This window comes from Neofelis nebulosa, chromosome 3 (genome assembly GCF_028018385.1).
Source record: "Neofelis nebulosa isolate mNeoNeb1 chromosome 3, mNeoNeb1.pri, whole genome shotgun sequence".
NCBI classification, from domain to species: domain Eukaryota; kingdom Metazoa; phylum Chordata; class Mammalia; order Carnivora; family Felidae; genus Neofelis; species Neofelis nebulosa.
This window is the reverse complement of record NC_080784.1, coordinates 67,236,954-68,390,386: the sequence shown is the minus strand read 5'-3', so window position 1 is coordinate 68,390,386 and position 1,153,433 is coordinate 67,236,954. Positions and strand designations below refer to the sequence as shown.

The window sequence follows — 1,153,433 nt, the reverse complement described above, 5'->3', positions numbered from 1 at the left end:
TAAGAAAACATATTAGTAGTTCTATTCCTAAGACTGTTGATAAGACACACAGCTAAAAGGTTTTAAGCAAGCTAGTTACTATTGAGCTTCTGAAATATAAAGCATAAAACGAATAGAACACTCTGGCTTCACTTTAGATGCTCAATGCGCAACAGTATCACTGATATTTAACACGAATATGGAAAGTCATCATCCCAGATGAACTACTTATGAAAAGTTTATGGAAATGGCTGGCATAGATTGTGGGTGGGTGGAAAAATTACATGAAGAAAGTAGCAGTCATGTTTTCTTAAGGAATTTCTGTGATATAACCGAAAGTTTCATGCTATTTGGAATTTTCCGGAGAAGTTTATAATTAGGGAATTTCTAATAATATACTTTTGGAATCTTCCATTCTCCAAATGGAGAAGAAAAGTGAATACCTACGCTTCCTTAATATTACTACTTTAGGGGCGCCTGGGTGGCGCAGTCGGTTAAACGTCCGACTTCAGCCAGGTCACGATCTCGCGGTCCGTGAGTTCGAGCCCCGCGTCAGGCTCTGGGCTGATGGCTCGGAGCCTGGAGCCTGTTTCCGATTCTGTGTCTCCCTCTCTCTCTGCCCCTCCCCCGTTCATGCTCTGTCTCTCTCTGTCCCAAAAATAAATTTAAAAAAACGTTGAAAAAAAAATTTTTTAAAAAAATAAAAAAATATTACTACTTTATATGAGAATAGATTAATTCAAAAGATGCTGATCATAAAATGGCTGACAAATAACACCTGCCCCAATAGATTATTACAGTGTTTCCTCATTATGTCAGGTGTAGAATAAAATACGGGACATAGAAGCAAGGGACTTTCTTCTGGATTTATAAGAATGAAGGAAATTGGACATAGCTTCATGGAAAATAAACTGCCTAAACAAGCTGACTAAAGTATACAAATATTGACGGCTAACTTGATGGCTCAGTTGGGAGTAAAAACCACAATTTTTATGTGATGATGCAAATCTACATAGCTGTGTGTTTTTTCCATCAGTAATCAGCAATTCTTATTCACGTTATGATATCCAGAATTTTACATGTTAAATAGTTCTTCAAAAGTTGTTATAAATTGACAAATAAAACAGATGGATCATGATGGCAATTGAATTTACAATTCTGCTGCTCAGAAAAAGAAATGTCAGATTTCTCTCTCCATTTTAGGTTCTTTATCCAACACTTATTTGGGTAAAACGTTTAGTCTCTGAGAATGCCATAGTGGACTAAAGATTGAATGTAAAGAATCTCTTCGGAATTGTATATCAAGTACCATACTTCTGGAGCTGAAATTTGGGGTAAGCCCAATAATCAGAAGAGAAGGAATGTACCACCTGATTATCAAGCAATGACTGGAAAACAGTGCTTTCAAAAACCATGTTCAATATGGAAGAAGCAGTATGGTTACAGAGGACACAGAGACCATAGCCTGTCTGTTTGAGCAGTAATCCCAATTCCTCATCTACTTGGTCAAGTCACTTAAGTACCTTCTATTGCTGCAGTATTCTCATCTCTGAAATGGGGACTATGAAATAACCACCCCAAATGCTTTTCTGAAAATTAAGTGAGTGAGTCTTATGAAGCATTTAGAATAGTGACAGGAACGTAATAAGTACACATAGGTATTTGTTAAATAAGTAAGTGCTCTTCAATAAAATTTATTAAATATTTTGTCTCCTATGAGACTCCAAAATATATAAAGATCAACAACATCATCAATAGCAGCACTGCTAGTATGGTTATTGAAAAAGTCGCTGGACTTCATTAAAATGAAGAACTTCTGCTCTGCAAAGGACAATTATCAAGTGCATTAGAAGACAAGCCACAGACAGAAAATATGGGCAAAAAACACATCTGATAAATGATTATTCTTCAAAATATACAAAGAACTCTTAAAACTCAACAATAAAATAGCTAACAACCTAATTAAAACATGGTCCAAAGACCTTAATAGACACCTCGCCAAAGAAAATATACAGATGGCAAATAAACATATGAAAAGATGTTCCACATCATATGTCATCAGAGAAATGCAAATCAAGACAACAGTGAGTTACCACTAGACACCTCTTAGAATGACAAAAATCTGGAACACATTCAAGCACAAATGGTAGCAAGGATGTGGAGTGGCAGGAATTCATATTCCTTGCTAATGGGAATACAAAATGGAACAGCCACTTTGGAAGATGGAAAGAGAAAGAAGAGGAAGAAAGTGGCTGATACTCTACAACATAGATAAGAGCCTGAGGAACTGGCAACAGTTTAGTTTGATTTTAGTAAATCTTCATTCACTTTCCCAGGAATCAGCATTCTGGATCAGTGAATATTAGTCACCTGTTGTGAAATGAAAGGGATAATTTCGCTTTCATCTTTGAATGATTTCAAATTTCATCTAAAGGGCATAAAAACCCAAAGCCACTTTTAAAGTAAGGCCATTCATAAATTTCTTTTGAAGGTTAGTTGTAAACACGGAGTAAAACTTCATTAATTTAAATAACTGAAGGAGAAGCTTTTTTTTTTTTTTAATTTTTTTTTCAACGTTTTTTATTTATTTTTGGGACAGAGAGAGACAGAGCATGAACGGGGGAGGGGCAGAGAGAGAGGGAGACACAGAATCGGAAACAGGCTCCAGGCTCCGAGCCATCAGCCCAGAGCCTGACGCGGGGCTCGAACTCACGGACCGCGAGATCGTGACCTGGCTGAAGTCGGACGCTTAACCGACTGCGCCACCCAGGCGCCCCAGGAGAAGCTTTTTTAATCAGACTGAAAATTAGGTTGGCAAAATGTTGCCTATTATAATTCCTCCTGGAATTACTCTGAAAAAAAGATTTGAATCATAAAATTATCACTGTTTGTATACAAATGAATCCCGCTAAAATGTTTGAAAATTATTAAACAACTTCAATATTCTGTTTCCCTCCACACCCCGGTGCTGTTCAAAAATATGTTAAAATCTGAACAATTTACATAAACTTTCTGGAGCTGAGTCTACTCATTTCTAAAATGGGATGAAATTTAATGGTTTCTAAATTCCATCCCATGCTTACCCATTTTTTCTGATCTATAATATTATTTAAAATTTAAAATTATCTTGAAATAAAATTTCAAATCACTTGAGAAGAAATACCTGGGTTTCTGGTTTCTTCCCATACCCTCTTTCCCCAACACACACACACACACACACACACATGCACACACACACACACACACACGCACACACACACAACACTTTAAGAAAAACAAATAAATACTTTTGTTATCCAGCTATGTATCATATCATAATTTTCTGTTCATGAAGTACATTCTCAGCAGCTGGACTCTACTTACTTGAGCCATCTAGTCAGAAAAAGGAGAGGAAATGCTTGAAGGTAAAATATAAGTTAATCTTGAACTGTGCTCTCAACTCTATATTGGGTGACTACGGGAAGGTTACTGTGAGCACCAATGCCATCATCTGTGAGGCAGAATTGGGGACAGTAAATAATAAAACCCACATTACTGTTTTATTTGGATTTCTCTGTTGTCTAGAGGTGATAGAAAAGTACTTGGCATTTGTTAACATTCAATGACAATTAGATTTTTATCTGTACCCACAAGAGTAATTTAGGCACCTGTTAGGCCTTTAGCATCAGAATTCATAAGAAAATTGAGACACTGAAAATGTTTCAATATTTCTTTTCCTCTTCACTGAGAAGTAGAATAAATTAAAAACAGAGCTAAACCTACAGAACCTTCATCTGTAAGCTTAGAAGAAAAAACCTGTGGAACATAAAAAACTTTACTATGATAGCAAAACCTGGTATGAAGACAAAATAGATATAGTCCATTAATGATCTGAGTGTGTATGTATGTGTGAGTGTGTGTGTTTTACTGCACATTTTAAAAAATGTGACTAGTTCCAGTTCCATGGTCAATCATTATAACTATTTCCTTGCATCTACCCTTGAATTTCAGGCACCTGGCTCACTTGTTCATACTGTTGGCAAAATAGCAATTATGGTTTACTTCAATCTCTAATTTCTTTTAGCTTGCAAACCTGTGCTGCTTTTTGTGCATAAAGGAAATGCTCATACTTATTTAAATGTATGAACAAAAAGCTAAATTGGGTTTTTAATGCTGCCAGAAAATTGTACTATAATTGTCTGATCCATTTATTTTCCTACTGTCCTACAGTATTATCTCAAACCTTATTTTCTCTCCTAAAACCTTCAACATTTCCTATCCCATCTATATTCTTAGATAATAACTCTGCTTCTGGAATTACTGCAAAAATTCACACAAGAAAATATTGACAGTCTCCCCACTCCATCTACTCATATATGACCACCTGTACACAAATGAGCAAATTTCTGCCTTTCATGAGAAATGAACTCCTTATTTACCTATTTGATGTCCATTGTCCAATCTGCATCCTTGATTGCTTCTTCTCTTCCCTTCCCAGACATTTGCCCCAAGATTATTCTCCTTTCTGCATTATTAAAACTTCTCCTTGATTAAATATTTCAGTCAGCACTGAAACGTATATTTTTAAAAATGATTTCTATCTTAAATAAAAACCTTTTGACCCTGCATCTAATGTCCTCAGTCTTCTTTGCAGCAAAATCTTGTGTGAAATTGTTGTCTGTAGCCACTATCTTCAGATAACTGTTTCACATTGTTTTGAGGTAAGCATTTACCCCAGCCGTTTCACCAAAACTACTCTTCTTGCTAAGTTCACCAAGATACTTTATGTATTATGCTAAAGCGCAATGCCTGTGACACCATTTGACACAGTCAATACTTACTCCCTCTTGATACTCTTTCTTCACTGGTCTCTAGCTTAGCCTACACACTTGGATTTCCTCCTCCCTCACTGATTATTCTCCAGCAGTCCTGTTGCATGTCCTCTCTTCTTTCAGATGGCCACTGTTGGAGTGACTTAAGGGATCCCAGTTCTTGACTCTCTTCGGAAAAGCCACTCCTGTGATAATCTGAACTTATGTAATGACATTAACAATAAGTACACAGGATTGCATTGTTAATTCAGACTCTGGTAAATCAGAAATATTACCTGGTACCAAAGATTACTAATGAATTTTGAGGCACAATTGAAGTACAGAGAGGGTCTAGGACTATCAACAGGGATCTACATGTTCTTTCTTCTGCCCTGGACCTGTTCTGAGTGCAGATTAACACAAGTGGACTCTAAGTGATGTATGTGCTTAATATCACTTACAAAGAAGGGATCATTTTGGTCAAGAAATTAGATCATTTTGTGCTCAGATCATTAAATAATGTATGTAACATAGTCCATAGCCCACTTCCATAAATTCATAGATTATAGGCGTACAGTAAGCAATTTTAGATCAGATGCATTTTTTTAAACCATTCCAAGGATAAAGAGTCTTCTGCTGGAAGGTAACTTTTTTCAGAATTTTTTTTTTCAGGAAGACTCTCATTAATATATTTATAAGGATATTTGACCAAGTCATTTACCTTCTTTCTTTCTTTCTTTCTTTCTTTCTTTCTTTTTTTTTTTTTTTTTTTTTGTAAAGGAAACTGAATGGAAAGCAAATTAGCTGTTTATACACTTTCCTGCATTGTATCACATTTTTATACTAATAGCTCCTAATGTATATATCCAGCCAGACTGCTCCTTAACTGCATGATATTTTGCCCAAGAGCATTCTTGATATCTCTACTAAGATGTTTAACTGACATCTCTTACTTAACGTGTCAAAAACTTAAGTCCTAATAAACTGTTCCTTCTACAATCTCCCCCATGGTGATTGATAGCTATTCTTTTCTTCAAGTTCAGGAGTCGCCAGTTTAGGGCACCTTGATCTAATTCAGTCCACTACAACCACCTATTTTTGTAAATTAACTTTACTGAAACACAGACATACCCTTATGTTCATATATTGTCTGTGACTGCTTTTGTGATACAACAGCCAGTTTGAATCATTTTAATACGAGCCTGGAAAGCTTACAATCTTTGCTTTACGGTCCTTTACAGAAAAAAGTTTGCCGTAATAATTGTCATTTCACCTAATCTCATTGTTAAGTTTTTATAGAAAAGTGTTGCCATCTTCAAAAATGAGTTGTGGGGGAGCCTGGGTGGCTCAGTTGGTTGAGCATCTGACTACAGCTCAGGTCATGATCCCATAGATCCTGGGTTCAAGACCCATGTCAGGCTCTGCCCTGACAGCTATGAATTCTCTGTCTCCCTCTCTCTCTCACCTTCTCCCACATGTGCTTGCACTTTCTCTTTCTCCCTCTCTTTCAAAACTAAGTGAACATTAAAAAAAGAAAATCCAAAAATGAGATATGACTTTTGCCTTCTTTTTAATTGTTTTTAACGTTTATTTATTTTTGAGAGAGACAGAGACAGAGAGAGAGACAGAGACGGAGAGAAACAGAGCATGAGTGGGGCAGGGGCAGAGAGAGAGGGAGACCCAGAATCTGAAGCAGGCTCCAGGTTTGAGCTGTCTGCCAGAGACCCATGTGGGGCTAGAACTCACAAACCATGAGATCATTACCTGAGCTGAAGTCGGACTCAGCCAACTGAACCACCCAGAAGCCCCAAATTTTCCCTTATTTTAACTTCATAGGAATAATCTTGTAATTTGAAATATTTCCCTATTTCTGTTATATTTTTCTTTGATACATATAGTATTTCTCAGTATATTTCTTATTACTCAAGTATATGAATATTTTCACTTAGTTACAATGTGTATAGCAAAGATATTTGGTGTGTATTTAGTCCTGTGATATTTTTAATGCTTGCTTTAAAAACAAGTCTCTGGGTTTTTTTCCACTTATACTACAATTTAGATAGTGTTATGTGCCCTACCTTTCAGTTCATTACTTTTTCATTCATATCTGTCTAATTTGCTATGAAACCCATCAAGTGAGTTCTTAATCTTGATTATTATGTGTGTGTGTATGTATATATGTGTGTGTGTGTGTGTTTGTGTGTGTGTTACATATACATATATGTGTGTGTGTTAGTTTATTTTTCGAATATCTGACTCCTTTTTTAAATGTAATTATTTTTTTGGATGTTGTCAAAGTACTCAAAGTTAACTGTTATATCGATTATATATATACATATATATGTATATATATATCAGTATAATTTGAATTTGAAGCCTGTATTTGATATTTACTAACAGTCCTTATGAAACTATTTCAATTGTCTGTGGATTCTGCTCATTTTTAATCAATGTCTTGTTTCTTTGTGTGCGGAGGGGAAGGGAGAAAAAAAAAAAAGAGGTTAGAGTAGTGTTTATTTATTTTTGACAGAGAGAGAGAGAGAGACAGAGACAGAGCATGAAGGGAGAGGGGCAGAGAGAGAGAGGGAGACACAGAATCTGAAGCAGGCTCCAGGCTATGAGTGGTCAGCACAGAGCCTGACGCAGGGCTTGAACTCATGGACCATAGGACCATGACCTGAGTCGAAGTTGGACACTCAACTGACTGAGCCACCCAGGTGCCCCAGAAAGATATTTCTAATAATACTTGCTTAGTTAACTTTAGTGTGATTACATTTTCTTTAAAAGATAATGTATTTTGTTTGTTTTTGATGCAGTCTCAGATCATATTAATCTAATTTCAGAATTTATTTTTAGCTCAAGTCTTAGAAGACCATGTATAAACAGGCTATAGGAGCACCTGGGTGGCTCAGTTGGTTAAATGTCCAACTTGGGCTCAGGTCATGATCTCAAGGTTTGTGAATTCGAGCTCTGTGTCAGGCTGTCTGCTGTCAGTGCAGAGCCCAGTTCAGGTCCTCTGTCTCCTTCTCACTCTTCCCTGGTTTGCATGCTCTCTCTCTCTCTCAAAAATAAAATTAAAAAAGGATTTTAAAGGCTATAATTAAAAAAAAAAAACAGGCTACAATGCATGGTAGGCTGCTTTAGTACTTTTGAACCTTACTTTGATGGTAAAGACATTTGGGTCCTAGGTTAACACACCAGATGGTTAATCAGAATCCCTAAGTTTTTCAGACTGTGATCTTTTCCAGGTCTTTAGACTAACACACAGATCGATTTTGAAGCTCTTTATTCCTCGATTACAAATGCCTTCAGATTAATAGAGCCTTAGTTATTGAGATTACATTTGTTTTGTTCTCCTTCCTTCCTTCCTTCTCTCCTTTCTTCCTTCTTTCTTTCATTTTTTTTCCCTTTTTTTATTCTTCTTGAGTTTTGGCCCAGAAATTCCTCATTGAATTGTTAACTCTTTGATACTTTTAAGAAAACTAAAAAATATAATTGCAGGTGTTCTGTTCTCAGTGGAAGCTTTGATGCACATTAAATTGTATTATCCACAGTTATAGAAAACAAGGATTCCAAGTACCTTTCTGAGTACATGACTACTTCACAAAATGATTTTCACAAATGCCAGGAGTCAAATCCAAGCTGCAGCAGTAACTGCATGATCATAGGCAATTTTGTTGACCTCTCCAAACCTTGGTTTCTATCTTTTTAGTATTTGGCAAATAACAGGAGTTTTGCAGTTTATTGTGAGAAATACAAGCAATGTATATATAGTAACATACACAGTAGTCACATATGGGAGGTATCAAATAAATTAGTCATTGCTCCAGCTGGTATTACTGTTACTAATATTGCTAATTAAAATTATAAATCAAACAAAATAAGCTAGTTATCATTATCGTGTACTATTTGGATATTTGTAGAAATTATATACCAAGGATCAAGAAGAGAATCGGAGAGAGAGGGAGAGTATTGGTTATAGAAATATTTTATAAGAATCTTAAAGTGATCCTTTAGACATTTGAGGAGTAATTTTCTTCTCATTTGGGTTTCTGATATTAAAAATCTGAAATGGAGATGCAAAGTATATAAAGAAGTTAAAATATAATAATACTTATAAGAAAAAATATGAAAATTAAGATTTTAACCTGTTAATAAGAAATACCTGTCTCCCTGGTCATAAAGAGACCAGTTCAGAGATTTACTCTTCATGCTTTGTGAGAACAAAATAAGAGGAAAAGATTTAACATATAGTGGGAAATATGTGGATTGGCCACAAAGAAATGCTTTCTGAATATAAGTGATATTAAAAAATATAAAAGCAATTTCAACAACACTGTGTGTGCTTTCCCTGTAGTCTTGAAATATGATGGATAGTGACATATTGAGGTAGTTTTTAGAAGGTAAAACACACACACACACACATAAACACACACACACACATAAACACACACACACACACCACACACACACACACACACACACACACACACACACACACACAAACATTAGATTACTTCTGCAGAGTTCATTTAATGTTTAACTTTGTTTTTCTAGACCACAAAATTATAACTATATTCTAAGAACAAAATGGCCATTTACCAATACATTGTAGGAATCACCTCACTCCCTCCAAAAAGCTACCTACTACATACAATGATTTAAGTTTTATCTACAAATCTTGTAGTGGATAAGTTTTGCACTATGGTATACTAAAGAATTGGTTTTGATTAAGGAAAATTCTAAGTAATAAAAATGTAATAATTAACCTACCAGAGCCCTATTTCTCTCATTTGTAAAATGGGAGTGATAATTGATACAATCCAACAATTTAATAAATAAAATAATGCAAATCAAACTATCACTATGACTAATAAGCAGTGGTTTCTTAAGCATATTAAATTACCTCTATGGAATTTCTCAATGCAAAAACAAATAAAAGCAGGGAGTAAATTAGGTAACAAAGGACAATCACACAGTAACATGTAGCAAGAACCCCTATATGTTTTATTAAGTGATGGTTAAGGAGAAGTGATCAAAAGTAAAGTTGAGTAATTAAAAAGCACTTATCTTTTGTTATCATTTCACGTGACCTTGATTTTTAACTTCCAATACTTGGTATTATAAGCATTGTTATAAACTGCCTCAAATCTTCTTCCTCTTCCTTCTCCTCCTCCTCCTTCCCTCCTCTCTTCTCTGTCTTTTTCTCCTCCTCCTTCTCCATCCTTTTCTTCTCCTCTTTCTCTTCTTCCTACTTCTATCCCTTCTCTCTTTCTCTCTCTCTTTCTTTCTCTATATCTCTCTCTCTCTCTCTCTCTCTGCTTCTCTAGTTGTACTTGACTTTTTCCTTATCTCCAGTCGGTTTTGTAGCCTGGGGTACAAAATTAATCTATGTTTCAGTTTTTTTAATAGTGTTATAAAGATCAAACTATTTACATACATCTAGAGCACTTAAGATAATGTCTAACATATTGTAAAACCTAAGTAATTGTCAGTTATCATTTTCATGATCTGGATCTTGCTGTTTAAAGAAAACAATAGCTTTACTTACTGCTAGCTAGTGCTCAATAATCTATGGGTCTATAAAATTACTACGGAACATAATTTGAAAAGAGTGGTATTCAATGAATTAATATTTGTGAAGCATTCCTGGCATACAGAAAGCATTAAATGTGTTTATTTAACAAATTAATATGTCAGCACAGTAATCATAGTGTAGACTGTTAAATTGCAAGAAGCTTAGCCATCTAACAAAATATGTATTTATGTATATATATGGCAAGCCCTGGATGTTTTGGAAATATTAAAATTTCACAAGATGTGATAATTATTCTAATGAAGAGTCAGCTTATTAGAGAAGACAAGAGATGTGTATACAAATGAATAGAATTCAGGAAAAAATTTTTAAATGTTAATTACTAATGTCATTTACTCCTATAAGGTTAAAACTATTATCTGCATGATGAATCACCAAATTCATTACAACTATTGTGGAATTGAAAAATGGTTCTTTATTTCAATTTATATTTATATGTAACATATCTATGGTTGGCGGGGTACGGGTGACAGTGATCGTTAATATAACATTTCCGGAGAGAAATTCATCAATAATAATAATACTAAGTACAAATCTTTGTGTGAATAATCTGCCACATACTTCAGAGAAACCGTATGTATTTTATTTCATTTAATACTCATAACAGCTTTAGGAGACAGGTACTATTTAGTTTTCTTATTTTCATTCTATGTACGTTCTGGATCCTGCTCTTTATAGAAAACAATGGTTCTACCTAACTCCAGCTTAACAGGAGGAAACAAAGGTACAGAAAAACAAATAACATAACAGAGCTGGTAATGGCAGAGCTGGGATTTAACATAGTATTCTTTTCCTAGCATCCAAACTATCAGACCCTACACTAACATAACTGTAAAGTTACTAAAAAAACCACCTTGTTGCTGTTACTATGTTTTATATCTCTTGTGATGATAGCAATGTCTATGCTGCAGTTCCCAAACTGTGTGCTGAGGTGTTCAGGTGAACTTACCCAATTGTCACTGAGTATTTTAAGTTTTTAAGGGAAGCACAGTAATACTCAGCTCCACATCAGATATCACTTGATACTTCACAATTAAACATAATTCACACTGCACTCCTTTTAACGCCATGTCTTTGCAAATCTAGGTTTTCAGCAATTGCTGTTACAAAAACCAAGTACTGTGTAAAAATTACTATGGAACATAATTTGAAAAGAGTGGTATTCAATCCAATTCCAAGATTTGAGAAGGTATGCAGTGCACCAAAAGGTATTCATATCCAATTATAAGACTGTGGTTAAAAATGAACTAAAATATTATTTTTACGTATTAATTTATATATACTATGTTTCAGATGATTATATGAATTTAGGTGAACTATTTAAATCAAACAATCAGTTTCTGATTGATTTAAATGAAACTGATTGTTTCATTTAAACTCTCTTGACCTGAGGACACCATGAAAAAGGTCTTGATACACTAAGGGCTCTGTGAGCTGAGAAAGTTTGGGAACCTCTGGTCTATAGCAGAAGCACTGTGCCCAACAATATTGATCCTGTGTGTCAGGCTAGCTTTCTCTTCTGTTCGCATCCAGAGAAAACATCATTCTACCCATTTCTGATATTTTCCCACCCAAACCACAGGGTACAGTTTTAAATTTTTCTCATTAACTATTCTCTTAGACTTGGATTGAACTCCTTGAGGAGTATCTTAGTTAATGTCCCTAATGAAAAACAGTGACACAACCACAGTGAAAAAGTTCCTGGTCTTCCCTCTGTAATGTCAATATTCGGTCCTCACCATTTGAGGCTCTTTAAGGTTCCTGAAGTAAATTACAAAGGCAGCTTGGCACAACTACCCACCAAGTAGCAAAACAGATTCACAGGAGTTGGGCGACACAGCATTTCCAAATTATACATTTTGGACAAATACAAGTTTATTTGGTAAAAAAAAAAAAAATGCCTTCAGTTTGCACTGATATTGATTTCAGTCTTCACATTTCATGTAGGCTTCTTCCCAATGTGTTGTGAGATGAGGGATCAGAGTAAAAAATGCTTGTTGGTGATAGGCAGAAAATGTGCTTGTCACCATCCTTTTGACATGGAAGTTCCCTTCTGCTCTCCCTGTGTCCAATTGCCTATTCTGCTATTTCCAATTCTTGAGCTCTGAAGGATCTAACAATACAAAACACCTTGGTGGCACGGGCTATTCTGTGTCCAAATAAATACCTGGAACACATAGATCAAATATAGCAAGTGGAAAAAGGGGAAATAATTCTAAAACAGTGAGTTAGATACAAAACCTTCTTTTTTAGGTAAAGCTGCAATAATTTTAAAAGCATAATGCCAAATATCAGAAATATTTTCTAACCTTTGGGTAAATCAAAAAACCTGGAATCCAAACATTTGATGTTGTATTAGGGATTCCAGAATATTTTCTGGGTTTTGATTGCAGCCGTCAAAATGACAATGAAGTTCGAAAGTAGTCCAGAGGTCCAGATAGGTAACCAATGCTCACCTGACAGTCCTCTTTTTGTCCTTTCTGTCTTCACAAAATCCATTTCTATTAAAGGTAAATTTGTCTTCCCTTAAGTAGCAAAGACCTCAAAACAGTTTTGATTTGTTCAGCTTCTTAAAGCTATTCCAAAACTTCTTTGGACTAGAAAGGATCTTTGCTTTAAATAGGTAAAAACAAAAGATGCTCTTTCGTTTTTATTTTTCTCAGCAACAAAGTAACTGACTACCCCCAAATGATTAAGTCCCAAAAACAGGGGGAAAAATTGAAGAGTGTAACTTACAATTCTCTACTGTCCCTGAAATTGACACAATATATCTTCCTATTCAATATTTTAAATATATTTAAATTTATTTATTTTTTGCTCCATCCTTTAATTCAAGCTATTTGACTTCCCTTCTCTGTTTAGAGAAGTCTGCAAGGGAAACTTTCTCAAGTATATTACAGCATGTGTCTAGAGTTGGTCCTAAAGACAAGATTAGGTAAGAAGAATGCATGTGATAAGCACAGGAAGTTTGTATGTTTTGACTATCAGCCTCCAATTCGTCCACCCCACTACCAACTCCCACCTCCAGAACCACCAATTTCTCCTCTGTACCTATGAGTTTGATATTGTGTTTGTTTTAGATACTAGACTTATTGTGGTGGTCATTTGATAACACATGGAAGTATCAAATCATTGTGTTGTCCACATGAAGCTAATCTAATAAGTCAATTATATCTCGGTTAGAAAAAATACATAGAAAACTATTTGGCACTAGCTGTAAGGATTCTTTCTTGTGAGAAGTAGTAGTTGGCAGGGTTTGAGGAATCATAACAGCTTCACAAGGACAATGGCACAAACTATGGGAAGTCTCTGGGATCATGAACTTTTTTCTGAGATTGAGGAAACATTTTTCAGAAGTAGTTCATTTCAGTATATCTTACTCATGTCTCATTGGCCAGATATGGCTTACAGATATGGTGCCCCTAAACTGTTATCACAGAATAAAAACGGAATTGACTTAGAATAATAATTTTCTTCTGGAAACTCATGTCCATCAGGAGATAGAGAAATGAAATCATAATTCTCTTAAGAAAGAAAGATAGAGATAAGAAATCGAGATGAGAGAGAGATGAGAGAGAGAATATTCATGAAGTAGTCAACCTGTAGATTATCTGCTGCATAACATATTTAAAATTTCTTCATTTGTACCATTCTCTTGTTCTTAGCAAGCTAGGGCTAAATAAAATTGTGCACTATAGAGAGTCATAGCCTCCCCTTCTCTGTGCCCCATCTTTTTTCAGAACACTGTGCCCTATCTTATATCAGAAAACTTCCTAAAAAGAGTTTATAAATTCTTTCCAGTCTTGATTTCCTATTATCTCCAGATTTCTCTATCCATAGGGATCCCTAGATAATTTTTACCCATGTACAATGGAAGTTCATACTTTGTTGTTTTTTGGTTTTTTTAAACCTATGATCCTCTCTTAAAGAAATACATTTTTATCCTTGCATTCGCATCCGCCTTGGCTAATTTCCAACTGAGAGAATTCACATCTCTGGTTCCTGCGCCCAGGAGAATCGTTCTTTTGCCAAGAGCTCTTCTTAAGACCTAGTCTTACTTCACATTTGGAATTTACCAGACCTCACACAACTTGTAGTACTTCAATAACAGCAGGGCCATCCGTTCCTATCCTTCATTTTTATTCAACAGTAGGATATGCCACTGATGTTCCATCTCCCACTTATTTTATCCTATATCTATAAGAGAAGCTTTTTAAGTTCTTAAAATGTTAGCCCTTCTTAAGAACCACCTTTTTTGTAGGCCTAAATCTGCAGGCCTTTTTCCATTTCTCTCTCTCTCTCTGCTTTCAGTCACAGACATTTGTTTTTCTAAAACCTTCTCCATATATTTTTGGGGGCATTCTTCACAGTGAAGCCTATGAATTCTACAAAGTCTAGTTTTCATAAAAATATCCATTTTTCAACCAAATATGTCCTATCCTTTCCTTTTAAGTCCACCAAAGAGGTATCATTTATCCATTTAATATCTATCTCGTACAATCTTTTGTTATTCTGTTTTCCTTCCCCAAAGAAAGTTTCATCTTTGTTGAAGTATGCCTTATTCTTCTAAACCCATAAATTTCCCTTGCGTAGAGATATTATCTGTTTTTCCTTTTTTTTTTTTTTTTTTTTTTTTTTTGGACAGAGAGAGACAGAGCATGAATGGGGGAGGGGCAGAGAGAGAGGGAGACACAGAATCGGAAACAGGCTCCAGGCTCCGAGCCATCAGCCCAGAGCCTGACGCGGGGCTCGAACTCACAGACCGCGAGATCGTGACCTGGCTGAAGTCGGACGCTTAACCGACTGCGCCACCCAGGCGCCCCCTGTTTTTCCTTTTATACCAAGTGCTTAGATTTTCATCTCTTCTAATATCATATGAATATTTTATTTTCCCAATATAGCTGACCTGATTTGGGTGAATCTGTATGTTTTCTCCCAATCACGAAAGATAGGGACTAGTGGTTGTTGGGGAAAATATCAATAGACTTTTTATTGACTATCTATAAGATGAAAGTACATGTAGGAATTTCCTTATCTGAGAAGTCTCTCAGGGAATAATTAAAGTTTTATCTCTAAGAATTTTTCCCTTGCTAGCTTTTCAAACATGTTGGAACAGTTCTCTCCTCATATCCATATAAGTATTAAATCTCTTACCCTCCCTTCTTTCCAGTTCCATATTGGGAAGCAATTAATTATGAATATATTTCATTTACCCGTTCATCCATGTTTATTCTCTAAGAACTGGGCTCTTGTCTTAAGCATCCCTCACTTCCTACTTTTAACATAAGGTTAATATAATGTTAAAATATTTAAAGCATTCAAAAATTTCATGAAATAATATAGCAAGTATAGATACATCTCAAATGCCGACATGATATGATATTTACTTCATAAAATTATTTTAATGAATTATATTGCTAATAACAACTAAAGTCTCAACCTACTCAGGTTCTCATACTCCCAACATACAGTCACTTCCGTGAAAGCATTGAGTGGCATTGTCATATACATTCTTCTATATTTACTATGTATTTTCTGTCCATATACACTATACATTCATGTTTCAGTTTCAAGTGTCATTTAAAATAGTTTGAGTTTCAAGTGTCATTGTTTTTTTTTTTTATTTATTCATGTTGATATTTGTTAAACAGTTATTAGTCTCAATTTTAAAAGAATATGTATTTTTGGGCCACCTGGCTGGCTCTGTTGGTAGAGCATCCAACTCTTGAACTTGGGTTGTGAATTTGAGCCCCACGTTGGGTGTAAAGATTACATATAAAGGAAAAAAATAAAACATAAAATAAAATAATATATATTCCCTGAATAAATTTCTGTTTAAACATTAACCCCCTGAAGGAAATTTATGTTTTAGTTTTTCACTTTTTTTCTATGAGAAATAACTTTATAGTGAACATAATTACACATTTCTGCTTGTATACATACATGGCCAGAAATAAAACTGAGTTTTAAGTTATTCATGTATTGCTAAGTATTAAAGTTGGCATCAAAGAAGTATCAACTTATATGCCCACAATGTATAGCAATATAATTTTCTATATGGCCTACCTACAGTTTATCTCATTAAAATAAATGTTCAATTCATAAGCTGATGATGATGAAATTATATATATTGTATTTGGTTTATTGAAATGTAGTTTATAGACATGAAATCTTTCAATTTTGAGTATATGATTAGGTGAATTTTAACAATTGCATAAATGTAACAAATGTGTATATCACAAATTGTGCATTTAATAAAGGTAGAAAGGTAACCACAACTAAAAACAGCATATAAAATATTTCCAACACCCTAAACATTCATTTGTGTCTCTTTACAGTCAGTACCCTTTCCCCACCCTAAGCACTAGCAAACACTGAAGAACTGAGTTGGCCATGGTCAAGTTTTCTCTTTCAACATGCCTTTGTGAATAAAAGAATGGAAAGAGGTTCTTGTTATGGTACAATAATTGAGTTTACATGGTAGGAAATATCAGGATCATGGAAGGGCAATCCTTCTCTGTTTGACTTGCTCTCTAATCATTTTTACCATAGTGAGAATCTAGTTGCTTTTATGTAAATATTATAGACTATGTACGTGATTGAATTTATAAATTATAAAGGGCTTTTAAGATGTGAACCGCTTGATCTATTGATAAATATGCTTGCTACCAATGTTGAAAAACCAAAGCGTGTTGTTCTGTGCTTTACTTTTACTCATCTCTTTCTCTATTCACTTCCAAGTTCCCGAGATGTTTTTTTTTCCCTATTCTTACAGAAAATTCTCAAAGATAAATTGTTTCATTGTCAATAATATGACCACTGATTCTAACTGATTCTTATATGGAAATTTCTCTGTAACTGGAATTTCATCAATTTTGAATTTATCTCCTGATTGTTTAATATTTTTGGCTATCTGGCTCAATATTATTTACGTCTTGTATTTTGTACTTCCGTTTTCAGGTTTATTATTAAAGGAAAATTTTCACTTTCTCTCTTGACCATGTCTTGCAAGTTTGCCTTTTCTTCCCTGTCTGATATGGCTAATGTCAAAAAAAAGACATCTCTGCATTTGTTCTCTTGGTGTTATGCAGCTTACTGCATATCTAGTCAGTGGCCAGTTGGTAGGTTGTACTCATATTTTATCCCTGCCACCTACGTTTGCTTGTGTGTGCCATCACAAGTATGCATTTTTTATAGGGGAGGGGCTCTGGTTTATCAATAAAGAAATGCCATTGCATACAATAAACACTGGACCCCACTTCAGTCACCTGAAACAGATGGTTATATTTTAGTATCCTTCAGTATGTTAGAATCATAATGCTTCCTTTCTTGTTTTACTTCTGGATATGGAGATAATCAAGCCCATTGTTTCAGTTCCTCAGAACCACAGTATACTTTTGATCCACAGGCATATTTCTGCATTCTACAAAACTCTTTGGTCGCTTAGTAATTTCAGATTGATGTAAGCTTTGTGAATGGAGAAAAGAGGCAGAACTGAAATAAAACAAAAGAATTTATTTGTGGTCTCCAAACTGCAGTTTTGAGAGATGAGATTTGGGCAGGAACCCAAATTGTGTCCTCCTAGGGAATAGAAGTCTGGGGTCTTTAAAGACAGAAGAAATACTACTATGTGTTGTTTACAAGGAATTTTGGTTGGTTGTGGTGGTTGAAAATTAATCTTGCCTAAATGTAATTGGTTGGTAAGGCTATCACTAAGCAAAAATACATTACTGTAGCAAGAAAATTGAGGATGTTTGTGTAGAGTTTGAAATACTTGTGGTTTGGCCCAGTTCAAAGTTCATGGCTCTACTCAGTGCGAATGTGCATAAGACCCATGTCCTTAATGGCTTCCTGGCTCCATTTTAAAACTCCTTGACATAAAAGACTCTTTTTCTGTCTTCTTTCAGCCTATTTCATAAGATCCACAGGAACATACACCCCTTGCCTTTGTGTGGGCAGATATAGCTAGGAATTAAGTATATTCAAATGTCAATCATATGTCATGTTTTAAACAATCCCATAATATTCAATTTCATATCCATGTAAATTTAACAACACAACATCCTCTTCCAACCTGTAGTCATTTTATGAAAATTAAATTATATTAAGATTTATTTCTTGTTTTTTTAAGCAACTAATTGTATCAAAAGACTATTTCTTGTCTTCTGAGACAGTTTAAAATGTGATTTGTAATCTCTATGCATTAATATTTTTAAGGGTATCTCAGGGCACCTGGGTGGCTCAGCTAGTTGAGTGTCCAACTCTTGATTTTGGCTCAGGTCATGATCCCAGGGTTATGGGATCAAGCCCCATGTCAGTCTCCACACTGAGCATGGGAACTGCTTAAGAATTTCTCTCTCTCTCTCTCTCTCTCTCTCACGCACACTCACCCTCTGCCCCTCTCCCCCGCTTAAGCACTCTTCTCCCTCTCTCTAAAATAAATTTTAAATATTTTTTTAAAAACGGATATTTCATGGAGGTGTTGGCAAAATGTAAAATGTTTTTCATTTATAGGCCCTATTCAAAGAAAAGAAAATTTAATTTACAGACATTTTAAATAAACTCTTGTGAAATAGATACCTGAAGATTCCATGTTGCTACTAATGGAAAGAAATAAAATGTTCTTTATTATGTATGACATATTTATGTCTTATTTGGTGAATACACACACACACACACACACACACACACACACATGCATCACCTAAATCATGAGTGTTAAATTTTATAATTTTAAATCATGATTGCAAAATTTAACAATTCCCATGCCTCTGATTCACTTGTCCCCATTATATCTTCTCAACTGTAAACTTACCCAAGCTACTGTCTTCTAAAACCCATGAAGAATAGGACTAGAGAGTTTTAGTTGTCAATTAAGGAAATTTCCTTATTATTCAAATTATATTTAGGCCATTCTATGCAAGAATCCCAAATTAAGTGTTTTGGTATTGACTCAACTTGAAGATAACAAAGAGAAATTGTTTACATCCTTCCACAATTGTCTTGTCTAATCAACTTTTTCCTTATGATAGACATCACGCATGTGTCCTTTCCCCCAGTCTTTTATCAAAATACAAATATTTGCACATCCCTATGCTTTAATTCATTTTTATAATCTTTTTTAAATTTTATTTCAGAGAGAGCACAAGTGGGGGAGAGGGGCAGAGGGAGAGAGAGAGAGAGAGAGAGAGAGAGAGAGAGAATCACAAGCAGTCTCCATGTTCAGTGCAGAGTTCCACACATGAAATCATGACCATGAGATCATAACTATGAGATCATGACTTTAGTGGAAATCAAGAGTCCAACACTTAACTGCCTTAGTTTCCCCAGGCACCTCTCCCTTTCCTTTAGTTCTTAAGGCTGAACACACATAAAGGATATGAAAGATACAGATGCTTCTGAAAAGTCCATAAACATAAAAGACATTAATTTAATTTCCTGTTATTTCAAGCATGTCTCTTTGCCATGTATTGCATTTAATTGTGCCCTAAGAATCTTATGTCCTTTGCGAATATAGAAGAAGTATAGTGGTTATGAACCGGTTTTTATTAACAAGAGAAAGGAAGATTAAATATGCAGTGACTAACATGAATTTGACAGGTATCAACAGTTAAAGAAGCATGGAGCATACGTGTTAAATACCTTTCCAACTAAATTTTATACAAGTAAACAAAAATGAGAAGATTCGGATGCTATTGCATTGTATGATAAAACACCATGAATTATTTGCTGTGTTAGATCATAATCTCAATGCTAATACCTAATCCATGTTAAATTTAGTTAGAGAAAGGCCTTATTTTTTCTTCCTAGTCCTCATTAATTTGATTTTATTATTTGCTTTATTTCAAAGGCCTGCAATTTCATACAGTATTAAATATAATTGTGTAAGAAGGAATCATTATCTTGTTCTGGCCTTAGAGTACTATTTCATCACTATGTATGTTATTAACTGAGGTTTTATTTAGATGTTCTCTATCAACTTGAGGCAGAGTTTCTATCTCAAATTTTGTGCGGATGTTATATGATGAGAGGTTATTGAATATAGTCAAATATGTTTTTCTTCATTTATTGAGATTAAAAAATGAATGGCTTCCTTTGTTATATTAATGAAATCTTCCATTTCTGGGATATAATTCAATTTGTCAATTGTCAGAAATATATTGCAGGAATTCTGTGAGCTCATATTTTTCTCTTAGGATTTTTATATGTAAGCTCATGAACAATGTTACTCTGAAAATTTTTTTTCTTAAAATTTCTATCAAGCATTGGTGTGAGTTAAGTATGAGACTGAGGAAATTATTTGGGGAGTGTCCTTCTGCCCGATTCCTAAGTGTGTTTATATAAAATTGATAGCATCCATTTTTTAAATATTTGATAGACATCACCAGTGAAAACATCTTGGTCTTAAGGCATTTTTGTGGGAATGTTTTTACTACAAAAATCATTGTTTAAATCTATCTGGCTACTTAGAATTTCTATTTATATCTGTGTCAGTTTGGGGTTATTGTATTTTATTGAGCAATATACCTATTTCATCTAAATTGTTGAATTAATTATAATAAAGGTGTTCACAATATTTTCTCATTATCCTTTTTTTTAAATTTTTTAACATTTTTTAAATTTATTTTTGAGACAGAGAGAGACAGAGCATGAACGGGGGAGGGGCAGAGAGAGAGGGAGACACAGAATCGGAAGCAGGCTCCAGGCTCTGAGCCATCAGCCCAGAGCCGACGCGGGGCTCCAACTCGCCGACCGCGAGATCGTGACCTGAGCTGAAGTCGGACGCCCAACAGACTGAGCCACCCAGGCGCCCCTCTCATTATCCTTTAGTGTCTGTAGAATCTATGATGATTTTTCTTCTTCCTATTGGTGTATTTTTTATTCTGTCTTTTGTTCTTGATTAATATACTAGGGGAATCATCAAGATAACTAGCCTTTTAAAAGAAGTTAGGAGCACCTGGGTGGCTCAGCTGGTTAAGCATCTGACTTCAGCTCAGGTCATGATCTCCTAGTCTGTGAGTTTGAGCCCTGTGACGGGCTCTATGCTTGACAGCTCAGAGCCTGGAGCCTGCTTCAGATTCTGTGTCTCCCTCTCTCTTTACCCCTCCCCTACTCGGACTCTCTCTTTCTCTCAAAAATAAACACACTTTAAAAAAATAATAATAGGGGCGATTGGGTGGCTCAGTCGGTTAAGCTTCTGACTTCAGCTCAGGTCACGATCTCACGGTCTGTGAGTTCGAGCCCCGCGTCGGGCTCTGTGCTGGCAGCTCAGAGCCTGGAGCCTGCTTCTGATTCTGTGTCTCCCTCTCTCTCTGCCCCTCCCCTGTTCATGCTCTGTCTCTCTCTGTCTCAAAAATAAATAAACGTTAAAAAATATTTTTAAAAAAATGATAATAAAATAAAAGAATCTATATTATGACAGGGATTAGGAAAGCAAGTAATATGTAACTAAGATTTGTGCATTTTATTTAATGTAATTTCCACTTAAAAACCTGTAAACAAACAGTAAAGTCTATTTTAAAATTTCTGTGTCAAATTTGAGAAGAACTGGACTCCTATCAACAATTTACTTTGAGTTACAACACAAACCGTATGTATCGATAGAAGATTTAGTAGATGGACAGATAACATGAAATCCAAGTATGTAAATATGCAAAGGCAGATTCCAGATGGTAGATATGAAGTTTTTTACTTTAAAATCTTTTAAACTTTCCTTACACTTTTTTCCCCAAAAATAAATGTTAGGGGGAAAAAACAGAGTGGAAATATGACCTACTGAGAATAATTTAATAATATTCAATAATTCAATAATATTATTATGGATAATAATTTTTGAGTAAAACTAGTAGTAAAATTGACAACCATTACAATCAGCTTAGTGGTTAGTGCTTCCACTATTCCCTTTATTTATTTTCTTTCATCAGGAAGGTTTATACTGAAACTACATTAAGCAGTTCTCTGACACTGAGTATAAAATTTTGCCCTTGGCAAATAAAGATATGAATGACAGACTAATTTTGTTTCTGTGTCCCCAAACAGGGAATGTTTTATCACAAACACTATCTCACAGATACCTGGTAATCAAAAATACACATTGATAGTAGAAAGCAACAGGAAAAGGTGACAATTAGCCTAAAGTAATAAATAAACACATATGAGGCAAGTAGAGGAACAACTGATAGAAACACTCACCTATATCCTTTTGTTTTCAATTACAAAATATTACGTTCTTTATTTTCTCTTATATAATTTTCTCTTATATAACCTTGCTCAGTGTCCGAATTCTGCCAAGTGTTAATATTTATTGTCGATAATGCTCAATATATGTCCATTATTCACTAGCCAAGCAAGTGAATTTTAAACTGTAAACTAACCAGGAAAGGCTCCCTCTCTTTCCACATTGCTACATGTAACAAGGCCTTTGTCACACATAGACAACAAAATTATAAAATTGATTATTTGTTAACTTTATTTTCCAGATGTGTATCCAAAGATTTTTTTTTTTTGGTGACAGGAAATTATTTCTATACATGTTATTTCTGTATTAATTAAAATAGAATTGATAGAACAGAATTAGAATAGATACACATGTATCTCACATCTTTTTTATCCATATATCTATTGGCAGAAACTTAGGTTGTTTCCATATCTTGGCAATTATAAATAATGTTGCAATAAAAATGGTAGTGCAGATATCTTTTCCATATCCAGTTTTCATTTCTTTAGATATGTACCCAAAAGTGGGATTATGGAATCAAATGGTAGTCCTATTTTTAAGTTTTTGAAGAAACTCCACACTACTTCCATAGTGGCTGAACCAATTTACATTCCCAACAATGCGAAAGGGTTCCCTTTTCTTCACATCCTCACCAACATTTGTTACCTCTTCTTTTCTTGATGAAAGCCATTCTAAGGTGTGAGGTGATATTTGGTTGTGGTTTTGACTTGCATTTACCTGATGATTAGTGATGTTGCGCACCTTTACATGTACCTGTTGGCTATTTTGATGTATTCTTTGAAGAAAATGTCTATTTAGTCCCTCTGCCCAGATGGCAATCATATTTTTTGTTACTGAGTTGCATGAGGTTTTAATATATTTTTGATATTAATCCCTTATTCAATGTATAGTTTGCAAATATTTTATCTCATACTACAGGTTTTTCATTCTGTTCATTGTTTCTTTTGTTGTGCAAAAGCTTTTTAGTTTCATACATTCCCAGTTGTTGATTTTTGCTTTTGTTGTTTGTGCTTTTGATGTCACATCCAAAAAATGATTGTCAAGCCCAAGGTGAAGGAGTTTCTTTCTTATGTTTTTTTCTAGGTGTTTTTGTTTGTTTGTTTTATTTTGTTTTATTTTTTTTTTTACAATATCAGATCTTATGTTTAAGTCTGTAATCCATTTCAAATTAATTTTTGTGAGTGGTATAAGATAGAGGTCCATTATTGTCTTTCTGCATTATCCAGTTTTCCCAACACCATTTAGTGAAAAGACTATCCTTTCCCCATTGAATGTTATTGGCTCCCTTGTCAAATGTTAGTAGACTAAATATGTGACAGGTAAAATTATCATTATTTGCAAATGATATGAGCTTTTATATAGACGATCTTGAAGACCCCCCAAAAAAAGTTGTTGGACTGATCAATGAATTTAGTAGAGTTGCAAGACATAAATTCAACATACAGAAAACAGTTGTGTTTCTATACACTAACAAAAAAAAAATTCTGAGAAAGAAAAAAACTATTCCATTAACAACAGCATCAAAAACAATAAACTACTTAGAAATAAATTTAACGAAGGAAGTAAATGATGTGTACACTCTACACTATAGGACTTAGATAAAATAAAATGTAAAAGACAGAAACAAATGGAAAGACACTATGTGTTCATGGATCAGAAGAATTAATACTGTTAAAATGTCCATACCACCCAAAGCTATCTATGAATTCAATGCAACTCTTGTAAAAATTCCAATAGCATCTTACACAGAAATAGAAAAAAAACAATTCTAAAATGTATTTGGAACCACAAAAGACCATGAATAGCCAAAAGAATCATGAGAAAGAAGAGTAAAGCTGAAGACATCATATTTCCTCATTTCAAACCATACTACAAAGCTATAGTAGTTAAGAGAGTATAGTACTGGCATAAAAATAGATACATAGATCAATGGAACTGAATAAAAAGTCTAGAAATAAACTTATACTACTTGATTTTTATTTATTTTTTTTAAATTTTTTTTAACGTTTATTTATTTTTGAGACAGAGAGAGACCGAACATGAACGGGGGAGGGCCAGAGAGAGGGAGACACAGAATCTGAAACAGGCTCCAGGCTCTGAGCTGTCAGCACAGAGCCCGATGCGGGGCTCGAACTCACGGACTGTGAGATCATGACCTGAGCCGAAGTCGGCCGCTTAACCAACTGAGCCACCCAGGCGCCCCAATTTTTAAGACTTACTGTGAAATAACAGTAATTGAGAAAATAGGTTATTGGCTTATGACATACCAATTCTGGGATAAAATAAGGAGTTAAGAAATCAACTCATATAATAAGTGTCAGCTGATTTCCTTACACTTATAACATGTGATTTTCTTCTCCTCTTATATAAAATTACCTCAAATTGGGTTGCAGAAGTAAATGTAAGATATAGCAATAACAAATATTCTACAAAGAAATATAATAGAAAATTTGACAACTTTAGGTCAATAATTTTTGTATGTGACACAAAAAGTGCAAATCATAAACAAAAATTGATAAATTGGATTTTATCAAATTAAAACAACAATCTTCTCTTTGAAATTCATTGTTATGAAAAAATTTTAAAAACTGGTGTAAAAAACTATTTGCTAAATAGATACTTGACAAAGGACTTGGGTGCAGAATTGACAAAAAAATTTTTCATTACACAAAAATAAAAAGATAATTTAACACAAGATGGGAAAAATATTTGAATAGACACTTTACCAAAGAAGATACACAGATTGTATGTAAAAATATAAAAAAACAGTTTATCATCTTCATTCTTTAAGGAAATGCACATATAAACCCCATTGATATATGATCAAACACTTATTAGAATGATTAAAATTTAAAAGACTGATAAAAACCAAGTACAGGTAAGGATGCAGAACAACTGAACTCTCATGAATTGTTTGTGGGAATGCAAAATGGTACAACCACTTTGTATGAGAAATAATATGCAGTTTCATATAAACTTCAACCTGTGCTCATAATAATACCCGAGACCCTTATTGCTAAGATTTTCCTACAAGGAAGCAAAACAGTTATTCACATAAAGACCTAACTGCAAATGCTGATAGCAGTTTTAGCCCATAATTACTGCAATCTAAAAACATCACAAATGTCATTAAACTTTTGAATGGATTAAAAATTTGGTATCTTCATACAATGAAACTGCTCAATGATTTAAAAAAATTACTTAGATATGCAACAACATTAATCTCTATACAAGGTGAAAGAAACCAGTTGCTGAAACTACATACTATCTGATTCCATGTATATGATTTTATAGAATGGCACAGTTATGAGGACAGAAATCAAATAAGTGGTTGCTAGGGCGGGGGGAATTAGGAGTGAACTTGCTGCAGAGGAGCATAAGGAAACTTTTTAGGGTGATTAAATTGTTCTTTATCTTGATGATGGTGGTGGTGACAGAACTCTATACTTCTTCAAGACTCATCCACTGTGCCTTAAAAGGGTGACTAAAAACAGCAACAAAAAAATAAAGTTATATTTCTTGCAAATCCAAGATTTTGATTCATACCCACTATGAATAAAACCAAGCATGGGAGGCCTGAGTGGCTCAATCAGTTGAGTGCCTGACTCTTGATTTTGGCTCAGGTCATGATTTTGCAGTTTGTGGGATCGAGCCCCACGTTGAGATCCGTGCTGACAGCATGGAGACTGCTTGAGATTCTCTCTCTCCCTCCCTCCCTGCCCTTCCCCTGCTCTCTCTGTCAATAAATAAATACACATTAAAAAACACGCATTATATCCTTACAACTATCATTAAATGTTTGAAATCTTCAAATCTGATCTCAGAAATCTAAAAGGGACAAATTATGTCAAAAAGACTTGGCAAAATTTTAAATTACTTATAAAATACTTAGTTAAAAGTAAGCATTTTTTTTCTTTTGTCTTCATATGATATCATCAAACCAGCTGCAGCTCTTTGTTTTCTATTATAAAACGAATGATTTGTATACCAAAGTATATAGAGTTCAAGTTAGTGCATATAAAACACAAATTTAAGACCTCCTTCTTTTTAACTCATTCTAGACATATCAATCACACATTTGTACTGATAAATCCTTGTGACATTTGTGACACGCAATTTTAAGGTACCCAACTACGTATCTTTAAAACTCTTATTAAAACTTAAAACAAAATTACAAAACACTTTTCTATAACAAGTTATACGATACTTACAAGATGATTTGGGGATGAATTTAAGTTACAAATATTTTCTTAGTTAATTTATTTTTTCCTAAAAATAAGTACTATAATGTAATGGTTATACTTTCAAATGTGGATGTGATTTCAAAATATATTACTTCAAAAATCTATTATCACGCTTAATAACACCAAGAATCTAAATATAGATCAAATTTTAAAAATATGGAACATTTTTCTGACATATCCTTAAACACGGGTGTAGAACAGTGGTATCAATATTTCTAATTTAAAGGAGATTGTTTCTCTATAGAAAAATTTTGCCTACTTACACCACTCAGAGTTTTACATCTGAACATCTTGGACTCTCTAAAATGTTTGTAATATAGTTATATGGTTATCAGTCTGTAAGCACAGCTCAATTCTGCTGATATAAAGGACAATGTTCTTTTTAATATTTGATACTGACACTCTTTCATGTAATTTAAGGAAAAATAACTTTTTTTATCAACAAATTTTCTGTATCTAATGTATATTTACTCTTAGGTTCCAAATGTTTAATGTTTATACTGGAAAATAAGTCTTTGCACCAAATTTGTATTCTGTCTGTAACATGGCAGGTCTTGAGCTGGGTCCTGACTAAAATGATGTTGATTTGTTTTTAAGAGAGGAAGAGAGAGATAGCATAAGCAGGGTAGGGACAGAAAGAGAGGGAGAGAGAGTATCTCAAGCAGGCATGACCTAAGCCAAAATCAAGAGTAAGATGTTTAACTGACTGAGCCACCCAGGCACACCTAAAATTATGTTGATATTTAATTGATATATTTGTTTCCACCTTTATGCATTCTACATAGACTCTGAGTTGTCTTACAAAAACATTTAAACAAAAAACAATAAATTTAATTACGCACATCTATTGACAAAACATATAATGCATATTTCCTACAGTATTTAGTGCAATATACAACAGATCAAGAGAGGGACTAAGAGCGGCCATGTTTTTTATCTTTCTATGTCTCTTTTAAAATCTTGATACCCTTTGGAGTAGCATTTCAGCACCCCAGAAACACCCTGCTCATCACAGAATATTTTAAAAACATGTTCTATTTTAGTAAAAAGGTAGTCTTTGTAGTCAAGAAAGAGTAAATTAGCCTTGTGGATCTTTGGGGACTGCACTCTCATGGTTTAGATTTCCAAATAAAATAGGTCTCAAATTTTCATAAAATACCTGTAAAGACACCAGGGAGGAAAGTCAAACATCACTGACATTTGCAAAGTTTGCCTACCAACTCCCAAACTGTTGATATAAATAAATAATGGCAATTATTGAACCAATTAATCTATATTCACTTGAAAAAGTGACTAGTCCTTGACTTCCCTGACACCAGCCAATTTTCTACCTGGTTCATATATGGAAAGACAGTGGTGTGCATATAAGCTGGCTCTTCTGTTTTATGAAATTCAATTCTCAGGGAAAACAAAATTGTGACCTAAGAATATTTTGGCCAGTCTGTTTTTCTTTTGAATGAGTACAATAGAACAACACTCATATATTAGGATGCAGAAAAAAAATACTACCCATATATAATTCTTGAATAATTATCTGTAGACACAGTTCAGGCAATAAGGAGATGAAATAAAGAAGGCAGTGGTATTCTCTTATTTACAAGCACAAATAGCAAGGAAAGGAAATAAGTTATTGCTTTATTATTGAAAAGTCCTGCAGGAAAAAGTGCACATTATTATTGAGGTATTCTGCTATAGTAAGTTCCCCAGTCCTAAAACTTTACCATCCCTTTATGATCTATGCTAGATCAAGGAAATATCTTGTGTTCCAACTTAAAGAAAGAGGAAAGAAAGTCCAGTGGCTATGGAATTAGTCAGAGCTCTCCAGAGAAACAAACCAATACGATAGAGGTTTATGTACATATGAGGTCTGAAGGTAGTCTGTGGAAGAATTCTCTCTTGCTTGGAGGAGGCCAGATTTTTTGCTCTATTCAGGCCTTCCATTGGTTGGATGAGGCCCAAACACATTATGGAGGGAAATATGCTTACTCAAAGTTCACCAATTTGAATGTTAATCTCGTTCAATAACACCATCCAAGTTGACACATAGAATTAACCATAACAGGCAGTGGTTTTCTTTAACGAAGTAAAGTAGAATTTGCTTTTCGTTCATGTGTCATTGGGAAAAACTTAGATGCCCAAGCCTCCTGAAAGGTGGTCAGGGGAATAAAAATAAAACAAAATAAAAAATAAAATAAAAATAAAAATAAAAAATCCCCAGGTGGGAATTTATGTGCCTTAGAAAAGGAAATCATAGATTTGGGGAAACATCTATATGCAATCTGCTGGATACGCAGAAATTCATGGAATCATCTTTTTATACCTCAAACATAACTTTCTCCTTTCACAGGATCCATTAAATTACTTTATTCAGGAAAAGTCTGGGATTCCTGTGTGATGCATTATTCTTTGCAACAGGTCTGTATTTGACTGCTTATCATCTTGAGACTACAGACTGAAAGATGAGGTATTTGCTCCTACCCCATCAAATATAAAATCATGGAGTCAGAACAGAATAACAGAAACAAACCAATAAAAATTTGGCAAAAGAACTGAAATCACAGAAGTTTCTAGTCCACAGCAGTGATTAAATCCTGGGCAAGATTTGAAAGCCTCCTCTGACCCATCATCAGTGGAGTGAATTCCATAGTGTATCAGGTTCTTTTTGCTGCTGTGACAAATTTCCACGAACTTAGTTGTCCTAAAACAATACGAATTCATTATCTCACAGTTTGGGATATTGAAGTGACTTTGGGCTAAAATCGAGGTGTCAGCAGGACTGGTTCCTTCTGGAAGCTTTAGGGGAGAATTATTCCCTTGAATTTTCCGGCTTCTAGAGATTTCTAGACTCTTGGCTTCTGAACAGCACCACATAGCCCTTTTCTTTCTGCTCCCATCATCGCACACCCTCCAACTGAGTCTGATCCTTCTCCCTGTCTCTCATAAAGACATTGATCCTGCCCAAATAATCAAGGATGAGCACCCTCTTCTCAAAATCTATCTGTAAGTCCCTTTTACCATTAGTAACTAGTAATTAACTAACTCACAGATTCAGGAATTTTTAGGAGGGGAACATCTTTGCCATTTTCTACCTATCCCCTCCCACAAACTTAGTAAGACCCTGTGCTTGTTCTCTGGGAAGAAACCCTTTACCCACTGTTATCCATGACTTCTTAGAGGTTTTCCTTGACATGTTTTTCTTTGGCTATAGTAGGTGCCAGAGAACTCTCCTTTAGGTTGAAGTCTTCATAGTCTGGTACTTATGATACATATGTGAAGGCTCAAATCTTTTTATTCAAATCAAGCTTGTGGTCATTAACCATGAAATCCTCTTAAAAAAATAGTAGACTTCTAATAGCATGTACTAGTAAACATTCACCATGCTCCTTTTTGGATAGAATTCCTAAGCCTTTCTTATTAAGTGCCTTCAATCTACATTTTTCCATCATTTTATTAATAGTTACAATAAAACTATCTTGCATTAGAAGGTGATACCTTTATTTAACACAATCTGTTGCAGGATTAGGACTGATTGTAAATGAGAGCTTGTGATACGAGGCCTTTGAGAATGGCACAAGGAACAGTGTTATATATGGTTCCCAATATTATTATTAATATTTGATATATTATTCCAGAATTGCAAAAGAATAAGCTTTATTTTGTTAAGCTACCAAATGTTTGGAAAATTATTACAGCAGAAATAGGAAACAGATACACCAAGGACTTGTTCCCCTGCCTGGTCAAAAAGGCTTTCCAATACTGCCAGCTGATTTTATCACTGCTGTGCACCAGAAACTACTGTGTGGTTTCAATTATCCCTTTTGCCAATTTTGTTATTTGTTTTTGTTAACCTGTTCTGGGTCCGTGATTTAATATTTGATGCTGTGGGAACAAGTATCTTGTCCTTCAGTCTCTAGTCTTTGTGTCATTCATTCCCAGCAAATAATCCAAATTTTGGTTGAGATAAATTTTTTCTTATAATACTTTATTAAGGGGCCACCGGGTAGCTCAGTCGGTTAACCAACCAACTTTGGCTCAGGCCATGATCTCACGGTTCTTGAGTTTGACCCCTGTATTGGGCTCCTTGCTGGCAGTAGGGAGTCTGCTTGGGATTCTGTCTCTCTCCTCTCTGTCTGCTCCTCCCCTGCTTGCATGCACTCCCTCTCCATCAGGTAAATACATAAACTTTAAAAACCAATAATAATAATATTTTGTTAAAAGCAGCTAGGAATAATTAATACTTACTAATACTCTGGATCATTCCAACTGCTTCCAGAAAGCCAGAGGCCTTGTAGTTACACAGATGTTCTGTCAAGTTACCACAATGACAACTTACCAAACGTTCTGCTGCAGTATAACAAGGAACATGAGAACTTGGTTTTCCTCACCTCTCCTTGTTTGGTCACTAAGCCAGCCACATATTTCAGATTTTACATTTTCAACTTGCACAATGTTTTATGTCAATTACATCTCAATAAAACTGCAAATATTATGCCAGTGGAATGTTGTCCCCCTAGTTGCTATAAAGTTTAATTTTCATTATCAAGAAACTTAAGGGGCGCCTGGGTGGCTCAGTCAGTTAAGCGGCCAACTTCGGCTCAGGTCATGATTTCGCGGTCCGTGAGTTCAAGGCCCGCGTCGGGCTCTGTGCTGACAGCTCAGAGCCTGGAACCTGTTTCAGATTCTGTGTCTCCCTCTCTCTGACCCTCCCCCATTAATGCTCTGTCTCTTTCTGTCTCAAAAATAAATAAATGTTAAAAAAAATTAAAAAAAAAGAAACTTAAGTAAAAGGTGAATGTGTTCCCAAAGCTCATTTGGACTGTCTTGAGTCATCTAGGTTTTATAACTGGCAAAGTCCAGGAAATCACCCAGGAAAGGACGTGCACCTAGAAATGTCTTCATTTAGCAGTGCTTACTAGTCATGAGATTCTAAGTACAGTATAGTATTCCAAACTCAGGTTGTTATCAGATCCCACAATTTGTGTAAAGAATTTGGGGGCTAGAGGGGAGGCAGGAAAAGCAGAGATGACCAGAGCTGGGATTTTCTTTCTTTCTTTATGTTTGTGATTGTTTTATAAAAGAGCTAAGTTCACATGAATGTTCTTTAAAATCTGTCTAATATAACAGCTTTATTTTTACTGATGTAACAGATTATAATACAGGGAGGGAAAGGGTTTCTCTCCATAACAGTGAAGCAAATTCACAGCAGGCTGGTTGTTAGCTTAACGGCCCTTTAGTGGACATTGTCAGATCATCCCTAGCACTGTCCTGGCACCAGCCACAGCGGGCTCCACAGGAAGCTCTCAACATCTTTGGCCCAGTGAAGTATTGGCTGGGGAGTTTGGTGGCCTTTAGAGGCTGGAAAGGTGAATGTTATCAAACAGAAGCAGAGTCAAAACAGAAGACGGGGTAAAAGGTGATGGCTCTGTATGAGCTGAGTGCTGTGTTGTGATCATAGAACCACAACCCCTGTGGATCTGAAGGAATAAATAGGACAGAGGGTTTGAAAGGCTCCTCTGGATGGAGACACATAACTTCTCTTAGTTACAGAAATTGTAACACTGCGTTTATGTTCAGTTCCTAAAAACCCTTGGGCCATCATGCAGTATGTTTCAACTATGTCACAAGTTGTTGTAAAGAGATATACAAAGTCAGGCACTACATTGATTCATAGCAGAAAACATTCTGCCAAAGTACTTACACTTCTTTATTTATATGTTACATGGGGATTATAGAGCATTACCTTAGTTAATGTTATACATCAGTCCCAAAGGTACAAAGCAGGATACATTTGAGGAAAGTGTGTGTTCATTTATGGAACTTATTTTCTTTTATTATAAAGTAGATGTAGTGGAGGAGACATTAGAAAATCCCAGATTTTATGAGTCTCTGAGTTGCAAAAGTGTTTTAAAAAACCAAGCTGTCCTATGTTTGATGTATTTTCCTTTGGGGCTTGAGTAATAAACATAGATATATGGAGGGAAGAATTTTATATCAAGTTTTAATGAAAGGTTAATCACTTCAGCATCAATAAGTCATTTACCAGGAAAGACATTCTAATTCATAACTGTAAGGTTTGATATGTGTTTCCATTTATTAAGATGTAAGGAGAGAAAAAATGAAAATAACCAAACTTAAAATATAGCTATTAACTGCTTCGTGTGTCCTGATGCTAATAGATTCCTGTCAAAGTAGAAGTCGACTTAAGATGACCTTGGCTGAAGTTGACTAGTACTGAAATTCAATTAACTGCTGCATTAGGATAGTAATGAACATACTTTTTTGCAGGTTAGTAACATCCAGAGGAGACAAAGCCCAAGGGTACAAGTTGTTCAGTATGCCACAGAGATAGCAGGAGAAGAATAAAATTATATGCAAGCAACTGGAAACTTCATTAATAAATTATTTTTAATGTTATGATGATACAGACAAAAATCCCTTGATTCTTTAAGGAAAACCTAGGAGCAGCAAGTTGCTGAGAAGGTTGTTAATACTTTCTTTACAAATATGTAAGACTTTTTATGAGAGATTGGGAAAGCACACTTATTTGTGCTTCCTTAGGTCCATTTTCTTTGCAGAGTAATGTTGCAGATGTTTCTTTTAGAGGTGGAGGATCTTTCCTTACTCTTTGAATTTGAGCTGGTACAGTGACTTGTTTTAGCTAAGAGAGAGACACAGTGAGATTATATCTTACTCCCTAACTTCATACTGGAGAAGCCTTGCATGTCCCCAGTAGCTTGCTTGGACTTCTGTAGCTTCTATATGAATAAGACTTAAAACAGAGTCAGTCAGCTGATTCATCTCAGCCAAGACCCAAGGTACATGGAAGAGTCCAAGTGAACTCGGCAAAGCCAAACCCCATCAGTCTTTCCAGCTAACACCCCAGCTGACTGCAGCAGGTTACACAACCAAGGCCATCCTAGATCTGTCAAGCCTACAGCGAGTCAATGATTCATGAGCTAAATCACTGTTTATTGTTTTAAAAGACCAAATTTTGGGGATGCCTGGGTGGCTCAGTCAGTTAAACGCCTGACTCTTGATTTCTGCTCAGATCATGATCTCTTGGTTTGTGAGTTCAAGCCCCCATCAGGCTCTGCACTGACATTGCAGAGCCTCCTTGGGATTCTCTCTCTCTCTCTCTCTCTCTCTCTCTCTCTCTCTCTCTCTCTCTCCCTCTCCCTCTGTCCCCACCCCCACCTGTGCTCTCTCTCTCTCAAAATAAATAAAGAAACCTAACAAAAAAACAAAATACAACAAAAATGAAATAAAACACCAAGTTTCTCATCAGTGTGTTACATAGCAACAGATAACTGATATACTATTGATTGCATTGAGGTAGGCAAAATGTAACAAAAAATTCATTTTTTTAAATATAATTGTGTTTTGTTTTTGTACTACTACTCTGTAAACATCCTCTAGTTCTATCTATCTATCTATCTATCTACCTATCTACAAATATATAGGTATAAATGCGTGTATCATATGTATACCCATATAGTATTTATATCTATATACATATATCTGTAGATATACCTATGTACATATGCATGTATGTATGTATGTATATAAGTTCTATGAAGAAATATAATGCAGAATAAGAAGACAGAGTGCTAAGCGAGAAGGGGTTCTATTTTAGACGTAGAATGATACCAGGATGCTCTCAGGAATTGGAAAACATATAAATAGGTTCACTAGATTGTCAAATCAATTTTTCACATCACTTGTATGATGGACACAAGTGCTATTAATAGCTGGTAGTTAGCAGGAGTGAATAGAGTCAGGGAACCAAACCTCCACATTAAAACTAAGTGTGTGAAAGTTTGGAAAATTAGTCAGGTTGAGAAAGCTAATTTATTTCACTTTCCTGTTAGTTGAGATGGAAACAGCAACACCTTTTGCTTCTCACTTTTCCTCACGAACTAGATTAAAATCCAACTAGAACCTGTAGTTTGTAGCAGCTCCTGAGATTTCAAAAAACATCTCTTCTGTATCCTTTTGGCCACCGCTTGTCAGAGACTTATTATCACTAGCATGAAGCATGGCAAAAGCATGCTGTAGTGATTTTTCTAAACCAAACAAACCTCTTTCCTTTTAAGCCAAGTTTCACTCAGGAAGGATGTTCAGCCTGAACCAAATTGAAAAGTTTCATTTTTCATTTATGATCCTTCAAAGGTTACTTTATGACATCTTATCAACATTCATGACCCCAGAGCATTCCAGAATTGCTTCCTCTGTCTGCCACTCCCCATTACTGCCCATGGAACATACACTTTGTATGCAGTATACCATTCAAATATACTTACCTTTTAATTTTTTAAAAAAAACCTGAGGTATAATAAACTACATAAATGTTAATGTGTCCTTTTTTCCTAGAATGCTAAAGAATTGAAAGTCAAATATGTATTTAACTTTTAAATTTTCCCACTCCAATATTTTTCTTCTTGGTCAAAACAAGATTACTGACACATATCTGACAAACTATTAAAATAAGTAGAAGCAAGAAAAGTAATCAAATAAATAAAAGTTCATAATAAAAGGCACAAAGTGATAAAAAAATATGTTTTAGTTGGTCAGAAATAATCAGTTTTGGTTGATAAAAACAAGTTAGTTTAATGAAAGAGGCCCAAAGGGACTTCTATATCTGTGTCTGGTAGAGTATGAAGATATTGAACAGAATATAATGAGTATCACTATATTCAAGTATATGAAAGTAATGAGCTTAGTACTGGAGGCTCTAAGAATACCAAAGTCTGACAAAAGCAGTTAATGAGTGGTAAAGGAAAATGATGTATAGGATTTAAGCAGTCCACAGTTGTATGGGATAATATCAAAGATGATGGAATCAGAGTGCCGGGATTTTAATCCAAGTTCATACATTTACAAGATATGAGCGAGTTAAAATTTGCCTGTTTCCTCACTTGGGAATAGCAATAGTTTGACTTTTCAGGGTTATAAATATTAAGTGAGTTAATGTTTTATTTTTAAAAATATTTTGCTGTCCAAAAATTCTTCCTTGACTTAGGCTACATTCACTTCTCCGCTTAGGGCATTTGGATCCTCTGACATGGAACATTCGACAGATCCTCTGGTCTATTCTATCATTTCATCTATGTCTTCAAATGCCAACTCCTCAGAGCATCCCAGCATCATCCCTGAGCTAAAATAGATCCCCTTCTTACTCAGCACGCTCTGTCTTCTTACTCTGCTTTATATTTCTTCATAGTACTTATCAACATCTGAGATCATAGTCTATATTTAGACAGTTGTTCTCTCTCTTTCTACTAGAATATAATAAAAAAACATTACAGTAGAGATGTTTGCCTTTTATTATTGTTTTTCACTGAAAGTATGTCACTTATAGATCTTTCTAAATATTTTAATAAATTATTTTTATTTTTTATTCATATATAACTAACATACAGTGTTACATTAGTTTCAGGTGTACAATACAGTGATTCAACAATTGTATACATTACTCAGTGCTCATCAGGACAAGTATGCTCTCAATGTCCTTCACATTTTCACCCATCCTCCACCCATTTTCCCTCTGGCATCCACCAATTTGTTCTCTATATTTAAGAGGTTTTTTTTTTATTTTTTATGTTTTATTTATTTCTGAGAGAGAGACAGAGAGAGAGAGACAAAGTGTGAGTGGGGAAGAGGCAGAGAGAGAGGGAGACACAGAATGCGAAGTAGGCTCCAGGCTCTGAGCTGTCAGCACAGAGCCCAACGTGGGACTCAAACTCACTAACCGTGAGATCATGACCTGAGCCAAAGTTGGATGCTTAACCGACTGAGCCACCAGGCTCCCCAAGAGTCTTTTTTGTGTGTTTGTCTCTTTTTGTTTGTTAGCTTATATCTTGTATATCCCAATGAAATTTTGTCATTGGTCTTTTTAAAATCCTATCTTGAGAGAATGAGCAGAAATGTCTTTAAGACTATGCTTTACTCAAAAAAAAAAAAAAAAAAAGACTATGTTTTACTCAAAAAAAGCAGAGAATTCCTTTTCTACTACCCTACATCAAAAACTTCAAATAACAAGTAAGAGAAAAATATGCTGGGAGAAGATCAAGAAGAAGACAAGAATGTTGAAAAATGCCTTTTTTTAGGCACCACAAAAAGCTAAATTTGTCACAGTCAAAAATATAAGACAAAATGCAGCAGGAAGGAGGGAATGTATGCACATTCAGAATGGATGTACAACTCAGAAATGAGTTCAAAAGGACTCATGAAAAGTAATGGCATATGTAATAAGTAAAAGCTGAACATATATACACACACGCACACATAGAGATGATCTGTATTTACAGATACAAATAAAAAATTAGCAGAACAATTTTTTTTTTAATCTGGGAAAACATGTTTTGGGAATTGGGATATATTATATATTCAGAGAGTAACATTTTTTATGACCCTGATTCTTTCATCAGAACAGCTTTGATTACTGTAGCTTAGTGTGTGTATGAAGCATGTGAAAAATACACCCTTGTCTTTTCAAGGATTAAAGTTTGAAACAGCTATAATGAAGAGGAAGCATCAATATACATAGTATTTAATTTAGACCTAAGGTACAAGCAATTCCCATCGGTATGATTTAAATTAAGGGCAAGATTTGGTCAAGTTTGTCTCCCTGCTTGGCAAGTCTATCAAGTCTCTGATAGTCACGTAGAGAACAGTCCCTTCTTTTCATGTGTTCAGGCCTCCCTGGTTTCTCAGATTTGGACAATAGATATAAATAATAAAAAAAAAAAACTTTGTAATGGAAAATAAAATATATTATTCCCCAAAAGACTAAATTAAATTTAAAATATTTTTAAATGCATAAATGACACATTAAATTTATTATCATTGAATGTTGTTGGATCAGTTTTTCATTTTTAAATGTTTTGATCTTGTATAATCATAAATTTTCTAAAGTTCACAATAACCCATTTTATTAAATGACTTTATGAATTTTGAAATTAGAGTGCTTAATTTTGTGGATTTTTAAAAAATATTTTTCATAAAGAGATCTGGCTATAGTTTAATATTTATTTGGCACTGTACTATATAATTAGTCATGTGAATTATACACATTTAAATACAAAAATAATAACCAACTTTTTAATATGAAATAAAAATCTTTATTAAGAGAATAAAGACCTTTCTTTGCAGTTTTAAAACTGAATTTCAAGTTTACTTGTTACCGAAAATTTTTCATGATTTTAATCTCTTTTTGACATGCTTGCTAATGTAAAAATCTAAATAGCTAAAAACTTGACAAGAATATATATCTCTGAAATTTATGGGGCTCTTCTACCAATAGTTAAGCATATACAGTATAATGCAAGGAAAAACTTTCTTCCTGTCTCATTTTCCTTCCAACAGAAATAGAAATTGTTGAAAATACAAGAGATTCAGCTGAAATTCATTATTCATATTTTTATAGAAATGGTTTCCCTATCATAACTTAATAAACTAATTAATAAATTTTATATTACACTCAAATTGTCATAGACCATAGGTCTTACTCCTTAGGTAAGAGTAGAGATTTCAGATTATGGCAGGGGAGACAATATAATCCTGCAGCCAAACAACAGCACTTTTCAGACTGAAAGGTTGTGAGGCCAAGAGATGGGACACTGGAACCACAGTTGTAAACCAGAATTGTGTCTAGTAAACTGTAATCTAGGTCACGCTAGCTATGTATTTACTGTCTTATCTTAGATATTTGACTGAGAACTTTTCTGTGTGTTAGGCACGGACTTTGGGTCGCTCGTCTAGTAGTTGGGAAGCTGAGATAATGGATATAGCTATGGAGGCAGCAAGGCAAATGGTAGTGAGTTTTGAGTAAAAGTTATAAAGAACTGACAAAAAGTAGGAACAAGAGACTCTGAATAAGGCTTTCTTTATAGACTTTACTGCCCTGGCATCTGAGATGAAAAATCCAAGCAAGGGAATGAGGCACTAACAATTTACCTTACTGTACTGTAGATTTTGAAGATTGATAGCATTTTGTTCTCCTTGTACAGCACATTGGATACATGAAAAGGGTATATGGCTTGCCTTAGCACACTGAGTTTATATCTGATTTATACGCTGTAGAGGGCTCTCCATCAAAATAACAGAAAAGGTTTTAGTGTTTCTTAGAACGGCATTCTGACTTTTGTCTAAGAATGAAATGTGATTTAAAGTGTATCACCTTATTGATGGGGAAATCAAACCCCTCCCACTACCTATTTTACAACTTATTTCAAATAAGGCCCTCAATTTGGGTTGTGGCAAATATAATTTCTTCAGTCTTGGCAGATTTATTTTGATCCTGACTATAGCATCACCAAATAATAGCTCTGTCTAAGCGGGAAGCTACTTACTTTGCCTTTGAAGACTTAACAGCTTATCGGGGGGAGAATGTTACAACTACTAAAATGTCCACTGTTGCATAGAGTGGCTCCCACCTAAGATTTTAGTTTATGCCTAAATAACCTAGCAAATATAAAAATATGTAATAATGACAATCTACCTGATATTAGGTTTAAAAAAAGGAAACTGGCTTATAATTAAACAAAAATTGCTCCATATTTTCATGCATTTGATAGGAAGGTGTGTTTTATTATAGTGCCCTAAGTAAGTGCTTCTTGTAACTGCCAGTCTTGAATCTCTTGTCTAAATAAATACATAAATACATTTTGAAAGAAGGAAAGAGAGAGAGAGAAAGAGAGAAGAAGGAAGGAAGAAAGGAAAGAAGGAACATTAGAAACTTAAAAATCTTACAGGAATTTTATAAAATTTCATATCCTTAGTTTTTTAAAGTTATTTATTATTTATTTTATTTTGAGAGAGAGACAAAGAGAGCACACCAGTTAGGGAAGGGCAGTGAGAGAGGGAGACAGACTTTCAAGCAAGATCCATGCTGTCAGTGCAGAGAGACACAGGGCTCAATCCCAGGAAACCCTGAGATCATGATCTGAGCCAAAATCAAGAATCAGATGCTTAACCAGCTGAGCCACCCAGGCACATTCCTCTTAAGTTTTTAAAAAATATTTTTGTTGGGATATATTCATGGGAAATTCTAAATATATTCTGAGCAGTATTATATAGATCTGGACGTTCAAGATTTAGGGTGGTTAAAGGCTATTAGCTTTGTTTGATACATGGCCACAATATCCACCAGATTTTATAGCCCTAATAAAAAATTTATATCGTATATAATGATTTAAAATTTCCTTTAAATAAATATCAAAATCTATTTTATCTAAAATATAATCCATTATCTGGCAGGTAAGAGATTTAGTTGAGGGTACAAAAGTATGCATAAATGAAAGGTTTATCATTTGATTAACATATGCCTAACTATTCCAAATATCTAAACTAATAAAAATAAATAAATAAGTTAAATACCATAGTATCAAAAACAAACAAACAAAACTCAACCATAAAACCCCTAGGCATAAAAATAATCAAGTATGCACAATGTCTCTAACTGAAAATAACAAAACATTGATAGGATAATTTAAAGAAGACATAATAAATGGAAAGCTACACTTTGTTTAGTAACTTGGATAACTCAGTATGTTAAAGATGTCAGCTTCACAAATTGCTATATAAATTCAAAGCAATCTCATTAAATATTTGAGATCTTTTTTGCAAAAAGTGATGTCTGTTTTAAAAATAAAATGAAAACACAAAAACCTCAGGTACCCTAGACAAACTTGAATCACAACAAAGTTGGACTACTATACAACTACGAAGTTACAAAAATCACAACAGCATATTAGTGCAAGAATAAACATATAGAAAAGTTTAATAGAATATAGAGTGCAGAAATAGATTTCAGAAGGGAAAGAATGAAAAATTTAAAAATTTAAAAATTTAAAAAAGAAAGGAAAGAATTTGTATTAAGTTAGTCTATGGAGAAAATAAATAAATATTCACCTTCACCTCACATTAGTATAAAAATTAATTTGTTATGAACCCTAAAATATATGTGTAATAAAAGACATAAAGCTTTATAGAAAAAAAATTTTAAATTCATGACATTGGGGAAATAATTTTTGTCAAAGACACAAAAAACACTAACCATTCAAGGAAAAAACTCATAAATTACACTGAATTAATATTAACAATATCTTTACTTCAGTAGAGACAACTGAATGAATGAAAAAGAAAAAAATAGATGGAAGGAAGATTTTCATACAACATATATCAAAGATTGAATCATATCCAGATATTTTAAAGAATTCCTACATATCTATAAGTGAAAGACAAACAATTTAATTTAAATATTATGGTAAAGGCTTGAACTTACATTTCACAAAGAAGAATATCCATATAGCCAATCAGCATATGAGAAGATGCTCAACATCATTTTTTATCAGGAAAATACAAATTAAAATCACAAGGCAATGAATTATATAGTCATCAGAATGGCTAAAATTAAAAATTTGGTAACTTACAACAATCATTATCATGGATTGGAATGTAAATCGGTACAACAGCTGTGGAAAACTGTTCGGTGATATCCACTAAATGTAAACATATACTCAAACTATGACAAAGAAAAGTCTACTCGTACGTAACAAGTAACAAGAGAAATAAATGCCTATGTGCACCAAAAATGTACACATGGGAGCATTCATCACTTTACTCATAATAACAGAATGTCTGTCACTAGAAAAATTGACTATTGACTTAGTGACTTATGGTATGTTCATGTAATGGAATATTCCAAACTAACAAAATAAACACTAATACACACAACAAAATGGGTACATATTATAGCTATTATTTTGCAATAAAGTCAAAAAAGGGCATTCCATTCATTTAAAGTTTCAGCACAAGAAAATCTAAGGTTACAGAGAGAAATCAGATTATTTATTATAATTATAATTATAATAGGGTTCTATTGCTTAGAAAGTGACACAAAACAACTTTTGGTGCTTCTAAAACATTGTATATTTTTATCTGAGTTTTGTTTACATGGATATATAAATTATAGAAAAAAATCATCAATCTGTATGTTAAAGTTACCAAAATTTAAATACTTTATAAATGTTATACTTCAAAATAAGGTAACTATAACTGTGGAATACATATAAGGCAATGATTGAAAGAAGGTTAAGAGTCTTAATTACATATATTAAAAAGGGAAAAATCTAAAGTCATTGACCTAAGTATCATTCCAATAAGATTGAAAAAGAACATCAAATTAATGAATGGAGAAAAGAAAAAGAAAAATTGAAGTAATTTATAGAAATATAAAAAATATAAAAAGATTAAAATAACTGCTATAAATGAAACACAACAAAGAATTGAAGAGGCTGGTCAGGAATGAAAAAGAAGACATTAATATCTAATGTAAGTAATGACAATAGAGTCATCACAATATGCACTAAAAGCATCAAAGACAAAGATATAATGAAGAACACTATGTACTAAATGAGCTAATATGAATGGATGGGTTACAATTATAATGGTGAGTCAGAAAAATTAGACCTAAAGGATATACTTAAATAAGTATAATTGTATAATTAAATAATGCGAGATAATATTAATGAATGATTTGATTTATATAAACACAGGAAAACAGAAAACTCTATTTTAGTGTTAATGTTTAGTAAAGAATGAGATTATGATAAAGATTGGGCAAGTGAGAGTTTCCTAGGTGGCAGTACTATTTTATTTCTTGATCTGGGTGTTGGTTATCCAAGTATTTTCTTTGTGATAATTCACTGAGCTGCATATTTATGGGGGAGGGGGTGAGTTGGCACTTATCTGGTTGTGTTTTATATTTATTTTTTTAATGTTTTTATTTATTTTTGAGAGAGAGACAGAGCATGAGCAAGGGAGGGGCAGAGAGATAGAGAGGGAGACAGAATCTGAAGCAGGCCCCAGGATCTGAGCTGTCAGCACAGAGCCCGATGTGGGGCTCAAACTCACAAACCATGAGATCATGACCTGAGCCAAAGTCAGATATTCTACCAACTGAGCCACCCAGGCATGCTGTATATTTCAAAAAATTATAATATATCCAGTATCATACCAAAAACCTCCAATAAGACAATGATAAACTTTCAAAACCTATAAGGCTGATTCTGGATATTCATAAATGTAGTAGAACAGATTTGATGGTTTTAGTGACAACAACCGGGATAGAAAGTATTGTAACAATTAGAGCTTATAAATAAAATTGTGTGATATGGAAAATTTTTAGTAATCTTTTATTCATGATCACCCTCTATTCCTCCATATTAGCTAGTGTAGTACATCAAATTTTCTTAGGACTTTATTAAAATTAGTGTACCAAATTTGAAACATGGTAGGAAATTTCATGAAAATAATGAGAAGAAAATAATACACTGTAATACTGTTTATCTGCCTCCGGTTTCTAGCACAGAGGTCCTAAAACCCTTGGAATTTCTCAAGTGTTGTGAGTGATCAAGGTGTCTTCTGTTATGTCAATGAAGTGGCCTTTGGACCCCACCTAAAGATGTGGGCTGGTTGCTAGGAAAACCAGGCATGTGATTAGAGGGTTGGAACTTTGATTCCCACCCCAGACCACCAGGAAAGGGAGAGAGCCTGGAGGTTGAATCAATTGCCAATGACCAATAATTTAATTAATCATGTCTATACTTGTATAAAACACAAAAAGGACAGTGTCAGGCAGCTTTTGGGTTGGTGAGCATGTGGAGGTATTTGGACAGTATTATGTCTGGAGAGGGCATCGAAGCTCCTCACCCTTTCCCCATGCCTGGCCCTAAGCATCTCTTCTGGCTGGCTGTTCCTGAGTTACGTTTATACCCTTTTATGGTAAATTGGTAATCTAGTAAGTGAAATGTTTTTCTGGATTTGGTGACCCACTCTAGCAAATTAATCAAGCTCAGGGAAAAAGAGGGTTGTGGGAACTTCTGATTTATAGCCAATCAGAAAGAAGTACAGGTAACAACCTGAACTTGTGACTGGCATTTGAAGTCCAAGGAGGAGGTAATGGAAATCTCCAATCTGTAGCCTATCAGTCACAGGCACAGATAACAACCTTGGCTTACAACTGGCATCTGAAATGGGGGTTGGCTGGGAGCAAGGGCTGTCTTGTGAGACTGAGCCCTTAACCTATGGAGTCTGATGCCATCTCAAGGTACATAGTGTCAGAATTGAGTTGAATTACCAGACACCTAGTTAGTGCCCAAAGAATTACCTGTTGGTGTGGGAACACTTGTCACATTGGAAGTGATGCCAGAACCTATTTATACGTTCAGAATATAATTTGCAAAATAAACTTTGAATAAAATATTGTGAACATTATTTTATTTATCATTTAAATAAGAAAGTTGTGAAAGGGAAAGTTACGTATAGTTATTATTGAATGATAATAATCACTTCTCATAAGTTCAGTAGTAATAAGAAAGAAAATCTTGAAAAATAAAGTAAAATAAATTGAGTTTATATGATCTACTCTTTTACAATAGATCATAACATAATTTCATTTTGGGAGAACAATTTTTGAATCATTTGATTGTACAATAGAAAAACTCCAGAACATACTGATTCATTTCTTATTTCTTAAATTTGCAAGGATAAAATGAAACATAACTCTGTTAGTTATTTTTCAGCATATATAATTTTACTTTTTAAAAATTAATGTTTGTAATTTGGAAATGAGTGGCATAGAATCGTATAGATAGGTCTTTAGACAATCTGTCAATAATGCTTAAAGATGTCATTTTTTATTTTATGTTGAGATAATTGTACATAGTTCACTCATTTTCTTCTTTGAATTCTCTGTCAGCTTAAGTGATAATATAAATTGAAGTTTGACTATTTGCCTACTTAACTTGCCATGTTTAATATCGAAGTAAAGGATGATTACATGAACATTAATTTTAAACTGGCAAAGTACAGTTGCATCTATGTAAGAATAACATTTGGAAGGTTTCCGCTGTTAACCTGTCCATTCAAATGGCTGTTGTGTCTTTTTTTTTCCTATTTAACTTATTTTTTACTTGACTAAATGAAATAAATAAATTTTCTGTAATTTTAGCTCAAAAAGTGAACTCTTCTTAGGATTTTGGCTTTGTCTAATAGTTCACATACAGCAGCAATTTAAAGGCATACATTCTACATGGCATGATTAATAAATTTGTTCTTCATCTGGCAATATGAGTGCAGCTTAGCTATATAAATCTTTTTAGAGGTCTGTTGTGAGTTGTGGATTCTCAAATAAGATTTATTGTAAAAAGTTTCTTAAATTTTACAATGTAAAATGCAATGTTTGTTAATGGTTATGTTGAGATTAGAGGAATCCTATTTTTTAATGGCCTATTATGGATATATTGAGAAGGCATAAACGTCCAGACCACAAATGGTCAGCCCTGTTATATCTTAAAAACCCATTATCCAAATGTTAATACAGTTGTTGTTCATTAGGACAGTTGAACAAGACAGCTTCATGAACACAATCAAATCTGTTCTCTACATAGTCTTGGCTTTAATATCCATACAGGCAGCTGCTCCCAACAGGATGGCTGGGCTGAGACTATAGATACTATGGAGAAAGTAACTGCCTTGTCACATGATTTAGAGCATTGTTGTTGGAGTAGTTGTCATGTGCCACTTTCAGAGTAGTATAGAACATCGAAGATACTTGTGACCAGTGGTCAAGGTGGTATAGAAGGCTAAATGCTGGTGGGAGCCTTTAATTTATGATAATTTTTTTTAGAAAAGGAAAAACAATATTGCAAGACTTGGCAGCATACCTTCCTGTTAACAACCATGGGATCCAGAATTGTTAAGACTTGAGTTTGAAATTGATCTCTGCTTTTTATTAACTATGCACTAAACAAAATACCTGATCTCTGCTTCATTTTTCTCCACAGTGAGAAATATAATCCTTCTCCTATGATTAATTTTAAGATTTATCTATTCATTTGTTTGTTCAATGATTATAAAGTAAGCTTAAGGCAGTAAACTGCATAGATGTAGAATTCATTCTTTTCATTGAGAGGATTATGGAAATTTACTTTTTTGCTTGATAATAGTGAATACTGTTAATTTTAGTTTACCTTCAGAAAAACTTGTTTTTTTTTAAGTTTATTTATTTTGATTTTATGGAGAAGGGGAGAGGCAGAGACAGAGAATCTCAAGCAGGCTCCACACCACACCATCAGTGCAGAGCCTGACATGGGGCTTGATCTCACAAACCCATGAGATCATTATCTGAGCTGAAATCAAGAGTGGATACTCAACCCACTGAGCTAGCCAGGTGCCCCCAGAAAAACTTGATTTTTAAAATTTTATTATTGAAGTATAGTTGACATACAATCTTATTTTACTTTCAGGTGTACAACATCATGATTCTACAATTATATACATTACAAAATGATCATAATAATAAGTATAGTTACCATCTGTCACCAAAGTTATTCCAATATTCTTGATATATTCACTATACTGTACTTTTCATGCCCAAGCCTTATTTGTTTTGCATGTGGAAGTTTGTAACTCTTAGCCCCCATCACCTATTTATTTTTAGTTAACTACCAGTAGTACTTTTCTTACTGCTGATTGTTTTCCATGTACCCTATCATCCTTTCTCTCCCCGATCCCAGACTTGTGTTCTCTTTGTGTTTAACTTAAATCAGTAATTTACGAATTCCAGTCACCTATGCTAGAAACTCATAGACATTTTCAAGTACTTCAATACCTATATATAGAATGCATTTCTATACTCTTTTGAAATTTCCACCCACTGTAGTTTTTTTCCAAACAATAAAAATATAATTTGAAAAAATATACTACATACTCACTATTCTTATGAAAGCCACCATGTATTCTCTGCAATTGCTGCCTGGTTTATAATGCATCACTTTTCTCTTCCCTTCCAGTTTCATTCTGTTATTATGAAAAAACTGCCCAGATTTTTATAAAAGCCAATGCCTACACTTATACTTTAGATCCTTTTCTCATCTCCTCAACACGGTATGATTCTACCAGTTTTATGGATGTTTGTCCTGCTTGGTTTTATTTTCTCTCTCTATTAAATAATTCTGGCTAGCTATAAATATATTAGAATTTCTCCATCATAAATATATGAATTACTATCTCGTTTCTATATACATGCATAAGCATATAAATAGATTTATATCAAACTAAATACATAGCTATATATGTGTATATTAACATATCTAAATCTATTTTTTTATTTTTTTAACGTTTATTTATTATTGAGAGACAGAGCATGAGCAGGGGAGAGGCAGAGAGAGAGAGGGAGACATAGAATCCGAAGTAAGCTCCAGGCTCCGAGCTGTCAGCACAGAGCACGATGCGAGGGCTCGAACTCACAAACCGTGTGATCCTGACCTGAGCCAAAGTCAGACGCTTAACCGGCTGAGTCACCCAGGTGCCCCTCACATATCTAAATCTAAAGCTAAATCTATTTATCATCTTGCTTATATCAGTCAGCATAGGCTGGGTTATGATTTGGTAAAAAAGAATGCCAAAATTTCAATGAATGTCTTAAAACAACAAAGACTTTTTTTTCTTCACACAATGTATGTCTGGCACAAGTTGAAAGAAGTCTATGCTCTTTTGAATTTCTTAAGGAAGGTAAAGTAGACAGTATCTTGAATATTGTTGATTGCTATGCCAGTACAACAGAGATATCTGAATGATCTCAAACAAGCAATTAAATGTTCTGGCCCAGAAGTAACATTCATATCTTTACACACACACCATATCTTGGGTACCAACCAAAGTGAAGGAAGCTAAGAAGTGAATCCATATAACTAGGAAGCAGAGTTGAATATATATGATAAATGCACTAGTTTTAATGACAATCTACATTTTACCACTAAATAGTCACTTCTCCCAACACACAAAATACCCCATCTTCAAAGGAAAAAACCCCAATTCCCAGTCCAATAATAAGATCATGGCATCAAATTTAAAGTTCAGAAGCTCTGAAAAGTGTGCAATTATATATTCATCAGATCCATGTGGTTCCCCTTTGATCTAGAAACCTATGAAATAAAAGCATGAGTTTGCTTCCACCTCATATATTCAGTGGACGTAGGTGGAACAGAGATAATGTAATTAAAATAAACACCCTCATTCAGGTAATGAAGAAAAGGAAATGAAGCAATTCTGAGATGCGTTTGGACAGACAGGTGAATAAAGATGGAGGCCTCCACCCTGGGAGTAGCTGTCTTGTTCTCCAAACACCCTGGCTTTGTTCTTCTGCAGCTTCTTTCTTTCCCCTTTTGCTCCACCTGAAGAGACTTTGTGAAATATCTATTTTGTGGGTTCTGAGCAACTATTTTTTAGTCTACATCACAAACATGGACATCTGGAGGTACAGGTTTTGTTTCTATGACTGCTATGACTTTCTATCTTATGACTAAGATACAGGTCTTAGTCATATTTGCTCGCAGATATTTAGAAAATATAGCCCTCTCAAAAATATAATGAGTTTTTTATCTGTTTAATTCAGATTGTCTCCAGGTTCTAAAAGCCTAGTGAGGTGGGTAACTTCATTAGTGAGCAGAAGAGCCAGATTCAAACCTAAACTTTGGAGTTCAGTGCCTATGTTCCTGGTCACACTGCTACTACACTGAGTCTTGTTTTTCCCTCTTAAATTTCCCAACTATAATCACTTTAAAAGGCAATGATTCCAACTTCATCATATTTGTATGCCTTAAGACATTTAGTATATGCTAAAGGGCTATTATTTTTATATCAGAAATATCTCATTTATTTAATAAAGTTTATACAATAAGGTTTTCAGATCCTAGAACATTCAAACTCATTCCATTTTATCCGTTTCTCACTATGACATGGTGCCTAACAATCAATAATATACCTTACAAGTGATATGATCACCTTCAACCATGCCATCTTCTTTGATATAGACTCTCCACAATTTTTAGAATATATAGCCAATAACATTGTGTTGGCTCTGTGGTTTAGCAGCATATCAGATCATAGCGTTATTTTAAAATCATGATATGGTTGGTCAAATATAAGTTCTTTTTGTCCCACATCCAATTCTGACCATTAATTTTTCCCTATTATCATTCATTTGTACATATAATTTATTTTATAGGATATTCATATTGTTATGTTGCTCAAACTGTTATGTGGCATTTAATGTTCAAGGATTTTGCCTTTTAAAAAATGCATTGCATCTTGATTCTGTCACCAAATTGCTGACTATCTCTCAGGGGTAGGAATCATCCAGAGATCTGACAACAATTTGCCATATTATCACTTAGATAACTGCTAAAAACATTAAAGAGGTATAGAATTTGGTAGTACAGTGACCTAATAGTGAAGAATTATCAATTTTGGGGCTCTGATTATCTAAGCAGCAAGAGAATTGTCTCAACTAAGCTATGATCATGTGAATACCCAATGTGCAGCTTATCTTCAAAGATAATACTCACCCAGAGGTATATTATCAGGAACCGTGGTGGAGGAAAAGGGCACAAAGCAGAGATTAAGGAAGCCAGTATTCTTCTCTTCATTCTGATGCTTACAAGCTACGTAACAATCAGTCACCAAACTCTACAAATTTTAATTTTGTGTATTAATAATAAAATCACTATCTTAAATACATTATGAGCATTGTAAGCATTCTAGTGCAATGTCATCTATTTTGGTCATCGTTGGAAGCAAATACCATTTACTGAATGCTTTCTACATAAAAGCTTTCATGTTTTTATTCTAATCTGTTCAATAAACTTATGGGGTGGGTATTGTAAATATACTCCGGCTTGTTAAAATGAGAAAACAGAGGCCCAATGAAATTACACAAATTGCTAATATTGACAAAGTTTAGTTTGGGAATGAGATCTGGCTAGTAACATTATGCTATTCTGTAAAACATAATGGATTTGAAACCCCTTTGTGTAAGGTATAAAATTTGGCAAGTATAAAGCATTATGCTTCTGAATAGAATGTAATTAAATAAACTACAATAATTTGACACCAATTTTTATTAGATTACCTTTAGTTTTTTTGATAAGAGATTATGTTTAATTCTATTAATCAATGTGAAAATCTTATTTAAATGAAAGCTTGCTGAGAAAATTAAATCTACATTACTAAAATGAAAGCTCTGAAAAAACTTATAAAGAAGCAATAGAGCAATTTTCATTAAAGTAATAATAGAGTGAGAAACTGTTAAAGATTTAAAGATACAGTAAAGTAATATGACTAGAAATGGCTGATGAATATTAAAAAGAAGATCAGATTCATCAATACAAACGTTGGAAATTTAAGCACATAAACGCTAAAGTGTGCAAACACTCCATACAGATGACATATGGTGTTTTCCAGTGTACATTAGATAGAAATTCACATTAAATTTAGATATAAAATTGGAATAAGTCCAAACTTCCTTTATGGGGCACCTAGGTGGCTCAGTTGGTTAAGCATCCAACTTTTGACTGCTCTCTCTCCTCTCTCTGCCCCTCTCTCTGTTTCTGTCTCTTTCTCAAAATAAATAAACCTTAAAAAATTATATATGTATATATGTATGAATACATGTGTATGTATATATACATATATTCATATAAATGTACATACATATCTACATATAAATATATATTGTGTATGCATACATATATAAAAATATACAAGTGTGTATGTATAAGTATATATATTTATGATGTTCGAGTATTATCTCTGGTATTTCCACCTCCTGAAATTTAGTTAAATGAAATAATATAAATCGTGGTCAAAGATACATGTTTACAAATACTCATTAGATTGTCCCATATAATCCCACCAAATTTAAAACAACTAAATGTTTGGAAGTATGGCAATGAACTTAAGATAATACATCATAGGGGCACCTGGGTGGCTCAGTCGGTTAAGCGGCCGACTTCGGCTTGGGTCATCATCTCGCGGTTGGTGAGTTCAAGCCCCGAGTCGGGCTCTGTGTTGACCGCTCAGAGCCTGGAGCCTGTTTCAGATTCTGTGTCTCCCTCTCTCTCTGACCCTCCCCCGTTCATGCTCTGTCTCTCTCTGTCTCAAAAATAAACGTTAAAAAAATTAAAAAAAATAAAGTATTAAAAAAAAGATAATACATCATAGAATTCAAATACATCATTTGAATCCAATCATAGAATCCAATAACATCATTCTAAGAATATATAATAATCTTGGAATATGTTAAAGTGTTAAGAAAGCAGAAAGAAAAATATTACAGTGCCCATTCTTTTTTAATAAATTTTTATTTTTCAATAGTTTTAGATTTACAGAAAAGTTGAGGAGATAATGCAGAGTTCCCATATACCACACACAAAGATTTCCCTATATAAAACTCCCCTAAGACTCCCATTTATGGAAACTCCTTATATGAACTATATGAACTTACCCTAAAATATCTTATTATTTGTGACACTATAATGGATAGAAGATGGTTGGAACCAGAGTTTCAACATTGCAGTGGAGTTCAAAGAAAAGCAAAATAATTAGGTTTGGAATGATCTGTGTAATAACGGATTAAATTTGGAGAAATCACTGTGAATTCAAATGTAGCTTAATAAAAATAGACATGGTTTTATATAGACATGTTTATCTTGTGTATATATACAGGCTAGCATGCATATATTTCTCCTTACTTAGTCATCTGAGAGGGCCTAGAAGCAACAACACCCACGTAGCAATGAGCACATCTAGCACCTGGATCTTGTTTTCTAATATCATTCTCCAAAAAAAGGAACCAAGTTTCCTTGGGGAAAATGGTTGATTATAGGACTAGGCAGAAAATATACAACCTGGGCCTGGAGCAACTGGTAATTCCAGAAAGTGAGGAAGTGCTTTAGAAAAAAATTAAAATAAGTGGAATATATCAAAGACACATGGGAGTCAACTGAAAGAGCTCCAAATGTCCAACTATGGAACTATATGAGCAAACTAATAATAAAAATAAATAAAAATAATAATCTATTAGATTATAGCCCAAGGTATAAAATAAATCCACATACATTCATACTGATTGATATGAGTAATTTATTAAATAAATAAGTAAATAAATAAGAAGAAACAAATCTCCCTTACAGAAGAATTTCAAATAATTTATGTAAATACTCCAGCATGAATAGAACATGACTCTTCACTTTTTAAATATGCACAGTCACTTTCTTCAAAGGGTACAGTTGAAAAGAGGCAAGGAGGAAGTAACTATGTAGTGGAAAACCTGACAAACACAAACTCAGCTAGGTGATCAAGGTTAACATCAACTGCTAAGTCATGTTCCTAGTATGTACCCTTGATATAAAGTGATAAAAAGGCATTTTAACTGTGTATTTCCTCCTTAAAACCCATAATCTCAGTGCTATGAGAAAAATAATTCTACTTCAGGAGTATTCTGCAAAATACCTAACCAGTAATAACAATTTCGAAATTGCCAAGGTCGTCAAAAGGAGGAAAAGTCTGAGAAACTGTCACAGTTAAAAGCCTAAGGAGACATGACCACTAAGTATAATGCTCAAATCCTGGATGGGGTCCTGAACAGAAAAAAAGGATATGAAGTAAAAACTAAGAAAATATAATCAATATACAGGTTTGAGTTAATCTGTGCATCAACATTGTTTAATTAATTGTAAGAAATGTACCATACTAATGTAGGGTAATATTATGAGAGTTAATATAACGAGAAAAGGTGTGGAATATTTGGGAACTCCCAGTACTATCTTCACAATTTTTCTACAAGTCCAAAAAATTTTCTAAAATTAAAAGTTTGTTTTCAAAGATTCCTTGTACTTCTCTATTCAATTATTATTTCTTCTAATTCCTGGCAGCTGTAAATCTGTTTACCAGCTCTATAGGTTCTCTTTTTTCCAACTGTCATATAAATGGAATTATACAGAATGTGTCCTTTGCAGGTTGCCTGTTTACTTAGCAATATACATTTAAAATTCATCCAGGCCTTGTATGACTTGATAGAAATCCCTTTTGATAACTGAATACAGTATTCCCCTGTAGTATTTAATTATTCATTCATGTATTTAAGAACATCTTGTTTGCTTCCAGTTTTTGGTGGTTATGTATAGAACTTCTATAATGTTTCTGCAGGTTTTTATGTGGACATAAGATTTCAAAGGAATTAAAAAAGTAACTACGATATTATTTTCCATCATAAGAGTAAATTTGTAAGAAATCACCAAACTGTCTTCCAAAGTGGTCATGCCATTTTGAATTTTCACCAGCAATAGTTGAAAGTTCCGGTTTTTCACATTTTCTCCATCAATTACCATTTGTTTTGATTTTAGCGTTCTAATAAATGGTATCACATAATTGTTTTAGTTTGCATTTCCCAAATGACAAGGGATGTTGAGCATCTTTTTATATGCTTATTAGCCATCTGTATATATTCTTTGGTGAATGTTCAGATCATTTGTCTACTTTGAATTGAGTTGTTTTCTCACTGTTGTGTTTTCAGAATTTTTTGTAGTCCGTTACAAGTCTGTTATCAAATCTAGGTTTTGCCAATATTTTTTTTTCCCAGACTGTGGCTTGTCTTTTCATTCTCTTAGCAGAATCTTTACAGGACAGGCAATTTTACCTTTAATAAAGCCCAACTTATGAATTATTTATTTCATGGACTGTCCTATTAATGTTGTATCTGAAAACTCATCACCAAAACCAAGGTCACATACATTTTCTCCTGTGTTTTATGCTAGAAATTTTATACTTTCACATTTTGGATTTGGGAACATGATGTGTTTTCAGTGAATTTTTGTGCAAATGTTAAGTTTTTCTCTGTGTTACTGATGTTTTTATGATTATTATTATTATTTACCCATGTACAACCAATTTTCTAAGTGCCATTTGTTGGTAGATTATTCTTTCTCTATTGAATTGTCACTGCACATTAAAAAATCAGTTAAATATAATTGTGTGGTCTATTTCTGGGTTTTCTATTCTGTTCCATTGATCTATGTGTCTTTTATTTTGCTAGTGCAATGCTGTCTTGATTACTGTAGCTTTATGTTTAGTCTTGAAATCTGGTAGGGTTAGAACTTCAACTTTGTTCTTCAGTATTGTGTTGACAATTCTAGGTCTATGACTTTTCATATATATTTTTAATCACTTTTTAAAATATTTGCAAAATACCTTCCTAGGATAGTGGCTGGAATTGTTTTTAATTATAATTCAAACTGGGAACAATTGGCATCTTAACAATAGTAAGTATTCCAACTCATGACCATGGAATATCTCTCCATTTATTTGGCTCAGCAGATTTTTGTAGATTTTCACATAACAATCCTACATAGGTTTTGTTAGTTTTATACCTAAATACACTATTTTTTCATGCAAATGATATTGTTTTTGTAATAGCAAATTTCAGATGTTCATCAGTACTACACAGAAAACCAGTCAACTTTTGCATGTTGATCTTGTATCCTGCAACCTTGCTATTTTCACTTACTAGTTACAGGGTTTTTCTTCCAGATTCCTTGGGGGTTTCCACATAGACAATATGGCACTTGCAAAAAAACTGGTTGTTACTTTTCTTTCTGTACAAAATGTATAACTTTTATTTAACTATTTTGGTCTTATTACATTAGATAGAATTTTCAGTACTATGTTGAAAAAGAGTGATGCAAAAGGTCATCCTTATCTTCTTTCCAATCTTAGTGAGAAAGTGTTCAGTCTTTCCCCATCACATATGTTGTTAGCTGTAAGCTTTGTTTAAATATTCTTTATTAAGTCAAGGAAGTTCTCCACCCTAGTGTGCTGAGATCTTTTTCATGTATTCGTTCTGGATTTTGTCCAATGTGTTTTGTATGTCAATTGATATGATCATATCCTTTTTCTTCATTGCTCTGTTGACAAGATATAATGTAATTTTTAAATCTTGAACTAGCCTTGCATTCCTGGAATAAATTGTATTTGTTCATGGAGTATAATTCCTTTTGTACATTGTTTGTTTTAATTTTATATTATTTCATTAAGATTTTTCATATATAAGTTTATGAGAGACATTGGTTTGTCTTCTTTTTTTTTTTCTGCATGTCTTTATCCAGTCTCTTTTTAAATAATGTTGGTTTCATACATGAATTGGGAAGTGTTTCCACTGCATTTATATTTTGGGGGAGATTGTAGAGAAATAGTTTTACTCATTTCATAAATATTTGGTAGAATTCACCAGTTACATCATCCAGGCTTAATGGTTTCTGTTTTAAAGGTTATTAATTAGTGATTAAATTTATTTAGCAGAGATAGAGCTGTCAAGAACTCAGCGGAACTGGAGAGCAAGTTCAGCAGCCAGATGTCAGAGGCACAAATGAAAGCAGTAACATGCCAAAATGAAAATAACAGCAATGCCTTTAATCACTTACTGGAGAAGTGTAACTGCAAGGCTAACCCTCCCTTTCCCCCCAAAAAAATGCCTACTCCTCCACTTTCCATTTTCCCCCATGAGTCAGTGCATTGGTTCAGGGACAGATGTATCAGCATGGAAGAGAGGGTCAGTTCACGATCTACGGAGACTAGAACAAAATGTTCTTTTAGTTTTATGGGCCCTGAGGCTGGAGAGAGGGAAGCAGAGGGAGGATTAGGAGTAGAAAGTTATTGAGTATGGAGTTATGGTGAGGAAAAGTGTCTTTGTGTCTACCTCCCCCAATAAGGAGGTCTGAGTAGAAGCATGTGAGGAAGGCCTCAGCTGAAGGACTCAGACATAGAGGCCTCCAATGTAAGACATCTGGGCTAACAATGCAACTATATATTTGTTCATAGAGTATGGCTGGTGAGTTGAAGTCAACTTCAGAACCTGTAAGTATTTGACTGTACCAAGTCTGGTGTGGAGAGGCCAGCTTTCCCCTAAGGTCTACCAGGTACAGCCTCTGTAGTTGTCTATGGTTGAGCCTGAAAAGAAAAAATAGACACTTTTTTTTTTTTTTTTGGCCAGGAGCCCGAATTTTCAGGAACTATTCAGGTTGTATGTTTCACCTTATGCAAGCTTTGGTTGGTTGTACCTTTCAAGAAATAGTCCATTTGATGTAAGTTATAAAATTTGTAAGCTTAAGGGTTAGTTGTCCACAGTATGTCATTATTAGTCTTTAAATGTTCATGAGATGAGTATTAATGACCTCTTGTCATTTCTCATATTGCTAATATGTATCTTTTCTCGCTTATTCATTGTTAGTCTGACTAAAGCTGTATTAATTGTATTGATTTTTTTCTATAAATGTTAATTAGATAATGTTGATTGATGGTACTGCTCAGATAATTTATGTATATCTTTAGTGACTTTCTGCTTATCTCAACTAATCATTAATGATAATTTTGTAAGTATAATGTATCCACATATGACATGGATTTGTGTAAGTATCTACATATGACAATGGATTTGTCTATTTCTCCTATCAATTTTGTCTCCTATGTTTTCAGGTGATTATATGTTTTGGATCATGATGTCTTTTTGCAGAATTGCAGAAATGCATTGCATTGTAATGCATCATTACATAATGCTCTTCTGACATAGAAGTTGTCTGAAATCAATACCTACTCCAGCTTTATTTTATTGTTAGCATGGTATACATTTCTCCATCACTTTACTTTTAACCTAAGTATTTATACTTAAAGTTGGTTTCTTGTGTGTGTGTGTGTGTGTGTGTGTGTGTATACATATGTATATATAAATAAAACTGGATTTAGTTGTTGTTGAATCTAATTTCTTTTACTTGGTATATTTAGACCATTCATTTAAAAACAATCATTGATATAAATAGATAATATCTGCCATGTTTGTGTTTTCTATGGGTTGCCCTCCCTTCTCTTTTTATCTGTTTTCAATTGAACACTTTATATGATTTCATTTTATATCTTTGCTTAGTATATCAGTTATATTTACTTGACAATTTTTGGTGCTGTTCTAGAGTTTAACAATAAACATATTTAACTAATGAAATTCCATCTTCAAATAACACTATATCACAGGTAATGCAGGTACTTTTCACCAGACTATTTCCAAATCCTTCCTCCCCTATATCCTGTGACATTACTGTCACTTATTTCATATATATGTTACACGTATGCTATATGTATATATATATATATATATACACATATATATATCTATAGATATAGATAGATATAGATATAGATATAGATATAGATATAGATATAGATATATGTGTGTATATATATACACACACACACACACATATATATATCTATGTATATATATATATATACATAGATATATTATATATGTTATAACCACCCAATACAGTGGTATTATTTTTGCTTTAAGCGAAGAGTTATCTTTTAGATCAAATAATAAGAGAAATAAAATTTTTTATCTTGATTTCTTTTTCCGTTTTTTCTTTTCTTATTATTTAAAAAAGTATTTAACTTACATGATTTTTCTTCTGCCTAAATAATTTCCATTAACATTTCTTGTGGGGCAGTTTTGCTGGAGAATTCCCCCAATTTTTGGGTTTTTTGTTTGTTTGATTGTTTGTTTTGAGAAAGATGTTACTTCTATTCACTTTGTAGAATAGTTTTGCTGGATAAAAAAATTTTAGGTTGGTGTTTTGTTTTGTTTTGTTTTGTTTTCAACATGTTATGTTTCAGTCTATTCCCAGTTTCTTAGGAGTCTATTATAATTCTTGTCCTCAGTTCTCTATATTTAAGGTGTTTTACCTTTTGTCTGGCTTTTGTTCAATCACTGTGTTTGCCATTCTGCTGTTTGAATATACCTAGGTGTGTTTCTTTTTGGTGTTTTGTTTTCTGTTGTTTTTAATTTATTCTGCTTGAAGTTTTCTGTGCTTCCTGAATCTGTCGTTTGATGTGTGTCATTACTTCAAATATTTTTTTCTCTTTCCTTCTCCTTCTGGTATTCCAATTCCACATATGTTACCTTTTTTTTGATATTGTCCCACAGTTCTTAGGTGTTCTGTTCAATTTTATTCGATGGTTCATCTTTTAGAATTTTAGTTTGGAAAGGTAATTAACCATTTTCAAACTCACTGATTTTGTCTTCAGCCATGTGAAATCTACTTAGCTCATCAAAAGCATTCTTCATTCAACAATTGTATTAGAATTCTATTTTTTTTATTCTTAGAGTTTTTATCTATATGCCTATTTGTTCTTGCATCTGGTCTATGTTTTCCATTAGAGCATTTATCATATTAGTCCTACTTATTTTAAATTTCCAGTCTAGTCATTTCAAAATCTTTGCCATATCTGAATCTAGTTCTTATTCTTCATTGTTACTTTCAGACAATATATTTTCTTGTATTTTAGTATATCTCGTAATTTTTTTTTTTTAATTTTTAACATTTATTTTATTTTTGAGACAGAGAGAGACAGAGCATGAATGGGGGAGGGTCAGAGAGAGGGAGACACAGAATCAGAAACAGGCTCCAGGCTCTGGGCTGTCAGCACAGAGCCCGACGTGGGGCTTGAACTCACGGACCGCGAGATCATGACCTGAGCCGAAGTCAGCCGCTTAACCGACTGAGCCACCCAGGCGCCCCTATCTCGTAATTTTTTATTGGAAACGGGGCATGATGTATATCTAGTGATAATCTTTTCTTAACCAAAGTTTAACAAAGGATTATCTGATTTTTTTCCCCAACTAGGCCTAAACTTTTGGAGTTCCATTGCCCCATTATTACAAAAATCCTGCTAAGTTGGTTTAGCTAGAATCCCCCACTCTGATTAAATGACCAAACTGCTCATCCTCTCCTATATCCCAAGTGATATCTTATCACCTTGGTCTGCTTTCAACAAGAATACTGTTAGGTTTGGATAAAGACACCCCCACCCCCTACCCCTCCAATACTCTTGAGATTTTCTTTTAGTTGTTTTCCATCCACCAGACAGCTCCTTTGCTACAAATTTCCATTTTTATGTGTTGTATTCAAAATTGAGCCCAGTTCTATTTTGAAGTCTATTTTCCTCTATTGTGATAGACCACAATAGTATTGAATAAAATCTGTTATTATTACTTTATTATTTTTTTAAGTTTTTTTATTTAATTTTTTTTACATTTATTTATTTTTGAGGGACAGAGTGAGACAAAGTGAGAGTGGGGGAGGGGCAGAGAGAGGGAGACACAGAATCCGCAGCAGGCTCTGAGCTGTCAGCACAGAGCCTAACATGGGGCTCAAACTCACGAACCGCAACACCATGACCCGAGCCGAAGTCAGACGCTTAACCGACTGAGCCACCCGGGCGCCCCAGTTATTATTACTTTAATGACCAGCTCTACTGTTCTCTGATAATGGCAATAGGAAATGGGTTACATAGGCTTTAAATGGGAGGTTTTATGAACATCTGTCATGGATTTGGGCTGTGTTGATTTCACTGTACTGTAGGAGCCAGAACCTTCAGTTTCCTCCAGGGTCTTCGTTTTGGTCATTTATCTTGGCTTTAGTCTTCTATGAATATTCCCCATCAAAAAGAATCCCTTTTTTAGAGCTTTTTCAACTGTAACCCACTGTTATTGTGTTAGTGTGTTAGTGTGGTGAAAAGTGTGTGGAAGGAGATACTTCTATAATTTTCTAATTAAATCACAGTGTTTAAATGACCCTGTGAAACAAAGCTATGACTTTCATAAGTAGTTATCCATGGTATACTTCTGTTTCATGTTTTCCACTGATTTCTCTTTCCTGAGTACAGTGTTCTCAATTCATTTCCTAAGAGCCTGATGCCTCTTGATGACTTCTCCCCTTTAGTTGTAAAAGGAGGGCTATAAAGGGCTGGAGTGGCAGGAATGCCTTTATCCCAGCTTTCCAAAAGCTTTGGCAAAATCCTTTCACCTGAAATATAGGCCTTTGTTATGGAGATAACCCTTGATAAATTTCACAATGATTACCTTTCCCTTCTGAAACCTGCCAGAACCAAGATGATTTTTCTTGATCTTCACTATGGGAACCTGAGATTTGTGGGGATATATTTTATATCTTTTATATATTTTTACCTATCTATCTATTTTATACATTTTTATCTCCAAGATATATATATATATCTTGATATTTATCTCCAAGATATATATATATCTTGGAGATAAAAATATATGAAGATATGGATCCCCTCAATACCAAAGCCCCCAGAAATTTTTCACTCTTGCATTTGTCTGTATGCAACCTATAACAATCATCAAAATTACCACTTTAGTGTCCTTACCTGTTTAAGGCTCTAGGTTCATTTCCAAGTAAGCAGATCTAGAGTATTTCTCTCAGGGTGTTCCAGTACCTCCATATTTCCAGATAGCAATTTCCCCTGAAATTTCAATTCTCTGAGTCCAAAAACAGTCACTGATTTTTAGTTTATCCAGATTTTTCTTCTGCATGTGATAACTACTAAGCTCTTTAAATGAAGCATAATTTCATTTCTTCTTAATAGGGTTTTTTTTTTTTTTGCTTATTCCATTCTTGTTCATCCTCCCTTATTTATTAACTTACTTTTGATATATCTGTTTTTTTCTGTTTTCTGAAGTATAATTTTGATATCATCTAATGCCCTGTATATTTTCTAATCACCTATTGAGTTATAGAGTACAGAATTAATTTAATATTTGTGAAACTATAAGATCATATAATAGTGCACCATTATAATACTAACTCTGATTTATGCATTCCCAATGGAAGTCATATTGCTTTAAGTAAAGTAAATACCTTTCTATATGACATAATTTCATTGACCTCTGGGAAATACTCTTTTTTTAATGTTTATTTATTTTTGAGAGAGAGAGAGCATACATGAGAGCAGGGGGAGGGCAGACAGAGAGGGAAACCAAGGATCCAAAGTTGGCTGTGCACTGACAGCAGACAGCCCCACGCAGGGCTCAAACCCACAAACCATGAGATAATGACCTGAGCTGAAGTCAGATGCTTAACCAACTAATCCACCCAAACGCCCCCTGGGAAATATTCTTGATTTCAAAGTAACTTTTCTCCAACATATATTTGAAATACCTTTAACAAGAGAGAAATCTTTTATGCCACAATGAGAACTAAGACTTCAAATATCTCCTTGGAGAAGTAATATGTTGAGTTCAATTCTTCAAAGGCAAAATTAAGTAACAAGTCCTTTGAAGGTAGTAAAAGATTGAAAAGGAAAAGTAATGGATCAGATAAGCTGGAAAAAAATGGAAAAAAATATAAACCTCATGTGAAGAAACTCTGAATGTGTCCCAGCTCTATTTTAAACACCAAATCTATAGCTTTATCAAGGAAAATATCTTAGAGTTGAAGAAGAACAAAAAGCCAGGTAGAACTCATCCATAAAATGGTTGTCAATTATGGCCTGCTAGAAAATAACTGACATTACTGAACAAAAATGTCGTGACCATTTCATTCCCATAAGCAGAAACAGATCTAGAGAGATTAAGTGAGCCAACCCATATCACAGAGATAAATAGTAGCAAATGTGGAACTAAAATAAAAATATTCTAACTACTGTCCTTTGCTAACATTTGAGTTTGTAGTTACAGTAAAAAGTTATTCACCTTGCTAATTTTTTAAATCATGGCAATAATAAATCATAATAAAGTCACAAAAGTAGAATGTTATTAATTTTTTTTTTCATTCATGCCTTGAACTTTGAAAACTTAAAAGCCTAGATTTGAATTCTGGCCTTGAATTATTTATCTTACCTTAAAACTTATTTCAAGATGATGGGCTGAAAACATAATTCAGCTGCCCCTTGCCTATTTAAAAATGTGGTATTCATAGAAGAATATTTTTAAAGATCTATAGTTTTTTTGGAAAGCTAGATATAGAATGCTTAGTGGACAAGAAATATCAGAAATAAGGAAAACAGATGGCATATTACTGAAGAATAAAATCACAGTGATAAATGCTTGAATGAAAATTATATATGATCAATATAGAGTATCAAGGACCAAATTTACCTCCCCACTTGAAGGAACAGCAGCAGCAAAATAGACAAAATATATAAAACAAATATTGTTGAGATAATGGACATTGGATAACAAAGATAGTATTCATTGATAGAGGAAAACAAGGAAAGTAAGTCCTAGAATGGCCTTGGCTTAATACCAGGAGAAAATTTCCAGTCCATGGAGCAGGAAGAAAAAATCTAAACAGACTCCTATAGCCTTTCTAAAATCAGATTGGAACAAAAAATTCAAACAGGCAACGGGAACGAGAGTTTACAGTGAAGAGGTATGTAGGGGACTTCTACCCAAATTGGATTATAGATTCAAGCAAGCCCAGTAAAAATCTTAGCTGATCAATAGGATAGTATAGGTAATACAGAAAGAGATTCATACTTATATAGTCAACTAATCTTTGACAATGGAGTAAAGGAAATTCAATGGAGAAAGGATAGTCTTATCAATAAATAGTTCAGGGAATATTAGATTTTCAAATAGTGAAAAATTAACTTAGATCATACATCATAACTCATGAAAAATTTAAGTCAAAATGGATCCTAAATTTAAATGTAAAGCCCAAACTACAAAACTTCTAGAGGAAAACACAGGAGGAAATCTTTACGAGTTCCTTTCTCTGTTCTGGTTGTTTGTTTGTTTAATCAAGCATTTTTACTCTATTCTTTTTATACTTTTTCTGTATATCCTTCTTTTTTTCTCTCTCTCTCTTTGGATTAAGCCTTATAGTTTCTTTGATTCTCTACCTGGACTTTTTTTTTCCACCCCTGTCATATCTCTTTTTGTATAGGATAAGATTTCTTCCCCCCCATCACCACCTTTTTTTTCCCTTTTCTCCAGGGTTACTTCAATGAACAAATCAAAGCACACCTGGTGGAAGTTCCAACCTACCACTACGAGCAGTGAAATAAAGCAACCAAAGACGCTACAACAGAGTCCACACGACACACTCCAAAAACACTTCCTGTAGTGACAGGCCCTAGACAGTGTATGACCACTTTTTAATATAGTAGTACTTGCAGGTGCAGGACACACTGCAAGCTATTAAAATGTGTAAAGGACAGAAAACTAGCCAAAATAATGAACCAGAAGAATTTTCCTTGAACACAATTCCAGGAAGAAATTACAGCCAGAGAACTGCTCAAAAACAGATATAAACAATATATCTGAACAAGAATTTAGGATAATAGTCATAAGAGTAATAGCTGGGTTTGAAAAAGCATAGAAGACAGCAGAGAATCTATTGCTGCAGAGATTAAGGACCTAAGAAATAGTCATGATGAATTAAGAAATAAGTGAATTAAGAAATAAGTGAAATGCAAAATAAACTAAATGCTGTGATGGCACAGATGGAAGAAACAGAGGAGAGAATCGGTGAAACAGAAGACAAAATTATGGAAAATGATGAAGTTGAGAAAAAGAGGGAAGGAACATTTCTAGACTGTGAGGTGAGTATCGGGGACCTAAGTGATTCAATGAAATAAAATAATACCCATATAATAGGAGTTCCAGAAGAAGAAGAAGAAGAAGAAGAAGAAGAAGAAGAAGAAGAAGAAGAAAAGAGAGAAAGGAGCAGAAGGTTTTTTTGAACAAATTATAGCTAAAACTTCTCTAATCTGAGGAAGGGTGCAAGCATCCAATCCAGGAGGCACAGAGAACTCCCTTCAAAATCAACAAAAACAAGTAAACATCATGACATATCACAATGAAACTGGCAAAATACAAAGATAAAGAGAGAATTCTGAAAGCAGCCAGGGACAAACAGGTTTCAACATACAAGGGTAGACACATAAGGGTAGTCACAGATCTGTTCACTGAAACTTGGCAGGCCAGAAGGGTGTGACAGGAAAATTCAATGTACTGAATAGAAAAAACAAAAAACAAACAAACAAAAAAACCCATACAGTCAAGAATCCTTTATCCAGCAAGATGTCATCCAGAATATAAAGAGAGATAAAAGCTTTCCCAGACAAACAAAAACTGAAGGAGTTAATGACCACTACACCAGTCTTGCAGAAGATCCTAAGAGGAACTCTGTGAGTGGAAAACAGCCAAGACTACAAAGAACCAGATAACACAGTAACTCTAAATTCATATCTTTCAAAATTACTCTGAATGTAAATGGACTAAATGACCTAATCAAAAGACATAGGGTATCAGAATGGGTAAAACAAAAACAGGATCCATCTATATGCCGCCTACTAGAGACTTGTTTTAGATCAGAAGACACCTGCAAATTGAAACTGAGGGGATGGAGAACCACCTATCATGCTACTGGATATCATAAGAAAGCTGATGTAGCCATACTTATATCAGACAAAATAGATTAAACAAAAATTTTTTTATGTTCATTTTTGAGAGAGAGAGACAGAGCATGAGTGGGGGAGGGGCAGAGAGAGAAGGACACACAGAATCTGAAACAGATTCCAGGCTCTGATTGAGCTGTCAGCACAGACCCCAATGCGGGGCTGGAACCCACAAACCGTGAGAATATGACCTGAGCCAAAGTCAGATGCTTAACCAACTGAGCCACCCAGGCGCCCCCAAACAAAATAGATTTTAAAACAAAGACTAACAAGAGATGAAAGGGCATTATATCATAATTAATGGGTCTATCCATCAGGAAGAGCTAACAATTGTAAATGTTTGTGTCCTCAATGTGGAAGAACCCAAGTATATAAATCAATGACAAACATAAGTAAATGTATAGATAACAAGTCTGTGATTGTAGGGAACTTTAAACTCCACTTAACAGCAATTGACACATCATCTAGGCAGAAAATCAACAAGGAAACAATATGTCTCAGTGACACATTGGACTGGATGGACTTAATTGATATATTCAGAACTTTTAATCCAAAAGCAGAATACACATTCTTTTCAAGTGCACATGGAACATTCTTCAAAATAGATCATATCCTGGTTTATGAAAAAGTCCTCAACAAAAGTCCTCAACAAATATAAAAGGACTGAGATCATACTATGCATATTTTCAAATCATAACTCTAGAAAACTAGAAATCAACCACAAGAAAAAAAATTGGGAAGCCTCCAAATATATGGAGGTTAAAAAAAATCATACTACAGAATGAATGGGTCCACCAGGAAATTAAATAAATGAAAAAATATATGAAGTCAAATTAAAATGAAAATACGATACTCCAAACCCTTTGGGATGCAGCAAAGGCAGTCCTAAGAGGAAAATATGCAATCCAGGCCTATCTCAAGAAGCAAGAAAGGTCCCAAATACAGAAATTTATCTCACACCTAAAGGAACTAGAAGCAGAACAACAAAGAAACCCTAAAGACGGCACTAGAGGAGAAATAATAAAGATTAGAGCAGAAATAAACAATATAGAATCCAAAAAAAAATATAGTAGAACAGATCAATGAATCTAACAGCTGGGTTTATTTTTTAATTAATTTATTTTTTAATTTACATCCAAATTAGTTAGCATATAGTGCAACAATGATTTTAGGAGTAGATTCCTTAGTGCCCCTTACCCATTTAGCCCATCCTCCCTCCAACAACCCCTCCCGTAACCCTCAGTTTGTTCACCATATTATGAGTCTCTTCTGTTTTGTCCCCCTCTCTGATTTTATATTATTTTTGTTTCCCTTCCCTTATGTTCATCTGTTTTGTCTCTTAAGGTCCTCATATGAGTGCAGTCATATAATTTTTGTCTTTCTCTGACTAATTTCACTTAGCATAATACCCTCCAGTTCCATCCATGTAGTTGCAAATGGCAAGATTTCATTCATTTTGATTGAAACAGCTGTTTTTTTGAAAAAAAATAAACAAAATTGATAAACCTCTATCCGGACTTCTCAAAAATAAAAGAGGACCCAAATGAATAAAAATCATGAATGAAAGAGGACAGATCATAGCCAACATCACAGAAATACAATTATCGAGGAACACTATTAAAAATCATATGCCGACAAACTGTACAACCTGGAGGAAATGGACAAATTCCTAGACACTATCAAGACTCAAAAGGGAAGAAATAGGAAATTTGGACAGACCCATAACCAGTGAAGAAATTGAATCAGTTATCAAAAATTTCCCAACAAATAAGAGTCCTGGGCCAGATGGCTTCCCAGGGCACTTCTCCAGACATTTAAAGCAGAGCTAAAACCTATCCTTCTCAAGCTGTTCCAAAAAATAGTCATGGAAAGAAAGCTTCTAGACTCACTATGAAGCCAGCATTACCTTGATTCCCAAACCAGACAGAGACCCACTAAAAAGAAGAATTACAGGCCAATATCCCTGATGAACAAGGATGTAAAAATTCTCAACAAGATACTATCAAATCAAATTCAACAGTATATTAAAAGAATTATTCACCACGATCATGTGGGATTCATTCCTGGGCTGCAAGGCTGGCTCAATTACCACAAATCAACCAATGTGATACATCACATTAATAGAACAAAGGATAAGAACCATACAATCCTATCAATAGGTGCAGAAAAATCATTTGACAAATAATGAATTCTTTCTTAATAAAAACCATTAAGAAAGTTGGGATAGAAAGAAAATACCTTAACATCATAAAAGCCACATATGAAAATCCCACAGGTAATATAATCCTCAATGGGGAAAAACTGAGATCTTTTCCCCTGAGATAAGGAACACGACAAGGATGTCCACTCTCACCATTGTTGTTTAACAATGTTGGAAGTCCTAGTCCCAGCAATTAGACAATAAAATGAAATAAAAGGCATCCAAATTGGCAAAGAAGAAGTCAAACTTTCACTTTTTGAAGATTACATGATACTCTACATGGAAAAACTGCTAGAACTGATACATGAATTCAGCAAAGCCTCTGGATATAAAATCAATGTACAGAAATTGGTTGCATTTCTTTACACAGATAATGAAGCAACAGGAATAGATATCAAGGAATTTACCCCACTTACAATTGCACCAAGAATGATAAAATACCTAGGAATAAACCTAACCAAAGAGGTAAAAGTTCTGTAAGCTGAAAACTATAGAAAGCTTATGAAAGAAATTGAAGAAGATACAAAGAAATGGAAAAATTTTCCATGCTCATGAACTGGGAGTACAAATATTGTTAAAAAGTCAATAACATCCAAAGCAATCTACACGTTCAATGCAATCCCAATCAAAATAGCACCAGAATTCTTAACAGAGCTAGAACAAACAATGTAAAATTTGTATGGAACCACAAAAGAACCTGAATAGACAAAGTAATGTTGAAAAAGAAAACCGAGCCTGGAGGCATCATAAAATAGGACTTTAGCATATATTACAAAGATGTAATTATCAAGACAGTATGGTATTGGCACTAAAACAGACACATAGACCAATGGAATAGAATAGAGAACCCAGAAATGGACCCACAAATAATCTTCAACAAAGCAGGAAAGAGTATTCAATGGGGAAAAGAAAAAAATAATCTTCAACAAAGCAGGAAAGAGTATTCAATGGGGAAAAGAAAAAAAAACACAGTTTTTTTTAGCAAATGGTGCTGGGAGAACTGGACAGCAACATTCAGAAGAATGAAACTGCACCATACACCATACACAAAATATATTCTTACACCATACACAAAAATAAATTCAAAAATGAAGGAAAGACCTAAGTGTGAGACAGGAAACCATCAAAATCCTAGAGGAAACAATAGGCAGCAATCTCTTTGACTTAGGCTGCAGCAACTTCTTACTTGGCATGTCCCTGGAGGCAAGGGAAATAAAGGCAAAAATGAACTATAGGGATGTCATCAAGATAAAAAGCTTCTACAAAGTAACAGAAACAATCAACAAAACTAAAAGGCAACTAACGGAATGGGAGAAGATATTTACAAATGACATATTGGATAAAGGATTAGTATCAAAAATCTATAAAGAACTTTTCAAACTCAATACCTGAAAGACAAATAATCCAGTGAAGAAATGGGCACAATGCATGAACAGACATTTTTCCAAAGAAGACATCCAGATGGCCAACAGACAAATGAAAAGATGATCAACATCGTTCATCATCAGGGAAATACAAATCAAAACCACCCTGAGATACAACTTCAGACTAGTCAGAGTGGCTAAAATAAACAACTCATGAAACAACAGATGTTGGTGAGGATGTGGAGAAAGGGTCACCCTATTGCACTGTTTGTGGGAATGCACACTGGTGCAACCACTCTGGAAAACTGGAGGTTCCTAGAAATCTATCCAAAGGATACAGGAGTGCTGATTCATAGGGGCACATGTACCCCAATATTTATAGCAGCACTATCAATGATAGCCAAATTATGGAAAGAGCCCAAATGTCTATCAACTGATGAATGGACAAAGAAGATGAGGTATGTGTATACAATGGGATACTACTTGGAGGTGAAAAAGAATGAAATCTTGCCATTTGCAACAAAGTGGATGCAACTGGAGAGTAATATGCTAAGTGAAATAAGTCAGTCAGAGAAAGACATATATCATTTGTTTTCACTCATATGTGGAATTTGAGAAACTTGACAGAAGACTGTAGGGGAAGGGAATGAATAATAAGTTACCAACAGAGAGAGGCAAACCATAAGAGACTCTTAAATACAGACAACAAGCTGAGGGTTGATGGGAGTGAGACACTGGGGGGGGGGGCGTAGGGAAAATGGGTGATAGGCATTGAGGAGGCCACTTGTTGGGATGAGCGCTGGGAGTTGTATGTAAGTGATGAATCATAGGAATTTACTCCCAAAGCCAAAACTACACTGTATACACTGTGTGTTAGCTAACTTGACAATAAATTTTTTTTAAAAAAGGAAACTACAAATTAAATGTATTTCAAGTATAAATGTATTAATTCCAATTGAAATTAAATCCATTAACTCCATTAATGATATAATACTATATTCCAATTAGAATGTATAAATTTTAAAAGGCTCACTATGGCAAGTATTGGCTAGGATGTGAAGTAATTCAACCTTTGATACATTGCATATGAGAATGTGACATTGCACAATGCCTTCAGAAAGCAAAATTCTACACTAAAATATAATGACATAAAGATCAGTGGTCATCTTGTGATGGGGACCTTAAAGAGGTAAGTGGTAATACAAATGTAAACAAACTTTTAGGGGTGTTGGATATGCCTATTATCTCAACTGTAGTGATGGTTTAGTATGTACTAAAAATTAAATTGCACATTTTAACTATGTGAAGTTTAATTTGTGTATTAAACTTTTAATAAAACCATTTTTAAAAGAAAAATGTATAGAACTACACAGTTTGTAATTCAATTTGATTATGACTCAAAGAAAACTTGAAATAGTAATGGCTTAAACAAATGAGGATGTTTTTATATTTTTTCCTCCCAAGATAAGAATTTCAGGATTCCAGTTTTCATTAATGTTGTGGGCTTCTTAGTTTTTTTCTGTTCAATTGTTATTAGTGTTGAGTGTTTTCCTTATAGGCTCAGGAACGTACCTCTACTTCCAGTAATCAAAAGCATGTCATAAGCAATTTGAAAGAGAAAAGTGAAAAAGGAGAGAAGCCTGTACTACTCGACCTTATTTTAAACAGGCTTTCTCATTTCTGTATGGCTCTTTGGCCAAAATTTGTCTTTTGGCAATCTCTCTCAAAAGAAAGTCTGTGATATATAGTTTTCATTTTCTTTGTTTAGCTTTACACATTGCCTTTCCAAACTAAATTGAAGTTTTTATAGTTTCTATTATTAATGAAGAAGACTAGAATGGATATTGGATTGATATCTAGCAGTATGTGCCAGAGGCACCAATAGTCCTTTTCATAAGTAGGTATAGATGCAAGAAAGAGAAAAGTTCTCAAGATTAGCAATTGTAAAGTGTATGTAGTATGATTCCTGGGGAATCAAATCCTGCATATTCTACCTCCCCACCTGCCTCATCCCTGACAGTAGTACTAGATATACGTACCAGACAGAGGAGAAATGACAATGTGAGATGGGGTTGAAGAAAGAACAATGTCTCACATAGCCTGCTATTGTGGAGGATAAATGGAGCATCTACATCCAAATTAGTAGACAACAAAGGACCCCATGCAAAAAATGCAATCTCCCAATCTTATTTTCTATTAAAAAAAAGCCAGAAGACACACAGAAGAGGCATATATAGCTTTTCCATCTAGGGCCCAAAAACATTTCGGAGATCCGAAGGAAAATATCAAGTAAGATGATTTAAAAAAAAACCCAAAAATTCATCAAATGAGCAGGTACTACCATGGATTAGACAAGAAATTCGACAGATGTGAGAAATCATGAACATTGAAATCAAAATGATTTTCATTAGCTCTTTTTTATTTGTTGGTAAAGTGGAATGTTTTCTCACTGGGTGTTAAATATTGTCTAAAGTCCTAAGAAATATCTTAAAATATATAATGTATTCAATATTAAAAGGTATTTTTTGGAAATGTATAAAAAACGAATTTTCATTATCAAAGAGAATATAAACAAGCTAATCAATGAAAAGGTTAGAGCCAGTCTGAAATTATACTATTTTAATCTATGATTCTATTGAATTTATGCCAATGCATTTAAAAAAGCATTATAAACAAGAAATTTTCCAAGGGATCATAAATTATCCAAATCGGACCAAGAAGAAGTAGAAAGCCTGAGTAACTTTATACTTATGACAGTTTGAAAGATAATCAAGGATCTTATATCTGAGGTACAGATGATTTTATAGATGAAATTTGACAAGAATCATTAATGGATAGTTCCATATTATATAAAATATATTTAAAAAAAGATTATCAGTTCAACCAGACAAGATAGTCAATAAATTTAACTACTTTTGAAATGTAAATACAATCAGGGTGTGATAATTTAAGAAATTAGAGAATTGTCATACATAGTTATGTTTCTTACTTTCAGCAATAGCTTGAAGCAATGTTAGCTAGAAGCAAAAATATTCATTTCTACCTGAATGAACACGCATTTATTGCAGTTTGCTTAAATCTAAAAGGGCAAATGGACTTCGAGACAAGTCTGAGTCTAGTTCTGCAGGATAATAAGAGCTATAACCTTATTTTCTCTTGAGCTGAAAAAATAGGTGTAATAAGAAAATATACCTGTTTCCAGAATGAATTACCTATAAAATTATTTATTCTTTTCCTTACAGGTAATTAAAGATAGAAATTTCTGTAACTAGTGTCAATTTATAGTTGGAATTAAAAATAACTGAAGTTTACCAGTCTTATTGATAACAAGTAGAGCCTTATAACAGACTAAGTCAAAGAGAACTCATAGCAAATTTACTTAGTATAGCAAATATTATGAAACCTGTGTTATATCTTTTAGGCCTAGAGGGGAGAAATATTGTCAAATCTCAAAAATTTAAGAACAGAAAAATAATTAACAGATAACACATTGACTATTGGAAAGGATACCTTTTTAAAGTTCTTAATGCAAATGTAGGTTTCTTTTTTGAGTAGAACCTGATGACTGGTAAAAATTGGTTCATTTTCCAATTTTATAAGTGTTTGAAATCATTTTCCAAATTGCTTTCCCAGGTAACCTTACAATCAGCAATGCAAGAGAAATGCATGACCATGACAGACTAGGTGGCACAGTTGGAGGGACGTCACTCCACAAGAGGGGGCAAGAGTGGCCTCACTAACTCAACGTCGCCTGTGAAACGCGCCCATGATGACCTTTAGCCGGGTGATTTGGAAACTGCATTTCCACAATAAGGTAGGCGATGTTGCCAGTTACGATGTGGGTGAATGGACATCGCATCCTGAGCTTTTCCCAGGTTATAAGCAGATGGTTGCTCCCCTCGCCCGGTGGGCTGCCAGCCAGTCATAGCTCCTCTCTGCCTTGGCGGGAGTTGGGGCGGGGGGGGGGGGGGGGGGGAGGAAACAAAAGGCATTCTGGGAAGGACCGAGTGCTCAAGTTCAGGGGAGTGGAGGTGGCTTGACACCTTTTCCCTGGGTCAGGGACATGGGTCCTGCTGGCTCCGCAATTGATCCGCAGCTCCGAGGACTGGCTACCCCTGTTCAAACCTTCTGTCACTAAGAATGTCATCCAGGACATAGCCAGCCTCCAGGGGCATGCACACCTTTCCAGGCCTGGCCTTAGCCCGCCCTGCGGCTTAACCCCCAGTCAAGTACAACCTCAGCCTCCAGTGTGCCCCTTTCCACCAGGAACCCTGTTACTATTGCTGGACTGTAGACCTCATGTCTTGGGATGTTGCAGTGAGTGAGGTGTTCATGCCTTTCCTTTTCTTGGTAAAAGGAAAGATCAGCAGCTGCACCCAGGCTTCCGGTTAGGTGATAGGTAGCTGATGTTTCCATACACACTGCATATAATTTTAGCCAAAAGACGAACCTCTAGGTTTTCTAGCTGCCTTGTGTGGTTTTATTGAGAATAGAGGCATAATGCCTTCAGCTTTTGAGTGTTCATTAAAGCATGTGGACTTGCAATGGGAACACTGGCCTGTCCAGTCCTGCACCCTCTGGTCTTTGGGGCTTCTTGGGCTTTCATCTGCCCGCCCTTTCCAGGGTGCCCTGAGTCTCTTCCTGACCCCAGCAGGCTCTCTCATGTCCCCATGAGGGCTCCTGCTCCCGCTCCCTCAGGGCTCTACCCTTTTTTGTGCTGCTCCTTATTCACTCTGATCTGACAACACGGAATCCCTGTCTACCTTTTAGTATATTGCATGAATGGAAGGCTCACCACTGAGCAGTGGATATTTGAGACATAGATTTATCTATTCTCTTTTGGATTATTCACAGTACTTAACACAGTACTGCATTATTATAATTGTGCACATTTTGCTGTGGTGAGTTAAGTTTCCGTATTAAGCAGGTAAAAGCACAGAAGGCTTAATTAGAAGTGTGGAAAGAGTGCCAGTGTTGTAAAACCTGACAATGTAATAATCATAACCAAAGTAACACAAACCAAAAGTCTATGCAGATGTGAGAGGTAGAGACATTTAGTGTATTCTGTGTATTTTTTTGTGGTAACTTAAAAAGCATTTTATCTAAATAATTTTAAAATTAAGAAATAAAGGAAAAGATGTGCATGATTCAAAGCTGTGCAATTAATCATCAAATAACTAAAAACTGAAAACTTTAAAAATAGTTAATCCTGAAAAATAGGACCTGAATCAGGGGACGGAGGCTGATAACTTCTTTTTGTTTTAATATCCTATTTTTAAAATCGTTGTCACTCGTACATAAAACAGAATTAAAGGAGAGTTGTTAATATTAGGGAAACAAAGGTTTCCTTTTTATTTTTTACCCCGAGTTTGTTAATTTAACTTCAGGTTATTTCTTTTCATATATGTACAAATATTTTACTTATTCTTTTTACTTCACAACCCAAACTTTTCTTTTTTCCTAATTACTTAAGGAAAACACATAATTTTAATTATAATTTTGTTTTGCAAGTAACCCAGATAATATCTCAATCAAGTCTACAGCCTAAACAATGAAGTACATTTCAATTACATGAAAATTATTAAATGAAAATAGGCATGACATCAAATAAGAATCATTAAGTACTTTTATAATTTTCAGTTAACTTGTATCTAAATATTTATTCTGAACTGCTTTCTCTCTGGGAAATAATGCTCAAAATAAATTCAAAATTCAATCAGTGAAAACATTTCTTTTTTATTAAACCAGAATTTTGTAGAGATATTTTTCTTTGAGTTCAATGGTGAGATATAGTACATAGTTCCTATCATATTGTATATGGATTTTATGGGCTGACTTCTATGTAAAAACTAGCTCCAGAGAAAATCTTTCTGAATATGAATCAGCCAAGTTAAAAATAGTATTTGGATCAAATCCATATCTGAATCAGAGACAGATTTTTCTTTTTCTGCTTCTTTAAACATAGTTTCATTCAACCTAGAACCCATGTATTATAGTTTTACATTTTATTTCTAATGACAAAGTGTAATATTACTATTATACCAGAAAAGAGTGAATAGTTTCTTTCTAAAATGTGTATGTGTTGCTATAATTGATGTTATATCCTAGTGATTAAAATAAAATAGAAATACATGAATTAAGGCTCAAGCAACTAATTTATAGAATTTTCAGTAGAAACAGTGATTAATATAATATGCATTGCCTAAAAGAGCTGAGCTAGAGTACAAAGAGACTATGATAATGGAATATTTTTCCTGTGTGCAGACATAAATATTTGTATTCTGCCCACACATTATTTTGAACAACCATTGGGAAAAACAGACAGTTATGCGCTAATATAATTAGCATATCCATGTCTGAGGGATAATACTATAATTGATTATATAAATCACAGAAGTATATAACAGGATCATAACTACTGACAATTATTTAGGTTGAAGGTGAAACAAAAAATATAGTTTTAGAAATTACATAAAATGCCAAGTTATTTTAAAATATTTGCTATAAGGAATAAATTATATATGCTGGACTCTATGTCAGTGAAGGATATACTAAGTAGCAAATATGTTTACATGAGTGAATAAATAATATTGTTTTAACATTTTATTGTCAGAATGAGTTCTTTTCCTTTACTACCAACTGAATAATTCAACTTTTTTTGAAAATAATTTTTATCATTAAGTATCAGGATTTATCTAGTTTCTGATTTAAAGAAATGGTCCCAATATTTCAGCCATAAAGAATGGTATTTGCTGTGAGATACTGGTAACTGCTGTTTAGTAGATGAAACATATAGAGAAAAGCTTATGAATGGCAGTAGGCATTATGTGTTTGTTTTTCTTTTTTCTTTTTTTTTTAGTAATTGAGGTAATTAGTGTTTTTATCCTCTAATCTGTTACATCGGTAGAGTTTTCTTTTTCTTTTCTTTCTTTTTCTTTCTTCCTTTTTATTTATTTATTTATTTATTTATTTATGCATTTATTTATTTATTTGAGAGAGAGAGAAAGAGAGAGTTCGAGTGGGGGAGAGGCCGAGAGGGGTAGAGAGAGAGAATCCCAAGCAGGCTCCCTACTGTCAGTGCGGCGTCAACAGGAGGCTCGATCTCAGCAACTATGAGATCATGACCTGAGCTGAAATCAGTAGTTGGACTGACTGACCCACCCAGGCACCCTTGATAGAATTTTCTAATTTATATCTGTCTTTGGGGTTTTTTTGCATCTATGGTCCTAGGTAGGTTTGCCTTTAAACCCCACTGTTGTGTCTCTTGTCTCTTACTCATTTGATGAGTTTTTACATGTGAATTGATGATTGGCTGAGCTGGGAGTATCCTATGAGGCTGGGTTGAGGATTTTTTACTTCATAGAGATTGGATTTTGGTTCTGCCAAGTACTCCAAATAGTTCCCACTTAACAACAACAACAAAAATCCCATTAAAATTTTTTTAAATTAATGTTCCTAGTTTGGTTTCATTGGGCTTTACCAACAAATAATCTCAAACTCCATATCATTATAAGTATAGGCCGGTATTTACAAATTCTTATATTAAAACAAAGCAAAGCAAAACAAAACAAAAAACAAACCTCTATCTAGAACCCAAGCAAAGCAGACATGTTTTTATATGTATGTGTCTCCTTTTGCTAGAAATGCAGATTCCCCGTCCCCCCCCACACTGTCCTTTTACTGAGCCTGTGTTTTTGGTTTTACAAGGGAATAGAAATGAGTTTGTATTCTCTGTTCCTTTCCTTCTCACTTTGCATGAGCCCAAACCCTTGCCTTTTGTTGCCGATGTGATTCCTAAATCCCAAAGCTCTATATTAGGCAAATACTTTGAATGTAAATGTGGATCCATTGCTTGATTATTCATATGTTCCCGGGCTATGTATTTCATTTGCACAGTTGGGAATTTCCATTTATAACTTCTGTGGTTTACCTGGTATTCATGTTAGCACAGATGCCCTGTTTCCCTTTCTTGAAATTCTGTATATTTACCTGTCTCAATTGCATAGCGTCTGAAAAAATTGCCACAGGTTCCTTTATGGCAAAATCAGAGGAATATTTTCTATAAATATTTATAGTGGCATTAAAGTATCTTTCCTTAAGATGATTTGCCTCGTCTTCAGTCACTGGGTTCTGGTTTTGAAAACTACATTACTTGTATAAACAGGATAATGAGTTGTTATTTTTCATGGTGGTAGCTGACATATTTACCTTCTCATTGACTTTCAATTTTATTTTGATTATATTGATTAAACAACCTTCTACTTGGCTGCCTATCTATGCCTCCTGGAATATTATGAACTACTAAATGTCAATATATTGTCTTGAGAGTCCAGACACAGTGCTAGCCTCCTCAGCCATCCTGCATATGAAGAATTAAAACATTCTTACAACTTAAGGTAAAAAGTGTCATAATATGAACATTGCCATTCTGTAATGCTATTATCCATGTTGAAATTAGGAAGCTCGGTTCAGGGAAACATCTTCCATTGTTAACTGTGGCTAGAGGATGGCCATTACCAAACTTCTCAAAAGATGTTGGTATCTTCTCACTAGTGCAGTCCTTATTACCTAATAAAGGGAATGACCTCTGGGCCTTTCCAAGGAATATAATTAGTAGAAATTTGATATAATAAGAACATAATAAATAGAACTGCAGTTATTACATAGTAAATCCATTGTTACACTAAAGATATACTGACATCTCAATCTCATTTAGTATAGGGAATCATTATGTTCATGGTTCAAGGTGATATTACAGTGGTATATTTGCCTAGCTCTGACTTTCCTTGCCAGAACACTCAATTTTTAGCCAGTAGTAAGTCCATTTTTCAGTGTATTATTCTTTGTCTCGCCTCATGTTATTCCTACTCAGATCTAACTCCTTAAGACACATCTCTGTTCAGGTTACCCAGGTTCCTTCTAACACATATTTAATAAACTATTTTCCCCCATTTATGGTAAGGAAATTAAACTCTTTATTATTTTTATTATTTTTGAGAGAGAGAGAGAAAGCAAGCGGGGGAGGGGTAAGAGAGAGGGGGAGAGAAAGAATCCCAAGCAGGCTCCATGCTGTCAGCGCAGAGCTCAATGTGGAGCTCGATCTCATGAACCATGAGATCATGCCCTGAGCCAAAATCAAGTCAGATGCTTAACCAACTGAGCCACCCAGGCTCCTGAGATCCTTTTTTTTTTCTTTTCTTTTTTTCTGCCACAGAAGCCATATTCAAAATTAAAATGATGCTCTGTTCTCACCGTGGTCATCACCACCAAAAAATAAGTGTTGAATATCCTGACAAGAACAAGCTTTGTCACGTGAGGTATCTACTTCAGATGGAGTCACTATGCAGCCTGCAGACAAAGAAATCTGCTTTTCATTTTATTTATTTATTTATTTATTTATTTATTTATTTATTTATTTTCAGTAAAAGGAGAATGGATGTTACTGTTAGCCAGGGAATTTCAAAGGATTTGAATATTTAATTTCCCAGATTTGTGTACTCAGAGGCTATTTTCCTAGGAGTAGAATACCCTCTCCTACCTGATGAGGGAACAAACTTAGATATAATGTAAATCTCATAACTTTATTCTTTATCCTTTGTAATTAGATCCTGAAGCTGCTGTTCAGCAGGGTCTGACCATTATCTATAGAATATAAGAATTTCCAATGAAGCATCATAAAGATACTCTAACTTTCACAGCATGATTTAAATTGCTAATTAACACTTCTGGACCTAAGGGTTTCTTTTTGCAAAGCTCCAAGTGCCATCAAAAGCAGGTTTTCTACAGGACAATTATCATTGCCACTCTACTATTCAAGTACAATAGGCAGTCCCCCCGCCGCCGCCTGCAAAGTATTAACTTTCACATGAACTTCATTCCACTTGACCACAGATAAGTGTTGTGTGGTCACTGCAAAGCACAGGTTGACTTCCACCCTAATTACAGCCATAAACAAAGATTCTCATTTCTTATATAAAAGTGGGAAAGTTAACTCCAAAATAAGATTCTGGCCTCTTGTGGTATCAAGTGTGTTAGCTCTGATTTCCTAGGGAAGAGGGCTGAGGCAAAATATATGTACTACTATATGTATGCTTCATTTGAGGCATTTCTTGGATAAGGAAAACTGAAATGAAAACACAAAGTAGAGGGAGCAAATACAAGATGGTACTTTCACCAAGCTTTCACAAGGAAATACAGACTAGGTTAATGCATCCATCAGGGGAGAATAAGACTACTTTTCCACTTCCTTTGTTTCTTCTTTTCATGTTTCTATTTTGCCTCATGGTGTGTTAACTGTGTGTGTGTCTGTCATGTGTAACCAGGCCCAAGACACCGTGGATGTAGCCATATCTCATGCCTCATGGGGCAATGCCTCATCTGAATTGGGAATTGGTGGGAGGATCCATTTATTCTGTCAGTCTAGTCAACGAAAGCAGAGTGACAGAGCTACTTAAATGCCCACTGAAGCAGCCCTGATGGAAGCTGTACCAAAAGCTAAGCCCCAGTGTTGGGGAATTAGGGGCACTTGGTGATATTAGATGATGAGACAAAGTTGGTTATAAATAGGGCTCACCAGTGAGCAAGTGGGAGAAGATCAAAGGAACAAGTGGGCACACTGCACTGAAGGAGGGACACAAATAAATCTAGTACAATCCTGCTTTTTTCTCCATACCCAACTTAAATATACTTTTAATCTCCGCATATATATTTTCCAACTTCTATTTTCATGTTTTCTGTATACTTTTAAATGTATCTCTTGTAAACAACAAATCGGTGACTCATTATTTTTGTGGATTTTAAAATCTCCATCTTTTAATTACTGTGTTTGAACCAGTTATACTCAACATAATTACCGTTATTTTAGGACTTGTTTCTAAGATGCTAGTTCATATTTCCATTTACTGTACTTTATTTTCTCTATTTTCTTGACAGCTTTGAAGTGTATGTTATTATGCACATAGTTGTATATGTCAGCTTTTCTGCTGCTGACTAGAAAGTAATATATTTTGTAATTCTTTAGTTAAGGTTTATATTTGAGGTATTTTTACCCCTGTTGATTTATGAAATTAATCCAAATATGAATTTCTGAATGAAGACAAGAATATGGTCTCACATTATTTTGTCTTCTCTCTTTCTCTAACACCATAGTGATATTTTCTACAATTTTACGTGGACTTTTGTGAATGCATGTTTTTCTATTTGTTTGGTTCTTTGATTGTATTCAATTTACATATTTCCTCCAGCGTCATCTGTATTATTCTTCCAATTTTCAACCTTTCTTCAAAATTCCTTTCAGGTATGCTTTTTGGTAAACAAAATAAGAGAACTTAACTAATAATATCTTTATTGTACTTTTCATTAAATTACAATTTAAACTGAGAATAAAGGTTTCATAATTTGAAAATTCTGTTCCACGTTTATAGCCAGTATATTTGTCTTGAAGATTCTTTGCCCCTCAGTGTGGTTTTTGGTCCATAGTTATCTCAAATTTTTCAAATTTTTAGTACAGAATTTTCTTTTGTATCATGTTTGGCATACTGAATCCTCTCAATGTGCTTTCTTATATCATTCTTTGATTATGTGAATATGTCATCAGTGATATTTTCTCCATTCCATTTGTTTCTCTTTCCTTCTGGGACTCCTATTATCTGGGATATTGATACTTACAATTTTCATGTCTCAGCATAATTTTATTTAAATCATTTATTTCTTAAACTTCCTAAGGTATTTTTGGGAGTTCATCAGTCTAATTCTTCAGCTCACTAATGTGGTTTTTCATGCATATGTTCTCCTCTTTGGTTTATGATTTGTCTATTTAAACGTATTCTCCCGTGCAGCTCTTATTTTCCGTTGGTTCTGTTTTATGAAAATTCATTACTATGTCATATCACCAATATGTTTCCTTACTCTTTTACAGTTAGTTTTTATTTTCTTAAAGGTAATTTAAATACAGCTGTTTCAGTAATTCTACTTTATTTGGTCATCTCTTTCAGCTCTTATTTCTGTTTTATAGCAGTTCTCTTTTTTTAAGAGTGGGCTCATCTTTCCCTGGTGCTATCAGTCTCTCCCTGTGGTAATGAATGCTGGTGATGGCATCCAAACCACATGCTCTAGTGTATGATGCTCTTGCGAATTTAAGAAGAAAAAAGAGAATGTGGGGAGAATGGAAGTTCCAGGCATTTATAAAATCACATTGACTGCCTATGTTGCCACTCTACCATGTATTTATTTTAGTCCATGTATTTATTCTAGTCAGGAATATCTCTTTGATTCAAAGAAAGAACTGCAAAAGCAGCAGCAACAGCAGAATAATGAATGGTTGCAGAGCTTATGCTGTGGGACAAGCACCTGTGTGTGTGTGTATGTGTGTGGGTGTATTCACTTAATTCCACAGCAACCATATGGAATATACACTATCGTTAGCCCACTTTGCAGAGAAGAAAACTGATACAAAGAGAAGTAATGATTCCTGAGTCTGGCCCAGAGTTTTGGCACTTAACAAAATTTTTCCCAGTTTTCAAATTGTAACCATAATTTAAATATTAATGACTGCTATAGTTATACCATACAAGTTTTGTTATTTTCTATAAAAACCCCTAGATCAATATGTTAAAGTTAATTCAGTTTTGTGAATTCATTTTCTTAAAAGGTTGATTTCAATAATCTGGGAGTTTCATTTGTATCGTGTTGACAGACAATAAGCAGACAAGGTGTTTTACAAGAAAAGAAACATGGAAAAAGTCTTAACGTCACATATTTTATCTTACAAAAATAAAAGTTATCAAAAATTTTGTAAGAGCAAAGAATGCTAACATATTAAAAATGCAGTTTTTCAAAAGGGAAGAAAAGGGGAACGAAGACAAAAAGGAAGGAATTTTAGTGGTAAGGATTTTTTTAAATAAAAGAAAAAAGGAAGAATGTACACTTGAAAATAAAGTGGAAAATGAGTTTGATTTGAAGTAACATCATTGCATCATACTGAAGAGAAGTAAAACAATGCAAATTAGATATATGTCATTGCATTCAAAAGAACATTTCTTCACAGAGGTAGCTGAATGCAGAGTCTATTCTTACCTTTCTTCTAAACAGCAAGTCAACAAATGACAGATAGAAAGAAGTAGAAGATGAATAGGACTGAAAAAGAGAGAAATCACAATAAGAGATGCGTTATCAGGATTAATTATTATTCAACTCAATTACTTGATTTACTGTAAAAAAAAAAAAGCCCTTAAAAACCATCATTTTATGTGTTCTGTATAATCTTTTTGGAGTTTGTATTGGTCAATATTCTGATGCAAAGGGTGAGTTCCACTCTAGATAATTTGAATAAAAAGGATGTATTACAGCATGCCAGATTGCTTATACAACTATTAAGATGCTGAATAGAAAACTGTAGGATGAGATTCTAGAATCTCAAAGCTATACTTCAGAATCAAGCTGCTAAAGGAAGTGCTTCTCCTCATGATCAGGAAGCTGCTAGTAAAATCAGGAGGCATCTTTTTTAGTATGTATATAAATAAGGACTGCCTTAATCTGGTATGCTAAATTAGCTATAGGTACTGGTTCCAGAAAAGCATCACCTCAATTGCAAAATCAGAAAGTTTACACTATAGCTTCAGGGTTCGGTGGGGAGATGTGTGAAGTAGGTGGAGAGCATTGGGGTACAAACTTTTAGTTATAAAATAAGTAAGTCACAGAGATGAAAAGTAGAGCACAGACAGTATAGTCAGTAATAATGCAATAACATTGTATGGAAATGGATGGTAACTTACTGTGATGAGTGTTGAGTAATGTATAGAATTGTTGAATCACTCTGGTGTACAGCAGAAACTGATGTAACATTATATGTCAACTGTACTTCAGTAATTTTTTAAAAAAGACCATAAACAACAGTCAACGTAACTACATAGATAAAAATAAGGGTCAGTATTTTATTTAAACAAACAAAAAAAAGCCATTTCTGCTAAATCAGCAAGCCTCAGAGACTGATTTTAGCTCCAGACCTATGCCACATTTGCTCTCCTCCACATTGATGAATGGGATATTGTGCAAGTGTTTTATCTCAGTTCAAATTTTGAGTGTCATGTGATTGCATCTGATGTGGAACCTGAATTACACTTGGATCAACAACTGAAAGTGAAGAACTTTTGATTTAGCTTTCTCCTCTCCACAAGAAATGGGAGTCACAACAGAAGAAGATTGGAATAGATATTGTGATGCAAACTTCCATAACTTCATTAGACTTCATTCTTACTTTGCTTCTCCACATTAATCTTTAAAAATTTCAAACTTTTTTTGTTCTATAAAAAATTATATGTTTAATTCCATTTTTGAGCATAGTCCCAAAGTCTAGAATATTCCTACTGTAAATAAGTGCTTAATAAATATTTATTTAATAGATTGATGTCAGGTACTTATTGAGATTTGAAAATGTATTTTTATAAGAAATTGGAAAATATTGGATTTTCTGGTTACTTTCATATGGAACGAGCACATCAAATTCTTCTCTGTATTAAGGGTTACCAGCTAGAGCCTTACTTGGGATTCCTAGACACTTAGGAAATTTGCTAAAGTTTAGAGTAGATTGAAAAGATTTAACAGTATTTAATAACTCTGTTTACATAAGAAATTGGGGAGTACAAGAGTAGGAAATTTTCCTAAAGGATGGAATAGTCAGAACAATGCAATTAATCAAAAAATGATCCACAGTTTTCAAAATGGGATGGCAATTATGAATATAGCCTGGTGGCTATAATTCTAATCTTTCTTTATCCAACCATCAGGGGCACATAATTGGTTCCGAAAAGGAGAGAGGGCTGTAATTAACAGCTGCAACAGCTGTTTCTCTATAACAAAGCAAACAAAAATCTATAAAATTTTGTAGCCCGAGCAGAAATGATTTGGGTCTCAGGAGCATAATGTTACATAAAATGTAGAGTGATGATGCTATCTTTCACATTTTATCTCAGACTTCCAAGAAATGGGGTTCTTAACAAAAGGAAAATGTCCTATGTGAGGAAAAAAAATCCAAAATCAGAGTATCAATCATTGTCTTTTTGCTTTAAAATTGGTAGTAAACAACAGGTTGTTTGCTTAGTTTTATTTACTTATTTTTTCATGCTACTGGTAGCTACGAGTTAGTGGCTGTTGCTGGAAGATTGGGTACTTAGCAGGGTTTGTAACCAATTTAACTTTGGTGAATAGAACATGTTTTTGAACTCTTACATAACCAGCAACAATGCCATCATATTCACTTAATTGGTGAAGTCCTTTGTGGCTAACTGATATGCATGAAGGTAGTGGTTTCCCAGTATAAAGGTATAAAAGGTCTTCTCCAAACTGGATGCTATTAATGAGCCTCATAATAGACAAGTATACCTGCCATCTTTCAGGACAATACTTTGCTCCCTGCTGTTAACTGACATAGATCTATTCTTGTTATTTTTTCCTTTCAGACACAATAGGAAAGGTGATATAGTTGTTGAAGTTCTGCCAGTGTGAAATTTTCCTTCTCCATAGTCATTCTGGGTCCTCATTAAGCCAGGATCTAATACCATGAAATGCTGGGGATTCTTTTCTGTTAATGGTCACAGAACCTCACATGAGGCCTTAGATATAGGTTGAAGAAGAAACAGCAGAATGACAAGAAAAAAGAGACATGTTGGAAGTTGAGCAAACTATTTTTGAAATTCGCTCAGACTTTCAAAATCTGTTTAGGTCTTAGCTTATGTATAACTCTTCCACTTGACAATAGAATGCTTTTTGGGCATTTATATTTATATGGCCAGTCATATTAGATAATGTTAAACTCATTGTAGACAGGTAAATTTCCTACTTTTCTAAACAAACAAACAAACAAACAAACAAACAAAAAACTTGGCTGGTTTTTCAATATCCATCACAGGTTAATAGCAAGAGTTCTTTCTTAAAATGAGACTTTTTCATTATTTAGAAGAAAAATCTTTGCTCTTAAAACTCTGAGGTCTATACTATGATTATCCTAGTATGACTTGCTATGGTCTACAAAGCAAGTCCCAGAGACATTTTAATGCCCATTGGATGATCATAGATATTTAGCAATAGTACTCTTGGTTCACCTGGAACATCCTTTCTTGATCTGAGTCCTCTGTAAAGCTAACAGGTTTGGGAAGATATAGGAAATGAGTGAAAATTGGATAGCCAACTATGACAATTTTTGCCTTCATAATTGAAAGACCATATTGCAATCTCCTACTTAGTATTAGGGAGTATAAATTCAGCGATGTGTTCTTTGCTTTAGAGGAGTAATTCCATATTACTTAAGCCACAGAATCCCCCAAACTACACAATATAGCAGGCTCTTTTATTACATGGGATTTATGTCTATGTATGTTTGTAAATAATATAGACACATAATTTGCTACGCATGTGCCTTAACAAGTCACATAGTGTACTTGGTACAGTATTTCCAACTTTCCAAGAATGGCATTAATAGGTTAAAAGTCAATGTGTATTGTATTCTAACACCATGCAGAGGTGTTGATTTATCCATGAGATAAAATAGTAAGGTTAAAATATATCCCATGATGGGTAAAAGAAAACTACTTCAATTATTTTCTCTTTAACAAAATGGAGGGAAAAAATCAATTACAGGCAAGATCAATAACTGCATCAAGATGCAAGAAGAGGAATAAGATAAAAAACAAAACAAAACAAACATACAAAAATTCATTACCTGAGTTCCTCAATCAAATCCTCTCTCTTATTAGTGAGCCATAATGGCATTCTTGGTATCATGGAATTATTTTGCCCCAAGCCAGTGTCTTCATGTGCCCGGGAAAATTTTAATGTCCTATTTTATTCAGTGTGCGATGACTCATGCCAATGGCTAAAGGTCACTTAGAGAATATCCAAATAAAAGAACGACTCTATATCAACTTGTGTTGGAACCATAACAGCCTTCTTTACATCCACAAAGTGATATAGCAAATAAGAGACATACGTGTGAGCTGCAACAGCGTCTTGTTCTTCTGTCCAATATTACTGCTTCACTTCTGCATTCCAAAGCGTACACAAAATGCCTTTTTGTATTCCACTGTATCCAGACATGGCTGAGGAAAGGTAGTTCCCCCCCCCTTGTAGTGAAGCCTAGCCAAGTTGAAATACTACAAATCCACTAAAAGCAAGAGTTTGGGATGGATATGGGATGGTACTTGGGGCCTAGCCACATCCTAATTTGTAATAGATTTAAGAATGCTGAGAAGATAAATATTTCAGAAAAAATAGAAGAACTGATTGGATTTTGATTGTTGGTAAAGTCTATTTTACAACCATCAATCTCATTAGACACTTGATAAAATACCATTATGATACTGATTCCTCATGAAAGGGGACTTTCTATACTTGTCCAATGTCATTGGTAGGAGGTCACAGTATATGATTGACTTTCAACTACAAGAGAATTTTTTTCAGTTTGATGGCAAGGGAGTAAATTATATTCAAACGAGAAGGAAATTTTCTTATAAGATGGAAGAGCTGCTTCATTTGATAAGGGGGGAGCATCTGGAGCCTTCAGAGTTATTCAAGTTTAGGGATGCTCTGAATTCTTCAAACCCTGTCATGTAGCTCCAACCTAATGACAGAGTACTTCCTCTTCTATCAATACTCCCAAGTTTTATATTAGAGGATAGTAAGATATGAATTGAATTGATAATATAATTCAGCCAACTCGAAGATTATTTTTTGGCTATCATAGCCTTGTGTGTAAAAACATATATAAGAGATTCTTTCAACATAGGCATAGAAAATCCCTGAGTTTCAGATCATTCCTTGAAATGAGAATTCAGAAAGTGGCATTTCTCACTCTTCTTAAGTATCTTAATAAAAAGTCACACCATCCCATATTTCTTGACTGCTGCATACTGTTAATAATATAATATTCTGTGATTCCCCAGAGCCTGACCTTCCTGGCATACCCAAGAGACCACCAGCAATAACTTACTTAGTTGTTTTGTCATAGGGTAAAGCATGGCCAGGATATTTTTCTGAGTTTGAATAGAGCTTCACTGCCTTCAGCTGCATTCTTCCAAAATACTTCATATTGTCCTGGCCATATCAATTTCTTATAGGAACATCTGTCATTAATTTATTTTCCTCTTATTATTTGGTTGTTTGGGGCTATAAGTAACAGAAATTGATGTTGTCTAAGTAAAATGTATTAAGTTCTTACCAACTTGATAAACAGAACAGATTTGAAAATGATAAATGCCCTATTTAGCTGTAGAGGCTGAGAAGTGGGGACGCTACAGTATCGAGTGTCATAACAGAAACCATCATGTCCGAATGCCAACACCAGAAAGGTAAAGGTGCTAAACATCTTCAGTTTCTTTGCTGTTCTTTTCAGCTCAAGATGCAAATTAAAAAGGAGGCATATGACTATTCTAACTTCAGTCACATTTTATATATGCAGTAGACTAAATCCAAAGGGGAGCAAACCATTCCTTTAAGGACGTCAGTGTGCTTTTAAGAGGAAGTAGAAATGGATATTGAGTAGTTAAAAATAAGTTAACATTCTTTGAACTTAATTTGTTTAATATTCGTAGAGATGTAACCAAGAATGCTTCCATTTTATCTTTTTGAAAAACATCTACTATAAATGGTTCTGCTAGAGTTCTTAAGTCTATAGCATTTAAATGCTTTCCAATGATTAATATATACAAGAATGAACTGGCATGTTTGGTATAAATGCAAATTTTAGGGTTCCACCCTTAGAGAATCTGATTCTTTAAGTATGGCCTGAAGCACAGGAATCTACACTTTAACAAATATTCCAAATGAAGATCATAACAGGCCTACATACTTAAAGAAGTGCTGTTCTAGAAAATGTTGAACACTTCATTGAAAACAGATAATACAAACTTGATCAATTAACAGCTAACCCAATTTCACATTACATCACTAAATAATTTAAATTTATGTGTATACTTTGCCAATTCATTTAATTAGTGACATTAATATTTATCTAAGGTTTCCATTTATTTAAATTTCTTAATAATAGTTATTTGTTGCAAATTTCTATTTTGTGTTTATTTCTCTAAAATGTATACTACATGTATATTTAAATGTGCTTATAATATGATTAGTATCTCTACCTTTTTATCTTATCTACTATGTTAACCTAAATTCTGTGAAGAATTACCGTCTTCATTTTATAAATCATGACAGCAAGATTTTGAGAAGTTAAAGTGATCAATTTCTTATAATAAATTCAAGAATGATAATGCCAATCTATTTGATCAAGGTATCTGATCTAAATATATTTAGGTATTTTGTTACACCATCTGAAAGAATTTTGTGTTTTCATTCCCTTTCTAGAACAGCAGATACTATGATATAAGTTCTGCATTCTAGATTGGAGATAATTCCACACAATTCAAGAACTGGAAGCAGAACACATATGCTACGTTGTAATCATTGTCATGTCTTTCTTATCCCATAGTAGAAAATTCTCATGTGATCCTCCCACAGTACACTGTATGCTAGAAATTTATATAATGTATTTATAATGTTTTGTGACATGTACAAAACTGTGAAAATGATAATTATCTTTTACTTAAATCATTTTTTACTCAATATCTCACCAAATGATGTCTACATTTGAAGTCACTCTAATAGTTTTGAGCTCTTGTGTCTATGAAACAGTAGACCAAATGTGGAACAGAGACCAAAAATTAACAAAAAGCAACAACTTTATAAGCAAAGAGTTACCCTAAACAGAATCCTAAAATTCAAACATGACTCACCAATAAAAACAAGAGAGATTTCAGTACAAACATGGTTGATACAATAAGTCAATTCTTGTATGACCTATGATATCACAATGTCATCTGTATCTCTGACCTCTTAGCACTTATATCATGATAGTACATTGCTGTTTATTTTTATTTTTATTTATTTTTTTATAAGTTTATTTATTTTGAGAGAGAAAGAAAGAAAGAAAGAGCACCGGAGAGGGGCAGAGAGAGGGAGAGAGAGAGGTAGACCCAAGCAGGCTCTGCACTGTCAGCATGGACCCAGACACAGGGCTTGATCTCATGCACCATGAGATTATGACCTGAGCCAAAGTCAAGAGTCGGATGCGTAACCAACTGAGCCACCCAGGCGCCCCTGGTTTCTAATTTAATAAGTAGTTATTCAGTTATAAAAATAGCTGGCTGAAAAGCAACCAAGTATTATGAACTTTAGTTATGTTTTAAGGGATAAATAGATTTTGACTATAATGTACATTAAGTATATATAGTTGGTAATAAACAACAAATGTATTACACAAATTTAAGTAGCTTGTGCAGAATGAAATATCCCTCACAATGCAGATAGTCTTATGTTGCTTTGATCTTTTTCTTGTGTACTAACCCTCATTATTTACATACTTAATTTACATAATTACCAAAGTCTAATTATGGCACACTGTTTTTAGGAAATATAATACATTTGGGTGATAGTGAGATTTAAAGTAATCTATCTTCTCATAAAATAAATAAAATCATTGGTTGAAGAAAGAACCAGAATGACATAAACTAGACATATAACCTTTTGATGACATCAAGACAATAATACCTAAGAACTGAAAATATCTTATTTTAACATAAATTTCTTCTTTTAACAAATCATGCTTTTCTGTTTGTGTATGTGTGTGTGTGTGCGCGTGTGTGTGTGTACATGGTCCTTGTGGTGAGCTACAACATCACAACTGCTGCAAATAGCAAGATATTATCACTTTCTACCCATGGAAATATGTAAGCCTTGGGCTTGCCTTAGGAACAGTGAATTGGAAATATAATAATACATTTTTCCCATCAGGCTTCATTACAAATCCTGGATATGTTTAATTCTACCCATAGCCAGTATAAGACTCACAAAGAATCATTAAAATTTATTATCTGATTTCTCACTAAAATGTTAGTCATCAAATGCAGTCCAAAATAAAAACAACACTGAGCCTACACTACACAAATTGATATCTGTTAAACGCATAGCTGCTCCTATAATAAAGTTTTTTTTCCCTTTGTTTTAACACCTAGACAAAATTAGAGAAAAATAATTTAGGAAAAAAAGTCTGTTTTTAAGGGAGACGTACCTAGTGTCAATGAGCTTAACAAACATGTTTGTTTATAGTTGACCAAAAACTATTCCTACATTCCATTGAAGCAATACTAAGTGTATCACTGTGATGCCATCTGTTTACTGTGTCTGTTATAATCAGCAGTTTTTGAGGGTTCTACTAGTGACTAGTAATTTGAAACTGATCTTGAATTATGTAAAAGAAAAAAAAAAAAAAGAATAAACCTAACCAGTGGAAAGTAGGAAATCTTACCAAATTATCTTAAAAGGCAGGGTGAAATTACTTTAATGTCTGAAGAGCTTTCTAAATGGTATTCAATCTATGGTTAACATTCCCATTACCAAGAAGTAATTTGTAATGGTCTCTCTGATAGAACCATTTTTGTAGGAAAACATGAGATTGAGGGACTTACAACCTTGAAAAGTAATTATTCAAACATTGCTCTGAGAAACTTTTGAAAAGTGCAGAAAACAAACAAAACTAAAAGATGTTGCATATGACATTCCTTGAATCTCAGGTTCTTTTTACTTTCAAAATCAATGACAATTGATTGCCCCTTCTATTTCTATATCTCTGGTCCACTCATCTGCATATGTTAGACATTCCCTGTATTTAAAGTTATGTTATATCCAAGAGAAGATCAAATATTCTTAATTGCAATTTATTTTAGAAAAATAAAGTTATGCATGGAAAATACTGATTACAACAAGTAGCATATGCATTGGTCATAGGTATTGTGAAAGATAATTTTAAAAAGTGTCACCATTATGGACCATATTGGTAACCATATTGGTTACTTTTTGAATAAGGATTCATCTTCCAAGAAATGCTTTAAAATAGAAAAGAATAAACATAAGCAAAGACACACAGACAGAATTATTTCTGTAAGTGCAAGGAAATTAAATAAGCTAGCCTACAAATGGGGAGCATCCATTGCTATCTATGTCATGTAAATATAGATTCATTTTGATGGATTGATGTTGTTTAACCCTTTTTTTCATTTAAATGTGATATTAAATGTTCCATATAATACATGCATATGGTTCAAAACAAAACTGAATACAAACTGTATGTTGAGAATTCAAATTTGTACCCCTTTCTGCACCTAACTCTTCCTCCACATATCATCTTTTCCCTAGTCTACAGCATATCCTTGTCATATTTCTGTTAAATTATGATGATGCTCCTTTAAAGGCAATCAAAAATATCTATAACTCATCTTATTCTACCTAGTTTTTGTGGTAATTTTATGCCTCCTCGGTGTTTTATTTCATAATGTGCTACTGTTCATTTCCTATCTGAATTTACTTTTCCCACATAGGTCATGCCCTCTTTGGGGGCATAGTTGTTTTCTTTGACTTTCCTCTTCAGCGTCGTGAGTATACACTTTCTGATTTGGGGTCAGAGGTGTGACAGCTAGACAGACACCTTCTCCCTCCAGTTTGAAACAATTGAGAAATAATGTGGTCATTCCTTGATCAAAATATCAATTTGATTGCAGGTGGAAATGGTCTACACTGTGGCTTTGATCTGCAGTTATACTTAGACAACTTAATATATCCCCTGACCAAAGAAGTTACTTAATTAGGCACAGAAAAAGTAAGTAAAAATGTTCTCAAGACTCACCCCTGGGATACTCCCCAGATAAGCCTAACTTAATAAAGGCAGTAAAGGGCTCCTAATTTAAAAAAAAAAAATCATGAGTATGCATTTTTCTAAGAGTTACTCATCTGGACTCTTCTGAGGGACTGATTTTCCTTCTTAACCTCTGCTCCTATGATGTTTTATTCCACACTGAAGGACTCAGACCTCTGGTGGTGAGTCCACTCGTAGCAGATATGGTTTTCAAACAAATTATGACTATGCTAATTGGATATACTTTAGCAATAGCAAAGGGTGATTGCTGGTTCACATGAAGATGTTTAAATTGATAAGTCATGGAGAATGAGAAGCAATCTAAATTTTTTTTTCAACGTTTTTTATTTATTTTTGGGACAGAGGGAGACAGAGCATGAGCGGGGGAGGGGCAGAGAGAGGGAGACACAGAATCGGAAACAGGCTCCAGGCTCCGAGCCATCAGCCCAGAGCCTGACGCGGGGCTCGAACTCACGGACCGCGAGATCGTGACCTGGCTGAAGTCGGACGCTTAACCGACTGCGCCACCCAGGCGCCCCTGAATGAGAAGCAATCTGAAGGACAGGGAACTACATAATGAACTGGGCACCCCACCCGCATGAGACTCCTGTGTGATGTGTTGGACTATGTTCCTCAGTGATGCATTTCCTCATGTTATAATCCCCTTCGTTAATAAAAGTGATGTCCACACACGCACACACTATGTATTATACAGCTTGTGGTAAATAGGGAAAACTTAACAAGGCAACAATGGCAAAGGGTGTTTCTATTCCCTTCTCTATATTTTGTCCATATTGACACCTTTTAAAATCTGCAGTCTAGGATAAGAAATCCAAAATTTTAGGTGGTGACCATAACAAAGTAACTAAGCAACCTAAGTAGCTAAGTAAACATAGTAAAGCTAGGTACAAAGGAGGAAGAATAGTCTTAGGGAGGTAGAGCTTTTGAAAATTAGTTTTTTGTTTTATTGGTCTGTTCTCCTTATCCCAGGAAAAAGATGAAGAATCAAAATAAACTACTATTGTTCTAAATGTTTTTCTAATGTAAAATCTTTAAAATTCAGACTAGATGTTTGACATAAATTTTTAATTTATCTTCTGTTTATTACCTTGGGATTTTTTAAAAACAAGTTGAGGTGGGGCGCCTGGGTGGCGCAGTCGGTTAAGCGTCCGACTTCAGCCAGGTCACGATCTCGCGGTCCGTGAGTTCGAGCCCCGCGTCGGGCTCTGGGCTGATGGCTCAGAGCCTGGAGCCTGTTTCCGATTCTGTGTCTCCCTCTCTCTCTGCCCCTCCCCCGTTCATGCTCTGTCTCTCTCTGTCCCAAAAATAAATAAAAAATGTTGAAAAAAAAAAAAAAACAAGTTGAGGAAATGCAGCCCCTCTTCTTATTGCTCTGCATGAAAAATAAAAAAAAAAAGGGGGAAAAACGCACAAGGCCTAAAAACTCAGTGTTGCAAGCAGTTTAGGCACGTGGACAGGAAGCACTGGCCGATGAAAAGTGGTCCATCAAACCAAAAGCCTCTCTGGAGACTGTGCTTCCATCATATCACCGAAGGCATGTTTTTTTGTTACTCTTTCACAGTTAGGTAGACAAAAAATAGCTCTAAGAATATGTGAGCATTAAAAAAGAAAAAGACCAAGGCTATCAATTTCCTACTAAGTCAAAAGGAAAAGTAAGAAGTATCTTAGCAGCTACTCATTTGAATGATGTATATTATTGCTCATCACCCAGTAGAATGGAAAGCAAGGATAATTTGTATGACTTTTTATCTTAGGCCAAAGAGTAAAAGCAAAAGTAGATGACAACTTGTTTCATATTAATTTATACAATTTTTTAATTTTTTTACTTGAAGTATTAAGCGATGTTAATGAAAAAAATCAAAATTGAGCACTGTAATAATTTGTGGTCTCTGTATTTACAAATATCACTGATTAGGAATGCCATTGATTAAGTATGACATTTAGTGAGCTCATAACTTTCTAAGGAGTAGAAAAGGCTACTGGGGTTAAGCTTAATGGTTTGCAAGGACAGTGGGCTAAATAAAATATTAATCACTCGCACCTTCATTTAAGTAGTCTGTTGTGGGGAAGAAAGCAATATAAACATGCTCTTCTTTCTTAAAAAATACTGATGATCTGAAAAGTAATTTTATACTTACAAGTAGGGCAAAGACAGCCTGCAGCAAACACTGTTATGTCAGTGGCAATAGTTTACATAATGATTCAGACTGTTTTAATAGCTCACTGATTTTGTGAGTTCATACAGAATGTGCAGCACTTTGACTTGCCAACTGAACATTTCAGTATCTACATATTTCTGTTTATTCATTGCCTGAAATTAATTAACAATGATGAGAACTGTGAAATCACAGATGCTAAGTCATTTCACATTAGAAAAATGTTTGGGTTAGGTGACATTCAGTTTCTGTAATTCTTATTTTCTCTACCTTCATTTTTAAGAGTTTGATGCCTAAAAATAATATATGCCTAAAATATGCCTAATATGCCTAAAAATAATAGTGATCTTATAAAATCACTATTTTGACGATATATCTACCAAAATAATATCTACTAAATATGCTGTACCCCATTGGTTAAAAAATATAGAGCTCATATATCTTCTTCATTTTCTTCTTTCCTTGCATTCATTCCTTCATTCAACACATATTAATTGAGTGACTATTACCTCTTAGGCATTGTGTCTGATTTCAAGTCACTGAATACCCAAGTGTCTGGGTATTCATGAGCTCACATTGTACAGTAAACTTCAGTGACTGGCATCTAGTAAGGATTGTATGAAACAAAAATAATAATTTAGGTATTTGTGGATATTTTTACAGAAGTACAAGTTTTGATAAATTTTGAGCTATAAAATATAATCAACCAATAACAACAGATGAATAAAAACAAGCATAAAATCAAGAGACGATTTGGCTACTATGAAAATAAATTATCAGAAACAGTTTTTCAGATTTTATCTTTATTTGGAAATGTGCATGGCACTTGAAAAATGGTATTTTGAACTAAATTTAAATGGCCATTTATAGGCATTAATTAATTAGCTAGAAAAGTCATTGTCCAAAAAATTAGTAGCACTTTGATTAGCCTGAAAGAAATTCCAAAATGCTTTTAAATTGAGTGTACTGCTCTCATAAGAAAAAAAAAATGTGTAGGTTTCTCCTTCTCCTTTCCTTGCTTGTGCATCTCTTCCCTCCCTCTTCTCCCTTCTTCTCTCTCTCTCCTCCTCCTTCTCATGCTCTTGCTCCTCCTTTTGTGGTTTCTACTTCTGAATCATCTGTTTATGCCCCTCTTCCTCTTTCTTGATTTCTCCTTCACTTCTTTTTTTCTTTCTCCTTTTTCTTTCTTTCTCTTCCTCTTCATTATCTTTTACTATTATTTTCTTTGTTTCTCCCTTCTTCACTGCTATTTGAAAAACACTCATTTAAATTAACATGAGAAGAGAATCGATTTCCTTCATTAGTGTGTTTAACTATGATCTGAGGACAAGGATTGAAGACATCTTCTCGGTCCCCAAAGAGGCTTAATGGATATCCTAAGTTCAGATCTTTCATTTTATCAACACTAGCCTAAGGCAGTAATAAATCATGTTTCAAACAGTGCACTGAATAAAAGAACGCACAAATATCCTTGGATCAATAGCCTGAGGTTTTATCATTGTACTATAATTACTAACATAATTTAATTCTAATGCAGTCTAAAATTGAGTTTAATTACCTAAAGAGAACAAAATGATGGAATACAGCATATGAGTTAAAAATTACATGTTATTTTGGCAAATACAGTTCTACAGCAGAAATGACTTGCTAACTAGGCTAAACAATTAGATAGCCACTTGAACTGCACATTACAAATTTTAGATGACTGAAGCTTAAAGGGTACGCAATAGTTTTGTCAGGTAGTAAATATCACTGAGGTGATGTGCCATACAATTGGAAAAATATAGCTCCATTTTCTCCTCCATCATTTGGGTTCTGCATACTATTTTTATTTTTAAAATTTTACATTAATTTAATTTTATTTTAATAGACTACTTATTCTTTTATGTTGAATTAACCATAATTTGTTTTATTGTACCACTGAAACTTAACCTTTACCTGATACATAGGTCACTGACTAATATGAGAATGATTGAGAGTACTTATTATGAATGCCTGAAATTTCTGCAAATCGGTTAATAGATTTTTTATATATATTTTTATTCCTTGATTTTCAAATATTTTCAATAAAATGTATTTTAAACTAATGGTATCAATATAATTTCTATAAATAGCTTATATGTTATTATGCAAACTTCAATCACTAAGAAGAATGTATATATATATAATGTAATATAACATACATAATATATAAATAGTATATAATGTAATAAAATAAAATATATACAATAATGTATACACATATGTAATAAACATACATTGTTTATATATATATTCATTTTATTGTGAAATATTCCTGTAGAAAGGACCTTGCCAGTTATGTGTGCATTTTAACAAATAATTACAAATTAAGCACTCATAAAACCCCAATAGAAGAAACAGACTATTATTATCATTGTAGAAGTCTCCTGTGTATCCCTCCCTGATAATAGCCCATGTGATCCCCCAAGAGGAAACTACTCTTCTGCAATTTGCCACCTTACAATGAAAAATAGGACTTGTTTACTTCACTTAGAATCTGTAGGCTTTTCTCTAAGAGTTATGTATTACCCTTTTTGGAGATCTCCATGACACTAATGATAGCTATCATTTATTCAGCTTGCTGTGTGTGTCAACATATTCAAAGTAATTTACAAAAAGAAATTTATTTCATTTTATAGGAACTTTCTGAGGTGGCTCCTTATGTAATCATTTCACAAATGAGGAAGCTGAGGCTTATGTATGTTAAATGATTGCTTAAGTGCCTGTTACAGCCAGTGTGATAATGAACATGGCATTGATACTCACTGAGAAAGTGTAACTTTTCCTGAAGAATCATTTTGATGCCTAGAATCAGGAGGTTTTTAGGTAAAATACCAAAGTGAGATACTGCATTGAAAGAAAGTAGTGTTTTATCAGATCAGTAAATGAATCACTTAAAATTAATAAACTGAATGTGCCCTCTTATAATAAATTTAAAACTATTTTCTTTTGTCCACTTAAAATAGTCATTGAAAATATGTCATGAATTATTGGAAAGGATTTATTTTTATTTTTTATTTTTATTTTTTAAAAATTTTAATGTTTATTTATTTTTGACATTTATTTAAACATTTATTTAATGTTTGTTTATTTTTGTTTTGTTTATTTGTGAGAGAACGAGGCGGGGAGGGAGAGAGAGAGAGAGAGAGAGAGAGAGAGAGAGAGACATAGAATACGAAGGAGGCTCTAGGCTTTGATCTGTCAGCACAGAACCCAACATGGGGCTCCAAGCCATGAACCACTGGATCATGACCTGAGCCGTAGTCAGACACTTAACCAACTGAGCCATCCAGGTGCCCAGGAAAGGATTTATTTTTTAATTTATTTTTATTTTTTATATATTTTTTTAATGTTTGTTTATTTTTGACAGAAAGAGAGAGACAGAGCATGAGCGGGGGAGGGGCAGGGAGAGAGGGATACACAGAATCCGAAGCATCTCCAGGCTCTGAGCTGTCAGCACAGAGCCCCACGCCGGGCTGGAAGTCAATGACCTCGAGATCATGACCTGAGCCGAAGTCGGACGCTAGACCAACTGAGCCACCCAGGCGCCCCAGAAAGGATTTATTTTTAAAAACGATCTCTAGATAACCCTTTGTTTTCAAATAACTTTTAAGTAACCAAAGACAGATATAAATGCCAAGTAGATACATTTATTTTTATACACCAGAAAAGTGTATCAATATATGATATGAAATGTCATTAAATAAATAATGAGGCATATAAAATAATGGAACAGAGAAAAAGAGTAAAGATAAAAGCTGGAATAAAAGGGAGAAAATAATGCACCAGGAAAAATTTCTAATTTTAAAACAGATGAATGATGAGTATTTCTTTTCACCTAGAGGTACCCAGAATTAAGCTACTGACCTTTATTTTTTTTATTTTTTTTCCCAATATATGAAATTTATTGTCAAATTGGTTTCCATACAACACCCAGTGCTCATCCCAAAAGGTGCCCTCCTCAATACCCATCCCCCACCCTCCCCTCCCTCCCACCCCCCATCAACCCTCAGTTTGTTCTCAGTTTTTAACAGTCTCTTATGCTTTGGCTCTCTCCCACTCTAACCTCTTTTTTTTTTTGTTTTTTCCTTCCCCTCCCCCATGGGTTTCTGTCAAGTTTCTCAGGATCCACATAAGAGTGAAACCATATGGTATCTGTCTTTCTCTGTATGGCTTATTTCACTTAGCATCACACTTTCCAGTTCCATCCACGCTGCTACAAAAGGCCATATTTCATTCTTTCTCATTGCCACGTAGTATTCCATTGTGTATATAAACCACAAGTTCTTTATCCATTCATCAGTTGATGGACATTTCGGCTCTTTCCATAATTTGGCTATTGTTGAGAGTGCTGCTATAAACATTGGGGTACAAGTGCCCCTATGCATCAGTACTCCTGTATCCCTTGGATAAATTCCTAGCAGTGCTATTGCTGGGTCATAGGGTAGGTCTATTTTTAATTTTCTGAGGAACCTCCACACTGCTTTCCAGAGCGGCTGCACCAATTTGCATTCCCACCAACAGTGCAAGAGGGTTCCCGTTTCTCCACATCCTCTCCAGCACCTATAGTCTCCTGATTTCTTCATTTTGGCCACTCTGACTGGCGTGAGGTGATATCTGAGTGTGGTTTTGATTGTATTTGCATTCTTATACACTAACAATGAAGCAACAGAAAGACAAATAAAGAAACTGATCCCATTCACAATTGCACCAAGAAGCATAAAATACCTAGGAATAAATCTAACCAAAAATGTAAAAGGTCTGTATGCTGAAAACTATAGAAAGCTTATGAAGGTAATTGAAGAAGATATAAAGAAATGGAAAGACATTCCCTGCTCATGGATTGGAAGAATAAATATTGTCAAAATGTCAATACTACCCAAAGCTATCTACACATTCAATGCAATCCCAATCAAAATTCCACCAGCATTCTTCTCGAAACTAGAACAAGCAATCCTAAAATTCATATGGAACCACAAAAGTCCCCAAATAGCCAAAGTAATTTTGAAGTAGAAGACCAAAGCAGGAGGCATCACAATCCCAGACTTTAGCCTCTACTACAAAGCTGTCATCATCAAGACAGCATGGTATTGGCACAAAAACAGACACATAGACCAATGGAATAGAATAGAAACCCCAGAACTAGACCCACAAATGTATAGCCAACTAATCTTTGACAAAGCAGGAAAGAACATCCAATGGAAAAAAGACAGTCTCTTTAACAAATGGTGCTGGGAGAACTGGACAGCAACATGCAGAAGGTTGAAGCTAGACCACTTTCTCATACCATTCACAAAAATAAACTCAAAATGGATAAAGGACCTGAATGTGAGACAGGAAACCATCAAAACCCTAGAGGAGAAAGCAGGAAAAGACCTCTCTGACCTCAGCCGTAGCAATCTCTTACTCGACACATCCCCAAAGGCAAGGGAATTAAAAGCAAAAATGAATTACTGGGACCTTATGAAGACAAAAAGCTTCTGCACAGCAAAGGAAACAACCAACAAAACTAAAAGGCAACCAAGGGAATGGGAAAAGATATTTGCTACTGACCTTTAATGTTTGTAATGTGACAACTGTAGACAAGAGTCTGTGTACGACATTTTAAAATATTATCTTAAAACAAACAAACAATAATCCGAAAACAAATAATGAGACACAGTGTAAGACTGCATTGGAATAAAACTGTGTTTTACAGGAAGACTAATTGCTAGTTCTGGCTTCCAGTAGCACCTTCAGCAGCAGAAGTTGGCAGCGAGTATGAGGAAATGGCACAAAGAAGTTAAGAAGCTATAAGAAGTAGCGTTCGTGACCTTAAGTCTTTCACCTTGTACACAAGCAAAACTGTAATAAGGAAGGTGGATTCTCAAAATTTCATCTTACTGGGTACCTCTGCAGTCAAGGGCAATAAAGAAAGGTAGTTTAGGCAGAACACAAGTAGATTTTAAATAATAAATCAAATCATATCCAAAACTTATGCCCCCAACTCTGAACTCAGAAATGGCTGGGAAAGCACTTTAGAGTATGAGTTAAATTTTCACCAGTTTCAGGGACAAGGCTTAATGTAAGAGGATTATTATTTATTATTGGTAGAATTTTTTTTTCTCCAAGTTGGACTGTTTGAAGAATCTGCATTATACGTGGCTTGAAACAATCTTATTAGAAGGAATGAAACCAGGGAGTCAAAATTATGGTGTTGAAATGGAAAATTTGAGGCTCTGAATAAATCTATGAATATAAGATATAGAAAATTTATAGATTAATTGAATATATTATTAAAAACATAGCAAATGTAAATACTGTTGCAGGGATAAGTACTAAGGAGAAAATGGGAGCAAAATGACGACTAATGACGAAATATTTGACCAGAAAGGAGAACAGTTAAATAGCAGTTACATAAAATTCTAGCCAGGAAAAGCAACTGTACTTGGGCTTTAAAGGTCTGAATCTTTTTTATTAAAGAAGTTTATTGTGATGACTTGGAAGAATTGTAAAAGGATAAATACTTTTAGGTGGAAAGGTCATTTGGGAACTGGAAAGAAAGTCAGCTGTATGAAAAATAAAGGACATTGTACAACATTGTCAAATAAGTAAAGATCAATAGTAAGAGACTTAAGAAAATAAAGACAAACCAAATACTGGGAGAAAATATTGTGACAAAAGATTGCTATCTAGAATAAATAGTGAAAAAATCTAAATATATTAAAAAATAAACTTCATTTTTAACTTAAAATAACTTTTACATTTTTTGTTTGATTTAATAAATATACTTTAATATCTGAATTCATACTGAATCAAGCATATAGTGACCATATAGTTGGGAAAGGCAATCTTTTGTCCATGAAATTCTTTAACTTTTTTTTTTTTTACTGAGTTTATATAACATAAAAATGATTCTATATTTGTATATATTGTGAAATGATCACCACAATAAGTCTAGTTAACATCCATTACCACACATAATTAAAAAACATTTATTTTTCTTATGATGAGAACTTTTAAGATTTACTCTCTGAGTAACTTTCGGCTATACAATCCAATATCTTTACTATAATCTCCATGATTTTCGTTACATTCCCATGACTTACTTATTTCATAACTGGAAGTTTGTACCTTTTGACTCTTTCGCTCATTTCACCCCACCCCACTCCCTACCTTGGTACCTACCAATCTGTTCTCTCTCTCTCTCTTTTCTTTTCTTTTTTTTTTTTTAATATAATATTTATCAGTGATTAGTGTTAAAATTACTTCTCTACCTACAAAAATACAGATTTGAACACTGAAAACAACCTCTAATCTCTTCTCTGTTCTGTGAGTTTGGTTTTGTTTGTTTGTTTCTTTTAGATTCCACACATAAGTGAGATCAGATGATATTTGTCCTTCTCTGTTTAATTTGTTTCACTTAGCATAATGGCCTCAAGGTATTGCAAATTAAAATTTCATTCTTTTTTTATGGCTGAATAATATTCATGTGTGTACATGTGTACACACACCACATCTTCTTTATTCATTCATTCATTCATTCATTCATTCATTCATCGCTGGACACTTAGGTTGTTTCCATATCTTGACCATTATAAATAGTGCAGTGCACTAAATGCATATATCTTTTTGAATTAGTGTTTTTGTTTGGGCAACTATCCAGAAATCTAATTGCTCGATCATATAGTAGTTATATTTTTATATTTTTGAGGAACTTCCATACTGCTTCCCATAGTGGCTGCACCAATTTACACTCCCCAACAGTACATAAGCGTTTCCTTTACCCACATCTTTGCCAACCTTATTTCTTATCTTTTTTGATAATAACCATTTTAACAAGTGTGAGGTGATATCTCGTTGTAGTTTTGATTTGGATTTCCCTGATGACTAGTGACATTGAGAATCTTTTCATGTAGCTATTGGCTATCTGTATGTCTCCTTTGGGGGGGGAAAAAAAACGTCTATCAGATCTTTTGCCCATTTTTTAATCGGATTTTTTTTTTTGCTATTGATATGTGTGAGTTCTTTATATAGTTGGATATTAATTCCTTATCATATCTATGATTGGCATATATTTTCTCCCATTCAGTAGGTTGCCTTTTAATTCTATTGATTTCCTCTGCTGTGTAGAAGGTTTTGAGTTTGCTAAAGTCCCACATGTTTATTTTTGTTTTTGCCTTTGCTTTTGATGTCACATCCAAAAAATCATCTCCAAGATGTCAAAGAGTTTACCACTTTTTTTTTTCTAAGAGTTTTATGGTTTCAGGTATTACATTCAAATCTTTAATTCATTTTGAGTTAATTTTTGTGTATTGTATAAGATAGTGGTCCCGGCAATTTTTTAAAAACCCTTTTTAAAAAATATTTTATTGAGATATACTTGACATATAGCATGCAAATTTAAGGTATACAATGTGTTGTTTTGATATATTTGTATATTGCAATATGATTACCACCAGAACTTTAGCTAATATCTCTGCATGGAGACTTTTAATGCTCACTGGGCTACATGAGAATGTGGCTTGGGCCTGGAACAACACTTCCTTACCAAGAGACAGAATTCTCACAGCCTATGCTGGGATTATCACCTTGTGTAGGACAGTCTTCCCTTGTTTCAGATTCAGTGTATTCTTTTGTTCTGCTTACCTGTGCATGTCATACGGCACCTGGCCAACTGGATGGTTATATCTGTCTCCTAATGGGAAACAATGGGGGTTTTTATTCTGCATCACAACAGGGGTGTGTCCCTGTCAGTTGCCCCTGGAAGGGATCTGTAGCCACAGGGGACTGATACCCAGTACTGAAGCCCTGTCTGTTCTCCAGGAGAATAAAGCGTGACTGTGTTGTGTTTTTCTTGATGACTCTTATAATAGGATACAGTGGGCAGAAGTGTTCAGAATTTGGCTCCCTAATGATAGGCAAAAGATGTCACTTACATGACAGTTATGCTATGGCTAAAACAAAAATAAACACACCAAATTGCTATAGAGGAAGAATTAAAAAAGAGTAGAAGATCTAAAGAAAATATTGAAGATTTTTTGGCCCCTTCCATACACATTTTGGGGTAATGTATGAAAAAAATCTTTAGGTGGAAATCAGAGTTTGGGAGTAAAAATAGAAGATACAGTTAAGCAGATAAACTTAGAAAAGGAGTAATTTATCCTCTTTGTGTAGGATAAACATTTCTAGTAGACATAGGGGAGATATGTTTTTCCATGTGAACTTTGAAATAAAATCTAAAATAAGAATTTTCAGATAATTAAATATGCCATGTAATATTTTATAGCATTTAATAATTCAAATAATAGTGATAATCATATTTATCATTAATGTAACTATATCACCAATAAAATAGTAACACACAAGTCAAATAACGGAGGAACCAATGGATTTAGGGAATTTAAATTTGGATATGATCATAGACATAATTCATTGCAATATGCCATTTCTCCTGCTTAGACATGAACACAGTATTTCCAAGTACCAGTCAATCTTAATAAATGAATCTTAAATGTGTCTATACTTTTCTTTTATTTAAGTAAATCAACCCCATTTAGGTATAAATTACACACCAGAAAGCTCATTCAAAGTGTGTAAGACTTTTGACAGAAGTACACACTCATGTAACCACCTTAATACAGTCAAGTTATGGAACATGTTCATCAGTCCAGAAAATTCCTGTTTGCTCCTTTGATATCATTTATTAATTGAAACAGAGCAAACAGTGTTCCGCTTTCTGTCATCTTTACTGATAAATAACACCATTTAAAATTTGACAGCAAGCTTTCTTGGAACAGGTTTGCTTCTATGCTGCCATAGTGGAATGTGAAGATCAGATTGAGTCTCTAAGCGTAGGACTGAGTCTAGAAGCCTATCATCCTTTCTATGACTGTCTCCTACATTCATATATCTTAGTTTTGTGTGTGTGTGTGTGTGTGTGTGTGTGTGTGTGTGTGTGTGTTTGTGTTTTAACTTGTTAACAATTTAGGAACTGCTACTATTAATATTAAATGGAAAATAAAGGGTTGTTAACTTGGAAGACCAAGTATAGCCATTTTTCTGGTTTATGAAGGGATTTGGAAAAGCAATTATAGAATGAATGCCCTAGTCAGTGAGAAACCAGCATACACTAATGACACAATATGGACATTATGGAAATGACAGCAGATAATACATGGTTCTACTAGTAGAAGGTATTGAGTTCTTACTAGGGCTTTCCTGGTCTGGTGGTTAAAAATATACTTAACACTTTTGGAATGAATACATCCCTTTGGAATGTTTTTATATTTGGGGTACCTGGGTGACTCAGTCGGTTGAGCGTCTGACTTCAGGTCAGATTTGTGGGTTCAAGCCATGCATTGGGCTCTGTGCTGACAGCTCAGAGCCTGGAGCCTGCTTCCGATTCTGAGCCTCCCTGTCTCTCTGCCCCTCTCTTGCTCTGTCTCTCTCCCTCTCAAAAATAAATAAACATTAAAAATTTTTAAATGTTTTTACATTTGAAGAGGAATAACAGAAACAAAACTCAAAAGAAAGATATATTATCATGTTAATTTAATCATGGGATGAGCTGAGCCATTAATTTGAAAAAATAAAATAAAATAGATATGACTCTCTGCATACCTGGAATTATGGCAGTGGGTCATAGTGTTATTCATCTTTCTTCATCTGTTGTAAGGGGTGTAGAAACACATTTTATACTCGCTTAGAATCTAAATATCATTATGTCTATGAGGGCTTTGCAAATTTACTATAAAGATTGTTGTTGTTTTAATCACTGGTGGATGGCCTTCTTTATTGAAATCATTGGTTTTATGCACCTCACTATATTTTCCTGCATATGTTTCCTTCTGTTTTGTGATTTCTTGCTCATGCCATCCTGCTGTTTCTGCTGTGATGAAGTGATCTCCTTTAAACAGACAAATATTTCTTGTAGTCAGACACTCCATGCTAACTTACTTGCTCTTAGTGCTGCTACTATAAATCACTTTCTTAATCTAGGCACACAATTTTCCTACTCTTATCACTGTACTGCTCCTGGGAGCAACACCAAAAACTGTATCCTGGCTTGCTGGATTCTATTCTATTCTGTCCTGACTTTAGGCTTCTATTCTTAACAAATATCATTGATAAAAGAAACTATTTCTGCCAGAAGAGGACCAGTATAATAGAGGGAAGGAAAAAAGGGTAACATGTATCTGCTATTTCTGCAATTACTAGATGCTGCCTTTTTTCTCTCTGATTACTCCGGGATTAATCCATGGCTGATCCCCACTCATTGTTTTGATTCCTATTCAATTTCAGCCAGTGTAGGGATTACTTAAATTTATCTTATTCAATTATACTTATTTGTGGCACTGCTAAACATTCATTTATTTCTTATCTGCAATAGTCTCCCTCTGCGTCTCTTCAACCTCCCCCACCCACCTCCTACATTTTGCTTCATACTGCACTTCTGAACAATTTCTTTTCCATACTACTTCCAAATGATCTTCCAAGATTATCTTCCAAAGCTAGGTCCTTAGACTCCATTAATAAATCAAGAAGACATGATGCTTTCCCTAGGGTAGTATATTTTCTACTTAGGATTCGGAAATAAACTTAAAAGAACAAATATAGTAACTGCACATATAAGAATTTATAATAGAAAACAACCAAATAAATTGAATAATCAAATGACGGGGCATAACTTCTGATAGTATGATTAGAGACAGCTTTTTCAATCAGATAACAGTGAAGCAAAGACTTGGAAAAAATATTCAGGTCTAGGTATTTAAAGAAGAGCCCTGGAGGCAAAGACATAAGCATAAAAGAAGTCATAAATGCCTTTTTTAAGAAACAGAGAAATCATATGAAGATGCCTTGTTCTGAGATGTAAAACCAAAACCCATCACAAGCAGAGGCTTTAAAATATCAGTTGTTGAAACCATTTAAAAAGATTAACTAGAGCACTTTTGCACTTTGGGCTTTCTGTCTTTTCTGTGCAATGCTTATTTCTGTTAAGGGTGAAATTTGGCCTGTGTTTGCTTGAATATAACTGAGAAGAGCTGAAGCCGTGTGGGTTAAATAATTTGTTAAAGTAAGTTAAATGCTGTTACAGATAAATCCTGACATTTCCATGTCTTAAGTGAATTAGTTCATTAACACTGAGAAGTGTGGCTTAACACGGTCACACATAAAGTTTATTGTAGGGGAGTTCAGCTCAATTGAGTTATTCAGGAACCCAGAATGATAGAGTTATTCAAGGTGGCTCTACCTTCTTCAACACTTGATTGCACAGATCACCTTAGATTAAAAAAAAAAAATGAGAGAGTTGGTCTCGAAGTGATTTCATCAATTTTTCCTACATCCCATTAATTGAAGATTCAAATGCAAGAAAAACATGAAATGTAGTCAACTGTGGGCTTACAAGAAAATGCCAACTTTGGAAAATAGTTGGCTAGTCTCAGACCCAGTCAACAACACTGGTTATTAAATGCAACTGGAAGTTTTTCTGGGGCCAATAATCTTTTTCAGGGTAGACTGTGTACACAATAAATAGATAACATTTGTTTGGATTCTTTAGATTCAGTACGTGCCCTTGAGGACTATTCAAAATCAATTTAGCGCATCATATTGTAAAATATTTATTCTAAATTTTAAATACTGTCTGCTCACACCATTTAAAACTTTTCAATTATTTGATGTACTCCATCTCCCATTAGTAAAAACAAACTTCTAAACTTAGGAGTACATGAAGGTACATTTGTCAAGAGATGACAGGCTATGCTGACATCATCAGGTATTTAATTCTCAGTTGCTTAAAATAATAAAAATTACTTCTTGGATCATCTTATATATCCATTGAGCATCATTAGGAGGGGTCTACTCCACATAGTCACTCAGACACAGAGCTTGGACCAAATAGGCTTCCTTGGTCATTTTGGGGAAGGGGAAGCATACATATATAGAACACATATAGCTTCTACTTATAGTCAATTTTCCAGAGCAAATTATGTGTCCTTATGTGTCCCCTCCTAACTTCAAATTGGGCTGGACATATGTGGGACTATATTCACTTTAAGTGGAAAACATTGGTTCCCAAGTTATATATTTTCAAAATCCTATTGGGAGGAAATATTAGCAGAAATTTGAAGACCATATTTTTAAAGAAACCTTAAGGAAATGCTGGAGTTGAATTTGCATCTGGAAGAACAACAATCAGTCATACCTAGTAGAAATTTCATATGATTTCCTTACATCTGTTATCATTATGTTTTGAATGGTGTTATGAAAAGTATAAGATATATACATATCATTATGTCTTGAATGGTGTTATAAAAAGTGGCACCTGTAGTGATGTAGGAAATGAATGGAGGGTTCTGTGTATATTATGTATGAGGGAGAGAGCCATATTGCCCTCTCTAGTTGTTGTCCCCAACATCTATGAAAGTCCCAAGATCAACTCTCTGGAATTAGATGATCCAAGAGTCAGAGGAGTTGTTGTTAAGACTTGGTAGGAAAAAATATGAGCTTATTAGCTCATGAGTAACTGATACAATTGAAGAGTGGCACTAGGGGGGAGGGGAACCTATAGTTGAGAGTTTAATAATCTCAATTGAATCATTAATATAAATATGGCCTATTTTGTAATGGTGAAAAATTTTCTAAATTTGGTGAAAATTATAAAATCACATATTTAAGAATCTCTACAAACCTCAAACAGTGTAAAAGAAAATCAAGGAAAACACATCAAAGCATATCGTCACGAAATTACAACAAACCAGTGATACAAAAAAATATTGAAATAAACTTGCAAAAGGAAAATGCAATATGTGCAGAACTGTAGATTGTTCATAAGAAAGAAAATAAGACCTATCTAATGGGATAACATCTTCAGAGTGTTGAAATAAATTTTTGCCATCTTAGAAATCTCTACCCGTTGAAAATATCATGCCAGAGGAAAATGGATGTAAAGACTTTCGGACAAAATCTGAACAATCTCCTGGCTAAGAGGCCTGCACTAAAGCAGATATTAAAATAAAATCTCCGGGTAGAAAGAAAATGATAGCAGATAGACATTTAGATTCACACAAAGAACTATGAAAATGGAAAAATGGGACAAATATAAAATGATTTTTGAATTATAATTGGATAATTTGTTAACAAAAAATAATTTGTTAAGGGGTTTATAACTAATGTCAAAGGAAATGTGTAATAAAAAGTCCACAAGGTTTCAAGAAGGCCCCATATACCCAGTAGGTTTAGAATCTATAGCCTCTGAATCTATTGCCCCCAAATCGTAACAATCTCATTTATCAGTAATATTAGCTCTTAAAGATTTGATTACTCAGACTACATTTTCTGAAATAGGTACTTTTATACTTAAATTGTGCCTATTAGAAACAAAATTATTAAGTTAAAAGGAGAAAATGTATTCAATTATGTAGTAATTTGACATATAGGAGGACTATATATGAGGAAGATCAAAGTATAACTCTTTTCTCCAAAATTGGCTTGAAAGATGATTAAGAAAAATCATGGCTAAAAAGAAGTTCCAGAACTGTGGAATCCAGCTCCTTTTTGTAAGTAGATGTGAAAAGAAACTGTCATGGGTTCATCATAGAGGCATGCTGTGTCATAACATTGTGGGACAATGAAAATATGAAGTCTATGTAACTTTTTTTTACATGGCACTGGATTCACTTTATGTCCCAGTTGTGAGTATCTATGTTGATGTGCTCACAACACTGACTCATTTATGTTATATATGCGAAGAGGGCCACAGCAAAAGGGAGAGAAAGGTGAATACTGAGCAATTTTGCATATGTAGTTTTTCTCCTTTGTGTTTGTTTCACTTGAATGGACCTTATTGTTTATATTCATTTACAGATGAACACATTTATATTTGAGAAGAAATAGCACTAGGAAATATTTCAAAGGTTTTTATTTGGGGGCGGGGGAGAAATAACTGCTCTTATTCAGGTCATGTGCCCAGCAGATACACAGGTGAGCACTTCATTTCTCTTCACAGTGTCATCAATTGGCTTGACCTGGTTTCCAGTGATGTGTGAGACAATCATAAGAGTTATATTTAGTTATATATACTTATAGAAGCCAAATGTGTAATTAACATGTCCCAAGGAGGTGAAGGAAGTGTCAGTTTGAGCCCATTAAGTGTCATGTAATCAAATTTCATGAATTAATTTTCTCAGTGAACAGTGTTTCCTGGAGGTATGCTTGCTAAGGTAAGAAGTAGAGATGCAGATTAATTGAAAATCAATTTTTGGAACAGATAGTGGGCTTTTAAGGTAACATCCTCTTGGCAGGTGAGCTTAAATGCTTTGATAAATAAAAGGAAAGAAATGATTGGGGCGCCTGGGTGGCTCAGTCGGTTAAGCGTCCGACTTCAGCTCAGGTCATGATCTCGAGGTCTGTGAGTTCGAGCCCCGTGTCAGGCTCTGGAGCCTGCTTTGGATTCTGTCTCCTTCTCTCTCTGACTCTCCCCCATTCATGCTGTCTCTCCCTGTCTCAAAAATAAAATAAAAACGCTAAAAAAAAAAAAGGAAAGAAATGATAAATAACACTATTCTTGAACATCATTCTTGAACATTCATTATGTAACAGCCCATAATTTCACAATTATTTCTAGATCTGTAATTATTTGTGTTTATGTTGGCAAACATAGTATTTGGCTTAGAAAACTGTGCTACTAATTATTAGGTTTCTGAAGATTTATTTTGTAGCATCAGCCCAGTTGCTACTATTTATCATTTGTAGTTCTGACCCTATAAATTCAGAACTTCTATATGCTCCTGGGAGTATTCTCCCTTTAATGAGACATTTATAGTGAAGGGGTATTAAAATGAAGCATTTCATTGAAAAGGTCATTAAGCATCTAAATTCATAAGCAAGCCTATTTAATTGATACATTAATGGCACGTTCATAAGAAAAATCCCTAAAGATGTATTACTACTGAAAGGGAAACAGCAAATATGTAAGTTTAAAATTAATTGTTTTCAGTGACTTAGAATGTATAAGCTGCAAGAGAGACTAAGGGTCATTTAGTTTTATAGTTTTCATACCTGATTGCACATTAGAATATGTTGGTTTCCAGAAGTTCTTATTCAGTAAGACTCTTTTTAAGGCAAGAATATGCAAAGTGAAATAAGTCAGACAGAGAAAGACAAATATCATATGATTTCACTTATATACGGAAACTAAAAAACAAAACAAAATGGATAAGGGAGAGTGGGAGATACAGGCTTCCAGCTATGGAATGAATGAATCATGAGAATAAAAAGTACAACTTAAGGAATATAGTCAATGATACTGTAGTAGCATTATATGGTGACAGATGGTAGCTACACTTGTGAGCACAGCATAACATATATACTTGTTGAGTCACTATGTTATACACCTGAAACTGATGTAATGCATGTCACCTATACTTCAACAGAAAAAAAGGAAAAAGAAAAAGATTTCAAAAGTGGTAACTAAACCAATTCTTCAGATAATTCCCACATAGCCAGTCTGTACTAATGCATTTGAAAATCGCTGTTCAAGAATAAATATTTCATTTAACATACAAGAAAGTAATAGCCAAAAAGAATGAGGCTCATGTTAAAATTTTATTTTTAATTTTGTCCAGTATCTTAGGTTTTTAGGCCAGAGGAAAGGTCAGGTAACAGTTACTTCAACACAAATGGCAGCATACATTGTAATTTTTTAATAGTGTGCTATATCTTCTTGTAATATATTTGTTATGTATACCTCTTTTAAAAAAAATAAATGCTTGTTTTGGAGTTGAAAAATGCATTGTTAATTTATGAAATATTTTATTTATGTATTTATTTTTTTTTTTTTTTTGATGCTTATTTTTTGAGAGAGAGAGAGAGAGAGAGAGAGCAAGCAAGCTGGAGAGGGGCAAAGAGAGAGGGAGAGAGAAATCCCAAGCAGGCTCCATGATGTCAGTGCAAAGCCCAATATGGGGCTCGAACTCATGAACTATGAGATCATGACTTGAGCCGAAACCAAGATTTGGGCGCTTAATCAACTGAGCTACCCAGATGCCCCAATTTATGAAGATATTAAAAAAAAAAAAGACTTTTTTTAATGTTTATTTATTTTTGAGAGAGAGAGAGAGAGAGAGAGAGAGAGAGCGCAAGGGAGGGGCAGAGAGAGACACACACACAGAATTGGAAGCAGGTTCCAGGCTCCACACTGTCAGGGAAGAGCCCGACAAACCTATGAAATGTGAGATCATGACCTGAGCCAAAGTTGGACACTTAACCAACTGAGCCACCCAGGCATCCCTATGAAAAGGTGTTTAGAATAAATATTGTATTATTTAAACTTTACACTTCATACTTTACCCTTTATACTTCCTACTTCACACTTCACACTTGCCAGTTTTTAGTTCCAACCTCCCATTTCTGACTTCTACAATGAAATAATGTCCCAGGAGTATAATTCTCTATGTCCACCTCATATCTACATGGAAGAATAATTCCAAGTGTTGTTGTCGTATCTTGTATTGCAATGTACATTATAAACCACATTTTACATTTTATTAATTCTATTTTTGTCAGTTCTTTTGGAGGAATATTTTGAAAGAAAAAATAGACAGTCTTTTATTCTTACCTACATAGTTACTTTTCTGGCACTCTTTTTTCCTTCTGGTAGATCCATGTTTCTGTTCAGTGTGGTTATCCTTCTTCCTGAGAAATATCCTTTACCATTTCTTGTAGTGCAGGTCTTTGGGCAACCAAATATTTCAGTTTTTGTTATTCTGAAAAAGTTTTATTTTACCCTTGTTTTCAAGGATATTTTAACTGTATAGAAGAGTGGTGGACAGAACTTGGTTTTGTTTTCCATTCTTTCTTTCAGTTTTTTATTTCTTTTAATTTTTCAATTTTTATTTATTTATTTATTTATTATTAATATGAAATTTATTGTCAAATTGGTTTCCATATAACACCCAGTGCTCATCCCAACAGGTGCCCTCCTCAATGCCCATCACCCACTTTTCCCTCCCTCCCACCCCCCATCAACCCTCAGTTTATTCTCAGTTTTTAAGAGTCTTATGGCTTGTCTCCTTCCTTCTCTGTAACTTTTTTTTTCTTTTTTTAAATGCCATCACAGGGGCACCTGGGTGGCTAAATTGGCTGTGACTGACTCTTGATTTCAGCTCAGGTCATGATCCCAGAGTCATGGGATTGAGCCCCAGGTCAGGCTCCGTGCTGAGTGTGGAGCTTGCTTCAGCTTCTCTCTCTCTCTGGCCCTCTCCTCTGCTTGTAGTCTCTCTCTCTCTCTCTCTCTCTCTCTCTCTCTCTAGCTTTCAAATACATACATACATGCATACATACATACATACATACATACATAATAGAAAAATACTTCTCCATTTTCTTCAGGCCTCCATTATTTTTGATGAGAAATTTGTATTATTGTTTTCCTGTATGTAATATTTCTTTTTTCTCAGAATGCTTTCAGATTATCTTTGACTTTCTACTGAATCTATTTGGATCTGCAAGTTGATTCATTTCTATTACTTTTGGGAAATTATTCTACATTGTTTCTTCAAAATGTTTACCAAGTTCTCACATGCTTTTCTTCCTGGAATTCTTATTACATGTCTGTCAGACTTTTATTTTGTTTGACAACTTCTGGCTATTCTGTGCATGTTTCTCTGAATCATCTCTCTCTCTCTCTCTCTCTCTCTCTCTCTGTTAGATAGTATAATTTTTTTTGGTCAGTGGTTAAGTTCACGGAGTCTTTTCCCACCCTCAGCCTACTATGAAGCACAGAAAAAGTTTTCACCTCAGTATAATTTTCAGTTTTAGAATTTTTATTTTTAAAAGTAGGCCCCATTTTTCTGAGCTGCATTCATTATCAGCTTCTTTTGTTTAATTCTTTGAAAATCATTATAAAACTTTATTTCTTTGAACTAAATAATGCCTTTTCTAAACCTGTCTGCTAAATCTGTCATCAAGATATAACTGGTTTGCCTTCTATTGACTGCTTGTTTTATTGACTACTAGGCATATAGTTTTGTTTCTTTGCATATATGATTTTTAAAATTATTTTTAAGTCTTTTTTTTTTAATGTTTGTTTATTTTTGAGAGAGAGAAAGAGTGCTAGACAGAAGGGGAGGGGCAGAGAGAGAGGGATACAGAGGATCTGAAGCAGGCTCTATGCTGACAGCAGAGAACCCGATGTGGGGCTGGAACTCACGAACCATGAGATGATGAAGTGAGCCGAACTGAGCCTAAGATCATGAACTGAGCCACCCAGGCACCCCTAAAATTATTATTATTTTATTCTATTTACATTATTATTATTTAAATCATTATTAACTTATTTGAAATTCTTATTTTATACTGAAAATGTTTGATGATACATTATGGAGACTCTAGATTCTGTTAATTTCTTCTCAAGTATGTTTATTTTCTTTTGGTAGGAGTTCAATTACTGGTTGATTACCCTACCCTTAAGTAGGCTTTGTTAACACTTTCTTGGTAAGGAAGACTTCCTGTGGGAAGTCTAAGTTATTTCTCAAGCTCTTCTAAATTGGTAAGATTCAGTCTCAAACTGCCTCTGCTTTGGATCTTGTCAGGGCTTGATTTTAGCTATTAGGAAAAGTATAGTGTAGGCCTTACTTAAGTCATCATACTCATAAGCTGCGGTTTTTCTGTTGTCTCAGCTAGATGTACAAGATGTGAAGTAAGGGTAATGTGATTTCTCCGCTTTGGCTGGACTGAGTTACCAGTGTCTCCCACAACTGTGTGATCTGCCTATTTCATTTTCAACGCCTTAGCGAATGCTATATAGTAAATTGTGTAGAATTTTCCGTTATGTATGTGAAATCTGGTCCTCCACAAATGACTAGTTAGGAAACTTCATGCATATTTTCAGGAAACCACTTTGCATAATCCTCTTCTTCAGTAGTCCTTGCTACAGAATTCAGCTATTTGAGCACTTATGAATTCTGACCTCTCCCTCCTTATCTCAGTTCAACCATTGTGGTTCCTCTTGGAGATCAGCTTGCTGAGCCATCATTAGGAAGTTGTCTGTTGGTAGAGGGATGACTGTGGAGCTCATCTTATGAATTTCCATGTTTCCAAAATCTGTGGTTATATGCTGTTGGCCACCCAGTTCGTAATAACTAACCTTGCCTAATGTATTTTGTCTGATTGTTATTTGTTTAGAGGTCTAATCCAATATCATTTACTCTATAATATTTGGAAGTGAAAACTCTGTGTTGATATGTAATATTTTATATTAGCAAATAAAGTACATAAGACTGAATTGTATCTGCCAAAGAAATAAAATTTGCATCATTGTCAGAATAAAAGTAAAGTTATGTCATATATAAACTCCTAACAGAAAGAGCACAAGCTCTTGGATCCTCACCTTATAAGAAGATGAGTCAATGGATAATGTTAAAAGTTGTCTACAATTGACATTTTAATTAAAAATCAATTGAAGTTTTAAAAATAACATTACTCTTCTGTATTGGATGAAAGAAAAACAGGGGTGGACAGAGTGATTCTGATAAGATAAATTGCTATGTTTTATTGTAGTAAGTTAATAGATTGTCAATATCTCATATTGATAGATCAAGAATTAGAATTATGGAAATAACCATGAGAAACAGTACATACTAATTTCTAGAAAAGAATGTAATTGAAGGAAGATGGGAAAAAATAAAGAAGAAACTCCAGTTCTTCCTTCTAATTAATTGAAATTGTACGTGTTAAAAAAGTATAAAATGCTATATAGTAAATAAGCATATCCATTTTTTAGCATTCATTTATAATATAATAATTGGTTGAGTCTGCATTATATGATGAAAAGATCCTATTTTTATTCATTATTTGATGTTTTTAAATAATTTAAATTTCTTTACATGAATGTCTTATTTTTATGTTCTGAAAACACACAAAGTCATAAAAACAAGAGCACAGTGCTTGGTTTAGATTTTTATCTCCCTTTGTGTTTGTTAATTTGTATTTTAAAAGAGGGTACCCACAGTGTGTTAGTCTGCCATAATGTTCCTCAATAACCCAGGGACTCTGATAAATCACTGTCCTTAAAATACCCAAAGACATCAGACTAATCCCACCTCTCCCCTGTTCCCTCCAGATATTTTATAAAAATTGCCTGCTTTCACCAAGTATTAAAATCCTGTTTGCTGCATTGAAATGAAAATGTCTTCCTCAGAACAGCATCCAAACTATATCCAGAATTAGCTAATTTGAGTCCCTAAACCTACTTTGTGTTTCTTCCCTTGACTGTACATGGAACCCCTGTGGCTGGCCATTGCATCTAAAGAATAAGAGATTAGTGTGCTTGATTTCCATCTTTTTTGCTACTGTGAATTAGATTTGACACATATAAAAAATATGGTGTGGTAGGGGCACCTGGGTGGCTCAGTTGGTTAAGTGTCTGACTCTTGGTTTCGGGTCAGGTCATGATCTCTTGATTTCGTGAGGTCGAGACCTGCCTCTGACTCTGCTCTGGCAGCATGGAGCCTGCTTAGGATTCTCTCTCTTCTCTCTCTCTCTGGCCCTTCCCCACTTGCGCTGTCTCTCTCAAAATAAATAAATAAACTTAAAAAAAATATATGGTGTGGTATTTTAGTGTTGTACTGAGAATACCACAAGCCCTCGTTACCTTGGGGAGATTTTCTGTATCTGAAAAAGGAAGTGAAAAAAGCATTCTCTGAGAAGATGATTTTTTTTTAATGTTTATTTATTTATTTTTGAGGTCAAGAGCACAGAGAGCCTGATGTGGGACTCAAATTCACAAACCTGTGAGATCATAACCTGAGCCAAAATCAGGAGTCAGACGCTTACCCAACTAAGCCACCCACCCAAGCGCCTTTGAGAGGATAATTTCTAATGTCACCTGGAAGATGGCATGTGGAGTCATACTCCCAAGCATTGTGGGTTGGCAATGACTTGATTACAGTTGTTCTGCTGGAGTATGGTTATCCTTATACAGTCTGTTGCTGACTTCTATTGTAGGTTGTAAACATACCACAAAATAAATGAATAAGTATACTTAACATTCTGCTCTTTCCTGAATATTGCATTTTCCATGTATTTTTGAACTTCATTTCTCTGCAAACTTGCTGATATTGCATGTTATTTATAAAGTTGTAGCTCCCAAACTTAAGTGGAAAGGTTCATTTTCATATGATGACTATCTTGCTTAGTTTTATTTCAGACTACTCCACATTTTATGGCACAAAATAAAATATCTTAGGATAGCACAGTTATGAATCATTTAGTGTCCTGGAATGTATGAACATAATTGCCATCTAAGATAATAGAAAATACATAAAATAATCTCTCAGAACTCAATGGGCATATTTCAAATCCTACAAATATTTCTGTTTTGTGGAATACTATATCACAGAATAATGAGCAAAAGAATATAGATTGTGTAATTCAATAATCGTCTCCATAAAAAAAAAAAAAACAACAAAACTGAACCCAGATTTGTGTGGTTATTCAGTAAGGGAATAATTCTGATCATTAATATGGATAATGTTTAATATAGTATTCAAGCCATCCTGATGTATTCTTCTGTGATAGGACATTTCACTTAGATATTTTCCTGAGTTCATCTATAAGAGAAAGGTAATTAAAAATGAAGATGCAATGCTTACTCCCATCACAAATCATACTTTATTGTAATGCATACTTTTAGATTCACATTTAAAGGGTATCCATCATAAATTTTTATGTTGTACATGAAGAAAAGTGGGTAATATTCCAAATAGGTAATAACTTTACAAATTGTATGGGAATGAATGGCACAAATGTGCCGGTGCTGCTTTATTTTAGAAATACACAGCAGTAAAATTCATCACTTAGGAAGATTTTTATTCAAATGCTTATAAGTTCAGAAATCTTCCTCAATCAGAACCTTTTTTCCCCTTGTTCTTTTGTTGGTTTTGTTATTAATATAGAAAATAAGTGAATCACCAAACCAGCATTCAAGGGATAATAGTACTTCCCAGTGTATTTTCTTTAAGTCTATGGAAAATTATTTGGAGTATCTGACTTCTGTGGTCTGTGACACACTTGGAAACTTCTTGCTCCTCCTTTTTCCTTTTCAAGATCTCTTTGCATGGATGGGGTTAATTGGAGAGCAGAGAACTCATCCAGGACCAATTGAGTTGTTTTGAAATTATCTGAATTGATGAGCATTGCTGTGGGGAGATAAAAATGCCATAGTATAATCATTTGATTATTCTAAAGCTATCTATCCCTTTCTTCGAATGAATGTTCATTTGTAAGTTCACACATATTTCTGCTGCATTGGAGAAACAGATGGACTTTGTTTTACAATCCTCACCGTGCCTCTTGGACTTCATCAGTGTTCTCTGAGTATAACCTATATCTAGTAAGGCTCAGAAGGTGTTTCAAAATAACTGAAGAGAAAGTACGGACATTTTTAGTTAATGCTGTTTCACTCCCATCATTTGTAAGAAGGGGATAATAGTGGCTGTTTTCCTAAGGTTACAATGAAAATTAAAATAAAACATGAATTTTAAATGTTCCTAACAATCCCTTAAAAATAACAAGTTCTAAATAAATGTTAATTCTCTTTTTCATATATTTACTGACATAGAAGACAACCCATAATATGATCACATACGATTCCAAAATAAAATATCCTAGTTTACTAAGAAAACAATGATATAGACACCAGAAAGTAAGCATAAATTCTCACAGAGCTCTAACACTATATTTTGATCATTTTTAAATCTTACTTGAGCAGGGTAGACAACTGGAAGAACTAAGAGACACCTATTCATTCAATTATTTATTTATTCATTCATTCAGTATTTATGGAGAATCTATATATATGGCAGGCACTGTGAGAAGTTCTGGGGTTAAAGTAATGAGCAAGACAAACATGCTCCCATTCATAGATAACATGAAATTAATAGATTAGACATTGATCTAAAATGTTCACTTACCAAACAAAGTTTAGTTCACAATCTTATTCATGGTTTTAAATTTTAAACATAATTTCCAAATGGTCACACAAAATTAAAATAACTCAAGTTTTGTTTCTTTGCCTTTATAATCACTGTCCTATTATTGTTTACTTTAAATCCACTGTTTAAATGCAGGAAAATAGGGGCGCCTGGGTGGCGCAGTGGGTTAAGCGTCCGACTTCAGCCAGGTCACGATCTCGCGGTCGGTGAGTTCGAGCCCCGCGTCGGGCTCTGGGCTGATGGCTCGGAGCCTGGAGCCTGTTTCCGATTCTGTGTCTCCCTCTCTCTCTGCCCCTCCCCCGTTCATGCTCTGTCTCTCTCTGTCCCAAAAATAAATAAAAACGTTGAAAAAAAAAAATTTAAAAAAAAAAAAAAAAATAAATGCAGGAAAATGTAGCACCACAGAGGTTGGAGACAAAAAGTGAGTCTGAAGTGATCCTAAACAAATTCAAATCTTGATGAATTTATTCCTTAAAAATATATATATACTCTTAAAAAACTGGAATATATGTGATTCAAGGGATAATTGTGTAACTGGGAAATTTTCCAAATTATTAAGGCATATATAATAAATGTGTTATTTTAAAACACACACACACATATGCACATATATATATATATATATATATATATATATATATATATACACACATGTATATATGTGTGTGTGTGTTTTAAAATAACACATTTATTTTGTCACTGACTTTATTTAAAGTTTATTTATTAATTTTGAGGGGGTAAGGGCAGAAGGAGAGGAAGAGAAAGAATCCTAAGCAAGCTCCACTCTGTCAGCACAGAGTCTTACTTGGGGCTTTATCTCACAAACCACGAGACCATGACCTGAGCCGAAATCAAGAGTTGGATGCTTAACCAACTGAGGCACCCGGGCACCCCTATCACTGCCTTTATTTTAAAATGCCAGTGTAGGGGCACCCGGGTGGCTCAGTCGGTTGAGCATCCAACTTCAGCTCAGGTTGTGATCTCACAGTTCGTGAGTTTGAGCCCCGCGTTGAGCGCTGTGCTGACAACTCAGATCCTGGAGCCTGCTTCAGATTCTGTGTCTCCCTCTCTCTCTGCCCCATCCCCACTCATGCTCTGTCTCTCTCTGTCTTAAAAATAAATAAAACATTAAATTTTTTTTTTAAATGCCAGTGTATGTTGATAATATAAGGCCAACCAATGTTCAGTTGGTTTTATTTTTGTTCATAAATTCTATATAGAATATGTGATACCTTGTCGCCTGCACCCAAGAAAGATATCTCCTGCCAGTTCAATCTTGGCCTTCCACTGGAACACACTCACCTGAGAAACCCCTTCTTACTATTGGGAAGGATGTAGAATTGAGGATAAATGTCTTAGTATGTCAGTGCCAGTGAGCCCCACACAGCATTAAACTCCCCTACTGACTAATCCATTCTATCTCATAGGATAAGCTCATTAAGCTTATCTATCACAAAATTATAATTTGATTAGCTCAAGTTGTATTAATGATAAGGGAGCAATAAGCAGTCATGTTCCTTTTCTTCTGTTTATGTTAAAAGAAGAAATTCTCAATACTTGCAACACAGTCATTTCTAGTTTTCAAATAATTGAATGTGAAACCACAGGAAAAGTATTCTTTCTTACTCCATTAGTGGGATGTGGGCTGAGCAAGAAGGGAACCAACTGAAATATTCAGAGAACCCAGTTTGAAAATCTATGGCTTTACTTAGAGGCTGTGGCCACAATAGATATTAATTATATAGTCCTAAAGCATTGCAGATGGGAAAACATGTTTCCTTAGATGGGGATTAAGATTTGGTCAGAAGTATGCACAGGGTGGGACAGAACCTGGTTGAAGTTTGAAATGTTGCAAATTTTAAATGTGCAAACATTCCCCCTACATAAAAGATTTATAGGTAAAGATTTATATAAGATTTACAAAGATTTATATAAATACAAATTATAGATTTTTATTATGCTCTATGAATGGACTAAGAAAGATATGGATATTAAAAAAAAATTCCCTATGATTCTAGTGATCATGCAGGTGACTTTGGCCACTTTCAGAAAGAACACAGAGTAGAGGTTACAAGGGTGTGGTTCTTTTCATCCTATGTGGCTGCAAATGCTCAGACAAAATTTGGTTCAACTTGGGTTCAGAGGAAAATTTTTCACACTGGTATCACCTATTAAAAATATTTTCAGGGGCGCCTGGGTGGCTCAGTCGGTTAAGCGGCCGACTTCAGCTCGGGTCACTATCTCGCCGTCCGTGAGTTCGAGCCCCACATCAGGCTCTGGGCTGATGGCTCGGAGCCTGGAGCCTGCTTCCGATTCTGTGTCTCCCTCTCTCTCTGCCCCTCCCCCTCCCCTGTTCATGCTCTGTCTCTGTCTCAAAAATAAATAAAACGTTAAAAAAATTTAAAAAAAAAAATATTTTCAAACTAAAAAGCTACTAGAATTAGCATGCATCAGCACTATCCCCCCACTCTTTCATTAAAGAGGAATCAGAACTGTAGAGTACTGGTCTAGGATAGGAATCAAAACACTTTGATGATATTTTAGTGCGAAGAAAAATACATTCTCTATATATAGGTTCCTGGCTTGAACCTATTCCAATGAACAGAAGATTTTGAGCATCTCTATTTTCCAAAAGCTATAGTTAGCAAGAATCATCCACATTCTTAAGGTGAACCCCAACTAGAGAGACTTTACAGATTTATGATGGGGACTCTGTTTAAAAGAGTAAGGGAAATGGAGGGTAGTGTAGCTCCAACTCTGCCTACCTTAGAATTCAGACCCTAATAACCATGCTCAAATTGCCCAGCACTACTCCAAACTTAACTACCAAGAGTCTGGTCCTCCCAACTTCACCCTATTCATTCTATCAGTGGAATCGGTGGGAAGAGGTAGTAGAAACACCTGAAGTGACAGCCCAGTCGTGTAACTTCAGGATATTGAGGGGCAAGATGTGGCAAAATGTGTTGTGGAACATATGATGTGGAATGTGAGGTGAGTATATAAAAGAAGGGAGTGATATGGAGTATGTGATTCTTGGCATTCAGTGATAAGGAACAAGTAAGAGCTCCACCTATAAACCACCACTCACTTTCCTGACTTGAAGTGAGGTGACAATATTAGGAAGAGACCCCCACCACGCCACTACATGTGGCTGGAAGCTACCTGAAAAGGTACTCCTAGCCCTCTCCACTCATTAAACTGGGAGAGGAGAGTATCCTCACTTTGAATATATTCAAAGCATTTCTCCAGGGAGAGTCTTTTAAAGGCCAGAATTCCCCCCACCTCATTTCTGAGAACTTAGTCCATCTTCCTTATTTTCTCACCATTTCATTGTCCTAACCCATTCTGTCTTTGGTATAGAAGCAAAAAGAGATGAACACTCTGTTACTTCCATGATGCAAAGAGTTCAGATGAAAGAGATGTTCTAAAATAACAAGAGAAATGAAGATTTATCGTACGCATTTATGGGCCAGATGGGCCTGAAATTCTCGTAGCTTTTAAGTTTGAAAACATTTTAAATTTTGATCTAAAAAAACCCGAAAGACTTCCCTCATCCTACATCTGATTCACTGTGAGAGAACCATGGTGAGGTAGGTAAGGGCAAATAGTGGTATAAAGATACTAGAAGACCTATGATAGGAGAAAAAGATGGAGGGTTCCTTGATGCTTAGCTCATTTCATGGATTGAGAGCAAAGAATTTGCAACATTCTCTGATCTTTGTTAGGTATATACATCATCTGGTAATAAGATTTCCTTGTGGCTATGGAGGGTGACTTTTCTTCCAAACATTATGGGCATACCCAAGTTTATTCGTAAATACGTATGTTATCTTTCTAACATTCAAGGGACCATTATATTTCTAAAGAACTAGTGCAAAGTCAGAAAAATGGAGAATTTTCTGCATATTCGGAAATTAAAAAAGAAAAACAAAGAGCTCTAGAATGTTCAGGGTTGTCTCCAGTAAAGGTCTTCATTCAACTAATAATCAAATTTTAATAGAACAGTCTTGGGTATCCCTTTTTTTAAATGTTTTTATTTATTTATTTATTTATTTATTTATTTATTTATTTATTTATTTTTGAGACAGAGAGGATGAGTAGGGCAGGGGCAGAGGGAGAGGGAGACACAGAATCCGAAGCAGGCTCCAGGCTCTAAGCTGTCAGCACAGAGCCTGACGTGGGGCTCCAACTTGCGGACTGTGAGATCATGACCTGAGCTGAAGTCAGACGCTTAACCAACTAAGCCACCCAGGTGCCCCTAGTCTTGGATATCCCTTAAAAGTCTTGTCAGTTTTGGAGAAGGATTAATTTACATTAATCAAAATAATTTACAAACTTAAGTGATTCAAAGTAAAAGAGTATGTTAAATACGATGAAACAGTTTGAAAGGATTCAAAATAAGGGGCCAGAGTATCTTGTATGTTTGATCCTTATTCACGACATGAACAATTAACCTTCTGTAATTTCATTAAAAAGATGGATTATGATGAGATTAATAACAAGAAGTTTGATTTGAGGAAGGGGTAATTAATGGCAGACATCCGCATTTGTTTGTTTTGATCTGCAATCTCCCTGGGATTTATTTGAAATTTATCAATTGGATAAATGCACGTTTTAAGTGTCTTATTACCTCATGAAGGCTAGAATGAAATTTGAAACTAAATCATGAGAATTCTAAGGAGTACTCCAGAATTGGGCTGGTTCTCTTTTCTGCCATCATTATTATCACAATTGCCACAATCAAGAACTACATCAAGAATAAATTAATTTAGAAAAAAATTGTGCATATAAATATATAAAAATTTGTGCTAAGGGCAAAACTCACTAAATAAAAACACATATGAAATTTACTAAAATTTCTTTTGAGAGCTATGAAGGATAGGTTGGATTATATCTCTTGAAGCTACTTACTATTTATAGCTCTAAATCAAGAAGGAAGTAAATTTAAAAAAATGTTTATTTTTGAGAGAGAGACAGAGCATGAGCAGGGAAAGGGCAGACAGAGAGGGAGACACAGAATTCCAAACAGGTATTAGGCTCTGAGCTGTCAGCACAGAGCCCGATAAGGGTCTCAAATCCACCAACTCAGATCACGACCTGAGCTGAAGTCTGGTGCTTAACTGACTGAGCCACACAGGCGCCCCAAGAAAGGAGTAAATTTTAAAAAGAAAAAAAATGTCATTTTATATGAATAAATTCACATTACACTTTTCTAGTAATCAAGTCAATTGAATTCATATGGCAACAGGATATTTGAAAAGTGCCAAGGTGGGTTCATGACAAATATGGGTAGATGGGCCTTCGCGAGGGTCCTTAAAGTATTCCAAAAATGTGTAACTTATTTTTTTTAATTTAACCTCTATAATACTCTTAAAATATGGAAGTACTACTTCTAACCACTTAGAACCTATAAGTGAAAATATAATTAATTTAAATTTAAATTAAATGGCACTATGCAGCATATGATTTCAATAGTATAGTACTACTTACAGTGTTTCATGAAAAACAAGTAAAAAATGTTAGAGAAACACACTATGTTACAACATCAAGAAAATTTATGATGAACACAACAATATAAAATATCCCAGAAGTACTTCAGTTAAAAAAGAAAAAAAAATAATTTTATGTAATTTAAAATTTTCCCTTACCGATTTTTGCATCACAATTCTTAACTGGTGAAACACACTTTTGGGAAGTTTTAGTATGATAATTTTTTTTTTCATTTTAGAGCGTGCGTGCACACATGCATGTACACAAGCACACACACACACACACACACACACACACATCAGAGCAGGTGAGGGGCAGAGGGAGAGAGAGAGAATCTTAAGCAGGCTTCCTGCCCAGTGCAACAGACTTGGGGCTTGATCTCAGGACCCTGAGATCATCACCTGTATTGAAATCAAGAATCGGAGGCTTGGCTGACTGAGCCATCCAGGTGCCCAGGTAGTATGATAATTTAATTCAAAAGCTTAACTCTCAAATCATATAATGTTGGAGAGGAGACCTGAATAACTGATAAACTGAAAGACTTGGACATCACTTTTGATGCACTTGAGTCCCCATAACACAGTTGTGGGGTTAAAGGAGGATTGGATATCATTACCACCCTCTTTTACAGCATCTGTATTTTGTTAGGCCAGTTAACAAACTTGACCTCCCTGGGACGTGACTTTCCTTTCCTCTCACTTGAATTCTCCACTCTGTAAACAAGGAAATTTCTTGTGTAGGTATCCCCCTTATCTTTAGTCTTCAGTTGAGCTTTAACTCTTGTGGAAACAGTCACAATTCCTGAATGAAGAAAATACTCAAATAGGTTTGCAGTAAAGCCTGAAATGCCCCAATGCCACTATTAATCAAAAGAAGATTATGGTTAGGATAACTTCAAAGCTAAGTGTAATTATTTGAAAATCAGAAATATATGTAAGAATAAACACAAGAATCCTTTACTTTTCATTTAACCAATATTCAACTAATCTCTAGTTATTTTACTGCCCAGTCATCCTGCATAAACATGACTTTTTTATACTTGCTGATTCTATACTGAGACCCAACCCAGTTGGTTAAAATTACTGAAAAATCTAGATCACACAAAACTGTGTAGTTTGTTAGTAAATGGTTTTATAATTTGAAGTGTCACTTTGCTTTACAAAGCCTTGTGTGATATTTTCTTGTAAAAGAAAACATTGAGTTTTCTTGATTACTTAGAGTATATATATATATATATATATATATATATATATATATATATCTTGAATATTTTCTTCAAAGTTTCTCAGTAGAAATATAGAATACTATGATATTTATAATGTAAAGATGGAAAAGTATCTGAAAGAAACCACTAACACTCACATGCACTTTTAGTAATCACCTGTTATTATGCTCCCTATAGTCTCCTTAGTATGTGGGCCAAGGCATGTATGAGTGACAAAGGCCTTTTTGCCTGTCTAGCTTAAGCCTGTACACAAACCCCAACCAAATGGCCTTTTGAGTCCTTTTCCACTAAATTCTTTTTTTCCCCTTTTCACTAAATTCTTGACAAATCTTAGGCATATAGAAAAGTATAATCTAAAAAATAATGTGCAGAGGAAAAAGTATTTATTATGAAACCCTAAAGCAGAGTTGTGTTAATCAATGAGGAAAAACAAGGAAATGAAAATAGCAAACAAAGGACAAAAAACAAAACACAAAACTCTTCTAATTCCTTTTGCTATACTAGGAGATTGGAATAAAGTAGCCAACAAACATGATCTCAAAAAGAGAGTGAAAACCACAAACAGGATTAACTTTAACCTTTTTTCTGGATAGTAGCTCCATTTCTGAGTAAAATATCATGATCTAATTAGGTCAGGGATCCTGATTAGTCTTTTTTGACCAAGGTGGCCTTAATGTTCCCTTTAGTCTGACTAAACTTTAGGCAGCTTTGTTCCTGATTATAGGCCCTGGTCTCTGTTTTCTTAGGGCTTTTATTTTAGATATCTTGCAAATGTAAATTCTTTTAATGTTTCTTGGAGATGTAAATCTTCTCCTAGCCTGTCCTTGCCTCTTGCTAGTTTTACCACACAATCTTTGTCAAATTTATTTTGACACAAAAAATATTTTGTGTCAAATCACAAAAATAGGAATCCTATCTCCTTGTCTAATGGAGGGTGGGCGCCTAACTTTGATAAGTACCAATTAGTAAAAACGGGTGACCTAAACACATTGACCAGCCTCTCAGTGACCTCCTGTACTTTACCAGTAGCTCACCCTAGTACTTAAAAATGCTCTTGCCTTTGGTTTCAGCAGAGTTAAATTCAGTCTTTCTTTGCTATTGCAATAGTCTTAAATAAAGTCTTCCTTGCCTGTTTAAATCCATAATTTTTCTTTGACACTTCCTTTTTGGGAATTAAGAGAGATGTGGCTCAATTTGATCTCTTTGTAAAGGCCAAGAATTGCCAATATATTTCTGTAATACCAAAGCTTCTTGTGATAATTTTAAAAAGAAATAGTTAAAAAACTGCTTTTAGTGTGGGAATTAGTTTAATCTTATTTATTCAGCATTTTCCACACCCACTTACAATCAAAGTAGTAACATAGGTTAAGACAGGTTTTAACTTTCCTGGTGTCTTTTTTTTTTTTTTTTTTTACGTTTACTCAATTTTTGAGAGGGAGGGGCAGAGAGAGAGGGAGACACAGAATCCGAAGCAGGCTCCAGGCTTTGAGCTGTCAGCACAGAGCCCGATGCAGGGCTCGAACCCATGAACCATGAGATCATGATCTGAGCTGAAGTCTGACGCTTAACTGACTGAGCCACCCAGGAGCCCCCTTTCCTCGTGTCTTAATTGGCTCATAAGAACATGTTCACAAAATAACTTTATTCTTTAAATAATATATAAGGTATGTTATTAAAAATGAAGGAGACATTTGCAAATATGTATTTAATTTTGTCTGTTGGCCAGTAACTTAAGCAGCTAGACTTTGATTATCCCTGCCCACTCCTCTACCTCTATACAAAGAGTCTTAATTCGTTCTGGATGTTATAACAGAAATATCATAGACTGCGTGGCTTATAAACAACAGAAATTTATTTCTCAGTTCTGGAGACTGGGAAATCCAACATCAAATCACTGGGACATTCAAGATCTAGTGAGAGCTTATTTCCTGGTTCATAGATTGTCTCATTCTTTTTGTGTCTTCATATGGTAGAAGGATCAAGGGGAATCTCTGGGATCTCTTTTAAAAAGACACTAATCACATTTATGAGGGCACCACCCTCATGACTTAGTTACCTATCAAAAGGTCTACCTTCAAATACCATCACATTCGGGATTAGATTTCAACATATGAATGAGGGGAGGGGGAACACAAACATTCAGTCAATAGCAACAGGCAATCTAACTTTATTATATCTGTAACTATATTCACACAAAAACATTTAAATATGGCCACAATTATTGAATCAACACTGCTGTATTTGGCATACTATCATTATTTAATGTTTTGCAAAAAAGCTCCTTACCACTCCCCTACTGACCCTTTTTAGACTTCTTTTTTCCTAATTGTTCAGCTTCCATCATGAAATTTTAATACCACAGAGATACTGTATATTGTTTATGTATGTACTGAAGGCCACAAACCATTATAATATCTAAGATATGATAGCTCAAAAGAGCTAATTCTTATTCCTTTAAAGGTGATGGGGCTCCCTTTACAAATGCATGGTTTAAATAATTCCTTTGATAAGGTACAAATCACACTATTCTCTATAATACAGCCAATATAAAAAAAAATCTATCTCTGCCCGTTAATTTATATATGTATTATGTAAACCTCATTACTTTCACCAATTTAAAATGCCATCTTAGTTTACTAGGGTCGGGCAGGAGAAAGTGGGAGGGCAGTTTGTGGGGGAGGTGACAGTTTCAGATCACCCTTGGGTAGGATATAATTTTGTATGTTTATGTCTAGAAAATATTACCCAAATGAATCTATATATAATTGACAATGACCATAGTAAAAGTAGTTAAAAGGACTGAAGAAATATTGAGAAGAATAATTAATTTCCTAAAAAGCAGCTTTGTGCATTCATTATTATCCTCATTCACATCTGTTTTATTATATATGTCTTTTATACGCTGTTGAAGAAAAACAGATAATTTTCTATTCATCCTGGAAAGTCCCACAGCATGTCAATAATTTTCTTCTGAGTTCTTAATGAGAGGCTTTAAATTTCAATAAAGAATGTTCTTCCTTTTGGGAACTCATGAAGGGTTTGCAGCAATTCATTCCCAGACAATATTTTATGGCATCATTATACCAAAATTTTACCAAGTAATTTCACTCAAATAATTCAATAAGAAAATACCTCTATAAACAGTTTTCTTGATCTTTATAGCATCAATTAATTAATGGCAGTCTTTTTAAAAATCTTGCCACAATAATATGTTGCTAAACCCAGTTGCTTTTAATAATTTCATTATATCAATGCTTCAGTCAGAATGAATTAAACTAATGAGCTTATTAATGTCATTGTAAATTATATTCTGATATACATTTTATCTTTTTAACATATAATTTAAGCCTTTTTATTTGTGGTGCTCTCCCACAAAGTCTGGTCTACATATGCAGTGTGTAATAGAATATTTAACTATTTTCAACACTTTCACAAAAACAATTCCTGAAACATTAAGATAATTCAACTGAAAACAATTTTTGTTGTTTAAATTTCTAGATGGTTGTCTTGGTTATGTATTCTTTGGTGTGTATAAAATATGCTAAAGTAACATAAGAGAAAAAAACCATGATTTATTATTTAGGTACTTTAAAAATATATTCTACATATAAATTCTACATATTGTACTATAAATATAAATCATATTGCATAGTAATTAAAATCTTAAACCTTGACAATATATTTAGTTATTAAATGTAAGTGCATGGAAGCTGGAGCAAGTGAGAATTAAACATACAACTAAAGACACAGACTCTGGAATCAAACTGCTAAGTTTGAACCTGAGCTATGACAGGTACTGTCTGGATGACCTTTGACTAATTAGTCTGTGACTAATAATTAGTCACTAATAATTAGTGACTACTAATTAGTCACTAGTTATTTATTCTCCTTATTTCATTTTCCTTCTCTGTGAAAGAAGGATATTAATAGTATATGGATAGAAATAAACCAGACACAAAAGAGTTTATATTGTGGCAGGCCAAACGAACCTTTGAAATAAATAAAAATAGATAACTATAGCAATAGGGATTGACTGGAAAAAAAAAAAACATAAGTTTCTAGAGAGGGAATATTCTATATCATGATAGGTTTACAAATGATATGGATGGATGCCTTTGTCAGAAGTGATCAGAGTTTGTCTCTAATATCTCTTAATTTCATTATATGTAAATGATACTTCATTGTTGTTAAAAAGATGATGATGATGATGATAAAAATACTCAATATAATTTCTGCCAAGTATAGTGTGACTGTATCATAGTAATCAATCACTGATAGCCTTGGAAGTCAGGGCTTGGCTGTGATCTCACTTTGCCTATTAATGAGAGTAGCAAATACTAGCTTTGAGCTTATCCTTCCTTCCTTCACTTCACAGATATTTTTGAGTGAGTTCATGTGTTGATACATCAGTGTTGAACAGGACATAATCCTTGCCTTCAAGGAGCTGATAATGGAGCTAACGTTGGCATTTCTTAATTTGCCTCCTCATCTGTAGAAGGAAAGTGTGATGCTGGTAAGCACCCCCTTAACCATAAACTAAGCAGAAGAATTCATTGTTCATGAAACAAAAACATAGTGCTGTGCTTACTATAGATATACCTGGGTCTAGAGCCAAAAATACGGTATTTTTGGCTCATATTTTCCTCAGTCCATCTATCAACTCTGCTTTTCTTTTTGCACGTTTGTTCTCCTCCCCTTACTCCCCCCCACACACACACACACATTCTTTCTTTCTGACTCCTTCATCAGACCAGGGAAATTTGTGGCAATCCACTTACTGACACAAGTATTCATCTTCAAGAAAGAAAGACCTTTTATTTCCCAGGGTACATATGTCAAAACATCTGTCAAAAAAACTAGACAGATCTTGACTGTCCAGCTATATGGGATGGACGGTGGATAAGATTATCTTCACATAAATCATATGGAATAGATTTCCAACACCAGGAAAATCAATGATGGGGACACTAATTACACCAAAACAACTATCACACACACCATTTCACACTGAAGCAGCACAATGTGGAAAAGCAGAAACTAGGAAGGATGAATGGGTACAAAAGCACATTTTGCAATTTATTTACTGTGTGTTTTATACATTTACTTAAAATCTTGCTGCTTCTGTTTCATTATTATAAAAATATGGATTATAATACTATTCACCTATGTTAGAAAAATCAGGCAGTATAAAGAGTACTTAAAATGGTATCTGTCACTACATAAATGCTTGATTAATGTAAAATCTAAACTCTACAATGTTACAATTAATTAGAATTGGTGTTATTATATCCTCATCTTCACACTAGTAGCCAGAAACTATAGAAATATTTTGAAATCCATAAATGCCTCAGCAAACCATGAAATTGAAATCATGTTTCTGAAGAACAATCATACTAACTAGTCATTCAATTAGTCTCTTACTTCATTAGAGTTTAACTTTTAATAACATCAAGAATATGATGCAATATCCCCCTGAACATGCCAATTTTGGAAACATTGTGAAGCTATGTATAGACAATACTGTGGTGTGTTGTAAAAGTTATGAAACTACAGACGTAAAATAGATAATTGCTTGGGTTGTTACAGGATAAAGTTGATTTCAATAAAAATTACAGTGTTCAAATGCAGCCTGTCATTAATGTCAAGTTATATTTTAGCTAAAATTTGCTAAATGTGAGTTATTTTCAGGGTTTTAAAATATTGAGATGTCAAAGGAGCCTTTTTCATTCCTCTGTGGAATATGGTTATATTTCTTGAGCAATTTGGAAACCTAGAGACCTCAGGAAAGTCCACTCCCTTTGGTCTCTTTATATAGTTGCATATAAATACTTGGTCACTGTGATATTTTGTTTTATGTTTTAATAGCAATGGAGAAAGCATATGTATCCCCACTGACTTCTTGGATTACATCTTGATAAAAAGTAAAAGTGCTTTATCACCACACTTCATGCCACACGTAATTTTCTTTGGCTCCTTAGAGAGTCCAGCAATTTTACACTTTTCACTTGAGGGAGCCACTTCTGGTGTTAAAAGAAAACAAAAATAAAATACCAACCAAAAAAGTCAACGCCTTATTTTTCAAAGTTACATCCATCAGAAGCCTCTTGTTATCTGCATCTTGGGCAAATATGTTTAATCTGGTCAAACATGGAATAGATGTAAAATCTAAATGAAGGGTTACAGTCAAATATATCCTAATTGCCTGTTTTTCAATACTGTCTGTTCATTTCCTATATTTGGTTAAGTGCCACTAAATATGTAAATAGCTATATTACTCAAAAAGATGCCATGTGTTAGTAAAGATTATGGAAACTTGTTTATATTGCCTTCCAGAAATATTAAAGAAATAAAAACACAGTTATCTATAAATGAGTTTTAGTTTTTTTAAATGTTTATTTATTTTTGAGGGAGAGAGAGACAGAGCCCAAGTGTGGGAGGGGCAGAGAGAGAGGGAGACACAGAATCCAAAGCAGGCTCCAGGCGCTGAGCTGTCAGCACAGAGCCTGACACAGGGCTCAAACCCACAAACCTTAAGATCATGACCTGAGCCAAAGTCGGATGCTTAACTGACTGAGCCACCCAGGTGCCCCTCTATAAATGAAATTTAAACGCATTTACTCCTACTCATGTTCTGCTTTATTTTGGCTTTTTAATATGTAAAGTATTAAAAATAAGGGGGTTTACTTTGAAGTAAAATATATGACATTATTTATGATAGAAAAATAATCATTGCCACCAGAGTTGAACAAACTAGGTAGAAAGTAAAGCTAAACCAAGTATTTGTCTCCATGCAGAAGAAGTAGTTGATGCTTGAATTTATTCATTTAATTTATACACCTTTGTGTATGTATACAAAGCTAGTGATTAAAAGAATATTTGTTCAGCCACAGAAAAATAGCCTGTTGTTCTTTTCTCAACATGAGATGTCATTTTTTTTCCCCCAACAAACACACAAGACCCTCTTCCTTTTCTCTGACATGAAGTTAATTAGGGAAAAGTGAAAACTAATAAAAATAATTAAGTACTTACCAAATGTCAGGTGTTTATCAAATATCAAGTGTAGTGTGCCAGAAATGTTAGTGGAGGGCTTAAATCTACAGGCTTTGGAGTCAGACATATTTCAAACTTGAGCTAACTTGTATGGTAGACTTAGGCAAGTTTCTTCCTTCTCTTCCTTCTCTTCAAGCACCATTTCCTCAAGTGTAAAATAGAAATAATACTGTCACCTAACTTAAATGATTTCTGTAATTAACTAGTGTACAAAAACTTTAAGTGTCTATAGCGTACTCAATAAAGTGTTTACTATCATTACTTCATTATTATTTTGTCTACTCTTCCCAGCTAAACTCAGATATATATCATTATCTTTATTATACATTTTAAGAAAAATGAAGTCAAGGAAATTAAAATGACTTGGCCAAGGTCATGAAGTCAGTTAAGGTACTTTGAACCCAAAACTTTAGTCTATTGGTTTGTCATCAGACTACAAATTTTGCACACTTCTCATTTTCTGGTGTCTGTTAGGCAACGAGTGTTCTGCCCATGCCACTGTACAGATCATTGTGTAGAAAACTGACAGGCTGTTCACATAGAGAACATTAAGTTTATAATTTTAGTGCACATCACAGTAAAATTATCATTTAACAGTTACTGCCTCTCTCTTCTGGGCACAGTAAAAAGAATTATCCCATTTAATTTTCAGATTATCCTGAACAACAGGTATTATTTCTTTTATTTCTACGACAAGGAAACTGATCACAAAGAAGAATTGATGTTTATTATCAGACAACCAATGTGAAAAAGATTTGTTACTTGAACCATGTCTATCTTATTCTAAAGTTTATAATGTAATCATAAAGCAACAGTGTCCCCCCATGTGGGTCCAGCAAATAAGGTCAGATTTTTTATATTCAAGAATTGCCCCTGCCAACATGAATTGTCACATTCACCTCTACTCTGAGAAAAATTTTCCTGGATGATACAACGTACAGTTATGAATTCCAGCTTTCATATTTTAAATAGAAATATTAAATAGGGGGATAATTTAAAAGACAAACAATCTCCTCTGTAACGTTCTTAGAAGAAATCAAAGTACTTAAACTGTTTCACTTTTCTGACAGCTTTGAAGTAAACTCGTGCTGAAGACCGAAGAAACCAGCATGACGTGCTGAACCTTGCACACCTTCAGAGCTATTATTCATATAAAGCAAAATCTAGGCTTATACTCTGAGATATGATTTCATATAGAGTATAGGGAAAGGATTTCAGTCCAAAAACGGGCCTATCAGTTGTGGATGTGCTTAGCCAGAGCTCACAATTATATGCCAATTCCTTACAATAAGTTCATGTAAAATTGTATATCTCAGTCATAAATATCCTGAATCTGCAACCTGTTCGTTCTGCTTCTCTGGTTGAATCCTACCCAATACACCAACCTTTTTCTTACTCGGTTGACACCCCCTGGTTAGAGCAAGCGAACTATAAAAAAAGTTTGGTACCAACAGAGTCTAGATAGTTTTGAATTGTGTGGAGAATAGTGGGATTCTTTCCTGAAGATCATAGACAACACTTCAGCCAAACTACTTGCAGATGTTATCTTCCTTTGCAAATGAGTGGTTTTCATTGGGTTATCAGATAGTCTTATGGCAAAAACATAAAATTGATTCTTGTGTTCTAAATAACCATGAAAATGTCATGCTGAATAATATGTTGGCGTATTCAATGAGAAAGAACAAAATAGGGGTAAGATTTTTGCAATTGCCAGTGGTTGTGGTATCATTTTTATTTATACTCATTTATAACCATTAACAAATAATTAGACATTGCTGAAGATGAACCAAAATAAAAGTTAAATTAAAATTGTAAGGAATGATTTAACATGATTTAAATATTCTAAAAGTACATTGATCAATAATATAAAAATGTAAAAAAATGTTACTTCTATATTTCTCTTATCTTAAAATTAATCAAATTACAAAGATAAAAATTACATACACACAGTCATACATAACTGCTAATAAGGGATGAAGATCCAGTTACCTACATTTTTATTTTTTGGTTTTAAAGCAAGCATAACCCCTTTGATAATTAGAATATGCAGAAAGTAAACAGAACTTCATTTATTTTCATGTGTGATTCATTAAATATGCATTAAATAAAAATGTTTCCATTTTGCATTTTAAGTCTAGAAAAATCCAACCATTTAACTACTATTTGTTAATAATGTTATTGCAAAATGACAACCAGAAGCTCTTACATCATTTGCATCATACCAAATTTCTAGAGTAATCTATGATATAAGACAACCTCTGGTTGATTGCATTCTTGCTTAAAATTATTGAAAGATCACATGCATGACTTTATTCATAATAAGAAATCATTTTTAGCATTTGGATAAGTGTAAGCTATACATATTACCATTTTATTTTCACTGACTATTTTTATTTTAGTGCATGATAAGAAGAAAATTGTGTATCCTACAATAATCTGATTTTAAATAATGGTTTTGACATGCTTAATATTATTATTAAAGAGTTAATGTTTATCACAAAACAAGACCTCTAGAACGAGCTTGATCATTGTGATGTTCACATTCTATCAGTTGTTAAATATTTGAATATCATATTAATTTCTTTATCAGCACACTTTTCCATTAGCCAGTCTGCAAATGCAGAGATGTTTCATAAGTAAATGCATCACCCAAAGACTATTCTATTTACATTCTAACTCCTTCACACTTGTCTTCCTACTGGGACTTTGTATGATTTCTCTGTGGCACCTTTAATAACACTACCAGGAGGAATTTCACTGGCTAATTAGATTCTCTTAGATAAAACTAGAAGAATAGATAATGGGAATAGACTTGCTGAACAAGAAAACTGTAAAATATAGTGTGTGTGTGTATATATATATATATATATATATATATATATATATACACTTTTCTTCTAGAAATAGACAACTCAGACATAAAGAGGCAAATGGTTCATGTAGCAATGGCCATTGGATAAGCTTGTTTATTTCAACTAAAGCAAGAGCAAAACCATGTCTAGTCCCCAAAGAATTTATGATTACATGATACTTGTGTCAAAATAACCTAGTGTTTATGGGCCCAATAGCCAAAGCAGTTCCTCTGTGGCATCACATTCTGTTCATAGAAAATTAGTGGTTATATTCCCAAACTTCAACTCTTCCCTGGCTGTAGGGAATCAGATCAAGAATATGGAAAAAGTTTCCTTCCACCCACTAGTCTTTGCCTTTAGGAATCCAGTGGATGAAAGTGGGGATATCTAATTTATTTTAGTTATCCAAGTCTAGGAAAATACTTTAGGTTTCCAATTACATGAAAGCTGAGCTCCACAAAGCTGAGAGTATTGAGCACTGTATCTTTGGTAGTGTGCTCTCACTTGCTTGCCCTATTCCTCACAGGTATGTTCCCCAGGAACTTATCAAAGATTTTCTCTATGGGAGAAACACATGAAAGCCGGTGGGTCTGAAAGAATATATAAAGAAGCTAGATGGAACTGAGCAGAATTTCTGGAATGATCCTTAATGTGGTGTAATCTCCTTGGGAGCTTGCCAATAGCTAATTCTCTGGGACAGAGAGTACAGAAAAAAACAGAACTGAGGCTAAAACTGAAAGTAGAGGTAGAAGTTTTATATGGATGATCATATGGTTGGATATAGTAGCAGAAGAGTTAATTTTTAGAAGTATCTGGCTAGGTTATTGGAAGGGTAGGCTCCTGGAGAGGACTGCCTCTTAAAGATCAAAACTGTTAATGCTCATCCAAATATCTATCATACAAATTCCTTGGGGTGGAGACTGACTGCTGTTCTGTTGGCTCTGTGAATGTGTCAAAATGGCAGTTGGAATTGCTTGTTATGATCTTTTCTGATTGCTTCAAAAGAGTAATCATTGCAAATAAAAATTCTGGTAGAAAGTCCACCAAAGGAAGGCATCAATATTCAGGCCCTCTACCCTGACAAAATAAAAACCTAAGAGTTGGGGAGGGTAGAGAATCTTGAGGAATATTCTACTTACCCTCTCTGTTTTCATAACTTCCTTGAACAATGTAGGTTGATGGATGGTTTCCATTGTTCAGATGAAGGGCAGCTGGGTGGACATAACTTGGACACTCATTTCATTTTAGGTGGCTCCAAAGTTAAACTCTTGTATTTTCAGAAATCACATATGGTGACATAATGTTGTCTTCTGGGTATGAAAGAAGGGTAATAGTCAATGATGAATAAAATCCCAATGGATTAGTCAAACACTGCCAACCCCAGGAAGTGGATGGAGGGTATAATATATTTCTCACTCTGTTTTCCTATTCTTGATTCAATTAATTATATCTCCTGATAAACAGGGTTCATATTTGATTATTTCTTAAGATTAGGGGTTGACTTGGAAAAGACATAATTTTCGGTAAGATCAGACTATCACAGTTCTCTTGGTATTGTGCAAGGATGCTAGCTTATTCTATTACCAGGCACTTGGAGAATCTACAAAGAATCTTGTCAACCTTCTAGAGTTTTCCAGTGATATTAGTACAAGTATTGAACAGGTGGTACCCAAGTTCAGACTATTTTTAAGAACACTCAAATACTCTCTGTAGAACATATTTTTAGGAAAATTTCTTTCCTGGAACACAATGTTATTTCTAGTTGAGTCTGACCCAAATATTCCTCTCTAAAGGATGCTGAGAGAGCAGGGACCATCCCCCCCAACCCTCACCCATCTTGCTGGTAACTTTATTCTTTAATTCTATTTTCCAGATATGATCTCTGATAGTATTTGTTTGAACCCTTCCCTCAGTGTGTGGATAATAAATTCTTCATATAAGCTCCACCAAAATCCCAGTCATTTTTTTCAGCTTCTTAACACATTTTTAGACACTTAGGAGTAGGAATATGGAGAATGAGACAGTTTGGGGGATGTACTTTGATCTAAGCAAAGTGAAATATATTTCTTTGACCAGTAAGTAAAATGTGTTACATATGAAATACATCTTGTGACCTTGAATCTATAAACATCTACTATTGTGAACCGTATAAATTCTCACATAGTGAATTTTTATGTTATAAACTAGCTCTTATGTAAACAATTGCAAAACTATTTCCTAACCATAGTAATGTATATAATACCAATTTATGTGATTCATGAAACATCATGTAATAAAATTTACCCAAATTTCTAATAACAATTTGCCTTTGCCTCTACTACTGAATGATTTCTAGAGTTGCCTCCCAAATCATAGAATTTCTGGTCTTGACTGACAAAAGCAAGGCAGAAACACTAAAATTATCTTAAACACTGATTGTTTTCTTTATCCAAAAAGAAGTCCAAATTCTTAAGTAATTTTATGGTCATGAAGTTGTAAGGAAAAGTAACCAATTTGCTATTTTATGAGGGAGATAGTTTAGATTTCTGAATATTGAAAGGCATACGTTTAATCAGTTGGTTGGTATTATACCTAAATTCTGAAGTCTAAGTTGAATGCCCAGAGAAAAACCTGATAAATTTGAGGGGACAGATGCCTTAACCTTTACTCTGAATTACTTCTAAAGAATCATACAGAAAATAATTAAAATGGAATTACATACTTTACTTGTATCTATGAAAGATTACTAAGAGGTATCTAATTCAAAATCCATGTCAACATTTTCAGAATTTTTCTTTTTCTACCTTTTTGACACATATATTTTGAAGCTACTCATATGTTTAAATCTCAACAATCTCCATCTCGTTTCACAAGATTGTTTTTCTTCTTTCTGCCTCCCTCTTTCCTTGAACTTTTTAAGTTGAGCAATCTAGCCTCTTTTCCATTGAGTACAAATATTTCTTATTCAGAATACCAAGGAATGATGAAAAAAAAAAATCACTGGAGACTGATACAGTGGGTTTAGAGCTCAGAAATAAAAGGTACAACTCTCAACATTCTCATGCAGTTTTTTTCAATTCCCACATATATCTGCCACGTGATAACTGTCTGATCTGAATGAGATAATTCAGAAAATAAAAGCCTCAAGAAGTTAGGGATCATGTGGAAAACCAGCACAGAAATAACCTCTACATATCAGCATTTTCCTGTTTCTGCTAGGTATTACATGAATGTCCATGACTGTTTTGGGAGAGATATTTATTTTCCTTCCATAAATGGATCTCAGAAAGTACTATGTTTTTTTATTATCCACAATGCAGTTCTTCATAAAGCGTTACCTTGAAAACTGAGAAGCATCTTTTCTCTTCACGTGTATTGTATACAGTGCAAAATTCAAGATGTCATAGCTAAATGTTCACATTTTAAGACAATTTTTAATTAATTATAAATAACAAATAATTAAAATAAAACAAACAGTGGGCGTAAGATGTTTGGAGAAAAAGAAATTTCACACTGTTTGTTGAGGTTCTGGGCATGGCCACCTGGAAGTGTGTCTGTTATCTGCCCTTATCTTGGGTTTAATGGTATATGTGTAGTCAAGAAAGGTCATGTTCACAAACATGGTTTCAACTAATATCCATGAATGATGCTGGGGTTTGAAATTTGTATTTAGAAAACTATAATGCTTAATTGTATTGGTTGGAACCACTAAGATACACAGAGAAATTGGGGATTAATTTTTAACACCATATTGGGTCTGTTTGCATTTACCTTTTGGGTGACCATAAAGTTATCTAATCTGGAAGTTCCCCAGGAAATTTAGAAATCATAGTGTATGATATCACCCACTCAGTTCCTCAGAAGAAAGACTTGACTACACAAATGTATTTCATGTCTGCTTAAAATGATGTTCTAATGTGGTTACCAACACAAAAATTTCAATATGAACCTCAAAATATTCTCTTGACTTATTATAGGTCACTTATTATAAATTTGCTCCATGCTTACTTATACCATTCATATCATTTATATAAAACAATTTGTGGCAGGTAAATAAAGGTCTTGTTGATGGGGTGGCTGGGTGCCTCATTTGGTTAAGTGTCCGACTCTTGATCTCGTGGTTCATGACATCAAGCCCTGTGTCGGGCTGTGTGCTGACAACGCAGAGCCTGCTTGGGATTCTCTCTCTCCTGTTCTCTTTGCCCCTCCCCTGCTGTGATCTTTCTCTGTCTCCCTGTCTCTCTCTCTCAAAATAAATAAATAAACTTTAAAAAGTAAAGGTCTTATTGTATATTTTTCTTAACTTCTTCCCTGTGTTTCCCTTGTCAACAGTCACTGCAACCAGTATTGAAAAGTGTTTTTCATCATGGCAAGCTGTAATAGTCATTCATGTCACACTCTTCTAATCATGTTATATACATAGATTTACTGTCTAAGACAGTAAATAGGTACATATATTTACTAAGATCATATTATGTAAATGCAAGGTCACCACCAACATTATACCAGTCACTAAAAAGTTTTTATGGGGCACATGGGTGGCTCAGTCAGTTAAGCATCTGACTTCGGCTTCGGTCGTGATCTCCTGGCTTGTGAGTTTGAGTGCTGAGTCAGGCTTTGTGCTGACAGCTCAGAGCCTGGAGCCTGCTGTGGATTCTGTGTATTTATCTCTCTGTCTGCGCCTCCCCTGCTCACACTCTGTCTCTCTCTCTCTCTCAAAAATGAATGAACATTAAAATATTTTTAAGTATTTTATGCTTTATGTCCAAAAAGAACAGTAAATTTTAAATATTCCAAAATTATTTAAATTTTGAACTTAAGGTAATCAAAGATTATTGGTAAAATATAAAAAGTAAATTCTAAGATGCAAATGATAAAAAAGTTTCCTGCATTTATATATAAATAAAAGTCAAGAAAGTTTAACATTGACATTCAACGGAGGCCATGATTTTTTGCAAATGTCAAATTTATCCTTGTCTAAAGCTAGTCATTTTTTTAAAGAAAAATATTTTAACATAGAGGCACAAGGATGGAATTTCTGAATATACAATTAGAGTTTGTCTTTTGATTGAGTGTTTGGATGCAAATAGGATTCCATTTATAAAGAATAGAAAAGATCCAAATACTATTATTCTTAGAATTCTCATTATTTTTTAAATTTTTTTTTAACGTTTATTTACTTTTTTGAGACAAAGAGAGACAGAGCATGAACGGGGGAGGGTCAGAGAGAAGGAGACACAGAATCTGAAACAGGCTCCAGGCTCTGAGCTGTCAGCACAGAGCCCGACGCGGGGCTCGAACTCATGGACCGCGAGATCATGACCTGAGCTGAAGTCGGCCGCCCAACCGACTGAGCCACCCAGGCGCCCCAGAATTCTCATTATTTTAATTACACAAACGATGCTACTCTTTCCCAAAGGTTAATTTGCTTTAAAATTTTGCAGCTCAATCCTTGATTATAGATTATTCCAGTTTCCCTGGAGTGGAAATGATACTAATCAAAGAAGGGATGAAAAAAGAAATTTATAGTTATAATTAATTAAATATTTCAGTCTACATATTGGAGCTTTTATAGAAAAAAGATATAAAACTTTTAGTTATTTAACTAGTTTGAATGAAACACTGAATATATATGCACATGTTCTTAATAATTTTCCTGAAGTCAAATAGTTATTCAAATTTATCCTTTTTGCGGATCAGCCAGCCCTTCGCTTATCTCTAATTGAGTTCATTGTGGCTGACCCACAGATATTATCTCACAAGGATCCATTTTATTTAAGTTCCCAATTTCAGCTCATTCCCACCTGAACCCCCCCTGCTCAATAATATGTTACTAATAATATAGTTTATTAATCATAATAATATAGATTGCTTCATACAATAGAAAAACCTGAGTTTTTCACATGTACTGATCTCATCTCAGTATAGCAATTAATATACATGTCTCATTTGTAAATAACTTAAAATCATAAATGGTCTCAGGTTATCAACCTTTAACACATTTGAGACTTTAGTGGTATGAAAATGCACTTTTTTTCTAAGATGTTCAAGCTCTTGGAAAAGGTTCCTTTCTTTATATCTTTAAATATTCTCAAGTTGCTAATGTTTTATTTTATTTTTAAATTGTTTTTAATGTTTATTTATTTTGAGAGAGAGAGAGAGAGAGAGAGGCTGAGTGCAAGCAAGGGAGGGGCAGAGAGAGTGGAGACACAAAATCTGAAGCAGGCTCCAGGCTTCAAGTTGTCAGCGCAGAGCCTGATGTGGGGCTTGAACTCACGAACCCTAGATTGTGACTCGAGCTGAAGTCAGACACTTAACCAACTGAACCACCCAGGCATCCCTCAATTGCTAATATATATATTTTTTTAATGATTATTTAAAATGCCCTTTCAGGACTAATCTCTCATTCAATCTCCTTGAAATCAGGTTTAATTACAACCTACATGTACTCCTTATTTTCATCCTCTTCTATTTGACTTCCACTCTTGTACAACACTATATAAGGGTGACTTGAAATTTAAAAGAAAAAAAAATTATCTAATCGCCTACATGGTATTTCTTTTGCCTAATTCCTCTGAAGCATTTGGTTCCACTGGTCATTCATGGCTTGCAAATTTCTCTTGCTGCCTCTTCAGTGATATTATGCTCTTGATACTCATGTTATAGTTACAAACTTCTTTTCTATATCATTGTCTCTTTCTTTCCTTTCACTACTCTCTAGATCTTAGTGTTCTTAAAGCTTGAATGCTTTGTGTTAAAAGTAATCTTCAAAATTGCAATTAACCCCTTATAACTTTTATGTGCAAATCTTGATTAAATTTACTGTTAATTAACTTTCTTAAAACTTTATTTCTCCTTAACCTCTATGTGCCAAGAACTGAGAAATGTCCAAGTAATCGGATTGAAATGGCTCACTGAGTACTTAGTGATGATTCAAAATAATAAAATTTAAAAAATACATATTTTAAATAAAAAAAATCATAAAAATTAAAAAAAACCAAAATAATAAAATTAGATTTAAAAAACCCACACAAACACATAGAAAACAAATGTTCAGGAAAAATATACAAACTAGATTGGAAATGAGTTTCCTAACAGTAATATGGATGCTAGAAAGACATAGCAGCAGCACTTTTAACTTTATAAGCAAATGATTTTTCTATTAGAGATATATACTCAGCCAAACTATAATTCACTTGTGAGAAGTTTGTTTTAAATTTTTTTAATGCTTATTTATTATTTTGAGAGAGAAAGACAGAGTGTGAGTGGGGAGGGGGCAGAGAGTGAGGGAGACAGAGAATGTGAAGCAGGCTCCAGGCTCTGAGCTGTCAGCACAGAGCCCAATGTGGGTCTCAAACTCACAAACCATGAGATCATGACCTGAGACAAAGTCGGATGCTTAACTGAGCCACCCAGGAACCCCCATGTGTGAGGAATTTTTAAAAGCATGACAGATATATAAGAATTCAGAAAATTTAACTTGTCACAGCCTTTGTTAAATAGTTGAAGATGTGTTTTGGCAGAGTGGGATGTACATCAAAGAAGAAAAACTGTTAGAAACCAGGTAACAGTGGCTCTTGCTATCAGTAATTCTTAAGGTAACAGCCCAATTGCAGGTGGGGAGATCAAAGTTTCACCATGAGAATAGAGATTGAAGGTAGAGTCTCTCAAAAGGACAATAAAAGAACTAAGGAAATGAGAAAATTTGATTAAGCAAGGAGAAATACAATGAAGTCTTGATAAAAGCAAGTAAGCTAAAGAAAAGTTTTTACAATGTCAACAAAATATAGTAACAGCACTATTACCCCATAACTACTACTGTTCCTACCACTACTATTATTATTGCTGCTGCTGCTATCTTCAAGACAATCTATGAATTGGAGACAATTATGTCTACAGTAGTGTGATTTTTTCTGTTATTTATTAAAAAATATAGATCAACTTAGGAAGAAAATACTAGAGGAATAGTACCATGGGTGTAAAAGTAAAAGTGCAGCTGACTAAAGGTGAGGTGTGAATGTGGGAATGTAGAATGGGAAAATTTATATGTCAATAATAGCTTTGTCTTACAAAGTGGAGACAACTGGCATTGCTCAATAGTGATATTAACATAAATATTAAGTATATACTTCAAAATTAGAAATGCAACCAAAAGAATAATTAAGATAACATATCATATATAAAACACTTGTCAAAAGTTAAAGTAAGATAGGGGCGACTGAGTGGCTCAGTCAGTTAAACATCCGACTCTTGATTTCTGCTCAGGTCGTGATCCCAGGGTCCTGGGATTGAGCCCTGCATAGGTCTCTGCACTGAGGGTGGAGCTTGCTTAAGATTCTCTCTCTCCCTCCCTTTGCCCCTCTCCCCCATTCCCACTCTCTCTCTTTCTGTCTAAAATTTAAAAAAAAAGTTAAAGATATATATAATTTAAATTTTATAGACCATATTATTATTATGATAAATAATGTTAGCTTTTTATTAAAGTTTATTTATTTATTTTGAGAGAGAGAGAATGGGGGAGGGGCATAGAGAGGGATAGAGAGAAAACCACGCAGGCTTCATGCTGACAGCAGAGAGCCTGATGTGGGACTCAAACTCATGAACTGTGAGATTAGGACTTGAGCCGAAATCAAGAGTCGGATGCTTAAATGACTGAGCCACCCAGTGTCCCTACCCATATTTATTTTTAAATAATATTGATAATAATGTTTCTTTTGTCCTATTATACAGTAGAATACTTTTACTCTCTTTTTCCTTGTCTAGTAATACTTGTTTGAACTGCCTACAGCCATTGAGACATCTTTCTTTTCTTTTAAAACTCACTCTGACTTGCAACTCTCATCTTCTCAAGGCTGTGTCACATTGGTTCCACATTTAATGAGATGGCAGCAAACCAAATATCCTCACACCAGAAACATTTGAGCATAGAATATTTAGAATTTTACTTGCCAGAAAGTTTTTAGATGATAGGAATTAGTTTGCAGCTCTCCAAGTGTCTAGCCACTTACACTGCCAGCTAGATCTGGTAGACCAGTCATTTACCAATCAGATTTTCTGTACTCACAAATGTATTATACAGCCTATTCATGTTTAAAGTGCCCATCATTTTTAATCATTCTGAAGCACGTGGATGTCATCATGAATTATATATCCCTTTCTTAAAGAAAATGGTTTAAATGCACAGAGGTAATTTGATTTTTGGGAAACAAGTTAAATTTCAAATGAATTAAAAGACATAAGAAAGTTGTATTTAACTTGGCTTCCTTTTTCTGGTGAACCAACCTTCCTTCCTTCTTCCTTCCTTCCTTCCTTCCTTCCTTCCTTCCTTCCTCCCTCCCTCCCTCCCTCCCTCCCTCTCTCTCTCTCTCTCTCTTTCTTTCTTTCTTTCTTTCTTTCTTTCTTTCTTTCTTTCTTTCTTTTTATTTTTTTAGTTCCAAAGCCATCTTATTTCCTATAGTTTGTTACTTTCACTTTGGGAATTTCTTTCATACATACAATAACAGTGAATAACTCAAATTCAGTTATTTTATCCTTTTCTAGGCTCATATGTCCTTTTCAAAGATCATCAAACAGTTTAGGTGAAACAGCATAATTTTTCTTTTACTATAATGGTTTCCCTCTTTTTCATCTCCAATGTATCTCCAAATTAGAGTACATCCTATATGTACACACTGAAAATATAATTTGATGGCAGGCCAACATTTTAAGATGATCTCTATGGCCAGAAAAAAATGATAATTATCTTATAGGTGCAAGTCTAAGAAGGCTATCTCTGTCCTTTTATATAAAGTTGAAATCTTATCATGGGCTCATGCATGTTTTAAGAAAACTAAAAAGTGAGAAAGCGAAGAAAATCTTTACTATGAAAGCCTCAATATCACAAGTCAGCAAACCCCGCTCCGTTTGACATTGCTATTTACAAGATATGCGGGATGTTTAGCAAGTAGGATCTCTTCATTTATTTGGTAAGAAGTTTATAGACTAAATGGGATTTGCCAAAATCTACATTTGTGTTCTCTGCCAAACATGAGAGCAGAGTCTAATTTTTATTTGAACAAGGTAACAATCTGTAGTTTCATATTTTCTGCAGTTTCATCACACTTGATAGAAATCAAGATTATTTGAAACTCCACTTTTTAAGTCAAAATTCCTAAAAGCTAGAAGGGGAATTTTTCTTTTCTTTATTTCTTTCCTTCCTCCCTCCCTTCCTTCTTCCTCTCTCTCTCTCTTATCTTCTTTTGTCTTCTCTTCTCTTCATCTTTTCTCCTCTCCTCCCCTCCCCCTCTTCCCCCTCCTCTCCTCCCTTCCCCTCTCCTCTCCTCTCCTCTCCTCTCCTCTCCTCTCCTCTCCTCTCCTCTCCTCTCTTTCTCTTCTTTTTTCTTTCACCATGACTCAAAAACTTGATAAACTTTAGAGAGTATCATTATAGGCAGGATCCTCAGAATTAGCACTACACTGTAAAAAGCCAAAACATATGTTATTAAAATGTCCTTTTGTGTTTAAAGGAACAATATGATAATTACTTTTCATTCCTATAGTAATATACCCAAGCTAATTCAGCAGTCACTATTTTCAATAGACAATTTGTCTCTTTTGGGGAGATGACCAATCTTTTGATTCATTTAGAAGTGACTGTGTGTCTTCTCCTGGAAATGTGAGTTTCTGTGTCCATATGTGTTTTCTTATGCTCTGCTCCACCAGGTCCAATAACAAGTTCTGTTCTGCAGATTGTTCAATATGCTCCATTGTGGTTTTTTACCTCCCTAATCCAGTTGTATGTGTTCCCCCATCTGCCATCAATATAGCACAGTTGTTCAGTTCTTTTTTTTTTTTTTTTTTTTTTTTTTTTGATAATGTCTGAGTCATCCTGTGTTGGCATGGTAATCATTCATTTTCATTATCTTAGGTCAAAAAAATATATAGTCACAATATACACAATGTTAAAAATTAAGCTGGCATTACCATGATACAAAACATTACAGTTAATCCATAGAGGCAAAGTCAAAGGTAAAATAATAATGCTTACAACTACAGCACCCTCAGTTGCACATTTAGTTGCATAATCTGGAATGAGCAACAACTCTCATGATCCATAAACCACAAATCATGGTTTCCAAGATCAGAAATCAGGGAAAAAAAACAGTAACAGGACTACAGAAGGCAGATAATCTGTCCTATCCATTTTACATTAAAAACAATTCTACTTTTAGCCCTTGTTTTGGAAGCAGCTATATAGGTTGTGGGCTTTCCCCCAAACTTCCAAACTCATCACCAAAAAACAGAACTTTTCAAATCCTGAGGAGAGGTTTTTTTTCTAAGATATAGATCTTTTTGTACTAAAACAGGAGCTGACAAACCAGACTGTTTTACAGCAGCACATGGTAAAAGGACCTTGAAAAGAAAGGTAAGTGAGGCACTGAAAAGCAGAAAACATAGAAGCAGTATAAGCATATTTTCTTGGTAGGGGCTTTGGCATAGGAATATTTTTTTGGGAAATGGAAAAGCAGTTTGTTACAATAGCAAACAAAATATCAAAAAGATTAGTCCCTGAATACATGAGACAATTTCTCAGAGTCCTTATGAGTAAAGTTACAAGAGGGGATTGTAAATTACACATACATATGTATATAGAGTATATATATATATACACACACACACACACACACATATGCACACCCATATATATACACACACATACAATTTACTTACAGTAATTATTATAAGAAAATTATTATACATACATATACATATATATAATTTTCTTACTCTTACAATATACCTATTTAAGCCATAGGATCACATTTGCCAGAAAATATATATTCCATATTTATAATTTGTGCTTCTGGGAAGCTGCAGTTTTAAAATAAACACTGTTAAAGGAAAGAGAGTAAAGATAAGAGAATAAAAGAACACTGTTACAAAAATCAGTTTTGATTAAATGAGGAAAAAATGGAGTAGAAAACAATGAATATATAAGGATACTTGAGCAAGATAAAATAATAGAAAACCTTAATATCTACCAGAAAATTGGCTGGGATTATTCTGATAATATATTTGTTTTTACTACTGCTTTTTGTTAGTTTTAATGAATCTTGCATTTTACCAAATGTGACTTTGTTATAGCATTTCCCTCAGGTTTTCTTAGTAAGGGCTGACACTTTGCAAATTTAAAAGTATGTATTGTCACATAATTATATTAATTTATATTCAAATACTTCACACATATCTATCATATATCAAAACATCTTTCAGAATCTTAGAAGTGTAGTTGTGATCACCTTTTTCTTTACCATTAATATCATCTTTATTTGAAGGAATAAGTGCTACTATTTTCTATTTAGTACCTTAGAAAATTTTATTTTCACATTATTGTGTCTTTTCAGTATAAAAACCTTGTATTTTATTGTCTGTATTCATTTTATGTGAATTGAAAATATCATCCATTCTAATTTTCAAAAGACATAATAGTGACCATTTAAGAATTTCTAGCAGATTAATATATACTTTATGGTTTGAGGAGCTGTTACTGCCATGCAAGTATTCGCTACTACAGATTACATATTTGCATTATTTTGAAATTTTTCTATTCTGCACCTAAGTCAGTGCTTAAAAGTTAAATGATATCTATATAATATGTGAATGAATTACTTTATATTGCAGTCACATTTTTGAGTATGTTATATGAAGAAAGAAACTTAGTAGAGATTTATAGTGCTAAATTTATTTTTAATAGTATTTATTTAACATTGTTAGTATATTTTGTGAATATATCATGTTTTACATTTTTATGACATAAATTACATGGTACTGGGAAAAGTAGGGGTGTTGCAACTGTAAATAACATAAACAGAACTCAATATTTGATAGTTTATAGACAGATGCCATTGATTTATTGCTGAAAGAGCTAGTGAAATCTCATGTGTGCTAAATTAGGAGTCAAGTACTAAATGAAAGTGAAAACCTGGGCTTCATTTGAGATTGGTGAAAAAGATAGCAAAACAGGAGGAAACAGGAAGGAAAATGAGATTTCGGGTAATGATTACAGATAGGAAAGAAGTCTAAAGAGATCATGTACTGAATTGTGTATGCTAATCATGCTGATCTGAATATTCAACACACATCAATATAATTTGCTCTAAATTACTACCCAAACTATTTTTCCTCAAATAGATCATATTTTTTTCTACTAAGTGTTTAAAATAAAAATCAGATCAACTTCTTTATTCCTGTGCACTCTTCATTTGTTTCCTTATTTTATCCTTGATCTTGTGTACAAGAAAAATATTTATAGGCAATGATCGATTCAAATATAGTTTTATTTTTAATTTAATTTAATGGTTTTTAAGTTCTATTGGGGCGCCTGGGTGGCTCAGTTGGTTGAACATCTGAGTTTTAATTTCAGCTCAGGTCATGATCTCACAGTTTCTGAGATTGAGCCCCACCTTGAGCTCTGTGCTGTCAGCAGAATTCTTGAGATTCTTTCTCTCTTCCCCTCTCTCTGCCTCTTCTCTGCTAGCACTCTCTCTCTTAAAACAAATAAACATTAAAAAATTATATATATTTAAGGTGTGCAACCTGATTCTTTGGTATATAGTCATCATGCTGTACATTAGTGTAGCTGATGTAGATATACTTATATCAGAATTTAAAACAAAGACTGTAATAAATGACAAAGACAGATTGCACATAATGATTAAATTGCCTCAATTAAACAAGAGGCAATCCAACAAAAGGATATATTTCTAAACATTTATGCATCCAACATAGGAGCACCTAAATTTACAAAGCAGACCTAATGGATGAAATAGACAACAGTTCAATAATATTAGGGATTTTAATATCCTATTTACATCAATGGATAGATTATCAAGACAGAAAATCAATAAGGAAAACAATAAGGAAATAAAGGAAAAGCTTTACACACGTTAGACCAGATGTACTTAACAGATATTTACATAACATTCCATCCAAAAGCAACAGAGTATACACTCTTCTCTAGTGCACCTGGAACGTTTTCAAGTATACATCCTTTGTTAGGCTACAAAACAGTCTTAATAAATTTAAGAGGATTAAAGTCGTTTCAGGCATCTTTTACAACCACAATGTAATGAAACTAGAAATTACTTATGTGGAAAAAAAGGAAAATTCACAGGTAAGTGGATATTAAACAACATGCTACTGAACAACCAATGGATCAAAGAAGAGATTAAAAGATAAATCATAATATGTATTGAAACAAACAAAACTAAAAATGTAAAATACCAAGATATATGGGATGCAGTAAAAGCAGCTCTAATAGGAAAGTTCATAGTGGTAAATATCTACCTCAAGAAACAAGAAAAGCCTCAAATAAACAACCCAACTTTACATTTCAAGAAACAGAAAAAAAAGTCAACAGAGGAGAATCAATGAAACTAAGAGCTGGTTCTTTGAATAAACAAAATTGACAATCCTTTAGTGAGACTCATCAAGAAAAAAAGGAGAGAGAACTCAATTTGATGTTAAGGTGATTCAATTGAGAGGATTCAATTCAAAAAAGAGGTGTCTATGGGGCACCTGGGTGCCTCGGTTAAGCGTCAGACTTGGGTTCAGGTCATGATCTTACAGTTCATGAGTTCAAGCCCCGTGCCGGGCTCTGTGCTGATAATTCAGAGCCTGGAACCTGTTTCAGATTCTGTGTCTCCCTCTTTCTCTGCCTGTCCCCTGCTCATGCTCTATCTCTGTCTCCCTCAAAAATAAATAAACATTAAAAGAAAAGAGGTGTCTATTTAATAGCTGAAGCATAAAGAAATTGGGATATATATGTATTTTTAGATATAATGGAATATTATATATATTGAAAAAAATAAAATTTTGACATTTGTGACAACATGGATGGACCTTGAGGGCATTATACTAAGTGAAATAATTCAGACAAAGAAAGATGAATACCATACGATCTCTCTTATATGTGAACTCTTAAAAACAAAAAGGAAAAACAAAGCTCATAGATACAGAGGTTGCCAGAGTCAGGGGATAGTGTGTAGGAGAAATGAGTGAAGAGAGTCTAAAAGTACAACAAAAGAAAACAAAAAAAATAGGTCCATGTTAATGATATTGGGCCATATCTATAAAGTAGAATTCAGTGGGGCCGTTTATAAAAATTATATTTTTGATATAAACAGATGATCAAGTGAAAATAACATTATTACAATACAATTCAGTTTTTTTGTAATATGTATATAGGGTGTGCATAGAAAAGGTCTGAAAGGCTATATATCAAAATATTTGTTGTTATCTCCATTATGTTAGAATTATAATGACTTATTTTATGTAGGAAGAAATAGATCTCTTGGCTTACTCATCCTATGTAACTGCAATTTTGTTCTCTTTAACCAGCATTCCCCATTTCTCCTACCTCTTCTCCCCTGATAATCACAATTCTACTTTCTGTTTCTATGTATTGTTTAGATTCTACTTATAAGTGAGATCATACATTTTTTTCCCCTGTGTCCGGCTTATTTCACCTGGTGCAATGTCCTCCAGTTTTATCCATGTTGTTGAAAATGGAAGTATCTCTTACTTTTTTGATACTGAATAATATATATTCACCATAATTTCAGTTCTGTATCTGTTCATCTGTCAACAGACACTTAGGTTGTTTCTGTATCTTGGCTATTGTGAATAATGTCATGTGCAGTTATCTCTTTGAGGTACTGATTCCATTTCCTTTGGATATATACCCAGAAGGAGGACTGCTGGGTCATATGGTAGTTTTATTTTTAGTTTTTTGAGGAGCTTGCATTCTGTTTTCCATATAGCTGTATCAATTTATATTCCTATCAACAGTGTACAGGGTTCCTTTCTCTCCATATCCTTGTCAACACTTGTTAATTATTATTTTTTTGATGCTAGCCATCCTAAAAGGTGTGAGGTGATATTTTTTATTGTGATATTGATTTGTATTTCCCTGATGATTAACGATGTTGAGTACATTTTCATATATCTCTTGGCCATTTGAATGTCTTTTTTGGAAAAAAAAATGTTTATTTGGGTCCTTTGCCTGCTTTTTAATCATTTGTTTTGTTTTATTTTGTTTTGTCTTTCGTGATTGAGTTGTGCTATGTTGATTATAATTTAAAATCTTAAATTTATTCAGATGTACTCTTTAGATAATTATATATGTATTTTCATATTTAACCTGACATTTAAATTACAGAGAAAATTCTCACATAATTACTAGTTATACATATACCATGCAGCAATGACTTTTTACTGTATAAAGGATTTCATTCTATGCACTCATGTTTGCGATCACTTCTCTACTGATAAATTGTTAGAACTGAGAGGTAGGAGTCAAAGGATGTGCTTGATGACCTTCCCCAGGAATCATTGTCTAATTTAATCTCTCTTATTTTATTACCAGTGCTTTTGAGTTATTTTTTTTTCTTTTACCATGGTCTTATTTCTCTTACTAGATCTCAAAATGTAAAATTAAACTGGCAAAAAAAAAAAAAAGCTGAAAAAGTTAAATAGAAAAATGGGAATAATAAGCTTAGCTTAATTCCTTCAAGATCTCCATTTGAAAAATGAGATGTCTGTCTGATGGCTAGGTTGTGTTGGAGTCTCCTCCAACACTCCCACACTCCACTTGATACTCTAAAAGACTCCTTTAGTGTCCCAAAGTTTAGAACCAAACTGCTGACTTGGCACAGTTGTTAAAAGTCCGTAGAGTTGGGGCGCCTGGGTGGCGCAGTCGGTTAAGCGTCCGACTTCAGCCAGGTCACGATCTTGCGGTCCGTGAGTTCGAGCCCCGCGTCAGGCTCTGGGCCGATGGCTCGGAGCCTGGAGCCTGTTTCCGATTCTGTGTCTCCCTCTCTCTCTGCCCCTCCCCCGTTCATGCTCTGTCTCTCTCTGTCCCAAAAATAAATAAAAAACGTTGAAAAAAAAAATTAAAAAAAAAGTCCGTAGAGTTAATGTGACACATATTATCACACCACCAGTATTACAGACAGAAAACTATACATACACTCCCCAAAAGTATTCCCAAACTCTAGAAGTTTACTTGAGTCGAAGTATATTCCAAGAACTCATTGCTTAGATCTATGAAAGACCATAACAAAAATTAATTGTAGCCGATGTCAGTCATTCTTCTTCAGTTGTTCAGAACCCATAATATGTGAACTCAATTTGGCAGAAATTAAGAAAAAGACACAGATTAATATGAGCACTCACCATGCATATACCATTTGGGACAGAAAATTTAGTTACACATTACTTCTAAATTTTCAGTTCTTGTTTTGATGTATGTTTCTTTGTTTAGTATTATTGTCTCCTTGTTAGGAAATGGAGTAAGGACTAACAAACACTTAATAAGAAGAAGTATACTTTTGTATGATGTGAACTCACTTGACTTTTTATATTAAATATAATCACAATACATGAGAAGCAGGGATATAATCGATAGGTGACCCCTTTGCAACTGCAACACTTGGTTTCTTTTCCAAGAACATTGAAAATTTAAAAATAATAGGACAGCATCTTTTACTAGAGCCAAAGTATATAGCCATTTATCTTACACTGTGATGAACAAGGGAATATAATCAAGGTGTTTGGAGAAGATTTTACTAGGCTTCGTTATTTCTTCAAGTAGTATAGATGACTTCATGTTGCTTCCAGCTGTTCAGAGGCTTAAGACGTCTTCAGGGGGTGCCTGAGTGGCTCAGTCAGTTAAGCTCCCGACTCTTAGTTTTGGCTCAGGTCATGATCTGACAGTTTGTGAGCTTGATCTCCAAGTTGGGTTCTGTGCTGACAGCACGGAGCCTGCTTGGTATTTTCTCTCTCCGTCCCCTCTCTGTCCTTTCCCTGCTCATGCTCTCTCTCTCTCAAAATAAATAATTTTTTTTCTTTTTTTCTTTTTTTTTTTTTTTTTAAAGTCTTCAGGGCAAGGAAACTACTTAAGAAAGGCACTCTATCTTTTTCTGTATTTTTCCAGTCATGCTCCAGGTGGAGGTCATGGGTAGAGATCCTAGTCATGATACTAAGGAAAGGAAAGGAAACCTCTTAGATAATGTCACAATCTTTGCTGATACCTCAGAAAGTTAGAATTAGAGATTTAATACTAGCTATTAGCCAATAGACTCTCTCCACAACACAAGGAAATTGATAGGTCACTAAAATTTGAATGGAGTCTGTTTATCTGATCAAAAGGAGTATGTAATTAAGACTTCTCTTCAGTCATGAAAAGGGAGCCAGGGATGGGCTGAGTATGGTCCCTTCTATAGAAGTAAGAGATTTTGCAATTTTTTGGTATGGTTACTTTAACTTGGAGAGATTTAGAAGCAAATCAATAAGAACCCTGATAAATGTTTTAGGCAATTTACTGCAGAAGAAACCACAAGCTTGAATCTTGAAAGCCAGTGTAGCAGATCGTATACCTACCGCATCTCTGAGTTCACTTGAAGCTATGGAAGTTAATTTCTATTAGTCTTTCTGTGCAGCCTGGGAGCTGACTCTGCAACAATGACACTAAAGAATGTGAGCTGAAGATGGGGTTAAAAGTCTGAAGATCCTGAGTGCAATGCTGAACACCCAAGGGTCTGAAAGGATAAATGCCGCTGGTGGAACAGTTCTTGTTGAGGCAATTTAGTGGTAAACTCTACGTAGTTTCTTAGAGATTCACAGTGGAATTGAGCCCAAGTTGATCACAGTTCCGACTAGGCTCATTTTTGTACACTTTTTTTTTTTTTTTTTAACTTTTCTCACTTCACTGTCTCACTTTCCTCATTTGGACTCCTTGGGATTACTTTGTCCTAAACATTCTGGACCCAAGTCCTCATCCTGAGGTCTACTCTGGGTACTCCAAATCCTTCACTGGCAGAATATAAGCTATACAACAGAATGGCCTTTCAGTGAAAGACAGCCAGAGAATTATTCACAAAGGGCAGATGGACTTACCAAGGAATTTACTTCTTTCTCAGGCCTGGGGATGTCTGCATTTTCTGACGAGAAGGATTTTTAGATTGCTGTGGATAGCTGACTGATGTGTGTATCGCATTCAGGTAGAAAGTCCTGGCTGACTAATGAGATTCATACTCCCCTTCAGCTTTACAAACTGAGTATATGGATGACCAACTAAGGGCAGCTAAAATTTCCTAACCTATTTTTCAGTTGGGTGTTCCCCAGTGGTTAAGTTTTCTCTGATAAAATACGAGCAGAAATTTGGGTACAGTACCTAAGCCTGGCACAAGAAAATTTCCACAGTTTACTCCAAGCTCTTTTCAACTTCTGGCTTTCGGATGTAGCTAACATCAGGTTGATGTTATAGGACCACATATGACAAATGGCAGAGCACCCGAGTTTGTGAAAGCATCGACCCTCTGACCTGCAGCAGATGAAGCATGCTAGTGCTCAAGGCAAAATGTAAACTTCATCCTTGTACATTTGGGGAGATTTCACTGGAGCGGTTTAAGTCCTCATAGCTATACTGTGGCATTCTTCCTTTTTCCAAATGGAAATTTTAATGGGCTTATGATATTTTTGCTCTATCATTGTACATCAGCTGTGGAAGGACACATATGTTGACTTTTTAAGGTTACTGGGGAAAAAGTAGTCATAGCATGACCTGCTAGAGAGTACTTAATGCACATCACCAAGAGATCCTAAAAAAATAAGCTGAAAGCAGTGCAGATAGGGACATGAGGAGTTCACCCTTGGAATGAGTCATGAAATAGCCCTACTTGTGGGAAAAAATGGCATTCAGGAATGCTATGGTATTTTCTACCTATAACCTAGCATTTGTTCTTATTTTCTTCCTTCTATTTTTTTAAAAATCCGTGAACTGTAGTTGGCAATGTAGACGCTAAGCCAGAGACTGCATTTCCTGGCCATTAGTATGACACTGTGCTTAGCAGGAGAGCAATGAAATTGAGGGGGAAAGAAGATGTACTTCTTCTTTCCTACTTCCACAGCCTGAGACCCAGAGCTAGAAGCCAAACCACATATTTAGGATGTCAGAGCAAACTCACCTAATTGGATCTTTGGAGTAAAACTCAACCTAGATATTATTGTTCATCAACATTTGGAAAAATGGAGAGAGAATGTAATTTGTATCATACTTAATTAAACGGGAAAGTATACACAAAATGCTATTCAAATTACATTTCTTCAAATTAATCAACATGGGCACATCTAACTGCAAAAAAGAAAAAAAAAAAAAGACTGAAGAACAGATTGGTGGTTGCCAAGGACATGAATGGGTGGTGATGTGGGGTGGGGATTGTGGCTGAGGTAGCCAAAGGGTACAGCTTTCTAGTTACAAGATGAAGAGTCCTGGATATGTAATGTACAGTGAGCATACTGTATTGTATATTTGAAAGTTGCTAAGAGAATACATTTTAAAAGTACTCATCACACAAACACACTAAAAGTGTAACTATGTTAGGTGATGGATATGTTAATTTTATTGTTGCGATCATATATATTCATATATATATAGTATTTCATACATCACATATATATGATTGTTACATGTATACTGTAAACTTACACTACATTATGTGTCCATTATATCTCAATAAAGCTGGGGGAAAAAAGGTTGGGATATATAGGTGTATAGTAAAGTGTCTTCTGATGCTATTTGCCTACTTTACAGTTTATCTCCACTGACCACCCACCAAGCACTCATTCTAACATTTCATATAAAGTGAAAGTTAAGTTTCCTCTTTATATTGTTAACACGTTCCCCTTCCTCCTTTCCAGATTTAATCTGTCTCCCGAGGTTGTTTTATGTTCTCACCATGCATTAAAAATTTTAATCAGTCAAAACTGACCAAATAAAAAAGTAGTTCAAATAATTCTAACATCTGTTTTAAACAGGTTTAGACTTAGCTTGAAGTTGGTGTACAGAGATACTTTGCTTGCTATATTCCTTAAAATGTATTTTGTAGCTAATTCCTTACATAAGATTAATATTTTATGTAAAATTATTTCATATTTCTATATGCATTCAAATTATAAAAAATATATTTACTGAATTCCATAAAAATCTTCTAAAATATCTCATAAAATGATTTATCTGTTTTTTATCTGTTGATCAAAACAATGGTGATGGTGTATTTTAAAAATTAATGAAATTAGAGAATATTTATATGAACACATAACAATGCTAAATCTTTACTGAAATAAAAATTGAACATAAATGAATATATTTAAGCCAATAGCACCACCAAATAAATCAGCTAGAATATTATTTTAGAACATTTCTATGTGGATAAAAATATAATATTTCTATGTTTAAATAAGGAATAAGAATACTGTTCTAAAATAACTTCTATAGTCTCAAAAGTTTCTTAGAAGAGCCCATAGGAAGAGGGTTTGTAAGGCCAATTCTTTTTTATTTTTATTTTAAGTTTTTCTTTAAATTCCATTTAGGTAACATACAGTTTCAGGTGTACAGTATAATGATTCAGCTATTCCACACAACACCCAGTGCTTATCACAGCAAGTGCGACCAGTTCCTTTATTTTTTTTTATTTTTTTAATGTTTATTTATTTTTGAGAGAGACACAGATTATGAGTGGGGGAGGGGCAGTGAGAGAGGGAGACACAAAATCTGAAGCAGGTTTCAGGCTCTGAGCTGTCAGCACAGAACCCAACACAGGGCCCAAAGCCACAAACCATGAGAGCATGACCTGAACCAAAGTCAGACGCTCAACCAATTGAGACACCAATGTGCCTTTTTTTTTTTTTTTTTTTTTTTTTTTTTTTTATAGGGGCATCTGGATGGATCAGTCGGATAAGCATCCCACTCTTGATTTTGGCTCAGGTCATGATCTCACGGTTTGTGAGATCAAGCCCCACATAGGGCTCTGTGCTGACAGCTAAAAACCTGCTTGGGATTCTCTCTCTCAAAATAAATAAACAAACTTTAAAAAGTAAATAAAATGGGACCCTGGATGGCTCAGTCGGTTAGGCGTCCGACTCAGGTCATGATCTCGTGGTCCGTGAGTTCAAGCCCCGCGTCGGGCTCTGTGCTCACAGCTCAGAGCCTGGAGCCTGTTTCAGATTCTGTGTCTCCCTCTCTCACTGACCCTCCCCCGTTCATGCTCTGTCTCTCTCTGTCTCAAAAATAAATAAACGTTAAAAAATTTTTTTTAAGTAAATAAAAATAATATTTAATAAAGTACAGTTGACACAATATTACATTAGTTTCAGGTGTAAGATATAGTGTTGCAGAGCTTAATAAATAAAAAGGAAAAGTTATTTTTAACCCTTCAAATAAGTCAAATAAACTATTAGAATAAAGTAGTTAATAATCATTATTGATATAATGACTGCAAAGAAAGCTTTAACACTTGGTAATTATAACATTATACAAAAATAATTTATTTTCCCCATCATAATAATTCTGTATAAGCAGCAAATACCTGAAATATCAGTGTCAACCACATCATCATGTGTCAGAGTAAGTATAGAAATAATGCTCATTTTAATTGGGCATATTACTTTAATACTTTGTTTACGACAGTATACAGGTAAGGATTTTGTGGAATTGTCACAGAGAAAATTAAATTTAAATTAAGCTCTTTGATTCATTTGCACTGTGATCTTGGCCATATTATTGCTTCTATGAGATACAATTTTGTTGAATGTAAAAAGCAAGGAAAACAATCTGTAACCTGCAGCCTTTATTTTAAAATCTTTGTTGTCTGTCAGGCACTATGTTAGATGCCAAGGAGATATTGTTACAGAACACAGATCCTGGCTTAAAAGATATTATATTCTAGAGAGAAAAAGGAAACAAACATGTCAATAACTGCAAGATAGCATGATGTGCAGGGTGATAAAGATACATGCACTGTGTACTCTGTATTCAGGAATGGAGTAAGGAGATCTGCCATGGGGCTGGGTCAAGGTGAATCATTGTAGAAGTTGCCTTGAAAGACAGATTGGAAGCAGCTGGATGAAGGAGGGGAGAAGTGTGTTCCAGGTAGAGAAAAGAGCATATGTAATGTCAGAGAGACATTAAAATGACATGGGACAATTTTTTTTTGAATGAATAGTGAGAAAAGAAATAAGGATGGATGATGGGAAAGGACTCCCTGGGAGAAGGCCCTAGCCAAATTTTTATAAAAGGCTTTATGTGTTAAGCCAGGACCCTAAAAATTATGATAATGTACTGCTATCAAAATATTAAGGTAGGTGTGCGTTTAGAGAAATTATTTTGGTAGTGTGTGGATGATTAAATGTTTGCGAAAATACAAGCAAGAAGTGCAGTTGGGAATCAAATCTGGATATTTACATGGTAAAAGTGAGAAGAATAACAGAACTTGGGATAATGGAAAAGGAGAGAAGTTGAGGAGTGCAAAATTAACTAAAGAAGAACATTCACAGACTCTGGTACATGATAAGGCATGTGACAAATGAAGGGACTGAGGTTTCTGAGTTTCTAACTTGCCTGACTGTAGAAAAAGGGCAATTCACAAGTATGGCAAATACAGGGAGAATAGATATGTGGGGAGAAAAATGGTCTTCAGATTTAAACATATTTATTTTAGTTTTTAGTACGAACTCTCAGTGGAGATGCCGGATGAGCTTTGGCTCAAAAGACAGAATCAGACATAGATTAGGAGTTATTGGGAGTTTTGGTTTATATGTGCTAATCAAAAATTGTACATATGAGGTTATTCAGGGTGACATTTAGAGAAAGCAGAGCTCTGGGATGCAGTGAAAGATATAACACAAGTGGAAATACTACCTAGGTTTTTGATGATGAATTATATTTAAAAAACCTGGTTTATATCATGGTAAATGCTAAAATTGGTCATATGTATAATTGATATATAAAATCATATATATTTGGTATATGTATAATTGGTATATATAATTGGGCATATGTATAATTGGTATATATAATTATATATAATATATATTATCAACATATTATATATTTATAGCAACTTGATTATATAACAAGAGTATGTATACACACACACATACATGTGTGTATACATGTAGGTGTGTATACACATGTGTATACACACCTACATGTATTCCATATATATACATCTTTATACATATGTAATCACTAGATTGCTACAATGTAGAGTATAAGGTGACTCCAGAAAAAAATGTCTTGAATACTCATAACATTTTTAAAAAAACATAATAAACTTTTTAAACATTCACGTCATAAAGAAATGTTGGAAATATTCATTTAAAAGCAAGTCTAAAATGTGTTTGGGTAAATTATTTTACTTGCTATTTCTTTCCTTTAATCAGCTGCAGATATATCTTTACCACCCAGCTTCCCAGTTATTTTTGACCATTCTCCCTTTAAGTGGAATCCTTCCTTTCTCTTCATTCCATTTCACCTACTTCAGATGTCTTTCAAATATATATTGGATCAGAACAGATCAGAACAAATATTGGGTCAGATCTGATCTCATTTTATAGAAGATAAAGATCTTGCATAAATAGAACTTAATATATTATTGGTTTATATTTGATTTTTTTACAGGAAAATAATCAAAGTGTTTTCCAGGTATTATAACATACAGTGATGAATTTTCATTACATTTGCAGAATGAATAGAATAAGAGAAAATGGTATGATTACATAAGTGCCTTTTATATGTACTAAGTGAAGATTTACTGCATGATAAACAACAGATGATTATTTTGTGTATGTGGTATGATCTAATTGCTGTAGACATCTGAGTGCACAGCTTCAGTAACTGCATGAGGAAGGCAGGCTGCCTGAAGTCTTCAATTAAGGTAAAAAAAAAACAAAAACACAGATCCTTCACGTCATTTATGGGAGAGTAGAAACTGCACTGCAATTAGAGTTTCCAAGGGGAGAAATAGCTCAATCTAATCCCATTTATAAATAACAAAAGGAACAATGATGGCAATTTATCATCAGTCAGTGGCACGGAAGTAAACTAAAGAAAGTGGGGATTAAAGATAGCACTGGCTTCGGTGCGGACACTGTGGTCTGCTAATGCTTAGTTTCTTTCTCATAAAAAAAAAAAAAAAATTCTGAGGATACTTTTGTAATGACTTAATGTGACCATGGTACATTTACCTTAAGGGGCACCTGGGTGGCTCAGTTGGTTGAGCGTCCGACTTCAACTCAGGTCATGATCTCATGGTTCCTGGGTTTGGGCCCTGCATGGGGCTCTGTGCTGACTTGCTGACAGCTCAGGGCCTGGAGCTTGCTTCGGATTCTGTGTCTCCCTCTCTCTCTCTCTGCTACTCCTCTGCTCACACTCTGTCTGTCTCTCAAAAATAAATAAAGTTTAAAAAATTAAAAAAATATATTCCTCAATCCTTTTGATTTAGCAGAGATATGAATAAATATTACAAATACTGTGAGCATCACTATTCATCTCATGCGATAGTGATGTATTTGATTTTTGCTTTATTAAGTATTTTATGATCCGTTTCTTCTCCACTATTGGCTTATTATTTATACAATTTTTTAAAATTAAGATATTACCTTAGGATATACAATATATATCTTTAATTTGTCATAGTCTACCTTAAAATAATGTTATAGCTCTTCAAACATAGTATAAGAACCTTACAATAAGAAACTCATGATTTCTGCTTCCCATACTTTTTGGTATTATATTTATCACATTTTTACATATGCTGTAAACACCAATATGTTACCACTGTTTTGGGTTTAGCAGTCAATTAACTTTTAAATTTATTTTTATTTATTTTTGAGGGACAGAGAGAGCGAGTAGAGAGGGGCAGAGAGAGAGGGAGACAGAAAATCCCACACATGCTGTACACTGTCAATAAGGAGCCCAAAGCTAGACTCGAACCCACGAACCATGAGATCATGACCTGAGCCAAAACCAAGAGTTGGACGCTTAACCAACTGAGCCACCCAGGTGCCCCACAAGAAAGATTAAACATTAAAAAAATAAATTTATTTCTACTTTGATTTTTGCCATTTCCAATGCTCTCCATTGCTTGTATCGATGAACTTTCTATCATATTATCTTATATATGATATAAATTTACCATATTCTGTCCGCCGAAATAACTTCTGTTAATTTTCTTATAGTGTAGATCTGCTGGGAATGAATTCTTCCTTTTTTACTTCAACTGATAAAACTTGTTTTTCTCCTTCAATTTTGAAAATGGAAGATGCAAATTTGAATAAAGAATCTAGGTTGTTAGATTTTATTTTATTTTTTTTTCTTAACACTAGATGTTTCTATTCCTATAGTTCTGAACAAGAGGACTGTGTCATTCTTATCTCTGTTCCTCAATATATCATGTGTCTCTTTTCCCTGGCTACCTTCAAGATGTTTTCAATCTTTCTCTGTATCTCCCTGTCTCTGTCTCTGTCCCTCTCTTTTGGTGCTGAATATATGTGTCTAGGAAATTTTAATTTTTCCCTTGCCTTAAAAAAAAAAAAATAGACTGGCTGATGCTCTTTGAGCTTCTTGGTAGTATGGTTAGCTATCCCTCACCATTTTTGTAAGAATTTATATCATTATGTCTTCAAATATTCTCGTGCTTATTACTTTTCTATTCTGAAATTTTAGTTGTGTGCATGTTAAATCATTGATATTGAGTAGCAACAATATGTTCTATTATTTTCTTTTCTACTTTTTAAATATGTTTTGTTTTCTATTTTCTTTTTATTTTCCTTTTTGTTTCAAATTGGGTAATGTCGATTAGGATTTCTTCAATGTCACTTATTTTTAAACCTTATCAAACTTATTTAAGTTCACTGATTAAGATTAGTGTATGAAGCAGGGGGTGGGGGCACACCTGGATGATTCAGTGAGCATCCGACTTCAGCTCAGGTCATGATCTCACAGTTCATGAGTTCGAGCCCTGCACTGGGCTCTCTATTGTCCGTTCAGAGCCCGGTTCGGATCCCCTATCCTCTTGTCTCTCTCTGCCCCTCCCCTGCTGTCTTTCTCTCAAAATAAGTAAATATTAAAAAGAAAAAAAATATGCTGTGAGGAATGTTAAAGGACTTTCAGGAAAAGAAACTGAACAAGCTAAATAAACAAAAAGCGGTGGAGTATTGAATCTTTAAAGAGGCAATGATTGAAAATTCATGAAAGATATGAACCCAAAGGAAGCAGAACATATCCCAAACAGGATATAAAACTAAAGTACACCCACATATATTGCAAAAATGTGTAGAATGCCAAGACTAACAGAAGATCTTGAAAACACCAACAAAGAAAAGAGAGATAACATTCCAATAAAAATAAAATAAGAGAAATATTATAAAAATTATTTCAGCACCACCTTAACAATAACAATAGTTATCTTGCCTTTTATCACCTGTATATAATATAGACTCTAAATCTTGAAAAATAAAATGTTTTACTTGAGAGTATTAAAGATGCAGATAGATATTAGAAAGCTAAATATATTCAAAGAAACTCTTCTATTCTCCTAATCCAGTTAACTCTGCCACGGTTGTAGGGTATATTTTAAAAAATGCCATTGGTAAATGGGTCTTAATGTGCTATGATAAGACCAGAGAAATCGCATGTAATATATATTTTTGAGTATGCCTGTTGTTTCACATGATACATCTAGGGGATATAACTTCTTTTTTGGTTTTTATTTTCCTTACTTAAGTTTGGAAATGATGCCAATTTTTTATTGGTTTTAATCATTGTATTATCTTCAGTCAGATATATATATTGTGTAGATGATAGATAGATAGACACATTGATGTGTGTATCAATATATAATGATAAACATTGTACTTACAAATTCAAACACATAAATAAGAAGAGGTGAAAAGTATAGCCTTTGCATTCTCTATAGCCTGCAAGCAGAGAAACTTAGTGCTGTGATGTATAGAGATGAAGAAGAGTATTGAACCATATTTAAGAAATTTTAAAAATCCTAGATTTTTGGTCAGAAGGCATATGTTTGAATAGCTTTGTTGATAGAAAATAAATTGGTATATCCTGCCAAAACAAATCCTCTGGGCTTCTCTCAAAGAAAAAAAGTGGGATGATGGAGAATGTAGGAGACTGAGGTTGAATACCTATTCCAAGACATACTTCAGAATTGCCGTGTCAAAAATGAACATATTTCTTTTCCTTTCAAACTAGCTTCTCCTTCTTTGTGACATATTTTACACGTCAAGACTACTATTCATTTAGCTAATCAAGCTAGGAGCCTATGTAACTCACAGACTGTCCCTGACCTCTCGCCTGCCTTTGTGAAATCTGTTATCAGTGCTGTTGTGTCTATCTGTGTCATAGATCTCAAAACTGTTTTGTTTTGTTTTGTTTTGTCTCTCTCTTTCCATTCCTGTTTATACTACTTTAGTTAGAGGTTCTGGCCTCTTTCAATTACCTGTAAATATTTCTTCACAATTAATCTTCTTTCCACACACATTCAATATTTATTATGCTTTCAGAGTGAGTTTTCTGAATTAATAATTTGACCACACAAAATCTCTTATGGCTTTCTGCTATCTTCAAGACAGAATGAAAATCTGTAGTTTATCTTCTGTTTAGACTGCTTTATTTACCAATATTCAAAGGTTTAATTTCTCTCATTTTGGAGTTTGTTCATTGTTCTGGAGCTTTGGATTTCTTCATTATGATTTTTATTTGAGAATGCACATTTTGTTGTTAAATATTTATTTATGTATGTATGTATTTATTTATTTATTTATTTATTTATTTTAAGTAAGCTCCATGCCTAGTGTGAAGCCTAGCATGGAGTTTGAACTCACAACCTTGAGATCAAGACCTCAGCTGAGATCAAGGGTCCAATGCTTAACACACTGAGCCACCCAGGCACCCCAATTTGTTGTTAAATTAAAATGAAATTTCAAATATCATAGATAAAACTAATAGAGTAGAAAGGCACATAACTGATAACATATGAATGTAAATAAATATCTGCAAAAACACACCTGGCTATGTAGAACACATTTGTATGGCCATTAACTGAGGTGAGGTACTCTCTTTAGGGTTACCTTATCCATCTCAGCCTTAGGAAGTGGAACAGCAGATGGGAACTAAGACACCTAAAAGTAGAGGCAATATATATAACGTTTAGGAAATGTGCTTCTGGAATAACACTTCCAGTGTTTGCCCACACCATTTATTAGCCATGTGAACTTCACTGCATTACTGAAACTTTCTGTCTATACCTGTTATAATTAAGACGACAGTAGTACTAACTTCATAAGGTTGTTTCGAAGATTAAATAAGTTAATACATGTAAAGCAATTAGAATGGTGCCAGAAGATACTAAGTGTTCAATAAGTGTTGGATATTATAAATATTATTATATTTTAAAATGTTATACATAGCTAATTTATCAATTAATTGTATTGGTAAAATGAGGCATTTTAAGTCTTATAGGGCTCAAAACATTTCATCCTACAAACTTGTTGCAGGACAGTAGTAAAGATATGCCATAGCAAATGAAGGGATGAATCAAGAAACGAGAAGACTAGGATCCAGAAAAGTGGGGACCCAAACTAGAAAAGCAACACAGAATGGCAGCTTATTGGCTGAGAAAGTAAAGAGCATACTGGAGCAGAAGGGGAAGTGAAGGGAAGGTGTTTTCGGCCAACAGAGAAGATTCCATAGGACTTCATTAATAGGAAATTTGGGAAAATACTTGGCTAATATATATATATATATATATATTTATATAAATACTTGGCTAATATATATATATATATATATATATTTCATGAAAAAAGAAAGTCAATTATTAACTTCATATAAGTGTATAAGGAAGGACTTATTTCTAAAATACGTTACTTGATGGGGCGCCTGGGTGGCTCAGTCGGTTGAGCGTCTGACTTCGGCTCAGGTCATGATCTCACAGCTCGAGAGTTCCAGCAGCACGTCGGGCTCTGTGCTGATGTCTTGGAGCCTGGAGCCTGCTTCTGCTTCTGTGTCTCCCTCTCTCTCTCTGCCCCTAACCCACTCACATTCTGTCTCTGTTTCCCTCAAAAATAAATAAACATTAAAATAAATTTAAAATACGTTACTTGGATCCACAATGAAAGCATTTACACAAATATAATGTAGGCTGTATATATTTTCTTACTTTTACACCAAAACTAAAGATATTATTATGCCATGATTAAACGGCATGATATAAATCTCCAACCTGGAAAAATCTAACGATAAAATATAGACTGGAGGTAGTAAGAGTTGGGGATAGGAGCTTAAGAAAAGAGCAGTGTTCATAGTGCCCTCATCTTTCAAAATAAGGAGTCAAATGATAGCTGAAAGAAGTAAAAATATAAATGTAACAAGTTATTTAAAACTGTAAAGCAACCAATGAAGAAATTAAACTGGGAATTAAAATATGCCAGGAAGACGGTCGGAAGGAGGAAAGGTGCAAGATTATATTTATCTATTATAATAATAAATTAACAGCTAATTTCTATAGTTGATAATTCAACATTTGAGAAAACATATTAATCTGATATGTAGTGGTAACCAACAGAAGAATAACCTAAAAGAATCAAGGGAAGTTGCAATAATACAAGTTGGAAGATGATAGTAGCAGGAGATGGCTGCATTTTGTTAAAATCATTCTATTTTTCTTTTAAAAGTCATTAATATATATCTAATTATAATAAGGCAGATAATATACTGAAGAATAATTTTTTAATTAATTTATTTATTTTAGGGAGAGAGGGAGAACAAGCAGAGCGATCAGAGCTGAAATCAAGAATCAGACACTTATGGGGCACCTGGGTGGCTCAGTTAAGCATCCAACTCTTGATTTTGGCTCAAGTTATGATCTTATGGTTTCATGAGTTTGAACCCTGTGTCTGCCTCTGTGTTAGTAGCACTAAGCCTGCTTGGGATTCTCTCTCTCCCTCTGTCTCTGCTCCTCCCCTCATGCTGTCTCTGTCTATCTCAAAATAAATATATAAACTTAAAAAAAAAAAAAAGTCAGACACTTAACAGACTGAGTCACCAGCAATCAAATAATGATTAGATTTATATATATATATATATATATATATATATATATATATATTTTTTTTTTTTTTTTTAATTTATTTAAGTAGCCTTCACACCAAATGTAGGGCTTGAACTCATGACCTCAAGATCAAGAGTTGCAAGCTCTAGTGACCAAGCCAACCAGGCATTCCAATTATACTTTTTAAGTTATACTGGGATAGAATTATGATATGAACAAGAACCTGGAAGGGATAACCTAGTGAAATATAAGCCAAAGAATCACTTTTATAAAAACTAAGCATTAAATGTCAAATATTGTTAAATTATCTCTTTTAAAAATTTATTCCAAGAAAATAATCAGAAATATAGATGTTTAGATTTAATTAGAGAACAAATATTAACAATTGAATTTTCATTCTATATAGCTCCTGCAATTTTAAACTTTGTATGTTGATTTCAAAATTAGAAATACATAAGTGAAATCACATTCAAGGAATTCCGATTACACATTTAGAAATTGAAATATAATAATAAATTGTTTTTAAATAAGCAGAAAGCCAAATTAATTAATACTTTGTCAAATATCCATATCATTACCTCTTCTTTCTTCATAATTTTGTAAAAAAATAAATAAAATTGTATGATTCTCAATGTATATTTCCTGGTGTAAAGAAAGTCATTTTTGTAGGTGATTTATTTCCAGGATCTATTCAAGCCATAGGAAATAGTTATTAAGATACTCTTTTTAAGTATATGGCACACATAGGATCACCAGGAAAGAGAATTACTTACTCTGTTCTCTCTACTGAATTCGCAGGATCTTGTGAAGCATCTTCCTTAGCAGGTGTTCATTAAAACTTGTTAAATCAGGGGCGCCTGGGTGGCGCAGTCGGTTAAGCGTCCGACTTCAGCCAGGTCACGATCTCGCGGGCCGTGAGTTCGAGCCCCGCGTCAGGCTCTGGGCTGATGGCTCGGAGCCTGGAGCCTGTTTCCGATTCTGTGTCTCCCTCTCTCTCTGCCCCTCCCCCGTTCATGCTCTGTCTCTCTCTGTCCCAAAAATAAATAAAAAACGTTGAAAAAAAAAAAAAATTTAAAAAAAAAAAAAACTTGTTAAATCAATGGATTAATTAATGTACAACCATTTATTTTCCCTTTTGCATTGGGAAGAGTGTTTTACCAGCCAGAGAAACAAGAAGACAGTTGTTGAATGTACACTATACCACAGCTGCCAAATCATCAGGGAGGGACATCTATTGTACCTATATTTTCATGTGATGGCTTTCTTTAGTCATCAATATTTTAGAGGCTGAGGCAGCCATGAAAACATTAGCCTCTGAGAATTTACTGAACTCTGGGGTAGTAGGTGACACTTCCATAATCCATGGGCTAGGTGGGAATCTGAGCAAATTACAAGTATATCTATAATTTGCAAGTAACCACATGTAAATATCAAACTGGTTTTAAAGGTGACAGAAACTTTCCTAATTCTCAAGATTAATGGTCTAATAAATTAATGCTTTCATTTCATTTTTTTTTATCATTTCAATTGGAATCAACATAGCAAATGTATTTATTGGTTTCTTTGCACCTTCGATTAAGATATTAGTGACTTTATGAAACTATATTATGATGAGATCAGAAAATTAGATAAGTAGACTCAGTGGAAAATGGAATAAGGCGGGGCGCCTGGGTGGCACAGTCGGTTAAGCGTCCGACTTCAGCCAGGTCACGATCTCGCGGTCCGTGAGTTCGAGCCCCGCGTCAGGCTCTGGGCCGATGGCTCGGAGCCTGGAGCCTGTTTCTGATTCTGTGTCTCCCTCTCTCTCTGCCCCTCCCCCGTTCATGCTCTGTCTCTCTCTGTCCCAAAAATAAATAAAAAACGTTGAAAAAAAAAATTTAAAAAAAAAAGAAAAAAAAAAAAGAAAATGGAATAAGGAAAATACTGAAACCGTTTAACTTAGGTAGTCTTTGATTGTGAATTGATAAAAAAATGTTTTTATGAAAATCAGTTTTATTTATTTGTAGTCACATATTGCATATTCATAGAAATCTCCATCTAAAATAAGTTAGCATACAAAAATAAACATACTTGATGTATTTGATGTACATAGAATATCGAGGTTCATCAGGGTGCATATATATTTGTGAAGTTATGAGGTCAGAACTTTACATTTATCAGAAGACTCCATATCCTGTTGATTTTTTCTTTCTTTTCTTTTTCCAAGAGGTTAATAAAAAGCAAGAGAAAATTCAGAGCCAGATATATTACAGCAGCAGAGAAAAAGCAAACATCTGGTACATAAACATGATTGTAGATTCATTAGATCATGAATATATATTCACACTTACCTGCCATTCCAAGGTGAGAAAAGTTTTAGTTATTGTCAGTGCTATAGAGTTTCAATAGCTCATTGGACCCAAAGCTGCTTGAAATATTATAAACAAGACATCTAAGGCATCCTTAAGGGGAAAAGAGAAACAACTGTAGCTGAAGCAAAAAAAATAAAAAAAAATAAGTAAAGCTATCCTTATCGCTCTCTGAAACTACTGCCAAAAAAATAAAAAATAAATCCCAGAAAAATGTAATTGTCTTTATTATAGGGGTTCATTATTTTTCTAAATACTCTGAAAATAATTTTCCTTTGTGTGGAAATAGTTTAAGAAAATACTACTCTTCATCTGGCTGACCATTAAGCCCACACCAAAGGCCTCATGTGTTATATGTGCTAGCAATTGAAGAGAAGGAATAAACATGTTTAACTGAATTGAAGACAAGAATACATAATTTGCTTAAAATCCTACATTTTTTGGAAAAGTGGAAAAGTTCTTTTAGCATATTATGTGCATACATTCTTGTATGCTAAAAATAAAACATTCTGTTAAATTAGTAACTAAAGCAGGATACAAAATGCACATAGAAATTAGTAGAGGACATTATATTGAATGAAAACACAAATCCACAGTATTTGTAAATAATGGCTTGAATATTCCCTACAGAAATTTATGTTACAGACTAAATTTCTTGAAAATTATTTTTTTCTGACTTTCAACCGTTTAGGAATGAACTAATCACAAAAACGTATGCAAGAATATTATTTTCATTTATTTTTCAATATATGAGAGTTTCCATATTTGTTTCTAAACATCTACATAACTAACATGCATAATGATTTCCCAGTTACTAGAAAATAAGTAAAATATTGTAATATTGTTGGATGAAACTAGGCTCTGCCCATAAGTTTAACTGATTAAGTTGGTTTTAATTCAGCCAAATCTGACATTATTCCATTTTTTAACTATTTGTTTCAGCGCACTTCCACAGTTTCATTTTATTCTTTACTCCATGCAAAATACATAGATTTACCACAGTCCTTACTTATCTATATTCTAAAGTTGATCCCTAGAGGTCTTATATAAAAATCCTTAAGAGAAATGCAATTCTTTTTTTTTTTTTATTTCAACATGCTTAAATTAGATGTTGGGATTCTAGATACAAAACTTCAAATGAAACCAATAGTACTAAGAAATTCAAAGTGAATAGAGAAATTATTCTTTAGAGGAAAATTACTTCAGAAAACATAAGATTTAATGGGTTTTTTGTTGACCTATAGGCAGCTCTGAATCCCATATGTTTCAAAATCTTCCCTTTTCATCTTTAGTGGATATTATTGACTTTAATGTTTTGTTGTTCCAAATGTTTAATTGAAATATGGAAAAATATGAAACATGTTTTTCTTTCTAAATAATGCAAATCATTTGAATATTGGGAGTAAATTTATTTTTTGGAGCTACAGTCTGTCAAGTAAATTTAATTGTATTTTTTCTTAAAAATATAATTAAATACATCTTCTACATAATTTTACTTAAAAATTATTTTTTGAGATCACTTATTTGCATTTTAACTTTGAAATGAATATTCAATAAGACATTTTCATTCATGCCAATTTTGATGAATTACAGTTGTTACCATTATGAATATTATTTTTGGTTCATTAGTCCAAAGAAATTATTTATTTCTGGGTCATATTTCACAGATAACATATTCTGTCAAAAACTCTCATTCTTCTCAGTTTTAGGCAAATTTTAATTTTAGAGTATGTACTTTTGTACACTTTCAATTTTATTGTCTATTTATTTTTTTCTCCAATTATGGGTTTTTATTTTTATCAGTCAACTTTGGTGGTTTCCAGATTTAGAAATTGTGATACAGCAACCATTGTCTTCTCATTTAGAACAATTTTACCGAAAGCAGCTTAGGAAGGTGTCTCTTTCTTTAAATTTCTTTCTAACATTAGTTATCATTAGGAATTGAAAATAAGTGTTATGTAATAAATAATCCATAAAAAGTTAATTGACAGAGACAGCATGAACAGGGAGGACCAGAGAGAGAGGGAGAGAGAACATCCCAAGTAGGCTCCATGCTGTCAGCACAGAGCCTGATGTGGGGCTGGAACTCATGAAACCATGAGATCATGACCTGAGCTGAAACCAAGAATCAGGATGCTTAACTGACTGAGTCACCCAGGTGCCCCAGTAATACATTTCTTAAATACATTCTGACCAATTTATGATTGTGTGATTATTATGTATAATTTAAAAGTGATTAGAAGGATCATAACAATCTCAGCATTCTTGTTTCAAAGCAAATATGCTGGGTCACAAATTGAAAATACCATGATCAGAGTGATTTGATAGATTCTTAGAATTCCAAGTTATGTGGAATTCTGCTCTTGGGCATCTAGAAGTACAATTATTGGCAAAATGGGGCATCTTAGAGATACTGTAATGCAGAAAAAAAATTACAAGTGTTATCTTTATGTCACTGTACCCAAAGTTTGTTACAGTTTTCTGCTTTTAAGATGAACCAAAACCAGCTAATCAAGGAACCAAACAACTCCTCAGCTTTCCATAATAAAAAAAAAAAAAAAAAAAAGCTAATGGACTTCTATAAAATTTGTGTTTCAACTAGCTACTCCACACCTCATTATTTTGTTTTATTCTTGAGTTTAAATCTTGGCTTTTACTCCTATTATTATATCATTTTTATAGTAACATACTTCATTTTTATAGTAATATCTTTTTTGTTACTCATATAAAAATGCTTTACATGACCTTAAAAATATACCTCGGTAGCAATGAGCACATCTAGAAGCCAGATCTTGAATTACATTATCATTCTCCAATAAAAGTTACCAGAGCTCATTAGAGATATGACTGAGTCCAGGATTGGGACAGGAAATATACAAAATGAGTCTGGAACATCTTGTATTGCCAGAAAATAAGAAATTATTCAAAAACAAACAGACAACAACAAAACACTGAGGGGAGTGTTTGTGTCAAAGGCATAAGAGCCAAGTGAAAGATCTCTCAATAGTCAAAATGTAAAAATGTGATAAAAAATTAATCAAAATAGTATTGGATTATAACCTAAATTATAAAATAAATATCCAGGAGTCCATGCTGATGTAAATAACTGAAAAATAAATAAATGAGTAAGGAAAGACAAATGTCACAAGCAAAATTCAAAATAATTCATCAAGATACCTCTTTATGAGGAAGGGAATCATAACTCTCTATTACTTAAGTGACTATTGTGACTTTCTTCCAAAGTGAAAAATGTGGAAAAGATCAAGGGTGGAGGGAAGAGTAACTTTGTAGTGAAGAAACCTACAAATACTACTTCAGTTAGGTGATCAAAATCAACAGCAATAATTAGAAATTACATTGAATAAGTTTCCCTGATATTCTGTGATGAAAATGGCACTTTAGTGATCTTCCTTACAAAACCCTGCAATCTTAGTATAGTGATGAGAAGAAAACAGTAGAAAAACTCCCAACAGAGGTGACTTCTACGAAACACCTGATCAATACTCAAAACTGTCAAGGTCAGAAAATACAAGGAAATTCTGAGAAACGGTCACATATAGGATCATCCCATGAAGACATGACAACTAACTACAATGTATCCTGGATAAAACCCCTGAGCAGTAAAAGGATGGTAGATAAGGGGCGCCCGGGTGGCTCCGTTGGTTAAGCGTCCGACTTCGGCTCAGGTCATGATCTCACGGTCTGTGAGTTCAAGCCCCGCGTCGGGCTCTGTGCTGACAGCTCAGAGCCTGGAGCCTGCTTCGGATTTTGTGTCTCCCTCTCTTCTGACACTCCCCCATTCATGCTCTGTCTCTGTCTCAAAAATAAATAAAGATTTAAAAAAAAAAAAAGGATGGTAGATAAGAACCAAGTATGGGAATGCAAACTGGTGCAGCCGCTCTGGAAAACAGTGTGGAGGTCCTCAAAAAACTAAAAATAGACCTACCCTGTGACCCAGCAATAGCACTGCTAGGAATTAATCCAAGGGATACAGGAGTGCTGATGCATAGGGGCACTTGTACCCTAATGTTTATAGCAGCACTTTCAACAATAGCCAAATTATGGAAAAAGCCTAAATGTCCACTGACGAATGGATAAAGAAACTGTGGTTTATATACACAAAGGAATACTACATGGCAATGAGAAAAAATGAAATATGGCCTTTTGTAGCAACGTGGATGGAACTGGAGAGTGTTATGCTAAGTGAAACAAGTCATACAGAGAAAGACAGATACCTTAAGTGAAAACTCACTCTGATGTGGATCCTGAGAAACTTAACAGAAGACCATGGGGGAGGGGAAGGAAAAAAAAAAAAAAAGAGAGAGAGAGGGAGGGAGCCAAACCATAAGAGACTCTTAAAAACTGAGAACAAACTGAGGGTTGATGGGGGGTGGGAGGGAGAGGAGGGTGGGTGATGGGTATTGAAGAGGGCACCTGTTGGAATGAGCACGGGGTGTTGCATGGAAACCAATTTGACAATAAATTTCATATTAAAAAAAAAAAAAGAAGAACCAAGGAGTAAACTAGAGACTTTAGTTAATGGAAACACATCAATATTGGTTGAATGTTGATAACAAATGTCACATACTAATGTGTGAAGCTGATATTAGGGGAAACATTGTACAGGGTATATGAGGACTTTATACTCTTCTCAAATTTTCTAGAAGTCTAAAACTGTTATAAAAACTGAAGTATATTTAAAATACTGTAGATTACTACTGTTAACTATTGTTTCTATGCTACATATTCTGTAATCACAACTTCAGATTCAAATATTCAAGACAAAACTAGACTTACGGCCTAGTTCTCCATCCGCTGAATGAGACTAGTAGTTGTTTTTTAGGACTATTATGCAATAATATTTTAACAGTGAAACAGTCAGGTGCTCCAAATATCTGTTCTCATTTTGTGAAGAGTACTTACATAGTGCTTATCTGTAAGGCTTTTAATTTGCAGATAATAGATCCTGAATGTCTTCTATAGGTTAATTTCTTCAAGTATTACTTTAAAATTCTCCTTATTTGAGACTTACAATTAAGATGTAGGAGACTGTGATAGGTGAACATTCCTGATGAAAATAGGAAAAAGAAAATACTTGTTAAATTGAAGAGGTCAATTTTTTGCATTTATTATGTTTTTTTTTTTTAATTCACAGATTTTATTTCTTTAAGCAGTTTTAGGTTTACAGGGGAATTGGAAAAAAAATAATAGAGTACGTCCTGTATACCCTTCTACCTGCCCGCAGTTTCTCCATTATTACACCTTGAATTGGTGTGGTACATTTGCCTGAATTGATGAACAAATACTGATACATCATTATTAATTAAAATCTATAGTTTGCCTTGGGATTCACCCTTGATGTATAATTCTGTGGGTTTTGCCTCGTGCATACTGTCATGTATCCACCCTTGAAGTATTACTATATGGGATAGCTTCACTGCCCTAAAAATGTTCCTGTACTTCACCTATTCACTCTTTACCTCTCTTCTGAAGCCTCTGGAAAGCACTTATCTTTTTACTATTGCTATAGTTTAGCCTTTTCCAGTACATATCATGTAGTTGTAACCATATGGTATGTACCCTTTTCCTATTGGCTTCTTTGACTTAGCAATATTCTTAAGTTTTCTCCATTCCTTCTCATATCTTGATAGCTTGTTTCTTTTTATTGTTGAATAATACTCCATTATGTGGATATACATAGTTTGTTCACCTGTTCACCTATTGAAGGACATCTTGATGGCTTCCAAGTTTGGGCAATTATGAATAAAGCTGCTATAAACATTACGTGTAGGTTCTTGTGTAGTCAAAAGTTTTCATTTCATATGGGTTCAATACCAAGAAGTGTAATTGCTGGATCATAGGGTAAGAATATGTTTACCTTTGTAAGAGACTGCCAATTGCCTTCCAAAGTGGAAAGCCATTTTGCATTCCTACCAGCATAATGAATAAACATTTTTGCTACTCCACATACTCACTAACGTTTGATGCTATTAGTGTTTTGGATTTTAATAGGCATTCTAATAGGCATGTAGTGGCATCTCACTGTTACTTAATTTGCAATTTCTAATATATGATTTGAGCATAATTTTCTATGATCATTTGCCATCTGTATATGTTTTTTGCTGAGGTATCTGTTCATATCTTACCTGGGACGACCTTGACAGTTTGGAAATTAGTAAATCCACAATACAAGCCAGATTTACTGCAGTACATATTGTGAATATTAGGGTGGCACATGAGGAAACTGGATGTTGGGGCCAGAAAGACAAAGTGAAATCACCCATGGTTTCATAGTGCTTAAGATACAAAGGTCCCACTGATCCAGAGAGCAGGGGACTCAGGAAATTCTGGCCACACATGCACAATGAGTTGCTGTCTCAAGACATAAATCAGATTGTGAAGATGTGTAGGATAAGGATAAAGAGTTAAACTCAAGACCTCTGAGTGATGGAATGGAATCTTCTATAATCTGTTAGCTGTGAAGAATCAGAAACCTGCTAAACTCTTAATCAAAAGACTCCGAAGAACCCACACTTAAGACTTTGCCAAGAAGCTCTTATAGGAACAATCTTTTGCAGATAACAAATAAACCTTAGATTAAATACTAAAAACAGCTATCTGAAGATACTGGAGAGTGAACAAAAAGCAGGCAGGCTCTGTTGACACTTGAACAAAGGCAATGTCTCTGGGTGAGTTTCCAGCTTTCGTGACTCAGCCTGCCTGAGGCAGGCTGTGGGCAGAGCTACCTCAATGGCGACATTTTCTAAAAAAAAAAAAAAAAAAAAAAAAAAAAAAAAAGAGTTTGAGACAATTGCAGGGCTGAATGTTGAATGGTGAGAGAAATCCCAGGAAGAAGAGAGCCAGAGCCCTGAGTTCTGTGTATCCACACTGTCTAAATATCTGGTTACCCCTGAGCTACACTTGTATGGAGCAGACACCAAGCTAAGGATTAACGAATGTAACTTAGATTTGAGCTTCTTCACAAGACAGTTTTCTGTTGGAGTCAAATCAAGTTAACTGCCTGCTAAAAGATACAAACAAAATCAATAAATGTGTGATATTTTGATGCTTCTGGCAGCCTTTCTTTTAGCATTTTTGGCTTCCACTAAGATGATTCCTTTTAGTTAGATTTTTAGTTTTGTAGGATAAATTATTGTGAAAAGTATTTAAAATTATTCTGAAATCAAGGCGTACACAAGAATAGTTGAAAGCATTTTGTAATTTGCCGCTCTGTATTAAACCTCAAAAATGCACATTCAAAAAGTATATATGCAAGTTATTTTAATACTACCTGCATTTATGTATGTATGTATTTATATGTGTAGGACTTTTGTCACTATAGTATTTGTTTCTTCATGGCATTTTGCCACACCAGAGACAATTTTGCATGCAATTTCTTTTGGGACTGCCAAATTTTGGCAGGAAAACATATGAAGCATGCTAAAATGCAATATGATAGATTGAGATGCATAAAATATGTAACTTCACAGACAAGCACATTCGCTGTTTGAAATACGAATACTAATATAGATTGTGCCACACAAACCCATGAATTTTGGTGATTTCTGTTTCCCATGTTTCTTGACCACCCCTCAAATAATCTATCTACTTGTCTATCTATCTATCTGTCTATCTATCTATATCCCTATGATCTTCTCACTTACCTACTTATCTGTGCATCTCATATAATAGTAAAAAAATGAATTATACGTGTAAGCAGACAAGACAGATTATTCTAAAGATCAATGAAGTGAATAATACACTTACAACTTACACAGCTCATGACTATACCAATTTTCCACAAAATTATTTCCAGATCTATATATTTATTTATTTTTTTCTCCTACACTACTCACATCATTCCAGAGCCAAGTACTGTAGATTACATTTGCATGGTGAATTTATCTGGCCCTGTGTCACAGTGCTGGTTGAGTCAGCACAGTGAAGGGCAGCTCCTAAACTGAAGACGACCAACCAAACATTACAAGTCCCAGAAGTATATCCTACAACACTAAAAGCAAAAGATTCCCCAACTCCTTCAGTGATATCCTCAAAAGTGCCCATGCTTAGTCCAGTATTAACCAGTATGAGAGAAAAGATGACAGATAGTAAGATGAACCATTAAGAGATAGTAGACATTAACAATTGTATTTAAAATCATACTTTGGAAAATTTTACAAAAAATACATGATTATGTGAACAAATATCCAGAGCTCATCCTGGGGTTTTGGAAGAATCCCATGAAAGTAAAAGGCGCAAAGTTGGAGTTTTATTACCTTCACTGCAAATTCACCATCATATACTTTGTACAGCCTGGTCAGATTTTTGCTCATTACTAGTTAAAATCCCTAATGAAGTTACCAATAGAGTGAAAAACATAAGAATTTTCATACATATCTTCAAAAAGAGGAACAACATAGCAAAAATGTCAAAGCATTTAATTTTCTTATTGATCCATGGAAAACAGAACAAGTTAGAATTCTTAACATTGTGCCTGTGTGGGAATTCTTGTTCTATGGATAGTAAAACTGAACACATAAGGTATTTTCAGGTCTATTTTATTTCAAAAGTTTTGAAAAAGAAACAAATAATTTAGAATCTTAGAATTGTTCAAAGAAAAACTTATTCACCTCACTAGTTAAAACTATCTTTGTATTTTGTAGCATTTTTTAATATTGGCTAAGAAAAAGGATAAAATAACTGTGTGGAATTCAAGAGTTTCTACTAAACTATTCAAACTTCTATTCAACTAATGTCTTTTATATTTTATATTTGCTTCAACCAAATTTATTTACTTTCTTTTTATATGTGCACCATGTTTTCTCATCACCCATGCTCTTTCTTCTTTCTGGTGTATTTTTATTCTTCCTTGTTTTGAATAATTCCTACCCTCAAGAACCAACTCTTTAATAAAGCATTCTCTCCATCCTCAAGATTCATGTAACACAGCATATCCTTTTCTTTTTTTAATGACAAGGAATTTATGCCTTTCACAAAAATTAGCTTAGCTCTCCCACTAACTGAAAACTCATAAAAGACCATGTATTTTCTCTTGTGTATCCCCTATTCACTTCACCAGCGCCATGAAGAAATATCTATATAATAATTATTTGTTCAAAAAACAACCAAAATTATACCATGCATATTAATAAACATAACAGAGGTGTTAAACCTGACTTACACCCACTCTGCATGTCTCTGAGCCCTCTCTGTTCTGCAACCCAGAGAGTCTTCTCTTCCCTTCTCTAATTTTCTCTAGTTATTCCTAGTTTACATATTTGAAAATGATTTTGTTATAAGAAAAAAAAACCTACATAACAAACAATGTTTTCTGCACTGTGCACAGACATTTATTTTTCCTTTATTGTTAAGCATAGCCTCAATGTATAGACCTAGTTTTTTTGGACTCAGGACAAAATAACAATAGCCTCCTGCCCCCCCCCAAAAAAAAAAAAAAACCTATTTACAGTAGTTACATTGTAGAGTATAAACGGAATGCCCTTTTCCATGTCTCATAAATTGTCATATACCACAAGGAATGTAAGACAGTGATATACAAAATCCATCTTAAAAGAACAAGATGAAGGAGAGTTGCAAGCAGACTGAAGAGATGTCCTTCAGCTTCAGATTTCAGAGATAGCTGGCAGAACATTACCTGAATAAGGCAGCATACCTAGGAAGAAAAATAACCATCTCTTATTTAGAGAAATGGGACCACCTTTCAGTGGCTGATATGGGCCTTCCTAGATGGGTGTAAGGAGGAGCTAGAAAAGTGAAGGAGGAGCTGGAAAAGTCAAGGTGAATGAGAAATCCCTTAGACATGCCATATTCGTAGGAAGCTATCTGTTGGTGAGTATGGATGATGAAAGGATAAATTATAAGTAGCCCAATATCTGCAGATTGTTGAGGCAGGGAGTAATAAAGCTAACACAAATTCACAGATATATCGTGTCATAAATAAAATCACTGAGAATGAAAGAAAATTTCTCTTATTCTTGGAAGCTCTACTTAATAAACATTAGTTGGGGCGCCTGGGTGGCTTGGTCGGTTAAGCGTCTGACTTCGGCTCAGGTCATGATCTCATGGTCCGTGAGTTTGAGCCCTGCGTCGGGCTCTGTGCTGACTGCTCAGAACCTGCAGCCTGTTTCAGATTCTGTGTCTCCCTCTCTCTCTGCCCCTCCCCTGTTCATGCTCTGTCTCTCTCTGCCTCAAAAATAAATAAACGTTAAAAAAAATAAAATAAAATAAACATTAGTTGATTAAAAAAATAAGTGACCTAGGGGCTCCTGTGTGGCTCAGTCGGTTGAGCATCTGATTTTGGCTCAGATCATGATCTCACAGTTTGTTCGTTCAAGCCCCATGTTGGGCTTTTTGCTGACACCTGAGAGCCTGGAGTACTTTCAGATTCTGCTTCTCCGTCTCTGTATGCCCCTCCCCTGCTCGTGCTCTGTCCATGTCTCTCTCTCTCTCTCTCTCTCTCTCTCGCAAAAATAAATCAACATGAAAAAATAAATAACCTATTATAATTGCTCTATTTTAGGCAGTTTTTGTCTTCTATGTTGTGTGTTTGTTTTTCAGCAATTAGTTGCACAGCTACCCTGTATTTTGGCATATTATTAAGGTATCCTTTTGAACTTTTAACACCATTGCCCTTTTCTATTGAATATTTTAGTGAAAATTAAATGAAAGAATTATCAAAAATGCTTAGTACTCTTTTTTCCTAAATGTCTAAATAAATGTTTATTACTGCTATTATTATTATATCAGTATATGTCTAGTTAATATTACAAGCACTAAACAAGTTGAGTCAATAAATATGATTCTCTAAATTAGAAAGTCACATGCATTTAGAGGCTCTTGGGTGGCTCAGTCAGCTGGGCATCCGAATGCAGCTCAGGTCATGATCTCATAGCTCCTGAGTTTGAGACCCATGAGCCCCTCATCGGACTCTGTGCAGGATTCTGTGTCTCCCTGTCTCTCTGTGCCTCCTCCCCTCATGCTCTGTCTCTCAAAAATTAATAAACATTAAAAAAAAGAAAGAAAGCCACATGCATTTAAAGTAAACCGCACTTTTGTGTGTGACGGGGATTAGGAAAAATACGTGTTAGACCATGACTGAATTATAAGAAAACAAACATCAGGTGAATTGAAAACTTGTATAAGCAACTTACTTTATTCCTATGACCAAAATTAAAATGTTTATCTCATTATTCTTGGTATCAAGTTGTTTTAGGTGCAAAATGATTTTTGCATTTCCAAATAAGGCTTAAAATTGATAGGTTAATTATTTTTATATTTCCACTAGTAGAGGTAATGTAGAGCTAACTAGATTTAAGAAGTGAAGTTTTCAGTGATCAGTAAGAAATATTCAATCATTTAGTTCTAATCACATTCAGACATTTTATAGATGTATTCTCATTTGGAAAAATATCACTGAATGTATGATAACATCAGATCTATGTATTACCTACTATGTCAATAATGACACATTGGTGAACTGGTTAGTAGCACCTTCAGGACACAAAGCATATCCCACTAAAAATAAACTTGATTTTGATTGTTTGGAATAGTGGAAGTGAAAATATTGTCTTTACTTCCTGTTTGCCAGAGAAATAATTCCACTGCAGAGCCAACAGTAAATTTAAAGTGAAGAACATTATGAAGAAAAATAAAATTCAGCTGTGCTTGAAATGTTTGATGCAATTACTACAATGAGAACATATATTAATAGGTATGCAGTCAATGACTGACAGATTAATAGATTGTCACACATAAAGGAAGACAATGCACAGTAAAGGAACATTTGTCCAAATCAAAACATTAGGATGAAACATATGTGGTCTTTAGGTTTGTATAGTGTGTGTGTGTGTGCGTGTGTGTGTGTGTATTAAGGCTTTATTACCTAAAGGTGTGGAAATTATAATCAGTACAAAAAGGATAACATAAGGAAACCCATAAGTTACAACAAAAGTTGCCTTCTAATAATGTGATTTAGAAAAATAGAGTGAATGGGATCAGCCTTCTAGTAAAATGAGTAAAACTAAATAAAAATCTATGAATTGTTTACTAAAATGGATTTTTAATAGCCTGATTGTAATCAAGGTGTCTAAGCTATGGTGCCTTTTACGTGATCATTTTAGTAAGTATAACTTTGTCAAATAAATTTTATTTGTGTGGGCTGTGTACCTCTCTGCCTCACCAAATCCACTCTCCACCCCTCTCTCCTCTGCTCTGTGCCAAGAGAGACAGATGTTTATGGAATGCATCAAAGGAGTTCCTTGTTCTTGGCATCCACTTGAACTAACAAAAAGTACTAGCAAGGAATCAGCAAGTGGGTGTGGAGTCAGTCATGGAATATTTCTCCTGAATCCATCCCCCGTAAGATTGCTACAGATTGGTTAAATTATTTTAATGGAAGCTACTAATCTGTCCAGGTTCTGATAACTTCAGACATGGGGCAGATTTCTTTATTGTAAGCTAAGGCCCTCTTGCTATTCATTATTGGTTTTTCATATTCCCACCTGCACCATTTAAAAAGGTTTCTTTTTTAAACTATCCTCAACTTTCAAAGTTAGTGTCATTTATTTCCTGATAAATACACATTTTAAGGGAAAACGTTTATTAGTAAGATTGAGAAAGAATTCACAGGGCCTAGAAAATTGAATTTCTGTAAAAAAGGTAACCTGTCGATATATATCAGGTACTCTTTGGGAGATGAAGTGCTACAGTCAGTTGCTCCAGATGATCCAGTCACATTATGTCTCTCTCTCTCCCATTTTCAACATTTTTCTTAGTTTATTGAATCGGTATCATGAGTTATCCAGATTTTAAAGAAGCTAGTCCTATAGTAAGCACTAAATCAATGTAATTCCTTCCATAGTCTGTAATGACACCAGAAAACTTTGACTTAGAATCCCAGAAGAATTTCTTATGAGGAAAAGGGAAAATATTTGATAAATGGGAATTTCTTCCTAATGATATTTTGAGAAAAAATGTAAAGTGTTAAGACAAAAACAGGAACATAAAAGTATATGATCTCTTGAGAATTTATTGATACATAAAGGAAGCTATGGACTTTATGTCAAACTGCCTTTGTTTTTGTGGTTTTTTTTAATTTTAAAAATTTTATTTAAATCCAAGTTAGTTAACATATAGTGTAATAATAATTTCAGGAGTAGAATTTAGTGATGCATCACTAACAAGTATCAACCAGTATTCATCCTAACAAGTGCCCTCCCTAATGCCCATCACCCAATTAACCCACATCCCCAACCCAACACCCTTCCAGCAACCCTGTTTGTTTTCTATATTTAAGAATCTCTTACGGTTTTCCTCCCTCTCTGTTTTTATCTTATTTTTCCTTTCTTTCCCCTATGTTCATCTGTTTTGCATCTTAAGTTCCATATGAGTGAAATCATGATATTTATCTTTCTCTGACATTTTGCCTAGTTCCAACTGCAATGTTGCAACACTCTAATTTCATCAACATGGCTGCAAATGACATGATTTCATTCTTTTTTTTATTGGAGAGTAATATCCCATTATATATATATATATATATATATATATATATATATATATATACACACACACACCACATTTTCTTTATCTGTTCATCAATCAAATGACATTTGGGCTCTTTCCTTAATTTGGCTATTGTTGATAGCACTGCTATAAACATTGGGGTATATGTGCCCCTTTGAATCAGCATTTTTATACCCTTTGGATAAATATCTAGTAGGGCAATTTCTGGGTCATAGGGTAGTTCTATTTTTAATTTTTTGGCGAACCTCCATACTGTTTTCCACAGAGGCTGCACCAGTTTGGATTCCCACCAGCAGTACAAAAGGGTTCTGCTTTCTCCACATCCTTGCCAACATCTGTTGTTTCCTGAGTTGTTCATTTTAGCCATCCTGAACAGTTGTGAGGTGGTATTTCATTCATTATGGTTTTGGCTTGTATTTCCCTGGTGATGAGTGATGTTGAGTATGTTTTCATGTGTCTGTTAGCCATCTGGAGTTCTTCTTTGGCAAAGTGTCTATTCATGTCTTTTGCCCATTTCCGCCACTGGATTATTTGTTTTTTGGGTGTTGATTTTGATAAGTTCTTTATAGATTTTGGATAGCAACCCTTTATCAGATATATCATTTGCAAATATCTTCTCCCATTCTGCCCATTGCCCAAGTTTTGGTGATTGTTTCCTTCACTGTGCAGAAGTTTTTTTATTTGGATGAGGTCCTACTAGTTCATTTTTGCTTTTGTTTCCCTTGCCCCTGGAGACATGTCAAGTAAGAGGTTGCTGTGGCCAAGGTCAAAGAGGCTGTTGCCTGTTTTCTTCTCTAGGATTTTGATATTTTCCTGTTTTACATTTAGTTCTTTCATCCATTTTGAATTTACACTGAAAACTGTAGAAAGTTTATGAAAGAAATTGCCGAACACAGAAAGAAAGAAATGGAAAAATATTCCATGCTCATGGATTAGAAGAACAAATATTGTTAAAATGTCTATACTACCCAAAGCATCTACATATTTAATGCAATCCCTATCAAAATAACATGAGAATTCTTCCATACTAAAACTCCATTCTAAAATTTGTATGGAACCAGAAAAGTCATTGAATAGCCAAAGTAATATTAAAAAAGAAAACCAAAGCTGGAGGCATCACAATTCTGGACTTCAAGCTATATTACAAAGCTGTAATCATCAAGACAGTATGACACTGGCCAAAACCAGACACATAGATCAGTGGAACGGAATAGAGAAACCAGAAATGAACCCACAAATGTATGGTCAACTAATCTTAGACAAAACAAGAAAGAATATCCAGTAGAAAAAAGATAATCTCTTCAGCAAATGGTGTTGGAAAACTGGACAGTGACATGCAGAAGAATGAACCTGGACCACTTTCTTACACCAGTCACATTCTCTTGAAGGGATAGCCTTATCAAGCTATCATTGCTGGCATTGGTTAACATCACTTAATATTTTGCTTGTGTAGTGCTTATGAAGTACACTTCCTGATAGTATAAATTCCAGTGTAGGTTTTTTATTGAAGAGTGCTAATTAATGAAGTAAAATTTTGTGTAGTGTAACTTGATGCTCTTGAGTTAGTCTGGTCATTTCTCAGCCCTCAGTCTAGAGAGAATTACCAGACTTAAATTAATAATCAAACTTTAAAATGTAACTCAAGTTGTGTTACCCTGCAGAAGACCAACTGGACAGACAAATTTTCTTGGTGCTATTTCTCTTAAACTACATAATTTTAAAAACATTTCATATCTTCCAACTCTTTTTTGTTTTTTTAAATATAGCAGTCTAACTGTCAATAACAAAGGCATATCACTGGTTTATGCAAGTAAGTCAGCTCCTGTAATTGTGTTCATTTAAAATAATTGAATAATTATTTCCAATAAGGAGTCTAATTTCTGTACCATAACAAATATAAATTGCAGCAAGTACCCATTTATGACTCTACGGTATAAAGTTAAAAGAATACCAGTGTGAAGAGAGTTATGGCTCATTCCATGGTTCTTCTTTTTTATTTCAATATAATAAATCAGAATGTATGAGCAGTATGTGGTTATCCTTGCCCTGAATTATGGGCATCTCTGGGGACTAGATAAGGAGGATAGCTAACATAAGTCTAGTTATTAGTTTGATTAACACTGATATGGGGCGCCTGGGTGGCTCGGTAAGTTGAGCGACCGACTCCAGCTCAGGTCACGATCTCACAGTTTGTGGGTTCGAGCCCCACGTCGGGCTCTGTGCTGACAGCTCAGAGCCTGGAGCCTGCTTTGGATTCTGTGTCTCCCTCTCTCTCTGCCCCTCCCCCACTCATGCTCTGTCTCTCTCTCTCTGTCTCAGATATAAATAAAACATTAAAAATTTTTTTAAAAAACACTGATAAAATACTTTTATGTTCAATGTGTATACATTTTTTGAATTGTGTTGAAAGAACAACAACAAATAAGATATTTTTACTCAAAGTGAAAAGCGCCTAAAAACCAACCAAGTTTTATCACTATAAAAGAAGGCAGGGTCTCAGGAGTATCACTTTCTTCATTTCTAATGATTTTGCCAGATATCTTTTATAATGGGATATTCACGTATGGTGATATAATTATGTATCATTGACGTGACATTTCTTAACAATTCTCTACAGTAAGGGAATGTGATTGGCATTTAGAAGAAAGCAATAGCAAAGAATGCTCCATAACACCATGGAACTTACATTTCTGAGGTAGAAACAGACCTAACCAGGTAATTGTGCATTTAATTATTTAATTTAATGTTGATGAGTCCTACAAAATTAAAGGGTGATAAAAAGAATATAAACAAGATTTAGGGTAGTGTAGAAGTAAGGGAAAACAAATTTGGAAGAGAACATAAGATTGAGATTGGAAAGATTAAAAAATAGTAAATATGTGAAGATGAAGATAATAATGGAAAGCATTGCATACAATAAAAATAAGATATTTGACATTAGAAGAGATAAAGGATAATTGCTATGAAAGTTCAAAATTCTAGTAAGCACTAAAAATAATGACCTCATACAGTGAACTTCTTTTTATCTTAATTGTTTCTAATTTTATTTTTTTGTATCTATAGTTTTTATTGAGATGCAAGGGTTTTTTAAAGATATTATTTATCTTTAAGGAATTGTGACTTCCTAAAGAACTACCCCAAAATCATTTGTTCTCACACCTGGTAGGTGATACAAAAATTCAAATATCAAAAATTTTCCTATACTTTAAAGGTTCTCTCTTAGTCACTTGAGCATATTTGCAAATGAATCTTTTATAGCAGTCTCCAAGGACTCTTACTTACTGCAGCATTTTGTCTTTCACAGGTGAGAAACTTCAAGTGCCTACAGTAATTTTATTTGAGCCTTTACTATCCTTTCAAAGCAGGTGCAAAAACCTAAAGAGCCATGGTATTCATCACTCAGCAAGATTTTTATGTATGTAACATTGAAAGAAAGCTGCAAATTTGATTTGAGATTACTTTTAAAAATCCTAGGAGAACTGACTTACTACTCAGCAGCTTGCCTAACAGGCTATTTTAATCACAATTACATTGATTATATCTTGTCTGAATTCAAAGAATTTCACTTAAAGTCACACTCACATACATATCCTGAAAACTTTCCTTACTCTTATTGATAAATGAGAAAAATAATGGTTAATAAAAACAGTATTTTTATATACAGAAAATGGAGTAGTAACTTAAATGTGATGCCAGAACTCTGTACTAATGTAGAAAAATTCTGTTTGAATGAAAATTATATCTGTTCAATAGCAAATGTACTACAGAAATTTCTATCATGAATGTGACAACGCTCAAGCATTACTATTATGTGCGTGTGTATATAGTGTGTATGTATATAGCATTCATTCTCAAGAGAAATGATATGAAATGAAAACCGGGATCTACAGTAAGGAGTGGAGAGCATCTGATATAATAAAAACAGGTGTGGGTATGTGTGCATATATACTCGTATGTGAGTCTGTGTGTATGTATGTTTCTTCTCAATTTCTTGAAAGTATGACTATTTGTAAAAGCATTTATAATAACAACTGGAGATATCAATTTTAGTAACATAATTTATGAAAAAAATACTAAGATGAAGAGGGCTGTAAACAGAATTTTATTGCTATAAGGTTTGGGATTTTGTTTGTTTTTTGATTTTTAAGTGAAGTGCTACAATATTACATCCAGGTAGACTTTGATAAGTTAAAGACACATAAGATAGGTGGTGATCCCAAATGTCACTTTTAAAACTAAAAAGAAATATGATCATAAAACCAACAGATACTAAAATGGCAGAAAAACATGATTAAAGTAACAGAATGAAGATGTGACAAATAGCAAAATGGTCAACTTAAACAAAAACAAACTAGTAAAATGCAATTTACTAGTTTTAAATATATGTGAATTAAGCATGCATATTAAAAACAATCATTGTCAATATAGGTAAGTAGTAACACCCCAAACCTTGTCATCTACAAAGAACACACTTTAAATACAAATATCCAGATGGCTTGAAAAGTGCAAACCATAGTAAAGATATATCTTGAAAGAGATAGGACAGGAAAGCTGGATTGGCTATATCATGATCATAAAAATACGCTTTAGATATAATCATGGTATATTATCTGATATACAGAACTTTATTGCGTTATGACAAAATACTAATTCAGTAGGAATTAAACGTATCATGTCTGAGACATCTACCAACTGCACTTTAACATGTGGGGCAAAAACTGGCAACACTGAAGAATTAATTTAAGAAATAACAATTTAGAGATAGAGACTTTAACAAGGTTTATCAACAAATGATAAATCACCTAGATAAAAATTCAGTACCAATACAGAAGAATTAAACAATGAGTAACATAAGGTGGTTGAATTGTTTGTTTCAAGTTTTTTTTGTTTACATACTTTTGCTATCATGTTACATTAAAAAGATAAGAAACCAGGAGCCATTGAGACCAACTCTTCTGTGTTTCATCTATAGTCCTTTTAAAGGTATTTTCCTTTGCTTCCTGAGATATCAATGTTGTCAATACTCTTGTCCTGCCATAGGGAATATTCCTTAATACCTTCACCCGGTCATTCCACTTATTATAAAGTAGACAGTAGGACAGTTTCTTGGGAAGATTTTATAGTTATTAATGTTAAATGAGTAGCATGATCTTAAGTGATATTTATCGTACCTAATTTATAAGCTTTCTGACACAGTTTAGTAATCCGCTTGATATATCCAATTGTGTTCTTTTAAGAAAAGGATATATTCTTAAACCTAAGTAAATAATTACATGGTTAGAAAAAGTAAAGGAACATATCTTCTCCCATTCAGTAGGTTGCCTTTTTGTTTTATTGATGGTTTCCTTCACTATACAAAAGCTTTTTATTTTGATGTAATTCCAATAGTTTATTTTTGCTTTGTTTCTCTTGCTTCAGGAGACACATCTAGAAAAATATTGCTGCGGCTGATGTCAAAGTAATCACTGCCTATGTTCTCTTCTAGGATTTTTATGGTCTCACATATCATGTTTAGGTCTTTAATCCATTTGGGTCTATTTTTGTGTATGGTATAAGAAAGTGGTCTGAATTCATTTTTGTGCATGTAGCTGTTCCATTTTCCCAACACCATTTGTAGAAGAGAATGTTTCTTCCTCATTGTATATTGTTGCCTTCTTTGTAAAAAAACAACCTACTGAATGGGAGAAAATAATTGCAAATGATATATCCAATAAGGGATTAATATCTAAAATATAAAAAGAACTTATACAACTCCAAAAAACAAACAATCCAAAAAAAAAAGAAAAAAGAAGCAGAAGACCTGAATAGACAATTACTTTAAAGAAGATATACACATGGTCAACAGACACATGAAAAGATGCTTAACATCACTAATCATCAGGGAAATACAAATCAAAACCACAATGAAATATGACCTTATACCTTTCAGAATTGCTGAAATCAAAAATATAAGAAATAACAGTTGTTGACGAAAATGTGGAGAAAAAAGAAAATTCCTGAACTATTGGTGGGAATGTAAATTGGTACAGCCACTGTGGAAAATGGTCTGGAAGTATCTCAAAAAATTAACAATAGAAATATGATATGATCCAATAATTCCACTATTGGGTATTACCAAAGGAAATAAAAAACACTAATTCAAAAAGATATATACATCACTAGATTTATTGCAGCACTGTTTACCATAGCTACAATATGTAAGCAATCTAAGTGTTCATTGATAGATGAATGGTTAAAGAAGATGTGGTATGCGTGCGCACACACACACACACACACACACACATGCATACACACACACACACAGTGGAATATTGCCCATAAAAAGATGAGGGTGTTGTAGTTGTTGTTGTTGTTGTTGTTGTTGTTTGCTTGTTTTTTGTCTTTTTTGTTTTGTTTTGTTTTTGTTTTGTTTGCCATTTACAACAACCTGAATTGATTTAGAAGGTATTAGGCTAAGTGAAATAAGTCAGACTGAGAAAGACAAATACCATATGATTTCACTCATATGTGGAATCCAAAAATAAAACAAATTAAAGTAATATAGTTAAGGTACTTTGGGAAATATTTAATTATTGTTACTATTGTTTTGAGCTATTTTGTAAACAAAGTCAATTGATAGTCATCATTCTTATCTAAAGAATTAAGTGTTTTTTTTTCTTGAAAATTCATAAGCTTATTAACATCCATATTTTAGCAAAATAGTCTTGTTCAATTCTAAGTGTTAGCTGGAAAGAGATATTGTGTAAATAAATATTTAATGCCTGTTTGTATAATAATAATCTGATAAATTGTGGGTTACAGATAAAGGAAATATAAGTGGGTTTTCACATGCACTATTAATACAAATATTACAAGTATTTTTTTAGACCTTTTGGTCCTAGGTTATTAATTCTTGTTTTGTCAGTCTTGAATTATGCAGTCTGTTTTCACGTTATCTGTCTAGACTAAAAATTCTTGGGAACACTGTGTCTTTGTACTGCCTGAAAGAACTCGGTTTATGGTGATGCTATCACCTTAGACTGGAAAGCCTATATGAATGGTAGAGTGATTAAGGAGGAGAATACACTTAATATTAAGATACACATTTTGTGGAAATTGTGGTAAAGTGTTATGATGTTCCAACTTACTTCAAGTGATCCAGTAATAATAAAAAATATCTACTGTATTTACACAGTGAAATGAAATCAGTATATAAAAATGTGTATTGTAATCAAATATAGGTGAAACTAGGTAGAGGATATAGTAATGTTTATTCTACTATTTTTTCAACTTTTGTGTATTTATACAAGTTTTTGTAATAAAATATTAGGCAAATAGTTGAGTATAATATCAAACTAAATTTGAATATTTAATTTAATTTACCATTGGTATTGCCTTATATTACATAAATACTCTTCAGTTTTAAAAATTAATTTTTTTTTTTATTTTAGGGAGAGAAAGAGAGGATAACCATAGGAGAGGGGCAGAGGCAGAGACAGAGAGAGAGAGGATCCCAAGCAGGCACCATGCTCAGTGCAGAGCCCAACACAGGGTTCAATCTCATGACCCTGGGATCATGACCTGAGCTGAAATCAAGAATCAGATGCATAACTGACTGACCCACCCAGACGCCCCTACTCTTCACTTTTTAAATGTAACCTGGGTACACTGTGTCTTATGCACATAGAAGCTGGAGAATGTTGAGTTCTTAGATTAAGAGAAGACACAAAAAGATGATACAAATGTAGGCTCTAGATATTCAAATTCTCTGTTTAAAGAAGTGCCTGTCAAAATTCTACTAGGACTAGAGAATTCTAATGTGTTATATCTTGCTATCAGGGTTCTATATTTTTCTTTTTGATATTAGGAATTTATTCCATTAAAATAAGTTAAGATTTTCTTCTGCAATTGGGGACTTAAAGAAATAGAGGACTCCTTTTCAGTAGTTGTGGTTGTGGGGGAGATGAGGTTTAAACAACCACTTTTATAATATACAAGTACTATAACCCTATGCATATATATGCATTTATATTATTATATAATTAAATGTAATTTATCTTATTTAATATATATAAATACTATAAATGATTATTTAAGGATAAACCACAGAATAATTTTGCAATGAAAAAAACATTTAGGAATTAAATTTGCTGAGAAAAGAGGCACAAAATTATAGCTGTCTATACATAAGTTGTATTATACTAGGATATCCCATGCTTGCATGAGCATTATGAAAACAAAAAGTTGTGACTTAGGTTTTAAACTCTTTGTGGCAAAGAGATCTGGCTGGTAATAGAATGATCTAGTAGTTTATGAAGACAATACTAACTAGAGAGATGAGTTCACCTGCTAGATGTAAAAAGGTTGGGTCTTTCTATCATATAATATACAAAACGTTTTATTATGATGTTAGAAGTTGAAGTTTCATAATAAATCTATTTTCATGGGATGATTTTTTTAATTTTATTTTTTATTTCTTTAAATTTCCATCCAAATTAGCATATAGTGCAACAATGATTTCAGGAGTAGATTCCTTAGTGCCCCTTACCCATTTGGCCCATCCCCCCTCCCCCCCTCCCACAACCCCTCCAGTAACCCTCAGTTTGTTCTCCATATTTATGAGTCTCTTCTGTTTTGTCCCCCTCCCTGATTTTGTATTATTTTTGTTTCCCTTCCCTTATGTTCATCTGTTTTGTCTCTTAAAGTCCTCATATGAGTGAGGTCATATGATTTTTGTCTTTCTCTGACTAATTTCACTTAGCATAATACCCTCCAGTTCCATCCACGTAGTTGCAAATGGCAAGATTTCATTCTGATTGCTGAGTAATACACCATTATATATATATACCACATCTTTATCCATTCATCCATTGATGGACATTTGGGCTCTTTTATTTTCATGGGACGATTTAATCTTACCTGAAATTAATTAAATGTTCATATTTCTGAATTGAACACAATGTTTCTATAGTACCAGACTTGAAATCTAAAATAAAACTCAATTATTTTTTGTTTAAAATTTAACTTTTATTTATTTTTTTTTATTTTTTTTTTAAATTTTTTTTTTCCAACGTTTTTTATTTATTTTTGGGACAGAGAGAGACAGAGCATGAACGGGGGAGGGGCAGAGAGAGAGGGAGACACAGAATCGGAAACAGGCTCCAGGCTCCGAGCCATCGGCCCAGAGCCTGATGCGGGGCTCGAACTCAGGGACCGCGAGATCATGACCTGGCTGAAGTCGGACGCTTAACCGACTGCGCCACCCAGGCGCCCCTAAAATTTAACTTTTAAAGAAAATGAAAATGTTGCTTTTCATCATGTATTAAGGTTCATATATTTGGTACTTTTCATTTCATGGTTTGCTTAACACAAAATTTCATTATTACTGTCTACTCTCTAACCACACACTTGAGTGCTAATTTTATTTATCAATATATATTTAGGAAAATTATATCTAATTCCTGTCCTAAACTTTCTAATACTATAGAATTAAAACTTAATGCTTTCTCTATACACAGATATTTTTAGTATAAACAGGTAATAATCTTATCATATGAGTGTACAAAAACAATACATAAAAGTAATTTTTCATCTACTCTACTCACTCACATTCCCTAACAGTAAAATAATAAAAACAGCTGACAGTTTGGAGTTTATTCTTCCAGATAGTTTATATGTGTGTGCACATATATAATGTATATATATATTTAGTATATTATACTTTATTATGTAATATTAAATAGAACTTAATATTCTATATTAAATTTACACATAGCAGTATTTTTTGGGCCTCATTCCATGTCTGTGAATGAAAATTTAGCTCATTCTTTTAAGAAGTTTTATAGTATGACATAATATAGAGAAGGATATGACTTCTGTCTGAGATTTGTTATATTATTATGGATAAATTGGTTATTATAACTGAACATGCCAAAGACACATCAGTGTCTGTTAACTACCTCAGAGACAAGTAGTCCGACTTTAATTTGCAAAGGTGAATGAGAAATGATCAGTAAAATTATGACCTAAAATAAAGTTTTCATGTCAAATGAAGCTTTAATCATGTTATGTGTACAAATGAAGCTTCTGCAATATTTCAAATTTTATAAAAAGGCAGAAAAATCAAAGCATCACATCACTCATAATTCTAGACATGGCAAATTTGAAAAAAAAAACACCTTGTGCTGTAGATATCGATATACTAGTTCAGCTTCTTTGAAGAATGTGGTATGTTCATGGGCGTCTGGGTAGCTGGGTCATTTAAGTGACTGGCTCTTGATTTTGGCTCAGGTCATGATCTTGTGGTTCATGGGATAGAGCACTGAGTCAGGCTCTGTGCTGAATGTGGAGCCTGCTTGGGATTCTCTCTCTGTCTTTCTCTTTCTCTCTCTTTTTCTGCCCCTCCTCAACTCCTGTGTGTGTGTGTGTGTGTGTGTGTGTGTGTGTCTGTGTGTGTGTGTGCACTCTCTGCTTTTTTCAAAATAAATAAACATTAAAAAAAGAATGGTTTCAGCACATCATTCATAACATTAAATTAATGAACTAATTAAATGTAATTGATTCTATAGTTACATTAGTATTTAATTTGTATAGGTTTTGGTTTTATATCTGCAGAGAAACCATAGCGTAAGAGTTTACATGTAACTTATTAGTATATTTAATATTTCAATAACTCTCTTAGTGAGAGTGAGTGTTCACAATAATTTGATTATTCTTTGAAACAGTCCATACCTTATTCAACTTTAAGAGATATTGACATAGGAAACAGCCTCAACAAAGATTACATATTATTTGTTTGCTATATAGTGAACATTTAGTTTTTGAGAATATATAACTTTTACGTTTTAAACTTCTTTAATATCAAAAGTGAAAATGAAGGCATACCTGGATGTTTCTATGAAATGAAAAACAGAAATTAAGGAAAAGAAGAATTTTCCAGCATCATTGATGATCTACTTGACAGTATAGAATATAAAATTCACTGGGGCAATGACAGCTGGTTTGACCAGTGTCGAGAATATTTTGGTTGCTCAATAAATATTTGCTTAAAATACATATATGTGAGAATACATACATAAGCATGTAACAGATTATTTAATATTGCATATAAATGTGTTATTTTGCCTGCATAAAAAGTGTATGTTGATGAAGAACAATATGGGTCGGCACCTAGTGAATTATTCTTAAAACTAAAGCATTAAATTTTCTGGAAAAATCTGTCTACATTTTAAGATGGAGAGAAATTTTAAAGCATTTAATTGCATGGTTTTCAACAAACAGAAATTATTCAGGGTACATGCACTTATAAAAGATTCAGGAGAAAGGCAATACTTTCAGAATAGCAGAAGAAGGCCCTTCCAAAATCTACATCTCAAAAAAAAAATCTTCATCTCCATAAAAGCCATGAGAAAACTGACGAAACGTGTCAAAATCAACTCAAAACTCTAGATTTAACCAAAGGCTTGCAACCATCTAAGGAGTGACTATTCAGTAATAACAGCTAAATCTCTGTAAGAACAGCCAGTTTTTGACATATCCTATTTCCAACCTTGTGTCCCCAGGTTCATGGTAGCCTTTTAAATGACAGCCTCACAACCTGAAAGGTGTGAAAACTAACAACATTATAGTAATTGGAGAGGAGAAGCCCAGTGTGCAGCTCACCCAAAGTCCCCCATCGCCAAAGAATTGGCACTATTTGACATATATGTCACCACTCTGTAAAAGTCCCATTCCCAGATCTGATTGATTCTGAGCTTGCTCAATGGAAAAAGTCTCTTTCTTAGGGAGTTGGTAAAAAACTTAGTGACAATTATTTAACATCATAGTAGACTAAGGCAATGATACTGGTTGAGACAAACAAGAGGAAAGTAAAATATTAAAAGGAAGATTTGAGGAATTAAGATGTCCATAGTGGTTTTAAAAATCTCATTTTTTATAAATATAAAAGACCATATGCATGTGCAAAGATGTTTCATGGCGAGAAAACCCCAGATACATGAATGCTTCACTTGTGGCTAATTTTGAGGTTCTATGCAAGCAAGAAGTGAAAGGTAAAGCAGAGATGCAATCTGCATATAGAAACATTGAATGTGACCCAAGTCAGAACTAAAGAATCCTGACGAAGTGTAAGAGGCTTACTGATTCCAAGTATTTAAGGAAATCTATCCAATCTTTATCTAACCACTAAGCTAAATGAACAGAGACTTCAGTAGCCACAAATGTCAGGGAATGCAGACTTTATAGAATCAGTTCGGGAAGATCACTGAACTAACAAACAGCAAAAAACCCCAACATAGTAAACACCACCAACAATACATGGGAAAGAGAGGGAATCTACTACCCATACTTGTCAAATATATTGTCTGTGACATTCGTTTTTAAAAAAAATAATTTTCAAAAATGCTAACATCCATTACTTTTTTTCTTCATATCAAGTGAACAAAAGTAATCAATAGAAACTCTTTAAGAAAGGACAGATGTTGGACTTACTAGACAGATTTTAAGGAATTAAAAATGTTCAAAGAACTAAAAATAATCATGTCTAAATGATTAAAGGAAGGTGTGGATTGATATGTTACTAAATAGAGAATATCATAAAAAAGAGAGAAATCCTAGGGTTGCCTGTGTGGCTCAGTTGCTTGAGTGGCTGACTTCAGCTTAGGTCATTATCTCACAGTTCGTGAGTCCAAGCCCCATGTCAGGATCTGTACTGATAGCTGAGAACCTGGAGCCTGTGTCTCCCTCTCTCTCTCTGCTCCTGCCCGACTTGTGCTGTTTCTCTCAAAAATAAATAATAAAACATCAAAAAGAGAGAGAAAAATTCTTAAAAAATATCCTGTGGTGAAAGTACATTGTTATAGACTGAATATTTTTTTCCTACAAAATGTATGTATTGAAATGTATTCCCGCCATGTGATGGTATTTGGAAGTGAGAATCTTTGGAAAATAATTGTCTCATGATGGTGAAGCCCTCATGAACAGGATAAGTGCTCTTATAAAAGAGGCCCCAAGAGTTCCCTCATCCCCTCCACTATATGAAGACACAGCAAAAAGATGGCTATTTATCTATGAACCAGATAGGAGACCATATATGATAGCACCTTGATCTTGGACTTCCCATTCTCCAGAATTGTGAGACATAAATGTTTGCTGTTTTGAGCCATACTAGTGTTTGTCAAATTTGGCCCAAATGGATTAAGACATACATTAACTGAAATTTAAAATAATCACGAGAGTTCAACAGAAGATTTGAATTGGCTTAAGAAAGAATAAGCATACTTGAAAATAGGTCAAAAGAAATTACCCAGTCTTAAGAGCAGATAGAAAAAAGGGATGAAGAAGTGGTCAGAGCTTCATATGTCTAGGGGATATCACAATGTGTACCAACATGCAAATAAATGTGACAAAGGAAAGCAGAGAGAAAGAGGCAGAACGTGTATTTGAAGAAAAATGGTCCAAAACCTCTGAAATTAAATAAAAAGCACTATTTATACATCCAAGAAATTCAGACTACTAATAGTATGTACGGTAGCATGATATTAATATCATGACAAACTATATAGTTAGGTTGTCAAGAGTAAAAAAACAAATAGAGACTCTTTTTAAAGTTTTTATTTAAATTCCAGTTAGTTAACATACAGTGTAATACTAGTTTCAGGTGTACAATATAGTGATTGAACATTTCCATAGATCACCTTGTGCTCGTCACAACAAGCACACTACTTAATCCCCATCACCTATTTAACCCATCCCCTTACCTCCTCCCTTCTTGTAACCATTAGTTTCTTGGTTTGCCTCTCTCTCACGAAGAGAGTTAAGGGTCTCTTTCTTAGTTTGCCTCTTTCTCACAAAAAGAGACTCTTAAAAGCAGCATGAAGTAACTCATCACACACAAAGGATTCTCAATAAGAGTAATAGCAGATTTCTCATAGGGGCCATGGAAGTCAAAAAGCAGTGGGATGACATTCAAATTGCTGAAAGAAAAGGACCATCATCAAATAATTCTATATCCTTCAAAAATAAAAATAAAGATAAAGCTTTTAAAAAATAAATGAATTTATTGCCAGGATATGTGCATTATAAGCAATTCTAAAGGAAGTGGAATAATACATGAAAGTAATTTAAATCTATCCGAAAAATAAATATCACTGATAAAGATAGTTATATAAGTAAACAGGAAAGGCAATATGTATGTGTTTAGACTTTTTATTTTTCTTCAACGATCTGATTTAAAAACAACTGCATAAAGTAATAATTATAAAAGTTAAACTGTATAAATATGTAACTGTATGACAGAGATAACACGAAGAAGGAGGATAGAGGATGGATCTATTTTGGAGAAAACATTTTATATATTATTGAAATTATGTTAATATTAATGTGAATGATATAGATTTATGTAAAGATGTAATTATAAACCTCAAGGCAACCACTAAGAAAATATCTGAAAATGTATACTGGAATAAATAACAAAGGGATGAAATGGAAGACTAGAAAATGTTTATTTAACATGAAAGATGGCTATAATGTAGAAATAGAGGAATATAAAAGAACAGAAGACATATAAAAATAGCAAAATATCCTATAGGATTTAAGAGAACAGAAGACATAAAAATAGCAAAGTATCCTAAATTACTTTATCAGTAATTTCATTAAACTTAAATTGTTTAAACATCCAACGAAGAGTCAGATGTTGATAGCATGAAAAAAAAAATGTTATCCAACTATGTTTTGTGCATGGGGACACACTTTAAATTAAAACTCACAAGTAGACTGAATTAAAGAGTAGAAAAAGATATACCATGCAAATAATAACTAAAAGAGAGCTTGAATGGCTCTATTAATAAAAGACTAAAAAGAATTTAAGAAACAAAATTGTTATTAGCATCAAAGAATGGAATTTTTAATGATAAAAGGATCAAAAGATCAGGGAGATCTAGCAACTTTAAGCATGTGTGCAGCTACTAACAAGGTTCTAAAATGCATACAGGAATAACTGAGAGAATTGAAAGAAAATATGGAAAATTTAACAACTGTTGGAGATTTAAATATCCCACTTTCTTTTCTTTTTAAATAATTTTTAATGTTAATTTTGAGACAGAGAGAGAGAGACAGAGTGTGAGCGGGGGAGGGGAAGAAAGAGAGGGAGACACAGAATCCAAAGCAGGATCCAGGCTCTGAGCTGTCAGCAAAGAGCCCAAGGCAGGGCTCAAACTCAAGGACCATGAGATCATGATCTGAGCCAAAGTCAGACACTTAACCGACTGAGCCATGCAGGTGCCCCAAATATCCTACTTTCAATAAAAGGTAGAACAAATCAGTAGAAGAACACAAAGAACATAAAAGACTTCACCAGAACTATAAACCAAATATAACTAAGGAACATCTAGAGAGCAGTTCACCAACAGCAGAATATGCAGTCTCCTCAAGTGACTATAGGGCATTCTTTAGGATATAATATAGGTTAAACCACATAACAAGTCTCAGTAATTTTAAAAGAATTGATATCATGTAAAACATGTTCCCTGACCACAATGGAATTAAATTAGAAATCAATAACAAAACGAAATTTGGGAAATTCATAAATATATGGAAATTGTTTCAAAAACTAAATAACTAATGGGTCAGTGAATAAGTCCTAAGGAATATTCAGAAGTAATTTTACATGAAAGAAAATGAAATACCAAAATACAAATAACAGAATTGTGGAATATAGCCAAAGTGTTTCTTAAAGTGAAACTTATAGCTATAAACACCAACATGAAAATAAAATAAAGATTAAAAAACCTAACCTTTTGTCTGAACAAAATATAAAATAGAGAGTAAGCTAAACTCAAAGCAAACAGAAGAAAGAAAATAAAATTGATTAGGGCAGAAATAAATGAAATGGAAAATAGAAAAAATAATAGTGGAAACCAATAACATCAATAGTTAGAGCTTTGAAAAAATCAACATTGACAAAATTTTAGCTTGGCAGAACAATGAAAAAGACATAAATTACTCACATCAGGAATAAAAGAGTAAACTCTTTACTACTTGACAAAAATAAAAAAAAATAAGAGGAAATGCTATGAACAATTATCTGCCAAATACATATACAATATCTACATACATTACATATGTAATATACATATATATATATAATATACCTATATATATATAAAACCAAGATAAAGTGGAAAAATTCCTAGAAGGATACAAACTATCATAACTGAAGAAGAAATAGAAAATGTGGGTAGATCTATAAAATTAAAAAAAATTCAATTAATAATTTTGAAAATTTCCACAAAGAAGAAAACAGGCCTACACTGCTTCAATGGTATACTCTACTAAACATTCAAAGAATATTTAATACCAGGCCTTTACAGACTCTCCCCAAAATATTAAATCAGTAAACAGTTTTCCACAAATTTTATTGGACTAGAATTACCCTGATGCCAAAACAAGACAAAGGTATCAAAAGAAAAGGATAGTACAGAACAACATCTTTTAAGAATATAGCTAGAATAATCCTCAACAAAATACCAGCAATCAAATCTAGCAATATATCAAGTAGATTATACTTCTTGACCAAGTGGGATTTACTATAAAAATGCAAGGCTAACCTACTCGAAAATCAATCACTGTAATACACCATACTATACAATAAAGGACAAGATCCTCATGACTATCTCAAGAGATGTAGAAAAAAAGCCTTTGACAAAATACAACACCTTTTACTGATAAACACTTAACAAACTAAGAATAGGTGACTTCCTTTACCAAGTAAAGCCATCTATAGATTACCCACACATAACACATTTTAAAAAAAAAAGTTTATTTATTTATTTATTTATTTATTTATTTATTTATATTTTTATTTTTTTTTTGTTTATTTATTTTTGAGACCAAAGAGAGAGAGTGTGTGAGAAGCGGAGGGGCAGAGAGAGAGGGAGACAGAATCTGAAGCAGGATACAGGCTCTGAGCTGTCAGCACAGAGCCTGATAGGCACACATGAACCCAGGAACTATGATCTCATGACCTGAGCTGAAGTCAGACACCCAACAGACTGAGCCACGCTCCCCACAGCTAACATGTTTAATGTTTGAAGACTGAAAGTTTTCCCTCTAAGTAGAGGGCAAGACAAAGACTTCTACTCTCATCTCTTCTGTTTAACATTGTACTCGAAATTCTATACAGGGAAATTGGGCAGGAAAAAAGTTTTAAAAGACCTCCAGATTAGAAGGGAAGAAGTAAAACTATCTCTATTCACCTATAATGTGATGCGTATAGTCTTGCATATAGAAAATCCTAAGAAAGCCACAAAAAAACACTATTAGGACTAGTAAATTCATAAGTTTACCAAAAAGTAAGCTCAATATCCAAAAATTATTTGTATTTAGATTAACTGGCAATGAAAAATCCAAAAATGAAAAACATTCCACTTATAATAGCATCAAAAATACAATGCTTGGAAAGTTTAGCAAATAGTGAAAATCTTGTCCATTGAAAATTACCAAATATTTTCATTGAAATCTTTAAATTTTTAATATTTTTCAAAAATGATTTTTAAATATCAAACTAATGGAAAACCATTACATGTTTATGAATCAGAAGACTAAGTATTATTATTATTATTACTATGGCAAAATTCCCTAAATTGATCTACAATTTCAATATAATCTTTATTAAATAATAATACCAACATTAACAATAATAAATATTCAGGATGAAATCATCCTCTGGAAAATTTTGATGATTCTTTTTTACCCTAGTAGATGAATTTCAGGATATTCTATCTGTTAATGCCAAAATATTGCTATATCTTTACAGATGATATGTTACCAGCATTTCAATGCTCAAATTTGGAATCCAGGAGCAGAATAGAAGTTCAACGTATTATTTCCTCACTCTGATTTTACTAGTGTATCCTTGATTCTACAGCAAAGAAGGTAAGATTCAGAATCATAAAGTGATTCATCTATGCAGAGCAAATTTAGTTTGCCTCTGTGTGAAAACAATTTAAAATCACTGCTTGAAATTTTTTTTCTGTTTTAAAATGTTGCTCAAAATGTAATGATCCATGATAAAAGCTACAAATTCTTTCAAACCAGTTGGTGCTGAGGATAAATTTCCATAGCTAAAGCAAATTTATAAACCACATCTATTATTTTAAAAACCTTAACAAAAAAGAAATACAAATGATAAGGTGTTTGATTCCTCTTCAACAAAGAGGTTCTTGTAACTTTCTTCGAATTGGTACAATTTAGTCATGATTACATCATATGCTGATATCTAATGATGTTGCTTATGAGACTCATTTTTTTCTCTTTCTTTTCAATAAGAGGAAATATCAGTAGTAATAACCTCTGGAGCATCTACTGATGCAGATTTTGAAAGAAAAATTAAGTCTGTTTCTTAATTAGCCGTAATAGCTTCTAATAGAAGTAAGGTGTGTAAACAGACTTGCTAGGAGGGCAGCCTAGAAGCAATTTACATCAGTGTCAAACACAAATTATACCTAAAGGTTTTGCATTCAAATAACTCAAGCTAAGTTAGGAAGAGTTAGTATAATTAAACCCGCATATAAAACCAGATCTAGTTTAAAAACAACACTTTTTGACATCAAAGAACATGCAAGTCTCACATCTGAGAATGGTTGCTTTCAAAAATATGTTTAAGTGAATTTTATTTTAATAACCACAGTATCAAATACTTTATTTTATTAATACATAAAACAGAGTAAGCTTGTTAAAAATAATAGTATGTTTTGAATTATAGGTGCAAGAATTCCAGTTTAGCCTGGAGACATTGCTTGATGCACACATGGTATTTTTTTCTTGACCCTTTGATGCTCTTTGATTTTGAACTCTATTAAGATTTATAAAATGGAAATTTGGGGTCTAATTTTCAAATGTTGTCTTTTAATGGAAATTTACATTTGCTTCTCTTAGTAGTCAAATGTCATTCTTAGCCAGGACCACAATTGGCCCCTTACAGCCCCCCTGGATGAATCTGAGGGTTTCAGGTGCTGCTCCTCTGCTTTATCCACTGGCCAAATGCTTAGTCTTTTAACTGATAACAGCATTCTTTTCTTCTTGATGCCTTGTTTTAGCATTTGCTTACTCCTGTCTTTTCAGTGGCTATGACTTCTTTGAAGATTTCATTTTTCACTGCAAGTCAGCTTTTCTGTCTCTCTCTCCTTAGATAGTCTCTTAATTTCCTGTTAGCTCAAGAATACAATGAAAATTATGTTTTTAGCAGAATGTATTCTTTTGCATTGCAAATGACTATTACCAACACCTATTTTAAAAACATTATTTTGTCACTATTTTTAAAATTTTTTTTTAATGTTTATTTTTGAGACAGAGACAGATTGTGAGCTGGAGAGGGGCAGAGAGAGAGGGAGACACAGAATCTGAAACAGGCTCCAGGCTCCAAGCCGTCATCAAAGGGCCTGATATGGGGCTTGAAGTCACAAGCCATGAGATCATGACCTGAGCCAAAGTCGGACGCTCAACCGACTGAGCCACTCAGGCACCCCTGTCACTACTTCTAAGAGAGAAAGGATAGTAAACCTCATATACTTGCTTTAAATACATAGGGGACAGAAAAAAAAAAAAAAAAAAGCAAATGACATGGCAATTCTGCCGATTAACCCAGCATATAGCTTAAGAGGGATGGTGGATATTCTCAGCTGACAGCCAGTCATGTCATCATCACTTTCTTGCTTACTTACTCTGTAAAATTAATTGGTTCACATTCTTCTCTAAAACCTCAGTTTCAGAACTCTGAAGTGGGAAAAATAGTAATACACAATTGAGATTATTTCATGTATATTCTTACCTGTTTTATGCCTAATTCGATATGTGGCAGCTATTATCTATCAGTGTTATCATTACTTATTAGATAATGCAGAGACAAACAGGAGAGGATAAGGAAAACACAAAAATAATAAGAAAAGTAATCAGAGATAAAAATGCAGTTGTCTATTGAGGAAGAAACAAAGAGAATAGGAAGTTGAGAGAAATAGATAAAAAAGAAAGATACATAGGCATAGACTGGGAATAAGATAAATAGGTATTTAGGTTCATATAAATAAAATCAGATAAAAACAAGGAAAGTAGAATTTTGGAGAAACAGAGAAACATACAGAGGCAGTGAATGACTGTAGATACTGATTTGAATTACATTTGTAAAGATTTGTACTTTAGTCATTGAGCTTTAAAAAATCAATATCACTGGGGTGTCTGGGTGGGTCAGTCAGTTAAGTGTTTGGCTCTTGATTTTAGCTCAGGTCATGATCTCACAGTTCCATGAGTTCGAGCCCGGCATCGGAATCTGCACTGACAGTATGGAGCCTGCTTGGGATTCCCTCTCTCTCTCTCTCTCTCTCTCTCTCTCTGTCCTTCTTCCCTGCTCATGATCTCTCTCTCTCTCTCTCTCTCTCTCTAAAAATAAGTAAATAAACATTTAAAAAATCAAATATCACTGATTATAAAAATTCCTTAGTGCAGTTTATTTCTTAAGTATTTTCAGTTATTATGAATGTTATTACAGTCTCCCGTCTTTCCAAAATCCACTCCAAATTCATTCGCTTCTAAAATTCACAATTATATAAAATATTATTTGAGGGGCGCCAGTGTGGCTCAGTGGTTTAAGCATCCGACTCTTGATTTTGGCTCAGGTTCATGATCTCACAGTTCCATGAGTTCGAGCCCAGCATCAGAATCTGCACTGACAGTATGGAGCCTGCTTGGGATTTTCTTTCTCTGCCCCTCACCTACTCACACTCACATGTGCATGCACATTCTCTTTCTCTCTCAAAATAAATAAACATTTTTAAAAAATAGAAAGGATTATTTTTTAAGCTGAAATTTACCTGTTTGTATTCTTTTTATTCAAATTAGAATTGAATATAGTACACAGAAAATTATGCAGGCAGCCCAGAAAAAGTTTCTTGTCCCATTTATAGCATCAAATAGCAAGATAACATTGGGCAAGTCAATAAACTTCATTAAAGTTAACTCTTTTATCAAATGAGATTTGGATTAAATAAAGAAATATATTTATTTATTTTTGAGAGAGATTGAAAGCGTGAGTAGGGAAGGGGCAGAGCGAGAGAGAAACAGAATCCCAAGCAGGTCCCACACTGTCAGCATGGACCTTGATGTAGGGTTCAAACTCACAAACCATGAGATCATGACCTGAGCAAGAGTCAGAGGCTTAACTGACTAAGCCACTCAGGCACCCTTCAGCATTTTCACCTTTATATCCAAATGTAAATCATAGCATGTTGTAAGTTACCATCTGAGTATCAGATGTCTTCTTTTTCATTTACACTGTATTTAACCTGGTGTGTGTAATTCCAAAATTAATTGGTTTTATAGTTTTAACACACTTGGAGCAAGAACCTTTAAAAATCAAACTATTTCATTATAAAAGTTAAGAATCTTTGCTGTAGAAGCCTGCTTAAGATTCTCTCTCTCCCCCTCTGCCCTTCTTCCCTACCGGTGCTCTCTCTTTCTCTAAAAAATTACAAAAAAAACCCCCACAAAACCTTGAAATATATTTTTAAATCAGAAACACTTAAATATTCTTCATTCTTGGAATGTTTGAGAATGTTATGCTACAGCCATAGGCTGGATCACAGACATTCATGATTACTATAGTTAATAATTTTAAATAACTTCGAACATAGGTGCTTTTAAATGTTATGTAAAAATATCCAGCATGAAAGATAAACTATATGATATTTATTTGACTATAAAAAATACATATGCTTAGAATAAAGCCTAGGAAGAAAGACAAATAATAATATAATTTGTATCTAGATTATAAGATTAAATTATTTCTATTTTTCCTTTTTATAAGTTTATTTTACTAATTTTTAAAAAGATTTATTATTTTAAGAGATACAGAGAGAGCATGAGTGGAGGAGGGGCATAGAGAGAGCCAGATTGAGAATCCCAAGCAGGGTCTGTGATATCAGTGCAGAGCTTGATGTAGGGCTCAATTCTATGACCCTGGGCTCATGACCTGTGCTGAAATCAAGAGTAGGACGCTCAACTGACTGAGCTACCCAGGTGCCTCAATACTATAAGGTATTTTAAATACAGAGAACCAGATGAAGTAAAAACAAAGAAGTACCACAATCCTGTGCACACTGCTATTGTCACCTGAGAGCTGTCTTCATTCTTTCTTTAATTCCAAAGGAGAAAGAATAAATTATTAAATGTGACTGTGTGAATGAGGCCTAATCCTTTTATTGATGTAGAAAACTGTAACTTATTTTCTAACAGTACAAAGGGAAACAAAATGCTTTGAAAATTTGGGAGACTACAAATTCTAGAATTGGCAGGTTGGTGAGGTACAATTACACTGAGAAAGTGATAATGGCAAGGTAGAGTGAAGAGAAACATTCTGAGGAAACTTCTGGAAGCTTTCTATTTTTCTCATATGCTACTAGGTCATTTAGGAAAAGTCCTTGGTCTAAATTAAAGTAATATTTTTAAGGCAAAATATATGAGTATATTTAAAGATTACATTTTCTTTTAAAGTTTATTTTCTTTTATTCAGCTAATTTGAAGATAGTTTGGGATATTTCAATAATCGACACATGTTTATAATTTTACTTTTTAAGGTCAGGTGTCTATGTCATTAAAAATAAAATTACTTTAGTTTGTAGTATATAGCTAGAGTAGTCATGACTTCCCTCCCAATAGTTTTGCAGCTTGTGAAAAATAGTAGCTTCCCCAACATCCACTCATGATCATGCATCTTTGATCAATCTATTCTTTACTTGGTACAGAAGGAAAGGCATCCACTACAGTGACCTCGGAGGGAGATAAGTACCACCGCAGTACATATACACACTCCTTTTTGTGCCTACAGATAAATCTCTGCCAAGGTGAAGTAGGAAGGAAATAGGAAAGGAAGAAAAAGGCAGGAGAGACCCATTTTTCTTATCAATTCCATTAACAAAATAAAGATTCAGAATCTGAAGTCAGTAGACAGTAAATCACTTCCTAGCTAACTTCACACTCACACCCTATGAAAGATTAACATACAAGAATTACTTTTACTGCACATACACAGACTAGAGATAAGGACAAGGGTTTTTCTAACCCGTTGCTAAAAAAATTAATGAGCATTCAGATAATAAGCCCATTTTTACTTCCCCAGTCCGAATCAGGAAGTTATTTTCTTTCTGGCACAGACCTCCCAAAACCCTTGTAATTTCTTGCGTAAGAGCACTAGGAGCCTCTTGTTTATTAAGGTGACTCTGAGTGGGCTCCTAGATGGCTCCTGGAAGGGGGCTGATCACCAGAAAGACCCAGCCATGATCAGAAGCTTGGAACTTTCAGCACCCCGCCGCCTCTTCCTCCAGAGAAAAGAGGAATTGGAAATAGAGTTAATTTATCATGCATTTGTGAGGAAGTCTGTCTAAAATCCCAATAGTAGGGAATTGGATTCAAAGAATTTCCAGTTTGGTAAACACATACAGACCAGGAGGGTCAAACATCTCAACTGCATGGGAACAGAAGCTTCTGCACTCAGGAAACTCCTGGATCTCATCCTATGTATCTCTTCATCTGGGTGTTTATCTGTATTCTTTATCATCTCCTGTAATAAACTGTGAATATAAGTACTTGATTCCCCAAGTTCTGTGAGTCACTGTAGCAAATTTATCAAACCCAAGGAGGCGGTCATTGGAAACTCTAATTTGTAGCTGTCTGGTCATCGTGACTGGCATCTGAAGTAAGAGGGAAGGTGGCATAGTCTTGTGGGACTGGGCTTTTAACATGTGAGATCTGATGCTATCTTCCGGTACATGGTGTCAGAATTGAGTTGACACCCTACTGGTGTCCAAAAGCTGCTTGTTCTTGTGGGAACCACCATCCCCGCCCCCAACCCCATCTCCACACACACACACATTTGGTGGCCAGAAGTGTGTTTTGTGTAAGTAGTAAAGGGGACACAGGGATAAAGACCCATGGCAGGGAAGAACTGTGTTTTTCCCAATATAGAAAGTAGAAAACTGGGGAGCCTGGGTGGCTCAGTCGGTTGGGTTCGACTCAGGTCATGATCTCCCAGTTTGTGGGTTCAAGCCCCACGTCAGGCTCTGTGCTGAATGCTTGTTCAGAGCCTGGAGCCTGCTTTGGATTCTGTGTCTCCTTCTCTCTCTACCCCTCTCCCACCTGTGCTCTGTCTCACTTTGTCTCTCAAAAATAAATAAATGTAAAAAAAATTTTTTTAAAAGAAAGTAGAAAACTGAGGTGTTTTTTTTTTTTCAGTTTTAGTAAATGCCTTTTTTTTTCATCCATTCTGAGAGAGGAAAACAAACAAACAAAGAATCTAATTCATATAATGCTTTGAAAGAACTATTGAATAATAGACTTTAATTTATTTCTGTTCTTTATATTGAAATAGTTGGTTGTTACAGGAAGATCAGTAACACTAAACATTGGAGAGCTGACAGGCCTAGATTTCTTAGGAAACAAACAAAAAAGTAAGGTCAAGTGATATTTAAATAATTTCAAGGAAATCTGAAAATAATCGTAAATTTTTTCTCCATAGAAATTTTCCACGGGAGTAAAGAAATTCATTGCCTTAAAATGGTTCAGAAGTGAAAAAAGGTAGTATGCATTTCCACATATAAAGTGGTATGCATGTTCCACATCTGATCTGTGCTTTTCTCAGAAACCACTTAATCTAATTATACATTAAACTTGTATTATATTATAACCTTATTTACTCTTTTTATACTATCCATTCTTTATTGTGTAGCTCCTCTTTGCAACATTTGTGCTTTAGATATTGTAAATACTGCATTGCTTATGGTAAAAGCAAAAATGTTGTGTATTTTAACAACTCTTAAGAAAGTTCTTTTTTTTAAGTTTGTTTCTCAGAGAGAGAGAGAGAGAGAGAGAGAGGAAGTCAGGAAGGGGCAGAGAGAGAGGGAGAGAGAGAATCTGAAGCAGAGTCCACAGTACCAAGACGGAGCCCTATGTGGGACTCGAACTCACAAACCATGAGATTATGACCTGTGCCGAAACGAAGAGTCAGACGCTTAACTGACTGAGCCACTCAGGTGCCCCAAAAGCAAAATGTTTTAAAAGAGATTGTGTTCTAATTTGTTTAAGCACTGGTAATCAAAGTCTAGATTCTTTTCAAGAGATGTTGTGCAGTTGAATGGATTCTGTCCCTTGCCCCAGAGGTAAGTACATGATCCAGAATGGGCCTATCTATACCCTTGGTCACAGTAGTTGTTTCAGGGATAAGAATGAGAGTGGGTCAAGGCACAAAATAATTCTTTGTTCCTTGGCTACTTTTGGAAAGAGGTCCTCTCTTTATGATCAAAGATATGGACAGAAAGAGAAATAGAGACCTAATGCCAATATTTTGACCAAAGTTCATGTGTATTTGATCCAGAAGACGCCTGGGTTTTTCAGTTTTCCTAGGCCAATATATACTCTATTTGGGTAAACAAGATTGACTTTGGGTTCTGTCTGTTATAAATGAAAATTATTATCTAATATAACAGGAATTAAATTTAAGTGTATAATTTCAGGAACATCATCTGAGAAGTAAGAAAAGTTAGATTTCCTGATTTGTTTGATTTTTTTAAAAAATGGGTGCCCCTCACCCTAATCAGTCTTAGTTAAGTCATCTTTATGTCAATTAAGGATTTTAAAACTTAGGTTACTTTCTAAAAAATTGGTTATTCAATTATCACCCCTATTAGGTATCATCTATATTCCTAAATGGAGAATGCCATTGTAACATTTTGGTAAGAACAGCTTGTGACTTACAGAGAAAAGCGAGAAATATGGCTCAAAGAGATAACCACTGTGTTTGCACATCTTGGCCTTTGTGCGAATGTGCTCTTTTTAAAAGTAGCACATGGGGTGCCTGACAGCTCAGTCAGTTGAGCATCTGACTCTTGATCTCAGCTCAGGACATGATCTCACTGTTCCTGGGACGGAGACCCCCATCAGGCTCTGTGCTGAAAGCACAGAGCCGGCTTGGGATTCTTTCTCTCCCTCTCCCTCTTTCTCTGCCTCTCTCTTTCTCTCTCTCTCTCTCTCAAAATATAAATATATAAACTTTAAAAAAAATCACGTGTAAAAAACAAGTTGTATATCTGTCTCATTCCTCTGATCAAGAATCTTCCAAAGCATTCTTCTCAGTTGGTGATAAAGATAGTGAACACATATCTTCTTTAACCTCCTGTCAGTGGCTTTGCCAAGGCACATGAAATATGGCAGATTTACAGTGTATCAGTAAATGAGTGTAAACAACCATCAGACATTTTGTCTTTATGGTGGTTGGAGTAGTTTGATATCAAAATATAACACAGGCTCTTGATTGATTTCTTAATATTCATTTAGTACCAGTATTAGCTTGGCTATATACATTATTACTAAGCTTAGAGATCTCTATGTTATACTTGAGCAGGACATACCCTATTTATATTGCTTCTACTCTGTTAGAGAAAAAGAACATGGTATCTGGATCAAATGTAGTCTTAAAATATGTGTTGTTAATTTCAGCTAGCAAATGCAGCACATAACACTTTAATATTGTTAGAAAAAAAGGTTAAACATATGAATAATAGTCTCTTGCTATACTCTTAAGCTTATCTGGGTGGAAAAACTTGAGGCAGTAAAACAAAAAAGAGTTAAGTGTTTTTATTAACTAGAAATATTTAGGCTGTGTCAATAACAATAGGAATCAAGCTATGTATATTTAGATTTTTTTAAAGATACCATTGTGTTTTCTAGATGCTTTTGTATATAATTATTTCTTATTCCAATTCTTAGAAACAGTGAATTAAAAAGGGAGAGAGAGAAAATACATTTAAAAATAAATAAAGAGAAAGTGATCTGATTTTTCTAGAATGACTAGTCTTACTAGAAGTTTCCTTACCATATTTAATTGTAACATAAGAATAAATTGACTTTCTAAAAATATTGAGAGTAAAGATGAAATAAGTCACTGGACTTAAGCATCTGTATATTCAAGAAAGCCTCTGTCAATGGAGATCTGAAGTCATTAAAATGAGGCCTGTATAGTCAAGAATCTAAACTGGTAAAAATAGTTCATGTGTATGATTTGGGGAGAAAATAAAATATAGTAAGCATTAGCACTATTTATACAGCCTGGCTTTTCAGTCCGTATTCAGTGAGGCAAGCAGAAAGTCACTATGGGTGTAATGGGATAAGGGATTTACTATTCTAGTTTGACCTTTTACATTTGTGGATGAAGCTTGGACAGCCAAAGCCTGGAACGGGAAATTAGAGGAAAAAGAAGTCAGTCACTAACCAGTCAGTCTGAAAAGACAAGCACTTCTACTCCCAGATGTGGGCTTGAGAAGGAGAAACCTATGGGAGGCTCCATGCAAAGCTGCTGCCTCTGAGCGGCTTTATCTCTGACAGCTGAGCATACAGTGAACTTGGGGCCTCTGTTGGTCGGCAAGTTCAAAAATCTGAGAGAAGACCTAAAGAGATCAAAGAGAGGTTGGAACGCATGGGTGTGTGATAGCTTCAGTAATGACCCCATCCTTCACTTCTGTTTTCCAAATCTTTTGTCCAACTCTCACCTCAAACTGTACAAGAGAGGGGATTCTGGGAAAACATTGTTCCAGCTTAACCAAGTCAAGAGAACACAAAACATGACCAATGTTCTGGCCCCTTAGAATATCAAGTTGTCTAAAACCAGCCTTTAGAAGAAGGAGTTTTACATAAAGAATGTACAACCTTGAGAAATGTATTCAGAATGACCCCTATTCAGTAGATTCAATAGGCAACACCTTATCTTGACTAAATAAAACCAAATTTGACCAAAATCTTGGTATTTGTGTAGGTACAGCATTTTATTGTTACTGTAAAAGGATGACCCATATAAACTGACTCCAATATAGAACAGTATAACATGACAAGAGCAAATTACAAATAATTAAAGAAGAGCGATTTCCTAACTAGACAAAGGAAGTGTCTTGCATTTAGCAGGGAAACATAAAGAATGAATAAACAAATGTAAGAGGACTGAAACAGATGAAAGATACAACCAGCTGTAATAGCAGGAACTACAGAAAAGTAGCAGCCATTACACTTTAAAGACATTAGTGTGTAGGGAATCTGAGAGAACCTGGGACCAATAAACTTTTAAACACCACTGTCTCAGGAGAAAATTACTAGTTTTGGAGGACAATAGAGATTCCAAGGACATTGTGACAACACAGAAAACTGGGACAGAGTAGGACATTGCCTTTGGCTATTTTCTGCTAAAATACTTGAACAATACTTAATAAAGAGAAATGAGCAACTAAACAAGAAAAGGACTATTAATAGACCATAAAATAAATATACATATTAATGAATATGCATATTAACATATTAGTTAATTTATGATCATTTCCTTGTAGTGGTATTACAATTATTTTTGAATTTGAATTTAATTCCTAAAAACAATTTGAAGTAATCCATTTGTTGCTAAAATAGAAATCTTTCATCCAAGTGAAAGCAACTAACCATTTGGAAATAATCTTGACCTACCTATTGGTGATTGGTAAACGAGTGGCACATTTATAGTTTATTGAGCTGACTTGTAAATGTGAACTGGCCATAACAGGTGTATCTCCTAGAAAACAGTCTTGTATGTGGTGCTGCATAACCTGATTGGAATTTGTCAGACATTTTCAACACTTCCACCCCCACCCCTTTTTATCACAGTGATTGGGAAGCAGAAGCTACATTTGTTATTCTTCCTTGAAGCTAGAGTTCTGTATCCATTTAAATTATAGAAATAAATAACACTCTCATGGGATTTGAAAGAAATTTTAACTTAGACCATTTTATTGCACTTTTAAAGCAGGGAGAGCAAGACCTGACACATATGAATATTTGTAGCAGATTCCATATTTTTGTGTTTAACTATAAGTTTCATAGAGATGAGACAAGCATAGAGGATGTGTACCTGAAGATTCCTTACATTCTGTGTCTCTACCCCTTCAATCATTATTGTAACCACAAAATTCCCTGTATTAAATTTCTTGCTGGTTGGAATACTTTAAGTGGATTCTTACACTATTTCTTATATTATGGCCTGACAGATACACAGCTACCTCTAAGAATCCTTATCTGATCATGCACACACTGAAATCCCGATAAAACACCACAGTAGAAACTGAATTTCAACATTGTAATATAATATCTACCTGGTTTGGAAAACAAAACATGCCCAGTTGGATTGTGAGATGGTGAATGTATGGTTTCAAATATCAAAGTAACATGAGAGCATGGACAGTAGGACTTGTCTTAAACCTTAGGAATTTTGTGATCTTGCTCCATTGTCCCAAATCATCGGCACTTAGAAATAAGATGAGTCACATGCAAACATTGGAATATGCCTAAACAGCACTAATGAGTTACTTTCAATAATTATGTTTGATGTTATATCAAGGTAATGTGATAGTACTTCTTACTAATGCAGCCATTTTGACTCTACAATTTTTATTTTATTTATTTTGTTATTTGTGTATTTATTTATTATTTATTATTATTTTTTTGATGTTTAGTTTTGAGGGAGAATAACAGAGAGGCAGAGCATGAGCAGGGGAGGGGCAGAGAGAGAGGGAGACACAGAATCTGAAGCAGGCTCCAGGCCCTAAGTTGTCAGTACAGAGCCTATGCGGACCTCAAACTTGTGAACCAGGAGATCATGACCTGAGCTGAAGTCAGACACTCAACCGACTGAGCCACCCAAGCTCCCCTGACTCTACAATTAAAAAAAAAAAAAAAAAAAGGAAACAAATAGGGAAAATGTATTTAAAATAAATCATTTTATTTTTATTATTATTAAAAGAAAGAAATTTGTGGAAAACTAGTCTATTTTCTGGTATCCAAACATGGTTTATTCCCTGGATTTTCACAGTTTAAATTAATAATGTTTATTCACTGAATGCTCAATCTGTCCATATCCTGAGCAATGAGTCAATACATTGGCAGTCTCATATTGAGCAGCTGATAGGCTCTGCAATTAGTCTTGTTGAAGACCTGGTATTTAGTGTGCAGAAAAGCCTTAATTACATGTAAATCCACTGTCTTGTCTTTTTCTTTTTCATCACTACTCCTCCCACTGCCTTGTTGCTACCTCAGTATAACTAGACTTCATCTAGCCTTGATATCCTTGCTTAGTACTTGTATGTTCAAATCTGGTTCTGAACCAATCAAAAGCAAGCTGATCGGAGCCTTTACACACAATCTTCCTTTTGTCAATCTCCCCCAAATTGTGTTCCTTCAGCAGTGATATTGTTCTTAGGAGGCTGGTCCACTATCTCCTGACTGATTCCAAGCATTGCCTGTCACCTATTTTCTCACTGTATCATAACTCTACCACCTTAATGGGTCTTTTCAGTTCTCCAGGCCTACCAACCAAGCCAGAGTTAAGTACAACCTCTTGGAAATAGCACAGCTCGGAAGTGCCATGTTGCTTTGCCAAACATGGCTTCTTTAGAAAAGTTACCTTCCTCTGTCTTTTTGCTACTGGATCCAACTTGCTTCAATGCCTTTTTTTCCCCTTCTGCTAACATTGCAGTCTGAAAGCCAACTTTTTCTCTACTGGACATGATGAAAGCATTTCAGTTTTCCTTTTCTGTCACACTCCATAGATCTCATAAATCTTACACTCCTGGAGAGCAAGATAAACGGCTCTCAAGCATATAAAACTTACTTAGGCATGTTTTTCTGGATGTGTAGCTTTTTGTTCTGAACAATTGGAAGCTTATATGAAGCTAAATAATTATCAACAGATAGTATCAGACTATTTCATATGCTAGGAGTAAAAGAAATATTGATTAAAAGGACTTTCAAGCTGTTCTACACCACACAAACTCTTTATAGTTTTCGATTTCTCGACAAATCTTCCTGACCTACAATTTCAATGAAAACAGCTTCTCCAGAAGTTTACATAGATGAGAAACATGGGATAAAGAAATGTTATATGTCCTCTTGTCTATAACACGTACTTGCTTCACATATTTTTTCTTAAGAAAAGAAAATCTCCTTATGATGTATTAATTACTGTCAATTATAATGAGAACTAATTGTGTTTAAGAGACATTTTGTATACTTGGAGTTAACTTTGCTGACACATCAATAATAAGTAAAAAAAAATTAACATAGGAAAACAGGCAAAATAAAGGAATGCTTAATAGTTGGATATGCATGTCCATTACCACAGATATATTTGTATAATTTAAAAACAATACTATGTGAATTGTACTTTCTTGATCTTCTTTTAACATTTTTAATAATGCAATAAACTAAGAAAATAATTTATATGGTTGCATATAAGCCCTGAAATTCTGTAGTTCTAAGAGTCCAGATCTCATATACTTAACTGAGTAAGTATGTCTCAAAAGATAGTGCCTCATTAAATGATAAATGGCTCTCATCATTTTATTTAATTGTAAAACTGTTTCATCTTGAAGCTCAACATAAGGGTACCTGTGTGGCTCAGTCAGTTAAGCATCTGACTCTTGATTTCAGCTCAGGTCATGATCTCCTAGGTTTGCAAGTTTGAGCCCTGCATCAGGCTCTGTGCTGACAGTGCAAAGCCTACTTAGGATTCTCTCTCCTTCTCTCTCGCTGCCCCTCATTAGCTTGTGCTCACCCTCTCTCTTTCAAAATAAATAAATATTTTTTTTTAATGAAAAAATAAAATCAACATAATATAAAACTCTCATAAAATTCTTAGAAAGCCAAATAAAACATCACACTATCTTTAAAGAAAATAAAATTGTTTGAAAGTTAAGCATCCTTCCAAAAGGCTGAGCACACTCTGAATATATTTTTAATGGAAAATTTCCAAAAATAATTGATCTTTATACTGATATGTAATAAAAATTATATATTCTGAATTGGGACTCTAAAATCTAAATTCCACTTAGTTTAAACTTGAAGTTAAAATTCATAGAACATATTTATTCTTTAATTTATTATTTATTACCATTATAGCTAGGCTACCCATATATTTTATCCCTACTCAATCCATACTTTAATGTCAAATAAAGAACTGTACTGATAATATAATGTAATCATTTATAACTTGAATTCTTTAGCGATCTAAAAATAAGTTTAGTCAACAAAGTTGGGACTACATCAAATGAAAAACCTGCATGGCAAAGGAAACCATCAACAAAGTGAAAAAGCAACCTACTGAATAGTAATTTTTGCAAATTATTTGTCTGATAAGAGGTTAATACCTAAAAATATAAAGAATTCCTACAACTCAATGGTAAAAAGATCTGACTAAAAAACCAGCAGAGAATATGAATAGACATTTTCCCAAAGAAGACATACAGATGGCCGACAGGTACATGAAAAGATGTTCAACATTATTAGTCATCAGAGAAATGAAAATTAAAACCAAAATGAGATATCAGCTCACACTTGTTAGAATAGATAGTATTAAAAATAAAAGACAAAAATAACAAGTGTTTGGAAGGATGTGGAGAAAGAGAAACCTTGTGCACTGTTGGTGGAAATCTAAATTGGTGCAGCCACTATGGGAATAAGTATGAAGGCTCCTGAAAATATTAAAAAAAATAGAACTACCATAGCTAATATCATTCTCAATGGGGAAAAACTGAGAGCTTCCCAACTAAAATCAGGAACATGCCAGGGATGTCCACTCTTACCACTGTTGTTCAATGTAGTACTGGAAGTTTTAGCCTCAGCAATCAGACAACAAAAAGAAATACATAGCATAAAAATTGGCAAAGAAAAAGTCAAACTTTCACTCTTCACAGATGACATGATACTCTACATGGAAAACACAAAAGACTCCACCAAAGAAACTACTAGAACTGACACATGAATTTTGCAAAGTTGCAGGATATAAAAACAACATACAGAAATTGGTTGTATTTCTATACACCAATAATGAAGCAGCATAAAGAGAAATCAAGGAATGGATCCCATTTACAATTGCACCAATGACCATAAGATAGGGAGAAATAAACCTAACCAAAGAGTAAAAGATCTGCATGCTGAAAACTATAGAAACCTTATGAACGAAATGTAAAAAGACACAAAGAAATGGAAAAACATTCCATGCTTGTGGATTGGGAGAACAAATGTTAAAATGTCAATACCACCCAAAGCATCTACACATTCAATGCAATCCCTATCAAAATAACACCAACATTCTTCACAGAGCTAGAACAAACAATCTTAAATTTTTATGGAACCAAATAGCCAAAGTAATGTTGAAAAAGAAAACCAAAGCTGGAGGCATCACAATTCCAGACATTAAGCTATATTACAAAACTGTAACCATCAAGATAGTATGGTACTGGCACAAAAACAAACACATTGATCAATGGAACAGAATAGAGAACACATAAATGGAACCACAAATATAAGGCCAATGAATCCTCGACAAAGCAGGAAAGAGTATCCAATGGGAAAAAAAAAAAAAACAAATCCTACATTCCTACAATCCTAAAACAAGCAGCAATTTCTTTGTCTTTGGCTGCAGCAACTTCTTACTTGGCATGTCTTTGGAGGCATGGGAAATAAAAACAAAAATGAAATATTGGGACCTTATCAAAATAAAAACCTTCTGCACAGTGAAGAAAACAATGAAAGGCAACCGACAGAATGGCAGAAATTTGCAAATGACAAATCAAATAAAGGGTTATTAACCAAACTCTATATACATATAAAAAAAAAAAAACTTATCAAAGTCAACACACAAAAAACAAATAATCCAGTGGCAGAAATGGGCAAAAGACAAGAATAGACACTTTCCAAATAAGACATCCAGATGACTAACAGACAAATGAAAAGGTGCTCAACATCACTCATCGTCAGAGAAATACAAATCAAAACTACAGTGTGATATCAGAATGGCTACAATGAACAACTCAGGAAACAACAGATGTTGGTGAGGATGTGGAGGTAGGGGAACACTTTTGCACTGTTGGTGGGGAAGCAAACTGGTGCAGCCACTCTGGGAAAATGGAGGATTCTCAAAAAAAAAAAAAAAAATAGAACTACCCTAAGACCCAACAAATGCACTATTAGGTATTTATCCAAAGTATACAAAATTGCTGATTTTAAGGTGCACGTGAACCAGTGTTTATAGCAGCACTATCAATAATGGCCAAATTATGGAAAGAACCAAAATGTCCATCGACTGATGAATGGATAAAGAAGAAGTAGATAAAGAAGAAGTGTATATACACATATACATATATATATGTATATGTATATGTATATATATGTATATGTATATATATGTAAACAAGGAATATTAGTCATTGATGAAAAAAATAAATTCTGCCCTTTGCAACAATGTGGATGAAACTAGAGTGTAGTATACTATGTGAAATAAGTCAGTCAGAGAAAGACTTATGATTTCAGCCATATTTGGAATTTAAGGAACAAAACAGATGAACATAGAGGAAAGGAAGGAAATATAAGATAAAAAGAGAGAGGGAAGCAACCATAAGAGACTCTTAAATACACAGAAAAACTGAGGGTTACTGGAGGGGAGATGGGTGGGGGATGGGCTAAATGGATAATGGCCTCTAAGGAGGGCCCTTGTTGGGATGAGCACTGGGTGTTATATGTAAATGATGAATCACTGGGTTCTACTCCTGAAACCAGTACTACACTGTACGTTAACTAACTTGAATTTAAATAAGTAAATTTAAAAAAGAAAAAGAAAACATATCATCAATGAAATGTATTAGTGTTTACTTACGTCCATTAAAAAAAAAAAAAAAAGAACTATCATATGATCCAGCAATTCCACTTCTGGGTATTTATTTGAATAAAATTAAAACACTAACTTAAAAGATATGCACCCCCATGTTCATTGCAGCATTATGTACAATACCCAAGACTTAGAAACAATCTACATGTCCATCAGTGGATGAATAAAGAAACTGTGGAATATATATACACAGTGGAATAGTACTCAGCCACAAAAAAAAAAAAAAAAAAAAATTTTGCCATTTCAACAACATGGATGGACCTTGAGGGCATTATACTAAGTGAAAAAGTGAGATAGAAAAAGATAAATACCATATGATCTCATTTTCATGAGATCTAAAAACAAACAAACAAATACACAAAAACCAAACTTATAGATCTAGAGAACAGATTAGTGATTGCCTGAGGCAAGGAGTTGAGTTGGGCACAATGGGTAAAGAGGGTCAAAAGATACAAATTCCCAGATATAAAATGAAAAAGTTAAGGGAATATAATATACAACATAGTGACTATAATTAATAATACTTTATTGTATATTGGAAAGTAGGTAAGAGAATGGATCTTAAAAGTGTTCATCACAGGAAGAAAAAATTTTTTAACTATGTATATGAATGATGTTAGCTGTACTTTTTGTAGTGATCATTTTGCAAGATATATACACATTTTGAATCATTTCATTGTATACCTGAAACTAATATAATATTACATAAATCATACCTCGAGAAAAAAATAAGTAGTGAATGCAACATGCTATACTGTTCATACATCTTACAATAAGCATTAATTTATGATACAACATGTCGAATGCAACGTAATAAGCAGTTTTAGAAAAATGCAGAAAATAATATACAATTAAAAAAAATTAGCTGGTGTGGTGGAGGGGATATGAGAATTGGGATAAGTAGCCAAAAGTCTGGTTTTGATACCATCCCTAATTATCAGCACTACGTTGATTTTTTTTTTTTTTTAATCTTTATTTTGAGAGAGAGAGCATGTGCGAGCAGGGGATGAGCAGAGAGAGACGGAGAGAGAGAATCCCAAGCATGGTCCATGCTGTCAGTGCAGAGTCCAACTCTATCCCATGATCCTGGGATCAAGGCCTGAGCCATAATCAAGAGTCCATCACCTAACCTACTGAGCCACCCAGGTACCCCACCCTGACTATTTTTTAAAGAAGTCTGACATAAAATCTTTCATTAAGTGGGTGAGCCAGACTGAAAAACCTATTTGGACCCTTGCAATTCTAGGATCCTGAATTCTTATGAGTTTTAGTTCTATAGATGGATTGACATTTCTTTCTAGACCAAAAATCTGGGTATATAATTCTATGATTAAATTCTGTATTCCCTGCTTTGTGAGAGGGCAGTCTAGGCAATGTGGTCAAGATGCAAAATGATAATGCCAGAAAAGTGGTAGCACAATGCCTGGAGCTTAATTATCATAGAGTAACTATTAGCTGCTCTTATTTTTACTCTCTATACACACTACAGCTACATGATTTCTTAATAGTACATTTTGATGGGTAGGGCATGTGCTAGAGTGATTCTGGAGAAAAGAAGGCATTGTAAGAGGAAAATGTACAAACTTGTCTCTACCTTGTATGTGATGTTAGTCCTTGATCTTTTCAGCTAACATCTAAGTGTCTTGGTCTCTTTGTTGTGTATGCCTGTTTTTTTTTTTTTTGTTTTTTGTTTTTTGTTTTTTAATTTACAAATATATGTGCTGCTTAACCACAAAATTGCACTGAGGGCAGCAGAGGATTGCTTCCCAGACAGGCATCCTAAGTAACATTGACTTGATCTTGCTCAGAGGAAAGGCTCCTAAAAAAAAATAAGTCATCTGAGCAAAATAAAAACTCATGAAACTCATTGTGTTCTACCCAGAGAAGACATTCTCCACAAAATCGCTTCCTATCACGATACCTTGTGGAGCCTTTTTCAAACTACAAGTACATCCTCAACCTGTCTGGTGAGTACGTATGACACATTGCAAGTTCTTGTCCCTTCTGATAATTACTGCTGTCTTACTGCTGTTGTAGTGCAGTGAGACTATGATGTAACCTTCGAGTGAGGATAAATGATAGTACAAATGGTTGAAAATGTAGTGTACTGCTACCTTTATTGATTTTTCCAAGCGACCTGTTGGTCTTACGTAACCCTTCCCATTTTTATAGTTTATCACCTTTTCCAACGTATATCATTACAGTAGGTGCTGTATAGTTTCTTGCTTTGATGCATTTACTAATGAGATGGCACTAAAAGTTGAATGAAGTGGCCATTTTTTAAATCCCACTATTTTCTTTTTTTTTCAACTTTTTTTTTTTTTTAATTTTTTTTTATTTTTATTTTTGGGACAGAGAGAGACAGAGCATGAACGGGGGAGGGGCAGAGAGAGAGGGAGACACAGAATCGGAAACAGGCTCCAGGCTCCTAGCCATCAGCCCAGAGCCTGACGCGGGGCTCGAACTCACGGACCGCGAGATCGTGACCTGGCTGAAGTCGGACGCTTAACCGACTGCGCCACCCAGGCGCCCCTAAATCCCACTATTTTCTAACTGTGTGAACTTGCACGTGCAATAGTCAAGCGCCCGAGATAGACGTGTACAGGTGTACATCATTTTATTGCTGATATTGTGTGTTTTTTTTGTTTGTTTGTTCATTTTTTTACAAATTGAAAGTTTGCAGGAGCCTGCATCTAGCAAGTCTATTGGTGCTGTTTTTCCAACAGCACTTGCTCACTTTATATCTGTGTCACATTTTGGTAAATCTTGCAATATTTCAAATTTTTTCTTCATTATTGTATTTGTTACAGTGATCTTTGATTGGTGACTTGCTGCTGAAAGCTCAGATGATAACATTTTTTAGCAATAATGTATTTTTAAATTAAGTTTAAATAGCATTTACACATGATGCCATTATCACTTAATAGACTATAGTATAGTTTAAACATTTATAAACTTGTACATGAACTGGGAAACCCCCCAAAAAAAATCATTTGACTCCCTTTCCTACAACATTTGCTTTATTATGGTGATCTGGAACCAAACCCACAATATCCCCTAGGTATGCCTATGTATCAAATAACTGTTGCATATATCACAAGCTTAGAGCCATGTCAGGGATACTAATAGGGGCAAGCAGTTGTTTAAAACTACTTGTACTTGGCACTTGGGTGACTCAGTCAGTTAAGAATCCAGCTCTTGATTTTGGCTCAGGTCATGATCTCACTGTTTTTGCGTTTGAGCCCTGCATCAGGCTCTGCACTGACCCGTGGAGCCTGCTTGGTATTCTTTCTCTCCTTCTCTCTCTGCCCCTCCCCCACTTGCTCTCTATTTCTCTCTCAAAACAAATAAATAAACAAAAAAATAAAATAAAATTACTTGTACTAACTAAACTAATTTTTTTTTAGATTCTTTAGATTCAAATTTAATGTTCAAGGAAGGTTGGCTGAGAAATAAGAGATAAGATACTTTGAAGATATAGATGTACATTGAAGGGAAGGGATGACAGTTAAAGATATTTTCTAAGAGTGAGTAGAGATGGTAACGTATAGAAGAGAGATAAAACAGGTAGTAATCAGAAGAAATTTGTTAGAGAATTCAAGGGTCACAAAACCAAGGGCCACACAAACAAGCCAGTTTGTCTTCAAAATTAACCAGATAAATCACCTACTAAACACCATGAATTTTCACTTGTGGAATGTTTATGGAATGGATAAATAAATACATATATAAATTAAAAGTTATGACATACTTTGGCCTCTAAAGTACTTGAACCACAAATGGAATAAAATGCTTATGTTATCTTCAAGTAGGGATGGTTTTACTTTTATTTCAAATATGAATGCCTTTTATTTCTTTTCCATTTCGAATTGCCCTGGCTAAAAGTTTTATCAGTCAATCAAGATCATTTAGTTATCAAGGGACACAAAACCAGCAGAAAACAAAATGTGTGTGTGTGTGTGTGTGTGCGCACATATGTAAGATGTTTATTTCAAAGAATTGGCTTATGTGATTGTGATGTCTGGCAAGTTCAAAATTTGTATGGCAGGCCAGAAGACTAGAAACTCTCAAGTAGGAACTAATGTTGTAGTCTTGAAGCAAATTTCTTCTTCTTTGAGGAATTTTTTTTTTTTTTTTTTTTTTTTTTTTATTTATTTTTGGGACAGAGAGAGACAGAGCATGAACGGGGGAGGGGCAGAGAGAGAGGGAGACACAGAATCGGAAACAGGCTCCAGGCTCCGAGCCGTCAGCCCAGAGCCTGACGCGGGGCTCGAACTCACGGACCGCGAGATCGTGACCTGGCTGAAGTCGGACGCTTAACCGACTGCGCCACCCAGGCGCCCCGAGGAATTTTTTTTTACTCTTAATCCATTTCAGTTGATTGGATGAAGTCTACCCACATTACAGATAGTAATCACCTTTACTGAAAATCTGCTGATCATAAATGTTAACCACATCTACAAACCTTCATAGCAAAGCATAAATTAATGTGTGATCAAATCACTGGGTGCTACAGCCTAGCCAAGTTGGCAAATCAAAATAATCATTACCTTCCAACTCTTGTTAACCTGATACCCATGCACGTCTCCTTAAACCATAATTATCTATTAATGATGTCTATAGAAAAGTTACATTTCCACCTAACATGGTAAAATTATCCTATATACAACCAAAAATGTATTAACCCTTTTCTCTAAAGAGGATTCAAAATTCTTTTTTTTATTTATTTATTTATTTATTTATTTATTTATTTATTTATTTTTTAATATATGAAATTTACTGTCAAATTGGTTTCCATACAACACCCAGTGCTCATCCCAAAAGGTGCCCTGCATAATGTTCACTCCTCCCACAGATATAACCAATATTGTGATGTTAACTGTTATCAATACATCCTAAGTTATATGATAAAGGAATAAGAAGAAAATATATATATCTGAAGTATATAACATACACACATAAATGTATTCATAACAAAATAAGGAAAAAATACTCAATAATTATAGTCCTAGTTTATACAACTTGGCATGTGGTCATAGCTGGAATTTAAAACTGTATTTTTCAACTATCCATTTGATATTCCATTTTATCTCATCAACTACTTAAGTTAGTTGTGGTACTTTGCTTGGTGGGTGGCTTTAACTTTCACTCCTTAAGTAGCTGGGCCATAAGTAGTCCTGAGTGGTTTTGGGTTGTGTTTATTTCCCATTGATTTTAATCACAGAGCATAGTAGTACTAAGAGAGATCTCAAGGAAATCTCCTATATTCCAGACATACTCTTTCTTGCCTCCATTGTAGAGTAGCAGCCCTGTATCCCCTTGGTAATCAGAATCTGCAGTATAGGAAATCCTTTCTCTGCCTATTGGTGCAGAGACAGGTGAGTCAAAATAGCTGAATGGCAGTTTTAGCTTGCAGTTCAAAGAATCATTGTGTTTCCTAGTGCAAGCACTCTTCCTTTGGAACTAATGCCTCTCAACTCACAAAGCATAAGGTCGTAAGGATAGGAAATGAAAATTTTGTCAGTGGATCACCGAGAGTAATAATGAGTTGTACCACACTCATTTCTGCCACTTGATTCCTGGACCTATAAATCTTGGCTACATGAGAAACGACACCATATATTAGACACAAATTCAAAACTTCTAGAGAACCTTGTCACAGTTCTACAAGGTATTGCCACCTAGCTGGTATATTCTACATATTCAGAAGGTTATCCCACCATCGGATTGACTGGATCATATGGCCTAAGTTGAAGAGGAGCTTGCATAGAAGCCTGGATCTGTTACAATGCCTTCTTTTGGCCTGGGACCCACACGAAAGTAGCAGCTGTTTGAGTAACTTAAATAAGCCAGAGTAGCACATCCAGATGAGGAATATGTTGCCTTCAAAATCCAGAGAGGCCTAGTAGTTGTGGCTCTTTTTAGGTTATGGGAAATGCCAAATGCAATTATCCTTCACCTCAGAAGAGATATCTCAACATATCCCACACCACTGGCCCCCTAGAAATTTTACCGAGGTATAAGGCACTGAATTTTTGTCATATTTATTTCTTAACCTTTGGCATGTAAATGTCTTACCAATAAGTTTAGAGCAGTGGCTACTTCTCAGTCACTGGGTTCAAACAGCATGATGTCCTCTCAGTGTAGTAAGACAATGGGATATCTTGTGGGAGGAAAAAGTTATCAAGGTCTCTGTAGACTAGATTATGATATATGACTACTGATCTGATATACTCAAGAGGTAAGTAGCAGATATTCTTGTCTTATTTCTGATCTTAGGAGGAAACTATCTAGTCTTTCACCATTAATTTATTGTTAGCTGTGGGTTTTTTTGTAAATGCTATTCACCAGGTTGACGAACTTTCCTTCTATTATTAGTTTGTTAATTATTTCCTTATGAAAGGATTTGGATTTTGTCAAATGTTTTTCTACATCTATGGAGACAATCGTGAGATTTTTTGTTTTTTTGTCTGTTATTATTATTACATTAATCCATTTATTGTAATCAATTAGTATATGTGTCTATAGTAACCTCTGTGTATGGATATATCGCTACAAATGTCTATATGCAACCACTGTATTTATATTAAGCTAAATATGAGTTCATAATATCTCCAACTTTATTCCATTGCCAGATGGATCATTTCAGTCTCACTCCTTATTCACGCATAAACTCATGCTTTCGCAGTGAGAAATCCGGTTCCCAACATCAACTGTTTATTTACTTAATTGTACGTTTCCAATATTTATGTATAACAATATGCATGTAAAAGTATATCAGAATTCTTAACCTGTACTCCTGGAGGAGCCAACTTCAGCAAATAAAATACAGTGGCTCTATGCAGTTTGGCTTTCAGTCTTACAGATGCCACTGTTTCTAAAGTTACTTAGGTTAGCACCGCCCTCCTCCTTCACTGAGGGTGTTTCATGTATATGGTATTCCAAATTTGGTATTTCAATTAGATTCTCTTGACAGATTCTGAATTCCTTTCTATGATTCTCAATCTCCTAAATGATATTTTAGAATTTGCATATAAAAGGTCCTCTCTTTCTGATGTAAATGTCTATGGATTTTCACAAATGCAAAATGTCATGGACCCACAATTACACTCTCAGTAGAAGGGTTTCACCACTCTAAAAATCCCCAAGTTTACCCATGTAAAGTTTCCCTACTGCCCTTCCAAACTCTTGGAAACCACTGATCATTTCACTGACTATAATTTTGCTTTTTCAAGAATTCCATATAATTGGAATCACAAAGTGCTTAGCCTTTGTAGACTGCCTTCTTTCACTTAGCAATACGATTTTAAGGTTTATCTATGTATATAAATGGATTGATAGCACATTTCTTTTCATTGTTGACTAGTATTCCATTATATGGTTGTACCAAAGTTTGTTTATCTACTTATCTGTTGAAGGACATCTTGGTTGCATTCAAACTTTGGCAATTATGAATAAGGCTGTTATAAACACACTTTGAGGTTTTTGTGTAGGCAAATGTTTTCAAATCAGGTAAGTAGCTAGGAGTGCAAATGCTGGATTGTGTAGTAATACCATGTTTAGCTTTATAATGAACTTCCAGCCATCCTTGAAAGTTGTGTACAAGTTAGCATTCCCACCCACAATGCATGAGAGGTCCTGCTGTTTCAGCATTTGTAACTGTCAGTTTTTTTTAGATTTTAGTAATTCTAATAAATGTAAGTATCTTATTATTTAATTTTTTAACGTTTATTTATTATTGAGAGACAGAGAGACACAGAGCATGAGCAGGGGAGGTGTAGAGAGAGGGGGAGACACAGAATCTGAAGTAGGCTCCGGGCTCTGAGCTGTCAGCACAGAGCCTGACACGGGTCTCGAACTCACAAACCGCGAGATCATGACTTGAGCCAAAGTCGGTCGCCTAACCAACTAAGCCACCCAGGCACCCCAGTATCTTATTGTTTAATCTGCAATTACCTAATGACAAAATATTTTAGTAGCTTTTTATATATTCATACTCTGTATATCTGCTTGATGAGGTGTTTATTCAGATCTTTGCCCATTTTATTTGTGTTTGTTTTCTTATTATAGAGTATTAAGAATTTTTGTATATTTTGGATACAAGCCCTTAATGAGAATAATATTTATTTTAATAATATACTTTATATAAAACAATGTATATATTAAAATGTTTATACTAAGGAACTGGGTCATTTGATGGTAACCATCGGTAAGTCTGAAATCTTTGAGAAATGTTGGCAGGCTGGAAACTCAAACATGAGTAGATGTTACAGTCTTGAGGCAGAATTTATTCTTCTCTGGAACACCTGGTTCTGGCTCTTAAAGCCTTTAGATTTATTGGATAAAGCTCATCCACATTATAGAAGGTAATTTCCTTTACTTAGGAGTCAACAGATTGTAGATATTTACTACATCCACAAAATACTTTCACATCTATCCCTAGATTGTTGTTTGATTAAATAATGTTAAATAATCTTTAATGTCTAGAAACATTTTTTATAGACTGGGTAATCTAATATGAAAAAGTTGACACATAAAACTTAACCATCACAGAAGTCATCAAATTTACTATCGAAAAAATAAACTTAGCACCAGAGTTAGCATATATGTAATGATTTTCAATACCTGAATAGAATATCAGTTTTTAATTTAAGTTTAGATTAATTAAAATGAACAAAATTAACAATTCAGTTCTTCAGACTCACTACATTTGAAGGACTTCATGGCCACATTTGATTATTTGCTTTTATTGGACCACACAGCTCTAGACATCTTATGTGTTTTCTTGCCATCAAGCATCCATTTATTTGGGCAATTCTTAAACATAGTTTTCCATCTTAACATTTCTCAACATTGCTGTATATTTCCAAAGAAATTCTATGAGACAGGCTTATTTATTCTTAACAATTTATTTGAAAACTGAACCCAAGCACCACTTTTATAATTCTTAGTCTTCATTATTAGAACTACCTTATTTGTCTACATTCTATAATCATACTGTATTAGGGAGTAGAAAGTATCTGAACTTAGGAACAAGGCCCAGGTGTGAATACATGTGTTAGCACTTTCTAGCTAACCATTTCATATCTATGGACCTTAATTTTTTTTTATTTTGAAATTTGCATAATAATACCTTCCAAAATTACTTGATATGATAAGTAAGATTATTAACAAAATAGGTGTATAGTAGCTGCTCAATAAATATTGCTTACCTTATTTCCTATTTATGTTTTTCTGTACTTTGTTACTTTAGTTATTTTATCATTTACATGCCAAATAGATTTTCCCCAGGTCAGTTCTTAACTGTATTTCTACACTGATTTTATATCTCCAGGTCTGTATAGCCATACTTATATCTTTTGATCAGATAAATCATCACAAAAATCTAACTCTGCTTGCATGCCTATCTTATTTTTTTTAAGTCAAGTATCTATCCATTCCCAACCAAAACACGATACTTATTTAGTTGAGAATAAAATAGTCATAGCATTTATAATACAGACCCTTTCCAAACTCGTCACAGTCTTAACTCATACTTAAAAAGAATATATGCCATTTCCAGAGAGGACCTATATTAATTTCATTACTTGAGTCTCTTTTTAGATGCTGATTTTCCACAACTGAAATACTTTCCATTTCAATCCCACCATTTAATCTCATTTCAGAACAAGGTTTGTTACATTTAGATATGTACATTGTAATTCCTATTCATTATATCATGAGTAAAAACTACACTCTGGTAAATTCTGTCTACTCAGTTTGGATAAAGTATTCTCATTAGGATGATAATTTCTCTTGAAGTAAACATGACCTGTTTTCTTTCTGTCAGTTAAGTTAGATGATCTTTGATTTTTTTTTTTTTCCATAAAGAGGATATGACCCTTTACAGCTTATTTCTTTACCTTGTTTGACTATCTGTCTGTGTTCATTTGAACTGAGATTTTTTGGGTCAACTAAATATATGACTGTATGAAACTCTCAGATGTGTGAATTATAAATTGTGTATTACAAGACATTGGTAATATTAAAATAGCACATTAAAACAGAGGTGAGGTCAATGTGCATTGATATAACAAACATTGAAACTCTAGTTTGAATTGAATTTTGACTGAATTGAAGGTTACTATACCAGAACATGCATTTTCACTACATTTTGAATGTAAATGATGTTGAAGGGATGAATACAGAAGGAAATCTGAAGTGGAAACACCACAGTGAGGTTATATACTGCATTTTAGATTTGTGCATAGATTATAGTATTTCTAGCATCACAGTTTCACAAAAGCTAAAATATTTATGTCCATATCCACAGAGAGAATATGAAAAAAAAACTTATTCAAAGCAGATTCAAATGACTATCAGAGCTAGATTTTAATACTATAAAGCATGCATGTGATTCATGCATTTGTGAAAGGTTTTAATGCTAAAAATTTCAAGCAACACATCTTTAACTGAAAAACTCAAAAGATATTTAAAAAAATTATTCTTGGGGCACCTTGGTGGCTCAGTTGGTTAAGCATCTGACTTCAGCTCAGGTCATCATCCCATGGGTTCGTGAGTCTGAGCCCTGGATCAGGCACTGTGCTGACAGCTCAGAGCCTGGAGCTTGCTTCAGATTCTGTGTCTCCCTCTCTCTCTGTCCACCCCTCCCTGCTCTCTCGCTCTCTCTCTCTCAAAAGTAAGTAAACATTAAAAAATAATAAAATAAAAAAATAAAAAAATCATTCTTGAACTAGAAATTTAGAGATGATCTCTTCATGTTTTTAAATAATGTTGTTCCTTTCTAAGTTCCATAGGAACCACATACTTTGAATTTTCTGGAGTTAATCTATCTCAATTCTGCCAATATATACATATATACTATAAATATGTATTTATATGCAATAGCTTTTATTATACTTATTTTACATTAATGTATTTAAATTATGGATGAAAAATCTCTAGATCCATGAAACTTCCTCAGATCAATGCAGTGTGATTAAAATCTCAAGATGCAAGCAGTAAGCAAGTAAATACAATGGGTAGGTAAATACTGCCACAAATATATAAATGGCAATCTTATATTTTGGAACTCTGCACTAGGAAACAAAGGCCTTTTGATTCCTTCATTTCAAAGACATGCCCCTCATGGGCCTCATTGTTTTATTTCATTGTTAAGACCTTAAACTGGACACATATTGCCTGTAAATACAAATCCTTGTCTCCTTTCTGTATCACCTACTGACCAAGTGCTCACAAAATGCCCTAAATGGGTCCACTGACCTTTGGCTTGACCAAACTGTAGTCAGGCTTCTCTTCTCCCCACAGGCCCCAAAACGTTGGCTTGCCTCCAAGTTTGAGCAAGCACTAAAGCACTAGGTGCAGAACATCCCCTCTGACCAGCTCATTCATCTTTTCTTAAGTTTATTTTTAGAGAGAAGGTGCACACGTGAGCAGAAGAGGGGAAGAGAGAGAGGGAGAGGAGAGAATCCCAAGCAGACTCCGCACCATCAGCACAGAGCTCAGTGCAGGGCTCAAACCCACAAACAGTGAGATCATGACCTGAGCAGAAACCAAGAGTTGAACGTTCAACTGACTGAGCTACCCAAGTACTTCATGACCAGCTCATTCTGAGAATCAGCCAGCCACACAGAGAAACATTTCTTGCTGATGCATACTGATTTACCACCTGCACATTCACACTTATTGACCCACTGACTCTCTCAGAGTCCTGCTAGTCCTTCTTATAGAAGAAAAGCCTTTCCTGTTTGTTTTTGAGATGTTTGCAAATTACTAAGATCAGAGCCTCCTCTGCATCTCAATAATCTTTTAAAAATAAAGTTTCTACTTATCTAGGTCCTGATTGATTTTTATTTTCAATATGTTCAGGATATTTCTCTCACCAGGATAGCTAATCACCAGTCAATTATGTCCTTTATAGAAAACTCTGTACCCTACCTAGATGTAGTTAGACCAGTTATTAGTTCCTTTTCTAAAACACAGAGGATTTTTAAGGCAGTGAAAACATTCTGCATGATACTATAATGGTGGATATATGTCTTAATACATTTGTTCAAACAAATAGGATGTACAACTCCAACAGTAAACCCTCATGTAAACTGTAGACTCTGAGTAATTATGATGATAATATAGATTCATTACCTGTAACAACGTCCTCTCTGGTATAGGATATTGGTAATGGGAGATTAGTTTGTATATGTATAGGGGCAGGTGGTACATGGAAAAACCTCTGTACTTTCCTCTCAATCTTGATGTGAACCTAACATGGCTCTAAAAACCAAAGTCTGTTCTGTTCTTTTCAGAGTTTGTTTTCTTTGCTTTTCAGTTTTGAAGGTTTCTATTGCTATATCTCCCAGCTTAGAGATTCTTTCCTCAAGTGTATTCAGTTTACCATCAAAGGTACCCATTTCTGTTGCTTTATCTCTACCATTAATTCTCCCTCCCACCCCTTTAGGGTTTCCATCTCTGCTTACATTTCCTATTTTTCTTACAATCTGTCCACTTGATTGCTTAGAGCCCTCAGCATGTTGACCTTAGTAGTTTTGAATTCCCAATCAGGTCATTCCCTCATTTCTGCCATGTCTAGTTTTGATGCTCACTCTCTCTCTCTCTCTCTCTCTCTTTTTTAAAGCAGGCTTCACGCTCGTTGTGGAACCCAATGCAGGGCCTGAACTCATGACCCCAGGATCAAGACCCGAGCTGAGATCAAGAGTCTTTTTAAAAAATTTTTTTTAACATTTATTCATTTTTGAGAGACAGAGTGTGAGCAGGGGAGGGGCAGAGAGAGAGGGAGACACAGAATCTGGAGCAAGCTCCAAGCTCTGAGCTGTCAGCACAGAGCCTTACGCAGGGCTCCTGACTCATGAACCGTGAGATCATGACCTGAGCTGAAGTCTGAGGCTTAACCGACAGACCCACCCAGGTGTCCCTGAGATCAAGAGTAACCAACTGAACCACCCAGGCACCCCTGACTCTGTCTCTTCTAATTGTGATTTTTGTATTTTAGTATGCTTTGTGTTTTTTTTCTTGGTAGCTGAAAATGGTGTATTGGGTAAAAGAAACAACTGTAAGTAGGCCTTTAGTAACGTGATACTAAGGTAGAAGGGGAAGGAGAGCATTGTACTGTTCAATGATCAGGTCTAGGTCTTAGTGATCCTTTGCCTCTGGACATTGAGCTTCATAGTTCTCTTCAACCCTTACCTTAGGCAGGACGGAATTGCTGGAGTAGGTTGAAGTGAGGCTCTGATAATACTCCAGCAGGTTAGGCTCTAGTTAACTATTTTCTCCTGAGGGCAGAAGGTTTTAAGAATAACAATGCTATGGCTTATTTCAAAATGCTTCCTTTTCCCCTCCCTCTGCTGCAAGTATGAGGGGATTTTTCTCCAACATTTACTGTGAGACTGTAGTCAAAGTTTTGGAAGTAAAGCTTACAAGAGGAAGAGGGCCTCCATAACTGAGTTCCACTGGAGTTTTTAATGTTCACACTTGTCCTCTCTCAGCCTCCAGTAATTTGTCAATTGTAATTCAGATTTTCCTATCCCATCTGCTTGTGAATCTCTGCTCTGGTAAACTGTACTTTCCTGTTTGTCTCACCAATCTTGAGGCTGACATTTGCCCTGTTTCCTCACCTCCACTAGAAATTTAAGAAGCATTGTTAATTATTCAGTCTGTTCAACTTTTCACTCCTTAGAACAGAATGACAACTTTCAAGCTCCTTACATGCAGAAGTGTAAACCAGAAGTTTCTATCAACTCTTTTTTTTTAATTCTTGCTTTTAGTCATTAAGACAATCAAATTTATGTTCCAAAAAAATTAATATTTTCTTATTAATGTTCTATAACAAATGGTTCACATAGATTTGAGGAATGTTGCTTATAACCTTGCTGTAGATATGTCTGTTAGAGACCTCACTACAGAAGTTTCTGCTTGAACTTTGCTACATTGACCACTATTAGTATAGCTTTAAACTCTTCATATAGTTTAGAATTGGCCTCTAAATTTTTCAAGGAAAAAAGAAAGATAATCACTACACAGATATTTAAAGTTTTATCAAGGTCTTACATTGGGTTGTAAATGCTATTCAACACTGATGGTATTTATCTTTAGTTAACTCCCTACCATGCTTTCTTCACCCTCCTTTTTCTCTTAATATTAGCCACAAACCACTTCAGCAAATCTCCTTGCCCCTTATTTAATTGAGCTTCTATTCCTCTGTTCACATGGTCTATACACCTAGTAAATAGATTTTATGTTTTCTTATCACAATTATATAATCGTTTATCACTTTATATTTTCTTAAAAATTGCTTCCTTGTTTAATTTACCTTTTCTTTTTTGCTTTCCAATTTCACTGCCAATATCTTCTCTTCTGAATTTTAGAACATCCCTTTGATTGGTTTTAATTTAGTTGTATTCAAGTTAAACTTGCAGAAGTTTATTCAATTATCCTTCCTGGAGGACTATATTAATTATCATATGGTTTATTCAAAACTTTCAAAAACACCATGTTTTGTGCTGTTTCATGCTGTAAAAAGTTATATTTCCCCATCCCATATTAAAGATCACTACTATATGTTACTACTTATCCTTCTGGTGCATTTTTGAAGTCTCTTAAAATAACCATTAACTTAGTCCAAATAACCCACTCACTGTTTCTCAGTAGACCTTATTCATTCTTTTCCCATTGTGTGTGTGCGTGCGCGCGCGCACGCACACATATGCTTAAAGCCTTCTTGCTAATTCAATTCTATCTCACACATAATAAAAATATTCAGTAACTTCCAGGTGGATTAAAAACTTAAATAAGAAAAAAAATTTTTGAAATTTCCTGGAATGAGAATATCTTTAAATGACATTGGGCCTGGGAAGGAATTTCTTGGCGTTACCATACAAATCATGAAAATAAAGACTAATGCATTTGACTACATGTAGCCTTTTTGTTATGATAACAACACACAAGAGATGAAAAGACAGGACATAAACTGGGAGACAATATTAGCTTTATATCATTTCAAAAGTCTTAATATTCAGAATACATTGTTTCCTATCTGTTGATAAGAGAAACACAAGCACCACAACAGAATATTGGGCTAAAGTAATTTTCACATATTTCACAATAGAAAAAATATAACTCAATGATAAAGATAAGAAACAATTTTGAGTTTATAATTAATCTAAAAATACAAACAATGTTATTGAATTGAATACCATTTCCTTTTAACAGGTCAAAAAACAAAACAAACACTAAAAAATTGTTTTATAAATAACAGTAAAGAATAGAGCAATAGCTAGTTTAAGCAGAATATAAATTGATAGACATACTTTTGAAAAATAATTTGGTATTACCAGTTGCAGATATGTAATTTTATTCTTAGAAATATTCTTGCATATCTGTGCCAATGAATATGTACAAGAATGCACGTGCCAGTATTAGTTCTAAAAACAAAACACGACAAAGAAGCAAAGGTCTATTCATATTTAAAGTATAAATACAATTTTTATAGAGTTATACAACAAAATCCTACTCAAGTGTAAAATAATTTTTTTCAGTGTTTATTTTTGAGAGAGACAGAGACAGAGCATGAGCCGGGGAGGGGCAGAGAGAGAGGGAGACACAGAATCTGAAGCAGGCTCCAGGCCCTGAGCTGTCAGCACAGAGCTGAACATGGGGCTAGAACTCATGAAGTGAGATCATGACCTGAGCCGAGTCAGACAATCAAATGACTGAGCCACCCAGGAGCCCCTCAACTGTGTAAAATAATAAACTAACTTCATATTGATCAACATATATGAATCTTAAAAAATATTTAATGAAAAATATCAAGTCACAGAAGAGTACACATGCATATTACATTGAAGTAAAAACCAAGTGTGCAAAACTTAAAATTAATTAAAAATGAATACCTATGCCATAACATGATGAAACAATATAAAAGGATAAATAATAGCATTTTGGATGATTTTCTTGGGCAGGGAGAAGAAAGAGGATCCTTTCAGAACAGAACCATTGAGAAATTTGATTGCAATGGCAATATTATATTCATTGTTTGGTGGTGTCCATGGGTTTTCATCTTATTATTAAGCTTTGAAATATAGATTTTTTTTTTACATTTTTATGTATATTCACAAAAAGGGATGAGGGGAAAAAGGAAAGGGAAGGAAAACAAGGAGAATAAGAAACATTGGAGTTGGACGGGCTGTGTTCAAAATCTTCGTTTGCCACTTGCAATGGTACTCTGGGCAAGTTATTGAACTCTCCTGGGTATTTTTTCTTATGTGTAAAGTGAATAATGACAACAGCTATCTCTCAGTCATGAAGAATAAATAAATTAAAACATGTAAAACAATCTAGGACTGTGTCTAACAGCTAGTAATACTGAATAAATGCCAGTTTTCATTTTTAATTATGGAAGAGTAAAATCTCACTTACGTTTTGTATCATTTATGTAGATAAATAGTTACTTGAACGTAACAGAAACAATAAAATCAATAAATATTGTTGATTTTTAATAACATTGTGTATTATAAGAAAACAAACTCTTGCTACACACACACACACGCACACACGCACACACACGCGCGCGCGCACACACACACACACATACACACACACACACCATGAATGTTCTGGCTTCTGTCAACCTCTCCAGCCTTCAGAATAGTACATGACCTTCGGTTGGTTCTTCAGATACATCCTCTCTGCTTTTTTATGTACGTTTTATGTACTATTTCATCTATATAGCAGTCTCTTCACTTAGTTCTTTATATATTTGGCTCACCCTCATAGATTAATTCTAGACAAAATTTCTCTTCCTAAGGTAGGCCTGCATAACATCCCTAACCAAACATGTAAATATGTATGAGTTTGATTATATTATTTTCATAGGATTTCTCACAAAAATTCATACTATTACTTGTTGTTTTCTCCTTCCTCCCAACACAAAACTAAATTTTAGGGAGTCAGGAGCTCTTCAGTCTTTCTCCCCACTGTATCCCCAACACTAAGAGATGTGTCTAGTACAGAGTAGGTGTTTAATATGTATTCATTAAATAAATGAATGAATATATAACAGAATAAGTGAATAAATGAATACATTCTGCTCTTGAATATTGTTGGTTATTTAACTAAAACTTTATAATTTCATTACGTTAATTGTGTGATTATTTTCCTCCAGTTATCTAAATCATGTGCAAGTCATGACCTTTTATAGGGGAGCAAGGCAGGGTGAGCAAAAGATTGTTATTTGAAAAAAGATTTTCCCAAATAGCACAGTGATTGTGTTAGCAGAAGGTTTTAATAGAATAGATCCAAAAGTCCACATTGGTCTCCTGAAATATGTGAGCTTTTCTCTTTAGTTGAAGAAAAACCATTCAGAAAAGTAAAAATAATTGCCACAGTGTTGCTTGAAGAGTGGTGCCCTACCCCAGTTATAAAATTGTTTAGATAGAGAGGTGGCTTGATGTAAGCAATACTAAAACTTTTTTCAGTCATATTAAAGATATCTATGAAACAAAAACTAGCAGGAATAAGCCTTTTGAGAAGCAGTTATTAAACACAAAATTTACCCTTTGAAACTATTTTTATATGATAAACCAACTTTCTCATGGCCAATGATTTTGAAACAGTTATACACTTAATAGGAAGTTGTGGATCTTTGTTCTAACTGTAAAATTGGAGTTTAGAGCTACTTAAAGCAGGCGGATTTGCCTTGATGACATGAAATCAGGCTGGAAAGTGGGAAATTTTTACAAGTTGATGCAAACTGTTTATTACTTACAAATTTTGCTATGTTTTCACATCTTCCCCTCATTCTCAGGGAAGCTATAACTGCATTTCCCCCATCATTGTCATGAAACAATTTGGATTGCAAGAATATGAAGCATCTTTATTGTACATCTTCAATGTACAAATAACTTACCCCAAAGGGAAACATAATGTAATAAAGAGGTTGAATGTAAATAGGTGAGGTATATATATGAAAACTAAATTAAAATGCCACACACCAAAAGTATAAGCAAGTGAACAAATAAGACAACCACTTTGAAATTAAATGCTTCTTTATTTATTTTAGAGAGAGAGAGAGAGAGAGAGAGAGCACAAGTACAAGCAGCAGAGGGGTGAGAAAGAGATAGGAAGAGAATCCCAAGCAGGCTCCACACTATTAGCACAGAGCCTGTCACATGATCGGGAGATCATGACCTGAGCCTAAATCAAGAGTCGGTCACTTAACTGACTGAGCCACCCAGGAGCCTCTGAAATTAAAGAATCCAATAAAAATAAAGCTATTCACTGATCAGTTCAGGCTGTTAGCGATTTTATTATTTTAAAATTTTTTTTTTAACGTTTATTTATTTATGAGACAGAGAGAGACAGAACATGAACGGGGGAGGGTCTGAGAGAGGGAGACACAGAATCTGAAACAGGCTCCAGGCTCTGAGCTGTCAGCACAGAGCCTGATGGGGGGCTCGAACTCACAAACTGCAAGATCATGACCTGAGCCGAAGTCAGACGCTCAACCGACTGAGCCACCCAGGCACCCCGATTTTATTATTTTTAAAAACACACTTCATGGATTCTAAATAAAAATCTTCTATAGGAAACTTAGTGTTTAAAGAACAAAAGTGATGTAATGAATCAAATTCCTAAGAGTTTCAACAATCAATATTAGAAATCTTCCACACACAGTGACTCTGTAGTTTAGTCAGCTGTTTTAAATGGTCTTCAAGAGAGTCTGACAGCAGGACCCTCAGTAGGGAGCTACATCAATTGCGGGCAAATCATTCTAGCTCATCTAGTGATAAGAGGTAGTAAAAGGAATCACAGACTTTAAACTGATTTAAACTTGGTATAACAAACTTGAAAAACTATACTTTTTAAGGGTTATGTAACAATTGCAAATATTCTGAACTATCTAAAAAATAACTTGATGTGATTGGATTTCTTTTATTCAAAAAAAAATGTTTAACATTTATTTATTATTGAAAGACAGAGAGAAACAGAGCATGATCAGGGAAGGGGGAGAGAGAGAGGGAGACACAGAATCTGAAGCAGGCTCCAGGCTCTGAGCTGTCAGCATGGAGCCCAATGCGGGGCTCCAACTCACAAACCGCAAGATCATGACCTGAGCCGAAGTCAGATGCTCAACCGACTGAGCCACCCAGGCGCCCCGGGATTTCTAATATTCTATGATTTTGTACAAATCATTACGTTTAACAAAGTCTTTGCTTATGGATGGCAGCAATGTAGGGTGCTTATCTTTTGATTCATATTTCTTATTTATAAGAACGGCATATGAATTCTACACTTACAATTGGGGAATAGGCATGTCATAGCAAATTAATTTAAGGGTTACACTGTGATGGTAAACAAGTTGTGAATATTAAAACTCATGAAACGTTTCTATAAAAATTTGCTGATTTAAAAAAATTTACTGTCTTTGAGAATTTAAAGAGAAATTTAAAAAATAAATAGGGATGGCCTACAAAATACTTGTTTTATTTTATTTTATTTTATTTTATTTTATTTTATTTTATTTTATTTTTTTAGAGAGAGAGAGCAAGAGTGAGGGAGAGGAGCAGAGGGAGAGAATTTTAAGAGACTTTACATTCAGCATGGAGCCCAATGTGGGGCTTGATCTCATGACCATGACCTGAGCCAAAGTGAAGAGTTGGACACTTAACCCAGGACACTGAGGTGCCCCAAAATATTTTATTATTTATAAAACAAAGTTTGTAAACTTAATAACATTGATACTATTGATGAAATCAGATTACAAAACAGTATTTGACTGATTCATCCATCTTACTTATAAAGCCTATGACCAGGGAAGTAGAAATGATTTGTTTTCTTTCCTTAACACATGTTCTAAAGTGGAGAACAGTTACAAAGTCTTTGTTATGGAAACCATTAAATTTTTAGCACAACTTGGTCTCTGCTTTTCTTTCAACATTGTATGAGATACTGATAAAACATTGGACATAAATTAAAATTATTGGAAATGCTAGTTTTAGGTTCTCTTGTAATGAGAGGCAACATAGTACAGTGGATAATATTCAAAAAGTCCAAACAACTTTAAGATCAGGTGCAATACTGATAAACTTTGATCTTTTAACCAGAAAACCTTATTCAACCTCTCTCTGTGCCTTCATTTTCCCTGGTTAAAAACATAAAAGAATAACTTACAGGGCCTACTTCAAAGTGTTATTTATTTAATAGTATACAAAGCACTTTGAAGTGAGACTGGTACCACTGTAGAATACATGTGAACGTGTATGTACATATACATATGTTTCTAGATTATTTTGAACTTTTATAATTTTGATTTTATTTAGAAGAACTTTATTTTATTTAGAAACTTAGTATAAAATATTACATAGTATCACCATTGGCATATTTATTAGATTTTCCAGGATTTTCTCTATTTAAAATATCATTTTCCATTGCATCACCTATTGTTACCATTACATTCATACTTGTGAGATGTGTAAGTTTTGATTATTACAAATACGAATGTCATGAAGGAATGAAAATGAAAATTCAATCAGGAAATGACCATAAGTGATAACTATAATTGTATGTTTGAAAGTTGCTAAGAGTGTAGAACTTAAAAGTTCTTATCACGAGGAAGAAAATTGTATTACTATGCATAGTAATGGATGTTAAATAAACTTACTGTGGTGATCATTTCATAACATATACAAATATCAAATCATTTTTTTGTACACTGAAACTAATATAACGTTATATGCCCATTATATATCAATTAAAAATAATCTAAAGCTCTTTTCTAATAAAAAATTAATGAACTATATGGTGAAACAAACAAAAAATCCTAATAGAAAAAAATAATATGTAAATAAAGGCAATTTGACGACACTCTCACACTACATTTTTTTGTACTACAATTCATAAACGGTAATATTTTGTTTTCACAAAACATAGAAGCAGCCAATACAAGGTTTTTCTAAGGGCTTTCATATAAAACAAAAAGAGCTCTGCAAAAAGAGCAGTTCTAGTGTCTAAAAAAGGATTACTGGGATGAAATGAATCAAACACCTTGCTCCATTGAGTATTTAAGAATGTCTATCATAACACCAATAAGGTAAGTATGAATAGGGAAAGAAAATCTCTCAGGTAGTTTTTAGAATAAACAAGAAGTAGAGTTCTCAAACTGTCAGGCTGTTTTCCTAAGGGGATTTTATTTTTACTCAGGGCTTAACTGTCTGAAACACTTCTTTTCTGCACATCTGATAAGTCAAATTTAATATCACTCTTTCTATGAGAAAACCTAGAGAGTGAATTAAAATAAAACATGGAAAGTATTTGTGCTTAACTTGCAGTATAAGACTATACTGCAAAAAGAATATCCAAATGTTTTTCTGGGTCTTCTAAGTCTGTAAGCTGGGCAGGACATCATATACAAATATAAATAAATATTTAGAGGTGCCTGGGTGTCTTAGTAAGTTAAGTGTCCAACTTCTCTCAGGTCATGATGTCACTGTTTGTGAGTTCAAGCCCTGAGTCAGGCTCAGTGAGCCTGGAGCCTACTTCAGATTCTGTCTCCCTCTCTCTTTGCCCCTCTCCTGCTCGCACTCTGTCTCTCTTTCTCAAAAATAAATATAAAAATTAGAAAAAAAACCAAACAAATACAAATGAATATTTAAATCAAATCCTAGATTATGAACTTTTAATGTAGTTGCTGTCATACTTGTCTCTGAAAACACACGGGATGAAAGTATTCTCTATAATTCAATACAATTAATTATTATAAACTTTTTTCATGGAACATGTTCTTCTAATTATTTATCAGTAATCACCTTAAAGTAAATACTATAAAACATTAAACTTCCACTTGAATTTTTATTTCTCATTGAGAATGATATCTTTTTATCTCTGCTTCCTAATTATCTATAGTTTGAAAGACAGTCTCCTACTTCTATTTTGGTTCATAATTGAGCACTCTATGATACAACAGACATTCAAACAGCAGAAAATTATTCTTCATTGAGGATTACCAAAAAAAAAAAAAAGGCAAAATCCTATTGAATAAATACATAAATATTAAATAAGGCCAGGAAATTAAATAACAAATTTATTTAACATATTTTTATGATAAAATATATGAGAAATGCTACCCATCTAATTTAATTGCTTTTAAGTATTTAAAAATATTTTATGATAAAATTATATATACTTATGTAAAAATTAATGTGTTTGGAATATTAAAATAGAATCAGAAACAAAAAATTTTTTTACATTTTCTTTAACATACAACCTGGAAAAAAACTCTCTAAACATTCCATGCACATACTTTTTTCTTTAATTTTTCTATGAATATGGTGTATAAGAAAAATATGTTTCAAATGGTCAGGCTACAGTTAGGTTGTTAGTATCACTAAGGTTCTCTCCAAAAATAGATGTGTATTTGTTTTTCAAAATAACCCTAGGGGTCCCCGGATGACTTAGTTAAACTTCTGACTTCCACTCAGTCGTGATCTCACAGTCTGTGGGTTAGCCCTGCGTGGGGCTCTGTGCTGACAGCTTGGAGCCTGGAGGCTGCTTCCGATTCTGTGTCTCCTCTCTTTGCCTCTCCTCTGCTTGTGCTCTGTCTCTCTCTGTCTCTCAAAAAAAAAAAAAAAAAAACCTAAAATAAACATTAAAAAAAGTAAAAAAAAATAGCCCTATGATAAGAGTAAATTGTTTAAAAGAAGTATAAAATGATGAAAATATGAAAATCTCAGTAAATAAGAAAATTGAAGGCAAATAAATATATTTTTAACACCACTCAACTTTTTAAGAAGAAAAAGAAAAGAGACATGAGCATGAAGTCCACTTTCCTTCTGTCCCACTGAAACTATGTAATGAAAAGATTAATCACTCCTACTGTATTTCTTGGAGTATCTAAGTTGATAAAATACATTAGAGTCCTTTGAGACTTGCTGGGGGTATTGTTAAAGTATTTAGCTTAAAGCCTTTTCCTTTATGAGTAAAATGAAGTATTGTAAAGAACACTGAACTACAGAGAAAAATAGGAAGATAAAACACCAGAAGTGGAAATAGAGGGCTGATGTAACAGTTCATGTTAGATTTGTTAATTGTTCCCAAGCCTCCACTACCTCTCTGTAATTAATTACATAACCACCTAATTTTGCCATTTGCCTTTGTAATGGTTATCAGTACAAGTAGGCAGAGTATATATTACCACCCCATTGACTATGTAACTCGCTGGGACAATAAAATGTTAGTAGATGTGATGTAAACAGATGATTAAAATGGGCTTTTGCTGTTTGGCTCAGTCTTTTGGGCTTCTACTATGGCCACAAAAAGAGCACAACCTGGGTAACTGTTGGTCCCCAGAATGATGAAGATAAATGAGTTAAGAATTCCAGAGTCTCAGCTGAGCTCTGTGAGAACCAAATATGTCTAGTTAAGACCAACCAAACTGTATCCAACCTAAAGATCCATAAGCCAGAAAAATCAATATGTGTTGCTGCAATCCATTGAGCTTTGGGGATTATTTGTTATATATTTGCACAACAATAGCTGAATAATAGCCTTACTGTGTGTAAGGCTTTGGTGAGTAGGTCAGACTCTGCAGCCAGACTGTGTTTTAATTCTAACCACACTACTTTTTAATTGAATGATCTTGGTTAAGTTGCTGACATTGTGCTGTAAGCTTTGTGTGCTGACAGCTCAGAGCCTGGAACCTGCTTCAGATTCTGTCTCCCTCTCTTTCTGCTCCTCCCTCACTCATGGTCTGTCTCTCTCTCTCTCTCAAAAATAAATAAACATTAAAAAAAATTTTTTAAAAGATCCTCTTTTAAGAAAGAAGTGTAAATAAACTTAGAGGATTGCTGTGAGAATTACATAAGTTGAAGTATATATGTTTAGAACAGCAGCTAGAATGTAATAAGTGCTTGTTACATGTAAATAAGTTACAATTCTTAAGTCTAAAATTCATATTATTTCACCTAGAAGCGTGATGTTTATGTAAAAAAAGAAAATATATATTAACCCTGAGTGTCTAAACATAAATAGAAAGGCTAACTAAAAGTTTATAGATTGGAAACTTGAGTGCATGTGTGTGTTTCTAAATAATCTTGAGTGTGACTGGTAAGCAATTGAATTACCTGCAATAGTTCAACATTTTAATTTTTTCTGACATTATAATATTATGGAGAAAATTAAATTGGATGGATTTTTGGATAAATATTTGGATAAGGTAGGATTTTGAAAATTCTGAATAGAAAGCTATCCAAATCTGTATGTTTCTGAATGTAATGAATTACCACAAGTTTAGTGGCCTAAACAATACAAATTTATTATCTTATAATCAGGAGGTTAGACCCAAAATGGGTCTCACAAGACTGAAGTCAAGGTATCCTCAGGGTTGGACTGCATCTAGAGGTTCCAAGGCAGAACCCAACCCATTGCTTTTCCATCTTTTAGAGGTGGCCTGATTTCTTGGCTTGTGGCCCATTTTCCATCTTAAAAACCAGCACAGTTGCTGTATCTCTTGTTCTTTCTTCCAATTCCTTTCCACCCTAAGGACCCTGGTGATTACACAGAGCTCATCCAGATAATGCAGAATAAACTCTCTATTCTGAGGTCATTTGTTAGCAAATTTAATTCCATCTGCACCTGATTCTTCTTTGCAATGTAATCTAGTATTCACAGGTTCTGGAGATTGGATATGGATATCTTTGGAGGGGGACACTATTCTACCTATCACAAATACTCAATTTAATTTCTGTAGGTAAAATAAGAATATATCCAATTTTACCTATCATAGTGAAAGGCAGGAGCATATTGACACAATAAAGTGTTCATCTTGTCAGATTATGATATTTCTGTGTGTTGTTCTGTATTTAAATCTTCACTGGGTAATTTGAATGTTTTCATGTCTTATTTTCCATTTGCATGTATGTACATATATAATATTATATATTATATATAATGTGTATATATATTATATATATATTATACACATTATATATAATATATATATATATATATATATATATATAGGTATATATATATATATATATATATATATATATATATATATACCTATTCTAAAACTTCCTCTCAAGATATATATTTTTAAATTGACTGACTTGGGATAAAAAGTCAGTACTCATCTCTTTGTTATTGTGGCTGTTCTGTTATATGAGTTTTTATTTTCAATTCATTAGTTTTTTAACCCCTACTCAAATACTAGCCATGCTATAGTATTATAAGACCCATTTTTGATGAAACTAAGTAAAATTCCACTGGGTAACTTTTGTCTCATTATGTCATAGAATAACCCATATGAACTTCAAATGAAACATGAACTCTAAAAAGCCTGTATTTTATTCTTTTATGACTTAATATTAGCCAAGTTTGTATTTTCCTATTGCTTTTGTTTTTCCTCTTGAATTCTAGATGATGAACAAGAGGTGAAATATTTTATAATTTGTTTTTAGAACATGCTTAAACATGAAAATAAGATATAGGTATTTTTATATAGATGTGGTCTGCAGTCTATCAACATAGAATCAAGAAAAAAAAACCTTAATTCAGGACATAAATCTTATTTATTTCAATCCCTTAATTCTCTTTCTGGAAATATGGGGAGGAAAAAATTATTGAAATTTGAAGAGATCTAATACTTTTATAATCACTATTATACTGTTGAGTTCTGGGTATCCCTTGACAGTGAAATTTTATGGTTCAAAATAGTTCTCTTCCACCTCATGAAGACATTTTGCAGTATGTCATACAACTATTATATTTAATATGGCATTCACTGTGTCATTTAATTCTTAAATGCTGAGAGCATAGTTGACTAAAAATTGTTTATTGGTGTGACCATTCTAAACAATTTCAGGATAAATCCTGCTGACAGAAAGACTTTGCTAAAGAAAATTAACATCAGTCATGTAACCTTCTAATGTGAGAGACAAAGACATATTGCTGTGAACTCTGAAGAATGCCACAAAACGCCAGTTATACTGAGCTTCTAAAAGCCTGCAGGCCTGAAAACAGCAAAAACTACATGATTTAAAAAGAATGCTAAAATCACTAAGGGGTAGAGTAGAGCAATTTTGAGGTCAATAGGGTTTTAGTGACTAGCCTGGCAAAATTGGAAACATTATTCCATATTTCTAATCTTAAGGTCATTTCACTTTTTTTTTTATGACCAAGAATAAATTTTAGGGAAGTTGAAGACAAAATTCTACTCTAAAGTTGTTATCTTCAAATTTCAGAATCACATATCCATTTAAAAACCATCATTATTCCTCAAATTGTTCCCCCCAAATACTATAATTCTTTAGGGGACTTTGCACATATTATCTTTATCTTGTTTATGTGTTTATGCATTTGTTTTCGTTTGATTTTAAGATCCTCTAAGGGAGAGTTTCCCTCCTCTGTTTTCAGCTAGTTCTGATCTATCATGCTATTTTCAAGTGTTCTCAACTCTATAGGGCTTTCACTTATGCCTTTAATTTTCAGTGTCATGTTCTTCCCAAATGCCAATAAAAACTAAGTTTAAAAACACACAAGTAGGAAATGGTTGACTATGTTGATTTCATTGGCCTGTCCAAAATGGAAATAAACAACTTACCAATAATTGGTCATTTTTCTGACAATGAATATGAGAGAAACAGTTATAGAGGCAAGGTGTTCATTCTACCTCCTAATTAAATCCAAAATACACTTTAATTCCAAATGTATCTAAAGGAAATTTAAACTTTGAAAACAATGACTACACACTAATTATATTTATTCTAATGAGAAGTGCTTAGATGAAAAAGAATTTAAAATACAGCACATATGAAAAGGAATATTCACAACACAAACTAATTTTCTCTTACTCCCTTGGGCAACCTGAAGTTAATTATAGCCAGAATTATTCCCCTTTATACATTATTTTTGAGAATCTGAAAACACAATTGCTTGCCATTGAATTTTTTTAATTTAAAAAGCTTTATTAGATCATACAATTTGAAAATAATAATGAGTTATAATAATAGTAAGTGATAAGCCTCAGAGCATAAAAATATTTCTGTACATTTTAGATGTGCATAGTCATGACATTATCCAGATGAACAGTAGGATGAATGTTATTTTGAAAAAATAAATTTAATTAAATGTCTTTGCCTTAAAATATCCTTCAGAATAATACCTCCCATGCCATGCCACCTTGGCATTTTGGGGAAATATATAAAGAATAAAAGTTTATATTTTGCATAATTTACATTACAATATCCACACACTTTTTCCATCACTCATTTACTCCAGTTCAAGTCCAGAACCACTCATTCCATCTTTGATTCAACAAAACAGATACATGCATAGTGCAATGATGAATCTATGTTCCTTTTATCCAAAAATATGTTTATTTTTTCCCAGTTAATACTTTAATTTTTTTCTAAAATAAAAAATGCAGACCAATCAATATGTTTTAATGTAAAACCATATCTGGAAAGATTATTCTTTGTGCTTTTCCTAAACATTCACTTTCATTTTTCAAGAACTATATATTGATTCTCCTGGAAAACTTTTGTGGATAAGATTGTAATTTATATGCCCACCATCACTTCCTCAAATTTTCCTAGTTGCCAGTTTCCTCCTCAGAATACAGCTGTATGCAATGGCCTAAAAATATCTTTCCAAACTTACAAGCTTTGATTCCCAATATTATACAAATGATATGTTAGAAAAGCATAAATACCTCTCTAAAGGAAATGGAAACCATATTCATTTATCTAAGTATATGCTGATGTGAAAATGGATACAAAACTATTTATTCTTAAAATGTCTATACTACCCAAAGCAATCTACACATTTAATGCAATCTCAATCAAAATACCACCAGAATTTTTCACAGAATTAGAACAATTTTAAAGTTTGTATAGGACCACAAAAAAACCCAGATTAACCAAGGCAATCCTGAAAAAGAAAAGAAAAGCTGGAGGCATTATGAATCTAGAATTCAAGTTATATTACAAAGCTTTTGTCATCAAGACAGTATGGTACTGGCACAAAAACAGACATATGGATCAATGGAACAGAATAAAGAACCCAGAAATGAAACGACAACTATATGGTGAACTCTTATTCAACAAAGCAGAAAAGAATATCCAATGGAAGAAAGATAACCTCTTCAAAAAATGGTGTTGAAATTTACTGTCAAATTGGTTTCCATACAACACCCAGTGCTCATCCCAAAAGGTGCCCTCCTCAATACCCATCACCCACCCTGCCCTCCCTCCCACCCCCCCATCAACCCTCAGTTTGTTCTCAGTTTTTCATATATTAAAAAATAAATTAAAAAAAAATGGTGTTGAGAAACATGGACAGCAACATGCAGAGGAATGAAACCGGACCACTTTTTTATACCATACACAAAAATAAATTCAAAATGGATGAAAGACCTAAATGTGAGACAGGAAACCATCAAAATCCTATAGGAGAACACAGCAATAACTTCATTGACCTTGGCTGGAGCAAATTCTTACCAGACACATCTCTGAGAGGCAAGGGAAACAAAAGCAAAAATGAAATATTGGGATTTCATCAAGATAAAAATCTTCTATAGAGTGAAGGAAACAATCAACAAAACTAAAAGATAGCCTATGGAGAAGATATTTGTAAATTACATATCTGATAAAGAGTATCCAAATTCTATAAAGAACTTCTCAAACTCAACACCCAAAAAACAAATAACCCAGAGTGCCTGGGTGGCCCAATTGGTTAAGCATCCAACTGCAGCTCAGGTCATAATCTCATGATTCTTGAGTTCAAGCCCCACATCGGGCTCTCCTCTGTCAGCATGGAGCCTGCTTAGGATCCTCTGTCCCCTCCCCTTTCTGCCTCTTCCCCACTCACGCTCTTTCTGTCTCTCACAAATAAATAAACATTAAAAAAAAAAAACAGTTAAGAAATAGAAGACATGAATAGACAGTTTTTTTCCAAAGAAGACATGTAGATGGTTAACAGAAACATGAAAATATGCTCAACATCACTCATCATCAGGGAAATACAAATCAAAACCATGGTGAGATACAACCTCACACCTGTCAGAGTATTTAAAATCAACAACACAATAAACAAGTGTTGGTGAGGATGTGGAGAAAGGAGAAGCCCCTTGCACTGTTTTGGGAATGCAAACTGATGCAACCACTCTGGAAAACAGTATGGAGTTTCCTCAGAAAGTTAAAAATAGAACTACTCTACAATCCAGCAATTGCACTACTAAGTATTTACTCAAAAGATACAAGAACAAGAATGCAGATTCGAGGGGTACATGTACCCTGATGTTTATAGCCACATTACCAACAATAGCCAAGTTATGGAAAGAGACAAATGCCCGTTGACTGATGGATTGATAAAGATATAAATACACACACACACACACACACACACACACACAGCCATCAAAAGGAATGAAATCTTACCATTTGCAATGATGTGGCTGGAGCTAGAGTGTATTATGTTAAGTGAAATAAGTCAGACAGAGAAAGACAAATGCCATATGATTTCACTCATATGTGGATTTAGGAAACAAAACAGATGAGGGGTACCTGGGTGGGTCAGTCATTTAAGCAAACAACTTTTGGTTTCAGCTCAGGTCATGATCTCACAACTTATGAGATTGAACCCCAAGTTGGGGTCTGTACTGACAACATGGAGCCTTCTTAGGATTCTCTCTCTCTGCCCCTTTCCCATGTGTGTGTACAAGCACTCTCTCTCAAATAAATAAATAAACTAAAACAAACAAACAAAAAAAGAACATATGGGAAGGTGGAAAAGAAGAGAAAGAAACAAACCATAAGAGACTTTTTACAGTAGAAAACATACAGTGTTGATGGAGGGACATGTGTGGGGGATGGGTTAAATGGGTGATGGGTATTAAAGAGGGCATTTGTCCTGGTGAGTACTGGGTGTTATATGTAAGTGATAAATCAATAAATTCTACTCTTGAAAACAATATTACATTATATGTTAACTAACTAGAATTTAAATTAAAATTTGAAAGAGAAAAAAAGCCAAAACAAAACAAAAACAAAGATAAAAATAAATACAACTATTTATTTTTCTCACCACATAAATAGCTAGATTGCATTGATTTTCGACATGGTCATTCACTGTGATGCACTGTGAGCAACAGCATATGAGTTTAAGTGTTAAAAACTATTTCTAGGCTTGTAGGCTTGACTCATGTCACTTCCCATGTAGCATAACCCATACTTTTTTGTCCTTTCTTTGGGCATGATCCAATGTACATGAATGCCCAAGGGTTGTAAAACACACAGATTCAAGATAAAAGAAATCCAGGTTTGTAACTTACTATTAAGAAAGACACAGACCAGTTAGGGACACTAGTTTTAGAATTTACTAAAATGATAAATAGACTTCGCTCATGTGTGAGTCCTTATATTTATTTATTAGAGCATCTGTCATTATGTCAGTTTATACCAAAACTGGTAACCAGAAATGGAATGCTGCCTTTATAGTCACATGAAGTATGTGACATTGGCTTGGTGGTTGGATGACAAGTGGTAAATATATATATATATATATATATATATATATATATATATAGTATATATATACATATTACAAATTGTAAAGTTGTGTTAATTGAAGACCTGTACTATATAATTGAAAAGTATTCAATAAAATTATTTCCTATAAAATTGTTGAAAATTTTCAAAATAGACTATGTGCCCACTGAGCCTGACTTAAGGGAAATGGAGTTAGAAAAATATACTGTATATTCGCTATGATTGGCAGATTTTAGCAAGGTATTATAAGATATGACATCAAGCAAGAATTGCCTGGTTTCAAATACAGATATAAATAGAGAAGATATAGAAATGAAGTTATGGGGTTGGAAAAACCACCAACCCCTTCTCGATCCAAGTAAAAAGATATGAATAAAGAGCCAATAATACCCCCTAAAGGAACAAAGATCCAGTCCAGAGACAAAGATCATTGACACTAATACTCACACACTTGAATCTTCTCTTTCATTTTACTTCACATTAGCCAAAATTAAGAGGGGAAAGGAGCATAAGATAAACCAAATAAACAAAGAGTACCTGAGAACTATGCACTAAGACGACTTTCTGTGAATGTACTGCACATTTGAAATGGCTCCAAGAAAACAGATTCAAAACCTACTACATTTTGAGGGAATTGTTTTCTCAAAGAAACAACACATCTAGAACTAAAAAACAAACAAGCAAAACCTTTTGACTTTTTTTTTTTTTTTTTTTTTTTTTGCTTCAAATCTGTTCAGAGTTGCACATGTAGGAACACTGTGAAAACTGCACATGACCAAATAGGTCATTCTCTCCAGATTACACACACTTCATATGTAGCTTTGGAGAGTAACAAACAAGGAGAAATTTGTCAGAGAGAAGAAGAATTAAAAAAAAAACAAACAAACAGCAATTATGAGAACAATGTATAAGAGGAAAATTAGGGAGGGTCTTATTAAGGTGATTCTCCAAAGTCAAAGTGGTTCTTACAATACCTGAACTTTAGGATTTTATTATTTCTCTGGAAAAGTGATTTAATTGTGTCTTTCATTCTCCACTCTTCCGGATGATAATTTTTATTATGATTATTCAACCCCTGCTTCTCAGTTATATAAACTGAGATAAAACATCTTTTGGTTTATAGGTTATCAGACAATTAGAAACTCACCAAAACCAAATGATCTTGATTGAAAATAATTATGCACCAAAAATTAGCACACCAGAGACACAGAAAACGTAACATAAAAAGTTTGCAGTATGTTATCTTGTAATGTAGTATTCGTGACATCATCAAAGTCAACATTGTCAATGGGCACAACTAAGACGATTTGGTTTTATTTTTTATTTTTTTTTAATGTTTTATTTATTTATTTTGAGAGAGAGAGCATGAGTGAGGGAGGAGCAGAGAGAGGAGGAGGAGAGAGAATCCCAAGCAGACACCGCATTGTCAGTGCAAAGTCCGACATGGGGCTCTATCTCACACTGTGAGATCATTACCTGAGCCGAAACCAAGAGCCAGACGCTTAACTGAATGAACCAACCAGGTTCCCTGATTTACTTTTAAATTTAATACTTTATTCCTTATTCCTCTGACCTTAATTCCATGAAAACGCCAAAGTCAAACAGAAGATTTTTTTTTAAGTGAACAATAAAATTACGTATGTATATCTGTTTGCTACTGTGTACTACATGAGATGTTGAATACCCTCAGTAATCAGTTTACTACTATCAGGCCTGAAATTTGCTGGCCTTGGAGTTCACATTGCTCTCTCTTATTCTGGCATCTCATCTTCTTTATCTCTGGACCTCTAGTTCTAGATGATGCACCAAAAGTGTGATGTAGATTTGTCTATTTTTACATATAATAGCATCTGAGGGAAAATCAATGGAAGTACAGTTTTTCTATCTTGTGAGAGAATTGCTAAAATTAACAAGAACACTGATCAGATACACTTGGTAAATTTAATAGTGGCACAATGTGTATGTAGCATTCACAAAATGCTAATATTAAGTGACATTAAGGGAAATGAGAAAATCATAGTTTTGTTTGTAGCAAATGCTAACAAGTGCACTTTGACTTGAAATCCAGTATTGAAAAAATGGAGAAATAGTTCAATGTATATTTAAACTGTGTATCATGAAAGACTGTCTGTGCATACACAGCACAAGCGATAACTAAAAAAAGCTTAATGCGTTACCTTTGTCATATGCATAGGTCCATTTAATATTACTGTGAAACCATTACTAGTTTAAGTAGAATGAATCCTAGATAATGTAACATTTGTGGCTGTATCAATACTCTCAGATACAGAGTGCTGACTCTCCTATTGTTTTATTACTCCTTCCAAACACAGGGGAATGGTTTTACTGTTAAGATTTATTTATTTTATGTGGCTTGAATGTATTTCATCACTTATTTACTGTTTTGGTGCACATCATTATACATTATTATCATCAAAATATGCTTTTGTAAGTACTTTATTTTTATGTCCAGGGATATTCCATATGTAATATGTACTTAACTAATGAAATTTCTCAGTTCCATCATTTGTAGAAATATCTATAGCCTATCTTTCATGAATGTCAAGAAATCTCTATATGAAAAGTAGAGGACTAGTTTATTTATACCTTGCCTATAAGTTGCAATGTTGTGCTGACAAGTCCAATTTTTCAAAATAATAGAATGTAAACTCACACTGTATTTGTGAAATTGCAGGATTCTAGAAGACTCTTGAAAAAAGTATTATACTTTCGAAAACCAATGAGATATGAAAATTATAAATGTCTACAGCTTTTAAAATTGAGAATAATGGAGAGTTGTTTATCACACTCCATACTTTATTCATATCTGACTTCACTTTGAAGTATATTAATTGAAACTTACTACTTTGAAAGCTATGTCAATATAGTTTTGTGGGGTTTTTTCACTACCAAATCTGTTTCCAGTTCTGTCTTTAAATTATACAACCTGAACAATATTATGAACTTAAAAATGACTATTAAACTTAGAACAATAGTCCATTGATTTTTGTGTTGTGACTATAAATTTTGTACTTTTGAAATTTGGCATAATATTCTGTAATGATGCTGAACCCAGAAGTTATAACACTGTCCAAATAGCTCAATTATAAATTAATAAGTAACTACCGAATACTCATCTAGTAATGTTCCCCTTATCAATATTGTAAACATGCATTATTCTTTAAGTAGAAGTTATTACTCAGTCAGTTATGTGGCCGACTTCGGCTCAGGTCATGATCTTGCAGACCATGAGTTTGAGCCCCGCGTCCGGCTCTGTGCTGACAGCTCAGAGCCTGGAGCCTGTTTCGGATTCTGTGTCTCCCTCTCTCTGACCCTCCCCTGTTCATGCTCTGTCTTTCTCTGTCTCAAAAATAAATAAATGTTAAAAAAATAAATAAAATAAATTATAGAGTGATAATTCTTATACGTTGTCTTCTCTCAGTCTTGATTCTGTCTAATGGAATGAAAAATCAATGCGGTATCAAAGGCATAGATCCAAGTGCTAACTATGTTGAGTAATTCAGTTGTGAACTATCTTCTTTGCTGAGTCTTTCTTTGTCAGGAAACAAGAGAGATTCTGAGCTGAGTGAAACAATATCATCACAAAGATTCCCTGCAATTCTAAAGTCTCTTTATTTCAAATGTAACTCTCCATGCATTTGTTTTGTAATCTTCCAATTTATGGATAACACTCATTATTTTCATAATTATGGTTACTTTTTATTTTCATAGTTTGTTTCATTTTCATTAGATGGTATGTATCAGTATTACCATAGATTAGGATTCATATTATTCTGTACTGAATAAGGTATTAATTGTTTTATTTCTCTATAAATGTACCTTTATGAGAAACCGTGTGAGAGTTACACCTGTACAAGAAGCTTCCATGGTAACAGAAGATAGATGTGGAAACAGCACACTGGATAAAATATATTTATGGTGAGAGCATTGGTAGTCTACAGCATCCTCTATAATTTGTACTGATAACACAGAAAAATGAGATCAAATACAGCTGAAATCTAAACATTTTACAGAAGAGATAACGTTTGAGCTGTAACTTGTCAATAGATAAACTTCTGACCCACAGTAATCTTTAGGGGAACATTTTAATGAAAGGAAATGACTGTGCTCAACCTTTATTTCATCGTCCAGTGCCAAAAATATAGTGGCAGATCTCAAAAGTGAAGTCTTGAATGATTTTTACATGTTTGTGATAATCCCTAAATATTAATAAGCTATGAGAATATTTACTAAGATCTGACAAGCTCTTCCTAAGTGAATAAAGTTGTTAGACAATTTTCAGTGTTAGAAAATAAAACAAATTTACTGGGGAAAGGTAATTCTGAAAATGGAAGCATGAATTGTTGGAATCACAAGGAACCAGAGAAATCACCTAGTTTAAAACTCTGTTCTTTAGAAAAGTATTCTCTGCAATATTTCTTATAAGTCATCCTCATACTCTTTCAGTACTTCCAGTGATACAATTTTCATTTTCTTTAAAAATATGATGGGGCGCCTGGGTGGCGCAGTCGGTTAAGCGTCCGACTTCAGCCAGGTCACGATCTCGCGGTCCGTGAGTTCGAGCCCCGCATCAGGCTCTGGGCTGATGGCTCGGAGCCTGGAGCCTGTTTCCGATTCTGTGTCTCCCTCTCTCTGACCCTCCCCCGTTCATGCTCTGTCTCTGTCTGTCCCAAAAATAAAAAAAAATAAAAATAATTAAAAAAAAAACGTTGAAAAAAATAAAAATATGAGTAAGATATTGCTTTTGCCGTATGCAAACTGGGAGAGTTGAAATAAGCTAGTAAAAATACTATTCAATAGAGAAAGAACAATAAAAACCTTTTTTTCCTTTTTTTCTTTTTTGTGCATATCCCATTTTACGACTGTCTTGAAATTAGCATATGGCATTATGATTGCTATTTCCTTTCTCCTTTAGGACACGGTCTTTGTCATTTATATTTGTAACTTCAAAATGTATCATTTGCTTATCACATAGGAGATGACTCATAAATATAAGTTTCATGACCAAATCAACCTCCTCTTTATGAGGAAGTGATTAAATCTGAATCTTAAATATGAAGAATATATACTTTGAAGGGAAAGGAGCAAAATATAGGAAAAGGTCATTCAGTGCCAAAAGAAATTGTATATGAAAGAATAAGGAGTATTAGCAACTTAAAGCTGAGGAGACATGATCTGTCAAAAACCCAATAGTAATCATAAGATGGCTAGTATTCCAACATAATTGGAATAAATTTAACCACAGAAAACACAAACTTTCTGTTTATTCTCAGCTTGTTTAATACAATGTTTTCTTAAGAATTTTAATGTCCTTTTTTCCCTTAAACAACTTTATTGAAATATCTTTGACACATAAAAATGCTGTATATTCAAGGTGTACAATTTTATGTTTTGATATATGTATATCTTGTAGGAAGATCACCACAGTCAAGCTAATTAACATACCTATCACCTCTACATAGTTACCATTTTGCCTGTGTGTGTGAGAGAAAGAGAACACTATTTTCTTGAGGTATTATATAATATGTCAAATGACTGTTATGATTTTACTCCTGTTGTATTAAAATTGCATTCCAAAAATATAAGAATTCCTTTGCTAGTGACAGAAAGCTTTTTTTTAAGTTTATTTATTTATTTTGAGAGATAGAGAGACAGCACGAGTGGGAGTGGGGCAGAGAGAGAGAGACGGAGAGAGAAAATCCCAAGCAGGCTCCACACTGACAGCACAGAGCCCAGTGTGAGGCTTTAACTCAAAAAACCGTGAGATCATGACCTGAGCGGAAACCAACAGGCAGAGGTTTACCCGATTGAGCCACCCAGGTGCCCCTTAGATTTTTTTTTAAGTTTATTTATTTTGAGAGGAGAAAAAGTGCTCCTCAGGGGAGGAGCAGAGAGAGAGAATCCCAAGCAGGCTCCCCCACTGTCAGCACAGAGCCCTATGCAGGGCTGGAACCCACAAACTGTGAGATCATGTCCGGAGCTGAAGTTGGTCGCTTAACCTAATGAGCCACACAGGCACTCCCAGAAAGCTTTTTAATGGGAAGTCAAATTAGAACATCAAACTGTTTATTCTTTAGAAAATAGATTTTTCAGAGAATTGCAAGGTGACCTCAAACGAGTTACATTTACTGGAGAAAAAAGAAAAAAGCCTAAGGTGAGAAGAGTAACAATATAATCCTGAAGTGTCAAAGGCTTCGTTGATATGTTACAGATGGATGTGCTATGCCAAGGCATTTTTGTTTAATTTGACACCTCAGTATTGAGTAGGAGTTTTTCAGGTAAGAAGGAAAAGGCAAATGGTATAGAGAAATTACTAAGAAGGGGGCTAGAGGCAAGAGAAATCTAGATTTTCTTCTAGGAATTACATTGCATACTGTATAGCCAAATGGTAAAGTGTTCCAAGAAGTTAAGTGGAAATAATATGAAATAGTCTTCCATTAAATCTCCCGAGATTCTATTATGATTTCAGTTGGAAGAATGCTTGCATTAATTTTATTCTCAAGGTAGCACTAAAATTAGTATGTATATTTTGGAGACAAATAGTCTCCAAAATGTAAGCTCACATATCTTTCTCAATTGCTGATAACTGCAGATACACTAAAAACTAAAATTTAAAAAAACCTGTAGAATATTTTGTTACTATTAAATCTTTCTCTAGAAGAGTGTAAGTTCATTGAGGGCATAAACTCCATCTATAGTTGTTTGCCCTTGGCCTGGCATAATATGTAGTACATACTATGTACACATATATTAATATTTATCTCAGTGAATAAAAATAAGGTTATTCAATGGTGAATTAAAGAGAATATGACAAAGGTCAATAGTGTACATATTGGCTGTACTTCAAAACATATTTTTTTGTCATTTATATTCTTAGACCTAGCCACTTGTAACTAACCTTACCTCTGCATTTATAATTCCTTATTGGAATGATTGGTTTGTTCACTTTTCTTCTATTTTAGAATTCAGACTACTTGAGGAAGCCACTATGCATCGTTCGCTGTTGTATTTTCTAAAGAAGAAAACTGACCCTTAGTTTTGAGGTAAATTAATTATAGCAAAGCAAAAATAGCTTAAATTATAAATAAGTAATAGAATAATGACGGTGAAAAGAAAATGGTTTTGGGGGTGGGTGCCTGGGTGGCTAAGTTGGTTAAGTGTCCCACTCTTGATTTTGGCTCAGGTCATGATCTTGTGGTTTGTGAATTCGAGCCCCATGTCGAGCTCCCTGCTGACAGTGCAGAACCTGCCTGAGATTCTCTCTCTCCTCTCTCTCTACGCCTCTCCCTGCTCTCTCTGTCTCCCAAAATAAAGAAATAAACATTAAAAAAAGAAAATGTTTTTTAAAGTACTCTTAAGCTAAGCAACTTTTTTTTTTAATTTGGAAACACATGAATTAATCAGGAAATAGTTTTAGGGATCTAAAGGTCAGGATGTTAAATAGTTTGAGAGTTGACATGTGGTGATCATCTATACTCATATATCCGAGTCAATGAGGGTCCAAGAGTATTAGAGAAATTAGAGATTTTGTTTTGTGTTGTTACATTTCCTAGCAAAAAATCCAAACCAAAAAATCATTACAGGGAAGACATTACAGCAAAACAACATGTCATTAATTCATATAATATGTATAATCTTACTCCTGTGTATATAAGAACACATGCACATGTACACATGCACACACAATAAGATGTTTAATGAATCAGGGACGCTTAGGTGGCTCAGTTGGTTAAGCATCCGACTTCAGCTCAGGTCACGATTTCACATGAGTTTGAGCCCCACACTAGGCTCTGTGCTGACAGCTAAGTGCCTGGAGCCTGCTTCAAATTCTGTGTCTCCCTCTCTCTCTGCCCCTCCCCTGCTCATGCTCTCTCTGTGTCTCTCAAAAATAATAATAATAAAAACAATAATAATAAAAACATTAAAAAAAAGAAGTTTAATGAATCAGATTTCAACTGACCCAAAGGCAGTTGGTTTTAGAAGAAATATGAGACTTGGAGTCAGAACTTGATTTAAATTCTGGTTATACCATTTTCCACTTTTATTGAGGTAGACATAACATACAAAAAAATCCACATATTTATTGTATACATTTTGATGATGGTTCTACTGTGGTGTTATTAAGATATTTAATTATCTTGAGCCCCATTTTTTTCTGTAAAATGGAAATGATAATATCCTCTAGGTTATTTGTGAGGATAAACTATAGTAATATTAAAAAGTTCTAACACAGTGACTGAGTTAAAGAAGGAACTCACTAAGTATTAATTCTAGTGTCTATTATCAAGTAGATATTTCCTATTAGCTTTTGTAGATCAAATAACTTATTGGACAGAATTTGACAACAGCAAAACTGAAAATTTGGTGACAAATATGTATGGGAAAATGTATGCTGATGGATCTCTTGGAATAGAGTGTAGATATTTGTGCCATGTACAAATGACCACCAAAGCACATCCACTCTGGAGGAGAGTGTCAATAATCATAGACAAAATGACTGATCATATAACATAGCTTTGGTGCAGGATGAAGGCTTTCTCTGGGATTAATAACAAATTCTTCTCCTTACTGAGGCTGTTTTGTCTGCCAGAGCTGTTGAATGAATGCATAATCTTCCAAGAGCAAAGTCCAACACTGAACTCCTAATATGGTATCAGAGGGCAAGCTGGTATCTAGTTGATTATAGTGAACCTCTCTTATCACCAAGGAACATTACTGTGCTCTCAGAGAGATAGACAAATATTCCAGATAAGAAAGAATATGCCTCTCCGTTCCACAGAGCTTCTGTCAAAACTGTGATCCTTTATCCTTTCTTTATACTGTCTGACACAGTATTCTTTGGGTTCAGCAAGCATGTTGTGTAGCAAAAGAATATGACAATTACCCTGAACTCATGAATTTCATTGATTATAAATACATGCTTCATATCCAGAAGCAGTAGCTTTGTTCTCATCAGTCAAATCTCCAGTTTAATGTCATGCTATCTAATAGGTCATGATGAATATATGTAATTTTTGTTTCAAGAATCTCACAACCACTAGATGTCAAATTATAGAGGTGCCTGGGTGGCTCAGTAGATGGAATTTCCAATACTTGATTGCAGCTCAGGTCATGATTCCAGGGTCATGGGATTGGTCCTGTGCAATTGACTCCAAGCTGGGTGTGGAGTCTAAGATTGTCTCTCTCTCTCTTTCTCTCTGCCCCTCTCCCCTGCTCATTCATCTGTTATCTGTCTCTCTCCAAAATGTACCCTAATATTTATAGCAGCACTTTCAACAATAGTCAAATTATGGAAAGAGCCTAGATGTCCATGAACTGACAAATGGATAAAGAAGATGTGGTTTATATGTACAATGGAATACTACTTGGCAATGAGAAAGAATGAAATCTGGCCATTTGTAGCACCGTAGATGGAACTGGAGGGTATTATGCTAAGTGAAATAAGTCAGGCAGAGAAAGATACCATATGTTTTCACTCATATGTGGATCCTGAGAAACTTAACAGAAGACCATGGGGAAGGGAAAGGCGGGGGAGTTACACAGAGGGAGGGAGGGAAACCATAGAAGACTTTTAAATACTGAGAACAAACTGAGGGTTGATGGGGGGTGGGGAGAAGGGGAAAGCAGGTGATGGGTGTTGAGGAGGGCAATTATTGGGATGAGCACTGGGTGTTGTATGGAAACCAATTTGACAATAAATTATATTTAATATAAAAAAATAAAATATTAAAAATAAATAAAGTCCAGGTCAATAAACCCAATATTTTTATTAAAAATAAAATAAAATAAATAAAATTATAAGCCCAAATGAAGGATTCTAATTGTGTGTGTGTGTGTGTGTGTGTGTGTGCTTTTCTTTTTCTTTTTTCTTTTTTTCTTTTTCGTTTTTTTTTTTTTTTTTTAGACAGATACAGCATGCAAGCAGGGGGAGAGAGGCAGGGAAGGGGGGAAAGAGACAATCTTAAGCAGGCTCCTAGCTCAGTGCAGAGCCCCACACCAGGCTCAGTCCCACAATACGAGGATCATGACCTGAGCCAAAATCAAGAGTCAGACACTCAATGACTGAGCCTGCGAGGTGCCCTCTCTAATTGTATATCTTAAGTCCTACTGTTTCTTAAAACTGCAGGGTGACATTTACAATACCTAGTTGACACTTAAACAGTTATACTGGACTGTCTCACCCACAGCAGCCCACATTCACTGTTTTCAAATCTGATAGCCCAAGACATGGCAGAGCCATCAGGCCAGAGTCGTCAGCACAAACGTGGACCCTCTTACTCCTAGTCTTATATTTGAATGTCCTCTGCTATCTCTCCTTTCCCTCCACTGACAACCTCAATGGAGTAAACGAATAGAATATCAATTGAATAGACAAATTCCGGTCTTGTATTACAGGGTCTTTTGATTCAAAGAGTCTCTTCTACCTAAAATGCTTTCCAGTTTCTTCTAGCCAATTCAACTGCTATTTTGGGAAATAACACTCCATCCAAATGGTCTGCTTCTCTGAGCAAAAGGTACTAAAAATCTTCCCTGGAAACTAGAGATAGTATCTCTCTCCAGGTCAAAGGGCATTTGTTTCCTGACCAATATAATAAAGATAGAGAATTTTATTATATTTTTTCCAGGAAACATTCCAGGAAAGTAAAATCTCCTTTTCATCCCCAGAGAAGATTTGTTTACCTTCCAGAGTAAAGATAAGGGCTTTTGTTTTTCCTCATAAATGAGGAGACAGTGGGTAGGTCACCAGCAGCCCTAAATAAGATCAGCATTCCTTAATTCCTGAGTTCCTCCTCCTTATGTCCTCTGTATTCCCCCACTATGTGTCAGGTATCATCTCTCCCTCACTCTGTATGGAGATCTGAGTTAGGAAACTAATACAAAATATTGCTGGGGCTGCTGCTTTTATCATGAGTTATAACTGGTCTTTGTCTCTGATAGCGGATTCTCATATTTTCTTATAACACTAAGGCAGGCTCACTTGTTAACTTGCAAATAAGACAAAACCTCACCCCCTCCCCAGGTTCTGATTATACATACCTTCAGGAGGATTTGCAGATCCTTCTAGATGTAATCTTTAAACCCTTTAGGATTTCTCTTTCTTAAATTTCTTAACATCTTTTTGTTGTTGTTGTTGTTACTATTCTTACTACACTCATCCTGAACTTCTTTCCCAGTAGTATGCTACTGGAAGGCAGAATTATACTGCTGGTAAGAGATAACTCCTTTCTTTTGCCCCACATATGTTGTCTGGCCCTTAAGAAACATTCAGTAAATATGGAGTTTTATTAATAAAACCTGAACTAGGTTTCAAAACATTCTTTACAAGTCTGGCATTTTCTCCTGCTTTGATATTTGCATTAGTTTCACTCTTCTTTGAGTTTTGAACATTCCAATGTCATATTTCTTTATGTGCAGTACATTTCCTCCCTACGTTACAAATTGCAAGAACCGGGAGTTTTCTATTTAGTAACAGTTGTTCCAGGACCATCATGTCTGCCACAGCTGTTCTTGTTTTAAATCAGAGTGGGTGGTTTTTCATCCTAATCAATGTTTTGTGATATAACTGTAATATGAAGCTATTTTATCACGTTTTATTACCTAAATGGGTTTATATATATTTTTCTAATTTTTTGTGCACTGGTCATGTAGTTTTTAAAGGTAGGCTAAGAAAAAAAATTATCTTATAAACAAATATTTTTTTTTATGAATGGGATTGAATGAGGTGTCTGTCTGGAGGGATGAATACAGTATTTACTGACTTTAAAGTTTTAGTGGTAACAATTGACTCATACAGTTTTCCTTAAATAAAAGATTATATCATGATGTACATCAGTATGCCCCTGCTTAGATGCACATTATGCTGAAAAGCCTCTGAAAAAATTAATATGTGTACTTAAAGGTATTATAATTCTCTCTCAAGATACTTTTTCTTCTGTTTCATTTGTAAAGGAACCATTCTTTGGATGTTTGACCTCCTGCTGTTTTAAATAGGCTGCCTAATCAAAAATTTAAACCATAGTACATGTATTGAAAACAACTCTAATAAATCTTTGAACTTCATTCCATCTATGAAATTCTATTTGTGCTGTAGCTTTTTCATGCAAAAAAAAGAATGCCAATATTCTATAAATATACATGTTTTCAATAATAATCTAGTTTTCCATAAGTAACATTTCAGTCTTGCTTTTCAGCAAACGCACAACAGATATGCATACATAAACACAAATGCCTATCCGTTTTCATTGTGGCAAGATGAGATACTCAATGAGAAAGCACAGCATTTGTGTTTAGGCATGCACATTTGGCTGTGAGTTGTATGGCTGTGGGTATTTTAGAGTGTATATGTGGATGTGAGTGTGATGGGTGTGTGTGAATGCGTGTTTTACACTCTTGAACTAGCAAGAACTGAGTTTCATGTAGAGTTTGTTGTTCTTATTTTATATAGGAGAAATATATTTTACTTTAAGAACAAGTCAGAAAACATCCTCACATAATTTGAAAAGCAATTATCTTTACTCGTTCAACAAAAATGTCACATTTACTAATGAAATTTTAATAATAATGTTAACCCTTAATCTTGTTGGTTATGCCCCATGCCCTAATAAAAAACCCTTTTTTTCTCAGACATTTAGTCTGTTGCTCTCTCAAGCGTCCCCTGTGTCTACTCTAGTGCAAGTACTTTCTTTACTAAATTCACTCAAACTCAGATGTCTACTACTTCATTCCCAGAAAGAGAAATAACTTACTCTTTTTTAAAATGCTTTCTAATGTTTATTTATTTGAGAGAGACAGAGACAGAGACAGAGACAGAGGCAGAGAGAAATGAAGACACAGAATCCAAAGCGGGCTACAAGCTCTGAGCTGTCAACACAGAGCGGGATGCAGGGCTTGAGCTCAAGAACCAGTAGATCATGACCTGAACTGAAGTCAATCGCATAACCAACTGAGCCACCCAGGCGTCCCACTAATAACTTACACCTAAAGTTCAAGTTACAAGCATATCATTAACATCTCAGGTGTTTCAACTAATAGAAAATAATAATCAGATATGAATTATTAAATTGGGGTAACAACATAGTCATACACAATTTAATGTGATTTAAATTACCTAATTACAATAATAATTTACTTATTATTTTATTTTATTTTATTAAAATAAAATATTTTATTTAATTAGGTATTTTATTAAATTACCTAATTACAATAATTTACTTATTATATTTGAAGTGAAAAATTATTATCCCATCTGCTATCATTTCTACTATCACTCTGTGTTTTCATTTGATGATAGCATACATATTTGAATCTTTGCTAAATTCATTGTTCCAAGGGCTGCCGTGGTCTTGGACTGTTTTGTTCTGTTTCACTAGAGCATCACTCCACCCCAGCATGCATTCCTTTTGCTGGTCAATCATGTTGTACCCAACAGGCTCCCATATCCTTAACCCAAGCCCATTCTCTCCCTGTTGAACCTTCCTGTCTCTATCAATGACTGTTCTCTTAATATTCCAACATATTTTAGGTTTGAAACCTTAACTACATCCTTATATTCATTTTCCTTATTGAAACTTGTCTTTTACTAAGGGCAGTCTTTGCCTTCCTTGTGAGTGCACCTCTTTATTCAGTCACCAATTATAAGACCCAATGCTTATCACAGAAGCTGCTAGCATTGTGTTAAGCTCCTGATCCATGATCAGAGTGTAAAGGAAAGCTCTTCTGTTTCTCCCTAACCTTGATATGTCTCTTCTGAAACTGGATGTGAATTTTCCCATACATCAAACAATTCTCTCACACCAGCTGGGTGTCCTGCAATTCAACTCAATTCTGACACTGTCTAGCTGGAGTTATCCTCAGGTGCCACATTGGTTAAGGGCTCTGTCCCATAACTGCCCCACCTCAGATAGTGATCACAAGTCCAGGTTGTCACCTGTGCCTTTGACTGGCCAGCTCTAAATGGGACTTCTCTGTGACTCCCTATTCTGATTCATTAATTTGCTAGAGGAGCTCACAGAACTCAGGTAAACAGTTTACTTACTTACTTATCAGTTTATTATATAAGGATATAATTCAAGAACAGAGAGATGGACGAGATGCAAAGAACATGTATGTGGGAGAGGGCATGGAGTTTCCATGCTCTCTCTCTAGGTGTACTGCCATTCCAGCACCTCCAGATGTTTGCTCACCAATCCAGAAGTCCTCTAAGCCCATCCTTTTGGGGTTTTACAGCAGATTAATTATATAGGCAAGATTAATTAAATCATTGGCCATTAAGTGATTGTACTCAATCTCCAACCCCCTTAGCTCCCCAAAGGTTGGAAGTCAGGAGTAGGACTGAGAGTTCTAATCCTCTAATCGTATTATTGGTTCCCTTGGCAATGAGCTCCCATCCTAAGGGGCTTTACAAAAGTCACCTTATTAGTAGAATCTCAGGTGTTGTTGAAACGGGCTTGTTATGAATAACAAAATACATCTTTATCAAAACCCCAAGGGTTTTGGGGCGCCTGGGTGGCTCAGTCGGTTAAGCGTCCGACTTCAGCTCAGGTCACGATCTCACTGTCCTTGAGTTCGAGCCCCGTGTCAGGCTCTGGGCTGATGGCTCAGAGCCTGGAGCCTGCTTCTGATTCTGTGTCTCCCTCTCTCTCTGCCCCTCCCCCGTTCATGCTGTCTCTCTCTGTCTCAAAAATAAATAAAACGTTAAAAAAAAATTAAAAAAGAAAAAAACCCAAGCGTTTTATTTTAGGAGCTCTGTGCCAGTAACAAGAACAAAGATTGAATATATATTTCTTATTATAAATCACAATATCACAAATGGGGGCGCCTGGGTGGCTCAGTTGGTTGAGCCACCGTCTTCGGCTCAGGTCATGATCTCACGGTTTGTGAGTTCAAGCCCCACATCAGGCTCTGTGCTGACAGCTCTGTGCTCCAGCTCTGTGCTGGAGCCTGCTTCTGATTCTGTGTGTATGTCTCTCTCTCTCTGCCCCCCCCCCCCCCCGCCGCAATGCTCTGTCTCTCTCTGTCTCAGAAATAAACATTAATTTTTTTTAAATGGTTTGTTTGTTTGTTTGTTTTAATTTTTTTTCTCCCAGCAGTGTTGAGTAAGTTTCAGGATAGATGGTCCTCAAGTTATGATGGTTTGACTTAATTTTTCAGCTTTGCAATGATGCAAAAGTGATACACATTCAGTAGAAACCATACTTTAAATTTGGGATTTGATCTTTTCCCAGGCTGGCAATATTCAGTATGAACCTCTCTCATGATGTTGGGCAGTGGCAGCCACAGTTCTCTGTCAGCCACAAGATCCTAAGGGTAAACCACCCACACACTTACAACCATTCTGTACCCACACAACCATTCTGGTTTGTTTTGTTTTGTTTTGTTTTGTTTTGTTTTGTTTTACTTTCTTTACAGTATTCAATCAAATACACAAAATATTCAACACTTTGTTATCAAATAGGCTTCGTGTTAGATGATTTTGTAGAACTGTAAGCTAATGTAAATGTTCTGAGCACCTGTAAGGCAGGCTAAGCTAACCTATGATGTTTGGTAAGTCATCTGTTTTGAGTGCATTTTCAACCTATAATTGACTTATCAGGACACAATTCCATTGTAAATCAAGGAAGATCTTTACTGATCTTGTACATCTTTTGTCAAATGCATTCAGTATTTCATATTTTTTGAAGCTACTGTAAATGGTATTAGCTCTCAATTTAATTTCTGATTATTGTTAGTTTATAGAAATACAACTGAGGGTCTTGATTAGTCATGTATCCTGCAATCTTGCTAAATTCACTTTGTTAGATTAGCATGTTTTTTTTTGTAGATTCTGTACATTTTCTGCATAGATAATCATGTTGATTACAAATGAAAAAAAATTTTTCTTTCTCCTTTCCAATTGGATAACATTACTTTCTTTGTTATTCCTACTGCACTGACAAGAATCTCCAATATATTGGAAAATAGAAATGGTGAATGCAGACACCCTTTCTTTTTCCTGGTCTCAACACAAACTATTCAGTCTCTGATCATTTAGGAGCATAATAGCTGTAGATGTTTAGATGATGCCTTTTATCAGGTTGGGAAAATTCCATTACACTGTTAATTTATTTTCCTTCAGCTTTGACATAACCATAGAGTTTATCTTTACAAGTTTTTTTTTTTTTAATGGTAAAATGCATTGATTGATTTTCAAATGTTAAACCAACTTGGTATTCTTTGGATAAGCTCCATTTGTAAACTGATCTGTATTTTTATTTCTGGCATGCATTGACCTAATTTTAAAGTCAATGTAATAACCTCAAAGAATGAATTTAAAATTATTTATTCCTTTTCAGTTTTCTACAAGAGTTTATATGAATTTTTTTCTTCTTTAAATATTTGCCAGAATTTATCAGTGAAGCTGTCAGGGTGTAGAGTTTTCTGGTGGGTAGTTTTTAACTCTAATTTTACTTTATTTAATAGATGTAAACTATTATTTCTTCTGTGAACTTTGGTAGTTTATATTTTTCAAAGAATTTGTACATTAAATTTTTAATATATTTACATAATCTTGTTCATAATAATTTCTTATTGACCTTTCAATCTCTACACAATTTGTATTGAGGTCTTCTCTCTAACTGTAAATATTGGTCATTTATGTCATCCCTCCTCTTTCCCTGATTGGTCAGACTTAGGGTTAATCAATTTAATTTTTTTTGCCCAGTGGGCTAGTTTTTGGTTTCATTTTATTTCTCCCATTTTGTTTGTTGTCTAATTATTCTACTTATCTCTTATTTTTATTAATTCACTTCTTTTGTTTTATTGCTTGCTCTTTGTTTCTAGTTGTTTAATTTGGAAACTAAGGCCATTGACCTGAGACTTTTTTCTAATGTATTTATTTCTAGTGCATTATTCTAATAAATTTACTCTATAATTATTGCTCTAAGTTCCACTTTAGCTGAATACTATAAATTTGGATATGCTGTGTTTTTATTTTCATTCAGTTTAAAATACTTTCTAATTCAGCCATTGATTCCTTTATTGACCCATGGATTATTTAGAAGCATGCTATTTGGTTCCCATCTGCTTGAGGATTTATTAGAGACTTTTCTGTTATTGATTGCTAATTTAAACATGGTGTAGTCAGGGAGCATACTCTATGTAACTTTAACTTTTGTAAATATGTGGAGGGGTTTTTTTTTTTATGGCTTGTAAAATGGTCCATCTTTAAATGTTTCCTGTGCAGTTGAAAAGAATGTGTATGTTGTTTAGTGAAATACTGTATAAATGTCATGTAGGTCTACTTGATTGGTAGTGTTGTTCACGTCTTCTATATCTTTACTATGTACCAATAATTTCTTTCAGTTACTGAAATGGGGGTGTCTAAATCTCTGACTGTAACTGTTGAATTTTACTATATTTACTTTAAGTTTTATCAACTTTTTTTAGTTTATCTTAAAGTTGTCTACTAGGCACATAGACATTTAGGATTATTATATCCTTTCAGTGAATTTTCACTTTTATTATGAAATGACCTCTTCATACCTGGTAATATTCTTTGCTCTAAATTCTAAACTTTTAATTACTAAAATAGCCACCTTAGCTTGTTCTTTCTTTTTCTTTCTTTCTTTCTTTCTTTCTTTCTTTCTTTCTTTCTTTCTTTCTTTCTTTTCTTCTTTTCTTTCAAGAGAACTAATATGAGCAGAGGAAGGGCAGAGAGTGAGGGAGAGAGAATCTTAAGCAGGTTCTGTATATGCAGAACCCGACATGAAGCTCAATCTCACAATCATGAGATCATGACCTGAGCCAAAATCAAGAGTCGGATGCTTAACTGACTGAAACACACAAGCACCCCCCCAGCTCTCTTTTGATTAATATTATTGTAATATAACTTCTTCCAGCCTTTTACTTTTAAACTATTTTTTCCTATATAGAAAGACATAGTTCCATATTGCTTTATTATCAGCAGTATTCACTTAATTTGGTTTTAATATCACTTACAGTTTTATGATTATTGATATCACTAGGTATAAATTTATCATGCCTCTATTTATTTTCTTTTCATTATTTTAAAAAAAAATTTTTTTTTTTAACATTTATTTATTTTTGAGACACAGAGAGACAGAGCATGAACGGGGGAGGGTCAGAGAGAGAGGGAGACACAGAATCTGAAACGGGCTCCAGGCTCTGAGCAGTCAGCACAGAGCTCGATGCGGGGCTCGAACTCACATACCGCGAGATCGCGACCTGAGCCGAAGTCGGCGCTTAACCGACTGAGCCACCCAGGCGCCCCGCTTCTATTTATTTTCTATTTGTCCTATCTCTTTTTGGTTCATCCCCCCCCCTTTTTTTCTGCTTTGCTTTGAATTATTTTTACTGATTAATAATTTATCTCCTTTGTTGCCTTATTAGCTTAACTGTTGTGTGCATATTTACTGTTCATTTTAGAATTTATGAAATTTACTTTAACTTATTACCCACAACCTTCAAGTTTTGTTATGCCACAGTATAAGAGTCTCATAACTACATGTTTCCATTTTTCTCCCCTATGCCTTTTTTGTTATGTTTGTCAATATGTTACCTTCCATATATGATATAATTTCCACAAATATCTTTTTTTTACATTAAGTAGCCAATTTTCACTTAATAAGATTTAAGTTTTAACAGAAATATCTCTTATATTTATATACTTATATATATAATTTCATTCATTTATATTTGAAATCTAGTTTTGATCTGATGTATTTTTCTTTTGCCTTCATGATTTCCCGAAGTGCAGTCTGATGTTGATGAATTTCAATTTAGTATGTCTGAAAAATGTTATCTATATTAAAAGATATTTTTGCTGGATATAGAATACAAGATTAACAGTCTTGTTCATTTTGTACAAAAGAACAAGGCAAAAACCGAAATATGCTGCAGATGTTTCTCTGCAACTAATGTCTTTTTTTCTTGCCATGCCTGTAAGATTTTCTCTTTATGACTTGTCTTAAGCAATTAATGAGGATGTGCCTCAATGCAGTTTTATTCATGTTTCTTTTGTTTGGGATACTTTAATCTTCTTGCAATTATTTTAACAAATGTGAAACATTTATATTATATCTTTAAATGTTTTTGTGCCCTATGAATTTTCTGGGTTTTTACTATGGCTGATGAGACATATCTGCTTCTAGTCCTGTTTGAGTACAGGAGTTAGCACTGTCTAGTCCATGTGGATGATTCCTTCTCCAGCCTTGAGTTATCACCTTACACGTATGCACTGATCAGTACTCAGCTTAAGAAGAAGATCCTCAGGGCGCCTGGGTGGCTCAGTCGGTTGTGCATCCAACTTTGGCTCAGGTCATGATCTCACGGTTCGTGAGTTTGAGCACCGTGTCAGGCTCTGTGCTGATAGCTGGGAGTCTGGAGCCTGGAGCCTGCTTCAGATTCTGTGTTTCCCTCTCTCTGCCCCTCCCCTGCTTGTGCTCTGTCTCTCAAAAATGAATAAATGTAAAAACTTTTTTTTTTTAAGAATAAGATCCTCTGCAGATCTCTGAGTTTCTTTTTTTTTAATATGAAATTTATTGTCAAATTGGTTTCCATACAATACCCAGTGCTCATTCCAACAGGTGCCCTCCTCAGTGCCTATCACCCATTTTCTCCTCCCTCCCATCCCCTACCAACCCTCAGATTATTCTCAGTTTTTAAGAGTCTCTTATGGTTTGGCTCCCTCCCTAACTTTTTTTCTTCCTTCCCCTCCCCCACGGTCTTCTGTTAAGTTTCTCAGGATCCACATTAGAGTGAAAACATATGGTATCTGTCTTTCTCTGTATGACTTATTTCACTTAGCATCACACTCTCCAGTTCCATCCATATTGCTACAAAAGGATTTCTGGGTCTCTTGATGCAGGTTTCCCTTCTCTGATAATCTGTCCTGCGAAAACTATCCACTTTTGCTTCTCAGATCTCTCAGCTTTATCTCTCAATTCCCTGGGGTCCTGATCCCTGTGATGCGGAACTCTGCCATAAACTAAAGCGGTCAAGTCTTCCCTCAATTGTTTCCTATCTTTCATGGATCTGTTGCCTGATGTCCATGTCTTGAAAAGTGTTTTATATGTTTTATCTGTTTTGAGTTTTTCCGTGGGGTGGCAATCTGATCGCTACTAATAAACAATATTTTCAATGTTTTTTTTTCTTTATTTCGTTTTCATATATATATATATATATATATATATATATATATATTTTTTTTTTTTTTTTTTTTTTTCCCAGCAGAATACTGCGTTAGGGTTAGGGTTAGGGTTAGGGTTAGGGGTTAGGGTTAGGATTAGGGGTTAGGGTTAGGGTTAGGGTTAGAAAGCGCTCAATGACAGCTTTTCTCCTTAGTGTATGCCAAATGCTATTTATTCTTTAAGCCAAATTCTTCATCATACACCGAGTACATACTCAAATATTTTATTAACAACTGATATCTGAGATTTTCTGACAATACTGTATATATTTATCTACATTAATAATTAAAAAGTTTTGTTAAAAGTTTTCTTATCTTGTGGTGCCTGAGTAGGTCCATTGGTTGCACCATTCTTGGTTTCAGCTCAGGTCATGCTCTCACTGTTCATGAGTTCGAGTCCTACATTGGTCTCTGCACTGAGAATGTGGAGCCTGCCTGAGTTTCTCTCTCTCACTCTCTCTCTCTGCCCCTCCCCATACTCACAAGCACTCTTTCTCTCTGTCTCTCAAAATAAACAATACATAAACATTTAAGTTTTTTTTCTTACCTCTAATTATGTCATATGTTATAGTTTCCAAAAAAGAGGTGTGTCTTCCAGAAGTGTGAAGCTTATTTTTTTGTCTTTAACATATTTATTCATAGAAAATTAATAAGTAAACATTAATATTTATTGAATAATATGTAAAATATAGTAAAATATGAGCTAACAAACAACATGGTTAACTTGTAGGATTATCCAACTTTGTTTATAAATGTTTTTAATCACTTAAGAATAATAATCTTTGGAAAGTTTCTCAAATTCTTTTCTCATCTATGAAATGGAATTACACTAATTAAATGCAGTAATTTATATAAAGTGTAAGACTTAATAAATGTCAGTTCTCTCCCTGCTTGTTGGAGGGACTAAATAACCACTTTAAAATAAATACAGCTTAATGTGTTTAATAAAACCATTTGACTAATCTGCTCATAAATTGTGACTTATAACCCATGTGTTCATTCCAAATATATGCGATAGTACACAGATTGTCATGTTTTGTTTTGTTGTTCTCCAGGATCCTAGAACAATGATACATACAGAGAAGTTACTATTTTTCTAATAAGTAAACAATGTTGAGATTAAGTACAAAATTTTTATCCATGCTTTTTTTTTATTCATATAATGTCAGTTCCCACATTTAATAAATCCTTTAATAAACAGGATTTTCAGGAGCACTTATCAGTGAGCTCTCACTCGAATAGGCATGTTACATAAGCATTCTTCCTTGAGTCTAACAGAATCTTCAGCAATGAGTAATATCTTATATAGCTTATAAATGTCTGCTCAACAGATTTAAGACATTTGATTTGTCTTCTAGCTTTGCTTACTACTTACAGACAAGGAAGATGGCTGATTACCACGCTATAGACATTGTCAGTTCAAGGATATTTGTGAATTTGCTTAGAACTTTAATCCTAGTCTATTCATTCTCTACAGGTTAAATTTCGTTTTAAAGGTTTTCCTCTTTCTTGTTTCCCTCCCACAGGCTTTCATGTATTTTAGAGAACTCTATGAATAAATATTATTTTACTAGCTAGCATTTATTGAGCACTTACTACATACCATTTTTAAATTTATATTTAAATTTATTACATATATACTTACTATTTGTAACATCATTTTGAGGCAGGTGCTACTATATTCAGAAGTTCATAAATGAGAAAACAGATCACAAAGAGGTTAGGTATCTATTAGCACACTTTCCGGGTGATTAAGGTATTGTCTCATTGCATCCATTTTACCTTGCTGATCTCTACTTGATGGTGCTGAGTTTGAAAATCTGCAAACCACATTTATCATTGCAACTGCCTTCTTGTAACATTCTAACCATAGCGAGCAACACAATTAAGAAATTACAGGGTGCCTGGGTGGCTCAGTCAGTTAAGCATCAGATTTCAGCTCAGGTCATGATCTCAGTTTGTGGATTCCAGCCCCATGTCTGGCTCTGTGCTGACAGCTCAGAGCCTGGAGCCTATTCAGATTCTGTGTCTACCTCTCTCTCTCTCTTTCTCTGCCCCTCCCCTGCTCACGTTCTCTCTCTCTCTCTCTCTGTCTCTCTCTCTCTCTCTCTCAAAAGTGATAGGCATTGGGGCGCCTGGGTGGCGCAGTCGGTTAAGCGTCCGACTTCAGCCAGGTCACGATCTCGCGGTCCGTGAGTTCGAGCCCCGCGTCAGGCTCTGGGCTGATGGCTCGGAGCCTGGAGCCTGTTTCCGATTCTGTGTCTCCCTCTCTCTCTCTGCCCCTCCCCCGTTCATGCTCTGTCTCTCTCTGTCCCGAAAATAAATTAAAAAAAAAAAAAAAAAAAAAAAAAAAAAAAAGTGATAGGCATTAAAAAAATTATAAAAAAAAAGAAAGAAATTACAAAATTACAAACTAAACAAAGGGGAGACTGTCTCCCTTCTTCCAACTGCTTGCTATTTATGTCACCACCACCTCCATCTCTGGACTTCACTTCAGAAGCAGCAGGTGATTCCAGCCTCCCGATCCTTTTTGCTCTCCTAGCACCTGGGTTCTTTAAACCCCTCCTGGTACCTGCAGCAGCACTCTCACACCTCTTCTCCGAGTCCTGATTTCTGTTCTGCAGGACCGTTCTTTTTTTTTTTTTTTCAATATATGAAATTTATTGTCAAATTTGTTTCCATACAACACCCAGTGCTCATCCCAAAAGGTGCCCTCCTCAATACCCATCCCCCACCCTCCCCTCCCTCCCACCCCCCATCAACCCTCAGTTTGTTCTCAGATTTTAAGAGTCTCTTATGCTTTGGCTCTCTCCCACTCTAACCTCTTTTGTTTTTTTTTTTTCCTTCCCCTCCCCCATGGGTTTCTGTTAAGTTTCTCAGGATCCACATAAGAGTGCAAACATATGGTATCTGTCTTTCTCTGTATGACTTATTTCACTTAGCATAATACTATCCAGTTCTATCCACGTTGCTACAAAGGGCCATATTTCATTCTTTCTCATTGCCATGTAGTACTCCATTGTGTATATAAACCACAATTTCTTTATCCATTCATCAGTTGATGGACATTTAGGCTCTTTCCATAATTTGGCTATTGTTCAGAGTGCTGCTATAAACTTTGGGGTACCGTTCTTAATAGTCTATATTACGATAATCCCACCCTTTCTCCTTTATTCCCCCAAAGGTAAGAATGATAGATTTTTCTTGTAGTTATTTCTGATTTACCTCAGTGTTCCTGTTTTTGTTTCTTAATCATTCAGTCTATTCAACATCTACATAGCCAATTCTCTGTTAAACTCCTTCGTTTCAAATTCCTAGTTTGATTTCTGATTTCCCTGCCATATCCCTGATTGATCAATTTTCTTGGCTCATTTATTTGCATTGTGAGATCTCTTAACTTAGGTCCCTTGTGGGGTGAAAATAAAATTGTTCATTTTAAAACATTTTCAAATAATTATTGGTATAAATAAACAAATATAACTACTTCTTACATCCTGGATGAAAATAATGCTCAACTAAGGAAAGCTGTCATATGCTCATAACTGCTGTGAATGCTGAAAGTGTCTAAGCCATGCCAGCTAGAATTGTGAGGTAGCATGCCTATGCTCATGTCCGTGTGGTTCTCCGTCTCCCAGGTTCTGAGCCAACACAGTGTGGGCCCAGAACCTGACAATAATTTTCAGCTATCCATCAGTCAAAATCAAAATCATGCCAATATCTAAATTTCCCTCATCAACAGCCTTCTCTTTCACTCTACTCCATTTTAAAAATCTGAATTCATATCCAAGATTTAAAAGAAAATTAGGCATTACTAAACAAACTAACTTATACAAATAGCATGTGTATTTGCATGTGCGTGCGTGTGTGTGTGTGTGTGTGTGTGTGTGTGTGTGTTGGAGAGGAAATGGTGATTCCAGATGCCTACTAATCTTTCTGTTTTAACCAGTCCAGCTGAACCATCTGTCTTAACCACACTGAACAGAATTGACTTTGCCATTTACCAGTTCTGGAATTTACTCAAACTCCACACACCTCAGTTTCTTCACCTCTAAACTGAGGAATTCAAAAGCATCTGAATCAAGGATTATATGAAGTTAAGTGAGCTAATAAATATTAAATTCTTTGAATGGCATCGTCACATGGCAATTGTTGAATGAATGCTAACTACTTTTACTGGTATTATTCTTGTAACATCCTAGGATGGCATAGCCTGGAGAAACATGTACTGGCAAAAAAGTTAATGTATTCTAAAACATGTATAGGAAATTTCCATAAACTAGAAATAGTTTGCTCAAAACTATGGAAAGTATAAATTTATCAGACAATTTCTCTTGTGATATTGTGATATTCTCTTCAGATATTTCTTCAGAAATATCTGAAATGAAGTCAGGAATGTCAATGGAGTGGCAGGTCCTTGAGGAGGTTAGTCTTACACATGTCCACATTTGGATGGAATGTGAACGTTTTTTAGACTGTGCCAACCACAAACTACCACATCCTGTTGCACTTCTCAGAAAGAATTATTTCACTAAACTCCAACCTAGCAACTAGCATAGTCACCTATAGTATAATATAGACCAATGTTAATTATTTTTGCCTACACTAATCATGTGTCTTCCACAACAACTTACATAAGCCCACTCTTTTTGCCTTTATAAACTCTTTCTCCTCGCCTCTCAGAACACATTTCAGGTTTCTCCTGCATCTGTGCCTCCTGGATTTGAGTTCCTAAAGACCCCAAATAAACTTTTTGTTGGCTTTGCAGCCTCATTTCTTTCTTGTTCGACACTCCCTTATACTTGGTTTATTAATTGGGTGGAACTGTTTCACATTTCTGGAGAAGAGAGCCCCTCAGGTAAAAAGAAGTGTGAAAACACTTTCTTCACTTGCCTACCCCTCATTTCTCCCTTACCATATGTTCTTAGAAGAAATGTGAAGGCAGATGTGGCATGCAAAATTTTGATACTACTTGTAGAAAACAATTAAAGATTAAGTAAATTGAATATGAAGTAAGGTTGCTATATTGTTTGTTTCATTTAGACAAATTTTCTCAATCCTGTAAAGAACATTTTTCTAGTTCTTTGGTAGGAAATTAAGCACTGCCCTCTCTACCAGCTCCCACCCTGTATATATGTATGTATGTATGTATGTATGTATGTATGTATGTATCTATCTCATTATTAACCAGATATTTTCTTTCCTATCTTCAATTTCTCTGACTTCCAAGTTCCATATATAAAAAGCTGCTATTTGGTTTCAGAAGTATTTTTTATATTTTATTCAAATTGATCTTGGTTATCCTTCTCCCTTATGAACAATAAAGTTGAGTCCTAGAAGCTAAATGCCTGAATATAGTGTTTGAGTCAAGTCTAAATTAGATTTCCTGATCCTTGGCATCTTTTGTTAATGTCTGGATTAGAAGTACGTGTTTGTCCTTTTCTAGGGCAAGAGTCCACAGCTTTTATTAGATTCATGTATGGATATATACAGTGAAAATTTTGTAATAACCAGGATTTTAAATATTACAAGAAGCTGAGTTTTGGATAGTGAAATGTACTGAGTTCTTTACTAGTAGATCTGGTGAACACATTTTAGGTCGATTGCACTGTTCCCATTTACTTGTGAGTGAGAGGGATCCAAGTAATTCAGACTAAAGAGGATTTTCATTTCTCCTTATCTTCTGTGCTGATCCTGCCTAGCTGAGACTTCTCTGACAATAAAAGGACTAAATATTTAGTTCAGAATAAAATGTTTCTGTAAGTTTTCACTATAGTAGAAAGACAGAGATTGGAGAAAATATATCACAAAATCTTAACTTAGCTAGTTGAGTTCCATCATAAGATACAGCAAAAAAAAATTTTTATTTTAATTAAAACACATTTCTACTAAAAATATGGGAAATAGTAATCCGAATGTGCTACATTTTCCTTGGAGTATGTAACATTTTGCAGAGAAATATAAAACATGCAGGACTAGGTCCATTTATATCTACTCCTGGAGATTCTTGGACTCTATTTCTATTTCAGAAGAAAACTCCCTGGAGCAGGCAGCCAAGACAACATGGCAGGCAGGATATAAAGAGAGAGTGTCTGACTTCTCATCTATTCCACAAAAAATATAAGTGCAAAGATGTATTGAGTCTACATCCATAAAGTCTCCCAATGTGATACATTCATAACTGCAATACCTGCACTTTTTATCTAGTGAGAAATGTAATCATCTCGAGTTAATACGCCTTTCCTTTTTCATACTGAAACTCGGTTAGTGTGGGCCTAGAAATCTGTTTCTTTCCCCCTGTGTCTCTTTCTCTTTCTCTTTCTCTCCTTCATTTCCTCTCTTTCACTTATTCCCTCTCCCCATATCTGAAGTTTCTTCTGTAATTTAAAGCATCTTTGTTTCACAAAATTTAATATTTTAATTGACAAAACAGCATGCTCTCTCAAGTCATAAAATTTTATATGCTTACTTATTCCTTAACACCCTCAAAAGAAATACAAATAAACAAAAAAACCCAGTTGGAGGAGGAAGTTACAGGGACACTACATTTCCTAAATGATACTTATGTTCTTGTTTGTTCCTAATTCCTAAATTCACCTCAATCCATCCCTGTTGAATCCTCATTTCTAGAGACTTTGCCATGAAAACTTCTGCTCCTCTGAAACCTTGATTCCGTTAAAACCAAGCAAACTCTACGAGTTAGGTTTAAAAGAAACAGAAGAAATCGTCTTGCTTCATTGTGTTGCATTTTCTTGTATTTTTTAAACAAAACTCAATTTATCAATTCGGGAGAGGATAGAACATAAAAGTAAAGGATGTTGCCATAAAAGTTGGAAATCTATCCTCTGTAACAGCTTCTGGGGCCGATCTGCATAGCAAGCTCTTGGTTGTTTATTCAGTGCGAAAGCTAATAAATCTATTTGTGAGAACTCCTAAAAGGCAATCATTTTCAGCAAGAGTGAATTCTGGCAAAAGCTATTGTTTCAGCAAACCCAAATGACAAGTGCTTTAATATGACAACATTTGCAGTTCCGGGGGCACAGTACATTTTGGAATCATAAAAGTAGCAACACGTTCTGTGTGGCAAAACATACTGTGTTTAAATCTGTCCCACTGAAACGTGCTGCTAATGGTTATGTACAATACGTGAGGGAGAGGAAGGATGACAAATTATACACCTACACAGATCCAGTCATTACAAGAAAATCTTTATTTTATTTATTTTGTTCTTTTCATCCATCTGTTTTAGTTATACACACCCTCCAAGTTTAGCTAGAAATCTGTCTCTCAAGAGTTTTCTCACACCACATTTCTACTTTTCTTTAAAGGATATGCATTAGAATTTCCAGTAACAATAACTTTCTACTTTGTAGATAGCAGCAAATAAAACGTAATTATTTTAGATTAATGAATTAAATGAAACAACATTTTTTGCTATGTGTAAAATGTAATGATTCTCACGAATGCTTAGGAAGGTGAAATTCAGTTCTCATTTAACTTACTTCTTCAGTTGCTATTTTCTGTTTGTTACTGGGACACAGGACACCAAACATTGTGGAAAATGAAAAGTTGATAGTCTTTGCCCCGAGGCTTACGATCTGCGAATAAAAACCTGAGACAGGCAGAGTCAAAATAGGAAAGCTGTACCAAAGTGAAGTGAACACTGTTAGAGGTAAGGCAGTAAGGAAACAATAAACTCTGAACTTGGAAGCAGAGGAAAAAAATCGTGTTTATTTAAGAATTGTCAATTTCTCTAACTTCATGCTGGGAGATGACCCCTGTGATAGCGGGCTTAGATATTTCTCTTAAGGATTCATGGAGGTAGCTTCTTATTTGGATTTTCTGATTGGGGCTCAAAACCACACTGCACAGAATTGTCAGGAAAACATACCAAATTTTTGAAGATATTCCCACTCCTCCTCCCCCCCCCCTTTTTTTTCTGTTACATTTGATCTAAACCTGTTGCACAGACTTTCAAAGCTCTCTATTATATGACTCTGCCATTCCTAAAGAGTTCACCCTTCCTAGTCAATGATCAGGCCAGGTTTCATGTGATCCAGTTTCCCAACGTGCTCAGTTTTCTCTGTTCTGCCTGTTCAAATCTTGTCATTTAAGTCCAGATGAACACTCACCTCTTCCACCATCCTGACACTATTCTTTTTTACAGGTCTCAGTTTCTAGGTTATATATGAAGGTGTGACTTGTAGATTGTCAGCTCCTGTTTCTGGTGCTCCCTCGGTCAGAAAATGTGCTGCTTTAGGGGCGCCTGGGTGGCTTAGTCAGTTGAGCTTCCGACTTGGGCACAGGTCATGATCTCAAGGCTTGTGAGTTCGAGCCCCGCGTGGGGCTCTGTCGGGGCCTGGAGCCTGCTTTGGATTCTGTGTCTCCCTCTCTGCCTCTCTCTGCCCCTAACCCACTTGCATTCTGTCTCTGTCTTTCTCAAAAATAAACATCAAAAAAAATTCAGAAAATGTGCTGCTTGAGGAAATCTGTGGTGTATTGGTAAGTTTTTCATTAATAATTACGTTATTAATGCTTCTTATATTAAGTATAATAACTATGTGATGGGTTAATAAAAGTGTTATTTTAGCTACTTTCAGTTTTCAATTTTATTCTTAAAAATGTTTTTTTCTTTATTTTATTTTTAACATTTATTCATTTTTGAGAGTGAGAGAGACAGAGCATGAGCGGGGGAGGGGCAGAGAGAGAGAGGGAGACACAGAATCCGAAGCAGGCTCCAGGCTCCGAGCTGTCAGCACAGAGCCCCACGCGGGGCTCGAACTCAGAGTGTGACATCATGACCTGAGCCAAAGTCGGACACTCAACCGCCTGAGCCACCCAGGTGCCCCTAAAAATCTTTTTGAATACATTTGGCTCTAAGATAAATTTTCATTATAATATTTTTTCTCAATTTTCCTCCACTCAATTCCACCCTAATTAACGTGAAGAGAGCAATGGGTTTATTCTCCTAATTTTCAGTTGAAATTATGCAAGTGAGGATAGCATATATTGATTATCTTGAATACACACACACACTGAATTTGGCTAAAATATTTTAATTATTTATAAGTTCTTATTGCTTTATAAGTACAACACCACATCATCAAGCTCATCAAACCTTTTTTTTTCTTCATAAAGGACTCTCATATGGAAGCAAGTAAGCGTATTTATTTTGTATAAACTTACATTATTTCAAGTAATATTAACTTCATTTTGGTGTAAATTCAGTAATATTACAGGGTAAATAATACAATATAGGTTCATGAACAGTTTCCTGAAATTGTTCTAATAGCCAGCACTGTTTCAGATATCAACACTAGTTTGCAATATCAAAGGAAATCGTCACAATAGATTCTTTGTATCTACCTTTCAGTTTTTACTGGCTCAAAGTGGTGAAGTGATGGAAAGAATGAAGAGCTCTCTCTCCCCCACATATCTCTCTCTGTATATATATATATATATATATATATATATATATATATATATTCCTACCTGAATTATACTTCTATAGCAATTCTCACATTTTATTTAGGATAAAAGTCAAACTCATTAGCTGTCTTTCATCTATCTTTTCTACTGCCATCATCACACTGCTCTGGACCCAACTCAAATTTTTCAGTTTGAAATACGCGACCCCATCTTTCTCATCAGTCTCACCTGTACGGTTCTCTCCACCTGGTGTTCTTTCTATTTTCCTCTTAATTGCTAACTTCAAAGCTCTTGTCAAGAATCACCTTCTCCTTGATGATGCCATGATGCACTCCTTCATTCGATCTAGTTTCCATCTCCTCCTCTTGTCCTGAAGTCCCTAAGTACTCTCTGTCACCTCTTCACAAAAGCTGTTCTCCTTGAGATCACCAGTATTATCCACACTGACCGTCCACATTATTAGTTCTCAATGAAATACTTGACACAGAATATCAGCCGAGTTTGACGTATGTAATACCATTGATAGACATTCTTCACATGGTTTTGAGAACACTATATTACATTATTTTTACTAACTCACTTTTCTGATTCACTCTATTTCTGTCAACATTGCTTAGTGTTAATTCTTGGTCCTCCTTTGTTTTTCTTTTTATTTTATAAATAATCTCTTGATGATCTTATTGATCCCATGGTTTTAAATAGGGCAAAAACTGACAACTTACAAATTTCTTTTCATGAGAACTTCATTCTCTCAGTTGCTCAGTTAGAAAAATCCTAAAGTCACTTTTTCTCTCACTCCCACAGCCATCAGAAAATCTTCTTATAATTTAAATTTTAGCCATTTCTCTCAGTCTCTTCACCTCTTAATCTCTTAACTCTATCTAAGCTGTTGCTGTTGTCATGTTGAGTTTCAATTGTTGCTGTAACCAACAGATCTCAAATTCTTCTAGTGCTCTCTCTAATCTGTTCTTAAAATAGATGCCGCAGTGATCCTGTAAAATGTGCTGTAATTCTTACTTCTTCCCTGGCCGGAGCCAGGGAAGGAAAAGGATTCTCCATTTCAGTCAGAGTAAAAGCCAAAGACCTTCCCATGACCTAGAATACCTTGCAAGACCTGCCCCTGCTATGGACTGAATTGCATCTCCCCATAATTTATATGTTGAATCCCTACCCTACAATATTAAGATATTTGGAAATGGGGCTTTTGGGAGATAATTAGGTTTAGATGATATCATGAGGGTGGAGCTCTTGTGATGGGATTAGTGCCCTTATAAGAAGAGATATCAGAAAATGTGTTTTTATTCTTTCTGCTATGTGAGGACACAGACTTCTGTCATTTGAAAGCCAGGAAGGAAGCCCTCATTGGAACTTAACAGTGCTAGGATCTTCATGTTGGACTTTCACCCTGCAAAACTGTGAGAAAATAAATTTCTGGTGTTTAAACCACCTAGTCAATGGTATTTGGTTATGGCTGCCCAAACTGAGTACTTCAGACCTCTGTTAGCTTTCTGAATTTTTATTCTATTAGCTTCTTTACTTGAGTCAGAGCCTCCTTTCCCTTCTAGAACTACTAAGTATAATCCTGTGTTAGAAACAAGTTCTACCCATACCCTTTGCTTGAGATAGTCTTTTGGAAGACGTTCTTCAAAAGATTTCATCTCTTTCGAGTTATTGCTCGAAATCCCACTTTGGAAGCAAAGTCAATCCTGCCTGCCCAATTAGCCACCACTTGTACACCTGACCCAAGGATTTCTCACCCTCTTTACTCTGCCCTATTTTTTTAAGTTTTTTTTTTTTTTTAATTCCAATTAGTTAAAAGTATAATGTTAGTTTCAGGTGTACTATGTAGTGAGTGATTCAGCACTTCCGTACAGCGCCTGATTGTATCACAACAAGTGCACTCCTTAATACACATAACCTATTTAACCTATGCCCCCAACCACCTCCCTTCTGTCAACCCTCAGTTTGTTCTCTATAGTTAAGAGTCTGTTTCTTGGTTTGCTTCTCTCTCTTCCCCCACCTTTACTCATTTGTTTTGTTTCTTAAATCCACATATGAGTGAAAACATATGGCATTTGTCTTTATCTGACTGACTTATTTCACTTAGCATAATACTGCCTCGCTCTACTCATGCCATTGTAAATGGCAACATTTTATTCTTTATGGCTGAGTAATATTCCATTATATGTATATATATATATATATATATATATATATATATATATATATCACTTCTTAATCCATTCATTAGTTGATTGCCACTTGGGCTGTTTCCATAATTTGGCTATTGTAGATAATGTTGCTATAAACATCAAGGTGAATGTATCCATTTGAATTAGTATTTTTGTATTCTTGGGGTAAATACCTAGTAGTGCTATTGTTGGATCATAGGATTATTCTATTTTTAACTTTTTGAGGAATCTCCACACTGTTTTCAAGAGTGCTTACACTAGGATGCATTCCCACCAACAGTATAAAAGGGTTCCTCTTTCTCCACACCCTTGCCAACACGTGTTGTTTCTTTTGTTGTCTATTTGACCCATTCTGACAGGTGGGAGGTGACCTAATTGTAGTTTTGCTTTGCATTTCCCTGATGATCAGTGATGTTGAGCATCTTTTCATGTGTCTGTTGGCCATCTGTGTGCCTTTTTTGGAGAAATGTCTGTGTATGTTTTCTGCCCATTTATTTATTTTTATTTTTTATAGATTTTTTAATGTTTATTTATTTTTGAGAGAGAGACAGAGTGTGAGCAGGGGAGGGGCAGAAAAGAGAGACACACAGAATACGAAGCAGGCTCTAGGCTCTGAGCTGTCAGCACAGAGCCCAATGAGGGGCTCGAACTTACAAACCGTGAGGTTTGTGAGATCATGACCTGAGCCAAAGTTGGACATTTAACCTACTGAGCCATCCAAGTGCCCCTTTCTGCCCATTTTTTAATTGGATTATTCATTTTTTGGGTATTGAGTTTTCTGCATCTAGTTCTTATCCTCTGATTAATGTGATGTCTCACATTGATAGATTTGCAAATGTTAAACTACCTTGCAGCCCAGGAATAAATTCCACTTGATTGTGGTGAATTATTTTTTAAAATATATTAGTAAGTTCAGTTTGTTAGTATTTTATTGAAAAATTTTGCATTTATGTTTATCAGGGATATTGGCCTTTAGTTCTCTTTTTTAGTGGTGTCTTTATCTGCTCGGTTTTCTTTAATATAAAATATCATCTTGTAATCATAAGGTGTCATTTACTGATTATGTGTATTATTAAATGCTGTTCTCTGCCTGATAAACTGAGAGCCTCACAAAGACAGGGATATTTTTCTCTATGCTTTTTTCCTGATGAATACCAAATATCTATAGAGAATACATAGTATTTTAACTTAAAGTTTAATTTTAATGTATTTTATCCTATCAACAGTATTTTTTTCCTGAGAGCTCAGAACATTCATATAATAATTATTTTATTGTGCCGATTTCATATTTTTTCTCTTAAAATATTTGTAATAGTTTATCTATTTTTATTTTTGCTATTAACATTTAAATTTTTGTATATAACTAGCTTCTTTTTTATTGACATATAAATGATTTACAATATATTAATTTCAAGGGTAAAACAAAGTGATTTTAACTTTATATACATTGTGACATGATTATCTCAATAAGTCCACTACCCTATGTCATCATACAAAGTTAATAAAAAGTTGTTAATTATATTCCCCCTACTGTAAATTACATCCCCATGACTTACTCATTTTATGACTAGAAAGTTGTACTTTTTGATTCCCTTCATCCATTTTGCACTACAACCCCATCCCACTAGCAACTCTCAATCTCTTCTCTTCAGCTATGAGTCTGGGTTTTGTTTTGTTTTGTTTTGTTTTGTTTTGTTTTGTAAGATTCCACATATGACTAAAATCATCCAATATTTGCCTTTCTTTTCTGACTTATCTCATATAACATAATACCCTGAAGGTCCTTCCATATTGTTGCAAATTGCAGCATTCCTTTCTTTTTTTATGGCTGTGCAGTATTTCATTGTGTGTGTATGTATACCACATCTTATCGGTTTATCCATCATGGACATTTAGGCTCTTTCCATATTTTGGCTATTGTAAATGATGCTGCAATGAATTTAGAAGTACACATATCTTTTGAAATTAGTGTTTTCTATTTTCTTTGGATAGATATCCAAAAGTAGAATTGCTGGGTCATATGATAGTATTTATTTATTTATTTATTTATAGGAATTGTAATACAGTTTTCCATAGTGGCTGCACCTATTTACATTCCCAACAACAGTGTGCCAGGATTTCCTTTTCTCAATATCCTTGTCAAAGTTGTTATTTTTTGTCTTTTTCATAACAGTCATTCTGACAGGTGTAAGATGATATCTCCTTGTGGTTTTGATTTGCATTTCTCTGATGATGAGTGATGTTGAACATTTTTTCATGTGCCTTTTACCCATCTGTGTGTCTTCTTTGGGAAAATGCCTATTCAGATCCTCTGCTCATTTTTTAATCAGATTTTTTAATTTTTTTGTTGTTGTGATTGAGTTGTATAGATTCTTTATATATATTTAATATTAACCCCTTATCAAATATATCATTTGCAAATAACTTGTCCCATTCAGTAGGTTGTGTTTTGGTTTTGTTGATCTTTTTTTTTTTTTCCCTGTATAGAAGTTTTTGAGTAGGTCCCTTTTGCTTATTTTGCTTTTGTTACCCTGGCCTTTGGAGTCAGATCCAAAAAAACCGCTGAGACTAATGGGAAGGAGTTTATTGCCTTTGTTTTCTTCTAGAACTGTTATGATTTTAGTCTCACATTTAAGCCTTTAATCCACTCTGAGTTAATGTTTCTGTGTTTGGTATAAGACAGTGGTCCAGTTTCAGTCTTTCACATGTGTCTGTCCAGTTTTCCCAGCACCTTTTATCGAAGAGACTATACTTTCCTCTTGTCTATTGCCTTTTTTTGTCATAAATTAATTGACTATACATGTTTAGGTTTATTTCTGGGCTCTGTATTCTGTTCCATTGATCTATGTATGTTTTTATGCCAACAACATACTCTTTTGATTACTACAGCTTTGTATTATAGTTTGATGTTTGGGAATATCTCTGACTTTGTTCCTATTTCTCAAGATTGCTTTGGCTATTCAGGGTCTTTTGTGGTTCCATACAAACTTGAGGATTCTTTGTGCTAGTTCTGTGAAAAAATGCCATTACAATTTTGGATAAGGATTGCATTGAATCTGTAGATTGCTTTGGGAGATACAGGCATTTTAACAATATTAATTATTCCAATCCATGAGCATAGAATATCCTTCCATTTATTAGGGTCTTCAATTTCTTTCTTCAGTGTTTTATAGTTTTTAGTGTAAAAGACTTTTTCCTTATTGGTTAAATGTATTCCTAGGTATTTTATTCATTTTGATGTAATTGTAGGTGGGATTGTTTTCTCAGGTTCTCTCACTGATTGTTCATTATTAATGTATATAAACAAAACATATTTTTGTATATTAGCTTTGTATCCTGCAGCTTTAGGGTCTTTAGGGTTTTCTATATATTATTGTGTCATTGCAAATGGTGACAGTTTTGCCTTTTTCTTTCTAATTTGGATGCCTTTTATTTATTTTTCTCTTCTGATTACTGTAGCTAGGATTTTCAATACTATTTTCAATAAAAGTGGCAAGAATGGGCGTCCTTGTCTTGTTACTGATCCTAAAGAAAAATCTTTTAGCTCTTTACCATTGAATATGATATTAACTGTAGGTTTGTCATATATGACTATTATATTGGGGTAACTTCCTTATATACTCACTTTGTTGAGGGTTTCTATTATAAATTGATGTTGATTTTTGACAAATGCTTTTCCCATTTCTTTTGAAATGATAGCGTAATTTTTATCTTTCATTTTGTTAACATAGTGTATCATGATGATCGATTTGCATACATTGTGCCATTTTTACATCCATGGAATAAATCCCACTTGATCATAGTGTATGATCCTTTCAATCTATTGCTAAATTTGATTTGAGAATATTTTGTTGAGGGTTTTTGCATCTATGTTCATTAAGAATATTGACCTGTGAATTTTTTTTTTATTTGGTAGTCCTTGTCTTGTTTTGGTATTAGAATAGTGCTGGCCTCGTAAAATGAGTTTGGAAGTATTCTTTTTTTCTCCATTTTTTTGAAGAGTTTTAAAAAGATGGATATTAAATATTCTTTCAGTGTTTGCTAGAATTCACTAGTGAAGCCATTGGGTCTAAGATTTTTGTTTGTTGGAAAGTTTTGATTACTGACTCAACATCCTTACTAGTATTCAGTTTATTCAGATTTTATATTTCTTCCAGATTCAATCTTGGAAGATTGTATTTTTTTTTTAGGAATTTATCCATTTCTTCTAAGTTGTCCAATTTGCTAGTATATAATTGTTCATAATTGTATAACATAAAAATTCACATTTACAGCATCCAAAACACAACCTTAGAAAATTCTAAAGCATATGCAATTAGATTTTAGCAGTAAGATAGTCCTTTTGTTCATTATAGCACATCACTTAAAAAGTCAAGAGTATTATTGGTAAGGTACTGTTCTGTCAAGAACTAGAAATGAACTCTATGTGAATAATATCACTGAAAGCAAAGTAACTTCTTCTGTGGATGAATTTCAGTGGCAAATATTATTGACCTCCAAGAAGCAGATACTAAAGGAATTTCCAATCAAAATACAAGTGCAGTGGCTTTCATCCAGTATAAAACTATGATAATTCTATAGAGACTCTGAATCCTTAAGTACTTGTAATATGATTTTATGCTGTGACACTAGCACAAAACACTTCAACTCTAATGCAGATTCTGACAGACTATAACAACAGAATACTAGAGATAGCCCTTTTTCTATATCAGAAAATACCGAAAATATTTCTGTGGTATCAGTTGTAATATCCTTACTTTCATTTCTGATTTTACTTATTTGAAATTTTTTTTCTTGTTGAGGCTAGTTAAAGATTTGCTGATTTTGTTTATTCTTTCACAGAACTGGCTCTTCGTATCATGTATCTTTTCTACTGTTTTTTTTAATTTTCTATTTCATTTATTTCCTTTATAATCTTTATTATTTCCTTCCTTCTATTACCTTTGAGCTTCATTTGTTATATTTTGTTTTATTTTACTAATTCCTTGAGGTATAGATTTAGATTGTTTATTTGAGGTTTTTCTTATTTCTTTAGGTAGGCTTGTATCACTATAAACCTCCTTCTTAGAACCACTTTTGCCAGATCCCATAAATTGTTGTATGTTGTATTTCTGTTTCCATTTGTCTCTATGTTTTTTTTTACTTCTCCTTTGATTTCTTCAATGATGCAGTAGTTGTTCAGTAACATGCTTAATCTGTATTTTTTTCCTATCTTGTAATTCATTTCTAATTTCACACCTTATAGTTGGAAAGATGCTTGATATGATATCAATATTCTTGAATTTATTGAGACTTGTTTTATAAACTAACATGTTATCTATCCTAGATAATATTCCATGTGCACTTGAGAAGAATGTATACTTTGCTGCTTTTGGATGGAATATTCTGTATATATCTATTAAGTCTATCTGGTCTCATGTGTCATTTAAGGCCAATGTTTTCTTATTGATTTTTCTGTCTGAGTGATCTATCCATTGATGTAAGGTGGGAAGTTCAAGTCACTTACTATCATTGCATGGCTGCCAATTTTCTCATTAAGTCTCTTAATATTTGCTTTATATATTTTGGTGTTCATATGTTGGGTGCATATATATTTACAAATGTTATATCGTCTTGCTGAATTGACTCCTTTATCATTATGTCATTTTCCTCTTATTACATTTTTTGTTTTAAAGTCTATTTTGTCTTATATGAGTATATATATATATATATATATATATATATATACACCAGCTTTCTTTCCATTTCTACTTTCATAGAATACCTTCTTCTATCACTTCTCTTTCAGTCACTATGTGATGCTACTTTTGAAGTGGGTCTTTGATAGGCAGTATATAGAGGAGTCTTGGATTTTTATCCATTGAACCACTCTCTGCTTTTTGATTGGAGAATTTAGTCCATTTATATTTAAAGTAATTATTGATAGGTATGTACTTATTGCCATTTTGTTAATTGTTTTCTGGTTGTTTTTGTAGTTACTCTCTGTGTCCTTTTTTTTTCTCTCTCCCCTGTGGTATAATGTCTTTCTTTAGTGTTATGTTTAGATTCCTTTTTGCATTTGCTGTAAGTTTTTGCTTTGTGGTTACCATGAAGCTCATGTATGATATCCTGTATATATAACAGTTAATTTTAGGTTGATAAAAACTTACATTCAAACACATTCTATAACTTTACATTTTTACTTACCCTCCATTTTATGTTTTTTGATGTCACATTTTACTTCTTTTTATTTTATGTATTCTTTAATTATTGAGGTTTTGGTTAATTTTGCTACTTTTTTATTAAGGTATAATTAACATATAATGTTATATTAGTTTCAAGCGTAAAACATATTGTTTCAACAATTCTATACATTACTCAGTGCTTACCACGATAAGTGCAGTGACCATCTGTCACCGTACGTTATTACAATATTATTGACTATATTCCCTGTTTTACTACTTTTGTCTTTTAAACTTCATGTTAGCTTATATATACTACCTTTACTGTATGATTACTTTTCCAAGTGATGTTTTTACTTTCATATGTTTTCTGGTTTTTAAGTTGTGCCATTTCTTTTCAGCTTGAATAGGTCTCTTTAACATTTCTTGTAAAGTCAGTTTACTTATGATAAATCCTTGAGCTTTTGCTTATCTGGAAAACTCTTTATCTCTCCTTCAATTGTGACCAGGTAGAATATTTTTTGTTGGCAGTTTTATTTTTCCTTTCAGCACTTTAAATATCTCATGCCACTCCTTGCTGGCCTGTAAAGTTGTTGCTGAAAAGTCTGCTGAAAGGCTTATGGGATTTTTCTTGCACATGACAAGTTGCCTGTCTCTTGATGATTTTAAGATTGTCTCTTTGGGGTGCCTGGGTGGCTCAGTCACTTGAGCATCTTGCTCTTGATTTTGGCTTAGGTCATGATCTCACAGTTCATGAGCTTGAGCCCTTTGCCAGGCTCTGTTAGCACGGAGCCTACTTGTGTCAGCATGGAGTCTGCTTGGGATTCTCTTTCTCCCTCTCTCTCTCTGCCCTTCCCTCATTCACATGCTCTTTCTCTCTTTCTCTCTCTCTCTCTCTCTGTCTCTCAAAATAAATAAACATTAAAAAATTATTTCTTTATTTTTAACTTTTGCCATTTTAATTATGAGGTATCTTAGTGTGGATCTCTTTGGGTTCATTTTATTTGTGACTCTCCATAGATTTTGAAAACTTACATATCTCTTTCCTCTGTGGTTTAGGAAACTTTTAAGCTATTATTTCTTCAAATAAATTTTCTGTTCCTTTCTCTCTCTCCTCCTCTGGGACCCCTATAATACAAAAGTTATTCAGCTTGGTATTTTCTCAGGTATCTTAAATTATCTTCATATTATTATTATCATTTTCTTTTTGCTGCTCTGGATGAGTTCCAAAATCCTTTGTCTTCCAGCTCACTGATCCATTCTTCTGTTTCATCCAGTCTGCTGTTGAACCCCTCCAATGTATTTTTCAGTTCAATTTTTGTATTCTTCAGTTCTATGACTCTGGTATTTTCTTAAATTTTCTAACTCATTGTTGAAGTTCTTGCTGTAGTCATTTATTCTTCTCCTGAGTTTGGTGAGCATCCTTATGACCATTACTTTAAATTTTTTATGAGGTAAATTGCTTACCTCCATATCATTAAGGTCTTCTCCTGAGATTTTGTCTTATTCTCTCATTTGGAACCTATTTTTCTCTTTCCTCATTTTGTTTGACTTTATGTGTTTGTTTGTATGTATTATACAAAACAGCTACCTCCTTGAGTCTTGAAGGAGTAGCCTTGTGTTTGTGATGAAGCTTTCATTCACCTTTGCCCTACTTCACAGGTGTCTCTCAAACCTTTCTGTTTGTCTAAATACCCTGATTTATTCTTGATATATCTTCATTGTTGATGGTGTGCCAAGACCTGTCAGAGTTCCAAGGGGAACAATCTCATTTTGCATCAGGTTGCAGGCTGATTGGAGTCGTACCCTCAAACAGAACCTTTTGAACCACTCAAATATATACAGTCCTGTGAAGCCACAATTGTAACCTCTGCTGGCCTCCAGATCTCTCAGTCTGCAGGTATCCCCTGGGCAACAGTTGCAAAAATCAGGGCTTCAGATAAGCTCATTTCTGGTACATTTCATTGAGTTTTAGCAAGACAAAGGGGTACCCAAGAATGGTGTCTTCCTGCTTACATTCTCTGGGAACACTTCCATAACCTATAGAACCTGGAACCTCTTTCACAAGCTGAAGCTCCAAGATAAGTAAATAGGCCTTTTTCACAGGAAGATTGGAGGTATGTTTCAGTCTCTGTGTAGTGTCCTGGTTGTTTGATCTGCCAAGAACTGTCCTTCCGATTATTATAGTACCTTGAAGCTCCAGAATGCCAGCCCCTTTGGCTACCAGGGTCAGGCAAACAAGGGGTATCTCCTGTTGTTCATGTTCACTCACTGGCTTCAATAGGGCAACCAGGAAGTATAGCAGGTAGCACACACCAGCTTCAGAAAGACGACAAGGAAATGTCTTGAATGTGTGCACTAGTGGGCTTCAGTGATGTTATGTGTAATTAGCTTCTTTTTTCTTAACACTTCTTTTGTGACTTAATAAAACATAATCTCATTAGGTTGTTCCAATGAAACACTGAATTTGATGTTTCCTAATGTGTCTTGCTTACAACAAACTATTTCTTACAAAGATCTAGAGTTCTCATCACAAACCCCTTTGTAACATACCTGAGGCACTTGGCATATATCTGTGATCAAGTTAAAAACATCCTTATCCTCTATTCTATTCTATTCTATCCTCTATTCTACATACCATATATACCCTATGGGTTCAAATCCAGCTGTCTGAATTTCAAATACTATCATACACTTTGACCCCCTTTCACTTTAAAAGTTTCACTCTAAAAGACTTGCATTAAAACTTTTTCTCAAAGTCTCTGTTTAAACCATTCCCTTGGTACATATAATGTTTCTTCAAATTTATGAAGTTTAATCTTTAATATTTATCCTTTATGTTATGGTGTTTCTCTAAAAGTTCCATATGGTTTATTTAAAGCTTTTTCCTTCTTTTGATGGGTTATAAATTCCTTTCTCACAAATGGGTTGAATATATATAAAATAACTTTAAAAGTAAATGCAAGTTTTTAATATTCATTCCCTCTTTTTTACTTCAAACATCATTTACCTTTACTCTTTTTCATCACCACTTTTAAAAACTCTAGACTACAATACAAACTGTAAACTTTTGTTAATATAATTTACTCCTTTCATTTCCATCATTATTTTGTACATATTTCTTTTAGTTTCTTCTTTTTGTTGTTGTTGTTTTTACATATTGTCATTCCATTAGTGAGAATTAATCTAAAAGGTTTTAGCCATCTGAGTAAGTTTGTTCAGTGCACTTAAGTCCCTGCCTGAGAGTGAATTAGGCACTTAGAGAGGACCATTAGCACCTACAGTGCATGTATAATGTTCAAAACAGCACCCAAGTGGTCCAAAGAATTTATGTACCTGATGCCAAACATTCTTACAGAGCTTAACTTAGGTACTAGGGAGGAACAAATGAATAACAGGGTCCTAGAAGATTATCTGATCTGGCTCCTTGACTTCAAGCAGGCACTTGTTGACTTCAAGCAGGACAGATCTTTTCTAATTCTGGATATCTCATGTTCATATTTTTCTTCTCCTCAAATTACACAAAGCAGTTGTTACAATGCCATGTACTTGGTGCCTTCTGACATTGCCTGGTTTGAATGGCTGCCTTGGATCATTTTTTGTTGCTGTCATTTGTAGGTACCCATGTAGCAAGGGTTAATATATTTCACTACTCACTATTTTAAAAATTGAAATAATGTTAGTATTCTGGGGGTTTAAATTTAGATATGAAAGATAAACTTAAATAGGTAATATAAAAGTAAAAACAAATCCTTTATTATGAGTCAGAAGAGATTCCACCTGATTCTGCCATTGGAGAATTCTGGACACTTAACATTTTCTCCCCTTGTTAAGTGTTAAAAATAATATCTGCATTAACTACCTCATTGAATTATTGTAAGGATTAAAAAAACTAGTGCATGGGACAGTGCCAAGAAATCTACAGGGTACTATTCAATTATAAGGCCTTTAATCACTATCTGTTCTATGTCCCTGGCAGAATTTGTTTACATAGTTATTATAACATTTGGGATTTTGTTTCGTACTATTAAATGTGTCTCTTTCTGTTTCCCAACAGCAAGGTTGTCAACTAGGAGAAATCAGAAGCTGTAATTTATTGCTATGCTCCCAGAATGTAAAACAAGCACAGTGCTATGCGTGTTAAGAGCCAATAAATAAATGTGGAATATATGATTAAATAAAATGTGTAGATTTCATTGCTGATTATTTGCAAAATTAACATTTTACTGAGCTAAGCTGGAAACAGAAAACAAAGACATAATGAAAATATTTCAATCTGTGCATTGCTAGATTTCAGTGGTAAAAAAAAAATATGATATAAATCTGTATAAGAAATATTGCGGACACAAATTTAGAAGAGAACATCCATGTTTTAAAACTATTGGAAAGATTGGGGCACCTGGGTGGCTTAGTTGGTTAAGCATCTGACTCTTGGTTTCAGCTCAGGTCATGATCTCACAGTTGGGGAGTTCAGGCCCTACATCAGGCTCTGCAGAGACAGTACAAAGCAGGCTCTAGGATTCTCTCTCTCTCCCCCTCTCTTTCTGCCCCTCCATACCTCTCTCTCTCTCTCTCTCTCTCTCTCTCAAAATAAATAAACTAAACAATTTTTTAAAATTTAAAAACAAATTAAAAAAATAAAACTATTGGAAAGAGATAACTCACTTGGAAAAAAAAAGTCTGCATTACCGTGTGATTATGTCTACTTGTAATACCAGAACTTTACTCAAAAGAGAACACCAGAGGTCAATACTAGGTCAGCATATTCTAGCTATGTGGTCTTGGCAAGCTGGGAATTTTATGATTCATCTAGGAATGGGATGTCTATTATTTAATATTAAAGTATTAAGTGTTGTCCTGCTTTGTAACCATCTCAATCCATTATTTCAAAGTTTTATTCAAGCTTGATCTAAAAGTTATTCAAAGCATTAGTTATTTAGGAAATTTGGGGCAGAAAATTCAGCAAAAGCAGTGACATAGAATCTGGTATAGGTAAAAGAAATATAAGAACACCAAATATTATGTAAAATATTTGAATAAACTGATTTTCTCACCATTCCTAAGAGAAGTACTTGTCAATATAACTTAATATTAATGAAGAAAAAATCATGAGGTATGGGAATACTCAAATGGTGACAAATTATGATATAGATCAGAGGGGGGAAACCAAATATGAAGAAGGATAAAACAGCCTACTACAAAGAAGTGAGATTTCACCTGATTTAAAATGCTTAGAAGTTTGCTGACATTAATAAATGAGACTTTAAGGTATGCCTGGGTGGCTCAGTCGGTTAAGCCTCTGACTCTTGGTTTCAGCATAGGTCATGATCTCACAGTTCATGGGTTTGAGCCTGGCATCAAGTTCTGCGCTGACAGCGCGGAGCCTTCTTGGGGTTTTGTCTCCCTCTCTTGCTGCCCATCCCCTGCTTTCTCTCTCTCTATCTCGAAAGAATAAATAAATAAACATTTAAATTTTTTTTAAATAAATGGGATTTTAAAATATTTAATTCAGAACAATTTGCTTCTCAATGGTTAAGTCTACATTAAAATTCTGAAAGAGTATACTAAAATCAATAATATTACTGTTAAGAACACATAAGAAAAAGTCACTAAGCATATCTTTCCCTTATCCACCACTTAGAATTAAACATGTGTATTTTTTGACCCCTTACCAAAAGGCAATAATAATAATAATTAAATAATTAATGAAAACAAAATGCTGAGGAGTCTACTAATTCCTAATCACATGCTTATCTAACTTTCCTGAAATTGGAGGGGTGTTGGGGCACTGGGAATACCAGTGTAATAGAAGAGTCTTATATTAAAGAAAACATAAAGGAAAAGGTTGTTCATTTATGTAGGAGCTACCAGTTTACAATGTGATTGCTCTCAACATCCTTTACTCAATCTGGTGTTATATTAGTTGTCGTAAAATCAACCCAAGTTTGTACAGTTTTCTCTTTTCCTTTGATCTTTTAAAATGGCTCACTGTGTCACATTTTTTTAATGTTTATTTATTTTTTGAGAGAGACAGAGTGTGAGCAGGAGAAAAGCAGAGAGAATGGGAGATGCAGAATCTAAAGCAGGCTCATGTTCTGAGCTGTTAGCACAGGGCCTGATGCGGGCCTGTAATTCTCGGACTGCAAGACCATGACCTGAGCCGAAGTTGGACACTCAACCGACTAAGCCACCCAGGTGTCCCTATGGCATTTTGTATCAGAATATTTACATTTTCTTAGAAAATGGTTGCAAAGATCTATGAATATTGTTTTGTTGAAAAAAAATCAGAAAAATTTTGTACGTTCATCAGTGGTGGCTTTTGCTGTTGTGAAATTCTGACTCTTTGGTTTGAGAGACAGGGAGATCAAATACCATTAGAAAAACTGTTGCCAGCAAAGTAAGCAACGAGATAAACGCCAGTAACAAATAAAATACTCAAAAGATTGATATCTAAAAATGTATGAGAGTAGTATCAAGCAGAGCCTTATGTATAAGGAGAGAAATAAATGGGAAAAATTAATAAGTGAAAGAATATTCAAACCATAGAGGACAGTCCACTCTCACAAGTGAGAAGTCATTTCTTTACTGGCATGTACATTGTATCAATATAATTTCTTAGAATACTGGTGGTGACTATCATAATATGTCATGACAGATCATATTTCTTCATGCAACATTGATATCATTAAAGTAGAATTCACCTATTGAGAGGGTAAAACATTACGGGTGTATTGAATTTTTTGCCAAGTAAATGCAAACTCTTCCTGACTGTGTTTTATAATAGAGTGGGAAAAACTAGCATGAACAAGATCAATAACAGTGTGCCATTTCCCTTCATCTAGCTGAGCTTCCACTCCTCCAGTGATTAAAAGCATGGACTCTGGAGCCAGACATCCTGGATTCATGGTCTAGCTCCACCTCTTATTAGCTGCATGACTTTGCCAAGTTACTTAATCTTTCTGTGTTTCGTTTTCTTTAGTAAAGTACGTTTTAATAGTACCTACTTCATAGAGCTGTCATGAACATTAAAACAGTTACAATACTTAAAGCTTATAGTAGAGTGTAAATATAAAGAGCTATATAAGATTTTGCTATTATTCTTATACTCAAATGTTTTACATATACCATTTCTTCAATTAGAAATCCTATTTCTTAAAGTCTTCCTTAGAGCCAGTATGATTTCAAATTTCCCACTACTTTCAGCCTAGTAGATCAGAGGTTTCTACCAAGCATGTCCTCTTAAACGTGAGAGAAAAGCAGCACTCCATACATCAGAAAGGTTTTAGCATTTGGTTCTGATTCCCACACCACTGTGCTATACTGTGTCACTCAGAACAGAGATCATGCTAAACATATTTAACCTCCTTTTTCACTTTTCACATCTTCATCACTGCAGCCCAACACCTACCTAAGGTTATAGCCAGCCTCTGGTGTTGGTGTTTAGAGCTAATGGCATAATCCACAGAACCCAGGAGTTTCCTCCATGTTATTTGTGCAAATCCTGCCGTCTCAATCTTCTACAGAGCAGTTAACAATAACTAGGGAAATTCAATGATTGTTTTTCTTTTCAAAAATGCTAATGTAATCCAACGAGCTAGACCCCTAAGAGCTAAGTCTTCATACTCCACTGAGAATTCTACTTGCCATAATATATCATAATGTCTGAATCACAGGAGATACATTCAATCAATCAAGCATTATATGTTCTTCCCCAACTCCACTCCCTTTATCACCCTGGTATCTTTCCACTGAGATTTACCTTAATGGTCTATGGTTTCCATAACAAATCATCTAAACTATTCTTAATTCAGTACAGTCAGAATATGTCACAGAGAGAAGCACCATTTTTCATAAGAGATAGTGGTACAAAGTTCTTAAAACTTAGAAATCCTCATCTGTTCCAGGGAAAAAATAATATGAAAAAATAATATGAGGATGAGAGTCACATCCTATCTCCAGGATTCTCATGTGAGCCATGAAAACTCAGCCTTCTATGTACAAGCGTAGAGACCTACTACATACGGTACATAGCAAGATTGGAAGCACACTGCATATGTCATCAGTATTGGGAAGGTACTATATCCCATATGGCTACAGAGTGAGAGTGAGTGAGGGAAGGCACAGAACACAGGCATGAACACGCTCCTCATTTGTCATCTGTAACTTCCTAAGCTAATAAAACCCCATCCAAGTGTGTTCTTGAACTCAGAGCTGTAGAGTTAGGACAAGAGTTACACGACATACTCAAGTGTCTCTGAGCATCTGGCTAACAGTCCTTTAGGAAACCACATAGCCTATGTTGAGCACTCAACATGTTTAAATGAATTTGTTAAACATAAAACTTTTGAACCTATCATATCTGATCACATTATTTGTAGTGATGCATTTGTGCTGTGATTTGTTAAAATCGAGTGTAAGGTGGAAAATCATACCATTGTTTAGTGATTTTCTTGAACTAGGTAAGATATTTGCATTTAGAAGATGCCCACTGACCCTTAAGTTGCATTGAGAGCAGTGCAAAAAGGGCAATGGTAGCTATGGATTAAAGTTCCAGGGGCAGCTTTATGAAACTTCATGCCTCCCCCTTGTTTTAACTGAGTCAGTATGTTTGTGTATAGGTGTGTCTCCGATCCATATCCTTTCCCCAGGGACTCCTGTACACCAATTAAAAGCTACAGTGATAAAAATGGAGAGGGGGGCCTGGCTGGCTGAGTCGGTAGAGCATACAACTCTTGATCTTGGGTTTGTGAGTTCAAGCCCCACTTTGGGTGTAGAGATTACTTATAACTAAAATCTTAAAAAAATAAAAATAAAATGGATAAATGAAAGAATCATCTGTAAAGGGATAAATAACAAAACATAAAAAATAGAAATGGGAATCGACTGGAGCACAATTTTTGAAGCCACCATGAATAGCAGAAGGCACAGGCAAGGACTCAAACAGATAGAATTTTGTCCTCCTGGTTCCCTGCATCTCCCCTGACTAGACAAGCCCCCTTCAAGAAAAGTCTTTGTCTTTGTTTGTTGCTCTATAACCAGCACCTAGATCAAACCCTAGCAATAGTCAGTACTTGCCAAATATTTTGTAAATGGATGAAGGAAAGAACAAAAGTAGCACAGAAAAAACAGAATTTGAAGATCAGAAGATTGATGTAGTTAAGGACACAGTGAACTCTTTTCCTGAAAAAGTCAGGTTGCTAGTATAGATAATGTTCATTTGTTCCTAAGGTAAATATCTTCCAACTTGGGGGAAACTATGCTGTCATATAAAACATAATAACATCACACTCATATAGCACCTGGTGAGCAAGTGCCCAAACCAGCAGTGCTACAAAGCACAAATGCAAATGGTCAAACTGATAAAGTTAAAAGGCTGCCAAATAAAAATTTCAAAATATTTGTTCTATTTGGTTGTTTATTCCTCACTGGATTGAAAACTTCTATAGATGGTGATAGGATCTCATTCATCTTTGTTCCCTGGTAGTACACAGTATCTGATTCAGAGTCAGCATGCATTTATTAATTTAATTGAACTAAATCCCAAGAAACTTTCTCAGTAAGCAGACATCCTGCCAGATCAAATAAAGCCTGCCCTAATCTCTGCAAGCCAAGATTACCAGTGTTCATACTTTGTTAAATCTTCTGTAAAACAGGTAACTTTAGGCAATTCCTCCTCTAGCTTGAAAGAGCCGTAGTATAGACACTAATTTAATTTTTGTTTTGTTTTGTTTTCTTTTCTATAATCGTGTCACTTGAGGTATGCACTGCCAATCGGTCTTGTCAGACAGCTAGTTGCCACCCATTGCCTGTCAGCCTCTCAGAAGGTGGTGGTTCAGTGAGAGAGAGCACATTTACACCTCTATGATTCCATCAATTGGTTTAGAAAAGCACTACTTCTAACAGCGATCAGCTTCCACATGATGAGAGAGATTGTTCCCTTGTCCCTTAGGCTACAGTCTGATTTGTGTTGAAAAGTATGATTTATGTGAACCATCTGATACAGGCAGTATAGGCAGATGTCAGTATTTTAAATAAAATGGTAACAGTGCAAGTGAGATAGATATGGAAACATGGGACCTTAAAGTGGTCTAATTCTTTCATCTCAGGGAGAAGTAAACTATTCCAAAGAGATTATGGCCTAATAAGGATTATACAGATAAGTGGTAAGAAAAACACTGTAAATTAGAAATGATGTATACTATATGCTAATTAAAAGGATTCTTTCCAGACTAGAACTTTGAATGACTGTTTCTGTCAAATATGGTAGACACTAGCCATGTGTAGTTGTAACTGAAATTAAAAAAAATTAAAGATCTTGTTCCTCAGATTCTCTCTCCCCTGTCTCTGCCCTTTCACTGCTTACACATGTGCCTCTCTCTCTCTCAAAATTAAAAAAAAAAAAAAAGGTGGGAAGATGGCGGTGTAGGAGGACTCTGGGCTCACTGCATCCTGTGGGTCACTTAGATTCCACCCACACCTGCCTAAATACCCAGAAAACAACCAGAAGACTAGCAGAACGGATTCTCTGGAGCCAAGCCTAGACAAGAGGCCAACGGAAGAGGGTAGGAAGGGAGGAGAGGTGGTGCCTGCTACACGACTGGCGGGAGGGAGCTGGGGTGGAGGTGCAGCCTCCGCCGGCCAAGCAGAGCCCCAAGTCTGGCTTGCAAAAGTGGAGGGGCCGGAGGGAGTGTGTTCGGACAGTAAGCGGGACTTAACACCTGGAAGGTTATAAGCTAACAGCTCTGCTCGGAGAACGGGAGGGCTGGAGGACAATGGGAGGGAGAGTTGTTGAGCCCCAGATGACAGAGCTCAGCTTGGCGGGGAACAAAGGCGCTTGCCAGCACCATCTCCCTCACCCATCCCCCAGCTAAAATCCCAAAGGGAACCAGTTCCTGCCAGGGAACTTGTTTGCACCGTGCAAATAACCAACTCTGTGCTTCTGCAGATCCATCCCTCCTGCAGCAGGTCTGACTCCCTCCCAGTGCCACAGGGCCCCTCCCAAAGCGCATCAATGAAGGATAAGTGAGCTGAGCTTACCCCTCCTGCCCCTGTGCACCTTTCCGATCCACCTCAGCTACTAGCCAGATCCCCAGCACCACAAGCCTGGCAGTGTGCAAGTAGCCCAGACTGGCCATGCCACCCCACAGTGAATCCCGCCCCTAAGAGAGGGGAAGAGAAGTTACACACCAGTCTGACTGTGGTCCCAGCAGTGGGCTGGGGGCAGACAACAGGTCTGACTGAGGCCCCGCCCACCAAAGCAAGTTATTCAAGATAGCATAGGGGAAGTGCCCTGCAGTTCCGCACCACTCCAGGGACTATCCAAAATGACGAAACGGAAGAATTCCCCTCAAAAAAGCCTCCAGGAAATAACGACAGCTAATGAACTGATCACAAACGATTTGAACAATATAACAGAAAGTGAATTTAGAATAATAGTCATAAAATTAATCGTTGGGCTTGAAAATAGTATAAAGGACAGCAGAGAATCTATTGCTACAGAGATCAAGGGACTAAGGAATAGCCAGGAGGAGCTAAAAAATGCTGTTAATGAGATGCAAAATAAAATGGAGACGACCACAGCTCGGATTGAAGAGGCAGAGGAGAGAATAGGTGAACTAGAAGATAAAATTATGGAAAAAGAAGAAGCTGAGAAAAAGATAAAAAAATTCAGGAGTATGAGGGGAAAATTAGAGAACTAAGTGATGCACTAAAAAGAAATAATCTACACATAATTGGTATTCCAGAGGAAGAAGAGAGAGGGAAAGGTGCTGAAGGGGTACTTGAAGAAATAATAGCTGAGAACTTCCCTGATCTGGGGAAGGAAAAAGGCATTGAAATCCAAGAGGCACAGAGAACTCCCTTCAGACGTAACTTGTATCGATCTTCTGCACGACATACCATAGTGAAACTGGCAAAATACAAGGATAAAGAGAAAATTCTGAAAGCAGCTAGAGATAAACGTGCTCTAACATATAAAGGGAGACCTATAAGACTCATGACCCATCTCTCTACTGAAACTTGGCAGGCCAGAAAGGAATGGCAGGAGATCTTCAATGTGATGAACAGAAACAATATGCAGCCGAGAATCCTTTATCCAGCAAATCTGTCATTTAGAATAGAAGGAGAGATAAAGGTCTTCCCAAACAAACAAAAACTGAAGGAATTCGTCACAACTAAACCAGCCCTACAAGAGATCCTAAGGGGGATCCTGTGAGACAAAGTACCAGAGACATCGCTACAAGCATGAAACCTACGGACATCACAATGACTCTAAACCCATATCTTTCTATAATAACACTGAATGTAAATGGACTAAATGTGCCAACCAAAAGACATAGGGTATCAGAATGGATAAAAAAACAAGACCCATCTATTTGCTGTCTACAAGAGACTCATTTTAGACCTGAGGACACTTTCAGATTGAAAGTGAGGGGGTGGAGAACTACTTATCATGCTACTGGAAGTGAAAAGAAAGCTAAAGTAGCCATACTTATATCAGACGAACTAGACTTTAAATTAAAGGCTGTAACAAGAGATGAAGAAGGGCATTATATAATAATCACAGGGTCTATCCATCAGGAAGAGCTAACAATTATAAATGTCTATGCGCCAAATACCGGAGCCCCCAGATATATAAAACAGTTACTCATAAACATAAGCAACCTTATTGATAAGAATGTGATCATTGCAGGGGACTTTAACACCCCACTTACAGAAATGGATAGATCATCTAGACACACAGTCAATAAAGAAACAAGGGCCCTGAATGATACATTGGATCAGATGGACTTGACAGATATATTTAGAACTCTGCATCCCAAAGCAACAGAATATACTTTCTTCTCGAGTGCACATGGAACATTCTCCAAGATAGGTCACATACTGGGTCACAAAACAGCCCTTCATAAGTATACAAGAATTGAGATCACACCATGCATACTTTCGGAACACAATGCTATGAAGCTTGAAATCAACCACAGGAAAACGTGTGGAAAACCTCCAAAAGCGTGGAGGTTAAAGAACACCCTACTAACGAATGAGTGGGTCAACCAGGCAATTAGAGAAGAAATTAAAAAATATATGGAAACAAACGAAAATGAAAATACAACAATCCAAACGCTTTGGAATGCAGCGAAGGCAGTCCTGAGAGGAAAATACATTGCAATCCAGGCCTATCTCAAGAAACAAGAAAAATCCCAAATACAAAATCTAATAGCACACCTAAAGGAAATAGAAGCAGAGCAGCAAAGACACCCAAACCCAGCAGAGGAAGAGAAATAATAAAGATCAGAGCAGAAATAAACAATATAGAAACTAAAAAAAATTGTAGAGCAGATCAATGATACCAAGAGTTGGTTTTTTGAAAAAATAAACAAAATGATAAACCTGTAGCCAGGCTTCTCAAAAAGAAAAGGGAGAAGACCCAAAGATAAAATATGAACGAAAATGGAATTATTGCAACCAATCCCTCAGAAATACAAGCAATTATCAGGGAACACTATGAAAAATTATATGCCAACAAACTGGACAACCTGGAGGAAATGGACAAATTCCTAAACACCCACACACTTCCAAAACTCAAACAGCAGGAAATAGAAAGCTTGAACAGACCCATAACCAGCAAAGAAATTGAATCAGTTATCAAAAATCTCCCAACAAATAAGAGTTCAGAACCAGATGGCTTCCCTGGGGAATTCTACCAGACAATTTAAGCAGAGATAATACCTATCCTTCTCAAGCTATTCCCAAAAAATAGAAAGGGAAGGAAAACTTCCAGAGAACTACAGGCCAATATCCCTCATGAATATGGATGCAAAAATTCTCAATAAGATACTAGCAAATCGAATTCAACAGCATATAAAAAGAATTATTCACCATGATCAAGTGGGATTCATTCCTGGGATGCAGGGCTGGTTCAACATTCGCAGATCAATCAATGTGATATATCACATTAATAAAAGATAAGAACCATATGATCCTGTCAATCGATGCAGAAAAAGCATTTGCCAAAATTCAGCATCCTTTCTTAATAAAAACCCTTGAGAAAGTCGGGATAGAAGGAACATACTTAAACATCATAAAAGCCATTTATGAAAAGCCCACAGCTAATATCATCCTCAATGGGGAAAAACTGAGAGCTTTCCCCCTGAGATCAGGAACACAACAGGGATGTCCACTCTCACCGCTGTTGTTTAACATAGTGTTGGAAGTTCTAGAATCGTCAGACAACAAAAGGAAATCAAAGGCATCAAAATTGGCTAAGATGAGGTCAAGCTTTCACTTTTTGCAGATGACATGATATTATACATGGAAAATCTGATAGACTCCACCAAAAGTCTGCTAGAACTGATACATGAATTCAGCAAAGTCGCAGGATACAAAATCAATGTACAGAAATCAGTTGCATTCTTATACACTAATAATGAAGCAACAGAAAGACAAATAAAGAAACTGAAACCATTCACAATTGCACCAAGAAGCATAAAATACCTAGGGATAAATCTAACCAAAGATGTAACAGATCTGTATGCTGAAAACTATAGAAAGCTTATGAAGGAAATTGAAGAAGATATAAAGAAATGGAAAAACGTTCTGTGTTCATGGATTGGAAGAATAAATATTGTCAAAATGTCAATACTACCCAAAGCTATCTACACATTCAATGCAATCCCAATCAAAATTGCACTAGCATTCTTCTAGAAGCTAGAACAAGCAATCCTAAAATTCATATGGAACCACAAAAGGCTCCAAATAGCCAAGGCAATTTTGAAGAAGACCAAAGCAGGAGGCATCACAATCCCAAACTTCAGCCTCTACTACAAAGCTGTCATCATCAAGACAGCATGGTATTGGCACAAAAACAGACACATAGACCAATAGAATAGAATAGAAACCCCAGAACTAGACACACAAACGTATGGGCAACTAATTTTTGACAAAGCAGGAAAGAATATCCAATGGAAAAAAGTCTCTTTAACAAATGGTGCTGGGAGAACTGGACAGCAACATGCAGAAGAATGAAACTAGACCACTTTCTCACACCATTCACAAAAATAAAGTCAAAATGGATAAAGGACCTGAATGTGAGACAGGAAACCATCAAAACACTAGAGGAGAAACAGGAAAAGACCTCTCTGACCTCAGCTGCAGCAATTTCTTACTTGACACATCCCCAAATCAAGGGAATTAAAAGCAAAAATGAACTATTGGGACCTCATGAAGATTAAAAGCTTCTGCACAGCAAAGGAAACAATCAACAAAACTAAAAGGCAACCAACGGAATGGGAAAGATATTTGCAAATGACATATCGGACAAAGGGCTAGTATCCAAAATCTATAAAGAGCTCACCAAACTCCACACCCAAAAAACAAATAATCCAGTGAAGAAATGGGCAGAAAACACGAATAGACACTTCTCTAAAGAAGACATCCGGATGGCCAACAGGCACATGAAAAGATGCTCAACGTCGCTCCTCATCAGGGAAATACAAATCAAAACCACACTCAGATATCACCTCACGCCAGTCAGAGTGACCAAAATGAACAAATCAAGAGACTATAGATGCTGGAGAGGATGTGGGGAAACGGGAACCCTCTTGCACTGTTGGTGGGAATACAAACTGGTGCAGTCACTCTGGAAAACAGTGTGGAGGTTCCTCAAAAAATTAAAAATAGATCTACCCTATGACCCAGCAGTAGCACTGCTAGGAATTTACCCAAGGGATACAGGAGTATTGATGCATAGGGGTACTTGTACCCCAATGTTTATAGCAGCACTCTCAAAAATAGCCAAACTATGGAAAGAGCCTAAATGTCCATCAACTGATGAATGGATAAAAAAAAATTGTGGTTTATATACACAATGGAGTACTAGGTGGCAATGAGAAAGAATAAAATATGGCCCTTTGTAGCAACGTGGATGGAACTGGAGAGTGTGATGCTAAGTGAAATAAGCCATACAGAGAAAGACAGATACCATATGCTTTCACTCTTATGTGGATCCTGAGAAACTTAACAGAAACCCATGGGGGAGGGGAAGAAAAAAAAAACCCAAAGAGGTTAGAGTGGGAGAGAGCCAAAGCATAAGAGACTCTTAAAAACTGAGAACAAACTGAGGGTCGATAGGGCGTGGGAGCAAGAGGAGGGTAGGTGATGGGTATTGAAGAGGGCATCTTTTGGGATGAGCACTGGGTGTTTTATGGAAACCAATTTGACAATAAATTTCATATATTAAAACAATGTGGTAAATATATACAATGCAAACTGACCAATCAAAAAGAATGAAATCTTGCCATTTGCAACGACATGGATGGAACTGGAGGGGATTATGCTAAGCGAAATTAGTCAGTCAGAGAAAGACAAATATCATAGGACTTCACTCATAGGAGGACTTAAAGCACAGAACAGATAAACACAATGGAAGGGAAGCAAAAATAATATAAAAAACAGGGAGGGGGACAAAACCTAAGAGACTCTTAAATATGGAGAACAAACAGAGTGTTCCTGGAGGGGTTGTGGGAGGGGGGATGGGCTAAATGGGTAAGGGGCACCAAGGAATCTACTCCTGAAATCACTGTTCCACTATATACTAGCTAACTTGGATGTAAATTAAAAAAATAAATTAAATAAAAATAAATTAATTAAAAAAATAAAAAAAAATTAATGTTTATTTAGGGGAGGGGGAGGGGCAGAGAGAGAGGGTGACACAGAATCCAAAGCAGGCTCCAGGCTCTGAGCCGTCAGCACAGACCCAATGCAAGGCTTGAACCCATGAACTGTGAGATCATGACCTGAGCCAAAGTTGGTCGCCTAACCAAATGAGCCACCCACGTGCCCCCCCAAAATAAACATTTTAAAACAAATTCCATTCCTCAGTAATACTAGCTATCATAGATGTTTAGTGGCTATATATTGGACAGAGAAGATACGGAACTTTTCCATTAGAAAGAATGTTCTTTCTTTAGGGCATCATAGTTCTTTTTTTTTTTTTTTAATTTTTTAAATGTTTATTTATTTTTGAGACAATGCAAGAGACAGAGTGTAAGCGGCTGAGGGACAGACAGAGGGAGACACAGAATCTGAAGCAGGCTCCAGGCTCTGAGCTGTCAGCACACAGCCCGATGTGGGGCTTAAACTCACGAACCATGAGATCATGACCTGAGCCAAAGTTGGGCGCTCAACGAACTGAGCCACCCAGGCGCCCCTATATTTTCATGATTTTTTTTTTTATTTATTTAAGAAAATTTTTTTAATATTTATTTATTTTTGATGAGAGAGAGAGAGAGACAGACCATGAGTGGGGGAGGGGCAGAGAGAGAGGGAGACACAGAATCTGAAACAGGCTCTGGGCTCTGAGCCGTCAGCACAGAGCCTGATGCGGGGTTTGAACTCACAGACCGCGAGATCATGACCTGAGCTGAAGTCAGATGCTTAACTGACTGAGCCACCCAGGCACCCCTAGGACATCATACTTTTTATTTTTTTTGAGAGCGCGAGAGAGACAAGGTGTGAGCAGAGTCAGGGGAGGGGCAGAGAAAAAGGGAAAGACACAGAAATCGAATTGTGCTGATAGCACAGAACCTGACACAAGGCTTGAACTCACAAACTGTGAGATCATAACCTGAACTGAAGTCAGACACTTAACCAACTGAGCCACCTAGGCGCCCTGAGGACATCATAGTTCTAAAGAGTATTTTTGCTGATGGCTGCACCTCATATCAAATTAAATATTTCTTTAAGTTCCTTCTACCTAACATATTTGGCTTCCTACACAGAATTTCATATAAAAATATGGTTTAAAACTAATATAAATATCACAGCAACTTCCTGCCTTTGTTTCTGTTTCTTCAGGAACATAGTGATACTTCATAGTGACATTTACTACCCAGGATACATCACATAATAAGAACTTGTGGATTATAAACCAAAGTTTCCATAACCAGCAAATATATAGCATCACATCCATAAAATTGACATTAATATAAATTTAGTACTCAATTCAATAAAAAGTCAACTTTTAAAAATACTTAACTTTGAAATAATTACAGATTCACAGAAAGTTTCAAAAATATATACAGTAAGGTCCTGTGTACTCTTCACCTGCCTCTATCAATTTTGACATCTTGTACACTACAGGAAAATGTCAGAACTAAGAAATTGACCTGATTCAAGCCGTAGTTTATTCATATTTCAGCAGTTATATATGCAGCAGTGTATATATGTATGTACATATGCATGTTCCTCTATGCAATTTTATACATGTGTGGCTTAGTGTAACCACCATCAATGAGGATAGTTAAGTGAGCCACCGCATGACTTCCTTATGTTATGGCCAAGTCCATTTTACCCCACTCTCCACCATGGCAATGGATATTCCTCCCTATCTCTATAATTGCTATTTAACAGATGTCTACATACAAATGAAATTTTGTAATATGTGTTCTTTTGTGATTGGCTTTTTCCACTCAGCATAATTTTCTTGAAGGTCAACCCAAGTTCTTGTGTATATCCTTTTTATTGCTGAGGAGTATTCCATGACATGGAAGTTCCACAGTTTGTTAAACTATTGACCCACTGAAGAACATTTAAAAAACAGTTTTTTTGTTTGTTTGTTTGTTTGTTTGTTTGGGGTGATTATAAATGAAGCTGCTGTGAACATTTATGGACAAGTTTCTTCATGAATCTCTGGAATAAATGCCTAAGAATGTAATTCTTTGGTAATTTTTAAAGACCATTTTCAGTTTTAAAAGAATCTGCCAAATGCCACATTACTCTTCCATTTTACATTCAAACCAGGGAGGGCACCTGGGTGGTTCAGTCAGTTGAGTGTCTGACTTTGGCTCAGGTCATGATCTCATGGCTTGGCTGGTGAGTTCACAGCCTGTGTAGGGCTCTATGCTAACAGTTCAGCTCAGAGCCTGGAGCCTGCTTTAGATTCTATGTCTCTTTCTCTCTCTGCCCCTCACCCTCTCACGCTCTGTCTCTCTCTCCTTCAAAAATAAATAAACACTAAAAAAAATTTACATTTGAACCAGCAATGTATGAGTTATCCTGTTTTGACACATCCTCACCAGCATTTGGGGTTATCATCATTTTTTAATTTAGCCATTTTGATAGTTATGTAGTGATATCTTATTGTGATTTTAATTTGTATTTTTGTAAAAGCTAATGATGTGAAAGATCTTTCCATATGCTTATTTATCATCTGCCTGTTATCCTCTTCTGTGAAATGTCTGTTCACATCTTTTCTCATTATCTAATTGTATTGTTTATTTTATTAACATTGCGTTTAAGAATTCTTTACATATTGTGTATATGAATTCTTTGTCAGACTTAGGATTTGGAAATATTTTTCCTGAGTCAGTAATTTGCTTTTTCATCTTAGAGTTTTTAACAGAGCAACATTTTTAATTTTGATGGTTTCAATCTATCATTTTTTCCTTTGGATCATGGATCACCATCATACATGTAATTGTTAAGTATAAGATGCTTAGCCTAGTGTTATACCCCAAATATTTTCTACTGCCTTATAAAAAAAAAAGTTTTATCATATTATGTTTCGTATTTAATCCATTATCAACTTTAACTTAATTTAGTACAATGTGTCAGAGTTTCATTTTTTGCCTATAGTGGTCCAGTTGCCCCAGCATCACTTGTTGAAAAGATTATCCTCCTTCTCAAGATCCCATAAGACTCTCTTGAATACAGAGAACAAACTGAGGGTTGATGGGGGGTGGGGGAGAGGGGAAAGTGAGTAATGGGCATGGAGGAGGGCACCTGTTGGGATGAGCACTGGGTGTTGTATGGAAATCAATTTGACAATAAATTGTATTTAAAAATAAAGTAAAATTAAATAAAAATTAAAAAAGAAGAAAAGATTATCCTCCTAAATTAAATTATTTTTCCCCTTTGTCAAAAATTAATTCTAGTTTCTGTATTCTGTTACATTTATCTACGTCATTCTCTCCAGCAGTACCACACTGTCTTGATTATTCTAGATATAAAATAAGCATTTCTACTGGAAAGAATGGTTCCTCTCACTTCTTTTTTTAAAAAAATTTTATGTATCTTAGGGAATTTTCACAAAAAATTTAGAATATTTTTTCTATATCTACAAAAAATTGCTGAGAGTTTGATAATAATTGCATTAAATCTACACATCAATTAAGGACAATTGACATCTTTACTGTGTTGAATCTTCCAATCAATAAAAATAATATGCCTCTTCTAGTATTTATACCTTCTTTGACTTTTTTCTTCAATATTGTATTTTCATCATATAGATCATATAAATATGTTGCTAGATTTATCCTAATTTTTCCTTTTCTCTGGAGCAGTTGTAAATGATATTGCACCTTTAATTTCAGTGTCCAGTTGTTCATTGTAAATACATAAAAATGCAGTTGATTTGTGTGTATTCATATTGTATTTCATGACCATACTGATTACACATATGAGTTCTAGGAAATTTTGTAGATTCCTTGGAATTTTCTACCAATAAATCATGTCACCTGAATATTTCTTCTTTTATCTTCATCATATTTTTATTTTTTTATATAATAGTTTAGTGAGATAAAATTCAAATGCTATAAATTCAGTCATTTAAGTGTATACTTCAATAGTTTTAGTATAGGGCTCCCAGGTGGTCATTTGGTTAAGCAACCAACTCTTGATATTGGCTCAGGTCATGATCTTGTGTCTCATGAGATCAAGCCCCCTGTCAGGCTCTGTGCTGACAACGTGGAGCTTGCTTGGGATTCTTTCTCTTCCTCTGTCTCTCTTCTCTGCCCTTCCTCCCCTCATGCTCTCTCTCTCTCCTTCTTTCTCAAATTAAATAAACTTTAAAAGATGGTTTTAATATATCATGGAGTTGTGCAACTTCCATTGTAATGAACTGCAGAATGTTTTTACCACTCTAAAAGAAAGTCGATTCCCATTAGCAGTCATTCCTTCTGTCTCCTCTACCCCACCCACTAATATGCTTTTCTATCTCCATAGATTTTCATTTTGGAAATTTCATATGAATGAAATTATTCAAGATATGGTCTTTTATGACTGACTTCACTTAATTTGCATAATGTTTTCAAGATTTATTCATGTTAAAGCATAAAATAATATTCATTCTTTTATGAATGATATTTAATTACTTGGAATATACCATATTAAATTTGTCCATTAACAAAGTGCTAGACATTTGATTGTTTTCACTTTTTGGGTAGTATGAATAATATTGCAGTGGACAATCATGTACATGATTTTGTGTGGACCTGTTTTAGATTATTTGGATATATATCTTGCAGTGGGATCGTTTGCTAATTCTGAGATCAATACTTTAATAAAATACCTTATTTTCATCCTGTTTTCCAGTGTCTGTAACATTTTATATATCCCACCAGCAGTGTAAGACAGTTCTAATTTCTTCACATACACCCTAATACTTGATATTTTCTTTTTATTATTCTAGTTGATGTGAAGTAGAATATCATTTTGTTTCTTTTAAATGTTTATTTATTTGGTTTTTAGAGAGAAAGAGGGAGGGAGAGAGAGAGAACATGAGCAGTGGAGGGACAGAGAGAGAAGGAGAGAGATAATCCCAAGCAGGCTCCACACTGACAGTGTGACAGCTTTTCATGGGCTTACAGGCCATATTTATATCTTGTTTTCTTATTTTTACAGCTTTATTGAGATATATTGACATATTACATTTTGTGAGTTTAAGGTTTAAAATGTAATGAGTTTATATATGTATATATTACAAAATATTTATCATAATAAGGCTAGTTAACACACCTTATAGCTCATATAATTACCATTTTTTGTGGCTGCTGTTATGATGAGAACATTTAAGATCTACCCTCATAGGAATGTTCTGGTGTATAGTATAGGATTGTTAACCGTAGTCACCAGGCTGTACATTAGATGCCTGGAATTTATTCATTTTATAATGGGGAGTTTGTTCCCTTTGATCAACATCTCTTCGTTTTCCCCCATTCCCCTACCTCCATCCAGTCCCTGGCAATGACTGTACACTCTCTGTTTTTATAAATTCAGCTTTTTGGTTTCCACATATGTGTGAAATCATATAGTGTTTGTTTTTCTCTGACTTATTTCACTTAGCATAATGCCCTAATCTATCCATGTTGTCACAAATGGCAGTATTTCCTCCTTTTTATGATCCAATAATATAATATTCCCATTATTCCATTGTGTGTGTGTGTGAGTGTGTGTGCGTGTGTCACTGTTCTTCATCCATTGATGAACACTTTTTTTCCACATCTTGCCTATTGTAAATAGTGCTGGAGTGAACATGGGGATGCATTGTCTTTGAGATGGTGATTTTATTTTCTTTGATAAATACCCATAAGTGGATTTTCTGGGTCATGTGGTAGTTTTGTTTTAATTTATTGAGTAAATTCTAATTCTTCCTCATAAACTTGTTGGCATACAATTTATCTTGTAAACTGTAAGTGGAGCTACCAACCTCCACTTAGTTGCTTATAATCCAGATCTTTATTGTTTGTAAAAGTGGTCTCTAACCTTAATTCTTCACATTCTGTTTCAAATAACATCAGTTATTTCGAAGGAAATTTTAGAGCTATTTATTCTTATGGTGTGCCTCTTCTCCTGTGAAAAATATCTGGTTTCTGATCTGACATTGGGAGTGGGAAAAATGATTCAATTTCCTCTGTGTGACACTAGGCTGGTATTGTACTCTTTGGTCTTTTTGAATTCTCTCTCTTCTCCTGAAACTCCAACTTGTAAGTAAGTTGGGGCAAAGTCAAGCAAAGCCAGTGTTTCCAAGTTTTCTAGACTGGGGTAGATTTTCTTTCTGCCCTATGAGTGGATTGTCATGGACATTCAGTTTTTTGGCTCAACATGTTAAGTAATATTCATTCCATAATGCATAATTTAAGTCATACAGTAACTTTGTCCAACATGGTCAAGTGTTTAGTCTCAGCCAGTAGTAAACAAGAAGCTACTTTTAACTTCATTTTTTTTCTGAAAAATATAATATGGATATGCTCCAAAGCCCAGGAGGAAGGAGGATTTATTTGGGGCTTTTCCAATATAACTGAGACTATAGGCTTAATACAATGTGGCAGGACATTGTATACTGCAACCTGGACCTTTTATGAATCAAATTAATACCTTATACTATTGCCAATAATGCTATTTTAAAGCTTTTATAATATTAATAATTTATGAGCTTTAAATTTGCTTACCTTAGGTCTATAGCTGACTCTCCCTCATACCTTACTTAATATATGAATTCTATGCACCTTCCATAATATCACTTCTCCCACAATCCTGTGGGTTATGTACATTTCTCCTAGGCTTAGACTGTTAAATTTATTTTTACTTGGTTTTACAAGTTAAGAGAATACATAATAATAATGGGTTTTATAGAAAAAAAATCTAGGAGGGTTTAAAAATGATAAATATTTTAGATAAATATTGGGACTACTTATTTATTTTCCTTGTATAAACTTCTCCTTAATTTTGTCTCTCTTCTCAGATTTTTAAAAAGCAAAAATTGATCCTAGTAATATTCTGAGAGACTTCAAAAATACAATTTATAAATAACATAGTTTAGTATTTCAAGTATAATGTGTACCTTTACTTTTTTCCATTTACTTATTTTTTAACTATAATTTTCTTTAATCAGCATGCTGTTTCTGGATAGCACTACTTGGTTCAAATAATCATAACTAATAGTATTAGCAAAAATAAACACTGAGCTAATAATGGAAGGAGATATTGAACATAGTTGGATAACAGTGAAAAGTTTTATGCACGTACATGAGTAAGAGAAATCAGAGGCAAGTTATCTCAGGTTGAGTGTTGGGAAAGTATAAATTCATCAAACAATAAAGTTTAAATAAAATTGTAGCTGCCTCCAGTAAGGAGTGGAATACTTTTGATTCCGTAAGTAATCTTGAAACAGAAATACAATTATCATCCCCCAATATACTGATATTTCTTTAGGATACCAAGATGCAACATTCTTTATTTATTTTATGTAAGCATGCTTTTTTGTGGCACGGCTAATATATACAGGACAATCTGCCTCTAGAAATAACTAAAACATGATATATATTAATTTAGAGTTTAATAATACATGGAAGGGATTAATCTTTAGCATAACAAATATCATGTTTACATAAGCAATTACATTTGAGATGACAAATGTTTAAAAAAGACATCATCTATTCAAATGTTCATTATATGTCTATTAGTTCTAATACTTTAGAGAATTATAGAATATTAAATAGAAAACTCCTGCCTGAATGTTTCCACAGTTAATTAGCACAGTTTAATAACATTCAAGGAATACATTTTTACGATAATGATTTGAGATTATCAAAAGTTAAATATATATTCTATAGAGATCAAAAATAGTTTGAGTCCAATTAAAATAACAATTCAGTTGTCTCACATACATTTATTGACTGCCTAATATGGACCTACCACATTCTAAGCCTTTTTCTGGATATGATATAAACAAGACAGACAAAAGTACCTGCTCTTATTTGGTTGCATTATGTGAATGTGTTGGCTGGGGTTATGCAGGTAATAAACAAATACACAATAAATAATATAGTATGTTAGATGTTGATAAATTTATGGAAATGAATAACAGCAAAGGTAGATGGGCATATTTTGGAAGATGACTTCAAATTTTAAATAGGATAGTCAAGAAATCTCACTAGTAAACAGACATCTGAAGAAAGTAAAGAAAGAATTCATGAGAATATCTGGGGAATGTGCATTATAAGTGGAAAAAAACAACATGTAAAGACCCAAGTCAAGAGTAGTTTTTCAAAAGAAAAGAAAGACAGCTATATGACTACAGTTGAATGATTGTGGGAGAAAGTGCTAGGGCATGATCAGGTGATTAGAGAGCTAATGGGATGTTACATCATGATGTTCCCTGCAGATAATTTTAAGACAGTTCCAGGATCAGAGAAGAAAGCTTAGAGGAACAGAAGCTACCACCTCCCACCCACTGCTTTGCTCATAAAACTGGAGTATCAGTCCAAGAGTAGGGAGCAACTATTTCCAACACCAGCTCCAAAGCTGTGGTTCAGATATTTTGCAGGTCACAGGAAAGAGGGAGAGGCAGATCACACACACACACACACACACACACACACACACACACATTCACATACTCAAAAGCAGAGTATAGACCCTATAGTCATCAAAATCTGACTCGCAAAAGAGTGTGAAGGAATTCAAACCTAAGGGCTCTTCAAAACATTACAGATTTTTGTGGTAATTAAGAAGAAGGTGGGGATACTTCTGTGGCTCAGTCGGTTAAGTGTCCGACTCTTGGTTTCATCTCAGGTCATGATCTCACAGTTTTCGGGTTAGAGCCCCATGTTGGGCTCTGCACTGACCCTGCAGAGCCTGCTTGGGATTCTCTCTTTCTGTTTTTCTCTCCCCCTCCCCTGATCACATGCTCTCTGTCTTTTTCAAAATAAATAAACTTAAAAAATGAAAATTATGCAAAATTTAAGAAGCTGATTACTCTACCTGGGTAATATATTAAATCATAAGTCAGCTAATTTTCCAGAGATAACCAGGAAAGGAAACAGTAAAGGAGAGCTATGTTGAAATAATTTTGGGAGAAAGTGCTAGGGCATGATCAGATGCCTCAAAATTATCCCTGCGTAGGAGTCTAGATTTAATTGGGCAGACTGGAGCAATTTGGTTCCCAGGACATTGTTGAAAACAATAATAAATTCTGCCAGCAATTAGTGATACAAAATGTGAATTCAAAAGTATACATGCACCATTATATTTATAGCAACATTATCTAAAAAGTCAAATTATGGAAACAGCCCGTGTCCATTGACTGATGAATGGATAAAGCAATTAGTGGAGTTCAACAGCTGGGTATAATGCCAAAATAGAGAGATCAAGTAAAGAAATAGTATAAGCAAACCGACTAAAACAATGTCATCCTAGAGTTAATGTGCATATGCCACATAATATGTTCTCTGAGGAGTAACATCAGAGTCTTCACATTGTGGGGTTTCTGTATTTTATTTCAATTGTCCAGTTAAATCAGTAATCAAGTAAATGAAGAAACAAGGAGAGGAGAGAGAAGATCTAGAGTTGCTGTAGTATGCTATCTAACAGATACTATTTTTGGGGCGCCTGGGTGGCTCAGTCGATTAAGTGTCTGACTTCGGCTCAGGTCATGATCTCACGGTTCGTGGGTTCGAGCCCCACGTCGGGCTCTGTGCTGACAGCTCAGAGCCTGGAGCCTGGAGCCTGGAGCCTGCTTCTGATTCTGATTCTGTGTCTCTGTCTCTCTCTGCCCCTCTCCTGTTCATGCTGTCTCTCTCTGTTTCTCAAAAATAAATAAATGTAGAAAAAAATTTAAAAAAAATCATAAAAGATATTATTTTCAGCTGCTAGAAATATAGATCCTAACCTGCCCCTCATGGGTGAGACAGATGACTGCCCATATCTTAGCTCCTTAATGTTTTGGTTTCCAAGGCAGAGGAGTCAAGGCAGGGGGGAAATGTCTGTCTCCCCACAACTGGACACCACTTACACACCATGCTGCCTGGGCAGCTCTCTTTGATCTCCTGCCTGTTCTCTGATCCTTTGCCTGCACATGGTAGAGGCCTGTGAAACAATATTGAAAGTGAATATGAACTCTTCATGTGCCTGAACCACCCCCTCTCCATTCCTGCAGCTGTTCCTAACTGATAAGCTAACCGACCCATAGCCTTTAAGAATTTGTCAAAATTTTAGCAGATATCTTGACACCTGCTCTTATGGAGGCCACCTCTTTCTTGTGCCATGCCAAGGGCTACTTGGGGAACTTGCAAATCCAAATGTATGATATGTTCAGGTGAAATTATAATTTTGTTGATTTTTCAGCTTTTTCTTTTTACTAGAGTGGCAGTAACTTTCTTTGCAGATCTCTACTTTCTCAGTAATGTCAGAATCTTCACAGTATTGTTTAATTATATTGTTTCCATTTTTATTATTATATAAAGAATCTAGATTGGGCATATCTGAATTTAATTTTTCTTTAAAGTGTTGTTTATAAATACTTGTGTATATTTTTGCTTATTAATTTACATATTTATTTCTTAAGTGATTGAAAAATGGTTATTTCTTAGTTTGTTTCAAATGAATTGAGAATGTTTTCTATATCATCTTCTTTCTTTTTTTTTCTTTTGTTTTAAAGTCTGTATTTAAATTTCAGTTAGTGAACATACAGTATAGTTAACATACTGTAATATTAGTTTCAAGTGTACAATATAGGGAATCAACACTTCCATATAACACCCAGTGCTCATTACAGCAAGTGCCTTCCTTAATCCCCGTCACCTATTTAACCACCCTCCCTTCCCCTCTGGTAACAGTCAGTTTGTTCTCTATAGTTAAGAGTATGTTTCTTGGTTTGCCTCTCTCTCTCTCTTATTTCCCCCCTTATGTTCATTTGCTTTATTTCTTAAATTCCACATATGAGTGGCATCATATGGTATTTGTATTTCTCTGACTGACTTATTTCACTTAATGGAATATTCTCTAGCTTATCCAATTGAAAAAATGGGCAGAAGACATGAATAGATGCATTTCCAAAAAGACATACAGATGGCCAAACAGACACATGAAAAGATATTCATCAGAGAAATACAAATCAAAACTACAATGAGATATCACCTCACACCTGTCTGAATGGCTCCTAACAACACAAGAAACAACAGGTGTAGGTGAGGATGTGGAGAAAGGGGAACTCTCTTGCACTGTTCGTGGGAATGCAAACTGGTGCAACCACCCTGGAAAACAGAGGTTTTTGAGGTTCCTCAAAAAGTTAAAAATAAAACTACCCTATGATTCAGCAATCACACTACTAGGTATTTATCCAAAGAATACAAAAATATTAATTCAAAGGTATACATGCACCCTGATATTTATAGCAACATTATCTACAAAATCAAATTATGGAAACAGCCCAGGTGACCATTGACTAATGAATGGACCAAGAAGAAGTGATATATATATATATATATATATATATATATATATATGCATATAATATACATACACAATGGAAAATGCTTGAGCCATAAAAAAGAATGAAATATATTATGTTCTTTATTAAATTTGTGTTTGTAATTGATTTTAAAATGTACTAGTAATTTTGAAAAAATCAAGGGAGTGATGTGTATAAGTGTGTGTGTATATACACACACATAGTCATTTGTTAAATCTTAATATTACATTATTCAGATCATATATACACTTAATTTCCTTGATCTAATAGAATCTTCAGAATTAAGACCCATTACTATTTGGTTTCTATGATATTCTTTACTTCTATGTAGCTTACTTATACTTTCATTATTTATTTATTTATTTATTTACTCATTCATTTTTAAAGTTTATTTATTTATTTTGAGAAAGGGAAAGAGAGAGAGAGAGGGAGGGACAGAGAGGGAAGGACAGGGAATCCCAAGCAGTCTCCATGTTGTCAGTGCAGAGCCTGATGCGGAACTCAAACCCACGAACCTTGTGATCATGACCTGAACCAAAATCAAGAGTTGGACACTTAACCAACTGAGCCACTCAGGTGCCTTTAGCTTATACTTTGAAATACTTTGACAATCAATCTTGTCATTCTAGATTTAATAGACATTCTAAAATACTAATGGGATATGTTTGAATATTAAAATTTAATTATCCAATATTTCCAGATATGCTTCAATTTTTGCATATGCCCTAATTAACACACACACGCACACACAAACACACACACACACACACAGTGAGTTGTCTAATTGCTGCAGTATCTAAAACTGCATGGCATATGGTGCAGTTGCACCAAAATTGACAAAATGGAATCATATTTCTGTCAACAATCAAATTTTTAAATTATGCAAAATCAACATGCTATGTGTTAATATAATATCTTTAATCTAATCTATATATTTACTTTTTCCCAATTTATTATAATTATTTCCCTAAAGAACAATTAATGTATCAAAAGGATGTTTATTGATCTAGACAAAGTCATGGATTATATTTTATTCATAAACTCAAATGTTGAATGCTTGCTACTCTTGCCACAGTGCATAATTTGAATTAAGAGCAAAACTGGTTTGAAAGTAGGTGGGTAAGCTGAGGCACAGTATGGTAATAAATGATTATTTGCTTCTAATAGCTATATATTTCATGTATGTTGAGTCCCTATCTTGATTATCATGAGACTGTCCTCTTGTAATGTGTAACACTGAACAAATATGCAGATCCAGGTATAAAAGAACATTGTAATTTTTCATAGAAGTGTGAAAATAATTACACACAGTAATAACAGACTTTTTTTTGAATTCAAGTAACAGTCTATTCTTTTGACACTAAGGCAATTTTGATTCTTTTAAAAGTGTTGAAATGTGTCTTCAATACATTTATCAAACATTAAAACAGAATCATGTTTGGTATTTTAGTGTCAGTTTCATCCAAATTATACTATTTACAAAATTTAATTATGTATGTAAACATGAATCTGAAAACATTGAGAAGTCTATCATTTCTCAGCTCTAGTATAAAAGAACAATTAAAACTTTTCTAAGTCACCAAGTGTAGCTGAAAATTACTGTAAAATAGCTGTGATGTACCCATTAAATACCACAGAGACAGCTACATTTTGCTGATGAATATTACTGAAAAGCTAAGTGCTTTTCCAATTACCAATAGGACTATATAATTTATTAAATACAAACAGACAAATAAACAAAAATATTCTTGTATGCTCTGCTTAAGACTTAATCTCCTGGGAAATAGGAAAACTTACCAAGACTTAAGACTGCAGACAAGAACTTCCATAGAATAACTTTCAGAATACATTGCTATGTATGAAGTTTCCCAGAAGAGGTAAATGATATTTGAGTGTTTTCGGAAGGATAGTGAAAATCGGCTTTGATAAGGTGCTGCTGTAGTTCTTTTTTTTTTCCATTCATACAGGAACAGATAAATGGTAGATATATGAACAAGTGGCATTAGAAGTAGCCCCTGATGACCTTTTAAGGCTGTAATGGTGGGTTGTCCATTTTCATCTTGTATTGATTTCCATGATAGTATTTATCCTTAATATTTTTCTCACTTGAAAATTTATATAATATGATAAATTGTTATATATGATTAAACATATTGTTTCATCCTGTAAAATCTTTTACTACTGAATGTAAAATCCAGTCAAATTAACTTATTTCTCAAAAGAAAACCCTGTGAGGAATTTTTGAGTGGGAATCTGAAAGGCAATAAGGTTCTAAATTGCATTTTTTAAAAAATGCTTCAACTTTACGTAGATATAATTAAATGGAAGTTGGTTTGCCATACATGCTGACACTTCTCTGGGAATATATTCCATTGTCCAATATTTTCAGTTAATTTGCCTTTTATCTAGTTTCTTATTTTCTGACCCAAATCTGTTTCTCCCTCATGGCTTTCCAATTTCTATCAATGATGTCGTATTTGAAACCGGTCATGTTTGCCTCTTTTTATGACTCATATTTATTCAGTTGGCATTTCATGTCTGGTTCCTTAATACACCTTGTTTCAAAATATATACTTTCAAATTAATTCTCTTATATTAAAAACTATAAACTCACCTTATTGCAGCAGCCTCTCAACTGATACCTCTTCCTCTAATTTCCCTTTTCTTCAGTCAACTCTTCATTCCATTAAAAAATAATAAATTCTAGAGGCACCTGGGTGGTTCATTCATTTAAGCATCTGACTCCCGGTTTCGGCTCAGGTCATGATCTCACATGGTTCATGAGTTGGAGCCCCTACCTCAGGCTCTGCACTGATGTGTGGAGTCTGCTTGGGTTTCTCTCTCTCTCTCTGCCCCTCCCCCGCTCACTCTCTCTGTCTCTCTCAAAATAAATAAATTTACAACATTAAAAAATAATAATATTAAATTCTAAAAGTGCTGTTTTCACTGCTATTTCTGTTTTCAAAAACTATTGAGTCCCTATTGTCTGGATTAAGTCCAAACTCTTTACATTGGTTTCTTCTTCCTCTCCCACCCTCCCAAATCTGATCATAACCTACTTTTCTTACCTTCTCAAATATCACCTTCTTTACATAAAACATTTACTTCTTCAGTTTCAGTCAAGGACCTCCCATATCGTATTCCCATTCTTTGTTTCACACCTTTTCTCATTCCAGGGCCCTTCACTGCTATCACTTCACTTTTTACTCTGTTTAGTAGAAATATGCTATTTGATAGAGTTGTGTTTGTTTGTTTGTTTAGTGCAGTTATCTCATAATTTTACCTTGGTTTTTCTAAACTTTCAGTGTTTACACATACCCACATTATCACTGACATCATTATTTGCAATACAACTTACATTTTCTATAAAAAGATAAACTAAATTACCTTTTTTTGATTGTTCTCACTTTACTTGCCCTCTACCTCATCCCATCAATTTTCAAAATAATGCAGAGTACCAGACTATGAGCACGTGGAGGAAAAACAAAACAAAACACTGTTATGCGCATTAAAACATTGACTGAACTCAAGCGTTAAAATTTAAGAGGTTTATTCTCCTTTTATCAAGCAATGTCTACAGACAGAGCATCCACATGGTGTAAGCTACTGAAGAAGGATGTATGAGACAGACTTACATTAAATCATTAGACACTTTATATGGTTCATGTTCACAAGGGAGAAAATCGCTAAAAAGGAAAGCAGGTAAGTAGAAACATAAGCTGATCTCTGTTGTTTATTAAATCTACCTCCCATAATGTTTCCTTAAGCTAAGAAGAAATCTACTGTATCACACAGCTCAGGATGCTATATATACATAAGATATTACACACTATAAAATTTCAGGTTTCTAAGCAGTTTTATACAATTTAAACTTGAGTAAAATTTGTATTTAAAAAAGACCTTATTGGATTACCTTCAGTAAACGGAGGTCATTTCAACAGCCCATTAGCATTTTTAGCAACAATTAAAAAAAAATAAGTAAAAAGATTCTCCAAACATGTAAGCTATTACTTTAAGCCTAGATAATTATCTGCTTATTTCAGTAAACCAACTTTCTAGTTTTAATCCACGTCCACTGGCCTTTTATTTGCCCTTAAAAAAAAAGAAGCAATAATTTTTACTTCTATACAGTTTCTCAAATAAGAGGATTAGTTAGGTTTCAAACCATAGCACAGAGTTAATGAGGGGGTCATTTAAGGATTATGTAGGAGTTGAGCAGAAGTCATTTAGGAAAGTTCTTAAGGAATGAAGTTCTTTGATGAGTTATATTTAAATTGCCAAGGCAATAGTGAAGTATGTCTTTACTCACCACTGTGGAGCTATCCCCTTATTTCCAATTTCTTCTACTAATTCTCCTAACCCGCTAATATTCATCAGTTCTTGGTGTTAATTTCCCCATATGAGGTTTACTCTAAGCAGATACAAATGGTACTACTTTTTTAAAACTGAAAGTTCCTGCTGATTCAATTCTGGACTACATGAAAAGAAAGGAATCGATTCTGCTAATAATAAACATTTGTAAGCAGTTGACATCCCAGACAAACTTGCATTAAAAATACAATGCACTCCAATGATTAAAAGCAAAATGAATAGAGAATACATTGCAAACATTTTTTCATAATTATTTTTCCTCCTTTCCTCCTCATTTTCCATAGCATGCTGCAGACCATATAGTAAGTATTAAATAGAGTTTGTCACTGGTGTACGACCTAAGGTCAACTTATGCCTTCAAATGATATTTCGTTGAGGTTTAAACCAATGCTGAAGACAGGATTTGGTGTAAGAGATGTTAAACTTTTCTCTTTTAATGACAAAAGATTTGTAGTTATGAGGGTGTTCAGTATGCAGCTTTCAACCTACTTTTTCCTCTTGTGACATTCCCTTCAAGGCACAAAAGATTATAAACAGTGGATGGGACAGAATATTTTGAAGTAAGAATTTTAAGGTTCCACAATACCTTTTTATTTCTAGTTTAAGCATACCAAAAGACAGAGAAAAAATAATAGATAAACCACTTCCAAAATGAAATGCTTAAAGTCATCTGAAATTCCCTGCAGTTATTTTTTAATTCTTTAAATTTCTACTTTGTTGGCTTGAATGTAATTATAGATTTGAATCTTGTGATTGATCTAGTTTTTTTATTAAATGTTGTGTTAAATATTTCCAGTCAACCAATATTACTAATTGTGTTCATCTTTGCAAAAGAAAAAAATCTGTTTTATTTGGGTCTATCAAGTAACTTATGTTTGACTAGGGTGTGATCTTGAAAAGTTAAGCTGTAAATTTAAACAATGGGTTAAGTGCAATGTACTGGAAAACTCTTCATTCAATAATTATCTAATAGGGCTTCTAGGCATCTCCAACCCAAATGACTGTATTTCCTTTCTCAACTTCAGTGATCTCACAGTTTAACTTATTGAGTCGTCCATCTAGTATAAAGAGAGAGTCCTTGGAAGGTGTCATCAGGTACTGACCAAACAAGCCACTGTCCTGGATTTGCCTGTTCTTCTGGTTCCAAGGCCATTCTTCTGCCTTGAGTGGTTCCTTAAGACTCTTTATCATCTTAACCTTCCCAGAGGAGAGCTCCACAAAGAGCACATCAGTTTGTGTGCTTGAACTACCATAAATGTTGTATTGGTGAGCTTCAGTAAAGGATGGCTGAAATGCCAGATCAGATATGTGCAGATTTGTGTGAATATCAAAAGCCTCCTGTATTTCTCCTCGGATGGTAATGTACTGGACCCTTACAAGACCTCTCACATCATTAATGCTGACAAGATAGTGCCCATCTGGAGAGACATATGGAGTGCCCGTCACATCGCTATTGAATCCAATGACTGAGTCGGTTACACTGTCCACCATAAGCTGTGGTGGAATTGCCCCAGTGCTGTCAGGTTTGCAGCCAATAAAGTAGTATCCTCCCAAGTGCGTATATGCCAATGACTGAGGAATGCACTTATAGTCCATCAAGTTAATTGTCTTGATGTATGACATGGTTTCAAGATCAATTTTTTGTAATGCAGCTTCATCTTTGTGAAGGATAAATCCAAACCTGAAAAGATGAAAACCAGAGTTAAACAGGAAACTACAGAGGGGTAATCCCATATGAAAATGTACCATGGGCAGGTGGAAAGGGCCATTGCAAGTCCACACATTAATTGTCAGGCTATGCAGCAATTTGTGTCACGATCGTGTTAGAATTAAACTTTAAAATTTTGCCACCCTCCTCCTTTCTCTAGGTCATTCTTTCATTACAGCTAAACAATTGTAACTCATGGTGTAGAAAACAAAATAATTAAAAGCAATATATCTAGTTAATTGGAACAACAAATTTTACTTTTACCATACAGGGGGGAAAAGGTAAAAATCATCTTGTGTGTCTCTAATCCTGATATTGAACAAGTTTGGTTTACTGCTACTAAAGTCAGCAAGAATAAAATACTTGAATATATAGGTATTTCACTCACTTCATTTCCTTCTTGTCTCATGACCAACAGAAAAATGTGACAGTCATCTCTACTTAGACAATTATCCACCACTTTCTACTTTCTCATTTTAATAAACTTTACAGGACTACCTTAATAAATGAAGATTTTTTTTGCTAGAAAACTATTAAAATTCTATTTATTAGATTTTAGGATTACTTTGATTAACAACTTTTATGATTTTAACACTTATAAGTTTTAAATAGAAGTTACATTTTTCAACCTTGCTATGCTTAAATTGTTATTGTTTCTGGTGGTATATCTAAGTTATATTGATTATCTTATACTGAACAATGATAAACCTTAAAGATTTATGATATTTTCTGTTAAAGTTCATTTAAAAGTAAATATTTCTTATTTGTTTTGGTGTCCTCTTTAACTACTTCAGTATTTTTCACAGCATTTGTCTGGAATACTAGCTACAAATTATTATAAATCCCTGTGATGAATGTAAATGTATTTTTAAACTGAGACCCATAAGACCAGTGGGTTCTTATGAAAAATAAGTAAGTTAAATAAGGTAAAATGAGATGGGGGCTACTATACGAAATTATATCCACAAGGATACTGGTCAATGAAGAACTCTACTTTTTGTTAATAATATTGATTAAAACACATCCTAGTATTTTCAAAATCTCCTTAAACATAAAAAAAAGGCTGGGGCGCCTGGGTGGCGCAGTCGGTTAAGCGTCCAACTTCAGCCAGGTCACGATCTCGCGGTCCGTGAGTTCGAGCCCCGCGTCAGGCTCCGGGCTGATGGCTCGGAGCCTGGAGCCTGTTTCCGATTCTGTGTCTCCCTCTCTCTCTGCCCCTCCCCCGTTCATGCTCTGTCTCTCTCTGTCCCAAAAAAAATAAATAAATAAAAAACGTTGAAAAAAAAATTTAAAAAAAAACATAAAAAAAGGCATCTATTATTACATTCACTGTGCTTATAAATGAAAAAAAATAAGATGACTTGTGACAATGTAAAACAAACAAAAACTCTAATGATAACCAATTATGTTATTGTCACCTGCAGAAATCATTTTCAATATGCTAATATTTACACAAAATTTTATTTATGTAAAAATGACCATTTCCACACATAACACATACATATAGTGCATTTGGGGTAATAGTTCCTGAAAATTTCAAATATAAGCACATGGCAAGCTCAAAAATATAAATAAACTCATCTTTAATATCATAGAGAAGATAAGATGAATGTTGTCAAACATCAGTCCTGTGTTGTAATTGTAGAAAGCAGCAAGTGCATAAGCACAAATACTTTACTGAAATGGATATAAAGTTGTAATTCCTTCTATGTTCTCATATTATATATGGTTGGGAAACCATATTGTAATTTTCGCTATATTTGAACATTTGTGAAGAGACTGTTTGTCCTTAGAGAGATTACAACTCCATCTATACAAAAGGAAAACTACAATGTATACTTAATCCTTTTTAAAAAAAGGTTTTAAGCATTTATTGAACATCTACAAGGTGCTGGGAATATATTAAGGACCAACATATCTCTCCTGCTTTTAATGAGTCTAGGAAATGATTAATAAAAAATGACAACTTAGTGATTAATGTTTAATTATAGCATTCTGCTACACTATGACTTAATTTAGTAATTATCACTTATTCTATTTACATGAGATGGAATAAAGTAATCATTTTGAAAATAACATTTCTGGTGTATTTCAGAATGACATCCACCATTTCGGCTTATTTCCTGGATCCTTCTCTTTCCTGTGTCCTTAATAACTATGTTTGTGTCATTTCAGTAAAGACAGCTCATACCATACCTATTTAGGATAAAGTTTTAGTTTTAATTATAATGATATGAAGAAACATTAATATTATTAAAAACCACTTCTTAGTTTTTCCACTAAAATATTAATAACCTAGCAAAGCTCTTAAATACTACTGAATATTAAAAAATAGAAAAAAAAAACCCTCAAACTGAAAACTGAGTCCCATTGTTTTTTGTCAACATCAAAAACACTGTAAAATCCTAGATATCACTCTCCACTCTCCTACTTGTCTTAATAAATAATTAACTTTGATTATTGTAAAGGGATATTTTTCCATTAATGGATAATCATTAAGGATATGCAAGTGTGTATATGATTGTATGTGCTATTATTTATGAAATTTTGAATAATAATGGAAGATATCATCTTTGTTATGTTATGTGTTGTACATGTGCCCAGAGACAAAAGCAGTAACATTCACACTTAATAAAAGCAATAAGCCAATCAAGTTTTGGCATTTCAGCTCCTCTCTTAACCTTGAGTCTTCCAGTCCCTTGGCAATGGTTTTTGAATGCTAATGAAGAAGAATGAGAAAGCTCCAACTACTCATGAACTATTTTAACTCTAATACTAAAGAATGCACTCAAGTTTTCTGTGATACAATCCAGCCTCTTTTGGAGGTAATTAAAATTTTAAAAAATGGTCCCGTTAAAAATGCAAAAGCTCCATGTGGGGTGATAAAATTACATCTATTTTGGCATCCATGCTGCATGCTCCTTTAGGACTAGAAATCTAGCTACATAAGCAGATGCATGAGAATGCCTTCAATTTTTCACTACTGATTTATTGGGTAGGAAGCAGTGTCTCTAATTCAAAATTTCCCTCTAGTACAGATTGATATTCAGAAATCTCCCACTGTTCATTAGTCTGTGATTAATATTTACGAGGCTCTCAACTTTCATGCCTACTTAGTATAATAAAATCCTGCACAGTACTAGGCCTAACATAGTTTGTCTCATATTTGTCAGAATGTGTATAGGAAGTTCCAGACTGTAAGAAATGAGAGGTAAAACTTACTCTCGGAATCACTTCTTTTACTAGGAAATTAATAAACCTAGGAAAGTGTGACCTCCCAGCGCGGCATTGTGTGGATTTGTTGTTGGAGGTGGTGAGGAGAATTAGAGCCGTGTTTTTCTTTCCCAAATTTCTGAAGTGTAATCAATCTAGTTCATTACAGATGTTTTTAAGAAGTTCAACTTTAATTACTGCTTTTGTACTTTGAGGTGAGGTCCTGAACTGATTCATACAAGAGAACTTGTTTTGGATGATGTAAAGGTTTTCAGTCCAGGCTGATTTAGTCTCATGATCCAGTTTTTCAAGGTAATAAATAGGTGACTTTGCGTAAAGTCCTCGACTGCCATGAGTTTCAATGTTTTCATTAGCAGAAAAAGGATAAAAGTACTACTAAAAGTGAAATGTGTGTTCTTACCAGGCAAACAGTACATCCTTAATAAATAGAACTTGCTTATGCTTTACACTGCAACTAACATCATTTTCCTATTGTCACTCAAATAGGATATTTCCTGTGGGACAGCAGATTATTATAATTCATAAATGGGGAGAAAAACAAATTATTGATTTTTCTATATAGCCAGTATTCCAGGTTTTAAAGATTTATTTTTTTTAATTTGTTTTGAAAGAGAGAGAAGGAGAGAGAGAGAGTGGGGCAGGGGTAGAGAGAGAGGGGGAGAGAAAGAGATCTCACAAACCATGAGATCATTACCTGAGCTGAAATCAAGAGTCAGACACTTAACTGACTGAGCCACCCAGGTGCCCCAGTCTTCCCAGCTTTTAAAATAAGCACATCATGTTACTCAAATGTGGCAAGATTTTTCTACTTGTGAATGCAGCAGAGATCGCACTGACATTAGAAATTCACATTTTTATTCTTGCTCTCACTTGTGCCAACAGGATCTATGGCTGGAACACACCTCACCCAAAAACCAAGTCTGTCACATTGTTAGGAACGAAGGCGGTCAGCTCACTCCTTTGCTTGGAGGTGCTGTTTCAGTTGAGGGCCTGGAGCACTGAGTCATGGCGTGCTGGATGATTTTGACGTCGGCATAGATGATGGGATTTGTAACAGATACCTGTCTTACTCAAGAATTTTCGCTAAAGTGAAATTCACTAAAAGAAAATTTTGTAGGCAACTTTAGGACACGGATGTCTAAAGACACAGAGAACTGCAGTCAGAGTTTACGTCATGGCAAGTCAAGAGCCTTGCAAGGGAAGTTATTTGGCAGAGAAGGGGAAAGAATAGATATTTAGAGAGAAACATGGCTGAAATACCATGAAGCCGAATAAAGAGCTGCTCAAAGACCTCCACATCCCACAAGACCAGGCTGCATTTTTTTGCATTTGAGTAATGTTTGATTTCCCCAGATGTCTCACCCAGTTCCCAAATGAGTCTGATCACACAGAGTCTCACAGAGCAATTTTCCAGTTATTGTCACCTCACATCATCTGCCGTGTTAGTCTGCCCCTATTCTGCTTTTTGAGATACTACTGAAGGAATTTCAGAATTACAATTAATAACCTGTATTACCTTTCATGGTCGGTGCCAAGAATGTTAATAATCCAAAGCTTGGGGTGAAAGAAACTCATAAGATTCGCAGAATAACAATTATTTTATCTCCCGAGTCTTAATACCACCTTTCCCCAGAGTCCTCATAGATTCTCACCTGAACAGCTCACCCTACTGCTGACTTTTAGTATTTAACCAGTGAGATCACCCCCCCCCCCCCATACTACAAGCTGGGAAGTGTCCCTGATGTTCCCTCTCCATTCCTACATGACTTCTTTCCTCATACCCTACCATCTACACCTCCCCAGATTTAATTTTTTTTAACGTTTATTCATTTTTTGATAGAGAGAGACAGAGTATGAGTGGGGGAGGGGCAGAGAGAGAGGGAGACATAGAATCCGGAGCAAGGTCCAGGCTCTGAGGTGACAGCACAGAGCCTGATGCGGGGCTCCAACTCATGAACTGTGAGATCATGACCTCAGCTGAAGTCGGACGTTTAACCAACTGAGCCACCCAGGTGTCCCTACACCTCCTTAGATTTTAAAACAAGTATTTCTATGTATATCAATGGATGCAAAGGGGAAGTTGTAAGTACAGATTGGATGTATTTGGGCATCGGATTCATCAGACACTCTATCCTGTTATAAAAACAGCACTGATGTCTATTACTGATGTCTCAATAATAGAAACCATGTTCTTTGAAATAGAGCAGAATAATTTCAACAGCCCTAGGAATTAGTTGTATTGAGGCACAACATCCAAAACATATTATCATAATTAGTACTTCATAATAGTAGTGGGCAGGATTATTAATACCTTGTTTTATTAATTGGATAATAAGTACCTTGTTTTTTTAAATTGGAAGGTAAGAGATGCTTAACAGATGATAAGAAACAAAAATTATAACTTCCTCTCCATATAATTAATATATAAACTCACATATACAATGTGCTGTTGAAATGACATCTTCCATTGTGTAACAGCTGACAGAGAGTTTTCATGGGCGCAAAGCATAAATCTGACATGAGCCATTATTCACTAGTTTATGAATTCCTTTATATTTAGTTGTTTTCTATTATCCCAGACTGACCCTTGTAAGAAAAGATTGAATGCTGTTCCTACTCAAGTACCAGAGGATTTAGTTTTTATCTGAACTTCACATAAATAGCTCAGTAAAACACACCTGTTCATAAATAGTAGTCACATTCATATTCGGGATATGGGAAGCACAGAGAAATAAAATTGACACATTTAGTAGAGATTTATAACTAGGGCAAGGACAGTTTTTGAATAGACCTAATGCTTTGATGCCTTTGAGAAATGGTACTACTTTGAAGTTTTCTGTTTTCAAAACATAGGTTGGAAAAGCTAGAATGAACCACAGGATGCCTCCTGCCTGCCTTTTTAAAGTATATCATAGAAATTCTATAGTAAAGATTTTAACATTACTTCACCTACTTTCACTTTTAGAAATTTTTCCTTTAAAAAGTGGAATGTGTTTTGGAATACTAAATTCCCTATTTTCTTCCCTCTCTGGTACCCTATTGTTCTGATCTGTAGAAAGTTTGATTCTTCTAGGCCAAATCAAAACATAAATGCATAATTTGATTACAGTATATTCACGATGTCTAATTGCTTGATAGAATTAATACAGTGTTTAGAGGTCTATCACTTCTAGTGTCCAGAACATTAAAAAATAAATAAATAAATAAACAAACAGATTTATTAAGAATTCTGTGCACACCATATATACTACAGAACATATTTCAAAAACCAAAGTCCTCAACCTCTTTTTGAAGAGCTTAAAAACTTAGGGAAAAAACAAAACAAACAAACAAACACAAAACAAACAAAAACAAAAACAAAACACCCTGACACCGATACCTGTGCTTTCAGATGGCATTTTAAAAGTTTGGTTGCTCTTCTTAATTTGGTTTCGGAAAAACATGAAAATCTGAAAATAGGAGCCTCTTGAATCTTACCCATTTTTCTGATTAGGATATGTTTTATGCAGGAGTTGACAAATGGAGCAGGGATGCCAGAGTGGAAATGGAGTTAGTAATTAGAAGAAAGAAATAATTTGTGAATATAAAGGTGGAAATACAAAAGGAAAGTAAAACAAAGGCAAGAGCAAAATCTGTTAATAAAAAAAATACTACTGAAGTATCCATTGCATACCTACAAGAAAGAAATAATGGGTGAGAAAAAGATTCAGTAGGAACTAGGTCTGTCATGAGTTGGGTTCTAGATACTGTATGACCAAATTCAATATTATCCACGTCCTGCTATGTTCAGTACACTTTGTACAACTTCCTTATAAAGGAAATGGAGAGGAAATAAATGATTCCTATCCTTAAGGTAATTATAGTCAAACAGTGGGGTGCTTATAATTGTATGCCCTGACTTTCAAAAAGTGTTTAGGGAGCCTCTTCAAAGATGAGAGAAGGGATGGATATAGTTATATCCCTGTTTCAGCTACTAATTTACATTTCTGTTATGCTAGACTTTCACTTGAAGAGAGAGTTTATATTAGTCTGGATCCCAGAAGGAAAGGAATAAATTTCAATTAGAATAAATCAAGGAGGGTGCAATAAAGAGTCTGTTTACAGTGAAATAGAAATTGGTCACAAGAGACAGTGCAGTAATATGGGGAGAGTAATAATAAGGCTGTTGTCACTACTTTATCTGGGAAGGAAGGAGTTATATAGAGAGGTGCCTCTTGTGAGTATCTGTCTCCTTTGATCTAAAGAAACAGCTGATTGCTTACAAAACAGCAGACATGGGGTGGGAGGAGTGGGGGAATAAGCAGTGGGAGGGTAGGGTGGATTCTATACTCTGGTCTCATGCTCCTTCTTCATGCAATCTCCAGTCAGGCTTTTCATTGGCCCAAACAACCGGAAGCCATAGTATCCAGCCTTCTGGGATAGAAAGCAAGATAGTGAAGGCTAGAGTGTGTACCGGGGGATAGATATGCAAAACAGCAGCCACAGATTTCCTTGGTCAAAGAGACTTGAAAAAAATGAATTCTAGTGAATATACAGAGCTACATCAAGTAAGGATTGTGACATGTGACATATACATTTAGTCTCTTTTTTATAATATTTATTTTTGAGAGAGAGAGAGAGAGAGAGAGAGAGAGAGAGAGAGAGAGAGAGATACAGAGCACAAGTGGGAACGGGGCAACAAAAGAGGGAGACACAGAATCTGAAGCAGGCTCCAGGCTCTGAACTGTCAGCACAGAGCCTGATGTGGGGCTCAAACTCATGAACCGTTAGAGGACATGACCTGATCATGAGATTAACCGATTAACCGAATGAGCCACCCAGGTGCTCCTATATTTAGTTTCTAATTGGAATCATTTGACAACTGATAAAGAAAAATTGTGTAACTTTCCAAGCTAGGAAAGGTGTATTTATTTATTTATTTTGAGAGAGAGAGGAGGGAACAGAGAGAGAGGGAGAGAGAGTAGGGGCTAAAGGGAGAGGGAGAGAGAGAATCCCAAGCAGGTTCCATGCTCAGCCCGGAGCTGGATGCTAGACTAAATCTTAGGACCTCAGCAGAGATCAGATGCTAAAGAGTCAGATGCTTAACTGACTAAGCCACTCAGGCGCTGGGGAGAAGGAACATTCTTGATTTTTTTTTTTTTCCACCTGAAATAAATGCTTCTTTAGATAGCACTTTCTTATTTCTGGTAAAGCTTTAGAAAATGTCTCTTACCTTTCGTTACTGGTAAATATTTTCAGTAATTGTTGTGTAATATATGTTTGTGTACCCCCACCTGAGCAAATTCATGTATTGAAGCCCTAATCCCCATTGTTTTTGGAGGTGGGGCCTTTTGGAAGAAATTAGGTTGTGAGGGTGAGCCTTCATGGATTAGATCCGTGCCCTTGTAAGAAGAGTCACAAGAGAGAAGATTTCTTGCTATCTCTGCCACGTGAGGACACAGTAAGATGATGGCAGTCTACAAATTTGGAAGAGGGCTCTGCCCAGAACCCAAACATGTTGACATCCTGATCTCTGACTTCCTAGCCTCCCGAACTGTGATAAATAAATTTCCATTGTTTAAGCCAGCCAGTCTGTGATATTTTGTTAAAGCAGCCTGAACTGGCTAAAGCAAACCTCTTATCAGAGAGGTGCTTCTACATTTCTTGAAATGGGGCTGAAGCATTGGAACTGGGTAAGGCACAGAGCCTTGAAAGGTTTTGAGGTGCATGCTAGAAAGAGTCAATACTGCTGTGTAGAGGCCACTAAAGACATTCCTGGTGAGGGCTCGGAAATAAAAGAGGAGGGCTAGAGAGAAAGCCTTCATCTTCTTAGAGAATTCATAAATAATCATGAACAGAATGTAGAAATATGGATAGTAAAGGCCACCCTGATGAGATTTCAGATGGTAATGAGGAATATGTTATTGGAAACTGGAAAAAAGGCATTTCTTTATGGTAAATTGACAGAGAATTTAGTTAAACTACGGTAGTGTTCTAGCATTTTATGGAAAGTAGAACTTGAGAACGATGAAATTGGATAATCAGCTGAGATTTATAAGCCAAGTGTTGAAAGAGTGATTTGGTTTCTCCTGATACTTATAATAAAGTGAGAGCAGAAATAAATGAATTAAAGAGAGAATTGTTAAGCAAAAAGGGCCCAAAACATAAATATTTGGAAAAATTTTAGCCTGTCTATAATACAAAAAAAAAAAAAAAAAAAAGAAATACTTGTTCAGAAAAGAATATTAAGGGTAGGGAAGACCAGCCCCTTAATAAGGAGGTTAACATAGTGTGAACCACAGAACTAATCAGCTACCCCTGCAGGGAGACTGCCAGTTTGAACTGAAGGGGATGGAGACTGGATGGAATGAAGGAAAGCTCTTAGATGTCCTGAATTTTATGGGATGAGCCCACACAGCTCTTTTTAAAACTTTTTTTTTAACATTTATTTATTTTTGAGAGACAGAGAGAGGCAGAGCATGAACAGGGGAAGAGGGGGAGAGAGAGAGAGAGAGATACAGAATCTGAAGCAGGCTCCAGGATCTGAGCTGTTTGTTAGCACAGAGCCAGATGCGAGGCTTGAACTCATGAACTGCGAGACCATGACCTGAGTTGAAGTCAGACGCTCAACCAACTGAGCCACTCAGGCGCCCCTCCCACACAGCTATTTATCTGTGAACATGCATTATTATTCAAGATAAAGGAAAAAAAAATGACTCCAAGGTGATTCAGTGATCATGAGGGCTACAGTCTCAGTTTGAAAGAGACAAAACATCACCCAGAAGCTTGGGGGTGCAACCCTCACCCTACGGAGCTGCAGGGACATGGCCACCCACTGCAGTGGGTCTGGAAGTCAGAACATCAAGTCAAAAGGGGTTATTCTCAAGCCTTAAAATCTTAGGGAGTTTTGCTTTCCTAAATTTTAGACTTGTCTGGGACTACTCACCACTTCCTTCTTATTTTTCCCATATGGAGTGGAATGTCTATCCTATGCCAGCACCATCATTTTATTTTGGAAGCACATAACATATTTGATTTCATAGGTTCACAGCTAGAGAACAATTTTGCCTCAGTGTGAATCAAAGTCTTTCCCATATCTAATTTAGATGACATTTAGTTAAGACTTTAGACTTTAGATTTGATGCTGGAACAAGTTAAGACCTTTGGGACTGTTGGAGTAGAATGCGTGCATTTTGCATGTGAGAAAGACATGAATTTGAGGAATCAGGGGTGGAATGCTATGACTGAATTGTGTCTCCCCCACACCTCAAATTCGTATGTGGAAGGCCTAATCCCCAATGTGATATTATTTGGAGGTGGAGCTTTGGGGAGGAAATTAGGTCATGAGGGTAGAGCCCTCCTTAATGGGAATGGTGCCCTTAAGAGAAGAGACATAGAGATATGATCTCTCTCACTGTCAGCCATGGGAGGACACAGCTTAAGGCAGCTATCTGCAGATCAGGGAAAGGGCTCGCCACCGAAACTCGAGCGTGTTGGCAGCCTGATATCTGACTTCCCAACCTCTAGAAATACGAGAAATAAACTTCTGTTGTTTGAGCCATCCAGTCCACGGTACTTTGTTAAATTAGCAGAACTAAGTTAGAAATCTCTGGTAAAAGTTATGCACATGATTAATACCAGTGGTTGTATTATTATTTTCCCATTACTTTTACATTTTCTTTAGGTAAAGCTGCATGAGTAATTTGTGTTTAACAGGCTAAAAGTTTATAAAATATGTTTAGAAATTTACCTGTATTTGGTAATTTTTAAAACTTTCTTAATCTGTGTATATGTTCTCAGTATGCAGAGTAAGGGAAAGGGGAGGACTTTATTTTGTTTTGTTTGCATTTTTTATTCATATAAATGACGAAGTGGTGTATATCTCATACGGTGTGTTTTGTTCTTTCAGCACTACATTTTAAAGATATATTTGTGTTACTCTGCATATTTACTATACTGCTTTATAGTCACTCATAGGAAATCTATAGTAATATCCACCATATTTTACTTAATCACTTCCTTAATAATAAGTGTACTCATGTGGCTTCATTAAATTGGTGGGTTGATTGGTGGCTGAGCTTAGCAAGAAAGCCTGAGATGGATGAGCCTTCCTCTCTCCATGTGGTTCTCTGTCCTTCAAGGATGTTCACAAGACTTCCATCAAAGGTGACTGCAACATTCTAAGAGGGAAAGCTCCTGTCAAGCCTTTGCCTCACTTGTGTTTGCTTATGTTCCTGGAAAGAAATAACATGCTTAGGGGCAATGTGCAAGGAGAGTCACCAAAAGCATTGACACTGGGAGATAGGATTCACTGGAGATCATTATCATAAAAAATTATCATATAAGGTAATGGCTCAATTGTTTTTTTTATTCTTTTTCTTTAATTTTTTAATATTTATTTATTTTTGAGAGAGAGAGAGAGAGAGAGAGAGAGAGAGAGAGTGTCAGTGGAGGAGGGGCAGAGAGAGATGGAGACACAGAATCTGAAGCAGGCTCCAGACTCCGAGCTGTCAGCACAGAGCCTGACCCAGGGCTCAAACTCCCAAACCATGAGATCATGACCTGAGCCGAACTGACGGAGGCCCCCCCTCATTTTTTTTTATTCTTAAGATAGTTACCTATTAGCACTATTTTATTGAATAGTCCAACATTTCCCATTGATTTGGAGTGTCACTTGTTGGCCTACATGCATTTTGTCTGTGTCTGAATGTTCTGTTTCTTTCAGCCGTCTTTCTCTTTCCTCATACTTTTGCACTATTTTATTCATTGAGCCTATATAACATGTATAAATAGCCAGGAGAATGAATCTAACAATTTTCTTTCTCAAAACTTATTGGCTATTTGAGCGAGTGCGTGTGTATGTGTCTGTGTGTGTGTGTATCTGTGTTTGTGTGCCTGAGTGTGTGTGATGTTACGTAAACTTTTCAGTTTATCAGGTTAGAACACAATTAGAACTTTTATCTTATGGGGCACCTGGGGAGCTCAGTGGGTTAAGCATCTAACTTCTGACTTCAGCTCAGGTCATGATCTCAGGATTCTCTTGAGTTGGAGCCCCGCCTCTGGCTTTATGCTGACAGAGTGGCCTGCTTGGGATTCTCTCTTTGCCCTTCCTTCCCTACCCTTTTCCTCCCCCTTCTCCCCACGCACTATCTCTCTTTCTCTCTCTCTCAAATAAACAAACTAAAAAAATTAAAATGTTGATATATGAGGTGTTTATTAATTTACATAGTAACTGAGTTTTAACATTTTAAAAATAATATGATATGTATTTCTACTTATTTGATTTATTTTTTTAATTTGATTCATTTTTTTTTTTTAATTTTTTTTTCAACATTTTTAATTTATTTTTGGGACAGAGAGAGACAGAGCATGAACGGGGGAGGGGCAGAGAGAGAGGGAGACACAGAATCGGAAACAGGCTCCAGGCTCCGAGCCATCAGCCCAGAGCCTGACGCGGGGCTCGAACTCACGGACCGCGAGATCGTGACCTGGCTGAAGTCGGACGCTTAACCGACTGCGCCACCCAGGCGCCCCTAATTTGATTCATTTTTAATTGCTGTATCAAGAAAAATTAATTTTTTCTTGGGTATATTCATAGATATTTTACCTTTTACTTGCTAATAATAATAGATTCTTTTTTCCATTATATCTCCTGATTGGTTTCATTCATATGCATAAAGTTATTAATTTCTGATATTAATTTTGTGCCCCTTAACATTTTGAGTTACTTTGTTTTAGGGTCTCCAGCCTATATTCTACTGTTATTTATATTCAGTCATATCATTTTTAGAGATGGATAATATTACCTCTTCTTTTCTAACCAAATTAAGTCTTCATTTTATCATTGCAGTGGCTAGTACTTTCCTCTTATTTTTAAAAAATATATCTGGGGCGCCTGGGTGGCTCAGTTGGTTAAGCGTCCGACTTTGGCTCAGGTCATGATCTCACGGTCTGTGAGTTTGAGCCCCGCATCGGGCTCTGTGCTGACAGCTCAGAGCCTGGAGCCTGCTTCAGATTCTGTGTCTCCCTCTCTCTCTGACCCTCCCCCCTTCATGCTCTGTCTCTCTCAAAAAAATAAATAAGCATTAAAAAAAAATTAAAAACAAAATAAAATAAAATATATATTTCAAAATTGGCCTTAATCTAGTGGTGTTTCAACAATACATAAAAATATTGATGGAAAGAATAAAAATTTCAGAAGCAGACATATGTGTTATGTGAAAGTTAAAATAATAATAATAATAATAATAATAATAATAATGGTTTATTAAAACTGTAGCGAAGATATAGGCTACATTGTATGTTGAGATAATCACCTATCGAATAAGAAAAATGTATATATAACTCATTTTCTGTGTAAAATAATACCTAGATAGGTGAAAGAGTTAAAATTACACTAATACTAAATAGTATTAAAAGATTGGTATTAAACAACAGTATAATAACAGCATTACATGCATCAACAATTTAAATATTGGGGAAGATGATACCTTTTATTTATTTTTTATTTTTATTTTTATTTTTTTTTATTTTTTTGTGAGAAATAAGAAATCATTGTTGTTTCAAGCCACTGTTGTGGGATTGTCTGTTACACAGCAGTAGATAGCTGACACACTTGTGCAAGTCTCATTTGTCTCTCAGGGTTCACTGGCCTAACTGCAGCCCACTCTCCTTCCCCACCCCCACTCCATCATTCTTGGAGACGGGCAGTTCTCCCAATCACCCCCCTCTTTGGGGCCAGGAAGCCCCTCCCAGATATTACTGACCTGTCACCTCACCAGTCCAGTTCTGTGTTCCCTCCATAATGGGCATCAAGAAAAGCCTAGGCCTTTAGTGACACTTGGCAAGGCCCTCCCCACTCTCAGGGACTGCAGCTTCCCATTGGGCAAAGGGTGGCAGAGTAAGGGAAGGCTCCCTGGGGATCCCTGATCTCCCCGTGCAGACAGCACTAGACCCTCAGTGGGCTCCCCCCAGTCGTGTCCTTGGGGGGGGGGGGTCCCCGGGGGGTCCCCACAGTGGGATCAGAGAACAGGCTTGAGGCACAGTGACATGAGGGGTGGCCCACCAGCGGATGGCTGGGTTCCCTGCCAGCGGCTTCCCAGCTGTGCGTCCTGTGGCCAGGGACTCAGACCTCTCTGGTCTCCGTGTGTGCATCTATCACAGGGGCCGGGTATGTTGAACCCTGGGCCGGTCTGGCACTCGGGAGACCCATAAAAGTGCACCTGGGAAGGGCAGGGAAAGGGGCCAGGAGCGGGAATCGGGGGAGCCCCTGGAGGGCGTAGTCGGGCCGCTGGCTAGGTGGACGACATTCCCGGTGGAGGGAACAGCCAATGTGAAGGTGTGTTCCCTGCGGGGCAGGTGAGGCTGTGCCTGCAGGCCGCAGGAGCTCAGAAGACGGGCTGGGGACCTCGAGGCTGTCTCCCGGGAGGGAAAGGGGGCAGGGGGCAGGGAGCAGGGGACAGCGCTCGTCCCCACTCCCCAGACCCGGAAACCGCAGCGCTGCCCGGCCTCTTCCGCCAAGATAATACCTTTTAAAGAAAAACCCCACAGGGGCGCCTGGGTGGCGCAGTCGGTTAAGCGTCCGACTTCAGCCAGGTCACGATCTCGCGGTCTGTGAGTTCGAGCCCCGCGTCAGGCTCTGGGCTGATGGCTCTGGGCTGATGGCTCTGGGCTGATGGCTCGGAGCCTGGAGCCTGTTTCCGATTCTGTGTCTCCCTCTCTCTCTGCCCCTCCCCCGTTCATGCTCTGTCTCTCTCTGTCCCAAAAATAAATAAAAAACGTTAAAAAAATAAAAAAAATAAAAAAATAAATAAAGAAAAACCCCACATTCTTAAAGTCTAGAAGTGAAGCTTGATAAAGGTGATTATATTTTAAAAATGAACAATGGTTAATGCAATCCATAAAATGAGCAAAATATAAAAGAAGAATTCAATATTCTGACTATAAAATGAATTACTAAAATCAAAAAAGCAAGAAGTTAAAAAAATTTAGCAAACAAATAGCTATTCCTCATGTGGGGGGGGGAGAATTAATTTAACCCCCCCACCCCCCAAAAAATGTGGTATTTATTTTCACCAATCCATTGGTAACAAAAATAAAGTGTGTTTACAACCAGCACTGATTCTGGGGTGCCTGGGTGGCTCAGTCAGTTAAGCACCTAACTCTTGATTTCAGCTCAGGTCATGATCTCACAGTTTCTGAGTGTGGGTCCTGAGTCAAGCTCTTCACTGACAAAGTGGAGGCTGCTTGGGATTCTGTCTCACTCGTTCTCTGTCCCTTACCCTCTGGGGCTCTCTCTCTCTCTCTCTCTCTCTCTTAAAAAAAATTAAACAGGGAGCCTGAGTGGATCCTTCCATTAAGCATCCGACTTCAGCTCAGTTCATGATCTCACAGTTTGTGTGTTTGAGCCCCGTGCCCCGCTTTGGAATCAGTTCTGTGCTGACAGCTCAGAGCCTGGAGCTTGCTTCAGTTTCTGCCCCTCCCCTGCTCATGCTTTGTTTCTCTCTGTCTCTCAAAAATAAATAAATGTTAAAAAAATAAAAATAAAAAAGGAAATAAACATTATAAATCCAACATTGGTAAAGATCTGATCAAATAGGTGTTCTCATGTACTACTGTTAGAAGCATAGATAATTTAGGCTTTTTGGAGAATGATTTGATGTTACCTTTTAAAATTAAAATATGACTCTGCTTTAATAAAGCAATAACATCTCTCAGTATCTCCTCTTAATTAATGCTCATAAATGACCACAAAGTAACATTCGTAAGGATATACACTGCAGCTTTGGTTGCAATAAAGAAATTTAAAAATAATTTAAATGTCAAACAGTAGAGAAATGCTTAAATACACCATGAACAACCAAAAAAAGAAATCTCACACTATACAAAATCTTGCAGCTATACAAATGATAGGTTATTGACAAATGACATAGAGGTCTCTCCAAAATGGTTAATTTTTAAAGAAGACATACCAGATTTAAGGAATACTAGATATTTTAATGCATTTATGTGTAATTGTTTCAAGAAATGGATTGAAAGTTTATTCAGCAATATGTCTCGTCTTCTAAAGTGAAAAGTTCTAAGAGTGCTTATAAAAGGAGTACTTATTATTATATAAACTTCTTGATGGTTTCAATATTGCATACATATTTCAAAATATATAAAGAAAACAAGCAGCTACATAAGTTTTCAACTAAAGAAAATTAGAGACATTTTAGTCTCTAATCATCATTTTCATTTCACAAATTAGGAATATATAATGGTAAAGAGTGTTCAATGAAATTGGCACTTATTTTGCTAATAACAGTGGAATTGCATGTGGAAAATATTTAGTAATTAGCATGAAGGATCTTTCACATATTTCTACCCTTTTTAGTAGTAATTCACTTTCTAGTTGACTATCCTGAGAAAACAATAATAAACAGGAATGAAGCTTTGTGTATAAATACACTCATAATATTATTATGTATTGTAGTAAATATATGTAAGCAACCAAAAAGACCATATATGAATGAATATGTAAATGGTAATAGAGACACGTGATGCAATAGAGTACACATGTTGAAAATATAAAACACTAATTTAGGATTAATGTTCATTCAGTAAAGTTATAACAAAAAAGCACAATATTGTATGGATGATATGATTAAACCATTAATAAGAAAATAAACAAAGCCCATGCTTGCACTGAAGGTAAATATACCCAAAGTTTCACTTTTTGATCAAGTTTAGAAACTGAATTAAGCTCATTTTCTAAAGTCTGCAATCTTTGTTCAAAGAGAATAGTCTACTTTTGTAACAAAAAATATATCATATATTTCTATGTGCTGATAGAAATAAAAGAGTATGTATTAAGTCTGGATAAAAAGCCCAGGTAGCACTCATAATTGCTCAATGTTTCAATCTTGAATATGCACTTACTAAGTGACTAAATAAATGAACAGACTGTGAACCCACAATTATATAGTCAATTAACCTCAAGAAAAAGAGGCAAGAATATATAATGGGAAAAAGTCTCCTCAACAAATAGTGTTGGAATAACTGGACAGCTACATGTAAAAGAATGAAATTTGATCACTTTCTTATACCATACACAAAGATAAACTCAAAATTCACTAAGGACCTAAATATGAGACATGAAACCATAAACATCCTAGAAGAGAGCACAGGCAGTAATTTCTCTGACATTGGCCATAGCAACATCTTTCTAGATATGTCTCCTGAAACAAGAAAAACAAAAGCAAAAATATACTATTGGAACTACATCAAAATAAAAACCTGTGCAGCAAAGGAAATAACCAACAAAACTAAAAGACAGCCTACTGAATGGGAGAAGATATTTGCAAATGACATATCTGAGAAAAGGTTAGTATCCAAAATATATAAAGAATGTATACAAGTCAACATCAAAAACAAATAATTCAATTAAAAATGGGCAGAAGAAATGAACTCCAAAGAAGACATACAGGTAGCCAACAGACACATGAAAAGATGTTCAAGATCAGTCATTGTCAGGGAAATACAAATTAAAATACAATGAGATATCACCTCACACCTGTTGCAATGGCTCAAATAAAGAACGCAAGAAACAAGTATTGGGGAGGATGTGGAGTAAAGGAACCCTTTACCGCACTGTTGGTGGGAATGCAAACTGGTGCAACCACTGTGCAAGAGTATAGAGATTCCTCAAAAAATTAAAAATAGAACTACCATATGATCCAGTAATTGCAAGAGTGGGTTTTTACCCAAAGAATATAAAAACACTAGTTCAAAGGGATATATGCAGTCTTTTATTTATTACAGCATTATATACAGCAGCGAAACTATGGACGCAATACAGTGTCCATTGATAGATGAATGGATAAGGAAGATATAATGGAATATTCTTCAGGCATAATAAAAAGTGAAACCTTGCCATTTGCAACAACATGACGGATCTAGAAAGTATAATGTTAAGCAAAATAAGTCAATCAGAGAAAGAATAATACCATATGATATTTCACTCATATGTGGAATTTAAGAAACAAAACAAAGAAAAAAATAAGAGACAAACCAAAAAACGGACTCTTAACTACAGAGAACAAACAAACAGATGGTTACCAGAAGGATGGTGAGTTGGGGGGTGGGTGGGTATGGGTGAAATAACTGAAGGGAACTAAAACTACACTTATCTTGATGACCACTGAATAATATATGGAACTGCTGAATCGTTATGTTGTACACTTGAAACTAATATAACAAAGTATGTTAATTATACTGGAATTTAAATAAATAAAAAATAAATAAATAAATAAATAAATGTACAGACTATGCCTCATGCTTCAGTAAAAATTCATCCATGTAAAGACTTATCTGCAGAGAACGATAGACTTACTGGAAAAAAAATTTTGAAAATACCAGAGTAGGGGTGCCTGGGTGGCTCAGTCAGTTGAGCATCCAGCTTTGACTCAGGTCATGATCTCATGGTTCATGAGTTTGAGCCCCACCTCCGGCCCTGTGTTGACAGCTCGGAGCCTGGAGCCAGTTTCTGATTCCGTGTCTCCCTCTCTCCTCCCTTCCCCTGCTCATGCTCTGTCTCTCTTTCTCTCTCAAAAATAAATAAACATTAAAAAAAAAAAAAAGAAAATACCAGAGTATGTTTTGATGTTAAATTAAATGAAAAACATGTAAATACAAAGAATACCTGTGCTGAAGATAATGAAACAATAAATTCATAGTATAAATAAGAATATATCGGGGCACCTGGGTGGCTCAGTCGGTTGGGCGGCCGACTTCGGCTCAGGTCATGATCTCGCGGTCCGTGAGTTCGAGCCCCGCGTCGGGCTCTGTGCTGACAGCTCAGAGCCTGAAGCCTGTTTCAGATTCTGTGTCTCCCTCTCTCTGACCCTCCCCCGTTCATGCTCTGTCTCTCTCTGTCTCAGAAATAAATAAATGTTAAAAAAAAAATTAAAAAAAAAAGAATATAATAGTTGAATATTAGAGGACCAATGGAAAATGTTATGATTTGTAATACTAATAAATAATTTGCATAGTAAAATGAAATTAAAATTTTGCTTGAAGAAAATGGTTTGCAGCTGTAATTTTGTTTTATTTTATACTCAAATTGTTTTTTTTGTTTTTTTTTTTTTACCATTTATTTACTTTTAAGAGACAGAAACAGATTGTGAGTGGGGGAAGGGTAAAGAGAGAAGGAGGCACAGAATCCCCAGCAGGTTCCAGGCTCTGAGCTGTCAGCACAGACCCCGACGCAGGGGCCCAAACCCACAAACTAAGTTTTCTTCGCAGCTGTGATTTTAATAGATAGAAGAATGCAGCAGAAAACAATGGAACGGAAAAATTGGAAACAGGAAAGTTTTCTCCTTTCAAGATATCATACCACAGTGTTAATCACAGATTATTTTTTATATGTCTCTAAACTATACTGTCTTTGAATATCTGCTTTGAAATTCAACCTGACAATACTATATATATATATATATATATATATATATATATATATATATATATTTACAAATTCTATATTCAAAAGAGCACCTTTGAAAATTGTCTTAACTCTCATTTCAACAATTTTGGAAGGTTTTCCATTTTTAAGTCTGTTATGGGCAATTTGGTGACTGAACATCAGACTTTAAAAATGAATGTGATTTATTGGAAATCTCTGAAAAGGCATATTCATTTCAAAGATTGAACCAGGAATACATACTATGGAAATGAAGACAAACAAGTCAAAAGTAGTTGAATTTGTATAACTACTTCATCAGTTCTGCTTGAAATTTTAATCTTATTAGCTTTAGTAGCTTTTCCCTGGTAACTTCTTTTAATTGGCACAATGCTGCTATAGAGAAACATGTAGTGAAGTTTTATGAGGAAGAAATTAGAAATAGAAAAACCAAACTGTGTCTGATACTTACGTTGTAAGCCTGCCCCAAAACTATAATTTCGTTGGTTTTATCTATGTTTGCACAATGGTGATTATGCTGGTTACTTCCCAGAACACTATAAGAATAAGTTAGTTTTAAGAATATCAGTGTTTTAAGTCATGAAATTCTTATACAGGGCAGAAGCAACATACATATAGCTAGAATGTTTATAACAATGAACTGAAAAATGGTGCTTTTTCACTTGGATGGAAATTAGATGGTTGCTATTTATTTACTTATTTGCTTGTTTATCTGTTTGTTTGTTTATTTATTTATAATTTATTGTCAAATTGGCTTACATACAACACCCAGTGCTCATCCCAACAACTGCCCTCCTCAATGCCTATCACCCGCTCTCCCCTCTCTCCCCCCACCATCAACCCTCAATTTGTTCTCTGTGTTTAAGAGTCTCTTATGGTTTGCCTCCCTCCCTCTCCGTAACTATTTTTTTCCCCTTTCCCTCCCCCATGGTCTTCTGTTAAGTTTCTCAAGATTCACATATAAGTGAAACATATGATATTTGTCTTTCTCTGACTTATTTTACTTAGCATAATATCCTCCATTTCCATCCACATTGCTGCAAATGGTCATATTTCATTTTTTCTCATTGCCAAGTAGTATTCCATTGTATATATAAACCACATCTTCTTTATCCATTCATCAGTTGATGGACATTTAGGCTCTTTCCATAATTTAGTTGCTGTCTTTTTAGAATACTTAATTAATGTCAATTAACTTAGAGCTCAATAATGACATTTTTTTCTTATTTTACTACAGTGATTTTAAATTTATTATAATTATTTGACATTCTCTTACTTTTCAATCAATAATAGGATCTTTACAAGTGACTTTTTTATACATCTGTATAACTATCAGTCAATTAAGAGTAGATAAAAAACACAAAGGAACTGTTATTGAAAGGATCTGAGTATAGCTAACATTTCTGATGATAGGATAATGGCAACTTATTTAGTGGGTACAGGTTCTCCCTTAGAGGTGATGACAACACTTTGGGATATTTAAGTTTATTTATTTATTTTGAGAGAACAAGTGGGAGAGAGGCAGAGAGAGAGGGAGAGAGAGAATCCCAAGCAGGCTCCTCACTGTCAGCATGGAGCCCAATACAGGGCTTTAACTCATGAACCATGAGATCATGACCTGAACTGAAACCAAGAGTCCATCACTTAGTCTAAGTCACTCAGGCACTCCTGGAATATTTTTAAACTTGAGTTGATGGTCACACAACATTCTGAATATATTAATACTACGAATGATACATTTTGAAATGTTTAATATTGTGTTATGCGAGTTTCACCTAAAATATTAGAAAACAAACAATGTAAATCAAAGTATTAATTGATGGCTAAACTAAATCTAACAGCAAAAGAGGAGTAGGAGTTGCTGACTGAGTATAACTCAAGACAACACCGACGATATTAAACAATGCTGTCCCTGCTTTGGGGCACATTGAACAGCAGTTTTATCACATCCTCAGTTCCATCCTTAATTTTACTTAATGGTTGCAGGGAAAAGAAACAAACAATGAAAACATAAACATCCAACAGAAGGCCATTAGATATAGTCAATTAGATATAGAAACAAATTAGATATAAAAACAAAGCAAAACAAAAATATCTATACGATTTAGGTTATTCACCTGAAGGAAGTAAAAAGCAATACATTTTTAATATTTGCATTTAGAGATTCTCTGAGTCCACCATACTTCTAGAATCTTTGGTGTAATTTTAGCATTTAGTTCAAAACGGTCATTTACTTATCATGGGAATATCAGTCAGGTATCTTAAATCTTTTCATCCCTTGGGGTGCCCAGGTGGCTCTGTCAGGTGACTGGCTCTTGATTTCGGGTCAGGTCACGATTTCACGGTTCATGAGTTCCAGCCCTCCCTTGGGCTCTGCAACGACAGTGTGGAGCCTGCTTGGGATTCTCTCTCTCTTTGCCGCTCCCCACACCACTTCTTTCTCAGGATAAATGAACTTAAAAAAATCTTTTCATCCCTTATATTTTATATAGGGAGACAACCTAGATAGTTGTCTAATATTCATTAGTTAAACTCATCAAAAAAGAAGAAAAAAATCAAAAATAAAAACAATATTACAGGAAAGGAAGCAACAAAAGCAAGAAAGGTTTCAAAAAATAAATAGAAAAGACGACAATAATAACATACCAGCAATCCCAGAAGAATATTAACTGAACATTTTTTTCTGCATGTGGAAAATAATAACATACCTATTATTTCCTTCCTTTAAATACTGGTATGAATTTTAACATGAAACAATATTCCAATTCAAGTTCATCATGATTGTTTGTATAGGGTGTTGTGGAGTCACCTGAATTTCAGTACTGTTATTGCGACATTTTGAATAAGTTACTTTATTTGAGCTTTGGTTCTTCTCTTTTTTATATATTCTAACAATGCAAACCAGTGAATATTAGAGAAATACATGTACAAAGTCTGATATATTGTAGGAGCTTAGTAATTACAGCTATTACCATTAATGATAATTGCAAAATATCAGGAAAATATATTAAAATTACAAATAATGCAGTTTCTTTTCTAGAATTTAGATAATTGCCCTGAAAAGGGAAGATAAATACATCTAAGAGCTCTGATTTTATTTTCCCCCCTCAGCAGGTTTTCTTGTCTGCTCACTTTCTTTTGAGGTTCACTTAGCTATTTTGGCTTTAAAATAATTTATCATCTTCTACCTACTCAAGAAGATACATGTTGTATTATGGGGGTTAACTCTCTAGCATTTCATAGTAACAGCTGCTAATTTGCTTTGATGTTATTCTTTAATTTATGTCTATAATGGGTGGGTGAGTGATGGATGACCTGCACAGATCATTTCTCTATTCAGAGAACTTAGCGCTTGGATACTTGGAAATGCCATATGGAGAAATATTTCTGTTTAGCACATTCAAGCGTATGAGCTTATGCTTACATTAAGCCTGATTCTATATATTTATTTATTGATGAGCTTTTCAATGCCAATCCATCAACATTAAAATATGGAATGACAAGAGATTTTCCCTAAAGCACAATGATCTAGTGTGATACATAATTTCATTATTATTTTTCCAAGAGAAAATGTGAAAAGTTCATCTGAGAGGAAGGTCATTGAATCCCACTTTTTTCTTCTGATGACTGCAAATGATTAAGTGTTGTCCAGTTGTCATGGCTGGTTATAATAAACAATTTGGTTTAGAGAACTGACAGAGCCAGTGATCTTTCATTTAACTCTTTTAATTTATTGGTGCGCTGACAAAGTTTAAATCACTAGAATATATTTTACACAAGCTTTTTCTGTTTGTTTCTACTGAAGATTTTATTCCCCCATTATTTGGTCATTTTATTTTAAAGATGATTGAAATCATTTCTTGTTTTCACACTATGTCATGCTTTAGTCACACAAAAAGTGTGGGTTCATCAGCACTTTTTTTCTAAATTCATTTCTGCAGGATTTAAAAATATTCTACATAAAATCATACCCAACAGTGGTATCCTTTCTGGTCTGTGTAAATTGCCCATTTCCCAAAGGACCCCAGGCTTGCCTTCAATATTCAGTACATTATACTAAAATCTATGCATTGGACAGCATCTCTTTATATGTGGTCTATTTTAACAAACATAAATAATGCTACTTTATACTTCAACAGTAGCGTAATTTTGAAGCAGCATATCTAGTAGATATTTAACTGGTTTGTTTGTTTTCACTCTAGAAAATTTTGCTCAAAAATCCACAATTCTTTTATTATTTTTTTAAATTTTAATGTTTATTTATGTTTGAGAGAGAGACAGAGAGAGAAAGAGAGATCCATCAGGGAAAGGACAGAGAGAGGGAGACACAGAATCTGAAACAGGCTCCAGACTCTGAACTGTCAGCACAGAGCCGATGTGGGGTTTGAACTTACAGACCGTGAGATCATGACCTGAGCTGAAGTCAGAGGCTTAACCAACTGAGCCACCCAGGTACCCCCCAAAAGAATCCACATCTGTTAATGGTCATGCAAACTGAGTGAACTTTTATCACTCTCTCTCTTATCATCAAAGACACTCATAAAATAATGTGTGCCTCATTTCTTACTAATTTTCAATAATGACATTCTATACTACAGCTAATTTATAGTTATAATTTGTCTAATATGTTTCATAATTTTCCAACCTTTTGATCTCCTCTTCTCATGTTGTCCTATTCAGAAAGTTGCTGGGTACTAGAAATACATCATAGACTGTGGAACAGTCACTATTCTTTAGGGGTGTGTAGTCTAGGATTAATAATGTGGGTCTGGACACTAGGCTTTCTAGCTTCAAATCCCACTACATAATAACTGTGTAGCCATCAGGGACCTGTTTTTATCACCTCTATGATGGGAATAGCAATAACATCTATGTGTAAGGGTTTTGTGAGGGCTGAATTAATTCATGTAACACAAAATCATGGCTTGCATATATGTACTCCCATATATGTTTGTTCAATAATATTTAAAAAGAGACACTAATGAATACACAAATTATTTTAATACAATGTATTAAGGGTTATAATTAGCCATGAAATTCCATTAGAAAATGGGCAATTTACACAGACTGATAGAGATTATGAATGTCTTACTGGAGGAAATAAAATAAATGTTGGAAAACAGTGGTCAAATGGAGGAGGGGGAAAATACATTTCAAGTATAGGGAACAAAATAAGCCATGCAGTCTAAAACAGCACGTGTAAGCTGCCTTGTGTCACACAACTGAAATGTGTAAAGCAGAGATATCTATTTCATTCTGTTCCTAAGCTCCCGGAGAGGGAAGTCCTGGGCTGGCATAAGTGCAGCACTTGTAGTCTCTAACCCAGAGCTTTACACAAAAGAGACCCTCATCATGTCATGCATTATTCTTGTGATGGCTTTCTAAACTTCTCTCAAATACTCTTCTCAGTCACATTTCAATCTACTTCCTGTAGAGCCTCCAGAATAACCTATGGTACACACATAATCCCTCAGAAGAAGAAGAGGCTGAACACTAGTTTCTGCTTGTTACCAAAGGCATTAAAGACACATTCCTGGTCTAGTACTAGACATGTTTTTCATAACTTAAGGCCTCTTTGCTTTTTATTCAGCCTCCTCTTTTCTTCCATCTAAATCATACATGTTTACCTACACATATGAAACAAAAATAATTGTTCTAACTACAACACCTCCGTTTTTGTATAGCACACATTAAATCTAGAAGTTTAAAACAAATGCAGTGGGAAGAGCAGAGAGAACACAAAAGAAAATACTCTTAAAGGAAAGAGATTTCCTGAACACTGATCAGTTCTTAGTATCATGTTCTTGACGACTCACTGTCTGGAAGATCCTGCCCTTTTTTTTATTAAAAAAAAAAAAATTAACGTTTGTTTATTTTTGAGACAGAGAGAGACAGAGCATGAATGGGGGAGGGTCAGAGAGAGAGGGAGACACAGAATCCAAAACAGGCTCCAGGCTCTGAGCAGTCAGCACAGAGCCTGATGCGGGGCTTGAACTCACAGACCGCGAGATCATGACCTGAGCTGAAGTCGGGCGCTTAACCGACTGAGCCACCCAGGCGCCCCGAGGAAGATCCTGCCCTTTGATTTGTACTTCTACATTAGCTTCTTAACTGATCTCCACACCTGTCTTAAAACATAATCTCCACAACTGTGCACTTTCCCAGTGAAAATCAGATTTCATCTCATCTCTGATCAAAACTTTTAATGGCTTTTATCACACTCAGAGTAATATGCCAATGGCTCTACTTATTCAAACTCATCTCCTACCACCAGAACTGCAGAGGTCTCCAAGCCGCTCCTCAAATATGCCCAAAGATTTCTATTCAGTATGTTTGCACCCAGCTCCCTCTACCTTAAATACTTGCTTTGATTGTTCTCCCACTTTTTTTTTTCAATCCATATCATCTTCTCAGAAGCATACCCTGCTTATTACCAATCAGTTTACATTCTAATGTCTTATTTGACCTTTTATGTATTTTAGTGGGCTAGAGGTCATGCTTAGATTCTGGTCATCCCTGCGTACTTCAAAGTATTAGTCTCCTCGGGGCACCTGGGTGGCTCAGTGGGTTAAGCGTCCGACTTCGGCTCAGGTCATGATCTCACGGTTGGTGGGGTCGAGCCCCACGTCAGGCTCTGTGCTGACAGCTCAGAGCCTGAGACTGCTTCTGATTCTGTGTCTCCCACTCTCTGCCTCTCGCCTGCTTACTCTCTGTCTCTTTCTGTCGCTCAAAAATAAACAAATGTAAAAAAAAAAAAAAGTACTAGTCTCCAGGCCTTGAAATTAGAGTCTAACTCTTGAATTCTGCTATCAAATCTAAGAATCATTTAGTAAGGCTCTGCTCAGCCTCCAGCAGGCTGTTCTTTGGTTAGCATTATATGATTTCCACATTTCATTCTCTATTAATGTCTATAAATCCCTCATTTGAAGGGTTATTGAGAACACTGTAAATGTTATACGTAAAGTACTTAATAGACTGCCTGGCACAAAATAATGAAGAGGCTCTACTATTACTATGATTGCTGGTCTAATGAGATGCATGAGGTTTCTGAACAGGAAAACTAGTTTTTCCTGCTGAGCTAATGAGAATTTTATTAGGAGTCCAGAACCAATTTTCTTGTTTAGATTGCCTGGACTAATCCAGAAATTACTTGGGTTTAGAATTATCCCACAGAAAGTGAAGCTAGGGATCCCAGGGGCTGAGGTAAAAGTGTGGAGGTCCAGCATAGCTGAGGGCATTTGAGCATCTGGACTGGGTCTTAGGACTGCCTATATTGCCTGTCCTTGACTTCCTCTGACTGACTGTGTAACCACCAAAAAAAAAAAAAAAAAAAAAAAAAAAGGAAAGGATTTGAATATTCTTTACAGGATACCTAAATCCTAGTCTTCAAAGTGCCCTGGGGAATGTATTTTATTTTTAAAAAATAAATCAACCATAATGCGACACATTTCTTTTTTAGAAAAAGAGAGTATGAAAGAGGCCAGAGTGTTGCCTTGGAAAGGACCTATGGCCTGAAAACACATTTACAGCATATTACAATCCAATCACAGCTTCGCTTATCTATTTGGAAAGGCATTTATACTGCACTTATTACCTAGTCCCTGTTAAAGCTGTTTATGGAGACCACAAGGAAGAAATAATTTTTATGCTCCTTTTAGTTTGCTATAAATTCAGAAACAATTTTGCTTGAACAGCTGATCTGTGAATTAATAATGAGGGACTATAACTTTTTTTCACTACAGTATGTCAAGTACTTCTTTGTGTTTAAAAATTGATGAGACTCAAAACCCCATTTCTTTACACGAAACAGATTTCAAAGGCGTCTGGGGCAATCACCACTTCCCTCATAAGGAAAATTCTTTCCAAGATCATGTCTTGGCTAGTAAAAAAATAAATAAACAGTGTTTAGCTTTAAATTCAGTATGAAATAAAATACTATGTTCTTTCATTAAGTACTTCCTGAAAGTATCCTGACAAATGATGTAAAGAATCATTTCTGGTAAAATATGTCATGATTTATCTCAGAAATTCTACCCTAAGGGGCAACTGGGTGGCTCAGTTGGTTTAGTATCTGACTTCGCCTCAGGTCATGATCTCATGGTTCGTGAGTTCAAACCCCTTGTCAGGCTCTGTGCTAACAGCTTGGATCCTGGAGCCTGCTTCGGATTCGGTGATTCCTTCTCTCTTTTCTGCCCCTCCCATACTTATGTTCTGTGTCTCTCTCAAAAATAAACATAAAAGAAAAAAAAAGAGCTTTAAAAAAAATCTACCTTAAGAAACAATTAACTGAGTCTTTTCATAATGTAAATAACTCTCTTAATTGCTTTAATTGGCCTTATATATTTATTTTTATGTCTACTGTTTTTGAAGAAGCAGTATTTTCTCTAGATTATTTTTCATTCACTATTAGATTGAATTTACCAAGACTAAGACGTTAGTGAAATGAGAATCCTATCATTCGTATAAATGGACAGGTATAGGTCAATATGAAAATACTCTCTTCTCCAGATATGATGCCTTAGTCCTGAGCATGGACACATCAGCAGCTGAACCAAAGTCAACCTGAAAGTGACCTGAGGCAGTGGACAGGGTTTGACCTTTCTAGTATTTTATATGGTTTATCATCAGTTGGAGGATAGAGAGGAGATAAAGCTTTACTGATGTTGAAAGATTGCCCAGATTATCCATGTAGTAAGAATAATTCTTAAGGTAACTTTAATATAATTATTTTATCATTGGAAATAGGGTGTTGATTTAATCAAAACATTTCCTGGATGTTTACTGGGATATAGGGATGACAGTAAATGATATAGTGTCTTCAAGGCAAATAGTCTACCCTACTTAAGGTTTTAATTTTTGGGTGGCAGGGAGAAAATTTCCTAAGTAGTTTCTGCAGACGACTTGCATTTTCATTTGAAGAAAAGCTTATACTTTTTTTCCCCCTTTATCTAAATTTTTAAACACATTTATTGGTTTTCTTTTGTGTTTTTTCCCATTCTATCTCTTTATTCATGTGTGTGTGTGTGTGTGTATATATATATATATATATATATATATATATATATACTATATATATGACTATATATGACTATATATATATGGCTATGTATACTTATATAAATATATGTATTATATATTTATATATGCATATAAAGGAAATCCTTTCTCTTTCCTGTTTTCTCTAGGACTCAGTATGCTAATAAGATTTTGTAAATGTATAGTCTCTAAGTGTGGAGACTGGAAGTTTAAGTCAGAAAATGGCAGAACATGACTTTGAATCTTTGCAGATATGCACTCTGCACATGAGCTTCAATTTTACAAATTTTAAAAGGAAAAAAAAAGGTTATATAATGTTGGAAATTTTTTTAGAGGCAGACACTAAAGTGAGAAAGAAACTGTAGCTAGGAAAGAAAATCATTTATATTTCATAAAATGTTGGTATCTTGACTTAATGTTCAAATTTTCCTTATTTAGATATTAGTTACATCAAAGTATGTCAAATACCAATCCAAAGATTCTGGGGATGTGTCTTCTTCCTGTACAATGCCACAAGAATAGGCTGAGCCTAGCAAGGATTTATCTGTAGTTAAGGCTATATTTGACAATATGGCGAGCTGGGCTGTGTTATAGATCTCATAGATCTTTGAATAATCATGTATTGTATTTTAACAGGTATTAATTGCCCAGGAAATTCATATTCCAAAGACTGTTGGCCTCCTTTGGGAGAATGATTAATATTTTGTAATTCTTATATACTACCACAAGGCATTAGAGAGAAAGAAGCAGAAAGCCAGATGTTTTGGTCTGAGACAATCTTAAGACCTTGGCGTTTGCTTTGGAACTGGAGAGACTTTAGAGAGGATCTGGTTCAATCCCTTCATTTTACAGATGAAAATCTTGAAGCCCAGTGAGATTAAAGGATATACCTGAAGTCACACAGCTCGCTTACTGAGGATCTTAGATTAGGTCTTATGTTCTTAAATTCTATTCCTCTCTCAGGAGTGAGATGGTCATGAGTAGAACTTAAAACTACTGTGGGAAATATATATATATATATATATATATATATATATATATATATATTTTTAATTAGTGCATAGAAAGAAGGAAAGAGTAACTAAGAATGATCGAAGATTGTAAACCAACAGAAAATTCCAGAAAACAAATACTTTCAAAATCTACCATTTTCTAGGTAGTATCTCAATCTATACTATTTGTTACAATATTATTTGTTTTGTGTAATTTATAAACATTTTTGTATCTACATATTCTTTACTATAGGCAGATATTAAATTTACTAAAATTGATTAGCATATATAGATATGATATATATGTTATATATTATATATACTTATATATATGTTGTGATATGTATGTTTGTATGTATGCATGTCTGTATATATGTGTATTTTAATTGTATATATGTACACGTATAAATTCTACCCAAATGATATTTATTTAACACATTGTCTGTTAGGTACTACAATAAGTGAATAAGTGAACAGTTTAACAAAATTCTATTACCTTACTTCCAGCAACATAATGTCTAGAATGCAAAGATAAAAAAAACCTCTCTGATATAAAGTACAATATAAATGCTACAGTAGCTATAATCATAATCAGTTTGAAGAACACAGGAAATGGACAGAGTAATACAGATGCAGCTACAGAATGATACTGAAAAAAATATGGAAAAAAATCCTTAAAAATAACAGACACAATTTGATGTGAGTTTTAAATGAGAGACAGTCCTTGTAGGCATGTGTATGAAGGTGGGTGTTTTTAGTACAGGAATTATTCCAAGTTCACTTCTACCACATTCCACTTTCCCTTTCCAAGCTTGAGGGCACATATCTTTCAATAGAAGAAGGTAAATTTTTATTCTACTTATTGAGAGGACTAAAACAACCATATTTTCTCTGATCTGTAGCTATGAGGACCTTGAAAATAATTTCACATAAAATTTACTTAGTTACCTAATGGTCTCTAGCCACACTTAAAATGATTGCCAACTGTCTCAGAGAATTCAGCAAAAGATTTTTGTATATGTTTATTTATTTTTGAGAGAGAGAGACACACACACACACACAAAATGTGAGCAGGGTAAAGGCAGAGAGAGAAGGAGCAAGAACCTGAAGCAGGCTCCAGGCTCTGAGCTATTGGCACAGAGCCTGACACAGGGCTCGAACCCATGAACTGTGAGTTCCTGACCTAAACTGAAGTCAGAAGTTTAACTGAGCTACCCAGGTGCCCCTTCCAAAGGTGGTTTTTGAAAGGACTTGTATTCTCAACCAAATATCATGTTAAGTATAAATTATGTCAAAGATTCAGACAATAGATTTAAAGATCTAAATCTATTGTTCAGATTGAAATATAAACAATGCATTATCTACTGCAGAAAACCAAACATCACTAATATGCAGGCATTGTAAACATATAAAATAAAGATTGGCTAAACATTACAAAACTCCCAACTTGGAAACTAAATACTCTAGAGTAGAAGTTAACTTTAAATTTTTGCCTAGACCTCAATATGCTTCCTTAGGAAAATATCGCCCTCATTTTTATTGTTACTTGTAATTTAACTTAATTCAATTAATTTTACTAAACTCTTGCTGACTATTGATTTCTGTAGGATCCATGTTACATGCTGTGTCAGCCATGAAAATAAGATCATCCGTTCTTCTCCTGTGGGGACCCTAATTGACTGAGGGTCTTGGCTGCTGTGCTTTGAAATCTATAGATGCATTTGTGACCTGACCATGTTTTCAACAGGCTGCTCTGAGCCAGTGCTCCAGTCCAGTACTGATAATAAAGCAGACCCATTCCCTCTAGAGGCGAAGCTTCTCTGAATGAGGATTTTGGCTCTAGGACTTCCGAGAGCACTATTAAATCTTCCAGATCTCTGGAAGTCTAGGATGTTTCATCCAAACTGACTTCCTTTTCTTTTCATTGTTCTTCACTCAGGGTCCGACATGCACAGGGTCAGGTAACACCCCCAGCCTTGTCTGTCTCCCTCCCCATTTGTTTTCACAGGTGTTCCTCCTAATAAATTTCTGCTTAGTGTCTGCCTTACAAAAGACCCAGAATAAGACACGTGCATATAAATGATATGTAAAAATAACGCCAAGTTATAATAAGCCATATTGTGAAGGTGACAAAACTTCAATAGAAGCAATAAATTTTTATTAAACCAGAAGGTCAGCCCTCATAGTAAACTGTCAAAATTAGACTGTTCCTTGGCAACTCTCAAAAAACCTATTCATGTTGGTCAATGAATGCAACACTTTATGCTTCTACGATTCAGAAACAATTGGACTTCCCCAAAGGAATCAAAATAGTTTTTTTAAGTGCACTTTATTTTCTGATTATAAAAATTAGCATGCCATTTAAATTTTTTTTTTAATTTACATGATATTTCCTCTATCTGTAATAAGTCCTCATGTTTCTCCCCTTGTTTAGTATGACTAGCCATGGAACTTGCTGTAGTTGTCTTAGATTGATTAATAGAAATTCTCCAACAGACATAAGCAAAAAGCCACTAATTTTTTAATGAAGTCATAGATTTAAGAACACGTCTGTATTGGTCAGCACTTCATGCAGAAGATACAACAGACGGCTCTCAGTTGGAGGAACAATTTTATCAGCCCACTAGTCCCCATAAGAGAACTGCTGACGATAACCCTGAAGAGAGAATGAAGATCTATAAAAGTCCCTTCTTTTGTTTCTTCCATCGACTCTCAAGGGACTTATATACCCTCCTAGATTCTTCCAACTCTTTGGGGGATTTTGGCTATTGACGGCCCACTTGCCTGATGTAAGAAACTAAGCATTCCTCAGTGTTTACTGAAGGGGTGAGCTGATGTTCAAATTTCTGTGCAAACTCTGCTAGCGTTTTCACGTTACAAGCTTTGCCTTCTTTATTTCTTTAAAACTGACTGAACACATCACTGCTACTGCCACTTGTCTGACTTGACCAAAATGGTTGTGTCCTTCACTTCTAATAGAAACGTGTTGGCATTACCTCTGTGATAGCCCTTACCATAATGAATTAAACAATGTTTATATACTAAGCTATTTCACTCAGTTATGAAGAACTTGGTTGAAACACATGAGTTAATGATTTCTGTATCAGAATCTTCCACCTGTGCCTATGTTTGTCTTCAAGGGTCGGATTACGTCCATCAAAAAAATTGGGACATTGCGTTTACTAAGAATAATAAGAATTACCGGCTCTTATAGAGATAGAGGAAAGTAAAGCCTTCCCCTAACTGGTTTCAAGATTGCAGAAGAAACTTTCTGAAATATGTGCAAGTGGCTTCCACTAATTACATTCAATCATTCCCTAACTGAGCATTCCTGTGCCAGACAAGGAGCTGTGGGCTAGGGAAAACAGTACAACGATTATGATTCTGTTTGTTACTAGGAACCTTATTCTCATGGGGAAGATAAATATGTGAACAAATAATTTTTGAAAACTGAGTTCTACTGTCATATACACTTGCATAGAATTCTATGAAAATGCAATTATCAAGGGCTGAAATGCTTCAACAGATGAGATTAGGCACGGAGACCTTGCAGCATAAGAGAGCCTGGAATAGTAGAGGCACTGTGAACAGTCTGTGTGAAACACAAGATAAATATTAGGAAGTAGCAGATGGTGAAGATGAAGAAAAAAAATGAAAAACCTAGGTCACAAATGTCTTTAATGCCATGAAAAACATTCTGGTATTTCTTTCAAAGATAATGTGTGTCACTGTCCTATTTGAAGCATTGGTTTGATTCTAAATGCAATATGAGTACTAGGGTCAATTAGACAAATTAGGACATATTTTTGAGTAGAATCAATAGCACTGGTTGATCTTGTGAAAGCGTGAAGTGAGATGGTGGATGAGAAGTCCACATATAAGCAGAAGTCACATGGCAAGACGTGGGATGGGGAGAAAAGTACCAACTGAAGTTTTGTTTTGTCTTGTTTTTAAATCTATATTCAAGTTTCTTTTTTTTTTAATGTTTATTTATTTTGAGATAGAGACAGCAAGTGTGAGTGGTAGAGGGACAGAGAGAGAGGGAGAGAGAATCCCAGGCAGGCTCCATACTGCCAGCATGGAGCCCAATGTGGGGCTCAATCCCACAAACCATGAGATCATGACCTGAGCTGAAATGAAATCAAAAGTTGGATGCTTCATCAGCTAAGCCACCCAGGCACCCTAAGGGGATTATACATTTCTGAAGGGGAGCACTTGCCTTTTTGTCTTGGTGATGGAGGACCAATTGTCTATAAATGACTGTGTGGGCAAAAGTGGTAAAGGCAAACAACTCACTCCCTCAGCCCCACGCACATCAAGGCTGTTTAGAATAAGGCATGTGTGCAAAAATAGCCTACAATAGGGAGAATGGAGTTTCATTAAAATCAAGGAGGGTGAAGAAAAATGCTTTTAAAAGTCTGTGGGTGTAGGGAAATTTAACTCAAATAGCTGTCTATAAAAATAAGATAACGTTGAGGCATCTGAAGTGATTTTCTGCCTATGAGCTCCATCTGTCCGTTTGAAGTTTTTTACATTTATCTCTAAGTGGGCCAAAGTCTATACTTATTTTTTTTCTTTTATGTTTACAATGTACTAGCAAGAAAATAACAACTGTTACATACAAATAAATGAGCAGCTTATTGTACTGGATGTGTTCATGGTGAAAATGAATATACCATTCAACAAAAGCATTTCATCTAAAATCACTCATATGTTGCCTTTTAATTATCCTTTATGTCTTGCTGATGATTAAAAAAATAGGTTGCCCAGTTACCATCTTATATGGCTACAGAATCGTATTTTTCCAATATCTCATGGAAAAAAAGATTATAAAAGTCTAAAGAACACCCAGAATTATATTTCAATTCTATAATTCATGAACTAAATGAACGAAAGATAACTGAATTGAATTAAAGTATATCACTACTGGACAAGGGTTCAAAAGTAAAATTAAATTGAAGAATCTAATATAATGAATCACTATCTTAAAGATACTTAAATGTTTTTACAGAGTACTTAATTATCACATACGAAATAACATTTTGGAAAAGACAAGCAATCAACTCTGATATAATAGATTAGAAATGAAAATCCATATTATAGTAGTTCCTGTCTCATACTTGAAATTGAAATATATATTGTATCCTTTCTAAAGCCTGTGCCTGTAATATTTTATAGTGACTGTAAATAATGTTTTTAGAGTATATAACACACTGTCAGCCATGAAGGAAGCTCATAGATGATGGTATTAAACTGATAAGAACAGATACTACACTTGATCTTAGCCAAAAGGCCTAGAAGCGATCATAGATGATGATAAAAATGAGGAATGAGCTTGCTTGTTTTCCACCAGAAGTAATTTTTAAGCATTGAAACCACCAGAACACAGCACCACCCAATTATTATAAAACATACATTATAATCAATATAATTTAATTGATTTGATGTCTTATAACACAATAAGCCATTGTTTATACATTAGCAATGAACATCTCTCAAAAAACATCCCATAAAACAAATTTCAGAAATATGTCTGACCAAACAATAGATTGTGCAAAATCTCTCCACAAAACAAACACACACAAGGGGAAATGTTAAATGGAAGTAAGTGTGTATGTACTTGTGTTGAGGAATTGGGTCAGATGGGTGTCTTCAACAGAGCAAAGTTTTTAAGAACATTCACACGCAGCACTCCAACGAGACTATGCAGGTTTGTGTCCAGCTTCATGATGTAATAACTTGTGTGACGTTGAGCAAGCCATTGGGTTTTTCTGTGAATCTGTTTCTTTTTTTTTTTTTTTAATATATGAAATTTATTGTCAAATTTGTTTCCATACAACACCCAGTGCTCATCCCAACAGGTGCCCTCCTCAGTACCCATCACTCACCCTCCCACCCACCCACCCCTCCATCAGCCCGCAGTTTGTTCTCAGTTTTTAGGAGTCCCTTATGCTTTGGCTCTCTCCCACTCTAACCTCTTTTTTTTTTCCTTCCCACCCCCATGGGTTCCTGTTAAGTTTCTCAGGATCCACATAAGAGTGAACACATATGGAACCCTGTGAATCTGTTTCTTAACGCATGAGATGGAATTGGTATGGTTGTTATGATTAATAAGCTAAACAAGCACAAGATACATTCCGTTGCACAGATTAAGTAGTTAATAAACACCAGTTATTTTTGAAGTGATATTAAAAATATCTGACAACTTATAGGTCACAAGCACCAACCAATTAGAATGCATGGCAACCTGGTATACACCTCCTCAATACAAACCCTGATTATTTAATACACACTTATATGTGCATGTGTAAAATATATGTGCATAAAGAGTGATTTGTAACCAACTGACACTTTTCAGTTGTTATTACTGCAAAGTTAAGTTATTCACATAACAAGTTATAGAGATATCCTTTAGTGTATCTGAAGATTATGTCAGGAAAGTTCTCCAGGTAGTGGCCAAAATGAGTTGGCTCTTTGAGAGGCATTTATTGATGCCATGGTCTGGCATATTTTCTATAAATGATTGAAAATGGATTAGTGCCATTTCAGAAGCTTCAGGTCCTGTCAGAAATAGATAATGCCTAACAATACAATATATGCTAATATTAGAGTCATAGAGAAAATAAGATGACTTTGGAGTTCATCTCACAATGACAAGCATATGTTTGATTTTCCTTTTTTTTAAAACCATAATAAAAAAAAAAGAATAACCGTAATGTTCCTAGGGGGTACCTAAAACAAACATTTCATCATTGAACATGTAAGGGATGTATCAACATACAGATTTTTGTTCCATTTTTTATCTATATATCATCTATCTAACATCCATCTAGCATCTATCTATCTATCATCTATCTATCTATCATCTATCTATCTATCATCTATCTATCTATCTATAGCAGCTAACACAATGAGTGTAATCACATATCTGGACTTGTTGATGAAATATTTTATTTTCTCTCCTCCTACCCCTACAGAAAGTCTCTGGCAGTCTCAGTCTCCAAAAGAATGGGGATTTGTCTTGTTCTTTTCATGCTGTTCCGAGTTTCCTAATGAACATCTACTATGCTGGTGGTTGTTGATTCTGTTCAAAGTACTGATGTGCCTCTGGACCGGCCAGATAACATATCTAGATTTTATTTTGGAGATCCTTGTTTTTGCCACGTTTTCATCTCACTCTTGTGTGAAGGTCTCTATCATGGCTGTGATTTCAACAACTAATGGTGTTTTACTTCAAAAATTACACTATAGGATTAATGTTTACAGTGGCACATATTGAACATAATAGAAATAACTGCGAACAATTCTTTATTAATTCATTTTGAGTATGTACTGATATTCCTAGTAAACTGAATAATAAATTTTGAGAATGTTCAAACATTTACCTATATAATGCTCGTCAGGCAATAAGCATATAGATTTATGATTTGATTACTCTGATAGTGACACTAAAAAATTCTCCAGTATTCCATTTGATAGATATTTATTTAGATTTCTTCTATGCCATCTTTGTTACAGGATGTTTTTACTCAAACTATTTCTCACCAGAGAGAGATAAGGCACTCAATACAGCTACCCACAGTTTTGTGAATCATCAGTCCTCATGATTGACAACAAAACAAATCAAGACAAACCACACTATCCTTGGTTTTGAACTTTTTCCTATATCTTGTTTGCAGAAGACTATGAGTTGCTTTCTCTATAGCACCAATATTAAAACTTAAAATTAAGGGGTGCCTGGATGGCTCAGTCGGTTAAGTGTCCTACTCCAGCTCAGGTCATGATCTCACAGTTCGTGGGTTCAAGCCCTGCACTGGGCTCTGTGATGACAGCTCAGAGCCTGGAGCCTGCTTTGCATTCTGTGTCTCCCTCTCTCTCTGCCCCCCCCCCCAAAAAAACTAAATAAACCTTAAAAAATTTAAAAATAAACCTCAAAATTAAAATGAACAAAAAAACCAAAGCTTCCTGAGCTTTATAAGTTATTTAATAAATATACTGAATATCAACTACAGATGAAGCTCTTCTTTGCTGTGTTATAATTTGATAAATTCAATAAAAAAATTACACTCTTCGGAGAAATATTAGCCATGGGGTGGGTAAGGTTCTAACTTACTTGTAAACCTTACTAATTAGTCAATAGTGCTATAAACTAGGTTAGTAGTAAACTGAAACTGAGACACCTAGGGGCTCCTGGGTGTCTCAGTCAGTTAAGCATCCCAACCTGCTCAGGCCATGATCTTCTGGTTTGTGAGTTCAAGCCCCACGTGGGCTTTGTGTTGAAAGCTCAGAAGCTGGAGTCTGCTTCAGATTTTGTGTCTCCCTCTCTTTCTGCCCCTCCTCCTCTCATACTCTGTCTCTGTCTCTCTCTCTCTCAAAAAATGAATAAAACATTAAAAACAAAACAAAACCCTGAGACATTTAATGAAATGTCCACTCCAATACACATTGCTTTGAACCAGAAAAAAAATCACTGAGTAAATGTCTCTAGAACATTTTCAGAATTTCATGAAAGATATAAATTTCAAACAAACATTCTAGGAGATTTATAAAGAAATCCACCTGAGAAAGGAAAAAAACAAACTAGATTCTCTAAATCTTAGAAGAATTATAATATTCCCAGCGTTCAAGGTTTTGTTCAGTCACAAGTTTCAGTCTAATCCTAAATGAAATAACAAGTTTCTCTCTGAGGAAAGTCCTAGTGAATTTTCTTTTCTTAGCACTTAGAGGAAATGTGGATTCGTGCAAACCATAGAGATAGATGCCCAGATTGAATAAACCAATGGCCTCGTCTGTAACCACTGTAATTTAAAGGACGCTGAGAAAACCTCAACAAATGAAGCCCTATAGTCTCAGTGTTACTCTTGAGCTGCCTCAAGTGATTCAAATATCTTCAAACTGAGTCATCTTCTTAGGATGTTACACAAGTGGTTGATAAATAGCAGCTCCTTATCTCTATAGCACTAAAGCCATGGAAAAGTTTTCAGTAAGCTACAAACTGTGACTTGACTCATTGCCCTTTCCTCTTTTATGCAGAATCACCATGCAAGACAGGCATTCCGAGAAACATTACTAAGTACACGACTTTTTAACAAATATTTACTGAGTGCTAATTTGTAAAACTGCTATAGTTATAGTAACTACACCATAACAAGAAATTTGTCAACCCAAAGCAGTAGGAAAATAGCATTTGTTAATCACCTATAGTGTGCCAAGAACTGCACAAGATCTTGCAACCAACTCAAAATACTGTGAAGTGAATGTCCTTTACAATAGGTGTATTTTAGACATGAGGAAGCCTCCTCTTAGACTCTTTCTTTTGTGAGTAATAGGATATGCACTCCAGACCTTTTAAAAGGAAAAGAATATGGGGATTCATACAGATAGAAATTCTAGAACCAGATCAAGCATAGCTGAAATTTGGTCTAGAGTCATATTAATATAGACCATATTTTTTCTTTGTATATTGGTTCTGCCATCTTCTATCTTGATTTCAGGTCTGGGCTTCACATGGTATGAAAAGAACTGCTGATGCTTTAGATCTCCCAGACCAGCCAGCCTACACAGAAAAACAGAAGCCGCTTTCTAGAAAGTCCCAGAAAAAATTTTTCATTGTAACATATGGGTTCTGAGTGGGTTACACGCCTATGTCTGAACTAATTATTATAGTCAGAGAGAATTTGGGGACGTATTTGTCTATCTCTCTGTACAGGTGCTCTTCCTCTTCAGTTAGTAAGTGAATAAACATATGCAAAAGACACAGACCTAAGAAGAGGGAGGGCGAATCTGTAGCAGACAGTTTTCTTTTTAAAAAATTTACCTTGAGAAAGTTTTTTAAAAAGATTTTGAAGAATCACACCCCATTGGAGTCTGCAGAGAAAAGCAGGGAAGAAATGAAAGTGAAGGTGAGTGGGTAAGGCTTTCCCCTCCTGCCACCCCCACCTATCTCCGTTAAATTAACCTGGGTTGACATTTATTTCTTTTACATAAAGACTTCAACTTCGACATAGGGTTCCATTGCTTTAGTAAGAGAAAAAGAAAGAACACTAATATTTTAAAACTAGGTGTCAGTTGACCTGAATATGGACATAAATTGTGTGTAGTTGTAGGTGAGGAAGGGGGAGGAGTAAGCGAACAAAATCATTCCAGCGAATTAAAGATAAACTAATATTTGAAACAAGCAACATTTCTGGATGAGACACATATCCCTAGCAGACAATTTTTTTAAATGTCCTTTACAAAGTTTAATTTGCTTAAAATTGCACTGTAGTGAGTGGTAGCATCTGAATTTGCATCTATATTATTATCATCTCAAAGTGTGAGTTCTTTTTAAAAAATATCTTTTAATTTTTATTAACTGTTGTGATATTTACATTGTACTATAGGAAAATAAGATAAAGTTTGTATTCACTTTCCTATTGGAATCTAGAATAATGTCTGGCACGTGAACAGTTCAGCTGTATTGAACGAATAAATGAAATAAACTAACAAGTGAGGTGAGGTTGGTGCACTTAACAAGAAGTAAGTTCTGAGGAGAGTGCTAGCACAAATGACAGAGGAATAGAAACTGTTGCATGAATTGGAGTGTTTTTGAGTTTGGCCAGAAGATGGACATATATTAAGAGGGTCTATATCAGAATCAGAGAGAGCCCCTTAGATAAAATGAATGGTTAAGTGGGAACAGGAAAGTATGGTCCATTCGCTGGACCATAAAGTATGTGCAGATCAGTCCTAGGAGTTCAGATCAGTAAGGAAGTGGGTTCAACGTAGTTTGGACTTAACCTATATGCAAAAGGAAATATTTTAACATTTTTTTTCTCCCCAGTGCAGAACTATATCATCACAGCTAGGAATTCAGGAAGAGGGATGTAGTGGTTCTCTGTTTAGTGAACTGAAGTACGGAGAAAAAGAAGTAAAGAGAAACAGTGAAGACCTCATTGCATTAGCAAGGTGCGAGATAAGGAAGCTCAGCTTAGGGCTGTGTCATGAGAGTGGAGAGGAGCAGATTAATAAGTAGACATTATGAAGTTAGACATGAGCAGACAGCAAAAAATTACTGTGGGATCTGTAGGGACTGTAGACACCACATCATATTTTTTTCCTCTATCCCTTCTGAAATCATTTACCTTTAGAAGAGGAAAATCAAACTTATCTAAGCAAAATTAAATACTGTGTTAAAGGCCCCAAAGGATCTGAAGAGCTACTTTCCAACCTAGGTCTTGTGCGAGTCTCAACACAAATGAGAGAGAACGAAAATTCAGAATGCCAAGGGGACTCCAATTAGGGAAATTATAAAAAAAAATTTTATCAAAGGTGGCTTTGAGATAAGCTCTGAAGGGTTTATTGGGCAGATGATGAAGAAACAAGGCATTCTGCAAATAAATGCAGATAGGTGAGAAAATACGGTGTAGGTTTGCTGTGAAGAGGAGAGTTTAGTTGTAGCACAGGTGCATACGAGAGAGAGGGAATGTTTTAAAGGTAAGTTTAAGATAATTTGTAGAGGACATCAGTCATTAAGGTTTACCTGAAAAGTGAAAAAAGGACTTGAACACTAAAATGTATTAAGTGTTAAGAAACTAAATTTAGACACAACTGAGTTTATAGCTGGTTCCAACACTTATTAGTTAAGTGATTCACCATATGTAGAATAGGGATAAAAATTTATGTAGCTGCTAGTTTTAAATGAGGCAGTGCATAAAAATTCTGAGCTCATTGTCTGGCATAGAATAAGTGCTCAATGTTTCCTCATTACTCTTAACATATTATATAATAACCATAGTAATAAGAACAAAACTATAACCAAGCAATGCAACCTGAGGGTATATAAATGATAAAGTAAACTCACACTTGACTTCAGAAAATCAGGCTTTGCTACTATATTAAAATAAAATTGTAGAAAACCACTTTAAATGATTGTTATACATAGGACCAGAGGAAAGTTGGACATTAATCATGAAGCTGTTAGACAATATGAATAAGTGGTAGTCATGCATTTCCTGTATTTCTAATAAATTTCCCATGTACCTGGGCTTCTATTTCTTAATATTTTCATTCCTTTATTTCCTGATAAAATTCAAATTCTTGATTTATTTATTCACATAACTTTTAGGAAATCATTATGAGTTTATCATAATAAAAAAGGTGAATCTCTTTAAATTATTTACCTGAATGACTTACATTTTAATTTAATGATATTGTTTATATTTAACTAGTATAAATACAATAAAGAAAAATATTTCCCTGGTGAATTTGAAATTTTAATAACAACTTCATAATAGGAAGATTAAATATAACGTATCTGCCTTCTGTAAAGCCACATATTATGGTTATCCAAAAGTCTTTTCAAGTATTTAAAAGTTTTAAAAGATGGTAAATGGATCAACTTGAATTCAAATAAGTGGTAAAAGTATCAAAAAGATTATCAATACATCTTTATATGATGTTGTCAAGGCACAGACTTGAGTCAGGAAATGAAAAATGTAAAAAAAGGTTAATGTGACCTCTCTTTTTATAAGGTCTCTGATGATGATACCTATGATATATCTCTTTATTCATAAAGCATTCATTATTAAGTTATCAATATAATGTATATCTCAAAATGACTGTTGCTAAATAATTTCTATTCTATTCTATTTTTGTAGTGTTTATTTATTTTTAGAGAGAGAGAGAGAGAGTGCAAGCAGTGGGAGGGGCAGGGAGACAGGGAGAGAGAGAATCCCAAGCAGTCCCCTTGCTTTGACATGGGCTTGATTCCGTGAGATCATGATCTGATCTGAAATTGAGTCAAACGTTTCACCAACTGAGCCACTGGCACCCCTCTGATTTTATTTCTTAAAAAAATAATTTGTGTCCGAAAAAAAATCTCTCTAAATTATATTCCATTATGTTCCAATGTGAATAGTAATTTGGACAGAAGTAAGGGTTTTTGATGTCAAAAATTACCAAACAAATTAAGGCTATATACAAGGAATCCTAGAAGACATGTCTAGCCCACATAAAGATATGTGTACCTATGATCTACTAAAAATATTTCTTAACATCATCTTCCTATGTAAACTAATAATCTATTTTCAAATTATTTTCATGTATTAATTAAACATTGTCCAGTTTTTAATAAAAATTCTTCAGATGTTCCAAATATTCTATTATTTCATATTTGTGCAGCCAAGTTTTTAAACAGAATTTAAATAATATCCACTTTAATTAAAAACATTAAAATATTTTCTATCACTCAAAGTTGATGAATAATCTTGATTTACATTATAGGGGAAAAATCTAGGTTATTTTAGGATTTTCTTGGCTTAGTTACATAAATCAGCCACTACTTTCATAGCACATGCAAACTCTGATTCCCTTTCGTTTCAAAGAACTAAAAATTGTATTTATGGATGCAAATTACATAAGCATAAAAGTAAGCCTCTACATTATGACAAAAAATGAATTACTGTAATTTCATACAGTTTTCCTTGAAAATCAGTTGCCAATATAGAAAAAAAATCAATAAGTGTTCATTATCTCCCCCAAATAAAAGAAAAAAAATGGAAGATAAGAAAAGTTTCCTTAGTATAGAAAAATTCAGCTAACCTCAGTCTAAACAAATGCAGACATTTTAACCATAACTAACCCAGCTAGCAGCTTTATAAGTCACTTAAGACAAGTGTCATTTTTATCTCCTCTGAAGTTGGCTATTTCAATACATTTTGTGAGATTTATATACCTACGCAACACTAGTGTGTATACCAAAGGATATAACCCTGGAAGTTTGATATTTGTTGCCTAGTGTTCTCAATCTACTCATGAGGTCATGTTGAGTATTTCCATTTATGACTGTTGACAGATGAGACCTAATAAGCAGTTTCTCTATATATCTACTAATTTGGTTGGTTTTTCTGTAAAAGTACATTTTAAAGGCTTCTGATATCCTAAGTACCTTACTTTTGCTTGAACCAAATCTTAACCCTAAAACCTGAAATTTTGCGGCATGGTTACTTTTTCAAAAAGGAGAAGCAAGAGCTAGAACACTGCTACATAACAAGTGAATGATAATTGAATGGAAAAAAAAAAAAGGAATGCATTTGTGTTAAAATTATTCGATTGGCTTACAACAACCAGTTCCTTTTTCCTACATGGATAGTCATAGTACGACAACATCTCACTATCTCACTGTAAATATACAGCTAGATTAAAACAGCACAAAATATCAACTTGGGTAGATTCACAGTGAATAGTTTTGACAGTCTTTTTTTTTTTTTCCAACGTTTTTTAATTTATTTTTGGGACAGAGAGAGACAGAGCATGAACGGGGGAGGAGCAGAGAGAGAGGGAGACAACAGAATCGGAAACAGGCTCCAGGCTCCGAGCCATCAGCCCAGAGCCCGACGCGGGGCTCGAACTCACAGGCCGCGAGATCGTGACCTGGCTGAAGTCGGACGCTTAACCGACTGCGCCACCCAGGCGCCCCAACAGTCTTAAATCATTGTAGACAGAGAATATCAGTGCCACCAATGTTGTCCATCTAAAGACAGCCCCCCACTACCACCACTAATTATACATTTAAATTAACTTTGTTTTTATAATTAACCAAAATTGAAAAGTGATGTATACATAAAAAAGTATTTAGCCACATTCACAGAAAATTTCCAAAATGTTTTATGACAGTAATTATTAATTTATGCATGATTATCAAAGATAAAATTATTTATTTAACAGTATTGCTTTGTTGAGCCACAGTAAGTCTTTCATTCAAAAGGGAGTTTTTGTTATGCTGTGATACTTGTATTTAAAGTTTAAGTACTTTTATCAAATGTTTCAGCAATAAAAATTAATGAATTCATAAGATATTCTGGTAAAAGATATCATCTTCCTTCAATAGAATAATAATATAGTCACTTCAGATAGAATTAGGAACTCCAATATACATTATTCTTTTGTATACACATTTTATGAGATCTAGTTAATGCTTTATAAGCTTGATTCAAAATACTATAATCTATTAAATATATGCATGAAATAGGTCATGGAGTGCATATATTAAATTCACATAAGAAATTACTTAAATTCTCAGGATGAGCTCTACCCCTCAACTTAGTGTATTGCATTATATCTTCACTTTTTATATGTTTATTTACTAATGTTTTTAAATGTTTTTATTGTTTATATATATATATATATATATATATATATATATATATTTTTTTTTTTTTTTTTTTTTTTTTTTTTTTTTTTGAGAGAGAGAGGCAGAGTGTGAGCGCAGGAGGAACAGAAAGAGAAGGAAACACAGAATCCAAAACAGGCTCTAGGCTCTGAGCTGTCAGCACAGAGCTTGACACAGGGTTCAAACTCAAAAGTCACAAGATCAGGACCTGAGTCCAAGTTGGTTGCTTAACTGACTGGGCCACCCAAGTGCCCCTGTTTATTTACTAATCTTAATTGTTACCTGAATCTGTTTTTACTACCAAGCAAAGACAGCAATCCATGTAATTTTATCATTGACTCATTTAAGGTAAAATAAGTTAGATTTACCATTTCCAGCAAAACTCAAAATCATATGTGACAAAGGAAAAACAAGTACAAGTATGCTGCACATACCCCACAGCTGTCACCTAACAAGAATACTGGGTCCTATCAAATGGACAGACCTATGTTTTACTGAACACTTTGATGAGTTAGCATAAGGATCTCTGAGAGAAGCAAGAGCTATGTTTCTTTGCATAATAAAACTCAAGAGGCAGATCTGCAATGTAGAGTGTTTCTAAATAACATGTTATTCTTGCTCCATTGATTTCTTCCTTTAAAAATTCTATAGAATGAGTCTATTTAGGGGCTTTATTAAATCCTAGAAGTTGGAGTCTACTAATAACATCTGTACAAAACTTTTCCTTTTTTAAAATAATGAGATTCCCATGTTTTAAATACAGTTTGCCCTTTAAGTCAAATATTGTTTCCCTATACAATAAAAAAAAAAAATTACAGCTAATATGAGCTACTAAGCTAAGTGTATATGTATCCAAAAGAGATGCTGGTCTACTTGGTTCATCCACTTTGGACACTAGGCCTTGCTATTTATTTATTTATTTATTTATTTATTTATTTATTTTTACACAGGGTTCAGATAGTGCAAAGACCTGTTAATATAGGACAGAGACGAAGCAGGGAAGCAGACCGTGTTCTCTAACTCGAGAAATAATGATGATAACACACTGAATACACACACATACGTGCACACACACACACACACACGCACACACATCCCACTTGGCTGCAAGCACACCACTTGGTTTTCTGTCTAAGCATTTTACACTCCATGTGTGTATCACACTAGTATGGTAAAGAAGGTTGAAAGTAAAAAGGTAATCCAGTAACCTTAATGAAAAATAAAAATAGCATTACAGATCCAAGTTGAAGGGTATAATGTGTTTATACTTCTTTAAAAATAAGATGAAGAAAGCTGTCAAGTGTTTATGCAGAAGAAGCTTTGCACCCATGTAATAATGCTGGAAGGTTTTCCAGCAATGATTTGTATATGTATATTCAGACACGCTCATAAATCTACATATATGTACTTTGTTTAATAAGCAACTTATGAATGTCTTATGTTTTTCAGATAGTGCACTAGGCTCTGTACATGTAAGGATCCCAAGATACAGAAGGTCTTGACAATCTAGATTGTGTGTTTGTGTGGAGTAGAGAGGGCAATGAAGAATTTCAGAGACACTGGGAAAAGAGAAGGCCATGGTTTCAGAATTTATGAATGTTTCAGATATTTACTATGTAAGAGAATATAGATAGAAAGAGCTCCCACTCCTAGGATATTTAGAATCCTTCTAGTTTGTTAGTTTATTTCTTTGTGGGAGGAATTAGCATACAAGGATGAATGGAGTAAAAAAAAAAGAACTTCATTGAACTGTGGTTTTGTGAGCTCTTTAAGAATCATTTTGCAAAACAATTTTAATTGTTGCTTCTCATCCTGAGATTATATTTTTCCTAAAAATGAATTGCCCAACTGATATTTTCAATTTCTAATGTGCTAGGATTTCAGTGTAACCAGACAATTTTACTGCTAAAATTGTATCTCCTTACACCTGGCCTATCCATGAATCAAGTCACAAGTGTAGAGTTGTCTTGATAAATGGCTAACCGTATATATAATTTTGCTTTAACAGATTTGATAAAATATGAAGAAGAATGATATACTTTACTTTAACTTTCACTTTCACAGAATGTTTATTTTTCCCTTGGAGAAGCTTCAAGGAAACATAAATCAACTCCAATCCCTTCTTAATCATTTCCTTGCTGTAATTTATAACAGAAAAGGAGTGCTATAGACCTCTCTCCAGACTCACAGAATAGTGCCCGTTACTTGTTATTTCAGTTTTCTTCATCTCTTGCAGTGGAGCCATAGCCATTGGCTGTGCAGGAATTATGACTGATCCGAAACTGGATAAGCACTGAGCCTCTTTTCCACATTTGACTGCAACCCTCTTACATTACACTCTTCATACTCATTCGACTTTTGAGGGTCCTAAAACAGTACCTCCAACTACCCTTTCCTTTCCAGCCCATCAAAATTGAAGAGTAACACTGAAGTCCACCAACCATGGAATTATCCAGTTTGAGATATTTATTCAACACTGACATCATCTTGGAGTATGTGGTAAGGAAGGAAGGAGATTTACAAGGAAACTTTTGGAACATTATTTGTTTGTTTGTTTGTTTGTTTTGTTTTGTTTGGTAGGTCAGGTCCAGAGGAAGAGAAAAATGTGGAAACTGGCATTTTCAGGTGTTATTGCTTTTAAGGTCTCTATTATATATACTGTATTCATCTTATTGTTTATCAATGTAATCATTGATTGAAATAACACACACACACACACACACACACACACACCCTCCCAAATTCAAACATTAATTTTAAGAAACTACATAATCAACCAATCAACCCATAAAGTAAAATGCTAGTAAGAAAGATTATCAAACTTCCCAACAACTCCATTTTCCTCTCAAGAAGTAGAAGCACTTTAAAGGTAAATTTCTAGAGAAATATAACCCAAAGAAACAGGAGAAACAGAGTTTGAAATTCTAGGCAATATTATCAAATGGTGGTGTTGAGGGTGATGTTAAGGTTAGGCAAGCCTTTCAAAGCATCTCAAACAGCATCATCGAAGTTGCTATCTCCCCTTTCTACTGTAGGACTACTCCTGAAGTAGCACATAGTCTAGAAATGACTTCCTTCTTGTATTTACTGTAAGTCTCCTGTGTGCCAGTTGAACTAGAGGGGATTAAACTTGTCTGTAGATGCAGTCATAACTTCAGAGAGGACAAGAGATGGAAGACACGTGATTTGTAGACCTATAAGGGTTAGGCTGTAAATACACATTTTTTCCTTCATGTAGCACCTATTTTAAATTGCTTTAATGTTTATGTATTTGAGAGAGAGAGAGAGAAATCATGAGCAGGGGAGGGACAGAAAGAGAGGGAGACACAGAACTTGGCCTAGGTTGCAGGCTCCATGCTATCAGCACAGAGTCCAATGTGGGGCTGGAACCCAAGAGCTGTGAGACCGTGACCTGAGCCTAAGTCAGACGCTTAACCGCCGGAGCCATCCAGGCATCCCAATGTGGCACCTATTTTAAATTGTATCAAAGGTATTATTTTGGTCAGGGAAAATTTTAAAGAATTTCTTAGAGCCCTAAATGTTGTGCCCCTTTAATGGAGGTGAAACGATCTAGCTGTTACCTTCTTCTCCTTATCTTCCAATTACTTTTATTCATGACAAGTCAAAGGCTCTCAGAAAGACTTCTGCTAATCCCTGCATTTGTTGTAGTTGCTGGCCTTCTAGGTATCTTGCACTAAGCTTTATCAAGTTTCCTTGCTCTGAGCCACCTTGGCCCCTATGTAATTTTCTCTTTAGTCACCCCTCTACCAAGAATAAATCATTCTTTGGAAAAATTATGGAAGAACTTTCAAAAGGCAGGGGGAGTTCCATGGAATTATTTTGTCACTCATTGCTTAGATATCTTCCACCTCATTAGCTACTCCTCTTATTTTTTCAATTCTGCTCACCCGTTGAATCTTTACAGGGAAAATTAAAAAAATATATATGATAATTTGATAAATCACTGCCAAACCTGTGTTTTTTTGTTTTCTATACTTATTAGAGTAAAACTTGCACAGTAAGTTGTAATCTTTACACATACTACAACACAAAATTGACATTAAATTCTTTTCTCTTCAGAATGGTACCAAAAATTAAGCAATATAAATTATGTAAATGTTCATTCTTTATGAATTTTAGTTGCTTTGAAGTTAATACAACCATTGTAATACAATCATTTTTCTGGGGGAAAAAAAAACAACTTGGTTTTAAATCACTTTTTAAAATCTAATTTAAAAAATCAGTACAAAAATTATAAAATCTCCCATGCATTAGCCAAATCATAAAAATATTAAGAGTAGAACTATAATATCATTCAAATATATTTATTTGCATTTAATGATATTATAATAACTCAGCTCTTTGGGTACAAGTTATGAGTACAATATGAAACATTTTCCTTTACATTTGTAGAGCACTTTTGATTAAGAAAGAAATTTTTTTCTTTTTTCTTTTTTCAGGGAATTTAAATTTTCCCTGAACAGTTGGAGGGGGGATATTGACCAACTCACACTCAAATGTATTAAAAATATCTATGCTAGAATTTTAATAACATTTTAAAAACAAACTTTCAGTCAACCTTTCAGAAGTTGAGTAAGTAGTTGGAACTTTGGGGAAACACGATTATAATACACCTTCTCTCATCTTCCTGGAAGTTTAGTTTCATTAAAATAAACTGAATTCACAACTGGGGCTCACATATGCATATCTTAAAGAATGGCTGCACGCTGGTTGGAGTTCTTTATTATCTTCTGGATAAGCACTCATATTCAAGAAAGTGGAAGGCAAGGACACAAGCTTGGTCCAGTAAACAGAAGTCAACAGTTTAAAGACCATTTTGATTTAGATCAAAGATAGCATGGCATTGATGTATCTGTTTTATCCCCGGCCTAGGACTCAGGTACCCTTCTGATTTCTACAGAGAAAAAAGGAATACATAAAACTAAAGGGGATTTTTCTTTAATAAAGTGTCACTCTATAAGATAGATTTAGAATAACTATATGTGGCCTAGGCTGTGTCTCTCAAGGAATGGGAAGGAATTCAGCTGAGAAACTGAATGAGTAGATGGAACCAGGCCTTCCTTCTCAGATATTTTTAAAATGGAAATTATTTTTTTGAAATGAAAATTCTTCAGGCCATTCAAAATGGGTGAAGAAAATGTGAAACATATGTACACACACACACACACACACACACACACACTGGAATATTACTCTGCCATAAAAACAAATGACGTGTTTCACAACAACATGGATGGACCTAGAGGGTATTATGTTAAGTGAAATAAGACAGACAAGGACAAATATCAAATGATTTCCCTAATATATAGAATCTAAAAAGCAAAATAAGTGAACAAACAAACAAAAACAGAATCATAAATACAAATAGAAAACTGGTGGTTTTGAGGGAGGGGCTAGAAAGCAGGATGAGTGAAATAGGTGAAGGGGACTTAGAAGTACAAACAGAGAATATGGTCAATAACATTGTAATATTTACGTATGGTGACAGATGGTAACTACACTTACCATGGTGAGTACTTTATAACACAGACAATTGTCAAATCACTATGCTGTACACTTGAAACTAATATAACATTGTAGGTCAACTATACTTATGTTAAAAGGGGGAAAATAAATTAGAATCTCAAGGACTTTTAAAGTACTGAGAATATTAAGCTGTCTTAAAAAGTGAATATCTTCCTAAATTTTGTGAAGACTGAATTTTTTAAATTTTTTATTAAGTTTATTTATTTATTTTGAGAGAGACAGAGATAGCACCAGTAGGGAAAGAGCAGAGACAGAGACAGGGAGAGAGAAAATCCCAAGCAGGCTCCACACTGCCAGCACAGAGCCCAACATGGGTCTTGAACCTACAAAATCGCAAGATGATGACCTTAGCCAAAACCAAGAGTTGGACGCTTAACCAACTGAGCCACCCAGGCACCCTGACTGATTATATTTTAAACTACAAGTTTATTTTTTAATATAGATTGATAAAGTAATTTTGGTTCTCTTAAATTCCTCAGTCTTGATTTACTTTATACACTAGATTAAACAAGCTTGAGAATTATAGACACTAAAAAAAGAAAAAGAATAAATAAAAGAACAAAATGAGAAGAAGCCAAGTTGGGAAAAAATAGAGACTTTTAGCAAAATTGAAAGTATTCGCAAGGGAGCCCCTGAACCAATGTAAATTATGAGTAGAGTAGTCTGAAAGATGATTATGGGCAACATAATACTTAAACAATATTTCATTCCAGTCCTTAGAAAGAAATGAAGTAAACTAGCTAAGGTCACAATAGCCAATGGCAAATGGTGTTGCTGGGACATTCAGGCTTAAATCTATCTGACAGGAAACATAAGTACTTATTACTACTTCTACAGAATTCATGTGCTCTTAATGCTGTATTTGTTGCATCTCTGATATCATGTTAGATGTTGAGAAATCCAGTACATAAGAAATACAGTTCCCTCATTGCTATATAATTCCCTCAAAACTGTACAAATTCTGGTTTAGGAGATGGTGTAGTATTTTCTTCTTTATTCCCATTCTTATGAGATATGTGAATTAGGAGCCTACCAGTTTTTAGGCACTTAGAATATAAAATCCTGACACTTGTCCAAGAGCTTTTCAGACATTGGAGATATAAATTATTTGTAGTGAGAGTGTAGCAATCTGAGAGAAAATTAGATTAATGTGATGAGGGGTCAGAGGAAGGAAACTCATATTAATCCAACACATATTATGGGTCAGACCTTCTGCATAGCCTGGAAATATATACCAAGCAAAACAGTCAGAAAATAGTTTCACATTCCAAAAAACACAATTTATAAAAAGATCAATCTTTGCAACACATATTTAAACACATGCCAAATTTGATTAGAAAAAATATGTTACATGAAATTGGTAGAAGAAAAGATTGTGTCCATCCGTCAGATTTTCCTAATGTAAAAAAAAATTCTCATTATGTTAAAAATAGTTTATGTTTAATGTTTTGATTTTGGAAATGTATGCTAAATTTTACTTTTACTCTTCACTTTAGTAATAGGAATAGTGAGTAGAATAGTAGAATAGTTGCAGTAGAAAATTTGACCATCTGCATTCATTAAAATGGGACTCCATATGCAAGTAGGATTGTAATTTAGTATAAATAACGCAAAACACTCTTGCATTTCACTATGCATCCTTAAAAGGAAAAAGATTTAAAATATCCTCAAGCACACTTTCCAGTGTTTCTCATAATATATAGAAATAACCCAAATAAAATTTTGCCTTATATGTGTTCATATTATTAGGATGCTCCTCTAATTATTAGCTCCATCTCTAGCTATGTTGTAAGACCCTAAAGAGATGTTATGTTCTGACTGCATATGTATCAATTCTATAATTGTGCAATGCAATCTTGAATGTCAATTATAAATACAACCCCAGAAATACACATAGCACTTACAGCATTTAGACAAAGTTAAACTCTTGGCCTGGTAGGTATCTTACCATAATGAAATAATTTACTGGTTGCAGGGGAAAAGAAATACACCCGAACTGTACACTATTAACCTGATTAGTGTTATAGACACAGAAAATTTGCTGCAAATAATTCCATCTTTAATGCATTTGGAAAAAAAGCAAATTTCAGAATAGTATATTAAATACAGTAATGCATAATAGGAAATGGAGTAAATAAAAGCAAGTTTTACGTATTAAATTATTGATTAGAGATAATTCATCAATAACTTGAAAATAAAAAAGGAATAGTTGTTACTCATAACACTCACTGCCAATTAAATGAAGTTGTATCCTTATCAAGTGTATAAAAATATTTTTAGGTACCATCTCAAGTGGTACCATTTTTGGTTAATATGCTGATTTCTTCTGTATCTGAACTATTACAGTGCTTATAGTCAAATGTAAAAATTATGACTTTGATACAAACAATTTTAAAATATGCTGCATTTTCAATAAGTTCTACTTATTTTACACAAAACATGCAATAATTGTGACAGGCCATTACATTTTTTAATCACTTTATTGCTGAGTACATAATAGACACTCTGAAAGTAATGGTCAATTGCTTGAAAAATATGCTAACCTCTTTGAAAACATACTTGACTGTGCAAATGACAGTTTATATGTAATGTCTGACTATGAGCCACAAGTCTGATTTATTAATCCCCCTTTTTTTCCTCATGAAAGTTGAATTTCATAATCTTTCATAATTCTTACAGCTCCAATTCTTAGGTAATTTCCAATTTAATACAAGAGAAATATACACAAGAATCAATAATGACTCATATAACATATCTGGAGCATTTCCACCTCATTCACTTGAAAAACAGAACGTATTAGTTAGGTTCAAATTCACTAACATTGCGAAGCAATACTTTAAAAGTTTTCCAAATAGATTATCAAGATACACAGTACCTGAAATTGTGATATTATCCAGCATTTAAGCCACTTCTATAGAACTGTGGAGTGACGTCATTCGAAGTTAATACTTTTCTTCCTCTTGTAAGTACACACAAAGATGGAGCACAATAACGTATTTCTCAAAGGGGAGACCTCAAACATTTTATTTAAACTTACTGTATACTTCCTAATACAGCTTTATATTAATTTCTTATGGACATTTTTATAGTAATTTCTATATAGACGTGGTGTAAGAATGTCATTATAATATATTGAATAGATTTCTAGAAGAGTGGTTCTTTCATCATGCTGAGTTCAAATGTCAGCATTTTGTAAAAGCCTAATAAGAAGACTCTAATGACAGCTTGCAAAAATATTAACTGTAAAATTGATTTAAAAATGCAACTGATGTTTTAAAATTCACTTCCTTATTAGGCATACAAAGAAATGCATGACAGGAAACTCATTACTAATGTTGGTAAATAAAATTTTATCAAGTAGATGAGACAAGGTAAATCATGTGTGTATTTGTTGTATAACAGAAATGTGTTTTAGTTTTTATGATTTCCCATGGCTTCCTGTCTAAATTAGGAGGAATCCAAAAATTGATCATTCATTTTAGCACTTACCTCATATGTGTGATGATGAGTGTTGTCATGGGGATAAAAAAATCATCCACTCGGTCAAACTGCTTTCCCACAGGCTGGGTGTGAATAGTGTGATGGGGAACATTCCCACTGGCCAAGGTTATTACCTAAACAGAACACGCCATGGTTAGACATTGGCAGTGCATTCCCTTAATAGTATCAGTGTTAACTTTATTTAGAGATGAAACAAATCAGCAGTTGTTTCTTAGATTCTTTATTGCCATCCTGAAAATTAGTACATCATTAAGCAAATTGGAATTTTGTAATTGTTTGCTTATTTTTAACATAGAAATTTGTTTTTATAAAGAAAAAAACAGAAAAAAATTTGTCTTGAATAATTTCTGCTTAAATTATAAAATTATTACAAATAACTTCTGTGTTATAAACATGTTAACCTTGCTATAATGAGAAAAATAAAAACAAGCATACATATGATGTAAATAAGATTATTAGCTTTCCTTCCTTCTTTCCTTCCTTCCTTCCTTCCTTCCTTCCTTCCTTCCTTCCTTCCTTCCTTCCTTCAGTTTTGTTAAGGTACAACTGATGAACAGAAAACTTTTAATATAGAACAGAGCTGGAAATAAGACTGAAAACTCTAAAACAAATCATACATAATATTTTAGCGCTTAATAACGTTAGAATAGATGAAATTATATTTAACTTTTTCCTCCTATACATTGAAAATAACAGGTGCAAGTAAGTTTTTATCAAAGACTTTTCCTCTTTTTATTCATTGTTAATTGGTTTTTAAAACTTTTATAGTCCATTCAAGAAAAGATGACTACATTTAAGCTCTTTTGTTCCTCATATCCCATTATGCGCCAAATTCTATCAGTTCTTTCTTCAGATTTCTCACACCTCCATATGTTTTCCTGTTCCTGCTGGACAATCATTGCTCTGTGTTAGCCTTTTAAAGCACTTTCTGCCTTTATTTCTCCCCTTTTAAATCCTTTCTACATATGGCCACCAAATTAAACTTCTTAAACTATTGACTGACTCTCCTAAGTTAAGTAGACTTTCCCCCCTTAAAACTGAGTCTTTTCCTTTGGTTTATATGACAAAAGTAAATAGCACTTTTGATTTTTTTCTCTGAGAAGCTAAGTTTTCTTCATTTCTTCATTTCTTCAGGCTGATCGCAGCAATAATAACATTTATGGAGAGCTTGCTATATACCAGTATGTGTTCTAAGCAGTTTACAGGCATCTCATAATTTAGTAGTCAAACAACACTATAATGTATCCCAACATTACTGATGAAAATTATTTTATGCCAATGAAGCATAACTGAGCATCTCATTTGTGTTTGGCATAGTCCTAGGTTGTAAAAATACAGTGCCTCCCTCTCTGTTCAGCATAATGCTCTCCAGTTCCATCCACATTGTTACAAATGGTAAGATTTCATTTTTTTGATTGCTGAGTAATATTCCATTATATATATATATATATATATATATATATATATATATATATATATCACATCATCTCAACCATTCATCATCAGTTGATGGACATTGGACTTTTTCCATAATTTGGCTATTGTTGATAGCACTTCTGTAAACATTAGGGTGCATGTGCCCCTTCAAATCAGCATTTTTCTATCCTTTGGATAAATTTCTGGTAGTGTAAATGCTGGATGTACAGTAGTTCTCTTTTTAAGTTTTTGAGGAATGTCCATACTGTTTTCCAGAGTGGTTGCATCAGTTTGCATTCCCACCAACAGTGCAATAAGGTTCCCCTTTCCCTACATCTTCAAAACCATAAGACACTCTTAAATATAGAGAACCGAGGGTTGAAGGGACAGTGGGGTGGTGGGGTGGGTTAAATGGGTGATAGGCATTCAAGATGAACACTGGGTATTATATGTAAGAGATGAATCACTGGGTTCTACCCCCAAGCCAAGAAGACTATACTGTATGTTAACTAACTTTTCCCTAGTTCTTAGTCTGGACTTTGTTTCCTGTTGGTTCTAGATCCTTCTCATTGCTGCAATTGAATAGGAACAGGTGGATTACCAGATATCAGGACTGAGCTAACTGCCAGGACACACAAATTGATCCACAATGCACCTTAATCAACAGGCCAGATCTTGGGACAATCCTTGGCTCATTCCTAATGGCATCCTGCTGCTTGTTTCTCTATCTGTAATAACCTACAGCTGCCAACTCCCACTGTCACCCCATCTGGCTGGAGCCTACTTCCTGGCCAATAGCAAGACGTAAAGACTTTATTCCAAGTTGTTTCCTGGGGACATTTCCTCTCTAATTATTGTGCATTTGAAAAGACATAACATATGGATTGTAAATCTGTGTAGATGACAGACTCATGACTTTCAGAACAGCATTTCCTAAATTTTCGTAAGGCATAGTTTCCTTTTAAAAAAAAAATAACGAGGGGCGCCTGGTGGCTCAGTCGGTTAAGCGTCCGACTTTGGCTCAGGTCGTGAGTTCAAGCCCCACATCGGGTTCTGTGCTGACAGCACAGAGCCTGGAGCCTGCTTTAGATTCTCTCTCCCTCTCTCTCTGCCCCTCCCCTGCTCACACTCTGTCTCTGTCTCTGTCTCTCTCTCTCAAAAATAAATAAACATTAAAAAAATTAAAAAAAATAATAAAAAAATAACGATAATAAATCTTTGATAATTCATCTGAGAATACTAATTGGAAAACCACTGTCTTATGTACCTATAGTTATGAAATTTTATTAGTTGTTATTAATTAATTATAAATATCACAGAAAATATGTTTTGCTTCCATAATTGGTAAAGTTGTATAGATTTAATTATAGTCAAATGAAAACACAAAGTATAAGTATATATATGAGTTTCAGATCATTGATAAAAATGCTCTCGCACCTTCAAGCTTTCAGTGGCCGCTATTATAAGATATATTGCATTAGGGCAAAAAGTTATTGCCTAGCCATCACAACCTGACATCAATATCTCTAGTTCTAGTCTAATCTTTCAACATGCCACAGGAACACTCTAGCAAAAATCAGACCTTGCTCATATTTCTGGCTTGGTGAATTCAGTTTCTCCAAAGGTAAGTCTGTTCCCCTTTCAAACAAATCTTAAATCCCATTTCCTTTGCAGATGTTTCCTGATAATCTTGTTGGAAGACAATTAACCATTAATCTGTTGACATTTCTGCTGAGTCAAGTCTTTCTGAGCAGAGGGCACTGGCAGAGTTGGTTAAAGGATGACGGGGTAGCAAAAAGGCCTTGGAAGCTAAAGGTGGTGTATTGCTCCAGAGAGAGGTAGAGGCTTAACTCCTTTGAGCCTTACTGACATTCCAGGGTACTGTCCTGATAAGATTTGCATCCCAGAGTAATAATAATGTCTATATTTCACAGGAGAGGATGGGCTATTGTGCCAGCAGTCTTAAAAAAACTTGGAGACACATAATTGCAGGGTCCTTCTCTTGTTAGTGCAACTGTGCTGAGGCAGGGTAATATTAATCTCTTATGGCATCACCCCATGGGAATGGGGTTGGAGAATTAACACAAATATGCTCCTTGAGTAAGAAATGGTCTGTTCTATGATCCAGAGACTCTGTGTTTCCTGTCAGCCTGTCTATCTATCAATCTATCTAATCTATCACAGATTTATATAGATGTATGTGCATGTGTGTAAATTTTACTTCATGCAAATAAATCTTATGGTATGTACTATTTCAATAGTACTTCTGAATTCTTACATATTGTATTATATTTTCAGGTGTGGAACTTACCTTTCCATCCAGCAAGTACTTAAAAAAAATCATTAAATCTTACTAGCATATTTTTTATTAGACATCCAGAGAAAAAGAACCCATTTTTTAAGGGCTGGATAATGTGTGGGAAGTTACTTAACACCTGTATAAAGCCTTTTCCTCCCTTCCTGTATGATATTAAAGGAGTCTGCCTAAAGTGCCTTATGGAAGGACTGCAACACTGAGGATTGCAACATTAATCTATCCAAGTAGCAAATACCAATAGGGAGGGGAATAAATCAGTTCTAAAGAATATAGTAGAATGAAAATATATACAGCTTGTAAGGTGCCTGAGTGGCTCAGTTGGTTAAGTGTCTGACTTTGGCTCAGGTCATGATCTCATGGTTCATGAATTGGAGCCCCACATCAGGCTCTCTGCTGTTAGCACAGAGCCCACTTTGGATCCTCTGTCCTCCCTTTCTCTCTGCCCTCCCCCACTTACTATCTTTCTCTCCCACTCTCAAAATTAATAAATAAGTTTTAAAGAAAGTATAAAAATAAATAAAAGAAGAAAATATATACAGCTTTAAAAGAAAAAAAAATTAACTTTTATAAGCTGTGTTTATTTTATTTTGAAGGTAATAGAATTAAAATAATTCATAAGAATGGTTTTTTAAAACATAATATATATTGGCCTGTTTTATCTTGTCAAGATTTAAGAGTAAAATATCAAATAACTAGATGATATTACCATATTGTCATAGATCAAACAGTTGTCCACAATGAACACTGTAGTCTTTCCATCAAAAGATTGGCCTTGTTACTTCATGTTCTTGAATCTAGGCATGGAGTATGCCTTGCTTTGATCAATAAGCTGTAGTAGAAGTGACTTTATGTGAATTCTAAGACCTAGATCTTAATTAGCCTTGCAATTTCCACTGTCTTATAACCTGGAACCACCATGCTGCCAGATGCCAGTCTAAAGGATGAGCAGGCACATGCTAGAGACACAATCCACCCAGCTAATCACCACCATCACATAACAAACGTGGGAGTGAGACTATTTTGAACCATCCAGCTACTGTAATCAGATGAGTGCAGCCATCTGAGTGTTTCTTAATCATGCCCACAAACTGCCCAGATTGCTGCACCACAGAAACTATGAGTAATAAGTCATTATTATTATGTTTTATGTTTATTTCCCTTTGAATGAGAGAAAGAGACAGAGCATGAGCAGGTGAGGGGCAGAGAGAGGGAGGCACAGGATCCAAAGCAGGCTCAAACCCACAAACCACAAGATCATGACCTGAGCCAAAGTTGGGTGCTTAACCGACTGAGCCACCCAGGTGCCCCATTAAGTCATTCTTTAATTCTGTTTAACACATCAAATTTTGGGGTGATTTCATTTGCTACAGCAAATAACTGAATAACTATTACATGTTAGATGTTACTTATGACACATATTTCTAGTGAAATATAAAATGAACCATCATTCTCATAGTACCTTTAAAATCATTTCAGTAAACTTGCCTCTTGTAAGTTAAATATTGTAAAACTAAAAATACTTCAGAATCATTTAAAGTATTGGTAATGACAACTGACAAAAAGTAAAAAAAAAAAAAAAAAACAACAAAACAAAAAAAATTTGCATGTAAGACTCAGTGAAAACTGGCCAAAGTTAATGATTTAGGACTTTATAAGAAGAGGAATCTTCACAGCAGTGCTATAATCAAGGCAGTTTGAGATATAGATAAAAACACATTTCCAGGGCCAAATGTTCTCTCTCATTCCCTCTCAGTTTTCTGTTAAACTTGTAACTCCAAAAATTGAAAGACTGTGCCAAAGAGACATTGTCAAAATATATATTTTTTTCTCTACTAAGTTCTGTATAAACAACTTTAAAATGTAAGCAAATTCCACAAAGATTCTACCACTTATTCCCCAGTTAGAAACGAGTCTGTGCTCAGATAATAACACACTATCTTTCTGGAAAAATTGGAGATGTGTCTTGAGACTGTCCAACTCTCTTAGTCTCTATCTCCATGCCACGTTTTGAAAGAGAGATGGAAACAAAAAAAATCTCATGCAAATTGGAGGGAGAAAGGTAATTGCTGAAAGGTAAATTATGATTTTTTTCTTCCTAATGGCATCAGTTTTGTCATCATCGGTTATTATTTTTGTGTATAAATCTAACCTTTGATAAGTATGACCTACAGTATTTTCCAATCCAAACAAGTACTTGAGTATTATCTCCCCCTGCCTTTTCCATGCAGATCTAGATGTGATTAAAGTACAGTCCTCAGATGGAAGAATATCATTGCTAAATAGTTATAAATATCCAGGGGCGCCTGGGTGGCGCAGTCGGTTAAGCGTCCGACTTCAGCCAGGTCACGATCTCGCGGTCCGTGAGTTCGAGCCCCGCGTCAGGCTCTGGGCTGATGGCTCGGAGCCTGGAGCCTGTTTCCAATTCTGTGTCTCCCTCTCTCTGTCCCTCCCCCGGTCATGCTCTGTCTCTCTCTGTCCCAAAAATAAATAAAAAACGTTGAAAAAAAAATTAAAAAAAAAATAGTTATAAATATCCAGTGATATATCTAAAGGTTTAAAAATCATTGTTTTCTCAAATATACTGAAATGTACTTACTTGCAATGTTGGAGAAGTCTTTTCCATGGTACCCCAGCTTAACACCCATACCTGGTCATGTGATTTGTCGTAGTGTAATTTAACTGGCACAGGGTCTGTGCTTACTGCCTGTAATACATAGGAGTTGAAAAAAATGTTTTCAGACTGAAATATTCATTTAAAACTATGCCAAAAATTATGAAAGAACACAAGAGTTTAGATGCCAGATTAAAAGTTTATGTTGCAAATTATCTAATTTTCTAAACCTTTATTTGATTAATTTGGAAATATGATACTTTACCCAGGCATATTTTTTGAATAATTTTTTGCCCATATTTTTATGTAGTCTTAAGTTCCTTCATTACCTATGCAAATTGTGTGTCGTAGAAAAGCTATTTAGAAACTCAAGATATATAAATGATTAATATGTGTATTTTATTCAATTGTTGAACACACGTAAGAACTATGTTTATACTATTAGTTTTTTTTTTTTTCATTCTAGTGCTGGTTATGGGATTTCGCCATCTATAATGCTAAAATGTCTGCAATCTGATATATGGTTGTAACTCTAATGACAGATTACCTAATTTAGTTTCCTTAATGAATAATCTAATACTACAGAAAGAAGTAAAAGCATTATTTTAACATATTGATGTGGTAAATGTGTTTTTCTGCTAATATTTATAATATTTAGCAATTACTTAAAAGAAAACTTCCAGAAAACAAATTGCTGCCAGGAAGTTATTTCACTCACCTTAATTTCAAGCTATTTATATTTCAAGCTAACACCTTTTTCAAGTAATTTCCTGTAGTAGTTTCCTTACATATTTTTTTTCTGATCATATAGCATTAAACAAATTGTATTCAATAAAACTACCTTTATTCAATATAGAAAGCATTTCTTCCAAAATCTCTGTTCAATATCCCTAGAGAATTTCCCAATTTTTAGTTCATAATGCAATCCTCTTCTCAGTGGATTAAAGGTAAACTACTGTTGGTTGAACATGTGAAGGTTCATGCTTTAGTTAACATGTTGGCAATTTAGTCTTACCAAAGTAACTATTTTCTAAAACCTTGTTCTGCATTTTATCTATTTAAAATTCTCAATACTCTTGGATTACTGAAGTAATTATTTAATTTCTAAAAACACCTATTTAAAGATTTCTGTATTAGTGCCCTTGTCACTTTCTTCCTGACTAACAGAGCCACTATGTTGCTTTGGGATTAGGTGCCCATCAATGTTCTCAGGGAAGGTAGCCCACTTGGTGAGCATCAGAGATTTAAGCCTACTTCCCCTTTTTTTTTTTTTAAGGATTCCAGCTTTATTATTCCCCTTTTACACAAAACTAAGTAGAAGAAATAATACAAGATTAAAACTGCAAAAGTAGTTAATTGGTAGAACACATATACACAAAAAAATCCAGACAGCAAGACAGGCTTATCTACAATGGGAAACACATGTAAAAATTTAGGTAGTTTGTAGTTTTCATACGGAACATTAAAAAAAAAATCAAACATTATGCTACAATGGGTGCCATTGTTTACAGTAATATTGAAGGGGAGAAAACAACACTTATTTAGGGTCCCTTTCACAAGTGCGAAGATTCCCAGCCTCTCTAGAGGCTAGAGTGGTCACATAGAATATTCGCCTTTATACATGGTAAAGATTAATGTGATGAATGATTTTTGAGAATGCTACTGTGCCACACTTTCTCTTTCTTCCTGCTTTGGATGATCTCATATGAGAACAGTAAACCTTAATTTCCAAAGTCATTTTGAGGCCATGAAACAATAAGCTTAAGAAGAAAAACCCAAGCAACACTTAGAGGATTTGGCAAGAGATAAATGAAAGGAGACTGAATTCTCCATAACAACCTTGAGTTGCTACACAAACCTAGAATAACTGTCTCTAGACTTGATGTTATTTGGGATAATTAAATGGCTTTTTTACTTAAGAAATAGTCTGGTATTTTGTTCATTGTAATCAAGTGAATGCCAGATGTTTCATTTAAATTCTTCATGTCCTCATTGACAATTTCATTGCATATACAGCAAAAGTGCCATCATTAATCATTACGCTAATAACAAAGCAATAAGATTCTTTTGTTTTTCATATCGTAATATTGTATTATTTGTAAAATTTGATCTATGTGTGATTATAACGTTACCCTGTTTTGCATGCAGCTTAAAATGGAATAATCTACAATGTAAAGATAAAATAGTTCAATACAACAACAAAAGCAACATTAAGAAAAGGCTCTTTATTTTTCAACTGTTAAGACACAGTTAAACAAAGATCAAAGATGTTTAGGTAACTTTAAATATTAAGGAACAATTTAAATGAAAATTTCCATTTTGCCAGCTCTCATAAGGTTCAGTCCATGGGTTATGTTAATATCCACATAAAACAGGATAAGAAATGGAGACTCGGTCTTACCAGTAGTCATCTAGCAGGTGATCAGAAGAGCTGAGATTTGATAGTCTGTGTTTATCCCCATGTGGCAACCTCCTTGCACATGAAAGATCATCCTTCTTAACTGATAGTTTAATTCCTGACAGTGCGTATGTGGATATGGTGTACTTCTATTTATGCCTCATGTATAGGAAACATTCTTTGTGTTTTTTTTTTGTTTGTTTATTTGTTGGTTTTGTTTTTTGTTTTTATTTTTGTTTTTTTTCTTTTATGAAAGGTGGAAGGAAACCCACAGACCCAAATACATGCAGTATTATCTGTATAGACAGTGCAAACGAAGCCAAGAATCAGTGAGAGGCAGTAGTACCCCATGCTTATGAGCATGCATTCTGAAGCTAACTGCAAGTTTTAGCCTCCTCACTTAAGTTAGAAAAATAATAGTACCTTAGGAGGTTACTAAGCTTTTCTGTGTTTCAGTTTCCTCTCTGATAAAATGGAGACAATAATCACACCTACTTCAAAGGGTTGTTCTGAATATTTTGGTAAGGTAGTAAATATAAAGTACTTAGGGTATGCCATGGAAATACTACTACTATCAGAAAAGCTAACCAAACTAGAGGTATTTTCATGACAATTAGCATCATAATATTTTAAAGTTAGAGATATAGTACCCTTATTTAGCAAATGAAGAATCTGAGACCTGGAAGAGCAAGTAAATAAACACAGTCTTTGTCCTGAAAGAATTTGTAGACAAGAGGATGAAAGAACTTAAAATAACTAGATGTGGCAAAAAAATAAAAATAAGAACCAAATGCCATGAAAGCTCAGGGGAAGGAGTAAAAAGCAGGATGAAGGATAGGGGCATGAGGTGATACTTTGATTGAGCTTTTAAGTATGAGTATTTTTATAAATGGGAAGACAGAGACTATTTTATATGGGAAGACAGAGACTTAGGAGAATATGTTTCAGGAGACGTCAAAAAGCAGTCCATGAATAATTGCCTTCAAGTAAATTAAGCTATACATATTTGAAGGAGAAAAATATCAATCAATTTTCAAAACAGCTTCAGAGTTAGAAAAATATCTGCTCAATGCTCTTCCAAATTTTTGAACATTTTGCCTTTCAGGATTTCAAAGTTTTGGTATTCAATTCTCTTCAATTTATTTTGGGATTTGGTTATAAAAGCTCACCAGAACTAAAAAAGATATGTGGATCAAAATGAAGAAAAGTACATCTGACATACTTTATTTGGAAAATGTTTAACTCTAGGAGATAAAAATATGTTTACAACATTTCAAGTGTGCAGATATAACACATTTCACAGAGGGAACATTTACATGGTTTTCAGTAACAAATTCATGTAACAATGACAGAAATATTTCCAAACAACCATCTTCAGGCTAATCTTGCCATACCCAATTTTCAGCCAAAAAATTGTTATTTTTCTTACTTATATTGTCAGCTTTTGAAAGGACTAAATTGCACGTATTGTATTGTATTTCACAAAATACCTGCTTGTATACTCTGGAAATTACTTTAAAGGTTAAGTTTAGACCATTAGCCTCTATAAAAGAGAAAGACACTATATTTGGTACTTAATTTTTTTCTTCCATAATTAAACCTGTAAACTTCGGTGTTATAAAATATTTTAAATGTTTCTCCACATTTTATAAAAAGGATTGTAAATTTTCTGTTATCCTTTTCTGCCCTCTCTCTCCCATGCCTCTCATTCTCCGGAGCAGGATTCCATCTGCCTTTTAAATACTGATCTCTGGAGCATCTCCCCTGCTACCGACAAGAACAGACTCTATCCTCTTGACCCTCATCACATGGTTTCTAACATCTAACTTTATACTCACCAACTTTCTCAACAGATTTGTCAGGATGCTTTGGTTTGTTTGTTTATTTTGTAAGCATTAGACAGATCTTGACAATAATCTGCTCTAAACACCACAGTGTCTTTTCCTTTCCCTCAGAGTAAAGCCAAAAGTTCTTCGAATGACTACCAGGCCCTAGCTGACCTGCCACTTCCCTCTTCTTTCTCTGACTCCTTCACCTACTCCTCCAATCAAGGTGCTCTTGGCCTCCTGCCATTCATCCAACATGCTCTCCACATGTCTGTCTTTTGGAGGGCTTTTCCCCTGAACTTATCCACAGATAGCCCAGTGTCTGCTTCCTCAACACCTCCTTTGTTCAGAACTCGCCTTCTCAGGGAGGCCAGTCTGACCACCCTGCTGAATACTGTTAGCAGCCTTCACTTTGTGCACATCCCCTCATCCTTAGCTTGTCCAATCCCACGTGGCCTTGCACTACCATTTTACCTTTTCTAAAGGACTTACTACCTCAGCATACATTATGCAATTTACATTTTAATATTCCCATCTTTCATTTCTGTTTTCATCCAATGGATTCTAGGTTGCTAGAAAGCAGATTGTTTGTGTTTGTGTAAGTCAATAATATCACCTATGCACTTAGAACAATACCTTGTAAATAGCAGTACTCAACATACAATTAATGGACTTCTAAATCTACTTAATTGGGGAAACAAAATTGCAAAATTAAGGAACATTCCAAAACTTATTACTATCATTATTATTTTTTTATTTAAGAAAGACAATTATACTCTGTGCTATGCTTATTATAAACAAGGTTTTTAAAAATGTTTTACAAATACAATTTCTTTTAATCTCTGTAATAGTCTTTGTGATGAGGTATGCAGTATCATTATCCCCTTTGTACAGATAAAAATGAACTAAAGTACCACTATTGATCCCTCCTTATTGTAAAACTCCCACATTCCTCTCCAAATGCCGTCATGTTTAATGTGCATTACATCACTATTCAAAATACAGATGAATTCAAGCTTCCCACATTGTTCCGTGTATTAAATGTTTATAAAATGTAATATGTTTTTTTTTAAGAAAAAAGACATCCTAGTATCTCCTTCTCACAATTTGTCATTTTCATTCCTTTATGCTGCACCCACTCCACTTTGGAGACCTTTGGTGTATATAGGTTTTTTTTTTTTTTCTGCAGCTACTAACCATTTACCAAGAAAAAAAACATGATATAAATTGAATAACAAACGTTCAAGAATATGTGACTGGGAAAAAAAAATGTATATGTATTCATCTTTCACCTCACAGCTAACGTATATAGAATGCTCATTTATTACTTTGTATAAATTTGTTTTAATTACTGATATTATTTTACTAGGAAAATTGCTTTCAAACTTTGCCTGGAGAAGCCTATGGAAATGAGATTTTTATTTGTAGCAGGTCATTGAAATCCTGACCATAATAGAACAAAGGGAAGCAGTTTAGATCTATTGAATGATTCCATAAGACTTTGTTTAAAAATTTTTTTAATGTTTATTTATTTTTGAGAGACAGGGAGAGGCAGAGCATGAGCAAGGGAGGGGCAGAGAGAGAGAGGGAGACACAGAATCTGAAGCAGGCTCCAGGCTCTGAGCTGTCAGCATATAGCCTGATGAGGGCTCAGACCCAAGAACCAAGAAATCATGACCTGAGCCAAAGTCAGACACATAACCAGATGAGTCACCCAGGTGCCCTGCATAAGACTTTGTTTAAATTAAAGGTTCTGATACTGCAGATTGGAAATTTTTCTCCCATATAATAAACACTATGATTTTCTGCACACAGTATCCTTTGCTTGGCCTGGTGATATTCAGATAATTAAACCATAATCCTACTTCCAAAAATTTTCATTTTCAGAAATATCTTAAAAATTACAATATATTGTTACCATAACTAATTAATAGTAGTGACCTAGGTATTCAGGTCTGAGAATCCATATTTCTTAATTTTCCATATAAGTACCGTTTTCAGAGTGTTATATTATGTTCAATTAACTTCTTACCCTATTACTTTCTTTTTTTTCGTTTCTTTTATAATGTTTATTTATTTTTGAGAGAGAAAGAGACAGAATGCCAGTGGGTTAGGGGCAGAGAGAGAGGGAGACATAGAATCCGAAGCAGGTTCCAGGCTTAGAGCTGTCAGCACAGAGCCCAATGCGGGGCTCGAACCCACAAGCCGTGAAATCATGACCTGAGCCGAAGTTGGAGGCTCAACCAACTGAGCCACCCAGGCGCCCCAGTATCCTATTACTTTCTTAAAATATACTATATAGTGTAATAATAAAAAGGTTTTATTTGTACCTTTGTAAAGATATTGATAAATTTTTTTTCTTTAATATTTTAAAACATTGTTTAAGGATATAATTTACACTATAAGGTTTTGTTTTGTTTTTTCTCTATGTCAATCTACAAATGTTAACTCCTTCATAATTCCAACATACCTACCGTTATATAAATTTATCAGTATTTCTTGAGGGGGTGAGGCAAATATAAAAAATCTAAAATACATGCTATATTGGGCGTCTAGGTGGCTCAGTCAGTTAAGCATCCGACTTCAGCTCAGGTCATGATCTTATGGTTCATGAGTTCAACACCCATGAAGAGATCTGTGCTAACAGCTCAGATCCTGGAGCCTGCTTCAGACTCTGTGTCTCCCTCTCTCTGTCCTTCCCCTCCTCGCACTGAGTCTCACTGTCTCTCTCAAAAATAAATAAACATTAAAAAATTAAAATACTTGCTATACTGGTCATGGCCAGTTGCATCAACTTCTATAAAGATGGCTTATTTTGTAAGGGTGAAATACTGTTAATACCAACGAAGATACACAAAACTTGGGGTTGAGTCTTGACATGCAGGAACAGTGAAGCACAGCTTGTTTATCAGTCTGACAAGGAGAGTAGCAGCTGGCTAATTAAGTGAACCTAATTTAAACTAATGATGTCGATTCTCAAGATAATGTGCTAATGGCTAGAGGAGACTGCTGATGACACTTAAGAATACTCCCGAGGTGTCACAAGCCACTTTTGCATCCAAGCAAAACCTGATTTTGCTCCACAGAAGACAAAATGAGGTCAGTTGGTTACAAGTCAATCTCTTTTACAGCCAAATATCATCTGTATGCCACTCTTATAAAAATTTCATGTGTTCTTATAAAAACACATTTGATGTTTAAAGCAACACCAACGTTATAGACTCCATTAAAAAATTGTGACCTTTTACTTTTTAAGCTGTTGATACAAATGATATTGTTGCATCCACTGAAAACAAATAGACTCCAATGATAATATTTTATCATGGGCTTTATAAAATCTTACGTTGTCAAGAAAATATTTGTCATTTTAATAATAAAATGTAACAAACCTGTTCAAAATGTTTAGATTTTTAATCTAAAATACACATTTAATACCAATCCACACAGTCTTTTGCAGGTGTTTTCAGGCAAAAGCAAAAGTCAGAAATATGATTTCTTAGATAAAGTCAGTGTAAAACACTAGGGATCTACTTTAATTAGATTGAAAAAGAAAGCTCAAAAGATTAAACTTAAATAAGAGTAGTGCTATTTTTCTTCTCTTTTCTTTTTTTTAAGATTGATTTGGGACTTCACTGTTCCATTTATATATCCACACTATGGAAAATTCTATGGTGTTTTTTATCATGTTTGGGAGAAGATGAACTAACTTTCTGTTATAATATTCTTAGCTGTATAATATACTCAGGTTTGAAAGAAAGAAATAAACAGCTACAGCACTCAATCAGGAAGTATAACTTTACTTGGATATAAAAAAGACTCACTTCAAATCTAGGCTCAGTTGAGAAAAGTGGTCAGAATGAGAAAGGGGTGCTTTACTTTTTATAAAATTAACTTTGTGCTTTGCAGTTGACTTTGAGTGTGCCCTGTATTTGGATATAAATACAGCTTTAAATCATAAAGTTTTTTTTTTTAATTTAATCTTTCAAGTAGCTAGAAATGTTTTTTTTTTCTTTAAGTAGTTTTAAAACTTGAACTACTTGGGTTATTAATTTATAAAACAGAGGGTTCAATATTGAAGTCTGTAAGATCTATCATGTTGTTTTCAAATTGGGAAAACCTTGAGGGAATTTATAATTCTAAGAGATGAAGTGTTTTCAAGTACAAAAATAGAATCACTAGGATATTTATAATTCACCTTTAAGCATGTACTTTTGAAGACTAAAATTTACATACTGTAAGGTATTGTTAAGACAAATATAAGGATGTGTTCTTTCACCCAGCAGGTAGTAGATGTATGGAACTCATTATCTAAAGAGTTCACAGGCTGAAATTATACATGGTTTTGAAAAAAAGAGCTTAGACAAATTAAAAAATTGGAAATTCTAACTTTTGGGGCCCCTGGGTGGCTCAGTCAAGCATCCGACTCTTGACTTTTCTCAGGTCATGATCTCATGTTTTGTGGGATAGAGCTCCACCTCGGGCTCTGTGCTGACAGTAAGGGGCCTATTGGAATTCTCTCTCTCTCTCTCTCTCTCTCTCTCTCTCTCTCTCTCTCTCTCTCCTCTCTCTCTCTTTCTCCTTCTCCCCCTCTCTGTCCCTCCCCAGCTTATGCTCTCTCTCTCAAAATAAATAAAATTAAATTTAAAAAAAGAAGATTCTAACTTCTATATTTAAAAGGAAAGCAATCTTTTATGTATATATCTAAAATTTTAAGTTGATATTTACAGTCAACCAGTCAACCATAGGTTTCAATAAATATTTCTATCAGAAAGAATACTAGACTGAGTGCACTCAGTATGGAAATTTTCATTTTAAAACTACAGTGATGTCTAAATTTCTATAGAACAAATTGTTGCAGAATGACCCAAATCATTACACTTGCTACTTCACGTTCCTTCTTTCCAGTGAGGTATTTGGTAGCCCCTATAATTCAAAACCATTTCTTTTTATTGATGGAAAGGCAACATTCAACTTCATCATACACCTTGACAGAATTGTGTGGGAAACCCCATGACACTCTACTGCCTCAGCCTTTTTGCTCCAAATATTAAGTTCTTACATTTTTTTCCTACAATAGGAACATATCTGGTACGTTTTTCTTGGTTCCTACTGTCCTCCAAATAGAAGGCAGCTGTAGAAAGTGAGGCAATAAGGCTGATAAATGGTGTGTGGGGCAAAATGCATCAAGAGAAGGTTAAGATTTGTCTTTGATAGTAGAAAGTATGAGAATATACAGAGACTATCCCCAGAGGAGGAAGAGTAGATAAAACAGAAAGCCAGCCACCAAGTCAACTTTCACCTCTAAACCCAGTTGGGACAGAATATTTTGTGTTGTTTTGTTTTAAAGCTCTTAAATTAATATTCCTTTTTATTCTTTTTTGGGTTACATGTTTCTAACATATTTTCACTTTAATTTGTTCCTTCCCACATTGTTTTTAGCATTTACTACTTTAATACTTTCTTAGTTTCTTTTATTCTCTGCTAGGATTGTGGTTATATATTCTTTTATTCAACTCTAATAGTGTTAATCGTGACTTTTGTCCTTATTCTTTGCCAAAATTCCCAGAGTTTACTTTTACTTAGTCTTTTTTTTAATAAATCAGTTTTTGTCTTTTATACATTAATTCCTTTGTGTATTTATATATACAGGAAAAGTTTGGATTGCCAGTAACTTGTTCTGTGAGTGTTCTGCAAGATTAGAAACATTTCTTATAAATTTTAACTTGATAAGCTAATTATGTCTTGCAATACAAGTAGTACATGGCACCAAAAATCACATGATCACAAATGAGCCAATGGTTCTTGAAATTCGCTTTGATATACAAGTGCTTTGGATTACAAGCATGTTTCCAGAACAAATTATGCTCGCAAACCAAGGTTTTACTGTATATATTTGTCTTTATATTTTCCTTCTTTCATAAAGATTATTCTGATTTTCTTTAGCTAAATTCTAAAACTATCTGGTTAAATGTTTTATTTTTAGCTATTATTAATTTTTTTAATTAAGGAAAAAAATAACCTCAAATCATAGTCTTACTTGGATTCAACATATTTATTTATGGTTATCAATATTACTTGATATTGATATTAATATTTTAAATTTACTTTGGTACTGTTAATAGCTTAACATTGTGTCAGAAAATCAGTATGAAATAGTTTCATTTCTATTTCTTGAGACTTAATGTGTAGCCTACCATGTGGTCATTTTCACTAAATGCTATGGTCTGAGTGTTTGTTTCTCCCTCAGAATGCATATGTTAAAATCTTAACTCTCAAAGATGATAGTATCAGGAAGTGGGCCTTTGGGAAGTGATTAGCTCATGAGCATGGAGATTATGGAATTAGTGCTTTTAAAGAAACATCCTAAAGAGGGGCGCCTGGGTGGCTCAGTCGGTTAAGCATCCGACTTCGGCTCAGGTCACGATCTCACGGTCCATGAGTTCGAGCCCCGCATCGGGTTCTGGGCTGATGGCTCAGAGCCTGGAGCCTGCTTCTGATTCTGTATCTCCTTCTCTCTCTCTCTGCCCCTCCCCTGTTCATGCTCTGTCTCTCTCTGTCTCAAAAATAAATAAACGTTAAAAAAAAAAATTAAAAAAAAAAAAAAAGATCCTACAGAGATTCCTCGCCCCTTCTACCATGCGAGGACACAGTGAGATGGCACTAACTATGAACCAGCAAGAAAATCCTCACCAGATCACAACCATGCTGACACCTTCATCTTGGACTTTCCAGACTCAGAACTGTGAGAAATAAACTTCTATTGTTTACAATCTACACAGTCTGTTGTATGCTGTTGTAATGGCCCTAATGGACAAAGATATGATAAAATGTTTAGTGATGATGTATATATTAATCATTGCTGGATGCAAAGCCCAACACATACATCTGTTCAAGCATAGTAATACTGTTGTTCAATTCACATATAGTGTTGATTTTGTTGATTGGTCAAGTATAGATTTATCAAATTCTTCTTACTTTGATCATATGTCAATCTCTACTAGCAGTATGGCAATAATCACTTTACAAAATTGTAAGCAATCATGTATGTTTTTAGTCTTATATTTTCTTAATAAAGTAAACCTTTTATCGTTATCAAGTAACTTTCTTTAACTTAATACTTTGTTGCCTTAAAGTTCCTTTAAAATCTGATGTCAATGTAGCTATATGAGCTTTTTTGATTTTTTTAGCATACTTCCTGCACCATCTGCACTGTCCTTACACGTCAATTTTTCTTTTATCTCTTATCTCATAATGTGCATATGGCTAGATTTTCATTATTCAGGCTGACAGTTCTCTTTTTTGTTTTTCATTGAGTTACATTAGTCCATCCTCAGTTAGTTATCGTGAACATATTTTTTTAAATTTCTATTTATTTTATTATTTTTTAATACGTGAGTATAGCTGACACACATTATTACACTAAGTTTCAGCTTAGTTATTTTACAAGTTTATACATTATGCTATGTTTACTATAAATGTAGCTACTGTAAATATAGTCCCATTACATTGCTATTCCAGTATCACTGACTGTATCCCTTCTGCTTTGTATTTTATCCCTGTGACTCGCTCATTCTATAACTGGAAGCCCATATCTCCCTCTCCCCTTCATGTATTTTGCCCAACCCTCCACCCTCCACCTCTTTGGCTATTATCAGTCTGCTCTCTATATTTATAGTATGATTCTGCAGTTTGTTTATTTTTTTTTTAGATTCCATGTATGAGTGAACACATATAGTATATTTGTTTTTCACAGTCTGACTTATTTCACTTAGCATAATACCCTCTAGGTCCATCCATGTTGTCTCAAATGACATGATATCATCCTTTCTTATGGCTGTGTAATATTACATTGTGTATCACATTTACCTTATCCATTCCTATCAATGGGCACTTAGGTTGCTTCCATGCCTTTGTTATTGTAAAAAATGCTGCAATAAACATAGGAGTATATCTTTTTGAGTTAGTGTTTTCATATTTCCTGGGGAAATACCCAATAGTGGAATTATTGGATCATATGATATGTCTATTTTTTAATTTTTTGAGGAATCTACATAATATTTTCTAAGATATCACCTTAAAATGGCTAAAATCAAGAAAGCAAGAAACAATGAGTATTGAAGAGGATGGGGAGAAAAAGGAACTCTTGTGCACTGTAGAAAACAGTATGAAAGTTCCTCAAAAAATAAATGTATTCAGTTTTATCCTATCATTTTGTTTAAACTTGTTTCTATTTATTTGGGATTTTCCATCCTTATTATTTGTATTTCTTATTTATTTTTTCTCCCAGTGTATTTATTTGTAAGTTTTTCATTGCCTTTTATTTTTTAATAGACAGACACAATATTGAAAGATAAGTTCTTGTAACATTAATAAGCATACATAATATATGTATGGATAATTAGTTATTCCCATTCCAAAATAATACAAAAAATCTTAAAATATTGCAAACAAATCATCCCTTTCCCTGTTTACGTATTATGTACAGTACTTAAACACTCATATCACTGTTTTTGTCTTGTGTTTTCAATCTTTTAAACATTTCAATCTTTTTTTTTCAAAAAATTTTTTCCTTAACGTTTTAATTTATTTTTGAGAGACAGAGAGAGACAGAGTGTGAGTGGGGGAGGGGCAGACAGAGAGGGAGACACAGAAATCGAAGCAGGCTCTGAGTTGTCAGCACAGAGCTGGATGACTTGGGGCTCAAACTCAGAGACCATGACATCATGACCTGAGCTGAAGTCAGACGCTTAACCGAGTGAGCCAACCAGGTGTCCCTAAACATTTAAATCTTAAACTAAGAGGATATCCTAATTATTACTGAAAGTTAGTATTTTAATATATCATATATTTACCAAACTGCTTGCTTACTATCATATCAAACTTACTGATCAGTTAATTTTCCTTATTCCTGAAGCAAACAGTTTCAGTTCTATTTAAGTTTATCTTGGTGATAATATCTGTTTTTGTGTCTCTGACACAATAAATAATGCTCTGGTTTCAAAATTATTTTTCCCTGATCATATTATAATATTAGAATATATTTTATTTCCACTAAGCCCTTTAATAATGTTTCTCTTTCATTTGGTGTCCATTATTGCTATTGAGAAAATTGCTGCTGTTCTCATAGTAATTCATCTGCCATTTTAAGATTCTTCTTTGATATTTATTTTTTTCCATTTAGATTTCATTGTCCTTTCTAAATCTGAAGGCTTACTATATTTTATTTTATAAATTATAAAATAAAAATAATACGCAGTGTATATGTGTACACATATATATAAAATATTCTTTATTATAGTATAGTAAATGCTCAGTTATTGTCACTCATTTTGACCTAAATACTGTTTCCTCTTTTTTTTTTTTCTTTTTTTCACTCCCATTTTGAAAAATATTACCTCCTTTCTGGAACCTCCTTCTTTAATTTATGCTTTCTACTGTTAATGGATAAATAACGTCTGGTATATTAAGATGCATTTGATTTCATTATTATTGGTAATTGTTTCCATAAAGTTACCATAAACACTGAATTTCTGAATAATAACCTACTGTTCCTAGGGGAAATACATACTTCAATTCCTAAGGGCCTCTGGTCAAAAGGTTTTCATCAACTAATCAATACTTAAATTTATTTCATGTGTGGGCGCCTGGGTGGCGCAGTCGGTTAAGCGTCCGACTTCAGCCAGGTCACGATCTCGCCATCCGTGAGTTCGAGCCCCGCGTCAGGCTCTGGGCTGATGGCTCGGAGCCTGGAGCCTGTTTCCGATTCTGTGTCTCCCTCTCTCTCTGCCCCTCCCCCGTTCATGCTCTGTCTCTCTCTGTCCCAAAAATAAATAAAAAACGTTGAAAAAAAAATTAAAAAAAAAAATTTATTTCATGTGTGTTTCTGTTCAAAGACACTTTACTTAATATATATTGTTCATTAATTAACATTGAACGCATGGTCAAAGTGTACTACAACTCATGGCTAAATGAAGCTTACCATTGGGCACATCACAGCATTCTTACACGGGCATTTCAACACTATGCTTAGGAGTCATTTTAAGTGGAAAATTGCCCACAAAACCACAAAAATGCAAAACACATGGTACTCAATAGACCATGGAAAGAAGACTTGTTTACAGTATAAAAGCTGAAACAAGAAGGCAGAGTCTCTTCAAGTTCAATCTTTGCTAGAAATATATATGTTGGGTGACGAATTTTTCACCACTCTGTGCATGTCCCTGAATGACCACAAAAGCACCATGAGCATTGATTTTTTGGTTCTAAATGAATTTGGTGAACTTTCAAATGCAGAATCGACAATGATAATTAACTATAATCAATGTCCCTACAGCAAAAAAAGAATCACACTACAGCTATGTTTAAATGAAATGATCTTATGATTATAATGTACAGCAAAGTAGTCAGATACAAATAATGGAACTATATATTTCCACTTATGTCATACTTCAAATCAGTCAATACTTATTTATGGTGGCAGAAATACACATAATGATTATCTTTGAATAATGGCCAAAAGGAGTAATAAAGTATTATTATTTTAGTAACAAGATCATAAGGAGGACTCATTTGGATGGGGCCCAATTTTCTAACCTATAAAAATGTAAATGTTAGATTCTTGTCTGAAAAATCTCCACAATCATGATATATCATAATATTATTTTTAATAATTCAGTATTATATAATATCTTTTACATTCTCATATTTCATTGTAATTATAGGCACTATGAAAAATAATATAATTTATGTGACTTTTACCATTGCATTAACATTTCATTATCAATATTTTCTATTAATTTAAAATTTTACATTGCTGTCTGAAGATAGTGATTATATGAAGATAAGTGATGTCAGTTTTTCTCACTTTTGAGGATCTAGTAGGTAATACATATTTAGTCAGTGTAGGTTTATAGTTGGAAGACTGAATTTAAAGACCAGTTTGATTATTTCTGAAACATACTTCTAATTTTAACCTGCTAGCTTTAATTTTTTTTAACATTTATTTATTTGAGAGAGACAGAACGTGAGCCAGGGAGGGACAGAAAAAGAGGGAGATACAGAATCCGAAGCAGGCTCCAAGCTGTCAGCACAGAGCCCGATGTGGGGCTCAAACTCACAAGCTTTGAGATCATGACCTGAGCTGAGGCTGGAGGCTTAACGGACTGAGCCACCCAGGTGCCCCCATTAACCTGCTAGCTTTAGAATGTAAATAATCCCATACTGAACGCCTATAATTTGATGGCCTCTGTTACAGCTGAAATCAAGATAAAATGAACCTGCTCAAAATCCAGCAGTCTCAAAGACAGAAGCATAAGCGGCGAAATATACAGAAAGATATATATTCTCATAATAGGTACTGAACCATTAGATTGGTTATATATATGAGAATCATGTAACTCTGAAGGCCTTAGATAGGTTTTCTACCAGAACAGTTATGCATCCTTTTTCTCATGATTATACCAGTCATTATCTTATTAGAAATTAAACCATTATACTAATTGTCCACTGTAAATTTGTAGCCCTAACCAGAGTTTTTCAATAGAAACACTTTTCATTCTTTTACTTGTAATACCAAAAATATCTCATAGTAGGCAATCAATATGTACAGCATGAATGGATGGATGGATGATGGGTGGGTGGGTGATTAGATAAATTCATGTGAAGCTGTTCAGGATTCTTAGAACGAAAAGCCCTAACTTTGGACTTATTACCACTTTTTGTGGTTCTAGTCAGGAATCATTAGAGGGACTAATAGCTACTTCAATATTCAATTTCAAACCAATATCAATGCAAAAAAAAGTCTTTAAATATAAGGAATGGTTAGGTTACAGTGTCTCTCAGAAACTTTGATAATGAACAGGTATAAAGCACTTCTATATGCCAAGATCTGCTTAATTAAATTAAGAATTTAATTCTTAATTAAAAGAATTAACATATAGAGTTAATTCTTTTGTTTATTTTTTTTTATTTTTAATGTTTATTTATTTCTGAGAGACAGAAAGACAGAGCACGACCAGGGAGGGCCAGAGAGAGGGAGACACAGAATCCAAAGCAGGCCCCAGGTTCTGAACTGTCAGCACAGAGCCCGACGCTGGGCTTGAATTCACAAACTGTGATATCATGACATTAGCCAGCCACCCAGGCTGCCCAGTTGAGTTAATTCTAAATATAACTTTATGAGATATGTATAATTATTAATCTGTTATTAGATATACCTAATAAAACTGTTTTAAGTTTGTGTCCTCTGAGCTGTCAAGCAATAGATCATGAGTCAAGGGCCCTGTCACTGGAACCAAACTACCTAGAAGCAAATCCAGTACAACCCGTTTGCTGTTGTGCAGTGGAGTACAAACAGATTGCCTAGGTTAAACAACTTTGGATGGAGCAGAGCATGAAACGTTTGGGGACTCAAACCAGAATGGTTTTTTTGTAACCATGATCATGATAATTTTTATTAGGATTTTTTTCTCTGTCATTGACCTATCCACCTATTGACTTGTTTTACTACTATACTAAAACCTACTACACTACTATTATTTAATAAAGTCTACTATTATTTTGGCTTTTGTTAAGAATAAAATAAAGAGATAATAGTGTTTCTGGAATAGTAACTAGGAATACCTTAATTAGCCTCTAATTTGAATTCTTCTTGCTCTAAACAGAATAAGCAATTCTTAGGTTCATTTTTGTGGAACTAGTCATGTTAGTATTATGATGTGTTTATGGAATCAAATTTCTGAAAATAAGAAAAATTAATTATTTTCTAAATTCATTAAGTTCAAGCAGCAGAATGAGAGGAGACTTTGCAGAAAATGCATACAGTTCCCAGTTATCCAATTAATGAAACAAGTTACCAAAGACAATCAAATGGCAATGTACAAGTTACCTGGTGAAGAATTACATAAAAGGACATTTTTTTTAAAGATCACCTTAAAAAGCAGGGATCATGCATACCTGAACAACTTTTTGGGACTGCACATCAACGATAAGGACTCTGTCCAAAGTTGGCTGTGCAACATAAATGAACTTGTCTTTGACATTAACAGCTGAGGCCCACACACACCTCTGAATTTCATCTCCTTCAGCTTTGGGACATACTTCATCCTATAATTTAGAAAATAGTGGAAAAATGAATATTTTAAATTATAACATGGGTATGACATATTAGGAGCAAAATTAATGTTTGATGCTTTACTACTTTCAACATCAAATGTTAAATATAAACATACACAGAGAGATAAAGTTGTCTGTTAAATAAAACAATACATAGTGCACATTTAAGCTCATTAAATGTATAAATAAATCAATGTGAATGACCCTCTAATATAAATTTCATCAAGCCCTTAATTACTTATTTCTAATAGGACATTGGCCTTTCATTTGTTACTACCTAATTCATAACTCAGTAACTTCAGATATAGATAATAAATTCAATGTTTTCTCTCAAGCCTCCCACTCCTAAGCTTCTTTACCAGACATTAAATGCCACACCAAAGTATAGTTAAAGGTTATCACAGCATCTGTGGCTGCCCCCATGGCATCTCCATGGTCTTTTCAAAAGCCTCCAAATCCACTGGAAATGATTCCATAGCACTGTGGAATGAGAAGGTCAATATGTGGTCTGCTGTTTTTGTTCTTTAGAGAACTTCAGATCTGATTGCGGGAGGATCTGGCAGTTCCACTAGATTTTAAGATCTAGTTTTTAAGATTTTAAGATTCAGTCCAGAAGCTTTAGGATTCAGTCCAGAAGTTTCCAGGTATGGCCAAATCACCAAGAATATATAATGAGAGTGATTTTAAAAAATAAAATAAAAAGTAAAAACAAACAAACAAAACCAATACAGGTTGTTCCAGGCTTGCAGAACATAACCTAAAAAAAAAAAAAAAATCCTATATATGCTTCTGGTAGTTCTGGAGGTATGAAATTAACTTCATTATATAGAATGTACCGCAGTCATTCTAAAATGATTACCAGTGGGTTCATCCTGAATCATGTCCATGATACCCTTAAGTGGGCATCACAAACCTGAAGGCAGAAATCTGTCCTCAGCACATGCCCACTATAGTTTCATTCATCAAATGAATTTGAATAGAAACATTATTTTCTATGCCAAACATGCTTCTTCAGAAGCATATTAAATATCTTTGACAGGAACCTATTTTGTGAGAATCAAGCACTATATAAAGTAAGTACTTGAGAAGCATGAAGATGTGGGAAGAAAGTGGGATCTAAGATTGATGAAAGGCTCTGAATTTGGGAAATTGTTTACAAATTCTTTGCTGTTGTGTAAAAGCTACCAAGAAAATCTGCCAGAATAATAGGAAGTGTGAGTGACCTGACACATCACTGTTAGCGGAACAACTGCTGAACCAGGAGCAATTTCCACCCTTTTGTTTTCTACAGAACTATTCAACAGTAAAATAAACTGCTCTGCTGGGAATTATTTCCTATTTGTATGCTGTCCCCATAAGATGTCCCTGACCAGCCTCGCAATCATTTTTACAAAGCCATTAAAAGTTTCCTGACAGCCACCCTGAGTTTTCCTTGCTTCACTTTATGCCATTATTTCTGATGAGAGTCTATTAGGTCCCATTTTGCAACGACACTCTTATTTTTTCAGATCACATAGATTAATATTTATTTCTGGGGATAGGAATTTTAGAGGAATGTTTTTTTTCACATGCCTTAGGCATTGAATGAGGTAAAAGAAAACCTCAAAAAAAAAAAAAAACAAAGATGCAAAATAAAATTAAGATAATACATACGGATTAGGGAAATTGTCAGGAATTATATTGAGAAGTTTAATTAAATCACTTTTTATAGAAATGTATACCACCATTTAGAGTAAAAGGAATTAATAAGATATTAGAACTAATAAGGATGAGCATCAATAATAAAAAGACAATTCATAATCCATAATTAGAACTTATCTATTTCCCTTTGGGTCATTTTGACATTTAATAATACACAATTCCTGTCTATGCATTATTCTCTTCCAAAACTTTAAAGGCAAACAAGACATGTTTCTAGTGATGATGAAAGTTTGGATTTAACAATTAAAACAGTGCTGATGATACCTGACTTCTAAACATAAGTAGGTCAAATAGATGGATATATGCATTTGTTTTCTATACTTTGGCATTTTTATTTATTGTATTGACTCTCTATTAAAAACACATTTTCCTCAAATTTCTAAATTCCCACCTCTCCTTCCTCTTCTTCCTCATACACCCCCTCTCAACATGCCTTCCATTATTTATGGCAAGGACAAATGTTATTTGTCATAAGCACCTCCATTTTCCTTGCATCCAACTCAGCAAGTGTCTGTCATTATCCCCTCCTCTCATCCTTCTCTCCAATCATAGATTTGTCTACCTGTCTTTTGCCTTCAGAAAGATCTGCCCTATATTTCATTTGAAATTTTAGCTATGTCTCTAAGTATTCAAGCATGAACATTCTCTGTAATTTAAGAAGCAAAGAATAAGAAAACATTAATTGGATTTCATCATCTTTCCCTTCCAATCATCCATCCAATTCTCTTCAGACACTGAACAAGCTGTCTCGAAATTTACTTCCATTTCTTGATCTTTCAATATAAATTGTTCATACTTCAGACAGGTTTTCATCATCCTAGCTCTTTAAAAAGAGGAAAGATCACCAGTGGCCTCAGAATTTCCAATCATTATTCTTTACTTTTTATTGGGAAGCATTTATTGAGTTCATATTATGTGAGAGATATTGTACAAAACTATGTTTGGAAACAAAATCATGAATAGAAGAGAACACCTGCTCTCAGATTGCTCATAAATTCTGATGCATTTGGCTATTCAGACACTGATTCTTCCTAAAATGTTCTTTCATTCAAGTAAGGCGAAGATCGGCAAAAACATTTTTTCAGGAGTAGATTCCTTAATGCCCCTTACCCATTTAGCCCATCCTCACTCTCACAGCTCCTCCAGCAACCCACTGTTTGTTCGCTATATTTAAGTCTCTTATGCTTTGTCCCTCTCCCTGTTTTTATATTATTTTTCTTCCCTTCCCTATGTTCATCTGTTTTGTATCTTAAATTTCTCATGAGTGAAGTCATATGGTATTTGTTTTTGACTAATTTTGCTTAGCATAATACCCTCTAGTTCCATCCATGTATTTGCAAATGGCAAGAGTTCATTCTTTTTGATTGCTGAGTAATACTCTATTGTTTGCATATATACCACATCTTCTTTACTTATCTGTCGATGGATGTTTGGAGTCTTTCCATACTTTGGCTACTGTTGATAGTACTGCTATAAACATTGGGGTGCATGTGCCTCTTCAAAACAGCACACCCATATCCCTTGGATAAATACTTGGTAGTGCAATTGCTGAGTCACAGAGTACTTCTATTTTTAATTTTTTGAGGAATCTCCATACTGTTTTTCAGAGTGGCTGCAACAGTTTGCATTCCTATCAGCAGCGCAAAAGAGATCCTCTTTCTCCGCATCCTCGCCAACATCTGTTAATTGTAGCCATTCTGACAGGTGTGAAGTGATATTGTGGTTTTGATTTGTATTTCTCTGACGATGAATGATGTTGAGCATTTTTTCATGTGTCGGTTGGCCATCTGGATGTCTCCTTTGGAGAAGTGTATATTCATGCCTTTGCCCATTTCTTCACTGGATTATTTGTTTTTTGGGTGTTGAGTTTGATAAGTTCTTTATAGATTTTGCATACTAACCCTTTATCTGATTTGTCATTTGCAAATATCTTCTCCCATTCTGTCAGTTGCCTTTAGTTTTGCTGATTGTTTCCTTCACTGTGCAGAAGCTTTTTATTTTGATGAGGTCCCAATAGTTCATTTTTGCTTTTGTTTCCCTTGCCTCCAGAAATGTGTTGAGTCAGAAGTTGCTGCAGCAAGGTCAAAGAGGTTTTTGCCTGCTTTCTCCTCGAGGATTTTGATGGCTTCCTGTTTTACATTTAGGTATTTCATCCATTTTGAGTTTATTTTTGTGTATGGTATAAGAAAGTGATCCAGGTTCATTTTTTTCTACATGTTGCTGTCCAGTTTTCCCAGCACCATTTGCTGAAGAGACTGTCTTTATTCCAATGGATATTCTTTCCTGCTTTGTCACAGATTAGTTGGCCATACATTTGTGGGTCCATTTCTGGGTTCTCTATTCTGTTCCATTAATCTGAGTGTCTGTTTCTACGCCAGTACCATACTGTCTTGATGATTACAGCTTTGTAATACCGCTTGAAATCCAGGATTGTGATGCTCCAGCTTTGGTTTTCTTTTTCAAGATTGTTTTGTCTATTCAGGGTCTTTTCTGGTTCCATACAAATTTTAAGATTGTTTGTTCTAGCTCTGTGAAGAATGCTGGTGTTATTTTGATAGGGACTGCCCAAATTCATACCATTTCCTACTCTGGTGTGTGGCCCAACAGCTAAGAACATTTTTTTGCATTTTTCATTGGATGACAATAAAAGAAGAATACTATTTTGTGACATGTAAACATTATATGAGATTCAAATTTGCATAAAGGTTTATTAGAACACAGCCACGTCCATTTATTTAAATATTGTCTATGACTGTTTTCATGCAATAGCAGACAAAAAGATCATGTGGACTGGAAAGCCTAAGATATTTACTATCTGAACCTCTGTAGAATAAAATGTTGTTGATCTCATTCTTGGATATAACCCTATCTTAGTTATTGTTTAAATCCTATTAAGTTCTGTCTATAGTGACTTCTTTATCTTATGCTCCTTAATTATGATTTCGGAAAAGGTAAGCCTCGGACCTTGGTTTTCTGCTTTATTTCCTTTACATTAAATTCTTCTCAGAGTGCATTCATTCTTATTGCTTTATTGTAATTATGGTCAGATGACACAAAGAAATTAATCTGTGGCCTTGCCAACCACCAGGACTTCTATTATCAGTCTTTTACAGAAAAAAAAATCTGTTAAATGAACAACTTGAAATACCGCCACAATAATAAAAAAATGTGTACTATATTAAAGGTGATTCAAAACTAAATAGAAAGTAAAAAGGGTGAAATACACATACATGAACACACTTAGGTAAATTACAGATAGATGATAAGATAGGGAGATATATGATAGAGAAGGAGAAATACACAGATGGTATAGAAAGATAAACATTTTCCATCTAGAGATAGATAATAAGGTTTGTTTTATATTTGGAAACTTTAAAAAACTAAGTAATTTTATAAAATAAAGACTATTGAGTAGCAAAATAACAGAGTAAAATTAACAATAATAATCATGTGTAGGCCCGCATACAAATGTGAGTATAGTTGATATGTAAAATATCTTGTTTAAAAGTAGACAATAATCTAAGGAATGTCAGGCCTAGGAGCAAAGGAAACAAAACACGAAAGGCAAGCTAATTAAATACAAATAGGTTAGAATTCTCTGAGATATACAGAAAAGTAAATATCTGATCTTTTGCATAATTTGGATTATAAAGGCGTCATGTAATATACAGAGCTGTGAATAAAAATAAACTGGCATAGGGGCGCCTGGGTGGCGCAGTCGGTTAGGCGTCCGACTTCAGCCGGGTCACGATCTCGCGGTCTGTGGGTTCGAGCCCCGCGTCGGGCTCTGGGCTGATGGCTCGGAGCCTGGGGCCTGTTTCCGATTCTGTGTCTCCCTCTCTCTCTGCCCCTCCCCCGTTCGTGCTCTGTCTCTCTCTGTCCCAAAAATAAATAAAAAACGTTGAAAAAAAAATTAAAAAAAAAAAAATAAAATAAAATAAACTGGCATTATATTATATTATAATAAAATATTATTAAAAAGGCAGAAATAAGCATGTAACATATAAGGTGATCTAAGATGGATATACCAAATTTAGGCATTGGATTCACCCAAGGGTGGTATACAGACACTCTTAGGTAAGTACTGAACTACTAGAATTTTATATTAAGTCAAAGAATGAGAGAAAGAGAATTTGACGTTTTGATCAACATGTAGCATTTAAGTTTGAAAATTTATAGATATATTGCAGACCTGGTTCTCTTGCTGATGTGGTCACTAGTTATTAAAAATAAATTGATTTTAGTAGTTCTGCATTGTTTAATTTTTCTGCTTCTCTACCAGTCATGTTCCTAAGACTGGCAAGAGAGTTGCCTCCCCTGGCAGTTTAAGAATTGTGGGGAGTTGAAGGACCTTGCAAATAGAAAAAAAAAAAGAAAGAAAGAAATTTAAAAAATCTTACTGAAAATGTGTAACTGTAATCTTCATTTACCTGCAATAAACAGTCTGTTCCCTAGCTAGAATATTCTCACCAAAACTTCATAAACACCAATGATTTTCCATAGCTACTAAAAAGCACACCATACCTTGTATTAATCAAATTCTTTTCAATCTACATTTGGCAGTCATATTTCTAATATTTCCAGTGAACTTATCCCTAACTACTATGGGTCTTACTGATTTCCTTCTTGTCTCAACTTCCATAGATTTTATATTTTGTATCACATAGTTTGGCATATAACCATGTACTATCATCTTAATTGAAATGTTAGCCTTTGCTATTCCTATATTTTTACATTTTCCAAACATAATAGCAAAGATACAATATTTCTTCAGTAAATATATGTTTAAAATATATTTGGAATCTTTTGCAGCAATTTGGCATTGCCATAATAGCCATGTGCTCATATGACTATTAGACTTATCTCTTTAAACAGAATTTAGACCAGTCTGCGTGTGTCAAAGTTGCCTGGGGGATTTCTTGGGATGAAAAATACCTACTGGTTAAAAAAAAAAAGAAAAAAAGAAAAATTGAGCAAAAATCAAAGTGATTCTTTCCCCCCACAAATAGTTTAAGAAGCATTGATTTGAGCTTTTTTTTAAATCCCGACTGTCATCATCTGAGTCAACTGAGATATATAGAAAAGTGAATAATAAAATACTTGAAAAAATAGTGTTCACTTTATCAATAGACTGTAAATAATTATTTCCAATGAAGATTTGTTCAGTTTATCATGAATCAAGACAAATGAAACAAAGGTTCTTTTGTACTGTTTAGGTTGGGATTCCTAGGATAGTTTTCATAACATGAAAATATCTAGAATCAAGGTTAAGCTTTTTTTTAATACACTGAATATAATGTATTCTGTTGATCTTGCTTAGTGATATTAAAAAAAGTGATCTTACAAAAATGTATTAATTTAAATTAATATCAATGGTTATCTCCCTGTTGGACCTCTTTTTAAAAAGAAAGGCCATGAAGTTTAAGTACTTTTATCAATTTTTAATTGAAATCACTATTTATAACCTGAGCAATACAACTTTTTCTATAATTATGTATATTCAATTTATCTAATTCTATTTGCCATTTCATTTATTAAAGTGTCATAAACAGTCTAGCTCATACTAGTCAAAGCACAGGTAGTCAGAGAAATGTAGGAGGTCATTTGCCTTAATTTGGCCTTAGAAAACTGTCATATAGCATGATTTTGATTAAAAGTACAAAGACCACATTACAAAAATTTCCATCCTTTCTTTTAATATAAAAAAGATGTATTTATGTTTTTTAGTGTTACAATAAAAATGAAGCTGATAACATTACAGTTATAAATTGAGAATCAGTATCTCTTTAGAGACAGTGAATTAGAGAGGTTTTGACTTTGAGGTCAACCAGACCTAGAGGTAATACACTCATATTAACTGTGTAAATATTCTTCTTGGCCCTTGTTTATCTCAGTGGTATAACAATATTATGTATCACATAGGATTATTATGTACATTAAATAAAATAATGCTTGAAAAGGTTAAGCGATCCATAATGTTACCTGCTATTTTCATATAGAAAATTTCCCATGGGTTATATTTCATGAAACTAAAATAGTCTACATATTTTGCATACAATTTTTTTTCACTTTTTCATAGTGTTTGGAGAGAAGTCACTGTGAATATTTAAGAATTTCAGAGAGTTACTTTAAGTATGGAATAGTTGATGCATAGATAGAATTATTCAAGAGATTTTTTTCCCTTTATCATTTGGAAGTTCTGTGACATTGAGCAAATCACTTCACCTGTCACATTTCATCTGTAGGTTGAAGACATGAAATTAAAATCTTGTCAACTGTTTTCAAAAAAGAAAAAAAATCCAAAGTTTTCTGAATTATTTCTATTCTGCTTAAATGGAAAATATTTTACCCAGTTTATAAACATATTGCATTAGGTAAAAATCACTAATCAAAAAAAAATTTTTTTTAAGTATTAAACCTCAAATGCCTTCATAAGAGAAGAAAACTGTAGACCTTTTGTAAATGTAGAACTAGATGGTTTGTGTCTTGCTTCTCTTTGTTCTTGTAAAAGAACTGAAATCCTGGCTAGGGCTTGGTCCAGATGCCAGTAGGCACTGAGAATCCCAGGGGCAGGAACTTAATGTCTGTTGGGAAAGGCATAAATTTGAATAATGGGAGACCAAATTAAATATAAAAACTGAAGGTTTAAAGTTAGCTTGAAGAACCAGTAAATAGAGTTTGGCAAAAAAGTTGAATCAAAAGCTGATATCAAGCACTAAAGAAATTGAACAATTATGATCAATATCAGAAAGTATAAATTATATGGGCCAATATGTTTTATGGTGGATAGTTTGATTAAATAGTAGTGGGGGTAGTTGAAATTAAATTATTAGTTATGTTGAATTTTGTTCCCTAACATAATGAAGTTTTGATTTGTATAGGAGCAATAATAGTTTTTCCTGACTTTGTTTTACAATGCACAATTAGTAAATGGTGAGCTAGAGGGAAAAAAATAAGATTAACAATTTTTTTTTCCTTACCAGATAACACATGAAGTTAAGTGACCAGAAAGAGAATAGAAGAGAGGAGAGGAGAGGAAAGGAGAGGAGAGAAGGGAAGAGGGAGGAAAGGAAAAGAAAAACAAGAAAAGAAAAAACAAGAAAAGAAAGAATGAATTAAAGCAACCAAGCTGGGCTATAGTGTGTAAACTTTTCTTTAAAATAATGAAAAACTCATTATAACAGTGACATCATTATGAACACTAATGAATATCATGGGAAATGGGGCTTACTTCTTTCAAATACATTTTATAATTTCTTTTCTTTTAATTTTTTTTGTTAAAAAAAAGTTTCAATGTTTGTATTTTATTTCTGAGAGTGAGACAGAATGTGAGTGGGGGAGGAGCAGAGAGAGAGAGGGAGACACAGAATCTAAAGCAGGCTACGCTGTCAGTACAGAGCCTGACACAGGGCTTGAACCCACAAATTGAGATCATGACCTGAACTGAAGTCAGACACTTAACCAAGTGAGCCACCCAGGCGCCTCTGTACTTGAGTTTCTTTAAGTGGAAATAGAGAGTACTTGTTCAAATGGTCCTTTCCAACTACTGATTAGTAGATTCATTATTAAAAAGATGAATAAAACATTTGTTTAAATGCCAAATATACACATTTCCATTCTACAATTTTACAATTTTTCTGACAGCTGGATATCTAGTATTTTTCTTTCTTTCTTTCTTTCTTTCTTTCTTTCTTTCTTTCTTTCTTTCTTTTTAATTTAGAAAAAAGGGAGGCTTCTTTATAATGTACACTTTTAAATTTTGGCTTGAGAGCATAGATCTGTCTCCTTATAGCTTTCCATCATTTGATTTAGTTTTTCCATTTTGAAGCAATATATTCTCTCCTAAACTTTACATAAAAGTCCTTCCAATGTTAAAAAAAATTTGTTAATGTCCCTTTAAAACACAGCTCCCAAAACTAAACTTACATTTTTTTAACGTCAGTACAAATTAAGGAGTTCATTTCCTTTGCCTTCCTGATTATCCACTTCACAGGTATTATTTATTTCAAAATCTATAAATGCTTTAAGTAATATGATAGGAGCATGAAGAAGTGCAATCTGTCAAAATAAAATTGCTGGTTTTTAGAAGACATTGTAAATGCATCAGTTTGGATTATTTACCTTAATGCTTTGAAATTCTTCTATTAAAATGGAAGACATTAAGTTATTTCTTATCGTTAAAGTCCACAGGATATAGATGAATCGAAGTTAAACTTTTAAGGAAAGAGCTAAACAATTTAAATGAGATGGCATATCAAAAACAATCTAAGGTTCTAAGGTGTCCTTTCCTTCTTTAAATGTTCATCTCTCTCTCTTTTCTTTTTTTTAGTAGTGACACATGAAATTTGATAATGCCCATTTTTCAATTTTTTGTTTCAAAACATTAGTTTAGGATCAAGATGGGTTTTAGTGATTATCTTTTTTTTTTTTTTTTTTTTTTTTTTTGGGACAGAGAGAGACAGAGCATGAACGGGGGAGGGGCAGAGAGAGAGGGAGACACAGAATCGGAAACAGGCTCCAGGCTCCGAGCCATCAGCCCAGAGCCTGACGCGGGGCTCGAACTCACAGACCGCGAGATCGTGACCTGGCTGAAGTCGGACGCTTAACCGACTGCGCCACCCAGGCACCCCAGTGATTATCTTTTTTAAATATACATATGTAATCTGTCCTTGTGAATACCTTACTTTGCCTTGGTAACTATTTTTAAAAATGTTGACAAAGGAGTCCCTGGGTGGCTCAGTTGGTTAAGCATCTGACTTTGGCTCAAGTCATGATCTCAAAGCTTGTGAGTTTGAGCCCTGCATCAGGCTCTGTGCTGACAGCCTGGAGCCTGCTTCAGATTCTGTGTCTCCCTCTCTCCCTGCCCCTCCCCTGCTTGTTCTCTGTCTCTCTCTTTATTTCAAAAATAAATAAAAACATTAAAAAAATTTTTAAATGTTGACATAAAAGTATAAATTGAAAAAGAAAGCATAAATAGAGCTAATTTATACTTGTTGGACTATCTACACTTGTTTCAATAGAGTGTAATATCATTTAGGAATTGAACTTTTTTTGCAGCACATAATCTCACAATGCAGATGGCGACATGTCATTTTGATCGAGTCCTTCCATCTTTCCATATTGTCTAGCACAGAAGTGCCTTATGTGGAAGACAGGCGTGATCATTTTTGCAAGACTACTATTTACTGAAGCAAATTATTCTGAAGGGTGATAGATATATCTTCAAAAATTATAAAGCTATTTATAGGATAACTATATGCATTTCTATTTTTCAACTTTACTGTAATGCACACATAACTTGTCCCACATCAGGATGCCTACATTGAATACCATTACATTTTACCTTTTAGGTCAACAGTCTTTAAAAATTTTTTTAGCACGTGTTATATTATTTACTGTTTAAATATTATTGCAAATGACTTTACATTCTGTTTCTTATGGGTATGCAGTGAAATGATATTGGTCAAAAAATTTATGCACTTATGTATTTTGCTTTGTTTATATCAGTTAAAGAAAAACCATGAAAATAGGCCCATTTTTAAGTTATATTTTGTAAACCTTTAGAAATAAATGTTATGTTAAAATAATTTATCTCTGCACCAACCTTCTTTATAAGGGGATACAAACCAAAGGTACATTTTCTTTATTATATTTCCTACAGAACTATATTTTGTCTTGTCTCCTTTTTACTACTGAATTACATAAGAGTTCTGCCACACTCTCCAGTTCAAAAAACTTCTTGGGTGATAACATGAAAACAGTATTGAGTGAGAATTCACCAAAACTGCTTCTGTAACTTAGTTCTATGTGAATCCTTCAAAATGTATACAGAATGGGGCGACTGGGTAGTTCAGTCGGTTGAGCGTCTGATTTTGTCTCAGGTCATGATCTTGAAGTTCTTGGGTTCCAGCCGCATGTCAGGCTCTGTGCTGACAGCTCAGAGCTTGGAGGCTGCTTCTGGTTCTGTGTCTCCCTTTCTCTCTGCCCCTCCCCCATGTGTGATCTGTCTCCCTCTCTCTCTCAAATATAAACGTTTAAAAATATTTCAATGTGTACAGATCACCTAATCCGATATGCTATTATTTTATTACATTTCTAATTTTTCTAAATAATTTCAACAGGGAGCAATCAGCAGTAAAGTAAATGTTTACGAAATTATATTAGTAGATAACTATATGCTGCAAATTATACATTAAAGAGTTCCTTTTTTTTTAATTGAAGTCAATGGATACACAGTGTTACTCTAGCATCAGGTGGACAATGCCCTGACTCGAAACGTCCATACCCTCTGCTGTGCTCACCACAAGCGGATCTACTATCTGTGACCACACAATGCTATTCTGATACCATTGACTATATTCCCTCTGCTGCTTCTTTTACCCCCATGACTTACTCATTAAAAGTTACTATTTTTCAATGAAAATGGTACTAGTGTATAGGTTTTTAAATATACTAAGCTCGTTTTCTTCTGCTCTTATCATAGGAGTACGTTTTTCATCTTAAAATAGAAATGAGATAGGAGCGACTGCTGTGGTCTTTTTCAGGATGGAAGGAAGTACACGTAAGATGGAGTCCGTAAATGGATCCAGTTCTTGAAACGAGAAACACTTTGGCGGTGATTTCGGGCAACTCAGACTGCCAGTAGTTAAGCCCCTCCATAGTGGCTCGTGTTCCATTTTCTTTAGCACTTCAGAGATGAGATTTAAAAAGGGAATGGAATGATTGCCATGTTGTTTGGCAAGGCCCTAGGTGCGCTTTGGGTTTGTCTTTAATTTACTGAGCAATCTGTAACATGCTGTCTAAAACTGCTTTAATAAAATCTTGAAGAGACATTACTAAATTATAAAGAAAAAGGAGTTTTAATAGGCAATAAATTAGTAGCTTAAATAGTTAAGAGATAAACAATAGTTTTGAGCTTTAAGTTTTGTCTTCTTTTAATTCTTATTATATAGTTGTATCTCCAATTTCCATGTAGGAAGCATATAAAATCATTATATGATAAGTATATAAAGAAATGCATACTGGTTCTCTAAATGCTTTCAGCAATATTTTTAATTCTTCACAATTCAAACACTTAATAAAATAAAATTGAGGACATTAATTTACTGTATTGTTTTTCCTCCTACACCACCTCTCAAATTATTCAAACTGAGATTTATGACGTATCTGAAATATGAAAATGATATTAGAGGAAATGACTAGCCTTTGGTATTAAGTTGCAACTTTGACAACTAGGTTTGAAGTATAAAATGTAAACAATAAAATATCAAGCAAGAGCTTGGGATATTAAAGTTACATAGAAATTTTAGGAAATTTCAAGAAAAATAAGAACTAAGATTTAAACAAACCATTAAAATTTTAAATCTAATCCACAAAAGCTTTAAAATAATTACGTAATTTTCAACATATTCAGAAAGAGAAATGTTAGGAATTGTGTGAGCAGAATTGTCCTCATTCATAAAGAAACACCAACAGGAAATATCTAATTCATAATTCAAGAGATACTGTACACTCCTTAAAGTGAGTAAATGAAATTGATTCCATGCAGTGGGACTGGGAATAGGGAAGCATGAAGAAAAAAAAAAAAGACTACTTTTTCTCTAGGCTTTTTTTGCATCATTTTATTTTACCATGCAAATCATTCCTTTGGGAAAATAAAAATAAAAATAAAGAATAGGTACCTTTCTTGTGAATAAAACTAAATCTTAGGCCAGAACTATAGTTTAAAATCTGTAAAAGACATACTTATGTGACTTCATAAATCTCAAGTAAAAAGGTTTCATGTTTAAAGACATTTGTATTAATAATTTTTTAAATAGTTTAAGTGTTTATTAATTTTGAGAAAGAGGGAGAGAGCACACATGTGGGGGATACAGAGAGAGAAAGAGAGAGAGAGAGGATATCCCAAGCAGGCTTCATGCCCAGTGCAGAGTCCAACAAAGGACTCCATCTTACAACCATGAGATCATGACCTGAGCCAATATCAAGAGTCGGACGCTTAACCAACTGAGCCACCCAGGAACTCCTGAATAATTTCTTGCAAAACTCTTCAATTTTATCCTTAGGAAATTTCCATCGAGAAAATTAAATTGCTATGAACTCATTTCTTTCTGAAGTGCATAGAATGTACTTTATATTATAATGAGTTCTTATTTCTCCTGAATAAAATGTTCCATAATGATGGCAAATGATTGTCTAAGATACATATATCATTTTGGTCATATTTATCCAGGTAACTTGGCTGGTTCTCATTAGTAATTCTTGAAGGAGACTTAATCTGCTTTCTTAGATAAAGTCACCTGCTATTCAACTCCACTAAAATGTTATTGCACAATTTACATTCCCACTGTTGTTCTCCCAATGTTAGGCTTACATACTTACAGTCTAATAGAAGCACAATACAAGATTTTTTAAAATAATGTGATTTTTGGGGCGCCTGGGTGGCTTGGTCAGTTAAGCGTCTGACTTCGGCTCAGGTCATGATCTCACGGTCCGTGAGTTCCAGCCCCGCGTCGGGCTCTGTGCTGACAGCTCAGAGCCTTGAGCCTGCTTCCGATTCTGTGTCTCCCTCTCTCTCTGACCCTCCCCCATTCATGCTCTGTCTCTCTCTGTCTCAAAAAAATAAATAAACGTTAAAAAAAATGTTTAAAAATAAAAAAAAATAATGTGATTTTTTTTTGGACAATTAGAAGGCCTCTTTAAGTCTAGGGTTTCAAAGATTTCATATATTTACTTCTTTTAACATCTACAGAGGAATCTACTAAGAAATAGAGGTAGTTTGTATTACTTTCTATAAGAAGCTCTTTGCAGGACATCACTGCAACCACAAAGGGAGAAAAGCTTAAATCTTCAGCATTCGAGAACTCTTTTCACTATAAGCCATGTTTGAATGGAGGCCCATTGAGAAAAGAATAAATGGAGAAACATTTCTTTCTGAAGTCTATAGTGCCCTTGAATTCAAAAGGATGCTCAATAGCTTCGTGGGGAAATGAATGGTCTGCATCATATAAAGGAGCTGATGATTTAACAAATATTTTTTGTGGACAGAGTTTGGAGAAGTAGTAATTGGGTTAGAACCAGAAAGAAACGCTGAATAGGGAAATTTGGAGGTGTAACTAATGGAACGGATAAATGCCCTGAAGGCAGCAGTGCTTGAGGCCAGAGACAACACCAATGGAGAAAGAAATGTGCACCTGCTGTGTTTCCCTATTTCTAATTTCAGCATCAATTTCTTAATATCTAAATATTCTGAATGCTATAGACAATCTGTTCCTATATACCAATACCATTTCAATAGAGTACTAATAGTATTTATTCATAAAAGTACAGTAATTTTCATAGATGGGAATTTCAGACCTAGAAAACAGGCATTTTAGAGGTGATACATATCAGACTTCTTGTAGAAAGTATGTCCCTCTGCAGTTCAGCACCATTTTAATTATCATTAAACCCAGTAATTAAACTTTCGTGTCTCAAAATATAAAACCCATGCAGGATAAAATATATGTGATCTTTATTTGAGCTCTTCCAGGGTCGATGAAAGAATAAGTAACACCATGGTATGTGTGAGGAACCGCAGCTAGATCTATAATAAGCAAACACAAAAGTAATGGAATTTAAAAGGTATTAAGGAGTACAGATGACAAAATAGTTGAAAACCATAAGAGTGAAAAGGTTGGTAATCTTGGAAAATCCTGTCATCCTTGAGCCTGTAATTTACACATTTTTCCAACCCATTTCAGTTTGCATTCTGAATTCATAAGTCTGGGTTAGAATTCTATTTGCTTGAAGTTCATACTCTAGGGGACAAGATGAAATCATGTGTACAACTAGGATAAACATAGCAAAAATCATCTAGTAAAGCTATGTAACAAAAAAGAAAAAAAGAAAGAGAATGAAAGTATAACCATGTTGCATGAATCCTGACCAGCTCACTATCAAAAGCTGAAACCTGATGTAATCTGACATTGCACCAAAATTGAATTTTTATTTAAAGCAAGAAAATGGCATCTTCTGAGAGATTTGATGGAAAATTCTATATTCGCAATATTTCAGTTTTCATCTTAATGTTACTAGTTAATGAGTTATATTGGAAATTGTGCTTCCATTCTCTTAATACCAACAATGACTTGATAAATGTTATATTTATGTTTAATCCTCTCATGGAAGAAAAAAAAAAACTTCAAAAGACTCATTACTCTCACTCAAGAGATTTATCTTCTAAATTCCCAAAGAACCAGCTTTTTTTTTTCTGTAGTAGAAGTCCAAACTATCTTTTACAATTTATCTGCACAGTATATTTTGACTACGTGATCCTGAATTAATAGACACATGAGGTTATATGTACCCTGAAATAATTCATTGATAAATTATTCTATGAAACATTGTTTTCACAAACACATTGAAAGAACAGTGTTTTCTGGGAACTGAAGTAAGGAACAATATTAAGGTGAGGAAGAAATTAGATGTATACATGTTTAGACTTAAAGAATGCATAAAAGAATGAATAGCCCAACTGTCTAAACAATGGAATTTTTATGAAATTCATTTAACAAATGTTGCTTGATTACCTGCCATGGGTAAAACACTGTACTAATATTGGGTATACAAACACGGATTTAATAAGTCCCTTGACTAAGAGATAGTAAGATGTGATGGTTAATTTTGTATGTTAACTGGGTTATTACTAGACTATGGCACCTAGCTGTTTGGGCAACACCAGTCTATTTGTTGCTATAAAGTTGTTTAAAGGTGATTAACATTTATAATTGTTCTTTAAGGAAAACAGATCACCTCCCATAATGTGAGTGGTCCTCTTGCAATCAATTGAAGGCCTTAAGATTTAAGAATGAGTTTTCCATAGAAGAAGGAATTCCGCCGCAAGCCTTCCCCATGGAAATCTGCTTGAGTTTCTAGTCTGTGTACATATTTCAGACTCAAGACTTCAATACCATTTTGTGTCTGAGTTGCCGGTCTATTGGCTTCATCTGGATTTCAGACTCCAGACTATATATAGCATCCCAGTATCCACTCTTACCTGAATTTCCTGTTGGCTGTCCTGCCCTAGGGTTTTCAGACTTTCTAACCCTCCCACCATCACCTGAGACAATTCCACAAAATAAAAAGATCGGGGATAAAGACAGAGACAGAGATAGACAGAGGTAAGGATAGAGATAAACATAGAGATAGAGTCAGAATAAAGAGATACAGGTATTAATTATATTGGTTCTGTTTCTCACATAATACGCAACAATTTGCTCAGGAAATTATTTTATAATTAGAAATGTAAATCTAGAAATGTAGCACCAAATAGCTTACACACTCTGAAATTGGTATCTCTCTTGTGTTTAAACACAAAACAAAATAGCTTTGCATGAGCTTTTATTCTCAAAACTTAACATGATCAATTTCTTCTTACTTCTACCTCTGTATACTTGTATATCATGAAAGTGCCTGTGTATATATACCAATTACTTAAGTTTATCTCACACTAAGGAATAAAAAAGTAACAGAACAATATGAAATAAAAATTTATTTACTGTACTCTTTATTTCATATATATGGACTATAATAATCACATAAGAAATGTGTCTTTCTTTTTGGTATTCATTGAATACTTTTATATTCTGCATTTAACAGTTATAAGCAAGACATAGTTTTAGCAAATTCACAATTCTCTCTATTACTCTTAGTGCTTTAAAAAATATATTGGTCAGAGGCACCTGGGTGGCTAGGTCAGTTAAGCATCCAACTTTGGCTTGGGTTGTGATCTCACAGTTCGTAGGTTTGAACCCCACATTGGGCTCTGTGCTGACAGCTGAGCCTCGAGCCTGCTTCTGATTCTGTATCTCCCTCTCTACCCTTCCCCATTTGCACTCTGTGTCTGTCTCCAAAATAAATAAACATCAAACAGATTAAAAAAATAATATAAAATAAAAAATATATTGGTCAGCTGAAATGTTTTGGTATTTTAATGTCAACATTCAAAGCAATAGAAAGGTCATAAATTTCAAACATACACATTTTGGGGATTCCTGGGTGGCTCAGTCGGTTAAATGTTCGACTGTTGATTTTGGCTCAGGTCATGACCTCATGGTTCCTGAGTTCAAGCCTGGCATTGGGCTCTGTGCTGACAGTGCAGAGCCTGCTTGGGATTGTGTCTCTCCCTCTCGCTCTGCCCCTTTCCCGTTCGTGTGTGCATGTGTGCTCTCTTGCTTGCTCTCTCTCAAAAAAAAATAAACTTTAATTTTTTTTAATTTGATAGTTGCCTTCTCTTAAAAGTACAAATCTGATATTTCTTACTTTTTGCTTACTCTTCCATTATGATAATTAGAGTATTAAATTTTTTGTAAGTTTTTGTTTTTTATAATACAGGAATGCTAACTTTTCTCCTTTTATTTTCTTTCATTTTGCACTATGCATTTCTAGCATAAACACTTATGTAGGCTTAACATAAGATTTCCAGAGACTATGATTTGGAAAATCTGATGCAGTAAACTAGTTTTTAGTAATGACCCTTGCTTTGACACTCACTGTTGATGGACGTTTGCAGATAATGGTTCTCAGGTTGAAAGAAATGAGTGAAGGCTGTCATCACAGGGTTTGGTTTTCACTTCTTCAAATTTTAATTTTTATAGAAAATTACATATAATTTACATCTATGTACATACGTAATTTCTCACTATATATACCCAGACATGTAGGGAGAGATGCATGATCCTATATAGTTTCTACTTTAGTTGTTTTAGAAGAAGGTCTATATAGACAAAGGCTTTAAAAAGAGAGAAACTCAGGTAAGTAAACTCACATCCCTATTGTCAAGACATGTCACAAAAATTCCACATCAATTTTTTGCTTGCTTTCTCAGTTTTAGATTCCAAATAATTAAATTAACTCATCCAGAGCCATCAAAACACATTCTAAAAAAGGATATTCTTAAGACTTGCATTCAACTAAATTGCATTAAACCATTTACTGATACTCTGAAATAGCACACTTGTAATGTAAGAAGAAAATTCTTTGTCTCTAAATTTGCAGATCAAATTCAGGAGGTGATGGTTTTGAGATAAAAATATGGATATCACAGATTATCTTATTGCTGTTAGTCGCCGAGCTTTCAAATTCTGTGATATGACAAACACATCTGTGTCAGTTAGCTACAAAACTGCTGGTCCTGTAAGAATCAGAGATAACACTCTCCTACAAAATTATTTTGCTTTGATTTAAAACATTTGGATGCTACATTATCTTTGTATTAGCCCAGAATTTTCATCCATAATGCTTTTATGAAAATATGAATGTGGTATTAAACTGCATGATTTGCTCTATCACAAGCAAATATTTATATTTTCCTATATGTCTTTATTTACACACACATAGATGCCTTACTCAGAATGGACTTAGTATTGATATTATATGATTATAAAACAAAACAAAATTGTTTGTGTAATTTTAAATGTTTTCTTCCTTGTTAAACTATAGCTTAGCAAAAATAATAATTCCATTTAGCTTATAACCGAAACCTTTTTAAATTAAAAAATGTTTCATTTGTTTTAAACAATCACAGGCATATGGAATTAAATTGTTTTCTTCATTTAAAATAAGAGGTCTTGGGGGTGCCTGAGGGCTCAGTCGGTGGAGCACCAACTCTTGATTTTGGCTTAGGTCACGGTTCATGGGTTTGAGCCCTGTGTTGGGCTCTGCACTGAAAACCTGCTTGGAATTTTCCATCTCCCCTCACTCTCTGCCCACCCCACCCCCCCGCCTCTCTCTGTCTCTTTCTCTCAAAATAAATTTTAAAAATTAAAAAAATAAAATAAAATAAGACATGTTTTTCCTATAAAATAGCTGGATCTTATCCCACTTATATTTTTCTTCTCATTTTAGTGCATAAGATGTGAATTGTCTCCATACATCAACATAAGACAACACTGGCTACTGGTAGGCTGAAAATAGGAGTTGAAAGTAAAAAATCTAAACCATGGAATTATTAAATATTTATTTTACTCATATCTCATGGCCACGCTAACCTTTAAAATGAGTATTGGGAGAGGATCCATGATTAGGTCTACCAATATTTTAATTTATTTGGGGAGTTTGGTGCATGACCAAACTTGTGTGGGAGCACATAAATAACATAGATACCTTTAATCTTACATATTTTGGTGTATACATGTTTATGTGGAGATATATATAGAGCTATGACAATGTAAACATAATTATAATTTATCATCTCATAAAAATGTAATCCTTAATATGTATGATTAATCCCCATTTTGTTAGAGATTATTTTATTTTCAGAATGCTGTACCAATATTTTACAGAAAAAAATCTTTCTAAGAAGGGTAAGATACATATTTATAAATAAAAGTATTGATATTTTCCCATATAAATCTAAAGCATTCATTCCATTGAGACCTCATAAAAATGAGATGAAAAATAAAGGAGAATCAATATTTATAAAGCAGCTAATATACCCCCGTTTCCCATCAGATTATTTGAATGTTATTTTCTTTTATTTTGTTAAATAACCATTGCCTACCCAGATGGGAGACATTCTAAATTAAGGAGCAGGTAAACTTATTATGCTGTGTTCATTCTACACGTTTCACTACTATTGCCTTTATTTTAATTAGAGCAAGTAATTAAGAATATACAACATATTATTTTTCCTTCTCAAGTATAAAACCTGCATAGAATATCAGCCTGTCTCACAGTTTTAATATTTTCCTCCCCAAACTTCTCATACATGCATGGATTTCATTGTGTTTCCAAAATATAATTCTACTTAACAAATCTGCTGCATAAAACTGCATAGGAAGTTTTTAAATACTTGCCTGAAATCCAAGGAGCTTTTCACTAGGCTTAATGTGCCTCTGAAATTCACATTCTATGGGTTGTATCACTTTGATTCCATCTTCATAAAAAACATAGAACATGTTCCCAATTCCCAGACCTTAGGAATAAAAACACATTCAAAAGTTCAAAATAAAATTATCAGAAATCTTTACAACCAAAACTCAGTGTTCCTCCCAGTACTGGCAGGAGATCGATTTGTAAAGTTGTATAATGTTAATAAAGCAAACCATATGAATCCTTTACCTTATACCAAAGCAACTTTGTGATATTATGTGACATTCTTTATGGTCTCTAATCTGCAATTCAGTGATTTCTTTAGTATAATTCAATAAATGTTTCACATAGAAATGGAAATTATAAACTCTTTGATATATAGATTATGTCTGACACCTTCCCCACTTAATTTAGGTGTTGATTAAAAAATAAAAATAGTCTTTGAAGAATTGTATTTATTGTATATTATTATTAGAGTTCCCTAGGGAAAATAAAATTTCATTCTTTGTAGAAGTTTTGTTTACATAAAGACTTTTAGAAAGAAAAAGACCAAGTCTTCCAGATTGGGGAAAATATATTTTTTCCTAAAGTAATTTTTGTAAATATAATCATATATGAGGCCTTAGATTTCAGTTTTTACACTGGCCAAGTTTGGGATCCATTTCCATACTTTAAAACTTGTAGTAATTTACGCTCTTAGGAAAATTTCAGTAAATGATTGAATTCATACTTTTAATGTATTCACCCCACAGATTTGGGTATTTGATATCTCAGAAATTCATCTCACTTTACTGATCCATGCCTAATAGGTGCAGGATGCTACAAATCAGACACCGGGAATGTGGGTAAGGTTAACTGATGCCTGCATGTGGGAGGCTTTCACATACTCCTGCACACCTGTTCTCTGTTTCCTCTGCTTCTGCTTTGTTCCAACATGGCCAGTCCTTAGCACATATAGTTCTTTTTCTTCTGATCTTCACCTGAGTAGCTCCCTCTCTGGCTGTACTATTTTGCACAATTGTATGTATTCAATCTAACTATAGCATGCACAATTCAATGATAGCATGACCTCTTTAAAAGATAAGTAATGATATTCAAATCTCAGTAGTTTGAAAAGCCAAACCATTATTGTTTTAAATGTTTAAATTCTAAAAATATTTATAAAGAAAAAAATTTATTTAAATACAAAAAAATTTCCCCAAATATCATTTCATTTTGATTGATAACACCTGCAAGGTTTTTTAAGTCAAGCCTAAGGATCATAATAAAAGTGTATTGATTCATAAAAATATTTGTTTATTCAACTTAAGACACATTTATTCTTATCTAATATGTTCCTAGTTAATAAAAGGATCACCAATTTTGTCCATCCAGCCACATATCCATCTATTCTTATGATTTAGAGGAAAATATATTCAAGTACGATTATGACTTTATTGGTGTTTATACATAGTGGTTATAATTTTCTTTTAACACATGAAATCATTTCTATATAGTACAGTTATGCATTTTAAGTGACTCCAGATAATTTTCACACATCTTATTGCTTTATAAATATTTCATAGTACTCCTATTTTAAAATGATGCAATCTTTATCAGTTATTATGTATTATAATTCCAGAGAGCACTACAGTATGTTGGAACATTTCTGAACAGTAGCAAAAGTAGCAAAAACTAAATTCAAGTCTTATTTTTCATAGAATTTAATTCATAAATTTTCATAAAATTTAATTTTTTCATGATTTCTAATAATTTTAATTTAAACTTAATATTTTTCAGAAAATAAAATTTAGTAGTTGTCAGCTCTTATTTATAATTATGTTTATACACAGATGAATATAAATTCTATGCCCAAAGGATAAAACTTTTAAAAGGTCTGATTTTATGCCAAAACAATTGATTCATATCAGCAAGCTTTCATGTAAGCATTAACATAGGATTGACGTGAACTACATGTTGGTGACTATCAATTTTTTTGGTTGTTGAAACTTGTAAACATAATCATGTAGTCATGTGGTGTCTAATTTTTAGTTGTGTCAGTTAACTATGTTTCATGATTATTATAAAGCTCCCAAAATGTTTAATGACTATGACTCTCCCTTCCTTCAGCTACTGCAAAATTCTGGTCCAGAATCAGGAATTTGAATGTGTTTGAATATGAAAAATACTCTAAGTCCAGAGTGCAAAGTTTCATGAAATCTTTCTGCCCTGACTCAAATGGATTCTTTCATTATGTCATTTACCATATTCTGTATACAATGCAGTCAGTGGAATTTTGCTGAATTGTTGCACTGATGAAGTTTCTAAGATGTATTTTCCTCTAAAACCCACTTAATCCATCCAAATCACTTGTTCAAATCTCAAGTCTATTTTCTTACTTTTTAAAATATAAATAACACATTCAGTGTTGTTACAAAAACAGCTGCTTCCCAGGTTACAAGCTATTGAAGAAATACAGATTTCATTATGCAAAGTTTAGTTTGTTCTTGAATTTTTTTATTTTCAATGGAAATATAACTTTTCAGTGTTTATGAATAGTAATGCCAGCAAAATACCATATATGTTAGCTAAAATAATAATTATAAAATGAGTAGTTTTTAATCACTCTCCTGCTATCAATTAAAATTTTATGTATACTTTTAGAGCCATCTATGAGTTACTCTTCTCTACACTCACAAGAGATGTGTTTTCCTTTTTCTTTTTCTGGTTAGAGAAATATTTTAAACTAAGTTTTCTGTAGGTTTTAGCAGCAGAATTTATGATCTGAATATGTGATACAGATGTGTTTATTTTTAAATTTACTGCTATAATATTATACATATAAACACTTATTATGATTATACTGGGCACAGAATAATAAAAAATACCCAATAATGGAGATGTTGGTAGTTAAAGACACAGATTTTCATTTAGAGCATTCATTAGCTTTATTTATAAAGAAAATAATAATATATTTGTGTACGTTCACTATAATTATTAAGTTGTCATGACCAAACTTCTTTTTGTTGTTGTTGTTTAGATGAGAGACAGTAACAAAGACAGATAAACTCCATTTTCTGGGTTCACACATTTCAAAGATCAATCATGGCAATAGAGCTAAGTGTTGTACCATGGGAAAGTTACTCAGACTATGTGAGAATTTCTCTATCTCAAGCTTGGAGATAAGTATTATACTTATGTCATACAGCTATTATAAGAATTAGATTAAATGGAGAATGTAAAACATTTAGCAGTGACTGGTGCTTGGTAAATTTTGAAAAAAAAATGGTACTGTCGCTATTTTTATGACTAACATTATCTCTTCTTTTAAAAATTAGTAGACAAAAATTGTAAAATGGTATATAACCAGATTTTGATTTCTGTTCTCATGTTTTCATCAAATCTACACTGTGAAATATACTGCTACATTTCAGTTTTCTATGTTATCAAATTCTATGGATCCATGAGCCTGCTAAAACTCAACTGCATTTTCTAGTAAGAATTCTTGAAGTTGATCCTTTCAGGGATCTACAAATTCAAAACTATTTTCATAATGATACTTAGGTGTCATTTGCATTTTTCTCTTCCATTCTCACACATTAGATTCTTCCAAATATAGAGGGTAGTTTTCAAGGGGCTACATGACATGTGATATAATGAGTGATATCACAACAATTCAACGCAGAAGCAGAATATATGAATCCAGCATCTTCTATTGAGCCAGACATGAAAAGAATTTGCAAAATGCAAAACAACGTGAATCTCTTCATTTTTCTAATGTAGCTTTAAAAATATAGCTTTAAAACAGTTTTAGTTATGGGTACATATAAGGAGTTTATTATGGTTTATTTCAATGAATTAATAAATAAACATCTTTTACTTTTCTCAGTTTTAATTTCTAGTATGGTAAATATAAGTGGATAGTAGTAACCCCATAAAATTAAGCTTTTGGGTTGTCAATAATATTGAAGAGAGCAAAGGGGTTCTGAGTCTGAAAAAAAGTTTAATAACCATTTAGGTTTCAATTACAATTCTTTCTTCATGAATGCGTTGTATTGCAGTATATTACAAAAGTTCCTGGCTTCAGTAAAAGCTTCACCACTCTAGTCACAGTAAAGATTTGCAATATGTGCAGCCTGTTGTTTCTTTTTTCATCCCCTGGTGAAGACAGACACATGTACTTTGTCTTTTCCAGGTCGATTGTTAATCTAATGGAGTATAGAGGCTCTAGAAAGTGATCCATAATTTGTTTGTTCCTTGTGAGCTTTCTTTTTGCTCTGTTTTTCTTTCTATACAGAGAAAGGACGTAAGCAAGAATTATTTGCAGTCTTGTAAAAGGGAAGTATTTCCTAGAGGAATTTCTAGTCAATACTGCACCTTTAAATACATGAAATAGACTGAGAAAAAAGTGGATATAATGCACATTGCTGTCTCTTGAGGCTATCTGCTGAAGAATAACCATGTACCAAGATAATATAATTGGATCATTTCTTATATATAGTGTATATGTTATGTAATGTATATCAACAATAAAATGTGGATAATTTGTAATTATTGTATGGATAACGATGGCAAAAGATAGTAATAAAAGCTATTTTGTGGTGATGTTTGTCGTTCTCTGTTTAAATTGCCACTGCTTTAACATTCAAATTATAGTCAAGAGCAAATTATAATCATATGATGCAGTGATTTGGTAACCAATCAAAAGATAATTCAATAAGTTTTAGTGTTATAAAGTCCTTCATTGGTTGATATTATTATTTTCACCTTATAAAGATGCTGAGCTTATTTTTTTTGAAATGTAGAAAAAAATATCTTTTTTAGCTAAAGAAAAATATAAGCAAGAATAGATAGATAGTCCATATTGCATGTCTCACCTTGAATAACTTAGCAGGGAAAGGTTTTGGTTCACAAATGTTCCCGTTTTATATCTTTGTCTCTGGAGTTAAAAACTTTTTCACACTCAAAGCTCCTCCCCTCCTCCCCTGCACGTACATGCACTCTCTCTTTCTCTCTCAAAATAAGTAATGAAAACTTACTTTCATTCTCGCTAGAAAGTTTTTTGCAAGTGGTCATGCTCTTTACTGGGCACTGGGCACCATTAATTCAGCAAGTGGGTACTATTTGATTGGTCAGAGTGACATTATGTAAAACCAGTCCTTTTGAGTCAGTATACCATTTCCTGAACTTCCAAAGATATGCTGAAAAAGCTGAATACAAATCTGCATGATTAATATCATATTTAATGATTAACATAGCAAAGGTTATAATAGAGTATTTTTGTCATATAATTAATATTAGTTGGAATTATGTATATCTTTGTATATACACCCATGAGTATGTATGTATATATATACACATTTAGCATACATAAATATGTATATGTATATACACATACATCTGCAAATGGATATCTCTTGTCAGATCACAATTGTGATGTGAAAACTTTTTAATGAAATAATTTAAAATACACAAAAGGCCAGGTTGATGTTAGTATTTAAAGCAAGGGTAGAGAACTGGCTAATGAAAATATCGAGAGCTTGATCATGGTTTAATTGGCATCGTGTACTGACCGTTAGAAGGCATGCTCTCTACCTCTCCACAATGCTGTAACTTTCTAAGTTTCATGAATTTAGAATTTTATGCTCTGAAAATCCTTTTTAATTTTAAATAACTTCTCAATATTACTGTGAGGCAGCAATCTGGTCTTGAGAACCTTAGCATTTTTTTTTCTCTAAAAATATATGAGAAGCTTATGGAAGGAACTCACAAAGTTGGTATATATTAGTCTATATTTTTCAAACTCCCTTACAATGCATAGTAGTTAGGCCAATGAAACAAGAATAATTTCAGGCTGAAGAAGTTAAAAACTGACCTGTTTGCCATATCTCTTTTTCCCCAGTTTGGTGACATTACAGATCACAAAGCTTTGTGATCAGATCATGGTGTAACATGTAAGCTTTTTGTAAGATTTCCCTGCAACTTTCTATTTGTATCTTGTGTCGGTAGGTGTTAATTATATTGATTTGTTTCAATCATTTCCATAGTGTTGTTTGAGTAGATTCATAAATATTTACAAAGATTAGAAGGGACAATCTTTAATAACATAGAAGTTATATTTTTGACTTTCAAATCATTAGATGTCATGTAAATCCACTATATCCCAAAGTAGCCTTTATTCAATATTGATCCTATAGATATTCATCAAAATAATTCCATGTTCTAACAAATTTAGGAAATGCTATCCTATATAACGAACCACCTTACATCTGTGTTAGGCGCTTGAAATTAGCATATTTAAAAGTTAAGATTAATTCATCAGTGAATAAAATGGCTTAATTTCCTTTAATTCAGCGCTTATACAAACCAAAACACATATTATTAAGTTAGACCATATAATATATTCCTAAATTGTTGTTTACAAACAAATATTAATATACAATTTATTAGATTACATTTTATTACAAGATCATAAAAACGTTTTGGAAGAAAACCAGTCGGTCTTTTAATGTGTATTTTCAAATCACATCATAAAGTCAGTTATCAACAAGAATGACTTAGACTTTAACTTACTAGATTGAATTTTCTTTAGGGAAAATATTCCAGTCTTTATATTTCCAGTATTTTCAGAGTGCTTTACATTTAATAGGCTCTTTAAAATATTTGTCATTAAATGAGGTGGATATTTCCTCTCTTAATGTCTTCCTGCACTCCTGTAAGCCACAATGATGGCTAGAAAAGGAGTGGAAGAACCCATAGAAGTAGAGGACGCTGTGCTTCAAGCTTAAATATCTGTGTAATTAGTATGATAATACACATTAAATTCAGTAAAATCAATTCAGATTACAAAACCCTGGCTAAGCTAGATTCTGATGTTAATGTTTAAAAAAATAATTTTTCAGTTATAAAATTTTATAGTTTTAATACTTGCCTAGAAGTAAAATGACATTATGAGAGGTTTATCATTTTTAACTCTTTTCAATATTAATCTTAAAATGCCAGAAACTGGAATTCCCCAGCTGGTTTTCTCTTGGATAAATTTCTCTTGGCCACAACAATGACACAAGCATACAAACAAGGAGCATTACTACATGTGGAAATAAAAATGGCTCTCAGAGTTATGTAGTTCATATTTGTTATTTTTGATCCTTTAAAAATAAAAGTAGAAAAATTAATTTGGAAGCTTCAGTTGGCTGTTACTTTAATTACTTTTTATGAAATAATTGTACGTACTGTTAGTATTCAGTGATTTCTCAAGCTGGCCAGCATTACTATTATTATATGCAATCATTTCTAATTGTAATGCCTTGCCAATAACTGCAGCATTGTAAAAAATAATTTACAGATGACTATGAATCTAAATCAGGCATATTGTTTTCTCAAATATACTATGTTAAATCTTGTTTATTCTAAGAAACAACAAAGGACTCTGATGATAATTGCACATGAAATAAAAGATTTTAAAAACTTTACCCAAAGACATTTACTTATACAGGTCTTCAAATTATCTGCGAAATAGACTAAATGGCTATTACTCCTCAAGATATATTCTCTGTCAAACAAAGTTATGAAAAGTAAGCAAATCACTGGTTGATGGAAAATAATTATTGAGAGTATATATTTTAAAAAACTAACAGAGGAAAATTTTAAATAGGTAAAAATGGTTTCATATAATGAATCTCAGGGTCATTTTAATTAATCTGGAGGTCTCCTATAATTTTAAGGGTAGCCTGAAAAATATCATATTATTATTTCATATTCAAATCATAAAATAATCATGTTCACGATTGTTATCATAGTCAAATTATAAGAAAGCATTGTTTCACATACTTTGAGGGCATTCATATATCACAAATTTGCAAGGGGAGTGACAACTGTATTTCAAGCAATATGTTAGAAAATCTGGCTCAGAGAAGTAAAATAATACATCCAGTTTTTACCAGCAATTAACCAGCAAAAGTCAGATCTGTGCTACCTGATCTCTGACTACTTAAGTTTTGTTCCTTGCATTTTGATAACATGAAATCAATTTTTAAAATTTCAGGAGATATATTATATGATCTCAAGAGGGAAGAGAATATAAAGAAATGTTTAACAGACATGTTAACGCTAGTTTCAACAATGATTACATTTGTATGTTCAGCTGTGAACTACCTAAGTGGAATAAAATGAGAAGGTATAGTTACACTAGAACCTCTTTAGAAAACCAGACTTTGGGGGCGCCTGGGTGGCTCAGTTGGTTGAGTGCCGACTTCGGCTCAGGTCACAATCTCGCGGTCCGTGAGTTTGAGCCCCGCATCGGGCCCCTGTGCTGACAGCTCAGAGCCCGGAGCCTGTTTCGGATTCTGTGTCTCCTTCTCTCTGACCCTCCCCCATTCATGCTCTATCTCTCTCTGTCTCAAAAATAAATAAACGTTAAAAAAAAAAAAAGAAAGAAAGAAAAAAAGAAAAGAAAACCAGACTTTGAAGAAGCCCATACAAAAGATTTGAGAAGCAACAAATACCAACAGGGGGAAATGGTGGTATGCCTCATCATTGAGAACAAAACTGAGATGCTTCAATTCTCAAATTACTTGAAGCTTATGAGACACAGCCCTCGCAGGTGGCAATGACTCCAATTCATTTAGGAAACCCATTATAATGAGGGAAGAAAAAGTTTGTATAGGATCAAGTGTGAGGCAATATTTTGGTCATTGCTTACCAGAACTCTAATGATGACTTACTACATTTTTCTCCTAAGAATTTAAGTAAAGCACATGAATACCTGGCCAAATGCATTCTCCCTGGTTTTTATGAATAAGAAAAATAATAACAATAATAAATGGAAGTGAAAACTGCTTATTCAGTATAGACTATGTTTAAGGAACTGGTAATAACCTTACTGAGTATTAACAACTATCCTTATATTTGAGATGAGAAAATTGGGACATTAAGGGGCCCTCGATTATATGGTAGTGGAATCTAGATTTGAATCTAGATCCTTCAAGTTTACCATCCATTTTCTTAAATAATTTATTACATTTCCTTGATAAGGTAATAGTTTTTATAATTTTTCTTTTTCTAATCGAAATCAGGGTTTATTATGGAAGTTAATGTTTAAGTTTGCCTTTATTTTTTGACATAATTTTAAACTCTTAAAATCATTTCAATATATTATAATGTACCTCTCTGGTTATATAGCGATAATAAATCAAGCTGATAAAGAGTAATAAATATTTTAATGGTAACAGTTTCACAAAATAATATTGATTTATAGTCAAATGAAAATATTGAGTCAACATAAAAATGAATAAGGTCATTACTAAAACATAGTCAACAAATCTACTAAAAATTAAACAACATAATCACAATATAAAAATAATGGAATTGAGTACCTTCTTCTCTCCATAATATGTTAGCTACTGCAGCATGTTAAAAAGAAAAAGGAGAGAAAGAAAAATAAGTAAATAGAGGTTCAATTGCATACTAATATAAATAACTATTAAAGAGGTCACAATCTCTAAGATAGAACATGTACATAAAAGTGATGTTGAATTCAACAAACTACTTCGAATTAACAAAACAGTAAAATGCTGGTACTAGCTAATAATGCTCTTTTCATTTATTGAAATTGTCGATTCTTCTTTGTAATAAAGATGTTGCTAATAAACAAAAAACATTTTATGCATCACTGGAAAGAATGGGATAGTTAGGTTAATGCTATTGAAATACATCTTTAGAACAAATATTGGTAGTTAAAACTATTTACTAAAGACAGTATAGTTAAAAGTTGCTAACTGAAAAAATATATATTTTAAAAATTCTCAGTGATCACAATATGTAATATAACTACATAATATGCAATATTCCTGAGCAAGAAGAATTCTTGTAATTAAAGGTTTTGAACATAGCAGTAGCCTATTTTTAAGTAGCATGCTTTCACTTTTTAAACCAAACAGAATTAAATACAGTAAAACCTTGGTTTGCAAGCATAATTCGTTCCACAAACATGCTTGTAATTCAAAGCACTTTTATATCAAAACAAATTTCAAGACCCATTGACTCATCTGCGATCATGTGACTTTCAGCATTGCATAATATTCATATTGCAAAACGTTGCTCATTTATCAAGTTAAAATGTGTTAGAAATGTTTGCTCGTCTTGGAGAACACTGACAGAACAAGTTACCGGTAATCCAAGGTTTTACTGTATTTCTAACTATATCTTACTTAGTTCAGTGCACAATAATGGTTCAGATTAAATTGTTTTTGGAAAATAGTTTTATTAAATATTATACCGAGATTAAATCAATAGAGTTAAAATATTGAGATAGAAATAATGAAATAAATACCAATTAGAAACATTCTCAGAGAAATGTCTGCCTCCATTACCAATTCAATGTTGCCCAAATTTTATGCTTTCTAAGCAAAATAAGATGTCAAAAGAAAGTGTGACTGATGTAAAATCTCATGCACAATTAAATATTCCCTGAATATTTTAGCCATATTAAAGCACTTTTTTTTTTTTTAACGGAAGCCCTTTATGAATGCAGCAGAGCCAACACGGTAGTCCAGCACTCTTAGACAGATGCTGACGGCCCAAGTCATCCAGTTTTCAAAACCTGCTGTATTTTTTAAAAATAAATTTGTGTAAAGTAAGCTTTTTTTTGTAATTCTTGGCATTTTTAATTCTTTATGATTATTTATCCACATCTGAATGCATGCTATATGCTTCCCTTCAGGACATTTTGTGGTGCTATTCTTGTTGTCTACAGTATTCTTGAAATGAATATGAAAATGATGGATCCTATTTGTGAGGAGAGGACACAGACCTCAGTTACCAGCAGTTAACCTCGGTCTGGAAGTAGATGATCCTGCTCCGGAAGTACCATCAGAATATCAGTGGTAGTCTCAGTGTCTATCTATGTCATTCACCTCACTTCCTCTCATCACATAGGCATTCTATCATCTCACATCATCGCAAGAAGAAGGATGGCGAGTGTGGTGCAAACAGATATTTTAAGAGAGAGACAGATAGGGAGAAACCACATTTCCACAACTTTTGTTACAGTACATTATTAAAATTATTTTGTTATTATTGCTAACCTTTTGGTGTGCCTGATTTCTAAATTAAATTTTATCATAGGTATGTACAGATAAGAAAACACAGTGCACCTAGGGTACAGTGCTATAAGGGGTTTCAGGCATCTGCTGGAGGTCTTGGAACATATCCCCCCCATAAGAGAGAACTAACTACTGTATTCAGAGAAATTTAAGTAACTGAGTCTATTTGAAGCACAAAAGAAGATGAGGCCGGAGAATTTTTCCATGAGTAGATGAACAAAGTCTTTTGTACACCATGCAGCAGATAATAAATTTTCTTCTGTAGGCTCAGGCAAGGCTGAGCCATGATTAGACTTATCTTTGTATGGGTGGGTTTTTTTTTGTTTGTTTATTAAAAAAAGGGGGGGTGACTAGACACATTTCCTCCTATCTCCATTCATTCTCTCAGTGAGTACTGACTGAGTGCCTAGCATGTGTCAGACATTGTGTTCAGTGATATAGGACACAAATTAGAACAGGCCTAGTCTCTCTGTTAATAGAGCTGATGTTCTAATTGAGAAAAAAAAATTAAATTACAGATTTAATGTGTTATAAAAGAGAATAACATTGCTGTGAATGCTTTCAACAGGTGGATTAAGCATAGTGAAATATTGAAGGTGTATTATACAAGATAAATAAAAGTGAACCGAGTGAGGATTTAAGGGTAGGTTTTCCAGATACTGGAAAAAGCCTGCACAAATTCTAGTGGTATACCAAAGTACTGCTATTTTAAAGGGCTAAGGACAGATATTTTTTAAAATAGGAAATCATTTATGAGAAAGTACCAAAAATACATGGTTTGTGATATTAACATCAAACAAGGCAAAATTCAAGGCACTGCATGCTGAACCTAAAATTATGTAAACTAAAAACATACAATTAAAATATAAAGCAAAAGCTATTAGGATTGGATACAAAATTGATAAATCCACAATTATATTCTATTTCTATAACTCTTCACTTACAGTGTTTGAAAAATTAAGAGAAAAAGACACAGTTTCAATAATATAATTATTAAAACTGAATTAGTATTTTTATAATAACTATCATACTATACAAACTGAATGTTGTATTATACAAACAGAAGTATTTTTTTCAGGCCTTCTGGAAAATATTTTCAAGAGTGCTCACGAATTAAACTAGAAAATAAAAAGTCTCTGTTTTGTAGATATATTCCAGTCAGCATAAATCATTTAGATATTTTCAGACAATAATAAAGAAAATATGATAATCTATGAGAGGTGTTTAAATATATTTTATTTTATTTTATTTCAGAGAAAGAGAGAGAGCACATGAGTGGGGGAGAGGAGCAGAGAGGCAAAGGGAGATAGAGAATCTTAAGCAGAATCCATGCTCATCACAGAGCCCAACACAGGGATTGATCCCACAACCCTGGGATCATGACCTGAGCTGAAATCAAGAGTTGGATGCTCAACCGACTGGGCCATCCAGGTGCCCTGAAAATCTATGAGAGGTGTTTAAACACACAAAATTCTTCAATAAATTATTACTTTTTAAAAAAATCAAATATAATTACAATTCATATAAGACCACAAAGATGAGTATTCGATATATGGACCCAAAGAGTTTTGGCCAAAACGTAATGCATAGACTTAATTGATTCATTATTGAGCCAAACAGAGAGGGGGAAGAGAGAGAGAGAGAAAGCAGAATTGGAAGCAGAAGCAGGAGGAAGAAAAAAGGAAGAGAAATATGGAGACAAGGAAGAAAGTAAGAATGACTATAGTTATGATTTTAAAATATGGTAGAATTTTTTTGTAGTTTCAAGTTTTTAATTAAATTCTAGTAGTTAATATAATAGTGTAATATTAGTTTCAGGAGCGCAATTTGGTGATTCATCACTTTAATGTAGAATTTCTGGCTAATAAATTTGATAATCTGGATTTCACTTAAAAAAAAAATCCAAGGAGGGGCACCTGGGTGGCGCAGTCGGTTAAGCGTCCGACTTCAGCCAGGTCACGATCTCGCGGTCCGTGAGTTCGAGCCCCGCGTCAGGCTCTGGGCTGATGGCTCGGAGCCTGGAGCCTGTTTCCGATTCTGTGTCTCCCTCTCTCTCTGCCCCTCCCCCGTTCATGCTCTGTCTCTCTCTGTCCCAAAAAAAATAAAATAAAAAATGTTGAAAAAAAATTAAAAAAAAAAAAAAAAAATCCAAGGAGGGGCGCCTGGGTGGCTCAGTCGGTTGGGCGTCTGACTTCGGCTCAGGTCATGATCTCGCGGTCCGTGAGTTTGAGCCCCGCATCGGGCTCTGGGCTGACAGCTCAGAGCCTGGAGCCTGTTTCAGATTCTTGTGTCTCCCTCTCTCTCTGACCCTCCCCTGCTCATGCTCTGTCTCTCTCTGTCTCAAAAATAAATAAAACACTAATAAAAATTTAAAAAAAAAATCCAAGGAAATATAAATATCCAAACTGAAAATGAAGAAAAATATGGAATAAAAATAACCGTGGTACTAACATGAAACATTTTTTTAAAGTTTTTATTTACTTATTTTGAGAGAGACAGAGACAGCGAAAGTGGGAGAGATCAGAGAGAGGGAGAGAGAGAATCCCAAGCAGGCTCCACACTGCCAGTGCAGGTCTCAAACCCATGAAGCTATGATATTATGACCTGAGGCAAAACCAAGAGTCAGACGCTTAACAGACTGAGCCACCCAGGCACCCAAAATTGCAATATTTTTAAATGTTTATTTGTTTATTTTGAGAAAGAGAGAGAGAGTGGGGGAGGGGCAGAGAGAGGAAGAGAGAATCCAAAGCAGGCTCTGCACTGTCAGCACAGAACCCCACACCCCATGCGACCACGTGAACTGTGAGATCATGACCTGAGCTGAAATTAAGAGTTGGACACTCAACCACCTGAGCTACTCAGGGGTCCCTTAAATGTTTTTAGAGTATCAACCAAGATGGAAACATTTCATTTATTTTATAAAGTCAGCAAAAGAGATACCAATATCTGATAATGGTAACAAAGCAAAGGGAATTATAGGACAATTTCACCAATGACAAAAAATTATAAAATGCAATCAAAACTAATCAGGATATTAAAAATTTGATCATAAGTGAGCCTGGGTGGCTCAGTCAGTTCAGCATCTGACTTCAGCTCAGGTTCATGATCCCATGGCTCATGAGTTCAAGCCCTGCACCGAGCTCTGTGCTGACAGCTCAGAGCCTGGAACCTGCTTTGGATTCTGTGTCTCCCTCTCTCTCTGCCCCTTCCCTCACTCACAATCTCTCTTTCTCAAAAATAAACATTAAAGATTTTAAAAAACAAATAAAAATAAATTAAAGTTTGATCATAGACAGGAATCCTCTTGGAATGAAAGACTATATTGATAGGTATTTATTTAAGAAATTAATTAATTTAATGTAATATATTAGTAATATAAAGTGAGAATAATTAATGCAATATAACTAAATAAATATAATCTGATAGAGTGTGCCACCTATTACCAAGTATAGTCTAAATACTCTTAGTGACTGAGCAAACTATATATAGGGGGTATTACACTAAGTGAAATAAGTCAGACAAAGAAAAACAAATACCACATGATTTCACTGACACGTAGAATCTAAAACATAAACAAAAACAAACAGATACATAACTACAGATAAGAAGATAACAAGATAAAGATGATTAAGAAGTGAAAACGTCCACTTATAAAATAAGTAAGTCACAGAGATGAAAAGTACAGAACAAGGAATATAGTCAATAATATTGCAAAAATGTTTTATGGTGACCACATTAATCGTGATGAATGAGCATTGATGTATAGAGTGTCAAATCAATATGTTATATACCTGAAACTAATATAATATTGTACATTAATTATACTTCAATAAAATAAAAATAAAGGAGAATGTAAATACAATAGAATTAACTAAATTGCTATTATCTATACTTAATAAAAAAGAAAATTAGACATATTTTATATTAATAAAAATTTAACAAAATATCAGGATAACAAGTTGAGAGTCTAAATAGTGATTTGTAATTTTCATTAGAAATTAGTTTTTTTGTGAATTCATTAGACAATTCATTAAGTCAAGAAACAAATATAAATTGCATTAGTAGTGCAAATTAGAGAATTAAATAATCAAAATTTGAAGATAAAATTAATCCCAAAAGATTGAATTCAAAGTACACATAAAGTTAGTAAGATGATTCAATTTGGTGACAAGACACAAGATAAATAACCCAAAACCTATGCTATGGAAGAATTAGAAAACACAAAAGAGAGGTGCCTGGGTGGCTCAGTAGGTTAAGCATCTGATTCTCGATTTTGGCTCAGGTCATGATCTCACGGTTCATGAGTTTGAGCCCTGCATCTGGCTCTGCACTGATGAGTGGAACCTGCTTACGATTTTCTCTCTCTTCCTTTCTCTGCCTCTCCCCCACTCTCTCTCTCAAAATAAATAAACTTTAAAAAAAGAAAATGCAAAAGAGATCTTTTTACAATAGCCCAAAGCATAACATATCAATGAATCACTAAATTCTACACCTGAAATTAATATTACACTGTACGTTAGTTAACTGGAATTTAAATAAAAACTCAATGACTTATTAAAATATAAAAAGTATAGCAAATCAAGTGTAACCTTCACTAAAGATATGCTAGATGTAAAGCTATATTATTCTTAATTCAAGAGAATGAATGTTTATAGATAGAATTTATTCTGCAATTACTTAATTTAAAATTTGCATATATTGGTATTGTGTATTTAGAACATATTCCATGTTATTGTATCAAGTTGGAATGCACATTAAATTAAAAAAATACTTTAAACTCAATTACAGGGATATAATAACCAAGTCTCTTTTCCCTAGATGTCTTTTCATTATTTTTCTGATCTTGATATAAATGTGCATGAATTGGGGGTGTTTCTGATACTATCAGTAAATATGCAACATATAAAAATAATTTTAAATCCTCTATATTAATCTATCAGATGTCTACCCTAGACTTCAAATATATAAGGTTTTAATCATAATACACTATTCCTTCATATGGATTTCTTCCTTTAAAAAACACTATTGCTCATTATTCAATAATCCTAACTTAGTACATAGACCAGAAGCTAATTTAAGTTATAAGGTTCAGTAAGTATCATTGACTTAGTCAAAAAGATGCATGTATGTATACATTGATACGCATATGTGTGTGTGTATGTGTGCATGGATGTGTTTTCACTGTGATGACCATCCTTCTATGTAGTTACTCCATTAGTATGCATTCCTACAAGAGGTATGGGGATATTTAAAGCCATTGACGCATGCTGTCAGGTTAATTGCCAGATGGTTGTTATCAGCACCAAATGCAGTCTATGCAAGTATTCACCCCTCCACACTCAAGGAAGACTAAGACTGTATGTATGTGTATGTGTACATATGCACAAGCTCACCAAATATGAATATATGTTATATGATACATGTGTATATATAACATATGTATGTTATATATAATATATAATACTTTGATTATAAGCTATATTGAGTATGTTTGCAAATATTTAAGAAAATTTTCTTCTATTTATGCCTTTAACCTATTATTTCTATTGGGATGTTACTTTTCTATGTTTTATTTTTTTTTTTTAATTTTTTTTTTCAACGTTTTTTTTTTTTATTTATTTTTGGGACAGAGAGAGACAGAGCATGAACGGGGGAGGGGCAGAGAGAGAGGGAGACACAGAGTCGGAAACAGGCTCCAGGCTCCGAGCCATCAGCCCAGAGCCTGACGCGGGGCTCGAACTCACGGACCGCGAGATCGTGACCTGGCTGAAGTCGGACGCTTAACCGACTGCGCCACCCAGGCGCCCCTCTATGTTTTATATTTTAACAGCTGCATGCATATTGGAATGGCTTTGTTTTTCCATATTAATTTCTCTTTCACACAATAAAAACAGCTACCTATAGTAAATGCAGGCTTGATCATGCCATTTATTTGCTTAAAAACATAATGCATATTCGTGTGTGTGTGAGTGTGTGTGTGTGTGTGTGTGCGTGTGTGTGTACTCAAAGTCCTTAGCATAGCACACAAGGTCATCCATGACATACTTGTACCATATTAAACTCACATTCCAAACATCAAGTCATTTTAAATTTCTTCATTGTTACCCATATGTTAAATATGACAGTAATACCCTTACCAGAATTCTTCACTTAATTTGCCCCTAGTTCTCTTTTAAACCATCTTTTTTTTTCCCTGTAGAACCAACAGTCTGGGCTTAATTTTTTGTTCCTGTATTTATAGAATCCTATAAAACATCTAATGCATCCCTTAATATAGCATAAGTAAATTTCTGTTCTGAAATATTTTATTTATAATTGAACAAAAAACCCTCAAAGTTACAGACACCAAGCAATTAAACACTTATTCATAACTTAAATGAAATGCAAAACTCTTTCTGAAGATAGCATATGTCTTATAATGAAAATGTGGTTCAATGGAAGAGATGCTTGAACACTAGTAACAGAATCATTTATTAATGCCTTTAAAAATTTTTTTTAAGTTTATTTATTTTGAGAGAGAGAGAGAAAGCACAAGTGGAGGAGGGACAGAGAGAGGGGAGAGAATGAGAATCCCAAGCAAGCTCTGCACCGTCAGCACCGTGCCTGACACTAATCCACAAACCGTGAGATCATAACCTGAGCTTATTTGGATGCTTCACTTATTTGGAGCTTATTTGGATGCTTATTTGGATGCTTAACTGACTGAGCCACCCAGGTGCCCCAATGCCTTTTTTAAATAAATTGCCTCATTTTATATTAGCGACTTGCAATTATATTCAAAGTGATGGATCTCATATTAAATATGCTACCTGTTTGTGGAAATATGTGTGGGAGATTTGAATATTATATAAGTAATAGTAATAAGGTGATTAACTACATAGCAGCATATCATAGTACTAAACAGCTAATTTTGCTTGGCTACTCATATGTAAACTGGTTGGCTTTTCATTAAATAAGTTTTTGTTCGTCTTTGTCTTTGAAAGTGTAAGGTTTTCATCAGTGGAAAACATATTTTTATAAACTGCATTTACGGAAAGATAGTATTTTAGTTAGATGTCTTATTGACTGCTTCTCCTTTTGCATTTAAGAAATTGACTTAACTTCAGAAGGCAAACGAAAAAGGGTAACGTTAAAAGAAAATATAGATAAAAATTTAATGTATCTAAAAATGTATAGTTAGTATTATGGTAAGCTGGAATTTCTTTGAAAGTGCATATGGAGAATGAAATGAGACATTTAAAATATACTATTTTTAGGAAGGAAAGCTATGTAAGATATGTCAAGTACATTGCCTGCCATGTGCCAAATTCAAAGCCACTTTTAAGTAAAACTGTCACTTGCTGGGCACTGATTGAAGATGTTTCTCCCCACTGACTACACAGCTTCCCAACCTAGTGTCTCACATTAACTAAGTAGGCTATATAGTGTCCAACTTACATTGGGGAATATGACTCAGAAACTGGCCAGGAATCTATGGTCTTAATTTATATAAGCTGATGAAATGAGATGATCAGATTCTTTTCAGGACTAATTTGAATCAAGAAATCATGTTAAAAAACGAAGAACACAGAGAACCAGAATTAGAAGAATGCAGAGCAAAAGGCACCATTATGTAGATTCAGAGCCCCTGATAATTTGTGAGACTGAAGAGAACTCAGAGTGGGACTCTCCCATGGGAGAGGAAGAGAGTCAGCAGGTGTCTAGGATATCAGTTTCTGGATTTTGAATATGGATACATCCCTCATTGCTTCACATTGCCAGTTTAACAATCACATCACTTTAAAAATAACCTATACTTAACCAAATAGAACTTACTCTGGCAACCAAATAGTCTGATTGAAACCAAGGCAATGTAAGAACTGTTCCCCTGTCAAAAGATTAAAGCCACGACACAAAACAAATAAAAATTATATCCATATTTCTAGGGCACATGGCTGGCTCAGTCAGAAGAGCCTGTGACTCTTGATCTCGAGGTCCTGAGTTCGAGCCCCAAGTTGGATGTAGAGATTACTTAGATAAATAAATAAATACACTTAACAACAACAACAAAAAAACTATATCCATCTTTCCTTCCAATGCCAAATCAAGTAAGCTTATATCTGTAGTAGTTATCACATGATGTGTTAAAAAATTATCTCAGACTTAGTGGCTTAAAACAACAACAACAACAACAACAACAACAACAACAACAACAACACATTTATGGTATCTGTGGTGGAGACTTGTCTAAGAGAGTTCTGATTTGGGATATCTCATGAGGCTCCAGTCATCTGAAAGCTTGACTTAGATTGGAAGATCCACTTCTGGGTGGCTCACTTACATGGCTGGCAATTTTGTGCTAGCTGTTGGCAGAAAGCCTCAGTTCACCACTTATGTGACTCTCCCCAAGGCTGCTTACATGTCCTCACATACTGACAGTTGGCTTCCTCCAACTGAGTGAGTGATCCAAGAGAGCAAGGCAGAAGCCCAAATGCCCTTTTTGAACTGGCTCCAGAAATTATATACTTCCACCTCCACCCTACTCTATATGTGATAGAGAACTGATCTATTTCAATGGAAAATTATATAAGGGTGTGCATAACAGCAGAGGAGGATCATTAGGACCATCTCAGATACCACACAATGTTAGTGTAACAGGCTGCTTGCTAACAAACATAACTTCAAGAAAAATTTTCTAGCTAACATCCTCCCATCCAGACTGCCAACACCTGAGCTTCTCTTAAGAGAAATTCTAAGCCCACCATTGTCAGGAATTGACTTGATTTTGATAATTCTTCACACAAATGATTGATTGTCATCTTTACATGATAAACAAGAAACAATGACATTATTAAACAATTGTGGTGATTAGCTATGGGTATGTATGGGAAAATCTTTGCCTTCTAACCTACTTATATACCCTACCATTTCAAGTACATGGCAAGCAAAGTTACTTCCTCTTTTGCTTTAACTTTCTCACCTAGAAATATACCAAATGGTTAATTAGAGAATTACAAAATAAAATAAAGTGATTATTATATTTGTTAAATATCACATGGCACATAATGAACTGTTCAATAGATCTTGATTATATAGTTGTATATATACAATAAATATATTTATATATATCCCATATCTCCTAGGTAAAACTCGAGATAATCATACCTATAGATATTAAATTAATAGAAATGCTGCCAAAACAAAACCTTGCATAAAAGCATATCCTAGCGTATCATTAGGACTATCAGAGAGTCTCTCTTATTATCATCTGAGAAAACAAATTAATTAGAGAAATAGACTATTTGCATATTAATTAGCCTTATGCATAGGAAACAATGAAAGATGGTAGACGTTAAAGCTATTGCAATGCAGAATAACTTTTGTAAGAGTATTATTTCTATCACTTTATCACTTCTCTCATATATTGAACTTTTCACTATTTGATATTTAAATGTCTATTTAGTATATTTATATTCATATGTTAACACACAAATATAATTATATTTAAATATAGAGTAAGTAAAATAAGAGATATGGAATCTTTGAAGGAAATTGACTACTTTAAAAACATTATCAATAAAATAAAGATTTTAGGTAAATATTTCATGAGATTAATTAAAATTATAATTACAACCCTCAAATACATTAAATATCTTGATATTTATGAATTCTGGGTAAATGCTTAGTGTATAATTCAGTTAAAATTGCTCATCTTTAAAGATATTATAGGGGCGCCTGAGTGGCTCAGTCGGTTAAGCGTCCGACTTCAGCTCAGGTCACGATCTCGCGGTCTGTGAGTTAGAGCCCCGCATCGGGCTCTGGGCTGATGGCTCAGAGCCTGGAGCCTGCTTCCGATTCTGTGTCTCCCTCTCTCTCTCTGCCTCTCCCCTGTTCATACTCTGTCTCTCCCTGTCTCAAAAATAAAAATAAAACGTTAAAAAAAAAAAATAAAATAAATAAATAAATAAAGATATTATAAACAGATTAGTAGCAGTGCAATAAAAGGCATCAGACACCCAAATGAATAACCACTGTAGTAGGCCATAAATTTAGCATCTGAAATTTCCAGTAGTCACAAAACAAAAAGGAAAAAAAAAATATTGGACTTTACACTATCTGAGAAAGTGTTCATGTACAAAATGACATAATGTCTCATAAAACAACAGAGGGTAAATGAACATAAATTAACAGGGGGTTACTTCTTCTTAGAACAGATTTCTAGGGATACCTGGATGGCTCAAGTGGTTGAGTTCAAGTCTGACTCTTGGTTTCTGCTCAGATCATGATCTCACTGTTCATGGGTTCCATCGCTGCATTGGGCTCTGAGCTTACAGTGCAGAGCCTGCTTGGGATTCTCTGTCTCCCTCTCTCTCTGCCCCTCCCCCAATAAAGAAAAAAAGAACAGACTTCTATAGAAATTGAATGAAACAAGAAAAATTAGATATTATAAAGATTTTATGAAAATTCCATGAGCTAAAATTTTAAATTGCTTACAACAGTGATTGGCACATACTCAGACACACACGTGTATGCACACACACCACAGATATGTTTATATGCATATGTACATATATATTTTTCTCGAAACATATCTTTAAAGATAGCAACTTTATATTGTGTCTCAAATGTGAAGCAACTTGCAGTAATAATTAGCGTATATACATTGCTTTTTATTAAGGAGAAATAATATGATGTTTGTGTGTACACAGTGTTGAGAAACACATTATTTAACATATCCCTTCTGTGCTGTCAGTTCAGAGCCTGGAGCCTGCTTCAGATTCTGTGTCTCCTTCTCTCTCTGCCCCTCCCCCACTCACGCTCTGTCTCTCTCTATCAAAAAATGAATGAACGTTAAAAAAAAAAAAGACATTCTTTGTCAAAGACCAAATATTAAAAACCTTAGCAGGCCAATGACAAGTTCTGAAATAAACTCAAATTTGTCTCTTATAATACCTTCAAGTATTTGAAGTGTTTTTGTAAATTCTTTTAATGTTTATTTATTTTTGAGAGAGAGAGAGAGAGACAGAGCATGAGTGGGGGAGGGGCAGAGAGAGAGAGGGAGACACAGAATCCCAAGCAGGCTCCAGGCTTTGAGCTGTCAGCACAGAGCCTGATGGGAGGCTTGAACCTGCTGACCATGAGATCATAACCTGAGCCGAAGTTGGAGGTTTAACCGACTGAGCCACCCAGACACCCGTGAAATGTTGATTAAAGTGAATTTCATATTGTTTGGATTTTCTTATAGACACAATTGGCACCAGGCTTAGCACTCTGTTACAAAATTAAAATGTGATATTTTCAATCTGTTACAATCCCATTCTATAACTATAAGGTCGCATGTAGTGGGACCAAAGGGATGACTAACTCTAGAACTGAATTCATTTTCCCCAAAGTATTTTAAATATATCTTAGCTTTTGTACAATTTCATAGTAGAGAACCCAGATATCAGCATTATGAGGTAGGAATTTTGATGTAAAAATATTAATTGGGAAATTAGACACCAACAATAACTTTTATAAAATAATTTCAGCTTAATCTTGGAAATGTGTGTGATATTAAGTTAAAAAGTATCTTGGGACACCTGAGTGGCTCAGTGGGTTAAGCATAGGACTCTTGGTTTGGCTCAAGTGATGATCTCATGGTTTGTTAGTTCTAGCCCCACATCAGCCTGCTCGCTGGTGGTGTGGAGCCTGCTTGAGATTCTTTCTCTCTCCCTTCCTGTACTCATCGCCCCCCAAAAAATAAACGGATAAACTCAAAAAAAAAAAAAGTATCCTGATGACTCCAAGAAGATAAGTTAACTGTGCATTGCATGTACACTTGATTAATTGAGTCATCTTGTTGAATAGGATTGTTTTGTACTTGCCAACTCAAACTATAGCCTGAGGTTTCTCTTACCGTTTGTTCTCCTGGGATATTTCTCTTTCTCTGACTTAATTATGAATGTAGTACTTGCTCAAAAAACATTAGCCTCTTTGTTTGGCTTGCATTAATGGAAAGGGAATGGCAGCTTCTGCCTAAAATTACATCATAAACTCTAGATTTTGTTCTCAGCTCTTCATGGTATTGCCACTGATTAGTCTATGTTTTACTAAAATTCTCCATAGATACCCTTCTAATTATTAGAATTTGGAATTTATTTACCTGTTTTTGAAACATCATTTAGATGAACTAAGTGAAATATGGTGTTTTAAATATGACAAACTAAGAATCAGTTCAATAGTTTATATAAAGAGGAAAATATAATGAAACCAGAAAAATGTCTCTAGTCATCCAGTTTTTTTTTTCTAGATTAACTAACATGCTTCTTACGTTGTTCCATTAAAACCCCTGATCATAATCTCACTTGATTTTAAGTCTCTAACCTTCCAAGAACCTAATAACTTCTCTCTCTCTTTTTTTTAAATCTTTTTAATGTTTATTTTTGAAAGAGAGATAGAGCTCAAGCCAGGGGAGGGGCCGAGAGACAGGGAGACACAGAATCCAAAGCAGGCTCCAGGCTCTGAGCTGTCAGCACCGAGCCCAACGCAGGGCTCGAACTCATGAACTCGTAAACTGCAAAATCTTAACCTGAACTGAAGTCAGTCACTTAACCCACTGAGCCACCCAGGCGCCCTAGAGCCTAATATCTTCTCTATTGAGATATTATCATTATTGTTTTAAATGCCTGCAAATAAGCTTGAGAACCACAATTCTTTATCATCACATGAGAAGGGGAAATTAAAGCCTGAAGAAGTGACATCGATGTCAAAGACTGGGTAAAGGAAGCAAAAATGTGCCCTACCACTACAAATCAAGATTAGGAATTTGTAAACCCATCTCATTGGAACGCAGATTATCTTCTCTATTTGAAACATTACTGTTACTTCTGGGGGCAGGATCACTGCTTAACTGTTACAATGGAGAAACAAATGTTGGAAAATCCTAACAGGTATAAACTGGTCTCTTCTTCCCAAAGCCCTATCTTTCCCCTCTCCTCTTCTTTCCCATCTCTACCATTACACCACAAAGATTCTGTTTCCTTAAGAGAGAACAATGCCAGGTGCTCTTCCTTCCATTGTCGATGCTGAAAAAGGGCCCAACTAGCAACAGAAAGCAGTGATACCTTAGCAGCTGCAATTACTGGCATAGAGAAAAGGGAATGGGGTCAGAGATGCTCAGCAGAGAAGTCACAGGGAGAGCAAAAAAACTAGGCCAAGTAGCAGCGGTGTAACCACCCGTGGCTGCGGTAAGAATGTGCGTTGGCACCAAAACGTGAGAGCATTTTCAGCTGAAGCCTTCTGATATCGCAGTTACTCCGCACAAGTGTAACCTTTAACTATCGCTCACTCTTGAAAATAAAGTGTGGTGAGGCATGATTTTGAGAATATGATATAAAAACATTTTCATATATATTTAATTTTTTTTTTTACTAACGTTCCTTATGAAACTTATTTTTCTTTCCACACTCTACCAGAAGGCAAAGCCACGGATAATTATCAGATTTGAATAAAACTCTGAAATTAGATGTTCTAGGGGCATGTTTTCAAACTGGAAGATAAAATGTTCTGATGGGATTCAAAAACAGAATTTAGCTTCAGAGGAAAGTGATAGACTATGTAAGACACAAGAGCAAACGAATAGCCACTTGCCACACCTGTTAATAAAAATGTAAGCAATTTCTAAATATATCTGAACTTCAAAATATTTTGCTACTAAATATACACCTATGATATCTAGTTTGTGATTCTTTCTTCAATAGTCCCATACCAAGCTTATAGTACTATCACTTTTATCCGTTTTCACCCAATTTCATTTTTATACATTGTTCAGTATATTTAAGAAAAATTTTATTTATTTTTATTTTTTTTAATGTAAATCAGTTTCTTTTTTTTTAATTTTTTTTTTAGCGTTTATTTATTTTTGAGACAGAGAGAGACAGAGCATGAATGGGGGAGGGTCAGAGAGAGAGAGGGAGACACAGAATCTGAAACAGGCTCCAGGCTCTGAGGCTTAACCGACTGAGCCACCCAGGCGCCCCAAGAAAAAATTTAAAGCTAATAATTGTTGAACCCAAATAATAACAATAACGATAATCAGAAAAAACACCTATTGAGTGTTCATTAATTCAAATTAATGAATTTTCATTAATTCTACCCAGGTAATAAAAATATGCTCAAACATCTACTATATTTAATAATAAAACCTAGAAAAAATGCTTATGGTGAGCTCTGTAAATAACGTATATGTACAGAATTTTTACCTTTGCAAAAATATACCATGTAAATCACTCTTTTTTTTTAAGTTATGTGCTGGACATATGGTAAGTATTTTACAACACTAGATCATTAAAATTTTATTTCTACAAATGTCTCCAATTGAGTTAATGTCTGTAATAGCTTAATCTAAATAAATAAATAAATAAATAATAAACATAAAGCAAGCACGTGTTAAGAATATAAGAGGCTAGGGGTGGGGCACCTGGGTGGCTCAGTCGGTTGAGCGACTGACTTCAGCTCAGGTCATGATCTCATGGTTTGTGAGTTTGAGCCCTGCGTTGGGCTCTGTGCTGACAGCTTAGAGCCTGGAGCCTGCTTTGGATTCTGTGTCTCCCTCTCTCTCTGCCCCTCCCCCACTCATCCTCTATCTCTGTCTCAGAAATAAATATTAAAAAAAAAAAAAAAGAGGCTAGGGGTGCCTGGGTGGCTCGGTCTGTTGAACATCAACTCTTGGTTTCCATGATCCCAGTCATGGGATCAAATGCCCTGATGGGCTCCACACTAAATGAGGAGACTGCTGGAGATTCTCTCTCTCTCCCTCTGCCCTCTCTCCTACTTGTATTCTCTCTCTTTAAAATAAAATAAAATAAAATAAGCAAATCCAATAGTCTGGGATAAAATAATAATATTCTAAAAATAAATCAATGAGCAGAATAACCACTGTTTATTTTCTTTTCAATTTTTTTAATGTTTTTATTTTATTTTTGAGAGAGAGACACATAGAGCATGAGCAGGAGAGGGGCAGAGAGAGAGGGAGGAACAGAATCTGAGGCAGGATCTAGGCTCTGAGCTGTCAGCACAGAGCCCCATGCAGGGCTTGAACCCACGAACCATGAGATCATGACCTGAGCCGAAGTTGGAGGCTTAACCAACTGAGCTACCCAGGTGACCCATAACAACCACTTGTTAAAGTATCACATAAAATGTTTTCAGATTAGGTTTGTTAGCCAGAGTTGTTTACCTGGCCAACATCCCACCAACTGTATTTATATCACTGTAAAGTAAAGATTGCTCAGAGGGCTCAAAAGTATTAAGTTGACAGTAGATTTTCTTCTATCTATTATCATAATAGAATATTCCCCATGTCAGTTTTGCTGTAATTTAATGGTTGCAAATTAATAGGCACAAACAACCTAAAGTATAATTTTAGTCCTTGACTGTTTTAATGTGATTATTTATGATGAAAAATAATACTTTATGAATGCACTGGTTTTCTTCTTAGAAATTCAAGTAGGCTGATGAACCAAGTAATACTACTTTTGGGAAGTGCCATTATGCCAAATACTCTTCAAAAGATAGATAAAGGGAGATAATTCAACTTCACCTTGAATGCTCACAACAATCGTGAGTCACCAGCATGCTGTAATGAGTTTTCACCATACGCATTCTGTCTTGTGATTAAATACAAGCATATTTGTCTTATAAACTATGTTGGGAAATTGAATTTTCATTAATTCTACCCAGGTAATAAAAACATGTTCAAATGTCCACTATATTTAATAATAAAATCTAGAAAAAATGTTTATTGTGATCTCTCTAAATAATGTATATGTAGATAATTTTTACCTTTCCAAAAATATACCATGTAAATCACTCTTTTTTTAGACAAAAAATTAATGTTTATTTATTTTTGAGAGAGAGAGAGAGAGAGAGAGCAGAGGCAGAGCAGAGAGAGGGGGAGACACAGAATCCTAAGCAGGCTCCAGGCTCTGAGCTGTCAACAAAGAGCCCAACGTGGGGCTTGAATCCACGAGCCATGAGATGATGACCTGAGCCAAAGTCGGACACTTAACCGAGTCACCCAGGATCCTGGTAATTCACTCTTAATTTGACTTTTTCCACTCATAAAGTTCAAGGCCTCCTTAAATCTGGTTCTACCCCATAATTTGTTCTCACTGTGTGTTTTAAATTCCAGGAAACATTTTTATGATCATATACTACACCTAGTTCATGAAACCTACCATGTACTTTATGATTATTCCCTGAGTTTGACATACTTTTAAGTCTCCAGCTATGTAACGATCACTAGAGCCACCAAATATCAGCTCAAATGTCATCACCTCTATAAAGAAAGGCTACACTATGTAACTCGGTTGGAATTTGTTGCTTCTGTGTCTGTGATCCTTTCATACCTGGCTTATATGTCTAGTGCAACAATTATTTTATTCCACCATGCATTATAGATTCTTTACTTCTACTTGTACTTAACTATACCTTTCTGAAAGTAGAGAACAGTCTTATTCTGTGTTAGCCATATGCCAGCACATGTTTGTTTTTGTGTTTGTTTTTACCTCAGTAAATATGTAATAAGTGAAAACATGAGTGAACAAACCTATTGTCCCTGTAGATTTTTTTGTTCTCCACAATGAAACCTCTTATTCACGGTAAATTTTGTCAATGTCCCTTTTCTAATAGCCAATTAAGAAATGAACAGATAAGTGTGAAGTAATACTGATGCGGTGTTCATGCAAGCGGGAAGGTAACTAGCTTCACACACATTTAAATTATAGCCATTGTAAAAAGCATTTGAATTAAATTTAGTTCAGTTGCCATGGAAATATGGATGGAATTAAAAGGCAGATTTAAAAGAAATTACAAATTGTAGCAGAATATCAATTACATGGAAGGTTTTTCCTAAGTAGATTCTCTTTTTTTAATTTTTTTTAAATGTTTATTTATTTTAAGAGAATGAGAGAGGGGGGATCAAAGGGCAGAAAGAAAGAGAGACAGAGAGAATCCCAATCAAGCTCCACACTGTCAGCATAGAGCCAAATGTAAGAATTGATCCCAAACACCGTCAGATCCTGACCTGAGCCAAATCAAGAGTCGGACACTTAACTGACTGAGCCACCCAGGCACTTCTTCCTAAATAACTTCTGAATGTATGGCAATTCAATGTTTCTTTAATGCATGTGATTGCTGACTCCCTAGGTATATGCGAAATCAGCTCTAATAGATAATGCCAAAGAGCTTTCCAAATGGTGGTAAAATTGACATTAGTACAAATCAGGTATAATGATTCCTATTTTTCCTAATCTTGTTATTATGTAGCTTTTTAACATTTGGCATTCTAGTGCATACAAAGTAGCATTTCTCTGTAGTTATAAGCTATGTTTCCTTGATAACTAATGAGGATTCGTTCTTTTCATAATATAAACTGCTGCTTCATTTTTTCTCGTCTCTGAAAAGTTCTTTTTAAAACTATGCTCTAGTTTTTTTGCTTCATTAACATCTGTCTGTTTATCTATCTATCTGTCTATGACACAAGTCCTTGTCAACTATTTGTATTGACTACATCTTGGGGGCAAATTTTTATGATTAGAACTTCTTAATTTTAACATAATCATGCTGTTTCCTCTAACATTTATTCTGCTTTTTGAAACAATTACATTATATTTACTGATTAACATTTGTATAATCGTAATTTGTACAATATTGGTTGCAATATATATGGATAGTATGTATATATGTATAAATACATACAGTTTTTAGTTAAATATTATTATAATAATTAAAATAGAAAAGAACACATCTTTCTCTTTATTCTACAGTATACTCAGTCATCTGAGTCAAAACTGTCTCTAGAGACATATTTTGACTTCCTATTAAAACATATTTGAAATTAAAACAAATATTTTGGTGTGCCTGGGTGGCTCAGTTGGTTAAGTGTCCAGCTTCAGCTCTGGTCATGAACTCGTGGTTCATGGATTTGAGCCCTGCAAAGGGCTCTGTGCTGACAGCTCAGAACCTGGAGCTTGCTTTGGATTCTGGGTCTCCCTCTCTCTCTGTTCCTTTCCCACTTGCACTCTGTCTCTGTCTCTCAAAAATAAATAAATATATTTAAAAGAATGAAAAAAGAGCCCTTCCTAAGACAGAAATATTTTATTCACTAATAATTTATTTTCTATTAAAATTTCACTATCACCAGAATGTTTACAAAAATTTTATTATGTTTACAGTAGAATTTAGTATAAAGGTATGTGTTAGATAAGCAAGTAAATTTAGGGCAAAGATATCCAATTGACACATAATTTTACTGCATGAAATAGGAAAGTGCTTTTAAAGAATTTTCATATTTAAAACATTTCATATGTAATATTACATTTCATATGCAGCACAAGTCTGGAAATGTGGACTAAGTTGAAAAATAAAACAAATAAAGATGCAGAACAATAATTAAACTGACTCACTCTTTCTGTCATATTCACCTCATAACCAGCTCTATCAGAATTCAGGTATCTGGGCAAACAGAGGACAATAGGACGCACTATGTGTAATCTGGGCTCTGCAGACAGTTGATAAAAATGTGTGGCATAAATTAGACTTCATAAAACTTTAAGAAGGTAACACTGCAGCTCCTTATCCCAGAGCCTGCAGTGAAGAGCCCATTTCTTTTAGTAATGCTTCACACATTTACACTATTTTTCAATTGCATTTCTGTATCAGAGGACTCTAAGAAAATCACAGAGTGATGACAATTCTAAATTCCTTTTGAAACTAAGTGCCCAGTTATTTTGCAAAGGATTCACCAAGCTTAAGACCTTTGGAATTATAGAGTTTTTTTTTTTTAATTTTTTTTAACGTTTATTTATTTTTGAGACAGAGAGAGACAGAACATGAATGGGGGAGGGGCAGAGAAAGAGGGAGACACAGAATCTGAAACAGGCTCCAGGCTCTGAGCCATCAGCCCAGAGCCCGACGCGGGGCTCGAACTCACTGACCGTGAGATCGTGACCTGAGCTGAAGTCGGACGCTTAACCGACTGAGCCACCCAGGCGCCCCTGGAATTACAGAGTTTTAAAGTGAGTTCTAACATTCTTTCCTGAACACACCAACAAAATATTGGTATGAGATTTTCTAAGTTTCATAGAGATGTTATACTTAGCACTGCCACTGTATATAAGCTTTTTAGTCTACATGCCTGAAGTAATATAAATAAGATGTCATCATCACTTGCCTAATTTATCATCAAATAAATTAGGCAATTGGCATTATGTAATATGATATGAGAATATTTCAGTAAAGGTATATAATGCCTTGCAGACAAAATGTAGGCAATAAATCAAAATAAGAAAGCTTGGAGTCTTATTTTTTTTGGTAGGCAAAAGAGATGCCCAATTGCTTATAATTTTTGTAAACCTGTCAATTTGATGACATTCAGATCACGTAGCATTCTTGTTAGACAGCAAGCCTCTAGTATTGTGCAAAAATGTGTTAGACACAGATCTATTTAATGATGTTGAAAAGGGTGTTATTTTAAAAATATAGCCTTCAGATGTGGAAATCACGAGGCAGATAATTTCAGTGTGTTCTGGGTCACCAGATGAAAAGATTTATGGAACAAGTTACTTCACAGGATGTGACAATGTCATTGGCCAAATTGAGACTATGAATATTAGAATTTATGATAAATAATAAAAGCTCATAAAATAATAAATGCTTATCAAGCATGGCTAACCTTGACATGACTCTGATTATCCTAAGTGCATTTTATTTCGCACTAAGCTTACTAATATGCCAGAGTCTGTGACAAATATTAAATAAATAGGTTTGGGGACTTTTCAAAAGAAATATGAATTGTTCATTCTGCTTTAAATATTTTTAGTATAGCTCTTCTATGGAATAATATTCAGTAATAATTAAAAAATAAAATTAACATTTTTCATGTATCGATTTATTTCAGTTTTCCTCAAATATTTGTTTTTACATCATTCTTTTTGATTCAAGCACTTAGCTTATAACTATCAGGATTAAAATCTCCCTCTGACTATCACATGCACACCTTATCTTTAACTATGGACTTTTCTTACTCCTAATTATTCTACCTATCTAACAGTGGTTGAGTGTAAAAATTATAACTAATGGATGACAGCTGGATCTTGCTTCATCTGTACCTGTTTATGGACTATGTTCATCTATTTATGTTATCTTCCTAGCATCTAAGATATTGATAAGATTCTGCATAAATGATCTCATTCAATCCATACAACTGCCCTTTTGAAGTAGGTATTTTCTCCATTCTTTTCTTTTTTAAATTTATTTATTTTGAGCGAGACAGGCAGCATGAGTTGAGGAGGGGCAGAGAGAGAGGGAGAGAGAGAATCCCAAGCAGGCCCTGTGCTACAGAGCCTGATGTGGGGTTCGAACCCACAAAGCTGAGAGATCATGACCTGTGTCAAAACCAAGAGTAGGGGAGGATGGCCAACATGGCAGAGAAGTAGGGGGATCTGTACTTCCCGCATCTCCCAAACAAAGAAGGGCTGAAGCCAAAGGACTTTGAACTCCAAGACTCTGGGAGGAAAAAAGATTGAATCTACCAGGAAGAAAACAGGACAACTTGAGAGACCATAGGTGGGTGATTGTGAATGGGGGAGATAAAATGGGCCACGTAGGCATAGAGGAGAGGGATCCCCTTCTGCTGAGAGACAAAGGGAAGAGAAAGAGTGGCTGGGGAAGCATAGGACTGTATCTGGACAAGAGAAAAAACATCAGGCCCGACAGAGAGGGATCCCATCTCAAACTGCAGGTTAGAGGATCTAACTGCAGATCCCGTCTTCAGACTGGGGCCTCCTGCCCTGCTTGCACACCTGGGGAGGTGGGGAGCCAACTCCAGGTTTAGTGATAGATTATGAGCGCAGTCTGCAGCAGGAGAAACCAGTCCCTTCCCCTGAAGGGCTGCAGCACAAGACAAAACCAGCCGGGACCTCATATCAGGAGATGCTTCCCCAGTACTGGGGTGCACGGAGCAGGAATTTAATTCCCAGCCAAGCCCCTGGGGCAAAGGGGTCAGTGAAGCAGGACAAACTGCCTCATCTGGGCTCGCAGCACAGTGAGGACAGCTCCAAAGGAATGATTTGGGACACCAGGTGGTGGAGAAGAGACTGGGGAGGTCACCATTTTTCTCCCCACCACCACCAAGGTGGGGCCCACAGTAGAGGTGGGACCAGCCTACACCAAACTATGCCCCTCTGCACTGGGTAACTGTGTATCTACTGGAGCAGGATAGACACTGTGGAACTAGACGGATAGCTCCTCCAGACCAGCACTGCAGCACTGTCTGGATTAATTCTAGGACAATTCTGGATATATAGATGTATTCTACATTTGCCCCCCCCCCCCCCCACCATTTCTCCTCCTTATCTCTTCCCTCTTCTAGGCTGGTTACTCTGGTTATTGGTTTGTTTAAACAGACATATTTAATCCATTCTCTTGATACATGTTCCACACCTCCTTCTTTACATTCCTTTCTCTCTCTCTGGAATAATCAAGCCATATAGCTTCTCTGTCTGGATAACTTTATCTTCGTTTCTTTCCCCCACCCCCCTCTTTCCTTACTTTCCTTTCTTTCTCTCTGGATTAAGCCTTTTAGTCTCTCTGCCTGATCAGTGTTCTCTTCTTTTTTTCTTTTTCCCTGCCCTTGTCATTTCTCTCTTTGCGTTCCTCTATCAGCATGGCCTCCACCCTGTACTTTACTTGTAGCTGGTGTTTCTGGTTTTCTGCTTTTGGATTGTTTTCAGTTCTTCATTTTTTTTGTTTTTGTTGGTTTGTTTTATTTGTGTGTTTTCATGTTTTTATGTCTTGTTTGTCCCTCTCTTTGCTTTCCTTCACAGGGCTACTTCAAGGAACAAATCAAGGCACATCTAATGGAGGGACCAAAAACATCACTATGAATAGGGAAATAAAATAACCAAAGTCACAACAACAGAGAGAAAGTAACACTCTCCAAAAAACACCTCCTGAAGGGTCAGGACCTGGACAGTGTATGACCCCCTTTAATATAACAGTGCTTACAGGTACAGAGCACATAACAAGCTTTTAAAACTCATAAGGGATAGAAAACTAGCCAAAATGATGAAACGGAAGAATTCTCCTCAAAAGAAATTCCAAGAAGAGGTGACAGTTAAAGAATTTTTCAAAGCAGATTTAAGAAATATAACTGAACAAGAATTTAGAATAACAGTCATAAAATTAATTGCTGGGCTTGAAAAAAGCATAGAGGACAGCAGAGAATCTATTGCTACAGAGATCAAGGTACTAAAAAATAGTCATGATGAATTAAAAAATGCTATAAATGAGGTGCAAAATAAAATGGAGGTAGCCACATCACGGATTGAAGAGGCAGAGGGGAGAATAGGTGAATTAGAAGATAAAATTATGGAAAAAGAGGAAGCTGAGAAAATGAGAGATAAATAAATCCAGCAGTATGAGGGGAGAATTAGAGAACTAAGTGATTCAATCAAATGGAACAATATCCGTATTACAGGAATTCCAGAAGAAGAGAGAGAGAAAGGGGCTGAAGGTACACTTAAACTAACAGCTGAGAACTTCCCAGATCTGTGGAAGGAAACAGGCTTTGAAATCCAAGAGGCCCACACAACTCTCTTCAGATGTAACTTGAATCAATCTTCATGACATAGCATAGTGAAACTGGCAAAATAAAAGGATAAAGAGAGAATTCTGAAAGCAGCTAGGGATTAACAGACCTTAACGTACAAAGGTAGACACATAAAGGTAGTAGCAGACCTAACTCCTGAAACTTGGCAGGCCAAAAAGGAATGGCAGGAAATCTTCAATGTGATGAACAGGAAAAATATGCAGCCAAGAATCCTTTACCCAGCAAGCCTGTCATTCAGAATAGAAGGAAAGGTAAAGGTTTTACCAAACAAACAAAAACTGAAGGAATTCATCACCACTAAACCAGCCCTACAAGAGATCCTAAGGGGGACTCTGAGTGAAATTTTACAAGGACCACACAGGACCAGACACATCACTACAACCATGAAACCTACAGACAACACAATGAATCTAAACCTATATCTTTCAATAACAGCACTGAATGTAAATGGACTAAATGCTCTAATAAAAAGACATAGGGTATCGGAATGGATAAAAAAACAAAACCCATCTATTTGTTGTCTACAAGAGACTCATTTTAGACCTGAGGACACCTTCTATCTGTCTATCATGCTACTGGAAGTCAAAAGAAAGCTGGAGTAGCCATACTTATATCAGACACACTAGACTTTAAATTAAAGGCTGTAACAAGAGATGAAGAAGGGCATTATATAATAATTACAGGGTCTATCCATCAGGAAGAGCTAACAATTATAAATGTCTATGCATCGAATTCAGGAGCACCCAAATATATAAAAAAAATTAATTATAAACATAAGCAACCTATTGATAAGAATGTGGTTAATTGCAGAGGACTTTAATACTCCACTTACAACAATGGATAGATCATCTAGACAGAGAATCAGTAAAGAAAGAGTGGCCCTGAATGATACATTATACCAGACGGACTTGAGAGATATATTTACAACTCTGCATCCCAAAGCAACAGAATATACTTTCTTCTTGAGTGCACATGGAACATTCTCCAAGATAGATCATATATTGGGTCACAAAACTTCCCTCAATTAATATAAAAGAATTGAGATCATACCATTCACACTTTCAGATCACAATGCTATGAAACCTGAAATCAACCACAGAAAAAAGTCTGGAAAACCTCCAAAAGCATGGAGATTAAAGTACAGCCTACTAAAGAATGAATGCATCAACCAGGCAATTAGAGAAGATATTAAAAAAATATATGGAAACAAATTAAAATAAAATATTACAATCCAACCCTTTGGGATGCAACAAAGGCAGTCCTAAGAGGAAAATACATTACAATTCAGGCCTATCTCAGGAAACAAGAAAAATCCCAAATACAAAATCTAACAGCACACCTAAAGGAACTAGAAGCAGAACAGCAAAGACAGCCTAAACCCAGCAGAAGAAGAGAAATAATAAAGATCAGAGCAGAGATAAACAATATAGAATATAAAAAAACAGTGGAGCAGATCAATGAAACCAAGAGTTGGTTATTTGAAAAAAATTTAAAAATTGATAAACCTGTAGCCAGCCTTCTCAAACAGAAAAGAGAGAGGACCCAAATAGATAAAATCATGAATGAAAATGGAATTATTACAACCAATCCCTCAGAAATACAAGCAATTATCAAGGAATACTATAAAAAATTATACGCCAACAAACTGGACAACCTGGAAGAAATGGACAAATTCCTAAACACCCACACACTACGAAAACTAAAATGTAAAGAAATAGAAAATGTGAATAGACCCATAACTAGTGAAGAAATTTAATCAGTTATCAAAAATCTCCCAAAAAATAAGAGTCCATGACCAGATGGCTTCCCTGGGGAATTCTACCAGAGTTTTAAAGTAGAGTTAATAAACCTAGCCTTCCCAAATTGTTCCAAAAAATAGAAAAGGAAGGATAAGCTCCAGACTCATTCTATGAATCCAGCATTACTTTGATTCCCAAACTAGACAGAGACCCAACAAAAAAAGAGAACTATAGGCCAATATCCCAGATAAATATGGATGCAAATATTCTCAACAAGATACTAGCAACTCGAACTCAACAGCATATAAAAAGAATTATTCACTATGACCAAGTGGGATTCATTCCTGGGCTTCAGGGCTGGTTTCAATATTTGCAAATCAATCACTGTGATACATGACAGTAATAAAAGAAAAAAGAAAAGAAAAGAAAAAAACCATATAATCCTGTCAATAGATGCAGAAAAAGCATTTGGCAAAATTCAGCATCCTTTCTTAATAAAAACGCTCAAGAAAGTCTGTAGAAAGAACATACTTAAACATCATTAAAGCCATTTATGAAAAGCCCACAGCTAATATCATCTTCAACAGGGAAAAACTAAGAACTTTCCCTCTGAGATTAGGCACACGACAGGGTTGTCTGCTCTCACCACTGTTGTTTAACATAGTGTTGGAAGTCCTAGCATCAGTAATCAGACAAAAAAATGAAATAAAAGTCATCAAAATTCCAAAGATGAAGTCAATTTTCACTTTTCGCAGACCACATGATACTCTACATGGAAAACCTGACAGACTCCACCAAAAGTCTGCTAAAGTTTCAGGGTACAAAATCAATGTACCAAAATCAGTTGCATTTTTATATACCAATAATGAAACAACAGAAAGAGAAATAAAGAAACTGATACCATTTGTAATTGCACCATGAACCATAAAATACATAGGAATAAACCTAACCAAATATGTAAAAGATCTGTGTGCTGAAAACTATAGAAAGCTTATGAAGGAAATTGAAGATGACACAAAGAAATGGAAAAGCATTCCATGCACATGGATTGGAAGAATAAATATTGTCAAAATATCAATACTACCCAAAGCAATCTATACATTCAATGCAATCTCAATCAAAATTGCACCAGCATCCTTCTCAAAGCTAGAACAAACAATCCTTAAATTTATATGGAACCACAAAAGACCCTGAATAGCCAAAGTAATATTGAGGAAGAAAACCAAAGTGGGGGGCATCACAATCCCAGACTTTAGCCTCTACTACAAAGCCGTAATCATCAAGACAGCATGGTATTGGCACGAAAACAGACACATGGACCAATGGAATAGAATAGAGAACCCATAATTTGACCCACAAAAGTATGGCCAACTAATCTTTGACAAAGAAGGAAAGAGTATCCATTGGAAAAAAGACAGTCTCTTTAACAAATGGTGCTGGGAGAACTGGATAGCAACATGCAGAAGAATGAAACTAGACCACTTTCTTACACCATTCACAAAAATAAACTCAAAATGGATGAAGGACTTGAATGTGAGACAAGAAACCATCGAAACCCTAGAGGAGAAAGCAGGAAAAAACCTCTCTGACTTCAGCTGCAGCAATTTCTAACACAACACATCTCCACAGGCAAGGGAATTAAAAGTAAAAATGAACTATTGAACACAAATGCTTCTGTACTGCAAAGGAAAAAATCAACAAAACTAAAAGGCAACCGACTGAATGGGAAAAGATATTTGCAAAGGACATATCAGATAAAGGGCTAGGCTCCAAAATCTATAAAGAACTCACAGAACTCCACACCTGAAAAACAAATAATCCAGTGAAGAAATGGGCAGAAGACATGAATAGACACTTTTCCAAAGAAGACATCCAGATGGCCAACAGACACATGAAATGATGTTAATGTCACCCCTCATCAGGGAAATACAAATCAAAACCACACTGAGATATCACCTCATGCCGGTCAGAGTGGCTAAAATGAACAAATCAGAGGACTAGATGCTGGCGAGGAGGTGGAGAAACGGGAACCCTCTTGCACTGTTGGTGGGAATGCAAACTGGTGCAGCCACTCTGCAAAACAGTGTGGAGATTCCTCAAAAAATTAAAAATAGAACTAATTTATGACCCAGCAATAGCACTGCTAAGAATTTACCCAAGGGATATAGGAGTGCTGAGCATAGGGGCACTTGTACCCCAATGTTTATAGCATCACTTTCAACAATAGCCAAATTATGGAAAGAGCCTAAATGTCCATCAACTGATGAATGGATAAAGAAGACGCAGTTTATATATACAATGGAATACCACTTGGCAATAAGAAAGAATGAAATCTGGCCATTTGCATCAGTGTGGATGGAACTGGAAGGTATTATGCTAAGAGAAATAAGTCAGGCAGAGAAAGACAGATACCATATGTTTTCACTCATATGTAGATCTTGAGAAACTTAACAGAAGACCATGGGGGAGGAGGAGGGGAAAAAAAGTTAGAGAGGGAGGGAGGCAAACCATAAGAGACTCTTGGTTACTGAGAACAAACTGAGGGTCGATGAGGCGTGAGGGAAAGGGGAAAGTGGTTGATGGGCATTGAGGAGGGCACCTGTGGGGATGAGCACTGGGTGTTATATGGAAATCAATTTGACAATAAATTATATAAAAAAATAAATAAACAAAATATATTTTGCATAAAACAAACAAGCAAACAAGAGTAGGATATTTAACCAACTAAGCCACCCAGGCACCCCTGGTCCATTCTTTAAAAATAGGAAGGGGGCACCTGTGTGGCTCAATTGGTTAAGTGTCCAACTCTTGATTTCAGCTCTGGCCATTATCTCACTGTTCCATCCTCGCATTGGGCTCTGTGCTGACAGCATGGAGGCTGCTTGGGATTCTCTCTTTCCCTCTCTCTGCCCTTCCCCCACTTGCTTGCATGGGCACATGCACTCTCTCTCCCCCAAAATAAATAAATAAATATTTTTTTAAGTTAAAAATAAAAATAGGAAGTAAATGTGAGGTCAAGTCCCACACTGAATGTGAAACTTACTTAAAATTTAAAAAAAATAATAAAAACAGGAGGTAAATGAAGACTAGAGAGTTCGTTAATTGTTTTATATTATCAGAATATGTTCTATTTTCAAAATTTGTAATACCATATTCAAACTGTGTTTGTATGTAAAAAGACCCTGTTTTATGCCATTTTATTTTATTTTATTTTATTTTATTTTTATTTTATTTTAATGTTATTCTTGAGAGAGAGAGAAAGAGAGAGAGAAGAGTGAGAGAGAAAGCCAGTGTGAGCAAAAGACAGAGATATAGAATCTGAAGCAGGCTCCAGGCTCTGAGCTATTAGCACAGAGCCCAACATGGGCTCAAACTCAAGAACCAGGAGATCATGACCTGAGCTGAAGTTAGATGCTTAACTGCTTAACCGACTGAGCCACCCAGGTGCCCCTAACCTATTTTAAGATGCTTTTCTCTACTTTTTTTCATTTTCTTATCTTTGCATTTTGCTTTAAGGTGTTTTTTTTTTTAAGGTTTTTATTTAAATTCCAGTTAACATAACAATGTAGTATGTTACACACAGTTTTAGGTGTAGGCAAGCTGGCTGTGACATCTGTCACCCCACTGATTACCAGGCTTGAGACTGCTGATCTGGCTGGTTAGGCACATGTCCCCTTCTCCCCTCACTGTGGCCTGCATGTCCCTCTGAAGCTGTGTGCTCAGCGGAAGAGGATGATCATCTCTAATAGAGGAAGACCTTCGTTCCTCAAGGAGATAGGAGTAGCTGTGCTCCCCTGCTGTAACTCCAAACATGCTCTCAAGGTCCCTTCTAAAATAGGCAGACACTTCTTAAGCATTTACATATCTTTTGAAATATTTAGGTGCAAATGGATACATTTTACCATATTCCTAAAGTCTGTGTATTGTGAATTACACTCATTATAGTTTTATAATAGCATTAATTTACATTAACATTATATATTTGCATAATTTGTTTATTCAAGTAATCTTGTTGTAGAGTTTAACACATGTCAAATACCCTGTAAAGGAATCTTACAACTGATGTATTTCATAATTGTTGACCAATACTAATTCATTGAATTCTAAAATAATGATTGTTGTAATGGCACAATATTTCCAAATATAATACTGACCGTGACAATGATGAAAAGAAAAATTGTATATACTATTATATTCAGGCATTATATTCCAATATTTACAAGAGGCTAGATCTTTACTAAAATCCTAGCAAGGTGTGATATAATCTGTGCTTAGTGCTTAATGCAGCCAGTAGCTTAAAAGCTTTCAATAGCAGCCTACATTCACACTGCTTTTCATTTACCTTAATCCTGCAGATGAATTATTGTCATCTGGGAATTCACTCCCCTTGGGAATGAAAATGTATCAAGTGCTTATGCTCCTTGCAAGATGTTTTAAAATGAATAACATTTACCTCTGCCTAAACCCCTCTCATATATTTCATATCATCTCTTACTCCCTGTTACAATCCCCTATGGCCCATTTCTACTCTTCTTTACATTTAAATCCTCCTCATATATCACTCTATTAAATCTTAGTTATCAAACCCTATCCCTAATGCAACTGTAGATTATATTACTTTGAAGCACTTTTTTGTAGTTCAATTTGTCACACAAGAAGACTTCCAGTGAGGTTTGTTGACAAGGTTGGGCACTGTAACTCAAGGTTTTCCAATTCAAAGATTAGGTTACAAGCAAAACATAAACTCCTTTGCTGTATGATGCTTTGCATGAATTGTTCACTCAACAGTATCATCCTGCTGGGAAATGTAGTATAAGTAAAAAAATGTGATTGATACTGCTATGAGTGCTCTATTATGTAGAAAATAATGGATGATTGCTCTGAAGCTGTAGCTAAACAAAGTAAGACTGTGTGGTGTCATTTAGTCCAAAAGTTGTAAATCTTTCCCCATTTTTCTTGCTGCCTATATGAAATTCAATACTTCTCATCTTGCATCTTTCAAAAAGAAAACAGAAGAAGGGAACATTAAAGAATTATTTTTAAAATATAATAGGAGTATAAATTGATGTAAAGAGAAATAAAATGTAGCTTTTGCTTTCATTCTGTGACAAAAGTGGACTCTGTCAACAAAATGTATTTTATTTAAAATATATTAAAAGCTACATTAAAGGCAAAATGTATTCTCTAATCCATTGAAACAAGTTTTTTATGCCAAATGAAATAATGATATTTTATATTTGAATAAATAATTTTATAGGTGTCCAAATATATGTCCTCTCTCCCAATCCCTCATTATCTCTACATCTATTTCAGTTCTGCCTCAATCTTTTTATCTGTCTCTAAGTATCATTCATCTTAGAAACTCTAATTTCTAAGAATTGCTAGATTCTCCAGAGTATTAAAAAAATAACTGTCAATATTTCTAGCAAGGAGTAAATAATTATTTTCAGAAAATAAGCATAAATTGGAGGAAGAGCAAATTTATGTCTAGCACTATGGAGAATGCTTTATAATGTCTACAAAGAAAGCCCTTAGTGAGTTAGTAGTATTCATTCCATATTACAAATAGATAAATTAAAGCTCAGAGAGGTTTTGTAACAGCTCCAAATCACAGAACTATCATGGGGTAGGGCAATGATTCTAACTCCTGTCTAATGCCCAAATTCATGCTCTTCTACTATACCAATCTGCCTTTTTAGATACATTGTATCCCATCACTACTGGCAGGGAATAAAAGACCTCTGAACTTATATTTGATCAATATGGGCAAGTCCACAATTTTTTAATATGTACAAATGAGAAAAGTAAAGTCATCAGTGATGGCTCTGTGACTATTTCTTTTGGCTTTTTTGAAAATAACTATCTATCCAAATACACATTGTATAATTTATATTGGACTTTGTCCCTTGAATTACTAGAAGAGAACCCAAGGATATCCTTAAGAAGTAGGTTACATAAGGCCATAGACTTCTCTAATGTGATCTCCACTTGATTTGGATATTGTTTTTGTTATACAGGATTCTGACAGTTTTACTGAGTAATAGGACACATCCCCAGGAAAACTGTCTTATTCCACATAGACATTCTTACATTTTCTATTTCTTCTTTTCTGTAGCTCCTAATATTCTCATTTTACTCATTTAGTGTTATTCTGATTTTAATTATGTGCATAAATTTCTAAAATGGATGCATTCACATCTCTCTCTCTGTCTCTGCCTCTCTCTCTCTCTCTCCATATATATATATATATATATATATATATATATATATATATAACCAGTACAGCAAGTTTTTGGAAACCAAATGTCACAAAAATTAAAGGCATTTATTTAAATGAGAGGTAAATTTGTTATTCCAAAGAAACTGGATTGTATCCTATAAAAGAGTAGAATATAAACATGAATTAGCAATGTTTGAAACTTCAGGGTTACAGTCAAAATCCATTATTTTCATTGCCAAGATCAATGTAATGAAACATAGAAGTTTTACACTTTCAGGTCTTATGTTTAAATCTTTAATCCATTTTGAGTTGCTTTTGTATATAGTGTAAGATTGGGATCCAGTTTCATCCTTTTACATATGGACATTCAGTTTCCCAGAATCATTTTTTGAAAAGACTACCCTCTCTCCAATGTATATTCTGGTCCTCTTGTTGGAATTCAATTAACTGTACATTCATGGATTTACTTTTGGGTCCTCTGTTCTGTTCCATTTGTCTAAGTATCTGTCTTTATACAAGTATCATATTATTTTATTTACTGTAGCTTTATGTACATTATGAAATCAGGAAGTACAATGCCTCCAGATTTGTTCTTTCTCAGGATCACTTTGGTTACTCCAGATCTTTTGTTGTTCTATATGAATTTTAGTTTTTTTTCTATTTCTGAAAAAAAAATAAATCCATTGTGTTTTTTATGGAAACAGCGTTGAATCATAGATTTCTTTGGATAATATTAGCATTTTAATAATGTTTGTTATTCTAAACCATGAACATAAAATATCTTTCCATTTATTTGTGTCTTCAATTTCTTTCATTAATGTATAATAGTTTTTAGTGTACAGTCTTTTACCTCCTTGATTAAGTTTATTCCCAAGTACATTATTCTTCTTGATGCTATTATAAATGGGATTGATTTCTTAATTGCCTTTCAGATATCTCATTTTAATTTATAGAAACATAACAGATTTTTGCATGTTGATTTTGTACACTGAAACTTTACTGAATATGTTCATTAGTTCTAACAGATTGTTTGTGGAGTCTTTGTAGGGGTTTTTGTTTAAAAGTTTATATCATCTGCAAATAGACTATTTTACTTCTTCCTTTATGATTTGAATACTTTTTTTCCCTTTGCTTGTCTAATTTCTGTGGCTAAGATTTGTAGTGATATGTTGGATTGAAATGGTGAGACTGGGCATCTTTGTCTTGTTCTTGAGCTGAGAGAGAAAGATTTCCATTTTTTTTTTCATTGAGCATGATACTGGCTGTGGGCTTGTCATACATAGCCCTTATTATGTCGAGGTATGTTCTTTCCATGCGTCATTTGTTGAGCATTTCTAGTATGAATGTGTCAAATATTTTATCTGCATCTATTTGATGATCAAGCGATTTTTTACTCATTTCTTCATTCTTTTTTTTAATGTGCAAATCACAATTTTATCTGCATATGTTGAACCATTCTTGCATTCCAAGGATGAATCCCACACGATCATGGTGTATGCTTTTGTTAGTGTGTTGTTAGAATCAGTTTGCTAATATTTTGTTGAGGAATTCTGCATCTATGTTCATCAGGATATTGGCCTATAACTTTATCAAAAACACAGGCAACAAAAACAAAAATAGACAAGTTGGACTACATCAAACTAAAAAGTTTCTGCACAGTAAAGGAAACAATCAAGAAAGTGAAAAGGCAACCTAAGATATGGGAGAAAATATTTTCAGCTCATATCATATTATCTGATAAGTGTTTAATTTCCAACATATATAAGGAACTTCAGTAACTCAACTTAAAAAAAAAAAAAAAACAACTAAGTAAAAAAAAAAAAAATGGGCAAAGGCCTTGAATGTCTCCAAAAAGATATAAGAATGGCTAATAGGTTTATGAAAAGGTATTCTACATAACTAATCATCAAAAATGCAAATCAAAACTACAATAAGCTATCTCACACTTGTTGGGATGGTTATTATTACAGTAACAAAAGATAAAAGTATTGGCAAGGATGGGGAGAAATTGGAATGTGCCCTGCACATTCATGGGACCGAAAAATGGTGCAGTTATTATGAAAAACATAGAAGTTCTCAGAAATTAAAAATGGAACTATCATATGATCCAGTAATCCAACTTCTGGGTATATATATCCAAAAGAATTGAAATCAGGATCAAAGAAATACCTGCACTCACATATTCATTGCAGCATCATTCACAATAGCCAATGTATGGAAACAACTCAAATAAATATCTTTTGACAAAATGAATGGATAAAGAAAATGTTGTGTATACATACAATAGAATATTATTCCACCTTAGAAAGAAGGAAATCCTATCCTTTGTGACAATATGAATAGACCTGAAAGACATTATGCTAATTGAAACAAGCCAGTCACAAAGACCAAGACTGTGTAATTGCATTATATGAGTTATCAAAGAGTCAAAAGTCATAGAAACACAATGGAATGGTGGCTGTCAGTTGATGTGGAGGAGGGAAAAATGAAAGTTGTTCAATGTGTACAAAGTCACAGTTATACAAGACAAACAAGTTGTGGAGATCTGTTGTACAACCTAGTGCCTATAGTTAACAATAAAATGTGGAGCATTTAAAAATTTAAGAGGGTAGAGAATTTATGCTGTGTTCCTAACAGAATAAATGAATTGATTAAATTAAAAAATAAAATCTGGTAGTTTTCTCTCTTTATCTTTGAAAATGTTACATAATTAAATATAGAAGGAACACCTATAAATAATTATATCCAGACTTAGGAACAAAACCCTTTGAATCTTTTATTTATATTGTTACTTATGGGATGAATTTGAAAGTTCTATAAATATAGATATAGTAAGGCCTGCATTGCTATAACTTACAAATGCTACTTCTGATTTTAATAGGATGTTAACATATAATCTCAAAAAGTTATTTAAAACGTATTATTTTGACCTCTAAGAGCTTAAAGTAAAAACATGATTTCAGAAAACTGTTTATAATTAAGCAAATACATTCATGTGACTGAATCTATGAATAAAATTATATTAAATCTTCCCCTAAAATTTTTCTCAAAGTTACATGCTGCTACATAGTAAGTGGTTCACTGATTAAAGGAATAGTAGCTAGTATTTTAATGTTGTAACTAGGGAAACATATTGAAAAATACTTGACTAACATTAAAAGAAAATCAGAATAGAGAATTGAAATTAAACTCTGTCTTACAACTTTCATCATAAAGAACAAAGAAAACTAAAGCACTCAGTTACTTGTCACCTAAATTATTTTTAAAGAGAAAGTGGATTACAAATTGATATTTAGCAGAAATATATAAAAGGCATAGAGAAGTTATGGTGGACATTATCCAGGTCATTAACTTTAGCTTTCTTTTATCTTTATCTACCTTAAGAATTTTCTTTAAAAAAAACTTTTTTAAATGTTTATTTACCGTTGAGACAGAGACAGACACAGAATGCGATTGGGGGAGGGGTAGAGTGAGAGGGAGAATCCGAATCAGGCTCCAGGCTCCAGAAGCTGTCAGCACAGAGCCAGATCCAGATCCGGGACTCCAACTCACAAGCCCTGAGATCATGACCTGAGCGGAAGTGGGCCTCCCAACCCAACTGAGCCGCCCAGGTGACCCAAGAATTTTCTTTTTAAATATTTGCTTGCAATGATGGTTGAACTAGTGACACCAAATATAGATAAAGATATACTAGTAGTCAGGACTTGGATAAGATCTTTCTCCCCCCTTGGATCCACCAATATCTACATATACTCGTTGATTTAAAGAGAAATAAGATTCCTTAGACAATGCTTTAACCTTGTTCAAGAACTCGATTGAGAAATAGGCATGCCAAACTAGAGTCCTCCAAGTATCAGGGGCCCTGAAACAAATTAGAATAATTAGATTTGTAAATGCATCTAACAAATCAGATTGAGGAGCAAGGGTAATAGTCATTCCAAGTACATCCAGACCCAATCTTAAAACAACCATCCTGTGGCATATGCGGACTGGGGGAACAAAGTGTCCGTGACTTTTCTCATAGAGAGCACATTTGATAAATCATGGTACTTGGAGTTCCAAGCAATTTAGCTATAACTAAAAATCCATCTTGAGCATCCCCACTCTATCCATATCTCTTTCGCTATGTAATAGTTTGTTGTTGTTGTTGTTTTGTTTTGTTTTGTTTTGTTTTGTTTTAAAAAAGAATGAATGGTACATTTTTCCCCATTACTTCATGATACAATCGGGAAACGTGGGCAGTGATGGCAAAGCATTTCTAGCACTAAATGGAGAAAACAGCCCAGGGATTGATGTTGGTGGCAGGGCAGTGAGCTCTTAAGGTGGCAGTAACCAGAGACTGCTGCAGAAAAGCCCTGCTCTATAGCCAGTCGCGCTTTGTAAGGGCGAGTGCTCGATACATACGGGTCTTTCTGGCAGAATCTTCCACGAAAAGAGAAGAGATGTCTTCATCCACTCCTGCTTCATTCTTTGCGATACAAGTGTATGCTCCTGTATCTTCATAGCGCACATTGCTTATATGAACCTCGCTGCCATTTGCTGAAAACAGAAGGCAAATGCAACTTGTAAACTCCAATTTCAGTTTTGGTACAGTGCTTTCCGATTACACAGTCAAGCAGTTCTCTTAGCTTGTCCTAATTAAACTGCTTTCCTTCCTACTTTCATGCTTTGGAGGCATGCCAAATTATTCCAAAAGCATTCAAGTGTTTCATAAACTGTGTTGTCATTCTGCTAACAGAGAACCCAAAACTCTGTATCAAATGCACATGCTTTATATTTTATATTTATTTCCTATTTCCTACTTGGTATAGGTATTTCATATTGATAACTATAATTCCATTTATTTATTTCTTTTTAGTATTCAAAATTCACTTTGTCCTAAGTTTTACAAAATTTAAAAATAATAACAATATGTTTTATATACGAGAATACATATAAAAAGTCTTCATAAAGGAATTAAGCCAGCTACATCATACAAGTATAGTGCAATTACCACTTGTCAAGTACATTATTGAGCGTGTATTAAATATCTGGAATTATAAGGTAAGGGAACTATTAAGTAAGGAAAACAGAAAGATAAAAACACATGATTTGTCTGCAAGATTTCAATCTTTTGCCAGGAATATATGTAAACAATATTATAATATGGAAATTAACACTGTCAATGTATAACCAAAGGGTTAAGGGAATAAGTAGCTCAACTTTTAAATCTTAGTAAAATAATTTTTTAAGCTAATCCCTAATTAATGAGTTGTATTCCCTAATGTGGATACCAGAGTATAATTAAAAACTGACTATATGTAGGAAATATACAAGGTGGTGTTACACATATTATGTGTTAATTGTCCTAAGTAATACATAATTATCAGAAGCAGAATCCGAGACTCAGAGAATGATCGTACATAAATCACTCAACTCAAAAGATGGGGGCTGGATGCCTATCAGACTCCCAAATCCAGTGTTTGTTGTGCTCATTTTTTTTCCTCTTTTACTTTATTTCTTTAAGTCTTTCTGTGTGTGCTTGTGCCCTTTATTATCTAATCACAAGAACACCATGCACCATGTCCTGTGTGGTTGTCTGGGGAAAGAAGGCAGAAAAACAGTGGGAAAAGAGCTTGAAATGCCAGTGGCTCTCAAGGGATGTGAATAGGAGGATATGGAGAGGCAGTGAGTGTTTGGGGAGAAAGAGCCAGACTACTTGAACCTCTTTCTCACTTTATAGATGTTATTACACACCTCCACCACCCCCCAGCCCCCATCCATTGTTGAGAGTCACTACTCCAAAAGGGAGGTTGGTGATTTGTTTTTGTTTTTGTTTCTTTGCTGTAAAAGGCCTGGTAAATATTTTGTGCTTTATAAGCCATATCATATCTGTGACAACTGCCCACTTCTGCCATACTGGCATGAAAGCAGCCATGGACAATACTTTACAACATGAGTGTGGCTGTGTTCTAAAGGCAAACAAAAACAAAGCCCCCCCCCCCGCCCCCCCAATTGACTTTATTCACAAAACAGGCATTTTCCCAGATCTGGCTTGTGGACCTTAGTTGGCAGACCCCTGCTCTGAAAAATAAGGAGTGCACATACATTTAAGCCTGCATCAGCTTCTTGTTTTACATGAAATATGGCTCTCTCCAAAGAACATACTTTTTCTTAAGACCCACAACTTCACAACTTCAATTCTCTAGATTTGTTTTGAAATATCGTCAATTTATTCCTTCCTTAAACTTTCTCTTCTCAATATTCTTATATGTTCTCCTAACCTACATGCCTCACTGTCTTCCTCCTTCTCTACATAATCCACCATTTCTAAATATTTTCTACTCTATTGCCAGAATGAGCAATTCCCTCGTCCATTTATCATTCTGACACACAGGCCTTACTAACTGCCCAAACTGCAACAAGCTGACATATCTCCACACTTGGTGTCTCTGTATCTAGTTTTTTTTTGAGTACATTAAGAGACTACTGCATAGGCAAATTTACAGATTTTGAAATTCACAGTTTTCAGTTTGCAAGATGTTCAATGCTACTTGCTATTTATTTCACCTGACCTTTATGGTTACATGCCTTTCATTTCCTGCTCCATTTTTATTTCAAATCTTTACTATGTTTGATGTTTCCCATCTTAATACTAACTTCTTAATCTACGCAAGTGACCTTGCTTTTAAATAATGAAATACATACATGTAATTAGAAAGTAAACTCAAATCATTTTGCAGTATACATGGTTATTAAATCATCACATTCTATTACCTTAAACTAACACAATGTTATGTCAATTATATTTCAGTAAAAGCTGGGAAAACGAGTTAGGCCAATTTCCTATTTCCATCTACATTTTTACATTTATTTACATTTCAAAGGAAACTCTCTCCTGTTTCTTTGCAAGGGAAATCAATCTCCTCTCTTTTCTTTCTGATTTCTATGATTATTTGGTCATCCTTCCTCACCTCCATCATCTCCACATCTTTTTCCTTACTAATATTCCTTCAGATTGATGCACTGTTTAGGAAAAAATGTCTTTATTTGCCCTAATTCTTACCCTCAGTGGCAGCTAACTTTTCTTTTTTCTTCCTTTCAAAACTGGAGAGATTTTTATACTTCCTACTTCCTTTTCATTTCCAAACCCACTGAAGACTAATTGCTACTATTACTGCTTTTTTAAATGTCAAAAGGCCAAACCTAATCACCTAACTCACAAATACATTTCAGTGACTTTCCTTAACCTTTCTATGCATTTGACATTGTTGAACACTTTCCCATACTTAGCTTTATTTTCTTCTGTAGAATCACCTTAATTTCATGCTTCCTTGTTGATTTTCAGTCTCCTTGTGTTATTTATCTTGATTTGCCTTCCAATTAAACATTTCTGCTTTTCTAGGATTTTACTTCCTTTCATTAACATATCATCCCATCCATGGACATAGTTATGGAGTCTGTGCCTAGACTTGGACCTCACATATTAATGCCAACTAAGCATTTGTTGAATAAATGGATAATTGAATAACTATAGTATTTGGTAATATGTAATCATATAGAAAGTCCTATGAAATTCAACACTCCAATGCACTCAGAGTTATCTCGTAGGTTGTGTTCCCCACTCACCTTTCATTTGTCACATTCTGTCAAAACTTTAGCTATTTTCTCGTTTTTAAAAATGATAATAGCTATCCTACAAGGGCCCACACTCTTTCAATATTGAATCTAGAGTGTAACCAAACCCCTGAATTTACCTCCCTGTATATTCCTAGAGGCAAAGATATAACTTGCCCATCTAATATGGCTTACTAGTATTAAATGGGCAAGAGATGACAAAATCAGAAACTAATTAGAACTTTCTTCACTTTAATTTGTGTTAATCAGATCAATCTTCTTCTCTTCTAAGATTATAGACACTAAAGATATGATCAGCAGATGTAAACATGTTGGTTTACTTATATTAATATGGAGATTTGTAGCATTCAGGTTTTAAAGGTCAAAATTACTTTCCCATGTCATTTTTGAAAAAAATAGTAGGTATTTCAAAAAAAGTATTTAAAAACATATATTGAAACATTCTTTGTCAAAGTGGAATAAGAATTGATGTCTGTGCTTATAGAAATAATGCCAAAATGAAAATACATTCATTTCTAGCAGTATGAATTGCAGGAATTTAAAGCAAGCAATAAAGAATATCATGTCATGCAACAGATACTCCAGTAAAATGACCTGTCATGTTCTACTCTTGATGGTGGAAATAAGATATACATTTTTCAACCTACTGGTATAATCAACGTATATGCAACTGTTTTTGCACAAAGATATTTTTTGTTTTCTACTTACCACATATTAATGATTATTATATGTGTAATAATTGATTAATTATAGTTACACATTAGATTATTAAAATTTAGGATATTTTATAAATTAGAATTCAATAATAATATTCATAACCTTAAAACAATTTGGTAATGTTTTTATTTTCCTCTGTCTTCATTTGCAAAGTATACTACAAAACATTCACTAAGGAATTTCCATATTATTTATACTTCCTATAATGTATTTTAAAAGTATGATTTAAACATTTAATTGGCCCCTGCAGAAAGGTATTCTCTGAAGACATCCATCTATTCTGTTCAGCATATCTGCTATAATCCATAAGACAAGTATTTAAAAGATACATAATATAATATTTTATTTATTGCTAAAATAATGACATAATTATTATGACAAGATTATTATTGAAAACACTAAAAATAGTAAAGGGCTCTATTTCAGATATAATGTGTTAGAAACAGCTATATTCTTTTCATATTCATGACATTTTGTTGTCATCTACTTTTTTTTTTAAGTCATGTAAACTGTGTTATAAATTTTAATGTAAAATTTCTACATGGTCATTTGAGAGGAGAAAATAAACTGAAAAGCACCTTGAAGAGTGAGTTGTTTGGACAGCTTTGGTGTAATATCGATTCCATTCTTCAGCCAGCCAAGCTGAGGGTTTGGTATACCCTCTGCATGGCACCTGAGACTTGCAGTTACCCCAGGTTCTCGAGCCTGACTCTCTGGATACACCCGGATCACTGGAGGGACTACAAGAAGAAATGGGAAAAAAGTAAGTTACTAAGCCATATTCTGTGATTTTCCAAAAATTGCAATATGATAAAATTGCTAATTATATATTCTAATGATATGTAATTCCACAGATCTTAGTTTCCAAATATCAATATCTCCAAAAATTTGCCACTATTCCTTGCATCAAGGTTATTATGAGACTGTGTCGGGAAAAATACAAGCTGAGCCTGGAATATCCTGTTTTGGTAATAAAGGAGGTTTTCAAAGGATGATAGAAACAACAATAAAATACAGAATCCAAGGGCACCTGGGTGGCTCAGTTGCTTAAGCATCTGAGTTCAGCTCAAGTCATCAGCTCACTGTTCATGAGTTCAAGCCCCACATCAGGCTCCATGCTGACAGCTCAGAGACTGGAACCTACTTCGGATTCTGTGTCTCCCTCTCTCTCTGCTCCTCCCTTGCTCACTCTCTGTCTCTCTCAAAAATAAACACATTATAAACAAAAAAATCTTAAAAACAAAATACAAAAGCCAGCTTAAAGGGGCTCATATTTGTCAAATATATGAAAATTTGGGCATTAAAATAATTAACTCTAAAGAACTATAAGGAACAAAATAAGACTTTAAGAATTCAGTTATAGGGTCCCCTGGGTGGCTCAGTCAGTTAAGCATCCAACTTCTGCTCAGGTCATGATTTAGCAGTTCATGAGTTTGAGCCCCACATCGGGCTCCGTGCTGACAGCTCAGAGCCTGGAGCCTACTTCAGATTCTGTGTCTCCTTCTCTCTCTACCCCTCCCCCACTCATGCTCTGTCTCTCTCTCTCTCTCTCTCTCTCTCTCTCTCTCTCTCTCAAAAATAAATAAAACATAAAAAAATTTAAAAAAAGAATTCAGTTATATAAACAAATAATGAATATATAAATGAGAAAGAACAAAAATATTTTCCTTACCATAGCATGTTTAAAAGATCAGAGTAACAATTATATTTATAGAAGCATCCAAAAAATAAAATATTTAGAAATATTTAGAATATTTAGAAATTAATTTAACCAAGGAGGTGTAAGATTTTTACACTGAACACTGCAAAATGAGTAGAAAGAATTTAAAGAAAAACACATAAGTGAAAAGTCATGTGTTTATTAATTGAAATAATTAATTAGTAGGACAGTAAGAATTGGTAAGAATTGTCTGTGAGATGACAAGACTCCAAAAAAGTCGACCTATAGATACAATGTAATCCCAATCAAAATTCCAACTGCATTTTTTTGCAGAAATGGAAGAGCTAATCTTCAGCTTTATATGGAACTACAAGGGACCCCAAATAGCCAAAACAATCTTGAAAAAGAAGACAAAACTGGAGGTCTCATATCTCCCAATTTTCAAATGTATATATATGTAGACAACACACACACATATAGTATAGTAATCAAAACAATGTGATAACTGGCATAAAGAGAAAAATCAAATCTATGGATATAGACTTGGGATGCCAAACTAAACCTATTAATCTATGGTTAATGGATTTTCAATAAGGATTCCAGAAAAGAGTCTTTTCAAGAATTGATTCTGAAACAACTGGATATCCATATGAAAAAGAATGAACTTGAACCCCTACCTCACAACATATATAAAAATTAACTCAAAATTAATCAGACTTAAATGTAGGAACTGAAATAATAAAACACTTAGAAGAAAACATAAGGATAAATTATCCTGACTTTGTATTTTACCATGGTTTCTTAGATATGACCCCAAAATACAAGCAACAAAAGAAAGATTAATAAACTGAACTCATTAAAATTAAAATTTGGGGTGCTCAAAGGACACTATCAAGAAAGTATAAACACAACTCAGAGAGTAAAAACATATTTGCAAATTATATCTGATAACATACTAGTATCTAGCATATATAATGAGCTGTTATAACCTAGCAACAAAAGATTAACATCCCCTTCCACACAGCAAAGGAAATTGTCAGCAAAATGAAAAGGAAACCTATAGAATGGGAGAAACTATTTGTAAGCCAGATATCTGATAAGTCATTAATATATAAATATACAATGAACTCATATAATTTAACAGAAAAAAAGCAAATAAAAATGGGCAAAGTACCTAAACAGACATTTTTTAATGAAGACATACAATGACCAACAGGTTAATGACAAGGTACTCAACATTACTCAACATTACGGCTTATCAGGTAAATGCAAACCAAAACCACTTCATATTTGTTAGGATGTCTATTTTAAAAGGCAAGAGATAACAACCATTGGTAAGGATATGGAGAAAACAGAGCCCTTGTACACTGCTGGTGGACATGTAAATTGGTACAACCACTATGGAAAATAGTATGGGGGCTCCTACAAAAATTAAAAATAGAACTACTTCCAAGTCAGTAAATTCTAACTTCCTGCTCAAGTAAGCTTTAACTGACACAGATTCCTTCTGAACTTTATCCTCAATATTCTCCCAGGAAAAATAAGATTGAATTTGTGTATCTTCTTTTACCCTGTGTCAGTTCTTCTGCTGATAGAAAATAATACCATCAGCAATAATACTTTAAGAGTAAAAACAATAATATGTTCATACATGCCATAGAATATTTGTGTTGTACTTCTTATAGTCATGTTGCTTTAAAGATGAGTCACAAAGAAGTTTGAAGCCTTCCCCAGGACACAGAGCTTGTTAGAGTCCAGAGTTGAGATGAAACTCCAGGAGGCTGTGATTCCTCAGCCAATGTTCTTTGCTTTTCATGCTGCCCCTAATCAACCTGGCTGATCTTGGTCTCTAATAGCCACTGAATTTAGCCAATAGGAAAAAAAATACACAAAAATCTGAAGGGTAGTAAAAACATGTTCCAAATTTGACTGATCAGTAATTCCTATGGCAATCAATCAATCAGTCAGTCAATCATAAAAATTGCCTTACAATCCAGCAATCCCACTTCTGGGTATATACCCAAAGGAAACAAAATCACTATCTTTAGAGAGATAACTGTAGTCTTATGTTCATAGCAGCATTATTCGCGATAGCCAAGGTAAGGAAACAACCTTAAGTGCCCATCAATGGCTGAGTGATAAAGAAAATATGGTATATATATGATGAAATATTATTCAGCCTTAGAAAGGACATTCTGTCATTTGTAAGAACACAGAAGGCATATTGTAAGTGAAATAAACCAGACAGAGAAAAAAAGATACTCTATGGATGACTTATATGTAAAACTTAAAAACAACAACAAACAGCAATAAAACCAACAACAGTAAGAAAATTATGTTGACTGCAACCTCAGAAAAGACCTAATACCAGACCATCTGCTTAAGCTGTTCTCAAATTCTTTAGTCGTCTCATTTCTCTGCTTATAATCTCATAACTCTATATCTCTATTTTCCTGTTATCTCATATGAAAACAAATGTTATTTTAAACCACTAAGTTTGAGGATAATTTATTGTTCACTAATCTCTCTCTCTCTCTCTCTCTCTCTATATATATATATATATATATATATATATATATTATCTGCACTGCCAGCGCAGAGCCCAACATGGGGCTCAAACCCACAAACTGTGAGATCATGACCTGAGCCAAAATGAAAAGCCAGACACGTAACCAACTGAGCCACCCAGGTGCCTTTAGCATTTGTTATTTAGAATGACCATGAAAGCATATGCACCCTGCATTTGCCTTAGTAATAATATGACTTGGTAAATAAAGAAAAACACTATGGTTTTCAGTGAAAAAATTTTCTGCAGGAGCTATCTTAGCCGAAGACAATGGACAGATATGCTCACCTGGGCCATTTTGCTCTTTGGTTAACTAATATACTTTGAACTACCTGATTTCTTTTATTTTCATCCAATGGAATGCCAGTCAAAGATGCAATGTGGGGGCGCCTGGGTGGCTTGGTCAGTTAAGCGTCCGACTTCGGCTCAGGTCACGATCTCACGGTCCCTGAGTTTGAGCCCCGCGTTGGGCTCTGGGCTGACAGCTCGGAGCCTGGAGCCTGTTTCAGATTCTGTGTCTCCCTCTCTCTCTGCCCCTCCCCTGTTCATGCTCTGTCTCTCTCTGTCTCAAAAATAAATAAACGTTAAAAAAAATTTTAAAAAAAAAAAGATGCAATGTGGATAACTAAACTGGGAGACTCTCTTTAGGATCTCAACTTTAGACCTAAGTTAATTTCACCACTGTTCTTTCTAGTGACTGGAGGAGCCATTGTATATACAAATTAGATTGACTAATGAATAAATGTCAGCCTTCCAGATTTACTGAAGATATAAAAGCAATTCAAACCAAGAGACTAGTTGAAGCCACAATCAGGACTATAGATATGTTTATCATCCTACTGTCCCCTTCTTTTTGGCTGTGTACGAGAGCTCTTAAACTAGACTCAAATCAACTCTGATATAGAGACAAAGGGAAGGAAGGGGTCCTCAAAAAGTCCCAGTAATCCTTTGAATTTGCAGCTGCTTCTTTACTTTGTGAATTGCCTTTAATAGTTTCAGGAGCAGAAAATATTAAACTTCCAAAATTCTGAACACCACATTTTTGCTACATCCTTTCCCCCTCTCCTAAATATAATTCCAAAGAAATGCAATACACACATCTGCAACAGCGATGGGAGTAAACCAAGCTCTGATTTTTTGTTAACCTCAATGACTATTTAAATGGTTTATTTTGAAATATCAAATATATTTTCAAAAATAGTCTTCATAAATTTCTGTACATGCTTTCTGGTGACCTAACACACGTATTTGGGCATTGGGTACATATCTAAAAGCCCAGGGTAATTTCTATTCCATTTTATTACATTGGAGGTTCAAGTAAATAACTTTTTAAAGAGATACAGTAATATACTTCCAGCAAAACCACATTACCATAAGATCTGCAGTGAAGAGACTTCTTTCATATACTCAGACCCAATCTTTAATCTCTTGACAACTCGAAAGTGAGTTAGAAGATGAGTTTTTTAAAAAGACTTTCATAGAGTGCCAAAATGGAAATCTACTCTTTCAGTAAACATTTAATAAAAGAAAGTGTATCTTACCACAAAACTCATAGCCAAAGTAAGGACCAAGGCTTCTTGAAATATTATTTGGAATAGCAAAAAATTGAGACAACCTACATACATTGAAAATTAGTTTGAAAAGAAGTACATCAGTCAACTCAATGATAACAATAGATTCTAGGGGCTCCTGGGTGGCTCAGTTGGTTGAGTGTCTGACTTCATCTCAGGTCTTGATCTCATGGTTCATAGTTTGAGTCCCTATAGGGCTTCCTTCCGTCAGCCTGTCAGCATAGAGCCCACTTCACATCCTCTGCCCCCTTCTCTCTTTGCCCCTTTCCAGCTCACACTCTCTTTCTCAAACAAAACAAAAAAACAAAAACAATAAATTCTACATCTTTTCTATTAAAAATTGTAGATATTATATGGGTCACCTACACTGTCACTGATACTCCCCAAAGAACAGCTTTTCAAATAAGATGTTCAATTTTCCCCCTGCATTCCTAGTTGTTTCTACCTTATTGATACATTTGCACATGAACTGAAAGGAAAATAATGAATAATAATTTTTGTCATATTGAACTTTTATACCCAAATATATAATATTACATTTTGAAAAAATCCTAATACTCATATTGTATGCTTCTTCTTTACTATATGGATACCAAGTGATTGTCTGAAAGCTATCTCTTAACTTAGACACCAAATTGAAGGATAAGTGATCGGCATAACAACTACTTAACCTCGGTGACAAGCTACACATTTAAAAGTAGGTTATTTTTCCCGGGATACATATTATGAAATATAAATGACGATTGATGGCAGCCTGAATTAAAAAGTCAATAACCCTCCAGAGAGCATTTCAAGTCATTTGTTACCGTCATTTTTAGTTAAGAAGTTCACTCTATGAACTTATCTTTCCTTTCTACTGGTATTGCATAAATAAAGAAACTGAGGAAGACCACCAAAGGGTTTTCACATTGGATTTAGAATATTATTTGTGTGTGGTATCATGAAAATCTTTAATTTTTTAAATGTTTATTTATTTTTGAGAGAGTGAGAGACAAAGTGTCAGTAGAGGAGGGGCAGAGAGAGAGAGGGAGACACAGAATCTAAAGAAGGCTTCCGGCTCTGCGCTGTCAGCAGAGAGCCTGATGCGGGGCTAAAACTCATGGACAGGAGCTCATCACCTAAGCTGAAGTCAGAGGTTAACTGACTGAGCAACTCCAGCGCCCCTATCATGCAAAACTTTAAATTACAGGTTCCCAGTATTTTAAGCAAAATGTAGTATGTAAAGGTTAGTGTCTATACACTGAACATTTTCTAATGATATTCAGTATAGCACTAAAATAACTCAGGAAGCACTTTAAACTGGTTGAATTTATTTGGCATAACATTGTCTAATAAAGTCAAATAATATCTATATTAAATAGTATAATATTATGTGCTTATATGTACTAAACATTTAAGTAGTTGAGTTTACATATTGTTCAAATTCATTCTATAAAATATAACGAAATAAACTTCTGTGCCTTAAAATGGAAGAGATCTAAGAGGATCCAAATATATGAATTCTATCCTTAATAAAACTTAAAAAACATAAAATAGGAGTTTTGAAATAATAATTTACAGATAATTAGTGAGCAACTTCTGAGTGTAGCAAATTGAGCTAGATGATGTTCTCTCTCCATCTTCCACATACTCTGTTTTATGCATTAACATATTGAGTGAATGTTGAATTTAGGTTTTGAATTTAGCCAAGTGAACACTGGAAAAAATGCATTCTTGGCCTAAACTGTCTTATCTGGTACTGATTATAAAATAAACATATCTACTGGATTTAACTACTTGGAATCTAAATATAAAGTCTGAATTCGGTGTTTAGCAGTTATATATAAGGTATATTTGGGGTCCTTGAAAAATAGTATTTTAAATGTCAAGGTCAAATAAATGTCAGTTCATTTATACTAATTTGAAGAGGGATTAATGATTCACCTTAAAAGGACATAACTTATGGAAACCCAACTCTTCTTTCTATAAGACAGTTAAAATAAATATCATGTGACTATATTGAACTAATATAATAAAACTGTATTTAATTTACCTGATGGTTCTTACAGCATAAAGTAAAAGTAATTGGATACTGTATATGGAGGACTAAGAATAGGTACTTAAGGCTAATACATTTTTAACTAATTATAGAAAATAAAATGGAAATGAGGTTCTGATACTAAATATTAAATTTTGAATCAAAAAAGTAGCTAAGCTAAAGAAAATATTGCATAATTAGTACAATTATATTTGTTAGATCTTTCTTCCTGGAAACTTTGGGGTCCTAATGGAATCATTTGTGAAGATTTATCAGCTCAAAACCATAAAGTATTGAATAATAATAGGTATGAAGCTTAGTAAAGGTTGATGTATATATTTCTTAAAGATCTATAATAACTTCATTGTATTAAAACATATCAGTGCTATTCTCAATATTAGGAGTGTCTAATAGAATCTAATAATCTTCCTCATCTAGTATTAGAAAAGATCTATTGAAAAAAATAGATCTCTATAATACTAAAACCTGATTTTTTGCCCCTTTAGCTTTCATTTTGTGATCTTTCTTTAGAAACTGCTGCACCATTATCAGAAAGTATAAAAACAGCATAACCTGGGTACTTTGGAAGCCTGATTTTGGAGTCAGGAAGCAGAGGTCACTGACCCAATACGGTGACTGCAATCTAACTGAAAACAAAAATGAATTTAAGGTGAATTGTCAGGTCACTGGTATGTAAACAACTAAACATTAGATATTTTTTTCTTTTTCTTGATGCCATTATCTTGCACTCTTTTGAAGGATTCTATCACTGCTCTTCCACAAATTATTCACACAGCTGCGACTGTTACAAAAGGTTCTAAGAAAGCTTGAGGGTAAGAATATAAATGTCTCTGAAGTAGTGCTGACTCACAGCGGCATCTGGATTGTTCTGTTTGTATTATGACTTCCTTTGTCATTAAAGCAACTTTCCTATGAAAAATTACAGACAGAGTTTAATAAATATTTTAAATGCTACTGAGCTTGTCCAATGCCTTTTGTCTCTGACATTATTAAAGCCATCAATTTCTCTTTAACTTTGTCCCAAAGCAGTCTTTTTATATTCATGACTTTCACACTGCCTCTTGTCAATATTACAAAACTCTCTGATCACATTATTGCAGCCTTCATAAAAATGTAGAGGATACAACAAATGTTGGAGGCAAAATATAAATAACAGCAACATACTTATGGTCATAAACTTTTGCAATTTTTTATTGGGTCTTCCTATTTATCCTACAGTATTGTAACAAATCACAACTTTTTAAGCTATTTTGAAAGGAACAGGAGTCTATCCTACTTTAACAAACTTAGATCCATTAATAGCTATCTTTAAAGTTAGTGGCCCTTTTAAGCCCCAATTTTGAAAAATCTCAAAAGCCCTCATTTACAGAAATGCTCTCTGAAACAAAAGAAAGCATAACAAAAGCATTCAAGGCAATAATATAAAATGTTATTTTTCTAAATCTATGAAAAAAGAACTAATGAAAAAATTAATGTTATGTCTGGTACATGATGTATACTTTTTTTTTCTTTAGACTGTATTTACTTTCATTTAATATATATTTAGTTTAAAAAATTGGGGAGATCTCAAATTAATTATTTGAGGCAGGGAGTGTGCATTATAGAACATTATAGTAACCACTCCACATGCACACCTGAAAATTTGAATGTATCTCTAACACTTATTCTATGCTCTAAGGAATAAAATATCCAATTTCTCTAAGTCTCAGTTTCCCCACTTGTAAAGTGTAAAACCCTTCCTAGGATGAAATTGATGAAAAGAAACAAAGTATGACAAGTTGAAATATTAGGTGTCTTAACTCACACACTTTACTTTCCAGAAATCATATTTTTGCCATTATTTGCAGAATGACTGTGACTTAATAGGAGAAATGACAAATGCACATAATTTTACTAGTCAATATCAATTGATTAGTAGAAATGGACATTTTGAAGACCTAAATTGGAAGTGGCCAAAACTTATGTATGGGTTCAATACAATATAAAAGCTATAATTGATCAGCAAAATCTGCCAAGACTGGAGAAAGGGAAATGGAAGCCAAGAAACATTTTGCAAATTTGTTTAATTTCAATATACAACATTAGATATAAACCCTATCTCAATACAATATGTAATGAGATATATTCAAAGCTGTCTGTAACTATTCTAAACAGGTTAAGTGAATCTTCTAAGCTCTTCCTCAATCACATTTGTACCCTATTGGTCACATAACAAGTAAGTGTATGCTTACTCTGTAAAAAGACTGTGTTTGTGACTAAGAAGTAAGAAAAACAATTGTATTAATTAGAGCTCAAAAAGATATAGAAAATATGTTATTCAATATAATATTAAAATGTGTGGCCAAAAAGACAACTTTCCTTAAAGTTATCATTCTACCCAGACCTATCTTCCACCATTTGTATAAGGAATTGTAAGAACTTTAAATATATGTGAGACCATAAAATATGAAACACTTTGTATCAGACAGGATCACTCAATTTACAGATCTTAGATCACACCCTGGAATTAAATCATTTTGGAAAACTTACTCTAAATCTTCCAGTGTGTGTTTCTTCACTCAAAAAAAAAAAAAATGATGATGAAACAAAGTGATGGCTCTTTAAAATATAAAATGCTTTGCAAATGGAGAGGAATACATTTATGGTTAATATTGTTGATTCAAATGTTGGTGGAAGTCTTCAATAGAGAAGATGATGAAAATAGCAAATATAAAATAATTTTGTTCAGAGATTTTCTTATTGCAAACTACTCTATGTAAAAAACAAAAAAGAAAAAAATCTTTAGGTTTATGGGGTTAAATTCATCTACAGTTATGCCAATTTAGCTAGTCCACAATTCCACGTCAGAGATATATACTTTTTATTACGGATTGACCTCCAGATTTGGCAATGTGAAGTAATTTCTTAAGAAACTACCTATCAACTGATGAATGGATAAAGAAATTGTGGTTTATATACACAATGGAGTACTACGTGGCAATGAGAAAGAATGAAATATGGCCCTTTGTAGCAACATGGATGGAACTGGAGAGTGTCATGCTAAGTGAAATAAGCCATACAGAGAAAGACAGACACCATATGTTTTCACTCTTACGTGGATCCTGAGAAACTTAACAGAAACCCATGGGGGAGGGGAAGGAAAAAAAAAAAGAGGTTAGAGTGGGAGACAGCCAAAGCATAAGAGACTCTTAAAAACTGAGGACAAACTGAGGGTTGATGGGGGGTGGGAGGGAGGGGAGGGTGGGTGATGGGTATTGAGGAGGGCACCTTTTGGGATGAGCACTGGGTGTTGTATGGAAACCAATTTGACAATAAATTTCATATATTAAAATAAATAAATAAATAAATAAATAAATAAACTACCTAATTCACCTAGAGCAATTTTTATGCATGCTAACACACTGAGGATTATAAATATAATTTCCTAATTTCAAAATGAGCTTTTTGATATTAATCATAAATGCAATCTACCTGTAATTAGAGATAGTCATGTAATACTAAGCCATAATATTAATTTACTAAAAGTGTACAGATAGTTCATTTGAAAAAAGACACTCTTTTTATAAAATTTTATTTTTTATTTTTTATTTTTGAAAATTTATATCCAAATTAGTTAGCATATAGTGCAACAGTGATTTCAGGAGTAGATTCCTTAATGCCCCTTACCCATTTAGCCCATCCCCCCCTCCCAAGTCCCTCCAGTAATCCTCAGTTTGTTCTCCATATTTATGAGTCTCTTATGTTTTGTCCCCCTCCTTGTTTTTATATTATTTTTGTTTCCTTTCCTTTATGTTCATCTGTTTTGTCTCTGAAAGTCATCATATGCTAAGTGAAATTAGTCAGAAAAAGACAAAAATCATATGACTTCACTCATATGAGAAAAGACACTCTTGAATAAAGCAGCAGTAAGCTTTGTTTTAAGCAAACATTATTTTATTTATATTTTAATGAACAGTTATCAAAAGAAATCTTTAAGTTATAAAACTACAAACAAAACTCTGGCCTCAAAAATTAGCTTACTAAGCATAAACCTTATTAAACAAAGACATACATATGACTACTTTTTATTAAAATACTTTATTATTTAAACTTTTCATTGGTAAATTGACAAGGACCTTTTTTTAGAATTTTTAACTTTTTTATCTGCAAGAAAAACCTTCATGGCATACATAGAAATTTGCTCTCAACAGAGGAGGACTATGCTATTTTAGTGCATTTGATAATTTTTAGAATATCCCCTAACTTAATGGACAGTACATGGGTTTTTTCCCTTCTAGTCAAAACCTAATGATTTTATCTTACACAGGCATGATCAGAATCTATCCGTGTTTCATCTAAGTATATGAACCACATGAAACCAGACCAATCAGTTTGAGGTCGATTTTTAGCACGTACAGCCACCTGTAGGTGGAAACGTCTTAAGCTTCTTTTTTTTTTATCATAAAATTAGCATATTAGTACCTCAAAAGATTTTTGAGAGAAAGATATCATGTATGTATAAAAACCATCAAAATACTGAAAAACAGAAATTGCTCATTCATGTTGGCTCTAATTTATTTCTTTTTAATTTCTTCTTACTGATTTCTTAATATACTGCATATTTATTATTAAAAACTCATAATATATAAGAGGAATATAAAATATTAATTGCCTGTTTCATCACAGATGTTTGAAATGACCAGTTTTAACCTTTCAGTGTACTTTAAATTTTACCTCTATCCTTATACAGTGTATACAAATGTTTGTTACTCAGATAGGAACTTATTCTTTATACATTACTTTTGATTTTTTTTATTTTAGATATCTTAGACATATTTTAGGACAATATGTGTAAATTAGTTTATTGTTTTTAATAGATTAATTTAATAATTTTTACAGTAAGGGTTATAATAATGTATTCAACAATTTTAATGATGACTAGGGGTCACAGTTTCCCACTATTATATACACAATTGCGCATAAAAATCATTCTTGTACCAAGGCATGCAGGTGGCTCAGTTGGTTAAGTGGCTGACTCTTGGTTTCGGCTCAGGTCATGATCTGAGGATTTAGTGAATTCAATCCCCACTTTGGGCTATGTGCTGGCAGCAAGGAGCCTGCCTGGGATTCTCTCTCCTCTCTCTACCCCTGCCCCATCGTGTTGTCTCTGTCTCTCTCAAAATAAATAAATAAGCATTAAAAAAAAATCATTCTTGTACCTACATACTACTGTTGCTTTCAATTTTTCAGATTATCCGAATCAAAGAATTGCTACATTAAAAAGTACATACATTTAAAATTGAATGTCAGATGACTTAGCTAATATGTACAAATCCCTTCTCCCCAAACTAACCAATGTGTGGGAGGGTCCACTTTCCACAAATTCACCTGAAATGCATGTTATTATTGCTTTAATTTGGCAAATGGTTTCTCATTTTAAATAAATTGAATTTCACTGATTGCTACTTGAATACGTTTTCCTATACTCATTAGACATTTTGATTTCTTCTATGAAAAGGCCTGTTCACAGCTTTTACCCATTTTTCTTGTAAGTATATAGGGATACATATTCAACTAGAGAAACCTATAATAATCTTTTATCCCTTATTTGTGTGTAAATGTTTTATCTAGCCTATTTTAAATAATTACAAAACAGAATATTTTTATTTAAGGTAACCCATGAAAGTCTCTTTTATTACTACTGGATTTCTTGTCTTGCTAAAGAAAAATGCACACATGTTGCCATCTTCAATTAAATAAATGTTTTCCTGAACAATGAACACCCTAAATTTATTTTTCTTCTTAAAACAATTCTATTTATAATTAGATTACAATCTAGTTTATAATCCAATTTTTGGATGAATGTTTAAAATTTTTACATATAGTGTGAAGACACCTAATTTTCTTTCAATGATGTTGATTATTTTTTATACATCATTCAAGAATAAAGCAATATATTCTCAATAATTGGATATCCTTTCTTCATCACACTGTATAATTTGTCAATCACTATATATATTTCCATTGTACATTTTCTGTGTTTATTTTATTTTATGCATCATATATGCATACATATATTTTCACACTTAAAATGATTTTACAAATTTACTGGCTGCATTTCTTTCTGGTAATTTATTCACCTCATGAATTTTACCTATATTCTTTGGTTACTGTAGATTTAAATTAGGCTTTATTATCCCTTACAACAAATTCATTCACACTAGTGTTCATCTTATCATTTTCCCCCCACGTTTATTCTTTTATTAGAAGACATTGAGGGAGCGTAAAGAGAAAAAGGAGATGTAGGGAGGAAGAGAAGAAGAAAGAAAAGAAACAGAGAAAGGGAAGGAAAAATGGATCCTTGGAATTCCGGTTGAAACTGAATTAAATGCACAATTAAAGAAGCTGTGCAATTATTTTAATATAGGATATCTCCCAGTCTAAGAACGTAGTATATTGCTCCATTTATTAACATTAGTTTTGAAGTCCTTTAGTTAGATTCTGGATTTTTTCTACTAAGTTTTTTAACATTTTCCTTTTTTGCTGTTAATGAGAAATGTGTTTCTATATATCCATAAGTAGTTAAGTGCCAATGAGCACTAATTTTCTTTTAGTAAAAAAAGCTTTTAGATATTTGATCTCTTGGGATTCAAAGGTAAGCCATCATATCATCAGCAAATATATAAAAAAAAAACTGTCAATCTTGTAATATTTATGTTTTTAAACTTCAAAACAATTTGAATGAGGATTAATTATGGATGATAGATGATAGTATGGCTTATTTTGGTGTTAAAGGAAACATCCATTATATTAGGTAGCATTTTAAAAATAAGCATTGTAAGGTATGGATTGATTTTTTTGGTATCTAATTTAGTATGCTATGGTATATTAATTTGACCAGTTATGTTTCAGTTACTTTTCAGCATTATATATATATATATATATATATATATAGACATGAACACATATGAAAATGAATATATATGTATATACATACATATAACTCAGTGAGTATGTTTGAGATATATATGTCGTATTTAGATTATAGATAGATGGATGGCTGGATGGCCATAGCATTAGTTCTGTCATCTGTCTGTCTACTTATATCTAAACACAACATATATATCTCACATATACTCATGGGGTCATTACAATCTCCATTCCTTTGCTTAAACTTTATTCATTTAATCTGTCAAATATTTTATAAGTTTATTTATTTCTGAGAGAGAGAGAGAGAGAGAGACCACACAGCAGGGGAGGGAGAAAGAAAGTTGAGGGAAAATCCCAAGTAGGTTCCACACTGTCAGCAAAGAGCTCGATGCTGGGGCTCAATCTCATGAACAAAAATCATGACCTGAGCCGAAATCAAGAGTCAGATACTTAACAGACTGAGGCACCAGGTGCCTCAAAGTCTTTTTTAACTATATTTTAAAATCCTATCATTATACCTTTATCAAAGAATCCTTTGAGTTTTATATTTTGCTTGATGCAATTTTACTGTATATATTGGACACATAAAAAGTTTTGATTCTTATATGTTCTTTGTATGTTGTATGTTTTTACTACGGGAAAATATTTTTCTTTATTCTAGTCAATGAGTTTAGCATAAATAAAACTTTAGCAAATATAGGTACATTACCGTTGATTTAATGTAATTTATTTTCTACACATGTATTGACTAACCACTTTATTATCAATATATTTTCATTATTTCTTTTTTGGTGTTTGTTACAACTATTACATAACTGAATTTTTTTACCCAAACATTCAATTTGATGCAGAAGTTCAAAACACATATACCAATTGTGATACACATGATAGTTTTTTTTCAATTTTCCATTTTATTTTAAACTTGTACATTGTTGCTGTTTCCTTTTTTTATTTTACTTTTTTAAAAAAATTTTAATGTTTATTTTATTTTTGAGAGAGAGAGACAGTAGGAGGAGGGGGGGCAGACACAGAGGGAGACACAGAATCTGAAGCAGCTTCCAGGCTCCGAGCTGTCAGCACAGAGCTTGATGCAGGGCTCTAGATCATGACCTGAGTTGAAGTCAGCGCTTAACCTTTTCTTTTTCTTACCTATACTTCACTGATAAAGTTCCTTTGTATTCCTTCTTCTTCAGTTCTATTGCAAAATTCCTGTGTTTAGCTATCATATGAAAATCTTATTTGTCAAGTTATACCTAAGAATTAAATAACAGCTACTCCTACCTCAGGATGTAAGACCACCCCTATCTAAGATAGAGTTTTAGAATTCTTTTGTTTTCTTGCTTCTTTTTACTCCTGACATCCACTTTCCAACCTAGAAAAAGTAAAATAGGACCAGCAAAAACTCTAACTCAATCACATCATGGAGACAGGAATCCTTTTATTTTTCTGGTATAATTTAGGGATTAGAATTTAGAGATATATGAGCTGTCTGAGAAATAAGCAGATATTTGGCTATAGGAGAGATGGTCCAGTTTGTAATTACACAGATTTATGTCATCCTTCCCATTGCCTGCTTCTTGTAATGTCATACCCTTAGTTGGAGGTTACTATTTTCTCTTTTGTTAGTGTTAACATATTATCCTTCTGTCATGGCATTATCATTGATTCATATCTCATACCTTATACAAAACCCAACTAAAAATGTACTATAAACTGCAGAACGTAAAACTGTAAAACTTTTAGGAAAATACATAGGAAAAATTCTTCACTATCTAGGAATCAGCAAAGAATTATTAGATTTGACATAAAAGTACTATTCATTAAAAAAAAAAAAAAGGATTAATGGACCTCACCAAAATTTAAAACTATTGCTCTAGAAAAAAAATCTGTGAAATGGATTAAAAGACAAACTACAGAGTGGACAAAATATTTATAAACCAGATATGCAACAAAATAATATCTAAAGAACTATCAAAACTCAACAGTAAAAAAGCAAGCAATTCAATTAGAAAATGGTTAAAGGACATAAGAAGACATTTTATTAGAGGTGATATACAGATTGCAAGTAATCACATGAAACGATGTCTGGCTTCATTAGCCAATGCAAATTAATATGACAATAAGATTTCACTACACATATCAGAATGGCTGAAATAGAAACAGTGATGATGCCAATTGTTGGCCAGGATGCAAAGAAACTGAATCACTCATACATTGCTAGTGATAATGTAAAATAGTATAAGCACTCTGTCAGTTTCAAGAAAAGAAAAATCTAAACATGTAACTACCATATGACTTAGCAATTAAATTCATGAGTATTTATCCCAGAAAAATGAAAATTTGTGTTCATATAAAAAATTCTACATGAATACTTTTTTTAATGTTTATTTATTTCTGAGAGAGAGAGAGAACACAAGGGCAAGGAGGGGCAGGTAGAGGGAAGGACAGAGGATCAGAAGCGGGCTCTGCACTGACAGCAGAGAGCCCAATGCGGGACTTGTACCCATGAACCATGAGATCATGACCTGAGCTGAAATCGGTTGCTTAACCAAATGAATTAACCCCTACATGAATACCTTTTACAGTGTTATATGTAATAGAAAACAACTGGAATCAGCCTAAATTGTCCTTCCACAGGTAAATGAATAAGCAAACTTTAATATATCCATACCATGGAATACTATTCAAAAAAAAAAAAAAAAAAAGGAACAAACTATTGATACACACAACAACATAGATGAATCTCCAGATAACTGTGATCCATGGGGAAATAAAACCAATCCCAAAATGATATACTATGCCATATTATTTCATTTATAAAACATTCTCAAAATAATCGTATAAAGGGGGAGCAGATTAGTGATTGCTGGGGGTTAATGAGGGCAGAAGAGAAGTGGGTGTGGCTATAAAAGGGCAACATTAAGGATCCTTGTGGTAATGGAACAGTGCTATATCTGCACCTGTTAATGTTCTGGCACATATCACCTGCAATATATAATCTGATCAAACCCTAGAGGTCAATGGATATTACCACCACTTTCTGCTCCTTTCCTCTCTGAAGTATTGTCCCTTAATTAGCATATATTTTTAACGATCAAACTCTTTAAACTACTCAGTATTACCTTAGGTAATTTGGCCAGAAAGACAGATTGTTCCAGCCAGGTGTATTGTAGAAAATTGGAAAAATTAAAGATAATAACTTAGAATTATTGAGAAGAGCTAATCTAAGCGTCTTTTATATAGTCTGTTATTATATATAAAAAAACCAAAATTAAAAAAAAAATAAATATTAAATTCAGTTATAATAGTATGCTGAAAGGTACATATTCAAATTTTTACATGTTAAAAGTATTTTCTGCACATTAAAATAGAATAAAAGAGAGGGATGCCTGGGTGGCTCAGTCAAGTAAGCCTCCAACTCTTGATTTGGGCTCAAGTCATGGCTTCCTTGATAGTGCAGAGCCTACTTGGGATTCTCTCTCTCCCACTCTCTCCGCCCCTCGCCACTCATACATGTGTGTTTCCTTTCCCTCAAAACAAATAAAAAACATTAAAAAATAATAAATAACGAGACACAATGATTCATCCCTCGCCATATAGGTAGTTATTGCTTAATATTTTTAGCAGAATATAGTATATAATATTAAAGTTAATTTTCTTCATTGATTAAATTTATTATTATTCACAATTTATTATTGATTAACAGCTTAACTAAACTTAATTCAATAACCAATATCTATTACAGGAAGTATAACATTATTAATTACATACATAAAATATACACATAAATACATACATATACACACATAAACACACCCATTCACACAAATACTATTTTTAACACAAGTCTAGTATTTGATGTGATAAAATAATAATTTAAAATAATCACAAAACTAAGGAATTATATATTTTGAAGTATATTCCTATACATGTAAGTCTCGGTTTTCCTTAAAAAGAAACTGTAGTTTTCAATTTTATCAATAGATGGCACTACTATTTACCACATTTTTTGCTACACTATAACATAAAAAATTTGCTATAATACATCAGTTGATTAAATAATATATTTCCTTCTTTCTAAAAACTTATATTCAATAAATAATTATTATTCCCTTGACATGGTGATATAATACTTTAAAATATTCACTTTCAAAAATGATAACAGTTTTTAAAACCATGATAATTACTGTAAAATTCTTGGTATCATTCACAAAATTTCCCAGATAGTTTCTAAGAAACATTTTTTTTATTATTATTATTATTATTTTTAAGACAGTGTGATTTAAATGAGCATTTGCAAGAAAGATGACCACTGTAGTTGTTGGGAATAGTACTATCATTGGGTGTTTTGCTTATTACTTGCTTTTACTTTAAAATAGCTAGTGGTCTTAAATGAAAAAGTGATTTAGAGGAAAATTTTAAAATTTGATGCCACATGTAATCTATTAATAGTGATAGGGCACCACTGATAGTCACAAATGATCTATTTTTCATTGTTAATCCCTTATGTGTATATGACAGACAAAATTATCTGTATTTTGCCGTGAAGCATATTCCCAAGTCACTATTACAGATGTCAGTATATAGCACTCCCTCTGCTTACCCTCTGGCAAAGCTTACTTAAACTAATTTGTTAGCTGGAAATGTGGAGCGGGAAGCAAAGAACTTCTCAGGCCACCTTATGAACAAAACATAATCAGAGCCTTCCAATCCATACTGCCTTCTCACTTTCTTTCATCATATCTTGTCTGTCATCATCATCATAGTCATCATAACTAGCAGTAACAACATCTTTTACCACTTGACCAATATGGAGCCTTTATATATGTCATTAAACTTCAAGAAGTATGCTTGCCTCATCATCTAAACTAAATTGAAACCTCCTTGTGCTTAATATAGGCTCAATAAATACATTAAAATAAATACCTATGTAGATTTCTGAGGGAAAAATGCTATTGCATAACCACACCTTTCTCTTTGACCTCATCTAAAATTATTAGCCTGCATGAGTGTCAAACCTGCTAAGAGAAAATGTACTCAAGCTAGCATGTGTCCATGGCCCATTTCAGAAAAGTCCTTCTTTGCACTTTACACACAACTTTTTGGATTTGTATGATACCTCAAATTTCAAAAAGGCTGTACGGGTAGGAGTTATGCCCTTGTTTATATCACCACATTTAATTAATGACCTTATCTGTTGTGTGTTTAATTCAAGCAGTGATTTCATCATTCTGAGACTACTATGCAAAAGACCTTTGAACATCACAGGTTTGAATTGCACTGGCCAACTTATATGCAAGTCTTTTTTGGTAAATACATACAGGACTGTAAATGTATTTTCTCTTCCTTATGGTTTTCTTAATAAAATTTTCCTTTCTCTACTTTACTGTAATATAATACCTTTAGTATACGAAATATGTGTTAATTAATGATTTATGTTATCAGCAAGGTTTCCACTCAATAATAGTCTGTTAGTAGTTAAGTTTTGGGGGAGTCAAAAGTTATATATAGATTTTTCAACTGTGAGGGGGGGCTCACGCCTCTAACCTCCACATTATTCAAGGGTCAACTGTATATTGAGACACAAATACCACAATTACATGTAGAATGGCCAATTTTCATCAGCCCATAAGCCATTAAGTTGATTATTTTTAGTTTGTCAAAAAAATTTTTTCTAGTTCAAAAAGCAAAACAGATCAATATAGATATGCTGACTGTTTGCTATTTGCAAAGTACAAAATTAAACCTATGAGAAAGCAAAGAATTTATGAAACTTGACCCTCATTTTTTGGATATCTAAATGCAAAGCTCCATATACATTAAAACCCTAAAGAAAGATAGTTTGAAAATCAAATTCATTGCTTCTTTTAAATTTTTTTACTGTTTATTCATTTTTTGGGAGAGAGAGAGAGAGAGAGAGACAGAGTGTGAGTGGGGGGAGGGGCAGAGAGAAAGGGAGACACAGAATCCGAAGCAGGCTCCAGGCTCTGAGCTGTCAGCACAGAGCCAGACGAGGGGCTCAAACCCACAAACCATGAGATCAAGACCTGAGCCAAAGTCGGATGCTTAACCGTAAACTTCATTACTTCTAATGAAAAAAATATGTAGTAAGCAGGGTGCCTAAAGTGGAAGAGATTACTATGAGCTGAGGTGCTCATGGATATCTGCATGTAAAACATGAAACATGAATTGAGTCTTAGAAAATGGATCTGACTTAAGTCAGAGAAAATAAGAGGCTGACCCATGCCAGTACTCATGCTCTGATGGCTCCAAGAAATAAAGTGCTACAAGAATAAACTTCATTGAAAAAGAAATAAAGACTGGGCAGTAAAAATCATGTAAACGAATTATGAGAATCACTCATTAACAAAGAGGTATTAATAAAGGGGTATTAATTTGGAGAACTCATCCAAGCCTAAATATGGAATGTGAAAATGTAATTCTATATTTTTCCAAAGCACCAGAAAACAGTATACAATTGACTGAATTACTGCTACATATGATCTTCTGTTTCATTGTTAAATTAATTTCTAAAATGTTCTTTCTATTTGGTCAAGTTTAAAAATGATACAGGTATCAAATAATGAAATCACACTTACTAACATATTGTGTGGTGTAATATAGTGTACTAAATGACATAAAAATTACTTAAATGAGTCTAGTCATGATTTGTCATACTTGCCTGCATTTTACTCAGCTATTGTTTCATAATTTAAAACATCTTACTATTTTGACTCAAACTACAATTTGAACATAATACAAAAGAAAAAATTATAAATAACACATATCAAATGAAAAATTCAAAGAAACCCCATCACTAGTAACAGTAAACAGCACAAGGGAAGAGATGAGACAAATTCATTAACTTAAAGGAAGTAAAATTTATTTTTAGAACATATGGATTAACAAGTACACATGCAAATTGCAAAAGGTGCTTAAAATCTAATTAAGCTATCTTGAGAGTTCCTTCATGCTAAATCTTTAAGATCAAATAAGCCTCATTATCACATTAACCTTCTTTCGACTCTCTTGTTATACAAGTGTCATTACATTAATTAGTCATTATACTGTTCTTTAAGTGCTGGCCACCTCATGAGTGTTTTGTAACATTACCTAGTACTTGTATACACAGAAACAATCTATGAAATATCACTTCTATGGACAGGTGTAAACCAGTTCAGTAAACTATGCCTTGCTAATTTCAACGTGCATGTAGATATAATAAGATTATAATCTTATGAAGGAAAATACTTTTGTAATATTTAAAAATAAGATTTAGTACATGTACTTACCCATGAAAGTATATAAATACATTCACTTATACCATAAAAGAATTCTGGCTGAATAAATTTAGGTCTGAGTCAATCAAGGGTGAATACAACAGTATCTGAGAATGAGTCATCCACCTGAAAGATTTGCTCCTATTAACAAAAGACTCCAAAGAACTCTGTGTTCCTGTCGAGGATTGTATCTATCCCCAGACCTTAGTAAATCCACAAGTAAGAAGAGGGATGAAGTGTCTTCTTGTCATGCTTTAAGAAAGACTGAGCCTTTTCAGTTCATCCCTTCTCATATTTTGGGTCTGTCTGTAAAGAGGATGTGTATTATTCTGCTCTTGGTTAAATCAGGTATCAACTTTTGTTTTCTTGTGCTAAGGTCTATACCAATGCTCATGAGTTATTGGACAAACTAAATTATAAAAATTAAACAACTGTCACATATCTCAAACACATTCTCTAAGCAGCTTTTCCACAATGTAGATGATATTTTGTCCTTTATATGACTCATTATCTGTCCCTCACTTGCTTCCAAAGACAAGATCAGGAAGGGAAGAAGCTGGTGTTATTTACTGATCTCCTAAATGCCCAACATCTGATGCTTTGGGAAGCCTTGACAAATTTACAGAGTAAAGTTTGGTTGACATGATAACACTAGGGTTTTGAAATGGCTCCAGTGGGTAACTTAACTCTGATAGTATATGCTTTGAGGGTGATTTTCTATGGAGAGAGAGAGTAGGAAAGTAGGTTTCCATATGCTGCAGCCTTAGCAAGTGGCTTTAGGCCTTAAGCTTTAATAAATATGGGCTAATTAGATTTGATCCCATTGGGTGACTTTTTCCCCATAAATGAATTGTTGTGTTTATGCAGGCAGAACTGTGTCTAACAAATACAGACCTTAAGAAGTGGGTCACCCTGTGTATGGGCTTTAATAATTCAATTTTGAATTACAGAGGTGCACTTTGATCTGGTATTTTAATCAAGGCTGAAGTAAAGGTATCAGTAAGTGGCTTGTGCTGTGTTTCTCAACCATGTCTGTGGGAAGCATTTTTGTGTTTTTTTTTTCTCCCTAATGCACAGGCAGCTAATTTCCATTAGTGTTACAAAGTGCTAAGTACAGGTTATTGCTTTATATTATTAGTGGCATATCTAGGTAGGCAATACTAAACTGACTACCCAAATTTCATTAACTACCTTTTCATTACAAAGGGAGGAATCTTGCAGGGATTACTAATATAAAGAGAAGTTTTTTCAAAGACTCTTAAGCCCCAGCCCACTGTTAGTGATAATAAGTTCTCTGGCTTCCTTATTTATATAAACTCTGATCATGGCTTTAGATTGCAGAGATCTATAATGTGTCTTCACCCAAACAAATATTATATATTTTATTAGCAGACAAATGCAAAATAAAAAAAAAATCTTCATTCTAGAAAAGTAAATCTCAAGGGCTGGATAGAGGAACAACTCAATGAAAACACTGCTAACGAAAAACCTAACACGACCTTTGAACTTCTATACCTCCACTGTCTCTAAGAATTACATTTGCTCAGGATGCCAAGGAGGAAATGAAATAATTGAAAAATATACTTTAATTCTCTACCAGGACATGAGTAGTAGAAATTGAAAACAAAAGAAAGGAAGAAAGATTGACTACACTGGAAAAGAGAGATTTACCTAGGAAGACATTTTAGAAGACAGAACAGCCTGATATCAAAAGGAAAATTAGATCTTGAGGTCCAGTGCAAACACATCCGCCCACACTGTACACACACAGACACACACATACATGCCCATATCATGAAGAGGCGGCTCTTAAAAAGGATATCGGTAAAAAATGAGGAAATGTTTTAGTTGTCTATTTAAGGTAGTCCCTCACAATCTGACAGCTGAGGAGAATGGGAACATCTCAGAGAGCAGACTACTAGATTCCTCAAAGGGATCCTGAACCAGGAGCTAATGACAAATATTTATTTATCTAGTCATATGTATTTATCCAGCAAATGGTACTGTTTTAAGTACCAAAAGGCAGAGAGAGAAAGAGAGAGAGAGAGAATCTCCTCCAGTGAGGGAAGACCAAAATTAAATTATAAACAGGGGTGCCTGGGTGGCTTACTTGGTTAAGCATCCGACTCTTGATTTCCGCCCAGGTTAGGATCTCACGTTTCATGCATTCCAGCCCTACGTTGGGCTCCACATTAACAGTGCAGAACATGCTTGGAATTCTTTCTCTCCCTCTCTGTCTGCCCTCTCACCCTGCTTGCATGTTCCATCTCTCAAAATAATCATTAAAAAAAACCTATAAACATACTAAATAAGTAATCCACCTTACTTAATTAAATCTAAGATGCCATTATTTATATACCAATAACAAAGAAAAAGAAAGCTTCCAGTTTAATAGACACATTGCTTCCTATAACCCTAGATTGTAGAACATATCCCTATTTCGAGGATGTTAAAATGCCAGGGAAAAAACTTAATGCAATACTATGTTAGGATGCATGAAGTTATTAGAAGGTAATACTACTATCCATAAAGTTGTCAGTGACTGCAAGTGTGAGAAGGTGGAGACTAGTTATGGTTTCAAATTGTGTGGTCTGCATAGACTTCATTTAAAAAATGCACATTTAACCAAAGAGTTGAAGGAGGTTGGAACTGGGCCTGGTGAGGATATAGAAAGTATCTTCAGGCAGAGGGAATAGCCAGCTGCAAACACTTGCTATATTTAAAGAAAAAAAGCACATTAAATACCTGGAATGGAGTTTGCAAGGGAAAGAACAGCAGGATAAGAAGACACCACAAAATCCGAACATTTAGCATTTTGAAGGGCATTTGAAAGACTGGCTTTTAATCTGAGTGATTAAAAGGGGTCACTATAGGATTTTTTAAAGTGTTTATTTATTTTTGAGAGAGAGAGATAAACAGAGAACATAGGGGAGGGGCAGAGAGAGAGGTAGACACAGAATTCCAAGCAGCTCCACGCTAACAGTGTGGATTTGAACCCATGAACCATGAGATCATGACCTGAGCCAAAGAAATCAAGAGTCAGATGGTTAACCGACTGGGTTTATCCTAGGTGCCCCAAGGATTTTAAGCAGAGTCGGGACATGGTCTGACTTCATAAATGTGAAGTTAAGGATACACAAAAATAGGAATAATCATATTAAGTGGGAAATACTCAAAAATGAGAATAATATTTCACAGATCTCTACCAAATGTTTACACAAATTGTGGAAAAAATGTTAGAAGACAGAAGAGCAGCATAAAAGTCTCATGACATCCCTGGATGCATTTCAAAGTGACAGTCATTACAGGTGGTCATGGAGCTATCCTCTGCAACCAAGGACACATAACCAGGAAATCTATGGAATTAAGACTCTGAGAGAAGAAGGATCCAAGATGAAACATGCTAAAGGAATCTAGGCATGATAATGATGGATCATGTCTGGGCAGAGGTTTGATATTGTTCTAATGGAAAAATAACCTCTGAGTGGGATTACTCAAATCAATAAGGAGAAGGTGGATAATATTTGTTTGAACTGTGAATGTTTTTGGCAGGTTCAGATGCAATATTTTCAAATCTCTCACTGAGACAGATCCCACAGGACAACATATAGAGAAATACATGAGAACAAAAACGTTTGGGCCAGAAAGAAGAGAGCAATAAAAAAGAAGGAAGACACTTATTTCTAGCATACCACCCTGCCAAAGGAAAAAAAAAAGAAATAGTCCAAATTAAGAAGATAATGAAGTCGGTGAACCTTCCTGAAATAAATAATGGAAGAACTAAGAGAAAGAGAGCAGTAGAAGCAGGGGAAAGTGTAGCAGAAATACATATAGCACAGGTCTACAATCCTTCTAAACTGAGGAAATGACATGTCGTAGAGCTCCTGGTGAAGTTTAGGTCTGCAGTAGTCCCCTGAAGGCACAGCTCTCAGAAACATTAATCTCAGGTTTAGTTTCAGAATCAGCTAAAGGATATATGCCAGCTGAGACCAGGCCTTATGGACTTGGTTTCACAAATACAAAGAATTCCTTGGGGCTCCTGCGTGGCTTACTAAATTAAGTGTCTGACTTTGGCTCAGGTCATAATCTCCTGGTTTGTGAATTCGAGCCCCACATTGGGCTCTATACTGACAGCTCAGAGCATAGAGCCTGCTTCGGATTCTGTGTCCCCCTCTCTCTGCCCCTCCTCTGTTCACTCTCTCTCTCTCTCTCTCAAAAATAAACATTAAAATAATTTTTAAAAATGCAAAGAATTCCATTGTGACACTGGGTCCCAAAATGCCTGTTCCTAGAAGACAATATGATTATCTTAAATGTTTTCTATACCATTTGATCTTTCTCCTAGAAAGCTTATGAGCATGATGCTCTTGTGGCAAAATCAGGCTAGGTGCACACTAAAAGTATTCCCCTTTCTTTCTGAGCCCAGATCCAGCTTATCATTCTCAAACTCCCTTACAAAAGAATGTATAATTGTGAATACCAGCAAGTGGGCAAAAGTGCTATCTGCTACAAGTGCTACCCTATAAACCTCCCACACAATCCTTCATGTGTTGCCTTTTCTGTTAACCACTAAAAAAACACACAGAGGATCTAGTGGAGGACTCGCAGGCTTTACGGAAGTGATTCTCAAACTATCTGTGATTGGAGGTTTGTTTTCTTCAATCTCTACAGTTATCAGATAATAGAATCCTTTCCATAGATGATGTAGAAATATGCAATTACTATAAATTTTTTTGAACTTACTAATAATTTCTATACTTTGTTTTATGGATAGGTAACAGATGACAGATGACAACCCAGCAATAGCACTACTAGGTATTAACCCAAGGGACACAAAAATACTGATTCAAATAGTTCACAGACTATAACAAGGACATGCAGTAGCATAGCCTTACATAATACTCTCGTGTGCTAGACATAGAAGGATCCTGGATTACTGAATGCATCAAACAGAGCCCCTCTACAAATCTGCGGTTGGACTGTGGTAGAAATGAAAAATAAACCTGATAAAGATACGATGTTGGTTAAACTGATGTAACAGAGCAAAAATACAGTCATGGCTTCAATAAGATATAAATTCTGATATGTAGTCAATATGAGTGGCTTGATAGTATATATAATAGAGACTCAAATACAGTGGTTTAAGCTAAATATAAGTCCTTGTAGATGGCCAAAGGATGGTCTGGTTACTTGATCTTGTTACAGAACCCAGTGTCGCTGACAAAAATTACCACAGGTTTACTGGCTTAAAGTAACATTTCCAGAGGCCAAAAATCCAAAACCTATTTTAGTGACCTAAAGTCAAGATGTCGGCAGGGTTGGATCATTCTGGAGTCTTAGGGGGCAGTCTGTTTCCTTGCAATTTCTGGCTTCTTGAGACCACCTGCATTCCTTGGTCTAAGACCCCTTTATCAAATCATTCCAATCTCTACCTTCCGTTATCACATCTCCCATTTCCTTCTTTGACATTTTTGCCTTTTTTTGTATGGGAATCCTTATATTTACAACACACCTGGATAATATTGCCAACTCAAGATCCTTAACTTCATCACATATGTAAGTCTCCTTATAAACCATATAAGGTACCATTCATAAATGCCAGGAATTAGGATATGGATATCTTCTGTGAAGACATTATTAAGCCTTCCACACCCAGAGACCTTCTATTATTTTCTTCTGCTAACTTTTAAACATGACTTCCTTTCTCTAAATTGAACATCATTCCTCAGCTACCACTGTCAGATCCATATTCCAATAAGCAAAAACAGACAAAAAGAGAAGGGAAAGCACATAACCTCCTTTTTTATGGTAAAATCCAGATATTAAATACATTAGATAGTATCACACTCCATTGGCCAAAACTCTGTCATGGGATAATACTTAGCTTCAAAAAGATCTGAGAAATATAGTTTTAGGTGGTTAGCCATGAAGGGCTAAAATTGGGCCTCTGTCACTAAAGAAAACTAAAGAAAATTAGGTGGTAGCTAATAGTCTCTTCTTCACACCTAGTCACAAAATTAACATATTTTGGGGTGGTTATGATCAATTATATATTTAGCCTTGAATATTGAGCATTGAAAAACTAATATAGAAAGATTCATACCTTGCCACAGCCAAAACAAACCTTTTTTTTTTCTTTTATTGTTATTCATTCTCCTCCCTTCATATACTGAGTACCTGCCATCCTCTTGGTAGAATTAAGTACTGGACACTGAGAACAAACAAGTAATACCTGAAATTTCCAACTGTATTTCATATAGTGTTGATGCTGCCAACATTAGCCATGTCTACTAACTTTCAGAAAGTTTATACACAAGGGTCATAAGAAAACTTGCCTTTAATTAATAAAACTTCTCAGTCTTTTTAAAAAAAATGGTTCCTATGAACCTTCTTTCACTGTTAGTGGGAAGGCAAACTGGTGCAGCCACTCTGGAAAACAGTATGGTGCTTCCGTAAAAAGTTAAAAAAGGAACTACCCTACAACCCAGCAATAGCACTACTAGGTATTTACCCAAAGGACACAAAAATACTGATTCAAAGGGATACATGCACCCCAATGTTTTTAGCAGCACTATCAACAATAGCCAAATTATAGAAAGAGCCCAAACGTCTATTGACTGATGAATGGATAAAGATGTGGTTTTTATATACAATGGAATATTACTCAGCCATAAAAAAGAATGAAATCTTTCCATTTGCAACAATGTAGATAGAGCTAGAAAGTATTATGCTAAGCAAACAAGTCAGTCAGAGAAAGACAAATACCATATGATTTCACTCATATGTGGAATTTAAGAAATAAGACAAATGAACATAGGAGGAAAACAAAACAGAGGCAAACCAAGAAACAAAACTCTTAACTATAGAGAAAAAACTGATGGTTACCAGAGGGGAGGTGGGTGGGGGGTGTGTTAAATAAGTAATGGAGACTAAGGAGGGCTCTTGTGACGAGAACTGGGAGTTGTATGTAAGTGAAGAATCTCTAAATTTTACACCTAAAGCTAATATTACAATGTATGTTAACTAACTGGAATTTAAATTTTTTTTTTTCAACGTTTATTTATTTTTGGGACAGAGAGAGACAGAGCATGAACGGGGGAGGGACAGAGAGAGAGGGAGACACAGAATCGGAAACAGGCTCCAGGCTCTGAGCCATCAGCCCAGAGCCTGACGCGGGGCTCGAACTCACGGACCGTGAGATCGTGACCTGGCTGAAGTCAGACGCTTAACCGACTGCGCCACCCAGGCACCCCACTAACTGGAATTTAAAAGAAGAAAACAGAGGGAAAAAAAAAAAGGTTCCTCTGAGATTTAAAGTCATGATAGAAAATGTATAGCAGATAAGTCCTCTGCCATAGATAAATAGAACAAATATGAGTGGTGCTTGGGTGGCTCAGTTGGCTAAGCATCCAACTCTTGATTTCGACTCAGGTCACAATCTTGAAGTTTGTGAGTTCAGGCCCCACATCAAGAACTGTGCTGATGGTGCAGAGCCTGCTTGGGATTCTCTCTCTCTACCTCTCTCCCTGCCCCTCCCGCACTTGTGTGTGCTCTCTCTCTCTCTGTGTCTCTCTCTGTCTCTCTCTCTCCCAAAATAAATAAACATTAAAAAAAATAAGAAACAACTGCTGTCAAATGCTGGGAAACCACCAACAGAAGATCATGATCCCTGAAAGAAGAGAAAAAAGAAAACAAACGAAGTGGGTTTATAATTGCCTCAACTTTCTGCCTAGAGACATTTAAACTGATTCTAGGAAGAGGAATTGAAGGGTCTTGCTATAATAAAAGAGACTGGAATTCAAGAAAGCTTGAGACCTGGAATTTGTAGGGCAGATTTCCAAAATTGAGAGAAATATGTAGAGATAGAGATCTACAGGAATCCGAATAGGTGTCTGTTGGGGATGAAACTCCACAAAGTAAGGCAAAGTTCAGTGACTATAAAAAGAACTACAACCAGGGAGCTATAAATATAAATTCTCCAAGAGTTTGCTCAAGGATAGGTGTCATTTGAGTTAGATTAATCAGACTCTGAATGGAGAGACCTAATAGAAGAAAAAAAAAATTAAAGGAACCCCATTAAACACCTCCTAGAGACCCCAGAAACACTATATCTTGGAAGGATAGTGAAATAAACCCTAGTGTGAAGGTTACTCTAGATATAGTCAAATATAATTAAAAAAAAATTGTCAAAAAAGATCTAACAGGTGTGCAGGTAAGTTAATGCCAAAGCAGCACTTCTCAAGAACCCTGCAAATCTCTCTCACCAATTCCCATCATCAAAAAACAAAATAAAACAAAACAAAACAACAACAACAAAGACAGATGTAAGAAGAAGAAGGAAATGTGATTCATATGCAAGAAAAATATTGATGAATAAAGACAGACATAACATTTCAGAGGTCATGAAGTTAGTATACAGATTTTTAAAATATCTGGTACGGATAGGTTCAGATATTTAAGGGGAAACATGAACATAATTAATGAGAAAATGGAGATTATGAAAAAACAAATGAAACTTCTAAAATTGAAAAATATATTATCTGAAATACATTTTTATTTTTTTTTATTTTTTTATTTTTTTTAAATTTTTTTTTTCAACGTTTTTTATTTTTTATTTATTTTTGGACAGAGAGAGACAGAGCATGAACGGGGGAGGGGCAGAGAGAGAGGGAGACACAGAATCGGAAACAGGCTCCAGGCTCGGAGCCATCAGCCCAGAGCCTGACGCGGGGCTCGAACTCACGGACCGCGAGATCGTGACCTGGCTGAAGTCGGACGCTTAACCGACTGCGCCACCCAGGCGCCCCTGAAATACATTTTTAAAAATAGTTTGGTTGGGCTTAGTGGAAGATTATACATACAGAAAAACAGAATTTTGACTTTGAAGTCAGAGCAACAGAAACTATCTAAACTGAAGTATAGTGAGAGCAAAGCATGAAGAGGAAAACAAATAAAACAGATTTTAGTGGACTATGGTAAAATGTCAAGCAGTCATGCATATCTGTAATTGAATTCCTAATGGAGAGAGAAAGCAGAAATCTACTTAAAAAAATCGCCAATTTTTTTTCCAAATTTGTTGAAAAATATATATTCCAAAGTCCAAGAAGTTGAATAATCCCTACAGGATAAATACAAGTAAAGAAAACAAAACCAAAACATGTTAATAATTAAATTGCTGAAACCCAGTGAAAAATTGAAAATTTAAAAAGCAGCCAGGTTGTGGGGGGCAGGGAGGAAAGCCTGGAAATATAACTGACTTTCCTTTACAAACTATACAATCCAGAAGATAATACAACAACTTCTGTAAAATGTTGAAAGAAAAACAGAAAACAAAAACTGCCTATTCAAATTTCAATGTCTAGTAGAAATATTCTTAAGTGAAGAGAAAAAACAAAGGCTAAGACAAACAAAGGCTGAGAAAATTGTTAAAGGATTTTTTGTAATGTATTTATTTTTAAGTAGGCTCCACACCCAGTGTGGAGCCCAACACGGGACTTGAACTCATGACCCTGAGATCACGACCTGGGCTGAGATGAAGAGTGGAACGCTTAACCGACTGAGCCATCCAGGTACCCCAATGGATGTTTATTAGGCTAACGGAAAATTGAGAAATTTGCATTTATGTGAAACAATGAGGAGGATCAGAAACTTAAAGTAAAAGTTTTGTCTCTTGTTTTTAAAAAATAATCTTTCTGAAGGATATTTACTTATTAAAAGCAGAAATAAAACAATATGTTGTAGAGTTTGTAACATATATAGAATTAACTATTTGACAATATTATCACAAAGGATGGAAAGGGAGAGGTCAAAGATTTCTGTTTTAAGGTTCTTCTTTCAAATGTGAAGTAATAAAATATTATTTACAGATACATGGTGATAAGTTAAAGTTGCATATTATAAATATAGCTTACAGCTGCACTTAAAAAATTAAACTAAGAGGTATAGCCAATAAGCCAATACTGAAGATAAAATGAAATTCTATTGAAGTTGGATTGAAGTTATGCAATCCAACAGAAGGCAAAATACAAGGAAATAAAGAACAGATGTGACCATTTGTAAACAAATAGCAAGATAGTACATTTAAATCTGATGGGAATTAGATTCTCATCAGATAAAGATGTAGACATTATATCAAAGCCATAAACTTTTCAAAGACCTCTCTCATCAAGAGGGAACAAAATAAGAAATAAGGGAAGAACTTGACTCCTGGAACTTTACTTGTAGTTAAAACATTTGGACTTTCTTTAGACTTTATGTTCCAGGGCAGAAGTCTTCAATTTTGGACATTAATTATTTTAAACTAATTTCTTTGAAACTTTAATCTTTAAAATTTTATGTATCTCTGGGAATTTAATAATTAGATTATATCTATTAAATTTTGAGCATCTATATGCTCTTGCTGTTGCATAATTGCAGTATCTTGATGCCATGATTTAATCTAGTTGCAGAAGCTCTGAAGAGCTCTATTGAATAGTATAACTGGACATAATTTAGCATGGGTAAATGATAGAGACAGATAATTTTCAGACTCTGGAGTTAATGAATTAGTGTAATGTTTTATCACATTTCAAAGACTTCTGGAAGCAAACATATGGTGCCTACCAGTAGCTATCAAGGGTGAGCTACCAAAGGGCAGCAATTATTACTAATAACAATTACCTTAAAGTAAGAATATTCCCCAACATGAGAATCCCCAAAAAAGCACCTCTGAGAACAGAATTTAGGTTCGTGTTTCCTATTTGGGATGTGATCCCAGGAGACACAAGTTAGAGACCAGGAAAATAAGATGGAGGAAAGAAAAATAGCAAAAAACAAAAAAAAAAAAAAGCAAGCAAACAAAAATCAATAAATGAATGAATGAATAAATAAATACGAATCATGTAGACTGCATCTCAGAATCTTCCCCCTGAGTGAGTGGGAAGCTGTGATTCTTACCTTTTGACTTGTGTCCCTCACTGGTTAAAGAGTGTCCTGGGAGAGGTTAAATCCCTGGCACATCTAGGCTGCCTTGAGTACAGCTGATAAAGCCTCCCGCATGGAATATAATTCTTAGGAAGAGTGGTTTGGGACTGGCTCCTGTAGTATCAAGGCATCAGGGGACATCCACCACAGCTGAGGTGGCCTGGGTGGGCTTTGGGCAAGACATCAGTACCATCTGCTGCCAGGCCTCATGAGAGGGATGACTGATCTGATGCATGGCTGATCCCACCCCCTAAGAGACAGCCATTTCCCAAGAACACTGTGAACTTAGTTTCAAGTCAAAATTAAGGGAAGAAAGCTGGAGTATATGAGGAAGGAACACATATTCCCACTTACCATTTCTCTAGGGAATAGCATTTCTAGAGCAGTAATTCTTCAGCTACATCATCTGAATCATCAGGAAGGTTTGTTAAAACACAGGTCACTCTCCCTCATGCACAGAACTTCTGATTTAGTACTCGTGGGTGCACCCTAAGAATCTGCATTTAAAACCCATTGCTGAAGGTGTTCGCCCAAGAACCACAGAGAATCACTGAGCCAGAGTAACCTTCAAGACTCTTCTTTCTCTCATCCATTCGTAAGTCATAGAAGAAGGAGGAGTGAGAAGGGGGAAGTAGGCCTCTTACCACCTGCTTTCTGGATCTTACTGCTTGCGGGAAGGTTTTATTCCCATCTGCACTTTGGCAATACAGAAAGTTTGGCAGGGAAGGCTGTCTGTGACTGGAGGAGGAAGTTCAAATCTATGATGTAAGAAGAAGCAGGCCACTGTTGCCCAGACCTAAGCCACTTTCTCTAAATAGCTTTGTCAGTAAAGAAGGTGACGCTTCCATATATACATCTGGCTCTAGTGTCTTTCTTTTAGAGTTTTCCAAACTTTGAAGGAGAAAAATGGGGTGTTCTATATAGACATCTTATAAAACCAGCAATATTGTGCAGACATTTCTGACATGAGCAGGAAAAAGAAATCCAGTTGATATTATGTGTGAGGTTTTAAATAATAAGAACAAGAGAAATAACAGCATACATATGGGTCTACTGTGAATATGGACAAGCTTTTTGCCCAGAGGGTAGTGTAAACACTGAATGACTTTTAAAATTTCAAACATTCTGTATCATAAGCTGAAGATCTAAAGACGATTCGCTTTATGTAAAAAGAAAAAGAAAAGCATGAAATGACTTCCACTGGCAGAGTCAAGCTCCTTTGATTTATACATAATGTTTCTTCTGACAAGGACACAGAAGCACTCTCATATTTCAATAATCTAATTTTGCATTGTTTGAAAAGAAACAGGGCTATTGATAGACTTATTTGGCTTGCACCCTGGGATATTTAAATAGACTTTGCACTTCAAAAACACTCTTTCACAAATTCCAATAACTTGTGGTATTTTCAGAGCTTTTTATGGTAATCAATGATATATTTTATTTTTATTACTAATTGAAAGATTGTTCAGACAAATATGTTAAATTTTCTATGAAAACTTAATTTTCTAAAGGCCTTTTTAACCTTTTCTGAAAAGTGGATGAAGAATAGAAAATGAGTTAAACCAGTTTAGAGATTTATTGGATCTATAAATGTGCCATTTGGCTAATCTAATTTGCATTTTCTTGCATTTTCATTGTATTTTTCCAGTGTCACAGCTCATTTCCAACTATTCTTTTGTTATTGGTCTATAACAATATTCTGAGTGATCTCAAGTTTACTGTACTTATTTATACTCAAAATATATGTTTAAAGTTATTATCCCAAATATAAAACACCATAAAATCAAAGGAAAGCAAACCACCAAAAAGAGGAGAAATCACTTGTTTAGCAAATCACTTGTAGGGTTGTTGTTTTATAGAGAATCTTACTATTTCTAAATAATTTTATAAAGTATCATTGTTCTATTACTGTTTTGCAAAATGTTTTGACAGACCAGACATTTTTTTATAACAAAGATGGCTATTTACCTACCCAATATTTATTCTTCTTGTAAATAATTGAACTGTTAATTGTTGTGGATGTAAAACAAGAAGGTCGAAGAAATATACTTTAATCTCTGCATTTAGAGAGGGTCAATGTAAGTTATTGTTTATGCTTCCATTGGTGTTATTTCAAAAGTGCTCTCTCTTGGGGCACCTGGGTGGCTCAGTCGGTTGAGCGTCCGACTTCGGCCCAGGTCACGATCCCACGCTTTGTGGGTTCGAGCCCCGCATCGGGCTCTGTGCTGACAGCTCAGAGCCTGGAGCCTGCTTCGGATTCTGTGTCTCCCTCTCTCTCTGCTCGCCCCTGCCCCACTCTGTCTCTCTGTCTCCCAAAATAAACAAACATTTAAAAAATGAAAATAAAATGGTTAACATTAAAAAAAAAAGTAATCTCTCAGATGTTCTCTCAGGTGTTATTTTTCCTTCTTCTTTCTTCCTTTTTCCTTGTACTATGAACATGATGATTGGAATTTCCACTGCCATTCGGAAAACATGGGATGACATTGAGAATGGAAACCATTTCTAACCACAATGGGGGAAGAATAGGATAATGATGACATTGTGGAGTAGCCATTTTGAAGCACCTCATCTGAACATTTTTTATGCATTAAAAAAACACATTGGTATCTTCTTTAAGCCCCTGTCATTTTGGTTCTCTGATATCATGCCTGAAGGTAATCTCTTACTGATATACATCTAATACATTTTCTACTTAGCTTCTTGGCTTCTTCAAATAGGTTTAAAAATTAAAGATGATCCTTGAAATGCACTTATTATCTTCCCTCATTGATAAAAATGCGGTAGAACAAGGTTTTGATCTACTCTCGTTGGTTTTGATGAATTAATGTTATTCTTCCCTTTGTTTCTCCTTTTCAGCTAAGCCTGGAACTGTCAAGTTAGATTTAGAACAGCTAGCTCCCTAAACACCTATCAAACCTTAGTGATTCACACGTTCCTTTATATAAACTTGACCTAATTAAAAGTGTTTCTAATAAAGAGAAATTGCCATATGTCTTAAGAGAATGCTTTGAATGGGGCACCTAGGTGGCTCAGTTGGTTAATCACCTGACTCTTGACTTCGGCTCAGGTCATGGTTCAGGGGATCAAATCCTATGTTGGGCTCTGCACTAACATTGCAGAGCCTGCTTGGGATTTTCTCTCTCTCCCTAGAGACTGACCCTTCCCAGTCTCTCTCTCTCTCTCAAAATAAATAAACATTAAAAAAAGAAAAGAAAATGGGGCCCATGGGTGGCTCAGCCCGTTAAGCTTCTGACCATGGCTCAGGTCATGATCTCTCAGTTCTGGAGTTCAAGCTTCGCATTGGGCTCTGTGCTGACAGCCCAGAGCCTGGCACCTGCTTTGGATTCTGTGTCTCCTTCTCTATCTCAGCCCCTCCCCAACTCACACTCTGTCTCTCTGTCTTTCTCAGAAATAAATAAACATTAAAAAAAATTAAAAACAAATGCTTTCAGTGATGGTATTACATTTCATTCTCTCTAGTACCTCCTCCTGGTAGTATTTGATCAACTTGGAAACACCAGTCAGGGTTTCATTTCATTTCACATTTTTCATGCTTTCACTGCTTTCCTCATCTACCACTTTCCTTACCTTACCACTTATTCTCTGGTCTATCATTATAATCATTCTCTTGTAAACTTGTTTAGTTTCCTCATGCCTATTTCTCTCCCAGTTACTCACCTGACAAAATAAAATGCAGGTTAAACCCAATTCCCTTCTTTCCAGGATTGCAAACTCACAGCCGACCACAACCGAAGGAAAACATACTAATATATATCACCTCGAGAACACTCAAAGATCTGCCAACATTCCAACTGCCGCCTGCCATTTCTATCACCCTCCTGCCCTGCAAGATAATTGTTTTCTATCTCTACCTCTCCTCAAACGGAAACTCTCACAAACTCCTTGCTTTCAATAGTTGGTATTCCCGACCGCACTGAAAAAATCCAAGCAATGCAAAGAGGATTATTTTCTCATGCTCTCTCCCTGAGCATCTGTTCCCAAACAGTCTGTCTTGCTCAGTTTCAACAGATTAACTATTCATCTTCCAAAGACCAATCCTTCCATTTCTGTACTAATCACATCAACTTTTTAAAAACTTGACTACGGCAATTTTCCCTTTTTTCTCTTAAATGATCTGCTTTTCATCTTTTACCATATTATTCACATCAGCAGAAAAGATTACCATATCTGCAATTTTTATAAGTTCCCTCCCCCCTTTAACTCCACATCACTCTCCAGCTACTGCAGAGTTCTCTCTCTGTTCACTTTCAACCAGTGTTCAGCAATAATAATATCATTTTCCCTTTTTCCAAACCCCATGCCTTCATAAAAACATTTATATGAAAGATTCTGAAACAGATTAAATGTAGTAGGAGGTAATAGAAAGAGATGGGTTTTACTCCCAGGTTCAGGGATCTGTGTTTCTAGCAGAGGGACAGCATTAGATCTCAGCGGCAGTCGCTGCTAATATTGAATTCCTATAAATTAATTCATAATATTGAGACTGATGGTCATGGCTCTATTGCTGAGACCTCATTGTTCCTTTATTCCGTTATTCCATCTTCAGAAAAACCTGAGATCAGAGAGTAAGCAGTTCATTCACAGGAGGGGATGAAGTAGGGAAACTGCATTTCTCCAGTACTGCTCAGGGCATATCTTGCAACATGAAAGCCTGCAGTTTGGCTCAAAGTCTTGTTCCTAGGCTTCCCAGCTGGAGCATGGCAAATGAGTAAAGTTGTCTGAGAAGTCTGCTTCAGACATCAATAAGGAGCAGAAACTCCTAAAGAACAGTCATTTGGAATGATTCTCAGGCCCGACCATGCATTACAATTACTAGGAAGCTTGACAAAATGCAGATTTCAAATCAACTTCCATAAAGTGCTGGTAGAGTCCAGCGTTCTACAATTTTGATATTTTTTTCATGTGATTCTGATACAGTTAGAACATGAAACATGCACTACTTTAGAAACTAGAAACCTGACCAGTTGGTCCTTAGACTGAGAGAGTGAGTATAGAGGAGAGAACTAATTGTTAGCCAAAACAAAACTGGAGAATCTCCAACAAAACAAAGATAACAGCTCAGAGCATTTGTCTTGTCAAATAGGCCATTAGTTTGTAAACAATCACAACAAAGAGGGAGGAAAGTACCAGATTTGCAACAATAGCCATTTCCCCAGGAATGCAGCAATTAGAGAACATCCCCTAGGCAGACTTGTTCTGTCCTCTCAAGATTGTATATCCTCAGGTAGATTGTATCCAAAGCCCAACTCCAAACATCTGGACCACTGGGAATAACATGCATAACCTCCCTTGTACCTTGTCTGCCCTCTTCACTGGCTTCCTTGAAGGTTGGTTTTCAAGCCTTGACCCACGTTAGTTACAACTGGGTTTACATTAGAAAGCAAGGCCTAGATCTGCTTCTGTTGAGTGCCCACAACAAACCATAAACTCTCCAATCTTTTCAAAGTTTTTGCCAATATTTTAAAATTGATTTCTCAGGACACACTTACAATCACACGGTGCTCATTCTAAGTCTTCTTTTCTCCACTTGTTAACCTCAGCTACAAGGCTTAATCCTCAATAAGAGTATTTATACTCATTCTTAAAGTGACCCCATCAAGCTCAAATTTATGGCTTTTAATACAGTTTATGCACATTGATATTATATAAATATACAACTTGGGCTGACACCCTCCTCTGATCTCCAAACTTGCATACTAAAGACTTGATTTCCATTTAGAAATTGTATTGTCCAAAGATATATATATTCATTTCACTCAGTCTCCAAATGTGCTTCTTCTATATTCAGTTTATGTCACAAGGATATATGTAAATGTTTCAAATTTCTTGTTTTTTTTAAACTCTCTTTTATATTTACATGCCATTCCTCAATAATATCACCAGATCTACTTTCAAAATATATTTCAAATTTAACCGCACTTTACCTTTTCATCATTAACACTATATTTTAAGCCACAATTATCTCTTCCCTAGACTATTAAAATAATTTTTTTAAACAGATCTCAGTGCTTCCAGTCATTTTAGAATAAATCAGAATATGCCACTTCACACACTAAATACTTAGAATGGGAATCCACATATTTAATTAAGTCCACAGGGTTCCACATGATCTGACCCCAGACTACCTCACCAAGCTCATATCTGCCACTCCCCTCTTAATTCAAACCAATCACACTAGCTGAAAAGCCCAGTTAGTTTCTGTCTCCTTTTAGTAAATCATAAAGTAAATTAACATATATATCAGTATGAAAGTAAATTGGTATGAATTAATGTGTCATACATACCATCCTGTATCATCAATTGGCTAAATAGCTAAAACTTGAATTAAATTAAAAAAAAAAAAGGCTCTGATTATAAGAATAATATCAGCTTACATGGCAAATGTCCAAAGTCATTTAGTTAATTATTAAAAGTATAACATTTGCTGAACATAAATAGCAGTTTTTTGTATCATTAATAAGATCAACCAGATAATCTGATTAAAATTTTAACATGCTTAATATTTTGTTTCTAAAAGGTATATGGTTGCCTACCTGTTGATATTTAGAGCTTAAAAAGTAATTTAAATTTCTTATGCTTTAATTTTCCAGTTAAAATGAGTTACTCTATAACATTTCAGAATGAGAAAAGTGGTACAAATTTATAACATTTACTCACTCAACCACCCCATTTTTAAAAATTTATTTATATTGAGAAAGAAAGAGAGCACAAGTCGGGGAGAAACACAGAGAGAGGGAGAGAAAGAATCCCAATGAGGCTCCTCCACACTGTCAGCGTAGAGCCCGATGAAGTACTTGAACTGACGACTATGAGATCATGACCTGAGCCGAAGTCAAGAGTTGGATGCTTAACTGACTGAGCCACCCAGGTGTCCTGCACTTTTTTGTTTGTTTTGTTTTGCTTTCAATTAAAAGGTTTTACATTAACAATAATTCCCAAAAGAAAACAAAACAAAGCTTATACTTTGCCAAAACTCAAAGAAAATTGAAGATTTACCTTCCTAATCAACTGTGATATTCTTTGAATATATAGTGAAGCATAAAACAATAATAGCAACACCATATTTCTTACCATTTACTTGGAAGATGTGAGTCTGAAAGACTTGTTCATAACCATCTGCATAGCAGGTGTAATTGCCCATGTGAGTTGTGGTAACCTTAGTAATATACAAGGACCCATCATCTCCAAAGTCCTATAGAAATAAAATAAAATGAAACAAAATGAGCTGTTCATATTTAAAATGTATTTGAACAATTCACTTAAAAAATAAACGTGTACTCAGAAGCAAAGTAAATAGACTAAAGTATTGTTTTTAAATTATCCAAACATCACTGTTAGTCTTTATAGGGATGGAAGACCTATAATTATCATTTCTCAAGATATGGTTTGTTTAAAAAGTGTAATTTCACTCATACATACAGATATTTTTTGTACTTATTTGAATTATATGAGTTTATATATAAAGTCAGTTTCCACATATTTTTTTTCTAATTTAGCTTACAGCAGTCTCCCCTTATCCATGGTCCCGTTTTCCCCAGTTTCAGTTACCCGTGGTCAACCAGAGTCTGCAAGCAGATGATCCTCCTTATGTAACATCAGGAGGTCAGTAGTAGCCTCACACTAAATCACAATGTCTACATCATTCACCTTGCTTCATCTCATAACATGAGCATTTTATCATCTTACATTACAAGAAGTATGAATGTGGTACACTAAGATATTTTTGGAGAGACCATATTCACATAACTTTTATTATGGCATATCGTTATAATTTTTCTATTGTATTATTAGTTACTGTTGTTAACTCTTACTATGCCTAATTTATAAATTAAACTTTATCATAGGTATGTATGTATACGAAAAAACATAAGTGTATATAGGGTTTGATACTATACAAAGTTTCAAGCAGCCACTGGGGGTCTTGGAACACAACCCCTGAGGCTGTCCATTTTTAATTAATAACTAGGTAAAATGACTTGTTTTTATTTGTAGCTAAAACAAATAGCTCTTAATTATATTCTTTACACTTATAATTGTCCATTAATTTTTATATCCTTTAGTTATATATTTACCCAGAAAAGAGATGATGAAAGCAGTATGGTCTCGGAGATAAAATTTATAGGTATATTGATAGAGTACAATTTTTTAAAGCCCAGAAACAAATCAATAGAGTAGAGCAAAACAACCATACCATTTCAAAACCGTGGGGGCAAATGTATGACCATTTTGGAAAGAAGAAAGAAAAAACAAAATCTCACAGTGTTTGTCAAAATCAAATCTAAGAAGCACCTCTGGAACAGCAGAGTAAATACCAGAAAATCTTCTCTTCCACAAAGGCAATGAATACTCTGCAGCAATTGTCAAAATCAACTTTTTCAGAAACTTTATCTGTTTGGAAATAGATAAAAAGGGCTTGCACCAAACTACAGAGCATTTACTCCAAAAAAGTAGTTGAATCTCAGTAAGAACAAAGAAATTTGTGGCATCCCTCTCTCCACAGCTTCATGGATGCCTTGAACCACCAACTTTGTAATTCTGCTATCTGTGAAAACCATCATCCTAGCAGGCACCAGAGGGGGAAGAGCAGGCTAGGAGCTCTTCCAAGGTCCCATTCCCAGAGAATTGTCACCATTTGACCTATCTAGCAGCCCTTTGGGAACTTCCATTTTTCTGACTTTGTTTGTTTGAGCAAGGCTTTGAGTCCTATCCCAAAGGTCTGTATTGAAAAGAAACAACAGCAATTGTTTAACATTACAGCTTCTTGTGAAGGAGATATTAATGTGGATAACAACAGGTGTACCAAACAAAATAATACAAAGTAAAAGAAACAAACAAAAACTTAAAGGGAAAGTGGGAATGGGATGTCAAGAGAAGGATATGAACAAATCTACATATTTCTGGGAATTTAGAAGTCCATAAAAATGTGTAGGACTGTGTGCATGCCCAAAAGAGATGTGTTTTCTTTACATTTTAGACTTAGGGAAAGAATCCCTAATCTCTCATCTCTGATTGATATTGAGGTCCCATAAGGACAGAAAGTGAAGGCTAAGGCAGACTTGTAACTGCCTATGGGAGCATTCAGTTTATAGCAAAAAGCAGAAATATAGCCCCTTGGCCTAGTCTGGAAGACTTATTGATTCAATACATTTAATTAAATATCTGTTCAATCATTAGCTCACCACTACACTGAGCAAAGGTTTCAGTGATTAAATATAGCAAACTCAAGGAGATTGGATACATTATACTTCATCAAAATTAACAACATGTGCTTCCCAAAGGATACTATCAAGAAAGGGAAAAGATCTCCAACAGAATGGAAGAAAATATTTGCAAATAATTTACCTCATAGGAGTTTGTATCCTCAATATATATATATTTAAAAAAAACTGTTACAGTTGAACAATAAAAGGGCAAACATTCCAATTAAAACAATGAGTAAACAATTTGAAGACATACCTATCAAAAAAGAATTACAAATGGGCAATATTCACATACAAGTATAATCAGCATCATTAGACATCAAATAAAAATAAAATATTTTTTATTTACAAATACAAATAAAAACCACTATGAAATACCACTTCACACCTGCTAGGATGGCAAAAATATATAAATAAATAAATAAATAAATAAATAAATAAATAAATAAATCAGACAGTCAATAACAGTCATTGAAGAGGATGTAAGAAAATTGGAAACTTCCAACATTGTTGGTGGAAATATTAAACAGAATACCTAGTTGGGATGACAGTTTTGGCAGTTCCTCAAAAAGTTAAACAAAGAGTCTAATATGTCTAACAATTTCATTTGTAGGCATATACCCAAAAGAATAAAAATAAATAAATAAAAATTTGTGCACAACTGTACATGAATGTTCATAGTAGCATTACTTGTATTAACCAAAAAGTGAAAACAATTCAAATACCTATCAATTCATGAATGGACAAACACAAAATGATATGTCTATATGTAATAGAATATTATTTGGCTATAGAAAGGAATAAAGTACTGATACATATTATAAAATAAATGAATCTTGAAAACATTACACTAAGTCAAAAAAAATGAAACACAAAAAGCTACAAATTGTATGAGTGTATTTAAATTTTTTTTTCAACGTTTTTTATTTATTTTTGGGACAGAGAGAGACAGAGCATGAACGGGGGAGGGGCAGAGAGAGAGGGAGACACAGAATCGGAAACAGGCTCCAGGCTCCGAGCCATCAGCCCAGAGCCTGACGCGGGGCTCGAACTCACGGACCGCGAGATCGTGACCTGGCTGAAGTCGGACGCTTAACCGACTGCGCCACCCAGACGCCCCTGTATGAGTGTATTTATATGAAACGTCCAGAATGCCAAATCCATAGAGATAGAAAATGGCTACCAGGAGCTGAGCAGAAGGGGTGATAGGAAATGAGTGCTAATAGGTTGGATTCCTTTTTGGAATGATGAAGATATTCTAATCTTTGATAGTGATTATGGCAACACAATATTTATTTACTTATTTATTTATTTTGGAGAGAGAGCACATGCAAGAGCGAGTGGGAGAGTGGCAAAGGGAGAGGGAGAGAGATAATCTTTAACAGGCTCCACACGCTCCACACATAGCAGGGAGCCCAACATGGTGCTCTATCTTTTTTTAATTTTTTTTTTTTAATGTTTATTTATTTTTGAGACAGAGAGAGACAGAGCATGACCAGGGAAGAAGCAGAGAGAGAGGGAGACACAGAATGTGAAGCAGGCTCCAGGCTCGGAGCTGTCAGCACAGAGCCCAACACGGGGCTCCAACACACGGACTGTGAGATCATGACCTGAGCCAAGGTCGGACGCTTAACCCACTGAGCCACCCAGGCCCCCCTGGCGCTCTATCTTACCACCATGAGATCAAGACCTGAGCCAAAATCAAGAGTCAGAGGCTTAACCCACTGTGCCCTACAGGTGCCCTATGGCAGTACAGTTTTGAGAATATACTAAGAGCCACTGAACTCCATATTTTTCAAAGGGGTTAAATTTATGGTATGACTATATTTCAAAGCTGTTACTAAAAATAAGTTATATATGGAATACTTAAATATAAAATATATATGTTAAAATAAAACTATATATAATTTTAGCTAATATAATCTTTATTTACTTTAGGAGCTCCTGGGTCACTCAGTCAGTTAAGTTTCAGACTTTGGCTCAGGTCATGATCTCACCGTCCGTAGGTTTGAGCCCTGCATCAGGCTTTGTGCCAACAGCTCAGAGCCTGGAACCTGCTTTGGATTCTGTGTCTCCCTGTCTCTCTGCCCTTTCCCTACTCATGCTCTGTCTCTCTCTCTCTCAAAAATAAAATAAAAACATAAAAAGAAAGAATCTTTAATTAGTATAAAAATTTAGAAATCAAAAAAAGTGGGGTGCCTGGCTGGCTCAGTTGGTTAAGTGTCCAGCTTTGGCTCAGGTCATGATCTGTGGTTCCAGCCCCAGGTCAGGCTTTTGTGTTGATAGCCCAGAGCCTGGAGCCTGCTTCGGATTCTGTGTTTCCCTCTCTCTCTGCCCCTCTGATGCTCATGCTCTGTCTCTCTCAAAAATAAATAAACGTTAAAAAAGTAATAAAAAATAAATGTTTAGAAATCAAAGAATGACCAATATCCTTATGTAAAAAATAAACACTTCTGAATTACAAAACATGGTAAGCATTAAAAGAAAGAAAATGAACCTCAGGTTATCTATGCAAAATATACATAAAAAATACATTTTAATCCTCATTTATGTAACAGTTATTATATGTCAGATACTGCTCTAAGTAATTGATAAATATTGATATATTTGGTCCATATAACAAGCCTATGAATCTGCTAAAGAGAATCTGTTAAATTCCTGCCACGTTATAGCAGGGGATATTAAAATGTTAAGTAATCCCCTTAGTTTCTTTTGGCCCCTAATTAGTAGAACTAGCATTTGAAGCCAGGTAGGCTTACTCCAAGGCTGTGCTTTAAACCCCTCCACTATGCTGCCTTCCTTGTCAATCATAGATTGAACTAGAAATAAGGACAAGAGAACAAAGAAAAAATTCAAGATAAAATGTCCCAAAAAAGGAAGTCAATTATACCGTTAAGTTTGAAAGGGCCAGATATATAGTGAGAGCACATATGGAAAAGGAAGAAGGAAAGCTGATAGATCTGAGGCTTAAGTCAAAAGACAAGAGTATTTAAATAAGTCAACAACTGTGTCTCTTCCTTTTCTCAGCAGCAGAAAAGGAGGATGACAAGAAGGGTGCTGTTGTACTCATTCTTCTCAGGATGCAATTGACAAATTTTCAACATCTTTTACAACAAATATTATTAAAGTGTTTTTTGTTTTTTTTTTTAGTTTTTTTTCAACGTTTTTTATTTATTTTTGGGACAGAGAGAGACAGAGCATGAACGGGGGAGGGGCAGAGAGAGAGGGAGACACAGAATTGGAAACAGGCTCCAGGCTCCGAGCCATCAGCCCAGAGCCCGACGCGGGGCTCGAACTCACGGACCGGGAGATCGTGACCTGGCTGAAGTCGGACGCTCAACCGACTGCGCCACCCAGGCGCCCCTAAAGTGTTTTTCTATACGTGCGGTGATGATTAGGATTTACCCTTTAAGGATTGTTTACTGTTTCTTTCAACTTTTAACTTTGGAGTTTGCTACTTTTCATGGTAATTCTCCAATTTTTTAATGCATTGCTTATCTTGTAATTTTGTGTGGAATACTGTAGTTTGGATTTTTTTTTTTCCATTATAGCAGCTTTATGATAAGAAAGACTTTTTTTTTTCATTCTGATTTAAAATAAATATTTCCCAGCATTTCTTTCTCATTTCCTAATGTTTGTAGAATTACATTTAATCCTTTAACATTTTATTTTTATTTTATTTTTATTTTTGTGAAGTAAGCAATCACCTTTACATTTTACCTAAACCGTAATTAACTGTGTCAGCAGCATTTGGTCGGGAAACTCCCTGGCCCATTAGTGATTTTTTTTTAAATCCTTGTATTGTTAAAATATCATAGTACCCAGTGACTTACGAATATTCATACAGCAGTGCTCCAAAAACATACCTTGTATGTTTCTGACTTTACCTATATTCAAACCATGTGCATTTCTTTTAAAAATAGATTCCCTGTAACTGATTCTCATACAGATTGATTGCAATCAAGAAAATTACTATGAAGCTTTTGAATCTGGGCCCGAAAATAATGAAAATGTACTCTCAGTCAAGAGAGAAAGAGACAGAGAGGAGACAGAAAGAGGGAGTGAGAGAAGGAAGAAGAATGAGAATGTGAACAAGGAGGAGAGGGTAGAAGAAGGGAAAAGGGAAAAATAAAGAGAAACAGTGGCAGAAAAGAAGGAAAAAAATATACTGTATGCTCTGGCAATCATATTATTTAGCTGAAAAATAATATTTCTTTAATAACTGCCAAATAAAATTAAACCCCTCTACATTATATAAAATTAATCATACCACATATCTATAGCTGCCAGGCGGAACTTTCATAAAGCTACAGGGGAAGGCTCATGACCCGCACAATAAGAGAGGATTTGGAACTTGATCCTCAACAAGAAAGTAGCTGTGTGATACACATGTGTGATAAAACTCCTTGCATTACTGCAGGCTGCCTTTAAAAACACTGCTCACTCTTAGTGCAGGGCACTTTGGCTAGAGAATGGAAATGCCAAACATAAAGACAGAAGCTGTGATTCTGGTTAACACTAAGGCAGATAGTTGACATGCGGCAGGACAAAATGTGGGAAAGCCAAACTTCTGTAGAAATCAATTAATAATGGTTAGAGTTACAAAATATTTTGTGAAAGATAAGTACAAAAGTAACAATTGATAACCTAATATATAAGAGTAATATACCCAGTGTGCATAAGGTGACAGGGAGGCAGGGGGGCATGGTCCTGGAAGAAAGATTCATCCCAAGCAGAACAAATCACGGAGACCAAATCAGAACAGAAATGAATCCCTTCACTGAATAAGAATAGTTGGAAATAATTGTAAAAGCCCAAAGAATATTTGATATTTTTAATTATTTTTATATTTCTATATCCCAGACTGTCAATAGGTATTTTAAAGTATATTTTCAAACAATCTTTTTTAAATCTCCATAAAATCTGAAATAAACAACTTTTCCATGTATTGTTCTATATAGCTACCTAGAAAATACGACTCTTCCTTGTCTACTATAATTAAGACTCCTTCACCTAATGATGTGAAAACTATCTGAGAATATAACTTTGAGAATGTTTATTTAAAGTATCGTATTGCTATCTCTGTTACTCTGCAACATGAAATTGCTTTAACTTAGAGTATTTTCTAAAATAGCATATGTGTGACCCCTTCTAGTCTATATTTATGTTTTTCTCTTTCTTCTAAATGGAAGCAAAATCTTCCAGCTTCAATTTCTTTCAATATACAACTTTATAATCACCTTTTCAGACAGCTTTTCTATATAAACAAGACTTGAATATTCCCTCATCACTTTGAGTAAAGCATGGATCTTTTCACTACACTAAAATTAAACCCAATAAATATTTATTTAGCACTTAAATATGTCGGGCACTGTGCTAAATAATTTATATAAATTATAAAATTTCATCCTTTAAAAAATCTTTTTTAAATGCCCTATTATTGACTCCATTTTATATACAAGAAAACTGAAGTATGCTGATGCTAAGTTTGAGGTCACCAGTTCTTATGGTCTGAATGTTTGTGTCCCCTTCCCAATTTATCTGTTGAAATCCTAATGCCCAATATGATGGTGTGAAGAGATGGGGCCTTAAGGTGATTAAATCATGAAAGTGAAACCCTCCTGAATAGGATTAGTGCTCTTTTAAAAGAGACCCAACATAGACCCCTCACCCTTTCCACCACTTCAAGACACAGGGAGAAGCCACTTGCTATGAATCAGGAAGAGGGCTCTCAGCAGAATATTAATATGGTGTGGGGGATAAGCTTAGGAATCCCTGGGCTTACACCAATGGGTTAACAAGGCATAAAGAAATACAAAGTCATAAAATGCTCACACCTGAGTTTGGGTAAACCAGTTTGGCACTCAAGAATAGGGGGTGCAAAGACACCCCAAGAATAGGCAGGTGCAAAGGTGCCAGGAATCGGGCGGTGCAAAGGCACCCCAAAACAGAGAGGGGGGCATAACCCTCAAAATAGAGATGGAGAGGCAAAGGCCTAAAATAAAAATGGTGCAAAGGTGCTAAATACACAGGTATATGAAATGAACAAGATTAGATATTCAGAGTGGAAGCACCCCCAATTTAGTACTGTAGCAGAAAAGCTGTTTTCAAAGGAGTATAGGTCCAGGTTAGGTAAATTGGTGAATTAGACCACAGACGGCTATGCTGCAGGCAAAGCAGTCAGCAGAGATGGTTAACAAAAGAAAAGGTGCCTTGTCAACCCTGAGGTTATTCCTGCTATCTGTCTCATCCCCTAGGCTAAGATAAACAGAGGTGCTGCCTCATGTGTGCTGTAAACAACCCTCCTCCAGACTGCCTGGTGCCCGGATTTTGCTTTGTATTAACCCAAACCCCTAACCACGAATATCCTCAAGACCCCCCTTTCCCCCACATCCACAAGTTAATGTTCACAGATTCATTGTCCCTTTGTGCACGTCCATCGCCCATGCTTGTAAGCCTTCTGATCCTAATAAAAATGGGGCAAGGACCCTTATTCGGGGCTCTTGTCTTTTTCCTGGACATTAGCCATCTTCTCGCTTTAATCCTGCATCTGCTCTTTTGCTGGCCAAAAGAGAACTTTAGACTTAAAATCTATGACAACATGGTAATGCTTTAAACTTTGATTTCTCAGCTTCAGAACTGTGAGAAATAACTTTTTATGGTTTTTGCTACTAAGTCTTTAGTGTTTTGTTATGGCATCCCAGTGGACTAAGACACCACCAAAGCCAGGGTATAAGATGAGCATCCCAACCATTGGACTGCAGAATCGAACTACCCTTGTTATTATGCAATGAAAGTATTTTTTTTTAATTTTATTTTATTCATTTGCCAGGGGGGGAAGGGGCAGAGACAACGCACACCGTCAGCACAGAGCATGAACTGTGAGATTATGAGTTGAGCTGAAATCAAGAGTCAGATGCTTAATCAACTGAGACACCCAGGCTCTCCTTGTTATTATGTAATTGTTAACACATCTTCCTCTTTCTAGATTTCCACTATTTTAGCCAAACCTCAAAATTACCTTTGAGTTTTTAAAATATATATGTTTTAATATATATATATAAATAGATACACTATATATAAATATATATAGACACATCAATCATACGCTTTACCTCCATCCTGATTCAGCTTTTCTAATCTTTTAATCTTTCATTTTCTCAGCATTTTTCTAATCTTAAATAGATGAAATCAAATGTACAATTTTGATGCTTGACCATAGTTGAGAATTATGGCCTGAGAATAGGCACTCTTTGAATTCAGGGACAAAATTTTCCATTTATCCTGAACCCCCATTACACCTTTATGATCTTACTGCCAATAGAAACTCCATAAATATTTCTTCAGTGATTAAATCTTTATAAGCTTCTACACAATTAAAAAGTTGCCTCAAGGCTCTGATGTCTGGAAAGTCAATAGAAAAAAAAACTACAACTTTTAAAAAAATCATTAATTTTGTTGAGTTGATTGCTTACATTCTTTCCAAAGCAGTAAAAAAGAGAACTGTGGTTAAAAGTAAAATCTGTAACACATTTCAAAAATTTTGAAAAAATATTGGGGCTACTATTAATGATAATCAATTATGTAAGAGTAAAAATTAGAACATTTAACAACCTATAAATGGTAAACACTGACCACTCTGAATATATAGGGTAGCACATGTCAGTTGTGATTATACCAGAACATAACAAATGAATTTCAGGCCTATATTTAACAACAAGCATTTGTTCCAATCTGAAAGAAAATTTCATCCATTAAAAAATGGCAAATTTTAAATTTAAAACTTACTTTCCTATTTTGTATTACGTTTTTCTTCATAGTTCTAGATTACATGGTAGCAGTGTTACTTTACTTTAAACGAGGCTTTCTATGTAATATACATTGCTTCAATATACACTCACATTAATGTAATTTCCTTTGTAATTTTGATTATGCTAGAGTGCTTTTACTTTGTAAACTTGTACAAACTATTTCCTAGCTTTTTATGTGTATAAAATATGTTTTCATAAAATAGCAATAAAAGTAATTTAAGCAAACATCTACATTTTAAAATTGACTAAGTACTATTATCTCATGATTTATGTGATTTTCTAAAACTCTGGTAGTTTCTCATTAACCTATTGAGATATTTATTCCATCATCAATAAATAGCACAGTGAAATATAAAATTCAATAATGTAAATATAGTTTGTTAAATACATTATTTGTAAAACTTTTTTACAATTTTGTAAATTGAATTTTGTAAAAAATTCAATAATGTAATTTAATTTGTTAAATACATTATTTGCAAAACTTTTATTTTCTTCTAGGGGCACCTGCCTGGCTCAGTCAATTAAGTCTCCGACTTTGGCTCAGGTCATGATCTCATGATTAGTGGGTTCAAGCCTGCATTGGGCTCCCCACTGACAGTGTGGGGCCTGCTTGGGGTTCTCACTCTCCCTTTCTCTCTGCCCCTCTCCCAATCGTGTTTTTTCTCTCTCTCAAACATAAATAAATAAACTTAAAATAAAAAACAACTTTTTCCTCTAAAGTAAGCCATTTCATGTGTTAAAGAGATACACTAGAAAATAAGTAAACTAATATGGACTGAAATTATTATTTCAAGTTAACAAGCAAACAAAAGTCAAGCAACTACATTCTTTGGTGAGAAAAATCAAAACCAAAATCATGAAAGCTATGTAAAAAATATTATTTGATATTTATGTGAATAATTAGATTAATTATATTTTATTTCACTGAAGAAAATAACCCTGCACTAATTTGAAAAGATATATACATCCTTATGTTTATTGCAGCATATTAACAATCACCAAGATATAGAAGCAATCTAATATTCGTTCATAGACAAATGGATAAAGAAGATGTGGTTGGGACACGTGGGTGGCTCAGTCGGTGAAGCATCTGACTTCAGCTCAGGTCATGTTCTCATGGTTTGTGAGTTTGGCCCACATCAGCCCAGAGCCCACTTCTAAAAACTCTGTCCCCTTTTCTCTCTGCTGCTCCCCTTCTCACACACATTTTCTCTCTCTTTCTGTCTCTCTCTTTCTCTATCTCTCTCTCTCAAAAATAATTAAACATTAAAAATATTAATTTAAAAAAAAAAAAAAAATATATATATATATATATATATATATATATATATATAATGGAATATTACTCAAACATAGAAAAGAATGAAATCTTGCCATTTGTAACAACATGGATGGACCTAGAGGGTATTATGTGAAGTGAAATGAGTCAGAGCGAGATAGATAAATACCATATGATTTTACTTATACATGTAATATAAATAATAAATGGACAAATAAAGCAAAATAGAAACATACTCAGATGTTGAGAACAAACTGATGCTTGCCAGAGGGGAGGGAGTTGGGAGACAGATGAGATAGGTGAAGGGGATTAAGTGGCACAAAGTTCAGTCATAACATAAATAATACAGGAAGACATAACGCACAACATAGGGAATATTGTCAGTAATATTGTGACTGCTTTGTGTGGTGATAGCTGATAACTAGACCTGTCATAATAACACTTTCATAATGTATATAAATATCAAATCACTGTGTTGTACAGCTGAAACTAATATAATATTGCATGTCAATTATTCTTCAATAAAAAAGGAAAGAGACTTACAAAATGTTTCCATTGATATAATAGTAATAAATTAAAAATGTCTATCATTTTTATAGAACTACTATTCAAAGGGTTTTATGTATATATGGATTCAGATTTGCCCCAAAGATAATAAGGATTAATTAAGTTTCAGAGTCCCTCATCTGTACATTTACAAGGATATGACAGGAACCCTGAAATGTGCGTATATCGCTATATGTTTCTGTATAATTTATAAATATATTGAAGTTTCTGATTTCCTGTCTTATTGTAATAAACATCCAATTTTGTATCTAATTGTTATTTATAATTTGTATTCTATTTCTTAAATAGAGCACCTTTAAACTACAGGTGTTTTATTTTTTTAATGGAATTTATAGGGTTTTTTTAAGTTTATTTATTTATTTTGAGAGACAAAGAGAGACAGAGCGAGACAGAGCGCAAGTGGAGGAGGAGCAGAGAGAAAGGGAGGGAGAGAATCCAGGCAGGCTCCACACTGTCAGCACAGAGCCCAATGCAGGGCTCAAGAACTGTGAGATCATGACCTGAGCCGAAAGCAAAAGTCAGATGCTTAACCAACTGAACCACTCAGACGCCTCAAAATGTGGGTGCTTTAAAACTTCAAGGTCACATAATGTTGAACCACCCCGATTATATGAATTCTTTATATTTTGGCAATATTGTACTTTACACATGAATAAACAGAAGTCAAAAAGATGAAGTAACTTATCTATGGAGATTTTTAGTTAATATCACAATATTCAAAACTAGGCCATCTGACTGTGAAGTCCAAGTTCTGGAAGTCCATGCTTTATGGATATAAGCATCAATATAGATGAATCTCCAAACACAATGGCAAATGCATATGTAAAATACAATATGACTCAATTTATGTAAAATTCAAAAGGCAAAAATTAACTGTATCTTTTAGGTATATATGCATTATACATTATATACATTTATGGTAAAAATAAAAAACAACAAATAACTAGTTAACATATAAGTCATGGTAAGAGTTATATCTACAGAAAAAGAAGGAGAATATAATGGGGAGGAGCCTATAAGCAGCTTCAAGTTTGTTGTTAATGCTATATTTTTTAAATGATTATTGGGTCCATAATCATCACTGCATTTTTTTTTAAGTGTACTTACTTTAAGAGAGAAGAAAGTATGATCTGGGGAAGAGGAAGAGAGAGAGAGAGAATCCCAAGCAGGTCCCTCACTGCCAGCACACAGCCAGATGCAAGGCTCAAACCCACAAACCGTTTTATCATCATCTGAGTCGAAATCCAGAGTCGGAGGCTTAACCAATTGAGCCACGCAGCAGCCGCCTGTAATTATCAGTGTATTACTTTACTTTAAGTTGTATACTTTAAGTTGAAGTGATTTTTAATGAATTGTTAAAAGCTAAACACACACAGTTAGGAGTATAGACCCCTGGGAGCACAAATGCTTGCAGTCATTTCTCCATGGACCTCACTATTTGCTCATGAAAAACACTGGGGGCAGTAGAGATCAGGGGAAGCATCCGTCAAGTGTAGTTCTGATGTTGTGTAACATAATGTAGTCCTGCTGCTGAGAAAAAAGAAACAACAGTTCTTGCCTGAGTCTTCTCCCCAGTGGAATAAAGTTTTAAACTGCCAAAGAAAGGCAGTGAATCCTGTCACTTTCTGTTGGTGAAAACTTATTGAGTTTGGGAAAGGGAGAAAGGCAAGAAATCTTCCTACTTCCAGAAAATTAAAGATCCCTTAACACTGGGGGCAGGCAGGATATCTGAGAAAACTCTGCTCAAAAGACTCAGAGACACATGAACAGCCTAAGCCTAAGGTTGAATGAGGAAAACATAGAATGCTTCCTTGCTCCTCACCACCCAGGATATCAAGAACCAGAAAATAAGCAACAGCAGAATACCACTAATGGGGAGGACAAGAGCATGGAGAGACAACTTCGCTGAGGCACAAAAGTACAAAATTGAAGGTGGACCAAGCAGAATCAAGAATTTTCTCAGATAAGCAATCTAGCTCCCACCTTAACCGAAAGGTACCACTAGAGGAACTTGAAACTGTCTAACTTGGTCTCTACTACCCCACACAGAATATGCGGATTTCAACAAAAAAATTATGAGACACACAAAATTGAAAGGAAAAATAATTTGTTGTTGAGAGGTGAAACAATCAAAAGAACTAATCTCAAGTATAAATCTACTGTTAGGAAAATCAGATAGGGGATAACATAACAATGATTAATATGTCACAGGCTCTAGTAGAGAAACTTGAAGACATTCATGAATGGATGGGTAATTTCAGGAGAGAGATAGAAGCAATAAGAAAGTGTCAAAATACATGCTGGAAATAAATTTAAACACGCACACAGTAGCAGAGATGAAGAGCGCCTTTGACAGGCTCATCAGTATGCCTGACACATCCAAAGAAAGACTCAGTGAACTTGAATATAGGTCAATAGACATTACTCAGATGGAAACACACACAGGAAATTAGTGAAATAAAAATTTAGAAGAAAGAGAGAGAAATGAGCATCCAAGAGATATAGGCCAATATCAGTCTAAATTGTGTGTAATTGAAATCCTAAAAGAAAAGAGAGAGAGAGAGAGAGAGAGAGAGAGAGAGAGAGAGAGAGAGAAAGAGAGAGAGAGAGAGAGAGAGAGAGAGAGAATGGAGAGAAAAATGCTTGCAAATGAATAGTCAAAATATTTTCAAAGATAACTAATTAAAAAAACAACCAGGAAATAAATTCATACTGCTGAAGACCAAAGATAAAGAGAAATGCTAAAGGTTGTCAGAAAAACAAATGCACATAATCAACTTTAAGGACCTGGAGAGCCTTCCAGGTTCTTGACACCAGGTATTATCAGAGTAAAAGTATCAACATATCTGAAAAAAAATATGTATAATGTAGAGGAGTGGATGATCTCCAACAGAGGTTAAGAAAAATCAGGGAAGTGAGGTAACAATATCAATATCAATTCTCCAACATAAAATAAGAGAAGTTCTCTTTCCCTGACCAAGGGAAGTTGGACCATTCAATCATTGATAACCTTATTGCAAATATCAGTCAATCACTCCATCAATTAATTGTTTGAGCATATATAAATAAAAAATGCATACAATTTTAACAGAAAATGATCAGATTCTGATGCTATTATATATTCAAATGATAAAACTAATCATCTCTTGGTATTTGTACCTAAATAATATTCATTTCCAATCACTTTCTTTTCAATAGAATTTGCTTCTTACTTTCAATGTAGTTTTGATAATTATCTTCCCAATATCTTCTTGGGTTGATTTTCATATTCAGTTAAATTGAGTTTAATATTCATTGATAGATATCTTAAATTTCACAGATTAAATCAGCAAATAATAATATGCAAAAATACACTCAGCACTATTACCATGAATCATCAGTCTTGAATCAGAAGAGCTCTGAGAACCAGAAGAAAGCAAACACATAATTCAAAAACCAATCAAGAGGCAGAAACCACACAGTAATTTGAGCATGGAATTTTCTATTAGAAATTACTAACTGTAACAATGAATTACAGTAATGGGTGATCGTCTACTAAAAGTACTCTAAACAATGTAGGAATAACAGATACAGGGGCAACCATTACCCAGAGAGGTGAGATAGTAAGCCTAAAGAAGAGACTCCTTTCCTGCATTGCTGACACCCAGGCTTTTGTAGAAGGTAGGCATGTCCATGGCTCATTAGAGAGTAGAAAATTCACTGAGCTGCAAAGCTTCCCAAGAGGTACAGGAGAAATTTTTCATAGGACATACCCTGCTGGAAACCCCCAACTGAGAAGTCACTTATGGTGTTGTTGGAGAAATCTACCCATGGGGACTGCCATGAGCTGTTAAAAATCATGTACTTTTAGAGTCAAGGGACTAAACCAGGAGTTGCACAAAGCTTTGGGACTAAAAAGTTGCACATAGTGCAGAAGTCTGCCAAGGAAAACACACCAGAACTTGAAAGAGAAGCCTTCCTACTGATGTGTTCTTCTAGTACTCTCTACTAAAAAAGGATGCCATCTGCTACAGGAGAAATATTTTCAAATATATTACAGAACTATCATTTAAGGGTGATTAGAGAGAAGACACAATGCATCAAAAAAAACATCAATTTTCTGTATCTTTCAAGAAAAATGCCAAATTAGGAAAACAAAAGGTCAGCGGTCTGATCTACTACAAGCCACATGTTTTTCACAACACACACTTTCTATCCTCATCATTCACCAATAAAGAGAACGAGAGGGGAGAGGGGATAACATATAGAGAATAAATTCAAAAGTATCCCAGGGCTGGATAAATTGTTATTTTCAGTTTGTGAAAATTCATCAAACTGTAAATTTGTGGTTTATGCATTTGTCTGTAACATTTTTAAATAAAGATTTAAAATAAAATATCCTTGTTGCAAAGTTTAATTTCTGATTATTAGTGACTGCCTGTGCGTAGCACTCCATAGAATCCATGTCTATAGCCCTATTAACACGTATTTCTCTCTGTTGTAATTGCCTATTTAATTGCAATGCTCTGAATTGAAAATAATTTTATTTCCACATCCTAAATAAAGGTTTGTTAAAAAGGAACTAAAGAATGAGTTTACTTTGGAAGTAAAGGCTTGTCAGTCATTCAAAACATGTTTTTCTATGACTTCTTGTATGTTTCCCATTTTTCCTCTACATGAAGATAATTGTCATTATATATGCTATCAGGAAGCTACTGCCAACAGTATTAATTATTTTATGGTAAAAACCAAATGACCCTCATTTAACTCCCTAAGTTCTTGCCCTTCAATGAAATTTACTAGTTGGACACCCAACTCATCCTCAATACTGAAAGTTGAAAAGTCTTTGCCCTTCAATGGAAAATCATCCCAAATCTTAAAGGCAGGTCTTTTTGACAGTGTTGTTAACATAAGAATCACCTTTTGTGGTAGACAGATTTCACTGATGGTCTCAATTACTTGCTTTTCTAAACAATGTAATTTGCTCTATATCTTTCTAGTCTTCTCTTTGACTTTTGCTGTTTTAGTTACTCTGGCTAAAGTGATTTAGTAAATGTGATGTAAACAGAGACTTGAAAAAAAGAAAAGTGCATTTCTGCTTGCCCTATTACATGACTTGTCCTTCTCTCTTCTGGATTCTTGCCATTAACATAAGCACACGCAGATTAGCCTCCTACAAATTGAGAGACCCTATGGAGTAGAGCTAAATCATCCCAACTGAGGCTATTCAAGACTGAGCAGTTCATGGCTTACACACAAGTTTATTACATTGGACTGAGAAAATTAAGCAAGGTCAGTCTAGTTTAATCGAGATCATCAAGGTCTCCATGCTAACCCAGAACCTTGCAAGAAATAATGAATGGTTGCAATTTTAAGTCATTTAATTTTGGAATAATGTATCATGTAGCAATGTTAATTAGTGTAACTTTTTACCTCTGGCTGGAGTTTTCTCTTACTTGATTTTTTTTTCATTATTAAAATTTTGTTTGGTTTTGTTTTCTTAAGAAATAATGTTCAGAGCACTTCACTGGAGTTATTGAATAGGCAAACTGAATAAGAATCAAAAAGCCACATGTAAGAACATTAAGCGATCACTTGGATTTCTCAATAACTAGAGAGCATTTTTCTTCATATCAGCAATGAGAGATTATAAATCTAAATTGTATTACAACCAAAATAGAGAATATCATATACCATGAACTTTAAAATTACTTGGGATGAGTTAAGAGCTTATATTTAAAATCTATAAATGCTGAGCCTACTAAATAATACAATTGATGAAAAATGAAATTAACAGTTAAAAATTAAATATACAGTAGTAATGTTCTGATTTCATTAAGAAAGTTGCAATGTTTAAATAAAAAATGTTTTTAAAATCATTTGGAAGTCTTTTACAATCAAAAGGTGATAATTCGGGGCGTCTGGGTGGCTCAGTCGGTTAAGCGTCCGACTTCAGCTCAGGTCATGATCTCGAGGTTTGTGAGTTCAAGCCCCACATCGGGCTTTGTGCTGTCAGCTCAGAGCCTGGAACCTTCTTCGGATTCTGTGTCTCCCTCTCTTTCTCCCCCTCCCCTGCTCATGCTCTGTCTCTCTCTGCCTCAAAAATAAATAAAAACATTTTAAAAATTAAAAAGAAAAAAGGTGATAATTCAATAAATGTAGACTTACTGTTGTTTCACTATGTGTGAACTGACCCACAGGTTGTTATTAAGTAACATAACAAGTTTGATGACCATCAGTGAGGTAATGATGAACAGCCGAACAAAACTGAACAGTCTCATGTTCCATATCATTCTGCAAGTTAGGGGAAAGAACCTTATGATTTCATGATTAGTCATGAAATACTGTTTATATGAGAAATTTATTACTGAATTTTTCTTCTCTGTGCAGTTAGATGATAACCCTATTATTGGCTCAGTTGTCTTTCGTAAGTTAGGAGACAATGGGGAGTATTGTTCTAATTGCATGCACGACAGGTAAAATATAGGTCATATTAAAAAACAATGACTCTTTTTTTTACATTAATGCTGTCTGTTACCACGATAAGAATAAATAAGACTTTATAGAAAGATACGGGTTTAGAGTCATTGTGATGTCTGTATGTTTTATGCTTGTAGTGATGTCTCTGGTACTTTGTCTCACAGGATCCCCCTTAGGATCTCTTGTAGGGCTGGTTTCGTGGTGACAAATTCCTTCAGTTTTTGTTTGTTTGGGAAGACCTTTATCTCTCCTTCTATTCTAAATGACAGACTTGCTGGATAAAGGATTCTCGGCTGCATATTTTTTCTGTTTAGCACACTGAAGATATCGTGCCAAGCCTTTCTGGCCTGCCAAGTTTCAAAGGAGAGATCAGTCACGAGTCTTATAGGTCTCCCTTTATATGTGAGGGCACGTTTACCCCTTGCTGCTTTCAGAATTTTCTCTTTATCCTTGTATTTTGCCAGTTTCACTATGATATGTCGTGCAGAAGATCGATTCAAGTTACGTCTGAAGGGAGTTCTCTGTGCCTCTTGGATTTCAATGCCTTTTTCCTTCCCCAGTTCAGGGAAGTTCTCAGCTATAATTTCTTCAAGTACCCCTTCAGCACCTTTCCCTCTCTCTTCCTCCTCTGGGATACCAATTATGCGTATATTATTTCTTTTTAGTGTATCACTTAGTTCTCTAATTTTCCCCTCATACTCCTGGATTTTTTTATCTCTCTTTCTTTCAGCTTCCTCTTTCTCCATAACTTTATCTTCTAGTTCACCTATTCTCTCCTCTGCCTCTTCAATCCAAGCCGTCGTGGTTTCCATTTTGTTTTGCATTTCGTTTAAAGCGTTTTTCAGCTCCTCGTGACTGTTCCTTAGTCCCTTGATCTCTGTGGCAAGAGATTCTCTGCTGTCCTGTATACTGTTTTCAAGTCCAGCGATGAATTTTATGACTATTATTCTAAATTCACTTTCTGTTATATTATTTAAATTCTTTTTGATCAGTTCATTAGCTGTTGTTATTTCCTGGAGATTCTTCTGAGGGGAATTCTTCCGTTTGGTCATTTTGGATAGTCCCTGGAGGGGTGCGGACCTGCAGGGCACTTCCCCTGTGCTGTGGTGTATAACTGGAGTTGGTGGGTGGGGCCGCAGTCCAACCTGATGTCTGCCCCCAGCCCACCGCTGGGGCCACAGTCAGACTGGTGTGTGTCTTCTCTTCCCCTCTCCTAGGGGCGGGATTCACTGTGGGGTGGCGTGGCCCGTCTGGGCTACTTGCACACTGCCAGGCTTGTGGTGCTGGGGATCTGGAGTATTAGCTGGGGTGGGTAGGCAAGGTGCACGGGGGCAGGAGGGGCAGGCTTAGCTCGCTTCTCCTTAGGTGATCCACTTCAGGAGGGGCCCCTCTTCCGTGGGCCTCTCATCTGCGCTTGGCTCCGGAGACTCCGTTCTGCTAATCCTCTGGCGGTTTTCTGGCAGGTGTAGGTGGAATCTAAGTGATCAGCAGGAAGCGCGGTGAGCCCAGCGTCCTCCTACGCCGCCATCTTCCCTCAAGGACCAAATAAATAAGACTTTAAAAAATGAAGAACATTAAATAACTTCTCTAAGACAATTTATTTCTTTCAGGAAATGTTTGTTGGATACCTTCTTTTTGACTGGCCACTTTGAATCTCAGGCAAAGGCTGCGTACTTGTCTTTCCCTATGTCCTATGGGAAGGGATAATTTCCTTTTCACTAATCACAAAGAAAAAAGATATAATCGGTACTGAGGACCTGAATAAAGATGATTCTTTATTCTACTCCTAATCTTAAAAAAATTTTTGAACTCTCCAATCCAATGGGTGCTTACTTAGAACAAAGACATTTACAGAACTTATAGGATGCTGATTATTTAGCATTTCAAAATGTTTATTTTTTTTCTTTCTACTTATTCTTTCTGCTTTCTTCAGCTTTATTGGATGATATTATGCATTCACATGTGTAAACTTAACCCACCAAAACTATGCTTATTAAAGAAGCCTGGTTGATGCTTTTTTGTTAACAACACTTTAATTCTAATTATTTATTTAAGTCATTGACTTTCTGAAAAATCAAAACTTGAATTTGAAATCCAGCTTTGTCACAGACTGCTTTCAAGAAAACTGGAGAAAGCTGTTTCCACTCTCCAAGCTTCAATTTCCAAATATACAGAACGGGGTTGAAAACATTTGCTCACTTTATGTCACAAGTAGATCTGAGGAGAAAATGAAAATAAAATGATGTTTCGGAATGCACTTTGTAAATTACAGTAAAATAGGACATATGACCCTTTTAATGATAAGGAATTACAAGTTTGTATATTAGCACATCTAATTTTGCACGGATTGAAGGTTTCCAAATGGGAGGTAAACATGTTAAAGTAACAATCAATATTATAATTACTTTTAGCAGTTCATTCCAACATCACCAATCAGTATAGTTTTCATACAGTTGGTAAAATTAAGATGTTCTGAAGTTCTTTTATAAATGCAGCTGTATATTCTTCTGTTTGGAAGGACTGTTTCTCTCACGGTTCCTTTTCTTTGGTCTACAAAGGCTCAGATAGCTTCGTTGTTCGGATGATAATTTCACATTTAGAGCAAAATGGTAAAGAAAAGCGTAACTGAGAATAAAGCGATACTTCCTCATTTGAGATTTTCTACACATTTCTAAACTCATCAAAAAGGATGAAGTAAAAAGTCATAACTAAGAATCTTAAATAATTAGTATATATTCTTTAAAAACATTTTTTACCTCATGTTAACATCTGTAGGAGAAAAACCACATGTGATATAATAATAGAAAATGTCATATGAGAGTTTTAAATTTTATATCAAAAAAGAATATATGATTGCCTATGCAGTCTTGTCTCTTGCCATCAGGCTCACAGAGGCCTCTTTTGATTTCTTTCTAGCAGTCCAGAATCCTTTCCACCCTGTAGTGCTCACACCTATTGCTAAGTGCACACCTTCCAGAACATCTCCTATATATCCTTGAGATATTACACTAAATCTCCTGTTGGATAACATAAATGAAGTCCCCTCTGTATAATCTATCATATTACTCTATACTTTTTATTCTTAACTTTTGGTACAATCGCTATTAGCTTTTAAATTTTATGTGACTATTTTTAATGATCTATCTCCATAGTCTTATCCACGAAGGCAGGTAGCATGTAGTTCACTACATGTCTTCAGCATGTAGCACCATGCCTGGCATATGGGAAGAGTGCAATAGACATTTGAATGTGTTAATAAAATAAATCAATAATAATTTCTCTTTTTCAAATTTCCCAAGCATTTAGTTGGAAAATTATTTATTATAAACAACATTTTAAAGTCTATATCATGCTGAAAATAAGTTTATTTTACCTTTGATTAGACTTTTTATTAAGTGATAGATCATTAAGTGTTGCTATTTAGATTTATTAGATAAAATTATGCTGCAGCATTCCGGTTTTAAACCCAACGAATATACTTAAACCTTAAATTATTTATTTCATTGGATTCCAGAGCATTTTATTTATTTATTATTTATTTATTTATTTAAGAGAAAGCGAGAGAGTGTGAACAGGGGAGGGGCCAGAGGGAGAGAGAGAATCATAAGCAGTCTCCATGTCCAGCACAGAGCCTCACGTAACGCTTCATCTTACAACCGTGAGATCATGACCTGAACTGAAATCAAGAGTTGGCCGCTTAATTGACTGAGCCACCCAGGCACCCCTCCACAGCAAATATTTTGTTTAAAGATGGTTATCAAAATTAAATTCAATCCTGATACGTCATGGGGCTAGTTTTCTGGATCGAATTAGGTCAAGCTATCAAGAACAGTGACTGGTCTAATATTTTTTCCTACTTACATGTCACTAAGTAGGCCTGCTCGAGTTCTGTGAATGCTGGCGGAAGACATGAGATTCCTGGGTCAGTGACAAAAGTCTTCCTTATTTGTAGTGCAGCAAGCAGCATGAGCTTCACACTTTTATCAGTTCCCCTTGCCCCGTCAGCCTTATGGGAATGATGCAAAGCAGCCCGGGTGAATGCTGCACATAGTAAGCAAGCCCAAACTCTGTTTTGGAGGGAGACACTATTTCCATTTTCAAGGACTGTATTCTACACAAATACCCTTACAAACATAGTCCTGAACAAAAACCGTCAGTGCCTCTGTTCAAAAGACATGCAAAAATGTTTAACACTCAATGGAAAATTGTTTTTTAATGTACTCCTCATTTAATGGAAATCTTGCAGTTTATACTTTGAAATAATCATTTTATTCATTTTATCAGAGCAGTACTGTGTCAGAAAACTTTTATTTCCATATGTATATTTAAGCACACTAAATATGACACCAATTAAAGCGCATACTGGTTTGTTGAAACTCTTCTCGCTAATAAAAAATAGATAATACGCAGCCATAGAAATGTTGAATGTCGGCTTTCCTTCTTTTGGATTATATTTCTAGAGCCAATCATGTTGCACATTTGTAAAATGCTCCGTTGCATGTGTAAGGGTTACATATGCTCTAATCACAGAACTACGCTTTTGTTATAGAATGCTTAAGCTGGCAGAAGTGATAAAGATGAGATAGAGGTGTACATCACGTAATAACATCAAATATAATATCTCTTTTACTTTCCCAACGCATGCTGCTGGCCTCAGAAGAAAACTGATTCTATCCTTGCTTCAGCCCAATTTTGCTTTAAATTTGAAAAATTTGAGGTGATCGCATGGCTGAAGTCAGTAAATGCAATCCAGGTTTGCAAAATCTAGAAAGGACTGCTTTAAACAAGAGAGTGGGGGAGGATCATTTCAGTGGGGATAGCACATCACCCCTGCCATGGAAACCTAAATTCAAAATCAAATGGTGAGGGGTTGAAATTGAAAATGAAGACTCTGCCACAAATTTCATTCTTGAAATGACAAGGCAGCTTCTTTGTAGTGATATGAAATTACTAACTTAAATCAACTTCTTCCATAATTTATTTCATTTATATTTTGGTTGTGGATGAAGTTTCTCTGTAGAGATTTTATGTGCTATAGTTTTTGCATTGCAATTTCAGGTGCAGATATAATGAAAAATTGACTATCTATTTTCTATAGCCCCTTTTCTCATTCATAAGACGAAATAACCAACATAATTAAATTTTAAATTATGAAAGACATACATAAAATTACTTGTAAGATAACTCAATTCAGTATATTTATTCCATCAAGGAATAAATGGACACAGAAGATCTGAATAATTTGCCCAAGGTCATAGAGTAGGTGAGGTCAAGAGATGAAAAAAATATAAACATAACTTCCTAGATCAGTCAATTATTTAAATCATCATCTTAAGGCTTTCTTTGCAATTTAATCATTAATACTCTATGAAGAAACCTGAGATATCTTTTTCTTCTATTCTTTTTTTTTTTTTTTTAGACCTTTGCCTGAAATAGAATATATGAAAGCCATTATAACAAATCTTCTAAGTGAAGACCATGTGTTTGGACTAGAAGGAAAATATAGATAAAAGCCTTCCAGTGTGACATCAATGGGTTAATGGGTCCCAAGTGAGAGCTGGGGGCCACTCACAGTGTTAACTTGAGAATAATGCTTTGGACTAGAAGCCATTTTGGCCAGGTGTGGCAGGCTTTCAGCCAAAGATGAAGAATCAGCAGAAACACCTTTAGATCAAATTATGAGAGCAGAGCTACAGCAGAAACAGAGACAATGGAGGAGGGGTGTCCAGAACTCTTGGGGATACTATGCCCATTCCAAGATGCTTCTGAAGCCAGGATAGGAGAAGTGGCATTCAAACACTAGAAGGTAAATATATTTTCCTAGATATCTCTAGAGCTATTAAGGTGGGATGCCTGGTGAAAATGGGACAAAGGTACATAAACCTGGTGCTGGCAAAGCAGTTTTGAGTATAAATGGAAGGGACTATGTGCTAAGCAGTGTGGGGCGCCTCATGTGGATCACCTTTTTCCATACTGACAAGATTCCTGGGTGGTGGGCAAGATGAGCCTCATTTTACAGAAGAAAAAACTAAGGCTAAGAGTGGTGAATTCCCATTGCTAGGAAGTAGCAGGGCCCAAAGTTTGAGCCAACCTTGGTTGGTGGGCTTGTTTCTTTTTCATAAGGTGCTTAGCTACAGCCAGGTACCTGCTTTTGGAAGCCTAGTGGATACAATAAAAGGAGCAAGAAACAGAAGCAACATTTTGAGAGAATTTGCCACAGACCTGAGCTGATACACAAGGAGGGGGTGGCTTCCTGATACAACTGGAAAAAAAGGCACAAAATAGGCACAATGTGGGTGGACAGTCCAGTTACTCAGCTGTGGTTGGGACAATGGGTGAGAAGAGAAACATTTGAGGGATTCTCAGCTTCTCAGCCTGAATGTGGATGTTTGGATTTCCTAGTCATCAAGGAAGAAGGAAGAGAAGTGATTTTCCATTTCTTCTCAGCACCAGTGAAGCATTTACTGGTTGAGTAGGTGGGGGAGAGGCTGGTGAGGGGTGTGAAGAGAAGGCATATTTTTTTCTTCAGTGGCCAGTGGAAGGCAGCCACAGCGCAGCACCACTCCTTGGCACTGGGGTAGCCAGATCTCCTACCTCCCAGGGAGCAACATAGGATGTGGAGGGCTGGTGGAGTCACCGACCAGGTCCTGCATGCAGCCACCACTCCCACGTGAGTCTGAGGACATTCTGACATGTCTCAGTAGTTATCATACAGTATGGTGTGCCTTTCCATTAAGATGTGGACTTCACGAGGGCAGGATTATATCTTTTTTAAAAGCTATGGTCTTAGGTCAGATTTACCTATGAATATACTCTGAGGATCAGTTGGGAATGTTCTCAGGAACAATACCTGTTAGAACATGAGGGAAAGGATGAATGGTGATGGGATTAGAACAGAGGCCATGGGGAGCTTGGAGTGTGGCTGGATACAGGCTCATGACATGACATGTCCAGGAGCAGGACGTATCTATTTCTATTTCTTTAAATGAATTTTTAAAATATTTTAAAAGATCTTTATAAAAGATTAAAAGTAAGTATGTAGTAAGTATGTAACTTACTACATACACTCTTATGATAACTGTAGCCTTTAGCACTAATTAGCTAAGAATTAGCAATATGTTATATGTTTTTGTTCATAAATGAATTTTTTATCCATTGTAAATATTCATGAAACACTCACTAGGGAGTATACGGTATTCAAGGTCCTCTGTATACCAAAGTGTACCAACTAACCAAGAAATTGCCATCAGGAAGCTTAATTACAGTGAGGACAATACAACAGTAAATACAGACAAGAACTAATTTCTTAGCGCAAAATTATGGAAAAAAAATTTAGGGTGGAAAAGTTATTTTGGATGGAATGGTCATATAAGGCCTCTCTGCCAGGGCTTATCTTACTAACGAAACTATAAGCTTGAAAAGGAACCAGCCATGGGAAGGGCCAGAAAGAAAAGAGAGAGATGCTCAAGCTCAAAGCCCCAAAGGCCAGAGCCATTGGAGTTAAATCTGTGAATATCACAGCACTTACTTCAGGCTGGATGAGTTCATCTGGAGAAAAGAGAAGGGGGTTAAATCTGGCCGTGCCAAAATCTGTAGATTGTTAGTGAAGGACGAGTTGGCAAACAAGAAGACTCAAGATCCTCCAGAAGCACAAAAATAAAACCAGCAATGTGCCAAGAGAGAAAGCCAAAAGAGAAAAGAGATTCCTCACATTGTGTGCCTTCTAATAATTAACAACTTTTTTTTTTTAGCATTTGTTTATTTATTTTTGAGAGAGAGAGAGAGAGAGGAGAGAGCGAGTGAGCACAAGCGCGAGAGGGGCAGAGAGAGAGGGAGACACAGAATCCAAAGCAGGCTCCAGGCTCTGAACTGTCAGTACAGAGCCCGACTCACAAACCATGAGATCATAACCTGAGCCGAAGTTGGACACTTAACCAATTGATCCACCCAGGCGACCCTAATAATTAACAACTTCTAATGCAGAACTTCAATTAATTGCCAAACATGAAAATAAAATAAATAAAAATAAAAAAACAAAGTATAACTTCAATATTACTTTAGAATAAAGGAAAAGCAATAAAATAATAGATACATAAAAGTAATTTGAATAATAACTTGAAATATTGTATTCATATTATTAAAAGAAGATGTTTTATGCCTACTACTTTCAGGATAATAAATAGTACATAATTCAATAACACAGTAATCAAAGAACAAGGATTTATTTCATGGTATTCATTAGTGTGTTTTTTCACTAAAGGAAAATAAAATCAGTGGCATTTTGTAAGGCTAGAATAGTCAGCTTTCTCTATTTTCCCCTTTACCAGAACCAGTGTATGATCAGGATGAATGAATTTGGTGCTTGAAATCCACGCTATTGTGTTCTACCATTGTGATATTCATTAGCGCCCGCTGCCACATTAACATAAACTTGTGATATGATTTTGTAGATTCTTTTAACAACAATAAAAGGTCACACAGTTCACTTGGACTTTGGAAGTAGGGAAGACACAATATCTTTATCAGGGCATTACTTCAATGAAGGCATATAAGGCTATAAAAGCTTCAGAGGGAATTTCTGCTTGTGAACTGAAAAACTGGTAAACAGTGCTGTAGGGGTCTGTTTCTGTAGGGAAAGGTATTGAAGTAGAATCTATTCTAAAAGCAAGAATTATGTGATGAAGACAAATCCCATACCTCTTTTTGTCTCAGAATTACCATCTACAAAACGGGAATGTTAGTGATAATCTTATAATATTAATGATGTTACAAGGTTCTATGATTCTATTTGTAAAATATACTGACAAATGTGTCTGCAACACTGCAATTGTAACATAAATATCTATTATTGGTGTTCTGTTATTATAATTTTAAGTAGTTTAACAACTCTACCTTATGACTGAATACTGAAATTCAGAAAAGCTTGGAGCTAAAAAAGGTACTAACAAATCCTTTTTTTCCCCTTTTTTTTAGTATTTTTAAATTTTATTTTAGACAGAGAGAGCACACACAAGTGGGGAGAAAAGGCAGAGGGAGAGAGGAGAGAGAGAGAATCTTAAGCAGGTTCCATTCACAGCGTGGAGCCCAACACAGAGTTTGATCTCACGACCCTGGCGTTCATGACCTGAGCCGAAACCAAGAGTTAGACACTCAACTGGCTGAGCCACCCATGCACCCTGGTACTAACAAATCTTTAACCAAGCCTGAAGGAAACTGTATCTATTGAACTCAAAATATAATCATAGAATTTCTTATAAACTAAAACTAATTATGTGACAATTCACAGTAGTGCATCTAGTGTAATGCTCTCAAAACTTAACATGGTGGCCTAATCATATACGTGCTCATAGGATGCTGATGCTCATGAAGAAGAAGGCCCCGAGACAGAAAGACTACAGAGTAGAGCAGGAAAACAGGGGGACCAGAAGGCAAAATCCCTGATAATGTCTTCAAATATTATCCAGTTTAAGAAAACATACAGGTAAATCCATATGCAATAACTTTTATCTGCATTTCAAAAATATTCATCTGAGTTTTCCTTTAAAGAACACATTCCTTCAGCATCTTTTAGATGAAAAATTACAAGTTTTGTTTCATATGTAACTTTTCCGGAACATATCTTGTCTGTGAAGTAACAATGTATGTAGAGAATGCAAAAAAATACAATTAAGTCTGAAGGTCATGTTTAAAATAGTCATTTTCTGTGAAGACTTTGAATTGAAACAAACATAAAATATGCAAAACATGAACTCCTAATGTAGCTCAATCATATTTCATATATCATCGACCAATTAATCAAATGAGTTTTAGGTTTATTTTGTTATTTAATCCTTATTACATTCCCAAATTCTTCTTATGTTTAAAGAAGGAAAATAGGGGCGCCTGGGTGGCGCAGTCGGTTAAGCGTCCGACTTCAGCCAGGTCACGATCTCGCGGTCCGTGAGTTCGAGCCCCGCGTCAGGCTCTGGGCTGATGGCTCGGAGCCTGGAGCCTGTTTCCGATTCTGTGTCTCCCTCTCTCTCTGCCCCTCCCCCGTTCATGCTCTGTCTCTCTCTGTCCCAAAAATAAATAAAAAACGTTGAAAAAAAAATTTAAAAAAAAAAAATAAAATAAAGAAGGAAAATAGTTGAGTGCTTAAATTTAAAATGTAGTATTGGCTTATACACAATAATTGCTATTTAAAATACTCTTGCTTACAATTTATTTGAACTCCTTAAAGTGGGAGTTTCACAGTGTGGTTTTTTATATTAGATAGGGCTAATATTTTCTGTGATATCTTGACATTCTTATTTAGTAATTATCTCAGAATTATACAAAATCAAGTTAATAAAATTAGTATAAATTTAAAGCTTAATTATTCTGTATGGATTCTGATAAACTTTCCAGTCTTATTCTAGTATGAACCAAATGATCTGATGTTGAGCAATTATGTGATCCTGAGAAAGCTGGGCTCCTTGAATTTCAGTTTCCTTATCTTTAAAAAAATTTGTTTAGCATTTATTTATTATTGAGAGACAGAGCATGAGCATAGGAGGGGCAGAGAGAGGGGGAGACACAGAAACCAAAGCAGACTACAGGCTCTGAGCTGTCAGCACAGATCCCGTTGTGGAGCTCCAACTCAGGATCATGACCTGAGCTGAAGTTGGTCGCTTAACTGACTGAACCACCCAGGCACCACCAGTTTCCTTATCGTTTAAAATAAGATTAGTAAAACTGAATTTATTTGATTAAATAAGTTTAGATCGGCAAATCTAGTATACTATCCATCACAAAATAGACATTAGTTAAAGTGGAAGTATAAAGAAGTAATTTAGCAGAGTGACAAGAGCAAGGATTTTGAAATCAGAACCTTGGAAAGGACTTGAATTCCATTCTCTACTCTTGGATTCCATTTCACAAGTCAACTTGGCTTCACTAATTAGTAAGAATAAAAATGTTTATGTTGCATAATACAAGCACATGAAGTTTCTGGTAAATTGCAAGTAATCACAATCATTGTCATTTATGACTGTATTCCAACAACCTATTCTCATTAATAAACCTTTTACCTATACTCTGATAAAACCATTTCTATATTGCACGCAGTATACAATACACTATATTTAAAATAAGTTTATTCCCAGAGACTATGTATTCACAGTCACTCCAAATTCACCAACACCTCTTCATCATCCATTGGTTGATGATCTCAAAAATATGGGAGTAAAAGAGAACTTCAATTTAAATATAGGATTGCAATCAGGTGTCCATTACTATCTGTTATGGAACCTCAATTAAAGAGATTCATTGAGATAATAGAAATTGTAACCAATCAACAAGATGAAATGATCATGGAGAACAAATAAAGGGGAGAATCTTCCTGAATAATTAGGAGTCCATATAATCCTTTCTTCCAGATTTATACACAATCTGTATTATATACAATTTGTATTATATACAATTGTATTGTATGATTTTTGCCTCTTTAAATATCAAAATCTTTAAACATAAAAAATATTTAGAATCATACAATACTCTTGTTATCTCATAAAAATATTATTAATTTTTCATTATAAGCATATCAATCCATGTAGCATGGAAAGAAATCTAAAAATAAGTGAAAATGGGATTTAATTCCCCTCATTAGATCAAATAAACATCATAACGAAATGGTACAAATATTCTCCATCTCTTCAGTGCTCCTATATTTATAATATCAGTGTACTTCCAATACCATCAACATTTTCCATAATCATGTGTATAGAAACTTTGCACTAGGCTATTATAGCAATACATTTTTTTAAACTGTAGCATGCATAGCTTTCCTTCTGTCAGAATTATTTTATTAAGCCACCTTTTAAAATTGTTTGGATTATATCTGCTACTCAGCAACCATATTCTCTTACTTCTGGTAATTGGACTTTTAAAAGAGCAACAATTCTCTTTCACCCTTTCTTTTTCTTTTTCTTTTTTTACTAAGTATATCTTCAGATTTTGTCACTTTATTGTGTGAAAAATGGAAATAATTGTGCTAAACACTTCACAAACCTAATGTCGTGTGTGAAAAGTGTACTATCCTCACTTTACAACGAAGAAAGAGGCTCCAAATCTCCTCAGCCTAGAGAAGACATCTAGTTAAAGGCAGAGAAGGACTTCATCATGGTAGAGCCCAGCCTTCACACAGCTCCTTATGGCAGGTCATGCATTGCCGTAGCTCAATACTTAAATCATGGTTAAGAACAAAATGCAACTTTACCACAGTGATATTTTCGTTTTTCACTTATTATTTTATAAGTATTATTAATGCGGATTGGTATTTCTGAGTATTTCCATAATTTGCTTCTTTCAACTTTTTTAAATTCAGTCCTCAGGGGATAAACCCCAAGGTTGTATCTGTGAAGCCCATGTTGAGATCTCTACATATTCATTACGTCATTCTTATGTGGGGCCATGCTAATCTTCTCTGTTTCATTTCCATTTTAGTACAAGTGCTGCCCAAGGGAGCACTCTACATATTCATCATTGTTTAAAATTTATGTAGTTTGCAGGGAAAAGCATACATTAGGAATATGTATAAACAAGTTTAAGTTTAAAAACTGTAACTATTTTATTTGTTTTATATTTAAGATAGGTCACCTGATTTTTGAGATATCTAGTTTGTATTATTATAGTCCGACAACACTCTTACAGGAAATTATTTTGATTTTTGTTGTCGTGGAAGTTGGTACTAGACAAGCATGTGGCTAGATAAACAGGGGCCAGAATGGTTTGGGCTACTACCAATCTAACCAAAGCTATATTCATTTAATGGATTTCTTGACACAGTGTTCACATTTTTTTTTTCTCCTGAAGCCTCAAGTCTCACTCAAGAAACTACCATGATAGGCATAGAAACTTTTTACCTACTTTATAGAGAAGATGTATGAGCTCTTGTATCTTCTCTTCTTTCTTATTTAAAATATACTCTTGTTTTTTTTTAATGTAATCTGCATATCGTTTGTATCAAAGTCTCAATGAGTGCTTGTTTAAAAATACAGATTACTTTTTCCAGCCCAGCTAATTACTAGATCTTGAGAAGGAATAAAGCACTTCACAATGAAATTCTCCCAGAGATGATTTTTAACATAAAATAATTTTTAAGACACACTTAACATACTTTTGTCTTTTTGCCTTTCTTAGTGAAAAAGTAAATAAATAAAGTTCCCCTACATTTCTAAGAAGGAAATATTTACTTTTCTTAAACATATTATCTCACATATTCCTTTTGTCACTCTTTGCAAAATGTCCTCCTTTATCCCCAGTCCTAATTTAGTTAAAAGCCCTTATTTATTGGCTTATGTAATGTTCATGTTAAGCCCTTTCTATCATGGCATTATTTGATCTAGAAGTAAAAGTTAAAAATTAGCCAAAAGATTTGGTTTTGTAAGTGAGATATCAGCAATTTTGTTAGCACTTCCTCCTCCACTTTTTTTGTCTGTGTGACTAAAATGTGTACATGATGTCCAAAGTGCAACCACCATCACAAAGGAAGGCACAGAATGAGGGATGGAGGAGCCCGGGTCCCGAGGCCACAGCTGATCAACCATTCCATCTCCAGCCTGTCCAATTTTTTTTTTTTTTCAACATTTTTTATTTATTTTTGGGACAGAGAGAGACAGAGCATGAACGGGGGAGGGGCAGAGAGAGAGGGAGACACAGAATCGGAAACAGGCTCCAGGCTCCGAGCCATCAGCCCAGAGCCTGACGCAGGGCTCGAACTCACGGACCGCGAGATCGTGACCTGGCTGAAGTCGGACGCTTAACCGACTGCGCCACCCAGGCGCCCTCCAGCCTGTCCAATTTTGACTTGAGTTATGAAAGACAAACACATCCTTACTTATTTAAGCCACTGTTTTTTGAGTTTTATCTTACTCGTATTCATATTCAGCTCCTAGTTAAGATGATGTATAGATTTGATCAGGAACAATTTCAACTTTATTTTTTAATTGTTTTGATCACAATGTTGTTCTGGAATTTCCATTGCCCTACCCTTACTCCATTTTCCCAGATATTTTGTTATTATCAAAGTTAGTACCTGGAAATTCTACCTTTGGGTAAAAAAATGGATCCTGGATACCATTGGATGTCATGAATATCTGGCATTTGTTGTTTCTACACCTCTATTCTGATTTTTATATGATATATTCATTTTCAGGCTGACTATATCCACATAATGGCTCCCATAATAGAATTTCTCAGGATATGACCCCAGAAGTATATCCTTATAAATCTAAGCAGAGCAGAAAGAGCTCAAAAAAATCTATCCATTCATCCCAAACTTGGGATTGATATTGACTACATGTTTTGGTTTTGGTGACTACGGTGTTATGTGTGCCCCATCTGGAACTAAGGATGAGGTCATCTTCATCCAGACCCATGGACACAGAGTCATGGAGAGATGGTTATCTAAGAAGATAAAGAAATTCTGGGCTGGCAAAATTAAAAACAAAGAAACAAACAAACAAAAAAACCCAACACTTTCCACTCTACTACTGCCTTACTTTTTACATTTTATATTTGCCTGGAATGCTACAATATCTATTTTTTTCTTAAGCACCCTCTTTTCAATACTTCAGTTGCATCCTTTAACCAACTATTTCTTCCTACATCTAAATCCCTTTAATATCTTCCATTGAACTATGCTTGTATACGAGAAACTGAGCAGAACTTTCCACTACTGCCTAAGGCAAGAGAGTTTGGAATTTGAGTCTAGTCATATAGTCTGCCTACTAGAAAAAGAAAAAAACAAACACAAAAACAAAATAAAAGAAAAAAAAAGATCCCTCTTCAGAAAAAGAAAAAAGAATCCACAGTGTTCATAACATATTGTTCTTACTATACACTATCCAATTAAAAATAAACCAGACAAGCAAATTGAAAAACAGGACCAAACTGAAGAGAAAAAAAAAATCTGTCAATAAAAACTAATACTTAGATGACTGAGCTATTGCATTAAGTAAATAAGGAGTTTACATAGGATGCTATAAATAGGATCAAAGATTCAAAGAAAAAAAAGGAATGACAAAAAAAATCTTGAGGCATGTGGGTGGCTCAGTCAGTTAAGCATCCGACTGTTGATCTCAGCTCAGGTCACGATCTTACAGTTGATGAGACACAGCCCATGTGTTAACTCAATCAACAAGACATGACAGAAGCTGTATAGCTCTACATCTCCCAAAAATTGTTTTTATTGTCAAAATCTTTTCCCACCAAGAAAGTTCACATTTTAGATGTTTTCAATGGTAAATCCTAGACAGACTAAGGAATGAACTAATATACCAATCTTACAAACACTTCCACAAGTACAGAAGAAAGCACCTCTCAACATATTTTATGAGCTCAGAAAAAATTTGATGTCACAACATGAGAAAAACATTGCTAAAATAGAATATTATAGCATTTCATAAATATAGACAAAACTGTTAAAATGTTAGTATTGGAAAACAGCAATATATGTAAATGATAACACATAAAAAGATAATATAGTATGAACAAATAGAGTTATTCCAGGAATGAAAAGTTAGTCTAAACCTTAAAAACTAAATACCATAATCTACTATGTTATCAGAATAGCATGATCACGTTAATAAATGAAGAAAAAAAAACACTGGACAATTTTCAACTCTCATTAATAATAAAATTCTCTGAATACCAGGAACAGAAAATAACTACCTCAATCTGATAAAGGATATCTTGGTCATTACAATAAATCATGCCCAATTTGCTTTATCCAGGAAACCAAGTTTGGTGCATATTATAAAATTCAACTTCCAGTAAAAGATTAAAAGAGAAAATTCGTAAGACCATCCCAATAACTGCTGAAAAAAATAATATTTGATAGAAAAGAATCTTTGATGATAACATTTTTAGGACATTCAGAATAAAATAAACTTCCTTTATCTGCCAACAGGTATTCAAAATGTCTAGAGCAAACATCCTATTTAAGGGTCAGACCCTTAAAGCTTCCTTTTGAGACTTGAAGAAGAGAAAAATTCCCATTATCATCATTTTCATTCAACATTTTACTGGAGTTTCTAAAAGGTGCAGTAAGTCAAGGAAAAGGAATAAAAGCAAAGACAAGAAAGATGTATTCACAGATGTAAGGACAAAATTATGAATTTTCAATAAAGTGTCAAGTGAAAATACATATAACATACTTGTGTCTTCAACATGAGAAATATTATTTATATCAACACTTAAACATTTATTTTTTAAATTTATGAATAGATTTTTGAGAAATAAAGAAAGCCTCAGTTCCATTCTAACTTTATTTCTAGAGTTTCTTGATAGACTCACAGAAATATCAAGCATCACAAGGGGTGGTGGCAGTTAAAATTATATGTAGATACACATACACAGACACAGACACACACCCAGTTGTATTTGAGATTGTATCTGGAACTCATCCTTGACAATAGGAATTTTCTCAAATTTTGGCCCATGTTTCATTTCATAAGATATTGAATCCAATTAGAAATTATGATATTAATGAATACCATTCCTGTCTCATTCTCAAGTGTACAAACAATGACAAAAACATTAGAAGGTGAATTTTTATTTATTTTTTATTTTTTATTTATCACTACAAACACGCTTTCATTCCAATTACTCCATTTTTATTTCAACATTTATGTGGTATTAAATTAAATACATGACTACCAAATGACCATATATTTAAAAAATTGAAATCTGAGGGATGCCTGGGTGGCTCAGTCGGTTAAGCTTCTGACTCTTGATTTTGCCTAAGTTTATGATTCCACAGTTTGTGAGTCAAACCTTATGTCAAGTTCTGCACTGATAGCACAGAACCTGCTTGGGATTCTCTTCTTTCCTCTCTCTTTCTGCCCCTCCCCTGCTTGTGCATTCTCTCTCTCAAAATAAATAAGTAAACATTTTTTAAAAATTTAAATCTAAAATATTGTATCTAGACTCTTTATAAAATATATTATATTATGCTTATTGCTCATTAAGATTATTTATAGTTTTTTTTTTTAATTTTTTTTCAACGTTTTTTATTTATTTTTGGGACAAAGAGAGACAGAGCATGAACGGGGGAGGGGCAGAGAGAGAGGGAGACACAGAATCGGAAACAGGCTCCAGGCTCCGAGCCATCAGCCCAGAGCCTGACGCGGGGCTCAAACTCACGGACCGCGAGATCGTGACCTGGCTGAAGTCGGACGCTTAACCAACTGTGCCACCCAGGCGCCCCAGATTATTTATAGTTTTTATATTAGTTAAATGAAATCCTTGTTTGTCAGGATATGTCAGTTATGTTATCAACAAAATCATTTCCTGTGTAATTTTTCATAATACTTTACTTTAAATTAGTTTTCGGTTCACATAAGACACTCTTAAATGCAGAGAAAAAACTGAGGGCTGATGGGGGTGGGGAGTTGGGAGAGTGGGCAAAATGGGTGATGGACATTAAAGAGGGCATTTGTTAGGATGAGCACTGGGTGTCATATGTAAGTGATGAACCACAGGAATCTTCCTAAAGCCAAGACTACAATGTATGTTAACTAACTTGACAATAAATAAAAAGCAAAATAAAATAAAATAAAATAAAATAAAATAAAATAAAATGATAAATTAGTTTTCGGTTCAGTTTTGTGTGTGTGTGTGTGTGTGTGTGTGTGTGTGTGTTATGGTTCATAAACAAAATAATAAAATGATGGTATTACATTTCATATCCCAAATGAGTGATTTCTGGCATGATATATTTCAAGTCAATGATAGATATCTACTTATTTCTGTTAAAGAAGGCTATCACTTTTCTTCATTAAGTGGAACCTCTAAGAGCAGATTTGTGCAGAATATCTTGTACCCTTTGCTTGGAGAGCTTTTATTTAATGTATTTGAGATACTGGATGTGGTAAAACTCTCAAGGACTTGCTTATACATCTCAAATTTATTATTTCTCTTTAATTAAATTCACATAAGCTCTTAGGCAATTACATTTGCAAGAGAAATTTTTAAGTGATGAGAAAGATTACAGGGGGGGATATAGAAAAGCGAAATTTTCCAATACTGATTACATACTATTTTACATAAGACAAAAGCAGTGGGGAAGATAAATGCTTACTCATAAGAGATAAGATAGTTATTACCAATTAAGAAAATGCATTTGAAGCAATTACTAAAGGATAACAGCAGTAACTCCATTCATATTTTGAATTTCCCCTGTCTGCCAAATTGAAGTGTGGACCTCTACTCCATAAGATACTGCACTAAACTTGATTTCCCCCTTTTTTATATTAATAGGACTACATATTAAGTTTTGAAAGCCTAAAGGACTTTCAATTTTGAAATCCAGAAATAAGCACTTTTATTTTGTTATTTTAATTTTTCTCTTCATGTATATTTCCACATATTTAAAATTTGTTTTAAAGATTGAAAATCAAGATATCTTCTGATATAAATATTTAAAGAATAGAGGAGAAGAGCCAGGATGGCAGAACAGCATGGAAGTTTTTTGTGTGTCTCACCCCCATGAAATACAGCCAGACCAACACTAAACCATCCTACACACCTAGAAAACTGATTGGAGGATTAACAAAACAATCTGCACAATCTTAACCACTGATTTCAGCAGGTACATGGCACGGAGAGGTGAACATGGGGAGAGAGAAGCAGGCGGCGGGCAGGGAGCTGCTTTTGCAGGCGGAGAGGATGGAGACTGGGGGAGGGGGTGAGAATACAGGAAAAGCATGCCTCCCCAAAAGCAGCTGGAGAGAAAGTAGAAAATTGGAAACAGCTGCAGGGACTAAACTAAAACAGGAGAAAGGAGAAAGGAGAGGGTTTAAATTCCATTAAGACTGTAAACAAGTGGAGTGCAGAGTCTTTAACTCCACAGCTCGATACCTTGTGGTGCTCTGGTGGGAAGGGCGAATCTCCAGGAACAGAGTGGGGTCCAGGAGGTTCTCGGGCCACACAGGAAGAAGCAGTTCCACTGTTGGAAGGACATTTGGTAGAGACTGTTGAAGCTACCTGGTCCCAGCAGACCCCAGAAGGTGGCCACATTTGCTGGTGCTGGAACAAGGTCGTTAAGGGTGAAGCCTGGTGCCAGATGTGTGTTGTGATTTTTCATAATCCCTGAAAAGCTGCTGCTACACTACTTGCAAACTTTTTCTGGGGCAGACTGGCACCTGGCCACAGTCTTGAGACACCAGCAGCAGCAGGGTCCAGCAATCATTCCTGGGTGCAGCTGGCATTCGGCCATTGCTTGGTGAGACCCTTCCACAGAGGGGTGGAACAGGTCAAAGCTGCATTTCTTCAGAAGTAAGGGGCCAGGGAATACAGGCACATCTGAGACAAAACTTGGGAGAGAGGTAGTGCCTGGGGCTTGGTCACGGACAGTGAAGAAAAAGCGGGTAGTGGACAAAAGCTGAAGACAGAGAACGGGTGCCCTATTGCTGATCATGGAGAACAGGGTTCACATACTAAAGACTGGGTAGCTGGGTGACGCCATTTTCACCACTCCCACACATGCACATACACACCTACGAGCGCCACAACAATCCACTCCAGTAGGCTAGCAGCGCCACCTAGTGGAGAGCGGATCCGTTAAACTGAGCCCCACCCAACAGGGCCAACCTTGCTCTTCAAGAACACAAGTCTCACCGCCTACTTAGTTTATGGACTATAAAGCGCTTCATAGTCTGACTTCTACAGGAAAATGAAGTAATTTCAGTTATATTTCAATCTGCAAGCAGGTCCATCTATTCAATTGTCTTTCTTTTTTTTTTTTTTGTCTTTTACAATACTTTCCTTTTCTTGAATACAGAAAGAGAAAAAATTCATCTTTATTTTGAATTTTTATTAAAAATATTTTTCTTTAAGTTTTTTCTACTATATTCTTTACTTTTGTGTAAATTTTTAAAAATCCTATTTTACTCCCATCATTTCATTTTAGAATACTTCAGTGTATTCATTTTTTCAAATTCTCAAATGATTTCCTTTTTTCCCCTAAACCAGACCTGCAAGAAATTTTAAGGGGGACTCTCTGAGGGGAGAAAAGATGAAAAATATATATAGAGAGAGAAATAACTAAATAAATACCAAAAGCAGCAACGACTAGAAAGGACCAAAGACACCACCAGAAACTCCCAACTCTACAAGCATCATAATGGCAATAAATTCATATATTTCAGTACTCACTCTAAATGTCAGTGGACTCAATGCTCCAATCCAAAGACATACAGCAACAGAATGGATAAGAACACAAGATCCATCTATATGCTGTTTACAAGAGACCCACTTTAGACCTAAAGACACCTTCAGATTGAAAATAAGGGGATGGAGAACCATCTATCATGCTAATGGTCAACAAAAGAAAGCCGGAGTAGCCATACTTATATCAGACAATCTAGACTTTAAAATAAAGACTGTAACAAGAGATGAAGAAGGGCATTATATCATAATCAAGGAGTCTATCCACCAAGACGACCTAACAATTGTCAACATTTATGCACCAAATGTGAGAGCACCCAAATATATTAATCAATTAATCACAAACTAAAGAAACTCATCGATAGTAATACCATAATAGTAGGAGACTTCAACACCCCACTCACAGCAATGGACAGATTATCTAATCAAAGTATCAACAAGCAAACAATGGCTTTGAATGACATACTGGACCAGATGGACTTAACAGTTATATTCAGAACATTTCATCCTAAAGTAGCAGAATATACATTCTTCTCCAGTGCACATGGAACGTTCTCCAGAATAGACCATATACCGGGACATAAATCAGCCCTAAGTAAGTACGAAAAGATCGAGATCATACCACGCATAGTTTCAGACCACAATGCTATGAAACTCGAAATCAACCACAAGAAAAAATTTGGAAAGGTAACAAATACTTGGAGACTGAAGAACATCCTATAAAAGAATGAGTGGGCTAACCAAGCAGTTAACGAGGAAATTAAAAAGTATATGGAAATCAATGAAAATGATAACACCACAACCCCAAACCTCTGGGACACAGCAAAGGCGGTCAAGAGGAAAGTATATAGCAATCCAGGCCTTCCTAAAGAAGGAAGAAAGATCTCAGATACACAATCTAACCTTATGTCTTAAGGAGTTGGAAAAAGAACAGCAAATAAAACCCAAAACCAGCAGAAGACAGGAAATAATAAAGATTATAGCAGAAACTAATGCTATCAAAACAAAACAAAAAAAAAAAAAAACAAAAAAAACCAAAACAGTACAACAGATCAATGAAACCAGAAGTTGGTTCTTTGAAAGAATTAACAAAAGTGATAAACCACTAGCCAGTTTGATCAAAAAGAAGAAGAAAAGGACCCAAATAAATAAAATCCAGAATGAAAGAGGAGAGATCACAACCAACACAGCAGAAAAAAAAACAATAATAAGAGAATATTATGAGCAATTATATGCCAATAAAATTTGCAATCTTGAAGAAATGGACAAATTCCTAGAAACATATACAATACCAAAACTGAAATAGGAAGATATAGAAAATTTGAACAGACCCATAACCAGTAAGGAAATCAAATTAGTAATAAAAAATCTGCCAAAAAACAAGAGTCCGGGGCCAGATGGCTTTCCAGGGGATTTCTACCAAACATTTAAGGAAGCGTGAACACCTATTCTCTTGAAGCTGTTCCAAAAAATAGAAATGGAAGGAAAACTTCCAAACTCTTTCTATGAAGTCAGCATTACCTTGACTCCAAAACCAGACAGACACTCCACTAAGAAGGAGAACTATGGACCAATTTCCCTGATGAACATGGATGTAAAAACCTCAACAAGATATTAGCCAATTGGCTCCAACAATACATTAAAAAAATTATTCACCACGACCAAGTGGGATTTATACCTGGGATGGAGGGCTGGTTCAATATCCGAAAAACAATTAATATGATTCATCACATCAATAAATGAAAAGACAAGAACCATATGATCCTCTCAATAGATGCAGAGAAAGCATTTGACAAAATACAGCATCTTTCTTGATAAAAACCCTCAAGAAAGTAGAGCTAGAAGGAGCATACATCGAGATCATAAAAGCCACATATGAACAACCCAACGCTAATATCATCCTCAATGGTGAAAAACTGAGAACTTTTCCCCTAAAGTAAGGAATAAGACAGGGATGTCCACTCTTGCCACTGTTATTTAACACAGTATTGGAAGTCTTAACCTCTGCAATCAGACAACACAAAGAAATAAAAGGCATCCAAATTGGCCAAGAGGAGGTCAAACTTTCACTCTTCGCAGATGACATGATACTCTTTATGGAAAACCCTAAAGATTCCACCAAAAAACTGCTAGAATTGATTCATGAATTCAGCAAAGTTGCAGGATATAAATCAATGCACAGAAATCAGCTGCATTCTTATACACCAATAATGAAGTGACAGAAAGAGAAATCAAGGAATTGACCACACTTACAGTTGCACAAAAACCATAAAATACCTAGGAACAAATCTAACCAAAGAGGTGAAAAATCTATACGCTGAAAACTATAGAAAGCTTATGAAAGAAATTGAAAAAGTCACCAAAACAGGAAAAAGATTCCATGCTCCTGGATAGGAAGAACAAATCTTGTTAAAATGTTGATACTACCCAAAGTAATATACATATTCAATGCAATCCCTATCAAAATAACACCAGCATTCTTCACAGAGCTAGAAAAAATAATTCTAAAATTTGTATGGAACCAGAAAAGACCTGGAATAGTCAAAGCAATCTTGAAAAAGAAAGCCAAAGCAGGAGGTATCACAATCCCAGACTTCAAGCTATACTACAAAGCTGTAATCATCAAGACAGTATGGTACTGGCAGAAGAACAGACACTCAGATCAATGGAACAGAATAGAGATCCCAGAAATGGACCTACAAACATATGGCCAACTATTCTTTGACAAAGCAGGAGAGAACATCCAATGGAATAAAGACAGTCTTTTCAGCAAATGGTGCTGGGAAAACTGGACAGTGACATGCAGAAGAATGAACCTGGATCACTTTCTTACACCACACACAAAAATAAACTCAAAATGGATGAAAGACCTAAATGTAAGAACAGGAAGCCATCAAAATCCTTGAGGAGAAAGGAGGCAAAAACCTCTTTGATCTTGGCCACAGCAACTTCTTACTCAATATGTCTCTGGAGGCAAGGGAAACAAAAACGAAAAGTAACTACTGGGACCTCATCAAAATAAAAAGCTTCTGCACAGTGAAGGAAAACTATCAGCAAAACTAAGAGGCAACCAACAGAATTGGAGAGGATATTTGCAGATGACATATCAGATAAAGGGTTAGTATCCAAAATCTATAAAGAACTTATCAAACTCAACACCCAATAAAACAAATAATCCAGTGAAGAAATGGGCAAAAGACATGAATAGACACTTCTCCAAAGAAGATATCCAGATGGCCAACCAACACATGAAAAAATGCTCAACATCACTCATCATGAGGGAAATACAAATCAAAACCACAATGAGATGCCACCTTACACCTGTCAGAATGGCTAACATTAACAACTCAGGCAACAACATGTTTTCAAGGATTCAGAGAAAGAGGATCTCTTTTGCATTGTTGGTGGGAATGTAAGCTGGTGCAACCACTCTGGAAAACAGTATGGAGGTTCCTCAAAACACTAAAAATAGAACTACCCTACAACCCAACAATTGCACTACTAGGCATGTATCCAAGGAATACAGGTGTGCTGTTTCAAAGGGACACATGCACCCCCATGTTTATAGCAGTACTATCAACAATAGCCAAAGTATGGAAAGAGCCCAAATGTCCATCAATGTATGAATGGATAAAGAAGATGTGGTATATATATGTATACACACACACACACACACACACACACGCACACACACACAATGGAGTATTACTCAGCAATCAAAAAATGAAATCTTGCCATTTTTAACTACGTGGAATGAACTGGAGGGTATTATGCTAAGTGAAATTAGCCAATCAGAGAAAGACAAATATCATATGACTTTGCTCATATGAGGACTTTAAGAGACAAAACAGATGAACATAAGGGAAGGGAAACAAAAATAATATAAAAACAGGGAGGGAGACAAAACAGAAGAGACTCATGAATATGGAGAAGAAACTGAGGCTTACTGGAGGGTTGTGGGAGGGGGGATGGGCTAAATGGGTAAGGGGTACTAAGGAATCTACTCCTGAAATCATTGCTGCACTATATGATAACTAAATTGGATGTAAATTTAAAAAAAATAAAATAAGGTAAACAATTTATATAGAGAGAGTAATTTCCTATCTGCTAATAAAGCTACAGAAATTGGCTACAAAAAGAAAGAAGGAAAGTATAATTAGAAAGCATGAAAAATTATGTACACTTCAAATTTGATGATTTTATAATGTATTTTTTCATTCTCATATGTAGATACTTATTAAAAGCTGCTTAACAATGTGAGTAGAGCTACAGATTTATAGCAATATTGTATATATTGTATTGTATCTATTGTTTTGTTAGTGTTGTTGTTTACCCCTTTTTTTCTTTACTTCTTTTTTTAGAAATACTTTTTATTTTTATTTTTTCGCCACATTTTTATTTAAATTCCAGCTAGTTAACAAACAGTGTAATACTAGTTTCAGGTGTACAATATAGTGATTCAACACTTCCACACAACACCTGGTGCTCATCAAAACAAGTGCCCACCTTACTCCCATCTGCTACATCACCCATCCCCTTGCCCACCTCCCTCTGATAACCATCAGTTTGTTCTCTATAGTTAAGATGTCTATTGTTTTTTAACCATAGCACATTAAAAACTTTCATTCTTCAAAGTAAGTTAATTACTTTTTGTATGCTCATTACCTTAAAGTGTTTACATATATATATATGTGTGTATATATATATATATATATATATATATATACACACACACACACATGTATATATAATCTGTATCAGTTTCTGTTCTGTAGATTGAGTTTGTACCTATCTGTTGTGTACAAAATTGAATTCCAATCCTATACAGAAGTCTGATGCAGTCTAGATTGGACAAGACAGAGAAGCCCATGTTGTGGTGAATAACACGTAAGCCGCGTGGGGCCACTTTGGCCAGCATCACAGCCGCTACAGTTGGAGCCGTGTTAGGAAACACCAGTTTGTCATTCTAACTCTACTTTGTCAATAGCATGCACTATTTTTCATTAATGGGACAGCAGAATAAAATATCCATCATACGGGAATGACAGCCTTCAAAAAGTTCTTTTTAATCATATGCAAATTGAAGTCTTAATAAGTTGACCGTTTTTCCATATTTACCAGTTTTTAATAGCAGTATTTCACAATAATTTCAGGAAGTGTGCTTTTATCAGGTACCTTTGTGCCAATATTGACCCTCAGAATCTTAGTTGTTAATTATATTGAATTAATTTTTGATAATTCACCATGTTCAGATCTGTTACTATAGTAACTTAAGGCATAAATCATGTATAACCAGATAATTTTCCACATGGTAACTTGGGGTAATATAGAAGTATTTTTCTGGAATATTAAAATAATACCATTTCTATTCTATATGTAATAAAACATGTAATTTCATATCTGAAATGGAAATTATTATTATAAAAATTCTGAATTTATACTGATACTATTATACAGGTATAGACTTGGAATAGTTGTAAATAGTTTTATGATGGCATCATATGCCAAAATAACTGTTTTTTGTTTTTTGTTTGTTTGTTTGTTTTTTGGAGAGAGAGAGCATGAGCAGGGGAGAGAGGGGCAGACAGGAAGAGAGAGAGAATCCCAAGCATGCTCCAGGTTCAGTGCAGAGCCCCACACAGGGCTTGATCCCACAGTTCTAGGACAATGACCTGAGCAGAAATCAAGAGTTGGTTGCTCAACCAACTGTACCACCCAGGCAAATAACTAATTTTTTTAATGTTTATTTATTTTTGAGAGAGAGAGACAGAGCACCAGCAGGATAGGGGCAGAGAGAGAGAGGGAAACACAGAATCTGAAGCAGGTTCCAGGCTCTGAGCTGTTAGCACAGAGCCCAGTGCGGGACTGGAACTCACCAATCCAAACCATGAGATCATGACCTGAGCTGAGATGCTTAACCAACTGAACCACCCAGGTGTCCCTAACTCATTTTTAATTCAAATATAATACACAAGGAACAATTAGATTGACATGGATAGAAACATTCCTGTACAGACAAAATGGTATGACTTTGAAGCCAACAAATCTGGCTTTTTTTTTTTTAATGAAATGTTTCATGTTTTGCATGTCATCCTTGCACCAAGGCCATGCTAATTTTCTCTATATCATTCCAATTTGATATTATGTACTGCCAAGCAAGCACCAAATACGGCTTTTAATTCTGACTTTACTTCTAGCTCCCTTTGTATGATTTTGGTTAAATCAGTCTTCTTAGCTTCCATTTCTCATACTTAAATGGCGGGGGTGGGGGGTGGGAATGCACCTTTCTTTATTGAATTTGAATATCATGATTGAAGGAGCCAATTTAATATAACACAGCACTGTGTCTGTCATGTTAAAGGCACTCAAAAAATGTTAATTCCTCCAATATGTTTTTATTGAACTGATTGGATTTGAAAATCTATAGTCTCTATGTTTTAAATTATGGAGAATATTTTAGTTTTGGTAAGTGGTAACAAAACAACAATAAATTGTATTTAAAATATCAATGAGCCCTGATGAGTCTAAAGGATTTCTTAAGGTAGAAATGTTACACTCTAATCAGAAGTATGACCACCATGATAAAAACTGCTTAAAGGAAACACACGGATGGCAGCTCCATTTTTAAAATTATGCCTAAAGAAAAATTACTACATAAAACATAATTTCAAAGTATAATCATTTTACTTCCTCAGATTAACCAAAGATGAATGACGGCCATATTACTTTTAATGTGCAAAGAGATGCCAAAAAGGACATTTAAAATCACTTTCATCCATTAAGAGTAACATTAAATCCCAATGAAATTTAAGTTTTAATTTTATAATGCATCTCAATCTGAAACTTTCATTTCTAATTAGTAATTTATTCCTTTGAACTTCCTATCAGGTTGGCTGTGCCAATCTCAAGCCCTCGATTATAATTTGTCACTTACTCATTTCTGATGTCAAGATTCAGACTACAAATGGACAGCCATGTTATTCTGCTACCTGGATGTACCAAAAAAAAGTCACTGATCTCAAGGACCAATAAAACTCTATATTTTATTGACTGCTTAGCATACTCCACTCAATAGTATTTATTGAGAACTTCCTGTGAAGATATTATTTTGGTTATTATACGGTTACAAAATATGAATTAAGCACTGCCAGAATTAAGCATTACCAGTGAGCAAAGACCTTGGAATTTAGTGAGGGAGCTAAGGCAACGTGTATATAGATATGTGTTAGACAAAGCAGAAAGACATTAAATCAATAAATCATTAATAAAATCTAGGTTTGTGTTATATATGGAGATTAGTGATGTTTAGGGTACATCCAGGCAGCAGAACCCAATGGCTGTCTAACATAAATTTCACACAAGGAATTCTTCCTCCATCATTTTTTTTTTTCCTTCATCATTTTTTATGTGGCCTATGGGACTACCACATATATCTCTACTTCCAACTCTGTTTTCTATGCTAAGTTGCAGCAAACATTTCCAAACATATATTTTATTAGTAAGGAATGGTAAAGTTCCAAGAGATTATAGGAAAATCAATAAAGTCAACTTACTAAAAATGTTTTTAATGAGGACAGCGATCTTGAATAGAATAAAATGGGATTTTTTTTTCAAGCTATATGGGTACAAGTTTGGGTTGAATCGGTTTATGCCAAAATTATTGAGGAGTCAGGCTTGTGTTCAAAAAATCTATGTGTGATCTTTCAGGCCTGACCACAGGCAGTTACAAAAGTTTTGCTTGGCAGATATTGTAAGGGAGAGCTGCCTTTCCTACACCAGACTCGGAGCACAGCCAATGCACGGATGTTTCTGGAGAAAGTTACAGTCAGGAACTCAGGACCTCTTGGCCAGCCAGCCATGCTCTTACCTGTATTACCAGCCTAAGCGCCTCCATTCTCTACCCCCATCAGGAACCAATGTAAGAGACACCTGTGACAGACACCTCTGCTGAGATTTCTTTATGGGGAAAAGGATGGGGGAGGGACATGACACTTTTTTCTCCTTGTCCATTAGTAGTCTGAATCTTGACAAAGTATTTAGTACTTTGCCACTCCTAGCCCTTACCTTTCCTTCTCCTCCTCCACCCAGGTCCATAAAACTACAGGATCCTTTTGTTCAGTTTCTCTTGGGAGTGATATAATTACTTCCATTTTGGCTAGCGATCCACCATATCTGTGCTGATGCATCTGACCCTTGTCTGGTGCCATTTGACAGAGAAAAATGAAACAGTGGGAGATTTGGCCTTCCTCTATTTAGCCTGTTGCTTATAATTTTGCACTAAGTGACTAAAGGGTTTCATTTTGGCGTGTAGTGTCAATGAGCTACTGTGACACCTGGCCACTCAGCAATCTCCAGCTCAACTTGGCCCTTGAAGTTGTCTACCTTCTCTGAGCTCTTCTTAGCTGTAAAACTGAGATGCTGATGCCTTTCTATCATAAGAGATGACATAAGTAGATTTCTTAAGATAAAACAGACATTCAATAACAGCAATCTCAAAACCATAACTATAACTGGAAACTTGAAGGATCTCCAAAACAGTAAATAACAGCGATTGAGCATATGAATCATGTTACACTTTGGTTAAGTTTTTATAAATATGAACATTAGATCTTGCATCTTCAAACTACACATATTTTCAACAGGATGTCATTAGATGACTTCAAAGTCAACATATTTATGTAAAACATATTCTAATTCCAACAAGAAACTAACTCACTTTTTACCAATAGTACTGGGTACTATGTGGTACTAATAGTACTGTGCAATAGTCACCAGGACCCAAGTTTTTGAGTCCTATTTTGTTCCTGCTTTTCCCCAGGACAGTGCTTCATGTGCACGTATGAAAGAGACGGAACCTCACTTGCTATTTATACCTGTTATCTTAACAGGAATCTGACACAAAATGTCATCCTGCCTATCCCCAACATTTCTGTAACATATTTGTTCAATTACAAACAAATAAGCAATACTTGAGCAAATGAATTCTTCACAGGCCAAGTTAATAATTATCAGATGCACCCAGACGTTTTTCAGTATCAATTTAAAGACAAGAAAATTTCATTCCCTACTGTTGTCTTGCATACTAAGAGCAAGTATGGCAGTGGAGTTGGTTGATTCATGTCTTCTGAATATTATTTGTCCATTTCTGCCTCCATGAAATGTCCTTATAATTAACATTTATGCATATTACTTAGAATTTTCTGTTCCTTCAATTTCACAGTTTGTGAGTTCGGGCCCCACATCGGGCTCTGTGCTGACAGCTCAGAGCGTGGAGCCTGCTTCCGATTCTGTGTCTTCCTCTCTCTCCACCTCTCCCCCGCTCATGCTCTACGTCTTTCTCTCAAAAATAAATAAACATTAAAAAAAGAATTTTCTGTTCCTTCTAATTCTTCAAAACCAAAGTCTGAATTTCCCCATCAATTTTTTAGTCCACTAATTCATATTCCTTTCTTCTATCAATAATGCATGTGACCCACAACACTAATTGGGTCCTTGGTGCTGTGATATTTTATTCATTTAACAACACAATTATTATTCAAAATGCCATATAGCCTTCTTAGGCATACATAATTGCCACGATGTTTTGACTAGACAACTTTAATAATAAAAAATTAGGTATATATTAAGAAGTATAGTTTCAAATTTAAATTGCTGCCTGAATAAACTTGGTAATTAAAGCAAGCTGTATGAGATTTCAGCATATTACATAAGTGGGGTCTTTCTTAGGCATTTCCTTTAAGTCTTGATTTATTCTTGATTTATTGTATCCTAACTTCTCTCATTTAAAGTTACCTCCAATTTAGAAGTATATTGAAGTTTTATTTGACTCATATAAGATTTATTTTAACATGTGACAAGGTCAACTCCAACTTCAATGAAAACAATACTCTTCAACTGATCGCCATTCCACTGCACAGAAGTAACATTTTATTTTTAGAGGAAAATAGATTCAAAGAAACATGGTTGCCATGGTATAATTAGAGATAGGTGTGCACTGTTTCAGAGTCTTCAAAATTAGTATCATTTAAGGCTAATAAGATTTTTTTTTCAAAGTAAATTACATGACCAAATATATCTTTCTGTTAATGTAATTGTATTCTTTTGATATTCCTCACTAGATAGTAATTTTTATATTCTACTCTAGGAATTTGTGTCAAGGAAAACATATTCTATGTAATATTAAGAGTCTGAAATAGAACATTTTCTGGATAATTATTTTTGTGTTTTTCAGTTAGAAGGTGAATATTATATTTTCTTATGAAGTATTCATTGGTGTTATATATGCTTCACTAATTTACTTAAAAATTGATTTTTCACTTCTTTGATTATTAAAATATTCAGATATAATAGGATAAAATCTTATTAGTAAATGAACAAGGGAATTTAAGTCAGGACAAAAGGAATGGAGTAAATGTTCTTGTGAGGGAAGGAGAACTAAATCTTATTAAATTTTACTATTTATCTTGTGTTACTTTAAAGATGTATGTTTCATTTAATATAATTTTTTCACAAATCTATAAGGCAAGTTGCTGGAATGTCTTTTATTTTCTTTACAAATAAAAAGGTTGTGACTTAGAGAGATTTCACTCCTTGCCAACCTTCAATTACCAAGGCACTTTCACAGCAAACACTTCAGTGTTTCATGGATGCATATCTCTCTTGAGCCACAGATTATGTTAAAAGTCTCTGAATGTCTCAATACAGTAGAAGCAATTAAGTTCTTTCCACCCACCCCGCCAAAAAAAAAAAAACAAAAAAACAAAAAAAACCAAAAACTGATTCTAACACCGAATGTTATCACTAAATTGTGTAAATAATAGCTCCCTCTTTTTATTCAGTTAAATTGCTGGAAGTAAAAATCACATTTTACCAAAATATCCTGCTGGAGTGTGTAAGAACTGTAGATGCAGGCAGCTTAAAACACTGTTAGAGTAGCTTTAAAAGTGTTAAAACAGGGGTGTCTGGGTGGCTCAGTTGGTTAAGCATCTGACTTCAGTTCAGGTCATTTATTATCTCCTTCAGTTCAGGTCATAAGCTCATGGTTCATGAGTTCAAGCCCTACGTTGGTCTCTGTGCTAACAGCTCTGAGTCTGGAGGCTGCTTCAGATTCTGTGTCACCCTCTCTGTCCCTTCCCCCCTCTCTCTCTCTCTCTCTCTCTGTCTCTCTCTCTCTCTCTCTCAAAGATGAATAAACATTAAAAAAATAAAAGAGTTAAAACACAATTCTAGTAAAAATATGAAATGAGCAGGAGACAAAGTTTTATTTATCTCATTAATGAGGAAACCAACAGGACAGTAGAGCTAGTTTAAAGTCCATTTGAGGAGCAGAGATTTGTATAATTTGGGAAAGTCATGCTGAGGTAAGTTTGTTAAGTTAAACACAAAAGTGATTAATAAACAATTATTTTGGAGTTATTTTTTTCTATAGAACAAAAATCAATTGCGTCTCTTTTGGACAACATATATACAACTTAACAACACGCGTATTCAGAGTCTTTGTCCCAATAAGTAGTTAATGGGCAAATGTACATCCCTAGAGAATTAAATAATCTTCAGGTGAGAATGTTAGCCCATACTTCAGTATGGCATTGAAAAATATGGTATTGTTAAATAGCTTTGTAACATCACTGCTACGTTGTTTCCAGCAATTGACTCTAAAGCATCAGGCAGAAAATGGACCTCTAGTTGTTTACCTTAACCCAGAATACAAACCAATGTCACAACATATCATTGTGATCATGTTTATTTCAGTTTCTCTCTCTCTAAAAGTTAAATTGTCCTTGTTCACCTCATACACTGAAGATTGTCTTTATTTCTGAAGCCAACTTTTGCCATAAATTAAGTACCTCTTATCTAGAATAATAGATGATATAATATGGCCCCTATTATTAATCATACATATTTTTTGGCTTTGTAAAAATTCATTGATAAGTTGTCAAAGAAGCTCATTGAGCCTAAGTCATTAGACTTAAATATGCCATAGTGGAATAGAAATGAATAAAATAAGGGAGGATTTGTTGCCTTTGGGACAACAGCTAGTTAACTATATTAGACAAAAGTTGTAAAATCACAATGCATTTTCCTCCATTGAAAGAAGGTTTTGTGAATCACAATGTCAGTATAAATATGTTTGAACATTGATTATATAAATTTAAGAGTTTGTTAGAGTTCTCTGTCATAAATATAATTCATTTTCAGGAGGAAAAACAGTAATTTACAAGTAATTGCCAATTAACATGCTTCACTAATATAACTGATTTCACACACCTCTGCATCAACTTCCTTGAGTGAGCAAAAAAAAATTAAGAAATGATGTTCTTTATTAGTAGTGTTTTTATGTCCTTGCCTTATTTTAATAGTGTATACTGTTAGGAAGAAAATATATGATAAATCCCCAACCTCTGACAAAACCCTGCTAATTGAACAGAAATAGCAAATCCTTTAAGGAACAACAACATTGGATTTTACAACTTCTTTTCTTTTTGGTTAATCATTTCTCATAGCCTTCTTAAATTTCTCTATCTAAAACACTGAGTACTCACAAGTATACTATTGGTAGCTTCTATGAAAACTGTTTCAAGACAGAGATATCTATGATACTATTTCTTTATTTTATTATTTTATTTTATTTTTAAAATGTTTTTATGTTTATTTATTTTTGAGAGAGAGACAGAGACAGAGTGTGAGTGGGGGAGGGGCAGAGAGAGAGGGAGACACAGAACCTGAAGCAGCCTCCAGGCTCTGAGCTGTCAGCACAGAGCCCAATGCAGGGCTGGAACTCACAAACCGTGCGATCATGACCTGAGCCCAAGTCTGATGCTTAACTGACTGAGTCACCAAGGCGCCCCCTATTTCCTTATTTTATATTAAACCATAAATTTTGCTTCTTGTACAAAAGGAGAAAGATTAAGAAAATAAGAATCAACAATTACTGTTAAAGTGATTGGTTGTCTTTCTGTATTAAAAAGTCTGCACCTATTATGCCTTTAATTAGATAAGAAGATTTTGATTTTGAACCCTATGATTGTTGGTGGCTGTGAAGCAATTATACCATAGAATTTCTCTTTGGTTCTTTTAAAATAAATTGTGTAGTAGATGTAGCTCTTAAATCTGGTCATTATTTAAAAGGTTAGGAAGAAGTTAACTATAATTAGAGGGCAATGGAAAGTCTACTGTGAAATGAATGGTATATATTTTAGGAGGTCTGTAAGATCAGTTGGCATAGGTTATATATCCTTTAAATTGTGCTTGCTGTTCTCCTTTGCTATGAAACTAAAAAGTTGTTTAAAATTTTATAGATGTATTATTTGTTTAAATTATAGTTCTATCCGCAAATATGGACCAAGGTGACTGGACAAAGATAAACTATTAAGAGAACCAAGATTATTATCAAAACGATGCACTTAAATATCAACTTAGAGGTGCCTGAGTATCTTAGTCTGTTAAGCGTCTGATTCTTGATTTTGGCTCAGGTCATGATCTCACGGTTCCTGGTTTTGAGCCCTGCATCGGGCTCTGGGCTAACAGAGCAGAGCCTGCTTGGGATTCGCTGTTTGCCTCTCTCTCTCTATCCCTCCCCTCTTCTCACTCTCTCTCAAAATAAATAAGCATTTAAAAAATCAACTTGGGGCGCCTGGGTGGCGCAGTCGGTTAAGCGTCCAACTTCAGCCAGGTCACGATCTCGCGGTCCGTGAGTTCGAGCCCCGCGTCAGGCTCTGGGCTGATGGCTAGGAGCCTGGAGCCTGTTTCCAATTCTGTGTCTCCCTCTCTCTCTGCCCCTCCCCCGTTCATGCTCTGTCTCTCTCTGTCCCAAAAATAAATAAAAAACGTTGAAAAAAAAATTAAAAAAAAAATCAACTTGGGGGGGGTGTGTGGGTGGCCCAGTTGGTTAAGTGGTGGACTTTTGGTCTCAGCACAGGTCATGATGTCACAGTTCAGGAGTTTAAGCCCTGGGTCGGGCTCTGCTCTGGAAGCATGGAGCCTGCTTAGGATTCTATCTCTCCCTCTCTCTGCCCCTCCCCAACTCTCTGTCTCTCTCTCTCAAAATAAGTAAAAAATAAACTTAAAACAACTTAAACATCATGTTGTGTACAGGTATAGATAATGTTGGTTTCTCTTGTGTTGTGAAATAAATAAGTTAGTATACTGTTTTAGAATGATAAATATCAATGCTTGGTAAATATTAAGTATCCATCCAATGTTATTATTGTGTTATATGTTGTAAATGTAAATGTATACCTCGATAATCAAGTGCAAAAACCTAATTTTCTGTAATATATTCAAACCTTTTGTCAATATATTAATATACTGAAGCCCTTTATTAATCTATTGTCCTTGCTTGTTTATACACAAGGGACTTGCAATGCATTAAATATACTATGCTATCTCAAGCCTGATATATACTCTTTCCCAGTATACCTATCTGCCACTCCTTCATCTAGCTCTCGTCTAAATTGCAAGACTAGTGTATTCTTAGAAGTCTTCTGAGACTCTGTAACTTAAATTTGACTTCCCTTTTCTATTCCTTATATATTTGCACATAAATATACAAATGTACATATACAGATGGTCTCCAACTTATGATTTTTCAACTTTGCCAAGTGTGGAACTAATACACATTCAGTAGACCCGGTACTTTGATCTTAATGTTGATATTTTCCTGGGCTAGCCCTGTATAGTACCAACACTTCTAGTGACGCTGAGCAACAGCCGTGAGCCATAGCTTGCAGCCAACCACGCAATCACCACGGTAAACAACTCATACACCGGGGTAAACAAAATTGCCCGTACCCATACAATCATTTTGTTTTTCACTTTCAGTGCCATATTGAGTAAATTACATGGGAGGTTCAACATTTCATTATCAAATAGGCTTTATGTTAGGTGAGTTTGCCTAACTGAAGACAAATATGAGCATTCTGGGAAACTTTAAAGGAGGCTGGGCTAACCTATGGTGTTCAGTAGGTTAGGTGTATTAAATACATCTTCCACTTAAGATATTTTCAACTTAAAACGGGTTTATTGGGGGTGTAGTCCCATGGTAAGTTGAGGAAGATCTGTATTTAGGAAACTTTCATACTGCATTATCAATTTCATACTGCATTATTATCATTTCATACTGCATTATTTATTCCTTCAATCTGTGAGATTTTGAAGCCTGGAATGCTGTCTCTTTTAGGTATGTTCTCAGAATTTAACTGAGTACCTAGAAAAGTGAAGCAGTTAAATCAATATGTGTTGAATACATAAAGATTAAGCAATGACCAAATATGTGTTGCCCCTCATCTTTTTCTTGTCCCCCTTATTGCCTATGATAAAAGATTAAATTGAAACTGTAGTAAAAAATCAATATGCTTAATTAGAAATGTTATTAAAGAAATGGAATCCAGAAATTGTTGAGCTATGCTAGGCTTAAATGATTGATTGTAAATAAACATCAGTTGATTGATAATCCTGCAAGTAGCTAGAGTAAGTAAATAAAATCTCTAGCAAGATTTGAATATAAAAAGTGTACAAATAAATTCAATAATGCATAATTGTGAATATCAGAAATATCACTATGTCATTTGTTATTTGTACATTTAAATTTGATTATCTCCTATGTGTCAGTATAGTGCTAACTATTACATTATAACACAAAGTTAAATATGCCAAGGTCCTTGAACTCAGCGTTTCTAGTCTGGAGAAAAAAGGCAAGAATATTAACAGTTTTATTATGATGCAACAAGTATGGTAGTTACTGGAAAAAGAACTTTTAAAAAAGTCAAATTTAGGCATAAGAAGCATTTGTCTATTTGTAAAGAATACATTAGATGAAAATGACAAGGGATGGTTTTCCAGAGAGACAAGAATGTGTTTGAGAATGCTAATAATAACACAACCTAATAGAAAGCAGCTAGTGTTCTGGAGGGGCTTTAGGAAAGAATGGAATTGTATGAATAGTAGGAAGAATTAATAAACAGGCTTTCCAGAGTAAGCTAAATAATTTGAATCTTTTTTTTTTCATGAAAACTAGAAGACACCATTAAAGGTTTTAAAGAGCTATACATTTTATGAGAATCTGTCTGCCTGTGATATAAAGTGCATGTTTCAACTGGGGCGGGGGGGGGGGGGGTTGGTCTCAGTAGGAAAGGGTCAAGTTTGAAGGTGAGAATTGATAGGACCTTAAACTAAGACAGCCATAGTGGAAATGAGATGACAGAAGAGATGTAAGGTAAATAAAAAAGATAAATTCACAAGGTTTGGTGATAGATTGGATTTGAGGGGAAAATTGAGAGAGAACTCTAACATGACTTGGTTTTCTGGCTACATTTGCACGGAGTGGGAAACACTGGAAATGTCACAGCTTTTGAAATAAAGATATTGGTTTGGATTTCACACATTCGAATGAAAAAAAAAAAAAGAGAGCGAGAAATTTTAAATAGAAGTATAACTTAGAATGTGTCAACTTAAACATAGTAATTAAAGCCATGGGTTTAGACACATAATGAGGGGGAAAAATGAAAAAAAAAAGTTCATCAATTTAAGAATCTATATAGATATTCAGCCAAAGTTCATATTGAAAAAAAAAAAGAATGTCATAGTAAAGTTATGCTTCCAAATTAATATTTCTCATAAACCTATTTAAATAACATGATCTGTCATAACTTTGAAAACTGGACCTAAATTTTTAAAAATTAAAAAAAAATACATTACCAGGTACTCAACAAACTAGTATGTGACTATTTCATTCAGGTATCCACACATGAATACTTTTGTTTTTATATGTTGCTATTTGTAAGAATAAGTTCAAAAAGAATATGGCCAATGACATTTAAAAATATTTTTAAATTACTGATTTTAATACTTTTCTAAGAGGTGAATTGTAATATGCAGTGTTCCGTTGTATCAGCAGAACAAAGCAAGTTAGGAACAATACTCATTTTAAAGCAGAACACTCTTAGGCAATGTTTATGATTACGTGCAATTTCACCAATTTAACAATTATTGGTGGAAAATAAATGCATGTTGCGTATTTGATGTTTGTGGAAGAAATCCAACATCTTCAGCCTTGCCAATGCTCCCTGCTTTATTTGGCTTGGAAGATTTTGAATCATAAATATTCTCTAATTCCCCTTGGATTTTAAGAGCCACAGTGGCCTCAGGCTTATATTAAAAATAAATTAGTGATGAAAATTACATGGTGAAATACGTATTATATACCAAACGTTAAATGTCTACATTTTCAGTTAAGATGGAACAAGAAATGGATTGTTTATAGTCTAGAGAAGAAAAAAGTCAATACCGTTCTTTTTAATAACTAGTTTTGACATTATACTCTCATATGTTCTATATTGAAAGGCAACACTGTAGGTTTCTAAAAAGTTAAAATTAAATCTTGCTAATTAAATTGTTTTTATCAGAGATCTATAATTTTGGTTATGTTACCAAAGAATAACATAAGGGGTAAAAATGTCTGTCTTTATATATGAGAACTTTAAAATTCATAGATTTAAGGGAAAAAGTTATATCTTCACACTGCTTTAAGTATTAAACCTGAGAAACAAAGTCAGAATTCTCTGCTACTAAAATCACTTTCAGTCTCTGGGAACTAAGTATTCCTTAGGGATTTTACTTCTAAATTTGAAGTTCACCATATATTCTGAAATAAGATATCATAATAAGGTATAGTATTCTATAGTAAGCATTTAATGGCTTTAAAACTTCAAACATATTAAAATAAAATTAATAATAAAATAAAATTTTATTTTATTAAAGTTTTTAATTTGGATCAAATTTCATTATTATGCTTGGATACGTTATCTCCCAGTACTAGTTTGCCAACTATGTACTAGGAAATGTAATATTTAGAGACAAAAAACAAAACAAAACAAAACAAAAAAGCAAAACAAATCATCAAATGCAAACTGCCCACACCTGCATTTGGATTCTGATTTGAATTAAAGTGATTATTTCAATTGTCTGTGAGTGACTTATCTTTTTTCAAGAGAATGCTTTGCTTTAAATTTTTTTTTTAATGTTTATTTATTTTTGGGATGGAGAGAGACAGAGCATGAATGGGGGAGGGTCAGAAAGTGGGAGACACAGAATCTGAAGCAGGCTCCAGGCTCTTCAACAGGAGCCCCAACACGGGGCTCGAACTCACGGACTGTGAGATCATGACCTGAGCTGAAGTCAGATGCTTCACTGACTGAGCCACTTAGGCACCCCGAGAATGCTTTGCTTTAAGTGGAAGTTAATGTACATGGTGAGAATCACTTCAAATAAGCTGCAGGGATAGACAGAGCTGTCTTAAGAATTATCAGAAAAAAAATCATCAGACTACATGCAAAATATATAAATAAAACTTAGTGGAATATATATATTTTTTATTTTTTTAATGTTTATTTATTTTTGAAAGACAAAGACAGAGCGTGAGCAGGAGAAGGGCAGAGAGAGAGGGAGACACAGAATATGCAGCAGGCTCTAGGCCCTGAGCTGTCAGCACAGAGCCCAATGCAGGGCTCGAACTCATGAACCGCGAGATCATGACCTGAACTGAAGCCAGACACTTAACCAACTGAGCCACCCAGGTGCCCCAAACTTAGTGGAATATTTCCACAGAGGCCTATAAAAGCAAAATCAAAAAAATCAAGGAAGTAAATTGATGACTGATGAAACTACCAACGGAACAAAATTGGTGTGCAGAGATGCTCAGATTGGAATTCAGATGGATAATCACATTTAATTAATGCAGAAAAACAAAACAAAACAAAAGTGTAAAGAAAAAAGCAGAACATCTTACATCCTCTTAGATGGCCTCGGGTAGAGAAGTAGACATTGCTCTCCTGTTCCTCCTTTGTAACAGAAGGCTGAGCAGTATGCCTAACTAAACGATGGTATTTACCAGTCTCCCTAGTATAGTTATGCCAGTTATTGCGCATCAGTGACCCATAAACAGTTGTGGGACTTCCAGGAATAAGTTCCTTCATGTTTTACCTGCTTTGTACTCTTGTGGACCTGGATTACAGAATGATGGAATATAGATTGGTGACTGGAGTTCCAACAGCCTTCTTGACCCCTGAGATGACCTTGAAGATAAGAGCCATGCTCTTGGAATGTCAGAAAAAGAAGATAGAAGATTGAGATCCAGATGCTTCATGGCGCAATCATGCCAGCTATGGACAATATATTTCTTGAAAGAACAAACTCCTGTGCATTTAATCCACTATTTTTCCTCACCTCTTCTCAGTGCCAGACACAATTACTAACAGGTTAGATAGATGAAAAAGAAACAAAAATCACAGAACGCATGTTAAGATGGGAAAACAGTACAGACTCCACAAAGTCAATGTATTAAATTCACATGAACTTTTGACAGTTCAAACTTTTAATCTCAGTGATATAAGCCACAGTATCATTTGTAAGAAAATGGTTTTCATGCAGTATTCAAGCCAATCTGACTTTATGTAAATAGAGTGCCTGACATAGCAAATAATATGCAGCACCTAATTAAAGTTGAATTTCAGACAGGCAAAAAATGATTCTTGTAAAAGTATATCCCATTGTACATTTTGTATATGCCTGTAGTGAAAAAAATATGTATTGTATATCTGAAATTCAAATGTGTCTGTGAGTTCAGTATTTTGTCTAGTAAGTCTACTTTTAAAGTTGTTGAATGTTATAATGATATAAATTATATCAGGCTATTTTGAAATAATATTTTCATGGGGCTTTACATTTGTTATTAAGCATGATCAACAATGCCATGTTGAATCACGCTACTGATAGTGATAAAATAAATAGCTCATATTTTATGTGCAAGTTGATATGTGTCACTGAATTTTATGACAATATCTGCTTGTGTAGATGAAGAGACTGTACCTTAAATTGGTTCAGTCTATTCGTTGTGATTACATAGCTAATAAGTGGCAAAACTAGGGCTGGAATCTAAGAATCAGCTGGAGAGAAGAAAGGTGAACGGGAGAGTCATACTCTGTACCTCATAGCTCCCCATCTGCATCCCTGGTCATGGCTCAGCAGACCAGCATTAGGACTCAAGTTCAATCACAATAATGCCAGAAGTGTAGTTTGTGTGCCAAGTACTACCCAAAACAAAATGATGTAAATAAACCAATGATCTATTGCAGAAATTTAGGTTGAGGACTGAGGGCACAGATACTAAGAAAAATATATAAATATATAGTAGCTGAGTGCATTTTTAAAAACTTTTTAATGTTTTTATTTATTTTTGAGAGAGAGAGAGAGAGAGAGAGACAGAGCATGAGTGGGGGAGGGGCAGAGAGAAAGGGGGACACAGAATCTGAAGCAGGCTTCAGGCTCCCAGCTTTCAGCACAGAGCCCCAGGTAGGATTTGAACTCAAGGGACCCTGAGATCATGACCTGAGCTGAAGTCAGACACTTAACCAATTAAGCCACCCAGGCACCCCCTGAGTGAATTTAATGGCATATCTTTAGAGCAGGGATTAATACAAGATTGCTAAAGAAAGTTTCATCAGCCTGATTCCTAAGCTGCACTGAATAGAAAAACAAAACAAAAACAAAACAAAACAAAACAAAACAAAAAAACAACTTCCAGTTTTAGTGACTATAATTGGACCAAATTTGGTGGGGGCATTTCCCCCACTCTCTTATTGCTGTATGTGTCCTAGCATTGAATTCCTGTGGTTTTAGGCAGGTTGAGTGTTTCTGTGCTGTTGAAATATATATCAGGAGGAAGGAAAGAAAGAGGAGGAGGTTGGGAGGAGGAGGAGAAGAGAGAAAAGAAAGCCAAGAACCTAGTTTAACTGAACATTTACAGTATGATTCATACAGTGTTACCAGTTTTAAAATGCTTTATGCCATTAGCTCTTGTGCAAAAATGAGTTCATTCTACTGTTATCTTCAATTTACAGATAAGGAAGCTGGGCATAGGTGGGTTGAATAACGAGAGCACATCATTCCCAAGAGATTGAATATTAATTGGAATTCAGACAGTGTGAATCCCCAGCCTGTGTTGCAAACCACTGTCACTGCCTCCAGTAGTTCAGTGATGTTCTTTTATTTATTTGATACAAAACAGAAGACAGAAGATAAGCAAAATGAAAGTCTTCTAACATTAACAATATCAATCTGTCTCACACATAATAACCGAGGATATAAAATCTATTAGTAATGTATAGGGGCCAGAATTATTTGGGGTACATTTTTCAAAGGGTAGCATAAAATGACAGACCATCTCACTTCCATGCAGTGGTTAAGCTCAAGAACTAGAGTCTATCAGGCCATATAAACATTCCAGCTGTACCATTTATCAGCTCAACAACCTTGGGTGAACAACTCTCTAGCATAAATCCCCACATAGGTAAATAGGGATAAGATTCCCTGCTTCATGTAGTTGTCTTTAGGACTAATAAGATAATAAAGTAGTGACATAATGAGGATTAATATGAATCTAGCCTACTAAAAAAATAAAATTATATTTGCAGCTCATAGAAGGGAGATTAAAAGCAATCTCACAGGATTTCTTCTGCACTTAAAAATGAGAGTAAGTGGAAATAAAACAAGGGGTAGTTATGCTTTAAAAATATGTCTATATTATTTTAATCTTTTGCAATCAGAAAGTATGTATGTATTGCCTAGGTAAGTATATATTAAATCCTACCTAATATATATTAAATAATGAGAAAGAATTTTGAAAACTATCACTGAGTCAGTGGTTATAATTTTAACCTTACATAATTTAATGGTAACTAAACCCACTTTTGTGAAAATAAATATATACAAAGTAGGTCTAAAACTGACTCATATCTGAAAGGTTTGAAGTTCTCTTTGCTTATAAACAATGAATGTATTTTACTATACTGAGGTCATTTTGGTCTTTCAACACATCCAAAATCTATATCCAATGATGAAACATACATTTCAAGAAGATATAATTATAGGGGCACCTGGGTAGCTCAGTCTGTTAAACGCCCGACTCTTGATTTTGGCTCAGGTCATGATCTCCTCAGTTCGTGAATTCTAGCCCCTCATCAGGCTCTGCTCTGACAGTGCAGAACCTGCTTGGAATATTCTTTCTGTCTCTCTCTCAATCTGCCCCTCCTCGGCTCTCTCTCTCTCAAAATAATTTAACTTAAAAAAAAAAGAATATGTAATTTATAGATGTTTCTTAACATAGTACACCCGAAAATTTAATTAAACAACATTCTTAGAGGCAAACAATAGAACCCATTCTAGTGAGTTTTAAGCAAGAAAGACATTTAATGAAGATAGTAGGAAGGTCATAGAATATCCAGAACTGAGTGTCATCCTTATGGAATGAGAAGCCATCCTTATGGAAAAACGCATAAGCCACATGTTGACACTGTCCAATGAAAACCCAATTATACCTAAACACTGACCAACTCCAGAACTTTTATCACTAATGTCCTGGCAAGTAGAATCTGCTGCCACAGCACTTATAAGGAAGAATGGATGGAAGAGTTGCTGTAAAGTACCTGTAATTCCCTGTTCTTGCTTATGAAATGAAGCCTTTAGCAGTCTTTTTGTTAGAGCTTTATTTACATATATACTCCCTAACTGCAAAGAAGGCTAATTAAATAAGACTTTGGTTTCTACCTTGGGGAAGAAAAAAATCCAAGCATCGACAAAATATTTGAAGGGTGTTCAAAAGATGTTGAGTAATCAGAAGACACATCATATGTCCACTAGAGATAGTACTGACTCTCTGTGTGTATCTATCATCTATCTATCTATCTATCTATCTATCTATCATCTATCAAATAAACTAGAATAGTTTAACTATTATATAATAAATACAATATAATAATATGTATAATATACTATAATATATGGTTGACTATGATAGTTTATTATATTTAATACAGTTATGTATTTTAAAACTTTATAGTTTATTAACTATAATAAACTATACACTATATACAGATGGATAGAAATAGATAGATGATAGATAGATAGATAGATAGATAGACAGATAGATTGTTTATTTACATGGTGTGGTCCATATTTTAGCAGACTTTAAGCAAGAATAAGTATAAAACAAAACACAATAAGTAATAGTTTATAACTGCTTTATTTCACACTTTAGTTCTACTGGTAAATGCATTTAAATGAAAACTCCAGTAGTACATTGGGACATTAAATAAATATCCCTTTCAAAGATATCCCTGCAGTTTTATTTGGAATGCTGGCAGTTATGTGTATACTACAGATTATGAACATTTGTCCAACTTATTTAAATATGACTTGTAATGAAATTGAAACTTTCCAACTCTTGAAAATGTTTTTAAATTTCTTAAAATTTACCTGCTTTATGAAATGTAACCAAAATAACTTTAATAAAAATGTATTTATTGATACCAGAATTTATCTAATGCTCACATATATTTTAGACATCTAACTTATCTATAATCATTTTTCTAGGGATTTCACATTTCTAGAACAGAGTCAAAAGTTAGGAAGTAAGTAAAATAATTTACAAGATATATGCACAAGAATGTGCCCATTTTTACAATTTTTCCACAGGGTATTACTCACAGCATACCCTTTCTTATTCTTGAAACAATTCAAATGAGCTTATTTTAAGGTATTCAAACCACAGCACCATAGAATACAGGGGCCTCTGGAAATAACAGTGGAAAACATGATAGTAAGAATGAAGATAGAAAATAAAAGATAAAATGTAGACATAACAACATAAAAAGCAAACCCAATGTGGCTTTATTTAAGGCGATATCTCTCAAAGACTGTTGAATGCTCCAGAGATTATAGCTGTTCTAATGCACAGTGTTCATGATACCTTAAGAATTAAATATTATTCTCCATGTACTCTCCAAAGAAATTTCACAGATGTAAGCAAAGTTAGAAAAAATGTTAAATTTAAAAATTAAAATTAGAAAGCTTCTTTTTTGAATAATTTGAGGACATTAAACAAGAGTATTAGTAAGATGTAACATAGAAGTGACTCTCTTAGATCTGTGTTTTAGGGTTTCTTTATGAAGCAGTAAAGAATGAGTGGATAGGTGATGGCTTTCCCGAGCAATAATAAAAAATAACTAAAATTTATGTGCAAAGAGATCATAAAATCCCCAAATCACTAAGACAAAAGATTGCCCTACATCATTTCCATGGGCATCCCATAATGCACAATTTTTACTTCTTTTCATCATCTAGGATGATGTATACATTTTAATCCCCACTTGGAACGCATAGCATGGAAGAAACAGATGAATACCCTGAAGTTTGTTCTATTTCTGTTTCATTTTCAGAGCAGTAACCTTTCAAATTGAGTTTAGATTCTGAATTTCTAGGAGAGAACTGAGTGGAAAAATATATTCCAATTTCATTCTAGAAAAAATAAACCATTTGTTGCTTGATTGATATTTATTATTTCTAATACATTATGAAGAATTTGAAGCAAAAACCGCCTTTCCCCAATTTAACACCTCACAAGCTAAAGGTGGTTGCTTAACCATAATAGCAAATACATAAAGATTAATTGTTAATAATTGTAGAAATTCTGACAGGCAGACATTATTGGTTTAAGTTGATATGATACCACCAACACAGTGCTACACTACCTGCTTACCACACCTACACAAGTGATTTGGATAATTTCATGTGATCTATAGTGCACATCCTAGTCAGTAGTGTGGATATGACAATGTTCCAGTTCTCTTCTACACTACACCCAGTATTCATTAAGCTACTCAGACTTCACAAGGCCTAGAGTATATCACACGAAATACACAAATTATAAAGGAACACCTATGTATGTACTCACATTGATGTCTTCCAAATCTAAATTATTTAGAATAATATTGTTCCTTTTCCAGATGATGGGGGGTCTCAGTGCCCCCTGAATGGCACAGCTCAGAACAGCACTTTGTCCCACAGTTGCTGCTGTAATGCTTAGTTTCTGATCTTCAGGCAGACTCAACTGGATAACCTCTGCAAAGATAAAGTGTCAGTAATGTTGATGAGCCTGTAGTTTTATAAGGTTAATTACTATAAAGTTTCTGAATACTAGTAATTAAGGCTTTTAGTTTGAATAAAATTGAAAAAAGCTTGTGATGAAATGAAAAAAAAGAGTAAATTGTTTCCAATAAAAGGTCAGAATGACATTTCAATTTAATTGATTGACAAGCATCCTCATGAGGCAAAGAACTATTAAACATGAAATGAATATCAGAAGTAGAGTTATAATAAGCCTGGCAGATTGCACCCAAAAGAGAGATAAATTATTTAACTGCCAAATCGACATGTAGTGTGTCATCGGCATTGAAATAAAAATGATGTTGTTTATTCACTGATAGATTTATATTGTAGGTGCGGTGAGATCATTGCTGGCTGGCTTCAGAGAACACTAGCATAGCTGAATGGGTAAAATGCATCATTATGCTGGGAAACGTAAATTGACTCTAAAGGAGTAAGATTTATTTGGGAAGTTGAAGGAGGAAAAACTGAAGTTCACCAACCACACAGTAATTAAGTGAAATTCTGCCAGCTGCCTTTATCAGTCAGACAATGTTGGTATAGTACACTTGCTTCCTGATCCTTAAATTTTAAAGTTAAATATAATATTTTTAACTACCCAACACATTTCTTCTAATAATTTTGCCGAACCAGTAAATATAATTTGTAACTTGGATCTGGCTTTCCCTTTCTACTTTCAGACAATATTTACTAATTATGGGAATTAACACCTCTGTCATTGTCGATTATCATGAGAAATGACTGGATAAGCCTACCAGTTTTCTTCCACATGAAAGTTGCCCTTTAGTTTTCTCAGCTGACATTCACAGGCACTGTCTTTTCTATGCTATGACTGAGTCTTGCATTTTGACTTTGCTCAGTTTTAGCCAGGTTAGAAATATCACAAACCACAATTCTGAACTGAAATTTCCATGGGGGTAGTGTGGGGAGGAACAATGATTATCTTTTGTTCCTTTGTTGCAATTGACGATATTTTTCATGGGGGCATTGGGTAGAGAAAGTGATGGCTTTTAATTTGCGATAAATATGATCAGGTGCTATCCTTGCTGTTTCCTCCACAAGCCGCTTTCCTTTCCTTTCACCATTCTACCTTCTTTTTTCTCTTTCTGAATCATATGTCCTCTTGAGAAGGAAGAAAAATGCCAATCAAATAGTTTATAGAATGTAACTATTTGATAAACAGTTACTTTATTTTTTGGTGCAATCACAAAAAGCAATGTCAAAAATGGCATGCATTTTTGTAAACTAAGACCAGGATTAAACAATTCCTCACATGCACATGCTAAGTATGAATGTTAAATGATCTCTATTGTCATGAACCACTGTCTGCCACACCGTTACCTGATGAAAATAAATGAAATAAACTGACCCTTACATTGTTATATAAAATCTAGTTTCTAAATTTAAAGGCCTTAATTACTTAAGTCAGAAGTGTTTTGTGTTGTCAAAGAAGGGGGTAGGCATGCTTTTGAAACTGAAAAACCCTATGATACTCAGCCCAAGATTATTCTTTTTGTCATTACATCCAGAACTGATAGAAATAGGTAACAAGCATGTTGCTCAGTCATTTGTATTGGCAGCCTGATGTTGCCTAATGACATTCATCTGTGTTCACATTTTATTTCAGAGTTTCCTGAGTAATAAGAACATAGGCAATATGTTTAAGCTTCTCTTTAATACTAATTCTGTTATTATCTATTTATTTATTTATTTATCTATATTTTATATGTTTGACCAATTAAGCATAGAAAGCATCTGAAATTTTCAAACACAGTGTTCTTCAGGTTTTTTAAAATATGATAAACTTATAGAAAAAGAGAGAATTATAAGAGTAAAAACATCATGAGAGTATCATAAGGATTATTTATAGTTTTCAATAACATTTCTGAATTCCAGCTTCTGGTTTCTCATAAAATCATCCAAGAGACAATGGGGACATCTGGTTCTAAAATCCATATGTTAGCGTTGGCTATTCTGACCAATGCCAATAGCCAATAGCATTGGCTATTCTGACATTTAGCAATATAATTGCTACTAAGTCACTTTGGAATCTCTTCACTAACCTCCATCATTTGGTATTAGATCCCGGGGGATTCAAATCAGTTGTGCTTTTGGTAGTTATGCATTAACAATGCTAATTAGATAATATGAACATGTTAGAGTAAATGAAAGATAGGGCATAACAATGTGGGACATCTTTCTAAAATGTAATTTTTTTGAGAGGATGCATAATGAGAAACAAGAATTACTCTTCACCCAGGGTATATTAACAAGCACAGTAAAAATTTTTCTTTAATTTGGAGATTACATTTTAAAATGATTTTTAAAACTATCTCAGTGATATGTATTATTAAATAATGATACGTATTTTGAAAACTGTTAGAATTTTTCCTGCATATTTCATGTTACATATACATTTCTCCTCTTTCTAGTATATCACATAAAACTACATACACCAAGCCAATTGTGTTCACTTGCTACTTCTCAAAATCAAGTGGTTCTTTGCTTAAATATGTATAGCAACGAAATTTGTTTTACCTACAAAACTGTCATACTTATTTTACTAGTCTTTTTAATAGCTATTAACAAGCAAAGACTTAATCTCACAAAGTCACTGACATTAAACGTTTTTATTCTTATATTCTAAATTTCATTAAACCTGCTTTAATGGTAAAGAACATACATATAAAGCATATTGGATTTATGTTTTATAAAGAAATGGTGACTATGTCTAGATTAACGACCCAAAACAATAACTATGAATCAATCTGTAAGCCGATTTAACATTTATTTTAAGAGCTATTAGTACAGGTTGGTTGTCTCTGAGTGTTTGTGGATATTTAGTGTTCAAAGTTGTTAGTTCAGAAATTAGTTCCAAGGAAAAAATCTTGAAAATTTAATTCCTTATTAATTAGGATTAACCTACATTTTCATAGATATACATTAAATGAAAGCATATTTCATCCTATAGCATTCTATCCACAAACAGCTTATGCTAGTTATGTGAAGACAACTACTTTGTAGAAAATAAGATCTACCATTTTTGTACCCACTCCATCCTTTCAGCTCCAATAATAGAACACATATAAAAGTCTTTGAGTAAAATCACATACAGGCTAGGTTTAACAGATGGTACTAGATTTTTTGAAACACTTCAGCACTTCTTTCGACCTATAAGCCTTGTCTCCTAGTGGAGGACCTCTCAAGTATTCAAGGGAAGAAATCAGAGATCCAGCTGTGGCGTTTCCTCTAATCTCATCTTATGAAGACTATTAATGCCATTTCTAGATCAGCTTTTCTTTTGATTACTTGGGAAAAGGAAGAGGCAAGTAAAATAGTGTCTCCCTTTAGAACCCTTTCTGCACTTTCTCATTTTCACAACTTGACTTAACAGGAATATTAAGAACTCGTTTACAAAGGAATGAAAAATTATCTATACTAGCAGAACCTTATAACCAGAGAGAGACAAGTACAGTTGAGTACAACTTCAACCACAGTAGGTATTTTTAAAGCATTTATTCCAATAGAAACTAGGTGATAGAAATAGTAATAGGAACATGTGTAAAAATAGTATGTGTTCTTAAAATAGTACCAAAAAAGGAATAAAATACTGTGAATATTTGTGAAACACCAATTAAAAAGAAGATTTTAGTAACTGACTTAAAAATTGATTTAAAAATCAATTATTTTAAAATCATTAGAAAAATATAATTTATCATAAACAGGATTGTGTTCCTTCCAACTTCCTAAGTACATACTTATGTTGAATATTTTAATATCAGTTCTATAGTCTTATTGCCTTAATTATGCATATAATTATTATTATAGGAATAAAAAATGGAAGAAATTTTATCAGCAACATTTTCAAATTACATGTTTTTCCCTTCTCTACCTCATTAAAAGTAATTACTAATTAAAAACAGAAAAAATAAAATACTTAAGTAAGACATGCATCACACCAAAAAAGACACTTAGAAATCCTAAGTGGTGTAATTAATTATTCTCATAATAAAACCACACTTACTCAATGACACACTCCTTAACTAACTAGAAAATTCTGATGGTATCTTTTGTCAAGAAATAGGTAATTTCAAAATAAATGTTAATTCTTAACTAATTTAGACATGTCAAGATATACACTAATTTACTGTGATAAAATGTCTGGAATTTTTTAATACTAATTGCTTATCTGTAAACTATTGTATGTTTATATCAGAATATGCATTGCAAAAATAAAACAAAATAAATTTAATAAGAGATCTAGAAATTTTCCTTTGGTAGCAATGGATTAGATAATTTGGACTAACTCTTCTACTAAAGAAGTAACATAACAAACAACAACAACAACAACAAAAACAACCCTGGAATAAATACAAATACAAATTTTAAAAGACTATATGAGAGACATATTCTTTCTCATCCCTTCTTATTTTTATCTCATGAAAGAGATAACAGGACAGTGAGGAATTGCTCAATCTATGCCTTGGAGAGTACTGTAACTTTGAGAGATGAGATTGCACCTTGAGTCACAAATCCCTTTAGGAAATTTTCCATCTTGAGAACATGACTGAGGCTTAAAGCTTTTTGGTGGCTTTTGTTCCTCCAGGCATACAGGATACATGCAATAATGGACTAGATGCTGTTTGTACTTGAACTTGAAGATGTCTTACTCTGCAAGTGAATAGTATGGACTACAGCTCACTTTTATCTAGGTGTCTCATAAAATATAAAATCTTCCCCTGTATAGTAAAATAATATCATCCTACTCATCCGATCATTATTATAAGCAATTCTGAAAATAAAATTCCCAATAAACAATTAAAGATAATATGGCATTCACAGAGAGAAGACAACATGATGAGAATAAGCAGAAATACCATACAGTAGTAACAAACTCACCAGAATTATAAAATGTATTGTTTATGAAAATATAATCAGGTTAGGAAATTTGACAAAGACCTTAGACATGCAATCAATAAACATTATAAATTCATGGAAGAGCCAAGTAGAAATTATATAAGTAGAAAATGTAATAAGTGAAATTAAGAATTAAATTGTTGTACATAAGAACAGATTAGACACAGCAGAAAAGAGAATTAGTAAACTGGAGAAGAGATGAAAAGAAACACTACAGAATGAAAAGCAAAAAGATAAATAATTGAAAATATGGGCGAGGGTAACAAAAATAGGTTTGTGTGGAACCTCAAAAGGAGAAAACAAAGAAAATAAAACAAACGTAATACATATTTGAAGAAATAGTACCTGAGGATTTTCCATTGAAAGATACCAATCAACAGATTGAAGATCATCAAATGTGAAGCAAAGAAAACAAAAAACTAGAATAATCTACACCTAGACACTTAGTAGTAAAATTAAAGAAAAATCAAAGAGAAAGAATATTCTTAAAATTGTGCAAATAAAAAAATAACAGATTGCCTTCACAGCAAGTAAACTAGAAAAGTAACTGATATCATTAACAAAAACAGGAACAAGAAGCTAGTGAATGATATCGTATAGATGACAGAACAAAATAAAATCAATCTCAATATTTTATACATATAAATAAAAAAATAAATACATTTTTTAAACTTTTTTTTAATGTTTTTATTTTTGAGACAGAGAGAGACAGAGCATGAGCCCGGGAGGGGCAGAGAGAGAGGGAGACACAGACTATGAAGCAGGCTCCAGGCTCTGAGCTGTCAGCACAGAGCCCATCGCGGGGCTTTAACTCACGGATTGTGAGATCATGACCTTAGCTGAAGTCAGATACTTAACCGACTGAGCCACCCAGGTGCCCCAATAAATACATTTTTAAAAACAATAAGAACATTGATCTCTAGTAAACTTGTATTAAAGTAAATTCTGCAGGAGATTCTTCTGGCGAAGGAAAATGCTCCTAGGTGGAAGCTCAAAGATGTGTGAAGGAAAGCAGAGCAAAGAAAGTGTTTAAATGCAACTATTAAAGTTTAACATTATACCTTGACACTTCAAGAATGCCTGATAACATAAAAGAATATCTTCATAACCCTGGGGTAGAGAAAGATTTTTTAAGGCACAGATAAAAAACAAAAACAAAAAATCAAAATGACAACAAACAAAACAACAGCAACATCAAACTCACCACAAGGGAAATGATTTACAAGTTTAACCACATGATAATTTACATGATCTATTCCTCAAAATGTACTTTTAGGAGACCAAAAATGTAAGCCACCAAGCAGGAAAAGATACTTGTCATCCACGAAACAAGCTCATATGTAGAATGAATAAAGATCACCTAAAAATCAATAAGTAAATGACAAAGTCCGAAGAACCACCAAAGACTTGAACAAATAATCTATGAATTAATTAATCCATATGGCTAAGGAAAATCTAAAAAGTATTTAACAATATGTGTAATCAGGGAGAAGCAGGTTTAAGCCAAAACTTTCACACTGGCATAAATTACAAAGTCTCGTGATAGCAAGTGTCAGGAAGAATATGAAGCAACATAAATTCCTATATTCCTTGAGGGAGAATTCACATATATAGTTTCTTTCCCCATTGGTAAATAAAGTCTCTTCTACACAAACTTGCCCCGCCAGTTCATGTTTCCGAAGACAAAGTTATCCATGTGCCTTGTGGAAGCCAAAAATGAAACAGAGAAGGCAGAGTGTTTACATGCTATATATATATATATATTTATATATATATATATTTATATATATATATATATATATATATATAAATTATAAATTAATAGAGGTAGCAATGCATATATTTTCTAGATCTTTAATACATTAGACAGCGAGGATGAGGGTTGGGGGAAAGGAGAGGTCTAATTTGGGAGAGAAGAATTTGGTTTTGGAATTAGGATTTAAAAAAAATACTCAGTTTATCCTAAAAAAAAAAAGAATCCGTAGAGAGGAAAATTCTGAGAATACAAGTGAAAATGGAATTATTTCCACCACAAATTGTGAAGGAAACCAGAAGGAGTTATAATCATAAGAATAAATAAAGTATGTAGGAGTTAGTTAAAATAAAAAGGTCATTTTTTCCTGTGTCATTGGAGGGATCTAAAAGTTATGGGAAGATGTTTTAAAGAGACTTTTCAATAAGAGATTTTCTGTACAACTGAGCAAAGTTTCTTGTACAAAATTGGAAATTCATTTTGTCATCTCTTTATAATTCTGCAATAAGGACAATACAGAATTATAGACAGGACTATATTTTGATAACACTGCAAGACATCTTACATGTTACAATATTAAGTCACATTTTTTTTTGTCATGATTTTGATGCTCTTTCCATGATCTTATAAATGTAGTACAATTACCATTCAACTTTTCTCTTCAAGTATAGTTAATTTCTCTCTTTCAAATAAATTATATACAATTGAATTTTAAACTGAAATATGGGAAGAATATGCCTATTCATTCAGTGATATGTATGACAGTAACAATTTGGGAAATAATTCTTTTTTATGAGGAATAATTTCACTTTGAAATGTGACCTAACAAAATTGTATCCAACAAAGAGCTGGGTGATGATTACCCAAAGTAATCAAGTTAATTTTAACATTTCAATTTGGAAAACTTCAAAGGTAGAGACAACTGGATGATTTTAACATAGGTATATAAGCTGGAATAATAAGGTATTGAGATTTCAAGCTATATTATATCCAGTTTAAAATCTCTTTACGAGTGAGTGTTCCTTGGAAGACTGAGGTAAAAAATAGAAAGTAGCTGTCAGCATTTATTCAGCACTTACTATTTGTTAGACACTGTTCTAGGTACAATAAAACCTTGAATTGTGTGTAACCTGTTCTGCTAGTGTTCTGCAAGACGAGCAAACATTTCTAATACATTTTAACTTGATAAACGAGCGATGTCTTGCTATGAGTAGTATGTGACACGGAACATATCACAACTGAGCCAGTTGTTCCTTTCTCTCTCTCTCTCTCTCTCTCTCTCTCTCCTCTGTAGGATTGTGGGTGACAGTCTCCCATGCTTGGATGCTCTGTCTCAGGCTACAATGTTTCGCAGAAATTAGTGGTTTTTCAGAACATTGGAAGTTGCCCACAACTGGCACTAGTGTATTTTTTTGGCATTTCAAAGCACCTATGGACAGTTCTTTACTTTTCCACACAAGAGTAAGCTTAGGAATGCTTTGCTTCATTCTAGGCCAGGCTGCCAGCAGACATAGACCCTTCCTCCACTGCCTAATTGCCAGTCACATAAAACAGTGGTTACAAGAGTTTATTAATACTGTACTGTAGCCAATATTCGTGCAAGCATATACAATGGCTCCCATGCAGAAAAAGATTCCATTGAGCCAATACATAGCAGGGATTCCATTAGTGATAGTGAAGATCATCCTACACAATAAGCCTCCTCTCTCTTGTCTTCCTTACACCAGCCATGAAGATTTTCAAAGGTAAACGTAAGTTAATTTGTTTTTCTTTATATGTTGTATTTTCATTATTTTGTATTATATTAAGTACTATAAACTTAAAAAAAATTAATGTTTATTTATTTGTGTGTGTGTGTGTGAGAGAGAGAGAGAAAGAGAGGGAGAGAGAGAGAGAGACAGAGAGGGAGAGGGAGAGAGAGGGACAGAGGGAGACAAAGAATCAGAAGCAGGCTCCAGGTTCTGAGCTGTTAGCACAGGGCCCAACGCAGGGCTCAAACTTGTAAACTGTAAGATCATGACCTGAGCTGAAGTCTGACGCTTAACTGACTGAGCCATCCAGGCACCCCTTATAATCATTGTTATATGAATATTTTTGGGTTATGGAACAAATCATCTGAGTCTCCATTATTTCTTATGGGGAAATTCACTTTGATATACAAGCACTTTGGATTACAAACATGTCTCTGGAACGAATTATGCTCAAAAACCAAGATTTTACTGTAGTTGATTCATTTAGTCTTCACAACTACCCTAAGAGGTAATGATGTTATGATCCTGCTTTTTTTTTCCTTTGTCTCTTTTCCACTCCCACTCATTTGTACTTCTATTACGTGAGAAAGAGATCAATGAAACTTCACCAGCCATTTGGTGATCAAATAGGAACTTTCCCCAACGCACTAAGTATGGCTAATGCAAAGGGAAGAGTTCTGGTCTTTGATTACAATTACAGAGAAGAAAAAAAAATACTATTTTAGGGTATCTTGCAAAGCAATCATCTTAAAAAGATACACGCTAATGACAATGAAGTCTGAAGAGCATGGAGGATAAAAGCATGAAATACATCATCAAGAAGACTCACATTTGAGACATGACTTGGATACCTTTGATTTCTAATGCACACTATTCAGAAGACTTTTTTAAAAACACTTTTTACGTTTATTTATATTTTTGAGGGAGAGAGACAGCGTGAGTGGGGGAAGGGCAGAAAGAGAGGGTGACACAGAATCAAAGCAAGCTCCAGGCTCCGAGCTGTCAGCACAGAGCCCGACATGGGGATCGAACTTGTGAACTGTGAGATCTTATCCTGAGCCGAAGTTGGACGCTCAACCGACTGAGCCACTCAGGCACCCCCAGAAGACTTTTGACAAGTTATTTAAACTCTGTGATTTAAACTCTCAATTTTTCCATCTCTACAATAAAGATGGTGCCTAACTCTTAAGAATATTGTGAAAATATGATATTTTAAAATACTTATTACTGTGCCTGGTCTTTAGTAAATTCTGGATATGCCACAGCTGTTACTACTAACGAAGAGCTATTGAAGTATGTGTAAGTTAAAATAGGTCTCATTTTACCATGTATAGAAATATAACATTATGATCTGTTTGAAAAAGGCGCTGCTTATATAAATTGTATTGGTTTGATTTTCATTGATATTACTTAAACATAAGAAGAAAAATCCAGGCTCATGACCCATAAGGCAATTTAGGCTCTACTTTAGTTCTACTCTTACATACAAACTAAGTGCCTTTAATGTACTTAATATGCATGTTAAAAAAAACAAAGCCTATTGAACATAATGATAATCACTTTCTACCTTCAAAATCAAGAAAAATATAATGAAATGTTGAAATAATCAAATATCTTTCTACTGTACAATTTGTGGAATAAATACCATGTGTGATTTGAGAAAATCTGAAATTACTCTCTAAATGCCTAAATTACTGAATACATGAATACTGAATAAATCTACTATCTCTAATAATCTTTTAAAAGCTTCAGTATGATCACTTATAAATGGAATTCAGTGTAATAAATTACGAGGAGAAATTGCATAGACATGCGAAGGAAAGAATCTAACGTGAAGAGTTCGCCCGTGAATCCTCATTTGTCACTCAGGGCAAAGCAATCAGCTAATCACTACCCATTTCCTGTATGTTAACAGTGTGTTCAGTGCTGTGTTAAAAAGCTATTACAGATATAAGGATAGAATGTTAACCTGTGTTCGTTCCTTCAACTTATCTCAAGGAAACCCCAGGATGTTAATGTTGGAGTCAATCAAATGACACATTATTTGCTCTGTCTTTAATAGATTGAAATTTTGTCACCAATTTTTAGATTACAGTCAGTCGGCAGAGCTAAATGAATTAACTATTCCCTCCATGCAATGTAATATAGATTTTGAGCATTTCAGACTGGAAAAGATTTTAGTATTGTTTGCCTAATTAAAACAATTCAGGTAAAGGAGAAGATTGTTGTTTGCCTTAACACACTGCTATTAACTGATAAAACTGAAACTGGGATCCAGAGCATTCGCCTACACTATGAAGTTTTACAGTTAGAGTCTCCCTATTATGTTGCAGCGAATAGACCTGAAAGATGGAGAATTGAACGCTGGCTGTTCATTTTGGCAGCTCTTCATAGCTTCAGAAGACTGGGTCTCAGCTATGAGAATTCAGAAACAAATTTAACAATTCATCCAGAATTAATTAAGCTATTGGGGATTGACTGAGCTAATCAAAATCACAGGATACTTTTGTTTATAGTGGAATACCAATTTATTCATTGACAATTGGGAAAGCATCAGGTTTAGTAAGTAGTGTCAGCTGTGAGCCTGGGAATCTCCTTTCTAATGCACAGGTCAAAAGCTTTCAAGATTGATGAACAGAAAATTACAAAAAAGGGAGTTGGCTATTCTCAAGCCAGTCAAGCTCTAATCAGCTAATGAATTGCCCTTTTCAACTCTAAAGACATTTCTGTCTAGAGAGCCTTTCTTTTCCTTGTCACTTTCAAGTTTACTGACAAATTCTCAGCTCTTAGCCTCCTGTTTTTTTTTTTTTGCTTTTTTTTTACTCCATGCAAATGACCATATGTTTGCAACTAGAGTATTAACTCAGGTATGCTGTAAGAGTTGAGCATATAAGAGCCTTCTTCACATCAGTTAATGTTCCCGTAGTCCTGTGCTTGGCAAATGATGCCCACACACCAAATCAGGCCCACCGGTTGTTTTTGTAAGTAAAGTTGTATTGGAACACAGGTATATTCCTGTATTACTGTGTTGTCTATGTCTGATTTCAGTTATATGGGCAGAGCTGAGTAGTCATTACAGAAACCTTATGGTATACAAAACCTAAAATATTTATTCTCTGGCCCTTTATACAAAATTGCCTCATCATGGAAATACCACACTGCCGATTTTACATCCCTTCACCATGCTTTAGTTATTTAAATGTGAACTATTGGATTCTCCTTTCTAGGTTCACAATGCTAAGCATAAAATAATTACACAAAGAATACATGAAAATTGTTCCCATTTATATATGGGTGAATTTGTAAATTACCACTGTATTTTTTATCTTCTCTGAAGCTTCCATAAATAACGAAGGGAGGAGTTTCAATGACAATTGATGCTCTTAGAGTACAAAAAATAATAATAATGTAAAAGTGAGTCAAGTTTGTCCTTCCCAAATGTAAATTCCTAGTTCCTGATGGTAGCATCCTACTGGGTCTGTCTTCTCCAAGTTTATCATGTAGAACAATGATCATTTCTTCTCTCTTTTTAACATCCAATCAAAATACCAATTCTCAGGACACATTTCTCAGCCAGAAGGAAAGCAATCTGATTATCCCATGTAAGTCATTCACAGTACTAATCTGTGAACAAGCCTGATTTCCAAGAGAGAATTTACATTTTAATAGGGAACATTTTAATTCAAATGTGTCTTTAACCACCAAAATGCTTAGTAGAAATACTTATGAGAAAGAAAACCTTCTAAGGAACGCTTGTCAACTCTGACACCATTTTCTCACTAAAAAATCAGAGGGACCTACATCTGACATAGACAGCCTTAATGTTCCGCTCAGTTTGACCAAATTTTAGACAAAACCTGTCTAGATTATAGTTCTCTGACCTTTTTCTTAGAGCATTTGCTTTGAAAATTTGCTATTGGAAATTCTTTCTCTGCCCCTTAGAGATGTAAATCATCTGGCCAGTTATGCCACCCAGGAACGCCTTTCTCAAGGACCTCAGAGCCATCCCTGTGAAATGTAATCATCACGGAAGATATGTTCTTACCCCAGTCTCTCTGAGGTGTGAGGCTAACTCCAACAAGCAACCAATGAGCAGACACGCTTGGCCTCATCAAATTGACCAACATCATTTTCACCCCATTACCCTTCAGTACCTTTCAATTTGCTCACTGTGGTGCTTAGTAGCTCATTTGCCTTTTGTTTCAGTGGAGTTGAGTTCAGTCTTTCCCCTATTGCAAAAGTCTTCCTTGTCTTTTAGGTTGTGAGGTGCAATTTTTCATTGAAAGGCAGAAATCAGTTTTCCTTTTCTGAAAAATCATGGTATTTGCTCACCTTTACTTCCTACTTCTCAATCATGCTTAAGAGAGAGGAACTTTACAAAGTATTAATGAGGGGACGAGTGACATTTATTTATGGTCTATCATTCTGGAGAGGTCGAGAAATTGAAGAAAAACAGATTGTCCTCATTTATTTTCAGCTATCCCCCCAAAAAGCTATAATTTTAAGGATTTTTACAGGTTTTTGATTGTTCCTATACAATGGTGGTTTTTATCACTTATCAAGCTAGAAATACATCTTTGCTGAATATAAATACAGTTTAAATTACTTTAAATATGTACTTCTCTTAGGATCTTCCAAGCATAATTTTATACTATATCACTATCTTGAAACTACAGGTCCTTACAAATCCTATGTAAATAGAGTACAATTGGAAGCTCTCCAGCAAATCAAACGTTGTCTAAACACCCAAAAACTCAGATTTAGGGTCATTTATCCTCATCATCAAAACAAAGAAGATATGTGAACAATAATGCACTTTACCCAGTAATTTTGAATAGATATTCTATACACTGGCTGCTAAAATTAACACACTTGATTTAAATCATACAAATTGAAATGTGTTTATGGAAATTAGAACTTGCATGGCTTTAATTGAAATTCTATATGTATAGATCTCCTAATTGCTAAAGCATATTTGATTATTTGAGAAAAGGGATCCAGTACAAAAATGTCAAAATCTACATTTTGTGGCTTTTTTCATGCAAAAATCTGTCTTTCACATGAATTTGATATTTGCAGTAAGTTTCCCAATTTTTTGGAGATTTCACTAAGGTACTTTATCTTTATCTTGCTCATTTGAACAAATTTTGTGCACAGTACTAAAAACTAAATTCATTTTCAAAGAAGCTGCTGAAGTAAATCCAAAAAGATTTTTAGTAATTCTTAAGTAGTAAAACTATTTATTATAGGATCATATGACAAACAAGCAAACCATGTTGTTTTTTTTTTTTTGGTTTTTGTTTTTTTTTGGTTAAGTAGATAAAAGAGTGGGTCAAACTCATATGCTGATGAATTCTAGCCTTTGACACTATATTTATTTCTTTGTAACAAATAAATGTTACTTATCAAATGTCACTATTTTTATATTTAAGTCTGAGTTTTGTCTTATTAATTTGTGATACAAAGTGCATAATTTATCTTATTAGATGACATGTGTATATTTTTAATAATTATTTTTGAGAATATTTTTATACTTATTTTAAATTCATGAAGACTTATAACTTGTTTCAAAATTATATAAAATTAGCACAATATTTCAATACCTATTTATAAACTGTCAAACAGAAAAGTCATAGTATTTTAACCTTTATAATCTAATTCACTTAGAATCAAAGCAATTTTAAGATATGATGAAGCACTGTATTTCATATAACGTTGTCAACAAGAGTGATTTTGTTTTGGCTGATATTACTTAGTAAACAATCAAAAATCTAATAATTAATGCAAAAAAACACTCCATAGGTTCTCACTATTAATAGAAATTTTGTAATGGAAATGTATATTTGGCAAGATACTAAACTCAAAGCTTTACAGCATCAACATTCTAACAGAAACCACTTCCTTGGAAAGAAAAGATGAATGGAAAGAATAGAAATGAGGAAAAAATTGAAACGATTTGGTACAGCTAATTCATCTTATTACTCATTGACTTCATTTCTTCATTGCTACCCTAGTGTTTGATATAAATAATACTAGAAATAAAAAAAATGATCCATATCCCTTTTATATTTGCATGTGTCTTAGAAAAAATAACTTGTTCCGACACATAAAAACCAGAACTATTGGGGCGCCTGGGTGGCGCAGTCGGTTAAGCGTCCGACTTCAGCCAGGTCACGATCTCGCGGTCCGTGAGTTCGAGCCCCGCGTCAGGCTCTGGGCTGATGGCACGGAGCCTGGAGCCTGTTTCCGATTCTGTGTCTCCCTCTCTCTCTGCCCCTCCCCCGTTCATGCTCTGTCTCTCTCTGTCCCAAAAATAAATAAAAAACGTTGAAAAAAAAATTTTTAAAAAAAAAACCAGAACTATTGGGCAGCAGCATATTTGGGTTTTTCTCTAGCCACACCTGAGGGCCTGCCACTGCTGTTATATAGGTATGTCACCATACCAATGGCCTCCCTGATAGGCTTGTTTGGTTGATGTATTATATATTAAAGAGATATCTAGTGACCATGTTAGAAACACAAGTCTATGACAATAGTTTATGAAGAAAAAGGTAGTAAAGGTGAAGTCATGCCCCATAGATTTAATGAGGTTGAAACTAGCAGAAAGTTGAAAGCTTCTTTTTCAGAGAACCGTTTTCCCCTAATCTGCTATTGTGTATGTTCAGACCCCTCTAAGTAACGCACTAGCTGTCTGCAGAAGCCTGGACTCAAGGTCAACTGATACGGTTCCAGCCTATGAAAAAGCAAGGCTCTGCATTCCTTACCCAACTTGAATCCAAGACCTCATCCAGTTTATACCAGCTCTCAGAGCATGCCTGTAACCCCTTCTCCTTGTCCTAAGATAACCTCTGGATGTCAGGGGCTGAACCTTGCCTCATTTTGGTGTTGTCACCATCCCGAAATGAACATGGGATGTATGTTATATATACGTTTGCTCATGGTGCTTGCTCCATCTTTCTTCATGAGTTCATGAGTTCATCAATATGTATGTAATCTCAGCCACTATGATTATAAAAAACTGTTCTCTCCCTGCTCAGGGAGGCGAATATGAGTTTTGTCTTCCTTCTCTTGGCTGCCTCTCAGATAAACTTTCCTTGCCGCATCCCTGATGTCTCAGTGATTGGTTTTGTTGCGCATCAGGCAGACAGACTTGGATTAGGTCACAAGGGCAATCAATATACAGAAGGCACAAAAGGGGACTATTACCTTTGATAAAGAAACATTTCAGTGAAGACATGTACCATTCTGTTTGACATTGGGATGCATGTAAATCTGATCTTTGGGAGAACTCTTTGGGGCTTTAGCACCTGGTACTGTTGCTGCCCTTGTGAGACTCCACAGGAAACAGAGCCTCTCTCTCCTGACAGAGGTCTTGTGCTTCAGTACCTGAATTCAGCTTTATAATCTCTGATTTGATTCAGCTGAGATATCTATTACAAAATTAATATCATGCAAATGGTAATAGAGGCATAAACACAAATTATAGATATAGCAGGACACTTCATAAACATTTCAGTTCACTATATATATATATATATATATATATATATACATATCAATATCAAAATAGATATGTTTCTAATCACTTCAGTGAAAAGTTAGCAATAAAACAAATGATAAACAGTTGCTTAAACTTAATTGCTTGATAGTAATAAAATGATAGCATATATAGTTTAAAATCATGTGGAAACATTTCATTAGTGTTATTCCCTCTATGAAAATTTGATAAACCAATATAGATGTTACTTATTTTTGAACTTGATCCATAAAGAGTGTCACATCATACTCTTTAAACACGTATTTACTAGAATTTCACTTATTTTGGAAATTGGAATACAAATGAACAACAGAACCCAATATTTTCCCAGTAATGCTTAATTATCAATTTAATATTAGATAATTGAGACATTAAACTCACCATTGTGTTAAAATAGCTACCCAGGAACACACTGAGATTCTTAACTAATTCCTCTTATGCTCATAAAGGCAAAGGGCTATAATTAGCACAGTTAAATAGGAAGTATTTTTACATAATCCATTTTTTATTTATCAAAATTCTAATTTGGTGGTTTTAAGAAGCAGGGATTTACTGTTTATCATGAAAGCATAAACTTGGAGGTAGTATTTTTCTTAAGGGGTGCAACTATTGTAATTCTCATGAGATAATAAAAAATATATTCTTTTCCTTGAAGGCATGCTGTATAATCAGATTTTATACATTGCTACAAAAAACTTACATTAATGTGCTTTTAAGGAAAAATTTAAAGAGAAAACAAAACCTAGATTCATGATGTAATTTATGCTAATATGATGCTGTCTGATATAAAATCTTTAGAAGTTTTTATTATATATCTTATATGTATGATATATTTATTTTCTCAGAAAAGGAACAACTTCAAAAATATTAGACAACAGCATGTAATATATTATTATATATGTGATATGACCTTGCTATGTCACATATCAGTCAATATAAACTAATTTGTATGATACAGTTGTAGGGAACAAATCACATTGGAAAAGTACAAACTGGTTCCTGGTCTGACTCCGAATTTGAATTCTGACTCTTTTAACACTTTCTCATAGGACCTTGGATAGAAATCACAAACTGCCCTCATAGAAATCAGTTAAATTAATTAAAGGTAGGATATTGGCAGGGGAGTGAAGGGAATAATTATAAATATGTTCTCTTCATTTTCCCTCATCAAGAAAGACAGAACATTCGCAAAAATCTTTGGTCCCAATTCTTAAGACATTTGAGCTTTGAAAAATGCAACAAAAGAACAGTAAACCAATCTTTGTAGTTTCTTAGGCCCACATTCTCTCAGATCTTGTTTTCATCATTATTGCTACTACTACTGATAATACAAATTACACAAATAAATCATTGAGACTATAGAAAGCGAATGTAATAATTAAATGAGTCAAGTAGAATTCAGAGAGGACTCTATCATTACGTTTGATCAACAAAAGAAGAGTATGCATTGATGAAAGCTACAGATATGTTTTCAAAATAAACTGTAAACCCTGCAGAAGGTGGAGAAAAGTTTCAGAGAGATGGAAAGTGAGAAATGGGAAAACAGCAATAAAGGATGAGATTTAATTTAGATAAATGCAACGTAATACACAGAAGGGATGCCAAAGAAAGAAACAAATTGAAGAGTATTGGTTAGAGAACACCTTTTGGAGATTAACTATGGATTATTATGGGAGGGAATCTGCTATATGACAGAGAAGTGAAAACTAAATGAAATATGTCTTGTAGTAGATAAAGAGGATTATTGCCATTTTATCTACACACTCAGGGTTAATTTTTAGCAACCATAATACTTTTTAAAACAACAACAATAATTTTAATAGCTAGAAGCTATAGAATATTAGGTACACACTGGATGTTCTATTAAACTCTTTAGTATTAAACATTCAAGTAAATATTGAAGTAGTGTTACTATTGTCATTTTACTGATGGGGTATTATCTCTTGGAGATATTAAGTAATTTTTCAAGGTTGCAGAGTTATAAGTAGTGGAGGAAAGATGATATAAACTCTGAAAACTGATAGCATAAAATTTAAATAAGAGAAAATAAAAGGAAGCATACAAAAGCATTGGATGTTAATATGTAGGAATAAAGGGTTTCAGTAAGACATGATTTTCACAATTGACAAAATTTGCTAACATACATTGAGCATTAACTATGTGCTAATTACTGTTTTCCATACTTTACTAGTTTTTATTTGTTTAACCCTCAAAAATCGTATGTGTTAGAATTATCATTCCATTTTGAAAGTTAGGGACACAAAAGCAGGGAACAATTGTGTTAACTAGTCTTGGTTATATAGCTCGTAAGTGGTAGAGCTGAGAGTTGAATCTAGCAATCCCACTCCAGGCTCCATGAATGTGTGCTAGTTACCATTATGTTACATTGATTCTAGTATTGGGAAAAGGGGGCAAATATAGAATAGAATACAAGTGTAGAAATCAATTAAATGCAAGAAAATAGGAGTTACTGAAAAAGGACTGTGCCTGATACATAGTGTAATTATTAATAAATAATTATTAAATACATAGAAAATAATCTAAATGAGTGAAGTTTGGAATCAACATTTATTCATTGAGAAAATAAAAATGATAAACCAATATGCTATCTTTCTTCCTTTTCAACAATAGTTATTGAGCACATACTATGTGCTGAATACTCTTCTGGTGTGAGGAATACATTTTTGAAACACATAGAAATGGTCCTCTCTTCAGAGCTTATATTCCAGGAAGTATAAAGTAATATTTCACCAAAGCTCAGCTATTTACACTTTTATTCCTAATTATATTCTTTTAGTTAATTTTGAATCAAGACATAATTATATGATATAAAGTTAAACCAACTATATACCAACAATAATTAAATATGCAATTGTAACTTAAAAATATTTCTTTACATACATATTGTTTTATAGAAGAAAATAAGAACATCTTAAAAAGAAATATAGCCCAGACTTCATTTTAGGTACCCAGAGCTTTGAGATTCAAATTAAACAGATTTGAACATGATGCTAGACCCAATGCCATACATTTTGCTTGTCACATCATGTTCTGAGCTGAGTCTACTTAATTAGATCAACATTTGGACCACATAGCCATCTGTGTGCATATTGTCGCAATTCCAAGCTATTATTTGTCCCTGCCGGAATACATTTACTCACTCCAACCCTTCCATCCCCTTTCAGCTTTTGGTCCACTAAGGTTTACGCTAACACTCATTTTTTAATCTGCTTCATGAAGAGCTACCCTCAGTCAGTTGAAGCAGCAGTGATTTTAACTTTTCTGCTCTTGTTTCTTTGTTTCGTTTTCATCTTCCTCTCCCTGTCATCTTTATTTGTGAGGATAAGGATCTGGCACAAGCAGACATTTCCCAGAAGATATGAATTACACCCTTTTTCATAGATGTTAGAGTTTGTTTTTATTTTAAATGTTTTATTTTTCTATTAAATCAGAAAAAAATGGAGGAAGAATTAAATAAAATTTATAATTTCATATACATTCCTAAATTTCTAAATATCCCTGGGAGAAGATCTCTGGAAAAGCAAGCATTTTGTTAAACAATAAATTGACATTGATTAAGTAAAAAATTTAAAGCACACACTAACAGTGGACTTATGAAGCCTTGAAAACTTTGAGGCACTGAAAGATTCAAAATACCAAGATTCAAAGGAATTCCATGTTTTCTACTCTCCCTTGTTTGTAAGTCCCTCTCTGACACTAAAGAAAAACACATTAAATCATTCAGTTCAGTGAAGTGTAACACTGCAAATGGTAATAATGTGTAGATGCAGTCCAAAAATCAAACTGAATTATAGTCAAGGCAAAACTTTCATTACATGAAAGAGTAACTATGGAAATCAATTAATGGAGCAGATAAATCCAGCTGTGGGTCAAGTGAAACAAATCTAGCCGGTGTGTGTGTGTGTGTGTGTGAATTAAAAATGATCTTCGTACAATTGAAATGATTCCACTAAAAACTGTTTAAATACTGGGATTACAAACACTTTAGGACACAAATGCTTTCTGACTTAGAAAAAAATGTCAAGAGCCAAAAAAAAAAAAAAAAAAAATGTCACGAGCCAAAAAAAAAAACAAAAAAAACAAAAAAAAACAAAAAAACACACATCACACAAAATTTAAGAAATATGAAGTCTAGTTAAGAGACACACTAGCACACATCAGAAGCATTTGGTACATTTCTTCTGAGCTGTTTTGCAATGAACGGATAGATGTTTGTGGGTTTCAAACATCTTTACATTTATTTTTCATCCTTGTAATCAGGAGTATACTAAACAAATTTCACAACCAGTACTATACTGGTACTGATCGATCCAATCATGCCAGTTGAATATTAGTTTTAGTAACAGTCAGAATTTGCACAAATGTTGAAATTGTATTTATAATCAGCATTTTTTCAAACGTTTATGTACTTTTCAGAGAGAGAGCACACAAGGACATGTGGGAAGGGAAGAGAGATAAGGGGACAGAGGATCTGAATTGGGCTCCACGCTGGCAGCAAAGAGCCCCATGGGGGCCTTGAACTCGCAATCCAGGAGATCATGACCTGAGCCAAAGTCAGATGGTAACTGAATGAGCCACGCTGGCACCCCAATAATCAGTATTTTGAAATGACTAGATCATACTATATAGAATACATATAATTTATAAGTCTTTTTAGTGTAATAAATATTGTACAGTAATGTGCAAATTCAGAACTACATATTTTCTCTTATTTTATATTTCCTTACCCCTCCAAAAAGATATTAAAAAATAAGAATTAGTTAATAATGTTTAACATTCTTGATACATATTGTCAAATTACAAAAGAAAACTAAGTTATACAGAGATTGTGTGTGTGTATACAAAATCTGTTACTGTTTGCATATTTTAATACTTTTATAATTATACATATAAAATATATTCAGTGCATAATTTTTTAAATACTTGGGGAAAAATACAGAAAAGAAAACTTCATATAAGAAAGTTTACCCATTATTTACCTATAGAAAACAAAACCACTAATTTGTTTTTTTTAATATATGAAATTTATTGTCAAATTGGTTTCCATACAACACCCAGTGCTCATCCCAAAAGATGCCCTCTTCAATGCCCATCACCTACCCTTCCCTCCCTCCTACCCCCCCCCCCCCCATCAATCCTCAGTTTGTTCTCAGTTTTTAAGAGTCTCTTATGGTTTGGCTCTCTCCCACTCTAACCTCTTTTTTTTTTCCTTCCCCTCCCCCATGGGTTTCTGTTAAGTTTCTCAGGATCCACATAAGAGTGAAACCATATGGTATCGGTCTTTCTCTGTATGGCTTATTTCACTTAGCATAACACTCTCCAGTTCCTTCCACGTTGCTACAAAGGGCCATATTTCATTCTTTCTCATTGCCACATAGTATTCCATTGTGTATATAAAACACAGTTTATCCATTCATCAGTTGATGGACATTTAGGCTTTTTCCACAATTTGGCTATTGTTGAGAGTGCTGCTATAAACATTGGGGTACAAGTGCCCCTATGCATCAGCACTCCTGTATCCCTCGGGTAAATTCCTAACAGTGCTACTGCTGGGTCATAGGGTAGGTCTATTTTTAATTTTTTGAGGAACCTCCACACTGTTTTCCAGAGTGGCTGCACCAATTTGCATTCCCACCAACAGTGCAAGAGGGTTCCTTTTCTTCACATCCTCTCCAGCATCTATAGTCTCCTGATTTGTTCATTTTGGCCACTCTGACTGGCGTGAAGTGATATCTGAGTGTGGTTTTGATTTGTATTTCCCTGATGAGGAGCAATGTTGAGCATCTTTTCATGTGCCTGTTGGCCATCTGGATGTCTTCTTTAGAGAAGTGTCTATTCATATTTTCTGCCCATTTCCTCACTGGATTATTTGTTTTTTGGGTGTGGAGTTTGGTGAGCTCTTTATAGATTTTGGATACTCGCCCTTTGTCCGATATGTCATTTGCAAATATCTTTTCCCATTCCACTGGTTGCCTTTTAGTTTTGTTGATTGTTTCCTTTGCTGTGCAGAAGTTTTTTATCTTCATGAGGTCCCAATAGTTTATTTTTGCTTTTAATTCCCTTGCCTTTGGAGATGTGTCAAGTAAGAAATTGCTACGACTGAGGTCAGAGAGGTCTTTTCCTGTTTCTCCTCTAGTGTTTTGATGGTTTCCTGTCTCACATTCAGGTCCTTTATCCATTTTGAGTTTATTTTTGTGAATCAAAACCACTAATTTGAAAAAATATATGTGTCTGTATGTTTACTGAAGTATTATTAACAATAGCCAAAACATTGAAGCAACCCAAGTGTCCATTAGTAGATAAATTAAAGCAGATATGCTATACATACACAATACAGTATTAGTCATAAAAAAGAAAATGCATTCTTGCCATTTACAACAATGTGGATGGACCTAGAGGGTATTATGCTAAATGAAATATGTCAAACAGAAAGACAAATACCATATGATTTCACTTGTATGTGGAATCTAAAAATCAAAACAAACAAATAACTAAAAAAATAAAATAGGGACTCAGATGGAAAGATCCAACTGATGGCTGTCAGAGTGGGGGGCAGTAGGCAAAAATAAGTAAAGGGAATGGAGAGGTACAAACTTCAAGTTATAAAATAACTATGTCATGGAGACAGCACAGGAAAAAAAAGTACAGCATAGGGAATATAATCAATAATATTTTAATAACTTTGTATAGTGACAGTTAGGAACCAGATTTATCTTGGTGAGCATTTTGTAATGTATATAATTGTTAAATTACTGTGCTGTGAACCTGAAAATAATGTAAAATTGTATGTCAAATATATAATTAAAATTAAAAAATAGGGGCACCTAGGTGGCTCAGTTTGTTAAGCATCTGACTCTTGATTTGTGCTCAAGTCATGATTTCAAAGTTTCATGATCAAGCCCTGCCTTGGGTTCTAATCTGGCAGTGCAAAGCCTGCTTGGGATTCTCTCTCTTTCCCTCTCTCTCTGCTCCTCCCCCACTCACACTATCTCTCACTCAAAATAATTAAAAAAAACTTTAAAAAATTTAAAAAAGAAAGTTTATCCATAAACGCTTACTGAAATATTTTATACACATTTCAAATAATTATATAATGAGATTTAAACTATGCTAAATATGTGTGCATGAATCTATATGTGTGTATGTATATATAAATATAAGCATATGTATATATGTATTGTAGCATGAAACATACACAGATAATGTTATTTCTACAGGCTTCTAAACTTTTTCTCAATAATAAGGTATTAGGCATACTTTCATATCATTACCCATATTTTTTATCCTCTTTTTAATAATTATACTATGTTATATTCTGTAGGTAGATATAAAACACTTATAATTTATATAGTCAACCTCACAGTTTTGATATCTTTGTCATTTCCATCTCTATTATAATTTATTCTAAATAAATCATAAGTTGTATATAAGTAACATAAGGTAATTAACAAATTGATTATTTTTTGAAATAAATCCCTATAAGTGGAATATGTGAAACTAATTTTGTGACAAAGTAAAAATATTTATTCATATCTGAAGTCTGACCTCTCAAAATTAATACCAATTTTCAATTTAATAAACTGGACAATAAAATGTGTGTTGGTCTGGCCCCTGCTGACAGTATGTATTATCATTAAATACCACACACACACACACACACACACACACATACACACACATGCACACTTTGACAATTAAAGAAGGGCAAATGTGTGCCTCAATGCTTTAATTTGCATCTTAATCATTATTTATATTACATTATAATAATGAAATAATTATGTGTATTTTCTTAATTATTTAGAATAATTGAATGTTTGAAGTAAACTAGATGTATAATGACCAGATAATGGTAACAAAATTTATATGAGATCCGCAATGATTAAGTACAATGTTTAACATTTATTTTCCTGCCATATATGTCACAAATAATTTTTATAGTGGTTTATGCTGTTGAGTCATATTCATAAATATGCAATTTAATTTAACAAATATGCTTCAGTATTTATTCTTTTGGTGTTCTTCTTACAAAAATTTTCCAACCTGTAATTAAAGTGAATTTATTTTTCTATTAATTCATTTATTTCCTTTTTTTGTCTTTTGGAATCATTTCAAATTAAATATCCTATAAGATATGAGGTAAAGAGTATAAAAGTGTGTATGATTTTCAAATATTTCACTATAGAAACTTTACTATCATTTTGATTTTTAGGTTCAGCTATAAAAGTGTAAACACAAAAGATTTTATACATTCACAGCCACTGAGAAGAACCAGTCTAGAATTGGTGGCTTTGCAATATCACCAGAAACCTAGGATCCTTCTTTTTTTCACTGCTTATATTTTCCATCTTCAAAACCATCTTTAATCCAAAATAACTATTAATCAATCTTGACATCCCACACAAACAGAAAGGAAGAAAATGAAATAAAAATTAGCCTTTCTGGAAATTCCATACCTAGTTTTAAATATATACCTATGTGGTATATATAGATTACTGTGTGTGTGTGTGTGTGTGTGTGTGTGTGTGTGCATATATGCAGTAATAACATATATGCAGTAATAACATATATGCAGTAATAACATATATGCAGTAATAACATGCATATATGCAGTAATAACATATATGCAGTAATAACATTTGGACTGGTATTGAAAGGCATTAAAGTAATTAAATAAACCTTTCCTTATAACAACTGTTTTAACAGTTGTCTTTTTTTTTTTTTTTTTGCATAAGGAACTACCTTAAAGTTTAGTGGTGTAAAGAGGCAAATATTGTATTAAATCATGATTCTGTAGGTCAGTATTGCAGGCTCAACTCAACTATGAAATTACTCTTTTCCATGACATTCACTTTGTAACATTCTGCTAGTAAATGCACTAGACTGATAGACGCAAGAAATGTTCATTTACATGTCACCTCAGCGCTCTTCTATAGGTCATTGTATCTCTACACTGGCCTTGGACTTTCTCACAGAATACTGATCTCTGAGTGTTTGCACTTCTTACATATTAGTTTGCTTGCCATTTTAATTTCACATTTTTCAATAAGACTTGCAATTTTATAGGATTTTTCACCTTTTAGTTACTTTTATGGACAAGTTAATAGAAATATTTAATTATGTTGTTGATAGAGTGAATGGCATCTTTCTTTGATTGTATTTTCTAAATGTTTATTGCATTACAATCAAGAATAGTACTGCTTGTGTATTCTTCTTGAACCCAATATCCTTCTCAATTATAATGCTTTTAATTGAGATCTTTAGGTTTTCTAGATACGCAATTACATCATTTGCAAATAATAATTGACTTTTCTATCATTGTTTCTTACTGATTTTATTAGCCTTATTATGGTAATTAATTCAAAATAAACAAATTACAGAAGTCATGAACTACTTCTTTTCATGCAGCACTAATTTTTTTGGAGAAACATTTACATCACTAGACACAGCTCTGTATATTCTGTTCATACTGCAACCTTTTTAATATGTTCCAAGATATGGAAACAGGGAACAACATGAGTAGGAAAAAAATGTAGTTGACTTAAGAATGTTTTCTTCACTTTCCTGGAATAGAAGGCCAGACTTTCCTTTTTTTGTATATTATAAACTCTTCCTAGGAAGGTAACTTTTGTTCATTCTATGGAAAGGTATGTGGAAAAAACATTCTGACAAAATTCAATTCACTTTCATGATAAAAATACTCACCAAACCAGGAAAAGATGGGGACTTCCTTTACATGACAAAAGGTATTTATGATTTGTTGTGTTTTTGTTTTTATTCATCTCAAAGTATTTTCAAATTTTCCTAGTAGATTCTTCTAATTGGTTGTTTAAGAGTGTATCATTTAATTTCCACATATTTGTCAATTTACAGTTCTTTTTTTCTTTTATTGATTTTAACTTCATCCCATTGAGGTGTGAAGTTTTCAATTAACATACAATCTTCAATTGTATTACTGTATAGTCCCCAACAATACTGTAGACATATATTTTATAACTCTCTATTTCTTTCTTCAATTCTGTCAATGTTTGCTACCAATAAATTGCTGCCAATGTATGTTGGATTCTATTGTTTGCTGCATATATGTTTATAATTGTTACATCTTCTTGATGAATTGACACTTTTATCAATATATAATGCCACTCTTTACCTCCTCTAACACATTTTGTCATAAAAATATTTTGTCTAACATTAGTATAGCCATCCCAGCTCCCTCTTGGTCAATGTTTATGTGGAACATTTTTTTCCATTCCTTCACTTTCAACATATTGGTATTTTTAAATCTACAGTGAATCTCTTAAACAAAATATAGAGTTGACCATGTTTTTTAAATCCATTCCACCAATCTCTGCCTTTGACTTTAGAGTTTAGTTTGTTTTCATTTAACATAATTACAGATAAGGAAGGACTTCTGCTACTTTGCTGTTTGGTTTCCATATATCTTATACCCTTTTTGTCTTTCATTTTCTCCACTGCTTCTTTTTAGTTCAGCGCATTTTCTGTTGCAAATTATATTGATTCCCTTCTCATTCCCATAAATTGATTACAATGGTGATTACAGTTAATGTTCTAAATTTGTAACAAAGAAGTTTGAATTGATACCAATGTAATTTCAATATCATATACTAAATCTATGCCTATCCATCTCTTTCCTCCATCCCTTTATGCTTTATTGTCACAAATACATATTTATACATTGTGTAGCTATTAACATAAATTCATTACTGTTTTGTAAATTTGTCTGTTAAATAATTTCAGAAACAAAAGAAAGTTACAAACCAAAAATATAATAATTCTGGCCTTTTATTGTTATCTATGTAATTATCTTTACCAGTGATCTTTGTTTCTTGGCTACAAGTTACTGTCTAGTGTCCTGTTGATCAGCCTGAGGGACTCCTTGGTGATTTCAATTGCCCTATCTTCAAATTTGCTGTTTCTTTTTTCTTCCCGCTAATATCTTCTGTTGAACCTCTCTGGTGATGTAAGACCAGATTATGAAAATTTTTCCTTTGAGCTATTTATTTTTCAATTGCAGCAATTCTATTTGTTTGTTTGTTTGTTTGTTTTACAATTATATCTCTTACTGATATTCCTTACTTTTTCATACATCAGCCTCTTGATTTCCATTATTTCTTTATTCACGTTTTCCTTCAGCTCATTGAGCATCTTTAAACATAGCTAATTTAAAGTATTCATGTAATAAATCTATATTTGGACTTCTTCAGAGATTTCTGATTTTGCTTCTTCCTATGAATGTGCTATATTTTCATGTTTCTTTGGCTAATTTATAATTTTTTTTGAGAACTGGATATTTTAAATATTGTAATATGATAAGTCTGTAAATCGTGCTCTCCTCTGTCCCCAGAGATTGCTGATGTTACTTGTTGAGGGCTGCAGCTGTCCATTTGATAAGTGACTTTTCAAAACTTTTTTTTTTTTACAAAGACTGTATATTTTATCATGTGTGATCACTGAAGTCTTCATTCTATTATCGGATCAGCCAGAAAAAAAAAAAGATATCCTCTATTTCTTTAAATTATTTTTACAAATGCTAGAAGTCATTTGAGCCAACCTCTGCACCAATCCCCCAGTGAAACAACAGGCAAATTAATGTGCCACTTCTGATCTTTATAGGGTAACATTCATATTGTCCACACTGTCCCCAACAAGCCACACTGGGAATGTGTGCTGCCATCCACACAGCTATCTACACTTGAGTTTGGTAGTAGGAATGGTGGCTCCTATGTGGAATGCTTTACCAACCTATTTATTCCTCAAGCACTCTCCTGGACACTACAATTGTTTCACCAGAATCCAGAGTCCTGAAATAGTTTATTTTGACAATTCTTGCCAGTTCAATAGTTGTTTTAGTAGGGGGAATCCTTTCTGGGAGCTTCCTATTCCACCATCTTCTGTAATATTCCACAGGGTAATTTTGAGACAAATAATGAAAAATAGTCAATAAGAAAGTTTAAAACTCTGAAATTCATATCAGTAATGAACGTTTAAAGGGAACTGTGAATAAAAGCAATTGAACTGAAAGGAAGAATTAATTTGATGAAACAGTCTAAATCTTCAAAGAGCAGTAAAAGAACTGTGAAAAGCAGATGAACAGGAAACAGCTTCAAGTTCTGGATCTGTCCTTAGGTAGCCGATTGATTCTGACATGCCATTTAATAGCTGAAACCTTTGTTTCTTTATTTTTGGAATAAAGAGATTGCGATTTTGAAATTTGAAATTTACATAAAAACAAAAAGTATTAATTTTTTTGAAAAGTTTTCCTTTTAAATTATGCCTTACTGTAGCCTATAATGCATACATAAAACGATGATATTCCATATAAATTGCTTGTACAAATATTTTCACTATTACTCATACGCTGCTCAACATTTGTTGAATATTTAATATGTACTACTTAGTACTGGTCACATGAAATAAGTCTTTTCAGCTCAAAGACAAGACAAAAGCAGTCTGCATTTTTTTCTGCCTCAATCTTCACCCCTTGTATTTTAGAGAAGAGAGCACTGTTTTTCCCAACCAACAACCTGTGCTGTGATAACTTGGAATCTGCTGTGTAAGTTGCAGGATATTTTCAGATATAGCTTTTCATTATTTAACTAAAATAATCTGCAAGAAACACATTAATATATTCACATTTAAGATATGCAAAGTGAATGTAATTTTGGCCATTTCTTTTGTAGTGCATAAAATATTGAGTTTCTATAGAATACAATTATAAAAATTTATGTTAATTTGTACATTTATATGACTATTTTATAATGCATATAACATGTTACTAATTACAAAATAAAAGATTTCTACTTAAAATGTATGTTTCAGTTACATATTCAATTACATATTCTATTAACAATGATGTGATTTTGGGCTTGTTATTTCTTTTTCAAGTTCTAGTTCATTGTTTCCTCAAAATTAATGCTAAAATTCTAAACTAATAAATGGTAACGAAGCATATTCTTTATGTCTGGAATTAGGACTGAATTAAACCTGCATTCATTTGCTTTCCTTCTTTAGAATGTGATTTAAAAGCAACTGTGTTTTATTTTTTTTGTATTTTTTTGAGAACAATCTATTCTAAAACTAAAAAAAGTACCTTTATTCTAAGACCGTGTTTCAAGTTTAATGAATATTTGATCATATGTACATTCATGATTTGATGTATTCTGTTACATCAAAGCATCAATAAAGGAAAATATGTACTTTCTTTGGACATATGTTATCAATGATTTTAATTTTATTCATATGGGTGACAAAGATACTTGGGATCCACTGGAATTAATACTTTACATTTTCTTAAATGTTATTCTCACAAAGAAAAAAATCTTAAATTTATGTAAAAACATTTTCCCAATGTAACTTTCTAAAGCAATGTAAATCTAAAGCAGTATTTTTCCTAAAAAGAAAACAGAATTATTTTAATATCTGATTATAAAAATTGAGAAGAAAACTAAATTATAGCTTTATCATTTAGTATAAAATCAGAACAAGTTTTAGGTAAAGCAAAATGTGATTTTACCAACAATACCTTTTGTTATCCAAAAGCACATCTGTAAAACCTTTTGTAAACCAAAGCAGTGAAAAGCAGAGTATCCCCCACTTTCTGAAAGTTTGCATTAGGCCACTTCACTTTTACAAAGGACCTGTATCAGTACTTGTGTTTGCTAAATGAAAGGAACCTAAAGAAAATTTTCACTTTTTTACTCCACTAATGTAGTAGGTCTTTTGTGAAAGTGAAGTGACCCAATGTGTACTTCCAACTTTAGGAAAATACCTGTATCACTCTGTATTTTCATAATAACCATTTATTATTTTTTTTAATTAAAAAAAAGTTTTTATTGTTTATTTATTTTTGAGAGAGACAGAGACAGATCACGAGCAGCAAAGGGGCAGAGAGAGAGGGAGACACAGTATCTGAATCAGGCTCCAGGCTATGAGCTGTCAGCACAGAGCCCAACTCTGCGCTTGAAAACATGGAGTGCGAGATAATGACCTGAGCCAAGGTTGGACACTTAACCAACTGAACCACCCAGGCTTCACTGTGACCATTTATTCTTCCAGATGATAATGCTCTAAACAAATATTCCATATTATCTTTCTTATCCAAAATATAAGTTAAAGATTTTATCATATAAGTATGTGGTTGGAGGAGTATTGAGTTGACTTAAATAGTTGTAAATTGATTCATTTGGATATGATATTCAAGCGATACTTGAATACACTGTGTATGGAATAACTGACTATTATGCCACAGTTCAAAAGTGGTTTTATGTTCTGATGCTTGGTATAAGAAACAGTCAGTTGTAACACAGGTATCATTACATGCTGATTGGATTGATATTATACATGCATTGCTTACATACAAATATGTTAATATACTTACAATGATATAGTTCGTAAAGTATTTGTTTGCGTTATTCCTATTACAGTATCTTATGTACTTCCTTAGTACATATTTAAATATGTTTCAAAGCAGGCAGAGATATATTCTGAAATTGGTGGTACTAATACAATCTTGAAGGGATGACCATGGCATTCTCCTACTTAAAACTATTGATGGTTTCCCTTGATATACAAAATAAAATTTAAGCTACTTTACAACATTGGAATTAATTGTTGCATGACACTCAGTATGTAAATAAAACTACTTCAAAATTTAAAAATTACCTTAGTCAAATGAAAGTGTAAGTGTGCCTGCAGTTGATGAGGGCAATAAAAACATTAATTACATAACGATTATCACTTCTTTTTTATTATTAGATCAATCTAGCTCATTTGAAGTTTATTTGAAGTTGCCTCTCCTAACATTGCAAATTCCTCCTCCCCGTGCTTAGTCATGGAATCCTTTAGGAGGCTCCCACAGATGTAGCAATTTATTAGCGGCTGTTTATCTATGGGCAGCCACACAGTCATCTCCCGAAATGACATGCCACCCCAGAGTGTCATTTTAGAGTAAACTCAGGATTTTCTACATTCTACTCATTATTTCTTGTGACATGCTAGAATGAGAGAATTGAATCAGTCCTGCTGATTATCAGACTTTGATAACAACCGTAGATATATGACTGGCTCCAAAGGTAGCAAACATTTTTCCACAGGCCACCTCTGCTTCAGGCTGCTAAAACAGCCACCTTTGGAGTGATTTCTCTTGTCATACCAATGATGTCTTCAGATCCATTTTGCTGTTCTGCCTTACCTTGAAAAGATTACTGGGGTCACCAAGGTGGTTGGGTGCCTGACTTGATTTCAGCTCAGGTCATGATCTTGGGATTTGTGAGATCAAGACCCACATCTGTGCTTCCAGCACAGAGCCTGCATGGGATTCTCTCTCTCTCAGAATAAATAAATATTTTTTAAAGTAAAACCAAACAAATAAATAAAAATATTATTGACTTAACTGATTGCTAAACCTCCCTTGTTGTATGACAGAAACCAAAACAAAGCTGAACTCTGCTTCCTCCAGTCCTTCCTCTATGTATCAGAACAACTGATACATAGTTGCAATGGACTGAATTGTGTCCTCAATTCATGTGTCAAAGCTGTGATCTTCAATACCTCAGAATGTAAGTATATTTGGAAATAGGCATATGAAAATGGTAAATCCATTGAGATGAGGCCATCAGGGAGGGGTCCTAATCCATTATGACCTGTGTCCTTACAAACAGAGAGAGAGAGAGAGAGAGATGCCAGGATTGTCATACACAGAGTGACAATTGTGTGGGGCCACAGTGAGAGGGAGTTACCTACAAACAGGAAGCAAGGACCCAGGAGAAACCAAACCTACCAACACCTTGATCTTGGAATGCTAGCCTCTGGAACTGTGGGAAAATCCATTTCTGTTAAGCTTCCCAGTCTGTTACCTTGTTATGGCAGCTCCAGCTGGCTAAGTTCTCCTTTGTTGTGGCAAGTTAGTAAACCTAAATTTGACTACAGGTTTGTTCCTGGTGGTCTTGACCTGATGGGCTTTATCACCCTTTCCTGAGGTTCAAAACATCCTTAACGTCAGGCAGCACCGTTTGAAACAAAAATCCCACACCTCTCTCTCTCTCTCTCTCCCTTTCATTTGATACAGTTTGATTCCCTCCACATATGTAGACAGACCTTTATAACAATAATCTTTTGATGAGTTGCTTTATGGGTAATCTCAGACTCCATGTTTCTGAACAATTTATAGAGATTATATATACATTTTAATGCATAATATTAAATATATTAAATTAACAATGAATCTGTAGGTCAGAACTTCATAAAGCATAAATTAATTTCTCAATTACCTACTATAATATTGAGATTTATAATATATACAATGATCCAGTCTTACCTTCATTTCAATCATTGGCCTTCCCCTTTTTTCAACTTGAACATATATTATTGCCTTTATATTTTAAAAACATAAATAAACAAATAAATAGATAAAAACACAAACAAGTTTTCATAGGAAATAAATCCAACTCAAAATTTTCTAAGCAGATTCAACCATAACAAAAATCTGAACACAGCATTAATACCCTATGAAAATGCACTTTGGGAATTTTATTTTATTTTTTTTAATTTTTTTTCAACGTTTTTTATTGATTTTTGGGACAGAGAGAGACAGAGCATGAACGGGGGAGGGGCAGAGAGAGAGGGAGACACAGAATCGGAAACAGGCTCCAGGCTCCGAGCCATCAGCCCAGAGCCTGACGCGGGGCTCGAACTCACGGACCGCGAGATCGTGACCTGGCTGAAGTCGGACGCTTAACCGACTGCGCCACCCAGGCGCCCCGGGAATTTTAAAATAAATTTTGGAAGAACTGATTGCTAGCTCTTGTCAAAGTTTTATTACAAACTTGTGACAAGGGACTAATGACCAAGAAAGGCAATTCAAGATTTCTTATCTGATAAATAATTTTTACAGGAAGAAAAGTTGGTTAAAAACACTAGTAAACTAGGTACCAAGAAAAAAGAAAAAAGAATCTTGTTTTATTACAGACTGATGCTTACCTAGGCAGTTTGAAGAAGAATTCTATCACAATCAACTGCTTAACTCTACTTTCAGTAATGCTACCTTTTTGTTAATCATATGAGACAACTCTCCCCACCCCCCAAAACACACACACATTATCTTTCTCAGGTCTGAGACCATCTTCTTTCTCACCATGACCTACTTGAGGTCTACTCTGTGCTTTTGCTCATGCTGTTGTGTCTCACATTTTTTTTAACCTAACTCATTTTTTTTTCTTAAAAATTCAGACATCATTTATTCTTCAAATAGTCATCTATCCTTTATAGAAGCGTTTCCTGAACTTCAGATTGGGTTTATTCATCTCTATAATCCAATAGTCCTATTTATAGCTCTACTATAGTATTTAAATATTGTATTACATTTAAAAATTATACTATTTGCAATGATCTTTCCAATAAATTATACACTCCGTGGAAACAGGTATGGCATCTTATGTATATTCGTAATTCTGTATTCATATTTATAAATTAACTTACATATAAATTTATATTTATGTCAACTCTATATCAAGCACAAAGTAGACATATTAAATGAGTGTTGAAATGAACAAAACCTGTTTGTGATAGCCAATTAGAGAAGATAAAAATATTTATTTTTATGAAGTGTGGGAAATATTTTTTCCTACAAAACCCTAACTATATGTATTATTAGCAAAACAAAACAAAAACTTACAGAAGATGTACTGATTTTGAAAGAAAAGAATAGTCTTAAAGTAGGAAAGCCGAAGGGACTCCATATTAGAAAGACTCTATCTCTGTTGTTTTCTTGCTAGGCCCCATTTACTCATGTTCCATATTTTGCCTCTGAATAAGCCAAAAAAGCTATGTTCCCACTTATAGGGGGAAGCAAGGAAGTTAATCATTTTCAGAGTTTTGTCCTAGGCCGCAAACAGCTGATAACACCTAAGGAGAACAAGATCTCAAACACATTCCAGGATATTAGCATCAGACAAACCTCATTTGATATTGGCATAATACCCTTACCTTCCATAATTTATGGAATAACACCTATTGTTCACCTCAGACTCATCTTTGATTGGACCCTGTCATGCAATCCTGAAAAAACACATATCCTAGATCCTTTCCCAATAAAATTCCCTAACCCCAAACAAAGACAAGACTCATTCTTACTTCCTTCCCAAGTTTCCCAGACGCTCCATCTACTATTCTCCATCTGTCACTCACCCTATTCAATAGATACTTTCACTCGTTCTGGCTATATTTGATTTCCATTCTGTGTGAAGCCAAGGATCCTCCTGGCTACTCTGTGGGTCCCTCCTCTGGGTCCTCAGGCCCAACCTGCCTGCATCAACTTCTTTAGGATGTCATAGGGGGAAAAATGTACAATATTAGAAGAAATCCTATATTTTAAATTGACCTAAGCTTCAGTTGGACAGGACAATAAGTACATTAGGAAACCATGAAGGAAATTCATTTTTTGACTGAAAGTCAAAAGGCCTTGGTCTGAATTCCAAATCTGTGCCTGGACCACTTTGTGCTCTGTGATTTGGTTGGGTCCTGTCTTTTGAATTTCAGTTTACTCACTTATAAAATAATAAAATAACACTGACCTTGCCAACCTTCTTTGCAGGGTTTCTGTGAATACCTAAAGTTAAAAAGTTTATAAAATACTTAATCATTATAAAATATGTATTTTTTAATTTGGTTTAATGATTATTATAATAGTATTTAGATTGTAATAAAGGTGAAAGAATTCCACTTTTTACTTTTACTCTTTTTTTTTTCTTTTTGAATAATAGGTTTATGGGGCTATTTATCATGAGTCATTGACTTTATGTCAGTGAGGTGGGTTTAATTTAGAATCAAACAAGGATGGACCAAAAAAATGTCTTAATTCACTAGCACCTGTTGAAGATTAACCAACAACATCTATAAAATCATCAGGTAAAAACAATATTATAAGAATGAAGATATATTAGCTTATAAAAGTATAAGGATCTCAAAATAAGCAGCTGTCTGGAAGGCAATAATTATTTTATTTTACAGGTAAGAAAGCTTTGATTTGTATTTTTTTTACTTATTATTTAATAAAATTATTTAATTTAAAAAGGGATATAATTTATCATTATGTTTTTTTTTTTACACTTGATCTTAGCCAAAAGGCCGAGAAGCGATATGTTTTTTTTTTAAATAGAGAAACAGGGCACCTCGGTGGCTCAGTTGGTTCAATACCTGATATCGGCTCAGGTCATAGTCTAGAGGTTGGTGGATTTGAACCTGCATCAGGCCCTGGTGTCAGCGCAGAGCCTGCTTGAGATCCTCTGTCGTCCTCTTTTTCTACCTCTTCCCAACTTATACATGCCGTCTCTCTCTCTCTCTCTCACACACACACAACTAAATAAGCATTTAAAAAATAAAGAGAAAGAGGTATCTAAAAATGCTACTGATATAATAAGTACTAGAAAAAATTTGGAAACTATCTAATTGCCAATTGAATGCTTTTTCATTAGAATAACTCAAACCATGGATAAGAGGAAAATTAGTAGGAGATATTACTGGATATTTGCTAAAACTGAGGTGTTTCTTTTACTTTCATTCTTCTTACAAATGTATATAGCATTTAAAATAATATTTTGGAGGGCTCCTGGGTGGCTCAGTCAGTTGAGTGTCCAGCTCTTGGTTTGGGTTTGGGTCATGATACCACTGTTCATGAGATCGAGCCCCATGATGGGCTCTGCACTGACAGTGTGGAGTCTGCTTAGGATTCTCTCTTTCTGCCCCTTCCCCACTCTTGCATGTGTGCTCTCTCTCTCTTTTAAAATTAATAAACATTTTTTTAATTTGTTTCACATTTATTTATTTTTGAGACAGAGAGAGAGAGCATGAATAAATAAACATTTTAATAAGCAAAATATTTTTAGATTAAATATGGTTTATAAATATTTTTGCATTGTAACAAAAGTGATTTTATTTTATTTTATTATTTTTTTTTTTTAATTTTTTTTTCAACATTTTTTATTTATTTTTGGGACAGAGAGAGACAGAGCATGAACGGGGGAGGGGCAGAGAGAGAGGGAGACACAGAATCGGAAACAGGCTCCAGGCTCCGAGCCATCAGCCCAGAGCCTGACGCGGGGCTCGAACTCACGGACCGCGAGATCGTGACCTGGCTGAAGTCGGACGCTTAACCGACTGCGCCACCCAGGCGCCCCACAAAAGTGATTTTAAAGTTAAAACAAGAAAATGTGCACTTAACGAGTTTTTTAGAGGTCATAGCTATCACTACCTGAAAAAGAAAAAATCTGAATGGACTAGCTTGTTTAAGTTAATAAGCTAATAGCATCATCCAGGGTAATCCAAATCATGGATTCTGAACAAGGTTCCCATAATCAATCTTTGCAGGCTAAAATCATTTCATTAGCAATATCAAACAGCTAATACAGCAGTCTTTCACTAAAAGAATATATATAATAATAGTAAAATATCTTTACATACAACTATTGGTCATCAATTCTTAGATTAACATTACTTTTATACAGATTATAGTTAGTGCTATAATATTACTTATTTTATCATACACTTATTCTAATGATTCTAATGCATGTATTTAACCAAAAAATTATCTCCACAAAAATTAATTTGTTTCTTTCTATGAATTAATTTGTTCAGAGAGAAGTACCTTTCTAGAAATACAAATTGAGTCTAATTACAATAGTTACATGATACTTTTCACTTCTCAAGCAAGAAATTTAATTTTCACACATCAGAAGAACATTGTATTGAAATGAATTTTAAACCGAACTTCTTGGCCAAAATCCTATTATAGAAGCAACACATGCCTTACTGAAAAAAAATGTTTATGCAGTTAATGACTCTACCTCTTCCCCACTCATACATGCTCGTTCTCTCTCTCTCTCTCTCTCACAAAAATAAATAAGCATTTAAAAAATAGAGAGAAAGAGTTATCTAAAAATGCCAATGATTTGTTTTTACCAACAAATTTGTAAATTATGACAATACGTTTATTAGAAGATAAATTATTGAAAAGGAGAAAATAGTATAAAACTTTGAATTTGTATTTCACTCATTACTCTATAAATGCCTCAATGGCATAAAATTTTAAAGCATGAAGATTGAAGTATGTACTACATATAATACTTCTGTATAAATTAACCTATGAAAATGAAACAATTTAATATGTTTATTCCAAAACCTTATTTCACTGTTTCCTCATAATACCTTGCTATTTTGGTGTTGTTATGCCAAATATACTGATTTATGAAAGTTTTCAATTTGCTAACATATTTCGTTCTGATTTTGTAAATTCAATTATATTACACAATGGACCACAAGCATTACTAATTTTTTGATGATGATATAAAATAATAGAATATATTCCATTGTACAAATGGAGAAAATTTAAAAAAAATCTGTGATGATATTTTGTCTCTAGACAGTGTCTTTGTTTCATTGGTGCTTGGGGTTTAACTTGATAACATTGAAATGGACAATAAAGACAAAAAAGAGGAAGAAAACATTAAAAACTAATAGGTATTCATTTCCCCCACAAAAATACTTTTCAAGTTTTGTGAAGGTAAAGGTATACTTTATCAATAACAGACCTTTAATGCCTGCCCACAAAATTCCAGATGGTAGAAAGCTGAAGTGAGCACATATTATTACAATGTGGAATTTTACAGATGGAAGGGAAGTTACACATTTCAAATCTTAAGACTTCAGCACAGAGGCACCCAGAATCCTGTCCCAAATTCAGAAGCAAAGAAAAGATTGTGGCCCTCGTCTTCCTTGTAATGTATCTAGATCTCTTCTCTATCACATTTTTTCACCCTTGTCTACTTTAGAAATCTAGAAGACCTCTCAAAGTGTAAGCTTATATAAAATAATTTAATCCTTTGCATTATATCACTTCTTTACTTAAATTTTACCTAAAATAAGAGGTTATTTGTTTTACAGTTTATACATGCACTCAATATTTGCTAAAATAACACTCCACTTTAAGAGCGTATTTCCATATTTAATGCATAATTAGTTGTATTTCAATACATTAAAGGTATTAACAAAAAAAATCAAAATAAGAAACCCACAAAACCTTGAACAAGTGTCAGCCCTGAGTCAGAGGGAAATGATTCTACTGTTGGATGTCCCCTTTAAAGCTGTTTCATGCCGTATGCACCATTTAGAGACTGTACTCTTTACTTACAACACGTAAGATCATTTACATAAATTATTTTTCAAGTTCTCAAAAACACACATGATTTTATGTTTGCTTTCTTTGTATGTCTATGACTTTGCTTCTAACACTTCCCCCTTTTCTAATGATTAAACATGCATATATATATATATATGTATATATATATTTACATATATATATTTGTAAATACATATAAATATTTGTGTGTGTGTGTATATATATATATATATATATATATATATATATATTTTGTAATTAGGGAAAGGGAGATGAATTGTATAATAGAACAAAAAAATAGTTTTTATCTGGTTATTTGCCTACCAGGCATGAACATGATGTCAATTCTAGATCTATGGAAATATATATTAGGAGTATTTCTTCTAAATAGATTTTTTATATGCTAAATTTACATAAAACTATGTACAATATTATACAGAATATTTATGAAATGTCAAATGTAAAATAATGCTAATAATTCACTAATTTGCTTTTCCTTGTGGCATTTATCACAACTGCTATAATATCATTTAAATACATGAAAAATCCAATACGCATTGATTATAACCTATAGTCAAACAAAAATTTGCCAGTGTTTTACTTCAAACACATCTGTTGCTATTTTTCATAACATCTAAAAAAACAAAACTAAACAAAACAAATGAACAAACACAAAGCAGAAACAGACCCATAAATACAGAAAAAAAACTAGTGGTTGCCAGAGGGGAGAGAGTGGGGAGGAAGGGCGAAATAGATGAAGGGGATTAAGGGATACAAACCATTAAAAAATAATTAAGCCATGGAAATGAAAAATACACCATAAGGAATATAGTCAATAATATTTCAATAATGTTATATGGTGACAGACGCTGACTACACTTACGGTAGGCGTTGAGTAATATAGAGAATTGTCAAAGAACTATGTTGTGCACCTAAAATTAAAACTATTAAATTAATAAAACAAATACAATTGTATGTCAACTATGCTTAAATAGTAATACACACATAAATAAATAAAACTGTAGGCACATTTAAAAAGAGAGAGAGAGAGAGAGAGAGAGAGAGAGAGAATGCTTGCCTTTCTCCAAATGGTGCAGGAAAAAAATAAGGACCATTGACATAATGATCCTTATTGTGTCATGGTCCTTACTGAGTCATGTTCCCATCACTGTGGAGGAAGAATGTCATCCTCAGATGGGCCAGATCTGAATCACTGTAAGCCTCAGAAAATAAGAGTGAAAGAAAAAGCAGTTCTCTAGAACGGTTGTACTCAAAGTTTATCTTAGATATACATATATTATCAGCTATACCTCAGACCTATTCAATCAGGAACTTTTTGGTGAAACCTAGCAATCTGAGTTGTTATTTTGTTTTGGTTGTTTTTAATTTTTTTTTTAATGTTTATTTGTTTTTGAGAAAGAGACAGAGCATGAGTGGGAGAGAAGCAGAGAGAGAGGGAGACACAGAATCTGAAGCAGGCTTTAGGCTCGAGCTGTCAGCACAGAGCCCGATGTGGGGGCGAGGGGTGCCTAGTAATCTGAGTTTTTTTTTTAAATTTTTTTTTCAACGTTTTTTATTTATTTTTGGGACAGAGAGAGACAGAGCATGAGTGGGGGAGGGTCAGAGAGAGAGGGAGACACAGAATCAGAAACAGGCTCCGAGCCATCAGCCCAGAGCCCGACGCGGGGCTTGAACTCACAGACCGCAAGATCGTGACCTGGCTGAAGTCGGACACTTAACCGACTGCGCCACCCAGGCGCCCCATAATCTGAGTTTTAATAAGCTATCCAGATGATTCTGATAGCTACTCAAGTTGGAGAATCAGTGCCGTGGTATAAAATATGGGTTTGAGAAATAAAAGAATATAGCAATGATGGGTGATAAAAATAACAGATATTCATCATAATCTCTTCAATAAACTATTTGTGATGTGTAAATATGTGTGTGAGTGTATATATAAGTGTGGTTTTATTATTGAACAAATAATTTGTTTTGTTATTTGACAAATAGTTGAATCCTATATTCATTTATATCAGTCTTCTGCATAGAATATTCAGCTTTATTTCTACATTATTATAACTTTATTTCTTTGATTAATATAAATAAAACTCATACATATTACAGATATATAAAAATTATGAGACATACTTTTTTCCATTTTCTGTTTCCTTAATTATTATTTTTTAAATGCTGCAAATAAAACACCTTAGCAATGGTATTGTGAGAGATTCATGGACACTTATCTAACCAAATAACCATAATTGGTAAAAATTCATTTTTTGAAAATGAATGTCTTTAAATTGAACTAAAGGCATACAGCAAATGGAGATACAATTACTCTAGGAGGCGAAGAGATCTACTAAATATCAATAAAAACAGAGCAAGTCTGTGGCATTTGAATGAAAACCCGTTCCCTCGCTCCTGAACTCAGCAAGATGCAAGCTCTACACTGTATATATGCACCAAAGAAATGGCACTGCCTGTCTCCCCAGCTATAAGTCTAGAGCTACACTTTCATCCCGGGAGAGGAAGGTCGCCATCACTTCTCATTTCCTTCAGCTCCATAATAAAGAGGCTCTTTTCTAGGCAAGCATGGGTGAGAAATCTGAGTTCCCTTCTTTTCCCAGTCCCCACCTCTAGGATGCAAGAATGTTGGGCTCAACTACATTCATCACTACTCACTCATCCAATGAAATGCCTACCTTAGAAGACACAATGTGAGAAAATCAAGGCAACAACCCCAACCCAACAAACCTCTTACCGAGGTTCTGTCTGTCACTAAGAGAGAAATAGGATGTTATTCTCACCACCAGAACCAGTGCAGTAGCATAGAATTCTGCCTAGGCAAGCCACAAGGGAAAAAAAAAATCTCCATAGCAGTCTCTAAGGTGACTAACCTATTTGGAACAGAATATGGGGAAGTTCAGGCCTAAGGGGGCTGTTGGAAACAGTGAAAATTTTAGTGAACAATTAAGATGAGTTGATAATCCATGATAACATTAACATTACATGAAACAATAGACAAGCGAAACACCTAACAGAGAAAATAGGGAAAGAAATAGCTAAAAGGAGGCTTTGCAGGATTGAAGCAAGCCTCAAAGAATACATCAAAATTATGCTTCCAAAATGAACCAAATTTAGCGTCACCTGACTATGGAACATTGATTACATCCAGGTTGTTATCAAACAATAGAATGATTATCTAACAATTAGTGGAAAATAACAAATGGAACTGATATAAAAAATTCAGTTCAGAAGTTGAACAGAGATCAGGGAAAGCACATAGAGAGCCCTATTTCAACCACTGACTAACTTAGGATGGGTGTACCAGGGTGAATATGTGCATGCCCAAGAATAAGTCCTTTGAGTTGTAGTATCAGAGGCTGAACTTTCTTCTGCAGGGAAAAGAAACTTTACTGAAATATTATGGCTAAATTACTAAACAAATAGTAAGAAAAAAAAAAAAAGAACAAGAAACTCTAGAGTAGGGTGTCAGTATTTAGAGTTGATACTTTATATTGTCCCAAATGACCAACTTTCTTTCCAACTTACTCTATAGTCAATATTTTCCTAATACCACAGTTAGATTACATAAGAAAATTATGTAACAATACCTCATGATTATAGATGCAAAAAAAATTCAACAAAATACAAACACACCTAATCTAGCAATATATAAAGTAAGCTATATGTACATTATGACCAAGTGGGATTTATCCTTTGGATCTTAGATTGGTTCAACGTTTGAAAATCAATTAATGTAATACACCATAGTAATGTATAGTAATAAAATAAAGAACTAAAATACATAGTATTAAAATAAAGTAATAAAATAAAATAGTAATAAAGTAATAAAATAAAGTAATAAAATAAAGAACTAAAATACATGCTAATTTGAATAGATGCAGAAAAAGCATTTGACATAACCCAAAAACATTTGTGATAAAAACACTCAACAACTAGAAGTAAGGAGGAACTTCCTAAATCTGATAAAGGATTCGTATGAAAGACCCACAGCTAACATCATATGTAATTTGAAAGACTGAATGGTTTCCTCCAAAGATCAGGAATAAGAAACAATGTTTTTCAATACTTCTTTTTAATATTATCCTGAAGGTTGGGGTGGATGTGGATTGACCACCAATAGGTAAGGGATTTCTTTTCGAAATTGTAGAAACGTTCTAAAATTGATTGTGGTGATGGTTGCACACCTCTGTGAATAAACTTAAAAGAACAGAGGATTGTACACTTGAAAGAGGTGAATTGAATTTTATGGTATATGAATTATATCTCAATAAAGGTGTTTTTAAAAAGTAATACATAGGGGCGCCTGGGTGGCTCAGTCAGTTAAGCATCCAACTTTGGCTCAGGTCATAATCTCCCAGCTCATGAGTTCAAGCCCCGCATCACACTCTGTGATGACAGCTCAGAGTCTGGAGCCTGCTTTAGATTCTGTATCTCCCTCTCTCTCTGCTCCTTCCCCAGCTCACATTCTGTCTCTCTCTCACTGTCATTCTCTCAAAAATAAATAAACATTAAAATAATTTAAAAAGTAATACATAAAGAGCTGAGTTCTGCTATTTTGCAGAATATCCAAATGTTGGTAAATGGTCTTAAATTCAGCTAGTTAAATCATTTGACCATTAGGTTAACCTTCCTAGCAGTGACTCTGCAAGAACCATTACAGATTTCACAAAGACAACGAAGTTCCTATCACAGAATTAATTCTAGACTGATGGGGTTTGGAAACCAGACTCGGAGAATCGATGCCAGTGGTTGCATGATACAAAAACACTCAGAAAATGTGTTTGTGCCATGTCTGTGCCATAGTCGCCATGTCTAATGAAGTCAGCGTGTAGTAGTATAATGTAGATTTCATTAATCTAGGAAATAAGTCTGCACTTCCCCTCCACAACTTTATGATTTAAAGGAGTACCTCTTTTCTGGTTAGCATTCTATAAATAGAAATAATTATACAATCAATGAGGAATCATAGTAGCTAATAATGTGAAGGAAAGCCTCAAATACCAAGACATGTTTTACGCATATGCATGTTATTGTAGTTCTGTCTGGGGATGTGAAGGGTGACACTGCACAAACAGCAGAGGCGTGGGGGTTTTAAAAGGTGTTTCTCAGATGCTCTTGAGTAGAAGCAGTCATGTCAAATGGCATTTCCCGATGAAGTGTTTAGAGAAATGTTAAGTAATTCAAGGTCAAATGAGTTTCTTTGTTTTGTGATATTGCTTTGAAAAGGGAATATTCACTAAAACTCTCAAAAATATTTTTTCAGACAACACTCAAATTATTTGAGTGTAAAAATGCTCAGGGCACCTGGGTGGCTCAGTGGGTTAAGCGTCAGACTCTTGGTTTCAGCTTGGGTCATGCTCTCATGATTCCTGAGGAGTCACGTCCTGCTCTGTGCTGACAGCACGAAGCCTGCTTGGGATTGTCTGCCTCCCTGTCTCTCTGCCCCTCCCACACTCGTGCTCACTATCTCTCAAAATAAATGAATAAACCTTAAAAAATTAAAATTAAAATTAAAAAGATGGAAAAAGGGGATAGAAGCTGAAATCCCTCAAAAACATGAGAAAAATATATTGATTACCCATTTATAATAACACATACAGGGGCACCTGGGTGGCTCAGTAGGTTAAGCGTTCTACTCTTGATCTCAGCTCAGGTCATGATCTCACAGTTTGTGGGTTCAAGCCCTATGTCAGGATCATGCTGATGTTATGGAGCCTGCGTGGGATTCTCTCTCTCCCTCTCCCTTTCTGTCCTTCCTTGCTCGTGCTTTCTCTGTCTGTCTCTCTTTCTCAAAATAGATAAACTTTAAAATAAAATAAAATAACACATACATAGACACACACACACACACACACCTCTCCTTAGATATATCTGCACAGATGTTTAAGTTTTCCATTAATCATAACTTTTCTACTAACATTATAAAATAGGCATATTTTCACGTAAATATCTTTTCATTTTTGGTGGCCTTTGTTTTTTGGTTTTTTTTTTTTTTTGTAACATATTGTATTTAAGTTAAACCCCTACTATCAAAGGGATTTGGAATGCTGTATATTTTCTCTACTTGGAATTGTTTATTAAAAAATATACATGTTAATTCTTTGATTTTTAATGCTAGACTGCTCCCCAGAAATACACCCTTTTACACTCCTGGTGGATACCTTTTCCCCATAACCTTGTGGAAATTGTGCTGTCACTGTGTTCAACCTACCATATTTGTAAACATTTAAAACAGTCCCATCATTTTAAATTGTCTTTATTTACTGGTGAGCTGAAGAGCACTTCCTGTTTGTTGGTCACTTGCATTCCTACTTTTAAAAAAATTACCTCCTTTCCCAAAATTCGGGAAAAGCTTTTCAGGAGCTTCCCATCCAGAGGGAAGACTCAAAGGGCAAGCAGAAACTCATTAAAGTGTGTGAAATGGTCTGAGGTCACCTCAAGTCACATTTTCTCAAAGACAAAGTAAACCAACACCCAAAATGCTCATTCAATTGCCTCAGGACCACAATGCACATAAGAACATTCTATTCCAGGGCCTGTGTTGTTATTGTTGTTGTTTTCAGTGAAAAGTGTACTCCATCTTACTTAATGCTACATTCATGTTCTACTTAATGTTCAGACATGAAACATTTCATAATCGATTTACACAGTGAAAACTGTTGTGAAGAATAAAAAAGGGAAAGGAAAAAAAAATGACATTCAAATCTCCTAATCCTTTAACAAATCTTCTAATCCACCAGCCTGTCTCCTGTAATGAATGCTCACAGTGTGAGCAGGATTTGCTGTGCTGCAGGATTTCCTTGCTCCTTGGCTTCAGTCTAACGCTATCATCTGCTGAGTTTTGTGGTTATCCCAATGTCACCTTTACATACTCACCAGTCTCTTCTAGAAAGAAGGAAAACAGGGGAAAAAATAAGCTCTAATTAAAAATGTTTGCTTCTAGATACAAGCCATAACTTCTGCACTGGGAGAAATAAAGTTTGCTTTGTGCTTTCTTGATTATAGAGGCAAACAGGCGCAGCTTGATTTTTGTAGATAAATTGGCTTTTTATTTTTTTAAAGAAAGCCTGAAGTTACTTTCTCTATGTAACATGTACTAGGAATAAAGACTAGTAATTTTAATGCCAATCTAAATATACCTTTTCTTTCCAAGTTTGAAGCCCATTTAATAAATAGCACATTCAAAAGTTTTACTAATTTCAAAGCAACACTATTTTATAGTAAAAAGACTAGATTGAATGTTAGAACCACCAATGGTTGTTGATTATTTAAAATAAATAATGTAGCTATACAATGAATACAATCAGGATCACTACAATGAGAAACATATTTTAAAGAGGAGGATGGGAAGAGAAAAGGAAGAGAAAATGCAATGAGAACTTATCAGCCATGTAACCAACATAACTGTAGGTTTTTCCTTCCATTTGAAAGTGGAAGCCAAAGCGCAGAAGAGGCATTGGGATGACCCATACAAAACTGATTATGTATAGCTATTATTTCGCTTACAAAAAAGGGTGATTTCAAGCAGTTCAGAAAGCAAAACAGTTTTGTCTGATGTCCAAATATTTGATAACAGTTGAGTCTTCTCTCCTTAATGAAATACTCTCTTCATGTGGCTTCCTACAGATATACTCTGCAGTTTTGTTTGTTTGTTTCCAATTTTACTGGCCACTTGTTCTCCTATTTTTAGTGGATGTTTTTCATCTTCTTGACTTTTAGATAGCACAGCTCAGAACTCAGAATATTCACAACTCAGAATATTCATGTGAACTCTTCACTCCTCTAACTCCTGCTCCATGGTTTAAAATACCACCCAAAAATTCAGTTTCCAATTCATACTTCCAGTGAATCTCACTTCTAACTGCCAATTCAACATCTCTATTTGGATGTTAATAGGTACTTAGATGTAATTATAACCAAATTTTCTCCTTCCCCAGTCTCTACCCATCTAGGGAAACAAGGGCTCCATTTGTCCAAATATTCAGAGCAAAGTTCTCAAAGTTATCCTTATTTTTCTTTTCTCACCTATTCTACATTCGATGAAAAGATGTGTTCTAACTCATATATATATATATATATATATATATATATATATATATATATGGTCTCTAGCCTGGGCTAATACCAAAACTACCCTTCCAGTCTATCACTTCCATTCCTGCTCTCCCTTTATTCCATAGACTATTTCTACAGAGCTGACAGAGAAACTCCATTAAAAAGTAAATTGTTTCTTATCACACTCAAAATCAAATCCAAAATTCTCAAAGAGGGTCTACCCAGCAGAATGACTGTTAACCCTTGACTACCTCTCTAATTTTATTTCTTATACTCACCTTCTTGCTGAATTGGTCTCCATGCTGACCCTTGACTACAGCGAGCACACTCCTGCCTTGGGAATTTTCTACTTGCTATTCCCTTTACCTGATAGCACTGTCTCCTCCCCACCATGACACAGATATACACATGGCTTGTTCTTTACTGCATTCTAATTTCTCTTATTTATCACCACATCCAACAGGTCATCCCCAGCTACTTATAAATAATGGCACCTTATCGCTGTCTAATCCATTACTTTTGTTCATGTAATCTCCACATGATATTTTATGCACTTTTCCTGTCCTCTCTCTCTCTTTATCCAACAGAATGGAAACCTTTTAAGACTTTATGTATCTTATATAATCCTTTACCTCAGTGCCACACACAAAATTAAGTAATCAATATACAGTATTGTTAAATGAATTAATAAATGAGAGTTACTACTGAAGTCTAGAAAAGAGACTATTCTGATTGTATTCAACTCAAGGTACTAAAGATAGAAGTGGTTAAATAAAAACATCTGGATAGTAATTTCAATATGGATTTCAAAATGGTTTGAACAATTTTTGTGACTAGAATGGAGAAAAACTGCTAGATTAAAACTACAAATGTTATTTTTCTTTTTCTCTGAAGCTGAAATTTACTTTTTTGAACCAGACATTCCTTTGGTATGGAAAATTGCCTTTAGTGACCTTTTGACTCTTGGTTAAGATATGAATATAGTGACATGACCTAAATGCCCATAATTCAAACTAAGAAGTTAAATGGTCTTTTTGTTAATGGAAATTGACATATCTATGTGTATGAGATTATATTTTCTTTAGAGATTTCAGTTCCTAATAAATATTTGCACTGTGTTGAGTACTTAGACTGTGGGGCTCCTACAGCTGAGTATATCAATAGGAAAGACAACTTCTTCCTCTTCATTATTAGAAATTATTACTGGCTTCATGCCTGTGTTAATAAAGACCTTAAAGCTATAGCAGCCTTTATCCACTCTGGTTTACGCCCCAATAGACAGGACATCGAAGTAGATAGTCATAGTATCCAAAATTATACTTGTGTAAATGTTTAAGTGACTACATCTTTTATCAGCTCTACCTCAAAACTGCAAAAGGGTCAGGTAAACAGGATTGCCCTCTTCAGAGAATTGGATCCTTAGCGTCTTAGCATTGTACAGTGGGGGCCCACTTAAGGGAAATAATGCATTGTTTTGTGATCAGCTATATGCGGTTTGTTAAAAACACAATTTTTATGTTAAAAGATGCAATGTTCTGTTCTTTTTTATCTCAATTTAACACAAAGCTAAAAATATGTTTTATTATAAACTAATATATGTTTATGCTATTTAGCATTATATTAAATCATTTAATTTTTTGAGGAGAGCATAATTATAAAAAATAAGTTTATAATATTTCCACATAAGTAACTGAATATTTTTACCAATTATATAATTGCATATCTAAAGACATACCTATTTTTCCCATTTAATAGGTGATATAGTTACTTAAATCATTTTAAACTAACATAGTTGACTAATGTAATTCATCAATTTGTATTGTATCAATTTTAACCTGGAAAATAGTCATTCTAAAATGTTAGACTTTTATTATGTGTTATGGCATCTGACAGAAAGCAAACCTGCATTTTTTATTTTTAAGCAAGCTCCGTGTCCAGCATGGAGCCCAACACTGGGCTTGAACTCATGACCCTGAGATCAAGACCTGAGCTGAGATCAAGAGTCTAATGCTTAACCGAGGTGCATGCCCAAGTCTGAATTTATTACCTGATATTTGAAATTATTGCATTTTTGCCTTTGAAAATCAATTGGTTCGGGTGCCTGGGTGGCTCAGTCGGTTAAGCTTCCCACTTTGGCTCAGGTCATGATCTCACAGCTTGTGAGTTTGAGACAGGCATTGAGGCTCTGTGCAGACAGCTCAGAGCTCTGCCTGCTTTGGATTCTGTGTCTCCCTTTTTCTCTGCCCCTCCCCCACTTGCGCTCTGTCTCTCTCTCTCTCTCTCTCTCTCTCTGTCTCAAAATTGAAAAAAAAAAGTTAAAAAAAATTAAAAATCAACTAGCATACTTTTATAACGATTGTGAATTGCGAATCATTGTTTATGAATAATAATATAAATTTTGGGAAATTCTGGCTGTTGTTTTAAGACTTTTCTTTAAATATAGTGAATTTGATCTATAATTCTATAATTGAAAAGAGAAACTGGCAATGATTGTTAACATATTTTTGGTTTATTATCAATGATATTTGAAGTTTTAGAAATAACTTTATATACTATGGAAGGAATTCATTCAGATTAATGTCTTTTAGTAATCTTTGAGCAGCATGTTGGGGCAATTTGACAGAATTATTACCATTTTTATGTTCCCCATTAAATTGTGTTATCTCAAAATTAGTATTTCCTGTATTCCCCATCTCTAAATTATGGTACACTAAGGTATAAATTATACAATATGTTTTTACAAATAAAAACACGTTAAAACATTAACACCTCAGCAACTATATTCTATCAAGTAAACATTTGAAGGTATGTCTGTATCACTATATGCTTATTTTATTTCCATTAACACAGATGTTTACTTAATATCTAAATTAGGTACTAAATTTTTGTTTCAGAGGAAAGAATAATTAGTTAAGAGTCTTTGGAATTCCATTGGAAGCCACTAGAAATCCAATGATTACATTCTGAAAATATTAATACCAACAATCCTTGAACAAACTTTCATCAGTAGTAGAAAAAAATTGGAAATTTTAAATAGTTAAATGCTGAGTGTGTTGAGTGTGTTGAGCCTGGAAGTGGTGGTGGTGGGGGGGGGGGGGGGTCCAAGTCCCACCTGTCAGGTTTATTCTCTCTCCCAGTGGACAACCTCTAAACTTTTCCCTGCAATGCAAGGTCTCCTGGAATTACATTTTGAAGAACATGACCTCATGCCTCCTGGGCTGGGATGTAAGACATATTGTATCAGAAAAAGAAAGTGAAAAACATAAAAAGCATCATGCTATGTAGACAAGATTTTCTTTGAATAAAGCTACTTAACAGAAACTTTTCACTCTTTCTTTGGCAATGATTATACATACAAAAGAAAAAATAGTGAATTTTAAAATAGTTTGCACAGGGATAGTCTAAAAGAACATAATCAGGTGTCATTATATTGGTGAGCCAGGGGTCAAAGTAATTGAATTTGTAAAAAGACACAAAGGATATCTGGTGAATTAAATTATAATTAGAGAGTGATAACATCTGATACATGATATGGATGCAAATATAAATGAAAAAAAAAGACGTTTAAGATGTCTTTTTCTTTCATTTCTCTCTGGAATAACATGTCTAGCTTCAACTTCCTTGCCTTAAGGATTATGTGGGTGTCTGGGATTAGTTCCCAGAAATGTTAATATTGCCTTATTTTCATCCTCTCACTGATGTGAAAACACAGCCGGGAAATTAAATGCAAATGCAAACATTTTCCTTAGCAGATTTCTTTCTACTCTCGTAAAAATTTCTTGTACCTATTTGTTTTAATGATTAATCCTATTCAACATTTGTCATTAAGTTTTAATTAATTCACAACATGAAATTGATTCAAAATGATTAGAAGGGTCATCTAAGTCTTTTTAGAATATTTCTTTCCAGACTATTCTTGCCTTTAAAATTATTGAATTTCAAATAATTTTTTTTTAATTTTTTTTAACGTTTATTTATTTTTGAGATAGAGAGAGACAGAGCATGAATGGGGGGAGGGTCAGAGAGAGAGGGAGACACAGAATTGGAAGCAGGCTCCAGGCTCCGAGCTGTCAGCACAGAGCCCGACGTGGGGCTCGATCTCGTGAACTGCGAGATCATGACCTGAGCCAAAATCGGACACTTAACCGACTGAGCCACCCAGGCGCCCTCAAATAATTTTCTTATACTACAGATGAATCTCATTTGATGTTCAGCTCACATTTCACATACCTCCTTTTAGTTCACTTATTTTAGGTGACTTTCCCTACCAGTGTTTCCAGTATCTTTAAATATTCTGATGTATGTGAATTGCAATGATGTATTTCCTTATCATGGTACTGCTGATCTATCTATATGCACAACTAACCCTGTGGCACTTAACTAGCTACTTCCTCCCTCAATTCAATTTCCATTTTAATTATTCTCACAGGTTTTATTCACTTAAATATATTGAATTATATTCTTGGCCAAACTATTTTTTAATTGGCATATCTCATAAGGCATGATTGATTAGCTTTTCAAGCTAAATACACTAAATGTCACTAGAAGAAAATTATGGAGGCATGTTAATCCTTTTGGGTCACTAGAATGCCACTGAGGTTTCTGGGCCCTGAACAGCTATTGTTAAAGCTGTCTTTATTAAAAATACTCAGGGGCGCCTGGGTGGCGCAGTCGGTTAAGCGTCCGACTTCAGCCAGGTCACGATCTCGCGGTCCGTGAGTTCGAGCCCCGCGTCGGGCTCTGGGCTGATGGCTCGGAGCCTGGAGCCTGTTTCCGACTCTGTGCCTCCCTCTCTCTCTGCCCCTCCCCCGTTCATGCTCTGTCTCTCTCTGTCCCAAAAGTAAATAAAAAAAAAAAAAAAAAAAAAATACTCAGTAGGAGCTATAGGTGACTTTTTATAAGTGTCACCTTTACATTTATAGAAAGACAGCTACATTCCTTTCTAGAGAATACATAATTTTATAAGAACAGAAATCTGCAAATCAAAATCATCCTCGAGTCCAACCAGAAAGTACATTTCTGAAACAAGAAGGCATCTTTATAATTTATGTTTACATATAAGGCGTATTTTTCCCGATAAAATGCTATTTGTAAAGAAATAAGGAAATGCATACATATAAAGTTTTTTAGCTGAAAGTCAGGCTTATAAACACATAAGATTAGCAGCTCTCCCATGCACTAAAATATGTGAAGATAAGACTATCTAAGCCAAAACTTAGATTGATGAGCAACTTATTGGCAGAGGATTGAGGGATCATCCACTAACTAGAAAATTGATTGAGCTGGATGGAAAAAACTATCAGTGCACAATGAGTGCTTTTTGTAACATAGACAATTGGTTCTTCTACTTCTCTCTGTCCTCTAGATAGGAAACCAAGGATCTGTATCACACAGAATATTAGGCAAACATCTTTAAGGGTGTTAAAATCAAAACCAAGTGAAAAACAACTCTGAAAATTCCCTGAGCAGACAAAAACAGTTTAGCCATACAAACAAAGCTAAATTTAGTTTAGTTTGCAACACTAACTTGACCTGGGTCATTTCTTGCCTGTACTTCTGGAAATGAGCAAAATGAGCAAAACTTAATCTGCTTCCCAAGGTTGACCTGAGGTAACCATTGACCAATTCTCTATAATTTAAGAAAATTCTAATATTATACCCAATTACTGTGAACAACAAACAGTCATTGTTTTCTCACTATAGAAGCTGCTTTATACTCCTGAGCCTCATTCCACATTTTGCTTTAAATGCTCCTGGTTTGCAAACTTTTCGATGTGTGCACAATAAACTTTTACTGATTACTACTTTGATGATTGATCGTTTTTACTTCCATTATTGCTAAACTTTTGATGAGGGGATCCTGAATATTGAGAATTGTTTTTTTTCTTTGCTTTCCACTCATTTTCTATATCCATACATGAAATGATCATTTAAACGACAACAGCCAGGAATATGGGGAGATGAATTTTAAATGGTTATCGAATCCTCATGGATAAATGGTTTAAAAAAAAAAAACACAGAATAAAGCCTGAACATCAATAGACACAACTATTTCTTTGAAAGTAGAAATTAACCACAATCCAGCGTCCTCTGCACAGGAAGGACTAATATCCAGACGATGTCTGGGTTATCAAGAGTATATTGAAAGGAAAATCAACACCAAAACAAACCAACTCTGGATTTTGAAAATTGTACTTAACCAGAGGGAAAAGAAACCCAAGAAGAAGAAATATATTTTGAAAATAATTATACAGAAAAAAAGTAAGTTACTATTTGGATGCTTAGTGAAATTCAAAATAACATTAAATCCACAAAGGAGAATTAAAGGCCATAAGAAGGATCAAGTCTTTTTGAAAGGATATTAAGTGAAATAAGAGTAAAACTGAATGAGATTTGATGATAAACTCTTTGAAATAAAAATCACAAAGAAAAAAATAACATTAACATAATTAAAAACTCTTTTCAAGACAGTAAGAGCAGACTTGATAATGGAAAATTTAAATGATGATGTTGAGAAAAAGGTTAAAATTTTCTTAAGTATTTGGGTAATGGATAAAGAGGACAGAGAGTAGACCACACCTAAATATTATTCATGTTCCTGAGTACATGCGAGAACAATGAAATAAGCATTGTCAATAATGCGATTTGTAATGTTTGTTTGTTTATTTATTTTGAGAGGAAGTGCAAACACATGGTTATGGGGAGGGACAGAGAGATGGGGAGAAATAATCCCAAACAGGTTCCGAGCTATCAGTGCAGAATCCAACATGAGGCTAAATCTCACAACTCATGAGATCATGACCTAAGCAAAAATCAAGAGTCAGACACTTAACCAACTGAACCACGCAGGTGGCCCAATAGTGCAATTTTTAATAGGAAAAAAAAAAATCTTTCTTTTTGAAACTGAAAAAAATACCTATGTAAAGATCAAGAAAATTCATCATATTCCAGGCAAAATAAATGGAAAAGTGAGTGAAAGAACATCCATAGTAGACAAAACATTCACACATATACATATGTGTGTGAATGCATTATATATATATACATATATATATATGAAGGAATAAAAACATGAATTATCTTAAGGACTTTCTCTGAAATATAAAATGTTAAAAGACATTATAACATGTACAGACAATGCCTGTGATGAAAGATTTTATATCTATTTGTTTAATATGAAAGCCATAAAAAGACAATTGCACATAGATAATTACTCAGAAAATACATTAATTAAGGTCCTATCTGTAAAAGTTATCTTGAAGCTATACCTGGGTAAATGACATGGATCAAAATTAATTGCTGAGGCATTTGGGAAGGGGATAGTAAGCATTAACAGAGGGGCACCTGGGTGACTAAGTCTGTTGAGCATCCAACTTTAGTTCAGGTTATGATCTCACGGTTCATGGGTTTGAGCCCCTCGTGGGTCTCTGTGCTGACAGCTCAGAGCCTGGAGCCTGCTTTGGATTCTGTGTCTCCCTCTTTCTCTGCCCCTCCCCGGCTCATCTCTCTCCCTCTCAAAAATAAGTAAACGTGAAAAAAATAAATAAGGCAGAAGCATTTAATGTGAAACTTCTCTAAAATATAGTTAACAGAAAAAAAAAAAAAAACAACAAGATAAAGACCCAAGAACATTATATGCTAACCATTCATAATCTCTTGTACATGTTTAGAATGACACTGGAAATTAACTTCTTAAGTGGTTTGTGATATGGATGCCTCCAGGGAGGTGAATTGTTTTGTGAAAAAGGGAAAAAAACAAAACTCTTCTGTGCCATTGAGCCTGTAAATTCTTCCATACTATTTATTTTCTACCATGTGTATATAGTTATTCACATAGTTATTACTTTTTAAAAAAATCATTAAAAAGTCAAGTTTGCCAGTATCATAATAGGTTGACTATATATGAACACTGTAAAAACTAAACAAATAGCTAAATCTAAATCTACAATTAAAAAGAGTTACTATATAAAAAGTTACTTGAAAGGTTAAATGGAATACATAAATAAAATATATGAAAATATCACAGAATACATAATAAATAAATATATTTTTTTAAACACTACCTTCATAAGATTTAGTGACAACAGGCATTTTTGGTAATGTATCAATACATTTGTGAAAAGACAAAAAATAATTGGAATAAAAAAAACATTAAGGAGTCAATATTTGAATCCTTGGAGTCACCTGGATATTCAAGGAGGAAGAGGAATAATGATAGAGTTACTGAGTATACTGGGGAATGTTCTAAGTACTTTATATATGTATATGAACTCATTCAATTCCCACTACAAACCTATGAGATAAGTAGTATTATAATCCCTGTTTCCTAGCTAGGAAAGAGGGGCACAAATTGGTTAAATAATTTGCCTGAGGCAAAAAAGCTAGTGAACAGCAGAGTTAGGATGTAAACACAGGCTATCTAGCTCCACAGTGCCCTAAGCTATTCTGCTTCTACAATGGATTCAAACTAAAAAGACCATTTAATGTTGATGTGATAATAATTGAAAAAAAATACAATGTAACTCTGCTAAATAATCTGAACCTAATTCTGGAAAAAAAATACATTTATACCATGCATATGAAAATAAGCTGGAAGAAAATATCAATAGAAGTATTAACTCTATTGGCATTGTCTATGATTATTATTTTAAATTCCATATTCTTATAAAGACTAAAATGGATAGTCATTATTTTCATTATCATCATTGTCAAAAGTACAATATTTGAACATAAATAGGTAATTAATTTACTGATTTATAGATAAACAGTTCATCTAGGAGCTGATAGCCTCAAAATTCCATAGCTGATGGAAGTTATCATCAATCAATTCTAAACTACCAAGAGTCAGTCAATTCTCTGGCAAGAAATCAACACACAGAAAAATTATTTTCATGTAATTTTTGTGTCTGTCTGGATAAAGAAAAGCGTTAAAGTATGTTAAAGTATGTTAAAGAAAGTATTATTTTGTTGTTGTTGTTGCATTGCATATACAAGTTTTAGTTTAAAAATTCAGGAAAACTGAGATACTTTGAAGAGATAATTTTCTTGTCAGAGATATTGTTTGCTGCTTGTGATATCGCAGTAGGAAGTAAATATAATACTTTTGTACTTAATCAAAGGTTTAGTTTGCAATGGCTGACAATTTATCCAGGTGAGGAGTCCTGCTGTTGCCCGACCTTATAAAGAGTTTTTGACAACTGACTTCTTTATTTATATCATAAGACTCTATATTTTGAAGTCACAGTTGCCTTTAGTTATTCTTAGTGTCAATATATTGTGAATGATTTGGATTGTTGTTAATCCTTCACAGGTAGGGGCACCAAAATTAAAGAGAGAGAGAGAGATTATGTGTCAACATAATCCTAATTTAGATTCAACTAGAATCAGATAGAGTGTTAGCCACAGGTAGCCACATGTGATTCTGCTTCAGCAATTTCAGAAGAGAGGTACTACAGCAAGCCTGGCCAATTTGCTGCATATCTATCCACCTCAGTCATTTTACTGAATGACTAACCTGCCAAATTGCTAAAGAGTTTTCACAAAGTTTTCACTTGTTTCCTGACAGCTTTTGTCTCTGGCCCTGACCCTGTGTCTTCACATGCAATCGGTGGAACTTTTTTCTAATCTAATATATCATCTCCTGTGTGTTAAAAACACACGCCTTTATTACTTATGTCCCTTCCACTTTCCACCTCAGCATTAGCCTCTCTATTTGTTGTTAAAATAGCAGCACAGGGGCTCCTGGGTGGCTTAGTCAGCTGAGTGTCCAACTCTGGTTCAGGTCATGATCTTGTGGTTTGTGAGTTCCAGCCCCATGTCGGACTCACTGCTATCTGCCTGTCAGCGCAGAGTCCTTTTTGTATCCTCTGTCCCTCTCTCTCTGCCCTCCCCAGCTTATATTCTCCCAAAAAACAAATAAATATTTTAAAAATAAATAAATAAAATAACACAGAAGTAGCAACAAATAAAAATTGTAAATATAAGAGAGGGCTTTCTGAACAAGGTAACTTCTTAGTTTTGCAAAACTTGAATGAGACAAAGGAGAAGAAAATGTGTTCAAGAAAGAGAGTAGCTTTTTAAAAACCTTGCTTGAAAACAAAGTGTGACAAGTTCCACACGTGTTGAGTCAAAATCTAGGAGGATGGAAAATGCTACAAGTCGGAGCAACACAAATAAAACGATGCTCTAAAATTTAGAAGAGAAGAGAGCATCTCAGCTTGATTCCCAAATTCACTGAGAGCCACTGAGAGATTTATAGCAAGATTTGAAATTTAGAAATACCACCTTGCTGGCAGCTTAAAGATCAGAGTTTGAGAATTCTTTTTTTTTCCTTATTTATTTTGAGAGAGAGAGAGAGGGAGAGAGGGGCACAAAGAGAGGGAGGGAGAGAAGCCCAAGCAGGCTCCCCACTGTCAGCACAGAGCCTGATGCGGATTTCAATCCCACCAACCGTGAGATCTTGACCTGAGCTGAAATCAAGAGTTGGACACTTTACTGACTGAGCCACCCAGGTGTACCAAGACTTTGAGAATTCTTGAAACAGAAATATTAATAAAGATACTTTGCAATAATCTAGGGAGTAAATGCTAAAGGATTAACCAATTATTAAAAATGTACATAGAAAGGGGACATTTTTGAGAGATATTTAGTTAAGTAAAATTTCACTGTTGATAACTGTGGAGGCCAAGGAAACAATACATTAAGAGCAGTGCAAAGATTCGAGTCTGGAAAACTGATGCTTACCTCATAGAAGAAATAAGGGAGGGATAGTAGGTTGGAAGGGATGATGATAATGTTGGTTTATTTTGAATTTAAGATGCTATTCAAGGGAACATGTATAGTAATTTATGAAACTCAGTGTGCGTGTGTGCACATATGGATTTGAGGTTAGAAGGGAGTGAGGGATAAAGATTGGGGCATACATAATTGAAGCCATATATCACACAGGACAACTGTATCAGGAATAGAAAAAGTAACAGGAATTGGAAAAAAAAAAGAAAGAGAAATGAAGGTACATGATGGAGCTAGGGAAGAACTCACATTAAGACTAAGTTCTTGATTCCCTTATGTTTCAAAGAATTTAATGGAAATGTTGTAAATGCCCAATACTATACAAATAGAAGTCGTAACTGTCCAACTGTCCAATAATATATGTATTAATAATTAACAATTATATATATACAACAATATATAACAATTATATATATATATACATATATATATATATAAAATACACACACACACACATGATATTCTCTCTCTCTGTCTCTCTCCATCTCTTTCTCCCTTCCCAAGTTCATAATTGTGGCGAGGGAAGATTTGGCTGAAGAGTATTTCCAGGCACTGGAAACTGCACCACTAGAAAACTTTCCACCGTTTGCTCTCTAATTGCAGTCATCTTTGCTGCCATTCTATGATCTAGTTCCACTACTGCTTAGATTTGCACCACTACATAACCCATATCAGTTTCTACAGTGTGTGACACAAGAGTCAGAAAGGGCATGCGGCTGTAACAATGTCTAGGGAGGTATTAGAAACAAACCAATAATGACAAAAACTAGTACACCAGTAGTCAAAGTTAACAAACTGGTTGCTAAGGAGAATGGGTAAATTGGGATAGGAAATAAAACGGGAGCTGAGAAGAAAGCAATCAGCATGTTAGCCCCATTTGAAAATCAAGGTTATTATATGTTCTGAAGGATTTGAATGCCACAATGGTATCCTGTCACTAAAGGGTCCAAGAAAGAAAGTCACTATGAGTGGATGCATGTTCTGTGCTGGTGACATACACTCAACTAAGCCTGGAGTTTTAGGAAAAAATCTGCTTCTTCAGTCATGGTTATCTAGGTCTGGAAGCTTCTCTGGATATAGGCACACTACCTATGGGGGAAAAATCTAGATGCACTAAAAAGCTTTATCAAGCCCTAACTTTGGAATCTTAAACACAGAGCATCACTGCAGCACATATAGTGGATACCTGTCTGCATGTACAGCTCAAGCTGGTGAAGTGGGACCTACTGCTTACAGAGTAGATACACAGAACACATCACAGGATTGGGATTCGAATGCTATTCTATGCCATAGCCGGCAGAATAATTATGCTCCAAAGATGCTTATGCCGTACTCCCCAGATCCTGTGAATATATTATGTAACAAAGGGGACTTTGCAGAGGTATTTAATGTGCTGCCCTTAAAACACAGAACTTATCCTGGGTCCAGGAGGGCACAACTTACTCACATAATTCCTTAAAAGTAGAAAACATCCTTTATCTGGAGTCAGAGATATGGAGCAAAAACGGAAGTCAGAGAGATTTGAAACATGAGAGAGATTCAACCAGTCATTGCTGGAGGTGAAGCTACATGGAAAGCATAAAAATGAATGTGGGCGGATCTAGGAGCAAATACCACCCAAGATGGACGGCCAGGAAGGAAATGGAGAGCTCGGTCCCACAGCTGCAAAAAACTGAATTAAGCCAACAACCTGAATGAGCCTGGAAGTGGATTATCCCCAGGGACTCCAGAAAGGACCACAGCCTTCCCTAGACCTTGATTTCAACCTTGTGAGTAACACAGAGGACCCAGCTGAACAACACTTTACCAAGACTTCAGACCTACAAAACTGTGGGATGATAAATGTGTTGTTTTAAGCTGCTAAATTTAATGTATTATGGCAGCAATAGGAAGCTAGTATATATGTATTAACTTGTGATAGTGTGAAGAATTTAGATTGCATCAATAAAATTACATCAAGATAATAGAAAATTCTAAAGCACTCACAAAAGATAATCAGATATATTTTATTTCATCTTGAGTACTCCCACTGAATTGAACAAAACAATGAATACTAATACAATTTCAGATAGCAAAGAAGACACTCAACTTTAAACCACCTTGCAGACATGATTCAGTAATAAATACCAGGTGAGCTATTTCCTATGAAAACTGTACAATAAAATACAAATTTTAGGTGTAATTAAAATGAGAAAATATGATAAAGACTTGGAGAACTTCTATGCAAACGGGTAGTATATGATATGTTCATAAGTGTCCTTTTAGATATTCTAACTTAAGTGTATTTATTTTGGGGACAGAGAGAGACAGATTGTGAGTGGGGGAGGGGCAGAGAGAGGAAAACACAGAATCCGAAACAGGCCCCAGGCTCCGAAACAGGCCCCAGGCTCCAAGTCATCAGCACAGAGCCCAATGCAGGGCTCGAACTCACAAAGCATGAGATCATGACCTGAGCCACAGTCGGATGTTAAACTGACTGAGCCACTCAGGCACCCCTAGATCTCCTAACAACACCTTAAACTAATAGGAATTATTTCAGAGGTCTTCCGTAACATTATGAAATTAAGCTGCTACCTTCAGTTAACATTCCTGCTGCTTTATCTCGTTCACAGCTGACTTGTGCAATTGCCCACTCACCAAGGTGAGAATGGCCTCTAAAATCCCAGAAATTTGCCACAAAAGCACAGCAAACCTACGATCACCACCCAAGACAATTTACTAGACGCCTGGCTCTACATCTCTCATCTCGATCCAGAGAGCAGCACATATATTCCACATGCACCTTCCTGTTGTTTAAATAAGACTGAGTCCCTGCTGCCTCCCTCTGAGCTGAGATACCCTCTCAGGGATTGTGGCCAGAATACCAAAATGTTTTCATAAAATTTGGGTTTAAGAAAGTTTTAGTGCCTACTCTAGCACCTCCTCCACTTTTACAACCCCCAAATAACTCCCGTAAAATGGATGTTTTACTGTCCTCTACCCATCAGTTTCCTGTAAGTAAAAGTTTAGAAGTGTGCAAGGCCAAAAGGTGTATAGGCAGTTGAGAATACTTTATGATGCTGAGCATGTCAGATTTGAAGCTTCATGGGTTTTAAACACACACTTCTGAATAACTCTGCCCTCATACCTGATCTTTCTAGCCCAGCAGTCTTAAAAAGGATGGCAATTACCACTTCATCAAGTTCAGTGATATATGATTTGTCTCCTTCTATTATTTTCAGTGATTTAAAGATTTGGAAGGAAGAACAAAAATAGATACTTTAAGCAAAGCCAATTCTGAATTATGAAAATTAGTTATGAAACATATGGAAGGAATGAATTCCTTCATATTTGAAATGAAAGCAAACAAAAATTTACTCTTCTGTGTACAACTATTCATTTATTTCCACAGGCATTTATGATGAAGTTGGATGGTAGCAGTTGGTCCATGATTAAAACTGAATTCCAAGTAATTTCAGGTATAGAAAGAAGACGATGATGGGAGGGAATCATATGTTCTTCTGTGCATCACAGAAGGTGATGAACTCCTAGAGTATATGACAAGGCAAGTAACATCATCATTACTTCTACTTGTGTGTAGATGTAAAGCTGTAGCATTTTTTTTCCTGTATATGTTTATTTTTCATGAGAATTTGGGAGTAATTTCAGCCTAGAATATTCTAAATCAGCACTTGTTGTAATTGTGTGTCTGTGGTATATGTTTGTGTGTTCAAGATTAATGATTTTATTATTTTATGTCAGTCTTATTCATGTCTGTGAACGTTATCCAGTTTCTGTATTTTTTGGCTCCAATTCTTTTTTATGTTTGCACATATTGAATCATGTGACAGAAGAGCTTTATATGAAACAAATATTCCTTTGAGAATTACAAAGGATCCGTATTAGAAAATCTGACTATAGAATATAGTGCCAAAGAATTATAAATATGAACATTTTGGAATATTTTTAGGTATGTAGTACTCTCCCAAAACTGACTTACAACAAATGTGAAATATAAAGTATTATTAAATATTAATAAATATAAATTAATTATTAAAATAATTTAGTCTAGGAGATATTTTCCATTTTATTTTTCTTTGGTCTATTTTATTTATTTAAAATTAATTTTAATTTTATTGAAGATATATTTAAAATTACTTTTCATCAAGAATGGATTTCACTAATCAATATTTTCCTAGGATGGTATCCATAATAAATGGCCTGTACTCTTCATATGAAAAACTTGCACCAAAAGTTAGCTGCTGTCAAAATCCATCTTCAGTTGTTGACCTTTCACTTCCCCTTTCATCCAGATTCTCACAAATCTAACCCTTTCTCTGAAATGATGCATTGCCTCATTAGCCAGAGTATGGCTCTACTACTCATAAATTTTGATTCAACGTTAATTTACCTTTTCTTGCTTGCACATGAATTTGGAAGGATTTCAGATTTGCAGCTCAACATTGAATTACTAGGAATCTTATACTAGATAGATGAAAACTGTTAATGAAAACTCTAACACTTTCATATCAAAATAGGAGAAATGGAGAATTTTAGGGGGATATACATATCTATCCCAAAACAAACAAAAAAAATCATGTTGCTAGTGCCCATGCAAAGGAAACGTGTGTGTGTGTGTGTGTGTGTGTGTGTGTGTAAACTTTAAGGTCATCTATTATTTTTTAAAGGTTTCTGTAAAATTTTTATTTATTTACTATTTTATTTTATTTTATTTTATTTTATTTTATTTTATTTTAAGAGAGAGAGAGAGTACGCAAACGGAACAGAAAATAGAGGGAGACAGAGAGAGAATCAGAAGCAGGATCCACACTCAGCAATGAGCCTGACACCAGGCTCAAACCTATGACACTGGAATCATGACCTGAGCTGAAATCAAGGGTGGGACGCTTAACTGACTGAGCCACCCAGTTGCTCCATAAGGCTTTCTTTTAGAGTATTTTAAGTTTACAGCAAAATTAAGCGGAAAATACAGATATTTTCTGTATACCCCCTGATCTGCACATGCACAGCCTCCCTCATTATTAACAGTTTGTACTAAAGTGGTACATTTGTTACAGTTAATGAACCTACATTGACACATCATTGTCACCTAATGATTGCACTGGGATTCACTCCTGGTGTTTTACATTCTATGGATTTGAGACAATTTATTTTATTATACTTATTTTTACTTACAGTTACCAGTCATTATCAATAATATTCCTTGTTTAATACTATTATTTTTAACCAGTTTATTAATTTTACACCTTTAATGAGATAAACTAATGTAGACTAAACTGCATATGTTTAAATGTATAATTAGATGAATTTTAATAAGTATACATGTACCCACGAAAACATCATATATCAAGATGATAAATATAACCATCACCCCTAAAATTTAGTGCCCCTTTGCAACTCCTTCCTTGCACTATCCTCAAGCAAACACTGCCTCTCTTTGTTAGTTTGCATTTTCCAGAATTTTTATAAATGGAATCTAGTGTGCACTATTTTTTGGTCTGGCCTCTTGTACTGAGCATAATCATTTTGATATATCCACTGTGTTGTGTGTATAAATACTTGATTCATTTATATTCCGAGGGCCATTCTTTTGTGTAGATATTCCATAATTTGATTATCCATTTACCAACAGATAGACATTTCAGTAGTTCCCAAGTTTGACTATAACAAATAAACTAATATAAACACCTGTGTACAAGTTTTTATGTGTCATATTCTTACATTTTTATTACCTCCTAGGTAGGGTTATAAGGCACTTGTATGTTTAACTTTTGATAACTTTCTTGTTTTCCAAAGTGGTTGTTCTATTATGCATTCCAATCAGCTGTATATAAGAATTTCAGCTGCTGTATATCTTTGTCAACACTTGCTGTAGTTGATCTGTAATTTAAGCCATTCTAGTGGGGGCGTAACAGTATCTCATTGTGCTTTTAATCTTCATTTCCCTAATAATTAAGGGTGCTGGCAAGTATGCACATGAATTTGCCATTTGTGTATCTTCCTTAGTGAAATGTCTGTTATTTCATTTTTTACCCATTTTTAAAATTGAGTTTTTGTCTTCCTATTATTAGATTGGAAGAATTCTTTATAGTTTCTTCGTAATGTACTTTGTTAGATATATGGTTTGAAAAATGTGCTTCATTCTATAGTTGCCTTTTCATTTTTGTAATGTTGATTTTCTTTGATAAATGAAAGTTTTGATTTTTACAAATACCAATTTAATTCTTTTTTTCTTTTGTAATTGTGTTTTTTCATGTATATTAAATAAAACTTTGCCATTCCAAGGTAAGTAAAACTTTATATTTCCTCTCAGAATTTTCATTATTTCAGGTTTTAATTTTAGATCAAAGATCCACTTTGAGTTCATTTCAGTCTGTGATGTGTCATAAAGACAAAAATTTAATTATTTATTTTGCCTATATGTATAGCTATTTGTTCCAATACCATTTGTTGAAAAGATTGTCCTTTCCTTATTGTATGGCCTTAACACCTTTGTCAAAAATCAGTTGACCTTATAATGCGCCATTCCTTGACCCTCTTTTTCTATTCCATTTTTCTGTATATCTATCTTTATACACATGCCACACTGTCTTGATTACTATAGCTTTATAAAATAATTTAAAATTATATGTAAATTCCTCAGCTTTGTTCTTTTTTTTAAAGAAATAGTTTTGGCTACCTAAATACTCTTTATTTCCATATATATTTATATGCAGGCCTTGATTATTGATAAAAATGATCCTAACATTTTTCTTTTTTTGCTTTGTATTTATCCATAGATCAATTTTGATAGTATTAACATATTTTGTTCCCTGAACATGATCAACTTCTCTATTCATTTGTCTTCATGACACATGTCTTATGAAAATGGCAATTTTCAGTATACTGATTTTGCACATTTCTTATCAGATTTATCTCTAATATTTTATATTTTTGGTTGCTATTCTATTTTTGTTGCTATTGTGGGTGTATATGTGTATATTTTTAAAATTTTAACTTCCAATTGTTCATAGCTGGTTTATTGAAATCAGGTAAGTTGTTTATTGAAGTCAAGTTATATTGGTATAATATCTTGTGTCCTTGAAAAACTAACTTACTAGTTTTAGTAGTTTTTTTTTGGGGGGGTAGATTTGTTAGGATGAGTGTGTTGTTTTCAAATAAAGACTTTTACTTCATTTCTAATCTGTATGTCTTTGAAGTCCCTTTCTTGTCTTATTATTCTTGATAGATTGCTAAAGGACTTTTGGAGATGACTTTTAGCAGGTGGTGATGTCCTGATCTATATCCATGTTGCATGTTATCAGCCCTATATATGAGAATATTATAATTATTAATATACATTAATTAACTTTTTTAAATGTGCTTTACTGAAAAATAAAATACTGAATACTATGTGTCTCTCAAATCAATGTGGTTGTCTCAAGATCCATTAGCTAAATTCCCTTTGATCTGATGAGAAATGAAATATTTTTTGCTTAACAAGCAGTCAGTCTTTCAAACTAGATGAATTAAGTTAAATAAATAATTTTAAAAATTAGGTGACTTACCTGCCAGTTATTATCATCTGTTTCTTCTAAAAAGATCAGTTAGCTAAAGTCTAATTGAATCAGTTAATGTGATATAATTTTAGTTTAAGAAAATGTTCCGTTGTATTCAGAATTTATTTTGTATCATATAAGTAATACTTTTACTTGTTAATGTATGAATGATCTCAGTAGTAATGATCAAGAAGACACTTTAAAATTACTGGGCCTTGAGCATTTTTTTTGCATGTAACTAAATACACAAACTCTCCAGTAGAGTTTTTGATAAATTGAGAATTTACATTGTACATTCACCACTTTTTAAGTGCTTATTTATTTGTTTTGAGAAAGAGTGTGTGTGCATGCATGTGTGTGAGTGGGGGTAGGGGCAGAGAGAGAGGGAGGGAGAGAAAGAATCCCAAGCAGGCTTCACCCTGTCAGCGCAGAGCCCAACACAGAGCTCAATCCCACAAACTGTGAGATCAAGACTTGAGCTGAAATCAAGAGTCAGATACTTACCCAACTGAGCCACCCAGGCACCCCTGTGTATTCATTTTTATAAAAAGTGTGAGCCAGGAATATTTGTTTCTTTCTTACAACTCTTCTATTTTCTAATAGAATTGCTTGATTCTATTGGAATCAAAAGAATCCACCAAAAGAAAAAAGAAAAGTTAAAAAAGAAAAAACAGTGTAAATGGAGAGAAGAGATTATTCCCAGGTCTTCCAACATCCATATTCAAAAAACATAGAAGCTAACCTTCTGCAATTATGAGAGTAGGGTTCTCTCAGCAAGCCTAGAATTTGAGATTATATGACTTTCTGTATCAAATTTCACATATTTGAATGCTCAAAAATAAATCATATCACAATTTCATAATAGTACTCTTTAATTACAGCATGTTATTTGCTTACAATTACCGAGATAAACATGTTTGATGCTGTAGGAGTCTTTACAAAATAGTTTGTGTCATCTAGCTCATCCTTTACTACCATTTTGTATTAGTAAAAATTCACATTATTAAAAATGCTCTTGCTTAAGAAAAAGCAGTATTACTACAAAAATCTATGGAGATGAAATGAAGCTCCCCCAAAAGTTATCTATTTAATTGAAGGAATCTACCAATTAACAACTAGTTTTGGCTTTATTAATGCTATGTAATATATTTTGTAATACATAAAATACATCTATTTTTTTTTTTTTAATTTTTTTTTTTTAACGTTTATTTATTTTTGAGACAGAGAGAGACAGAGCATGAACGGGGGAGGGGCAGAGAGAGAGGGAGACACAGAATCGGAAGCAGGCTCCAGGCTCTGAGCCTTCAGCCCAGAGCCCGATGCGGGGCTCGAACTCACGGACCGCGAGATCGTGACCTGGCTGAAGTCGGACGCTTAACCGACTGCGCCACCCAGGCGCCCCAAAATACATCTATTTTATTCCCTTCCTAGATCTTATATATGAGTATTTAGTATTGGACAATCAAAAGTAACTGAAAACGTAGACCCCATCTAGTCCTCATGGGAGATAGTAAAGTAGATAATATTGATTATGTAAAATAATTCTCATTTTTTTCTCTAGTGTGGAGCCAAGGAACAGTCATTCTGAGAGTTCTTTTCCTATTTCTAAGAGCCAGGAGAAGAGGTGCAGAATCGGAAGTTGGTTATGAGAGAATTTGTCCTGCAAATTAGAAGTAGTTAGGAACACATTCCTCTGCATGGGTTTATATTGGACTAGGCAGGAATGTCTGTGGCTATAGGAACCTACTGCTATTGTTAGATTAAGCTGCTGGCCCTGAAAAATCTAAATACTAAAAAGTCACATCTGCACCTCTAGTTATGGTGACCAATAATCTAAGAAACGTGGATTTGCAGTGTCCATTACTGCTCTGGATGATCCTGTGGAATGTAGATTGCCAAAAGGTGAGTCATGAATAAAATGGACCTTAGAAGACAGAAAAAATTTCCTAGGGAAACATTAAATAGAGAATAGGAAGAACAAAGAAGGTTAGTTACCAAACAAACCCATGAAGGAATCACTGTTAACTCTGTGTAAGCTTCAGCTTTGGTTTATGGAAAATATCAGATTTAAAATTCAGGTTTTTGCTTTTTTCTATTTCAATTTATAGTTCCCTTTAGTGAACCTAACCCTTTATGAGTACCTGGCATGTCCATAAAGCACTGTGTGCTAGCTTTGTGGAAAATCAAGGAAAGGGTAAGGAAAGGGAAATAAAGTGTGGCCATCAATCAACCTTTGTGGTTTCATATTGAGGGAGATACATGCAATCATAATGATGAGTTGAAAAAAAAATTTGATCCTACAGTAGGGCAGGAATAGCAGGAAGGATCACAGAATGTGGGACAACAGTTCTTATAAAACAACTGCTGTTCCTTATAAATGCATTCTGCAATAATAATACAAAAAAAACATTTATATTCTCACTATTTTTCATTGTCTGTTTATTACCAGTTAGGCACAAGCATGAAGTAGCTCTCAAACACTATTTTCAGCATATTTTATGTCAACTTGAAAGGATCAAAAGAAGATCAAGAGTCAAAGACAATCAAACTTCCAATTAAACAAAATCTATATATTTATTTTCAAACTGAGAAACATTGTTAAATTTAATTTTTTTTTTATGTTTAATAACAATGATGCTGACATCTATCCATTGAATAGGTTTAAAAAATAGGAAAAAATAGGGGCAAATTCCAGGTTTTTCTAAATCAACTACTTTATAATATTCTTTATAATTTTAAGTTTAAAAGTGACCAAATAAGATGCATTTAAATATAACTGTTATGAATAATCTTAAGGATAAAAAATTTAGGGTCAACACTTTTTAGAATTCCAGTGATATTCTTTTTTTTGAGCACATAATGAGAAGGGGAGCATATAGATTATGAATAAAAAACAGACTATGAATAAAAAATGAGAAAACTAATTTTTTGCTGATTTTCTCAGTGATCATGAACGTAATATTTAAAGAGAAAGGCCATTATTTATCCGATGAAAATTATTTTACATTTTTTTTTTACTGTTAAACCAAATGAGAATGTACATTCTTTTATGAGTTACAGACTATGTTTTCTGGACAACACTTAATGTTCTTCTGAGTGTCAATTTTATCTGAGAAAATAAGAGAGAGATGGTCCATTAAACAAAGTTCTTGTGTTCATAAGTAGCTATTAACCTCTAAATAATTCCAACAATGCATCAACTTATGTTGCTGGCTTTTGAAAACCTAAAAGCTTTTATAATGTATGTGATTTGGCTCAATAATTGTGAAATAATAGCTCATAATATAATTACTATTAACTTTTCTCAATGACAAAATAAGAAGGGTCAAAAATGAGCTGGGGAGATGATGTTCATTCACTCTTCCAGATACCACATTGAAAAAAAAAGTATTATATGAATAAGAATGAAAATCAGAAAAGCTGGCATTGAAACTGATCCAGAGACAGAGATAATTAATATAATAAACTGTGATCAAAGTATAGTTTGTACTATGTCAAAACATATCAAATGAATAAAAATATAATGGGAACACTTAGCTGAAAGGTAACCAAATTAATTAGTGTTGATCAAATTCAAATAATAATGGTTTACCTACTTGGAAAATTGTATGCAAAATCAAAACTGTTTGGCTTAACAAAATATTAAACTACAAAATAAGCCTTTGATAATTTGCATGTTTTTGATAATACCTAAAACACTTCACTTGTTTCTTCTGATGAGTCTCCTTTATTTGCATATTTTGGTTAAATCACTTGCATAATTTCCTTAAATGGTATAAGTTGCAATCAAGCTCTTTTAAAGTGCTCTATTATTTTGAAAATTTACAGAAAATAGCATTCTTGTCCAAATTTCATTCAAGGCACTATTTGTATAGGAAAATTCCAACAACTATGTTCATCTATTTATGCATGGCATGCATAATTATCTGCTTTAGTTATTTAAATGTGTTTGCTATGGCTACTTGTGGTATGGGTTGAATTGTGTCCTGCTCGAATTCACATGCTGAAGCTAAACTAAAAATGTGACCTTATTTGGAACTAGGGTTATTGTAGATGGAATTAGTTGTTAAGAAAAGGTCATTAGAGTGGGCCCTAATGCATTATGACTGATGTCCTCATAAAAAGGAGGCATTTAGACACAGAGACATGCATATAGAGAAAATGCCATTTGAACATGAAAATGGCCATTTACAAGCCAAGGAGAGAGACTTGGAACAGATCCCCTATTCAGCACTCAGAAGGAACCAGACCTACTAAAATTTGTATTTTGGATTTCCAGCATCCAGAACTGTAAGATAATATAGATTTCTGTTGTTTAAGCCACAAAGTTTGTGATATTTTGTTATGATAACTCTAGCAAACCAATACAACTTGTTTATATCACTTTATGCTTAAAATATTCATAACTGATTTAACTGCCAAATTTTCCACACACTGAGGCAACCATTTTTACAAAGCTCACTTGAATAGGGGAACAATTATGAACACAGAAGGGCAAGAACAGGAATCACCTCAGACTCCAGCACAACTAATGGCACACACTAGGATAAGGACCCAGAGTCAGAGATTGACGTCCCAGATCTGGGCAAAAATAGGGGGTCCAAATGTAAAGTGAAGAGGGGTTGGCATGGAAGTAGTTTTAAACAAGTGAAAGATATGTCTGCCCCCTGTTTAAAATTGAAACATGTTTTTAAAAAATAAGTAGCCAGACTAGTGCACTTTAAAAAAACAAAACAAGCAAAAACCAACAAACCAACCAACCAACCAACAAACAAAAACCCAAAACTAGACATAACTGGGCTTCATAAGAGCAAGAAAACTGATGCCTTGTGGTTTTTGTAGATTACCCTAAAGCTTAAGGAATCCCAAAATTTACGTTCCGAAGGCAAATCAAAGACAAATAATCCCAGCTACTAATCAAGGTATCTAAAATAAGATAGCATCCCCTATAAGCGTTGATTGACAATATTCTCAATATGTATAAAGGTTTAAGAAGAGTTTTAAAATGTACTATCAAATTTGATTTTTATATTTTCATGGGATAAGCATGTCAAGCCCTATTTCAATTTCCATGTTTTAAGGAAAAAACAAAGCAAAACAACACACACACACAAACCCGATTCTTAGAAAGATAAACTATCCTAAAATTAAAAGTAATAGGAAGCATGGCTTACAGATAATTCTAGTCTTTTGTTCTTGATTTTCATGTTATTTACAGAATACCATGTTTACTGACCCACACTGCAGAGCTATGTCTGTTCAATAATTTTCATAGATATTTCATTAACATTAATCTTATACCCAAATCATCATTTTGAATTTGATATCTTTTGAAATTAATTCATTGATGTTTCATACATAAAATATGTATTTAGAACACTTTACCTACTTAAATAGTGTGGTGCTCCTGATCCAAACAATATCCACATCCTAATTCCCAGAACCTGTGAATATGTTAGATTACATGGCAGAAGGGAATTTAGGTTACAGTTGGAATTGCGATTACTAATCAACTGACCTTCAGATGAAAATTATCCTGGAATATTTTGGGAGGGGCAGTGTAATCACAGGGGTCTTTATAAGTGGAAGAAGTAGGAAAAAGAGAGAGAACCAGAAACATGGCAGCTTGAGAAAGGCTTGATCCAAAGTTGTGGGCCTTAAAGATGGACGAATGGAGCCATACACCAAGGAATGTGGTAGCCTTAAGAAGAAGAAAGGGAAGCAGATTCTATTCCATGATGTCCAGTAAAGATGTAGCCTTGCAACAGACACCTTGATTTTAGCCCAGTGACAATTATGTCAAAATTCTGACCTACCATACTCTAAGATAATCAACTTGAGTTGTTTCAAGCCTATATATTTTTGGTAATTCATTATGGAAGCAATAGAAAGTGAATACAGATAATATTTCTGATCCAATGGATCTAAGAACCAAACAGAGAATTGAGAAAAGTAAATAGGGACTTATAATAGACTGTGGTAAGTATAGGGATTAGTATGAGTGAGTATAGGAATACTTATGCAAATCCACTAAACACAGCCTAGGGACTGGGAAGGAAGTGGGACATGAAAGAAGAATGATTTTTTTTTCTTTTTAATGCTTATTTATTTAGTTTGAGAGAGGGGGGAGAGAGAGAGAGAGAGAGAGAGAGAGAGAGAGAGAGAGAGAGAGAGAGAACTAGAAAGTAAGAAGGGGAGGGGCAGAGAGGGAGAGAGGGAATCCCAAACAGGTTCCATGCTTAGTGTAAGCCCCAACATGGCGCTTGATCTCACAAACCTAGAATCATAATCTGAGCCAAAATCAAGAGTTGGTTGCTCAACTGAGCCACCCAGGCACCCCAAAAGAATGTGTTTTAGGGGTGCCTGGGTGGCTCAGTCGGTTGAGTGTCCGATTTTGGCTCAGGTCACGATCTCACAGTTTGTGAGTTCGAACCCCACATTGGGCTCTGTGCTGACAGCTCAGAGCCTGGAGCCTGCTTCAGATTCTGTGTCTCCCTCTCTGTCTGCCCCTCTGCCACTCACACTCTGACTCTCTCTCTCAAATACATACATACATACATACATACATACACATTAAAAAATAATAAAAAAAGAATGAGTTTTAATTAAAAAGAAAGTCTGGGTCAATGTTATGACTTAGTGTGAATAAGCAGTAAGTATATACAAAGAAATAAAGTATGTGGCATTTCTGGATAGTGGTTCAGTATGGTAACTTGATAGCTTGTGAGAAAAAACTAAATGAAGAAACAACAAAAATAAGCAAGAAAACAAAAAACTCTGACTACTATTAGACTAATGAAAGGGCTAGTTATTTTAGAGATAAACTTGTTAAGAAGAGTGTACTTAATAACTTGAGAGGATTGGGAGGCCATTAAAAATTATTTCAGGATAAGCTTTGCATTGTAGGAAGAATATTCTGGTAAAGGGAATAGATTAAAAGGGGGCAACAATGGATGCAGGAAGATCATGCAGAAAGCTGCTGCATTATCTGTTTAGAAAGGATGATGACCTGAATGAGGAGACTGGTGGAGATGACAGAAAAAAGAGAGAGGATTTTAATTATTTTAACATGTATATTTATTTATTTTTGAGACACACACACACACACACACACACACACACACACACAGCAGGGGAAGGTAGAGACAGAGAATCCCAAGCAGACTCCAAGCTCTTCAGCATAGAGCCTGATTTGGGGGCTTGAACTTCTGAACTTCAGATCATGATGAGCTGAAGTAAGATTACCTGACTGAGCCACCCAGGTGACCTTAGATTTTAATTTTTTTAAGAGAGCAATTCAACACGGATTTTGTTATGCCTTAAGAAACAAGGATAAGGGAGAGAATGTATTTGTATTGCTTTAGCAACTTGGTACAAGGTGATGCCGTGCTCTGAGATGGGTACACAGAGTAGGCTTTGACAAGACACAAAGAGTGAACTTAGGCTTGCATAAATGGTATTGAAATGCAAGAAGAGAGGGAAGATGGCAGTGTAGGAGGATGCTGACCTCACTGCGTCCTGCTGATCACTCAGATTCCACCCCCATCCACCTTAATAACTCAGAAAACCGCCAGAAGACTAGCAGAATGGACTCTCCAGAGCCAAGCATAGACAAGAGGCCCACGGAAGAGGGTAGGAAGGACAGAGAGGCAGTGCGCACTACACGGACTGGTGGAAGGGAGCCAGGGCAGTGGAGAGGCAGCCTGCCTGGAAAGGCAAAGCCCCCGAGTCTGACTTGCAAAAGTGGAGGGGCCAGATGGAGTGAGTTCTGACAGCAAGCAGGACTTAACATCTGGAATGTTATAAGTCAACAGCTCTGCTCAGAGAGCTGGATGGCGAGAGGACACCTGGAGGGAGAGGTGTTGAGCTCTGGAAGACAGAGTTCACCTTGACAGCAGTGAACAAAGGCGCTGGCCAGTGCCATCTCATTCTCCCATCCCCCAGCTGAAATCCCAAAGGGAACCAGTTCCTGTCACTGAACGGGCTTGCACCTCGCAAACACCCAACGCTGGGCTTCTGTGGATCCATCACTCTGATGGGTCTGCCTCTCTCCTGGTACTGCAGGGCCCCTCCCGCAGGCCAAAGGAAGCTAAGCCTGCCCCTCCTGCCCCTGTGCATCTTGAGGATCCACCCCGGCTAATACGCCAGATCCCATCAAAGCAGCACCACAAGCCTGACAGTGTGCAAGTAGCCCAGACAGGGGCCACACCACTCCACAGTGAGTCCTGCCCCTGGGAGAGGGGAAGATAAGGTACACACCAGTCTGACTGTTGCCCCAGCAGTGGGCTGGGGACAGACATCAGGTCTGACTGCAGACCCGCCCACCAACGCAAGTTACTCCAGACAGCACAGGGGAAGTGCCCTGCAGTTCTGCGCCACCGCAGGGACTATCCAAAATGACAAAACGGAAGAATTCTCCTCAAAAGAAAATCCAGGAAGTAGCAACAGGTAACGAATTGATCAAAAACGATTTAAGCAATATAACAGAACAAGAATTTAGAATAATAGTCATAAAATTAATCGCTGGGCTTGAAAAAAGTATAGAGGACAGTGGAGAATCTATTGCTACAGAGATCAAGGGACTAAGAAATAGTCATGAGGAGCTAAAAAATGCTATAAATGAGGTGCAAAATAAAATGGAGATGACCACAGCTAGGATTGAAGAGGCAGAGGAGAGAATAGGTGAATTAGAAGATAAAATTATGGAAAAGAGGAAGCTGAGGAAAAGAGAGATAAAAACATCCAGGAGTATGAGGGGAGAATTAGAGAACTCAGTGATGCAATCAAACACAACAATATCCATATAATAGGAATTCCAGAAGAGGAAGAGAGAGAGAAAGGGGCTGAAGGTGTACTTGAACAAATCATAGCTGAGAACTTCCCTGATCTGGGGAAGGAAAAAGGCACTGAAATCCAAGAGGCACAGAGAACTCTCTTCAGGCGTAACTTGAATCCATCTTCTGCATGACATATCATACTGAAACTGGCAAAATACAAGGGTAAAGAGAGAATTCTGAAAGCAGCTAGGGATAAACACATTCTAACATATAAAGGTAGACCCATAAGACTAGTGGCAGACCTATCTATTAAACCTTGGCAAGCCAGAAAAGAATGGCAGGAAATCTTCAATGTGATGAACAGAAAAAAAAATACGCAGCCGAGAATCCTTTATCGAGCAAGTCTGTCATTCAGAATAGAAGAAGAGATAAAGGTCTTCCCAAACAAACAAAAACTGAAGGAATTCATCGCCACTAAACCAGCCCTACAAAAGATCCTATGGGGGATTCTGTGAGTGAAATGTTGCAAGGACCACAAAGGACCAGAGACATCACTACAAGCATGAAACCTACAGACATCACAATGACTCTAAACCCATATCTTTCAATAATAACACTGAATTTAAATGAGTTAAATGCTCCAACCAAAAGACATAGTCTATAAGAATGGATAAAAAAAAAACAAGACCCATCTATTTGCTGTCTATAAGAGACTCATTTTAGACCTGAGGACACTTTCAGATTGAAAGTGAGGGGATGGAGAACTATCTATCATGCTATTGGAAGTCAAAAGAAAGCTGGAGTAGCCATACTTATATCAGACACACTAAACTTTAAATTAAAGGTTGTAAGAAGAGATGAAGAAGGGCATTATATAATAATCACAGGGTCTATCTACCAGGAAGAGCTAACAATTATAAATGTCTATGTGCCAAATACGGGAGCCCCCAAATATATAAAACAATTACTCACAAACATAAGCAACCTTATTGATAAGACTGTGGTAGTTGTAGGGGACTTTAATACTCCACTTACAACAATGGATAGATCACCTAGGCACAGGATCAAGAAAGAAACAAGGGCCCTGAATGATACATTGGATCAGATGGGCTTGACAGATATATTTAGAACTCTGCATCCCAAAGCAACAGAATATACTTTCTTCTCGAGTGCACATAGAACATTCTCCAAGATAGATCACATACTGGGTCACAAAACAGCCCTTCATAAGTATAAAAGAATTGAGATCATATCATGCACACTTTCAGATCACAATGCTATGAAGCTTGAAATCAACCACAGGAAAAAGTCTGGAAAACCTCTAAAAGCATGGAGGTAAAAGGACACCCTACTAAAGAAAGAATGGGTCAACCAGACAATTAGAGAAGAAATTAAAAAATATATGGAAACAAATGAAAATGAAACTACAACAATCCAAACGCTTTGGGATGCAGCAAGGCAGTCCTGAGAGGAAAATACATTGCAATCCAGGCCTATCTCAAGAAACAAGAAAAATCCCAAATACAGAATCTAAAAAAAAATGTGGAGCAGATCAATGAAACCAAGAGTTGTGTTTTTGAAAAATAAACAAAACTGATAAGCCTCTAGCCAGGTTTCTCAAAAACAAAAGGGAGATGACCCCAATAGATAAAATCATGAATGAAAATGGAATTATTACAACCAATCCCTCAAGAAATACAAGCAAATATCAAGGAATACTATGACAAATTATATGCTAACAAACTGCACAACCTGGAAGAACTGGACAAATTCCTAAGCACCCACACACTTCCAAAACTCAAACAGGAAGAAATAGAAAACTTAAACATACCCATAACCAGTGAAGAAATTGAATCGGTTATCAAAAATCTCTCAACAAATCAGAGTCCAGGACCAGATGGCTTCCCTGGGGAATTCTACCAGACATTTAAAGCAGAGATAATACCTATCCTTTCAAGCTGTTCCAAAAAATAGAAATGGAAGGGAAACTTCCAGACTAATTCTACGAAGCTAGCATTACTTTGATTCCTAAACCAGACAGAGACCCAGCAAAAAAGAGAACTATAGGCCAAAATCCTGATGAATATGGATGCAGAGATTCTCAATAAGATACTAGCAAATCGAATTCATCAGCATGTAAAAAGAATTATTCACCATGATCAAATGGGATTCATTCATGGGCTGCAGGGCTGGTTCAACATTCGCAAATCAATCAATGTGATACATCACATTAATAAAAGAAAAGATAAGAACCATATGATCCTGTCAATCGATGAAGAAAAAGCATTTGACAAAATTCAGCATCGTTTCTTAATAAAAACTCTTGAGAAAGTCGGGATAGAAGGAACATACTTAAACATCATAAAAACCGTTTATGAAAAGCCCACAGTTAATATCATCCTCAATGGGGAAAAACTGAGAGCTTTCCCCCTGAGTTCAGGAACACTACAGCAATGTCCACTCCCACCACTGTTGTTTAACATAGTGCTGGAAGTTCTAGCATCAGCAATCAGACAACAAAGGGAAATCAAAGGCATCAAAATTGGCAAAGATGAAGTCAAGCTTTCGCTTTTTGCAGATGACATGATATTATACCTGGAAAATCCGATAGACTCCACCAAAAGTCTGCTAGAACTGATACATGAATTCAGCAAAGTCGCAGGATAAAAAATCAATGTACAGAAATCAGTTGCATTCTTATACACTAATAATGAAGCAACAGAAAGACAAAGAAACTGATCCCATTCACAACTGCACCAAGAAGCATAAAATACCTAAGAATAAACCTAACCAAATATGTAAAAGACTTGTATGCTGAAAACTATAGAAAGCTTATGAAGGAAATTGAAGAAGATATACAGAAATGGAAAACATTTTGTGCTCATGGATTGGAAGAATAAATATTGTTAAAATGTCAATACTACCCAAAGCTATCTACACATTCAATGCAATCCCAATCAAAATTTCACCAGCATTCTTCTCGAAACTAGAACAAGCAATCCTAAAATTTGTATGGAACCACAAAAGACCCTGAATAGCCAAAGTAATTTTGAAGAAGAAGACCAAAGCAGGAGGCATCACAATCCCAGATTTTAGCCTCTACTACAAAGCTGTAACCATGAAGACAGCATGGTATTGGCACAAAAACAGACACATAGACCAATGGAATAGAATAGAAACCCCAGAATTAGACCCACAAAAGTATGGCCAACTAATCTTTGACAAAGCAGGAAAGAATATCCAATGGAAAAAAGACAGTCTCTTTAACAAATGGTGCTGGGAGAACTGGATAGCAACATGCAGAAGGATGAAACTATACCACTTTTACACCATTCACAAAAATAAACTCAAAATGGATAAAGGACCTGAATGTGAGACAAGAAACCATCAAAACCCTAGAAGAGAAATCAGGATAAAACCTCTCTGACCTCAGGCGCAGCAATTTCTTACTTGACACATCTCCAAAGGCAAGGGAATTAAAAGCAAAAATGAACTATTGGGACTTCATGATGATAAAAAGCTTATGCACAGCAAAGGAAACAACCAACAAAACTAAAAGGCAACCAACGGAATGGGAAAAGATATTTGAAAATGACATATCAGACAACGGGTTAGTATCCAAAATCTATAAAGAGCTCATCAAACTCCACACCCAGAAAACAAATAATCCAGTGAAGAAATGGGCAGAAAACATGAAAAGACACTCCTCTAAAGAAGACATCCAGATGGCCAACAGGCACATGAAAAGATGCTCAACATCACTCTTCATCAGGGAAATACAAATCAAAACCAAACTCAGATACCACCTCACACCAGTCACAGTGGCTAAAATGAACAAATCAGGAGACTATAGATGCTGTTGAGGATGTGGAGAAAAGGAACCCTCTTGCACTGTTGGTGGCAATGCAAACTGGTGCAGCTGCTCTGGAAAACAGTGTGGAGGTTCCTCAAAAAATTAAAAATAGATCTACCCTACGACCAAGCAATAGCACTGCTAGGAATTGACCAAAGGGATACAGGAGTTCTGATGCAGAGGGGCACTTGCACCCCAATGTTTATAGCAGCACTTTCAACAATAGCCAAATTATGGAAAGAGCCTAAATGTCCATCAACTGATGAATGGATAAAGAAATTGTGGTTTATATACACTATGGAGTACTACATGGCAATGAGAAAGAATGAAATCTGGCCTTTTGTAGCAACGTGGATGGAACTGGAGATTGTTATGCTAAGTGAAATAAGTCATACAGAGAAAGACACATACCATATGTTTGCACTCTTATGTGGATCCTGAGAAACTTAACAGAAGACCATTGGGGAGGGGAAGGAATAAAAAAGGTTAGAGAGGGAAGGAGCCAAAACATAAGAGACTCTTAAAAACTGAGAACAAACTGAGGGTTGATGGGAGGTGGGAGGGAGGGGAGGGTGGGTGATGAGTATTGAGGAGGGCACCTGTTGGGATGAGCACTGGGTGTTGTATGGAAACCAATATGACAATAAATTTCATATAAAAAAAGAAATTCATGAAGAGAATCCAAGCGGCATTATCCAGTGGTCTAAGAATGATTGTTGTTATGAAGATTCTAGTCTGGAGGTGTGCATTACATTATTACAAGGTATAGATTATAAGCACCAGAGCACAGTGGGTTATACGAGTAGAACTACTAAGAACCTCCATCTTAATGTGATTACTAAAAGAACTCAATAAAGGAAAGTGACGAATGACCAGAAATAGATAGATTTCCAGGAAATATGGTGACTGACAAAACTAGGAGAGCAAGCATTTAAATTGGAGGGAATAGTGTGCAATTTCACATACTGAGGAGACATCAAGTAAAATAAGGACTAAAAACATTTCACTGGGTCTGGCAATAAGCAAGTTAACATTCACACTTGCAAGAGCACTTTCTCTGGAGCGGTGACATGGGAATATGGTTTTAAGATAAGAAAAGGAACATGAAGTATAAGCAAGTGTAAAAGTTTGGGTAAGAGAACACAACCAGTTGGAAGAAAATATGCCGTGTGATGGGGAGAAACTTACCTTTAAGACTATTGATGCAAGGTAGCCATCCTAATGGGAGAGAATAGAGGTATACTATAGAGAAAGAATTATTTTGAGACTCAGATTTTACAGGATGTAAGAAAAAATTGGGTACAAACCTGTATAAGTAACATTATTACAAGGGATTAAAGGTAGATAATGTCTCTTTGTATTGTAGCTAGAGATAATGAAGAAAAGGTAAGTGTGAATGCAAATAAAAGGATGGGTTTGCCTGGAATGTATGACCTGTCACTATTCTCTAGGGAGTTCTAGCAATGTACTTATTGATGTCAATCAACTAAAATAAAGAAAATTGACTCATAACAGATAGATAATTGCTTCTTGCTTCTTGGACATATAAAGCAATAGTGTTCTACTTAGTAAATAAAATTCTACTTAGAAAATTCTCCATTCTACTTAGTAAATAAAAATATTGATGGTAAAATTCAATGTATCCTTTAATTATTTGCATACACTTTACAAAGTATTTGCAGATATATTTATTTTTATTATCTTTTGAAATTGTTACTAAATACACCTAATGTAAAATTTACCATTTTAATCATTATTAAATCTATACTTCTGTGGTATTGAATACATTCACACTGTTGTGAGATGTTCATCATCATCCACCCCATCATTAAATACCAACTACTAATTTTCCCCTCATCCTAGACCATTCTACTTTGTCTCTATGAATTTGGATATTTCATGTGAGTTTAAGCATATAATATTTGTCCTTTGTTAATTGCCTTATTTCACCTAATATAAAGTTCTCAAATTTCACCCATTTTGAAGGATGTGTCAGTGTTTCTTTGCTTTTTGAGGTTGAATAATATCCTATTGTACATATATACCACATTTTGTTCATTGAATCATCCATCAATGGACACATCTTTCCCCTTTTGAATGATACTGTTATGAACATGGATATACAAATATCTCTACAGTCTCAGCTTTCAACTCTTGTGAATATATGTCTAGAAGTGGGATTGCTGGATTATATGGTAATTTTGTGTTTATTTTCCAAGGACTACCTAACATTTTCCATAGCAGCTGTATCATTTAGATTCTCACCAGCAATGCACACATTTCCGATTTTTCCACATACTTGTCAACATTTATTTCCTGTGTTTTTTAAAAAATAATAACCACCCTAATGGATATGAAAGGGTATTTCATGATGAGTTTGATTGGTATTTCCTGAAAGATTAGTGATAATGAACATATTCTTATGTGCCTATTGGCCTATGTACATCTTCTTTGGAGAAATATCGTTCAAATACTTTACCCATTTTTTTAATTGTCATTGTTTTGTTGTTGTTGAATTGCAGCAGTTCTTAAATATTTTGGATATTAACTTCTTATCAGACAAATGATTTCCAAATATTTTCTACCATTCCTTGGGTTGCCTTTCCAACCATTGATAATGTTCTTTGATGCACAAAAAATTTTAATTTTGATGAAGTCCAATTTATTATTTTTTTATTTTGTTGTATCATATCCAAGAAACCACTGCCCAATCAAATGTCATACTTTTTCCCTGTTTTCTTCAAATATTTTTATAGTTTTAGTTCTTACTGTTAAGCCATTCATATATGTTCAGTCATTTTTTTTAAGATGGTATAAGTTAAGGATCTGATTTAATTTTATTTTATGTGGATACCCCGTTTTCTGAACACCATTTGTTGTAAAGACTCTTCTTTACCAATTGAATGACCTTGGTGTTCTTGCTGAAAATAATTTGACTATGCATGTGAGAGTTCATTTCTGGGTTCTCCATTCTATTTCATATGTCTATCTTTAGGCCAGTACTACATTGCTTTGACTATGACTTTCTATTAAGTTTTAAAATCAGGAGGGATGAGACTTCAAATTTTCTCCTTCTTTATCAAGAGAATGTTGGCTATTCAGGGTCCCTTGAGATCCAAATGAATTTTTGCATGGATTTTTTTCTATTTCTGCAAAAGAAATACCCCCCAAACAAACAACAAATCCCACTGTCAGCATGTTAATAGTAAATGCATCACATCTGTAGATCATTTTGGATAGTATTGGCGTCTTAACTGTGTGAAGTCTTCTAAATCATGAATATGGAATGTCTTGCAGATATACTTTAATCTACCACATTTGCAACATCTTCCTCCATAACCTCAGAATATGTTTACAAATAAAAATTAATATAAATATACTTTGCTTTTAAAGCTGTAAGTTCATAGGTTGCTTTTTGGATGGATAGATAAGTATAATAAGATTCACAAGTTTTTCAAGGTGAAGAATTATGCTGCTGCATCTGATACAATGTTTTAGCTGAAATCTAGGTTTGTAAAAAGTAGCGGACTCTTTAGAGTCCAATATGCTTCTTTTCTCTCTTCTAGTGGAATCCATTGTGTAAATTTACTTGCTTAGCTCACTGAAAAATTCAGAGCCACTTAATCTGTTATGCTCAACCAGGTGCAAATTCTATCACTATTATAAGAATATGATAAATACAAGATTAAAAAAAATTATTCTGTTCTTTCACTAATAGATGCTTTGTTCACATTACAATCAAGAGTAATAAAAGCATATGGTCAGAGCTGCATAAGGAATGAGTACATCATGGTGTAGACTTTTTGGACAGTAACACTCTCTGAGAATTCTATCAAACTAATTTAAGAAATCAGTTTGCACCACAATTTTATAACTGTGATTTAATTATACCTTCAAGAGGTGCCTGGCTGGCTCAGTCAGCATCTGATTCTTAATCCTGGCTCACATCATGATCTCACGATTCATGAGCTCAAGTCCTGCATCAGGCTCTGCTCTGAGAGTGTGGAGTCTGCTTGGAATTCTCTCTCTCCCTCTCTCTCCCTGCCCCTCCCCCACTCCAGCACACACACTCTCTCCCTCTTTCCTCTCTCTCTCTCTCTCTCTCAGGAACAAGTAAATAAACATTAAAAAAAATAATTATGCATCAACTCATATAGATATATACTTCTTGGTCCAATGAATCAATATAGTCAAAGCTGACACAATTTTTACCTTTCTTCAGTTATTATTATGTTGGGTTATATTTCCTATAACATTATAACATGGATTGGTAACACTGATGATATAACTCAGTTCCTAATTATAACTTTTCCTACTTATTTTTTCTTTATTTATTTTAATGTTTATTTTTGAAAGAGAGAGAAACAGAGTGTAAGTGAGGGAGGGCCAAGAAAGAGAGGGAGACACAGAATCTGAAGCAGGCTCCAGGCTATGAGCCATCACTCAGAGCCGGATGCAGGGCTCAAACTCAGAAGCCTTGAGATCATGACCTAAGCCGAAGTTGGATGCTTAACTGTCTGAGCCACCCCAGCGTCCCTATCTGTTTCTACTTATGAAATTGTGATGAAAGATGCAAGGAAGTCTCACGCCAAATTCCACCATACATACCAACATCTAATATCACCTGGTGGCAAAGCAAGCATTTTCTACCAGGGAGGTGACATCAGGCCTTCATCCATCCCCAGCTATTTGAGGTCTCTGGTAGTCCCTATAAGAAACCTAATAGTTCTTAATGATCCAATTGGCACAGGCCACTTCTCAACACTCTGATATCCTGTCTCAGCTAAAATTAGAAGTAAAACCTGATGAAATTGCTTATAAGCTCTTTCAGTTTATATACACTAAAAATTTTAGCACTATATTTCTTCTAAATATAACTATACTCTTTCAATCGATACTGTGTGGTGATAGTTATATACTATTAGAATCAAAGTTTCATAATTTGGGGTATCAATATTTTTCGAATAGCTGTCTCTGCATCAAAAAAAAAAAGTAAAAGACCATGTAACACAAACTACAAAATGAGCTATAAAATTAGGGATAGGAAATATCAGATGCAAGTATTCTTCCTTATTGGATTTAGCAGCAACCGAGACTGAGTGGTTTTGGAGAAAAGAATGTAGTTCTCTGCTAAAACAGCATAAAAAGTGACCACATGAGCTGGATCTTGAAGAATAACCTCAATTAAAATTGATCGATTCTACTATTTCCCTGAACTACAATAATGTCTCAAATATCCTAATATTTCAACAAGTAATAACTTGATGAGTCAAGTTTGAAATCAAAATATGAAAAAGTTCATCAATCCCAAAGACTGAAAAAACACAGACTAAGTGAAGCTGTATAATGTCACATGAACATCTTTCGCTGGCACTGTTTATTTTGTACACCTGTAGCTATGTGAAAATGTACTACTTTTTAAGCTATGAAGTCTAGGAATTCAGTGGTAATATGAAATCTTTTTCAAACATGGTATTAATATGAAGCTGTTCAGTTACAATATGGGGTGATAATAACAAGTGGGTCTATAGAGGAGTGGTGTATATAGCACTTTCATTTGTTGTTAAAACATAGTTAAAAGGTGTTAAATATTTAATTATAGATTTTTAGTTGAGTGCCAAAATATCTACAAAGGGCAGGAAAATAATCTGCACTTTTAATGAGACGTCACAAAAATAATATCCTTTATATGAGAAATGTGTCAACCCATAAGTTAATAATCTCACTCAATATAGAAGTAAGATAAACTCTTGCTATCAAAGAAAATGTTGCCAACTCATATATTATAGCAAAGATGCAATCATTAAAAGAAACGTTAAGCTGTCACTTATGTAGTTTTCAGATTGCTAACATAGGAAATTCTTATAAAAGATTATTCTAATAAAATGAATTGTGTCAATGGAAATGAATTGAATGCAATCACTGGTTCAGATCTTTAGTTTGCTAATCTAATTTAGTTTGATATTTCAATCTCCATTTTTCATCAGTAACAAAAAAGACTAGTATACTTTTTATGCTTTAGTAGGTCAAAAATTTTGTAACAAATTGCTCATGACTTCTTTCTATCGTCAAAAATCTATTACATCACATATATAAATTATTTATACTACAATAAAATGCCACATTAAGATTTCTAGAGATAAAGAGAATATTTTTGAATTTGAAGTTGAAAAAAAAACAAGAATTATCACCAATTAACTTTCTTAGATGTCTTTTTTATAGATCACAGCAATTTTATTGATCTGATTATTACTAATTTTGGATTGCAAAATGTGTATCTTCTAAGATTCTTTTCTAGCAATTGTCAGCCTTAGTGTTTTAGGTCTTTTCTTTTAAATACATATTTTTTTTAATCAACACCCTCTTAATTACCCAATTATCCTTGTTCGGTCTCTCAAAATTTATCACTAGACGATTGCAGCCTTTAGTCAGTAGTGTTCTGGTAAATATTACAAAACAAACAAAACAAAACAAAAACACTGCAGATCTCTGAGCTGGAGTGGGTTTGGAATTGGGGGTAGGGCTTTAACTTGTAGCACTAATCAATGTCTGTGGTGTAAAGGTTCCCACCATGGGCCACTTCCTAGTCTTCAATGATATCAACTCAACAGTAAAATTTCTGAAAACTTAATCACTGACTTCAACACACCACTGATTGCACTAATGTGCCCAATCTTGTTTCTTAACTGCATTTTGCTCTCAGCTTTCTAAGTGATCTTTCCAAATTTAGATCTGACAATTCCATATTTCTACCAGTATCTTTCTTGCCTACCATTATACAGATTATCTCAGTTCCTCAATATTGCATTCATGGAGTTTCAAAATCTAGCTCTTCTTAGTTCCCTCCTAAGCTTTTTTTTTTTTTTGACTAATTCCCCCTTTTCACTCCATCTCCCTCAACTCTGACATTGCTTGTAATTTCCCACACCTCAGTCTTTGCTGATATGCTCTGCTTAGCAGAAAAGCACATGGTTTGATTTTCTCATCCAGAACTCCTATATGAGGGTATGCTTAATTCAGAAGTTATTTCTGCTTAGAATCCATCCCTTAGAGTGGCCTCTTTTTTCTTGTATTTTATACAAGTCACTTTTGCTCCATGCCATATTATTTTCTAATTGTTTTCTTCTGTTTAATTTCCTGGAGTTGAGAAGAAAGCTTTCTTATCTATTTTTATATTTGTAGTGACTAGCCTTGTGAATGTCACATAAGAGTAAAATACATGTTGGTTGTTGTGTATAAAGTTAGTACCTGTAATGGAAATATTAATCGAAATATGTAAAAGTGTACCCCTGGATCACTGCACAGCTAAGTTTTAAACTACAAAATACTTGCATAAAATAAACCACACTTACTCTTCTTTGCCTGGCTTTCATCTTTCTCTCTTCAATCTCTTTTCTCTGTCTTTTATCTTATGTCACTGTCTGTCTCTCTGTCTGCTTCTCTGGCTTGCTTTCCCCTCCTTTCATCCTATCTTGTCTTTTTAAATTTTATGTTTAGTTGAAAATATTTATCTTTTAGGAATAGACTAAGTACAATATACCATATACTAAAATGTCTAATTTTCTTATTTATTTAATAATATATTACTATAATTAATGACCAATTATAGCAACAGTCAGAAGAAAGAGTTATCCTTCCCTGTCCTCTAGGCAGTAGCTATAAATGTAAACTACCTCTCAAGATGATTTGCAATCTGTAGCTTCCATAATGCTTTAAACATCATTGATGCTTTTTTCCCATCTTATCTGGTCACCACCACCAAGGGCCTATTTGCATTACTTAAATGATCAGTAACAAGTTTACTGCAATTTCCTTCCTTTTTATAGGAACAATTTCCATTAGGATGAACACATTACCCAGTGAGCACATTGCAGATGATATATAGTATTCCATGCCTCACAAAATCCTCAGTCAGGCAGCTAAACAGCACTTGGTGTAATGTCTCCTTTCCCTCTTTGTTAAGAAATCTATTTCATTTCAATCTACTTTTCATTTTACTTTTTTTCTTTTATTTAAAGTTTATTTATTTATTTTGAGAGAGAGAGAAAGAGGCAGAGGGAGAGAGAGAGAATCCCAAACAAGCTCCGCACTGTCGATGCAGAACTCAATGTGGGGTTCAAACCCAAGAACCATGAGATCATGACCTGAGCCGAAATCAGACACTTAAGCAACTAAGCCACCCAGGCACCCCTTGATCTATTTTTTAAATCGTCACCTAAAGATATAATGAATATTCCTTAGAATTATAAGATAAATATATTTTTATAAGAAATTATCATTCCAAAATCTGCTAATGATATCAATGATAGATTATGCTAAATATTCATTCATCATATAGCACTACAGAGTTTGTCCATTATAAACTTATAATAAGACTTACTACAGACTTATTATAAGTCTATTATAAACTAAGGGAGAGAGTTGTAATAGGATTTCCTTAAGAAATGAAAGACTGTTTGTGAATAAAATAAACAATCAAAAGATCGAGCATTACTAAACACAGTGTCAGGCATATATAATTTATATAAGTAATATTCATCGAATTGATTACTTGTATAAAAGTATAACAATGGATGTGTATTAACTTATTCTGTCAATTCTTAAAGTGTTTGTTACAAACCAATTTGTTATTGGTTTTGAAATATCTGTAAAAGGAATTGCCATACAAAGTATCAGGACTGAATAACTGTAAGATGTGTTAATAAGGTATTTGGCATATACCTTGTTAACAATAAATACTTACATATGTACATGCATTTTTCTTTTATTGTGGTGACCCTGAGGCACTACAAGATATTTCAGTAACTCCTAAGCATTAAAGAATATTGGGTTATGTTCAGTGTAGTGCATTAAATCCCCTAGGATTCTCAGAGGTAAAAGTATTCCAGAGCTGTTTTTAATATTTCAAAAAAAAAAATGAATATAAACATTAATCCTTGTGGTACATAAGGTCTTACAGGCTCTTTGAAAGTGTTTCATTGCTTAGTGTTAGACTAAACTCACTCAGTAATACCTTTCATTCTCAGATTGAACAGCTTCTCACTGGAAGATGTATATGATTGGTGCATTTGTTTTAAATCAGAAGGGAAAAATAGACCTTAAGAATGAGATTATTAAAAATTCAGAAAAAAAATTAAGGTGCTAACTGTGGGCAGAGGATATATGATTTAAATGATCCTTTGATAACACATTTGGGAGAGAGTGGTTTAAGGTGGGTGGCATTAAATATATATTATTGAATTATGTTTTTAAAATAAACATCTTACTTATGTTGAGGATATAATTTTGTTGCTTAGATGACTACATTTATCCTATAAATGTGTACTTTTCTGACTTCCTGAAAAATAGATATTAGCATGAAATTCATACTCTGTTTTTTATTTACAAGTAGAATATGTGCTTAACCTCCTATTCAAAATAACTGAATTGTCAAATAAATATGCTGTACACTTGAAATTAATATAACATTGTATGCTGATCATACTTTAATCATAAAAAATAGATCGATAGATAGATAGATGATAGAATCTGTAGATTTCCTACATACACACCTATGTTGTCCTTGAATAAATACAGTTTTATTATAGAAACACTGGAATAGAATTTTAGGTAGAGATTTTAACACTCTAATATAATACTGTCCAAGATGGTAGTCAATGACTACTGAGCATTCAGAATGTAGATAGTCCAAAATGAGAAATGAGATATGTTGTAAGTGCAAAAAATATGCTAGATTTATATTTTGTTAAGCCTCAAAATCACATACTAAAAATATTCTGTTAATTTGAAAATTGTATAATATCCTAATATAAATCAAAATATAAAATTAAAAAATGAGTACAATATAATAAATAAATTAAAATAAAATATATGCTAGATTTTAAAACTTGATAGGAAGAGACGATAATGTATTTCCTTCATTTTCATAATGATCATAGGTTGTGATAATATTTTTTTGGTCTATAGGGAAAGTGTTAATAAAATCAATTTTACGTGTTTCTTTTAAATTGTTTTTTTAAATGTTTTTTAAATGCCTTTCTGTTTTAACTACTGCAAGAACCAAAATAAATTGTCATTGTTAAAAAGGATATGGAAATATTGTACTTAATAAAATTGAAGTTTGTTGGCCAAACTTTATTAATATGTGATATGGCTTAAAATTTATTAAAATTCAAAATTCCATTTCTCTTGTTCTGATTCATTTCCTCTTTTTTAACAAGACAAATAGATTCAAACTAATATTATACAGCTTAAGTCTTATTGTTTCTACATGTTATTGATAAGGCCTACTTAAAACTTCTTGTTTTATCTGGTTATAGCCATGTGACCACAATATGAAAGTGATAGGACTCTCTTAACTAAGAGGATAAGCCTCTGGCTGGTTTAAAAAAAAAATGTGAAGGTAATAACAACTATATATTAAAATACATTTAACAAAAATGTGTTTTCTAAGTGCTAGCTTTCAAATCCTTGAATTAAAAAAAAATTAAAGATTAATTGCCTAAACATGTATGATTATCTTATCTATTTAAAAAGCACTTGATTTTATATATCATAACATTCACTTTGTAGATAAATGTCTCCATGGTGGATCATTTGACAGAGCAGAATCCTATAAAGAAACTTTCACCTGGTAAATGTAAATGAAATGCATTCTCAGACTAACCTTAACTAGAGAATTCAAAAACAGCTACAAATTAAAACATGATACATTACATTCAAATTGTTTTAAATTATTGAACAAGATTTAGCCAGTTAAAATCAAATCACACTGATAGAAACTCAGTTCAGAAATATGAGATACCTTCTATTTTTTTTTTTTTTTAAGTGGGCTCCACACCCAACATAGGGCTTGAATTTAAGACTCTAAGATTAACAGTCCTATGTTCTATTGGCTGAGCTATCCAGGTGTCCCTGAGATACAGTAAATTGAAGCTAAGGCCTTGGTGCCAGACTGCAGCAACACCGTCGTGCCCAAATGACACTGGGGCAGCAGTGAAGCTGGCGATCTCCACAAGAACTCCATTATGAAGAAGATGCCATCCAGATAGAGTTCAGAACCACAGAAGCACAACGCAAGGCTCAATTCAAGGAGTTTCTGAGAAATTAGTATAAAGAACACGGGGTTAACAAAGCCAAAGTACCCATGAATTACAGAAATGATTTTGAAAGTCCAAAACAGCCTTAGGCAAACTCTATTGCTGAATACCATGCTGAAGTCAGAGGAAAGTAATTTTAAGTCAGATCCACTAAGTCATGATTGACAAGACAGGGTACAGCATGGAAAAATAAGAACGATTAATCAATTTCTATTATATTGTTTCTTATTTCAATTTTATTTTGCATCACAAAAGGCCCTACTCTCAATATCTATATGACACAGAGTCAATACTTTAAGAAATAAATATGAGGTTTTCACTTGAAATAAAAGAGAAGCTAAAATACCTATTTCTGCTTTTATGAGTTCCAAGTAGTTAGGTCAGCAAGTGACCAGTGAGAAATCATTATGGAGGCTATAGGTAAAAGGAGAAACATAAATGTGCACTAGCTACAAAAGATTAAGATAATCTTAGCAATCTGGAGGGAAGGGTCATCTTCAAATGGAAAACAAACATAAGACTTTCATTATTTTTAAAATTTAACTTCAAATTTGTATTGCTTTACCTGTTGTCTATTAACAGTTGGTATGTGCAATTTATCTTGTTTAGGACAAAATCTGTCCTTTTGGAATATGTGTCTATAGGTTGGGTCTCAGCAATCATTTTGGACAGTCCTTTTCCTAAAAGGTCTAAAGAACTTAGAACATAAAGTGGAAATTACCTATAAGTGAATGATGCTGACCTTTATTTACCTAAACTGTCAGGGCATATCTATAAACTCTAACATAGAAAATTACAAGTATACAAACAAGTGAGTTAATTTTTTTAATCACAGTATGTAGTAAAAAAGTTATCTCCCCCATGTGCTAGGCAATTTAAGTTGCTGTGAGGTCTCATACTACAATGATCTGTACATGGGCTTATGCTATAGTAGGTGTAGCAATGTCTAATACAGAATTTCGCAAATGAGTGTGGGATTTTTGTGAGGTTAAAAAGTAGAACGCTGTGAGTACCATGGAAGCCTTCTTCTCACCTTGTGTTCTCACCCCATCACCCACCAATTCCTCCAGAGGCAACCATCGTGTTAACTACTAAAACCATATACGAGTTACCTATTTTGGATTTGATCTAAATATATACTTGATGTATGCTTGTGTGCTCCACTAGTTTCCTCCACATTTTTTTCTTTTACTTTTTTCTCCTACATTTAACCTCTCAACCACCAGAACTTTTGCTTCTACCCCTACATCTCCGCTGAAAGTGCTGTGACCAAAGTCACCCACACCTCCTTGTGATCAAAACTGGTAGCCATTTCTTTATCTGTCATATATCTCTTGTTTTGAACTCAGTCATGGAAATTGCTCATCAACAAATTCTAGTAAAGTTTTATAAATACATAGTCCTTTGGTTTATTCCCTATTTCTCTAAGCATTTTTGTTTTTGTTGTTGTTTGTTTTTATTTATTAAGTTATTAAAGTTTATTTATTTTAGGAGAGACAGCATGTGCATGTGTATGTGAGAAAGTGGGGGAGGGCAGAGAGAGAGGGAGAGAGAGAATCCCAAGCAGGCTGTGCACTCTACACCCAAGGTGGGACTTGATTTCATGAACCATGAGATCATGACCTGTGCCGAAATCGAGTCAGGCACTTAACCGACTGAGCCACTCAGGTGCCCCTGTTTGTTTGGTTTTTAATTTCATTACTTAATTTTAAGTTTTAGTTCCCTGTTGCTCTTTTGCTCATCTCTTCTGTTTTTACATACTCACTTGGGTACCCCATTACCTGCCAGCGCAGGTTTTAACTGTATCCCCCATATTTCTATTTGTGTCCCTGAACTCCTACTTGAGATCTAGGCCACAATATTCTCCAACCAAATGTTTCTATGTAAATATGCCAATATGCTGAAAATCCAACTCAGTATATGTTCCCAAACTTGCTTATCTTACTGTGTGCCCTACTTTAATGAATAGTATCATTGTTCACCTCAGTATGCAAGCTAGATAACTGGACATTGTCCTTGACCCTACTGTCTCTATCTCATGTATATGTAATCACTCAAGTTGAAATGATTCTGCTTGTAAGTTACTGCCCAAATATGACCACCTCTCTGTATTATTACTGTTCTCTTTTAATCCTGACCCTTTCACCTTTAACCCATATTACTGTAATAGTTTTAATTCTTCTCACTAAACTCTGTTATTTTTCTCAAATAAATGTCTTTCATATACTAATGACCTAAAATCTATGAATATTAATATAATATTCATATTTCATTGCTCTGATTATTAGATGGTTCCAATAAGTAATATTTTTATTATAGAAATTGTGACTTCCTAGAAAATGATTTTTTCCTCATAATGTCATTATCAAATCTATATTCCATTAAGAAGTGTTTCATATAAAGAAATATGACATTTTAAATATAATCATGAATAGTTAGGTAATTTAAAATAACTGTGCCATGTATTTTTTTAGTACTTTAAAGTTTTAGAATCCTAATTATCTATTCTTTTTAAGAATGGAGAGAGAGCTATTATACAATTAGTTTCAATATAAATGCTCACAGTTGATGCATTATGCTTGCAAAAAACTAATTTTTTCATGCCTAGTAGAAGCACATTTCTTTAGGGAACTTTCCACACATAAAGATCATTTAGAATTGATAGAGATTTATTTAAGTGTAACATTAGAACTTGAACTAATAGAACACATACATATCTTGAAGGACTTGTACATGGCTTTAGGAACTGCAACTCGTAACCATTTAATAGAATTTTAAGAATCTATCAGAATTGCAAACTCTTCATTTCATATAATTTTAAGACTTAGCACGATAGAGCAATTTATAATTTAACTCAGAAAATAAAGTACATAGAAAGCATTCTCAAAACAGATATTCTTTCTCTGGATAGCCAATTGCACCACTTTTTGTTAGCTAGAAACAAAAACAACTAATTCCTAAGACCAATAATCATTTAATAAAAATTTATTATCTTAACTGAGTTTGCCTGCAAAAATAGGTAAACATATATTTATCTGAGTATCATTTGTGAAAATTAAATGCCTCAATTCAGTGTATGGTCATGTTTGATGACAAATAAATTGCATTTACCTATATAGACTTAAGGCAAAAATATAGTGCTCCATGCAAATCAAACAATCAAAGATTTTAATTTAATTTTGAGTGCGAAGAAAATAAAGTGCTGTTTTCTCATATGTTAATTCAAGTCCTTATGGTCAATAATGGCACTGTTTACTCATTTTTAATTCTATAAGAAAGCTTTGCACTGAAAAATCTATACATTTAACTGAAATTATTCAAGACAACAAAATGCCTGGGTGAAAGAATTTGCCATCTGACCAGAGGATTTAGTATTTCCTCTAAGTATTCAAAACTGTGTCACTGACCTCATTTAAAATTTATTTGATCCCATAAAATAGATTTCCAAATTTATTAATAAAACAAGGCATGGTTTAGAATGCTTGATGCTCACACTGAGGATTTATTTTAAATATCTTTTTAATAATCCCCAAATTTCTGGAGAAAAATTAAGAATAGCATCCAATGCCTATTGTCAAATATTAAAATAATCCCTCTTCTTATCCAAAGAGGGGAAAAAAGGCTATTTTACAGAAAACCTTATTACCAACTGTAATAACAATTTACTAGTGTTATAATGGTTGATAATGTACTATTTTTAAAATAACATTAACCTTTTCTTGTTTGCACGTTACATTTTGCTCTACTTTCTTCCATTTTATACTATGGCAGAAAGAATAATAAATTGCAACTCTGTCTATTCTTGTATCTACCAGTAAATAATTAATGGATTAAGAGAAGTTTTTGTTTGTTTGTTTGTTTTTGTTTTTTAGCTTCTCTGGACTTCGTTTATTCTTTTGAACATTCATTTAGGGACTGTTTAGTTTTCTAGATTTTCATTTTAAGAGTTATCCGGAGGAATCATTCTGGATATAAAAAAAAAAAAAAAAAAAAAGATTATTTTACCCTTACTAGATCTGTCATTTTTATCATTGTCTGTCTGAGATTATATATTCCTAAGGGAAAGAAAACAATCTTTCTAAGTTGGTTTAACTATCACAGCATTCTATACACATAAGTACTTAATACATGATTTTCGAATAGATTGCTTTTCTCACTATTGTTACACATTTTTATTCATGACACTACCTTAGTATTTTATAATGCAGTGACTTTTTGAAATTATGCCATTATTAAAAGCCTGCCACTAAACTTCATAAAACCAAATTGGGTTTAGTTGTAAAGTATTATAATAGATGGAAAGAAAGAAATAGATATATGTTTTCTATTCAAGAAGTATAAATACTTTTTGCTAATGTAGACACTATCCACACAAATTAGTTCTTCTACCTCTAAGGGATCATTATATAGTCTGATGACCTATTTAAGCAAGGTGCAACACTGAAAATGTGATACTTTCCAGAAAATCGCTTGGTAAGACCACAAAGAATATTAAAATATTCCATATAATTCCAGCATTACTTAGAAAAACATTATCTTCTCTAAATGACTACATGAACATTATTTTATCATTGTTAAGGGATAGTTTTGCAATTACACAAAAAGGGAAAAAGCTCATAATACGATTGCTGATTGCCAAGTGCTTTCATTACTTAATATCTCTTTATGACTCAGAATATTAAAAATGTAGACCTTGGGTGTGATGCATAATTTTGACCTCATGGCAGAAACATTATAACATTCATTAAATTCATTGCCTTTACTATATATAATTTCCATAAAATTGTTACTTCTAAGAGTTAACCCAAATCATATAGATTTTTTTCCATCCAACTTCAACGGTTTCTAGTATAATTTAGCTCCTTCACAGACAACATTTTATTATTTCTCTATTGAATGCTTTTACTGATGATACAAATTTCGGAATTGCAAAATTTTCTCTATCAGAACAATATACTGATCTACCTTGCCTTCCTTAGCAACATCAAATCATATCTCAAAACACAGTATCATTTTTTTCCTGTGATAGGGTAAGCAACAGCATTCTAGACAAGATTCTTATTTACTGATATTGCCAGGAATCATTATTCAGTCTTTGCTGTACTGTCATAAAAATAACATATTATTCCTACTTTACTTTTATTGTTTTAGTTTCTAGCTCCACCATTTCATCATCAACAATATTTAATAAAAATTCTCACAAACATCTATTTAATTATCTTACTGATGCTTGATAAATTGCATGCCATTAAAAATATGTTCTGCTCTTGCTACAAGTTTCAATTACTTTTATTTAGTCAAATCCAAGTATCTGCCTAGTAGAAGGGTGAGAGATTGGAGCTGGTAGATTAGACTGATTGTTTAATAAAACAAGTTAGTAAAATAATAATAATAATTTATGTATTTTCATAGAATTTCAATACTGGAACATACCTTACAGTTGAATTAATTTCCGTAAATACCCTGGTATGTGATACACTTGAGTTTTTATTTATGCTATACATTTTTGTCCAGTTTCCCATCTTTTATTGCCCAAAGTCCATATCCACTCATCCTGGAGACTAATTCAGTTGCTACCACCTTCAAAAAGTCTTTGTGATTTCCCAAATTAGATTATATTCTAACTTACTTAATATTTTATGTAGTCCCTTCTGTGATGTGTATCTCTTTCTAGCTTATATATGGTATTTGTAAATTAATATATGACAATATTAATGTAATACAGATATAGAAGAATATAAATATAAATTCTTTTCTGATAAACCATAATATCTTCTCGTTGCCACCATGAGTACACAAAATAATTCCTATTACAGAGTGAAGTTTAGTGGAAAACACAAAGCCTTCACAGTCTGACCTAGCTTTGATTATAAACTCAGCCACTTAGTTCTTAAGTTCTTTGTGTTTCAATTTCTTCTTACAAACATAGAATAATAATGCTGCTTTCCTGTTGTTGTCTTTGAAAGGTGTCTATCCTTGATTGTGACATTTTTTAAGGGGTTAACTGTTTATAGAGTCACTCTGCATCTTGCTATCCTGCCTTTTAATTGAAAATGGAAATGCAATTTAATTAATCTGAAGAGCATACTGATATCTTGTCTTAAAGCTTCATCACCTGCAACTATTTCACATATATTATTTTGCTTTATCAAAACTTACATAAAATCTAATTTAATGTTTTAATATAAAATTATCATATGACAAGAACATTACTATTCATATTTATATGGATTTTCAGGAATTTAAGTAATTTCTGTAATATCAGACCACTGATAGATGGAAGAGGCATAATTCAAAAGAGATCTTTTTACATCAAGTACATATCCTATTTCCTGTCTTTTTTGAAAGCAATATATAAATGTGCATATATATAACATTGAAGATAGAAAGATAGAAGAAAATACTGGTTTCAGTGCTGACTTAAATCCTGTTGAGCTTTGATTCTTTGGTGACTTATAAAGCATATATAAATCATATTTCATACATGATTTATAAAGCATATACAAATCATAAATCATATAAAGCATATCTATGCTTTATAAAGCATAAATAGTCGATTTAAAGAAGTATTTAAGCAATTTAAACATACGTAAATTATTCCAAAGTACCTTAATATAAATACAATTTTCCATTGTTATGCTAATTATTGTTAACATATATGCAAACTCTATCTATTAATCTACCTTGGTTTCCCTATAGTGTAAAAACAAAAATCGAAAATCAAAAAGTCACTGTGTAAACAATTAAATTGTTCTTGATATACAGTGAAGACTAGTCAAGAGCTACTACTCCCCCCAGACTTTAAAAACAGCATTGTGGAATTCACGTTTTCAATGAGAATCAGTAAGAACTGATATCCAGGGTTATCAAGTATTTCCAGCTTTTCATTTTAGGATTACTGCATCCCTTAACTTTTACATATGTTTCAGTACACTTCAGCACTTTATCTTACTTACACCACTTCTCTTAATTTAAAAACAGCCTGTACTCTCAGATCAAGCAACATTCTGGATTGTGTAAAGAAACAGGAAAATGAACGAAGAGGAATTAGAGAATGAATATTATACTCACGGAATGTTCTATAAAATTCTTCAAGAGCCAGGTGCTTGTCAGAGTTAAAATCATCGTATTTCAGTAGATCATACAAAGAACAATCAGAAAGATCCTTGCCAAGTTCTTCCTGTTTTATCACCTGACAAGGAAATTATAACCATACAATTATAACCGTCTTAACATTTCTATAGCATAATTAATCATACATAATAATCACTTAGTGATTATTAAGTCTGCAGTCATTTTAAGTCTGCAGTAGGGCAAAAAGCTGAACCTATGAAAAATCCTGATTTTCAGTTACTGGACAATTATTTTGAACCATTCCAAAGATATAAAGTTAAAAAGTTAAGATAGGTACTTAGAATTGTCCAAACTTTCTAATACAAAAATCTCATAGTAGGTCCCAGAAAATCTGAGCTTTACAAGGACATTTTGTATTTCACTCATTTTCTTTGCTCCATTTATACTGACTCAAGGAAATATCTCCACATGAAAATTGCCTCCTACATCTCAGTGACCTCTGTCAAAAGAAAACAGGGCTCTTTCTCAACAAAAATAGTGAGATCGTTTGTTCCAACTTTCATCTTCAAATTATTTGTGAAAAATGAAGTTAGATGTTTTTTTTTTTTTTTTTTTTTTTTTTCTCTGCCCAAACTCCTCCTCAGCTGGAAGTTAAGCCATTTGGGATTGTGCATTAACTCCCTCGGTCACAAAAGAGCTATTAAGCAAATGACTGTTTCCAGGAGCCAGAGAGAATTAATGCACCAATTGATGATGAAAATCCATCCAAGTGTGGGTGAGAAAAATCATCAAACTGCTTTTCTTCTCTGTGTTCTGTCCTATGGACTGAGGCAGTAGCTTTTTTATACTCTACTGATTTGACTATTGTGTCTCACATAAAAGAGCTCCCCAAGATTTTTCAAACATTCCTATCCATCTGGGTGGCTGCATAGCTGTGTCCATAGCTTTTCACATTCTCTCACATACAGAGACAGTATTTCACATTGTTGGAGCTGTGCATTATAGTTGTGTTTTTTCATCTTCTTTTAAGTTTTATTTATTTTGAGAGACAGAGGACTCAAGTGGAGGAGGGGCAGAGAGGGAGAGAGGGAGAATCCCAAGCAGACTACTCACTGTCAGCACAGAGCCCAAAGTGGGGCTCGAACTCGTGAACTCTAAGATCATGACCTGAGCCAAAGTCAGTCGCTTAACCAACTGAGCCACCCCGGTGCCTGTAGTGTGTGCTTTTTTTTTTAAAAAGGTGGTGCCATGTAATTAGAAAATGCAAGCTCTGAAGTCAGCCAGCTCTGGCTTCTGCACCTGCCAATGGCACTTAATATAGCTCTATAATTTCTGGCAAATTATTTAACCTTTCCTCAGTTAGGAATAACAGATAGTAACATTTGTCTCTTATGGCTATTGTGAAGATCATATTTATAGACATGTATACACACACACATACACACACATATACATGCACACATACACACATAGTTAGATGTAAGACAACATATAACACATAGTTAAAAGTAATCATTTTAAGTTAAAAATAATGATTTTTTAAATATAATGTGCTTTTTATTCAAATAATTCACTGCAGATTTCCATGCCAGCTTGCACAAGCTCTGTTGTGTGTTCACAGTGTGAATCCAGACTTTCTTTGTTATATCAATAGCAGATCAGTGATACTAGTTTCAAAAGATTCTCAGATGCTATTGACTATTTTTTTTTAAATAACCCTTTGGGGAACACTTCTATGTTAAAAGTTCAGTTCTGCCTGAGTGCGGATGAGTTATAGAGGTAGCTCTGAGGATGGAGCTTAGCATATGTATCACTAGAGCCTCTGGCCCTCTTCTGTAGCCACCTGAGTGGTTTAGCAATGATGACACATAGACGTTGCTAAATATAACTTCTACAATATACTGGGCTCTCTATTCTTGTATTATATATTCACATTTCATTGGTTAAGCCGATGTTTGCTGCCTTGGAGGGGGAAAATAGGCAAAACATTTATCTGCTTTAATTGATCCACATAAATAGATATTGTTGAGAGTGAGTATTAAGCCCTACACTTTTGCATAGTCCAGCTGTAGGGATTAACAAAACTACCTAACGGCTGAAGCCATTTCTCCTATAAGCCTAATGAGAAAACTAATACTGCTTTTCTATTTAGAAGGCAACAGAGCTCTCAGTCATTCACCATCTGTTATTTGTTAGATCATGGAAAATGACTTTCCCTGGGTGTTAGTGGGGGTGGGGGGTGGGGTGGTGGCATATTTCATTTTACCTCACTATGCTCTTCCTAAAGTTCTGCAATGCTAGCATAATGGTAATTTTAAGGATGCAGTGACACTCAGGCTTGATGTATTCAGGTATTTTAATAATATTTCTCAGTAATTTTTATTCTCATACATGTTCATAAAGAGAAGGAGATGGAAAAACCTGGAGAAAATATTCATCATTTTATGTCTCATATTTTCTATTTTAATAGTTTACTCAGATTAAATCATGTCTAATTAGACAAAGAGAATGAACTTCTACCTTTTTTTCTGAATGCTGGCTTAAGACTAGCTTGATCTTGATTTGATCTTGATCTTGATTTGATCATGATTATACAACTTAAGCTGGACCTGCTGTTTCAATTAGTGTGCCCTAGCAAAGCAAATGGTTCTGGCTAGGAAATTTTCTAAACAAACAAACAAACAAACAAAAAACCCTCTTCACCTATACTGGACCATGCCCATATATAGGAGACAGGAGATTTGTCTCTCATCATCAATAGTTCAAGTATATATTTTTTTCATTTATTCCATTTTTTGGCCAATAAAACAGCCTACTTAAAAACATACTTCCTAGTTACTTCTTCTCCCCTTTAGAATGCCTGATGGGAGCTGAGTAGTCTGGTGTATTCCAAATGAGGAGGGTACTTTCCTAAGACCTCTTAACCAGCATGGAGAAATGGTTTTAAATAACTAGAGCTTTGATCATGTTTGACTGTCTGCAAGAAAGTATGATAGAGGAGTGCCTGGGTGGTTCAGTCAGCTAAGCATCTGACACTTGATTTCGGCTCAGGTCATTATCTCATGATTCATGAGATCAAGTCCTGAGGTATTCTGTGCTGACAGTGCAGAGCCTGCTTGGGATTCTCTCTCTCCCTCTCCTCTACCCCTAAATAAATAAATAAATAAATAAATAACTTAAAAAAAAAGAAAATATGATAGAAAATAAGCAGATTTCCTTCCCAAGTGCACAGTAATACATTAAGCACTCTTTGGAACAGAGGATCCAAACTTGTAGGGCTTTCATAGTTGCCTGCATTTCTTTTGTTTATTTCTGCCATTGGCTTTCAAAACTTCCCAGTCTAGTTTCCTCAAAACACTCATGTTATTTCTGAACTAAAGATCATGACAGAGCCAGATGCACAAATGTTATCTAAGTATCCTACAATAAAGCTTTAGTCTAGGAGGTGACTCATAATTTTATTTGTTATCTATTGTAAAATATTGAGTATGTTTTCCAAATTTACCAGTGCTTTGGTGAACTCTCTAAGGCTAAAATAATGATAATAATAATTAAATTAAAGATTCTCACTTTCTTTAATGATCAAAAATCAAGTTACATGAATATTCTGCTCCACAGAGATGAGTCAGTGTGACAAAATAGAAGTATTAGCAGAATGTATGTCATCCAGGGAGCTCAGATACACAGTATTCCAGAGGGGTACATATTTAATTTCAAAGTAATAGAACTGTTAAAGTTACATGAAGAATTATAACTCAGGAATGATTCAATGTTTTGATACTGTATTCTCTTTTGTCCCCAAACAGGAAAACAAAACAAAACAAAACAAAACAAAACAAAAAACTGTTCCTCCCCAAACTAAACTATTCTCCTTATTATTCTGCTTCATTTGTTTATTCAAGTATCCATTCAACAAATCATTTTTGAAAATCTACTATTTTCAGACACTTTCCTGGACTCTGATAATAGCCAATAAGATAGATAAGAAACCCTCTTTTGTGAAATTTATATGCTAGTAGAAGGGAACAAATAAATATATAAGTAAAATATATAGTATGTCAGATAACAATTTATTTAAAGATAAATAAAACTGAAATTAAAAAAAAGGAAAATGCCAGAGGTAGGTGTAGAGGATTGTCTCCCTGCTATAAATATATATATATATATGAATATATATATCCCTGTATGAATATTGGTTTTCCAGGAATACATCATGACTTGGAAATCAAAGATTATTATATTGACTCTCATAAAAGAGATATAATATATCCGTAATTTTGATGGTCTCAAGTCAGATCATGGTAATGAGTCTATGGGCATGAGGGCATAGGAGCACAATGAAGTAGAATCTTCCAATTCTATGTCTTTTTCTTTATTCTTCTTTGTGGAAACAGGGGAAAAACAGCAACTGTAAACTCATGGAAAGATACACCACTCAAAATTTCAAGCGTTCATCAGAGGATGAGCGCTTCCTTATCCTTTGCAAGCTGTTTTTCCTCAAACTAATCATGACCACATCACAATCACAGTGGTCTTAGTAGATCAGAGTTCAGTGTTCCTCCATTTTAAAGAAAGTACATCACATTTGTGAAGTTGAGGAGAAGACGATATATTCAGTCTTTACTTGGCAAATATGTAGATTACATCAAAACTTAAGGGTCAGGAAATAAATATACTTTTTTTTAGAAATATGTATCTTTAGGCATTATCTTTAAGCCTCTCCCATACACTCACTATGGGTTGGCTTCCCTACTACTTAGTTCTCTGAATATCTCCTATTTGACTTCCTTCTTCTCTCCTTCTCTCCCTTCCCCCTTCCTTTTTCTTTTTAACAACTGACATGTGCATAGAAATGTGCTACAGTTTTGGAGATACAGTAGTAAAAAAGAATGACATAGTTTTTGTCCTCATAGAGTTAATTTTCTAGAGAGAATGTGTGGGAACAGGCAAATAATTAAATAAACAAAATAATTACAGATTGCCAACAGTGCTCTAAAAATAAGGTGAAAGGACAGAGAGTAAAAAACTAACATTACAAATTATAATTGTTTAATCATATATAACTGATGCTATCATACAATAGGTGTGTTAGAAGAAAAGGATCACATAAAAATTAATTACATCTTTCAAGTTGTCTTTAGGTTTCCTAACATCCATAACACATTAGAAAACGTTTAAAAAATCAATAGGGCCAACATGAATTCTTTTGAAAAATTCACTGAAGAGATAACATTATTCAACCCGTGGTGGGAAGAAAAAATACCTTATTTTGAAGGCATCCTATATAGCTCACAGGGATTCTCTGAATATGAATGCCAAATTTTTAAAAGCACGTTAACATTCTAAAGGAAAGATGCTATAAAAGATATGTTTAAATTTTTTAAGACAAAATTTTAATTTTCCAATTGTCTTGTGCATATTATGAACAACATTAAGAAAAAAGAGTATTTGAAACTAGTTACTAATGTTTCCAGATAGAATTGGAAGTACTGTTTCTTAATTGTAGCCCCAAGCTGTACCCAAACCAACAGTTAGGGGCCCCACTTTTCTGTTAAGTGCTAACTGTTGCTATTATTATTATTCTGAAATCTTTAGCGCTTCAAAGGAAATTGCCAGTACTACTAAGATCTACCTACTGGCCTTGCTACTACCATTCTCAGTCAAATACCTGGCTTCTGCTGCCTTAGTTTGTATACCAGAAAGTTCATGGGGTTTTAAATGTTAAATAGGATTAATTACCATGGCATTTCCTGGAAGTTCTCACTTATCTCCCTTTTCTAGCCATACAAGTGCTTATTTGTTTGTATTTAGTTTGTTCCCACCAAAATAGCTTTTTATCCATTAGACAAAACAATTCTTACCAATCTTATAGTAAATAAATATGTTGACTAGAAACCAGAACCTCTTAAAAAGCCTTTAAAATTGTAATAGGCTTTATCAACTCAAAATAAAGATTAACTGCCCATTCCCTATCTAACAGCTCTAATAATTTCTAAAGAAAATTGGTATGTACAAAGGTTGCAAAGACATCATTGCCCTGCCCATCCTGATAGCTTAAAAATATCTAGTCTTATTTATTCTTGCTTTTTATTTAATTTCGTAAATGTATTCACATATGGTAGTCATTGAGCAAATAGCATTTTAAGTCAAATATGTATAACGTAATAATCTAAATCCTGTGAACAAGTAGCTCTTTTTATTATTTTAATAAAGAGTTGGCATGTGTGCACATTAGGGAAATATTTCATTCTAATATGCATGCCTAATGTGAATCAGCTTATTAAGATGACAGAATCTAAATGAAGAAAGTGCTAAATCAATATACTCAATACAGCTGCTTATTTAAACTCAGAATCACAAGGGAATGATTTTGCTTACTTAAATTCCACGGGTGGTTATTTTATGAAATAGGGAGAGGCCAAAAGAGTAGATTTTCCAAGCTGTTAGCACTATTTCACTTTAAGAACCCTATGTTTGCTGCTCTAAACAAGGAAGCCCTTAGACGGAGTTGGCTCTAATGTCCTGGTGCCTATGTAAACAACCCAAAATCTAGGCCTGTAAATGCCTCAATGTTTCAAAACTCACAACCAATCACAAATAGGATGTGTTAAGCTACAGGGAATCAATGATTTCCTGCCTTACTTTGCTCTCTCCTTTCTCTATAGAAGCTTTCCCCTAGTTCCCCTCAGTAGAGTGCTTCTAACCACTTCTGATTTGGCATTGCTGGATTCAAATCAACTTTTGCTCCAATAAACTCTGAAAATTGGAACACCTGGTTGGCTCAATGAGTTAATTAACTGGCTCTTTATTTCTGTTCAGGCCATAATCTCACGGTTGGTCAGTTCAAGCCCCAAGACCTGCTCTGTGCTGACAGCAGGGAGCCTGCCTGGGATTCTTCCTTTCCTCTCTCTCTGGCCCTCCCCATGCGCTCTCTCTCTCTCTCTCTCTCTCTCCCTCTCTCTTTCTCTTTCTCTCTCTCTCTCTTTCTCTCTTTCTCTCAAAAATAAATAAACTTAAAAGATAAAATAAACCCTTAAAATTTTAATATGTTTCAGTATACCCATCTTTTAACACTGCTAACAATTCAAAGATGCCATTCTGCCAGGTGAAGTCTGCCTATGTATTCCCTCATCTTACTCTATCAAACGTATTACACCACAGTGCAAAACACAATTGTCCATTCTCCTCTAAGGAGCAATCTGGACAAATTCCTTTGTCCTATGTGACCCTATGAAATCCAAGTTTCCCTATATTGCTTTGCATATTTCCTTCTCTGACTCAATCTCCATTCTTTTCTAACTCAAACCCATCATAATGACCTCTGGAAATCCTGCTTCTGGTCAAAAAACTCTTCACCTCCATTTCTTATAAAGACATGTAATCCACGCACACTAACTTTAAGAAATTCTGGCTGCCCCTGAAGAAAATCACTTGTCAAATAATTTTAACAATTGGCGGCCAATTTTTCTCTCATATCCATTTTACCTCAGCGAGGAAGATGGGTCAATAACTAAATGGTTCCCTACTGGCACTTCTGGATTATTTCCTCCTCCCAAACCAAGTCTTCATTAGATAGATACAAAGATGAGAGATGGTAGGTATAGATAGATAGGTAGATAGATAGATTGATCGATCAACAATAGATTGATAGAGAGCTAGAACCTACTTTGGATCTCAGGCCATTCAGCTACATAGTTCTCTCCTATTCTTTCCCCATAATTCACAAATAAATTTAACTGCTGATTCACAATATTTCTGCCCACCTTTTTTTTTTAATTTTTTTTTTTTTTTTGAGAGGGAGAGAAACAGAGTACGAGTGGAAGAGGGGCAAAAATAGAGGGAGACACAGAATCTGAAGCAGACTCCAGACTCTGAGTTGTCAGCACAGAGCCGAGGTGGGGCTTGAACTCACAGACTGCCAGATCATGACCTAAACCGAAGTCGAATGCTCAACTGACTGAGCCACCCTGGCACCCCTGTTTCTGTCTACCTCAACTCTTTAATATTCTCTGTGGTTTCCATATACACATGAATAAGCCACCCAGAACAGTTCTGAGCTCCTTTTGACAACAAATGATCATTAACTTTCACACTTCCAGTGACCTTTCCCTACATGCCAGACTGCCAGAAGGAACATACTCATACCTCAGGTCTCTTCATCCTGAAATCTTGATTTCAAGCATTACACATTCATGTCTGTTTTAGAAACAATATGTGTTCTTAAAACCACAAATGTGTCACTATGAAACTGAGTACCTGACTACACTAGTCATATATACAGCGCTTAGGGGAGATAACAGGTTTGTGATCATCCTTTGGAAAAAAAAAATTATGTTTGTTGAGGCTTTTGCAGTAAGCTATTATTCTATGAGTCATACATTGGAGTATGATAACCCAATTTGGAGCATATTGTTAGAACAATTTTCATTGAAGCAGGCATTAGTAAAGCTCAGATTTCTCCAAAGAGAGCAGTGAATTCTCACTTTGGGAGAAGGTAATTTAAGAGAAGCAAGAGAGAGAGAGAGATCCAGGTAATAGAGATGAACGTTAGAAATTTGCTTAGATGTGGGGAGGAGCTAAGGTAAAACACCAAACAAGCGAGGGTCACACCTTACTAGAATGGTCCTCAGGAAAAGGCAGAACATTTGGGTTTGCATTTAGTACACAGGATTGGTTACCAGCGCAGACCACTCAGTTCTATAACCTCATTATGAAAGGGATCCGGGCACTATGGCATAGATTTGAGAAGATATAGAACCACTAGACCAAAGTAAGTTCCCATTTACCTGTTTTCAATAGAGGATAGACATTTAAAGAAAAAAAATACAAAAAAATAATTTTAATGTGATTGAAATATTACCTTTATCATACAGTAATTAAGACACATGGGAGAGGAGACAATAATAATCTGTTTTGTTCCTACAAAAAAACTTTGATAGATATCCCACTTTTCTTCCCTAACACTCATGTCCATGTCATTTGGAAAAACAGAAATACTCACCCCAGGGGTAAAAGTGGACAATGCACTTGAGGAAATAGAGACAGATATGACTTAATTGGGCTCTGAGGGTGTAAAAAATAGGGCAGAAGATGGAGGCTAGGGATTTCTTTTTGTTTCGAGAACTGATGATACATTTCTCCCTGAGGGAAGAGTATGATAGATACTGGTTTTTGATGTTGTTGTAGTATTCTATAACTTGTCATTAGTTTTTTAACTAAGGTAGATGTTGGCATCTGTGGAATGTGATATATTTGGTCATACATATTTAGAAGGAGAATCTAAAATAGAACATATTGTTTTGCATGACAAATAATTTGGAGCCCCCAGGGAAAACTGAGGTTGAGAGATAGACTTGGGCACTGTATCAGTGGTGCAGGTAATGAAAAGCACACCATGGACAGAGTACAAGGAAAGGAAAAGTGTACAAAGTGCTGGATCTAAACTGGATTTCAATTTGGGATTTGTGTAATTTGTGATGTAAACACTCACATATATATAGTGGAGCTCAAATAGAAGTACAAAGGAGACAACAGACATCTGCATTACGGCAATAACCCAATAGTATCATTACCATTATTACTAAAATTACGATTACTCAGTTACTCTAATCTGGTACTGAGGATTTAATAATTCATGCCAGCTATATGAGATAAATGTGTAACTACTTCAAATGAGATGGGCAAAATAAAAACATGCCGTCATTTATTTTTTCTAATTTCTTGAGATAACCAAAACTACTCTTCTTTTGCAAGAACTATTGTTTTTTCTCATTGTAAAAGTTGGTATTAAAACTTTTGTATGTTTAATAATGTGTGTATAGATTTCTGGGTTATAATGGCTGTAAACTAATGGTATTTAAGTTGTTATCACCTACCATCCAAGCATAAATATTAAAAAGTTGCAAGGGATGAACATAGGGTAAATATTATTCAATCGCTCAATTACTAACTTAAGGGTATGTACCCACTTTATTTCCATTATCATCCATGACATTCACATGAAAGTTAGATTTGAAAATACAGTTATAACTAACACACTCTATTTTGTATGTGCTAGTCATGCTTCTAAGAAGCTGACACATTCTAAATTGTGTGTGTGTGTGTGTGTGTGTGTGACATCAAATTTACGCAGTAGGTACTAATATCATTGCCTATATATATATATATATATATATATATATATATATGTAATGAGTCTCAGAAACTTTAAATAACTTGCCAAAGGTTAACAGGTCATAAGTAAGAGACGTTATTTGAACCCAAGCTCTATAATAACAGTTCTTAACCACTACACTTTGATCATAAAAAAGATTATTTTGAAAAAAAATATACTAGGACTTCATCACTTGGGACCCACTCACTCCTTTCCATCTGAACATTCTCTTTAGATCTTCTGAAATGAATATACCATCTCAATCTTTTTTGATTTTTTTCTTCTGGATCTTCAACTACCAATGACAAATCTACAAGTGTACTATCATAAATTTTATCAACTTTATAAAAATTATTTTAAAAGTCCAAAATTTCACTTTGCTATCAATTTGTATTTCATACTTGAATATTTTCAACATAAGAACATTAGCCCCAGACTGGAAGACTAAACATAGAGTTACAGATGTTTATGTTATTAAGCTAGAGTGGTAAAGAGATGGATTGAATGTGATTTATTTCTATAACCAGTCAGTTCATTTTAGCAAATATTTTCTTGCTATAACATGTTGTTAACTGTGATTCTAAAGGTCCTACTCTTTTAACTATTAATTTTTTAATGTATTTTCTCTCAATTAGACAGGCCTCTGTGTTCTAATTTACCTGAAAATCTGTAAGATTCTCCATTCATTATGGGGAATAAAAATAGAATGTGGGTAGCCAGCTTTCATGCTACAATTATAAAACCTCAAAGTCAAATTATATTCTTTAATTTTTACTTGTCACTGGCAGTATCTTACATTTCTCTTAATAATATCTTATAAATTATTAATAGACACCATTAAGATCCTTTCCCTTTTTACTCTTCTAAGTTAAATTATTTGAAAATTCCATATTAAATGATGGTATTATATGTTTCTGCATTTATTAATAAAACCGTATGTATTATTAGTTATAATACTTGCAAAAGTACCTGAAATCTAAAAATACTACCATCAAAACAGTATTTGTGCCATTCATATCTAGGTGTTTATTATATTTTTTCAAGATTACTTGTTACAACCTTCTGTTTTTCTTGTCGTTGTTGTTTAAGTTCTGTGTTTTTGTTTATGTTGTTTTTTTCATAGTTGATTATTTACAGATGAGAAACTGACATTTTCACAACACACTAGGTGGGAATGACTTATGTAGTATGGGATGTATTCAGAAGGAAGCCAGTAAATCTCCCAAATCTTTCCTTGCTTGTACCTCATGGATGGCCAAGAAAGAAATGGGTTTCTGAAGACGACTTTCAGATGAATGGAAGGGGACTTTTCAGACATAAAGTGAGTCCAAATCAAAGGTAACAGAGAAAACACAACTAAATTTGGTAGCAGATAAACTTCATTATGAGTTGAGTTGTATCTTCTCAACAGATATTTTAAAGACCTAATCTTGAGGACCTCAGAACATAACATTTTGTGTTTTTTGGAAATAGGGTTGTTGAAGAGATAACTAGATAACTGAAAATGAGGTGATGCTGGAGTAGGGTGGCCCCTTATCCAATATGACTGGTGTCCTTCAAGCAAAGGCAATGTGTTGTGAAGACAGGCACACCAAGTATGGTATATGACTGCAGAGGCAGATATTGTTTGTTTGTTTATTTATTTTGAGAGAGAGAGAGAGAAAGAGAAAGAGAGAGAGAGAGAGAGAGAGAGAGAAAATGAATAGGGAAGGAGCAGAGAGAGAGAGAATCCCAAGGAGGCTCTGTGTTGACAGCGGGATCTCATGAACTATAAGATCATGACCTGAGCCAAAATAAAGGGTGGGCTGCTTAACCCACTGAGCCACCCAAGCACCCTGAGGCTGAATGATGTTATCTACAAGCCAAGGAATGCCAAAGAATGCCTAGCACTACCTGAAGCTGAAAAAGACAAGCAAAGATCCTCCCCCAGTTACTTCAGAGGGAGCATGGCTTAGCCAACTCCTTGGTTTTAGACTTTGAGCCCCTAGAACTGAAGGACAGGTTGATATAGCCACCCACATTCTGTTATTTTGTAATGGCTGCCTAGGAAACAAATACTAACTTGAATGTAGCATAAACTTGAAATAGGTATAAAGTGCTGTGACTGCCATTTTCTAGTGAGTAGCAGTTTTCCATTTGGATTTAGATGTAGGTACTATGATAATAACTGGATTTTGTCAGATCATGTTTTGTACCCAACCAGTGGTTACAATGATGTAGATACATTAATAAAAACTAATAAATACATGTAAAATATGTAATATATAATAATATATAATACACAAAATAAAAGCAAAAGCAAAACCACAATGTATTCCAATATGTCAGGCCCATATAGACCAAGGTGACATGACTGAATTATATTTTCATTTTAATTAACTAGTCACTTCTTATCATTACTATAAATATAAAATTCTAAAGAGTTTCATTCTTGAAAAATAAATCATGAGGTAAATGATAACATAGGTATCTTAATTAAAAATTTTCTGATTTTACTCTAAAATTCCAGAGTTCAATTCTTTAAATCCCAATGCCTGGATTTAGTAACTTCTCAATAAATGCAGGCTAAATTAAAGAAGATAAGGAAAATGATATATATTTTAATTAACTGGAATGGCAAGAACTGTAATTAATTTACTTAGAAAGTCACTTTGATATAAAGTCTTGAAACTAAGTTACACTATTCCAAAGTTTAGAAATCCTTGTATAATCGAACCAATATCCCACAATGTCAGATTCTTTATATAGACCATAAAATTAACCATAAGAGATGAATGGCATGGTGTTATGGAGATAAACTACTGGATTTTTTTAAAACTATATTAACTGCCAAGCACTGCAGCAAAATCCACCTTAATAAACACTATAAGGATTATTAAGAATTCAGAAAACTTCTTCAGTGCTATAACCATTTTCCTAGATTGGTCACCCTAGATTGGCTTTTTTTCTCCATTACTCCTAAAACTTGTATACGTTTTTGGAGAAAACTTATGTCTCTTATTTCACATTTCTATACTACCTACAACTAGTTTAGTTTCTAAAATCTGGGTATTATAATTTCCTTCAAACTGTTCTGTCTCCATGATACACACAAAAAAGTATTTGTATTTTTTTCCAAATGGTTCACATAAAGACCTTTTGTTTATTCAAATATTCTCTTTAGTAACAAATTTCTTATCACATATTTCATTTGGTGACAATTTTCAAATAAGTGAAATTTAACAATGTGGACTTTTTTTTTTTTTTTTAATTTTTTTTTCAACGTTTTTTATTTATTTTTGGGACAGAGAGAGACAGAGCATGAACAGGGGAGGTGCAGAGAGAGGGAGACACAGAATCGGAAACAGGCTCCAGGCTCCGAGCCATCGGCCCAGAGCCTGACGCGGGGCTCGAACTCACGGACCGCGAGATCGTGACCTGGCTGAAGTCGGACGCTTAACCGACTGCGCCACCCAGGCGCCCCTAACAATGTGGACTTAATACTAGACCTAGATTAACTATATCCTAATTGATCTTTGATTATTGGAAAAATAAAATAGGTCAGAAATTTAATACCTTCTTAAATGATGTATTTACATCATGTTATAGATGTGCTCAATTGCTGGTGAATAGTTTCCTTGAATATTGGATACACAAGTTTTTACTGAGTGATAGAAAATTAAACATTATAAAAGGCTTCAGAACATATCTGAAGATATCTTACAAATTTTGTAAGATAAAGAATTGATGATTCCTTAAGGTATTTAAGGTACAGAAACCTATCAAAAGTAGCTATCTTATTTTGAACTCTAAAATATCATATAAATGTTATTTGAAATTAATATTGTTGTTAGAGTAGTGTTAGAAGAAAAACAACACCAAGACCCAAAAACCAAACCATTTTGGTCCTAAAACAGTCCTAAAATGGCATAATTTAGGCCAAATCCTCAAACTGAGGTTTAATACGTGATCTAATGGCAGTTCAACCTTCCCCAGAAATGTAGTCTTAACGGGTCGGTCAGGAATTTTTCAATCAGCCCCAGTGGGTCTACCACTTGGTCCTTTTCCATCCCACAAAAGATGATGAGGTAATCGACATAACAGCCCTAGCCTTTCCAGCTAAGGGAAAGCAGTCTTGCCGGGAAAAATCTTTCTCTTTTGCTAATAATTTTTTTGCCCCACTCTCCTGCAAAAACTTTCCATTTGTACAACTTCCCAAGTGCCTCTCTATTTGCTAGATGGGATGCTGCCCAGTTCATGAATTGGACAGTAAAGTCAATTAGATTTTTAAAATTGACTCAGTTGAATCAAATCTTTGTTATTTAACAGCAGTCAAATTTTACTCTTAAAAATATGTTTTGTCCACACTTTCAATAATACAAATTAAATACATTTTATTAATATAGAATAAATTCACACAGATATAAATATATTGTACATGTGATTTTTAAATAAGCTTGTTAATTTAATCATTAATCATACCTGAGTTAGTTCATTAATATCTACAAGTCCGTTACTGTCGGCATCAAAATATTTAAACATTTGATCCACCAACAACTTCTTCCAAGGCAGGTCATCACCGTTAGGGTTTTCATTTTCTTGTGTAATATATTTTTGATTTTGTAAATCTAAAAGCATGCTTTTCATCTTGTTGTATTCAGTGGTCTTGCAGTTATTTCCTGTAACAGAAGAACTAAGTTATTTTCAAAGCAATATTATTGAAAAAGAATCATTTATTGTTTTAATGTTAAGAAATTGATATCTTATAAATAATATACTTGGTACATAATTTTTATCTTCCAACTTGTACAAGGTTAAAATAATAGGATATTTTCATTTGTATCAAATCTAATAAAAACATGTTTATTGTGTGCTTTCTCTAGGATAAAGTAATTGGTTCTATGAGGGGTTTAGAAACACATGATAGCTCCAATTGTTTAAATACATTATCTTAGTTTTTTTAAGTTGTTTTTTTTAATGTCCATTTATTTATTTTTGAGAGAGAGAGTAGGGGCGGTGCAGAGAGAGGGAGACAGAATCTGAAGCAGGCTCTGGGCTGTCAGCACAGAGCCTGCCCAAGAAGGTGCTGGAATCCAGGAATTCTGAGATAATGACCTGAGCATAAGTCAGATGTTTAATGAACTGAGCTACCCAGGTGGCCCCATTATCTTAGTTTTAATCCTCACCATACATTCCTATATAGACAGTTTCATCGGTTTTAACATGAAGTACAGGGAGTTGAAATAACTTGCCCGGCAAAGAGTTAGATTGTGTTGGATTTTTGCACTTGAGCTTATATATATATATATATATATATATATATATATATATATATATCTGGTTTCAAAATAGGATAGCATATATTAACTGGAAGTATGCTTTTTACATTTGAATTTGTTTTGAAGATGTCTGTACGCATGTGTTTACATTTATAAAAATCCTATTCCCAATGATGCTGAGGTCTTATTTGTATTCTTCTAAAAGACTTTAATTATTTTTCTGATATTTGTTTATCTCTCCTTTAGGAGCACAGTGTATTACATGATATGTGTTTGCACCTTATATCTCCAAGTTTTAACTTTGCAAATTTCATCTCCACAAATGAAGTATAAGCCCATTGCACTAACAATGCATCAGAGATTTTCAGTATTTCCCATAAAATAACCAGGACAATACTGGCAACATCAGAATTAGTGAAAATGATTGCTTAGCTTAATGTCTTCAAAAATAACTGCAATTTTCACACAATTGTCTTACAAAGGATTTTTTTTTACACTGGCCCCCATGATGATGTCTTTAAATAGTACAATGGAAGTTAGTATATACTACTGATAGCAAATGTGATATAAAATATAGAAAATACAGTGCCTAATGTAATTTGTAAATGAAAAAAAGTAGGTATTATATTAGCCAAGAATTTTTACAATGTACTTTTAGAGAAAATACTAACTTTATAATTGTTGTCAATATTGACAATTAGGCTTTAACAGAATCTACAATTTTAAAAGATTTCTAAAGATTTTTAAATATATGTCTAAGAAGTATGGAGTTGAAAAACAGGATTTGAAGTCTCATTCTCTTTCAAGACAAGATGGAAAACAATCTCTTCTAGAGAGATGAGAGACTGTCTTATTTTTCAAAGATAGTGAAATAGCTATTGTTGTTCAGCAATTTTAGTGTTTAGCAATCCTGTCAAGAACTTCTTTTTTTACAACAAAACATAAACTTTGTGCTGCAGATTAAGTCAATTTTGCATTATTCCATTCTCAGTATAAAAATAATGCTAAAAATGTTTTCATAATAGCAAAGAAATCACTGACAAAAGAGAGAAGTAATCAGATCTAGAGGGGATAGGTAGCAATTTTGGTGTCCATGAAAGTGACAGAAAAGAAGCCTTCAAACATGTGTGTGCCTGTGATTCTGTGTGTGTGTGCCCACATGCGTATTCAGAGGAAGAGAGAGAAATGTGTGATAAAAGAATGAGAAAAAGGATAATAGACCATTGCAATAGCCCTCCATGGAATTTCTGTATTTGACCTTGGGTTGGTATCTCCTTTGACTGATGCTGAGTAGGGTTGAATTTAGGGGAGCTGATATTGGGCCATAGGCAATGTGGAGACCAGAATGTTGGTGAGAGACAATGGGAATCAGGGCTTAAATGCTGAAAACCTGCTAACTAATATTTAAAATTTGAGGAACAAGGAAACAGTTTGAGTTGTTCATTTTAATTTTGATAAAACTGAGTAATGTGATCATCATCATGATCCTATTAATATTTTCATTTCCCAACTTGTAAATTTCCTTGAAAGTTCAGGTGGCTGCTGGCAATCCAAAGAAAATAAAAATAAAAGCATGGCAGTGAAGGCATTTATGGTCCACAGAAATGTACAAGAAGTAGTTATGCAATTATGTAAAACTTTGTAGAATTTATAGATTTAATAAAATTTCTGTCACAGATTTTTTTAGTAATAAATAGGAACATCTGCTATTAACAATAAATTACATGTAATGAAGATTTCTTACGTGTCAGGAAGTTTATACATTTTAAATTAGTTATTCCTCACAACAGTCCCAGAAGAAAGACAACTATCACCATTTTATAGATGAGGAATTAAGGCACAGAAAAATTAAATAATTGTTCAAAGTTACATAGCTAGAAAGGAGCAGAGTGTTTTTTTTTTATTTAAAAAATTTTAATGTTTATTTTTGAGAGAGAGAGAGAGAGAGAGAGAGAGAGAGAGAGAGGCAGAGAGAGAGGGAGACACAGAATCTGAATCAGGCTCCAGGCTCTGAGCTGTCAGCACAAAGCCCTATGCAGAGCTTAAACTCACAAACTGTGAGATCAGGACCTGAGCCAGAGTCGGCCCCTTAACCCACTGAGCCACCCAGGCAACCCCAGAGTGATTTTTATATACAAGCAATATCCCTTCTATCTTTTATTCTCTGCTTCTCTTATCTTCATAACTGAGTTTTAAGATCAACTTTTACATGTGATTCAGTAAGTTTGTCCAAGGATTATTTATAAAGAGGAAGATAAACATCATAATAAACACTAGGCAAGTAGAGAAAAAAATAACTCACAAAGGAAAAAGAAAAAGGTCTATCTGAGAACTAGCAGGAAAATAAATACTGAAAAGGAAGCTAAAGGGAAAAGAACTCAAGAAAGAGGGTCTGATGAGATGTCAAATGTTTCAGAGTAAAAGTAAGATAGACAATAAAACAGGCCCATCGAATTCCTCAAACTGTAGGTAACTGGTGACTTTAAAGAAGATTTTAGTAAATAAATGGAACATTTTTTAAAAAATCTAGAATCTCCTTTTTTATTATATGTCTTTTTCCCATTGATATTTTTCTATTTTGTTTTAATTTTAGTATGGGTAACATACCTTGTTATATAGTGATTCAACACTTCCATAAATCACCCAGTACTCATCATGACAAGTGCAGTCCATAATCCCCATCACCTGTTTCACCAATCCCCCCACTCACCACCCCTCTGGTAACCATCTGTTGGTTCTCTATTAATAGAAAACAGAGTTAAGAGTCTGTTTCTTGGCTTCCCTCTCTCTTTATCTCTTTTTTCTTTGTTTTGTTTCTTAAATTCCACATATGAATGAAATCACATGGTATGTGTCTTTTTCTGACTTATTTCTCTTAGCATTATACTCTCTAGCTATATCCATGTCATTGCAAATGGCAAGATTTCATTCTTTTTTTTATAGCTGAATAATATTCAATGATATATGTGTGTGTGTGTGTGTATACATATATATATATATATATATATATATATATATATATATATATATGTATATATATTTCTTTATCCATTCAACTATTGATGCTGCTTCTGCAATTTGACTGTTGTAAATTATGCTGCAATAGACATATAGGTTCATATATCCCTTTGAATTAATGTTTTTTTGTAGTTTTGGGGTTAATACCCAGTAGAGCAATTGCTGGATCATAGGGTAGTTCTATTTATAACTTTTTGAGGAATCTCCTTACTTTTTTCCATAGTGGCTGCACAAGTTTGCATTCCCACCAACAGGGCACAAAGGGTTCTTTTTCTCCACATCCTCACCAAACTTGGTTTTCTTGTGTTTTGACTAGCTATTCTGACAGGTACGAGCTGATATCTTACTGTTGTTCTGATTGCATTTCCCTGATGATGAGTGATGTCAAACATCTTTTCATGTGCCTGTTGGCCAACTGCATGTCTTCTTTGGAGGAGTGTCTGTTCATATCTTCTGTCCATTTTAAATTGGATTATTTGCTTTTGGGTGTTGGGTTCTAGAAGTTCTTTATAAAATTTGGATACTAACCCTTTCTCAGACATGTCATTTGCAAATATCTTCAAAATGCAGCAGAATTCTTATTATAATGGGTTAAGGAGCAAAAACAGTGACGATTTGGCATTATTAAATATTTACTACCTTTTTTAGTGAAAGAAAAAGAACTATCATTATTAATGAAACATAATAGATATTTAGAAATAAATATCAATTAATAGATATTTGGAAATCATGGACTCATCCATGAATAACATCAGGCAGGAGGGTAAGAAATTTTTGTTCATCTGCTTTGATAAGATTCCTTTCTCAAAGATTAATCAACAGGCAGTGTTTGATTGGTATAGGTAAGAGAAAGAAATATTTTCCTGGATTTACCTCCTATTCTGGGAGACCAGTAAGAGATCTCCTCTGCATTCCCTTTTTTAGACACTGAGAACAAGACAAATGAGATGCCTATTGGTGGTATCTATTCCATCATCTTTCCCATGAATGCAGCGACACTGAGGTTGTGCTGATTCTTGATTCAGAGTCATTCAAAGGGAAGTTAAAATCCATCTGGCCTTGGGGGGCCGGGAAGGATGCAGAATCTCTGACATTCATATGGCTGCACCTGTGTAGCTAGCTGGCAGTACCTCTCCAAGTCTCTATGGAACCAAAGATAATTACATTTTATACATCCTATAGTACATCCATCTGTTTGAGGACATGGTAAGTGCTAAAAATTATAGATTATATCAATTATCCTTAGTGTTATGTTTTCTAAAGGCTGTTTTTATCTTTTTGAAATTACACTTTTATCCCTCTCCCATCCATCAATAAAAATTACCTATTTCCTTCAACACAAAAACATTCAAACCTAAATATATAAGAATATTACTTTTCTTTTTAACATTTATGGTTAGAATTTGATTATTTTCATTCTAATGTAAGCTAAAATCTTAGATATTCAAAGAATAAAAATTGAATGTTTTTATTTTAGTGTTAATTCTATTCAAGTATTAGAATGTATATTGGAACTATTTTTTCCTCAAACTGTTCAATAATTGTTAATAAAGTCTTTTCACATAATTTATTTATTTATTTTTAAAGTTTATTTATTTATTTATTTATTTTGAAAGAGAGAGAGAGAGAGTTGGGAGGACGGGGCAGAGAGAGGAAGAGGGAGAATTACAAGCAGGTTCTGCACTGTCAGCGTAGGGCCCAATGCAAGGCTCAATCCCACAAACCATGGGGTCATAACCTAAGCCAAAATCAAGACTCAGATGCTTAACCAACTGACCCACCCAGGTGCCCCTCACATATCTTTAGAAAAATATTTCATATTTATAGCATAAGGAATATATCAAAACTTTAGTATATTGATTTATGTGTATATGTGAATCAAATTCAACATGGAAAGCTATTATATTGAAGTTAATTTGTAAGTTGTTAAAGTGTGTTTTTATCATGATTGAATTTATCTTGATTAAAAGTAGTCAAAAGAATTAAAACAAACTTTAATCCTTAACTGGGATATCTATTTAAATGTGAAAAAAGATAAATGTGTAAATTGTTTTATTTTACATGAACTCTATTTAAATGTTCATATTAAAAAGTATATTCTAGGGGTACCTGCGTGGCTCAGGTGGTTAAGTGTCCAACTTTCGACTTTGGCTCAGGTCATGATCTCATGGTTCATGAGTTCAAGCCCCACATTGGGCTCTGAGCTGGCAGTGCAGAGCCTGCTTGGGACTCTCTCTCTCTTCCCCTCCCCTGCTTGTGCTCTCTCTCTCTCAAAATAAATAAATAAACTTAAAAAAAGTATATGATAATTATAAACAAAATTGATGTAAGTTAACTATGTTTCAGATACTATTCTGGGAATTCACTAATACAAACACACATACACACACACAAACACACATACACATTCTTCACAATGTAGGACATTTAAAGAACCATGATTTTCTCCTAGAGGCAAGGATCTTTTTTTTTATGTTTTTTTAAAAATGTTTATTTATTTATTTATTGAGAGAGAGAGACAGACAGAGAGAGAGGATGAGTTGGGGAGGGGCAGAGAGAGATGGAGAGAGAATCCCAAGCAGTCTTCACACTGACAGTGCAGAGCCTAATGTGGGGCTTGATCTTATGAATCATGAGATCATGACCTGAGCCAAAATCAAGGGTTGGACACTCAACTAAGCCACCCAGGTGCCCCTTTTAAGTTTTTATTTAAATTCAAACTAGTTACCGTACAGTATAATATTAGTTTCAGGTGTACAAATAGTGATTCAACACTTCCATGCATCACTCAGTGCTCATCACAGCAATTGCACTCCTTAATCCCCATTACCTATTTTACCCACCCCTATACCCACCTCCATTCTGGTAACCATCAGAGTCTGTTTCTTGGTTTGAAGTAGGGAATAGTTTTTAAAGAATACACTATTTTTGAGACTAGTTTTAGGTTCACAGCAAAAGTGATCAGAAAATAAAATTTTCCATATACCTTTTGGCCCCTACACACACAGACTTCCCCACTATAAATATTCTGCAACAATCAGCGAACATACAGTACATATCACTATCACTAAAAGTCCATTTGAAATCATACAGAATGTAGCCTTCTAAGGTTGACTTCCTTCATTTAGTAATAAGCATTTAATATTACTACATGTCTTTTCATGGCTTGAGAACTCACTTCTTTTTAGCATTGAATAATATTCCATTCTCTGGATATACCAAACTTTATTTATCCATTTACCTACTGAAAGATATCATGGTTGCTTCTAAATTTTGGGAATTATGACTAAAGCTGCTATAAATATCTGTGTTCAAATATATTTGTGTGGCCCTTAGTCTTCAACTCTTGAGTAAATCCCAAAATGCATAATTCCTGGATCAGATGATAACATTATGTTTAGTTTTGTAAGAAACCATTAAACTGTCTCCCAAGTGGCTGTACCATTTTGTATTCCCATCAGCAATGTATGAGAATTCTTGGTGTTACACAGCTTTGCTGGCATTTGGGGGCACAGTGTTCTGGATTTTCACCATCTAATATATATGCAGTGGCACCTCATTATTGTTCTATGGGCAATTTTTTAATGTTAATAAGTATATTTTCCAAGAGATATTGGTTCTTTCACCGTTTTCCTACTCTTTACTCATGCACAATGTAATTTGGCTTAATTTAATTCCTTAAGCATTGTTGAATAGTTAAAAGAATATGATGAAGGATACAATTAATTGAATTGGTATGCTTACTGATTAACTTTGGGAATTAATCTTACTGGAAATAAAAGGAAAGTATTATGAATTAAATACCCATTCTCCAAATGCTTTTCTACTTATATATAACTTTTGTCAATGATATGCCACATGTCATTGACAACTGCCTACAAATCTTTATAAGCAGGATTTGAAACAGGGTTTGACTTTCTAGTTTGGCAAAAGTGATTGTATATTAGAATTTCAATAAAAGTGCTCTAGTAATCAGGTCACTTTGCTCTGTAAACCCTAAGAGAACATTAATTAAAATGCCTTTGAGGGGTCAGGTTAGTCACAGTATGCTCTATTTCCAACTATACTCTTAAAAGATGACACACTTTGGAGTAGGTGCTCATCTTAGCTGTTGCTTACTATCACCACCCTCTCTCATCATCTTCACAAACACAATCACATATTATAAAGATACAGAGAATGCAGCAAAGTGAAAAGCACAATACAACGGTGAAATTGATCACCTAGAATGCTTGGAAACTTAAAAGAAAAATGGACATTTATCTTACCCAAAGTAAATAACACTTGTAATATTAATTATCATAATTGGCCAAATGTGTAATTCTATTGTTTAGGGAATTCAAAAGCCTCTTAAAGCATTGTCTTTGTAGTAAAAACCAAGAAAATATAATATGCTTCATATGAAAAGGCATAGCTCTTTTACAACATATGAAAGTTAATGTTGCTTAACAATTTGTGAACTAAGTTTTCCTGACATAATTTTTTTTCTGGTAATCAATCTACAAATATTTTGCACATCATATGTAAGGCCTACCATCTTTTTAAAAATTTACAATTATTATTAAAATGTGAGTGTATATTGCCTTAAATATATATAACACATTGACCTTACATTTCTTGTTGTGGTAGCCTCCTGTGTTTTATGAAGGTTATTAATTTTCATTCATGTTACCAATACTTATATGACTTTTTGGAGTAAAGATACATAAAGTAAATTGCTTATTTTTTAAAGAATTTCACCAAATCATTTAAAATTAACCAGGTTACAAAAAAGTAAATCTATCCCTGCACAATTGTTTTGTGCCAGCACTGTTCTAAGTATTTTACAGATAACTTCTTTAATCTTTGTAATTACCCTATAAAGTCATATCATATCATTGGAAGTATAATAAGCCCAATAATAGGTTTGACATTTGACATTATGTGAAAGGTTGAGAAACATCTAACCCTAGAATTGGAAGCCCATCACTCAGAAATTAATTCAGAAATTTCCCTTGAGATATACAGAACTCACAAGTTTGCATCTATTTGTCTGTTTAGAAGCTAGAGAAGCTTCAGGTGTAAAATCTCATATGCATACTCAATAAATCTTTTTTTTTCTTTGCTTTTGTCTTCTATATTGAGACACAGAGACCTTTTGGCTAGTGGGGTTTTGAATTTCCACAACGAGCATTAGGCCTACCTAATAATGACATGAATGACTTGCCAAGCCTATCTAAACATCATGATTTTGTAGGCTCACAACTTCAAAAAATGTAACTCAGATGGTGATACAATTACCAGGCAAGCTTGATCAACCACAAAGAAAAACTGCAAACTTCCATATGGGAAACATAGATCAAACAGCCATTAAGCGTTGTACGTGGGTCTGGAACAAATCCAGAAATGTACTCTTATAGGACTATAGAACTCTTCCTTAGGCACTAAGCTTAATGTTAAATTTATCTATAGAAGTTTGAGGTTGAATCAATTTCTTCCTGAAGTTCATCCATGAACCCTGGGTAGTTTGGACAGTTTGGTTTTATAAGTTCCTAGTTATGAACATGAGTATATGTCTTTTTCTGGTCACTGAGTAACTTAGTGAAGAGTTCATACACATCTTGCTTTCTAATAGTTCAGCTACTCTTTGTCTCATTTATCACAAAAAAGTAACGAAGTGATTGTGAAAAACAGGATTTTTCTCTGGGGTTTCTACTTCTTATACATTCTATATAACTTATTTTGCCAAATAAACAAGAGATGATAGTCTTGAATGGGCATCAACCTCTGACTGTGCTTTATCCTATCAACTATAAAAAGAAATATTATTGCAAAAATAAATCTAATTATAATCAACTATAAATATGCACACATTATCATGTATTAAACATCACAACAGCGATGTTCATGGTGTTGATTTTTTTTATAATAGATACTTTCATACAGGTTCAATCTAGAAGTGGGTTAATAAAAATATCAATATATGGGTAGTATCACCTTACTTGATTTTTTTCTTAATACAGTGGTCATGTATACATTTTTTCTTAATACAATGATCATATATAAATATTTTTTTTCTTAATACAATTATCATGTATAAATGTTTATCTGAATAGATGCAATGTGCAAAAATTCATGTGCTTGTGGGAACAAGATCTATGTATCAATTGTCATTATTTCTTTTAAGCACAGTTGGCCTATAGATATTGTTCTATAAATGTGCTATGACATTTCACATATAGATTGGTCATAGCATGGATGTAGCATTAATTACCTCCCCACTGTCACAAACCAACCAAAAAAACAGAAATGATTCTACCAATTTGTGTCTGTCTGTAAAAGAGAATTACTTTGTGTTTTCAAATCAGTCTTGGTTTTAGTAGTTAAATAGTTAAATGGTCCAGAAAGAACTTCTTCAACTAGACATATATCTGTCATTTTATTCTATGTAATGATTCTTTGGAGTATTTCCAAAGTGGACCTTACTTTGTCTTAGATTTTAATAACTTACACATAAAATACTATAGTAAGAACACTTGTGGGATGCCTGAGTGACTCAGTCGGTTAAGTGTCTGACTTTGGCTCAGGTCATGATCTCACGGTCTGTGACTTCAAGTGCTGCATCAGACCTGTACTGACAGCTCAGAGCCTGGAGACTGCTTTGGATTCTGTGTCTCCCTCTCTCTCTGCCCCTCCCCTACTGTCTCTGTCTCTTTCTCTCTCTTCCTTCAAAAATAAAAAAAATAAAACATTAAAATTTTCTTAATAAAGAATATTTGGTTATATATAACCTTTATACAATTCTCACTGTTTTGTTATCTGGAAGATTATAAATTTTAATTGTTCAATTCCTCAGCATTACATATCATAGAAATATGACACTATGACATTTTATTTTAATTCACCCATATTTAGTCATACAAGATAAGAAATAATTATCAACTTAGTCATGAACTTTCTTGTGGGTATATGTCACATTTTTTAAGTTTATTATGTATTTCGAGAGAGAGAGAGAGAGAGAAAGTGCGTGTGCACATGAGCAGGAGAGGGCCAGAGAGAGAGAGGGAGAGAGAATCCCAAACAGGCTCCATGGTGCCAGCACAGAGCCTGACACAGGGCTCAAACTCATAAACTGTGAGATCATGACCTGAGCTGAAATCAAGAGTTAGATATTTAACCGACTGAGCCAGATTCCCCATCACATTTTAATAATAGTTCATCATGAACTTGACGAAAGATACTTAAGAACTAGAAAAGACAGAGGGTAAACTATGTAAGCATTATAAATAGGAAGAGTGGGGCATTTAGTACTGGAAAGTTTCTGCATTAAGTGTAGACTGTGTATCTCATCAGTAAAATTGGGCTTATGAGACAGTGAGCAAATAAATATAGAGGAAATGACAAGTTAATTTTTAAATGTGTATTTATTTTGAGAGAGAGAGAGAGAGCGCACACACCTGTGCACCTGTAGTAGAGGGGCAGAAAGTGAGGGAGAAAGAGAATCCCAAGCAGGCTCTGTACTCTCAGCACAGAGACCAATGCAGGGCTCAATCTTATGAACTGCAAGATCATGACCTGGGATGAAAACAAGAGTCAGTGGTTTAACCAACTGAGCCACCCAGTTGCCCTGATGACTTTATTTTTACATTAGATGAGTTTTAGATAATTTGGGGATATCCTGTTAGAGGTCTCAATGAGGGAAAAGGAAATATAGTTATAGCTCAGAAGCTCATTAGTTCAGAAGGAAAAAAGTGTTTGATAAATTGGATGAATGAGTCATTGGCAAATGCATGGCAGTTGTGCATCACTTCTTGGATTGAGCACTGTTATATATAAGTGATGAATCACTACATTTTGGTTTTGAAAGGAATATTGCACTATATGTTAACTAACTAGAATTTACATAAAACTTGAAGTGATAACAAAAAAAAATAATAAAGGAGGGAATTTGCCGAGTGTGAAACGAAGATGACAATGGTAAAACCATGACCACACACATTTTCAAGGAATATTAAGATACAGATTTCTTTTTTTTTAATTTTTTTAAATGTTTTTATTAATTTTTGAGAGAGAGAGAGAGAGAGAGAGAGAGAGAGAGAGAGAGAGGTCTAGCGCCAGTGGGGAAGAGGCAGAGAGAGAGGCAGACACAGAATCCGAAGCAGGCCCCAGGCTCTGAGCTGTCAGCACAGAACCTGATGCAGGGCTCAAACTCCTGAACCCTGAGATCACAACCTGAGCTGAAGTGGGACGCTTAACCGACTGAGCCACCCAGGTGCCACAAGATACAGATTTCTTATAAAGAGAATGCTGAAGCACTGACTAGTTTGGTGGAAGAAGAAATGAAGATAATTTCATGACACAACTTTATTTACATATTTATAATTTTTTAATGTTTATTTATTTTTTAGTAAAAGGCGAAAGATTTATACGATCTGAAGAGAAACCAGAGTATAATGTTTATTTATTTTTGAGAGAGAGAGAGAGTGAGTGGGGAAGGGGCAGAGAGAGAGGGAGATACACAATCTCTGAGCTATCAGCACAGAGCCTGATGCAGGGCTCAAATTCACAAACCATGTGATCAGGCCCTGAGCTGAAGTCAGGTGCTTAACTGACTGACCCACCCAGATGCCCCTCATCACACAACTTTAGGTGCTAAAGTCTATTTCTTGAAAAAGGAAAAATTGACTAACTGCTGCAAATTACATGGAAGAATATGAGGAAAAGAGATATTCCCTTTCTCTGAAATGCAAAGTTAACTGTGAAATTCAGCTAACATTTTTATTTTCACCCTATGTAAGGATGTGTGTGTGTGTGCATAAAACAAAATCTGTGGTTTTATTAATATGAGTGATAACAGCACTTGTAGAGATATATTCCTTTGATATGGTGTTGACTAATGTTTAGAAAAAGGCTATGGACGGCTTTAATAAAGATATGTTCAAGATAACTTTAACAATGAAAAGTTGCTTTTTCATTAAATTGACCTTTCTCAAGTTACTTTTGCTACAATTTAAAAGCATATGGGTTATGAATATGTTTATATAAGAAAAAAATTAAAATGTGTGAAATTTCTAAAGCCTATGTAAAATTCTTAATTTTTACACTATGAATAAATAGTAAAAGAGAATTACTTAAGGAGTTGTCCTTCTATGTATTTTTTCAGATGCAAATGAATTACAAGCTCCTTATTTTTAAAGCCATTCGTTTTACAAATGAGTTGCAGAATTATTTAATAAATTCATTTTAAAGCAATGCCTGACTGCCTAGTTTCTAAGGAAAAAGAAAAACTAAGATGTTGCCTTTCCATTAACTCTAAAATTCTTATTTATTTAGTTATCTGTTATGAGCAGTAGAAACAAAAACATACTCTCTTTGAAGATAACATACATTAATATTCATACACCTATATTTATATATGTTCACATAGAACTAATGAAAAATACATAATGGTTTAGTAACATTTTCTTCAATTAAATTAATTTCTTCTTAGCTCCATAATTAAAATAGTGATGGTGGTTATAAAATTTATGTCTGAAGTTTTTCATTTTGTGTGACTTCAATGCTGTTGATGCCACATACTGATTTCTAGTACTACAGTTTGGTAAGTTTGGAATGAGCAAAGAAATTATTAGGTGTCTCCAATGGAAAATTATTCATTATTTATAACATGACTCTCAGGGTTATCTAACTTCAGCCTTTCGTTGCCTTTGAAATATTTTACTGCTCTGTAAATTGTAGATAACTGTTACCAATGAGAAGTAATTCTTCTCTATGAACTTGCAAACGAATTCTGACTGGAAGAGATTCAATTGATTTCTCTTCCCTCTTTTGAGGAAAAAGCCAGATTCATGTACAACTGTAACTACATTTCCACAATTGTTTACTCCATATAAGTATGTGGCTCTTTGACATCTTTGAACTGATTATAACATCTGCCTAGGTCCCTTATGAATAAATAACAGATTTGTTAAACATCTAACATGTGCTAACCATGCTTGGATTTTGGTTGGTACCCAATACTTGATTCAGGACAGGTCCCTAGCACAGACCCATCGTTTTGGAATTCTGCCAGGTTTAGAGACTAAATACAAAGCTATGTGAGAAAATAACTGAATTTTTATTTTATTTTAATGACTCTTCAAATCATCCTTAAATGATCTTTCCCAGACTTGGTAAGAGATCTCAAGGGAGGCAAAAAAAGTTTGGCCCTTGATTTGTGGGAAGATGGCAATCATTTTAAAAGTCCAAGAAGTATAGCTTTTTAAATGGTCCAAGGAAGATAGGATATTGTATCATAGAAGGAAAAAAAAAGGCAAAAAAACACAATAAAACACAACTAAACAAACAGGAAGGGAAAAGAGGACAAGACAGAAAAAAAGAGAGAAAGTGAAAGATCATTTCACACTGAGGAAGAGACTTGTTTCGCAAATAACTCTTTTCCCTTCCTTTGTTCATTACAAGGAATTGTCAAAGAGCAATCTGAGGGAATTAGCTTTCTCAAGTTATCTTAAATTTAATAGATTTTTTAAAATAAATCTATAGCAGGTTAGCATAAACTTTTTCTGCAAAGGCCTAGGGAATAAATATTTTAGGCTTTCTGTCCCGTGTCATTTCTGTCACAACTACTCAACTTTGTTACTACAGGGCAAAAGCAAACGTAGGCAGTACATGGATAAATGGTCATGTTGTGCTCCAATAAACTTTATGTACAAAATCAGGTAGTTGGCCATAATCTGCTGTCCCCTGGTGTATAGAATAATGGGATAGCTGAGATAGATATCAGTATAAAATTAATTATATTACTTCTGGTTTTTTTGTTTGGTTTGTCTGGTTTGTTTGCTCTTTTCTTGAAATTTAAGTGTTGAGTTTTTGGGAAACAGAAAAAAGACACAGGTACAGATATATTCAATACTGAATTCAAAAGTGGCATTTTTGGGGTCCCCTGAGTTGCTCAGTGGGATAAGCGTCCAACTTTGGCTCAGGTCATGATCTCACAGTTTGTGAGTTTGAGCCCCACATCAGGCTCTGCGCTGACAGCTCAGAGCCTGGAGACTACTTCAGATTCTATGTCTTCCTCTCTCTCTACCCCTCCCCTGCTCACGCTCTGTCTCTCTCTTTCTCTCTTTCTCAAAAATAAATAAATATTAGAAAAATTTTCAATAGCATTTTTATCTTGATTTTAAGAGCTCCTTTAATGTGTCATATAAATGGACTTCAAAAAGGTGTGAGAAATTAATATGTTATGTAAATTTAAGGGATAATAAAAGAGGGCTACTATACCACATATATCCCAGGAAAGTCATTGATTTTTTTTTTCTATTGTCTTAATGTAATAGACTAGACCTTTTACTTTTACTGAAGTAACCTCTTGGTCAAAAGGGGTTGTTTTACATGAAAGCATTTTGTTAAATACAGTCAGGACAAATTCGGTATTATATTAATTTGTGAATATAAGAAAGATCTGCCATTTGCCTCATAGGGATGGTCAGGAAAGCTAGACAAACAGGTAATTCAGACCCCTAAGAGTGTTGTTAGCACAGCTTGAAGTTGCTTTTAAGGTCCACTGAATGAGAGACTAGAACTTTCAAAAGCAGTTTTTAATGTGTGGTTCATGATATAGTCACCTGAGGAACATTAAAACAAGTGATGCCTGGGCCTCTTTCTCAGAGTCTGATTACTTGATCTGTAGTGGTGCCTGGGCATCAATATTTTTTAAAAGTGCTTCAAATGGTTCATAAGTGCATCCAGGGTGGTGAACCACAGTTTCAGAGTTTAAATACATTAGATTATAACTATATCCCTATAAGATGAAAAGCAGACTTGACATTAGTTCAGGAGCTAAATCTAGACCATGATGTCCTAGTTGCTTCTTCACACACATGAGCCTAGTAGCCTATGCAACAGGAAGATGAGCCTTCAGAGCTATTTCTGTGAGTTGCAATAATTGTAAATCTAAGTTAAATTTGTAAAGCTGAAGACAAATATGCTTTTATCAATGAATTGCAATCTAAGTCCCATCTACTTTTAATATCCAACTTAGGGGCAACATAGGCAATGTCCCCAGTCCATAGGGATCAGAAACAGACAGGCCCTGGCTGGGGCCTAAGTTTGTTCCTCCTTTTAAACTTCTATAGTACTTTGTATGAATCACATTTATTCTAATTCTCTCTCTCTCTCTCCCTTTCCCTCTCTCTCTCTCCCTCTCTCTTTTGTTCTCTCTCTCATTTTACTTTTTATTTTTTAAAACATGACATTTCTCCTCCTTTTTCGGATGATGGTAAGATCATTTAATTCATTTTGGATTATTAACTAGGTTATAACTAAGTTTGACACATAATAACATTTTAATCAATTGTCATAAATACCAATAGGTTGTCACACTTTTTTTTCCTTCGCTCCCATTATGCACATTGCCTATATTTTATTACTATAATCAGGTAAACATAGTGACCAGCTTATTGAAGAAACTATATCTACAACTATAACTGCACACACACACACACAAATATATTTATATTTTGAATACAAATATATATTTGTATTTTCACTGCTTAGCTCAGTGCTAGCACCTGTTTGCTTACTAATATTTGTTGAATATCTTAACATCTACTTGAAAAGAGTAAGAATAAAAATGACTGAAAGAGTGCAGTAAATGAGCATTTCAGCTATTACTAAAGTTGCCAGATTTAGGACGTAAAAATGCAAAACAGCCAGTTAATTTAGAATTTCAGATAAATAATGAATAAATTTTGGCATACATATTCCTAAATATTGCATTGTATTTTATCTGACAACCTCATTTACTAACTCTCCCCTAAATCATCCAATTACCTTTAAGGCAGCATTACATTTATCCTAATCTCATATCAATGGATTTTAAAAACCTGACATTCTCTTTATTTTAATTGGTAAGATTAGTCCATTTATATTTATTACTGTTATGGTCTGAGTGTTTGTGTCCTCTCAAAATTCATATGTTGAAATTCTACTGCTCAATGTGATGGCATTAGGAGATTGGGCCTTTGGGAGATGCTTAGGTCATGAGAATAGAACCCTCATGAATGGGATTAGTGCTCTTATAAGCTCCAGCAGAGCTCCCTAACCCCTTCTGCCGTATGAAAACATAGACCTCACAAACAGCTGTTTGTGAGCCAGGAAGCCCTGACCAAACGTGAAATCTGTTGGTACCATAATATTGAAATTTCCAGCCTCCAGAACTGTAAGAAAATATTGTTGCTTTTTAACTACTCAGTCTGTGGTATTTAGTTATAGCAGTCTTAATGGACCAAGACAATGATGATGATTAGTGTATTTGAATTTGTTTTTGTAACATTTATTTGTGCTCACTATTGTTTTGCTTTTATGTTTTCTTTTTGGATAAATTTTATTTGTTTTGTTTTTATTTTATCATTTTCCTGTTACTGATTTGGAATTCATATGCTCCTTTTTAAAATTTATTTTAGTGTTTGCCCTCAGTATTTTATCATATATGTTTATTGTAGAAATATATTCTATTCTTTTCTGTGTCTTTGAGAAATTTATTTATAATTTCCTTTCAATGGAGTGCGTGGGTGGCTCAGTCAGTTAAGTGTCCTACTCTTGATTTCAGCTCAGGTCATGATCTCAGAGTCATGGGTAGGATTGAGCCCTATGTTGGCTCCATGCTGGGTGTAGAGCCTGCTTAAGATTCTCTCCCTCTCCTTCTGGTTCCCCCTCACTCTTTCCCTCTCAAAAAAACAACCACCACCACCACAACAACAAAGAAACAAACAAAAAAAGAAACAAAAAAACCACTTTCATTAATAGCCCAATTTTTTTATGGGATTATTATTTTAGTCTCATTTTATTGGAGTCTAAGGAGGTGATGAGATAAATGTTTAATCTCTTTAGCTTTCTTCTACCCTTCCTTCTTAATTTCTCTTATATTTCTCCATCCATACTAGTAGGTAATGTAACTTGGGATGCTAGCATTCATCTGATTCTACCATTAATTTCTTAACTGCCTACATGCAACCTTCTATATTTTCAATCTTGCCAACTTCAATCTAATTACTGTTAATCTATAAATTACCATTTTCAGGTACCTTTTCTGCTTCAAACCTTTAAATGGTTTACCATTCCTTTCTACATTTAGTCCAAACAGAAAAATGTGACACAGCTCTGCCTTTCATCAACTCACTAACTTCACTTCTAGTGTTGTTCAGATACTCTGAAATTTCTGAGGGCTGTCTGCTCATTGGCTACTCGATGTCTTTTAGCAAGGATTTCATATTGCCTATTCAGCAGGGTCATGGTACAAAAAGCATATTGAAGATGCATAGTAAGCATTATGTTTCACTCAAATTGTCTATGTGTCCACATACATAATAAAATTATTATAAATGGGGCATTATAACATTCTGGGAACTGCTTAATGATATTCAGTACAGCATTTAACTTTCCTAGAATAGTTTGTTTATGTTAATTTGGTTTTAATCAGGTAAAACGCTGTTCTTTACCACACTATTAGCTATTCTTGCATAAAAATGACAAGTCTTCTACAAAATTAGAAATTGAAATAAATATTTGACCAGACAATTGATCCATTCTGATGATTATATTTTAATTATAAAGCACATAGAGCACTATTAGAACAAATGGGTTTTTAAAACAAAAGGTAGGATTCTGTAGGCTGTTTTATAAGTACTGTGTTTATTAAAGAATTTGAAATAGATTTTTAATGAATGTAATATTTTCAAGAATAAGAAATTTATTTTTTCTTAAGTAGCAAAGTTTATTTGTTGCTTTATAAATATGATATTTTTGAAGAATTTGTATTGGAAATATTTTAATTGTAACATTTCCAGGAATATTATGGTTGAATTAAAACTATAAGCATAATGCAAAACATGATGATAAGCTGAGATCTGAAGTCCATTTGATCTGAAGTCCATATGATGGTTATATATATCATAATTTATCAGTTAATTAACTATTCAAGCAAAATATTTGAAATTATATGCATAATGTCATTATCAAAGTAAAAGTGAACACTCCTCTATCCTTCACCGTAAATATTTCTTAGTGCCTTTCATCTATTAATCCATATGTTACCAAAACTACTCAATAGGATGTATGCTATTATTATTTTCCTACTTTAGATTAGGAAACTATGGCACAGAGAGGTTAAATAAGTCAATCAGAGCTAGAATTTGAATTTAGATAGTTTGGCCAACTGTGTGCTACTTTACAGCCTATCAAGTGATAGTGATTGACATTAGACATTTGTAACTGAAAAATTTGATTATAGCTTCCTGTTCCACTAATGCTTCCTCTAGTCTATAAAAATAGATGCACCACCTGGGTGGCTCAGTTGGTTAAGCATCCGACTTCTGCTCAGGTAGTGAATTAATGGTCTGGGAGCCCCCCTCCTGATTGGGCTCTAGAGCCTGAAGCCTGCTTAGGACTCTCCCTCTCTCTCTGCCCCTCCCTCACCTGGGCTCTGTCTCTCTGTCCCTCCAAAATGAATAAATGTTATAAAAATAAATTTTAAATATAGAAACAGCTGCCAAAAAAGGAGAAGGGAAAAATAGAATCAAAATTTTATCAATTCCTAGCTAATATAGATATTCTGCTAGCTGGAATTTTGTCAAGGGTCAAAAATAATGTTCATAATAGTAAAAAAATACTTAGCATTTATGGGAACAAAGAGACTGAAAGCATTTTTAAAATGTACTATATTGGTCTATATGAGTGGTCTCACATTATAGCCTAAAGGCAAATTCTCAGCACTAATCAAAAGTAATGAGTCAGAACCTCTAGGTATATGGCCCAACAATCTGAGTTTTAATAAGTTTTTCAGGTGATTCAGATGAACACTCAAGTTTGATAAACACCAGATTTTACTCACAACAGTGTAATCCAGTTAAGAGGCTCATTTAGAAATATAAAAAACACGAAGTTTAAGTAATTCACAGGTGAGCCCAAGCCTAATTTTTAGCATAGCCTGGCAGGCCAAATGCAAAACTGTTTTGTTTTAATAATATGAATTAATAAAGAAAACACACTGAAGAAGTTTGAACTTCTAAATTGTGTGAAGTGGAAAGAAAAGTGGAAATTACAGAGCCAGGGATGGGAGTAACATGTAGACAGACAGACATCTGAGGGAAATTATGACGGACTGTGAACTCATCCTGTGGAACTCAAATGAAAGTTCAAAAGGTGAACCCTAGACTAGGTTGGATATTGAGGCCATGCATTATTAAATGACTGTTCTCAATTACTAAAAGATAGGTGCCTAGGTTAAGAACCTGGCTCTAACATATGCCAGCTGTGAACATGTGAGTCATTGACTCTTTCTGTATCTGAGTGTTCTTAGTTAATAAAGTGATATCAGAATCTAACTCATGCATTTTTGAAATGATTAAATTATACGTAAAGAGTTCACCACATTTTATGATAAATAACTGACCCCACCCCACAATGTTAGATTTAGATTCTCCTTTTAATGCAAATAGAACACATCACCACAGTAATGAGTAAGCTATGGCAGATAAATATATATATATATAGATAGATAGATAGATAGATGATAGATAGATAGATAGATAGATAGATAGATAGATAAATAGATAGATACTCTATTTACAAATATTTTGGATAGATACTAGTGACATTAATTCAGTTTGATATTATTTATGATGTTCCAATGTTTGCAAAGGTGAAATACATGAAAAAAATAGAATTTTTTGCCTAAGCTATTTTGATAGTAGAACAAAAATGGATGTTTGAGTCAAATTGCTTTCCTAATCTATCCCTAAACTCTACTTTTCATCATGTTCACATAGGCTGTATTTTAGTGCAATGTATTTTGCCTGACTCCAAAAAGGAAATACGGAAGCAAGACATAATGTATACATGAAAACAGCAAACAATTATAATTGAATGTTCATCATGTTAGAGGATCTCAAGCTGAGTATTAACACATTTAATCCCTGCAACTATATTATGAGATAAATATTACGTCTCTTTCATGGATGGGCAAACTACTGCAATTGGGTGTTGAGCAAGTTTCCAAAAGAGATATAGTCAGTGACTACTGGAGCTGGGTTATAAAATCAGGCAATTAAACTCCAGAGTCTGTGTATTTAACCACTGCGCCATGATTCAAGCCTCTTAAAATAAAGATGTTTACAAAGTAATATTGATTCATAGCCATAATAGCAATTCAAATATTGACATAACATTCAGGACATCTGCTCAAATTTAGATTACCATATCATACAGATGTAGTACAGAATGCCATAGACAGGCTAAGATTAGACTTGGCTAACTGATTATTGAAATAGTGATGTCTCATCTTAAAGTGTTAATTTTACATTTTATTTTTAGCACTAAGATGAAAATCCCTTTCCTATCTCTGCCTTGTTTGTTTCTAAGCTTAATTTCTAGATATAATCTCTGAGGATGACAAAAGTTTACCTTTTATTTTTAGTAAATGGCTCAAGAGAAAAAGCTTATGTTCTAAATTTTGCCCCTAATTATTCATTTCATTTAATGGGATAAATACAGTAAACAATACACAAAACCAGCCTAAGCCAGAGAGAAGCATCCTTTAAAGATGAGACTAAGAGGAACATTTCCATATGACTCTTGCTTCCTCCTTTACAATGCAGGATCTAGATACAACAACCACCACTGTCAGAACTGTCCCCACGTGGCCTAGCCAATTTTCACCTTTCCATGTTTATGTCAAAGGACATTTCAAAGCCATCACAGAAACTACATTTAAATTTCAAAAGAATCTTTTAAAAAAAGAAAATCTTCAAGCTGGCAGATGGAAATGAATATACAAAGACCATCTTTTTTCCTCAATTGAGACAGAATTGCCCTGATTTCTTTACCTCTTAAGTAAAGCTAACTTTTAATTTAGATTTCATTGGGATAAAGCTGTGATAAATGAGCACTTCCAAGTGACTCAACTAGTAATTAGAAATTTAAGAAGTACATTTCTATTAAGCTTCAGTCATATTTTAATTCTGAAAATGCCACGGAAGATAATTTTAAAAAATGCGAGTATGCACTAGGTAAACGCGATTATCATCATAGGCAGTTCTTCAGGTAGTGTAAACATCTTTGATAGAAACAAATATTTTATTTCTCAGAAGAGCCCAAACAGTCCCTGATAATATAAGAGAATCAGTGAGTGTTGTGAAATATATTTCGGTCCTATTTTTAAGCACTTGATAAGTTTATCGGAGTCTATGTGAATATATTAATTTTAGTTTCATTAGATAGGAGTTTGGAAATACTGAGAACTGTTAGAAAATAATGATGAATGACAGTGGATATGTTTCATTAAGCAGCTTCAGGGATTGGTATTAGGTGATGAAAAGTGCTACACTTGTCACATTAGGGAGATGCAAAATAAATAAACCAGCATTTTTGCTGTCCCAGTTTAAAAAAAAAAACTTTTGAAAATATCTTAGCGTTCAGATTTTTGTTGTTGATGCATGTTTTTGCAGGGAGAAGGAGTGTTTCTGGGAGGACAAGAGTGATGAACAAATGTATGTTTCCTATATGAACTATATTATTCCTTTTAATCTTTTCATGGCTGTATGCAGCGATATTGGCAAATAGTAGGGATACCATTTGGGTTTACATATTCACTTAATGCACATTTATTTTGTGAAGCAATGAATGGGGCCTGACAGTCTTTCTCAGATTTATGCTTTCCTAGGGTCTGGGATTTTCTTTAAAGGAAAACCTCCTCAGAGAAATATGAGAAAGACTCATTTCTACACAATCAAGAGATCCTTCTGTTTTATCACTATGTTCCTAATGGAAAAGTAAAATCCTCTTCTCCTTGCAGACATTCTAGGTCTCAGATTTAATATCTCTTATTCAGCACAATATTCAGTTTTAAACATACTATAATCAGAGTTTTCAGTATGACTGATACATTCTTGTGAAACTGTACTTGAATATATCATTTATTACTGTGTTATATATAAATATGTATAAGAATCTTGTATGTATGGTATGTATATGGCTAATATGGTATGAATAATAATAATAATAATAATAATAATAATGCCTTTGGAAAAAAAAGTCTCTATCTGGCAGGTATTCTATTAAATTTCTTGAATACATGATGAGCTGTGATTGAACTGTATGAAAGACAGACTAAAAAGAGATTCCTGTTGTGCCTCTAGTACTAATGCTCTTCCCTCTCCCCAGAAAATAAACTGCAAGATACGCATTCTTTTTTTTTTAATTTTTAAATTTTTTTTTCAACGTTTTTTATTTATTTTTGGGACAGAGAGAGGCAGAGCATGAACGGGGGAGGGGCAGAGAGAGAGGGAGACACAGAAGCAGAAACAGGCTCCAGGCTCTGAGCCATCAGCCCAGAGCCTGACGCGGGGCTCAAACTCACGGACCGCGAGATCGTGACCTGGCTAAAGTCGGACGCTTAACCGACTGCGCCACCCAGGTGCCCCAAGATATGGCATTCTTTAAAGATGCCTTTCTCCTTGTTTGCACAGTATTCAAGAATAGAATGTTACTTTATAATGTACTCAATCTATGACAATAGAGTAAAATCATACAGTCACCAAAAAGTCTCATGTCTGCGCATACTTTTGAAATTTTATTTAGATGGCGTGCTATTTTTTACACTGAAAGAAGACCATTTTAGTCAACCTTTAGTATTTTCTTTATTAGGAATATAATGGGTTCTTTGGATTCTCCTTTCACATGAGCTTGAAGATGCAACCACATCATACCTGTGTTAATTCTGTTATGTGGTTAAACAACTGCTCTTTGGTCATAAAATGAAGGAAGCCAACTACCCTCTACAACAGTTAACTCTAGGACATTGATTATAGCCACTGTAATCTAAGCATTTCTAAAATAGTCAGTTTAATGGTACTATATGTGTGTGTATACATGTGTGTGTATTGATGATATTTTCTGATTCTAACACAGTGAGCCCATTTACAATTTTCCAAACCAGAGGGCTCTGACAAATAAGATAGGCAATGCACTCAGGGGAAATGATGTGGAGCTCTCACATTGCTCTACTCTGATAACCATTCATTCGTTGAGTTAGGTAAAAAGAGATAATAAACTTTACTATATGAGCAGGGTTTTTTTTTGCTAAGCCTGTATTTCAACCTTCCAAATCTCATGGTATTAATTATCTTTATTATCAGATCAATACCTAAGATGCTCTGCTGTATTTTAAGTAAAAATTAAAGCCTAGCAAGAGCTATGTGTCAGAGAGTGTCTTTAATTCATGTATTGCTGCTGCTAGAACATAGGAGACAAAGAATACAAATGCTGTTATTAAAGAGGAACTCCATTCATATGTGGATGAGAAGATTTAAAAAAAAAAATCATTCTGTTCTATCACTAATGATGTCCATGGCCTTACTGAATAGAAGGATGCTTCCTGAAATTCACACTTGAAGATTGCAGGATTGAATATATTTTGTGGCAATAGCTTGAAAATAATTTTGAAACTTAATAATTCACTACCTGTGCAAAGTTATTTTTCTTCCATTATTATGATAATAATCTACAGAAAAAATTAAGGCAGAAGACACATATATTGATCTCTGAGCTTTCCTGGTATCCTAGTACCTGGTATATTTTGCACTTGTTGGTTTATAAGTTCAGAAGTGAATTAATTTGCTGCTGTATTGAAAAGGATACTATATGATTTCTGCACAAGGCATTTTAAAAATTCCTTAAACTTTTATTCTATTTCTGTGAATGGTAATGCTCATTGTTTATCACTGGCTTCGTGATTGATTAACTGGGTAAAATTAATCTTCTAGGATATTAAGCCTCAGAGTCATGCTTGAAAGCCATTTAAAAGGACCCATATAAATAAAACATTGGAATTTAATAGGTTGTAACTTCTTGAAGAGAGATAATATACAATCTGCAAGGTCTTTTAATATCTATGGCCCTGTAAAACACTGATGATCAAATATTCTGTCACTGTCTTCAGAATAGCCGAATTTCAAAGTTTCAAATTTCAAAATATTCAAAAATATTTATGATGGTGAATATAATTTTTATTTTACCAAGAAACTTTCTATATGCAAAGAAACTGATCAATACATTATTTAAGAATTATAATGTTAATAATATGTGTGTTAATTTCTAACTGCTGTCCTAACAAGTTATTACTAACTTAGCATTTTAAAACAAGTCAAATTTCTTAATTCATAGTTTCTCTAGTCCAAACATCTGGATATAGTGTAGTTTAGCTGGGTCCTCTGCTCTGAGTTTCTCAAGGCTTAAAATCAGGGTGTCAGCTGTGTTGCATTGCTTTCTAGAGGCTCTATGATAAATCCACTTCCAAGCTCATGCATGTTGTTGGACAATTTTGGTCCTTGAAACTGTAGGACTGAAGTTTTCTTGCTGTCACCTTTAGATCCAAAGGATCTTTCTTTGGGATGTGCATGGAGTCCCCTACATCTCAGAACAAATAGCACATCCAGTCCTTCTTATCCTTCAAATCTTTGATGTTCCTTTCTGCTGCTTCTTCTTGACTTCACCAAAGTAAGCATTCTGCTTTAATGTTTATTTATTTTTGAGAGAGAGAGAACATGCACACATGCAAGTGGGCACACAAGCGGGGGAGGGGCAGAGAGAGAGGGAGACAGGATCTGATGCACTCTGTGCTGATGGCAGAGAGCCCCATGTGGGGATAGAACTCACAAACCTTGAGATCATGACCTGAGCTGAAATTGATGCTTAGCCTACTGAGCCACACAGGCACCCCAGTAAGTTCTCTGCTTTTAAGGACTCTTGTGATTAATTAACTCCATCAAGATAATGCAGGGGACTCTATTTTTGGGTCCCTAATCATAATTGTATCACTAATGTTTATTTTCCCATGTGACATATTAACAGATTTCAAGAATTGGGATGTGGATATCTTAAAGGTGGAGCAAAGTTTCTGCCTACCATGGGTATTTTGTTAGTTATTTTACATATCCTATTTTTTTTTTTTTACTATTAACTTATTTCAATTACATTTTATTTTCAAACTCTAATTATTCATTAATGTTCATTAACAATATCATGTGCCAAAATATATATTGAGCAGTTCCTCAGATAACCAAATATTTTGTTACAATCATTATTTTTCTTCAAAGTGAAAATCAACTATCATACTTTTTCCTGTTTATGGGAAAATTCTTTAAAATATGGGCTACTTTTATCACCTTTTAAATAGAAACTAATAAATATTTAGTAAGATTTGCCCATTGGAACAGATGGCTACAGGGTTTCAAAGAGCTATCCTTAATGTAAATTTCAAAAATTAAGTTCAGTTTCTTAATAGAAAAGAAAAAGGGTTAATTGTTCATTTAGTTTAAGTACCAGAGGAGACTGAATAGGAGAATATAGTCAATTGTGAAAATAACAAGTAGCAGTTTTTTGACATTATCCAAATATGGAAATCTTAAGATCCATTGCCCCTGAGGTGGTTAAATGAAGGTTTTGGAGGTCATTCCTAACCCTTACAGTACATAGATACTACTTTGTGCATAGCACTGTTGCAGTACTTACACACATTAATTCATTTAGTCCTTAAAAAAGGTAGATATAATTATTAAAACTACATTTTATGGATGAGAAACTAAGCCAAATAGAAGTAAGAGATTTTCTCAAGTTATACAATTAGTAATGGTAGCACTTGGATGAACACTCTTAACATTAAGTAATAAAAAGTTTCTGTGGAGTAGGTTTTTGTATGTATCCATTTCTCTTACTGCCATACCACCATTGGTTTTACGGTCCATCAGGGACAAAAAGAAGTGTCAAACGTAGTTGGCAGAAAAATGGAATGAGTCAATTTAAGTGAGGAGTGCTTGAAAAAATGTCCAATATTTAAGGGTGGATATTGGATAAGTATATTGGATAAGTATAAGGAGAAAAAAGATGGAAAATAGCTGTTGGACACAGAAAGGAGCAAATCATGGATGACGTTAACAATGCCTTGGAATAGTAGTGTAGGACCAAAATATATTTGGTTATCATCCAAGATGATTAGATAGATGATAAATAGATAGATGATAGTCACAATATGTTTGTTAAAGGGAACAAGAGAAGAAATTAAAGTTAAGAAAAAATGGGGCACGTGGGTGGCTTAGTCGGTTAAACGTACCACTGCAGCTCAGGTCATGATATCACTGCTCATGAGTTCCAACCCCACATCGGGCTCTGTGCTGACAGCTCAGAGCCTGGAGCCCACTTTGGATTTTGTGTCTCCCTCTCTCTCTCTGCCCCTCCCCAGCTCATGCTCTGTCTGTCGCTGCTCATGCTCTGTCGCTCTCCTTCAAAAATAAATAAACATTTTTAAAAAATTTTAAAAAGTTAAGAAGGAACAGATTAATGAGTAAAGTATATGAAAAGCCAAAAGGGAGCATAAGCTTACATATAGGTTAAGAAATCACGCTTGGGTTAGAGGAGTATTTTTTATTATAAAAGGAAGTAATTAGAAGCAATGAGACTGGATATTGGTTAATCAGCTGATCTCAAGGTTTAAAATAAATGGCAATAATTTTCACTTTGAATGTCTGAAGAAAAAGGAGTCCATTTGAAATAGTTACTGTGGATTATGGAGACAGAGATGCCTCAAGAAATGTAGAAACTTTGCTGGGCAGAATTGGTACTCGAGTCTTGGCTGAATTTGTCATGGTATTATTTTAAGAGGTTTGTGATACCATATAGACAGAGATCTGCAAACATTTTGTATAAAGGTCAGATAGTAAATATTCCAGGATTTGTAGGTCTTTGTAGCAACTACTCAATTTTCGTTTTAACACAAAAGCAGCCATAGAAAATACATAAATAAATGGTCATGGCTGTGTTCCAATAAAACCTTATTTGCAAAAATTAGTGGTAAGCTAGATTTAGCCCATTAGCCATAGATTAAACACCCTGTTCTGGAGAAATATATATCCATTTGGTGTAGACAAGAAAGCAGAAACTCGTATTGAACCTGGGTAAAGTTTCCTAATCAGTGGATGGGCACTAAGTCATGCATGTCAAGGCAAAAGAGTGTTTAAAGTGTTGACCATGTTGGATGGACTGGACTGGAAATGAGAACTAGTTAAATCAATAAGCAAATATACAGGGAGTAATTAGAAGGATCAGAAAGTAAAGACGACAGATAGCATGTATGTTGGGGTTACTGGATAGAAAAAAGGTAAGGAAAATAGATAAAATAAAATTTAGTAAAACCAGGCTATGGCACATTTCTATGTGTGTAAATAATAAAATGATTTATACTTTTTTGGCAGTCTAAATAAGAAAATAATCCAAGTGATATAACCTTCAGAGAAAGGACTGAGAGAAAATTAAAATAATGTGGGCCTAAAATTAAAAAAAAAAATTCTGATAGATACATAGATTGATAGATGATAGATAGATAGATAGACAGATAGATAGAGATAGAAAAGTAGAAGTGTATAATAGCAAAATAATAGAATTGTATAGAAACTCATCCAAAAATTAAATATAGAATTACCGTATGATCCAGCAATTCCACTCCTAGGCATATTCTCAAGAGAAATGGAAGCAGGGACTTGAATAGATATATCTATATCCATGTTCATAGCAGCATTATTCACAATAGCCAAAAAATGGAAACAACTGAAGTATCCATTAACAGATAAATAGATATAAAAAATTAACTCCAAATGGATCAAAGACATAAAGGTAACACCTAAAACTATAAAACTTAAAAGAAACATGAGGAAAAGCTTCATGATTTTGGATTGGCAATGATTTCTTGAATATGACAACAAAAGCACAACAAGTAAAAATAGATGAAATGGATTATATCAAAATTAAAATCATGTGCATTGCAAGACACATGGATGGTGATGATGGTTACACAATAATGTGGATGTACTTACATCTTTTAAAAAAATTATATAGGGGCGCCTGGGTGGCTCAGTCAGTTAAGCGTCCGACTTCAGCTTAGGTCACGATCTCACGGTCTGTGAGTCTGTGAGTCCCTGAGTTCGAGCCCTGCGTCGGGCTCTGGGCTGTTGGCTCAGAGCCTGGAGCCTGCTTCCGATTCTGTGTCTCCCTCTCTCTCTGTCCCTCCCCCGTTCATGCTCTGTCTCTCTCTGTCTCAAAAATAAATAAACATTAAAAAAAATTAAAAAAAAATAATAAATAAAAAAATTATATAGAGTCAAATATTTTGATCAATAATCTATTGGCTCTGGAATTAGAATGTGTAGATTTGAGTCAAAATATCATTGTTTCCAAATTGGTGAACCTGGACAAATCAATTAGCCTCTTTAAGACTCGGTTAAACATTTGTAAATAAGAATAATATTAAAACTTAAAAACCATGATGGTGTTGTGAGATAGAATGAGATAATACTTATGAAGTACCTAGCACCACATGTGACACATAGAAAGAAATCAACACAAATTAATTATTGTTTTATAATTGTTATTATTATTTTGATTTTTATTATTACTTCAAGTTTCTGAGACTAAGATGTGTTCAATGATAATGAAACTAACAAAATAGAATATGCAAGAGGAGAAGAATGAATGTTATACAAGAAGATAGTCCCAGTGATGGGTGCATTCTATTTGAGTAGCCAAGAAAGAAAGCCATAGAGAGGTGAACAGGAAATTAAAAATTCAGGACCAGGGTATGAGAGAATGATCCTGACCAGAGACATTAGTGTTGTGGTAAAATATTTCAATTTCCTGCAAAGCTACAGTGTATAACTAGACATAAATAGATTATGATTTCTAATTTTACTACCAATGTAACCTTTAGTATATTGGTTTACATCTTAGTGAGAAAGACCATTTTTACTTCATAGCTTTGTTCTAAATTTATATACTTAATTATAACAATATTAATTGATATATAATTTATATAACGTAATAATAACAGTAATTTAAATAAACCCCTTAATATAGAGAAGATGGTTAGATGTACCCATAACAAAAACAATTATAACTTCTGAGATTAAGTGATTTACATACTTGATAAGCATCTAATAATAACAACAAAGCAACAAAACAATGCACCAGACCAAGAGTAGCTACCATCTAAAGGCATGGAACACTCACTATGGAACTGTGTCAGCCCTTTCCTAGACATTTCACATGAATTTTCTCCTCTGATCTTCAAACCCTTGGGACTTATTTTTACTCTTCTCCACCATTTTTATAAATCGGTAATATAAAGTGACTATACAGAGAGGGGATGAGAACTGCAGGCAGTATCTTGAAGAATCCTTTTTGTGTTGATACAAAAAAGCAATGAGAGAAGTGAGATGACTCAAAGACAGAACAACACAGTGCCAAAAATGATTGAACAGGCACAATTTCACTAAAGTCAAAGCAAGAGAGAGTTAAAAATATATAAACCATATGAATTTTCTTGAAGGATAATCAAATTATAAAATTATTTTATGATGAGGTTTTTAAAATGTTTTCCTTTCATGTAGATGCCAAGCACATGAATTATTGAATGACTTGTACACTGTGACAGCATTTTAATGGACTTTCTCTGTACACTACAATTGAATCCAAATTTCCTTCACTCAGCTTTCACCAAAACAAGCAACAATCTTAAAATGACTCTACTGAGAGTGAATTTTGCATAGTGTACAATATGTCTGAAAGCATGGAGATGAAATCACAAATGAAACATTGACCCAAAATCCTACTTGATGTTCAAATCAAGACAGAGCTTGAAAAATAAAACTATGTCATTAATCATGGTTAATCTATGAAACCACTGCAAACAGAATACGATGCTGAGATGCTATTATTCTGTTGTAAGTCAGCAAATTTTATGCACAACAATTCACCTACACATTTAATGTCATGTACAATTTGCCTTACAATCAAATGATTATCTGAAGGCTTAAATATAAACATAGAATTTATACATAATAAACAAATATCACCAATTGGCTCACTAAATATAAGTTAAAAGCTCTGAGGATCACTCTTCCTAAAACCACTTCTACTGCACTATAGATTAAATGTTGAAGTAATACTTGACAATGATCCCTGGGAAATGTTTGGATACAATGCAAATATTAATAAGAAATATTTATTTTTCAGAATTCTAGATCCTCTGTTTTCATATTAAACTATATAAAATGGCAACGCATCTGAAAATTTGATAGATGTTATAGATATTTGTTCCCAAGTTTTATTTTAGGAAACATTAGTTCTATAAGATATTAATATATGCTTCATTTAAAAAAGAAAGTTTGTGGGACTATTGAAGTAAATATCTGTAAAGAGACTTCTTAGTCCTATTCAAAGGGCACTGTGAAGTTTCGAGAGAGGATCACATAGACACATCTTTCTCCATTTTCTTTCTTTGATCACAGAGCCAGGTACAAGTACGTGTACAAGTACTATGAAGGAGTGGCTAAAAGCTGAACTTCGGGACGACACTGGGAACAAAACACAACTCTGCCATTTTTCAGGTGTGTGACTTTGTGTAAACTGCTTAGCCTCTTTTGTCTCAATTTTCCCATCTAAAGTGAAGAAAAAGTACATAAAAATAAAATGAGCAAAACCATCTCCTGTGGTTCTAATGAAGACTAAAAATTATATTTTGAGGATTTTAAGCCGTATCTGGTACATACGAAGCTCTCGTTAATAGTTGGCTGTTGTTACAGTGTGCTATGAATTGAATGTTTGTATCTTCCCTCCCCTAAATTCATATGTGGAAATCCTAATCCACTGTCATTGGTTTACCGAGGTGAGGCCTTAGAGAGGTAATTAGGTCATGAGAGTGGTGCTCTCATGAATGAGATTAGTCCCCTTATTAAAAGGTCTTACACCCCACCCCTTCCCTCTTACATGAGGCTACAGCAAAAAGGTGGCTGTCTGTAAACCAGGAAGAAGGCCTTCACCAGATACTGAATATGCTGCTATCTTGATCTTGAACTTGCCACCCTCAAAACTGTGAGAAGTAAAGGTTTGTTGTTTAAGCCAACCAGTCTTGGTATTTTTGTTAAAGCAGCTCAAACTAAGACACTATGATTCACTGAGGAGAACTGTACCAAAGTAGTGTACCACTCAGAATGGGCTCAGACTTTGCATCCTGGCAAATAAACTGAGGTTTATGGCATATGGTGAGGTTGATACAGATATTAACATGCAGGTTGAGACAGGTGGCTATGTGGAATTCTCTACATTTGGGGCCTTATAGAATATTAAATTTTAATAGAACACTGTCTATCTATCATCTATCTATCTATCTATCTATCTATCATGTATCTTATCCATCTATCATAAACACAGGTTTAAATAGGTTATTGGCATTGATGTTTAAAACTTATTTTCCATTGTTTTATATATTTCTGTTGTAAAAATTAAAGTAGCAATTGAACTATCCATGTTTATCTCCTCCCAAACACAGTAGCATCCACCCATAATCAAACAGAAGTTTCTTTCAAATTTATTTTTTGGTTTAATATTTAGTAGTGCAACCTAAAGATGTCATTCAGGTCACCTGATTCCAGAAGTATGGGACAAAATTCAAAGGGCGATAACTAGACTTTCAATGTTGAGGAACTTTAAAATATTCTTTGAATATGGAGGTTAAAGAAAAATGAGAATTATTAGGAACTGCTATTGGGTCTGGCACTGTGATTTTTTTAATGTTTACTCATCTTTGAGAGGGGGGAAGGGCAGAGAGAGGGACAGAAGATCTGAAGCAGGCTCTGCACTGCAGCAGAGAGCCTGATGCTCAAACTCATGAAGTGTGAGATCATGACAAGAGCCAAAGTCAGACACTTAACCAACTGAGCCACCCAGGCACCACATAGCACTGTGATTTATTATATTTCATATAGTTAAGCTGTGTCTGTCCACTTGTCCACCCACTTTTCATGTCATAGTGCCTTTTCAGTGCTGAGCACTGTAATTACATTTTGGCTAACAGGCTTTTCATAGAGATATACAATATAAAATAAGTAACTTTACATATAAATATATTGCAATATCAAAATAAATAATTTGATATACCAAAATCCTTAATTTAATTTTGTTTATATAGTTATTTATTTATTTTTAATTTACATCCAAGTTAGTTAGCATATAGTGCAATAATGATTTCTGGAGTAGATTCCAGTGATTTGTCCCCTATGTATAACAGCCAGTACTCATCCCAACAAGAATCTTCTTTACCCATTCTCCCACTCACAACCCCTCTAGCAACTCTCAGTTTGTTCTCTGCATTTAAGAGTCTCTTATGTTTTGTCCCCATCCTTCTTTTTATATTATTTTTGCTTCCCTTCCTTTATGTTCATCTGTTTTGTATCTTAAATTCCATATATGAGTGAAGCCATATGATATTTGTCTTTCTCTGACTAATTTCACTTAGCATAATACTCTCTAGTTCCATGCATGTAGTTGCAAATGGCAAGATTTCATTTTTTTGTTTGCCAAGTAATACTCTGTTGTATACACACACACACACACACACACACACACACACACACATATATATATATATATATATATATATATATATATATATATATGTATATCTTCTTTATCCAGTCACCGTCGATGGACATTTGTGTTCTTTCCATACTTTGGCTATTGTCAATAGTACTGCTGTAAACATTGGGGGGTATGTGTCCCGTCGAAACAGCACACCTGTATCCTTTGGATAGATATCTAGTAGTACAATTGCTGGGTTGTAGGGTAGTTCTACTTTTAACTTTTTGAGGAACCTGCATACTGTTTTCCAGAGTGGCTGCACCAGTTGCATTCCCACCAGCAGTGAAAAGATATCCTCTTTCTCCAAATAGTCACCAACATCTATCGTTGCCTGAGTTGTTAATTTTAGCCATTCTCACTGGTGGTGGGGTGGTATCTCATTGTGATTTTAATTTGTATTTCCCTGATGTTTAGTGATGCTGAGGATTGTTTCATGTGTCTGTTAGATATCTGGATGCCTTCATTGGAAAAGTATCTGTTCATGTCTTTTGCCCATTTCTTGACTAAGTTATTTGTTTTTTGGGTGTTGAATTTGATAAGTTCTTTATAGATTTTGGATACTAATCCTTTATCTGATATGTCATCTGCAAATATCTTCTCCCATTCTGTTGGTTGCTTTTGGTTTTGTTGATTTTTTCCTTCACTAGCAGAAGATTTTATCTTGATAAGGTCTCAGTAGTTCACTTTTGCTTTTGTTTCCCTTGCCTCCAGACACATGTTGAGTAAGAAGTTGCTGAGCCCAAGGTCAAAGAGGTTTTTGACTGCTTTATCCTCAAATACTTTGATGGCTTCCTATCTTAAAGTTAGGCCTTTCATCCATTTTGAGTTTATTTTTGTGTCTGGTGTAAGAAAGTGGTCCAGGTTCATTCTTCTGCATGTCGCTGTCCCGTTTTCCCAGCACCACTTGCTGAAGAGACTGTCTTTATTCCATTGGATATTCTCTCCTGCTTTGTCAAAGATTAGTTGGCCATACATTTGTGGATCCATTTCTGGGTTCTCTATTCTGTTTTATTGATCTCAGTGTCTGTTTTTGTGCCACTATCATACTCTTTTGAGGATTATAGCTTTGTAATACATCTTGAACCCCGGGATTGTGATGCCTCCAGCTTTGGGCTCTTTTTTGGGATTGCTTTAGCTATTCGGGGACTTTTCTGGTTCCATACAAATTTTAGGATTGTTTGTTCTAGCTTTGTGAGGAATGCCAGTGTTATTTTGATAGGGATTGCATTGAATATGTAGATTGCTTTGGGTAGTGTCAACATTTTAACAATATTTGTTCTTCCAATCTAGTAGCATAGAATATTTTTCCATTGTTTTGTGTCTTCTTCAAACTCTTTCATAAGCTTTCTAAAGTTTTCTGTATATAGATTTTTTTACCTCTTTGATTAGGTTTATTCCTTGGTATTTTATGGTTTTTCATGCAATTGTAAATGGGATCGATCCCTTGATTTCTCTTCCTGTTGCTTCATTATTGGTGTATAGAAATGCAAACAATTTCTGTTCATTGGTTTTATATCCTGCGACTTTGCTGCATTCATAGACCAGTTCTAGCAGATTTTGGGTGGTATCTTTTGAGTTTTCCATATAGAGTATCATGTAGTCTGCAAGGAGTGAAAGTTTGATTTCCTCCTTACCAGTTTGGATGCCATTTATTCCTTTGTGTTGTCTGATTGCTGAGGCTAAGACTTCCAATACTATGTTGAGTAACAGTGATGAGAGTGGACATCCCTGTCATGTTCCTGACCTTAGGGGGAAAGCTCTCAGTTTTTCCCCATTGAGGATGATACTAGTGGTGGGTCTTTCATATATGGCTTTTATGATGTTGAGATATGGTCCTTCTATCCCAACTTTCTTCAGCGTTTTTATCAAGAAAGGATGCTGTATTTTGTCAAATGCTTTCTCTGTATCTATTAAGAGCATCATGTGGTTCTTGTCCTTTCTTTTATTGATGTGATGTATCCCACTGACTGATTTGCAGATATTGAACCATCCCTGTATCCTGGGTATAAATTCCACTTGGTCATGGTGAATAATTCTTTTAATGTATTGTTGCATCCAGTTGGGTAGTATCGTGTTGAGGATGTTTGCATTCATGTTCATCAGGGAAATTGGTCTGTAGTTCTTTTTAGTGGGGTCTTTGGTTTTGGAATCAAGGTAATGCTGGCCTTGTACAATGAGACTGGAAGTTTTCCTTCCATTTCTATTTTTTGGAACAGCTTAAAAAAGAATAGGTGTTAACTCTTCTTTAAATGTTTGGTAAAATTCCCTTGGAAAGCCATCCGCCCTGGACTATTGTTTTTTGGGAGATTTTTTATTACTAATGTGATTTCTTTACTGGTTATAGGTCTGTTCAAATTTTCTATTTCTTCTTGTTTCAGTTTTGGTAGTTTATATGTTTCTAGGAATTCATCTATTCCAGATTGGTCAATTTATTGGCATATAATTGCTCATAATATTCTCTTATTATTATTTGTATTACTGTAATGTTGGTTGTTATCTTTCCTCTTTCATTCTTGATTTTACTTATTTGGGTCCTTTCCTTTTTCCTGAGGATCAATCTGGCTAAGGGTTTATCAATTTTATTAATTCTTTCAAGGAACTGGCTCTTGGTTTCATTGATGTGTTTTACTGATTTTGTTTTTGTTTTTGTTTTTGTTTTGATAGTATTGATTTCTGCTCTAATCTTTATTATTTCCTTTTTTCTGCTGGTATGGGGTTTTATTTGCTGTTCTTTTCCATCTCTGTAAAGTGTAAGGTATGTTGTATATCTGAGACCTCTCTTCCTTCCTTAGGAAGGCCTGCATTGCTAGGTACTTCCCTCTTATGACTGCCTTTGCTGCATCCCAGAGGTTTTGGACTGTGGTGTGATCATTTTCATTGGCTTCCACGTACTTTATAATTTCCTCTTTAACTACTTGGTTATCCCATTCATTCTTTAGTAGGATGTTCTTTAGTCTCCAAGTACTTATTGTCTTTCCAAACTTTTTCTTGTGGTTGATTTTTTTTTTCAACGTTTTTTATTTATTTTTGGGACAGAGAGAGACAGAGCATGAATGGGGGAGGGGCAGAGAGAGAGGGAGACACAGAATTGGAAACAGGCTCCAGGCTCCGAGCCATCAGCCCAGAGCCTGACGCGGGGCTCGAACTCACGGACCGCGAGATCGTGACCTGGCTGAAGTCGGACGCTTAACCGACTGCGCCACCCAGGCGCCCCTCTTGTGGTTGATTTTGAGTTTCATAGTGCTGTGGTCTGAAAATATGCATGGTATGCTCTTGATCGTTTTGCACTTGTTGAGGATTGATTTGTGTCCCAGTATGGAATCTTTTACACTAGAAAAAAAAAAATGTGTATTCTGCTGCTTTAGGATGAAATGTTCTGAATATATCTGTTAAGTCCATCTGGCCCAGTGTGTTATTCAAAGCCATTGTTTCCTTGTTGATTTTCTGTTTAGAAGATCTGTCCATTGCTATTAGTGGGGTGGTCAAGTCTCCTACTATTATGGTATTATTATCAATGGATTTCTGTATGTTTGTGTTTAATTGATGTATATATTTTAGTGCCTCTCCACTTGGAGAATAAATGTTTACAATTGTTAGATCTTAGTGGATAGACTCTTTAATTATGATATAATGCCCTTCTTCATCTCTTGTTACAGTCTTTATTTTAAAATCAAGATTGTCTAAGTATGGCTACTCTGGCTTTCTTCTGGTGACCATTAGCATGATAGATGGTTTTCCATCCCCTTACTTTCAATCTGAAGGTGTCTTTATGACTACAATGTGTCTCTTGTAAAAAGCATGTAGAAGGATCTTGTTTTCTTATCCATTCTGTTACCCGATATCTTTTGATTATAGTGTTTATCCATTGACATTTAGAGTACTGAAAGATACAAATTTATTGACATTATGTTCCCTGTAGAGTTGGAGTTTCTGGTGCTGCTCTGTGGTCCTTTCTAATCTTCATTGTTTTTGGTCTTTTTTGTTTTGTTTCATCTTTCTTCCCTCAGAGAGTTTCCCTTAAAATTTCTTACAGGGCTAGTATAGTGGTCATGAACTCCTTTAGTTTTTGTTTATCTGGGAAACTTTTTATCTCTCCTTCTATTTTGAATGACAGCCTTGCTGGCTAAAGAATTCTTGACTACATATTTTTCCAATTTTGCACATTTAATGTATCCTGACACTCCTTTCTGGCCTGCCATGTTTCTGTGGATAGGTGTGCTGAGAACCTGATCTGTCTTCCCTTGTAGGTTAAGGACTTTTTTTCCCTTATTGCTTTCATAATTCTTTCCTTGTCTGTGTATTTTGTGAATTTGACCATGATATGCCTTGTTGATGGTCAGGTTTTGTTCAGTCTAATGGGAGTTCTCTGTGCTTCCTGGATTTCGATGTCTATGTCTTTCCCCGGGTTAGGAAAGTATTCTGCTATGATTTGTTCACATAAACATTCTCTCCCTTTTTTTGTCTCTTCATCTTCTGGGACTCCAATGTTATTTCTTTTTAATGAGTCACCGAGTTTTCTATTATATTGTGCTCTTTACCTAGTTTCCCTGTTTTTTTGTGCTTCATTATTCTCCACAGGTTTGTCCTCTTTATTAATGACTGGCTACTCTGCTTCATCCATCCTTACCGCTGTGGCATCCATTTGAAATTGCATCTCAGTTATAGCGTTTTTAATGTCATCCTGACTAGATTTTACTTCTTTTATCTCCACAGAAAGGGATTCTATGCTTTATTCAACCCAGCTAGTATTCTTATTATCATGATTCTAAATTTTGATTCAGACATCTTGCTTGTATCTGTGTTGATTAAGTCCCTGGCTGTCATTTCTTCTAGTTCTTTCTTTTGGGGTGAATTCCCTCCACGGCTTCTCCCCCCTCCTCTAGTTCTCTCTCTGTGCTACAAACCTGCTGTGTTCTGTGGTACAAGTTGTGTAAATTGTTATGTTAATCTTCAGATCAGTTTTCTAGGTGTGCAAGATGGTTTGGTGTTGATCTAGCTGCATTTCAAGGATGAGAGAGGCAAAAAATCTTCCATGCTGCTCTGCCATCTTGACTCAGGCCAAAATGCTTAATTTTAGAGGCTCTAAATTATTCGGGATCATGTTTTAACTTTGTTAATATCCAAACTTGATATTACTCAGTAAGGAGACTGGCAAAAATTATAATGATATCTCATTAGAGGGGTAATCAGAGCAAAATAAGGGTGTGTCATTGTTATAACAAGTTCAAAAGCCAGACATGTGAAACAAGCTGACAAATTCGATCAAAGGCATAGACTATAATAAGGAAGACACAATAGTTGAAAAATAAAATGTGGAGGATTAAGTTGAATTCAGGAACAAGTTTAGAGCCTATAAACTAATTTGAGACAGCATTTCTTGAGTTATTCTTTCAAATGCTCTCAATAACCCTGGTGGAGAAGACACACAAATATTACAATGTGTTGTATTTTAGGAAAAGAAATTTAGTAGCTTGTTAGGATCAATGAAAATGTGTATTTAATAATTATACTTGAAACTAAAAAAAATAAGAATGTGGAATATTGTTTATGTGAAAAACCAAAGGGAAAATTATTTTTTAAAAGGAGTCTTTGGGGAGCAAAGTATAACCTACAGCTTGGCAGCAAGGCGAAGCCAGCTGAAAGCAACAGATGTGGAGCAGCAGCCATTTAATAATGGCCCGGACTGAGTCTCAACTTGGTTCTACAATGAGGAAATGAAGTTATTGATTGAGATTTCTAAAAAGGAAGATTATTTGTATTATCATTTTGCAAACTATCCTCAATACGTCTTAGCATAAATGTTTTATTTTTATTTACTTTCATTTTATTTTAAAAGTTTAATACTATTTCTAAAATACCATTTCCAAGTTTTAAAGAAATGGTGCTGACTTTAGAACATACCTGAAAATTAAGTGTGAAGGGTGTGTGTGTGTGTGTGTGTGTGTGTTTACTTTCAGATGAAAAGGTCTTGGATCAGAATTTTTTTTTAAATTCTCTAATATTTAGATCCAGGTTTTCATTGTAAATCTTAGAATAAGACATTATTCTAGTCAAGTAATAATCCCTCTTTCTTTGAAAACCTTCTAAAACTTCAGTATATTTTGAGCTAATGGGGACTACTCCAAAACTAAAAAGACTCTGGCCAGTAATTACAACAACCTTTGCTATATGATTTTTATATCTACTATAGGTGTCTTTTTATCAATTTACCTATTATTTTTGCTGAATATATTTGGTTTCCCGAGAAAATTGTAACCTTCTATATGTTAGACTTTTATTTTTGGTGGGGGGAACCACTTTGAGTAATTAGTATGCTTTTCACACACTTGAGGCTTCATAAGAGCTTTATTTAACAATGAAAAGAAAAAATAAATGCATTTGCTGAAGTAAAGAAAAATTATAGTATAATTTAACCATTCTAAATAGCAATGCCTATGGAACATATGCATTCATTCACCTACTGCAATAAAATCTGTTAGCCTCACTTTTCTATATTTTAATATATGAAGCAATGTTATTATTATCTAATAATAGTTACAAAGATGATATATTTTAGGTAAAATACATTTCTTCGTGTTTCATTATAAGAACTGAAAAACTAGAATTTTTCAGTATTTATGAAGAGATAAAAATGTTTATTGGAAATAAGCAATAGCTTCCTTTGACAAATAACTTAGAAAACAACAGGTAATTTGTTCACTGAGTTGATTCCTTTTATTTTATGCAATAATAGTCAAGATACTTCCTTGAAATTTTATTTTGTATAACTAATATAAAGAGGGCTTACAGTTTCTCAAAATTAATCTTCAGTTTCCAGCTTTCATCATCTATCTGTCACTCTGTGAATTTCAAGCATTTAAAAATGCAGTATTTGCATTTTGAATATTATACACATAGAGTGTGACCTTTTCAGCAGAGTACATCAATCAGATTTACCGTAATTTATTTTCAAGTCGTTGCATCAGATGGAAGGAAATTTGGGACAAGAAAAGGAAATCCAAAATCAGTTTTTATCATTTTAAAATACATTTTAACTGTGGCAATCTCTTCTGAAATTTAAGTATAAATATCGTATTCTAGTAAAGTTGGCATGAGAAATCAGTGATTTAATCATACTTTCAAGAGTGGTGTCTTAGAGGAAAATTAGTTCACATCTTCTGAATCAATTATTTTTTTCAAAATGTTACATCTATATCAAAACCTGATGATATTCTGGAGGTGGGTTTTTTTTTTGTCATAAGGCAAAAAAGTTAAGAGTTATTAGAGTACTTTTTAAACACTTACAGAATTTTTCTCTAAAGGACATTGAAGATTTTTAGTTCCATTAAAGTTCTGGAAGTTTTAATCTTTTACCCTATTATAGGATGTTTTTAAAGTGGAAAATATTTACCTCCTGATGCTTGCCAAAAGTTGTTCTCAATAACATAGAGGAGAAAACTATTTCAAAAGTTTACCATAATTTCCCTCTTATTTTGCCTACTGTTTTGAATAGTATCAATTAACATAAATATTTTATAACTTACAAATTAGATTATAAAGTATTATTGGGAGATAAAGATTATAGGAAGCGGTTTATTACATGTTTCCCCACCTGTCCCTGTGTTTAAGGAAAAATAATAAAAATTATCAAAAGAAAAAAGAAAGGAATTCAGAACCACCCTTAAGAACTTGTGATTCTTAGGATTCAAATAGGTATATTTTAAGGATTAATTCTAATATGTATGCAGTTTAATGCTATGCACACATATTTTTAATAGAAAAATGGGTTTTTGAGACACATAACAAACAGCTGTTTATTTTTTTTTTAATTTACTGTCTACATTTTTAAAGTTTTTATTTAAATCTTGGTTAGTTAACATACAGTGTAAAATTAGTTTCAAGTGTACAATATAGTGATTCAACACTTTCATACAACACTGGGTGCTCATCACAGCAAGTGCCCTCCTTAATCCCCACCACCTATTTTACCCATCCTACCATCCACCTACCCTCTGGTAACCATCAGTTTGTTCTCCACACTTAAGAGTCGATTTCTTGGTTTGTCCACCTCTCTCTTTTTTTCCCCTTTACTCATTTGTTTTGTTTCTTAAATTCTAGGTATGAATGAAATAATATGGTATTTGTCTTTCTCTGACTTATTTTGCTTGATATTCTCTAGCTCCAGCCATGTCATTGGAAATGGTAAGATTTCATCCTTTTTTATGGCTGAGTAATATGCCATTGCATATTTATATCACGTCTTTATTTATTCACCAGCTGGTGGATACATTGGCTGTATCCATAATTTGGCTATTATAGATAATGCTGCTATAAACATTGGGGTGCATTTATCCCTTTGAATCAGTATGTTTGTATCTTTTTGGTAGTACCTAGTAGTGCAATTGGTGGATCTATTTTTAACTTTTCAAGTAAACTCCGTACTCATTTCTAGAGTGGCTGTACCAGTTTGCATTCCCACAAACAGTGCAAGAGCGTTCTCCTTTCTCCACATTCTCGCTAACACCTGTTTTTTTCTTGTGTTGTTGATTTTAGCCATTCTGACAGGTATGAGGTGATATCTAATTGTAGTTTTGACTTGTATTTCCCTGATGATTGGTGATGTTGAGCATCTTTTCATGTAACTGTTGGCCATCAGGATGTCTTCATTGGAGAAATGTCATGTCTTCTGCTCATTTTTAAATTGGATTATTCATTTTTTGGTTTTTGAATTTTATAAGTTCTCTATACATTTTAGATACTAACCCTTTGTCAGATATGTTATTTGCAATAGCTTCTTCCATTCCATAGTTGCCCTTTAGTTTTGCTGACTGTTGATTTTGTTGATTGAAACTTTTTATTTTGATGTCAAGTCTCAGTAGTTTATTTCTGCTTTTGTTTCCCTTACCTCAGGAGACATATCTAGAAAGAAGTTGCTATGGCCAATGTCAAAGAAGTTACTGCTTGTGTTCCTTACCAAACCCATTTCTTTTTTTAAAAATTTTTTTCAATGTTTTTTATTTATTTTTGGGACAGAGAGACACACAGCATGAACGGGGGAGGGGCAGAGAGAGAGGGAGACACAGAATTGGAAACAGGCTCCAGGCTCCGAGCCATCAGCCCAGAGCCCGACGCGGGGCTCGAACTCACAGACGCGAGATCGTGACCTGGCTGAAGTTGGCCACTTAACCGACTGCGCCACCCAAGCGCCCCAGCCAAACCCATTTCTTATTCTTCCCAGGTTCATGGGGATGTGATTTTTTTTCAGTGTTTACTGTAGTGGGGTGTGATTGAATGACAGATTTAGGCAATGGAAAATGAGCAGAAGTAATATGTGGTAATTCTATGGCTCTGGACTTATAGATGATCCCTTTGCTTGTTTCCTTTGAATTATGTTGAAAATGGAGCATAAAATGGAAGAAACCTGCATCTCAATTAGAGAATTACTTGTCTTTTAGAAACACATTTTGGTTTTTATATGAGCAAGAAAAAAATGTTTATCATATTTGAGCCATCACAATATTTTTATTTGTTACAGCATCCTAGCATTCATTAATTAATACAATGATTTTCAAAGATTCTTAATTATTAGAACTCAAAAGTCAATTTACCAAAAAAACAAAACAAAACAAAACAAACAAAAAAAAACGGCTTTATGGATGGTAAATATATATTTGTAAACTTTTTTTAATGGTATTTGATTAAAAACATGTTTAATTAAAGGACAATGAAGATTTGATAGGTTCTTTTTAAATTTTTTTTTAATGTTTATTCATTCTGAGAGAGAGAGAAAGAGAGAGAGAGAGAATGAGTGGGGAGGAGCAGAGAGTGGGAGAAACAGAAACTGAAGCAGGCTCCAGGCTCTGAGCTGTCAGCACAGAGCCCATAGTAGGGCTTGAATTCACAAACTCTGAGATTATGACCTGAGCTGAAGTAGGCTGCTTATCCGACTGTGCCACCCAGGTGCCCCAAATTTGATAGGTTCTTTGGGCCATGTTAAGATTCATATTTTTAAAAAGAATGTTTTATTTGGGAGAAGTTTCTTTTTAACTATACAAAAGACATTTAGAGTAATTATCTGATAATTTTAGAACCTGTGATTTCTTCCGTTAGACAAAATATTCTCTGAGGGTAGAAACATATATCACTAACTTTTCTTGGACAGAGTTCAGTTATATTTAGCTAATGATAGATGTTCAATACATTTTTACCAAGTGATTGAACACATTTATGCATTTTCTATCTAATTTTATTTTAGACATTATATTTATCATATATCATTTGTACACGTTTTTAGTTTTTACAACTTTTTATAAATGTGATCTTCATGCAATCAGGAAGGGAAATCAGTAGAGAGTAGAGACAAGTATTTTGATTTGGCCCAGCTATGGACAGACCCCATTCCATTACAAAGTTATGTCAAAAAAGGCTATTGTAGTAAAAGCAAAATATGAAGCCCTGTCCTTCAACAGGCCTCAGATGAAGAGTGAAGTTATGAGAGAATGAACTCTCAGATGAAAAAGGATGAACTCTTTGTAGGTGTCAATGGTGGTGAATTTAGGATACTTGAGAAATAGATGAACTCCAAAATGAAAAAAAAAAATAGATGAAGAGTTAAAAAAACGTTAGGGGCGCATGGGTGTCTCAGTTAAGCGTCCAACTCTTGATTTCAGTTCAGGTCATGATCACACGATTTGTGAATTTGTGAGTTCATCAAGCTCTGCACTGACAATCAGGAGCCTGCTTGGTATTCTCTGTCTCCCACCCTCTCTGCCTCTCCCCTGCTTGTATTCTCTCTCTCTCAAAATAAATAAGTAAACTTGACAAAAAAGAGATTTAGTTACATTAGACACGATGAGAGGGGGGAAGCCAATGGACTCTATCTCTAGGAACAGAGTCTTTCTCTATTTCAGATTAATATTTTTCTGATGATAAAACTTCTGGGGATGCCTGGGTGGTTCATTCGGTTAAGCGTCTGACTCTTGATTTCAGCTCAGGTCATGATCTCACAGTTCGTGATTCTGAGCCCCATATTGGGCTCTGCTCTGACAGTATGGTGCCTGCTTGGGATTCTCTCTCTCTCCTCTGTCTCTGCCTCTACCCTGCGCATGCTATCTCTCTCTCCCAAAGTAAATAAATAAACATAAAAATTTTTTAAATAAGAAAAAATAAAACTTCTGGGTAGTACATTAATAAAAATCTTGTAATATATATATTATATCTATAACATATTTTAAGAACAGTTGCTTAGGACTGTATATATTCTGATATTTAGAGCAAAAGCTCTTTAAAATATTAATTTTAATTGATAGTAAACATAAGAAAATATTAACATTTTTCACTTCATGGGTGACAGCTAAAGGAAGTAAAGAACCAAGGAATCATTTTCAGGATTGTCAGTGAATAGAAAGAATTCTGCCTAAACAATAGCAAATCAAAAGATAAACCAAGAGAGAACAAGATTTTTAAGCTGAAAATCAACACAAATCACATTATGATGAATGTATACAATTAACTATGATAGTGTGCAATTCAAATTTACACCAATTTTTCTTCAAAATTATCTTGTTTTGAGCATTTCTTATGAATGGAAAATAATTTCCAGTTTTGTTTTGAGCCATCAAATAACAAACACCTTGTAAATGAGAAGAAAACAAGAATCCATTTGGCTACTGTGCCAGGAGGGACCCTAACAGCAGGTGATTACAATAAAAACCACCTTCTTGTTATATAGTTAACATCTGTGCTTTCTAAATGGTAAAGTAAATGAACATAATGGATATAGTTCTGGTTTCACATTTTGCCACCTGCCTTTACACAAGCGTATGCAGATTGTCTTCAAACCACAGATCCAAAACCTCAGATACATCCTGCCAATTTCCCTTAAATGATTGTATGCAACAATGACAAGGAACAAACACATTTTGCAATTTTGTTCACAAGGAAAGAGCAATAATTAAGTTTGTAACAATGAAAGGCTAGAATCAGAAGCATTTTTGAGATGAATAAAGACTAGAAAGCAAAGATCCAGTAGAATTCCAGAATTATCTTATTGTTTTAAATGGTTTTAAATATCTGATATAAATACAACTGATTAAATAAACTATGAACTTTTTGAGTGATATAATAATATTTTTTGATATTTAACTCAGGTAAAAGTATTTGATATTCTGCAAGAACAATTCTTTTTATGGTTAGTTAAGGTATTCAATTATAGTATAGAGAAAATTTGGCCAATGATTTTCAGACTTTTTTTTTGCCCTTTCGAACAACTGGAAAACTCAAAGATGTGCACTTTGAAAATAAATGAACCTGATGCCAATTAATTCCAGAGATTTTGCTGCCTGTTATGTTTTCCTAGTTCTTAAGAGGATAATAAGAATTAAAAGTAAAGATATCGATAATTCAATTTTTAAAGATTTGAATGTCTCTTATTTTTGTTGAAAACATTTAATTTGACCAAGCTTGCTTTGCCCTGCTTAAACTAAAAATTGTGATAAACATGACATTGTGTTTGCAGGCATAATTTTGTGGTGGATAAAATATTTGATTCTGAGTGAGGAGAATCTTAGCCTCTATTTTCCTTTGTTTTGTGGTCTAGAGAAGGTCTTAGAATTTCTGGTCTTGAGGTTCTCTGTCTATAAAATGAAAGTATTAGTGTCAAGAGTGTTAAACTCAAGATGCTCCTGTATGTTTCAAAAACATAAAATTAAATGAAAAGTGTCCCTTTGAAAATGTTTGGGAAATAGTCATTGTGTAGTATCTCAACAAAAAGACAGCGTGAATGTCAGAATATTGTATAAAATATTGAGTATTGAATAAAAATCTAAATGAATGAATAATTTATTAATCAATCAATCAAAAATCTATCAATCTTCATTTTCTCAAATTGTTTGACCAGAATACTCCCAAAAATTGGAAATGGGGTAATAAGGTTAGAAAACATATTAAAATATCTCTGACCCCTAGGGTGTGGCATTGCTATCTTGAGGGAAAAATTGGTATTGGATGACAGGTGGGTCCCTATCAACAATAAATTGCTATGATGCTGAGCATATTTGAAAATCACAATTTTACATGTTCTCTAAAAGTCTAAATGTGACTCTATGACTTAGCATTAAGAAGCATTTGGCTCTTTTAGTCTTTCCCAAATATCTAATCAGTGGACATACTGTAAATTCTTATTTGGACATTTAAATGCAATTTTCCCCCTTTGAAACATACCTCATATTATGTATTTGATAAGACAAACAAGCACCATCTGCTTGGTTTTTAAATTAACATTTCATCACCTGAATGGTTTCTTTTGTGTCATTTTCAGGAGGAGATAATACAAAATTTGAAAATAAAATGAAAAGATTTACATTTTTTCACAGGAATCATATAAAAATTTTAAATATTCTATGATTTCAATTAATGATCCCCAAAATTTATATTATATTTAAGATCAAAGCATAAAGTTAAATTTTTTATATTCAATATCATATAGTATTTTATTCTAATGTGCATTTCCACATGATTTTAGGTTTGAAAAGTAAGAGCTGTTTAGGAATATATTTTTAAGTAATGTCATTTATTAAGTAACTTGTATTTGTAATATATATAATTATGAATAGCATATTAATATATATTTAATGCCATTCTAAAAAATCAAAAATATTCTTAGGGTTTTAGAGACATTTTGCTGAAAAATGTATTTACAAAATGAGTAAGTAATGACTTGTGAATTTATTGACCTATTAAGTAATTTGGATAATAGTAAAAGACATTGCCCAATTAAGACTATTACAATCAACAGAGTCTTATTGTCTCCTTCTTAGTATGTGCCAAGAATAGGTCATATAGAGAGGAAAGACACCTGATAGTAAGGCTAGTGGAAATTTTCACATATAAACAAACCACTGTAATACAACATAGTATTATGACAATTTTAAGCGTGGTATACATTTGTAAGTCTGGATTACACTTCAGGTGAGGGGGTGACTAACTGTCTCAGGGCAAAGACAAGGGAAGAATGTGTAGATAAGATGAAAACTAAACTAAAAGAATGAACTGTACTATAGGACTATGTGGTGGTGTATTTTGTGAGGAGAGATTATCATGCCAGAGAGCCAGAATACAAGTAGAAATGCATAAAATTGGTAAAGAATGAGATATATTCCTACACCTGCATATAGTGCATTATCCCTCAGGTAGAAGGTGCTGGTGGAGTCTGGTAGATATTGAGAGTTCATGAAGAATCTAAATGCTCTTCTATGGAGTTTGGACTATATCAGGGAGGCAATTTTAAAATGGCATTGCATTGCAGACAGCATTGTAAGACTATCATATAAGAAATTTGGACATTAAAGAGTACTCCAGAAGCAGTGTTGAGAATAGTCTGTTGAGGAACAATATTTGAGTTATTGTAAAATTTCATTTCTTTAGAAATTTTTTCAGATGTTAAAATAAGGGGCGAGACTGGACATGTAAAAAAAAAGAAAAAAGATACAATGAAGATATTTTTAAGAGGTCAGAAAGAATTTTTTTTAACAAATTTGAATATTTACCTATTTACTGATTTGAATAATCCAATAGATATTAAGTGTAAATTGTGGAAAGGAAGAGAACCAGGTACAGTATCTGAGAAAGATCCTTTCTTGAGACCAAAAGAATAGAAATAGGAGCCCAGGAAAAAGAATAAGATGTTGTTAAAGAAATGTTGATGGAAATTTAGAAAATAATACCACTAAGAATTTCTAGATATATAAAATGCTCAAAATTTTCAAATACTATAAAAAAGCTATATCAAACCAATAATGAAAAATGCCTAGTTTATAACTAAGTAGGATGCCTTTGAAATTAGGGAAGACAATCAGTGAATTTTAGGAGCAGATGGCCCTGCATTAGTTTTAGATGAAGAGTCAGCAAGGAATTGAAATAAGTAAATTAGAAAAGATATTTTAAACTAGACAAAGCTTTTTAATACCATTAGTCAATTAAAAAGATCACACTATTTACTCTGTGAGATCTTGTTATCTTTATAAAAGATAACTTTTATACTTTTACTACAGCTATGAAATATGGTTAAAAATTTATTCTATGGCCAATGAAATGAATGCATTATGAACCTACACATGGAATCAATGCTGACCCACTTGAAATTATGAATACTTCTTCATCCATAAAATAGATACTTTGTTGACTTTCAGGGTCAATAGAACAAATACTAATATATCATTATGGAAGTCACAGAATGTTAACTATTGGACTTGATTATTATAACTGCTTAGAAATATTACTTTTATTACATGATTTTAATGTTATACATGTTATTTTTTATTATTATTTTAGAAAACAGGGTTGGATTGAATAAAATATATCCAGGATTCACACACACACACACACACACACACACACACACACACTCACCAATAATAGATAATAATTTGAGAAAAAAGTCAAACTAAAAATAAAGTGAAATAAGCAAGTAAATAAAAAAAATGCTAAAATAATATTACCTTCTTGGTAATACCAAATAGTGATAAAGATGGAAAACTGCATATGTTTATGTGTCTGTCTCTCTATAACTCCATGTATGAAAAAATATTTTAAATTTTATTGAATATTTTTATTTCTAAATTTCATCCATGTAAGAGAAGATTTTTAAGAGATGACACTGATGATTGTTATCATCTTTCCTCGGAACTGGTTACTTGTATCAAACAATAGCATCACTACGTGCCTAGAAATGGATGTAAATATGCAATATATATTATTCTTTCTAAAATAAATTGCAGACTAGAGTAATTAAACATCTGTCTATGAAATTTTAACTAGAACCATGAACACAAGTTTTAAATGTCAGAAAAGTAGACTAGGTTTTGAGTGATACAGAGATGTCACATAAACGCTACTATAAAAAGTGGGAAGTATTATGGACTTAATGAGTGTGGTAATTTGGGTCTGAATTGGAATGGATGTGAACAATGTAATAAAGACAGCATTGTCTCAGAATACAATACAACTAATCATTATTGGTCATTTAGAAAATGATGTTATTTCTTTAGAGATGTCATCATGTGGTCCTGTGCTACATGTGATTGTAATCCATATGCTCTTTCAAGGACTACCCTGTGTGGTCAGGGGTCCAGAGTAAACCTGAGTTACCAAGAGACTTGATCTTGGCACTCTTAAAGAAAGTGGAGGAATTCATGTGAACTTCTCTCTTTCTGTCTCTATATATGTATACATTATAGTCATAGGTTGTCCTTCAACTGGTTTTCTTTTTTCTTTTTTTGTTGTACTTATACACATTTGAAACCCCAAAATGTTAAAGAAATAAAATAAATGCTCATGTTAGGAATAAGTACTGCTTAGGAGTAACGTACTGCTCCATATAAAGATTGTTCTTTGAAGCATAGTGTCATGTTATTATTGGTTATATGAATAAAACATATATATCACATATTTTATGATTTTACTTTATTACTTTCTTTATAATTAAAATATATTTAGCCATTTTATGTAATATTTTATTAAATGTTATATTTATTAAATAGTTTATCATTAAGCAATTAATTCTTTACTATACATATTTATTATTAAATTATTAGTTTAAAAATATGTTGTACATATTTGTTATACATTAGCATATTAATATTTCTTATTTTTTATATTTAACTTTATATTTACAATTTACTTATATTAAACATACACTTATTACTATTGCAAATATGTACCTTGAGGTATCAATTTTGGATTACTCCATTTTCTTAAAAAAATTTTTAACATTTATTTATTTATTTAAAATTTTTTTTAATGTTTATTTATTTTTGAGAGAGAGGGAGACAGAGTGTGAGCAGGCCAGGGGCAGAGAGAGAGGGAGACACAGAATTGGAAGCAGGCTCCAGTCTCCGAGCTGTCAGCACGGAGCCCAATGCGGGGCTTGAACCCACAAACTGTGAGATCATGACCTGAGCTGAAGTCTGACACGTAACCGACTAAGCCACCCAGGCGCCCCAACATTTACTTATTTTTGAGAGACAGAGAGACAGAGCACAAGCAGGGGAGGGGCAGAGAGAGAGAAACAGAATCTGAAGCAGGCGCCAGGCTCTCAGCTGTCAGCACAGAACCCGATGCAGGACTCCAATCCAGAACCATGTGAGATCATGACCTAAACCAAAGTTGGATGCTCAACCAACTGAGCCACCCAAGTGCCCCAAGGATTACTCCATATTTTTTGAAAAAAACTAATTCCATTTATTTATTTATTTATTTATTTATTTATTCTTTTATTTATTTTTTTTTTAATTTTTATTTTTGAGAGACAGAGAGAGAGAGAGAGAGAGAGACAGAGGTGGGGGGGGGAGGGGCAGGGAGGAGACACAGAATCTGGACCATGCTTCAGGCTCCAAGCTGTCAGCAGAGAGCTTGACATAGGGTTCAAGTCATGAACTGCTAGATCATGACCTGAGCTGAAGTCGGATGTTTAACTGACTAAACCACCCAGGCACCCCAAAACTAATTTATTTTATAATAAAATGTTTTCTCACTATATATTAAATTGTTCTGGCACTTTTGTGCCATTAAAATATTCAAAAGCCAGGGCGCCTGGGTGGCTCAGTCAGTAGAGCTTCTGACTTCAGCTCAAGTCATGGTCTCACTGCTTGTGAGTTTGAGCCCTGCTTCAGGCTCTTGTGCTGACAGCACAGAGCCTGGAACATTCCTCAGATTCTGTGTGTCTCTCTCTCTACCTCTTTCTCTGCCCCTTCCCTGCTCGCACTTCATCTCTCTCTCAAAAATAAATATTTAAAAAATTAAAAAAGTATTCAAAAGCCAAAAAAATTATGTGACAAGTTTATAAGTGGTTACTTTCATTCTTCTGTTAACACAAAAATATTAAAGACAGTAAGACTGATGACACTCCTTTGGGGGAGTCCAGTAGAAGGTGGGGTACCAGGCATATTGGTCAACTCTTTCCTTTCCAGGGGGAAGAAGAGAATGGGTTTGTTTTTTGTTTTTTGTTTTTTGTCTGTTCACTTTGTGCTCAGGGCATGAGTAGGTGGACTCATGATTTGGATGAGGAGGAATCTACAGTCTCTCCCAGCCTATGTTACCGTCCAGCTACATTGTGCTGGGACTATCAGAGGTCCAAGACTAACAAGACAAGTGACACGATCAACTCTTTCCTTCTCCAGGGAGAAGCTAAGAACTAGGAACTTGTTTTCATCTGCTTGCTCTGTGCTGAGGACAATGGAGAATGCATGGCTTATACTACCCCCAAGACAGTGTCTCCATTCTCTCCCAAGGGAGTAGACCGTGTAGGTCCCATCAAAATTACAAGAATGGTAATATAGAAGCCAGTCCTCTGATGAGCCCCATCAGAAAAGCTTGTGGTGTTAAACAAATGACTAATCTCTTTCCTCCTCTGGGAGAATCTGGGAGGCAGGAAGGTCTCTTTCTGATTATTATGTTGCTGCACAAGTGCTGGGACCCTGGAAAGAGGATGTCCTGAATCTCCCTACCTTTTCTGATTAGTCTAGTTTCACATTTGCCCAGTGTAAAGGAGCCTTTCAATTTCAATTCTGGATTTCTCACAAAGGAAATTTATCTATGACTGGTTGTTGAATCAGTGTTTTAATGAGGAAAGGGAAGTCCAGAGCTTTCTGACTGTTTTTCATTGATAATTATAGTGGAACTGAGTTGAATAAACACAAAAATATTTAGAATAACAGGTTAGCACTTATGTCAGAATATAAAAGACTTTATGTGAAAGAAAAAGTCATTTTGTTTCTACTCATTTTTTTCACTATACCTTGGCAATAAGTATTTTTTCAGTAACAATGAAGGCAGAGAAAGAGAATAAAAAGAGATCTAGAATAAATAAAGGAAGAAGAAAACAGAAAAACTGAGCAAAGAAGTAAAACTTCTCCCAGGATATAGGAGTAGGAGAACATTAATATTAAAAAAAGAGGAGAGAAAGAGAAAGCAAAAATGAATTCTAGCACTTCATCATTTTCAGAAAATAAAATTACATCAGAAGAATAAAGTATAACTAATAGAAATTTTCATTTCCTAAAAAAAAAAAACATACATAGTATTCTTATGTTTAAAAGGAGGATACTTCTCTACTCTTCAGCTCCTACTGCACAAAAATCTTGTTTGTGACCTGCAACTTCTTTTGTTTGTTTTTTAACTGGAGCTGTATACCAAAAATAGTTCAAAAAAAGAAGTCCTTCTCAATGGGCTCTAATAGAGGGCAGTATTCTTTTATCAAAGTGAACTTAGAATATTTTCTGTGTAATGGTAACCAATCTTTCTACACCATTTAAAAATGTGTATTATAATACAAAAGGGGTAATGTGGGAAAGGTTCATCTTCTTCCGGATTAGAGTTCAATAAAAAGCTAACTGTAACCAAAGGTTTCTTTGCATGCAATCATCTCTAGTTTTGCAAATGGATAGGGACATCATTAAACCAGATCCTCAGATTTGTATAACCTCTTCACCATCCACTTTCTATGTTTCCTTCCACTACTCATTCTTTCTTGCTGGAGCCAGCTCATACCAGATCAGAAGAGTCAACTGTTCACATCGCTTCCCACAAGCTCAGTAGCAACAACCCACTGGTAGCTTAAAATTGACCACAGTGGGAGTATTTACACAACTGAAATCAGCAAAGGTTACAAACCAAGGCTTTTCTCTGCAAAGATTACACATCAGGACATTTTTCTTTCTCTTTTGTTTTCTGTCAGGCAAAGGATGCTCAGCATTTACTCACATAGCATTACTTGCACTTCACCGGTCAGAGCACTCTGAAATTTTAACCTTCTTCCAAACTATACTCCAAGCTTGGACTACCATTGACATTATTCAAGAAACCAACATGAAAATTTCCCCAGATAGCAGAAAAGGAAGGACAAATCCTCTAACTCATCTCATTCTGAAATTAAATTTCTCAAACGCTCTTTTTTACTTTGAAAACTTTTTCCAAATCCAATACCTTCCAACCTTTACCACCCTTGTACTGATGATGATAGATCTATAAGCAGTCCTCTACACTTACAAATGGTTGATGGAGGGCAACTTTCTGGGACAAATAGTGATTGTAGGGCCATGCAATCTTTTTTTTTTTAACTGAAATTGAATTTTGAGAGAATTGTAATTCATATGTCATTGTAAAAAATAATATAGAGGGGCGCCTGGGTGGCGCAGTCGGTTAAGCGTCCGACTTCAGCCAGGTCACGATCTCGCGGTCCGTGAGTTCGAGCCCCGCGTCAGGCTCTGGGCCGATGGCTCGGAGCCTGGAGCCTGTTTCCGATTCTGTGTCTCCCTCTCTCTCTGCCCCTCCCCCGTTCATGCTCTGTCTCTCTCTGTCCCAAAAATAAATTAAAAAAAAATAATAATAATATAGAGATTCCTAGTATACTTTGTCCAATTTCCCGTACTGATAATATTTTGCAAAATTATGCTATAATACCATGACTAGTATATTAATATTGTTACTATCCATTTATCTTACTCAGATTTTACTTGTTTTTAGCACTTTTACTTGTATATATATTTCTGAGGGCACACATATGTATGTGTGTAACTGCACAATATTATCATTCATGCAGGTTATGGATGCACCACCACAGTCAAGACACAGAAAAACTCCAATACTACAAGGATTCCTTGTGTTGCAGTTTTATAACCACACCCAACATCCTCCAGCTGCCCCCCACCCTCCCCCTGCACATAACTACCTTCTGGCAAATACTAAGCTGTCTTTTATATCCAAAATTTCATCATTTAAAAATGTTATATAAATAAAATCAGGCAGTATGCAATGTTTAGTTTTTTTTTTTTTTTTTTTTTTTTGCTTGTTTTGTTTGCTTTCACCCTGGATGTTTATCTCTTCATTTCAATTGGTGAGTAGTGTTCCATGATATGTATGGACCACAGTTTGTTCCAACATTCATTGAAGAAAATCTGGGTGGATTCCAGTTGTTGGTTGTTACAAACAAAACTGAAATATTTGTGTACAGATTTTTGTGTGAGCATAAGCTTCATTCCTCTACAATAAGTGACCAACAGTGCAATTGCTGGGTTATATGAAATATTAGTTGTCTAGGGTTATAGGAACAAAATACCACAGACCAGGTGGCTTAAACAACAGAAATTTATTTTCTCACATTTCTGGAGACACAAAGGCCAAGATCAAGGTGCCAGCAGAATTGTTGTTTGATGAGAACTTTCTGCTTAGGTTGCAGATGAGTACTTCTCACTATGTGCTCACGTGTCTATATGTGCACACAGACAGAAACAGCAATCTCTCCTATATCTTTTCTTATAAAGATACTAATTTTAATGGATCACAGTTCCATTCTTATGACTTCATTTAATATTAATGCATTTTTTAGAAAACTCATTTCTAACAATAGCCATAATGGAGATTAGGGTTCCTACATATGAATTTGGGATGGATAAAAACATGTGATCCATAATATACGGTTATTAGGCATTTTGTTTTGTAAGAGCTACCAAACTATCTTCTAGAGTGGCTGTATCATTTTATATTACACCTAACAATGTATAAGTGATCCAATTTTCTTGCATCTTCACCAGCATTTGTGTTGTCACTAATTTTTATTTTAGCTACACAGATATGTGTGCAGTAATATTTCCTTACACCTTTAATTTGCATTTCCCTGATGACTAATGATCCTGAACATCTTTTTGTGTATTTATTTGGCACTTGAATATATATATTTTTGTGAAATGTCTATTAATGTCTTTGGTTCATCTGAAAATTTCTTTGGATTTTTTATTTTTATTGTTGAATTTTGAGCATTCTTTATATTTCTAAATGCTAGTCTTTTGTTGGATATATAATTTGCAAATATATTCTTCCACTCTGGAGCTAGTATTTTTTTTAAATTCTTAAAGTTTATTTACTTATTTTGAGAGAGAGAGAGCAGAGGAGAGGCAGAGAAAGAGAAAGAGAGAGAATTCAAAGCAAGCTACACACTGTCAGCACAGACCCTGATGCAGAGCTCGAAACCACGAACCATGAGATCATGACCTGAGCCGCAATCAAGAGTCAACGCCTAACAGACTGAGCCACCCAGACGCCCCTATAACTACTATTTTTTTTTATCCTGGTCCCATGGGCTTTTTTTTTTAATATTTATGTTTGAGAGAGAGAAAAAGAGTGTTGAGAGAGAGAGTGAGACAGAACACGAGTGGGGAAGGGGTAGAGAGAGAGGGAGACACAGAATCCAAAGCAGGATCAGCACAGAGCCTGACATGGGGCTCAAACTCATGAACTGTGAGATAATGACCTGAGCTGAAGTCAGATGCTTAACCGACTGAGCCACACAGGCACCCTGGTCCCATGAACTTTCTTAAAGTAAACTTTTTTTTTTGATGAAGTTAATTTATCACTTGTTCTTTCATGAATCATGATTTTCATATAAGAAATTTGTATCAAATTCTAAGTCCTGAAGACTTTTACCTTATTTTTTCCCCTTTACATCTTACATTTAGCTGTGAGGTTTAGGTTGAAGTGTGTTTGTGCATATGTGTACATGTGTGTGCTTTTTTTTTTTTTTCTCTTTTGGCACTGTGGTTGTCCAGGAACCCCAGCATCATTGTTGAAAAGGCTATCTTTCCTTCACTGGGTTGCCATTGTGTTTTGGTGGCTCTATTTATGTATTCTCTGTTTTCTTCTATGACTCTATGTGCTTATACCTCTGCCATTACCACTTGGTCTTAATTTAATGTAAGATCATCTTCCCAACTTATTAATTTTGTAAAGATTGTTTTAGCTATTATAAGTTCTGTTACTTAGGAATATTATGTATTCCTGGTTATAGTGGAAAAACTGGATATTTAAATATTCATATGAAGAAGGAAAATTTTTAAATTCAGTGATATAATTCTATCATAAGATGTTGGAAAAAAGAAAAAATAACATAAAGTGTGTATAAAAAGTAATAATAAAGGTAAGTATCATTAAAATAGAAGTCATTTAATAGAATTTAACAGACAGATATATTTCATTTTACATGAGAATATTTGCATTTTATTTTATTTTATTTGTTTTATATTGGTCACTTGTAATTTGAGAAATAACCTGAAAGGATGATTATGCTGGTGTTCATTTGTAGAAGACCACTTTTAGACTCGTAGTTGGTTCTCCATAACTGTATAAATGTGGATAAAAGAACAGATGTTTGGAATTATATAAGCCAATATGGAAGTTGACTTGGTGAAGTCACAGATATGGTTTGGAATGAGCCTATAGTGTTTATAATGCAAATAGCCATCCTGATTACACACAGGAAGATTCACAGACTGTACCTTCAAAATACAATAATCACCATTGCATTTCAGTTCACATTTAGCCACCTGTTTTTGATTACTTGGTACCAGCTGTCAATTTGCAGCTATTTATATTGATGTCACAAGGTGTCCTGGTTCTGCTGGAGTCCTACAGTTGATACCATGCAAAGCCCCTCAGTGTTTTCCCTGAAGCTCACTGTGAAGACAGCTTCACATCCTTCAGTGCCAACATACACACCAATCTGAATAGTCATGCAGCCCAGCTGGGAGCAGATCTTCAGGCCCACTGAGGAGATGCCAAAGCCTCATCAGCATCAAAAACAGTTACTGAAGAGCCAAGTAGAAGATTAAACACTAAAATATTAAATATGATCTTATTCACTATGCTTCTATTGCACTGGTCACTTCTCTATTCTTAAAATAGCTCCTTTAAAGAATTAGGAACAGCAGTTAACATTACTTATGATTGATTGATTGATTGATTGATTATATCCTCTCACCTAAATAGACGCTCTGTGAGAGTGGTGATCTCATCTCTTCTGTTTAACATATCTCCATCTCCTAGAAAGCTGTTCTTTATAAATATCTATTGAATAAATAAAAATTATTCCATATGTTCATCTATAGGATTTTGGTCCCAAATATTATGCATGAATGCTTTCAAACATATTTTATACAACAAAGTGGAACTGATTTTAAAGAATAAATTTAACATCAGATGAAGATATATACCTTCTGCTGTACTTTCTTGTTTTAGAATAATTAGATGGTTATCTGTTAACTGAAACTCAGAAGCTTTTCATTCACAAAAGACTGGAAGACAAAATTTAGGTAACTTTTCCTGCCTTCACAATTGGTTTATGGCCAGTATTGGATCTATTTTTGCCCGCTTCAAATACATGGGCCACTTTGGCCCCCCAAATATATAATATCAATACATTTTGTACAATACTTTCTAAAATAAGGAAATGAGTAAGAAACTGTAGCAATAGTACTGTCATTTTTTCCCTCTCATTTCTATTTTTATCAATAAGAGAAGCAAAACAATTAGAATCCTAGCAGAAATCAAATGGTACTTGAACTATAGTCAATTTGAAGATAGGTTAAGAAACTATTTATAGGAGTGTGAATAACCTAGTAACAGCAAGGTCCCATTCCCAATTTTAGATCTGAACAGGTCTTTCTTCTTACTAGAAAGAAGCTGTGTTGAGTGTCCCCTGACAAGGTCTGTGATGTTAGGTCAAAGGATGCAGTGACATCCAGTGCCCTACAAGTGGTGGGGAAGAGGGTATCTATATCTAAATCTGTATCTATCTAATCATCTCTCTCATATATCTACCTACCTACTACCTACCTACCTACCTACCTACCTACAGCATCATCTGTCATCATCATCTATCCAGCTATCTATCTGTCCCCAGTCTCACCCTCTCTCTTCCTTCCACTTCTTGCCTGTGTTTCTCATTTCTTAAACCCCTTCAAGACACCAAAAGTCAAGACAACTTTCTGAAGTTATCTATACAACCCAAGAGAAGATCTGGCAAGGGAAAGAGAGCACAACAAGCACAGGAAAGATGATCCAAATTGGGGATAGGGCATCCGTTGCCCAGTTTATTCTGTACAATCATTTTAGCAATGTTTTGGAGGTAATTTACAAAATTTGGTTTGCCACATAACAAAGATTAGGTTGAAGTGAGATTAGTTTCACAGAACTATGTGGGAGAAGACAGAATGACTGGAATTAAATAGCAGTTTACCCAGAGAGTTCTCATTCTTACTTCTATTGACTTCAGCCAATATAATTACTTTTTCACTAGACAATTGCAAGTAGTCATTTTATTAATTCTCCTAATAATTTGTCCTGTTTTCAAGTTCAAATGTGATTATCATAAAATATAGATACAAGTCATAAAACATAATCTTTTGAGATCATAGTTACTTTGATCTACCATGAATTCTTCAACAGAACCACTACTGTGCTCAATAATTCTTTATCTAGTGTCCTAAGGAGGTGAAAATGATTTGAGTACCTATTTGCCAACCTAATTTTGTTTGCTATTCTACATTTTTAAACATTTTTCATGTTTCATGTGATTTAATATTTATTTTTTAAATTATTAAACTATTACAATAAAGCTCATTTCTTTTTTCTAACTTTAAGGGACTATTGCCATAGTAACTTTAAGGTGTACAATGTGATGATTTGATATATGTATACTGTAAGAAATGATTACCACAATAAAGTTAGTTAATACCTCCATCCCCTCACTTAATTACCTCACTTAATTACCATTTTTGGGGTGATGACATTTCTGTTCTACTCACTTAACAAATTTAAAGTGTATAATACAATATTGTTTATAGTTATGATGCACATTAGGTCCCCAGAACTTATTCTGGAAGTACAAACTTCAGAGCTGGAAGTTTGTACCTTTGGACTGACATCTCTCCATTTCCCCCATCTCCATCTCCCAGAATCTGGCAACCATCATTCTCTTCTCTATTCCTATCAGTGACTTTTTAGATTATTCATAAGTGAGAACATAAAGTACTGTATTTGTCTTTCTCTGTATGACTGTATCTCTGTATGACTTATTAGCAAAATGCCCTTGAGTTCCAGCCATGCTGTCCAAAAGGCATGTTTTCCTGATTTGCTATGGGTGAATAACGTTACATTGAATTATCATTTTTTTTTTATCCATTCATCCATAAATGGATGCTTAGGTTGTTCTCAGGTCTTGGCCATTGTGAAAAATGATGCAATGAACATGGGGGTGACAGATGTACCTTTAAAAGAGTGATTTCATTTCCTTCAGATATGTACTAAGATAGAGGTTTGCTAGATCACAAGGTAGTTCTATTTTTCTTTTTTTAAAGATTTTGTTTTTAAGTAATCTCTACATACAATGTGGGGCTTGAACTCACAACCACAAGAGCAAGAGTCACATGATCTACTAAGCAAGCCAGGCGTCCCTCCATTTTTCATTTTTTGAGAAACCTCCATACTGTTTTGCATAGTGACTGTATTACTTCAGATCAACAGTGCACAGGGGTGCCCATTTCTCCACATCCTTGCCAGAATTCATTGTCTCCTGTCTTTTAATAACAATCATTCTAACAGGTATGAGGTCATATTTCATTGTGGTTTTGATGTGCATTTCCCTGATGATTAGTGATGTTGAGTATCTTTTCATGTACCTGTTGGCCACTTGTATGGTTTTATTGGAGAACTGTTTATTCCAGTCCTTTGCTTAATTTTTAAAAAAAATCATATTGTATGTTTGGTTTTGCTGTTGAGTTGTATGAGTTCCTTATAAATTTTGGATATTACCCCCTTATTAAATAGATGGTTTGCAAATATTTCCCTCATTCAATAGCTGGCTTTTCATTTTCCTGATTGTTTCCTTTGTTTTGATGAAAAAGTTTTTGTTTTTTTGTTTTTTTTTTTGTTTTTTGTAGACTCATCTTGTTTATTTTTGCTTTTGTTACTTGTACTTTTGGTCTGATAACAAAAAATTATACCTAAATTATACCTAAATTATACTTTAGGGTTCAAATGCAAGATCTTTTCAGTCTTGGTTTTACCTTTAAAGTCTTTAGTCTACTTTGAGTCAATTTTTGTGAATGGTATAAGATAGAGGTCAGATTCTACTTTTTGGCATGTGTATATCCAGTTTTCATTTATTAAAGAGACTATACTTTCCCTGATGAATATTCTTGGCTTTTTTTGTCAAATTGACCATGTATGGTTGGATTTATTTCTGGGCTCTCAATTCTGTTTCATTGATCTATATGTCTGTTTATACAACAGTACCATATGGTTTTATGTAGTATCGTTTTATAATAAAGTTTGAAATCAGCAAGTGTCATGCCTCCATCTTTGTTCTTCTTTCTCAGGATTGATGAGCCCAATTTTTATTATTTGCTGAGTAGTACCATTTATTCCAGAAACCTCCTTTACACAGTTTGTGGATAACCACTTAAAGGGTTGAATAACTATCCTATTATTTAGATAAACTCTGTTGTATACCTAATATCTTTGTCATAGGTTATTAAGAATTAGGTAATAATGTACCTGGAAAGCTTTTGCTTGATTTTGTACTAAAAGCATAATAAAAAAAGACAAAGAAACAAACCTGAAAAAAAACAATAAAAACTGTTCTTATGAGTTCAACCATGCTACCCTATTTATGTCTTTCCTGAGTTTAATGCCCAGATCTTCAAATTGCATGCCTGAGAAACTAATGTACTATAGTACTACAAGCTATGATATTAATGAAATCTTGTAAATTATAATAATTGATTCCTAAATATCTTTAAAGCGAAGTAAAAGTGACTTTCTTTTTCTTTTTGAGTTTTCTTTTAACTAAGGCTGTTGCTTCTTTTTATTCATGCTGTCTTTTCCTGCTGTGGGCAGGTAATGTGCTCTTAAAACAAGCATGAATATTGTGTGTCTTTGCAGTCTTCCGAGTACTTAGAAGCTGTCTTCTGGACAAGCTTACAAGTCACACTGGAAAATCAATCTCATTCTTTAATAGACTATTGCATTTGTGACTGTAAATGATATTATGAAGGTTGACCCCTCATCTTATTCACATGAAATACGGCATGAAAGAATTCTGCTTTAAAGAAAACATATTTACCACCATTGAATGTATTGGAAACTTTTATTTTAGGATTCAAATGTATTGCAAAAGAGAAAACATGGTTTCAGAAATGTCAACGTCTTAAATTTTCATTTGATGGCTGAGGTACATTTGTTTATAATATGGTCCACTATTTAATTACTTCACAGATTTGTAATGTTATTCTTTACAGGCATCTTTAGGTATTTTATATGATGTTAAGAACAGTTAATGTATGTGTATGTGTCTGTGCATGCAAAGGGCATGTAATTTGTAGTCTACAATGTTATTGTTGGAGTAATCTTTAAATTATTTTCTATAATTAATTAACAAATTATAAATAACTATTTTAAATAAGTCTGCATTTCAAGTGCATTCTTTGTTCAAAGAATTGTGTCATTTTACTATATCTATCTATATCTATCTATATACATATATGTTTACCATATATTAAACTATATAAACATATTAGTAGCAACTTAGTATTTAAGTTTGTGGAACAAATTCTTGTCATTGATTGCATCATAAACAATGTACACATAAATTCAAACTCCTGAATATAAATTTAGGTTACTAGTTAAGGTACAAGGCATTTGCAGGGCGCCTGGGTGACTCAGTCGGTTAAGCATGAGACTCAGTTTTGGCTCAGGTCATGATCTTATGGTTTGTAAGTTCGATCCCCGCCTCAGACTCCCCAATGATGGAATGGGCCTGCCGAGGATTTTCTCTCTCTCTTTCTCTCTGCCTCTCATCCATTCTGTCTCTTAAAATAAGTAAACTTTTAAAAATGCCATTTGCAGGTTTTCATTAGTACTAAAATACTAGTAATAATGACTTCAAATGCTATATATTTATACCAGAAAACCATACATGGATACTTTTACTCCATAGATATCTATGAAGAGGATTCACAATGATTAACCAATCACAATTCATTCTGCCAAGATTTTCACTTTCATTATGTCATTTTATTATTAAAACTATAATTTTACATTATTGACATTGTAAGATAAAGAAACTGAGACACTTATATTTTGAGTATTTATCTAGGTCAATAGGTTAGTCAAAGTTGAATGGAGGATTAGAACATAAGCATTTTTTTTCTACTACGGATACCACTTCACTGTATAAAATCATGAAGTCAAGTATTCCTGAGTTAGCTGCCTACCGTGATTTTTTTTTACCTGATTAAGAAAATAATGAAATGTTGATAAAAATAATATGTGCATGTGTCATCTGAATATCACTTGAAACTTACATTTAACTATTACCCCTAGATTTCAAGTGATACTTGAGTGTTTTAATAATCTATGTAATGGGTGCTTGGGTTGCTCAGTCAGTTGAGCACCCTACACTTGATTTTGGCTCAGGTCATGGGATCAAGCCCCGCATTGGTTCTGGGCTGAGTGTGGAGCCTGTTTATGTTCCTGTCTCTCTCTCTCTCTCTGCTCCTTTACCCCACTCACATGTGTTCTTTCTCTTAAAAAAAAAAAAAATAATCTGTGCTAGTCTTTGCTATTATTTCAAATAACTAGCAGAAAATACTTGACAGAATTATAGAATCATTGCTTTAAACTCATACCACTTTTTATTTATTTTACTAATTTTTATTATTTTTTATTTTTTAATTTATTTATTGTTTAATTTACATCCAAGTTAGTATATGGTGCAACAATGATTTCAGGAGTAGATTTCTTAATTCCCTTTACCCATTTAGACTATCTCCCCCTCCACAACCCCTCCAGCAACCCTCTCTTTGTTCTCTATATTTAAGAGTCTTTTATGTATTGCCCCCTCCCTGTTTTTATATTATTTTTGCTTCCCTTCCCTTATGTTCATCTGTTTGTATCATACCAATTTTTAAAAGTGAAAAAAAAACATTTAATGATAGAATAGTAAAATAGTAAAGTAAAAATATTACTTTTATTGATGTTCAGGTCACATAATATATGTATTGAATAGAATATTTAGGAAACATCATTATCGGGGAAAAAAAACCAAAAAAACAAAAAACAACCATACCAAACCAAACAAAATGTCTGTACAAAGTTTAGTCTAAAGTTTAATTAGAGAATCATTATAGAAAGAATGATGAATTGGTAATCCTTCTTATGATTATAATAAATAACTTTCATTGAGTGATTTCAATGTACAAACTATTGTTCTAAGCATTTTTCATGAATTAAAACTCTTTTGCAAGGGAGCTATTACTATCCTCATTTTATAAACGAGGAAGCACACACATAGGATGGTTAAGTAACTTGGTTAAGGTCACATAGATACCAAAATGGCAGGGCTGAAATTTAATACCAGTCAGTCAACCTGGCTCCAGAGCTGGCTCTCTCAAGCACCAGAGTTTATTGACTCTAGAATCAAGACACCTCTAGGTTCACTGCCATTTGCTTTTCCAGAAAGCAGGGTTGTTTCTGTTTTGTTTTATTTTTTAATTTTGTTTTCTTTTTTTTTCTCTGTAAGTTGAATTGTAGTAAGGAACAAAATAACTTCCAGGTTTACCTTAGTATTTGTAGCTATAACCTTAACATTTTAATTTCAGCATATTCAAATCATTTCTTCCTAAAAAAATCAAGAAATATCAGATAGAACATACAATTTTATTTTTTCATGATATTTTAAGGAAAGAAAATAGCTTATGTATTGAAAATTACAGTAATGTGAAGACATAAAATGAGTTGCTATATATCAGAAATGTACTGTTTTTAAAGAATAATCCATAAAAACGATCTCAGGTATAATTAGTTCTTTCATAAATAGAATAGCTACAATGAAAGGGTCATCTGCTTCATAATTTTCAGGATCTGGATTTCTTGATTATTTAGCTTTGATTCATGAAATGGAGGGTTACTATTTTTGAAGTAATATTTTTATTATTTATATCTTTCGTCATTCTTCTAAACTAATATTCTTTTAAATTCATTTTCTATAATAGGAACTTGAAAAAATGAGTCCCATCATGGTTTTTTTAAATTATACTAGATTATCAATGCTTAATGAATTGTTAATGATTAATATACTAGCATGTGTTGTGAGATTTCAAAAATTAATATCACACATTGTGTATTTGCATAATTTGTATACTACATATAACTTTATTTCCTTATTAAGTCATTGGGAAAGGATACATTTTTCTGCAGCACAAAACAATTCAGAAAAGTCCTTTCTACATGCTAACAATGTGTTCAATAAAGCTCTGCTCCATATCATCATCATTTGGAGCCCAATTGTGTGGTGCTGTTTCCATCTGGAAATTTTGTGGTTCTTACGACAGAGGGTAAAGAGAGTATTCACAAACCATGAATCGGTTATTTATCTACTAAAAACTGACACATATATCACTTTTGCTTTCCTTAAAGTAATGAAAGTAAGTTATAGACATTCTGAGTTCATTAGGGTGTAGAAGCATAATCATTTACACTTGAGAGGTGTTGCAGGTCATATGGCGAGAACTGCCATCAGTAGTGAAGGAATAAGAAACATTAAAAGTAACACAATCTACCACTGTCTCTATATAGGAATTAGTGACAAATGTGTAGCTAACTGCACACAGTAGTTGCTAAATATAGATTTTTGAGTCAATGTTAAGGTAAAGTAGTTTCCATATTAAAGACTTTTTCTTTAGAAAAAAGTGTCCATTGACCTCTAAATCTGAGGAAACTAGAAAAAGTAGATATGTCTTCATAGAGGAAGCCCAACCACCAGCAGCATGACTGTGTTTCTTGGATTTCTGTCCCTGAAAACATCTAGCAGTGATAGGGGATCAGCTTTCACATGATCTATTTGGCTCACACACATGTACAGCATCTTGAAATTTTACTTAATATTTCTTCTCTGTTTATTCTCTCTTTGTTTCTTTCTTTGCTAAATGAGAATGGCACTATTTTATAATACAAAGTATTCATAAAAATTAGGTAAGCTATTTACATAAATTATAAGAATAAAATGCTACATAATCTATAAATGTCTAGGACTTTTTTCTTTTATAATCATGAAATTGTTACCTGGTTTCTTTGATACCACCACTGCTGTCATAGATTATCCCTAAAGAGCAGCTCTTCTAGTTCTTAATATGACAAAGTCAAGAAAATCAATTTCTGTGTCAATATGTATAGTTTTTTATTCCATTAATATTGAATTGTTTGGTATCACCAAGATCAAAAAAAGAAAGGCTAATTTTACATAAATTTGGTACGGTATTTACACACTGTAATACCTGGTAAAAATATGTATTGCAAAAAATTAAGGATATATATCTCATCACCCATTTCAAATACAGAGTTAAAAAAGTATTCTGTAACTTAGGGAAAGGGATGATATGATTTCCGAGGATTTTAGCTAGAAAATGGTAGAAGCTGTTAATTATATAAGTTAATAATAACATGTTTTGGAATTAGTACAATTGAATGAAGACTGCAGTGTCTGATGGGAAGGGAAACTAAAATGCATTGATTGTGTTACTGTGTATTGGTATGAATTTTTAAAACATTAGCCCATTTAATTATCAGAGTGACCATTCAGGGTAATAAAGCAAGATTGAGGGAATGGTTTTTTAGCACAATTGAATTGTTTCATACAAAATATAGATGTGCATGTGTGCATGTACACACACAAGCATGCTGAGTGAGGACACAGGGTGAGGCTGTGCTAATCTTCATAGTGGAAGAAAATCATAGGTCTGGCCCAAAGACATTTGGAAGGTTGTGGAGCATGTGGCAAAGTCCACCAGATGTCAAAGTCAGCCCCCCTCTCTCCAAGCCTCAGAGGAGGCTGACCATGCATGAAATAAAGTGACTACTCCTTCCAGTAACCCAAGATATTCAAAGGTTAACCAGAAAAGGAAAGCTATGAACTATGTATTCATATGAAGGGAGACAAAGAGGTTTGCAAGCAAATAAAGTCAGAAATCTACTTGGGGCGCCTGGGTGGCGCAGTCGGTTAAGCGTCCGACTTCAGCCAGGTCACGATCTCGCGGTCTGTGAGTTCGAGCCCCGCATCAGGCTCTGGGCTGATGGCTCGGAGCCTGGAGCCTGTTTCCGATTCTGTGTCTCCCTCTCTCTCTGCCCCTCCCCCGTTCATGCTCAGTTTCTCTCTGTCCCAAAAATAAATAAAAAACGTTGAAAAAAAAAAAAAAATTTAAAAAAAAAAAGAAATCTACAAATTTGAAGAGGAGCAAGGAGCTGATTTTGGAAATTTTACAGTTAAATTTACCCGTATATTCAAAGGCAAGAATGATTCAAGTAAAAATTTGGTCTACTGTAGAAATTATTATTCTCATTAATTACACATGACTAAGATGAAGCTTAGAATACATAAATTCTGAGGTGCCTGGATGGCTAAGTAGGTTAGGCATCCAACTCATGATTTCAGCTCAGGTCATTATCTCACGGTTCGTGATTTCAAGCCCTGTGTCAGCACAGAGCAGGCTTGAGATTCTTTCTCCCTCTCTCTATCTGCCCTTCCCCTGTTCCCTCCTTCTCTCTCTCTCTCTCTCTCTCTCAGAGTAAATAAATGTGAAAAAAAAGAAAATATAAATTATTTTCTCACAATAATTTAGCTAAAAACTGAGAGAACTACAATTGGAAGTTGATCATACTGACTCCATAGTTCTTTTTCATACAGAATATAAAGAAATGTAGAAGCTATCTTCTTATGAAGTAAGTGTTTACAACATAAATCCAGATGTGAGTTTTTCATATAGTCTGTGTTGTTATTGAGGTGCCACCATTAATCTGTTTAGAGTAGATAATCATCAGTAGTATCTGGTTAATAATAATGTGTTTTACAATTAGTGTCACTGAATGAAGATTGCAGATTACCTGAGCACACAAACATAGGTGCACAGGATCACAAATAATTCAAGAAACACTGTTTCAATATATCTTTCCTAATGACAAACTGCCAAAACAAAACAAAAGGTATGCACGTATATACACATACATATATTTACAGATATATGCATATGATATGAGTATATATATGCTATATTTTTTCAATCATTATTCCTATATCTGAAATAACTTCATTGTGCATGTTAGTGTAAACACTATTAGAATATTTCTTTTTTTAATGTTTTTTTAATGTTTTTTTATTTTTTTTTTATTTTTGAGAGAGAGACAGAGTGTGAGCAGGGAGAGACACAAAATCTGAAGCAGTTTCCAGCGTCTGAGCTGTCAACACAGAGCCCGATGTGAGGCTCGAACTCGTGAACTGTGAGATCATGCCCTGAGCTGAAGTTGGTCGCTTAACTGACTGAGTCACCAGGTGCCCCTAGAATATATAAATGCAATGAAACATTTCAGAGTAACTCAGAAAACAAATGTTAGAGTCATATATATTCCCTATATTATGTGAGGATATTTTGTTTTGAATGTTATATTCTTTGTAATTTTAGCTTCTCTCAAAGTTACCTAACTTAAGGATACTTTTACTTTCTTCTACAACCATCTTTTTTTTTTTAACATTTATATTTATTTTTGAGACAGAAAGAGACAGAGCATGAATGGGGGAGGGGCAGAGAGAGAGGGAGACACAGAATCCAAAGCAGGCTCCAGGCTCTGAGCCATCAGCCCAGAGCCCGCGCGGGGCTCAAACTCAGGGACCGCGAGATCTTGAAATGAGTTGAAGTCAGACACTTAACCGACTGAGCCACCCAGGCGCCCCTTTCTACAACTATCTTAAGCGCTAAAGAAAAACAAAATAAAGGAGAATCCAGTTTAAAGTATGTGCATACACACACGATTTTTCAAACCATTTAACTTACGATAATTTTGTTTCATTCTCAAGAATATTTTCTCTTCATGATAGTTTGGTCACTTTGTTGTGCTATAACATTTTCAGGAAATGCAATGTACATTATTTAATTTATTCAATCTTTGAGACTTACCTAAGACATATATTTCTTCTGGACACAACATAGTTTCTCATTTTGTTAATTGAGGTTAGTAACATGACCTTCAGCCTTTCAAAATACCCATTAAATACACTCTTTCGACTCAAGTAGATGTAAAAGGTACACGTGTATTAGAAATTATACATACAGGGGCACCTGAGTGGCTCAGTCGGTTAGGCATCCGACTTTGGCTCAGGTCATGATCTTGCAGTTTGTGAGTTCGAGCCCCACATCGGGCTCTGTGCTAACAGCTTGGAGCCTGGAGCCTGAAGCCTGCTTTGGATTCTGTGTCTCCCTTTCTCTCTGCCCTCCCCCACTCACATTGTCTCTCTCTCTCAAAAATAAATAAACATTAAAAAACATTTTTAAATTAAAAAAAAGAAATTATACATTTAATTATATAGGAAAGGCCTGTCAAATATTAAAGGACTTAAAATAACTTATTTGAAGATAAAGGAATTACTTCAAAACAAAACAAAGAGACAGAAACAAAAAAGAGAAAAACAAAACCGCCCACCAGCAGGTATCTTATCCTTTAGGAAAAAGAAAGGTGAAATTAATAATATCTAATCTTATTATTTTCTCATATATTATACCATTTATGTATTATTTATATTATTGAAATGAGAGAAAAAAATTGGTTTCCTAACAATTCCCCTGAAGATGTCTATCAAATTGTTTGTTTCTCATTTTGTTTAGACCTCCAATTTTCTAACTATACTATCAATATACTATAATTCACCTTTAGGGAAGTTTTCACAAAAACCATACAACTTAACCACATAGATGAATGAGTTTTAAGTGCTTTACAGTTTTTTTTAAAAAAAAAAGTTATTTCACTTTTAAAAGTCTTTCCTAAAATTTAATCACTTATCTTTTGCTTTTTCTTGGGAATATGCCAATTTTTATAGCATTTTTACACTCTGAATAGTTTGATATTATTGACATGGTCGAGGGAGCAAACCTAGTTCTTGGGTATTTATTCCTCTTCATCCTGTTCAGAAAAAAGTATAGTAAGACCAATTTTAAATGTTCCTATGCATTTGAGTAGGGTTTATTCTGGTTCTGACAGAAAACAGACAAGTGAGCATTAAGATTCTGGAGTTAGATAAGACTATCTAGGTTCTACGACTCACTGTCTCTGTAATATTAAGTTACAATGTTGAGGCCCAATTCCCTCACCAATACAATGAAAGTAATAATCTTTATTTTATAGGTCAAGATGAAATTTGAATAAAATAATCCATGTTATAAGACAGGAGTTAAGAAAACTAGGTGCCATTAGAAGTCCTATTTACAAATGTAGATCAGATCCTGTATACATTTCTTTAAAGTGACAACTTTAGAGTTAAACACAAACTTATTCTGGAACTCAGAGTTGGGTGGGGATGGGCTGTCTGAGAGGAGAGATGGGCTATTACTGGGATCCTAGGAAGGGCTGCCATTGAAAAGAGTAATTCATGATGACACGGACAGTTATATTTTCATTAAGAAGAGGAAACAGGGGGCGCCTGGGTGGCGCAGTCGGTTAAGCGTCCGACTTCAGCCAGGTCACGATCTCACGGTCCGTGAGTTCGAGCCCCGCGTCAGGCTCTGGGCTGATGGCTCGGAGCCTGGAGCCTGTTTCTGATTCTGTGTCTCCCTCTCTCTCTGCCCCTCCCCCGTTCATGCTCTGTCTCTCTCTGTCCCAAAAAAAAAAAAAAAAAAAGAGGAAACAGATGACTAATATTTGCTTCCCAATTGATGAGAACCAGTGCTCAAATGAGTATGTTCAGTCCTAGGAACTTCTGTCCCAAATGAGACTTCCAGTAGATAATCTCAGCACTCAGCACAGAGCCTGCTTGCACAGGAAAGAGCAGTATCAGTTCTTTGGATGAGTGCCATGAACTGCTGGGGAGTCCCTAGACAATAATTTCTCTTGACAGGGGTTTTGATTATAAGCATTCACATTCACTAGGAATGATTACATGCCTCTTCAGTGGCCTGAGAGAACAAAAGATATTTGATTTCATATCATATCAAATAGGGGTGATGGGGGGTTTTAATTCTCCATGGGGATTACTGATGTTACTCTAACAAAAACACCAATTTTATAGACAAACATGGACTTCTTGAGTCAGAGAGTGTGACTCAAATGAGAAATACTAGGAAGAGAAATACTAGGAATAAATGAGTTAGGAAAAGTTACTGTGTCAAATAGTATCTAGTTTTCATGAGAATATAGGGGTCATGAGAAATATTTTACAAAATATATAGCACATAATGAACCATATAAACTATAATATATAAAATGCAATAAGTTATATATGTCTTTTAAAAAATAGGCATGTAATTACCATATAGATACAATTTCAAACACATTACTGACTCAGAAGGTTATTTTGAAAATATTCAAACCAAACAAACAAAAAAAGCCAAATCATTTTTCTAAATCTAAACCTGATAATAATTGACATGGAAATGGCAGTATAGCTAAGCCAATCTTCACTTTTTTTTTTTTGCTTTCCCTCTGAGGAATATAGTTGTGGGTTTTGTTTTCTTTTTCCTTCTAGTCCTGGTACTACTAAATCTACAGCTTGAAAGAGAAGATTGAGAATGTTCTTAGAAATCTGACTCAAGGCGATAATATTAAAGAGAAGAGAGTCTGATTAAGCCCTAATTGTGCTATTTGGGGTAAATTAATTATATTGTAATAAATATAAAGATTAAGATTTGCAAAGTTTTATGCCCTGGGCTACATAAACATAGGCTAAAATTGCCATAAGGTATCTTTGGAGAGCTTCCTAACTGGTTTATTCAGAGTTACTCTGTATTCCCTTGAAATTTCACAATAGAAGAAAATTATATATTCAGGTCCATGAGGAATACATGGAAAGAAAACAAACCTCTCCTTTGAGCATAAAAAGACTCATTTATTTCAATATAATGTCAATGTGCTTGTTTGCAATCAGAGTGCTGAATCACATTTGTATAGAATTTATAGTTAGATTGGAAATTCACAGAAACACATAGAAATCTGCTCTTAATTATTCATTACATCAATGCCAAAAAATATAAGAAGTGCAGGAAGAGATAAAGAGGCACAGTACTTGGTTCCAGGACTATATTTGAAATTTGTGGAAAAGGTAAAATGTCTGCTTTCTCCGAATATTGTTCACTACTTTGTTTACTGGTCATACAGCAACTTGATCAGAGTGTTAATATAGACACTAATCAAATTTGCTGAAATTAATTTAATAACATATTTATTTATTTTTTTCATTTAGATTGGTAAACTAGACACTTCAAAATTAAATAAAAATCTCATTTCCATGGGTAATTTTTTGCAATTTGTACATACAAAACCATGTACAATTTTGGTTGTATTGGGAAGGGTTTATTCAACATAGGGCAGGCAAAGGCACTAAAGTACCAACATCTAGGTTTGGACAAGAAAATAAGGCTCAATAGGAAGACAAAAAGTAAGATATTTAAAATCTTGCTGTTTAGTTTTTGTTTGCTTGTTTTGTTTTTAAATATTTATATGCATCATGCCTTCAAGGAGCTTACAGTCTAGAGGAATACAGTGTAAGCCACAACAAGTCACCTATGTATAATAAAGAACACTAATTATTAGTGAAAGACAAAATATATTTTTAAATGTTGATTTATTTGAGAAAGAGAGAAAGAGAGAGAGAGAGAGAGAGAACGTGAGCATGGAAGGTCAGAGAGAAAGGAAGAGAGACTCTGAAGCAGGGATGTGGGGCTTGAACCCACGAACCATGAGATCATGACCTGAACCTAAACCAAGAGCCTGATACTCAACCGACTGAGCCAGTCAGGCACCCCAAGACCAAATATTTGAATGCTGAAGGAATAGTGAGTTATTTTCATTTGGGGGATAGCAAAAGTCTCATGCATCTCAAGGAATATGAATTTTCCTTAAGTGATAATTCAGGCCAAATTTCTTGGAATGGAAAGTAAGAGGAACAGCATAATGTAAGGTACGGTGGTGGGCAAATGTGTGTGCTCAAGAGAATGGAGAAGATCACAACCAAAAATATGTAGTTTTTGAAGATATATTTTGAATACACTGATAGTTGGAAATATTAATAGTATAATTATAAAATTAAGAAAATAATTGTAGGGATGTCTAAAGTATAGTCATTTTATTTTATTTTTAATTTTTTAATGTTTTATTTATTTATTTTTGAGAGAGACAGAGTGCATAAGAGGGGGAGGAGCAGAAAAAGAGACAGAGATAGAAAATCTGAAGTAGGCTCCAGGCTCTGAGCTCTTAGCTCAGAACCCAACGTGTGGCTCGAACTCACAAACCATGAGATCATGACCTGAGCCGAAGTCAGGTGCTTGACTGATGGAGCCACCCAGGAATCCCCAAGTATAGTCATTTTCAAAAAGCCATTTTGAAATACCCTTTGGTTTAATTATATGCAATCATCAACCATTTACTGAGCAAATAGTGTACTAGGTACAATTCTTTACCTGGAGATACAAGAGTGAATAGGCAGCCAAACACTTGTCTCTTTTAAAGGAATGTATATTCTATTGTGGAAGAAAGACTATTTCTCTTTCTATCTGTGCATCTATTATTTACTTGCATGCTCATATATCTACGAATATGTATGTATGTGTATCCACAAGTAAATAAGTACTGTGAACTCAAATATTATTAAGTAGAAAAAATAAAACCCAGAGGGGGATTGAAAGCTTGGTTGGTAAGTAAAGACAGAAGGCATAAATGAGTCCAGAAACCTGACTGACACAGAGAAACAAAGCTATCAAAGACCTGAAGAAAGAGTGTTCAGGCAGAGTTCTGTCTGAGACCAGAATGAGTTTTTCATGCTAAAGAATGGAAAAACAGTCCTAATGGACTAAAGCCCAGTAAACTTGGGGAGAGAATGATGAGATGAAAGCCACGGTTGAGATAGAAGCCAGATACCTCATCTTTGTAGATCATTGCCTGGAATTTAGAATTTACTCTAAAAGCAGGTGGGGATTCATTGATTGGGATTTTCAGAAGTGGCAGTGGTATGGTCTGACTTCCCTTTGTACAAGATCATTCTGATTGTAAAGCTGGAAGCAGAGGAGTAGTATTTAAAAGCCTACTGTTACAGGTTAGAGATGAAAACGCCTTGGAGGGGCGCCTGGGTGGCGCGGTCGGTTAAGCGTCCGACTTCAGCCAGGTCACGATCTCGCGGTCCGTGAGTTCGAGCCCCGCGTCAGGCTCTGGGCTGATGGCTCGGAGCCTGGAGCCTATTTCCGATTCTGTGTCTCCCTCTCTCTCTGCCCCTCCCCCGTTCATGCTCTGTCTCTCTCTGTCCCAAAGATAAAAAAAAAAAAAAAGAAAAAAAAAAAAAAGAAAACGCCTTGGAATAGGTGGCAGTGGAAGACGTGATAAGAATTGATCAGATTCCCAAATTGGATATGGATTTGGAAGATGTTTCCATTAGGATCTGCTGTTGGATTGAATGTGAGATCGGAGGGAAAGAATGGAGTAATAATATTTTTTTGTATTTTGGTCTGAGTACCTCAGTGAAAATATATTTAAATCCATTAAGAATTTTTTCCTAAAATTTCCAAAAGATGATTTGGGAGGAATAATTATTTGTAACATTCTTAACTGCTGCATTATACTTATTTGCCTGGAATACTATCTCCTCCCATGCCACCTCCATCCCTTTCATAAATCTCTTATTTCATCTTCGTTACTCAATATAAATATATCTTACTAAAGATTATTTCCCTGCAAGTCTACATAAGTATTTTTTGTCACATTTATCTCTGCTTTAATTACTTAAATTTTAATTTAATAATTTCATTTAATAAAGTTTGCTTCCCCAGTATGAAGGCTCCAGAAGGGCAGGAACTGTGTCTGCTATATTTATAAATTATTCTCAATACCAGGACCTTGCAGACACTGGAAAGTCAATAAATATTTATTGAGTGAGTAAGTCTCTCTTCCTTGTATTTTCCTTTATTTTTTTTTCCCACTTGTTTATATGGGATCTGTTTCTATCACCTTTTCTATAGCCTCTTCCTATTGCTGTCACCTACCAATCAATTAAGCATTGGTAACAAAGGGACTTTTAGCCTCACTTTTAGCCACCTATCAAATTTGAAGGCTTCGAGGCAACTACTCATACCCTAATCTAAAACTCCTTGACTTATTTGCATAATTCACTTTCACAAAATTCTTATTTAGGGAGCCGTTGCTGCTTTCAGGCACTATGATAGGCACCGAGAATAGCCTAGTAGCAGAAGCAGACATGATCCTTGTCATCATGCAAATCAAGTTCCATGGGAGGAAACAGATACTAAGCAAACAATTCCACAAAATGCCCTGACCTGCAGCCCACTCCAGCTACCATTCTCCATAGACACTGCCTTGAACTCTGTAATTGTAATTCTAATTCTCATTCCCAGACCACAAAAGTGACCCCTCTACCATTTTCATTCTACTGGTTCTGCTCTGTGAATATGTTGAGATATCTAGTACATGGCCATGCCTTCCACTCTTAGATCAGCAATATGTCCTGGCTTTTCTCCCTGCTGTCTCTTTCTTTGGTATCACATGGAGCTTCTCTTGGCTTAGAGCTTTAATTCCTTCAATTCTACTGTCAGCCACAAATCCTTGGTAAACCCCAATCTATAATACACACACACATACATACATACATACAATGGAATATTACCTAGCCATCAAAAAGAATGAAATCTTGCCATTTGCAAGGACATGGATGGAGCTAGAGAGTATCGTGCTAAGCTAAATAAGTCAGAGATAGACAAATATCATATGCTTTCACTCATATGTGGAATTTAAGAAATAAAACAAATGAACATAAGGGGGGGTGTGGAAGGGAGGCAAACCAAGAAATAGGCTCTTAATTATAGAAAACAAACTGATGGTTACCAGAGGAGAGATGGGGGAGGCGGGGGTGGGTGAAATAGGTGATGGAGATTGAAGAGGGCACTTGCGATGAGCACTGGGTGTTGTATGTAAGTGTTGAATCACTGAATTCTATACTTGAAGTTAATATTATACTGTATGTTAACTAACTGGAATTTAAATAAACACTTGGGGATGGGGAGAATCAGCTATGTAAGAGGCATAGCACTAACTGCTTAGGATAAAATAATGAATGGAGTAAGCCAGTGCCTTACTATTATTAGGCTTACAGCCCATTTGAAGAAGCAAATGGTTACATTTCAACAATTAAATACTATGATATGCAGATGCAGAGGGCTGGGGAACATGGTGGAAGGAAATGGAACCCAGAGTGAGGGGCTAAGTTGGGGTGTCAAGGAAGGGTTTGAAGATTAAATGCCAATGAAATTATTGTCTACAGTATGAGAAGAGTGTATTAAATAAAAGAGAGATGGCAATGAGGAAACGTCAAGTGCTTTCCAATGTGTTTAAGACAGTATGGAATTTAAAACGAAGTTTGGCTGAAATACAGAGCTAAAGGTGAGAGATGAAGTTGAACAAATAATAATGTTATTGCATGGTATGTTAAGGAGTTTGCATGGTAAAACAAAAACATAGGGAGTCTTTGGAGAATGAAAAAATAATAGAGTCAGATTTGCCTTTTTATATCAGTCAATTTTGCTTTAAGGTAGAAAAAATTTCCAGGGTCTTAAAAATGGGGGCAAGAAGCTGGATTAAGAGGAATTCATATTAAAGGCAATGGTAGCATAAATCAGGGTAGAGACAATGGGGCTCTAAAATACTCTACCTTGTGGACACATAAAATTTAATTTAACCATCCTTCTTGTTTTGTGCATTTATATTCTGTCTGGTGAATCTCTAAGAAGGGTGTAAAGTATATAACATTTTTTTACGTGTATTTGACTTCATTGTTTTCCCACAGAATATCTCATTATGCTATATTTACATGGCCCACACTGCAAGAAATGCTGACAGAGTACTGTTTAGCAATGGATAAATACTCAAGTATATGCCTACAACAATGCAAGTATTTGCTTTATAGCCCAAGAGATCTTGGACTGGGTATTATGCATCTATTACTAACCCCCACACAAAGACAACATGTTATATTTCTCAAAATACAACATTGAAGGCAATATTACAACCGAATATTCTTAAATATCATCTCTTGGTTCAGTGATTTGTGTGTTATACTTGTAAATATTTGTGTTGATATCATCTGTTTACTGGTTCTGCTAGAGGGTATTATATTCTGTTTTCCTGTCAGAAATTTGAAATGGTAGTTTGGTGGCATCATTCAAATTAAAAAAAAATTGATATTAATCCTCATTCAAACATGGCACCAAAAACTTAGGCCAGTGTTTGGAAGAAAAACCCACTTCAGATAGTGTCATATTTTTCATGGGTAGAGGTTGTTTCTTTCTTCTGGATTCTTGTTACAGAAGCAGCTGAAGGATTTAGTGGGCAAACTTCAACTCATTTCAAGCAGTCTTTGGAAGTTGTTTTCTCACTTTAATTCTCTGATGATAAATGTGGTATAATAATAGTTGACAGCAAGATGGAAAGAAAATATATAAATACATAGAATAAACTACTCACAGACAATCTGATCAATGCATGTGTCTGTGGCTAAGAAATCATTTCTCCCTTGATGCAAATTTAGTTCATTCTATCCCACTGAAAAGTAATCTGACATCATTAGTCTTTCTTTACCTGGTAAAAGTGGCATAGCATACACAAGAGAATTCAATTTCCTTCTTTAGAAGGAACTGTAATACAGAGATCAAATTGAACTGTCAATGAGAATGAATTCTTTATGCAAATACTTCCCATTTGATGAATACTCTATAAAAACATTTTAAATATACTTTTGAAAATCTTATAAAATAAATTCAAAATATACTTTGAAAATCTTATAAAATATATTCCTTTTTTTAAAAAAGTAGTGGTATTTCATTTTTGCTTTCAATAGTTAGAATACAACAAGGGTAAAAAATAATGATTTCACTCATCAATGAATATGAAAAATAAACTTGAATCTATAACTACTGGTCAATTAATAGTTTGCATATAGTAAAAGATGTTCATTATTTTCTATTAGAATTTCAATTTTAAAGAAGTAATAACATCACTACTCAAATCAAACAGGTAATGTCAATATTAATTGTGTGAAGATACCATATTTAGTGTGTGCAGGGATAATCTCAAGAAGTCAGTATAAGAGGAATTGAAATTGTAAGGAAAAATTTCGACTTAGAAAGTCTAAATTGTTGTCTCTTCTCTCTTCTGAAAGTAAGTAGAGAATTTACAAATGCACTTTTATTGTAACTCAAACTGTCTGAAAAATAAAAGTGATAACGCTACAAATGAGTGGAGAAAGTATGCGTCATAAATTCTCCACTGAGTACAAAATATTCTCTGTACCAAATGTTATGATAATGCCACAATTTGATTTGATTAAATTGGCTTTCATATGTAATAATTCCTAAATACATATGAAGCTCCTTACAGAAATCCCTACTCATCTATATGCAATAAAGCGGTCTGCCATTTTTCTATCAGTTATGACATTTAAGTACTCATATTTAAATATAAAGATAGTTGCTGTATATTGTTAATTGTTACAGGTAAACAGGAAAAACAATAAAAGGACACAGTGTTAGGAAATGAATGGTTGTGCTGAGGAATAAATAAATGATCTTATTCAAGGTAAACAGTGAATAGTGACAATAGAATAGGTGGGTTTATGTCCGATGATAGAAAACCTTGGATTGCAGTCAGACTTTTACTACATGTGATGATAGATCAGGTTTGTTTGTCTGTTTGTTTGTTTTATCAAGGGGTTTCAGCAGCAAAACAGTGTAGGAGCATGAGTATTTGTATTCAGCTCATGGAGAAAGCCAACGCAGAAAAAAAAAAAGGGGGGGAACCACAGAAGAATCAGGTACAGGTTGTTACTAGTTACAACAACAGAAATTGAGTACACGGAGACGCTGAATGAGTTGTGCTAGGCATGCTGACAGTGGAATTGACAGATTGGATATGATGCAAGCAGACCAAAAGAGGGGTGTTGGAGAAATTCAGCCTGGGTAAGAGGGTTAAGAATGTTTGCTTTTTCTGGTTCTTGATTTCCGTGAGAAGCGATTTGTCTCACCTTCTCATTCTTCCCTCCACTCTTGAGAAGTAGAGTTCTTTATCTTGTTTGTAAATTTACAAAGTATAATTTGGCCAGCTTGTCACAGCTCCACTCACTTTTCCCCTGAGATCTGTACATCTGCCAGCAGTGAGCCTACTCAGCCGCTCCTGCAGGAGCTTTGATTCTGCGGGAGAAGGATGTCAGCACAGCTGGGATGAGTCTGGCCAGTTCCGTGGTCAGGATTTTCAGGACCATTAGGCTCACACATTGCAAGCCAGCAAGCCATGTGTTTTAACCTTAATTTTATCAGTGGCAAAAAGAAAAGCCTCTGTTGTTTCTTCCTAAAATTTGTTATAACTGCAGTGGGGAACAGAAATCCTATTTATATGGACCTCCGCTGCCCCCTGAAGACTCCAGGAGCTGTGTCATGTTTTGTTCTGTTTTCTGTAGGTTAGCTTGGTATTGAACAAAGTATTTCATATTTATCTTTAAGAAACACACTACTTCAAGTATATCCTAAAATGTCTTCTAATCCAATGAGTTACATGAAGTCCTGAGGGCACTATGGGAGTCTCCGAAGGATGTTATGAAGGGGAGTAACATATGTATTTCAGATTCATTCTGACAGTCATATGTAGTTGGCAGTCAAGGTTCAGTTATTCACTAGCCTTGGAGTCAAGTGGACCAGACCTCAAATCTCATCCCTGACTCTTACTGGCTATGTAGCTACAGAAAAGCCATCTAAGCCATGGGAAGCTCAGTTTATCTATCAATATAATGGGGGTATTGTGACTTATCTCTGAAGGTGTTGTAAGGATTAAATGACATAATATAAGTGTAGCATTTAGTCCAGAGCTAAGTATACAGATTAAATTAAAGACCGTTATTAATAATGAATGGAACAAGGCAAGCTGAATGTAGGAGGAGAGGTACGAAGCTAGTGTAATAAACCAGAGTGAAATTGTTTTATAAATATTAGCAAGAGTGGATAATGAGTTCAATTTTGGTTGCATTGTGTTTGTAATATTGGTGAAGATTCTCAGAGTATATGTCCAGCAATAAAATATAAGATAACAGCTGGAAGAATGTTACAGGAACCATAGATACATAGAGATGCATAGTAATATAAGAGTAAAACCTATGGATTTATGCAAATGGACCAAAGAAATGAGCATAACATAAACAATGAATGAATTTTTCAATGTAGCCTTAACATTAGTTGCAATGTAATGAAATTATATTTTATACTGACAGAATGTAGTGATCAAATTAAAATATAAAGCATGTTTAGTTACATATGCATTTTTCTTCCTACATATTAAATTTATTTCAATAACTTTCTAATATCAAGTCTTACACTCTGCTATACAAGACTAATACAAGATCAACACAATTTTCAGTATTTTGCAGTTAGGCAAATAAAGGAAGATAAAAAGATTGAAAAAATGGTGATTTTCACATTTATTAATTTGTGTTATACAGTTAAATGTCATTTTTTGCACTCTATCTTAAGCTCTAAAGATAGAAGAAAGGAGACCATGAAAGCAAACAAGTGTGATTTATACTTGGCTAATAACATGTCTTCTCTCTCTTATTTGCCTCTGGAAATACTGAAGTTTATTGTTAATTCAGGAGGAGAGAGGAGGAAATAGAATGAGGTATTCCAGGCTTTAGTTAAAATCCCAACCTTTTGCTTTATCATCTGAGGGCACTTATTAAGTGGTTTCAGCTACATACATGTATATTTTATATTTATATACATATTAATTGTGAATTTTACAATACTATTATATGTTCATGCTTACTTGCTGTCTTGAAATTGTCTTTTAATTATCATCTATTTCCCTAAATAGATGATATACTGTTTTAAAATTAATGCCCTAAGTAATACAAAGTATTAATATACTTAATCTACCAATGTCTCAAATCATTAATGGCTAATTAACTTAATGAGCAATTTCTTTGTGACAGACACATGGATATTTGAGCAAAGGCATAGACAAGCAATTTAAAATTAAAGAAATATAAATATTTTAAGTATGCATGGAAATTATGTTTCACTTTAGAACTAATCAAATACATTAAAAATCTATGCACACATTATTTGTATGTAAGTACTTGGCTATCATATAAACAATGAAAAATTATTGTATTAATGTTTGACATGGAGTGAGATGAATGGAATACTTAAACATTACTTCTGTGGAAATAATTTAATAAAGTCCTTCATGAAAGAAAAGAAGCAGTACAGAATAGGAACAACAGATATCTATAAACTTTGGTTCCATAAACCAACTGAGGCCTTATCCTCAGGAAAGAGTTTAATATACCAAAAAAAAAATCATATGCTAAGATATTTACTTCAGGGTTTTATAGTGCAAAACTTAGAGAAAATTAAATACTGACTATAATGATTTGCATACAATATAAAGCAAAGTAAGAGAAGCACAATACAAATTTGCCTATAATATACTGTTAACTATATTACAAAAACAAAACTGCATCAAAAAAGGATAAAGGTAACTGCCCCAAAGTCTAATCAAATATATATCTATGTATGTATGTATATATATATACATGTGTGTGTATGTTCGTGTGTGTATACATACATATATATGTATATATACACTGAAATAGCCTTTTGTAAATTAGGGAGATAGTTGAATAAAAATAGTTTGAAATGAAACAAGAAAACATTCTGAGGTAGTTTTCCCTTCCTTCTATTCATCATCTACAACCATGTGCCTTCTTAACACCCCTCCCCGCCTTCCATCCATCTTTTTTTTTCTTGTCTCCCATTATTAGGGTTTTGTACTAATTAGATGGCCAAGCCAAAAACCTAAAGTGTTACCTTTTCTTTCTTTTATAATATTACCATTAGTTAACATATATTCTTGACCTTCTTTTCTCAGTCTGACTAGAGCTTGACTTTTTCTTCAAAACCACTGATGTCATTTTAGTTTAGGTGCTTTTCATCTCTCACCCTGTCTTGTCTGAACCTCCTTATTCTTCTCTCTGTCAAATAATCCCCTCTCCTTCACAAATCTATTTCCACAATTTGTCAAAGTGATTTTCTAACAACTTAGTACTATTATCCATTTTGAGGTCATATTCTTTCAATGACTCTGTATCATCAACTGGATAGTATCTAAACCCATTAGTGTGATGTAAGTGGTTGGACATTCTGCCTCTTCCAGGCATCTTATCTTATTTATGTACAATCTATCTGCAATAAATCGTTATGATTCCTTAAAGCAACTTCCTTTCACAATTGGGTCCATCTATAAATGCTAGACCTAGAGCCTCTTCTTGGTGTGGCCTCTTTGGATATGTCCCAGACTATCCTTATTCCTCTGGTCTCACAAACTATCATTTCTTTTGGCAGGCTTCTTTGGTCTCCTGGGCAGATTTTGACAGTGCTACCCTCGTATTCTAAGTCATCTCAAACACTAATAATCTGACTGTGAAAAGATAACAAATGAAGCTTCTTTCACTAGGCAGCTATGGGGAAGAATGTAGTAATTATGGGAAAATGTTTTAGAACATAAGAGATACACAGTCAGTGATAACTATTTATGAGGGAAAATATATTAAGGTTATGAGAATATTGGGTTCATATTTAGGCATATCACAGATTACTGGTTGTATAACCATAATAAGCTTCTTATCTAAGCTTCAGTTTCTTTATCAGTAACAGAGAAATAATACTGCTGTTGTTGACATGCTGACTTTCACCACCCATCCCACCTATCCAGCTCTAAGCCCTGATTATTCCAATAGCAGTGATTCACAACCAAGGGAGAGTTTGCTCTCTAGGGAGTTTTTAGCGATGTCTGAAGACCTGCTTGGGAGTGTGAACGGCATATAAAAGTAGACATCAAGGATGCTGACAGACATCCCACAAGGCACAGCAAGGCCCTCCACAACAAAGAATTATATAACTCAAAATATCAATAGTGCCAACATTGAGAAACCATGGTCTGATAATCAATTGTGGCTATCCCAGACACTATGCCAGTTTTAAAATACCAGCATATGGCATTTCCTAGATAGGTATTTTCCAGATTATATGTAGTTTAAGTTGATATAATTGGACTTACATGCAGAAATTATATTTAAGCGTAGAGTCGCCCTCTCCTCCTCTCCACCCCTCTCAATTCGCCTCCAGTTTCTTTCTCTGTCCCTCCTCCTCCCATCTCCCTTTGTCCATTTTCTACCCTTTCACTGAAGGTAGACAAGAAGGGTTGTACCTCTGATGAATACCAACACTCACTTTAAGGCTGCAAGGGGAATCTCTTATAGCAGAGACAATAGAGAAAAGTGATCATAAGAGTGTGGGGTTTTTGATGACCTCATTGACTTCATGAGCTATCTCATGACTAAATACTATAAGAGAGGTCATGTACTTGTTCACCACCTAGTGTATAGCACAATATCTGGCACATGTTAGGTGGTATATAAATGGTGATTATTTTATTGCTTTGTCCTTCTGTGTTCTTTTCACAAAAGAGTGAGTTACTTAGGAGTTTTCCTTTTTCCATCACAAAGATGAAATATCATCTTATATCATCATATATATGTATATATCAATTATATATATATATATATATAAAATATCAGCACAATACAAATTTCATTAAAAAATCACAAAAATCATATATATAATATAATACATATCAGAATACCAAGCTTCTAATCTTGGCCCAGCTTATTTTATATCACATCATAGTGTCATGCTTCGACTTCTCTCTCTCTCTTTTTTTTTTCTTTTATGTTAAGCAATGCATGCAAAGTGTCTGGGAGAAGAAATGTCTGGCATATACTTGGCTCTCAATAAATTCTTATTGACATAATTAATATCACTTAACCTTTCTGAGCCACGATTGTTTCTGTAAAATAAGGCTAACCATACTTACCTACAGGTTTTATTAGGATTCAATTAATTAATGTAAGCTAAGCGTTAGACAAATTACAGGTGCTCAATACATATTAATTCTCTTTATGTCTTTATTTTTGCAAATAATTTTCTGCTTGAGAAACAGCTCAGACAGCTGGATGCTAATCAAGTGTACTAAATGGGTCAAATTTTTCACGTAATGAAAACAAGCCCAAAGGGAATGACAGACAGGAGAGAGTAAAACTTGTTGACGCATAAAGATGCCCTAATAATATATAGATATGTTTTAAATCACTAATTTTATTTAAAATAAATTATAATTTAATTTATATTAAAAAAATATGTGCAGTCACATCTTTGAGAACCATTGGCTTAGAAAAGAAGCATTATCTTCACATTATTTTTTCCAAGTCAAGAACAATCGACTTTTAAGCATTACTAATGAACTATAGCTGTTAGCTATTATAAAGAATTTTTATAATGGATTCATTAGCCCATGCTATATATGTTAGTGTAGTTTTACCTGACATAATGTAGAACATAACAGATGCTAGCTAAAGAGTCTGTACATCTTTGCATTTTCAGTAATGAAAATTTTCCATATGCTTATCTAACTACTTTCAATTTTCAAAATCAAGAATAATTTCTGAGTTTGTTTTATAGATAAATGAATTCTTAATTTGAGGAAAATCTAGTATTGAAAAATTTTATCTGTGACTTTAAAAAAAAATTATTAGAACAATCACTGCAATCGAGACGGAAAATTTGTCCAAACATTTCAAAAAGCAACACAGTAAAGACAACGGACATTTACCTAGTATCTTGTTGTGTATAACATAACCTACATATATTTCCACATATAATAGGACATTTCCCAATATATTGTGTGGTACACAGGAATAAATATTCTCCATCTTCAGGGAAAAGACTCAGCTATCGAATGTTTAGCAAATGCTTGTTAAGGGTTTATATGACCACCTTCAGGCAGATTGTCCATTTTCCAAACTGATTTATTTTTAATATAATGAATATGTAAGTTGAATTTATGACTAAGCATGGTTCTTGCTTCTATTATCTGTGTGTCTTTGGGAAGTTTACAAATATCATGATACCTTCTCTCATCTGTAAAATAAGGATAAATATAGTGCTTGTCTTACAAAGTGGGTGAAATGAGTCATTTGATTCTTGGAAAGTACACAGAAAAGTGTCTGGCAATCCTAAATGCACAGTCTGGAAGCTATTATTATTATAATTATTATTTCAAGAATGTAATAAAAGTAACTTTTGAAACCACAAAACTGTTACTGTTTGTCCATTTGACAACTACATATTTATTCACACTAAAAGATATTGCTTTGTAGAAAAATAAATTTTGTTGAATCCAGAAGGGCCTTTCATAGACTAATATGGTGGCTTTAAGAATGCTTAAAAATCCACTCAAGACCTTTATAAAATTTCATGTTCCTGCTCTCTTTTCTGAAAGGATTTAATTCAGAAAATACTGTGCAAGGTTATATTTATGCTATTCAACTTCCTGGTTGGACAGTATATGTGCCATTCACCCAGAACATATATATACACACGCTGTGTAATTTCTACAGTTTCTATTTAATTGTATAAAAGCTGCTTGTTCATTTTATAGGCTTTGTTTTTTCTTCTATTCCATTTAATAGCTTTTTCTTTATCTCTATATAGTATTTATTTGATATTATATATCTGCAGAGATGATTATCTTGGTTCTCACTCAAGTTTCTTTATTATATTATGTGAATAATATTTTTTTTAATTTGGAGCCATATATATGTGTGTGTATATATATATATATATATATATATATATATATATATTATATAATTTGTTGTTGTTGTTTCTCTGTGGAACCACACACAGGCCTAAGGTAAAAGTTTGCAAAGAAAACCTTTGTACTGCTTGCCCTTTCCTAGCACTATCATCCCAAATCCCATTTAAAATGGAATCACTGAGGTTTTTCATAATGTGGCTATCATATAAATTAAAACCAAAATCTCAGAAGAGAGATAGTTTGTAATTATCAATTTTTTTTAATTTGAGAGAGAGAGAGAGAGAGAGAGAGAGAGAGATACACACAGAGAGCAGGGGAGGGGCAGAGAGAGGGGGAGAGAGAGAGAATCCCAAGCAGGCTCCATGCTTAGTCCAACACGGGGCTCAATCCCACCTTGAGATCATGACCTGAGCCAAAATCAACAGTCAGAGGCTCAACCAACTTAGCCATCCACATGCCCCTCATCAACAATATTCTTAAATATATTTCTGTAGGGAAACTTATGTCTCTATTGAATGTTTTATACAATGTGTATATAGCAAATGATTTTTGGACACATTTCCTAAATTATAATCAGGAGGAAATATTAAAGTATATCTGATCAGCGCAAAAACATTAGATAAAGAACAAAGTTTCAAGAGATAATTAAGGTAGCACTATATGCCTTTGTATCGCATTTATGTAAATTCTGTCAATAATTATCTCTATTTGAATAGCACTCTGGGGCAGCTAAAATATTTATATCTTAAAATAAATCTTAACTAAAAACAACAAAAAAAGTCTATGCTACAGTGCAATGTTTAAATGTATTGTTGTTTAAAGTGACTAGTAATCAAAACATTTTCATTTTATAGTAATTTTAATTTTTTAATTACAGTATTTTATTTAAATTTGTATATAAAACCATCATCACTTTCTCCTATATATTACCACACAAAATGCATAGCACTATTATAAATAAGAAACAAATGTAATAGTGTTTTTGTATGTGTATTTACATATAATTACATTGTTAATATATTAGAGAAATACATTTTTACCCAGTAAGTGGGAAAATAATTCTACCTTCAGTAAACATTTAAATTTCCCATACTTCACTACTTAAAAAATTGTTTAATAATATTCTTGTTTTGTGTGACTTACTAAAAATGTAATCCAAAGTTCAGTTTTGTTAAGTGCATTTTTATTTGTATTTAAGCACCTCTCTCTATATATATACAGATTTATAAATATATATTTGTAATTCTGTAATGAAGAGTAATATGAGCTTTTTCTCCCTTCCCTTTCCTAGTTTTAATTATAAGAATAATGTGTATATACATGCACTGTAGTTTGATGAACTGAGAAGTTCAAATATAAGAACCAATCATGATTGTGCAAATATTTTGGAGGATTATTTTTACTTTAGCAATCTATGTAATTTCTTCGATTCTTCATTTAAAGAACGATTCAAGCAAAGAACACCACAGAGGAGGTGATTGTATGATCTTTTGATTTTGATCAACTGGGATAATCTAAACTGTGTAAAGGGAATAACCTTTTTGTTTATTTACATTTTGCGTCCTCCTAAAGCAAACTAGGAAACCCAACAATATCAGTGAAACACATATATTTTAAAACCACACAGAAAAAAGAAAGAAAAAACATGGATTGTGAAATTTAAGATGAAAATAATAAGGGTAATAGGGTTCTGATTATAAAATGTAATATAAAATATCCTAGTCGTCAGCATGAAAGGTGGAACATCAACTTACTGACGCAGTATTCCTGCAAATATTACATCTTACTCGATCTAAATGCCCATTCCTATAGATATTAAATTTAAATGAAATTAATGGGTATGACAGCAAATTCTAGAAACTTCTTCCCTGTATAAAATCTATAAGTTTTCCATTGATTAGTTAACATGGATATTATCCTACACTTACAGGTGATGCCACTAGGCTCAGAAATTTATATTTTCTGGTGGTTCTTAAATTTTTCTGCAATGATGACCTCTCCCCTAAATATTAGGTTTGTATTTTGAATTGCCCACTCAAAATATCCATTTAAATATGTAATACTCACTCTAAAAGGCAAATTGTGGCTTTCTGTCTTTCCTGAACTTTCTCTTTTTCAGTCTTTCCTTGGTTACGAAATATTCAGCTGATATCTGAAATCTGAAACTTTGATGTTACCATTGTTTTGCCCCACCCTCACCTCGTATTAGACCAGCAGTAAATTTCATTGGATTTACTTGCAAATTATATTCAGATTCCAAGAAATTCTCCTCACCCCCACTGCTATCACAGTAGGTTAAGCCAGCATCCTTTCTCACCTAATGAATAGACTTTTGATAGCCTCCTACCTGGGATCCATTTTTCACTCTCCTCAACCTGCAAATTAGTCATCATAATAAAACAGGTTGGAACTGCGCAGGTCTGCTTACATGCGGATTTTTGTTTGTTTGTTTTACAGTATAGCACAGTAAGTGTATTTCCTCTTCCTTATGGTTTTCTTAAACATTTTCTTTTACTTCAAACATTTCAGCTTACTTTATTGTAAGAATACAACATATAATACACATAACAACAAAATATGTGTTCATTGACTGTTTACGTTATCAGTAAAGCTTCTGGCTTTACTAATAGCAGGCTATTTAGTAAAGTTTTGGGAGACTCAAATTTACATGTGGATTTTCGATTTTGCTGTGGGTCAGCAACCCTAACTCTCAGGTTGTTCAAGGGTCAAGTATATAAATCTGTTCACTGTACTTCTCTAGGCAAAACATCCCAATGACTTTCTCTCGCATAAAGGGATAAATCCAGACTGTTTAGCAAAGTGCAGGAATCCCTGCAAGAGGACTCATCTCAGGCAGTTCTCCAACCTCATCTCTATTCAGCTTTCTCTTCTCCACTCTTCTCTAGTCACACACACCATGTAGTAATTTCCTGACACATGCTGTATGTTTTCGCCTCATAACTTTTTCAATACTTTTACATTTTGCTGTGAACTTTCTTTTCTTTTATCGTCACATGGCTAGCACCTTACTTCATTCAATTCTCTGCTCAAATGTCATCGTATGTGAGGGACCATCCAAAAACTTCTATCCCTGGGACACTTGCCTATCAGTTATTATTGTTTACACATACCACTATTATATTAAATATTTATTTATTTCCTTATAGACTACTCTGTCTCACTAGAATGTTAGCTCCATAGAAAGAATGGACTGTTTCTCCTGCCTGATTCTGAATACCGTAATTTCCCAAATGTTAATTTTCATTAACCCTTAATGACTCATTGCTAACTATGTTAGCAGGCATCCTTCTCAAGATCCTTAATCACATTGGCAGAGACATCTTCTCATATATGGTAATATTTATCCTGTTCATAGATTGGGTCCTGAATATCTTTTGGAGGGCCATTATTTTGTCTCCTATAGTGATTAAACACAGAACATAGCTACTAAATACAATGCAACCTTGACTCAGGTATTTGATATTTGTCTTTTTAAAAAATATAACAAACTAACACTCATATATTGTTAAACTGTAAAATAGTATAGACACTCTGAAAACAATTAGACAATTTCTTAGTAAGTTAAACATACACTTACCATATGACCTAGCAAATCCACTACTAGTTATTTACTTTGAAAACATAAAAACTTATATCCACACAAAAACCTGTACACAAATGTTTATAGCTGATTTATTTATTGCTGTTTTTTTTTTTAATTTTTTTTCAACGTTTTTTTATTTATTTTTGGGACAGAGAGAGACAGAGCATGAACGGGGGAGGGGCAGAGAGAGAGGGAGACACAGAATCGGAAACAGGCTCCAGGCTCCGAGCCGTCAGCCCAGAGCCCGACGCGGGGCTCGAACTCACGGACCGCGAGATCGTGACCTGGCTGAAGTCCGACGCTTAACCGACTGCGCCACCCAGGCGCCCCTATTTATTGCTGTTTTTATTCACCAAAAACTCAAAACAACCTAACTGTCCTTTGGTGGGTAAATGGATAAACAGACTGCAATATCTATATGATTGAATACTACTCAAAAATAAAAAGAAATAAACTATTGATATATAAAAAAAAAAAAAACATAAATGAATCTGAAAGGCATTATGCTGGTGAAAGAAGCCAGTTTCAAATGGTCCCATACTGTATGATTCCATTCATATGACATTCTGGAAAGAGTAAAACTATAGGGCAAGAGTTGAGATCAGTGTTTGCTCTCAGGTAGGGGTAGGGAGAGGGTGTGACTACACAAAGTGAGCAAAAGGAATTTGGGGCAGATAAGGGGACTCTTCTGTGCCCTGATAATGAAGGTGGTTACACAAATCTATAAATGTGTTAAAACTCATAGAACAATACAGAAAAGAAGTTAAAAAATATTTTTGACTCTGTATTTTTTAAAAATATTAACCTTACAATGTTCTATGATATGGTAATTTGTGATGTTGCTGAGGAATAAAACTTAAATAACTTTGACAAAAGCAAATAATTTAGCCATTTAGTATATCCAGCCAATAGTATGATAACCGTATTTCAACTCAACATGTTGTTTACGCACTATGCACACACATCACACATACCACACAGATGTTTCTGGGTTGAATTATGTACTGAAGTTGCATGAGTAAACTTCAAGGCTTGGGGGTTCAAGAATATTTGGTATATATATATATATATATATATATATATATATATATATATATTTAATTTTAAAGAACACAGTATACTAATTACCTGGGACACTATATAAAACAGTAACACAAAAAACAAACAGGTATACAGACAACTATCTTTCTCATTCACATTTAAGTTTTAGAAATAACTGTTTTCAGGGCTGCTTGGGTGGCTCAGTTGGTTAAGCAGCTGACTGCAGCTCAGGTCATGATCTCACAGTTTGTGAGTTCCAGCCCCGTGTAGAGCTCTGTGCTGACAGCTGAGAGCCTGGAGCCTGCTTCAGATTCTGTGTCTCCCCCTCTCTCTACCCCTCCCCTGATCATGGTCTGTGTCTCTCCATCTCTCAATAATAAATAAACATTAAAAAAAATTAGAAATAACTGTTTAGATTAATGCTGATTTTTCTGATGTCAAAATTTGAACCCCATTTCTTGCTATTTTTTTTTAATTCTGACAACACTATCTTGTTGCTCTAGAATACTCCTAGTGAAGAAATGCAGAAATCCCGCATTTTGCTAATAGCAGGAAAAGACTAAGGTCACTGCCCATTTTTTTTCCCTTTGGTTTTGTTTTCCTTTTATGAAAGAAAACTGCTTTCTCTTTCACAGGCTTATCTCAAGCTATCTGGTGCCATTATAGTCACAATCAGTGTTACACGTGCAAACATAATATTCTGTGTTATAGTAAGGGTCAGAAAATCCTTTTTGCTCTATTTGGTTTCTCCTGCCTGATTCCTTGATTCTTAATACAGCAATTTCTTAAATGTTAATTTGCACTAACACTCAAAGCTTATTTATTAACTATGTCAGCAGGCATCCAGAGGATTTTATAAAATGGTCTCAAACTAATATTGATGTTAGTATTTAAGTAGGTCAGACCCTTTTCTTTCTGATCACTGGAAATTCGTATTTGATCAGGCAGTTTTAACATAGAAATATATAGCTGCTTTACAAATGGTGAAAGTAGTGTTTTAATATTTATTATATTAAATTAAATAACATTCAATCATTATAGAAGTTCTTTTCCAGCTTCTCTTTACCCTCGTCCTCTGGTTAATTTTCTTCAGACTCTGTGAGCACCAGTAATTATATATATATATATATATATATATATATATATATATATATATATTCATTCAACTTGGAAGACCTAAGCCAACAGTAATGGACTTTAAGCTGATCACTTGTCTTATCTTAAATTGTTCCTCTCTAATTCAGGATTTTCTCAAATTACTAGTGACCTGCTACTTGAAAACCATAAATCCTCAACTAATTCCTGTCATCAGATTATTTAGAAGCTTCCATCTGTTGTACCAAAGCAAAATTGTAGTACTTATAAAATTGCAAACATTCATACAGCTTTTGGCATCTCTGTTAGCTAAGATATTATTTGTTTGCTATTTTATGCTTGTTTATCCCAATCATATTATGTTAAAAATCCAGAATAAATATTTCCACCCAATGATATTATCCATAAATCTGAAGTAATCATGTAAGTTCTTTATTAAGGAAACATAAAAACTTTAAATAATGACGAATGAGAATACCTTATCTAGGATGTTTCCTATTTACATAGATCAAAAAAACTAAAAATAAAAATGATTTTAAGCATGTTTTATCTTTATTCATTTCTTCTGTACTTTTTCTATTTCCATTTAGAGTGGAATCATCATTTTACAGAACCTGATGTAACTTTCCAGTCAAGGAATAAGCCACAGTCTCTCCATAATGGAGTAGGGAGAATTTTCAGTAGAATTCTCTGATTAGCCATGTACGAAGCTTACTGCTAAATGGTTCACTGAAATGTATAAATAATTTGGTTTTCATTTTGGCTCCAAAAGACCCCACTCCAACATACCCCATGTATTATCCCATTTGGGTCAATAGTGAATAATTGATTTTCAGTGAGAACATTGCTGAATGATCTATTTGTGGATAACGTCCATTGAAGATACGTTTTAGATATTTGGAAAGCACATAATATTCAGGGTACTGTGTGATTATTTTCTTCCTGCCTAGAATACAGTATTGCAATTGAAAACATGAAGTGAAAGATAAACTTTAAACCAGAATATATGGACTACAGGTTTCTAGTTCTTGTAAAGAGCTTGGAAGTCACCACTCTGTCCTAACAATGAATAAAAAGCTGGGCAGATTGAAAAAAATCAACAACTCTTCCTGGATCTGTAAGAGAAGAGGGGATACCCAGCAAACTGCTGCTTCTGTATTGGAAAGACAGGTGAGTAGGTGAGTAGGAGTATACCATGGCAGAGACTCAGCAGTAAAAGACACCAAGGGAAACAGAGCAAGAAAAGAAAAGAAAAGAAAAGAAAAGAAAAGAAAAGAAAGGAAAGGAAAGGAAAGGAAAGAAAAGAAAAGAAAAGAAAAGAAAAGAAAAGAAAAGAAAAAAGAGAAGAAAAGAAAAGAAAAGAAAGGAAAAGAAAAGAAAAGATAAAAGATAAAAGAAAACATAAACTGTAACTGATAAGTTACTGAGGCTTTATGTGGACAGGTATGAGAGTTAAAAGCTTCAGGGGTACCCAGTCATAGGGAGCCCCAACCTTTTTGCAAGCTTTACCTTTAAAAGCTTAACCATGGGTGCCTGGGTGGCTCAGTTGATTAAGCGTCTGACTTCGGCTCAGGTCATGATCTCACAGTTTGTAAGTTTGAGCCCTGTGTTGGGCTCTGTGCTGACAACTCAGAGCCTGGAGCCTGCTTTGGATTCTCTGCTTCCTTCTCTCTCTGTCCCTCCCTAACTTGTGCTCTGTCTCTGTCTCTCAAAAATCAATAAATCTAAAAAAAAAATAAATAAATAAAGCTTAACCAGATTCTCACAGTAAATGTTGAAGAAAAATCCCTTCAGGCTTTCAGGAGGGGATGGGGAAGAGTAACCACGTTGAAATATGAGAAAACACCTTGTTCTTAACAAGGTGTGCTCTCACAATTAACAGTTTAAGGAGAGCCCAAACAGCTGGTGTTTTATCATACCCTACATAATCCTCAGAAGAGAAATACCCAACTTCAGCTCACTCTAGTTAGCCATCCTGTCTGACTTAAGAGAAGGGGAAAAACTGAGACCCATAGGTAACATTGATAATTCAGAGGGAAAGGTCCTCTAGAACACTGAGACCTCATCATAGGAGAAGCTTTTCTTCTTTTCATATAGAAACTTTTCTTTCTTCTAGATCATACCGCCACACTATTAAAGGCCTAATGACAGCTGTTCTTTTTTTTTTTTTCTGATACATTCTACATCTTGTCTGTCTATCAAAACAATTTTACATGACATACTTAAAGGCAAAAAATGCAATTTGAAAACACAGAGCAAGTAGCATAACCACACATGGCAGAGATGATGGGATGATCAGACCAGAAATTTAAAACAACTATGATTAATATGTTACGGGCTCTAATGGATAAAGTAGACAGTATGTGAGAACAGATGAGCAATGTAAGCAGAGACATAGAAATCCTAAGAAAGAACCAAAATGAAATTCTAGAGATTAAAAAACACTGTCACAGAAATGAAGAATGCTTTTGATGAGCTCATTAATATACTGGACAAGGATGAAAAATATCTTTGAGTAGGAGAATGTATTGGTAGAATCCTCAAAAACTAAAAAGGAAACTAAACAAAGAGTGAAAAAAATTATGTAAGGGCTGGGGGGATAGCTACAAAGGTATAATGTATTCAAAATGGGAAAAACAGATGGAGATGAAATAGAGAAAGGAACATATTTGAAACAATAAATGAATGAGAATTTCCCCAAATTAATGACAGATGCCAAATTACACATCTGGGAAACACAGAGAATATTAAGCATCATAAATACAGACAAAGAAAAAGGAGGAGGAGATGGAGAAGGAGGAAGAGGGGGAGGAAGTAGAGGAGGAGAAAAAGAAGAGGAGGAGGAGGAAGAAGAGGGGAAGAAAATGAGGAGGGAGGAGAAGGAGGGGAGGGGGGAACCCTACATGTAGCATATCATTTTCAAACTACAAAAAATCAAAGGAAAAGAAAAAAAAATCTTGAAAGAAGGTGTGTGGAGCATACCTTACCTAAAGAGGGACAAAGATAGAAATTGTATCTGACAGTTGCTCAGAAACCATACAAGCAAGAAGAGAGTAAAATGATTAATTTAGAGTTGAGAGAAAAATACGCCAACCTAGAATTCTGTACACGGCAAAATTAACTTTCAAAACTGATGGACAAATAAAGACTCAGACAAAAATAAAAACTGAAAGGTCTCTAGCCAACAGATCTTTTTTGTAAGAAATGTTAAAAGAAGTTCTTTCCCTAAAGAACTACTTGGGTGGCTAGGTTGGTTAAGTGTCCAACTCTTAATTTCAGTTCAGGTCATGATCTCATGGTTTGTGGGATCAAACCTTGCATCCTTCTTGGGATTCTCTCTCTCCCTCTACCTCTGTCCCTCCCATCTTCTCTCTTTCGTTCTCAAAAATAAATAAATAAACATGAGAAAAAAAAAAAGAAGGGAATAATAAAGTTCAGAATCTTGGATCTACAAAAAGAAAGCAAGTTGTCAAAAGGAATAAATAAAATTAAAATAAAAACTATTTTTTCTTATTCTTAAAGTATCTAACAAATAACAGTTTGTTCAAAGTGATGATACCAAGAAATTATTTGATTATGTATGTTTATGGATATATCATATATGTATGGTTATACATAAGTAAATCAATGACAGCAATGATAGAAAAGATGGGAGGGAGGAAATAGAATTATTTTGTTATCATAACTTAATCACATACTTGAGAAAGTGGCATAGTATTGTATGAAAGTGCACTTACATTGGCTGTAATGTATATTGTTAACTCTAGGGCAAATGCTAAAAAAGGGGAAAAATAAATCTAACCTATGTGCTAAGAAAAGAGAAAAAAATAGGATTATATAAAATGCTCAACTAAAATCAAGGCAGCAAAAGAATGGGAGAAAAAATAGAAACAAAGAACAAAGGCCACATATAGATGACAGTAATATATGCTAAATGTGACTCCAAATATATCAAAATCATTCTGAATGTCAAGAGTCTAAATCCACCAATCAAAATGTAGCAATTGTCAGCAAACCCTCCCCCCCAAAAAAAGATCCAAGTATATGTTGTGTACAAGAAAACCATTTTAAATATAAAAACATATACAGATTAAAAGTATATGGATCAAAATTAAAAGCTTCTGCCCAGCAAACAATCAGCAAAAAAGACAACCTACTGAATGGGAGATGTTTGCAAATGACAATTCTGATAAAGGGCTAGTATCGAAAATATATAAGGACCTTATACAACTGAACACCAAAAAGACAAATGATCCAATTAAAAAATGAGCAGAATACAGAATGGACATTTGTCCAAAGACATCTGGATGGCCAACAGACACATGAAAAGATGCTCAACGTCATTAATTATCAGGGCAATTCAAATCTAAACCACAATGAGATACCACTTTATACCTGACAAAATGGCTAAAATGAAAAACAGAGTGACAGGTGTTGGTGAGGGTTGTGGAAACAAAGGAACCATTGTGCACTACTGGGGAGAATGCAAATGTGTGCAGCCACTCTGGAAAACAGTATGAAGTTTCCTCAAAAAATTAAAATGGAATTACCATACTATCCAGTAATTCCATTACTGTGTATTCACCCAAAGAATAAAAAAACACAAATTCAAAAAGATATCTCAAAACTACAATGAGCTATCTTCTCACACATGTCAGAATGGCTAAAATTAACAACACAGGAGGCAATAGATGTTGGTGAGGATGAGGAGCAATGGGAACCCTCTTACACTGTTGGTGGGAGTACAAACTGGTGCAGCTACTCTAGAAAAGAGTCTAGAAAAGGAAACTCATGGGGAGTTTCCTCATGAAGTTTCCTCAAAAATAGAACTACCCTAAGATGCAGCAATTGCACTACTAGGTATTTATCAAAGAATACAAAAACACTAAATCAAGTGAGTACATACACCACAATGTTTATAGCAGCATTATCAACAATAGCCAAATTATAGAAAGGGTCCAAATATCCATTGATGAATGGATAAAGAAGTGGTATATATACAATGAAATATTGCTCAGTCATTAAAAAAGAATGAAATCTTGCCATTTGTAATGACATGGATGGAGCTAGAGAGTATTATGCCAAACAAAATAGGTCAGTCAGAGAAAGACAAATACCATATGATTTCATTCATGTGTGGAGTTTAAGAAACAGGACAGATTAACATGGGGTCAAAAAAAGAGAGGCAACCCATGAAACAGACTCTTAACTACAGAGAACAAACTGAGAGTTGCTGTAGGAGAGGTGGGCAGGGAGATGGGTTAAATGTGTGATGGGTATTAAGGAGAGCACTTGTGATAAACTCTGGGTGTTGTATGTAAGTGATGAATCATTAAATTCTACACCTGAAACTAATATTACACTATATGTTAACTAACTGGAATTTAAATAAAATCTTGAAACTACAAAAAAGATATTTGCACCCCTATGTTTATTGCAGCATTATTTACAACAGCCAAGTTATGGAAGCAACCCAAGTGTCCGTCAATAGATGAATGAATAAAGAAGCGAGATACACACACACACACACACACACACACACACACACACACACACACAAATATATATATATATATATATATATATATATATATATATATATATACAAATCTTCCATTTGTAACAACATGGGTGGATCTTGAGGGTATAATGTTAAGTGAAATAAGTCAGTCAGAGAAAAACAAATACCATATGATTTCACTCATATATGGAATTTAAGAAACAAAACAAGCAAACAAATAAATAGAGAAACCAAAAACAAACAAACAGACTCTTGACTGTAGAGAACAAACTGGTGGTTACCAGAGAGGAGTTTAGTGGGGGGGGGGGGGGGGTGAGTAAATTAGGAAAAGGGGAGTAAGAATACATTTATTGTGATGGTCACTGAATAGTGTATGGAGTTGCTGAACACTATATTATATACCTGAAAGTAATACAACACTTTATGTTAATTACGCTGTAATTAAAATTTAAAAGGAAAAATAATCACCAGAAAAACAGTTTTTATCAGTGTAACATTTGTACATGGTGCAGAAAAATAAAATAGTACCAATGAGCTTCTAATGAAAAATAGCACTTTCCATTCCTTCACCTCCCTGAGGCAATATAAGGGTAATATGTTTATTGTTCTTCCTTGATTTATTGAACTCAGACAAGTTTCATTGAAAAAAAAGTAAATGGATGGAGGAAAATATACCATGTTAACACTAATCAAAAGAAAGCAGGAACAGCTATATTAATTTCAGACAGGAAAAACTTCAAATGAAGGGAAGTTATCAAGAATAAAGAAGGCTATTACATAATGAAAAAGGAGTCAGTTCTCCAAGAAGACATAATAATCCTTAACATGAATGCACCTAACAACAGAGCATCCCACTACATGAGGCAAAAATGGATAGAAGCAAAGAGAAATAAATGAATCCACTATTAAAGCTGAAGACCTGAATATCTCACTATCAGAAATAGACAGATCCAATAAGTAGTTATTCAGTAAGGACATAGTTGCACTCAACAACACCATCAATCAATTGGATATAATTGACATCTACCGACTACATCATTCAAAGCAACAGAATACATATCCTTTTTAAAGGTCTTATGGAACATTCAACAAAATAGATTATCACATTCTGGTCCATAAAACACTCCTTAATAAATTTGAAAACACATAAATCATACAATGTCTGAATTCAGACCAAAATGGGATTAAACACAAACCAATAAAAGAAAGATAATTGGAAAAGCCTAAGCTATGTGGAAATTAACAGCATACTTCTACCAAACACATGGATCAAAGAATAAATTTCAAGACAAAATTTAAAAAAATGTGTTTTGAACTAAATGAAAATGAAAACACAGCTTATCAAAATGTGTGTAATGCAGTTAAAACAGAGCTTAGAGGGATTTCCCCCCCAGATTTACTGAGATGTAATATAACATTGCATAAGTTTGAAGTGTACAATGTAATTATTTGATAAATGATTACTACATTCAGGTTAGTTAATACTTTCATCCCCTCACATAACTACAATTTTATTTTATAGTGAGAACATTTAAGATTAACTTTTTCAGCAACTTCCACATACATAATACAGAAATGTTCTACACTCTGTTTCAAAATTTGGCTTTTATTATATTGCATATATAAGCGATATCATACAGCACTTTTCTTTCTCTGTCTGACTCATTTCCTCTAGCAAAATGACCTCAAGGTCCATTCATGTTGCCACAAATGATAGAAAATATCACATTTCCTTTATCTGATCATCCATCAGTGCACAGTTAGGTTGTTTCTATATTTTGCTTTGTGAATAACACTGCAAAAAACATTAAGACGCAGATATCTCTTGAAGATAGTGACTTCATTTCTTTTGGATATATACCCAAAAGTGGGATTGCTAGATCATATGAAAGATCGATTGATCTATCATCTATCTATCTATCTATCTATCTATCTATCTATCTATCTATCCTTTTCATTTCTTTTGAGGGCCCTCTATACTCTTTTCCATAGTTGCTGTACCAATTTATATTTCCATCAACAGTGTACAAGCAGTTCCTTTTCTTTACATCTTTGCCAACACCTGTTATCTTGCCTCTTTTTGAAAACAGTCATTCTAACAGGTTTGAGGTGATATCTCATTGTGGTTTTGACTTGTACTCCTTGTTACTTAGTGGTGTTTGCACTTTATATACCCATTTTAGTACATATTTTTTATGTACCCATTGGGCATTTGTATGTCTTCTTTGGAATAATGTCTATTTAAATCCTCTGCCCATTAAAAAATCAGATTATTAGTGTTTTTGCTACTGAGTTGTAGGCATTCTTTATATATTTTGGATATTAACCACTAATATATGGTTTGCAAATATTTTCTCCCATTCCTTAGGTTGACTCTCCATTTTGGTGTGTGTGTGTGTGTGTGTGTGTGTGTGTGAGAGAGAGAGAGAGAGAGAGAGAGAGAGAGAGAGAGAGTGAGAGAGAGTTGGATTTTTAATTTGTTTTTGTGGGGTTTTTTTTGTTGTTGTTGTTTTACTGTGCAGAGCTTTACAATTTGATGTAGTTCCTCTTGATGATTTTTTTTCTGCTTTTTCTGTCATTTCCAAAAAATCACTGCCAAGACAATGCCAAGAAGCTTTTTTTCCTGTTTTCTTCTATTAATTTCATGGTTTCATCGTCTTTTTTTCAATCTAATTTATTGTCAAAAATTGGCTAACATACAGTGCGTAAAGTGTGCTCTTTGTTGTTGGGATAGATTCCCATGATTCATCACTTACATACAACACCCAGTGTTCATCCCAACAAGTGTCTTCCTCAATGCCCGTCACCCATTTTCCCCTCTCCCCCACCCTCCCATCCACCCTCAGTTTGTTCTCTGTATTTCAGAATCTCTTGTGGTTTGCTTCCCTCCCTCTGTTTGTAACTATCTCTCCCCCCTTCCCTTCTCCCATGGTCTTCAGTTAAGTTTCTCAAGATCCACAAATGAGTGAAAATATATGATATCTGTCCTTCTCTGAAGGACATAGTTCCATCCACGTTGCTGCAAATGGAATGATTTCATTCTTTCTCATTGCCAAGTAGTAGTCCATTGTATATATAAATCACATCTTTTTTATCCATTTGTCAGTTGATGGACATTTAGGCTCTTTTCATAATTTGGCTATTGTTGAAAGCTCTATTAGACCACTTTCTTATACCATATACAAAAATAAACTCAAAATTGGTGAAAGACCTAACTGGTTTCATGTCTTAAAGTTTTTCTAAAATCAGTTGTGAGGTAATTTTTGTGAGTGGTGTAAGATAGGGGCCCAATTTAATTCTTTTGCATGTGAATATCCAGTTTTCCTGGCACCATTTCTTGAAGAGACCATCCTTTCCCCATTGAGTATTCCTGGCTCTCTTATCAAATATTAAATGACTGTCTATGCACGGGTGTATTTTTGACTTCTTTCTTTTCTTTTTTTCTGATTTTTATTCTCCATTCTATTAATGTTGTGTATCAAGTTTATTGATGTGCATATGTTGATCCATCCTTGGATTTCAGAGATAAATCCCACTTGATCATGATGTATGGTCTTTTTAATGTGCTGCTGATTTTGATTTGCTGGTATTTTGTTTGGAATTTTTGCATCTATATGTATATATATTCATTAAGGATACTGGCCTATAGTTGTCTTGTCATGTATTTATTTATCTTTGGTTTCTGGGTAATATTTCCTCATAAAATGAATTGAAGAGTATTATAGAGGGTTATTCATACCATTGGATGCATATATTTGAGAAGAATAAATATCTAAAATTAATAGCCTAAGTTTCTACTTAGGAATCTAGATCCTCAGAACTTACTCATCTTATAACTAGAAGTTTTCACCATTTGACATAAAAAGAACAAATTAAATGTAAATTAAGGAGAAGAAAAGGGATAATAATAAAAAAATAAAGCAGCAATCAAAGAAATTGAAAAAAGGAAATCAATAGAAAAAATCAATAAAACTAAAAGCCGGTTCTTTGAAATGATCAAATAAAATCAATAAGCCTCCATCCGGGTTTAAGGAAAGAGAAAGAGAGAGAAAGAGAGAAAGAGAATGAAAGAGAGAGAGAGGGGGATGCGGAGAGAAGAGAGAAGAGAGGACACAAATTAATACTATCAGAAAGGAGAAAGAAGAAATTTCTACAAACCCCATGGTAATAAAGTAATACTATGAACAAATTTGGGTGACCAAATTGAAAGTCACAATCTCACAACATTCACACAACTACAAATAGGCAATACCTAAAAAACTGAATCAATAATTTAAAACATTTCAAGACAGGAAGCATGAGGCCAGGTAGGTTCACTGGTGAATTATACCAAAATTTTAAGGAGGAAACTATAGCACTCCTAAACAGTCTTTCAAAGCTTATAAGCAGAAACATTTAACTCTGTGAGGCCAGAATTACCCTAAATACCAAAACCAGATAAAGACATTTCAAGAAAAGAAAGCTACAAATCAGTATCTCTCATGCATATATGTAAAAACTTCAACAAAATCTTTGCAAATCAAATTGCGCAATATATAAAAATAATTGTACATGGTAAATAAGTCACATTTATTTCAGGTATGTAAGATTGGTATAATTGAAAATTAATGTTATCTATCACATCAATGGGCTAAAGAAGAAAAATCACATGCTAATATCAATTAATGCGAAAAAATTTCTTGACAAAATCCAATACCCATTCATGATAAACTCTCAGCAAACTACTAAAAGAGGAGAACTTTCTCAATTTAGAATATCTACAAAAAAAAATCTACCATTAATGTCATACTTAATGGTGAGAAGCTTGAAGCTTTCCCACTAAGATCAAGAATAAGGCAAAATGACCCCTCTTGCCACTGCTTTTAAATGTCATACTGAAATTCCTAATAATGCAATAACAGGAAAGGAAGTAAAGGTGTACAGACTGGGGAGTAAAAAAAAAAAAATAAACTGTCTTTGTTCAAAGATGACATGATCATCTATATAGAAAATCTGAAAGAATCTACAGAAAATGTGGAACTAATGAGCCCTTTTAGGAAGGTTGCAGGATATATGGATTATAAAAGCCAATCACTTACCTACATAATAGCAATGAACAAGTAGAGTTTGAAATTAAAATCACAATATAAGTTACACTTGTACCCCCAAAATGAAACACTTAAAACAACTACAAACTCTGATAAACACATCAAAGAAGAACTAACTAAATAAAGAGATATTCTGTTCATGGATAGGAAGACTCAATATTATCAGTATGTCACTTCTCCCCAGCATGATCCATAGGTTCAGTGCAATACCAATTAAATTCCAGGAAGTTATTTTGTGAATATTAACAAACTGATTCAAAGCTTATATGAAGAGGCAAAAGACCCAGAGTAGACAGCACATTATTGAAGAACTGGATCGACATTACTTGATGCCAAGACTTATTATTAAGCTTAAGTAATAAGGGCATGTGGTATCAATAAAGGAAAGACAAATCAATGGAAGAGACTAAAGAGCTCAGGAAGGGACCCACATAAATATAATCATCATATTTGACAAAGGAACAAAGACAATACAGTGGAAAAAAAAGATGTGTGTTTTTGTTTGATTTGTTTTGTTAACAAATGGAGCTGGAACAACTAAATATCCACATGCAAGAATAAAAATGAATCTGGACACAGACCTTCCACCCTTCACAAAAATTAATTAACAATGGATTATGGCTTATAAATATAAATGTAAGATGTAAAGCTATGAAACCCTTAGAAGATAACAGAGGAGGAAATCCAGATGATCCTGGGTAGAGCAATGACCTTTTGTTACAACCCCAAAGCCATGATCCATGAAAGAAATAATTTAAGAGGCTAAATTTCATTCAAATTAAAAACTTTAGTTCTGCAAAAAGATGATATCAAGAGAATGAGAAGACAAGCCATAGACTGGAAGAGAATATTTGCAGAGAGCACATCTCATGGAGAACTGTTATCTAAAATACACAAAGAATTATTCCAAAAGTTAATAATAAGAGAACAACCAACCTGACTAAAAAATGGGCCAAATATTGTAACAGCCACCTCACCAAAGAAGATATGCACATGGCAAATAAGCATATGAAAAGATGCTCATATCGTATGTCATCAGAGAAATGCAAAATTAAACAACAACAAGATACCACTCCACTCCTAGTAGGAAGGCCAAAATCCAGAACCCTGACAACAGCAAATGTCTTCCAAGATGTGGAGCAACAGGAACTCTCATTCACTATTGGAGGGAATGCTAAATGGTGCAGCCACTCTGGAAATCCGTTTGTCATTTTCTTATAGATTTAAACATATTTTTACCATACAGTCCAGCAACTGTGCTCATTGGCATCTACTCAAAAGAGTTGAAAACTTGAGCCCACAAAAACCCTGTGTACAAATGTTTATAGCAGCTTTATTTCCAATTGGCAAAACTTGAAAGCAGCCAAGATATCTTTCAGTAGATGAATGGATAAATACACTGTGGTACATCCAGACAACAGAATATTATTTGGTGCTCTAAAGAAATGAGCTATCAAGCCATAAACAGATAAGGAGAAATTTTAAATGCATATTAGTAAGTAAGAGAAGCAAATCTGAAAATTCTACATACAGTATGGATCCAACTTCCTGACACTCTGGAAAAGGCAAAATTAGGGAGACAGAAAAAAAGATTAATGGCTGCCAGGGATTGGTGGGGGAAAGAATAGGGGTTTTTAGGACAACAAAATTATTATATATGATACTACAATGGTGAATACCCTTTATTATGCATTTATTAAAATCTATAAAGTGTAGAACACTGAGGGTGAATTGTAAAGTAATTCATGGATTCTGGGTGATAGTGATATGTCACTGAAGGGTTGATAGACTGTAACAAATGTACCTCTCTGGTGCAGGGTATTGATAGTGGAGGAAGCTGTCCACGGGTGGTGTTAGGCAGTCTCTGTACTATCAGCTCAATCTTACCATGAAGCTAAAACTGCTCTCAAATAGTCATAAGAAAATAACAGCAGAAGAGTATATACCCATAGTACTTTAATCTCCAATCCGTAAACTCTTCAACTCCCCATTGATGCTGTCAGTAAGAATTTATTTTTAACCTAATAGAATCAAGGACACTAAGTTGAACACAACCCAATCTTTTTTTTTTTTTAACGTTTATTTATTTATCAGAGAGAGGGAGAGACAGAGAGCAAACAGGGAAGAGGCAGAGAGAGAAGGAGACATAGAATCCAAAGCAGGCTCCAGGCTCTCAGTCAGCACAGAGCCTGACGCGGGGCTCAAACTCATGTACTGAGAGACCATGACGTGAGCTGAAGTCCGGCGCTTAACCAACTGAGCCACCCAGGCACCCCAAAACCCAATCATTTAACAAGGGTCAGTAACAAAACACTCTTTAAGTGACTAACTTTTTGATGATTTATTTTGTTGTATTAAGTATATATAAATTATGTCCTTTATCCATTTCATTTTTCAGTGTCGCATTAACTGTGTCATCATTATGAGTTCTAAATGGGTCTCATGCAGCCGTTTACTAAGTAATTTAAAATTTGAATAAAAATAAAAACTTCCCTTGGTATTTACTGTAATGAGTAGAGAAAACAAAGATAACCCTCTGGAATAATGACATTTCAGGATAACTAATGTCAGGTTTAATAATCATGGACGGTGTAAGCATTTTACTGAAATAAAATTTTAGCAAAAACCTATTATTAATAATTGATGTAAACAGAGATAAAGGTTCATTGATGGGTCAAAAACAAGTGCTGGTATAAACTAAGGCAGATATTAAGCTCCCTGAGGTCAGAGATGAGAGCTTCATAAGTCCAAGATTCTGCCTGAAGTTAACTGATGGTGTTGCAAATAACACAGGAGACTCCCAAAGGTTGATAGATAGGTGGAGGATGCATTATTCTTTGTGCTGTGTCATAAATTTTGTCCTCACCTGTTTGAACATATTCTGAGATTTGTCCGGTATTTATGATATAATTTTATATATTTCAAAATGTCCTCAATATTTTTTGTGTGAAAATATGCTTAGGTCTCAGAATTTTAGAAATTCTTTTGAGCATCTGATTGTTTAAATGTATTTAAGCAGCTCTTGTCAGGAATAATTTTGTCTCCATTAGACACAATATGGTGTAAACCCCAATGAAAAGATGGAAGGAGAGAATGCGCAATTCGGAACTTACAGGCAAGAATTTTACCTCAAACTTGAAACTTATTAGATGAGGAAGGAACTTAGGACAGGATTTGACTTCCATGATTCTCAGTCTGCATCTCTCCCATTCTACACTGGTAGGAATATTTTGAGGATTTGAAGAGGTAGCAGATATGAAAGACTGAGACAAGAGATCCACACTGTGGGTCCACTATCAGTTTACAATCTCTCTTCCTTCTCTTCCTCCATTCTATGTTTCTTAAGAAACTTCTATGCACAATAAAGTAAAATGCAATATAAAAGGGAGTTCACCTTCTACCAAAAGTAAAAAAGCATAGAAATAAATGTAAACAACAGAATTCATATATTTGTTTTACTTTAACATATAAAATGCCATTTTAATTGTGCTTTCATTAATGGGAGGTATTTTTTATGTAAAATCTAATGTTTCAGGAATGAGATACATCTACAAACAAAATGCATTTTAAATAAAAAAATATTTTTAAGATCTTCAGATAACACTGCATTTCTCCAAACCTATTTTTTTCCCACTTAAATTAAAAATCTCTAGAGAGTTCATTATGCCACCACTGCCTTAGGTCCTTATCAACTTTATACCCTGTACTAACCAAATGTAAGAAATTGTTATATCTATGACAAGAAAATCTGAAAGTATTAAAATGTTAACAAAAGTCTTCCTCCCTATCTCTCCTGAGCTTACTAAACACTTTTTTAATTGAAAGAGAAATGGTATATTATGAAAACTACATACTAAATAACCATTCTACAAAAACAATAGTGAAAAGATACATGCTCTTTCTGTATGTAGTTAGTTACAAAGTTGCAGGTAGACACAGAACCTAAAATTTGGATTATATCCCCTTTTGATTTTAAATTACCTTTAACCTTAGGTGATGCTGTGAGAAATTGAAACTATAGAATTTGGATTTACATTTAATACGTGAATTTGTGACTGAGGGTAGTCATAGTTTTCAGAGACAGTATAAGACCGAAGTGACTTTATCTCAGTTAAATGAATACTCCTACTACCCATTTTTTTAAATCTTCAACTGATCTTTGTCATATTTTGAGATCCTAACAATGTAGCCCAAATTCAGTTTCTGCAATTGAAAACCAAGAAAATTCAGGAGAAAGTTTTAGGTGAATTATTCTGGTGATAGTATTTATAGCTCATCTCAATTTTAAATATTTGAATAATTTCTATGACTGAAGAAGAGCAATCAGTGCAAATGATATAAATAACCATTAGGGGGACATTTTTGATTGACAGCTATTCCCCAAAATGTTCAAAGTTAAAGGCAGTTATTATCAACAAGATTACTGAATGTAATAACTTTAAGGATGTAGTGTAGTCTAAACTCAATGCATTTAGACACACACAAGAATGATTTTTATAAAATTTGACATTTAAATTCTCATGAGGCAGAAAAATAAAAATAGGGATAAAATCATTTTTGATATATATTTATATAAATTGAAGGGTGAGTAAAAGTAAACAAGGGAAGACACTTGAGCCATTTCTTTCCCAATACATTTTTTTGTGGTATAACTGAGTTTTGGGAATCTAACTACATTTTGTCCTCTGCAGACAAGTCCTGCAAAACAGTATATACAATGAAAAAACAAGGAAAGAAAATAAAAAATAAAAAATCACTGTATTTCTAATATTTTTGTGTTGTTCCTCCCCTCCCTCCTGTTTTTTTGCTGTGTGTTGTATGTGTGTGTGTGTGCGCGCGTGTGTGTGTGTCTGCCTTAGGTCCTTATCAACTTTATACCCTGTACTAAACAAACGTAAGAAAAGGAAAACACACACAGGTGTGTGTGTTTTCCTTTTGGCTAGAACAGTTTAGCTTAGTTAGGTAGCCACAACTACTGTCACAGGATTCTGCCATTGTAACAACATGAAAGGTATCAGAGGAATGCTATGGAGAGCTACTGAAGGACTTTTGAATAACATAACTGCTTAGCCAGAAGAACTCAATTAGTTCCTGTTTTTATGTCCTTTGATAAACAGTTATTTCTAAAACACATATTACAAGCTCTTGGACTGGACACTGTTTAAGTAACTGGTGATACTTATAAAAGTCTGTGCCATGAGAAATTAGTATCTAATATGGACAAGGGAACAATTAAATAAAGTTTTATAATTCATATTGGTAGATAGCTGATCAAAGTAACGTTATATTAGAAGAAATTTTTATTTGAATAAACAAGAGGCATTAAGATAAATAATTCCCCTATGCTTTAATCATATTTAGATAAAACAGGGCCAGTACTTCAAAAGGTATGAATAGACTGTGAAGGAGACAGCAAAAAATGACTACATCTCCATACATTGTTACCTTTATCTGTATCCAAAGGTCACCATTAATATTAATTTATCATAAAGCTCAGTGTATTCTGAAAGGCCCACCATCTTTGGAGTATATTCTAGTGTTATACACTTCATTCAGAAGAAAAAGAGCACACTGTTTTAGGATATGCATATACAAATTTCATGCACACACATCACAAATACTTGTATAGCAATTCAAGAATCGCTGGGTTGTCAATACAACAATCCTAATGTAAGCTATCCTGTACAAAACAATTGTAGCCCTGATGGGAACTTCAGTGTGTAAGCATATTTTTCAAGCTCAGTCAATGTAACCTTTAAAATACGTAAATTCATGACTGCTAACATTTTAGAGGTGTGGTAATTTACAAGTAATGCAATATTTAAGGGTTCTGAAGAAAGTTTGTAGCCAATTTTCATAACCCAAATCCCGTAATAGCATTAGCAGGTAAGGCTGAAGGTCACTTAACGTAAATTAATGTTGCTTGTTTTCAAGGGTTATCAGACAGTTATTTAAGTGCAGATAAATTAAGTTAAACATTCAGACTTCTGACCAAGAAAAAACCAAAAAACAAAAAACGCTGCTACTTTACCATCATCGCCAAGTTTGATTTTCATAAAAATGTGGGAACATTGTTTGATCTATTATGATTTGTTTCATGTATTGGTGTTTTCTTCTATTTCTGAGGTTCTTGTTATATGTTCTGTCTATCTAGCTAGCTATCATCTATTCATCCATCCTATCTATACTATTGGGTCTTCTCACTTTCCCAATTTTAAATGCTTCTCACACTTTTTCATGTTTTGCTATAATGTTGTTAATGGTACCTATAGAATCTTTTTAAAGTATTTTAGATTAATTTCTGTTAATATTTTCTATGCTTTATTCCAGTATTTTTGTACTTTAATACATTCATGAGCAAAATGGATGAGAAATCTCATTTATTGATCAAGTATGCACTCATATTCAACTGTCAATCTTTTAATTTAATTCACTTTATACTTAAGACTAATTTTCATAAGACTGATTAACCACAGTTAATCTTCCACAGAAAAGTTTTCAGTAGGGACCATGCATAGTATAATTCGTTCATTTTACCAGTGAGGACATCTAAGTCCAGAAAGAGTAATGCCTTGTCAAGGTATCAAGACTCACCCAGTCCCTGCGTACCAATATCTGTTCAAGTTTATTTTTCTTTGCCTTTTCCCCCCATTAACCCACTGGCTTCACCAAACTCCACCTGAAAGTTGTCCCAGTGTCTACTCTAGTAAAATAAATAAGGTCCTGTGGCTATTAGAGACAAGTAATATTCATCAAACCGGTTTCTCTTCCTTCTCTGCATACACCAAGTTCATTTCCCAGCCTCCCTTTAAATGAGGTACAGCGAAGTGACTGAGTCTGGTTAATGTGATATAGCAGGGTAGTGTGTGCCACTTTCAGTTTGGCTCATTAGAACCTCCCCCGAGTGAGCCTCATTCTTTCTCCATTCATTGGAGAGACCTTACAAAACCTGATATAGATCAGGATTCTAAGATTTCCGGAAGAAGCCTGGGTCTCTGAATTACAACATGAAGCAGAGCCCATCCAAACCTGGAAAACACTTCCTCGACTACAAGAGGTATAAGAAATAACATTTGGGGGCGCATGGGTGGCTCAGTCAGTCAAACATCCAATTTCACCTCAGGTCATGATCTTGCAGTCCACGAGTTTGAGCTCTGTGGCTGGCTCTGTGCTGACAGCTCAGAGCCTGGAGCCTGCTTTGGATTCTGTGTCTTCCTCTCTCTCTGCCCCTCCCCCACTCATGCTCTGTCTCTCTCAAAAATATTTAAGTATTAAAAAAATTTAATGCAGGGGTGCCTGTGTTGCTCAGTCGGTTAAGTGTCTGACTTTGGCTCTGGTCATGATCTTACACTTTGTAGGTTCGAACCCCATGTTGGGCTCTGTGCTGACAGCTCAGAGCCTGGAGGCTGCTTTGGATGCTGTGTCTCCTTGTCTGCCTCTCTGCCTCTCACTCTCACTCTCTCTCTCTCTCTCTCTCTCTCTCTCTCAAAAACAAATAAACATTAAAAAAATTAAAATAAATAATACATCTGTTTAATGGATAATGGATGACAGAAATGTAATATTGTATTTAAATATACTTGAATTTTAGTAATTAATTTTTATGCTTTAGGCAGACAAATTAAGAACTAGTCATGATTTGATTCTGTCATTGCTTCATTGTATGACTCTAGCCAAACAGTGATGCACAAAAATATCTAGTTAGTTCCACTAATTCTTTTTGACTTGACATGCTCAGTAGCTTTACTATCTCTTTGTTTTGTCTATACAAAAAGAATGATTCAAATAGAATACTAAATAAATATACATATCTCACCATATATTTATTTAGTTTTCTATATATTTCAACTACTGTATCCTTTATTTAAAAACACAATAGGAGGAAAGAATTTTGTAAGCCACAACTACTGTGAAATAATTATTAACTTTCTAACTTTAAATGAGTTGATTCATATTTCCTTTATAAAATAAATAACTCAGGATTTTTTTGAGTCATCTATGTGTACAGCATATCATATTGTTTTAATCGTTCACAAAACATTTCAGGGAGAATTGTTCCTGAGTTACAACAGATATCCTTATTTGGATTTCTGATATTAGTTTTAGTAGCAATTAAGAATTTATTTACAGATATTATTACAAAATGTGTGATTTTTTATAGTTTTTTTTTAAAGTTTATTTACTTATTTTGAGAGAAAGAGAGATAGTGTGTGAACATGGGAGGGTCAGAGACAGAAGGAGAGAGAGAGAAGCCCAAGCAGGCTCCACACTGCCAGTGCGAGGCCTGATGGGGGCTTGAACACACTAACTATGAGATCATGACCAGAGCTGAAATCAAGAGTCAGACGTTCAACCAACTGAGCCACCCAGGTATCCCCAAAATGTGTAAGTGACTTTTTACGTTTACAACTAAGAAGAATGAGAAAGTATTTAATTTTTTTTCATCCACAATTAGATAGCAATCAAATTATCCTAGATTTGGAAAGCTTGGAAAAGCAATTTAAGGCCATTCATCACAGAGAGAAGGTCTGAATACTCTTCTTTAACATTTGGTTTTGTTGAAAGGCAGAAGATTCTATCTTATTATAATACAATGGAGTCTTGGATATGATTTATGGAAACCCCGGTTATGGTAATTCATGTTTATCCTTGAACATCCTGGGGAAGCATGAAATAATGTGTTTTAAGAGCATTCTGATCACTTATTGGAAATGTAAGTAAATTCACTTACATTAAATAAGTGTAAATAAGTTGTTTCTGTTCTTGTTTCTTTTTTTTTTTAGTGTTTTATTTTTTTTTAATTTTTTTTAAATTTTTTTTTTAATTTTTTTTCAATATATGAAGTTTATTGCCAAATTGGTTTCCATACAACACCCAGTGCTCATCCCAAAAGATGCTCTCCTCAATACCCATCACCCACCCTCCCCTCCCTCCCACCCCCCATCAACCCTCAGTTTGTTCTCAGTTTTTAACAGTCTCTTATGCTTTGGCTCTCTCCCACTCTAACCTCTTTTTTTTTTTTTCCTTCCCCTCCCCCATGGGTTTCTGTTAAGTTTCTCAGGATCCACATAAGAGTGAAAACATATGGTATCTGTCTTTCTCTGTATGGCTTATTTCACTTAGCATCACACTCTCCAGTTTCATCCACGTTGCTACAAAAGGCCATATTTTATTCTTTCTCACTGCCACATAGTATTCCATTGTATAAACCACAATTTCTTTATCCATTCATCAGTTGATGGACATTTAGGCTCTTTCCATAACTTGGCTATTGTTGAGAGTGCTGCTATAAACATTGGGGTACAAGTGCCCCTATGCATCAGTACTCCTGTATCCCTTGGGTAAATTCCTAGCAGTGCTATTGCCGGGTCATAGGGTAGGTCTATTTTTAATTTTCTGAGGAGCCTCCACACTGCTTTCCAGAGTGGCTGCACCAATTTGCATTCCCACCAACAGTGCAAGAGGGTTCCCATTTCTCCACATCCTGTCCAGCATCTATAGTCTCCTGATTTGTTCATTTTGGCCACTCTGACTGGCATGAGGTGATATCTGAGTGTGGTTTTGATTTGTATTTACCTGATAAGGAGCGACGTTGAACATCTTTTCATGTGCCTGTTGGCCATCCGGATGTCTTCTTTAGAGAAGTGTCTATTCATGTTCTTGTTTCTGATGTGTGTGGTTGTAGTCCTGGTAGTTGAAAATTACGATAGAAACTTGGGAGTTAAATGGCCTAAGAATATATATCATCTTCTAACAGAGGTTTTCTCTAATAGACTTTCCATGAATAATATTGCCTGTCTCCTAAAGCCATTATTTTTTTTAATAAAAGGAAATTAAAAAAAAAACTTTGGGGGTGCCTTGAGCCTCTGACTTTGGCTCAGGTCACGATCTCACGGTTCAAGGGTTCGAACCCCATGTCCAGCTCTGTTCTGACAGCTCAGAGCCTGCAGCCTGCTTCAGATTCTGTGCCTATCTCTCTCTCTGCCCCTACCCTGCTCATGCTCTCTCTCTCTCTCTCTCTCTCTCTCTGTCTCAAAAATAAGTAAACATTAAAAAAATATTAAAAAATACTTTAGTTGTTTACTTCTAGTAAACAAATATATGTGATTTATAATCTGATCTCGTAATTCCGAAAAACATTACTAGGTGATAAAGTCAGTGCCAATAACACAGACATTGAAGGGGATATTCCAGCTGTCAGATATTGTTGTGAATCATGTAAGATTTACAAAGTAATACATCTCTATTTTTATCCCTCTTTATTCTCTGTGTCAGGAACCGGAGATGAATCTATCTATATAACATATTTATAATCAGTTCCAATAAACTCTGTTAAGGTATAAAACTAAGGAAGTTCACATGCCACAATTTACCTGATTGGCACTTAATGGATGCACTTTATTAAACTATGGGTTGATGGTATATTGAAGTTTTGCTGTAAGCTGATGTCAAATATCACAAATTCAAGCTTGAATGAAATATTATTCTATATTAATTAATAATGTGAAACAAATCACCTTAAGAATAATACATTCTCTTATTTCCAGGATTATTTTGCATCAAGTGAGGAAAAATACGTGCAAAAGCTTTGGAACCAGTAACATGATTTATAAAAATCAGGTTCAAAACCACAGAAAGCCTCATGTTAGAAGAAACCTGTTTCCCTCTGTCTTTTTCTATCTGTCTCTTTCTTTTTGTTGAACAATAAAATTATATGCTATGATTTTAACTGCAAAGCAACTACTAACAAAGTAGGGCCACGGATCATGCTGAATTGATAGATAAATTAGCTAGTGCTGCCTGACCTTCCTCCCCTACAATCTGACATTCTTGTCAGTCTAAAATACTAGGGTTTCCTAATTACTTTAATAAATTTTATTTTTCTTTTAATGTTTACATTTTGAGATAGAGAAAGAGCACAAGCAAGGGAAGGGCAGAGAGAGAGGGAGACACAGAATGTGAAGCAGGCTCTAGGCTCTGAGCTGTCAGCACAGAGCCTGACACGGGGCCCAAACCCACCAATTGTGAGATCATGACCTGAGCCAAAGTGGGATGTTCAACTGACTGAGTCACCCACATGCCCCTCAATTTGATTTTTTATCTTCATTCGCTAGGATTCTATCAGTATTGTATGCTTAGTTGTCAATTCTCCCTTCGCATTATACTTTTATTAGTCCAGTTTTCAAAAAAAACAGGGACAAAAGTTCATAAATTTACCATTTTGTTAATATTCTCAGTTCATATTTGTTACTATAGCACACCACCAGAATTTCTTCTTTGCCACGGAGATTTTAATCCTAGCTCTCTGTAACTATATAGACTTGTAGAAGTCTATAGGTTTAAATGTATATTGAATATATCTATGCAGCTTTTCAAATTTGAAGATTTAACCCCAAATCACCTTCCAGTATTTAATATAAATTCTCAATAAATCACATCACACTATAATAAGTTTATTTTACTAACTTTTACACGTGTGAAATGCCATTCGTTATCTATAGAAAATTGAAATACTTTGAATATCAAGATTTCTAGGCCTAATATTCTATTAATTTAAATAAACAGCTGAAGAAGAATATAGCAAGTAGAAATTCTTCAGGTTTTCTTTTGAAAATATGCCAAGTATTGGACAATATGCTATAGCAATATTTCATGCTTTACTTAAATTTTAATTAGAGGTATTACTCAAATCTTTACATATTATGAAAAGTATTTGCCACAATGTTGTATTCTTATGATGCAAATATTCATATCTGCCTCTTGCAATAAACAAAGAAAAACTATTTTTTTGCATGAGTCAAGTCTGTGTTTTCCTACCATAGCTAAAATTTCTGTTTTAACACTTAGTCATACAGTAAAAAAGATGGATATAGTCCCTACACAGCCATTTACCATCTGGTTAAACAAATACACTTAAAGATACTTCTGCAATTGTGATCAAGTGACAGAAGATCTAAGAGCAGACAGAGCTTGGACTCTGAAATGATGATTGTACAGCTGTAGTTGGCATCATTAGAGACCAATAAAATCTTTATGTTCCGTTTGGCTGGCAAGGACCTTTATCAAAGAGAAGCTCAAATGGCTAAATAACAAAGAAATGATCCATTTAGCAGTTGTTTTAAATTTAAGACAGATAATGAAACTTCTAAGTCATAATTAGCTTTTAACACTGGAAAGATTGTTTTCAAGTTCTATATTCCATTCTGATATTTTAAACTTGTCATCTAACCATAATTCTTTGATTATGGTTTTGCTTCATTTTTCTAATGCCATCAATGTAAGCTAAAGCCATCACATAATCCTTAACAGTTAAGCCTCTGAAATTATCAGAATGCTTTCATACTATTTTCAATTAAATACTACAATAGAGGGGAAAAAAAAAACACCAAATATCTTTTCCCTAGTAAAAAAAAATATATAGCAGATATACCCTTTTGTTTTCCTATCAGCTAATTCAAAACTGTTTCTGAACATTGGATATTTATTGGCTTCCCTGTTAACAGGATAATTCCTGGGAAGCTATGTAAGGTGTATTAAAACAGAACAAACGAGCACAGCATACTTCTACTGATTTACAATATCAGCAGTAATCTCTTAGAAATCACACTTTAGATTTTTCAGTGCTTTAAATTGACATCAGCATTTTTTTATTAATTGGTATTTTTTGTCTTTTTCTAAAGATTCAATAATCTTGGTGCCTAAATATTTTAACGATGCTCCATACTGGAAGATAAACCAACTTTTTACTTCTGCAAACGTAATATTAGTCAAGCTTTCCTAGGGAATTCCTGCAGAGCTTAAATTGTATCTATGGTGGAAAAACAGCTATGTTTTTTCCATAGGCTATGCTATAAACTTATTGGAGTCAGAGGCTAGTATATAGTTCTCAGTTTTAGAATTTTACATGAAGAGGCTTTAACCATTGCTCTAACTCAATATTATGTCCACAGATATGGAAAGTTAAGTCTGAGATGAATGTTTGGATAAAGTTACATGGTAAGAGGTAGAGCATAGATTAATCTCAAGCCTCCCTGCGTCCCAAGTTCCAGTTTCTCTCCATTTCACTATAAAACTATTAGTCTAAGCTTTAGTGAAATCAGGATTTTTCTTGGTTCATGCTCATGCTCACAACATTACCAGACTACCATCACTTTATATTTTAGTGTAGTATTAACAACTCAATAAAAAAAAAAAAAAAGAAAAACTCTTTTGGTCATTTCCATATGTCTGCCTGTGGACAAAGATACATATGCTTTTTCAAAACATATTTACGTAGACACACATGCAGACACACCTAAATTTACGTGGTGCATATTTATACTATATCCTATGTGGGAAAGGAAGCTTCTATAAGATAGGAAATTATTTTCTTCAAGAATGTGCACATGATTGAGTAAAGCTCTCCTGGCTATATCAGTACTTGCCAAAAGTAAATCAATGCTTAGAGAAATCAATCATAATGATAGCTTGCATGTACACGGTACTTACTATGTGACAAGCACTGTGATTTGTGAGTTACATCCTTATAGAGACTTCAACTAGGACAACAACTCTTGTGGGTTATGTATTGTAATTATCTCCATTTTGCAGTTAAGAAAATTCAGACTTGAATGTTCGGTTAACTTGCCCAAGATCTCACAACTAACAAGTAGCAGAAGCACACCCACCAGGTGTAATCTGACTCCAGTGTTCTTTATTTTAACCACTTAGCTGCACTAAATTCCATTATTACATTTCAATATTGTGTTAGAAATGTCCTTTCTTCTGCATGAATAAGAAAAAAACCAAATCTATTGTTACAGTTCTTTCTACCTTTCAAAGATATATTGTTTAAAAAACTATTATGCGTCATGCTTTTTTATTTGGAACCAGCTTTTAAGTGATATATAGGATTCACATTTAATTGAGGAGCTCAATTAAGTTGCAAGGATTTCCACACTGTTAGGAAGTAGCAGGGACAGAAACTGAACCCAGTCTTCCGATTTTCAGTCCAGAGCTATTTTAAGTAGAGAAATATGAAGCTGAATTCACAGTTTTGTTTTTTTTTTTAATGTGCCTGAGACTCCATCCACAGCAATTGTAACTGTGATGCTATATATGATATATCAGAGCAGAAATATAGCAAGAAGCAAAAAAATAATAAAGTTATTTATTTTCACTTCCTTTAGAGTGCACTTAACTTTATGCTGGCCATTGTGATAAAGGGGCTTATACATTGTGCTGTTTAATCCTCACTACAGACTATTTATTAGGATTATTTTTACATGCCATAATATTTTTTGCATGTCTTAATCACTGACCAGAAGACCACTGGCTTCTAATGGTGGAATTCAGAATGAGTATTCTGCAATGCAGAGTTCGCATTTTCTGGTGAGCAACAAACAATACAGAGGGGCATATCTGCTGCTTTCCTTCCTGTATTATTTTCCCTTAGATATCTGACCATATTGCAATTTATCACTGACACAGAACAGCCACCTGAATCACAAAAGAGTAGTATTTTCCTCCTTCACCTATATGGCCATGGAAATATACAGTTGATACATAAGAACAGTATGTGTCTAGATAATTAATCCTTAAGTATCAGTTTAGCCTTCATATGTTTGATTTGCTGTCATGACATCTGAATTCCATAATAATGTTAAACTTTGAAAAATTCTACCAATAAATATATAGGCATCTTTTGACATCTCCATTGTTTTGCTACTTAAACTATTTCATTCCTTAATTATGGTAAAAATGATAGGTTACAAATTAGACTGAAATATACAAACTTACCTTTTAGGTAAAAAAAAAAAAAGGTAAATATTAGCAATTTTGTATGCTTTGAACTGATAATAGTATCTTATTTCCTAAAATACACATGCTAACCTTGGTTATAATGTAATACTTTCCTAACGGACTTCCACCAACATATCAACACTTTTTGAAAATTTAATTTAAATGCTAGAGGGATAACTCCCATGCCACCACACATGCACCCAAATAAGTATTAAAGCAGCTTATTTCAACTGTGAAAAGCTCATATCTTTGATTTTCTTTTATACCATATTAAGACTTGGTTTTCATTTCTCAATAAATATTTGTATTATATACAATGGAATTTGCATCTAATAATGCTTGCAGCTTCATAAGCTGATAAAACATGAACATTTTAATATCTTTAACCTGAAAAAATATTAATTTTTTTCTAATAAGGTAATTGGGCATTTACATAATTCCTTAAGAAGAATTTTTATAATTTTTTTAAATGATCATGTTTGCATTTCCTTAAGACCTTTTGAGTTATAGAGATTTTATTGTGTATATTTATATTATACATTTTTAATTCCAATATGAAAGCATCAGTAAATCGTACACTCTGTGAAATGTATTAAATTTTTTCCCTTAGATGTTAAAGATTCCGTTGACATATATAACATACAAATCTTTTCAAAATAGTGATATATCTTTAAAATAACGAAAACACGGGTGCCTCAGTTGGTTAAGTGTCTGACCCTTGATCCCGGCTCAGGTCATGATCTCACGGTTCGTGAGTTTGAGCCCCATATCAGGCTCCATGCTGACAGCATGGAACCTGCTTGAGATTATTTCTCCCTCTTTCTCTGCCCCTCCCCTCTTGTGCTCTCACTTTCTCTCTCTCTCTCAAAAATAGACAAATAAACATTTTTTAAATAAGGAAAACATCAAACATTAGAATTCAACTGCATCATACTGTTTATGAAATCATATTATTGGAGGATTAAATTACATATTTAATTCAACTTATTTGTAATAGGTAATTGGAGGAATACTAAATAATATATATAATATATATTCTAATGGGATATATATATTTTTTTAAAGTAATTCATTTTTTTAACATATCCATTAGGTAACTAAAGTTCTTAAGTTCTTTGTGGCAAGATTCTTTTAACTTACTGTAGTGAAAGCCATTATTGTTATTGTTTTTAAGTCTATTTATTTAGCTTGAGAGAGAGAGAGAGAGAGAGGATGGCAGATAGAGAGAGAGAGAGAAAGAGAGAATGCCAAGCAGACTCTGCACTGTCAACAGAGAGCTCAATGGAAGGCTCAACCCCACAAACCCTGAGATCATGACCTGATTTGAAACCAAAAGTCGGATGCTTAACCTACTGAGCCACACAGGCACCCCTGCTTTTTTTTAATTAATAGGCTAATATTTAGAAAAGTTTATGTTTACAAAAAAATTGCATAATGCAGAGAGATACTTCTATCTACCAAGTCCTAAATTTTCTTCAATTATCAACATCTTGCCTTGCTTTGGTGCATTTGTTACAATTAAATAAACTGATAGTGATACCTTACTATTAAGTAAAGTCTATAGTTTACACTTCAGTTCATTCTTTGTGTTGTACATTCTATGGATTTTGATAAATGCATAGTGGAATCATCATTACACTATTGAACAGAATAGTTTCAGGGCTCTAAACATTTCCTAGGTTTCATCCATTCATTCCTCCTTTCATCTCTAAAATACTTGACAAGCACAAATCTTTTTACTTTCTCAATAGCTTTGCCTTTTCCAGAATATAATATAGTTGGAATCATGCATTATGTAGCTTTTTCACTTAACAATATGCATTTAAAGTTCTTTTATGCCTTTTTGTGGCTTGAGAGCTCATTTCTTTTTATTGTATTTATGTATATGTGTATGTCATATTATATATTTATATTTGCAACATTATGATATTAGTGTTAAAATAAATATATATAAGCCTATTATATATATTATCAATATATTATTATATGTATTATAAATAAAATACATGAAATACATACAGCTACTAATATTAAAATTTTAACCTATATATTATATTCACATTTATGATATTTATGCATATGTATTTATCATATGGATATGGTACTCTCTCCATGCACCCTGAGAAGACATCTTCATTGCTTCCAGTTTGGGGCATTTATAAATAAAGTTTCTATAGTGCTCACAGGTGCAGAGCACATAACAAGCTTTTAAAACTCATAAGGGACAGAAAATTAGCCAAAATGATGAAACAGAGGCATTCTCTTCAAAAGAAATTCCAGAAAGAAATGACAGCTAAAGAATTGATCAAAACAGATGTAAGCAATAAAACTGAACAAGAATTTAGAATAATAGTCATAAGATTAATCACTGGGCTTGAAAAAAGCATAGAAGACAGGAGACAGTCTATTGATACAAGGGGCGAGGGACTAAAAAATAGTCATGATGAATTAAAAAAAATGCTATAAATCAGATGCAAAATAAAATGCAGGCGGCCACAGTGCGAATTTAAGAGGCAGAGGGGAGAACAGGTGAATTAGAAGATAAGACTATGGAAAAAGAGGAAGCTGAGAAAAAGAGAGATAAAAAAAGAGAGATTAAAAAAAAAAGGAGAATTAGAGAAGTAAGTGATTGGATCAAATGGAACAATATCTTTATCATAAGAATTACAGAAGAAGAAGAGAGAGAGAAAAGGACTGAAGGTATACTTGAACAAATCATAGTATCTGATGAAGGAATCCAGACATTGAAATCCAAGAGACACAGATAACTCCCTTCAGATGTAACTTGAATTGATCTTCTGCACAACATATCATAGTGAAACTGGCAAAATAGAGGAATTCTGAAAGCAGCTAGGGATAAACGGGCCTTAACATACAAAGGTAGACACACAAGGGTAGTGGCAGACCTATCTACTGAAAATTGGCAGGCCAGAAAGGAATGGCAGGAAATCTTCAATGTGATGAACAGAAAAAAAATATATGCAGCCAAGAATCCTCTACCCAGCAAGCCTGTCATTCAGAATAGAAGGAGAGATAAAGGTTTTCCAAAACAAACTAAAACTGAAGGAATTCATCACCATTAAACTAGCCCTACAAGAGATCCTAAGGGGGACTCTGTGAGTGAAATGTTGCAAGGACCACAAACGACCAGAGACATCACTACAAGCATAAAACCTACAGATAACACAATGACTCTAAAACTAGATTTTTCAATAGTAACACTGAATGAAAATGGACTAAATACTCCAATCAAAAGATATAGGGTATCAGAATGGATAAAAAAAAAACAAAAACAAAACATTTGCTGTCTACAAGAGACCCATTTTACAAGAGACCTGAGGACACCTTCAGAAAAAAAAAGAAGAACTATCTATCATGCTACCAGAAGTCAAAAGAAAGCTGAAGTAATCATACTTACATGAAACAAACTAGACTTTAAATGAAAGGCTGTAACAAGAGATGAAGAAGGGCATTATATCATAACTACGGGGTCTATCCATCAGGAAGAGTTAACAATTATAAATGTCTGTGCACTGAATTCAAAAGCACCCAAATATATAAAACAATTAATCACAAACATAAGCAACCTTATTGGTAATAATGTGGTAATTGCAGGGGACTTTAATACTCAACTCACAGCAATGTACATATCATCTAGACAAAAAATAAATAAACAAACAATGGCCCTGAATGATACACTGGACCAGATGGACTGAACAGATATATTTACAACTCTATATCCTAAAGCAGCAGAATATACTTTCTTCTCGAATGCACATGGAACATTCTCCAAGATAGATCACATACTGGGTCACAAAACAGCCCTCAATAAATATAAGAGAATAGAGATCATATCATGCACACTTTCAGATCACAATACTATAAAACTTGAAATCAACCACAAGAAAAAGTCTGAAAAACCTCCAAAAGCATGGAGGTTAAAGAACAAGTGGGTCAACCAGGCAATTAGAGAAGAAATTGAAAAATATATGGAAACAAATGAAAAGGAAAACACAACAATCCAAACCCTTTGGGATGCAGCATAGGCAGTCCTAAGAGGAAAATACATTGCAATCCAGGCCTATCTCAAGAAACAAGAAAAATCTCAAATACAAAATCTAACAGCACACCTAAAGGAAATAGAAGCAGAACAGGAAAGACACCTCAAACCCAGAAGAAGAAGAGAAATAAGAGAAATAATAAGGATCAGAGCAGAAATAAACAATTCAGGAAAAAAAAAACAGTAGAACAGATCAATGAACTTAAGAGTTGTTTTTTAAAAAAATAAACAAAATTAATAAACTTCTAGCCAGGCTTCTCAAAAAGAAAAGAGAGAGGACCCAAGTAGATAAAATCATGAATGAAAATGGAATTATTACAACCAATCCCTCAGAAATAAAAGCATTATCAGGGAATACTATGAAAAATTATATGCCAACAAACTGGACAACCTGGAGGAAATGGACAAATTCCTAAACACGCACCCACTATCAAAACTAAATGGGAAAGAAATAAAAATTTGAACAGAACCATAACTAGTGAACAAATTGAATCAGTTATCAAAAATCTCCCAACAAATAAGAGTCCTGGACCAGATGGCTTCCCAGGGGAATTCTACCAGACATTTAAAGCAGAGTTAATACTTATCCTTCTCAAGCTGTTCCAAAAAATAGAAATGGAAGGAAAACTTCGGACTCATTTTATGAAGCCAGCTTTACTTTGATTCCCAAACCAGACAGAGATGCAACAAAAAAAGAGAACTACAGGCCAATATCCCTGATGAATATGGATGCAAAAATTCTCAACAAGATACTAGCAAATCGAATTCAACAGCATATAAAGAGACTTATTCACCATGATCAAGTGGGATTCATTCCTGGGCTGCAGGGCTGGTTCAACCTTCGCAAATCAATCAATGTGATACATCACATTAATAAAAGAAAGAATAAGAACCAGTCAATAGATGCAGAAAAAGCATTTGACAAAATTCAGCATCCTTTCTTAATAAAAACCCTCAAGAAAGTTGGGACAGAAGGAACATACTTAAATGTAATAAAAGCCATTTATGAAAAACCTATAGCTAATATCATCCTCAATGGGGAAAAACTGAGAGCTTTCCCTCTGAGATTAGGAATATGACAGGGATGTCTACTCTCACCAGTGTTGTTTAATATAGTGTTGGAAGTCCTAGCATTAGCAATAAAACAACAAAATGAAATAAAATGCATACAAATTGGCAAAAAAGAAGTCAAACTTTCACTTTTCACAGACAACATGATACTCTACATGGAAAACCCAACAGACTCCACCAAAAGTCTGTTAGAACTGATATGTGAATTCAGCAAAGTCTCCTGGCACAAATTCAATATACAGAAATCGGTTGTATTTGTATATACCAATAATGAAGTAATGGGAAGAGAAATAAAGAAACTGACCCCATTTACAATTACACCAAGAACCATAAAATACCTAGGAATAAATCTAACCAAAGATGTAAAAGATCTGTATGCTGAAAACTATAGAAAGCTTATGAAGGAATTTGAAGACATAAAGAAGTGGAAAAATATTCAATGCTCATTGATTGGAAGAATAGATATTGTCAAAATATCAATGCTACCCAAAGCAATCTACACATTCAATACAATCCCAATCAAAATTGCACCAGCATTCTTCTCAAAGCTAAAACAAACAATCCTAAAATTTGTATGGAACTACAAAAGACCCTGAATAGCCAAAATAATATTGAAGAGGAAAACCAGAGTGGAAGGCACCACAATCCTAGATGTTAACCTTTACTACAAAGCTGTAATCATCAAGACAGTCTGGTCTGGCACAAGAACAGACACTCAGATCAGTGAAACAGAATAGAGAACCCAGAAATGGACCCAAAAACATATGGCCAACGAATCTTTGACAAAGCAGGAAAGAGTATCCAATGCAAAAAGACAGTCTCTTTAACAAATGGTGCTGGGAGAACTGGATAGCAACATGCAGAAGAATGAAACTAGACCATTTTCTTACACCGTACACAAAAATAAACTTAAAATGGATGGGAGACCTGAATGTGAGACAAGAAACCATCAAAACCCTAGAGGAGAAAGCAAGAAACAACCTCTTTGACCTGAGCTGCAGCAATTTCTTACTTGAAACATCTCCAAAGGCAAGGGAATTAAAAGCAAAAACAAACTATTGGGACCTCATGAAGATAAAAAGCTTCTGCACTGCAAAGGAACCAATCAACAAAACTAAAAGGCAATCGACTGAATGGGAGAAGATATTTGCAAATGACATATCGGATAAAGGGCTAGTATCCAAAATCTATAAAGAAGTCACCAAACTCTACATCCAAAAAACAAATATTCAATGAAGAAATGGACAGAAGACATGAATAGACACTTTTTCAAAGAAGACTTCCAGACGGCCAATAGACACATGAAACAATGTGCAACGTCACTCATCATCAGGGAAATACAAATCAAAGCCACACTGAGATACCACCTCACACCGGTCAGAGTGGTTAAAATGAACAAAACAGGAGACTATAGATGCTGATGAGGATGTGGAGAAATGGGAACCCTCTTGCACTGTTAGTGGGAATGCAAACTGGTGCAGCCACTCTGAAAACAGTGTGGAGTTTCCTCAAAAAATTAAAAATAGATCTACCCTATGACCCAAGAATAGCACTGCTAGGAATTTACCCAAGGGATATAGGAGTGCGGATGCATAGGGGCACATGCACCCCAATGTTTATAGTAGCACTTTCAACAATAGCCAAATTATGGAAAGAGCATAAATGTCCATCAACTGATGAATGGAAAAGAAGATGTGGTTTATATACACAATGGAATACTACTTGGCAATGAGAAAGAATGAAATCTGGCCATTTGCAGCAACATGGATAGAACTGGAGGGTATTGTGCTAAGTGAAATAAGTCAGGCAGAGAAAGACAGATACCATATGTTTTCACTCTTATGTGGATCTTGAGAAACTTAACAGAAGACCGTGGAGGAGGGGAAGGGGGAAAAAGTTACAAAGAAGGAGGGAGGCAAACCATAAGAGACTCTCAAATTCAGAGAACAAATTGAGGGTTGATGGGGGTTGGGGAAGAAAGGAAAGTGGGTGATAGGCATTGAGGAGGGCACTTGTTGGAATGAGTACTGGGTGCTGTATATAAGCCAATTTGACAACAAATTATAAAAGTGAATAAATAAATAAGGCAGCTATTAATATTTGTGTGCAGCGTTATTTATTATAGACTTAAAATTTCAACTCAAGTGGATAAATACCTAGAAATATATGCTAGGTCATATGGTAAGAACATGTTTAGTTTCGTAAGAAACTGCCAAACTGTCAAGTACTTAGGCTCAGAGAGTTTGAAATTTTGAAGCATTGGATATTATAACAGTAGGGAACACTTCTGACTATTCTACATTAAGGTTTTTAAAACCTGCATCCATCCACCCAAAGTATGCTTTCTTACCTTTTAAAATCAAATACTAGCTCTCAGAAACTTTCAACAATTATTAATATGTGTTTAAATTTGAATATTCAGAGTGCTGATTTATGATTGAATATTATTACGAGCCACAAATCAGGTCTTTGGTATCTGCACAGATAGACAAAGTAATTAATTCAATATCCTTATATTCAGATTGCAGGAAAGTACAATTCAGTCTTGAGATTTTAATTACTACAAGCTCAAGTATAAAGTGCAATTCTTATATTTTTAAACAACCAGAATGCCAAAGTCACTAAATGACAGCAAATTGAAGGATTCCATTTTATGTCAAATTCAGGTTTGTATTAAGTCCTTTAGAAACAAACCAACATTTATTATTGTCATTTTGGGGTTTTATTTATTACTTATTTTATCCATTCTAATAGGTGTGTATTAGTATTGAATTGTTATATATTTTTGCAATTTCCAACTGAAAAATGATATTGAGCATTTTTGCTTAAGTATTCACCATCTTCTTATCTTTTTTTATTGAGGTGTCTATCACTGTCAATCTCTATTCCCTTCAGCTAGCAACACTACAGTTCCCTTCTTTTAGGAAGATACTCTTCCTCCATTCTGTATCCTCTTGGATGGAGTGATTCCTTCTTTATTATTTAAAGCAAGCCTGTCATCGGGAGTGAGGTGGTAGGCTAAGAATTAGGGATAGCATGTGACCCAACTGTGAAACCATGAGATTCTCATTGGAATTTGTGTGTAAGAGAAACTATCTTTCCTTCAGATAGTAAAATATGAAAAAAACTAAGCCACATGGTGTTGCAGGCATATGAGAAAAATCTACTTGTACCTCTTAAGTAGAGCTGAAAAAGGGGTGGACAGAGGTGGAACATGGACAGAGGACACATTAGGATATTCTTAGAACCCCTGTGTGCATTGTATTCTACTCTTACGATTTTAAGTTTGAAATTTTGAAGCAACAATTTTAGTTGTATATACCACTGAATTCCCTAGTATTTACTCCATCCAATTCACTGGATTTTTCTGTCAAGTCTCAAAGTTGTTAACAGATATATTCAAACATAGGTGTAATTGAAAGGCCTAAAATTCTCTACCCGTCACAATAGAACTTCTAGGAAGCTTCTCACTTCCTATTATCCAATTATTTAAGCTAGAAGTTATTTATTGAACATCTGTTATGTGTCAGATATTATTCTAGGGTTTGAGGACACAATGATGAAAAATTAAAAAAAAATGACTCTGACTTCAAAAAAATGTCATTCTGGTGGGGGGGGGGGAGTGGGGCAGAGAAACAGAAAATAAACCAAAGACATAAATCCCATTTTCAGAGTAGCCAGGCTTTTCTGAAAAGAAAACAAAGCAAACTTACCATAAGACATCCCATATTTAAAAAACATGTTAACAAGGGAGCCTGGGTGGCTCAGTAGGTTAAGCGTCCAACTTTTGATTTTGGCTCAGGTCATGATCTCAGTTCATGAATGAGAGCCCTGCGTTGGGGCTCCACGCTGTTAGTGCAGAGCCTGCTGGGGATTCTCTCTCTCTCCCTCTCTCTCTACTCGTCCCCTGCTCACATGCTCCCTTTATCCCTCTCAAAATAAATAAGTAAATTAAAAAAAAAAAACATGTTAACACTAGTATCACCAAAGTTCTGAACCCAGGAATGCAAAAGTGGCTGCAGAGTGCGCTTCGCAAATCCCAGCTTTAAACAGCAGCTGAACAAGCATGTCATGATGATGACAGAAGACACATCCGGAGTCACAGCACAAAGCCACATTATAAATGAAGCACAGAGTATGGCAGGAACAACCACAAATGTGACTAATGGATTCTCGGAAGAACAGAAAATCTTTAATAAGGATAGCATGAGGTGGACACTGAGCCACTGCATAAGGGGTCTGTGTACATCTTGAAACATAGGAAGATGCAAACATTTAAAACAGTAGAAGTGTGGTATTTGTCTGGTTATATGTGATTAGTTAGCACAACTCTCAATTGTAAAGAGATTATAGGAAAGGTTTAATATGTTTGATATTATGTGTGCTATTTAACTCTTTAGAAATCAGTCATGCATAGCCTGTAACTGTTTTCTTAAACCACTTTTATTGTTATTATTAAAGACATCTGAAGAGATATTTTAGAATATTTGTTCATTCATTCTTTCATTCATTCATCACATATTTACTGAGTGGCTACCTCAGTTCTAGAGATGGCATAGATGATCTACAAGAAAGAAGATGCCCCTGCCCTCACTGAGATTAGTTTTTAGTAGAAAAACCTGCCAAAAAAACGTAAGACATAAATTGATAATGTTTTGGGCAATTTTTCAAATGTTTACTTAAAGTGTTTTGTATTTTAACAATTTAAGTCTGTCTCTCTCAAAAATAAATAAACATTAACATTTAAGTACAGAATACTTAATGTGTTTGGAAGAAAATTTCAAAAAGTACCTTATAAAAGGTATCCTGTGAAGATGTGATGTATGAGAGCTTCATGAAGTAGGGCAATGAACCCTGAACAGATCCGAGGCATAACATTACCAGTAGTGCAAAAACAGGAGATGTAAAAGTTTTTAGGTGGGAATGAGCTTGCTGTGTTTTAGTATCAATGAAAACAGATATGAAGGCTGAAATGAGTAAGCAGTTATGGAGAGTTATAAAAGAGGATGGGCATTTATATAGGTATTAATTAGAACACATGAAACCCTTCTAGATTGTGGTTAAAACAATGTATTTTATTTGGTGTATCAAAATGCATTTGGGGTATTTTGAGAGAGAGTAACATAATTTTATCTTTTATAAATTTCACACTGATCTTTGAAATGGATATGTAGTTAGAAAAAAACCCTAAGGTTTACATAAATTAAACCCCACTAAACATGAGTATATAGGTGGAACATTTTCTTTCCTTTTTTTATTTTTGAGAGAGAGACAGAGTGCGAGTGGGGGAGAGGTAGAGAAAAGGGAGACACAGAATCTGAAGCAGGCTCCAAGCTCTGAGCTGTCAGCACAGAGCCTGACATGAGGTTCAAACTCAAGAAGCATGAGATCATGACCTGAGCCGAAGTTGGATGGCTAACCAACTGAAGCACCCAGGCACCCCAGAACGTTTTCAATGTTATCTTTGCTTTGTTTATCTAATATCCTCTCTCACATGTATTCTGATAACTTTATTGTTCTCAGTCTTTTAAAATATTTACGAACCTAATATAGTTACCAATTATAAATTATGCATATCAGTATTTTACCTAGTTTTTAATTAGTTTAATAAAGACTGTACCTCCCTAAAAGACACTCTATAAAATCAACTTAATATATAAAATCATATGATAGCTAATCTGATAAATAAGCATTTATTCAAGCTCACTAAGAGAAGCTGGAAAATCCAACAGACATGTTTTATGTATTAATAAGCCTTAACTAAATTCTTCTTCTTGATTTGCTACAGTAGTAGAGAAAGGTGTTTTTATTTTTTAATAAATAATATTTAAATGGCAGGCAAAGGAACATACACATGTTTAAATAATAGATAAAGGCAGTAAGGCTAAATTTAAATGTAGCAGTGATTCTCTTTTTTTCTTCATCTTCAATGAATTTGTGTCTTATCAAATTGATGATGAAAGAATTAATGTATAAAGCTTTTCTTTTAAAAATAATATCCAAAAGAATACATTTTGTGAACATATTTAATCCTTGCTACTCTCATATCAGCTCTCTTGCATTTTGCCAGCTTACCCGCCAATATTAAGATTTTGATAACTGGTTTTAGATGTTTGAATGGTGAGGTCTAATTAAACAGCAAAGTCAGGCTACTCAACCTAGTGAGAGTTGACAGTACACTATATTAAACACCTTTTCAGGATTTTTATTGTGATGGTTTTAATAGGTGTTATTCCTACAGGATATCAAATCCCAAGCTCTAACATTTTTTTTCATGTAGTTCATTCATTTTTTTTCTTTTGATCAGGTTATTAAGTCTTCTATAATGTTCTCTCCTCATTTTATGTGCCATCACTTTTAACACATTTTAAAAGACACTATTGATGTGACTGCCCCAAGTGTTCTATTCAACTATAATTTTCATTTCCTTCTGGCATAAAGAGATAATTTTTAAAAAACCTTCCTTTTCTAGACCCCTCAAAAACCATTACACCTTTGTCCCATAAAAATAATAAAAATGAGAGACCCTTTTTTCATTCATTTCCTCAAGTATTATTAGATGAAACCACCCTTTCATTTATTTTTTTCTTTAGTCCTACTTCATTTTAGGTATAATGTATTAAAAAATCCTTGTTGTAACTATATTAGATCTTTCGTAAAATATGTTTTTTTAACAACTATAGTCACATCCCATGAATCTCAGTCATAATACCTCAATATTTTTCTTAAATTCTTATCAAAAGTCAGATGGCTCGATTATTTAATGTTTTTAATGTTTATTTACTTTTGAGAGAGAGACAGAGACAGAGAAAGAGAGAGAGAGTGTGTGTTCTGAGCTGCCAGAACAGAGACAATGTGGGGCTTAAACCAACAAACTTCGCGGTTGACCTGAGCCAAAGTCAGACACTTAACCAATTGAGCCACCAGGTGCCCCCAGATAGTTCAATTATTGAAATGACATTAGATTTTCCCTAAAATTAGACATCCATGGGGCTGTGTGTGTGTGTGTGTGTGTGTGTGTAGGAATAGGCAATAATTGTCTCTTGGGAAATAGTATTTAGATTTTCTCAGAGTACATTTAGTATATTTAGTATTTTCTCCCAAAAGCTAGTTGCATAGATCCGTCACTAACTGAAATTCAGACACTGCATGTTCTTGGCCACCCAAACCCTTACAGTGTTAGTCTGGGATCTTTATTTATCTTCCAAGTCTTCAGTCCTTGCTTCAATAATGTAGAGACAGTAGAAGGTGAAAAGCAATTTTATCACAGAGATGGAAAAAGTATTACTAGATAAACTCAAGAGCCAAATTTTTGGAGAAAAAAAGTTAAGAAAAAGAAAAAATTTCCTTCACTATCCTAACATGCCTTAGGAAAGCCCTAGATGAAAAAAGAATTCTCATTTTTTTCTATTGTCTCAAATTCTAAAACTTTAAGGCATATATTTCCTCAACTTTCATACAGTTTACAGACCTGTTAACTTAGATTCATAAGCAGACAAAGTTCTGATGAATTCTGTCACTTTTAAACTCATAGGCCTTGGCAGTTAAGTATCATTCTTAGTGTGAACTTACAGGTGCACAACATAAATGTGATGATTTTTCCTTAGCACGGTTAAGTAGTCAAAAGGGGATCATTCTTAAAGTGGCTCACAATTTAATTTATTCAAATACTTTTGGATTTGACAATTAGAAATAGGAAGCTTATTTTCTCAAATTCAATCCATTATTGACCAGTGCTGAGTGCTAATTATTTAAAATATACCATTCTCGGGGCGCCTGGGTGGCTCAGTCGGTTACGCGTCCGACTTCAGCTCAGGTCACGATCTCACGGTCGGTGAGTTCGAGCCCCGCGTCGGGCTCTGGGCTGATGGCTCAGAGCCTGGAGCCTGCTTCGGATTCTGTGTCTCCCTCTCTCTCTGCCCCTCCCCCGTTCATGCTCTGTCTCTCTCTGTCTCAAAAATAAACGTTAAAAAAATTAAAAAAATAAAATATACCATTCTCCTTTTTCTCAGAATAAGACAATTTATTGTTGAAACTTCACATTATTTTAAATAATTTTGTGAAGCAATAATAAAAGAGTTAAATTTATATAAAATACGTTTTTTTAAGGGGTAAGGGCATGTTTGGTGTTAAGCAGAAACTCAGACCAATAAAGGAAGACTATGTGTTATTCCTAGAAAACAAAACACACACACACACACACACACACACACACACACACACACACAAATATCCCTCAAGAAATACAGACACATTTACACTCCATAAAAAAACAAAGTAATAATGACTTGAGTATTAATACCTATAGTAATATACCTTCTTATTTAATTTGATATATTATGTTGAAAATCACTGTATCCTCAGCCAGTCAAGTATTGAAGCATATCAATATGCTTTAAAAAAGCAGTATGCTTTAAAAAGTCATTGTTCTATCATTATAATATGTGGGAAAATAAAGATTAATATTAATGTAAATGTTATAGTTTCATATAAATGTGTTTATGTATACATATATATTTTTAATGTGTATTTATTTATTTATTTATTTATTTATTTATAGAGAGAGTGAGCATGAGCAGGGGAGAGGCAGAGAGAGGGAGAGAGAGAATCCCAATCAGGCTCCATGCTCAGCACAGAGGATGATGCAAGGCTTGACCTCATTAAATATAAGGTCGCTTGAGTTGAAATCAAGAGTAAGATGCTTAATTGAAAGAACCACCAAGGTGTCACCCTATATTTTTTTTTTAATTTTTTTAATGTTAGTTTATTTTTCAGACAGAGACAGAGTGTGAGTGGGGGAGGGGGAGGGGCAAAGGGAGAGGGAGGCACAGAATCCAAAATAGGCTGTAGGCTCTAGGCTCTGAGCTGTCAGTACAGAGCCTGGTGTGGGGCTCAAAACCACGAACTGTGAGATTACGACCTGAGCTGAAGTGAACGCTCAACTGACTAAACCACTCAGCCACCCCTATTTTTAAACTTATACATGAATTACTTCATTCCTGTCTACTATTATGAATTTACAAAATGTCTATCACAATAATAGGCAGTTGGATGATAACTGTAGTTTAACAAACCTGATATATAAAAATTCACTTTGTAATAAAGTAAACTAGGAAAAAAATCATTCTGCTAAGTAATTTTCATTTTATAACAGGTGTTCTTTCATAATATAGCTCCTTTAAAATTTAAAAATGGTTTTATATATATAAATAAATTTATATATAAATATATTTATATATATTTATGTATACATATATATATATATATATATATATATTTAGCGTAGACAGTTTGGTAGACAATAAGATACATCTGAAATGAAACTTCATGTGTAATAGGTACTTGGTCAGAAATAATTGAACATTGTGTGTTTATCATTCTGTGATCAGGAAAGAGACCCTTGAATGGCCTTTTAAAATATGAGTATAAAGCAAACAAACCACATTTATTTTTAAAGGCTATTATGATCAAAATTTGTGAATATGTATGGCTTAGATAGCAACCACAACAACAACAACAACAGCAACAACAACAACAAAACACTGTTTTCTCTGTTTATGTAAAGACTCTGGGGATACACAGGTTGGTAAAACTGAAGACTATAAGCTTCTCCACTGATATTCAAAACAAAGGAAGCATGATGGAGCGGACTGGTAGAGTCATGGTTGAGATTTTTGGACTGTAGAGGACACTGAACAGTCAAAGCACAACCAAACACAAGAGAAAGAAATGGACTGGTTTGTGAGAGAGGTTTTCTTTTTTTGACCCAGAACGTGGATGAGCCTGGGAGTTTCCAGGGAACCTGCCTTTGGACAGTGTTTTAATCTGTGATATTGGCATATGAACACGTGCATACCTGAGATAAGTTCAAAGAGTTAAAAGTTCCAAACTCATGAGTCCATATAAAAGATATAGATTTTGTTATAGAAGAATGGTGAAAAAAAGACTTGAGTGTCCTGAGGAAAAGACATACGTAAGTGCCCCAAGAAAATGACAAGAAGCCAGCTAAGTCAAATTCTATGAACGCTCACTGATACCATTACTAATAAGTATCTTTTCCTTCTTCAGTCCTAGTTGGCAGTGGTAAGATGAAGTGATGAGACTCTGCCAGTATCCAGGAGTAGGAAAAATGACAGAAGTAGAATGACAAAAGCAAAAAAATTCAGGTTAAGCACTTTGGGAAAAGAAGATAAATTTTTGAAATAGCTAAAGGCTGTAGCTCAAATTGATCCATTCACTTTCATTTGATTGGAAATGAGGTTGGAAAGGAAGCTGCTTTTTATGCATTTAACAGTTGTGTCCTTCTGAGCTTTTCTTAAGAAACAGAGTCAGGAGATTGGACTATAAATGGAGTTGATGTCTTGGCCTCTTGCAAAACTCACAGTATTATAAGTTTTTGGGTTTTTTTTCCTTGCCAAGACCACTGATTTCAAGTCTCAGAGAACAGTGGAGTCCTTTGGGAAGGGGGATGAAGAGGACTGGGGCGAGGGAAGGGTGACAGGAGGCTTTGCCTTTGGTAACCATTTTCTGTAGCTGCATGTAAATTTTATAAATATTTAGAATTACCTGGAGTCAAAAATAGTAACCTTCTGCTCCCTATTGCTTGCAGTAGGATGTCTGGATGTCTAAATAAGATATTTATCTATTTATTATTGATTGATTGATTGATTGTGGTATTCTGATGTTGAAATAGAGTTACATAAAAAGGGCATGGCGTAATCTTTCTTCCATATATTTATTGATATGTTGAAATGAAACTCACTTCCATGCTGGCTGTTCCCTGTAGATGTAGACACAGCACTGACAAATTTATGCGAGAGTCAGTGTGCCTGTTTACTATGGAATTAATGAACAAAGCTGTTGCTATGTTGTATACTAGCTATGTCTGAACTACAGAGATTGTGCCAATGTGTCATGTAAATGTTTCCACTTGTTAAAATTTTTAAAGGCCAAAACATGTGCTGTATTATTAAAGCATATTTTTCCCCAGGATTTGAAAGTAATTTTGGCATAAATTTAATTAAACCCCCAAATCCTACTGTTATGTTTTGTAGACCATCATCGAAGCTAAATGCCATAGTTATTATTCTAAATACTGGAAAACACATCCCGTACCAACTTACATGTTCTTTTATATTTCACTAAAAGTGCAGGTGATGTGGGCCTATTGAAGTATTTTTCAAGTGAAGCTTAAACAATAATCACTTTGTCTTTTATGACTAATTTACACATGTGTATGTTTTGAAAATAAGTAAATGTGGGGATACATAAAAGAAATTATGGGTTTTGATAAGGCATAAAACTACCTCAAAGCTAAAGTTCTAATGTTAATATTCCGTGCTTGTTCGGGAGTAGATCAAAGTCTAATGACCAGATAGATACAATGTCAATAAGTAGTCCCAAATGTCTTTCTCCTCCTTGAAATATTTACTTAGTCAAGTTATGCCACGCACTACATACATACCATTAGGTTCTCTGGATTTATATAGGTATGCATTAGCCTCAGGGTATACAATGTCACTACACCTTACCTGATATCATCACTTACATGAAAGTAGAGTGAATGACCAGTATCTCCTAGGTTATTAGAGTGAACTTAGGTTGAGGTTGTAAATTCTTATAAAGAAACATTGTCTGCTGATTAAAACAATATGCAGTACCTTCCAAAGCTAAAGGAATTAACATAAGTGATAAGAAGATAAAATTATTTTTCTACATTCGAGTTCTAACTTCCACGTTGCTGTTTCCTAAATCTGATTCTTATTTCTTGCTGAATATATTTATCAGGGATCCCTGATCTTTCTTTTGATTTAGACCTTATACTCAATAAACTGCCAGGAGAAAAACTAAATGTCCACTGATAACAATGGAATGTAATGTGGCACATATACCCTATGAGAAAAAATATTTCCCTTATACAAAAGGTTTACACAAAAGGTCTTGTTTTGACACAGAATAATTTCATGTACCTGAATATCAGGTACAGATGCCAATCTAACTGCATATCATGAGATTTTCCAGACATGGTGGAAAATATCATATTATTGGTCATTAACAGATTGGTCTAGCCACTCATCTCTACCCAGTTAGCAAAATTAAGAATGGTGCCATCTACATTTTTGGATAGGTCTGACACAGGATCAGGTGTCAATAAATAATCACTGACGAATGGTTAAAAAAAAATCATATTTTATCATACATACCTATCCATGTGTACATGTGCATATATTTTATTTCTATAGATATTTTATATTAATTACCTGAACTCTTTTGACAAGTACACATTTTGAGCATTTATAGAATTAATCAAGTATATGTAATATTGTTTTTTACAATTAATTACACTAATGACCAATTAAATTAATCAAATGCTCATGCATCTTTCTGAATTTTTAATAGGATTTTCTTGTTTTTTAGGAAAAAGAATGCTTTTAAAAATGAATTAAATGCTAAGAGCCCCAGAAATAGCCACATTAAATCAATCTATATTCCAACATTATTGGCAAGCAGATTGATTAAAGCATATAAAATAATGAATGCTTCATGTCTTATTTCATATATATATATATATATATATATATATATATGCATATAGAGATATATATCTGTATCTATATATATACAGATAAGAACAACACACTTTTATATCATAAAATAAGTTCATCTACCTGCACCTGAAAGTACTTATTTTTCCTTTCCTATTTAATGGATGAAGAATCCATGTGTTCATCTAAAGTCAAAACTACCCCTTCTCTGTTGGATCCCATTCTCTCTATCCTGTCCAATGGTTCTGCTCTGACAACTACCTCCTTTTTCTCTTGCCTTATAAGTTTTCCCCTCTCTGTTTTCTTATTCCCATCCACATGTCTGTGTCTCCTGATCACTATGTATATATAGATATATATATAGATATATATCTGCACATGTATCTGCTCCTCTTTTGAGAAACACTCTTCCAATGAGCTTTCTGGAACATGCTTACTATCTCACTTCCTCACTTACTATTTTCTCTTACAGACTCTTACCAAGTTAACCACGGCCTTAATCTTTCCAAATCAATGTTCATTTCCTAATCCCCATTATACTTGATTTCAGCAACATTTAATCCAGTTCATCATTTTTTCCTCCATGAAAAATTTTTATTAGCTTCATGTATCCACACTCTCTTGGTTTTCCTCCCTTTTCACTGCAGACTATGTATTTGACTCCTTTACTTGTTCTTTGTCCATCTCCTGACCTCTGAGGGTGAAATACAATAGAGTTCTATCCCTAGCATTCTTTGCTTCCTAATGTGCACTCATTCTCTTGTATATCTCAAGTATAAAGTTCCATGCCTGTCTCTTTATTAATATACTTATAAATCCTATATATATGTATCCTCCTCCAAATTCTCCGTTGATTTCCTGACTCAGATCCAACTGCATAAATGGCATTTTTCCTCACTTGTCTAAAAGAGATTTAAATTTAACTGATCTTAAGTTCATATGTGTATATTTTCTCCTCATATCCATTTTCAAATGTGTGAGTCCCCCAGCATTTCATATTTCAGTTAATGACTATTTATTTATTTATTTATTTTTGCTGAGCTCATGTATTTAGTTCCCATAAACTCCATGTCCACGCCCAAAAAAGTTGTGTTTAGGTAGTCAGACAACTTTGTACCATCACTGGCACTTCTGTCATCTTGATTCAAGCCAGCATCATCTCTACTCTCTTTTGGGCAACTACACTTAGATACTAACTGAGTGCCCAACTGACACCTTGCTTTTCTGTGCCGTGGAATTCTTATCCAACTAAAACAAAGAAACATTTTATGTCTTTGTTTTTTAAGTTTATTTATTTATCTTGAGAGAGAGAGAACACAAGTGGGGGAGGGAGGGGAAGAGAGAGAATCACTGTTAGCACAGAGCCCGTTAAGGGGCTGATACTCAAGAAACCTTGAGATCATGACCGGAACCAAAATCAAGAGTTGGGTGCTTAACTGACCAAGCCACTCTGGTACCCCGGAAACATTTTATGTTTTAGTTTTGGCAAATCTTTCTACTTAATCCACCAAGATTCTTCATTGATTATTCTGGCCTTAATTGTAACTTTTGATTTCCCTAATAGTAACTTAGTTGTTATTACCATCCTTTAAGGGTTACTCACAGACATGTTTCCATACTTTCACCTAAGGACTTTTGAGCCACTGTGTTACAATTAAAATGAATGAAAATCATCAAGGAAGACCTATCTGGCACCTAACTGATTTGGAATTATTGGGAAGAAACCTTTGGAAACAGTATCAATTGTTGAATTTACTATGCTACCACTTTTTAAATTACACCTCTATGTTAAATTATTATGGATTTTTGAAAGTCATTATTGATTTATGATAAAAAAAAAAGTGAAAATTTCATTTAGAAATCTCCACTAATACTACAAACTTTTATTCTAGACCTATTTGTAACTGTCTTTTTTATGTTATTTTATATTTACAATTCTCAAGAAATGTGGAGATAAATGCCTTATTCAATAGAAAATGCCTTATTCTTATAGAAAAGCTAAAGTCAAATTTTAGTACAATATTGTTTCTACACATTGTGGACTTTAGTTCAACCTGGTTTCATATACAAATCCATTCATGAACTTTGATGGTTATGAGTGATCTCTTTAGATTCATCAAGGGGAAAAAATACTGACAAAATGTAATCAAAACTTATGCCTAGATTTTGGGGGAAGACTTTTAGAAAGACATTATACAAATCACTGGAAATTCATATACTGATTAGAGAAACATATAGAAACAATTCTTTAAAGTGATTATCATGTAAGGGAACACATGAAATGCTTCACATCTGTCTGAGCACACACTACCTTCTATTGTAACCATGAGATTGATAAATAATTTACAGCTAGATGATGTGGTATTTTGAACTAAAAACAAATTGATTGCATATTACGGTATTAAATTAATTTGAATTTTTGTTAATTGAACTGAAGTTCCTTATACTTTTCTTAACCAGTATTCAAAACAGAAACATTGCTAATTACCTATGCTTTACATTGTGCTAGCAAGTGCCAAATCTTCTTTCTTCAGGGTGATTCCCTTCAAATATTTATTTTTTCCCACATAACTATCTGAATGATAACCACACACAAAGCTTCTCATTTTTCCCATTTGGTTTAAAATTTTTAGCATTAATAGTTTTCAAATGTCCCCTAAAGTATATATACACCCTTCAGAAAGGATTTTAAAAGTGAAATATGAATCAGACTAATAGAGAACAATTTTCAATTGCATTTTCTAGAACATTTTATCCCCAGTTATATATGCAGAGTGTAATCATTGGAAAGTTTTTCATCATCATGTTTTTGCAAAGAAATGTCAAAGAGAAGAAATTAACCACATTAAAAAATAATGGTTTTAAAAATGTTCTTCACTTTGTAAGTTATAGCATTTAAAAATACATATTCAGCATTTGAAAATAGGATACTGAAAAAATAAACATGATAAGTGAAGGTGCCAGTGAGAGACAATGACTGATACAATGTTTAAACAGCCTCAATATACAAGACAAGGACAAGTTATTTGAACTGATAAAATGTTCTTATTTTTTTCTGTCACTATTGAATATTGTGTTTATAACTATTGATGGGATATTCATATATCTATAGAAAGCATGAAATAAAATATTAAACTAAAGTATTTATTCTATAACTTGAAATTGAAGAAAAATGATATAGCATGAAAATATACAAAAACAAGATAAGGCTATCCATGTATTTGAATGTTAAATTTAGTTCCTATAATGGGGGGAAAATGAGAAAATTTGACTAAAATTAAAGGCATCAGTAAATGAATTTAGTCTTTAAATGTTTTTTTTTTCTCTTTTTTGGAGGGGGGAATAGGAGATTGAAATAACTTTGTAACATATCTAATAGATATTCTATTTATAGCATAAGATCAGCAAAATCAGCCTAAAATAAATCTGTGCAAAAGGTGACTATAAGATAGCATCTTAAATGTCAACCAAGAAACTAATAATAAATGTATTTTTTAACAATAAATATATTTCTAAATTCAAGTTAGTTATTTTTTCTTCAAGTATTCTTATCTAAAATAAAAAAAATTACTACCACAAATTAACCTATTGCAATCTGGCAAATTCAGTTATATAATAATTTAACCTGAGTCTTTTGATGCAAGATTACAACCTAATGTTAACCTAAAATAAAATATGTGTGGCTTCACAGACTCAAATTTGAAAATTTATTGCAATCAAATGTTCACAGTTACTATATAAACGTTACAGTCTTAAATAAGTATTATCTTTTACTATGTTCTTCAATTGGCTAAGAACTATATCAAATACATTACTTAATCCTTAAAAATATCCAGTGGGCAAGAATGTTTCCAAATAATGTTGCATGTTCTTGGAAATCACTATTAAAAAGTAAAGTTTTTGAAAGACATGGGCAAGTAAGATGTCATGGTATTATATGTTTAAGCAGAACATTTGCAGCATAGGTACACTAAAAGAGAGGACAGAATCCATTGGTTCTTGTCCCAGCAGCATTAACTTGCTATGCGCATGTCAGCAGGTCATTTTTAAAACCTTAGGCTTGTTGTCTTCTCTATAGTATATTGGCTTATTATGATAAAACAGTAGTATAATACTTGAAGTGTTTTAAAATAAATACCCAATGTATTACTATTATTACTGGTATTCTCTCTCTCTTACTTTCTGGTTATATATATATATATATATATATATATATATATATATATATATTTTAATATTTATTTATTTTTGAGAAAGAGAGAGACAGAGCATGAACGGGGTTGGGTCAGAGAGAGAGGGAAACATAGAATCTGAAACAGGCTCCAGGCTCTGAGCGGTCAGCACAGAGCCCGATGCGGGGCTCAAACTCAGGGACCGCGAGATCATGACCTGAGCCAAAGTCGGACGCTTAACCGACTGAGCCACCCAGGCGCCCCTCTGGTAATATTTTTTAATACATTTTTTAAGTAGTCAATATCTAAATCTCTTTTTGGATCATTTTTCATATTCTGTATAATATCTACCATTTATCCACTGTTTTTCTATAAACAAAAGATAAACCCATATAAATTGTAATGTTTACAGAATCCTTAATCCTAAATCAGAGGAGAAACAAATATTTGGTATGATTTTAATAAAAATGGTAAGTTTATGAGTATACACATTACAATGATTTCTAAAGAATATTGTGTAATGTTACGTAATGAGAATACATAGAATTCTAGATTTCACATTAGGATTAGAGAGAGTGGCAACGAAACTATACTGTTAAGTTTGATTAAATGTTAAATGCAATATAAATTTTAAAAGTGAAACACAACTCAATTTCATATCACCAAATTCAGAAAATTTTACCATAAATCTACCGATTATGGGTGATTAATCAATCAAATTTTGATGTTGTGTACTGAAGGCTTTCAGAAGGACTAGAGTTTCTGTGTCTGTAATATGACCTTCAAGAGTTATTGTTCATTTTATTAATTTCACTACCACCCTGCAGTTCCAGTTGGCTAACACTGACCAAAAACAAAATTAAACAAACAAGTATCTGGGCATCACTTTCCAAAGTTTAAATATTTATCAAGATTACTATTTTTCATGAAATGGCATAAAAAAGTAGACAGAAAATAGAAACTTTACAAAGCTTCAAAAAAAAAGAAGTAATCTAAAAGCTCCTCTGTGTTAACACACAGCAATTACTGTTATATTTTAAAATATCATTGTATCATTGGCAGCCTAGTTCTCTAGCCCAATTTCTACAAGTCTTATCCTTAAAAAAAAAAAATCAGGTAAGAGAACGAATTAAAAAGTGGAATATGAATGTCTCTCCAGATTATACCAAAGAAAAAAAAAAAACACAATGTCAGATCTCATTCAAATAGTGCACACATAGCCATAAAAACCATATTTCCCAAGTTGTTATTGTTTGTGATGCACATTTAAATGCACACAACATTTGCTTTTATGGCAATTTTATTCTTAGCACAGTAAATGGCAAAAGGGTTTCTGTTCAATTGACTTTCTCATAAAAGGCTTAATTCCTTATTCATTTTGGCATAGGTTATATCTTGAGTTTCTTACTCTAGCTTTTGTCTATTCTCTGAGTAAGTAAATTCTGCTGTGTACGACAGACTGACCTGGAGTCAGGGTGAGAGGAAATTTTACTTGTTATAAGTGAGGTGAGTTGTAGAAGTTAGAAGCTGTTTGGGGGTAGAGGTGGGGATGGGAAATGACTTTAAGCCCAAACTGCCATCACAACGAATAGCTAGGCATTACATAAAAATATAAAAGTTTTATGCTATGTGATAGGATTCTGCACAGTTCATATCAGAATGTGCTGCTTTGGCATGAGAATTATTTTCAGCTGAAGACAATAAAGCCCTACAGATGCAAAAAGGGATTTTTGCCCCCCCCCCCCCATACTCCCTTAACTGCCTAAAAGAATTTAGATAGAGGCCCTAGAGCCTAAAGATAACTTGCTTTTTTGGTTTGTTTGTGGGTTGTTTTTTTTTTTTTTTGGATAAGAAGAATTTCTCAGCATGACACAGCAAATATATATATATTTTTCCCCCCCAAATGTTTTCTCTTCCATCTACTTATGAATTATCTTCTCCCGTTTGAAGTCTTAGACCCTTACCCTCTTCTTACTTCAGGGCTGCATATAAACCTCAATTCCCTGTCAGTGGATCTCATATTCTCTTGGGGGCCCTATGTATATATAATTACATTTATCTTTCTCCTCTTATCTGTCTCATGTCAATTTGATGATTAGGCCATCCAGAAGAATGTAGAAACGTAGATAAAATTGTTTTCCTCCCCAGCATATGTCAAGTGTCATCTTAAAGTCTTTGATTCCAAAAAAACAAATGCTACATTATTCTTTCTTACTATAGCCAGTTTCTTTGTAATTACATAAATGTGAACAGAAATAAATTTAAAGATGTTTTATTACTAGGTATATTAGATGCTTTATTTATAGTTCCATAAATCATAAATCATTAAAGAAAGTTCTTAGTGAATTAATGTCTCTATTTAAGTGTCAGTAAGAGTAAATGCTAAGCACACTATAGAGGCATTCAAATATTTAACAAATATAATAAAAGAAAGATATATAGATATAGTTATAAGCATATACATATGTATAAAGATGAAAATGTAAGTCTTTTTAACTTACACTCTAATCTTAATTTTAAAACAATCAATAAGCATGATTGTACAAATATAATTTTAATAAATTTAAGTATAAATGGCAAACATAAACCTGATAAATTTGATATGTGAAATAGGTCTTAGCCTAAAATTGAAATAATTAATGAATAATGCAAACCATACTTTCTTTAAAATTGTCTTAGTATTTGCTAATAGTGTCCAGGTTTTTTTTTTTTTATCAAACTCTTTCTTTTGAGGTTATATGAGTCATATGAGGTTGTATGATGTTGTATATATGAGTTTGTAATAGTCATATGAGGTTGTAAGAAATAATACAGAGATTCCTTGTTCCCTTTACCCAGTTTCTACCAATAGTAACATTTTGAAAAGCTATAGTACAATATCATAACCAACATGTCATCTTTAATACTACCCACTGATATTACTCATTTCCTGTTTTACTTGTAACCATATGTGTGTGTGTGTGTGTGTGTGTGTGTGTGTGTGTGTTTATTTCTATTCAAATGTAACAATGAGTATGTCCCTATATTCACCACCATAGCCAAGAAGATATAGGATAGTGATAATCTATCAATATTTTACAAAAATGTGTTTGTTTATTTATTTATTTTGAGAGACAGGGTAAGAATGAGCACAAGTAAGGGAGAGGCAGAGAGAGAGAGAGAGAGAGAGAGAGGGAGAGAGAGAATCCCAAGCAGGCCCCCACACTGTCAGTGCAGGGTCTGATGCAGGCTCAGAATCCTAAACCTATGAGATCATGGCCGGAGCTGAAATCAAGAGTCAGATGCTCAACCAAATGAGCCACACAGTTGCTCCAATACCCATCAATATTTTAAATAATTAGTTTTAAGGCGCTGGTAATCTTTTAAAGCGGATGTTAACAAGTTTTTTCTGGGAAGATGCAGACAAAATGTTTTTTATGTTTTGGGGGCCATACTATCTCTGTTGCAAATACTCAACTCTCCTTTTGTTGTGCAAAAATACCCAAAGAAAATTTCCTAAATTAGCAGGTGTGGCTCTGTTTCAATAACACATTGCTTTAAAAAAATGGACTGGATCCTGAATTTGGCCTCTAACTTCCTGTTTGTTGACTAATGTTCTAAGGTTTGCTTAATTACCTTTTATTAGATCTAAACTACCAAATTTTTCCCCCAAAGGAGGAAAACTCGTTCCTGTTATTTAGTTTTGATTTTTTTTATTAAAAATCTAATTAAATATGGGTTTTTAGCATTTCATGAACTTAATATTTTGATTTGCTTCTTCCTTTAGGCCATTATTGTAAACAATATAAATTGCAGACTTTCTAGAGGAAATAGAGTTCATAATCACAAGGATTAATTTTGGCCATCACAATGATGTCAGGCCTTCAGCTATAACGAATCTTACACCTAAAACTTGACCAACTGCACACCAATAAGACAGGCAACTTATTGTTTGTTCTATATTATTTAATCCCTTTCTGCTGAAGCAAAGTCCTTTTGTGAGTTATATATGTTAGGCAAAACCCCAAAATAAATAAGCAGAAGACTCACAAATTCTGAGACCAAAGAAACATGCTAACCCTTGCTAACTAACCCAGACAATATTAATAAAATTTTAATACTATATATAAAGAGATAAGGAAGTACTTTGACTTACATATGGTGAAAAAGTATTTTGAAATGATCACAGATGTGATGAATATGCTGAGTATCAGTCTAAAAAGCAAAAATTTTTCAAACCATTGTTTTATGAACTCACAAGGAAGGCAACGTTCGTAGCTATATCCAGTTCTTCCATTTCCATACTGATATACACATTGATTTGCAATATGCCAAAGCATCCAGCAATAAAGTAGAACATTAGATATTCCAAATGTTTTTTCTCGCATGATAATTTACTATCATATGTTTCCATATAATCATTTACAGTGTTTCGGTTGGACAAAACTTCATTTTGGGAATATGATTCTAAATTACCTTAATAGAATATTATTTATATGATTTTAGGATGTTATACAACATTGGCATAGTAATATCTGCACTGTACCATCTCAGGTCAAAATGACAGAATTGGGGCGCCTGGATGGCTCAGTCATTAGGCATCTGATTCTTGATTTCAGCTCAGGTCATGATCTCACAGTTCACGAGATGGAGCCCAGCACATCAGTCTCCACACAGACAGCAGGGAGCCTGCTTGGGATTCTCTTTCTCCCTCTCTCTCTCTGCCTCTTTCTCTCCCTCTCTGACAAAATAAATAAATAAACTTAAAAAAATGACAGAATCAATTGTCTCTCACACACACACACGCACTACTCTCTCATGAGTTTTAAAGCACAATGCTAATAGAATTAATTATAGTTATTTGTAAAATAGACTTGATAGAAGAGGGGAGTAAATAGACTTGAAACCACAACAACTGATATTCTTTCTGTACAAGAAGATAATCTGATACCATAAAAATTTCTGTGCATGTATTCAAGTTGTACATAGTTTACTGTTGTGAGGAAAACTATTCTTCTAATTTTACTTCGATTATATCAGTAGGCGTCTAGTGGCCACACTGACTAGAGTATTACCCCTTATATCATTTGAAAAGTTCTGTGCATAATTTTATTATTACCTTGGAAATAATATTTTATTTATTCTACCAAATTTGAAAAAAGGAACGTTTTTAGTCATTTACCTTAATTGGTGCACAGATGAAACACATTATATTTCAGTCATACATTTAAGCTAAGAATTAAAATATCAGACAAGGTTTAATTGTAAGTAAACCTCAGGAACATTATGAAAAATGAGATGAGGAACCAATCAAAGATGAGAAATCAAGCTGATCACTGACCTATTCGAATGATGGAAGTTCTATACACTTAAGACTTCAGAATTTCAGTGTGGGTTATGATAATTAATAAGCAAATATTATCTCCAGTAGAAGCAAATAGAAAATGAGTTTGTGAATAAATAAATAACATTAAAATGTCCAAAGATTTATATATCATGTTAAAATAATTTTTCAAATCACTAAATCAGCAGTGCCTTTTCATAGACAATACCAATGATTTTGAGTACCATGAAAGTAAACACCAATACTTTCAGATTTTATATTATTGTCATCTCAAATTTACTAATTAAATTTAGCATGAGTTCTTCAGAGTTATTTAAATGGACATTTGCAGGCTCCATATAATCTGAATTATGTGGTGCGAACTGAAACCCATCATTTTTAATCAGGAAGAAAGGAGATGTTATCACAGCATGGTTTGGCATTCACTATTCACTCAATTCCACTCCAGGTGCTTTCCACTGGGTGGATTTGGCCTGTTGACTGAATTGGCCTCCCTGTGTCCTAAGATAACTGCCATGATTGGGAAGCCATATGGTGCAATGCTGTAAGCTATATTAAATTTCAGTCAGATTTTGGCCAACTTTGTACTCATAATTGAGATTCAGAATTGTATTCATGTAAATTTCTATATACTTACTGTTTATTTGTGTGATGAAACTCACAATCTTTTCCTTTCCACTTTTAAATATTTCCTGATATAAAATTGTGTTAGAGGTTAAACTTGAAGTTTAAAGGCAGTAGTTGAGAAGACGAAAGAAATAGAAGGTGACACTTTAGGTCCACCCTGTATTTACCTTTAAAGAAGCAGTCTTCATTGTGAACAATGGTAATCTTTTGCTTTTTCAGGCAAGCAGCTCTATGCACTTCGCAGTGGTTTTCGTAAAATTCCCCATCAGATCCACACACAGGTTTGTAGTGACGTTTGCAAAGGTCCATACAGGCACATTCTGCTTGCCCTGTCTCTCTGCCGATGACACAGTGCCTTCCCAAACCACAGTATTTATTTTCACAAGACCCCAAAGGGACATCCTCAATCAGGAATCCTGCAGATAAAGAAAAAATCATTTGTCTAAATGTGGCATGTCAAAGTGTGAAATAAAAAAATTCTAAGAGAAATTCAGTATAATCAGGGTTCAGTTGTTCTCAGTGGAAAAGAGAGTTGTATTAGACAGGGAGACTAACTTTTGAAAACACTCTCAACATTGCTCCCCTCTTCTCTCTTGTGCTTGTAGCTCTCTTCCATCTCTCCAGTGAGTACTGTGGTCCTTAAAAACATGATCCCCAAGATTAAATTGCCTGAGTTCAAATCCTAAGTCTACCATTTATTAGCTGTATGTCTTTGGATAAATTACGTCTTTGTGCCAAGTTGTCCCATCTGTCATATGATGGTAATAGTATAGACCACCTCCTAAAGTTGTACAAAATATTACATGTAAATAATCCACAGGAATGACTTTCCTGTCATAGAGTAAATGTTTAATAAATTCAACTTTGACATTAATAGAATCCTGGAGAAATGACAGGAGAATGACATGGAGAAATGACTAGGAGAAATGACATGTATGTATAAAAAGCAGGAAGTAGGAATGGAAAATTATTGTGCCTTGAAAACTTCTTGATGAGTAGTTATAGCTACTCCTTTCTTGTTTTGACCTTTGCCACTTGACAATCACTAATACATTTCTTGACTAAATGAACAAATCATGAAGAATTCAATTTTCTTGTTACTTATTCAGTTTACCAGTCTCCATTGGCATCAGAAAAGAAAAGATGGATCCAATAGCCTTGTACTAAAACCAAACTAATCACCTATAATCCCTGCACTTTCATAGGCAGATCTGGCTTTTCTTTTTTATCTGACTGGACTTTATCTGACTGGAAAGTGAAAATTGTCAGTAAACTTAATATGAATATGAATATATATATATATATATGTAATACATAAATATATATGTATACATACATGCATATATATATTCAGAGAGATACACACAGAGATATATGTGTGCATGTGGATATATGTGTGTGTGTGCATATATATGTGTGTATATATGTATGTGTATATATATATATATATATGTATAAAACAATGACACCTATATATTGCAAAAAAAGAAAAAAATTGTGAAGTAATAAATTACAGTAATTTTATTAGACATATAGTGTATATTTTCAACTTGTTGATTTAAAACCATTGCTCCAGGGCACCTGGGTGGCTCAGTCAGTTAAATGTCCAACTCTTGATCTCAGCTCAGGCCATGTCGCAGTGTCATGGTATTGAGTGCCATGTCAGGCTCTGCACCGAATATGGAACCTACTTAAGATTCTGTCTCTCCTGGGGTGCCTCAGTGGCTCAGTCAGTGGGGTGTCCAACTTGGGCTCAGGTCATGTATTCACAGTTTGTGAGCCTCCTGACAGGCTCTGTGCTGACAGCTCAGGCCTGGAGCCTGCTTCAAATTTCTCTCTGTCCCTCCCCTGATCGCACTCTGTCTCTCTCTCAAAATAAATAAACATTAAGAAAAAAAATTAAGGGGTGCCTGGGTGGCTCAGTCCATTGAGCATCTAGCTTCATCTCAGGTCATGATCTTGTGATCTGTGAGTATGAGCTCTGCATTGGGCTCTGTACTGACAGCTCAGCTGTGGATTCTGTGCCTCCCTCTCTTTCTGCCCCTTGCCTGCTCACACACACTCTGCCTGTCTCTCTCTCTCTCTCTCTCTCTCTCTCTCTCTCTCCCTTAAAAATAAATAAACATTAAAAAATAAATGAAAATAAACTTTAAAAAATTTTAAAAAAAGATTCTGTTTCTCCCTCTCTCTGCCCCTCCCCTTTTCACCCACGTGCATACACACATGCACATACTCTCTCTCCCTAAAATAAACAATAAATAAATAAATAAATAAATAAATAGTATGTCTCTTCACATGATGACATCATAATGATAAGGAACATAGATTCTTATACAGAGTTTAAGCCATAACCCCACTAGTTACAACCTTCAGGACCTTGGGTGAGTACCTAACACGTCTGTAAATCAGTTTCTTCATCTGTAAAATAGAGATAATATCATATCCTCATAGGGTTATTAAAATTAAAATATTTGGCATATATAAAAATGCATTTAATTGCTGGTTATTTTTATTAATACTATATTTTTAGGGACTAATTTTCATAAGGCAGATATATACAAATAAAAAGTATTTTAAAAATCGATTTTATTTGCTTTTAAATGAAACCTATGCTGTACTTTTATTTCAATACATATGCATGTATTTCCAAATGGAGTATAGCAAACATAATATTACAAACAAAAAAGACCAATACTATCAACTGTATTTTTTAAGGTATGGCTTTTGATAGCAGTTTAAATTGGAACAAATTTTCCTGAAAACAATTTTTAAATATTTGAACCCTTTGATAATATATTCCAGTTGTTGAGAATGCAGTCTATAAACTTATAAAAAATAAGCAAAATAAATAAAAAGATAATATAATTTATTTAACAAACCTTCCTGATGTGTTATTTTATATGATACCTCACTGAAATATTTTGTTAAATTTTGTAAAATACATTTAATGTGGTAGTTTCTGAAGTTTGGCATGCATTAAAATGGCCTAGAGGAGTTGTTAAAAGATCAGTTCTACCTCCAATCCGCTTAAGAGTTCTGATTCAGTAGATCTGGGCTACGTGTAGCCCCCAATTTATATTTCCAAGTTCCTATGTGATGATGGTACTGTTGTTTCTGAGATCATACTTTAGGGTCTTTGATTTATTGAAATCCTACTTTATATTTAAAATAAATATAACACAAAGGGAAAGACTAGGTAAACAATTAAACAATGCTCTTAAGTGGGAAAGATGAGAAGTATATGGTACCAATAAAAACATATAAAATAATGGAAGAAGAAACTAAGAAACTTAGAAACTAAGAAGAAGCTAAGAAACTTAGAAAAAACTAAGAAAAGATAAAGTAAAATAAACAATTTATTAACTAGGTGGATACAATGCTGGGCAAATTTGCCTATGTTTGTATTACTGCTTTTTAATGTTCAATGCAATACATTTTTTTAAAAAGTCCAAAATTATGTCAACTGTAACTCTACAGTAATGACTTATTTGAATTTGGAAAATCTTTTTTTCCCTCATCCTTATGCCAGTATTTATGCCAAATGTTGATCTAATGTTGACAGAGTCCAAAATGTGAGTGCCAGGAATCTGACTCACATACTTGCATTTTGTATAATTTTACACCTTATATTTTCTTTGTGTTCTTACTATCTTACTAATTCTAAATAGTTTTATTGCTATCAAATAGCTTAAGATTTTTCAAGAGAATATTTCATGTTTTTGCTATCAAAGAATGAGTTTAATGTTTATTAAGAGAGTCTGATTATTTTACACTTTAGTCACAAAATGAGTTGGCTAACTGAATCAGTAGTTTTCTTTTTAGCGAGGAATGCTCTGCTAAAAATGAAGTCATTTCTGGTATATCTGATGAATTGCTTTCCCAGATTCTCTCTTCTTTTTATTTTTTTTTCTGTCTTAAAGCCTATACTCTAGAGATTTATATTAGGATATTGGCCATTTTCTAGAAGTTAATGAACTAGTTAGAAGCTGCATGTTGCATGTAGTTGCTACAATTAAAGGAAATTTAATTAATTCATATGCAATCCAAAAGAAAGCTCATATTATGTAAATGAATAGCTAGAACATATCCTTTCTGACAGTAATTATCCATGACTAACACTGAACTTAAGTTTCAGCTGAGATTAAATCAATTTAATCTGATCAACATGTCAAAGATTTCTTTTAAGTACATTCAGGCAGATGACACACTAAATGAATTTTAATCAAGAACTTATATCCTGCTGTCTCATAACTTGATAAAGTAACATTTATTCCCCAAAAAAGTGCTGTATGTTTAACAAGTACATCATTTTATAATTTCTATGCCTTCAGAGCAGTATAAAAACTCCTCAAAAGATTTGAGACAAAGATGAGACCTTTAAAGATAAAAGACACCAAGTTATAAAGCAAAATAATTCCATAGAATTCTAAATTTTTTTTTCTTCAGATTCTCAATCATGATGCAATCCTCTTCAAGTGATTACATATATAATATACAATTTACCAAAGAGTACTTAATATAGAATGGATCTAAATTGAAATAAACTTTACTATAATGTACTTATTTTTATTTGTAAGGTGCTATGTTAGTTGCTATAGGACAGATGAAAAGAATCGTCATTGACACTTTTTGTAGTGGCTCACAAAGGGCATAAGGCAGGATTTGAGTGTGCCCAAGTAGGGAAGGAAAGTTGGAGGGGCACAACTTGGAGAGTGAGATGGATAATAACAGGTAAGACCTCACAAGCAATGTATCAAGTCACAGTTGAGGTTATGTCCTACAAATGGATTCGGAGTTCAGAAAGCTGCTCTAGGATTAGACACGGTATGGAATAAACAGATACTGGATTGAAAACAGAAACAGCAGACGGAGGTAAAAGATTGTGATGAGCTAACTACTTCTAATGATTCCAATGGAATATAAACATAATTAATTTAGAGTGCCAAGTTATTTGAGGTGTTAATTGTCTCATAAAAATGTATAATGCTAAAGTACCAAATATAAGTATTATGTTAACTTTGATTTGTTAAACAAACAAACAAACAAAAAAAACAGATTTTGGAATTGAACAGGATTACAGTCTTTACTTTTCCATTACATATTAGTCTGATCTCATCTAGGCTGTAATGTCTTTAGGTCTGATATTCAAATGGTAAAATAAAGGGGAACTGATAAATTATGTTCAGATTTACTCTCATCCAATCTCTTCATTTAAGAATGCTTGGCAAAACATAATTTTAATAAAAGCTAATATCCAAGAAATATATTAATCTTTCTCTAGAATGTTTAATATTTAAACTTCACCTGCATTAAACAATCACATACTCAATATTTTCTAGTTTAAATATTTTCATACTCTAGAAATAGCATCAGACATACAAAATGTAAAATTATTATTGTTTAAAAGTTTTTTAATGTTTATTTTTGAGAGAGAGGAGAGTACAAGCAGGAGCAGAGAGGGAGAGACAGAATCTGAAGCAGGCTCCAGGCTCCGAGCTGTCAGCACAGAGCCCAATGCAAGGCTCAAACCCACAAACCACGAGACTGTGACCTGAGCCCACGTCAGATGCTTAAACTGAATGAGCCACCGAGGTGCCCCAAATGCAAAATTATTTTTAACGTAGGTTTTCTAATTTCTCCTTTCTAAGATTTTGTGATGATATATTCTATTTCTATATCATGTTAATAATTACAACAATGGGCCTAAAATCAGTCCTTTAATTTACATTCCAACTGTCACTACCAGTGAAATTTCTGGGCAATTAGTTAAAATTGGTGAGTATCAATTTCCTTGTCTAACTAAAAAATAGAAGAAACTCTGTAAGTATTATTTAAATGAATAAATAAAATGAGGATAATAATAATAAGCATAGGGTAATATGATTGAGCCTATGAGAGGATAGCATAGAGATATCTTCTATGAGATAATGCATTGCATGTACTTGGCTTAGAGTATGACAGATGTAGTTATTATTATTAATAATTATCATTTGTGATCAATTTGGCATAGACTTAATATCACTGGAATGAATAAAGAACAGCTTTTGACAACTCTAGCTTTTATTATGTTCATTAGAAATGTATTTGTGGGAGTGTTGAGGTGTGTTTTTCTAAATAATATACCTAAAAATTTTAAATAGTATCCACTACATAAGAATTCCCCTCACCCACAAAAAAAAAATAAAGAAAAATAAAAAAGAAAGAAAAAAACCCTAAATTTATCTAATTACATATTTTGATTTATAAATAAGTATAATACTTTGGTGATATTTTGTTACCCACATAAAGAAAAATTGCAAAACTCTTCAGTAAATGCAAAATACAATTTCACACTGTAAATGAATAAAACACATTCGGTCCTCACTAACTTCATGGCAAGTAGCAGTTCAAGTAAATATTCTAATGCCTGCAGAAGATTGAGCACAGTTATGATCTTTTCATGACCTTTAATGATTAGGATATGTATTTCCTGCTGCTACTTTGTGAAGTTGGTGAAAACAAGGCTACCTGATTGATAGTTTGCCCAGGGTGCCACTACTGAAAGACAGTTTGAATGACCACCTAACAGTAGTTCAGTGAATTTGGAACCTTCTTCCCCATTTTATTTTATCCCATTGGACTTCTGTAAGCACTTTCATGTAATTCTGCATTCAGATTTATTCTAAAATAAGTAAATATGAAAAAAAAAAGATAAGTACAAAAAAAGCCAGGAATTCAGTTAAATTGCAACCATCCAAATTATAGTTCCTGTTTAACTCAAGGAAATTTTTGCCAACACAGATAGTTTTTCATGTGTCATTATGAGAAGTTAGATAATTTGAGATCACTAGCTAATATGCTAATAGTTACTTCTTTGAAGTTCTCAACTGCAGTATAATTCCAATAGCAGAACACTGAAAGAGCCCAAGATACACGCTCAAAACTGTTTCCAACCTCAACTAGAGACCTTGATCACAAAGTACACCAAAATTTATCCTACTCCTTAATTTTATCTTTTCCAAGTAACAACTAGGAGCCAAGATTTCTCTATCAACTTAATATTTCAATCCTACTGAGAACTTAGAGTAATACTTGTGGTTATACACTTTACCAGATAAAAATACTTTCATCATCTGTGTGATTTATTTAGATCACAGAAATGGGTTGGAAGCCAAAGAAATCTCACTTGCTAATACTTGCTATTAGTAGCTAGAAATGCAATGACATTATAGACATATCAGTAAAGAGATAAATTGATAAACTGATAGATGGATAGATCATAGGTGAGTATATGGTATTTAAAACTTTTTTAAAATATGACAGTGATTATTAAAAAGAAAAAAATATATTTTTAAATATTTTAGTTCTGTGAAGATTATGAGTTATGAGTTATATTAAAAGAAAAAAAGTAATCCTTTTGCTTAGTAACTAGTGGCTACTGTTCTCTATGAAAGATTTTGACCCTTATAATAAATAAGAAAATAAATCAATTAACAGACATAAAATAAAAGTATTTTATAGAAGTCTATGTAAGGAGACTAAAGACATATGTTAAATCATCTGTGATACTTAAAATATTTCAGGCTTTGGAATAAACCCAAATCATAAAAAATATCTAACTTCCTATTTACATAAAAACTTAAAGCAGTAGATAGATTATTCTCAAATAATGTAGATATTTTCACACAATGATAAAGAATATTAAATAGCAAAATAAAAATTTTAAACTGAAGATCAAACATTGTAATGGAAGGGTAGATTTGGGTAGGCAATCTTCAGGTTCATTGTAATGCTGATTGCTGGAGTCAGACCAACAACATGACTAATAGAGAATTGAGGAAGAAATGAAGACAACAATTTCTGTACTGACTGTAATCATAAATGGCTGCTAGAAGAGGAACATTGCTTTTAGAATTTAAAAGTTTCAGTTTTATGGGTACAAAGGAGGGTACTTGTGTTGAGCACTGGTTGTTAAATGTAAGTGATGAATCGTTAAATTCTAGTCCTGAAACCAATATTATACTACATGTGAATTAACTAGAATTTAAATAAAAATTTAAAACAAGCCAAAAACTAACAATGAAACAACCCAACACTTTTCCTAGTGAAAAAAGGCTTCAATTTTAAAATCCACTTCAATAAATTATTTTGATATGATCACTTACCATTGAAAAAGTATTGTTTTTATATAGTGTTTTTAATTCGTTGATTTTATATTTTTAATTAATAGACTTATTTTTTGAGTATTTTTTGGTTCATAGCAAAATTCTGTAGGAAATACAGAGAGTCAGTTAAGCCAATCATAAGAAGACAAATACAATATGATTCTAATTATGAGCTTCTTAGAGATGTCAAAATCATAAAGACATAAAGTAGGATGGTAGTTTGACAGGGGCTGGGGGAGGGAGAATGCGTAGTTCCTGTTTAATGGGTAAGAGTTTCAGTTCTGCTAGAGAGGAGCTAAGATGATGGAACAGCATGGACGTTTTTTGTGTGTCTCGCGTCCATGAAATACAGCCAGACCAACACTAAACCATCCTACACACCTAGAAAACTGGAGGATTAACACAACAATCTGCATAACCTGAACCACAGAATTCAGCAGGTACACAGCATGGAGAGCTGAACTTGGGGAGCAAGAAGCTATGAAAGTTAGGGAACCACTTTTGTGGGTAGAGAGAGGATGGAGACTGGGGAGTGGGGGAGAATATGGGAAAATCACCCCTCCCCAAAAGCAGCTGGAGAGAAAGTAGAAAATTGGAAACAGCCGCAGGGACTAAACTAAAAAGGGAGAAAGGAGAAAGGAGTGGGTTTAAATTCCATTAAGACTGTAAACAAGGGGAGCACAAAGGCTGCAACTCCACAGCTCAATACCTGGTGGTGCTGTGGTGGGAAGGGCGAATCCCCAGGAAAAGAGTGGGGTCCGGGAGGTTCTCAGGCCACACGGGGAAAAGTGGCTCCACTGCTGGAATGACATTTGGTAGAGACTGTTGAGGCCACCTGGTCCCAGCAGACCCCAGAAAGTGGCCACATTCGCTGGTGCTGGGTCAAGGTCGTTAAGGGTGAAGCCTGGTGCCAGATGTGTGTTGTGATTTTCCATAATCCCTGCTACTGCTGCTGCTGCTGCTACACTGTCTTGCTAACATTTTCTGGGATGGGCTGGCACCTGGCTGCAGTCTTGGGGCACCAGCAACAACAGGGTCCAGCGGGCATACCTGGACATTTGACCATTGCTTGGTGAGACCCTCCCAAACAGGGGCAGAACGGGTCAAAGCCGCAGTCCTTCAGAAATAAGGGGCCGGGGAAAACAGCCACATCTAAGACAAAACTTGGGAGACAGGTAATGCCTGGGGCCTGGTCACGGAGAGTGAAGAAGCAGAGAGTGGGTGAGAGCTGAAGACGGAGGACAGGTGTGTGATTGCTGATCCGGGAAAACACTGGGTAGCTGGGTGGCTAGTTTCATCGCTCCCGCGCATGCTCCTATGCACCTACAAGCCCCACAACAATTCACCCCCAGTAGGCTAGCAGAGCCATCTAGTGGAGAGCAGAGCTGTTACACTGAGCCCCACCCAACTGGGCCAAATTCTGTCTTCAAGAACACAAGTCTCACTGCTGGCTTAATTTACGGACTATAAAGAGCTACATAGACTGACTTCTAGGGGAAAACAAAGCAATTTCAGTCCTACTTCAATCTGTTAGCAGGTTCATCTATTCAATTTTCTTTCTTTTTTGTTCTTTTTCCTTTTTCTCTTTTACAATTCTTTTCTTTTTCTTGAATACAGAAAGAGAAAAATTCATTTTTATTTTCAATTTTTATTAAATATCTTTTCTTAATTTTTATTACTATATTTTTTACGTTTGTGTAAATTTTTTCAAATTCTACTTTACTTCCATCATTTTATATTAGTCTACTTCAGTGTAATCACCTTTTCCAATTTTCAAACAATTTCCTTTTTTCTTTTTTTTTCTCTTTTTCATTTCTTTTCATTTTCTTGAATGCAGAAAGAGAAAAACTTCATTTTTACTTTCAATTTCTATTAAAATATTTTAATTTAACTTTTATTACTATATTTTTTGCTGTTATGTAAATTTTTTCAAATTCTATTTTACTTCCATCATTTTATTTTAGTCTACTACAGTGTACTCACTTTTTCAAATTTCCAAACGATTTTTTTCTTTTTTTTCTTTTCTTTCTTTTTATCTTTTCTTTTTTATTAAATACAGAAAATTAAAAACTTCATATTTATTTTTAATTTTTATTAAAAATGATTTTCTTTAATTTTTTTCTACTGTATTACTTACTTTTGTGTATATTTTTTCAAATTCTATTTTACCCCCATCATCTTATTTTAGTCTACATCAGTGTATTCATTTTTTCAAATTCTCAAATGATTTCTTTTTTTTTCTCTCCCCCCCTTTTTTTTTCTCTAATCTGTCAAACCACTTTCAACACCCAGAGCAAAACACACCTAGGCTCTAGCATCATCTATTCGATTTTTGTGTGTGTGTTTTAAATTTTTTAATTTTAATATGTTTTAAATTTTAACCTTTTTTTCAATTTCAATTTTTCTACCTCATTAATTCCTTTTCTCCCATCAAAATGACAATATGAAGGAATTCACCCCAAAAGACAGCATGAAGAAACGACAGCCAGGGATTTAACCAACACAGATACAAGCAAGATGTCTAAACCAGAATTTAGAATCACGATAATAAGAATACTAGCTGGAGTGGAAAGTAGATTAGAATCCCTTTTTGCAGAGATAAAAGAGGTAAAAAATAGCCAGAATGAAAGTAAAAATGTGATAACTGAATGCAAACACAGATGGATGCAGTGGCGGCAAGGATGGATGGGGCAGAACACAGAATCAGTGATATAGAGGACAAACTTATAGAGAATAATGAAGTAGAAGAAAAGAGGGAGATGAAGGCAAAAGAGCACATTTTAAGAATTAGAGAAATTAGTGACTCATTAAAAAGGAACATCAGAATCATAGGGGTCCCAGAAGAGGAAGAGAGAGAAATAAGGGTAGAAGGGTTATGTGAGCAAATCATAGCAGAAAACTTTTCATTAACCTGGGGAAAGACACAGACATCGAAATCCAGGAAGCACAGAAGACCCCCATTAGATTCAACAAAAAACCGACCATCAAAAAGGCATATCATAGTCAAATTCACAAAGTACTCAGGCGAGGAGGGAATCATGAAAGCAGCAAGGGAAAAAAAGTCCCTAATCTACAAGGGAAGATAGATCAGGTTTGTCGCATATCTACAGAAACTTGGCAGTCCAAAAGAGAATGGTGGGATATATTCAGTGTGCTGAATCAGAAAAATATGCAGCCAAGAATTCTTTATCCAGCAAGGCTGTCATTCAAAATACAAGAGATATAAAGTTTGCCAGACAAACAAAAAGGAAAGGAGTTTGTGACCACTAAACCAGCCCTGCAAGAAATTTTAAGGAGGATCCTCTGAAGGGAGAAAAGATAAACATATACGTGTGTGTGTGTGTGTGTGTGTGTGTATCATACTAATGGTCAACAAAAGAAAGCCAGAGTAGCCATACTTATATCAGACAATGTAGACTTTAAAATAAAGACTGTATCAAGAGATGCAGAATGGCATTATATCATAATCAAGGAGTCTATAGACCAAGAAGACCTAACAATTGTAAATGTTTATGCACCAAATGTGGCAGCACCCAAATATATAAATCAATTAATCATAAAGATAAAGAAACTCATTGATAGTAATACCTCAATAGTAGGAGACTTCAACACCCCACTCACAGCAATGGACAGATCATCTAATCAAAAAAATCAACAAGGAAACAATGGCTTTCAATGACACACTGGACCAGATGGACTTAACAGATATATTCAGAACATTTCATCCTAAAGCAGCAGAATATACATTCTTCTCAAGTGCACATGGAACGTTCTCCAGAATAGACCATATACTGGGACACAAATTAACCCTAAAAAGTACAAAAAGATCAAGATTATACCATGCATAGTTTCAGACCACAATGCTATGAAACTTGAAATCAACAACAAGAAAAAATTTAGAAAGGTAACAAATACTTTTGGACTGAAGAACATCCTACTAAAGAATGAATGGGCTAACCAAGAAGTTAAAGAGGAAATTAACAAGTATATGGGAGCCAATGAAAATGATAACACCACAACCCAAAACCTCTGGGACACAGCAAAGGTGGTCATAAGAGGAAAGTATATAGCAATCCAGGCCTTCCTAAAGTAGGAAGGAAGATCTCAGATACACAACCTAACCTTATGCCTTAAGGAGCTGGAAAAAGAACAGCAAATAAGACCCAAAACCAGCAGAAGACCAGAAATAATAAAGATTAGAGCAGAAATTAATGCTATCAAAACCAAAAAAAAAAAAAAACAAAAAAACAAAAAAAACAACTGTAGAACAGATTAATGAAACCAGAAGCTGGTTCTTTGAAAGATTAACAAAATAGATTGAAAGAAGAAAAAGGAAAGGACCAAATAAATAAAACCAAGAATGAAAGAGGAGAGATCACAACCAACACAACGGAAATAAAAACAATAATAAGAGAATATTATGAGCAATTACATGCCAATAAAATGGGTAATCTGGAAGAAATGGACAAATTCCTAGAAACATACACACTACCAAAACTGAACAGGAAGATATAGAAAATTTGAACAAACCCACAACCAGTAAGGAAATCTAATTAGTGATCAAAAATCTGCCAAAAAACAAGAGTCCAGGGCCATATGGCTTTCCAAGGGAATGCTACCAAACATTTAAGGAAGAGTTAACATGTACTCTCTTCAAGCTATTTCAAAAAATGAAATGGAAGGAAAACTTCCAAACGCTTGTTATGAAGCCAGCATTACCTTGATTCCAAAACCAGTCAGAGACCCCACTAAAAAGAACTATAGACCAATTTCCCTGATAAACATGTATTCAAAAATCCTCAACAAGATATTAGCCAACCGATCCAATAATACATTAAAAAAATTATTCACCATGACCAAATGAGATTTACACCTGTGAGGCAGGGCTGGTTCAATATCCGCAAAACAATTAACGTGATTCATCACGTTAATAAAAGAAAGGACAAGAACCATATGATCCTCTCAATAGATGCAGAGAAAGCATTTGACAAAATACAGCATCCTTTCTTGATGAAAACCCTCAAGAAAGTAGGGATAGAAGAAGCATATCTCAAGATCATAAAAGCCATATATGAAAGACCCAATGCTAATATCATCCTCAATGGGGAAAAACTGAGAGCTTTCCCCCTAACGTCAGGAACAAGACAGGGATGTCCACTCTCCCCACTGTTCTTCAACATAGTATTGGAAGTCTTAGCCTCTGCAATCAGACAACACAAAGAAATAAAAGGCATCCCAATCGGCCAGGAGGAGGTCAAATTTTCACTCTTCGCAGATGACATGATACTCTATATGGGAAACCCTAAAGATTCCACCGAAAACCTGCTAGAATTGATTCATGAATTCAGCCAAGTTGCAGAATATAAAATCAATGCACAGATATCGGTTGCATTCTTATACACCAACAATGAAGAGACAGAAAGATAAATCAAGGAATCCATCCCATTTATAGTTGCACAAATGACCCATAAAATACCTAGGAATAAATTTAACCAAAGTGGTGAAAAATCTATACAATGAAAAGTATAGAAAGCTCATGAAAGAAATTGAAGAAGACACAAAAAAATGGAAAAAGATCCCATGCTCCTGGATAGGAAGTACAAATGTTGTTAAAATGTCGATACTACCAAAAGCAATCTACATATTCAATGCAATCCCTATAAAAATAACACCAGCATTCTTCACAGAGCTAGACCAAATAATCCTAAAATTTGTATGGAACCAGAAAAGACCCTGAATAGCCAAAGCAATCTTGAAAAAGAAAAACAAAGCAGGAGGCATCAGATTCCCAGACTTCAAGCTATACTACAAAGTTGTAATCATCAAGACAGTATGGTACTGGCACAAGAAAAGACACTCAGATCAATGGAACAGAATAGAGATCCCAGAAATGGACCCACAAATGTATGGCCAACTAATATTTGACAAAGCAGGAGAGAATATCCAATGGAATAAAGACAGTCTCTTCAGCAAGTGGTGCTGGGAAAACTGGACAGCGACATGCAAAAGAATGAACCTGGACCACTCTCTTACATCATACACAAAAACAAACTCAAAATGGATGAAAGACCTCAATGTAAGACAGGAAGCTGTCAAAATTCTCGAAGAGAAAGCAGGCAAAAACCTTTTTGATCTTGGCCGCAGCAACTTCTTACTCAACATGTCTCCATAGGCAAGGGAAACAAAAGCAAAAATGAACTACTGGGATTTCATCAAAATAAAAACCTTATGCGCAGTGGATGAAACAATCAGCAAAACTAAAAGGCAACCGACAGAATGGGAGAAGATATTTGCAAATGACATATCAGATAAAGGGTTAGTATCCAAAATTTATAAAGAACTGATCAAACTCAACACCCAAAAAACAAATAATCCACTGAAGAATGGGCAAAAGACATGAATAGACACTTCTCCAAGGAAGACACACAGATGGCCAACCGACATATGAAAAAATGCTCAACATCACTCATCATCAGGGAAATATAAACGAAAACAACAGTGATACCACCTTATACCTGTCAGAACGGCTCACATTAACAACTCAGGCAACAACAGATGTTGGTGAGGATACGGAGAGAGAGGATCTCTTTTGCATTGTTGGTGGGAATGCAAGCTGATGCAGCCACTCTGGAGAACAGTATGAAGGTTCCTCAAAAAACTAAAAAATAGAACGACCCTATGATCCAGCAATTGTACTACTAGGCATTTATCCACAGGACACAGGTGTGCTGTTTCAAAGGGACACATGCATCCACATGTTTATAGCAGAACTATCAACAATAACCAAAGTATTGAAAGAGCCAAATGTCCATCGATGTATGAATGGATAAAGAAGATGTGGTATATATATGCAATGGAGTATCACTCGGCAATCAAAATGAATTAAATCTTGCCATTTGCAACTACGTGGATGGAACTGGAGGGTACTACGCCAAGTGAAACTAGTCAGAGAAAGACAAAAATCATATGACTTCACTCATATGAGGACTTTAAGAGACAAAATGGATGAACATAAAGAAAGGGAAACAAAAATAATATAAAAACAGGGAGGGGGACAAAACAGAAGAGACTCATAAATATGGAGAACAAACTGAGGGTTACTGGAGGGGCTGTGGGAGAGGGGATGGGCTAAATGGGTAAGGGGCACTAAAGAATCTACTCCTGAAATCATGTTGCACTATATGCTAACTAATTTGGATGTAAATTTTTAAAAATAAAAAATAATATTAAAGAAAATTAAAAAAAAACTAAAAAGTGAAAAACAAAAAAAAAAAAAAGAAAGAGTTTCAGTTCTGCAAGATGAAAAGAGATGTGGAGAGCTCTGAAAACCGGTGATAATGTTTGCGCAATAATATCAGTGTACCTCACGCCACTGGGCTGCACACTAAAAATGTTTGAAAAGGTAGTTTCATATTTTTTTACTACAATATAAATTTGGAAAAAAACATTAAAGTCCAAAGAGTTCTTATATATCTCCTCTTTCCAAAGTACACAACCTTCCCCACCACCAACAAAACTTGATCATCCACTATTTGCAAAGAAGAGCCTTTGCTTCCTGAGTCAACTCATTACCACTCTAAGACACTATACTTCCACGATTAATTATAAAACCTCAATCTCAGTCATTTTTGAGGTTTTTGTTTTCCTCCTTGAGGGTGTAAGTCAATGTAAGGGTGAATTTTCTGAAATAGTAAGGCATGAGAGATCAATTCATTTGACCCTAGGTTCAGAACACACAGTTTGTTATTTTACAACTTTATTTCCTATTCCCATGGTCACTCAAATTTCTATGCACATAAGACAACAACACTTAAGACAATAACAAACAACATAAGACATAAAGCACCTTCTCTACTCTCATACCTTATTTCCTTTAACCACCTACTTCTTCTCGTCACCAACTGTGGTTTAAATCTAATACATATCCAATTCTCCAAAAATCTTTGTTTATCCTCATAATCCCTCAATTCCCATGACTTAGGTGTTTGGAATAAAAATAGGCATTTTAGGCTGCTCACACACTTCACTTCTCAGAGGTAACAGACACGGGTTCATTTATTTTTGGGACAGAGAGAGACAGAGCATGAACGGGGGAGGGGCAGAGAGAGAGAGGGAGACACAGAATCGGAAACAGGCTCCAGGCTCCGAGCCATCAGCCCAGAGCCTGACGCGGGGCTCGAACTCACGGACCGCGAGATCGTGACCTGGCTGAAGTCGGACGCTTAACCGACTGCGCCACCCAGGCGCCCCAACAGACACGGGTTCAATCCACTGCTTGAATTGGACAAATGTCAAGGAGAAAATAATAGAATACTACCTCAAAAGTGTTATGTCACTGCTTTATAATGTAAGGACATATAACTCTGCCCTGTAGGGTTATGGAAGCCATATTAGAGGAGAAAAGACCAGCACTGTATGGGAATTAGCCATGTAAAGAAAAGAATCATAAAAGGAGACTTTGAACAAGGTGTGAATATACGCACAAGATGATTTAATGTTACCAAAAGGCAAAGATTATGGTTGAGATTGTTAGAGGATGTGGTGCCCAAATTAGAGACAGGATTATAATAGCAGCCCTGAAGGTTATGTTAAGGATGTGTTACTGTGGCAGTAGAAGCTAGTATGTGATAGTTTTAAGGATGAATCTATATGGAGGATAGAAAATAAACACCAGGTAGGAAGCTACCACCCTGGCCCACATAAAAATAATGTGAGTCAGAACAAGGACATCTATTAGAAACTCAATATATGGAGCAATATAATATCAGTCATAAAGAGAGGAGGCAAAAAGAGAAACACTGAACATAAATTAAGAGTCTAAGAGTAGTTATAAATAAAAATAATTTTGTCAACAGCTTTGTAAGTGGTTGAAGAAATTCTTAGTCTCAATATACTTGAATAATAATAACAGTAAGCACAATAAATAATTGGTTGTGGATGAAAATGACACAATTTAGGCTGGAATCCGAATAGCTTTAATTGCATTAATTTACAACATTGTGTTATTTTTCATCAAAACTCACTCATCTCACATAGAAGAATGGGAAAGTAAGATGATGATGATTATTACTATCAAGAGTAATCGTTCTACTTGTCAAGTGTGGTGGAAAGATTTGACAGGCAGGGAAATTCACCACTATACTGATGGGGAGAACATGATGGAAGGATTTGAATGGATGAAAACCAGAAGCAACTCAAAAGAAAGTATTGCAAGCAGGGTACAAAGAACAGGGTACAGGTAGGGAAAATAAGGTAGTTTTCTGAATTCTTGCCTGGTAAATTGCTTTACTACTTTAACATCACTTATAGTCATGGAATTAAGTCTAACATACTCTTGTCAGCTGAAATGACAATCCATTATGTTTCTTTGACATATGGAAAATTTAAAAAATTCTCCTTCTATTCACCCAGATAACAGGAGACGTTTTTAGATGTAAAATTGCCAAGCTGTTGTCTTCTTTTATTTTTTAAGTTACTGTTTATTATCTCCATTATATTAATAAGTTCTAATACTTATGTGGCTTTCACATGAGTCAGAAAATTAAGCTGTATGTAGCAGAAATATAATTTGCATATATTAAAGCTAATTATCCTAACAATGAAATGAATGTCATATTAGAACTTTTAATATATTTGTTTTTAAAATCTTAGTTATTTTTTTGAAGTTCTTATTTTAATTCCAATTATTAAAATACAGTGTAATATTAGTTTCAGGTGTATAATATAGTGATTCAACACTTCCATAGAACATCCAATGCTCATCACAATAGTGTCCTCCTTAATCCCCATCACCTATTTAACCCATCCCCCCAACAACCTCCCCTCTGGTAACCACCAGTTTGTTCTCTATAGTTAAATAGAATCTGTTTATTGGTTTGCCTCCCTCTCTGTTGCTTTTCTCCCCATTGCTTGTTTGTTTTGTTTCTTAAATTCCGCATATGAGTAAAATCGTACGATATTTGTCTTTCTCTGACTGACTTATTTCACTTAGCATAGTATTTTCTAGCTCTATCCATGTTGTTGCAGATGACAATATTTCATTCTTTTTTATGGCTGAGTAATATATATATATATATATATATATATATATATATATATACATATATATAACGCCCTTTTTTCTTTATCCATTCATCAGTCAATGGACATTTGGGATCTTTTCACAATTTGGCTATTATAGATAATGTTGCTATAAACATCAGGTGCATGTATCCCTTTGAATTAGTAATTTTGTATTCTTTGCATAAATACCTAGTAGTGCAATTCATCTATTGAGGGACACATGGCTGTTTCCACAATTTGGCTATTGTAAATAGTGTGGCAATAAACATAGGGGTTCATGTATCCCTTTGAATTAATATTTTTGTAGTTTATGGATAAATACCCAGTAGTGTGATTACTGGATCATAGAGAACTTACATTTTTATCTTTTTGAGGAACCTCCATACATCTTTCCAAAACGGCCACAGCAGACTGCATTCCCACCAACAGGGAAAGAGGGTTTCTTCTCCACTTCTTCACCAACACCTGTTATTTCTTGTATTGTTAATTCTAGCCATTCTGACAGGTGTAAAGTGATATCTCATGGTATATAGCAATATAGGCCTACCTCAAGAAACAAGAAAAGTATCAAATAAACAACCTAGCATTGTACCTAAAAATGCTAGAAAAAGAACAACAAAGACTAAAGCCAGCAGAAGGAAGGGAATGATAAAGATGAGAGCAGAAATAGATGATATAGAACTACAAAAATAAAGCAGTAGAACAGATCAATGAAACCAGGACATATTTCTTTGAAAAAAAATTAACAAAATTGATAGACCTCTAGCCAAAAAGAAAAGAGAAAGGACCCAAATAAAAAAAAAATGAGAGAGGAGAAATAAGAACCAATACCACAGAAATATGAACAATTATGAAAGAATATTCATGAAAAATTATATGCCAACAAGTGGTCAAACTGGAAGAAATGGACAAATTCCTAGAAACATATAAACTATCAAAATTAAAACAGGAAGAAATAGAATACTTGAACAGACTGACCAGCAAAGAAATAGAATCAATAATCAAAAAACTTCCAAAAAACAAAAATTCAGGGCTTCACAGGGTAATTATCTCAGAAAGGGTAAAACTTCCAAATGCATTCTATGAGACCAACTTTACCTTTATATATTTGTATTTAAAATCTTATGTAGCCTATGTTCCATTGTGATTTCTAGGTTTGGTCTTACTAATTTATTCTGTAGCTCTACATTCTATTTTAGTTTTGTTGTTGTTGTTTGTTTGTTGTTGTTTTGCTTCATATCACTGTATTATTTTAAACGTTCTAAAAGTTTTCAACTTATTCCACATTTATGACTTCTACATATTTGCAATCTCATTTTTCCACAAAATAAAATAAATATTTTAGTTCATCGGTTGACCAAAACAAATGCTTTTTTAGTTATTTTTAAAGATTATTTTATTAATTTTACTAGATAGTTGTTTCCTTAGCCTTCCAAATATTTTGATTGTGGTGTTCTCCCCATCACTGGATTTTGCTTACTTTTAAATTGCTGATAAACTCTCTACAATTTATATAACAAAATATAATCTCTACCATACATAAAGAAATATTTTATCTTTTTATAAATGTTTTAATTTCCATAGTCACACGATAATCTCTATACACCTTTATATCATGTACAATTTGCTTGGATAATATTATCATTTTTCCATTTTACACTGCTGGCAGACAAATATGGCAGATTTGGTGTAAATTTAGAATTATTTCATGATCTGGCACCTCACTCTCCCTACCCTGCCAACATATCTAGCACTGATGCTCTTTTCCAAGGGTTTCTCTCTCATTATGCTTTTCAGGCTCCATGGCCACATGATCCCACTGGAATGATATTTTATGGTGTTTATAACTTGGTGACTATCCTTGTTTCTTTCCTCTGTCTATCTCCTCTTTCTTGGATGTACAGGTTATGTTCTGGAACTCACTACAAAAAGGTAATCACCTAAGTACTGAAAAGTAGACTAAAATATATGTCATTTGTGTTTAGGCTCCAAAGGACCTTACGTTTTAATAGGGATATGAAGTAGCTAAGATGTAAATATATTAAAAAGAAAAAAAAATTGTCACATGGTAGATAAAAAATGATATGAAAGTTTGGAGTAAGAGATTTATTTTAAGGGAAAGTAATAACAAAATCTTCCTAACAGAAGTCATATTTGATCAAAGATTTTTAAAAATTGGCTACAAATTTGACAGGTGGAAATTGGTTGGAAAAGGAAAAGCATGGGAAGACAAGAAAGAATATGTTATGTTCTATAAAACTTGGCTCTTGTATCATTTTTATATGACCCTTACAAATAGGTTCAGAGTGATGATTTCCTAAATGTTTTATTATTGTCCCAATAAAGGAAAACACTAGAACCTATGATATCTCTTTTAAACTATTTATTTTTAAGTACTTATCACATATTTTCAAAAATTATATAAAAAGCAGCAATATAGGAGCGCCTGGGTGTCTCAGTCAGTTAAACGTCCAACTTCCGTTCAGGGCATGATCTCACGGTTTGTGAGTTGGAACCCTGTGTCAGGCTCTGTGCTCAGAGCCTGAAGCCTTCCTCGGATTCTGTCTCCCTCTTTCTGTCCCTCCCCTGCTTGCCTTCTGTCTCTTTCTCTCTCTCAAAAGTAAATAAAAACATTAATTTTTTTAAAGGCAGAAATAAAGTTTTTCCTAGGTAGTTCTTTGAGTGGTAGCTCTGAAGTAGAGAATTACCTCCAAAACAAGTTTCCTTTCTGATAACTATCTTTTATGAATACTGACTAAAGCATTTTCCTAATTATTTTTCCTTTTCTTGGTATTTGTAACCTATGAATTAAGTTTTTGCTTTCTGTTTTACAAATAAAATAGAAACTAGCCCAAAGTGTTTACTTATCATGTCCTAGGTCACACACTTGATCAGCGATGGCCCCAGGTTTCAATCCATGTATTTTAAATATTAACCATTACATTATTTTGCCCGGATTTTGTGCCAGCTGATTTTTATATTTCTGGTCGAATATATAGAACATATTTATTATAGGCAATTGGAAATGTAAAATATGAGCTTAGTGGAAAGTCTAGGAATCTGAATTTGACAGCCATCTATATAAAATGATAAGTGATAACATGAGTGAATGCTTTGTAAGAAAAAAAAGCATAGAAGGGAGTTTGGAAGTAGAGCAACTTGGACTTCAGAAATTTTTTTCACAAGGACTGAGATTACCTTCACCTTTAGTCATAAAAGACTTGGTATTAAAAGTCATATATATATATATATATATATATATATATATATATATATGTGTGTGTGTGTGTGTATGTGTGTGTGTGTGTGTGTGTATATATATGTGTGTGTGTGTGTGTATATATATATATATATATATATATATGTGTGTGTGTGTGTGTGTGCGCACTGCCAGGGTTTGAAACCTGGCTCCATCAGTAACTGGTTGTGTAATCTTGAAAATTTTCTTTGTGTCTTTTTACTTTAGTTTTCTCATCTGAAAAACGGAGATGGAAATAAAACAGATTTCACAGACTTATTATAAATTAACATCCTTAAGATAGTAGCTGTCTATTAATAACTATATTACTATTAACTATTATTAACAACAATATTATTGCTGCTGTTGTTATTATTGTTATTGTTGTGAGTATTGTTCATTCTAATGCATAAACCCAAATGTAGGCAATTTTCAAATTTTCAAAGTTGAAAATTTTATATTGAAATTTTCACTTTTCAAAGAATCATAATCCAATGCTTATGTGCTATTTGATACTCATTGGAACAATAATTGACAAGCTCTCAGGTTAGTTCACACACTCTACTTAACTCTTGATGATTCAATAGCATGGTACCATATTGATAGTATTACAGAAAATGTTCTTCAACAACAATGTGGCCAGTAATTTAACTTTGGATCTCATGACTACATTTCTTCTATTGTAGAAGATTTCCTGTCCACATTGTCAACTTACCAAGTAGTGGAAATGAGAAAACATCTCAAATTCCTACTTAATGATTTTATTGACACAAGAGCTCAAGTTTGGCAAGGCATTTGTAAAGTGTTGGTAAAAAGAAAGATGTGAACATCAAGATACTAGGAACAGAAAACTTTGGAGACCACTTATTACTATAAATTTTTATTCCCAGAGAATCCTTGTTTCCAATTTATTCTCTGTTCTAGGGTACACAGCATCAATGGTGCAAAACTCTCTGTCTTTCCTCAGGAAGGTGAGTCCAACCATCTCATGACATGTTTCCGAAAAAAGGCAATCCTACACTGTGTCATATCCATCTGCTTACCAGATGTTCTCTCTGACATTGGTGGTCGTTGAATGCATCTCTGTTATGATACTTCTGATTGACATCTAGGGCTACATAGTCAGAGCTATCTCTTCAATCACCAGTAAGAAGTATTTAGGGGTTGGGCATCTTGGTTTCACTGAACTTTTATAGAGAATATGAGGGCTTTTCTCAAACTGTTGGGTGTCACATTCTGCCTCTCCCTTTGCACAGATCTGTTGCTTTTGATACTCAGTCTTTTTTGTCCTATATCAGTTTCCTTCTATTCAACTTTCATCCATTCAGGCCCAATTAACAGACTTTTCTCTAGTTTTCTCGATGGTCTTGATAATAAGCAATAGGATAAACCTTTACTTCCTTCACAAATAATCTTATGAAAAATGTGTAGACTTAAAGACCCTCCTCTGAACATTTTCTTAAACAAACAAACAAAAACTAGAAACTATTACCCAGTATAGATTTTTGTTTAATGAAATACAGATAAAGTTCCTTAACAGTGGTTACATTAGGGAATTGCAGAAATTAAGAAAACAATGAAGCTTCTTTTACATATATTTCACACAAATGTACAAAATACATAATCTAAGTATGTGTATGTACATATACACCACCACACATATATTTTCCTCTTTAGTGCACTTCTAGTTTACTATGGCATATTGGACATATGAACATCATTATGCTCCCTACTTAAGCCCTTCAAAACCACCAAAAAGAAATTATTTTAAAAGATATATACAAGGATAAGGAGAACTGGAAGAAAGACAACAAAAAATATTAGAAGTCTGAAAGAATATAAATAGGTGGGAGCTGAATTAGTGACTTGGGGGAAACTGAATATGAACACTATGTTGGTAAAGTTGAAAAACCTTATTTACTGCACAGATTCCCCAGAAAACAAGCAGCACCAAGTGTCTCTCAGAAAGTGAGAGTGGAAGTGATTTTTTTAATGTTTGTTTATTCTTGAGAGAGAGAGAGAGAGAGAGCGCGAGCATGAGTGGGGGAGGGTCAGAGAGAGGGAGACACAGAATCCGAAGCAGGCACCAGGCTCTGAGCTGTCAGCACAGAGCCCTACCCAGGGCTCAAACCCACGAACCGGAAGATTATGACCTGAGCTGAAGTTGTACGCTTAACCGACTGAGCCATCCAGGCACCCTGGCAGTGATTTTAAAATACAGAGCCCTGCTGAAAATTATTGGAGAAACTGCTAAATTACTAGATTCTCTCCACTGAACAACCTTGGTAGAAGTCTGAAAGGTAATTCACTCAAGACAAAAACTATATGGAATTTGAAGAATACTGAATATTGAATGCAGTGAAAAGTTCTCTCCCTGCAGTGCATTCAATCCTAGCACTGTGCAAGAATATTGGCAGTCATAGGCATAACTCTAAAGCAGGTGATTCAAAGACTCTTCTCTGATAAATCTGTAACTTACTATCGAGAGTTCCCTAAAATTGATCCACCCAGTCAACCACAGTGAAGTTTAACAGTTAAAAAACCTTACCTGGTGCTCAGAAATTCTAAGTCAGCTTCTTGATATTTCTTTCATAATTGAAAGCAGAAAGCCAACATTAGCTGGACATCTGAGTAAACTGTCTAACATAGAAACTAATGACAGGGGCACCTGGGTGGCTCGTTCGGTTAAGCATCTGACTTCGGCTCAGGTCATGATCTCGCGGTCCGTGGGTTCGAGCTCCACGTCGGGCTCTGTGCTGACAACTCAGAGCCTGGAGCCTGTTTCAGATTCTATGTCTCCCTCTCTCTCTGCCCCTCCCCTGTTCATGCTCTGTCTCTCTCTGTCTCAAAAATAAATAAACGTTAAAAAAATTAAAAAAAAGAAACTAATGACAAAATAAGCATAAAAAATAGCGTGAAATGAGAATATGCAAGGAGAAAAATACTACAAAACCAAAACCAAACCAAACCTGTATTTTATATCTTAAAGAAATAAAAGGTAATAGTTGATCCCTGAAATAAGAATAAGAACAAACATTACAAAAACCAAAAGAACTATTGGAATTTAAAAACCTGATAAATTTAAAAACCAGACTTCAAGAGGAAGTCTGGAAAATAACGTTAAAAAACTTAAATGGAAAAAATGATAACACATAGAACAACAACCACAAAAAAGCAACATGGATATCACTTCCAGAATTCCAAAGCCCAAATAATAGAAGGTCCAGATGGTGAAGGAAGAAAAACAGATGGTAGGAAATAATTAATAAAATTATTAAATCATTTCCCAGAACTAAAGGACATTAATTGCCAAATTGACAGTGCTCACCCAGTGCCCAGTAAAATGAATCAGAATAGACTCCTACAATGACACTGTGAAATTTAAAAATATTGAAAACAAAGGGAATTTTCTACAAGCTTCTAAAAAGAAAAAAAAAATAAATGTTCCGTCACACAAAACAGATTAGAAAACAGAATGGCCTTTGACTTGTCAGCTGTAACAGGGAAATCAAGAAGGCCAGAAGGCAGGTACAAAATTCTGAAGGGGAAAGGACCTTGTGCTTATGTCTTCCCTGCACCTGCCCTCCTCTCCATGTCCTGCTCCTGAGGACACTTTTTGTCTCTCTACAGAGGTATTTCTGCTTCGACTTACTTCTGAAAGATGGAGGTAGGGAATGGTAAATTTGGAAGCAAAACAATTCAAAGACCTGTCTCTGAGCCCATGTGTCTGCTGTACTTTAGTGGTTGGTTCACACTACAGCCCTGCCAATGGCCTCATTGCAAACTTCTGGTCTTTAAGATATTATAATATGGCGATCCCCCAGAAATCATCCCAACTGCACACCAACACACCAACATTTTTGCCTAACTCCCACTCATCACACAGGTCTCACATTATGTGGCTTCTTGTCAAAGAGGCCTTCATTTATGCCCTTTCTTTATCCCTTTCCTTACACTACTTTACTACTAAAGTTACTCCACCATTGGTCATCAGTGTCAATGCACTTTTGTAAAACTCTGTGTCTTTTCTCCATAACACCTAAAACAGAACCGATTATAAGGCTACTGATATGAATATTTGTTTAATATCTGTGTGTCAATAAATCGAGGTTTCAAGAGAGCAAAGATACTGCCTGCTTGTCCAACAACTGGATCCTCATCCCCTAGCAGAGTCCCTGGTGAATCTTAATAAGTGGATGAGGGAATGCCTGATACATTAGTTTTTGGGTTTTTTTTAATTAATTTTTTTTAATTTTTATTTTTGAGAGAGAGAGAGAACACGGAGGGGGCAGAGAGAGAGGGAGACACAGAATCTGAAGCAGGCTCCAGGCTCTGAGCTGTCAACACAGAACCCCACGTGGGGCTCGAATCCACAAACCAGGAGATCATGACTTGACTGAAGTCGCTGCCTAACCAACTGAGCCACCCAGGCACCCCGACACATTAGTTGACATTATATTCAAAAACATCACATTGCATCAACAAATTGAACTACAATGTGAAATATTTCTAAAAGATATATATATATATATACATATACATATACATATATATATTTATTTTATTTTATATATGTACATACATTATTTTTTAAAGTGATAGATACATAGATACTCAGTTAACCTTATTATTTTTCAACTTCATATATTTGGCACAAATTTTATCTGTGAGAAAGATTACATGAAAATGTTGTGATATGAAACACTGGTGCATATCTTCATTTTCTATATATCATGATTGAATAAAATGTAATATCAGTGGTAAGTTAGAGTAGTAAAATGCCAAATGCTAGAAGATAATAAATTGATTAAATAAAATACAGTTTATAAAAATGTGACTTAACTAAAGAAATACTGCAATGTGTATACCTATCAATGATTGTCCCTGATCTCTATTTTTTTTCTGAGTGCTTTGGTTATAAGATGCCTAAATAATTTAGTAGCATTCTTATGAATAAGTGTTACAGTTATTTATATTATTTTCTATTGGGAATAAATTATTCTTAGACTCAAGTTTCCTTTTATTGGTGATGTAAGTCACAGAAAAATGTTTCCAGTGGTTAATTTTCATTATCTTATTAATTAATAATTTTAAAATGTACCATTTGTTGCTTTAGTCCTCAGCAAAGAGAGCAGCTAGTAATATGGAAATATGTTCAGAAGATGTCATCATAAAAAAAGAGAATGACAATGACCATAATATATCATTTTCCTGGTTACAACTGATAATTAATTATATCATCTAAAGATGTAAAAAAGCATTAATATAAGTTAATTATTACGGTGCTATCGTATTGTATATTGACACAGAAAATTGGTGAACTATTTAATAATAAAGGAGTTTGAATTTGGAAAGAAAGTTTATCTTATTTTCTTAGAATAAAGGAAATTGTGTTTTTATGTATTAAATTAGAACAAGGTAGAAATTTTAATGAAATCCTAAAATGTATATTCTTGTTATTGTTGGAGACCTATAACTTGAAATTATATTGAAAATATTTGTAATAAGAGAAGCTTTCTTTTCACTGTGTATATATAACTTTACAATATTTTCTCTTTATTTAAATCCCAAATAATCAAGATAAGACTCAATTTTATTTTAGGCTTATTCAGTCAATGGTTTCAGTAACTTTTCTTCTTTATTTTCTTTATTTATTTTTTTAGTGTTTATTTATTTTTGAGAGAGAGAGAGAGAGAGAGAGAGAGCAGGCAAGGGGCAGAGAGAGAGGGAGAAACAGAATCTGAAGCAGTTCCAGGCTCTGAGCTGTCAGCACAGAGCCCAACATAGGGCTCGAACTCACAAACCGCGAGATCCTGACCTGAGCAAAGTTGGAAGCTTAACCAACTGAGCCACCCAGGTGCCCCAACTTTTCTTCTTTATACCCTTTGGCTGATTCTAGATAGTTTGCACTCAGATTCATTAAGCTGGTTGACACACTCCATAACTCAGGCATAAAAATGTCCATGTAATGAAAAGGACTATACAGGAGGAGTTGATATTTGCTACTTATGTATAGCAGTTCTTACTGCCAGTTTGAGGAGTTTGGCTAGATTTGGCAGGAAATAAGGTATCATTCTGGATTACTGAACAAACAGTAACATGAGGAAAATAGTGAATCAGAAAAGTTACTTTTAAAGTTATGTGCAAGATGATGTCAGTGATAATGGTGAAGCAGGTAGCTCCAAGAGTCTGGTCCTTCTCAAAAAATAAAAATTAAAAAAATTAAACTTAAGCCCTCAGAATAAGCTTTATCAGAACTCTAGAAAATATTCAAGAATTTATAGAAACTGAGAGGGCTGACTCCAGAAAAAGTCAACTTAAAAATAGTAGAAAAGCTTTGTGACATTTTCCCTTGCTCTTGCCTTGCTCTCTCTTTCCCAGCTCAGTGGTAATTATGTTAAAGATACCAGTCCATGTCTCCAGCCATTCTGGCTCTGATTATTATAATGGAAATGAAAAATTCACTAGAGGTTTTCAATATCAGAATTTGGTAAGCAGAGGAAAGAATCAGAAAACTCAAAGATAAGTCTTCAAACTGTCCAGTCTAAAGGACAAATATAAAAAGGAATCAAAACAAAACAGAAGAATAAAGCTTAAGACACCTGTAGGACACCATCAAACATATACAATAAGCATAATGGTAGTCCAAGAAGGAGATGAAAGAGAAAAAGGGGCAGAAAGAACATTTGAAAACATAATGTCCAAATTCTTCCCAGATTTAATTTAAAAAACACAAATTTTCACAGCTAATAAGCGCCAAGAAGGATAGATACAGAAATTGTCACACTGAGACACACTTTAAACTTCTGAAAGATAAAGAATCTTGAAAGTAGCAAAATATGATATTTCTCCTATAAAATAAATACAAGATAAAAATAACAACTGAATTCTTTAAAAAAAAAAAAGGTTTTTGAGAGAGAGAGAGAGGGTGCACATGTGTGCGATTGGGGAAGGGTCAGAGAGGGGGAGAGAGAGAATCCCAAGCAGTGTCCACACTCAGAGCAGAGCCCTGGAGTCTGACACAGGACTCGATCCCACAACCTACCTGAGCTGAAACCAAGAGTTGGGTGCTTAACTGACTGAGCTGCCAAGGCACCCCAAATAGCAGCTGATTTCTAAGCAGAAACCATGGAGAACAGAATATAGTAGAAGGATAACTTTAATCTCCTGACTTAAAAATACTGACAAACAAGAATTCCATTATCAGGTAAAACTCTCCTTCAAAAATGGAGAAATTAAGACAATCTCAGATAAACAAAACCTATGAGAATTTGCTACTTGTATACTTGACCTCTAAGGAGTACCAGGACTCTTTTTTGACAGAAATAAAAGGATACTAGATAATAACTAAATGCTATATAAAGAAATTAAAAGCATAGATAAAGGTAACTATATAGGGAAATACAAAAGTTAGTATTACTGAATTTTGGAGTGGTAACTCCTTTCTTTTAATTATATGGGTTAATAAAAAGTAAAAAACAATTTTAAATTTATATTAATGTACATAATGGATAAAAATCTGACTTGTGAAAACAACAATATAAAGGGTGAGGAGTGGAGCTGTATGAGACAGTGGTTTTATTATGTATTATTAAGGCTAAGGTGATATTTATTCAAAACAAATATAATAAGTTTAAGAGGTTAATTACAATTCCAAGGGGAACAACGAAGAATGCAACCATATATATATATATATATATATATATATATATACATATATATATATGTATATATATATATGAAAGTAATCAAAATGGAATACTACAAAAAATAAAAAAAGCAACAACACAAAATGAGGCAGTAATGGAGGAAACTGGGAAATAGAAAAGATAGTAAGACTTATAGAAAAAGTAGAAAAATAGAAGTCCTTCCTTATCATTCATTCCTTTAAATTTAAGTGGATTAAATTATCAAGTCAAAAGGCAGAGGTTAATAGAATGGGTAAAAAGGTGATACAACTATATACTGTCTAGCAGAAAGGCACTTTAGATTAAAAATACAAACCGAAAGTCAAAAGATGGAAAATATATTCCATGCAAATAATAACCAAAAGAGAGATGAGATGATTATAACATTATCAGACAAAATAAAAAGTAAGCCTCAAATTCTTATCAGAGACAAAGAAGGATATTATACATTAATAAAAGGATCATTTCACCAAGAAGGTATAGCAGTGACAAACATATAGGCATCAAACATCAGACCTCCAAAATATATGCAACAAGTATTGACAGAATTGAAGAGAAAAATTTACAGTTCTACAGTAATAATTGCAAACTTCAACCCCTCCTCTTTTAATAATGGGGAAAAAAACTAGAGACAATATCAAAAAATGAAATAAAAAACATACAACAGGGGTGCCTGGGTGGCTCAGTCGGTTAAGCGTCCGACTTCAGCTCAGGTCACGATCTCACCCTCTGTGAGTTCGAGCCCTGCGTCGGGCTCTGGGCTGATGGCTCAGAGCCTGGAGCCTGCTTCCGATTCTGTGTCTCCCTCTCTCTCTGCCCCTCCCCCATTCATGCTCTGTCTCTCTCCGTCTCAAAAATAAATAAATATTAAAAAAAAACAAAACAAAACACTGTAAACCAGCTACACATAGTAGACATATTTAGAAAACTTCACCCCCAATTCTTTGACATGAGTGAAAATGAAAACATAACAAACCATACTTAAAATATTCAGAGATGGAAAGGTTATGAGAGAGATCATAACTATGATTTCATGATCCCATGATCCCATATCATGATCCCATGATCCCATGATCGTGGGCTTGATCCCTGTGTCAGTCAGAGAGAGAGTGACACCTGTTTCTTTCTAAAATAAAAATAAAAAATCTTAAAAAAGAGAATAGAAAAACAATGAAGATCAACTAAACCAAAGTTGATTCTTTGAAAAAAATCAACAAAATATACATACATTTATCTGGATTCACTAATAGAAAACAACGTGTTGGAGGAGAAGAATCAAATTATTAAATTCAAAATTAGAATGGGGTCATTACTACCACCTTACTGAAATAAAAAGTGTAACTGAAATAACAAGAGATTGACTCAGTGATCAAAAACCTACTAACAAAAACAAAACCTAGGACTAGATGACTTCACTGGTTTTATCTACCAACCATTTATGGAAAATTACCCAATCATTCTTTTCCATTCATTTCCAAAAACAGAAGAAGGAACACAATATAATTCACTGTAGTAATAGAATAAACGAGGTGAGCGGATGATTATATAAGTTAGTAAAAAAAAAAAAAAAAGAAAAAGAAAAAAAGAAAAGAAACCATCTGATAAAATTCAACATTTCTTTTTAAATTATAAAAACGCTTAACAAACTAGGGATGGAAGGGAATTTCCTCAAATTCATAAAGGCTATTTATGAGAAAACCCACTGCCATCACACAGTAACTGAAAGTCTCCCACTAAGATCAGTAACAAGACATAAATGCCCAATTCCACTGGTCTTTTCAACTGGAAAATTCTAGACAGAACAATTGGGGCTGAGGCTGCAGCTGCGGCCGGCGGTGGGAATAAAAAACACTTAAGTTAGAAAGGAAGAAGTAAAAGTATCTTAATTTACATACAGCATGATCTTATGCTCAAGAACCCTTGAAAAGTGATTAGAATTAATAAACAAATTCAACACCTTTGCAGGATATAGTATAAACACAGAAAAAGCAGTTGTTTTTTTTTTTTATAAACTAGCAATGAACAATCCAAAATGGTAACAGAAATTAAGAAAACTTCCATTTACAATATAGCACGTAAAAGAATAAAATATCTAGGGATAAATTTAACCAGTACAAATCATACGTTAGAAACTAAACACGTTGTTGAAATAAATTTAAAGTGACCTGTATGAAGATCCATATGAAGATATTCTATGTTGATGGATTTGAAGACTAAATATTGTTAAGGTGACAATACTACCGAAGTTCCATTGTGGCTAGCTACTATTATTACTTTATTTTATTTTAAACTTTTTTATTTTTTTAAATTTTTTTATTTATTTTTGAAGGAGAGAGAGAGAGAGAGAGAGAGAGAGAGAGAGAGACAGACAGAGCATGAGCAGGGGAGGAGCAGAGAGAGAGGGAGACACAGAATCCGAAGCAGGCTCCAGGCTCCGAGCTGTCAGCACAGAGCCTGATGCGGGGCTCAAACCCACGAACCGTGAGATCATGACCTGAGCCGAAGCTGGACGCTCAACTGACTGAGCCATCCAGGCGCCCCTATTTTAATCTTTTTTAAATGCTGATAAGAAACATGCTTATAGTGTGGTTGTAATTATTTTTAAGGTGTTCTGTTATTTTTAGAATTTTGACATGGTATGTTTACATATGAATTTGTTTCCATTTATTTTGCTGAAGTGTTTTATTTTATGCTTATTTAGATGATTGGCACATTTTTTTATCTGGTAAATTATTGCCTAATATCTCCTGGGGCTATTACTTCCATCACATTCCCAGAAGTCCTGTTAAGTTTTTTTATTTGGTATTTCCCATCATAACCTTTATAATGTAACTACTCTATATAACTTTTTTTTTCCCCTTCCATCAAGTTCTCACGCATAGAGCTGATTTTCTTTTTCCACTGTCTTAAGTTGAGGAATAGAGTTACAGAGTTTTTCTGGTTCTCTTTTAAACAGTCAGAGAATCAATTTAAGGCTTCTTTCTTCAGGGTTACAGCTTCTAGTTTCCAATCTTCTGAGGTATAAATTAATTGTTCCTTTCTCTGCAATGCCAAACCTCAGTTTCAAAGTTCTATCTTGCTATGAAACTGTCTTCGGTTCACTGCCATTAGCTTGTATTTCATTCTGAAATTTGATGTATTTATAGTTAAAAGTTGCTTGCTAGTAACAATATAGTCTCCCACTTTACAAAAATATTCCAGAATTTAATTATGGTTATATTTACACTTGTACACCCTAATGTCAACTGCCAGTAATCTGTGTTGACCTCAGAAATCATGTCAAAATATTTTTGCCAGTAAATGTCTATTTTACACGTATAATTAAAAATTGAAAAGCAACCTAAAAAATGAAAGCTTTGTTACATTGTTCTATAAAATGAGACATATTTGACATCATGAAATAATATAATGGTGAAGTATAATTGATTAATTGTTCTTGGCTAATTAGAAAAATATAAAAGCAGACATAAAGAATGCAGTATGGATTTTAGCCAACCCAAGCCACAGTGCTCATAGAATTGTATACATAGAGAAATAGGGTAGAAAAATTGCTTTATAAAAAGTGAATATACATATTTTAGACTCAGAACCATCATCCTATATAGTATCATGTATCATATATACATTGAAAACAATTATTTCAATTTCACAAACTAATGCCTGTTAAACTAAGTTGATGATATAAAATTTGTTATTACTGGTTTTGCAGTTTGGTTAGTAGATATGATGCTAGAGGCAGGGAGACTTTTAAAAAAAACTCCCAAACATTCAATGAGTAGGGATGGAGAAACTAGCATAATTCTGTCTTTCTATTGAGGTTATCTCAGGTGACACTTTTATTTGTACCCAGGAGAACTTTATTCTCAATTTCACAAAAGAAAAAAAAATGTTGTTACTGTTAAAATAATCCAGTGAAGACTGAAGGCTTCTGATATGTCAAAGAATGGCAACTGTTACATTCTTTTCCAAAGCAAATGCTATATGTAGATCTGTAATATTTTCCTCATAGAATTTACCCACAACCAACAGAATTCCTAATTTTTAGATCTCCTTCATTTTTTTAAAGGTTTATTCATTTTTGAGATAGAGAGAAAGCATGAGCGGGGGATGTGTGGACAGAGGGGGACCGTAGATCTACAGTGGGCTCTGGCAAGCCCAATGTGGGGTTCAAACTCACTAACTGTAAGATCATGACGTGAGCGGAAGTCCAAAGTTCAACCTACGGAGCCACCCAGGCACCCCAGATCTCCTTTATGTGAGGGAGATCCCATCCACATCTCCTTTTCTCTTCCCAATTTCACAAACTACAGATAAGGAATGAAGAAATCCTAGTGCACGTGTTACAACATTCTTTGAATTGAGTCAGAGGAAACTAAGAACAACAACAACAAAAAAAGCAGAATTCTGAGAGAGGGCCTTGAAGTGGAAAATGAGACAGAGAGAGAGAGAGAGAGGGAGCTAAAGACAGTTTTTAGAATGTTTCTAACATTGTCATATTATAATTTTACTTTAAAGTTTTGCTAATCTTTTTGTGTTCTAATCACTGCTAACAATATTATATATTTGTATGGATAAAATAATTTCGGTATGTGTTTACACAAAAAGATATAACCCAAGCTTGTCAAAGGTTTCTTTGTAAACTTGCCATACATTTCTCCCTATATACTAAATAATCCATATTTCAAATTTCTTTGCCAAACTAATTATAAATCAATCTAATATGTTCATCCATTGACTTATTTTTCCAATGACATCTAAATTTTATGGTCTCCAATTCTGTCTGGTAACTTTTGAACTTTGTGTCTTAAGTGATTCATTTTGTGTTCATTAATTGCCATTCTTTTCTTACCTCCTTCTAACATGACTTCAGAAGATACAGAGCTTTAACAAAACTTTTAAATAATGTGGAGCTCTAGGGAGCAAATTTACATCATAGATGTTGCTAAATAAATTAAACAAGAAGGCCATTAGACAGAGGTAGCTCTAACGCCGTGGCAGCTTACGTAAGCAAACCAAAAGTCTAAGCCTGTAAATGCCTCAAAGTTCCAAAATCAAAACACTCAGAACAACCAATCACCATCACATGCGGCCATCTAGGCTTTGAGCCATAGTCAATCAGGTAATTTCCTTTCTTTGCTTCGCACTCTCATATAATTATTTTTCTTGGCTCCCAATTCAAATTGAATTTTGCTCAAGTAAACTTACAATTTTTAATATTGCGTAGTCTGTCTTTTAGCCAAGCTTTCCATTTGTTTGTGCAGAAACCCATTGGGAATCCCAGAATTGGTCTGAAGATTATTTTAAACTGAAGACATGTGAAATTCAACACATGCAGAAGGAAAGCCTACTTTGACCTTCCCTTATTTGACTAAAATTGGCAACTTCCTGGAAGTGAGGCTGCTATAAATTCGCTCTTCAAAGTGTGTCAATTCCTGGAGGAAGAATAAAAATAAGCCTACATAAGGCACTGAAGGAAAGAGAGACCCCTCATGTCTATATAGATAAATATATAAACTTTCTTATCTCTCCTTGGTTCTCCTAAAAAGCCATTTACCTTTCTTGAAGAAAACTTTCTATTCTTCCTAGAAGAAGAGACTTTCATCCCTCTTCCCTTTCCCTACTTCATTAGGTCTCCAAGCTTGTAACTTTAATCATTTAAGGAGCCGGCTATTTCTTTTGTTACCTCCATGCATAGTATGCATACACATAAACCTTTTTTTTTCTTCCTGTTAATCTGTCTTTTTGTCAGCTTAATTCTCAGACACCCAGGTACTGAAATAAGAAGAAAGAGGAAAAGTTGCTTTCCTCTCCTACACTTCAAAGCATGACTAAGATTTTATGCTACTCTCTTAAAAGTTGCTATGCTTTTAAAAACTGAATTACCTAATGCAAAATATTTATTGGATTTCTGATACTTTCACGAAATCAGATTGTGAGTTTAAATTAGTTTGTCGTTTTGAAATATTATAATTGTAACTTGTAATAATTTCATAACTTTGAAGACCACCCCAGAAGATTTAGGATCCATTCTTTAAGATCTGACTCTGTTTTCATTCTATGTTTAAAATACTATTATGTATAAGTCCACAAAGAGTAAAAATGTCTCAGAGATGACTGTTAATCATGTTAGCATACTTTCTGTGGAATCTCTAAACTAAGTAGAATGTAATGAGTTGTTCCATTTGCTTGGTTGTTAGAATTTTAGTAGGTATATATGGAAAGGGGAGGTGTTTAGACTGTACTTCTTAAATACAGTTGTAACTAATCTTTAAATTTTGAACTCTACATTTGAAAGAACACTTAGAATGGAACAAACATTCAAAACTTAGCAGAAAGAGGAAATAGGTTTCTTTTCTTGTGAATTTGTGGGGTTTTTTGTTTGTCTTTTTAGAGAGAGAGAGGAAGAGGGATGGGTAGAGAGAGAAGGAGAGAGAATCACAAGCAGGCTCTGCCCTGTCAGTGTGGTGCTAGACCTCATTAATCATGACATCACGACCTGAGCTGAAATCAAGAGTTGGATGCCTAACCGACTGAGTCACTCAGGCACCGCTTGTGGATTTGTTTTTGATACAATATGATGTGGTCTACAGAATGTCATTTAAGAACAGTTGGTGTGAGATGTCTTACAAAGGCCTCAAGTTTCCCCCACCAGGGACCTCTGGGTGGCTCAGTTGTTTACGAGTCCAACTCTTGATTTCAGCTCATATCATGATTTCATAGTTCTTGGGATGAAGTGCCTCATCAGGCTCTGCACTGACAAGGCGAAGCCTACTTGGGATTCTTTCTTCCACTCTTTCTGCCTCTCCCCAGTGTACGTTTGCTCTCTCTGTCTCTCTCAAAATAAATAAACATTAAAAAAAAATGTACACACCTGGACCATAGCTGATTTAATAAAGGGAGAGGACTAACCCCAGATTTGTTCATTAGATTTTGTTTATCTCAAATTTGGAGTTGGAAGTGAGAGACTACTAGTTGGTTTCTGCATGGAGTTGAAGAATTCTAACATTTAGAATTGAAGGATGTGGACTTGTCAATGCTTCTGTACAGAGCATGGACAGCTTTCTGCTGAGGGAATTGACAGTGGCAAAAAAAACAAAACAAAACAGAACAAAAAAACTATCTGGTTATCTAATGACACTCTGTACCTTGGTTCGTGTCCCTACTTGTGGATCAAATACATCATGCCTTTGGCTGATATCATAAGAAAAGCTGAAAACAAAATTGTCTCATTCTTGCCATCACTTAAAACAATTTCGATTCTTGCATGTACAATTACAAATATAAAAATTATATTAATGTAATTATCGAGAAAACAATTTGTGATGTTATACTTTAGATGTGTGTAATGCTCCTTGAGTTCAACATACCAACAGGAGTACTGAATATAAGAGAACTGGTCTGTGCCCTACTCCTTAATCTACATAATGGAGATGGAATTACAGAGCACACACAAATGTGTTCAAGGACTCATAGATTACCTTTTAGCCTTCTTTGTCTAAGAAATTTTGCTCCAGATATGTCACAAAGCCACACATGTTAATTTCTGTTAATGTATCTATATGGTTGCTTAGCTTTGCTTTGTATTGTTTTAAAATTTTACCTGCAGAAGTTTATAAAATATGTTGTGGTAATTTAGGATCTACTGAAAAATTAAAATGCAAATGTACTTATCTGAGAAAAGCCAACTTTATTTTTAAGCAATATATAGATGACAAGTATGTTAATATATCTTAGCCATGGATGCCATTTATTTATACCCATATGAATGTGCATAAATATTTAAAATATATATATAAATAAACATAAGTGATTGTTCATACCAGCACTTTGCATTTATTTTGTTTACAATTAAAATTTAATATGCAATGTGTGTTTTATTTCAACACCGAATTTATTATAAATATCTAATGATAATTATGGCTGTAAATAAGATTATATTTCTAACAATTCTTGCAAGAAAAGGGACAGAAAACTATTAGTGTAGAAATGTTCATGGGCTTCCTTACATTCCACACAAAGAGAATCTCTGGCCCTTGTAACTCATGTCCGAGGTTGTTTCTAATTTTAGACATGCTCTTTTCAGATATTCTTCAATGTCATCATGAATCTCTCTTTTTTGTTTTTTTTCTTTCCTCTGAAACTATTTTCCTTACCATTGGCCTCATTTTCCTCAGTAGTGCTTCCACCCTACAGCAATGATGATTTCAAGCTACTCTAGACTTACATGGTGCCAACAACCTTTTATCTTTGTAGAAGAGATAATCATCATTTGGGATATCAACCTCTTCAAAAGGTTTCTAATTTGTCCTAATTGGATCAGATGCCCATGCCTGATTAATCCATGTGACTAGAAAAAAGGGGTAATATGATAGGTCAGGTGGAGTGGCATACATTCCCCTTCTTTACAGTAAAGCAAGAAAGGTTGTTAAATAGCCTTCCAGATTGACAGGAGCAATTTCTAAAAATAAATGTTAGAGTGCAGAAAAAAAAAAAAAAAAAAGAGGATCACATTTTCCTTCTGTCCTGAGGAACAGAAGTAAAGAAAAATTCCTTTTTAATTACTTATTATTGTTTAGCTCTGCTAACTTCTGGAGATTGATCCACTAGGTTTCTCACTCTGAGAATGATTGCTGTATACATAAAGACAAAATTAAGCTGGACCGAAAGGATGGACTTTGTGAAGCTTTAACATTTTTTAGGAGATCTGGGATAGGAAGCACAGAGCAATGAGAATAAAGGGATAAAATGTTCTTTTAGGAAGGCAAGAATTAATTCCTAATTTCACCCATATTTTAATTTTCTTTAGACATATATTTGGGAATATGATAAATTTGAATATGAACATTTTGATTTATATATTTAGCTCGATACAGAATTTATATTTTAGTAAGTGCATAGATCTCAAGTAATTCACTTTTGACAATCTTACACTCTATTAACACTTTTATTAAGATATATAATATTTCCATCTACATCAAGTTCACTTCTGACCTTTCCTGGCAATCCCAAGCTCAACTCCTCACCTCAGAGAGAAGCACCATTTTGATATCGGTCAAGACACACTGCCTAGGGCTCTCAGTACTCTTTGTGGCCCCTGGAAATGTTTTATTTTAAATCCGGAAGGAAAAATAAGGTTTAGGTGAAAGGAAATGTTACATAATATTATTATTTTTCTTATTACACAAGAAGAGTCAAATGTGCTTAGGGTCCACAGTCACAATGCAGCCCTGATTTCTTTCACCATAGAAAACTTTATCTCCTTTGGATTTCATGAAATCAATCATACAGTACGTGCACTGCTGTGTTTGCCATCCTTCATTAAACATTTCTTTTCTGAGAACTATCCGTGTTACCATATGTAAGATTTGGCATTTTTAATGACGAGTGTTATTCCATTATATGAATATATTAATATCCACTTATCTATTCTCCTGTGGATGATTACTTGAGTTGTTTTCCTGTTTGGGACTATCATGAACAAGACTGTGATGAACATTCATGCACAAATATTTTTGGAAATACGTTTTCACTTATTAAGTAAGTATTTAGTGGTGAAATTTCTTTCTCATAAGGTAGATCTATATTTAATTTTATAAAATATTACCAAAATATTGCTCAAAGTAGCTGCTTATTTTACACTTATATGTGAGTTCCACATTTGCTACATCTTTGCTAAATCGTGTTCTTATCATCCTTCTGGATTTTAGCCTTTCTAGTAGATATGGGATGGCATCTCATAGTTACACTCATTTTAATTTTCCTGATAAATGATGATGATGAACATCTTTTAATGTACCTTCTAGACATTCATATTTTCATTTTTCAATATCTATTCAAGACTTTTGTCCATATTTATTCAGTCATATATAATTTTATATTGATTTGGGGGCACCTGAGTAGGTCAGTCAGATAAGTATCCGACTTCAGATCAAATCATGATCTTGCATTCGTAAGTTCAAGCCCCACGTTGGGTTCCCTGATGTCAGTGTGGAGCCCACTATGAAACCTCTGTCTCGCTCTCTCTGCCCCTCTCACACACGTGCGCTCTCTGTCTCTGAAAATAAACATTATAAAAAGGCTTTAATTTTATATTGGTTTTTAAAAGTTCTAGGGGCGCCTGGGTGGCGCAGTCGGTTAAGCGTCCGACTTCAGCCAGGTCACGATCTCACGGTCCGTGAGTTCGAGCCCCGCGTCGGGCTCTGGGCCGATGGCTCGGAGCCTGGAGCCTGTTTCCGATTCTGTGTCTCCCTCTCTCTCTGCCCCTCCCCCGTTCATGCTCTGTCTCTCTCTGTCCCAAAAATAAATAAAAAAAAAAAATAAAAAATAAATAAAAAAAAAAATAAAAATAAAAAAAAAAAAGTAAAAGTTCTGTATAGATTCCTTTGACAGATATATATGTATGCGTGTGTTTTAGTCTGTGGTTTGTTTATGCCTATTAATTTCTTTAATGAAGTCTTTGGATGAACAGAAATTTATTTTTTATGAAGTTCTATTTATTTTTTGTCTTTTTGATTTTACTTTTTGTGTGTTATCCTAGGATATCCTTTGTCTATGTCAAAGCTGCCTAGAGTGAAGGCTGCAGCATTTTCTTTTCTTTATTTTATTTATTCTCTCAAAATAGTTTTGTCCAGTTCAGATTTGTTGAATGTACAGATATGTTTTAGAATCATATTGAAATTAAAAAAAAATACTGTCTTCTAGCTTTATTTAAATCTATCGATTTGGAAGAATAAACATCATAATATTAAGTTTTCCAATCCATAAATATGGTATGCCTCTCTATTATTTAGGTTTTCTATAGAGAGGTCTTTCATTCCTTTGTATGCCTTATGATTAATTATTTGACATTAAAGCTATTTGAAATGCTGTTTTATTTTATTTTCTAAATAAGAAAGAAAAAGAGACATTGATTCATCCTTTCTGGTAATCTTCATTATTTTGTTTCTGAAAATCTAGGTTTTGATCCAATACAATTACCCTTAAACCTGTACAACTTGGGTTGCTGTTGTTGCTTTTATTTTAATTACTCTTATAGTGTATTCTGTAGGAAAGAAATATTTTTTTTTCCTTTTTTGTTTGTCCTACAAGTGTTTTGGTTTTTTTACTTTCATTAATTCTGGATGTACAGCTGAAATAATTATTGAATTTTCATTTATTTTATTTTGTTTAATGTAGCCTTTTAAAAATGTTTATTTTTTTGCACACATGCACATGCGAGACGACCTGTGAGAGTGAGCAGGGGAGGGGCAGAGAAAGGGAGAGAGAAAATCCCAAGCAGGCTCTGTGCTGTCAGTGCAGAGCCCAGCATGGGGCTCCATGTCACAAACCATGTGATAATGAGCGGAGCCAAAATCAAGAGTTGACGTTCAACCAAATGACCCACACAGGCACCCCAAATTTAGCCTTTAAAAGATATTATTTCATCATTCTTTATGATGACAATTTTGCCATTTTTCTTAATGTTTTTCAATATGATCCATGGCTTTCTCCTTTGGTAGTTTACTACCTTATTGATGCTGTGGCAAATTGCCACAAATTGGATGGCTTAAACAACCCAAATCAACTCTCTTACAATTTGGGAAATTACAAGTCTGAAATGGTTCTATTGACCTAAACCATAGGTATTGGCAGCACTGTGTTTCTTCTGGAGGGCCTAGGGCAGTGTCTATCCTTTGCAGCTTCCAGAGGCTGCCTGTCTTTCTTTGGCTTGTGGTACTTTCCTTTGTCTTTAAAGACAGCAACATAGCATCTTCAAATATCTCTGTTCCCTGTTCTAGGCTTTCATTATCTTCTCAGATCTCACTCTTTTGTCTCATTTTTTCCTTTATAAGGAGGACCTTTGTAATTATATGGAGCCCATCTAGATAATCCAGGATCATCTTCCCCATATCCCTATCCTTCTCCTAATCTCATCTGCAAAGTTCCTTTTGCCATATAAGGTAAGGCATTGACAGGTTCTGGAATATGGACATATGGGATATGGGATATGGGATATGGACATCTTTGGGGAGCTACTATTGAGTGTACACAGTTTTTTTGTTTCTTTGGTTTTGTTGTTGTTGTTGTTGTTCGTTTGTTTTTAACAGAAGTTCTATTTAGATACGATTTTCTTTGATTTGATTTTGATATACCTGGGTATGGTTTTATTTTTTTCCTCCTGCATAGTGTCTGCTGAGATTTTTGATTCCACAGGTACTTTTCCAAATTTTGAAAATCTTAGCAATTATATCTTCAATTTTTTCTCATTCTAATGAGATCAATTCTCATCTCTTTTCTTTTTGAACTCCAGTTTACATATATAGAATATATTTTATTGCACTAAAGATCTCAAATGTTCTGTCAATAGTTCTTACTCTGTATTTTCTTCTTGCTTCAGTTTAGATCATCTTTAAAACCGCTGTCCAAATTCACAGATTCTTTTCTTCCCTGTGTCCATTTTTCTGATATCCAAACGGAGATGTGTTTTTCTTAACATCTCCATGTGGATTTTTAAAAATAGTTGACATTTTCTACTTCAATACTTCCTCTGTTCACTCAAGTTTCTGCTATACATTTTAGCATATTTACTACAAACTTTTAAAATTCTCTGCTTGATAATTCTAACATTTATGCCATCTCTACAGTGGTTTCTATTAATGGTTTCATTCTTTGATGATGTTATATTTTATGGCTCCTTTTCATGATTTTTTTGTAATTCGGAAGAAAATGATATAAATAATATTACCTTCAGAAAAGGGCACATCCTTTATCTTTCTGAACAGTAACGTGAGTCCCTGAGTCGATAAATGTGTTCTTGGGAAATTCTAGCCTAAGCTAATGTTTATATTGAGTTCAGTTCTGATGAGGTTCATTCACTTCAGCAGTGCCTGGGATCTCACCACCAAGGACACTGTAAAAATCACTTTTTTTGATTTACACACAGAACCAACACTCTAAATCACAGGAGATTTGGCTCTCAGCTATTTGGGTTAGTGAAAAATTCCATTTGCTATCTACTTCTGCCTCCTACTCCTACTTCTGCCTTTATGATGTTCAGATGTTCTCTCGTTTGTTCTCTGCCCTGCTTCCCTGAGCCTACATTTTGAAGAACTGTGGTCTAGCATTCAGTGAAAGCTTGAAAAGCCTTGGTGACTTTTTTTTTTTTTTTTCTTAACTTCCCTATCCTGCCACATCCTTAGGATGCCGTGCTTTAGACTCTGAGAAGACACAATGTGCTCAGAGGCGTTGCTTTACTTCCTGGGCTACACAACCTGTAGCAGCCATGCCTGATATTTCCCAGAATGTTTACCTCTAAGGAGCTTATCTTAACTGTTTCTCCCTCCCCACAGTGTTCAACAGCCATAGCCTCCTAGTTACTGAAGGCCCAGAAAGCCTCATTTCGTTTTCCTTCAGTTATCCAGACCTGCCCTCAGTCTTCGGTGGGCTCCAAATGCCTCAGATGAAAGGTCTCTCTATCCACCCTTCCGCTTCTTCAGTCTTTTGGCTGCAACTCCCGTTCTCACTGAAGAATGTAGAGAGTTCACAGGTAGATGAAGACTTGCTTGCAAGGTGGAGCCCCTCAGGATTCTCCATCATCATGCCAGACACCATTTGGCATTATTTGCTAGTTGCTAGTCCTACTACCACTACTGTATGTTAATTTAGGTTTGTTTCACTTTACCCCATTGCCTGATGAACTCCTCCTCCTTCATCCACTCCACCAAGGATAAAAGCAGATATAGGTCTCTTTTCTCCTAAGAGGGCCTTGTTGCTTCATAGGTTTTACTTCATGAAAGTTTATTTGCATCCTCATTTCCTTAATGGGTTCTTAAAACTACGATTTTGTCAGTTTTCTGTTTTTTTCTTCATTATTTGAGTAAAAGTGATATTCTCTTGAAACATTCTATGTCTTACTTGGAGGCAGAAGTCTGCAAAGTTTGATACTAAGTGTATACTAACTAATCCTGACCTGAAGGCTTATTGTCAAAATTAACTTACCTGTAATATTTAAATTATTTTACCTATTAGATAAATTAAAAACAATAGTGTAAATGAAGTCTAAAAGTCAAATAAAATAATGCATAAAATCCGTAACTTTTGACTAAAGAATCACATAACACACTTTGCTGCAAAATTATTTGAAATATATTTTGGAATTTTCAATTTATCTATTGTGTATATGAGAATGTTCATATAGTATTATGTCTTTACATGGGAATGCAGTTTTATTTTTAAAATAGAATTACATTTTTTTTGGAATAATAGCAGTGGGAAAATAATGACTTTTTATAGCAATGTCCTTATTGACATAATTCTCAACTCAGTTATATTGATAGAAGAACTTCACGTTTTATAAAAAAGATTTCAATGTATCTATAGCCAACTTCACGGATTCCTTGTTTAGGTGAAATATATAACTTTCAAGGTATTATATGTTTACTCATGGAAGGTAATAAAAATATAAGCTGCTTGGTAGAATGTTAAATTGAAAATTAATCTCTGAAAAAAGAAAACTTTACAGATATATAATGACAAATAACAAAAGGTTTAAAAGTTATACGTGGGGAAATAATGGATGTTGCTTTTTAATGTAACACCATCCATCTCACTAGCTTTGATTAGACTTTTAGGTATTGTCATCCTTTCTCTTTCTTTTTAACAGAAAATACTTTTGACACTTGTCAGACACAATCAATAGTTCTATTTTTGACCTTATTGAAAAATATGTCTCAGGAGAACTAGAGATGGAAAGTGAGAAGATAAAAATCTGGACAAAGGAAAGAAGGGAGGATATAATGTAGTAGTTTTCAAGTGATCGTTACAGAGTAATCTGAGGTCATTGGAAAACAGTTTAACTCATCATATAATAAGAAGGACAAAAAAATTACTTCATAGTGCTTTTAGCCAAAGCCTTGAAAAACATCTGGAAATTCTAGTTAAGTTTTGTTTTGTGCATCAGATAGCAACTTAGAAAGTATAAGAAATAATCTCATTTTTTAATGTAAACATTCTTACGCAGTGTAAAGGATGCCACCTGGCTTTGGAAATAAATATGGTTAAGGTCTTAGCTTTAAAAATTAAAGAATTAATTGAATTCATTCATTCATTTCACAAATATGTGAGGGATAACTAGGCACAGTATAGACTAAGGAATAAAATGGCCACAGTATTAAGCAATACCTTTTAATTTTGATCAGACCAGGTAAGTAGAATCCATTAACTGCTTTTGAAAATATCTTTAGGTAAATTAAATGTAGACCTTATCATCATAACTTTAAGAACAACCTTTTTATTAAAAAAATAACCATGAAAAAAAATATGGTGGGTTTATAGAGAGCTAAGCATACATTAAATTATATGACCATTTACTTTTGGCTCAAGGCAAGGTTCCTTATCTTCATGAATACAAGACACAACTCTTAGGAATGATTTAGACATTTATCTGCCTGCAGGCCCTGAAGAAAGATGGCTTATCACAGGATTATTTTACTTCCCTTTCTCCCCTTTAGAATGTATTATCACAGGCAATCTAAGTAGGTCCTTTAGACCATACCTTAAAAATGTGGCTGTTTGCTCTCTCTATTTAGAAGATTTGCACTGTAATCTGTTATATAATGTGTGAGCCTGTGGACTCAATTCAAGTATATATCTTAAAGAATAATGCTACAAGTCCTTCTGTTAACTTTACAATGAAATCATCTAAATTATAGTAAGATTAGAAAATTATAAAATTTAATTATTCTGAAGCTTTTTTTATTTATAATTTTAAAATTTAACTCTGTATTCAACTGATTTGTGACAAGTTGTGCTTAAGTTATTTGAAAATATAAAATACAGGAAAATTTACCTTTAGGATAAGACATTTATTTTATGCATTTAGACAATATATAATGGACACTGCTAATTTATAAGCTGTATGTGTCCATGTGAATTCAATTCAAAAATTAGTCACATGTTTAACAGAACTGATACACTTCTCTAAGTAGGTAATTTTGCCTTGATAGAGTCAAATAACAATCTTTCTATGTGATTTTAATAAAATTGCACAGTATTAGGTCACCACAAAATTGCCAAACACATCTTTTCAAATATTGGGTAGAAATAATTTAAATCTAGGAGGAACAAAAACAAAATTTCTTCACTTTTTGTATTTCAAACCCCATAATTATCCCATATATATATATATATATATATATATATATATATATATATATTTTTTTTTTTTTTCCCTAATGATTTTCAACTGTTTTCTATATAAGATATAAAACTTGGTAGATCTGGAAACAGTTTTAAAAAGTATGTTTACGGGGTGCCTGGGTGGCTCAGTGGGTTGGGCGGCCGACTTCAGCTCAGGTCATGATCTCACAGCTTATGAATTCAAGCCCTGCATTGGACTCTGAGCTGACAGCTCAGAGCCTGGATTCTGCTTTGGATTCTGTGCCTCCCTCTCTCTCGGCCCCTTCCCCACTCATGCTCTGTATCTATCTCTCTCTCAAAAATAAATAAACATTAAAAAATTTTTAATAAAAAATAATAAAATAAAATATGTCTTTAAATTTGAATTTTGTTTTGTCAGTGAGTAAGTCATTTATATCCATTACTTAAATATTAACACAACTAATTTTGCGATCGACTATGCAGTATAACTTACTGAGATATTATATGCTAGATGATCCATTGCATATTAATGTTTAGTATTCAATTTGAGTGCTATGTATCAAAGGACAATAAAGTAAAATGAACATATTACAAGATTCAGCTGTGTTACAGAAAAACATTAGAATAATATTTAAAACATAAAAATGAGCATGTATGAAATGAATTTTCTTTTTTTACAGAATTTGAACCACTAATGGGCAAAGCTGTGGTACACATGAATAATTGATATCTAACCTTAGATTCTGAGTGGAGTAAAATGAGTAGTCCTATTATTCTTATGTTTTGGGTTTTATTTTATTTGCATTTGTGTTCTTCCTGGCTTTACTGAGATATAGCTGACTTATAACACTATACAAGTTAAAGGTATACAATGTGACGATTCGATATATCTATATATCATGAAATGATGACCATAATGAAGTCAGCTAACATATTTACCACCCCATACAGTTACTGTCTGTATGTGTGTGGTGGGAGAGCTAACACTTGAGATTTACACTCTTAGCAAATTTCAAGTATATAACAGTATTGTTAAATGTAGTCACCACGCTGCATGTTAGATTCCCCAGAACTTATCCATCTATAAATGAAAATCTTTACCCTCTGACAAACATCTTCCCATTTTGCCCCATCCTCCAGGCCCTGGCAACCACCATACTGTTTCTATGAGTTTCACTTTTCTAGACTACATACATAACTGAAATTATACAATACAGTATTTTGTTTGTCATTCTCTGTCTGGCTTATTTAACTTAACATAATTCCCTCAAAGTCCACCCATCTCAGACATGTCAAGAGTTCCTTCCTTTTTTATGGCCAAACACTATTTTTTTGTATATGTACATATATTCTACACTATGTAATACTATCACATTTTCATTATTCATCAGCTGTCAATGGACACTCAGGTTGTTTCTATATCTTGGCTATTGTGAATAATGATTCAGTGAACATGGGAGTGGATTGCAGATATCTTTTTGAGATAGTAATTTCATTTCATTCACATATATGACCAGAAATAGGATTGCTGGATTATACAGTAGTTTTAATTTTAATTTTTGAGGAACCTCCATACTGTTTTCCATATGGCTACACCAATTAACATCCTCAGCAACAGTGCACAAGGGGTCCCTTGTCGACACATCTTTGCCAGCACTTATTTCATCTTTTTTTTTTAAGTTTATTTATTTTGAGAGAGAGGAAGAGAAAGTGAGCATAGACAGGGGAGGGGCAGAGACAGAGGGAGAGAGGGAGAGAGAGAGAAAATCCCAAGCAGGCTCTGCACTGTCAACACGGAGACCTACACAGGGCTCAAACTCACGAACTGTGAGATCATGACCTGAGTCAAAACCAAGAGTCAGACACTTAACCAACTGAACCACCCAGGTGCCCCTTCATCTTTTGATAACCGTCTAACAATGTGAGGTGATATAAAATTGTGGTTTTGATTTGCATTTCCCTGGCAATTAATGATGTTGAACATCTTTTCAAGTTTCTGTTGGCCATTTGTAGGTTTTCTCATTTGTATGTTTTCTTTAGAAAAAAAATGTCTATTCAGGTATTTGTACATTTTGTAATTGGATTATTCACTTATTTTTATTATTGTATTGTATGAGTTCCTTATATATTTTGGATATTAATCTCTTATCAAATATATGGCTTACAAATATTTTCTCCCATTCTGTAAGTTGCCTTTTCATTGTGTTGATTATTTCGTCTGTTCCGTAGAAGCTTTTCAATTTGATGTTGTCCCACTTGTAGAATTTTGTTTTGTTGCTTGTGCTTTTGTTGTCATATCCCAAAATTCTTTGCCAAGACCAACATTGAGCTTTTTCCTTATATTTTCTTTTAGAAATTTTATAGTGTCAGGTCTTACATTTAAGTTTTAAGCCATTACAAGTTAATTTTTGTGAGCATTGTAAGATAGGGGTTCAACTTCTTTTGCATGTGAATATCAGTTTTTCCCCATATCATTTATTAAAGAAACTACCCTTCCCCCCACAGAGTATTTTTGACTCCCTTGTCAAATATTAGTTGACCATATACATGTGGGTTTATTTCTGGGCTATTGATTCTGTTCTATTGGTATATGTATCTGCTTTTATTCTGGTACCACGTTGTTTTGATTGCTATATATTTGTAGGTTGAAATAAGGCACAAATAAATAAAAATATAACCATGTTCGCATTTTAGAATAATAAATATTGTTAAAATTTCTATACCCAAAGTAATCTATAGATTCAATGCTATCCTTATCAAAATTCCAATGGCATTTTTCACAGAAATGAATTATTCCTAATTTAGTTAATTTGAATAAATAGATTTTTTAAATGAGATAAAGTCAGTTATATATTAAGAACCATAATACATATAAAATTATTAAAATATTTTAAAAGGCTATCTCAAAATTTTCAAAATATTCATAGACCAAATTCCTTTAGTTTCTTGCCAAGTAGAATTAGCACAGATACTTTTATAAACTATTTGGAAATTAGTGCCTATAAATTTGGCTATTATTCTATAGATCTCTTCAAGCCATATATTATATATTGGAGTCTACATGTAAAATATCCCTGTTTGTGTGTGCCCCTATGTGTGTAAAATGTATCAGTGTGTCCATCTCTATCTATCTATCTATCTATCCATTCATCTATCCATCATCACCGTAGGCCTGGGTTTTATATTCCTGTAAGGCAACTCCATCCTTCCTTTGTTACTTCTTTTTTCACTCTTTTTATTCATGTATACCAACCACATTACATATTTCTCCCAGAGCTGAAATCAATAAACTATCATTGAAAATATGTCTATCATTGAAAATATGTCAAAGGGCACCTGACTATCACAGTTGGTAGAGCATGTGACTCTTGATCTCAGGGTCATGAGTTCAAGTCACACGTTGGGTGGAGAGCCTACTTAAAAATATATGTATGTCTAGTCTACTGGTCCATCACTTAAAATATGTCTCAATAAATGTCAGAGGCAAATTAAGAATAAAATATATAATAAAATAGGACATGAAAAGACTAAAGTTAGATAATGTGGAATTTAGGACCAGATAGCAAATGGGAAAAGAGACAAAATTTCATGATGATAAAAGTTTTAATATGCAATGAAAACATAATGATAATACATATTAAAACACAGAAAAACAAAAATAATAAAATACATGAGGAAAATTTACTGAGAAACGCAAGCATTAAAAAAAAGTATACCTCCCAATTTAAATCCTCTTCTCGATATTTTATGCCACATTGATATAAAATATTTTACTTGAGTATTTCGGTTTTAATTTATGAGTCAAATAATAAAATGTATAATTTTCCACAGACAATATTTATTTCTGGGAGAGAGAGAAAGAGTGAGAAAGAGACACTATGTCCCATGAAAAGAAAGAAAGTTCTTATATGTGTAAGGAACAGCTACAAAAATTACCTTAATACACACACACGTACACACACACACACACATGCACACACTTTAATTAGTTACAGAAGGCAGAATTCCTCCATATCACATTATTGGACCTCAAGACAATTAAAAGATAAATAAATTATAATAATATAAATAACCCTCAGGTAGATACTTTAAACAAAACCGAAAACATCTATTCTAAATAAATCTCACATTAAAAAATAAAAATAAAACTTAGAACTTAAAAGAAATCAGTGCAAGGCAATAACATTTTATGGCAATACTCAGAGGATGTAGAAATCCCACAGAAAGGGAATATTTAAACTTATTTTCTTTAATATTAAGTAAAAATCGTGAAATAAATTAACCTAAGTATCTCATATAGCAAATAAAAACTGAGCAACAAAATACATCAAAAGAGAATGTCCGGAAAATATACAGCTAGCAAAAGACACAAGACTAGCAGCCTAGCTAAGGAGTGACCTCTTCTGCTGCAAACAGAACCTGCATTTGGAGTGTGTTGAGTCCAGCTTAGCATAGTCACCATCCGGAACTCTTGCAGCTGGAGTGATCATGTGACATGGTTTTGATTAATAATAAGTGGGCGATATATAAGAGGATTAAAAATTTTGACCAATGACACAGACCTTTTACTTCTTTTTTAAAATTTTTTACATGTTTATTTATTTTTGACAGAGAGAGAGAGCGAGAGCGAGCGAGCATGAGCGGGGGAGGGGCAAAGAGAGAGGCAGACCAAATGCAAGCAGGCTCCAGGCTCTGCGCTATCAGCACTGAGTCTGACAAGGGGTTTGAACTCACCCACCGTGAGATCATGACCTGAGCCAAAGTCGGAAGCTGAGCCGACTGAGCCACCCAGGCGCCCCTTAATTTTTCTTCATTATTGGAACACACAGAGATGCCTGGAGGGGCAGAAGCCTTGAAACTGGAAAAATGAGAATTACATTCACAGAAAGAAAGAAAAAATTTATGGGAGATTGGTGTCGGAGTGAAACTATTGTACCAGCTACTTATTTTGTTATTACAAATGAAACCTCTTATTCACTTAGGTCTATATAAAGATTTAGTTTGCAAATGGCCAAATGAACAAAGAACTGAGGAAGGAATGAATAGTGAAATATAAATAAATGAATTTCAAGAGTAAATAGAATACCAAAACATCTAGTTCTTTCAAAATGTAAGTATGTAGGTTGCTTATTTAAAAATTAGGATAAAAATGAAATATAGACAAAATATGTGAAAATTGATAAATGACACACAAAATGACTTTATATCTACTCTAAGATAATACAAAAAATAATAATTAGGAATGCATGAAAATCTTTACAACTCTCCAAAATTATAAAGGAGGACACTGACTTATTTTATCAAATAAAATTTGGATATTTATGTATTTCAAAAAATAGGAAAAGAGAAAAATATTTACAACTCATAAAACAGAAAGGACTAGTGTCTATAATATATAAGCCAGTCCCACAAATAATAACACATAATTTAATAAAAAAATATGCTGCCAAATAAGGCATAGAATAGGAATCATAAGTTAATGTGAAAAATGCCAACACTTTCTAATAAAGGTACACAAAACAATGCAAACTGATGTTTTACCCATAAGATTGACGAAAATTAAATAAAAATTATGTTTATTTACTTTTGAGAGAGAGAGAGAGAGAGAATGAGTGCAAGAGGGGCAAACAGAGAGGGAGTCACAGAATCAGAAGCAGGCTCCAGGCTCTGAGCTGTCAGCACAGAGCTTTACACCAGGCTCGAACTCATCAACTGTGAGATCATGACCTGAGCCAAAGTCAGACACTCAACCCACAGAGCCACCCAGGCACCCCACGATTGACAAAAATTGTAGAACATGTTAACACTAAATGTATTTACACTGGCATGTCTCAAATAATTATACATTTAAGCTGGTATTATTTATTAGAGTGACGTGGTACTACTTAGTAAAATTTTAAATACATAAGGTCTATAAGCAATGTGTTTAATCTATTGACAGAAAAAAAAAAATAGCTCAGCATTACCAGCAGAAGCACTAAGGAATTTGTTGTAAAATTGTTTGAGAAAAGGGCTGGTTATATAAAATGTGTAATTTAACAAAAATTAACAAAATTAAATTAGATTTTTATGAACTGATTTGAAAAGATATAAAGATTCCCTGGCTTATAAAAACAATGTTTATTAAAAAAAAAACTCTGAAAATACAAGTTGGGATGAATGGTGGATAGAGTGTTGCTGTTTTGCTGTTGTTATTATCTTCAGGCTTTACTTCTGTGACCACATATAATTTATAAGATGTGTATAAATGCATATCACCTAGCACCATACTTTTGCATTAATGTAAACTAAATGACAGACATTTGCACAAACATACACTTCTTCCATTTTATATTGTGGTATGGTACTTCCCCTCATGTCCAGGCCTCACAACAAGTGGGTAATATGTTTTGCTCCTCTTATTCATGTGACTTTCTTTAGCCAAAAGAATTTTAGAAATCAAGGTACAAGCAGAGACTTGTAAAAATCTTGTTCTCTTGTTTCTCTTACTTCTTAATGAATGAAAACATGCTTAGAATAGCAACCGAAGGGATGAAAGAGACATGTGGGGAGAGCAAAGGCCTACAGCAGCCAAACGGAGTAATTCCTACTACACGAAATAGCATATTTAAGACAACCATTTCATGAAATCCTCAGAGGTTGATTTTTTAACAGCTATCAGGTATAACTGATGTACATTTAACTATATATATTTAAAGTATGTAATCTTAATTTTCTGTAAAAATTTATAAATTGAATAATTACAGCTCAAGGTGTAATTTTTGACTTACACACACTTATGTTTATTTTTCTAGCCTTTAGAGATTGTTGAGTTTCATAGATTTGCTAGTTTATAATTTTTTATCAAATTTGAAAAAATAATTTTCTGGGCTCCAGTTACACATAGCATTTCTAAGATTTCAGTTCTACATATGTTAGGCTGCTTGAAGTTGCCCCACAAATCAATGATGCTCTTAATATTTAAAAAAAAATTAACATTTATTCGTTTTTGAAAGACAGAGAGAGACAGAGTACGAATGGGGAAGGGGCAGAGAGAGAGGGAGATACAGAATTCGAAGCAGGCTCCAGGCTCCAAGCTGTCAGCACGGAGCCCCATGTGGGGCTCTAACTCATAGACTGCAAAATCATGATCTGAGCCGAAGTCGGCCGCCCAACCAACTGAGCCAACCAGGCACCCCAATATTTTTAAATCATATTTCTATTTCTGTTATATTTTGGATACTTTTTATGAATCTATACTTGATACTTAATGTTAGCAATCTCTTCCTCTGCAGTGTCCAATTTTCTGTCAATCCACCCATTGTTTTTTTCGTATCAGGCATTGTGGTGCTCAACTTTAGAAGTTTAATTTGGGTCTTAGTTACATCTTCCATATTTCTAATTAACACATTAAATCTCTAGTCTCTTGATTTTATGGAATATAGTTATAGTATCTCTTTTAATGTTCTTATCTACTAATTTTATCATCTCTGTCATGGACTGATTTAAATTGATTGGTATTTCTTCTCATTGTGTGTTATACTTCCCAATTTTTCACATGTCTGGTGAATTTTGATTGGATAGAAGGTGTTGTGAATTCTACCCAAGGTACTTGATATTTTGTATTCCTGTAAGCACTACTGAGCTTTGTTCTGGGATGGAATTAAGCTACTTGGAAAAAGTTTGATCCTTTTGCAATGTGCTTTTAAGCTTTGTTAACTAGGATTAGAACAGTGGTTAACATAGTGCTAAATTTGCCTCATTCCTCAAACAAGACCCTTTTGACTACTCTCCCTAATGTTTTACTTCTTGAATTATGAAATACTCTACTTTGGATTATGGGCAAAAGAACTATTCATAGTTCTATGTGAGCTCTAGAGATTGATCCCTCTAATTATTTCTCAGATCATTTTCTCATGTTTTTGCTCTTCAGAACTCAGCTGAAGCCTCAAGGAAGAATTTCTTCAGATGTCCAGATGCCCAAATTTTTTTTTCTCTGTGCAATTTTCTCTTTTCCATTACTTTGCCTTTTGAACTCTAGCTTTGCTATCCTCTCCAGACTCCAGCTCTGTCTCCTTAATTTATGGAGACTCCTGGGCCCATTCTAACATCCCTGTCACCGGGTCACATGGTATGGAAATCTCCCAGCCCATGACCTGGGGGAAGCATTGTTCTCACATTGTTGATTACTGGTCTCTCAGACATCACTGTCTTTTGTTCCCTGATGACCAAGATCTTAAAAAAATGTTTCATATTATTCCTCCTGATCTTCTACTTGTTTCAAGGAGGAGGCTGAACCCTCTTCCTGGTCCTTCAACTTGGCCGGATACACATATTTTGCAATGGAGTTTGAACTTTTACTCTTATATAACCATTATTTTATTTAAGGTGACTATATATTATATTAAGGTCACAAAAGACTTATATAACTTTTAAAGAAATATGCCAATTTCAATGATGCTAAGATGAACATTTGCCTACATAGATGCAATGATTCAATTTACAGACTTTATTTTTCAGTTTTGTAGTACCCAAATAAAGTCTTACAATAAATAGACTTCTACATTCAGTGTGATATATTACTTCAGAAAGTTATAAACTGACTTAGGTAAATAGTTTTTAACTATTTAGTGAATTATGACTACGTTATCATGTTAAAAATACGTAGACCCTTTTATAACAGAAGTCCTAATACCAAAAATATGTAGACCCTTTTATTACAGTTCTAATACCAATTGATTGAAAAAATAGTAACAATGGCAAAAAGTTCAGTCAAGATTTTAAATTAATATATTTTAGTAATGTCAACAATTTCTAACTTCATTAACAAAAAGTAGCATATATGTGTGAGAAATCATCTATTTAGATTAGAGATGTTTCTTGGTATATAAATGGTTTTAGAGATTTTTTTCAATAATGTTTCACCCTTCAGAGTTCTGTGCCTTACGATTTATTGGGTGAGAATTGGCTTTCTGAGAAAGCTAATTCAGAGGTGTGATGGTGAATTGGCCTTTAACACAAACAGTAATTCACTAAGTGGTGTCCTGGTTGCCTAGAAGAATGAACAATGTTTCAAATTTATATCCAGGGAGCAGTTTACACAGAGGAGAACTTCTGGCTTCTTGCATGCTCAGCATGACAAAGCTAGCATTTCATAGTATTCCCAAACTCCAAACTAAAATCACATTGAAATTCCAAATCAAGCCAAAGAAAGCAGATATACATTTATTATCCACAATGTAGTTAAACAAAAATAAGTTCAGCACTTGAATGTTCAGTTAGCTTATTTGCTTTTCCAATATTTAGTCCTATGCTAAAATATAAACAGGCAGATTGAGATATACGAAATTTTAATATACTCTGAATATTATGAATATACTATGAATATACAATGAAATCTGTATATAAAGTATATATATTTATATATGTATTAAATTATCTATACTTATTATTTCTTATTGAATCATTATTATTTCTTAAATTATTTTTATTAAATAATTTATTAAATAATATCATTTATTATTAAATAATGATTTGCTTTAAAATAATAATTATTAAAAATAAATATAAATACTTATTCAATAATTATACATTACATATATTAATATTTTATTGAAATATTTACATATATATATTTCGGGACAGAAATGAAACTGCTGCTAAACTATCTGCTTTACAGGGCGCCTGGATGGCTCAGTCAGTTAAGTGTTGGACTCTTGATTTCAACTCAGGTCAAGATCTCACAGTTCCTGGGATGGAGCCCCTTGTTGGGCTCAGCACAGAGCCTGCTTGGGATACTTTCTCTCCCTCCCTCTTTCTGTCCCTCTCCTGCTCACACACTGTCTCTTTCTCCCTCAAAATAAATAAATAAATAAACATTTAAGTATCCGCTTTCCACCAAATGCAAGCCTGATATGGTATTAAAATAGTAAGAAATTTTGAGAAGATAATTTAAAGCAAAAATAATTTTTAAAAATTCTGATATGAATGGGAAAACTATGTTAACAACTCAAAGTTGTAAAGTTCATGAACTATGATCAAAATAATCAGGAAATGCAGTGAATTCATTTGTAAATGAACATGAAAACTTTTAAATTTAAATTATTGCTCTACATGTATATCTCATTAAATATAACTACTTGGTGAAGCTTTCTTATATATACTCTTGCCTATATGGATTATATGTTTATAACTAGCTCTATTTTGCTCTTTATTTTCAAAAGGAATGCAAACTTGAAGAAATAACTTTGGTTGTAATAGATCTTAAAATTTGAAATGATACCTTGCATAGCTACTAGCTTAACTGGTCTCTTTGGTCCCAAAGAGATAATAACCAAATAAATGTTATATTCACCATTTCACCCTGGAAGGAAACATACATGAATATTTTATAAATATAAAGTTTGAATTCTGAAACACATCTTCTCTTTATTTAATAACCATCATTTCTTATTAAATTGAAATTCTTTAAACCTTGAGAACTTTCATTCCATCTCCAAAACAATTATCAAAGTTTTGTCCATAAAACAGAACAACATCAATGTCTCCAAAGTTGATAATTTGGTGATATTAACTTCTTTTTATATATTGTAGAATTCAATTAGTCCCTGAGTATTAATTTTTAAAAGTTCTTCTTACCAAAATTCATATCATTTTTAAACTTCATAAAAAAAAACCACACTGGAAAACAAAACAAAACAAAAAAACCCACACTGTAATTATAAAATTTTTCTATTAGACAAATTGGGTCAGGTGGGTCCCAATTGAGTGAATTTATGTATTTTTAAATAAATTAATTCTCTACTAACTAGTCGGACATATATTTTACTTATGCTAAATATAGTAATAGGTGTTGATGATATTATATGTTAATATGACATAAAATTTATGTTTATTTCAATAGAATCTTTTTATTTATGAAAACTGAGTCACAGACACTCACAGAATAAGTCAAATATGAGTAAAATCGAATGAAGTATTTAAGTATTTGTGTACGCTACTCTCAAATTTAAAACATTTGTACCATATTAGAATATTAAGAAAGTTACAGAACAAAATTTGAGTATTTATATAAACATTCCTAAGTAGATTCTAAGTTACCTAAGAATACAGTCCCACTTGCTCTTTTAAGTATTTTATCTAAGAACCTAACGTTATTCTCAGTGTGCAATTATTGTGATATGAATTAGAAAATCTTTTCTGCTTCCTACTTTAGCCAACACTGTTCCTTTTTTGAGATCTAATAATTCTCTTTTCCTCTATTGTAACCCTTCAACACTCTAATTGGTACCTTCCTATGAACTCAGAGGAATAATTGCCCATGCTGCTCGTTTGAAAATGGAATTAGAAGCACTGTATGATAGCATCTTTTATTATTACCTTTACTGTTGATTATCCATCTTTTAATTTTCATAACTTGATGCCCTATCTTTTAAGTTCCTCTAGGGCAGGCACTATGAATTAAAAATAATTTTGTCATTGATACAGCTTATTAACTGAGACCTTAATACTCTTTAAAGCACTATTTAGATAATCACTAACTGCAATTTCAGGCATGTCCATAGAACTAAAAACTGTTATTTCTCAAGGCACTTGAAGAACTATCATTTAAACACATTCATTTTCTAATTGCGGAAAATTGATGCAAAAATTTTATATTCTAGACATGTGATTTGGAGATCAGAATCCATTTCTCCTTTCTTTCAAGTAGCCCCTTATTATTACAATAATGGATAAAGTTGCCATTCTTCTAAAAGCTGAATCTTACCAACAAGAGTAACATGCATTTTCATAGGTGTATGTATGCAATTAACAAGTACTTCTTGGTTATTAATACCAAAAACTATTTGAAAAGCTATCTGTATATAGTGTATCAAAATTTTCTATCACAGAATGTTTAGAACCCCATTAAGGATTATTTTAATTTATAAAGATATTTCAAGAAAGGAAATAAAAGCGTGTGTGTGTGTGTGTGTGTGTGTGTATACGTATGTATATGTGCGTTGATGTATACTGCACTTTGAGAGGTAAGTATTGTTATGAAAGAAAAAGCATAGGTTTGGGGATTAAACTAAGTTTGAATTCCAGCTATGCCACTTGCTAGCTGCATTTTGTTTAGCCCAATTTACTACCAATAGAGAGGAAATATAATAACTCACAGAATTGCTGTAAGTTTAAACAAAATCATTTAAGGATAATGCAGAACATGTGAATATAGTAGATGATAATTACTGTTTTTTCCTTGCACTTTCTTGTAAATGAATTCAAAATAACTGTAAAATAGTAAAATAGGAAGTCTCCCTTTGTTCTATCAAGTTCATAGAGTCACCTTCAAGATCACAAAAATGTTCTTTGTTAAAATGATATTTTTTCAGAAATCTTTCATATATTGCATACAGTTACAAGAAGGGCATTTTTAAGAAGTTGATTTTGAATTTTTTTTTAAATATAAATCAAAACAGAGCATTCACACCAAGTTTCCTCATTTGCAGGTTTATTTATTATGCATAATTCTCACTGCAGCTGAAATACAACAGTAACCTTGGCTCTTCCTTAGATAACTTAATTATGGTCTCATACATTTCCACCTTTAAAAGAGTAAAACGTTATATTGCAGAAACATGAATTAGGATCTATACTTGAAAACTCATATAAAGAAAATTATAATCTAAAATATGGTATTCTTTAAAATGTATGCTTCTATGAACCTTCCATTTCTAATGACTGACCTTTTGCAAGAGGTTGATGCAATTCAATAAAAAGAGTTCCTCAAATTAATTTTTTCACAAAAGTTTGCCTATTGTTGATTTCAACACAAAATGCAAACTTATTATTATAACCAATTAATGGCCTCAACTATGTAATAATATGACACTATACTACACTGTACAAATTCAAGGCATTTTCCCCCTGCTTACTCTGGACACATGGCTAACTGTAAAATATATGGAAAAGTGATTTAAATAATTTCTGAAATTACTAAGACACTTTGGAAATTGGTTGTAATAGTAATCTTATGAGATCCTTGCACATAATAATATATCTCCATGAATTCTGAATTATGTATAGTTTTTTTATTATTATTACTGAGACAAAAGATTTCAGGAAGTTAACTTTTAAATAATATCCTTTTTTCCCCCTCTAGTTGTATTTAAACTTTATGAATGTTAAATACTAACTTTTCACACTTGCAATGATTTTAGTCCCTATTCAATTCTATGTGACCCTGAAATATGATAGATATCAAATAAAGACACTGCATTGAAGGTGGCTTTTATTATAATTTGAAGAATATATCTGAGAGTATGTTCTCGATTGGCAATGATTTTGACTGCAGTGGAAAATTTCAAGTCAGATTTCACCTCTAGCAGAAAATGACATCTTCACACTTCAGCTCACTGATTTTGGTTTTGAATTATTTAATTAACAATCAATTTATCAAATTCTTTATTAGATTCAAAAGAGCTTTGCAGTAGCTCTTTAAACACATTTCAACTTACATGTAGATTGTTATGGTTTTCCTCTCAAAACCTCATAGTGAAATGAAGCTACATTATGTTGAATAAAAAGACTACAAAGTTTTAGCTGAAATTCCAGGAATTAGCTATTTATTATTTACATCAAGAAATCTCAGGCTCTTGCATGTGGTAAAGTGAGAGATTTAATAATATCGAAGGTTAACTGTTTTAAAGACCCCCTGTGGTTTTTCTTTTTCTGTTACCATAGGAAATCATCTGCCAGATTTGTGGTCAGTTTACTGTACTCTTCTATGAAAACAGGTAATATTTAATTTATAATGTTTGCTTCATTCTTAGTCCATAAATATTAATAACTTCTTGTATTTGCCTTCTAGGACACAGCATGATAGTAATAGAAATTTGTGAAACATGAGATTTAGCTTCTAGTTATAAGAGTTACATTTGGAATAAAACATTCCTAATTTTATATCACATATGGCCACTACTTTTCAGAATTTTTTTTCCTGAGATCCTAGAAAAGTATAATAATTTCTCTGTAACAAATAAGACCATCCTTAATTGTTGGTTCATCACTGCATTGTTTTATTTTATTCTAGATCAGGATAATGCCTATCTAATTTTAAGAAAGCATCCAGAGTTGATGTAAAACTATTAAGGTATCCCTTAAAGCATTATTAAATCTAAAGGATAACTGATTATTAGGACGTATACATTAATTATTTTGAATATTTTTCCTAAAACACATGTTTATGGAATGTTGAATTTTTTATTATACCTTAATCGTTAATATTTCTAATGGGCCCATTACCTTTGTTAGTTGACCTTAACTTCCATTCGCTACCTATGGTCCCTTATACAACTATATTCAGAATCTTAAGCATGTGACCACCCTCTAAATAGTTTAAGTGTCACAAGTTTATAGGACTAAAGACTAGGTCTACCCTAATACGTTTTAAGGATTTAGATCTTGTAGCAATCTCATTTGAGCACGAGAGAGGATCGAAGAGTGTTGATAACTTCACCTTGGAATGGTAACTAGATTTTTTATCTGCACTAGAGAGTGAAACTAATATTACTTGGTATCTTTCACCTTTTACTTTTTATGTAACTATTCATTTAATTTGTGTGAGGGAGAGGGAGAGAGAGAGCTGGAGTGAGAGAGTGAGAAAGAGAACACACTAGAAAGCAAACTGAGTGGGTAGCTCACAGTCTGTACAAGACCAGACAGGATTTGTCTTGAGATACGCATTTGCTATGCCCAGTAGAAATAAATTTGGGAAGAATGTGACCTATGTATCTACTGAGGAGGCCATTATTGTTTATTCCTTTTTTGAAAAACTGACATGATTGGAACAATTTTAACATACAGCCTGAGCCACTGCAGAAAAACGGCCATACCTTTTTTTTTTTTTTTTTTTTTTCCTTTTTGGAACCGGGCCAAAATCTTTGGAGAGGGCAAAACTATAAATAGTTATAAACAATTTCTTGAAAACTCAACAGGAGAATGGACATCCTGTTCATAAGACCGATGGTTTGGGATTTTCTGAAGTAGGAATCAGTAGTGAATCAATGTATAACCCAGAATAGTTTAGCTAGTTAACATCCATAGCAAACTTTGTTTTCTTTAACCTATTTAATTATTCCCTCTTCTACTTCTTCATAAAAACTCCTTGCTTTCACCCTGCATGTGGGACACACAGAATCTGTGCTCCCCAAATTGCAATTCCTTGCTAGCAAGTGAATGATCATTTGCCTATCATTGTGGCTTTTTATTTTCAGTTTAACAATTTTCTTCCTGCTCTTCTTATAAAGGATATTTAAATAAGTCAGGGAGCAATAATTCACACTTTGCTTAATACTGAATACAACATTTTTCAGGCACTTGCTTTACAGCACAGAGTGGAGGTATTTAAGGGATGAAAAATGATAGAGATTGCCATTTTCTACTGGTAAATATATTTAGATATCCAACTTAGATGCCTTGGAAATAATGTTTCTCTTTTCACCAATTATCAGTAGAATATGGGTAGTCTGTCACAGTTTAGAAAGTTCCTACATACTTAGTTTATTAATTTAGGGACTGTTGAATAGCCAGGTTAAATAAATGTTATGTAAAACACCTGGCACTTAGTAAATTTTACTGTATGTATGTGTACATATAAATTTGTTATTTTGTGTGGAAGCATTTGTGTGTGAGTGTGCATTCTGTGTGTGTGTGTGTGTGTGTGTGTGTGTGATTTTCTTATTGCCACAGAGCTGATTTGCAATAAAATTTTATGGTAGGAAATACGAGGCTATCACAAGAAAACTTAATGTATTTTATTTGATTCATACTAAGCAGATAAATGAGATTATGAAAGCTGAAGTTTCAGTTCACACTGAAATTTGGCTTACAGCTCTATAATTTGAGATCATCCATCCTGATTTTGTTGATCTCAAGCATTACATTCTAGGTTTCACTAAATCTCTTACTTTGCACTGCTACATATAAAACACTAAATGAATTATTCAGGAAATCTTTAAGGACATTTTCATAAGCACTTAAGGAAATATCAAACAAAAGCCACCAATGAGGTGGTGTGTCCCTTCCCAAAATTAGTATGCTTGAGTCCTTACCCCCAATACTTAGAATGTGGCCTTATTTGAAGGAAGTGTCCTTACAAAGTTGATTAAGTCAAAATGAGTTTATTAGGTGGACCCTACTCCAATATTACTAAAGCCCTTATAAGAAAAGGAAATTTGGACACAATGGTAGACAAAAGGGAAAAAATGTGAAGACATAAGGAGAAGGCTGTCTGTAAGTCAAAGAAAGATCCCTGGAATGGATCCTTCCCTCATGGTACTCAGAAGGAACCAGTCTTGCCAAAACCTTGGTCTCAAACTTCTGGCCTCCAGAACTGTGAAAAACTAAATTTCTTCTCTTCAAGCCATCCTGTTTGGGGTAATTTGCCATGGCAGCCCGAGCAAACTAATATAGAACATCTTTCTTGACATCATGATTTTATTTGGGTACATCCACTCCATCCTTATAAAATAATGCTTTACATAAGTCAAATGAATGACTACTCATAGCTTAACATGAAAGAAAATTTAGATCTTTCAGTGGAAACATTTTACATAAGATGGGCTTAGTCACAACTAACTTAGCCATAAGAAACCTGTTAACCCTCTCCACATAAAAGTAGTATAAGATTAACTGACTTGTTTTCTATTTCCCCTCCAGCCTTTTATTCTGTATACAGAATCAGTTACCAGCTAAGCCTCATGAGTTCAAAATGTCATTGAGGAACAACTATAAACTGCTCTCTAAAATCAAGAGTTACACTACTAAAATACACAAAATTGAGTACATTCTAGTACTCCTTCTTCTGATTTCTATTTGAATGATAACAATTCCTGAATAAATTAAGTCATTATATGAATAATTCATTTTATATATAAACATTTTCATATTTCATTTAAATTTTCAAATTTCTAAACAGATTATTGACTGTTCTAAAGGGAACACAGATAAACTATTTTAAAACTGAAGTTGTCCCTTTTAGATAATACTCTCAATATTTAATTTCTACAAAGAAAAGTTTCATACAAAGTTGCCCAATTTAGTAATTTGCGATTTATGTCTCAAACACACAATCGTCTCATAGTTAAACCATGTTATAGCATTACCTAAATATAGGAATTTGAATAAAACTTTTGGTTTTAGTTTAATGTAGCTGAGATAGTCATCTAGCTATATCTATTATAAGTCAGTCGGAGAAAGACTGATATCATATGATTTCATTCACATGTGGAATTTGAGAAACTCAACACATGAACACGGGAAGGGAAGCAAAAAAGATAAAAACAGAGAGGGAGGCAAACCATAAGAGATTCTTAAATGCAGAGCACAAACTGAGGGTTACTAGAAAGCAGGGGTGGGGTTCGGTGGGGGTTGAGTTAAATAGGTGACGGGCATTAAGGAGGGCACTTTTTAGGATGAGTACTGGGTGTCATATGTAAGAGATGAATCACTGGTTCTACTCCTGAAGGCAGACTACACTGTATGTTACCTAACTTAAATGTAAGAAAGAAAGAAAGAAAGAAAGAAAGAAAGAAAGAAAGAAAGAAAGAAAGAAAGAAAGAAAGAAAGAAAGAAAAGAAAATATTAGACTTGGAAAAAAAATTCCAGGCTAGAATCACAGTTGTTGAAGGAAGTTAACATGTCTTTGTCACGTACTGTTGAGAAACTCCACCTTATGGAATTTCTTCTTCAATCATTTTAAAGGTTTATTGAGCTAGAAACAAGATAAATAGCCTGCCTCCATATTCCCTCAACAAAGTCAATACTTTCCTAAACAAAAAGCACGCAACAAATATAATCCCCCCACCAAAAGAGAGAGAGAGAGAGAAAGAGAGAAGAAAAAGAAAGAGAGAAGGGAAGAAGAAAAAGAAACAAAAGAAAAGGAAAAAATGAAACTAGGAAGAGGAAAGCTAAAAACAGGATGATCCTGATTCTAAGGAAAGGAGAAAAAATACGCAATTATATAAAGTAAACTTGTAAGTTATTGACTTATTGTCAAATGCTATAAAGATATAGAGGAACTAAAGATAATATAACTTCTTGTATTAAACTGAAGTGTTTAAAAAATTAAGGGCAGACAGACAAAAAGCATGCTCACACTATAACATTTAGACACAATTTATCTAGAATAAATTAACTTTTCTTTTTTAAAAGCATTAATCACTGGAAGCAGTTGGTTCAAACAGGCTCCTGATTTAAACTTCTTTCTGAAAATAAAATTGTTTCTTTTTCAATTTTTAAGACTAATAGAAAGGATTGAAATGATGAGTGGGGAATCTCAAGCCTTCATATTTAAAGAAATATCTTCTTCCTGACACCTTAGTAAATAGAATATTTTGTGCTGAAAATAAACTAGAGAACTTTCCAAGAAAGACTTTTCCTTTAATATCCGCTGTGCTTATGGATGTTTCAAAAATAAAATAAATGCTTCTTTGTTGTTCTTTATTTGCTTAAAATATAATGCAGTTGTGAGGAATAAGGGCTTGGTGTACTTCTGATTTTTAAAAAATACCCTCTCCTATTAACTGAGGGACCATGGGTAGTTTATTAATCTGCACATATTTCTTTATCTGTAAAACGTATTGTTCTTAAACTTACATGATATGACATTGTATGATATGATACAAGGAGACTTCATCTGGCAAAAATGTTAGAAAAACTTGGTTAAGGGAGAAATATATCTTCATTATTAAGTATGTGGGTAATATATATAATGTATAAAATATAAATGCAATTTTTTTGAAAAATTGTCATTCTTTCCACTGAAATAAGTGATATAGTCTATGAAAGAGGTAAAAACACACGTACTTGAGAAACAGTATATTTATAAATCAAATAAATACATTGTACTATACATGTACTACTGCATATTTCTCACAGTCATATAAAATAAAATATTTGTATTTTTCTTATAGCATAAATTCAGAACAGAAATTCCCTACCTAATATATAAACTGGCCATTTGGGAACAGAACATTAAAAAAATAGGTAATCTGAGATTTAGAAGGCACCTCAGAGACATTCTAAAACAGGCCATTCATTTGATATTTTAATCTCCCCTCAAAGCTTTTCAGCCGGGCATTCAATCCATATATGTTTGAATACCTGTTATACGCAGCAGTAACACATATTGCCTGCTAAATTTGTCTCTAGCATCCTGATTATTTAAAGCTAATATTTAGTTTTTATAGAGCCAAATATATTCACTTTAGCCTCTACTTATTAATCCTTTGGGGTATTAAGAGAAGAACAATCCTTCTTGTCATAACAGACTTTAAGCAAAGAAAATAATTACGCTTCCCACTAACACCCATAACACACATATGTACATTTACACACACACACACACACACGCACACACACACACACAAATACACACAGTACTTTGTCTTTTTCAAAAGAAATGTCTAAGGACCAGGGATTTATGAGTTGGCTGTGAAACTTTTTATCACATTCACTGGCATTGCCTGTACAGATACCAGGGTGGTGGCAGGGAAGAGAGGCCACATGTTTCTGGAAATAAAGGCCAGCCTATATGTGACAATAGTATTCCATATTTACTGTTAGTAGAAAGTGCAGCTTCAGTTAACCTATTCTCTCAAATGACCTACTAAGTATATACAAATAAGTTTAAATCATACTTTCTTCTGCTGCTTCACTGTTTCCTTTCTCAAGTCATTTTGTCCACCAAAGTCTGGAAGTAACATATTTTGTCTGATTATACTAAAACTACTTGGCCTAATGTTGGCATGCTTAGGGTTACAAAATATTTACCTAGTTTATTTTCTATCAGAACTTCAAGACATATACAAATTTGGCAAGTATTTCCTCTGTAATCTAAAAATATAGAATAATACCAAGTCACAAACTTCCAAATGCACTTGTTTGCTTCTATTTGGAAAGAAATGCATTTATAAGAAATGTTTTAATGTATTTGGGCCGTATATCATTGGGAGAGATTAGCTAAAGCCACAGATATAGAAGATACATAATTGAATATCACAGTGCTTTAAGAAACTCAGCCTGTAATAGATGAAAGAATAACATATACACAGAGGACGTATTTCAACATAGCATCAACAGAATGGGTGAAGACATAAAGAGGAACAACCTGGCATATGGGCACTGTTGATACAGATGTTGGTAAAATGAAACAAGCAGTGAATGTTTGAGAAAATGATCAATACATCATATGAATATCCCCTCTAACAACATAAGCTTACCTTAAAGCATATTGGTGAGTCAACCATTTGGAATGTAGAGTAAAATGATAATAATTAAGATTATGTTTATAGTTTGTAGGTTATTATGTTCAAAAGGGCAGAGGATAGGATGAGAACATAAAATAGATTTCCATCCCAAAAGAAAGAAAGAAAGAAAGAAAGAAAGAAAGAAAGAAAGAAAGAAAGAAAGAAAGAAAGAAAGAAAGAAAAGAAAGAAAGAAAGGATAAATAATAACCAACATTAACTGGTTGTGATGTTCAGCATTTGGAGGGAAATAAAAATGAAAGTTGGAAGTTAAGACTATATAAATGAGGGCAGCAACATGTTTATAGGATCATGTAAAAGAGCTAGTTTATAGAAGGACAAGTAGCAGAATTTGTTAGGGGGCACCTAGAGATCAAGATATTAATGTAGGTACTTTGCTTTGGAAGAAATAAAATAATTAAACTTTCAACCAAGTAGGCAGTTAGGCCAGAGATAGAAGGAAAATCAATGATACAAAATATTCCTCAAAATCTAATACTATGTTTTCTATTTCATTGAATGTAAAAGACACCCAATTATATGATACACCTTTATTTCCAGCATAATGAATAAAGATAACACCTGCTATTATAGATGTATTGTAGGGTGCTGTAGGGAAATAGAAGAGGAAGAACTTGGTCTCAGGATGAGTAAGGACTTTTTGGAGGAACTGATTCATTAGTCCAATCCAAGAAGGGGGAGAAGAGGAGGGAAAAGAGAGGAAATGGGGAGGGGGGGGGGAATGGGGAAAAAGAAAAAAAATGTATAAGGGAGGTGGGATGATTAATAATACATGAGTAAATGAGGGAGGGTTAGACGAGATAAAGGGTATGGTGTGTGTTTGAAAACATGTAATTAGTTTATGATTCCTATAGTGTAAGTTTCAGCGCAGAGAGTGAAAGGCTATGAGCTGAAGAGGCCGGTGAGGACCAGACTCTTACGTGTGGGGCTAAGAAATTTGGACTGGATTTGATGGAAATTCAGGAAAATTATGTGATTAAAAAAATAATAAAAGTTTAAAATGTGGAAAATGTTTTTTGAGGACTATTAAAATAGTCCAGATGGAGAAAATGAGGACCTGAAGCAAGATCATGATAGAGGAATAAAAAAGTAAGAACAGATTTTAAAAACACTAAAATGTTACAATTCCAGAACTTATTCTGAATTTAGCAAGTTTATGTTGACTATATCAATAATAATATTTTTCAGGTTCGTAATGGAACCTTTGCAGTGTGGAAGCAACTTAATTGATCCTGAGTATCAGCGAGTTGAGTCTGGATTTGGGAAGAAAAGAGCAATAAGAAGAATACAGACTTGTGAACTAAATGTTTAAAAGTGCGGAATTGTGGTGACAACCAAAGTTTCATGACAGCACATTACATTTCCTTCAAGACATGACATTTTTAAAAAAGTCTTAATTCATATAAGACTATATTTTTTTAATTTTTCAGGGATCTGGTATCCAGATTGAACTAAGAAAAAAGTAAAATGTTGCCTTATGGAGAAGGCATCTGTGCAGTGAGAAACAGAGATTTCATCCTGTACAAAACTCTCTCAGGCTGAAATATTGAGCAAAAAGTTTTCTAAAAGGCACACATTTAATCCTGGTTTAAGGAAAAGACCATTAAAGACAGAATATTAGAAACAAAATCCCCATGGTAATGCATGCAAATATTCACAATACAAATCTCTGAAATGCAAAAAGAATAATATGATTTCAATACATGGTTGAAAATTAATTTATATTCTAAGCAGCTCTGAGTGTATCAGTTATATTTGAACAATGAAATTCAAGTGAATCATGTAGAAATTAGAGTTAATACTTGGTATGGATTCTATTTCATTTGTGTACTCTCTGTAAGCAATGTAATTACATAAAAAAAGAGATGGTTCATCATTAAGAAATGACTTTTCCATCTGGGCCTATGAATTATTTTACTAGAAAGTAATAATAATTTCTTGCTAATGCATATATCAATTACTGCCATAACATAATAATAGCAATGGTAAATATTAAATATTTATTTTTTATATATATTTTGCTCATATAAAATGACTCAGACTGGAGATTTCAAGAGATAGAGAGGAGTTTCTCAAATCAGATAACAGGTAGTGTAATGTCACCTTGAACCATATAAAAATACTTTTTTTTAATAGGTTATAGGCCCAGGGGCGTCGGGGTGACTCGGTCGGCTAAACATCTAACTTTAGCTCATGATCTCACAGCTTGTAAGTTGGAGCCCCACATCAGGCTCTGTGCTGACAGCTCAGAGCCTGAAGCCTGCTTCAGATTCTGTGTCCCCTTCTCTCTCTGCCTCTCCCCTGCTCATGCTCTGTCTCTCTCTCCTTCAAAAACAAATAAACATTAAAAAAATTTTTTAATAGGTTATAAACAGAAATACCAGAAATGCCATATAGTTCTAGTTTGGTATATCAGAAATTAATTTTATAAATCCCATATTGCAGAATTTCTAAGCTATTTTTAAGTCTTCTTACATATTTTATATAATCTGGGATGACTTAAGGTAACTATTAATTATTTTCACAAATTTTCTAAGGAACCTGGAGAACCATCTTCAGACATGAACATATTATTAGGAGGTGATCAAGATCAGGGAGTAAGAACTTTGATTGCCTCAACATTCCTGAGGAAAATATTGGAATAAATAATATGGATTTCTCTTTGAAAACTATACATTTCCTGAGTTTAAATATCAGAATACAAAAGCCAGCAGCCATAGTCTATCAACCGACATAATGCAAAAAGATCTAGTTATAAATTGTGCGTATCTCAAACAAAAAATCCAAATAGCCAATGTTATAAATAAACATTCATTTATCAATCAGTAAAGCCAGCATCTTTCCTCCAACTGATTGTAGAATATTCTTGAAATCATTCTCCCACCCTTACCTTATCCAATCCCTTACCAAGTTGAAGATACTATCTGATAATGTCAAAATCCTCTGCCCTACTTTCTATCCTTCATAGGAACTATAGCAAGTCAAAATTATTATAGTACACAGATTCTAAGATAATTCTCAATGATCCCCACCTGCTGGTATTTACTCACTCAAATAATGCCTCCTCTCAACCTTCCACTCCCTGCTTGATTGTGGGAGGAAACGATGACTTACTTCTTAACAATAGAATATGGGAAATATATCGGGATGCCATAAGAATGACATCTGATTCACTAGCAAACTCTTTCTCCTGCTGACTTTGCTGGAGCAAGTTCCCATGTTGGGAGCTGCCCTGTGGAGCAGACCATGTGGCAAGGCACTGAAGATGTTGGGCTCCGGTCAACAGACAGCAAGAAACCAACGCCCTCATTCCAACGGGCTTCTAGTACCTCAGGAAACTAAATGCTGTCTACAATCGAGTGAGCTTGTAAGGGGGATATTTCCACACTTGAAGTTTCAGATGAGACTCCAACCATGCTTAACACCTTACATGTGGGAGATCCAGAAACAGAGAACGCATTTCAACTTTGCCCAGTCTTTGACTCATGGAAACTTTGAGGCAAAAATGTGTTTCATTATATGCTTCTGTGTCTGTGGTACTTCATCACCACAAATAAATAATACAGATACTATTACTCTAACATGGACTACAAGTGTTTTATTAGCTTCTCCGCTGGCACTATCCAAAGCATTCTCCTCCATTCAACAACAGTTGTTTGTACGAAATGCAAACCTAATCACAATGTCTTCTCTCTTTTTCCAACCACACATACTGTTTATAATTCTTTAATGGCTTCTCATTGATCATAAGAAATTTATATTTCCTTAATATGACCTAAAAACTTTCACCTGTGGCCTTCATCTATTTCTCCAGTCTGATCATTGTCCCTAGGGAGGATTATTCAGATCCACTTACGGCCATACAGTCAGAGTTAGAAAATTACTTGCTGGGGTACCTGGGTGGCTCAGTTGGTTAAGCACCAGACTCTGAATTTCATGTTGGGTTATGATCTCTGGATTTCGACTCAGGTCATGAACTCATGGTTTGTGAATTGGAGCCCTCTGTCAGGCTCTGCGCTGAGGAGCCTGCTTGGGATTCTCTCTCTCTCCCTCTCTCTGCCCCTCCCTTGCTCATGCTCTTGCACTCTCTCTCTCTCTCTCTCTCTCTCAATAAATAAATAAATAAATAAACAAACTTAAAGAAAGAAAGAAAAGAAAATCATTTGCTAAAGTGTCTCATATCTTTTGTATTACTTAGTGAAAGTGGTTTCACGACAGTTTTAAACACCCAGATATACATATAAAAAAAGAAAGGTAATTTTGGCATAAACTATATCAAATACAGCTGTAGTGTCTGTGTAGATATCACTGGGCCCTAGGATAGGCCCTATTCTGTTAAATATTGTTATAACATGTGAGTGGAACTGGAAAGAAAACACATTTATTTTATAAATAGCACAAAATTAAGAGAGATAATTAGTACACAAAAAATGAAGTATTTCAAATTATTGGAAAAATAAAAATCAATAAAGCTTTTTCAATTTCTTCACTAACAATGAGGAATTCTTCATTAGAAATATAAATAATATATTATATTTGTAAAACCCATAAGGTTATACTAAAGATTAAATGAGATAGTGTGCAAAGCACCAAGTTTTATGTATATTACTGAGTAAGTATTCAAAAATATTTCATAATACTTTTAGAATGTGTTAGAAATGTACTTCAGTACAATGCAAAGTACTCCCACTTGTGGTAATGATTGAGAAGTTAGACCACTAATGAAGGATTCTCTGACTCTGATAATGAGAGTGGAGGGAAAATCTTCACTGTGTTATACTGAGACCCAACCTCTACCACCAATCAATCAAATACAGGCATGGCCAAATCAGAGTCCGTTAATGATTCCTCATGTGCATTTCATCTTCACCCACATTTATCTCGAGTGGAGAACTTCAGACTATGAACGTATTCCCCTTTGCAATAAAATAGGAGGTTATGGGTAAGGGAGAGTGGTAATGCTACTGCTTGCTTTATTTACTGTATCCAGTCATGAAGGCCTCTCTTTGATGGTCTTTGTATTAAGAGTAATTAATTGAAAATACGCATAAGATCTGATAAAGGAAGAATGGGATACACTGTTTCTCCCAACAAATAAATATCAAAATTTCTCAGTGTGGGATCAAAATATGAGTAGTTTTTTGAATGTTTATCAGGTGATTTTAAGATATATTGAGGTTTGAGAAATTTTCATGAACCTGGTAAACTGCATGGGACCTATGAAACAGAAGAAAGCCTTCTATATATGTGGGAATTGCAAATTCATCCAAGACTAAGGTTTCATGATTAAACCTTTATTCCTATCATTATTTTTCTGCAAATGGACACCATCCTTTCTATTTTCCATGGTGATTATTATAACTATCTTCATTTTATTCATTCAGAAAAGAGCAGAGCAGTTGTAAAGTCCTAAAGTTAAAAGTCTCAATTGTAAGTGAACCCATCATTTATAATGAGACACACTTTACCAAAGCAGAATTAGGCTGACCATGAGACTCCATCAATATGATATTTTTATTAATCTATATCACAAATAGGGATTGAAAAACCTTAACACTTATTGTATGTTTTGACATTACCAAAATGAATTACTATATGAAATCTGTAAGTTATTTTGATGCTGTCATAACAATGAAGAATCCATTTATCATTCATGTTATTGTCCCAACAGTATGAAAACAAAACTAATAGTATTGGCCTTTCTACTTTTATTTATAATGTAAACCTCCAAAGGCAACCTACTGTTTTTGTTTAACATAGTTTATGTCTAATAGCCATTGAAAATAATGGCTAATAGGACTTCTTATTAAAAATACACAAATCTTGATAACTTTCTAGAAAAATTATATTATTTATTCCCCATTAAGAAAATTAAACCAGGGGCGCCTGGGTGGCGCAGTCGGTTAAGCGTCCGACTTCAGCCAGGTCACGATCTCGCAGTCCGTGAGTTCGAGCCCCGCGTCAGGCTCTGGGCTGATGGCTCGGAGCCTGGAGCCTGTTTCCGATTCTGTGTCTCCCTCTCTCTCTGCCCCTCCCCCATTCATACTCTGTCTCTCTCTGTCCCAAAAATAAATAAAAAAGCGTTGAAAAAAAAAATTAAAAAAAAAAAAAAAAGAAAATTAAACCATAAAATATTGAAAGGTATATTTCTATGCATATATTCCATACCTATCTCATGAAGCTATTGATTATATAATGTTAACATTTTTGAAAATATTAAAGTAACCCTCATCACCACACACACAAAAAAACAAAAGACAAAAAGCAGAAAACTAGTTAGTGGATACTTCTGGATATTTAGAACTATTTATTCATTTGTTTAAATAATCACATTAAGGTGGTGAATATGATTTATTATTTACATGCAAAAAAATATAACATCACTCATAATGTTTTATTTATTATACATAATCTAAAAACAATTTTAAAATTCACATTTGCCCTATTTTATCCATCCATCTATCTATTCTACATATCTGTTTAATGCATTTGAAAGTAAGCCACAGCTGTCATGAACTTCACTTTTAATTATTTCAGCACATATCTCCTATGAATAAGGATGGTCTTCTATGTAATACAGCATCATTATAACACCATATAAAACTGATAATAATTTCATGATAGCAAGTAATATATAGTTCACACTAGTCTTTACTTAATGTACATCAATGTATCCATGATTTTTTTTTAACCTAAGATATAATCAAGCTCCATAGTTTGTGTTTGGTTGTATGGCTCCTTAGTTCTTTTCCTTCACAGTTATAGCCCCATCTTTTAGTGTGTTTTGAAGACTGTAAGCTACTTATCTTCTAGAATAGTTTACATTCTAGATTTGTCTATTGATCTATCGTATTTAATTTAAGTTAAAGTTAACTACTTTGGACAAATTTACTATGCAGATGATTTGTGCACTTATTACATCATATTAGGAGATACATAATAGGTTATTTTTATCACTTAAATGGTGACTGCATTTTCTCTCTGAACCAAAAAAGTAATCCATTTGTAATATTTTAATATAAATATCTTGATGTGCAACAAGCTTTCAGGCTACTAATTAGCTAGATCTATCTAATATGTGACAGATAAATCATAGAAGAATGATCTATTCTTTCATTTTGGATGTAGACTTGGCCATGTGGCTTGCTTTGGCAATGAGATGTTAGTGGATTGGATGAAAATAGAGGCTTGCTTGAAATATCCTTGCCCAGGCTTATTGTTTTGCCCCCTTTAACCACAAAATAAAATTTGTGACTCAGATAGCCACTAGTCCAGGAGAATGAAAAACACAAATAAATGTTCTTTGTATATGTTATAACGTAAGACTATTAAACTGGATTATGGCAAATACTGATGAGCTTTACTTGATTTAGTAAGTACTTTGGGGGTTGAAAAATGATTTCTTATATTTGCTTTTTGTATGTATGTATATATCTATATATCTATATCTATATCTAATATATATCTAATATATATATATATATATATATTATTATTAACTTGCCTTAAGTAAAACTCTCTCTCTATTCCCCCTCTTTGTTTTTATAAGTCACTATGGATTCAAAGAGTTTTTATTCAATATGTTATACTTCATTTGCATTATTATTCTATTTGAAACTTAAATTATGTTAAATTGAACAGGTGGATACCCTTAACATACTAATTATTATGCTTTTTGGACACAACCCTATTGTCTCTGAGCAATTCTTTGCTTTATGTACTAATAGCATATTCACCACTGCCCATACCTGGAATCACACATTTCTCAAGGATCTCTGATTCATGGTAGTGGGGAATGGTACTTGACAATCAATCCAACACTGTGTAGGTTTTTAATCTAAAGTCCAAAACATTTTCTACAGAAATATACTTGGATCACTTCCCTTCAAAAAAGAAAGAGGAAAGTTTAAGGAACTGAATAAATTACCAAGAGACAGGTGGATTTAAAAAGAAACTGGGAAAGAAGAAGCAGCTGCTTAAGACCAAAGAACAAATGACAAGTTGTATCCATGGCACCTGTTCTTTGTTTCCTTTATTCCTAAACATGGCAGTTTTTTCTCCCTCTCTCATTTTTCCTTTTCTTTGTCCACTGTAATTCCTTCCCTACATTTTCATTTTCGCTTTTATCTCTTGGTTTTCTTATAATTTTCCGTTTAGTCTCTTCTTTCTCATTTATCATCTGTATCATACGGAAATTATAGGGAAAGTGAGTGGTATTTTATACTCTAGTTTGTTCCATAAATCCGTCTATTCAAAACACCAAACCTTCTAATAATAACAATAAAAATAATACCTTAATAATAATAATTAAAAGCAAGAGACTAACACAAAATAATTTAATGTGTAATGTGATTGTACTTTATTCAAATAAATTCAAGTAATTTTTGCAAAACTTAGCATGTAGAAAATCTCTACTCTTTTTTTTCTACCAAAAGCAAAAGAATACTTTGTAGTTCTAAGATACATATTTTCTAAAAAGTTAGTACAGGAAAAGATTTGATGAGACAACTAAGCCAAGTATGTTACCTCCTTACTAAAATACAGATATATAATCCTTGCTTCCTCAATTGAAATTCACTATCATGCATAGCACACATTCTAAACCAGAATTTAGATCCATTAAAAGATAATGTAAATGTTTTATTGTTACAATGATGATCTTGTATTTTATAGTAACTTTTCAATAAGAAATCAGAGTAGTAAAAAGACTATTTGCCTTTGGATATGCTACAACCAAAAATGTGAAATTTTCATACTTATATATATACAAATGTGTGTGTATATATATATATATATATATATATATATATATATGTGTGTGTGTGTGTGTGTGTGTGTGTGTCAGTTTTCTCCCATATTTTATTTTTTTTACCCTAGTTATATGCCACTACTTCTTTCTATAATGATATATAACTATAGTCTTCACATCAGACCACTAGTTCATCTTGAAGATATTTCATTACAAAGGTTTGGATGTAGCCTATGAGATCCTCAGACTTGGCCTTCAACTCAATATTTTAGTGTTTAAATATTATCTTTACCTTATTTTGGCATATACACATATTGTAAAAAAATTGACATTAAATAAGCTCTTGGGGTGCCTAGGAGGCTTAGTCTGTGAAGGCTCCCATTCTTGATTTTGGCTCAGGACATGATCTCAGCATTCGTGAGATCGAGCCCTGTGTTGGGCTCTGCGCTGACAGCACCTACCCTGTGGGATTCTCTCTCTCTCTCTCTCACTCTCTCTCTCTCTCTCTCTGCCTCTCTCCGGCTCATGCTCTCTTTTTCTCAAATATATAAATAAACACTTTTTAAAAAAAGAGTTTAAAAATTACTATGTCATTTAGACATTTAAATTGCACGTTTATATAATAATTGAAAACACAACTAATTTATATAAAGTTCTACAGGAACCTTTAAGTTGGTCCTGGTTTTCTTCAGTTAGAAATAGATACATTTTGGGGCGCCTGGGTGGCTCAGTTGGTTAAGCGTCCGACTTCGGCTCAGGTCATGATCTCACCATTGGTGGGTTCGAGCCCCAAGTCAGGCTCTGTGCTGACAGCTCAGATCCTGGACCCTGCTTTGGATTCTCTCTCTGCTCCTCCCTCACTCACGCTCTATCTCTCTCTCTGCTCCTCCCTCACTCACGCTCTGTCTCTCTCTCTCTCTCAAAAATAAATAAACATTTTTTAAAAAATATAAAAAAAAAAGAAATAGATACATTTTGGGGCACCTGGGTGGCTCAGTTGGTTAAGTGTCCAACTTAGGTCAGGTCATGATCTCAGGTCATGATCTCATGGTTTGTGAGTTTGAGCCCCGCATTGGGCTCTGTGCTGGCAGCATTAAGCCTGCTTGGGATTCTCTCTCTCTCTCTCTCTCTCTCTCTCTCTCTCTCTCTCTCTGTCTTTTTCTCTCTGCACCTCCCCCACTAGTTCCCTCTCTCTCTCCAAAATAAATAAACATTAAAAAAGTTAAAGAAATAGATATATTTTGAAATAAGTTATATTTAACTTTTATAAACTCTTCAACAAAACAAGGTCATTAATTCTGATATATTTCTCCTTGATTATTGGAATTTTAGAGGCTGCCTTATGATGCTTATGCCTCTAGTGGGTACTCAAAATCAAATTTGAACTACAGCAATTATGTTGAAGTTAAGACTGCAATTTTCAAATATTACACATGTCTTCATAAATAACAACAAAAGCCACAGTAGATTGAGACCTAGTTTGGATAAAGGGAAGAAGCTGGGTAAGGAGTTTACCTTGCAAGAATGAACTACACAAAAGTCATCTGCCCAATTGATGGTTTATTTGGGATTAAGTCTTGTTTTTGAGATCTGTTGTGGGCCCTCATACTACTAACTATATCCACAGGAAGTCAAGACCAAAATTGTAAAAATGTCTCTTGGAAGACAAAAAGGTACTTCCAAATTAGAAGTTCTCTATGTATAATTGCCATTTTTCTGCAACACAGTTACTGACAAGGGAAGCAAAGTTGCCTTTAGAAAAATGAATGCTCTCCCACTTCTGTCTTTTAGCTGAATTCTACTAACTTTTTTGTATATCCACATCCGCATTTGTATTACATATTCATTTGCTTAGGAAAAACTATCATATACCTATTTAAGACTACCTCTGTGAAAACATGAATAATATTTTAATAATATTTGAGTTATGTCCCATATGTAACATGTAATAATATAGTATTCATTTATATATACCATAATTATGGTCTTTAGTATTCTATTATGGTCCTTTTTGATAATAAATTAAGAGAAGTTACAAAATAAACTGCCAGTTTTTTCACTCAGTAATTCATTAAAAAATAAATGAATGGGCTACTTGTTTGATGGGTGTAGTATTTTTTTTAACTTCTTAGGAATTTGATATGGCTTACAATGCATTAACTGCATTATAGCACTGTTTAAGATAGTATATCATGAGAAAAAGATATTATATCTGTATTCATTTACTATCAAAATATACAATGCATTCTCTAGGTTATTGGAATGTAATATTGGAAGCTTCTACAATATATTATTCAAACCTAACTCAAATACTATGCTTATGTATTTAAAGATTTTTTTAACGTTTATTTATTATTGAGAGACAGAGAGAGACAGAGCGTGAGCAGGGAAGGGGCAGAGAGAGAGAGGGAGACACAGAATCCGAAGCAGGCTCCAGTCTCTGAGCTGTCAGCACAGAGCTCGACACATGGCTCAAACTCACAAACAGCGAGATGATGACCTGAGCTGAAGTCTGACGCCTAACCCACTGAGCCACTCAGGCGCCCCACTATGCTTATGTATTTTAATCTTTAAGGAGGATATTATTACAGCAAATCATAAGTTAATAAAAGGATTAAGAAACATATCAGTTTTTATATGCATTGCACTGACAAATTAGGATGAAACAGGAAAAAAACACTTTCAAGAAGGTTTTTACAGCATGGGGAAAAATGAACTCTTATGGAAATAATGTATCATTCATATCAATTGTAAGCAGTGCATTTTTTAATACTTGTGTCTGTGGTTTAGCATTAATATGAATTACATGTCTTCTCCTATAGAGATTTAAATATCTAATCATTTAATGAAAATGGGAGAAGAATGATTAAAATTAGAACCCAGGACACTCATTTATACAACAAAAAAATACAAGATATATCTTGTTAATTTATTTGTTTTCCAATACTATGCCTTTCACCAAGACAATCCCAGAACATGCTAAGAAAACTTTGCAAGACCACAGAGCACAATTATATAGTTTGGATTAAAACATACTCTCATTGTTTACCTCTTGTATTTGACAAACATCTGCAGAAAATCTTCTCACAAGACAATATCCAATGACTAAATCTTTTTGCTTCTTCTCTGATAAACACATTTCCTTAATGCTTCCATAATGAAGTTTAAAAGAATTATAGTAAATACTATAATATCCTATAATGTTATAAAAGAAATTTAACTTCTATTTTCATGCTATATTATTTTTATTTTTTATTTCTTTTTTAAATTTTAATTTAATTTAATTTAATTTTGAGAGAGAGAGAGAGAGAGTGAGCGAGAAAGGGACAGAAAGAGATGGAGAAACAGAATCTGAAGCTGACTCCAGGCTCTGAGCTGTCAGCACAGAGCCTAACGCAGGGCTTGAACTCATGAACTGATAGATCATGACCTGAGCTGAAGTCGGCTGCTTAAACCACTGAGCCACCCAAGTGCCCCCATATCATGCTATTTTAAAATTTGTGTTTCTCCATACATTTGTCCCCCCTAGGGTCAAAATTACCAAAACATTTTTTCTAATCAAGTAGTATGTAAAGTGAAATCAATTAGCAATTAACTAGTATTATATGCTTTCAAGCTCCTCTACTATATGTTTTTTTTTTTATCTTTTTTGCTCCGTTTTTCTGCTACAGGTTTCATTTAACTTTCTTCTGACATTTCACATACCCTTAATTTTATATTACAGATATATAATCAGATATATACAGATATATAATACATCTAATACACTATACCAATAATCAGTACCTACAATATGAAATGTCATTCATTTATTATTTATTCTGCCAACTGTTTCCATAAAAAACTTGATAATAAAGAATTTAGAAAAACCCTAGAAATAATCTCATTCAATTTAGAATCAGGTCCCTATATTGTTATTCACTGTTTTTAATTGACTTTAATTTCCAGATCCTCAGTCATTTCCAAATGATTAAAATAATACTAACAATAATTAGTGTGTACTTCTTTTAATAATAAGAAAAAGTAAACGTATCTGTAGTGTACTTGCTATTACAAGAGTGGCTCTGCCAGTTTCACTGTAAATCAGAATGACTAAGACAGCTTTGAAAAATCCAGATTCCTGGGCTTCACTCAGAGCTACTAAATCAACACCGGTAGTCATAAAGCTAAGGAGGTTTTCTCTTATCCTCTATCTCTCTTTCTTTTTCTTTCTGTCTCTAAAATATCTTTTCTGAGTGATTTTTATGTTTAACCAAGATTTCTTTTCTTGTAAACCAAAAATACCCTCAGGATTGATTGGATTCATTGTTTTTAAATCTCATAAAAGTTATTTTAAAATTCTTTAATGTCACTATCAAGGATGTTAACATTTTGGAAACTTCATGAAACTATTAAAATAATGATAGTTATGAATCACTTTCAGAAAGGGGTGTATTTTTTGAAAAGTTTATATTATTTAGAAGACAAATTTGTGGTTTACCCAATTATTCTATCTATTACTACTGCATGGTTTCACCACAAAATTCAATTTTTGACATAAGTGAATATGTGTTTCTGAATAAAATAACTATTAAATTTTTTAATGTCCATTAATTTTTGAGAGAGAGACAGAGAGTGAGCAGGGGAGAGGCAGAGGCAGAGAGAGAGAGAGAGAGAGAGAGAGAGAGAGAGAGAATCTAAAGCAGGCTCCAGGCTCTGAGCTGTTAGCAAAGAGCCTGACACAGGACTTGAACACATGGACAACTAGATCATGACCTGAGCCACAGTCTGAGGCTTAATCCACTGAGTCACCCAGGCACCCTGAAATAACTTTCTTAAAAATATAATTGACTCAAAACTTCACTGAAATAAAAACTAGCTAAATTCGGTTATATAAGTGAATTTAATTTTGAATATAACTATATTTTTAAATATCCATATACCATCTGTAAGCACTTAATAATAGTTTTTGATGGCACATTACACTTTACTAAGTTGAATGGCATTAAAATTATTGGAGGAGGGGAGTTTGGAAGGCTCAGTTGGTTAAGCCTCCGACTGACTTGGCTCAGGTCATCATCTAGCAGTCTGTGAGTTTGAGCCCTGCATTGGGCTCTGTGCTGATGGCTCAGAGCCTGGAGCCTGCTTTGGATTCTGTGTCTCCTTCGTTCTCTGTTCCTTCCTTGCTCGCATTCTGTCTCTCTCTCTCTCAAAAATGAAGTTTAAAAACATTTTTTTAATTATTGGAGGAAAGGGTAATTTTATGAACAATTGCATATAAAATATTTATTATTATCCACATATCTGTACTCCAGGCATATTTAATAGTTTGAACATGTACTTTTTAAAATAAAACAGACATTATTTTAATATGCATTCCCTTGAGACATAAGTCTTCCATCAAACTACTTTCCCCTACCACCTAGTCTTACCTTGTGTACCTATCAAAATTTGTCACCTCTTTATAAACCTTTTTATGTTTTTAACTGACAAATGTCACTATGCTCTTCTAAGTACCCACAGACTTTTGTACCTAATGTAATTAAATCACAGTGCTATTTTTGCACATCTTTGCTGTTAAAATATAAGGTTTTTGGAGGTAGGAAATGGGATCCTTAACAATTGTAATGTTAGTGTTTGCCAAAGGTCATGGTAAATGGTAACCATCAAATAAATATTTGTTTTAAAAATGAATAATTAAAGAAATTAGAATAATAAATGTACAGATTTGAAAATTAATTGGGAGATTTCACAATTGCTTCAAATATAGGAACAACTTTGTTCAAATAGTTTCTCGAATGAGATGACTGAATGGAGAGTTGAGGTAAATGTTTTCACCTCAAAAGCTTTCTGAAAAGTGGAGAGCATGGTGATCAAGACTCTAGAAGAGTGGTACAAGCACCACATTTGACATTTATGGCTCTGGTCTGCATTTAGCTATTCTTGCTCAAATAACTGCTGAAGACAAACATTGGGTTTATTAAAAAATAAACCACAGGCCCCAAACAAAGTCATTTACTCTAGGCCTATATCACCAAACCAGGGCTATTTAATGCCTTTCCTAACTGTAGTTTTAACCTTCCCCAGGAATGTATCTTAACTGGTCAGTAGGGAACTTCGTGGTCAGCACTGGTAAGATAATCCATGTAATAAGATCAGTTGTCCCCCAAAGAGAGATGATCTTGGCCAAAATAATCCTTTTGTTATTATTGTTTATTTCTTTGTATTGCCTTGAATAATCTTTCCCTTTCTGTAGCTTTTTGAAGTTCCTTTGTATTTGCTAGATTGTATGCTGCCCAATTCATGAATTATTCAATAAAACCATTTAGGTCTTTAAAATGTACTCAGTTGAGTTTTTGTTATTTGATAGATTTAACTAACACTTGAAGTTTGGGGAAACTTGCCTCAGATTGGTCATAAACCTTGGAATTTAAATCCTAAAAATATGATATCTGAAAGTTAAAAGTTGTGAAATTGACAGTGATGGATTACAGAAAGAGGAGCCTGGAAGTAGTAATTAAGGGAGTAATACTCCCAGACTCTCTACTCCTGTTCCAATTTATCTACTGCTCTACCCCTAGTTTTGCCACATAACAGCTAATCCATTAACTTCCATGTACAGAAAACCTGATTTAAAAAAATAAACTAGTTTCTGGGGCATCTGGGTAGCTACTCGGTTGAGCATCTGACTCTTGATTTCTGCTCAGGTCATGATCCCAGGGTTGTGGGATTCAGTCCCATGTAGGACTCCATGCTGAGTGGGGAGCCTGCTTAAGATACTTCTCTCTCTCTCCCTTTGCCACTCTCCCCCACTTTATCTCTCTCCTCTAAAATAAAAAAAAAATCTATAAAAATAAAATAGACCAGTTTCTTTCTTTATTACTTATAGTATTCTGTGTTATAGCTCACAGATTACAGTGATGGTGGTAATGGTTGCTTTTGTTTGTTTGTCTTCACAAAAGCACTTCTAAAACCCAAATAAACATAGCTCCTCTGGTGGGTTTTCAGGAACAGTTAACAAAGCTGTGAGGAAGGTATTTTGATATGGTATGGAAAGGAGAAGAAACTGAAAATAGAAGAGCAGGTTTAATAATTCTTAAGTAACAATATAAACACTACATAAAAAGAGAATCCAAGGGGTTTAGGAAGCCCAACAGAGGAAGACAGAATCAGGAGGAATATTCCTATTCAATGGTTCCAACAAATTCTAACTTGCAAAGTTGTGAGTTCTCAGTGAAGAACTCCATACCTGAGCATACCTTAAATGAAAATGTCCCTTAACAAGAGATTTGTCACCTTTAGCTTGACTTTGAGAGATCAGTAAAACCTAGACTACCAAATCATAATAAAAATTAGTATTTATCTAGTCCAATTTCATCATTTTACACACGTAGAAAGTGGGTCTTGAAGAACTAAAGAATCTATTTCTAAGTTATTTCAGTTTGAAATTGCAAACTGAAGATATGAAGAGGCCTCTACAAATTTTATAGTGAGAGAACAAATGACTGAATTCAGAAACTACTAAGAGAAAAATAGACGTAACTCATGAGAGTTGAAATATGCTTCCCATTTCAGATAAAGGTTAGCATTTTCTTTGATTTCACAACATTGGAAAGGCAAATAGGATCTAGAAGAAGTAGAAAATGTTGATGTTAGGAGGTAATTACAAGATTGTTTTCATAGGTACAAACCACAAAACATGAGGGTTAGAATGGGGAAGTCAAAGATAGCCAAGCAGGCAAAAGTTTTCCCACTGTTTAAGGTAAGAGAATCACTGACAACAGAAAATGGACCATTGGCCCTGATATGGGGCAAAACAACAAAAATCCAGAATATATGTAAGTTAATTAGAGTGACAGTTAATAATTCTCAAGGAGAAGCTAAAATCTCTAAAATAAGACAATTCTATGGAGAATAAAGCTTGGAAAATTGCTTATCAATAAAAAAACTGGCATGTTATAATTTCAGTAGAAACTAATTGGATTTATTAAAATATGAAAACTCCCCCAGGGAAAATGAACTCTTTCAGTGCATACACTTGAGATTTAAAAAGTCAGACACATGATGAAAATTATGAAAAGTTCTTGCCACACATGCAACCAACATTTTATTAATAAAGAAGTTTTTTTTAGTTATTTACATTTTTTTTCCTTTTCTGATGATTTACTTTAAATTAAGCAATATAAAATGCTAAGTTGGTTTAACTTAAAGTTGCAGCAGAACTAATTCTAATAGTGAAATAACCCCTTACAGCAAGTCTTTGAATGATTAGAAGATTTTCAGATAATTTCTTGTGAATGCAAACAAGATAATCATAGAAGTGCATATATCAAGTAGCCCTTTCTTCAAACACTAGTGGTTATGCATATTCAACAGAATGCAAATATTGACTTTTCTGATAGCAAGTGGATCAGATTGAAAAGTGTCTGATGGGAAACTATAATCATTTGTGGAATGCAGCAACGACCTTCACACCCCCTATGCCAAGGGTGTATTCCACTTGAATCTCTGATTCTGCTAACCTTTAAACAGTTTCCACAACTTGAGAAATAAAATAGATATCTGGGAAAGGGCAGTCTCTGCCAGTACAACAAAGTCTTAGAGGAAATAAACAGGCCTTGTGTCTCATAATGTTTCTCAGGAGATTCAAAGCAAGAAAGCCTAAGGTTGCAATTGACTTCTCAAAGAGACAAACTAGCACATGAAAAGCTTCCTCCCTCTGAATAAACTAAGAGAATAGAAAAGGTCAGCCAATTGTATACAAAGTAATCAATATGTTCTGGGAATATAATACTCAATTAGATTTAAGTATTTAGTGTTTCAATGAGAAAAATAACCTAGTACATTTCAATCAAGATATTGTTAAGTATATTCCAGCATGTTTTATACTTTATGAACATACTTATCATGCTTCAAATAGCAGCCAAAGCATAGCTATGGAATCAAAGCTGAAAGGAGTATGTCAGACTATATAAATAGACTTTTATGTATCTACTCTGACAAATAAAAAACACATGCTATTTTACTGAAATATTAAATACATTAGCTAGTAGAGATGCCAATCCGTCTCCAAAGGTTACATCCTGCATGATTCTGTTCATATGTTACTTTGGAAAAGGCGAACCTATAGGGACAGAAAACCAAATCAGTGACTGGCAGAGGTCTGGGGAATGACCTGACTAGAAAGGATAGGTATTACAGATTATTACTGGGTAATGGGTCTATTCATATCTTAATTTTGCTGGTGATTATGGGATGCTAAACAGGTCTTAAAGCTCATAGCTCTGTGAATGAAAATAGCTAATAATAAATTTCATATATATATATATATATGTGTGTGTGTGTGTGTGTGCGCGTGTGCGTGCGTGTGTGTGTGTGTGTGCATGTGCGCATGGGTAGACAGAAATATAAAGATAGGTATAGAGAAATATCTACTCATATATCTCTTGATTATGTTGGTGGTGAGTATATGTGAGAACATGTCGTCAAACTAACAGAACATGCCCATGAATGCTTACAGGAGCTTTTTTCATAATTACCAAAATTTGGAAGAAACCAAAATGTCCTTTATTAGATGCATGAAATTATAAACTGTAGTATATCCAGACATGGAATATTATTCAGCACTACAAAGAAATGAGCTATTAAGTTATTAAAAGACATGGAGGAAAATTATATGCATAATATTAAGTAAAATAAACCAATCTAAGAAGACTACATATTGTATGATTTTAACTACATGACAATCTGGAAAAGGTAAAACTATGGAGACAGTAAAAATATCAAGGGTTTTCAAGAGTTAGAAGGGAGAAAAAAGTGAATAGGCAGAACACAAAGAAATTCAGGGCAGTGAAATTACTCTGCATGAGACAATAATGGTATATATATGTCATTAACACACACACACACACACACACACAGCACCCATAACTTAAATATACCTCAAAGTTGTTGCTAAAATTATATCGAATAAATTTACACATACAGAAAACAACTTTAGAGAATCTATTCCCTTAATTTTAAATTAAAGTAAAATTTAAATACTCAAAACAAGATGAAATTTCAATGCTACACAGTCTAGTGATGTCTATTCAATCTAGTGAGGCTGGATCCTTATTTATTCAACTCTGGTTTAGGAAGTTAGACTGATTAAACAACCTTAAAGAGTTTCTATGTGAGCTTCATTTTGTAATAAGACTATAAAATAAGCTACATTTTTGGCAAGAAAGATATATATATATTTATTTATGTTATTTTTTTAGAGAGAGAGAGAGAGAAAGTGTGAGCATGGGAGAGGGGCATAGGAGGGAGAGAAAGGAGGGGGGAGAATCTTAAGCTGTCTCCACATTCAGCCACTCAGCACGGAATCTGAGGTGGGACTCAACCCCACAAGGGATCATAATCTGAGCTGAAATCAAGAGTCGAACGCTCCCCAGACACCCCTAGTAAGAGAGATTATTAGTCTATATATAAAATACCTTCTTTACCTAAACACTTGTAAGAAAGCCACTCAACTTTGTTTATCTAAAAATAAAATAATGTTTATTTGTTTTTGAGAGACAGAGAAAAACCGAGTGTGATCAGGAGAGGGGCAAAGAGAGAGAGAAGGAGACACAGAATCTGAAGCAAGCTCCAGGATCTATGCTGTCGGCACAGAGCCTGATGCTGGCTCGAACCCACAAACTGTGAGATCATGACCTGAGCCGAAGTCGGCTGCGCAACCGACTGAGCCACCCAGATGCCTCAACTTTGTTTATTTTTTTAAAAATAAAAAATGCACCCTCAAAGAAAATGGTGTTATAAAATCATGATCAATAAAGTTAATTAAATTTTATAGGTTTAAGTGTGAATGAATTATTAAATATACTACTTTTTAAAAAACATATATCTAAAATAAAAAATACAATATAATAAGTGAAAATAGAATAAAGTGGATCAATTATCCTTTTATAAATTTATATTAACTTATATACATATAAATTATATCACCATTATATACATGTATATATACCTATATACACGCATTATATACATGTATATATACACCTATATACACGCATTATATACATGTATATATACCTATATACACGCATTATATACATGTATATATACCTATATACACGCATTATATACATGTATATATACCTATATACATACATTATGTATATACATTATGTATGTACATATATTATGTATGTACATACATAATGTATGTATATGTATATATACATTCCATTACAGTTCATTGGGAAATATGATGGAGATACCTGGTGGCTTAAGCGTCCTACTCTTGATCTTGGCTCAGGTCATCATCTCATGGTCCATGAGATAGAACCCACAGTGGGCTACATCCTGTCCTCATTGAGCCTGCTTGGGATTCTCTCTCCCTCTCTCTGCCCATGCTCGCTCGCTCTCTCCCTCTCTCAAAATAAAAATATAAAAAAATAAAACTTTAAAAACTACAATGGGAGATATGAAAATTCATAGGATGATAAGAACATAGATACTACACTGAAAGGTTTTTAGCCATTATCTTGTTAATTTCTTGTGTAAACATTTTTGGTTAATCCCTGTGAAGCATCATGACCTTAGTTAGTAATGGATTGAATCAATAACTCACTTTTGAACTCTTTCCAGTGAAGGAAATATGTGAGATTCAAGTCAAAAAGTTTTAAACTGAATCACAGCCACCAAATGATGACTCTTTCTAGTTGGGTGTTAGACCTACATGTCCAAACTTGCTGTCTCCACTAACCTGGAAATCAAACTATAGCAGCTACTAGCTGAATGTTAACAACAGAGTCCCAGAAGTAAGTGAACGGAAATGGAATTTATAATACAAAAAAAAAAAAACCCTCTAGATGTGGACCAAATACTCAACATTAATTTCTTAAGAAACTTGATTACACTGTTAGGGATTTGGAAGTAATATCAAGACTTAAAAATAAAAGGGCTATTAAGATATGCAAACTACAAATAATATGTTTCAATTTAATATAATTTTCATTTCATTTTAATGTAAAATAGTTCACATAATGCACTGGTTTGTCTCATACGTACTGAATAATCAATGTTATTTCATAATCTGCATCCAATTTTATACCTAAGATAATTGAACTTTGGGAAGAAAGAACTGAGTTCCCAGAGAACTAAGATTCCCAACATTGTAATGTCATGTCAGTGGCTACAACACCAACTATCCTCAATTTGTTGTCCTTTCTCTCATTCAATCATTTTAATATTTTAATATCTTAATATTTCTGGGGCACCTGGGTGGCTCAGTTAATTAGGCTTCTGACGAGGTTTCAGCTTAGGTCATGATCTCATGGTTAGTGAGTGTGAGGCTCACATCAGGCTCTGTGCTGACAGTGCAGACACTGCTTGGGATTTTCTCTCTCTCCCTATCCCTCTGTTCCTCTCCTACTCATGCTTGCTCTCTCTCTCTCTCTCTCTCTCTCTCAAAAATAAATATATAAACTTCATAAAACATATTTTAATATTCCTGCTGGCAGATTTGGAGGAACTTCCTCATGTATTCTATCAAATATTTTAAAATATAAAAATAAGTCTATATTATTATAACTCTATATAAATATATAAACTCTATATAAATATATATAAATATATAAATATATAAACTCTATATAAATAACTCTATTATAAACTATTTAAAAATATTCATCAAAGATCTATTTATACTAATATTCTAAATACAGGGTGTACAACAATGACCAGAGCAGGTGGAATTCTTGCCCTTAGGTAGCTCACATTCTAGTGAGGGAGGCAGATAACAAACAGGTTAAAAAAAATAAATATATAGTTTGTTAGAGGCTGATAAGGCCACTAAGAAAGAGAAAATAGGGTTAGAGGGAGAAAATGCTAGCCAAATGGGAATTGTCAGTTTTTAATAGAAGAGTCAAGGTAGACTTCAAGGAGAAAGTAGTCTTTAAGCAGGAACAGCAAGGACATAGGGGAATAAACCATGTAGATAGCTGGGAAAGGAAGATTTCAGAAAGAGGGAGGATGGAGTGCAAAAACCCCAGGAGAGACTGTGTTCAAGGAGCAGAAGGAGGGTGGTGTGGCAGGAGAAATGTGAATGAAAAGAAAGTGGTATGGTTGAGTTTGGAGAGAAGGGGCAGGGACATGGCTTGCAGGGCCCTGTGGTAAATCTGCCTTCATGCAGGGAGAAGTTGAGAGTCACAAGAGTGAGTTTATCTTAATCACTCTGGCTGCTGGATTCAGAAGAGTTTGGAGGGAAGAATGTGCAGGCACAAGGAGAGTAATTGGGGTTATCTTCTCACAAAGATCGTAGTGGCTTGGATAAGAGCGGCTGAAACGGAATTGTGGGGCAACTTAGAGCTTAGAATGTAAAGACTAAGATTTTCCAAGAAAGCTGAGTGAAAGAGTCTAAGTTGATTGTGAGACTGGACTGAGCACATGAAAGGGAGGGGTAGCCATTAATTGTGAAGGGAAACACAGCACGAGAAGATGTATTCTGCTCTGGATAGGATAAATTTGAGATGTCTTTAGATATTCATGTATAGATATTTTTTAGTGTGCCTCACAAATGGTGTGTGTATATGTTTTGTTTCCTGCCTTTGATATCAAGTGTTCATTCCACGGCTTGAATGTCAAATGTAAATGAATATGATTAAAAAAAAAAAAACAATTGCCTACAAATATTTTTTTTCAGAAAGTCAGTGATATGGTTGGTCTGCAAATTGAAAAAAAAATCATGATACCATTATATAACTGAACTCATTTCCAGAGGTCCTTACTAGATGGTGCTTCAAAAAAAAAAAAAAAAGGCTTATGAGGTAACTTTTTTACTAAATAGCAAGAAGTCAATTAAAGAAAAAAAAAGAAAATCTTTGGAAGTTATATATGAGGTATAAAATAAATGGTGCATAATCTTTGAAAAAATAGAATATAATTTATAACTGAAAATCCATGGTCCTTCTCAAAAGCATGCAATAAATTTTACCTTTGCATGAGTTTTAATCTTAATGTAAACTGCTCAAAAATAAACAGAAAAACAATAAACTATTTGCTTTCAGTGTATGGAAATCAAAATTTTAAAGCTGTGTGATTATAGAACTTTATTACAGGCTCACCAAAGAAAGACTTTTTAAGTAAACCTGGCCTTTGAACTAAGAATACGTTTTGTACAGCTGAACATAAAGAAAGGGAATCAAAAATAATATAAAAACAGGGAGGGGGACAAAACAGAAGAGACTCTTAAATATGGAGAACAAACAGAGGGTTACTGGAGGGGATGTGGGGGGGGATGGGCTAAATGGGTAAGGGGCATTAAGGAATCTACTGAAAACACTGTTGCACTATATGCTGACTAACTTGGGTGTAAATTTTATTTTATTTTTTTATTTTTTTTTTTTTTAAATTTTTTTTTTTTCAACGTTTTTTATTTATTTTTGGGACAGAGAGAGACAGAGCATGAACAGGGGAGGGGCAGAGAGAGAGGGAGACACAGAATCGGAAACAGGCTCCAGGCTCCGAGCCATCAGCCCAGAGCCTGATGCGGGGCTCGAACTCACGGACCGCGAGATCGTGACCTGGCTGAAGTCGGACGCTTAACCGACTACGCCACCCAGGCGCCCCTAAATTTTAAAAAATAAACTAAATAAAAAAAGAATACCTTTTGTAGAATGTTTTTTTGTGTGTGTGTGCGTAGATTGGGGTAAGGCGGGAGTAGTCGTGAATAAAATTAACACTAAAATTACAGTGACCTGATTTTCAGTTTTTGTGAGTGTGTGTGTGCATGCGCGCGCGCGTGTGTACGCGCACGCGCGCAGCTGCGTATGTGTAAGATTGTCATTTTATTTGGAATAAATAATTGACTCAAAATATTATAGATTTGTGCATTTAGATACAGATTATTAAAAGAAGGCTACTCTAGTATGATGTAAGCCTAGGGAGGGAAATCAAATCCTCACTCTAATTAAAAATGATTATAAAATAAGAATGATACATTATACAGCCTATGCAAAGCAAATTGCATAAAATTTTGCATACGTTTATATGCACAGCATTGGTTACTGATAACCACTCTATAGATAAATTTGGAATTATTTGCTTTTACCAATAAGCAAAATGAGAAAGAAAGTGAGTTGCCCAGTCTCACATATAGTAGAGCAATGAGCTCAGGATTCCAAACCAGACAGCCTAACACTAAAGCCTGTACTTGGCTTGCAATTAATGTGTCACATTTTTATGTATCACTTATATCCTTTGGGTGTCCAATCTTCTCTGAACAAATACTTCCTTAGTGCGTAAAGGGAAAATTATTCTTATCACCTTAAACAGATGCACCAGAGTTACTAATTTGTCAGCACTTACGAATGCAATAATGAGCAATCAGCATCAAGCATCAGTACTTTTTTACTGAAGATACTGTATCACATCAAAGCTATAAACTAGGATACAGACCACTACGTTGTTAATGAATTATTAATTTATATTCTCTAAATATTTCCTTAAATATGTTGACAGTTTCCAAACTATTTATTAACATGTAATGAGGTGGGGTTTTTTTTGGCATTTGGATTTATATTCCCTTTAATATCTAATGAAAACATACTCTTTCTCTCAATTAGCCAAAAGAACTCTCTGGAGACCCATAGCATTCTTCAGATCGCCTATAAGAATCTTAAAGCCTGCTGTTCTCCTAAAAAGACCTCCTGGTACTCTTAAACAGCAGTCACCTCACAGGGATATAAAAACCACTTTATTAGAGGGATTAAAGTACACTAGTGTTAATGCAATGACAATTATTTGCTAAACAAGGCCCCAAAATGCCAGAGGTGCCTAGGAAAAGGTAACTCTTGCTAATGAAGTCAATCCTGAAAATAATTGTATGAATCAGTGGTTACAATCTCCATTATACAACAAGGGAATTGAGACTCAAAGATATTAAATAAATTGCCTGAGGTAATATATCCTGCATGTGGCCAAGGCACATTTTAAGAATGATCTGACTACTGCGGGTGGCCTGTAGGCTCCTTAAACTAAGGTTGCTCACCAATGAACTCATTTTTCTCTCCAGAACTTGCATTACTTCCATGATTCATCTTCATACTGCACAGCAAATATTCAGGAAACTGTGTTATCTGCAGATCTTTTCTTATCCTCTCCAGTCCAAATGTTCACCATTGACTCTAACTCCTACATAAATCTTAAACCCTCCCTCCCTTGCCATCCTCATTGTGACTATCATAATTTAGGAACTGATATTTCTCAAAAGCTTCCCCTCCACCTGTCTTGTCTCTTTCCTTTGTTTAATCTATGTTCGACATAGCTGCTGATATCATCCTTTGGATATATAAAAATGATCATATTTAAAACCATTCAATAGCCTTTGCCTTACAGTGCCATTTATTTTTTCTGACATGGAAATACATCCTTTTGTATACCACCTGGCATGTGCTCTCCCCTACAATGGAACCACCAGCTCAGATTATTGTTTGATAGATCTGCTAACTTTATTTGTTTTCTACAATTATTGCACTAAATGTCTATATATTTGCCTGTCTTGAAGGTTTGATTATAAGTAAGAATTCCAATTGTATCTATTGCTAATTAGAAAATGTTTTTAACCTTGCAAAAATCATTCTCCCGGGATAGATGTTATTACGGAGGAATCTTATTTTTATAGTTAAAAATATGTACCACATTGTAGTAGGCAATTATACTTAAAGTGTGAAATCACCACTCCAATAAAATTTATGTGAGTACAGTCAAAACACATGCTAATTAGATCTCACATGGGATGAGTCAGACAGATGTATATTGTCTGTATATTATATTATTTTATAGTTTTACAATGTTTTATTTAACTTTTTATTGTAACTTATGTGGGGAACAAATGAAGAACCTAAATTGAATTTTTAGAATTATTTTGAGCTAATGAAGTTCTCAGAGATTAGAAATAAATATCTGGAAACATAATTCCCACCCCAGAACTTATTTGATGAATTAACCAATTTCTTTTTCATATAAAACTTTTATGTTTTAATAGATTTTTCCTTATTATTTTCAGAAAATATCTGAAGATGTGTAACATAAATGGATACAATTGACAAAAGAATAACTTAGGTGAAACATTGAAGAGATGCAACCTATGTAAATTCCCTAAATATATTACTGCATGTATAGCAGTAATATATATGTATATAAAACATATGATATATAATATGTTTTATATACACACACACACACACACACACACACATATATATATGTATATATATATATATATATATATATATATATATATATATATATACATATCAGGCATATTGTATATATTCTCTTTGCAATGGATATTTCAATTGAAAGTAAGTCAAATAGACCCTACTACAAATGACAAAGTCTTTTAAGTCCGTTCATTTAACACATGTGTGCATTTGTGTGTGTGTGTGTGTGTGTGCATAAATGTTAAGCGTGTCAATGTGAGTATAGATCACAGGGTCTGTACTATGCCCAACAGTCAAGACTAAAGCAATAGTGGCCTCAGATACCTCTAGTTAAAACCATGCAAGAAACAGAATTGGATGTCTGTAACATTCTTTTATCTAAAGCTGCTCAGTGGAAGAGACTCTATTCTTTTATTTATTTTTTTCACTTTAAAGTTTTTTATTTAAATTACAGTTAACATACAGTGTAATATTAGTTTCAGGTATATAATTTAGGGATTCAATAATTCCATACAACACCTGGTACTCATCAGAAGTGCATTCCTTAATCCCCAACATCTAACTTAATCCATCCCCCTACCCACTTCCCCTCTGGTAACCATTCTCTATAGTTAAGAGTCTGTTTCTTGGTTTTTCTCTCTTTTTTTGTTCCTCTGATCATTGTTTTGTTTCTTGCCACATATGAGTGCAATCATATGGTGTTTTTCTTTCTCTGACTGATTTACTTCAGGAAGCATAGTACTCTCTGGCTCTATCTACATCATTGCAAATGGCAAGATTTCATTCTTTTTATGGCTCAGTAATATTCCATGGTGTATACCACCTCTTCTTCTTTATCCATTCATCAGTTTTGGACACTTGGGCTCTTTCCATAATTTGGCTATTGTAGGTAATTCTGCTCTAAACATCAGGGTAAGACTTCAAATTAGCACTTTTGTGTTCTTTGGGTAAATACCTAGTAGTGTAATTACTGGTTCACATGGTAGTTCTATTTTTTTTTAACAATAATTATAATTTTTAGTTGATTTATTTGTTTTGAGAGAGAGACAGAGAGTAGGAGGAGCAGAGAGAGAAAGAGAGAGAATCCCAAGCAGACTCTGCAGGGCAAGCCTTGAGTTCATGACCGTGAGATTATGATCTGAGTCAAAATCAAGAGTTGGTCATTTAACTGACTGAACCACCCAGGCGCCGTGGTAGTTCTATTTTTAATTTTTGAGGACCCCCCATACTGTTTTCCAGAGTAGCTGCATCAGTTTGCATTCCGACCAAAAGTGTAAAGGGGCTCCCCTTTCTCCACATCCTCACCAACTCCTGTTTATTTTCCATGTGGTGTTGATTTTGGCCATTCTGACAGGTGTGAGATGATACCTCATTGTGATTTTGATTTGTATTTCCCTGATTATAAGTGATGTTGAACATCTTTTCTCGTGTCTGTTGGCCATCTGTATGTCCTTTTTGGGGGAAAAGAAAAATGTCTATTCATATCTTCTGCCCATTTTTTAATTGGATTATTTGTTTTCTGGGTGTTGAGTTTATAAGTTCTTTGTATATTTTGGATATTAGCCCTTTACCAAATATGGTCATTTGCAAATAGCTTCTCCCATTCAGTGGGTTTTTAGTTTTGTTGATTGTTTCCTTTGCTGTGCAGAGGCTTTTTATTTTGACAAGTCCCAATAGTTTATTTTTGCTTTTGTTTCCCTTGCCTCAGGAGACATATTTAGTAAGAAGTTGCTATGGCTGATGTCGAAGTAGTTACTGCCTGTGTTCTTTAGGACTTCTCTAGGTTTCCTGTCTACCATTTAGGTATTTAAACCATTTTGAATTTATTTTTTGTGTATGGTATGAGAAAGTGATCCAGGAATGTCTTTCTTAAGGACCTGGGAGCTATGTCTTTGAAATGTAATTATCAAGAAAGATAGTGCCCTGATCTCCTAATCTTTGTTGGAAGGCAGGAGCCTAACTTAGATAAGAAAAATTAGCTAACACAGATGGCCTAATCGCATTGACCAACTTCCCTATTAAGGGAGATTCACATGTACTTTTCCATTACCTCCCTCCACCATTTACAACCCTCCTACCTTTTGCACTAGGGGAGTTGAATTTAGTGGCTCTCTCCTATTGCAAGGGTCTTGACCCCTATTGTAATAGCCGTAAATAAAATTTTGCCATTTTTAACAGGTATTCAGTGCAATTTACTTTACAAAGTATTCAATATTCGTAGCTAAAGAGTATTTGATTGAATTGCTTTTGGATCAATAACGAGTCAATTCAGTCAATTGATTCATTCATGAAAACAGGGCTTTTCAATAGGTAGGTCATGACTTCTCCTACTATACAAAATGAATTGCACAAAGAAATATGTACTATTTTAGTTATTAAACAAAAAATATTTTTTCAAAGAAATATCTAGATTTAAAAAATGACTTATCGATTGTTCAAGTGCTATTGAGTAACATTATTCCAAAAAAGAAAGTGGCATGCTAGAAAAAAAGTTTGTGAACTCAATATAAGTGAAATAAATAATTTATTATGTTATTAAATAAATTAAATTATAATACTGTAATTAAGAGGAAATACCTATAATAAAAGATAGACTCTAAATTTATATTTCTATCACTTCTGCTTTATAGTTGTATTTCAAAATAAATGTTATATTGCTTTATTTTGTAGAAAATTTACTTTTCAGCATATATATCTAAAAATATTCCCAATTATTTAGATAAGGTGGTGAATGATGTATGGCTTTTTAAATTCTGATTCTGGCTTTATTCATAAGTTATGTTTTTTCTTAGGTAAAATATCACCAATTTTTCTGTGAATTACACTGTTTTTCAGTGCAGAAGTGACAGGATTTTGTGACCTCTAGTCTGGTGTAGAAGTTCATTACCATGAAGTCATATAACTAGATAAAATTTCTAATAGGATATATAATCCAAGATAAGCATTAAAAATGCCTTACATGTAAAAGCTATTTTAAAATATTCTCTTTGTTATGGCCATCTTAATTTTAGGAAAAATAAAATGAAAATATCAAAAACATAGGAATGAAAATAAAATACCACCTGACAGCTTAGATGCAAAGCCAAATGTGAAGTGCTTGAGATAAAACTTTACAAAACAGTGTAAGAAAATAAATGAGGCTATAATTAGATCAAAAATATTGGCAAGCACTCATGGCTTTGAAATGTTCCTTCTCTGTCTCTGAAATAACATCACCTGTGGTATAACCCTGCCAGTAACTGGTAGCCAAATGGGATGACACACCTGTGATGATTATGTTACCATGTACCACCTTCATAAAGGAATCAGGCCTCCTGTCAAGAATAAATTACTCAAGATCTGGGAGGAAGAAATCAACATAGGCTGAAAATATTGTTTAAATGAAAATGATGATTTTAGAAATGTCGGCTAGATCTTTGAATTCATTATGGAGCTAAAAAAATAAAAATATAAAATATGCTAAAAAGAAAGAGCATATTTAATTTCTATATTGCCTACAGAAATAATAGATGACACATATTGATCAAAATAAGCTATGAGAATTATATTAAAAGCATGTCCAATGCCTAAAATATCAATAACAAATTATTGTTACATTTCAAGTCCTCAGACATGTTCAAGTTTTAAAGTTATTTATAAAGACATTGATTTATTTTATTTCCACTCTGAAATATGAAGTTGGCTATTTAATATAAAGACAATGTGCTTTAATGAAAAATGTATTATCTGACTATGTAGATAAATGCTATGCCATGTGGATCAAAAATTACAAAATACCTGGATATTTAAGATACCAATAAAAAAAAACCCAACAAACTTCCCTTGAAAGTAAACATTGAAAACAGAATATTAACTTTAATCTGGTAATATAAATTGATATTGATGAGAAAACAAATTCACTTTGAAATTATCTCCTTTTGTGTGTATAGTAAATCTCTTTCTAATTAACTATGTATTGCAAACACTTCATGGTGCCACTAAGATATTTGTACTCATCAGCAAATAGATTGTCTAAAAAAGTCTAATAAGAAGAGAAATACTCTCTTCTGGGAAAATTACAATGCATAATGTATGCACAAATGATCATTTGGATAAAACACTTTAATGTGGCTGAAGTAAAACCATGATAGCCAACAAATTTCATTTATGGCTCAATTATATGTTAATTTTAGAAAAGAAAAAATCAAGTATAATCCATAAATTTTATAAAGTCAATAACCTACGTGAAATAATGATGTAAAAAGCCCACTTCTCATCATTCTTGCTTAGATAATTCACTTGAAAATCATTGCAGTCACCTCTAGTCTAGTCAAAAGGTTTTGACTAGAAAACTAGAAAGGTTTCAGAGGTCAAATTCAGCTCTGATTTCCCAGATAAAACAGGTAGATTTTTCAATGCAAGTAACAGTTTTTGCTGGATATCTCAGGTATCATAAGGTCAGCCTGTACTAAATGATTGAAGATTGAAATCAGTTCTGATAAGTTGATCTAATATATTGGATTTGAAGTTCTTTTGCTTAGGGGCTATCAGGAGAACAGATGTCAAGAGGTTTGACTTCTGGCAGCATCAGCCAAAATCTATGTATTTACACCCATGCCTGCCAGGCACAAAGATACGAGTACCCACAGGTTCAGTAGTTCAAGCTTTAAAATTGAAGGTTGAATATTTTCCTTTATTATGCAGTACCACTTACAATTGTAAAAGAACTAAAAATGCCATATTCTCTACATTTTTAAATGTAAACTGTGAAATAAAATATTGGGTTATTGTGCAAAAGCAAAAGCACCTTTGTACAATGATCTTTCTAATCCAAAGGGGACTGAGAAGTTGTTACTAAAATAAATGCTATTATTTTCTATGAGAAGGTCATAATTATAAACTATCTTACAGGGGTTGTGGAAGTAGATGTAAAACAGAAGTTGCAGCCCTTGGTAGACAATAGGGGAACACTAAAATAGGGAAAGAGATGTGTGTGGGGGGAGAATATGCCTGTAAATGTTCCCCAAGGTATTAAAACTATAAGTGTTGGAAATAGATTAGTACAAGTAGCATGTAATTATGTATAAACAATTTAATTTGATATCCCATTGATTCAGATCTATTAGAAACTATGTATCTTAAACTAAGTGGATCAACAAGCACAATTTTTTAATTTGATTCCAAAAAAAAATGTCAAACAATGACAAGAGTCCTGAGATTTTGTAGTGTTGATTTAGTTTCATAATAACAAACAAATAAGAACTAGCAGCTACTAATTGATATCTACTTACTACCAGCCAGGAACTGAATATCGTATCTTACATTTTTATCACATTCATTTTTTTAAAGAGGAAAACTTCTCAGCAAGTTCTTAAGTGTATTGAATACAATTGCAATGCAGTTAAAATATTGGAGATGTTGTATTCTCTTTAGGGAGGAAAAAAACAGCATTTTGTAAGTGTGTGCCTGCTTATCATATTTATTTTTAACTACATGCTTGGAAAGTCAATTGGTATTATTCCCTCTTGTATAGGTGAAGTAGAACTGAGGAGACAGTAACCAGTAAGGACTGTGAAAATGAGGCATTGCTGAATAACAGTTAAAAGTCACATAGTCATGAATATGAATCACAACTCAGACATTTGCTGTCCATGAGATCTTAGACACATTGCATTGTTTCTCTGACTTTTTGCTTTCCTCATCGTACATGAAGTGTAAGATAGTGAGCATATTTATGTTATGAGCTGTCAACTGAATAATACACTGATGTCTCTTTCTGATACGAGTAGAAGCCTAATGTGCTTGTGTATGTGTGCCTGTGTACAGGCAACATACATGGATAACATTCAGTAAGTGTGACTACACACGTTCAGTACTTCAAGAAATAATACCATTATTGCTAAATGTTAGCACAAGGATTCAAGCCCGGTATTATTTTCACACCAAAACCAGTATTTTCACTGCATTGATGCCAAACTCAGTCTCCTCCTGCTTTGGTGCAGATTAAGAAACATGATTTATTCTCCATTTCCTTTATTTTTATTTAAAATTCTATACTTAATTGGATATATCATTTAAGACACTGTTGCAGTTTGGGGATATATAATGAGGCACTGTCTATCCATTAGGACAAAGACTATTATTACAAGGTCAATCCTAGTTTTATAAGGTTGAAAATAGAGTTGAAACCACCTACTCACTTGTTTAAAAATATATCATTATTGGGGTGCCTGAATGGCTCATTCGGTTAAGTGTCTGACACTTGATTTTGGCTCAGGCCATGATCTCACATGCTGTGAGTTTGTGCCCTGCGTCAGGCTCTGTGCTGCAGTGTGGAGCCTGCTTGGGATTCTCTCTCCCTCTCTCTCACTGCCCCTTATCTGCTTGTTTTCCCTCTTTCTCTCTCAAAATAAATAAACTTTATAAAAAATTTAAAAAATAAATATATATCATTATTTTTTGATCAATTGTTACAAATTTAAAATTTTTATAGGAAAATTATAACTTAATTGATGATATAAAAAAGTCTACATTTGAATGAACTCTACTATAAATTCAAAGAGATTGAGATTTTTATGATTTTATATACAACTTTTATAACTTATGAAAATTCCTGCTCCATCATATAGCTCTAACTAGAAACTAACTCAAAAATTCCATTTCAAAATAATTTTTAAAAAGAGATTTACATTAGAATCAATAAAGTTCTTTCCCCAAATCCAACCAGTTATCCAATGGTTAACTTGTGCACATATTTCAGGTATCAGATTAATGGTTACTTCCTCTAGTAAACCCTCCTCCCTGAATTCAACCAGAGCATATTGGCTCCATAGGAGAGAAACTCCTGCTACACCTGTCTGTAACATCTTGTTTTATGCTATCAATTATTTAATTACCATTGTTATTTTTAGTTTGTTAACTATGGGATTGTATGTACTTTGTTAACAATCTTTACTGAACACACGGCTACAAATGCAAAATTGAACCTATTACTAGCTTGCGTCAGACTATGTTCCATGGTAGTCACATAGGAGAGTACCAGATTGTTCTTCTACGTATATAAAGAGACTTAAGAGAATCAGATAAAATAACAGCAATCTACCACATAGACCCAAAGATATTATTTTATGTTGTTTTCCCTATTAAATCATAAAGCTTCTCTTCTATCTTACTGTAGTATTTTACTAAGTTGACAATCACATTATTATTAATTATTATTAAAATAAGTTTTACTTTTAGAGAAAGAGAGAGCACGAGTGAGGGTGAGGAGCAGAGAGACAGAGAGAATCCCAAGCACACTTAGCGTGGAGCCCAGTATGGGGCTTGATCTCACAACAGTGAGATAATGACCTGAACCAAAATCAAGAGGCACTCAACCAACTGAACCACCCAGGCATCCTTCAGATTATTGTTATTAAGGTTTGTTGTTTTCATGCCTGACTCTGATTTCATTTCCATAGACCTTGGGTTATTAGAGGTTATTAGCAGGGGTCATCCATTATTTTATTCATCTTGACTTATATATCAAAGTATCTGGCAAGGAATAATAATATATTACACTTACATTTACATTCACATGTGCCAGATGCTGGTCAGTCTATGTGTTTTACTAATTCCATTCTTCAGCCACTTAAGAGATGGGAAACTAAGGTATAGTGACCAAAGCCATTCAGAATTTGTATTCAGATGTTTGGCCTTGAAATTTTGACTCTCAACAATTATGTTATATTGTCTTAGCAAATTTGGTACTAAATGAATGAATACTTAAATATATAATAGAAGAGAAGATAGGAAGAAAAAGGAAGGAAAAAGTAAGTAAGGAAGGGAAGAAAGAAAGAAGGCAGCAAGGCAGTCAGGCAGAAAAGAACATAGGGAGGAAAGTTTAGTATTTAATTTGTAATGAATTAAATGATGAGGATGGAATAAACAGTATGATTACTATTCATAGGAATGACATAATATTATTGTATTTCTATGTTCCACATATTATAAATGTAAGATATTTATTTACAAAAATAATGGTGTTATTTAATTAAATATGTGCAAATTATATATTTTATTGTTTTAACACTTTATATAAAGTGGTATTTTGCATATTTCTTCATTTTTTACTGCACCCCACCCATAAATCCTATTGAAATAGTGCATGTATTTTGTGACCTTTTGGCCCATGAGAATACTCTTGAATAGATGAAATAAGTCCTCTGAAAACAGCTAGAGAGCAAAATCAAGAAAGTAGCATTAGACTTAATTGAAAAGTCAGGAAAATAGTGTTTTTATCCTTTCTCTACCACTTAATAGATGCATCATTGGGCAAATTAAGTAATTTCTCAACATTTTGTGTTCTTCATCTTATGGGGTGAATCTTACTATTTTTTTTGTCCTCTAAGCTCTAGACCCATGTAATCAAATTTTCCTTCTCTATACATTTATTCACCTGGACAACATACAGAACAACTTCAAAAATAAAATCCTTCTCTGCACATTTATTCACCTGAATAGTATACAGTACAACTTTAAAAAGTTAAGCGTTGTTCTTTCCATTGAGACTGCTTCTCTTCCTATGTTGTCCACCATGGAAATAACTACCTAGATTACCTAGTCAGAAATCTAAAAATTATTAGTAATTTAGTTTCTGTCATCCATCATAACACTTCATTGCTAAGACCTAATGATTCTGCTTCCACAATTCTTTCAAATCAGGCCCCCCAAATCTACTGTCATAACTCAAGTAGAATCATCTCTGCTTACTTCTTGAACCTCATACAAACCTCTTCTTCACTAACAATGATATAATTCCATGTGTCTTCATTCATCCATGTATTTATTTATTTATTTATTTATTTATTTATTTTCTTCCAAGTTTTATGTATGTATGTATGTATGTATGTATTTTTAATGTTTATTTTTTTTTTTCAACGTTTTTTTTTTTTTTTTTTTTTTTTAATTTATTTTTGGGACAGAGAGAGACAGAGCATGAACGGGGGAGGGGCAGAGAGAGAGGGAGACACAGAATCGGAAACAGGCTCCAGGCTCCGAGCCATCAGCCCAGAGCCTGACGCGGGGCTCGAACTCACGGACCGCGAGATCGTGACCTGGCTGAAGTCGGACGCTTAACTGACTGCGCCACCCAGGCGCCCCAAATGTTTATTTATTTTTGAGAGACTGAGCAAAACAGCATGAGTGGGGGAGGGGCAGAGAGAGTGGAAGACACAGAATCCAAAGCAGATTCCAGTTTCTGAGCTGTGGGCACAAACAAACCCTGAGATCATGACTTGAGCTGAAGTCAGATGCTTAAGTGACTGAGCCACCCAGGCACCCCCAAGTTTTTGTTTAAATTCAAGCTAGTTAACATATACTATATTATTGGTTTCAGGAGTAGAATTTAGTGATTCATCACTTACATATAACCCCCAGTGCTCATTACAAGTGCTCTCCTTAGTGCCCATCACCCATTTAGCCCATCCCACCTACCTCCTCTCCAGCAACCCTCAGTTTGTTCTCCCAGTTAAGAGTCTCTTATGGTTTGCCTTCCTCTCTGTTTCTATCTTATTTTATTTTTCCTTCCCTTCTGCTATGTTCATCTGTTTTGTTTCTTAAATTCCACACCTGAGTGAAATCATATGGTATTTGTCTTTCTCTGACTGACTTACTTTGCTTAGCATAATACACTCTGCTTCCATCCACATCATTGTAAATGGCAAGACTTCGTCCATTTTCATGGCTGAGTAATATTGCCTTGTATATACAGATACCACTTCTTCTTTATCCATTCATCAATTTATGGACATTTAGGCTCTTTACATAATTTGGCTATTGTTGATAATGTTGCTATAAACATTGAGGTGCATGTGTCCCTTAGAATCAGTATTTTTGAACATGCTAAATATGTTTCTACATCAGAGTTTTTACTTTCTCCTTTTCATATAGCATGACTTTCTTCTAAGTATTTATCATTAGGTCTACCTAAATATTATCATGTCAGGTATGCATTTTCAGAACACCTTTATTAAAATGTCACACATCACCATTTTCTTTCCATTTTTAATTAAATCATATTATGTTAATTATTTTTATTGAATATGTCACCACTTGGAGTAAACTTCCTGTGATTGTCAATTTTACGTGTAACATGACAAGTCATGGGGTGCCAGATTAAATATTGTTCAGTATGTCTGTGGGGGTGTTTTCAGATGAGATTGGTATATGAGATTGGTAAAGTGGATTGCCCTCCTTGGTGTGAGTGGGCACCACCAAATCCACTGAAGGCCTGAACAGAAAAAAGATGGAGAGAGGAGGAATTCACATCTTTTTTCTACCTAACTGTTTGAACTAGGGCATTCATCTCATTTTCTCCTGTGCTTGGACTGGGCTTTATACCATCAGCTCTTCTGATGGCATATCAATTATCAACTCCTTTGGTTCTTAAGCCTTTGGACTCAGAATGAATTAGACCACTGGTTTTCCTGGGTCTCCAGCTCACAGATGGTAGATAATTTAACTTCTCAGCTTCTGTAATTATGTAAGCCAACTCCTTACAATAAATTTCTCTTTCTCTCTGTCTCTCTGTCTCTGTCTCTCTGTCTCTGTCTCTCTCTCTCTCTCTGTCTCTCTCTCTCTCCATATATATATATATATATATATATATATATATATATATATATAATTCCTATTGTTTCTGTTTCTCTGGAAAACCCTAGCGTAAATTTTGGTACCATGAGTGGTACCAAATGATGAGTTTTCTGAATTGGTTTTGGGTTTTCTGGAATTGGCTCTCCAATCTGATTAGTTTTAAAGACAATAATGACTATAGTTCCAGTAGTAAAGGGAGTACTGATAGTCAATGGCATGAACTATTTATAAAGATATGCAAAATATCTACATGTTTCACATGGTTCCTAATCAACTGCTTATTAGAAACAAGGTGCTAGGAGACTCAGTGTATGATACTTCCAAATATTTTTTTGGAAAAAAAAATTATACTGACATTGGCTGGTTGCTCCTAATGTCACTGGACAAAGCAGTAAAAGAAAAGGATGCATTCTGGGATTTGAATTCCCAACTTAAACAGCATATGAATGACCTAAGAACTTCTATAGTCGTTCAAGCTATGTAGCCTCTAAATTCTAGTGGGTCTTCTTTGTTTCTCTACCCCCAATGGCAGTGACATACCTCTCCCTAGATGTATTAGTTGCTTGACCTCTTTTCTGAGGGGATTAACAATATATTGCCTGAGGAAACTATAATAGCCCCCTACAAGACAATGCTGATTTTCTCAGCACTCGCCCCAACACCTCTTTTTTGCTTCTAAAACTTAACTAGACTCATGTCCCAGCAAGCCCTTTGTGGGCACAAAGTGTGACCCACAAGGAGGTGTGCTACATTTCAAAAGAACTGCTTGAGTTTTCTAGTTTATACAGACAGATATCTGGGAAATATGTGTGGGCAGGATATTAAGGGGGTGAGATCATGGTGAAGGAATATAAGGTGGAATCAGGCTGGACATACTAAGAAGAGATTATGCATTTAATGTTGCAATTCTAACTATTAGAGTTAGAATGGGCTTCAAAAGTTTGTTTGCTCAGTTGACTGAAACACAGACCAAAGGGTGATCCCTCTCCACCCCACAATGAGTGCATCAGAAATGCCAGACATGACTTGGCTTAATGTAGAGGAAAGGATTAAATGGCTGAGGGAGATTGAAATGTTACAACAGTAAGGGTCCAGAAAACATATCTTTTACTGATACTTGGAGGCATACATTTTTGAGGGGAGCCTTGGTGTCCTTGAAGAGCTCTGTGATAACTTTTCTCTGTAAAACAGATTTCAGAGTGGGAACCATAGTCTCTGAATTGGGAAACCCAAATGTGATGGGAATAATTGAATCCTGGGATGGCAGGGGCCTAGTGGCAGCACTCAATTGTCAAATACAAGGTGAACATAGTTACCATAATAGACAACAGAGTCAAAGCATCAATCAAAATAATCTGACTTGAGACACCTGGGTGGCTCAGTTGGTTGGGTGTCTGACTTCAGCTCAGGTCATGATCTCATGGTTCATGAGTTCAAGCCCTGCATCGGACTCTGCTGACAGCTCAGAGCCTGGTTCTGATTCTGTGTCTCCCTCCCTCTCTGCCCCTCCCGTTTATGTTTTGTCTCTCTCTCAAAAATAAATAAACATTAAAAAATAAATAAATAAAAATAATAATCTGACTTATGCAGGAGTGATATTGTCAAGTTGGTCATGGCATTCCCAGAAGTGAAATAAGAAGTTTACTAAATACTTGATCTATATAAGCAAAAAAGTTCTAGGTCGTGAACAAAAGTCCAACCTGAATCATAAAAACAAAGAATCATGGGATTTCAATCAATTCCCAGACATGAGACACTTTTTAGTGCCATAATTCCTTGAATGATGAGGAAATCAGGTCACCTTGAGGAAAGACACTACTGGAAATTTTTATTGTTAATTTTTCCTCTACTTTTTCCCAAAAGGATCAACATCTAAGATCACAGGGAAAAGCAAATAATCAGACTTTTCAGGGATGATTGGACACTGGGTCTGGACAATAATTCCCTAAAATTCAAAATGTCACTATGGTCCACCAGTCAGAGTAGAAGCTTATGGAGGTCAGGTAAGCTATGCAGCTTTAGCTCAGGTCCATCTCAAGGTGGGGTCAGTGGGTTTGTGGACCCATCTGAAAGTTATCTTCCCAGTTCCAGAATGCACACCTAGCAGCTGGCAGAATGCCCACATTGGTCTCCTGCACTGTGGAGTGATGGCTATTATGGTAGGAAAGGACAAGTGGGAGCCATAAGAACTACTTTGAAAAAACTAAAGCAAAAGCAAGACTGTATTCCCAGAGAGATAACAGACATTGTTATCACCATCAAAGACTTGAAAGATCCAGTGATGGTGATTCCCACTGCATCCTCATTCAAGTCTCCAATTTGGCATGTGCAGTAGACAGAGGGATCCTGGAAAATGACAGTGGATTATAGTAAATTTAGCCAGGTATTGACTCCAACTGCAGATGTTATACCAAATGTGGCTTGATTGTTTGGTACTTGGCATGAAACTTCTGATATGGCAAATATCTTTTTCTCCATACCTGCATAGGGTCCACCAGAAGCAGTTTGCTTTCAGTTGGCAAGGCCAGCAGTACACTTTCACTGTCCTACCTTGTGTACATATCAGCTTTCCAGCCCTATGTCATAATTTAATCCTCAAGGATCTTAATCACCTTTCACTTCCACAGATATCACACTGGTACATTACATCAATGAAATTCTGCTGGTTGGACCTAGTGAGTAAAAAGTAGCAACTACTCTAGATTTATTGGCAGGCCATTTGTGCATTCGAGAGTAGGAAATGAATCTGATGAAAATTCAGGTGCCTTCTACCTCAGTGAAATTTCTAGTGGTCTAGTTGTGAGTGGTCCATGTCAAGATATTCCTTCTAAGGTAAAGGATACGTTAGTGTATCTGGACTCTCCTACAACTGAGAAAGAGGCACAATACCTAGAAGGCCTCTTTGGATTTGAGAAGCAACATTTTCTTCATTTGGGTGTGTTACTTTAGCACTTTTACCAAGTGACCTATTGCAGAGCCTTTTTTGTTGTTGTTCTGATCCCCACTCAAAACTAGCAGATTTTCAGGTCACTTGGTAAAATGGTAATCCACCACTTGGGCTATATGATTCAGCAGATCTAATGGTTTTGAAGTGTTAGTAACAGATAGGAGTGCTGTTTAGAGGCTTTGGAAGTCCTCTATAAATGATTCACAGTGCAGGGCTTTCAGATTTTGGAGCAAGGCCCTGCCGTCATCCACAAAGGACTATTCCCCTTTTGGAAATAACTCTTGACTACTTCTGGGCTTTAGTAAAGACTAAAACTTAACCATGGCTCACCAAGTTACCATATGACCTGAGTTACTCATCAGGAACTGTGTGTCATCTTACCTACCAAGTCATAAAGTTGGGCATGCACAGAAACATTACATAATTAAATAGAAGTGGTGTATACTTGAATGGGTCCAAGCAAGCTCTGAAGGTACAAGTTATATGGGGAAGTGGCTCAAGTATCTATGGTTCCCAGTCCTGCTGCATTAACCTTCTCTTTCCAATCCTGTACCTATGGCCTCATGGGGGAGTTTCTTATTATAGATTGATATAGGAAAAGGGGACTAGGACCTGGCTTATAGATGGTTCAGTATGATATGCAGGCACTACCCAAAAGTAGACAGCTATAGTAATACAGCCCCTTTCTGGGAAATCCCTGAGGGATAGAGCTAAGGTGAATATTTTCCCAGTGGAAATAACTTTGAGAAATGCACCTGGCTGCTCACTTTTCTTGGAAGGAGAAATGGCCAGATGTGATTATATATCAATTCATGGACTATGGCTAATGTTTTGACTAGATGATCAGAGACTTGGAAGGGAAATTATTGAAAAATTAGTGACACAAAAAAATAGGTCAGAGTTACATAGATAGACTTCTTCAAATAAGCAACAAAAAAATGAAGATATTCGTGTCTCATATGATACTCATTAAAGGGTGACCTCAGTAGAAGAGGATTTTAATAATCAGAAAGGTAAGATGACTGTAGATACCTGGATTTGGATTAACTTATTTCCCAGCCACTTCTGTCATTGCCCAATAGGCTCAAGAACAAAGTGGCCACAGAGGTAGGGATGGAGTTTGTTCATGGGGTCAGCAACATGGACTTCCACTCACCAAGGCTGACCTGGCTATGGCCACAACTGAGTGCCCAATCTTCCAGCAATAGAAACCAACACTGAGCCCCAATCTCAACTGGCACTATTCTCTGTGGTAATCAGTCAGCTATCTTGTGGCAGACTGATTACACTGGGCTGCCTCCAACATGGAACAGGCCATGTTTTGTCTTACTAGAATAGTAAGGGGCCACTTACTCTGGAAAAGGATATGCCTTCTCTATATGCAATGCTTCCATTGAAACTTTCATTGGTGGACTTACAGACTGCCTTGTCCACTGTTGTGCATTCCATATGTCATTGCTTCTAATCAAACCCACCTCACAGCAAAAGAAGTGTGACAAGGGGTCCATGTTCATAGAATTCTCTGGTCTTTTTTCCCTACCATCCTAAAGCAGTTGCCTTGAAAGAATGATGGAATGGCCTTTTGAAGACTCAGATACAATATCATCTAGGTGACACTATCTTGCAGGGCTGAGGCAAGATTTTCCAGAAGGTTGTAGGTGCTCTGAATCAGCATGTGATACATGGTTCCATTTCTCCCAAAGCCATAATTTATGGGTCTAGGAGTTAAGGGGTGAAAATGCGAGTGACACCACTCACTACTATTACCCTTAATGACGTACTAGCAAAATTTTTGCTTCCAGTTTCCATTACCTTTTGCTCTTCAGGCTTAGAAGTCTTAGTCCAGAAGAAGAAATGTTTCTACCAGGAGACAGAATAACGATTCCATTGAACTGGAAGTTAAAACCACAACCTGGTCTTTGGGTTCCTCATGCCACTGAATCAACAGGATGAAAAGGAAGATACAATACTGACTGGGGTGATTGATCTTGATTATGAAGGAGACACTGGACTGCTCCTCCACAATGGAAGTAAGGAAGGGTATGTCTGGAATACAAGAGATACCTTAATTCATCACTTAATATTATTATGCCCTGCGATTAAGGTCAATGTAAACCCACAACCCAATCTAGGCAGTGCTATTAATGGCTCAGATACTTCAGGAATGAAGGTCTGGGCCACCTCACTGGGCAAAAGACAATGACAAGCTGTGGTAGTCATAAATACTAGCTATGATCACAAGACCAGTTACAGAAACGAGAATTTTAATTGTCACAAGTAATTCCTCCCTATTTTGCTATGAATGTGTTCATACATAAATCTATCTACCTATCTATCTATCTATCTATCATCTATCATCTAATATATCTTTGCTTTCTTTATTCTCTTATCCCCTTATCAATAACATAAAATGTACATATATTATTTCATAGTATGTAAGTAATATAACAGGAGAAGAGAAAACACCACTCAATGATTTTTACTTTTTCTTCTGGGGAAGAAATTAGCATGTTTTCAGTTGTATGCTGGATAGTTGTCATGTTAGATGGAATTACATCTTTGTTATTGTCTTTATTTAGAGATTAAGTATGGTTTAAGATGCATATGGGTGCAAAGTTGACAGAGGGCAAACTGTAGATAATCAATCTTATGTACCAGTTTGATTGGCTATAGGATGTCCAGGTTAAACATTATATCTGGATGTTTTTGTCAGGGTGTTTCCAGAAGAGGTTAAGATTGTATTAGATGTTATTGCAACTGGGATTGTTTTCCTAATATCTCCTTCTGATAGTTTGTTGTCCTTGTATAAAAATGTAGCTGATGTCTCTGTATTGATTCTGTATCCAGCAATTTTACTGGATTCATTTATTAGTTTTAATAGCTTTTTGGTGGGGTCTTTGGGGTTTTCTATATATAGTATCATGTTATCTGTGGACAGAGGCAGTTTTACTTCTTTTTTTTTTTTTCTGATTTCAATGCCTTTTGTTTCTTTTTCTTGCTTAATTGCTATGGCTAGAACTTTCTGTGCCATATGAAATAAATATGGCAAGACAAATATCCTTGTCTTGTTCCTGATCTCAGAGGAAAAGCTTTCCACTTTTCACTATTATGATGCTATTTGTGGGCTTATCCTATATGGCTTTTATTACATTGAGGTACATTCCCTTTATACCTTTATATAACTTTAAATATACATTTCATACAGAAGCATTCCATCCTCTGACTAGATTAGGCTCTTATGTTTATGTTTAATGTTTCTAAAAAACCCTCTGCTTAAAATGAAGAGAAAATTGAGATAGAAGTGGAAGCCTAATAAACTTCAGTTTGGGAAGTCTGTAAAGCCAGCAAAAGAAAAAACAACAAAGGATTTGGGGGATAAGATTAGTTCTTTCCTCTTTCAATTCCTTAATATCATCTGTTTTGGTAATTTAAAAAACACTGATATTGGTAATAAATACCAGACACAATTCTAAGCTCTTTCTACGCATTTTATCACATTTAACTCCCAGTATGACACTGTGGGATAGGTACCATTTATGCATAGTGTGCACTATGGCAGAGAGAAAGGCTCAGTAAATATCATGAGGAAATACTTTTAATAAGCTAAAATAGGATTTAAACTCAAAAATCCAAAATCCCACTCTTTTTTTCCCATGTAAACTGCTTCTCCTGCTACTATTGACAAAATTTTAATTCTACAAGTTGTGTGGTTTTTATGTTTTGGTCTCACATTGTGTGTATGCACACACATACATTCCTCCTCCTAACACATACACATTCAATTAACTGCTGGCAGCTATATATTGAGTATATATCAAATTTAACATAAACTTTATTTTTATATAATATAAAAACTATAATACTGAGATACTATAGTGTTCCAATATACAGCTGTAATTATATTTGCATATAATTTATATTTTGGGGGTAGATTACTATAGCTATTATCACATAACATTTAATTTTACCATTGATAACATTTATATACTGAATAAATGTAAAAAAAAAGTTTTCTTCTAAATACAATTAATTTGGATTCTAAACATGATTTATGACCTAGAATTCCTATAAATGCAGGGAAAATGGAAGAAATTAGAATAACAGCCAAATTTTAAAAATAATTTTCTGACCTTCATTTGAAAAGTTAAACTGGTAAACACCTGGGGACTGTGGTGTTTAAAAAATAAGACACAGATAAATGAATAAATTATATAAAAAATTAGATTATACATGTTCTCTTGGTTTCTTGTAAGGAAATGTTATAGGTTATCATTATACAAGTAAAAAAAGATATATGATTAAAGTCAATTTTTTTATGTTTCTACAGCAGAATGACTATTCAAGAATTAGTAGTATTCTTTTGGTAAAAAGAAAAAAAAATCATATTTCCTAAGTCCCAGTGTTATTCATTGCACTAAGTGGCTTAATAATAAGCCAATACAATTTCTTTTATTTTGCCATGCTCATGTTGTTCCCCAAGTAAGATTTGCTGCTTTAAAAATTATTCCATTCTTATGGAGCCTATTTGCAATATTGCAATTTTCCATTTTTATGGTAGGTTTTTTATTTTCAAATAATGTTCAGGAGCAAAAACAATAAAATAGCCTCAAGTTTCTGAAAGGGCATTGCCAAAATATTTAAATTATTGGATCAGTATTTTTTAATTAAATAAATAGATACAGGGGCGCCTGTGTGGCTCAGTCGGTTGAGCCTCGACTTTAGTTCAGATCATGATCTCACCCTCTGTGAGTTTGAGCCTCACATTCGGCTCTGTGCTGACAGCTTGGAGCCTGGAACCTGCTTGGATTCGGCGTCTCCCTCTCCTCTCTCTCTACCCCTCCCCTGCTCGCACTCTGTCTCTCTCTCAAAAATAAATAAACATTAAAAAAATTAGAAAAAAATAGATACCTATATTATCTGTCATTTACCATGTCAATTCTTGGGATATTTTTACTTTCTCATAGCTAATCAGAATCTTATTTTCAGATGATTAGGCTACTTTCAGAGATTTAAGGAGGTAGCCCCATTTATTTGTAACTTGTTGCCAGGTCCACAATTAACCAACAAGATTTCATCAGTGGTTGATAACATTAGTTATTTTAAAGAAAATGAAAGAGATAATTCTTGTACTCCACATTCTGAAGTTACTAATATGCAGAGGTTATAAAGAATCATAGTATAGGGGCGCCTGGGTGGCGCAGTCGGTTAAGCGTCCGACTTCAGCCAGGTCACGATCTCGCGGTCCGTGAGTTCGAGCCCCGCGTCGGGCTCTGGGCTGATGGCTCAGAGCCTGGAGCCTGCTTCCGATTCTGTGTCTCCCTCTCTCTCTGCCCCTCCCCCGTTCATGCTCTGTCTCTCTCTGTCCCAAAAATAAATAAAAAAAAAAAAAAAAAAAAAAAAAGAATCATAGTATATATAAACATCATGCATACCATAATATTTTAAAATCAAGTGTATTTTTCAAATAAAAATTACAATATAGAGAAATGTACACTAAAAATGTATTAGAACACTAGTTTTTGGAATACTTAGATTTAGGGGGGAAATATTAGCACTAAAACATTTTATGCAGCTTGGTAAGTTTTGTAGTATGGTTATGTATATTTCCTTATGTTAACTCTGCAATGTCCATAACACAAAATTTCATTCAACTTATTTTCAAAAAGTGTAAGTGTGGAAGAAATAGCGCAGGCTCAAAAGACAGGCAAAATTGGGTTTTAATCTCTGCTCTGTATTAGCCAAACACTCATCAACAACACAATGGGTAAGTACCTTGGGGTATGTCCATACAGTGTAATACAGCAATAACAATGAAGAAAACACAATTTGGGGCAATAAGTGTTATAAATATCTTAGAATGTTGGGCACAGAATAATTATATTATTTCACTTATATATGGTTAAAATGGGTAAAATGAAACTCAATTTTAGATGTTACAACCATGTTTAACTTTTAAACTTGCTAGAAACTGGACAGTGGGTGGGACAAGAGGAACTAAGGGGGGGGGGTTGTAATACTCTATTTAGTGATGTGGTGTACATCACTTGTTATTGGTTTATATAAAATATCCTATAATAAAGTATTCCTTTGAAATATATTATGAAAATTGTATATAATTAGAAATTTGTTGTAAATATATTGTTAAACATTTTGAAATTTGAATTCAGAGTGCCTGGATTAATATAATGACCATGAATGAGATAACAGCTCTTGCTAACTGTATTCATCTTGATTTTCAAAAAACTTAAAAAAAAGGGTAACATAAAAAAAGCAAATACAAGTGTTCTACATAATTATAGTAATGGTTTAATGATCAAAGAACCATAGTGCCATGACAAGTCTTAGGCAGAGTTGAAGGAGTTAAAAATCTAACTTTAAGATCCATTACTTATTTTCCAACAGTATCTTTTAATGTTTTATAATATTTAGGTTCAACTCATTTTGCTAATAAAGAGTGCTACTTAATAAAGGATGGTTATAATGATTAAAAATGATTCAATAGGAAAGTCATCTGTTGTTTTTATTTTTATAGAGATGGCTTATAACTCATGCACTGTTCTTGTGACAATGACATAAAAATCTTATCTGAATTACCTGTCCTGTAGAAGCAATGACAAAATCACTATTATGTTTGTTCATATTACACAAAAATAAATAATGAATTTTTAAATACAATTTCCTTCCCTGTTCCAGAAGAAAGACATCATTACCCAAAAGACAATAAACTAGATAAAAAGAAAGAAAAAAGTGTTGGGCTCTAATTTCCTTCAGCTTGAATGACTTTACGTCATGCTTTTTTTTTTTTAATATTTAATATGAAGGATAAATTGCTTAAACTTGGGCTTGATTTACACAATCTTCCTGTAGGATAGTAATTTGCATGATAGTATTTTAAATTAAACAGGCTCAGTTACTCAGAAAGCTATTGAAATCGAAGACTTTTTCTCTTCTATCTATTTAGCTTACACTAAAGGATTTAATTTTGTACAGAAATTAAACTGAAAAGAAAAAAAATACATAAAAGGACAGAAATAAAAAATTTGACCTTTGATTGACAGAAGCTTTTAACATTCTACAAAAAGTGTCCAATAATTATATACATTTAAAGTACTAGTTAGCAATAGATGTGTTCTCTCTTAGCAAAGCCTTCTTAGATATGCCATTCCTTTAACAATAATCAGAACCGACAGCCTGGTCCACCTTTTATGATAATGTGGCATGCAGCCTTGTTAATGTGACCCATTGAAATAAATGAAAAATGTGCTTGTGCCCCAGTATAATTGTTGGCAGCAGCATTTTAGCAGGCTTCAATTTGCACTTCACTGTAATATCTCCTCTCAAGTCTGATGTAAACGTTAAGCAGAGCTGGCACTATTAATAGCATTCTAGGATCCGGGGTAGGGGCAAAGGAGTGTACTTGGAATGAACCAGAATATGACCTTAATCGTTAATGAAATGCGGCAGTTGTATGAAAAGTCAAGAGCACAAAATGACTACAATAATTGTTTCAGTAGGAACCTGCATAATGCAGAAAGCTACAATTGTAAAATATACCACCCCAAAAAACCCTCCTTAGATTCATATTTCAAAGTTATATGTGAGCTCTGATTGCCCTTTAAATTGCCAGTAGACAATATGAGAGAAAATAATATATCTTAATATATAATTAATAATATTTAAAAGCATTAACTCACAGACTTGAAGCTAATAGGTGGCATAAAAATAAGAATAATAAAACTGCTATACGCAGAAAACAAGAATTATTTTTTTTTATTCCTACATTAGTCTGGCTGCATGAGAATTTCAATATCATTTAGTATTTTATTTCTTCCTATGTACACCATATAAATAATCATTTAACTCAATACATTTCTGACCAGTTTTCTACAAATTAGGTGTAGTAGTGGTAGGCTATAAAGATGAAAAGTAGCATAATGTTATTGGATTTTGGTTTCTTATGTGCAATTTTAAGTAAATTTTCTTGGTATTTTTTTGTTTGCTTTTGTTTCATTTTGTTTTAAGAAATAACACCTTTTGAAATTTTCCTGTATCTTTACTAGTACAGAACATAAACATAAGTGATGATTCTGAACAATTTCTTGATGCTTTCTTCCTATGTGTAGGTTAATTTGCTTTTTATAAAGTTCACACACCAAACTTAAGAGTTTAGCCAATAGCGCTATTTCAAAATAACGAAGTTTTATCTTGCAATATATCTCAAACCGTTTCTCCCCCTTTTCTAATGCATTTGTATGCCTATAAAATTATTTGTTAAAGCACCCTTGAGTGGTGATGCATTAATGCTGAAGATCATAGAGAAGTTAAATAAGAAGTACAGTCCTGCTACTCATGATTATCATGCTAGGGAGAAAAATGATGGAGGAACATATGAGAAACACTTCACATAGAACACAGCTCACCCACTTGAAGTATACAATTCAATGCCTTCAGTATATTCATAGGGTGTTACAACCATCACTACAATCTAGAACATTCTCATCACCATGAAAGGAAAGCCCAAACCTATTAGTAGTCAATCTCCATCTTTTCCTTTAGCTCTCCCTAACCAACTGCTAATATACTTGCTGTCCTTATAGATTTTCCAGTTCTGGACACTTCATATAAATGCATTCATATAATATGTGGCCTTTTATGTCTGGCTTTTCTCATGTACAATGTTTTCAAGGTTCATCTATATATGTTGTAGCATATATCAGTACATCGTCCTTTTTTATTACGGAATAATATTCCATTTCATTATACCAAATTTGTCTCTCTGTTTATCAGTTCATGAGCATCTGGATTGTTCCAAATTTCTCACTATTGTGAATAATGCTGCCATGAACATTTGTGTACAAGTTTTCTCTGTATGTGTGTTTTTATTTCTCTTGGGTATATACCTAGGAATTGTATTGGTGTATATGGTAACTCCACTTAAGCTAATCAGATTTTGAGGAATGTTATAAAGCACAATAAAAGTTAGGAACACCAGACCAGATTATAGATACTCCCAGGAAGGAAGAACACATCTGTTTCACTGAATTTTTATCAGGTTATAGTGTTATGGGAAGTGTACGTGGCAGTGAAAACTGGGATACAATGATGCCTGGAATTTGAGAGTTCAGAGTTAGGGGAGATCTCAAGTCAGCTATTCAGTGCCATTCTTGTTCTTCTTACCATCAAACCACTAGGATTTCCATCCCCAGGCTCACCTTGAGTTATATACTGAAAGATCTGGCATGAATTTGTGGAATAAGCTTCCCACAAGCTTTGAGAAGACAAGTAAAATATTGCACGGGTTTGTATCTTTGGTATGCCTAGGTGAGTACTTTGCACTTAGGTTGATGTTCAGTAAATGTCTGAGTTCTAAATCCTTATGTGATGCACAGTGCTCAGAGGGTAATATCCAGAAATACAATATCCAGCACACATCAAATATTGATACACAACATGCATCAGCCCTCTGTGGGGGTGTCTGTGGAAGGCAGCAGACTGAAGTGGGACATGAACTTCAATATCACCTTTCAGTTTAGGGCAAAGAAAAATATGATTTATCCTGAGGAACATGCTACCCACAGAAATCTTGATGGTTTTCCAGAAGTACAAGTACTGAATTTTAATAGCATTATTCCAACTCTTACAGATCACCAACACTTGATTCTCTTACCTTGGTGCAATTTCACATGTCCTTCTCAGGATATATAAATTCTTCAAATGAACATGGATTATTAGTGAAAACAGAAAATCAGAGTTAAAATGAAATAATGTGACCCAAATTCCATTTAAATCATAGTTCAAAACATTCCAATTATTTCTTCAATTAAGAAAATCTGTAGCATAACATTAAGTAAAAGGAAACAGTCTTAAGCATATGAATTTTAATTCAACTTTGCTGAGTTTTGATAAGAAAATCCCCATGTGACAAAACTTGAAAAGCTTGTGGAAAGGTTTATTTTATCTTTTAGTTAAATTATAGAGGAAGAAATTTATATCAAATGCATTTCAAGTGACTCAAATATCTGAGTGCTTAATATTAAAGTGGAAGCTTGTAGATTTTTTTCCCAGAATGGATGGAGAGTCATGTTTTTCACCCCCTTCCTCTATATGAAATTGTATGTTATTAGAATTTTTTAATATTACAGTATTAAGAATTTTATTCATGGGGCACCTGGGTGGTTCAGTCAGTTGAGCCTTCGACTTCGGCTCAGGTCATGATCTCACGGTTTGTGAGTTTGAGCCCTGCGTCAGGCTCTGTGCTGACAGCTCAGAGCCTGTAGCCTGCTTTGGATTCTCTCTCTCTCTCTCTCTCTCTCTCTCTCTCTGCTCCTCCCCCACTAGTGCTCTGTCTCTCAAAAATAAATAAATGTAAAAAAAATTTAAAAAAAAGAATTTTATTCACTAAAATATAACCTCTCAGAATAGCTTCACAAGTGTCTATTATACTTCAAATGTTTCCTGTAACCATTTCTATAGTGATTTTGTTCTTCTGAGATTTGGGGAAGGACAGTGTTGAAGACCAGGGAGTGGAGACGAAGTGGATGAATCTTCTTCTCCTGATGTTCCCATCCATATGGAAGAACTCCATTAGTATAACACACACTACTCATGGTTTCTTTCTCCTCTCTTGCATTCATTCTTAGGGGAAAGATATGAGACTTGAATTTGGAAAGAAACAACTGGGATTGCCCTGTTTACTTTCTTTCTGTGCTTGGTTTTGTTTGTTGGTTTGTTCTCTGTTTTGGGAGTTTTTGTTTATTTGTTTTCCTTTATTATTCTCTACTCTCCACGATTTAGATTTTGCAAATTGGGATCTGGACATGGTTTTACTTTACATGTTGCTGTTGTTATTTTGTTTTGTTGTTTTGCTTTTATAGAGGCTTAGATAAGGTTATGTAAATGAATTTTAGGTCACCAACAGCCTTAAATCAAGGATTTGTGATTATTTCTCTACCTTGGCTGGTCTTTGCAGGTTATGAAGGACTTTTCCATGGGCAATTTTTAAATTTTTTTTAACGTTTATTTAGTTTTGAGAAGAGAGAGACAGAGCATGAGCGGGGGAGGAGAGAGAAAGAGGGAGACACAGAATCTGAAACAGGCTTCAGGCTCTGAGCTGTCAGCACAGAGCCCGACGCGGAGTTCAAACTCATGGACCATGAGATCATGACCTGAGCCGAAGTCAGACGCTTAACCGACTGAGCCACCCAGGCGTCCCTCCATGGGCGGTTTTTAAAAGAGATACAAAAACATGCCTGCAAACACAAGGCCTTAAGCAAAGGTGCACTGACTTGGAGAAAGGTACCGGTCATTCTGGATTTAAGCTACATAGAAGTCACATGGGTATCTGAAACCAAAACGCACTGTATTCAGTCAGAAAATTTCAGAACACACTGAAAAGCCCCATAGGCTTAGTAAAGGGGCAATCCTGGTGAATCCTGGCTCTGAGTGCAGTCTGGCAAGTTGACTTGCACCCTCAGTGCATGTGTGAAGGCAGTGGTGCCTGAATAGATGCCACCAGGGGGCTGCAGAGGCCTGAGCCATCAGACTTCACTGAAGCGAAAGTTTAGCTGTGTGGAAAAGCAAATCTTGCCATATTCCTACCATTTAGACTTTAAAAAGCAGAACAAGTTATTTGTCATTTGCATTGTGCTTTGCAGCCTTGTCTACAAGGGAATGACTTTTATACTGCAAGGCAGCTGGATTCCAGGCATGCTGCACAGTACTAAAGAGGTTCTGGTTTTAAATTATTATTGCCAGGCTTAGGTCGGGTGCTTGAGATTTCATTCTGCATTCAAGGCTAAAGAGGAAATGGCAGAAGAACCAAGCTTGAATTCATGAAGTTAGCCTTTATGCCTGAGATTTGGAAAGTAATGAAATAATTTTAGGTAATGAAGTTACTTTTACTTAGCTAGCCAGGAATTTTCTTTGCCTCGAGAGAACATGTATGATCAATTTGTAAAACTGTGATAATAAAAGAAAGCATAGCAAAAAGGAAGCATAGGACAGGAAGGCAGATGGATAGATTCAGTGCATGCTATGGTTAGATGATAATATTCCTCGGGTGGGGTTATCCAAGCCAAGAAAGTGAAGGTGCACAAGATTTGCTTGGGCAATGGATGCATTTGGCAGATTCACAAGATACTGGGTCTAAAATCTTTTTAAAACTCTGGATGTAAGCATACAGATGGTAAAGGAGCAAGGCACTAAGATCCAGGAATGAGCTATTTTTTACATGGTAGAAAAAGAAAAAGACCAACTCTATAAGCAGGTTACCAATGGCTTTTCTAAAAAGAGAAGAGAAAGAGTAGGAAAATAAAACAATAGAAGTTATCTTCCATTATTGCACACACACACACACACACACACACACACACACACACACATCAGCTAGATATAAGGCTCAAGATCTAAAGCGCTCAAAACACTTGAAGAACTCATGGCAGATCTATTGTCCTCACTGTGTTCTTAGTGTGAACTCTGAAGCATTAATGGTAGGTTAAAGTTAGGAATCTTCTGAGAGTGATATTAAAACCAAAATAGGAGTAAAACATTCCCCGGGGGGCAGTTTTCATAGATGTGAACAATTCTACAGTAACAAGGCAGTACAATGAGCCTCTTGTGGCCAGGCTCCATAAATGTTGGTCCACAAGGGAGGATGGAGGCTTGGTCACTGAAATGTTTCCACATTCAGGGCACTTGGGTGGCTGAGTCACTTACACGTCTGACTTTAGCTCAGGTTATGATCTCACAGTCCAGGAGTTTGAGCCCGGCATTGGGTTCTGTGCTGACAGCTCAGAGCCTGGAGTCTGCTTCAGATTTTGTGTCTCCCTCTCTCTCTCCACCTCCCTGGCTCACACTCTGTCTCCCTCTCCTTCTCTCAAAAATAAATCTCTCTCTCTATCTCTCTCTCTCTCTCTCTCTCAAAAATAAATAAACATTAGGGGCACCTGGGTGGCTCAGTCGGTTAGGCATCCGACTTCAGCTCAGGTCATGATCTCACAGTCTGTGAGTTTGAGCCCTGTGTCGGGCTGTGCTGACAGTTCAGAGCCTGGAGTCTGCTTCATATTCTGTCTCCCTCTCTCTTTGCCCCTCCCCTACTCATGCTCTGTCTCTCTCTGTCTCAAAAATAAATAAAAACATTAAAAAAAATAAAATAAATAAATAAACATTATTATTATTTTTTTAATGTTTCCACATTCATTGCATTACTGGTGGGTTGGAAGCAATAAGCCATACAGAGAAAGACAGATACCATATGGTTTCACTCTTATGTGGATCCTGAGAAACGTAACAGAAACCCATGGGGGAGGGGAAGGAAAAAAAAAAAAAAAGAGGTTAGAGTGGGAGAGAGCCAAAGCATAAGAGACTGTTAAAAACTGAGAACAAACTGAGGGTTGATGGGGGGTGGGGGGGGGGGGGGAGGGTGGGTGATGGGTATTGAGGAGGGCACCTTTTGGGATGAGCACTGGGTGGTGTATGGAAACCAATTTAAATAAAAAAAATAAATAAATAAATATTAAAAGAAAAAAAAGAAAAAGAAAAAAATAATAAATAAATAAATAAATAAATAAATAAATAAATAAATAAATAAACTGAGAACAAACTGAGGGTTGATGGGGGTGGGAGGGAGGGGAGGGTGGGTGATGGGTATTGAGGAGGGCACCTTTTGGGATGAGCACTGTGTTGTATGGAAACCAATTTGACAATAAATTTCATATATTAAAAAAAAAAAAAAAAGACTCAAAGAAAAAGAAAAGATTCTGGATTCAGTTTTATTCCTTACTCCAGACATGGAGTTGATTTAGTTTCTGACTGAATGACTCAAACAACAATTTAGCTGTTTCTTAGTCATGGAGAAAATTGCCACTGCCCTCAGTCCAATAATATGTCATGCCACACTAGGCACTATACACTGAGGCACAAGATTCAGCTCAGCATACACACATAGACAACCTGGAATGATGGGGCAGTTAGTGACAAGTTTTTAATAGAGGTCGATGGGTACATTCAGATAAATTCTTCCTCCTTCTTTCCCATGATGGATTATCTGCAGATAGAGTACCTTATACGGTTTCACTATTTAGTCCTTTGAGGCCACATAGCTTGTTATGAGGCATGATGGCTAGCTTGCTAGAGCATCTATGGCTCTCCAACATTCTCTTTCTCTCTTATTCTTTACTCCTCAGTCCCTGGGGATGTCCTCCCCACTAAACATTAGCACATAAGTCTTTCCAAAGGCTCTGATTTTGAAAGAAATTCAGTTGACAGAAAATTAGAAGATGTTTCAAATGCTGGATGAGAAAGAAAACTATGTAAACTAATACACGCTAAAACCTTCAAGTGTTATTTCCAAACTTCAAGAGAAGGTGATCATGTCTCAACAGCCATTTTCTGGAAAGGAGAAAGCGTTTGTAAGTTTACTTTTCTCCCAGATATGGTAAACACTGTGCCATCCTTAACCTCTTGATCAGAGTCTTCTTCTGGTTGAAATTATTTTCAAAGTTCATAGGTATGGGCAACTGGCGTGAATGAACTGGTTTCCTGAGTAGCTCTAACAAAGCTCATTTTCATGCTCTAGTTCCATTTCTTCAGATAACATTAGGCTTCTGTTTTGGTCTTTGCCAATCCCAAACCCTAGCCTCTGCAAATATAATTCGGAGTGGAATATGGGGCGCCTGGGTGGCGCAGTCGGTTAAGCGTCCGACTTCAGCCAGGTCACGATCTCGCGGTCCGTGAGTTCGAGCCACGCGTCGGGCTCTGGGCTGATGGCTCGGAGCCTGGAGCCTGTTTCCGATTCTGTGTCTCCCTCTCTCTCTGCCCCTCCCCCGTTCATGCTCTGTCTCTCTCTGTCCCAAAAATAAATAAAAAACGTTAAAAAAAAATAAATACTTTAATTCGGAGTGGAATAACTTTGCCTGGGTTCTAGAAATAAGCTTCTTTAGAAGATTTACTGGCTAGGCTATTACAGACTGTAATAATCTCTGGACTCTTCTAAAAGGGAGGCACATCAGACCTGGTATTGATCTCATTGAGCTTCTGAGTTAGTGAGAGAACCACACCAACACTGTAGAAAACAGAAGCCCAGACTATGCTGAAAGAAGCTGCATTATAGCCAGACTCCGACATCTCCTAGGGCTCATGCTGAGCAGGATAGAAAAATAGAAAAAAATTCTATTTTCTTTGGATTTAAAGGGGCTAGATAATTGATTTTTTGAGTTTTAACTCCTTTGGACTTTAGAGTCTTTGGAATTTAACTTACATGGGAATTTAGTCTTCCAATTGAATTTCTTTAACGGCTTCCCCAGGCTTCAAATAAGAATGAGATTTATAGTTGTATTTGAGTATCTCTATGGTCTTGGCATTCTTTGGAGTATCTTTATAATGTGTTATATAATCTTAATATAAAATTTTGGATGAAACGTAGCTCACAACATGGCTGGGCATAGTTGGGAAGTGTAAGAGAATTGGAATGAACATTCAGTTTGGAGGGAATAGTCTTAGAGTTACAGCTATTTTTTTCTGACTCATTTCAGCATCTTCTGGAGACAAAATCTACATGAGCCATCAATACATCAGTAGCCCTGGTTGATGGTGGGTTTGTGATTTCATGAAGGCTTGTAACTGTCCTGATAAATTCTAAGCAGGATGCCCACACGGCATATTGAACATAGGCTTAATAATTTAGTCAAATGGTTTAAAAGTAAAGCTAAAAACAATCTGAATGGAAAGCATGCAAGTTCTCTCTGCTCCTATTCTCCAGTAAATTTCCCTTGGAGTCAGTCTTTGCAGGGTAACAGTGTAGTTATCCTGTGAGGGTGCTCCTGCTGTGACTGAGATCATAGGGCCTGTGGGGTGCAGACCACATGCCAGATGGGCTGTATGCTGTATCCTGTAGATTATCTGCCAGCATGTTCTTTCCAGAATGACCAGACAATAGCCAAACTCTTTGTAACATCTCTACCTGACCTTTTTTTTTGATTTTGTATTTTTAGATACGTTCACTGAATACTAAGAGCCCTAAAGAAAAGTGAGAGCATATTTTTCACTGATAAAGTGTCTCTTAACATTTCTGAATTCTATTACATCACACTAAAATTAGTATAAATGACAACTGTTACTCGAGAGATGACCATGTAAAGAGGAAGTTGTGTCAGATATGCAATGAAGGCATCGTGACCTGGTGTATAGTTTCCACCATGCTTTTGAAGAGCAGTTTAAAGTGGGCTAAGCTTAGGGCACCAACACCATCAGGCACAGGATTTTGTGCGTTTTTAAATTAATTAACTTATTTTCATACTTCCAGCAGACCACTCACTAAGTCAGCCTAACACAATCAGCAGAGGATGGGGTCAGCAAGAACAGTAAAATAGTTTAGAGAGTGAAACAACAGTGGATAGCACTTTTTCCTAATGTACAAAGATTTAATGACTAGGTCATCAAACTCAAGTTTTTCAAAATGTGGTTTTAACCCATGTAAGCCATTGTTGTTTCAAATGTAGTTTCCTTTTCTAAACTTCCCCTAATGCAGATTTCCCTACCTACTGTACCCTTTGTAAGTGGTATTTTCCAGTTCATTACACCTCTTCCAGCAGCACCAACTGGGACCAGGCAGTGGGTTCCTGTCTTGAGCTCCTTGCTTTGGTTGTTCCTTTCTTGGCAAGGCAATCAGTTCTTGGGGTTATGCCCAAGTCTGTATCTTGCTCTCTTCCAGGCCTTATTTGAGGTGATTGGACCCCAGGATTCCCTAACAATAACTCTGAGTCTGCTTCCTGGACCTGCATAAGTCACTTCTCAGGGCATATTTTTGCTTTTTAAATTTTCCCAAGAGGAGGAGCACCAGGGTGGCTCAGTTGGTTAAACGTCGGACTTTGGCTCAGGTCGTGATCTCACAGTTCATGGGTTCGAGCCCCATGTTGGGCTCTGTGCTGACAGCTTAGAGCATGGAGCCTGCTTCGGATGCTGTGTCTCCCTCTCTCTCTGCCCCTCCCCATTCCTGCTCTGTCTCTCTCTCTCTCTCTCTCTCTCAAAAATAAACAAACATTTAAAAAATTAAAATTTTCCAAAGAAGGAAAAGAATAAAAAAGGGCATGCAATTATGTATAACAGAAGGAGAGAGCAAACTAAGGTGTGGGAGTAGGTAGGGGAGTGTTTTATTTGTACTCTTGGTCCAGTCTCCACAAATTTTAGAGTTGGGCCTATTTAAAACATGAATTAGCAAGACAATGCAAGTTAGTATAGGTTGAGTCAAGCATCTTAGGTTTTTTGCTATTAGAATATTGTTTTCCATTAATTTCCAAAAATCCTATTGATACCTAACATTGTATTAATTGGTGACAGTGGTTTGATAATCGTTTTATTTGTAGGTAATTGTTTTCTTATTTTGAAGCCTATTGAGGAAAATAAATCTGAAATAATTGTAAGATGCTCTTGCTGAAATATTTTAGTACGTAACGGAAAACATAAATGCAATCTAGATAATTTTTAACCTCACTATTGTTGATACTAAAGTAAGATTACTATAACTTTTTATATATTTCTGTATGTCTTGTGTCAGTAGCTTTACATTACTTTAAATAAAAAAAATAAAAAATAGATCAATGCCATCTTCTAACTCACTGTTCCTTTTTAATTTTCAGAAAACTTGAGAAAATATTCTACATAAGCTCAGACCCCATTCCTGTTCTTCAATGGCTCCAGTGTTAATACTTCATATTGAGGAGTTCAGTATTTTCCTTTTTACTGTTTCAGTGTAGATAGATCTGTCTTTTTCGCTATCCCCATCAATTCCATAGCAAATAATATCTTTAATAATGAAACATGAAAATAAGTAAATAATCTGTCTAAACCTAAATTGCTCATGTTATTTTTTGCATGCTGCAGTAATATACAAAAACATTTATCCTAGTCAAACAGTTAAACAACTTTCTATTGTTTTTTCTTTTTTTTTTTTTTTTTTTTTTTTCAACATTTTTTTATTTATTTTTGGGACAGAGAGAGACAGAGCATGAACGGGGGAGGGGCAGAGAGAGAGGGAGACACAGAATCGGAAACAGGCTCCAGGCTCCGAGCCATCAGCCCAGAGCCTGACGCGGGGCTCGAACTCACGGACCGCGAGATCGTGACCTGGCTGAAGTCGGACGCTTAACCGACTGCGCCACCCAGGCGCCCCTCTATTGTTTTTTCAAGAGTCCTTTGATGTTATTACAAATTATTTTTGGCCTGCAAATTTGACTTTGTGAGCCAGCTGTGAAGAAAGCTTTTTCTCTATGCACCTGAAATTGTCAATTTTTTAATGATATGGTACATATTTTCCCTCAACTGGGAAAATTTACATTTTGGTAATACACATATTATCTCTAAATCTTACTATAAAATAAAAAGTTTAAACTAATCACAATTTATACATGTTACTCATTAAAAATCTAGCTAAACATACCAGGCCATAGATACCAATTCATGTTTTTAAAATTCTTGTTGAAAGACAGATACCATATGTTTTCACTCTTATGTGGATCCTGAGAAACTTAAAAGAAGACCATGGGGGAGGAGAAGGAAAAAAAAAAAAAAAGAGAGGGAGGGAGCCAAACCATAAGAGACTCTTAAAAACTGAGAGCAAACTGAGGGTTGATGGGGGGTGTGAGGGAGGGGAAAGTAGGTGATGGGCATTGAGGAGGGCACCTGTTGGGATGAGTACCGGGTGTTGTATGAAAACCAATTTGACAATACATTTCATATTAAAAATATATATATATAGACTGGGAGGAGTTCCGGAAGATGGCGGCGTAGGAGGACGCTGGGCTCACCGCGCGTCCTGCTGATCACTTAGATTCCACCTACACCTGCCTAAAGAACCCAGAAAACCGCCAGAGGATTAGCGGAACGGAGTCTCCGGAGCCAAGCGCAGACGAGAGGCCCACGGAAGAGGGTAGGAAGGGCGGCGAGGCGGTGCGCGCTCCACGGACTGGCGGGAGGGAGCCGGGGCGGAGGGGCGGCTCGCCGGCCAAGCAGAGCCCCCGAGTCGGGCTGGCAAAAGCGGAGGGGCCGGACGGACTGTGTTCCGACAGCAAGCGCGACTTAGCGTCTGGGAGGTCAGAAGTTAACAGCTCTGCTCAGAAAGCGGGAAGGCTGGAGGACAAAGGGAGGGAGAGCTGCTGAGCCCCCGGACGGCAGAGCTCAGCTTGGCGGGGAACAAAGGCGCTCGCCAGCGCCATCTCCCCCGCCCATCCCCCAGCCAAAATCCCAAAGAGAACCAGTTCCTGCCAGGGAACTTGCTCGCTCCGCGCAAACACCCAACTCTGTGCTTCTGCGGAGCCAAACCTCCGGCAGCGGATCTGACTCCCTCCCGCTGCCACAGGGCCCCTCCTGAAGTGGATCACCTAAGGAGAAGCGAGCTAAGCCTGCCCCTCCCGCCCCCGTGCACCTTGCCTACCCACCCCAGCTAATACGCCAGCTCCCCAGCACCACAAGCCTGGCAGTGTGCAAGTAGACCAGACGGGCCACACCACCCCACAGTGAATCCCGCCCCTAGGAGAGGGGAAGAGAAGGCACACACCAGTCTGACTGTGGCCCCAGCGGTGGGCTGGGGGCAGACATCAGGTCGGACTGCGGCCCCGCCCACCAACTCCAGTTATACACCACAGCACGGGGGAAGTGCCCTGCGGGTCCTCACCACTCCAGGGACTGTCCAAAATGACCAAACGGAAGAATTCCCCTCAGAAGAATCTCCAGGAAATAACAACAGCTAATGAACTGATCAAAAAGGATTTAAATAATATAACAGAAAGTGAATTTAGAATAATAGTCATAAAATTAATCGCTGGGCTTGAAAACAGTATACAGGACAGCAGAGAATCTCTTGCCACAGAGATCAAGGGACTAAGGAACAGTCACGAGGAGCTGAAAAACGCTTTAAACGAAATGCAAAACAAAATGGAAACCACGACGGCTCGGATTGAAGAGGCAGAGGAGAGAATAGGTGAACTAGAAGATAAAGTTATGGAGAAAGAGGAAGCTGAAAGAAAGAGAGATAAAAAAATCCAGGAGTATGAGGGGAAAATTAGAGAACTAAGTGATACACTAAAAAGAAATAATATACGCATAATTGGTATCCCAGAGGAGGAAGAGAGAGGGAAAGGTGCTGAAGGGGTACTTGAAGAAATTATAGCTGAGAACTTCCCTGAACTGGGGAAGGAAAAAGGCATTGAAATCCAAGAGGCACAGAGAACTCCCTTCAGACGTAACTTGAATCGATCTTCTGCACGACATATCATAGTGAAACTGGCAAAATACAAGGATAAAGAGAAAATTCTGAAAGCAGCAAGGGATAAACGTGCCCTCACATATAAAGGGAGACCTATAAGACTCGTGACTGATCTCTCCTTTGAAACTTGGCAGGCCAGAAAGGCTTGGCACGATATCTTCAGTGTGCTAAACAGAAAAAATATGCAGCCGAGAATCCTTTATCCAGCAAGTCTGTCATTTAGAATAGAAGGAGAGATAAAGGTCTTCCCAAACAAACAAACACTGAAGGAATTTGTCACCACGAAACCAGCCCTACAAGAGATCCTAAGGGGGATCCTGTGAGACAAAGTACCAGAGACATCACTACAAGCATAAAACATACAGACATCACAATGACTCTAAACCCGTATCTTTCTATAATAACACTGAATGTAAATGGATTAAATGCGCCAACCAAAAGACATAGGGTATCAGAATGGATAAAAAAACAAGACCCATCTATTTGCTGTCTACAAGAGACTCATTTGAGATCTGAGGACACCTTTAGATTGAGAGTGAGGGGATGGAGAACTATTTATCATGCTACTGGAAGCCAAAAGAAAGCTGGAGTAGCCATACTTATATCAGACAAACTAGACTTTAAATTAAAGGCTGTAACAAGAGATGAAGAAGGGCATTATATAATAATTACAGGGTCTATCCATCAGGAAGAGCTAACAATTATAAATGTCTATGCGCCAAATACCGGAGCCCCCAGATATATAAAACAGTTACTCATAAACATAAGCAACCTTATTGATAAGAATGTGGTCATTGCAGGGGACTTTAACACACCACTTACAGAAATGGATAGATCATCTAGACACACAGTCAATAAAGAAACAAGGGCCCTGAATGACACATTGGATCAGATGGACTTGACAGATATATTTAGAACTCTGCATCCCAAAGCAACAGAATATACTTTCTTCTCGAGTGCACATGGAACATTCTCCAAGATAGATCATATACTGGGTCACAAAACAGCCCTTCATAAGTTTACAAGAATTGAAATTATACCATGCATACTTTCAGACCACAATGCTATGAAGCTTGAAATCAACCACAGGAAAAAGTCTGGAAAACCTCCAAAAGCATGGAGGTTAAAGAACACCCTACTAACGAATGAGTGGGTCAACCAGGCAATTAGAGAAGAAATTAAAAAATATATGGAAACAAACGAAAATGAAAATACAACAATCCAAACGCTTTGGGACGCAGCGAAGGCAGTCCTGAGAGGAAAATACATTGCAATCCAGGCCTATCTCAAGAAACAAGAAAAATCCCAAATACAAAATCTAACAGCACACCTAAAGGAAATAGAAGCAGAACAGCAAAGGCAGCCTAAACCCAGCAGAAGAAGAGAAATCATAAAGATCAGAGCAGAAATAAACAATATAGAATCTAAAAAAACTGTAGAGCAGATCAACGAAACCAAGAGTTGGTTTTTTGAAAAAATAAACAAAATTGACAAACCTCTAGCCAGGCTTCTCAAAAAGAAAAGGGAGATGACCCAAATAGATAAAATCATGAATGAAAATGGAATTATTACAACCAATCCCTCAGAGATACAAACAATTATCAGGGAATACTATGAAAAATTATATGCCAACAAATTGGACAACCTGGAAGAAATGGACAAATTCCTAAACACCCACACTCTTCCAAAACTCAATCAGGAGGAAATAGAAAGCTTGAACAGACCCATAACCAGCGAAGAAATTGAATCGGTTATCAAAAATCTCCCAACAGGGGCACCTGGGTGGCGCAGTCGGTTAAGCGTCCGACTTCAGCCAGGTCACGATCTCGCGGTCCGTGAGTTCGAGCCCCGCGTCAGGCTCTGGGCTGATGGCTCGGAGCCTGGAGCCTGTTTCCGATTCTGTGTCTCCCTCTCTCTCTCTGCCCCTCCCCTGTTCATGCTCTGTCTCTCTCTGTCCCAAAAATAAATAAAAAAAAAACGTTGAAAAAAAAATTTAAAAAAAAAAAAAAAAAAAAATCTCCCAACAAATAAGAGTCCAGGACCAGATGGCTTCCCAGGGGAGTTCTACCAGACGTTTAAAGCAGAGATAATACCTATCCTTCTCAAGCTATTCCAAGAAATAGAAAGGGAAGGAAAACTTCCAGACTCATTCTATGAAGCCAGTATTACTTTGATTCCTAAACCAGACAGAGACCCAGTAAAAAAAGAGAACTACAGGCCAATATCCCTGATGAATATGGATGCAAAAATTCTCAATAAGATACTAGCAAATCGAATTCAACAGCATATAAAAAGAATTATTCACCATGATCAAGTGGGATTCATTCCTGGGATGCGGGGCTGGTTCAACATTCGCAAATCGATCAACGTGATACATCACATTAACAAAAAAAAAGAGAAGAACCATATGATCCTGTCAATCGATGCAGAAAAGGCCTTTGACAAAATCCAGCACCCTTTCTTAATAAAAACCCTTGAGAAAGTCGGGATAGAAGGAACATACTTAAAGATCATAAAAGCCATTTATGAAAAGCCCACAGCTAACATCATCCTCAATGGGGAAAAACTGAGAGCTTTTTCCCTGAGATCAGGAACACGACAGGGATGCCCACTCTCACCGCTGCTGTTTAATATAGTGCTGGAAGTTCTAGCATCAGCAATCAGACAACAAAAGGAAATCAAAGGCATCCAAATTGGCAAAGATGAAGTCAAGCTTTCGCTTTTTGCAGATGACATGATATATACATGGAAAATCCGATAGACTCCACCAAAAGTCTGCTAGAACTGATACATGAATTCAGCAAAGTTGCCGGATACAAAATCAATGTACAGAAATCAGTTGCATTCTTATACACTAACAATGAAGCAACAGAAAGACAAATAAAGAAACTGATCCCATTCACAATTGCACCAAGAAGCATAAAATACCTAGGAATAAATCTAACCAAAGATGTAAAAGATCTGTATGCTGAAAACTATAGAAAGCTTATGCAGGTAATTGAAGAATATATAAAGAAATGGAAAGACATTCCCTGCTCATGGATTGGAAGAATAAATATTGTCAAAATGTCAATACTACCCAAAGCTATCTACACATTCAATGCAATCCCAATCAAAATTGCACCAGCATTCTTCTCGAAACTAGAACAAGCAATCCTAAAATTCATATGGAACCACGAAAGGCCCCGAATAGCCAAAGTAATTTTGAAGAAGAAGACCAAAGCAGGAGGCATCACAATCCCAGACTTTAGCCTCTACTACAAAGCTGTCATCATCAAGACAGCATGGTATTGGCATAAAAACAGACACATAGACCAGTAGAATAGAATAGAAACCCCAGAACTAGACCCACAAACGTATGGCCAACTCATTTTTGACAAAGCAGGAAAGAACATCCAATGGAAAAAAGACAGTCTCTTTAACAAATGGTGCTGGGAGAACTGGACAGCAACATGCAGAAGGTTGAAACTAGACCACTTTCTCACACCATTCACAAAAATAAACTCAAAATGGATAAAGGACCTGAATGTGAGACAGGAAACCATCAAAACCTTAGAGGAGAAAGCAGGAAAAGACCTCTCTGACCTCAGCCGTAGCAATCTCTTACTCGGCACATCCCCAAAGGCAAGGGAATTAAAAGCAAAAGTGAATTACTGGGACCTTATGAAGATAAAAAGCTTCTGCACAGCAAAGGAAACAACCAACAAAACTAAAAGGCAACCAACGGAATGGGAAAAGATATTTGCAAATGACACATCGGACAAAGGGCTAGTATCCAAAATCTATAAAGAGCTCATCAAACTCCACACCCGAAAAACAAATAACCCAGTGAAGAAATGGGCACGAAAACATGGATAGACACTTCTCTAAAGAAGACATCCGGATGGCCAACAGGCACATGAAAAGATGTTCAACGTCGCTCCTCATCAGGGAAATACAAATCAAAACCACACTCAGATACCACCTCACGCCAGTCAGAGTGGCCAAAATGAAGAAATCAGGAGACTATAGATGCTGGAGAGGATGTGGAGAGACGGGAACCCTCTTGCACTGTTGGTGGGAATGCAAATTGGTGCAGCCGCTCTGGAAAGCAGTGTGGAGGTTCCTCAGAAAATTAAAAATAGACCTACCCTATGACCCAGCAATAGCACTGCTAGGAATTTATCCAAGGGATACAGGAGTACTGATGCATAGGGGCACTTGTACCCCAATGTTTATAGCAGCACTCTCAACAATCGCCAAATTATGGAAAGAGCCTAAATGTCCATCAACTGATGAATGGATAAAGAAATTGTGGTTTATATACACAATGGAATACTACGTGGCAATGAGAAAGAATGAAATATGGCCTTTTGTAGCAACGTGGATGGAACTGGAGAGTGTGATGCTAAGTGAAATAAGCCATACAGAGAAAGACAGATATCATATGGTTTCACTCTTATGTGGATCCTGAGAAACGTAACAGAAACCCATGGGGGAGGGGAAGGGGAAAAAAAAAAAAAAGAGGTTAGAGTGGGAGAGAGCCAAAGCATAAGAGACTGTTAAAAACTGAGAACAAACTGAGGGTTGATGGGGGGTGGGAGGGAGGGCAGGGTGGGTGATGGGTATTGAGGAGGGCACCTTTTGGGATGAGCACTGGGTGTTGTATGGAAACCAATTTGACAGTAAATTTCATATATTAAAAAATAAATAAATAAATAAATAAATAAATAAATAAATAAATAAATAAAAAAAGAAAAAAAAAAAAAAAAAGAAAAGAAAAAAAAAAAAAAAAAAAAACTGAGAACAAACTGAGGGTTGATGGGGGGTGGGAGGGAGGGCAGGGTGGGTGATGGGTATTGAGGAGGGCACCTTTTGGGATGAGCACTGGGTGTTGTATGGAAACCAATTTGACAGTAAATTTCATATATTAAAAAATAAATAAATAAATAAATAAATAAATAAATAAAAAATAAATAAAAATATATATAAATAAATAAATAAATAAATAATTCTTGTCGAAAATGTTTGCTTCCACATTTTCAAACCTCAACACTTGAAATAAAATGAAAATTCTATGTATGACAATAAATGTAAAAAGCTAATAGTAGACTCTGACATATTGTTTGTCTAGATCATACACGAAAAAGATAACTGAAAATGTAATATACTTGCTATTGTTTAATGAAAAACACCTGGGAAAGTAATTAATTTTGAGAAAAAATAATGTATCACATTTATAATTAGAAATATTCTAAATAATTCATCATGGATTGCATGAGATGCTCTCATATGAAAGTATAGTGACATTTTGTAACTGAATATAGCTTCTAGCTCATTCATCATTTATTCATAAATATTTTCTGAATAACTTTTATGAAGAATGAACCTCCTCCAATGTTTCAATAGAGACACAAAAACTAGATAAGTACTGATTTTAACGATAAAGAAAGTGGTTGTGTATATGTGTGTGTGTGTGTGTGTGTGTGTGCACGTGAGTGTTATAATATAGAGTAGCTTCTCCAAAAGGCAGAAAGTGACTTAATTTTATACCTCGACATATATAAGTATATATGATAAAAATATACAAGTTTATTTTAAACAAATTTCACTTTTATGTAAACTTACTGAAATTATTGTGAATTATATAGATTTAATACTATATATAATTGAACTCTTTACTAGTTCATATACAATTATCTACATATATTCATAAACTGAAATTTGATACAGATTTAACTAATATTAATTGAATACCTTTGAGATTTCAGATAATGTGCTGAGTACTTTTTATATATTATTACATTAATTATCTTATTTGTCCCTCACAAAAAAAGCTTATAAAAATCTCCAAATTATAAATGAGAAAATTTATAGAGAAAAGGAAAAAAAATATGACTTATACTTTGTTCTTTCGATTTGAATAAATAATACTGAACATTCATCTCTTGATTAATAAGGGTCATGGGACACAAGTCATAGGCATAAACTCATAGTATAGATAAAACTAACAACTTAAGTTGTTAAAAAAAATCTATTTCATCAAAATTAAATCCAATACTTAGAAAAATTGATGATTAAGTTTACTGTTGTGAATAATCCAAATGTTGAAAGGGATCATTTTCCTTATTATAGATTCTTTCCACTCCTAGTCAAGATAACCCATGGTATAGGTATTGAACAATTCCCCACATCTTACTTATGTCACTTCACTCAATAATTTAAAATGGTATTTAAGCTAACAGTTATAAAGTATTTCCTATGTGCTAAAACTACTCCAAACACTTCCATATGTAATCATAGTTAATCCTCACATCCACCAAATTAAATAGGTGCTCTTGATTGATCCTCATTAGGGAAGAGAAAAATAAGGCCCAAATTAATGTGCTAATTTGCCTATAGTTACATGGCTAGTGAATGTCAAAGTCAGGTTTCCATCTATGTAGTGTGACTTAATCACAAGGCATTACGATTTGACTCTTAAATAGCAGAAGAGAATAAAGTTACTCTTCAACAATAGCAGCAACAACAACAAACCCAGAAAAAGCATTTCAAATAAAAATTATGCTTTTTCAGCACATATTTATCATGTGCCCTTTGGTGATTGAACCAACTGATTATTGCTTTATCAGGCCTCTCATAAGAGGGATTTTAATGCTTTAATTTTCTGTTTAATTTTATAATTAATATTGAAATAAGTAAAATTAATCTTTCACTTGTTTAAATCATAGGACAATGAAATTCTTTTTTGGGGGGCAAGGGTTTAAGTTTTTCTCCCATTTAATTTCTTCAACCTGTGCAATTTTTTATTGGCTATGAAACATGAATTTTTCATATGGAAACTGATATTTAAATAATTAACCTATTTATTGAATTTTTGAGGGCACAGGCCTTTCCATCTTGCAACAATGTACTTTATATTTGTTACTATGTATTTGCAAACAATGACCATATTCTCAATAGATTTATCCAAAAATAGAAAATTTCACTGTATTACACATGCATCAGGAATTACAGTAATTAATTTAATTACTTTAAATTAAGCATTTATTTGCTGTATATGATTCAATGAGTTACTTAACCTTCAAGATTCCTATTCCTTACATATAAAATGATACCTATTTCTCAGAGCTTTCTCACAGATATAATAAGCTGGAGAAATAAAACAAATAGATGTGTGTTACATGGTAAGAGATTGATATATATCAGCTCTCCTTTTAAGCCTGTACAACAGACACAACAAAAATACACAAACAGAAAATAAATCACATTGATGATCACCCAATATTGTGATTGTATTAGTTATGTTATTTACATACTACATTACACATCATGTTATATATCACATAATCATATTATTTATAATATATGTTATCTATTACCATTTTAACATTACATGTGTATTGTATATTATATATAATTATATATAATTATCCTCCATATCAATATTTTTAAAAAGAAAGTTAAAACACTATTTATTAAAAATTATACTGGGATAATAATGTTCTACCATTATTTGCATCCTGTGAGAGGATAGAAATGTACCTAATAAAGCAGAAAGATTACCACATAGAGACCAAGACAGGTAATGATGCCTCTGTAGGTAAACCATAAGCCCAACATCTGTGTGCCCTAAGTCATCCTAGGAAAGCATTGCTGCTTCATTTCTGTGAGAAAATGAAATGTTCCTGAAGACCAAAAAGGGCCAATAAATGACAGAGTTCTTTCCTCTTAAAGATTCATGAGAATTACATCATGAAAATTACCATGATTCTGAATCACTAGGAAGAGATTTGGGGGCAAGATTGAGAGACACATATTTTGCTGAGTCAGAAATTATCTCCTAAGGTTGGAAGGTCTGGAAAGGGGTACTTTAGACATAGCAGCAGTTTAACTTCTCAGAGAAAGGGTTTATCCTTCATCAAGTTGATTCTAATTTATCAGTTCCTGTTTACTTTCTTGCCTCCATCCCCTCTAGTACTGGTGTCTTACTCTTAATTTTAGACAGGCGCTAAGGTAAAGTAGAGAAAGGGGATGGTAAGAAGATGAGCAGAGAAGATAAGTTGCCTGTGCTTTTCACGAGATTTTAGTTGTTCTTTGAAAAGAACAACTATCCTGTGGTACGGGCAGATTTCCTACGAACTGCAATCTAAGATCCAGGAGGGCAGAATATTTTTTCTCCAGTGCCCAGAGCTCACGTTTGGCACACAGTTGATGCTCAACACCAAAGTGTGAATAGCTTGCATAAGGGACTGTATGAGCCATAATTATGTTTGACTTAAGAATTCCCTACTGTTATGCTCACCAGCCAGATAGAACCACCTGGTTTTAACATGTACCTGAACAATGCATGTTCACTCTACAATTTGAGCTTAACAACTTGTACCTCTTGGGTATCATTGCCTGCATCAGCCTTGCAGATAGGTTTGCTTCCTTGGGTACTTTGTCCATTCCAGGTCCCAAGCTGTTGTAGTCCTAGAATGGACCAATGCTTTGAAACAAGGCTCTATGTTACAGACAACAAATTCTTCACTATTTAAGTAAAAGAGATTTATTAAAATAGTTCACAGGATTGAAGAGAAGGTCTATGTATTGAATTCTTAGAAACAACTTCTAAAACCTCACCACAGAACTGTAATAGCGAAAGGCTTACTACTCCTGCGATACTCAGGACTAACACACAAGTAAGCTGTTACCCTAGTTGCTGGGTTCAGAACTACACTGCCCTTGCTATTGTGCAAGGAAAATTTCTTTCCCCAAACTATGCTTGTTTTACAATAAGAATTTCATAAAAGTCCAAGCTTGCTGGAATTTGATAGGAAAAACCTAAAACACATCCAGAAGGCTAACTGCAAGAAAATCTGGGAAATGTAGCTTTGAATTTACTAGATTCTGTAAAAGGTCTATAAAGAGAAATCATACTATTTGGTGTTTGAAATGGTTGTTGAGTGAACCAATTTACAGTACCCATCACAAAGTGTTAACAAAGTTTTGAGAAACAAGGTTATCCGTTAACACTTTCAAAAGAATATGAGTTTTTTTGTTTTGTTTATTTTGCTGAAATATATGCATGTATAAAAAATGTTTGAATTCACATATACCAAAATGATAATTATGGTCATTTTTAGATAGACAGATTGACAGTAAAAATGTACTCTCTTAATAGTATGTAAAATTTTTCTGATGCTTACATAAAATAATACATGGGAAAGAATTAGCAGAAGACCTGACAATAAACTAGTACTCATAAATGTTAAATATATATGTTATAACATAACATAAATATATATGTTATAGCATATATACTTTTAGTATATATATAAGTATATACTTAAATATGTATCATATATATGTGTGTATATACAGTAAAACCTTGATTTGCAAGCATAATTCATCCCGGAAACATGCTTGTAATCCAAAGCACTTGTATATCAAAGTGAATGTCCCCATTAGAAATAACAGAAACTCAGATAATCGTTCTACAACCCAAAAATATTAATATAAAAACTACTCACAATCCAAGGTTGTTTTACTATATATATATATATATATATATATATATATATATATATACACACACACACACACACACACATACACTTATATAATGTATATATATATATAGGGGCCTGCCATTTATTAATTACACAGTTAATTGCGAATTACTGCAATTATTTTTAACTCTCTGAATGTGTGTGACTTTTAAAATAACCATGCATTAACATGGTTAACCATTTATAAAGAGAAAATATATTAACGTTTTTCTCTGTGTATCTATCCATCTGTGGTATGCATATACACTTATTTGATCTTAGAAGCAAATTCAGAAACATCTCCCCTTCCATGAAACATCAACAGAAAGGCTGTAGACAAGAGAACCCTGCATTTTCTCTGGTCTACATTCATTTGCACCCCAGAGGATAACCAGGGGGGAAAAATACTCTCTGATCATGATGGTGGTGGCAGTGATGGTGGCAATTATAAATGTTTATTCAGTTGGTTTTTTGAGCCCCTACTCTTCTAACTTCTCGAAAAGACAATTTTCCCTACGACTTATGAATTTCGGCACATCTTGAAAGAAGAGACACTTTTTGGGTTCATTTTGTTGTTGTTTTTGTTTTTTATTCCAGACTTTCTTTTAAGGTATTTTGTACAGTGAATATTCTTAGGCGATAGACAGAGTGTCTCCCTCTAAAGCAAGGGGCGGGTATGCTTAATATCAAGTGTAATAAAATGTCTTTCAATGCAGCAAATGTCAGGTGTGCTTCCTGTTCATTATAAAATATTTGGGTTTCCTGAGCTGGGTGAGGGAGAGGGCAGTGGTCCTCTCCTCTAATGTAAATGGTGGCACCTGCAGGCATCATCCAGTCCTCTTCTCCTAGCCCTGCACAAATGCTTTAGTCTGGCTACTGTTTGACCATGAGTAACATATAATAAATTGGTCTTCGTCTCTGACATAGGAGCCTCATAGCTTCTGCCAGCATCCAGGAAACTGTGAGCCTCACTTGTTAGTTTGTGAAGAGGGTAAAATTTCAGATCATATATGGTTCTTGATTAACCATCAAAACAAACCTATCAAGAAACAACTATTATTACCCACATTTTACAGATGAGGGCATTAGTGCACTGAAGCCAAATAATTTGCCATTAGTCACACAGCTATATATTTAGTGCTCAACCCAGGATTGAAATTTACTGTATTTCTAGAGCCTGAATACTAAACCAGCAGACAAAACTGATTTCATGACCATTGTGCAGTTCTTAGTTTTTGTTCTGTTTGTTGCAAACAGATTGGAACAATTTCAGAAGATAGAAGAAAAAAAACCTGTGATTTGTCAAATTGGAAAACTGCTTAGCTTGTACCTAATATTTCTCAATGCTGTACATATTTTTTTAAGTTTTATTTTATTTTTTGAAGACAGAGAGAGACAGCACAAGCAAGGGAGGGGCAAAGAGAGAGGGAGACACAGAATGTAAAGCAGGCTCCAGGCTCCGAGCTGTCAGCACAGAGCTGGATGCAGGGCTCAAACCCACAATTGCGAGATCATGACCTGAGCTGAAGTCGGACGCTCAATCAACTGAGCCACCTAGATGCCCCTCAATGCTGTACCTATTAAGCAATACCAGTCTTCTATCTAGCTCGGGTCACGTCTTCACACTAGTGTAAGTTCTGCCATCAAATTTGCTGGTGATATTTTCCTAGTTATAAATGACTCTGTGCATCAATTCTCCATTGCATTCTGATTTCTTTTCTAATTCTCATCAGCCTGGAATTAATAGGTCAACATTTATATTTCAATGACTCACGACCTAGAATAATTTCCCTAATTCCTCGCCTCTCCTGTTCATCCCCATTTTTCCAGACAGTATCTTGTCTCTCTATAAAAAGAAAAGGCTAACCTTTTCCAATTGTCCATTCCTAGATCTCCTAGTACCTCCATGTATAGCACTTGGGCCTTTCTCTACCAAATTATTTATCACACTTTTTGTGTGACTATTTGTTCTAGTTCCCATCTCCCAAGCTCAAAGCCAGTATTACCTGACTCCTTGAGTTGGAAACTTTGTCCTTATCTTAATTTCCCTGGCAACTAACCTCATTTGTAACTTTTAAATAACTAATAAACATTTGTTGAACTAAGCTTTATTATCTGATGCAGGTGAATGCATCATATCTTCTCCCTTTCTGAATTTCGGGCAAGCTAACACTACCACAAAATTTCTCACATATAACATATAACAGTACTTTTTTTTTAATGTTTTTATTTATTTTCAGACAGAGCATGAGCAGGGGAGGGGCAGAGAGAGAGGGAGACACAGAATCCGAAGCAGGCTCCAGGCTCCGAGCTGTCAGCACAGAGCCTGACACGGGGCTCGAACTCACAGACTGAGATCATGACCTGTGCTGAATTCTGACGCTTAACTGACTGAACCACCCAGGTGCCCCTACAGTACTTTTAACTGTCGTAGTTGTTAACTTATATTCAATACGTTAAATTAGGTTTGGTTTTCTTGTTTTAAATTTCTCATAAATTTCTTCATATTTGAATATAAGCCATTACAACATCAAGTTCATACTCTCAGAGTATTCTCTCCATTTCCCCCCTCAAAAAGAATACATCTCCTATATACGTTTATGCTCAAATCATTGTCCACTGAACTGTGCTTTTTTTTCTTCTAAGAATAAATATGACAGGACACCTAAAGGCTATTTAATATCAGTAGGTCAAGTATATTCAAGTTTGGAAAGTATTTGGATTATAATTTAGATTATGTAAAATAATGAAGCAAAGTAAAATCAACATGTCCTGACATCTTAACACTTTATGAAATTAAAACGTTTTTTTCATAAATATGTTTCTACCACCAATGTATTACAAAATAATCACAATTTTTAAACATATTCAAATAAGAACTCACATAAAACAAGAGCTTTTCATTCTACTCAAAAGAGTCATATAATTTACCTCATTTAATCCTTAAAAGAGCACTTTGTGATATGTTATATTGATGTTACAGATGAACACAAAATTCAAAGTGGGTAATAAATAACTGATCCTAACTATGCTGAGTCTAAACCCTGTGATGTATCTTAAAAAGTGTTATAAAAAATCAGTGGTTTTCAGAATGCAGTTCTTGTAATTCTAGTGCTCTGAGTTAAAATATCTTTCTTTTTTTTTTTAAATACGAAATTTATTGTCAAATTGGTTTCCATACAACACCCAGTGCTCAGCCTAACAGGTGCCCTCCTCAGTGCCTCTCATCCACCCTCCCCTCCCTCCCACCCCCCATTAACCCTCAGTTTGTTCTCAGTTTTTAAGAGTCTCTTATGTTTTGGCTCCCTCCCTCTCTAACCTTTTTTTTTTTTTTTCCTTCCCCTCCTCCATGGTCTTCTGTTAAGTTTCTCAGGATCCACATAGGAGTGAAAACATATGGTATCTTTCTCTGTATGACTTATTTTCTTAAAAGGTGAGTGATGGGGAAAAATGGATCCTTGACCAAATACAATGAAAATGCTTAATGAAGCAAGATAAGCATCACTAAAGGATTATGTAAAAATTTTGCAGTATCACAACGCATATTTGACCAAAGTTTTCCCTTATTTTCCAGTATTCAATGGATAAGGATTCCATGTAGTAAGAATTTAAGAAACTATATTAATTCTAGTAAGATGACACGCATTTGCCAATAAAAACGTTTATTTTATATCTAATTATCGAAGTAATTGAAAAAAATTACCCATTTAATGAATTAAGACTATAAAATGTATCTTATGATCGTTTGCTTTTAACATATTAGGTAAAACTCTAAATTAACTAATCTATTATAGTTAGACAAAGAAATGTATGTCTACTTCTCCTCACAGAAGTCACTGAGTATATCACAAAGTAACAACTCATTTTTATATAAAATTTCTATCCTTCAGAATTTAAAAACATGAAATAATTACAAAATACTGAAATATTATTTCATTAGATGGGAAGAAGGAAGAAATACACATTTTAAAATCCTTATCACTGTTAAAAACTGAGAACAAACTGAGGGTTGATGGGGGGTGGGAGGGAGGGCAGGGTAGGTGATGGGTATTGAGGAGGGCACCTTTTGGGATGAGCACTGGGTGTTGTATGGAAACCAATTTGACAGTAAATTTCATATATTAAAAAATAAAAAAAAATAAAAAAAATAAAGCTCAAATTTTCCAGTGGTAAAAAACAAAAAAAAAATAATAAAATCCTTATCAAATATAGCCTTTTTAATAGAGTCAAATTTCATGTTAAAGAACCTGAGGACATAAAATATAAAGGGAAACTGATAGACCATGTAATTTTTCATTGGCAGATAAAATAAGGATTTACTCTCCCCCCAAAATTAATGTTCATAACCATTTCAAAAACTACTCTGTCACGAAGGCTAACCATTGTAATTGAGTGAAGTGATTTATCAAGTTAAATAAATGAAGTCAAGTTAAATCAATGCATTTTGGTTAGTAATACTTCACTTTTCTTGAAACATGCCATTCAACTGTTCAGACTATAGAATTAAAAAAAAAAAAAAAACCTCAGGGAAATTTAGCTCTGCTAAAGTCTAGAATAAATATATTTTTGGGGGTGCTTGGGTGGCTCAGTCGGTCAAGCATCAGACTCTTGATTTGAGTGCAGGTCACCATCTTGTGGTTCTTGAGATCAAGCTCTGTGTCAGCCTTGCTGAGCACGATGTCTGCTTGGGATTTTCTCTCTCCCTATCTCTCTGCCTCTCCCCTGCTCATGCTCCCTCTCTCTTAAAAATAAATAAATAAACATTTTTTAAAAAGATGTTTTGAGGGGCGCCTGGGTGGCGCAGTCGGTTAAGCGTCCGACTTCAGCCAGGTCACGATCTCGCGGTCTGTGAGTTCGAGCCCCGCGTCAGGCTCTGGGCTGATGGCTCGGAGCCTGGAGCCTGTTTCCAATTCTGTGTGTCTCCCTCTCTCTCTGCCCCTTCCCCGTTCATGCTCTGTCTCTCTCTGTCCCAAAAATAAATTAAAAAAAAAAAAAAGTTGAGAATAAAAAAAAAAAAAAAAAAAAAAAAAGATGTTTTGAGTTTGTGATTGAAGAAAAGATCAATGTTGAGATGTTACTGTACAGGTATACAAACTATTGGGTTCTGTAAAGAAAAACCTGAACAATATTAATTTGATATTACATGCAGCATTAAATTATTCTTTATTTAAAAAAAATAGAAATCCAGTTGTTCTGGGTGTTTTTCCAGCATCAAAAAAGGGATTATACCTTGATTTCTTTTAGTTAGTACTGCCTCCTGGTGGACAAAATGAGTGGCAAAATTAATCACCTTGAAATCAAAATAAATGATCTATTGGACCTTATGATTTATTGTTATCCTTTTGAAAACTAGAGAGTGTGTGCAAAAGGGGAAAGGGGCGATGTGTTTGGCATAATACAAATTGAGCCATTCATGGCATAAATGAGAAATAGAATCAGACGTTTTTTGAAATATCTTCTGGTTGATGATAACATTATGTAGTGAAGGAGGTTTGTCTTCTTGATTGTTGTGGCAGGAGGAAATGCACGGAGATCATTTAAAATTATACCAAGTTGGTCAAATGAATTTTTTTTTAATTTTTTTAACATTTATTTATTTTTGAGACAGAGAGAGATAGAGCATGAATGGGGGAGGGGCAGAGAGAGGGAGACACAGAATCTGAAACAGGCTCCAGGCTGTCAGCACAGAGCCCCAACGCGGGGCTCGAACCCACGGTCCGAGAGATCATGACCTGAGCCGAAGTCGGCCGCTTAACCGACTGAGCCACCTCAAATGAATTTTTTAAAGACTGGATAATGAGCATTACCTTAATTCCCTGAAAGAAATTTTTACTTTTAGTGAAATCTATAGTACTTGAAAGTTATTTAGTAAGGTATTTGGGGGCATCTTTTAGATTATTTATAGTGAATATACACCTATAAATTTGTTTTTTCTTCTATGGAGTTATACATTGGAACTGAAATTGCTATTTCAGTTTGTCAGTTTGGAAGTTATGTATATGGCTTCTAGAATTTACATCTATGTATTATTATTTTTATTTCGAAACTCACCTTACAACAAAACATCATTCATATAAAGAATTTTGACCAAGTTTTTTTCATAGTAAAAAATCATAAATGGAACAGATGTCATCTAATGAATTAGAAAAGTATGGCAATGTGTTCATAAAAACTGGAAATTAAATTTTTAATTGATCTGTTATTCAACAATCCATTTATACTCCTATTGTTATGTTAGGTTTAAAGTGAAATGCATTGAAATAAATGAGATGCTTATATTAGTAATTTAAGGCATGCTAATCAATCATACACTAGAAAGTAGTGCATATGTGACATTGATATTTTGCAACAAGGTAATTAATAATCATTTATGAGAATATGTTTTCCCCCAATTAATTTCAAAAGTGACTTTTTAATAAAATAAATAGAGCAAAATACAATTTTTAATTAATGCAATTGCTATATTGTAAAATGGCAAGCACACCTCAGAGATATTGGGGGTTAGATTCCAGACCACCTGCAATAAAGCAAATAAATACTCCCAATAAAGTGAGTGAAATTAATTTTTTAATTCCCCAGTTCATTCAAAAGTTATGTTACACTATACTGTAGTATATTAACTGTGCAATAGCATGTCTGAAAAAGCAATGTATGTATCTTAATTAAAGAATAGTTTGTTACTCAAAGGTGCTTACCATCATCTGAGCTTTCAATAGGTTGTAATAACTGATTGCAGATCACCATAACAAATATAATAAGCACAAAAAAGTTTGACATATTGTAAAAATTACCAAAATGTGACACACAGTGAGAAAATGCTGTTGGTAAAACGGTGCCAAAAGATTTGCTCAACACTGGCTTGCTATAAATTTTAATTTGTAAAAAAAAAAAAAAACGAGACAAGACAGTATCTTGTGAAGTGCAAAATGAAGTATAATAAAATGAGGTATGACTACATATATAGAAAAAAATTATTGCTCCCTTACATATTTTTACATTTATTTTTTTAATAATTATTATCACAAGTCTTCCATAAGTACACTTGTCTAGAGTTTATCCAACATTATAGTTTTGCCAAAAACAAATAAAATAATCCTTTGGTTGACATTTTCTAGACCTGAGTTTTCTTGTCTTTTAGATACTTAAACTTCTGAAGGATTATAACTTGGATATGATAGACAAAAAAACCACAGTTTTCATAAAATTTGCAATTATTTTTCTCAGCAATAGCTTTCTACACTGAATACCAAAATACCTAGCATTCATTATGTATTATATTGTAATTGATTAAAAATATAGAAACTCTGAATTTCATATAATGGTAACAGTCTCCATTTCAGGCATTACTTATTGTATGGCTATATTTTATTTTCTAAACATAAAGACATCCAACAATTAGACAAAGAGTCTCATGAAGGTCTCATGTATATGAATTCCCATCTTTCAGTTTTACATAATATTTTCATTTATTAATGTAATGTGTCCAGTGGCTTTTAGGAATACAAATTTGAAGGTCTATCCATATCCAATAACTGTTTCTGACTAGTTACCTGATATTAAGGAAGTGAGCTAACCTCAGTGACTCTGTGAGATTATTCTAGTGAAAAGAGCTCTGAATATTCAGGCAACCCAGATTAGAAGTTTATTAGCATTCCAATTCAATATTAAATACATATATAATGTATATGTATGTATATAATATATAGAGATAAATTATATATACTTATATAATATATAAAGTATATATATATATACTGTATATGGATATCTATATATGGATGGATATATATATATATATATATATATATATATATATATATATATCTACCCCTGTACGTATCACATCATTTCAGTGCTCTGGACTGGCAATTTTGTGCTGTAGGAAATAAAATAATCTGAATACATAGTTGCATAAAAGTAAACAGCATGTATGACTTGTGTGTGTGTGTGTGCTTGTGTGTAAAGACTACAGGTTCCATAGTATTTATTGTCCCAAACATACACCTTTTCTTTTTTAAGTCTATTTATTTATTTTGAGAGAGAGAAAGCCCAAGCAGGGGAGGGGCAGAGAGAAAGGGAGAGGGAGAGAATCCCAAGTAGGCCCTGTGCTGTCAACACGGAGTGTGATATGGGGTTTGAATCCACAAACCTGAACTGAAACCAAGAGTCAGACACTTAACCAACTGAGCCACCCAAGCACCCCCAAACACACACCTTAAATTTCATTAGGTATGGTCTTAACATAACACTGCCTTTATTGTTCACTACATGTACGAATGTGTGTATCTAGGGAGAACAATTGTGCAGCTTACATTTCTCTCATAGTCAAATATCTATGACATAATACTTGCCATATAGAACCTATGGAGATTTATGGAGTTTCAAGAGATAAGTGTTTTTAATAATAGCATTGTCCAATATTTTTATAGAAGTATAAGCCTTAGACTTTCATACATATAAAATGACTATTGATATCATGGAGTATGTTATGTTAATATTAACTAGAAAAAATGAACTACTTCTGGAGGGTTAAGTCACTTGTCAAAGATCACAAATATTTATTGAACAAGCTGGCACAATTCTTTCCTCTGTCCCTTAGAACATTACTATGCCACATGTATCACTATCAAATTTTTCTTAAAGTTACAAAGCCCTGAGCAGTATTTATACAAATTAGCAGTAGGGGAATATTTGTCACACCATACCATTAAAGAAAAATAATACACAAATAATAAAAATCATATGTATCAAATCCATGAAAATGTAAAAAAGCATCACTAATAACAGCACGCTAAATGTGTTTAATCTATAATTGGTACTGGTTAAATAAAATGCGACCCATTTAAAAATAGAACAAAATGATAATAGTTTTCTGAATTATTTACTTTAGATGTGCTTTCTACAAATGCTGTCATGATGGAATCCTAAATCTTACCTAGTAATGTGTTTGAGGATTAAAACGAGATAATACCTGTAAAAAGCTCAATCCAATCTCTGACATCTATTAGATATTTAAGAAAAGATAGATGTTAGGGCGCCTGGGTGGCGCAGTTGGTTAAGTGTCTGACTTCGACTCGGGTCATGACCTCACAGTCTCTGAGTCTGAGCCCCACATTGGGCTCTGTGCTGATAGCTCAGAGCCTGGAGCCTGCTTCAGATTCTGTGTCTACCTCTTGCTCTCTGCTCCTCCCCCGCTAGCATTCTCTGTCTCGCTCTCTCTCTCAAAAATAAATAAACATTAAATTTTTTTTTAATGAAGAAATAGATGCCATGTAAGTGACTCTTAAGGAACCAACTTTAGACCTCAGTGTCCCCCAACATATAACTAGCAATGAAAGTGGATATACTTTATTTTTATCACTTCTGAATGAGAAGAGCTAAAAGTTTCCACTTGAAAAGAGAGGAAGGAAAAATGCATGATAAAAGAACTGAATCTTTTCCTGTGCCTGTTGGCCATCTGGATGTCTTCTTTAGAGAAGTGTCTATTCATGTTTTCTGCCCATTTCTTCACTGGATTATTTGTTTCTTGGGTGTGGAGTTTGGTGAGTTCTTTATAGATTTTGGATACTAGCCCTTTGTTTGATATGTCATTTGCAAATATCTTTTCCCATTCCACTGGTTGCCTTTTAGTTTTGTTGACTGTTTCCTTTGCAGTGCAGAAGCTTTTTATCTTCATGAGGTCCCAATAGTTCATTTTTGCTTTTAATTCACTTGCCTCTGGAGATGTGTAAAGTAAGAAATTGCTGAGGCTGAGGTCAGAGAGTTTTCTTCCTGCTTTTTCCTCTAGGATTTTGATGGCACATGAAAAGATGCTCAACGTCACTCCTCATCAGGGAAATACAAATCAGACCGCACTCAGATACCACCTCATGTTAGCCAGGGTGGCTAAAATGAACAAATCAGGAGACTATAGATGCTGGTGAGGATGTGCACTGTTGGTGGGAATGCAACCGCTCTGGAAAACAGTATGGAGGTTCCTCAAAAAATTAAAAATAGATCTACCCTATGACCCAGCAATAGCACTGCTAGGAATTGACCCAAGGGATACAGGAGTGCTGGTGCATAGGGGCACTTGTACCCCAATGTTTATAGCACCACTTTCAACAATAGCCAAATTATGGAAAGGGCCTAAAGGTCCATCAACTGATGAATGGATAAAGAAATTGTGGTTTATATACATAATGGAATATTACGTGGCAATGAGAAAGAAGGAAATATGGCCTTTTTGTAGCAGCGTGGATGGAACTGGAGAGTGTGATGCTAAGTGAAATAAGCCATACAGAGAAAGACAGATACCATATGTTTTCACTCTTATGTGGATCATGAGAAACTTAACAGAAGACCATGGGGGAGGGGAAGGAAAAAAAAAAGAGGTTAGAGAGGGAGGGAGCCAAACCATAAGAGACTCTTAAAAACTGAGAGCAAACTGAGGGTTGATGGGGGGTGGGAGGGAGGAAAGGGTGGGTGATGGGTATTGAGGAGGGCACCTGTTGGGCTGAGCACTGGGTGTTGTATGGAAACCAATTTGACAATAAATTTCATATTAAAAAAATAAAAAAAAGAACTGAATCTTTTTGGTGAATGGACAAACATACTTTTAATAACAGAAGATCAAGCACACACTCAGGAACATACTACAGCATAACCATATGTAAACTTTCCATAGTGATATTGTCCTTCTGATTGTAGTTAAGTATTTTAAATTATTGTTGGAAAATTCAAAGCTCAATTAAGTTGACAGAAGTTTTATGCTTTTTGTAAAGGAAGAATCATTTAATTTTTTGTCACAAACAGTTACTGTTTTATCACTGAGAAGTCTAGAGAGGGGCTCTTAAATATAAATGAATAAGCAAATCACAAATTAAAATACTCCCCTGAGAAATATTGGCAGAGGACAACTGATTTATGCCCCTTGTATTGTAATGAACTATTCTTCAAAGGAAATTATTTCCTAACAATATTTATCAATTTCCTAATGGATTTTTTTAAGTTTATTTATTTTGAGAGACAGAGACAGCACAAATGGGGAAAGGGGAGGGAGAGAGAATCAAAGCAAGCTTTGCACTGTCAGCACAGAGCCCAGTGTGGGGCTTGGTCTCACCAACCATGAAATCATGACCTGGGCCAAAATCAAGAGTGGAACGTTTAACTGACTGAGCCACTCAGGCACCCCTCAAATTCTTAATGAATTTTAAACACATAATATATCCTATCCTAATGTACTTGTAATGTCACTGGAGAGCAGTGTGAAATACGGCTTCCCAAAGAGTTGATCATTCTTTTACACCTGTTAATACGATGATCCTGCTATCCTTGTCAATGGAACGTTAAGAAAGGATATCTTACATAATTGTAAACCTCAAAATTGTGTACTAACTAGAGCTTAAGCCCTAATTCATTTGACAACATACGCAATCTTAATGTGGAAATCAATTGAGAATCCAATGGTATACTATTGAACCCAAATTCATTTTGTCAATTGAATTCATATAAATATAATTTTAGAATATGTACATATTGGATTCTATAGTATTTCAAAATAATATTAGAATAAGAGCATGTGTATCAAATAATTAATCAGGGTTAGAGTTGCAAGTTTCCAAACATTTCAATATATATTTCCATGTACAGAGGAAAGACTGATTGATTTTCACTGGACTGCTTTGTGAATTTATGTGACTTCAGGTCACTGGTATAATGAGGATGGAATTTTTGTCATAAGCAAGAATAAGTACAGAATGCAGAAAATTAAAAGGTTAAAGACTTCCCCTGCATATATTCCTGACTATATAATAAACATGTCCTAATGAATAAGAATACCAATTAGTCAGGAAGTCTAGGGAATTAGATGTTACAATTGATTACTAACGTCAAGAGAACATAACTCACATTTCAATAGTTACCAAAATATGTACAATATTTGATTTTTAGAATTTTTCTCATCTATCAATATGTAAACTATTTGTTTTATTCAATTCTTTTTTTCTTAATATTAAACTTTAAAGACATTTTCATGCCGTTTGTAATTTCCAGTAAAAAAAAAAAAAAACATTTCAAGATGATTCCCATAAATAGTCAAGAAAAATATTGAATTCTAAGTAGAGTTAGGCAACAGGTCCCAACAAAACAGTATGTCTCTGGTTTACTTACAACTCAGTAGCCTACAAGCCATAATGTGAGAGTTCTGAACCATGTGTCAGCCAATAACAGTTAAAGAAGTGGCAAACATCATCTTGAAATTTTATTACATTATAAAAGAAAACATGTTACTAGCCACTAGTTGAAAAAATATAATTTCTACTACTTCAGATGATAGGATTTGTATATCCCAAGACAATAAGTTATCAAGAAGAAAGCTATACTAAACTTATTTCAACTATAACAGAATTATAAATATGATTTAAGTTTAACTTGAAACACTGGGACCCTTCACGAGAAGGAAGATGTGTACTCAATATGCTTAAAATGCACATATCATTTAAATGCACATCATACAGCACATCTTGGAATAGAAATTCCCCTTTGTAACACAAAAGTATGAAACTTTGAGTTAATATGAGTGCTTTGAGGATAAATAAGTGTAATAATTGCACATATAAAATAACAAGACATACTTCAGTTTGCTGAAAAAAGAACACAAATAGTTTGGGAATCCCTGGAAGGGCCGTCTTCCATAATTCATTTGAATAAAACATACCTAGCAAAATAAAAAAAAAAGTATACCTTTTCATATTCTTCAGGAATGCAGACACACACAGATGACCAAACACGGAAAACAAATTGAGTAATTCAATTGCTTGCAGGGAAGTGTGCAGAGAATATTCTATTTGGATTTATTAGTAAGCAAGGTTGATATTGTCAATTTAGAGACCCTCAGAAAAATAATTTCCCCTTCATCATTTTAGAAGTACATGTATACTTGGTAACTTCACGGTTTTTGGTTTTGGTTTTGGTTTTTGGTTTTGATGTTAGTTTTGGTTTTGTAGAACTCCAAGAAAAAGTAAAATAAAAACAAACCTATCTTCCTATGCAAAAAGGGTAGAAGGAAACAGGAAAACAGTACTTCAGCCCATAGTCAGGCTTGTGACTAAATGCCTACTGGAAAGGGATTGGTGAGTGAGGATGTCCAAATTGTGCAATAAGCAGGACCAGCACCTGAATGGAGAGGCTGGAAGAATTAACCCAGGAAAAATCAGTTACGATTCATTATTATGATCTGCATACACAAGCAAATGGAAACCTTTTGCTGAAGAACTACAATCTACCTAGAGTAATTGATTATCTCAACAAGTAAACAAACCTCAAAACATAAGAGTGTCATTGTGGGGAAAAGAGTTTCCCTATGTCTAACTAGAGTTGACCACGCCATACTAAAAGCTACCGCCAACTTTTAATATATAAATATGTTCTTGCTTTTTTTCGTAGAAAATAAAATAAGATACCAGTGATTTAATAGTAGATCTTCCATGAGACATATTTTGTAAAGTTTATCTGGTGAATCATAGATGTAACAGAACACCAGCTCTTCTGGACAATGTCTGATGGAGGAACTCCAGAAGAACAATTCAGAGAACTAACAGAAAATTAGGTTGAAGTTCCCAACAGCACAGTATGAAAAAAAGGAAACCTCAACAGAGGATCCCCAGTGACCTTGTAGAATTTCCACAGGGCTCACAATGCCCTTAAAACCACATTGAAGATTTTGAATTCTTATTGTTTCCTCATTTTTAACTATGTCCAAAGCTGCATGATTTTTTTTTCTTCTATACTCACGTGAATTTATGAAACTATGATCTTAAAACAGCCATTTCTTACCTTTGATTCTTGAACTTTCTTGACTCTTTTCCTGCTGGAATTAAAACAGAAATAGGTCAAAATCTGTGAGTATGTGATCAACAGCTTGATACAGCATATCATTGTAACTAAAGACTTGTCCAGGTATTTTGTTGTAAGTATACCCTAGAGTCATTGTAACACAATTCTCACCTTAAAAGCCACTTATGTCAAATCTTTTATCAGAGCAGTAATCATTCTTAGTGTCCATATATTTCTTTAAGAAACTAATACATTGTATTAATATGGATTTATAAAAAAATAAATGGTAATGAATAGTAAATAATCATGACTCTCAAATGCCTCAGGGCATTTTCATTTAATTTCAACAGATATTGAATGATATCTTCAAAATTTTCTATTAATGTCTCCACATTAATCACAAATTGGTGGTGAGGAAAAATGTTTAAGGGCAAACAGTGGACAATTCAGTAAAAAAACACAAAAGACATTTCAACTGTCTTTTCTTCAGTTTAACTTAGAATTGGTCCCTGCCTCACTTCTCTAAGGCTAAAGTTGACAACAATTCTATTATTTATTCAAAGGCTGCTTCAGTCAGACCTGTCTTTCAATTTGACATACTCCTTATTAGTTACCAGGCAACCCCAAAAGAATTAGCTTGCTTTCAAGTTTTTAAGTAGAAATTGTGCCCTCTATAACTTGTCAATTAATATTCAAGCACAGTTTACTCTGTCTAAAAGTTTCAGGGCCTCACACTAAAAATAATTTTGAAATAAATTTCTAATTAAAATTATAGATAGATATAGATATAGTTATAGATATAGATATAGATACACATACTTCAGAAATGTCTCAATGCCAATAAATTTTGGTAAAATTTATGAAAATAATGAAAAATATTAAGAATTTATTTTGTGGCAGGCATTAATCCCAGAGTCAGATTTGAGAACAAAAATGCATATTGACAAATGTATTTTTATGGAATATCCTTATCCAATGTATGATTCTACTAGACTTTAATACTTTATGTGCTATTTCTCCTTGCCTAATTTATCCAGCCTTTGTTTTTGAATTCTGTACTGTTTTTTGCTAATTGATTTTTTCTACTTCAGGTTTATTTTTAATTTAGAATATCTGTTGTTCATTTAAACTAAAATTTAAATTTTAATTACTTGATTTAAAAATACATTATTCTTTCATAATATAAGATAAGCAAGCGTAAATTCTCCAAAGAGGTATTTGTTAATGAAAAATAATCTCTCTGTCCTCTCTCCTCCTTTTATTCCATTGATTCTTTCATTCATTGAGTCATTCGTTCTTTGAATAAATATGTATAGATTGCTTTCATGTGCCAGACACTGCTTTAGGTGATAAGTCTACAAAGGATGAACAAAACAGAAACAAAACAAAACGAAACAAACAAATAAAACAAAAAAAAATGTCCTTAAAGTAACATACTGCTTAAATGTTAATAAGTTCTATTTAGAAAAAAAGATATATCATTGAAGGTAGTTTTAGATTAAGTGACTGCAATTTTACCTAGGTCTACAATGATAAAATGTCTTTTTTATGTTTCAAGTTTTATTTAAATTTTAGTTAGTTAACACATAGTGTAATATTAGTTTCGGGAGTAGAATTTAGTGATTCATCACTTACACCCTGTAAGTGCCCTCCTTAATGCCCACCACTCATTTAACCCATCCCCATACCCACCTCCCTTCCATCAACCCTCAGTTTGTTCTCTATGGTTAAGATTCTCTTACAGTTTGCCTCCCTCTCGCCTTTTTTTTTTCTTTTCCTCTATGTCCAGCTGTTTTCTTTCTGAAATTCCACATATGAGTGAAATCATTTGGTAATTGCCTTCCTCTGATTGACTTATTTTGCTTAGCATAATAACTCTAGCTCCATTCACATCATTATAAATGGCAAGAGTCACTCTGGAAAACAGTATGGCAATTCCTCAAAAAGTTAAAAATAGAACTACCCTATGACCCAGCAATTACACTACCAGATATTTGCCCAAAGGATACAAAATACTGATTCGAAGAGACACATGCTTATAAGCAGCATTAACAATAATAGCCAAATTATGGAAGAGCCAAAATGTCCATCAACTGATAAAATGACTTTTGAACAAAATTTTGAGTGAAATGAGAGGATATTATTCCACGCATTTATCTGGGGAAAATATATTCTAGGGGAGAAAAACAACTGTACATTTCCTGAGGTACAGAAATTCTTGGCATTGTCAAAGCTACCAAGGAGACCAGTGTGACTAAACTAGACTGAGTAAGGGGAATTTAGTAGAAAATACAATAAGGGAGCTAATAGGGGTCAGTAAGATTAGCACCTGGGCACTTGTTAGATCTTTGGCTCTTACACTGAGATAGTTGAGAAAACAATCAGAAGTTTCTTCACAGAAGAGTAACATTATCTTAATTGCATTTAAGTAGAATCATTCTGGCTACTAAAATAGGTTAAACAGGGCAAGGACAAAATTAGACGGACCAGGTGGAAGGGTATCACAGTAATCCAGATGGGAAGTGATAATGGCATAAAACAGTGTGATAACAGTGGAGTTGAAATATCAGTTGTAACTGTCAAGATTTCCTGACAGAATAAATTTGGGGTGTGAGATATAGAATAGATGAGGGTGATTTTAAGGATCTGAGTCATGAGAAGGATTTCTATCCCTTCTTCACTTGATTTCTGATACTGTCTCACTCTGTGAATTTTTCTCTTGTCTGACCACCCCTTTTGCATCTCCTTTACTGATTCCTCCTCATCCCCTCAATTTCTAAATACTAGGTTTGGAGATATTGAACCCTTACCTTTTCCCATACACATCTCACTTCTTTGGTGATCTTATCTGTTCTTATGGCCTTAACCACCATCCTTTTCCTAACGACTCTCAAATTTATATCTCTAGCCAATTCTCTCCATTGAACTTCAGCCTCATACATGTATTTTTGACATCTCTACTTGGATGTCTAATAACATCCCACTTATCACGTCCAAAACTGAACTTCTGATTTTTCCTTACTTCTTTGTCCATCCTTCTCATCTCCATCTTCCTCTTCTAGTTGCTCAAAGTAATCCTTATCTACTTTATCTCTTAAGAGATGAAGAGCCTGAATTTTTCATGGATTTGATATTTGAACATGCTGACTTTTATTTTACTTTAAATATAACTCTGAGGACACAAAGTAGGCAGATGGTTAAAATGTCTGGAACTCATAAGAGATATGTCAACAAGACATATAAATTTAGAAACCACCATCCTATGTATAAATCATCAGTACTGCATCTGGAGAACATATAGTATAGTTGAATGAGCTAGAATTGAGTACTGGAAACAATATAAGAAAAATATAAAGTTTAATTAAACAACAAAAGAGAATAGAAGAATAGACAAATTATAGGAGGAAAAAACAAAAACACAAAAAGGTGGAATCATGGACTCCCAGGGAATATCTTATACAGGGGTAAATTTTCAATAGTATAGACTTCTTCTGACAGACCAAGTATGATTATGTCTAAGGCAATGCCCATTAGAAAAAGTGACATAGATGTAACCATTGACTTCAAAGGAAGCAATGTATGAAACAGTAAAAATGGAATGGAAGAAACTTGCAAGGAAAGAAAGACCCGGGTGGTTTGTGGCTAGAGAGTAAAGTGAAATCTGTGCAGGTATTGTGTTTGTTTTTGTTCATCTCTTTGTTTCATGTTTAGTTTTATATTATCTATATCAGTGAGAATTGAGAATGTGTAAATGAGGGGGGTACATAGTAGAAATGGAAAGGATTATGATAAAAGGGAGAGATGGTATGACTGATAATAAGGTTATTGAATGTGACACAGAACTTGAGTGGAGACGTTTAGATAGGAGGAGAACCAGTTTCTCCAATATAACAGGTGGGCACAGAGAGGTGCAGGCATAGATGCAAGAGGTTTATAGGTTTGATATGATTAATTTAAAATTTTTAATCTGTGAGGATTTATTTTCTTTATCCATTAGAAGGGCAGTTGGCTGAGTGATGAAGTAGGCTGATTTGTCAGTAATTTGAGGAGATAAAGAAGATTTTTAAATGCACTGCTTTTTGTGAGACTAGGTGTGTAGGACAGCTTGGTACTGTAAAAATCCTAATTGGGTTTTGCCATCATAAGTTTGCATGATACTGATATTAGCCTTATTTTGACTATAGTCAAACAGACTTAATACTCACTGATATTATATCTTATTGTATTTGTTTCTGAAAACCTAATTTTCTACTTACAGAATTGTACATATTATAAATTACCAAAGAAAATAGCCTTAAATACTCTATAAACTGGAAATGTTTAAGAAGCATGTATCTAAAGAAAAAAATAGAAATTAATTTAATGGACTGAGACTAATAAATCTGTAAAGCAAGAATCAAATAAGGATAAACTACTTAATTCACTGCAAGACTTGATCTAGAACCATCTCAGCTGAGACTTAATGAACATTATTTAGGATTTTCAAAGTAGTAACTGTCCAAGTTGTTTCTATGACTAAAATGTTGCTTTATTCACCTGACAATATACTTCCCAGAATTTTATTTCATATGCCATTACTTCATGTTTTAAATGTTAATTTTTTAATGGATAAATATTAAGGAGAAAAATGTGATTATTTAATTATGTGAGAACTCTTAAAAGATCAGAAAGATTTGTTAGCCTGGACTCATGATACACTCGAAAAACATTCTTACATTAGGAAAACTTAGTCTCGTCTGCAATGGTAGAATGCCAATCCCTTGGCATAACTCAATTTTAATATTCTTTCAAAAGACTTTCTGATAAATTGATCTTGTCTTAAAATAAGAAATATATTTTGGCAACATATCAAAATTAAATAATAGCAAACCATTTGTGTTTTACTTTGTACTACACCATTTCTTGGAAGAATCCCAAAGTGCTATATTAATTATATAAATAGACTCCATGAAATCCAGCTTAATGGTAGAAATGAGTAAATAGATCCTTGCAGACAGTATGATAAAGATTGGCAAAGACAATCTGGGTAGTAGTATGGATTCAGAAAGAACACATGATTGTATAATATCTTAAATATAAAAAGATACAACATAATAAATAGAACTAGCTAAGCCAGTATAAAATTAAGTCCAGTTGGGGTACACAATAATTTTTAAAATGAGATGTTGTGATTCTAAAGTATCTAAGCAAACAAGACTATGGCCATATAACACTAACGTACAGGTTACTAGTTCCATTTAAGGGCAGAATAATATCTTCAATCTATAAGATATGATCAAGAATATTTCTTATCTAGTATTTGGATTTATAGAATGTCATTTACTAACATCTCGTGATGCCTATAACATAAAAAGCTGATGTCTCTTTATCAAGCACTAAAAGTAAATGTTTGGTCACAATATCTTCATAGTTTACCCGATTCCTTCTTTCTTACTGAGAAGTCCATGCTCTCTAGAAAGAGAAGACACCATCTAAATGCTAAGTGAATCATTTCCATCATAACAGCATTGTTATAAACATTAGACAGTGAATTGTTCTCTCACTCCATAATATAAAGCTTAAATCACTTAAAAAAAAAAAAAAAAGAACATGACACATTGGGCTTTGAACTAACAGCACGGAGACTACTTGGGATTCTATGAGTCCCCTTCTCTCTGCCTCTCCCTAGCTCCAGCACGCATGTGCTCTCTCTCTCTCTGTCAAAATAATTAAGCATTAAAAAAAAATACATGAACCTCATTCAAATAATACCCAAGATACTCTTATTTTCAATTTGCATATGCATATTGTAGATTAATGAGACTAATGAAGTGCTTTTTGGTCATCCCACAGGCTTTCCTTCACAAAGAGAGATATAAGAATGAAGCAAGTACAGGTTCAATAGACCTGGTCCCTTAAAGAGGTATACTTAGTCTTTCTTTTGAATATACAGAAAAATAATCTCTATACTACATGAAGGAAGTAAGGAACATCAAGTACGTAAAATGCAGCATTTTCCCCTTGCAATAGTGAGAAAGAAAGGATCTCTAGGTTGCTACTGTTTTTCCTGAGAAAACTATAGACTTTCTGAGAGACTACAGACTTTCTTTAATTCATGGTGGGAATATGGTCTTTTGTCTTTATTTGTTTTTCATTGCCTAAAGTGTATAATAAAGAACACTCAAACTGTGTTTAGGTTAATCACATACTGAAAAAAAAAACGCAAAACAAACAAACAAAAAAGAAACCACTTGTGTCATGAGATTTAAGAAAAGTCAAATGTACTGAATAGTTTTACTGGCATATTTAATCAAGTCCATAATGAACCTTAAAACTTAAATATTAACAAAAGAAACAAATAAATCTCAAGCACCCAGAAGTGATATGTCCTGGTTAAAGTAATCTTGCTCTCAATACATATGATCCACACTTGTTATTGAAGCAAATAGATTGTCAACATTCACCAAAGCTGAATCATTATATATATATATATATATATATATATATATATATATAGTCTAACATACAGCATTGCATAAAATGTGATTAGAAATATTTGCTACAGGGGCACCTGTGTTGCTCAGTAGGTTAAGCGCTTTGGCTCAGGTCATGATCTTGCAGTTTGTGAGTTCAAGCTCCACGTTGGGCTCTGTGCTGACAGCTCAGAGCCTAGAGCCTACTTCAGATCCTGTATCTCCCTCTCTCACTGCCTCCCCCCCACTCACACTCTGTCTCTCTCTCCGTCTCAAAAATAAAATAAACATTAAAAGAAGAAATACTTGCCACAACTTATATTGTATATACATGTATATGTACACACATACATTAATTGTATAGAAACTCAGGTAAATGTATATAATTTTAAACTTAAGACTAAAGACTAATAGACCCTAACAGTGAAAATAGTCAATGGATGGAGAGAAAGGATACACAAATATAAATTTTGGTGGCAAACAAACATAACGGTAAACATTATTAGTTTTAGATAGCTGCCTAGTTTAAATTTCTTCTCAGGATTCTTCCCTTCTCTTTGACACAATTATTGTTTACCAAAGACCACCAAACAAAAGTCGTGAAATGTTGATGTGCAGTAGATTACTCATGTTCAATATATATATTTAACATTTCCATGTGCTAGGTGGTTAAAATGTAAAATATTAAAGTTTTTTATGTTAGAGCTATTAAGTAATATTAATATTTAATAATAAGCAATATTAATTTCATGTAAGCCAAGAATAGGACACTTTCAGCCGAACCACTCAACCACAATCTTGTCGCAAATCTCTTCTATTATGACGCATGCATACCCATGAACACAGGAGCTCCCTCCTTCAGGCTTTCAATGCACATATACACACACATGTTCACACACACATACACATATGCACACACTTTCTTAAAAACTTATTTTGCTGGTGGCAATTTAATTATAAAATGTCTCGAAAATAAGAACTACTGGCAATGAAAATGCAGTATATCAGGCTTCCTAAATCTTGGAGATACAGACCTATTTTTGGTAAACTTCAATGGCAAATTTTCAGTCTTGCTTAGTTTAATCAATTTTAGGATCGTTTATTTAAAATACTTCCCCTTAGAATTTGAATAATGTTCTTGATCCAATATCACCTCCTCAACAAGCCTCAACCTTCACCGCTCTAAAACAGCACCCCCACTACTAGCTACTTTTCTTAATTTTTATCCATTTCACACAAAAGTAGCTACTTCCTGGAATATGTATTTATTTGTTCATTTTATGTTCCCTTTACTGGAATGTATATTCCCTGAGCAAAAGGGACTTTGCAGTCTTAACTGGTTTACCCACAGTATTTAGAAGAGTATCTGCAGAAGAGTGGGCACTATTCCTAACAGAGTCTCTGAACACTTGAATTTAACAAACTGTTGGCAGGACAGACACACACTCAAGAAATACGTAAAATAAAATGTGACATTCAAGAGTGGAAATGTATATAAAATCTTGAGAGCACAGTCAAGGGAACAATGTCTTCTTTTTAACTTAGATGAAAGGAAGTTTTGAGAATGCAGAAAACTGGGAAATACAGAGAGCAGATGAGATTGTAAGAATAAGTAGTTCATCTCTACAGCAATGGGAAGAAGATCCTATCAGAAAACATAGCTTGAACAAAGTTAAGAAACTATGAGAGTGCATGGTAAGACTGCAAGATAGCAAATAGTGTCTCATGGTAAATGCACAATGGGATGATAAAATTGGCCAACTAGTAGGCTTCAACGTTTCATGAAGGAGTCAAAGTAACTTGCTTATGTTTTAAAGACATATATATATATATGTCTATATATATAATCTATATATATGCTATATATATGCTATATATATAATCTAAATATAGATACAAAACATTTGATCAGAAATATATGCTATAAGATTTATAGATTTATATGGATAGGTATAGATACAGGTATATATATAGATATTCAAAACATGACCTGGAAAAGCTACACATTGTTAATATAGATCTGCTTCTTTCTTGACTTAATACATTGGTGTAAAGTCATTTATTCCAATATCAAAATTATAGTGCTTATTATTGTCAATTCATATTATATTTGATATGTTTCTGTGATTTTAAGTAAGAAAAAGATAAAAAAAAACTTGTTATTGGATTGATAGATATCCTCAATATTACTTTCAATTCTAAAGTCATAAGCTAGGTAACAAGACACATGCACAGGACTTGAAAAAAATCAAACTAGAACTGAATTTACTTATAAATCAAATCCATATTTAATAATATTTGTATTATCCTTTTGTTACATACATACTGAAATTTTAAATATTAAATTTAGAAGTTCATGATGGAAACGTATTTGTATTTACATTTAACATATAATCAATTATTATAAAAATATATAATTATATTCATGGTTTAAATCTAATGTAAACATTAGAAATATTTTTGTCTGTTTTTAACAAGAGTATGTGTATTTAAGTTAAATGGATATGACATATGCATAAACTATCACTACATATTGTGCCAAATACAAGTAATAAGAATTCTCACAATGTGTCACAAAAGACATCTTTGGTTCATGTACTCATGAAAAACATAAACAAACTGGATCTTAAAAGATGATCAGGATTTAACTAGATGAAGGCATTATGGGCATTTAGGGCAGAAAAAATAGCCTGTAGAAATGAGGAATTAGGTAGTGAGAAAGATTATATAGAAAATAATGCAAAGACTCACAAGGATAGTAGGTGATTAAAATAATCAAAAAAGAAATTACTCACTTAAAAGTCCACACATGGTGCACACATATATATGTACTCCTTTCTATACAAAGTATAAAATTATTTACTTTATTTTACGGTAATAAAGATTTGAGAATTTAAACATTTCTAGGAGGAAAAAATGTTATTTAACTTAACCTATAATATTAAAATAAAAATGATGATTCTGCAGTCCCTTTTTATAGCATCATTGTTTTACACTATTAGACTTCGAGTTGAAATATGGGGAAAATCTAAAATTAATATTATGTTGATGGGCCACTGTTTTGGAGCTATAAATTTGAAATGGAAAGAAAATATATCTAAAATTAAGTATGTTTGACAATTTTAATTATGGATTGTAGACAATATTTCATTGCGAAGGATATCCAGCATAAATATGGAAACTTTTAAAAGACATACCTATTTAATTTTTAAAACATAGATCATTTTTCTCTAAAAAGAGAATGGAGGAGATTACATTTTTTAAATTGATAATATACATTCTAACTGGCTTTATCCATTTATCGCATTATTGTGTGAAGAAATTCAAAATATAATTAGAAATTATTAATGTTATGATTATGTTACCACTTTAATAAGGTATTAGCATATTAAACTACTCACCCCTTGAATGAAGTTTTGTTTAGAATATATATACTATGAGATAGGTGTGAAGTATGGATAACGTAAATTTCCGATCTCATAAGTTTACATTCTGTCTGGAGAGACTGATAGCTATTAATTATAAACAATGATAAATAATTTATAGAATGAAAAAAAATAAAGAATTTATAGGATAATGTGGAAACAAGAATGGGAGGAGAAAATGTCTATGCTGAGTATGAAGCAAAGGGAGAATTCACAGTGAAAATTGTTGCTTGAGCTAAGAATTAAAGAGTAGTAAAATAATTCGATGGGGAAAAGAGTATTAGGCAGTGCAAAGGCACAGAACTGTAAAATATTTAATCTTTTTGGAGAAACAGTGAAGAAGTAAACATAGCTCACCTACATACTTCTTTATACATGAGTATTATATAAAAATATATTCAAGAAACTTCTCTCCTATTTTCAGAAGAATATTTGTGACTACTTAAGTATTATAGCTAAAGCTATTTGGTAAAGAGCCATATAAATTAAATAAACACGCCAATTATTATAACAGTTTTCACAGTGTGCTTTTGAAGTGTGAAAAATAATGATGATTTTCCTAACAGAAATCACTAATTAAAGGATTTGGAATAAATAGATATATAAATCACTAATTAATGATTTTGACATGGAAATGAAGTCTTAGTGAAGATTTATTATTTAAAATGCATACATTTACATTAGAATTATTTCCATTTTAAATTTATCCCTTAATAGATTTAAATTTGTAAATTATTAAGTCTGTAAATGGATCCTAAATTATAATTGTTATAAGAATCTAATGATTCAATTTGTAAATTTCCAGTGATCTGGAGTATAGTAAGCTTTTTCTAGTAATATACACTTTTCAGAGGCTACCAATAACCCACATTTATTATTGAAAATGTATTTTGTACAAAAAATATATCCTGCAATGTAAAAAATATAAAGACTTATAGCCAAGTGTTCCAGAGTATAAGATATTCTGGGCACAGGCAATCAAGGGAACTTGATAGGGAAGATAAGCACAACAGAGGTCAATAGATGACCTCTAAGCATAAACACAACCATTGCTCATCCCAACAGGTGGAGGGACTGGGTGCAAGTCTATGAAAAGAAGATTAAGACTTGGGGAATAAAAATGGAGATAGGTGGGGGTTGAGGGGTGGGGTGGGGTGGTGTGTGGAGAGGAAAGGGGAGCCTGAGGGAATGACAAATAAGGGGAATATTAAAACATGTACATTAGTCTTACTACATAGCAAGAAATGTTTAAGTTATTTATATATTTTATCTCATGGAGGTGACCAAAGTCATGGTCTAGCTTCCCCTACTTACATCCTCACCTGTGGGTTCATGGAGGTCTCTAGGAGATGATAACCATGGTATACACAACAACACTTTCAAGCAAATGTGATTACATGATATCGGAGACAAAACCATTAATTTAACTGCCATCTTAAAAAGATGATATCCCCAAGTGAGATATCCCTTAAAATAAGTAAAAGAATATTTAATAGGATTTTCATTCCTGCTTGGGCAGGTAAGTGGTAGCAGCTATTATAATATCATCCTAATTTTAACTTAAAGGTGAGTGAAGTCTAGGGCATTTTATTTACAACTGTTTACTTTTTTCAACTTTACTGAAGAATAATTGACAAATATAATTGTATATATCTGAAGTGTATGTGATATTACATATATAAACAAATACACACACATACACACACAAAAAAACGTACATCATGGAATAATTGCCAGGATCAAAATAACTAACATACCTAAATCGCAACAGAGCTGGATGAGTGCCTGAATCCTGTCCAACCCACACAGAGACTGAGACACAACCAGGATGAATGAATGTCCTGAGCCTTGTCTTCCTTGCTCAGCAGAGACCCAAATGGGTGAGATAAGCACCCTGTGTTTCAACTTCATTGATAAAGAGTTCAAAGTAATGATCGAAAGATGTTCATTAATCCTGGGACAGAAATGAAAGAGCACAGGAAGTGTTTCAAAAAGAGACAGAAAATATTAAGAAGTAGCAAACAAGTTACAACTGAATGGAAAAATGCACTGAAGAAGTTCAAAAATAGAATAGATGAAATAGAAGCATGAATCAGTAAGTAGTAAGACAGACAATGGAAAACATCTGGACAGAGCAGCAAAATTAAACAAACAAACAAACAAACAAAAAAAACAGACTTAAAAGAAGTGAGGAAATCTTTAGGGACCTCTGAGACAACATCAAGCTGAATAACATTTACATTATAGGCTCCCAAAAAGAGAAGAGAAAGAGAAAAAGCCAGAAAAATGTTTTTGGAGAAACAATGGCTGAAAACTCCTCTAATTTACAGAAGGAAATTACCAGGTCCAGGAAGTCCAAAGAGTGCCAAATAAGATGAACCCAAAGAGAAACAAATCTTAAAAGCATAATGGAAAAACAATATATTATGTACAAAGGAAACCCCATAAGTCTATCAGCAGAGTTTTGAACAGAAATTATGCAAGCCAAATGAGAGTGGCATTATGTATTTGAAGTGCTGAAAAAAAAAAATACAAGATACCAAAATGTCTCTAGCCAGCAAGTCTATTCAGAATTAAAAGAGAGATTAAGAATTTTCCAGATAAGCAATAGCTAAAGGAGTTCATGACCACTAAACTGGTTTTACAAGAAGTATTATATTAAAAGGACCTCTCTAAGGTAAAAAGAAAGGCAGTAGATAATAATAAGAAAACACATTATGTAAAACACTCATTAGAAAAGGTAAAAAAAATAATAAAGACAGTGGATTAACTACTTAAAGAGCAAGTATAAAGAGTAAAAGACAGAAGTAAAATTAATTAAAATGAAATAATTAGTTAAGGAATATGTAAAATAGAAATATGTAATGTGTGTCATCAAAAATATAAAATGGGGGGGTAAAAATATAGCTTTGAAATGGGTTCAATATTAACCTACTATTAACTTGTAAACGACTGTTATATACATAAGATGTTATGTGTGTAGTGCTTGTAGCCACACACAAACACACACACACACACACACACACACACACACACAAAGTTATAGTAAATACACAAAAGAAAAATGGAAAGGATTCTAAATATTTCACTGAAGAAAACAAACTACAGGAGAAGAGTGAAAGATAAGAAAGGAAAAGAGAGTAGCTACAAAAACAGCCAAAAAACAATGAACAAAACGGCAATAAGTGTATACGTATAGGGGCGCCTGGGTGGCGCAGTCGGTTAAGCGTCCGACTTCAGCCAGGTCACGATCTCGCGGTCCGTGAGTTCGAGCCCCGCGTCAGGCTCTGGGCTGATGGCTCGGAGCCTGGAGCCTGCTTCCGATTCTGTGTCTCCCTCTCTCTCTGCCCCTCCCCCGTTCATGCTCTGTCTCTCTCTGTCCCAAAAATAAATAAAAAACGTTGAAAAAAAAATTTAAAAAAAAAAAAAAAAAAAAATAAGTGTATACGTATCAATAATTAACTTAAATGTAAATGGACTAAATACTACAATCAAAAGACATAGGATGGCTGAATGGGTTAAAAAGCAAACAAATGAAAACCAACCAACCAACCAAACAAACAAACAAACAAAAAACAAGACTCATCTATATACTTCCTACAAAAGACTCACTTCAAAAGTAAGGAAATACACATATATTCCCAACATAGAAGCACCAAAATATATACAAAAAATATTCAGAGACCTAAAGGCATAATTTGGCAGTAATAGAATAATAGTGGGGGACTTTAACTCCCCACTTATATCAGTAGATAGATTATTCAGATAGAAAATCAATAAGGAAGCAGTAGTCTTAAATGACACATAGACATTCCAACCAAAATAGAAAAATATATATCATCTTCAAATGCACAAGGAACATTTTCTAGGACAGATCACAAACTAGGCCACAAAACAAGTATCAATAAATTTAAAAAAACTTTTAAATCATATCAAGCATCTTTTCAAACCACAATAGTATAAACCTGGAAATCAAGTATAAGAAGAAAACTGGACAAAACACAAACATAAGGAGACTAAACAACATGCTATTACACAATGAAAGGGTCAACAAGTAAATCAAGGAGAAAAATAAAAAAAATACTTTAAATAAATGAAATTGGAAATACAACGTTGTAAAATCTTTCGGACACAGCAAAAGCAGTTCTAAGAGGGGCTTCAGTGCAATTCGAGCCTACCTCAAGAAACAAGAAAATCTCAAATAAACATTTTAATTTTACATCTAAAGGAACTACAGAGAGGAGAACAAATGAAGCCTGAAGGTAGTAGAAAATGAAAACAATACAGATAAGAGTGGATAAATATGAAGAAGAGACTAAAAAAATAGAAAAGATCAATAAACTAAGAACTGGTTCTTTGAAAAGAGAAACAGAATCAACAGATTTTTAGACAGAGTCATCAGGAAAAAAGAGAAACCCCAAATGAATAAAATTAGAAATGAAAAAGGAGAAATTACAACTGACAGCATAGAAATACAAAGAATTGGAAGAGATGAGTCAGAGCCATGCATCAGGCTCTGTGCTGACAGCCCAGAGGCTGGAGTCTGCTTCAGATTCTGTGTCTCCCTCTCTTTCTGCCCTTCCCTCACTCACACTCTGTCTCTATCCCTCAAAAATAAATAAGTATTTTTTTTAAAAAATAAAGAAAAAGAGTTAGAGGAGAATAGTATAAAAATTATTTGCCATGAAATAGGCAGCCTAGAATAAATGGATAAATTCTTAGAAACATAATCTTCCAATACTGAATCATGAAGAAACAGAAAACTGAATAAACTAATTACTTGGAATTGAGTCAGAAAAAACAAAAAAAATAAAAATAAAAACAAACAAAAAACTTAACAAACAAATATCCCGGTCCAGAAGACTTCACCAGTGAGTTCTGCCAAACATTTAATAATGAATACTTATTAAATTATTCCAAAAAAATGAAGAAGGAACACTTCCAACTCATTTTATGAAGCCAGAATTATTCTGATACTAAAACAGAAAATACTACCAAAAAAAATGGGCTAACATCTCTGATGAACATACATGCAAAAATCCTCAACAGAAGTATTAGTAAACCAAATTCAACCATACATTAAAAGGATCATACACCATAACCAAATGGAATACATTCCAGGAATAGGATTGTTTAACATCCGCATATCAAAAGCATGATACGGCACATAGCAAAATGAAGGATAAAAATCATATGGCTATTTCAATAGATGCAAAAAAAGCATTTGTCAAAATTCAACATCCAATTTTGGTGTAAACTCTCAATGAAGCTGGTATAGAGGGAAACTACCTCAACATAATAAAGTCCATATACAAAAAGCCCTCAGCTAACATCAGAGTCAATGGTGAAAACCTAAAAGCTTTTCCTCAAAGATGAACAAGACAAGGATTCCCACACTCATCACTTCTATTCAATGTAGTATTAGAAGTTTTGCCCATGTCAATAAGGCAAGAAAAAGAAGTACAAGACATTCAAACAGGTAAAAAAGAAGTAAAGGTGTCATTACTTGCAGATGACATGATACTATATATAGAACACCCTAAAGACTCTAATCAAAAGATTATTAGAATTAATAAATGAATTAACTAAAGTTGCAGGATACAAAATCAATATGCAGAAATCTGTTTGGTATCTCTACACTAATGAAGTATCAGAAAGGGAAATTAAGAAAACAATATTATTTACAATTGCATTGAAAATGACAAAATACTTAAGAATAAATTTAACCAAGGAAGTCAAAGACTTTTACACCAAAAACTATGAGAGATTGATGAAAGTAATTGAAGACAACAAAAATAAATGGCAAGATATCCTGAGCTCATAAACTGGAAGTATGAATATTGTAAAAATGTTCATATTACACACAACAATCTACAGAGTCAATGCAATTCCTATCAAAATACCTATAACATTTGTCACAAAACTAGAAGAATCTTAAAATTCATATGAAACCACAAAAGACCCTGAATAGTGAAGGCAATCTTGAGAAAGAAGAAAAAAGCTGGAGGTATCATGCTCCCTGATTTCAAACTATACTACATAGCTACAATAATCAAAATTGAATGATACTAGAAGAAAAACAGAAACATAGATCAGAACGGAATAGAGACCCAAGAAATAACCTCTTTTATGGTCAATTAATCTATGACAAAGGAGACAAGAGAGTATAATGGAGAAAAGACAGTCTCTTCAATAAATGGTGTCTAGAAACTGGGACAGCTATATGCAACAGCATGAAACTGGACCACTTTCTTACACCATATTAAAAAGAAATAAATTCAAAATGGATTAAAGAGTTAAATGTAAGACCTGGAACCTTAAATCTCTTAGAAGAAAACATAGGCAGTAAGCTTTTGACATCGGTTTTAACAGTATTTTTTTGGATATGTCTCCTCAGTCCAGGGTAGACACATGATATCACAATTGTCAGAATGGCTGTTTTCAAAAAGACAAGAAACTGGTGTGCCTTGGTGGCTCAGTTGGTTAAGTCCTCGACTTCAGTTCAGTCGTGACCTCACAGTTCGTGAGTTCAAGTTCTATACTGGGCCCTCTGCTGTCAGTGCAGAGCCTGCTTTCGATCTTCTGTCTCCCTCTCTCTCTGCCCCTTCCTCACTACACTCACTATCTCAAAAATAAACATTAAAAGAAAAAGACAAGAAACAAGTGTTGGTGAGTGTGTGGAGAAAAGGGAACCCTGGCGTTCTGTTGATGGGAATATTAAATTATTGCAGCCACTAAAAAAATATGGAAATTCCTCAAAAAATTAAAAATAGAGCTAACATATAATCCAGCAATTCTACTTCTTGGTATTTAGCCAAAGAAAACAAAGACACTATTTTGAAAAGATATGTGGGCCCATATGTTTATTGCAGCATTATTTACAATAGCTAAGATATAGAAGCAACCTAAGCATCTTTCAGTAGATGACTGATAGAAAAGATGTGATTGTGATATACATATATACAATGGAATATTACTCAGCCATAAGAAAGAATGAAATCTTGCCATTTGCAGCAACTTGGACCTAGAAGATCTTATGCTAAGTGAAATAAGATAAAGAAAGATAATGTATGATTTCACTTATACGTAGAATCTAAAAACATAATAACAAACAAAACAAAACAAAAAACATTTTCATAGATCCACTGAACAAACAACTGGCTACCAGAAGGGAGTAGGAGATAGGAAAAAAAGATAAAGTGATTAAAAGTTACAAACTTCCTGTTATAAAGAAATGAGTCATGGAAGTATAATTTACACCATAGGAATATACTCAATAATGTAATAAGCGTATTGTGACAGAAGTTAACCGGAGCTATAGAGTTGATCATTTTGTAATGTATAAAAATATTAAATCTCTATGTTGTACACCTGAAATTAATATAATTAATTTATGAGTTATCACAGTATTTTAATAAGAATAATATAATTATTAATAATAATATTATATTTAATAATAATAACATTTAATAATATAATAAGAATAATATAAAATAAGAAAATTGTACATAATTAATCAGATAATCACTAATATTAGAATAATATCACAAGAATGCTGAAATTAGCACCCTATAGCTAGAATATACATATGAGACTACTAAGTAATCCTTTGATTAAAAAGAAAACCATACAGTAATTCTGAAATATTAAGATGGGAGCTAAAGAAAGTGCTGTATGACAATAATCATGGAGCTATGGAAAAGCAGTATTTGTGGGAAAATTTATAGCTTTAATTATCAGGAAACAAGAAAGGTTATAAAGTACAAACCATGAATTCAACTTCAGAGGTTAAAAAGTAGTAACAACATAAACATAAAGAAACAAACAAAAAAAAAACAGATAGCAAGGAAATATAGAACAAAAAGAAATGAAGAATTGAAATACAATTTCAATTGATATTTCCTTTTTGTTAAGATTAATAAGATCTCCTAGACAAACCTTATTCAAGACTGAATTAAAAAAAAAAAAAAGACTGAATTAAAAAATAAAAGGTAGAATGTCAGAGTAAACAAAATGTGGCATGTAAAAAAAAATAGAAATACAGACAACAGTGATTTAATGTACAGGACAAACATTACATTCTAATAAATCTCATCTAATGATCTTAGATGTAAACGATACAATTCTGAAAAAACTAAAAATGACAAAATGGTACAAGAAGAAAAAGAAGATGTGCATAGGTAAGTCAAATTTGAAAACCATACATGAAAACAAAACAAAATATGCCCAAAATGGCCACAGAAAACTTCTTTCCAAATGCCCAGACCCCAAAACCTTTGTAGATAGATTCCAGTAGACGTATAAGAAGTAAAGTTTTTTGTATATGAGATTATTTTCAAAAACATATATAATTATAAAAGATACACTGCTGTTTGCATAAAACCAGAGAAATAAAATAGGGACAACCTCCTGCAAGCAATCTATTACAAAAGCTTAGAAATTCTCCTAAGTTCCACAAGGAGCAGCAGGGAGGGAGGATGACCATCACAACATTGTTTGTGGTAAAATGTACTGGTGGCAACTGATGTGGTCATGACTAGAAAAACTGGTTTGTAAATATTAAGAATTCAACAATTAGAAGCAATAATCAAGTAACATGGAAAAATGTTAAAAACAAAGCACTGAGTGAAAAATTAATTAATGGCGTGAAAACAAAACCAACACTATTTATGTGAATTCAAAACACAAAAACACAAGAAAATGCATTCTTATAGGAATACATACAAAAAAATCGGTCATCAAACAAATAAAATGGTTGACAATAAGGAAAAGAGTTAAGTAGAGAATGAGGATGAAAAGGAATAGAGAAATGTCAGATGATGATAGATGATAGATAGATGATAGATAGATGATAGATAGATAGATATATAGATAGATAGATGATAGGTAGATATATAGATATATAGATAGATGATAGATGATATAGATAGATAGATAGATAGATAGATAGATAGATAGATAATTGATAGATAATAGGTAGGTGGGAAGATAGATAGATAGATAGATAGATAGATAGATAGATAGATGGATGATAGGTAGATAGATGATAGATACAAACATACATACATTCATACATGCATCTATAAGTAGATATAAATAAAAATAAAATATACAATTCATTTCACCAGATGATAACAGGCACTCAAAGGATACGTATTAATTGTTTTGTATGGAATTTAAGTAGGAAAGTTACGTACATATAAATTTTTTTAAATAATTTCTTTGGCATATGAGAGAAGGGAAATTTCCAAATTAATTGTATGAGGTCAGTATCACCCCAATACCAAAAGCAGACACCAGCACAAAAGATAACTTTAGGCCAATATCTCTCATGAGTATAAATGCTAAAAATCCTCAACAAAATGTTAGTAAACTAAATCCAACAATATATTTTTAAAAATCATATACCATGATCAAGTGGGATTTATTCCTAGGATGCAAAGGTAGTTCAGTATTTGCAAAACAATCAATGTGATATGTCACACCAATAAAAGAAAGGATAGAAACCATATGATCATTTCAATAGATGCAGAAAAAGCATTTGACAAAGTACAATATCTATTCATGATAAAAACCCTCTGTGAAGTAGTTCTAAAGAGAAAATACCTCCACATAATCAAGGTTTTATATGAAAATCCCACAGCCAACATCACATTCAATGGTGAAAAACTGAGAGCTTTCCCTTAAGGTCAGGAACAAGACCAGGAGGTCCAGTCTTACCATGTTTATTCAACAGGGTACTGGGAGTCTCAGCCACAGAAGTTAGACAACATAAGAAAATAAAAAAAATCCTAACCAGTAAGGAGGAAATAAATCTCTCACTATTTTCAGATGACAAAATACTATTTTTGGAAAAGCCTAAAGATTCCACCTAAAAACTACTAGAACTGATACATAAATGCAATAAAGCCACAGCATACAAAATCAATGTACAGAAATCTGCTGCCTACACTAATAATGAAGCAGCAAAAAGTGAAATTAAGAAAACAATCCCACTTACAATTGCACCCAAAACCATAGAATATCCAGTAATAAACTTAACCAAAAAGGTGAAAAACCTCTGCTCTGAAAATATAAAAACTGATGAAAGAAATTCAGAATGATGCAAAGAAACAGAAAGATATTCTATGCAAATGGGTTGGAAAAACAAATATTGTTGAAATATCTATACTACCCAAGTCAATCTACACATTTAATGCAATCCTTATCAAAATAGCAACAACATTTTTTCACAGAGCTAGAACAAGCAGTCCTAAAATTTGTATAGAACCACAAAAGACCCCAAATAGCCAAGGCAAACTTGAAGAACAAAACTGGAGGTATTACAATTCCAGATTTCAAGTTACATTACAAAGTGGTAGTAGTTAAAACAGAATGGTACTGGCCTAAAAATAGACACACAGTTCGATAGAATAGAACACAAAACCCAGAAATAAACCCACAGTTACATGGTCAGTTAATTTTCTACAAAGGAGGAATGAATATCCAATGAGAAAAAGACTCTTCAACAAATGATGTTGGGAAAACTGGACAGCTGCCTGCAAAAGAATGGATCTGGACCACTTTCTATCACCATACACAAAAACAAACTCAAAATGGATTATATACCTAAGTGTGATATCTGAAACCATTAAAAACCCTTGAAAACAGGCAGTAATCTCTGTGACATAGGCCATAGCAACATTTTTCTAGATATGTCTCCTGAGGCAAAGGAAATAAAGCAAAAACAAACTACTGGAACTGCATCAAAATAAAAATCTTCTGCACAGTAAAGGAAATAATCAATAAAATGAAAAGGCAACCTAACGAATGGAAGAAGATATTTGCAAATGGCATATCTGATAAAGGGTTTGTATCCAAAATATATGAAGAACTGATATAACTCAATATCCAAAAAACAAATAATCCAATTTAAAAAATGGGAAGAAGACATGAACAGATATTTCTCCAAAAAAGACATACAGATGGACAACAGACACATGATAAGATGCTCAACATCACTCATCATGAGGGAAATGCAAATCAGAACTACAATGTGATATCACCTCACTTGTCAGAATGGCTAAAATCAAAAACACAAGAAACAAGTATTGGCAAGGTTGTGGAGACAAAGGAACCCTCTTGCACTGTTGGTAGGAATGCAAATTGATTCAGCCACTGTGGAAAACAGCATAGAGTTTCTCAAAAAATTAGCAGTAGAACTACCCTATGATCCAATCATGGAACTACTGGGTATTTATGCAAAGATATAAAAACACTACTTCAAAGGTATACATGCATCCTATGGTTATAGCAGCATTATTTACAATAGGCAAATTATGGAAGCAACCCAAGTGTTCAGGCATAGATGAATGGGCAAACAAGATGTGATACACACACACACACACACACACACACACACACTAACATATATACTACAGCCATATGTGTATAAGTACATACAAATACATATATGCATATGTATATGTATACATATATATCACAGCCTTAATAAAAGAATGAAATCTTGCCATTTGCAACAATATGGATAGAGCTAAGGAGTATAATGCTAACTGAAATAAGTCAGTCAGAGAAAGACAAATAGCATATGATCACACTCATATGTGGAATTTATTAAACAAAACAAACAAGCCAAGGGGGGGGGGGGCAGGGAAGGCAAGGATCAAACCAGGAAACTGACTCTTAACTATGGAGAATAGACTGATTGTTACCAGAGAAGAGTTAAGTGGTAGGATGGGGAATAGGGGATGAGGATTAAAGAGTACACTGTGTTTTTTTTATGTTTATTTATTTATTTATTTTATTATTTATATTATTATTATTTTTTCTTGAGAGCGAGAGAGACAGTGTGCGAACAGGGGAGGGGCAGAGAGAGAGGACGGGGACAGAATATGAAGCAGGCTCCAGGCTCGCAGCTGTCACCACAGAGTCCCACAAGGGGCTCAAATTTATGAGCCGTGAGATCATGACTTGAGCTGAAGTTGGATGCTTAACGACCTGAGCCACCCAGGCACCCCAGAGTACACTGATTTTGGTGAAAAAAAAAATAACATAAAATGATATAAACAAACAAGTAAATAAAATAACTTTTTGGGCAAATGGAGGTAACATAAGAATGTTTGATTTCTACCATGAGCTTTACTTGGGGGAAATATATTTTCCTTAGTATCTATAATCATTGGCATGTCCTCATAAGGATTTGGAGTGCAAATGCATACTGTTATGACCATAAAAATTCAAGAAATAAAATATTTCTACTTTGGTAATGCCTTAAGATCCTTTACAGCAGAGAAGTTTTCATCTCTGGAAATTTGTGCCTTTGGCTGATGGTTCCCAAGTTTCCAGAAGACATAAATAAACAGAACACAATCACAGAATCCAAATTTATAAAGCACATGTAAATGTCAGTGGAAGAAATAATAGAGTAACTTTGCTGCCCCAAATTTCATATACTGGGATTACTGAATATAGAATATAAATTGCAGAGATGAAAAATACTTAGGGAGCTATAGAGAATTATGAATACATAAGAAAGGTAATGGGGTAGACTGGGTGGCTGTCAGTTAGGTGTTCAACTCTTGATTTTGGCTTAAGTCATTATTCCAGGGGCATGGAATCGGGCCCCACATCAGGCTCCAGGCTGCTTGGATTCTCTATGTCTCCCTCTCTCTCTGCCCCTTCCTTGCTTGTACACTCTCTTGCTCAAAATAATTAAATAAAAGATAAGAAAAAAGACAAGAAAAGTAATGGACCCTCTTAAATATTCTTTTAAATGAGTAGGACAGTTCAAAGTAACCTAACCAGTTAACAAGTTGAACAGCACCAAGATGAAGGGAATTGGAGAACTAGGAGACAAACATGAAGAGGTCCATAGAAGAAATCAGAATCATTGCAGATGATTTTCACTAGATCAGAAATATTGTTTAAGAAAATTGGTTTTACAGTTGTTTGTGAATATCAGCTACACTTGAATATGCAGATATCCTAGGAGATAACAAATCCACTTTTGATAATGTATCCCACTTTCTGCATATTCGCACTTGTGAAAATGTGTATGAATGATCCTAGCAGCACTGTTTGTAATTAAAAAAAATATGTGAAGCAAACTATCCTTCATATAGTGAATGCGACATACTTATAAGTGAAGCATTAATTATAGAGGAAATAAATAAATTGCAGCTATAGGAATCACTATGAAAAAATAAAATGCTACAATCATATACTTTTGTAACATGCTGACTCACTATTATGTATTGTCAAAATATCCATATATATTAAACTTCTAAATAATATTATAAGAGTGCTTAACACAAAATCAAGAAAACATTATCTTTTGAAGAGGTAGCCAGGTAAAGAATATGATTCGGGAGAGGTACAGAGGAGCTTAAACAATATTTATAATATCTTATTTCTTACTTTGATGCTGGATTCAAAGAGTTTTATTATTTTTATACATTATTGTACATCAGAAATATTTTCCAACATTAAAGGGAGAGAAAATTTATCTCAGTAACAAAGTCCAACAAACTAATAAAACAGTTTAATTAACTTAAAACATATGTTGTTGATTTCATTATCATAGAGAAAAATATATTGATACATGCAGACAGTTGATGCTGTGTGACTGCACAGGGATATGATTTCAACTGATGCTTAAAAAGACCTGTGTACGGCAGGTTGCAAATAGGTCCTGAGGGGACAGACCAACCCAGCTGGAGTGTGGCCCACCTGCCTGATTAGCACTGTGGCTAAAAGGAGCTGACAGGCAGCTTCTATTTTTATCTGATCTTTAAATTCCAGGAACCTCATTTCACTAAATCATGGTTTTCTAGCAGGATTGTAAAAGCTTTCCCTCTGCTTATTCCTTTTTAATCTAGATTCCTCTCAAAAGCTCTACTCATAAATGGCTACCATCCTGATAAACTCTTCATATCCTCTACCACTAGGACATTGGGGAAAAAAGAAAAAAAAAAGCCAAAACAAAACAAAAAAAAACCTCCCCTGAGCTAAAATTAAAGCAAAAGAGTAAGAACAATTTGACACTTATTCCGACTGGTAAAAACTCATTTTAAAGAGATTTAAAAATTATTAATACTCTAATATTTTTGGCATTTTTGCATTATGCATAATGTAGACCAACATGGACAGTTAAATATATTTACACCCTCTTGGACTATTTTGCTTAAAGAGACAATAAAAATGCACCCATGAGTTTATTAAATATTCCTACAATTGGTGTTTTAAACTTAGCTTGAATTGAACTTTAATATTCAAAATTTTCTCATTTAAAAGATATAATGCTGAAGTATTAGAAACGACAAAGGTAGGTATGCCATGAACACATTCTAAAACAGCATGATATTATTATGAGAGAATTTTAGTATTTTACCAACTACACATGTGTGTGCATTCCTAACTGATTTAATTTATGGCTATAGACTAGATAAGGTGTATACATATCCTAACTGATTTAATTTATGGCTATAGACTAGATAAGGTGTATACATACACTGATTGTGAGTATTGATATAGGTAGGGAGATGCATGAGGATGAGCGTAGTGATAGATGAAGAACCCATATGATTTCTTCTTTGACATCAATGGTAAGGAACCAAACTCATTTTCCATCAGTTAGGGACAAAGCTAGATTGGGAATGTGGAAATTTAATTTGAATTATTGGCTTCAAAAGAAAGCCAAGGATATCTTGGGGTGCCCTAGTGTCTCAGTCGGTTAAGCCTCCGACCTCTGCTCAGATCATAATCTCATGGTTCGTGAGTTTAAGCCCCACATCAGGCTCTGTACTGACAGCTCAGAGCCTGCAGCCTGCTTCAGATTCTGTGTCTCCCTCTCTCTCTGCTCCTTTCTAACTCCCCCACCACACTCTCTCTCTCTCAAAATCAAAAAACAAATTTTAAAGAAAGCGAGGATATAAAATGACAGGAAAATAAATCAGACTTTTATGCCAGTTTTCAAAAAATGAGAATAAATCTGATCTTTGTTTTAAATCTGATCAACTTTAGGTTCAACTTGTTATCTATTTTATTAGAATAGAGTTGACATCCTACATTTAGAGTTAGATTTCTAAACTAATGTAAGGAGAATATACTATTTGCTTTGTGCCAAAGTGAGGTCAAAGTGAGTGAGGTCAAAGGAATGTGTGGGATATTCACACTACCTGCTCACTTATCAGAAAATAAAAAACAAATCAATGAGCCTATAGGCTTTCAATGATAACATTTATTATTGCATCTAAAAGCAATAGCATCACTGTACTGGAAAGCAAGTTCACTAATTCTTAGTTCTATGAATAGGTGTGATTCAATCAATTTTAAATTTAAGAAAAGAAATAAATATCAAAATAAAGTAGCATAGAAATCTCATAACATTTAAACTTATTGAATACTAGGAGGACTACATGTATATCTTTTAAACAATAGCCAAAATTTCTAAAAGTCTGAGATAATATCAGAATTTTGAGACAATCTAAAACTATTTGATATTTAAATCCCAACAAATTTTGAGTGGGTAATATTTGTGATACACCAGAAGTGAAAGAAAAAAAGGAAAAACCCAGCGGTCATGTGTTAATGTTTTATACTTAATAGTCAAATTTTTCTGTTTGCAAACCTGAAATATTAGCTATTCAACATCATATGTAGAGGTCATAGATTCTTATAGATTAGTGCTGTGGTTGCATTAAGGCATTCAAATTTTAAATTTACTTCAGAATCAAATAAAAATTAAGTTGCAATAGTTTAAATCACAGTAGGTTCAAAGCTCTAAATTATAACCTCATATTGGAAATTGAAATTGAAATAAAATAATATTAATTATTATTTATTAAGCCTATTAAATATCATCAGCATTTTTTAATGTTTATTTGGGGGGTGGGGAGGGGCAGAGAGAGAAGGAGAAAGAGAATCCCAAGCAGGCTCCAGGTTGTCAGCGCAGAGCCCTACACAGGGTTCAATCTCACAAACTGTGAGATCATGACCTGAGCTGAAATCTAGAGTCCTATGTTTAACCAACTGAACCACCCAGGTGCCCCCATTAGCATTTTCAAGTACAATGCCAAACCACATTCTGTTCCAAATTACTGTAATACAATATTGGTCTGCACAAGCAATCACAAAGGTCAAGAAAAAGGTCCAGTGACAGTGGAATGGGAATGCTAATAATAGTCTATAAATAGCATAATCTATAACTCAAACAATTATGTCTATAAACAAGAGGAAGACAAAGAAGGACCATGCTCAAGATTTAAGTGGACTGTGGGGAAAGATGGGCTGCAAAAAAGGTTAAGAGATCAGAAACACACACAGATGCCTGACTTCCGGATAAAGGCCACAGGTCTGGAAAAAGTTTCAAATTTCTCAAATTTCAGCGTGCATAGGAATCAGTGGGGAACTTGTTAACCTGCAGACTTCCTTGGATTCTACTTTAAGAGGAGTGAATTGATTCAGCATAGTTTTCTAAAATATCTTTAAAATAAATTCCTCATAGAAGCCATTTTTCATAGTTTCTTTCAAAATTATATTGGAAATATAAAATAAAAACATATCACAATTGAAAGTTACAATAAGTTAGCTTGTGTTGATTTGGGATTAAATTAGTTCCTTATTTTCAGTTCTGCTATTTTTTCTTGTCCCTAAACCTCTTTTATTATTCCATAGCTTTCTTAAAAATGTAGCTGAAATTTTTTGGTTGTAAAATCTTAGAAATAATAGTGGTCTCATGTTAGATTTATACTCAAATCTGTAAATAAATAGATAAAACTACATGTATCACAGGATAGGAGAGGCTCTATAATTCACAGTATCTTCGTTGAGTTTTGGAAAAGTGATTGGATGTCTCAAGTATAATTTCAGAGTGTTCTGATTAGTTTCTGATAAGAATAAAGCTAACTTTATTATGTACAAATCTACACAAGCTTCTAAATATGTTTTTAATTGTTTACTTATTTATTTATCTATTAGATAATGTCCATGTACTTCCATTTTTATATTCTGACTTTGGTCATTTCCAGATCTGAGTGATATCTAATATTATGTCAGGTTTCAATAAGCATTGTTCCTATCAGCTGTCCTCAGATCTACAGAGACAAAATACTATAGACTATTTAGACTAAGATGGTATCCTATGTAGGGAAATGACTGTAAAGCAAAAGATTCCATGGCTGTACTGTGGGGTCTTCAACCATAAAACAAGTTTCCAAGTGTCTAGGATCCCATGTTCAACCACGTCAAGACACTGAAACTCTAAAAATTCTTGCAGTGCAATGGAAATATTCCTCTGGCCACTTTTTCTAAAAAACTTATGATTGACATTCTCCTTTTACAGTATCAATATCGAAAATGTGATAGTTTTGATTCTTCTTCCTGTTTCATGTGAAATTACTTCACTTTTAACTGATAGCTATGATGTAATTGTTTCAAGCCACTGATTTTCAATGAGTCAAAATAAAATTAAAAAAAATTTGTGGCCACAGGCTACGTGAGTTTGCAACTCTACCCTATTCCATCTTAACTGATTTTGCTTTTGAAAGAATTTCTGTCTAATCTTGAGTTTCTCAGTTGGCTTTGATGGCAATAGTCTTGTTTTATTTCTTAAATCATTTTCTTCCCTAGCTTACTTTCTCAGAATATAAGAACGCTTTAAAAACAAAACAAAACAAAACAAAACAAAACAAAACAAAACAGGGGCGCCTGGGTGGCTCAGTCGGTTGAGCGTCCGACTTCAGCTCAGGTCACGATCTCGCGGTCCGTGAGTTCGAGCCCGGCGTCGGGCTCTGGGCTGATGGCTCAGAGCCTGGAGCCTGCTTCCGATTCTGTGTCTCCCTCTCTCTCTGCCCCTCCCCCGTTCATGCTCTGTCTCTCTCTGTCTCAAAAATAAATAAATGTTAAAAAAATTAAAATAAAAACAAAACAAAAGACTATAAGAATGCTAGGTGCTACTTTTGTTCTTGTTTGGTTTATAGGCTTTCTCCCTATTACATTTTGAACTTCTCTGGATTGATATTTGATTTTTATTAATTTTGTTTTTCACCCACTTTTGCCATTTATAAAATTTTTCTTCAAGAGATATATCATGTATCTTATTTAAAATCTTTGACATATTTTTTAAATTCAGAACATATTCCCACATATCCAACCATACTCACTTTAACATCATAAAAGATAAACATTATTTCATTGATAAAATTACCTAAATGTAATAAAACTTATGAAAGAGATATTCTTACCTCAATATAGTTATATCCAATTTCTCAGAACCCAAATTATGAATTGGATGCTATTAAATATAAAATATTTCACTTTATATTTGTGAACCTATGGTTTTTCTACTAGTGATTTCTTTAAAACAATTTTTTTTTAATGTTTATTTTTGAGAGACAGAGTGTGAGCCGGGGAGGAACAAAGAGAAAGGGAGACACAGAATCCAAAGCAGGCTCCAGGCTCCAGGCTCCAAGCTGTCAGCATAGAGCCCAACATGGGGCTCGAACTCACAAGCCGTGAGATCATGACCTGAGCCGAAGTTGGACACTCAACCAACTGAGCCACCCAGGTGCCCCAGTTTGTGATACTTTGTTATAGTAGTCCTAGCAAATGAATACAGCATATGATCATTTTTGTTAAGGGGAACATGACTTACTTGAGTGACCTTTGTTGCTTGGTACCAATAAGTTGTCATATAAAAAGTGAACAGTTTCTACATAAATATTTTTGAAAAAGGACACACCCCCTTTTATTTTTTTTTATTTATTTTTTAATTTTTTTTTAATGTTTATTTATTTTTGAGACAGAGAGAGACAGAGCATGAACGGGGGAGGGGCAGAGAGAGAGGGAGACACAGAATCGGAAGCAGGCTCCAGGCTCTGAGCCATCAGCCCAGAGCCCGACGCGGGGCTCGAACTCATGGACCGTGAGATCGTGACCGGAGCTGAAGTCGGACGCCCAACCGACTAAGCCACCCAGGCGCCCCAACACACCCCCTTTTAAATACTGGTTTATGTTTATCTAGGAAACACTTAAAATTCCATGGGTGGTTCTGTTACAAAGTAACTTTTCTGTGACTGAATTGGGCCTTGAGTATTTTTTAAGATTGGAGCAACTTTCTTCCACGTCTAAATGTCTACCACACATGAGTTTATATGCTTTGGTGGTTTTGAGTTGTTATTTTGCTTGCCTGTTTTTTTTTTTTCTGTTTTGTTTTGTTTTTCTCCTGGAAGTAAAATGAAGGGCTCTGGTTCAAGATAAAAGGTAAGAAGATGCTACATTAAAGAAGAGGAAGCAAAAAAATAAAAGTGACACACTAAGAGAACAAAGAAAAGATAAGGAAGACGATTATGAGGAATAGTGAAAGGCAAGAGTAGCCAGCAAGGTAGCGGAGGAATTATGACTGAAGCCACATTACTGCCCAGACTCCCCAAGAGTAACAAAGGGAATGATAAACCCAAAGGCACAGCTTTGGTGAGCAATTTTCTGAGACTCTGCTTTGGAATACAGGTGGCATATGCAAGGAGTCATTCTCTCCATTCCAGGTCAACAGACAAGCCTCAGGCACCCAGAGCGTTGAAAACTGATGTCAGGAGCAGCAGAAAGCAACAGTAACCTTCCTATTGCCATTTGTGTTTCCATGGAAAAACAAAAGTCACAGAGACAGCACACAGGAGGAACTGTTACCCTAGGACTCCCTAAAATAAATGAAGGAAGTATTTGTGGCCCAGAGTCAGGATCAGCTGTGTAATTTGCAGGGCTCAGTGCAACAGGCAAATGCAAAGCCCTTTGTTCAAAAGTTATTAAGAATTTCAAAATAGTGACAGCACAGTAAGAATCCAAATATGTGGCCCAGACTCGCATGGGGTTTCAAGCAATTGTGTAGGTCACATGCTCATAAAGCTGGCCCCACCTGGACATGATTCATTTATAAGCAGATAAAGTCTAGGCACTGATGTGCTATAGTATTCTAACATAATGAGATTATGGTTAAATATGCAATCAATTTTCTGTAATTCCTCCATTCAGTAAGTATGATGGCTATTTGAAGGCATAAAATTTTAATTTTGTTTTTTAATTGCCTTAAAAATTAAACTGGTGAATCTGCTTAGAGTATACCTCTCAATAAAACCTTTTAAAGCATTAAACAAATAACTATTTTGAGATCTTACTTTCTGTTTTTTTTTTTAATAAAATGACTGCTTAATCAAGAAGTGCTTTCTAAACTCTACCTGAATTATATGCATGAAGTTAAAACATCTTCTCCAATTGATATATGGAACATACTATTTCTGATTAGCATCATTTACATGAAATTGGCATTTTCATAACAGATTAAGCAAATAGAAACCAATATTTTATCTTATCATGAATTTACTGCTGTCCAGGATACAAAGTCTAAGTAGTAGTTGAGTAGTCTTATTTCAAGTGCACAGATACACTAAGCAGGCAATCTGTATAGACAGAAAGAGAAATTCTTAATACCGCCTTGACATTCAGGATACTTTTTGTTTCTTAGTTCAATTCCTATTAGAATTTCCCAAAAGAAACAAAACTTTCCTATCCAACATCATACCTTTTTTGGCTGCCTTAGTAAATGCAGATAATAATCACTTTACATTTGTTTTCTCTTTTGTGTTTCTTCTAAAAACTTACAATCATGCATCTGACATTTCCATCCTCATTTCATATCCATTGTCATGTATCTTCTAAATAAGAAATCATTTTAGGATTGATTATTATTATAACTAAATATTGAATAATTTCTTTGTTGTCCTCCTCATGCCCTGTCTTGGCAATTAAAGGGTAGGATAAAATAAAGTTTACTTGAAGCATGTTTATAAAATGTATGTTTACTCACACAATTTAGTTGGATGACTGAGCTTTTTTGCCCACACTAAGTAAGCAACATTTTCAAATCCCTTCATGTTTTCTAATAAGAGTAATGACAATAAAAGTCACATGATTCTCTTTTCATAGGTATTGCAAATGGTCCTCAAATCAAGTTTCTCTATAAACAAAGTATTGTCTTATTTGAATTCTATCCAGTTTACTAATGATTCTGAAACGACAGTCTCTTGACTCAAGTTCATAAAATTCATCTCTTTATTATTTGTATTATATACTACCATGTTATTTATTTTCATTTTCATTTTTTTTTCTTTTTGAGAGAGAGAGAGAGAGAGAGAGAGAGAGAGAGAGAGAGAGAGAGAAAGTGAACAGGAGAGGGACAGAGAGAGGGAGAGAATCCTAAAGAGGTTCCACACCGTCAGCACAGAGCCCTATGAGGGGTTGAACCCACCAAACCCACCAAACCTGAGATCATCACCTGAGCCGAACCTGAGTTCTAGGCTTAAAAGACTGAGCCACCCAGGTACTCCTATATGCTACTATTTTAAATGGAGTTTTTCCTTTTGCTCTTCGAAAAATATTCTGAATGTCCTCACATTTTCCTACTGACTCCTCCAATCCCATTGTTACATCTTTGCATCATTTAATTACCTGAGTCCTTAACTCTTCCGGGATTAGTCTTTTAATAAGTCTTTTAATAACCGCAATGTGGTTATTATTGTGTGCGTTTCTTGTCTTGCTCCACCATTTTCTCTCCATTCTTCTTTCATTTGTCTTATCTGTTAAATTATGCATAAGTTTTTGGGGCGCCTGAGTGGCCCAGTCGGTTAAGTGTCCAACTTTGGCTGAGGTCATGATTCCACAGTTGATGGGTCATCGGGGGTCTGTGCTGACAGCTCAGAGCCTGGAGCCTGCTTCGAAATCTGTCTCTCCCTTTCTCCCTGTCCCTTCCCTATTTGCAGTCTGCCTCCCTCTCTCTCTCAAAAATATAAACATTAAATTTTTTTTTAATTATGAAAAGTTTTTGAAGTATTTGTTTACCACTTATTTTCATACTTAAGTACACATAGTTTTGAATAACAAACCCTCTTTTAATGAAGCTTTTATAAACTTCTTTTATATGAGAATTTTTTCATTCCTGTTTTCCACCTATAAAACAATGATTGCATTTTAATTTCAAAAGGCCTATTTTGATGGCTCCCTGAGTTTTACTGATAGCCTGTATTGATCAATATGCTGTATCATCTAAAATTCTTTATACTCAAATGAAAAAGCACAGTAAAACCATCCTTTCAAATCTTATGATACACAGTAAACATTCTAAATGTAGATGTTAATTTCTAAAAAAAAACAACTTATATCATTATAATAGGAGAATTAGTTATCTTAAATTTGTCATGGACAGTTAAATCATTGAGTTTTTCTTTTTCTAAAATCTTGTTGATTTGTTATTGTTTGATCAAAACTAACTGTAGGCTCTTAAAAAATAAATGTTTGTACTCCTCTAAAACAATAGATGCTTTACTTTGAGAGCTTTATATTTGGACAATTATACTCCTTTAATTTATCTCTGGAATTAAACAAGGTTCTCATTTCATGAGACTTTTCTAGGAAGCTCTTCTCATTACTTATGAAGTGAATTCTTAAAACTAACTCTTCTTGAAAGTTTTTTTTTTTCTGTACTGTGTTCTTCCTCTCAGAGATTTGTGTCAACTTTCAAAATCTATGTTTCTTCATGCAGATTGATGACAAATAGACTAAGAAACTAAGAAGTACACTTTCTTTCTTTCCCCTTGCCCAATGTTTACCTTAATTACATTCTTCTATCTTTTCTTTCTTTCTTCACTATTCAGCTATTTTTCCATTAGTATTTTTATTCTCCTTCTCTAGGCCTCCCTGTTAAACTTCTTTACCAGCTTTTACTATGCTCATATGCCTTTCTGTTCATCCTCAGGCCAGTGGCTTTCTTCTTAAATAGGGTTATTTACTGATGGAAAATTCTTGATCAAAAGTAAACTTGAGAACCTGTGTGCTATTTTGCTGATTGCATCTGAGGCTTGTTTGTAGAAGGGGTGAACATTTATTAGCTGATGGTACATATGATGGTTAATGTTATGTGTCTACTTGACTGGGCAACACAGACATATGTTCAAATGTTATTCCGGGTTCCTCGGTGAAGGTGTTTCTAGATGAGATTAACATTTGAATCAGTAAACTAAGTAAAGCAGAATGTTCTCCCCAATGTGGCTGGCCCCATACAATTGAAGAAATAAATAGAACAAAGAGGCTGAGTAAGAGGGAAATCCTCCTGCTTGACCACTTGAGCTTGGGATACAGGTCCTTACCTGCCTTCAGACTGAAATTGAAAAACAGGCTCTTCTCAGGTCTCAAGCCTCTCCTGGGTCTCCAGCTTCCCAACTGCAGATTCTGAGACTTAGTCTCCATAATGTTGTGAGCCATTTCCTTATAATATGTATCTTCCTTTCTCTCCCTCTCTCTTTTCATTTTATATATCTGGAAGCATCATTTATAGACACTTGAATGTTTAGGACTGCTCTTCCCTCTTGATGGATTGACCCCTTTATCATTTTGAAATGACTTTCTTTATCTACAGTAAATATGTTTTGCCCTGAAATCAGTTTTCTCTTATAGTGATATTGTAACTGAACTAACATGAGTTTGCTTCTTGGTGAGTTACAGGTAGAGACTAGGACCAGGTAGAGTTGTCACACAAAAGAAACTGTTTGCAGCAAATAAGGAGATCTCTTGAAAAAAATCCCCAAAGCCAAAACCTGACTCTCTGAGGGGGTGAATGGGTTCATTTTAGTTAGGTTCAGAATGAATATTCAGAAAGGAAATTTTGCCATTGCATATAAAGGCAGGCATAAAGTTGTGCAGCCATACCTAGAACACATGCCTGTGTAGGTATCCTACGTTACGTTAATGAAACTTGTGCTCCTCCTTGAGCAAATATTTAGCATTGTAATAAAGCAGAGGAGGGGCACCTGGGTGGCTCAGTCGGTTGGGCTTCAGACTTCTGCCCATGATCTCATGGCTCCTGTGTTCGAGGCCCGGTCGGGGTCTGTCTGTGCTGACAGCTTGGAGCCTGGAGCCTGCTTTGGATTTTGTGTCTTCCTCTCTCTCCGCCCCTCCCTTGCTAATGCTCTGCGTCTCTCTCTCTCCCAAAAATAAGCAAAAACATTAAAGAAAAAATTTAAAGCAGAGGTAACTATCAGACAAAGAGAAGGGGCTATGGGCATGCTCTGAGAGCTGGCATAAATTGGATGACGTCTTGAGCTCATTATTGTCTTGCTTACTCTGGAAACAGTACTGGGAATTTTACCACTGATTTATGTCTCTGATGTAGTTAAGCTATTTCCTGGTCTGGTAGAGACATTAGCTTTTACATTCCCTCTGTTCCTTTAAAATCTTTAACCATTGGGGTTTTGCATTTCTTTGTGATTCTGACACCTCCTAGGGAAGTTCTGCAGGAGCTAGTGGAGCATAGTAGGGCATAGTTGGGGTGGGGTGGGGAATCAGCTAGGAGCCTAAAATTACTTTTCTTATGTCAAGAACATTGCATCTCCTCATTCTTTCTCTGGAGATCTCTAACTCCTGCTTACAATATTGCTAGTCTAGCTTTTTTCTTTAATTAATGTTACCATGTGATATGTTTTTCTATTGTTTAACTTTTGATCTATTTGTATATTTATATTTAAAGTGAATTTTATAGGCAGCATATAATTATTCCTTGCCTATTGATGCAACGATGACAATCTCTACCTTTGAACTGTAATGTTTTGACAATTTATATTTAGTGTGATCATTAATGTACTTAGATGTGAATCTATTATCTAGCTATTTTTTGCATTTGTCCTTTCTGCTGTCTGATTACTTATCTTTTTCTTCTTCCTTTTGGATTATTTGAACATCTTTTCATATGCTGATTTTCCATCTGTTTATCTTCTTTGGTGGGATATCTTTTCAGATATTTTGCCCATTTTTTATTAGGTTGTTTTCTTACTGTTGACTTTTAAGAGTTCTTTGAATATTTGGATACAATACCTTTATCAGATATGTGTTTTGCAAATATCTCTCCTTGTCTGTGGCTTGTTTTCTCATTCTCTTGACAGTGTCTTTTGAAGAGCACAGTTTTTAATTTTAATGAAGTCCATTTTATCAATTATTTATTTCATGGAATGCACCTTTGCTGTTGTAACTAAAAAGTCATTGCTATATCCAAGGTCTTCTAGCTTTTCTCTTATGTTATCTTCTATGAGATTTATACTTTTATGTTTCTCATTTAGGTCTTATACCATTTTGAGTTAACTCCATCCTTAACTTATTAGCTACAACTCTTTAGCCTTTTTAAAAATGTTATTAGTTATTTAGGGGGTTATTTCCAGCTTGAACATATCTACCATCAAATCATATTACCTCATGTCTTCTATAATAAGAGAACCTTATGATACTATACATCTAATTTGCCCTTTATGCCCAAATGATTCATTTGCTGTAAGATATGTTAAAATGAATCTTCTAGGCCGAAGGAAAAAGATACCAGTTGGAAATATGGATCCACACAAAAGAACAAAAGCAATGGGAATGGTAAACATATGGATATATATATATATATATATATATATATATATATAATATCAGCTTTAAATACAGTGTTTTCATTGTATTTCTTAAAAATGAAACATTATCCACCTCCCCACCCCCAACCCCAGAGTTGTACTGTATAATGGAAATGCAAGGGACATAAAGAGAGGGGTAGAATGTATGGAAAAGCTCACTCTTTCCCTATTCCTCCCACATAACTATATCTGCCCCTAGTGTCATCCCTTGAGACTCCTCTGGTCTCATTCTTTCTGAGATTGGCTTATTATAGAAGTTTTCCTAGTGTGATACTTAAGAAACACATGTTGTTGTTGTTGTTGTTGTTGTTGTTGTTGTTTGATGTTTATTCTTTATTTTTGACAGACAGAGTGCAAGCAGAGAAGGGGCAGAGAGAGGGAGACACAGATCCAAAGCTGGCTCCAGGCTCTGAACTGTCAGCACAGAGCCCAGTGTGGTGTTCGAACCCATGAATCGTGAGATCATTACTTGAAGTCAGATGCTTAACTGACTGAGCCACCCAGGCGCCCCAAGAACACATGTTTGAGAGCTCTCCACACAATCATAATTCATTTCAAGTAAATGTACATTTAATTTATTAAAATAATTTATTCCCTGCTAGCCCTTATTTTTGGGTTTCTGAAATCTATAATTTCTAAGTATACCACCTATTTGGTTTGGTGTAAAACCCTAGAAATAGGATGTGCCAGTAAATAAAAGATTAGACACTGAGAGGGAACACAATTCTTTCAGTATGAATTTGGTGAAACACAAGGTGAAACTGAAGAGACATCTTCCACCTATGAAAATAAGATTGAATGCCACATGACTTGGGACATAGGAAATTGGTTTATAGGAAATTGGTAGCTAAGAAGGATACAAAAGGGCTTAATGGGAACTCCTGGTTTCATTATTCCTTTTATTTATAATATGTATATAACACACATAAACTGAACCAGAACACTGAAATAATCGTCTTTTGATGTAATATTTTAACAGAAAAATTAGGTGAGGATTGGCATCAGTTTTGATGAAATGGTATGGTTGCTTAGTTAGATACTATATATGCCACTGGAATATCATAACATAAATATTTGCAGCAAGCGATCAGTGAGTGATACTAAGGAGTGTCACTAGATGGGAGAAATATGAAGGAGACTTAGATCACCTAGCCTGTCTTTTTTTCAATAATGAATGTCAGTTTAATTGACATTGGTTCAACAGACTAAGTAATGAATAGTTAATAAGGGACATCTAATCAGAGCTCATAATATTAACTCACATCTAAAAAGCCAAAATATATGTGCTTATTTATTAAAGCATATCTTTTGTTTTACACTAACATACATAGAATAAAATCAAGATGAAACTTTACCCTGAGAATTCCAGCGTGGTTATTCTTCTAAAATGTAGAGATAAAATATTGAAATGAAATTTTCCTGCCTGATTTTTCTGTGTAATTTTCAAAATGAATACAACATATGCATTAGATGTCATTAAGTATCAATGATGCTATGGGTAAATAATCGGCCCTTTACTGATTGAATACTTAAAAACTTTACTCAATATTTAATTAATGAATAAATGAATTACTGTTTAAACATAAAAAGGTAATATATAACAAATTATAGATAAATAAAAATAACCTTGCTCTGAAATCTATTAGGAATATTATAAGGTAAAAACTAATAAACAAATGACTCATTTAATCACTAATAATTATTCATTTATTTGCTACTAATTTAAGGAACAAATATACAACATGATTTTTTTTTCTACATATGTGATCAAGTTCTTTGAACAGAGACAAGTTTTATACTTATATGACAAATATAGGCACCCTTCAAGGAAGACAATTTTAACAGTGTAATTGCATTCTGGTACAACAGCACATACTTGCTGTGTATAATATAAGATTGTTGAAACCTAAGATATATTCACTCAAAACCTAGCTGACATTCTTAAGTTTACAATGTGTAATGGTTAATTTTATGTGTCAACTTGATTGAGCCAAGGAGTGCCCAGGTGTTTGGTCAAACATTATCCTAGATGTTTCTGTAAAACATTATCCTAGGTGTTTGGATGAGATAAACATGTAGATAGGTAGAATGAATACAGCAGATTGCTCTCCTTAGGGTGGACCTTATCCAATCAGTTGAAGGGCTAAATAGAACAGAAAGGTTTACCTTCCCCAAAGAAAAGAGAATTTCTCCTGTATGATTCCTTTAGATCTGAGACATCAGCTTTATCTTGCTTTCAGACCCAAACTGAAAAACTGTTCTTCCTAGTCCTTGATTCTGCTAACATTTGCACTGGACCTATATCATTGTTCCTTCAGGTTTTCAGGCCTTTAGACTCTGAACTACACCACCAGCTCTCCTAAGTCTTCAGCTTACTGACTCATCTTACAGACCTGGGGACTTACCAGCCTCTACAATCATGTGAGCCAATCCCTTGTAATAAATCTATTTCAAAATATGTATATATCCTAGTGGTTCTATTTCCCTGGAGCACCCTAATACAAAATGTAAAAATGCATGTTGTTAATACATTGTTGTTAATCACACTACCATATGCATGCGTGGGTGTTATGGGTATAAATTCAATATAATAATATTGTGTTGATTTAAAAAAGAATAACTTCTTTTACACTGACAAATTTAGGAAACTCATTTTTCTTGTTTTTTTTTTTTGTTCCTTTTAGTAAACTATCTGATTGATTAAATTGCAAACATTATAGTAGGACTGTTTATATAAAGGCAAACTGTGATGCATTTATTTGTGATATATCTTTAATTTTTGCAAGAACAGAAAAATTATATCAAGAAATATCTCAAGAAGTAGCAAAGCATAGGACTCAAGTGGCTGTACTTTGAAAATATGCTTATGATTAAAAAGTATTTAGGTAATATTTGACTATAATAGCAAGTGTAAAAAATGAATATTTGTTGCATAATAGTTTACTTTGGTGAATTAATTTTTGTCATGATAATATGTAATGGGTAAAATTGCCGGGAAATTAATGGTTCTAAATAAAATACCCTACTTATTCTGGTATTCCTGTATGTAAAATTGAATATTCTTGCTATACTACTCTCCTATAGAAATAAGATAGGATAGATCAGGCAACGTTTGTAGTGTTTTCAAGTTTTGCCAAAGCAATACTGTTATCTCTAGAGAATTTTGAGAATCTTGAGCAATGCATTTAAAAAATAAACATGATGCATTTTATAAATTTCAGCTTGTCAATGAGAAGTCTTATATGCTAAAATCTACCTTTTCTACCTGAATTTCTACATCTCTCAGTTGTTCCCTTGCTTATGAAAACTCTTAATCTATTATAAAAGGAAATTAAATTAGTTCAGCACAATTAGGCCTTCACAAAGTCAGCTGGATTACACACAGCTATTTTCTAATTTTAGGTGATTCTAAATTATGCCTTTAGTGACTTCAAGTAATTCCCCAAACACAAGTATTTTGCTCACCATTTGGTAACTTATAGATTTATGATTCTTCCTTACCTAAGGAGATTTTTAAAATCACTTTTCTTTCAGCTGCATTTATTATTTTGTGTAATCATAGTTGTGCAGTTTCCTTTAGTGTTTATGGGTCAAGTGATGGTATTTTTGTAAAGCTTGGTAAGTTTTATTTATTTTTAATTTGAATTTTTGTTCCCTCCTAAATATATCTATGTGTATTTTACAACTATAACCAAAGGATTTTTTCAGTAAAGACTAAATTTCATATGAAATACCAGTGATATCATGTGCCAAGGGTTAATGAATATCTGTTGAATTAACATTATATATACATGTGTATATATACATATATATGTTTTATATAATATAAACCTCAGTTATTAATAAATTAAATTCCCTAAAATATATGAGTGAATTTTTCCTCCTACTATACACCTATTGCATAATTATTGAAATTAGTATCTTACTATTATATGAACTCTCTACAAGCAAGTCCCTTTCATTTTCTTCCTTTTACTTTAATTGTGGCAAAACAGTCAGCATTAAAGATCAACAAAAATATTAATAACAAAAGAAAGCCAATATTTTCATCTTAAGTAGATGGGAAAATTTCTTAGCAGAACATTTCGAAGGAATTCATGTTCCAAGTAAGATGTTTCAGAGCTTGCATCACTGCTTTCCCTTGATTTCCTCCATATCTATGAGAAAATGGTCCAAAGCTTATCCAGAAAGTGTTTGTTACTGGAAATTGGCATCAAATAATATAGTAATAAAATCAAGAAAATATTCTTAAGAGAGAGTTACAGGGAAAACTACCAATTTCCCATCAGACAAAAATTAAGTATCTATAAATATATAAAATGAAATAAATTTACCAGATAATGATAAGTGGGATGAAGTGATTACCATAAGGATAATTTGGCTACTAGCTTCAAAAACCTGTTCCAAACACATGCATGCACACACACACACACACACACACACACCCTCCAAGACATTCTTGGAGAAACGCAACAAATTTTACTTAAATGCATATCTCAGCTTTCAAGAAAGAAAGAAACAAAAAGTACTAGAAACAAATAAGAAAATGAAAACCAAGTTGTAAGAGTCAAGATGAATACTGCACAATCCATAAGTTGCTGGTAAAGCAATTCTGAGGCTTGAAAAATATTGCCCATATGAAGCAGGAAATAAAGCTTTGGGCTTCCAAAAATTGGTTTATATCTTTGGGGACTGCAAAAAACCTGCACCATCAGTGGTCTGTACCCTTAGTGAAAGTCTGAACTAGGAAAAAAAATAAAAACATATATCCACTGGACCACAAAAAAAACAAGGCAACTATCTCTGATTCATTCTAGGGGATTGAGTAAATCTCTAAAAACACATAATCACAACTGTAAGCCCACCAGGGTAGATTTTAAATATGCAATATCTGTGCTATAGGAAAACCCAGGGTAAGATATTAGCACAAAATTTGCCCTTGGTTGGATATTGCTAAGATGCCAGGCAGAATAAAAAGCAAAAGCTTTCCAGAGAGATCATTCCCACAGGTTGTACCATAGCCTCCTGATCTTTCAGCCTCCTGTACATACTGTTGGTTGGATAGATAGAAAATGTAATATTTATAGTTCCCAAACTTCCTTTTCTGTGAAGGTTTAGATGTGAATTGGGTTCTTCCAATTAGATGCACCTGCATGAGATTTGGAACACAACTGCTGTGTGACAGGCCATCTTCTTGATGTTACTGTTGCCAGAGAGCAATGTGGTGACATTGAATGATAGACACAGTTGAAGTGACCAGAATTAGCATTCTAGTATTCGGCTGTCATCTCTATGAGGATTTAAGGCATGTCTCTTATATAAGACTTAAATGTATCAATTTGGAGGAAGTAGATTTCTGAAATTTAGAATGGACGCAAATGGATAGTTTCACATACACACTACAATACCTCCCTTGCCAGTAAAATCAACTCTAAGTCTAATCAAATTACTCCTGAGATGCTTAAAGAAATTACAGTAACCTCACTTGCAATAGTTATCTTACAATGAGATACCAATACTTTCCTACCCCTTTCTTATCCCCAAGTGTAAGATCCACATACCCCAGAGGGAAAATAGCAAAATCTGACTAAGGAAGAAGTAACTAACACAATAACAATTGTAAGATGTTGATCATTGGTTCCAGTGAAAATTTGGATGGCACATGTAGAGATGAATTCTAAGAGTGATGGCCTACATAGGAAAAAAAAATAACTAGATTAGGCCATAATAATCAATCTGGGTATAATTATTAATGTTCCGAATTTATTAGACTAGCTTCAAAATAGGACACTTGATTCTTTTGTTTGATTTATTGACCAAAACTAGACTACTTATGAGTGCCCTATATTAAATAATGTTAAGAGTCCTAGTATTTTTATATAGTTCAAAAGATGAAATAAAACACTCAAAGTATAGTGAAGTTAGAATAGACTTATCTTAAACTACATATTCAAGCTCTTTAATGATGTTCCCTCAAATACCAGACTGAAATCTTTATAAGGGCATTGGGTTGATCACCAGCACCCTTGAAAAGTACTGTGGTTATGCCAAAGCAGAAATTGACTCTAAATCTCTAATATATCATCTGTAACCAAATGAACAAGCCAATTATCTGGGGCAGGTTTATTACATCGGTCAGATTTCATCATGAAGTTTATAGATATTTTCCACACTAGAATAGACAGTAATCTGTAACTTTCCTATCAGCAGTAGTTCAGAAGTTGTCACCATCTTAAGACTTATCAAAAGCCTTATTTACTGCTATACATCCTACATAATATTGCTTTTAGCCCAAATAACTAATTTTCATGTAAAAGAAGTGATTAATACAACTATGAAATTCACTTATTTTACCACAAATTCCAATACTCAGAAGCACCTGGCTTTATAGAGAAGTTCAATAGTTTATTTTATTGAGTACTTAGCTACATTACCAACTAGGAGGAAACAACTGTTTGCAAATTAATGGCTCAAGATGAAATGGATATTATCAATTGATAACTAATATATGATGCTGTTCTTCGATATCCCAAATGCCAGGGAACAAAGGTAAAAAATGGGAGAGATGTTTCTTATTATTATACTTAATAGTGTATTCTCAAATTTTTGTTCACTCCTTTTCCAACTCCGAGTTTTGTTATTTTAGTATTCAAGGGAGAAATGCTCTCACTAAGGCACAAAATATTCTTCTATTGAATTGGATGTTTAAATTGCTACTTGACAACTGTATATCTTCATGCAATTGAAACAAGAAGAAAATAGGGAGACTGATTATGATCAAGAAAATAGGGTTTCAGGCGCAAAACATCTGTGTGAAATTCAGAAGTTCCTTTGGACTAACTCGTAATATTCCTACATGCATTACCAAATATTGAAAGAAGGCTTTAGCAACCTAATACAGAAAAAAAAAAAATCACTAAAGACTCAGGATCTTTAGAAAAGAAGTTACAGCCCAGCCTACTGGAGAAAACAACAACAGAACTCTAATGGCTGAAATATTGTCTAGAGATCCAGAAAACACGATATAGTTAATGAAGGAAGGTTGTTATAAAAACCAACTTACAATTGGTTTGTGATCAGTTGAAAATTACAGATTTTAGAAACTACCTGTATTTTCTGCTTTGCTCTATTCTGTGCCTCATGTAAAAAACAACCAATTGTCTTTCATATTAATCTACCTTCCTTCTATGATTTTACATAAGGTATGTAGGTGGTGGTTAACTTTCAAATTTAGTTTTAAGGTTACAGTGTACCCAGTTGAGAGTATGACTGAATTAGTGCAATGAATATCATCCCAAGATGGATCCTATGACTAAAAGAGCTCTGTGTGTCTTCTGGGTAAATGGATTTGTGTTGTATGATAATTGGTTGCCTTACGCTATAGGAAAAAGAATTTCAGGAGGAGAAGAAAGGGGAGGGAAATGGAGAGAGGGTCTTTTTTTTTTAAGTTTATTTATTTATTTTGAGAGAGACAGAGACAGTGTGAGTGGGGGTGGGGAGAGAGAGAGAGAGAGGGAGAGGGAATCCCAAGCAGGCCCCGTGCTATAGTGCAGAGCCTGATGTGGGGTTTGAACCCACGAAGCTCTGAGGTCACGTACCTGTGCCAAAAACCAAGAGTCGGATGCTTAACTGACTAAGCAACCCAGGTGCCCTGTAAAGAGGGTCTTTAGGTATATATGAGGTTTTTCTCTATTTTTTTTTATTTTTAGAAATATGAAAGCAATCTGGAACATTAATGTTTCCTTATATGGTTATGAGCATGTGACTTCCTATTACGTATTTCTCTGTACTATTTTATGTGTTTAAAAGGTTTAATTCAATGAAAATATAATGAGGATGTATTCATGTTTATTCGTCCCTAAACTTGCACGTATAGATATGTGGATATAGTAAAATTATGCTTTAATCAATGTATTCTTCTAGACAGGGGCAGGGCAACTTCAAAGCACTTAAATTTCCAAAAAGAAAAATTATGTAAATGAGAATTGGAGCAGGATTATGTAACATTTAAGAAAAAATTTAAAAAAATAGGAGAAAAATACTTAATAATAATATGCAGTACAGTAAAATTGGGAAGAAATTTTAAGATAATGAAGTGCACTTTGGATTTGATGTGTGGTTGGAGGTGCAAGAAATTAACAGCTTTAGGAACACATTACACTGGTTGAAGAGATAAGACTATAGTACACACTTCAGGAAAACAAAAATTAAGGGATTATAGCAGATAAAAGATGATGCTAGCTAATGAAAAAGAGAATAATGTGTATATTCTTAAAGGTGTCATAACTTTTTCCAAATTAAAATGATACAAATCGCAGTCAGGAAAACTGTTCCTGTCTCCCTAAAATCACATGTGTGTGTCTGTGTGTGTATGTATATATATATATATATATATATATATATATATATATATATATTTTTTTTTTTTTTTCTGCTCCACATGGACCTCCATATTCTGTCTTATTTATCACTAACTGAGCAACGTCTCTTCAAACAACATAGTATTGAGATTATCTATGTGTGTTAGGTCCCCCAAGCCCTCTCAAATACGATTTCAATCGCTTTTAAGTATAATTTTACTTACATTTTTCATTGTATTTTTCTATGGCAAATTGCATAAGGATTTATTCTGACTTAATATATTTAATGTATCCTAAAACTGACAAGAATAATTAAATCTCATGCTGCAGGGCATAAGCTGATTGCTAGAGGGTTTTATTCATTTTTATTTTTTCATTTTTGCCAGGGATTGCCAGAGGGTTTTAAAGAGGTATTTTCCCTCTGTGCACAAAACTGTGTATTGACAAATTAGAAGAGGGGTGTCTGGAGGAGAATCTGCTGTTCATTACTCTGTAGGTACTGAATTAAAAGCACCAATCAGGAAAATTCCTTAGGAGAGGTCCATTCTAGACATTGGATAAAATGTTACAAAATATAATTCTTTATAAATGTATCATAGATTGGCATTTCCCTTTAAATTAATTATAAAACTATCAGTTTCTCAAAGTTTTACTACTTTCTTGTGTTATATGATTTATTTCATTATCTTGTCTCTAAATTATTACTTTGTAGTTTAATTCGAGTATCAATAATTTGAAATTGAATCTCAACAAAATCCCCCATGTTTTCAAATTCACTAATGTGCTGTTATTGAAGTTTTTAATGTGAATTTGACAAACTCTGTGCATTAGATTAAATATAGAGACTTCTAAAGCACATTTTGTTAAACTGACGAGTCCTAAAAAAATTGACTAAGAGAACCCTACAGAATTTAAATTGCCAAAATTTAAAAGCATTGCTATGAACTAAGCATAAATAATCCTTGTTGTTTTAGACAACATTTTTCTGTACAAATTATGTCCACACGACTTTTTTTTTTCCAAAATAAGAACTGAAACTCCAAGATTGAAATATAACATTAGCTTAAGCTGGAGAGTTAATTTTAGTGAATATCTTTATGCCTGGCCTCTAAATAATCTTAACTGTGGGAAGCATTCTAATTTCTTAAAGATTACTATCTAATCACTTCTCATCTAACAGCAGCATCTCCAGGACTAGCAATATTGTAGTACATACAAAACCAGAGTTTTCCTGGGTCAGTGGCACCAAAATGCTCTTAAGAAGTAAAAAGTCCACTAGAGTAGATCACAACTAACAAAATATAATAGATCACAGTGACTCAGAGTTCAAAGGGCCACTGGGGAGGGCCTTCTGCTAATGAAGCAGATCAGAGGCAGGTATCCAGTCAGAACGATTTAGTTCTCATTTATTTCTGGCCTGGCATTTGGTTAGTAAAAGGCCAATTTGTAAAGTGATTCTCTTTATCAGGGAACACAACCCAGCTAAATCAAATGATATATGGAAAGTGAAAACAGACAATATTTTCTCTTTGCTCTCCCAAAAGCACAATACAAACAGGTGGGAAACAAAACTCCCACTTTTCAGGAGGGGTCAGGCAATATACAAGTTGTTAGACTCTTTATTTCTAAGGAGGCCACTTCCATGTATTATTTAACAACACTGTAGAGTCATTTTAATAATTCGGTAAACAAGGGCTAATTTATGGTTGGCATCCTGTTGTCCATGGATACTGTACACTAAAAGCAAAAGTCTATAATAGGAAAATAGAACCAGGAAAAAAAAAAAAAACTATTAAGCTTCTCTCTCCTTGCTCCCTTAATTTCTCTCTCCTCTCTACACACACACACACACACACACACACACACACACACATTTTCTTAGGCAGACAAAAAATTGACAAGAATATACATTTCAAAGATTTTTAAATACAGTTCAATAACCAATAAGCAGTCTTCAATCCCAATGACACAGCATTTCAAACAGTCACTATCTTCAACAAAATTATTTTGAGCCCAAAATATTTTATAAAATTTGAATTAATTTCAACATTTAAAAATTGAGATATATTACCAAGATGAAAACTGAATTATTTTAATACCATTGGCATTATCTGATTTTTAAAAATTAGGTCGTTAAGAAGTTAGGTAGTTAGATGACTCAATGTGGAGTCATATGGTTTTTGTCCCTATATCAATGTTGATCTCTAATTTCCTTTCCAATCTCTTTTATAGTAGTTGGAAAATAAGTTTTCCACCTTTGTTGGAGTTGATTTTGATAACTTGCCCTTTACTAAGAAATCAGCAATTTATCATAATTTTTAAGTTTCTTCAATTGAATCGCTATTAGAATTGCTTATGATTCTTTCCATTTCTCCTGATATTTCCTACTATTGTTATTATTCATTGATCAGGTTTTAAAAAGTATATATTTTTTATTAGTAAATTAAACAAAGAGCTTTTCTATATATTTACCTATTCCACTAATTTTTATTGTCTAGCTTATCAATTTCTGTTTCTACTTTATAAATTATGTATTCCTAAAGTTTATTTTATTTATTTTGTCCAATTTTAGCATAAACAATTAAGTTCATTATTGTTTCCAAAATCTGTAACAAAGAAGGTATTTAAGACTACATTTTTTCTTTCAAGTATTCTAGTTTCTTACAGTACTCACCAGGCCCAATTTGTCCATTTATTTCACTTACTTATTTTCCAAAATCATTTGAATTTGCAAGTCCTGAACATCAATTTATGGGAAATTAGGACTCCCAGCATATTAAATATGTAAATCTTTTGATGTCACTATCATATTAAATTTAATCCATATCTACCCAAGCCCAGGACACATAAAATATTTTTTTCTATTTCCTTTTTATTTGTGTGACAAAGCAAAATATTCTTTCAATTTCATGTGACATCCAAACACACTCAGAAACTAACCACTGAAAAAAATGCTTCAGTATATACTACAAAGTAAATCAATATCAAATAGAATGATAAATGAAAATTCTGAAGGCACCACAGTGAGATTTGTATAAGGTTGCTAAATAGATGATATCAGTAAAAGTTGCTGCCAGTATTTAGTGCTTACTCAATGACAAGTGTTTTGTGATGCATTTGTTTGGAAAAAGAGCTTATAATAAAGATATTCATATCAGAGAGAATATATTATCTTATCCCTTTTTACATTTTGAACAAAATGGATTGGAAACATGCAGAAAACATATGCCTACTAAAATTTATTTGACAATTTTCTTGTATTTAATGGCTAAGTAAATGTAATGAAAGTCTTTAAAATGTTGAATTCATAAAAACCAATGAACAATCATTAATTACCACATGACATGCTCTAATTCTCCCATGAATGAATGTTATCACTTCATTCAAAGCATGAAAAAATTGAGATAGTTTAGCTTTAGGATGTAAAATATTGCCTTTCTTCAAGAGCAGAGTTTGGTATCAGATAAACATGTATTTTATTCAAATATCTGGTTGAAGATAACAGAGATTTGGTGAAAGGAATTAATGCAGAAAATCCCATCTTTTAGGAAGAGATTTTCTCCTACAAAGATTTTCAACTAAGAATGTACCAGAACCGATAGGAGAACCCAAGAACAAAATAACTACAAAAAAAAATCTAGATCTTTATACACTTGCAAGGAATAGTTTAAAGAAATATAATCCCAGTGTTTAAAACTATCAAAACAGAGCTCCTGGGTGGCTCAGTAGGTTAAGTGTCTGACTCTTGGTTTTGGCTCAGGTCATGATCTCACAGTTCATGAGTTTGAGCCCTGTGATGGGCTCTTCATTGATTGCGTGGAGTCTGCTTGGGATTCCTCTCTTTCTGCCCCTCCCTGGCTTGTTCTCTCTCTCTTTCTCAAAAAATAAATAAACATAAAAAATAAAATATTATCAAAACAGACCAATTTCCAATAGGAAGTAAAAAACTCCTAACAGTCAACTTAACAAAATACTCAGCACCAATATCAGAAGAACGATGAAACATTGCTAACAGATATAAAAAATGGCTAATTGAGAGACATTTTATTTCCTCTTAGAAAAAGTTAAATTCATTGTAAGGTGATAATTCTTCTAAAAGTAAAATCGTACTTGTAAAAGTACAAATACTTCATTTAGGAACAAGTTAATTATTAATTTTAATGCAATATACCAATAAATCATTCTGTGATTTAACTAAATTATTCCAAAGTGTTCATAGAAGAAAGTGTCAATAGAAAGAATTCTGAAAATGAGTTATAACAACGAAGATGTGTTCCATTTCAGGTAGTAAAGTATATCATAAAGCTATAGTAAATAAAGCTATTGCTCCCATGCCAGAGTGCACAGACACATCATTGGTATAAATTATAAATTTTGGTTGCAGTTTTGCAGGGTTGACTGTTAGCTGATAAATTCATACAACAGTCCTTCTGATTGGTAAATGCTCAGACCATGCTTATTGTTTAATAGTTAGCATGTTATCTCCTGGATTCATGTTTATGTGGCAATTTAATTTATGACTACATAGCATTCAAAGAGATTGGAAAATATGAATCACTTAGAAATAATACCTGAAAAGGTGGTTAATAATTTGGATAAAAGAAATAAAGATTTTTGACCCCCAAATTAACATAAAAATAAAACATGTATTCCACATTTTGAAATGTATATTTATACTTTCCAATGTAAATGCAAATTATAAAATCATATTAATTATAGGATAAATATTCTAGAGTAACATTTTGACTTTATAGCAGCTTAGGAAAAAAAAACCTCTTAAATAACAGTTGTCATAAGGACTAAAATATTGGGAAACATTCCTATGTAACTAGGATAAAATATTTTTAAAGTTAAAGGAATTTAGTGTGAACAATACATATTTTAAATTTGCATCCTTGAAAATACTATTCACTGTAAGTCTTTGAAGTTGTTTAACAGATTGGAAAAACTTCTGTAATAAATAGGGTCAAAGGGTTAATGTATTTAATATATCAATAATTCCTATATATTATAAAAGTTAAAATACTGATAGTGAAAAATAGCAAAGAAAATTCAAATATACAAGAAATACTTAAAAATAATTGTCACCTAAAATAAATAATAAAACTAATAATAGGGAGATTATTTCAGGTTCAATATAAGGACATATTGGAAAAATATACTGATTTTAACAATTTCTAAACAAAAATCAACCACATATTTCTTATTTTCTTACAATTATATTACCCAGTATACCGTATAACCTGTTTATGTATACCCAGCTTCCAGTATATATTCAATGTATCTGTATATTATCATTAGCCACATGCTAAAGCATCTGATTCATTAATAGGAAATGTTATCAGAGATGGGGTGTGAGAAAGAAAGATAATAGTACTTGTATGGATGAGTGGGGCACCCAGAATTTCTGCCTGCCCCTGGAGGCCTCACCATTGAATAGTTCTGTCAATTAGGTGATGGTTTATTCTACTTCTATGGATTCAGTCTCCTGGATACTAAAATATAGGGCTTTGGATTTGATACCTTTGAGATATCCAACTCACACACATATGCTGTGTGATCCTATTCTAAGAAAATTCACTAATTTACATCACAAACTTTCATATTTACATTAAATAGGGGCTCCTGAAAGAAAGTAACAAAAAATGTTAAATTAATCAGCATTTTGACAAAAATTACAGCATATTAAGCAGGTGGTCTCTGAAATTGACTCTGTTATTAGCTTCAGGGCATTGTCAATGAATGCAAGCAATATTTAATATTATTTCCCCTCTTTCTGTTAATATTCAATAAATTTAATGTGCTTTTTACTCAGTCATTATCAAAATATGTGCTTTATGTATCTAATTCCACAAGGCACCAGGCTAAATATGAAACTTCTTAACATGGATTAGGGGAAATATATTCAGAATTTTTCTCTCCTTTACATCTTTCCACCTTACATATTATTGCCTTTACTTTTATATTCTCTCTCTCCTTCTCCCCTGTCCTTCTACTTGAAAAGCCCTAAATATGCTTTTGCTATTTTTTCTCAAACTTCAGTTTTGATAATGGATGTTTACTCAATTATGTCCTGACCTAGAATTCCACTGGCAACATTAAAAACATATAGGGTATTTGTAAAACTTTCAGTTCTGCAATAATGACTATGTGGTATGCTATTATATATATTTTTAAGCATTATGGCTTGTATCTCTGTGGGATGCTTTTGAAAATTGACACTATCTAAAATGTAATTCCCTTTTAATTACTTTTTTAATACTGAATTTGTGGCAATTTTTGTGGTTTATTCCAAATGTATTTTGCCTGGAGGATTGATTTTTTCCCTTTTGGTTTCCCTATGTCTTTCAAAATGTTTATTGATCTGAGAGCTATAGATTTTTATCTTTTCTCAAAGAGCTCAAAACTTCATTTTTATGTACTCAACAAATATTTCCATTTAAGGAAATAATAACATAGTTTAAAATTCTAAAAGATTAAGTTAACATTTTAGCAATGTTTTATAAGTAAAGAAAGTGGGAAAAGTATATCTCAATATTTAGTTAAATCCAAATATGTAGGTACTACTTTAGCATAACACATTCTTCTGTGAATTATTAAGATGACTATTCTTTGGATATTTTAAAATAACTTTTCTCTGATAGAAAATTTTTTTATATTTGCATCTATAAAGATTTAATTTACTAATGCACCAAATCTGAGTAAATCTGTGAAGAAATGTACTAATGTGAGTATATAAAATGTAGCATACAGATATTTCACAACTTTCTCTAGATTCTTATGCTCCTCTCCAATGTGAATATCTTACTTCTGCTCAGAGGAAATAAACCAAATTTTTAGAATAAGAGAATTTTAAAAAGCAATTTAAATTCTGCCCAAATGAAACACTTCAATAATAATTTCCGATAGTGGCATATATAAGATTGCTCTAATTTGTCAAAGCTAAGTTGAGAAAACCTGTTTGGCTATTTATTGGTTTATAACTTTGCTTGTATTTGGGGAAAATCAAGCAAATAACAGGTCTGTTGTTTTGTCATGATTATTACGCAGAAAGAAAATGTCTTCAATTTGCTTTTGTTTTGTTTTGTGTTCAATCAAGAGAACAAAATCTTAGAAAAATATTCATCAAAGATAAAATCCCGGAATACTAAGGAGATTATAAAAACTAAATATTCCAATCTCAGTCAAGTTTAAACTTCATGGCCTAAAAAATTCCATCTTTTCCATTCCCTCCCCTTCAAAAACAAAACAGAACAAAACACAGATTTATCAAATCACAGAAAGAAAAGTTTAAATTTAGTTTCAAATAATTTTTTAAAGCAATTATTGAATGACACTTTGGACATCTATAAACTGAGACTCTATATAGAAATCAGAATGGGTTAAGTAAAAGTCACCATATGCTAACTTTTATTCCCTTTATTTCCCCTTATCAAAAAGGGATATACAGTAGATCTTCATTTCAGTACAGTAATGAATACATTTTATATTATCATTACGGAATGCTGAATTACACAGGCTGATTCTAGAATAACTCCGTGCCTTGCATATTTTGAATAATTATTTACATCTTCAATATCAACAGTTGACTAATATTCTCCAAATTGTAGTAATGTCATATATATATATATGTTTGTGTATATTTATATATATATATGTATATATGTATATATAAGTGTATATATATATGTATATACATATATATATGTATATATGTATATATAAGTATATACATATACTTATATATGTGTATATATATATACTTATACTTATATATATGTATATATATATATAAATATATATATATTTGTGTATATATATATATATATACACAAAATGATATATTGATTTGTGAATAAAAAGAATCTAAGTAGACAAAAAATGTATTAAACAGGATTTTTGATCCTTAACAAAAATAAAGCTAAAATACCGGTTTAACTCTCAATATACAGAGTCCACCAAATTCACAATAAAATAGCATGACTTAACCACATGATAGGAAAAACATCTCACCCTCAAGCAAAATCCACAGAAAGGCAAAAATACAAATTAGATTTTAGATTGTAGATTCTAGACTACCTAATGTAGATGCTCTTTAATAAGATGGGAAAAAAGGAAAAGAAACAACTAATTTGTTATTAATAACTTAGTACTTTGATACCGATGCCATATCCAGAAGGAAGTCAGAGTTGAGAGAACTGAGTTTTATTCCAGGCACCACTTTTCACAGGGAAGGGAAAAATGAACCGCAGTCAGCAGTGTTAAGAATACCAGAACTTATAGCCAAAGTCATATGAAAAATGGTTAATGGAACCAGAGACTTTTAGCTTGAGGAATAGAGAATTTCAGGGGATATGACAGCCATGTTCAGATATTTCACAAGGCTTCTCTGTGGAGAGGATATTAGATACTTTATGAAAAATTAGCATCAGTAATTGAAAGCTACAAGGAGATAGATTTTAGTTCAAATTAGCAGGTTTTCAAAGTTGCAATGAGGAGTTTCACCCACTTGGAGCAGCTGGTTTCAAGTTACTCAAAGTAACTTAGTATAAGCAGAATGACTATTTAACAGGTATATTTGAGTATATCCAATCTAGAAAAGGAAATAATCTGGTGAATTAGATGATTTTTAAGATATCCAAAAGACACAATATAATGTACTCAACTATCCTAAGAGAAGGAACAGTTATGATTTAAATTATCAGATACTTACTTTTAGAACTTTTTATTTAACGGGGAAAGAGAATTACCTTGTTATGTTAAAATCCTCATGTGAATAAAACTGCTGCATTTTGAATTATGCCTTTCCCTTTAGGCAGTAGTTCTCAAATTTTATCATGAGTCAGAATTACCAGGAAGGCTGATTTAGCAGATGTGGGGGGATCTGAGAATTCACATTTCTAACAAGTTCCCCAGGGATGTTGATTGAGTTGATTCTGAGACCACTTTCTGAACTTTTTTAAGGAACTGGGTGTGTAATATTACTGTCAACTTTCAAGCAGGTTAAGCTTCTATCTACCCAATAGTGGAGTTTCAGTTACAGATTATTGTGCAGAATGGCCAGCCTTTCCAAAGTATGATAAAACTGAAACATGATAAAAATTAGCTTCTTTACAAAATTATGTTACTTTAAAAATTAGCAAGATACTTTTAACCTTGCTATATAAAGATATATAAATTTATAAGGTATAAATAAATTTAAAGGTATATAAAATTACTAACTTTATATTATTCCTTCCTCTTAAATCCTTTCAATTGGCTCCTTGTCAATCCTGATAAAATTCAAAAGTTTTACTACTTCTTATATGTAGTATCCTCCATTACCTCTCTGCTCTTCATCTGTTTTTTTTTTAGATTTTTTTTAAAGTTTAGTTATTCATTTATTTTGAGAGAGACACAGAGAGAAAGAGCAGGGGAGGAGCAGAGAGAGAGAGAGAGAGAGAGAGAGAGAGAGAGAGAGAGAGAGAATCCCAAGTAGGCTCTGTGCTGTCAGAGGAGAGCCCAACTCAGGGCTTGAACTCACAAACTGTGAGATCATGACCTGATCAGAAACCAAGAGTCAGTAGTTAAAACAACTGAACCACCCAGGTGCCCCAATGCTCCTCATCTTTTAAAATTGAGTTATTTCCCTGTGTCAAATACTTTAATTTTTGAAAACACTGAACTCATTCTCAGGGTTTTTTGAATAAATATTTTTCCACCTGCTTAGAATACTTTTACCCCTTCTTTTTACCAAGTAACATCAACATTTTTCTTTCAAGTTTGAGCTAAGTTGTTTCTTCACTTATGCCCCCCCTCAAAATCAAGTCAAATAACCATCCTATGCAATTCCATTGCACCCTGAAGTTACCTCAAGACTTTTGTTTCATACCTTATCTCATTGAATGTGTAAGTACTATATATGGTTCAAACCTCCACACTAATACATACTTAAATAAATGTATTGGTAGATTTTAAATATCTAAGCCTATAGGCATTGTGTTTCATAATCTTCACAGCTATCAAGTGTGGCTTAAACCAAACATATTTTCTTAATTATGAACAGAACCAACATATCCTAAACAAAAGCATTAACTACTTTTGGGATTACTTTCACCATAAGTTCCCATTAAAAGTCTCTAGGTATTTTTCCCCAGCCAACCTTGCAATTAAAGGGATGTTAATTAAACGGATGATCCAAACATTCCCTCTGGAAGTTCTGTTCTTATTATTTGTTTGGGATTCATTCTTCCAGGCCTTGTTTGTGGCTTGACAGATTATAGATTTGGTTTTCCTCTGCTAATATCATGTACATATTATAGTCAACTCTCCACTTCATGCATCACATATTAACATCCTATTTGCTTCATGTTGTTGCATTATTATTTTTTTTTTGGTCTTTCAACAACCATAGCAGTAAGAAAAATATTCACAACCAGTACAAAATTTTCACCAAAATGGGTTTCCTTTTATATAAAACCATTTTTCTTTAGTGGTTATATTCAAATTATATATATATAAATATGTGTGTGTGTGTGTGTGTGTGTGTGTGTGTGTGTGTATACACCATTTTTGGTATATATACACACATTTTTGTATATATACACACATTTTTCTTTAGTGGTTATATTTAAATTATATATATGTATATATATATGTGTGTATACACATATATATATTCATAGTTACTGTAAATAATACATAATTTAGTACATATATGAATATTTTATGTGAATATAATTATGCATTTTTTTAAATTTAGAAATATTGAACATTCTATATGTATTATACAATTCTATATCCTCTCTCTGTAAAATCTTATCTTCCTGTATATTCTTATTATATAAGAATTCTATGTTCTGTCTCCATATATTCTTATATGACATATATTTTATATATCTTATATAATACATATTTTATATGATATATAATAAGAATATGTGGAGAGAGAATATAAAATTCTATAATACATATAGAATTTTCAATATATCTAAATTTTAAAATACTTAATATTACTTTTTTAAACATAAATTAATATTCTTATGGTTTTTTGACACTCAACTCTTTGATACAGAATTCTAGTCATTAGCCCAGTGATTGTCTATCCTGACTGCACTTTAGAATTATCCAGGAAACTTTATAAGCATTCATGTCTGGGACTTAATCCCAAAAGCTCTGATTTAATTTCCTAAGGGAACAGACCAATATCTCATGTTTATATGCTACTAGACGATTCTAATATGCAGTCAATATTGATAACTATGGCTTTAGAGGCCCTTAAAATCAGTCTATACCTATAACTGCTTTCTTGAAATAGTCTCAGATTATTGAAAAGAAAAAATTTGACAGAAATACATAATCTTCTTCTACAGGTTTCTGTAATGTTTCATCATAAGAATGCTAAACATAAGTCTTCTGTTAAGAGTTAGTAGTGTCTGTTATCATTTTTAAACTGATAACAGGTAAAATTCATAACAGATGATCATTTTGTTGCCAGAATTTTATTTCACGTGGCTTACACTCCTGATAACAGCAAGAGCACAACAATGGCAGTAAGTAATTTTCAGATCATTGCTATTGACTCAATATTTGTGTCCTGCCCCCGAATTCAGACCAATTTAATAGTATTTAGGGAAGCAGAATACGGGTGGTAATTAGGTAATGAAGATGGAGCCTTCATAAATGGGATTGGCACTCTTTTTAGAAGAAACATAAGACATTTTGCTTTCTCTATCTCTTTCTTGGCCATGTCATGATAGAGTAAGAAGACTCTTATCTATGAATGGGTAAGACACCAAACATCATATCTACTGGCACTTTGATGTTTGACTTCCCAGACTTTAAAATTGTGATAAATAAATGTCACGGAGGCAACTCAGTCTATGGCATTTTAATTATATCAGCCAGAATTGACAATCATTTTCCTAAAGTTTGATAAGTAAAATAGAAATAAGCTACATTAGCTTCATTTAGAAACCAACTAATTCTACCAGTTGGTAAATAATTCAAAAGATACCTGAGCCTATGTCTCCGACTGGTATAGGAGCTTATATGTTATAAGCTTAGAAAATTTCAATAAACTAGGTTCAGCAAGTCTCTATAATTAATAGTAATATTATTATAAGAAAATAAAATATTCACAAAATAAATGTCAAACGGCATTCAATGTTGAATTGAACTAGAGGTGCTGGTGGGAAAGCCTGACAGTATAACAAGAATTTGGTGATCCACTTACACAAATGAAGACCACCAAATGGGCGCCTGGGTGGCTCAGTTGGTTAAGCATCAGACTTCGGCTCAGGTCATGATCTCACAGTTTGAGTTTGAGCTCTGCGTGGGGCTCTGTGCTGACAGCTCAGAGACTGGAGCCTACTTTGTGTTCTGTGTCTCCCTCTCTCTGTGCCCGTCCCTGACTCGTGCTCTGTCTCTCTCAGTCTCTCAAAAATAAATTAAAAAAAAAAATTAAAAAAAAAAAAAAGAAAACTACCAAAGGATGGCTGTGCTTTTTTGTTTTTTTTATGCTTGTTTATTTTATTTGTTGATTTTTGAAATGCTTTACTATTCACACATTCTTAGCTAATTTTCAATTCAGGAAAATTTGGACTAGCCTAAGAACTACTAGATAACAGGTCAAATGTCTGTTGAGAAATTCCAAACTACTACATATGAAGTATAGTGCTTTCCAGTGGCAAATACTGTTTCAGAGATACAAAATCTCTATTCTGTAATAAAATCTTATTTTGCTAATTATCAGCAAACACTACAAAAATAAAATGTTGAAGCCAATCCTACTGGGGATTGAGAAAAGATGGAAACTGCTTGAAATGACTTATTCCAAAGAGTATAAATATAAAATGCCATATCTGAGAGACCATTTCATGTTAAATAAATAGATATTGGGAACTTTGCTGTTTATGTACAAAAATTGTAAGAAGCTTAAATTGACAATCATTAAGTTTCCTCACATGTCAAAAAGAGTAAAAGTCTTTAAGAAAAAACTAAACTTCTAGTTCTGTGATTTGTTTATAATTAGGGTAACTTTATAAAGGAAGAATGGCTCTTTTTCCAAGTCAGACATTTCATACTAATTCACATTGTATTAAACTTTCAAAAATAGACTTAGTAAGAAATTTTGGAGCCTCAATTTTAGTATTTTTTTTATCTAAAAAGCTGAATATTCAGTCACTTAATCATCCTGTAATTGTTTTGCTCATCCATTAGTCAGCAGCAACAATAATATAACATCTGTTCACACCTCATTTTTTCCATCTAGGTAGACAAAAGAAAGATCTAGAATTAAAATAGTTGCTAAATCATTCTGAAATACTTTAAAAAACAAATATGCTGGCACAAACACTTTAGAAAACTCTTTGGCTTTATCTATTAAATCTAAATATGTGCCAACCCCATAATCTTATAGTTACACTTCAAGAGGAATAAAGGCATATGTCCAACAAAAGGCATATGCAGAATGTCATAATAGCCCCCAAACTAGGAGAATTCCTATTCCTAGACTACCCATCAAAAACAGAATGCATAACATATTGTGAATTTTGTGTAATAAGGCGCTATAGAGTACTAAAAACAATACAGTTCTGTTACATTCATCAGTGTAGATAAACATCACATAGTGTTTAGCAAAATAAACAAACAAGCCATACACCAAAGAATACTTGCATCAGGATGCCATTTATATATGAAGTTCAAAAGGAATACTAATTTATGGCAAAAAATATGGAATAGTGGTTATCTTCAGAAGATGGCATTAATTAGAACTCTTAAAAGGAAACTCCTAGACTGCAAAAAAAATTTTGTATCATAATGTAAGTGGAGGCACTGCAAATATGTACATACTTAAAAATGTATTTAAATTTAAGGTGATGATATACATGCTTCGCTGTATCTAAGTTATCTCAATTAAAAAATTTAAAATTGGTGTACTCTGATTTTTTATTTAATAATACAGCCTAGTTGCTGACAGCAGTATTTCGAAGAATGGGGATTACACACAGCATGAGATTTAAGGAAAATAAAAAACAAATTTGAAAAGATACATGTATCATAACTATTATACTATAACATCAAGATTATTTCTAGAAAAAACAAACCTAAAATAGACACTGATAAAAAAAAGAGAAAAGATGGACTTATAACACTTCGTTGTTTTTAACTATAAAAGGATGGTAAGCCGGATCTTTTTTTTTTTAATTTTTTTTTAACGTTTATTTATTTTTGAGACAGAGAGAGACAGAGCATGAATGGGGGAGGGTCAGAGAGAGGGAGAGACACAGAATCTGAAACAGGCTCTAGGCTCTGAGCGGTCAGCACAGAGCAGGACGCGGAGCTTGAACTCACTGACCCTGAGATCATGACCTGAGCTGAAGTCGGCCGCTTAACCCACTGAGCCACCCAGGCGCCCAAGCCAGATCTCTAATATCGTTAGTTTCAAGAGAGTCAAAGTCGGCTGATGTGTATAGTAACAATTAATTCTAAAGCTACTAGAGCATAGTTTCCCAAATTGTGTTTCTTAGAATACCAGAAGGTGTTGAAAATTTTCTATAGTCCATTTAGTTGGGAAATTCTAGGTTAAGCAAAGTTTAGAATATTTCTCAGACTTGAATATGCTCTTGTGCATTGTGTATTTCCACAGAAGCACACTCTGCAGTTCTCTCCAAATGACTTGGTCATTAGAATCCATTTTCAGCAGAACATTTCACAGAAATAATGTTCTCAGGGGCAATGAATACAGACTTCTGGGAGGTGAATAAGCAACTTTATTATATCAATCAAAAGGAAAAATCATAAGATCTTAAGGAACAGTTTTCCAAAAAGAGGGACACTAGACACAACAACAGGGCTTGAACTATATAGCACAAGGTCAATTCTATTTGTGTTTAAAAGGCTGCTTTTTAGCATAATAATGAACTTAAACAATGGCTATGATTCTTCAGGAAGAAATAAAAATTTGGGGTTTTTTTGTCTTTTTTTTGAGAACACATAGTTATTTGGCATATCAAATTTTGAAGACAAAGTTTTAGAAGCTGAAAATCTAGTACAATTGGTAAAAATATGCTTGTGCCAGTTATATTTGTACATACAATACACATACATGCTGCATGTGTATAATTGATGATAGTGTTTTAAACAAAAATATCAGAAAAATGTGTTAATGGGTAGGATCTCTAATCTACTCTTTGTTAGGAGATCAGGGTATTATTGCAAATCTATCACTACCTGATATTAGCAACTTGGGCATGTAACAGTTAAGACCTGAATTTTACACTAGCAAAAATGAAGATACTGGACTTGTAGACAAAGAAGATACATCTACCTTTCACTTTCAGTGATGCCTTTGTAATGGCTGTGTAAGTTAATACGAATGTTTTTCAAAATATTTAATTTTCTCTCCTGGAAAAACCTTTTAAAGTTGTCTTCAATTTTTTAAAAAAATATATATTTGGTTTTAGCTCATCTACATCCTTTGGGGACAAATTTGAGTTCTGGAAGTAGCTGAATCATTTGAAACCATAATTCACAAAATCACTAAGTAATCAAGGCCATCCATTTCTATATTTAATTTGCATTAAGCAACAAATTTTATCCAAATGAATCTTATTATGACTCAAAATAAAAAAAAAATCAGAAATGCTCTACGTGAAATGGGAGTAGAATAAAGAGAGCTTTCTGCTCATCTTGGTGTTTGCCTTCCATTTTCATGTATTATTTCTTGGTCACATCCATGTAATTGTAACCTAAGCATAAAATGGACTGGAAACTAGTAATCTGGTATAGTCATTCAGAGATATCCACATACTCTTTCCCTAAGTATCTCTAATACCTGATTAAAACATGTTCTTCATTCAAAGGAAAGAAATAGTTCTGTGGACAAGCACTGTAGGCATTTTTTTTCAATATAATATTGCTTAAGCATAAACAAGCTTAATAAGAGTTACAAAATTCAGGAAATAAAAACAAATAAAAGAAGAAAGCCCATCTCACTATTGGCAGATGATATGACACTCTATATAGAAAACCAGAAAGAATACACCAAAAAACTGCTAGAACTGACAAACACAATAAAGTGGCAGGATACAAAGCCAATATACAGAAATTTGTGGATTTCTATACACGAATAATGAAGCAGCAGAAATAAAAAATAAGGAATTGATCTCATTTACGATTGTACCAAAAACAATAAGACACCCAGAAATAACCTTACCAAAGAGGTGAAAGACCTGTACTCTGAAAACTATAAAACACTGGTGAAAGAAATCTAAAAGGACACAAAGAAATGGAAGGCCATTCCATTTCATTGACTAGGAGAACAAATATTGTTAAAATGTCTAAACTACTCAAAGCAATCTACACATTAAATTTAATCTATATCAAAATACCAAGAGCGTTTTTCACAGATCCAGAATGAATAATCCTAAAATTTTTATGGAACCACAAAAGACTCCAAATAGCCAAAGCAACCTTAAAAAAGAAAACCAAATCATCATCATCCTCCAGCCTCCGCATCCTCCACATTTCTTTCCATCCTCCACAATTTCTATCCTCCACATACACCATCCTCCATAATTCCAGACTTCAAGTTATATTACAAAGCTGTAGTGATCAAAATAGTATGGTACTGGCACAAAACAGACATACAGATCAATGGAACAGAATAGAAAACCCAGGCATGAACCCAAACTATATGATCCATTAATCTTTGATAAAGAAGGGAAGAATATCCAATAAGAAAAATACGGTATCTTCAGCAAATCCTATTGGGAAACTGGACAGCAACATTCAAAAGAATTAACCTGGAGCACTTTCTTATAACATATTCAAAAATATATTCAAACAGATTGAACCTAGGGGGCTCAGTCTGTTAAGCGTCCAACTTTGGCTCAGGTCATAATCTCAACACTTGGTGAGTTTGAGCTCTGCATTGGGCTCTCTGCTGTCAGCACAGAGCTTGCTTCAGATCCTCTGTCCCTCTCCCCTCCACGCCTCCCCTACTCACTCTCTCTCTAAAAATTAAATAAACACATTTAAAATATATATTGTAAAATGGATTTAAAGACCTATATGTGGCACCTGAAACAACAAAAATCCTAGAGGAGAACACAGTAACCTCTTTGACATCAACCATAGCAACTTCTTTTTAGATATGTCTCCTGAAGCAAGGGAAACAAAAGCAAAAATAAATTATTGGGACTTTGTAAACATAAAAAGCTTTTACACAGTGAAGGAAGCACTCAACAAAACTAAAAGGCAACCTGTAGAATGGGAGAAATGTCATTTGCAAATGTCATTTTTGATAAAGAGTATCCAAAATATATAAAGAACTTATAAAACTCAAACCCAAAAAAACAAATAATCCAGTTAAAAAATGGGCAGAAGACATGAATAGACATTTTTTTCCCCAAGAGGACATACAGATGGCCAACAAACATGAGAAAAGATGTTCAACATCACTCATCATCAGGGAAATGCAAATCAAAACTACAATGAGATATCATCTCACAACTGTCAGAATGTCTAAAATCAACAACACAGGAAACAACAGATGTTGGTGATGTAGAGAAAAATGGAACTCTCTTACACTGTTGGTGGGAATGCAAACTGGTGCAGCCACTCTGGAAAACAGTATGGAGTTTCCTCAAAAAGTTAAAAATAGAACTATCCTACCATCCAGTAAATACCTACTAGGTATTTACCCAAAGAATACAAAAAATACTAATTCAAATGGATACATGAACCTTAATGTTTATAGCAGCATTATCTACAATAACTAACTTGTGAAAACAGCCCAAGTGTCCATCAATGGATGAATAGATAAAGAAGAGGTGATCTCTCTCTCTCTCTCTCTCTCTCTCTCTCTCTCTCTCTCTCTCTCTGTCTTGAGAGAAATGTTATGCTAAGTGAAGTAAGTCAGAGAAAGACAAATACCATATGATTTCACTCATGTGGAATCTGAGGAACAAAAGAAATAACCAAAGGAAAAAAAAAAAGAAAAACAACCCAAGAGATTCTTAACTATAGAGAACACATGGATGGTTACCAGAGGGGAGGTGGGTGACAGGATGGGTTAAGTTGGTGATGGGGATTAAAGAATGCACTTGTTTTGATGAGCACTGGGTGTGTATAGAATTGTTGAATCACTATATTGTACACCTGAAACAAATATTACACTGAGTGTTAACTAAGTAGAATTTATTTATTTTTTTTTTTTATTTTTTTTATTTATTTATTTTTTTAATATATGAAATTTACTGTCAAATTGGTTTCCATACAACACCCAGTGCTCATCCCAAAAGGTGCCCTCCTCATTACCCATCACCCACCCTGCCCTCCCTCCCACCCCCCATCAACCCTCAGTTTGTTCTCAGTTTTTAACAGTCTCTTATGCTTTGGCTCTCTCCCACTCTAACCTCTTTTTTTTTTTTTTCCCTTCCCCTCCCCCATGGGTTTCTGTTACGTTTCTCAGGATCCACATAAGAGTGAAACCATATGGTATCTGTCTTTCTCTGTATGGCTTATTTCACTTAGCATCACACTCTCCAGTTCCATCCACGTTGCTACAAAAGGCCATATTTCATTCTTTCTCATTGCCACGTAGTATTCCATTGTGTATATAAACCACAATTTCTTTATCCATTCATCAGTCAGAGTGGCCAAAATGAAGAAATCAGGAGACTATAGATGCTGGAGAGGATGTGGAGAGACGGGAACCCTCTTGCACTGTTGGTGGGAATGCAAATTGGTGCAGCCGCTCTGGAAAGCAGTGTGGAGGTTCCTCAGAAAATTAAAAATAGACCTACCCTATGACCCAGCAATAGCACTGCTAGGAATTTATCCAAGGGATACAGGAGTACTGATGCATAGGGGCACTTGTACCCCAATGTTTATAGCAGCACTCTCAACAATAGCCAAATTATGGAAAGAGACTAAGTAGAATTTAAATAGAAGTTTAAAAAATAAAAATTATAAAATTTATTAATATATACTTCTTAAATATCTATAAACCCTCAATAAATTTAGAGAATAAATACAAAAATTTAAAAAAGTCCAAAATATACGATTAGTGAAACAGAATTGATACAATTAGTGATATATTATTGACGCTATATCAACACTTGCTATATATCTATGGTACTGATAGGAACATAGAACAGGGTAGCATTAAATATCTTTTACTTTCTTATTCTTCAAAGATGAAATGAAACTTCATTTTTAAGACTTGTTAAAATTCTAATATAATGTGATAAAGCAAGAGACATTTTCTCATTATAATAGTTATATGTCCTTTTATTCTTTCTTTTCCTAACTGGACTTTTAATTCCTTCTCATCAATGTTATTTCTGCCATTTCTGGTTTGCATATTGTTAATCTCACAGAAGTGAGTTATAGAGATGATATACTAGGGAAATACTGTTTTTGATCTTAAATTGGGTGTGATTGATTAACTATAGTGGCTCATAAAATAAGTGCAATAGATGAATTCCTAAATTTGTTAACAATGAAACATGAGTGAAATAAATATATTTTGAATTATATATATTATCATATATTATAACATACCTTGATGTATAATTATGCAGTGTATATAATCCTAAATATAAATAGATATAAGACTGTCCAAAGGTAGACTCTTTTTACTGACTTCACATTGCCTTTTATGAAATCACACTAAAGGCTGTAACAGTAGATCTATCTAGTTAAAAATTTTACAATGATATAAATATTTTTTTTAATTTTTTTTTAACATTTATTTATTTTTGAGACAGAGAGAGACAGAGCATGAATGGGGGAGGGTCAGAGAGAGGGAGACACAGAATCTGAAACAGGCTCCAGGCTCTGAGCTTTCAGCACAGAGCCTGACGCGGGGCTCAAACCCACGGACCGTGAGATCATGACCTGAGCCGAAGTCGGCCGCTTAACCGACTGAGCCACCCAGACGCCCCTATATAAATATTTTGATAAAGCAATTATATTTTCTTTGAAGTATTGAGAGAATGTAAAATACTTCAACAACTGAAAATAAAAACAATATTACAAAAAATGGGCAAAAAATTTTGGACACTTCACAAAACAAAATTTATGAATAGTACACAAATGAAAAAATTCTCAATGTCACCACCAGCCATCAAAAAAATATTAAAACTACAATAAATACCATTGTTCAGAATGACTAAAATAAAAATTAAGACCAGGGAACATAAAAAGTTGTCTTGAATGTAGAGTAGCTGCAAATTTTACATTATTGTTGAGAATATAAAATTGTGTATCATTAGAAGTTCTGGTGGTTTCTTTTTAAAGGAAAAGTATCCAACTTACAAACCAGCAATCCACTGCTAACACTTATTAACTATTAGCCCAAGGAAAATGAAAATATATAACCAAACATACTTGTACAAGAATGTTCAAAGAGGGGCGCCTGGGTGGCTCAGTCGGTTGAGCGGCTGACTTCGGCTCAGGTCACGATCTCGCGGTCTGCGAGTTTGAGCCCCGCGTCGGGCTCTGGGGTGATGACCTGGAGCCTGGGAGCCTGCTTCTGATTCTGTGTCTCCCTCTCTCTCTGCCCCTCCCCCGTTCATGCTCTGTCTCTCTCTGTCTCAAAAATAAATAAATGTTAAAAAAAAAAAATTTTAAAAAAAAAAAAAAAAAATAAAAAAAAGAATGTTCAAAGACACTTCATTTATAAGAGTTACAACCAGGTTTCCATCAACAGAAAATATATAAAAACAAAAAAATTAAACGCTGTGATATATTCATATGGTAAAATATTACTCAGAAATGAAAGGGAATGTACTATTAAGAGACAATAACATAAGTGAATCTCAATACATTATTTTGAGTAAAACAAGTATTAAACAAATCTGCATATATAGTATGATCCCATTTACAAGGATTTTAGAACAGATAAAACTATACTATGGTGAATAATATCAGAGCACTGGTGGCCTCAGAAAGACTGAGGAGGGCAGCAGAGATTGACAGGAAGAGGCATAAGGCAACTTTCTTGGGGACAGATGGTGATTTTCAATATCTTGATATAATTGTTTTTTATTATTATTTTAATATGAAATTTATTGTCAAATTGGTTTCCATACAACACCCAGTGCTCATACCAAAAGGTGCCCTCCTCAATGCCCATCACCCACTTTCCTTTGCCTCCTACCCCCCATCAACCTTCAGATTGTTCTCAGTTTTTAAGTCTTTTATGATTTGGCTCCCTCCCTCTCTAATTTTTCTTTTTTTTCTTTCCCCTCCCCCATGGTCTTCTGTTATGTTTCTCAGGATCCACATAAGAGTGAAAACATAGGGTATCTGTCTTCCTCTGTATGACTAATTTCACTTAGTATAATACACTCCAGTTCCATCTATGTTGCTGCAAATGGCATGATTTAATTCTTTTTCATTGCCATGTAGTATTCCATCATATATATAAACCACAACTTACTTATCCATTCAAGAGATGATGGACATTTAGGCCCTTTCCATAATTTGGCTATTGTTGAGAGTGGTCCTATAAACATTGGGGTACAAGTGCCCCTATGAATTAGCACTCCTGTTTCCCTTGGGTAAATTTCTAGCACTGCTATTGCTGGGTCATAGGGTAGATCTATTTTTAATTTTTTTGAGGAACCTCCACACTGTTTTCCAGAGCGGCTGCACCAGTTTGCATTCCCACCAACATTACAAGAGTTTCCTGTTTTTCCACATCCTCTCCAGCATCTATAGTCTCCTGATTTGTCCATTTTAGCCACTCTGACTGGCATAAGGTGGTATCTCAGTGTGGTTTTTATTTGTGTTTCCCTGATGAGGAGCAACGTTGAGCATCTTTTCACGTGCCCGTTGGCCATCTAGATGTCTTCTTTAGAGAACTGTCTATTCATGTCTTATGCCCATTTCTTCACTGGATTATTTGTTTTTCAGGTGTGGAGTTTGGTGAGTTCTTTATAGATATTGGATACTAGCCCTTTGTCTGATATGTCATTTGCAAATATCTTTTTCCATTCCGTTGGTTGCCTTTTAGTTTTGTTAATTGTTTCCTTTGCAGCGCAGAAGCTTTTTATCTTCATGAGGTCCCAATACTTCATTTTTGCTTTTAATTCTCTTTCCTTTGGAGATGTGTCAAGTAAGAAATTGCTGCAGCTGAGGTCAGAGAGTTTTTTTCCTGCTTTTTCCTCTAGGCTTTTGTTGGTTTCTTGTCTCACATTCAAGTCCTTCACCCATTTTGACTTTATTTTTGTGAATGGTGTAAGAAAGTGGTCTAGTTTCATCCTTCTGCATGTGGTTGTCCAGTTCTCCCAGCACCATTTGTTAAAGAGACTGTCTTTTTTCCTTTGGATATTCTTTCCTGCTTTGTCAAAGATTAGTTGACCATACTTTTGTGGGTCCAATTCTGGAGTCTCTATTCTATTCCACTGGTCTATGTGTTTGTTTTTGTGCCAATTCCATGCTGTCTTGATGATTACAGCTTTGTAGTAGAGGCTAAAGTCTGGGATTGTGATGCCTCCCACTTTGGTCTTCTTCTTCAATATTACTTTGGCTATTCAGGGTCGTTTGTGGTTTCCATACAAATTTTAGGATTGCTTGTTCTAGCTTCGAGAAGAATGCTGGTGCAATTTTGATTGGGATTGCATTGAATGTGTAGATAGCTTTGGGTGGTATTGACACTTTAACAATATTTATTCTTCCAATCCATAAGCACGGGATGTATTTCCATTTCTTTGTATCTTTTTTCAATTTCCTTCATAAGCTTTCTATAGTTTTCAGCATACAGATCTTTTACATCTTTGGTTAGGTTTATTTCTAGGTATTTTATACTTCTTGGTGCAGTTGTGAATGGGATCAGTTTCTTTATTTGTCTTTCTGTTGCTTCATTATTAGTGTATAAGAATACAACTGATTTCTATACATTGATTTTATATCCTGCGACTTTGCTGAATTCAAGTATCAGTTCTAGCAGATGTTTGGTGGAGTCTATTGGGTTTTCATGTATAATATCATGTAATCTGCAAAAAGTGAAAGTTTGACTTCATCTTTGCCAATTTTGATGCCTTTGATTTCCTTGTGTTGTCTGCTTGCTGATGTCTGATACTTCCAAAACTATGTTAAACAACAGTGGTGAGAGTGGACATCCCTGTCGTGTTCCTGATCTTAGGGGTAAAGCTCTCAGTTCTTCCCCATTGAGGATAATATTAGCTGTGGGCTTTTCATAAGTGGCTTTTATGATGTTTAAGTATGTTCCCTCTATCCAGACAATCTTGAGGGTTTTTATTAAGAAAGGATGCTGAATTTTGTCAAATGCTTTTACTGCATCGATAGACAGGATCATATGGTTCTTATCTTTTCTTTTATTAAAGTGATATATCACACATGTGAATGTTGAACCAGCCCTGCAGCCCAAGAATGAATCCCACTTCATCATGGTGAATAATTCTTTTTATATGCTGTTGAATTCGATTTGCTACTATCTTATTGAGAATTTTTGCACCCATATTCATCAGGGATATTGGCCTGTAGTTCTCTTTTTTTGCTGGGTCTCTGTCTGGTTTGGGAATCAAAGTAATCCTGGCTTCATAGAATGAGTCTGGAAGTTTTCTTTCCCTTTCTATTTTTTGGAACACCTTGAGAAGGATAGGTATTATCTCTGCTTTAAATGTCTGGTAGAATTCCCCTGGGAGGCTATCTTGTCCTGGACTCTGATTTGTTGGGAGATTTTTGATAACTGATTCAATTTCTTTGCTGGTTATGGGTCTGTTCAAGTTTTTTATTTCTTCCTGTTTGAGTTTGGGAAGTGTGTGGGTGCTTACGAATTTGTCCATTTCTTCCAGGTTGTCTGGTTTGTTGGCATATAATTTTTCATAGTATTCCCTGATAATTGCTTGTATTTCTGAGGGATTTGTTGTAATAATTCCATTTTCATTCATGATTTTATCTATTTGGGTAATCTCCCTTTTATTTTTCAGAAGCCTGGCTAGAGGTTTATCAATTTTGTTTATTTTTTTCAAAAAACCAACTCTTGGTTTCATTGATTTGCTCTACTGTTTTTTTAGATTCTATATTGTTTATTTCTGCTCTGATCTTTATTATTTCTCTTCTTCACCTGGGTTTGGGGTGTCTTTGTTGTTCTGCTTCTATTTCCTTTAGGTGTGCTGTTAGATTTTGTATTTGGGATTTTTCTTGTTCCTTGACATAGGCCTAGATTGCAATGTATTTTCCTCTTAATACTGCCTTTGCTGCATACCAAAGCATTTGGATTGTTGTATTTTCATTTTCATTTGTTTCCACACAGTTTTTAATTTCTTCTCTAATTGTCTGGAAAACCCATTCATTCTTTAGTGGGTATTCTTTAACCTCCAAGCTTTTAAAGGTTTTCCAGACTTTTTCCTGTGGTTGATTTCAAGTTTCATAGCAGTTTGGACTGAAAAAGTGTGCATGGTATGATCTCAATTTTTGTATACTTATGAAGGGCTGTTTTGTGACCTAGTATGTGATCTATCTTGGAGAATGTTCCATGTACACTTGAGAAGAAAGTATATTCTGTTGCTTTGGGATGCAGAGTTCTAAATATATCTGTCAAGTCCATCTAATCCAATGTATCATTCAGGGCCCTTGTTTATTGATCCTATGTCTAGATGATCTATCCATTGTTGTAAGTGGAATATTAAAGTCCCCTGCAATTACCACATTGTTATCAATAAGGTTGCTTATGTTTGTGAGTAATTGTTTTATATATTTGGGGGCTCCCATATTCAGTGTATAGACATTTATAATTGTTAGCTCTTCCTGATGGATAGACCCTGTAATTATTATATAATGCCCTTCTTCATCTCTTGTTACAGCCTTTAATTTAAAATCTAGTGTGTCTGATATAAGTATGGCTACTCCAGCTTTCTTTTGACTTCCAGTAGCATGATAAATAGTTCTCCATCCCCTCACTCTCAATCTAAAGGTGTCCTCAGATCTAAAATGAGTCTCTTGTAGACAGCAAATAGGTGGGTCTTGTTTTTTTTTTATCCATTCTGATACCCTATGTCTTTTGGTTGGAGCATTTAGTCCATTTACATTCAGTGTTATTATAGAAAGTTATGGGTTTAGAGTCATTGTGATGTCTGTAGGTTTCATGCTTGTAGTGATGTTTCTGGTCCTGTGTGGTCCTTGCAACATTTCACTCACAGAATCCCCCTTAGGATCTCTTGTAGGGCTGGTTTAGTGATGATGAATTCCTTCAGTTTTTGTTTGTTTGGCAAGACCTTTATCTCTCCTTCTATTCTAAATGACAGACTTGCTAGATAAAGGATTCTCAGCTGCATATTTTTTTTCTGTTCATCACATTGAAGATTTCCTGACATTCCTTTCTGGCCTGCCAAGTTTCAGTAGATAGGTCTGCCACTACTCTTAAGGGTCTACCTTTGTAAGTTAGAGCTTGTTTATCCCTAGCTGCTTTCAGAATTCTCTCTTTATCCTTGTATTTTGCCAGTTTCACTATGATATCTCGTGCAGAAGATTGATTCAAGTTACGTCTGAAGGGAGTTCTCTGTGCCTCTTGGATTTCAATGCCTTTTTCCTTCCCCAGATCAGGGAAGTTCTCAGCTATGATTTGTTCAAGTACATCTTCAGCCCCTTTCTCTCTTCTTCTTCTTCTGGAATTCCTATGATACGGATATTGTTACATTTGATTGCATCACTTAGTTCTCTAATTCTCCCCTTATACTACTGGATTTTTTACCTTTTTCTCAGATTTCTCTTTTTCCATAATTTTATCTTCTAATTCACCTATTCTCTCCTCTGCCTCTTCAGTCCATGCAATGGCCGCCTCCATTTTATTTTCCACCTCATTTATAGCATTTTTTAGTTCCTCATGACTATTTTTTATTCCCTTGATCTCTGTAGCAATAGAGTCTCTGCTGTCCTCTATGCTTTTTTCAAGTCCAGCGATTAATTTTATGACTATTATTCTGAATTCTTGTTCTGTTATATTGTTTAAATCAGTTTTGATCAATTCGTTAGCTGTCGCTACTGCCTGGAGTTTCTTTTGAGGAGAATTCTTCCATTTCGTCATTTTGGGTAGTCCCTGTGGTAGCTCCAAACTGCAGGGCACTTCCCCTGTGCTGTCCAGAGTAACTGTGTTGGTGGGCGGGGCCGCAGGCAGACCCGATGTCTGTCCCCAGCCCACTGCTGGGGCCACAGTCAGCCTGGTGTGTACCTTATCTTCCCCTCTCCCGGGGGCAGGACTCACTGTGGAGTGGTGTGGCCCCTGTCTGGGCTACTTGCACACTGCCAGGCTTGTGGTGCTGCTCTGATGGGATAGGACATATTAGCCAGTGTGGATCCACAAGGTGAACAGGGGTGGGAGGGGCAGTCTTAGCTTGCTTTGCCTTTGGTGGTCCCTTGCAGGAGGGGACCTGCAGCACTGGGAGAGAGGCAGACCCGTCAGAGGGATTGATCCACAGAAGCACAGTGCTAGGCGTTTGCAAGGTGCAAGAAAGTTCAGTGACGGGAACTGGTTCCCTTTGGAATTTCGGCTGGGGGATGGGAGAGGGAAATGGCACTTGCCAGTGCCTTTGTTCTCCCACTGAGCTCTCCTTATGGGGCTCAACAACAGTCCCTCCCAGTCCTATCGCCCTCCCTGCTCTCCGAGAGCAGAGCTGTTGACTTTTAACATTCCAGATATTAAGTCCCACTGGCTGTCAGAACTCAGGGAGTCTGGTCCCTCTGCTTTTGCAAGCCAGACTCTGGGGCTCTGCCTTGCAGGGTGGGCTGCCCTTCCACCACCCCGGCTCCCTCCTGCCAGTCCCTGTAGCGCGCACTGCCTCTCTGCCCTTCCAACCCTCTTCCGTGGGTCTCTTGTCTATGCTTGGCTCTGGAGAGTCCATTCTGCTAGTCTTCTGGCATTTTTCTGGGTTATTTAGGCAGATGTGGATGGAATCTAAGTGATCAGCAGGATGAAGTGAGCCCATCGGCCTCCTATGCCACCATCTTCCCCGAAATAATTGTGTTTTGAATTTTTTTAATGTTTATTTTTGAGAGAAAGAGTTGAGTGGCAGAGAGAAAGGCAGACAGAGGATCTGAAGGGGGCTCTGTTACAGGGCTTAAACCCACGAATGGGACATCATGACCTGAGTCGAAGTCTGACGCTCAACTGTCTGAGCCACCCAGGTGCCCCATGTATTTTGGTATTTATTGCAGATGTGCACACATTTGTCAAAATTCAAAGAATAAAAACATAAGAGCAGACCTTTCCATTGTGTATAAAATGTCATCTCAAAAGAAAAAAAATTTCTAAATAAATATTTAACTCTAATTAATGATATGTACTAAAGTATTTAAGACAGAAAAGTGTACTGTCTATAATTTGAAATAAATAAAAAATATGGTAGATTAATAAATTAAAAGAGGAATGGAGATACAAACATATACACATATATGTGAAAATCAAGCATAAGAAAATATTTGTCTAGGTTTTGGTTACATGAACATTCACTGTAAAGTTCATTCAAATTTGCTGTAGATTTAAAATTTAAAAGAAATAAAATATAAATTTGAAAGAAATACAATATAAGCGATTAAACCTTTACACAATTAAGAGAATGTTTACATCACTTCAAATAATAGATTTTAAAATTTTATGTTATATTTGTTTACTTATTTGAATATCATCAGAACACTCGTTTTTGTGACGTCTTTATAAAAGATTTATATAAATCTAAATGGCAAAATATCCAGCAGAAGGTTGATAGTGGAGGAGGGGTGCACAGGTGTGGTGCCAAGAGGAATATGGGCACTCTGAACTTGGGCTCACTTTGGTTGTTAACCTAAAACTGCACTGAAAATAGTAGTAAACATAACATATAGAGTTACTGAATCACTATGTTGTACACCTGAAACTAAGATAACATTGCATGTCAACTATACTCAAATAAAAAAAAAAATTAAAAAGAAATTACCTTGGAAAAACAAATTTTAAAAAAGCCTGTTAAAAAAAATTGAGAAAGACTAAAAGAGGCATAAACAAAACCACATTGCCAGGATTTCTGATAGAATATATAAGCAAACTTCTGACAGAATGTTTAATACTTTTAATGTTTATTATTTATTTTTGAGAGAGACAGAGACAGAGCATGAGCGGGGAAGAGAGAGAGAGAGAGAAAGGGCGACACAGAATCCAAAGCAGGCTCCAGGCTCTGAGCTGTTAGCACAGAGCCTGACACGGGGCTCAAACCCACGAACCTTGAGACTATGACCTGAGCTGAAGTCTGACCGTTAACCAACTGAGCCACCCAGAAGCCCCTGACAGAATGTTTAAAACAGAATTTTTATGTTGTCAAATATCTCTACCAATTGTTAGTGTAATGATTGACAACCCCATCTCTGAATGGGCTGTTTGTTTAACCCACACAACTGATAAACTCACAATCACTTTCAGACAGCCTGGTGACTAGTTCAACAACTTAACTAAGCATGTTTTTTCTAGTGCCTAGTCCAGCAAATATGCTGTAGACTACTAAATTTCCTGTAGACTACTCTCTATGAAGCAAACTTGGCACTGGCTCTCCCTGAGGGCCAGTTCCCTTGCTATATATTAAATAAGGTCTTTTATTGTATTTTCAACCCACTCATTTGAGAGGTTTACTTCACCAATGATCACAGGCATACCAGCAAGTGTATTTAAGAACTTAATTTGAAGCATTTTGTTCAGCAGCTACTTAATAAATGTGTGTTGGGGTGCCTGGGTGGCGCAGTCGGTTAAGCGTCCGACTTCAGCCAGGTCACGATCTCGCACTCCGTGAGTTCGAGCCCCGCGTCAGGCTCTGGGCTGATGGCTCGGAGCCTGGAGCCTGTTTCCTATTCTGTGTCTCCCTCTCTCTCTGCCCCTCCCCCGTTCATGCTCTGTCTCTCTCTGTCCCAAAAATAAATAAAAAACGTTGAAAAAAAAATTAAAAAAAAATAAAAATAAAAAAATAAATGTGTGTTGATATAATGAGTGAATGCATATTTTTGCTGATGAAAACCTGGACTTGAGTGTTAAAGGAAAAGAAAACTGTTTTGGAAGTTGGAAAATCTGGATTCTAATATTAGCCAAGCAACACCCACCTGTGTGATCCTCAACAAAGAACTTTTCCTCTCAGGTCCTTGGCTTTATATATTTTTTTAAATGGATTGAATATTTTCTAGTATTTTGTGGCTCTAAAAACCTAACTCTCAGCTCATACATAGGGAACTGATGCCTGAAATAAACAGTGAGTAATATTAGTTAAAAGTAATACCACACACTCATTTGTGGTTCATATACCATAGGGTGTTTATCTTTTAAACATGCTGAATATCAAGCTCATGAATCAGGATATTTCCTTTCATTTATAATACAGAGGTGTGGTAATTGAATTCACAATAGAATTTTAATAATTGAAGATGTACAAAACAACTTATAATTAATTTACACATTAAAGTGGTGAATGCAAATGCTATCATGCAATATATTAATATTAATGATCAGATAAAGGCATTTCTACTTCATTCACCTTTAACTCACGACCTGTTAACTCACAATCCTTTTTCCTACATCTACAGTGTAGCATTTCCACATTGAACCCTGTTATAAACAACATACCTATATTTTGTTTTTTGAATATAAAGTAGCATAATGTGCTTAATTAGCAAATAATAAGGATGTGTTAATAGGTGGATTTTCTATCAAGCTAATATGATGTAGTACTCTCCTCGCCACAGAAATGGTGAGAAAAGACAACCAGATCTAAAGATAAGAAGGCTTTGGAAGTCAACCTAAAGAAAATGAACAGTAATGACAAACTTATTTCATTGTACGTAGGTCCTAATATTTTGGTATTTGTTGATTAGTAAACGAATCAATGATTGTTAGAAAAACAGGGGTAAAACCATTTTTTAACTATCAGGATAATTTTTAAAATCATTGCATTGGAGGAAGCACTGTGACTCAAATCACATGAAAATCCATATTGGGATGGTAGAAAACATGATATGTGCCCAAGGCTGATACATAAGTAGTTTTCTGGAATTCTCACAAGCTTGGCTTTAATGTACTATATAAATTTGACTTTATTTGCCTACTTTGTTATACTTTGTGAACAGATGTAAATAGAATGCTAAAACATCATATTTTTAACGTTTCAAAACTTTAAATCTTCAATGTAAAGTAGCTCCAGTCTTTCAAGTTATAGCTACTTTTAAGGGTTTACAAAAAATAGTTTAATGTAGAGTCAGAGAACTGTAAAGGAGCATCCTGTTTTGCATACCACCTTACACATCTATAATAACAGTACTGCTTTGAGAATTCATTCTTGAAGGGATAAAATGACAATTTTCTGTAGCAGGTCTTCACCTTGAGAATTTTAAAAGTTAGATATATCCCTTTCTTGACTTAGTTTTGTTAGGCAGAATGATTCAGTCCACTGCATGCCAATTTTCCCCAGTTTATCAAATATACCCTGGTTTGATGGAACAAACATGCAAGCAACACATCCAAAGGTGAGAAAACTATTTCTCTCCCCTTAGAGTTCCAGAAAGGACAAAGTTAACCAGGTAAAAGGTAAGACCATCCTATAACCACATACTGGGGGTTCACATCAACTTGGAAACACACACAGAATTAATTTTGACTTTAGATATGCCTGATGGCAATTCTAACTTCCTGTTAAATGTGGTGCTCTCCATATGCATTGAGAGAAAATCTTCCATGGCCCCTCATGTACTGAGGCCTCATGTACAGAGACACTGAGCCATTTGCTCTGGACTATCTTGCCAGGGATATTTGGATAGAAAACTGTCTTGAAACATAGAGATAACATCTCTCACTGGAGCAAAGAGAAAGTGTATTTATAGCCTTAGAAGGGTTTGTATGTCCTTTCACAGAGAAGGGCAGGAATACTTGCCGTCCAGAGTAATAAAGGTCATGTTTTTCTCTGATACAAAGAAAAGGCAGGCTGATGGGCCATACAATAGACATGGTGTCCTTCAACTCACATATCTTCTCATGTAGCATTCTCTGTGATATGTGCTCGTTTAACCTGGTCCGGGAACTAGCTCAGTTAATACTGGAATTTCATTTCTCAGAAATAAAATTCCAAAAATGTTCTTATTTTTCAAACATAATTTACTTGACTAGAAAAAAATCTGTGATTTATTAATAATATTCGGCCATTATGATGTATATGGCATAAATAGTTAGATTTATATATTAATTAGTGCAGTCTTTAATATTTAGTTGATTATTTGACCAGTACTCCCTCACTCCCTTCATTGCCACCATCTGTTGCTCTTATCTACTGTGCTGATTTGCTTTCTGACCTCTGCAGAATATATTAACATTTTAAGATCCTTCTGTTGAACATGCTACAAGCAGTCAGATATTTCAGATGGAATGGAACAATTTTTCCTCAGTCAGGAAATAATGCTGCCGGGTTTGCCTGAAGGTTTCCAGCCTCTAAGCAGTCATGGTTTTGATGAGCTGTTTAATGTTTGTCTCCTGCCCTAGAGTTCTCTCCTACTACTCTCACCAATCCACAGCTACTATTCTTTAATACCAAAAGAAAAAACTCATCTCCCACAAATGACATCTTTGAAGTATTCTGTAAAATGGTGCATAGCAACACTCTATGGATGTATTAAATTATGCTAACTCTGTCCATTTATATAGTAACTACTCTCATAGACAAACATTTTGATTTAGAAGGTAAAGGAATCATAAACCCCTTTTGGTTTGCAGGAGTAGTTCTGTACCATTAAGTTGGACATAGCATTCTCTGGTCACATAAAGATGTAACAATTTTAAGGTCTTTAAGTGGCACCACTAGGTATACTCAAAGAACACTCCTGTTGTCCTCATAAGGTCTTCCTTCAAGCCTGACTTTGATTATTAGCAGCAGCAAATGATGCAGCAATGTGATCACCGCTATAGGTAAGAAAAGGGATGTAAGGTATAGTTTTGTTCCTAACAGGATTTACAACCAACCAATTAGAGTATATGACAATATGCTAAAATATTAAGACACACATGTTAAGGGTTGTAAATACAATAGGAAATTATACTATGATGGGAAATTATGACCCAGAAAGAAGTAGAGACAAGAAAGAAATAGAGAAAAGAGAGTAAGAAAAATCCAAAGAATGGAAATAAAATAAGAAACCAGGATGGTACAGACAAAGGAACCCAGGATTTCTGATTAGGTGATATGAGTTTAAGTTCTAGTTCTGTCCTTATTGGTGAGGATAGGCTATGGTCATGCTGATAACAAACAACTCTCAAATCTCAGTGGTTTAAAATGAAAGTGTTTTGTTTTATTTTGTTTTTTCTCTCTTTCATTTTACCTTTCAAGACAATCACTAATTACCTGGGTGTTTTACTCCTCCTAGTTATTTAGATACTTGGGATGCTTAAGCAACCACTACCTTGAACAGATGCTGTTTGTAATGCTAGAGGAAAAAGAGAGTTCAGGAACATTTTGTAAGTGTAGTCAAATGTTCAGTCCAGATGCATTCCATGGCACTTCTATTAACTCATTGGCCAGAACTACACACACAGTCCCATTCAACGACAGAGGGATATAATATCCTACCTTCCTACAATGTGATCAGAATGTGGGGAGAATAGGAAATATATGGCACATAGATCAAATTACTATAAAAAGTTCTCATTGTGTACTCTGCATTATTTAGTCTCTGTGTATTCAATCCTAAATCCTTTCTCCTAAATTTCTAGGTATGTGACAGTAAAAATTACTATACATTTGTGAATCTAATTTCCTCATGTAAGAAATAATAAAATTCCTTACTGCATATGAATATTCATAATTAAATGACCTAATGTATTGAATAAAGCTACTGAATCCTTACATTTGATGTTTCATAAATGCCTGTTGGATAACACAGCAGTTAAAACACATGATCAGCTCCTTCAGACATACTGTGGACTATAATTAGAATTTCTATAATTAACATGATGAATTTATATGGTATTCATTTTTATCTTGAGACACAGACATAGGTTTTCAATCATATTTATGTGTACATATAGTTATAAATGATAAAAAATATGTACATATATATTTATATTTCTATCTACAATGTATTTCTATGTAATCTGACAAATAAGTCACATTTCACTTTTTCTCCCTAACGAGGATTCATTATACAGTTGGCACACAAACATTTGGTAAACATGAGTCCTAAACATAATATTTGTTTAGACTCAAAGTACTGACATCTTTCTGGGGAAAATGTGGAAAATAGCTAATTATATCTCAAGATCTATTTTATCTATTATTTATTTTATAGTTTTTTAGTCAATAAATATACAATACAGTGGAGCCTAAACCAAATAGAAAATCTTCTTGTGTATTCCCTAAGTCTTACAGAAATATAGACATTTATATTCTTTGTGATTTAAATAAAACCATTTTTATTTACAATAAATAATAACAAATAATAGGAAATAACAAATAATAGTAAATTAATTCATGTATGTTAAAATAATCTATTTTAAACATTTTATTAAGTATTTCTCTGTTGATCTTACTATGATAAATTAATAGAAAAATCATACCTAATTTATTAATAATTATAATAAACTATATAATATAATTATATATACCTTATAATATATGATTTCAGCCTTATTCTAGTCAGCAGGTGGAATCATTCATTCCATACATATTTATTAAATGTTGGCCATGTGCCAAATACAATTTTAGGTGCTGTAGGATAGCAAGATGAATAGTGGCTCACATCATGATGGAAGGGAACAATCCAATAAACTAATAAATAAGTCAAATATACACATACACATATAAAACATATATATTTCTCATATAAATATATATGACAAATGGTGATAAGTTCTATAGATGAAAATGTATTTTAAAAGGAGAGATGGAAAATGTCTGTGACTGTAACAGTTTTTAATTATGGTTTGTGAAAGCCTTACCACTAACGTTGCAACTAAGCATAACTGAAATGGGAATCAGTGGAAAAAGGATGGCAGGGCATTTCTGGAATCCAAATAATAATTGATTCAAACAGAAATAAAGGCAGGGTGCCTGGGTGGCTTAGTCGGTTGAGCATCTGACTCTTGATCTCAGCTCAGGTCTTGATCTCAGGGTCGAGTTCAAGCCCCGTGTTGGAGCCTACTTTAGATAGATAGATAGATAGATAGATAGATAGATAGATAGATAGATAGACTATAATGAGCTTAATCCTCAAGGTCTTGGGGAAATAAAGACCTTGTATTCCCTGTGGTTGGGTAGGGGTGTTGCTAGTGAGTGGAAAGTACTTGGTGGGGTTTTGGCAGGGACTGGCACAACCTAGGATATTCTTTACTTTTGTCAAGATACACACTTTCACACACACATTCACGAAATCCTTTTATAACTTAATTTTACCTCTGTCCAAAATTGTTGGAAAGTTAGGTATTACTAATATTCTCTGCCATTTTGTTTTTAAATAACAGTAATAATATATTATCTGTAACTATTCAGAGGTAAGACCCATAGAGATGGAAAAGACTGAGAGGTAACTTTGATCATTTGGAGTGATTATCTGTGTTTCTAAAACAGGCTTGACTCACTGTGTTGTTTCTTTTCTTTAAAGGTTTAAATTTCATGGCAATACATGATAAATAATTTATCTTCAATATCCACATTTAATTCAAAATGGTTTATAAACGTACACTGACACATAAAAACCTGTGGTATTATATTTAGCAGAAGAACAATAAAAACAGCATAGCCATGCATTCTGCTGATCATTTCTCCACCATGGAGTCAATTAAACAGTATCAATTATACTCATGGCACCAGAATGAAAAGATTAGAAAGGCATAGTTTCCGACCTCAAAACATATAACTCAGGGGAGACAAACGGAAAGATTAAATAATTACTAGTATGTAACAAAATAAGCCAATACATTGCATTAATAATGTTTTCAGAATATTCATAAAGCAGTTATTATTTCTAAAAATTGGAGTAGGATGAAACTGACAGTCTGTGAGGTAGGGAACACAAATGATAATTGAAAGGTAGCAGAACAGGTCCAATTCTCCAGCTGCATTTACCTAGAAACTTATTTCCTTTCACACATGAGTAAATTTCAACAATGATTTTTCACATTGAAGTATATTTTCATATTTTACTTATTTTATTTCTTTTCTGGCTATCAAGCTTATACTTCACATTACCCTGGTCACTTAATATGTTTAATAAATGTATGCATTCATTGAATCTCTTAATGTTTCTATAAAATTGATTTTTCATATATAAAATTAAACTGGTACATCTTTATAAGATTGTTTGAAGATTAAATAAAATATGACATTTAAGAGCTTACCCTATGGTCTGGCACATAAAAATCCAAGTAAAAGTTACCTATTTTATCAAAACGCTGTAATATTATGAAAGAATTTTTAGCAAAAATATAGGCATGTGGGGCGCCTGGGTGGCGCAGTCGGTTAAGCGTCCGACTTCAGCCAGGTCACGATCTCGCGGTCCGTGAGTTCGAGCCCCACGTCAGGCTCTGGGCTGATGGCTGGGAGCCTGGAGCCTGTTTCCGATTCTGTGTCTCCCTCTCTCTCTGCCCCTCCCCCGTTCATGCTCTGTCTCTCTCTGTCCCAAAAATAAATTAAAAACGTTGAAAAAAAAAATTAAAAAAAAAAATATAGGCATGAAAACATACATGTATTTATACAACACAGGTTTGAACTGGGTGGGTCCACTTATACATGATGTTTTAAATAAATGTAGTACAGTAGTATAAATGTAAATTTTCTTTTCCTTCTAATTTTTAAAAATGTTTTTTTCTCTAGCTAACTTTATTGTGAGAATATAGCATATAATACATATACAATACAAAATCTGTGTTAATCAACTGTTTATATTCAGTCAACAGTAGCCTATTAGTATTTAAGATTTGAGGTAGTCAAAAGTTATGCTTAGATTTTTGACTATGCAGGGGTCAGTGCCCCTAACCCCCTGTTAAATAACCCCATGTTGTTCAAGGGTCAACTGTACTTATATTTATTTCAAGTGTTTCTTTTAAGACAAGTAACATAAGAAATTTTAAAGTATATATTTTCTCCCATAATTATTATTATTATCTGCTTTCTATTAAGACCAAAATGTATTGATTTGATTTGATTTAATCTAATTCGATTAAATTAATTTGATTGGATGAAACTGCTTTAGCATAATGATCTGTTATTAAAATAAAAGCACTAGCTTAATTAATATAAGTATAATATAATTAATATAATTAATTAATTAACATAAGTAATCTATATAATTTATAGTATGTCTAAATATCAACTTATTTTATGTTTGAAAATATTTAACATAAGGAAGTGATGTATTTGCCCAATATAAAATAACATGAATTTTATGAAATTAAAATGTCTAATGATTTCTACAAATTCTAATTCTTTGTCAACCTATATATCTCCAGATGGAATAGATATCCTTTTTTATTTACTTTTATCGCTAATTAAAAAACATAACACTTATGTTTAGTTTAAAAAGTCTTAAACTTAATATGGAAATGACAGAAACCATCTGATTGATTAGGTTAACAGATTTACTTATTTTTATAAATCCATTGCTATGGCTTAATGTAAATTTTAATGATTTTTTTTCAATAAACTATCTCTATATTTTGTCCAGAAATATTTAATTCCCCAAATTATAAATTTCTAAATTAGTCATTTCTCATTTTTAAATGTGCATTTTTATATGGAAATTTTATTCTGAAGGCATATACTGACATAAGTGCTCCTGAGTGAATAATAAAGCAGACACCTAGTAGTTTAGTTCATAATTGGTAGGCATTGTGTGCAAATTCAGAATGGTGACTGTACCTTGTGTCGCAATCTTATTAGAGGTTGGTAGGATTTAAGGCCATATCCTGCTTCTTTGGTTGGCCTTCCTTCTGACTCCAGAAAAATGAATCCAAGAACCAAAACAGCTGACCAGCACTTAAACATTCTTATTGCTTTCCACCTGTGAAAATTAGCATTGCAAGTAATCAGAAAATGCATTATATATTTAAAAAATGCATCAAGAAATATTCAATAGTGCATAGAAATCTCCACAGATTTAATCAATACTTGTAGGCAACTGTCAACTGAATCCATAACAGGGAAGCCTCTCCAATTAAAGATTAGGATCCCCTTCATCGTAACAAACAGTTTTTTAAAAAAGTTCTCACTCGTACAGCTTTACACAACATTACATACATAGAAATATAGAAGCCAATCAAAATGTATTGAGGAAAAAAATAATTAAAATCAAGTTGAAAGAAAATGAAAATGAAAAAAAAAAACAAACCCAACTTTAAACCATGGTTAATTTTCTAAGCATCTGTATAGAGTACAATTATCAACATACTTATAAATCTTGAACTCCTCTTTGAGTACATTTGATGAATATCACTTAACTAAAATAATTCACTAGTAAAGACTGCTGACAGTTTGATAAGGCAGTCTTCTATGGTAGGCACTTAATAAACTGAGGTACAACAACAATTAGGCAGACAGTTATATTGAGTTGTGAGTGCATTTTTCCAACACTATCACAAAGAATATTTTCAAAAAATTTCTTCATAAGTGCTTTAAACTCAAAACTATATGAGTCTTTCCACTTCTCTGTGTCTTTGGACACACAAAAGAAATTGTAAAATGGCATAAATTTATTATCATATAACTCTAAGCCCTCTTCCTAACCAACAAATCAATGCTTTGAATTAAACTATATTTCTTTTTATCATTTTCACCAACATATATTTGCACCTAATGTGCCCCCCCAAAAAAAAAAAAAAAAAAAAAAGAGCTCTTTCTGCTCCTGCCTAATCCATACCGTACATCTGACTTCTTGAGAAACTTAACCAAGTATTTAACCATGCTGGTTACTGTTTTCTAAACTGCCCACCCAATTATTAACGTCCATCTTTAAAGATGCTCAAATCTTAAGGTTTTTTAAGATTTTTTAAAGATCGTTTTTCTCTTCTACTTTTTGAATTTTCTGAAAGAGTTGTGTATCTCATTCTAGCTAACTTCTGAACTGAGTCCATGCAAGCATTTCTATCACCCTATCCAAGTAACATTTCTTTTTTTCAAGAAATGGTCACTTTACCTGGAATTTTATGACACCCCTGACTTCCATTTCTGTAGAATTTCTGTAAAGAAAACTCCTTCTCAGCCCTTTTGCAAGTTTATCCCACTCCTTTGCTTCACTATTTAATATTATAGTTTATCAAATTTTGTTGTTAGCCACTTACCTACTCTATTCATGCAGCCAAACATTCAACAACATCTGTGGTTTTAATTACAGCTACCTCCTGCTTTTTGAAACTTACCTTCGACCACTTTGCTTTTACTGAACAGCTACGTTAGTACCTCTTTTCACTAACCAAAAGAAATGCGAAGGCAATTTTTGCTTTCACAAAACAAAAAGGTGAAAGGGGTTAACAGTGTTGAGCATTTGTTTTGCAGTCAGTCCTTAAGGAAGCAGAGCGCTTCAGGAGCATGGATCAGAGACAGTGGCCCAACCAAGCTCCTTCCCAGGCAACTACATTCAACATGTCAGCACCAAGCCACCAGAGCTTTGAACTGTGTCTGTGAGCGCCCATGCTTTATCTTGATTTATTTTGTGCATCCGTGAGCAAGATGTCTCCTAAGGTATCAGAAAAGACTTAAGAGGGGTTTTTTGGTGGGGGTCTGAGAAACTTCAAAAATTTTTCTGTATAAATTAATGACCATTCCTCCTTCATTTTATGCTTTTTGGTTATGAAAGTTTTTATAGAAAGGCTATACTTACAGATAGCAGGGGAAACCTTTATATTATTGCTTCTCATCCAATCTCCAGATTGGCATAGTTAGCCTACTTAACAGCTCCACCTTTATGTTTCAAAAACAGTTTATAGTATACAAACCCCACATAAAGTCATGCTTTCCCAGATTTCCACTCATTTATTTACTCAAGCCAGAGACAAAGGAGACAGATTTGTCTCCTTTACCTTTCATATCAAACCCATCCTTAAATTCTGTTAGTTCTACCTTCAAACTATATATCCCAAACATTAGTTTCTTTCCAGTCTACTGTCACAACCCTAGTTCAATTATCAGCACCACTTGTCCCCTAAATTGCCTCAATCACATCCTCAGTGGCCATCCACATTTATGCACATACACCTTGAATTATTCCTTACCCAATAGCCTGAGTGATCATGTCAAAAGCAAATATCATGATGTAATTGCCCTTGTTAATAACTTTAAGATATACTCATTTACCCTTGAAATAAAAACCAAAATCCCTGAAATAATCTATAAGTCTAGGCTGTGCATATCTTTCTCTTCCTCCAAAGAACTGCTCTCCAGCCACACTGAACTTACTTGGTCCATTCTCACTATAAGACTTTCATACAGTATTTCCACCATTTGAAATTCACCTCTCCCCACCCCTATTTATCACCCAAAGGGCTTCACATATCAAACATATCCCTTAAGGGTTGTCCTCATCACACCAAGCCTGAATTGCATTTCTTAACTAGTCATTCTCATAGATCAGTTCCCCTTCATTTCAGAGCAACTATTTGTAATTAGACATCATTAATGTGATAATTTGAATAATGTTGGTCTTCTTCACTGCATTATATAATTATCATCTCCTTCAAAGTTCATGAATGCAGGGATCTGTGTTTTTTTTTTCTTTTTAGCATTATATCATCTGGGACTGGCAAATTGTCTGGTACCTACTAGACACTCAATAAATGAATGCATAAATAAATGTCATCCTGCATTCAATAGTAAAAAACAGATTGTGTTTTTTGCATTTTGATGAAATTGAATGCAATTCCTATTTCACTACCACTACAAAATGTCTGAAAACTAACCCAGAAAACTAAATAATTTCATTTGCAATCCATCCCTTTGCTGTCATTTTGATGTATAGTCTAATCCTTCTCTCAGAGGTAAATATTTGTTTATAAGACAACTGGATGGAATATTTTAAATCCAAGATAGAGCCCAAGAATAAAGCAAACAGTACCAACTGAGCTGAAGGGATATTTTCTAAGGGTTCTGAATACTATTTTACTCTGTTGTCAAACAGGAGAGGGAGAAAAGAGGTATGATCACAACCTTGTCCCACCATGATGGGGTAAAGGTGAAGTCATAAATTTCTTAAGCTGAACATTTAAGGGTTTCTCTTTTTCTTCCTCTCTCTCTCTTTTACTGTTTATTTACTTTTGAGAAATCAAGAGAGACACAGAGCCTGAGTGGGGGAGGGGAAGAGAGAGAGGGAGACACAGAATCCAAACCAGGCACCAGGCTCTGAGCTGTGAGCACAGAGCCCAACTCAGGTCTCAACCTCACAAACCACGAGATCATGACTTGAGCCAAAGTCGGTGGTTTAACCCAGGCACCGCTTTTTCTTCCTCTTTCTAATGCACTCTCACACACATGCACACACAGTCACACACATATATTCCACAGGGCTACAAATATTTCATATACTATATAGACTGAATGAACAAAATTTTAATAGGTGACCAAAAATCTCATAAATTTTGGGTAAGTAAACTTCCACACATTGATAATTAGTTCAACAGTCTCCTGAAATATTTTCTCTGCCAAGAGGCAATAGACTAGGAATATCTACTTTAAGAAATTTCACCAAAAGTTAATAACAAGTCAACATGTAAGCCTTCAGTGCATCATATACAACTTATTTATAACATTTAAATCTACTTTTCATATTACTAACCATGATTAATTTTTTCATTGATAGTTCTAGAATTTTCAAGTATAAAATTTCTTAATAATACCAAGTTACACAAAATTTTAAAATATGAATGCTTTATCTCAGCAAAAGCTATCATGCAACTGGAGTGATTTACTTGATACCACAGATAAAATGAAACAACTGATATTAAAAGTCATATCTCTTTGTTTTGTATTTCTAGTACAGATAGGCATTTGAGCTCAACACTGAGTGTTAGACAAGACAAAAGAACACAACCAATTTCTGCATTTATCTTCTGTGAAGGGCTACCTTGCAAGATTTTCTTCACTAAGATATTACTAAGAAAATATTTGAATCCAATTATACAGCAATCAATTAGCAAACTAAATAAAAAGATGACTCTTCTTGATGGATGCTCAGAAAATAATCATCAGTTTCTTATTTCTCTTCAGCTACAGGATCCAAAGGATGCCATTATTATGTCTTTAAAAGTTCACTCATCCACAGAAGGTGTTCTGGAAATTGTAAATCTGTAGTAATCGATCCCAGGATATATTGACTCATGATCTAACTTTCTCAGTACTATAACCTCTGACAACCTGTTAGCTTTTCATAATTAATTGGCAGTTTGTGATAGCTCAGTAAGAACACTGAGGAGCATGTGACTAAAACAAACCAGCTGGAACAGATGGTGCAATAATGATCCTATGACTTTTCCTTGTAACCCCAACATGTATATGGAAGCATCAGAAAACAATCTCTTTATTAACTTAGGGAAAACAAAATGTTCACAAATCTAAAAAGTATCTGCTTAATGTTTGATTTAACAAAGTTAGACTCGAAAATGGTAAGGGGAATGGAAAGAGGTTTCTTTTCTTCAGAAAATAATATTTTTCTCTGAATCAAACTATTTTATTCACCATATGGTGTAACATGCTGTGCTGCTTATGACAGTAGGATTTAGAGTAGTTACATGATTTAGTAGATTCAAATATTTCAGGGATTTTGATTTGTTTACACATTCTCTAGAATCTCACCATTTGGGAAAACAAACTAAGAGTGTTCAAGTATTGCCTTAGGAACAAAATGTAGCATTTGAGATGGGGAAGGAAACTGTGGTATTATGTCTATGAATGAAAAGAATATCAAGGTGAAGCAACTCCCAATATTATCAAAGGTTGCAGAAAAGTCAAGTATCTGAGGGTTTCACCGGAAGTACCCTCACTGCCTCTCAGTCCAGCCTAGAAAACTACTATAGGTCTTCCAAGAAATATCCCCAGTCACTTCCTTTGTGAAATCTCCCCTGTCAATTTCACATGGACTTCGCTGCTCTCTGCTGCAATTTTTACATATCTCCCTTAAGTGTCTTTTCACCTTGCACGGTGGTGATTGATTTAAGGTTAACATCCTTATATAGCTGCAGAGGGAGATACACTAAACTGGTTCCGTCACAATCTAGGGAGTTTCTTAACTTCCATAGACTTCTCTGTTCTCTTCTGAAACAGGGAGGTGGCCAAAATTATTACTACTTTTTTTTTTCCTTTTTGGTATTCTATAATTCTATGAGACAGAAAAATTGACTTTTAACCTACCTCGTGTCATACCGTATAACCTAAACAAAACCAATTGCATTACTTGGGCCTCATCTGCAGGAAGGGATTTATGACACTATATAGTCTAGAATCTATACCAGATTATTCCTTCTGGGTAGATTTACTGATCTGGATAAGGATATGGGGAAAAACAAGTTTGAGGGAGAAAACTATTATTCCTTTTTTGAGAGGCCTTTTGGTAGTCCTATTGGAGATGTTGAATATTCATTGGGATATAGGAACCTGAAATTCAGCAAAGAGGTATGGGCTAGATATACCTATTTGGAGTTCTTAGCATTTATATGTCATCTAACCCAGGTATGAAATGGGAAGAGGTTGGAAAGGAGAAGAGGTCCAAAGACTAAGCCCTCAGGCAGTTTTAGTCAAAATAAGGAGTAAATGCTGCTAGGAGGTAGAGAAAATGAAAATAGTGAAATTTTAATTTTGAAGAAAAAGATAGATGGAAATTTTCATTGGAATGTAATGACTGGAAGCCACAGGTCTTATCATCTGCCATGCTATATTTTTTACTGGTTTGTGTATTCTACGTTTCCAACCAGAACATTAGTTCCATAAAGACAGGACTTTGTTAATTACCTGTGTGAATTAGAGCAGTACCTGGCATACAGCATGAGCTCAATAAATATTTTTAGATAGATAAATGAATGAATAAATTAATGGTGATAAGTAATTAATTTGAAATAGTAGGTATACATTAAGGGATTCTTAATATTCTTCATGTAATTGAAAATATTCATTAAAACTGACTATGAAATCAATCTAGAATTCAAGTTGCTGTTATTATAAAAAGCTTTTGTTTTACAACTGGATCAAAACCAGGTTTTCAGTGGGGAGTTCCTGTGGAAAAGCCTCCCTTGTCAAGAACTGACAGTCTTTTCATTCCTTAGCTCAACTGAAGTTGGAAAGATGGGAGAGACTTCTTCTGTATCTATCAGGCAGATCTGCTGCAGTACCTGTTTGTATCTTTTGACCCACTTTAACTTCATACCCATGGCTTTGAACTCTGTGGTTGAGTTCTAATTTAGTCTTTCTCCTAGGATAAAAATTTTTCCAAAGGATCTACTTTTGTTATGGGAAATATATTCTCCCTATCACAGAAGTAGATTCTTTCCCTCTATTAGTAGATTATCCTCATCAGAGCAATGTAATCTCCTAATCATTGTCCTTTCTTCAAATATCCAGTCCAATAAGTATAATTAAAAAAAAAAAAAGAAAAAGAAAACAGCTAAGAGTCACCACTTTCATACTGTAGAACCATACAGGAGAAGAGCAAAGGAAAAACACGTCATACATATCCTACTAGACATACTAGGATGATACCTAATAATATTTAATTATCCAAAAAATATTTTCTGATAGATATTATTGCTTATTTGAACTAAATACAAAGAAAGAGAAACTTATCAGGATAAGGTTTCCAAGTTCACAAAACTGGTTATTGTCAAAATTGAATCCAAGGCTGACTCCAATCACCTTTGACCCATGATTCTGTGATTTAATTCTACTTTTAACATGCACAAAATGATGCAGATATAGAAGAATAGCCTGTACATGAAGTAGCCATAGAGGACAAACAACTACTTATTTAGACTGAATACTAGTGGAAGAGAGAATCTTTCACTTGACATTCACTTTGGATCAATGTAAATGGAGATACAGTATAAACAAATCCAGTGATAATGAGAACAATAGCTATGTGACTTCTCTGTCCATACTGCATGGGTGAGTGTCTTTCAATTCTATATGGAAACACTCAAAAACATGGAAACTTCTTTAGTTCTTAATCCCACCTTATCGGTTCATATTTCTGAAAAGACCAAAACTTTTAAATATAAAACTCTGTATTGAAAGAGTATAACATATGCAGTATACTTTTTTCTTAACATCTAAGATAAGAATAGAATATAAGTGTTAAATAATAAGAATTATGACCATTAAATTAATTTAACTCTCAAAGGAGGAACTTTGATTTCAATGACATCTGAGTCATTAATTTGGATGAACAAAACTGTCCAGATTCAAACCAATTATACCTTTCAATAGCCAGCTTAATTTGAAAAAGAAAGAAGCTAAATATAGATAAAATATATTCATTGGCATTTTGGAAGGACTGCAGTGTGAAATGTATAATAATTTAAGCTTGCATTAGGCGAAAATATTCACACTGAATTCCATTTAATTTTTTAAAAAAGATGTGAGTACTCTCCTTTAAACAATTGAAAATCCCACATTATGAAAAGTATGTTGGGTGGTAAATATTTGTTTTCCAAAGCCATCTTTGCCTTACAAAACTATGCTGCAGTTATATTAATCACTCTGGTGCACTAAAAACATTTTTAAGATAAAAAAATAAACTTCAACACAGAATACAAGATAAGAGAAGTGAAATTCATATTAGACACCTAGTGTTACCCTTTCTTTTTATAGGGGAGGACAATAGTAAGCAGCAAGAATAGCATTTGTGCTTACAAGGAAAGTAGTCATAGGTGTGTAATGTCACTCTCCTGATTCCAAATACAGTATTTTTCTTTTAAATGCTACAACACTTCTGACCAGAATCCATTCACTATGGAAATAAATAACACGTGTACAAAGGTTTTAAGTGTCTAAGGCACTGTTTAGAAGCTGCAACTCTGCGAACCCCAACAACTTTATATTTAATATAAATAGAAAGCCAACAGAAAGAGTTTCCAAAAGCCAACAGAAAGGACTTCAGCATCACCATCTCTACAGAATCATATTGTTCAAGTAGAATTTTTGGATAATTTTGTTTGTACACTTGTTTGATCAAAATGATCTTCACTGGGAAGATGGTTATATATAGCTGTGGTTAAAGTTATAAATACATGGTTACAGTAGCACTTATGTAACTGTAGTTATACAGTAGTTTTAGATATATTTGTTATATATAAGCATATACTATTATATGAATAAGTGATTTTATGAATATATATGTATATATATACGCATATATATATATATGTGTGTATATATATATATATGTGTGTGTGTGTGTGTGTGTGTATATATATAATTTGTGAGAGATATATAACCATATAGAAGTTTATAGTTCTATACAATGGTTATATATAGTACAGGAGATATATAGATATATAGATATATAGATATATAGTATTATTATTATTTTTTTAAAGCATGTTTGACAACTGAAACAGAATGAAACTTTGGGTCTAGCTGACTTAAACAAGGAATTTTATTAAATTATATAACCTTACAATAGCCTGGACTTCAAATTGCATGTACTGGTGCCTCAAACTTAGGCAGAAAAAAACAAGACAACATATAGTGACTAATATTCAATCTCCCAAAGAAGGTCCCCAGACTTGACTTTATAACACATTCATGATTCAATAGTAAAAAAGTATGTTATGTATAGGTTGAAATTAAATTAATTCCATATGTCTTTTTGTTTATGATGGCCTTCAATAGACAATATTTAAAAATAAACTTTATGTGGGGTGCCTGGGTGGCTCAGTCAGTTGGGTGTCTGACTTCAGTTCAGGTCATGATCTCACAGTCTGTGAGTTCGAGCCCCGTGTCAGGCTCTGTGCTGACAGCTCAGAGCCTGGAGCCTGCTTCCGATTCTGGGTCTCCCTCTCTCTCTGTCCCTTCCCTGCTCATGCTCTGTCTCTCTCTCTCTGTCTCAAAAATAAATACACTTAAACAATTAAAAAAAACTTTATGTAATTATTTCCATACAGTTTATCAAATCTTCTGTCAGTTCCTTCTTCCAATTAATAAACTGGAGTTATTTTATAATAAACTTGAATGAATATTCTGGATTATATATGCTTATATGTACACCTAAAGGGGCATCAATTCTCCACCTTCCTAAAAGCTGCCGTCTGCAACATGGTACAGAATAAGTGGTTAAAAAACATTGACTAATATAACCACGATAGCATGATATATCTTAATATTCTGCACTTAGCTTTTCTACACTGTATGTCCACCTGGGTTATGTGTGACAATTTCATAAAAGAAGCAGCTTCAATAATGTTCCTGTATCTTTGTATGCAGTTTATTTGATATGTTGAATTTCTGAGTTTCAGCTCATTTTCACAGATATCTGACATCAAGCAGGCACTTTTCTTCTTGTGGTTGATAAGCTGAAAATATCCATTGCTAAAAACTGTACCAAAAGTATTTGTAATGCTGAGTAGCAGCATGCTATAGTAGAAAGAACAATAGCTAAAATAAAAAGATATGGATTCTCCCTGTGGCTGTGTTCATAAACTGATTTTCTTAACACTCGCACTATAATTCTCAACCAACTGAAATCCAGCTTCACCAACTAATCCATTGAAAATTCTCTCACAGGGGCACCTGGGTGGCTCAGTTGGTTAAGCCTCAAACTTCAGCTGAGGTCCTACTCTCACAGTTCATGGGTTCAAGCCCCACATCAGGCTCTGTGCTGGCGCCTACTTTGGATTCTGTCTCTCTCTCTTTCTCTCTCTCTCTCTCAAAAATAAATAAACATTTTTTTAAAAAATTTAAAAAAAGGAAGTGCTCTTAGGAAAGTGACCACTTTACTTGACCTTTTCTTCCTGTAGCTTCAATCACACAAGACTCCAACGATCTCCCTTCACTTTTCTAGCCATCCTTCTGTGGTCTCTTCTTACACTTTTTCTTTATTCATCTGATCTCTTAAAGCTGATATCCCAGAGGTTTGGTTGTTAAGTTCAAAGAAGAAAAAATTAATCAGAATGATAAAGTTCATTTTTTTCTTTGTCTTTTAATTTGTATTTTCAAGAAAAAAATTAAGGAATAACATCTGTACGTCATAATAATACAAGCTGAGAGTTCTAAGTAATTTCCTCCTTATTTTCAAAGTACCAACTGGAAGCAATTATGGAAACTAAAACCAACCAATCATTGACCATTGTTTGCTTGTTTTCTCTCAAACACTATGGATATAATTTCATTGCACATTGCAAAATGTTGGCTAAGGAAAAGCAATTTCATGTATGTCTGGTGTAAAAGTCCTGTGATCCTAGTTTGTATCTAAGCTGCAATAACTTTGCTTGATATAACATGAAAAATGATGTTTTAAAAGTTTAAAAATAATAATATATTATATGACCTTGAAGATATTGCTCTAATTCAAGAGAAGAGAAAATCATTATAAGCTCTGTCTTCTGAATTCATTGCCTTCTACCTTGATGAGCACTTAAAATGTAAATTAAGGAAGAATGCAGCTCTTAGGATTGACTCTGTCTAAAATCCCAAAGGTACTATGTTACAGATTTTATTTGCTATTAAAAAAAATCATTGCAATTTTGTCAATGTCAGACAGATTTTAAATTCAACCTATTCCATACCAAGGTTTCTAGCAGCCTATGTTCTTTAAATCTGGGACTACATTTATAGTACAAGAAAAAAATATTCTGTCACAGTTTAACAATGAAGTGCTGCACAGGGAACAACTTAATTTCTTCTGTATTTAAAACTGAAATGCCATGGGGAAAACTTGCCCATTTGTTCAGGTCAGCTGGGTCTCAGAGGTATTCTACTTCGTATTCACAAAAGTATGGGAAAGTCCAATGATGGAGTCCACAGTTAGTTAGAAGAAATCATTGGGACCTGAATATTTTTCAGAACAACCTAATGCCTTCCCAAAAGGAGAGATCTGGGCCACTGTGATGTGTAAGGAAAAGAGGGAATATAGGTTAACGTGACCTAATTCTGCCGTGAGGATTTTCAAAACATTTCTCAAAATCAAAACCTGTGTACTTTCATGAAAGACAAAGAAAGCAGTGAGTAAACCAAACATAAAGATAGATTTCAGCTAAGTCAACTGAACATGAGCACATTACCAGTGATTTGAACCAAAGCAGACAAGAGCAGTTAAAACTTTCCAATTAATTCCTAACAGGAAATAACAGAAACTATACTAGCTAGTTATGAGGCCAATGGTGGCTGGCGATTAAAATATAAGTCATGAGCAAAACCGCAGCCAATTTGAGTTAGTTTTCTAAGGGACATAAGAGAACTTGCATTTTATTTTATACCACTGTTTCAAATTTGAAAAATAAACTAGAGGTAAAAAGTTGGATTAAAAAAATCAACAGATTTTGAAATAAAGAAACCTGAAGAAAGATGAAAAAGAGCAGTAACATAATGTGCTATGATATAACAGTAAAAAGTGTTTATTGGGTATTTACAGTGCTTCAGGCCAAGTATACCATGTGCTTGCACATTCTTGATAACAGTCAATCAATACAAAAGCCACTGATTTAGGTAGCCTAGGCATGTGAATCCAGGCAATATATCCTTACCAACTTCCTACAGTATCCATCTTTCGAAGCAAATGCTTCAAGAATAAAATAAAGGCAAGGCACAGGTACCAGTTTGATTTCTAAGAATTTCACACAAGCGGTCCTTTGGGATGTCTCCTTCTAATTAAATTTAGGGGTAAATACTACATGGAATTTACCTATATAGAATTGGAGCTAACCTGCAACTACATCTAGATACTGTCTCTAGTCTAAAGGCAGATAACAAAATTTAGCAGCAACATCCAACCCTCAGATGGCCTGCTTCAGGACACTTGTAATTCTGAAAAATCCTGTAACCCTGACAACCAATCCTTTTTTTTTTTTTTTTTTTTTTTTTTAAAGCGACTTTGGTTCTCCAAGTCTTCTTTTCTGGGTACTGAATATAAAACTCCCAACAGAACTGGCTGGGCTCAAAACCGCTAGTAAAATTTATCTCCCTTCCCCTGTTCTTATGGAATTAGAACCAGAAATGACCATAATGATTCCTTGCAGCTGGAGGCTGAGAGAAATGCCTCTCAAGTTTCTTTAATAAGGGAATCTATTGCAAAATGGGTCCTTGAACACCCAGAAAGCAGCTGAGAAATACGGAGGGGTAGCTGGAGAATCTATCAAAACTTCCCTCAAGCACACTCAAATGCTTCTTTCATTTCATTACTTTTCTTGAAAAAGCAAGCTACAAGTTTGACTCAGCCCAGTTATTGTCCTACAGTAAACACAAAAATAGCTGAGACCAGCCCTTGGGGGGCGCAATTGCCTATAAAGCATGAAGGGAAACTGGCTCAGGGGACATAGCTTCCCCTCCATTGAACAACTTCTGATTTTTAAAATAAATTTTGAATTCTATTTTCTATTTTCATTTTTAATTGTAACATATACAGTCTCTAATTATAATGTATACATTTTTTGCTTAATGGTTTGTGATAACTGTAATATTTAAAAAGAAAACCTCCTTTCACCAAAAATATTCTCATACATGTATTTTCATCTGAAGTTTTTCATTTTAGTCTTTTCATTGATCTGGAATTAACTTGTGGAATAGTATGGTGACAATATTTTACTTTATTTTTCTTGTATTTTAATTTTATTTTTACCTTAACTGTATTCTTTTTTTTTATTTATTTATTTATTTATTTTTTAATATATGAAATTTACTGTCAAATTGGTTTCCATACAACACCCAGTGCTCATCCCAAAAGGTGCCCTCCTCAATACCCATCACCCACCCTGCCCTCCCTCCCACCCCCCATCAACCCTCAGTTTGTTCTCAGTTTTTAACAGTCTCTTATGCTTTGGCTCTCTCCCACTCTAACCTCTTTTTTTTTTTTTTTTTTTCCCTTCCCCTACCACCTCACGCCAGTCAGAGTGGCCAAAATGAAGAAATCAGGAGACTATAGATGCTGGAGAGGATGTGGAGAGACGGGAACCCTCTTGCACTGTTGGTGGGAATGCAAATTGGTGCAGCCGCTCTGGAAAGCAGTGTGGAGGTTCCTCAAAAAATTAAAAATAGACCTACCCTATGACCCAGCAATAGCACTGCTAGGAATTTATCCAAGGGATACAGGAGTACTGATGCATAGGGGCACTTGTACCCCAATGTTTATAGCAGCACTCTCAACAATCGCCAAATTATGGAAAGAGCCTAAATGTCCACCTTAACTGTATTCTACTCACCTAAAGTTTTTCAAGCAGTTTATCTGACTTGTAACTTTATCTTGGTTAAAGGCTGGGTTTCTCTGCATTGTGGTTATGTTTTTAAATACTCTATTTGATTCCTTTAACCTATCTATTCCTATGCAGATAGTACATACTTGAATTGCTAGAGTTTTATAATAATTCTTGATATTCAGTAAGGAAAACCCTTGGTTCTTTTCTCTTCTGTATCAATTTTAAAATGAGCATATAAAGCTCTTCATCAGAGCTAGTTGTGATTCCCATTCAATTTGGATTTATCTTTGTCAGTGCAATTTACTTAAGGTGTTTACTTTCTAAGCAGCCCACAAAGTTTTGGTTAACCATTATGAAAATCTATCTTTAGTAAGTGAATATAAGCCTTTTACATTCATAAGGATTGATATACTTCAACATTTCTACTACTAGATTTTTTTGCATGTATGTGTGTTTTGTTTTTTTAACCATTGTATAACTTCGATTACTCTCTTTTCATACTTTCAATTGGACTGATACATTTTCAATACATTTTCCCTTCTTCATTTAGATGCTCTAGATGGATTTCTACTGTCTAAAATATTCAATATATATTTCACCTGAAAAACAAAATAGTGTAAGTTTTCAACATGTTTTGAAAATATTAGACCTTACATGAAATTAGTAATAAAGTAGCCTCACCTTTAAAAGATAGCAGTTATTATATTATAGTTAAAGTCAATAGTTAATTTAACTTCTGCATTTGTCATTTTTTTTCCTGCACACTATACATTTCTAATGGTTTACTTCTATGCTGAGGTAAATCTTTCTATAATTTTTCACTGTGGGTCAATAAGAGGCAAACTGTCTTGTTCTTTGTGTTTTAAAATATCATTGTCTTGCACTTAATATTTAGGTAAAATAACATATTTTAGGTAGGTAGGTAATCCTAGATATGGAATACTTTCTCTCCAACACTTTGAAATGTTTTGTGGCTTATACTAATTTAACGAGAAGGCTTCTGTTAATCCACTTGCCATTCCTTTGTAGGGAATGTATTCTTTTTCTTGGCAGTTTTTGGCACTCTCTTTGTTAAATTTATTTATTTATTATTAGCATTATATTCTTGATAAATTTCTCCATAGTATTCTATAATCCATTTTTTATTTTTGTGTATAACCTAATGTGTAACCTCTCCATTTAATTTTTATTTAAATGCCTATAGGTATGTCTGCCAAGATTTGAAATTATATTGTTCTTTATTTTTTTAAGTTTATTTATTTATTTTGAGAGAGAGAGAAAGCAAGCACATGTGAGCACAGGAGGCACAGAGAGAGAGGGAGAAAGAATCCCAAGCAGGCTCTGTGCTCTCCGCAGAGAATGCAGAGCCCAGTGTGGCACTCAGACTCTCAAATCATGAGATCATGACCTGAGCCCAAATCAAGAGTCCACTGCTTTTGTTCCCTTGCCTTTCACAACATGTCTAGTAAGAAGTTTCTCTGGCTGAGGTCGAAGAGGTTTTCTCCCGCTTTCTCCTTTAGGCTTTTGATGGTTTCCTGTCTCACATTTAGGTCTTTCATTCATTTTGAGTTTATTTTTTGTGAATGGTGTAAGAAAGTGGTTCAGTTTCATTCTTCTGCATGTCATTCCCCAATTCTCCAGCACCATTTGTTAAAGAGAGTGTCTTTTTTCCATCAGATATTCTTCCTGCTTTGTCGAAGATTGACCATATAGTTGTGGGTCCATTTCTGTATTTTCTAATCTGTTCCACTGATCTATGTGTCTGTTTCGTGCCACTACCATACTGTGTTGATGACTACAGCTTTGTAATGTAGCTTGAAAACATGAACTATTGGGACTTCATCAAAATAAAAGGCTTCTGCACAGCACAGGAAGCAATCAACAAAACTAAAAGAATGAGAGAAGATATGTGTGAACAATTTATTTGATAAAGGGTTAGTATCCAAAATCTATAAAGAACTTATCAAACCCAATGCCCCAAAACCAAACAACCCAACTAAGAAATGGGCAGAAGATATGAATAGCCAATTTTCCAAAGAAAACATCCAGATGGCTAGCAGACACATGAAAAGATGCTCAATATCAATCATCATTAGGGAAATACAAATTAAAACTATGGTGAGATACTAGTCCACACCTGTCAGAATGGCTAAAATTAACAAAACAAGAAACAGAAGTTGGCAAGAATGCAGAGAAAAGGGAACCCACTTGCACTGTTGGCAGGAATGCAAACTGGCGTAGCCACTCTGGAGAACAATATGGAGGTTCCTTCAGAAATTAAAAATAGAACTACCCTAAAATCGAGCAATTACACTAGTAGGTATTTACCCAAAGGATACAAAAATACACATTTGAAAGGGTACATGCACCCTAATGTTTATAGCAGCATTATCAATGATAGCCAAAATATAGAGAGAGCCCAAATGTCCATCAATCGATGAATGGGTAAAGAAGAGGTGGTGAGTGTGTGTGTGTGTGTGTGTGTGTGTGTGTGTGTGTGTAATGGAATATTACTCAGACATCAAAAAGGATGAAATCTTGCCATTTTCAATGATGTGGCTGGAGCTAGAATGTATTATGCTAAGCGACAAAAGTCAATCAGTGAAAGAAAAATAGCATATGATTTAACTCATATGTGGAATTTAAGAAACAAAACAAATGAACATACGGGAAGGGGGCAGAAACAAGAACAGAGGGAAACAGACTATGAGAGACTCTTAATGATAGAAAACAAACTATGGCTTGATGGAGGGAAGAGGGTGGGAGATGGGCTAGACAGGTGATGGGTAGGTACTAAAGAAGGGCACTTGTGATGAGCACTGGTTGTTGTATGTAAGCGATGAATCACTGAATTCTACTCCTGAAACCAATATTGCACTGTATATTCACTAAAATTTGAATTAAAAAATATTCAAAAAATAAAAAAATAAAATCCATTGAATTAAAAAAAAGATCATTATGAATAACCATTCTAAATTCACATTAAATGTCCACATTAAGTCTTTTAACAAGTTAAAATATTACTACTCATAAGGAAAACAAAGTTGGACACTTAACTGATTGAGTCACCTAGGTGCCCCTAGTTTGTCTTTTAAAAAAATATTGTTATTTTTATTTAATTCTGATTTCACTTTTTCATGTCTTGTTATGTTTGCATATGATGCCTTCTTTTATCTACTTGATGTTCTGAAATATATTCATTTTCAAAACTTTCCAGTCTTTTTTCTTAAATCACATTTCTTCTGGGGTATAATCAACTCAGTTATGTATTTACTTATTTATTTGTCATGACGTTGGATATGTGTGTATGTGTGTGTCTAAGAGAAGGTGAATGTTTTCTGTGTTTCACCCTACCTCCCCAGTCTAATATTGGCAGCTTTGTACTTCTCCCATGTGGTTATGCTGAGACAAGGGCAACCAGTTATGAAGCTTGTGCTTAGCTTGCCTGATCATGAGGTTTTTTAAAAGCAGCCACCTCTCTTAATGCTAAACTTTATTTAATTTGCAGCAATGACCAGCCCTTTTTTCTTCCATCTCAAATTAATACTATCTCAGTTCCTGAATTTAGTTTGATCCTAGCACCTTCTAGGAATCTGCATGGAAAGTTATTTTTACCACTAACACGAAGAACTAATTATCCAGGCAACTTTACTTGTTTCCCTACATGTCCCTGGCTTTTACAACCAACTCCTCCCTCTTACCCTCAAAGTTATGACTCTTTAATATACCCCTTTTTTCTTTGATGGTGATGATGATGTTATTTTTTATGTTTAGGAATACCCTCAAAGGATAAATAAGGAAACAAGGTTTTGTTCGTTTGTTTGTTTTGTTTTGTTTGTTTTTGTAAGTTGCCTGAGGCACACTTACGGTATAATCCATCTGTGGCTATTGGACTTTCAGGGATGGAATGAATATTAACTACTTATTCAGTAAATTTTATATGTATATATATATATATATATATATATATATATATATATATATATATAAAGAGTTGTGGAGAATTCAAAAAACAAACAGATCTTGGGGCGCCTGGGTGGGTCAGCTGGTTAAGCATCTAACTTTAGCTCAGGTTATGATCTCATGGTTCATGAGTTCGAGCCCCGTGTCAGGCTCTGTACTGACAACTCAGAGCCTGGAGCCTGCTTCAGATTCTATGTCTCCTTCTCTCTCTGCCCCTCCCCTGCTCTCACTCAGTGTCTCTCTCTCTCTCTCCCTCTCTCTCTCTCTCTCTCTCTCAAAAATAAATATACAAAAAAAAGTAGAAAAAATAAAAATAATTTGCAAGTCATTTAGTGAGTACATATAGAAGAGTCTTGGGTGTCTGGGTGGCTCAGTTGGTTGGGCATCTGACTTCAGCTCAGGTCATGATCTCACAGTGCATTGAGTTCAGCCCCTCATAGGGCTCTATGCTGACAGCTCAGAGCCTGAAGCCTGCTTCGGATTCTTGAAACCATTTGGTTTTCTAATGTACTTAAATTTAGTACCATTTTCATTACCTTTCTATGATAAAAATTAAGTGGAGAAGCACCTGGGTGGCTCAGTCAGTTAAGCATCCGAATCTTGATTTGGCTCAGGTCATGAGCTCATAGTTGGTGAAACGGTGCACCACCTTGGGCTCTGCACTGAGACCACAGAACCTGCTTGGGATTCTCTCTTTCCCTTTCACTCTGCCCCTCCCCTGCTTATGAGTTATCTCTCTCTCTCTTTCAAATTAAGTAAATTTAAAACAAGGTTATGTGGAATTTTTTGTACTATTAAGCTTTTAAAATACAAATGTAAATGCAAAATGCTAATGTATACATACTATAATTACATAACTCAGGCTTCATTGTAAAAATACGAGAGAGATGGGGCACCTGGGTGGCTCAGTCTGACTTCAGCTCAGGTCATGATCTCATGGCTTGTGGGTTTGAGCCCTGCGTCAGGCTCTGTGATGACAGCTCAGAGTCTGGAGCCTGCTTCAGATTCTGTGTCTCCCTCTCTCTCTGCCCCTCCCCCACTCGTGTGCGCTCCTTCTCTCTCTCTCTCTCTCTCTCTCTCTCTCTCTCTCTCTCCCAAAAATAAATAAACATTAAAAAAAAATTAGGGGCGCCTGGATGGCTCAGTCAGTTTAGCATCCAACTTTGGCTCAGGTCATGATCTCACAGCTCCTGAGTTCTAGCCCCACATCAGGCTCTGTGCTGACAGCTCAGAGCCTGGAGCCTGCTTCACATTCTGTGTCTCCCTCACTCTCTGCCCCTAACCCACTGGAATTCTGTCTCTGTCTCTCTCAAAAATAAATAAACATTAAAAAAAATTTTTTTAATTAAAAAAAATAAAAATCCGAGAGAGAAAAGAAGAAAGTATCAGTCTCAGTGAGGTTTTTTATAACTATTAGACAAGAATTGGCATATTAGTATTCAATTTATACACTAACAAAAATGCTTGGGTGGAGAAAATCGATGATAACATTTGAAAATCATGACTTTATTTGATCTACAACCCTGCAAATAATTCAAATGATGCACTAAGGAGATTCTTATAAATTTCTTTTTAAACTTATCCTTCTATTTGTATTAATTTTCAAAAACTGCAGAGCAACTAATTAATATACTAAACTTGATCTAATACCAACATAAATCCAGTCTCATGAAACATGAAAAACTAGACTTTTATATTTGAAAGACATATTAGAATTATGTAGCCCAAAGTCATTTTTCACAGATGAGGGGGAAAAAAGTCAGTATAATGAGTTGAACTCTGATGGTATTTAGCTAATTACTTAGTAATATGTCCAGAATATTTTTGGATACATGTATAGGAATATGTCTAGACACAATATTTCCTTATACCTAAAATTATTTTCTAGACTTATTGAAGATTCTAATCAAATAACTCCATACATTTACCCTATATTTTAGAATATGCAAAAGAAAGAGATTAAGAAAACAGAATAATGCTACTGGAATTTTCTTTGTCCTGATCTAACAATGTTTGGTTATTTAATATGCATACTTCTGCAATGGTGTTTGTAAGTTACATATTTTTCTCATGGTAAATATTTTGTATACAAAAGATTGGTCACATTTTGGCAGTACTTATCTCCAAGTTAAATTTAGCTGTAATACCTCATTGCTCAACACTTTATCCATTTTTATGTTTAATCAACTCATTTATTTTGTTCAAATCCACATCTTACATGAAATATAATCCTCTGAATATTGGATTGGTAACATTATGAGTTGCATTTGAAGTTTAAAGAAAATGTTTCCCAGAGAACTCAGTTGCAATTTAATATTTCCAAGTAAATCTCTGCAAGTTTTCATATTCTTTGCAAAAATAATAAGAAAAAAAAAACCTTTTATGGTACACTTGATGTTACATAGCAAATTCTTAATTAAAGTATAGCAATCAACAAACCCAAACACGGAATAATCAAAGATATAAAAAGACCATTATTTACAGTCTGTCCCCTAGAAGGGTCTTGGGTGTCCTGGGTGGCTCAGTTGGTTGGGCATCCAACTTACGCTCAGGTCATGATCTCACAGTTCGTGAGTTTGAGCCCCACATTGGGCTCTGTGCTGACAGCTCAGAGCCTGGAGCCTGCTTCAGATTCTGTGTCTCCTTCTCTCTCTCTGCCCCTCACCCACTTGTGCCCTGTCTCTCTCTCTCTTTCTCAAAAATAGATATTTAATTTTTTTAAAAAAAGAAGAGTCTTAAACCAATGCTGTGTAGTTGTGAAACTTTTCAAAATTGACCTCAAATTGTATCATGGCGGTATTAAAAAGAAAGGTCATCTCTCAGCTCCATGTAGAAAACAAAACAAAATTAAAAGAAAAGGGAAAAAACTGCTATATTTGAATCAAATAATAATTTAATGTAAATTAAATAATCCAGTTTTGTATAAATATCTTATGGAAAAAAATGCTGAATTTCAATAAATAATAATTTTCCAAATTGTGTAGCCTCAGAGAGTGCTCAATAACATGCCTGCTATGAAGGAAAGAGAGGAAGAGCTTAATCAAACAAAACCATCACTTTCTTTTAGATTTACTCATCACAAGATATCAAATGTGTTTTTTTTTTTTTTTTAATTTTTTTTTTTTTTGTCAACATTTTTTATTTATTTTTGGGACAGAGAGAGACAGAGCATGAACGGGGGAGGGGCAGAGAGAGAGGGAGACACAGAATCGGAAACAGGCTCCAGGCTCCGAGCCATCAGCCCAGAGCCTGACGCGGGGCTCGAACTCACGGACCGCGAGATCGTGACCTGGCTGAAGTCGGACGCTTAACCGACTGCGCCACCCAGGCGCCCCCAAATGTGTTTTTTTAAGAGGCACCATGCTAGCACTATAAATATATTTTATGAAGACAATACAGAGAGATTACAAACATGAAGCAATAGAATTCTAAGAATCTAGAGGGATAAAGTCCACACAGGTATTGAACATTTTTTATTTTCTAAAATCATCCTGCCATTTTAAGCAACAAACTGAAGATCTTGTAAAATGATTGTATTCTGCTATACCTGAGCATTTGACAAAGAGTTTAGAAAACCATCATCTTTGTCTGGTCTTTGAAAAACTTTCACTTTGTTTTTGGTTTTCAGTGTCTATATGTATTCATTCTTCAGGAGGAAGAATATTCCCATATCTGTAAGTATAGTATTACCTGTACAAAATGTTTCATCATCACTGTAAATTCACCCCTTATCAAGTGCATAATAAAAAGGTTCATGGGATTGAAAATTATAGTCTTTTAAAAAAAGTGCAATCAAGCCTGAACATTGTAAGCACTTCCTATGCTACTGATTAGGAAAGTGCATGAACTAAATATCTATGACCTATGTAAACAGAAGCTAATTATTTTTACAGTCAGATTTTTTTTTCAAATGAGTGATAGTCTATATTAAATAAGAAAAACTCCAAATGAATGTGATTTTTTTTTCTTCTTAGTTTTCTGTGTTTAAATAAGCTGTGTCAGTTCAAAGGGAACTATATTAAAAGCCCTTCCAGATATGTCAAGGCCTATACAGTTAAAACGATATATTAACAGCAATAGTAAACATTTCCTAGGATTTTACTTATTGCAGGCTTCATGTTAAGTAGGTTATATGAACAATTCAATTTGATATTATTAAAGGAAAAAAAAAACAACTTAGACTGATATGTAATGATATGTCCAAGATGTGACCACACTGATAAAGATTTGGATCCTTGTTATTTCATGATGACCAAAAATCAAATTATAATTATCAGTTCACTATGAAACAGGCACTGGCTATGTATTTTTTAAATATTTACCTTATCAACATTTCCATAATATAAATATGGTATGAAACATTAAATATGGTAAATAATTATGCATTGAACATATTTCTCTGCTTATATGCATGATTTGTTTCCTTACACATACACATTACTGTGTGTTAATATATGCATGTCAATCCTAACATGGTAGTAACTTTAAGCCATGTTTCTCATTACATATATGATAATACTGAATGGAAAAGAAAACTACTTTTAAATATCATTATTTTGTAGAGCCACATTTTCTAATGCAAAGACCTATCGCCTATGTAAATACATCATTTGAATTACATTATGATTTGCATTATGCTCTCTGCAAAGGTGGTGATCCAATGGGTTTACACGGCATTGTCCGCTATGTTAACCATAATATAAACCCACAGGATTTAAAATGTACCTAAACAAGCAGGAACACATTATTGCCCACTCACCCCTCAAATAGAATCTCAGGAATTATCTGGGTAATTAAGTAATCATGGGACATGATTTCTCATTGGAGATAGAGAGTAGGATGTTCTGTTATTTGTGGGCTAATAAAGCTGTATGAATATTTTATATTAAATGAATGAATCCACTACAGTATTTGTGTGTACTCAGGCAGTGAAAAAATATAGATTGTGTTTACAACAAGGTCACAATTGTTTAATATCAGGCACAACAAAATTTTAGAATGTGGGGCTCTTTGGCCACTTAAGGACAAATTCAGCTGATCTTCTCTAAAGCTGGCCATCTGGTGGCATCATTTCAAATTGAAGTCATGTTCCAAAAGATGTACTGTGGTTCTCTGAGGATGTGGCTAAGTCATTCCACTCTATTTATAGAGATTATAGTAATCAAATGTCACAATGATATAAAATTATTCCATGGAATTGGAGGCTACCCACTATAGCAGAAGCTTCTCACTGAGAGATTCCTTGGGCTGGAAGGACGCAAGCAGCATCAGAATGAAAGTCAAAAGCTCCAGGCACAATGAGAGGGCCCAGGGGTGTCAGTACTGAGACTGTTCCAATTTCTATCTCACTGACTTTCCTAGCCTGTGGCTTCCCTTTCTCCGCATTTCTAAAACAGAAGACTTTATGCCATGCCTACAGCTATCAGATTTTGGTGGGCCAGAGAATTTTAGGCAGAGAGTGCTTGTTAAATGTTCCTAAGCCCAACCAAAGAGATTCTAATTCCAGAGGTCTTAGGTGAAATCCAAGAATCTGCATCTTAAACAGGCATCACAGGGGATTCCAGCACTGGTGGAGCAAACCCCATACTGGCGAAACACTGTTTTATAAAACTGTCTGCTAGACCCAAGTAAGAAAACGATGAAGCTCAAAGCACATGAATTACACTCACAATCCAAGGTTTATCAGGGTATTTTTTCATTTCACTGATTAAATTCAGTGTGGTGTTTCAGTGCCTGAATATTGGCTTTGCTCTTGATCTAACCAGAGGTAGGAAGAATTTCATTTATTTAGGTACTTTCATTTACAGGGCTAGGGGCCAGGAAAAAAGTGTTGAGACTACAGAGGCAAAATATTACACACATTAGAACTAAAAAAAAATCTAATCTTTCAGTTGCCAGTGGGGTAGGAGGTGGAGGGATGGGCAAAATAGGTGAAGGGGAGTAGGAGATACAGTTAGGGAATGGAATGACTAAGTCATGGTGATAAAAAGTACCACATAGAGAATACAGTCAATGGGATTCAAATAGCAGCTACTCTTGTGGTGAGCATAGCATAACATATACACTTGTGGAATCACTGTGTCCTACACCTGGAACTAATGTAACATTGTGTGTCAACTATACTTCAATAGTTAAGAAAAAAAAAAAAAAACACTCAAATCTTTCTAACCTGAGATTAAATCATTAGTGGCATTAAAAATGCCCACCCTGGGGCACCTGGGTGGCTCAGTCGGTTAAGCATCCGACTTCGGCTCAGGTCATGATCTGGTGCGTGGTGCGTGAGTTCAAGCCCCGCATCAGGCTCTGTGCTGACAGCTCAGAGCCTGGAGCCTGTTTCAGATTCTGTGTCTCCCTCTCTCTCTCTGCCCCTCCCCTGTTCATGTTCTGTCTCTCTCTGTCTCAAAAATAAATAAACGTTAATAAAAAAAAAAAATGCCCACCCTGGGGCATCTGGGTGGCTTAGTCAGTTGAGATTCTGACTCTTGATTTTGGCTCAGGTCATGATTCCAAGGTCGTGGGATTGAGCCCTGTGCTGGGCTTCATGCTAAGTGTGGACTCTGCTTGGGACTATCTCTCTCTCCCTATACCCCACTCCCCACTCATGCTCTCTCTCTTTCTCTCTCTCATTAAACAAAATAAAAAGAAAATGCCTGCCCTGAAAACTGTTCCTGAGCTTAGTAACAGGGCTTCTTTGTTATAGGTGGCAAAGGAAATCATCTTCAGAAGCAAGAAGGAAAAGTTGCAATCAAAAAAATTGCAAGTATTTATATTTCTTTTTGGGATTTTGCCATTTGCTCTGCAGGAGGAGCTAATTTCATTTTATCTCTTAGAGGAGAAAGTTGTTTGGCCCTCCAGGATTGTCAACCTATGAACTCTTAGGTGATATTGCAAGGTTGTAACTATGTTTTTAAGTCTGACTTTTGCTTAGTTATTAGAAATTGAACAACAAGGGGCGCCTGGGTGGCGCAGTCGGTTGAGCGTCCGACTTCAGCCAGGTCACGATCTCGCGGTCTGTGAGTTCGAGCCCCGCGTCGGGCTCTGGGCTGATGGCCCAGAGCCTGGAGCCTGCTTCCGATTCTGTGTCTCCCTCTCTCTCTGCTCCTCCCCCGTTCATGCTCTGTCTCTCTCTCTCTGTCTCAAAAATAAATAAACGTTAAAAAAAAAAAAAAAAAAAAAAAAAAAAAAAAAAAAAAAAAAAAAAAAAAAATTTAAAGAAATTGAACAACAGTGTTTCAATATGTCACAGAGAAGTGGTGGCAACATAATTCTAATAGTTGTTCAAAAGCTTAGTGTTGAACATAATGTATTTTTACATGCATCTGAGCTTTTAACAGTATCTGTGGCTCTCTGAAACACTGGAAGTAAGGCAGTAATAGAAGTCTGTCTGTAGAGTGTACAACTGAACAACTGGTGAGTGCTGTCTCCAAGGACACGCAGAGTATAAAAGGTCACCCTAAATCTCAGCTCTATGGTTCCATATTTTCTACAACATATGAAGAAGAGATAGACAAGTACGCTTGTTTATGGATGGTGTTTTCTCCCCCAACTGCCTGTGCTTCCCTTCCTCCCTCTTCCTTCTTCTCACTCTTCTCTTTTTTTTAAAGGCAGTAACATCTTATTTTCATATAAATACCAATAGCATTCACTTTAAAATGTAGCCCTTCTCTTAGATTAGGTCAGTGTTTCAGCTGGTGCTAGGCATATGGTTGACTTGATAAATATTTGAAAAGTGAAAAAATAAAGTTCTGTCAAAGCAATTCCCTTGCAATTATGAATCTTCATATATTTGTGATAACCGGTGCCATAAAAAGATGCTTCATTTCTCCTGTTTCTGCTTTTAAGGAACTTAGCAGAAGCAGCTCTAAAATATAAAGGACAGAGATCACAATGCCTATTTACCCCCTTCTTCTCTGTCAAGACTCACTCTTATCAGGTGCCCAGTGCCCCTGGCTGTTTCCCAGGCTCTCTGACTCCTTAGCCTCTTTCTCTAAAGGAAACAGACTCATGGTGCTTGCATTACAAGTGCTCCTAATCCTGACAGCCTAGAGGACTTGGCATGTGGCCCCACCTTTGTCATGTTGGGTAAATCACTGAAATTGTTTTGATATTTTTTTGGTCAATCACAGGATGTGGAATGGATGATCTTCATGATTTCCTAAAGCTCAAAATTCTGATTTCTAACCCATAGCTCTTGCTATCTTCTCTCTTTCCTATATGTGGTTTATTTTCTCTCAAGCCTAACTCTGGGCCACTGCATTGTAAGGTTGAGAAATAAGAATAATCCTGGGAATATTAGGCACAGTAGTGTCTCAGGCCATGGAGAGCTGCTGGAAGTGTGTGGGGGAGAATAAATTTATGTCAGGAGACTTAGCGGTATACTCAGAAATGCAAAATAATCCATTTTAAAATATGGATTACACTTCCCCAGAAGTTTCACATTTCGCAAGGTATATTTTAATCTGTAATTGGTTGATGGGCTTCAGGCTAGTAATTACACACTCTTTCTATTAAATGACATGAGAAACCACCTACGACTATTTCAAAACTGCTTTAGTTTGTGAAAGCTGTCCGAAAGAAAACAAAGAACTTTGTAGTTCATTGTTTTCCAAGGTGTATTTTTTTAACAATACAATAACATTGGAAGAAATTAACAGCTTAACCCCTTCTCATTTAGCTTGTGGAAATTTTAATTCCATAGTCCCTTTCACATGCTGGAGGGAAGGGAGAATAACAAAGGTATTATCTTACAAAGGCCTCACAGGAGTTGTTTTAATAGAATGGAATCATGGCTGCTGATCTTATTTTCCCATAAATGTTCACAGCTCAATCTCATGGAATGGCTGTGTTTACCACCACTGATGTTTATAATCAGTGTTAACACAGGAAACTTAGACAGTCAGCCAGGCAGTCCTTTTCTTCTCTTGTTAACTGGGCTTGTTATTACTGTTTCTTCAATTTCCTAGAGGATTCATGTACATAATCATGTCAGCTGCTAAACTGGTGGGAATTGAAGCTATTCTACATTTTGAAAGCATTAGCAAGTGCCAACTTAGTAGCTACATAAATTAATGCTTTGCTTTCCACTTTTTAAAAACTTCCAGTGGCTCAAGCAGCTCTACTTTTTTGGTGGATATGTGTTGTCAGCATAGAACAACTTGAGTTTTGGCAATTATCGACTTAATTGGATCATTATGGAGCCAATCAGAATAATGAAGTCCTCAAAGGAAGTTTACTAAGGTTCTGTTACTGTCAGTTTTTGAATCATTTCATTTAATCTCTTATATTTACCATAATATCATTCAGATAAATATTATACCTTCACTTCATTTACATTTAAAATTTAATTAACAATAATCATTAGAACACAGTTCATTTAAAAATAATATGTATTCGGGGCGCCTGGGTGGCTCAGTCGGTTGAGCGTCCGACTTCAGCTCAGGTCACGATCTCACGGTCAGTGAGTTCGAGCCCCGCGTCAGGCTCTGGGCTGATGGCTCAGAGCCGGGAGCCTGCTTCCGATTCTGTGTCTCCCTCTCTCTCTGCCCCTCCCCCGTTCATGCTCTGTCTCTCTCTGTCTCAAAAATAAATAAATGTTAAAAAAAAATTAAAAAAAATAATAATATGTATTCTTTTTATAAAAAATGTATCTTGATTGTAAGCGCTTATAAAATACATATGAGAAAAATACAATAAAATTACTTGTAATTCCAGTCTAGAGTCAATAATGCTTAATATTTTGGTGCATTTCAATATTTTTATGTCTATAATCTGAAATAAATGCCTTACAGTTCAACCCATTTCAATATGGTTTCTTCTCCTCTAGTCCACAAAACTCATCTCTCTGAGTCTTGTATGTCCTCATTGTTATTAATTTTAATGATTCTCTACATACTTTCTTATCTGCCTTGGCTTTCCCTAAATAATTGGGTGTCATTATATATTTCAAGCTCTATGAGGTCATCCTGTCTTATTTATCTTTGTAGTTCAGTGCTAATACAGTGCCTGGCACATAAGTATGGCTCCTTGGATATTTTGTTGAGCAAGCATATCCTTCATTTCCAAACAATAGCTCCATTTTCTTGTATGGCAATAACCCTTGTGGATTTTCCACTAGTTATCTAGAAGAATGTTCAAAATCTCTTTCATTTTCTCTTACTCCTCACTACTTTCATAGCCAGTGACTTTCTATTCTACATCTGTATCTTTCTACTCCACTCCGTCTGGCTCTCCATGCACCCCTATGACTTTAATTGTCATCTATATGGTTATCTTTCCTAAATCAATATCCATTGCAGATATTCTCTTCCCAGATTCATAAATGTAATTACCTATTGTAGTCTTTTTTTATGCTTATTTATTTTTGACAGAGAAAGACAGAGCAATGGTGGGAGAGGGGCAGACAGAGGGAGACCCAGAATCTGAAGCAGGCTCTGGGATCTGAGCTGTCAGCACAGAGCCTGACATGGGGTTCAAACTCACTGAATGTGATATCATGACATGAGTCAAAGTCAGATGCTTAACTGACTGAGCCACCCAGGCGCCCCCCCCCTTAAAATTTTTTTAATGTAGTTTTAAATTTTAATGAATATGCGTCTTAGAAACAAAATGTTCTAAGCCAAGACAATTATCCTCTCACTTCCCAAAAAGTAACTACAACTCTCTGCGAGATCTTTAAGAAATAGTCATAACTGAAATGGGCTTGGCTTTGAGGGATGACTAGACCCCAGCTAAAAATGAAAAAAAAAAAAAAAAAAAAGGAAGACCGTCTTGAAGACATACCCATGATGATTGCTTTTAATATAAATGCAGCAGTAAACCAAATTATTTACTAAGAGTCTGTCAAATTTAGGTTTTACGTCTCTAGAGTTGGGGAAGTTGTGGATATAAAAATTCATGTGAAATGGCTTAGGATTGAGAGGGGGTACTTGGTTAGAGTATAACCAAAAATATAATAAATAAATAAAAAAACCCTATAGTAGTAGACTGTATTAATTAGCCAAACAAGTTACAAAAAGTGATAACTCTACATCAGGAAATCCAGTCTGTGAATATAGATGTTTATATACCAAAAGGAAGTAATCCGATTTACAGTATTAGTGAAAAATTATATATTTCTTACCTAAAATTACGTATTCTAAAATGCATTCTGCAGAACACAAGGGATATATTAGCTGAGTTTATATAGTAAGGAAACAGACTGAAATGGTCAAATAAAATTTAGGGAAGCTAGGATAAAAAATAATTTTATAAAAAAATTTCTCAGTTCACTATGCTAATGTGTATTGGAAACTCCAAGAAGAAGCCGTAGTATGCAGGGTTTCTTAAAGATACTTAACAATTCTTACTTTTTAAAAAGAAGAATATATTAAGGGATAAATAGACTTGTGATTAAACTTTGAAATAGATTGCTATAAATAAATGTATGCAACCCAGTTGCATATAGTGGGTAATAAGTAAAACAAGATCTTAAAAAATGCAGTATACTAAACAATAAAGAAAACATGTTTAAAATGTAAATTAATTTTTTTCTCAGCTATTTTTCTCTGTTGGCCATAAGTCAAGAGCTATCATCATAATTCTCTCATCAAAAAATAAATAAAAGCTGGTGGATATTTTCTACATAATGAATAATTTTAAAATGTGTCCCCAAATTTTAACATGCATTTAAAAACATCCACATATAAGTGGACCTCAGGAAGCTCAAACTCATGTTGTTCAAGGGTCAGTTCTACACACATACACATAGCAGATATAAATATAAATAAATGTAACATAAACCTTCTCTCTCTTAAATCTACTAAGTAATATATGCAGTTCAATAATCTAGCTCTAATCTAAATGTGAAGCAGTTTTTTGATAAATCATGGTGTGAAGGAAAGAACACTTCAAAATTACAGAAACTTCAATTAAGTAATTAACTGAATTAATTAATTTGATTAGTATGTATTATAACAGCACATTTACAGATTAAAGGCCACTGATACTAATACTGAAGCTCGTCTTAATATACACAGATATAATTCTCTTGATTAAATTTAAGATAATGCATGATTAAAAAAAAAAAAACTCTTAGCAAACTAAGAATAAATGGAAACTACTTACCCTAAAAAAGGACATCTAATTTTAAAAAAATATTAAGAATACCATACTTACTGAAATAATCCTTTCAGGATCAGAAGCAAAAAGATGCTTGCTATTATCTATTATGTTAGGATTGTACTGGTGGTCTAGTCAATGCAGTTAAAAAGTAGAAGTAAGGGGCTCCTGGGTGGCTCAGTTGGTTGAGCCTCCAACTTCTGTTCAGGTCATGATCTCGCAGTTCGTGAGCCCGACCCCTGAATCGGGCTCTGTGCTGACAGCTCAGAGCCTGGAGCTTGGAGCCTGCTTCAGATTCTGTGTCTCCCTCTCTCTCTGCCCACGCCCCCCCCTCCCCCCGCTCATGCTCTGTCTCTCTCTCTCTGTCAAAAATAAATAAACATTTAAAAAAAGTAAAAAAAAGTAAAATTAAAATAAAACCTATAATCAGAAAGTTAAGGCAAAACTCTATTTTTAATTATATGGCTGTCTAAATAGAAATTGCCAAATGCATTTTTGTTGTTAGAATAAATAAGTATTGCTGAACCAAAAGAAAAAGACGACATGCAACATGAAATTGCAATTCTTTAGGCCACAACATTGTTAGAAAGTGTATTTTTTTTAATTAAAATTTAGAGTACCAATAAAAATACAAAAAGTTCCTTATAGAATAAATTTAAATATTTTACTGAAAACTTTAAACAATATTAAATAAATGGCAACATTGACTATATTTTGTAGAGGAGAACTCTGTCATTAATATACCAATATTCCTCAAACTGAGCTGTAGGACGAGTGCAATTCCAATGAAAATTCAAATAGGGTTCTTTATAGAACTTGATAAGTTGATTTTAAATTGCATATGGAAATGAAAAGAGACAAGACGTCTAAAAATCCCTGAAAAAGGACTGGGGGTAGACATTGGCAAGTGAAGAAAAAGTTTGAATAATGAAGCGATAGACTGTAACAAATCATCTAATAGTTCAAGCATGCAGAAGACTAAAAACAGCGACATATTTAGTAACATGCAGAATATGCTGACCTTGATCAGAATAGATTTCAGAGATCAATCTATTTAGATTTATCAGGTAAAGTCGATTCAAGAGAGGACATAACTGAAGAGAGAAATTTGATATAGTGGTAGAGATTTACAAAGAATTTTGTCATAAAACAAAAGAGAGAAATTGAATGAAGGGTAATCATAGTCAAAAGGGTTTGTTGTTTGTTGATTTTTTAAAAATGGGAAAAACTAGGGGCGCCTGGGTGGCTCAGTCGGTTAAGCGGCCGACTTCGGCTCAGGTCATGATCTTGCGGTCCGTGAGTTCGAGCCCCGCGTCGGGCTCTGTGCTGACAGCTCGGAGCCTGGAGCCTGTTTCAGATTCTGTGTCTCCCTCTCTCTGACCCTCCCCCGTTCATGCTCTGTCTCTCTCTGTGTCAAAAATAAATAAACGTTAAAAAAAAAAATGGGAAAAACTACATCTTTCTTTTATGCTGATAAAAATAATCCAGTAAAAGCAGAACTAATTGATGAGATTGAAAGAGTAAAGAGAATCCTTAGAGCAATGTCCTTGAGTAGCTAAGAGAAGATGTGATACAGTAATTGATATGTTCCAAAGATTTTTTTTAAAGAAGATGAAAGAACAAGCATTATCATTCATATGCATGAACTTTATTTTGACTTTGTCAATTATTAATAATGTATCTTTGGTCAAATTATTTAAACCTCTCTCTACTTCAGCTTGTAGTATGAACTAAATAAGATAATGTATGCATAATACCTAACAATTTACTTTGACACACATTAGGCTCTCAAATGATGACAACTATTAGTATTCTGATTTTTAATGAGACAATCAACTACTTCATCCTTGAGCTATTTCTCTGATTGTTATCATCAGTTAAAATCTCAAATGTAATGTCTATAGTTGTTTAGCAATTTCCTAAAATAGGCTATGTTCTGTTAAAAACTTCATATCCAATGATATACAACATTATAAATATTAACTCAAACAACATCTACACTTTCCACAAGTAACCATCTGCAATTTATATTTAATTGGGTCATTTTGTTTCTAGAATAAGATATGAAATTGCAATGATCCAAAAAATCACTTTTAAAACTTATTGACTGTAGCTTGATTTGTAGTAAGACATTTGTACATGTTTGATTTAATTCAATTTTATTTTACTTTAAAATTTTAATTTTGGATTCACAACATTAGCAACCTGTGCTCCTTACTTAATTTAAATCTGAGAGATGATTATTTTTCAAGATCAGAATTTGTACCAAATACAGTATTATATATGTTTGGTGGTCAAATCACCATTAACATTCCTTCTTAATTCATATAAATGGCATCATTACTAATTTAAATGCCTAAAGCTATTATTTTCTTTCCATTTTTCTTTTTACTGCAAGTGTTCCTTGGTTTTCATGGTTATAAGTTGCATATTTTTTTGTACTTGAAGCTTTAACTCACCACACATTTTACAACAGTAAGACTTAGAATTACAAATCTAATACTTCTAATACACACACACACACACACACACACACACACACACACACGGGGAGATTTGCTCTTACACAGTTTCTAAACAGAATTTTCTCTAAAGCATTTTGTTTTCTCTCAAGATTATACGATTGGTATATGAAAATTACTGTTCTCACAATATTTGCATATTTTAGACTAAAAATTATTTACTGAGAAAATTCAAGACATTGAAACTACCAGGGTGGTGACCCAATTTTGGAGGTTCCATAATTATGTCTAAAACAGAACCTGCTAATAGAGTTCAAAGCTTTAGTTATCATATTTTGAATGCAATGAAATGCTGTGAAGGGCCTTCATTGTCCTCAGTAGGGGAAAGGGCTTGCCTAGTGACTGGTCTGCAGGAGATAAACAAAACGTATTCTAATGTGATCCAAAGTTAATGAACTTTCTAGCATGCACGAAAGGAACAAAATTCAAATGCACACATCAGTGATTTATATAGCTATAACTTAATTATTTGGGAGGAATTTCCATTTGTGTTATATGTTCTATTATCGATGTAACTCAATTGGATTGCCTTCCTATATTTGCATTTTAATGCACTAAGAGGATTTAATTTGAACTTTTCTCCCACAAGGCTACTCCAAATGGAAATTTATTTCTACGTTACTATTTGAGCTGTATTCCATTCATTACGATCAAACATGTCACAGTATACTATGTTGCATACAATCACTCAGAGTGTGTGATTAGTATGGAATCAAACTCAACTTAATTTTTTAAATAACTTTGTCAGCTCTGGAAATGGCACCAAATTCAAAGTTGTGCTTCATCATGATGACGTTATAAACATCAAGAACATTCTGATTATTTTGAAAATTTGATTAGACAAATATAATGATCAGTAGGAAAAAAGCATATGCATATTTCATCAAGGAGCAAATACAGAAAATCAAAAAGAACAAGGTAAAATCTGCTAAACTATACACATATTATTGTAATCTTGTTTGTTAAATTGTTATTTTTATAAATTTATTTTTTGTTTTTGAATTTTTATAAAAATGACTGTAAAAGTATATACTTTAGAATGTGAAATTAATTCTAAATAGCAGGTATCCACACAGAATTATTGTTATCATTTGTAAATTAAGAAGTGAGAATCCTTAAAAAATTTTAAAAACCAAATTTTTATATAATACAGTAGCATTTTGATTAGATACACATGTACTACCAGTACACACACACTCTCACACACACAAAGACACAAGTGCAGATACATACAAACATGCACATTTTCATATGAAAATAGAAGACTCAAAGGGACACCGGGGTGGCTCAGTCGGTTAAGTATCTGACTCTTCATTTTTGGCTCAGGTTATGATCTCATGGTTTGTGAGTTCTAGCCCCATGTCAGGTTCTGTGCTGACATCATAGGGCCTGCTTGGGATTCTCTCTCTCTCTGTCTCTGCCTCTCTTTCTCTCTCTATCTCAAAATAAATAAATAAACATTTTAAAAAATAGTTATACAATAAAATGTTGGAATTTATTTTTTAACAAATAATGAAGGAGAAATATTGTAATTATCTCAGCTTCTCAACTGGTTTTAGGAGTGAAACCAAAATACATATTTGGAAACATTTAGGCCAAAATGCTTAGAATATTACCAGTAAGTATGACAGAAATAAAACTTTATTTTTAAATTATCTATAAAAAATGCAAGTTTATAGAGATTTTTGTATAGTATTTATAGTCTAGATTGCCTACATTACACAACAAAAAATTTTAAATTCCAGAAATCTATTTGTTTTTCAAAGTGAATTTTTGCCTCTGGTATATATCCATTGATAGTTGGCAAGAAAAAAGTCTTTTTGTGGAATTACTAAAAAACACATAAAGTGACGAAGAGTGCCCATCTTATGACACTCTCATCTTAACATGGGCATCAGGATATGCCATTGCAAGGGAAGAAAACATAATCAGGCACCAGCTCTTAAATACTGGTATATAGGGTGTCTCTGTTATGTCTACTCCCTTCTCACTGGCTAAACAAGTCACATGACCATATCTAATACTTTCAGGAGGATGCAACTGTGTAATCTCTCTATATGCTCAATAGTAAGGAGAGTAAAATGTTGGTGAGAAATAGTAATTCCTACCATATTTCAGGACTTTTTTTTTTCAAATAAATTCTACTCTCAAAGTGGAACTTGAACTTACAACCCCAAGATCAAGAGTTGCATGCTCTACCCACTGAGCCAGCCAGGTGCCCTTTAGGACCTTTTACGTGGTAAAGTTTATACTATCCTAATGTGTATTATGATTCTTAAAGGATGGTGGTGAGACTATATTGAATTTTCTAAATATTCTGAAACAGTGATATTTTAAGTAGAATATTTTTATACTAAATTTCTGTGAGCATATATTGAAATAGTAATTTATGCAATATTTTAACTTAGAAAGAGATAAACTAAAAATAATTCACAACAGTACTATAGTAATTAAGATTTTTATTTTTTATTACTGAAATACATCTAATTATAATAATTCCTTATTCTTATAGCATGATAGTGGTATATCATCAGTTTATCTAAAGAATAGTCCCTCTTGGGGCACCTGGGTGGCCCAGTAGGCTAAGCATCTGACTTCCAGCTCAGGTCATGTTCTCATGGTTCATGAGTTTGTGCCCCACGTCAGGCTCTGTGCTGACAACTCAGAGCCTGCAGCCTGCTTCGGATTCTGTGTCCCCCTCTCTCCCTGCCTCTCCCCCACTTGCACTCTGTCTCTCTCTCAAAAATAAATAAGCATTAAAAAAATTAAAAAGAAACAAAGAAACAAAGAAAGAAAGAATAGTCCCTCTTTAATTGAAGTAAACTGTAAAGTTTTGGGGGGATTCTATTCTATTGGAAGAATCAAATACAAAATTTCCTTCCTAGAATAAATTCCTTAATAATAACTTTGTGTCATAATTTCTATGCTCTTTATGAAGTGGAGTTAAAAATATGTTCAAATCTGTAGTTTTCTATACACATAAAATTATAAACTACCCATAAAATAAATCACTATATCTATAGCTAAAATGGCCTTCTTTTCATATTATTTTAATGGATAGCCCCTTTTATAAGTTTTAGGTTTACAGAAAAATTGCAAAGATAGTTCATATACCATGCCATATAGTAACCATATACCCAACCAACACCTGGTGTCCTCTATTGTAAATATGTTTGTATGATACATTTGCCACAATTAATAAACCAATACAGATACATTATTATTAACTAAGGTTAATAAAGTCCATACTTTATTCTCAGTTCCTTAGTTTTACCTAATGTCCTTTTTCTTTCCCAAGATCTCATTGAGGATGTCACATGACAGTTAGTAATTATGTTTCTGTAGACCCTTCTTCACTGTGACCTCACTTAAGTCTAAGTTTCATTTTTCATAATTTTGTAAATATTGTCATCTGGGAGTTAGCTTCTTTTTTTTAAGTAGTTTTAAATTCGTTCATATTTATTTTTAGAGATAGAAAGTTCAAGCAGGAGAAGGAAAGAGAGAAAGGGAGAGAGAGAATCCCAAGCAGGCTCTGCACTGATGACAACACGGGACTCGATCCCACGAACCATGAGATCATGACCTGAGCTGAATGTAATCATGAGTCCAACACTTAACCAACTGAGCCATAGTTTCTAAACTTATCTTTTTAGTCTCTCCCCCTACACAATATTGTAATGTTCCTTTTCAAATAATGCCAACCAAGTCCAACATCAAGAAGCACTTCACAAGAAGCTGTTTTTCACAACAGGCAAAAATTGGATTTTAAATCTATGGTAGTGCTTTGATACTTATTTATTTTCCAAGTATGTCCTATAATAAATGCTGCAAGATTTCTTTGTAGTACAGAATGATAAATTCACTCCACTGTTGTGAGAAAATACAAAATAGCGTGATAAATCCCAAATGGATTCACATTTTTTGTGCACCATTTAAGTTAAAATTCTACTAGATATCAGTTCACTATCCTTTCTCTGAAGGGGTTTTCTGGAAGCATTTTTTTTTATTGTTTGTATTGTTTCTTTAGTATATCCACTTCTTATTCATTTGTGTTTACAAAATTAATGTTTTAACTATATAGACCACTTTGGTAAATGACAGGCATTTGTACATGTACCATTGACCCATCCTCATCAGTTAATTCACAATCTGACATACCTATAAAACGGCAGATTACTGATCAATATTTAACTAAATTTAATATCTAGAACTTATAAATAAATACTTAAAAGTTGAGGCCAGCAGAACTTTATCATATTGGATGAGCTTGTGAAAGACTATTCCATACTAGTTAACCCATTCTTCCCTCTGATAACCACAAATAGTTTATCATTAAGAAATCCTCAGACACAATTAAAAGTAAAGTGAGATCAAATGCACTCTTGATATTTTTTTAGTGTTATAGTTATTGTGTCACCCTAAATTCCTTTTATATTATGTCTTGAATTTGGAGATTTTCAACCATTATATTCAGTATATGAGTGATTCTAGTGGATATTCAATTTAATGTATCAATATAATATACCATTGAAAATGTACTTATCTACATATTAGTAAGTATAAAAATTCCAACTGACTTGAGAGATTTAGAGGATATACATATAAATATACATATATATACATATAGATGTGTGTATTTATATATATATAAACACACACAAACACAATATAAAAATAGGATACTACTTATTTCAAGGTAAACATAATTAAAGTTAGAGTATTCACTGTCAATAATAAATCATCATATATATAGTTCACCCTCCACAGAGATAATCATTTTTATCTTAAACATATAAAAGTATTCCACAATGTAGCCAAAAAATGGTATGAAATTTCTTGAAGTCCATGTGATTTAGTACCACAGTTTGGCTTTCTAAGTCAGGCATTATCAACTTGCATTTCCAAAGGAATGACTGTCAACACTATACCAATGAATACAATTTATATAATTTGACATTAATTCTAAGTGTTATAATGATTACAAAGGGTAAACTCTTATGAAGTAACATATGTACTACCCAGCCTGAAAGGCATATATACATTAAAAATGTTCAATATTACTCTACCAAAGCTTGTGTCAGGAATAATACTGCAAATTCAAAGTCAAAACCTTTTGTTTGTACCATTTGCTGTACGATTACAGGTATGAGACTCATCAAAGAGTTCTAGCATTCAAAAGTTATTGCAATAACACCATCCCCCAAAATGAAATGCCTGAAAGTATCTAGTTCAGAATTATACACAAAAATCTAGAAGTGTGCACTGACTGGAATGAAACCCATACACAGTTGAGTTTAATCCCAATTAAAATGAAATGGTTTAATCTTTGTTTTCCCATTATTAAATCAGATGATAATAAAGATCCCACCCAATGAAAAATTCAATGTAGATTCAGTTCATTTTTCTATACACTTTTATATGCATTTGTATAGACATACTATATTTAACTTTTATTAGAATAATATTTTTTAAAAATACTGTTCCTATAAAAATGCCAGATTACATTTTTACTTAATTTGTAAGTCAACTTCAATATAATGTCTACTCTGACACGTTTATAAGATAAAATACTTGAAGTATACCAGAAATAGAAGTTCTCATATGCCATCATTTAGTGATAGGCTTGAATGAAAAACACAGATAAAATTACATTAATAAATTTAGTTTTATTTTCTCGTTAAATTACAGAAAGTTTTAATTCATGGTGCTTTTGCAAAACTGGAGAATTTCTTAATTAAAAAATAATGAATAATCAGGATTGCATTTGAATAATGTATCTTTGTTTAGAGTCACAGATATTTAAGAGAGAAGTTACTTTGAAGAAATCTTATGTACTTGAGAAACCCAAGTGTTTTCTAAAAAAGCCTGTTGGGCCTAAGGTATTTTTCCTGAAGACTTTAGACATTGAAAAACCCAGCTTGCATGGAAATTATGAAATCAATATTATAGAATTCTTAATATATAGTCATACAGCATTGCCTTTGAGCCTGGGAGGTCCATGTCTGTGATACTGTGGCCTTTAACCTCCCCAGAAGCCCTGGTTCAACCTTGGTTCTACCTTAAAAGCTCTCCTAGGGGCACGTGGGTGGCTCAGTGGGTTAAGCATCCAACTTCAGCTAGGGACATGATCTCACAGTTTGTGGGTTTGAGCCCTGCATTGGCTCTGTGCTGACAGCTCAGAACCTGGAGCTTGCTTCAGATTCTGTGTCTCCCTCTCTCTCTGCCCCTCTTCCACTCGTGGTCTGTCTCTCTCTTTCTCAAAAATAGAATAAAAAAAAAACCTCTTCTAAAGCTGTATTGAAATAATTTAAGTGTTGTCTAGAATCAGGCTTGAGGCCCAATAATTGGTGAATAAATAATAATAATAATAATAATAATAATAATAATAATAATTCATTTAATAGAATCCAATTTTCATTGATTTTGTAAAATCAAGTTAAAGTTCTCTTAGATTAATGGCCAAAAGACATACAGAGAAAATTTATAACAGAAGAATTACTTTAGGAAACATTAAAATATCACATTCACTAAGCAAATATAAGCAGAAATCTAGAAAGTGTAATTTTCACTGTTCAATTAACAAAATTGTAACATGCAACACTATGACCAAATATCTCAAATATTACTAGCCTAAATCTATAGTAATAATTATAGAAAATAAAACAGCAATAGCCATTTCTAAACTTAAGTATGATCAGGTGACTTTACCAAATAATTCAACTTCTGGGAAAATTTTAAAATAACAATAAAAGCTTTGAATGGATTTCAAACATTTTAAGTTTGTAGATCACTCAGCATTCATATGAAAACTGCATGCCAAGCAATAGAAAATAAAATATAAGTTTTACTAAAAATGCAAATTTATTATGATTTCAATAATCACATATGCTGCTATTAAATTTAAGTGTCCTATGGAAAATGGCAATGAATTCCAAAAATTGTCATTATGCAAGAAAAGAATCTATTAATTTAGCATTAAATAAGGACTAAATAATAATGAAACTATGTTAGAAGTTATAAATAATAAAATTTCCATTCTTTTTCAAAAATGCTGTTATGTAATAGCTCATTCTTACAACATGGTAGGTTTTCAATTGAACCCTTGAGATATAACACTCTCTGATGCATAGACAATAATTAAAATTTTAATTTGAAAAAGTGTTTTAAATTAGCAAGCTTTATATTTTCAGCAAAACTTTGGAAAATCCTGGAGCAAAGTCCCAATCAAAAATAGCCTGAGTTGTTGCTTTCAAATTTATGATATATATAAATATGGGACCTGGCTCTTGGTATGAAGTTGTTAAATGAAAATATCAGGTCTGTTTAAGAGTTTCTGCAGATGGATGTCCTTTATCTTTGTGCCAGTTTTTGAAATTTCTAGAAGGATACTGCCACAAGTCCTGCATAGAATACAGACCTATGTGTAACTCCAGTGTATTTAAGCTAACCAGAAACATTTTAGGATAGGGCCAGACTTAGTTTTAAGATTATCACAGGTTTAATTTAAGCCAACTAATGCTTTATAGAAGTCTCTGAATACTAGGCGTCTAGTTTTCATGTTCTTTTTCTGAATCAAAAACCCTGTACAGAGATCTAAAAACTGGAACAATAAAGCCCCAGTATCACAGAGCTGGATCTTCATAGCATTCCAACAATTTATAAGTCAAATCTGTTTACCTTCTGTTACAAATAGGACAAAAAATTAGGGGGAAATGGGGAAGACTCTTCAAGTGCTTAAATAGCCATAAGCTTCACAACTTCAAAAAGGTTATTTTGCACTTAAGGATACTTTTATTTCCTATATATGAAAAAAAAAGAAAAAAAAGTATTGAGGGAAAGCATAGTGACATTAGGAAGCTAGTATCAAAATATCCTTAAGGCCTTCTTGAGCTCCCTCTACTGATTTTTAGACAGTTGTTAACCTGACCGAGATGTTTAACAAAACATATATAATTATCAAGCTGTCCAGTCGAGTGCTAGCATTAAGAGCAGTTTTCACAGCTGGACACAGACTTCTACTCCAGACATTATCAATTAAATCGTACTATTTGTGCACAGACAGGAAAACAAACTCAGTGAAAGACTTTCCCCATACTCAGCCCTCAGGAAATGAGAAACAGGACACTTGCTAAAAGAAACAGTCATGGAGGGCATATACTTGAAATCTTTGCTGTCATTTAATTGTAAATATGTAGACGTAAAATACAAAGCATTTCTAGAACTTTTTTCACTTCATTTTTACATTTTTTAGCTCACTTAATTATGACTTCATGAGGAATCTCACCAAAGGAAGTAATTTAGGGAAAACACTGCCACAATTTGTGCAAGTTCTTTCAAGCATTTTTTTTTTTTTGTAAATTCACTAACTTTTGAGACTCTGCCAAAGGATTGAGATGTTGTGCATGTAATTGTTGCATTTATTTCATAAAGTTCTGGGTGTATTTATATCTCATTTATTTTCTTTTGCTCTTTCCTTACATGGTCCCATGATGTCACACTTTTTAATGAACACTGTGGTTTCTCAAGCATGTGCACAAACCCAAAAGGCATACTAAGCATTTCCCTTTCTCTAATAATGCCATAGTGTTTAAGTTAATGACTACTTGACATAAATACCAGCTCAGTGGATCACTGCCTCAAAGGAACATAGATTTTAGAGCACTTAAGCTTTCTATGAAAGGATGTGAAGTTCTGAACAAATAAAGTGTATAATGCACCAAGAGTACAAATGAGTTTTCAGAAATTCGCTTTAAATCCCAGAATTTAGTTTCAATATATGCTCCATATGGTGTATTTGACAGTGGAAAGAAAAGTTAAATAACATATTTCACATATATTGCAGTGCCAAGCAAAGAAGGATGTTAATCTTTATTAACAAGACGACCACAAATAAAAAGAATTTTTTTTTCATGATGGGAGCATTTTGGATTTTGTCAATAATTGGACATTCAGAAATGAAAGAGATATTATTTTAAGAAAACACATACAGATGGCCAACAAGTACATAAAAAGTTGTTCAACATAACTAATCATCAGGGAAATGTAGATCAAAACCATAATGAGATATCACCTCACATCTGTTAGGATGTCTATTATCAAACACAAAGAAACAAACAAAAACCCTGTACACTGTTGGAAGAAAAGTAAAATGGTATAGCCACTATGGAAAACAGTATGGATAGTCCTTAAAAATAAAAAGTAAAAAATAAAATTACCATGTGATGAACTGATCCAACTCTTTCTAGCTATTTATCTAAAAGAACTAAAAGCAGGATCTCAAAGAGATATTTGTGCTCCCACATTCATTGTAGCATTATTCACAGTACCCATAAGTAATGTCAACATCAGAAACTACAGAATGGGGAACAGAGAATGTCAGAGTTGGCACCCAAGGTAACTCCTACCTTAGATACCACTCTTAATCCTCAGTAATCCTTACCTAGTTTACTTTTGATCATGGCACTTATCAATAATAGACATGATCCTCTGTCTACTTTAGTTTGCTGATTGTCTCTCTTTCTGCAGAAAGACTAGAGAGGCAATTTTGTTTCTACCATTCTCACTCAACCCCCAGCAACCAAAAGGGCACCCGAAACACAGTAGCCATTTATCAATATTTATTGAAATAATTATTTTATAATAAATATGGTCTTAATGTTTTTAAGAAAATTATTGTTTATTAAAATTAAAAATTGAATTTATATACAAATTAATCTTTTAGCTTGAAAAATAAATTTTAACGTTTATTTTTGAGAAAGAGACAGACAGACAGAGTTGAGTGGGGGAGGGGCAGAGAGAGAGGCAGACACAGAATCCAAAGCAGGCTCCAGGCTTTGAGCTGTTAGCACAGAGTCTGACACAGGGCTCGAACTCACGGAACTGCGAGATCGTGACCTGATCCGAAGTCGTATGCTTAATGGACTGAGCCACCCAGGCGCCCCTTTTTAGCTTTTGTCAAGCTAAAATTATCTTAATTGTATGTAAACTATAAAAGATATAAGTGCAATAATATTTTGTATAGTAAATGTTAATAAAGTAATTGTCTAAATATTTACCAATCTTTAGACAAGAACAAAATTATTAGTATCATGAATGTGATATTCTTTTGAAAATGACATTCTTTTAAATTTTTTAATGTTTATTTTTAAAAGAGAGACAGAGAGAGTGAGCCTGGGAGGGGCAGAGAGAGGGAGACACAGGATCCAAAGCAGGCTCCAGGCTCTGAGCTGTAAGCACAGACTCGATGCAGGGCTCAAACCCACAAACCATGAGATCATGACCTGAGCCAAAGTCGGACACTTAGCTGACTGACCCACCCAGATGTCCTCTAATTTTTTTTTTATGTTTATTTTGAAGATGACATTCTTTAAAAATGTAAAGTTTTTCTTTAAAAGTGTATAGGAATAAATTTTGTACTCTTCTAAAAGACAAATATAAATATCATTTTCACTTTCTATGTAATTTATATATCATTTGTAGAGCATAATATTAAATATAAGTCCCCGATTTTTATGGAAAGATCCTATGTTGCATAAAATAAGATAATAACAGTAAACCCTTTGTGTGGTTTCAACTTGTCAAAGACCAAAGACTAAATAAATAAATAAATAAATAAAAGATAAACAAAATCTAAAATCTAAAAACATGAACCAATCCATGAGCATACATGTACAAAATCATCGTACCAAAACCAATCCATTAAATATGCACGATGCTACATAATGGAAGTAAATATAAAAAAGAATCAACTTCAATGAGGATTATATAATAATATGTATATGAAGTGATTTTAAACTACAGTGTTTTGCACACATGCAAGGAATTCCTAGGGTTTTCCTTTAAAAAGTGTTTAAGATTAATTAGAAAGAACAACCTAGGGGCGCCTGGGTGGCGCAGTCGGTTAAGCGTCCGACTTCAGCCAGGTCACGATCTCGCGGTCCGTGAGTTCGAGCCCCGCATCAGGCTCTGGGCCGATGGCTTGGAGCCTGGAGCCTGTTTCCGATTCTGTGTCTCCCTCTCTCTCTGTCCCTCCCCCGTTCATGCTCTGTCTCTCTCTGTCCCAAAAATAAATAAATAAACGTTGAAAAAAAAAATTAAAAAAAAAAAAAAAAAAGAAAGAACAACCTAAGACACATTTAAAAAATCCAAAGGCCACACCAGACTGTTCACTGCATAGCTCAGGTCATAAATGCTGGGGATTAGTGGCACAACATCAATGGAGAAATATTCTAAGGTTCAAGTAGAACTTGAGTCAGGTATGGTAGGTAGTATCTTACATGAATCCCAAAGACCCACACTCTTGTATAATCACCTTACCTTGTGGGTAGACATAACCTTTAAATTGCTTTTGACCAATAGAATATGACAAAGGTAATATATTGTTCTTATGGTTACATTATGTTATATGGAAAGGAGAGATTTTAAGATGTAATTAAGGTTCCAAGTCAGTTGACTTTATGTATATCAAAAGAGATTATTCTAGCTGGACCTGACCTAATGAGGTGGGCCACTTTAAAAGTGGATCTTAGGGGCACCTGGTGACTCAATCAGTTGAGCCTCTGACTTTGGCTCAGATGGTGATCTCAAAGCTCCTGAGTTTGAGCCCCACATCCAGCTCTGTGCTGACAGTTCAGAGCCTGGAGTCTGCTTCAGATTCTGTGCCTCCCTCTCTCTCTCTCTGCCCTCCCCCAACTCTCTCTCTCTCTCTCTCTCTCTCTCTCTCTCTCAAAATATAAATAAACATTAAAAATTTTTTAAATTAAAAAAATAAAAGTAGATCTATAGGTCAGAAACTGAAGGAATCAGTGAAATTCTTATCTGGCCTTAAAGAAACAAACTTCCATTAGTTTTAAGCTGAAGAGAAAAGAAAAGAGAAGACAAAAGAAGAAAAGAGGAAGAAAAGAAAAGAGAAGAAAAAGAAAAGAAAGAGAAAAAAAAGAAAAGAAAAAGAAAAAGACTCTCAACAGCCGGTGATCTTGGAGAACAACAAACCTGGGCCTCAAATAAGAGCCCAGCCCTGGCTGAAACCTTGATGTGAGATCCTGAACAGAGGACCCAGATAGTCTGTACCAAGACTTGTGACTTATGGAAACTGTGAGATAATAAATGTTTAAACCACTGAGGTTATGGTAATTTTTATGCAACAATAGAAAACAAATACATACATGTAAAGAAAAATAGACATCTTGGTAATATCCAGGGTGACACTAACATGACATTACTTGCAACAAAAACTAAAGACTCAGAAAAGCACATATGAGCACAATATGCTCTTATACTATGAAAAACTTGGCTGGAATTAGAGGAGTGAGATGTAGGTGGAGATTCTTGAAAAGGCAACAGTCCAGACAGGGTATTGGTTTTCTGTAGAGGGAAGGATCATACTTTATATTTTGATCAATCTCTCTTTTACATATGTGCATTGCACATACGAGAAAATTGAAAATCAGATTGATTGCTTGAAGGTACAGAAACAGTAAGAAGGATCTTAACATCAAGTAGAGAATTGCAACTTGAAAAAGTAAAAATTACAGATCCACTGATGATTTCTGAAGAACACAGTGACATTTAAAAGCTTACTTTAACTGAGAGGAATCTAGAAGAGGTATGAAGTGTGTATCAGGAGAGCATAATGAGGATGATCATGCAGCTGGTTTCAGACACAGTTTGGTTTGAGTCCCAGCTCTGTGGGCAGCATAACTCTTTAAGCTTTGGTCTTTCACTATCTACTATCTATGTCTATGAATAGCATTGTGCATATAAAATATAATACTGCTTATAGAAATTAACATATTGTATGGCATACTATGAATTACCAAAAAATGTACTTGCTAATAACATCACTAATTATTATTACTGCAGGGAAGAAACAAGAATCAGGGAGATCAATGTAGAGAGTGTCAAAATAATTCTGATTGAGATGGGATACTCTAGGTCAAGGTAAAAGTGATACGATGAGGGAATAGAAAACAGAGAATTAGATAAAGGCTATGTTACAAAGGGAGGAATATCAAAACTTGGGGAGTCACTGCATATAGTATAGTAAGAATGATGTAAGTTTAAGACATCTATTAATTTTTCAGACCTTGGTGAATAGAAAAAATGTCATTAACTGACAGGCAAAAAAATTAAGATGGGGGACCATGTGAGGGATGAGATGATGAGTTCATGGAATTTATGCTGTCACCATGAAATCAAAGTTAAAATGTCCAGCAGACCTTTGTAAATACATTAATGGAGTTCAAATCTGGGCCAGAGCTATATATTTGGAAGATCTCTGTGAAGAGAGAATAATTGTAGCTGTTGGAGTGAATGGACTTCCTGCAGGGCTCCACAGAGAATGAGGAACAGTGAGTCAAATGAATAGTATACAAAATGGTGCTGAAATTTCAAGGATTAACAACTTTTATACCAGTCTTCATTCCAAAAGGTAAACGCTGGATATTTCTAACGAATATGTAAAATATTTAATGAAAGCCCTATAATCTTACACTAAAATATTTAATGAAAGCCCTATAATCTTACACTTTTAAGTTAACTTTTCTATAAATCAAACTTTTCTACCTCCTTTGGGATCCATTTAATAAGGACAACCCAAAACTTGGATAATGAGGATTCACTAGGGAATCTGATGCAACTCTGTGGCTCCCCTAGGAACTGTATTATAATTACTGCCACCAGTACTCACCTTTTCTCCTACTCAGTGAGCTTAATGCTATATGAAAATACAGAGCATCAACTAGAGGTCAACATTTCCCTTTGTACCTCAAATAGAATAAATAAACAATGAATGAAGTATTTAATGTTTCCTAAGTGTTCAAGAGCCCATTTTAGGGGCGCCTGGGTGGCGCAGTCGGTTAAGCGTCCGACTTCAACCAGGTCAAGATCTCGCGGTCCGTGAGTTCGAGCCCCGCGTCAGGCTCTGGGTTGATGGCTCGGAGCCTGGAGCCTGTTTCCGATTCTGTGTCTCCCTCTCTCTCTGCCCCTCCCCCGTTCATGCTCTGTCTCTCTCTGTCCCAAAAATAAATAAAAAACGTTAAAAAAAAATAAAAAAAAAAGAGCCCATTTTAGACTACCTATTTTTGTATTGTGTTTCAAAACTAATTTTATTTTGATTACTTTATTTCATCTCACAGACCATTTGAAATATTAGTAGCTAACTAGTTTGAAGGTTTAAACATGACTGTCAGTTGATAGCACAAGTGGTAATTTCAGGAAGTGGCTAAAGTTCAAGATGTATTTGTATTTGATATTCAGTAGGACTTTTTAGAGGGAAAAAAACAAGCAGTATTAGGAAACATTAATTACTCTATTCTACTGTTTCTTATTCTACTTATTGCCTGCTCTTACTCCTATTAATGCTCTATGAGATAGAATAATGTAACATCTTTCTAACATTAAATACAGAGGAAAAGCTTCTTAAAGCTTTTGGTATTGTGCATTCTAAAATGTGTATACTAAAGAATAAATACCACAAAATCATTTAAATATAATTTAATAATTAAGGGAAGACTTGGAGAAAGAGGGCAAAGTAGGCATTCACATTTAGTAAAAGTCTCACAGAAAATGTGTAGTTTTAAATAAGACACACCCAGTTGAATATTTGTCCTAAACAGAGGTGCTGGAAGTGCACAGCATAGCTGCAAAAGGAGTGACCTGGGTTTGATTGTCTAATCCACCTATTCCTGGTTGTGTGAGCACATGCTGGAGAGGTGGACAACTTTCATCCGAGTTTCTGCTTTCTCCTATCTAAAATGAAGGTACCATGAATTTTTTTTCACAGTTATACACATGTTAAATGACTGAGATAAAATGGCCTAACATGAGTAAAACATGTGTACATATATATGTATAAAATATATGTCTACACATATTAACCCTTTGAATGGTATCCTTTTCTGTCTTCTTGTATAAGAAAATCCAGGCTCAAAGACTTTTTGCTCAAATATCAATAGGTAATTTACCATGAGACAGAAGATGTGTTTACTAGAAGCAAATCACTCTCTCTCTTTCTTTGGAAGGATGAATGGGACCCCCTCCTCAATCCTAAATGAGGCAGTTCAGACTCTGGTTGATGTCAGGATCACAGCAATTACTGTAGCTCTGAAAAAGGGGGCACATACCTACAGAGTACATGGGGGCATTTGTCCATTTGTCACATCATGTTAGTAAAAAATCTTTAAGCGTTTTAGAAATTAGAAAAAATAAAGCCTTGATGGTCATTAAAACACTACCTAATGTGTTTTGTGGAAGTGGTCCAATCACAAAAGGCAAATTATTTCCATTTCATCATCATCGTTGGGGAACACAGTTCAGGCTTGTATGTTCTAATTGCTACTGTATATATGTTTTAATTGCTACCTTAGTGCTACTTACACAGAAAAAAACATATCACTAAAGTAAGCTTCTCTTAACTGTCAATGACAATGGTATATTTAAATAAAACTGAATGAAAAAAAGTATTTTCAAATCCTTTGCATTGTGTTTTAGAACTTCTAGCAGTGTTATGAACCAGTGTTACGAGTTGGAATAATATTCTCTGTATTGACATGCAAATGAACTCACTAAGCAACTACTTTGCTTCGGAGATTTACATAATGTGATACTAAAAGCCACATTAAATTAATATTAATTATTTGGTTTTAAAGCAAGAAAGTTCAGAGTTAAGTGGCTCTTCTTCCCACATTTTAACACATCTATGCGTGTAACATTGATATACAAAGAATAAAAATATCTTGGGTATAGGGATCTCCAAACTCTATCCCTTAGAAGTGCATGGCTTATTGCCCAGAGATATAGGAAGTAAACCTGATGTATCTCTTTTAGAGATAGAAACTTTCAAATCCTTATCAGCACTCATATTTTTTTTTCAGAATCAGTGTGGTAATATAAACTCCTCATTATATACACATCCATTCTGCTTCTTATTCCTGGAGAATTTTCATTTCCAATTGTCCCTTCCCTTGCCAATCAGCATGAGAGCTTATGAGTGACATTTTCATGGCAAAAAACTGGTGTGTGCTAAAGCATAACAGCCTAAATAGCAAAAACAATAACAGAATGAACACATTTGCCACTAAAAGTATATATTGTATTTCAGCTTGCTATGTAAATTATTTTTGTATTAAGTAACATTTCTTGAACTTGCATGTTCAAGATCATTCCCATTGCATGTTTATGGTAGAGCCTAATTTACCAATAAATATATATGTATACACACACACACACACACACACACACAACGTACACACATATACACTCATTATATCATGCACTTATACTATTGTTTAACTCCTTCTCTTTAAAAAAACCCATACTAAGACTCATTGAAATTCTGAATTTATCAAAAACACTATCTCATTTACTATAATAATATTAACTTCCTCAATGCCAGGGTGATTAAAGCACAAAGGGACCAATTGTTCTGATGCATGGTGTGATGACCAATTTAATGGGAAAATTAGGATTTTCCACAAGGGACCCTACAGCTCACCTTAACTAGTCTATGCCCAAAGGACACTGGAGGTGTTGAAGCAGAAGATGATTAAGTCTGTTTGGTAAAAGATAATTGGTCACATGGCTGTTGCAATAATGTTAACAACAGGAAGTATTTTTTCTGACCTATTAGTTCCAAAGAATCTTTAGAACTTTATAATACATTAAGTAATAAAATGCCAGAAGTAGATTTGGAGATTTGGAGCAGAACTAATAGAAACATATTATTGAAGGTGTTTTGGTCTCATCGATAAACAAGCATTAAACATGAAAAATTGTCATTATTCAAAGACAATTCTCAATAAACTATTACTTCCATAATCTTTTAAATATAATTTTAAAAGTTACTTTTAAAAAGTCAATTTCCTAAAACTTTTTAGCGTATTTCAGGTTTATTATTACTTTCTTTAATTCTCCATTGTACACGTTAGTAAACAGATTTTAAAAAAGAAAGCAATATATAGCCTTGATAACAGAAAACCCAAATTGTTTCATCTTGGCCTTAAATATAACCAAACATGCATACTTACTTCATCTTATCTGTAAGAAAAAAATCTGCCTAGCAATATCATTTTTAAATTTTTTACTAGATCAATGTGCTTTAAGAAACTGAGAAGCAATTAAGGCAACTAGAGTATGTCATGTGACATATAATTAAATTATTTCAATAATCTTTCTATACACTTTGTAAACTTTATCATCTTGAAGTAAAAAGTTCTGTATATACTTGTAGTACTTATGCAATGAAATGAATTCATTTTTTAGGAGGCTATCTACTGTGGTATTGAATATTCCTTTGAATTTCACATGGACAAGTTGTAACTCCAAAATATGGTCATTTTCTTTGTGAAGCAAAAAATTTATGAAGGGATACCACATTTGACTGTCTTTAATAGGTATCTTCCAATTTGGCAATTTTATTTGTTTACAGTAAGAAACGTATTCTACATCCAAATAGTATACCCTACATGCTAAGTTTGGGTTAATCGTGGTCACCTAATTTTACCTTACTTCAGAACTAATATATAAAAGCTAAATAGGTTTTAAAAAATCAGGAAAAAGGTATCTAATATTTTAAATTTGCAATCTCATCGAATCTGCCTCCTTAGTTTCACAATTTCCAATAGCATATTTTGATTTTAGTATTTAACCATCTCACTGTGACTTCACCTGAAAGAATTTCAGATACTGGTAGTTCAAAGAACTGTTTATACTCAAAGGAAGCCATACATCTTGGAAAACTTTATGCAAAAAGAAGTCAATGAGATACTAAAATACATTTAGGTGAACATAGTGTTTATTTCTGTTATTGCCTTTCAAGTAAGTTATAAGATTACAATATATATTGTTGTTTCCATATGACAAAGAAAAGGAAACTGAAATTAAAAGAAGCCATAATTCTGTTTGAAATTCCATACTTTGAGCATGTATACCCATATAACTAGTTTTAAAAAGAAAATTTTAAAATGTATAGAAGAAAAAAATTATTTCATATTAATTTAAAGGAGGCTGTTTAGTGGGAGCTTCATGGCCCAGTATTTCATATATTCCCTCCTTTGCTTCTCTACCTGCTTAGTCTTGAAAAAATTTTGTATCAATATTTAATGTAAGATCACATGACTGACAGGAATCCTATAAAGAACAATCTTCTTGGGGTAAAACATGAGAACAACTTAAGGGGATTTATATTTAACCTCTAGTGTTTGCAATAATATTCATTTCTTGCAACAATCACTCTGATGTAGTAGTGTGCTGTAAATAAAATGAAAAATCTCTATGCAGAAAAATTATTTCAAATAATTAACTTTAAAGCTAAAGTTCATACTGGTAAGTGTAATGCCACTAGAAAAGAAATGTTTACTGTAATTAAAAATATACAAATATATAAAGTTAACTTAGTATACTCTTTATTTGCTGAAAAACATAGCCCTGGTCAGTTGAATGATACTTAGTAAGTCTGAAACAGCTTATATTTTACACATTCCTATTAAGATAGGATGTCTAGTTGCAATCTTTCCCTGGAATGTAAACCCTCCCCTCTCTGTTTTTCCAGCCATCCTTTATCCTTAATCTAATGTCACTAAAAGAGATAAATGAAAAATCATAATTCTACTTATCAGATAAACAATATGCCTTACATATAAAGTCATGAATAGTGATAACAAATACACAGAGCACGAGTTAACTTCTATCATTTAAATATTGTTCACTATAAGAAGTACTGTTCAGTGGTTTTCTGTACTGAATTCTTTCTTCATACCCACTCAAAACACACTACCAATTGACAAAAGGAACACAGCTTCAAAAGAAAATCTCCTAAGTAGAGAAAAGCTCTCTGTTAAACATGCAAGAGGTTAAACATTTCTGAAATAGCGAGACATTTTCTCAGCCCACGCTTCCCAGTTCCATTCAATTACCAACAGCAGTAGCGACTATAATACAAGCTAATACTGTATTATTAAATCAGAGCTTCCCATTTACATCCACCTCTAACCTGAGGGGGTGGGGAGGGGATGACATTTACTATTCAATAGCAGGACAAACAGCCCCCAACTTGGAAATACACATGACCTTGGGGTGCAGAATTCTCAGAGACTGAGTTTCACAAGTTTTATTTGGATCTACTGCATAACAACACATCTAAATGAACCCAGCAGGATATGAATGCTCTTATCCTTACCACCTCCCCTCCAAAAATGTTAAGAGAGCTCTGTACTTTGCAGTCTATGCTGTAGATACCAGAGGTAATATTGATTAATCAGAGATTAGTTCACTCAAATATTTCTTCAAGATTGCATTTGCTTTAAACAACTTGTTGGTTGATTTATTTACTGCAATTTACTAACATATTTGGGGCTTGCATTGAATGGTTCTTGTTTCTTGAGCCATGCTGGAAGTGTTGCTCTACAAATATTTATATTTATAAAGCAGAATGTAACCTGATGACATTAACTTCGCAAAAAAACCCAAACCCTCAACTTCCCCTGTAGAATTCAGTGCTTAATCACCAATAGATGTGTTTGTAATAAAAATAATAATAGTAATTATTAAGATAATTGTTGCAATCATTGCCAAAAGTCCTGTTTCAGATTAGAAAAATCATAACTTGCTTTTAAATTTTTGTATGGCACTCTGCATTCCTCCCCCCTTTGTAATAATTTATAACATATTCTTTATCTTACCTTATTTTAAGAGTCAAAAAGTCTCCCAGAAAGATTCTTAAATGGTGTAGGTATATAAATCACAGTAATAATAATAGTTTAAAAAAAACCTAAAAGATTGTTTTAGCTGGGAAAAGAGGAAAATAGTTTGGTCTAAAACTATAGAAATCTCCAAAGTCACGCTTGAATGGGCGCCCAGGTGGCAAACAGAGGACTCTCTCCCACGTCCGTCCGATAGCACACTCCTTTGTCAAGTTGATATGGTCCTGCTGGTGAAGCGGGTCCCGCAGGGCACAGAGAGTGCAAGAGGGCGTTGCCTCGAGGTGCTGAAGCACCCCGTCCGCTCGCGTCCCAGGTTCAGCACCGACAGCACAGTGGACAGCACCAGCTCCTCTCACCTCCAGTTTGTCTCAGTCACTGAACCAGGCTGATTCTCGCGCCTCCTCCCACAGCAAAAGCTGCTGCCACTCAACCCGGGCGTGCCCCGCCCCCATCATCTGACGTAACTATTTTGCATATCAACTCCCTGAGAGGTGCGGGGCCGCCCCTTTGACTGGGCTTCTGGTAGGGTCAGTTGAGGCAATCGAGGCGACAAAATCCAGGCTTATGACCAACGTGGACTTCATTGGACTTCACAATCCATTCACCACCGGTCCTGAAGAAACTAAACGCTTTTGGCGTGGCATGAGCTTTTGCCTTCGCTGGGACTGCCGTTTCTGTGCGCTCTAAAGATCGCTGCTGGCACAGCTCTGGCAGGAAGAAGGGGCGGAGGGTGGGGGCAGTGGAGCACTGGGAGGAGAGGCTGGGGAGGCGGGTGGAGAAGGGACTAGGGAATAGAATGAATCCATCCAACCACTCCAAATAATGTCCCCGCTCCTTTTGATCTTCCTAGCCAAACTTTCCTCCTGCTCCCTACCATTTGTTTACTGGAAAGGATGTGTCTGGTGTTCTGTTCCCTTTCCTCGGTTCAGGGAGCTGCTAGAGGGAGTCGCTGCAGCAGAAACTTGTTTAGGAGAAAAAAATTGCACTGAGCACTGGGAGAAAATGTGAAAGCTGGCAATGCTTATCATCATTCGTAAACAGAATCTTTTCTTATTTTTTATGTTAATGATGCATAGCATATATCAGAATTCATGTTTTCTTATAGAATCTACAGAATCTTCCCTCTTCGTTCTTATGATTTGAATACATCGTCAAGCTATGTGAAGTTGGAAATTCCAGGGTTAAAAAAAATTAATAATGAAAAAAGTGAAAGTTCTCAGCTTCAACTTCCACTGCCAAAATACTGAAGGTTATGTAATATTTATTATGTCTAATATATCAATTGTTCTCTGAAAGATGGGGTATGCTGGAAGCATTTCATAGCCTTTAGCAATTCTCTCACTATATGTGATGTTTCTTGTTCCAGTGAGGCTCTGAGGGCCTTGACAGCAAGAGAAAGGGCTGCCATGCCAGATTTCTGACTGCTTAAACTTGTAAACAAATACTTTTAGTGAACTGGAGCAATCAATCTCCTAGAAAGATCATTATTCACATACTGTCCACATGTCCCACCTACAGCCAGCAGGACTTACTTGTACAAAGAAATGGGCAACTAAATATTTTCATAAACAAAGTCATTTATTCAAGAAATTTCTTAGCATGCAATACATTGTTTTCCATAAAAATGCATATATCCTGATATTCCTGGAGTGTAATATTATTCTGCACTGGACCCGCTCAGGAATGTTTGTAGGGAATCTGATGAAATGAGTATACTTCTTTATTTTCCTAACAAGAAACATAATAAATTTGATTTTCTGCAAAATTTAAGAAATTATTTGAGGAAACACATTTATTTTGTGGGCAGATATACCCAAATCCTTTCCTGAAAGTTAGTTAGCAAGATTGAGGGGAAAAAAATGATAATTTTTCTTCGGAGGGAACTTTCTTTTTTCTGCTTTTGAATAAACTTTCCTTTCCAGCTTTATTAAAGAATTTGTCTATTCCTTTCCTAAATATCCAATTCCCTTGGAATATCCCGCAACATATCTAGACCATCCCAGGTAATCTGCATTGTTTTATTTTCCTCTGACATCTATTGATTTTATGTAAGTATATAAATAACTAGTGCAATGCCTTTTTGCACTGCTCATTACATGCGCGCGCGCACGCGCACACACACACTTTTTGCACTGCTCATTACATGAGCGCGCGCGCGCGCACACACACACACACACACACACACACACACATTCTAATAGTGTTTCAGTTACCAAAGTGATTTTATAATGGTTTCAGATACCATGGTAAGGCCTAAAGGATGACATTTGGGGCAGATGGGTACTCTATATTACAAGTACAATGAAGCCAACTGAATATCCTGTACTTAGGCTGATCAAAGCACACATGTTATGCTTCTTTTAGAAATGTCACATGGCATATTTTGGTCTGCTTCATGCCAACATGCCAAAATGGCAGAGAAAACTTAAAAAGTCCACTGTGAAAATATATAGAGTGCATTATTAAAAATCCTTACAAAATTCCACCAAACTGTGTCATATGCTGTTTAATAGACATTATTTTTCACTTCACTTCAGTCGTCATATTGTTTGGGGCTATGAATTACATTAACGCAGGCATAATATTATTCAACAGCCTAAGGGGATAATTGCTTCAAATGTTTCAAATAAGGGGGAGGGAGAAATCATTTTCTCATTGTGGGGAGTGGGAGAGAAAGAAAGAAAGAAAGAAAGAAAGAAAGAAAGAAAGAAAGAAAGAAAGGAAGGAAGGAAGGAAGGAAGAAAGAAAGAGAAGAGAAGAAATAGAACTATTTTGGTACGCATGCACAAAGAGGCATACATACAGAAAAGTACTGGAAGGACTGAACCCTCCTCAGAGATTCTAAGTTTTTTTTCCGACTTAAATTAGCTGTGTGACCAAGATCAAGATATTTAAACTCTTTCATCATACTCCTCATTTGTAAAATTTGAGGATTTTATTGCACTAAATTGTCTCTAAAGTTCCTTACATATCTGTCATTCTATGACTCTACAGTAGAATTTTAAAACTTCATGAATTACTATATTATAATGATATTGTGATAGAATTCAAGATCTTAAGAGCCCTCCCCTCAGGTGGGATAAATTGGCATCTGGTTACTAAGACTGTGAAAATGGTACCTTAGGGTAATTAGTTTGGGAGGCGTGCAAAAAAGATGAGTGACTAGAACAAAAGATGAGGCTAAGTAAGAGAGGTCAAAAAACTACATTTTACCTACCCAAGATGAAATTAAGAGAGGGTTGAATGGGTCTGATAAAGTAGTAATTTATTTTTATATAAACAATATTATAATATCCTCACATATAGTCATACAAGTAATTACTGTTCAGGATGTTTAAAATAGTTGTAAAGCAACAATAAAATCTAATGCATGCAAAAAGTCATTAGATGGAGTTTTAGTTATAAATTGTCATGGGAAAGATGACTAAAATATTAAGTAAATATGAACAAGGAAAACATCTTTAAAGCTGAATGACCAACATGTACTTAAGGATTTTAATTTAGGTAATTTACATGAACATATTAAAATGTAATACACAGAAATTATGAAGCTCATTGTGTTGTTGCTTTGTGCATGTGTATTTATACTTGTACAAAAGAATTACCTTTTAATCATATTGCTTTTTGGTTCTCTATGTTTGGACTCCTGTAGTGTCATCAAATTTTACAAGCTCCTTTTCAAATTATAATTATTCCAATGTATTTGTAGCATATTAGAATTATAAATACTCTAAAGATAATAACAATGTATGCTTTCTTAATTTTTACTTTTTAATCTATTATGAGAAGCTTTCCTGTGAATTAAGAACATGTTTATTTTGAAAAGCCAAGATTCACTACTTTTTGCTGGGTAATTTTCATTCTTAATTTTGGAGAATCAAAATAATAAAGCAAATCTGGTTTAAAAAAAAAATCAGAGCCACAAAGGCCAAGCACTTCCTTAATTAAAAAGAGCAAGAAAATTACAACATAATCACAAAATGTATCTATCTTAGAGATTTTAACTCCCTTGCAATGTGAGCTTCCATGATTGTGCTTTCACTTAATACATTATATGCACATAGTTTTTAAAGCATGAAATCTGCATTCAACAATTAGTTCTTATGATAAAATAATTCCTGAAATTTATTTTATGCTCTTGGTTTTGGGCTTTTTAACAGCAATTACAAGTGCCAGGTATGCAATGATTTACAACATTATTTGGATATTTGACACTTGAAAATATATTTTTCTTCCCTGACTTCTATTGTTGTTTTTCTTCCTACTTCCATTATTTCCTTCCCTTCCTCCTTTCTATGCTTTACTCTCTTAAGACCTTTCTCTCTCTCTCTACCTATCCTTTATGTTAACATTCTATTAATAAAAATTTATTAGTGATCTGTCTGTTGTGTTATAGGATATTTAAATACAGTATTGTATTATTGAATGAAGTGTTGATACGATATGTTTATATTTAAATTTCTTAGCTACTGCAGTATTTCAACCTTGTACCAATTTTATGTGTATGCGGGTGGGGGGTGAGGGGAGAATGCACTGAAGAGGAAAATATGTTTTCTTTAAAATATGTGAATAAGGTTTAAGATATAAGAACCAAAACTTCAATTCTAATATATAAAGCTACAGACTGAAGAACAGTATTGAATTAAGCACACGTGCAAGAGCGTTTTTAACCTAAGCAGTATTTGCAATCAACTACATAGCTTTCATGTGATTATGTTAGCTTAATTTTAATATTTTCAATATATGTTGCAAATTCAGATTATGTTTATTTTGTGTCTACCTTGTCTATTCGAGTTCAGGCATTGTATTTGTTTCACATAAGAGATTGTTACGTATATGATGAATAATAAAAAAGTTAGTTCTTTTCATATTAGTATTTAATACACAGGGAGACACACTAAGACTATTTCTGTAATTTTTAATCATGAACCTATCATCAAAATGGTACATTTCATAAAAGATTAGAGATTGCTTTTCAGAAATACCATGCTAAAACCTGGGATAGAATTCTTTATCCCTTAAATTCTCAGATCAATGCATGTATGAACTCTTTAATTCCCACTATGTAAATGGGTTTTTCAAATTCCACAAGAACTTCAGCAAATGTATAATATGAATGGAAGTTATTGGTTCAAAAAACTAGTTGATGTTAATCTGTATTGAGGTCATATTAAATAGAGAAAGACTAGAACATGTTTCAAGAAATGTTGCCTCACTAGAAAGCTAAAATCTACAGCATTTAACAGCAATCTAGGTTAGATTTTAAGCAACAGATTTGTTCATTATCATCAGCAATCTGGAGCTTATCATCTACAATTACCATCAATAATGTGGCTCAAGTAAAATCCTGAATTTAAATTCAGGATTAAGTACCAATGGGCCACTCAAAGGATCACTGTAGAGTACAATGAATGGTATGTACTATGGAAAGTGTGGAAAGACCTGTGAAGCTATTATTTTTCTTATGATAAACATGGATCCTTAACTTGATAAGTTTTATCTTCTAAATTGGAGGGAAAAAGTAAAGCTGCCTCTTTATATAAACATATCAAGGGAAATGAACCTTAATAGATGGATTTACCAGACTCATGTTTGTGTTACCTACTCTAGTTTTCCAGTTTTCATGTACAGTACTTTTATTTTCCTTATCTAATAGCTCTTTTGAGACATACTCTCTCTGACTTCCAAGTAATACCACTATGAATTTCCCCCAGAGCTATATTTTGTCTTTCTTGTTTGGCTTGGTAAAGACTATTTACTTTTTCTGCGCTAGTCTGAAAACAATGGGAATAACTTTTCTATAAGAACCATCATCTACCCATATGTCCATGCATAGAATTCTCAGGCTCACATGGTTGGCATCAAAACGTGTTGTTTTATAAAAGCGAGTACCAAACGAAATGAAGAATTAAGAAAATACTTTTATAATAAATGTAATTGAATAAATTAAATATTGTTTTTATATTGCCATATGTCTATACAATTTGGGATAGTTTCATTAAGATGGAAGATATTGGGGCAGGTGAGTGGCTCAGTTGGTTAAGTGTCTGACTTTGGCTCAGGTCACGATCTTATGGTTTGTGAGTTCGAGCCCCACGTTGGGCTCTGTGCTGACAGTTTAGAGCCTGGAACCTGTTTCAGATTCTGTGTCTCCCTCTCTCTCTGCCCCTTCCCTGCTCATGATCTGTCTCTCCCTGTCTCAAAAATAAATAAACATTAAAAAACAAGAAGAAGAAGAAGAAGAAGGTGGCAGATACGAACATAAGCCTAGAAGAAAATAATTTAGTCATTGGCTTAGTAGGAAAAAAATTTTTGGAGTAATTTTTTATAAACTAAAAGTGGAGAGAAAATAACATAGTTCTATTTTTCAAGATTTATATAATAATCTTGGTAATCTTCATAAACTTAAATGTTAAAAGTGGAGGTAGAGAACTATAATTAAAATACCTTTCATTAATAGATTCAATGCACACTCTGCTAATAGCAGTGTTATAGAAAATAATAGAAATTGTAGTAAAATCTGAAAAATCCAAATGTATCCATTAATTCATTTGAGCAAATGCTTTACAACTCAACCTAATCTTCTATGATTAAATTAACCAGAGAGTTATAGTTACACCCTATAGTGCGGGGTGCATTTATTGAAATTAGAAATCATTAATCTAAGTGGATCAGATATATCCCTGCCTTCACTGTAGTTTTAAAAGCAATTCTGGAAAAGTCTCCTTTTCTTTCCTTTATTATTTTAATAATCAGTGTTTGGGGCAGGTAATTTGGAATTTGCTAATCTTAAGACTTGAGGATCTAAAAATACTGTACCATTTTACAAGTGTAATGAAAATTGAACTATGAAAATAAAGCGTAAGACTTACTGATTCTCAAAAACATGATTTTAATTCTTAGAGTTCCTGTGTTTAAGAGATCTCTTAGGGCATCTATTGGCCAATGTTAGTATTACATATGAGAATTATACAGCAGCATGAACCCTAGAGTTCTATGTATCAAAATAATGATTTAAATGCATGCTGATTAAGAATTTATGATGGAAATCTTTAATGTTTATTGTTGGATTTAAAGTGTCGTGCAAATACATGAAAACTAATATGGTATGGGAGTTAGACTTATAAAACTTTTGTAAAAACTATTTGCATTTCAATATTTTCAAAATTTATTTTAATTGTCTCTTAGAATCTGTATGTCACTGGATTAGCTTCCTTTAGTATTTTATTTACACTTCTGAATATTTTAAGAGTGTCAATAATTATCTTTTCAAATTTCAAAAGGAGCACACATAGCAACATATTTTATATTGTTCTTTGAGAGCAGAACATAAAAGGATATTGAGAATATGGCTGTTAAGTCTCCAGTTCAAAAAGATTATAATATGTAGTTAGTGGAGATGATATGTTTATTTGGCCAGATGGACAAGTAATTTGCCCAAACAGCTACTTCCTACACATTAGGTACAGTGAGAAAGGATGGAAAAGGATCTAGATCTTAAGGTCTAGCATCTGTGTGTGTGTGTATGTATTTAGTATATAATACAAATACATTATTGGGGCACCTGGGTGACTTAGTCAGTTGAGCATCCAACTTCAGCTCAGATTATGATCTCAGAGTTGGTGGGTTCGAGCCCTGCATCCACCTCTGCACTGACAGCTCAGAGCCTGGAGCCTGTTTCAGATTCTGTGTCTCCCTCTCTGACCCCATCCCTGCTTGTGCTCTGTCTCTCTTTATCTCTCAAAATTAAATAAACATTAAAAAAATTATAATATAAATATATATGTATTAAATAATACATAAAATAAGCAATGAACCACAAAAATCTAACCCAAAAAACAGAGCACACTTTACACACTGTATGTTAGCCAACTGACAATAAATTATATTTAAAAAATAAATAATATAAAAATTAATAATGTCATAATTAAAACTAAAATACATAAGATAGAAATAAAAAATATTAAGAAGCATATATAAAATTTCACAGGTAAAAATGAGTCAAAAGCCACAAGTAAAAAGTGATAAATCCTGAAAGAGAAGTAGAGTTTGGTGAAGTGAGCAATTACTACTGATTTTTTTTGTTCTTTTTAGACTTTCTTGTATATAAGATCCTTCCAGAACATATGGGCCAAAGCAGCTGTCTCAGTTTGTTCCCAAGAATGGTACTAGCACTGTCTGGGAAAAAAAAAAAAATATGCTGAGGACCAAACAGAGATGTATACACGTTACTTTTATTGAAGTTTCACTCCACTGATGTGTTTCTGCTATTTATTTATATTATATAGAAATTATTTGAATTCAAACAGTAAACACTGTCACAAAAGAACCTTGAAAACAAGTCTACCTAACAGATCAGGATTTTACAATATACTTCTTGTGTATTCATTAACGCTGCTCACTTCATAAAGCCAACTTCCCTCCTGTGAATGTGTTTGAATCACATTTTGTGGTCTCCAGTGGTTGAATGGAACCACGTGCCCACTTCTGTAGGAAGGATTATGAGTAGAAGTGACACATGTCACTTCTGGGACGAGAATTTAGCAAAATCCCGCAGAGCGCCTTTTTCTCTGTCAAAGAAATTGACAACATTTGAGATAAGTGGCTGCTCAGTTAGCCTGGATTCCCCAGGGACAACCCTGAACAGAGAAGCCTGTGCTGACTGTGATGGTTAGTTTTGTGTCACCTTGACTGGGTTAAAGATGCCCAGGTAGCTGGTGAAACATTACATCTGGGTGTGTCTGTGAGGGTGTTTCCAGAAGAGATTAGCATTTGAACTGGTAGCCTCAGCAAAGATCTCCCTTACCAATGTGCTTGGGCATCATCCAATCCACCGATGGCATCAATAGAACAAAATGAAGGAGGAAGGGCAAACTCACTCTGTTTGAGCTGGGATATCCACCTTCTGCCTTCAGCCCATCCCGCTTTGGAACTCAGATCAGGACTTACACCATTGTCCTCTCTACAACATCCCAATTCTCAAACTTTTGTACTCAAAGTAAATTATGCCAACAGCTTTCCTTGTTCTCTAACTTGCAGACAACAGGTCATGAGACTTCTTGGTCTCCATAGTTGTGTGATCCAGTTCCTATATAAATTATCTATCTATCTATCTATCTATCTATCTATCTATCTACATATCTATCATCTATCAATCATCCATGTATTTATCAATCTATCTATTTACCTATTTATCTAAATTCTATTGGTTCTGTTTCTCTGGAGAACCCTGATTAATATACACTGAACCATGATGGGCTTGAAACATGAGCAAGAAATAAACCTTGGTTATTTTAGGCTACTGAAATTTAAAGTGCGTCTTAGGCTTCTGATATTTGAGGTTTGTTTGTCTGTTATAACACATAAATAGCTTAAACTAATTGGTAAATAACAGTAGTTGAGTTGATTTTAAAATAGTTATATATGCATCAATCCCTCACAACATCCTAGTTACACATGAACCGACCTCTCTAGGTTCCTATATGAAAAATGTAACTGATCTCTTGAGATATATAGGCTTATTTATGCCCTAGGTTTCATATTTATCTGGAATCAAATAAAACAAATCTCATCCTCTTACTATCCATCCTAAAATAAGGTTAGGCTGGGTTAGTAAAATAAAGTAACCCTGTACTGACCTGAACTAAGTTTCTATCATTCTGACCTAGATGCATTATTCTAGAGCTAATTATTTGGCTTCTATTCTACACTGCATAATGGCTCACTATCTTTCAGTTAGGATTTAGTTTCCACCTACCCATTTTTGTCCAAAATAAGAACCAAGCCTCTTCTTTGGTGGTAATTTCCAAGTATCTCTTCAATTACCCATTCAACAAACAGAAATCTGTTTTCTACTCTGAAACAAATATGCTGGGAGTTAGAGATACAAAAAATAATATGCAATGCCCATCCAAGCCATTGCTTTATGGTGTACCAAGTATTAAAATAGGGTAATGTGCCTAGAATCATCCCAGTCCAGTGTAAGCCTTATAGGTATTTCTACTGGGGATCAAAGTTCTGCCTTTAAAATTCATTCAGAAGGATTGGCTGGCACTTCCCAGGGACATTGTTCACAGATATAAAATGACTGATCTATAGATTTCAAAGTATTGCTTGCCTATGTTCTCTATATCAATATTCCACCTACCTAACTAAACAACAGCTAGTAAAATGAATATTATCCTATACCTAGAATTGATGGTGAATTACTTGTTCCTTTGACTACTGTGACTTGACCAAATGGCTCAATTACAGCATTTAAGCGCCCTTGCTTTTTGAAGCTAGTGAGCTTGTCTAGTTTTGTCCAGTCCCCCTATTTCCTTCCCAGACTCATACTTGTCCTAAATTGTTACAACGAAACTAACTACTTCATATATGTCTAAAAAAATTCATCTAGAATACTAAGAAAATTTATGGAGAAGAAAACTAGCATTAAATGAAAAAATACTTGGTTTCAAACACTGCTAGGACCTTCAAATTTGTTATTTCTTTTATGACTTACTATAACGCTCTGAGTTTATTATTATAATCACTGATTTACCACTGACTGCAGAGAAGTAAAGTCATTTGTCCATTGTTGAAGATTAAGTTAGTGAAACACACCAGAATTAATCTAAGTATAATGCAGAAAATCTTTCCACTTTATCACCATAGTATATCTCCACAACCCTTAGTATTTCAAAATTGTTTTTCTGAGGTGTGATAAAAATAGTTAGGGGGAAACCACTTATATTTGGAGAAATAGAGAATTCCTTCACAGGTAAGGAAAAGGTATTCCAGGAAGAGAAGGAAAGTGCAAAAAACAAAACAAAACAAAACAAAACAAAACGGGCGGGGGGTGGACACAAAAATCGGAGCTTGTTGTTTTGTTTTATGGCTTATAAAATAATCAAGTCTAGAAAAGCATGGGGTGCATAAGGGTCATGGAAGGGCATCAAATGAGACAAGAAGAGTTACTTTTTAAAAGTTGTATCCGGGGTGCCTGGGTGGCTCAGTCGGTTGGGTGTCTGACTTCAGCTTGGGTCATGATCTCACAGTTTGTGAGTTCAAGCCCTGCTTCGGGCTCTGGGCTGACAGATGGAGCCTGGAGCCTGCTTCGGATTCTGTGTCTCCTTCTCTCTCTGCCCCTCCCATGCCAATGCTCTGTGTCTCAATAATAAACATTTAAAAATTTTTTTAAAAGTTGTATCAAATTATTATCTATGCTCTCTCCTCTTCCACTTAATTCTCCAAATACTTCCATCTTTACTGTGTGTTCTCCCCATAGTCTTTGGAAATTGCTCTGATCAGGATCAAAATAATCCACTTTCCAACAAATTTCAAAGATACTTTTCCTGTCCTGAACTCTCAGAATCATTTAACACTGTTGACCATGCCTGCATTGGAAGACATTCTTTATTTGGCTGCTGTGACACTACACCCTGTTGTTTTGAAGAAATTGCCTGATAATTTTCAGTTTTGCCTCTTTTCTCTTTCTTTGCTTTCCTTCTCAAGTTGTATCCTTCCTCTTGCCTTCTCTCCCTCACTGCCTCCCTCCCTCTCCCCTCCTTTTGTCCTTTTGATTCCTCCTCCTCTGCCATTCTGAAATGTTTCTCAGGAATCAAATCCTACTCTTGTCAATTATTATTCTACATGTTGTCTGGAAATTCTCTTCCACTCTTTCCACAACCCTCTACATTTTGCTGACCTGATTCAGGGCTCAGAGACAAATGGCACTTCCAAATAAAATTGCAATAAAAATAATTCACAGGTATCTGAAACACATGTCCCATATTGAATTTATCTATCTCACTGAAATCTCTTCTTATGATCCTTTTCTTATTGAACAACACCTCCATTCATCAGAGTTAAAGCTCAGAGTCCGATTGCTTAACTTTTGAGTTCTTTTTATCCCAATTTAGATGTCACTTTCTTCAGGAAGAATTCCTAATTCCATCCTTTGTAGTCCTTTTTTCCTCTTTGCAGTCTTAATCAGACATGCCAACATCATGGTTAACTAAATCTTTAATTTCCTCAAAATTATCACTTTATTACATTACATATAATTGCATATTTAAGCATGTATCCTATTTCCTACATGAACCTCCATGAAAAAGTTCATTATGGGATTTCTAATCTTAGCCCATACCTGGCTCATGGTATAGAATCAAAATTTAATATGCTTAATTCTATAAGTCCAGTAATTTGAGAGTTTCCAAATTCCTAAATGATGACTTTAGAAGGGGAGTGACAATGTGCACATTGGGTGGGCTAGAAGGGGAAGGATAAAATAATAGGCATGTAACTCAAGTAAAAAGGCAATAGTTATCATAAATATAATAAAAGAGATGACCAAAAAAAGTGAAAATCATGTATAAACTAAGAACAAGTCAGGGAAAATAGCAATTGCCCATTGGAGTGCTTAAAGAATTGTACACACTTCAACGAATTTAATTTCAACAAGGTAATAATAAAGCTTCATATGATGACTTTCTTTGAAAGATCAAGAGTTATTGTATTGAAGAAGAAATAAAATAGACCCACTATCATCAACAACAACAAAAACAAAAACCTTTTGAGAGTTACTATTGCCTACTAAATTACGTAAAATTCCTGGCTTTGCCTTAATTCCTCATTTAAAATTACACTGAAGTCAATTAAAATCGGACAGCACAAGTATCACTGAACTTTGTTAAGTTTATTTTGTCACAGGTACATACCTTAGTCCAAGCTACAATTATCTATATTTTACATCATCTATCATCTCCTGTTATCTGATTGCCAAACTGATCTCTTACTTTCTTACCTCCTTGAAAATATGTTTTCCTCACATTAACTGCAGTTATTTTTTTAAAATATATGTCACATTATGTTGATTCTTTCCTTAAAATTTTACATTCCATTTGTTATTTTAAAAAATCTAAATTACTAACCGTTGTTCACAGGTCCCTCCACTATTAGGCATTCACATCTTTGATGTCAGACTCCACTCCTGCCCTTATCTTCACTGACTTTCAATCATTGTAGCAATCTTGTTACTCTTTGAACATGTGAATGTTCACGCCCATGTGAATGTTCACTCCATACCTGATGCACCCTCTTCCCAAATTCTGTTCTCCCAGATTTCCGTATGGCTAGGACCTCAGCATTTAGCTCCATGAAGTGGACTTCTTTTGCCTACCAATACTCTATACTGCCACCTTTTAACAATTATACCACTACTTGTTCTTCATAGGATGTATTAACATTTGAAAACAGATAATTCATTCATTCATTTCCTCATCCCTCAGTATTGTCTTCTCCTACTTGAATGTTAGTTCCTTGAGTGCAAGACCCAACTTGTTCATACGTGTATTCTGTGTGCAGAGAGAGCGGCCTATAACATAAGTGTTCAGTATATATTTACTAAATGACTGCATTAATATATTTGGCAATGCTTTCATTTATTACACTTTTAACTTTTCAAAATCTACCTATTTTTCAAAAGTATGTTGAATGTTATTTTTTTCATAAAATTTTATTTGCAAATTGTGACCCTTCCTTGAAACCACTGTAGAAGTCTATCATGATGCTCATTCTGTCTTTATTCAAACTTTGTTTTTTTTTTGTTTTAATTCCTCTCTCTAATCACTAGATAGTGATTATCCTGGGGGTAGGGGGAGAACCTTAGATTTAAAAATTTTATATCCGTAAAAAAAAACTTAGGATTTATAAATTCGATATCATAACATAATGTGAATTTCTGTCTCATAGTAAACACACCATCTAGATATGTGTATTTACTTATTTTATGTTTGTTGTCTATCCCTAAAGGGGAGTTTGGCCTTCTGTCGTTGCTCATTTCTATATCCTCATCTGCTAGACACAAACTGGCAGGTGGGAAAAGCCTATTAAATATCTGCTAAAAGAATAAAAGTCTGAACATTTTCCCACTGAATTCAACATTTGCTAAAATACAATTTTACCTTCTCAGTAAGAATATTAGCATCATCATTTGGTAATTTATTTCAAGAATGTTGTATTTTGTTGTAAGTATTTAAAATGTTCATTTTACCAGGGCGCCTGGCTCAGGTCATGATCTCACGGTTCATTGAGTTTGAGCCCTGCATTGGGCTCTGAGCTGACAGTGTGGACCCTGGAGCCTGCGTCAGGTTCTGTGTCTACCTCTTTCTCTGTCCCTCCCTCACTAATGTTTTGTCTCCCTTTCTTTCAAAAATGAATAAACATGAAAAAAAATTAGATGTTTATCTGACCAATCAGTGTCTCAAGATCACCAGAATTTTAATTATGCCTAATATTTATGTAACAAATAGTTTAACATTCTTTGAGTACTTTGGAAATAAAAAGAATGATATGTCAGCTTCTAAGAACAGTGTGGACAGAAAATTTATCATATGAAAGTAAGCAATATATAGTTTGTTTCCTAAGTTTCAAGTTCCTGACATTGACTGAGATGTCTTATCTTACCCTGTAAAGCATTTTATTGATTCTTAATCTATACTTATCCTTGGTAAATGTAGGAGAGAAGATATAAACCAGGATAACTCAAGTATGTATACTTCAAACTTAGACTGAAGTATAGAACTTTTAAACTAAACCCACATGGAAAACACTGACAAAATTCTTGTTAGCCTCACTTGGATACATATTCAGTTCCCCTTGACCACTATTTTGTTAATAACACAAATACAATTTATAAGATTCTAAAAAATTAAGAAAATGTATACCCAAGTTTTCAAACTGATATACAAAACGTAACTATTACATAGTGGCTGTTTATATGCCCATTTTAAATAATTAAAGAGTAACCTTAAGTTGAGTGATATACCAACCATATAATCAATAGTAATTTATTAGTTGAATTTATTGTAATTTTCTACTGGTTTTGCTTAAAAGCAGTAGAGAAATTGGCAAACGTTAATTTCTCCTAATGTAGTATTCCTTCTTGTGAGTTAAAAGAATGATATGACTGAAGGGAGTTTTCTGTGCCTCTTGGATTTCAATGCCTTTTTCCTTCCCCAGATCCGGGAAGTTCTCAGCTATTATTTCTTCAAGTACACCTTCAGCACCTTTCTCTCTCTCTTCCTCCTCTGGAATACCAATTATGCGTATATTATTTCTCTTTAGTGCATCATTAGTTCTCTAATTTTCCCCTCATACTCCTGGATTTTTTTTATCTCTCTTCTTCTCAGCTTCTTCTTTTTCCATAATTTTATCTTCTAGTTCACCCATTCTCTCCTCTGCCTCTTCAATCCGAGCTATAGTTGTTTATAGCAGCACTCTCAACAATAGCCAAATTATGGAAAGAGACTAAATGTCCATCAACTGATGAATGGATAAAGAAATTGTGGTTTATATACACAATGGAGTACTACGTGGCAATGAGAAAGAATGAAATATGGCCCTTTGTAGCAACATGGATGGAACTGGAGAGTGTCATGCTAAGTGAAATAAGCCATACAGAGAAAGACAGATACCATATGGTTTCACTCTTATGTGGATCTGAGAAACGTAACAGAAACCCATGGGGGAGGGGAAGGAAAAAAAAAAAGAGGTTAGAGTGGGAGAGAGCCAAAGCATAAGAGACTCTTAAAAACTGAGAACAAACTGAGGGTTGATGGGGGTGGAAGGGAGGGGAGAGTGGGTGATGGGTATTGAGGAGGGCACCTTTTGGGATGAGCACTGGGTGTTGTATGGAAACCAATTTGACAATAAACTTCATATACTGAAAAAAAAAAGAATGATATGAACTATAGCTTGCTTAATGAAAGCAATAATCAACAGATAGTATTTGAGATATTTAAAGAATCTATAGTCCAGTAATAAAAGAAAACCTGTGGCAAATAGAATAAATGTTGCTTATTATAGGATTTATTTATTATACATAGATTATAGTTATTTTCTCTAAAAATAGTGATCAAACTAATGTAATTTGTATAAAAATAGAATTATGGAGCAAATACAATATAGGTATTATACATGAAAACAATTATACTTAAATTATCCTCAAAGGTGAATACCAATTATGGATGGCAATACAATGTTACTAAATTGTTTCATAAAGCCTTAGCCAAAAGAGTTCTTTATTTTTATTTATTTTACAGAATGTTGCTTAAATTACTGAAAATAGTTCTATGAGGACATTTTATACTGAATAAATAAAAGTGTTCCATTAGCCAGTGAAATGTTAGAAAGGAATTAAAAGCTGTGAAGTAAAAGAAATAACACATTTTAAAATGAGTCTTGAAGATTAATATGTTCTATTTGCTATGTTTACTATTGAGCATAAAATATCAAGACAAACTAGTAAAGAAAATTTATGAAAAAGCATTAAAGTAATCAGATGCCTGAGACTTAAGCAACAACTCAGTGCACACATAATTCAACGTTTTGTTTGGTTATTTATATATTTTTTATTTCAAATCAGGCCCAGTAAGCACGCTCTTTTATACACTTACTAGGCAAATGACAAGGTTCACTTAGCTATACAATACATGTACCAGACTAATCTTAGATGACTTCACAAAGCTGTTTCCTCAGTTTCAGTCCACAGACAACCTGCCTTATTACCTATCTTTGTGTTCAATTCATAGTTCCGGTTCCCTTGTTTCATTATCATTTTAACATTTAATCAATCCTCATTAAACCAGAGCTGGGGATTCTCAACATGCTCCACCTCATCCATTACAGAAGTTCATATTTTTTCCTACAAATGTTCATTACATTTGCTCCAACCTTAGCATTTTTATAAAATACTTTGACAAAGATAGATGACTGGATAGCAATTCAACTTTAACCATGTTTCAAGTCTATTTCTAAATATGAAAAAAAAATAATTTACTTCTAAGTTACATTCACAGTTATACCTCACTGAGTTAGATTGACTCACATTGTCATGAAAGTGAAGCTAAAATTAGGAATGTGTGGATTTTAGAGAAATAGTTTGCTATGGAATATAAAGGAGGGATTTTACTTTTACAGAAGTATATTTTGAACATCTCTTTCAGTCAGGTGCTATAATAGGCACTGGGGATACTAATGACAAAAGAAAAAAGATAGTACTAATTTTAGTAAATATATTTTATAGTAGGAGAGAAACTTAATCTAAACATATATATTATTAAAAAATACATAGTTATCATATTATCCTATATTTATTAGACTTATGAAAAATAGTTGATGTAAGCATAAAGAGAAGTTGATGATATATTTCAGTTAGAATGTCCAAAGTAGCCTTCCAAATGAAAGAAATATTTGAAGCTTAGCAAAGAGGAAAATAAGAGTCTTATATTTATAAGATATTTATAAAATTTCTGGAGGAAATTTTCCATGTAGAGGAAAATAAGAGTCTTATATTTATAAGATATTTATAAAATTTCTGGAGGAAATTTTCCATGTAGAAGGAATAGCAAGGACAAAAGATGCTAAGGAAAACTAGGATGGTGGGATTGGATTAAGCTCAGAGAGGTAGGTGGGCTGGCCATGTACAGCCTCTTGACCCATTACAATGTGTTATATTTGGTACTGATTTTGATGAGAAGTCATTGAAAGGTTTGGGGGAGGGAAATTTGAGTAATATCTTAAAAGAATTCTCTGATGGTTAAATGAAGATTTGTCTTTAAGACAGCATAACTACATACAGGGAAAACTGCTAGAAGTCTGCTGCAGTATTTCAGGTAAGAAGTGGCCATAGGAAAGAATACATCAATAGTACCTACAAGGGTTATGCGCCATGTTCAAGTAGGATTTATTCCTGGAATTCAAGGATGGGTTAACATATAAAAATCGATTAATGTATTACACTGTATTAATGGAATAAAGGACAAAAACCATCTGATCCTCCTAAGTCATGGGGGAAAAAAGCATATGACAAAATTCACTACCCTTTTGTAGTAAAAAACTCTCCTGAAACTAGGAATAGAAGAAAACTGCAGCAGTGTAATAAAGGCCATATACGAAAAGTTCTAGGTACTACCATACTCAGTGGTTAAAGACTGAAAGTTTTGGGGCACCTGGGTGGCTCAGTTGGTTGTGTCTGACTTTGGCTCAGGTCATGATCTCATGTTCGTGAGTTCAAGCCCCATGCTGGGCTCTGTGCTCACAGCTCAGAGCCTGGAGCCTGCTTTGTATTCTGTGTCTGTCTCCCTCCCCTGTTCATGCTCTGTCTTTCCATCTCTCTCAAAAATAAATAAACATTAAAAGAAAGACTGAAAGTTTTTCCTCAAAAATCAAGAACAAGGCAAGGATGCCACTCTTGCCACTTCAATTTAACATAGTACTGAGCATTCTATCCAGAACAATTAGTCAAGAAAAAGAAATAACAAGTTTCCATCCAAACTGGAAAGGAAAAAAGGAAAGATATCTCCATTTGCAAATGAAAAAATCTTGCATGTGGAAAACCATCTATTCCACACACACACACACACACACACACACCACAAAAACTCTTAGAACTAATAAATAAATTCAGTAACGTTGCATTATACAAAATCAATATGCAAAAACAAGCTGTGTTTCTATACATGAACAATCAATAATCTGAGAAGAAATTATGAAAACAATCCATTTGCCATGGCACCAAAACCAACAAAATACTTAGGAATAAATGTTACCAAGGAAGCAAAAGATTCATGCAGTGAAAATGACCAAACATTGATGAAAGAAATTAAAGGAGATATAAATAAATAAAATATATTTTATGTTCACAAATTAGACACTTAATATTGTTAAATTGCCTATATTTCCCAAGAAAATCTACAGATTCAATACAATCCTTATCAATATCACAATGGAATTTTCTTTTGCAGAAATATAAAAAAAATCCTAAAATTTATACTGAATTTCAAGGGACACTGAAGAGCCAAATGATCTTGAAAAGAAAAATAAAAACTAGGTTGGAGGCCTCACATTTCCTTGTTTCAAAACATTTTACAAAGCTAAAGTAATCAAAACAATGACATTTATGTGAGGTATCCAAAGCAGCCAAACTTGTAGAAACACAATATATAATGGTAGTTGACAGTTGTGTGGATAACAGGGAAATGGGGACTTATTGTTTAATGGGTTTAAGGTTTCAGTTTTCTAAAGAAAATGTTTTAGAGATCTGTCCATACACCAATGTGAAAATAGTTAACACTACTAAACTGTACACTTAAAAATATTTAAGATGGCATTTTTTTGTTATATTTTTATCCATAATTTTAAAAGTTCATCCTCAAATATATCCCTATCTTACGGGAGAAAACTATTATTTTAAAGAAAAAAGAACCCTCATATCCTATTGGTGGGAAGGTAATTGGTACAGCTACTTTGAAAAACAGTTTGGACGTTCTTCAAGAAATTGAAAAATAGAAATATCATATGATCCAATAATTCCATTCTTGGGTATGAAAAGATATATGCACCCTTATGTTTATTGCAGTATTATTTACAATAGCCAGGATATGGAAGCAAACTGTGTCCATCAACAAATGAATAGATAAGAAAGATGTGGCATGCACATGTGCACATGCGCACGCACACACACACACACACACACACACACACACACACACAGGAATATTACACAGCCATAAAAAGATGACATTGTACCTTTAAGACAACATGGATGGACCTAAAGGGTATTATGCTAAGTGAAATAAGTCAGACTGAGAGAGACATATACCATGTGATTTCACTCATAAGTGGTATCTAAAACAACAAACAAATGAATAAACAAACAAAAAGTAGAATCAGAACTATAAATATGGAGAACAAACTGAGAGTTGCTAGAGGGGAGGCTATAAGCAGTTCAGGCAAAATAGGTGAAAGGGAGTAAAAGACACAGGTTTTCAGTTATGGAATGAATAAATCACAAAAGACACAGCATATGGAATATATTTAATAATAATGTAACTAAGCAGATGGCAGCTACACTTGTGGTGAATGTGGCACTATGTATAAACTTGTTCAATCACTATGTTATATACCTGAAACTAATGTTAACATTGTGTGTCAATTATACTCAAATAGAAAATAATACTAAAAAAGTATCATGTCTAGAAAGGATTAAAATTAGGATTCATATTTAAAACTGTCTTGATCCAAAAACTGTGTTTTTTCCACCCCCCCCCCCCACATTGATAGTTACAAGCTGTCTCTCCCAGACACAAGTCCAGGTTTATAGGCTGGATCAATGCAGTATTTATTGTTTTGTTTTGTTTTGTTTTGTTTTGTTTTGTTTCATTTTATTTTGTTTCCATGGGTGAGAATAGGGGTGGGTGGCTTGAGATGTTTGACTCCAGAGGTTTATAGGTACTTATATTGTATCAGAGATTTCTCAGAGCCTATTTCTAGATAGTATGTTTGTGTGTGTGTGTGTGTGTGTGTGTGTGTGTGTGTGTGTGTGTGTATGCTTATTAATAATGAATCACCAGCATATAGATTTGAGGGTCACAATAATTTTTAACCTCATAAATGGAGGCGGCTGATATCATTGGTTTATTCTCTACCTTTGAGAAAACTAATTCTTAACTAGAGGCCAGTAGATATAAGATACCAATGGGTCTGTATATGAGGACTTAAGGACAATAGAAGTAATGAAGGAAAGGACATAGCTGGTTACAGATAGTGTCCCCTAAGATCAAGACTCATTGCCTAGTTTACAGTAATCTCTATGATTATTGATCATTGCCTAAATGAGTAAGTGGTTTTCTCATCAGCTATGCTCCTCCCTTCCATGGCATAGAATCTAGACAACCTCAATTATAAGATCAGGGAAACTCCTGATTTGAATTACTAGACAATAAAAAGTCATGCTTTCCAGATTTAGCATCATTTTCCTTACCTTTCACCCAATTCATTCACTGACATTCATTCTTTTCACTGAATTTTTCTCAAAATAATATAAAATTCTCTTATTCTCCTTTTTTTCTATTTTCATTTCTCCTCTTTTTTTTCATAACTTTAAAGTTATATTTTCCTTTTTCTGTAGGGTCTCTCCAGATTCAACTATGATGTCCATGAATTTCTGACCCTCATTGAATTCTTCTGTTTTTTTAAGCAGGCTCCCTGCCCAGCATGGAGTCCAAAGTGGGGCTTGCATTCACAATCCTGAGATCAAGACTTGAGCTGAAATCAAGAGTCAGACACAAATGATGGAGCCACCAAGGTGCCCCATTCTCCTATCTCTTCTGCAGCCTTGTTATCTGAAGCATTTCCCCTCTGTTTTTACACATGCTCATTTTCCTGTTTCCCAGAAGTATGACATTTAAACAAGTGGGCAGAGGAAATGGCAGTATAATGACTGGCATCTTTTTCTTCTTTTTTTTTTTTTTCTTGGTAGTTTGGTAGTTTATTTCTTTTTAAATATATGAAATGTATTGTCACATTGGTTTCCATACAACACCCAGTGCTCATCCCAAAAGATGCCCTCTTCAATGCCCATCACCTACCCTCTCCTCCCTCCCACCCCCCATCAACCCTCAGTTTGTTCTCAGTTTTTAAGAGTCTCTTATGTTTTAGCTCTCTCTCCCACTCTAACCTCTTTTTTTTTCTTTTTTTTTTCCTTCCCCTCCCCCATGGGTTTCTGTTAAGTTTCTCAGATCCACATAAGAGTGAAAACATATGGTATCGGTCTTTGTGTTTATGGCTTATTTCACTTAGCATCACACTCTCCAGTTCCATCCACGTTGCTACAAAAGGCCATATTTCATTCTTTCTCATTGCCATGTAGTACTCCATTGTGTATATAAACCACAATTTCTTTTTTTTTTTTTTTTTTTTTTTTTTTTTTTTTTTTATTTATTTTTGGGACAGAGAGAGACAGAGCATGAACGGGGGAGGGGCAGAGAGAGAGGGAGGCACAGAAGCGGAAACAGGCTCCAGGCTCTGAGCCATCAGCCCAGAGCCTGACGCGGGGCTCGAACTCACGGACCGCGAGATCGTGACCTGGCTGAAGTCGGACGCTTAACCGACTGCGCCACCCAGGCGCCCCAAACCACAATTTCTTTATCCATTCATCAGTTGATGGACATTTAGGCTCTTTCCATCATTTGGCTATTGTTGAGAGTGCTGCTATAAACATTGGGGTACAAGTGCCCCTATGCATCAGTACTCCTATGTCCCTTGGGTCAATTCCTAGCAGTGCTATTGCTGGGTCATAGGGTAGATCTATTTTTAATTTTTTGAGGAACCCCCACACTGTTTTCCAGAGCAGCTGTACCAGTTTGCATTCCCACCAACAATGCAAGAGGGTTCCCATTTCTCCACATCCTCGCCAGCATCTATGGTCTCCTGATTTGTTCATTTTGGCCACCCTTACTGGTGTGAGGTGATATCTGAGTGTGGTTTTGATTTGTATTTCCCTGATAAGGAGCGACGTTGAGCATCTTTTCATGTGCCTGTTGGCCATCCGGATGTCTTCTTTAGAGAAGTGTCTATTCATGTTTTCTGATGACTGGCATCCTCTAAGAATTAGGACATTCCTACTATTACTGTAAATATTTAGGCGCATATGACCTTCCTTTTGTTGTAGCGCCAAAGATCTTGGCAAAACAGAACTTAAAGCCAACTACTCTTTCCCTATTTCTTCTTTTTTTTTCCCTGCAATTATGCTATTAAAAGTCAATTTAGCATTTATTTTAAAGGTATGAGATGGCTTGGAAGAATAATTACATATTATTCTTATATATAACTCCCAAATCACCTTTTACTAAAAACAATGAGGAAAGCACAGAGCGCATGGATGGCTCAGTTGGTTGTGCATCAGACTCCATTTCAGCTCCGTTCATAATCCCAGTGCAGACTCTGTGCTGAGGGGGAGCCTGCTTGACATTCTCTCTCTCTCCCTCTCACTCTCTCTCTCTCTCTCTCTCTCTCTCTCTCTCTCTCTCTCCCACTGCCCTTCTGTCCTGCTCATGCTGTCTCTAAATATAATGTAAATCTTTTTAAAAATGGGAAAGAGTAAGCATTTAGCAGACTGACTTTGTTTTACTTTGTCTCTTTTTTTAACATTAGAATGATACCATTTCCATTTTTATTCTAACGCTCATTTCTGTCAGCATCATCACCACTCCCACTCTGTGATAAAGTGATCCTGTTTTTACTTCAACTGGAACAACTTTTCATTATTTAAGAAATATGTTCCATTCTAACTCCTGGCATTGCCACCCGTCCCACAACAGTCTGACTACTGTTCCTGCTGGTAGTACTACTAGTGCTCATCCCTAATGTACGAAAGGCAGCAACTTAATGGATGCTAATTGATCAATTCTCTGTGTAGTGTTTCATAGTAAATGTGTCAATGGCATTTGAAGAGAAAGGTATGAGAGTTGTTAACAATAACACCATACAGATGCCTTACAAGTCAAAATGTATATGATTAGGCAAAAATAACTGAGAAATGGGTGGGGCACCTGGGTGGCTCAGTCAGTTGAGTGTTTGACTTCAGCTCAGGTCATGATCTCACAGCTCATGGGTTCAAGTCCTGCTTGGGTTCTGTGCTGACAGCTCAGAGCCTGGACCCTGCTTCGGATTCTGTGTCTCCCTCTCTCTGCCCCTTCCCTACTCATGCTCTGTGTCCCTCTCTCTCTCTCTCTCTCTCCCTCAAAAAAAAATAATAAATAAATATAATTTAAAAACAATAACTGAGAAATGGGAGTTATTTACTATATCTTTGACTTACAAAAATTTACATAGGCATGGTTTAAAAGCACATTCTTTTGTCTGTCTCAAAAATTCGATTAATTTTGTTATGGCAACTGGTTTCTTGGGGTTTTTTTCTCATTAAACTTTTGTTTTAATGGGTCTCAAAATTCTGTGACAGATTTTTGGTCAAGTTGTTTCCATTAAAAAGTACTAAGTTTAAAAACCAGTAACTCATATGAGGACTTTAAGAGACAAAACAGATGAACATAAGGGAAGGGAAGCAAAAATAACATAAAAACAGGGAGGGGGACAAAACAGAAGAGACTCATAAATATGGAGAACAAACAGAGGGTTACTGGAGGGGATGTGGGAGGGGAGATGGGTTAAATGGGTAAGGGGCACTAAGGAATCTACTCCTGAAATCATTGTTGCACTATATGCTAACTAATTTGGATGCAAAATTTAATAAATACATACATACATACAAACATACATACATACATACATACATACATACATACTAGTAACTTAAAACTGCCACACACACACATACACACACACACACACACACACACACACACACTTACAGAATTTGTAAATTTTCTAAAACCATTTGATGTTAAACCAAGGGGAGTAAAACTTGATTTTTTATATCTTGGATATCTGTGACTGAAATGCTATGGTCTGTGTTCTAGAGATGCATTTGTACTAGGAAATACATAATATACTCTTTGACATTCCTGATCTGAAAACAGGTAATCATTGTACTTCAATACATGAGGTACAACACATTTGAGAGCTGCTGTTAATGCTCTTCTGTTCAGAACTCTGTCGGGAAATCAGGTAGAAGTCTCAAATTGGGTAGTCTGAAGAGACTTTAATAAGGGGATTGTTTACGGTGCTGAACCAACAGTCTTTTGCATTGAATTGTATCTTCTAAAGAAAGATATGTTTAAGTCTTAACTCCCAGTACCTGAGAATGTGACCTTACTTGGAGACAGAATCTTTACACAGGCGCTCTAGTTAAAAGAAGGTCATTGTGTGGTTCTTAATCTAATATAACTGATGTCCTTTTAAAAAGAGGGAATTTGGAGTGCCTAAGTGGCTCAGTCAGTTAAACATCTGACTTCAGCTCAGGTCATGATCTCGCGGTTTGGGAGCTCGAGCCTCGTGTCAGGCTCTCTGCTGACAGGTAAGAGCCTGGAGCCTGCTTCAGATTCTGTGCCTCCCTATCTCTCTGCCCCTCCCACACTCACACTCTGTCTCTCAAAAATGAATAAATATTAAAAAAAAATTTTTAAAGAGGAAATTTGGAAACAGAGAAAGACACACATGCAGAAATTACCATGTAAACATGAAGGCAGAGATAAGGGCAATGTGTCTACAAGCAAGGTAATGTCAGCAATTGCTAGCAAAACATTAGAAGCATGGAACAGATGATCCCTCACAGCATCATCAGAAGGAACCGATCCTGTGTATACCTTGTATCAACATTCCAACTGGTCTTAATGGTTAAATTATCTCAGGTTGATGTATTCCTTGCTTGCCAACCTAAGCCCCATAGTTTGTAGCAGAACTAACACACTTTCCTTGAGATTTTACAAACCACTGGCCTTGAGGGAGAAAGGACCAGACCTGAGCACATTAAAAAACAGCTTCCACTGATACCAGCCTGCCTGTTCAGGTCATGCAGATAGATGACTAACTGCTGAGCACCAGCTTCTCTTGCCCATAAGCCTCTTTATCATTTCCTCACCTTCCCATTTAAAAACTTCCTGCTTCACCTAAACTGGTGGAGATGGTATTTGGGACCTTAGTCCACCATCCTCCCAGATTTCTGGCCTCCCAATTAAGCATCTTTTCCTTTTCCACCATCACTTGTCTCTTGAGTACTGATTTTCTAGGGTGAGCACCCAAACCTGAGTTCAGAACCAGGACGGTCCCCTAGTCTAATAACACTTTGATCTTGGACTTCTGGCCTTGAAACTATGAGATGATACATTTTTGTTGCTTCATCCACCCTGTATGTTGTACTCTGTTATGGCAGCCCTAACAGAGAAGCCTAAGGCATAGTGTCTTAGTGTCATCATCCACTCAAACACCAATGGGCTTGAAGGGGCAGGTTGGATGGGAAATAGTTATTGGATTCTACGCAAAAGAAAGACTATACAGAGACGCCTCCATTGCAGAAGGTTAGACTTTACTTAGAGGTATGCAGCTAGTCAGGGAAACCTCACAAGCTAGAAATAGAGGAATAAATACCTTAAACTTGTTTTGAAGTTTTCCATTCCAAGATGTCCTTTTGATACGACCCATTCTTTAAACTCAACTGCAAAGCCCTCTGCAAAGTCTCAGAGATACAGAGTATGGTGGAGACAGGTAGTGAAGCATCTGGAAAGACAAAGGAAATATACTCATCACACACTCAATAGCTTTTAAAGTATGTTACATTTATTCACTTCTTTGTAAATGTCTAATATACATTACAGTATAGACTTAAATACTTTACTAGATTAATAATAGATCAATTATCTATTAGATTAATAGATTAATTATTAATGTAATAATTAACTAATAATTGATTATTAATTATCTAATAGATTAATTATTAATAATAGATTAATAATACTTTAATAGATTAAAGTATTATTTAAAGTGCTTTTGTAAAAGGTGTTAATTTAAAAAACTTTTTAGGTTTAGGTAATACTATTTCATCATTAAAGATACCCACAGAAAATATTAATCAGAAGGCAGAGTAATAATCATAGAAGATAGTGGGGAGAACAATGGCTACTAACATTCATTCTTAAGAAATGTAAAAAAAGAGGGAGGGGCCAAGATGGCAGAACAGCATGGAAGTTTTTTTTTGCATCTCTCATCCCTGAAACACAACCAGATCAACACTAAACCATCCTGCACACCTTGAAAACTGATATGAAGATTAACACAACAATCTGCACAACCTGAACCAGAGAACTTAGCAGGTATGTGGCACAGAGAGGTTACTGGGGGAGAAAGCTGCAGAGGGCAAGCAGCTGTTTTTGGTTGTGGAGAGGACAGAGATGGGGGGAGAGTACAGAAAGCACACCCTCCTTTCAAAAGCATCTGGAGAGAAAAGAGTATGCAAGAGACTGAACAAAAAAGTGAGAAAAGAGAAAGGAGAGGGTTTAAATTCCATTAAGACTCTATAAACAGGGGGAGGGCAGAGTGTGAAACTCCTGGCAGTGCTCCGGTGAGAAGGGTGAATCCCCAGAAGCAGAGAGCACAGTCCAAGAGGTCCTCTGGTCACATGGGTGTAGGCAATTCCCCTGCTGGGAGGACATTTGATAGAGAACATGAAGCGTCCCCATAGGCAAAGGTCCCAGCAGACCCCGGAGAACAACCACATTCACTGGTACTGGAACAAGGATGTTAAGGGGGAAACCCGGTACCAAATGTGTGTTGTGATTTTTCATAATCCTTGAAATGCTGCTGTTATAGGATCATGGGAACTTTTTCTGGGGCAGGCGGGCATCCAGCCACTGTCTCTGGGCATTGGCACAGCACCATCTCCTGAACGTTCCTGGCGGCAGGCGGAACCCGGGCATTGCTCAGTGAGACCCTCCCCCAGAAGTTCTAAGCAGTAAAAGCCACAGTCCCTCAAAAGTGAGGTGTTGGGAAACACAGCTGGACCTGAGATAAAACTCAGGAGGGAGGTGCTGCCTGGCAACTGGATGGCTTGGTCACAGTGTAAAAGCAGGGAGGGGACACAAGCTGGATGGGTGTACGATTGCTGGTCTGGGAGAGCACAGAGTTCTGATACTAGAGACTGAGTAGCTGGGTGACACCATTTTCATGCCCCCCACGCATGCGCATACACACACACCTATAGGCACCACAACAATCCACCCCAGTAAGCTAAGCAGCATCACCTAGTGGAGAACTGAGCAGTTACACTGAGACCCGCCCAAATGGGCCAACCTCCCTCTTTCAAACACCACAAGTCTCTCTGCCTGCTTATTTTACAGACTATAAAGTGCTTCATAGTTTGACTTCTTGGGGAAAATTATGTAATTTCAATCGTATTTCATCTGTTCACTGGTCCATCTATTCAATTTTCTTTTTTTTCTTTTTTGCTTCTTTTCTTTTTCTTGATTACAGAAAGAAAAAATATTTTTATTTTCATTTCTATTAAAATATTTTCTATAATTTTTTACTATGTTTATTACTTTTTGTAAATTTCTCACATTCAATTTTTTTACTTCCATCATTTCATTTTATTCAATTTCATTGAATTTATTTTTTCCAATTTTCAAACATTTTCCCTTTTTTTTCTTTTCTTTTCTTATCTTTCCTTTTTTTCTCTAATCTATCAAGCTCTTTTCAATAGCCAGACCATAACACACCTAGGATATAGCATCCTTTATTTGATTTTTTTGTGTTGTTTTTAATTTTTAATGTCAATTTTCTTACCTTATTAACTCCATTTTGTCCTTCAAAATGATGAAATGAAGGAATTCACCCAAAAAGAAAGAACAGGAAGAAATGACAGCCAGTGATTTAATCAACACTGATACAAGCAAGATGTCTGAACTAGAATTTAGAACATGATAATAAGAATACTAGCTCGGGTTGGAAATAGATTAGAATCCCTTTCTGTGGAGATAAAAGCTGGTCAGGATGAAATAAAAAGTGCTATAACTGAGCAGCAATCTCGAAAGGATGCCAGAGTGGCAACAATGGATGAGCAGCAAAGCAGTGATTTAGAGGACAAACTTATGGAGAACGATGAAGCAGAAAAAAAGAGGGAGACTAAGACAAAAGAACATGATTTAAGAATTAGAGAAATCAGTGACTCATTAAAAAGGAACACCTGACTCATAGGGGTTCCAGAAGATGAAGAGAGAGAATAAGGGGTAGAAGACTTATGTGAGCAAATCATAGCAGAAAATTATCCTAACCTGGGGAAAGACACAGACATCAAAAGCCAGGAGGCACAGAAGACCCCCTTTAGAGTCAACAAACATTGACCATGAACTAGGCATATCATAGTCAAATTCACAAAACACTCAAGCAAGGAAGGAATCATGAAAGCAGCAAGAAAAAAAAAGTCCTCAACCTACAAGGGAAGACAGATCAGGTGTGTAACACACCGATTCACAGAAACTTGGCAGTCCAGAAGGGAGTGGCAGGATATATTCAATATGCTGAATAGAAAAAAAAATATGCAGCCAAGATTCTATATCTGGCAAGGCTGTCATTCATAATAGGAGAGATAAAATGTTTCCCAGACAAACAAATTTAAAGGAGTTTGTGACCACTAAACCAGTCCTGAAAGAAATTTTAAAGGGGACTCTGAGGGAAGAAAAGATGAAAAAAAAAAAAAAAAAGACCAAAAGCAACAAAGACTAGAAAGGACAAGAGAACACCACCAGAAACTCTACAAGAAACATAATGGCAAAGAGTTTATATCTCTCAGTATACACTCTAAATGTCAATGGACTAAATACTCCAATCAAAAGGCATAGGGTAACAGAATGGATAAGAAAATAAGATCCATCTATGTGCTGTTTACAAGAGACCCACTTTAGACCTAAAGACACCTTCAGACTAAAAGTAAGGCAATGGAGAACCATCTATCCTGCTAATGGTCAACAAAGAAAGCTGGAGTAGCCATACTTATATCAGACAATCTAGACTTTAAAATAAAGACTGTAACAAGAGATGAAGAAGGGCATTATATCATAATTAAGGGGTCTATCCACCAATAAGATCTAACAGTTGTAAACATTTATGCTCTAAATGTGAGGGCACCGAAATATACAAATCAGTTAATTACAAACATAAAGAAACTCATTGATAATAATACTATAATTGTAGGGAATTCCACACCCCACTTACAACAATGGACAGATCATCTAATCAAAAAATCAACAAGGAAACAATGGCTTCGAATGACACACTGGACTGGATGGACTTAACAGATATATTCAGAACATTTCATCCTAAAGCAGTGGAATACACATTTTTCTCTGGTGCACATGGAACTTTCTCCACATTAGATCACATACTGGGACACAAATCAGGATTCAACAAGTACAAAAAGATTGAGATCATACCATGTATATTTTCAGACCACAACTCTATGAAACTCGAAATCAACCAAAAGAAAAACTTTGGAAAGATAGCAAACTCTTGGAGACTAAAGAACATCCTACTAAAGAATGGATGGGCTAACCAAGAAGTTATAGAGGAAATTAAAAAGTACATAGAAGCCAATGAAAATGATAAAACCACATCCCAAAACCTCTGAGACGTAGCGAAGGTGGTCATAAGAGGGAAGTATATAGCAACCCAGGCTTTCCTAAAAAGGGAAGGTAGGTCACAGATATACAACCTAACCTTATACCTTAAGGAGTAGGAAAAATAACAACAAATAAAACCCAAAACCAAAAGAAGACAGGAAATAGCAAAGATTAGAGGAGAAATTAATGCTATCGAAAACAAGAAAACAGTAGAACAGATCAATGAAACCAGAAGTTGGTTCTTTGAAAGAAATAAAAAAAATTGATAAATGCCTTGCCACATTGATCAAAAAGAAAAAGGAAAGGACCCAAATAAATAAAATCAAGAACGAAAGAGGAGAGATCATAAAACAAAACAGCAGAAATACAAACTATAGTAAGAGAATATTATGAGAAATTATATACCAATAAAATAGGCAATCTGGAAGAAATGGATTCTTAGAAACATATACACTTCCAAAACTGAAACAGGAAGAAATAAAAAATTTGAACAGACCCATAACCAGTAAAGAAATCAAATTAGTAACAAAAAAATCTCCAAAAAAACAAGAGTCCAGAGCCAGATGGCTTTCCAGGGGAATTCTACCAAACATTTAGGAAAGAGTTAACACCTATTCTCTTGAAGCTGTTCCAAAAAATAGAAATGGAAGGAAAACTTCAAAACTCTTTCTATGAAGCCAGAATACCTTGATTCCAAAGCCAGACAAAGACCCCACTAAAAAGTAGAACTATAGACCAATTTCCCCAATGAACATGGACGCAAAAATCCTCAACAAGGTATTAGCCAACTGCAAGCAACAATACATTAAAAAAATTATTCACCACGACCAAGTGGGATTTATACCTGGGACGAAAGGCTGGTTCAATATCCATAAAAGAATTAATGTGATTCATTACATCAATAAAAGAAAGGACAAGAACCATATGATTCTCTCAATAGACGCAGAGAAAGCATTTGACAAAATACAGCATCCTTTCTTGATAAAAACCCTCAAGAAAGTAGCAATAGAGGGATCATTACTTCAAGATCATAAAAGCCATATATGAAAGACCCAACACTAATATCATCCTCAGTGGGGAAAAACTGAGAGCTTTCCCCCTAAGGTCAGGAATAAGGGGGAAAAACTGAGAGCTTTCCCCCTAAGGTCAGGAATAAGACAGGGATGTTCACTCTCACCACTGTTATTCAACATAGAGTTGGAAGTCCTAGCCTCAGCAATCAGACAACACAAAGAAATAAAAGGCATCCAAATCAGCCAGGAGGCAGTCAAACTTTCACTCTTCGCAGATGAGATGATACTCTATGTGAAAAACCCTAAAGATTCTACCAAAAAACTGCTAGAACTGATCCATGAATTCAGCAAAGTCTCAGGATATAAAATCAATGCACATAAATAGGTTGCATTCCTATACACCAATAATGAAGCAACAGGAAGAGAAATCAAGGAATTGATCCCATTTACAATTGCACCAAAAACCATAAAATGCCTAGGAATAAATCTAACCAAAGAGGTGAGAAATCTATACACTGAAAACTATAGAAAGCTTTTGAGCGAAATTGAAGAAGACACAAAAAAATGGAAAAATATTCCATGTTCCTGGATAGGAAGAACAGATATTTGTTAAAATGTCAATACTACCCAAAGCAAGCTACTTACACAATGCAATATTTATCAAAATAACACCAAATAATACTTTCACAGAGCTAGAAAACAACCCTACAGTTTGTATGGAATGAGAAAAGACCCCAAATAGCCAAAGCAATCTTGAAAAAGAAAACCAAAGCAAGAGGCATCAAATCCCAGACTTCAAGCTGTATTAAAAAGCTGTAATCATAAGACAGTATCGTACTGGCACTCAGATAAACAGAACAGAACAGAGAACCCAGAAATGGACCCACATATGGCCAACTAATCTTTGACAAAGCAGGAAAGAATATCCAATGGAATAAAGACAGTCTCTTCAGCAAATAGTGCTGGGAAAACTGGACAGCAACATGCAGAAAATGAACTTGGACCACTTTCTTACACCATACACAAAAATAAATTAAAAATGGATGAAAGACCTAAATGTAAGACAGGAAGCCATCAAAATCCTCATGAAGAAAGCAGGCAAAAACCTCTTTGACCTTGGCCATAGCAACTTCTTCTTCACATCTCTGGAGGCAAGGGAAACCAAAGTAAACATGAACTATCTGGACTTTATCAAAATAAAAAGCTTCTGCACAGCAAAGGAAAAAATCAGCAAAACTAAAAGTTGACTGATGAAATGGAAGAAGATACTTGCAAATGACATATCATATAAAGGGTTAGTATCCAAAATCTATAGAGAACTTATCAAACTCAACAGCCAAAAACAAATAATCCAGTGAAGAAATGGGCAAAGGACATGAATAGACACTTCTCCAAAGAAGACATCCAGATGGCCAACCAAAACATGAAAAAATGCTCAACATCACTCATCATCAGGGAAATACAAATGAAAGCCACAATGATATACCACCTCACACCTGTCAGAATGGCTAACATTAACAACTCAGGCAACAACAGATGTTGGTGAAAATGTGGAGAAGAGGATCGCTTTTGTACTGTTGGTGGGAATGCAAACTGGTACAGCTACTCTGGAAAACAGTATGGAGGTTCCTCAAAAAATTAAAACTAGAACTATCCTACGACTCAGCAATTGCACTATTAGATACTTATCCAAGGGATACAGGTATGCTGTGTCGAAGGGACACAGGCACCCCAATGTTTATAGTAGCACTATCAATAATAGCCAAAGTATGGAAAAAGCTCAAATGTCCATCAATTGATGCATGGATAAAGAAATGGAGGGGGACAGGAAGGGGGACAAAACATAAGAGACTCTTAAATATAAAGAACAGAGGGTTTCTGGAGGGGTTATGTGAGGGGGGATGGGCTAATGGGTAAAGGGCTTAAGGAACCTACTCCTGAAATCATTGTTGCACCATGTGCTAACTTGGATTTGTAAATTATAAAAATGAAATAAATTATAGGGGAAAAATGTGAAAAAAATAAAATAAGAACTTGTCTATAATTTAAGCATTTTTACACAAATGTAGTGATGAAGTATTTATTTTACGTGAAAGTTAAAATTAAATTAAAATAGAAGAATATTATTTTTTACAACCAAAATACACATTTTCTTTACAATGTATTTATACAATGTATTTACATTGTATAATATAGAATGTACAATGTATTTATACTTTTGTACATTGTTATTATACATATATACAGCCCTGATAGAAAGCTGGGAAACAGTTAATTTTAATTATCCAGAGATGACATGGTGACAGAAGACTACATACTGGTGTATCAGCACAGGCTTTTCAAAGTATAGCCAAGATATATGTGATAAAATACCTATTTATGAGATATTCAAGCATTATTATTTTGGCAAATCTCTGGCATTCAAGGTGCCAACTATTGAACTTGTTTGGAGGATATGTGGGGTCAGAGTATAGTGTGCGTTAGGGGTAAAATCTTAATTGGCTGTAGCCACAGAAGAGTTTACAAACTTCCATTAGCAGAGAGGACTTCAGCAAGATGTGTGTATAATCTGTCTACATTTCAGTTTCCTCATCTCTAATAGTGGAAAAGTTGATGCAATCTCTTAATGTTACTATGATACGATAACATTGTACTGCTTGTATAAATTGCCTGGTACATGATAGTAACAGTAGCAATAGTTAAATGGCGGTGATAGTGTAAGTATTTTTACCTACTGCATGGACTAGACATATAAACACTAGCTTATAAACATTGCACTTAAACCTTTTCTTTGGATACTACCTCCATTCATTTTATCTAACTAGAGGCCATTCTGTTTATAGCCAAGCTGTTCTAAAATAATGATACCACCTAACATCTTGAATGTGTTGCTTCTTCACATAATTTGTCTTTTTCCTTGTACAGAGGATTCGTTCATAATTATTTACAGAATTTGTATTGCTCACATCTTATATGTCTGCCGTACATATTTGCTTTCTAATGGGTTTTCTTTTTAAATCTTCCATATCTCTTTACTTCCTGCTCAAATAACTCAAGGAAATATCCACTATCCTTTTGCTCCCCATCACTTTTTATCCCACTTATACATTAAAATTAAAAGACTTAAAGTACAGAATTTCATTTATACAAGATAAATAAGCAAGCCCTCTATATTTACTGTACAGCATAGAGCCTATAGTTAATAATATTGAATTACATATTTTCAATTTGCTAAGAGGGTAGAAGATCTTCTATTAAGCATTATTACCACAAATAATCAAACAAATAAATAAACAGATGAGGAAACTTTTGGAGGTGATGGATATGTTTATGATGTAGATTGTGGTGACCATCTCACTGGTATATACTAATCTCTAAACTCATTGCCTTGTACACATGAACATGTAAAGTTTTTGCTATGCCAATTATACCTCAATAACGTGGCATAAAACTGTGGAATCAGATCCACAAAAAGGGCAGATGTTGTATTTATAATTGTAAAATATAAAATGCAAAATCATTGCATTTAAAGTAATAAAAGAATAAATTAAAACATGAAAAAAGCCCTAAATGCAACTGATAAATGTAAGTGGAGTTAGTGATAGACCTATACAAACCCAAAGGAAACGTGTATATTGAGAAATTCTGTCCCCTAAAAATACCAATCACTGGATTACATTAAAAAGTCTTCAGTCTCCAGGGTGCCTGGTGGCTCAGTTGGTTAAGCATCTGATTTTGTCATGAGCTCACAAACAGTTCATGAGTTTGAGCCCCATATAGGACTCTGTGCTGACAACTCAGAGCCTGGAGCCTGCTTGGGATTCTGTGTCTCCTTCTCTTTCTGCCCCTCCTCCACTCACACTCTGTCTCTGTCTCTTTCTCTCTCTCTCAAAAATAAAATAAAACATGAAAAAAAAAAAAGTCTTCAGTCTCTTTCATAACCCCCTCTAAGTTTTCACTGACCTCAACAGTACTATCCAATAGCTGTGGTTTTCTTCAGGTATTAATTTTTCAGATTTTTTTTTAATTAAGAAGAACATAATGTTTTATTCTCAGAATCATCTTAAAACTTTATTGATAAACCTGGCATTTCATTAATATTTACATTAGTATGATTTTCCTGATTTTTTTAATGTAATGTAAAATATACCATCATCATTTACTTTGAGGATTTGATCATAATAACATACAGCTTCTAACCTCAATATATATAATATAATATAAAACATTACTGTTTGTGCTAGGGGAGAGCAGCTTGCTGTATAAGGTAACATAGACAAAGAGGGGAAAAACAATTGTGAAAATACTAGAGATATGAGTTTCTATGTTAAAATAGTTTTTAAAATCAACTCTACACATAAAAGTGACCTACATAGCTACAAATTCTGCAGACAAATATAAACTGACATCTTCGTATTTGAAGTGGAATAATTTACAGGAAAACATGAAGTCAGAGAATCCATGATAATTGAAGTAGTGTTCTCAAAAAAACAAAACAAAACAAAAACAATGATATATAAAAATGCTCTCAGGCCAAGAACACAATCACAATGCTTACCACCTGTTAGTAGCATTGTAATCCCAGTCACTCAAGATCCAAATCTTGTAATCACTGTTAATTCCTCAGTCTCTCTCATAAAAAGTATTTAGTGTCTGTGTGTCCTATTTATTTTATATCTGCAACATTGCTCCATTAAGCTTGTAATATATATTGCTTCCTGTCCACTTTCCCTGTCCTAATTCAGATTTTCAGTACATTTCCTTAGATGATGGAAGTAGACATCTAATTGGGTTCTCTGTTTCAGACCCTTCCCTTCATTCCCATGTATACATTTCTTTCAGATTAATCTTTCTAGAGCATTGCCCACATCATGTCATTATCACATTAAAAAGCCTGTCATGGTTCCTCATTGAGCCAGTGACCACATAATTTGTCATCCAAGCTGGAAGACATTGGAGAGTGAGAGAGGCATGATTGATTATCATCCTCAGACTGTTGGAAACAGGTGGAAACCAGAATTATCCTGGCTGGATGGAGAAGTATGGTCATTCTACCCACTGCCACAAACCACCCATCATTCCCCCCACTCTATTTTTCTATTCAGAATTTCCACATCCTTTTCAGACTAGCTGAATTACTTTATGTCTGACTACTCATCTTTTTTTTTAATATCTGTGAGTTGTGGATTGTTGGCTCTAGGTTTTTGTGAGAATAAAATGAAAGAGTGTATATAAATACGTGAAACATATCACACACTTAATGTTACTGTCCATCTTATTCAATAAATGTCATTGAAAAATACAGAATACTCTCAACACAGAACATTGTCAATCAATGCCATGTAGGAAGTTTTACTCCTGTTGGCACTATTAAATGATAACTAACTAGCATGTTATTTAAAATTAGTTGAATAAGTCTCTGTAGACATTTTCATGATTTTATTTTATCCTTTAACTATGGTAAATCTAAATTGGATCAATAGTGCTGTAATTTTTGGATGCATTCACGTATAATCCCATTCTAACTCATTGGAGATTTTTTGTTGTTATAACAGTGGAATACACACACACACACACACAATATTGTTTTTAACAATGTTGTATGAATAAAGATGCAAATTTTCATTTAAATTAAGTTATATAATCATGTTTTTCTTAAGAATTTAGAATCTGTGTTTCTAAAAAAACTTACCTTGTAATTAGGTATTGTACTTGATGTCCCTTTAATCAAACAGTTACAGACATGTTAAATTATAACTTGATTAGGAAGTTAAAAATAAACCCTTGCATACAAGAATATCTCTGGCATATGTCAAAAGGAATTCTGCTATTAATCCTATAATCAATTCATTGTTTTATAAGTATATTTATTGACAATAGTCCCCAATGAGATAAATTGGATTTAAGTTGAATTATACTTTCAGTGTGTTGTGAATCTGGCCTATATTCAGACATCATTCTCTACAATTTAAAATCAAATTAGTAGGAGTCTGTTTCTTATATTTTAATTTATCAAATTAAATTTGTTAGTAGTAATGGCACTTTTCATCTTTTCTTGTTTCCTTTGTCATTTGATATAATAGAGTAAAAATTACTTCCACTGTCTTATTTTTTTCTTTTCAATTTTTATTTCACTATGTACATATTAGTGGATCATTAATTTGTGATGATATAGTTCTATATTTTTGTAGTGAAAAGATTTGTGTATTTTATTTTTGTTTAATTATTTCAATTATCTTTTATATTTATCGCTAGTAAACTATAATAGTTTAAATTTAGTAAGATTTATCATTATTCATCTGATGATGGACATTCTATCTCAAATACAACAAATTAGAAATAAGGTATATTTGCTATGTATAATTTAACTGTGACAAACTTTAGAACCCACTCAACAAATGTGCTTTGCTTCACTAAAGAAAATAATAATTTATTACATAACTCCTTATCAAATCTACTCTAATTAGATTTTTTTATATTTAGATTAGAGATTTTTTTATATTACTGTTTCTGTGATTAATAATGTGTACAGTTAAGCCATTTGAGTACAATATACAGTCAGTTTTAAATGCTATTTATTATTTATTATGTATTTTTCTATCTTGTTTTATATGTATGTTATATAACATCCCCAAATATTTTCTTTTCTTGATTGAGGAAAGGGTACCAAATGCAGAATCCACGATTTTGATAACTGAAAATTGCCAATTCTTTTGCAGTACTTTATTACATTGGATGTCTTTTCTTTCTTGGGCTTTCAGTTAGCTAATGAATGAATACATAAGACACTTTACGTTTTAGCTGGAATTTTACATAGCTCACATTTCAATTCTTTGCTTCTTTGCTTTTGCTATTAACCTACAGCACTATTTAATAAATGTTATAATACTAAATTAATTAATTAATTAATTAACAAATAAATAAATCTGGTTGTAGTTTATATAGAATGAAAGAAAAAAAACCCTCATGTTCTATAGGCAATAATCTGTGCAGACACAGGTAGGTCTTGCTACCTTATTTAATATTATTACTTTAATTACTACTATTTTATGAAAAAAGTATTGTACTGTTGGTGTGGATATTTCCAATTATAATAACAAAGCATTTTTGTTATTAGTAGGTAAAGAGAAAGGTATTCATTAAGTATATTTTGTTGGTGATGACGTTTTCCTGATTTGGTATCTTATTTACAGCTATTCAATGGTAAGTAGTAGCTCAAAAGCTTCCATTTTGAAAAGAACAGAAGCAATATGAGATATATTGTTGAGGTTATATTAAAAATTAGCATAACCTGATTTCACTTACTAAGTAATTGAAAAGTCATATTTAATTTTTTGTTTGTTTCTTCCATTCTCATTTTTTTATACATTAAGCAGCACCCATATACATGCATATATATGGATGCTGCTTAATGTATAAAAAATCTGATACATATACATATGTACACACACAAACATACACACTCATAATTGAATCATAGTTCAGGATTTGGGGGATTCTGTTGATTACCAAAAAAATAATTAAGGCCTTGACGTGCACTAATACAAGTTGAGGGCAGGTAGTGATTTTTTGCTGTCTGAATGTCAATTCTATAACTGAGTTCACTTTAGACCTTTTTATTTTTTTGCTGAAGTGTTAAAAAAGATGATTATTTCAATTAATCCTAATGTCTACTATATAACACTTTGTTCATTTTGGAGATCTTTGATGAATTATTGACATGTTTACAAATCTTTGTGATATACCTATCAAGGTGATTAGACCTTTGAACTGTGAACAAAAATTACCTTTGTCTACATTTTTCTGATGTTAGAATATTCCTATTCTGACTTAATGTTTACTTAGAGAGGAATTGTGTCAGTGAAGATGTGCATTCATGTGTTCATGGAATCACATCCACGAGGTTGATGCTTTGGAGTTGTACTGAGTAGGAAGGTCACACGTTGTATTCAAACATTATCTTTATGCTAATTCAAAATTTCCTGAAGGCTGATGTGATCATTTTAATATCTAATATTCAGAAGCCAACTCTTGACATTTTCTGTGTGATGAGAACAAATACACCCAGAAGAATTGATAAATATTTTATTAAACAAACATTAAATGAATGCATTCTCTTTTCAAAGCATTATGCTAAGCTAAGGAGACAACCTTTTCCTTCAGTCAGATAAAAGAAAAAACAGTAACAATGAAATATTTTTTATGAAAAAATAGGAATGTGCAAACCTGAAAATTGCTAGGTGTATTGTGTCTGTGTGCGTGTGTGTGTGTGTGTGTGTGTGTGTGTGTGTGTGTGTGTGTTTCCTGTGGGTGATGATCTATCCCATTTGTACAGATGAGGAAACAGGTCACAGGATATATTAATTTGCCCAAGTTCACATAATGTGGAACTAAGATTTGTGTCTATACTCCATGCACTACACTACTTTAACAGATGGCAAAGGACATCATAGGTTAATACAGTACATTATTATGACTAATAGGATATAAGTCCATGGATAAAGAATCTCGATTGTGTATTTTTCACTGGTAAATTTAACTTAAATGAATTTAAATTAAATGAATTTAAACAGAAATACATACCAACTCCACGATGTCTTTTGACCTATAAAGTTAGTTGGAAATGTATTTTTTTTTATTTTTGCAAATTTGAGTGTATGTCTATCTATATCTAGATCCAGATAAAAATAAAACTTTTTTTTTCTCTATTTTCACTACAAAACCTGGAGGTGAAAAGCATCCAGACTTTCTATCTCCGGAATGGGCACAATTATAGTTTGAAATGCTAAAAGAGAAAATGCGTGGATATTTTAAATTTAAGAATTTGTCACTGTACTTAATGGTCACAGTTGCTGTTTCTCCTACTTCTTCTCTTCCCCCTTTCTCCTCCTCCTTTCCCCTTCCCCACCACCTGTCCTCCTCCCCTCCCTCCTCCTCTTCCCCCTCCTTTCATCAGTGTGATAAAGTATTTTAATTAAACTTGAAATGTTAAAATATGATCTAATCCTTGGATATGTTCCCATGTGGTATGATATTTTTTCTGTTGTGAAATCTGAGTTGATACATGGTAAAAAGTTCTGTATCTGTGTTCATGAAAGGTATCTGTCCTCTTCTTCCTTATAATGCCCAGCCCAGCTTTGAAAAGAGGGTGAAGTTGGCTTTACAATACAAATGAGTTTGGTTAGTTTTCTTTTCCTCTCTATCAGTTTTTTCAATGATAATGTTTTCTCACCCTTAACTACTACACAGTATCAACATTTGAATCGTCTCAGTCTAAACTCTTAATTGTGGGAAATATTTTGACTACAATTTCAATTATTAAACAGATATAGTGCTAATTATATTTTCTAGGACTCATTTTCTAATTATATATTTATTACATTTACCTACCCTTCCTTTCAGCATTTATCCAAACTTTTCCCCCTCATGATAAAATTTGGAGATGGCCTTATTCTTCCACAGTTTAAAATTATATGTAATAATAAAATCACAAGGAAGTAATAGTTTTTGTAACCTGTGATGATGATCTTGATATCTTTAGGATTGGCAACATACTTTCTTGGTATGCTGAAGTAACTATTTTTTTATTAGCATTTCCTTTTTAATTAGATCATAATTTCACTGTTTCTGACTTGAATCATGTATTTCTGGAAGTTAAATAGGTCTGTTTCAAAAGGGTATAAAATTTCTATAAAATCAATAATGGTTTCTTTGACAAGAGTGATATATAAATCATAAATTGGTCAAATCTCTCATTGTTTTAATTTTATTTTTCATCTATTCCAAGGAGTTGGCAATTTCTCTTATCTTTAGTTTATAATAGGAAATCATTTGGTTTATATATAAATGACAAACTATAACAAAGCTTTCTGTACTAGAGTGTTTCTTCTTTTCTCAAGTCCCATAGAATGTGGTATGTTTTTTTTCTTTGCAAGAAAACATAAATTGTAGACATTACTCAAACAAAAATATCTGTTTTACCATATCGGATGTAAATCTCCACCACTGTTCCCAAAACTTTTTTTTTTCAATATATGAAGTTTATTGTCAAATTGGTTTCCATACAACACCCAGTGCTCATCCCAAAAGGTGCCCTCCTCAATACCCATCACCCACCCTCCCCTCCCTCCCACCCCCCATCAACCCTCAGTTTGTTCTCAGTTTTTAAGAGTCTCTTATGCTTTGGCTCTCTCCCACTCCCAAGCCTTTTTGTATACAAAATAACTTTTTGTTTCAATGTCAAGTCATAGTATACTCTTTTTCTTGAAGGTATATCAAGTGACATTTAAATTCAACATGTGTAGTTCCAAAAATATACATAACTCAATTGAAGTGAAGACAATGTTAACAGCTCTGGCCAAGATGTTGCACACATAAACATTTACATTGCATTATGACTGCTGTTCTGTTGATCATGATTATAAAATTGTAATATACAACCTGATTTTTATCTACTTTTTCACAATGTACAAATTTGAAAAATTTTTGTCTTATTAACTAAATCCCCCCACACACACACAATAGTACTAAAAGTATTAGTAAGGACTGCTATTTGTCTTATTCTTGAATTTAATGGGAATGTCTTCAGGGTTATTATATTTAATATCATATTTCCTGTTATTTGGGGTAATTAGACTTTATTGTGTAGAATTAGTTTCCTGAATTGATATTTTTTTTAAAGTTTTATCAAACTGTCTAAGTATAACCTGTATTTACTTTAAAGTGTTAAATAATTCAGTAAGGTTTGTTAAAAATATGTCCACTGCTCCCCTTTCATTCATAATTTCCCGAAAGCCTTTCATTTCTAGTCTTTCATCTGATGCTTTGATCTAATCTACATCTCTAAGTTGTTATTGAATGAACTTCTCTCCATTTTAGGTTTCTCTGTTTTGGTTTTGTTCTTTACTTTTCACTCTGTAAGTACCAACACCCAACTTACACACACAATTTCCATTTCCTTGATGTGTTTTAAGTGTAATGTTTGTCAGATCAAATTCAAACTTCACTGATTAAAATAACTTTAGGTACATCAAGATTTCAGAGAAGGGGGTCCCTGAGTGGCTCAGTGAGTTGAGTGTCCAATTTTGGCTCAAGTCATGATCTCAAGGTTCCTGGGTCCGAGCCCCATGTCGGGCTCTGTGCTAACAGCTCAGAGCCTGAAGCCTGCTTTGGATTCTGTGTCTCCCTCTCTCTCTGCCCCTCCCTCCCCTCTGCCTCTCAAAAGTAAATAAACATTAAGAATATATATGTTAAAAAAAACAGAAAGTCCCTCAGACTTAAGGTTCAGGTAGCTAAGACAGAGGCACCACATACTTGAGGTTGGCACTTTTGAAAGGTTATGGGAGCCTAGTTCTTTATGCCAAATGAAGCTGGAAGCTGGGGTGAACTGGTGGCTCTGGAGTGATGCAGACAAGAGCAGAAAAAAGATTTAAAAAAAAAAAAAGAAGTTGCTTCTGCATTTTTCCTGCCTCCTAATCTTCTTTGTGCCTTGATTTACGTAAAAACAGCTGGCATCACCCCATCCCATCCATCTTCTGCCAGAGTCAGCTTCAGCCACCTCCTCCCACAGGAACAGTAAATAGTTTGTGCCCACAGACTGCAGAGGCTGTTGCTTCTCCCAGGTGCTAGGGATCTGAGTTTTCAAGAAAAACTATCCTTAAAGGTAGCTGCTAAATCGTGACTTAAAGGTAGCTGCTAAATCGTGACTTAAAGGTAGCTGCTAAACTGTCCCTGCGTGGGTCAGTAGTCTATGCATAACCTGTTGAAAAGGCTACAAGAAGAGCAAAAGGACTAAATCCCAGCAACTCCAAATCCGAGTTCCTAACTGTGGCACACCCTTCCGTGAAATAAGGCAATAATGGAAGAGCTTTGCATTCTTTTTGACCTTTGGTTTATTTTTCCAACATTTCATGTTGAATTTAAAACAAGCCCCAATGTCTTTCATATGCCTGATCCTACTATATAGTTAAAATGAAACAACTGTTTTTCTAAACACTGTTTTTGTGTATTGTTTTACAACTAATGCATAAATGGCTTTTTAATACTAAAGATGTGTATTTTGTGAAGAGTTATCAGTTATTATGTTAACACTTTTCATGACTAAGTAAATTTTTGAGAGGAGAAAAGAAAAAATTTAATTAAGAGTACATACCAGCTGTTATGCACTTAGAAAAACCTATATGGCCAATGTCTTAAATTGAATTTTTGTGTATGAGCAACCTGATTAACTTAATAGTGTATATCCAATTGAAAGATGAATCAAGATTTTAGTGTCAATGCACTCTCACTTATGGAACTAGAATGTAAGAAAGTTGCCATCATTGTTATCAACATTTTCCAGTTAATCCATAACAGGCAGTTACAGTCTTTGCCTTAACTCATTTAAAAATAAAGATCATTTTAGGGGTGCCTGGGTGGCTCAGTCGGTTGAACGTCCGACTTCGGCTCAGGTCATGATCTCACAGTCTGTGAGTTCGAGCCCCGCATTGGGCTCTGTGCTGATGGCTCAGAGCCTGGAGCCTGCTTCCAAATCCGTGTCTCCCTCTCTCTCTGCCCCTTCCCTGCTCATGCTCTGTCTCTCTCTGTCTCAAAAATAAATTAAAAAAAAAAAAAAACAAACATTAAGAAAGTAAAAATAAAGATCATTTTAAATTTTTAAACTTTTTTTAAGTTTATTTATTTTGAGAGAGTGTGTGAGCTTGAGTCAGGGGTGGGTAGAGAGAGGGGGAGAGAAAGAATCCCACGCAGGTTCTGCATTGTCAGCATGGAGCTGACAATGTGAAGCTCTAACTCATGAACTGTGACATCATGACCTGAGCTGATATCCAGATTTGGGCACTTAACCTACTGAGTCACCGAGGTGCCCCAAAAATACAGATCATTTTAATTTTTATGGGCAATATATGACTGATACTAACTATGGTAATCTTATTACATCAAAAATGAATTAATCAAAGAACATACAGATCATTTTAATTTTTATAAGTAATATATGACTGATACTAACTATAGTAATCTTATTACCTCAAAAGCGAAGTAATCAAAGAACACACATTAATTGTATTCAACCTTTGAAATCACTATTTTGCCCTCTCAAGGCACACAAGAGCATGTGATACGTAACAATCTCACCAAGATTCTATGAATATCCTGCTTGTAAACGCCTATTGAAAAATGTTTATGAAAAATGGCATTTTTATTGTATTACACATTCTTTTCTATTGAGGAATTACAGCTAACATTGCTTTAAATAACTCTGAGAAGTATGAATTTTAGTTACTATGGTTTAGTTAAATAATGCAAATCCTCTAACAATATGGTCCAATTTTTAGTTGCCAGTAACCATTACATGTGAGAAACTGTGAAGTGCAAAATTCACTGCCACCTCTTTGGTCCAGAAGTCAGTAAGTAAATAATAGATACACAAAATGATCTCTGGCCAATTATGTCACTGGTTTGTTTTGTTTTGTTTTGTTTAATCTAAAAGGGACTGGTCTCTGTGCATGTTATTAAGGTCACACACTATCAGCAGGGCATGTAACTGTGCTGCCTCTTTCTCTCTCAGTGATAAACCCATGTGACATTTACCAACACGGATGATAAAAAAGGAAACTGGCCAACAATACGAGAGTGAAGAAAAAAAAAATGAAAAATTATAAATGCCAGAAGTAAATCTCATCAAACATAAATGGAATTACATAAGTAAAATCTCATCAAGAGATTTGTAGTAAGAGATTTGATAAGTAAAATCTCATCAAACATAAATGGAATTACAAAACAAAGAGTGAGGTGTGGGAACGTTGAGAGTGACAGTCTTTAGGGGACTCTAGATGTGCTGCCAGACTGACTAAATAAACTTAGTCAAGTGAACATATGGACATAAATGAGGAACATGATTATGTTGAAAAGGATGATGTCCCAATGGGAGGGACGCTGGCAAAATCTTCACCTTAAAGACATGTTAGAAGGCATTAGATGGCTTTGAAAGCACATAGGTTAAAATGCTGGAAGCTGATACAAACCTAGAGAGCCATATGAGGGGCTCAGTTGGTTAAGCAGCTGACTCTTGATTTCATCTCAGGTCATGATCTCACGGTGGTGAGATCAAGCCTGAGATTGGACTGTGAGCTGACAGCGTGGAGCCTCCTCAGGATTCTCTCTCTCTCCCTCCCCCTCTCTCTCTCTGCCCCTCCCCCACTTGCACACAAAATAAATGTGTGCTCTCTCCCAAAATAAATAAACATTTTTTTTTTTCCTAACGTTTATTTTTGAGACAGAGAGAGACAGAGCATGAACGGGGGAGGGGCAGAGAGAGAGGGAGACACAAAATCGGAAGCAGGCTCCAGGCTCCGAGCCATCAGCCCAGAGCCTGACGCGGGGCTCGAACTCACGGACCGTGAGATCGTGACCTGAGCTGAAGTCGGACGCTTAACCGACTGAGCCACCCAGGCGCCCCAATAAACATTTTTTTAAAAAAGAAAGGCATATGAAAGATAATTCCTTTATAATGTGTTATAGAACGTAAAGAAGGCAAAGACTGTTGATGCTACCCTTGGTAATTAAAAAAAAAATAAATCTAATACTTTAGATCTCAATGTTTCTATTGTTTCTATTCTAAGTAAATAATAATCTACTTTTTTAAAAGTTTTTCATTCTTATTTTATCCCCAGTATCTAAGTGGTCAATGCTTGACCTCTAGTTATCTAGCTATACAAAACACGTTGGGTAATGACATAAGCTCTTAATAACTGTTTTAAAAATATGGGAAAAGGATAATTCTGAGCTGGTTGACTTAGCAGATAAAGAATCAGTAATTGAAAGATAGAAAGGAATATGTTAGAGTCACCCTTAGAAACAATAATAAGTTCATGGATCATGGATTGCATATGATCTCACCGTGGAATGTGTGAGTGTGATGGGTCCTGGACAAGACAAAAGTTAGTTTGGGAACTGATTATGAGTGGTGACAGTGAAGGTGCTATATATTAATTCACTGACAAAGAGCAACCATTTGGATTTTTTTTTTTTTAAACAGAGGAGTATGATAAGCTTTGTTATTTGGAAGACAATAAGATTTTCTCTATGTCTTAAATCTGAAATTAAATGAAAAGTAAATTAAATTATGCCCAATGTTTCAATTCTATCAGAATACAATGTGAGCAAGCATGAAATGTAGACTGGTTTTTCCAAGTTGTGTATAAATGCAGAGTGTCTTGGGTGTGTGAATTGATAGAACAGCTGGAGGGGCAACATCATGTAGCGAAAGGAATACAGTTTTATGCTGGTTTAAGGTTTTTTTTAACTTTTTAAATTCTAGGTTTGGTGTTTTCTACTTGTATTGTCCTAGGATAGTTATGTAAGGTTTGTAAACCAGACTTTGTTAATTGGTGGTTTTTGTTGACGGCATTATCTTCTGTGCTACAATAAAGAAAGCAGCTGATGTATAACATTTGTGAATAAATACTTGATAGATTTAGAAAAACAATTTTTATTTTACCTTCCGTTTATAAATAGGATTTTGTTCATCTCACAAATGAAGAATTTAAACTTATTTTCAGACCATATTCCAAACAATGCTAGTCAGAGAACTTTGGGCAGTAAAAATGTGTTAGTGCTATTTATTGGTATGTTGAGTATTTTAATGGTAGAATTGTTTACACTTCCTTTATTGAAATGAACGATTTTCCTATTTCTTGCAAAATTATATATGCATCCTGGAAATACTTTAGAGACTGAGTTAAATGGCATAGTATCTGAATTTTAAGCATCCGGCTTCAGCTCAGGTCATGTTCTCACAGTTTGTGAGTTCGAGCCCTGCATCAGGCTTTGTGCTGACAGCTCAGAGACTGGAGCCTGCATCGGATTCTCTGTCTCCCTCTCTCTCTCTGCCCATCCCCAGCTCATCTCTCTCTCAAAAATAAATAAACATTAACAAAATAATCATAAAAATTAGGCCAACCATATCCCTAAATGTGTGGTGGTGGTTAAACATTCTATATGACTTAGTATGTTTGTATTTATTTTTTTTAAGTTTATGTATTTATTTACAGAGAGAGAGAGAGAGAGCCCGCAAGCAGGCACACAGAGAGGGGCAGAGAGAGAGAGAGAGAGAGAGAGAGAGAGAGAGAATCCCAAGCAGGCTCCGTGCTGTCAGCAGGGAGCCTAGTGCAAACTTAATCTCATGAGTGAACCAGGAGATCATGACCTGAGCTGAAATCAAGAGTCAAATGCTTAACCGACTGAGCCACCCAGGTGCCCCAGTTTGTTTTTGGGTTTTTGGTTTTTTTTTTTTTAAATCTCTACCAATTTTTTAAGTTTAACTAATACAAATAAACAGAAGAAAGTGCTTCAAAACTATATTAATGAATTGTCAAATACTAATGTGTCTTTTTCAAAATGGCTTCCACATTCTTTTCATCCATAGCATCTCCACTGGTACAACCCTGAGGTATTGCTGTCATTACCTCACATTGGTATCATTATAGCAGATAACAGGAATAGGACTCATTTAAGTATTGTCGTTCTCCAACTGAACCACATATCATAGCTACACTAGAATTTCTAAATGTAATTTTCCACATAGTATGTGAAATTTTTGGTGGTTTTGCCTGAAATCTTTATTTTTCTGATGTCCATAATTTATATCACCTTTTTTCCTGTGTAATTTCTTATGCTCTTTTATTTCACTAGTTCTCTCTTCTTTGTCAAATTCACTGGGGTACAATTTCAAGAATTTGTTTTCAGTTCTATTAGAGTTTATTATAGTTCTATTTTGTTATTTTTCAAAACTGGCTTGTCCTTTTTGATACCAGTTTCTTCCTTCATTATACTTTCAAGGCTATCTCTCATGTCTTTAAACACATCAGATATTTTAAAGAGAAACTATTTTTACCAAGCAGTTTTAGATACACAGCAAAACTGAGGAAATTGAAGAGATTTCCCATATATGCTTTGCCCTGTATTTGCATAGCCTCTCTCAATATCAAAATCCAAGCCAGAGTGGCAATTTGTAACAACTGATGAGCCTATAATGACACAAAATTATCACCCAGAATCCATGGTTTACATTACATGGGTGCTGTACATTCTATGGGTATGAACAAATTTATAATGACATATATCTACCTTTGTATTATGACAGAAAGTAGTTTCATTGCCCTAAGAATGCCCTAGTCTCTACCTATTCATCTCTACCCTGGCAACCATTGAGCTTTTAACTATCTCCACAGTTTAACCTTTCCAGAATGTCATACGGTTGGAATCATACAGTATGTGGCCCTTTCAGATTGGCTTCCTTCACTTAGTAAGTTTCAAAGTTTCATTCAAAGTTTCTCTGTGTATTTTTGTGACTGGATAGCTCATATCTTTTTTGCATGGATAATATTCCATTGTCTGTATAAGTCAAGTGTGTGTGTGTGTGTGTGTGTGTGTGTGTGTATGTGTGTGTGTGTGTACACATTATATTCAAAATATACTCTATGTATCCCCTGGCTGTCATCCCAGGTGGTTTGTTTCTTGTATATCTATCTCTGCCAATTTTTTCAGGACTGTATTTAAAAAGTGTCTTGTTATGTCATGAGCTTTGGATACTATCAACCTGAGACCACTTTACAATTTCTTCTACCTTGAGGGGCACCTGGGTGGCTCAGTCAGTTAAGCATCTGATTTTGGCTCAGGTCATGATCTCACAGCTCATTAATTCAAGCCCTGTGTCAGGCTCTGTGCTGACCACTCAGAACGTGGAGCCTGCTTTGGATTCTCTCTCTCTCTCTCTCTCTCTCTCTCTCTCTCTCTCTCTGTCTCCTAGTTACTCTGTCTCTCCCTCAAAAATAAATAAACATTAAAAAAAATTCTTCTGCCTTTATATTTCTCAGTGTGAGAACTGCCATGAGGTAAGACTTTTTTCACATTTCTTTATATTGTTTTCATCTTCATTTTGTTTATTTGGTTGGTTTTGTTTTTTGCCCATCCACAAATAAAGCAGAGGCAGGAAAATATCACCACCTCCTTATGCACTTTGCAAAGTTATCCAGTACTCCAACTTAAGTGATAAACCTTTATGGTACAGGCATAACTTAGAGATACTGTGAGTTTCAGACTACCACAATACACCAAATATGCAATAGTGAGTCCAATTAATTTTTTGTTTTCTTAGTGCACCTAAAACTTATTTATACTATATAGTAGTCTGTTAAGTGCATAGTAGCATTATATGTAAAAAAAAAAACAAACAAAAAAAAACAGCCCGTGTACATACCTTAAAAGGTATTTTATTATTTAAAAATGCTATCTGGGCATCTGGATGGCTCAGTCAGTTGATTATCTGATTCTTGATTTCAGCTCAGGTCATGATCTCACAGTTTATGAGTTCAAGCCTTGTGTTAGTCTCTGTGCTAACAGTGCACAGCAGAGCCTGCTTGGAATTCTATCTCTCCCTGTCTCTCTCTCCCCCTCCCCCATGCGTGTGCATGTCCACTTTCTCTTAAAATAAATAAATGAACTTAAAAATATGCTGTCATGTGAGCTTTCAGTGAATCATAACCTTTGCTGGTGGAAGATCTTGCCTCAATGGTGACTGCTGTCTGCTGACTAATTAGGGTGGGGGGGTGCTAAAGATTGGGGTAGCTGTGGGAATTTCTTAAAACACAACAATGATGAAGTTTGACTCTTTCTTTCACAAACAATTTGTCTGTAGCATGTGATGGTGTTTTATAGCACTTTACCCACAAGAGAATTTCTTTCAAATTCAGAATCAATCCTCTCAACCCTGCTGCTACTTTACCAACTA

At 34.3% G+C, this 1,153,433-nt stretch overlaps 1 protein-coding gene, 2 long non-coding RNA genes, 1 other non-coding gene and 2 pseudogenes across 8 annotated transcripts; 2 read left to right on the top strand and 4 right to left on the bottom strand.

Annotated features, from left to right (window-relative positions):
- The first annotated feature begins 71,238 nt into the window (after positions 1–71,238).
- On the top strand, positions 71,239–197,820 carry LOC131506915 (uncharacterized). The gene is made up of 3 exons (XR_009259222.1): positions 71,239–71,380; positions 127,568–127,705; positions 197,708–197,820. It is a non-coding gene; the product is annotated as an uncharacterized LOC131506915 (long non-coding RNA).
- Positions 197,821–314,759: 116,939 nt separating this feature from the next.
- Positions 314,760–1,104,431, bottom strand: FSTL5 (follistatin like 5). Of its 3 annotated transcripts, none has more exons than XM_058720999.1 (16): positions 1,103,725–1,104,431; positions 1,052,008–1,052,149; positions 971,424–971,457; positions 822,950–823,198; positions 678,951–679,147; positions 664,334–664,454; positions 568,746–568,912; positions 505,530–505,650; positions 466,024–466,185; positions 461,516–461,650; positions 424,792–424,818; positions 415,423–415,541; positions 394,727–394,876; positions 377,534–377,641; positions 371,193–371,317; positions 314,760–317,278 (listed from the first exon to the last, which is right to left on the bottom strand). In XM_058720999.1, exons 2-16 carry the CDS (start codon positions 1,052,131–1,052,133, stop codon positions 316,576–316,578), a joined length of 2,544 nt encoding a protein of 847 aa, XP_058576982.1. In that variant the 5' UTR covers positions 1,052,134–1,052,149; positions 1,103,725–1,104,431; the 3' UTR covers positions 314,760–316,575. The 3 variants fall into 3 exon arrangements, with proteins under 3 accessions (XP_058576982.1, XP_058576984.1, XP_058576983.1); XM_058721001.1 differs by having other exon boundaries at positions 424,792–424,815; XM_058721000.1 differs by having other exon boundaries at positions 971,424–971,454.
- On the bottom strand, positions 352,178–352,310 carry LOC131508273 (U2 spliceosomal RNA; annotated as a pseudogene).
- On the bottom strand, positions 536,152–536,260 carry LOC131508222 (U6 spliceosomal RNA). The gene has a single exon (XR_009259928.1). It is a non-coding gene; the product is annotated as a U6 spliceosomal RNA (small nuclear RNA).
- On the bottom strand, positions 550,025–550,124 carry LOC131508208 (U6 spliceosomal RNA; annotated as a pseudogene).
- Positions 825,111–890,688, top strand: LOC131506914 (uncharacterized). 3 transcript variants are annotated; one of them, XR_009259220.1, is made up of 3 exons: positions 825,111–825,163; positions 881,756–881,808; positions 889,529–890,688. It is a non-coding gene; the product is annotated as an uncharacterized LOC131506914 (long non-coding RNA). The 3 variants fall into 3 exon arrangements; XR_009259221.1 differs by lacking the exon at positions 825,111–825,163 and adding an exon at positions 845,150–845,197; XR_009259219.1 differs by lacking the exon at positions 825,111–825,163 and adding an exon at positions 868,730–868,803.
- Positions 1,104,432–1,153,433: the final 49,002 nt, after the last annotated feature.

What these genes read in the sequence shown, in the direction of transcription:
- FSTL5 (XM_058720999.1), bottom strand. Translation starts at nt 1,052,133, where the DNA reads ATGTTTAAGTGCTGGTCAGCTGTTTTGGTTCTTGGATTCATTTTTCTG. An exon ending in TGAAGACTGCTTCTTTAAAG is followed by an intron (nt 679,148 to 822,949) that starts GTAAATACAGGG and finishes CTTCTGTTACAG; the next exon opens with GAAATAACTGCAAGACCACT. An exon ending in AGATTCTGCCAGAAAGACCC is followed by an intron (nt 424,819 to 461,515) that starts GTATGTATCGAG and finishes AACATGCTGCAG; the next exon opens with TAGCTAACATATTATGGAGA.